Below are 1,153,433 nucleotides of genomic sequence, written 5' to 3' on the forward strand. Positions count from 1 at the left end.
TCAATGCTAAGACACCTATAGAATTATAGGGGGCTGGGGATTTAAAGGAGGAAAAGATCCTGTTTTCCAGGGTGTTTATTTTATTTGTGGGAATAGAGCTTATTATAAACTGCCTGACCACTGGTATGGAACTTGTTATGTGGGTTTGGTCTTTCCTAAAATTTTTCATGTAGATAGAAGTACTACTGGTAAACATGAGATAGGCAAGGTTCTTAGTAGAAGGAAAAGAGAGAGTGTATTAGAAATAATAGGTGATGTTTTTGGAGCACTGATATCAGCAGTGGGAATTTCATTCAATGCAAACAGAATCCGAAAATTGTCTACGATAGTTGATCGATTGTCAACAGATACTGCAGGAGGTTTCCTGATGGTTGATACTGAAATGGTTGCCATGAGAGCAATGGTAGTGCAAAATCGACTTGCCCTTGATATACTTTTAGCAAAAGAGGGAGGAGTCTGTGGGATATTGAAGGTGCAATATTGTTGTACTTATATCCAGATAAAAGTCAAAATTTAGAAAGGTATATTACAAATATTATGAATTTACATAAAGAGATTGAACCACTGGAGGTTGAAGGTGTCCTTGAGAAATTAGGTAGAAGTCTTACAGCAATTAAACACTGGTTTTAAGAAATAGGTAGTTCTATAGTAGGTAAAATACTAATACCAATAACAATAATAGTAATAGTGATTTTTCTGATAAGGTTTTGTTGTATATGCAAGAGTAGAAGAGACTTTAGAAAGTCAATAAAGAAGACAATTCAAGAAAGAAAAGCAAGAGAAAGAGAAAAGAATGAAATAGAAATGGAAGAAGTCAGAGAGAATATGTTTAAAGAAATAAAGGAGAAGGATACTAGAGTATAGGTCATACTAATATGAAGAACTTGAAACATGTTCTGCTAAATTTTTCAAAATTTTGAGAGAATATTTGGTGATATGATCACCAGATGAGAGAATTGATGGAGCGAGGTGGGAAAAACACAACATTTTGTGTACCCCTCGTGAAATTAATGTCCCATAACATAACATTTACTAATAGTGTGATGTGTTTGATTAATCAACTTTAAAGTAATATGCATTCACAAACATATGGGGAGTACTAATCTTGCTTGCATGGAGTGAAATAATTAATTAATATATGTTGTCATTGTGATGTGAATTAATGCGCAGCTTAAGTTTAAATAAAACACAATTTAAATGTGCTTATTGTAAATGTTTTGTGCTAAAAGGGTCGATTATGTAAGTATAAAAACGCATTTATGTGGCTTCTTTGCTAAGTAACAACTAATTGGAAATATTAGAATGGTGGGAGGTAAACAGAATGGGTTTCATTACTATAATTAACATGGATTTTTGTTTGATTCTATGATAGTTCCAAATGTGGCCTGTGAGGCCTAGTGAGAAAATGGCCGCTCTGAGCTACTGCGAGTGGGTACTGGTCTGCGCAGGCGCGTCAAAGATTTCTGCTAGCGCGAGTGAGGTGACTATGCTTGAGGGAAAGTTAAGGCCACCTTACCCAGAACCTAGGATGGGTGCCAACGATCTAATGCCCAAACCCCGGGAAAGAAGAGCAATGTTGCTAAAGTAGGATGCGCCTAGGCCACGAACTGTCTTAAACAAATAACTTTTATATTTCCGCTGAATCATGTGAAAAACAAATGCTGTAATGGTGAGGAAGTGCTCATCTACCCCAAATTTGTCCAAACAGATTTCGAATTGGAGATGTTAGTTACTTTTTAGATAGATTAAGTTAGGGATTTAGTGTATAAAAACCCCTGATTTTGGCGAGAAGGGGTCGCTTTTTCGATTTCCTCTAGAGATGCTGCCGGACTGAATAGCGACTGCTTGGAACTTAAGAACTTTAACTTCTGACTGTTTTTCCTTTGCAGGTCTGTTAGGATAAGATGAGGGTGTTATCTAGGGATGATAGGAGAGAATGAATTTGGAACTATCTGTTCTTTGCTAAACTCATGCTAAACTTTTAAATAAATGTCTATTTTCTGAGCTTTAAAATAAATGATCATTTTGAAAATAAAGTTAAAGAATTCTTGAATAAAGAAATAAATAAATGCTAAATGTCGGACATACTAAAGGTTGCTTGGAATAAAACTTAGATAAATGAAGAATATAAAAGCTGGTCTTTGATTCTTCCTACGCCTAATTTTCGTTCTAGCAGATCCATTGCCATTATGGTGGTGTGTCTGAATAAAATGGTGTTTGAAATGAAACCATGGTAAAATGCTTTACATTGAGGGTGTAAATAAAAATAGTTTAATAGGTTTAGACACTCCGCCAATGTTATAGTAGGACTCCTGGGTTGTTGGCCAGATCTTTGAAGCTGAATTATATGAACAGAGTAAGTATGCTGTGTAATGGGCCCCACTGTTGAATGTTATGTGTGTTTCTGAGGTTTTAGAGAAATGGCCATGGCAATTTAGAGTTTATTTCTGGAGTCCCGCTGTAGCAGGTGCCCTGAAAAAACAAATTGTATTGTAAGCTAGTTAAATGCGAGTTCCATGTCACGGAAGTTGAGTTTCTGGAGGTTATTCTATCTCCATCTGGCATGAGTATGGCAGAAAGCAAGGTCCACTTAACAAACATGGAAGAAAGCACAACCCAGGTGAACGGTAACAGCATTAATGAAGCATTAAGCGCTGAGGAAAAGTGCAGTTGTTTGGAGTTTCAAAGACACACTGAAGTCAAGCGCTGACGTAAGCTCAGTTCTGAAAAGAAGTTAAGGCATAACTATTTGATAACTCTGAGAAAAGCTTTAACATAGTCACACAACATATTCATAGCTAGAAGGTTCAAGATATGCGTATTTTTCCCTTATGAGAGAAACATTGTTGTAAAAAAACAATTGTATCAAGGCGTTCTTCGCTCTACATTTTCTGAAAGATAAATAAGGATCTAAGTCTGGAAAGCCTAATTCTTTTTGGAAGGAAAGATTTTCAAGGCGTTTATCGAAGGTAGCAGTGTTATCACAAGCATATACATTTTAGATGATTATTGAATTTCAGACATACACATACTATACTTATCTTTCTTGCATTTGTCATTTCAGACCCGCTTCCCAGCAGTCCCTTTCCCTCCTCCTTCCCCTCACCTGATGTCTTAGGGGCCCTGTGTTATTTTAATATAGTAAGCCAGTGGTGCCTGGAGGTGGGTCCATTCTTAACATTGTGCCATTCTTGAGAAGCATCAGAGCCTTTCCTGACAGACCTGACAAATTCCCCAGACAGAATTATGTATTGCTGCATTCCTGGAAGGTGGGTGGAACACACCAGAGAAGGGAGAGCTAACTTTCCCCAGTATAGTTCTTTGATTCAAAGAGAGGTCACAAGGAAGGGGCCTGGGCACATCTCTGAAAGGAGATGGGTGCTGATAAGAGTATCCTAAGGAGCAGGGCTGAGGCCCTGGGCTAGCCTTTTGATACACATATCAGTGTGGCTAAGGTGTGAAATCTAATTACGCCCATAGTCTGTATTGCGGGGCTATCGGCTTTGGAAACTCTCATACTGTGATAGACTGCTCTCTAGAGGAAGAGAGGGAAAAAGAGTGGGCATTTCAAAAGGAAGCAGACCCCCAACTTAAACTTCAAAGACTCTGACTCTTAATCACATTTGGTGTCTGGAAATGGACTATACGAAGAGAGCTTGTAACCCCAAAAATTGTCATCTGTCAAGCAGCCAGTTGGGCTGTGCGGGGAGGTGAAGTTCCTTAAAATTTCTACCTGTGACTAGGACTGGGAGCCAAGTCCTGTTAGACTCCGAGCTCCGTCAGGGAACATCACCCAGAGAATCAAAGACCACCTGCCCTGGAGGCTGCAGCACCAGTGCCTGCCTAATTGCGAAGACCAGTGCGCCCTGTGAGGAAGAAGAGAGCATTGTAGGGATTGTGGCCCAGTGGGTAATCGTGCTGAACGGACTCCCATTGCAGGTGTGAGGAGACAGTTGCTGCACCAATTGAGTTGTTGACTATGTGCAGGAAAAAGTCAGCAACCTTCGTAAGCCAGAGGAGGGCCACCGTGAAGTGTGCCAATCAATCATTTGTAAAGCGCACTGCATACCCGTGAGGGTCTCAAGGCGCTGGGGGGGGGGGGGCGCTACTGATCGAACAGCCAGGTCTTGAATAGCCTCCTGAAGGACAGCAGGTCTTGGGTCTGTCATAGGCTCAGAGGGAGGGTGTTCCATATCTTGGCGGCGAGGTGGGAGAAGGATCTCCCACCGGTGGTTGTTCTTCGGATGCACGGGACGGTCGCGAGTGAGAGGTCAGCGGAGCGTAGCTGATGGTTGGGGATGTAGAAGAAGAGCCGTCTGTTGAGGTAGGTTGGGCCAGTCTTGTGGTGTGCCTTGTGTGCGTGGGTGAGGAGCTTCAAGGATATCTTCTTGTTGACAGGGAGCCAGTGCAGGTTTCTCAGGTGGGGTGATGTGGCCGTGCCATAGTACGTCGAGGATCAGTCATGCCGAGGTGTTTTGGATGCGTTGTAGTTGTTTGAGAGCTTGGTCGGGGCTCCCGCGTAGAGGGCGTTTCCGTAGTCGAGTCTGCTGCTGATGAGGGCCTGGGTGACTGTCTTTCTTGTATCTGTCGGGATCCATCTGTAGATCTTGCGGAGCATTAGGAGGGTGTTGAAGGAGGAGAAGGAGACGGACTTGACTTGCTTGGTCATTGAGTCGAGGATGATTCCCAGGTTGTGTGCGTGGTCGGTCGGTGTCGGGGCTGCCCCCAGTGCCGTCGGCCACCAGGAGTCATCCTAGGCTGAAGGGTTGGAGCTAAGGATGAGGACCTCCGTCTTGCCCGAGTTCAGCTTCAGGCAGCTGGTCTTCATCCAGTCGGCGATGGCCTTCATTCCTTCGTGGAGGTTGGCTTTGGCGGTGATGGGGTCCTTGGTGAGGGAGAGGATCAGCTGAGTGTCGTCGGCGTAGGAGATTATGTTGAGGTTGTGCTGACGGGCTACGTGTGCGAGCGGGCCATGTACATTTTGAACAGCGTTGGGCTGAGGGAGGATCCCTGGGGTACTCTGCTGTACCGATAGGGCTGAAGCTCTATGTAGTGAGGTCTCAGGTGATCCTATATGCCAGGAGAAGCCACAGTGAACAGATTGCCATACAGAGTAGACTGTAGCCCATGCATGGTGAAGTGCAGCCGACCCCTTATGCCAGAAGGGTCAGCTGTAAAAGAATCTACTTGACCAGTCGGGTTGAAGCCTGTGTGCAGTAGAGGTACGGTGAGCCTGAATGCCAAAGGGGATCACCTGTACCAGCAAGGAGTGTGGAGAGAAACAAATGACCTACCCTGCCAGAAGTAGCCGTGAATAGCCTCTGGTGGCTGCGGATCTACTACAGCATGTGAGGAACTCAAGGACCACCCAGCACAGCCAGCCTGGGCAGCATGCATTGAATTCACCTGCATGAGCTGATGTATGACTGATTTCGGGTCAGTCGGCCCTGGGGTATCTTGTTTGCTGCATAGTTATTCGGCGCTGGAACACTTTTGACGTTAATGTAGAGTTGCAGTGGACTCTTGAGACTTGGACAAATAGCAGGGCTTACCCTGGTGAAAGGGGAATAACCACTATCGCTAGAGAGAGGAGGAGCACAGGAAACTGCCTATGAAACACTGGAGCCCCAACCTCACGGGGACTGTCCAATTGTTTGTGAATGTTGTAGTTACTTTGTATTAATTGGGATAAAATGAAATACTTCTCCTTTTTCTTAAAAATTAGTATTTGGCTGCATGACAATTTATTACTGCTGCTTATGCCTATATTTTGAGTTGTGAGCCTGTATTCACCACTTGCATCTACCTCCCCCGCTATCCTCAGTGTAAAGTACCAAAGGGGAACTTGGACAGTTGCTCTGGATCCTTAGTAAGGGCTGGCTCCGGGAAATCAGGAGTAAAGGACTTCAGCCTCATTGGCTGGTCCCAGTAACTCCTGCTTGCCCCGTGGCCCCCTGAAAGGTGTTCTTACACTTTTTAAATCACTTTCAAATACATTGTGTGCAATGTGACACAAATGTAATAATGAAATTCCTATCTTCAATCTATGTCATGCCCACTGTTTTTATTTGTAAATTAATGGAATATAAATTCTCAGACTTGAAAACATTTACGATCCTTCAAAGCAATGAAATGATCCAGAAACCATTTGAAAACACATTTATTTCTGTGTTACATAATATTGTTTTTAAATTGATTGTACATTATGAAAGATTGCTAAAGAATGTATGTCTGGGTGTACAACTTATATCAGTGCAATAGGTCAGATTTCCTACATTTGTTTTAGAAATGACAATTGAAAATTATACAGTGTAAAACATACATAATTAAATTTGTATTAAGAGGCATGAAAGTCAAATCAGCATCCAGTGCTTGGCCGGCAGGTTTGAGCATGCACACATCTTATGCGGTGATACTCATATGCATATTGTAAGTTGATTTGGGATGCCTTTTCGGTTATCTGGGAATAAAATAATCTACAAATACAACAAAAGTGTATTGCATACTGCATTGCTCAATAATTATTGTGCCTGATTTTAAAAGAGGTCATGTAAGAAAACAATATACCTGTGCTAGGACATTTTCACTGAGAGTTGCACTAAAGCTTAGGAACAAATAGCAAAAAATGCTTTTTTCATTATGTATAGTTTTTTATATTGTACTTTTCTAGAACACGACCCAAATGTAACCATTCTTTTGGTAGATTGGATAATTTCTTTCAATAACTCTCTATTTTTGGGACAATAATTTATTTGTCATGAAGGCTAATTATACTTATTCAGTGACCATTTTAGTTTAACATAGCTTTCCATCTGTTATTACGAAACAAAATCATATAAATGACTTGTCATACTTCCGCCCAAGTGTGTGTTGACCATAATAAAAAACTTCATGCAAAACTCGTAATTCTGCGACCAAATAGATTTGTCAGTAGATGTGTTCCTGTTCTTATTTGACAGATTTTCTGTAGCAATTTTGTCTGCTCATAAAACTCAAATTAAACCAGTCACAAATTGTGAAACACTTCAAGTTCTCCATTGCAATTAAGTAGGTTTTCGGTGCTTGGTGGGCCAAGTCACTCACTCTACTGAATTTCAAAGAAACGGTTTTGATAATAGCTAATAATATCAAGAAAATTAATTTAACAATCACTGTTCAAAATGATTGCATTAAGATATGATGGCCAATCATGGGTGTTTGCATCATGAAAATGAATGTTATTAAAACTGGTAGATATAGAACTGTATGAAACGTATTTCCAACACTTTCCACTTCTGGTCTGCAAGTGTGGCACCATTGCTTGTAGGAAAGTTCTTACATTTAACCCCTTCGATGCTCATGACAACCGTTCCGTCATGAGCCCATTGGCTCATTAGAACGTTCAGCACTGCGCAGGAATCTGCGCCGCGCTGATGAGGTTAATTCTTAGGTCCTCTTTGTTTATAAATTGGGGTTTACCTGGAACTAGGGCAGGTTTGCTATATGGTTTATGTTAATAATGTATGACTTTTCCTTTTCTTACACTGTTATATACTGTTAAAGAATTGTTCACACTTTTCTATCAAAAAGGCAATGGTGATTGTCATTTTTAAACACATTTTCAATATGTATGTTATTTGTATTGAAATTGTAACCCATGTGTCTGGTTTACGTTTGAGGCAACATCTTATAGACTAGTTATTTCTACAACAGGGTCCTTGATTTAGGGAACATAGCAAGTGGATAACATAAAATCAGTTTGAATGCTCAAGAAACCCAAGGCAAATCAACTACTTTCTGTCCCATCTCTGTATTAATGACAAAGAGTGACTGTACCATTTTTGTAATTGCATATTATTCTTTTGAGGTGTTGGTGAATTGGAAGGTTTACACCATGCATGAAACATTGCACTTTCTATGCTTTTCTCTTTTGCAGCAGAAAAACAAGGATACATATTTTGAAGTTAATCACTGGAAAAGTGAGCAAGTAACTAAGTGTTCACTGTCTGCACCATGGAGGCTGTAATAGGCTTATTAAGACATTATCAAGGCACATTTTATAGTAATGTCAGAAATACCATTGAAAAATATTTTAGGCATATTCATGAAAAAAAGTGAAATCTTGACAAGCAAGAGAAGGTATTCACATTTCTTCCCACTTGCTGACTGACAACAAATGTTATCTGATATATTTACCATAATTCCAACTGCAAGATTATCTCAAAGTTAATCAAAGATCTATTCATTGGTTAGGAAAATCCTAGTAAATTCAGCACAGCATAGTTAAACATTTGCTCTGGTGCTATGGATGGAGTTTAGGTACTTAAAAGTATCATGAGTACATAGTATTAGGTTGACAGAGACACATGGTGCATAATGTCATTGACAATACAATTTTAAGTCTCACCTCCCAAGAGTTTTAATGAGCAATTCCAGCACACGCTTGTGTTTAGTCATCGTTGAAACAACACTGACTAACTGTCCACAAGTAAGGCCTTATACTAGTGTACTAGATTTAAGAGATGAACACAGAATTTCACAATACCACAAAAATCTCACACTAAAAGTTTTAACATCTCTTTTCCACCAAAGACATAGAGGAACATTGCCTTTTAAGAACTTTGGGACTCACTACATCAATCAGCACAGTCTAGATTTTGCACCAAGCATATAAAGCCCAGGCATGAAAATGTTATTGCCAAGAAATCACCAAACAGGTAAATTCGAACATATATAGATTGATACTTCAATATCCAAGTGTCTCTATGGAGCAATTTGGCCAATACTGTTTAATCTTTTCTTTCTATGTTCAAGAATTACTGACCTAACAAATGGTCATTCTCAGCGTATAATGGACCTCCAAACTAGAAGTATAGGCCAAACAACCAGAAGGACACAAAGGGAAGTAGAAGTAAATTCTCTGTCATGGTGCCATCTCCAACAATACATAATGGATCTCTTTACCAGTAGTCACAAATAACACGTTATTGACTTTAAAAGCTACCACTGATTAGCAATAGCATATTTCTAAATTGGAAGCAGGTGTGATTAACGCCTTGAGATGGGTGTAATCCCTAATCCAAAGTTTCAACTTCTGCAAAATTATAGTAAATAAAAGAAGCATCCAGCGGCGACTAAAAAAAATCAAATGCAAATGTATGCATTTTACTAATTGTTTAATATCTTTACATTTAGTAAAGAGCATCGTTGTAGAACTGCAACAAAAGCAGCAGCTGCATTACTGTTAATGGCAGATAAGTGCATAATTATATCAGTGCAGCATCACTGGAATACAAAGGCATTTGTTATATTTCCAGTTCATCTTACTTTCAACATTTTGTGCAATAGAAATGGCGAAAACCCAGTCATCTTTGTAAGCTTTGTAGTGAACGCTAAAATAGGCTGAAAACTATTGTTCACTGAGCTCTGTCAGAATGTCCATAAATTGATAAATACATTCAACTTAACTGTTATGAAATAAACAAACTGCATTTAAAATAATGCAAATAGTGGTACAAAATAAAATAATAAATAACTATCATGCTTTAATAAAACAGAAACAAAAATATACCGTTGAAATAAATTCGTATCGCTGACCTCGGAAACATGGAAAAAAATTGTTCATAACAGATATGTTGGACAATGTCTGGTGCAACACTGTGTATCAGAGCTGAAGTTTAGCCACTGCCCAGACATTTTTTTGTCCATCTTTGTTATGTATCTGTAACCACAAAGTTTGTAGGAAAACTGTAAAAAGAATCTCCTTGATACTTTGGCTCTGTGCTTTGTGTACTTCATCTCAACCTTCTCTCCGTGGTTACCAGACATGCTGTTGCGTCAATCCCCAACTCGCCATTGGAACCTTGGTGAAGGAGTGCCCAGGCCTAGAGCCCTTATTGCCAGACCACATAGCACCGGTGTTGTGAACTGTTGCCAGTTGCCACTTTGTCAGTTCTTTCACATGTCACCAGAAGGTTATGGGCAAGGAGGAGTGTTGGAGAGACAGTTGAGAGGGGCACACGGAGAGCTGGAATGTGGCATCTCTTCCTGCAGAGCTACATCAGGACTGAAAAACAGAGAAAAAGGAAGAAAAACACTATAAAAAATATATGCGCATGACTCACTGAAGCACGTGCATTACAAACTGAGCTGTGCACACATGGATATTGTCTTGGTGCAAGTGAGAAATTGTACAGCAAAGGTCCATTAACTACACAGGACATAATGCTGTTTTTATTTAAGTTCCATTTTTTGGTATCTGCAATTATTAAAACATCTGTTTGCATGTGCATTTTTCGAAAAGTCTCTCTTACGATGTTGTCCATATATACACACAAAAGTCACTTTTGTCCAAATGCTACAAATTGAAAGCTCAATAATTTATGTGCAATCTTTTGTGGGCAAATAGTTTGCTTCTTCAGACCGTTAATGACATCATAACTTTAACTCAAATTATGCACATTTAAATGTACATTAAAATGTTTAAATTGTTTTAGCAAGAAAAACTTTCCAAGGCTTCTCTTGATAACATCTTGATAGAATCAACACACTTGATAACATCACTAGGATAATATTATCCATGTGACAATGTCACTGTCAGATCCAGTTTCAATCCAGTCCTTATACATATAATGTCCCTGCATGAATTTACGTATCACAAGATAAGAACATATTTGTGGAAAAATGCTTTCCAATATTTCTCTGTCCTATGAAAATATCTCACACTTTAAAACATCAGCAGGGTAACCTTCAATCTGATGATGTCACTGTGAGATCCAATATTAATCCAGAAACTCTTTATCCCTGTTCTTTATGACAAGTTGTATACCAGATTTATTAATCACACATATCTGGTGCTACCATTTGCAAACTTGAATATAAATATATATATACATAAATATATATATATATATATATAAATATATATATATATATATATATATATATATATATATATATATATATATATATATATATATACGTACATATATATATTTGTTTTAAAACAAAGGCTAAAGTGACGTTATAGTTAGGTGAAAATGTCAGTTTAGATGTAACATTTAAAAATTTTAAAAACACTGACCAGTTATAGTTATTTCAAGTAAATATAACTTGCTCTCCCACCATCTACATTTTCACTGTAATTATATCAGTTCAGTTGTAATCAGTAATGTTAACAATAATGTCACAGAACATGTCACGAGTGTTGTAATATGTGGGGTCCTTAGCAGTGTATGGTTAGGGCGCAAGTTATATTTACTTGAAATAACTGTAACTTTCGGATTTCAGATTTATTTTTTGTTTAAAATGATATGTTTAAACCGATATCTCTACTAACTATAACAACACTTTAATCTTTGTTTTTTTAGTTACTTTTTGAAGGTTTTTTTGCGCAAAGAAAGATATTATTACCATACATAACTTTAACCCTGCTTTAACATTCATTTTTTTCAGTATATTTCTAGGGGTCTTTTAATGTAGAGTAATATTTTATTACCAAACAGAAGGGCCAATTCTATGCTGTTAACCGCTGCGACCATGCCCTGCGTCCAACCCCCGCAGGGAGCCAATGCCCCTCTGCACATGACCTTTGCTTTTTCGTGGCAAACACAGCACACTCAGGGCTGACCCCTTTTAAAAAACAAACAAATCTGATACTGTGGGTGTCCTGTGGGAGCCAGCATTGCCCCCTGCTGTCCCATGGGGTTTCCCCAGAAGTCCAAGGGGCTGTGCTGGCTACCACGTGACACCATCAAATCCAGGAAAACTCAAAACAAATATATTCTTTCAATCTGGCCCTAGGATGGGACCCTCTGGGACCCACCAGAAGGTTCAGGGGTTAATGGTACCCCTATCTTGTCCCCTTATACCTTTTTTAAAAAAATATTCTGGACTCAGGGCCTGTGTCCCTGTGTCTTGAAATGGCAGCAGCAGCATTTATGGTCATTTTGCGGCTAACCAATCAGAACATGAGCTCCCGAGGAGTTTGCAGGAATGAGTTGACCGGTGGGAAAAAAGCCTTCTTGGCCAATCTGACTGCTCTGATATATGAATTTGCATGATCACAGGACTCTTGCAAGCTTCCCATGAACCAATCTGTCCTGATAGATCTAGATTTCTGCCAAAGTTAGTGTTCAGCAGTTTTAACTGCATTGTTGTTAATTTTCTTATTTAAAACTGCATGGGGAAATTGTGTTTCTCTGCCTTTTGTTGACTGATCACCCAAAACTTTCCAGGAAAGAGATGAGGTGAATGACATTTTGGGGGGGGGGGGGAAGTTGGGTGTGTGGTTTCACCAGGCAGCAAGATATCCGCTCTTTAGAGGACTCTACCATCCAGACTTATAATCCATCAGTTATTTGGTCCTTACAGGGGTTACCCATGCCAGCTATCGCCTACACAGGATCCCTTACCCTGCCTGTGCTGCCTGATTCCCGCCGTTCTGCCTCCTAAGTGATAGTGGTGTGGCCCGCAGCGTGGGATAGAGCCAGGCAGAGTATGATGCCCCCAGTGACGGGCGTATAGCCTGCTGCAGGCAACCCTACATTTTTGGGCTGCTGGTGGCTGCCCTCCATGCTTTGGGGGGCTCGCCTGTGATGGGACAGATTGCCGTATAAGGACAATTGGTGCCCGACTGGGTGTGGAGGCTCTGGTGCAGGCACAGGCCCACATCTACTGAGGCCTGTGTGATGGGGCATTTTTTGCTACATCGCAGGGTTGCCTGCGGGGCTCAGTGCTACCACCTCACCAGTTCTTGGACAATGCTGTCACCTGTTGACAGGTCTCGGCAGCACCATACGGGGTCGGCTCGAAAGCAGCCGTGTGTCTGACATCGGCTCCCCAGACCGAGAGCACCGCTGTGGGTATGCGGCCCTGTGGCGCATCATGAGGCCTTGGCTCCAGGGGTGGTTCTGAGGTTGTGTAGTGCCAGATGTCCCACACCCTTGTGATGGTGAAATGGGCCCCTGCCCTGTATTCTTCCAACGCCATCCATTGCCTGCGTACCTTCTGTGACCCTGTCCTGCTCTCCCACCAGCCATTGCCTTGTGTGCAGCCAGACCTTGTTATTACATCTACTGGGCTCTGAATGAGCAGCATGCTTGATGCTGTGTGTCGTGCCTTGTGGATGCTATCTGCTTGTTGTCCTTATACTCACCATGTGGCGTACTTCAGTGTGATACTCCCTCTGCAGAGACTGACTTCCCTTAGCTGCTGTCACAATGATCTTACCTTTCAGCTGGAGCAGAAGCTGACCAGCCCTTTGGGATTAGTCAGGTGGGCCAGTGGGCCTTGGTGGATATCCGGCTCCCTCTGATTTTGGACTGTTACTGTATGTAGCCTTTGCCAATCCTGAGCTATCCCCCTCCTCTGCTGCCCTGCTCGGTCACTCTGCAGTCCTGTGTGACAGGAGTGCACTGGATTATCATACCTAGGTGGCTGTTAGTTGTGAGTCCTAAGTAATCTCCTTGCTGAACATGCAATGGCTTACCCTCATCAGTTGCCTGCTGGGGCCTCCTTGACTAGGCCAGATCCCTGTGGCTGAGTCTGCTTGTGCCCCCTGGCATACTACTTGGTGGGGCTCTGCTGATCTCCATATTGGGCAGCACATTACACCACCGGACGTTCATCTCTGGCAGACAACGGCTGCTCACTCTGGACACCCTTGCTGGTGGCTTAGTGCACAACATATTCATCCCACAGCTGAGATCCTGCTCCTTGGTTGTCTTCCTCACTTGCAATGCAGCCATCGCCATGGGGAAACACGAGGCCAAGCAATCTAACCCTTCATTCGAAAGAAGACATCTTACCCGGCAGGCAGAGCAGGGCCAATGCTCGAGCCCACTGGATACCATTGGGAGGATAATAGCCCTCAGGATCTTGACCTCAGAGAAGTACTCATGGACGTAACGTCCAGTCTGAAAACAATAGATGCTTAACTTGAAATGCTCATCAGCCGTTTGAATAACATCAAACAATGTGTTGAAAAACTTGAAACCAGGCTCGATCTACTGGAAAACTGCGTCTCTGATGCAGATGACTTTCAAGCAGACTCCTAGGAGCATCCGTGGCACATGGACAAGGTTCTTGACCTCATTAAAGCTAAAAATGAGATTTGGAGGCAAGATCAAGTCGCAACAACCTCCGGATCACTGGGATTCCTGAATCCATTGCAATCTCCAAAATGGAAGACCTCATTGAGACCTTGTTGCACTACCTGTTTGGTGAAGGATTGTCCATGGTCTTCATAGTTGGGCATGCCCCTCGTTCTCTTGGCCCTTAACCACCCCTGGGAAGTGACTGCTCCCCAACAGTTGCCCGTCTGCTCAACTACAGAGACTGCGATGCAGTCCAGTGACTGGCAAGAGAGCATGGTGTGATCCAATACCAAGGCAACAATCTCTGCTTTTCCCCCAACTTTACATTGTCTTTACAGCTGGCTCGCTGCTACTGCCTGTTAAGAAACCTCTTCAAAAGGCGGATATACCCTACGCCCTCCTGTACCTGGCCAGGCTGGAGGTCTCTTTCGAAAGCAAGACTCACTTCTTTACGTATGCAAAATCTGCTCTCAAATTTGCCAAACATTCGGTCAAGGACCATCAGTCCCCTAGGGGATTGCCCAATGACTCAGAGGAAACTCACCTTGGCGAAATGACAGCTCTGTTGCTGCCTTGACCCACTGTCATCTTCGACACCACTCGCAAGTTTTGGGGGGTTTGTTTTTCATAGCTATCACTTGTCTGTAACATGCAGTGAGCCTCAGACCTGATCCCTTTGCTGTATATGTTTTCATACAATTACGAGCGATCACACTCCTACAACTTTATCGTTTGCCCTTTTGACTCTTTGTTCAGCGACTCTGCCAACCATTGTAGGGCTGTACGTTTGGTGTTTCCCTGGCCCATGGGATGATTCCCGCTTTGTTTTGTTATGGGGAAGAAATTGTCGGGTTGGGGGTGGGACTAGGTTTCTCAAGCTAGTTTCAGGGTTGGAGTGGGGGGGGGGTGGTCTGGGCGGTTGCCTTGTTACTCTCTATTCCCTCAGATCTTTTCCCTTAGGTACTGCCATGGACTGTACTTGTCTTTGCCCATGCCTGCTCATTCTACATCGCACTGCACACGCCCTGCATGTTCACCTCCCCTCCAATGAAGATGACACAGTCACCTTGAATTGCTTTATCTGGTAAAATCGAGGCATCACACCTTTCTCACCCGATACAACGTTGACATTTGTTTCCTACAAGAGATCCACATACAAAATCCTTTGTCCCCCTGCTTTGTGCAACCGGTGGTGTGGGATGCCTACTCCAATTATGCCAGAGGTGTATCGATTCTGCTGCACAGGGGACTTCCATGGCAATTGTCACACTCACTTATCGATCCAGATGGACGGTATCTCATACATGTGGGTTTTTCCTGCACCGGCAGCTAGTGATATTGGCTGCCATTTATGGCCGTAATAGTGACAACTTATGGACTGGGGGCTCTTGCCATCCTCTGCAGGTGAGACTTTAATGCTGTGTTGGATGACGGGCTGGACTGCTCTGGCACCTCTAGATGCTTACACCTTCAGGCTACCACAATGCTTTACACAATAGTACACAACTATTGCCTCCAGGACGTATGACACCTTTCTCACCCCACTTTCGGGAAGACACTTGTATAACTGCATTTTACAATGCTTGGTCTAGGATGGATTTTTGAATGGTCTCCAAGGATGTCCAGACCTGGGCGTCCAAGGTATCCCACCTGCCGTGCACCTTCTCGGTCCATGGCCCAGTCCTACTGATGCTTCAAATCCACCAGGTGACTCTCCGCGCCTTCACGTGGCGCTTACAGACCGGAGTGCTGCAAGATGCAGTATTTCGGGAGGATATCCAAAAAGAAATCATAGAATACTTTGCATAGAATGTAAGTTTGGTTGAATTGCCTTATGTGCTGTGCAAGGCTTCTTAAGACATAATATAAGCTGCTTGCATCGCAATGCAATTAGGGGTCTTGAAGGCTATCCATGGATCCCCCAACACGGCTTGAGCAGGATATTAGGGCTAAAGAGCATCAATATTTCCAATACAAGGACACTGCCTTGCTATACCTATTTCGGAGACAAGATGTTGGAGCTTAAGAAGGAAGCCCTCTGCGAGACTCGCTTCCTGCATTGTGACGCAGAGGCCCAATGGTACGGGGAGGGTGACAGGCCAGGTAGAACCCTTGTGGGTCTCCTGAGGAACCTACGTGCATCTAGCTATATAGCCGAGCTCTTTGACTCCGATTCTAACTATGCAATTGATGTCTTCCTTCAATGCCCAGTTTTATACTACCACTTTGATTCTCTGCAGGACCGAGCTGCATGAGTACTTTACTACTATACAACTGCTATGGCTGGACCGTGCTCACCATGCGGATCTTGACTCCCCAATCACTAAGGAGGAAATAGAGCAGGCTATCAGCGTCCTTCCAGGAGACAAGGCATCATGCATTGATGGGCTCACCACCACCTTTTACAAGGAGTTTTTCTCTCTGCTGGCCCCACACTTACTAGTAATGTTTCAAAACTCCTTGTATACGGACTCGCTGCCACCCTCGCTGCAGGGAGCAGTCAGAATCACAATTCTCAAACTGGACAAACCTGCTGACAATTGTGATTCATACAGACCTCTTTCCCTCATCAATGTGGACAATAAAATATTTGCTAAGGTACTGACCAATTGACTATTACCCCTCTTGCCAATGATTGTGAGACCTGATCAATCAGGCGTTATTCCTGGCCACTCTGTTGCATAACCCCCATTACATTTTCGCGGTTATGCACCACCTTGATCCCAGGTATCCGCTGTGGCCACTCTACTTGAACCCACAAAAACGTTTGACTATCTTGAATAGGCATATTGCTTTCCTCTTTTGGTGCGGCTTGGCTTGAGCCCACGTTTCATCAAACTTATAAACCTCCCATACAAGCCTTCCACCACTTGAGTGCACCTTAATGGGCTCACATCCGATCCTTTCCCAGTTAGATGGCAGGGGTGCTCGCTATTACCATTACTCTTTGCCATCACTATGGAACTCCTGGGGGCAAGACTTCTACAATTTCAATTAGATAGGGTTATTGGCTTCACTACATGAGGCCTAGAGGTCTTGATGGACGTGGAGAGCATCCCCCTATATGCATGTAATCCAGGTGACAATCTGGCCCCGTTGACACATGAGGTTGTGCGGTTTGGTGGCTATGCTGGTATCCAAGTGAACTGGGCTATATCCATACTTTTTCCTCTTACAGACAACATACGCCCCTTGCCCACTGAATACCCCCTGAAGTAGGCAGATTAACCAGTGTCATACCTAGATATATGGCTGTGTCGTGATCCAGAAGAACTTTGGCGCATAAACTATGGTTGTGCAATTGCCGGGCTTGAGGACAGTCACAGAATACCCATGTAGTTAAAGTGACTGCTTTTACTAGCTGGCTGTATTGCAATTGCAAAGATGGCCATCCTTCGCAAATTCATCTACCTATTCCTAAACGTCCCCCTCCCTCTCACGTCACTGTCCCTCAAGCTCTTACAGTCCAACTTGGTGACTTTGACATGGGTGGGTAGACAGCTGCTCCCACCCCACTGTTTGAGCAGGGCAGACTGGGGTGCCAGACATGACGCTATATGCTTAATACACCCAAGCCCAGTTCCTCCACTACTGGCTTTACCCTACCCTGTTTCTGCCCAATATGGTAGTTGACGGGGATTGAGGACTGAAGAGAAGCTCTTGTTGACACTGGCTAGTGTAGATTTGAGATTTTATGAAAATGTATATATTTACAAGTCTGCAATATTTGGCCCTTACAGACCTTATTGTATTTACCATACAAAGAGCCTAAGGCTGAAAATAATATGTTATGTTATGTTATATAGTTTTATAACACACACAGGTACTCCGAGGAGTGTCCTGGCACGAAACCAGGAGGAGTTGCCAAGCTAACACTAGGTGAAAAGGTAGGATTTTAGATGTTTCTTGAAGGCCAAAGGGTCTTGGGTATCGCGGAGTGAAAAAGGAAGGGCATTCCAAGCTTGGGCGGCTTTCACGGCAAGGAAACAGCCGCCCAGCCTGTGACAAATGAAGCAGAGCACTTTAGCTAAAAGAAGTGCTGATGAGCGTAATTGTCTCAGCGGGACATAGAAGGAAAACCGCTTCCGTAAGTAGGTGGGCCATAACCATGGAGGGCACGATGGGCAATGACAAGGGATTTAAATGTGACCCATTCAGCAACGGGAAGCCAGTGCAGTGAGCGTAGATGTTCGCGCACGCTACACCTGTTGGAAATTCGAAATAGAAAAGCCTGGCGGCCGCATTTTGGACCACCTGAAGTTTATTCAATGCGTAACCCGGGATACCAACATACAAAGCGTTGGCGTAATCCAAGCGGGAGAGAATCAAAGCGCGGATGAACGTCTCTTTCACAGGCCTAGGAAGAAGAGGGAGCAATCTCTTTTAAGGACGCCAAAACAGCTGACTGAGAGCTTCTTAACCTGGGTGGAAAAGAATAAATTGTCTGCGAACCACACTCCCAGATTCTTAGCGGATTTCCCATTAGAATTCGGTAGGGGAAACCCAGAAGGCCAGATCGAATCCCTGAAACCAGGGAGGAAATTGCCATAAAGGAGAATCTCCGACTTGTCTACGTTACATTTGCGTTGTGCGGCAGCAAGCCACTGAAAACCGAAGACAAGCAGTGGTGGGCAGAGGATACAGAGTCTGAGTCCTGTTCCCAGGTAAAGAGGAGCTGGGTGTCATCTGCGTAAGCAATCACCTTAGCCCCCAAGTCCACGGCCAAGTAGACCAGAGGAGAGACAAGAGATGTTAAAGAGAAGGGGGCTAAGGGAAGACCCCTGCGTGACCCCTGAGGCGATAGGCTGCGGTGCTGATGCGGCCGGCGGAAGCCAGACATGTTGCACTCGCCCTTCCAGGAAGGACCTAAGCTAGCCCCAGGCAGAACCCGAGACGCCATCCTCAGTAAACCGAGCAAGCAGCAGTGAGTGTGGAACTGTGTCAAACGCTGCCAATAGGTCGAGCATTACTAAAGCTGCTCTCCCACCAGCATCTAAACACTCACAAGGGATTTTAGCCTGCCTCCAGGCCTCCGGCACCCGAGCCTCAAGAAAGGAAGAGTTTATAATGATGTTCACTTTGGGGTTAATGATCTCCGCCACTGCAGCTAATAGTCTGGCTGCACAGGGGTCAGCGGGCGATCCCGATTTCAGACCCTTCAAGATTTTGAGGGTGCTAGGCAGATCCACTGGAGAAAAAGTGTGTATACTGTTGAATGCATGCGCTAGGCTTAGGAGCGTTTGCAGAAGAGAGGAGGGATGTCACTTCTATATGCTCCCTCCATCCCACTGGCCAACAACCCCATGCTTCCTCCACTGTCAACAAGGTTGCTGTAGCTCGTGCGCACAAATGCAACATCAGACTATTTTCAGACCCTTGCCCTGAGGACCAGTACTGTTGAATGTGTGCGCTGGGCTTGGGTGAGTTTGGGGAAGAGAGGGTTTGCGGGAGAGAGCAGGGGTGTTGCTTCCATATGCTCCCTCCATCCCACTGGCCAACAACCCCATGCGTCCTTCATTCTCAACTAGGTTGCTATAGCTCGAGTTCACAAATGCAACATCAGACTATTTGCAACCTAAGTGCAGGGGTCCCCATACACTGAGGCAGGAAGCCCGTACCTCTTCCAAAGCATAGTTGAATGTTGTGGCATACTACCAGGAACAACTGTCTAGCTTCTGGGAACTCATGACTCTGCGCTCCTGATCCAGGGACTACAATTCCCCTGTGGTGGTTCCAGCCAAAGGTGGAGTGCAATCTTATGGGGTTGTCTGACTGTCGATTGCCTCAATGTATTGTCTGTTGCATTGCAATGTGTCACTTGTCAACCATTAATGCCTTGTTTTCAGAGTCTTTCTCTGCATTCCAAATACCCCATCCCTATTTTTTGCCTTTTCTTTCTCACATCTATAACCCAGGCCTGTGCCACCTGAAATGCTTTTCTTGGACATTATGAGTGGCTTAATGCCCATGCTTTTTTTGATTGCGATTATGTAACCGTTGTCCTCCCGGACCCATGCCCTCCCTTACCGCTTATTCGCCCATTTCCAATACTGTTGTTGTACTGTTAATTTTGCAAATGTCAATTAAAACAAGTTAAAACCCCCCGTTCTACCTCATAAGCAAGAGCAGCGCTAAAGTGAGTGGAAGCCTGCACGTGCCCTGGCGTGGCTGGCAGTGAGGGATACAACCAGGCAGAGTGTGCTGCCCCCAGCGACGTGACGTGTGGCAGACAACCCTACATTTGTGGGCTGCCAGGCCCGGACTGGGAACAAAACCGGCCCTGGCAAAGTGCTCGGCCAGCCGGTTTGGGGGGTTAGGGATGCGGCCGAGCTGTTTGCCAGGGCCGGTTTCTGCCGATTTTGTTACAGGGGCTGATATTGCAGGTATGCTGCAGAAAAAGCCCTCTAACAAAAACGCCCCCCCCCAGGGGCCCAAAACCAGCCCCCACCCTGGCAGCCTACCGGGGAAATGCCCGGTGCCCACTACGGCCAGTCCGGCCCTGTGGGTTGCTGGTGGCTGCCCTCTGTGCCATGGGGGCTCACCTGGGATGGGACAGATTGCAGCACAAAGACAATTGGCACCCACCTGGGCCTGGAGGCTGTGGTGCAGTCATGCAGGCTGCATCTACTAAGGCCTGTGTTGTGTGGCATCCAGTGCTGTATCACAGGGTTGTCTGCGGGCCCGTGCCCAACTGCTACCACCTCACCTGTCCTTGGACAATGCTGTTGTTCGTCGACAGGTCTGGGCAGTACCATCCCTTGTCGAGAAGGAAGCAGCCATGTGTCTAACATCAGTTCCCCAGACCGGGAGCAGCTCTATTGGCATGCAGCCCTGTGCTCTTCTTCTCGGTGGCCGTCACAAGGCCTTGGCTCCAGGGGTAGCCCTGAAGTTGTGCGGAGCCGGATGTCCCCAACCCTTGTACTGGTGAGTTGGGCCTCTGCCCTGTAATCTTCCAAAACCATCCCCTGCCTGTATACCTGCTGTGACACTGTCCTGCGCTCCCACTGGCCATCAACTTATGTGCAGCCAGACCTTGGTATTATAGCTCCTGGGCCCTGCAGGGAACGGCGTGCTTGATGCGGCGTGTCACGCCTTGTGGATGCTATCTGGATGTCGTCCTCATACTCACCATGTGGCCTAATTCAGTGTGATCCTACCACCGCAGAGGCTGGCTTCCCTTAGATGTTTCATGAAGATACATCAAACGGCACCAAAATTATTAGCAAAACAGAAAACACTGTTCCTACGGCAGTGGCGTAACAAACCTTGAAGGAGCCCCCTGCATAGTACATAGAGGGGCCCCCTTGAGCGTCCCTCAGGAGCTTTCAGGCCAAGGTACCGTTCTGAGGGGGTCCACTGGAACTCAGCCCCCGCACTGTGAGGCCTTTGTTACACCACTGCCACAAGTGCATGTTCTGTGCGAAAAAGACTTTCACCAATGATGCTTGTGGTGTACCAGGTCTGTGAGTGTGATGAAGTGTGAGGAAGTGTCCACCACAAGTGTATGTGCCTTCCCTGTTCTGTGTCAGAAGGCTTGCACCAGTTCTGCCTGTGGTGTACCTGATCCATGTGTAAGGGAAGCGTGCATCACAATTGCATGTGCTATGCTTGCTTTGTGGGTGAAAAAGGGGGTGGTGATGGACGGAGCATCTGAATCAATCAAACACTCACACCCAGTCAAAAGATCTGGGTTTAATCCATCACTGTTCTTTAGCCCACTCTGCCACCCCAGTTCAGACATGGCTATGTCAACACAGAGTCAGGGCAGGGTATGCTCAGACGTGAGTCCCTTGCTCACTTTGCCACTGGATTCAAGCAAGCCGGGCTGAAGACGGCTGGGAAGGCATGGCTTGGCAGTTCGGGCTGGACAGTTCCCATGAGGCACTGGGTCAGACTGATTTGCATATAGCCACGTCATTTGAAAGGCGCAGAACACGGGGGAGGGTTATTCGTGGGCGCAGTACGACGAGGAGTTCAGGGCGAGGATTGCGTAGGATAACGAAGCGAAGTGGGGGGAGTTGGACTGCGATCTCTGGCAACACACGATGGGACTGGCGGGGTCGGCAAGACCTTTTTTACCGCCAGCGGCCTTCCGATACTTTATCAGCCCTTTAAGGGTCACCCCACTCGAGGGGGAGTGGGAGCCGGAGCTAAGAGCCAGCCCGGAGCAGTGGGCGCATGCTGGGATTATAATAAAGGGGCATGTGCCAGAGAGCATTGTCGATTTCGCCATGAGTGCTCCGGGTGCGGCACGTATGGGCATCCAGTGCTCCATTGCTGGGGCCCTCCCGGGCAACAACACAGGGGTCCGCAGGCGTCAGCTGGAGCAGGGCGCTCCGGGGCCGGTCAACCATCAGGCAGTGGCCGAGGCGGAAAGGGGCCTGGGCCTAAGGGCTCGTACTCCGGTTAGGCTGGACCGTTTGACAGTGGCCCTGCGCAATTACCCAGATGCGGGGGCTGCGGATCGGTTGCGAACCGGGTTCCAGGACGGGTTTCGGTTGGGCTACGATGGGCCTCGGCGGCGGCGTTGGGCGGACAACTTGCGGTCGGCTCGGGAGCATCCAGACGTGGTACAGAGTAAGCTGGACAAGGAGGTGCAGGAAGGCCGCATGGCAGGTCCTTTTGTAGATTGGCCACTTGATAGTGTCCCCCATAGGCGTGGTACCCAAGAAGGAGGCGGGACAGTTCCGCCTCATACAGCATTTGTCATGGCCGGACGGTGGAACGGTTAATGACTATATCGATGAGAACGAGGCCACGGTGTCGTACTCCTCGGTGGAGGCGGCCATGGCCTTGGTGGTGGCAGCGGGACCTGGTGCGGTAATGGCTAAGTGTGACATCAAGTCGGCTTCCGGTTGCTGCCGGTTCACCCAGACGACTGGGGCATGCTGGGGATCCCGTTTCACGGCCGCTGGTATGTGGACAAGGCGTTGCCGATGGGCTGCTCAATGTCCTGTGCACTTTTTGAATGTTTTAGTACGTTCCTGCAGTGGCTTTTTACGGAACGCACGGGTCACCAAGGAGTTATGCACTACATGGATGACTTTTTCTTGGTCGGGCCCCGGACTCCACGAACTGCCAGGTGGTGCTGGACAGGTTTCAGGAGCTCATGGAGGACATTGGGGTGCCGTTGGCACCAGAGAAGACAGTGGGGCCAGGCACGGCGCTGACATTCTTGGGTATTGAGCTGGACTCGGTGTTGATGGAGGCACGGTTGCCGGCGGACAAGCAACCGCAGATGTTGGGGCTCTTGGAGGCGATGGTGGCCAGGTATAAGGCGGCGGTGTTGGACGTTCAGGTGCTGTTAGGCCATCTCAATTTTGCGTGCAGGGTGGTACGCATCGGGAGGACGTTCTGTAGGAGGTTGGACCGCGCACTGGTCGGGCAGAGGCCTCCGCACCATCATGTGCGCTTGTCGGCGGGTGTTCAGGAGGATTTGCGGATGTGGCAGTTTTTCCTGAACCAGTTCAACGGAGTGCCCTTACAGCGGGACGAGGACATGGTTTGGGATGTGCAGATTTTGTCAGATGCGGCGGGCAGTGACGGGTTCGGCCTCTACTGGAACGGGAAATGGTGCACGGAAAGATGGCCCCCGAGTGGCGGGGGGGCGGTAGGAACATTGCCTTCCTGGAGCTTTTTCCTTTGGTAGTGGCGATCTGGCTGCGGGGTGAGGTGCTGGCTCACCGAAGGGTGACTTTCAATGTGAATAACATGGCGGTGGTACAAGTGGTGACTCGCCAGTCCGCCAGGGACGAGCAAGTGCTGAAGTTGTTGAGAGTGTTTGTGTTGGGCTGTTTGCGCCATGACATTGTGTTTCGCGCCGTGCATATCCCAGGAATTGACAATGACGTTGAGGATACTCTGTCTTGTTCGCAGTGGGGGAGATTCCGTGGGTTAGCCGAGGACACGGGGCGGGACCCGGCGCCCATGCCACTGCAGATGTGGGACATAGGCAACATCGGATGTTGCAGCTGGTTCTAGGATCCTTGGCGGAGTCAACCAGGACAACGTATGTGGCTGCCTGGGGGGAATTTGTGTCGTCCGGGGCACATTGGCGGCCACCGGGGATAGACAGGCAGAAAGATGTGGTGCAGTTCATGCTGTCACTGATAAGCAAAGGTTTGTCGAGGGTGACCATAGCAGGCAAGCTGGCGGGGATTGCTTTCATGGGGAAGCTGTTTTGGGGATACGCCCCGTCCGCAGGTGAGCTTGGGACTAGGATGTTGGAGGGTTGGGCTCGGGAATGTGGGCGGGGGGCGGTGAGGCGGCCTATGTCAAAGGAGTTGTTGGGCAGAGTGGTGGAGATGCTACCGCACGTATGCAGGGACGGAAGGGAAGTTTGCCTGTTTGCGACCTTGTTGGTGTGGATGTTTGCGGGGGTATTTTGGGTGTCGGAGCTGGTGGGTTCAAAGGCAGGCCAGGGTTTGGAATGGTCGGAAGTGAGGTTGGAGCAGACGGAGGTGCGACTTTGGTTGCGAAAGTCCAACTGATCAGAGGGGCGTCGGGGAGTGGGGGGTCCTGCAGAGGGTGGAGGAGGGAGTGGCGTGCCCGGTACGATGGGGACAGAAATGGGAAGGAGAATGGATGGCGGGGGGTTTGGTGTTTCAGCATACGAATGGGAGAGGGGCAACGGGGCCACAGCTGTTGGGGGTGTTGCGGAAGGCATTGGCCAGAATTGGGGTTGAGGGGAGGCAGTTTGGCACGCACTCTTTCCGGATCGGGGCGGCGTCGGAGGCGCATCGACGGGGGTGCAGGCGGGGGGTCATTATGCGCTTGGGGAGATGGTCCTCCAATTGTTATAGGCGATATGTGCGCAGCGCAGAGTTGGCCTGAACGCGCGTGGTGAGGTTGGGGGGACACACTTATTGACATTTGTTTCTCATTTCAGGTTCGGTGGCTGGTCAACTGGCCCGGGACATGTTGGTTTGGATTGTGGGCCATTCATTTGTGAAGAGGGCGAAGTTGCAGGCTCAACATAGTTATTTCGGGGACAACCTGGGTTTCAATCCGGCTTTGTTTCAGGCGGTTTGGTCCGGGAGGGGGGGTATGATATGGAAAGAATTGATCACAACGCTAAACGGTTTGGTGCGAGGGGGGCGGTGCCCAGATGTGTTGGTGCTCCACTTGGGGGAGAACGATATGGTGCAGGAGACAGGCTTGGTATTGATGAGAGCGATGCGGAGGGATTTGGCGGAGCTGCGGAGGAGATGGGCAGGTTGTACGGTGGTATGGACCGAGCTGGTACCGCATAGAGTGTGGGGGGGGGGGGGCAGTAAAGCCTCAGGCGGTAGACAAGGCGCGGCGGAAGATGAATGTCGAGATGGTGCGTTTCTGTCGGCATTTGGGTTTTTCACGCATTTGGCACAGGGACATTAAGTACGATGCGCCTGTGATGTTCAGGGGGGATGGGGTTCACCTCTCCCGCATTGGATTGGATTTGTACCTCTTAGAGCTTCGGGAAGTGTTGGCTAGTTTGCTGGGGGGTCCGCCGGGACTGAGGGTCCGCAGGGGACGGTCGTTTCTGCACGGTGTTGGGGGTGGGGGAATTAGGGAAGGGCAGGGAAAGGGGGAGGCGGTGTAATCACCTAATCCCACTTTCCCTGGGTGGCGGAGTTGTTTTTGATGTTGGACAAGTTTGGCTGGAGTTCGGTTCTTTATCGTTATGTTTGGGGAGTTGGGGAACGGGAGCGGGGAAAGGGTAAACAGTTTGGGAGTTAGATTAGAGGGTACTTAGTTACAGTTGCAAGAAGGCAGATAGGTCTGTAGGTCTTGGCAGGTTTTGGAGTTAGGATGTAGGGGAGAAAATTGAATACTATTAGGATGTAATTGAAGTGTATATTTGTATATTGCAGGGTGGGGGGATTTTATCATGTGGGGATAGTAGGGGTGCGGGAGAAAAACCTAAGGGGTCAGGTAACTCGATGTTTAGAGAGGTTTTAGTTTTGTGAAGCGGTTGCCTGTTTTAATAAATGTGATGTGCACCTGTTTCAATAAAGCGGCCTTTTACACACACAAAATGGTAGTCAGTCTTGCTTGCCCCCCTTCTTCCCTCCCAAGGGGGATTTGGGGGGCGGCCGAGCCGCGAGGTCTGCCTCCCGGGCAGATTTGGGAGGGGTAAGGGGTGGCAAACCAGGGAGCGGCCATTTTGTCGCTTTGGGCTGCCTGGGGATAGCCCAAAGGCAGCCCAATTGTGAGGTAGGCAGCCCAAGGGGTATTTAAAGGGTGCCCGCATTTTCCCAGCCACCATTTTAGGTATTGAGACCTGGTGGCTGGGAGCGGCAGTTAGTTTTGTCTCCGCCCTCCCTCCCTGGGTTTTGGGGGTTTTTGTGGGAGGTTTTTTAGCAAGCATATTTTTATTAGGGAGGCTGGGTTTGGAACACGTGCACAGGGGGGGGTTTTGATGTAGTTTGTCGCTTGGAACAGGTGCTGGCGAAGTTGTTTTTGATGTTGGACAAGTTTGGCTGGAGTTCGGTTCTTTATCGTTATGTTTGGGGAGTTGGGGAACGGGAGCGGGGAAAGGGTAAACAGTTTGGGAGTTTACATTAGAGGGTACTTAGTTCCAGTTGCAAGAAGGCAGATAGGTCTGTAGGTCTTGGCAGGTTTTGGAGTTAGGATGTAGGGGAGAAAATTGGATACTATTAGGATGTAATTGAAGTGTATATTTGTATATTGCAGGGTGGGGGGATTTTATCATGTGGGGATTGTAGGGGTGCGGGAGAAAAACCTAAGGGGTCAGGTAACTCGATGTTTAGAGAGGTTTTAGTTTTGTGAAGCGGTTGCCAGTTTTAATAAATGTGATGTGCACCTGTTTCAATAAAGAGGCCTTTTACACACACAAAATGGTAGTCGGTCTTGCTTGCCCCCCTTCTTCCCTCCCAAGGTCGACATTGTTGTATGACGAGACGTCCCCTCTTCGTGGGCGATACCAATTGTGTGAAAAGCGTTCTGGATGTCATGATATCCACCCAGGGAAGTAGACTTTAATGGTTTGTCCTACGCTGCGTTAGAGCGCCAATAAATGCAGGTACGTATGCGTGACTGGCGTCAGAGCCGACCACGCTCTGCTACCGAAATAACCCACATGTGTGTCAGGTGCTTTATTGCAGTGTCCTACGGAGTGTGCATCATATGTTAAGCACTGCATCTGCTAATTAACAAACTGCGCAACAAATTGGCGACGAGGGTGGTTGGACCACCGTGACTCCAGGAAAGCGGTCGCTCACGTGTTTCTTTGTGCGCGGTGTTTGTGCTCCCTCATCTGCATGTGGGCATGACGTGTGCCCTCAAGGGGGGGGGCTGTGCAAGCGCTGGAGGGCATCTGAGGTGGCAGCAGGGATACAGTGATCATCACCGTCGCTCCTGAGGGCATCTGGAGAGGCATCAGGGAGCTGTGAGTCGCTGGAAGTATGGCCCATATACACGCAGTGGAGCCCTTTGTAGTGGAAGGAGCGCACCATCGGCGCAAGCTGCTAGATGGAAGAAGTGGATGGAGCGCATGATTGTTTTCTTTGAGGCGGCTAAAGTGGATAACGTCCAGAAACGCACCATGCTGCTGCATCTTGGAGGGAAAGATGTGCAAAATACAGCAAAGACGCGAGTGGAAGCAGCGCCGAAGACCCACCTCACACTAATTGCGGCCCTCAATGCCCACTTTGAGCCAATGGCAAACAAGGATTATGAAATGTTTATATTCTGGCAGGTGAAGCAGAAGCCGGAAGAGTCCCTGGACACGTTTCACGCACGTCTCAAAGAACTGGCAAAGACATGTGATTTCGGACATTTGACAGAGGAAATAAGAGGCCAGATCATCCAGGGATGTGCGTCAGCTAAGCTAAGAGAAAGAATACTGGAGGAGTCTGGGAAGTCAGTAGCGGACATACTCACCTTGGGTCATGTGCTTTATTGCAGCGGCCTATGGAGCATGCATCATATGTTAAGCGCTGCATCTGCTAATTAACAGTGCAGTGGAATACACAACAGGAATGAGCAGTTCATTGTGCTCATTAAGCGATTTGAAGCAGCAGGAAGGAACCATGGGGAGCTTTAAACTGCAGTAAATAAATACATGCTGTACTGCACACTGCTTCCCACTTCTCACACATGGCTATCATTAAGAAATGCTATGAGGAATAGGTTTTCTTCGCAATTGTTTCAGAGGTTTGTCAGTCATAAAAGCGCAAGCAATAATAAAGATTGGACTAAGACCACACAGCGTGTGAACGTGGTGAAGCCGGCTTCGCACCATGTGTCCTGATTTCGAAGTAAACAATGCACTGCGATGATAGCAATTATCAATGCACGCCAATTTTCAACTTGTGTGTAGTCGCTATGAAAGGACACAATAGCGAAGCTGATGTACCACACACGTAACGTATAAAAAGCAGTATATGATTCTTACTAGGAATGCAATTTTAATTATGGCCTCACTCACTGTCTCAGTGCCCCCCGGCCAGCCGGCGCCACCTCATCTGCAGATTACACTGCGGATGATCATTCCAGAATAACTCTGCCCCACACTGAGGCTGAAGACTACGAAGCTGTGTGCTGCGCAGCATTTGATTTATTTGATTGGACTGGAGGGCGTGGCGGCGTAACATTTAAACTACGCCTACATCTCTGCTCTCAATGACTACTGGTGGTACAATCTACTGCATGATTTCGAGTTTCAGATTAAAAAAACGTTGTTTTATTCATCTAATGCAGTTTGAGTACAGTCAAACCAATGCAGCAACTACTCTGTGCTGAGGGGGTCCCTCAAGCTTTGGGCCCCCGCATCGTGGGGGCTGCGGGGGCCATTGTTACGCCCCTGTCCTATGGTAACTATGTCCTAACTATATTTACACAGTGGCAATCACCACTTTGTAATATACACACACATATATAATATATATATATATATATTGATTGGAAAAAACAAAGGTTGAAGTAGGATTTTAGTTAGGTGGAATGAAATGTTCAGTCACAACGTAACGTTTTAAACTGCACAGAAAGTCACCAGTTGTAGTTACAGTTATTTCAAGCAACTATAACTCATTATAGATATCATAAATTTCAGAGTAGCTCACTCTGAGATTGCTATAAGATTAGACAGATTGAGGTTCATGTCCTAGCTGTGAGTAGACTCTAAGGTCACCACTAGGGAATGGATGGTGCAGTCACATGCTTGAAAAGCAATTCATGCAACTCTCTGGTCCATGGCATCTTTAGGTTGCATTTGGCGGGATAAGGGAAACATGAGCAGTTGTACACACATGCATGACACATGTTGGGACATGCCTTGCACACCATGTAGCCCATTGCATGAGTGTGGTGAGATGTGCACAGTCCAGTCAATGGTAATACATGCACATGAGGACTTCACTGGATTCCACTGTCCACAGGACCATCCACTTCAGGATGCAGCTGCTGAGGTGTGGGGGGGGACCTGGAGGAAGGGATCCACGCTGGAAAAGGGGAATCGGCTGAGCATTCACCCCTTTTCATTCTCTTCCAACGGCTTGCAGCAGATGGTCGGACCGCCCCGGTTTAGTCGCGGAAAAAACCTACATCATAATCCGGACTGTGGTCAGATCTCCCTGTACTGCTCTATGGCTGCTCATCCTTTCCGACCGCCAACTCAATGGTTAGAGGAAGGGTGTGGAAGTCTGCTGTTTGTCAGCTGTCGGCCGGAGTACACTCTGGCTGCATCGTAATCCGTTGGTTGGACCGACCGCTTCCAACGAGACCTTTGGCGGTCCCTCCGCATCCGGCAGGGCCACGGAATGTTGTCCGACCGGCATAGTAATCAGGACCTAAGTGAGTAATTATGAACTATGGTAGATTAACGTCACATAAGATACACCTAACACCTATTGACAGCAGGGGGTTAATTGGTAAAAAAAAAGGCTGGAATGCAAGAGGTTGGATAGCTTACATAGACCCCTTAAGTCTAAGGGACTGTGTTACAAAAATAAGGTGCCGCTCGTTGAGATCGGTGGAGGGCATCCATTTTGGACACTGATACTCTATTGCACACCGTTCTGTGATGGAACAGCAGTAGAATGTGGTACCAGAAACTGTGATGACTCTGGGGACACTGAAATGACCGGCTTGACAGCCTAACAATGGAAAAATGAAGAAGAACCCTCCTGCCTATCCAAATGCTGGCAGCTACTCAGCTCACTTCAGAATAGCGATGTAAACTTGCACCAAGGAATCAGAGAGCATGTCTGGTTAAGGCACATAAGAGGGCTTAAGTGATTGATGACCAGTGATGTTCTTAGTAGGGTGGCAGAGCAGTGAGAGGTGCTCTAGAACTGTGCTTAAATGGCACACCCCAACAAGACCTAGGTACAGAAAATCTTGAAGTTGTCCACATGTGGATAGAAAGTACAACCTGTTGAGTAGAGGACAGCTTAAAACTGATTTACAGATGGGTGGTACTCATAGGATGGGATTACTGCAAATAGGATAATAGGAGAGGCCTGGCTGTTCATTTAGGTGGCACAATGATAGTAAATGGACATAGCCACTGAATAATTCTTATGACCTGAAGGAAACAATATGTGAAGTGCCATCAATTGCACCCATTGAATTTGGATTGGTCAGGAGAAGCAAGTGGTGTGAATTATTTTTTTCAACTCTTTTTATTTGTTTTACAAGATAGAAACAGTTCACATATAACATACTAAACATGTCATTCTTGGCGCAACCTATCTCACTCGCACCGTTAGACTTACATACAAAACAAGTAAAATGTATTAGATTTTTAAGTATCAAAGTCCGAGGAATAGGATATCAATGCTCCCACAAACTATGCCATGTTTCTGAGGGCAGCCTTTCAATTTATACATGTATTCTTCTGCCTTGGCGCAGTAGTCCATGCCATTGGTCCTGGCCCGCGCAGAAGTCACCAGCTCAGCCCTCCAATGCCGTGCGATTCTCTTGGTGAGCATGAGGCCAGGGGCCACGAGTAGCCCAGTGCATCTTTCACTCTCCCAATCGCCCATCAGCCCGCCCCAGTGGTATGATTTTAGACTCTGGTTTGAGCGTATGTTCCCCCACCATGAATATTATATTGCATATTTTGAACCAATTCCCAGGCAGTATGGAAAAAGGTCACCAGTGATGGCCTGCACCTGAGGAAATGTGGATCAAGGCCCAGTTTCATTTCACTGAGTCGTGATGGGCTGTATTATATTCGATGGAGGAACTTCAGCAGAAACAGTCACAGTCTCCCCCCACTCTTACTCCTCCCAAGTGCCCACATCCTCCCCCCAACCATCTCCTAATCTCGCTACGGGATTGGGTGTTGTTCAAATGCATTTTGCATATCTTTGAGATCCCTTTTTGTCCCGGGGGACATCATGACACAGGCCTCTATAGGATTGTAGTCTGGGAGTGCATATAGATTTTCACGGAGTTGTTCGAGGTCATACCGTTCTTGCAGGCAGCGGTAAAATTGTGACCTAAGCATTTTGTACATGTTGTTGAGGTACTGAAATGTGCTAATTGAGTTACCCTCCCATATGCCACAGAGTTTGTATATTCAAATGTAATCCCAGGTCCAGAATCCTCCCAAGGTAGCTCTGTATTTTAGCAATGTGCAAGACGACGGAGGAATTTCCCCAGCCAACACCCCATGCCACTTAATCCCCCTCAGCGCCCAATGCCAGCGGGCTATGGATGTCTCTGTCGCAGGAGGAAGGTCAGTGCAGTTATAGGATTAATATACAAGGCTCAACACATCATACTGCTCAAAGTGCAAGATTTTCACAGCCATGGCTAGGTCCACACGTTCTGCAAGCAGCCAGTCGGCTAGTCCAGTAGTATAATTGCACATTTGCCAAACCTAACCCACCGTCCTACGGCCCCAGCGCGCATTTGTGGAAATCAGTTTGTGGTTATCCCCGCTCCACAAGAATTTCACTATTGCTTCCTGTAAGTTTGGGAAGAAAGTAGGGGGTAGAGCATATAGATACTTTTATAAAATGTAGAGCATTTGGGGTAGGGAAATCATCATGAATAAGCCACCCCTTCGCACCACATTAAGGAGCAGACATTCACAGGTATCTATATCCTACTTCACGAGGGCAATCAGGAGTGCGCCATTCATTTCCCATGCAGCCTGGCTGGTTAGAGTTATGTGCATACCAAAGTATTCGAAATTTGGTCCGCTCATTGGAGGATGGTTGCTTGGCGTATATCTTCTGGTACCCTATTTAAAGGTATGTACATGATTTTGAACCAATTAACAGTGAGCCCTGATGCATCTGCGTATATCTGGAGCATGTGCATTAGGCGGGGTAGGGAGGTTTCAGGAGCACTCAAGTATATTAGGGCGGTATCGGCATAGAGAAAAGTTCTATCATCCTCTATCTTACCGATTTGAAAGCAATTTGCTTTTAAAAGATGCCAACCAGCGTTTCTAGCTCTGCAACTTTTAAACAATGAATTTGTGATATGGTGTTTGACAAATTTCCTGAAAAGTGTACTAAAATGTAGGAAATCAATAATAATGTGATAGAGTACCATCCCTATAACTGTTATTTTTAAGGGAAATTAGATATTAACTGTTAAATTATGAATAACAATGTACTTTTTATGTGCTTTTATGATTCTTGTTTGTAGAAATCGAATAAAGCTTGTCTACTACTACTACTACTATCCTCTATACCCTCAGTCTAACGGAATTCATGCAGCTGAGAATTCTGATCTATTCAGCCAGCTGTTCTATGATCAGACCGAACAGGAGGGGGAATGAGGAAGACAGCACTTCATTAGTACTAACACCCATGGCTTAGTCTAATGTCACTATGCAGCGCCGGAAGTGGGGGCTAAAGTTTATTCGTTCCAGCACTCGAAACATGAACACCCATCTAACGGAGTTGAAGGCCTTCTCGAAGTCTAGGGAGACTAAGGCCCTTCAGTCTCGTACCCCAGCAGACCTAGCAATCACTATATAAAGACGTTGCAAACAATAGAGAGTGCTGTACTGTGGCCGGAACCCTTTCCGGTCTGGGCGGACCACTTTTCTAATTACAGTTAGTAGCCTATTCGCCAATATTTCTGCCAGTATCTTTGATTCTATGTTGATTAGAGAATTGGTCGGTAGATGTTCAGTGGTCAGGTGGTTTCCTAGATTTGGGGATCACAGATAAAGTGGAGCTCTGAAGGCATGTAGTAGTTAGTCGAGGTCGAGGAACTCAGTATACATACCCTGAGGAAGTGGTGTGAAATTTGAGAGCAACTGGATTACAGTTCTGATCTCGTCCTCTGCAATTGTCTCATCCAGCATCAGACTCTTTTTGTGCTAGAGAGCCCAGATATTATGAGATCATTAATGACAAGACGACCATGCTCCCCTGGAGACAGTGGTTGCTCTGCATACAGGTGCATGTAGAATTATAGAAATTTGCTAACCAGTATGGACAGAGTTAGAGAGATCAGTGCACATGGCAGAATCTGCACTTGTGCCACGGTGGTGGCGTCCATTGACAGCATGAAAAATGTATCTATTCTAGAGAAGGAGCATTGTGAGTGAGAGTAGTATGTGTATTCACTAGTGTAAAGGTAGAATAGGCATCATGTGTCATTGAGAGCTAAGGAGCTTGCCCATGTGTTTAGAATGGCCGATTTCCGAGGTATAATGTATGCAGGGTGGGGGTAGAAGTGACGCATGACACACTCCATCAATGCGTCATTTTTGCACCTACAGATACGTCAGAAATACTGGCGTATCTGTAACTCCTTACAACATGATGCGTTATACTGTAAATATGACACATCCAGCATGTTGCAAGGAGTGCGCAATGAAAAGTATTGAATCGCTGTTTTCACACAGCAATGTGTCACTTTCATAAATGAGGCCCTCAGTTTCTTACAGTTATAGCTAGGAAATAGAGGAAATATATACTTTTCTCTCATCATTTGACTACTTTTATTATGGTCCTGATTACCAATATAATTGTGATTGTTGCTAACCATTTTCCAACACATGTTTTTTACTAGGTTAGAGTATGAGTTATATGTTTTGTGTGTGGCAAAACATGGTTGGGTCTGAAGTGGCTTGAAAAATACCCTGTTTTTTCTCTAGCAGTACTGATTGTACATTGCACCATAATCCTTTCTGTCTATGTAATTAAGGAAAGGTTTGTTGGCCATCAGTTTTCTGATCTCAACATTGAGAGTATTCCTTTATGGTTGAAGGCTAAAAAACAATGTGAGGGTGACGTCAACACGTTTTATGAGATCTTCATGTGAACTTCAGATGGTGGTATATCTTCAAGCTCCCAATATCTCAACCCAATGAAGTCAGTAAGTAAAAAATAATAACTATGTATATATATATACATATATTTTCCTTACAGTACCAATTTTCCAATATAAATCAGACACCACACACAAGGTGAGACACTTCAATAGTTTTTCGCAATTATTTTAATCTCGCTGTTAATTGTTTTAACATTACTGCCTTGTTATATTTATACAACCTACAGGCAGCTGCCAGTAGGTACTTATCGTTAAGACTTAGTTTCCATAAGAACATAATTTTTTGTTTTGCCAATAACTTTGGCACTGTTTGACGAATCTTAATTACATTTTCAAAATTAGTACAACGCTCAGTTCAGCTGCTGTGTTAAAACGTTTGGGCTGATCCGTCAATAGGAGGCCGAGAAAAAAGGGGGAGGTCACAAAATTCATTTTCCCCCTGTTAATTCCCATAGAGATTTTGGATACAACTGCAGCCCAAACTGCAGAATGGAATTACACCACATTTGGCACAATTGTAGCTCTTGGTCCAGAAAGCTTGCTTTTTGTTATTTGTTGTAAATCTGTTCAGTAGGTTTAGAGACATTAACCTGAATCCTAATTTGTAAACATCAGGACCCTCTGCAGGTTTACTTGCTGAGAATCCGTGGACCCGTGCTCCAAAGTAAGATTCTGATTGGATAGCCACACCTTCACATAAATGTTGCGCCCACCATTTTATTTATCAGGAAACAGTCCCTGGGGCTGTAAAGTTGCTTGTATAGTGAGTGAAGGTGTAAGGTGAGAGCTTTCCTGACCCCTTATGTAAGTGAAAAATGAGGGATAAACCTGTGTACTAGACAGTAAAATGGCAGAAAATTAATTTTTGGGCCACATGTGTGATCCGTGGGGCTGTTGCTAAGATATGCACGGCCCTCTGTGTAAATCCACGAACCTCGCTGCATAGTTACACAAGGGCCGCACTGAGCTGGTTAATAGGAGTTCTCACCGGAGATTTCAAATGAAAACAAATGTTAGCAGATATAGAGATAAAAACTGAGAGAACAACAAAGTGCTTTTACAGGTATGCAGTACATACAAATATATTTAGAAAAAAGTGTGAGAGTAAGAATGGTGAAAGAAAATATGTAGCTTATAGGCAGTTTAATAAAAGGGAAAATAGAAGGCTGATCAGATGAGTATATCAGCTAAAAATGCAGTGAGCAGGAAAGGAGCAAGAGGAATTGCTATACTGAATATACATTAATTTTATAATGCGAGTATGAATGAATGCATTTGAAATTAGACGTGGGTGTTTGCTTATAGTATGTAATTTATTACATGTTTTTACAGCTGCAAACATGTGATATTTCGCATAGTGACTAACCATCTCCCTCAGATCTTCACAGGCTGCTAATATTATGACGAATGCAGCTGATGAACGTTCACCTAGGGTGCTCAAGAGGTGGAATTTTCTGCTGCACCTAGTTCCTCATCCATCATTCAGTTGTACACCCTTTCATGAATTGTTTTTAAGTGTTTCCAATTGGAACTAGTCCCATGTGAATACTTCTTGGCAATGCTGCTGGGTAACTGTATGCAGCAAATATTACACTTCACATATTTAGCTGTAATCTTTTCCCCTGAAGGTGTTCCAAAATGTTACCAAACAACACTTTCTTTTGTATTGGTAAATAAATATTCAAGTATGTGTTTCAAGTGGTTGTAAATAGTTAAATAATTTGTGCTATGTTTATTTGTTTATTTGTGGTGAGTGCAATGCACAGTGATCCTTAATTGGAATGAGATAGTATGCAGTTATTTTTCCTAGTCTTTATGATTGTTTTTACCCTCTATTAAATGATAACTGCTTACAAAGAACATTGTGTACAGTGTACGAGTAAAGAAGCTGAGAATAGTAAAAAGAGATTCTCAAATGCTTATTTATATTAATACATACTGTTACAGTCGGTTTTTTATAGGATTCTGTCTTTATGCATTGTTGAAATTGTAAGCTACTTTTGTAATTCTATTAATTATAAAACAAATAAATATTTCAGTTTTGTTCTTATTATGCAGATCAGTGGCACCATCTATTGAGGTAATGTACTTTACTAATTTGTTCTTGCAGTGTGGTTGCATAACATTAGATTTTGAGAATGCACACCCAAGTACAGATTGCTACAGTTACTAACACACCTACAAACACATCATCACAACAACTCACACACCCAGCTACATACCGATAGAGGTACTCTCACACACAGGCTCACACTGACATAGCCACTGACACACCTAGACACACATTGAAACAGTCACTGGCATACTCAACTACACACCGATGCAACCACTGACACATCCACCCAAACAGTAATTCATCCAATAACACACCCAGGTACACACTGACACACCAAGGGACAAACCAGTGCAGACATACAGCAATGCAAACACTGACAGGGCCAACTAAATATTAATGCATCTAATAACACTCCCAGGCACACGCCGACCTACACACTGAGAGAGTCAGAGACTTAGCAATGCAGATACTGACATACCCAGGCATACAGCAATGGAGACATTGACACACCCAGCCATACACTAATGCACCGAATAACACACATCCAGTCACACACTGATGCAGACAGTGACTTACCAATTTGGACACTGACACATCCATGCATACAGCAATGCAGACACTGACTCACCCATCCAAACACTAATGCATCCAATAAGACACCCAAACATACACTGACGCATTCACTGACACACCCAGGGACATACCAGGTCAGACACTGATACACCCAGGCATACAGCAGTGCAGACACAGACACCCCCAGCCAAATAGTAGTGCATCAAATAACATACTCAGGCAGACACTGATGCATACACTGATATACCCATCCTCACCCTGATGTATATGCTAACACACCTAGGCACATAATGATGCATACACTAACATCTGCAGGCATAGACGCACGTATAGCCTAACACACTCAGGCACACATTCTTGCATACACTAAAACACCCAGGCACACACAGATGCATACACTAACACACCCAGGGACATAACAGAACAGACATTGAAATACCCAGGCTTACAGCTTTGAAGACATAGACACACCCATCCAGATAGTTGTCCATACAATAACACACCCAGGCACACACTGACACATACACTGACAAACCCAGGCTCATACAGATGCTTATGGTAACACACCCAGGCACATACTGATGCATAAACTAACACACCCAGGCACACACTAATGCAAACACTGACACACTAAGGCACACACTGATGCATACATTGACACACCTAGAGACATACAATGCATACAACGACACATCCAGGCATATAGGAATGCAGACACTGACTCACCCAGCCAAACACTAATGCATCCAATAACACACCCAGGCACACACTGATAAACACACTTACACACCCAGAGATGTAACGTAACATTTCAGACTCTTGCACATCCAGGCACCCTGCAGTGCAGACACTGAGACACCCAGACAAATACTAACACATCCAATAACACACCCAGGCACAAACTAACACAAACAGTAACACATCTAGGGACTCACCAATGCAGACACTGTCACACCCGGGCATACAGCAGTGCAGACACTGACACACCCAGCCAATAAAACACACAGGCATACACTGATGCACACACTGACACACCCAGAGACTTACCAGTGCAGACACTGACACACTCAGGTATGGAACAATGCATACACTGGGACAGGTATCTAAACACCAATGCAACCAATAAGGTTCACAGGCACACACTGAGGCACCCATAGACTTACAAATGCAGACACAGACATACCCAGGCATAGAGCAATGCAGACAATTACACACCCAGCCAAACACTAATACATCGAATGACATACCCAGTCACACACTCATGCACACACTGACACATCCAAGGACTTCAATGCATACACTGGCAAACCCAGACATACAGCAATTCAGGCACTGAGACACCCAGCCAAACACTAATGCATCAAACAACACACCTGAGCACACACTGATGTACACACTAACACATCCAGGGACTAACCAATGCATACACTGACACACCCAGACATACAGTAATGCAGACACTGACACACCCAGGCAAACACGAATGCATCCAATAACACACCCAGGCACACAGTGATGCACACAAAGACACACCCAGGGACTTACCAGTAAAGACACTGACACACCCTAGGACACACCGATACAGGCGTTGACATGTCCAGCCAAACAGTAATCCATCGAATAACACACCTAGGGACACACTGACACACCCAGGGACTTACCAATGCAGACACTGACACACCCAGGCAAACAGCAATGCAGACACTGACACACACTGCCAAACAGTAATGCATCCAACAATGCACTCAGGCACACACTGATGCATACTCTGACATACCCAGGCTCACACTGATACATATTCTAACACACCCAGGCACATACTGATGCATGCACTGGCACTCCTTAATGCATACACTAACACACTCACTCTCACACTGATACAGACAACGACACATTAAAAACACAGAGTTAACTCTTTGTTTGAGGAGATGGTGGTTCTAATAGGGACCATTTATTAACAGATTATTTTACTTTCCCCCCTTTTTTAACAAAAAGTGAACAAGGCAGTCATAAAAAGGGCAAGGATAGAGAAATGCAAAGAAGAAACTGTCTTCACTCTTTTCAAAAAACATTATGTAGTCACTTGAAGCAACAAACAAAGAGGAATATGACGCTTCTTTGAAATTCACTAAAAAAACCTAAGGTTACAGTGACATTATAGTTAGGAAATAGAATTATAAAAAACCTTTGAAATTCACTGAAAAAACAAAGGTTACAGTGACGTTATAGACAGTCTCACATTTCACTCATACAAAACCATTGAAATTCAGCAGGTATAGTTTCCGGAGCTAACTATAACTTAAGCCACAGCAATGCACTGCTTATGACCTCACATATTACATCACTCGTGACATCATCCATAAAACCACTAACACACCTACTCATACCCCTATTCAACCTCTCAAATACCCACTCACCCCCACACAACCACTCACATACCCATTGACAGACCATACAGCCACTCACACACCTACTCACTCAACCATAGAGCCACTCATACACCCACTCACTCACTTATAGGGGTACTGACACAGCCAGTCACTCACCCATAATGCTACTAACACAACCAGTCACTCACCCATACAACAACTCATAAAGCCACACATTCACTCATTCAGATACTCATGCACCCACTTCAACTATAAAATCACTCACAGTCATTCACTCATTGTTTGAACCTCTGAACACAGCCATACACTCACCCATACAACTACTCATACGCCCACTCACACACCCATACAACTACTTACATACCCATTCACACATCTATACAACCATGTTCACACCAGCAAACTCACCTATACAAACATTAACACAGACACAAACAGCCAAACACCTATACAGCCAATCATGGAGTCACTCACCCAGCCATATAGACACTCAAACATCTACCCACTCACTCATACAGCCACTCACACAGCCACTCACTTAATGATTCAGACACTCACACACCCACTCACCCACCCATACAACCACTTACATAGCCACTCATCCACTCATACAGCCTCTCACACACCCACTCACCCATACAGCTACTTCTACACCTATTCACGCACCCATAAAGCTACACACACACCCACTCCTTCACCTATACAGAAACTCAAACAACGACTTTTTCACCCATGCACTCACACACCTAGTCACAGACCCTTATAGTCACTCACACACAGATTCAGACAGTCTCACAGGTGCTCAGATGTCATATGTTAGAAATAGGATCACTCATTAGTAGTACAGAAAGAATAGTAATTTAACTTTTACAGTTGGTTACATATATATTTTAGTGCCAGAAACATTTACCAAACACTTACATGCACTGGATAATGTCATCAGTGATGTTATCAGTGATGTCACTGACCCTGTCATAGTGATATAATATGTGAGGTCATAAGCAGGCGGAAGTCATAGTTAGCTCAGGTAACTATAACTGCTGAATTTCAATGGGTTTATACAAGTGAAATGTGATCCTAACTATAACTTCCTATAACCTTTGGTTTTTTTCCAGTGACATTTTAAGCTTTTTTAAATTCTATTTCCTAACTATAATGTCCCTGTAACCTTAGGGGTTTTTAAGTAATTTCTTTGCTTTTTTAAATTCAATTTCCTACATAAGCTTGGGAACTATCCAGAGTTCTCTTCTTCTTTTTTGCATATATATGCAGCACTCTGTGCCTGAAAGGGTGTTGTATTTTCAGTGAATATATGTACATATACATATTGAGATATCAAATGAAAAGGGTTGTGCTTTGGGGTACTGTACAAATAGTGATGTGATTGACCTACATGGCTCCCCTCCAACTTTGTATGTATGCTAGCTTATGAACTGTTGATAAAAAGAATTACTTAATAAAAATCTTTATTGAAAATGCGAGAGAGTTCAATCAAGTGGCAATCATCCAGTAATGAATGACATATGAACACTCCCAATAACTCTACACTTCTAATGGCATCGGATATGTAGCTTTAAGGTCTTTGTGGTGTTATACCCTCTAATAAATGCATTCTGTGGTAAATCATTGGGTACAGTTTCTCTCAGTCGGTTACGGTGAGGTCTTTATCAGTTTTCACATGAATTTTAAAATACTCTCTCAGACAAAAACTCTCTCTCTCTCTCCACCCCCACAATCCACACTTCTCTCCCTCTCCACTGCCTCCTAAGCCCCCCTCATTAATGCAGGCCATATAAGGTCTTTTAACTAGATAGCTAGCGTGATTATTAAAAAATCTGAAGGTTAAACCCCCCCCATCATTCAAACGAAGATAAACCCCTGTCTAATGCTCTGTTGAATGAAAACATAATCACCCTCAGAGACCCAGAAACAAGTATGACATGTTGGTAGAGGTCTGTAATGTAAAAGCAGAGGTGAAAGAGATTGGGACACAAGGGAGTTTATAAAGTCTATGAACATGTCACTTCACACCTGCGTTCAAGGCCTACCATATTGTTTCAATCACATAAGGGCATATCATCAAGCAGGGCGTTAAAATTATCGCTGTTGTAGCGGCAGAAAACTGCTGCTAAAGAGGCGATAATGGGTTTGATAATATGCTGTGGAGAATTTCAATAGAAGTCCATGTTCACACCAGAACATAGGTTTCTATTGGAATTCACAAGGCCATATTATCAAGCCCATTATCGCTGCTTTAGCGTCAGTTTTCTGCCAATAAAACTGCGCTCATTTTTAACGCCCTTTTTGATAATATGCCCCATGATGTTTTACAATAAGGAAGCGTACACATATTTTGATTGGTATTAAGCATTAAATAGTTTCCTTGCACAATTATCAACTGAGGTCATTTCAGTTTTGATATTCTATTGCATAGATTTTCCATCACAATGATGATCTGCTCCCTACACTAAACAAAAAATGTGTTTTCATATAAGAACAAATAATTTGATTGTTAGAATTTAGAAATCGTTTATGTTATAAAAGGACATAAACACATAAATATAAATCAAGCTGGTGTCAGGCAGTTCAACAAGGGGGAAGGCAAGCAGGAGTAAATGGAAAGGTAAATGGAAAGCGAAGAAAGAGGAGGGGCAGAATAAAGGATGGAGGTGCAAGAGTATGATGAGCAGATTGTGTGGAATGGCAAGGTGCAGAGGTGAGAACTGTTAATGTAGCTACTTCCACCTGCTTCTTTGGTTGTTCATTAGATGGCAATGTACATTTTATACTGGTAGTGTTTGGTTTTTGTTTGTAGGATTAGTTTTTTTAAAGATATTAAAAGTAGAAAAAAGGTAGTAGGACTTTTCCATTGATGTGAATATGTGATTTCAGGAGGTTAAGTTCCCTAAGAGACATCAAACAATGAAATTGTTATGGGGATATCCTGTCTGTCAAAAATGGTACAATTAACTTTAAAAAACATAATTCTATTTAGAAAAAGTCATGAGTGATATCTATAAAAATAAAGTAATATAAAGAAAATGAAGATCCATTTGTATTTTTTGGAGCTGGTGTAGTTAATTAAAAGTTTACTTTGTTAATGAGGCATTAAACTCAATGGCAACAGGCTACTTTTAACATGGTGACAAGAATTATGAGCACCCAATTATATGTTTCTTAGGACCCCATTACGATGCCATGTGGACGAACGTCTGACAGTCATTGTGTCGGAAACGGGACTGCCTGACAAGTCATGCCCGCTTCCCAAATTAGGATGCAAACGTCTTCACAGCAGTCCAAAAGTGTATATTTCCTATTGCAACTTGTGCTGCGGGCAGCCGCACAAGCCGCAATAGGAAAATTAAACTTTTTAAATATCGGTGCAACGTGTGGCATGCACCACATGTGCCCCCCCCAGGCTTTACAGAGGAGGACGCAGGGACATAGGGGCCATGCTAGGGGCTTCCAACGTCTGTTTCAGACAGCCTGGCTGTCTGAAACGGGCATTTTAATCCCCATAGCGGTGTCTGAGCAGGCACCATCTCTATTTACCCCTGCAGCCATCGGTCGGACCACCAGTGTCCTAATACGTCAGTTGGATTGATGCCTCAGATGTAGAGTGGACTACCACGACGAGCTGTCAGATGGCCTCCCCCGACATTGTAATGGGGCCCTTAGTCTTCAAAAATGGCCACCTCTTAGTTGAACATGGGTTTTTAAAATAAATCTAGCAGAGATAAGATAAGATATGCTCATTTATATTAAGGCTTATGTATTGTCCAATCAATCAATGTATCATTGGAAGTGTTTGAAGTGGCATTAACTGCTGACATCTGAACACATTGTAACCTACCCCAAGACAGTATGTCACGAGCCTTCCGTTCTCCTGCAGTCTTTGTGTAGAGGTAGCTGTCATAAGGAGGTCTGGCATGCAGAAGGAGATGGGTGGGAGCTGGTGGCAGGACCATGGAGCTGGCATGTAGAAGGGGATGGGTGGGAGCTGGTGGCAGGACCAAGGAGCTAGCATGCAGGAAAGAGTAAAAAGAAGAGTCAGCTGAACATTACCTGACGGCCGGGAAGTCTGGCCACCGGGCTAGTTGTGAGAAGTGTGGCGGTACGGAGGCAGCAGGCTGCTGACAATCTACGAGAGACTGATACATTAGACATATACGGTATACAGAGAGATGACAGAGAAAGTAGTCAGTCATAAGCAGATACAACAGATCACTGGGGAAGCAGTGAGCAAAAGCTAATAAGTTCACAGAGGCTACATTAACACAGTTCATCCTTTCACAGTAGGAAGGCCCGTCAATGCTCTTCATTTGGGGAACAAACTCATACAGGTAAGTAGGTTGTATAATTCAAATACTACTTCCACTGAGCTATGGAACTCCTTCATTAGTATACAAAGGAATAGACAGGCTTGTATTTGTTGACTCAGCCAAATTCCATATAGGCCCTGGGAGAACAAATGCATATGTGTAAATTACCTACTTGGAAATAAATTGTGAAATGTGTCCACAATTTCAACGGCGGGCTCCTAGCTCTGCACCTCACACTAGTTCCATCAAATCCTGGTCCTGCGCAATACTCCCCAGCGGCAGCCATTGCGTGATGCCTCTGCGCTCCAGATCCAAAGAGATTACTACAAGTGGGGGTGCGCCAGGCAGTGAAGTCCAGTAGACTGTAAGTAGTATCAAAAAATCCTTTATTTCAAATTTTGTTATTTCATATGGATAAGCAACGCTCAGCCAACGCGTTTCATTCCCTCAATGTGGAACTTTATCAGAGATCATAGGGTCATCAAATGATATCCAAAAATGAACTGTCCCATTAAGAATGTTCCATTAAGAATTTTCTCCAGTGTATTGCTCTGGAAGCCCTTGAAGTTATAGGCATAATAAAGCCTGCATGTTGTGAACCGCCAAAAGGTTGGTCCGGTCTGACTCCAAAGTTGATTCATTGCCTGGCGCAACCCCACTTGTAGTAAATTGTGGGATGTGTCAATGAGCTATTGTTGTTCAATACATATGTGAACCTAGTTGTGTCACTTTATTACATCAAAATGAATGCATGCTCCCATTCATACTGAGTAGCTTCACATTACAAGAAACTAATTACTTATGTCTGGTCATTTTCTCATGTTAGATTTCTATACAGGGGACCGTACTGTATTGTCAGTGCATTATTGATAATTACAAATCATTCATTAGTTCACAGATAAAGGAGACAAGTTAGAAAATTGAGTTCAATTCATGTCATTTGTAAAGCGTACAGCTGCTTCCAAGGAGGCCTCCCGGCGCTAGCGGAGAACTCTGAAGGAGTGGAGGAAGAAGCTGCCCATCTAGATCCCAGCTAGACAGGTGTCAAAAAGCAGGGTTTTGAGGCTATGTCTGAAAATGGATTCCGAGAGACAGCAGCACAAGCTGAGTGGCAATGAGTTCCACAGTTTAGAGGCAAGGTAGGTAAAGGATGCACCATCTCTTCTGGCTTTGTGTTTGTGTGGAAATTGAAGCAATTTGAAATTATTAGATCTCAGGGATCTAGAATGGAGAGAAGGCCTGAATCATGACCTTTGTGAGTGGCTGCCCTGAAGCCCAAGGTAAGTGCCTTAAATTGGATTTGCTTGTTGATAGGACGCCAGTAAAACCCTACCATACGCAGAATATATTAGCAAATTAAACATAGCCAGTTTCCGTATGTGCATCACCCAAATTCTTTTTAATCCTGTAAATTGTAGAGGCAGATGCTACAAACATAACACTGGAGCTTGTCATTAAGCTACTCGTATCTTTAAGATTGTTCACTCTATGTCCTCCGGAAAGGCTCCAAACGGCATTCGATTCATCCAAATTCGAGCTAGGACTCGCCTTTCGGACTGACTCGGACACATTTCCCAATGAGATATTACAATGGCTGGAAAGCATTAGAACTGTCTGACTCGGTTCCAAAAGGCATTGTGAGTAACCAAGTCAAAGCCGAATTGTAGCGGTCTACTGAGATCGTTTCCAGCCGAGCAGTTAGGATGTCAGATTTGGACAGCCTTTCGGAATCGGTTGTTCCAAAACAAAATGGCTGTTGGTATCTGTCTTTGTGGGCCTGTAGCAGGCCCCCCCTTCACCCGGGGCCCCTGAATCTGGGCCGTGGGGGTACCCATGTGTCCCCCCTACCCATGCATGCACAGTGTGGCAGGCAACATGAGGTGCCTGCCAAAGGGTGCAAGGTTTTCCTCAACCACACCTTTTGTCAATGGGAGGCTGTGTTCTCGTTAGGAGCACAGGGTCCCATTGAAGTTAATGGAAGTCTGACTGACTCGTATCCGGAAGCATCTGGATGCATCAAATTGCTCGTTCAGACTCCCAGGATCTGTCGTTCGGAAAGCATTCTGGAACCAAATCGTTCAGAATGCTTTCCGGACGAGATCATAATTGGCCCCTTAGTCTGATATCAAAGCGTGGTCTTATACTTCATGCACAAGCACTATTTGGGGAAGTCAAAGTGAAAGGAAATGCTTCGTGCATACTGTGATTCCCCTGCTCTTTCTTTCTGATCCACTGGAATGAGGGCTCATGCTGTGGACTCGGGCTTGTTAAACAAGCATCAGCTACATGTGCTTTGCTAAAACAGAGCCCCCTTGTTCTCCCATTGCAGCTCTTGCTCCAGTCTGACTGCCATGGGTGGTTATTAGGATTTCAGGCTAGCACTGCACAATAATGAAATATTAATAACAAGTTATTGTAAGAAGGAATCAGTAAAATAACAGGCAACCCTGTCTGTTGCATCTGCTGCAACTATGGAAATGTGGCAGAGCCGAATATTTTTCTACACAATTCAAACTGAATGCCATGCACCTTAGAAAGTCTAACAGTCCTGCTGTAGGACCATTGTCTCAGAAGGAAAAATATTAATTATATTGGGATTTATGAAATGGCGACAGAAATAAGTAAGTAAGTAAGTAAAAATTCTTTACTGTGTAGTTAATAAAAACCATTACAAGAAATAGGTACACAAATAATATTGTTCACAAAGTCCTCCCACTTTTCTTATCAAGCTGGGTGGGTGTCCTGCTCAGATAAATTTTCCAGGTCAACCCCACTTGGCTATCTCTTGCTTCAAAAATAGATCAACATCTTGACTGAGGCACCAACCACTAATGTCAGTCATACCGTTGCTACCCTTTAGGTGCTCATTTCTGATCTTTGGACAAATGTGACTTCTTTTCCATTTTCCAATTCCATTAAAGGAAAACCTTTAGCATTTCTTTTCAATTGGATGTTTACCTTTTTAATACATAAAATGTCAGCACCTGGATATTCTTCAGTCTTATTTTAGTTTTATTATAATTTTCCTCTTGTTACTTAAATGTAGAATGCAATTTTAGGTTCTTTATATTCTATTTCGTTTTGATGTTTGGTTCATGTGTTAAAAACAATCCTCATATAATTTCTGTGAACTTTACTGCACATGTCAAACTACCTGAAAAGTATTTATCTTTGTGTGATCATCTTGCGGTGTGGTGAGAGATCAGCCGCAGCTCATATCAAAATTGTGGCTTCTGCTCTATCATGCACCCTCAGCTGTAGAATTGTGTGTCTGCCCAATTAAATCTATCTCAAACCTCACAGTTCAGAATAAATATCACATCATTCATGTGTTAACGCACTAGGTTGTTGGAAACTCCCTGCTGCCCTCTGCTTGAACAAATGGAGTGCTTATGGATGATTTAATTTACGTTTTACTCCACAGGACAACACAAGCTATCAACCAATCAAAATGCATTATTTCGTAGGATCTAGTGAATTTAATGAATTGTTGGTATACTAATTCATGTTTGCATTTGGTATTCAGTTACTATTTTTGAGCTGGCCTCCACAGGCATTAAACATGACATAAATACTCCTGCTCCAGCAGCTGAAAAAAACTACTGGTGATCTAAGATAATTTTCCATTCTGTCAAAATTTATCTCAAGCATTCATTAGAAAATATGTTATATTGAAAGAGACATGTAGCCCGCAAAATTTAGACAACACTCAATTACCACTGTCTGTTTTTGTTCTCAAAAGGTTACAATCTTGCCAACATATTAAATTGGCCAGCAGTTGTGTGACTCATGCTGCCATTGTTCCATTTAGAACAGGGAAATTGGGCCACTTCCACATTGCTATACAAGAAAACAACAGAGTGCTCAGAAGCATTGGGATGTGACAGGAACCACACAGGGCAAAGCATGAAAAAAGCACCTGGTGTGGCAAAGCAAGAATAACAACCCTCACATACAGAAGCATGACACAGGGCAAGCACCAGCAGGACAATAAATTACACTCATCTCTGGCTGAAGGGTAAAAAGTCTACAGGATAAGAAAGTAGTAGTCCTCATCATATGCGATCCTTTTAAGGAATATGGGCCTCATCTACTAATGTTCCAAATAAGAAATTGAAAATTGCGAATAATAACAATTCGTAATTTGCAATTTGGAACTTATTCAGCAGAAGTGGCCGCAAATTGCACAGTTACTTCTACAGAGCGCATTGGCGTTTTGAGAATTGCTGCCCACTTCAATTGGCTGTAAAGTAAATGTAAATGTACATGTATTTATATAGCGCAAATCGCCCACATCGCAGGCATGTATGCGTTTGCTTAGGGAACCCGTCCTGGTATTCCCCTGTGAGATAACCCCGACAGGGTATCCACAAGGTGAAAGCCAGGCATCCCGCCGCGAGGGGCCGTTGTCAAAGGAATGGTGGCCAGCTGGGGTCAGCAGACCACCATGTCTCTGATTGCTTTTAAGTAAAGCATTCTTATTTTATTACATGCAGTCAATTTTCGGGAAAGGGCCCAGGGACACTGTCTGCTCCTAAAAAATTTTTTTGTCCATATTGACAAAAAGAAGTAGTCCCTTGGGGATCCCTTCCTGTTTGGAAATGCCTTACCACCTCCTTTGACGAGCTTGTAGAATATATACTAAATTTCAGTCACAAAACATTAATATGTAACTTAAGAAATTGGGATTTGGAACAGATGCTCTTTACATGCCTCTTCCAAATACTGGTTCGGCTATTTACGATTCGGTAACATGTTACTGAACCACAGTTTGGGTTTTATATATTTATATATTTAAAAATGCCTATTTCACAGTCGCAAAGGCTCTAATTTGACCTTTGTGACCATAAAATTGCTTTGTATATGAGGCCCTAAATCTCCCTCAACAATTTTCGCAATGTTTAAACCCATCTCAGTGCAATCATGTTTAACTATTTTTGAGCTTTGATTTTTCATTTACACTTCATATTTAACCTTTAATTTCCTATTCAATCTGCACAAACTGTACTGATGTCACATTTTGAGACAAAGAATATATAAATACTTTCCCTACTGTGAGAAGGATAGATGAACAGAGTGAAATGGTTTGACTGAGACTGCTCCCTGTTTTTTATTTTTTTTACCTCAAACCATGTTTTACAAGCAAACTAAATGAAGCTGAGTTCCAGGCATTGCTGTACTAAGGAACATGATGACAGAATAACAGAAACAGGCATTCAAAGAGACATGCAGAAAGAGCAGTACATCAGCCAGAAAAACAGACAGGCAACCAGAGCGAGCATATCAACCTGTCAGATGAACATGTGCCACGCGACCATTTGTATTGTAAGGAGAAAAACACCCCAACCAGACAATCAGTCAGACAACCAGACAGCCAACCAACCAACCAGAGAGACAGATTGTTGATGGGCAATGAAATAACAGAGGTCACAGTCACAAAGGCAAGCAGTCTGTCAAACAGAGAGGCAGGCAGATTAACCTGCGGACATAGATGAAAGCATGTATGAAAGGATGTATTGATGAGTAGATAGCTTTGAACAATGAAAAAGGTTTTCTTTAATGTAGTAATTTGTTGAAGTTGTCCAACTGGATTTGCATTGCATTCGCATTAAAATTAACCCTGTTTACTAGGAATGTCTTGTTGTCTAATCACTTTTAACTATCTAATAGTGTGGATTCATCACAAGAGTTTACCATTCATATCTTCACAGTAAATCAGGGTATGATTTTATTAACTGCCATCTAAATTCAGCATCTGGTGATGAGTTCTTGAGTATATTATATATCTTTCTCTCTTTGCTGGTAATTATTTTTTTTTGTAAATAGTTTATTTCCAAGAAATTATTTTACAGAAATACAAAACACTAAGGGAGTCATTAGGATTTGTCCGCCCGCCACCCTATCGGGAAACGGGACCGCCCCCACCATAAAGGGGGTGGTCCCGTAGGGGCATTTAGGATGCGCCCGCCACAGTGGTAGGCGCATCCTGCATTCCTGTCATTGTGGCGGGCGGTGCACTCAGCACCGCCCGCCACAATGCCAGGAAGGCATGTTGTGCACTTCCATGCACAACATGGCAGGCACCACGAGGTGCCTGCCATGTTGTGCATGGAACTGCTGGGGGGTACCAATGGTACCCCCCATGTGCACCCTCCACCCCCCAGAGTCCCTGGGGGCCCGCAACTGACCCCTAATGTCAAACACCACATGCCTTTCCGTGGAGGTGTTGCCGCCACGGAAAGGCACGTCCCCGCCTGCATAGTAATATGGATGGTGGTGTCTAACAGACACCGCCACCATATTAAACCCTTTTCCGCCCGGTCAAAAGCAGTGGACGGTCATTCCGTCCGCCGCGGTCCCCCAGCCACAGTAATATGGTGGGGGGGGGGGGAATTGGGTGGCGGGCGGGGTCGGATCACGGGCGGATCACCACCGCCATGCGGGCGATGGCGATCCGCCCGTGATCTTAATGGGCCCTTAGATGTTATGAAATTTCTAAAACAATTTCTTTCAACTTTAACTCACCATAAAATAAATAATATAATGATTCAATGTGCCATAAATCTAGGATAATACACACATACAATTTCTTTCAGAACCAAATCAACATAAAATCAAGCAATGTATTTGTTCAATGTACTGTACATCTAGAAATATTCACACACGTAGTGTGCTGAGGGCGTTTTGATATACAGTCAACGTAACAAGTTACAGCATTAAGCAACAAAGTTTCTTTCCTGGAATTAGCGCAGTATTTTGTGCCACAGCAATTACAATATCAAAATATTTAATGGAAAATAAAGTGATTAGTGCATTCCTGAAGACAGGGTGAAGAGTTTTTCTGTCTATTCCAGAAAAAGCAAATAGTATAAGAGAACATGGACTGTACTGTTTTTTTTTTTGTTTTGTTTTTTTTTTGGTGTAAAACTTTTATTGACAGTTATCATCCATGTAACAGCAGTACATTTATACAGTAATCACAGCATGAGATAAAGAACGTCACGTACTTTTACACAGCTATTCAGCCGACAACCCTCCGGTCCGGCAGCACAGGATGAGGATGATATGGCAGACCATCAGGATGTAATTTTCGGAGCCATGGAGTTTTACTTTTAAGGTTCATTTTTGTTTTGTTCCTTTTATGAAAATTAGAAACTAAACCAAACGTAGTGGCTCAATTGTAATGAATAGACATAAAGCAATATAGAAAAAGAGTTGCTAGTAGAACATGCCGACCCCCAACCCCAGGCCATCCCCCTTAACCCCCCGGCACAGCGTGAGCCAAATACCCAATGACAAGAGTACATTTCTAATCCCACCCCGCAGCAACCCACAGGTCAATCAACCATTTCCTCCTCATCATCTGAGTTCTCGTCTTCGTCCTCCTGCAGCGGGTCACACAGGTCCCCTCTGTACCTATTCCAAGCCTCCCATACCCTATTCCATTTCTTTGGGTTCGCTCTGAGTTTATATACAGTTCTTTCAGTCAACATCAATTTGTCCATGTTCTTACACCATAGCGCCAAAGTAGGTAACTCCGCCACCCCCCATCTCTGCGCCACATCACGCTTTGCCACCATTGTGCCAATTGTAACCCATTGCTGTTGTCGGAGGTTAAGATCAGTGCCCTCCCATATATTTAGGAGACAAAGGCGTGGCTCGGGTGTGAGGGAGGTATCAAGGGCCTGTGAGATTGTGCGCAGGACCTGCTGCCAATATCTGGCGATGAGAGGGCAACCCCACAGTGTGTGTAATAATGTGCCATCCTCCCCACATCCCCTGAGACAGCGAGGGGAGTCAGCCCTGTGCATTTTGTGTAAGGTGGTCCTTGTATAATACGTTCTGTGCAATATTTTTAACTGTATGAGCCTGAACCTGGCCGATACCCCAGCCTCTCTCGGAGACGCCATAGCAGCGTTCCAATCCGTCTCATCCATAGTACCCAACTCATCCTCCCACTTTTCTCGCAGTTTCTGTAGGGGATCTGGGAGATTATTTAGCAGTTTGCGGTATGTGAGCGAGGTGGCCCGTGATTGCATAAAATCCGTAAGAAGCCGGTGTTAGAAATGGGACCCTGGCTGGCCAAGACTCGCGTCGAGGTCAGTCAGGGATCACCATTCCCAAGGTCAGAGCAAGGGAGTTACACGCCAAGATAACCCCTACTCGCCCTCTAGGTAACGTGGCGCGAGCAGCAAGGCTAAACTTGGAGGCGATATGAGTTAAGTATTTGCGCACGCACCCCAGCAACAACACCCAAGGCCCACCACAAAGGAAACTCCACACAAGGTTATATAAAAAATAGCCTTTGTATTACAATAAACACATTAGATAAACACACACTTTACAATGTGCCATGGGCACGGGCAGAATTTACAGGGGATATTTACAAGACAGGGCCACCTGGACCACTGTCAGGAATCAGCACTTTCAGAAGTAACACTTTAAAAAATAGCACTTTTAGAATGTAAAATCACTGTAGCACAAAAATAACATACAACCAGTAATCACTGGTAACCAGGACCTCACTAGCACCACCTGTACTAGGGAGAAAACAACCACCTAAGTATCACTATACCTGTAGGGGTGTAAGAACATAACACATGATGCAATGCATAACATTCATTCAGAGGTGTAAGGAGGAAAACACATGATGCATCAACAATACATTCAGAGGTGTAGAACAAGGCACATGACGTATAAAAACACATTCAGAGGTGCAGGGCAACACAATAGCGCATAACTCACACTAGTCACCACCTGTGACTGTCCCTAGGCCCTCTGGCCTTGTTGGGGCTCAGGACGCCCTGTGTCCAAAGTCAGGGTCCTAAACGGAGCAGTTGCCCACAAAGTGCTGGGCAACTGTGCAGACAATACTGTGGCCAACGTGGGAGCCTCTCTGGGCTCAAGCACACAAATTGCCCCCTGAGCCTCTCAGGGGTTCTAACACAGCAATGGGGGCTAGGAGCCTCTCTGGGCTCTGAATTAGCAATGGGGGCACTCAGGAACCTCTCAGGGCTTGTAAATAAAGGTGCCCCTTCGAGCCTCCGTGGTTCTGCCAAAAAGATGCAGCCTCACTGGGCTGTTGGGCTCCCTCCCGGCAGACCCGGGAACACTGGGGGTGCCTCGAGCCTCTCACTAGGCTCCGAACACCAAATGGGGGCGGGGAGCCTCTCAGGGCTCGAATAAACAAATGGCACTTCGAGCCTCTCAGGGCTCTCAATACAAAAATGCCCTCAAGAGCCTCTCGTGGCTCGAGACCAGGTAATGCCCCTGAGCCTCGCAGGCTCTGAACACCGGAGGGGGGGGGGGGCGCGGGCACCGACAATGTGCCCCGACAAGGTAGAGCCTCACTGGCTCTAAACAAATGCCCCCTGAAGCGTTGGAGCGGCCCTCTGCCAACTGGGGCCGCTCGGCGTACAAATAGGAACTGCCCCCAGAGTCACGGAGCCCCCACCAGCCCTCCTTCACTTACCGGGCGGTTCGTGGAGGACTCCGGTCCTTTCTCCTGGGCGGCGGCAGTCGGAGGAGAGCTCCCGCTCCTCGGGGCTCTATGCACACTTCTCCCCTCTCTCCTGGGCTCTCCCTCGCTTTGGGAGCCCAGGGGGGGGGGAAAGGACAGACGCCGGCTTCTTCTCCTGCAGGAGCGCGGGGTGGCCTCCCGTCAGCTTCCTGTTGTCCCGCCACAGCTTGCCTGACTTCCGGGTCGCGGCTGCAGGACCCAATCGCAGCGCGGCCCGGGGGATACGAGGCGGGCACTTCCGGGTCGCACTAGGCAGCGGCCTGGCAACGGTACAAACCCTCCTGGGCTGCGGCGGTGATTCTCCCAGGCACGAAGTCGAGGTGGGCACTCGATCCTGGGCAAAAACAGCGGCAATGTCCCGGGCAGGGTGGGCACCTGCCAGGGGACAAATAAAATCGGCAATAAGCGGCAGATGAGCGGGGTGAGCTCCCGCGCCGCAAATGGGCAAACCAGGGGGATCCCCACGCCGGGGAATCCCTCGAGGCTGCAATAAACAGCCAAATGCCGGGTGGGCACCGGCAGAGAGATACAGCGCTCCCAAGCGCTGTCAGCCAAATAAAAGCGCTTCCAGGCGCTAGGGCAGGAAATGCAGCACTTCCAAGCGCTAGGAGGCAATCCCAGCGCTAGAGGACAGCACAAGTCCAGAGAAAGTACTTCAGCAAGGCAGGGGGGGCAAGGCTGGGCCCAGAGCCAGCTCACTGGGTCTCCAGGCAGGGAGACAGTCCAAGTGGCGGTCCTCTGGCCCAGCAAAAGCAGCAGCAGCCCCCCTCTGGATCCTGGAAGAGAACAACTTCTGTGGGGACACAGCCCCATTTTTATACAGTACATTCCTTTGTCTGAAGGTGCAGGGTGGGGGCGGAACCAGTCGCAGCTGGTTCTTGAGTACCCTTGATGGCCCAACCACCCCTTTCTTTCACTGGCAGGGCTAGGGACATCAGTCACACCACAGGGGGGCGGAGCCAGCATTGTCTGGGGAAAACCCAGCCTCATTCAGGCCACAGGTACACTCCTCCCCAGCCATCAGCATGCTAATCTCCCACTCACCACCGGGCAGACCCATCCAGCCTTCCTGGAGCCAGGCTCACCAGCCTGCTCCAGCCAATCACACACCAGACACATTTTATATTAATATGCCAACTCCTAGAAGTGGCACTTCTACATATGACACACTCATGCAACACACACCATTGCGAAGCATTCATTCCCACGAGTTCGCACATATCAGATTCGAACCTGTACACCCCACGCATCAGGAACTACCAGGGACACATACATTCCCCATGCATTCCTATGGGAGGGCAGGCCTATCTCATCACATGCACTCAGAGTGCGCACGCACTTTCCACGGGGACACAGTGAAAGTGCGCAGAACCCAAAAATCACCATCACCAGGTCACCATTACAAGCAAAAAGTCTAAGGGTGAACCTGCCATAAGGGCCAAGTCCAACACAACCCCCTTCCAGCCAAAACGCAGGGTAGAACAATCACCACCGTGATGGACTTCCCTGCTTGGGGCGATAGAACACGGACGCGGGCCCGCAACTGCAGGGACACCCTCCTGTTCTACGCCACGGTGAACCCATGGGATTCCTTCTCAACACACTGTCTGGACCAACTGGGCTACCCCACTGGTACTCCCGAGCTGTCCGCGGCCAGGACCAGGCCCTGGGCCACCCAGGTGCCACCGGTCCTTGCCTATTCACAGAGTGGGGGGTAGTAACCCCTGGTACATAGTAGCCATTCTCCACTCTTCCTGCCTGCAAGACAGGACTAGACTGCCACTGGTTCTCCAGCCTAGGGTCTACAACCTCAGGCGGACCAGGAGTCTCGGGGAAGGCTTTCCTCCCCCTACCTCTTCTAGGGTTCCTCCTCCTCCTGCGAGGGGTACCCTTACAACGCCACTCCAACACAGGGTTTAACCCCTCATGTTGCACCGGGGTCAGAGGTGGGCTCTCCCACCCTCTGCACCCCCTTCCAGAGGTCTGCCCTCTCCCAACTGGAGAAGTTCCTCTGGAAGAAGAACCGGTCAGGACACTGGTTACAGTCGTCCTACCCTTCAGGTCAGGCTGATCCTGAACCTGGCCTTCCAACCTCTGGTCTAAAACCTTCGGTGGAACAATTGCCTGGCACTCCAGGACTTCTGGGGATTCACACACCATCCCCCTGAGGCTAACAAATGACACATATGTTGTGTGACTGTCTGCCTGGCGCAGATCTCCCGCCTCCTGTCCACCTGACAGTGCGCAAAGATCCCCCAGCACAGAAGTGGTGTCACCATGGTCACTACACGGGATCCTAGCCCAACTGGGTAGTCCCTGACCCACTGCTTCTTCCACTGGGGAACTCCCCCAATCACTCCTCACGCTGGACTCCTGTACCCTCCCTACCGGAGCGGTACTGCCAGACTCTAGAACCACAGGAGCTCTGGTTACAGACGCTCCAGGTCCTCTACTCACTAGGAGATCTTCCTCAAATGGACTAACAGGACAGCCTAGGTCCCCAACCTGGTGTTCCCTACAGAAACCATCCAAGTCCTGAGGCAGGGCTTCGGGCGTCTGGGGAACCTCGGTCTCCCCCTCACTCCTGCTCCACTGAGCCAGGCAGTGAGCCCCTACACTCTCCTCGCTATCCTGGGACCTAGCTGGGCTACACTGAGCCTCCTCCACCACGCTGGGCTGGAGGATACCTGAACCACTACTTTTGGAGTCACTCACCAATGACTCTAGAGAACCTCTAGCACTCTCCCAGCGGTCTGCCTCCTCTGCAAGCTCGTATGGTTCAGACAATCCACACCCTACTAGGTGTTGGCGCAATCCTGGATAAACAACACTGAGCAACTGCTCTCTGAGAAACATATCAAACAATATGCCCCAATCACATTTCGTGGGCTCCCGTACCCAATCACACAGGGCTCCACAACAGTCATCCACAAAATCTTCCCAAGACTGATGAGACGGTTTCCTAAGGTTCCTAAACCTCAACCTATTCTCCTCCTCTGGGGAAACAGGAACCATACTCGGGGAACTGGGAGTGGGATTTCCTCCACTGAAATCTATGTAGCTGCCACCACTGGACTCAACCCTCCCTGGAGAATCCAGACAAGCAACACTGCGCGCAGGGGATAGTCTACCCTCCAGAGCTACTTTGCCTCTGGTGGAGGCCCTCTCAGCCTCCTCTATCCTTTCCTGCGCTAAGACCCTCTCAGTCTCTAGCTGTTGCTTCTTAACCTCCAGCTGCGCCATAGCCTGGGCATGCTCTAACCTGAGCTTCTCTAAGGCCAGCTGGTGTTCCCTTTCTCTCCTCCTATCTTCCAGCTCCTCTGGGGACAGGGAAAGGGATGAGGCGCTGCCTCCTACGCTGGACCCAGCAAGGGACTCCCTATCTATGGGGTCCTCACTATCTGCTGGCGTCCCTGTGCTATCATTTTCTTCCTCCTCTTCTGAATCTTCAGGGCTCCCCACAGACCCACCACCCTCCTGGTGTGAGGCCCGGGCCCTTTCCTCACTGCGCTCAAGATCCCATTGATCCTCTTGCCATTTGACCATGCATCTCCTAAGTGCATACCAGCCTGACTGATCCGCCCCTATGCCTCTCTCTTCACAGAACTTTCTCAGCTCCCACACACCGTATGTGGCTAGATCATTGAAATCAAAAACAAGCTCCATTCTGGCAGACGTTCTGGTGAAAAGATTACACAGGGAACCTAGGGGTCTGAGCTAACACAGGAGTACACAATTCACAAAGGTTCAGCAAGTTCCCTCTCCCAGAGAACTCACACTCACTTGCCTAGTGCCACACACCATTCATTCACACACAACCCCCCCCTCGGACTGGTAAGGCAGTTTCTACCACCCCTGATACCTCAACCTGACCACACGTGACACAGGTACCAAACTCTGGGAGCGGGGCAGGGGAACAAATGTACTGGACACAATTAAACAATGATACCTTCAGGAGAAGAAAATAATGGAACTTCAAAAACAATAATCCCCTAAAATGTGGTCATCTAAAATGCAGAGTTTTGTAGTGTGGCCCGTTGCCACTGTGGTACATCGCAAACACAAATCCTTATCCTCACCGCTGCGTCCAATGTTAGAAATGGGACCCTGGCTGGCCAAGACTCGCGTCGAGGTCAGTCAGGGATCACCATTCCCAAGGTCAGAGCAAGGGAGTTAAACGCCAAGATAACCCCTACTCGCCCTCTAGGTAACGTGGCGCGAGCAGCAAGGCTAAACTTGGAGGCGATATGAGTTAAGTATTTGCGCACGCACCCCAGCAACAACACCCAAGGCCCACCACAAAGGAAACTCCACACAAGGTTATATAAAAAATAGCCTTTGTATTACAATAAACACATTAGATAAACACACACTTTACAATGTGCCAGGGGCACGGGCAGAATTTACAGGGGATATTTACAAGACAGGGCCACCTGGACCACTGTCAGGAATCAGCACTTTCAGAAGTAACACTTTAAAAAATAGCACTTTTAGAATGTAAAATCACTGTAGCACAAAAATAACATACAACCAGTAATCACTGGTAACCAGGACCTCACTAGCACCACCTGTACTAGGGAGAAAACAACCACCTAAGTATCACTATACCTGTAGGGGTGTAAGAACATAACACATGATGCAATGCATAACATTCATTCAGAGGTGTAAGGAGGAAAACACATGATGCATCAACAATACATTCAGAGGTGTAGAACAAGGCACATGACGTATAAAAACACATTCAGAGGTGCAGGGCAACACAATAGCGCATAACTCACACTAGTCACCACCTGTGACTGTCCCTAGGCCCTCTGGCCTTGTTGGGGCTCAGGACGCCCTGTGTCCAAAGTCAGGGTCCTAAACGGAGCAGTTGCCCACAAAGTGCTGGGCAACTGTGCAGACAATACTGTGGCCAACGTGGGAGCCTCTCTGGGCTCAAGCACACAAATTGCCCCCTGAGCCTCTCAGGGGTTCTAACACAGCAATGGGGGCTAGGAGCCTCTCTGGGCTCTGAATTAGCAATGGGGGCACTCAGGAACCTCTCAGGGCTTGTAAATAAAGGTGCCCCTTCGAGCCTCCGTGGTTCTGCCAAAAAGATGCAGCTTCACTGGGCTGTTGGGCTCCCTCCCGGGGGACCCGGGAACACTGGGGGTGCCTCGAGCCTCTCACTAGGCTCCGAACACCAAATGGGGGCGGGGAGCCTCTCAGGGCTCGAATAAACAAATGGCACTTCGAGCCTCTCAGGGCTCTCAATACAAAAATGCCCTCAAGAGCCTCTCGTGGCTCGAGACCAGGTAATGCCCCTGAGCCTCGCAGGCTCTGAACACCGGAGGGGGGGGGGGGCGCGGGCACCGACAATGTGCCCCGACAAGGTAGAGCCTCACTGGCTCTAAACAAATGCCCCCTGAAGCGTTGGAGCGGCCCTCTGCCAACTGGGGCCGCTCGGCGTACAAATAGGAACTGCCCCCAGAGTCACGGAGCCCCCACCAGCCCTCCTTCACTTACCGGGCGGTTCGTGGAGGACTCCGGTCCTTTCTCCTGGGCGGCGGCAGTCGGAGGAGAGCTCCCGCTCCTCGGGGCTCTATGCACACTTCTCCCCTCTCTCCTGGGCTCTCCCTCGCTTTGGGAGCCCAGGGGGGGGGAAAGGACAGACGCCGGCTTCTTCTCCTGCAGGAGCGCGGGGTGGCCTCCCGTCAGCTTCCTGTTGTCCCGCCACAGCTTGCCTGACTTCCGGGTCGCGGCTGCAGGACCCAATCGCAGCGCGGCCCGGGGGATACGAGGCGGGCACTTCCGGGTCGCACTAGGCAGCGGCCCGGCAACGGTACAAACCCTCCTGGGCTGCGGCGGTGATTCTCCCAGGCACGAAGTCGAGGTGGGCACTCGATCCTGGGCAAAAACAGCGGCAATGTCCCGGGCAGGGTGGGCACCTGCCAGGGGACAAATAAAATCGGCAATAAGCGGCAGATGAGCGGGGTGAGCTCCCGCGCCGCAAATGGGCAAACCAGGGGGATCCCCACGCCGGGGAATCCCTCGAGGCTGCAATAAACAGCCAAATGCCGGGTGGGCACCGGCAGAGAGATACAGCGCTCCCAAGCGCTGTCAGCCAAATAAAAGCGCTTCCAGGCGCTAGGGCAGGAAATGCAGCACTTCCAAGCGCTAGGAGGCAATCCCAGCGCTAGAGGACAGCACAAGTCCAGAGAAAGTACTTCAGCAAGGCAGGGGGGGCAAGGCTGGGCCCAGAGCCAGCTCACTGGGTCTCCAGGCAGGGAGACAGTCCAAGTGGCGGTCCTCTGGCCCAGCAAAAGCAGCAGCAGCCCCCCTCAGGATCCTGGAAGAGAACAACTTCTGTGGGGACACAGCCCCATTTTTATACAGTACATTCCTTTGTCTGAAGGTGCAGGGTGGGGGCGGAACCAGTCGCAGCTGGTTCTTGAGTACCCTTGATGGCCCAACCACCCCTTTCTTTCACTGGCAGGGCTAGGGACATCAGTCACACCACAGGGGGGCGGAGCCAGCATTGTCTGGGGAAAACCCAGCCTCATTCAGGCCACAGGTACACTCCTCCCCAGCCATCAGCATGCTAATCTCCCACTCACCACCGGGCAGACCCATCCAGCCTTCCTGGAGCCAGGCTCACCAGCCTGCTCCAGCCAATCACACACCAGACACATTTTATATTAATATGCCAACTCCTAGAAGTGGCACTTCTACATATGACACACTCATGCAACACACACCATTGCGAAGCATTCATTCCCACGAGTTCGCACATATCAGATTCAAACCTGTACACCCCACGCATCAGGAACTACCAGGGACACATACATTCCCCATGCATTCCTATGGGAGGGCAGGCCTATCTCATCACATGCACTCAGAGTGCGCACGCACTTTCCACGGGGACACAGTGAAAGTGCGCAGAACCCAAAAATCACCATCACCAGGTCACCATTACAAGCAAAAAGTCTAAGGGTGAACCTGCCATAAGGGCCAAGTCCAACAGCCGGTCTTCCAGGGGTGAGGACTCTGGGACTGTAGTTCCTGGTTCCAACACCGCCAGGAGAGCGTGCCTGATTTGGATATATCTGTATGTTTCTGTGGGGCCCAGGGCATATTGCTGTTGAAGTTGCTCGAACGGAATCACCCCTGTGGACGACCAGAGATCTCCCACCGTAGAGATGCCTATATTATCCCACTGGGTGAACCCTTTACTGGTCCTGAGGCGGCCCAGTTTCCTGGCATCCCAAAGCGGGGTAAGCTTCGTGATGATTCCCTTCCACTGTAGCCTGGTGAGCGCCCTATACCATAAGGTGACTGTGTGTTTAGTAGGGCCAATCAGGTCCTTGAGGAGACATGGGTTATAGAGGGGGGCCAAGAGACTTTGTGTTCCCAGCTGGGCCCTGTCCGCCAGATATGCCGGGTCATTGTGCGATGCATGGATCCACTGGTTGATTACCTTGAGTTGGGATGCCCAGTAGTATAGCTGCATATTCGGTAGTGCTATCCCACCATCGTACCAGCCGCGGTTAAGTTTGAGGTGAGCTATTCTCGGAGGACGCTCACCCCATAGCAGGGTGGTGACAACTGCGGTGATTCTCTGAAAGTAGGAGGGCGGGATTACATCTGGAGTATTTTCAAAGATGTACAGGAGGCGCGGGAGCGCCATCATTTTAAACAGGGCAGCGCGGCCTAGGAGTGTGAGCGGCAGGGACGACCAGTGTCTCACGTCTGCCTTCAGACGGAGGAGGGGGGGTGCCAAGTTCCGGTCGTTGAATACGGCCGTATCGCTGGTGACATGGATGCCCAAATATTTGAAGGAGACATCGGTCAACATCAAGGGACAGTGTTCAGGGAGGACTGGCCAGGAGCCCTTCAGAACATAAAGGACCGATTTTGTCCAATTGATTGTGTAGCCAGAGGCCGCACCGTGTTTGTCGCAGAGTGCCAATAGAATCGGAACACTCGATTCGGGGGCTGACACGTAGACCAACATATCATCAGCATACAATGAGACTCTATCTTCCCAGGTCTCCGTCCAACTGATGCCCTTCAATAGTGTTGTCTTTCTGAGAACAATCGCGAGAGGTTCAAGGACCAATGCGAACAATAACGGGGATAGGGGGCAGCCCTGGCGAGTCCCACGCGCTAAAGAGATCGCTCGTGAGATATGGCCATTGGCCGCCACGTGGGCGACTGGGCCTGTGTAGAGTAGTCGGACCCATGATATAAACTTCGGTCCGAAGCCCATCCGATGCAGAACTGCGAACAGGTATTGCCACTCTACCATGTCAAAAGCCATCCTGGCGTCCAGCGACAAGATGGCCGCCGGTTCCTTCAGGGAATGTGCTCGTGCCAGCGCGCCGTGCACTCTACGGAGATTTAACGCTGTACTCCTGTGCGGCATAAAGCCGGACTGGTCTGGGTGGATCAGCTGGGAGAGGTGTGGAGTCAGTCTATTAGCAATCACCTTCGCTAGGATCTTCGCCTCTGCATTGATGAGCGAGATCGGGCGATAGGATGTGCAGCACTCTGGAGGTTTATCAGGTTTTGGGATAGCTACTATCGTCGCCAAGCGCTGGTCTAAAGGCAGCGTCCCGGTCTCACGGCAGTTCTCAAACATGGCCAACAATGGTGGGCCCAATGTGTCTGACATCGTTTGGAACCATTCGATTGGTATCCCATTGGGGCCCAGTGCTCTGCCTGTGTGCAGTGCACTTATCGCCATACGGAGTTCCTCCACCGTAAGGTCCGCTTCCAACTCGGTCTGCGCCTCCGGTGTTAATACCTCTACTTCTACCTCTTGGAGTGCCAGTTCCGCCTTTTCTGCCGTGACCACCACCTCTGGGGTGTATACCCTTTGGAAATGGTCTGCTAGGAGGTCGACGATTTTAGGAGGGTGCGTGTGATACGTCCCTACTTGGTCCCGTAACTGCAGAATGTGCCTACCTCCGTCCCGTTTTTTGTCCAGCCAAGCCAGCAATTTGTTGGTTTTGTCGCCCACATCATGAACTCTGCATGCTGTCGACTCTATACGTTCTAATACCCGTCGACGGAGAAGGTCGTCATGTTTTTGCTGGCAGAGAGTCAGCGCGTGTCGTGTGGCTTCTGACGGTGTGGTCATATGAGTCACATTAGCCTGCTCCAACTGCAGTTCCAGTTCTACCAGTTCTTGTTTTTGTTTACGTTTATGATCGGCTATGGTCGCAATGGCCTGGCCCCTAAGTACTGTCTTGTATGCTTCCCAGAGAATCGCCGGTGAGGACACCGATCCGGAGTTCTCCTGGAAATAATGCTTAGTGGCGGTTTTGAGGGATTTTCGGATCGGAGGAATTTTAAGATAACCAGGGTAGATGGGATAGAGACGTTTGCGAGCCGTGGCCGAGCAGGACAGTGTAGCGATCAAGGGAGAATGGTCTGATATACCCCGTGGCGCAATCTGTACCTTGTCAAAAGTGAGTTTGCCACCCCCCAGTGTGAGAAAATAGTCAATGCGAGACAGGCAATCATGGGTGGATGAGTAGTATGAATAGTGGCGATCAGTAGGGTGAAGCTGTCTCCAAATGTCTACCAGACCCTGTGCCTCCAAGAAGTCCCTGAATTTCGTTGGGCCAGTGGGGAGGGAGCGAGCCGGAAACCTGTCCATGTCAGTGTTAGCCAATGCATTGAAGTCTCCGCCCACCAACAGGTCCCCTTCCGGGAGTTCCAAAAGAAATTTACCCAGGTCCGGAAGTGCCGATGAATGTAGTGCTGGTGGGATGTACGCAGACACCACGTTAATGGGCACGCCCTCCCATTGCCCACACACCGCCGCAAAGCGGCCATGCTTGTCCGCTTTCGTGGAGTGATGTATGAAGCGTGACGTTCTCTTCACCCAGACACCCGTCCCCCGGGACCCCGAAGTGAAGTCTGAATGCATTACCATGCGATATCCTCTCCTATCCAGGGCTTTGGTGGCTACCCCCACTAAGTGCGTTTCCTGGAGGAGGGCGATATCACAATTCAGTCTCTTAATACATTGTAGGACCAGCCCTCTCTTCACTTTATCTCCTAACCCCCGAACATTCCATGACATTACCTGTAGCGGTGGTACAGCCCCTACCCCAGTGTCATGCGTTACTACAGTAGGCTGTGAGAGGTCCGCCATTTTGTGATCGAGCGTGCAATTGGGTGTCCTAGAGGGTAGGACGGAGCCATATCAAGTAAAGAATTCCCCATCCCTGTGCAACTAAGCATGTGTTTGCTCCATTTCAGAGTTCGAGGATCAGAGGCGACATACCCGGTGTCAGGAATACGGTCATAAGTGACTACTAGCATTTTCAAAATGAGGAATAGAGCCAAACAATTCAAACTAACAAACCAACATAACCCCCCCGTTCCCAACATCCCCACCCACCCTGCTTCCCTGCTACACGGACTCCAAACTGCCCGCCACCCCAATTTAGCAGAGTGCTTAAACCCACCCCAAAGAAAACACACAGTTACTTGCTCGTTGGGGGTGAGGAGCACTCCGGAATTAGCGACCCCTCGTACCCTCCACGGAGGCCCTCGGCCCAGTGTCCTTGGCGGTTCCAGCCGCAGTCCCAAACATCAATGTCACGTACATGTGTTCAAGGGTCCACCTCCAGATTTAGGTTAGCCTCGTCTCGTACCGGTGAGCTTCTGCCACTATTCGTACCTTCGTCTCCGGCAGCGTTGCGGTCAGATTGAGGCGAGCCATTCTTAGTCCGTCCAGGGCGGCGAGAGTGAGAGGTAGGACGCCAGCCGTCCAGCCAGTCTCGTGCAGTGCCAGGGTCGTCAAAAAACCAGGTCCTGTTCTCCGCCACCACCCGAAGCCTGGCTGGGAAGATCATGGAGTAAGGGAGTTCACGTTTCCTAAGTTCCTTTTTAACATCCAAGAATGTTTTTCGCCGCCTGGCCACCTCCGCCGTGTAGTCCGGGAAAAAGGCCACCGTTGAGTTGAGGATTTTCACCGGTGGCGAGACACGTGCCGCCTGGAGGATGACGTCCCGGTCGCGGTAGTTAAACAGTCTTGCTAGGATTGGCCTAGGCGCGGCCCCTGGTTTCGGTTGACCTCCCGGGACCCTGTGGGCTCGCTCCACGGAAAAGAAGGCCGACAGGCCTTTAGGTTGAAGATGAGTTTTGATGAGATCCTCCACGTATAAATCCGTAGCCCTCACACCTTCAGTCTCTGGAACGCCAAGAATGCGCACATTGTTCCGCCTGGAACGGCCCTCCTGATCGTCGAGTTTGTCTTTAAGGAGCTTGTTTTCCGCCATGACCGCTTCCATGGCCGTCTGCAGTTCCGAAACATCCTCCACCAGCGATTTCGTGACAAGCTCTAAAGAGCCTACTTTCTCGGCCATCTTGTGAAAGTCCGCTCGGATAAGGGTGATTTCGGTCGAGATAGAGCCCACCGTCGTCTGGACCTGCGAAAGAGCCCTCATAACGTCATCCAGCGTCGCCTTCTTCGTTCCCCCAGGTTCGCCTGGTTTTACGGGGGGAGTCCTCCCATCCGCCGGAGGGGAAGCGGCTCTATCGTTTGTGAAGCGGTCAATACGAGTCTGGGTTGTGCCGCCTTTCACACCTTTCCCGGCCATCGTTCGGTCGCGGAGAGAATACAGTTCGTCGGTCCGGTGGGATTTCAAGAGAAAGCACAGTCACGATGCGGACCTCAGTTCAAGATGAAGAGGGCTTCCGTTACAATGAGAGAGACGTCTTGATGGTCCCTGCAGGGCAGACTGTCGGGCAAAGTTCGGATGGTATTCTTGATAAAGTACGGCCACCCTTCCTATGAACCTCCGCTGGGTATAGCGAGCAAAGTGGTACTGGGCAGGGCCGTCACTGGGCGTGGTCCTCCTGCACCGACCACTTCCTGTCTGTAGTAGCCGAGCAGGCTGCACTTCCGGTCGGTCTCAGTTCTCACTCGAGTGCCCGGAGGTGGGCCTGTGCTCCGGTCGGTTCAGCACTCGACGATAACTCCGTCGTCCAATGCACGATTTTCGTCCGGGAACCTGCTGCCAGTCCCGCCCGGTCTCGGGCGTTCGGTGCTGCCGTTGGAGGTAACAATTAGTCACGGATTATCGTGCGGATAGATGGAGAGGTCGCTTCCCTGCCGGAGCTAGTCCTCTATGCTGCCGCCATGTTCGGCCGCCAGCCACGCCCCCCGACTGTACTGTTTTTAACTTGTAATTCAAATATTCAATACTCATTATTCATTTCAATTATATCTCTATGATTAGGTATTCGACAAACCATATCATTTCCACTACGAATTTGTAGTATTATCAGGAACTTGAAAGAGATCCAAGAAAATCCCTTAATCTCCTAAAATTTCTACAGAATGCATCCCAGTTTTCCTTATAGACAAATAGTGTCTGTTTTTGAATGACTACTGCATATGGCCCATTCACTAAAAGTATTTTGAATACAACAAAAATGTATTTCGGATCCAAAGATCCTTGAAACCACATGCATAGTACAAAAACACATCCTCATATAAAAAATAAGCATAAAAAACAATGAACAATATTAAAATAGCATTATATAATAGGTAATATATATATCTCAATGTAACAGTTCATTAGTAAGCTTAAAATTAATTACCATTTGATTAGTATGCAGTTAGTCATACATGCAAGTCTTTAGCAGCAACCTAATAATAACACCAGCAAATAGAGCGTGCCTTTACCATTTAAAAAAGTAATGATTAGGATATGTGCAAAACAGCACTTCAGTATAGAGTTTTATAAATGTCCAGTATGATCATACTATGACATGGGTCGGCCTTAGCGCAAGGACCATATTGCGGATGATCCATGCGGAGGATAAGAACTTAGCGACACTGAAGGAGATCTTCTCATCAGTGTCCATTCTCAGTATTCTCAATGCATGTTCCAGTCTCTTAATGAGTTGCAAAATGCACATAGGTTTAATCCACTTTCGGCTACGAGAAACATAGGTTGTACAGAAGAAGATGAAATTATGTAAGTTTCCTTCTCTAAACTGCAGGTGGGAAATAAAGTGCTGGGGCAATAGCTTGATTCCCAGCGTATGCTGAAACTGTTAATGGGTAGATTTCCATATCTAAAACGCATAAACAGCTGATTGCCTAGAGGGCAAGTGATCGCCTCTAAAAAAAAAGGCTAAAAATTGGGACCGCTTTGATATCTAGAAAGCTGTCTGTGCAGTTGCCCTGGTTGCATTTCATAATTCCTGATCTCATGAAATGAGTTTTAGTTTATCTTTAAGTGTGGATCTTGAAATAGAGGCAGCATCATCAAGGGAATTCCATAAAATAGCTAGATCAAGCTTAAAAATAATTTCCTCAATAAACCTTAGCCAAGGAGTTTTCCGATAAATATTTGGGCGTATTAGTTCTGTGAGAAGAAACCTCTAAGGAGCAAGCTCTTCCCTAGACCATACTCTGTGCCAATATAGCAGAGAACCCGTGTTGCAAAATAGAGCTATTGGAAAAATGCCAACGTCTATATACTTTGGTGGGAGTGGAGTACTTTGAAGTAAATTCAGCAATGCCTCAATAAATGTATTTTCTGCTAATGTCCGATTCTTTACCTTATCATGGCCCCGAAGCTCCACACCATAGACAGCATACCCCTTGGCCTTAGCTGTGTATATTTCCACTGTAGGGGAAAGCGATCTTATCTTGGTCTTTTTTTCCATTGTAAACATTGCCATAGACTCTTGCAGGAGCTTAACTATGCTCTCCTCTAGCTGCAAATGCTTAGCTAGCGTATTGGTAAGTCTAACCTGCAAGTAATCAAAGTTATGGACTTGATCAAACAGATCGTTTTGAGCGCGAATACTGCACCTCCTGGAGGGGTAGGGAGTGAAGGACATGAATTTTGTATTAGAAATTAGCAAAGTGTTGTCCATGAAAACATAATGCCAGGACTTTGTTTGCCTCAATTTTGGTGCGTCATTGCCAGGAATGTCTAGATACCCAACTAAATAATTTAAACATAGAGAGAAGAGAGTGGGGGGTGGTATGCATCCCTTCTGAATTCAGATGCTGTTTGTCACTTTGTCATTTCTGCCACACCTAACCCAAGCATAGTTTAATTCTTGTAGTCTTATGATGATTTGTCGGACCCCATCAATTACTCCCATATTCCCTAGAGCAGTCCAACACTTGTGTCTGGGGATAGAATCAAAGGCCCATTTCAGGTCCACAAAGACCACATATAAGTGACCTTTCTCTACTAAGACCGATTTCCAATACATCATGGATAGGTGGAAAATCTGTTCCATAGTACTCATCTTCTGGTGAAATACAGCTTGAAAATCAGAAAGTAAATTGTTCACTTGTTTGCCCAACATTTGGAATCAAAAACGTGTTTGAATCCCATCAAGCAGACTAATGGGCCTCTAGTTGCGGGGATCATCACGGCTGCCCTTTTTGTAAATAGGTACAATTTCCGCACGGTGCAAGACTTCGGTATAGGCCCACACTTTAGAATTTAATTGGTGAGGAGATTTAAATAGGGACCCCAAACTAAAGTTTCAGCAGAAAATAAATCACATGGAATATTGTCAGGGGCTGCAGCTTTGGCGGGGACAATAGCTGTCAAGGCCTCAAGGCCTTTGTTACTTCAAGGGTATGTGACAATTCATTGCCCTTAGAAAAATCAGGGTGGGAAACATCAATAAGCATAAAATCTGCCTTAGAAAAGAGCCCCTCAAAGTGAACAACCCTTGTTTGCGGATGACGAAATAAATCCACATAAGTGACTGTAGATTTGCTTCTGTGGGCGACTATATTCCAAAAATATTTGGTGTCGCCTGAACTCACTGCCTTAACCGAAACTTCCCACACATCTGGCTCCCATGAAGATTTAAGATGCCTGAGCTGCTTCTTATATTCCCTCCTGGCTAGTGCAATTTGCTTCCTTTTATTCTGTTTGATTGTCTTCATTAGTACTGCCTTGGCAGATCTACGATTCAGAAAAGGGGGTGGTGATGGACAGAGTATCTGAATTAAACAGAACACTCATACCCAGTCAACAGATCAGGGCTTGATCATCACCGTTTTTTAGCTCACTGCACCATCCCAGCTCAGAACCTGGCTATATGCAAATTAGTCTGTCCCTGGCCCAGTGCATTATGGGAACAGGGCAGACCAAACTACCAAGCCAATTCTTATACCGGGAAGGAAACAAGCTTCCGGGGACCGGTTTCTGGCATTACAGCCGTCTTCGGCCCGGCTTGCTTGAATCCCGATGGTGCAATGAGCAAGGGACTCACATCTTCCACGCTTATGGTGGAAAAAACGATTCAGAAAAGGGGGTGGTGATGGACAGAGTATCTGAATTAAACAGAACACTCATACCCAGTCAACAGATCAGGGCTTGATCCATCACTGTTTTTTAGCTCACTGCACCATCCCAGCTCAGAACCTGGCTATATGCAAATTAGTCTTCCCTGGCCCAGTGCATCATGGGAAGAGGGCAGACCAAACTACCAAGCCAATTCTTATACCGGGAAGGAAACAAGCTTCCGGGGACCGGTTTCTGGCATTACAGCCGTCTTTGGCCCGACTTGCTTGAATCCTGATGGTGCAATGAGCAAGGGACTCACATCTGAGTATACCCTTCCACGCTTATGGTGGACAAAACGATTCAGAAAAGGGGGTGGTGATGGACAGAGTATCTGAATTAAACAGAACACTCATACCCAGTCAACAGATCAGGGCTTGATCCATCACCGTTTTTTAGCTCACTGCACCATCCCAGCTAAGAACCTGGCTATATGCAAATTAGTCTGTCCCTGGCAGATCTACAGCGCTTGTTAAACCACAGATGTTTAGTTCTAGCTTTTGATGGCCTACTGCAGTTTTTGTTTTTAAAAGCGCCTAGTTGGGAAAACAGATTGTCATGATATTTAAGGCATTGCTATCGACCCGATAGAGTCAGCTACTTTCCCAGATAGCTGGGCCATAATATTGGGATGACAGGAAACAGAAGACCATTTTAAAAACTGCTTGTTGTTGGCCAGAGTAATATCTCCCTTGTGCCTAGAGTATAAGAGCCCATCTTTACTGAATGAGAACCCCTTCATTATTAGTTGGAGAGCATTATGGTCACTATCACTTCAGGGAATGACTATCATATCCACCATATGGGGCCATATGTCTAGGGAAATTAGGATATAGTAATTTCTACTAGATTGATTACTCCGCTTGAACGTATGCCTGCCACCCAGGTCCAAGGGGGTTCTACCATTGCAGGTTCTAAGGCCTAGAGAAAGAGTAAGCTCTTAGGGTGGGTTGCTAGGACAAAACGCCTTCTTAATGGTGTGGGTCTAGTTGCGGAATGCCCAAGGCCTTATCTTCTTCCTCAGAATTACCAACCTCAGAGTTGTCATAAGGTTCCTACATAACTTTGAAGTCCCCAGCAATTACAACAGAGGCCCCTGGCAGGATACCATTAACAAAATCCTCCAAACTGGAAAGAATACATGACTTTTCATTGTAACCATCTGGTCTATTACACACATTGAAAATATATAAGGGTTCCCCATCAGGAGCTAAGAACTGCAGACCAAGGATATCAAGAGAGTTCAAGGGAAGCCTTTTCAAATTACAATTAAGCAAGGTTTTAACCCAAATTGTAAGGCCAACTGAAGACCACAGAACAATACGGTAGAGGAGGACCTAGGGGAAGTTTAAAGACCAAGCTCTGGGTACTATCCCCCAAAGGAACTAGTATACAACTAAGGTACCAGAGGGTCTAAGATAATGTGCCCAGAAGTACAGAAAACCAAACAGGGGCCCTCTATTTCTCACAGGTTGTGTCACAGAAAGCTCTCCAAGGATAGGAAAAAATACCCATCAGTCACCATTCGGATCCGCCCTTCATCATTTGGGATTTTATCCGTACCACCCGTCAGAGATTATTAGTGCTCTACCTGGAGGTTAACCCGGTGGTAGGGGGTACCTTCCGTCGGTATAAGAGACGACAGTGTGGTATGCCACTCGATGTTGGTGAGTGGCTGTCAAAGTGGGACTGGGGTGTGCAGTGCAGAAAGGGTGTGGAAAGAAAGGAAACCAAGAAAAAAGTGTATTTTAAAATTGGTTTAGAAAAAGCACTAGGTAATAGTTTATTCCAGGTGTGCTTAACATACCAATGTTAAAAACAGTGCAACCGCAAGCTGTCCAATTATGTAGACAGCCTGTGGTAAGTGTGGTCAACTAGTTTCAGCAATATGAGGACTATTGCGTCCTAGCTTTCATCAGGACCAAATTTACGACAAGTACTACTGCACCAAATGAAAAGTGAATAGAAATAAGCATTGACACCAAAGAAACATAAACAAGTGCACACGGTCACCTGAATGCTCTGGGTGCCCTTACAGTCTGTGCATATCACTAAATCTGTAAGGCAGGCTAGCATCACCCCACCTGGCAGAGGCTCAGGGAAAGATGAAGCACCGCTCTGACCGTCGGTACTCCAAACCGGCGTCCTAGGAGAGCTTTCTGTGACACAACCTGTGAGAAATAGAGGGCCCCTGGTTGGTTTTCTGTACTTCTGGGCACATTATCTTAGACCCTCTGGTACCTTAGTTGTATACTACAACTGAAGACCACCCCTTTCCCATGGAGGAAGCCTCACAATAAAAACTTGTAACCCCAATCTTAAAACAGGGTCAAAACACCATGTTTTTGTGAAAATACATATATCGAAAGAGTCACAAAAGTCCCCCAGTCAAGGTCAGCAAGTTTTGATTTAAGACCAGCTGTATTCCCTGAAACAACCATCCATTGTTCCGGGGGAGTTTGAGGAAGTTGTCGGGTGAATGGTAGTAACTTGTTGACATAAAATTGCCGAGTCTTGGAGGGTTAAGCTTCAACTTGATGTCAGAAGGGGCCATGCCAGCTGATCTGACTTCCCAGGCTATTAAATCCTCGGCCATGGTCTGTGACATTAGTAAAATTGTGACATAGTCAAAATCGGCTCCTGGCACCTCATGTCGAGATACCGATTCAATGCCGAAGTGAACTATAAAGGAGCATTTGTGAACACGACGTAACCAGTGAGTTACTTGAGTGGTCAACAAGTCCTTTCCTTCTATCTTCCCACTTGGCAGTTTAGGCATGTTCTGAATGTACACTTTCCTAGTCGAAGCTGTGTATAGAAAGTACCAGCCTGAGGAGGCTATTTTGCTGACCTAGAACAGGGGCTGAAAGTCCACGTTTCCAGATTGCATGGACCCTTAGAAGAATATCCAGGTAGATCGCATATAAAGTCTAAAGTCGGCAGCCCAATACCCATACCCAAAGTGTCCTTATTCGAAGAGGTAAGTTAGGCACCCGTGGGGGAAAGCTATGACTGACATCCAGCAAGGGAGGATAGTGATCTACAGAAGAGGCCAAGTTTCCTCTTGGGGATGCTTTTATTCAAAGGAATCAAAGAGGACATTTGATGAAGAGGAGGAATAAGTGAACACATTTGAAATGTTAGAAGCTTCACCTGTTCTCTGAGCTCCTCACAATTCAGATTTTTAAGCATTGACCCCCTTTTCAACATCCCAATTGGTGGGCACCCCCTGTAGTATAAAGTTACTAGTCAGAGAGTGTCTGGGTCATTATCAGCTAAAGTAGCAAAGCGGTTCTTGCACTGGACCTGAATATCACACGGAAATCTTGAAGAAGCAGAGTCAGTTGCTGGTTCCTTCTCATGGGGGTTCCTTCAGGGCACTCGATTTGCAAGTACTTGGGGGCAGAGTGGGCTGGCATTCCAGTGATTTGCCCTCATTTGCCCTTTTCTTTTTTCCAAAGATTTTCGCCAGGGGTTTCTCCTTTGTTTGACAATCAAGAGAAGTCTGTGTAGGTTTAAATATAGATTCAACTTCTTCTATTAAATAATGTATTACTTTCAAAGTGTTATCTTCAGAAATATTTTTATTGCATTTTTGGGAAGAGACATCCTCTGTTGAATTTCGTGTGCTTTCCTTTTGCCCATTGTATCAGGAGTATCAGAGTAGACAATGCATTTAATCAACTAGCCCCCGAGTAAATATTTTTCACCATAACCTTAATCTGATGACCGTCATCCCACAGTGGGGACCAGCCTTGGCCAGGCACAGACAGGCCTGCTCTTGGCCTGGTCTTCATCCAGTCACGCGCCTGGGCACGGCCCACGTGTGTCCCTCAGTGCGAGAGTGCTGCAAAGAAGATAAGTGCCTTCTGACATGAACTGGGGCTGAGGCCCCTGCCATTACAGGAGCTGGGAGATAAAAAGTATTTTTATTTTACCTAGTGAAAATGAGCCTTCGGGTTGGAAAATGTCAAACCCTAGGTCAGTTAAATTTATATAACCTTTCTTTTGCACCAGCAATGTGTGATTTATGCATTTTTTTCCATAAAATTAAAATCACACCTAACAGTATCGCTTTCATGATTTGTTCGGTTGCGACTCAGCCTATTTAACTATTTTTCCTTGATTAGCACAGTCTTGATCAACCCATCCCGATAGTAAACTAGATTTATTTGCACTTGAAGTATTCCTAAGATTGTATTCTGCTTTCAGGTAGTACAGAACTATTTTTATGAGGTAATTATACCATTCAGCATCAGATGAACCACAAGAACCAATCGATGACATGTCAGTTTTAATGTTGAGACAATCCTGAACACTATCTTTTGAAATCAAATCCCTGATTCTATGGTTGCAAACCAGATTTAACTTTTCTATAGGCGTGCTTTTTAAAATATATTGACCCCTTAGAGTTATCTTCATAGCACGGTGATCGCTAGCTCCAAGATCAACCACCTTTAAATCTTTGTTTTGTTTATTCTGCTCCAGTAGGACAAACAAGTAATCAGTCAGTGATAAGCGCTTCCCATGTCTAAATGTAGGTACACTCAGACAATCACTTGGAAAGCAACTGTTAAGATTGATCAGATTGTGCAGTTTTAAGATGACAGTATCTGGTTGGTTCTACCTGAACCTTTCTTGCAGCTGACACCACCTCAGATATTCCATATATTTGCAGTTGGTCTTGCAATACTTCATAAAAATGACAGAGCAACATTTTTAAATTAAATATATCTGTCATCATGAATATAGATGACAGAAAATGACAATGCAAATTGAGTTAAATCACATTCAAGTGTCTTTTGGAGGTATGTAAACATTCAGCAAAAGCCACTAGAATAATTTTGCAGCACAATCAAGCTTGTTAACAGACAATTGTAAGTTGTTTCCAATACTTGCACCTTCTTCCCACTGAGTACTGGAACCAAGAACAGCTGTCCGGCTGAAGGATGACCTATCTTGGATAATTTAGCACAGACCACATAACCATAAATGGAAGGGCTCACCCTCAGTCTCCTCTCCTGGAAAACCAAAATAGAAAAATTTACTAAAATAGATTTATAAAAATGTAGGTTAAGTAATGTCTTATAAATATGAATATTCCATATCATGATACCTGAGCTTGCAGATTGCCCATTCACCTAAGAGCAATCTCTCATCTGGTCTGGGCCCCTTGAACTACTATTGAACCATGTAGTTGACCTTGGAGAAGCAGGAGTCTGATATGAATTGTTTTCAAATAAATAATTTCTCAAAGAAATTGTTAATTTTCTTCTAAATCTATCTGCACACCCTTATGGTTCTTTATTCTTCTTTTAAAAGTTGGTATGAAAGGAATAGGGAAGTTCGACTTACGAAAAGCCATTCCACCACGTTTGACTAAAAGTAAAGGAGTCTGCATTAAACCTGCGGGTTTCTCACTTTCAGCATTTCAATACCTTGGAAGAAGGACTCTACTTGTTTCCTAAATAGCAGACAACACCAATTTAGAATGGAATGTAACTCTTGTCAATTCACACCCCTTAACCACTATGAACCCCACCAAGTTCAAATCTGTAGAAGTAATTTATTTCAGTGTTGGAATCACATAAAATCAGATAAGACTTTAGTGTGGTTCAAGTTTGAATTTCCATTTCCCTTTTTTATATGGAATAAACAAAGGAAATGACAACTATGCTCTTCTAAACGAAGGGAGGCCTTGGGTCTAACTTATTACATGCTCCACAGGCCTCACTTTTATTCTTCTCACTTTTAGACACAAGCTTTCTTTTCCTTGGCCAGCTGAGTACCTATTAGTAAAGGAGAGCTTGAGGGAGAGGGGACTGTGCTCTGGCTGGAATAATCCAAAACTTTACCGCTGCTGACCAAGGGCTCGACAAAAATATCATATGTATGGTAGAATCATTTTAATCAACAGTGAGTAAGACCTACTCCCCTTTTCTTGTAAGCAACTTATTTTTCATATCTTCTCCTAATTTATATACTAAAGCCAGAATACGAGAGACAAAAATATTTCCAGGCTCAATAGGTTTCATATTGTTTGTACCAGTATTATAGGTTACTGTTACGAAATTCTTCTCTGTGCCTTCCTTTGCTCTAAGATCCAACCCAACTCTAATACTTTCTAGTAAAACAATGTGTTTAGCTTGCTGGGTATTAGCCATAAGTCAATCACAGCTTCCAGCATGCCCTGAAATGTGGCTTACATCAAGTACGGCGTAGTAAGTATAGATAGCTTTAGAACTCCCCCAACTTCTTGAAAACTACAAAAACAAGTTACCAGCTTGCGAATATTTAGAAAACACAGATTCATCAGCTGCTGAAAATGAGTTGACTGATGGCACATTCAGGCGTTTGTCCTCCAGAGGTGGAAAATATTCATTTGATCTAAAACAAGGAGAGGAGGTTAGACATGGAACTCTCTTGCCCCAACACTTATTGGAACTTTCTGTAGCACTATTAGCTGTTGGGGGTCAGTACTTCCTTTTTAGAAAACTGGGTTATGTAGTAAAGCAAGTGAGTCCTTCACAAGTAATAGGTCACTTTATTCCAGTCACGGCCCGTGCAGGTAAGAGCGGTGGGGCTGGGTAGAGGGGAGCGGGGCTTCGACGAATGATGGCTAGTGAAAATTAATAATTTATTGAGTTTTCCCTTGTCATCGTCCATCAAAATCCCCCCTACCTGACCCACCTGCTCTTACCTGCACGAGCCGGGACTGCTTTATTGGGACCCAAGAACCCCATTTTAAATATCCTGTCACTTCTCCACACAGACGGTGTGACACATCGCTCTTCAAAAGTGCCTACAACTAAAGGTCTAAAACAAGGTTGCGTGCTTGCACCAACCCTGTTCAAGGTATTCATGGCAGACCTTCCACAAGCTCCTAACACCTGCAATTCACATGCCCCCAGGCAAGGAGGCAAAATACTGACTAACCTCATGTACGCGGATGATGTAGTGCTGTCAGCCACACCTATGTCGGTTTCCAACACTTACTTATAGAAATGTAGAAGTACGCCACAGAGAACAATCTAAATATCAACTTTAGTAAGACACAGACAATGTCAGTAAACAACAAAAGGAAACAGCAGAGGAGATGGCACTTGGGAGGTAGACAACTTGAACCAACAACTGATTATAAGTACCTAGGATTTATCATCGACAAAGGAGGGACCTTCGCTTGCCAGAGAGAAGAAATCAGGAGAGGGCTGGTCATAGCAATATCAATAAAACATCTCGCAAAAAAATTGATGGGGCCTATGATGAGCCCGCTCCTTAAGATAGCACAAGCCAAATTACTCCCTACAATAATTTACATCAGTGAAGCAATACGGGGTGGAGAACCCAACTTACCGGACAGTACGCTAGTTAAAGCATACAGAACCATGTTTTGCCTCCCGTTCTACACCTCACCAGCTCAAATCAGCCTAGAGTTCGGCTTATTTAAACAAACCCTTGCTAGTCATGACACGTACGTTATTTGCTGGAATAAGATTAGAGCCGCCACCTCAAACACCTTAAATCAACTGCTATGGCAAGACCTCCAGCACAGGGAAACGTCCTGTGCAAGACGTTACCTATAGGAATCTCTGGAAACTGTTAGGTGCACCGAGCCCCGAAACACACAGCCTCACCACTTAACTTTAAAAAAACTGGTCTGGCAGTGTGTAAAACAACTTTCCCTGGTGGAGGATAAGGCAACATTTTAAGCCAGATCTCATGCCTGGCTGACCCTAAATTCATACAAAACACTAGCACCTCAAAAATATTTTAATCAGGGCTATCCGAAATCTATAAAAGTAAAATTCCTAAGGCATAGATTGGGCATTCTTCCATGTACTCAACACTTTCCACCATGGCTAAGGGCATCGTCCCAAAGCACTTGCAGGCTGTGCGATATGGAACAAGCAGACATTCACCACTTCATCTGCACATGCAAGGGACTGCAACAATAGAGATCACAGCTGCTAAAGGCCCCCTTTAAGCAGAAAGGAATTCGCACCAGGAGGCAAGCAGCGCTGGCATGTTTTGACTCGGGGCCACAAAACTTAACTGCAGAACGGTGGTTGAACAAAAAATGCCCAAATTGACAATCCAACTTCATTAATGTTAGTAATAAGCTGCCTGTGTAGTCATTGGTTTGCAAGCAGGTCGCTGGTCGCTGCATTTCTTTGCCGAAAGAAGATAAAAGCACCTTTTTTTTAATATTTATTTTTATTAAATAAAGCAAGCAAGGCAAACACAATATACATAGCGCTTCATTCACATGAGGTCTGGTATACAGTATATTAAATAATAAGCAATCATTGTAGGGAAGGAGGAGCTCAGGGGAGAGACAAAAAGCAGACGAAATTACAAACGATGAATGTGGGGTCAGGGGGAAAGTGGGATATCGATGTCATCTACTGCAGGTGGTGTACATATGTCACCTCGAAACCTATTCCATTGCCCCCAGATTTTTCCCCATTTCCGGGGGCGGCCCGGGCCAGATACACCGTTTTTTCCCGAAACATGCACCAATCCATGTTTTCCTTCCACATCTCAACCGTAGGCGGTCTTTGGGACCCCCACAGTAGTGCGATATCACGTTTAGCAATCATGGCCCCCAGGGTCGCCCATTGGGTCTGGGCCACGTTATAATCTGTGGGTTCCCAAACATTTAGAAAACAGCGTCTGGCCTCCGGTAGGAGAGGGACACCCGTAACCTCTTCCATTACAAAAGCACCTTTTTTAATGTATATAATCTTAACTGGTGCCCATTTTATCAGGTGTCATTGCCAAACATGTTTGCACTGCACAGCACCTTACTACGCGCATTTCTGGTTAGTAATGCATTTTAACGACTGCTGTGCACTTTATTGCCTGCACCTCACTGCACTTTATTATGCGAATCTCTGACTCACTCCAACAGATTCATCGTCTATTTTATTCACTGTCAGTCACTGAAGGTATAGCATATTTGTAGGAACAACATTGGTTTTAGTAATGCATTTTAACGACTGTTCTGTACTTTAATGACTGCACTGCATTTTACTGTGTGAATCACTGACCCACTCTAATGGCTTCACTGTCCATTTTATTCACAGTCAGGCACATAACGTACAGCATGTTAGTATGTGCATCATTGGTTTTAATGGGGGACCACTCCAGTTTCATTGGCTACTTAAAATGTTGCAATGGTTTTCAGTAACTATGCAAATAAACAAAATAAACTTGAAGCTTGAAACCATTGTAGTAGTTGACTGTCTCATGGTAGTGGAGTAGAGTCATCCAAGGCCTACTCAGGGAAGGGGTGTGGGTTAGCAATCCCAATTTGCTGGCACAAACAACAACACTCAATAAATTATTCTCCAGCAAGTGATTTTTTCTTTTAAAATGAAAAGTATGTTTATTACACACACACTACTAAACACTACACATCAAATATATACATCAGGTAGATAAAATACCTTTGGTGACACCCTTATTTTGCATGTTACCACTAGGGGCTCCTGAACCCCAAAATCACAATACCCCCCTCTCCAATGTCTGATACAACATTACCATGTAATGAGGTATCATTTAAATAAGGCAGGCCTATTGGCTTTGTCAAGAGATCATCACATCATTATAATAACATGCACATGTAAGAATTCACCATTACAACCATAAGGAGCAATAGTCATACGCAAATTCTTTCACTGAAAGTATATCCATCTGTTTATAAATAAGGTTGTCAATAAAGCATATCTATGCAAAGCTACATAAACATATGTGTCAGAGTCTTTCTTTAACTCTTTGAAGGCCATATAATGCAACCATAGAACCAACCACAAGGTGTTCCTGCAATCCAGGACCCAAGACCCAAAGCATTAGTTCAGAGAGTGCATGAAAATATCAACATCCTTCCCTGAGGTCCTGAATTTAATATGGGGACCTTTGTTGCACCAAATCTAGGGAAGGCCCATGCTGTACTCCCTGCATTATGGGCACTTCTCATCCAGTTTCGATCATAAACAATGAGCTGCAAAAGCCACTTTTCTTTTTGGCAATTGTGGTCTTGTGCCCCCACCCCGGACCTAAATTCTTTCACCAGAATGTTTCTTTGTTGCGTCAGCCCCTGGGGACATGGAAGTCATGGGGCAGTCTGAAGCATGCATGCTCTCTCCCTAAACAAATAAATAAATAATTATATGCTGAGAACTGGGCTCTGGGTAATATTTAGAATTTTAGCAGCAAAGCCCCATGTGCTCAGTTTCTTGTTTTGTTTAAGGCATGTTAAAATGGTCATATCTTCAAAGGAGCATGACTCAGGCCTTGTTGCACCTATTTAAATGATCTTTAGATTATGTTGTTCCTGATGGCGAGCCTACTGGGCTCTAAAGGGTGCACTTTTGTAGGGAGCTAGGTTTTACAGCTCCCTATGTCAGCCTTCTCCCCTGCCTGCTGGTGGGGGTATCTTGTGTGCCCCCTCTACAACTAGCCTGCCCACATTGCCCAGGCCCGATAGCCTCCTGGCTGCCTGGATCAGGTGGCTTCTCTTTCCACCTAGCCATTCTTCCACTGTGGTTGCTCCCTGTTTCCAGCATCTTCTTTTCTATTACTCCCTTGTTCAGGAGTTTTCAAGTTTATATGGGGGTGGAAAGTCCTAGATGACAAGCAACCCTGGCCAATCCAGGTTGCCACATCAGCCTTCCACCACTCTCCCAGACCTCCTGAACAGCATTATGGGACAATCCAAAATGGTGCTGCCAGGTTCTTCGTAAAGAGCTCCTCTGAGGGCCTCAGCCCCATCCCTAACTGACATCACTGCCAGATCAATTCCCACCAAATCTTCAAAAGTGAGCCCCCACTGTGTTGACTCCACATTTCTGTGCTTTTTCCTTTGTCCAGAGGGCCTGGGGTGTCTCAACCCCAGTGCAGTATGAAAAGTTAATTATCAGATGCAGATTCCCCCACACACACTTTTCTCTCCCTGGAACTAGGTCAATCATTGTTAATTGCTCCTTTTGTGTCGGGAGGCTTTTCTTCCCTCTGCTAGGTAGCAGAGTAATTAACTTGGCCCAGCCAGTGGGACAAAGTTCGGGAATCTGAGTATGAGCTGAGCCAGAGAAATATGACAATTCTTGATGTCCATTAGATGTATATCTTATGTGTTGAGAACTGTATATTCAAAAATGTTTTACATCATTTTGATTCATTCCTGGACTGTGTAAGCCTAAGTGGAGCACAACAGTACTTCAAGGCAGATTTCACTTATATGTATAATACAGTAAAGCGCTACAGACCTATATTTGAATGCCGACTAATATTATAAGGCCTACCTCAGGTGATCACATATCCTTGCAGATTGTGCACTATGGTAGTATCACACACATACACTGCACACATGCTTGTATACATGTGTAACCAGCCTAGTGCCCCTTACTCTGGCTGAATCACAGCAGCTTTATCTCAAAAGGCGGACACTGGTGGCAAACATGCTCAGTCCAATTGCTGTGAATTTCCCATGAGTGAGATTCAGGTAGTGAGACTCACCTTGGGTAGAGGTCCAAATACTGGGTGATAAAAAGCGAAAAGGATTACATGAGCAAACAATGGGAGATATGCCCCTTCTGTGTCATATAAAGTCAGTCCTCTATTCCACCAAACCTGGGATCCTTTCCAGTCCACAGGTTCAGCGTAGGGCTCTTAGTTTGTTTGTTGACATTGTTGTAAAACTTATGTGATGGCATCCAAATGTTAGACTTAGTTCTATCATCCACGAATGAGGCCTTCGTAGAGGCACTAAAAACACTGCTGCAGTACATAAAGACCATTAAAGTAGAATGTAACACACTTGTCTCCGTTTGCCTACTACCCACTTCCTTTCTAGGTAAATTGTAGGGAAAACACTTAACGTATTATACTGCTCACCTTTTTTTTCATAAATAATGTAAATACAAGCATAGGATAGAAATATAAAGCGAGACAAGAGCAGATGACAATAATTGGCTTGATGTAACCCCAACAGTTAGCTGGTCACCGAAGTCCGTTGGCTTCCAGATTGTCAGGTCACGAAACTTTATGACCTCATGCAGAGCTTTTCATACCCACCCAGATGACATACACCTTGTATTAGCCCAAAGTAGTCTGATGTGGAGCAAATTCCAAGGTAAGATACAGAGAAGATTACTCTCTGGGTTACAAGTGCCAATCACCACAACTGCAAGTTAGCTGAATGAGCAAATACAGCCAACTGCTCTTATTCCTTGGTTCCCCCCAGAAAATGCTCCCTTGTAACCCTCTGTAACTTTCAGGATGGAAATTCTTCAAGAGGCAATCATCCCTGTATCACTGCAGGTTAACAGCAACCCGCTCTGGCTGTAATCCGCAAGCCACACCAGCTGCTCTAAAACACCCCACCTATTTGGTGCTTCGCCTCAAACCTCTTTCATCAAACTTCCTTGTAAACCTATTCACCCATGGAGGCTTATCTCTGACAGAACCATCTTCCAAAACTACAAATGTCAGAATCTCCAAGCCACAATCATATGTTTAGGAATGGCATTGATTTATGTATTCTTGTAAATATAAGCTCAAAGATTTTAGCAACAGTATTCTATGAAGTGGCAGAGAGAATTAAACATTTCCTAGCTAACATAATGGAAAGTTTCAATTCTATTAAGGACACAGAGATACAGATTATGCTTTTCTTTCTTTATTACAAACAGCAGCCATGTCAAAACACAATAATAAACTTCATTTCCCATAAACCCAGGAAAAATGAAGTGAAACGTTAATCAGCCAATGGGACGCCATGATCTGCCTTCATCCACTCTTGTCCCCTATCTCTTTCCTCCTTTCTTCCTGCAACAAATGCAGGTAGTGGAAGATCTTACTCCTGTTTGGAATGCTCTGATCTTTCAATAAGCAAAGGATCAATATTATGCCACATGTAACACCAAAGGAAACAATACAAGTGACATCATTACAATGCATTTTAAAAAGGACTTACGGTCCCCAGCAATAAAATATGCCTTAAACATTTTTAACCCCATAACAGCGAAAAAATTACTCGCACCAATTAAATAGATTCACAGTCCTTTGTGCGATGGTCAGGGCACAGACCACCTTATGTGGTTTCCTAAGAGTAATGAGCAACTATTGTTTCTCATGGGGAGTTCCGCAGTTAAAGCTTCATATGCCTTAATACAGTGAGCCACACACAGTTTAGGGGAACCCGCAAAAGCCTGGTGTGAAATCAGGCATGACTTAACTTTGTCTGCCTACAGACATGGAAGGTGACCCCCATCTAGGAAAAATGTCCTCCCTGTAATATCAAAGGCCCGAACATTAGACACTAACCTGTAGGAGACCAGACACAACATAGTGGCCAATTTGGCTGACAGCTGTTGGCGAGAATGGTATTCACTTCTAGGCTATGAGAGGAAAGGTTTCAAGACCTTCTTGACATCCCAAAGATCCAAGGGGCTCATTAGGATGGTGTAACGATCGCCACCGCCGGGCCGGCAGTGGCGATCGTTTTGCCATTCTACTGTGAAATACCCCCGCCATATCATGATGGCGGTGGGTATCACGGCGGACGCAAAGTCCGTGCGCCGCTTTTCCGCCGGTTGGCAATCATCATGATTGCCGGCCGGGTGGAGCCAGGCCAGTAATATGGTGGCAGTGCCTAGCAGGCACCGACAGCCATATTAGGATGAGGGCGGTTAAAGGCCTTTCCATGGCGGCAAAATGCTGGCGGGGATTGGCTTTGGGAGCTCGTTGAGAGCCCCGGGGGGTGTGGTGGAGGTGCACTTGGGAGGTACCCATGGTACCCCCCTGTAGTTCTGTGCATGCCCTTTTACCATTGTGGACGGTGCTGCAGCCAGCAGCACCGTCCGCAATGGTAAATGGCCACTATGCCCCCGCTAGTATGGCGGGCGCATCCTAATTGGACCAGTAGGACCGCCCATCATCATAATGAGCGCCAAAGACCTTAACTCCAGAGGAAGAGGCAAATGGATACATCTGAGCAGTTTTTGGTCCAGTGGAGGTTCACCAACTGGGCGGCTTCCTACATGGGCATGATCTGCCGGAATTGCTAACCTAAGGCACTGACCGATCTATAGGCCATCCCATCTGGAGCCAATGAAGCCAAAAATCCTAGATATTGACAACATCTATCCCCACACAATTCAGATTCCATTGCTGGCACCAACCCTATCATCGCAACCAAGCTCATTGGTATTGTTTAACCGTACCATCCACCCAGGCTCTAGAAAGGAGGTCCACTGCGCTCTTTGAAAGTCCCAGGACTTGTAATCGAGAGCTGTAATCCTCCACGCCATGAGTTGGAGGGTTCAGTTTATCATCAGATGATGGCGATTCCCTGGGAGGTCTCTGATGAGAGCTGGATCTAGGGGTACCATCAGAATAGACTTGCGACTTCCACATTTGAGTCACTACCACTAGATCTGCCGACTGCCTGTGAGTCTGCGCACTAGTCTCATCATCATGGCAAAGGAAGGAAAGGCATAGCCTCTCTCCACTGACCAGTCCTGAAGGAAAGCAAAGGTCACCACCATGCCGGAATTTGGTCTCCAACTGAAGTCCTGGTGAAGTTGGTGGTCCAGACAGGACACAAAAAAGTCTATTGTGAATGGACCCCATTGTTCCAAGAGGGCTTGGAACATGGCCAGAACCAATTTTCACAGGCTTGTATCTCTGTGATGTCGTGATTACCAATCCGGGACTTGGTTGGCTGTCCCTGGAAGGTGTTGTACCTTCACAGAATTCTGGTGTTCGAGGCAATACTCCCAAAAGCTCTTGGCCAGATCTGAGAGGGTCCTGGATCGAGTGCCCCCCAGATGATTGATGTAACGGACTGCTGCTACATTGTCTATTTTCAAGAGAATGCAACACTGCGCTTGGTCTTTGGTCCAGCACTTCAAGCGAAGGAATCTGTCATCAGTTCTAGACAATTGATATACAGGGACTGTTCTGAGGCCAACCAGTAGACTTCAGTGGTAAACTCCCAAAAGTGCGCTCCAACCACTGCCCTTGGCACTGGATTCGATCACGAGATCTGCTTGGGAACTGAAAATGGCATGCTCATTCCATGCCTTTATGTGCATGAGCCACCATCGCAGTTCGCCCTTGACCTCTTCTGTGAAAGGAATGTATTGGCAGTATGTGAGGCCTCAGCCCAAGTGAGTTGCCATCAAACATTGCAGGACACAGAAATGCAGATATCCCACGAAGATGGCCTGAATGGAGGATGAAAGGAGACCGAACACTCTGGCAATTTGATGGATGGAGGTAGCTGACATGGAGAAGGTCCTGTGCACCTTGTGCCATTTTTGGCCATCTTCCTGGATGGCAGACTCAAAATAGTCTCCATCGAGTTGATTACGAAACTCAGGAAGGTAAGATTATGATAAGGATTTCTCATGGTTGATAATCAACCCCAGGGACTGAAGAAGATCCATTGTTTTTTCCAGATGCATAGAAAGCACGCAAGGGCATTGGCCATTGGAGAGCATGTCGTTCAGGTACACTATCATGCATATCCCAATCACGGGTTTGAGTACCCTTGGCGAAACACCAGAGAGCTGAAGAGAGTCCAATGGGAAGAGAGTTAAACTGAAAGGTCTGTCCTTTCCATTGAAATTAGAGGAACCATCGATATGGTGGGTAGATTGGGATCATCTGGTAAGCATCCTTGATATCGTACTAGCCAGTCATTAGGACTCAGGAGATCATGAAGAAGATGAATACCATCCATTTTGATGTGCAAAAAAACCAGCCATTCGTTGAATTCCCGGAAATTGAATACCAGGTGCTGGCCCCGATCCCGTTTCCCCACCAGAAACAGATTGCTGAGGAAACCTGAATGGTGAATAGTGGATGGGAGAATGCCCCCCCACCATTGGAGAGGAGTTCCTGGATTTCTACCTGGATAAATATGACCTCCTGTTCTGAGATGTGGAGGGGGCAAGGATGGACAGGTACAGGTTGGAAGAGAGGCCTAAAAAACGGTGTGAAAGTCTTGAATGGTTTAGAGCACTCAGGCGACGGATGTGAGATGTCGCCAATTATCTATGAAATGTGCTAAATGATCCCTCAAAAGTTTTTGAAAAATTAGGGTTATACTTACTGTGTGCGTTGGTGTCAGGGCCTCCATTTCGGCAACCGGTTCAAAATCCAATTTTGTCGAGGATATACTCTAGTCAGGGAGAACCCCCCCAAAGTGGTAGGAGTCTTGCCATTTACCATGCCTAGAAAGTTGGTCTCTATTGGTGAAATCCGACGGTCGAATACACACTTGATAGGTGATTGGGCTTTGTCTACGGAATTGAAAATTGAGACAAATTTCCCAAGCTCTTTGATGAATGGTTTACAGAAGAGCCCACCCCGTGCCACCTGTCAGGCTTATGAAGTCACCTGTTCCCCTAGTTTGGGAAGGAGTCATCTGCGCCTCTTGGTGGAGGTGGCGCAGTTGGGTTGCCCTGCCCAGCAAAATAATGGCACACTGGGCCCAGGCAGAAAGCACTTCTCAGGAAATGAGTGCCCCGATGCCTTAACATTCTCCTCCATGTCGAATATTTCGGTCAGTGACCTTGTCACATCCAGGAGCGGTCAGTACCCTTCTATGGTTCCCTGGTGTATTTAACCAGAAAGGTGGCCTTTCTGGTACCAATCTCTGGCATGATGGCTTCCTTGCCGTCCAAAGAGGAGTGGAGGCACTCGACCTGAAGGTGGTAATGTATTTCTTTATCGATGGGTTTGGGCAACCTCCCTGCCACGTATGTGGCTACCTTGCCCCCAAGTGTCCATGCGGAGGAGTGAGGGTGCATCAATTCCTTGGGGTCTAGCAAATCGGACTGTAGTCTATGGGTTCCTTCAATGGCACGGCCTGTCCTCTCTTTTGGGTTGGTCGCCAGGACCGTTCATGGTCGGAATTGCCATCCACCCTGTAGGGGATCCATGCAAGGCAGGGGGAGGGGATAGGGGCCTATCTACTCCTTTTAATTAAAGACCATTAGGAATGTCTGGTATGGGGAGTATGTGGCCTGTAAATGCTTTCTTGAGCCTGGAAACCGCATGCAGGTGCACTCCAGAGGCCTGTGGGCGTTTATGCAGGTTCTCAGAGGGTTTGGCGATGAGCAACCCTGGAAGTATGGGAGCCGAAGGCTCTGGTAGGTCTTCCCTTGGTGGGAAGGATTGTAGGCACTTCTGCGCCATCTCAAGCAGTTTCTTCTCCAAGGGCGCCACCGCGTCTGAGACCACCTTATGGATAGAAGTGTCTACCACATCACACAAATCATCTGTGACCGGGAAGCACGAAATCTCCTCTTTCTCTGTAAAGCAGTTATTATACTCATCCATGAGGGCTTAAGGTAAGAATGTGCACAGGCTGAGCAGGTAAGAAAATAGGAAGTAAATCACCAGGTTATGAGGGCAGTTATAAGCTCTGGGAACGTGACTCTGCAATGAATATTAGTATTATACCCAGTATAGGAGTCTACCCACTTCTACAGACACCACATGTCCTTAGGATGCAATGGCACTGAATCACTGCACGGGTTGTGTCTGAAATAGCAGTGGGAGGGATACTACTGCTGAAAAGAGAGTACAATCCCCACAGGGCATCCAGGGACCCCAGGCCCCAACACCAATTCTCAAACCAACACCGTGGGTAGAGGCGCAGAGCAATGCAGGAGAAGTGCCAACTTGCCCTCTGATCCACCGGGGCCAGGAGGAGCATTTTGAGCCGAAGTGCAAGAAGTGAGGGCACACCCCTATATGAAGAAAACAAACACACAACAAAGCGCCTGTGAAAGGAGAGTCTAAATGTTCAAGCATTGCTGGAAATTAAGGCAGAAGCACTGCCAGTCCCCTGACTGAAAGAAAGTTATTTAAACAGAACCAAAAATTGCAAGAAAGAAAATCAGAGGGAACGGATTCCGAATTGTTACCCTGCACTCTGCTTCAGAGCAGCAAAGAAAGAGGGGAAGGGAGGGTTGGGAACGAGAGCTGATGAGGGTGGATCCTGGTATTAAATAGACTGATGAACTTTTCTCTTCATTTGAAATCGGTTTATGGGAAATTAGAACATTGGAATGTTGGGAGCTCCATTGAAGACAATGCTGCTTCTACGGGCCGGTAAAGGCCCGCAGAGCAACATTCCAATGTTCTACAAAGGCTTCTCAAAGCTCGAGGGGATTTATATACCCTCAAGCTTCGAGAACCCTTTTTTTAATTTGTTAGAGCATTCTGCCCTCTAGTGGCAGAATGTTCTAATAACCTAATAGCCCTTCGTAGCAGGGCTATATCGGCAATTAAAGTCCTGCTGTCTCGTTAAAGTCTTTGAACCAGACGACTGCATGATTTACGAGACGCCAACACTCTGATTAAGGCCTTTACTGCCTTATTTCTTCGAAAAAATAGGAACTTGGTACACCCTGGAATTATGATTTTTTATTGACTTTTGAAAATACTTGTACCTCAAGTTTGAAGACCATTGTGAAGCTGTGTTATATAGAGAATTCTAAATAAGCCCTGAGGAAGTCCGGTTATGGACGAAACGCGTTCGATATTGGTTTTAAGGATCATTTGTGAATAAAGAATCTGTTTACTGAAGAAATCTGACTTTGGAATTCTTGGGAGAATGATTGGAAAGTCAATGCAACTATATGTATAATGTTATTGATATTGCATTACTCACTGTTGAAGTGTGCGGGGTCACCTTGTGTAATTTGATTTGTAAAACAAGTTTCTTGTTTTCCATTATTGGGATCTAGGGGATTGTGTCCCAGACCTCCTGCACCTACACACACGTACTTCATAGGGATTTTTGTCACCAGTGCGGGCACAGTAGCCTTAATCCCCTGTTCTGGCTTGAATTTTGTTAAAGTCCCTCGCCTTCGTCTCGGACCTTTAACGATTCAGCGGGCCTTTAATAGCCGGTATAGCTCGCTACGGTGGGGTATAAGGCTATATTAAGTTTATTACTGTCTTTTGACATGGCCGCTGTATGTAATAAACGAAGAAAGAATAGCATAATGCTCGCCTTCGGGCCCTTACACAGAATCAATGTGCGCTTAGTTTACACATTATTGACTTTATGTAAACACGTTGGGGTAGATTTACAAGCCCCTTACGCCACTTTTTCGTCATTTTTGCCATGTTAAAAGTGACGGAAAAGTGGCGCAACAGGCTTGTAAATAAGTAATATTTTGGAGAAGTTTCACAAATGAATACTTCTAATGTTGGACCAGTTAATAAGCCATTGTATCTTTCCAATAACGTGTCTCCATGTGAGAATTCTTCCACAAACCATGCTTCTATCATGCACAGCATCACTATCACTTATACTCAACATTTTGGATACTACATTAATTTCTGAATTAGAAGGGGAGAGCTGCACTAGGGAGAATCCATAAAAACAAACTATGGAGTTGATGGGATACGAGAAACATGGATGCAGTCATATGGTTCAGCTGAGATTCCCATATCAAGGCATTAACGAGGTATGTGTGCATGGGACATCAGGAGTTCTTCTCAATCAGTAAGATTGGGGATTCGAGAAACAACCAGCGCACCTTGACAACGAGGTAAAGTATTTTTGTTTCATTGTTTAGGAGCACATGAAAGAAAAAACTATTCTTACACTATATAATGTAAGATTTGTCTTACATACCCAAGTATCTTGGTCTAAAAATAAATTCAGCGAGAAAAGGCACCATTTGGGCCATGCGACAGTATTTCCCTATGTTATGTTATGTTATGTTAATAACATTTATTAGGCGCAACAGCTGCCCCAGCGAAGGGGCGTCCTGGCGCCTGATCATATGCAACAACACAACAGATCAGAGCTGAAAAAAGGGGGATATTAGCTAACAGAGATGAACAGGTGGGTTTTGATGACCCTTCTGAAGAGGGTCAAGCTGTTGAGGGCGCGAATGTGAACAGGAAGGGAATTCCATAGGTCCACCGCCAGCACACGGAAGGAACGTCCTCCCATCCTGCTAAGCCTGAACCTAGGCTTGTTCGCCAGATACTGGGCTTCTGATCTGAGGGATCGCGTGGGGACATAAGAAGAAATAAGGCCTGTCAAGGCCGGGGGAGAAGAAAGCTTTAAAATCTTGAATGTCAGACAGAGAACCTTGAATTTGATTCTCTGTCTGACCGGAAGCCAGTGCAGAGAGGCCAAGACAGGAGAGACAGAACATCGTCTCGGGAGACCTACAATGGCCCGTGCAGCAGCGTTCTGCACCTTCTGAAGCCTAGTCGCCTCAGCCTGGTTGACTCCAAGGAGCAAGGCACTCCCGTAGTCTATCCGTGAGAGGATAGAGGCTATAACATAATTGATACATAACTATTGGTCGGATGTTCTAAGTGATTTAACTTGCATATCCTGAGTTGCTACTGCTAAATTATATTTCCTTATTTACTAAACCCATTTTTCAAGTCCGAAATGTTTTCCACTTTAACAAAATGGATTTCTAAGTGATTAAAAATTCAAAATTTGAAATGGGCATGTTTAGGGCGTTCCGTCCAAGTTGCAAATTGGTATAGTCAATATATTATTGATTTGAGACCGTAATTCTAGTTGCAAATCACATAAACATTGTGTACTGATCAAAAATTCTCCTCAATATTGTTTAATATTTTTATTTTCAAATTTACTACATCCCATCTGCTCAAAATAAGAGAAAGGGAATACAGCGGATGAAAATATATATAAGAAAAAATGTAAAACCACAAAAACATTTAAGCAGTACTAGACAATACACATTGATAAATACAAAAACATGTATACAAATAACAGTGCAAAAAAGCACGGTGAATGATCAACATATAAGATGGAGATTTGGGTCACATATTTACGAATGAATTGAACATATTTTTTCAATGTACTTTAAGGCAAGGGTTTAAAGCCCACAAAAGGTTGCCATCAGTTACAAAGTGTTTACTGCTATTCCCTGTGATTAGTTTATTAATTCAATAAAGTAGCTATACAAGCTTCCTCAGCTCTTTCTTTGCAATTTCAGTTTACAATTAAAAGAAAATGTTGCCGCCATGCTAGACCTTAAATCCTCAGAATATGCCACAGTCCTTACTGAAGTGGGTTCCCAGGTTTCTGAAGGTGCCAGGCCTGCTTTCCCAATCTTTACCTTCCAGTAATGCTTTCATTATGTGACATCTTCTGTAGATTAAATATTCTACCTGAAGTGCTCTCCACAGTCCCAACCGATGCTGCTGAAATGGGGTGTAATGGGAGTTTTTACCTGATCTTATCCGGGGCTCAAGTGTTTCATGTGCCCAACTGTAAATGTGTATCCATCATATATTTAGCCTGTATCAATACTGAGGTGTAGAGACTTTTCCTCAAGTGTGACCTCGTTGTTCAAGGAGAATAGCATGACATTTGTGCTGAAATACCAGGGGTTCGTATGATCACCCTACTTGTCCCGACTCTCTTCAATGTCTACATGAGCCCCCTCGCCGCCATCGTCCGCACACACAACCTCAACATCATCTCCTACGCCGACGACACCCAGCTGATCCTCTCCCTCACCAAAGACCCAGCCACCGCCAAGACCAACCTCCAGGAAGGAATGAGGGACGTCGCAAACTGGATGAAGCTTAGCCGCCTGAAACTGAACTCGGACAAGACGGAGGTCCTCATCCTGGGACCATCCCCATCTGCCTGGAACGACTCCTGGTGGCCCACCGCGCTGGGCACAGCACCGATACCCACGGACCATGCACGCAACCTGGGATTCCTCTTGGACTCCATGCTCACACTGTCCAAACAAGTAAACGCCATCTCATCCTCCTGCTTCAACACCCTTCGCATGCTCCGAAAGATATTCAGATGGATCTCCACCGAACAAGAAAAACCGTCACCCAAGCCCTCGTCACCAGCCGGTTGGACTACGAGAACGCCCTCTACGCAGGAACCACAGCAAAACTTCAGAGAAGACTCCAGCGCATACAGAACGCCTCCGCTCACCTCTTCCTCGACATCCCTCGCCACAGCCACATATCTGCCCACCTGAGAGACCTGCACTGGCTTCCAGTCAGCAAGAGAATCACGTTCAGGCTCCTCACCCATGCACACAAGGCTCTCCAAGACATATGCCCCAACTACCTCAACAGACGCCTCAGGTTCGCCAGCCTCGTCCTCGCCACCATCCCACGGATTCGCGGAACCACCACCGGAGGAAGATCGTTCTCCTACCTAGCCGCCAAGTCCTGGAACTCCCTCCCCGTCCAACTTTGACTGACCCAGGACTACCTCACCTTCAGGAGACACCTCAAGACCTGGCTGTTCGAGCAGTAGCAGCACCTCCCTCCCCTCCCAGCGCCTTGGGACCCTCACGGGTGAGTAGCGCGCTTTACAAATGCTATGATTGATTGATTGATGAAAGTCCGAGGCCCAGCCTGGAGCATATCGAACTTAAAGAATGTTCTCTCCAGAAGTTAACAGTACATAGATCTAGTTGCTCAGAGGAGGTACATGTTCTACAGTTTGTGAATGCTCATGTATTAGAAGATCGTAGAAGATTAAGCCAACCATGGAGAATTTTATGGATTGACACAGACAGGTCAGCCAGTGTACATCTCTTCTCTTCACTATGATCTATAGGCTTGTCCTCAATTACGGTCTGGAGAACAGATCCAGGACACTGGTAGCTGAAATGAGATTCCTGAATGAGTGACTTTGAGAGGAACTTTACTTGATAGCGACCAATGACAAACCCCGTCCTGGACTAAGAGGCAAGGCATTGATTGGCAGCAGATTAACAAAAATGAAATGCAAGCAGTGTTCAGGGATCATTTAAAGCAGGAGTATCCAAGACCGCTCCACCATGCTATGGAATAGCTCATGTACAATTATCAGGATCACCTCATGAAACAAATCTCCATGCAACAAACTCACTTAGATATCATTGCTGTAGTGAGTGGTTATCCTAAAGATCTGTCCCGTCTCTGGTCCCCGTCTACTAGTGGAGGACACCAGTAATTTAATGAAATATTATCAGATAAAATATGCCAATAAACTTGGAACATTATGCTGCCACAGTATCTTACTGCTGAGTTCCCCTTATTGACTGAGTTTCTTTTATCTTTACTCTACCCTCTTATATTGTTCTTGTTTTTACTCTATACCTCTTCTTACTGCTGTTCGCCCATTTATTCATGAAGTTCATGAACAGCCATTGCACTCCATCCAAGTTGTTTACTGTTTTATGTAAAGTGCACTGATACCAGTCAGCGCAGGCTGGAAGTTGGGAAATTATTAAATAAATAAACAAATAATTTGTTGCGGCGTGGAATAGCCCAACAGGCTGTCAGGATTAAGGGCATCCGGGTAAGTAAAGGAGAACCCAAAATGTATTCTTCAACAAAACAAGTGTCCCTGGATGATACATGGAAAAGTCATGGCAATGTGCTATGATTCTTTATGTGCATTACAATTTATGTTAAAAAGTTTAAAGGAACAAGATATAAATGTAACCTGCATTATTGTTGAATGTCTTTCTCTATGATTTTAACAGTGTGAGTTGGAACTGTCTGTTTATTAAAACTAGACAAGTGTGTTTTAAGACTGATGTTTTAGACTATCTATTCTAATTATGTTGCGGGGTAAAAAAACAAATGAAATATGTATAACAATCAACGTCATCAAGTTCAAAGATTCATAGGTGGCTGCAAGTGCTATATTAAAATACATTATCTTTATCTTCTTACCTATCCCCTCTAAATACTGTCACAATGTATGTCCTTTATGCACTCTAATATGTACGCTTCTGATGTGAATAATGAAGGCTAAATGCAGTCGAGGCAATAATATCCAACCAATATCTGGTTATCTGGTAATACCGGAAGACCAGTACCTACGTTGCAGGTCTAGTCAGTCACAAGAATCTATTCATCACAGTTTCAAATCAAGTGCAAAGCTGAGCTGGAGCAAAAATAGATCACGCTGGACATTCCAGGTTATGTTAGAGGATGTTAAACTTTACATAGCTGCTTATTTATGTATGGTAAATAGAAGGATGATAATATGCAGAACAAAAGCCCTTTGAATGCTTTTCATCCACAGCTAGATGAGATTCATGGTGTAACTCACCTCTCTCTACCAACTACAACCGCAAATATTGAAATCTATTGCAACACTTGACAAACCAGCAGACAAGCGCAGAACTATTGTAACATGTCTGAAACACATCTACCGTTGGCTGAATTTTTACCTCTACCTAAATGGAACAAAAATCAAAATTCTGAATTACCAGAAAGAACATGAGTAGCAGTCCAATGTTCGAGTTCCAGCTCAATCAGTGACAAATCTTGGGAGTTGGTTTGTCAATGAACACTCTTTGATGCACAAGATTGCAACACTCATCAAAAGCACCAACTATGATGCTTTATGGGATTACCACTTTTCACCAATAGACTCATTGGATCAATGCCTTAGGGCCTGGCACTATCCTGACTCCAATCAATCAATCAATCAAGAGTATTTGTAAAGCGTGCTACTCACCCGCTAGGGTCTCAAGGCGCTGGGGGGGTGCTGCTACTGCTCGAAAAGCCAGATCTTGAGTTGTTTCCTGAAGGAGATATGGTCCTGGGTGAGTCGTAGGTGGGTGGGGAGAGTGTTCCAGGTCTTGGCCGGCAGGTAGGTGAAGGATCTTCCTCTGGTGGTGGTTCTGTGGATCCATGGGACGGTGGTGAGGGCGAGGCTGGGGGAGCGGAGCTGGCGGGTTGGCGTGTAGAACGTGAGGCGGTTGTTGAGGTATTTGGGGCCCAAGTTGTGGAGAGCCTTGTGTGCGTGGGTGAGGAGTCTGAACGTGATCCTTTTGCTGACGGGGAGCCAATGCAGGTCCCTCAGGTGGGCGGAGATGTGGCTGTGTCGGGGGATGTCCAAGACGAGTCGTGCTGAGGCGTTCTGGATGCGCTGGAGTCTTTTCTGTAGTTTGGCGGTGGTCCCAGCGTAGAGGGCGTTCCCGTAGTCCAGACGGCTGGTGACGAGGGCCTGGGTGACCGTTTTCCTGGTTCCAGTGGGGATCCAGCGGAAGATCTTACGGAGCATGCGGAGTGTGTTGAAGCAGGAGGAGGTAACGGCGTTAACTTGCCTGGAGTCAAGGATGAAGCCCAGGTTGCGTGCGTGGTCCGTGGGCTTGGGTGGTGGGCCCAGAGCAGGGGGCCACCAGAAATCGTCCCAGGTGGAGATGGATGGGCAGAGGATGAGGACTTCCGTCTTGTCTGAGTTCAGTTTCAGGCGGCTGAGCTTCATCCAGTCTGCGATATCTTTCATTCCGTCCTGGAAGCTGGCTCTGGCGGAGGTGGGGTCGTTGGTGAGGTAGAGGATCAGTTGGGTATCGACGGCATAGGAGATGCTGTTGAGGTTGTGCTTGCGTGCGATGGCTGCGAGGGGGCTCATGTAGACGTTGAAGATGGTGGGGCTGAGCGAGGAGCCTTGAGGTACGCGGCAGATGATCTTGGTGGCTTCTGCGAGGAAGGGCGGGACACGAAACCTTTAAGGTCCTGTCGGAGAGGAAGGAAGTGATCGATTCCAGGGCCTTTCCTTGGATCCCGGATTTAGGATGTTGTCTACACAGGAGCGCACGAGAATGAATTCCTCAAAATTCAGACAATTCAAAACCAAATGGCTAGAATATGTCTCTGTGTGAAGATGTCAGACCACATCACTCCAGCTCTAATAGAACTCTGCTAGTGGACCAGCTGATCAAGGTCAACTCCTGAGCACAATCTTCAAAATGAGGGGAGGGCCATTTTGCCAGACCTACATGCAAAAAATAACTTCACCTAGCTAACTCATCCTACATGCCCATCTGAACCTCAGAGCTATCAATGGAAATCTGGTTGCTGAAACCAGATTCACTGGAAAGTTTCAAGGAGGTTGAACAACAAGAAACCTATATACTTATCTATGGAATCTGTTAAAAAACAGGCATGAGAAAGCAAACAAATATGACAGCTTTGAAAATAAATCTGAAAACAAGCCTTCTTATGAAAGCTTTCCATTGCTACAAGTTGTAACACGGACATTCACTCTACCCAGAGGACAGGTCCCCATGCATGGCCTCTTTTTCATGTTGGCAGCAGACATTGATTACATATCATATAAACTGGCAATCTCCTAGACACTTGTTAACTGATTATCCAGATCCAACCCCCCACCGAAGGCCGTGCACAGTGTGGGGATGGATGCATGTGTGTGTGGGGAGGGGGGAGGGTTGGTCTTCAGCTGAGGGTTGGATTTATATATGGTAATTAAATATTACTTAACGTTAAAAAAGAACTAGAAATTCATTGAAAAGCCAAAGGTAAAAGTAATGTTATAAAGAGGTGAAATGTTGAGTTACAATGTAACATTTTAAACTTTTAAAACCACAGAAATTCATCCGTTATAGTTTTATTTATCTCAAGTAACTATAACGCATGCCCTAAGGTAACTATAATGCGCAACCGCGTCATGCACAGTATTCTCATCAATAATTTAATTGCAAATGTTACAGTGATGTTATCAATGATGTCATAAAAGATGTCATGAGTGATTTAATATGTGGTTAATTAGCAGTGTTTGGCAAGGGCGTGAGTTATACTTACCATAGGGCCCAAGTGGCAGGCCCTGTGGCCAACCCCCATAAAGGGACCATCCCCACACTGCATAGGGCTGATGGTGGTGAACGGTACGGGCTTGGCTGCACCCTGCAGCCAACCCCCGCATGCAGCCAACCACACGCTGTGCAAGGCCTTTGACCGTGGGGGTAGGGGGTTGGCCACAGGTCCTGGCCTGTGGGCAACCCACATGGGCAACCCACATGAAGGCAGCCAAACCTACAATATGCAGTGTCTTCGGTCTGGGTCTGTGGCCAGTCCATGAGGCCAACCTCTGTGAAGCCAATCCCACCGTACACACAGCTGTGCAAAGCAAAGTGGAGCTTGGCCAGGGCCTTATCTTTAAGGGAAGGGCGGCCGCATACACCCCTCTCCAAAACTAATATTTCCCTGGGGATCATCAATCAATCAGTCATTTGTTAAGCGCACTACATACTCGTGAGGGTCTCAAGGCGCTGGGGGAGGTGGGGGCCGCTACTGATTGAACAGCAAAGGTCTTTAGTGTCCTCCTGAAGGTCAGCAGGTCTTGAGTCTGTCGTAGGCTCAGTGGGAGGATGTGACATGTCTTGGTGGGAGAAGGATCTTACGCCGGTGGTTGTTCTTCGGATGCGCGGGATCCCACCCCCATCGCCATATATATTTTAAAGAGGAGAGAGGCATGTGCCACCCCTACCCAAGCCTCATTAGGCCCTGGGGACTCCATCTCCCAAGGTAATTGTTTTTATTAATGGGGAAAGGGGCAGAAGGGCCCCCCATCCCTGAGCCCTATTGGGTCCTGGGGAACCAATCCACCAGGGCCAATACTCAAAATAAAGGGGAGGGGGACTTCGTGGCCCGGTTAGGCCCTGGGGTTGCTTCTTTTAAATTTAAGGGGAAGGTGACTGTGTGGTTCCCCTTCCAGAGCCTTGTTAGGCGCTGGGAATCCCAGGGATGTTTATTTTAATTAAAGCGGAGTGGGGCCATGTGTCCTCCTTCTCTGAGCCATTGTCAGCCCCGAGGACCCCAACTCCAGGGCACCCACCATATATTTGTTGGGGGCTGCAGGGGAGCGTCAGATCTCCCTTGGCCCTAAAAGCTCCCCGCATGCAGTAGGAGCCGGCATTGCTCCAGCCGGCTGGGAGCAGCTACTAATGCTGCTCTCTGGACAGGAGCAATATTTTGAATAGTTTCCCAGCCCACATCAGTGCTGGCAGTAAAACAGATCAAAAGTCCGGTCCCAGGCAGTGGGAGCATTTTTAAAGCTCTTGTCGGAGGGGACCAGACTTTGTGCTTGCTCTTGTGTGGCGGGAGATTCAAATCAGCAAAAACAGGTTTCCCTGCCCGCGCAGGTGCGAGCATGGAAAATGCTCTGTCCTAGGGGTGGGCTTCCTGGGACATAGCTAGTGAACCAGCCACGGGCCATTCATGGCTCAAAGAGGGGTCCCTGCAGCCCACCTCCCTCTTCAAACATTTAGTGGCACCAATAGGATTAGATTTCTGAGGCCAAATATAGCCTGGGAAAGGAGGTTGTGTTTCCCCCTCCCCCTAGAAAAGACATCAGACCCTGGGGTATGGGGCCCAAGAGCCGCAAGTAGCTCAAAATTAATATGGATCCCAGGGGATGGAGTTCCTGGCCTAAAACAGATCTGGGGATAGTGCCTACATGCAGAACCCTCTCTCAAAACAATAAATGTGCCATCCCCAGGCCCTGGCCCACCGGGGTTTTTTTTTGAATAACAAGTGTGGTAACCTGTGCTTCAGTTTAAAAATATTATTTTGCTGCGGATCCCCTGCAAATTCATGGCAAAATGAAAAATAAACATTTTTGGCCCCCAGGTCTAAGGGGTCTGGGTATCCTTACCATGTCCCCTTGTGTCTTTTTTGAAAAACTTTTCTAGAACTCAGATGGCTGCCACTACTTCCTGGTTGAGGTGGTGGCAGCCAATCAGATCTAGGCAGGTGATCCATGGAGTTTCCAAGTCCCTAGATATACAATTTTTTTATCATAATTTGCTCAAAAACTACTTAACAGGTTTACACCAAATCATGAAAAGCATTCCTTCTTAGCCCGGGCGGAGACCTCCGCTCTGCACACTCCGGGGTGGAGCGGAGTTGGCCAGCCCCCGCCCCCCCACCCCGCCTATTAACAATTGCTTAAAATAACTTTAAAGTTAATAAAAACCACTTACCTTGGCTGCAGCGTCACCGGGCTGCCCTCCTCCTCTTCATCGCAGTCTCTGGGAAAACTGCACGCGTGCCAGCGCATGTGTATTTCTCACGAGAAATTCCACGGAGTTTGTTCTCAATTCCGTGGCCCTCCTTGTAGCCCCGATATGCCCACTATGCCCAGGTTTAATTCTTTATGGACAAAGATCTAGCTTTTTGCCAATTTGGTGTAAATACCTCAAGTGGTTTAGGCTGTAGCTGTGCCTAAAGTTCCTATAGAAAAATAAATGGAGAAAACACGTTTTGGGCCCCCCTGTTTTCTCGGCCCCTGCGTGACAGATCATGCCAGAACTTTCCATGTGCAAATAAGTACAAAAGTAGCACTTTAAAAAAAATGTTTTGTGGAGATTCGTGAAATGACACCAAAGTTATTAGCAACACAATAAATACATTTCTTAAGGAAACACAAACCTAACTATATTTACGAATTCCACTGGGTAATATCTATATGTATGTATATTCACACACATATATATGTATATTACTTACTGGCGGTCGCCAGTAGGTAGTTATAGTTAGAACCTAGTTTCCATAGGAAAAGCATTTTTTGATTTGCTAATAACTTTGGCGTTGTTTGACGAATCTTTGCCAAAATCTCCCCAAAATGGTCTATCCAGGTCAGCTACTATCCTGAAAGTTTGGGGGTGATTTGTCAAGCGGGGGCTGAGATAAAAGGAGGGTCCCAAAACTCGTTTTCCCAATGTTAATTTCCATAGCAAATTTTGAGGCTGGCTACAGCCCGAACTGCTGAACGGAATTACCCCAAATTTGAAAAAAAAGGTAGTGATTGGTTCAGAAAGCGACCTTTTTTTAAAATGGTGTAAATCCGTTCAGTAGTTGCTGAGAAATTAAAAAAAATAAAAGTTTTGATATCTATGGCCGCGGTGGAGTTGCAACCCCTCCCGACCACAAGCTTTATTCTAATTGGCTGTCAACACTCCAAACTAGGAAGTGTTGTCAGCCCTCTTGTGACTTGGTAGAACTGAGTCACAAGAAAACAGTAAAACAAAGGTAAACAAAAAAAAATGGGTCAGAGTAGAAACACCCTGCCACCCTAGGCCTGATCAGGGGGTCCCACAAGGACCCCCAGGGCCCAAAAAAGCAATTTTTAAAAAAGATTTCGGTGAAATTCGCGCTGGGGTCGCGAATCCCGCTGAAATTTTCTTTAAAAATGAAGCACGGACCCTGGGTGAGCCAGGTCCTGGGGGCATTGCCAACAAATATATGCGGGGGCCTGCGGGGGCCCCCCCGCAGCCCCAGGGACCGCCACCCTCCGGGGCTTTGTTAAAATAATGTGCAGGAGTGCACTAGATCCTCCCGCAGCCCCGATGTCCGCTACCCCCGGGGCTTGCTTTAAATAATGTGCGGGAGGACTCTCAGCCCTCCCGCAGTCCCGGGGACTGCCACCCCCCTGGGCTTCCTTTTTAATGTGAGGGGGGCCACCATGGCCTCCCAAGCACGGGGACCACCACCCCGGGGCACTAATACTAGAAATGCGGGGTCCGTTATGGAGCCCCGGAGACCATCACCTCCCCAGAGCTTCAATCACATAGGGAGGAGGCCGCGCGGACCCCTCCTGGAGCCCTCCATGGCCCTGGGGACCGCCACCCTCCAGGGCCGGCTACTGCAGTGTCCCGGGGTGCCAAACAACAGACAGCTTGTTTTACAGAGCACAGTTCAGGGACATCTGAGCTCTTCGTGCACAAGTGTGCACAGCCTCAGGTCTGACTCCATGGAAAAGTGGGGTCATGCCTAAACTGGCACTAAGTGTCTGACGGTAGCAACAGCAACGTATGTATGCGGGGGCACAAAGGGTGTTCACTATCACTCTAAAGTTGTATCTGTTTGCTGCCCTGGTGACAGACATGGCATTTCAGCGCTAGTTCAACAGAAGTAATGACTTGATGAGGGGCCGGGTAGAGGCCGAAGTGACAGGGAGGGTGATGTTTGGGGTCAAGTAATATGAGAGGCAGATGGAGCCGCCAAGTAACACAAGCCGATGCAACTGGGAAGGTGACAGGGGGGAGCATAAACACAGATGGTGTGGGGGACGGGTGCAAGTAAAACAAGATGGAAAACCAGTCAACAAGCACAACAGGAATAGTGCCTCTTGCTCAATAAATAAAGTAAAGTGCGAGCTGAAGGGGCAAAGATGTGGTGTAACGGCTGTGCATACTCTGAGTCTCACAAGACCATTCCCTGTCTGCAGAAGATCGCTGAGTTATTGAGTTTCTGCATGAAGGATTTGTGAAGCAGGAGATTAGACTTGAAATCGGTAGTCTTCTGCCTGAATCTGGAGGGTTGGCATGTATGCATACATTGCATTCAGATGTTAATACGAGATACAAAGTGGTGCAAACAAACTTACAGAGGATTCAAGCACATGTCTCAGAGTTACACATTAATCATTTTATTGCATATATTGTGTGCAACGCCAGTTCGCAACAAAAACTTATGGCCATGATAATCGCCTTATTTCTCTTCACTGGAGTCTGTAGACGCCGAGTTCGCCTCGCAGATCTCATTTTAACAACCTTATCTGGTCACATGTATTGTGATGAAAAAAGACTAGAACATGTGCCTAAAGTTAAGTTGAACAATCTGACCAATGGCCAGTAGTCGCGCGCTCGTGCAGAGTTGAAACAAAGACTAAGGCTAATACCCAAGTTGATTAAATATCTAAACGGGCACTCACAGACGTTGAACTCAAAAGTTAAATACCATTTCAAGCGACCCAAACAAACTTGTGCAGAGTACGAGCATGTCTCAAGAGCTCCACATTAATCGTTATGCTGCAGATATTGTGTTAAGTTCACAGTCGACAATAGAACTCCCCAGCATGATTACCACCTTCTTTTTCACAATGGAGGTCTGTAGAGGCTGACTCTGCACAGTGCGGCGTATCCAATTGCATGTCATAGTCATGTAGTGAAAAAAGACTAGACCCTATGTCTAAAGATAAATTGGACAATCTTTTTTAGAGGACAACCTATCGTCTTTCTGGGATCCCTCTCTCATTCTCCGCTTTTAGGAACTGTATACCCTTGTTTGCTTGGATCTTGATTGGGGAACGTATGCTGGCACGTATGCTGGACCTAATAAGAGCACTCAGTCCCCCTTCTTTGATTGACAATCTGAGCGAGCACCACTAGTGGAAATTAATGTCTCCTGAACATGAACACCAACATAATAAGTAAAAGCGCCAGCTTCATAAAGCTATAAGTTAACACTTTAAAAACAAGTGTTGTGCTTGCAAAATCTTAAAAAATAGCTCCACAGAAGCGGATGCAAACAGTACTTGGCCCCCGTGAAAGTTATATGAGAAGCACATGAGGAAAGCACCAGGAACAAAAGGAAACAGTATGCTACAGCCAATAGAAACAGAGGAAAAGTAAGTGGCAAGCACAGAAACCAATGAAAAGCAAGGAAAGCAAAGGGGCGAGATGTAAGCCCCTTTTAAGATTTCCATTGAATACAATAGATTTCACAAGTACAGCGCAAGCGCTGTGCAGGTGAAATCTAAAAATGAAATTCACAATGAAAGCAAGCACACATGATTTCCACAGATGTGCTATAAAGTGGCAAATAAGGCACTGGAGAGCAGACTGATGCTTATGTGCCCGGTGATCTAATTGTTTACAAAAGTACTTTTTGCATGTTGCTTCTCCCACTCTTTCCATCAAGCCTTATCTGTGTTTAAACCCCAAGGTCCAATATTGCTGTTCAACCCTCTCCCCTCCCTGGCTGCTGCCCCCTCTTGTGTTGATTGCTCTTCACTGCCCCAATACCACACGGCTCCCCAGATCCTCCCTGTCACATCGTTAACATAACATTTTTAAAAAGTAGCCCAGATCCTAAAGTAAGTTGATTGTGGCAACATCATGAAAACTGTTTTTATTGGATTTTTGGTCAGTACAAGCGATTGCAAACAAAGAGATGGCTCTGCTTTCCAGCTGCGTGCCGCTGTGTGTGCTTCACACATAGAGCTTAGAAATTAACTGAGAGTCTACACTCTTCAGGTGGTGGTTAATGCTCCCCTTTGGTCCATACTGTACAGCCTGGGCATTTCTGCTGATGCTGTGCAGCATGAACAAAAGGCAGCAGGAGAGCCCATAGGTTGAAAAGTGAGAACTCTTGGCCTTGCCAATGCTTGTTACAATTAAATATGAGTAATGACACAATTTCATTTGCAGGCTGCTGTCAATCGGAGTCATTAATGGTGATGCTTGAACAAGGGCCTAGGGGCAGGCTAACAGTCTGCAAGCACCTTACTGATAGCCTTGTGCATCATCGATTGCATGATTAAAAAGCCTGCCTCTGCTGCTACGAATAGACAATGAACATCATAGATTCGTAAATCCTGCTGCTGATGTGGCCAGATCTGGTCTTTCCTCGGAGAGTCATTTGCCACCGGATGGAATAACTACTAGAGCCGCTGAAGCCCACAGTGGCTCAATATTGACATTCTGCATCTATGTTTCATGCCAAGCAAAATAGATCCATATATTCATTGAGTAAGGCCATGAAACTACAACGTGCCACAGGAGACAAAGACAGACACGATCCATTAAGTGTCTCTTCTGAAAAGTTTTAAGGCATGGGCAAAGTGGGCACTGGCCCAGGGCCCCATCCTTTAAGAAAGGGGAGCTGTTCTGCAGAGAATCTGGAACCTTTGACCTTGAATACTTCTTACAAACATTGTTTTTAATACTGTTTTCCTTTCATTTCTTTTTAACGTGGGTGGGAGTCTGTTACAGACATTTTGCAGAGAAATGTTGTGTTTATATTTTCGTGCAACATCCATAAAAAAGTTTGTTTTGGATTAAAACGTAACCTCACCATATAAGAAAAGGGGGGAGTCACAGAGATTATTTGTAATAATATTAGTGAGCTGCTGCTGTGCTACAATATTGAAAATCCGTCACCGTCAGAGGGTATGAAACAGGATCATGAATTCAGTTGCGGCCCGTCCCCTGCCAAAGTGGCGGGGAAGGACGGAGGAGGAAGCTGGGGAGGTAATAGGGGACAAATAAAAATGAATAAATAAACGTACCTGAACACCAGAGCTTAATTTGTAAAATAGGAAGTCCAGATGCTCTAATTTTTTTAGGAGGCCGAACGCACTCCCCTGGCTCCACCCACTTCCTTTACTGGCTCCACTCACTTACTCTATTGGCTCCACCCACATCCTGACCTCAACATGCACGGCTGAAAGCCACGGGTAACACCCTATCTGAATTCCTACCTTGGTAATATGATGATTGACTTGATATATGTTGATTCTATCAAGATATCCTTTCTTAAGAGCTCAAAAGCCAAAGCAAAATCGCAACAAGCATTTACAATGCAATGGTTTTGCCTTTGTTAAAGTTAGAGCTATTGGCATTGCTCTTGACATTATTTTGATTTATGTTTTTTTTTAAACATAAATAAATGGCATTGTCATTTACAATATCTAAACAACTCGTAAGAGAGGGTCCGAGGGAAATGTTTAACGACAAAACAGGCTAATACCCCCTGTAAGACTACCTAAATAACAACAGAGCCTGTAAGTCAAAGGTGCTAAGGAGTGATAGTTAACACTGGTATGATTGCACGGAAGTGAACCTAACTAAAGACTATCAACAGTAGCTGATTAAGTCCTATCAGCCCACCCAATGGCGGAGCCTCATCATGTAGGACTCCAATACCAAGGTAAGTATGCAATCGCCCAGTTGTAAATTAGCGATGCATTACTCGACCGAGGTAAGGTCACCACCGTTGTTAGACTTGAGGGGGAGACTGATATGTGCAGTGCAGGAAAAGAAAATGAAGTAGTGTGTGATTAAAATGGCTATCGAGGCAAACAAAGACCTTTATTAGCGTTTGCCTGGACGTCAGGTTAAAAAATAGTGAAAAAACAGTGTGAAAAAAATCACTGTTTGACTTGCTTGGTAGAAAACTAAGTTAGATATAAGAGGGCCAACATGTTTCTGCCTTAAATGTGAAGAATCACTGGCATTCGTCAGGGCCGAATTAATATCTGCTACTGCAAGACACTATAATGTGTGTGCAAAAATTAAGGAAATGTACAAATGGTGAACAAAACGGAACCATCCTACCACATCTTGTCAATATTGTTGTGGTGATGCGATGGATCTTTCCTGTAGAAATACAAGAAGGACAAAAAAAAAAAAAAAGAAGAAAAGAACAATGTAGACATTGCATTTTAACATTGCTCAAAAGTTAAATCTACACCAACCATACTATAGTGGGATGATTTATCGTGCAAAACCAGTGTAGACTCTCAAACCTAAGACTGGACCATCACTCATTGGTAATAGTCACATACAAGGTGCATTATGACACGTCACCCAGTGATTAAAAATAATGTACACAGTTTCGACACTTACCCAGCAGTGTGTGGGAAGTGGACCTCACCTCACCCGGCAACTGCTCGGACGAATAAGGCACCGCTCTGAACATATAAAGACAATATCTCACAAGATGCATGTCTCTGGGGTATACACTCCCTATGTTCAATAAAACCCACATGCTTTATCAACTGTCTGTCACGTGTTCCCACCCGGTGTCCAGGGTGGCCACGTATAACGAATATTGCATCTATACCTCCAGTGTAATTGAGAAGATGCTCTTGTATTTGTAAAAACAACTACTACTTTGTCAACTAAACTAGTAAGTAATGATATTGATTACTACTGTCTAGAACCAGTAGGGAGGAATCCCCATTACCTAAAGTCCATCTCAACAGCTGAGCAAAGAATTACAGTTAAGCTGTTCAAAATTAAATAGAGGGAAGTCCTTCTGTTCTTATCTATTAACTAGATGTAGGGATCAACCACTGAACTCCCTAGGTTCATCCTGGTAACGTAACCTTGTCCCTGCTTACCTGTCCGTCGGTACCTTGAGGCTGATAACGAGCCGAAGGGGAGGCACCGAACGAACGATCTAGCGTCTATTTATAGCGCTGATCTATCTCTAATGGGGCTCAGCTGAGTTTCTATAGTGCGCGCTGCACCTGCGCGATGCACTGATTACTACATCCTCCCGCATGTACATTCCCAACTAAAGAACTGGCGCGCATGCGCGAACACAAGGACGCCTGCTTGAGCGCACCGCGCATGCGCGTTCGAGCAGTACCAACACACTCCGTCCCGGCACAGCGCGAGACACTGTTAAGATGCAGTTATCTCGCGCTTGCGCATTGTAGCCTCAGTCTAATCTGTAATTAGATGTTTAAAAGGCAAGGGAAATGCGGTTATATTGCAGATAACACCGCAATTTATTCATTTAACTGATAGGACTGGATCCTTGCAAAGAAATTTAATAAAGCAAAGGAATGAGTGAAAAATATGAAGTCCCATGAGGTGATAGCCTTCACAAAGAGCGTGAAGTGCGCGCTATTATGCCGGAAGTCAGCAATAACAAATTGTAAAACCGAGGAAATTAACTAGGTCCTGGGCCAAATGCGCAGGAAGCCCCTACAGTGGAAGTACATATCTAATGGTGATGGATATGCAATAATGGTGTCAGTTATGAGAGACAAAGCTAGACAAGAGGACTGTATTTTACTTGAGAACCTACAGGCGGTCAATAAGGGGCCTGGTGTCGCCAACACCCCAAATGGGTGGTAGTTAATCACACCTGAACTGGCTCGTTGTAACCACCAGAAGTACACATGGCAAGTGGTCCACCAAAATTGCTCATAGCAAGGGGTCTAGTCAGATTAATAGCCAAGGAATATTGTCATTCAAGCCATCGACATCAGATTGTAATCTGTGGATCCACCGTTGCTCCTTCACAAACAGAAAGTGGGAGACATTGGTGATGTGTGGTGGGATATATGGCTTTTCCAACACTAACCATAACATATCCTCAGGTTTGTGTTTCGCTTCCAAAAAGTGATTCGTGAGGCCTGTGGATTGCTTCCTACATCGGATCGTGCTTTTATGTTCACTGATGCGAGCCTTGATCATCCGCGTTGTGTGGCCCACATACTGTTTTTTGCATGGGCAGGTGATCAAATAAATTAGTTTTTCAGAATTACAATTAGTATGTTTTGTCAACTTCCACGGTCTATTGGTGCCGATATCCACAGTTAAGGTTTTGCGTGTCTGTGGACAGGCCGCACAATTCCCGCACGGGTAATGGCCTTGAACTGGATTGCTGTTCCAGATGGTATTGATAGTCTGTCTCATCTCGTTGCGTGGTCTGGTATGCACCAGATTATCCCGAATGGAGGGTCCTCTTCTGAATGCAAACAGAGGGCGAGGTATTGTACCTGCTACTGTGTTTAATATCTTCCAGTGCTTTAGTATGGTTTTCTTCACCTGGTTGGAAGATGTGGTGAACGTTTGGACCATAGTCATCTGGTCACTTATGGTCTCAGGCCTCTTGTGTTGCAAAAGTGCTTCACGGTTGTTGTGGAAAGCTCTCTTCTGTGCACGGCGTATTAAATGATCCGGATAGTGTCGATCTTTCAGATTGAGCGCTAGTTCCTTCGCATGTTGTTCATATAAGGTGTTAGATAAACAGTTCCTTCTTACCCTAAGAAATTGTCCTACAGGCAGGTTCTCGCGTAGGGACTGAGGGTGAAAACTGTGGAAGGACAAAAGCGAGTTCCGTGCCATAGGTTTCTTGAAGAGCTCACTCTGTAGGCCTGCTTCTGATGGAAAAATCTGGAGATCCAGGTAAGCCAATCTCTCTTTGCTGCTTTCCATGGTAAACTTAAGGAACTGATTCCTAGAGTTTAACCATGTGTGAAAGGACGAAACCTCCGTCAATGTCCCTCTCCAGATCATCAAAATGTCGTCAATATAACGTTTCCACAATACCACCTGGTGGATAAAGGGGTTATTGTGGTTCAGTGCATGGTCTTGTTCGAACTGATGCATGTATAGATTTGCCAAGCTTGGCGCAAATACACTCCCCATTGAGGTCCCTGAGACCTGTAGATAGAGATTATTTTGATATTGGAAAAAATTCTCCATCATGGCGATCCTCGCACACTCCATAATGAAAGCGACGGGTGTAATCGTGTCCATTTGTTTGGACTCCAAGAGACTCCTAACACAATCCAGTGTTGCTTGCTGTGGGATAGACGTATACAGTGATTCAACGTCGAAGCTTACCAGTAGATCCGTCTCAACATTAAATTCCACATCGGCCAGGAGTCTAAGCACATCTCCAGTGTCTTGGAGGTACGTGGGTATTTCCTGCACAATGGGTTTTAGAAAAAAATCTACAAAAGTAGATAAAGGCTCGAGTAACGAACCTATGCCCGATATAATAGGCCTTCCAGGAGGCGGTCTCTGTGCCTTATGAATTTTTGGAAGGCAGTAAAAATAGGGAATGACCGGATGCAAGGTGATTAGATATCTTGCTTCGTGAGAAGTGATCCAGCCTTCTGCCAATCCTTCCTCAACCAGGCTCTTTATTTCATTGGAGATTCTGGGAGTTGGATCTTCATTCAAGAGGCGGTAAGATTTGGTGTCATCAAGTTGTCGCTGACATTCTTGTTGGTAAGCCACAGTGTCCTGTAACACGATGGCCCCGCCCTTATCAGCCGGCTTGATGGTAAGGGATCTGTCATTTGACAGCGTAGCCAATGCTGATTTCTCCAAATTGGACATGTTATGAAAGATCTTACGTCGTTGTTCGATGTTCATAACGTCATGTGTCACTGCTTGTTCGAAAGCTAGGACATTGGCTGGTACTTGTTGATTTAGAGGAGTGAACGTTGACTTAGGTCTGAGGCCAGTGTTTTGTTCGCCCTGGTCAATCACATTGAGCTCGTTCGTGTTGGAGCTGGATGACTTGAAAAAGAAATGCAGGCGTATTTTTCTATAAAAACTTTCAAGCTCGCATCTCAATTGGAACATGTCTCCTGTATTGGTAGGGACAAATCCAAGCCCCTTGTTGAGGACAATATTTTCAGTTGGTGTAATAGTCCTCGAACTCAGATTTACTACTAAGTCGCAGTTCCTGTGGTTGGGCCTGTCTTGTTGGGTTGTGGAGCCCAGTTCACGGTCTGTTGGTTTCTCCTTTTGCCGCGGTTCCTGCCACGGCCCTGCCATAAAAAAGACTGATCGTAGTAAAATGACGGATTTGGAGGATACATTGGCATGGGGTGACCCATCGGTGGGGGGCCCATTGCCCCCGGATTGTAGTTCCACGGGCCCGGCGGCCACCACTGTCCTGGGTTAGGATACTGTTTTCCACCCCGACCTCTGTAAGGTCTACGTTGGAACCCTCCACCTCGTGGGCCGATATTGGGGCCTGTGTTGGAGTTCCCTTGATCACTGGAGCCGGAATCAGATCCCGATGAAGAATAATTAGACCCATATCTTCTCCCTTTCGAGTTGGTAGAGGGGGCTACATAGGAGTCACTTAAATATGGATAAGCCAATTCCATGGAGAAGCGTGCCAGATCTTTTTTAAACTTCTCCACTTTGCTTAACAAGATGTTATCATAGTAGTCTTTGTTTGTTTTGTTGGCCTCATCTAAGTTCTTTTTATAGATCACGGGCCGCACAGCTGCGTTAATTTGTCCCTCTAGGACTTGAATCTCTATCAATAAGGCATCAGCTGTTTTTTTAGCTGTTTTGATGATTAAAACCAGCCAGTCCCGGGTGCATCGCCAACCAATCAATGCCCAGTTTTTAAGAAATTCTTTGTCTTTCAAGAAGAGTCTAGGCGTCGTAGTGACGATCAAGCCTGATGGTGCACACTTGCCATGTAAGTACTCATTCATGATCACACCGTGCAGTGTAATCCGAGAGTGATTCTTTTTCAAATTCAAGAGTTTAACCCACTCATCTTCTGTCGTGGGAGTAGAGGTAGAGGGTAAGTCATCAAGTATACTGGGGTTGTTGCTGAGGATGGTATTCAAATCCTCATCGTCAAATGCTAGGCCACCGAAGTCCTCCATGGTGAGGAACCGCAATGGACAGACAGCTGGATAAGTAAGGTGGGTGAGCTGAAAGCACTATAACAATTGCTGTGTAGTGCTAATTGAGAGAAACAATGACCCGCAGCCGAGGCTGCTCTATACACTATCTAAACAACTCGTAAAAGAGGGTCCGAGGGAAATGTTTAACGACAAAACAGGCTAATACCCCCTGTAAGACTACCTAAATAACAACAGAGCCTGTAAGTCAAAGGTGCTAAGGAGTGATAGTTAACACTGGTATGATTGCACGGAAGTGAACCTAACTAAAGACTATCAACAGTAGCTGATTAAGTCCTATCAGCCCACCCAATGGCGGAGCCTCATCATGTAGGACAATGCCACTAGCTTTATCTCTCGCAAATTACACACACAAACACCCACACAGAGCCCCCCACACACACACACAAAGCCCCCCCACACACACCCACACAGAGCCCCCACACACACAGAGCCCCCACACACTGCGAGCCCCCCAGCACACACACTGCGAGCCCCACACACTGCGAGCCCCCCCGCAGGCAACAGAGGCACGAAAACAGGGTCACAAGCAGGCAACAGAGGCACGAAAACAGGGTCACAAGCAAGCAACAGGGTCACAAGCAAGCAACAGGGGCACGAAAACAGGGTCCCAAGCAGGCAACAGAGTCACAAGCAGGCAACAGAGACACGAAAACAGGGTCACAAGCAGGCAACAGAGTCACAAGCAGGCAACAGAGGCACGAAAACAGGGTCACAAGCAGGCAACAGAGGCACGAAAACAGGGTCACAAGCAGGCAACAGAGGCACGTAAAGAGGGCCACAAGCAGGCAACAGAGGCACGTGAAGAGGGCCACAAGCAGGCAACAGAGGCACGAAAACAGGGTTCCAAGCAGGCAACAGAGTCACAAGCAGGCAACAGAGGCACGAAAACAGGGTCACAAGCAGACAACAGAGGCACGTAAAGAGGGCCACAAGCAGGCAACAGAGGCACGTAAACAGGGTCACAAGCAGGCAACAGAGGCACGAAAACAGGGTCACAAGCAGGCAACAGGCGGATCACTCATGACAAACCAACTCTCCCATTTTTTCCCGAACTATCCACCACTTCTTGTTCTACGCTATTTCAGGCCCCTCATTCTCACGGTCTCTGAACCCCACACTTTTTCCAGTGTTGAGTTGAACATTTCTTCCTCCCGTGTACTGCAGAGAGAGATAGCGACACAGGGAGGGGGAGCAGATTAGGGGAGATAGTGACACAAGGAGGGAGAGTAGCACAGGGGGAGATAATGGCACAGGGAGGGAGAGTAGTGCAGCAGGAGATAGCGACACAGGGAGGGAGAGTAGTGCAGGGCCGAGATAGCAACACAGGGAGGAAAAGCAGCGCAGGAGGAGATAGTGACACAGGGAGGGAGAGCAGCGCAAGGGGAGATAGCGACACAGGGAGGGAGAGTAGCGTGGCCTGGTGATGGCAGACATACCACTTCGGACTCCAGCAGCCAGGTGCCAACCAGTGCCTCAGCACCACACCCTGCGAATCACTTGCTGCCTCCCTGTGCATTAAAGCAATGCGCAGTACAACGCTCTAATATAAATGCCCAAATAAAATATAAAATAAAAAAAGGCATCATATTTTAAAGATTAAAACACCCACAATTCACGTGAACAGGCGAGTCTCTCAGACAACCCACGCACAGCACAAGCAGGGCACAGGCATACACAACACACACAACACAGCACAGCACTTACAGGCCCACACAACTCTCAAACACACAGAGACAGTGCAACACTCGCAGAACATAGACAGACACCACAAAGAACAGCACACCCCACAGACCCACATACAGGACCATCAATATATTACAACACCACCTGGTGACACATAGGAAACAGGACATAGACAACAAACAGCACAAAACACACACAGACAACCCATCCGATTTAGAGGTAGCATATACAGACACAACACAACGAGATGCACACTAGACACACAAATCAGCAACATGATGCAGACCCCTGGTGTACAATTCAGATTTACACAAAACAGAACACACGTAATGCAAAACGCTGGGTGGCACAAGGCTTGTTTCCACAGACACCACTGATGCTGAGACCCCGCTCCCACCCCTCCCCCAGCTGGCAGCCTCCATGGTAGGTTCCAGCAGTGCTGGGTGGCACGTGGCTTGTTCCCACAGTCACTGCTGCTGCTCACAGAAGCCCCCCGCCCGCCTCATGTGGTAGGTTCCACCAGTGCTTGGTGGCACAAGGCTTGTTACCACAGACACCGCTGCTGCTCAGAGAAGCCCCCCCCACCTACCTCATGTGGTAGGTTCCAACAGTGCTGTGTGGCACCAGGCTTGCTACAACAGACACGCTGCTGCTCAGAAAGCTCACGGGACTGCTACAGTGAGGGGTGGGCCAAACCGACCCCACCACCGTGGCTAGTGAAGGGGCGAACTGGGCCGGATTTTACCCCTTCTCATAACCACCCCTGGGACGAGAGTTCCGCACATGGTAACCCCGCTTTTATGGGGCTCTGGACGATTTGACGGAAATGGTCCGTGGTCGCTCCTCATCTGCATGGCAGCGGAAGTAGTCACAGCGCAGTGAACTTCCCTAATGGTTGAGGTGAAAGTGCTGTGTCCACTTCCTGTTAGAATGTTCCAGACACTCTTTACCGTAATGTTGGTACACCCTGAGGCTCGAACATTGGCCGAAGAAGGGCGAATCTATTTTGCGGCTAATTCAGCGTTTACCAAGGGGCAGGCGTAGCATGCACCCCCCTCTTGAATTCCCACCCCCTACCCGACTCAGGGTTGGGGGATGGGATATGGTCCTCCTCGGTCGTGGTTAAACGGGGGAAGGGAGGGAGTAGCGCTCTTACCTGGCATGGCCGGCCGGACGGCTAGCTGTGCTGGGTGGGCATGATCTTGAGCCCGTTAGCGCTGGGTCGGTTAGCGCCATTTTGCGCTCGATAGTCAGGCGCTCTTCGGCCATCTTGGGTACCTGGTGTGGCCATGATCCACGCGGGGGACCGGGCGGTGGACATGGTGTACCTTTTCTCCACGCTTGGTGCAGCTCTGCGTTCCTCTCCTAACCGAGGCGCCGCTGCCTGGAGCTTTTGAGAGCCCCGCCCCCTCCCTCGGGCTGGTTTGTGCCTCGCTGTGCTGGGGTTTAGTGGTGCACGCTTCATTGCGAGCAATCGGGTGGGGGGGGAGCGGGAACAGACACACGAACAGGCACGGAGAGCGGGAGAGGGGCGGGAAGACATAAGGCAAGAACAAGAAACAAGAAAAAAACAAAGCACTCACCTGGACTCCGATTCGTAGTTCTCGTGTCCAGTAAGGAAAGCCTTGATAAAACCAGCACTCACCTGGACTTCCTCCAGCCGCAGAATGGCCAAAACAAACGTGGACAAAAAAAATAAATAAACCCCGCCCACCGCCCGATGACGATGCAAAAAGGGTGGAGCGGGAAAAAATCGCGGGAACGCCCCCGAATCTGGTCCGGCCTTGACGGACAGATCTCTGTTCCAATGGCTAGCCTCCAATTATGGAGCTAGCCAATGGAATAGAGGGCCACTGCCAAATTCTCCTCCACAGTACTGAGTGTTGTTCAACTTAAACCAGTCCAGTAGTGAGGTAAATAATAATATCAAAAATAAAAATCAATGATTTGCAGCAATGTTTGTAGACCCGGCCTTGTGCTAAGCACCGGCACAAATTAAGCACTGCTGATCACCCCCGCCTCCGCTGTCCGCTCCATCCCGCTTTTCCTGCTTCTGGGACAGGCTCCCAGACTGCCCTGCGGCCAATCATGACGCTGCAGGAAAGCAGCGTCAGGATTGGCTTGAGCGCTACAACTTTGCGCTACCAGGCAGACTGGGAGCCTGTGCCTGCTTTCTCCAGCTCTAGCAACGCAGCTGGGGCTGAAGAAAGATTTACTGAGCATGAGGTGTTTGGCAGCCTGAAACGGCGGGCCAAACACTTCATGCGCAGTGAAGGGACCAGGGAGTGCACGAGCATTCCCCCACCCCACCACAGTGTCATCCCCTTGACCCGCCCCCAAGACTTGTCAGAGTCCTGGTGGTGGCTCCAGGGGGATTAAAATAAAACTATAATAAAATGGGTTAGAAACCCGTTCTATTATCGTTTTATTTGCAGCTGTCAGCGGGGCGGCACTCCCCCGCCCTAATGAAGAGGCCGCCGCTGCATACATTCAAAGCTGTTCCCAACCAGGGCCCCCGAAATACATTTGGTCCTGTGCCCCCAAAATTCTTAAGATGTCCCTAGTCTCCGTTAGTCACCAGCATGAAATGGCAAGGTCACCCCCTGCTAGCACCAATATGGCACGTGCCTCCACCTAGGATGAAGCGTCAACATCAAAGTTTCATCTTAAAACGTTAATGTAAAATGTAAAAATAGAAAAAGAACCCACAAAAAGTAAAAAAATAAAATAAATGAAGAGTTGGCCTTTTGTACTTATATTCTACTCGTCAATTATTGCATGAAAAACTCCAAACCCCGAAGCTGCGGGGATTATGTTGTTGTGACCCACACGACACAAGTTGAAATCCTGACAAAGCCGATATTGCCTTTCATCCTTCTGAGGTCCATATTGAAATACTATTTAACTGGGAAATAGTAGCAACATCTATTTACAGCCTATTGAAAAAACACAAAATGCAGCATGAAACACCATATAATATCAAGCACCCTTATTACCTAGAACTTCTTACATTCACGATAAGCTCAGCAGCAAAAAACTTGTATAAGATCGACATTTTACCCGATGGAATCAAGAGTGGATTGGCTGAATTCTTACCATGAGTGTTTGTATTTAACATAATAAAACGGGACAGTCTCAAATGGCTGTTAAATACAATATTTAGAAGAGCAATACGTTCAGATGTCTCTTTGTTTCGATAATAGAACAATTAAAATGGCTGGGGGTCCCTGACACTAAATAGAGGGCCACTTTGGTAAACAATTGTGGCATTTTGTCTTCTGCGAGAGGGGGAGAGATGTGTGCAAGCCCCAACTATTTAATGATCTTTGCAAATTAGTATGTGGTGTCTTTCATATATGCAGGGGTATAGTTACATGGCGGGGTGTGTGTTTGAAGTGTGACGCCCCCCACATGAATGCTTTCCTAGGTTTGTTGATGTGTCTGGGGGCCCTGAGTGGGGTCTGCTATGTCTATGTTGGATTTTCTCATTGTGCACCAAGAATAAAAGATACAACTGTGACCGTTGATGAAAAAAGGACAGAGACAGAGATATACCTGTGGTGGCTGAATCTGAAAATGTTTACATGGATAACCTGGAATTAATAGAGGCTTCCCCTCTAGTCAAATTGTGTGATCTTAGGCAAACAATTCATTTCACAAAGCCTCTGTTTTCTTTATTATCACCTATGACAGCACATTTAAATACTTGAGTTCAGAATGTGCTCTGTACGAGCACCGCTTATGCTTGATTTAATAACCTATAAAAAATGATAACGATATAATGATTTAATAAATGGATTTAATTAACTATAATGATGGTCCATCTACAATGGGAATCTAGGCCACATTTAGGATTTACATGACCACTGCCTTAGTCTGCTAATGGCATTGTTGTTGGTGGGGCGAATGAATATTGTTTATAGGTTCATGTTTAAAAGCTATCACTGTTATCAGATTTCATGGCTTGACTTGACTCATGCACAGACTCTTAGAGCAAAGCCAGACCCCCGGTTCGGCTCTGGCTCGGCTAGCTTTATTAATTTGCTTTATTTATGACTCAGTACCGATGCACAAAGACACTTCTGAGCACACCTTCAGTACTCTATTACATACCTTTGTGATTTTGCAAGGGAGGGGGCCGGCCGAGCACTTTGCCAGGGCTGCTTTTGGTTCCCAGTCCGGCTTTGACAGTACCTTTAACTCCATTTCCCCTGCCTGTACTTGTTATGTTATGTTATGTTGTGAACTTATATCGCGCACGAATCACCGGGGGGCATCTCAGCGCTTTGCTCAGTCACAACTAGAGAACGAGATAGCAGGACAGAAGTCAGGGCCACTAATACAAATATGCTTTGAGGTGTTTCCTAAAGGCATAATAAGAGGAGATTGCACACAGGGCCACTGAGAGACTATTCCAATATGTAGGGGCTAGGTAAGAGAAGGCCTAGCCCCGACCTGCTGCGCTTGATGCGTGGCACTTGGAGTAATCGCATCAAGAGAGACCTCAGCGCCTGGGTGGGTCTGTATCTTACCACTTTCCTATGTAGATATACAGGACCTAAGCCCTGAAGGGCGAAGAATGTCAAACAGCAGACCTTAAAAAAAGGACCGCTGTTTGACCGGGAGCCAGTGGAGGGATTTTAACAAAGGCAGTGACGGGGTGCCAGCTGATTGATTCAGAACCAGTCTGGCAGCAGTGTTCTGTATAACCTGCAACTTTCTCAAGTGGGATACTCCGACCTCGGCTAGCAGGGCGTTGTCATAATCTAGCCTGTGATCGTCGCTTGGGATTTTTCGCAACAGCTTTAGCCTAAAATAACAAGCCCTGGCTATTGAGGATATATGATCTTGCATTGAGAGGGTCTGATTCAGTTTGATGCCCAGATTGTTAGCACTCTGTGCCAGCACAGGAGGGGCACCGAGTTTCGTCGGCCACCAGTCCGAGGACCATGACTCTCCTGCCTTGCCCAGAAGCATAACTTCTGTCTTGCAAGGGTTGAGCTGAAGATAGTTTTTTTCCATCCAGTTGTAAATCTCCAGCATACCAGTACAGATCGATGTTTATCGGCCTCGCTATCTGGTCCACAGTTGAACACCAGTGAACTTCTCACAGACAGTACCTTTAACTCCACTTCCCCTGCCTGCACATCTCTCAGACAGTACCTTTAACTCCACTTCCCCTGCCTGTACTTCTCACGGACAGTACATTTACCTCCACTTCCCCTGCCTGTACTTCTCACAGACAGCACCTTTAGCTCCACTTCCCCTGCCTGTACTTCTCACAGACAGCACCTTTAGCTCCACTTCCCCTGCCTGTATATCTCTCAGACAGCACCTTTAAATACACTTCCCCTGCCTGTGCTTTTTTCTCCTGGCACCTCTATCGCTTCACACCTCTCTCTACGTGTCCCTCTCCGTGTCCACATCTCTCCCAGCCTGCACCTCTCCATGCCATGCAAACATAACGCACACATGAATGGCAACGTTTGTGACACCACGGTATCTATAGTAATAAAATAACAACACCTAAAAGCACTACATAATCAAATTACAACACATTACATACTCAAACCACTAAATACTATATTCTTATTCGTCTCTCATAGTGTTATATAGGTACAATGATATGTAATCTCATCTGTAAGATTATTTACTACATTTGTATTTGCATAAATCACACCAAGGGTGAGGCCATGAGGATTACATTTGGTGTTATGATTTGCGCAGCAGTAGTGCATGCCTTGACAGTTAACCGTACATTTCAGTGGCTTCTAAATATACTTTACGTTTGAAGTGAATATACGTTATATTTCAACCACAACAGTGAGATATGAAAAATATGTCATGATTCTGGTGAAATATGGATTTTTTCAGTAATTGTTAGCAATGCAAACAACACAGGACATAACTTGCCCCACCCGCTATGGCATTCACACTTGAAAAACATAAGGTACTTTACAGAAGAGAAAAACATGGTGAGCCACATTAATTATGACATGTGTTGTGTGTACCGTGTACCATAACTGGCACATTTCAACGGTTTTATACAATTAAGCCAAAACCAAAACCCAGTTTTTAGGTCTCGCCTAGTGATGCAGCGCATGCTCTGTCGCCTTGGTGAGACCTATAGCCGCCGGTTTGGTGGGCGAAGGGGGACTGGAAAGGTGCACGCTTTCAAGACAGGACATGTGCATGTGTACGTCTGTCTAACAGCTTAGCTGAAGCCAAGCAGATGAGCGCGTACCGCTTAAACAAGATGTGCACGTGATTGGCTCTGCTCGGTTTCTTCCTCTCTCCGCATGCAGGAAAAAACATATGCACATGTACTGCTCCCTCTCTCCACACGCAGGACAAAACATATACATGCGCTCTGCTAAAACATATGCACGCACTCTGCTCCCTCTCTCCAATGGCAGACAAAACATATGCATGCGCTCTGTTCCCGCTCCCCGCATGCAGGACAAAACATATGCACGCGCTCTGCTAAAACATATGCACTTGCTCTGCTCACTCTCACCGGATGCAGGACAAAACATATGCACGCACTCTGCTCCCTCTCTCCGCACACAGGACAAAACATATGCACACGCTCTGCTCCATCTCTCCGCACGCAGGACAAAACATATGCACGCGCTCTGGTAAAATATATGCACGCGCTCTGCCGGGCTGTGCTGGGTCCAGGGAGCGCTGGGGCCCAGTCAGTCAGCGATCAAAGGGAGTGCAGGCTCACTGTCGGATGGGGGACAGACTGTGCTGGGTCCCTCTCAGACAGGCTGTCCGGGGTGAGTGCTGTCCGGGTGCAGGCAGCGCTGGGTCGGGGCAGTGCAGAGAACAAGCTGATCCCCTGCCTGCCCGGTGCTCTGCCCCTGTGTCTCTGGGTGTGTCTTGCGTGGGCTCTGACCCTGCTTGACATCTGCGCCCCTGGGCCTCTCCATTGGGGTCCCTGCCCTCTCCTGTGCGAGGCTGCCCTGCTCTTCATGCTCGCATTTGTCATGTATTCGCGGCACGTGGCTATGCGTCGGGGGCCCTGATCGTGGCCCTGTCCTTGGGACCTGACCTGCTTCTCGTGCTCATGGAGTGGATTGCTGCCATGGTGAAGGATCCTTTCCAGCTTAGCAGTAGTGCTTCCCCGCCGTGCTCGGGTCATCGTGCCAAGGTGCCAGGGTGCGGGGTCTCCCACTATGTCCAAGATGAGTTTCTGGCTCAAGTTCTCATCTCTACATAAGGTGAGTGTTCCTCCCCCCATGTGCTCCTGCCTCAGTGTGCTTCTGACCCCGTGTGCCCCTACCCCCATGTGCCCCCGACTCCGTATGACCCTGCCCCCTGGTGCCACTGACCCGTATGACCCTGCCCCCGTATGCCCCTACGTGCCTCTGACCCCTTGGGCACCCACCTCTTTCTGCCACTGGGTACAAATAAAGTGTCTGTTGAAGGGGTGAGTTGAGCGGTGGTCTCTGTACCCATCCGCCTCTGGGCCTCTCTGGTAGGGAGAAGAGGGGACGGTGCCACCCGTCAGTGAATGCCACTCGTTGGGGCCCCCTCCTTGGCTCCGTGCTCCTTTCGCTGCTCCCGCGGGCCCCTGTCGCTGCTCCCTTTGTTGCTGCTCCCGTGGTTAGAGCACAGTATAGAATACAATGTCTGCACGCTGGTGAAGCACCGACCGTGTGTAAACATCATTGCATTGCCGTTTGTGAAGCGCTTCCCTGCCCTCTGCTTGGCCCAAAGTGATGTCTTCGTTGCACAATTATTATCTGTCTCCCATGACAAAGTTATGCAGCCCTGCGATTGGCATCGGGCACATGATGAGTCCTGTGCACATGCATGCGTGTTCATGTGTGTGTGTGTTTACAGATGTCTGTGTACAGGTGTGAATCTATGTGAGAGACTGTGTACAGGTGTGTGTGTATTTATATGTGTGTTATGGATACAGTGCATTTGGTTCAACCTTTAAATAAATAAAAATAATATAAATATTTTTTTTATTATATGGATTTTCTTGTAACATTTGTTTTGTGCTGGTTTGTGAAAACATTAACCACGCAATAAACTTTACTTCCTAAATGTATCTAATACTTCTTTCTGCAATGTTTCGAAGTCTAATGAACGCTGTAGGCCTTGCAAAGAGTTTGTTACTTTCTAAATAACGAAATAAGTACTAATGCAATAAAATACAATGTACCTTTCTAATTAGTTTTAATGAAGTTATGTATACAGTGCATTTGGCTCAACCTACAAATAAATGTTCGAAAAAAATATATATATAATATATATATATATATACACACATATATATATATATATATATATATATATATATATATATATATATATATATATACATATATATATATATATATATATATATATATAAGTGATTCAGCACAACACAAATGTTACATGAAAATCCATCTAATAATAAAAATGTCCCCACACATAAATGTACATGTAAAAATTATATCTCATAGCGAAATTGTAAAACTTGATATTACATATTCATCACTAGACATTGTTCGGTCATAGAATCCCAAGTTTATTTTCACAGTTTATACCTAAAGGTGTCTGAACCTACCTAATATCAATCGTCAGGGCTTTAAGTGGGCTGAGTCCGTCTGGGTCTCAGACCCGGAAGAATTTAAAACGGGCCTTGAAGCGGGTCCCTGTTCGAGACTATAGTCGTGTCCTAAACTTTACAGGCAAAAATACTGAGCGATTTATTTATTTTTTTGTATATTTTTATGTAAAATATTGACAGCAAGAACATAGATCAGGTCGCATCCTTGGTAAAAAAAATTCCAAGTGAGAGGGCGCTATGGTAAGCCAAGGGAAAATATATAGTAAGGACTCTGGAGTACAATAGTTTGGGGGGAGTTTGGGGGGGGGGAGTTTCTTCCTTTACAAAAAAAAACTGTTACAAATGGAAAGCAGTGTCTGCTGGGGGAGAGGATAAACGATAGTACCATACAGCAGTAATAGACATTAATGGCCATATGCAGACTCTCTGTACAGTGGGTCCTGTCTGTCGCCCGTCAACCACTTATCAAAAACAAGCTTTTACCATGCAATAGGTCTCGCATTCACGGGAGTTTGAGCTATTGGCATTGTAAATGACAATGCCTCTTATTTATGTTTTGTTTTTTAAAACATAAATAAAACGCATTATCCTTTACAATGCCAATAACTTAAACTCGCGTAAATGCGAGACCTATTGCACTGCAAATGCTTGTTAAATGTGTTTATAAATATATATTAAGTTCACTACAGACAGCTTTCTTCAGCTTTCTTACATCGCATCAACTGCAGAGCGCCACATAAGGATACAGCTTGCAGCAAAAGGCCTCGAAAATGACCTTGTTGGTAGTAAGATGGATTGTCTTTGCCAAAAGTCATTTTACCTGGGACTTCGACAATCCTTGGCTAGAACTGATACGAAGTCAATACTATTTTCAGCGCGTTTCGAGAATTAAAAATATAACGGCTTTACATTATTGACTAATCACTCCTACAGGGGCAGGTCTTCTAAACAAATGAATATTTAAATGGATGTTTTTTCAATACAGTGAACAGCATATTTTGACCAATCATCATGTTAATAAAAAAATAAAAAAATGAAACCTTCTGCGTTCACAACGGTAGAACATTCGCCTTGTGGGCTCCTTGCAACCGAGTTTGTACATAAATGTTCGCCAGGCCTGATGAAGTACTATACTAAATAAAGACGCTATTGTTTAGTTTGAACTATTTAGAACAGAACTTTATGGCTCCAGTAGATGGCGCCCTGATATCGCTCAATCGTCAGTGGTGAATTCTTTGCTGACAAACATTTCCATCTGCCAGGTTCTGTCTATTCTCTGCAGCTAGTGCACCTGCCAGTTGAAGGAAACAATAGGTATCTTTATGGATTCCAAGAAGGGGTGGGGGAGGGGGAGGGCAGTGATTCTAGCATGGAATCTGTAAGCCATTAATCAATGTTTTTTTCAAGCCAGTTACAATCTGTTGTGGCGATAATATCTCTGCACTGTAAGTGTGTGTTTATTAGTACACTTCGTAAAAAAATAATATTATACGTCCACATCTACTTAGGTGTTTGTGAGAAATTGGGTTTTTGATTGAGGACGATGAAAACTCATCTCAAGCAACAGCCGCAATCCTTGTCAAGGTGAACCACAGAAGTCACTACACTAACCAGTGCTTAACCCTCTGTTAGCTTGGCAGTAAAGCAGTCAGGCTTAACTTAGAGGCACTGTGTTGGGTATTTATGCCGCACACAAACAGTAATATAGTGAAAATACATCACAACAGATAATCCCAAATGTAATAAATAAAATAAGACCACAATGGCATCAAATGTAATAAGTGGAACCGGAGATATGGAATTGTAAAGGTTTAAGCAGAAAATGGCGCCAAGAAGCAGAGAGCACTAACTGTGGAGCTCTGGTCGTGCTAGAAAGGGACAACGTCACCAGTTCAGGTCGATTATGATGGAGTTCAGGCCAACTGCAGGGGATCAGACCAGTTCCACTGAAAAAGTTACCTTCACAATGTCCCACGTGCAGGGTTCAGAACTTCAGCATTTCACAGGAGCTCAGTTGATGCAAAGGGTCCAGGACTTGGGAGGCCCCCCTTGAGGATCTGGAACTCACTCCAGCAGAGGCCAGCAGGGCTCAAGCAGGTCTCGCTGCAGGTCCAGACATGTCCAGTTGCATCAGGTCAGCTGGGCAGTTGAAGAGAGGCCTCTGGAGCTTGTTTTGTCTCTGTAGCTCAGAATAGGAGGTCAGCTAACTGACCCTTGGACTCCCTCTGGTAGTCCTGGGTTCAAGGATCTGGCCCTCTCTCCTTTAAGCAACAAGGCAGGCCCCCAGCAGCAGGGCAGTCCTCTGAAGAACAAGACAGGCCTCAAGGAGCAGGTCAGACCTCTGGTTACAGCACAGGGAAGAATCAAGGCAGGCCTCAAGCAGCACAGCAATCACGTGATGAACAAGGCAGGCCTCAAGCAGCACGGCAGTCCTCTGATAGCAGCAGGGCAGTCCATTAAAGAACAAGGCAGGTCTGAAGCAGGAAGGCAGTCGCCTGGTAGTAGCAGGACAGTCCTCTGAGAAACTAAGCAGGCCTCAAGCAGCAGGGCAGTCCTCTGGGTTACAAGTTAGTCCTTCTGTAGTCTGCCACAGGTCAACAGGTGTAGTGAAGTGTAGGTCTGAGGGTCCCCTTTTTATACCTGTGCCAGCTTTAAAGTGGAAGAAACTTCTGGAGTCCACCCTCAATGGTTCTGGAATTTCCTTCCTCCCTGTCCAGGTCTTAAGATGTCTGGGGTGACAAGAGCCTAGTATTAAATTCTTTTTGAGTGTCCTGAAGCAATCCTTTGTAATGTAAGTGGGGAAGGGAACAGCTCTGTCCCTCTGATTCTAACAGATTCTAACAGGTTGGCTCTCTCCAAGCTGCACACAGGATCACTGTCTGGGTCTAATGCGTATTCCTGATGAGGGAGCTAATAACAGGCCCAGGCAACTGGAAACCACTAGAAGACCTAAGACAGTTTAGGGCATGAAAATACTGACATTGTATAAGTGGTATTTTCAAAATTGTAAACTAAAACCCAACGTTTACTTTTTTTATTTATTATTTTTTTATGATAAATATTTTTATTATTTTCGAGGCAGGATTTCAATTTGTAATACAATTTACAATACATAAGAAATCTATTTCTGTGACTTCCATTTGCAATAACATGCTTATCTTTTAATATTTAATAATTACTATAATGTTTCCTAAATAATAAAGTTGTACAATTCCGAGACAATCAATAAGAGCTTGATCAAAATGAAGCAGTGTGTGAGTAGAAGTACAATTTTAATTAATGTATTGATTGCTATGATGCACGTCTCCTAATATCCTTGTGTAGAGCCATCATTTTTAACACAATCCAATCATGTATTTTACCAATTTTAACTCTTTAATTTTGTACATCTTATTTAAGTATCATTGTTATAAAAATATTCCTAATATACTTCCACAATCAGAAAGGGGACAGTCAATATTCTTAATTTATCTACTGTGAATAAGAGTTTTGACTGGGGCTTAATCTCTTAGTGACAGTCCAGGTCGATTTTCCCCACAAGCAGTTTTTAACATACAACAGGTCTATAATAGATGTGGCAAGTTACACATCCCTTCATTGGGGATGCAACAGACTTTCCTCGGATAATGTTTGTTTATGCATTTGTTTTCAAAATGGAATCTCATTTTTAACTCTAGTTTGTCAGCCCAGCGGTCTGCAAGAGGTATTGTTACAAATTCTCCAATAGCGTCCTCTCACCTTATGCTATCTGCTAATTGGTTGATTCCCAGCTATTCTTCCATCAGAAAGCATAGGGGACTATTATACACCTGAAAAGTACAATCATTACACTGTTTGTTACATTCATTTCATATATGCATTCTGTAGAGAAAGCAATCTTAATTACTCTTCCGATTAGTAATAGCAAAGCCAACAGGGCAGGCTTTAATGTTATAAAGCATGTAAGCGGATTTTGTGAATGCTTGTGCTCACATGCATTTGTAAGGTAAAGCCACACCAACTGACTTTGCTAATGCTTGTTTTATCAGTTATCATATTTTCAAAACATTGGTGGCATCTGTATTCTGCTGTTACTATACCAAGATTTAGTTTACATTCAGACTCAGTTTATTATGACTTTTGTAACTTGCTCAATCTGTTGTACATCTTCAGGACCATCAATGTGTTGTCAAAGAGTTCTGGAAATGAAAACTGCAAATTGTATGTCTTACTTTTTTATGGTTAAAAGGGTAAAAGTCGTTACCAGGGACGCTTAAATCTGTTCCCAAAACTTGCTCACCACAACATTATTATTTGTTCACCACAATGGTGTTACAGTTCATGGAAGCAGTGCAATCGCCATCTCTCATGTCTTTTCACACCCCAACTTTTAACTTTTAAAGAAGATTTAAAACTACAATTAATTTGAGCTCAAACAGGACATTTCTACTTGCTCCCAATCAACAGTTAGCACTTATTAAATGTAATAAAGCAGCCCAATGATATCCCTACCAGGACATGGCTAAAACACCCTAAAGCAGCTCTCACGGTGTTTACTGATTTTAATCATTTAATTTTAAAAGTAATATCATATTCCCTATTTAGATATCATCAAAATTAACAAAAAAAACAACAAAAATTTTGTCTAACCTCAAAATGACTGTCATCTTGTAGACAATACCAGCCTTTCTATCTGCCTTGCTAAATTAACTATCGAACGAATCCTTTGTTAGTTAGTTGAGTCCACACTCCCTGCATGGCTTTCAGAAACCAGAGTCAACCTTCAGTTCTTTAGAATTATTAGCCTGCTGTTCTACTTTGAGTTACATGCAAATCACAGCCGTAAACTACGTATGGTATGTGCCATATTCCCAAATTTCCATCACTTACTGATGTGTTTTTGTGCTGCTGTTTGATTTGCAGGGTTCATAAACAGTTCTGTGTATTGCCATATGCTTTCAGATTATCCAATGTAGAAAACATGTCGGTGCATACGTGCCTCTCCAGATGCATTCACATCATATTGATTTAAGTGCCTCATACTACATAAATGCATTACATAGATGAAGTGGTGGCTGCTGCTGCTAGCGATCATTGATGCTGTGTGCTTAGCATGGTTCTTGAAGGCACGCTACATGTTCATATTCTAGGCTGATCCAAGAGCCATGATAGCAGAGGGCAGCATGTGCTTGTCAGAATTGACAAATGGACTGTCCATATTCTTATTGGAGACTCAAAAACATAGAGCAAAACATCAAAAAGCCCAGTACATTGTATGCTTGCAAAATACATTCCAAGACCAATCACTACAGGTAAGTAGATTACGTACATTTATGGGAACCAGTTCATGTAGACACTGGTCGCCACCTAAGTTAAAAAAAAAAGAAAACACCCCAAAATTCTTAATTTTTACAGTTATGATAGTAGTTGGTTTTAATATACCAATATATGTGAAATTATTCATCATCATTATTGTTAGTAAAATTATAAAGGTTGCTTTTATTATTGTTGGGGGGTGTTACAAAAACGGGTAATATCTGGTGTACACTCGCACACAATATCCGTATATATGATGAACGTTTATGAAAATCTCCTCAAATAACATATGTTGACAGCAATGACTTACTTAGGGTGTGGAAGGCACTTAATTTATGCAGTCAAAAACTGCAGACTCACTCTGTTAGCTAGGACAGGTGCAAGAGTAGCTAAAGTATGACAGACGAAAGGACCATCAGCCAATTGAATTGAATTGAATTGAATTGATAGACATTTGTAGAGCGCATGGCTACCCGGAAGCGTCCTAGCGCTAAGAACTGACACGGAGGGGACAGAATACTAGGGAAACAGAGCGTTCTTCAATTGCTTGCGAAAGGCCAGATGATTGGGGACTTTGCGAAGATGTAGAGATAGAGCGTTCCAGAGCTTAGAGGTGTTATAGGAAAACAACTACCTGCCGCTTCTGGACCTCTTGATCCTAGGGATCTCCGCTAAATACAGGTCGTCTGACCGGAGTTTACTATTTGCTTTATAAGGGCGTATCATGTATAAATTAATGGGTAGACCGGTCCCCTGCATTGATTTATGTGCCAGGCATAAGGCCTTGAATTTGATACGTTCCTTCACTGGCAGCCAGTTAAGGGGGCGTAAAGCAGGTTTTGCGGATTGTCTGTTGGCGGTTCCAGTGAGAAGTCGGGCGGCGCTGTTTTTAACCGACTGGAGTTTAGCGACTACTGAAGTGGGGGCGCCCAAATACAGCACATTCGCATAGTCCAATCTAGAGAGTATGAGAGATTGGACCAGTACTTTTTTGCTTGGGGGGAAGGATGGGGCAGAACTTTTTAGGGGCCATTCTGAGTAAGCCATAGCAGAGGGCTGCCTTCTTACTGGCCTGCGTCCTAAAGCTCAGCTCCTGGTCCAACCATACACCCTGGCTCTTAATTTCTGACTTTGGGACTGGGGCAGGACCCATCCTAGAAGGCCACATGGAGCTGGGGTTGAAACTGAGGTGGTTGCCCAGTATCATAATCTCGGTTTTACCACCATTGAGCTTGAGCTGGGACACATCTATCCAGTTTGAAATATCCTTTAAACAGGAGTAGAGGGCATCTTTTTTTTGGTCTGCCTGGTTTAGCCCAACCACCAGTTGCGTGTCATCGGTGTAGGTGATCATCCTGATACAAAAGGGGGCTGCAATGGCTGCCAAAGGGGCCATAAGAACATTAAAAAGGGTAGGGCTGAGTGAAGAGCCCTGTGGCACTCCACTCAGCAGGGAGGAGGGATTAGATGTAATATTCTCCTCGAATACCTGAAAGGTTCTGCCATCCAGGAAAGAAGACAGCCATTGCAGCACCGTGCCATTTACTCCTATGCTCCTGAGACGCCGGATCAGAATCGTATAAATCACCGTATCAAATGCGGCACTCAGGTCCAGGAGCAGTATGACTGCCGACCCTCCTGAGTCGAGAATCTTCCTGTTTTCCTCAACTACTGCTAGCAGCACTGTTTTAGTACTCTGACGCAGTCACAACCCTGTTTGGGAGGCGTGGAGCAGGTTGTGAGTTTCAAGGAATCTGGAGAGGGTCTGGTTAACGTGTTTCTCTGCTACCTTGCCTATTCCAGGCAAAAGGGATATGGGGCGGTAGTTGCCCAGATCTGTCAGGTCAAGATTGGGTTTTTTAAGTAGGGCTTTTACCATAGCCCCTTTCCAGTTGGTGGGAACTATCCCAGTGGCTAGTGAGGTATTGATCAGATTTGTCATGTTGGGGGCTATAATTGAGGTGACCTGTTTCAGAATGCTAAGAGGCGTCGGAGCAGTAGGGGAGCCCCTCTTTACTGAGGACAACAAGGTAAGAAGAGTTTCCTGTGACAGAGGAGGAAAGACTACAAGAATAAGTTCAGGGAGACCGGAGTAGAAATCCGTCTGTGGACTTGCCATCGTCATCCTTACATGGCAGAGATTCCAAGATATGCTGAACCTTAGTGGTGAAATATTCAGATAGTTGTTTGCCACGTTGACCAGAGGTGTCGGGAGCTATACTTGTGGCGGGGGCTTTGAGTAATTTTTTAATAATAGTAAAGGTTTCTTTTGGTGAGTTAGCAGCTGATAGAATCCTAGCCTCAAAATAGGAGGTCTGGGCTCTTCTTAATTCTGCTTTATAGGCATGGATGGCTGCCCTGTAATCCAGTTTTTTGGAGGGTAGAAAGCCTTTCCTCCCCACTCTGCAACTCTGGGCATTAAGCTTGCTTAATCTCCACAACGGCCCCCCGCGGCGGGATGCCTGGCTTTCACCTTGGGGATGCCCTGTAGGGGCTATCTCACAGGGAAAAGCCAGGACGGGTTCCCAAGGCAAGCGCGGAGATACCCCTTCAGGGGTCGATTCTGGCGCTATATAAGAAACATAATAATAATAATAATAATACTGTCTTTCCATTATCTTGCAGTGTTGCTTTAAGGTGATAAGTTCAGGAGAAAACCAAGGGGAATTGCGAGGTCCAACAGTCTTTTTTATTCTGGTCTTCGGAAGGACAGAGTCAAGTGACTCTTCTATCCAACTAATGAAATCCTCATTGGCTTTGATTGGGCACAGGTTCAGGGTTGGTATAGTCCTTTCCAGTTCCAGGGGCCATTTCTCCAGGGGAGCTTGTTCCAGGAGCGGCCAATGGCCCAGGTAGATTGAGTAACACGTCTGATGGCCTGTGGTGACCAAGAAAAGGGCACAAGAAAATGGTCCGACCAGGGAAGTGGGATGGGGTAAGTCCCTTTAAGGCCATCTAAACTGGAGAACATCGGGTTGAGAAGGTGTCCTTTGACATGGGTGGCATGTCCGATTTATTGGGACATTTGGAGAGACGTAAGGTCTCTGGCCAGCTCGCCTGCATTTTTACCATTTGAGCGGTAATGTATCGGGCTGTGTGGGGTGGGCTAGCGGGCCGGAGATGGTTTGCATGAGCCGAAGCTCTGAGATGGATATACTCTGTCTCCTTCCCTCATATAGTTCAGATAATCACAGGGCTGAGCAGGTGAAGCTGTTTATCTTCAGCTGGATTTCTGGGGATGCCATGTGAGCACTGCTGCCTGTGTTGAAATGTATCCCCAAGGGGCAGGGTTGCAATTTTTAGTGTATGTAATATATCCAGGCTTCGAAACTTGGGACTGCAAATCTCGCAGGGAAAAAATATCCACGAGCCATGGAGAAAAATAAGACGACTGGAAACAAACAAGAAGCGGTCTTCACCATCTATTCATGGCAGTGACCACTATTCAGCGCCAGGACACCGTTTGGTATCAGCGCGCTTTATAAGTGTCATAAATAAATAAAATAAATAAATAGAAGGCAGTGAGTCAAAGGGAAGTCCACCACATTAAAAAGAAATCAGTCTTCACTTTGTAAGCACTGCACTCATTCTTGCGGCGTGCTGCTGCTCGCTCCCGCAAGGTGGATGCCACCACAAGCAAGAGTGCAGTGCTTGAAAAGTGAAGACCGATGGCTAAAGGCCCTCCTAGAGTAGCGCATGCGCGCTGCCTAGGCGAGACCTAAAAAAGGGAGGTTTAGACCTGAGACAAGATTTACTTTCCAGGTCAAATTGGCAGTTTAAAACTGCACAACAGTCTATAGTGGCAGACCCGAGGCATGTTTAAAGAGCTACTTAATTGGGTGGCACAATAAGTGCTTCAGGGCCACTAGTAACATATAGTTTACAGGCCCTTGGTACACTTTGTAGCACTTTACTAGGGACTTATACATTAATTACGTTTGGCAATCGGATTTAAGCCAATGGTACAATGTTTGAAGAAGTGAGCATAAGCACTTTAGCACTGGCTAGCATTAGTAAAGTGCACAGAGTCCTAAATCCAACAAAAACAAATTTCAGGAAAGCAGGAGAAGCGAAGGCAAAACATTTGGGGAAGACCACCGTAAGACTGACAGGTCTAATAGTGTTGAAATGAAATTAGAAATAATGCTTGAAGACAGAAACACCATTGACATTTGCCAGTTATAGTTTAGTGAAGTAACTATAGCTTGCACCTTCATCATGCACTGCTTATGACTGCACATATTAAATCACTCATGACATGGTAAATGGTATCATTGATTACACCACTGATGGCATCTCAAATGACATCATAGATGACATTACTAATAACATCATGCAGTCACTGTGACAGATTTTATAGGATTTGCTGACTTAAAGGAATTCAACAAGCTACACCTGTCTCTAGTCTTCTTTCACCAATCATCTGAAAATGGACATAACTTTGACCCCTTGCTGGACACGCAGAATTGATGGATGTTACACTCTTTTTACTGGCATTCACCCATCTAAGAAACAAAATGCCTCCGTGGACTTTAATGAGGTCACCCCTACTTGAAAACTTAAACAACCTTCAAAAAAGAGTTCATACCATATTCACCTTACTAGGAGCACTCTCTTAAAACTTTATACGATCTGCAATTTTAAGTCAAGACATTAACAGGTATGCATTTGCAAATGATATGACACCTTCAGCCAGACCTTATGGATCGACCTTCCTTAGTTTAGTAAAATGCACAATACACATCCCTGAAAAGAACACAATTACATACAACCTTAAAGCCATGCTTACTACCCATTAAGAGTTAAACCACCTCTAAGAGAGTCACGTCTACATTCCACGTTGTTCAACAATTTGCGGTGCCACAATATCTACATAGAAGTGCTGGAAATAAACTCCCACACCTTATACCTGTCTTTTTTTACATAGAATTTATCTATAGCAATGTATTACAACTATTTAATATGAGCATGTGCCCAGATATCTACAGGTGGTTAATATGTGGTCAACAGAAGCTTTGGCCTTTAGGTTTTTAGCAACAAGTCTTGTCTTTAAGTCACAACCTACTTTAAAACATGCCTATGCAACCACATCAGGCGGGCTCAGCCTTTACCTTGTTTAACATAGAGTACTACTTCCACCCCAAACTTTAATGATTTAAATTTGTTTGCACCGTATTACTTTTCACATGCACAACCGCACTTGCCTACTTTGCTTATGCTATTTCCACTCTACGCACTCACATGTGTACACACTATAACTCAATGCTGTATATGACAATAAGCTCTTTTCTTACAACTGCCTTTTTTAAATGATATGTTTGTTTATGTAGGAATGTGAACAGGACTATCATTATGATATCATTTGAAAAGGATTAAGTGATGTTATCAATCAAGTCATGTAATATGTTATGTTATGTTATTTTATGTTATGTTAATTATGTTACAGTGCATTTTTATAGCGCACGGCTACTCTAAAAGAGTGTCCCGGCGCTTTCCACAGGCAACTTACAGTGTCAAATCAACATAACAAATAAGACAGAACCCCAGAGAAAAAAAGACGGAAAGAAAACCCACCTAAACAGAATGATTAAAAAGCCAAGTCTTCAAATTCTTCCTGAATTGAAGCAGGTTGGGAGTGCTGCGGAGTGCCAATGGAAGCGCATTCCACAGCTGGGAGGCCTTAAGGCTAAAAGAACGCCCCCCAATACGGGCCTTCCTCACGCGTGGGACCACCGCAGTGAACAGGGATTCTGAACGCAATGAACGAGCTGGGCGATAGAAAGCTATTCTTTTCTTCAGGTATCCGGCGCCTGAGCCAAACAGAGCCTTGTGCACCAGCGTCAAGGATTTAAAGACAATCCGCTTCCGGATAGGAAGCCAGTGGAGCGTCTGCAGCAACACCGAAGCCCGTGCTCGTCTATGCAGACCAAAGATTGCCCGGGCTGCCGAGTTCTGTGCCACCTGCAGACGCTGAACCAAATAATCCGGGAGGCCTAAGAAAAGGGCGTTAGCGTAGTCTAGCCTGGATCCGATGAGCGCCTGCACCGTAATCCGTCTGTGCTCCTCAGACAGAAGGGGTAGAAACTTGCGGAGCATTCTGAGGATGCCGAAACAGGTGCCGGACAGGCCAAGGATGTGCGTTTTCAGAGAGAGTTTATTGTCAAGCTTAACACCCAAGTTCTTGGCAACCAAGGATGATTGTGCCGGAGGACACATGGCGGCCGGCCACCACTGCCGCCACTCGGGATCGAAGGCACAGCCGAAAAACAAAACCTCCGACTTGCTGGAGTTGGCCTTCAGACAGTTTTGCTGAAACCAGCTGAAGACCCTGTCCAGGCAGTCCCGGATTCTCTCCCCGTCAAATGTCTGATCTTTTTCACATGTGAAGAGGAGTTGTGTGTCATCGGCATAGGACACGATCTGGGCTCCGTAAGCCTCCACCTCGGCCGCCAGAGGGGACATAAAGATGTTAAATAATGTCGGGCTCAAGACCGAGCCCTGTGGAACCCCAACACCCAATGGCGGCATCTCGGCGGAGCTCTGGGAAACCCAGACCGTCTGGCGGCGGCCCTCCAGGAAAGATGTAAACCATCTGAGCACCGTCCCCCTTAGGCCGATGTCATAGAGCCTGGCAAGCAGCGCCTTATGGGGAACGGTGTCGAAGGCCGCCGACAGGTCCAACATGACTAGCATGGCCTTGCCACCCCCATCCAAGGTCTCCCTGATGATCTCAGAGACCTCCACCAACGCTGTTTCCGTGCTGAAGTTCGGACGGAAACCGGATTGGGATGGATGGAGCAGATTGTTAGCCTCCAGGAAGTTCGACAAGACTCCATGAACATGTTTTTCGGTGATCTTGGCCAAAGCCGGGAGAAGAGAGATTGGCCTGTAATTGGCCAGGGCCTCGGCATCAAGACCAGGCTTTTTCAGGAGGGGGATCACCATTGCCCTTTTCCAGGCGCATGGGACACTCCCCGCACTCAAGGAAGCATTGAGGATCGGGTTGACCAGGGGATTCACCACTGCCGCCATTCCAGCCAAGAATTTGGCGGGGCAGGGGTCCAGTGGGGAGCCAGATTTAAGACTGGCCAACAAGGTCCGGGACATGTCACTGGAGACAGGTGGAAAGTCCTCCAGGATAGCCATAGGCATGGCCGATGTCCCAGGTCCTACCCCGAGATCACAGCAACCCTCCTCCGTGCTTTCCGAGAAGGAGGCCTGAATAGCCTTAATCTTGTCAGTAAAGAAAGTGGCAAGATCACGCGCCCACACATCAGGTAATACCGGCGGAGATGAATAGGACGTAGGAGACGTGAACTCCTTCACAATCGTGAAGATCTCCTTACAAGAGTTTGCCGATGCCTCGATCCTCCTGGCAAGGTATTCCCGCTTGGCACCAAGAACATCACAATGATAGGCCTTCACCGCCGCCCTATAAGCGAGTTTGGCCTCCCCATCATATTGATGGCGCCAGGCCCGCTCAGCGACCTTACATTGGCTACGAGCCACATGTAGCGCCTCTGTAAACCAAGGCGCAGATTGCCGTTTCGCCGAGGACCGGGGGGTTACCTTGGGGGCAAGGTCATCTAATCTCTCAGTCAGCCATAGCTGCAGGGCCTCCGTGTCTCTTTCCGGATCCCCCGAGAGAGAGCAGGGATGTTCCGTGAGCGCCTGCTCAAGCATAGCAGGCGTCACACTATGCAACGCTCTCGAGGCCAATCTGGGTACCATGGGGGCGCAGGTGTCGAACCGCCCATTCTCTAACACATAGAACCCGATCAGCCTATGATCAGACCAGAGCACAGGCCATGTTTCAATGTCGTGTCGTGTCGTGTCATGAGTGATGTAATATATGAGGTCATATGCAATGCATGACGGGGTGCAAGTTGTAGTCAGTTCACTAAACTATAACTGGCAAATTTCTGAGGATTTTCAATTTTTTAACATGAGTACTTAGCTCATTTTAGGACCTAGTTATGTCACTTTATCCCTTGGTTTTCAGTGAATTTCAGTTTTTATTTTTAAATGTCACGTAAGTTCTTATTACCATTCCTGACTATAACATCACTTTAAACGTTGGTATTTTTCAGTGAATTGTATGTGTTTATTGATCATATTCAAAGTTGAGCATACATACAATCCTCTCAGGCAACCTGTACCTAACCCTGTCCCTGCACACGGCCTTCAGCCATGCACAGTGGTAAGTTTGGCCTAAGGGCCTTGCTTTCGGCCAGGCCCAGCCCCCAACCCACTTCCCCGGGTGCACTACCTTTATTCATGTGCAGCGGTGCAGCGCTGGGTTGACCCTACACCCAACCAATTGCAGGTGCCCAACTCCCACTGCCCATGGACTATGGCATACACAGTGGATGTTGGTGGCAGGGTGTGGTCAAAATTTATTTTGGTATAACAGAATCAGCACTGCTGCCCGTACCAGAGTACCATAGAGGATGTCTGCTGGTACTATGGTACCCACAACAATTTAAATGTTTTATTTTGACATAAGTGGGTCAGGGTGTGCCCTCCTGTGCCTTTAAGCGGCCTTTGATATTTTATTTCTGAACACGAGATCGGTTCACCAAGTCCTGTAATGGCTTCCACAGCATATTCTCTATGTTGTTGCAACCCAATCAGGGTCTACCCACCTACTTTGAATAGGCTAATCAGAGCAAATCTATCCCCCTTCCTTCTGAATTTGTAGAAGTAATAGCACCTTTCAAGCCCACTCAGAACACCACTTTAAACACTAATGTCTCAAAAACAGCTAAATAGATTTACAGCAAATAACAAAATGCACACTTTCTAATTAAAGTTCTAACTTTTTGCCAAATTTTGTGTACATGCGTACAGCAATTTCTTTCTGGATAGGAAAGTAGACTTTCCTATGGGAAAGTACATGGGAAATTGCAATTTTGGAGACTCACACAATGTTCTCGGCCCCTGTTTTATGGATCAGTGTAAAACTTGACATGAAGGAGCCAAAGTGAATTGTTTTTTAAAAAAAGTTTTGTGCAGATTTATCAAATTGCAGAAAAGTTATTAAAGAAAGAAAAAATGATTGAGGTTTAGAATGTCTGACATAACTATAATTATATAGTGGTAGTCACCACTGGGTATTATACATAAAGAGGTGCAGTTGAGTGGGAATAGAACTCAAAAAAAGTGTAAGGATAAAGCTCATTGTTCAAGAGTGGACACAAATTTCATGAATATGGTTTAAAAGACATACAAAGACAATTCATACAATACATTTAAAATGTTTGATCCATAGTGCGTACAAAAATCTGGCCAAACCAAAGACTACCACCCTGCGGGTGTCAGTGGCTAAAATTCTCATAACCTCAGGGTAATGGCCAGGTCCGAATAGTTTACACAGCGGAACAATCCACTTCACCCTCAAGCTTCTATAATGAGGACAAAAGAATAACAAGTGGACTATGGATTCAGAAAAAGCCTTACACGCTGGACACTGATCATCAGAGGGAGCCTTGCTACACCACTTTTTACAAAACAGTTTAGTGGGAAGATTTGTATATCAAAATGGTGTAAATAATTTACGTGCCATGGGTGGAACAATTTAATCGATAGTTTCCTTTTAAAATGGAAAATTTTAAAGCTCATAAAACCCTGGGTCAGTGTACCCACCGGTTTAGCCATCTCCTTCTCCATTATGGTTTTCGAGTATATCTTTTTAACCCTGCACTTTGGTCTAAGAGACAGTCTATCAGGAGTGAACCAGTACTCCTCCATCCAAATTCTCCTAAGAAGATTTTTATGGGACCTAAACCATGGAATGGAATTTACCTGGGGTCGTGTCAGGAGATCACTTGTCATCTCTCCATAAGGGGCGAGCTCTTTAACAGACCTCAACTGATGCCAGAACATTAGCAGCTTGTAGTCCAACTTATGTTCCAGTTGTTTTTGGCACAAATCCAACAACAAAGGAGCCAGGGGGCTGCTATTGTGAAGATTTAAAAGTGGTCTTAAAAAGAGGGTTTCTATCGGAGTGAGAGAATTGGTGTTTCCAATACCCCACAGTTGAGCCCCATAAAAAGTCCCCCCATCCAATGCTTTGCTGTTATAGATTTCCAGTGCTGGGGCCACTTTCCTGGACACTGTGGGGCATATTATTAAGGGGGTTTATCTCCGCTTTTTTGGCTTTAAAAGCCAAGAAAGCAGAGATAAAATTATCTCCCTATTACCTAGCTGTCGCTAACACCAGTTAGGAAATAGCGACCATCTTGGGCCCCGCTTTGCATGTCAGTGATATTTATCACTAATGACATGCAAAGTGGGCGTGCTAAGATGTTAGCGACTGAAAACAGTCGCTAACATCGATATCTCCTATTACGAACTTTTGGAGATATTCGCGCTAAGCGCGAATATCTCCAAAAGCTAACACCTGCCCTGAGCAGTTCTTAGCCATGTTATCCAATGGGAGGTGGATAACATGGCTAAGAGCATTAGCTCTGTAATGCATGAATATCGCTGACGTTTCAGCGATATTCATGCTTTGCGGCGATTTTTATCGCATTTGCGTTAAACCTTGGAAATACCAAGGTTTATTTGCGGTAAAAATCGCCGCAGCTAAGCGGTAAATTTTTGTCTCTAACCAAGCAATAGCGATAATTATCGCTATTACTTGGTAATATGCCCCTGTGTTTTTATGAATTTTACCTATATGGGCGGTCTGCTGAATTTGTGACAATTGGACTTTTTCAATATGGGGAGCTTAATTTAGGTTAGATGTTAATATTTGCTCTAGGCGGATACTTCCTGTGTACATAGTTATTTTAGGTGATTTAGCCCATACGCAATTTATACATTTGCTTTAGCATCCTGTGTTTATCAAATGAAATTTTGCTTTTTAGTTGTTTAGTGCTATATTGTTCTCTGTCTATGTACCTGAGTTTCTAAAAGTGTACTCGGTCCTATATGCGCTGACGAACAAGTTACTTACCTTCGGTAACACTTTTTCTGGTGGATACAGTATCTGCCTGTGGATTCCTCACCTTGTGAATATCCCTGCGCCAGCAACATTCGGAAACTTTTGTAGCTCTCCACGCTGACGAGGATGTAGACGACGTCACTAAGGCACGACCTCGCTCGCGACCTCATGGACGTCACAGTATCCATAATAGAGCCTCGTCGGCGTGATGACGTCAGTTTCGCCCTTTTTTCCGTGCCCCCGAGGCACACGGACGGATCGACATAAATAGGTACAGTATACACAGTACACAGTATTCAAACCAACACACATAGTGTGAAATCAATGCAAAAAGCAAGAACAATTAAACAATTCCATTGAAAGAAATAATCATAAAATAAAAAGATTGTAGGTATAGAAGAGTGGACAACGGGGAGGCAGGTGGATCAGTGAGGAATCCACAAGCAGATACTGTATCCACCAGTAAAAGCGTTACTGAAGGTAAGTAACTTGTTCTTCTGATGGATACATCTGCCAGTGGTTCCTCACCTTGTGAATAGAATCCCACAGCAGTCCCCACTCCTGGAGGAGGGTGTCCACTCCTCTACACCAAGAAATCCTGAAGGACAGAATGCTCAAAATGGCCATCCCTCCTCACCTCGGAATCTAAGCAGTAATGCTTCGCGAACGTGTGGAGGGAGGACCAAGTTGCCGCTCTACAAATGTCCTCGACAGGAACACCTCTAGACAAGGCACATGTAGAACACTTTGCCCTGGTAGAATGAGCTCTTAAACCTTCTGGAGGTTCCTAACCGGCCAAAGAGTAACACATTTTGATGCACAAGACAATCCATCTGGAAACTGTGCGCTTGTGCACCGTTCTGCCTTTTCTGCAGCCAGCAAAACCCACTAAGAGCTGGTCATCTACACAATAGTCTTTAGTTCTGTCAAGGTAGAAGCTCACCGCCCTCTTTGGGTCCAAGACGTGAAGCCGCTCCTCCTCCTTGGAAGGGTGAGGGGGAGGATAGAAAGTAGGAAGGGTAATGGACTGCCCCAGATGGAAGGGAGTTACCACCTTAGGCAGAAAAGCAGCCCTGGTCCGGAGAACCATTCTTTCAGCATGAATGGTCAAGAACGGGGGTTTCTAACTCAGAGCTTGAAGCTCACTTACCCTCCTTGCCAAGTTAATAGCAACAAGGAAGACCGTTTTAAAAGCAACAGTCTCAAGGGACACTTGTGCAAGGGCTCCAAGGGAGAGCCCATCAAGTAGGTTAAGACAAGATTTAAGTCCCATTGAGGCACAATAAATGGAGTGGGCGGAAATTTGTTGGTAAGGCCCTTAATAAAACATAATACGAAAGGTGATTTAAACAAAGACGGCTGATTCGGCATACAAAGGAATGCCGACAAAGCTACTGCAAAGGTCTGCTGTGCTAAGGAAAGAGCAAACTGAAGGATGTTGGATAAACGGTAAGCATGAGCGGATTTTGCGGATTGGCAATCCGCGAATTTTGCGGATTTGCGGATTCGCAATCCGCAAAATCCGCGAATTCCCGCGAATTTGCGGATTTTTTTTTTTTTTGTGTTCGCCCGTGTTTCTGCCAGTTCGCGAGGGTTTTTACAATTTCGCAATTTGCGAACTTACCTGTCGGGTCGCAAGTTTTGCGAACTTGTTGTTTCTACGTGTCCAGCCTGTTTGGGACACTCTTCTTCATCACTGCCACTCTCTGTCACCACTGCCACTCTCTGACTACTCATGCCACCCTCTGGCCCACCCATGCCACCCTCTGTTTCATCACTACACCCTCTGGTTGTCCAGTGTACATTATTTTCGGCAAAGCAAAGCACACCTTCCCTGCCTCAAGTGACCTGAATTAATTTGGGGCTGATTAATGTGTCACAGAATATTTTTTTAGCTGGCACCTGCTTCCTTAGTGCGCCCTGATTAGTGATCTTTTGCACTTGCTAAGTGCTTTCATTGTTGCAAAATTAGTTACAACACCTGCCCTGCCCCAACTGACAATAATGAATTAGGGGCTGATTAATGGATTTTAACTTCCAGCCTGGCTCCTGCTTGTCTCCCTTAGCTGTAATTCAGGACCTTTGTGGCATATGTGTAACTATTCTGAGGTTCAGAGCAGGGTCACATAATAGTTTCAACTGGCAACTGAACTCTGGAGGGGCCCCTCAGGAAGCCCTACAGGAAATGGCTACTAATGATGTGCCTGAACTTTTGAACCTGGTAAGTAGTTACTTTCAGTTTTGCCAAGATCGTATTTCTGCAATTTCGCACTTATTCGCGGGGCGCGAACTCACGCTAACAGTGCGAGCAGCGCGAGCAAAATCCGCTGCTCGCGGATTTGCGGATTTTGCGGGAAATTCGCAAATCTCGCGGATTGCGGATTTCCCGAAAATCCGCAAAATCCGCGAGCGGAACGGATTTTCCGCCCACACCTAATAAACGGGCCCTTAAGGGGTCAATAGACTTCTGTCCACACCATGAAACAAATTTGGACCACCTATAAAAATAAATTGACTTGGTGGAATGCCTCCTGGCCGAAAGAATAACATCCACCATGTCAGGTGTGAGAGAAAAAGAATTCAGGTTGCCCCGTTCAATCTCCAGGCATGAAGGTGTAAGCTCTGGAGGTGGGGGTGTATAACCTGCCCCAGCGACTGCGAGAGGAGGTCTGCCCTGAGAGGGAGACGGAGCGGAGGGCACGAGGAGAGATGGAGAAGATCCGTGTACCACACCCTTCTTGGCCAACCCGGGGGTATCAATATGGCTTGGGCCCGGTCTTGCTGAATCTTCCTCAGAACCTGAGGAATCAAGGGAATGGGAGGAAATGCGTAAAGGAGTTGCGAGTCCCAACTCAACTGAAACGTATCCCACAACGCTCCCTGCATTGGATACTGGAGATTGCAGAATGACGGGCAGTGAGCATTCTTGTGAGTGGCAAACAGGTCCACCCGAGGAGTACCCCACATCCGGAAGACGTGACGAACCACCTCTGAAGGAAGCCTCCACTCGTGGTCGGCCGAGAACTGCCGACTGAGACTGTCCGTACGTACTCTCAGAATCCCGGCAAGATGATTTGCCATCAGACAAATCTGATGGTCCTGAACCCAGGATCAGAGACGCAGAGCCTCTCTGCAGAGACAATGTGACCCCACTCCTCCCTGCTTGTTGACATACCACATTGCGGTAGTGTTGTCTGTCAGGACTTGAACCGACTGCCCGCAAAGGGAAGGGAGGAATGCCTTGAGCGCCAAATATATCGCCCGCAATTCTAGAAGGTTGATATGAAGCAACCTTTCTTCTGGAGACCAAAGTCCCTTTATCTCCAGATCCCCCAGATGAGCACCCCACCCTAAGGTGGATGCATCCGTTATGACTGTGGCAACCGATGGAGCAAGAAGGAAGGGCTTTCTCTGAGATAGATTGCCTTCTACACTCCACCAACACAGATCCGCTGCAGCTTCTCTGGAGATCCTCACAGACTTCCTGAGATCTCCCTTGTGCTGATACCACTGCCTGCGAAGGCACCACTGGAGCGCCCTCATGTGCCAGTGTGCATGGTTCACCAGCAGACTGCAGGAAGCAAACAGACCGAGCAGGCGTAGGACCTTCAGGACTAGAACGACCGCTCCATTGTAAAAGAAAGGAATCATTTCCTGAATGTCGAGAATCCTTTGAGGAGGAGGGAATGCTCAGCAGACAGTAGTGTCCAGTACCGCCCCTATAAACAGGTTGCGCTGAGAGGGCACCAGGTGAGACCTGGGCACGTTTATCGAAAAACCCAATTTGTACAACAGCTGGGTTGTCACTTGTAGATGATGACAAACTTTCTCGGACGACTCTGCTTAGATCAGCCAGTCGTCCAGATAGGGGAAAAATGGAATCCCCGATCTTCTGAGATGGGCTGCCACCACTGCCATCACCTTGGTGAAGACTCAAGGTGCAGTAGTAAGTCCAAAAGGGAGGACCGCAAACTGATAATGTTGCGACCCCACCGTGAAACGGAGATACTTCCTGTGCGACTTCAGGATCGGGATATGAAAATACACGTCCTACAAGTCGATCGACACCATCCAATCCTCTTGCTGCAGTGCCTTAAGAACCTGCGCTAGGGTGAGCATCTTGAACTTTTCTTGCTTCAGAAAAAGATTCAAGATCCTGTGATCCAGGATTGGACGTAACCTGCATCCTTCTTGGGTATCAGGAAATACCGGGAGAAGCATCCGTGACCCCTTTCCTGCTCAGGAACCACCTCTATCGCACCTTTTTAAAAAAAAATAAAAAATTCCTTCTGCAGGAGAAGAAGATGGTCCTCCGAGCAAAACCCTTGGCAAGGAGGGTAATTTGGAGGGAATTCCCGAAAGGGAAGGGCATACCCATTCTCCACAAGATTGAGAACACAAAGGTCTGTAGTGACCGATTCCCTATCTTGCAGAAAATTAGTAAGCCGGCCCCCGACAGGACCAGCATGATCCTGAACGGTGGATCTAGGGCTACTTTGCTGTGGTAGGAGGGGGAGAGGTAGAGGAGGAGGAGGGCTGCGACCTCGTGGGCGACCTCTGTTCCTGCCCCTATAGGACTTATTTAGGGTGTTCTGCTGCTGCTGCTGCTGAGGCTGTTTGTAGGTCCGAAAGGATGACCTTCCAAAGCCCCTGAACCTCCTATAAGAAGAACCTCTAGACTGTGACTGCAGACCCAGGGACTTAGCTATAGCCTTGCTCTCTTTAAATCTCTCCAAAGCTGCATCTGCCTTCTTTCCAAAGAGTCCTGAACCATCAAATGGGAGGTCCAAAAGATTTGCTTGGACATCTTGAGAAAATTCCGAAGATTTAAGCCAGGCACTCTGCCTAGATGCAACAGAAGATCCCTTTATCCTAGCTACAGAGTCCGCTGTGTCAAGGCCACTCTGGATCACCTGTCTTGCAGCCGCCAGCGTGTCAGACAATACCTCATCAAAGTTCTTTCTGTCCTCCTCTGATAACTTTGGAGCCAGCTTCTTAGCAGAATCCATTAAGGCGTGAATGTACCTGGCCAAGAGACAAGTAGCATTGGTGCTCTTAAGTGCCATGGAAGCAGATGAAAATACCTTCTTTGCAGACTGATCCAGTCTCTTAGATTCCCTGTCTCTCTGAGTCTGTGGAAAAGCTACAGTTGACTTCTTTGAGCAAGCGGCTTGAATAACCAAACTCTCAGGTACCGGATGAGAGGATAAAAACTCTGTATCTCCTGCAGCCATCCTATATCTTCTGACAACTGACCTCGAAACTGCAGGAGCCGAAAAGGGTTTTTGCCAAACTTCCATAATTGACTTAGTGATGGCTTCATTAAATGGAAGTAAAGGTTCAACCACTGCAGAAGGAGAATGAAGCACTTCTGTCAGAATATTAGATTTCAATTCTGTAGTCGGGAATTGCAAATCCATAAGATCAGCCGGCTTACGAGTAACAGTGTGGTAAGGAACCACATCTTTGGAGGGAACCTCTGAAGGAACAGAGAGTTGCCATTCTGGTGAAAGTAACAAACCACTTGCCTCTCTTAGGTCTTCAAAAAAGTCCTCTGACTCATGAAGTTCCCCTTCTTCCATCTCATCCTCTCTATAATGCTGCTCCTCCAGCAATCTTTGTGCCTCCTGTCTGGATCTTATCTTCGGGTCCAACAGAGTCGTACACGGATCCAATGGAGTCGGAACCGACGTCGAACCCGGATCCAGGGGCACATTCGAAGTCGACCGAGGTCGAGCTGACGGCGCCGGAGATGGAGGAATCAACGTCGGCGTTGGTGCTGGCGTTGACATTCTCGGCGCCGGGAAATGCCAAGATGGAGCTGGAGGCATAAATGGCATGAAGGGAGCTGGAGCATACGCTTGAGGTACTCCCAAATTGAATGCCATGGGACCCGAAGGTGCACCAGAGAAGTACATTACCCTCACAAAGACACCGTACATCGCATTAAGATAATGCGTTGGGTTTTGTCCTGGACCAGGAAAAGGAGGGTACTCGCCTGGAATGCGCTCAGGCATGGGCGTCACCGGACTCGGGCCTGCGGGCGCCGACGGTGAATCCACCGGAGTCCATGGCCTTTCAGGTACTGGTACCTCTTCTACCGGAACCGGAGATGGAGAAGGATTCGGCGCTGGTGACTGCGCCGGTGAAGCCATAGGAGAAGATACTCTCACCGGGGAAGGAGAAGGAGAGACATAGTCATTCCGATGTCGATGAGCTTTCGAAACCGACGACTGAGCTTCCTCTTTATCCGAATGGCGTCGAGAACCATGCCTCTTCTTTTTCTTATGCTTCTTGGATTTAGAAGCATGACCCAACGTCGACTTCGAGCCCAATCTTGACCTCGACCTGGTCTTCGATCTCCTTCGACCTCTCTTTTTTTACGCATCTTTGCCATAAACAGCTTGGCTTCCCTTTCTTTCAGAGTCTTGGGGTTCATTTTCCTGCAGGAAGAACACTCCTCGACGTCATGATCCGATGAAAGACACCATACGCATTCGTTGTGAGGATCTGTTATGGATATGTGTCTTCTGCACTCCCTGCAAGGCTTGAAACCTGATTTTCTCGACGACATCCTCGAAAGAAGTAAGAGATAGAACAAGATACAATCTGGAAATGACAAAGTAACAAGCTACGGAGAGTCCCAAAAACCGTTGGCATCGACGGCGCGGAAAAAAGGAAACTGACGTCATCACCAGACGACGAGGCTCTATTATGGATCCAGTGACGTCAGTGAGGTCGCGAGCTGGGTCGTGCCTTTGTGACGTAGTCTACGTCCTCGTCGGTGTGGAGAGCTACAAAAGTTTCCGAATGTTGCTGGCGCAGGGGATATTCACAAGGTGAGGAATCCACTGGCAGATGTATCCATCAGAATTTTTTTTACTGAATTAGGTTTTTCTTGATCTTTTTGCTTTTATGGCTTCAGCCAAATATTAACTAGCTTAAGTGACTGATACATACACAGAATTACCTTCAGATACCAACATACACATCATAATACAGCAATGCACCCAATGTCATACTACCACAAAGCCAACTTCATACACCAACATAACCACCATCCTACGAAAAACATGCCATCATATCTCAACACACTGAGTATAAGATATACACATAATCAATATTAATACACCAACATATCCACCATAGTATGCCAACAGAGCCAACATCAGAAGTCATCATGACCATGGATGTCAATCTACCAAAATGCCGGAGGTAGCGGAAGTGACATCGCACACCCCTTGACCTTAATGACATCCCAGAAAGTGACATCATATGACCAAGAATCATCCAAGAAAGTGATGTTACATGGCCTGACATCACATAATTAACATTGATGAAGTTCCATAATAACTGCATGATTACTAAAACAACACAACACAGACAAACGTGTGTTTTAGATACCCCCTATGTTAGGGCAGTGATATTATCTTGGGAAGTGGTGGGGCATAATACTTGCCCTGGTTTGTAATGAGCGACTGACACAAGTGAGTCTGGCCTCTTTTAGAGGTCTCAAGGAACTTACCCCCCTGAGAACATTTAGAAAAAATAGGTTCATCTACCACGTTTTAAAGCACAGGTTTCACATGAAATTGTCATTGGTAGCATTGATTTACCATGGATGCCCCTTATACCAAACAGTACATACTATATGCCCATGCCCAGATTTTGCCATTAATGCCCTCTATATACCATGGGTGTACCTTATGTCGAAAACTAACTCCAGTATGTCAGTGTCAGCATTTTATTTTATCATACTTTCCCCCTCCAAACACCATAGATGACATCCCTTATGACATGAATTACTTCCAATGTGCCCAAACCAGCCCTTTTCTGCAGGTGGTTCATATTGTAAGAATTATCTCTAGTATTCCAGTACCTGTATTTCACCATGGATGTCTATTATGCCAAGTTTGCCTACTATGCCAATGCCTGTATTCTGCCATGGTAACCTCCATTACTCAGGAACGACCTTTAGTATGCCAGGGCCAATGGCAGACTTGCACGCATAACACCACATTCTTACTCTGGGTCACTTACATTCACTCACTGACACTCATTCTCACTCACTCTCATTCATTTACACTCACTACACTCATTCACTCTCTTGCACTCTCTTGCACTCACTGATACTTTCAATCACTCATTTTTTCTCTCACTCACTCATACTTTCTTGCTCCCTTACACTCAGTCGTACTCTCACTCCGGCATTCTGATTCACTCTGACTCAATCTCCCTTATTCAGTCACACTCATTCACAGTTGACTAACTTATACTTTCTTACTCACCCTCACTTGTATTAACTCTTCTTCAAACTTACTGACTTGGATTCATATTTACTCAGTTACACTCACTCTCTGTCGCACACCTTCACTCACATTCTTCAATCTCTCACACTGAACCTTACTAAATATTTCCCATTCATCTACTTTCACTCAATTGCAGTCAATTGTACTCTCACTCACCTTTGACTCCCTCATACTCACTGATATTGAATCTCACTCATTATTTGTCACTAGTAGCCACTGATTCTCACCCACTCTCATTCACTCTCACACACACACTTACACACATTCACACTATCTCAGTCACAAACTCTCCCCCACAAGAATGCGCACAACGAAAAGTAAATGTCGTTTTCTACTTACCTCAGTTGCCAGCGAAAATCTTGCTCCAGCTCCTGGAGCTCAATTTATTTTTTATTACACTAATAGTGAATAACATATTGTTATTCACTATTAATGTAATAAAAGAATTATGCAGAATACTATGAGAATGGATCCCCAAAGACAGTACAACTGAGTTACCCCTGGGTTTTTGGAACTCATTTTGCCACCTCTGAGGCCAGTGGTCGCAAAAGCAGAGCCAGAGGTAACTGATGCCACCCTGGGGACCCCTAAATGACGTCCATAATCATGGCCTTCATTATGTGGCAACACATCAATCTTCACATATCCACCAAGCAACCTAATATGTCAACACACACATCATCATACGCCAACACACTCACTTCATATTTGTATCCCCCTACCATTATATAGAAACACACCACCATCATTCAGCCACCCACAGAGTATCATATATGACAGCACACCCACAGTTACATGTCTGCACAACCAGCAGTAATCAGTCAGACTTATACTCAAACACACAGCCACGTTTAAAAAAATCCAATCAACAAACTGTCATACAACCTCCATCAAATCTCCATACACACCACAACCAATACCAATACACACACACCAAAGGTCAGTGCAACTAACAGTATATACCCACACACCCTCTATCATACAACTACCAAGCCAAGTGCAAATGCCCCCACCACCAACATCTGTACATGTACCAGACTTCAAATGCCCACAAAGCTACCAACATACTGCCCCACAGCTACTATCACATACCAACACACCTCCATCATATATCCAACCACACGCCACCGTAGCACTGTAGACATATGCATAGAGCATCATACACTCACATCCACTCATGATATGATAATATACCATCATCTACTCCTGGCTAGCATTTACCATTGCTCCTTAATGTCACATTTAATTTTAAGCTTTTGAAGGTAAGAACAATTATAGCAATTGAGGTTGCCATAGTACGGTGGGTTGGGATGCGAGGTGAAATTATTTTTATTTTCTGAAATTTCTTTTAAAAACAAACAAAAGAAATTCCCTAAAAACTAAAGAGGAATGGGAGCTATGATTAACAAATATGTTTATAGTGGTTTTGACAAAAAATAAACAGAAACTCCCAAATTAAGGTGCTACTTTCGCCACATGTCCCAGCCCCTCCACGCTAACTCAAACTTAACTTCCAGCCCTGCTTGATTATGCTTGTGATGAGATGTGTGTCCGTTAAAGAGTACATGATGAAATGATAATGTTTTGTGACACTTAAGCATTAAATGGTGGATGTTTGGGTGCATGATGAGTTCATCATGAACTGGATGCTCTGAAGGTCTGTCAATTTTCCGTCTTCATAGTACGCGTGAAAAGTGTCATATTTCTCTGTAAGAGGCTCCCAGTTAATAGTAAAAAGCCATAAAGGGAATATTGAGAACTTAAGAGAAGATTATAGTAAATGCATAAGCAGATAAGCAGATCACCAAACACTCATTTAACAACAGGGCAGAGAGAAGCAAGACCTAACAGAAGAAATCAAATGAGACTAAAAACAGCAAACAACGGGGACAAAAATAGAAGCAAGTGGGCAATGCATGTGATGAAAAATAAGGGAACAAATGTATTGTTACACATCCACAACTATATAAATGCCTCTATGTATATGGTACAATTAGGAACTGACATCACAAGAAACACTAAACTTCATGTTGAATTGGGAACTTCAGGTAGTAATTTCTAGGACGACCACCTGCTTGGAAAGGGTCATTCATAAGGGTTGGCCATGCCCCATTCTTCTAACATGTGTCATTGAACTGGGTATAGAAAGAACAACCTCAAGGCTGACATCTCTCTCCAATGCAAATCTATGCTCTCCAACCTCTGCTCTTTCCCTCCAAACCTCCACACAAGGCATGGAGCACATCTACGAGGTATAGGGAGAAAGGACACACAGTTAGTGTGCAGAGTGCAGAATCCTAACTGATTGCTAAGCACACTTTCTTCTTCCAAATACTTGCCATCTCAGGTAAGTTCCTACTGTGAAAGAAACATTCCGGTCTATTTGTATACAAAGGTGGTGGTGCATGCATACAGTGGTGCTGGTGAATGTGTGTGCACGATCTCAATAGTTGTGTTGCTGTATAATTGTGGTATTTGAAGTTGGTTGTGAATAAGTCAAGGGTGACTAGGATCTCTGAGATGTTGAAAGTAAACCATCATTATGCAGGCTGATTTGCTGAAATCATCATTATGCAGTCTGATTTGACATGAAGTTCTTTGTGGTTTATGTTTGATGGTAAGACTAGGGGTGAATAGGATCCCTGAGATGTTGCAAACTGCATTGTGCAGTCTGATTTGATATGAAGCTCTCTTTGGTTCAGGTTTGTTGGAAATGTAGGCTATTGATTTTGAGAAGCAGATTAAGCATGGGACAGCCTCAATACATAGCCAAGTGGTAAAGGTTGGCGAAGAGGGAGAAAATGCAGTTGTAAATGACACATTAGGTGTAAAATGCGTGCATCATTATCACAGCATGTTTGGTTGAAAGCACACTGACATTTCAAACTTCTCCTTGGAGAGACATCAACATGAATGTAGACAACATCTGCACTTTTAGGTGCAAAAATAGCTGATCGGTGCAAAATCACTTTTGCTATAAGTAAGCAAGAGGTGTTATCTACATTTCGATTCATAAGCACCTTAGGAAAACACCAACTGAAGAGTGGAAACACTTATAAAAGCAAGAATTACACACAGGTGCAAACCCACATTTGGGTGCAAAGTCACCCTTGGTGCAAGATCAACAGGCATGTGCATTAAGGAGTAGATCTAATCACAAATAGGTGCATAAAAACATTTAGGTTCAAAGTCAGCAGTTGTGTGATCTGTCATTTATGTGCAAAATGAATATTACGAGAGACAAAATGTGTTGGTAAAATGTTACATGAGGCATACAACGTGGGTATCAGTAGGTCATGTTATGTGTTGGAAAGCACCCTAAAGTGCAAAATCAACATTGATGCACCATCAGCATGAGTGTTTAAAATATTTAGTAAATCAAGTCACATTGTATGCAAAATCAGCAGGACTGTGGTATCAAATTTAGAAACAAAATCAAATTTATGTGGAAAATCACATGTAGGTGCAATTTCATTCTTTGTTTATCATCATCAAGAGTGTCTACACACTTTCAGGAGTGCATACTACATTTGGTAGGAAAACCACATTTAAGTGGAAAATCACCCTGTCCTCAGGTGAAATAACTTTTATGACAAATTACATGTAGGTGCAAAACACATTTAGGTGCAAATTCTTTTTTATGTGCAAAATCACATGTAGGTGCAACATCACCCTTAGTGCAGACTCAGCAAGAGTGTGGTATCACCTATAGTTGGAAAATCCCTCAGTATAGAGAGGAAATGTGGTAGTGAGATGCTACATTAAGTGTAAAAGATCATATTTGATTGACAATCCATTGAGATGCAAAATTATCCTTGACATAACATCAGCATGAGTGTGGTAACCTTTAAGAACACAAATCTTGTGCAAAATCAAGCTTAGGTGAAAAATCACCTTTAGGTACAAAATAACTTTTAGGAACAAAACCACATTTTTGTTCACAATCACCTTTGTTGCAGTATCAACAGGGGTCTTGAAAATCTTGTGCGTCCAAAAGTTACAGTGAGGTACAAAATTACTTTCAGGTGCAAAATTATGATGCTGCAACTTAAACAGGAACGTTAAACACATTTAGCAATGAAAGGAAAAAAGCAGTTCTTTACTAAAAAAATTAATAAAAACAAAACATGGAAAAAATATTTCTTTTTGGCACTCTGGTTTTACTTTACTGTAAACTGCAAAGGACGAGAAAGAAGCACCTCTCAAGAAAATAAAGCAACCAAGTCAAGATGTATGTGCTTACCTGTGATGCCTTCCGCCACTGGATTACACACTGGTATTATTCCTTGGGTACAATTGCCATTTAAACTCACAAATAATGTATTAAAATGTGTGATTGGAAATGGGAAAGGGCATGAGCAGCCCAACCTCAGCTTTATTGCCATCTTTTCTTTGAAATATTTTGCTGATCGAGCTTTATAACTGAATTTTCCAATGTTGTCTTGTTTCACTTTGCACTGTATGTGGTATGCTAGTCAGAGACTGTGGCCCACATGCATCAACATTGCCATTTGCGATTCTTTATTAGCGAAAAATAAGGAATCGCTAATAAGGAATCGCAAATGGCTATGCATAAAGAAATTGCTAAATAAATTGCGATTTCTTATTATTCCTTAATTGCGACTCGCAAATTGCGAATCGCAATTAAGGAATACCTCCCCATTCATTCCTATGGGCCTAGAGGCTCATAGGAATGAATGGGAAGACATTCTCAATTTGCGATTAGCAATTAGCGAATCGCAAATTGAGTATGCGATTTTAAGGGTGCAGGGGTGTCCAAAGGACACCCTGTTGCACCCCTGAAATCAATCTGTGCACAAATGTTGTGCACACACATGCCCTTAGCACACATGCCCTAAGGGCATGTGTGTGCACAACATGAAACTTTGAAAAATGCACCTAAGTGCATTTTTCAAAGTTTTCGCAAATTACCATGAGGTTTAACCTCATGGTAATATGCTCCCCCTAAGTGCGAATTTGCAATTTTTTAAAATTTCATGCATTGCATTTAAGAAATCGCAAAATGCGATTCCTTAAATGCAATCGCAATTTGAGAATTCTCAAATATTTGCAAATTCTCAAATTGCGAGGGCCTTCACCCTTCATGCATCCCAAAAATTCAAATTGCATTCGCAAACGGCCGATTTTTGCGAATCGCACCATTTGCAAATGCAATTTGCAATGATGCATGTGCCCCTTAAGAATCTCTAGAGCCGCCCGAGTGCCAATTTTTGTGACGAGCTGGCAGCACAAATCATTAAATCATATCTATGAGGCCACGCAAAGTCACTATGCGTGGCCTTGAATGTCCTGATAGATATGAAGTAAGGCCAGGCAGCACAAATCCCTGCGTTGCTTTAATCTGAGCTCGGGAGGCATTCCATGGGCGTTGTGGTGGGTTTTCCCACACAACACCTATGGATTTTGACACTTCCCCAGATTTACGAGTGCATGAACACCTGGGGAAGCTCCAAAACCTTACGTCTCCCGAGCGGAACTTGGAGAAATAACTTTATTTCTCCTGTTTTTTCCTCTTTCTATGTGCAGCACCCTCAGAAATAGGAACATGCTTCTTAGGACTGTTTTTGTGCAGGAATGTACCCCTTCCTGCCCAAAAGCAATCCTGCCAACAATAAAGGCACCCTTGCACCCTGTGCTAGGGTGCCTGCGTTGGCGCTAGGCTGCCGAAACAGCACCAACACAGGGGGAAAGGACAGGAATGCACTGTATTGCATAAATACAGTGCATTCCTGCCCTTTCACTTTGGCATAGGGCAGCGCAGCAAGCTGACTTGATGCTGTGGCCCGCACCAAATCCCCATAAATAAGGGCCTCGGTATCCAGGCTTCGCGCCTCAGTGCTGCTGTAGACTTATGCAACGTGCAATGACATTTTACATAAGCAATAGCTGAAGGGGGCTGACCCAAAATCCCCGCCTGTCTGTAGATGAGAGGAGTGCTTGCAGAGAGTAGCCAGACTTAAATTGGATGAGTAATGTCATGGACACAGATTGCGCCCTGTCCCTTTTTAGGAGTGGACAGTCAGGGAACTAGGCTAATAATGCAAGCTGAACCGAAGGTCTCTGTAGGATTTTTCTCAGTCCTTGTATGTTTTCTCATTACTAGAACACTTGGTCAGAGTATTCGTCCTGATTTGTACATGTTCAGGGGTGTTGTTTTTCTCTGGGCCAAACATTTTCAGAACTTGCCATTTCCTAAGGATGGTAAATAACCCCAAAGTAAAATTGGTCTCGAGGAGAGTACATAAGTATATATAAATAATGAGCTATTTATTATTTGTGCTCCATTATTACACTTCTTTACATCTATAACATGTTATATTTACATTGCTTCCAGGTGTGTCTTATCTATAATGCATGGCCAAGTGCTAAAGGCATGATTTAGATCTGCCGTATTATGATCTCTATAGGATAGAATGGGATCGTAATACGGCGAACGGGATATCTGTCACATTTTGCAGAGTATTGCCCTCCGTCAAGATTTAAATCAGGCCATAAGACTTTCTTTGCAGTTTTATATAGCACAAAACTGGCTCGAGGGCGTTAGAGTGCCTTACATGATCACCAGAACATGTTACATGTTTTTTTAGGCACTGGAAGATTAAGTGATTTGTTTGGCATTATACGATGTTGAGTCGAGGCCGGATTCGAACCTGCTTTCCCATTTCATTTCTCTCATTTCAACAACTCTTGTTCAAAATTGGTCAGATCTCATTGATTCCAGACACCAAAGGTCATAACCAACCTTAAGCATGGAGTACTGTTCCCTTAAATTAACTTTTTTGGGTTGAAATTGTGCCTAGCCCTATTTTTGCCACTTTCGAGCCTCAAGTACCTGACTCGTGAAATACAGAGTGAGCTGATGACTTTGACGGCCCTACAGTTGACAGTATTGTATTGTATTGTATTGTATATGGATTTGTTAAGCGCGATTGCTGCCCAAGGGCATCCAAGCGCTGAGTAAGTAGACAGAGATGGGCGGTGCAGAAGAGATTAGAACTCGGTGGATTTGGCAAACAGTGCAACACGTCATCCGCTGTAGATACACCAAAACCGTGGTGTGACCGTCCGTCAGATTAGGAGTTAAATCCGGATCTGGTGGGTGGTCCTGTGATGGTCGTACGGCAGCGGTCTGCTAGGCTCATAGAAGAACCTATCATGCGGACTGCCGCCGTCAGAGCGCTGACTGCACCTTCCTGCACAATGTGACAATTATGCCACAACAGGTAGGAAGGGGGTGCAAATGAGGGGGGCACTACACGTGCACCCCCAGGCCCAAATCTGGCAGGGGGCCATTGTAGGGCCCTTGTGTTGCCATTACTCCACCGTTTTCATGGCGGGTTCAAAGCCATGAAAAAGGTGGTGAAATGGCAACTCGGAATATGCTTGGCAGTGCCGGCATTGGCACCGCCAGCATATTCCTGCTTGGTGAAAGACCCCCGGCCCAGCGGGATCCTTGATTCCAGCAGTGCCGGTGGTCTCATGGCAATCCGCCCGCCGCAGTCACAATACTGCGGGCGGTCCCGGAATGTGGCAGTGGTCACACCGCCACCATGTGTTCGGGGGTCCTATGGACCACCAAATTCGTAATAAGGCCCTAAATCTGGCTGTACCAAAACTATTTGTATCTCACCACCACCTGGAATTGATTAAAGGAATAAAGGTGAAACTCCTATACTTTGTAATTTTAAACTATATTATGTATATTAGTGTGCTTAGTCCCAAAAGAGCCGGTTTGTGCGTGTAAGTATCGTCAACTACTCTTTGTGAATTAAGAAGCCAGCTATGTCATATTGAGTTACACTTCTAGTTTGACCACGCTGGCTACCATGGAATATAAAATTACACCTCTGTGCTAGCATTAGCTACTATGATATATACAATTCCACCGCTAGTGTGACAACATTTTCTACTATGATATACGAAATGCCACTGGTAGTGTGCCAGCCCTTGATACTATGATACATGGAATTCATCCTCGGGTTGCCAATATTTTCAGTGCGTAATCCGTTCTAGTTAAAAGTATCTACATTCTACTTCTAGCTGGATTCTATCTAATTGACAAGTGGGCCTGATGATGAGTGCCATGGCAACGGATCGCTATTTATCGCAGCCAATAAATAAGAATACTGTGTGGATTACTTATCGGATGCAGGGGCGGCCTTAGGCATGTGCAAGCTGTGCACCTGCACAGGGCCACCAAACCCCAGGGGCCACCACGCCAATATATATCCTTAATATAAAAATCCTCTGAGGATGGATACATATTTGCGTGGCGGCCCCAGTGGCAGGAATTTGGCGGCCTCCGGCTCTGTTCCACTTCCAAACACCCTGACTCCCCCCCTCTTCACTGGCCTCTGCGCTCCGCCCCGCCCGGACCCCTCTTCCGTGGCCCCCTACCTACGCTCCCTGCCCAGGGCCGCCATGAGCCTAGAGCCGCCCCTGTCGGATGCAATAAATTACTCCAATTAGAAGTCTCAGAAATTAACACAAAGTTCCACACATACCGCATTTAACTAGGGAACTTGGGATCAGTGCCTTTGTGTCTTGTCCTCTTGCCTCCAGCCCACACAGCGCATACACTGTGGGAAGGAAAATGTGGGATTCTCACAGAGCACATGCATAAAACACCAGGAATGTGACCGTGGAAACCAGACTCTACTGACCTGTACATTTCGAAGGCTATTGAAGGCATATTGTGTACCGAAACTTTACACAACAGTGCACAGGACTGTAAACATCTGCACTCATTCACATACTTAAATCAGGGTTCCCCAAAGTCAGCGCTGGGGGGCTCGATCCATGCCAGATTTTTGGATAATTGTAGTTATCTTTAAAAAACTGGCATCAATCCGGTCCTCCTGGACCGACTCGGGAGAACCCTGCCTTAAATTCTGAGCATGCAACAGAAATGATACAACACCATATATATATCTTTCTCTACCTCTGGCTTTCATGCGTGGTCAGCATCAGGAGTAATTGGAACCATTGTCATGCTCACCCGTGGTATGGACTTTGGCTATGTTATCCGCAAAAAGTAAAGTAATCTCCACTATTGTAAAGTGTCCAAAACATGTCATTGACTGCTCTGTTTCGTGCGGGCATGTGTTACCTACTCCCTCTTGTCTGTATATTGTCTTGCATAGTGCAGTAATTGCATTTCCAGAGCTCTCACTGTCCCTGTACCCTTTTTATGGGCAATTGGCACATAGAAAATTATTAACAACCTAACTTTATTGTACCCTTACACTGTGGCAAAAGTATCAAATGCACATTCTTTTTCACCATTTTTTTTAGGAAACAATATGTTGTTAACGTAAATTTTTAAAGTTTGTGGGAAGGTTAGTAAAATAAAACACAATAAGAATGTTCTGCCGGTGTTATACACATTGGCCCGTACGGACGTGTGTCCCCTGAATTCCCCTGGTGTATGCAATAATTGGCAGAGTGACATCACCACCATATCCCTGACATAACAGTAGAACTTTGTCAAATATTCATTGATTCATTACCTTGCAACCTTGCTAACCTGTTTTGCAAGCGAAATATAGCTGTTGGTGTTACAACGTCATTATATATATAGAAATTGTGTTGATGTTCTTCACAATTGTATGTGGTGTTACACATAGACTGATTAACAGGCATGTTATTGTGAAATTGTACATATCACACTCACTGGACATGTACAAATATTAATTCACATATTATGGTACTTAGTTAATTGGATTAATATGCATAGATAGTTTGATTAATATGCAATATGTCTTCATAAAAAATAAACAAACTTGCTGTAATAGCCCCAAGATATATATGCTATAACGACATATCAAAAACAGCTGTGTGTGCATGCTTTTTGCAGTGCCAGGAATAAGGCCCCTCACAGCAAATAGCATTATTCATTTACTTGACAATATTACAAACAGTAATTACACTTGGCATTTATAAGTATTATTCTTTTATTGATTATAAAATATTAAAGAATTACACTTTATAACAAAACATTCTGACTTAGGTATTTTTAAAGACCATCAGTATGTTCATATTTTAAAATTGAAATACTTATAAATTTTCGAATTAGAAAAGCTGCAGCATCTTTGTCCACTTGGTCCCTTGCATTTCTGCCTGCCAATACTTTAAAGTAGCACCATGATGAACCCCAACCCGTTTGTGCAGGTTCCAATCACAGAACCCTATATTTCTGCATAGGAGGGTGTGGGGTCTACCAGTGTTGGGATACCCGCTGTAAACTCCAGGAATGTACGCGAACCTAATGGAGCCAGATCAATTACTGGTCACTATGTTCTGATCAATGGTTTCAATGACAAAAATATTGAATTATTTACTTGGATTGTCAGTATGGGAAGCATCTGAAGTAACATGCGAGGGGTTTATCAACTTTGGAAGAGCATAAGTGTGTGGAGAAAATGCAGATTGTACCTGGTATATGGATCTTGGAGGTGTTGAGTTTAGGCTGTAACTGGGTCGCTGCGGATGTTGCAGCAAGAATCTGGGTGCTTCTGCAGCAATATAGTAACTGTTACCTTTTTGCCTGGAGCAGAGTGCTGCTGCAGAAAGAGAACCAGGGTCTCTGGTGCTGGGAGGAGCTCTTGAAGGAAAATTGAAGATGGTTTTCTGTGATCTGTATCTAGCTGCTGCGGCAGTCTGTGAGTAGCTGTGCTCTGTTGACGAGTGAAGCGGCGAGCTGCTGCAAGAGGGTTTATGCTGTCCTATACTGCTTGTCATTGCATACTGGTGTGGTTGAAACGAAGAAGGTGTCCTCTGGGGGCTGGAGTGGGGCGATGATGATGGTGATGCTGCGGCTGCCGTCCTGAGAAGAATGGTGTCTTGTGCTGCTTGGAACGGGTGGCTGCTGTTGCTGCTGCTGCTGGAGTAGGATGGAAGCGGTGTCCGTGGAACTGGAGCTGGGAACTGCTGCAAAGACAGCAAATGGGTTACCTGGCATCTGCAGTGGAAGGAAGATCTTGCTGTCAGAGTATAGTTGTTATCTGAGGCATGAAGGTGACATTATCTGAAATAACTTGGAAAATGTGGCTTGCTGTCTCGGTTTAGGAAATAATGTAGTGTATAGCTAATATGTGGTGGGTGGCTGTGGTAACTTCTACAAAGACCAGCTACATTGCTGGCAGCTTCACACATGCAAAGAAGTCTGTGGGGCTCTCCTGTCCTCTCTGAAGACCAACGGGAAGGAAATGCACCTATACTGCAAATGTTTGCTCGTTTCTAAACGACCAATTGATCTGTCAATTAACCATTGAAAGGATTGTGTGCAACATGTAGGTCAGTTCGAAGGCTTAGATAACCTTGAATTTCAGTTGCAAAAGGTTTTTTAGGACTTTCCTTTAAGGATTTTGATTCACAAAAAGCTCGACCAAACAGTTTCTAAGACACTTAAAAACTTTACGAGAGCACGATATTAGGCACTTTTCGTTCTTGGTTGGGCACCTTTCAGCCACTACTATTTTGCGGTTTCCATGAAGGAAACATGGGAAAACAATAACATTTTGAAACTTTTGTGAATATTTTCACAAATGGTAAATTTGAATTTGCCAAAAATGCAAGATTTTTTAAACAGTGTTTCTTCTTCTTGCTCTTGGAACTATTAATTTATTTCCAACTAAGCTTTCCTATTTAATATTCTAATTTTTAACATACCAGTTTACAGTTTTTTTTCTACAGCTCTGCATGTTGGGTGGGGGATGTGGGAGAGAGTAAATTGGGATCTTTGACAAGCAAAACACTTTTTGTAGGTAAAGGAAATGAAGACACCAGATGTAAAGCGTTTTCCAGTATCACACAATGTGGGCTGTTGGGAACTGAGGATTAGTAAAAAACACAATCCTCCATTTCCCTGCTGAACAGCCTATCCACTAGTTGCATACATTAGATGTGCTCCAGAGGATTGATCTAAACACATTTTATATTGTTTAAAGGAAAAGAGGAATGCATTTTGTGGTATAAATTAGATTGATACATTTGATTAAATTATGCATTAAATGTAATTGGCTATGGAAAATGTTTTTTTTAACATGAGATGGAAACAGAAAGTAACCACATTTCCTTGAAAAAGCCTCAAAAAGAGAAACGTTGTGATAGTAGACTTGCCTTTTGGACCTTCTAGAGTGGGTACAATAATATGTCTGTCAGAAGGCTTCTGCAACTACCGTAAGCCTTTCTCAACAAAATGTTTTGCTGTTTTGCTGTATTGGATGGGACATGGAAGCTGCTCTGCACTTCCTCATTACACTGAAGTACTTTTTTCTGTGCTCATGGCCTACTAATGTGTCAGGGTCCTCTTTTTAATAGCTATTTGACACATGACATCATCTGAATGCACTTTAAACACACTCCCTAGTGTAAGAGTCAGTTTTGGAAAAGGCCATGTTAACCTGCTTTAGCACAGTATTTACTGAAATCTTCACATAGGCGCATAAAGAGACATTCATTTCTACTTCATTGAACCTTTGTAACCCAAGTGTCTCTTGGGTTTCTTTAGAAAGGCAACTGCGCTAGAAATGCAACAGCATAAAGTGTGCTCTGTACGTACACTTAGACCCTGCAAAGGATATTCACTTGCTTGCTGTAAGAAAAGCATAAGGATGTTGGGTTGCTGAATGGCCATTGTGTGACAAAGATTAAAGTTCTCACAGTGTTTCTAAAATAGAGGCTATCATGACATTTAAAAGAAACTAAGAGTGTGCCTACTGGGACGGGTGGTCAGTCAGGTGGCACTGGGAACTATAACTCCTGGTGCCTGTTAAGGGAGGTGTATTTTGCCTCATTAGAACAAATATGAAACAAATAAGTGCATACATTTGTTTGGAATACTACTAACAAAAGTCAGAATGATTGTAACTAAGAACAGAATACATTTATAAATGAAACATACATAGACTACAGTTACACAGCTGAAATGGACAATAATTCAGGTCTCAAATGTAGATGGGCAGATCTTTTAAGACATTCTACTTAAATTGCCCTTTGTTGAATCAAAGGTAAGTTCATCTGAGTTCTACCTGTGATCCAGCATGAATGGCAATATCGAACACTGGTCTGATGCTTGACATTTGGCATGTGATGGCTCCTGCTAATGCTCCCATGAATGCCACAGATACAAGCCTAAGTCTAAGACCTTCTTTTGGCTGATTGAATCTCCTGGTAGGATCCAGATACCATTAAGCTGTATTGGAAGTTCCGAAGGACTTTTCCGCACAACAGAGATGTTCTTGTAGATGGTGGCTTGGCTCCTTTCTTGCATTTAATTACTATGGTATAGATTGGTTTGATGCATGGCATTTGGCATATTATGCCTTCTATAAAGGCCATAGTCTTCTTTATCTGATTTCCTTTGCATCGCCTGGTAGAATCCAGTTGGGTTGAAACTTCAGAACGACTCTTCCTCACAAAAGATATGAAAAGTCCTTGTAGATGGGGACTTGACTTCTTTCCTGCATTAAATTAATATGGTAAACATTGGTGTGATATCCAATATGAATCCTGAGATTTCCTCATCCTGTTACCATTCACATGAGTTGTTTTTTCTTTGTACATTACTTTGAACTTCATGTCCTTTCTTACTCTTTAGTTGTCATGCTCCAGTCTAGGTGTGCCTTCAGGTCCATATAGTGGGCAACATTTTCTATGTCCACCATCTTCTATATCTGCATAAAACGTTGCTAGAAAAGGATGGCGAAGACAGTGGCTTTGCAGAGGGTTTGCTTTCCTAAAACAGACAGAATGTGTTGTTGGTTGGTAAATGTATGGCATCTACAGATTGGTGCTCAGTTAACTGTCCTTCAAAGTATTTCTGAAAACTGAACACATTGCTGAATTCTCAAGCAACAATAAAACAGTCTCCTCTTCAGGAGAAGTGCATGGGTGTTCATCAGAATCTCATTCCCTCATCTTCACAAATAAAATAAAGTTCTAACAGCCAGATTCATCAAGCGAAATTGCGCTCGCAAAGGGCCAGATTCTGAGAATCTGGCCCTTTACGAGTGCAATTATTGCATTTGGGATTCATCATCCCAAATGCAAAATTTGCTATTAAAGAACTCGCAAATTTGCGAGGAATAGCATTTAAGGAATCTCTATTAGAGATTCCTTAAATGCTATTCTTGAAACATTTAAAAATTGCGAATTCGCAATTTAGAACCGCTATTTACCACGAAGTCAAACCTCGTGGTAAATAGCGAAATCTTAGAAAAATGCATTTAAATGCATTTTTCTAAGTTGCATGTTACACACACACATGTCCTTTGGACATGTGTGTGTGTAACATCTGTGTGAATTTACATTTCAGGGGTGTTTCAGGGTGTCCTTTGGACACCCCTGCACCCTTGAAATCGCAATCTCATTTGCGATTAGCTAATTGCTAATCGCAAATAAGGAATGACTCCCCATTCATTCCTATGGGCCTTTAGGCCGATAGGAATGAATGGGGAGTTATTCCTTATTTGCGATTAGCAATTAGCTAATCGCAAATAAGGAACCTGTAGGAATCCCAAAAAATATTGCGATTCCTACATGAATCTCGTTTTGCGAGTCTGGAATAGCGATTCCTTATTAATCGCTATTTCAGACTCGCAAAACTTCACAATGATGAATCAGGCTGAAAATGCTTTATCCGTAATATAAAGCACATCTTTATTGTTGTTGATGTTAAAATGAGTTTTATATAGCGCTCAGCTACTCTGAGGAGTGTCCCGGCACTTGAAAAACCCGCGGCGGTACAGGGACAGGAGAGAGATGCCTGATACTACTGAACAAAAAGCCAGGACTTAAGATCCTTTCTAAAGGCTAACAGGTTAACAGTCTTTCTCAGAGGAGCCGGCAGGACGTTCCACAACTGAGGCGCCAAGCGTCTAAAAGAACGGCCTCCTATGCGGGCTCGTCTAATAGCTGGAACAGAAGCCAAGGCCAGGGAAGCTGATCTAAGTGATCTGGATGGCTGGTAAAAAAACAAACGTTTGCTGATGTATTTAGCGCCTGTGCCATGAAGAGCCTTGAAAGCTAAAGTGAGCGTCTTAAAGACAATTTGTTTACGAATTGGAAGCCAGTGCAGGGTTTTCAGGAGATCTTTAGCACTGGCTCTCCGATGGAGTCCGAAGATGGCACGTGCGGCAGAGTTTTGGACTATTTGCAAACGTGATAGAAGGTACTCCGGAAGTCCGAGATAGAGCACATTGGCATAGTCCAAGTGAGAGCCTATTAAAGCCTGCACAGTGGTCTTTCTATGGGCCAAAGAAAGTAAAGGGAGAAATTTCCTTAGCATTTTAAGAAGGCCAAAGCATTTCCCGACTAAACCAAAAATTTGGGGTGTTAAGGTAAGGCCATTATCTATTTTCACTCCCAGGTTCTTAGCACTATCGGAAGCGACGGAGGGAGAAAACATGTCCTCAGGCCACCAAGACTGCCACCGAGACACGGAAGGGCATCCGAAGAAAAGCACTTCGGATTTATCCGAGTTGCACTTGAGGCTGTTAAGCTGGAACCATTGAAAAACAGCCCAAAGGCAATCTCTGTTACTCTGATATGGAGATGGTAACAGGGACGTTGACTGGTAGCCAGCCGCATCCTGAACAGCGTTTCTTACCACAGGACCGGTGGGGGAAAACAGTACAGCAATTGACCGTCTTACCCCTTGGAGAATACCTACTTAGAAACGAAGGCCCTCAGTTCAAGTGGTCACTTAATTCCAATGGAGCAGCAACAGCAGATACCAGCTGCATCAGAATTATGAAATCCATGGAAACACTTTCACTCAGGACTGTTGGTTTCTAAAAGCAGCCAAAATCTTGGGATGAAAGTCTGGGTGAAAATGAGGAACAACCAATTTCTGGTAATTCCTCATTTCTCAGTGGACGTTTTGAGTCAAACTAATCGTGGGCTGTATATTTTGATCTCTGGAGTTACTGGATCCCTCGGTATTGATAAGTGAATGTATGGGGAAATTCCAGCTCATAGCAAAGTGGCCATGTCGGGGCCGATTAATATGTTGTTAGGAAGGGCTCCGGATGGGTTTCAGTATTGTCGAATCCAATTCAGAAACCTTGTTTCCTACCAAATTGGTCACTTTTCCAAATGACCGAGTACGATGCAAGTAAGCTGCCTGGTCCGTCTGAATCGGCTCCGAATGGGTTTCAGGCAGCTGTTCAGAGCCGAATCCTACAGCCCAATGGAGACGGTTTCCGAATGAGTGAGTATGATGACCGATTCGGACAGCCACTCCGAATTGTTTTGACCATGACAAAACGGCTGTGGTGATCAGTCTTTGGGGGCTCATAGCATGCCCCCCTTCACCCATAGGCCTCCGGATGGGGCCCATGGGTGTACCCAAGGGACCCCCCTTCCCAAACAAGCACAGTGTGGCAGGCACCATGGGGTGCCCTTCACAGGGTTTAAGGGTTTCCCCAAACACCTCTTTTTCAATGGGAGACTGCGTTCTTGTTCAGCACACAGGCTTCCATTGAAGTCAATGGGAGTCCGCTCAAACCGAGTCTGTAAGCATCCGGACACATCGTAATTGGTCAGTAGGACTCCACGAATATGAATTGTTTGGAAAGCATTCCTAACCCAATTCAGTGACAATGCTTTCCTAATGACATTGTAATCGCCCCTTATTATACAGTTAGGAAGATATGCACCAACTTCAGCAGATTGGTATTGCATTTTGAAACACTTTTAACTGAAGATCATATAAATAACCACTTAAAGACTGACAGGGCTCTGTCCTGGTTATCTGCAAGAAAATACTAATTTCATGGTTGCTAAAAATACATTACTGAAGTTTACATAAACAAAAACCAAGGTAATTGCATGATGAGATTTATGGCCATAACCGCCTGAATGCTAAAGTGGGTTAGATTTTCCAACCTGTTGCAATGACACAAAATAGCTTACTTAAACACGAATAGCAAAATACTATATTCCCACAAAATGTAATAGTTCTCACCGGTCCTTTGTGAGTTTGCCATTGCACATCATCAGAATCTGGCCTATAGCTGGAAGGAAGCTGCACATTAATAATTTCAGATTATATACATCAGAATTGTGGGGCAAGGGACTCCACCTATATCTTGGTGAGCTCTTTATTGCACAAGAAGAGTGAGTAACTGACCCTACAATGTCTATAGCATGGATACGCTTATTAAGCTCATTAGGCTGGTTAAGCATAGATGCTGTGGACAATATAACAAGACCAGAAGTGCTCACCAATAAAAAAAGAGCAGAGCAACGACTGTCTCCAACTGTTAACAAGCATCAAGCAGAAGAAGTTATATTTGAACATTCCAAGCTTCTACATAACCCTCAGGGTCCATGGTCTCAAATTCATTAATTGACTTTACCACTCTACAGGAGTTCTTGTCCATGTTGGTCATCTTAAGAACATAAGTTCACTTTCAGTTAAAAACAATCGACCCATTCTTAAAGGGATGAGGAAAGAGGGTCCGAGGGAGGCCGATTCATGCTCAAGTTTTAGGCTATCCACATAAGATGAATTTACATGCAAAGAATTGACATGGAACTCATTTACATTACCAATCATTATCCTAAAATACAAGCAAGGATCAGGCCCAGCTTGAACTACGTTGGGAACACACCCATGACCTACAGTATACTTCAAATCAAAACATTAGGAATTCAGGAAATCAAATACATATTTTAGCTACAGCAAATTAGTATTTCAGATTTGCAACCACATAGTGTTTGCTCTGTAACAAATGCATTGGAGCAAATGTGATATGACTGAAAGCTCCCCAAGATCACATGAGCAACCTTCTGTTAATGACTGTGCCCCCCAGCCACAAAATGACTTTACATACCCAAACAAAACCATTATTATTGTAGTCTACACCAGGCACTGACAGAATACAATCTTTGATCCCAGATGAATAAATGCTCTTTATAAAAGTTTTTTGAAAAACTAGAAATGAATTCAATGTTATGCTAGTGCTGAAGGTGGAGTGACAACTTTCTATATGTGGGAGGTGCACCGGGAGAACATTGATATCTTGGGCTTACATAGACCAATAAGTTGCAAAAAGGATCAACAGACAGCACATCTTCTGTGCAAAAGGTCAGGATAGTAACATTATAACCTCTACCATAGAAGATGTAACAATTATTATGAATAATTGTAGAATGTAGATGAATGTGTCCATCTATTAAATCGTAAAATTGTTAAATATACATTTATTGCAGAGAATTCTGCTACATTTGAAGCAGAATGTTTTAATTGAAGAACGATTACCTGCTATAGCCAGCTCAAGAATGAAGAAACTACCAAGTTGGACAGATTTACAGAAGGATATTGAATATTGCTTGCTCCAGGTTTGCTATGTTTGTCATGTAAATGTGTTTTTTTTGTATTTGTGAGACAGAACTATCTAACTATAGGCAGGAAGCTCTACCTATATTCATTCTCAAGCCCAATAAACATGTATCCAAGTGAAAAATGTTTACCTGGTACTCATTAATAATTGTTAATGAAAGATTAGTTGCTATCTACCATTCTTGCAAAGTTTCTAGAAAACTGAACCTGAATAGTGCTTGTCATTATGCCAAATGATCAACCACATGGAAATGTATTGCCACAACAAAGCTAAATTTGTATTTAAAATACATCCAGAAAAAAATATATTTCAATTATAGTGGACCCCAGTGAGAATGAGGAAATTGGTTTTATATTTACTTGATAAATGATTGAATTCTAATAGAGCTACAGGTACTTTGAACTACAATAACAATATCACATTTTCTGAGCAGTCGTTCCATATTTTACATGAACTTATTTTTTACGTATTAACAATCTGAACACTGTTAAACTGCTATTAAGTCTCAGAGTGCATGTTCAGGACTCCGAAAATATCAGTTACAAATGGTTCCACCAATACAACTTACTACATGTTCCTCTAAAGCCATGGCAAAATGGCACAGGTTAATGTCACATTTGGGCTACAGTGTATACTTACTCCACTCGCATGTATTACTAATACATATACATACAAAGACACCATTGGGGCATGGCTGCATTTTAAAGCACTCTTATAACACAAGTCAGAGAAAAGTGTTCTGCCACGTAGGGAAAGTTGCTTTAACGCATTAGCTAAGTCATCTCAAAGTGTACCATGTAAGACCAAAGGATTTGGTACATAATTAATAAAACTGAGACATGCTAAATATTGAAGAAAATTATGTCCCTGCAATGAATAGCTACCAAACAGCTGATTGGTATGCTACAGTTAAAATGGCACTTTCCTATAGAGAGGCCTGAATGTGAACAAAAAATCTATTTTTACAATTCCTGCCAAGAATAATGTTATGAAGTTGATTAAAGTTCCTTTTCACTGCTTTATTTAAGTAACCGCACTTCAGTGGTATATGTAGACTCTATCTATCTAAAGTATAAAGGACAATTATAAAAATAAATTTTGAGCTGCTTGAACACTTAGCAGTAGTAACTAATAGATGGACAATGCACTGTTAAAAAGGTCCTTCACCATCAACTCATTGAAACATTTGTGGACCTTGATGAAAACTGTAGAAAATATATAGTTCTATCTGATCTGGCTATGAAAAATCCCAAACTTCTTCTCCACTTGAAAATCCAGGGACTGTAACTGCATTTCAAGGGTCAGCTAGATGCCCTTCTCTAAGTGCTTTGGGTTCACTAAGTCTGAAGAAGAGCTCTATCAAGTGTGGAAGAACCTGCTGTTGTGTTGAGAATCAACTGCACTTGACCCTAAGGGAGCCCTCACTGCAGAAATACATATATTCTAGAAGCATTAGCTGAGGACGTGGAAACTTAAGGAGACACCAGGCGTGCCTTTCCAACATCACTAATCAACTACATTTTCTGACCTTTGGGGAACTAAGCACCAAGAAGGAAAGGTGTGTGTTCACCAGTTAATTATCATTGGTTTGGATTGTTTTGAGCTTTTTACTATTCGATTTTTAGTTACTGTGGGGTCTTCTGCAAGATGGTATGCAAAACAAGTAAGCCCATATGGGTTCAAGTGTCCTGCCTTGCCCCGCTGGAGAAAACTGAGGACCAGAATAAAAGACTAATTCTGAAGCTCGGACTTGATGAAGGCTTGAGGTTACAAATACATATCAGCAGAGAAGCACACTAGACAGCTACAAAATCATGCTTTGTCCCTATCAGAGCTTTCTGGCACCAGAATTGAAGCCTTCAGCAGGAGTTCAATAACAGGGTATCTGGCTGTGCGGGAATTTTACTGTATCCTTCTTTGCCTCATTAGAAAAACTAAGCAGAAATATAGCAATGTTCCAGTCCCAAGTCACAATTTTCTTAATCCAATATTATCTATTTTGTGTTTTTTCTTGTTCATTCAAATTCTTTTGGGAACTGTACTGTCTTGTGTTCTGAACTTAAATGTTGATTAATACTGCATTTCTCCAGAAAAATGGCTACCGATTTTGCCTTAGTTATTAGAGACTGAAAAGAGTTTTTCAGTGAACTGTGCTGTAAGCTAATACATTGTTGCTTTATCAAATTAGTAATTCACCCCTCTCAAATTGATGAACCACCTTCTGACAACCACATAATATGGACATCTGATAGAGTCAACAAATTGTAGTTCAGTTTCTGTCACAGACTTAACTTCATACTTTCCTTAAGTAACTGTTTTACAAAAGAGAGTTTGGGATACAAAGACACTGCACCAAACACATTTGTAGGTAAAATGGTATTCCGAACACAGTGGTGCTTGAGTTTAGAAGTACCCACACAAGATCAATATTTCCAGTATTGGAAAGAATATAAATTCACAATTAAATTAGATAATGCACAGACTCCCAGAATCTTTTTCTTGATAAAATGGATTCTTTATTCATGATAGCTTTCATTTAAAACATTTCTTTTCTTCTCTAAAGTTGCCATAGCCAACGCGTTTTGTCTAAAAGGAGTTTTAGCCCTGAGGAAGTCCTTTTGGACAAAATGCATTGGCTATGGCAAAATCAGATAAGAAAAGAAATGTTTTAAAAGAAAAAGTCATGAATAAAGAATCTATTTTATCCAGAAAATGATTCTGGGAGTCTGTGCACTATGTAGTTCAATCATGAATTGATATTGCCTCCAATACTGGAAATATTGATCATGTGTGTGTGCGGAGTCATATTATTTTCAAACTTCCTTACGTAATGGTCTGCCACCAGGTCCCATCCTCAGTAAATTTGCCTACAGGGCAAAGGCTGTGGTTTCAACACAGATATTTAATTGTTAAATAACTGATACTTTGAGCAAAGGTGGTCTCCTTTCAGGAGCAATGGATAGAGGAACATTCGTTACTTTGAATAAATTATTTTCCCTAACAATCCTAGGCTATTTTTGGGCTTATAGAATAAATATGTTTACTGACCTATATACATGAATGTGCAATGCTATTTCAATCCCCCATTCATACAATATGTTTATTTTCAGTATAAAAATCTTCAAACAGTATAATAAAAATGTTAAAAACAATAATTGGTTCGATACACTTATACAGTGATGTTGTTAGAAATTAGGTTTTAGATTGGTAGAGGTATGCAACCTGCTCAAGCAGGACCCACAATCCTAGTCAGGGTAAGTCAGATACACGCCATGAATTAACCTGTTCTCATTCTCTGGTAGCTTGACACAGAGCAGGCAGGCTTAACTTAAGAGGCAATGTCTAAAGTATTTGTGCAACACTTCAAACAGTAACACAATGAAAACACCATGAAAAGACTCCACACCGTTTAGAATAATAGCTTCAATTTTTATGAACAAAACAGGACCAAAACAATAAAAATCCAACAAGTATAACTGGGGTTATGTTTTTTTTATGATTTAACAAAACTGTAGTGCTTAGATGCTTAAAGCGCCAACCGGGGCTATCTGGTCACACTAGATCGGGGGGTAAATTCAAAAGTTCAGGCTGACCACGATAGAGCGTGGGTCAGATACAGTGACCAGGGTTGGCCCGCTGAACAATATCTTAAATGCGTTGTCGACGGAGCCGAGATGCAAGGAAGCATAGGTTTGAAGGCGATGCGTCGACGCTGAGCTACGCTAAGTCGGAGATACGTTGGGAACTACAGACGATGCGCCATGCAGTCGGCGACACGGTATCCTCTTTCCTCGCAGCAGCGACGGGCGCTGGCGTCGCAAGGATGCACCATTCTGATTGGCGCAACAGCTTTGACGAGTGGGTTTTGGTTGTAGCAGCACTTTATACCCACTTCCATGGGCCCAGGAGTGGATTGGCTCCACTTAGAAAGGCAAGACATGCAGGAAGCAAAGTCCAAGTGTTGTTGCAAGATGAGCTGAAGTCTTTGATAACACTGAGACTTAGAAGAGGGACAAGCCAGTATGCCCTTGGAGTCACTCTGGGTTCAGGCGATATGGGTCTGGTCCTTCCTCAGACAGGGCGGAGGGTAGCAGACAGAAGGGCAACACAGCAGAAAAGCAGTTCTTCCAGAGCAGCAGTCCAGCATAGGGACAGTCATTGTAGCAACACTGCAGGTCTTCCTCCTGGCAGAGTACTTCATAGGCCCAGTAGTGCCCTGAAATGAGAGGGTCAGAAGTCCAGTTCTTATACCAAACGGTACATTTGAAATGGGAGTGACTTCAAAGAAATGCTTCGAAGTGCACAGAGGTCCGCCCTCTCAGCTCTGGCTCCAGATTCAGAGCATGGGGGTATGCAGCCCTTTGTGTAGGGACAGGACACAGTCTATTCAGGTGTGTCAGCTCCTACCTCTCATCCTGCCCCGGGTCAGGATATCGATGGAGGACCAGAATTTGGATGGCCACTCAGTCACACCTAAGCTCCCTTTGTGTGTGGATGTCTAGAGGGAATGCACAAGTCCAGCTGTCACCCGCCCCAGCCGTGTATTGGAGACAGGCTGCAGGCACACAGGGCTACGAGCAGAAAAATGCCATCTTTCTAAAAGTGGCAATTTTAAAAGGATAATGATAAATTTAACTTTACCAGTAAAGACAGGTTATTATTACATCCCAATGATATCAAATATGATCTCTCCACTCCTTCTCAATCAGGAATTACAGCTTAAAAGTGTAATAAGGAATTTCCAATGTTAACCAGTGAAAGGGGTAAGCCTCACAGTAGTAAAAATGAATTTGGGTGGTTTTTACTACCGGGACATGCAGTGCATGTCCTACGTTTTGATTACATTGCACCCTGCCTCTTGGGCTATCTAGGGCCTACCTTAGTGGTGACATATATGTAAAAAAGCGTAGTTTAAGGCTTGGCAAGGGGTTTTAAATGTCAAGTCGACATAACAGTGTAAACTGCACACACAAGCTCTGCAATGGCAGGCCTGAGATATGTTAAAAGTGCTACTTGTGTGGGTGGCACAATCAGTGCGTCAGGCCCACTAGTAGCATTTAATTTACAGGCTCTGGGCACATGTAGTCAATCAGGTAGTACTTGCATAGCGCTGCTTATCACCCACGAGGGTATCCAGGTGCTGTGCTGCTGTGTCAGTTGAACAGCCAGGTCTTGAGTCCCTTCCTAAAGTGGGTCAGTGAGAGTGCACTACGGAGGTGAAGGGGAAGGGTGTTCTAGGACTTGGTGGCGAGATAGGAGAAGTTTCCTCAGGTGCGGCAGCGGTGGATGCATGGTATCCATGCAAGGATGAAGTAAGCGAAACACAGGTTTCTGGAAGGTAGGTGAAAATTCAGGCGGTGGTTCATATAGGTAGGTCCTTGGTTGTGAAGAGATTTTTTCGGCACAGGCCAGGGGCTTCAATTGGCATCTTTCCTGGAAGGAGAGTGGGTCATCTTAGGCAGGTTAAGGACCAGTCTGGCTGCTGATTTCTGGATTGTATTGAGTCTTCGCATGAATTCGGTCATGGTGCCTGCATAGAGTACGTAGCCATAGGACAACCTGCTAGCGATGAGTGCCTGTGTCACCGTTTTCCTGATGTTGATGGGGAGCCAATTGAAGACAGTAGTACACTTGTCTAGGGACTTATGGTTAAATTAAATATGCCAATTGTGGATGAGTCAATCAAACAACGTTTAGCGGAGAGAGTACATGCACTTTAGCCTGGTTGGCAGTGGCAAAGTGCTCAGAGTCCTAAATTCAACAAAAAGAATTCAGTAAAATTGGAGGCAAGCAGGCAAACACTTTGGGGGAATGCCACTCTAAGGCTGACAGGTCTAACAGGTATATTATTTGCACGCATTAATCTTGCTATATTGAAAAAGCACACTCAAGTGGGCAGTAATGACACACTATTCCATTTCATTATATTCAAAATGTTTCCACGCCTCTCGCACAAGTCCAAAAGGGATATAGATACAGCATAAGTCAAATAGACCTCATTTGGTTAGTTACATGCTAAAACTGGGAGTTCGCAACTTTATTGTGCCAAAGTTATAGAGGCAGCAAAAGCTACTTGATTCCAGGAGGTAATCACTGCGAAAATTCTTTGTCTCCAATTACATATAGCCTCTAGTGCCTTAATTGTCACAGTGTGATATGGCTATGTGTTTAAGAATCTCCACTGTATATCTATTTGGACCCAAAGGAGCTTATCATGAGTATGTAAGTACAATCCTCATCTGTGCCATAGGGTACAGATACACAATTACTTCTTCTACCCCTTTCCTGTGAGGTATGAAGAGAGTATCTGTAAGGGAAAAATGCTCAGAGATGTTGAGTTTTCCTATTTCTGTGGGAAATTCTGAGCCCTACCTGTGTATAACAATTGTCGTAACTATGTGTGTTTTCCAGTGTTATGTATCTTTTGCTGTTTGTACACATTAGGTTTGCCTTACCTTCTGTGTCCGATTCTGACTCTAACCTTATTGTGCCTGCGCTTTCCTGGTGTATGTCATTGTCTTCTCTGTACCTGTACTCCATCTCCCTGATCTGTAATCTAACATTACTTCTTGACTTATGGAGTGATTCCCCCTAAGCCCAATAACACATAAGGACAATAATCTGATTTAGCTCTGTAAAGTGATGTCAGTAGATAGCACTTCACTTAGTATTACATATTGCCTGATATAACTTGTTAAATATATGATTCATGGACATTCTTCATCAAGAGTAAATATTAACACCTTGGCTGCTAGGGGGTTTTCCCCTCCTGCGCTGGATATGCATGATCCCCATTGTTCATGACAAGGTCAACTCGTCAAACGCACAGCGCAGGTAACACCCATGACGAGCTGACCTTGTCATGAGCATGGAAGGGGTTAAGGTGTCTATTGATTACTGCTTACACATGAACCTTCCTGACACCAACGTATATGACAGCTGTTGCAATACTCAGGATCTGCACCGATTGAGAGTGAAAAGCATTGGAGAGACAACAGAGGCTTGGAGAAGAAAAAAATACTTAAAGAAAGTTGTTCATGCTCATAATCATAGCAATACACTTCTGACTTTGCATGTCTTGATGGAAGAGATGGGTCTGATGTTTTACTGAGAAATGCACAAGAGAAATTAGAAGACACAGACACTATATTGTTTAAGAGCATACAAAAAAATCACTCATATTCCTTTAACGTACAAGCTACCTTTATGAATGGGGCATCAGGAAAAAGATTGAGTAGGGAGTTCTTCATAATAGATCATTTAAAGAAGAGCTACAGTTAAGTGTGAAGTTCGATTTGCCTGTTGTATAATGAACTAACTCAGCTGCTTTAGCATTTAAGACGGCCATATGATTTATTATGGCAAATGGTACCCTTCATGTAACTGACCCCAGAGCCCATTCATAGTGAGAATGTTTTCACCTAATCGATAAAACTGAGGCAAAGCAACAGATTATCACGTAAAAGAACACTTATGGACTTAAGGCCACTGAGCAGTGTATTTTAAATTAGAAGCAGGGATGAGTGTCTAGGGTAATTGTAAATACTGAAGGGCTATTCACAAAGATAAATTACACTTTTGACTAATTTACACATTTCATTTTCTATTAAACTTATGACTAACTTTACTACTTTTATCTATTCACCAAACCCAAATGTAAAGGTATTTAAAAGTGCAGACTTACATGTATCCACCCAATGAAAACTTCGAAAAAGTTTGTAAAAATATTTTTATGTAAGTTTTTTATATAAAGAAGTCATATATATTTATTTTAAATAGAGAACCAAAAAACAATGCTACAGCACTGTTAAAATAATTTCAAATGATATCTTTAATGCCGAATATGTAATATAAATATAATAAAATTAAACTTATTTTTTTTAAGGGCATTTAAATAAAGATATTTACTTAAATCTAATTTTCATTCATTTAAAAACAATCAAAATGTTATTTAAAATGTTTTAGTTATTAAAAGTGATATATAGAATTAATTAAAAGTAAACAAATATTTTAATAACGTATTGGTATGTTAATTTTAAAATAAAAACAATGATTATTACATTATTTTATAACCAAATAATAAATGTACTATTTTGATATTTTTAAATTAATTTTAAATATTTATATTTTTTACTAATTTAAATATTTTAATTTAATTCAGTATTATTTCTCACGGGATTTAAATTTAAGTAATGCCATTAGGGTGTTGCTGTACCAGTGGTTGGCTGTGAGTGGTGCTTGCTGGACTTACTTCAGCTCTGAGCTGGAGTAATTTACTACTATTTTAGGACTTTTCCTGAAAAAGCCTGTAGTAACTTTAGAAGTGCTAGCATTGTGTTTGCTCTTTTGTTGGTGGGTGGACGTCTCTCCCTATACTTTTCCCTAAACCACCCTAAAACCTTCATTGTTCCACTCTAATTACTTTCCCTTTTAGTTGTATTTCCCATTTTTCAACCTACTCCCCTCTGTCCTTCCCACCATTACTGTTATAATGTATACCTATTTGTGTGGAGAGTCTGCCGTCAGGGCGAATATTGCCTCACAGAAAAAGATAGGAGAGATGGAGGCTGAAACTATGTGGGTAGGTTTGCGAAAAGCATTTTGCAGTATGCTTGTGAATAGGCCCATTAGATTTCAAGACATCACACTTTTCAAACTTGGTTGTTCCCTTGGAACGTAGTGGTTGTGGAAGCTTTAAAGATTGGTATTCAGTTAGCAAGAAAGTACAAACAAATCTCACTCAAGGTAAGTGGCAGAAATGGCAAAGTGAAAAGTTCAGTATTATGAAACAATTATGAATTGCATTAGCCGATAAACAAAGATCTTTATATGGCAAGGCAGCGAGAAACAGGGAAGCCAGACAGAAGAATAATGCACAAACGAGAAAACAAAAAACACTATGACAAAAAAGGAAAAAGCTGTTTTAGGCATGCCTATGGAATGAGGAAGCGGATGAGAAGATCTCTTAGTTTTGACAGAAGTAGAATTGCATTACATTACCGAAAAACATGTAGAATTGCCTTGCATTGATTCTCAAATTTGAGGAGAAACTTGAAAAAGGCTGGATTGAAGGATACAAGGTAAAATGGCTTTACAATGGGAATTTAACTAAGGGCCTTGTGTACAATGCTATTTTCCGATCACAAAGCCGACGATTCATAAAATCCCAAAGTGTGCACCATCAAAATGACTTGTTGTAACATACTAAACCCATTTTGCAATTCAGTAACTGGTTATAGAATCGCAAGATGGGTTTAGAAAAGTATAAAGATTGGCTCTTTGGAAGGGGCATTTAGGGCCTCTCATCTACATAGAGTGTTGGTATGTTATTTATCAATGTTTTGCAACCAAGATCAGAAAACATTGAAAAGTTACCAACTCCCAAGCTGCGCTTGTAGCACAATTGCTAAAGAGAAGGGGTCCCCTTGGTACAAACAGATGAATTTGATGAGGAGGTTCAGCAACTGTGTTATAGCTGCACCCCATCAAACCGAAAAGATGGGCCTGAAATGTACCTAAGAGCAACCTTCTCAAAAACCTTCCTCAGCCTAAGAGTCAGAAAATGACTAGGCAGACTAGGCAGAGAAGCCCAGTCTGAAGGAGATGCTCTAGCCTTAATTTCAAGGGATACCCCAACTGATAATTATTGTAACAATATAAACCTAAGCACATTAATGCATGGAGATGTTATAAGCTTGGCAGAAACCCAAATGAGCGACTTTTTCATAATCTGTAGTGAACTATTAGATGTAATATACTGAGGGAAAGGGCACCCACTGGTAGGAGAGGGTGAGTCAAACACATTTATGTACCAGAAAATCCCTATCCAATTATCAAAACTGAAAAGTGCTAAATCAAAATGATCAGGAAAGCTCCCAGCCAAGTTTCCAATGGAACATCAATACACCTACTATGCACCTTCAGAAGAGAAAAGACAGAGTTACCATACGCCAAACAGTACCAGTATAGAAACCTCAGCCGATATCATGTTATGTACAGACAAATGTAGAAGGTTTGGAGTTACAGAACAGCCTATTAAATGCCACAAACGCGCGCTTCCATCAGAGAATAAGGGATGATTGCTTAAATCTCATGGAAATAAAAAGTAACATTCTTATACAAGAAGATCACCACGCAAGGGCTGTAGTCAGTGACAAACAAAATATTGTTATCAGATATTCGCCCAAAACCTCACCTAGATAACTTTGGCCGGCTGTTCGGAATAAGGTTTTAGTAGGATAAAGGGACAAATGTGAGAGAGGAATTGCTTATATCCAACAATAGTCCAAAAACTCCTGTATTGTTGTTCACTGTGGAAATGGTATTTTACAGACTATGAGGAAATAGAAACATAGGCACTTCACATTAATGTTTGTTTTCTTTCAATCCTTTCCTTATTATTCCTTCCTCCTGTATTATAAGTTTTACATCCCATTTTGTGTTTAAGAAATTGCATTTATCTATTGCACAAAAAACTACTGTGTCTGAAAGGAATACATATAGTTGATTTAATTTGCAGATCAAGTGATAGGTATAAATTCTTGGATAACCATGTACCATCAGCAATGAGAAGTGAATGACATGGGTGTGCCCCCTGTACATAACTACTTGTTCATATTGTCTTGTGAACAATTTTTTACATGTGCGTTCTGCTATCACTAATTTAATGTTCAATATTATAGCGTGGATTCATTTTAAATGTGCAAAATCGTAAATTACAGTGAACATTCTAGTACAGAAAATATATTATTGCGTGACTGGCAGCGGGCTGTTGAGATATGGGTTATGTAGAAATTATGACACCTATCATATAGGTTTAAGACACGGAAAATGTATGTTAGATGGATGTATGATTACAATGGCAATACACCCAAGTTTTATTGTTTAAACAATTTTTTAAAAGATATTTGTTAGAAATATATATTTTGCCCCCCTTTTGATAAAGTTTGAGATCCAAGTATAATAGATAGATTTGCAAATATGTTATGTCTGAGTTAAAACGAAATTGCAAAGAATGAATTGCAGCTGTCAGTAAACACTGACCAAAACTAACTGTCTTAGTAAAGGGTTGCCCGCAAAATCATCTAAAAATTTGGAACTGATGGGCGGATTATAGAGGCCTGTACCTGGAGCCCATTCAATCCAGAGAGGATACGCCTAGAAATGTTAGCGCAGGCGTGAGGTACATGAGACAGTGGTTAAATGGACATCACTCTCCAATAAGTCAGAGTGGAGTTGGTGCCTGAGATGCGGTATTGAGACAGTGCAATGGGGGCTGGGGGTTAATGTTGGGTACATTTAATTGTATTTTGGTTCATTTAAAAAAAAAAAAGCATATACTCAAAATGTCAATGTTAATCTTTCATACTTTATACTGTAGCAGATGGCTTCTGGGGTGCAGAGATCTGTATTATATCTGACACTTGACGCAATAAAATATGTTTCTAAAAAAAAAACTAACTGTCTTAAGTGGGCACTACTATATTTTATAAATGAGAGACAATAGTATACAACATACTTTTCATATCATACCCACTAGATTTCCTTTCAATGCAAAAAAACGAACGTGCCTAATGTGGTTTTAATACCATCAACTTTGGCCTTTCAATCACTGTCACTCAGGTGTTTCAGCCTGGAGCCATCTCTGTTGGATATACTCCTTTGAGACTGTGCAATGGAAATGAAGTGTAGCTCAGATTAAATGACATTGTGAAACCGAATTGGAAGAATTTAAAACTTTGAGGAGACTCTACCAGAAGGCCCAATAACTTGTGACAAGTATCAGAGTGATCTATCAATTTTTCTTTCTCCAAACATTGGTGCTCAGAATACACCTCAATTTATTGCAAATACTATTATGCTAATTGTGGGTTGCACAAATTATGAATAAGGTTGCAGTTAGGAGTGTGGGAAGGTGCTGATCGTCTGACTTTACCTAGTTTTGTAAACTTTGCAAGCCACATAAGGGCCCTGTTGTGCCAGAGGGAAATCATTGCCATTGGTCCAAGGTGCAGTGGGCGGGCTCCTGGAGATGCATCGCAGCTGCCCCCCCCCCCCCCCCCCCCCAGCCACACCCCATCATAACCTCTTCCCCACCCTACAGCGCTGTTTCTTTTGATCAAATAATAAAAATGCATTTAAAAAACACAAGTGCTGCTATGATTAAGCAAGCTTAAAGTAAAATTGCTAGACTGTAACATACAAAGAAACTTCCTCATATGAAAGCTCTAACCTGCTCAAAGAAAAAAAATAATTCACATTAACATTTACTATACCTAGATAAATTATAAAATATATGTATGATATCCTGCAGGATATTGGCTTTCAATTAAAGTGTACATTGTGTAATTAGCTAAAATTGTTCCAAAGAAATTGTTATTTAACTGCAACTCCTGTTAAAGTAAAACATAGGCCAGTGAAAAAGTGAATGTATGTTGTAAACTCAATTGAAAAACTAAACGGACAGTTGTTGGTATATATTCTTTGTTCAACGCTTTTGTACATACAAAGGAACATTGTCTTGAATTCACAAGTTAATTGTAATGGCAAGTTAATTGTAATGGCAATGCCATCTCTTTCTACCCTTAAGATATAGGGATTTTTTCATAGGCTGACATGAATATTTGTGCGGTATGCAAACATTAAAAAAATGTAAGTCATGTCAGGGTTAACTTTTTAAATTGTACTTAAAATATATGCATCTAGGACATGAGACACGCCAGTCTTTAGCTCAGAATGTCAGAATAAACTTTATTCATGACAAGAATTTACAAAGCCAAAAGATTTCCCATGTGATACCGAGGAAAAGCTTAAGAAAAGCATTAAAAGATGGCCCTCTGATGGGGGTCATCTTGGAATGCCTTTTCTTTTCAAATTCATTTCAAGATGGCTATCTTGAAAAGCATAAAACCATTCCAAGATGACAGGGAGGAGTATGCGAACATGGTAGCCATCTAGTAATGTTTTTTCTTTTAAAAAGCTTGCCAAATCCACCATTTGCCCATTCATGTGTGTGCATATACAGGGGCTATATATAGGATGTATTTTTTAATTGAAATAAAACCATTCCAAGATTTTATGGTATATTCATTTGTAAAGTGCACTAACCACTCAAGAGGGTATTCATGCGTTTAGGCAGCTGTGTAGGTTTGAGGTCCCCAAACTGCTTACACAAGAAGCCAGAGCTTCATATGCGTGCAGAACTCAAAAAGTGAGGAGGAGAGTCTGATGTGTTGAGGGAGTGTTTTGGGTATGATGTAGGATAATGAGTGACCTCCAGTTTCGCTTTTGCGGATGCGGGAACCTGTGCGAGTAAGAGAAGGTGTCAGGTGGGCTGGTGAAAGTGTATGTGGTTGTTCAGATATTCAGGTCCTGTGTTGTATAGGGCTTTGTATGTGCGCCTGAGAAGTTTGAATTGGCTGCGTTTGTGAGTGGAGAGTCAGTGAAACTTCATGAGGTGCAGTGTGATGCAGGTGCGTCATTGGGGGACAAGTATTAATCTTGCATCAGTGTTCTGGATGGCCTGGAGTCTGTGTAGGAGTTGTTTGGAGATTCCTGTGTAGATGGTGTTGCCCTAGTCCAGCCTGCTGGTGATGAGTGCTTGCATGACGGTTGTCTTGGTTTTCTGAGGCAACAATTTGAAGATCTTTCATACATGTGAGGGATGTGGAAGCAGGAGGTGCACACTGTGTTGACTTGAGCTGTCATATTGATCGTCGTCTAGGATGATCCATAGATTTCTTGGCCCTAGCTTTGACGGCCACCAGGTGGAGTCCCATCGGAAGATCTTGTTGGCAAAGATTAGTAATTCTGTCTTGTCGGGGTTGAGCTGCATGGGCTGGTCCGCATCCAGTCTGCCCCCATGGTCATGTAGTTGGTTAAGTTGGTTGTAGTGAAGGTTGTCTTGTCCATCAGGGAAAGGAAGAGCTGGGTGTTAACAATGTCAGAGATGACAGTGATGTATTGTGATTGTATGATGTTGGCGAGTGGTGTCAGGTATATGTTGAAAAGGGTGGGGCAGAAGGACTATCCCTGTGGGACTCCGCATATCAATCACTTGGTTTCTTATGTGAAGGATGACACCCTGATCCTTTGGGTTTTTCCCACGAGGAAGGAACAGATCCATTTGAGAACAGATCCTTGTATGCCAAACTTGAGGAGTCTTCTGATGTGGGTGTTATGGGAGACTGGGTTAAAGGTCATGGAGAGGTCGGGCAGGATGAATGCTGCTGTTTCTCCTCAGTCCAGGATGATTTGATTGTTGTCAGTGGCCACGATAAGTGCTGTTTTGGTGCTGTTGTTCTTTCTGAATCCTGATTGAGTGTTGTCTAGAAGATAGTGAAGTTCAAGATGGGTTGTGAGTTGCTTGTTGATGGCCTTCTCAATCACAGTGGCTTGATAGGGGAGAGGGGTCCTAAGTTGGTTAGTTGATTCAGGTTGACTGTGGATTTCTTGAAGATGCCGTTGATTTATGCAAGTTTCCATTCATCCGGAAAACTGGCAGACGTAATAGAGGTGTTGATGCTGAGGGCCGGGGTGGTGTCCATAAGTGATGTTCCCAGCTTGTAAATGTTGCAGTGGCATGGGTTCATTGGGCCCCTGAGTGGATGGGCTGAATGACTGTTGCTGTATCGTATCTGGTGAGGGCTGTCCATTTGATCAGATAGCAGTCTTGGTTGGTGGTGGGTAGGTAAGTAATGAGTTCTCTGGGGTTGGGTTAGTGTGCAAAGTTGCTATAGATGTATGTTATTTTGCTGTGGAAGAAGTTGGATAGGTTATCCTAGAGTCATTGGGAGGTAGTGAAGTGGTTGACAGTGGCTAAGGGTGAGATGGAATCCTTAACAATGAAGAAAGCCTCCTTGCAGCTGTTGGAGCTTCCTTTGATAAGGTCCACTAGTTCTTTTTTCTTGATCTCTCATATTTGGGGGTAATGGCATCTTAGTACAGCCTTGTTAGTAGCTCTGACTGTGATGTTGTGGCTGGTTCTTCATTTCATTTCTACCCTTTTACAATATTGTTTGGTGTCTCGGAGGTCTTCTGTGTGCCAGCTAACCTGCTTGTTGAGTTTGATGGGTGCGGGGGCGCCTGCGCAGTTCTTGATACAGTTGTTGAAGTTGTTGATGTCCTTGTCGATGGGGCTAGGTTGATCCAAGTTGAGGGCTTTGAACCAGCCTGCTTCTTTGATTTTGCCCCAGCTGCATCTTGTAAAACTGAACCTGAACTGGTTGTTGGCTTGAGGTGTATTAATTTGGAAGTATATGATGGAGTGGTCAGTCCATGTGAGTGATGTGGTGGACCTGCATTTGATGCTGGCACTTGTGGTGAAGATAGGGCCCAGTGTATGTGCTGTAGTGTGTGTAGGCACTTAGATGAGCTGGATTAGCCTGATGTTGCTCAAGCTTTCGAGGAGTGCTGTGGAGCAGGGGTTGTTATGAACTTCCTGGTGAAAGTTAAAGTCACCAAAGAGAATGTAGGGTGTGAAGTCGATGGTGAGTGAAGCAATGACGTTGGTGAGGGTGTTAGTAAAGGTGGCTCGTGGTCCAGGTGGTCGGTAGGCGAGGGTTCCCTTCTGGGTGAAGTTTTCAGAGATTTGCTACTTGAAGTGCAGGTGTTCCATGAATGAGGTGGTGCTCTCTGTGGCTGTTGTGCAAGATGGTTGAAGAATGTGTGCACATGCATGGTCGGCCAGCTTGGAATGGTGCGAGAAACATTCTAAGATGACTACCCACCAATACAGAGGGGGACAGAGGATGAAGTAGTGTCAGGGGTCTACTTTTTATTTAAAGGAAGAGGGGGCAGAAATTGGAAACAAGCAGGGAGTATTAGGAGAGACAGAAAGGGGAAAGAAAAAAGTCCCTCCAGCACTGCAATACATGCTGTCAACAATCAAAGTATGCCGCTTATCCAATCAAAACAAGGTGAAATGATAATTGAGGGGACTATCACAAAAATAGAGAGGAAAGCCATCAAATAAACAGCAGAGATCTGAGACACACAAACATAAGAGTTGAAGTGAGCGCTATATTAAAGGATCTTGAAATGCCTTGGAGAGAATGTGAAAGGGATGATGATGTGGATATGGACAAGATGATGAGCATGAGAAGGCTTTGAACGCCTTGGAGAGAATGATGGCAGTAAAAAGAAGAGACAGTTGGAAAAGCATATGTTTTTTGTCAGGAGCACTGATACATAGAGAAAGTGGAGAACAGTATGTAGCATGTAGCAGTATGTAGCAGTGACATGCAAGTTTAATGTCTTGCACAAACAAAAAACATGAAATCAATTACCAATTGCAATAGTAACTTGCAAATACAAGAGAAACCGTTGTGTGTGAAGAAACAAGTGCTACATAAAGTTATAAACATGGCAAAATACATCACAATTGAGGGGAAATGGGAAAAAGTAGACTACATGTGGTTGTGAATGTGAATAAAAGGGGAAAAGGTGAAATGAAGAGTGTTAGAAAATAACAGACATGATGGAGAGAATGCTAGTTATTTTTGTGGCAAGTTTAGACAACTGTTAGTGTCTGGAAACAGTCCTACAGTGAAAACGAAATGTTATAAGTGTAAGAAGGTAGGGCATTTCTCACAAGCTTAGAAGGATTAAGTAAATAATGACAACACATTGGTGAACGATTTACAGGATGTTGACAAATGGAGTAGTGATAATGATGATTAAGGGTTGGTGTCATTGGGAGGAGCAACAACATCTATGTTAAAGAGGGTGTATAGTTTGCAGTGCGCCCCGCAAACCATCAAGTTGTGTAGTCAAGATACATGGTATAGAGATAAACGTGCAGGCCGACTGATGTTCGCCTTAGACATGGTAGCGTTCAAAATATTTAAGGATGCGGAGTTAAAGAAGTCAGACCCAAATCCAGAAGGTATTGTAGGATTAAGCTACTTTAAGGAGAGTGCTAGATCCCACAGCAAGTATTTGTTACATTGGAGGAAGCAGCATTGACAATAAGCATTGAAAAATGTAAATTTGCTTTGGGAAAGTGGCTTAGCTTGGTCATGTAATATCTGGTGAAGTAATAGGTTTGGAGATGAAATTGGTGAAAGTTATAGGTAAGGCAACAATCACAGTCACCAAAAGGCTGTTAAAATCATTTCTCTGGTTTGCAGACTACTTGGCAATCTTTTTTGATCATTTTGCTCACAGAAATAAAGGGAATTGTTAAAGAAAGCAAGCAGTGCAGTACATGTGGTCTGAAAAAAGTGAAAAGGCTTCCCATGAAATAAAAAGGTGGGGCAGTGGTTTTGAAACCATTTGATTGTATACCCAAGACAATTATAGTTGCTAGTGCTTGCGTATTATGCCTGGTGACGACGTAGGAGTGGGTGGGAGATAAGAAGGTAACTATTTGTAATTGTAGCTTGCAGTATTTCAGGACTTACATGTGAGGTACACAATTTGAAATCAGAACTGGTTATAAGCTTTTGATGAACATTTTTACTACCATGGATGTTAGTATTGTGAAGTGGCTGTACTAGATGCAAGAGTACATATTTGACACAATGCGGGTATCCTGGCGCTGGGATTTGCCAAGTTGTCACTAGGCAGAACAGATATACTAAACGCTGATTTGGGCAGCTCCTATTACTCATCCATGGGGAAGAGCCATGCCTTTAAGCTCTCTCTGAATGGGAGCAGTGATTTAGTCTGCCTGATGTGCAGGGGAAGAGTGTTCCAAATTCAAGAGGCTGCTATCCCAAATGCTCTAGCACCCAGCCTGGTCTTCTTAAATCTGGCAGTAGTTACCAGACTTGCACTGGAGGAGCGGAGATTTCTCCCAGGGATCTAACAGGTGAGTATCTTCTGCATGGACATTGGACCCAGACCATGTACCGCTTTGAACACAATGCAGAGAGATTTGATCATGAAATGTGAAAGCTAATTGTTTATCGTGTTTGCCAGTGGAAGGTAAGGAAGAATCGACCGATTAAGATTGTTTTGTAGTTAGTGTGATGATGTGCTGCACTGATACAAAACCACAGAAGTTCAATGGTATAGATGGAAAGGATGAATAGTTGGGAATAAGAAATTCAATGCAAGTGGATGGCCCAAAGTACCCAAAAGGAATAGTGTGCTTCACATGGACAATATCAGTGTGTGTGTCTCTCAGATCATAAATAATAGGGATGCTGCATGATGATCATCAGTGCTTGATGATGTTCAAAGGTAAGTAGAACTGGTAGGCTTTTTAGGAAGTGTATGGCTTGTGCTATGAGCAATACGTATCATGTGGCGAGACAGACATTATTTGTATCATATTAATATAACCAGAAAACATGGAAGCGATTGGGCATCACTATAACTGGCCCATACAGTTGTCGGCTGTCTATTGATTCAAAGTTGCGTCAGTGATGGTGGACTTTTTTTCGGAATGGGCACAGCTTAAATTTGTGCATAACTTCATATGATTCGTTTTTTAAAGAAAGTGGGCTTGAGGATGGATGTGTTGGAATGGTGATTATGGATTATAGAACTCAGTTTATGCCACAGGAAATGAGTGGGTACCTGAGGAGAAAATCGATTCATGCAATTATTGGAGTAGTTCAACTGTGTGGTGAAATAATATGCACGATTGGCTGAATAGAAATGTTTAGCATGAAAGGAAGATGATGTGGAGGTATAGAACCACACATCGTTCAGCCACAGGAAAATCACCTTTTTGTTTTTGATGAGAGTTGTGTTCAACATGGATGGGCAAGTTTGGAAAGAAGGTCTGCGACTGGGAAAGTATGGCAGAGAAAATGAAAGTAGGGCAGAAAAAGCATAGGACAAGAGATGTAGAAATATCTGGTTGGGTAATGGTATGCAGGGATTTCAAAAAGGGCAGATTGATCAGATCAAGTTAGATAAGAAGACCAAAAAGAATGTGTCGAAGTTTGCAGGTTATTGCTGAGGTTTTCAGGGTATTGCTGAGTTTTGAATTAGTACCGTGGTGGCTGGTAGGGGCGACGTTTAAAATGTGTAAGTTAAACAATAAAAAACTAAGGGGCCAATTAGGATTGCGGTGATTCCGCATCCTCCGGGCCGGCGGACGCCACCGCCGGCCCGGAGGATGCGGAATCACCGCAGCAGTGCCTCCAAAGACCCCCCACCAGATTAGGATGGCTGGTGGGTCATCGGCGGACGGGAAAACCGTCCGCCGCTTTTCCGCCGCGGTCGCCTTCCGACCGTGGTGGAAAAGCTCTAATATGGTGGCGGTGTCTATCAGACACCACCAGCCATATTAGGATGGGGCAGGAAACATGCTTTTCCATGGCGGCTTTTACGCCGTGGAAAAGCATGTGGTCTTGTCAGTTTGGGGGCCTGTTGCGGGCCCCCAGGGTGTGAGGGGGTGGGGGGTGCACATGGGGGGTACCTATGTTACCCCCCTGCATTTACATGAACAAAGCAGCAGGCACCGCTTTGTGCATGCCGCTTTGTGCATGTAAATGCAAATCATGCATTCTTAACCTTGCGGCGGGTGCTGCTTCAAGCAGCACCCGCCGCAAGGTTAAAGATACGGGATGTGACCGCCAGGGTGGCGGTCACATCCTAATTTGCATGGAGGGACCGCCGCTGCCCATGCGGACGGTCCCTCTACCTCAGGGGTGGCAGACGGACGCAGGTCCGTCCGCCATCCTAATGAACCCCTAAGTGTGTAGTAGGAAAGAAGTGGAGGGCAAGTGCACGAGTAAAGGGATTTCATAATTTGAGTTGATTCTTGGTAAGTTGCCTTGCTCATGTTTTATTTCAACTGCGGACTTTGATGCTGGGACAAAATTAGAGTTTGTTTATTGGTAAAAGGAGATGCACTATGCCCTGTAGTGCTCTTTGTTCCCAGGCAACTACCAAACTTCAACATACTGTGTGTGGAATGTTCTAGCTATAGTAGTTTACTGCTGAAGTTCTTGCTGGATGGAGGCAGTTACTTGTTGACATTGAGTTGTGCCTCTAAACTTCAATGAGTGTCTTTTCATCATGCTCTCTGTCAATTGAGGATTATTGTTGAGCTACTATTCAAATCTCAACCGTCCCTTCCCAAATTATTCAAACTGGCCCTAAAAAAACACAACATCCTGACCGACCTCCTCCTATGCCTCAAACACAATGTTATGTTTTATTATGAATTCAAAACTCTTCTATATCTTTCTTTAAAAGCCTAACCAATTCTACCTCACTTTCTCAACTGACTTCTGCTGCAACATTACATCCTCTGAATGGACTCCGTAAACGCATTGCTCACATTCCTCCTCAAATTCCAGGCAACTCCCTGGCAAATCCGCCCCAGGCAACTACTTTGTGGCTATTGAATAGCCCAAACTGCTAAGCTACAACTTCAGTAAATGGGAACAAAAGCAGTTTCAGTGAATCAGGGTCAGCCTGATGCATAGTTGGGTCACCACCCATGCCTGAGCATGCCATACCATCTACAGAGACTTCCTTAATTAGCAAATTACTCAAACAAACCTGCTTCTCCTGTATTAGCATCCACTTAACCGAATTGAAAGCCTTGCAGAGGGTAGAGGCACTACTCTCTGCAAATGAATTAAAACAGCCATCCATCTAGAGACCCTGCCTTGATATGAAGCAGAAACCTGCTGCAGCCTAACCCTGAAAGCCCTGCCCATGAGGATTCTCTTATAGCTTTAAAGCCCACTGTAGCGTCCTCTACCGGCCATTAAAGGTCAGCTCCAGAATTAACAAGAGAAAAGGGCCTTTAATGGCCGGTGGAGCTTGCTATGGAGGACTCTAAGGCTATTAGAACATTCCGCCTCTAGATGGAAGAATGTTCTAATGTTTAAAACAAAGGCCTCATGGAGCCCGAGGGAGTTGAAATCTCCCCTCCCGATAGGCTCTGTGAGGCCTTTGTTCTTAGCATCAGCTGTGAATAAACATAGGAATGTTGCTGCGGGAGGCTGCTACCAACCATTAGTAGCCCGGAGCACTCCATTGTCTTCGACATTCCAATGTTCTAATATGCTTTCCAGTGCTAATTAATGATGTATAATCTTGCAGTCACTCTGTTCAAATAATATAAACGATTCGTCCACATGAAGCCAACTCCATATTTCTCTGTTGTTAAATTGCTTATACTTGATTTATGGAATAGCAAACATTTAACAAAATGATAAAAACAAATAAAAGCATTAGGTTGGAGGCCAGCATTGAACTCTCCAGAACACATTCGGCCCGATTCACAAAGGTGAAGTTTGACAAATGTCTAACTATATGACTTTCGGTATTCACAAAGTGCATTAAATACTCGTAAATGCCCTTTGTGAATTCCGAAAGTCAAACTTTACGACTTTCAGTATTCACAAAGGGCATTTACGAGTATTAAATGCCTTTTGTGAATACTAAAAGTCATAAAGTTATACTTTCGTCAAACTTAACCTTTGTGAATCAGGCCCATTGTGTTTATCAGACAATAGAAGATATTTAATCAAGGTGGATTCTTAGGTACGACTGGTTGTTTTCTATAAATGAAGACTTGTTGTCCAGAATGGTCTAAAGATACAACACAGCATCTCAGACAGAGAGAAAAAGTGTATCAGACAAACTACAATTCAAACAATGCCTGCAGGATGCTTTTCCTACTACCATCCATAAATGATGCTGGCAAATGTAACGCAAGGTCCATTGTCTTAGAGATTGAGAGAAAGGTCTTAACAAGCATGCAGTGCCATTAAGGTGTGAAAATTAAATCACAATTGAATTGAAATTTTCCATGCTGCCAACTTGATTTTTATACTACCCCAGGAAGATTTAGCTGGCCATGGACAAATTTCAGAAAAGTGCAAAGCCATATAAATAAATTAAAAAACTAGCAAAATGGAAGACACAACATACAAAGACATAATATAAAAAGAACATGACCAGTGATGGACAAATAAATCACAGACACTATGAGATTAAAAGCAAATTAATATAGCTCTAGAATGGATAACAAAAACATTGGGACTATAATTTAGATGTAACCACCCAGATACATGCTGTCTTTCATTCTATTAGCTACACCACAGCCCTTGCCTGAAATGACAACCCTGAATTCCTTAAACTGCTTGATACTGTCAATCTGTTTGCACATTTTTGATAAACTGGTAATTTATGTGGTGTCCTTCATCAGTAGTGGATTATCAACATAGTCTCCTGAGTACTGAGCTCAATCTTCTTTGTTGGCCTAAGTAAACCGATTCTGCTGCTGGTGGCAGTAGTCATCCATTTTTGTTGTGATTGCAGGCACTTCCACTTACTTATCACATTGAATTTTGAACTGTTCATGATGGATTGAGGTCTGCAAATGTGTCTTTCGCCATGAAATTACTGGCCCCGTCCTTCTTCCAGCATGCTGTGGTGGTGTGGCATTCAGTCAACAAAAGTCATTAATGCCTATTGTTGACTACTGTTGTTGGTTTAGTCCAAGTGCTTTAATGTGCCAAACTCCATGCCAAAAGTAAAGCAAACTAAATTCCAACCAGCAAACGGGGATACTTATGGGCCCCCAAAAGTACTGCTCCATCATAGACCATTATTATTGCCCATTACACCAGAAGAAAAGACAAGACTTACACCTTGGACAAACAACAAAGCAATAAATGGCTGCCAGGCACAATCATGCATAGCAAATGGAAAATATATTTACTTACTACTGCTAATGTTTAACCCATATTTCTTGTTTTGAGGCTTGAGGGGCTGCCTCGAAAACTTACCATAACTTTTGCCTTTGTATTCAAAAAGGTTGTTGAAAATTTAATCCACATCAAAACTTTGATTTATATCCAGAAAGTTCATATCATCAAGATTTAGACTAAATGGCAAACCAAACAACTACTGTCCATATCCTGCAATGCTTAAATATTACCAGTGCATGTATGGTACTTTTACAAAGTCTATTCGTGTTGAATGAGATACTGTTTCAATCCATGTTAACGAAGCTAGGTGAAACTTAATACCTGCACTATTTCTCAAGTGTGAAGGTGAGCTTTGATTTTCCGCCTGACACTAAAACAATCAATAAGGTATCGAGCAGCTCTCTTGTAATGACTCTGATGGGAATTTACCCATGCGACTCAGGTGCTGTTTTAGAATTCTCACTCATTTTATTTTAAAATGGTACCAACAATGCCTACCAATGGTGGCGACTTAAAAACCCCATTTAACAAATATCCTATATTGTTTACTATAGTGTTAGCCAAAATAAATAAATGAATGAATGAATGATAGGTTTTGTAACATGCTTTCCTGGAGGAAGACGTTGCAAGCTGACACCGGTTCCTCGCGCCAGTGCAATATTTGGAGATTGAAGGAAGATCGTGTGACTTGAGCCACCCCTGAGAACCATATTATTTTGATCCTATTTATAGTGTTGGGCGGACACATTGAAGAGATTAAGATTTCTCGAGACTTGAGCCGAGACGGTGGCACCTACCCCACCCCTCTGGGTGGGTTGTGGGTTGACCGAGTATATTTGCCCTAGATTTGGCCAGGGCCGTGCAAATGAGAGTACCCATGTCCTGATGAAGCCTATATCATCTGGCTGAAACGTGACCGCGACTGCGTCGACACCTTTGGCTTTGAACGGAGTCCCTTAGTTTAATACAACAAAGATTTGATTTATTCATTGATGCACCTACACAAATATAGGTTGGGTATATGTGTTAACCCCCTGGTGCTTGTCTGTTGGGACTACCTTTTTTGTATACTCCATTAGATCGTAAGAGGAGATACATATGTAAATTGGTGTATATATATATATATATTTGTACATATATATTTTTTTCCTTAGGGTACATAAAAGTGTTTTTGATATCATATATGTTGTAAATTTGTATAGAATGTACATGTGATGTGTTGTATTTAAACTGTTTGTTGTGCCTCTCTGGCTGCCCGCCCATATATGTATATATGAATTTATAGATATGCTTCCTTGATTTAATTTGCTATTCAGAAGAATATTAATTGTTTCTTGTTTGAGAAATAAAAGTGGATTGATCCCTTCAGTACCATTTTTCTCTACTTTTTTCATCCGTGGATGTCTCCTGCTCAGGTACGGGAGGGTGAGGTGGGCAGAACCCCTAACCATTTTTTCTAGGTTTTGTAACATGCACAGCTTTTCCTAGGAGTGTAAAGGCGTGAGAATCAAAACAACTGCAGACTAAGAGCAACCACATCCCAACCTAAAGAACCAAGTCTAAAGATATTTTCGGTGGCCGAGTTCATCTTCTAAGCTGAGCACCTTACCCTGGAGGCAGTTCCAGGTTGTATTATGCGAAACAAACAAGAACCCCCTGATGGCAGTTCCAGGTTGTGTCACCACATAGGAGAAGGAAACGCCGCTTTTCCTAGTCCGTTTGATCCTGGGGGTCACAACAAATAACCAATGAGAGGAGAGCAAGGCCATCAATGGGATGGTTTTGTATAAGTCTTTCTGTGAGGTACTGCGGAACCAGGCCCAGTGTGCAAATACCAAAGTCTTGAACAAAATCCTTTTATCAATTAACAGGCAATGCAGAGTAGAGAGAAGCTGGGAAATATGATCATCTCGAGGAATTACTAACAGCAAACATGCGGCTGCATTTTGTACCATCTGCACACGGTTAATACAAAATGCAGGTAAACCTAAGTAGAGCATGTTTCAATAGTCCAGTCTCAACGTAATTAGAGCATGAACCACTGATTTCCTGGAGTGGAGCAGGAGGAGGAACAGGAATTCATTCAATAACCTGAGTATAGCAAAACAAGATCCCAAGATCTGAGGTTGAAATGAAAAATTGCAACCTAATTAGACTTCATAATTTCTAGTTACCATGTCTGGGGGTGGAGGAGGGGTCAAGGAAGCTGGCCAACAGTTCTCCCACCTCAAGGAAGTTGATGCCCCAAACTGCAGACTCTCTGTCTTATTAGAATTTCAATGCTGTGGCAATAAGTTGGTGTTTACTATCTAGAAAATATAATATTCAAACATTTAATACAATTTTTGTTTCCCTAACCAGGATGAAGTAAACTTTGCTACACTGATAATGGTGGGAGTTTCCTTTGATCTAAAATAGGTATTTCTGTATATGCTGCGCACACTGTGCTTTGCCCTGCCTTCCGTATAGTCTTGGTCCCTTTGCCCAACAGAACAGTAAAGTCCAGTCAGATTCTCAGGAGATCCAAAATGATTAGGAATGAGGACAGTTTACATCTTCAGAATAGATGGATTGCCCATTTATTGGGAGATTGAAAAACCCATCTTCAGATGTGAACAGTACATGCTCAGGTAAAAGCGGTATTGCATCCTGTGACCAGGAAGTAGTCTGTAAATAGTGATCTGCTGAGTTGTCCCAGGGATCAATGATATTTGGTGACATGGGGCGCCTGCTAGGTTACGTTCATCGGTTTGTGATCTAAAGGTTCTTTCTGAGGATCCGCAGTTCCCGTTACAATTTTCTGGCATATTTTGCTTCTTAAATCACTGCATAAAACGGCAAGCTATGTTGTATGTTGCATAGCCCTTGTTAAGAGAGCATTAGCATTAGTAACAGATTGATTGATTGATTGATTGAGGACAAGGAATCTGATTTCCGCAAACAACTGAAAACCTGGATTTACAATCTTCCAGACTCAACTGCCAGAGCACTAGTGTGACTCCGGTCTTGGTCTCTTTAAGCAGTAAGGCAACCTTTACATCTGGTTGTCCTTTTATTGGCGCCGAGATGCTCCTTGGAGCGATTGTTAGCGCGGTATAAATGAGCCTTACATTTACATTTACATTTACATTTACAAATGTATAAAGCGCAGCGAATGCCCGGAAGCGCCTTGGCGCTGAGGACTGAGTAGCTGCAAAATACAGATTTCATTGCGCGTTTTAGATGCAAAAGTTTTCATGCATACCCTTGTCAGCATAAGGGCTTATCTAGTGTGGCCTTGCTCGGGTACTGGTGAAGGAGCAGTGATACTTGGTCTTTGTCATATCCTGGGAGGGGTTTGGGGAGGGGTGGATGCAGCCTTCTGTGCAAGCCTCTGTGCCTGATTCAGAATAATAATAATTTCTGATGAACCTGTATGCCGACAAAAGACGCCACTCACGAGATGTACCACGCCATTTCAACTAAGTGCTTTTCGACATTCAGCCAATTGATGTGGCCCTACTTCCTCAAACTAAAGATTCCTGTCTGAAATCGTGCTCTACGTTCACCCACTGCACAAAGCCAACTGATGTGGCTTTCTCTTTAATACTTAAGGGAGTATTTTCAGCAATGAAATATTCTGTCCTGATGATGGTCTACATGACGACTGCCCTATAGACCGAAACTTCGACACCTCCATCATCTCCAGCCACGTTGCTTTGGCACTAACATACGACCACTCTTCTATTAATTAATTTTGGTTGTTTGTCTAATCCACCAGGAGTTGATGTTTTTAGTTGTGAACTGTGAAGTAATTATTGTTTGCCTCTGTTCATAACTATTGCTTTAATTCACTTTATGTATTTGTCTCCCCAATCATATGTCTTTTGAGTAAACATAAATCTTTTTGAATTCCCATCTCTGTGTTTTCTATTTTTATCCTTCCATTGAGTTATCTCAAGTGCATATTTAGTCAGATATCCTGTGGATTCGTTTGAGTGTGTTACATTAGTACAACTCACAACTAAGTTCAATTATTGTTCAAATTAAGTCCCTTGTAGCACACTTTGACCTTAACCGTACAGTGCCCAAGCCTACAAGGGTTGATTGGGTTTCCCCTGCTTACAATATGATTCAGAATAAGGCATTTCTCACCTGGTCATGGCTTCGACAGCTGTTGACTATTACTGGCTCCCTCAAGTGTGCATCTATGACAAGAGTAAAGGCCCCAGGTGACAGCCTTGTGCTGGACAGACATCACAACCCCGCCATATCTCCATGCAGGAGGCTGGTACTCTTGGAAGGATAACAACACAGCGTCTTTGCAGCAAAGGGACACTGACCCATCATGGCTAGCGCTAAAATGGTTGATAGACCAGGGTAGAAGCTAAGATCGGACTATAAGCCAGGGGAGAGATGAGGATAGATGGACAGGAAGATGTAGTAATGATAATGTGCAGACTTTATGCATGTGCACTGTGCTAACTGTATCACTGCAGTAACTGTGACTAGTCGTATGCACTGGGGCAATGTGTCATCTTAGGCACTATGTGCAGAGAACCATGTCAGCATATATCACTTCTGTTTTAGAACTGCGCTCAAATACCTAATGCTGTGTACTGATTTCACTTGGGATGTTTATGTGACAAGTCAGACAATCGACGCCATCTCCCTTTTTCTAAAAATCGAATTCACTATGCTTTCCTGGTTGAACAACATCTTTATTGATCACTAGTGGATCTACAAAATAGTTTTCTGTGGTCCTGAGGAGAACCCCAAGAGTGAGGGGATTCGAAACGCGTAGACCCTTTGGTTTTATGTTGGATATCAAACAAATGCATTATCTAGATAGCTAGGACTGGTTGTGCGTTGTTCAAGTTGCACTTTGAATGTATTACTGTTACCGATGATTTGTTGCACAGCCAAGTCTTTCTGCATTGTTTGGTCTTAGGCCCCCTAGTCCGTTTAATTTAAAAAAAAATCATTCTATGGGGTCATGAGTACGTGTTTGAATGTTGACTAACATTCTGGTCATTTGAAGGAGGATTGTTTTTGCTGCAACTTCTCTGGTACTCAGCCTTCAACTGTTCACATCTGAAGGAGAACTCGTGTGCTCATGAAAACTTTTGTTCTATTTCATCTACTTACTCAATTTGTGAGTCAGATAATACAGTTACACAATTATGCATGTGAATTATGCATGCACGTTTCGGACTCCAAGTAGGTTTTGTAGAGTCAAAGCAGTGGAGATGGCAAATTAGTATCTATAAAATATAAGAGTCTGACATCTGATGGACATCTGATGGATCCATGTGTATTCTGTAGCACTTTGTGGAGCCGGCAGGTGAGCATTGCATTCTATTTATGTCAGCGAGTTCCTACCAAAACATTTGAAACATCTGAATTCCAATGCTGGATTGCATTTCAATCTGAGAAACAACTATGACAATCAATGTTTCCAATTAGCTGCTGTGTCATAACATGGGGCGTCTTTGCCAATGTCCGGCACACTACATTGTCAGAAAGGGAGTGATTTTCAATAGTACGGTAGCCAGCCGGCCATGGATGAGATGACTGATAAAAGGCATTTATGTCATCTATTGTCTATATCTTTGGGTCAAGCACAAGCCAAAAAGATTTTCTTTTTCTACATAGATCAATTTTGTTCAAACATTAGTTGTGCTGTCTGCATGTTTCTAATTTTTCTTTAACATTTTATGGCGTTGTTTTTCCTTGAAAAAAAGATAAAAAAAGATAAAAAGATTGATTGTGTTTTTCAAATAAATAAAGATTATTGAATAATCTGGGCTCAGACTGACTAGGAGATTTTGTGTCAGGTCAAGTCATTTGAATAGTGATCAGAATTGGCATCTCTGGTTGTTTTCCTCATTTATGGGCTCAGCCTTACTGATTAGAGCCATACCCATTGTAGTTCTTGCTTGTGTCCAAGGAGACATACCCTGAAGGTGGACCCACCAGCGTTCCTATGTGTTTACTTTCCTGTCGAAATGTTCTGTTTCTTGGATCAATCTCTCTGTGCCTAATATATACAGAGGCATAATACAGCCTAAGACAATAAGCATACTATCCCCATAAATAAGCTGTCTTGTACCGGCTGAGGCAGTTTGCAGCGATTTGATTGGTTATTCTGGTGACATCCGCCAGACACGGCCGGATTTCACTGCTCTCTCTTGCCTGGTGGATTGTTTTTGCTGCAACTACTCTGGTACTCAGCCTTCAACTGTTCACATCGGAAGGAGAACTCGTTTGCTCATGAACACTTTTGTTCTATTTCATCTACTTACTCCATTTGTGAGTCAGATAATACAGTTACACAATTATTCATGTGAATTACGCATGCACGTTTCGGACTCTCAGTGGGTTTTGTAGAGTCAAAGCAGTGGAGATGGCAAAATAGTATCTATAAAATATAAGAGTCTGACATCTGATGGACATCTGATGGATCCATGTGTATTCTGTAGCACTTTGTCGAGTCGGAAGGTGTGCATTGCATTCTATTTATGTCAGCGAGTTCCTACCAAAACATTTGAAACATCTGAATTCCAATGGTGGCTTGCATTTCAATCTGAGAAACTACTATAACAATCAATGTTTCCAATTAGCTGCTGTGTCATAACATGGGGAGAAAATTACAAAAAACAATTTGATGGACAGAATGTAGATCAATGTCTTACATTCACCCCAGTACAAGGATCTGGGCCCAAATCCATCGTTTTTTGCACTCCACACCACCCTGGATCAGATAATGGCATTATGCAAATCAGCTCTGACCCTGTGCCCCATGGGAACAGTCCAGTCCGAACTACAACAGCCATATCTTTCCCAGACCGGAATCAAGCATCCGAGGACCGGACCGGTTTTGAGGTAACACCTCTCATCAGCCCGGCTAGCTTGACTCCAGTGGTGTGGAGGCTCTGGGACCCACGTCTGAGCTACCCATAACATGGGGCGTCTTTGCCAATGTCCGGCACACTACATTGTCAGAAAGGGAGTGATTTTCAATAGTATGGTAGCCAGCCGGCCATGGATGAGATGACTGATATAAGGCATTTATGTCATCTATTGTCTATATCTTTGGGTCAAGCACAAGCCAAAATGTTCAATGGTTCAAAAATTGAGCCGTAGGAAATAATGGGCACCCTCCCCACTGCAGATCATTTACTGTTATCAAGGAAGCTAAGTTTTCCACATGGCTTATCCTACATGTATTAATTGTGTTGATTTTGTTTCCTCAAGCTCTCTTTGTGGTATGCAGTTGTAGGCGTGTGTGTTTGGGGCACGCGTGGCTTATTCAGTTTGAAAGAAGTGGTAGGCTGACATGTTAAATGACACAGCTGCTTCATGACTTGTTCTGGTAATCATCAAATATTAATAACTGACCCTACCACAATGAATTTGGCCATAATAATCTATCTATGGTGGTTCATTATCTAAATGATGTATGAATCTCTTGTTTTTGATAACAATACCATTTCGTCATTGAATATGATATATCTTTATTATACACCATCATTGTCCCTGGGGACTCGCACCGTCTACTTCAGGAAGTCACTGGCCTGGCCATCCCCAGCAGAAGGGACCCAGCACACGCGACACCATGACTGCTGGCTGTGGTGAATGGGACACTCATAATACAGCATTCTATTAACTGAGCTGGTTCAGTGTGACATATTTGCATTGGGCCTGATCCCCAAATCACAAAAGCATTCCTGGGAAGGGTAAATGCTATTACTATTGCAGATTCATTTGCCATGTTTGTGAAGAAATTGGCAGTAGTAAAGTCCATTTAAAGAGTGGAAAATGGGTGTTACAATTCCACATTTGGGGATAGGTAGTCTAAAAAACGTCACACAAAGGTGTAATTGTCCAACTGCAAACCTGTTCCTGACATGGATTTCCAAATAGTTCTAGTGCACGATTTGAGAATTGTGAAAAACTCTGTCTATACTTTTGCAATTATCTTCTTGAACCGGGCCCATAACATGTAAAGTGAGTCATGGTCAAAATTAGCTCGAGTATACTGTAGAATATTGATTGAATCTCAAATTGGATATATTGTGTTTGATCTATATATTGATCTGATAACTACATTATGGAACTGTAATGAGAGGATGAGTTCAATATGATACATCTTCAGGCATTCTTATAATTACGGACTGTGTGGAACATGATTGTCGGAATGAGGTATCATACTGATAGTGTTGAATCTGATTGAAAGATGATCCCTTTACCCTTAGGTGTAGATGATGCAGTTAGATGATGAGACACTGTTCCAGGACTGAATGCGTGTGCAGATGAGAGGTGATCTGCCACTGGGTTTTCACAAGACTGCAGTGATAACAAGATAGGATTGATGAAGTTGATGGTTTGAGTTAGGGTTAAAGTACACAGAGCCAGCCAAAATACTTGAGTAAAGTTTTAGAAGCAAGTACATTTTTATCCCTAATCGATCTCTTGAATCCTGTTATTAGTTAACAGATCTCACACAATGGTCTATTTTCTTTAGTTTATGAATACATCATGTGGAGATGGATTAGTAGAACAATGTAGGCTCTGACAATGCAAGAGATCTTCTGGGCGATCTCCTGCGTGATCACCTCCACTTCCTGGACAATTTCCTCCACTTCTGCGAGGAGAAAGTATTATTTAAAAGACGGCCTTCACACGTGGTGGGGCAGCACATTTACTTCAATGCATGGTAAGTGCTCTGGAAGTAGGGCTTCTACAATATCACATAGATTTCATACTCAATATTGATTATTTGACCTATGTTTGAATGTGCTTCTGCTTGGCTGCAGATACAAGCACTCCAGCATGGAACAGAAATAGACTATATTATACCACTCATCTCAAAGTGAACTACAGTTCTTCTGTTCATTCTAATAGAATCAGATATCAGTTCTCATGATTGGTAGTTTTGCTGTTGTGAATCATATTAATGGTAATACAGGTCTTAACAATCCATATACATATATTAGGGATACAATCAGACCGCTTTTTTTAATTTGTGTTTCTGGGTGCACGTATTGATCATAAGTTGATACCCAGTAGCATCTACCATTTAAAGATACTTAATGGATAGCTGGCCTGTAAGATTTAAGAATCTGACACTTATGACAAAAACACTGTGCAGTACTGTTGGTGTGAAACCGTGTTTGTGCTGCACCTTTCTATTCCTTTTTTCTTACCTTTTATATATTCTGGGTTTTCTTCCTCCAGCTTGTAAATGCCCTGTTCATCATTTTTTTAAACTAAATTTCAATACTTCGGAAGTTCTATTTTTTACGTCAAGCTTTTCAAAATCGACATATCTGTGTCGAACTCACATTATCTTCAGCTTATTTTATTCTTTTAAATTGAATTACATGCTCTGTAGTTTGATTAGATGCTTTTATATGCACTGCTTTTATGTTAAATTGCTAATTGTAATTTTCTTACGTTTTTGTATGGGTCCTTCGCTTCTGAAACAAACAAACAAATTAATTTCCCAAGTTTGGGCAATGTAGAACCCTATTCTGTCAATGCTAAAAAATAAATTGTGAAAGTGTGTTAAGAACAACACACTTGCATGTCAAGATCTGTGGGACTGTATATTTTAGAGTAAGGGCAATTTTCTAGATTAGTTCACCTTTTTAATGACACTACATGTGAAGAGCCCAAGTGCACACAATAACTTTTCTGCTACTAACAGATGACGCTTGCGAGCTTAGATGCATTCCAGATTATCTGGAAGTTCCGAGTTTGAGGCCAATTCCTATTTGGATGAGTTTTTTTGCTCGAAATTACTGTAAGCAAAGTCCACACTATGAAAAAACATACTTCTATCCTTTGAGACTCTGCCAATTCACAGGAAACTGGACTGCTGTAGGTTACCCCCTTGTCACCAAGCCCTAAATTTAGATGTTCATGCCAGGGAACAAAGCCTTGAGCAATTCCATGGAATAAGATATCATTACATTTGCTCCTATTTTGCGTCCTCTTGTCATTGTTTCACAGCACACATATTCAACCAGTGGCTTAGTGCACACTGGTGTTTTTATTTCTGGGCGTTGAGACCTGGACTGGAATTGAAAGGTTTCTGTTATGCTAAGTTAGCCTTGAAGAAGGTCCCGAATCAAGAAAGGGCTAATAGGTTTGGGATATATGAACCAGTATTAAACAACAGCCATTTAATTTTAACAGAAATAAAATCTGTTTTTGCGGAAGTAACCAAGTGCTCTGAAAGAAAATACCCTGTTCATGAGCGACGATGTGTATTATTATAATCTTGCTTCAATTAAATCTTGTAGTCTTTCTGTAAACATGAGATGCTTCAGGGCTGCATTTCCTCAAGTATGTTTGTGCAACAATATGCTTGTTTCTATGGGGCGCTTATATCTTCAATGTCCAACCACATGCATCAGTTCTGACTGTGAACTATTGGCACTTTAGTGGTAGCAGACCACCTATTTAATTTTGTTCTACAGTCTAGGGAAGATATTTTCATTTGAGCAAATCTGTGAAATTGTATTTTTGTTTTGATGATCTTGTTTTAATTTGGGTTTCTGCAGTGCTCAAAGCGATTGTTGAAATTCTATCTGGCAAGTTCATCATTACGTAGATACTCAGGGGTAACAAAAGTGATTGAGGGTATGGAAATTACACAAATAGTATAAAATATTAGGAAGCAGTTTGAATGTCCATGGACAAACCCCTTTGCAATGAGTAAAGTTAATGATTGCTCCTTTAACGATGCACCTACTGTTAATATCATGGAGGTCTTTAACGTATCAATGAATCAAAACTGATTGAATTATTTTGAATGATGTCAAAAAATTTTTTGAGACATAAAGATTTCTATGTACATCCAAGTCAACTAGTGAGCGTTGACACTTTCAATAGTGTACTTTTTCTAAATGGGCAAGAGAGTGGACACTTGTCCTACATTTTCTGAAGTGAGCTGCCATTTGGGAAATCTTGAAGATGTATGAGTACAAATAGTGGTCCCACAGTTTATAAATGTGGGTCTTGCAACCCATTTTCACCCTCTAGGATCTTAGGGGCAAAGCTTAGATGGATTTTATTTTGAGAAACTAGTGAATTGTGTAAAAGTGTCTTTTGTTCTCTTCCCATCACCATTTGGTGAGTTGCACTCGTTGAAATCTGGCCACTGATTTAGCTCATAAACTTCACTGCAAGAAGCATGTCTTTGCCTCTGAGTGCCACTACTGCGTAAGATTTGGGTGCGCTGACTATGCCATGGGGTAATGTCAATGGTTGGAGCCCTGGTTGGCTCCTCCTCACTTACTTTAGGGCTGCCGATCTTGGTCTTTCCAAGCTTGCCTTTTGTACGCCGGGACTGCTCGTGATCGAACTCCAAGTCCTCCAGTCGCTGGGTGAGGGCAAGCTTCTGCTGGATCGCCATCCTCAGCAAGGAGTTCAGGGTCTTCTTTTCGTCTTCCGCTGCCGCTAACTGCCTCTGCATTTCATCCAGCTGAGTCACATATTCATCACATCTGCTCAAGCAAAATAACAAAGTAGAAATCTAGTGACAAAGTATTCTTCAATTACGACAAAACACAGGAACGTAACTTTCTCTTATTTCTACTGACGTCATACAAACATGAGTACATAATGCAGGGATACACGGACCACTGTCGAAGAACACTTCCATGGACTTGAAACATTCAGTTTACAGTCAAGTTCTGAACAGCAAGAATTTAAGAAAACAATATACTCTGGTCTATTCAGGAGCAGGGATACTTTTTGAAATACAGAATTAAAACAATCCAGCTGACAGAGTCTTCTACTAGTTTGAGTAACTCCATATGTCTTTAACCATTAAATGGAGGTTCTATCATATGGCTGAGATACCCGCCACCCCCTCTCAACACAATCCCCAAGAATGGGAATACGGAAACATTTCTGAACTTTTGGAAGGCGGGAGGGAGTTACCCTCCCGGCCGTATTTATTAAAATATGAAACAAAATTAAAACATTAAAATAACAGTTTCATATCATGTACAATTTCATTTCCACATTACGATGTTTTGGCTGACCTTAACACATTTCTAATACAAAGGTTCTCCTAGCCGATACTAACATCCTACAAATGCATTTTCAAATTGAAATTGTACATCCTAACGTTAAGGGCCAACGGCAAGGTCGTAACCGGTGTCAGATCCCTAAACCTGAACTCCCCCCTCACTTGTGAGGGGCGGCCGCACAGAGGACTGCACCTCATGTGCACATACCAATTTCCCTTTTCTTGACGGGGGCCCCAATTAACTCGACGCCATCTTAGTGGTCGTCCGAGGACTCGTGTGAGGTGTCTAGAAGGTAGCGTAGACCCCCCTCCCCACCCCACACAACTTACCACATCTGCCGTCGCAGATGTCCTGGCCCCGGGAAATTCCCAGGAGGGGCCCGTAGCCCCTCCTATCCAGGGAGGGGCCTTGACCGCCTTCCCTTTTCTTTCGGAGTCCCATCCTTAGAAGGGACCGCCTCCCCGTTGAGGGGCCAATGGCCACCTCCCCCGGGCGCTCCCATCCGTAATGGGTGATGCCCCCCCCTAGGGATCTTCCAATTACTGCTCACCGATCATGACCTTACCGCCCGACCAAATAATAAATACGACAAACTAAACTAGAGAGACTAATTACTAAAGAGGAAAAGACAAAAAGATATTCAAAGTATGAACTGTCTAAACATCACTGATTACCTCTGGTGCAAATACCTTTATTCGATAAAGCATACTGTAAAGAATTATCCACTTTATTGCATACTGAATCACAACTTTATTCAGAACAACCTGTAAGAAAAAATGAATTACCACGTCAAATAACTTTATTTCAAAAACAACTTGCTGTCTTCAGGGGCTGGTGGGTGGGTCAAAATTGGCTCTTCGTTCCGTCTCGAGCTCACGTGCAGCGGGGAGGTGCAGCTTCAGAGCACAGGAACAAGAGGATGCTTCCTTGGCTTGTCGCTCCTTTTATCCTTCCTCTGGCGGGCGTAAACCCGCCTCCGCCCGCCTCCGGGGGCGTGGCTGGCGGCTTCAGTGTCTAGGACAACCCACTCTTGGGCGGGAAAAAGCGCGCCCCGGCTACGCCGCTTTGGGCATACCAGCCGAGACTCGCCTCCCGCCCAAGATGGCTTCCCGGGGGGATCGGGGTACTCCACCATACGTTCGGGGGGACCGAGTGGTCGCCCCTTTCCATATGGCTGAGATACCGCCACCCCCTCTCAACACAATCCCCAAGAATGGGAATACGGAAACATTTCTGAACTTTTGGAAGGCGGGAGGGAGTTACCCTCCCGGCCGTATTTATTAAAATATGAAACAAAATTAAAACATTAAAATAACAGTTTCATATCATGTACAATTTCATTTCCACATTACGATGTTTTGGCTGACCTTAACACATTTCCAATACAAAGGTTCTCCTAGCCGATACTAACATCCTACAAATGCATTTTCAAATTGAAATTGTACATCCTAACGTTAAGGGCCAACGGCAAGGTCGTAACCGGTGTCAGATCCCTAAACCTGAACTCCCCCCTCACTTGTGAGGGGCGGCCGCACAGAGGACTGCACCTCATGTGCACATACCAATTTCCCTTTTCTTGACGGGGGCCCCAATTAACTCAACGCCATCTTAGTGGTCGTCCGAGGACTCGTGTGAGGTGTCTAGAAGGTAGCGTAGACCCCCCTCCCCACCCCACACAACTTACCACATCTGCCGTCGCAGATGTCCTGGCCCCGGGAAATTCCCAGGAGGGGCCCGTAGCCCCTCCTATCCAGGGAGGGGCCTTGACCGCCTTCCCTTTCCTTTCGGCGTCCCATCCTTAGAAGGGACCGCCTCCCCGTTGAGGGGCCAATGGCCACCTTCCCCCGGGCGCTCCCATCCGTAATGGGTGACGCCCCCCCCTAGGGATCTTCCAATTACTGCTCATCGATCATGACCTTACCGCCACAGGCCGGATAGTTGACCGGCTATCCGGACCCCCCACAAAACTCCTACCTAAAGGTCATGCTGTAAACTCTTTAACCAAGCTACGAGGTCTCCTATGAGTAAAGAATTCCCCACCCGGGACAAATGGACCCCATCTTCTAGATACATATGGTCCCCCCTGATACACCCATGAGGAATCGAATGCAATGTACTTGTACGGAACAGTCTACCAAGCTTGTTATTTACCTTCTTCACAGAATGATTTATAGCAGACACTGAATTAGCCCCCCGCCACACCTTTCGTGGAATCATATGGGACCATGCAATCGTGCACCCTGGAACCCTTCTCGCCAACCAACTTACTGTGGATAGTATCGCCTCGAGAAGTAGTCGTCTACCAGTGGTCACCAAATCATTGCCCCCAAGATGCACTATGATTATAGATGGCGGTGACCTTGTCCGCCCTAACAAACCCTCGAAAAAAGGTTGAAACTGGTCAATACAGAGCCCGCCCCTTCCATAGAAGGTCACCCTGTACCCGTATTCCCCAGCCATGTGAATCATGTCACCTGCTTTGAATACGTCCGCTGCACGCCTCACGTATGAGTGGCCCACGACCCACACCATTTTTTCCTCAGCCGGTGATCTTTGACCGCTGGTTCCCAGGTGTCGGGTCGACTGCACAGTCCGCCCCGCCTCGTAAGCTTGCGAAACTGTAAACCAAACAAAAACAAGAAGCGTGAGTACATGATATCAGCTTCACAACATGTGCAACCGCACATACCTTTTGTAACAATTCGAGGACCAACGCCCCAACTGTTTCACCTTTTCCACACTCAGACCCCTGGCTGTAGCCTCTGTAGCAGCCCCTATCCGGAAGGAAAGGGTCCCAAACTCGCCCGGGTTCAAGCCCGCGGCCGAAATTGCCATTGCAAGCACCCGCTGGAACTGAAACCTCGTCAGTGGGGTGGCATCAGCGTGTCTCAACAAGGTCCCCCCCCATGATGCCGCCCTCTGTGCCAAATATTCCTCAACGCATACGACGGGGCACATGGGAGATCCGGGAATCCGATGGTCTACTACGCTGTCCCCGATCGCACCCTGATCGGTCTTGGACCTGGCAAATGAGACAATCATCGTCTCCCCCTTAACTTGAATGTGCTCTCGGCACAGTCCCCCCCCCCCCCATATCCTGCTTGTTCTTTGCCACCAGTTCGCTTACCCGCATAGCCCCATGGAATGCTAATGCAAAAGCGGCCCGGAATAACACTGTTTCTGACTGGGATGAACATGTCGCAGGGAGTACGGACAGTAACAGGGCCAACCTTTCCAGACCTATCGGGTGCCTTTCATCTACTCTGCGACCCTCAAGGTGTTGCCACCCACGCAGCGCTTTCTGTACTACGAAAGACGCTGTAGGGTCCTGGATACCATGAGCCCGTGCCATGAAGGAAATGGCGGCCCGATGCCTCTGGGCCGTGGCTACCGATTTGCCTGCCTGATGTAATGACAGCAAAAACTTTACGACAAACTCTTCCTGGCCCCAAAGCTCCCCCCTAGCAGAACCCAAAAAGGACCAATAGGAACGGAACGCCCCTTCATATGCCTTCCTTGTCCTGGGTGCTAAACTCTCTCCCACGAGGTTTTGTAGTTCGGGGCACCGAGAGACCAGAGAGCTTCGGGAAATAGTGCCGCCACTGGGTCCACTGTGGGCAGAAAACCCCAGAAGGCCTGCATACGGAAACGAGAAAGCGCATCAGCAGCCTGATTCAGCACCTCTGGCACATGTCTCGCCCTGAAGAGCACGTTCAATTGCATACATAGTAAAACAATTTCCTTGAGCAATCTCAGAATCCATTTGCATCGTGCTGCCTGACTATTGATACACTCAACCACGGTCATGTTATCAGACCAGAACACCACAGAGTGATCCCGAAAACCCTCAGGCCATGTTTTCAAGGCCACCAGGATAGGGAACAGTTCGAGAAAAGCAATGTTACTTGTAAGCCCACACTCGTGCCACCATGACGGCCACGTTTGAGCCGACCAGTGATTACCAAATATGGCGCCAAAGCCTATACTCCCCGCCGAATCTGTCCACAGCCCCAACTCCTCGGAGGACACCGCCGGCTTGTTCCAGACAACCCGACCATTGAAATCCGCCAGGAATGCCAACCAAATGCGCATGTCCTGGCGAATCTCTGCCGAGACCCTCGTGCGGTGGTGCCCCTCTTTAAGACCGACCATGGCTTGTGCAATCGAGCGGGAAAAAGGGCGGGCCATTGGCATTACTCTAAGGGCAAAATTCAACTGACCCACAGTCTGCTGCAATTGATGCAAATTCACCTTAGTCTCGCTAATACATGTTTCAAGCGAGGCCCTGAATTTCCTCACCTTTTCTTTGGGCAACCGGAAGCAACCCTCTTCGGAATCGAGCTCTATTCCAAGAAACTCGAGCGAAGTTGATGGCCCCACAGTCTTACCTGGCGCCAATGGCACACCAAACTGACTCATCAGACCACAAAATTCTTTTAAAGCCTGTGCACATTCTGGGTCCCCGGCTGCCCCCAGGAACAGAAAATCGTCAAGATAATGCATAACATGCTGAAACCCCGTCATTCTTGTGAATGCCCATTGCAGAAAACAACTGAATTTCTCGAAATAAGCACAAGATATGGAGCATCCCATTGGCATACATTTATCCATGTAATAGCGCCCCTGAAACATAAAACCAAGGAGACGCTGATCGTCTGGGTGTACCGGGAGCAACCGGAACGCTGACTCGATATCTGATTTGGCCATCAGCGCTCCGGGCCCCAGGCGATTCAACATGGTGACGGCATCATCGAAAGATGCGTACCGCACCGAACATACCTCCGGGTCTATCGCATCGTTCACCGAAAGACCTCTCGGAGCTGACAAGTTATGTATCAATCTAAACTCACCCGGGTCCTTCTTGGGGACCACTCCCAAGGGTGAACAAACAAAATTAGCAACTGGTGGCATGTCGAATGGTCCGGCAACCCGACCCCGGGTCACCTCCTTCCCAATCTTCGCTTGTACCACCGCCGTGTTCTGCAGGACCGACAGTTGGTTCCTACAATGTGCTTTACCCTGAAAATTCCCCACTGGGATGCGGAAACCATACGAAAAACCGTCTCGCAACACCCCAGCGGAGACATGATCCGGGTATTCATTGAGCCAAGGAATCATTGCCATGGTATCAACCGGGGTAGGTAAAGGCGCCCCTCGGACTATTTCAGACCTGTTTGGCGCTTCCCCTACTTCCGTTATCACCCGTTTTGGCTCTGCACATGGTCTCGGGATGCGAGGACTGTCCACACCCCCCACAGTCGTGCCTAAACTTGCATGACCCCTGGGGCCTTGTACACTTTCCCCTGTTAAAATTCCAGCAGATCCCTTTTTTACCTGTATTGCCATTCGACCTTGAGTGATGCTCGTTACTTGAACCCGCCCGAAAGGGCGCCCCAGATGAATGGCGGGAAAACTCGCCCCCGTTTCCCCCCAACAATGGCGCCTTTGTCATGCCTGATTTCTCCATTTTTTGCCAGGAAATGGAGTCGTAACAATCCCACGTCAGAGATGTGTCGAACTCCTTGGCCTTACGAAAAATATTATCATAACAAAACCACTGATTGCCCTCATATGTCTGAGAAAACTCCATAATACGTGTCTGGTACACTGGTAACTCGGCCAACAGTTCAGGCCTCCGTTCCCCCATAATTGAAGTGAATATGCCAAATGCTCTGCCCCAATTACCTATCGTCTCATCGACTCTAAAAGCGGCCATCTTGGCGCGCCAAACACTCGGGTGCATAAACTCTTTTTGAACTTTCACGTGCTCAATCTCGTAATGATCAGTTAGTAAAGAAAACATGTTTACATATTTCTCAGCCCATATCCTCTCCTTGATTTCCATCGGAATATGCTGAGCCACTTTCTCCCTTCTCGAGGGTACTGACCCCTCCCCCGCAATCGGCAGTAGCTGCTTACCTGATCCAGAAGCTGTAACCGTAGTCGCTGCCGAACTCATGCCCGCTGCGGGTTGACCCACTGGAGCCTGCGGGGGAACAAAAGGACATGGAGCCTTTGCAGCCTCTCTTGATTGCCGCAACTGCCTCATTACTGCCCTGGCGTCATCTGCCGTAGCCCCCTCACTCTCTTTCCCCAACCACGCTGCCAGCTGTGCAGCCAACTCGGGAGGCATATCCTCCCCGTTCACAGGTGTGACTACAACGGGAATTGGTTGCCCCTCCTTCGGGACCGGGATCGGCGCCTCAGTCGGTGTATCAGGGTGCGCCGGCGGTGCCTCGGGAACTGGGGCCTCTTCCCCAGTTGCTCCCTTCTTGGCCCTTCTACCTCTCCCATTAGGGACTACTCCCGGCAATGCTGGTCCGACGACTCGCTTAGGGCCCCCTACACCGTTCATTGCCGCCATCTGCTTCTTCATTTCGGCCATGTCTTTTACGAGCATGCGGAGCATCTGATCGGGTCCGACCCGCTTTCCGGCCTTCTTGCCCGGCATTGTCCAACGATGATTCTCTGAAAGAACAAAGACAAGAATTAAAACGCTCACAATTGGCTCTTCGTTCCGTCTCGAGCTCACGTGCAGCGGGGAGGTGCAGCTTCAGAGCACAGGAACAAGAGGATGCTTCCTTGGCTTGTCGCTCCTTTTATCCTTCCTCTGGCGGGCGTAAACCCGCCTCCGGGGGCGTGGCTGGCGGCTTCAGTGTCTAGGACAACCCACTCTTGGGCGGGAAAAAGCGCGCCCCGGCTACGCCGCTTTGGGCATACCAGCCGAGACTCGCCTCCTGCCCAAGATGGCTTCCCGGGGAGATCGGGGTACTCCACCATACGTTCGGGGGGACCGAGTGGTCGCCCCTTTCCATAAGATCTCATGGATCAATTAATTTCCAAATGGTGTTCTACAGAGCCACTGTTTTAAAGGTGAAGGGAAGCTATTGCCACAGGTGATGAGAGGATGCAGACTCCAGTGATTCAAGTGTTATTGTGTGCACACCATAGTGGCTCAGAATAGTAAATGCCATAATACACATTGCCACATTTCCAGTTGCAATGGTCACAGACACTACATATTTTGCTGCTGCAAAGCCCAATGACTGCAAGGAACTCCTCCAAGCCCAAGCCATCAAAAGATAAGTGCTCTATCACCACCCGCATTCCCGGAACTCTTCCCTGAAGAACAAACCAATTCGATGACTGAATTTGTCAAATTGGTGAAGGAGGGTGAATTAGTGAAGGAGAAGGTAATCGGACTGAGACCTAATCACCGCAAATGCCATGTACCTCAAGATGAAAGCGCGTGTGAGTGTGTTGATTTATGTTCAGCCACTGTTTTCCTTTTAGCATAAGCAGGTTCATCACCTTCTTATAACACTGGCTTTATATCACCCATGTCAGCAGAAAAGTTGCATCACAAGGTGAGGTGTAGTGGTGCACCTTCAATGCACTGTCATCTGACTGACCACTAAGTCGTGGTCAGTCACTCCACGGCAATGACCTAGACATGTCCAATCATCACATCATGGGATGTTGTCTAAGTATGGAACATTACATAATGTAACATATTTCAACAGAGGTTGTACAAAAATAAAGCGAACTGAAATTAAACCTAATTGATTAAAAATGTATACATATGTAATAACAAGAGGAGATTGTAGGGCTATTTAATATAAGTTAAAACAATGAAAAGCTGTATACTTTGAAAAAGTAGCAATAAAAGAGAAAGAAATGAACGTAAAGAATAGCTCAACAAACAAAACTAAAACATATTTTAAATACAATATAATTAAAGGTTAGGTTTAGGTTGTTCAACTAATTATAACATTATTAAATTATTAGATATATGCTACTGAATTAAATAAATTAAAAAGAAATTTAGATAGTAAAAAATGTAAAGAAATTTATGTAAAAGGGCATTGCAGTTGCATGTTATAATCTGGTCAACTATAGAGCAGGTATATAAAAATGCTGGGAACCATATATAATGCTGGTTACATAGCGGTTGGCTATGTAGTTTTCTGCAATATGCTAACGTACAACCACTTCAAAAAACATAGCAAGGTCTTGCTGGCTTACATGCTTCTATGGGGACTCAAAGGGCAAAAGGATGTGCTGATAATTTAACCCCTTGACCGCTGCGCAAATTCTGCACCAGTGCTGGGGTTTTAATGGGTGGGCAGGGTTCGGACGGCTGGGGGCCGTCCTCTGCACACGCCCACCGTGACGAGTGACGGCTCCCGGCCGTCACGCGCACACAAGGGGTTAAATACTTTATTTGCCACAAGCAGTACTACTTCAAAATGCAAACCACCAATGCAGTTGGAAAAAATACTTTTCAAGTAGTAATTTGAGGTTTTACTATGCTCCCTTTTTCAGACTGTCATTATTCTGAAGTGGCTGAGCAGCCCTGAAACAAGGCAGCAGTGGTGTAGTGTTTTTACCTTATTCAGCCCTGCCAAATACCACGCATCAGGTGTTAGACTAACGTATTTCATTGTGGTGGTCTGCATCACCGCACTGAAATGCAAAGTCACGCACAATCGGCATAGTGCCTGCTTCGGCTCCCAAGCCTATTGCTGAAGCTAATGCCATGGCACCGTGCGATCGCACTGCTCCCTGCAGGCTTGGGGGCTTCCAGCTGACTGAGTCTGCTACTAACTGGCTACAATGTTATCCATAGGGCTTCAGCAGGCATTTCCTGATTCGGAATGAGTGATGTCAGGAGAGGCAGTTTCCAATGCTAACTACGAAGCATCATGATCAGCTAAGTCAGGTTTGACAGAGTGACTTTAATAGGCCCAGGACGTCATGTCCGGCTGCTGCCTGCAGCACTAGTGGGTGGCAGCCTGTGGAAATGCCACAGATCGCACCACCCTGTGGTAAATTCAAATCAATGATCCCGGGACCAGCGCCAGACCCAAACCCACGGATCACGGCAGCCACCGGAGCCCACAGTACACACTGTGAATCATCTGTATAGTACCCCATAGGTCCTTGCTCAGCCCCACCCTCTTCAACACTTATATGACACTTCTCATAGCATCGCCAAAACCCACAAATGCAACATGATATCCTACTCTGACGACATACAGTTCATCCTCTCCCTCTCCGAAGACAACACCAAGATGAACTTCCACAATGACTGATTCCACGGAGTTACATAAAACCTCTGTGACATTCCATGGAGTTCCATGAGCTGGCGGAATTGGGCACATCGCACTGCTCGTGCTGAGTTTTAGTGCTGGGAGCTTGTTCCATGCTGTAAATTCAGTGCGAATGGCACCATGTGGCGCACCAGAGGGCACTGCTTCTTTCGGCGGCTCGAGCAGATTTTCTGCTCAAGCTAATGCCATGGCACCGTGCGATCGCACTGCTCCCTGCAGGCTTGGGGGCTTCCAGCTGACTGAGTCAGCTACTAACTGGCTACAATGTTATCCATAAGGCTCCTGCAGGCATTTCCTGATTCGGAATGAGCGATGTCAGGAGAGGCAGTTTCCTATGCCAACTGCGAAGCATCATGATCAGCGGAGTCAGGTTTGACAGAGTGACTTTAATAGGCCCAGGACGTCATGTCCGGCTGCTGCCTGCAGCGCTAGTGGATGGCAGGCTGTGGAAATGCCACAGCTCGCACCACCGTGTGGTAAATTCAAATCAATGATCCCGGGACCCGCGCCAGACCCAAACCCACGGATCACGGCAGCCACCGGAGCCCACAGGACACACTGTGAATCATCTGTATGGTACCCCATAGGTCCTTGCTCAGCCCCACCCTCTTCAACACTTTTCTGCTCAAGCGGCAGCGTTCTCAACGCTAACGATTGTAACCTGCTGCAACTACCCACATTGAGAGATCTCATCAGGAGGCGTTCTAGCACCCGAAAATTGCAAACAGGTCACACATTTTCGCTCGCCAACTTAGTGTTGAAGAGCCACGTGAGAGACAAAACTCTGGAACTCCGCATTCCAATGAGAATGTGGAGTGGGCAACTCTCTGCGAACTCCACCTGTGGAGATGAATTTTAGCCCACCCCTAGTGTTAAAGCAAATGAGAAATGGGTTGCCAGTTATGCCAGTGGCTTTAAGTGCTGATATTAAGTGATAACTGTCCAAGCATGGTGTTTCATTGCGAACGTATTCTTGCCTTGCAGTTGTGACTGGACTTTAGCCAAAAATTTGCTTAGCTGGAAGAAGGAATCTTTTTCCACTGGGATACCCAGGCTTACTTTATAGCTAGTGCATCTATTGATGACAACAATTATGCTCCCCCTGATTTGTTTTGATTTTTATTTACCTGAGAGCTTATTTCCCACAAACACAATTTGTTCTGGGAGCATCTTTCAGAGGTGTAAAGGGTCCAGCATAGCACATAACCCTTGCTCCCTGGTGAAGCCAAAACTAAATTTATCTCACCTACTGGACTCAACTAAACCAGACATTCTTTTATGAACCAACACCTGGCTCTCACAGGAGTCCGCCCCTGATATTCTGGCCGCCCACCCTAGCAACTACTACATCCTTCAGCCTAACCGGCCAGCTGGGAGAATTGGTGGAGGTGTAGCCGCCATAATTCCACAGGAACAGAAATTCACCACACTCACTATGCTAGAGATTACCTCAGTAGACAATCTAGTTATTAAACTGGAATCGTCTCTGGTTCCCCCAAACATTAGGTGAGCAGATGGCCCATCTAATAATCAACCATGCTAAAACTTTACTGATCAGCTACTTTAATTATTGGGTCAATGATGCGACAGGTGGACCACACTTTGCAGAATTGACCTTTCTACTTAGTGGGTTGAACTGTACTCAACACGTGACATCCCCCACACGGGAAACATCACTTACAACTCATTTATTACAACGCACTACCATTACAACGCAACCATTACAACGCAAACCATTACAACGCATTGCGCTTGGGGGCGCTCTAGGATAGGGAATATATTTAATTTACTATCCAACACCTTCCCTACTATCCACGGGGACTGGAGTTGGAATAGTAAATTAAATAAATCACTATCCAGCGCTTAAAAGCACTATGCGTTGTAGTGGTATGCGATGTAAAAACCGCGTTGTAACAGCAGGCGTTGTAATAGCCTGCGTTGTAACGACACCAATCCCCCCCACACACATCAAAGAACACACACTAGATCAAATTTGGACATCTAACCTTAGAGTGTCCGCACGGACAGTGTCCCCCTGCACTTGGTCTGATCACTCTCTAATAAAGTTTGTAACAATATAACTACAGGCAAACCCCCAGTTAAAGGAGGGCTCATGGCAAGGAAATGGAACAGCATTAACATTAATGCCTTCTGTAGTTCACTGGCGAACACTGTTCCCACTAATCAGCCTTTCGTTAACCTAAGCGAGGAAAACATCACTGCCTCGTTAACAGCAGCTAGTAACGAACATGCCCCCATCAGGATAATAAAAACAGCCAGGCATCATGAGGCCCAGAGATGGTTCTCAGAAGATTTAAAGACTCAAAAACTAGCCCTACGCCAAACTGAAAGGATGTGGAAACGGAACTACTCCCCTGATCAAAACGACATTTACTTAGCTCAACTTAAAGAATATACAAAATCCAAACAATCTTCTAAGGCCACTTATTTCTCTTCAAAGAACCTGAACTCCACCAATAAATCAAAGGAAATATTTGCAATTGTCAATGAGCTGTCCAATCCTGATAGTCACAATAAAATCTATCCCTTCCCAGTCGCTCTGCAACTCCTTGAATACTTTTTTCATTGATAAAATCACTACGATTAAAGCTAGCATTCCTGCCCGCCGGGCTTAAGAGGTATTACCAACGGTGCAGTAGAGAAGCCTTTTGGAACTACTGATCAAAGTCAAATCTGGATCCCCTTCTGATAGCTGTCCAACTCACATGGCTTTTAAGTGGACCGTGTTTGGGCCACAGGACTTCAGGGCTAGGCTCTCAGCAGGATTACATCCTTCTTGGAGCACCTCTACCAGTCTGTTTGCCTCTCCCACTTTACTGCGCCTAAAATTAAGTCAACTTACGGAGTGCCACAGGGATCTTCATTATCCCCGCACCTGTTCAATCTGTATCTACTCCTTCTGATGCTGTCCCTGAGAGAAAGAAATGTGAGCACATTCAATTATGCAGATGACATCCAACTAATATTCACCATCGACAACACACCTGATTCCACGTCTGAATTCCAAGCCACCATGCTGCACATCCGCAACTGGATGAACAGCAACCATCCAAAGTTAAACCTTGATAAAACAGTAGGTGTTGCTCGAAACCCTTCAAGCTCAAATTTCTGGCCAGCTGAGCTGGGTTCTCCGACAACCCCATCCACCTCAGCTAAGAGCTTTGGGATTACAACTAACTGCAACCTGTCCATGAAGTCCCCGATTGACACTGTAGTTTCTACCTGTTGCTGCAGATAAGCAAAATCAACAGACTCCTCACTAGGAAAGCACTGGTGCAGGCTGTTCTAGCCTTGGTCATTTCCCACATAGACTTGGCTAACTCACTTGACTTTAGTCTGCCACTTAATCTAGTCAAAAGACTGCAACTTGTGCAGAATCGGGCCACAAGAATGATTTCCCATCAGTTCCTTCAGCCCAGATGGCAACATGCTTCCCTTCTTATGAGAAAGCTACATTGGCTCCCCATATCATAATGCTGTGCCTTCAAAATTGGGTGCCTCATTTTAAAATCTTTACATGGTGCCTGCCTGTCTCCAATCTTATTCAGAGACACAAACCCACCCGTAATTTGCGCCCAGCCCAACATAAACCTCCTGGTCACACAGTCTATAAATCAAAGTGACTAGGCGGCAGCAGATTTGCAGTGCTGGCCCCCCGCTTCTGGAATGCCTTACCCCTTGACATCAGATCCTGAACAGACCTTCTGAGATTCAGGAGACTCCTTAAGACATAGCTGTTCATTCAGGAATATGAATAACTCACCAGGACTCAGACAACTCCTATAAATAGCACCAACCAAGAAATCGACCAGTGTACGCGCGCTCTACAATTTTTTTTAATATAACATAACAACATTGCAGCTCTTGGTTCATAATGCCAAATTCCAGCCATACTTGAGCTTGAGAGGTCGACCTAGGCAAATGGATTATGGATTTAAGAACAATTGCTTGTAACAAGTTTAGCAGGGCCACCTCTTTTCAATGGATACTTATAAGCCATATGCTACCTTCATTAGGAGCTGTGCCGCCATACCTGAAAGCAGGTGCTGATATGATGGGCAGCTGAGCTTCTTTTGAATCTGATTACATGCGCAAGTATCATATCATGCCAAAGTATTGATTGAGAGTCAGCTGGCGTTCGATTAGAATTCAAAGATACTTATAAGAAGTGACAACTTGTACATGATTATCCGTAACAAACCAGTTGAGAGAATTTTTCTTTGACAACCAGGCGGATCACCTGTTTTTTACTTAAGTTGAGCTCAAGACTTTGCTGCTCAATGTATACAACCAGCGCATTTATTGGCCTCTGTAGCTCAACAGGTGTCTGGCTTAAGATGTATATGTTGTCAGCATATTTCAGGTGACCAATTTTATCAGTTGCCGATATTGGAGGAAGATCCTCAATTTGTGACATATATTGATTGTGAGTGAATGAATGAATGAATAATTGGGACATTTATGCAGTGCACCGCTACCTCCAATGGAGGTGTCCCGGCACTAGTGATGGAGCAAGGATTCGCACGTAACGTGACTTGCTCTCTTCATGAACCTCGCCTTAAATCATAACGGTACTAACTCCGATTGTTTGTCATTTATTTGTATTTCCCCAACACACGGGTGTCCCTAGGAGGCTTGCTTATGTGTTTTTCATCGTAATCAAGCTTGCACATTAATAAAATGGCCGCTTTGCAGAAATCCAGTCTGCGCATGCGTCGGTCATACCCATGTGATGTGACGCACTCGCAATCTGGAGGGAAAAGTTCGCTCATGCGCAGTGGTGTTAAAATGGCCGCTTGTCACTAATCATGCTTCATGCTATCTTAAGCCGCTTTTGTCTATGCATCTTTTCTGCACTAACTCTTAATGCTATAAGTATTATAAAATAAGGGATTAAGAGTAGTTGGTCATGGTGTACAGTGTATTCATTTTATTCTGTGTTATTAATTTGTTTTCGCTTACTTTTCATGTACCGCGTAAATGAGGGCCTTGAAATGGGGATGGAATCCATTTTGCAGCTGACGTATCCCTCATCACGTGATCAAAGATCTGGGACGTGCAGCAATGGAACCTGGCCAGTTGGCCATTGAAAAGGGGACTGTCCTTTCCAGGCGCACCTTTGCCCTTGAAGATGTGCTATTTTTATTCTGAAATGCGCAACAATGTTGCAAACCTTTTCTTCACTATTGTACTTTCCCACACGTATGCCTGGGAACCCAGATGTTAGGGGGAGGGTAATGTCACGTGAACTTACGTAATAGAAATATAGGTGGTAACAAATGTCTTAAACCACCTCCCTTGACCAATCAGAAGATGGGACTTTGTCATTTTGCAACATTTATGGGTGGTCTTGGGGACTTAAACCTGTATAAATAGCCTAGCTTAGCTTAGAGAAATTGTCCGACTTGTCCGACTAGCAGACCTGTCACTGACCCTACGAACTCTATAGGTGCCTGATACAGAGTGCTGCGGAGCATTCTGCCTGAAACTTTCCACAAACTCCAAGGGGTGGAAATTAGTCCTAAGTGCTAAGCGAAGCACTTTGCTGGGAGATTCGAAAACCCAATCGGGGTTATTGGCGGATTCCGTGCAGAAGAGGGGGTAACGCTGGCGTTGCATCCGATGCTGTGAGGGGTTGGTCGTGCCTTGGTGAACCCAGTCCTGACCCAGACCTGAGGGGTATCCTGTCCTGACTGTCCATGAGCTGTACCTGCTCACCTTCTGGTATTCCCTGAATCCTTGAGGGTCCTTGTCCCGTTCTTTCCCAACTGACCCGTGGCCAGGGTTAGTCCTCCTTCTCACCTAGGTAAATATTGACATAGGTGTCTGTCTATACTATACCCTCAACTTTTCCTCCTCTTATTAAAGCAATCTTGCCTGTGATATTCTCCATATCTCCTTTGAATGTAATTCTATGCAATTGATTATTAGTAAATGTTCCACTTTTACCCTTCCTATAGGACATTGTTAAACCCGACTGTTTATCTAGCTTGTTCCACTTATTCCCTTTCCCTTAGTATGGTTGCCGTAAAGTTAGAAAGATAGCATAAGGTTTAGGAAATAGTATAAAATTATTAGGTCGAACATTAGGTCTTCCTCACGTCCTTGCCCTAGATTAAACTGTATTAAATAAGTGTTCCTTATGATCCATGCCCTATAGTGTTCCCTTTTAATCTATGATACTCACTCTCCTCCATAGTTACATCCTGGTTCTGATTTTAATTATTGATGTATTGCTTTGCATTTGCCTCCTTGTAATGGCATTTTCGTCCTAAACTTATACTATATAAAACCCTTAAAACCATCAAGGTGTCTGTGGTCATTATACATTAAAGTAATATTAAAGGTATTAAATGTGTAAATCAGAATTTTCTCCCTTTTAGGAAAACCCTTATCACCTGTCCACTGCTAGCTCCTGATCTGTCAGGAGTAATGTGCCTGTGGTAAGTCAGGTACATGAATAGTGAGTGGTGTAAGAGTCACCCACCCGATTACTGATAGTAGCGTGATAGAGGTTTTCACCCGGTTCATTTGCAAAACACTGTCATCATATGCACGCCAGGGCCCAGTGCGTGGGAAATTTGGTAATCTCAGTGACCCGGGTGACCCGCGCGCTCTATCAGTAATTTCTGGTAAGCAGAGGAATGGTTAGGACTAGTAAGATAGGTAGATAAGATAGTTAGAAAATAAACCGTGAAAAATAAATGTGCTGCTAAAATTGTTTTTTAATATTGATTGTGTTACTTAATATTTTATTGCAAAAGAAATCGATTTCAAAATTATTTTAAATGATTTTATATATGTATTGCTGCTAAATATTATATGTTTTATTAACCAATTGTGTGTGCTTGTTGAGTGTTGTCTGAAATCCCCGGGGAATTGTATAACGGATGGTGAGTAGAATCCATCGCGTTCTGAGGTCATTTGTATGGAGGAAAGGTTAGTGCATGGTTCAAGTGGAACTGGAAGCGCTAATTAGGTCTTTTCAGAAAAACTGAGTGAATGACAGTAACGGGACTGCTGATAGAAACCTTGGTCTGATATCACCTAGTAAGGGTCACACTAAGGGAGTAATAGAGTCATCGGAGCTTGTATGATAGCAAAGGGAAACGCTGACGAACCCCAGGCTTAGTATATATCCCGGAAAGAAGTGGATGAGACTGGGTAATAGCAGGTTTTCTAATGCTTGCGTGAGGGTAGGCAAGAGAAGTCTATCCGAAGTGTATGAAAAGTAGACAGAAGTGGTTTACTTGCAGTAAAAGAAGAACTTTCTATCTCTTTAGAACACTCCTACACAATGGCGAATGTTATACGTTGTTGACTAAAATTAACAATAGCACCTTAGAGAAAATACAAAGTTTCCGTTACCTTGTGAAGGAGGGAGACAGTCGAAGGGCTGCTCTGACGTCACTCCGTGCCGCGCTGGTATTGGTTAAACCAGCGGGTGTGTAGTGAAGCTGAAATTGTAAGGGAGGGGTGAGTGCCTGAGCGTGAGAACGCGTCTCGCGAAAAGGCCGCACACCCATTGGTCAAGAACCTTTGCAACCTCTGCACTGATTGGTTGTTGAGAAATTGGAGTCGCGCTAGCATTGGAAGCACAAACGAAGTAAACATTTTCCGCACCGAGCTTATAGATTGTTACGAGCGGTGTATGTGGTACCCTGATTTTCTGCCTGATCCACGAAATCTAGGGTGTCATAAAGAGTTGATGAGCAAAGGCAGACCTCACAACATGTACGGAGGAAAGAGAAAAATGTCATTTGTCAGCAAAATAAAGAATTTCTTCAAAACTGACAAACCCGTACGAACTAGGGAGGGCGTGATCATTCCTCCGCCAAATACTCCAGCCTCTTTCATGATGTTAGAAAAAGGGTATCATACCTGTGTATGGTTAGAGAACTGGGTAAAGTACAATGCGGAGGATGGAGTTTTAGCCTTTCCCATTGATGGTACTTTTAACGGGAGAGTCCTATTTAACCTAAGGACCCGAATGAATGAATTACATCCCAGACCTAGATTAACCCAGTATGAAGCTTTAGAGGAATGGGAAATTGAGGCTCTAGAGCGAGACAGACCCTGGATGGACAAAGGAGTGACCCGATGGTATCCAAAAATGGTAAAAGAAACCAAAGAGCAGAAATTGAAACAGTGGAGACAAAATATGATGGTAGAAGGGTTATTCCCCATGTTCGGAGCTAATGAAATGGCGGGAGGGAAGAAATGTACTGAGAAAACCAGACACATGATGCCCCTGGGTGAATCGGAAGATGAGTTCTTAGAGGACTTATTTATGAAAGGTCCCCCGCCTTATAATGAAGACACCAGATCTCAAAGCTTAACTACTCCATTGAGACCTTCAGGAAGAAGAAGTACTAGTGAAGCCGATTCCACAGGGATAGAACAGAAAAGAGCGGGAGGAGAGGGATTTGGTAGACCCGACCCCGTGGTCCCGAATTACAACCCCTTTGGTGAGGAAAGATCAGTTTTATCCACTCCATCTGCTCCGAATATATATCCTTCTCTAGTACCCCAAATGATACAGGATCCCCCCATGAATCGAGTATTACACGAGCAGGAAAGGGATGCCCTGAGAGGACAGCGGAATGATCTCATACATGCCATAGCTCAGATAAATCCAAATCCTGAAGCCCTGACGATTCCAGTAACCATTGGTCCAGTTTTTCCTCTATATGGGGACAGAATGAATACTCCTAAAACTCCAGTCATAACCCCGATGATGCCCCCGCCCAGAAGGGAACCACTCATTATTGATGACCAAGCAAGTGAATGTGAGTCCATGGCTTCCTTGATGGATCTGCCTAACAGGGAGCAGGGACCTAGTATGTCTCGAATGAGAACTCAGATTGGGAACAAAGATGTACTAATAGAGTCTTCATCAGGAACTCAAAGTGCGACAGTGGTAACTCCCGAGGAAATAGAAAGATGGACCCGAGAATTAGAAAAGGGAACCCCTCATCCAAAACCACTAGATATTTATAAGCTAAGAATAGAGCTAGAAGAACTAAGCGCAGGAAATGTGGGTTTAGAACGATTGAATGTCCGGGAGGAAGATGAGTTGTTGTTCATGTTCAAACACCTTACTCGGAACGCAAAAATATACTATGACAAATTAATGGACACGGCAGTATGTATGGGAATAGATATCAGCAGATCCAAAGTACTACAGAAATCCTACAGAGTAGAATTTTCAGACAAAGATCTAGAAAACCTGAATACCGCAGGGAAGAAGACGCAGATTAAAGAACTGATAAACTTAGCACAGAAATGGGGAGATCTAGACAAGTGGAAAGCCAGATGGGCAAAGAAAAAGGAGGATAGCAAGGAGAGACCACGGACTGCTGAGTACGTCTTACAAGAAGCTGACAAACCAGAAAAATTATGTCCCATGAGAGAAGTCCCAGGGGGAAAATATGTCCATGTCCCTTGGTCCAGACAAGATATAGTATCATTTACCAATGACTTCCCTAAATTACGGGAGAAACCAGTCGATTGGTACCGACAGGTCGAACGCTTCATAAAAGTTCAGAAATGTCTTCTGAAAGACCTGGATGGGTTTTTCGACATTGTGGTCCCCGTAGACTTGTGGACCGACTGCAAAATTGAAATTGATTGGCCTAGCGAAGAATATGCGAGAGACGAGATAACAGGAGCTCCCGCACCTGAAGTAATGAGGAAGTATGAGCAAGTCATACAGTACCTCAAGAAGAAGGTGCCCGCAAAAGAAACTGATTGGACCCGCATAGATAGAACTACCCAAGAGCGTGATGAATCAGTCCACTCCTATTATGAAAGGTTACTGCAGGTCTTCAAAACTTATAGTGGAATCGATAATGTGGACCTGAAGGATATGACACATTTCTGTTATCGATTTGTGTTAGGATTGAGACCTGAGATATCCCAGTGGATTAGGGATAACAAAATCAGTTGGCAAGGGAAACCCATTGATGATGTTCTCAAATACGCCAAATACTGCGAAGATGAGATCGAGAACAAAAAGAAAGCCCTAAAGGAAAAGGTTATGTGGGCTCAGGTGAAATTAGCTGAACAACAAGAAAAACAGTTAAGTAAAATGACTAACAGTAATAATGCTCCAAATCCGAATGCTGGGGGTGGAGGCAGGCCCCGGGTAAAAATGAGTAGGGAAGAGGCTATGGAAAAATTCCCCTGTCACGGATGTGGTCACATGGGACATTGGAGAGATAAATGTCCGCACTTGCAGGCTGGTAATGCCCCCGTAAATGGTTTAAATCCACAGGTGCAGAAAGAGGGGATCCGAAAGACCCAACAGCAGGTAAATCAACCCCCGGTGCCACGCGCACCTAGACAGAATTATAGGAATCAGGGTCAACAGAATGAAAGGGTCGAAGTGTGGGAAGGAGAGAATGAAAGAAATGCACCCATTCCACAGTACCTGTTAAATGATACTTTTCTCTGCGATGATCAATACTGACGGGGCCTGAGAGGGGAGGACAAGGAGTGCGTGCTTGGTGCCTCCTTACCGGTAGACCAGACTGGACCATACATTGAAGGAAAGGTTGAAGGGACAGATGTCACCTTTCTGTTGGACACTGGTGCTACCCGTTCCACTGTGAGAACAGCGGACGTTCCTAACCTACCCCTCTCGGGAGAAGCTATCCAAGTAGTGGGAGTTTCTAATCAAATAATCAGTACTCCGGTAACAGAACCTATGGAAATTTCCATAGGAAATTTCAAGGAAATGCACAGATTTGTGGTCTGTGATTCCAGTCCCGTAAACCTATTAGGACGAGATTTGTTGTGCAAAATGCGTTGCACCATCTTTTGCTCACCAAATGGTGTTGAAATTCAGACCCCAGATGAAGATGGCCTATATAAATTGATGTTACTAAGGCCCGACACCGACATTAAGCCCATGTCCATTGAAAGTCTACCTGAAGAACTGCAATCAAGCGTAATACCTGAAGTTTGGGATTTTACTGGAAAAGATGTAGGCTTAATGGCAAATGTAGACCCAGTTAAAATAACTATAAAAGCAAATGCCGTATACCCTAATACCAAACAGTATAAAATGAGTGCAGAAGTGAAAGAAGGAGTCGCAAAGGAATTAAACAGATTGCTCAAAGCAAACATCATTCAGGAAGTGATGAGTAGTCCCTGTAATTCACCCATACTTGGAATTAAGAAGCCTAGCGGAAAGTATAGGGTAGTGCAGGACCTGCGCAAGGTAAACCAAATTGTAGTACCTTGCTGTCCCATAGTGCCAAACCCCGCAGTAATACTGTATCAAATTCCTTGGGAGGCGGAATGGTTCACTGTCATAGACTTGTGCCATGCGTTCTTTTCCATCCCATTGCATCCAGAAAGCAAATTCCTTTTCAGTTTTGAATTCAACAGCCAGGTCTATGTCTGGAATCGTGTCCCCCAGGGGTACACCGAAAGTCCATCGATTTTCAACCAGATTCTAAAGAAATGTCTTGAATCCTTAGTACTGCCTAAAGAGTCTGTCCTGGTACAGTACATAGATGACCTGCTGGTAGCATCTAGAAGTCAAGACGACTGTGTCACTGATACCATTGCCTTGCTGAATCACCTAGGAAAAGGAGGACATAAGGTCTCACCAGACAAATTACAGTTCTGCAAGAACTCAGTAAAATATCTGGGGCACCAGATAGAGAAAGGGATCAGGAAAGTCACTACAGAAAGAATTAAAATAATTCGAGAAATGTCACTACCAGTAACCCAGAAAGAAGTAAGAATGTTCCTGGGAGTTGTTGGGTACTGCAGACAGTGGATCGTGGGTTTCGCGGCTATAGCTAAACCCTTGATTAACATGACAAAGAAAGGAGCGGAAGACCCAGTTTGCTGGAATGATGAATGCATGACTGCTTGGGTAACATTGCGGAACTGTCTGTGCACAGCTCCAGCCTTAGGGATGCCTGACTATTCCAAGAACTTTGAATTGTTCTGTGACACGAGAGACAATTGTGCGCTCTCGGTCCTAACCCAGGAACATGGTCTGATTAGACGTCCCGTGGCCTACTTTTCAGCCGCCCTAGATCCAGTGGCTGCTGGATTACCTGGGTGCCTGAAAGCAGTAGCTGCTACCTGTACAAGCCTAGAGCAGAGTGAGAACATTGTGATGGGACATCCTGTCACTGTATTTGTTCCACATTCAGTTGTGATCTTGCTCACCCGAACCAAGACACAATATCTCACCCCTAGTCGGCTGACTAAGTATGAGAGGATTCTCATTGGTGCAGAAAATGTAATAATCACCCGATGTAATACTCTAAACCCCGCCACTCTATTGCCCCTTCCCATTGATGTAGAGGCAGGAGATGAAATTGACCATAGCTGCATAGACTTGACTGAATTTAGCACAAAACCCCGTCCTGATATCAGAGAAGTGGCCTTGGTTGATGAAGACCTCAAAATGTTTGTGGATGGTTCATGCTTGAGACATGAGAATGGAGGTTTGAGTGCTGCCTATGCTGTAGTCACTTTGGAAAAGACCCTGGAAGCTTCCTATCTTTGCGAAGTTAAATCTGCTCAAGTAGCGGAGCTTATTGCTCTAACAAGAGCTTGTAAAATTGGGAAAAACAAAAGAGTAACTGTTTATACTGACAGTCAGTACTGTTACGGGGTTGTTCATGACTTCGGCCAGCTTTGGTTGCAAAGAGAATTCATGACTTCCTCAGGTTCTCCTATCCGAAATGGAAAACCAGTACAAAACTTACTAGAAGCCATCCAATTGCCCAAAGAATTGGCTGTGGTCAAGTGTGCGGCTCACCGATCTGGAAATGACAAGGTGACAGCCGGAAACAGATATGCTGACCAAATTGCCCAGTACTGCGCCCGACACAAAATGTCCCTCCTAATTAAATTATGGGGAGGTGAAAGCAGCTGCCAACTGATGTTGTTTGAAAGATTGGGAACATGGGATGAATTGAGAGAATTACAACAGGCAACAGACAAGAAAGAAAGGGACATGTGGAGGCAGGATGAATGTCAACCCAGGAAAGGAGATGGTGTTGTGGTCCACGTGACTGGTATGCCTGTACTACCTGAACGACTGGTTACCGCAATGGCACGGATAATACATGAACCAACACATATTGGGAGGGATGCCATGTGCCGTATGTTTGAAAAGGTGTTCTACAGTCCAAAATTCAGGAGCACAGCAGACAAACTTTGTCAGAGGTGTTTAGTGTGTCAACAGTTCAATGCAGGAAAGAAGACAGTAGTGGAACAAAGTACCATTGGGAGAGCAGAAGGTCCCTTCATAAGGATGCAGGCAGACTTCATAAAACTGCCCCTGTGCAAAGGATATCAATATGTCCTGGTCATAGTTTGCTTGTTTTCCCGATGGGTGGAGGCTTATCCTACAAAGAAGAATGATGCCCTGACGGTAGCTAAATTGTTACTTAGGGAACTGATCCCCCGCTTTGGAATTCCTGAGACAATTGAAACAGACCAAGGTGGACATTTTTCAAACGAAGTCCTAAAAGAACTCTGCAAAGCATTCAAAATGGAGCAAAGGCTGCACTGTGCCTATCATCCAGAGGCTTCTGGAATAGTCGAGCAGATAAACGGCACTCTCAAGTCCAGGTTGGCAAAACTGTGTGACTCCACAAAAATGAACTGGATAGAAGCTTTGCCCATGGTGCTGATGAGCTTGAGAAGTATTCCGAACAGAAAGACAGGCCTGAGCCCCCATGCAGTGCTGATGGGAAGAATGATGCGACAGGCATGGGTACCTGGACACAAACTGCTAAGTATTTCTGATGATATGGTGCTAGAGTACTGCAGGCAGTTGGGTGACCAAGTGCGTTCTATCTCTCACCAGATTGGAGAGACTGCTGTCGAATGGCCTACAACCCCAGCACACAAGCTGAAACCAGGTGATTGGGTGGTGTTGAAGAAACATACCCGGAAGAGTTGCCTTAAACCGAAGTGGGGCAAGCCTCGACAAGTGATCCTTGTCACCACAACTGCTGTGAAGTGTGCTGGTGTACCAAAGTGGATCCATGCAAGTCACACGAAGAAGGTGACTGGAGAAAACGCGACTGAAGCCGAAGGTAGTCCAGCTGAGGAGACTCCAGAAGAGGGTCCGGATACCGCTGACATCGAACTACCAGGCACAAGTCAAGAAATTGAATGGTTTCCTGCTGATGACCAGGTTCTTGATCCAATAAGAACCAGAAAATACTCTTACCTAGGTAGTGAGTGGGACAGTGCAGGTGAGTCAGAACAAGAAGAAGAAGGTCAGATCATCAAAGACATCATAAAATCTGATCAGGGAATAGGCCAAGTAGGGACAGATCAAGTCATCGACACTCCTTCTCAGACAGAGGAGGCTGGAAAGGGACAGATAGTAGTCAAAGCGGAAGTTCATGCGGAAGAAAATCAAGAGATCGAAGAGCATGAACCAGGCCAGTTAGTAATAGATGAACGTGTTCAGGAAGAGTCCAGTGAATCACTCACAAACGAAGATCAAATACAGTCTAAACCTGAACTAGGTCAGCTTAAGGACCAGGCAGAAGAAATAGATGAAAGACCTGGAACTAGTCAGACAGGAAGGGAAAAAGACACTGCTGAAGCAATAGTGCGACAAAGAAGAAAAAGCAAAAGAGGTCACGAGGAAGAGCAAGTTTCCTCGACTACAAATAGGATCGACAAGAAGGATGAACCCCGATATGTAAAAAGACTAAGAATAAGAATAAAAACAGTCGAAGAAAAACTAAAGGACCAACAACGGGCTGAAAGTGAAAGGAAAGAAGCCCGAGGAAAGTCCATCCGAAAGGGCGGCAGAGTAAAGAAACAGAACAGACTGTATCGAAGCCCTGAGTGGACCTATCTGGTGTTGGAAGAAATTGATGAGCCCGAAGCTTGTGGCAAAAGCGACGAAGGGTCCATTGCTGGTCGGAGTTCTGACGAAGACCCTCCTTGAGGTGAAGCGAAGTAAAACCTCAGCTGAGAAGAAACGAAGAGGGGTTGAGAAAGCCACCTGTAAGATAAAATGTCTGATTCAAATGTCACTGGAAGGTCCAGATTTAGCTGTTGCAGAACCTGCTGTAAAATATGCATCTGTAGTGTAGTGGTGCTAGTAATGATATGGATAGGATTAACATGTTTATACCTTTTATGATAAGCAAAGACCCTAACATGTATCCTACAGACTTGACGACACAAGACGCAGAAGTTGTACATACTGAAGAAACACCACGAAGTATAGAAAGACGTGACAATGCAATGAGTCTGAGACATACACGACCCGACTTAGAAGCATCAGATGAGGGAGAAATACATTATCCCCGAATGAAGAACAGGACACACTTAAATGTTTTCGCAAACCTTTTAGTGCACTATGTAGAAGCTATGGAAATAGAAGATTGCTATGTCTGCATGATGCTACCTACTTCAGTAGCTGAAGGCGTGACATACCACCATTTACCCCTGACCTATGGAATCTCCTGTAGTATTTTAGCTAGTTTATTTTATAGAAGCACTTTACAGTATTATTACTCAAACACTGACGTTATCTTTTCAGAGCTTCCTATTAGAGGGAATCTGAACCTTGTACATACCCTTGGTGGAGTGACTCGCTACATGGGGGAATATTTCCTGACTATAGGTGACATAGATCTGAATGAAGCTCGTAGAGACAACTTGACGTGTGCCTTACATGCACAAGAGAAAATGTTCTTGAAAATGGCAGAGAAGAGAAGGGAAAAGTTTCAGAAAAAGGCAAATGACGAACAGAACAGAACCCCTAGATGGGCAGAAAACATGGATAACACCTCACAAAGCGAAGTTACTCCTGCTCTGTTGCTGGATTTTGAACGGAAAGGGAAACTCTGTCTTCATAGAGAAAAGACTAGTTATTATAACAATGTATTCATTGGTTCCAGCGAGTGTGAACATAATTACAAGGTAATTGGAGGTTGGGGTTTCAAAAATGGGTCAGAACCTGTGTTTCCAGGAATTTATTATATATGTGGAAACAAGGCTTATTTCAAATTGCCGGATCACTGGTATGGAAGCTGCTACTTTGGCATTGTCTTTCCGAAAATATACCATGTGAACAATGCAGCTGGAAGCAATGAGATTACTAATGGCTTAGTGCGTAGAAAACGTGAAAGTGTAGGAGAAATTATAGGTGATATTTTTAGTGCACTGATACCTGGAATGGGGGTAGCTCTGAATACTCATAGAATCTGCAAATTATCTACAGTAGTGGATCGGTTATCAACTGACACTGCTGCTGGATTTCTAATGATCAATACCGAAATGGTTGCGATCAGATCAATGGTTTTACAGAATCGCCTTGCTCTTGATACCTTATTGGCAAAAGAGGGCGGGGTCTGCAGGATGCTGAGGGCACAACATTGTTGCACTTACATTCCTGATAAAAGTGTCGAAATTAAGAAGTTTATAAGAAACATTACTAATTTGGAAAAAGAACTCAAACCATTAGAGGTTGACAGTGCCTGGAAAAGACTGACTGATGGTCTCTCCTCTGTAGGTAGTTGGTTCTCTAACTTAGGTAAAAGTCTTCTATGGAAAATACTGATGCCAATAGCTGGAATAGGTTTGATTGTTCTGATCATATTCATCTGTTGCAAATGCCAGAAATGCAGAAAATATGTAGTGAATAAGAGAGGAAAGCGAAAGGCTGAAGACTTAGAATTAGAAGAATTAAGAAACCAGATATATAAGAAAATAAAGAACAATCATACACACAGAGAGGCGGAGAGAAAGCTCAACAATAAGTTCATTGAGGTTGAGATGGACGAATTGGATGAATGAAGTTGGCATCTGTTTTCATGTGTAGTGATGATAGTAAATATCATCAAAGAGGGGATTGATGGAGCAAGGATTCGCACGTAACGCGACTTGCTCTCTTCATGAACCTCGCCTTAAATCATAACGGTACTAACTCCGATTGTTTGTCATTTATTTGTATTTCCCCAACACACGGGTGTCCCTAGGAGGCTTGCTTATGTGTTTTTCATCGTAATCAAGCTTGCACATTAATAAAATGGCCGCTTTGCAGAAATCCAGTCTGCGCATGCGTCGGTCATACCCATGTGATGTGACGCACTCGCAATCTGGAGGGAAAAGTTCGCTCATGCGCAGTGGTGTTAAAATGGCCGCTTGTCACTAATCATGCTTCATGCTATCTTAAGCCGCTTTTGTCTATGCATCTTTTCTGCACTAACTCTTAATGCTATAAGTATTATAAAATAAGGGATTAAAAGTAGTTGGTCATGGTGTACAGTGTATTCATTTTATTCTGTGTTATTAATTTGTTTTCGCTTACTTTTCATGTACCGCGTAAATGAGGGCCTTGAAATGGGGATGGAATCCATTTTGCAGCTGACGTATCCCTCATCACGTGATCAAAGATCTGGGACGTGCAGCAATGGAACCTGGCCAGTTGGCCATTGAAAAGGGGACTGTCCTTTCCAGGCGCACCTTTGCCCTTGAAGATGTGCTATTTTTATTCTGAAATGCGCAACAATGTTGCAAACCTTTTCTTCACTATTGTACTTTCCCACACGTATGCCTGGGAACCCAGATGTTAGGGGGAGGGTAATGTCACGTGAACTTACGTAATAGAAATATAGGTGGTGACAAATGTCTTAAACCACCTCCCTTGACCAATCAGAAGATGGGACTTTGTCATTTTGCAACATTTATGGGTGGTCTTGGGGACTTAAACCTGTATAAATAGCCTAGCTTAGCTTAGAGAAATTGTCCGACTTGTCCGACTAGCAGACCTGTCACTGACCCTACGAACTCTATAGGTGCCTGATACAGAGTGCTGCGGAGCATTCTGCCTGAAACTTTCCACAAACTCCAAGGGGTGGAAATTAGTCCTAAGTGCTAAGCGAAGCACTTTGCTGGGAGATTCGAATACCCAATCGGGGTTATTGGCGGATTCCGTGCAGAAGAGGGGGTAACGCTGGCGTTGCATCCGATGCTGTGAGGGGTTGGTCGTGCCTTGGTGAACCCAGTCCTGACCCAGACCTGAGGGGTATCCTGTCCTGACTGTCCATGAGCTGTACCTGCTCACCTTCTGGTATTCCCTGAATCCTTGAGGGTCCTTGTCCCGTTCTTTCCCAACTGACCCGTGGCCAGGGTTAGTCCTCCTTCTCACCTAGGTAAATATTGACATAGGTGTCTGTCTATACTATACCCTCAACTTTTCCTCCTCTTATTAAAGCAATCTTGCCTGTGATATTCTCCATATCTCCTTTGAATGTAATTCTATGCAATTGATTATTAGTAAATGTTCCACTTTTACCCTTCCTATAGGACATTGTTAAACCCGACTGTTTATCTAGCTTGTTCCACTTATTCCCTTTCCCTTAGTATGGTTGCCGTAAAGTTAGAAAGATAGCATAAGGTTTAGGAAATAGTATAAAATTATTAGGTCGAACATTAGGTCTTCCTCACGTCCTTGCCCTAGATTAAACTGTATTAAATAAGTGTTCCTTATGATCCATGCCCTATAGTGTTCCCTTTTAATCTATGATACTCACTCTCCTCCATAGTTACATCCTGGTTCTGATTTTAATTATTGATGTATTGCTTTGCATTTGCCTCCTTGTAATGGCATTTTCGTCCTAAACTTATACTATATAAAACCCTTAAAACCATCAAGGTGTCTGTGGTCATTATACATTAAAGTAATATTACAGGTATTAAATGTGTAAATCAGAATTTTCTCCCTTTTAGGAAAACCCTTATCACCTGTCCACTGCTAGCTCCTGATCTGTCAGGAGTAATGTGCCTGTGGTAAGTCAGGTACATGAATAGTGAGTGGTGTAAGAGTCACCCACCCGATTACTGATAGTAGCGTGATAGAGGTTTTCACCCGGTTCATTTGCAAAACACTGTCATCATATGCACGCCAGGGCCCAGTGCGTGGGAAATTTGGTAATCTCAGTGACCCGGGTGACCCGCGCGCTCTATCACTAGGAGCGGACACAGCAGTGAGAGAGGGGGTCTTTAAGGGTGGCTTCAGGACCTTCCTGAATGCTGGTTCTTTTTTCAGGACCTTCCTGAATGCTGGTTCTTTTTTCAGGACCTTCCTGAATGCTGGTTCTTTCTCTGCCTTAGGAAGGTTCTCACTGAGAAAGCACAGCCACCCAGCCTGGCTTTAGAAAAGCGGGGAGTCCTAAGTAGTTCTTGACGGTTCAATCTCAAGTCCCTGGTTTGGCGATATTTCTGGAGTCTTTTTCTAAGGTATAACGGGCCTCTGTCCCTGGTGGCTCTAAAAGCCAAGGACAGTGCTCCGCAAGTGGGGAGAGATGTGGTAGCAAAGTGGCACATTCCTAATAAGTCTAGCAGCAGCGTTTTGGATGATTTGTATTCTACAAATCAAATAAGCTGGAAGACCTGTTAGCATATTCTAACTGTGATGTGACCTGTGCATGAACTACAGTCTTTCTGCAGTTTATGGGCGTGAGATGCAGAAATCTCCATAATGTTTTTCGTTTCCAGAAGCAAGATGATGAGACTTGGCAAATCTGGGCCTTGCAAGAGAGGTGTGTGTCGAACTTAAACCCAAGGTTCCTAGCTATGTCAGCTGGGAACGGAGAAGGTTTTAGCTCCGCAAGCCACCAGAGACTGGGATGCAGAGGAGAGGCTTGATTGAAAAATATTACCTCTGTTTTATCGGCATGCATCTCAGGCAGCTATCTGTCATCCAAGTTGACATATTAATCAAGCATTGCAAGCTGCCTTACTATGTTCTCTAAAAGAGAACGCCAGCTGAGTATTGTCAGCATAGGAAACTACTTTCACTACCTTTTGTTCGAGTAGTGATGCAAGGGGGGTCAGAAATATGTTAAAAAGAGTCGGGCTCGGCTGAACCATGGGGGACTCAACACGGAAGGGGCTTAGGTGTGGAGACATATGGGCGGATAAATATTGGCTGAGATTGGCCCTCTAAAAAACAAGCGGAACCAGGCCAGCATATTTCCTGTTACTCTGAGATGTTCAAGTCTTTCCAGCAGAATCCGATGCGACACCGTGTCGAATGCTTCGGATAATTCTAGCAGCAGAAGCATAGCGGAGTGGCCTAGGTCTAGAGTTTCACGCACCATTTCTGCTACTTCCAACAGGGCTCTGTCTGTACTATAGCCAGATCAAAAGCCAGATTGAGAGTCGTGAAGACAGCTGTTTATCTCCAGAAAGTTGGATAGTTGCTTCTGGACCTCCTCAAGAATTTCAGCAGGAGCAGGCAGAAGTTCTTGAGCTCTGCTGGGTCGGCGTCTGCTTTCTTTAGGATGAGCAAGACATAAGATCTTTTACAGGAGGCAGGGTAGGTGCCCGTTGTCAGTGAGGAGTTCCAGATAGTGTTCAGCGGCCTATTGAGCAGAGGGGCTAGTAATTTAAAAAACTTAGCTGGGCATGGATCACCGGGCGAGCCCGATTTACATTTAAACAATTCTAGGACCGACGCATCTGGGCCAAACAGACATAACTCTGACCAAACACCTGGAAGGCGTAGTGAAGAGTTTGGTAACTTTGACAGTGCTTTTGAGGAGAAAGAAGAATAGATGGATTGCATTTTTTCTTGAAAGAAGACAGATAGGTCCTCACAGAGCACACCTGAGGGAGCAATCATGCTCTCCAAAGCTTTCGGCTTGATGAAGCCTTGGACAATCTTACAGACTTCTTTTACTGAATTGTCTGAGGACTGAATTTGTTTAGCAAAATGGTCCCACATGGCGTTTTAGCACATGATTTCTTTTTTTTTTTAGAGCAGCTCTGTACGTTAGTTTGGCCTCAGGATTGTAGGTCTTATGCCAGACAAGTTCTAGCTTTTTACATTTACTTATCTCCAGGCGCAGTTCTTCCGAGAACCAAGGGGCCGAGGGTTTTAATCTGGCTCATTCCACAGGTTTGAGAGGAGCAACTCTATCCAGGGCTGAGAAGACCCAGTTATTGAAGGTAATAACATCCCTATTAGGGTCCCCACTTGACTACCAGGGGGCAACTAGTAGTACGGGGCTCAGAGACTCCCAGGGGAGACCTTTCGCCAATTTCTCCTTTCCTCATAGATTGGTTTCACTGAGTTATTTAAGAGAGTGCCATTGAGGCTAAAATGAATTAGCCAGTGGTCTGACCAGGTAAGAGGTATAGGAGTCTCAACTTTCACGGTGGAATCATTCGAGAAAATGAGATCCTGCTTATGGCCAGCAATATGGGTAGGTGTGCACACCTTTTAAATACAGATTTAGGCCCTTGAGTTTGCCAGCCATCTGAGTAGCCAAGGTACAATTATCATTGTCCATGTGAACATTAAAGTCTCCAAAGATTATGATATTGGCGTGCCTCAGAGATAGCTCAGGGATACTATTGCATAGCTCCAGCAGCTGGCTAGGCGAAGTATCCGGCGGTCGATAGGCTAACACACCTGCAATAGATGATGTAGGGGAGATGGTAAGACAGAAAAACATCGTCTCAATCATCCCCGTACTCTCCAATCTCCAGTATGAAATGTCCCAATCATCATGTAGGATAACTGCAAGCCCGTAACAATGTGAATTGCCGACATTATGTCTGGATTGATGCTTGCTTTTAACCAAGTTTCGGTTAAGAACATAAGGTCATATTTATGAGACAGTAGTGTGAGCCATACATCATCCGCGGGTTTAAGAAGAGATCAACAGTTTAGCAAACTGGCCCTAATGTTGTAGCTATTGGCGTTGTGGTGTGAAGGATCTGGTTGACTAGCTATAGTGTTGGAGCAAACCCTTGCATCTTCCTTCCCTAAGGAGAAGGCACAAGAGTTGCAGTGCAATTGATGTTTTACCATGGTGGGATCCACACTAGATAATCCTGACCCAGCTGCATTGTTCTTACCTAGGAGCTGCTCCCTGTACCATACAATTCTGGCTGTGGGGGCAAAAGGTGCAGCTTGGCTGGTGCTGGTCGCGGTCCAGACATGGATGGGCGCAGACGAGCTTCCATTTGGCATGCCTTGTGGTCAGACAAATAAAGATTGGATAGTGAATTGGATAGTCAAGGAGCTAGGACACACCCGTGCTTCAAGCCGTTTTTTGTTTGGATCTTAGATGTGACTCTACTGCTATTGCCGATTCTGACCTGGACCCAAGTGTCACTGTGCAAGGTGATGATTGAATTTAACAATTTTTTAGGGAGGCCCCCATCTGCCTGTTTTTCCCAGAGTTGTGCGCAAGGAACTTTGTCAAAAGTAGATTTGAGGTTGACAAAGCATACAAATAGATGGCTACTTTGTTGTATTGCCTTTTCTGCCAGGATAGTAAGTACTGAAGGGTTTGTTATTGTTCCCATGCCCGACCTGAATCCTGTTTGCATTTTTGGGATTAAGTGCTTCTTATTTGCCCAGTGTTGGAGTTCTTGAAGTATGCATGAGGCTACAACATCTATTAAGGCTATTGGTCTATAATTCAGCGTATATGTTTGACTGCCACCCTTACATATTGGGTTAAGCATGCTGTCTCTCCATGAGTGTGAAATGGGGTTAGATCTGTAATATCTATTGAAAAAGGATGTTAGATAACTTGTCAAGAAAATGACATATTTCTTAAAGAGTGCGTTTAGAAGGCTATTGGGATACAGACCACCCTGAGAATTCAGTTTATTTAATATTCTCTCCAGGCGCTCCACATCTGGGTCAGTATGAGTGCAAAGACTTTGTAGAGTTGATAGAATTTGGCGGGAGGCATCAATATTTGAGTCTTGTATGTGTTAAGAGTGATTGTTGGAGTCTGCTGGGCTCTGTCTGTAGTCCTGCTGTACCCCTGCAAAGTTGGGCTCTAATATTCCTGTTTTTATTTTATTTGAGCTATTCCTGCTAGTAATCACGCTAGCTGGGGATGATTACATGGCACAAATGTGAAACACCCAGGTATCCTTGGGGATTCCTACGTTTGGTGACAATCTTAACCCAAGACTAACCCCGGGCGGGTAACTCCGCTCCACCAGCGGAGTTTGCAGATTTTTGCCTACTACGCTCTCCATTGTGAATACGGAGTTTAGGCAACACTCCCATCCGTAGTGGAGCGGAGCCAGCCCCTCCACCCTCCCAAATTAATTAAAAATTCAAAAAGAGGGGACTGCAGACATGGGCAAAATTGGGCCTAGCCCTTGCTAAACGGAACATTGCCAGGAACTGGGGCTCAGGTGTGATACCCACATGCACAAAATGGGGAAGAGATATGGACACAGCTATGCTGGCAGAAAAGGCTGTGTACGTTCATTGGGGATGCCCCAAAAAATGGACTAGGATATGGGGGAAATGGAACGAATACAGAGGGCAGCTGTGTGACCCACCGCAAGAACTATCCGATCCAGAAAGTAGCCCATGAAAAAGATAACCCCGCAATGATACGGTGACCTGGAGGTATGATTCCCAAAGGGAGGAATAGAAAGCCTATATAGCTCTCGCCCGGTGTGATGGGGGGTGAACGAATGTCAATAATGCACAGATATCACTCTTCTCAGAACATCTACCCGTGGTCAGAGGGGTTGGAAAACTTCTAGCCTTGAATAAAAAAGTGATGAAGTCTGTCTGATGTATAAAGCAGAAGCGTACATTGCGAAGAATATATGCATATATCCAATAATAGACTCGGAATGCCAGGTGTTGTGTGTAATATGTAAAAGCCAGTAAAATATGTTAATTTTTTCAAAGTTATAAAATATAAAATCAGACCTACATTAATCCGCTCTCTGAACGCAAACCACATATACACAACTGTCTTATAACGCCGCCGTACCCCCGGGTTGAGGGCACTGGGGCTGTGTATTCTAGACACTACTGCATACATGAAGAAATGCTGCGGCCGGCCCGAGGGGTTGTAGGCTAAATGCTGTGTGATGGTTAATGGTAAAATAAAGGTCTTAATAAAAAATAAAAAAAAATTCAAAAAGATGGCAAATACCTGCGTGCCTGCCTCCGCCTCCTCTGCTTGACCCCTCTTCTTCCTGCTCCTTGCTGTCCTTCTTTTATGAAAAAACTCCTACGTTGTACCTCTTGCGTGCGAGAGCAGCCAGGCAGAGGAGGAGTCAGACACGCAGGTAAGGGCCTTCTTTTTTAATTTTTTATTAATTTGGAGATGGGGAGGGAGCGGAGCAGAGTTACACTGCGTTTTTTGCAAACTACGTGGAACTACGCGTAGAGGCACTGCGCCAGCTCCGCCCAGCCTTAACCAAGACCTGCGTGTTTATCTCGCCCCAAAAAGAATTACTGTTGAATTGCTTACTAGATTGTAGGAGATTGTTCTATATACCTTCCTGGTGATTTTTTTCTGCTTGCCATCATTCCTTGTTATAGGTTTTCCCAGCTGCTAAGGTCGTGCTCTATTGGACACCTTGCCTAATTTTGTAGTCTGAAAGAGCCTTCTTACCTCTGTTTATTGGGCTTTTGTTTTTTGCAGCTCTTTCGTATAGCAATACTGTGTTTGGGGATTAGGGAGGCCGATTTTTCTTGCTGGTTGTAATCCACAGTTGTGCAGGTTGGAAAGGCAATGAGTAGGTGCCTTACTACTTCCTTCCATGTATGGTATCCTGCATTTTTGTATTGCCAGACCCATAATTGCTTTGTATTCGAGCCATGCCGTTTAAGTCTCTTAAAGTTATAATAATTAGGAAGTGAGCATAAACATGTTGTTACCATCAGGGGAAAGGATGCAAATTCTATTTTGAATTCCTGGGAAAAATGATCTCTTTCAAGACATCGGTCGATTTGGAAAGATTTAACACAGAAAAGTATAATTGATGACTGAGTGGGTGCGACCATTCAAAAAGGTCATTGCTGCTGGCTTATTGCAATATAATGAAGGTAGTCGAAATCCAAGAAGTTTTCATGTAGATTTATTGATTAGCAGGTTACATGGAAAAGAGGCCCACCAGGAGCAGCCTCCCTGCTGCTCAGCCCATCACCAATTGACACAGGCCAACATTCTCTCAAGCATTAATTCTGGCTGAGCAGCAGGATACCACACTTATCCTCTTTAAAGTTACTGTTCTAATTCTTTATACCTTAGCTTTCTAGTTTTTGACGTACATTGATTAATAAGTCATTGCAGCTTGGTAGCTTACTTTGCAGTGAGGGAAATTAATTAAAATGGATGGCTTTTGAAGAAGTTTGATGTTACAGTCCTTATTAGTGCTACCAAAGTGGAGCTCCTCTCAGCCTTCTTTGCATGGATGGTCCTATACATTTAAAAGAAAAAGGACTTTCCGATCTTCGTGATGACCTTTTATTTCTACTTTGGTACCCTGTTGTTACTCGGCCCCCAGGTCTATGTCTTCCTGAGATCATTTCTATTTCATTTAAAGGAAGGTAGGGAGCTCTCTTTCCCCGTAACATGAGCCCCTTAACTTGAGTTCTTCACTGCGGGGATGTCATGTTCCATGGACCCCAGTTACAGGGGTTGGTTTTAGGTACCATCTGCTAGATGCATCAACGTTCGATTTTGCGAGTCCTTAATTGCGAAGTTTAAGGATTCGCATTTAGGGACTCGCAAAATCAGATGCATGTAGGATTTGCTAAAATATTAGCAATTCCTAAATATTACTTATCTGCGACTCGCAGGGTGAGATTCGCAAATAAGGAATGACATCTCATTGATTCCTATGGGCTAAGAGGCCCATAGGAATGAATGGGGACGAATTCTCAATTTGCGATTAGAAATTAGCTAATCGCAATTTGAGAATGCAATCTCAAGGGTGATGGGTGTCCAAAGGACACCCTGTTGCCCCCCTTAAATTGACCTGGACACTGGTATTGAGCACACACATGTCCCAAGGACACATTGTGTGTGTAACATACAACTTTGAAAGATGCACTTTAGGGCATTTTTCACAGTTTTCGCTATTTACCATGAAGCTTGATTTCATGGTAAATAGCGACCCCTATCAGCAAAATTGCTAGCTATTTTACATTCATGCATTGCATTTAAGGAATCTCAATTTGAGATTCCTTAAATGCAATTGCAAATAGCGATTTATGCCTTTGGGATGATGCATCCCAAATGCATAAATACCCGTCGCAGAGGGGCAGATTCTGAGAATCTGCCCCTTTGCGAACGGTATTTCGCTTGATGCATCTAGCTGCATGTTTCCAGAAGTAATATGATATCAACATTTTAAAGGCAATCCATTGTATCTCACTCCAGAGAGATTTTACCAAATCCATGTACATTCCAAAAACAGATTTTAATGAGGCCTGGTTGGGCTGAGATTTGGTGTTCATCAGGACCCACAAGGGTCTAAGACTTGTGGGAACCAGGACCATTCTTGAGTTTTCTCAATTGTGCGGTGCTTTGAGGGACCTTTCTCTCCCTATTTCACTATTGTTAGTTTTGGCAGGCCAGTAGGTGAAAACTCTGCCCCCAAAGCTCCCCTAACTCTGCCCCCAAAGCTCCCCTAAGTACATCATATCTTTTTAATTGACTTGTCCATCTAAGCAATCTTTAACTTGAGTTGGTGGGAGGCGGATTTGAAGGCAGCAATGGGCTTGGGTATCTTGGTGGCTCTACCCTCCTCAACTCAATCCCCCATTTATGGAAGACTTTCTTGTGATGAAACACTTCATTTGTGATGTCACTTGTAGCCCATCATCTTGCACCTACTTGACCCCCCTGATACATGATACGGTTCTTTGTAACAGCAACCTAATATTTCACCTGTTCCTGCTCCATTACTGTTCCTTTAATAAAAAATAAAAATAAAAAACTCCAAGATACATTGAAAAACACAGTTAAATACAGTTATGATTCTGGTAGTGCATACACTGTAAGCCATAAAATGTGCCAGTTAGCGTCTGCTACACAAACCATGACTCATGCCACTGCCATGATAACAAAACTCGCACCCAAATGGGCTGTTCCCCAACTCATAATGTTTTATCTAATAATTAACTTGACTTAGCAGCACACCATTTACAATAATAATACAAACTGTATAAAAAAATATACTGTACCCACAAGTTTTGGTATGTGTAGCAGGGTCGGTGGGTGTTTAGGCTTACCTTTGGAACCATAGCATCAATCTAACTGTGGTTTTTCAGTGAATGTTACAGGGTTACACTACATTAAGTGTAACTTTATTTCTTTCATTGAATACAGATAGTCTCCACACTTCATGCCAGTGAAAATAAATGTGACCTAATGATGCATTATTTGGAGCAAGTGTACTAAACAATACACATCAACAGATTTATTTTTAGAGCCAAAGGCCTCAATTCATTTTATAATAATAGAACAGTATAGTAGACAAGACAAAACACTGCATATTGTCTCATAGATTTCATGGTTACTTAAATGCTAAAAATCACGGCGTAATCAGTGTTATTTCATGTCAATGCGTGGGTTTAGCCCCTTCTAGCCTGTTTCGGTTTAGCACCTGCCGTGACCGGTGCAGGTAAGCGCACGAAATAGGGAAAATTAAATAAATAAATGAATCCTATTCAGCCGTCAGTCGACTTTCCCCTTGCCCCACAGAGCTTACCTGCACCGGACGCGACTGTTAGGCACCTGTGTTTATAATTTTGGAGCAAGGCATAATTGATACATGCAGATGTACAGAGATTAAAAATCTATTTAATTCCATTAATGAGGGAGAGCTGGGGCATTATGGCTGACTTGAGGCCTTGTCTCTTACTCATCATGACCCCTCCCCTCTCTCTATAATGGTAATAAATACAATTTTACACTCTCTGCTATTTTATGCTTTCAGTCTGAAGAGTGGGAAGCTTCTCCAAGCAGGAAGACAATTTAGAGTGGGGCATCTAACCTGATGTCCTTCAAGTGCATGCTCATGACGTATTTGCAGCAGCCTTAGCTCTTAGCAGCAGGTGTTTTTAGTGCCCACAAACTACCCGTGACAGCAACGTGAGCTGTATAAGTGCAGCTGGTCAATTGATGAATAAGAGAATATCTTGCCTTGGTTAAGGTGACATCAGAAAGCAAACTGAAGCACAGCCCTACTTACAATGCACATATTATCGGTAATGTCAATGTTCTTTCGTTACCTGGTCGCAAACATTGCTCTCAGGGATGAGAATGTGGCCGCATCTTCTTTCAAAGCCTTCAGCTCATTCCTCAGTTTCGTCATCGTCTCCGTCACCATGGTCTTCTCATTCTCATACTTATTCTTCAAGTTCGCCAGAGCCACTTCCGCTGTCTATGAAACAGTGACAGTTGGAGAGCAGGTCAAATATTGAGGGCAGGTAGGTGCTAACATTTCAGGTAAAATATACTTTGGTACTGATGGGCTAACATGTGACATTGAAGTGCTAAACATGATCCACTTATGCAGAGCATGTGAAAGCTTCTAAGAAGTGGTTCTAAGCAACTTCTACAATTTGATCCTCAAATAAAAACACAAAATACAGAAAGAACCGTACAAACAAATACAAATTTTGAAATATTTTATTTAATTCAGAAACAAAAAATAGCCAAAAATCAAACTTTCAATTTTAATAGGAAGGTTAGGGCTTCTCAAAATGTTTTTTTTTTATAACCAATTTTATTGAGTTTTAAGAACAGGAAAAACAAAAACAGCACTGATAATTCATTACAAGCTTGGCACATTGAATGATTATTGTCATCATTTATGCGCTAGCACATCCAGCGACCCTCTCCAGTCCCCAACTGCACACACAAATTCATTCTATGGGGGCAAAAGGGAACCCCGCTACTCCACCTGGCCCAACCACTTACCCCAGACCCTCCCGTGTTTAGTTGGGCATCCTCTGGCCTCATACAGGGATCTCTCCTGCGCTGCGCACCAGTCAACGCCTTTGCGACATTTGACTACGCTAGGTGGGATAGGACTCTTCCAAGCGTACGCTATGTCCCGCTTGGCAACCATGATGGCAGTGCCCAGGAAGAGCTTATCTGCCCTGTTCTCATTCAGACCTTCCATTATACCCAGGAGTAAGTTCAAGGGCTTATGTGGCCCTCCCAGCTCAGGACGCCCATCAGCTCAGACTCCAATGTCTCCCAGCATGGGGTAAGACGTGGCCACGTCCACACCATATAGAAGACGTCTGCTGGTTCCAGCCCACATCGTGTACAGGATGGGGTGGCTCTTAGGCCAGCCCGATGGAGGCGAATGAAGGTCGGGTATGCGCAATGAAGGAAGTATAGTTGGACCAGGTGGAGTTTGGCTGAGGCAGTAATGGTTTTAGGATCCATCAAGGCGTGGTTTTAGTCCTAAAAGATGAAGCAATATGTTAGGCTCCAGCATATCACTTCACCTTTTTGCTCCTGATTCATGTTCGCCTGTTTTTCGAAGCATCCAATTGCTTCAGTTGTGGTCACCAGTTGCCCTTTATAGATTCTATTTGCTGTACTTGTGCTGCTCTCAAGACTCAAGTTCAGTGGCAGCTGGCACGGATCAGGGGTGGTGGGGCAGGAGCATGACCGAAGCTCCCGAAACCCCGCAGTGTAGGGGCCCCATGGTGTAATAATCCAAGGAGAAGTTGGTCTTTAAAGTAGATTTATTAACAGCACAGCATCTGGTCCAGGTACATGGATGTCCAGGTTACAACTGACAATAGCAGCAGAATGCTGCATGAGGAAAACTCAGTTGAGAATATGGAACACCTTAGAAAACATAACATGGCTCATGCACTTAAAGATACATGGTGGTAAAGCATATTGAATTGAACTTTACAGAATGTAACACATCTCCCCTATTAAAAGAAGGAAAAGAAATATGTTTAAACATAATCATGTAACGAAGTAGGCTTCCTTCTGATACGCACATCATCCTTGACTCTAAAAGCCACAGAATCAGGAGAGGGACCAGGAAGGGAACAGCTGTCAGAATTATCAGGTTGGTCTGGTTGGAAAATAGAATGTGTGGGGCATTTGGCAACTTTACTTAAGTTCCAAACTTTGCCATCTTGAGTGATTACTGAATTATCAAAAACTCTTTTAATTTGAATGGGTCTACTATACTTGCTGGAACCTTTGTTGACCATAAAAGGTTTCAGAATCCTAACCCAATCCCCAACACAGAAATTAGACTTAATTGCCTTCCATTTTTTATTATACCACAGAGCAGACTTACTCTGTTTACAATCAACCCTATTTGCCACACTCTGGATATCTACCTCATCTTCTCCTAACTCTTTACATTTCTCCTTAAACCACCAAGGACAAATGTTGGACGCAGGATTCCTGCCTTTGAGCAGTTTAAAAGGACTAACTTCTGTCGTGGTATGAGGAGTTATACGATAGGTCCACAGTTTTTCCCTAATAACATTCAACCAATTACTCCTTTCTTTAATAGCATCAACAACAAAACTCTTCAAAACTCGGTTGAAGCGTTCAACCTGCCCATTCTCATGTGGTTCATAAAGCGATGTACGTAAGTGCTTGATGTTACAACTTTGCAAGAAGGATTGCATCTCCGAGGACACCAACTGTACCCCATTGTCAGACACTAATACAGATGGGCAACCTTCTCTTGCAAAAACTTCCTTAAAAAATGTGATAACTACCTCAGAAGTAACTCTGGCTACAAATTTCACTTCAGGCCATTTAGAATGGTAGTCAATCATGACCAGCGCATAACGTGAGGTTTCAGGTAATATCTGAAACGGACCTGAGATGTCAAAAGCTATCTTACTCCAAGGAAGTTCAGGCCACTTGACGGGTTTAAGTGGGGGAACATGCAACTTTAACATTTTGTCCTTAGTACAACATTCACTACATTCCCTGACAGTGCGATCAATATACCTGTCCATCCCTGGCCACCAAAAATGTAACCTTATTAGACGCTTCATACCCGAAATACCAGGATGTGTTTTATGTGCCAGTTTGAGAATGATCTCCTGAATACCTACAGGTGGAATGCACTTTCCAGATTTAAAAACCAAGTCCCCTTCACAAAACAGCTCTTCAGAAACATTATAGAACGGGAGCAAATCATCTTTGACTTTTGTCTTATTGGGCCAGCCCTTAAAAATATAATCCTTAAGAATGCCAAATTTCTCATCTTCCTCTTGACACTTTAACCACAACTGTTCTGTGATGTCCTGATATTGGGGAGTGACAACATCAGACAAATTTAAAACAAAATCCACCTCACTGACCTTATTAACTTTGTCTTCGTGGTCTTTGCAAGGAAGACGTGAAAGACAGTCAGCCGTGTCATTTTTTTTTCCCGGAATGTACTCCACAGTAAAATGGTATTCTTGTAACTTGGATGCCAAACGCGCAATCCTAGCAGTAGAGTTCCAACCTCCACCAACCGATAAGATGTGTACTAAAGGCTTGTGGTCGGTTCTCAATACAAACTCACTGCCCCAAATGTAAATTCTGTAGTGCTCAATTGCCCACACACAGGAAAGTAGTTCCCGTTCAATCACGGCATATCTACGTTCTGTCTCATTTAATGTTCTAGATGAGAAAGCCACATTCCATTCTATAGCACCATCAGTTTGAGATAATACACAACCAAGACCATACAAGCTAGCATCAGTGGTAATAATACATTTTTTCCCAATTCTAAAGGGTTTAAGAGTAGGTGAATTGACAATATCACATTTAATATCAGCAAAAGCTTTTTCTTGTTCAGCTTCCCAAACAAACTCATTACTCTGTCTCAATAACCTCCTCAAAGGTTCCATTTTTGTGGCAAAATTAACCACAAACTTACTGTAGTATTCACACATACCCGAGAACGATAATAATTGTTCCTTATTACTCGGGGCAGGTGCATTAAGAATAGCTTCAACGTTTGACTTTTTGGGAACTAAACCCTCTCCAGATAATGTATGTCCCAAGTATTCTACAGATTTTCTGAAAAGTTTGCATTTGTGTGCCTTTAGTGTAAGACCATATTTTTCTAACCTGCAACATACTTCGTTCAAATGTGTAGAATGTTCAACTTCATCTTTGGAAAAGATTAATATATCATCTTGAAAGCACTTCACGAATACGTCAAGACCCCTGAAAATTTGAAACATGACACGTTGAAAGACAGAAGCTGCCGACGCTAAGCCAAAAGGCATTCTTCTGTATTTAAATAGGCCCATGGGAGTGATAAATGCAGTGTACTTTTTAGAGTCCTCAGTAAGTTCAATTTGATGGTACGCAGATCTCAGGTCTAGAGTGGAAAAAATCTGCGCACCATCAAACAGAGACACAAGTTCATTGATATTAGGTAAAGGATGGCAATCAATGATAATGTTGGAATTGAGTGCTCTTAAATCTATGCAAACTCTCAATTTTTGGTCGGGTTTGCGCACCAAAACTATGGGCGAAACCCATTCGGATGATTCAATGGGCTCTATGATATTGTCCTTTAGTAAATCATTCAACATTTCTTTCAGTTCTTCTCTCACATTCAGGGGAACCCCCCTTAACTTTTGCTTGACAGGTACAGCACCTTCCTTTAACACGATCTTATGTGAAAAACCTTCTAATTTGCCTAAACGTTCACAAAAGACATTATTAAATTTATTGCTCCAACAGGAAACAACATCTTCCTTTCCATCATTGGAACAAATAGAGTTAATCATATCCTGTTCACTGCATAGGGAAATAGGATCTTTGGCTCTAGGATTTAAAGTGATCCCAAGCTCCCATTGGTCATGCCATCCTAGTACATTAACTCCTTTAATAGCAATATATAACTTAATGAAAGCAGATCTTCCTCTAAAATTCAATGGAACATTCAAAAATCCCTCAATGTCAATCTTATTTCCATTAAAACCTTCCGCAAAAATATCTGAAGGTTGTAGAGAAGTAATATCACATACAGACTGTAGTTTTTCATCAAAATAAGCTTTGGTAATAATAGTCCATGGAGACCCAGAGTCTACCATAAGCTCAATATCAGTAGAAAAGACTTGAAATAAACATTTTGGAGATTTTTTGCACGTAAATAGTATAAAACCAGTTTGAATAATGGAGACAACATACCCACGATCCAAGTCTTGTATATTCTCACTACCAAGATTGAGTGCAGATACTTTAGTGGCAGTATTATTATTAGGAACTATTTGTTGCCCTGAACGAGATTGGGAATTAAAACGTCTTTCCCTACAGACATTACTAAAATGTCCTACTTTATTACAAATATTGCAAGTTTTTCCTATAGCAGGGCAACCTTGGAAAGAGGCAATATGTAACTTGCTGCCACATCTGTAACATGAAGGAGAAGTATTGTAATTAGGGCTATCAGTTCTCCTAAAATTTTTATTTCTAAATTGAGTGGATGTCGAATTTTTAGAATCAAACTTAGGTTTAACAATGCATACTTCTTCATCAGTATTATTTTTACTGGGATGAGAACCTTGTTTATCAACAATGTCCATCCATTTTTCAGACATTTCAGTTGATTTTGCAATGGCTATAGTTTCTTCTAAATTAGGATCACCTATACACCACAATTTGTCCTGTACTTTTTTGTTCTTAACATGTACTATGATTTGGTCACGAATCATTTCGTCACACATGGCCCCAAAATTACAATGAATGCTTAAAGCTCTCAATGAAGTTAGAAAATCATCAAATGATTCTTCTTGCTTTTGCGCCCTAGTATAAAATTTAAAGCGATTTAAGGCAATATTGGCCGTAGGTTTAAATCTTTTTTCTAAACGAGTAAGAGCTTCTGTGTAAACATTCATAGTATCACCACTACCAGAAGCAACAGGAACATGAGGTAAAGTTCTAAAGATTTCTTGACCTTCAGATCCTAAACAATGTAATAAAATACTCTTCTTCCTCTCAGAACCCATACGCTCTCCATCAATAGCACGCATGTAGTTAAAGAATTCCTCCTTCCACCTTGACCATGGAATGGGAGGATCACCTTTGACCTGTAAGAATTTAGCTGGAGGATCAAACTGCATGTTAAGAAAACGTAAAATATACAATAAAATAAAAGAATAAATGAATAAGTTAAGAATAAAACAAATGTTAATAAATGAAAATCCAATCACAGTACTTGAAATGGAGAGTGACTGAAAATGTACATATGCAGTAGCCGGAAATGGTTGAAAAATTGTTGGTTGGCCGATGTACAGATCCTCAGGATGTAGGAAATTGTTAATTATCCAAGCGCTGAAAAAGTTTTACTAAAATGAGAAATATTGTTGAGAAAATGAAGCGCTGTGAAAAATAATGCCAAACGAAGGTTCAGGACGGCTTCGCGTGTGATGGTTGCTAAGTAACTGGAAACAAAAATATTCAAAATGGAGTCACGTTGCGTGAGTGGTAGCGCAATGACGTTTTTATAGTTGCGCGATGACGCAATACGTTGCGTGGTGACGTCCAATGGCTTCTGCACTGTTTATTTCATTCCGGCGGTAATGTGGCAGTGTCTGTCTACGCAATGCAAATACCGTAGTAGTGTCTGTCCACGTAGTGCGCGAAACAAAAGCAGTGACGTGTTTGAAGAACACGAGGCAGAAACAACACGTAGGACGATTCGTCACAGCGATGACAGGCAACGTAGAACACAACAGGAGGTTGCTAGGAAACAGCGTCAATGCCAACGCGCGAGCAAATTCATCAACGAAGGTAGGGTAAATCCAAAAGATGCAAATGAAGAAAGTACAGGAAAGTAATAGTTTCAAATGTTTCCAGAAAAACGGAATAAAGGTGGAGGTAAATCCAATATGGTAGATGAGATGGAGAGTGTTCAGGGTTTTCTTAAAATAAACGAAATGCAAATAGTTACCAAAGTATCAAAAATTGAAGAAAATGGGTTCAAACTCCGCTCCTGTGGTGAAGATGGCTGGAGTAGGTTATCCTTGTCGCCAAATTTTGTAATAATCCAAGGAGAAGTTGGTCTTTAAAGTAGATTTATTAACAGCACAGCATCTGGTCCAGGTACATGGATGTCCAGGTTACAACTGACAATAGCGAGCAAGCCATAAAATCCGCTGCTCGTGGATTTGCGGATTTTGCGGGAAATTCGCGAATCTCGCGGATTGCGAATTTACCGAAAATCCGCAAAATCCGCATTGAAGTGCTAAACATGATCCACTTATGCAGAGCATGTGAAAGCTTCTAAGAAGTGGTTCTAAGCAACTTCTACAATTTGATCCTCAAATAAAAACACAAAATACAGAAAGAACCGTACAAACAAATACAAATTTTGAAATATTTTATTTAATTCAGAAACAAAAAATAGCCAAAAATCAAACTTTCAATTTTAATAGGAAGGTTAGGGCTTCTCAAAATGTTTTTTTTTTATAACCAATTTTATTGAGTTTTAAGAACAGGAAAAACAAAAACAGCACTGATAATTCATTACAAGCTTGGCACATTGAATGATTATTGTCATCATTTATGCGCTAGCACATCCAGCGACCCTCTCCAGTCCCCAACTGCACACACAAATTCATTCTATGGGGGCAAAAGGGAACCCCGCTACTCCACCTGGCCCAACCACTTACCCCAGACCCTCCTGTGTTTAGTTGGGCATCCTCTGGCCTCATACAGGGATCTCTCCTGCGCTGCGCACCAGTCAACGCCTTTGCGACATTTGACTACGCTAGGTGGGATAGGACTCTTCCAAGCGTACGCTATGTCCCGCTTGGCAACCATGATGGCAGTGCCCAGGAAGAGCTTATCTGCCCTGTTCCCATCCAGACCTTCCATTATACCCAGGAGTAAGTTCAAGGGCTTATGTGGCCCTCCCAGCCCAGGACGCCCATCAGCTCAGACTCCAATGTCTCCCAGCATGGGGTAAGACGTGGCCACGTCCACACCATATAGAAGACGTCTGCTGGTTCCAGCCCACATCGTGTACAGGATGGGGTGGCTCTTAGGCCAGCCCGATGGAGGCGAATGAAGGTCGGGTATGCGCAATGAAGGAAGTATAGTTGGACCAGGTGGAGTTTGGCTGAGGCAGTAATGGTTTTAGGATCCATCAAGGCGTGGTTTTAGTCCTAAAAGATGAAGCAATATGTTAGGCTCCAGCATATCACTTCACCTTTTTGCTCCTGATTCATGTTCGCCTGTTTTTCGAAGCATCCAATTGCTTCAGTTGTGGTCACCAGTTGCCCTTTATAGATTCTATTTGCTGTACTTGTGCTGCTCTCAAGACTCAAGTTCAGTGGCAGCTGGCACGGATCAGGGGTGGTGGGGCAGGAGCATGACCGAAGCTCCCGAAACCCCGCAGTGTAGGGGCCCCATGGTGTAATAATCCAAGGAGAAGTTGGTCTTTAAAGTAGATTTATTAACAGCACAGCATCTGGTCCAGGTACATGGATGTCCAGGTTACAACTGACAATAGCAGCAGAATGCTGCATGAGGAAAACTCTGTTGAGAATATGGAACACCTTAGAAAACATAACATGGCTCATGCACTTAAAGATACATGGTGGTAAAGCATATTGAATTGAACTATACAGAATGTAACACATGGTTCCTTGTTTTAGTAGGGGTCCCAACAACCCTTATGGCATGCAATTGCATGACTGGCAGAATGCGTGCAGTGGCATGGAATGAGAAACATTTAAACGCTCTAGAAAACCACTCTGTTTTCCCAAGCAGAGAAAAAGACACAGAAAAGCAACACTGTTCATGTAACATCGCTGGCAGACAAAGGCTCAGTAAAAGGTATCTTATGTCCTCATGTACATGGCCAAGTCGTAATGCAGGTCCCTGGGGCGTAGGGTGGGGGGGACCCTTCAGTTGGTGCCCCATTGAGCCAGCGACTAATGAAATCTGCGCAATCTGTGAGACGCCTGGGGCCCACATGACATTCTGCAGGAGAGAGGGCATCATTTTGTGTTATGCCACTTCTGAGAGGCATATGAAGCATTCCTCCATCCCAGGCCTTTGAGATTGCGGGTGCGGTCAGCGGTGGTGGGCTCACCTCAGACTGCTGTTCAGGTTGTCCAGGAGGAGGGGCATCTGGGACAGCACTTTGCTCCCCCTCCCTCCTAGTGATCCTTAATGTAATGCAGATGTTATTTGTGGCGACTTTCTAGGTGCAAAGTATGACATAATGAACGTACCTGCAGGCAAAGTTGACAAAGCGTAAGGTGTCAAAATTGCATGTGTTGTCTGAAGACTTTCTGAGATGGTGGCACACAGCTGTACCACAGACCCACTGCATGCTGTCTCCGAGGTCACAGTCACCGAAAGCCACATCCTTGCATGGCGACCCCTGTCTTCTTAGGGTTTTGAGGTTGCCATTCAGACACTTTGTAAATTGGAATGCTGGGACAGAGGTCTGCTGTCTCCCCCGGGCCTCCCAGAGACACAATCTGATTTCTGCCTCAATATTAGTGAGTTGGGAGACATGCGCTTTTGCATGGAAAAATGCCCTCTGTGGTGCACGGGGCTCCTTCTGCAAAGGGGAGGCTTGTCGCTGTTCGGTGTGTAATGTTCGTGGCTGCGGGTTAGCGGTCTAGTTGGCAGCGCACCAAGAGGTGCACACACGCGAGCGCGTGACGTAACTCGCTCGTATATAAAATAAAGTAGGTGTGGCCGGCGGGTAGTCCGGACAGCGTGGTAAACCAAGCACAGTGTCCCGAGTATCATTATCGCCGCAGCGCTAGCTACGCCATGCGCCTGCGGCCGTGGGACACAACACTGGCGACGAGGGTCTGAGAACCCATGCTGTGCCCCGGAGCACCCAACGTTTTGCCGCATTCGGGAGCGCACGGCTGTGCCCTACCCTTGTCCAGCGGCAGGCCCGGAGCTGAATGCGCCGGCAGGGCAGCAGCTCCATGTGCGGCCCCAGACCAGGGCGGATGCATCGCGGCATGACACACAGCGCCGCCGAGTGGCCACATATGACTCCGGGTGTGGAGCGGGTGCCCGGAAGACGTAAATGAGGGAATAAGGCCATCGAAACCTCAGAGAAAGGAGGGAAAGGAAGAGAAGGTGTGTGCAGCCTACCCCAGCGACGCAGCCCAAGTGGGGCGAACGTATAGCAAGCCAAGAAGGCGGCAGGTCAATGTCAGCGCGAGGGCAGCCCAGACAGATCCACAAATCAGTGCACGTGCAACCCGCCTCACCCCAGCACGCGTGACAAGGCCGTGTCTGGCCAGGACCAGAGTGCCACAGCCAAGGGTGATCCAGGCCGCGAGCTAGGCCCCTCCACGTTCCAATATGGCGTCAATTCCCGCCATTGAACCATTTGTGGTAGACGGTGCCCCAGCATCCCTGGCGCCTCGCTGGAAAGACTGGACAGATTGCTTGCAGATCTATTTCGAAGGCGCAGGAACAGCAAGGGAACGCCGCAGGACACTGCTCCTGCATTTAGGCGGGAAAAACATCCATAGGATTTACAAGACCATCATGGAAGCCACACCCAAGACCTATATAACGCTCCTCAATGCTCTTAACGCGCATTTCGAACCCATGGCTAGCAAGGACTATGAAAGGTTTATCTTCCGGCAAGCGAAACAAGAAGCAGAAGAATCGCTAGATGCTTTCCACGGCAGGCTCAAAGAACTAGCCAGCACATGTGGTTTCCGCGACGAGCAAGAGAAAATACGGGGACAGATAATACAGGGGTGCTACTAAGTATGGGTGGAAAATCCGTTCCGCTCGCGGATTTTGCGGATTTTCGGTAAATTCGCAATCCGCGAGATTCGCGAATTTCCCGCAAAATCCGCAAATCCACGAGCAGCGGATTTTATGGCTTGCTCGCACTGTTCGCGTGAGTTCGCGGCTTCCCAGTTCAACTTCGCGCCCCGCGAATAAGCGCTAAATTGCAGAAATACGATCTTAGCAAAACTGAAACTACTTACCAGGTTCAAAAGTTCAAGCTCATCATTAGTAGCCATTTCCTGTAGTGCTTCCTGAGGGGCCCCTCCAGAGTTCAGTTGCCTACTTGCAACTATTATGTGACCCTGCTCTGACCCTCAGAATAGTTACACATATGCCACAAAGGTCCTGAATTACAGCTAAGGGAGACAAGCAGGAGCCAGGCTGGAAGTTCAAATCCAGTGACACATTAATCAGCCCCTAATTCATTATTGTCAGTTGGGGCAGGGCAGGTGTTGTACCTAATTTTGCAACAATTAAAGCACTTAGCAAGTGCAAAAGATCACTAATCAGGAAGCACTAAGGAAGCAGGTGCCAGCTAAAAAAATATTCTGTGACACATTAATCAGCCCCAAATTAATTCAGGTCACTTGAGGCAGGGAAGGTGTGCTTTGCTTTGCCACAATAATGTACACTGGACAACCAGAGGGTGCTGTGATGAAACAGAGGGTGGCATGGGTGAGCCAGAGGGTGGCATGGGTGAACCAGAGAGTGGCAGTGGTGACAGAGGGTGGCAGTGATGAAGAAGAGTGTCCCAAACAGGCTGGACACGTAGAAACAACAAGTTCGCAAAACCTGCGACCCGACAGGTAAGTTCGCGTTTGCGAAATTGTACAAAAACCCTCGCGACCTGGCAGAAACCCGCGCGAACACACAAAAAAAAAAAATCTGCAAATTCGCGAGAATTCGCGGATTTTGCGGATTGCGAGTTTGCAAATCCGCAAAATTCGCGAACGCGAGATTCGCAAAATTCGCCCATGCTTAGGTGCTACTCCTCGAAGCTGAGGGTAACGATCTTACAAGAAGACGGGAAGCTGTTAGCGGATATCCTGAAGCTGGGGCGCTCCAAGGAACTATCACAAGCAAAAGCGTCACACATGGAGGCGGCTCTCCACCGACCAGTCAAGGCGGAACAGGTCAATACGGCGGAACAAGTCAATGTCGTCAGACCTAAAACACGCCAATATGGCGGAAAGAAGCCGTAAGACAAACGCAGAGACTGCGGATCCTGCAGGGGTCAACCCCACCTCATCCAAGACTGCCCGGTGCGAAGGAAAAGATGCAGCTCGTGTGGATGGATAAACCACTTCGCAGCGGTATGCAGGTCGGCCAAGTCCAAGAAAGAGGCAGCCCACAACATAAAAGAAAGTGGGGACGGCGAAGACATGGACGATGACACTAATGACTATCCTGTCCACTACGTCTTTGCCATCTGAGGTAATATGAATTTTTATGATCAATTGTGTCCCCTAACGTAGACCCCAACGGCTCCATGTACCTGCTTCAAGTACATGTATGTTCCCTCCACAACCAGCTATGAAGACGCAAATACATTTGCGTCCAACGTTAACATGTCCTCTTTCAGATCCACCATGAATGGATCGATTATTCAGTTCCTAAGTATGCCGTGCCACCGTCTTTTCATGGTGCACTTTCATGTTTTCCTGGCTCTAGCGAGCTAGGCCCTGATTTCTGCCATCAAGCCCTTTCTGCCGTCTGCCTCTGAAAGCTGCAGCCTGGATCTGCATCCATGACCTCTACCTTACTCCCTGCGTGGCGAGCGGTGCCCGGCTCGGCCTGCTTGCCTGCCAAAACAGTATTCAGCCTTCAAGTTATCTGCTCCGCTCCTTGAAAATACATTCCTGTCTAGAGATTTAGGTAAACACCTCCCCAGCTGCAGAGCAAAGGGCCCGGCCTTTCTGTCTCCGTGCAAGTAATTCATTGCTCCCGTTACCATGGTAGGCCCATGGCCCCCTCGCATTACACGCAGACACGTAGTCACATATGCACGCACTAGCAGTCAGTATAGAATAGCCTCTGCCCGAGAGACCTTTCCTTCTAGATAATACAGTTCCTCAAACACAAGATATCAGATATGATTTGGGTTTAGGTTGTTCTGACACGCCAGACTTCTGTCTCCCCGTATAGTGCTAAATGTCAAGTCCCCTTCACCCTCCAGTTCCACGTCAATCACACGTCATGTTGCCTGCGCGCGCATCCAGCTCAATATTTCTGCTGACACTGCAGGATTCTTCTATGGATCCACCCACCTGTGACACTTTTATGTGACGTTTCTAGCACACACCTCCGTGTACGCCCTCGTGCACGCCTTCTGTTACGCACATGTGTTCTTATCTCGTTTCTCTCAGCTGTTACGCCTTCTGTATCCATCACCATTGCATGCATTTACTATATATATTGTACTCTGTTAATAAAGCATTGTCTATCCCTTCCTGAACCCTCGTGGTGATGGAACATGATACCTGGTTCGAACCAATTCCATTTTATGGAATAAAACCCTTATAAACTCAGATGCCACGGACTCTGCCTCTCATTTATGATTGAGCTATTTTATTGAACTTTACCGCATAGAAATTCCGCATAGGTAAATCTTTATTTACCACATAATTTGGCGCCCGAACAGGGACCCTCCCCCACCTTACACGCCGGCGGTGCGTTGCAGGCCTAGCCCCCTGCCACAGCCGTGACGGACGTTTACGCGTACCCGCAGGATTTCCTGTATCTCCCTCAGGCCAATGGAGGTGACTGAGACTGCGATCGACACCCAGACGAGGCGGTGAGGAGTGCGGAGGATCCCGACCAGAGCCCAGCCGAGAGAGCAAGGTCCGAGGTGTTCAGAGGCCCACCAGTTCCGAAGTACCTACGTCACGAGTCGAGTCGAGTCCAGTCCGGTCCAGTCCAGTGTCGAGTTTCCGAGGCCTTCCGTTTCGTGCTTCCCGGTGAGTACCGTTGCTGGGGTTGCATCAAGACGGGTGCATTAAGTTGTATCCGGTCAAGACGGGTTTGGGTACGCAGACCCGGTCTGCACTGTTTTAGCAGTGTATCTGTACTGTTTAGCAGTATATCCTGTCAGGATTGGTCAAAAGCGCCTACCTAATAACCGAACTACAACTTCCAGAATTCCTTGAGAGGGGGCGGGGTACTATATAAGCAGTGTGGGCCCTTCCCACACTGTTCGTGATTTTTGTAATCAGCAGTACTGTTGAGGTTCATCGATTGTGTGCTGTGCTGGTCTTTCCCTGCATGAGGCAGAGAGAGTTTTGTTTCCCGTTTTTACCAACGAGTCCTGCGCGAGTAAAGCAGGAAACGCGCCTTGGATTTGGATTACTCGAGTCTTTAACGAGTAGCGCGAGGGTCGCGCATCTTTGTTAGCCCTGGTGTTCCTGCGATCTGTTTTCTCTCTGGTAACGGCGGATGGAGAGGAACCCTACGAGGACGAACGGAGACAGTAGCAGAGGCACCGTACTGTGAGTTATATTGCAGAGCGTGTTTGTTTAACGCGTTGCAGGGAACTGAATGACAGCTTTTTCCAAAGTGTTTTTTTTTGTACGGCGTGACAATACCTGCGCTGTGGGATACGGCCGGAATATACAAGTGAGAGCGGAGTGTGGCGGGGAATATTATCCTGCGCTCTACCGTTACGAAAAAAGGCACTAGTGTCGGTCAAGGAAATTGCCAAAGCGGAAGGTAGTGGGTTAAGCCTACACCTTGCCGTGTTTGGAGCTTTACATTGTGTGAACTTGGTGCTTGTGGACTAGAGAGCGGAGGTCAGTAGTGGGAGGCTACGACTTACCGTTTCCATTTGAGGATATTAGTTGTTCATTCCTGAAAGAAAGGATTGGTCTTTCATACACAGACTATTTATTATTTGGATACACTTTTTGAAGGATACACGTTTACTTTAGAGCACAGATATACACAAGGCGGGGTAGGTGCTAGATCAATAGAGAGAAATTTAACACATGACCTTGTAGGCATCTGGGAGTAACTGGTGTTTTTTGTTTCATAGGGAATGTCGTGGCAGTTTAACATATCTGATTAACAGGGAGGAAGTGGAGCGCACTTCTTCAGGAAAGGTGAAAACTCATTATTCCACTTAGTGAGAAATACATGAGAGTAGGACTTACCTGTGTACATTAATAACCTGTATGCATATTGCTTTTGTCTTACAGCCATCCCTTCCCTGCTGCCCCCTTCCGTCCCCTCCTTGTTTTGTTTCCTCTTTATTCCCTCGCTCTATCGCTCGAACTCGCTGTATTATTAATATCGGCGTGTTGGTGAGATAGGGAGGTGGAGTTATATGTACAACAACCGGATCCTGCAGCGTGGAGTCTGACAGAATCACGAACCCACGAATTGCATTCTGCCTGGTCCGGTTGGGGTACATATGGCCACCTTGGATGATGTGTTGAGGGCTCTGGTTGTGGTCCAACAAGAATTGGCTGCGTCCAAGGCGGAGGCTGTGCTTCTTAAGGATAGGGTAGAACAGCTATCCAAGAACCCTTTTTTTACCGGCCCTTCACAGATTCAGGTTACAGTTCCTCCCCCTATTCCATTAGCCACTCCAGAACGGTATGGGGGGGATCCACGCAAAACGCAAGCCTTTATGACTCAAATCTTACTTCATTTCTCCTGTAAACCCGCCTCCTTTCCTACTAACCATTCTAGGGTGGCGTTTGCTATCTCCTATCTGGTGGGAGACGCCGCCAATTGGGCAGTGCCTTTGGTGAAAAGAGATGATGCTATGTTGTCTAACTGGACTGCGTTCAGGGACGAGTTTGAGAAAGTCTTTGACAGGAGGGCCACCAACTTCAGCGCAGATAAGGAGCTATTATCTTTGCGTCAGGGTAGGAGTGACTTGATAACTTACCTAACTACGATTAATAGGCTGATAGCTGAAACAGATTGGCCAGAGAGTAAAAGGATGTCTTTATTTTATCAGGGACTGAGGGAGGAATTGAAGAACGCGGTGGCCTACATAGATCCTCAACCCACCACTTGTGTAGATATGGTGAACTTGGTCCTGAGATTGGATGGTAGGCTGACTGAGCTGAGTGGGGATAGAAGAAAGTGGGACAGGGGTTACAATAGTTTAGTGAGTTCCCCTCCTAGAGCTCTAGAGGCCTCGGCAGACGGGACAGAACCTATGGAAATAGGAGCTATTAGATCCCCTCTGTCCAATGAGGAGAAAGAAAGCAGAAGAGTACACGGTCTTTGTATGTACTGTGGCAAAAAAGGGCATTACGTGCGTGAATGCCCTTCTAAGCCCCAAAACCCCTCTAGTTGGAACAAGAATAAAAGACTAGCGGTTTCCACTGTGGGAAGGGAGACAGACAACTTGTTAGCACCTTCATCCCGAGAGAAAGTGATACCCGATTGGAGACTCACTTCCCTTTCTTCACCTGGTATAGGAGTGAATGAATCTCACTTGGTTCTTAACATGTCCTTAGAGTATGAGCAAAAAACCCATCAAGTTAGGGTGATGCTGGACACAGGAGCCACAGGTAATGTTATCGATAATGGGTTAGTATCTCGTTTAGCTCTACCTAGAGTACCTAGAGATATACCAGAGGAGGTTTTGGCAGTAGATGGACAACCTATAAAATCAGGTCTAATAGTTGAGAAGACAGCTGAGGTAACGTTGTCAATAGATGTGTCAGAAGGGAGACATGTGGAAAAGATAACTTTGAATATCATTGAAGCTCCCCAATACGAGATCATATTGGGGATGCCGTGGTTTACGTACCACAACCCTTCCATAGACTGGAGAACTCGAACAGTACATTTTCTGTCTGGGTATTGTCAGGAACATCTGGTGTCTTATGCATCCTCACCTTTAGCGGTAGTTGCATGTCAGTTCAGGGTGGCCACATTAGCACAGAAAGAGGCGGTCGCTGTTCGCACTGGGTTGAGTAGTCAGAAGACAGAAACATTAACCCGACAGATACTGCCAATCAAGGAGGGAGTGGACGATAAACAGTCTATCATTCCTACAGGGAAGGTTAATTGCATGATGAGGGCGGAGAGGTCTAGTAAGAATGTGTGGTATAGCCCCCCTGGATGGTTTCCCTTCCTAGCCAATTCCGGAATTGACGCCAACACTTTGCCGGTTGGTATTCCTTTTGATCTCCAGTTCCAGCCATCAGTTGAGGAAAAGAAATTGATATTGCAGATGGCTCGCAACGGGGAGCAGGGATGTTTGAACAAGGTTAAAGAGGAGTACATGCAAGGGGTGGGTTGTTCTGAGGTGCCTGCTTCTGGGAAGGTGCTGTCTTTTCGTCAGAGGTTTCCTGCTAAACCTGGTCCTAGAAGGCGCTAGGGACGGGGACATACTGTCAGGATTGGTCAAAAGCGCCTACCTAATAACCGAACTACAACTCCCAGAATTCCTTGAGAGGGGGCGGGGTACTATATAAGCAGTGTGGGCCCTTCCCACACTGTTCGTGATTTTGTAATCAGCAGTACTGTTGAGGTTCATCGATTGTGTGCTGTGCTGGTCTTTCCCTGCATGAGGCAGAGAGAGTTTTGTTTCCCGTTTTTACAACGAGTCCTGCGCGAGTAAAGCAGGAAACGCGCCTTGGATTTGGATTACTCGAGTCTTTAACGAGTAGCGCGAGGGTCGCGCATCTTTGTTAGCCCTGGTGTTCCTGTGATCTGTTTTCTCTCTGGTAACGGCGGATGGAGAGGAACCCTACGAGGACGAACGGAGACAGTAGCAGAGGCACCGTACTGTGAGTTATATTGCAGCGCGTGTTTGTTTAACGCGTTGCAGGGAACTGAATGACAGCTTTTTCCAAAGTGTTTTTTTTTGTACGGCGTGACAATACCTGCGCTGTGGGATACGGCCGGAATATACAAGTGAGAGCGGAGTGTGGCGGGGAATATTATCCTGCGCTCTACCGTTACGAAAAAAGGCACTAGTGTCGGTCAAGGAAATTGCCAAAGCGGAAGGTAGTGGGTTAAGCCGACACCTTGCCGTGTTTGGAGCTTTACATTGTGTGAACTTGGTGCTTGTGGACTAGAGAGCGGAGGTCAGTAGTGGGAGGCTACGACTTACCGTTTCCATTTGAGGATATTAGTTGTTCATTCCTGAAAGAAAGGATTGGTCTTTCATACACAGACTATTTATTATTTGGATACACTTTTTGAAGGATACACGTTTACTTTAGAGCACAGATATACACAAGGCGGGGTAGGTGCTAGATCAATAGAGAGAAATTTAACACATGACCTTGTAGGCATCTGGGAGTAACTGGTGTTTTTTGTTTCATAGGGAATGTCGTGGCAGTTTAACATATCTGATTAACAGGGAGGAAGTGGAGCGCACTTCTTCAGGAAAGGTGAAAACTCATTATTCCACTTAGTGAGAAATACATGAGAGTAGGACTTACCTGTGTACATTAATAACCTGTATGCATATTGCTTTTGTCTTACAGCCATCCCTTCCCTGCTGCCCCCTTCCGTCCCCTCCTTGTTTTGTTTCCTCTTTATTCCCTCGCTCTATCGCTCGAACTCGCTGTATTATTAATATCGGCGTGTTGGTGAGATAGGGAGGTGGAGTTATATGTACAACAACCGGATCCTGCAGCGTGGAGTCTGACATATCCAGTATCTAGTTATCGAGTTATCTAGTAAATGTTTTAATGTGTGTTTTTATGTCGTGGTATGAGTGATTGTTTGATCTTCATTATTGTGTTTACTGTATTAGTTGTGTTCAAGTCCGAGTAAGTATCAAGTATCAAGTATCAAGGTTCAGAATGCCGCTATTTTCCAAATTAAGACAGATAGGAACTAGGAAAGGGATACTCGAGGAAGCTGTTCCCATCCCACCCAGGGACACTCCCGGATATTTCATGTACCACAAGCACGGCCTAGATGCTGTATTATATCTCGACTTGTGGGTGGATTACACTAAAGATTTAGCAGAGAATCAGAGATGGCCCGTTACAGGGACATGGGATGCCGAGTGCATTATGAGAGTAGAGGAATCATTATGGAAAAAGAAAGCCAGACAGTCACAGAAAGATGCCATTGAATTATGGCGTAAAGAATCGCATAGACGCACAGAGAAAGCACTCAGAAAAGCAGAGAAAAGTAGAGAGGATTCTGAAAAAGCCAAAGAAAAGGAACTACTAGAAGAAGGAGAACGAGTTAGAATAGAACAACACAATAGACGTAGTAATGCAATTATGACAGGATTGTATCCAGTCCTGGCCGAGGGCCTGCCCAAGGCGACCCCGGAAATACCGAAAAATCTGCCCCCTCCGTTGGTTCCGACTAAATTACGTCACAAGACCGCAGCAGAGATTTTCCTTTCTTCGTATTTAGACGATGTAGCCCCCGCATACACCAATGTACCTGCCCGTGTACCACCTGCTGACGTTAACCTACCCCATGATCATCAGCCCCCAGGTCCGCAACAGCTTACCCCTCCTGGTCCGCTTCCTGCACCCTTACCTGTTATTTCCCCCGGTAATCCTTTTGGGGCTGGCGCAGTTCAGGCCCCAACCCAGTTACAGCAGGTACCGACCCTACAGCCAGTTCATGCTCAGGCCTCCACTACAGGAGGTGCTACAGGAGGTTACCGTACCCCGCCACCAGTACAGCGATTAACTGTCAGAGAACTAGCAATGCAACGTACTCCGAAACCAGCCACAATTGAAAAGCTTAAAGAATATCTTACAGACTGTAGATATGATCCAATACCAGGCCAAGACGGTTGCATGATATTGGCCTCAATACGTATAAGACGTGCTGCAAATTTTTTAGTTCTATTTCCAGGAATGGCAGATTATCTAGACAGGATATATCATTTTGTTCAGACTGGGGAGGGTCAGGAATGTATTCACGAGGCCATGGCACACCAGAAAGTAGACACTCAAGGTTTAATATTAAGATTCCTCATAAACTGTTTCATAAGAGAACGAGACCAGCCTGGTGTAAATAAAGACGAGGTGGAGGTACTAACTAAATGGGGTCAGAATATAGCAGACGGAAAACATGATCGACAGAAAAGTATAGAGGCCATGTACAGAAAAATCCGTAAGGAAATAACAGTATTTCATGAAAGACAGAAAGCTGAAAATGAAGCAGATGCTGACAAGAATGAATCCTCAGAGGAGGATGAGCCAGATAATACAGGAATAATAGCATATGTAGGAAAGGGTAGACCTTTTAGTAAAACGTTACGCCCGGAAAGCAAGAGACTTTTTCACTCTGCTATGTCAAACCCGAGGAGTCCTGAACATCTATTTCAGGCTACCGATAAAATACTTCAAGAACGAATGGGGTACCATGTACTCAACTCCATGGATGAACAAGAATTAGACAGATCAGCAGTACAATGGGCTGACAATTCCGATAAATATAATGATGACGCAGTAGCGCAAACCTTTTTGAATCTTTCCCCAGACGAACAGCGACTAGCTGGTATGTACATGATACAACACCTCCTTACGTTGTATAAAAGCCAACATTCTGATCCAGGTCCCCTACATGATGTACTAATAGAGTTACTCATGAATAAATGGAGAGGCCTAGGTACCGATTTAATTAAAGTAATATTAGAACAGCGACACAGATATAGTGCTTTCCTGAATCCACAGTTTGTTTCAGCTCCACCCCCAGAAAGGAAAATGTTTTACATAGACAGACAGAATCCTTTACGAGAGGTACATCCAGTCAAGAATGCTGATGATACCCTTACACGTGTGTATGTATACACGCCTATAACTAAAATGGAATTATTGGAAATGAAGAAAATAGTGCCCAGTCATGATAAAGACCCTGCAGGTTTTCACAGTGAAATCAAAGACATGTTACTCATGGGAGATTACACCTATCCCGACATTATGAAAATACTGAAAGTATTATTGCCTGCCGGTATTTACGAGAAACTCAAAGAAAAAGAATGGGAGGTGGGAGACACAAAGATTGATTGGGCTGCATTAGAAAACGAAGAAACGACCCGTACCCCAGGTTTAGGGCTTGGGGATAAAACTAAAGCATTACCAGGATTGTTAGTACAGGTTTTGCCACGTTTGTTAGCAACTAAAAAGGAGGACTGGGATGCAATCTCAGCCTGCAAACAGAAACCCGATGAAGACACCAGTGATTTTTATTCCCGATTTGAGAAATGTTTTATTATTAATAGTGGCCTGAAAGCAAGTAGCGAGTCATACCCACACCTTTTTGTATCTAAATTGGTCGAGAATTCCCTACCCCAGGTTAAGAACCGTGTACTGAAAGTCGAGAGCACATGGCAAGCAAACACGCCTTCCCAAATGTTACAAATGTTACAGTACCACCAGAACAGAATTAGAGAAGAACATGATCATGAACAAAGACGTATGAAAGACACGAAAATGAAAATGCTTGTTGCTCAGTCAGTTCCAGCTGACGGTCAGAAAAAGGGCATGACACAGTCCAATAATTCAGCAGCTCCTGTTAAAGGGACATGCAACTATTGTAAACAGCCAGGTCACTATGTAAACGATTGTGCAGTTTTGAAACATAACATATCCACAGGTAAAACTAAAGAGAGACCACGTCAACCTAGACAGGACCAGGCCCAACAACATGTTCCACAGAATGTACAGCCTATGCATGCTCCACAACAGACAGTACAGACCGTAGCAGTACCACAGCCACAACCGATTGCCGCAACGCAACATGCAACGCAGCAGATGTACCAATATGCACAAACTGATTATCCCGATTACCAACAATACACATGAAACAGCCTAGAGAGCGAGGTTGGCTTGCCTCTTATTGAGGTTCCTGTAGATCAAGAGGGTCCTTATGTACATAGTCAGGTATTAGGGAAAGAAAGAAAGTTTTTGATTGACACAGGGGCAAGCAGAACGACAATCAGTCACGACGAGGTTCCAGGGGTACCCCTCTCAGGCTCACAGAATGTTTCCCTTGGATTTTCAGGAAAACCTATTGTTAATGAAGTTTCGAAACCAGTTCCCCTTGCAGTTGGTCCATTGTCACGTACTACAGATTTGTTGCTCACGAAATCATGTCCAGAAAACTTGTTAGGTATCAAGACACTGAAAGCTCTAGGAGCTGTAATTTGCTGTTCTCCGCAAGGAGTAAGACTGTTTCTGCGTAACTTTAAGGGTCACTATGTGTTGAGAGATATTGATCCCAGATTACAGAATGTTCCTGCACATTTATGGGCACAAGGCCCCACTGATGTAGGTTGTATGCATATTACACCATATCGAGTTATACTCAAGCAAGGTGTTGTTTTACCACGAATCCGACAATACAAGTTACCCCCTGATGCTGTAGTGGCTTTACTGAAAATCATTGACGAGCTCATTGTACAAGGAGTGGTTGTAGAAACCGACTCAAATCTATGTAATTCCCCTATCATTCCGATTCTTAAACGCACTGATCCGAATGCACCTCCAGTTTATCGATTAGTGATCGATTTGCGAGAATTGAATAAATGCATTGTACCACAATATCCCGTGGTCCCAGATATTTCGTCCCTATTGACAGCTATTGATTCCGAAGCGACGTTCTTTACTGTAATTGATCTGAAGAACGCCTTCTATAGCGTCCCCATTGATCCGGAAAGCCAATATCTTTTCGGATTCTGTTTAAATGGCCGTAGCTTCAAATTTGCACGCGCACCTCAAGGATTCACAGAAAGCCCCAGCATCTATAGCCAAGCATTGAAAAGACAACTTGACAGTATTCACATGCCTGCTAACACTGCCCTACTTCAGTATGTCGATGATCTATTGATCACCGCCCGAAGTGAACGAGAATGTGAACAAGCATCACTGACGGTCTTGTATTTCCTGGCTGACAAGGGACACAAGGTGTCTCCTTCGAAGCTGCAATTCTGTGCCCAGCAAGTGGTGTACCTTGGGCACTTGCTGTCCAAGAGGGGGAGACAGCTAACACCTGACCGCATCCAGTTAATTGTACACATGTCACAACCCAAGACACAAAAAGAAGTATGGGCCTTCATAGGCCTCACCTCTTACTGTAGACAATGGATCCCTCAGTACGCATATCTAGCCAAGCCACTTATACAGTTGACAACTCAGGAGGCAGCGACATCGACTGTCCTCCCTTGGACTCAGGAACATACACAAGCTTTTGACGACTTAAAGAAAGCCTTATGTCAAGCACCAGTTTTAGCAACACCATGTTACAGTAAACCTTTTACACTCTTTGTCACAGAACGCGAAGGTACTGCATTATCAGTACTCACCCAGGATCAAGCAGGTTCACACAAACCGTGTGCTTATTTTTCTAGTACATTAGATCCAGTAGCCCAGGCTTTGCCTGCGTGCTTGAAATCAGTAGCAGCGACAGCTCTAGCAATTAGACAAAGCGATTCCATAGTGTTAGGACATCAACTGACAGTACAAGTTCCACATTCCGTGGAAGTTCTTTTAAACCGTACACAGACTCAGCACTTGACTATAGCACGACTGACAGGTTATGAATTGACATTGTTTCAGCCTCACATAGAAATCAGACGTTGCAATACATTGAATCCTGCTACACTTTTGCCATTAAGTGAGACAGACCCTTTGGCACATGATTGTGTTGAAGTCATTACCATTACGACGAAACCCAGACAAGACATGACAGACACCGCATTACCAGATCCAAACTTGACACTTTATGTGGATGGTTCATGTATGAGAACAAGTGCAGGAGAGTTAGTAGCCGCATATGCAGTAACGACAGAAACTGAAGTCATAGAAACACATCGTATTGACACCCTGTCAGCCCAAGCAGCAGAGCTCATCGCTCTGACTCGAGCCTGTATTCGAGCCAAGAATAAGAAAGTTAACATATACACAGACTCCCGCTATGCCTTCGGAGTAGTACACGACTTCGGAGTCCTCTGGCAAGAAAGGGGTTTTTTAACTTCTCATGGTGCCAAGATCCAGCACGGTCCCCTCATTCAAGCTTTGTTAGAAGCAATACATTTGCCTACAGCCATAGCTATCATGAAATGCAAGGCACATACGAAAGTCACAGATACCATTTCCCAGGGTAACGACCTGGCAGATCGAACAGCCAAGCATACAGCTCAGACTCCTACTCACACAACTGACTTGACAAAGACAATAGACCCGACACCGACACATTGCATGACAGTTAAGGATCCCGCCCTAGATGTAATTGACATACAGACACATGCTACACCAGACGAAATCAAGAAATGGACTGAACTAGGAGGGATCCAGACAGAACAAGGATGGATGACGAAGGGAAAATCCACATGGTTTCTCCCCGACTCTATGGTTCAAGTTATCATTAACACAGTACATAGTCCTGCACATTTAGGAGAAAAAGCCATGTTAGACAGTATTCAAAACCTTTGGTTCAATAAACATTTACGAGCAGCAGCAAAACAGAAAGTGCGTACTTGCATGATCTGTTGTCAGTTCAACCCAGGTAAAGGCATTCCCGTAGAGCAAGGTGGATTTCATCCTCCCGATCACCCTTTTGAAGTCCTCCAGATGGATTATATCCAGATGGAACGTTGTCGAGGATTCAAATATGTCCTCGTAGTTGTATGTGCACTTTCCCGTTGGACAGAAGCATATCCAGTCTCAGATTACACTGCTCCGACCACTGCCAAGCAGCTGGTACGTGAATTTTTCCCTAGGTATGGTTTGCCCCGTATCGTGTACTCAGATAATGGTCAGCCATTCTCGTCCGAGCTCATGAAGCAGGTATCACTCCTGCTAGGTTATCAGTGGAAGTTCCACTGTGTCCGACATCCCGAGGCAGCAGGTCTCGTGGAACGTCATAATCAGACCCTGAAAATACGTCTCGCTAAAATATGTAGGGAGAAAGGCGTAGACTGGATAGTAGCTTTACCAGTTGCTCTTTTTTACATGAGAATGATAGCACACTCTACAACAGGGCTATCCCCGTACGAGGTGGTCTTTGGCAGGCCACCGAATATGTGGGGGACGCCTCTGCCTCGTAAAATTACAGATGTTGACTGTAATATGCTGACAGATTACCTTGTCTCCTTGATGTCTGCACTACAATCATGTCGTTCACAGGTAGCTGCAGCTTTTCCCGACAACACCGAGGTGAAGCCACACGAGATCGTCCCTGGAGATCTGGTATACATCAGGAACTTCGACAGGAGGAGTCCGCTGGAGCCCCGCTGGCAGGAGCCGAAGCTTGTTTTACTAACCACAAGGACAGCAATCAAGGTGGAGGGCCGTAAGGGCTGGCTCCACTCGAGTCATGTAAAAAGACACTATGGACTGCCGCCAAAACTAGACTCCCAGCCCTGCCCCCTTCCAGAGACTGATACTAAACTTCCCCTGGTAGAGAAAACTCCTTCTCAAGAATTTCGCATGAAATTGAGGTCTAGCAAGTCAGATAGTTTAATTGTTTAAGTCCTCCCCTAGGTGAATCGGTTAGACAAGTTCCTGACATGTACCAGTTAGACCCCAATAGAGAGAGAGATAGACAGAAACAGCTCAAGAAACGTGAATATTGTAAATCTCTCCGTAGTCACTGCATTGTGACATTATTGATTATGTTTTTTCTGAGTCTTATGATTATTGCTGCAAGTATATTGCTACACATATACTTTCCTATTTTCACACGTGCACATTCTTCCTCAAATGACACTGTCGAGCATACTTTCAGTGAATTACCCCCGCACGAGTTATCTTACAGACTTGCGCTGCGCAACAATACCTTTATCAGTATGTTACATCATTCCCATCAGACCAGCAACGCTACCAATTGTTGGATATGTGGCCGACTCCCTCCCTATCAGAAATACAAGGGAGTTCTGCCCCTCTTTCCGTATCCGTTCACACACAATGGTTCCTGTGGTGCATGGTTTAGTTTAATAAATTCTTTAAATTCTGATTCCATAGTTTACCAGGGTAATTGGGTATGGGGAAATCTGAACACTGTTCTGCATAAAGTATGTTTCCCTGACAAGGAGGGTCTTCCCCAAAGGACAGGGACCGATCTAGAAAACGAAGTATATGGATTAGGTAATTTTACACTTAACCTCATGATTCTGAATGTCCAGTCCGATACAAAACCAGACTTACCCGTTATCTCAGTATTACCAGTCAAAGGTGAATTATGTGTCAGAAAGAATGGTTCAGTACACCTAGGTCATAGTAAATGTACTACCGTGATCGAATTCAGTGATAAAGGCAAGTCTACCTTCAAAGCTTCCCGTCATTCCTATTTCATTTGTGGTCATACAGCATATATACGCTTACCTCTAGATTGGGATGGTACTTGTTACATTGCATTCCTTCTACCACCCGTTTTCCTAGCCCCCCCTGATTATCATAGGGACTCCCATCTAGTACACAGTAGATTCAAGAGAGATCTCCCGATTGTCGACTATACTGAAACAGCATGGGAGCAATACACAGACTTTAATAAAGGCTTCTTTCCCTATTTAGGTACTGTCTTTAATAGTAAACTGATACGTAAATTGACCAGAACCCTTGAAGCAGTAGTGAATGAGACTACTTCCGCCCTAGGCAACTTAACAGAGGAACAGTCTGCTATGAGACTTGTCGTTCTTCAAAATCGTCTTGTTCTTGACGTCATCCTGGCCGATAGGGGCGGAGCTTGTAGAGTCATCGGATCGAGCTGCTGTGTTTTCATTCCAGAAAACGCACCATCAGTATATAGAGCCATAACCCGCCTCCATAAGATTGCAAGTCAGATACACCAGAATCCAGGCACCTGGACTTGGTCCGGTTGGCTCTGGAGCGTGCTATCAGCCTGGGGATGGAAAGTCCTATCCTTCCTCGGAGTAGCACTTCTCATAGTATTCAGTTGTTGTCTATGTCTGCAATGTGGGCCAGCGATTTGCGGCTTGTGCGCCACATCATGCATTCCCCATCCAAGTTCACGTTCTAAGTCCCGTCTGAAGAAGGAAGAGCAAATGGTGTTATATGAACAGATTGATGGATTAATGAGGATTGATATATCATGAAGGGTCCGTAGGGGACAAGGAGGGAATGAGGTAATATGAATTTTTATGATCAATTGTGTCCCCTAACGTCGACCCCAACGGCTCCATGTACATGCTTCAAGTACATGTATGTTCCCTCCACAAAAAGCTATGAAGACGCAAATACATTTGCGTCCAACGTTAACATGTCCTCTTTCAGATCCACCATGAATGGATCGATTATTCAGTTCCTAAGTATGCCGTGCCACCGTCTTTTCATGGTGCACTTTCATGTTTTCCTGGCTCTAGCGAGCTAGGCCCTGATTTCTGCCATCAAGCCCTTTCTGCCGTCTGCCTCTGAAAGCTGCAGCCTGGATCTGCATCCATGACCTCTACCTTACTCCCTGCGTGGCGAGCGGTGCCCGGCTCGGCCTGCTTGCCTGCCAAAACAGTATTCAGCCTTCAAGTTATCTGCTCCGCTCCTCGAAAATACATTCCTGTCTAGAGATTTAGGTAAACACCTCCCCAGCTGCAGAGCAAAGGGCCCGGCCTTTCTGTCTCCGTGCAAGTAATTCATTGCTCCCGTTACCATGGTAGGCCCATGGCCCCCTCGCATTACACGCAGACACGTAGTCACATATGCACGCACTAGCAGTCAGTATAGAATAGCCTCTGCCCGAGAGACCTTTCCTTCTAGATAATACAGTTCCTCAAACACAAGATATCAGATATGATTTGGGTTTAGGTTGTTCTGACACGCCAGACTTCTGTCTCCCCGTATAGTGCTAAATGTCAAGTCCCCTTCACCCTCCAGTTCCACGTCAATCACACGTCATGTTGCCTGCGCGCGCATCCAGCTCAATATTTCTGCTGACACTGCAGGATTCTTCTATGGATCCACCCACCTGTGACACTTTTATGTGACGTTTCTAGCACACACCTCCGTGTACGCCCTCGTGCACGCCTTCTGTTACGCACATGTGTTCTTATCTCATTTCTCTCAGCTGTTACGCCTTCTGTATCCATCACCATTGTATGCATTTACTATATATATTGTACTCTGTTAATAAAGCATTGTCTATCCCTTCCTGAACCCTCGTGGTGATGGAACATGATACCTGGTTCGAACCAATTCCATTTTATGGAATAAAACCCTTATAAACTCAGATGCCACGGACTCTGCCTCTCATTTATGATTGAGCTATTTTATTGAACTTTACCGCATAGAAATTCCGCATAGGTAAATCTTTATTTACCACACATCGACCAACCTCAGCGGAAGAAGCGACGCCTCCCGAAGTGTCGCATCAAGATACACCACCAAGAAGTGAGGGCCACAATTGACACCGGAGCCTCCATAGAACTCATGGCAGCGGACGTGTACAACCAGCTAAGAACCAAACCACCACTGCAAGCAGCAAAGATCAGGGTATTCGCGTATGGGCAGAAAACACCGATTCCACTGATAGGATGCTTCCGGACTAAACTGCAGCACCAGGATTTGAAGGTCCCGACGACCATCTATGTCACTAAAGAGGGCAGTGGCATGCTTATCAGCGGGCAGGCAGCTGAAGAACTCCGACTGATATCCTTTGCCATGACGGTGGTGACAGAAGAGCTGGACACAATATTGGAGGAGTTCGAGGATACATTCCGGGGCATTGGATGCCTAAAAAGGAAGGAGGTATCCCTCCACATCGACCAGTCGATCCAACCTGTCGCACTGAGGCACCGAAGAATTGCCTTCCACCTCAGGGAGAAGGTTGAGGAAGAGCTGGAAGCCCTTGAACGACAGGGCATCATCGAAAAGGTCAGTGGACCTACCCCATGGGTGTCCCCAATCGTGGTAGCGCGCAAACCGAAACAACCTGGCCAAGTCTGCATATGCGTGGACATGCGCCTGCCCGACGCAGCAGTCAAGAGAGAGAGGCCCCTAACTCCCACAATCGATGACATCTTAGGAGAGCTAAACGGAGCACGGTGGTTCTCCAAAATGAACCTCCGGTCGGGCTATCATCAGCTACCCCTCCACCCGGACTCCCGCTACATAACCACGTTCTCAACCCACGTAGGCCTCCGACGCTACCGACGTCTCAACTTTGGCATATCAAGTGCCGCAGAGGTCTTCCAGAACACCATCAGGGAGGTTTTGAGCGGACTCCCAAGAGTCCTGAACGTCAGTGACGACCTACTGGTCTACGCAAACTCCATCGAAGAACACCACCAGAGACTAAGAGGCGTGTTACAGAGGATCAAAGAGTCAGGTCTGACACTACACCGGGAGAAGTGCCAATTCCTCCAGAACAAGATCAGCTTCTTCAGCTATACCTTCTCCGACCAAGGGATAGCCCCGGACCCCGACAAAGTGAAAGACGTGCAAGATACGCCAGCCCCCTCCAATATATCGGAAGTGAGGAGTTTCCTGGGCATGGTGAACTTCTGTGGGAGGTTCATACCCGACTTATCAAACCTCACCCGACCTCTCCGGGAACTAACCAAGTCGCAACCCCCTGGCAGTGGGGTGAACAACAGGAGGCGGCATTCCGAGACACCAAAGCGGCGCTGTCCGCAGACAGGACCCTGTCATACTTTGACCCGGCTAAACCCACCAACATAGCGGTTGATGCCAGCCCCTACGGCCTGGGAGCGGTGCTAACACAACGTCAAGGCGAGAATGAATGGACCCCCATTGCTTATGCCAGTCGATCCTTGACAGACACGGAACAAAGATACTCCCAAATAGAACGGGAGGCAATTGCGATCCATTGGGCCTGCAGACACTTCCACGTATACGTGTACGGGCACCCCTTCTCTGTGTCGACGGATCACAAGCCTCTGATCCCACTATTCCGAGGGTCAGTATCTAAGCCACCCCCCAGACTTGAAAAGTGGATTCTCCAACTGCAAGAATACGACTACCAAGTGGAGTACAAACCGGGAGCGACGAACCCAGCAGACTATCTCTCCAGGCACCCTGTGCTGCCACCCAAGTGGAAAAAGAGGACGCGGAGGAGACCGAGGAATATGTAAAAGTTGTGCTGGAAAGGTCGAGACCCCTACCCATGAGTCTGGAGATGATCATTGGGGCCACTCAGAATGACGAGGTGCTACGGCTGGTGGCGAGTGCCATTCAATCCAACGACTGGAGGGCAGTCCAAGCCTCATTGAGTAAGCGGACACCACAAGCCAAGACTTCCCTAGAAGCGCATCTGAAAGTGAAGGAAGAACTATCGCTTGACAACCAGGGGTGCCTGCTGAGAGGTCCGCGGATCGTAATGCCCGAGAGCCTAACCCAGCAAGTGGTGGAGCTCGCACATCGAGGACACCAAGGCATGGTCAAGACCAAGAGCAGGCTCCGAGCCAAGGTGTGGTTCCCGGAAATGGACAGCATGGTGGAACAAGCAGTCAGGGCGTGCCAATGGTGCCAAGCTGCAGGACAGCCCAAGAGACCACCCCCGGTCACGGAGAACAACCCGCAGAGGCCGTTGGAGTGTGTCAGTGCAGACTTCGCGCACCTCCCAGACAGAAGATATGTGCTCGTCATCATTGATGATTTCACCAAATACCCCGAAGTTGAAGTCGTAACAACCCTCACTGCAAAGGAGGTCATTGCAAAGTTTGAAAAGACCATAGCTACGCATGGAATCTTTGAGAGTGTCAAAACGGACAACGGACCACCTTTCCAAGGGCAAGAGTTCGCTGAATATCTCAAGAGCTGGGGAATCCATCACCGGAAGGTGACCCCCGCTGGCCTCAAGCCAAAGGGGAAGGTAGAAAGATTCATGCGCACGCTGAACAAGGTCATCAGAATAGCCCATGCAGAAGAAGTTTTCCTGGAGAAAGCAATCTACAGTTTCCTGAGGGAGTACCGCCTCACACCGCACCAAACTACCGAAGCGGCGCCTGGCCCATCGGCACTAGGACGAGTGGTTAGGGACACCCTCCCCAGTCACCCTAACTGGGCTCCGAGCCAGGGGGACCCGCAAAGGACCCTCTCCAACAGGACTCGATCCAACAACTACGCCAGCTTCAGGCGAAGGGCCAAAGTGCCGGAGATCCAAGAAAGAGACCGTGTATACGTGAAGGACAGATATCCGGGGAGCAAGTTCCGACTCCCATTTGAACCCCGACCATGGACGTCACCCGCCGTACGGGCACAATGGTAACGGCTCAACGAGGACCTGAAACAGTCACCCGCAATGTGTCTTTTTTCATGAAAGCTCACCCGGATACTACAGGCTCCCAAGAGCAGAAACCGGAGGAGGAAACCTCCAGCCAACCAGATGGGCCAAGCAGACTAGAGGAAGGTGATCGTGATGCCCAAGACGGAGGCGGAGAGGCAAGTTCCCCACCATCCGGAACTCCCAGACTCAGCCCCCCCAGATCCTCGGATGAGCCCTGGGGCACCCGTGCATCCCCTCAAGCGACTCCACGGAGGTTCCCCACCCGGGGAGAAGCGGCAGGGTATGGGCTGAGGAGGAACCCAACTCCGTCCTCCCAACTCGCATACTTTGCTGTGGGCTGATCACGAACTATCTACTCATCGTACTGGTAACTGGCCGGATGGCCCTGTTTTCAATCTATTGTGACTCTAGTGACTGTGCGCATGTTTTGTTTAAATAAAGGTGTAAAGGAATGTAATGTTCGTGGCCGCGAGTTAGCTGTCTAGTTGGCCGCACACCAAGAGGTGCGCACACGCGAGCGTGTGACGTAACGCGCTCGTATATAAAATAAAGTAGGCGTGGCCGGCGGGTGGTCCGGACCACGCGGTAAACCAAGCACAGTGTCCCGAGTATCATTATCGCCGCAGCGCTAGCTACACCATGTGCCTGCGGCCGTGGGACACAACACGGTGGAATAAATGTGCTGCAAGAAGCCGGTTTTGTGCATCAAGCCTTAAGACTTCTCTAAATTACCTCTTTGATGCACCATATGATGAAGCAGCATTACATGGCAGTTATAAGATACATTCCTGTAACTTTCTTTTCAGTTATTTCAAATTTTCGAAACATGAAATGTATGAAGTGCTTGTGTGATACGAGCTAGGATAATGTATTATAACTGTTTCAGCTAGAGGTTGTCGCAATTGTTGTTTTGGGATCTATGCGCAGTTTCCAAGAGCTACTAAATTCTATTTTGTGTGCAAACACGTTTGTGCATAAAACAAGATTATGGTCTCTCCTCAGTTTGTGGGAGTCTGAACCCAGAATTTCTGACAGAAAGAAACTAATGCAAATAGCAGGAGCAAGTTGTGCACGTGTTGCCTGAATGTGCAGGAATGATGAATAATAATTTGTTATTTAAGCTATTCTCTATTCCTGTGCAATTGGGCCTACTAACTGATGAAAGTTATGCTATTGCTTGTCTGTGATTGCACAATTTGCAGCTGCAAAAGTGTTTTCCAGCACGAAAAAAACCTTAGAGACAGATTTTTAATTTTAAAGTGCAATGCTGCATCGCTGTGTAGTGTTGTGCATGAAAAGGAAAGAAGCGCAGAGCAAGTATTTATAAAAAATTACCAGCTGCTGCTCTCTACATACACAATTCCACTGAAAGGTTGGAGTGCAGATGTGATATTTAAGACAATTCTCGTAAGGTGAGGTGCTCTTTAAGAGCAGTGTTAACTATTGCGAGCAGAGTGATTGAGCAAGTTTCATCTGGAACAGAGTTCCTGTTTAGTGTCCTCAGTAACTGAAAGGAACGGGACCCAGATGCGTCACTAGCAGGTTTGGCTGTGGGTCGGAAGATTCTGTTTCAGTGTTGGTTGCGAGTCTGCATCTACCGACTCAGGATTACAGAGAGGTGGTTTGACGAGGAGTCATGTATGGATGTGAATACTATGATGGGACCCTGTTTGTAGGTGACAACCAGCGGGTAGAGGTACTGTGAGGTAGGTGGGTGTCTGGGGAGATTCAAGAGTGATCTAGTTATCTAGTAAGGGGGTGCTTATTGGGGCATACCCACTGCAGTACTCACTATTGAGTTTTGTAGGAGGGAATTTTACTTAAGTTTACTTAGGAGGTAGCAAGCTGAATGTCTTGGCTTTCGGAAGGAAATGTATGTTATAGCACGTTTTGTTCATATTCGGTATTAGAAATGTATTGATTATGAAGGCACCCATGCTGTATGTAGGTACGTCAGTGGCGTAGCAATAGCCCAGGCAGTCCTGCGGTGTGGGGTTGTGCGGACGTCCAAGGAGCTCCTTCCAGCACTGTGCATGGATGGTGGGTCCTTCCCTGAGAGCTCTTGACTGGATCCGGAGAGTAGAGGCCTCCATGCACTTTGCAGGGGTGCCCCCTCAAGTTTCGTTACACCACTGGGCTGAGGGCAGGGGGAGATGGGGTAATGAAAAATAAACATACTTCCTCGCCCCATCTCTACTCTGTCGTTTCTCTGTGTCTGGCCAGAAGAGTAAGCACCAAGGCTTCCCTAAGCCAATGACAACGCTGCAATGCAGCGTTGTGATTGGTCTGGGCACCATGGTTCAGCACTCAGATGGGGACTGGTAGCCTCAGCTCTAAGTTACAAAAAATTGGGTGGCACAGCGCTGTGTGAACTTACACATTACAAAATAATGGGATAACCCAATAATCGTGTGTGATAACAAGAGAGAGAGTAAGGGATTTAATCACGCTATGTGAAGGGAGTATACTCCAATTCCCCTGGGATACCCAATAATCGCCACAAGACCTGGGTACAGTACGATATATAGAAATATGGTCTATGACTACCTTTAGGAAACCAAAGAAGAATTTGTCATATATGTGTTGCCATACTGGTCAACCACTAGTAATCAATACAATTTAAATGTAACTTCCTACCCTGGGAAGGAACGGGAAAGGAAAGTAGTAAATGAATTGATCATTTGACCTTGACAGAGCAACTCACTTGAGGCGTGTGGCGGCCGTTTCCTAGCAGGAATTGTGGATTAATTCTATTTCCTATGACTTTTGTCTAAGAATTACGGTAATGGACACATTCACATTCCCGATGTCTTATGCCAAATAATTACGGCTTTAAATACCGGTGAGGACTTCACAAGGCGTTTGTCCTCGTCAGCATGTTACACCTCACTCCTGACGACTATTTACCGACCGGAAATAGGTTTCTGGATCCCCTCACCGCCACCAGGATTTATTTGATTGGTTAACCGGGATGCCTTCCTGGCACTAGGATTAGGTTGCTCCTTTCTGTCCTGAAGAAGACTCGCAAGCTGAGGTTTTAAGTCACCCTCTATGCACTAGTCGGGTCAAAACGTCGACAACCCCCACCCACAAAGGGCCTGTACCGCGTCTCATCCTTACCATCGGATGTTGCATTCATGCACCCACGAAATAATGAAAAACATGCTGTTCATAATTTGTTGCGGACAGGCCACACTGTACTTGTCTGCTTAACCAGTTTTCTGTTGAAACAATGAACAGTTTGTAAATTCCAAACCCAGTGACTTTCACTTCTCTTTTCCCAACACAAACACACCCTTCCCCTTTCTTGAGCAACCCTCTATTTGTATTAATGTGGTAGAATCTTTACCAAAGGATTCAAGTTTGCATTTAACCTTGAGTGAACTTATACATAAAAAATGAATCTACTAAACTAAAGTGTTGGCACAGTTTTTGTTTTCATTCCTATACATTGTATGTTCTGAGTTATTCCTTTCTTTTCCCCTTCCTTCCCAGGGTATGAAGTTGCATTTAAATTGTGTGAATTTACACAGCACAGGTACACGTATAGGAGAACATTGTGGAGCACCGCTTTTACTAATAGTTACACCCTGATAATGTCAATTGACTATGCTTCCAGTAAGAATTCTGTCTTAGCTCAGAACTAAGGCGCAATGGCATAAAGGAGGACAAGTAGTGTCTTTTGGGAGATTTGCACACAGGACACACCATCCTGTAAAAATTTCCACACACATTTCCACAATCATCCGAGGGTAATCTGCATAAATGTGTAATTTTGTGCAAACTGAATATTGCATATTCAAATATCGTGTAATATTCAGCTTGCTCGTTCTTTGTTCCTGATTTCATTTGGCACTTGGCAGAAATTCAAGGCCATGGGACTAAGATAGATGCTGCTTTACCCAGCCAAGATGACAGTCCTCCATAATGTCCGGGCATACTTCTTCACCAAACCGGTCCCTGTGTTCGACAGGCTGGAGATACAAGGAGACAGCCGCATCCCGGTGCCAAGGTCCAGAGGGTCTTCAAACTGGACTCAGACCACACGCTGGTCGGGATCGGCCGCAAGATGCAGGAACCGGGGAAGGACAATATCAGAATCAACTGTCCACATTGTAGTGTGTCAGGATGGCGCATTGGACACGGAGTTCCGACGTGTGGAGCCGGCTGAGGCAAGGGCCCTGTTGGAGGTTGTGACAGCCACTAACTCTGCCAACAGTAGCTCGGAGATCGTGGAGGGAATCCCAGACTTAAGGAGAAAGTTATATGTTTGCTCTATACGTTTATTCCTTTGTAGGGGTGAAGGACAGTGGAACTGTAATTATGAAGTGCACCGAGGGAGCCATCAGCCTGGCTGAGGCATGTGTATCAGGTGTCCACCTGACCCCTTCCTGATGTTTCCACAAGCCTCCATCCAATTATCCTGCTTGGCAGGACAGCAAGGCCCGAGTAGATAGGGATTAGGCCCTGAGTTGTGTTTTTTGAGTGTGATTTGTTGAATGAGTGTGTTTGTGATCTGCACTATTTCGCTTACCTCTATTCCTCCCTCTTCTTCCCACCTCTTTCCCTTCTTCGGAAGCGTGTTCATGGTGGATTGAATATTGTGTGGAGTGTATGGGTGGACGCACAACTAGGATGAGCAAAACTCAGATTCTGCTACGGCTGTGGCTGGCACAGCGTGACGCTGCCCACATGAACTACCAGAGGTATTAGTTGGTTACTTTGCCACAAATTGGAACTCAATGTCACAGAGGGGCAGAGAATGCAATGTGCTGAAAGTAGCAATACGGGTCATTGCCTTTCCAAAGTCAGTGGCACAAGGTGGCATCTGGAGGTAGAACATGAAGAGGGGAATTTAGCTGCTAATGGGGGTACTTGGACCGAATCATTCTTCCTAGTTTTACATAAGACTGGAGTGGGGTCCTGGACGAGGAACTCCAGGTGGAGGAGTTAAAGGAAACACTACGAGATATTTAGCGATGTCGTGCCCAGGGTCCTTGGATGCTTGATTCCGGTCTAGGAAAGACATGGCTTGGTAGTTCGGGCTGGACTGTTCCCATGAGGCACAGGGTCAAGGCTGATTTGCATATAGCCAGTGTCTGACCTAGGGTGGTGTTGAGTGCAAAAAAACGATGGATTTAGGCCCAGATCTTTGTACTGGGGTGAATGTCAGACATTCTGTCCATCAACTGTGTTTTTTGTACTAGATTGATAGCATGGAATGTGCATGGCCTTAACTCCTATGCTAAACATAACAGAGTTCAGACTTATGGCTGTTCAGGGAAAACATATTGCAATGTTGCAAGAGACACACTTGAAGGAGGGTGAGATGCGGAAGTTACTTGGCTGCCAATGTACGGCATGTGCAGCTATTGGGGAGGTTCCTCTCAGACCATGTACTGTTGTTGTTGGAGTGTAGAGCGGGGGGACAGACTGAGAGTGCCCCTGTGGCACCTGCGCCCAGAGGCACTGGGGGACGCCCAGTTGAAGCAGGAACTACCAGAGGTATTAGTTGGTTACTTTGCCACAAATTGGAACTCAATGTCAGAGAGGGGCAGAGAATGCAATGTGCTGAAAGTAGCAATACGGGTCATTGCCTTTCCAAAGTCAGTGGCACAAGTTGGCATCTGGAGGTAGAACATGAAGAGGGGAATGGGAGCTGGCTAGATTCCAATGTGATGCACACACAGATGTGGCAGTGAGGACTGCATTGCTGCCAGCACAGAGAAGGGTAGGGGAATTATGGGACAGACTGTAGTGTCATTGCAAGAGGGAGTACAGACACTGTCTCCACAGGGATGGAGACAAGAAGGGGCAGCTCCAGGCTTGACTGCAAAAGAGGGAGCACCCTCCTCCACTGATCATGTTGCTTCATCAGCAGGATGAGTCTATGGTGGGGACACAGGCGGTTATAAATCCCTTGCTGCGATTACATATACAGGTGGTGTAGGATGAGCCATTGCATTGAGCATTTAGCTGCTAATGGGGGTACTTGGACCGAATCATTCTTCCCTGTTTTACATAAGACAGGAGTAGGGTCCTGGACGAGGAACTCCAGGTGGAGGAGTTAAAGGAAACACTACGAGATATGTAGCGATGTCGTGCCCAGGGTCTGGACGGACTCCCGGTGAAGTACTACCAGATGTACACTGACCTGTTGATTACGCACCTGCTGGAGACCCTCCAGGAAGTGTGGTAACGGGAAATTCTCCCACAGTTGATAAAGGAAGCCCAGATCGTCAGGCCACTGTTGATGCTAGGAGTGGACACTAAGATATAGTCCAAAGCGCTTGCTACCAGACTGAGTAGGGTGGTTAACGCTCCTCAGACAAGAAGACCAGTGTGGCTTCATGCCAGCCCGTAGGTCCCACATGAATCTCAGGTGGTTATCACATGTGCTGCATTCTATGGCGAACAATGGAGGCAGTTTCCTAGTTGCATTAGATGATGAAAAGGCTTTCAACACAGTGAACTGGGAACAGCTCTGGGAAGTGTTGGTGTGGATGGGAGTGGGGCCTCTATTCCTATCTTGGGTGTGACTGCTGTATGCACGCTCTGTAGAGAGGGGTTCGCACTGGGTCGGTAGTCCCGGACTGCCTGGAGGTCAAGAGGGGCAAGAAAGAGGGTTGCCCCCTGTTGCCGCTCCTATTTGCCCTGGCTACAGAGCCCTTGGTGATCAGGTTGCAGAGGGATAGGGCTGCATTGGGTAACAGAGGACACCCATATTGTCTCGCTTTATGCGTACCATGCACTGAAATACACCTCAGACCCAGAATGCTTGGAGATTATGGGTGAATTTGGTAACATGTCGAGCTACTGTCAACAAACAAAAACCAGTTATCTTCCCATAAAGTTGGCCCAGGAAGTTTGGCCCACTGAACTCCTGAGGGTGGGGCTCTAATGGGAATGGAGCCCCTTCTGTGGCCTGGGGATACAGATTGCACATTCTCCGGGACAGTGTTACCATCTGAACATGGGCAGAGTAGTTGAAAATGTGAGGAACTCCATGCGGTTCTGGAATCGGCTGACCCTGTTAGTGATGGGTAGGGTGGCACTGAGCAAGAAGGTGCTGCTCCTCAGATACATGTATGTCATGCACAATTCGCTATGTAATATCTTGAGGGTCACCTTCCCCAACCTAAATAGTCTCCTAGTGTCCCTGATTTGAGTAGGCAGGTGAAGCAGAGTCAAATTTGAGGTGCTAAAACTGGACCCGGAATAATGTGGGTTGGGCCTCCTGTACTTGAAAATGTACTACATCACAGGCTTGCTGCAATACTTAGTGCAGTGATGTGCTGATGGTATGAATGGAGAGAAGAAATTGCTGGCAGGTTGGAGGGATGGTGTAGATCTCCCAAAGAACTTAATGCGGGGTGTTCATGTCCAAGGTGATAGCCCCTTTATTGCCTGACAGTCGGCAGAGGCCTGGAAATGGACAATCACCTGGGTGTTGCGTGGAGCACCTTACGCCAGGCTGTTTCCTCTCCAGTGTCTCCAGCCACTTCAGCAGATGCAGGTAGTGACATTCTTTGCCCAATGGACCGGGGGGGGTGTACCATGGCCAGCAACTTTACAATATTGGCGCTTTTGTGACCATGGATAAGACGCAGGAGTTGTTTGGAGTACAATTCAGACAGTTCCTACAGTATACCAAGCTCTCACATGGGGCCTGAGAGAGCTGGACAGAGTTTCCTGAGAAGCCTGCGAAGTCACAGACACTGTTGCTGCTCTTGGACACGGGTTCTACCAGAGATCTGATCTCCTACATACATCGGGCACTGAAGGAGGATTAAGAACACTGACATGGAGAGGGTTAGCGATAGGTGGACCACGGATCTGACCATATTACTTAGCATTGCTCATACCACTTACAGACACTGAATGGAAGAGGGCCTGTGCTTAGGTCATGGAAGTAGCCAGTAAAGCACGTTTTCAGATCATGCTATTTCATTATCTGCATCGCACCTATCTTACGCCGCAGAGGTTACACTGAATCAGCCCGGCTACGTCGGGACATTTATACACATGACATAGGAGTGCATCAGGTTACTGGAGTACTGGGAGGGGGTGTTGAGAGTGCTCGATATTGCTACACAGTTACACTTGGACCGCTAGGTTAAGCACTGTCTATTGGGAGTGCTCTAACCCCGTCCAGGTGAGGGACCAAAATGTGACAATTATTTGTACTCTTGGGGCTGGCACTTGTGAAAAGGCACCTTGCTATACACCATGCACAGCCTTGGTCGCAAAGGGTAAACAAATGGTTGGGAAATGTGCAGGAACAGTGGAGGAACGGTGTTCGAAGTTGGTTAACACAGTCGAGCATACAGAACGAGACTTGGAGATATGGGGTGACATGGTGGGTTGCTTGGGGTATGCTGACCTACTGGGTGTTGATTCTCAGCCGAGTGCCAGGGACCCTGACTTGGTGCATACCTAGACTGAAACGCAGCCCGATACACACCCGATAATAGGGGTGCTGGTATGACACGGGAGGCACAGCCACAGTCCAGCTAGGCTGGGCCATGACCACTGCAGTGGGTTCTGTTCCAGATGATGAGGGCTGGAGTGAGAATGTCTCGAAGGGGTGAGGCCCTGTCTGCACTTCCCTGGGGGCTGTTTGTGGGCACATGACTGTATACAGACACCAGTGATTGACCAAATAAAGAAACAAACAATAAATGCTGCTTAGTTATACAGGGCCGGGGGGTTCTTCTTCCATATCAAGGCTTGGCCAATTTCAGCCTCCATTTGTTTCTTGAGAGACAAAGGAACTGCGTTGCTATTCACATGGAGGTGCTGTGCAGATAGTGGGCATATGGCCATTAGGGGTGAGAAGATCCGTCCTCCCGCTTTTAGGAGGTAATATATGCTTATAATATGGATGTACTGTGCCACTTGGCTTCCTTGTGCCATTGATATACTGTTTGTTCCACCACTGTAACTGTTTGGAAAATCTCACTAAAGTAATTGGGCTCAGGTGTGAGGAGGTGTAAGTGTACTTTGAGTAACTTTGCACTTGTTAATGGTGTATAGTCAAACATAGTAAAGTTACTCAAAAGTGCAAGAGTGAATTACACATATACATTAACTCATGTGTAAGTTTACCTTTGTGAACAGCCCCTGCAGTCTTCAGAATAGTCACTGCAGCCAAGGTAGCAAAACTAAATAATATCACACTTTCATAAGACCTGAGACAGGTACATAGGATCACTCTGTTTAGAATGATCTTTTCATAGGTTTCATGTTGCAATATCACAGGCACCTAAATTGCTAATGATAGTAGATTGTACAGTATAGTTCAGTAATATTCCTGAATCGCTGATAGATAAGCTAGGAACCATTCCATGCTCAACTTCCATAGCTAACAGTGTGCACCTATTAATCTAACATTTGCAAAATATTGGTATTGGTAATAGGGCTTTGATGCAGATGACAGAGAAAGGATGGGTGTATATTTCTTGACCTTGGATTTCAAGTCTTAAGAAGCCTTGTCTCCGTATATTCTGTGGACCACCTTCAAGAGACTTACCAAATACTTGCCCCTACCAAGAGCCAATATTAAAAACTTTAGAACCAGTTCTATATGTCATTGTTGAGAGAGTGTAAATGTCAAATGTTGCACGGCAATGCAGAGATTTTAATGTCAATGGTGGTTTGTAAGAATGTACAGCGGTTTATTTACAGATCCTGTCTTGTCATTGTGGGTGTTGCTTGAAAGAAGAGGTTAAAGATATGCCTAAGATTGTGTATTGCAGCGTCTACCAGCTGGTATAGTTATGGGACTGTGAGTTCTTTGTTGCATGGTCTGAGGTGGAATTTGATCAGAGATTAAAATCTCAGAGAAGTTAATGATTGCTTGCTATCATTATGATGAAGGAGACAAATGTAATCAATGGTGTGAGATGTTGAGAGATATTGCTTGGTTGTCCAACACAGGAGATTCTGGGTGGTTTACTGTAAATTTATTGCAAGACACATCAAAGGTTTTCATGAAAGGTAAGCTGACTCATTGGAACTCTTAATGGATTCAGATGAAATTCAGGACTGCCTAGGCATTTATTCTGTAGAAGAGATTGTACTTTGTCCTGCAGGAGCAATAGGGAAGGAAGGTGGTATAATGTTGGTATCTTCTCAATGACTCAGAATTCCTGCACCCGAGATTAACAGATGCAGTTCTGCTCCTGGAAAGATTCTACTGGGCCAGCAGAGATTAGGGGCCGAGGCAGGTCCCCACCTCACCTCCATAGTGATCAGCAGGGAGAGTGTTTTTCAAACACCCAAGAGCCTACCCTCCCACATGCCACCCTCCCTATGCCATTGGCCCCCAGACAACAGCCTACTGTAGGCCCCACTCCAACCTGCTCAGAAAAGGTGGTAAATGGGAGAGTTAAAGTCTCTGGAATTGGGCATAACTGGTGCTAATGGGCCAGATAATGTCGGGTTCTGCTGGTTATTCCCCATTCTGGGAAGTTTAACTCATAATCCTCATTAATTAATGGGAAGATACTTTCAGTACAGGTACCTCTCAATGGACTTAATCGGGAAGTTGTAACGGAGCCCTTTGAAAGGATCAAAGAAATATACCAATAGCCAATCAGGATTATTGACTGTCCTTGGATCCTGTTCTTAAATGAAAGCTGGTATTCATCGGCCATTTCGTTATTGAAGTTTAATTCACTTTTGTAGACACTAAAATATATGCATCATAAGTGGAAGCCTCATCATTTGTAAGTTTGAAGGAAAACATTTGTGATTTCAGTCAAATGTTAGCTGTCAGCCCCTCTATGTACTGTCAAATGCTGTGGGTCACCAAGAAGCGGGGCATTAAGAAGGGCACAGGCGCAGTTGTGTGCAGCAACTCCATTCTCAACAGCATTTTGCTGTAGGGGTGTACACATTAAGACCACCCTTGTGCAAGACAAATGTTAACACCCTGTCTTTAGAGTAGGCATGGGAAACCATACCACAGTCGCCTTTTTGCAAGTGGAGGAGGTTACACTAATGGAGCAGGGTTTCGCAAAAAGAAACCTGCTCGAATTGACACTCCCATAATACCTACTAACAGTGTGCAGTAAAAACTATTATGCAAATCTCATGAAATACATGGGAAACCACTTTGCGCATGTGTGCACTAATGTGAACTAATACATGATAGAAGTAAGCCGCATTTTCCACTGCATTTCGAAAGAAACAAAAATTAATGCATGACTAGGCTGCAATTTGCATCTTGCTTTAAAAATAATAATAAATAATGCCGCTTTTTCTTAAAGCTTTGCTAAGAAAGTATTAACTTAGGATAGTGCAAAGGTGGGTGGTAAACAGTGAAAAGTGCATTTCCGTGTAATTATTAAATACCTATTCTTTATTCGTCAATAGTTAGCTGAAACGGGCCTGCATTTTCCTAAAATTGACATGATAGATGAGGGGCTAAAGCAAGCATGAATAACCGACAAATAGACAGAAACGCTGAGCGCTGCAGATGATAAGCAAAAGTCCAAGGTTGATTGGCTACAGAGAAAATTGTTTGTCTGTCAAAAGATGAGACTGCCCATGGGACCCAAGACTTCTTCCACGGACGTAGCTGAAAGACTCATGTGAAAATGATAAAATGTTTGATGTAAATGCATTTGCATTCGCTAGTCGTGTATTACTTTATGCGAAAGACGAATAAACAAAAGACTGTAGACATCTTGAATTTGAACATGGTGGTGTGATGGTCCACCACCCAAACCATCCAATAGGGAGTCGAAGTTTATGAATTGTTTCAACTAATGTGGGTTGGACATGTAGGTTTTAGGGTATAACTGGGGTGTGGTTCTTAGCTGAACTTAGGTCAGATGGAGAGTAGAGGGGGGTTATTTGACGCTGTCTGTCGGTTTGCAGAGACGGCTAGCTGTTCCTCTCCCTGAGTCCTGAAATCTTTGTTCCTTGTTTCGATTTCAGGGGACCCCCACTACCTCCTTGGCCAGAGGGGTGGTATTTCACTGATCCATTGGGTTTGTATTATCTTTCTGACTCGTACTTTGCATAATCATTTGCAGATGTTTTTTTGTTTCTGAAACTTATGTCTCTTCATCTATCCACCCCGTCATATGTATATCATTTCACAATATTTTTGCCGAAACTTATGTCTCTTCATCTATCCACTCCTCATATGCATACCATTAATTTGATGATGAGTATGAAACTGTTTGCATTTGCTGATGTTTTTCTCTCCCTCATTGTGAGATTTTCATTGTTTGCATTGTATGAAATGAGCTTTAATTATTCACATTGATTTGAGATAAACTTTATTAATCATACAGAGTCTGTGATTATTTAGTTAATTTAGATAGTACTAATATTACCATCATCTACTCAACTAATTGTTCCATCGACCAGTGGAAAGATTTGATATACAGGTCTAGCTATGTATTTAGAAATGTTAGACATGAATCTGTGAAGGAAACAATTTTTACGTCATTAAAACTTGACCCCCAGGGCAACAGGGATTTCATGAGTTGGGTGAATGTGTATGGGCCATTTGTATGACATGTTAATGAGTATCGATCCCTAATAAAGTGTAGCACTGGATAAACACCATCCCACCCTTAGGTAAGGAATGTGAAATATACATACCTCCATGCATCCCTGGTTAATACAGGGATGAGCCACAACATAGCCACATTCTCTGACAAGGTGGAGTGAAATATAAAGTCACTTGCTTTGGGCAATGTGAAGGGTCCAGCCCATTCCATCCTTGGTCGAGGCATGGTGTGAAACAAATGGACTCCTCTGGCTATGGAGAGGAGTTGGAGGATTAAAAAACCCTCCTTTGGACAAGGCAGGGTGGCTACACACCACCGCCACCCTTGCCAAGGCACGTGAAAACATGTTCCTCCTGCGCTTCAGCACGGCGGGGGAGGGAATTATTCCCCATCCATGGTCAAGTAGGGTGAATAAGAAAACAAGTTACTTACCTGTAACTTCAGTTATCCAGTATTGATATCTTTCATAGATTCACATGCCTGAATCATTCCCCGTCGTCGAGGCGGGAGTCCCACGGTAAATAAAAAAGCAGTGCCAAAAGCACTTTGTAGTAGTAGGCCCTAGAAAAAGGCCTGAGGCCTATATTATAGTAGCCTATCTACCTCATTATGCTAAAAGACCCAAAGTCTTTGCTCCAACCAATCAGCTCACAGCACCCTCTAGAACCTTCCCTGCAGAGCCAGCTCTCCTCAGATTTTCGTAGCACAAGTGGGAACAAGTATCCCAAACTTAGAGAACTGACTCGCCGGGGAGGAGGGTGGGTGCATGTGAATCTATGAAAGATACCAATACTGGATAACTGAAGTTACAGGTAAGTAACTTGTTTTCTTATCCAGTATTGGGGTATCTTTCATAGATTCACATGCCTGAATCAGAATAGCAAGCAGTAAGCCAGGCAAAGTCGGTTGCGGATGGTGGGAGACTTATTACAGTGCACCCCCATGAATGTATCGTCAACAACCAACAAACGCCTAGAGATTGATCTATTAATAAATCATGTTCAAGTTCAACACTGAAATTATGCATTTTCTTTCTGGAAAGAAATCTTAAGCATTATACAAAAATACACAACATGTTAGCATATGTCTGCATATTTAAAAACAATCTATTGAATTGCATGTACTTTATATGAAATAAGTGAACATCAGTACCTGAACATACTCCTTGTGGAAACAGGTGACGTAAAACAGCTTGGCCCACTGCCGCATCATCCTGATCTGGTATTCTAGAATCTCTCTATAGTCATCTTGCTTCTTGTTGCTGCACTTGGTTAGTAGCGCTTTGAGACCTGTCGGTGAGCTGGCGCGATATAAAACCCAGTACAAATACAAATACAAATACAAATTTGCTGATTGCAGGCAGTAATGTCTTGTAAACGTGTGGACATTCTTCCATGTCGCAGCACGGCAAATGTTCTCAAGCGTCACTCCTGCAAACAAAGCCGCAGACGCTGCTACAGCTCTTGTGGAGTGAGATCGAACAGATCTTGTCAATGGTCGATTAGCCTTGACGTGGCACAATTGAATAGCGGATGCGATCCATCTTGAAATCGTGGCTTTAGTAACCGCTTTCCTCAATGTAGTCTGGCCATAAGCTACAAACAGTTGATCTGATTTTCCCAAAGTCTTGGTTCTCTGAAGATAGAATTTTAAGCATCGTTTGATGTCCAAAGAATGCAATGTCTTTTCAGCCGGGGTTGACGGGTTTGGAAAGAAAACTTTCAGCTTGACAGGTTCATTTAGATGAAACTGGGAAGGCACTTTCGGTATGAACGTTGGATTCGTTCGTAAAGTGACATAGTCCTGGGAGAAATGTAAAAAGGGTTCCTTTATAGTGAAAGCTTGAATTTCTCCCACTCTTCTTGCGGAAGTTAGCGCCAGTAATAAAGCAATCTTCCATGTCAAGAATTTTAGGTCGGCTCTATGGATAGGCTCGAACGGATGCTTCATCAGCTGTGATAGAACCGTGTTGAGCTCCCATTCCGGTGGTGAGGGCTTCACTGGGGGATAAGCCCGGAACAGACCCCTCATAAACTGCTTGATTAGCGATGAAGAGCAGAGTGATTGAGAGTTAGTCATCTTTCTGTACCTGGATAAGGCCGCTAAGTGGACCTTTATTGATGAAAAAGAAAGGCTAGATTGCGCTAAATGCAATAAATAGGGTAATATCTTTTCTGCCAGCGCCTCTATAGGGTGTAAAGCACTAGAGATGCACCATGCGCAAAAACGCTTCCACTTGAGACGATAAGTTTTTAATGTACTCTGGGCTCTTGCCTTCTCTAAAATGTCTCGGCAGTCCTGAGGAATTTGAAGATGTTCGAATTCTAGGAAGTTAGGAGCCATGCGTGCAATTTCAGCGATTGAGGATCTGGGTGAAGTACCTGACCCTCGTTGCGTGACAGTAACCTCGGAGTTACACGCAGTTTGATCGGTGGTTCCTGTGAAAGTAGCATGAGTTCCTGAAACCAATACTGGCGAGGCCACTTGGGAGCAATGAGGAGAAGGCGACAACTCTCCATTTTCATTTTGCGCACCACTCGTGGAATCAGAGGGATCGGAGGAAAAGCGTATTCATAGGTCCCTGACCATCGCATCGAAAGGGCATTCCCCCTTGACCCCTGTTGAGGATATCTGCTGGCGTAGTACCGGCATTTCTTGTTCTGTTGGGTCGCAAATAGGTCCAACCTGGGTTTGCCCCATCTCTGAAATACATAGTTCAACTGGCAGTTGTCCAGTTCCCACTCGTGGCAATCTAACAATGTTCTGCTCAGTTTGTCTGCCAAGGTGCTGTAGAGGCCTCTGACGTGCTCCACTTTGAGAGTTATGTTGTGAACTGTTAACCATTTCCATAACTCTTGGGCTTGTTTGGATAACGTTGCCGATCTCGTTCCTCCCTGCTTGTTGATATAAAACATGCTTGTGGTGTTGTCCGTTCTGACTAGAACCGAGGATCCCACTATCCTGGGGAGGAACGCTTGAAGAGACAGACAAATTGCTTTCAACTCTAGACTGTTGATGTGGCATTTCTTGTGTTGCTGAGACCATTTTCCTTGCACTTGCAGGTCCTGGAGATGACCACCCCAGCCCTCCATGGACGCATCCGTCGTCAGAATAAAATCCGGAGGATTCTGCAAGAATGAGAGCCCCTGCTCCAGATTGCTGATCTGAGACCACCATTGGAGTGCATGCACCATCCTGTTGGTGATTGCGATGGTGTCCTCGAATGAACCTGTCGCTTGATGCCATTGACAGTTTAGCTCCTCTTGCAGTGGCCGCATCTTTAGACGCGCCAATGGAATGAGGTTGATGGCTGAAGAACACATCCCCAGAAGTGATGCAAATAGGCGAACTGAAAGTGACCTTCTTCTTGCCAGTTTTTTGGCCAACGCCTGCAGACGGAGTTGTCTCTCTCGAGATAAGGATGCCTTGCATTCCACTGTGTCCAAGCAAGCTCCTAGGAACAACAGGTTTTGTTTTGGATCCATTTGAGATTTGGTTTTGTTGATTGTGAGGCCTAGCGATGCGAAGAGATTGCGGCATGCTGTAATGTCGGATCTTACTTTGGCTTCTGATGGACCCTTGACTAGCCAGTCGTCCAACTACGGGAAGACCTGCACTTTTGCTGCCCGAAGAGCTGCTGCCACAGGGGCCAGGCACTTCGTGAAAATCCTTGGGGCCGACTTGAGGCCAAATGGGAGAACTTTGAATTGATAATGGGCGCCGGCCACAGTGAAACGGAGGTACTTCCGATGGTTTGGGTGGATTGGGATGTGGAAGTACGCGTCTTCCATGTCCAAGGAAGCCATGTAATCTCCCTCGTTGAGGAAACTGAGAATGTCCGAGAGGGTGACCATTCGAAACCCCTGCTTATTGAGATATTTGTTCAGATTGCGTAGGTCTAGGATCGGTCGCCATTCCCCTGTTTTCTTTTTTATGAGGAAAAAACGGGAATAAAAACCTGCCCCTCTCTGATGATTTGGAACTTTCTCTATTGCGTTTTTGAGAAGCATAGCTTGCACTTCCTTGAACAATAAGTGAAGACGAGGGGGAGGGGGACCCCTGGGCGGAGTTGGTGGAGGTTTGGTGATGAACTCTAGGGTGTGACCATGTTGGATCAAGTCTAACACCCACCGATCCGTTGTTATATTCTGCCATTGCTGTTGGAAAGCAGATATCTTCGCGCCCACAGGAAGGTAAGGGATTGGAGGTGGCGCCCAATTGCTCTCACTGTTTCTTGTGACTGTCTCGTCCCTGGTTGTTTGTGCGCCTTCTTCCTCCTTGGTGAGAGAAACCAGCCGATCCAGATTGTCTGTAAGAGGACTGATAGTTTTGGCGGTATTGTGGTTGATATTGCCTGCCTTGCTGGTAATAACTTCCTCTGGACGAATAACCTCGTCCTCTAGCTCCTCTGAACGATCCTCTTTTATATTGCAATGATCCTAGTGACTTTGCAGTATCTGTGTCAGTTTTAATCGTCTGGAGAGCCTCATCGACATGTTTCCCAAAGAGGGACTCTCCGTCATATGCCATGTCCAGTATTTTCAATTGAACCTCCGGACGAAATGTAGTGGCTTTTAACCACCCTTGACGTCTCAGGACAGCTGCCCCAGCCAACTGCCTGAAATTCGTATTTGCCATATCTAGAGCGCAGTCGATGGATTCCTCCGCTGCCCGCTCTCCTTCCATTAAAACTTTCCTGGCTTCTTGTCTTTTGTCCTCTGGCAACAGCTCTATGAAGCTAGCCATCTCCGACCACATTTGGCAATCGTAGCGCCCAATAATCGCCATTGAATTTGCTATCCTGATGGATGCTGCAGCCATAGTGGAAAACTTCTTCCCAATAAGGTCTAATCGTCGCCCCTCTTCATCTGGTGGAGTAGAAATAGGGGTAGCTGGGTTCTTTGACCTTTGTTGTGCCGCCTGAGAGATTACCGAATCCGGGCGTGGATGACCAATAAGGCACGCCGGACTAGAGAGCGGAGCACGATATTTCTGTCATGTGCTTATCTAGGTTCCTGATCGATACTGTGACCTTATGCCCCTATTCGGCTATAAATCCATTTATTCCCTATATTGGCATAACCGTTCAAGTGCGATTTTCTGTAAAGTCATCTCTGGCCTCACACGAGCAGAGCCACAGAGCCACATTCCAGCATGACTCTCTGCTACTTCCTTTGCGACCAATTAGTGCAATGACAGAGCAGCAGTCACTATCTGATATTCCTAGATAACACTCCGAGTTCTTCAACAAGATAAAAACTTAGCAAACCTGGAAATCCCCGCTTGCTATGTTTTGATTAGTAATGGAACTCTAATGAGCAACTGATAGCTGCCACTTCCTAGTGACATCTTTAATTGACGTCTTATGTCCAGCAAACTTGCGTCAAACCCGGCACCTGTCAGGTATAAATATTACCAACGTTGCCTTAAGCAATGAGCGAACATGTTGCTGATGCCAGCTGCCTGCATGACCCCGTGTTGGTAAAAACTAGCACTCTGTCGCTGCAGCCTGCTATCCTGTGGTGGTGAAGCTACTGATTACCATTATCGCCGCTACAGCGCGACCTATGGTGCAGTACGCTTGAGGAGCCGTGCAGCCGTCCTCTGCGAAGACATCCAGCCCAGCTGCCCGCAGACGCTGTCACCCCTCCTTCCTCGACGCGCTGAGAGAAGCCGCTGCCTTTCTCGTGCAGAGAAATCCAGTCCCGGCGCTTCCAGTTTACCCTCGCAGGTGACTGGGATATCGAGAGAGACCCCTGAAGGAGATACCAATCCTCCATCATTCTATTCAGAGGTATGGTGTTGACTAAACCCTTAGACGAGAATTCTTGAAACAAACCTTGGCAAAACCAACTTAACTTAAGCTACTTACTTACTCCCCCTTCTCACGTGTTAGGCTTAGGTCAGGCACACTGGGGTAGGCTTAGTTAGAAGCACCAGTTGAGTATGTTAGCCTAATGTATATATGACTGTATATATGTTTTATTACTTTTAAACCATTGTATGGCTAAGAAACCATATCAATGCTTTTACAGTTCTATTTCGCTATTCTTATCTTACTGTACGTACTTTTCATAATAACAGCTATTGCAATTGTGGCAATACATTTCTCTTGTACGAGAAGAAAGACTGTTCAATAAATGTTAACCCTTTATTGACTAAACGCCCGTCTCTCTATTCTCTACATACTGTGAAAGTAAACTGCACTAGACTGACTGAGTGAAATCTGTGTCTATTGTTTCACACGACCCTAGAGATCGACTCTTGATCTGAGGAGCAAAGTTGTCATGTTGCACGGTTGTTGGAAAGCTGAATCCCTTCTTGTCTGTGCCAAGGAAGCTGATCACTTCCTATGCAGAGAAGAAAGTTTCCAGTGACCTCTGAGCTAGTTGGTAACACAACCCAATTAAGTTTAGCATAGTCAGTGGAGGCCTGGAATATAAGCAGTTCCACGTCGATACTACTGTTTATGTTATTCCAATGCGCAGGGCCTAGTGGGAAACTAGGAACTACACTACATGGCGCCCAACGTTTGGTAAGGCGATAAACTAACGTAAGACTTGTAGAGTAACTCAGTCGTGCATATTTCACACCCCTTTCTCCCTTAAATACTCCAATAGACGTCTGGAGTGGGTGAAAGGTTAAAATCCGCCCGACCTTAGTAGGAAGAGATTCCTATGTAAAGCTCTGGTTTATTCAACGTTGAAGGATACAGTGTTCCAAAATATTGTGCATCTAATCTTTGTCTCCTTGGAGACCTACTCTGCAAAAGCCTGCATTTTTTAAATGTCAGACAATGAAGAAGAAAGGGAAGCAGCTAGGCTGGCTTCCATGCTAATAGAGGAGGACTCGAGTCTCCTACAGGCAGACCCGGATGCTATTATCATCCCGGTCCAGTTAAGAAGATCTATAACGTTAAAACTTATAGAAAACGGACTGCCACCTCAAGGTGGTACAGTAATTTTCGTGATAGAGGCTCACGAGTATCGGCAGACAGAGGTATTCTATTCATGGATAAACTTTCCAGCGGTAAACGCTATAACACAAGAGTTTCACTATTACAAAATAGAGGAACCTCCGGGAGAGTACGCTCCTTTCGAGGAGATTGAAATCCCACTTAAATTTCAAGAGCACCTGCTCTGGTTTAATGGCGCCCTAAAACACAATGATCACATAACCAGGCTCGGTCCACTAGGTAGACCAGGAGCCACGTGGCCGGTTCTAGCCAGCTACACACCACATCCTGACATTACAAGAATGTCTAGAGAAGAGCTGTTAGCACAGCTAAACACATTAATAAAAATACATAGGCAATTAGTCCAATATGTAATACGGACTGCAACAGTCCAGCCAGCTGTTAATTCACACCAGCTGACCCCTCATCAGGGGAACACAAATAAAATTACACCACAGAACATACAGTCATGTCTTGGTAAAACACCCGTAAAACGGGAACAAATTCCTTTCTGGTTAGCCCAGAAAATCACTCAAATAGAGGCAGTATTTCCTGATACTACCCCTATTGAGAAACACAGAATCTTGACCATCTGCCTTCCTATGGGAATCGCACCACACGTGGAGGACTGCGACACTTGGGGTACAGTCTTTGCTTCCATTTACACAAAAACACACGGTGTTCCGTCTATGGCGGTAATACCAGAAGTGCTAAAACAGATTCAAAATGAATTCGGTCCAGAGCCCGCTTTAAATCTAGGTATGAAATTACTGAAAGACTTCAAGCAGGTCACGGCTATATTATTAGCCAACGTAAAGGGAGAAGCAGCATCTGTGGCGATTCGCCAGAAGTTGAGGGAAACAGATATAAAAGATCCTGTTGAGCTAGCAAAAATCATAGAGAAATGCTATGAAGAATTAGGTAGAGACAGCTTGGGTGGAAAACCAGTTAAGCCCCAACTGCTCGAAAATCCTGAAAAATTATTTATTAAAAATAATTTAAACACTCCTAAAAAGAGCTGGGATGGAAATAAGCAATCCACTCCCAAGGAAAAAGTTTTCCAGTCCAGAGGAAGGTCTCCTCGACGGAGGGAGAGAACTCCGACTCGAGAACGCCAGTCTCCCCAACGGGAGCCCTCTGAGAAAAGATATAACCTTAGAAATAGGGATAATATAAAAAAACCTGATAGATATCAAAGTATTGATACACGTCCCTCTCGATCTTTTCCACAGAATTCGGAAAGAAGAGGACGGTCAGACCCAGGAGAGCACACCAAGTCCAAAGACAAGGAACCTGCTCAAAATAAGAAATCTCAATTTCCTAAAAAGAAGGTAGCCAGTATTAGAGTAATCAACCATGCCGAGAATACTGAGGACACAGTTGAAAAACGGGGAGTGGGCATTGACAATGTTGGACAGTGCAGCAGAGATCAGTATAGCGCGCAAGATCTTGATGAGTCATCTGGAGACAGTGGACACGAATGAATACATTCAGGTTGAAACTGCCGACGCCAGACTTAGCGAGCCCCATAAAATATACGAAATAACATTGCGTATAGAGGGTGATAAGACTAGGAAAATTAAGGGTCTATTTTGGGATAAGCTCTCAAAAGGCTATGATATTCTGTTAGCTGAAAAAGATTGGCCCCCGGAGTTTGTCAGGGAGTGCCCTCGTGGCGAAGAAGTGATTATGCCTGCCTTCTCGAATCACATACCGATTCACAAAAAATACACATATGCAAGGAAATGGGCTGTAGCCCAGGCACCTGCATTGTATAAAAATCATGTAGGATGGGATGAGGATTCTCCGCCTCACAAAATCCAACTAAAAAGTGAACCAACTGCCCAACGGCAGTATCCCATAAAGCAAGAAGCTAAAAAACAAGTCAGGGAGATCTTAGATCAACTTGAGTACCAGGGGGTGATTGAAACATGCACCTCTCAAATGAACAATCCTTTGTTTCCTGTCTCCAAGCCAGACAATTCATATCGTCTAGTTTTGGACTACAGACACCTTAATACATGTTGCAAAACTTTTGCAGTACAAAACTCGCATAGTGCAGCCCTAATGAATAATATAGTTAGGAAAAAATATAAAACGACATTAGACATTTCTAATGGTTTCTTTTGTCAAAACATTGCACCAGAAAGCAGGTATTTGACCGCTTTCTCCGCATTTGGGTCACAGAAAAAATTCTGTCGACTCCCACAGGGGTTCAAGAACAGCCCAGGACTATTCTCAGCTAGGGTAACAGAGTTACTACAAATCTATGATGATGAAGCATTATCTTACGTAGATGATATTTATCTCACAGACGACGACTTGGATACTCACTTGAAAAGAGTGAACACCATTATACTTGGGTTCGCAGCAGAGGGTTACAAATTCAACTTTAAAAAGTCCCGAATTGCCCATCTGACAGTACTGTTTTTAGGGTACGAATTATCAAGTGAAGGGAAAAGCCTAGCGGACAACTTCTTAGAGAAGTGCGCTGTACTCCAAGCTCCAAAAACGCTGAAGAATTTACAATCCATACTAGGTTTTCTGAATTTCGGAAGAACTTACATCCTAAATTACGCAGAGAGGGTTAAACCTCTCTACGAACTAATTAAACCTGATTTAAAACAAATCAATTGGACTCAAAAACACACAGAAATTTTGAGATCACTGCAAACAGACATGTTAGCAAAAACAAAATTAGATACACGTGACAACACACGTGATCTTGTAATCCGAGTCATCCCAGGAAGATGCGGATTCACGTACCTAACCTCTAATGAGGGAGAAAAGGTACCAATAGCTTACAAATCACATTTGTACACAAAGGCTGAAATAAAATTCAGTTCAACGGAGAAAATTCTAACTGCGGTTCAGACTGCTGTAGCAAAAGAAAGGCCCCTAGCACAAGGTAAACGAATAATAATCGTAACACCAATTCCGGCTTTAGAAGCGGTAACTAAAGCAAGCATTCCTAATGCTAAAGCTTTGCATCCGAGATGGATTCAGTGGGTTAATTCTCTTGCTGCAACAGACGTAGTTTACGAATTTGATCCTAACTTAAAAACACAGGAATTTTTACAATATGAATACGAATGTCCTCTGCCAATTGAAATCCTGCCTCTCGAAGAATACGGAAGTATTATATATACTGACGGATCAGCACAACCCGCAGTTGGGGGTAAGCAAGCTTACAGTGCTGCGTGCGCGATTGTTAAAGGTCGCTGGCACAAAGGAAAATTTAGACCATTGGTCACTAAAACACAATCTCTAGGAGATTGCTCGGCTCAACGAGCTGAATTAGTAGCATTTAAGATGGCGCTAGAAAATACTGATCGCGAATTCCCCACACTAATAGTGTGCGATTCTTTTTATTGCGTACAATCTTATAATGAATACTTGCAGAATTGGGTGGAAAATGGTTTCAAAGATGCAAAAGGTGGCACAATAAAGCATAAAATGCTTTGGGAACAGGTAGTTCTTTTACAAAAAGAACTACAAAAGACTCACGTGATACATACACTGAGTCATCAACGTGATGGCGTTCACGTTGCAGGGAATTCATTGGCTGATGAAGCCGCGAAGGCAGCTGTGCAAACGGCTTCCGTAGCTGCGATAACTCGGTCACAAACAAAAATAGACAGCGATGTTCTACAAGCTGTCAGTGCGTCAGTAAAAAATGATAAGAAAACACTCCCAAAAGGCTTTCCAGAAAAGTACTTGTACTTAACGGATACAAATAATGTTCCTTTTGCTCGAATCCCTGGAGTGGGGGATAGAGTAATTCCAAACAAGGAACACAGACTAGGACTAATAAAAGCGGCACACGAAGGGCTTGCTTCTGCACACGCTGGCATTTCCGCAACAGTATCACTATTAAAACATAGATATTGGTGGCCTCGCTTGAGAATACAAACTAAAAAGTATGTATTGGAATGCGACATATGCCAAAGGATAAAAGTTTCAACAGTGAAACGACCAGCGCAGACACCCCTTCTCATCTCGGATAAACCATTTGCATGCGTTTACCTGGACCACTGTGGTCCCCTACAAAGGGACGGTAACTATAGATATATCATGGTAGCAGTGGATTCCTGTACGAGGTTCATATGGATGTGGCCCCAGCGCTCGGCTGACGCTAGAACGGTTATAAAAGATTTGCGAGTCTTTATCGGCACATACGCAATTACCACGTTCCATTCTGACCAGGGTCCTGCTTTCAGCTCTCGAGCCTATAAGGAGGCCATGGCCAGCATGGGAATTGGGTTGCGGTATTCTTGTCCGTCGCATCCCGAAGGGAATAGTGTGGTAGAAAGAAAAAACCGTGACATAAAGCAATCTATAACAGCGAAGGTATTAGGTTCAGGCGCTGGGTGGGTCAAACATTTAATAAGTGTCCAGACTAGTCTTAACAACATGCCAAGAAATTCTCTAAAAGGTTTCAGCCCATACGAACTATTGTTCGGAATAAGAATGAACGTTCAGGACCTCGATAGTCAGATGTCAGTGGTACAAAAAGAAACAAAGCAGTTTGAAGTAAAAGACCGTTTGGCTGTTTTACAGGAACTGAATGAAACAAGAAAATCATTAAGCAACATAAAGTTAAAGCAACAGCCAAGTACCACTGACGAGGCACCACCCGCAACAGCCCCAGCAAGGCCTGTCTGGATTCCAAAGATTGGGGATCTAGTCAGAGAAAAGATCGCGGTTAAGAAGGAATTTGGGCCTTCTTACAGAAAAGCAGTACCTGTCTTGGCAGTCACCGGAACAAGATCAGTTGTGCTACCGCCCCTTGCTGGTAAAAAGGAGAACAGAGTCGTGTCCATCGATCTGGTAAAACCACAAGCATGTGGCCTATAATCAACAGTAGGCCCAGTGGACTCCCAAGAAACAACAGAATACCCAAACTTGCAACAATCCAAGAGGTTCAAACTGAAAGACTAATCACATTCGATCAGCCTGCAGTGCACAATGAAGGACTATGCAATAATGCCATGGAACTCGTGCCTCTTGAAACACAGATTGAAACAGTTCGTCAAGAAACAACACCAGTCTACAATAATGTGGCATCAGAAAGTGCTACCGAGAGACAGATTGAAAAAACAATCCCATCAATTGACAGAACTGCCTCTGGTTATTTCATCAACTTCGACAACTTCTCTGAAGATTTTAACGACCCCGAAGTAATGCCAGAAACAAAAAAGTCTTTTAAAGAAAAAGCAACGGAACTCTTTCATCAACTGAAGGAAATCTACCTAATTTCCCCTTGGCTAGAGTTCTGGTTCGGTCTAGGTGTATTTTTCCTCCTGCTTTGGCTCATCATGGTACTGTGTTTGGGAAAATTCATTGAAGGAAAATATATTACAATGGACACAGCAAGTCAGAACATCAACCTAGTCCTGAAACCACACAGATCATCCCACGTGAAGAAAAGAGAACTGTCAACAGTAAATGTCACAGCAATTCCAATACCTGGTGGGGTAGTATGGGAGAAAACAGACTATGAGATCTATGGTCCGGTTGAAATCCTGAAGTATCCTCATCAACTAAAGGTTTCCTTAAGTGACTTTGTGACACCAAGTACATTCTCTGATGATTGGGACTTTAACAGTATTAATGACATGATGTCTGATTTAGTAATGTCAGCTAGATTCACAGATCATGATTATTTACAAGGTTCATCTAGTTATGAGCAGTTATTCTGTTACACCCACTATGGGGATCATTACTTGCATAAATCTGCACAGCCTAGAAATGTTTTTATGTATAATCAATGGGAACATTGTTCTACACCACCTAAAAGCAGTTCTAAAGCATTTTTTGAGACATTCAAATACTTCTCAGGGTTTAACACCAGTGATGCAGAAACGATTTATTATAAACTGTTAGATAAAACAGGAATGAAAACAATGCTGACAAATTCTAAATTGATATATTCAGAAGCATTTTATGATAAAATGATGACATTTGGTTTTGATTATTGGAAAAATAATATTGAAACAAAATCAATTTGGGGTACAAAAGATTGGCAGGTGCAAGGCATAGAAGCACTGTTTAGAACCTGCATGATACCAGAACAAATGTTATTTTTAAATGACACTGTACACCAAACATCTTGTCTTGGCCTAGCTAAGAACAAAGAAATGAAAACACCGTCTATACCAAAGCCAATAGCTGAGAATACAACTGCAGATAAAGAGTTAGACGTGTTACACATTTTACATTTCAACAGAACACATCCTGATTGGAAAAAGTGGTTAATCTGGCCTACAGACACAAATAGCTGTCAAGATAGATTCCTGAACAAAACACAGGGTTTAAAAATGACCAGATTAGACCCTAGATATTCCCAGAGACAACATCCAGGAATTATAACCACATACAGTGTAGGTAAACTCTGCCTAGAATGGCTAACTTCATCCACACTGGCTGAAATTAAGCAACACTTGTCTTTATTAAAAGATGGTGCTGATTTGCGCGATTTCATTCTTGGACCACGCAAACAGCGTCAAAAGCGTTTCATAGCGACCAGCATCTATGCTGCTTACAACGAGGCTTGGAAAGTAAAGCAAATTGAAACAGCTGAAAAGATACGAGAAATTGATCGTATTAATTTGGAAAAAACACTTTCTGTAGTAGACAATGGGTTAATGACTCTGTCTTCCAGAATATATTCTTTGGACAATATTGTATCCTCTGCCTTTGATGTGATAGACAGAGATTTGCTAATGTTACAACATGGCCAGTCTCAATTACGCTCTATTATAGAATTAGGCTGGACGCTGCAAAATCTTCGTTCAGGCTATGTGCCTTGGCGTCTGATAAACACAACGTCATTATTTTCCATTTTTAACCTTACTGATAAACAGATCAGTTTGGCACAGAAAGGAGCAGACTATACAATCTTGAGCATCGAGAAACTCGAGAGATTACCATTGACAATGTCAGAGAGTCCTGTCATTGAATGGATAATACACGGAATTATCACATTTCCGATAACAACTTTCCGCTTTAGAAAATGCCTTGAATACATACCTGCTGGCCAGTATGAACAATTGGGTAAGGGATATGTTAAATCCGAATGGAAATTACCATACACTCATTCTTGCTATAGTGACAGCGACAAAAATGTATTTCTTAGTGGTGACAACTGTAAACACTCACTAAGCGGTATACTTTTGTGTCAGGGTATTAATTTACACGGAGCATGCGATGGTAATTCAAACAACCTTTCATGCCACCAGCTAGTCACACCTGCAACTCAGATAGAGCCCTTCTTTATGCAACTCGCAAACGGGAGTTACATTCTAAGAACGGATCACAGGTGCTGTGGCCTCGCGCCCGGACTAAGTTATCTAGTAGAAGTAACGTCCATGGTCAAATGTTGTATGCAAGCATTGTTCCCGAGCGGGCCTCCAGACACAGTGACTCCCCTCTGGCCTCGTCTGAATCTCTATTCTATACGAATTGATACATTAAGCAAAATGAAATCTGTGCTTTTACAGACAACAGTGCCTATAACGTCATCTAAAGAGACGTATGATCTTCTAGTCGCAAGGACGGCTACTGAGGTCCATGACCTTTTATCAACAAATTGCCCCGTGCATTTCGTACAAATGCTCGACCAACTCCTTAACATGTCTAGTGCTACAAGCATCCCAGGCATATTTAAGACAGTCTTTACGGGACTGCTAACACCCTTCCAGGCAATTTTGGGAATCTTTCCTAATTTTGTGCACTCCATCTTTGGTGGTATCCCACTATTTTTTGGACTCATCGCAGGGATTCTATTTTTGACCCTTCTGCTACGTTATGGCAAGCCTCGGCTCAGACATAGCTCCCATGGGAATGGAAGAAACAATCCTAGCAATGCGCTACAGGGACAGGATAACTAACGTCCTCGGATTGGCCAGGCTGAGAGATCTAAACATGACCTGGTTCCTTTCATTCAGACCGATATGGCAAAATTGCATTTTACCTGTGCTACGGTGTATGCTTTGCGGCGAGGAATGCGTGTTGGACATCTGTCTTTCACTTCCATCAGCAGTACCAATGGACGTCGATACTTTGCTAAGTCCAATAACGGCTCACGCATTGTGTTGTCCCCAGCGGCTACCAATCCTGATGACGGCATTCGTGGAGACTCCTGTACTACAGCCAAGTGGTAACAGTGGAGCGAGTGACAAAAGCAACATCATCCAGGTACAACGTTCTGTGAGCATTGCTGATCCTGCATTCGATGACAGCAATCATTCTCACACCTGCCAAGTTTCAGCGCTATCTAATTTGGTTGAACTATCACCTGATTTTGTAGACCAATTCTTTGCGAGCCTGTCTGATACGATGTTCTCACCCACAGAGAAACAATAACTTTTGAAAAGCTTTCCGACACACGGCGTTCCCATGAACTCTGAATTCGGCCTTCAGTTTTGATCAACAAAAACTGCCAGGAGCTTTGGTAAACTGATTTTTCTTTGAATTGGACAATTTTTAAAAAATATTGACCCTCTCCTTTTGGCACGAACAATTCTTTGCTTAACGTAAAAACTATTCTTAGAGAACAGAAGCTTCACACTTCTATTTCTAAACACATCTAGAGACATAATAACATAACACCAGCCTCTAGCACACATATTATTACAATGCATTTTTATGTGATGATTTATCTCGCATTTCTTCTGTCAGAGATACTTCATGTGTAATTCTTTTGCATAATCGTTCATTGACTTCATATGCAATACCTTTTGAATGATTACTATGCTTTAAAAAACGTACAGTACCAAAATTCCATGTATTACAAGTACGCCTATTTCGAATGCATTTATGTATTTTGGGGTGGGCTATGTTACACAATGTTACACATACATCTAAATTGCTTAGTTTTAGTAATTTTGATGGACATGAATTCGTGGAGTGGGTGTCATGTGCTTATCTAGGTTCCTGATCGATACTGTGACCTTATGCCCCTATTCGGCTATAAATCCATTTATTCCCTATATTGGCATAACCGTTCAAGTGCGATTTTCTGTAAAGTCATCTCTGGCCTCACACGAGCAGAGCCACAGAGCCACATTCCAGCATGACTCTCTGCTACTTCCTTTGCGACCAATTAGTGCAATGACAGAGCAGCAGTCACTATCTGATATTCCTAGATAACACTCCGAGTTCTTCAACAAGATAAAAACTTAGCAAACCTGGAAATCCCCGCTTGCTATGTTTTGATTAGTAATGGAACTCTAATGAGCAACTGATAGCTGCCACTTCCTAGTGACATCTTTAATTGACGTCTTATGTCCAGCAAACTTGCGTCAAACCCGGCACCTGTCAGGTATAAATATTACCAACGTTGCCTTAAGCAATGAGCGAACATGTTGCTGATGCCAGCTGCCTGCATGACCCCGTGTTGGTAAAAACTAGCACTCTGTCGCTGCAGCCTGCTATCCTGTGGTGGTGAAGCTACTGATTACCATTATCGCCGCTACAGCGCGACCTATGGTGCAGTACGCTTGAGGAGCCGTGCAGCCGTCCTCTGCGAAGACATCCAGCCCAGCTGCCCGCAGACGCTGTCACCCCTCCTTCCTCGACGCGCTGAGAGAAGCCGCTGCCTTTCTCGTGCAGAGAAATCCAGTCCCGGCGCTTCCAGTTTACCCTCGCAGGTGACTGGGATATCGAGAGAGACCCCTGAAGGAGATACCAATCCTCCATCATTCTATTCAGAGGTATGGTGTTGACTAAACCCTTAGACGAGAATTCTTGAAACAAACCTTGGCAAAACCAACTTAACTTAAGCTACTTACTTACTCCCCCTTCTCACGTGTTAGGCTTAGGTCAGGCACACTGGGGTAGGCTTAGTTAGAAGCACCAGTTGAGTATGTTAGCCTAATGTATATATGACTGTATATATGTTTTATTACTTTTAAACCATTGTATGGCTAAGAAACCATATCAATGCTTTTACAGTTCTATTTCGCTATTCTTATCTTACTGTACGTACTTTTCATAATAACAGCTATTGCAATTGTGGCAATACATTTCTCTTGTACGAGAAGAAAGACTGTTCAATAAATGTTAACCCTTTATTGACTAAACGCCCGTCTCTCTATTCTCTACATACTGTGAAAGTAAACTGCACTAGACTGACTGAGTGAAATCTGTGTCTATTGTTTCACACGACCCTAGAGATCGACTCTTGATCTGAGGAGCAAAGTTGTCATGTTGCACGGTTGTTGGAAAGCTGAATCCCTTCTTGTCTGTGCCAAGGAAGCTGATCACTTCCTATGCAGAGAAGAAAGTTTCCAGTGACCTCTGAGCTAGTTGGTAACACAACCCAATTAAGTTTAGCATAGTCAGTGGAGGCCTGGAATATAAGCAGTTCCACGTCGATACTACTGTTTATGTTATTCCAATGCGCAGGGCCTAGTGGGAAACTAGGAACTACACTACATTTCTTTTCTATTCTGGGTAACACAGCAGGCACAGATGCAGGGTTTTTCATTATTTTTATGGCTTCCTTCCAAATATACTCAATCATGGGAATGGCTCTAGATATCTTTCTTGTTTCCTCTTTAAAGTCATGGAGAAAACACTCCGTTTGCTCCACTGTAACCGGGAGCTTAAACCTGGTTGATGCCCTCTGCATCAGGTTGCGAAAAACACCTACATCTTCAGGCGGTGAATCTGAAGGTTGTGGAGTTGGAGGGGACGGCATGGGTATAACATATTCATCCCATGGGTCTGATGAAGGTATGTTCGGCAACTCTCCATCTTCGACCTCCTCTTCTGATGACGTATCCGGAGTTTGTGGAGGCAAGACCGGTTGCGGAGTTTCCACAATTGGAGAAACCGGTGGATGTTGCTGAGGAGGAACTACAGTATCAGATTGAGGTACTTGCGGTGGAAAACGCTGCTTGTAGTCCGCCAGCATAGCCTGTAAGTCTTGTATCAAATTAGGCGGCAACTGAGTGACTTCCGGGACTCTAGGCCGTCTCTGATGTTCCAATGAATGAGGCACTATGATATCCTCCTGGTAGTAGTGTTCAGCGTAGGAATCGTCTTCATCATCATCTTGGCACTTGATGACAAGCTCGGATGGGTGACGTGCCACATCAAAAGCACCCTCATCATCATCATCTTCAAAGTCATCTTCTTCATCATCAGCATAAGTTTCTAGAAGATGAGAAGGCATAAGTGGAGATATATATGAACACTGTTGTCTCTTATAAGACACGAGTTGAAAGTTCTTTGTCGCTATTGGCGTACAAAAGGCCTGATTCCCAGTGGTAGGTCTTAGTAAAGCTGATCCCATCGATCTTGATGGCCCCGGTGACCAAGGTGCATCCACTTGCTGAAAGGATGCCGTCGTCGACGGGTTTATCGTCGACGAGATCGACGACGAGGGCATCGTCGACGATAGACTTGCCGTCGACGGGACTGTCGTCGACGGGCTCGACGTCGACGGGACAGTCGTCGATGGACTCGACGTCGATGGAGCCACCGTCGACGGGACGGTCGTCGACGGGGTAACCGAAGACGGGCTCGTCGTCGACGGGATAGACGTCGATGCTTTCTTCGTCGACGAGGCAGTCGTCGACGGCGGCGTCGACGACTTCGTCGACGGGCTCTTCTTGGATGACAAATTTTTTGATGATGATGGCGTCTTTGTCGACGAGTCGTCCACGAGAGTTCTTTTTGTCACAATACAAATTTTTGTAGACACAATCGGAGTAGTAATAGATGTAGTGGATATCATATCCATAGAAGAAGAGGTTGAAGTAGAGACAGTGGTCACTGGAGAAGAGACAGTAGAAGTCTTACTCACAGTTTTCTTTGCCGGATCGTTGGTGGCTGAGGCTCCAGAGACAGAATGTTTGGATCTCTGTGAAGAGCCTGAAGTAGAGTGGGAGGTCTTAACATGCTTTCTCCCCTCACTTGTCTTATCCTCTTGAGACCTCGCCCTCTTGCTAGCGGTAGAGGCTCTGTCGTCATCATCCGTGGAAGAGGATTTAAGCCACAAAAGGACTCTGGCCTCCCTATCCCTTAAGGTCTTGGAAGGGAAGGTAAGGCAGATCTTACAGGTTTTTGCCTCATGCTTGGGATACAGGCAATAAATGCAGTCCTTGTGTTGGTCATCCACATGGACCCTCTTCTTCTCGCATGTTCTGCAGGGTCTAAACAAGGCCTTCTTGTCAGACATCTTGAAGCTCTTGAAGAAAAAACTGAGTCAAGACTCAGGGAGACTCCCTTCCACACGACGTGCGGTGAAAATCTGAGGAGAGCTGGCTCTGCAGGGAAGGTTCTAGAGGGTGCTGTGAGCTGATTGGTTGGAGCAAAGACTTTGGGTCTTTTAGCATAATGAGGTAGATAGGCTACTATAATATAGGCCTCAGGCCTTTTTCTAGGGCCTACTACTACAAAGTGCTTTTGGCACTGCTTTTTTATTTACCGTGGGACTCCCGCCTCGACGACGGGGAATGATTCAGGCATGTGAATCTATGAAAGATACCCCAATACTGGATAACCAGAAAATCGATCTCAGAATATTGTTGGACATGAGTTTTGTGCCCTAGGTATTGTTAATAACATTATCGGCCAATTGAAGTTACTAATAGAAAGTCGATATTCAATGGGACGATAATAATGTGAACAAAATAAACTTTGACCGGAATAGAGGATATTCTGATATTTTCCACAAACACAGCAAAAAATTAATTTCAGGTTCTAAACACTATTTAAAATAGGTGAGAGGAAAGGGTAAAAGAATATGTGGGTGATGAAAGATTTGAGTAAAGTGTACCTTAACATTTGAATTCCATGCGTTTTAAGGTTCTGCAGTTATTGAAGACTTTCTAGAGCACAGCTTTGCTAAACAGTATATTGTGCTCCTCTGGCCTGTTATCAAGGGCTTCTATAATTTTAGACTTGCCTAAAGTGTGACATAGTCATCGTGCCAATTTTTAAGAAGGGTCAGCGCGATGACCCGGGGTGCTATAGGCCCATTTCCCTCCTAGACTCTGCTATTAAGATCCTAGGCAGAGTCTTTATGTACCAACTGAGAGAAAACATAGAGAGGAGAGGTGGATTGTCAAACCTGCAATATGGATTCAGGGAGGAAAGAGGCACTGTGGATCAATGTCTAAACCTCCAATTGTTAATATCAAAATACACAGTTGCCAAGGAGGGGTCCTTGTTTCTGGCATTCATGGACCTCTCCTCGGCTTTTGATCTAGTAAATAGGGAAAAACTGTGGGCTGTTTTATTGGAGATGGGAGTTGACAATTCACTTGTGAACTTTATAGCCTCCCTACATCAGGAACTCTTTGCTAAAGTAAGAGTTACAAAAGAGGGGAGGTGCACTACCCAATTCAAATCAGAGAGAGGAGTGCGACAGGGCTGTATCTTGGCCCCCCTCCTTTTTACTATCTGTATAAATGGCCTTGAAAAACACTTGGAAGGTGTGTGTGTGTGTGGGGGGGGGGATGTACCGCGTGTAGGAGAGATAAGAATACCTGCTCTCCTATACGCGGATGATGCAGTCCTGATAGCACATACGGGGGTGGGCCTTCAACGCCTGTTAGATTCATTTGGTGCATTTATGGATCAGTTGGACCTGAAAATTAACACCAATAAGTCCCATACGATGGTGGTGACCCACAATAGAAGGAAGGATAAATCTATTTCTCTGTTTTGTAAGGGGGAGGTAGTGACCAGAGTCACACACTTTCCCTATCTGGGTGTGACTTTTGATGAGAAAGGCACTTGGGGCCCCCAGATTAAGTTAAAGAAGCTTGCCATGGCAAGAGCCGCTTCAGCCCTTATGGGGTTTGCTAGCAGGATGGGAGCGAGGCCTATGGAGGCTATTTTAAAGATATACAATGCTAAGTGCATATCCATAGCTATGTATGGTGCGCCTCTATGGGGGTATTTGTCGCATGAAACTCTTCAAAGGGCAGAAAACAAGTTTTTAAGACAACTCCTTTCCGTCCCCCAATCTACCCCCACCTACTCGATTCACGGGGAGTTGGGTATAGATTATGTAACAGACAAGCTCAGATTGGCTCCTCTAACATGTTGGTTGAAGACATGGCTAAACAACGAATTAACTCTTTACCACGCCATCCTGGAGGATCTCATGTCTCTTGGCCACAAGAAGAGAATTCCTTGGCTGGACTACGTGAGACAGACTTTTGAACAGCTTGGTCGTCCAAACTTATTCTATTTGCCATCCTCTATTAGAATGGAGGACATTGCTTGGGTTAAAAAACACTTGTTGGGAAATATGAGATTGGCTCGGGAGGAACTAGAATTAACAAAAACAACAGTTAGATTACATTATATGCTGTTATCCTCCCCTTCCCAGGAGCCCTACCTCGCTTTTGTAACTAAACCCTTCCATAGACATTTGCTAATTAAACTCATATTTAATTTAATTCCATACGTGCTGGGTTGTTTTCAGTCTTGGATTTTACCGGAAAGGGGACCGCCATGTAAATGCGATGAATTCTCCACTCAGTACACTATGCACTTTATGATGTTTTGCACTCTATATAGGGATCCGAGGATCAAATATTTGTTACAGATTTTAAAAGAAGCAGGGTTTACTCAAGTAAGGCCAGCTTTGGTGTACCTACAGTCCCTTGGCAGTATTCGTATTACATATTCTGTGGCCAGTTTTTTAGTGGCAGCATATAGAATTAAAACAAGGACTTTGCCTGCCACTGTTGTAGCACAATTTTAGGAAACAATGTGTAGTATGATCAGATAAAATTATTTGCTTTGCCTATTTTGCACACTTTGTATATAATGACTGTTTTATGAACTATACATTATGAAATTTGGTTGTTTTAAACTGAATATATTGTTGTTTTATGGCTTTTATGATTTTAAAACAAATCTAATAAAGTGTATTTTGACTGACTGACTGTGTGACATAGTTCGAGTGATTAACAAAGAATGGAACTTTAGTCTTATGAATATGTTTGCCTAATGAAGTAAATTACGATATCAAGTGAATGCAACTTTTTTTTATTTACATGTTTGCCTATCGCAGTTTGTTTACTCTGGAGAAATGATTAGTGACTTGACTTACAGTGTCTCTCAGCATTAGTTAATTGTAAAAGACAATAAAAAAAACATTTAAAACATCAAAATCCTCTATTGAAAACGGTAGTTTCCCTAGCAATAGTGTGCAATCTGCTTCTTTTCTGTTTCTTAGTTCTTATGCAAGGATTAACATTAACAATTTCTCAAGGTTACAATAGGTGGCCTCCCAGGTTTTCATGCCCAGTGGATGTACAACTTCTTTACAGAAAACTATAGCATACACCCTTTCAAAGGCTTGCAATCCCATTATATAAAATCACTGCAAGCAGTGTATTCCCAAGACCAATGTTATTTGAGAGTTATGTTAGAGCCTCGGGTTATATGAAATGTACAGCAAAAATGTTAACGCCTCTTCTTAAAAGTGGAAATAAATCTACCTTCAGGCCATTAGCTTAAATTAAATGAATAACATACACTCTAAAGCACTCTAGTAAAACTGATGATGCGTTGCACATTCTTCTCCTCAGGTAAAATGGAATGTGTTGTACACATTTTAGAGCCACACGCCAATGAATGTTTTTACATTTATATTTATATGGTTCATAATTAAATTGTGGAACTCCATCCATTAGATCATCACGGTACGATGAATTTATTAATGATTCTGAAAATGTAATCTACCTTCAGAAATGCACGCTTGCTGATTAAGTAGTCTACCTCAGTGACATGTCCAACGTATAGAATTGTTTATTGTTGCTCTGTATGCATCATTTAGTTTAAAAACCTGGATAGAAAACAAATACGTCATTCTGTGGATTCAGTGCTTCCGAGTTTAATTACAGGACTCCAGATTAGATGTCCCAAATGCTAAAGCGGGCAGTATTGCATTAAAATATATATATATATATATATATATATATATATATATATATATATATATATCTATATATATATATATATATATATATATATATATGTATATTACCTACTGGCGGTTGCCAGTAGGTAGTTACAGTTAGGATTTTTTTCAATGTTAAATCTCAAAATTCTATTTGGAATAACTTTAGCGCCGGTTGACGAATCTGCCTGAAAATTTCCTCAAAATGGCCTCGTCGAGCTCCGGTCCTTCCCTGAAAGTTTGGGGGGGATGCGTCAAGCGGGGGCCGAGATAAAAGGGGGGTCCCAAAACGCGTTTTCCCCATGTTAATTTCCATAGGGCAGTCGACCTCACTTTTAGCCCGAACGGCTGAATGGATTTCCACCAAACTTGGCAAAATTGTAGGGACTGGTAGCCCGATGTGCCTTTGCTATGTCTCAAGATATGTGTTCCAGTGGATTTTGAGTAATTTAGGTTAAAAAAAATATATATATCTATGGCAGCGCCCCGGTACGCGCTCCAGGGAGCGCTCCGGGCGCGCCACGCGACTTGCGCACAGAAAGCTGATTGGCTCTCGGATGTCTGTAAACATTCGAAACAGTGCGGAGCGGCCGCCATCTTGTGTCTCCGTAGGATAGAGACACAAGAGATGGAAAAAAAAGGGGGAAATGACCATAAGGGGGCAGGGATAGACACCCCTGACCCCCTAGGTTTGATGTGGGGGCCATAAAAGGGCCCAGCGGGGCCCCCAATTTTTTTTTTCTTTTTTGATTTGCGCGGGGGGAGCGCCCGGTACGAGCACCAGGAAGCGGACCGGGGAGCTTACCATGGGGAAAAATGAATAATAGAGTTTTTAAAAAATTTAGCCTTTTTTTGAAATTGGAGGTAGTTCTAAAAAGAACTGTTTTTTTTCTTCTTTTTGTTGTTTTATATTTTTTTAATGTTTTTTGAACCATTTTGTACTTTTTTTGGGTTTTCAGAACACTTTTATATTGTTTTTGTATTTTTCGAGGGGAGAAACGAAAAAACAGGGAATTGAAAATGGCTCAACTGGAGCAAAAAAAAAAGAAAATAAATAATTAGGGTTGATTGGGGCATTTGTGGTTGTCCCCAGCAAGGACGATGAGCTTTACGCTCTGTTCTCCGTAGGAGATGGTCTTCCCACAATATTTATATGTGATTCTGAAATCTGCAAATCGTGGCTGAAAGCACGGCATCGTCTCACTTTCCTCTGGTGCAGACGCAGTGAGTTGCTTCCTTTTTGAGCTGGTTCTTGTTGATTGGGGAGGGTTACTGGCCAGTTCCCTCATCTCTGCAGCAGAAAAGTTTATAGGATGCTTGCGCTGCATGTGGCGGATCATCGTGTGATTTCCAAAGGAATATTTTTTATTAGGGTTCCCCCTAGAAAGTTCCATGTCACAGATCAGGCAAGTCACCTTGGCTGCATTTACCTTTTTCTTCCCCTGTGGAACCGAAAAAAACTCCCGAATAATGTGTGGTATGGGGTATTTTGTTCTTGGAGAAATGTTCTCCTCCCTTCTTCCTCCTCCTCCTCCTCCTCTTCCTCCTCTTGTTGACCACCAATGAAATCTTGTGGTGGTCCTCTTGGTTGTTGTGGTGGTGGTGGTGGTGCAGATGCACCAGCTGCTGCTGCTACTGAAGCCATTATAAAGATCAAAATGGTTCAGAGAGGTACAAGCAGGTCTTCCTCAGTCAAAGGACAAAGTCAGAAGAAGGAAAAAAGGTGGGGTCTTTCATCAGAAGGAAAAAAAAATGTTTTGAACCAATGAAAAGTGTTATTTTCAGGTCACATGACCAGTGGCTTCATTATTATGAAACCAAAACGGTTATGAACCAATGAAAGTGTTATTTTCAGGTCACATGACCCGACGCGCTTACGCTATGCGCGCCCGGGGGCGTGCTCCGGGTCGCGTAGCGTAAGCGCGTCGGAAGTTTACGATGCGCGATCGTATTCGCACGAGTGCTTCCGGGTGCGCTTACGCCGTGCGTTTCACGCAGACGCGGCTACGCGATACGTCACGATCATGTTTTCATTCGCGATAATGGCGCTCACGGGACGCTACCCGGTGCGCGCCCCGGGGCGCTTCATATAATTACGCTTTCCGGTGCACTCCCCAGGGCGCGCACCGGGAGCGCACCAAGGCAAAATTTTTTTTACAAAATATATATATTAAAAAAAATTCACAAAAAATTGTAGGGACTGGTAGCCCGATGTGCCTTTGCTATGTCTCAAGATATATGCTCAATTGGTTTTAACGAGAGTTAACTTTGAAAAAATATATATTGGGCTACATTGGGTTATATATATATGTTAGAGCCCAAATGTAGCCCAATGTAGCCAAATGTAGCCCAAAGATGGCCACCAGAGACAAAAAAAAACACATGTAGCCAAAATATTAGCCAGATGTAGCCAAAATATAGCCCAATGACAGAATGTTCCAGAGTGTTCTAAAGAATAACTAGTGCGCTAACAGTCTTACTTATAAACTGAGATTTATAGTTAGGAATTAGCATTAAGGTTTAAGGGTACAAGTCGGCCTAAACCGCATGTTGAATACAGATGGTCTGATCTAACTCATGTTCACTTTCGTTGTTAGCCCTTAAACTGCAATGGACCATGTGTTCCCGATCACTGACTTCCTTCGAATATGAAGTATCTCCGAGTATTCTGTCTTATCACTAGAGAAACTCTTTCTATTTTAGTGACCTTCTGAAGGAATTCTACAACTTGTCACCAGTTCACCCTTTGTAGGGATGCAACATTCACTCTGGGACACCCTCTGAGGATGTAATATTCACTCCGAGACACCAACTGGGGATGTAACATTCACTCTGAGACACCCACTGGGGATGTGATATTCACTCTGGGACACCCTCTGCGGATGCAACATTCCCTTTGGGACACCCTCTGGGGATGCACAACATTCCCTCTGGGACACCCTCTGTGGATGTAACATTCCCTTTGGGACACCCTCTGGGGATGCAAAATTCCCTCTGGGGATGTAACATTCACTCTGGGACACCCTCTGGGGATGTAATGTAACATTCACTCTGTAGCACTCTCTGAGGTTGTAACATTCACTCTAGAACACCCTCTGGGGATGTAACATTCAGGGCCGGACTGGGAACCAAAACCGGCCCTAGCAAAGTGCTCGGAACCCCCCCCCCCCCCCCCCGCCCCACTAGCGGGAGGAGGGGGGGTTGGAGGTGCCGCCGAGCGCACTGCTAGGGCCGCTTTTTGGGCGATTTTGTTGCAGGGCCGTTTTTTCGGCCCCCAGCGGCTCAAAACCGGCCCCCACCCTTGTGGCGCACCTGGGGATTGCCCGGTGCCCGCTATGGCCAGTCCAGGCCTGGTAACATTCCCTCTGGGGATGTAACATTCACTCTGTGGCACTCTCTGGGGAAGTAACATTCCCTCTGGGACACCCCCTGGGGATGTAACATTCACTCTGGGACACCCTCTGGGGATGTAACACTCCCTCTGAGGATGTACCATTCCCTCTTGGGCACCCTCTGGGGATGCAACATTCTCTATGGGACACCCTCTGGGGATGTAACATTCCCTCTGGGATACCCTCTGGGGATGTAACATTCCCTCTGGGACACCCTCTGGGGATGTGACATTCCCTCTGGGACACCCTCTGGGGATGTAACATTCCCTTTGGGACACCCTCTGGGGATGTAACATTCCCTTTGGGACACCCTCTGTGGATGTAACATTCCCTCTGGGACACCCTCTGGGGATGTAATATTCCCTCTTGGACACCCTCTGGGGATGTAACATTCCCTCTTGGGCACCCTCTGGGGGTGTAACATTCCCTCTGGTAATGTAACATTCCCTCTGGGGATGCAACATTCCCTCTGGGACACCCTCCGGGGATGTAACATTCCCTCTGGGACACCCTCTTGGGATGTAACATTCCCTCTGGGACACCCTCTGGGGATGTAACATTCCCTCTGGGGATGTGACATTCCCTCTGGGACACCCTCTGGGGATGTGACATTGCCTCTGGGGCACATTCTGGGGATGTTACATTCACTCTGGGGCACCCTCTTTCGGAGGTTACTCATAGTCACCCTTGCCTTTGTAATTTAGAGACATGGATTGCATAACCCAGACTAGAATATCGACTGTGTGTGGAAAGGTCAATGGCGCAGTAGGGAGGCTCCTCTGCATGTGTCTGAAATAACCCATTACCTTCAAACGCATTGAAGCAAGAGACGACACTCCCCGGGGCAGGACTAAACCAAGGCAGGCGATTTCCCATCCGATTCAACATTCGACACATTCAGCGCTTTCTGTATTTTCAAATAGATCTGGTAGTCCTCACTCACATTGGGACCGTGAGCATAAAACCACTGCTAAAAGCGGTGCTTTCCTGTGACAAGTCAGAAATTATCAACACAGGACAAGAACAGTTGCTGATCAAACTACATTTTTGGAAGTAGCACGTTCTTTAAGCAAAATGTGACCATAAAACACAGTTTTGCTTATTATTGTATTGTAGTTGTGTTCATGATAGACCCCTACAGAGGATCCGCGAGCAGTTTACAGCTGGGTAACCCGGTACCCTGTGGCAGTGCTGAGGATGACAGGGTGTGTCTGTCGTTTGGCCTACATAGGTATTATTTTGATAAACTATATGAAAATCTGCATTGTGCTCTTATTGAATATCGCTGCTGCTATGCCCAGATCTGAAGCGAAAAGGGGTCAAGTATAGACGAAAGATTCCGTAGATGCCTCACATGTATGGACAGAAAGTACGTGATAATAGTATGGCCTGTGTTTTGGAGTCATGCATATATAGCAGAGACTCTGCAAAATTCGCACTTGCACCGATGCATGAGTGTAGGTGAAGAGGGTGATGACATATAGGGTTGCGCAGGTGGATCCCATCCATCTTTGGTATGGTCCGTTTCATACGGTTGACTCATATTGATATTGGTGATACCCTTGAGCGTTAAAGCAAACTTGCATCCAGTATAGTATGTGCCCCAGAGCCCACATAGGAGCAGGAGAAAGTAACCCATAGGCATGGACATTGTTCAACAAGCACAGGATATGTCGTGATGGTCAAAAGTGCCAGAGCATCCCCCACAATTCGCCCAACCTTAAAATATCAATGAGGATTTCATCGATTCCCGACTGAAGGAACTCACAGTGATAGACATTATTCAGGCAGAGTGTATACCTAAGTAGTACACACATATGTGGAAGGGAGCAATCCAGACTAATTGAAATGAAACGCCAGGCTATAACATTTGCTCAGTTGAGTCTGTGAGTGCAGCGAAGGAGTGATCCTTAAGCAGGCACTATGGTATATTCTACAAGGAGACATTGAGGTGTTGAATATTATGCACCAGCCCATGATATATGATCTGAGGAGTCCACTTAGGAGCGCAGAGAACAACCTATGGAATGGGCCTTATGAACCTCCACTGCACTTGATCGAAGTGTATACATAGGAGCAGTAGAGAAGACCCCAAAGAAATGGGGCAGACACAATATGTGCTTTGAAGAGTATTCCCAGAAGTGCAGGAGGAGCAACCAAAGCGATGTTCATACAACACATGTAAAAGGAACTAAATCTTCCACCCAGGAGTGGTGATGGTGCAACTTGAGGACCTCAGAAAGACATCAGGAATGGTCAGTCAAACACAGCTTCTGTGAAAGGAAATTTTTTGGTTTTCTGACTAAGAGGGTCGAGGCAGGGGATACGATTTAGTGAGGAATGTGAGGGGGGAAAGCTGGACAGGATTTCTGGCTCTAGCATTCAAGCCCTTACAGTCAAACAGGAAGATTCCCTTAATCTCTCTGTCTTTTACCTAGCTGCCTGGGCTTACTCTCGAGGAAGAGAAGTTAGGTAGTGTGGAGTTCTAATCAGTGATGAGTTGGGAGGGTCTTGCCACAAGACAATACCCAGGATTGAGGGGAGCAGGGGCGTGAGAGAAGGAAGGGATTGGAGGGGTGAGAGAGAAAAGACTAATGTCTAAGGCAGAAAATGCCATAGGGAAAAAAACGAAGTGTAGAGAAGGAAACAAGAACAGGAAGTCAATGAACACGGACCCACTGAGATGACCTGTGCAGTTGTTGAACTGATTTGATTAAAAGTAAACTTTAATTGATGAAAATGAGGTAATTCTGTGTCAATGGATTCATTGTGTTGGAAGTAGAAGATTAAGCAAAATACGTCGCAGGTGCAGAATGGTGACATTTGAAGACCTTACAACATGTTGTAATTAAAGTAAAAATACATAAGTACACACAATGGCAACTTTTTTTAAAATCATAGATTAAGGGCCTCATTCATAGATAGGCAGGCTGGCCACCTCACTGCTCCTACACCAACACCAACCAGACTACCTATTCCCAATGTATCCACTGTTTTAAGGTCGAGCATTCAAGACCTCTTGTGTATACTTTAGTATATACTTCTTGTGGGCTTAAAGCCATCCCCCTGTTTTTTATTTTTATTTGTTTGTTTTAGTGTCCTTTAAAAATCCCTGCTTGTTAGTTGTCAGTCCGGCCTCTTTGTCCCTCCTTTTTTTCTTTTGTTCCTCCCACAGTGCAGGAACCAAGTACTGTACTTTTACGCTTTGGTTGTTTAGGCGACTATTTTTAGGTCTCGTCTAGCACAGTGTGCATGGGTTGCTCTAGGAGAGGGCCTCTTGGTTTTCTTGAAGCTTGTGCGTGTGATGCGCACACACTATTGGGCTTTTTGTAGGTCTTTATAAAAAGACAGCACTCAATTGGACAAAGGCGGGTGCATGTCCCACCTTTGTATCTGCCCAAGGTCTACGGCTTGCGAAAGCGAGCATCAGCGCCATCTGTTTCCAATTATCGCGCCCGCGTCTTGCGGTCGCTTTAATTGGAAACAGATGGTGGTCGCTCAAGCCCTGGCTTTTTTTTATGTCTTGCCTAGCGCTGCACGCTCTGCGAGAGCTATAGTCATCAATACATGTACTTGCGGCGGTATACAGATGAGTTTTATTACTGTGGATACGCACTTTCTTCATTAAACTGTAGGCCTCACGCCAAGTCACCGACAGCTGCGCTTGGTTCAGCTCGCCGGCCACACCCTCCAAAGTATCTTTCTTTCTTTCTATGATGCTTTCTTTTCTTTTCTTCACCACGACCTTGCAGCGCCAACCCTTTTCTCTGCGTTGTACTGTCCCGTCTTCCGAACTTGCTTGCACTAAACGCTGCCGGTGCAATGTGCTCCCCCCTAATCCGGCAGTTGCCTCTTCCCTTCACGGCGCTCCTCGTCATAACTCTTCGGTACTTCCCTCATTCCCATTTCATGTACATTGCCTCCCCGTCAGTGCCTGCTAAAAGAATTATGTCCTAGTACCCCTTCAGCCCACTCTATTTTTACACAGCAGCCATGTTGCGCTGTACGTGGTTTTCCTTTGCAGCTCAGTCTCGCTATAGTCTTAACATGGCCGCGCCCCTCCTAAGGTGGGCTATACAGGACACACAGCTCTATGGTACGCTGTTAGCCTTGTTGCACTTTCCTCTCTTTAGTAGGTGTCCCCAACATGGCCACTGAACATGTTCCATAATGCTCACGCACACAGGATCGCTGTGCATGCGCACTACAGCTAGGCAGCCACAAGCTCAAAACTATTTCCCACGGACCGTGTTTCCAACAACCCGCATGTACACGCTGGCTTCCCCTCCCACTAGTGGTAGGCACTGCAGGTCGCTGCTCTGCTGATCTCTCAGGCTTCCCCTGCCTGCTCTCCAGCGCAGTTCGGGAGCTGTTTGGCACACTGATGCTGAGGACAAAAAAGGAGCCGCTGCCATTTTCGCAGTGTGCACTGCTCTGCACGGCCCGGAGCGGTTTTTAGAACACATATCCGCACCACCACAAACTAACAATCCATGCATGAGCGGACCTAGACCACGGTGCCCGGCCTTGGCTCTGGGCTGACGCCGGCACCACCTCCTGCCGTATAGCGCCCGCAGCTCAGTAGGTGGCACCGTGGAACCAGCGGTCAAAGAGCATCCCAAGTGCTAGCTTCAAGCAAGATAGGTCTTCACCCCACCTATCTTTCTCTGCCAGCCCCTTCTACATTCCCCGCAGTCTCCTTTCTCCTGCCACCCTTCACCCCACCCCTGAAGCTTCTCACCCACTGCCCCCTTCCCCTTTTCATCCACTGCTCCTTTACTTCCCAGCTTCCCTTCTCTACTCCCGCTGCACTGCCTCCCTTGTCACTCTATTGCATTCTTCGCTCGTCTGCCCCGCCTGTCCTCTCCTTCTGTCCCTCAAGCACCACTCGCCCCCCTTCCGTCTCACCCACTTCACGCTCCTCATTGCCTTGTATCCTATTTAACCCCAACCCCTCTTACATCCCCCTGCATTCACAATGCAATAAGTCTCCCATTTGCGCAAAGTTAAGCTATTGGCATAGTCATTTCAATGCAAATAGCTCAAACTCTCCTAAATGAAAGACCTATTGCATTGCAAATGCTTGTTTCCCTTGGTTTCCTGCTCGTATTTCAGTGGGTGCACGTTGAGCTTCGGCGCCCATAGCTGCTTAAATATATAGCATTTCTCTATGGCTGCATGTAAACCTGGTAGGATACGGATGTGTGTTACCATTCTGAATCACTCTTATGATGAACAACTGCCAGCAAGGATTCTTGTGCGTCCCCCTTCTGCGCTCTGTAAGCCGTTATACACGCAGGTACATTCGCGGGTTTCAGGCAGCAGCACACATATACTATTTCCTGCAGTGGCAGATCACCAGGTGCATGTGTGGAAGAGCAGCGACTCTTCTAGAGCGAGCTGCTATCCTCTGCTTTCGTCCTCCGTCCTTCTCTTTGGCTGTGCGCCATCAGGAGGCCCTCTGCTGTTGCCACCCAAGTCTCCAGCTTTTCTCTGATTGAAATCTCTCAGGACTGCCACAGGAGAGTAAAATAAACAAAGTGCATGAGTGCTGGCCCTGGGGCACCAACTGCTGCATGACTGAGCCACCGGTCGCATCTGCACAGAGACGGTTCATCAGACTTAGCTCCTGGTGCCTCACACCAACACAAGGGTGTGGCAGTCTGTCTTTATTTATTTATTTATTTACTGACATTTATAGAGCGCGAACAATTACCCATGGGCATCTACTACAGATGTTTGTAAAATGGCTGTGCCTACAGGGGGACTGCACCGTTGCTCATCCCTCCTACAAGGAGCTTGTTGCGTGTATAGTTTGTGAAAATAAACTTGATCTACTTTTATAGTTTATTCTTTAATCCAGTCATTTCTATTTGTTTTGGGGGGTGTGAATACAGAATGCCAATAGGAATGGTGTCTGGTGAAGTTTCACTATGAGTAGTACGACTCAGTACTCTTTGTTGACGGCAGATATCACTGCCTTGTGAGCCATTTGTTTCAATTTTCCAAGTAGTGCCGGTATTCCGTCGGTTTTCGAATACACTTGGACTCTTTGTGGACAGAGCGGTACCAAGGGTACACACATGCGTAAGTCAATACTTTGCACTCTTGGTCTTAGGTCACAAAAAAGTTGTTTCCTGTGGCAGAAGCAGCTACCGTTTATGAAGTGAGTTGCACTGTGTTCTTGAAGGCTCAGCTTACAGCCACTCAGAGTGTCCTCAGGAACTGCTAATTTCCAGCTTTTCAGTGTGTTTACATGATACTGGCACTAAGGGACCATGAAAGGAACATGAACCATGTTCGGGGGTCACTTTTCATAACTGTCATCACACATTCCTATGTTGGGTGTGTACGTAATTTCAATGAAATCCACTCATCTTATGGCAACATGCTTTCATAGGGTCTCCTGAGTAAAATGATACCTCACTTGTGTGGCTGTCCAATACAGAATCGGCTAAAAACGTATGTTTAAAAAAATGCAGCGCTTAGAATTTGCTGTGCTAACCCTTTAATCATTATGTTTTTGGCCCATCCCTGGCACAGGCCCTTGGCCACCCAAGTGAGGTTTCATTTTACTTAGGAGACCAAGTGGAATACTGGATGGTAGGACATTTGTGCCGGCACGGTGATCTGACACAAGAATGTGTGGAAAAAGTGATTTTTTTCAGCTAAATTTGAGGTTTGCAGGGAATTCTAGGTAGGAATACTTTGGGGGACCCACGCAAGCCATACCTCCCTGGACATCCCCGGGTCTCTAGTTTTGAGAAATGTGTGGGTTTGGTAGATTTCCCTAGATGCCCCCGAGCCCGGGGCCAAAAAACCAGGTGACTCCCCTTGCAAAACCAGGTTGTTTTGTGATGGGCAATTTTGATGTCTCCACAATACGTTTTGAGCCCCTGCATGTCGCGGGCATTTAGCCCACCCACACGAGTGAGGCACCATTTGTAACGGGAGACCTGGGGGAACGCTGGCTGGTAGGAAATTTGTGTCAGTCCGGTGATCCCACAATTTTCCTACACAAAAATTGATTTTTTCAGTTAAATTTGAGGTCATTTTGTTATAGGTAATTTTAATGTGTCCACAATACGTTTTGGGCTCTTCCCTTCTGTGGGCACCTGGCCCACCCACACAAGTGAGGTACCGTTTTTTTATTGGGAGACTTGCGGGATGGGTGGAAGTTTTTGGACCCACACAGATTCCAGAACTTTCCATCACAGAGTGGAAAATTTGGGGAAAATGTGTTTTTTTAACAAAGTTTGAGGTTTGCAAGGGATTCTGGGTAACAGAACCTGGTGAGAGCCAAACAAGTCACTTCATCATGGATTCTTCGGTGTCTAGTTTTCGAAAATGTATAGGTTTTGCTAGGTTTCCCTAGGGGCCGGCAGAGCTAGTGTTCAAATTTCTGTTGGGGGCATTTGGCCTACCCACACAAGTGAGGTACCTTCTTTATTGGAAGACTTTGGGGAATGCGGGGTGGGTGGAATGTTGTGGATACACACAGATTCCATAACTTTTCATCACATAAATATGAGGATTTTTTTTTACGAAGTTCGAGGTTTGCGTGGGATTCCGAGTAACTGAACCTGGTGGGAACCACTCAAGCAATGCCATCCTGGATTCCTTTGAGTGTCTTGTATTAAAATATATATAGGTTTGCTAGGTTTCCCTAGGTGCTGGCAGAGCTAGCGTACACAATCCACAGCTAGGCACTTTGCAAGAAAAGGATCTGTTTTCACTGTAAAAATGTAGTGTGTCCACGTTGCGTTTTGGGCCATTTTCTGTCGCGGGCTCTAGGCCTACCCACACAAGTGAAGTACCATTTCTATCTGGAGAATTAGCGAAACCCATAATTGTACAGCAACTGACCTATTGAGTTTCTATGCATTTCTGCCAGTGGTGGTGCGTCCATTAGGGTGCTGGGGCGTTGCCCCACAAGCCGCCCGCGCCTGCAGCTCCTTCGGCGTCTGTGAACTTAAGTAAACTGACTCAGTTTACTTAAGTTCAGAGCCGCCGAGGGAGAACAGACAATCATGTCAGTCAGCATGACGTCGGACCGCCCACCCCTTCAGAGTCTGAAAAAAACATGAAGGATCTACACAAATGACTCCTTGCTGAATTCAGAGTTGTGCCTACATTGATACCTTATGTGGACAAAACGTTACAGAGGCATAAGTGTGAACTGCCCTAAGTAGCCAAAAAAAAAGGCTTAGCACGGGGGAGGGGGAAGGCCTAGCAGCGAAAGGGTTAACCCAGATCTCTTGACTGGGGATGAATGTTTGATTTGTTCTGCATTCAATCCATCATTTGTGTGTCTCTTGCTTTGCAAAAATACAAGCGTTTGCAGTCCAAGTAGCTCTAAATAAAAAAGAAAAAAGAAAAGGTAGCCCACCTCACTAAACATTACAATGCATCACACTCACAAGACACAAGGAAATTCTGCAGAAGAAACCTGAACTTAAAGTGCTATACTCTTCTCAAGAAGGAAAATTTACGTTGAGTTTAAAACAGGGACACTATGAATGTTGAAAGGCAGGATGCTTTCTGATTTTCCATTAGGAAGCGTCCCTCATGATTACAGCCGTGGTAGAGGGGAGATGCTCACTCATCAGACTGATATCTTGTTTACATTTTGCACTTGCTATATAACACTGTATATGGCAGAATGCTTTGAGCCGACCCGGATTAAGGCAGCGTTACTCACCAACATACTGATACCCAGGCTAGCCCCTGAGAGGAATGCTTAATTAGCGGGAGACATCACTGAAGATTAAATAGGTCAGATTACTGGCTCTTCCAAAACCCCGGGCGTAGTCAACTACTTTGCACAATACTGCAAAATAAACATAAAAAGGAAATCTAAGAAGGCTCCTCTCCACTTACAGACACTAATAAAATAAGAATATAAATCATGCTTAAACCTGACAAAGACCCCTACGACTGTGCAAGTCACAAGCCAACCTCTTTCATCAATGTTGATTTTAAGATCCTAGTAAAGGTTTTAGCAAATTGGCTATAGGGCCGATTAGTGTTACTGAGACATGCTGACCAAGTGGGATTCATACCACAATGCTCATCGGCATCAAGCTTAAGATCACTGGCCCACATGCGCAAGCTGGTAGTTTTGCTTGATACTGAGAACGCATTTGATTAGGTGGAGTGGGTATACCTATTCAGATGCTGGATTCTGTGAGTGTTGGCCAACAATTGTTGTCCAAGGTGAAGTGGCTCTACACTAACCCCACTGTAGTGGTCTCCTGCAAAGGACATAGCACACGACCCTTTAGGATTAATAGAGGAATGCGCTGCTGCCCTTGATTCTTGCCCTTGAGCCACTAGAGATAGGCATCAGAAATCACCCAGATATGCGGGGCATCCTCACTCCAGTTAGCGAGATTAAGGCATCATTTTATACTGATTGTAAGAACACCAGCCCCGGTTAACTTAGTCTAATAAAGACAGGTTGATGTTAATTTGTCCTATTAAGAAAATATTTTCATGTTCACCACCTTAGTAATTGTCCCCATGCACACTACTTCTCAACATGGTATCGCATATAGGTTCACTTTCTGAGGACCTTTTTCTTGTGATTGTGTTCCAGTACTTTTAATATTTCTATGAACATGTTAGTCTTTTTAGTTTTGATTCCAGCATATCACATCATTTATGAAGGCTTTTTTATGGCTGTATGAAACACCATCTTCTCCATTCAGTTATGCTTCTCTTTTTAACCTAGATAACCATTGAGTGATGTGTCTTGATACATAGTTATCTGAGCTAAGCTGTTTCTTCAATACCCCTATTTCTCGATTTGTTGAAACGAAACCTAGATTTCAGGGTAAATACTTATTGATAAGATCCATCATGGCTATACCGACAGTTAAGATGGTTACCTCTTTGGCAATTTTAAAGGGGACTGACAGGAATTTTCCTTCATTCAATCTTTTCTAATCATTCATTCTTCTTTATGCCCTGCATTTAGATTCATTTAGATGGAAATCTTATTGAATTTCTTTTATTAATGTTGATGCTTACTCCATCCTACTAGAAATTACCTCTTCGATTATTTTGCCTGGCACCCTATGGGAACTGACCAAGGTACAATATGCATTTTAAAGATCTTTTAAGGCATAATTTTAGAGGATTCCCCATTATGTGCACTCTAGACGATTTCTTCATTAATTTGAAATTCAAAGGCCCTAAAATATTTTTCTTATTTGTCCTTACAGTGGCCTGTTCAAACTATTTGTCCCTGCATATTTTTTCTCTCAGCAATTTAAAGATTTCCCAGTTGCATCAGCTTTCTGTACTACCAGCATTGGTAAGGATTCATCCTTATTTTTTGCACGCCTGAGTTACAAACACCCTGTTGAATCTGAGAGCCTTACTGGGCCCTCATTCTTATCTTTTTTGTTTGTTCTTTTATCTTTTGATGATAAGATTCAATTAGACACTCTAATTTGACGAAGGACTTTTTCACTGGAGCATTCACTTTCTTTTCACCTTATCTATTCCCTTTTGTCTTTTTTTATAACAAACCGAGAAGGCTGTGTGTGCTTACTATATATTTTGAGTTATATTTTACTTGTGGCTTTCCTGATGAAGGCGCTTGGGTTACCGAAATGCGCTTAGACTTGCTTCCATGAAGATTCATCGATAATCAAAGCCACTATATTCACTCTCATGCTGAATATACGTATTGCTATATCCTATGACCTACTGAATTACGACTTGAAAATAATGATTACTCCCAGATATTAGATTTGATCCTATGAGAAAGATTTGTCATAAATTGTATAATTCGAACTAAGGCTTTCAAGCAACATCATACAGCAATTCTGTATTCAGGTCATCAAGATCTTGTTTTGATTATTGAATGCATGTTTGTATGAGAGGAATGCCTGGAATGATTTATTCTGTTTTGAATCAGTCACGTTACAGACACTGAAATTTCATAGTTTTTAGAGATATTTTGTAAAAACAAAGGATGTTTATTTTTTCCTTCTTGTGTATGCTTGGCCTTCATATTAATATATCAAACATTATTAAGTAAACAGTTATTTGCTTATGGAATTGTCTGTACACTTGTGTTTTCTCTGCCCTGGCAATAGTTAGTAGTGGCAGGGGGTCCTAAACTATACATTGATTAGTTTAAACTGATGACATATTATTGACTCTCTCCAAACCTGCAACATTCTTTGCACATCTTACAACCCTGATATTGAAACATTCTACCTTTTTAGGCTACTGCATTAACTGGGGGAAATGAGATGCTATGCCCTTGACTCTTGCTTCTGCTATATTTGTGCTAGGACCACAGTTTTTCAGGGAAAACAAATAATCTCAAATACTTATGAATTCTTCTGAACGCCGGTCTAAATGTTATAGAAGACAACCTGAACCCCCTACTTGCTAAGATTCAGCAATGTATCCCTATGTGGACAGGCGCAGGTCGTTAAAATGAATGTGGCACACAGTGTAAGGAAATTTGTTAGTAAAAACAGAGCCAGACGTCTAGGAAATGCCCCCTGCAACAGACCATGAGGCAATACACCTGAAGGCACTAGATATAACATCCAGGTGCTTATCTTCAGAGAGGTAGGTCTCCTCTGGTTTTACTAACAAAATTCCTTACCCTCTCTTTAAAAAAAGGTCAGGGCCCAAGAAAATAACCCTAATGAATGCCCAAGACCATTTAGGCTTTTAAAAGGGCAGAAACATGTTGGTTCAATCTATTGGTATCCAAGGATCGTAGCATCCACCTAAATACCCAGCCAATACCTTACAGTTCTTTATTAATTATACCAAGTGTACCACCTTAATAAAAGAATACTTTTGTGTTATACCCGAGGTATTGTTTGCAAAAAATCATGACCCACATTGTCCAGAAACAAGATTATTATCTATGAACTCTCTCTGGGCCGTTCATAGATATTAATCTTGTTTCTGGGGATAGTCCAGTGAGAGGTCGAGCTCACTTTGATAGTACCATCTCACCAGGGTGGGACGAGGTAGCCTATGATGAAGCATGTCACAATACGTGAGTGAGTCCACCTCTTCCGATTCTTGGAATTGCTAGGTTCAGTAGGAGACATACCAGCATTATCCAAATAGGATCATTAGGAGTAGCAACTGGTAGTTTACCCCAGATGCTCTTACCATAAGGACACCACACCAATTGTTGTGTTTTGCAGTCACTTTAGAGGCGGGCGTGGGCCCTTCCCAGCCTCTCGCTTCTCCCTAGGTGTTAAATACCATGCTACCTACCCCAAATCCTGGGTCCTTCTGCCTTCCTATAATGGGTTGCTTGTTTTTCAAGCCAGACGGAGCACACTGCCAGTAAATGGGAGGTGATTTAAGTGATAGGAGTAAGTGGAATGCTCAATTGGATGCAGGTACTAGTAGAGAGTTGTGTATAGAATAAAAGCCCTGGGATATTTTCAGTGCTGAGTCATGGCAGCCCTGAAGCCACCCCCTGTACAGCAATACACATAGAGAAGGAACTGATGCGTCCATTGTAGAGATCTGAGTATAACCTAAAGGGTACAGATTTGAAACCTGCTTCCTCCACTTAGCATTTTAACATTCCAAGGTTGATAAAATGAGTACCAGTGAATAAGAAAAACAATACATGTTAACAGCTTCCAGAGAAAAACAAATAAAAGGGAGTGATAATTAAGTATAGCATTTAGTTATTGGAAAATCCTAGGGATTCTGCTGTTCCTCACCTTCACTCTTATCTCACAATTGCAATATGAAAATGAGAGGATTACACCAATAAAAGTGAAATCTAATGTCAGTGACTGGGAAGAGTGTTCTTTGCTGCAAAAGCATGAATGTCAAGATTAATACAGAGATGTTAGCAACAAAATAGCTGGGTACCTGTTTGTTGGCTTTTAAAACTGCTCTTAGCGTTGCAATTTGTTCACGCTTAGTACTCAACAGAGACTTCAGTTTCAGAATCTCCTCCAATAAGGTTTCCTTATCCTTGTCAATCATGGGCACCAGTTCCCTTGCTGCTGCTCGTTGTCGGGAGAGCTGCAAGGACCTGTCCACCGCCTTCTGCAAATGTTTGATCTGGTCTCTTATGATAGCATTGAGGTTATATATATTCATGGGCTCCTTACGAATGTCGCTAGCATCAGAGACTGGGGAAGATGGCGGTGCGGTGATGACCGGAGAAATGATAGGCATCTTTGGTGAGCTTTGTTCTTTACTGGTCTCTGTGCTTTCTTTTGGGACCAGGTCAGATAGGTTCTTTGCCTCTACCGGCGATGCCATGCCTCTTCGGGTGAGTCGCGGGGACAAGAGACCTTTGGGGTCATCAGGACCCTTAAGGCTTCCGCTGCGGTTCCCTCTGCTTTGCCTGTAATAGTCCAACATGACCCTGTTTGGAGTTTCATTGTTGCAAAGACAGACGTGATGATAGAGCTGCGCCAGCTCCTCGCTGAAAGTGACCAGCTCATCCTGGGCTGTGTTGAGGGTATTATGGTTTTCGTTTGCGACACTTGTCATCAAGTGCAGCTCTTGCTCCATGTTCATGAGCTTCTCATGACTTTCTTTTCTTTCTTTATCCATTCGCGATACCTGCTCATCAAACATTTGAACTCTGCTCACAAACTTTGCTTTTTCCTCTGTATAATTTTCTACATGCTTATTATACTTTTCCTTTAAGGCTTTGAGTTCAGCTTTCAGCTCAATCACTTCTGTGACAGCCAACTTGTACTTGCACTCTAGAATCTCCAAGCCGTTGATGTCCACATCATAGTCATGAGTGCCCTCCCCTGAGTCTGCGGCCCTGCCACAGTCCATGTCCCCTTTGAAGTCCTTGTTGCTCTGCAGCCTCCGCATGGCGTTGACATGCTCCGTCAGCCGATGCACCTGCTCGTGCTGCTCCGTTAGCGCCCCCTGTGTGTGCTCTAGCTGAGTCTGGGACTCCTGCAGGTTGGTCACAAGAATGGCGTTTTCCCGCTCAACCTGCAACACAAAGAAAAGTTGTGTATCAAAATACAGGGAAAATTCAGAATGATTTCAGTTGTTTTGTCCCCAAGCCCTGTTTTTCAACAGTGTTTACAATCATTGTGAAACACATGTATATAAGACAAACAGTTGGAACACCCTCAAGTAAAGTCCTAGCAGATATACAGAGACGATGCTAATCACAATACACATTAATGTAATAAAAACCAAAAAGCTGAGGGTGGAGGCTGATTAGATCCGCACACAACAAATGAATAGTGTCTCTGAGTATGGAATAGTGCACGAAACCAGGGGGTACTCCCCTCTATACTCCCCACAAAATAGGTACAAATCCTACAACAATGTTCAATACAATAAGGTTCAGCACTATAAACAATAATATTAACGTATCATGTCACAGTTCAAAATAAGTAGCACAAAAAGAAGCGTCCAGATCCAGGGTATATGTTTCTTGATGCAGTGTTCTCTTTATTTTTCACAACCAGATTTTCTCTTTAAAATTCCATTGACATAGCCAACGCGTTTCTTCTCCGAAGAGACTTCTTCAGGGTTTCAACGTATGGCATAAAGTGTATTCCTTAACTGATCATAAGGTTTCAAATCCAGTAATCATAGGATACTTATGGATGTCAAATGCTCAAAAACTGCATGATAACCGCCCGCTTCTTTGGTTAACACTTGGTTTTCTGCATTAATGTAATGACAAACAGAACAGAATTGACAAGGATTTGAAATTTGTGAAGCTGTAAAAGTGGCAATTAGATAAATGATTGCTTTCTTTACTTGATAGTTTTCTTGAGTGCCCACCACACTGAATCAGATAGCAGAGGCATGAATAAATAAGTATGGTTGGTCCACAGGTGGTACAGCACACTTCTTGCACATTTCAACGCCATATTGGTAAAGAATATGCTAGAAACAATATACTATGACCTTCTGGCCTAATGGAATGTAGCTCCTTACGAGGAGCACTTTGAGATTTGAATCTAGAACTGGCTGCCTCTCAACTCAACGGACGTTTTTGTATGCATCTGTATGGGTGGTGATTGCTCATTTCAGTAGGGTTTGCTGCTCGCTCCCTGGGTTGTTGAGAATGCAGGCTGTGCAACATCTCACCTAAAAGACACCTACTTACCTTCTCACTATCGGTCAGCAACTCACCAGGCGGATACTCAGCACAATTTTATATTTATATTACAAATTACATAATGTGGGGCAGATAAGTCAGAGCCTCAAAAGCTATTTTGCCTTCACATCCTGAGTTTAACAGTAAAGAGTATAGTATGTTACTTATGTACATGCGCATTTGTGCATGATTAAGCTTTTGTATGGTGCTATGTTCACACGTCTTTCTGATCATTGGGAAAAAAGAGATCTGGCTGGTATTGTTGGTCTGCTTCTTCATCTTTGGAGGATCACGATGGGAAATGACTCAATACACAAAGTCTCTCCATAGCACCTTAATGGCAGAGCTGGGAGGAGAGTGGAAAATGCCTCAACCCTAAGCAGTAAATGACAAATAAAACCTAAGGGCACACTGAGTGATACAACACCTTGTTAGCAGGTCTCAATATATAGATTAGGCAAGGCAGTTTCTCTGCTATGTGTCACAAGGTCCCTGCATACCTGATAAGGTACATAGTTGTGAGGTGTTGATGTTAGGTTATGTTATTTTATTTTATCTTATGGTAATGTGTAAAGTGCACTATCCCTCAAGAGGATATCTTGGTGCCCTAGCAGATGTGGGTCTTGGCATCCTGGGGCTAAGAGTGATGAGTAAAAAAGCCAGGTCTTCAGCTTCTTACAGAGTTCAAGAAGTAAGGAGGAGGCTTGAATGTTTTGCTGTGATGTTTAACTGCAGGTCATTCACACATTAGGAGCAATGCAGGAGAAAGCTCGACCCCGTGAGCTAGTTTTCTGAGTGCATGGGATGTTTGTATGTAGTAATTTGACCTACCAAAGGTGTCTGGAAGGTTTGTGAAAGCAGATCTGATTGTTGAGGTATGCTGGGTGGGCCCCTTAAAGGTACATTCGTATTACTGTCCTTCGCGTTTACTATTGCTTCCGAATGCATTCTAGGAGCCTTCTACTCCTGGTGAGTTGGATCTTGGATCTTGGTTCTGTTTCTGCGGATGTTCCACTGGCTATGCTCACCCCTTTATCAGCTGCTGTGGGGGTAGGATGGGAACACATTTGCTTTATAAACCTGCTCGGAGGTGTGTCTCTGGGATCATCGTCTGCGGTGGTTTGGAACAGAAATGTTTTGTCTACCTCTCGGAACACATACAAAATTGGCTATTCTGTTTGGTGGAAACTTTTGATTGAGCCTGTTTTAACAACTTAAAGTCATTTTAAATGTATTTTTATTTGCTTTTACATTTTTAATACTTACTTTCTGTGTGCTCTGGTTTTAAAACTGTTTGATTGCCTTTTTAATAATTTTAGCATCTTTTAAATTAACATATGCTGAATCATTGCTCATTAGGCGATATGGCTATCAAAACACAGTAAACAATATAGGCCCAGCTGAAGCCTGGAAAAGGAAGCATCGATGATGTTATTATAAATATACACACTTTTCCATTCTCAATTTATAGAAGCACTCTGCCTGCTGTCGTTGCGAGGTTGTTGCTGTGTCAGAGTCTCACCTTGGCTGATTCCTGTTTACCCTTTGAGAGGAGGGATGTCCAACTTGTGACCAAGAGAGGGGCTTACATACAGCATCTTCAGGTAATGGGGAGTTAGATCGTCCAACAGGGGATTCTTGGCAGAACACCGTCCCTAGGCAAAGAGGTTAGGGAGCGCATAGTCTGAGTACACTATACCCAGTACTTATACACACTGTTTTAGAACGATGGTGAAATCGCTTATCTTTTTCACTGTTCCTATATTGCTAATCACTTTTATCTGCTTCTGTCTATTAATCATTGCAGTGTAAACACCTAGGGCAACTCAAATATGTTCTAAATTAACATAATATGGCTTTACATCAACTTATAGGGACAACAGACCACACTATAAACAAATACAAAATGTATTTTATTTAAACGATCTAGTATAAATATCACTTCCAGATACATTTTAATCATCTTTCTTAGACCATCGACCAACAGAACGGTTCTGGAGCCTACATCGCGGTAAAAATGTAAACTTTTTCCTTTATGTCACTCAATAGGTCTCGGTACTTTGAGCGCATAAAAACTTTTCTATGTCATCTAGAAGGTCAGGATGCAGATGATGTACTATTGAATATAGAGTCTACCATTTGGTTTCCTGACAAAGGCACTTTTGTGCCGAAACACGTGCTTCCAGCCACTGACTGTCACCTGATCATATAAATCTTTTGTATTTATAGACTCTGTCTTTTCAATCTTGATGAAAAGCTCATGATATACTAGGAACTACAAGATATCATCAGTTTATCCTATTTGTGTTGCTATTGTCGTGTCTGTGTACCTTGTTCCTATTGTGCTGAAGGATTTTTTGAGTGAATGCAGTTATGACTGAAGTATGGAAGTGGATAAATGGATTTAATACTTATACTGTATTATTTAAATAAAATAAATGTTTTTTTTTTTTTATCCTCATTTGCGTGCATAGCTCCAATCTATCAAAACCAAGAAAAAAAACCACCACAGAGCAAAGAGACGACTGGTCGTGTACTGTGCTATCTCAGCTTATAGCTGGTAGGGGAATTCATACGATGAGTAGGGAGACCAATTCCCATCAGCACCATATACATTGACCAAGCATGAACTTGCTTCAGGCGGTACCTCAGTTGATAGTGCCCGAATTATCGAGGCCCCTTTAGCACCAAGACTGTTAGACTTGATAACTAGGATAGGCAATGCGCACATTAATCATAGGACCTGGGGAAAAAAAAAAAAAAAAAACCCAGGTTTGTCACTACTATCCAAGCATGGCCCAGAACGCTCTCCTATTGGGATTTCCTACTCTGGCTAAATCTAGTTTGGAAATTTGAAGGAGTGACGTTCGCCATTCATGTTCTGTAGGCGGTTGAGCATCTTTCCAGTGTCTACATATCTCCCTACGTGCCGCTAGAATGGAATAAAAGATCAAATTAGTTGCTGCGTTACGGGTTTAACTTTTCAGACCAAAGATAACAAGAGTGAGGTCTATAGAGACATGTTCACCCAAGGATTGTGATAACTTATTCTTTATGGCTTCCCAATAATCCGATAGATTTGGACATTCAAAAAACATGTGTATATCCGAGGCTGCGATTGACCCGCATCTAAGACATAGGACTGGGCCTGTTAATGAGAACTTAGTTAACCTATGGGGAGAATAGTATGCCCTATGTATTGTAAAGAGGTGATTCCTACGAAGCCACAAAGGTTTAACTAGGTCCCAAAGCATTGAACAAGAAGCGGTCCAAAGCTCTTCCACATCTAAGCCTGGCATTAGTTCAGCCCACAATGTTGTCGGTAGATGAAATTTGACATCTATTTCATCTATTATTTTATTGTACCAACGCGAAATTTCTTTCTTTGCCACTGGGCTGTCTAAAAGGCAAGTTACCAATTCGCTATAGCCACCAATAGGTTGCTTGTTACTTCGTGTTGGCTGCTCTTTATATGACTGTGACCAGCTGGAGATCTGGATATATTTAAATCTCGACAGACTTGGGCCTACTTTATTAATTAGATAGTCCCATGGAAGTAGAGACCCATCCATAAACAAGTCATCCCAACTATTGATACCAGCTTCTATTAGCGGATTATTAAGAGCATCTATTGTCCATAAGGGGGGAGCGGGTAGGTTCCATATCGGAGCCTTCGCAGAATAGTAACCAACCTTTATCGCTTGCCTAATTTTGTACCAAGTAGATACAATGCCTTGTAGAACTTTCAATTTTATCTTCTTAAAGAATTTGGGGTCGCCAAATTTGAACAAAAAAACAGCTTGATTTACTCCTTCGCATTCCAATAATGTGGAAAAAAGAGGGCCCATACCTATAGATGTCGGGGTTTTAAGCAACATACGCGTATGCGATAGCTGAAACGCCCATGCGTATATTTGAAGGTCTGGTCCAGCCAGCCCTCCCTTCTCCCTGCGACGCCTAATTTTTTTCCACGAGATTCTGGGACTTTTACTGTTCCAAATAAAGCTAGTGATCGCGCTCTGTAATTTTGAGATTAGTTTTGGATCAAAAAAAAGTAGAATTGAGTTAAACAAAAAAGAAACTTTAGGTAGGATACTCATCTTCACCAAATTAACCTTACCCAAAACTGAGAGCGGAAGATGAGACCAGTCTCTCATAAGTTTCCGACACTCTGCAGCTACTTTGTTGAAGTTAAAAGAAGCAATCGCGTTGATATCCTTAACTATGTTCACCCCCAGATAACGAATTTGGTTTTTGGATGTCCCGTTATTATCAGTTGTATTATTATTCCAGGACATTAACTCTGTCTTTAGGGCGTTAATTTCATATCCTGACACTTTGCCAAATTTAAGGGCCTGTTCGATTATCTCTGGGTATGCTTCGTCGTAGCTCGTAGAAAAAATCATAATATCGTCTGCATAAAGTGCCACCTTCTTATCCCAGCCACCAAAAATAAAAGGTTTAATGAGTATACTGTCTCTTAGGGTTTATCAAAGAGGAGGGGAGACAGGGGACAACCCTGTCTGGTTCCTCTCATGACCATAAAGGGCTCCGTCAAGCCTCCATTAATCAACAGAGAAGCAGATGGGCTTCGATATAGAAGATTTATCGTTCTCCGAAATCTGTCCCCCACGTTGAACCTCCTCAAGGCCTCCGACAGGTACAGCCAATTCACCCTGTCGAAAGCCTTGGTGGCGTCCAGCGTGAGGACAACCAGAGGGATTGCCTCCTTTATAGCAATATCTATCGAACCAATTAATTCATACGTAAGCTCAGAGAGCTGTCTCCCTTTAATAAACCCTTTTTGGTTCGGAGCTATAATATCAGGAGCTACCCGGCCCAACCGATTAGCTAATATAGATGTAAAAATTTTGTAGTCGGCGTTTAATATAGAGATAGGCCGGTAGGAACCACAATCTGAGGAGGGTTTACCAGGCTTTAGGATGAGGGTTATAGAGGCATTATTCCATGAATCTGGTGGTAACTCGCCATCTCTAAGAATTTGGTTAAAAAGAGTAACCAGGACTGGAGAAACCTCTGAGATGAGTTTTTTGTAAATTTCACATGGCAAACCATCAGTGCCTGCAGCCTTTCCACTCTTTGCTTTCTTTATAGCCTCCTCTACCTCCGTTATAGTTATTTCCCCCTCCAAAGAACAGGACTGTTCTGTTGTTAAAGACGGAAGAGAAATACCTTCGAGCCAACTAATTATATCATTCTGAGTAGGATTAAGGTCGTCCTGATATATGGATTGAGAAAAATTTCTAAAAGCTGCCCTAATTTCATCGTCCCTGGAAAAGGTGCCCCCCGCTGATGTGACTGAAGATATGTTGTTACGGACCCGGTCAGATTTTGTTTTCCATATTTACAACAAGGGGTGGTGAGGGACAGAGTCTCTGAATTAAGCAGAAAGCTCTCACCCAGTCAAGAGATCAGGGCTAGATCCAACACCGTTTTTTAGCTCACTGCACCATCCCAGTTTCAGAACCTGGCTGTATGCAAATTAGTCTGTTCCTGTCCCAGTGCATGATGGGAACAGGGCAAACCAAACTACAAAAGCCAATTCTTACACTGGGAAGGAAACAAGCTCCCGGGGACCGGTTTCTGGCATTACAGCCGTCTTCGGCCCGGTTTGCTTGAATCCTGATGGTGCAATGAGCAAGGGTCTCACATCTGAGAATACCCTTCCACGCTTAGGGTGGACAAAAATATTTACAACAAGGGGTGGTGAGGGACAGAGTCTCTGAATTAAGCAGAAAGCTCTCACCCAGTCAAGAGATCAGGGCTAGATCCAACACCGTTTTTTAGCTCACTGCACCATCCCAGTTTCAGAACCTGGCTGTATGCAAATTAGTCTGTTCCTGTCCCAGTGCATGATGGGAACAGGGCAAACCAAACTACAAAAGCCAATTCTTACACTGGGAAGGAAACAAGCTCCCGGGGACCGGTTTCTGGCATTACAGCCGTCTTCGGCCCGGTTTGCTTGAATCCTGATGGTGCAATGAGCAAGGGTCTCACATCTGAGAATACCCTTCCACGCTTAGGGTGGACAAAAATATTTACAACAAGGGGTGGTGAGGGACAGAGTCTCTGAATTAAGCAGAAAGCTCTCACCCAGTCAAGAGATCAGGGCTAGATCCAACACCGTTTTTTAGCTCACTGCACCATCCCAGTTTCAGAACCTGGCTGTATGCAAATTAGTCTGTTCCTGTCCCAGTGCATGATGGGAACAGGGCAAACCAAACTACAAAAGCCAATTCTTACACTGGGAAGGAAACAAGCTCCCGGGGACCGGTTTCTGGCATTACAGCCGTCTTCGGCCCGGTTTGCTTGAATCCTGATGGTGCAATGAGCAAGGGTCTCACATCTGAGAATACCCTTCCACGCTTAGGGTGGACAAAAATATTTACAACAAGGGGTGGTGAGGGACAGAGTCTCTGAATTAAGCAGAAAGCTCTCACCCAGTCAAGAGATCAGGGCTAGATCCAACACCGTTTTTTAGCTCACTGCACCATCCCAGTTTCAGAACCTGGCTGTATGCAAATTAGTCTGTTCCTGTCCCAGTGCATGATGGGAACAGGGCAAACCAAACTACAAAAGCCAATTCTTACACTGGGAAGGAAACAAGCTCCCGGGGACCGGTTTCTGGCATTACAGCCGTCTTCGGCCCGGTTTGCTTGAATCCTGATGGTGCAATGAGCAAGGGTCTCACATCTGAGAATACCCTTCCACGCTTAGGGTGGACAAAAATATTTACAACAAGGGGTGGTGAGGGACAGAGTCTCTGAATTAAGCAGAAAGCTCTCACCCAGTCAAGAGATCAGGGCTAGATCCAACACCGTTTTTTAGCTCACTGCACCATCCCAGTTTCAGAACCTGGCTGTATGCAAATTAGTCTGTTCCTGTCCCAGTGCATGATGGGAACAGGGCAAACCAAACTACAAAAGCCAATTCTTACACTGGGAAGGAAACAAGCTCCCGGGGACCGGTTTCTGGCATTACAGCCGTCTTCGGCCCGGTTTGCTTGAATCCTGATGGTGCAATGAGCAAGGGTCTCACATCTGAGAATACCCTTCCACGCTTAGGGTGGACAAAAATATTTACAACAAGGGGTGGTGAGGGACAGAGTCTCTGAATTAAGCAGAAAGCTCTCACCCAGTCAAGAGATCAGGGCTAGATCCAACACCGTTTTTTAGCTCACTGCACCATCCCAGTTTCAGAACCTGGCTGTATGCAAATTAGTCTGTTCCTGTCCCAGTGCATGATGGGAACAGGGCAAACCAAACTACAAAAGCCAATTCTTACACTGGGAAGGAAACAAGCTCCCGGGGACCGGTTTCTGGCATTACAGCCGTCTTCGGCCCGGTTTGCTTGAATCCTGATGGTGCAATGAGCAAGGGTCTCACATCTGAGAATACCCTTCCACGCTTAGGGTGGACAAAAATATTTACAACAAGGGGTGGTGAGGGACAGAGTCTCTGAATTAAGCAGAAAGCTCTCACCCAGTCAAGAGATCAGGGCTAGATCCAACACCGTTTTTTAGCTCACTGCACCATCCCAGTTTCAGAACCTGGCTGTATGCAAATTAGTCTGTTCCTGTTCCTGTCCCAGTGCATGATGGGAACAGGGCAAACCAAACTACAAAAGCCAATTCTTACACTGGGAAGGAAACAAGCTCCCGGGGACCGGTTTCTGGCATTACAGCCGTCTTCGGCCCGGTTTGCTTGAATCCTGATGGTGCAATGAGCAAGGGTCTCACATCTGAGAATACCCTTCCACGCTTAGGGTGGACAAAAATATTTACAACAAGGGGTGGTGAGGGACAGAGTCTCTGAATTAAGCAGAAAGCTCTCACCCAGTCAAGAGATCAGGGCTAGATCCAACACCGTTTTTTAGCTCACTGCACCATCCCAGTTTCAGAACCTGGCTGTATGCAAATTAGTCTGTTCCTGTCCCAGTGCATGATGGGAACAGGGCAAACCAAACTACAAAAGCCAATTCTTACACTGGGAAGGAAACAAGCTCCCGGGGACCGGTTTCTGGCATTACAGCCGTCTTCGGCCCGGTTTGCTTGAATCCTGATGGTGCAATGAGCAAGGGTCTCACATCTGAGAATACCCTTCCACGCTTAGGGTGGACAAAAATATTTACAACAAGGGGTGGTGAGGGACAGAGTCTCTGAATTAAGCAGAAAGCTCTCACCCAGTCAAGAGATCAGGGCTAGATCCAACACCGTTTTTTAGCTCACTGCACCATCCCAGTTTCAGAACCTGGCTGTATGCAAATTAGTCTGTTCCTGTCCCAGTGCATGATGGGAACAGGGCAAACCAAACTACAAAAGCCAATTCTTACACTGGGAAGGAAACAAGCTCCCGGGGACCGGTTTCTGGCATTACAGCCGTCTTCGGCCCGGTTTGCTTGAATCCTGATGGTGCAATGAGCAAGGGTCTCACATCTGAGAATACCCTTCCACGCTTAGGGTGGACAAAAATATTTACAACAAGGGGTGGTGAGGGACAGAGTCTCTGAATTAAGCAGAAAGCTCTCACCCAGTCAAGAGATCAGGGCTAGATCCAACACCGTTTTTTAGCTCACTGCACCATCCCAGTTTCAGAACCTGGCTGTATGCAAATTAGTCTGTTCCTGTCCCAGTGCATGATGGGAACAGGGCAAACCAAACTACAAAAGCCAATTCTTACACTGGGAAGGAAACAAGCTCCCGGGGACCGGTTTCTGGCATTACAGCCGTCTTCGGCCCGGTTTGCTTGAATCCTGATGGTGCAATGAGCAAGGGTCTCACATCTGAGAATACCCTTCCACGCTTAGGGTGGACAAAAATATTTACAACAAGGGGTGGTGAGGGACAGAGTCTCTGAATTAAGCAGAAAGCTCTCACCCAGTCAAGAGATCAGGGCTAGATCCAACACCGTTTTTTAGCTCACTGCACCATCCCAGTTTCAGAACCTGGCTGTATGCAAATTAGTCTGTTCCTGTCCCAGTGCATGATGGGAACAGGGCAAACCAAACTACAAAAGCCAATTCTTACACTGGGAAGGAAACAAGCTCCCGGGGACCGGTTTCTGGCATTACAGCCGTCTTCGGCCCGGTTTGCTTGAATCCTGATGGTGCAATGAGCAAGGGTCTCACATCTGAGAATACCCTTCCACGCTTAGGGTGGACAAAAATATTTACAACAAGGGGTGGTGAGGGACAGAGTCTCTGAATTAAGCAGAAAGCTCTCACCCAGTCAAGAGATCAGGGCTAGATCCAACACCGTTTGGATTCAAGCAAGCCGGGCCGAAGACGGCTGAAATGCCAGAAACCGGTCCCCGGTAGCTTGTCTCCTTTCTGGTGAAGAATTGGCTTGGTAGTTTAGTCTGCCCTGTTCCCATGATGCACTGGGCCAGGGACAGACTGATTTGCATATAGCCAGGTTCTGAGCTGGGATGGGGCAGTGAGATAAATAACGGTGATGGATCAAGCCCTGATCTTTGGACTGGGTAAGAGTGGTCTGCTCAATTCAGACACTCTGTTCATCACCACCCCCTTTTCTGAATCGTTTTTGGCCACTATAGGTGTGGCAGGGTATACTCAGACATGAGTCCCTTTCTCACTGCTCCATCAGGATTCAAGCAAGCCGGGCCGAAGACGGCTGAAATGCCAGAAACCGGTCCCCGGTAGCTTGCCTCCTTTCTGGTGAAGAATTGGCTTGGTAGTTTAGTCTGCCCTGTTCCCATGATGCACTGGGCCAGGGACAGACTGATTTGCATATAGCCAGGTTCTGAGCTAGGATGGGGCAGTGAGATAAATAACGGTGATGGATCAAGCCCTGATCTTTGGACTGGGTAAGAGTGGTCTGCTCAATTCAGACACTCTGTTCATCACCACCCCCTTTTTTGAATCGTTTTTGGCCACTATAGGTGTGGCAGGGTACACTCAGACATGAGTCCCTTTCTCACTGCTCCATCAGGATTCAAGCAAGCCGGGCCGAAGACGGCTGAAATGCCAGAAACCGGTCCCCGGTAGCTTGTCTCCTTTCTGGTGAAGAATTGGCTTGGTAGTTTAGTCTGCCCTGTTCCCATGATGCACTGGGCCAGGGACAGACTGATTTGCATATAGCCAGGTTCTGAGCTGGGATGGGGCAGTGAGATAAATAACGGTGATGGATCAAGCCCTGATCTTTGGACTGGGTAAGAGTGGTCTGCTCAATTCAGACACTCTGTTCATCACCACCCCCTTTTCTGAATCGTTTTTGGCCACTATAGGTGTGGCAGGGTATACTCAGACATGAGTCCCTTTCTCACTGCTCCATCAGGATTCAAGCAAGCCGGGCCGAAGACGGCTGAAATGCCAGAAACCGGTCCGCGGTAGCTTGTCTCCTTTCTGGTGAAGAATTGGCTTGGTAGTTTAGTCTGCCCTGTTCCCATGATGCACTGGGCCAGGGACAGACTGATTTGCATATAGCCAGGTTCTGAGCTGGGATGGGGCAGTGAGATAAATAACGGTGATGGATCAAGCCCTGATCTTTGGACTGGGTAAGAGTGGTCTGCTCAATTCAGACACTCTGTTCATCACCACCCCCTTTTCTGAATCGTTTTTGGCCACTATAGGTGTGGCAGGGTATACTCAGACATGAGTCCCTTTCTCACTGCTCCATCAGGATTCAAGCAAGCCAGGCCGAAGACGGCTGAAATGCCAGAAACCGGTCCCCGGTAGCTTGTCTCCTTTCTGGTGAAGAATTGGCTTGGTAGTTTAGTCTGCCCTGTTCCCATGATGCACTGGGCCAGGGACAGACTGATTTGCATATAGCCAGGTTCTGAGCTGGGATGGGGCAGTGAGATAAATAACGGTGATGGATCAAGCCCTGATCTTTGGACTGGGTAAGAGTGGTCTGCTCAATTCAGACACTCTGTTCATCACCACCCCCTTTTCTGAATCGTTTTTGGCCACTATAGGTGTGGCAGGGTATACTCAGACATGAGTCCCTTTCTCACTGCTCCATCAGGATTCAAGCAAGCCGGGCCGAAGACGGCTGAAATGCCAGAAACCGGTCCCCGGTAGCTTGTCTCCTTTCTGGTGAAGAATTGGCTTGGTAGTTTAGTCTGCCCTGTTCCCATGATGCACTGGGCCAGGGACAGACTGATTTGCATATAGCCAGGTTCTGAGCTGGGATGGGGCAGTGAGATAAATAACGGTGATGGATCAAGCCCTGATCTTTGGACTGGGTAAGAGTGGTCTGCTCAATTCAGACACTCTGTTCATCACCACCCCCTTTTCTGAATCGTTTTTGGCCACTATAGGTGTGGCAGGGTATACTCAGACATGAGTCCCTTTCTCACTGCTCCATCAGGATTCAAGCAAGCCGGGCCGAAGACGGCTGAAATGCCAGAAACCGGTCCCCGGTAGCTTGTCTCCTTTCTGGTGAAGAATTGGCTTGGTAGTTTAGTCTGCCCTGTTCCCATGATGCACTGGGCCAGGGACAGACTGATTTGCATATAGCCAGGTTCTGAGCTGGGATGGGGCAGTGAGATAAATAACGGTGATGGATCAAGCCCTGATCTTTGGACTGGGTAAGAGTGGTCTGCTCAATTCAGACACTCTGTTCATCACCACCCCCTTTTCTGAATCGTTTTTGGCCACTATAGGTGTGGCAGGGTATACTCAGACATGAGTCCCTTTCTCACTGCTCCATCAGGATTCAAGCAAGCCGGGCCGAAGACGGCTGAAATGCCAGAAACCGGTCCCCGGTAGCTTGTCTCCTTTCTGGTGAAGAATTGGCTTGGTAGTTTAGTCTGCCCTGTTCCCATGATGCACTGGGCCAGGGACAGACTGATTTGCATATAGCCAGGTTCTGAGCTGGGATGGGGCAGTGAGATAAATAACGGTGATGGATCAAGCCCTGATCTTTGGACTGGGTAAGAGTGGTCTGCTCAATTCAGACACTCTGTTCATCACCACCCCCTTTTCTGAATCGTTTTTGGCCACTATAGGTGTGGCAGGGTATACTCAGACATGAGTCCCTTTCTCACTGCTCCATCAGGATTCAAGCAAGCCGGGCCGAAGACGGCTGAAATGCCAGAAACCGGTCCCCGGTAGCTTGTCTCCTTTCTGGTGAAGAATTGGCTTGGTAGTTTAGTCTGCCCTGTTCCCATGATGCACTGGGCCAGGGACAGACTGATTTGCATATAGCCAGGTTCTGAGCTGGGATGGGGCAGTGAGATAAATAACGGTGATGGATCAAGCCCTGATCTTTGGACTGGGTAAGAGTGGTCTGCTCAATTCAGACACTCTGTTCATCACCACCCCCTTTTCTGAATCGTTTTTGGCCACTATAGGTGTGGCAGGGTATACTCAGACATGAGTCCCTTTCTCACTGCTCCATCAGGATTCAAGCAAGCCGGGCCGAAGACGGCTGAAATGCCAGAAACCGGTCCCCGGTAGCTTGTATCCTTTCTGGTGAAGAATTGGCTTGGTAGTTTAGTCTGCCCTGTTCCCATGATGCACTGGGCCAGGGACAGACTGATTTGCATATAGCCAGGTTCTGAGCTGGGATGGGGCAGTGAGATAAATAACGGTGATGGATCAAGCCCTGATCTTTGGACTGGGTAAGAGTGGTCTGCTCAATTCAGACACTCTGTTCATCACCACCCCCTTTTCTGAATAGATTTTGTTTTCCAGGCAAGTAATTTCCCTATCCCCTCCCCATATTGGAAATGCGAGAGTTTACTTGCCTCCCATCTCTGCATGACACGTTTCTCCAGAATTGCAGACAATGAAGACTTTAGCCTATGCAATTCAACGTGTTTTGCGGCAAGGTTGTGATTATCTATGGGAGCGGTATTGTCTATATCGTTCTGAACTGCCAAAATATTACTTTCAATGGAGGTAATTTCATCTGTATACTGTCTTCTACGATAGGCTACTTTGTTTTTAATAAGACCTCTTAATGTACACTTGAATACATCCCAGATTATTCCTATTGAGGCTGTATCTTTATTGGTACAAAAGAAGTTTTTTGTTTCTGATTGTAAGAATTCAATATCCTCTATTGATGAAAGTAGAGATCTGTCAAAGGACCATATTCTTTTAAGAGGTGTCGTAGCCAGTTTTAGTTCTAACTCAACTGCAGAATGGTCAGAGAGATGCATTGGAGTGTATTGTATTAAAGTAGTGTCTTCAGCTAGAGCTCTACTGGTGAGAATAAAGTCAATCCTAGATCTATGTCTATATTTTGAGTTCCTGAATGAAAAATCTTGCCTTTGACCCTCTCTGAACCGCCAGATGTCAATGTAGTCATATTGGTTCATTAAACCTAGAAGACAATTTCTGGATTTAGAAACGGTTTTCTGTCTACTGTTAGGGGATTTATCCAGAAGTGGGTTCAAAGTAATGTTAAAATCCCCTGCAATAATCACCGGGTCTGGGAAACTAAGCAAGTGGTTAAAGAGGGTTTTCAGAGCTGAGGGGTCATCAATATTTGGACCATAATATCCCACAAGTGTTAACTTGATGTCTCCCAATTCTATTGCCGCGATAGCCCATCTCCCTCCAGTGTCTACTTTCTGCTGTTTTATCTTAAACGAAACAGATTTTTTGAAAAAATCGAGACCCCCCGTGTATTACAACCTTGTGTTGTTGAAATCGAGGATTCTATCCATCTATTCCTTCGAACCAACTCGAGTATCTCACTCTCAATTAAAAGAGTCTCCTGGAGGATAATGATTCCCGCATCGATATCTCGAAGATATTGCATGATTTTATTAGCACGAGGCTTGGTGCGGAGACCATTAACATTCCAGGATAATATTTTGAGTTTACTCATTATATTGTAAGTTTAAGTTATTTGGTAGGACTGTCAATAAAAAGAAAAGATTATGTGACAATTCGTGCAGATTATTGCTATTTGGCTTTAGATGAGTGAAGAACATAGTTTTCAAAAACTTATTTACACAAAAAGATTGGAGCTCATTTTTAGAAGTGTGGTTGTGCCCCCCAACCCCCCCATGCCCTCCCCTCCCCCCCTCCCCACCCTGGGAAAACCCTGTACTCACCAACCGGAAAATGTCCGGAAGTAAGTGCCCCTAGCTCTTCCCCATCTCGCCACCCTGTGCCTTTAGTGTTTATAGTGTGACTCGCCTTTAGACTTTATGTTTATCTTGAGTGCGAGTATTATATATATATTTTTTTCCTTTATATTTTCACCCTTTTTTTCTTATATATATATATATTTGTTTTTTTTTTCCTCCCTAACTTTATCCCTTTTATTCCCTTTTTTTTTTTTCTTTTTACTCTTTTTAATCTCCTTTTATTACCCTTTCCCTCTTCCTCAGCATTTTGCTTTTTTTTTTTTTAAATTATCCAAGGTAAATTCACGTCTACATTTACTCATGGTATGGTTTGTCAACATTACCTAAATCAATGCATTTTAGGCGTATAGGCATTAGGTATTTGGGCATTCGGGCATATGGGGATTCAGAGATTAAGAGTTAATGACGTTCCTTTAGTTCGTTTTTGGTTGTTTCAACGCCTCTTAGTATTACTCCCTTTGTCTCCTGCTGCCAAAGGATAATAGAAGATCATCTGCAGCCTGCCGATCTAATGTTGTACATTTTGTTGTCTAGCATAATCTTAAGAGATGCAGGGAAACCCATCTGTACTGTAGCGCCCAGTTTACGGAAAGCATCCATCCTTTGGCCCAGCTCCCACTGTTTATCCAAGGTGAAACGAGACAAATCTGAGCGAATCTGAAAGTTATAGCCTTTGAATGTTTGTGACTTAAGCTTAAGTGCTTGATTCAAGATATGCTCCTTCAATGAGTAGGTATGAAAGTTTACGAGGATTTTCCTAGGCTTCGTCCGCTGGGGGTTACGTCTAAAGGGATCCCGATGTATGCGTTGAATGTCCGTTGCTAACTCCTCAATAGATTGGGAAAGGTTTAAAGTTTCTTTTAGTAGAGTGATTATGTAACTCTTAATATACGAACCTTCGCTTCCCTCAGGAACATTCAAGATGCGTATATTACTACGCCTTGCGTTGTTTTCTAAGATCTCCATTCTCTCCGAGAGGGCTAGATCTTCTTTTTTTAATCTTGCTATGTCTTCCGTGGTGCCCTCAGCCCTCATCGATATTTGGCCCACAGTTTCCTCCAATGCTTGGGTTCTCAGCGTCAGGGTGCCTAATCTCTCATCAAGAGACTCGCAAAAACTCCTTATCTCTCTCTGATTAGAGGCTGACTCGGCAAAGCCTTGCTTAATCTCCGCAGATAATGCCGCAAACATTGTTTGTACTGAGGCTACAGAGATAGTTTCTAAACATGATCCGACAGCATCGCTTAATTCTTGAGATGTTTTCAAAGGGGTTTCAGAAAATATTCCAGCCTCAAAGTTATCTTCAATGTTAGCAGTAGGGATACTGACGGGATCATTACAGCCATCAGCTGGTACAAAGGGTAATGCAGTTTCATCAACTACCTTTAACATATCAGGGTTTATTATAGCTTGGTCTGCTGTATTTTTAAGCACTGAACTCTCTACCTCAACCTCAATAAATGGACTCTCCTCTGATCGTAATGTATGAGATAAGTCAATACTAACAGTTTGAAGCTGGTTGTCTACTAAATTGGCAGAGGTCTCAGGGGACAGAACTTGCCCATTGGTTTCCATGGTCTCTGAACCGGGTTTGGAAATGTTGTTACTAGATTGGGAGTGATCTTTTCCAATATTCAAGATTTGAGGGACCACCTTGAAATATGAGCGCAGAGATGGGGTGATTTGAGCAACGGGAGCTATAGGGGGTTTCGCTTTGCAACGTTTCCTTCCCCTTTTTGCTTTAACCTCAGTCGAAAGGTAAGAGGATGTTTCCTGATCTGGATTTAATTTCGCGCCGAATTGGGGGCTTTTTCCCAGCTCAAAATCCTCCCTGCCAGCCGCCTCTTCAATAGCTTGCAACGCGCTCTTTACTTTCTTTTTACGGGATATGCTGGTCCCCACCAACCCCTTTGCTGCGCTCTTACCTCTTAACTTCCTAGCAGACTCTGCAGCGCTCATGTGTGCCAAAGTTGAACTTGTAGATATGCACTTATTTCTGCTGTTTATCTCCTCATTACCGCGGTTTTCACTTACTGTAGAAAATTCATTGGAATCGCCCTTTTGTGAAGCACTTGTTCATGGTAAAACAAAACCGCCGTCTGAAAACGCTAACTTCAGATGTCAGCTTGTTTATGCGAGAGGCTCCGTTAATGCTGGAAACCCTGAGAAGGCATTGAATCCGCCTAGCTCTGCGGAGCTCCAGGGCGGCTTGTTTCCACCGTAACCGCGCAGGTGAGAGCTCGGCACGAGAAGGGCGTTCACCTCCTCGTTCGTCTCCGCTGCAGCTGGTCGATCCGCTGCGTCCTCCCTCCTGAGCGCTGAGACTTGCGCTGGGAACCCGGCACATCGAGGTAGGAGCGAGGAGATCGTGTGATTGTTTTCACGAGATAAAGACTTAAGTTTAAAAAAGGAGCATAATGCTTAATGTCGCTGCGTAATCCTTAAAGAAATGAGCGAGTCGTAGTCAAAACTGCTACCAGTCAGGCATCCGGGAGCGAGACGGAGCGGAGCACTGCTGCAGTCAGCCGACTGCCGCCATGTTTTCCCCAAATAAAATAAATGTTGTATTTATTTATAGTATGGTCTGTTGTCCCTGTAAGTTGATGTGAAGCTATATTATGTTAATTTAGAAAATATTTGAGTTGCCCTAGGTGTTTACATTTCAATTTTTCCCTGTCTAGAGGAACTCTTACCCATTTGCACGGGGCCCTTCTGTTTACATTATATTAATAAATGCAGCACATATATTTTAAGAATCTTAATGGTTCAATAAATATTGAAAACGCCCCTTTGTGTATTTCTTGTGTACCTTTTTGAGTGAGCAGGAGTAACTGAGCGAAAATGTTCTAGATTTGTTACCACGATTTCTTGGGGAATCAGGGTCATCATGTTCTGAGGTTGCCCAAACCATTTGTTACCTTGCCATGATTTAGGTACTTACAGTGGCTCTGTGAGGTAGCAGGTCTATCGGCCAACATATCCTGAGAGGGTACATGGAATAAGTCTGGCACCATCCCAACATTTATGGCTTATGTTGTCCAACAAACAGGGAAAGTGGAGAACATATGGCAAGAGTTTGTAGTGCCATGAAAGCAAGGATGAGAATTTTGAAATGTGCTTGTTTGTGTAGGGGTAGCCATTGTAGCTCCTTGAGGTGAAGTGAGATGTGTTTGCGGCGCAGGAGTTTGTGAGTGAATCTGACTACTGAATTCTGATTGATTTGTAGCTTACTGATCCATTGTTTGTTGATCCTGAAATAGAGGGTGTTCCCGAAATCCATTAGCATTGTCTCAAACACAGAGTGTATGGGCGAAGAAGCACATTGTGGTGTTGCCGTTTTAAAAGAAGTTAGGCAAGCACTTACACAGAATAATTTAATATACATTATACATTTTAGGATGGTAAGTTATATTTCACAAACCTTTTTCCTGTCAATTCCACTGAAGGCATACATGTCAGAACCACTTCTGTTAGAGATGGTGGAAACAATTGAAAATCTGTACATAATTATATGGTTCTGTTTAACTTTGGAGAAGAGCATGTGCTATTATAAATATTCCTTTAGAAATACATGACTCTGTTGTGCAGTGCTTCAGACAGAACCCATTATATGTTATTCAAGTATAATTAGTTTGGAAGCCCTCTTTGCATTTTACTCCAGTCAGAAAAACTATTTTTAGTTTTGATTCTAAATAGATAGGAAAAAAGGGCACCGAAAATGATAAACCTGGGTACACTGTTTGTACTATGGGGTGACAGAACTTCTACTAAGACAGATATGAGTGCTGTAAGAAGCTGCTTAGACCCCCAACATAGAACACGCATTGGCAACACCAACAGGTCTGTATGTCTTGCCTATGTGAGATTTGTTGGATTTGCTATTTGTTTTTAGCAAATGTTACAAATGGCTGAAAGTAATGTGAAAACGCTTTATGACACAGCCAGAATTGCCAGCAATATATCACCTTTTTTTCTTCAATTATGCTGCACTTAAGCTAGCGCTTCTATATAATATGGCTAAAAAGCATTGACAAAGCCAATGGATTTTGCAAAGGCAAGATCTATTGGCTTTGCCAAAGCTGGGTATGGAATACCAAATCATAAGTTCTAAGTATTTATATAATGTTTACATCAGCAGAAGAGCTAATGCTGTTATAGAATGGAGAATGCCGTTGCCAAAGGGTTAGTGTGTCCAGATTCAGAAGCATTTTAGGACCATACAAAAACTGTGAAAAAGTGCCACATAAATGTGCTAATTGTAATATAAGTTGAAGGTAAACAGAAAAGTCCAATAGGTTACATCTTTTATTACAGTGATGCCTTAGGCTATGTGTTAATTTGAGTGCAATGATTAAAAAAGAATTAAAAGAGCAAAGAGCACTCAGGACTGCTTGTTAAGTTGTAAAATATAGTAATAATATATGTTCAGTGGGTTTCCTAGAGCTTTTGGCACCTGTGCCACTAAACCTGCGGTACCATTCAAATCATGGCCCTAGTGCCCCCAAGGTAATTGCACTTGACTTCTTGTTTAGTAGTAAAATATAGCAATAATCAGTTGTCAGTGTTTTTTTTATAGATTTTGGCCTGTGTGCCACTGCACTGGCTGAAACCATTCAAATCATGACCCTGGTGCCTGCAAGGTAACTGCTCTTGTGACTGCTTGTTTAGTAGTAAAATATAGCAATAATCGGTGTTCAGTAGGTTTCCTAGAGCTTTTGGCCCCTGTGCCACGGCACATGCTGCACCATTCAAATCATGATCCTAGTGCCTGAATGGTAACTGTACTTGTGACTGCTTGTTTAGTTGTAAAATATAGCAATAATCAGTGTTCAGTGGTAAGACACACACCAGTACAACAAAATCTCTCACACACACACTATTTCATATTACATTCCATTCCATCACAAACTAGAAACATACACCCACTCCCACCCACCTGATTACACAAATAATACACATCCTAAACCATCTTTAAGGCCCAGAGGCATATTATCAAGAATAGGCGATAAAGTTATCACCGCTTTATCGGCAGGAAACTGCCGCTAACGCGGCGATAATGGGCTTGATAATATGCCCTTGTGAATTCCCATAGCAGCCCAGGTTAACACCAGAACCTGGGCTGCTATGGGAATTCACAAGGACATATTATCAAGCCCATTATCGCCGCTTTAGATGTAGTTTCCTGCCGATAAAGCAGCGATAATTTTATTGCCAGTTCTTGGTAATATGGCCCCAAGTTTTCCATCTTCCCCCAACACCTAACACAAATACACCAACACAACAAACCTCATTCAACCGCCTCTCATCCATTGCAAAATTCAGAGTCTTACAAAATGACACATATGCTGCACCAGCACCCCTAATTCATACACCTTCCACCCTAAACAGAGGCAAACAAAATAAACAACATGCCACTTTTTACAACTTTGCATCTTCATGTTTATTACACAACAAGGCTACAGTACAAAAACAACACAGCCCACCAACTCATTCTAAACCACCATCTCCACCACCCACACACACAGACCCATCAGAATGCCTTCTAAGCCTGCTGGAAGACGAATACCATATAGAAAAACAGCACAATTGCTATCCTCACACCACTAATAACAGCACTATTGACACACGTGCCACGAGTTAAATAAAAACTGTTCACACTTCTACAGAACAAAGTCACAACACCACCAAACTACAATAGCTAAACTGCCTACTAATAAATGCTTGATCACTCTCTAAAAACAAGCACCACATCTACGACATACTCACTGACACAAAATCTGACTTACTTTTCCTAACTGAATCATGGTTAGGAGCAGTGGTGACTCCGCCCCACTGCTCGCGGAGCAGTGGAAAATAAAATAAAAAATGAGAATAACATAAGTTATTATCATTTTCTTTTTATTATCTGCCAGATTCAGGCAGGTCCGGGCTCCTGTGATGAAGGAAGAGGGGTGGTTGCTGCACTTTAAACTGCGCATGATGGTTTGGCCGGCCATCTTGGACTGGCCAAACCACCACGCGCACTTTGCATGTTCTCTACCCTGGCAGCATGACAGCCTGGGTAGAGAACATGCCCAAGCTCCCATTCCCCTTCTGAGCACCGAACTGCATCGCTCAGACCAATAACAATGTTGCATTACAGCGTTGTGATTTTCTCAAGGGAACCTAGGTGTTTCCTCCTTCTGAGAGCAGGGACAACGTGGGAGAGACGAAAGAGAGACGCAGTGATCAGGAAAGTGAATTTTAATTTGTTTTTAAACCTCTCTCCCCCATCACACCCCGTCCCCGCCACCAGTCACTCTCGCACCGTACCGGCTGCAACTGTTTAGGAGATGACATGACTCCAGTGTTGCATGAAGCTGTTCCTTTAAGCTATCAAACTATCATACAAAGGGGGAGGAGCCAAGCTGGCGACCTAGATGGCCGCTTAGGCTCCCGGCTACGTAAACCTCTTCATCCTGCTACAAGATCCTGTCAACTATCCTGTGCCTATGCAACGCTCCCGTATAGATGAACAGAAATAACGCCGCATCGTGTGACCCCGAAAGCTCCACCGGCTTCGAGAACGGAGAAATGTCGCCTTGAAGTTTGCGGCCTACATCAGCATTGAAGCCAGGTCCCCGAGTAAGAGTGTAGCCGGCTACTAGTTGAACAACATCGGCCATAAGAGTTCTGGAGGAGTCGGTCCACCGGAACGGAAGCAGATTTTTTGTCCGATCTTAACATCAAACATCCGTACTGATTAGCGCCGTAGTGGGGCAACTCAATGATACTGTGGATGCAAGTTAAATACTTACTTGTCGGAGCCTGGATCATGAACGGCTTGAAAACCGTCTAAACTGCGACCCGATGGATGTGGGTAAATCCTGAAGACGGCTCCGAAATATCCTTGCACGCAGAGGGGCTGGAACGTGTGTCATCATTTCTGACTCTATTGGGTCTATCCCGACGTGCCCAAGGATAGACCATGAACGAAATGTATGACATGGCGCCCACAATCGGCCTTTGTACGATTCAGACCCGATCCTCCGAGATGTCTGGGAAAAGTCGAACGGATGACCTGGGACGACATATCCTACCTAAAGGAACTCCAAGGCAGGACCTGAATATCGCTAACGAGGGGGAGCAATTAGCACTGGCCAGGGTTGAACCTACGCTTGGAGCTCTAATGGCGGCAGTCGAGGCTCTTCATCTATCTCTGAACTGGGGAGCCCAAACCCTGGAGCAAAAATTGGATACCGTTGCTTTTGTATTGGGACGTAAAAAAACAGCTTTTGTTCAATTCAATAATACTGCAGGAGTAACAGAGTCCACAGCGCCCGGAATAATTGATGCCATCAACCCTATAAAACTAGAGATGCCAGAGACTCTGGATTGCAAATCAGCTAAGGTCCGTGTTTTGGAGATCCCTGCTGTGTCAGCGCGTACAATATTGATACTAACGGAGGAAAAACCGTGCCATGCGGTGCATCTGACAACTCATGTGAAAACTCGGGGGTGGATCGACAGGGTGGTCCTCTCTCACTTTCCGAACTCATTGCAACTGGACTTGAAACAACGTCGGGGATTCTTATCGGCACAGATGGGACCCTGTGACAATGAGACCGAAAACGCCCAGTTGTTTCCGGCTCGTTCCTGTGTGCTGCCGAACAAATATCTTCGGTCCTTTGAATCTTTCAAGATGGCGGCTGTTTGGTTGGAGAACATTTGTGTGCCTGATCGAACGGGCCTAGTCTGAGAACGTCTTATCGTATCAAGACATTTGTTTAAGTGGTGGCTGTGCGGGACTCACTTTATAATGTTGGTACCGGGAGGCGATGTAGGCAAGTAATGAATCCCCGATTTTGCCCGATTGTGTAATCGATAATATATCTGTAATGAGGGGGAGGCTTAGAACTAGCGGGGGGGAGAGGCCGGGAGCCTGTACGAAGGCCCTCCTCCGTTTATTACTATTTTTGTATTTGTAGTTTAGATGGGGCGACAGGCACACTGCTAGTTGGGGTCTGGCGTAAGCTACATGCAGGGGTGCAGGGTGGGGGTGGAGTGTTGCGCATGTTGCGTTTTTATTTTATTTTCCTTTTTATTAACCAATTATCCTGATTCCGTTTTCAGTATTAAGGTGCTAATGCGAGCTTTATTATTCTGAATTCCCTATTTTCTACATACAATATATGTAATTTATCCTGTTCCGGATCTTGGTTTCGAGGTGCATATCGAGCGTATATATCCTGATTTTGTGGGTGGCGGGACCGGTAGGCTGCACGCTTTTGTATAGGGTGAACTCCGTTAGTTTAAATAATCCTGATTGGCTAAGAATGTTGGAGTCTCAGTGTCCTGCTTACTGTGCCGCAAGTATTCCGAGCTCCCAATTGATTGAATCTTTGCATGTATTTGATTGCATTGCTCGTGATACGCTCTTATTGCTTTTGTTTTTAAAATGAATAAAAAGATTTTTTTTTAAAACTATCATACAAAATCATATAGGCAAAAAGGAGGTGGACTTCTGTTAAACATCAGGCTGTACGAGTCGTAAACTCCCCGACTAAGGGGGTGAATTGGGTAGTAGAAGGCGAACCTCGAAGTGTGGTAGTATTGACATTCTTGAGACTGACATGGACGTACCCATGGATCAGAATTTGGAACCGAATTCCATTGTCGTACCCGAGGAGAAGCTATTCATCTTGGTGTAGAATGTCGCGGGGATAGCTAGAATGCTTGAGCAAGAAGGGGGCAATTTTGTGGATCCTCATGACGTGGTGTTATTCCAAGAAACGTGGAGTGTGGGTATTCTTCCTATGATATAAATGCAACAAACAAAGAGAAAGGGAGGCCCTCGAGTGGTCTAGTGATGTGGGTCAACATTGCACTTCAGTGCAAAGTTAAAATAGTCCTTGTTCACTCTCTGGATATCCTGGCAATTGATCTCGCTTTGTCCTCAGGGCTGAAAATTTGAGTTTTTAATGTATACAACAGAGTGGGCACAGGCATAGAGGAAACCAATATTATAAGTATCTTTGACGACCACACCCTTATTGAATATACAGGCAACACCCCATTATTGGAAGCTGGGGATTTTAATTGCACATGTGACGCCTTTGCTTCCACTCCACCAGATATGACTGAGGAGTGGGGCGCATTTTGGAAAATCCCTCAGTTAGAGCTACCATCTGTTAGATGGACCAAAAGAGGAGGAAAGTGTTCTGTACACTATAATTAGTGTATAGTATTTAATAATTTATATTTTTATACTAATATGATCCTATATGGTTTTTATTCTGACATGGGATTTTAAGTGTTTCTTTTTTATAAAATTATATATTTTGGGGATTTTACAATCATCATTGTGCTGGGAACGTATGTATGTATTTATGTATTTTTTGTGATGCACCTTGTAAGATCTTTGTGATCAATAATAAATGTATGATGATGCTGATGATGGTATCTATATATTTATTACTTTACTCCTACTGTAAAAGATTTTTCTTTTTTATAGATCCTTTGCAATACATTACCCTATGCTTCACTCTATACCTCTCTCAATATATCCTCTACCTCCACTCTCGGAGTCATCCCAAACCTCATTCTACTACGATGATCTCCAAAATAACCCTTTCTAGACTCTTCCCTCCTCTATCCTCTTTGCATCACCCCAAACCTCATTTTACATCTATGATCTCCCAAACAACCCTTTCTAAATTCTTCCGTCATGCATCACTCCTTAGACTCATCCGAGACCTCATTTTACTACTATGATCACCCAAATTCATTTCTAGAGACTATTCCCTCCTCCATCTCTCATTTATTCATCCCAAACCTCCTACCACTACTATGTTCTCCCTATAAACACTTTCTAGACTCTCTCCTCTTCCATCCCTCCATTATCCTTTGCAATCCAACAAACAGGCTCACATGTCCACCGCTCAAATTCATTCATATTTTCCCATACTAATTCATCACTAATCCTTTGGCTTCCAGAATAGCATGCTGCTCGCCAAAAAGTGCTTTGATGCTTCATCAGGCGTAGTAAGCACTATATAAATACAATTACAATAATTGGTGTTCAGTTCAGCCATAGATGTCTTAAATAAAGATATGCTTTATACATTAATGTGAACACCAGGCATTCAGGCATTGTTGAATTGTGTTACAATGCGGCTGGCTCTTTCCTATGAAAAGATCATAACATGTACTTGACAGTGAATGGGCCATAAACAGTGTAAATTGCCCAAGATCACCATATGTTAACCTGACGCTGAGACTGAAATGCAGTTTTGCACTTTGTACCAAAACAGGCATTTTCACAAATTAAATGGACTCACCAAAGAAGCGGAACTTTGCAAAAAACGTGCAAATGTTTTGTGCAGGTGAAGAACGAGATACCTATTGCCATTGAGAAAGTATGATGCTTTCTTCTTTCCTTTAAGGCTCTCACTTTGAAGTCAGTCAAAAGGAAAATAAACAACAGTCTCCCACAAAAACACAGCTTGGCATTTGACATCGAAATAAGAACAAGATTTAAAGGTCTGTGTATTACAGAAAACGAGTTTGTGGAAGAATACTGTAAACATGGCTTTATCATGGGGAGGTACGAACTCAAGATGCACAGCCTAAAGCAAATAAAGCCAGTAAAAAGAAAGTCAGACAACGTGAGTCACAATTCACAAGCCAATAGCAAGCCACGGGCAGAATGGCTTCCCAAGTCAAATTTCTGAAAGTCCCCAAGAGGTCTTTAAAATAGCCAGACAGATGCATTGTATGGTATGCGGCTACCTGGAAAATGCTGAATGCCTAAATGAAGATCTATCTGCCTTGTCCAATTTAAATTTAACAATCCAAGGAGAAATGATGGGTACATATGATTTGCTTATTAGTTCTACTTTTTCTAGCCACATATGTATGTGAGTGCAAAAAAGAGCGCAACATGTTTTTTCACCGCAGACGCAGTTTGCATTTAATCAGGTCATTACCAGCTTTCAGCAGGTGGGAATGAGAAGAACACATTTTAAAGAAATGCTCTAAAAATGCAAACAAATCAGGACCAAATTCGTCCGCACACACTATTTGCAATGCAATACTTGGTGCCAATGTAATTGGCACGGGGTGATTTGTGCCCGATATTATAGCTGCCCTCTACATTTTGAGTCACAAAATCAGCATTTGTATGAGTTCGTATAGTCGGCCAAAGCCCAAAAGACGTTAAAGGTACTTCCCATGTCTTATTTTTAATTCATATCTTATTGGATAAGGTGGGAGTCTGACACGGTCTGTATAGCGAGTGACATAAAAAAACGAATTTAATCTTGCCTTTTAAAGAAGGAGATGAGAATGTGAGAAGCACAGACAAAATAAACAAAATAGGAAGGCATACATTACCCTAATCATAACAGTAAGAAATCTTATCAAAAGAATTTACAAAACACACTTGCATAAGTCATTCTTGCAAGGGCGAGATTTTAGATCTCTATCTTATCACTCTAGATCTAAACCCCGTTCTGGTCGACTGAACCTTTATTGCCTGTCATTAAGGAAAGAAAGTGCATCCAATACCAGGTTAACTTTGCTAATGATGGACTCGACTCAGAAAAACCACAAACTACTTCTAGCTTTTAAAGATTTATTACAGAGTCAAGGATAACTGCAAGTACAGACATCTCAAAATGAGATTCAAAAGATATATGGGCACCATTACAAACATGTGCTCTCGAAAGGCCCTCAGACGAGCAAAGAACACAACTAGGACTAGTTCCAAAATTAACAGGGCTGCAAGCATAGACACAAATTGTGATCTCTCCGTCATTTACAAGAGGAGGGAAGGTTTCAGGTTAGGCTGTCCCTACCCTGCTCTAGATTGTATCCCTACTTAACAGAGTCCCAACCTATCAAAAGGTGTCAGCTGTGAATGACTTCCTAAGAAGATCACCCACACTTAGTCTCTAAGTGAAAACCTATGATCTCCAGTCATGACCCCTCTCTGCCTACCCATCCGCTCTCTGAAGGGTCCTCAGGCATCTGCTCTAACTCCACCCCGGGGTGCTGACCCTAATACAAAACACAACAACATTTGAGACGCCCCTCGTGAGACGCCCCTCACGTGGTGTCGATTCTGGCTTTTTCCATGATGATCTTCCTCTGGGCCTCGTGCGTTAGCGTTGACCTTGTTTCTCAGACTCTTCTCCGGCCCGCCGATACCCCCTAAAACATTCCTGAACCCTCCTCCATGTCTGCACCAGTCTTTTGAACAGAACTCTATTCATCCAATTATTAATTGGATCCCCCTCACATATGCAGACAGACATCTGTAGCTGAATCCCCATTCCCATAGACTTCTAACAGAAGTTGCAACTTATTTCCTGACACAGCTCGGCCTGTACCAGTACGTGCAAATCAGAAACCCCTTTATCTCTTTAGGCCTACAACAATTCTCACAAAGGTCAAACTAAAATAACATGTTAGCATCTTATTGTTAATTAATAAAAACACATCTATGGAATATATCCAACGAATAAACAAAATCATTGTAACATTAGTGCAATCCATGTCAATGCAAAGGTGTATACGTTTCTAAACCCTTCTGGCCTAGCCATAAGGCCCGTTCCCTTCTATGCCTCGCAACATGACATTCTTCTATTAGCAGCTACATAACATGGATCATGATTAATCACATCTAATAAGGTTATACATTTTCACACATTTCTGCATTAGTTCCACTTCTGTATGAAATCTCTAGATTAACTACACATTTCGAAGTATAGGTGAATATATTTTCAGCACTCATAGCATTTCTCTTATGATTTGAGCGTACTACTTGTAACTTTGGTGTACTCATACATTTTGTTCAGTTTGCGCTCTCTCAGTTCCCCCCTTTGATGACCTCTAGGGGTCATCACCAACATTTAAACTGAACTAATTGCTAATGCCCCTCGTTTCTGCGTTTCTAGAGCCCTCAGACTCCGGTACTGATTGTCTTGCATTGCAGCCAATCTCTGTAACTGCTCTCTCCTAGATCTCTCCAACCTATTCGATCTGTACCATTGATACGACCTCACCAATCCCCACAACATGATCACACAGATCACTATTATGATGATAGGTTTCAGTACGTACCATACAATACTCTTCCCTAGGTTGGCGAACCAACCTCCAACTTCCCCCATTCCATGACCCACTTTTTCCCAAACATTTACTTTAGCTAGGTCTTCGATCTCTTTGTGAATATTAGTTATATTCATAATGACCTTCTCAAGAGGTTTTGAATTGTCTGGAATGTAAGTGCAACATTCCTGGACCTTCAAAGCCTTACAGACTCCGCCTTCTTTGGCTAGTAGAACGTCTAATGCAAGACGGTTCTGAAGCACCATGGCCCTTATCGATTGCATCTCTCCTTCCACCAGCATTAAGGATCTAGCAGTGCTGGCAGACAACCTGTCTACGACTGTTGCCAGTCGCCTAATTTTAACATCATTGAGGATCAGTCCTAAGAGAGGAAATGCAGCTCCAAATACATCTCCAACTAATTCTGCATCTCCTAGGTCTCTTCTCCCTCTTGTCGAGGCCTTGCCCTCGATGATCTCTAAGTCTTGAGCATGGTATATTTTGGGAAAGACAATCGCCAAGTAACATGATCCATACCAATTGTCAGGTAGTCTCACGTAAGCATTTCTTCCACATACAAAATATACATTTGGAATCACTTGCATTCCTTTCAAGAAATCCTTTGTGTAATATTCTAATCTGAAAGCATGTTCACAACTGACTTCCCCTACGAATACATTTTCGTAGTACGTTTTGCTTCTGTGAAGACATAACTTCCCTCTCTGCGTTTTATCCAACGCTATTGGACCACTACTACCCTTTCTCTTATGTGCCTTTTCTTCCTCGGTCCAATCTGTTTTCCATTGTCCTGATTTTTTCAAAATCTTTTGCCTTCTATATCGATCATCCACCTGCCCTATAAACTTCTTTTCGACTTCTGACACTTTGCATGTCAGGTTATTTCTGCGGGCATGTGAAGTATCTAAGGTATCCCAAGGGATGAAGAACTTGGCCAATCTGTCTTCACTCTTCCAGTAGTCCCACTTATTCATCTGCTTATAATTTGGGACTTCTGGTAACACGGAATCATAGTTAGAGAAATAATACTCAAAACTATCTCTTCCGTAAAATATGCTAAGCAATAAGCTACATGTAATGCCATATGTCAACGGGAGGTGATGATATCTAATGCCTTCATCCACAGACGCCGGCAGTTGCATGCAGACGTAGCAATCCTTGACCTCCATGGCATCCACGTATTCATGCAAAAGTTTGGCATAAGCATTTGACCTATAGTCGCCTTGGGACTCATCCATGTGTAACCTACGGGCTTCTGCTGCTAATAGCGCTTTCTCCTGTATGTTTTCCCCTTTCTTACCAGCAACAGTGGGTTTTGGTGTCACTACAGACTTCTCATCTGTTACCCTTGCCTCACTCCCATGTCCCCTTACATATGATACAGTAACGACTAAAGCTATTAGAAGTATCACTCCTACTATTAGTGTGCCTATTATACATTTGGCTCTACGATTCGGGCTACCGGCCTCCATTTCTTCAGACAGTATGGTTCTTTCCTTCTATTTCAACTCAAAATTCTTTTCTTCTTTGTTCCTTTACAGTCTCTTTTGATCCTTCAGTCTTTAGAACCACACAATCGGAAGCTGGCAATCTCCTTTTGCAAAGTCTTTTTTTTAAAGTTTTAACACAGACAACCCTAGCCCTTCTCCGTCAACTTATAGGAAGGTCCCTAAGATTCTCTGCTTCCTAGGCGCTAGGTAATCTTCTTTTTCTTGCTTATTTACAAAGTCTTTAAGCATCTACAATGAGGCTTGGGCCTGCGGCTTGGATAGCAAAGTTCAATATTTCCAGACGAAGAATGTGCTCTTCATGGCTTGTTATCTTTGTTCCAAAGTCGGGGAATTGCAATTCGGTGAAAAACATGTGCTTTAACTTGCTTAGGCGGGGAGGGTTGGGGAGTGTGAACGTTAGTGACCCTTCTGCTTCGACTCCGGGTACTAACAGCTGTACTTCCACTGTGAGGATGGGTTCAGAGCTGGTCACCAGCACCGCTCGTATCCTCCCTGTCACTCGTTCCCAAGACATCCGTCACCAGATATGACCACTCAGGAGTGGCGTATCTTCTGTTAGGCACACGTACTCTCCTTGACCTTCTTAGATCCGGTGCTTCAGAGCCCTGAGCACCTTCATCCGGGTCTGAGTCTTCAGATATTGGAGCAAGGGTTCTCTCTGGAGTTGACCTCAGGCTAGAACTCCTTCTTTGCAGCCAACTGGCTTCTCCACGCCTTACCCTTCTGCTCCTTGTCCTTCTGTTTTGCTCGCGCTCTCTTTCAGCCTGGTCGGTGTTTGATTCGTACTCCCAGCTGCTTCCTCCTTCTGTAGCGTCGTCCGTTTCGCTGTTGTACTGACCGTCCTCGGCTTGGTCAGACACGTTCCCAGCTTCTTCTTGCACCTCTACAGCTTGGCTGGCCCCCTCTATGGCTTCTCGGTCCGCAGCTGGACTTCCATCCGAGAGAGGAGCTGTTTCTTCCAGAGGTGCTGGAACTCTCCGCGTATGAGACGCGTGGATCCAGTTGGGCAGGCCTCCCACCTTCACAGCAGTGTTCGTGATCAGGATGATCTGGTAGGGCCCACGCCAACGAACATCTAGGCAGCTTCTTCTTACGTGCTTCTTCACAAGCACCCAATCTCCAGGGCACAGGTCATGGCACAGGTCCTGGCACGACGGAACCTCGGCAGCCTGCACCTGAAGGGACACAGAATGAATGGCGTCAGACAGCCCCTTACAATAGTCCAGGATCATATCATCTGTGATGTTTAACAGTGCAGCAGTTGGTACTGAAGGCAATCTCATTGCCCTCCCCATTAACACCTCGTGCGGTGATAGTCCCGTTCTTCTGTCTGGGGTACTACGGATACTCATAAGGACCAATGGCAGAGCATCAGGCCAACTCAGGGACGTTGATGAACACATTTTGGCAATTCGAGATTTGATGGTGCTGTTTATCTGCTCCACAATTCCTGATGCTTCTGGTCGATAACTACAATGCAATTTCTGATCTATGTTCAGGGCCGCACAAATCATCTTCACAAGCTCGCTGTTGAAATGTGTCCCCCTATCTGATTCCAAAGAGGCCGGTACCCCGAAACGCGGAATGAGTTCCCTAAGCAATAACTTGGCTACTGTGAGGGTGTCACACCTGCGTGTAGGGTATGCCTCGACCCATCTGGAAAATATGCAAACAACCACCAGGACATAACGAAGGCGGTTGCACCTTGGCATTTCAATAAAGTCGATTTGCATCCTATTGAACGGACCTCCAGACCTCCCTATGTGACTCAATGCAACTGGTGTTCTTTTTCCTATGTTCAACTGCTGACAGGTCACACAACGCTGGCACACTGCTTCTGCTGCTACTCTGAACTTAGGGTTGTACCAGGTTTGTCTAAATACTCTCAGCATGGCATCTCTCCCTAGATGTACTGGACCGTGTATCTGTCTGGCCATTGGGCTCACCATCTCATTGGGCAACACTGCTCATCCATCTGCTGAAACCCAGAAATGCGCCTCACCTATCACACATCCTGCAGTTTCCCAAGTTTGCTTTTCAAAATCGGGTGCATTTTCTTGCATACATTTTAACTCATCCCAAGTGTCTACAGTTTCCAATATCATGGCTAATTCAGTTCTTACATTTATTCCGCCCACTTCCACCTCCGTGAAAGAGTATCCTTGTTCTGCACAATACCTCGCGACTTCGTCGGCATATCTATTACCTTGTGACACGAAGTCCATATTCCTAGTATGGGCGGTACATTTTACAACTGCAATACCTGCTGGACATTGCAAAGCTTCTAACAGCAAACGTACGAACTCTCCATTACGAATGGGTGAACCTGAAGAAGTCATGTAACCTCTTTGAGACCATAATTGCCCGTAATCATGAACTACCCCGTAACCATATTGGCTGTCGGTGTATATGGTGACTCGAATTTGGTTGCTTGCCAGGCAGGCACGCGTCAATGCAATAATTTCAGCTACCTGAGCGGAGTGTACTCCTTCCAGGCATCCGGCTTCCACAACTCCAGTAATTGTACAAACAGCATAAGCTGCTCTCAACTGCCCAACTTCGTCTCTTACACATGAGCCATCGACAAAGAAAACTTCATCGGGGTCAGTCAGTGGCTCATCCACGATGTCGGGTCTCGGTTTGGTGCATAGTTCAGTCACATCAAGGCAATCATGGTCTGTACATACATCATCATCAATGTCACCTGGGAGTGGCATCAAGGTGGCAGGGTTCAAAACAGAGCATCTCTTGAGGGTCACGTTCTCTGCAGCAAGAATGACTTGCTCATAGCGCGTGAGCCTGCTATTGGTCAGATGCTGTGTTTTGGTCCTGGTCATTAACAGTTCAACAGAATGCGGCACATACACCTCTAACTGGTGCCCCATAACGATGTTTTCGCAACGTTCGATACTGACACCTGTTGCAGCAACGGATTTGAGACATCCGGGCAACGCTGCGGCTACTGGGTCTAAGGTAGCCGAGAAGTAGGCAACTGGTCTACGGGCATTCCCATGGATTTGGACCAGGACAGACAAAGCACAACCCTCTCTTTCACAACAGTAAAGCAAGAATATTTTATCGTAATCAGGCATTCCCAGAGCAGGAGCACGACACAGGTCCTCTCTCAGCTGCAGGAACGCCATCAAACAGTCCTTGTCCCATGGTACCGGATCACTCACCTCCTTGTGCGTCAGTTTTTGCAAGGGTTTTGCTTTCAGTGAGAAGTTCGCTATCCACTGTCGGCAATACCCCACCATCCCTAGGAACATCCTAACCTCTCTCTGTGTTTTAGGCGCATTCATCTTCATGATTGCCTCTATTCTGTCTGGGGACACCTTCCGTTTCCCCTTCTCTATTCTGTGCCCCAAGTACTGCCCTTCTGTCAGGCAGTACTGCAATTTTCCCGGGGACACCTTGTGCCCATTTGCAGCTAAGTGATTTAGCAAAGCAATGGAGTCCTCCCTGCAAGCCTCTTCAGTTTCTGACGCCACCAGAAGGTCGTCTATGTACTGGACCAGAACTGACTTCTGGGGCAGCACTAGACTTTCAAGATTTTTCTTCAACAGCTGGTTAAAGATCGATGGGCTCTCTGTATACCCCTGGGGGATACGACACCGTGTTAGTACACGACCTTCCAGCTTAAATGCGAAAAGAAAATGGCTCTCCTCGTCCAGAGGGATCGAAAAGAAAGCCTGGCAAAGATCTATCACAGTGAACCATTCGGCTTGGAACGGTATCTGAAACAATATCACTGATGGATTCGGTACCACTGGACAACATGAGACAACTATGTTATTAATCTTTCGAAGATCCTGCACTATCCTGAATTTCCCATTTGGTTTCTGCAAACCCATAATCGGGGAGTTACACGGACTACCCACGATTTCTTTCAGTATTCCCTGCTTAATCATGGACTCGATCACGGGCTTTATACCTGCAATCGTTTCTGGAGTCAGTTTATATTGTGGTGTTCTCGGAAACTCAGCATGCGGTTTTACTATGATTTTCACTGGGTCCACTCCTTTGACCAGTCCAATCTCTTCCCCAGTGAAGTCCCACACTTCTGGTGCCACGGTCTCCCTTAGATCCCATGGGAGCTCATCCACTGTCAAAGTGGGATACAGTTCCACACATATTCTTGAGTTTGCGACTTTGAAGTCAGCGTCATCGTCATTAGTTAATACCTCCACTCCCTGCGGGGTGCAGTATATTGTACAATTTAATTTACACAAAAGGTCTCTTCCCAATAAACATACAGGACTAGAATCGCAAACCACAAACTGATGCTCATCGCTGTATTTCCCTATTTTCACCTGTACTGGTTCTGTCAATGGGCTTGTTATTCTCCTGTTCGCGACCCCCACCACTTGGATTGTCTCTCCAGACATAGGCAGGCCTGGAACTGCGGCTGATCTTATCGTGGATCGGGTGGCTCCTGTGTCTACTAAGAATGTCGTGGGGCACCCTGCTACTTCGGCCTCAACGTAGGGTCTCCTTTGGTCCACATCTAAGGCTGCCCCGAGGGTACAGTCTTCTCTCTCTACTCTCTGTCCTGTTAAAGGATCAACGTAATAGCACTCCTCTCCTCCTACGAAAAGAGGCATCTGTCTATAGGTCTTTCCCGTTGTCCCTATTCTGGGTGGTTGTGGGAACTGGGCTCGCGGAGCTGGGGTCCCCCCTTTGACCACCTTTCCTTGGTACGGCGTTACCCCTCTCCCTGGAGTGCTTTGAACCTCTTCCTCCTCTACTTCTTGTTCCCCAATTTCAACGTTGTAGGGACACTCGCGTTTCCAATGCCCCACCTCGTTACACTGGTGGCACCGGGTCGTCTTTTTCAATGCCGCAATGTCTACCCTAGGTCTAAAGGTGGAGTTCTCCTCATTGCCCTTGTTCTGACTATACTGTTTCTTACCCCCAGTCCCTGTTCCCTGTTGCTGTTGCTGTTGTCCACCCTTACCAGCTGACTGCATCTGCACCACCATCAGTTTTTCTTTTAGCTTCTTTGACTTTGAGTCTATCTCATCACAGCAGTACCTAGCATATCTCAGAATTTCATCCAAAGGTTTATTTTGCCAACAAATCAAGCGTTGCTGAATCATTAAACTAATATCCGGTCTCAAACCCAAGACAAACTTAGACACAAACTGCCCTATGTCTTTCGGGTCCATTACATCCAACCCGCTATATTGTTTAAACGCCTTCAGCAGTCTCTCATAATATTCATGAACTGTCTCTTTGGGTTCCTGCCTAGTTCGATCTATTTTGACCCAATCTATGTCCTGCATTGGCACTTTTTCTTTCAGCCAAGTCATCACTCTCTCGTATTTTACCATTACTGTCTCGGACGGTCCATTGGTCCGTGCATCTCTCTCTGGTTCTGCTGTGGGCCACTCAGCACTAACCTTACATGCTGTCCACAAGTCTCCTGGTACTACAATGTCGAACAGTGTGTTCAGATCTATCCATAGTACTTTGGAGATCTTTACGAACCTCTCCACCTGTTTGTACCATTCAACTGGATTCTCCCTCAATTTAGGGAAGGAGTTGGTAAAGGCTGCTAAGTCCCCCCTACTCCATGGCACATGTACATAGTTCCCGTTTGCAACCTCACGCAAAGGGTATGCCTCTACTCTCTGCAGTCCTCCCTCTGGGGTCATCCCAAGCATGCTTCTCCTAACGGTCCCTTTCTTGGACCACCTTTCTTCCCATTTATCCAGCGCTCTCCATGTCCTTATTCCCGTGATCAGTTCCCTTATGTGTGTTTTTAATCCTATTGTTCTTCTCTCTTCTAGGTCCTGATCTGAATAATGTAGCCTATGGTTACCCTGTAATGCTTTGGTCCTTGACAGGTCTACCATATATTTTCCTGCCAGTTCGACTAATTTCTCATGTGCCGCTCTCGCTTTCCGAGTGATGTCCTTTGCCATGAACAGTATCTCATCCTGCTCATACATGTCCATTCTCTCTAAGGGCAAGGTACCATCTACCATGTCATCTAGGTCTGATTTTAAGCTGGCAACATCAAGTCTCTTGGCTTTTATCTCGGCTCTCAATATGTCTTTCTTAGGGTGCTCATCGGTCTCCCTTCCCTCCCAGCTCCGAGTCCTACGCTTAGGCTCGGGGGAGTTAAGGAGAGTCCTCTCTTGTTCCCATCTTTCTAAGTCCCACGCTCGGCCATCCTGCCTTGGAAGGTGGTGAAACACGGGCCTGTTTCCCCCAATTCCAGTCTGTCCATTCTCTCTGGCCTCCCTTGCTCCATGGCCGTATTCTCTGCCATTCTCCACCCTGTCGCTTTCCTCTCGTTGCCTAGTGTCACTCAGTATCTGGTAAGATCCTTCTCGGCTCCCCATCTCCCCAGGACTGCGTTCATGTCTGTAGTCACAGGGGTTATGGCGAGGCCTCTCGCAACTCTCGTTCTGTCCACTATTGCCAGACGCATAGTGGGCGCACTTAAAACTGTTCCTGTACTCCTGCGTTCTCCTATCCCCTTCGCTGTGAATTGGGCGGGACACCCCCCCACACTCAGGGTTCCTGTTTTCCAGGTCTGGTCTACCTCCCCTCCTGGTATGACGAGTGTCTCCGCTACCGTCCTGACCCTTCCCGTCCCACTCCGGACTGCTTTCGTCAGCCCCACAGTGAGTCCGGGTCCTGCTGTCCTGGCTTTCCCTTCCAGCTTCCGCTGCTATGATGCTCTTGTGAATCTCTACTGCCTCATCCCATTTCTTCATGTACTCACTTAGTTCCTGAAAGGATTTCGGCTCTGATCCCCTCAGATCCTTCGGCCATCTAGGGCCCCCCGGATCTCCTGGTGGATCTACTGCTGTATGTACTGGGGTGCTCCAATCTCTCGGTCTTGTCAACTGACTTGGGGAATTGATTGTATCATTCCTCCTTGTCATTTCTGCTCTCTCCCTGCCCAGTCGTACCTGTTCCTCCCCTCTGGCTCTCTCTGGATCATAAATCGATACTATAGGACCTATAGTAACAGGTACTTGCAGGGCATCTGGCAGTGCGTAGGAAGTGGCACACTCCGTCTCTGGCACCCTTTGTACCACCATCCTTCCGACTACCTTCTGCACCGGACTAGGTTGAGACAACTCTTTACTTGCTGTGGGATCCCAATCTGTAGTGGGAAGCGGTCCATACTCCCCTATGCCAGGCCCCCCTTCTCTGCATGGCTCGACATTTCCTGTCTCTTTATTGTACGGGGGCGGCCTATCTGTTAGTAACCTATTTATCAGGCTGTCTTCTGTCTCGCTCTCATCATCCTCCTCAAATGGGCTCTTTTTTCCTGCCACCTCTAATACTGGGTACAGTTTGTTTACTTCAAGGTTATGCACTCTCCATCTTTTGGCATCCGCATCCCATTTGGCATCCTGCACTGCTCTTACCGATCGTTTCACCCTTTCTTGTCGTCTATTCAGATTCCTCTCGTGCGCAGCCCTAATCCATGCATTGAGAGCTTCAAACTGGGTCGGTCTGGGCATAGGTCTCATTGAGGTCATGACTGCTTTTAATCGGTGTAGCACCTCTAATCTAATTGTCCCGTACTTTGGAAACGTCAGTTCCTCATTTCCTTCTGTAATCTTACTCCACTCTGAAATCCACAATATAGTGTGTAACCCAACATTTGTCGCCATATATTAAGCCGGCGTACCCTCCGGCGGGGCTTCTTCCCCATCATAAGATCTCCGCCTCTCTCTTTTAAACGCTGCTCTTAGCCATTTAAAACATTTCATGATTAACGTACAATTTCCAGCCTCGCTATTCTGTTTACTTCCTGATGACAATCCACCAATCCTAGCGCGGCTTTGCTAGCTGGCTTATCACAGCGCGGTCTTGCTCCGGCCGGCCAATCCCAGCGCGGCACTTTCTGACGTCACTCGTCTCCGCTTCGCAGCAGCACCCCTCCTTTCTCAGCTCGTCTCCCGGTCACACATGCGTCCCATTTATACACCGAAAAATGACTACTTCCGACCAAGCCGTCACTTCTCTTGACTGTACGTCCACAGTCTATCTGTAATTGTCACCACAACTGACGAAATGTCTTCTGTCTCTCTGATAGGTTGCTTACACACAGTAACTTCCGACCAGCGTCCGTTACTCACGCACTCACTCTTACGTTCCCCCTATCTCGGTCTTGCGGGCGATCAATGGTACCTCATGACCCCCTTCACACTGGTTGACAATTACTCTGGATGTCCGATACACCCGAACCACTTAAGCTCTCCTTGAACTTAAGATTTGGACCGGTTGCGCGTGCTCACAACCTGTTCCGCAGTCACTCTACAGGCATTCAACTCCGCCAGACATTACAACATAGATACAACACAAAAACACCGCAATCTAACACGCATTACCCCTTATACTCACTCTCGACCGATACTGCTGCTTTTCTGTCTCACGTCATTCGGACCTTCTTCGGCGGGCGGTTCTTCTGGTCATCGATCTCTAGGGGCCTTGGGGTAATCTAACCTGGCCTAGATCACCTTCCTCAAGAAGGCAACCATCCTCTGCTACCAACTGCAAGGGCGAGATTTTAGATCTCTATCTTATCACTCTAGATCTAAACCCCGTTCTGGTCGACTGAACCTTTATTGCCTGTCATTAAGGAAAGAAAGTGCATCCAATACCAGGTTAACTTTGCTAATGATGGACTCGACTCAGAAAAACCACAAACTACTTCTAGCTTTTAAAGATGTATTACAGAGTCAAGGATAACTGCAAGTACAGACATCTCAAAATGAGATTCAAAAGATATATGGGCACCACTACAAACATGTGCTCTCGAAAGGCCCTCAGACGAGCAAAGAACACAACTAGGACTAGTTCCAAAATTAACAGGGCTGCAAGCATAGACACAAATTGTGATCTCTCCGTCATTTACAAGAGGAGGGAAGGTTTCAGGTTAGGCTGTCCCTACTCTGCTCTAGATGGTATCCCTACTTAACAGAGTCCCAACCTATCAAAAGGTGTCAGCTGTGAATGACTTCCTAAGAAGATCACCCACACTTAGTCTCTAAGTGAAAACCTATGATCTCCAGTCATGACCCCTCTCTGCCTACCCATCCGTTCTCTGAAGGGTCCTCAGGCATCTGCTCTAACTCCACCCCGGGGTGCTGACCCTAATACAAAACACAACAACATTTGAGACGCCCCTCGTGAGACGCCCCTCACGTGGTGTCGATTCTGGCTTTTTCCATGATGATCTTCCTCTGGGCCTCGTGCGTTAGCGTTGACCTTGTTTCTCAGACTCTTCTCCGGCCCGCCGATACCCCTTAAAACATTCCTGAACCCTCCTCCATGTCTGCACCAGTCTCTTGAACAGAACTCTATTCATCCAATTATTAATTGGATCCCCCTCACATATGCAGACAGACATCCGTAGCTGAATCCCCATTCCCATAGACTTCTAACAGAAGTTGCAACTTATTTCCTGACACAGCTCGGCCTGTACCAGTACGTGCAAATCAGAAACCCCTTTATCTCTTTAGGCCTACAACAATTCTCACAAAGGTCAAACTAAAATAACATGTTAGCATCTTATTGTTAATTAATAAAAACACATCTATTGAATATATCCAACGAATAAACAAAATCATTGTAACATTAGTGCAATCCATGTCAATGCAAAGGTGTATACGTTTCTAAACCCTTCTGGCCTAGCCATAAGGCCCGTTCCCTTCTATGCCTCGCAACATGACATTCTTCTATTAGCAGCTACATAACATGGATCATGATTAATCACATCTAATAAGGTTATACATTTTCACACATTTCTGCATTAGTTCCACTTCTGTATGAAATCTCTAGATTAACTACACATTTCGAAGTATAGGTGAATATATTTTCAGCACTCATAGCATTTCTCTTATGATTTGAGCGTACTACTTGTAACTTTGGTGTACTCATACATTTTGTTCAGTTTGCGCTCTCTCATACTTAAATGCTGCTGTTCTATACCAATCACGCCCACATAGCCCATACTTGAATGATGCAGTTTTAAACAAATCATAATTGCATAGCTCATACTTGAATGCTGCCGTTCCATACAAATCACACCTGAATAGGTCATACTTGAAGGTTGACGTTCTATACAAAACACGCTTGCAAAAGCCATACTTGAATGCTGCAGTTCCATACAAATCACACCTGCATAGGTCATACTTGAAGGTTGACGTTCTATACAAAACACGCTTGCAAAAGCCATACTTGAATGCTGCAGTTCCATACAAATCACACCTGAATAGGTCATACTTGAAGGTTGACGTTCTATACAAAACACGCTTGCAAAAGCCATACTTGAATGCTGCAGTTCCATACAAATCACACCTGCATAGGTCATACTTGAAGGTTGACGTTCTATACAAAACACGCTTGCAAAAGCCATACTTGAATGCTGCAGTTCCATACAAATCACACTTGCATAGGTCATACTTGAAGGTTGACGTTCTATACAAAACACGCTTGCTTAGGTCATACTTGAATGATGCAGTTCTATACAAATCACTCCTGCATAGGTCCTACTTGAAGGCTGACGTTCTACACAAAACACGTTTTCATATGTCATACTTGAATGCTGCCGTTCCATACAAATCGGATCACTGACATAATATCGATTACACTAATTTAGAATTACACAAATATCGAGGATAAAATATCGAATACAAAAATATTGAATTCCTATCTACAAACAGGTAAGTACAAAAATATTGAATTAAAAAATATTATTAAAAAATATATAGTTAGTCAGAATATCGAATTTTTGAAAATGTCTTAAAAATAATTCTAAATTAATGAAATATTAAACATAATTAACTAAAATATACTTACAAATACTTAAATAACATTAAAATTATAAAATAATTAAAGTTATAACAAAACATACAATTTTTTTTCTTCAAAACATATATATATATATATATATATATATATATATATATATATATATATATATATATATATTAACATAATATTAATAGAAAAAATATACAATATTTTTACCATAGGATAGCGGGAGGGTAAAATTTACTATTACCACTCCAGTGAGTACAACAGTAGGGAAAGTGCTGGTTAGCGAAGGGGTAAAAATTACTATTCCCACTCCAGTGAGTGCAACAGTAGGGAAAGCGTTGGATAGCGTAGGGGTCAAAATGACTATTCCCACTCCAGAGAGTGCAACAGTAGGGAAAGTGTTGGATAGCGTAGGGGTAAAAATTACTATTCCCACTCCAGAGAGTGCAACAGTAGGGAAAACATTGGATAGCGTAGGGGTAAAAATTACAATTCCCACTCCAGTGAGTGCAACAGTAGGGAAAGCGTTGAATAGCGTAGGGGTAAAATTTACTATTCCCACTCCAGTGAGTGCAACAGTAGGGAAAGAGTTGGATAGCGTAGGGGTAAACATTACTATTCCCACTCCAGAGAGTGCAACAGTAGGGAAAGCGTTGGATAGCGTAGGGGTAAAAATTACTATTCCCACTCCAGAGAGTGCAACAGTAGGGAAAGCCTTGGATAGCGTAGGGGTAAAAATTACTATTCCCACTCCAGTGAGTGCAACAGTAGGGAAAGAGTTGGATAGCGTAGGGGTAAAAATTACTATTCCCACTCAAGAGAGTGCAACAGTAGGGAAAGCGTTGGATAGCATAGGGGTAAAAATTACTATTCCCACTCCAGTGAGTGCAACAGTAGGGAAAGGGTTGGATAGCGTAGGGGTAAAAATTACTATTCCCACTCCAGTGAGTACAACAGTAGGGAAAGGGTTGGATAGCGTAGGGGTAAAAATTACTATTCCCTCTCCAGAGATTGTAACAGTAGGGAAAGCGTTGGTTAGCATAGGGGTAAAAATTACTATTCCCACTCCAGAGAGTGCAACAGTAGGGAAAGCGTTGGATAGCGTAGCGGAAAAAATTACTATTCCCACTCCAGTGAGCGCAACAGTAGGGAAAGCGTTGGATAGTGTAGGGGTAAAAATTACTATTCCCACTCCAGTGAGTGCAACAGTAGGGAAAGCGTTGGATAGCGTAGGGGTTAAAAATACTATTCCCACTCCAGAGAGTGCAACCGTAGGGAAAGCGTTGGATAGCGTAGGGGTAAAAATTACTATTCCCACTCCAGTGAGTGCAACAGTAGGGAAAGTAAATACTTCATATATTATTTAAAAATATATATATATTAATACCAATAAAAAATAATTACATGTAATTACCAATTTAATATAATATAATAATTAATCAATTAAGAATACAAATACAAATTAATTATTAAAATTAATTACCTATTAATACAAATTAATTAGCAATTAACAATTAATTAATTAGCAATTAAACATTAATTAACAATGAATTCAAAATAAATACCAATAAATAAATTAAAATATTTAATTAATGACAATTAACTTACTTCCCACCCTATTCCCCTATAAACCCACAACCCGCTACGGCGAATAAATTAATAAAATTTACATATTTATCTATTAATCAATTTAGTAAAATGAATTGCCAATTCAAATTTAATTAATTACCAAATGAAATGTATTAACAATTAATTAAAAATAAATACAAATAAATAAATTCAAATATTTAATTAATTATAATTAAATTACTTCCCACCCTATTGCCCTATAAACCCACAACCCGCTACAGACTTAAATTACGCAAAAATTAAATAACATAAAATTCATTACTTAAAATAAATTATAAAATAAATATACACTTTTCACACATATACTAACATACAAAACACTTTAAAAAATTCGATATTATTAAAAATTTGATATATTTAAAACCTATATTATATACTACGATATTTTGACTTTCTATATTAAATTACTTACCTTAAATTCAATTTTTTGTTGACTATATTCTGTCCATTCAATATATTGTCCATTCTATATTTTGAAGTCGATATTTATGTAAGTCGATATTTTTAACTCGATATTTTGTGTAGTTACTGCTGCAGTTCTATACCAATCACGCCTTCCTAGCCCATACTTGAATGATGCTGTTGTATAAAAATCATACTTGCATAGGTCATACTTGAATACTGCAGTTTTATACAAATCACATCTGCAAACGTCTTATACTTGAATGATGCAGTGATATAGGAATCATACCTGTTAGCTCATACTTTGAATCATGCAGTTCTATCCAAAACACACCTGCATAATTTATACTTGAATGATGCATTTCTCTACAAATCATGCCTGCATTGCTCATACTTGAATTATGTACTTTTATACAAAGCACACCAGCATAGGTAATACTTTAATGATGCAGACCTATACAAATCACACCTGTATGGCCTATACAAATCACACCTGTATAGCTCATAGTGGAATTATGCACTTCTATAGAAAACACACCTCATGGGTCCTACTTAAATGATGCAGTTCTATACAAATTACGCCAGCATAGCTCATAGTTAAATGCTGCAGTTGTATACAAATCAAACCTGCATAGCTCATACTTGAATGATGCAATCATATTCAAATCACACATGCGTAGGTCATACTTGATACTGCAATACTATAGCAATCACACCTGCATAGCTCACACTTGAATCCTGCAGCTCTATAAACATCTTGGTCAACTGACTTCCTGGTGTTCAGCAAAAGCTGCAGTTATAATTGTAAGTTTGGTCTTTGCCACTATAAGCAATAACTATTCAGTCAAATAAAATCTATGTTTGAAGATTCATTATCATTTGAATTTCATAATTTTGATGATTGATATAGTGCAATGATACGAGCAAGACCATTTCAATGAGCTATTTGCAGGCTATCTATGGGAGCCTTTACATAGAGCATGGCCTAGAACCCTAATTATGTAAAGGCCTACTCATTCAAGAGCAACACTGCTTTGCATTCTCTAGACCACACATCGGTCCCTAAGCTCCTCTGTGTAAACAATGCAGAAGATTCCAAAGCACTCAATGAAAGTCCAAGCAAAATCAGTACTCCAAAACTGCAGGAGTAGAACGCCCGCTGTGATTATTGGCTGCAGTCCTCCTAAAGTTCAAGGTTATAGGACCATATGTATCTATTGATGGTCCTACATTTTATTCCAAAATAAATTTAATTTAGGATTATGGTTTCCTGGTTCTAGAACATCATCCAGATATTGCACTCGCAATCAGAACTTTAATTCCTGCCAAGTTTCTGGCCCCCCAGGGATAGAAATTTTCAAAATGGGACAACATTTGTTCCTGCATCCTAAGAGTATGTGGTGCAGTGCCTAATTAAGTCGCTGGTTGCAGATGGGATAATCAGCACTAATTTTTGTGGACCTAGACTTATTTTTAGTTCATCAGACGTTGGCCCAGAATACGAGAGAGAAAGGCAGAAAAGGGAGAAAGAGGGAAGACTAGACAGCTGTCGTATTCAGCAACCTGACCTACAGCAGTATTAGCCGCAGGCTTCTGAGGAAAACCTTGGCACCGGCACTTATCATTTTACAAATTAAGCACTGTTTATGGGTACTATATATGTGAGGACTGCAACCAGTATTTAATGCTTTTTGCAGCTGGTGCTGATTAATTGGAACTTTGTATGAAATGCAGCTTCTGCTCCAGTTCCTCTGCTGACAGAAGGCACCCGAGAGAACCTGGATTTCATTTAAAGTCTTGCGGACGTGTAGCCCTCAGGGTATCTCAAGAGCGAAGCACTGCAATTGCTTTCTACAGCGACAAATCCAATCACTGAGACGACGAGAAAGGGGAACGTCAGTAAAAAAATCTAGCCCGATGCATTTTCTGCTCAAAGATTCACAAGAAAAGACATCATTTATTTCCATAGTACGAAAAGCGTATTAACAAAAATAAATAATTAACTTTTGTGGATTTTGTTTTGTAAAGATAGTAAGGGTTGAATGAGGTCAGTGTTGGACAAGGACAGAAATAGGCAAAGACAGAGCATAATGTGTGAAATAATAAGTGCCAGGGCCTATCAGGAGGCCACCACAGCTGGCACAAGCCCATTGCTCTTGTCAGAGCAGCCTATGACAGAACCAACACAACTACTAACTATGAAACCCTACAAGTGTGACAATTCAGATTATTCCAGGCCCCAAAAGCTGTAGAAATGGCTTGGAAGTCAAGTGGTAGCCATTTTAAGTCATATTGAATAAATTACCAAATGTTGCTGTGCTCATCTCTATACTAGACAAAAACTGCCTCCATGAGCAAACTGTCCTAAGCACTGGTGTTGACAATTAAGTGCCGGTGCCAGCACCGGAAACCACTGTCTCGAATTAAGCACTGGGCCAGGGCACCAAAATAAAAGTGTCCCCCATTAACACATTAGATAGCTAAAAAAGTAGCCCATATTTGCAAATCAGGGTCGTTTTGAAATGTAAAGACAAGATACATAAGTATTTTGAAAAGTTATGGTACAGTGCATAAATTAGAGCTTGATGCAGGCAATGCTTGTTTTAATCTCAGGGAAATCAACAGTAAACATTAGCCCAACAAACCAGAAAACAGGCAGACAGGTAGATAAAAAAACATCCCACACAGCGACCTGTCAGACCACTCATCAGCACTGGCTGATTGTCCCTTAGGCCAGTCCAGCATGAATGAGGCTTGCTGTGTGGTGTGTCGCTAGAAGTAACCATACTACATTTCTAACTCACAGGCCTGGAGTGGCCTAACTTACCATAGGGCAATATCTTTAGATGTGCCCTAAAACACAGTTTTTGAACCAATATGTGCAGAAGACAATATGTAAGTAGAAAGGGGCAGGAGAAAAGAAGGACAATGAAGTTAAGAGTTAATAGGGTATAGGCAGGTGACAGACGTACAGGTATGTAGGTTGGGGTAGAATGTTTATGGAATATGTAAGGATAAATGGAATAGGTAAGGGTAGTGGAAGTAGGGAACAGATAAGGGTAGAGGCACTAGTGTAACATCAGAAGTAGAAGTATCGTACAAGTAGTGGTATAAGGTAGAAAAGCTATAGCCAGGGGTGGAGGTGCTACAGTATGGGTAAGTTTAGTGCAGGCAGGGGTAAAGTTATAGTAGGTGCAGAGACAATAAGGTATTGAGTGGGGCATAGGTAATTTAGTGTAGGCAAGAACAGAGGTAGCGGGGTGTAAGGAGAGGTATATGTACTAGCATATAATTATACGTATATGTACTAGGGCTTAGGTGTAGGGTACTAGTCATAAGCAGTGGTAGAGCTAGCAAAATAAAAGTAGGAGTACATATACTTGGGAAAAGGTAGAAGTAGTAGTACTTGTGTATAGGCTGGGATATAGGTACTATTTTTATTACTATTAGTACTATATTTAGAAATAGATGTACTAGGGCATGCATACACATATAGGTTGTATGCTATAGGAAGATGTAATCGTTTTAAAAAGGGGTAGCAGTATAAACCTAAAAGTAGTGGTAGATGTACTTGGGTATAGGTAGACATTGCAGTACCTGAGTATAGGCAATATAGTTACTGGGGTACATTACAGGTAGATATACTAGGGTATAAGTATAGGTAGCAGGGTATAGGTAGAGATAGTAGGGTATAATCAGTAGTAGCACCAAAATTAGGGGTAGATATACTTGGACAAAGTACAGGTTGCAGTATCGGAGTATTGGTAGGGATAGAGGTACTAGGGTGTAAGTAAAACAAGATGTGCAAGCTTATAAGTAGAAGCAGTGGTAGTGCTACTAAACTAAAAGTATGGGTAAATATACTTTGGTAAAATTAGAGGTAGCTGTACTGGAGTACAGGTAGTGGAAGAGGTACTAGGGTATACATATAGGTATTAGGGTGTAGGAAGATGTACTAGGTATAAGCAGGGGTTGCAGTACTGAGCTAAAGCTAGGGGCAAGCGTACTTGTGTAAAGGCCAGAGGTGGTTCCTGATGCTTGTGGAGGGGCTACGCCCTTCCAATTTTACAAGTCATGTAGATGGTAATTGCAAAAATCAATAACTATCCACATATCTTTTCTAAAGTAGTGCAGTGGCCTGCTTGATGTGACGCTCGCTAACATGGACATCATGCACACATAATTTTCCTGCGGCACAATGTTAGGTTAAGTCAGGTTAGGCTGATTTATAAAGCGCAACAGCTGCCGCAGCAAAGGGGCGTCCCGGCACTAGAGCAGAGAGGCAACTAACAGCAAAGATCCCCCCCCCCCCCAAAAAAAACAAACAGAAGAAAAGCCTGAGAAATGACCACCCATACATGGCTGGGAAAAGATATGTTTTCAGGGCCCTCCAGAATGACAGGTAGTTGTCAATACTCCGGATGTTGACAGGCAGGGCATTCCACAGCTTAGCTGCTAAAATGTGAAAAGAGCGTCCACCGGCGTGGGCCCTCTTAACCCGAGGTACAACTGCAAGGTGTAGATCGGCTGAATGAAGATGACGGGAAGGGGCGTAGACAGAGAGCAAGTCAGCCAGAATGCCAGGAGCTGGGGAATTCAAGATCCTAAACACAAAACAGAGAGACTTTTGCCACTGGCAGCCAATGAAGCTGATAAATGGCAGTGGAAGTGGAGCAGCGGCGAGGCAGGCCCAGAAGAGTTCTGGCGGCCAAATTCTGGACTCTCTGCACTCTCACAATCTTTGTCTTATTGGCCCCCAGATATAACGAGCTGGCATAGTCCAATCTTGACAGCACGGATGCCTGGACAATCATCTGTCGGATGGAAGGATCAAAGAAACCCAGCAGGGGTTTCAGTCCACACAGAATGCCAAAACATGTTGCTGCTACCTTCTTGGTTTGGGTTTGAAAACTCAAGGCTGAGTCCACCCAGACCCCAAGGTTCTTCACCACCTGTTTAGGGGTGGATGCGGGGCCCAGGGTGCGGGGCCACCACAGTTCACTCCACAGCTCCTGGTCTTTCCCAACCAGTAAGACCTCTGACTTGCTGGCATTGACTGGGAGACAGTTGGCGGTCATCCACCCTGTAACGTCCGCTAAACCACTCCGGAATTTAGCAGAGTAGTTCAGACAGTCATCGAAGAAGGCGACAACCAGTTGAGTGTCATCCGCATATGACACTATAGTCAGCCCTCTCCTCTTGGCTACCTCAGCTAGGGGCTGAACATACAGGTTGAAAAGCGTTGGATTCAACGCAGAGCCCTGTGGAACTCTTTGTTTGATAGAATGGGGTCTGGAGGCGAAGGGAGGGGCCGACACCAGAAAGGTCCTCTCCAAAAGAAAGGAGATAAACCAGTGCAGGGCGCGACCCATTATGCCAGCTTCCTTCAACCTCAGTATCAAAATCTGATGACAGACTGTATCAAATGCGGCACTAAGATCTAATAGAATTAGTGCTGAAGTGCGTCCCTCATCCAGTGCTGCTCTTAGTTGTTCAGTTGCAGCTAGGAGGGCAGACTCTGTGCTCAGACCCGGGCGAAACCCGCACTGGGAGGAATCCAGTATGTTATTGTCCTCCAAGTAGCCTGACAAGATAGAGTTGACATAGGCTTCTGAGATCTTAGAGGACCAAAGAAGTAGGGAGATAGGGCGAAAATTCTCAGGTTTTGTAGGATCAAGGGTGGGCTTCTTTAAAAGTGGCATTACCCTGGCCTGCCTCCATGACCTAGGAACCTTGGCCATTGACAAGGACATGTTGATGACCTTGCTCAGAGGGGTTAATAGCACAGGGAGCAGTCTTATAAACTGGTCAGGCTTCATAGGGTCAGCCGGGGAGCCAGATTTAATCTTACAGCAGAGTGCACGTAGCACATCCTCGGAGAGTGGCGGAAAGGTGGTCAAAGTATGAGTGGTAGGGAGCACAGCCCCAGGTTAAGGCCCCATACTGGCCTGAGGGAATGTTTTGTAGATGTTATCCACCTTGTTTATAAAGAAGGCGGCGAGGTCATCACAATGTTTATCGGACTTGATGACTGATGTCACCGGTGCATACAAAATGTGGCCTCACCCTCAAGACACTCAATCTTTATTTTCTGTGACAAAAGATATAAATGGGTTTGCTCAAACTTCCACAATACCCTGCATGTATATAATTCAACTGTTTATCTGAGTCACAGTGTCACTTTTGAAAATATAAAAAGGTCAAAAACATGTCAACTACCATCCAGACACCCCACCTTTCGTCCAGTGAAAAATATGTGGGAAAGGAGAGAGAGTACCTCACAGTAGAACCGCCAACAGGGTTGCTGGCTGACAATTGCCAGTATACCCACTTCTCATCATAGGAACTCTCTCTCTTTTAGTGGAGAAGAAAATGAGAGGAAAGAAAAGAAAAAGACAACACAACATAAAACAGTGCTTTTTCTTCACGAAAACCAGAAATCGTGGTCACTCGTGCAATAGTAAGCCAAGACAGACAACACTTACTATTGTGTATACACATATACCTAAAGACCCCGAGGGAGAAATAATAAATGTGATTCTCACCATTAAAATTAAAGAGCTAGCTGGCCGCTCAATCTTTATTCTGGGCCGCAAGCTCTCCAAATGAAAAATGGTTCAAACTAAACCAGTTCTAGTGTTTATTTTACTGTCGTCAACATATTTCGTTGCTATATTTTGCGCAACTTCTTCAGGGCTAACAGGGGTTCATCTTCTCATTTATCCACTTTTATATTTACAACACCTGCACCCCTCTTCCTTGGGAAAAAAAACCATGTCAATCGATCACGTATCCCTATGAAAACCACCTGCAGTCTGGTTTTCACTGCCGAGTCCCACCGTATTGTATAGTGAACTTCGACCACCTCCGATGTCACCGGTGCCCCAGCATTTTTAAGGTTCTTAAGAATAGAATAGAAAATATCCTTTTAGAAGGGTTGTGACTGTTTTTGATGTCCTCAGCATAATATGCTGCCCTTACCTTCTGAACTGCCCTATGATAGTTCTTAATGGCTGACTGATAGCAGTTCTTCAATAAGGGATCGAAATCTCGCCTTCACGCCCTCTCCATTCGCTTGCATGCTTTACGCATCTTGAAGAGTTGGTATTATACCATGGGTTTGTTTTAGTACTCCTACATCTCAATTGTTTGGCAGGGATTAAGTCATACAGAGGACGTTGTAGCCAATCTAGCAATGCTTCACTGGCGGCGATTGGATCTTCGTGGCAGCTGGGCATACTCGAAGAAAGGATAGAGCTTAAGTGATCAAAATTTAGCTCATGCCAGGGGCGCCGGAGCAAAAACTTCTAGGATGATTTTCTAGAGGGCACGACCCCGGACAGTGACATAGGGATCAGATAGTGATCCGACCAGCATATCGGGATAGGATTTGAGACAGAGAGGCATAGGAGGTTGGAGAAGACAGGGTCAAGAAGGTGTCCAGCAGAATGTGTAGGGCCGTGTACCAGTTGGTGTAACTGGCAGGCTGCTAGGTCAGCTAAAAAATGAGCTGCTTCTAGGTCGTGGGGGTTGTCAAGATGCATGTTTAAGTCACCGATGACAGAGAAGTTAGCACATCTTACAACCAGTGAACCTACTGTGTCAACCAGTGCAGCCCTACACTCCTTCGAGGGGCCTGGAGGGCGATTCACCAATAGGCCGGACATGGTATAATTAGAGTTAAAAGAGATCCCGAACCAACCACATTCACAACCTGGTACATCTTCCTTGACAAATGTGCATGTTAGCATCATTTAAACACAACTGCCACAGCGCTGCCTCTTGTCTCCCAGTTAAGGGTAATGATGTTATACTCTGGGGCAGTGCCAACCCTGGTTCTGCCACCATGTCAGAAGACAACCATGTCTCTGTCAAAAAAAGAACCTCAGGAGCTTCGTCAGACAGCAGGTCATATACATCTAGATAGTGTTTGACTAAAGACCGGCAATTGAGACTAAGTAGTTTGATGTCCATGCCGTGATCAGATGAAAAGGTAGGAGAAGATGACGTGGGCGTCCATGCGTTGAAGCCATAGCTTCTACACATGGCCGTTTCTACCATTAGGGAGGACTAGGCGGCCGCCTAGGGCGGCAAAAGAGGAGGGCGGCAAAATAACCTAGAAACTACCCTGCGTGAGGTGCAGAAGAGGGCAGGGGTCGTTAAGCCCCTCTCTCAAGGTGCAGGGATCCCGAGCTCTGCCAAGGGAGTGCACATGTGAGGCACGGTAAGGGTCTCACCAATTACGCCACTATCAGAGTGCAGGGAGCCTCAGACCGGCCAGGGCGGCAAAGTGCTTGGCAGAGGTCTTCTTCCGGTCGTGCTCCTCACGCACGTGCTCAGCTCGGGTCCCTCTTGTGTCTCAGTAATTCGCATTCATTATTAAAAGGCGCTGGAAACAAATGTGTCTGTATCCGGCGGCAAAAGTGGGTTGGTGGTGGCCGGGAGAGGTGACACACATCAGGCTCGAGACGGACGGGAATGAAAGAGCTCTGCACCGTGCTGCGCGGCGCCAGACATTCAGTGTGCCAAGAAGATTAAACCAGTGGATCAAGAGTGAGGAGCCAGGCACTTGCTACTGGTGTTTTCTGGTTTCGTGGCGCTGTTAATAATGTTAATAACATGCTACTAATTCCCAAATGATTTTAGCAAGTAAGTGCTTATTCAAATTTGGGCCAAGTATTGTAGTTTTTGCATTAGGTGGAGATTGTTTGTGCTATGATTAAAGTAAAGTAACTTTTATAGTGTTGTTCTAGGTAGCACACAAAATTACCAACTGTGTAATTTCCACGTATAATGTGATGGAGCAACAATATAAAGGCACCTTCAGAGTGATAAGAAGCAATGTTTCTACACGTAAAAACGTGGTAATTGCTGTAATAATTATGAAATAATAACGTGTTAGGATACTTTTATAATAATATTAATTACAAAGGAATGCAAAAAGTGTACAAACACGCTTTGTTAATTCATATAAAAAAACAGTGTAATAACACTTTATCAAAATATGTTTATCGCATCCCGAGTACTAAGTAAACTATTACTTTTATTGTAAAAATGTGTAAAAAAAGAAAATTAAATATTTTTTTATTGTAAATTATTTTCTAACAAATATATTAGTATTTTATTACGTGAAAGTGCATTCTATTGTAGTAACTTTCACACAAAACCAATGACAAAGTTGGGTAATACTTTTATTGGCATACTATTAAACAGGCGAAAAGAAAATGGAAAGGCAGGATTTTTGTAAGAGCTGCAACAAAGTGAAATTCCACTTTCATTAAAAGGAGCAGAAGATATTCTCTGTCCGATACTTGATAGTAGGCATTGTGTGTAAATAAATATAATCACTGATGCATACACAGCCTAAATTATTAGTAATAATATTAATGAATTATTCATGCTCGCCTTGAATACATTTCTCCTTCCCAAGTTGAATATTGAAATTAAATTTTACAGCATCAATCTATTTACCCATTGCATCTTACAGTTGGTGAATTCATAGCTCAAACAGATAGACCTTTAGAAAGCGCCTCATGAAACCCAAATTCAGGCAAAAAGCGCATGGGGCTCTACAACCTGGCTTCCCATGCACTAGCGCACTGACTGATGCTCTTCTTTCTGGTCACTTGATCGAGCAAGGACTATATCATGTGATGTCATAGAACGCTGCGACCCCCACCCACCCAACTCCCACCCCATCCTTTCACCACCCCACAACAAAAATAATACAGTTATTTTCATATAGCGCTTTACCCGATACGTATACAGTTTCCAAAGGCTGCAAATAACAGGTGTCACGATTGCTCTATTTACCTACCCAGGTAGGATGGAAGACCGAATGTGCTTAGCAAGAATTATGAACTTGTAGCTGATGAGTGATGGTAGTAAAAGGGAGGGGGCGGCATTTTTCAATTCTCGCCTAGGGTGACAACACAGCTAGAAACGGCCCTGCTTCTACAACAAAACGGCCCCATGGGAAGACTGCACAGGGAAGGACAGCAAGATTTACTCGCTGTCTTGATGGATATAAGTTCTTCCCGAGAGTAAGAAAGCATTTTTTCCCCCAAACCGGCAGCATTGCTGGCGGCTGGCGACGTTGAGGTGCGGACAAGTGCAGACGGGCTTGCCTTCGGCGCGCCAGCTGCACGCCCGCTGTGCACGTCCACGGTCTGCTCATGCCTAAATGCTGGCAAAGTGACCAGTTCCGCCCCTTCCACCCCCTGAAATGCGTCACCAGGAGGGTGACGAAGCAAAGTAAAGTGCCACCCTCCACAACAATCGGCAAAATGCGGCAGTGGACCGGAGCGGGGGGAGAGAAAGCATAAGGGAGTCAATTAGGAAACAAGTTTCAGCTAAAAGTAAAGATAAAAAAAGAACTAAGTTTTAAAAATGCCCCAAGTTGCCCCTGCAATTATTAAAAAATAACGCTGTTTCCAAAGACACTGCAGCCTACGGACTTGGCGCCATAGTAGTTGCATCGGTACACCTCGCCCCCCCCCACAACTTTCGCCGCCCCAAATGATACACAGACAATTAAGTTGGGAAAAAGAAGTTGCAGGTTTATTTGTGATCCAAATAACAGAGCGGGTTAACTGACAGGCGACCCCCCTAAGCCCCGCCACCCCTCGTGGCAGGGAGCCTGAAGTTGAGCCAATGATGCGGACACAATGGCCCTGGCCAGGTGTCGATCCGGGGAGGCACCAGCCTCCCCCCGGTGGACCTAGCGTCCACCTGCCCCACCCTCCGGACAAGGGAGAGTCAACTCACACCTTGCCCATCCAGGCGGGGCGTTATTAGCAAACCCCCGGTTGTTCAGGCTTACAACCGCCCTAAGGACTAACGGGGTGCCGTTGAACCAAGTCCCCGAGAAGGGCCCCTCGGCTTATATATGACTCATCGCTGTGCATTCGCACGGGGGCTTCAGGTCCTGTTCCTGCGCCTGTCCTGCCTGGGGGATCGCCATGTAACACCTCCTGTAACCTGAAAAGAAACATAAACAATATTAATAAAACCCCCCTCACCACTTCCCCCCTTTCAGCGGGTGAGCGGTAGGGAGGGGAGCTGAAATTGCGGGCCTCGCGTCCGGGTCGTGGGGTGAGGGAAGGGGCCTAGGAGGGGCTAACGGGCCTAAGGCTGGCGAGGGACAGCCTTGCGACCGCAGTGGTGAAGGGGCAGCAGCAAAGAGGCCGCCGAGGGGGAAGAGCTCACCTATAACCTCCCAGAGAAGGGAAGGGTGGCCTGGATGGCGTGACCCCGCCTCCCCGCCCCCTCCCACCCCAGGGCTGGCCTCGGTTTCCTGCGCCCTACTACGGGGTTTGCCCTCCCAGGGGGTCCCTTGCAGGGACATCGGGCATCCTTCATAGTAGTTGCATCGGTACACCTCGCCCCCCCCACAACTTTCGCCGCCCCAAATGATACACAGACAATTAAGTTGGGAAAAAGAAGTTGCAGGTTTATTTGTGATCCAAATAACAGAGCGGGTTAACTGACAGGCGACCCCCCTAAGCCCCGCCACCCCTCGTGGCAGGGCGCCTGAAGTTGAGCCAATGATGCGGACACAATGGCCCTGGCCAGGTGTCGATCCGGGGAGGCACCAGCCTCCCCCCGGTGGACCTTGCGTCCACCTGCCCCACCCTCCGGACAAGGGAGAGTCAACTCACACCTTGCCCATCCAGGCGGGGCGTTATTAGCAAACCCCCGGTTGTTCAGGCTTACAACCGCCCTAAGGACTAACGGGGTGCCGTTGAACCAAGTCCCCGAGAAGGGCCCCTCGTCTTATATATGACTCATCGCTGTGCATTCGCACGGGGGCTTCAGGTCCTGTTCCTGCGCCTGTCCTGCCTGGGGTTGTCTTACCACCTTTTCCACAGCCTTGGGCGTGGCCCCCGCTGCGCCCAGGGCCCCCACTACCTAGCCTAGTCCTACTCTATCTACACCCCGCTTTTTCTAGCGCTTCACCCAGGTCTAATAGGAAGATCGCCATGCCTACTTTGGATAAGTGCACCCCATCAGATTCCCAACACCCAATGGATTTGGCGTGCAGCAAGCCATGCCTAATAAAACCCACCCCTCTTTGTTCACTGAATTTCCGCATTGCTGCGTTGACTCGCCTGCGAGTGACTTCCAAGGCCGCTTGTGATGCTGCCCCATGCCAGATTGGTCTGGGGGTTATTTCTGACCAGTATACACTGCACTGTCCTACTTCGCCGCTCAAGGTGCTCAGGTCCTTCCTCATTGTGTCCAATAAACGTCTCTTGCCTAAAGCAACCAAGTCGTTCCCCCCCAGGTGCACCACCAATACGTTCGGCTTTTGCTTGTGTTCTTTCAAAGCCTTACGAAGCGTCCCTAACAATGCTGCCCAGCGCATCCCAGGGAAGCCGAACCATGCTATGTTAGTGTTGCTAAACCCATGCTTCCAGGGCTTGACCCTCACCCATCTCGCCAGTCTGGTGACGTAGGAGTGCCCCATCACCCACACCTCCGCCCCTGTAATAAAACACAGTATGTTGAAGAAGTTGTTTATTACAAATTAAGGCACAGCAATCAACACACTCTTAACAACTAATTATGAACTATAATACACATTCTTGTTCCAGTTTGTGGGCTACATCAATATTACAAGTCGTTGGCCGTGAGTCTGCTCACCGGACGTATCACGCTCATTGGTCTGACATACCTCCTATAACAGTTGGACTCCCATCGGCCCACTTTTTTAATTGCTTCTGCGGGGAGGCCCACCCTAAAGGCTGTGGTCGCCGCTCCTATCCTGAAGGAATGAGAGCTAAACTTGGCACCGCTTGTGGTGTACCCCCCCTTGAACAAGCACCCTTGCATCACATGTTCCACCTGGTACTTTGTTGCTGGTGAACCGTCAGCGTGGATGAGCAGTAGCCCGTCTATGCGCGGGCGGCTAGACAGGAACTTGGCCAAAAGGGCCACTGGGCAGTAATTGTCGTTACCCAAGCGCTGCAATGTAATTGACCTACCCTTGCCGGACTGATCTGTTTTGGAAGTTTGCAAGAAGATCTCGGCTGCCTCCCCTGTGGATCGCACGTCCCTTATCGATATGGCCCTGGGGCAAGACTCCTTTTTGGACCGAGCCACTAGCTCGCTAATCCTAAAAGCTCCAAAGAACGCTAGGCTAAAAGTGACTGCAAATAGGGCTGATTCATAAGCTGAATGGGTGACTGCCGGCAAGGCTTCTATCAAGTTTTTCAAGGTGTCATAATCTATGGGGGCCCTCTGATCTACCCCTTTCGGCATGACTTTAGCCCACCCTTTGAGTGCCGCCCTGGTTGGAAAGGACGTGGTCGGGTCCTTCAGCCCTGACAGGCGAGCATGGTGCCCAATGGCTGCCAAGTGCCCCGCCATCCAGGAATGACTTTTCCCCTCATCTTTTGCCCACACCATGAAAGCCTGCACCTGGTCCCCTAGTCTAGAGGCGTCCTGCTCCCACGGGCCCATGACTCCACAGAATGTCTTAACACAGGTCTGGTATCTTTTCATCGCCCTAGGAGCCAGTGACAACTCTCCTAATTCTCTGATTCGCTGCGCCACCGCAGCAGGTGCCAGAGCCGCGCCGGGAAAGGCGTCATCTCCTCCCTCGCTCGTGGCCACGCCTCTCGGAACCGCTGCCAATGGAAACGTGAGAGAGCGTCAGCAGCCGTATTTTGAACCCCCGGGATGTGTTTCGCTTTGCATTCTACATTATTATAAAGACAGACTTTGACCAGCTCCCTTAGTAGGCATAATGCAAGTGCGCAGGAGGCTGACTGGGTCTTTATGGCTTGGACCACAGCCATATTGTCTGACCATAGCACCACTCTTTTTGCTGACAGTAAGGCAGGCCAGAGGTGAAAAGCCACTACTACTGGGAATAACTCAAACACTGTTATATTGGATGTGATCTTCTTCTTCTTCCAAGCATTGGGCCACCCCGCGCACCACTCTTTATCAAGAATAGCCCCAAACCCGTCCCGGCCTGACGCGTCGGTAAACAGCGTCAGTTCCTGGCTGCTAGTCCAAGGTTCCCTCCATATGACAGACCCGTTGAAGTGTTCAAGGAAGTCCCCCCACACCTTAAGATCCTCCTTGACTCCAAAACTAAGCCGCACCTGGTGATGCTTGCGCTTAATCCTTGCCGCTGTCCTGGCCAACCTGGGCGCAAATGCCCTACCTGCTGGAATAACCTTTGTGGCGAAACTCAATCTCCCATGCAAGCTTTGGATGTCCTCTAATGTCACCTTATCCTGCCCCAGCACCTGTTTTATCTGTGCTGCTAGCTCAAGGACCTTGTCTGCCGGTAGCCTGGCTTCGCCTGCTGCTGTGTCAATTTCGATGCCCAAGAAAACTAACGCCTGCGCAGGCCCCACCGTCTTCCCCGGGGCCATCGGTACTCCCAGATACTCAGTCATTCTTTGAAATTTTTTCAGCGCCTCTCCACATTCATCTGTCCCTGCTCTGCCCACAAACAGGAAGTCATCCAGGTAATGTGTTACGCCCTGTACCCCTTCCCTGTCCTGCAGCACCCATTGCAAAAAGGTGCTAAAAGCCTCGAAGAAAGCACAAGAGATGGAGCAGCCCATGGGCATGCATCTATCGTAATAATACTCATTGCCCAGCCTGAAGCCCAGTAAGTTCTGAGAGAGCGGGTGAACTGGCAAAAGACGGAAGGCAGATTCGATATCCGCTTTGGCCAGCCACGCCCCTTTCCCAGCCCTCCGCACTAGGTCCATGGCCACGTCAAATGAACAATACGAGACAGAGCAAACCCCTTCTTCCAGATTGTCATTTACCGATTCTCCCTCAGGATAGGACAGATGGTGGATCAGCCTAAAGGCCCCTGGCTCTTTCTTTGGAACTATCCCCAGTGGTGATACCACAAAGTTGTCTAATGGAGGGTGCAGGAAAGGGCCAGCCACCCTCCCCAGCTCAAGTTCCTTGCCTACCTTAGCTCTCACTACCTCTGGATTATCCCTCGCAGATTTCAAATTATCTGCATCCCTGGCGGCAGGCACGCCAACGTGTGGAATGACAAATCCCTCAGCAAAACCACCCAGGAGCAATATCCCGTCCATTCTGCTTGGGTACTTGTTTAGGAGTGGAGCCATTCGCTCCAGGACTATGGGCGAGGGACCTTTCGTTGCGCCTCTGTCAAGTGAGTTACAGGGGGGGCGTGGCATGTTCAGGCTCAGGGAGTTAGATGGAGGGGGCAGCAGCAGGGGGGGGGGTGCCAGGACCGGTTGTGGTTGTGTTACTTGTTTTGCCAGGGCCCACCCCTTCCTCCCTGGTAGCTACTTGGCTTTTGACCTTTGTTCGATCTACACGACCCAGCTTGGTGTTGCCCTCCGCAGTTGCTACAAGTGTGAGTGAATTTGCAGGAAGAACCCCAGTGGCAGTGGCCCCCGTTAAATAGTCGGCATGACCCTGGTGAAAACTTCCCGCCTCCCCTCTTTTGACCTCTTCCTCTCTGGCCCCCCCGAAAGGGCGGTGTCCTCTGTTCCGACATGGCCCCCGTGCTGTTTTTGTCCGTGGACCCTACCTGCGATTCCTGCGTCTTGCTGTTTGACGCCACCCCTTGAAGTGCCCTGGACCCCATATGTTCCATCCAAAGCTGCACCTCCTTATGATCCCACCGCATGTTGGGGCATCTGGACATCTTTTTCCTGAATTCCCTGTCATAATCCAACCACCCTTTGCCTCCCCACTTCTTTGCTTCCTTGTGAATGAGCCTCCCATACTGCACTAGCGCTGGTCCCTGCTCACTAAACTTTTCCATGATCACAGAGGACAAGATAGCAAAGGCTTCCAACCAATTATCAATGCTTTTTTCCGGACATGTCTGAAATCTCACTTTCTTTTCTTCTTCTTTGAGCCCTGCTTTGCGCACGTCCGCCCCTTGTTGACCCAGCAGGGGGAGAGAGAAAATGTCAATAAATTCCCTCTTCCAAATTAGTTCCTTCGCTGCTAGGGGAACTTCCCAGGATAGGCTGGATCGACCTGATAATAAAGGGGCGTCAAATTGTACCTCCTCCTCGCTCGTTAGCACTGGGGAAGGGGTCGGCAAAGTTGCAGTGGGCACTGCTGAGTTGTCGGGGGTGGGGGTTGACGCACCAAGGGGCGGGGACGCCGGGCTCATGGGCTGCGGATTCAGGGGTGTGTTCACTATAGGCGAGGCCAGCGGTACCGAGTGCAATCCCGAGGGGGCTGCGTGTGGTGCCGGTCCCAGCCCCGGGGACGCCCCTGCTAAGTCGGATAAGTTAGTCCCCTTCTGGCCCCCCCCAGACGCTCCCAGTGCCCCAGGAGCCGCAGCTCCGTTTCCCCACACATTGGCTGGTTGAACCGCAGCATTGAGTCCAGGCCTCACACTTTACCTCATCTCTTTCATGAATAGTTCTAATGTGGACATCATCTTACCCAGATCGCCCTTGGTAGCATACTCCATTGCTGGCTCCCCGCCAGCAGGCCCGTTTGATGGGCCAGGCAGATCCTGGGCCCTAGGCGGCAAGCTCGAAGCGTTCGGCGCCTCATGGACCACCATTACTGAGGGGGTCCCACTCCCCTTTTTCCTAGTCGGCGGCGGAAAGTCTTTATTCGTGGGTACCTTGACCCTTTTGGATGCTCTAATGTGACCCGCACTAGGTGTGTCCTCCTCATTGATTATCAAAATGTCATTATTCACACACGGATTTGCCGTGTTGCCCTTAAGTAGATTGGTGGCCCACGCTACTCCGTTCGTCTCGACTAGCTGAAGGAAGAGCGCTGCATGTGCTGCTTGAGCTTCCGTGACCACGAACCCCGTCCCTGCGCCACCTTGTCCAATCCCCGACATCTTGTTCGGTATCACCTCCTGCAAGGGGAAAAAACATCGTGACTACTGATCTAATCCCCTCATGCCTCATACTACTTGATCCTACACCGCATTTCTTTCATCCCGTTTATACTTACTTCGAACCGGCGGATGAGGGGGGGGGGTGGGGGTGAAGGCTTTCCACAGCTGAGACCCCTTCTTTCGCAAGTGCGTTGTGGCCCCGTCGAGTTTGGACCTGTATGAATCGATATGAAATTGTTCAGGATTAGCCCCAGCCCCATCTTGGCAGGACCAAACCTGTGAGGGCCCTGCCCATCTTGGGTCCCCGGCCCCAACCCATTGTAACCGACATTCCCCTCTAGGGGGACCAGACCATCAACACTGGCCCCCCCAGGCTGTGTTGCCCTGCCCTTATAATGGCCAACCCCCCTTCCGAGCCTTACCTTCTTCTTGCAGGGGTGTACCGTACAATCCACGTTGTGCCGTAGTCCTTACACGCCTAGAAATTAGGGAACACGTGATTATGAAAAGCAGGGGGAATTCACCTTGACTCATACAATTCCTTGTTGTTGTGCATCCCGAATTCCTACCTATCCTAAGACACTAACTAGAAATTGACCCCACACCTCCCCTTCCTGCGATCTCTGGCTACGGGCCCCAACCTACGATGGGGGGGAGGGTGGGGGGGAGTTGCGAGTGAGGTGTGCGCCCTCCGGTGTTGAATGCGCCGGCCTGGGCATTATCGGCGAGGCGGTGCAGCGCGAGGAGTACGGCTTCCCCTTTAAAACCTCGAATTTATGCCCCGCGACGCCGAATGTACCATTTCTGACGCCCAATTGGATATTCCGGTGAGTGAGTTTGTGGGGGCAGGAGTTCGGTAGAGCGTCTGACATGGCCTACGGTATAAGGTTGAGCCCCGGGTGTGGAAAGAGGCGAGCACATCGACGCTCTCACCCCTGCCGCTTGGGGGGGGGGGTTGAAGCGGGGGCCCTATCGCGGGCCGGGGGCCTACCGCAGATTTACTCGCTGTCTTGATGGATATAAGTTCTTCCCGAGAGTAAGAAAGCATTTTTTCCCCCAAACCGGCAGCATTGCTGGCGGCTGGCGACGTTGAGGTGCGGACAAGTGCAGACGGGCTTGCCTTCGGCGCGCCAGCTGCACGCCCGCTGTGCACGTCCACGGTCTGCTCATGCCTAAATGCTGGCAAAGTGACCAGTTCCGCCCCTTCCACCCCCTGAAATGCGTCACCAGGAGGGTGACGAAGCAAAGTAAAGTGCCACCCTCCACAACAATCGGCAAAATGCGGCAGTGGACCGGAGCGGGGGGAGAGAAAGCATAAGGGAGTCAATTAGGAAACAAGTTTCAGCTAAAAGTAAAGATAAAAAAATAACTACGTTTTAAAAATGCCCCAAGTTTCCCCTGCAATTATTAAAAAATAACGCTGTTTCCAAAGACACTGCAGCCTACGGACTTGGCGCCAGTCCTGGCATCCAATACGTGGGGGTCCTCAGAGACCACCCTCTATTGACATGAAGCAGCGTGACATTTTGATGCTAACCCAAGCATCTACAGCATCAGCCTTTGTTTTCACAGAATGCTTAGCTTTTCTCATCCCCTTCATGTTCCCTTTCCATCACTCAGCTTCTTTACCACATCTCGTCATAGGGTGGGCTTGTGACTCAACATAACAGACCCTGAGAACTCCATGTCCGGCTGCATTCACATTGTGTATGAGCGTTTTTCGAGTCCCAGGGGAGGACAATCTTAATTGCAGCCAATAAAGCAATACTGGATTCCATTCTTGCTGAGATTCAAGACTGTGATCTGACATTACCTCACCCAGCAAGATCACCAGAGCAGCACACTGCCTGAAAAACAAATTAGGTGGAACTTCTGGGCGCCAAAGTGCAAAACTCTGCTTTTATCTCTACTATCAACTCCCTTCCCTTCTCTACCCTCTCCAGCAGGCTGCAGCAATATTGGAAAGCTCCAACATGTTCCAGACAATTTATTATTATGAAACAGATTGGAACATATCGCAAAGGAATTTTGGCATGACTCCCCAGCCTCCTCTCCATTCATAAACATGCCAGGGTAGAGAGGCACTTCTGGGCAGAGGCGGGCTCTAGCACAAGGGTATTAAAACTTCAGAATATCAGACAACACAAAAACATTTTTGAGAGGGCAGTTTTCTCCCCAGGCTTCAGGAGCCTGCAACAAGAATGCTGAAGTTGGGGGAGCTTTCAGAGTGATTCATGGCCTGTCTTCTGGTGCTGAAAGTAGCCCCTTTGCTACAGCCAACCAGGACAAAGCCAGAGTGGCAGAATGCTCATTCAGGCCTTAGGTCCATCCACCTCCCAAGGAAGCAACCCAACACCCTCATAGCACTGAAGAAAATACAACCGGCCATTCTCTGTGGCTCCAGGACAACACCCACAAGATTCCATGCCAGTCCGCTGAACCAGTGGTTCAGTAAACATTGAAGGGGTGGAGCACTCCTCTGTAAATAACATAACATATCATAACCTAGAATGAGGAGTACTAGTTGAGAATAAGAGAGACTGAGTGGAAATGAGTGAGTCTTGAGCCTAAAAGAATAAGAGTGAGAATGAGTGAGTGACGGTGAGATTGAGTGAGTCAGAATGAGTAAGAATGAGATTGAGTGAATCAGGAGTGAGAATGAGTGGGACTGAGTGAGAGTAAATGCGAATGAGTGAGATTGAGTGGGTGAGAATGAGTGAGAAAGTGTGAGTCGGTGAGAATGAATGAGAGTAATATTGAGTGCAAGCAGGTGAGCAAACCCTCTAAACCCTTCGAGGAGCAGTCAACCTTGCTCACTGGAGTTTAAGTCAGGGATTACACCCCACCACTTTTATTAGCCGCTAGCCTCCCACAAGCAAAGCCAATAAGAGAGTAGATATGGAGGGTGATTTGGGAAGGCATTGATGGTTTGAAAGAAGCTGAATTTTCCTAACATTCTGCATGTGTTATGTACACGTATTCATTGCGCTCGTGTAGGATTAGGAGATTGGCAAAAATCACTGTTATAAACGCATATTTTATACATAAATGTCTAAATTAAGATATGCATACTTTAAACATGATTTAGAAACACCTGTCTGTGACTTGAGCATAAATCATACATTCACATGTATGTGCATACCACGTGTGCTTTATATATTTTTTTCAAAACCCTTATGAATCAGCCTCACGTTCTTTCCCAGTGTCCTGCTCTTGTAATGCAACCCATAGTTAGACACTCACATGCATGCATCCTTACATGTATCCTTTTTCACATGGTTTGCTCTAATCCTGAAATCTAGGTTCTCTATCATGCTGTTATGTTAATCAATGTGTAAACGTATATGTAATGTTATTTCAGGTCTCCTGTCTGGAACCACGGCTAAACAATAGTGATATTGTGGTTCAACAGGCTCATAAATGTATGTGTAGAAGTGGCATTACTTTGTAAGCTACATATTTGGAACAGGGTGCCCTCACAGTGACTAAATGTCTCAAAGCTGTCTCCCTTGTTAAAGTTCAGCTATGTACTCCTTTACAGGCCTAGGTATTCGAATCTTTAATTCACTTCTTCACCTGGGAATATGTCACAAAATGAATTAAAGTTATTTTCCAATCAGCTTTCAAAATGTAATTTAATGGGGAATTAGGCTTTTGTTAACTATAGTGCAAACGTAACTGTATAAAAATGTACTTTGTCACTTTCCTGTCTGATGTGAAGGATCCTGGTCTCTGGGCCTAGGAAGGCAAGGCCCTGAGGTTGTCAACAACCGGCCACTTAAGAAGGATTAATCATCTGGGATGGGTACAGAAACAGCTGGCCGAACATGGACAGAAAGGACAGCTTTTTCACACTACCTCTGTTGACTTGGAGATGGTAAATTTGTCTGTTACAGTTTGATCCCATCCATTAGCCCTTCTAAACTCTCTTGTTTCAGTCCAAGCAGAGGGCTGCAAAAAGCTCCTGGCCCTGAAAGAAGAAGGGACCTCCTCTGAACGAAGCAGTGGTTTAGGGAGAGCCAGAGCCAATTCTCATGGAAGCATGGGTTAGCGATTTTGAATGTATATCATCTGGTATTTACAGTAAAGAAGAGGTGCGGCAAAGAAGGGGCACGTAGTGAGAAAGTAAACTGGATTGGATGTAAATAATCCTCCAGCCACTGGCTAGTGCACAAGATAAAAGTTGCACCTTATCTGCCTCCCTTCAGAACATTCCTGGACCTAGGATGACTACATTTGATGATGAAGGTTCTGCTGGAAGAAAGAAGAGCTAAATGTTGATCCAATGTTTAAGGTAGAGGTATCTGATATAGTAGATGTAGACCTGGGTGTAGAGGTAAATATATGTGTAGATATAGGTGTAAAGCTAGGATTAAAGATAGAATTTGTTAGACCTCTCAGCCTTAGGGAGGGCTTCTCACACACGTTTTGCCATCCTCATCCATTTTTCCTGATCTCATTCTTTGCTGGCCTTAGGTCTCTGTGCACTTTACCACTGCTACCCAGTGCTAAAGTGCTTGTTCTCTCTCCTCTAAAACTGGGTAGCATTGGCGTATACCCATTTGGCATAGTTAATTTACTTATAAGTCCCTAGTAAAGTGGTACTACATTTGCCCAGGGCATGTAGCATTGATTGTGCCACCCACTTAAGCACCCCTTAACCATGTATCAGGCCTGACATTGTAGAGCATCTGTGTGAAGTTTTAAGTTGCTATTTTGACCTGGCAAAATAAACCTTTTGCTAGGCCCAAACCTTCCTTTTTAATACATATAATCACCCCTCAAGTGGGCCATGAGCACCCCAGAGGGAAGGGTAAAATGCATTTAAAAAGTAGGACATGTACATTTAAGTTTTAGATGTCATGCCAGTGAAAAACTCTTACATTGGTTTTTACTACTGCAGGTCCTATCTCTCCCATAGGATAACTTTAGAGTTGCCTTATTACATTTCATGAGTGTAATTTCCAAATGGGAGTAGATAACCAGTTCATGTTTGGCGCCTCTGGAATCACAATTTAAAATCCTAACTCATGGTGAAGTTGTATTTTAAATTGTAATTCTGAAAATGCCACGGTCTCCGTGATGATTTAAGATGCAGGAAGATTGATGATATAAGGAATGAAAACAGGTTAATTTGAATGCAGTGAAAAAAATAAATTACTGAGTATGGTTTACCCTGAGGAATGATTCCCCCTTCGGCAGTGTGATAGTTGGGTGCGCGAGTGATGCACGCTTTGGGTGATTTTACAGGAGCTGTGATTTGGGATGGTTCACAGCCACTGTTCGCACACACTACAATGAAAATATCTTATGGACAAAAAGACGAAAATAATTAAAGGAAGGAGTGCATTTTCATACTTACCTGTTAATCTTTTAGAAAGTTGGCATTTTCTTACCTTATCCATTTAGTGACTGTCACTGGTCACATGACTGGGTGTAACTGACAATTGGGCTTTGTGCATTTCTCCTTGATAGCCACAATAGGGAGCTTAGGTGTACCTGGATGGGCTAACACTGGCAGTATCGGAGGGAGGAGCTGCACCTCAATGGACTGTGTCCTGCCTCCACAGAAAAAATTGCATATTCCCTGCAACTAGTCTGGGGGCAGGGCATGGAAGGCAGTGCTACAACGACTGACACTTTGTGGGACTGCAGCTGTAAATGAACTGCTGCCCTGCTGACCTGCTGCCTGCAGACCTCTTGTCTGGGGAAGAACTGGACCTACAACTTCATCTTGAACCCAGGACCCTGAGTGACTCCTAGGGCTAGTTTGCTGGCCTCCTGATCTGTTCCTGGAACCAGTTGCAGTGAGCTCTTGAGCTCCAAGTGGCGCTTCTCAGATCCTGGACCTTTGGTGTGGTTCACAGGCTCCTACATCCAGCTTTTAGACTCTTTGTGACCACAAATGGGCTTGTTTGCACTAAGACCACACTGCTCGAACCACAATCAGCATGAGCCACCAACAGTCTGTCTCTTCACACAGCAGCATCGACAGCCCACAAGGGACTGATAACATGAAGCTCCAGTCCACCCATCTGTGTCGCCCGACCTGCTCTTCCGCTATGCCGACAACCACTGGCAACACTCTCCTTGCTCCTCGTGATCCTCTCCAATGCAAAGGGGATCCTTGGCACAAAACTTGAGTAGGTACTAATCTGAGACTATATCCGACCTGCACTCCATCGCAGTTGGCCTAAACATTTGACTTTGACCAGCGCGACCAGAAAGGTGCGGTTGCCGCTTTATATTTTTTGTCTAACCTCGTGTGTGATCTTCTTCTGTCGTGTGTTCACTGTTTGAAGTGTTGCACAAATACTTCAAACATTGCCTATAAGCTAATCCTGACTGCTCAGAGCCAAACTACCAGGTTAACTGGGGTCTACTTGTGCCTCACCCTGACAAGGATTCTGATTGCTGCTTGAGCAGGGCTCACACCCCAGTCAACCAGTAACTTAATTTTTTCACTGGTGGCATTGGTGGGATTGGACTTGTGTTTGTGTAGTGCCATACAGTGATTTGCTGTACACTACCATCCCATATCTAAGACCAATAGAAGTTTAAATTCTTCCTGATTGGCCTTTTTTATTTTTCAAAATTCTCTCACTATCTGTTGTGCCTGAGTCTACTTCTATAAGCATGGAGTTTGAGCTGGTACGCATGGAGTTCTACACTGTGGTCGAGCTCAAGGAGTTGTGTAGAGAGGGCACTTCCAGGCAAGAGCACCACCAGAAAGGTCGAACTGCAAAATGTGTTGAGGGCCTGGGCAGAAGTCCACCAGTCACTTGCTACAGCAACTGAAGGAAATAAAGAGACGGGCAGGGAAGGAGAGGATTTGGATCTTAGTCCTGAGGGCCAGCATCCTGCTGAGGGGGAGCTCCATGCCTGTGGTCCTGTCTCCTGTGGAGCTGGCAGAGAGAAAGGATGAGAGAGAGTTCAAGCTGGAGATGGCCAGATTCAGGATGGAAGATAAGAACCTGCCCATGGAGGTAGAACAAAAGAGATTGAGGCTAAAAGGGCCTTCAAGGATAAAAGGTTTTTACTGGTTTATGAACTGAGTTTGAAAGAGCTGGACTTAAGAGTCCAGCAGTGATGGTGGCAGCATACATAGAGTGTCTGTAGGAGACAAAAGGATCCACGTCCCCAAGGATTAGGTGCCCAGTTATGTGGTGGGATATGACATTGACAAATGGCTTTCTACCTAGAAGGTAGCCCTGAGTGTTCATAAGCACCCTGAAGAGCACTGGGGAGGGGGTTTGTGAAAACACATGCTTACAGTGGGTCGGAACACACTTCTTTCCCTAGAGGTTGAGGACCAAACCAGATACGTCCCCATGAAAGCCATCTTGGCTGGTAAGTTTAAACTGACCCATGAAACGTACTGTCAAAAGTTCAGGGACAGGCAAAAGCTCCCAACCAGTCCTAGGTGGATTTTGTATGCTACTCCAGCAAGGTACTGAATGGTTGAGTCTGGGGCAGCAAAGTTAATAACTACAGTGAGTTGTACAAACTAATCTTAAGAGACCAAATGCTCAATATTTTTGTTTTGGATCTAGGGGACAGCAAGCTGACAGAGCCCAGGAAGCTTGCTGAGGAGGCCGACCTCTAAGCCAGCACCAGGGTGTCCTAAAAGGTATCTGAGGGGGAGACTCCCACAAGGGTAGTCAGTGGTCCCACCAGAAGAAATAGGAGTTCTCAAAATGCCCCCCCCCCCAATAATTGTCAACGGTGTAGTGGTAAATAGTCCCAGTCTGAGCCTAAAAAGAAGGGTACCTTGACTAGCAGACAGGGAGGTTTGTGCCCCAATGCACAGAGTGCTACAAGTATGAGCTCTCCAAGGGCTCTCTTAAAATGTCCCAAGAGGGTACAGCCCTATCGATTGGCAGACACCTAGGTTGGCAAGTTTAGCACTCAGGGAGGAGAAAGTCCTAGTTAGCTTTGGGGAGCAGACAGGGGTGACTCTAGTTTCCCTGGGGGATAAGGAGATGTGGCAAAAGCCCATATGTCTGTCAATACTTCTAAGTACAGGCAGTGGATCACCATCAATTGGCAACAATTGAGGCTCTGAGGGACACCGAGGCCAGCATGACTACTGTGAGGTTTCAGCTCGTGTCCTTGGAGCAGGTCCACCCTACATATTCTACCAAGTCATAGTTGCTGACAATCATGAGAGTCACCTACTGGTTCCCTTTTAGTGGGAGAAGGTCTGAGATTCTCCCCCACTAGTTTTAAGCTGCTATTTCTACCTGGCAAAATAAACCTTTTGCCAGGCCCAAACATTCCTTTTTAAAACATATAAATCACCCCTAGGGTAGGCCCTGGACAGCCAAGAGGGCAGGGTGCAATGTGTTAGACCTGTCATTCTTAGGGTAGTCTTCCCCAAACATCTTGCCTGCTTACCTCCTCTTTTTGCTGGATCTTTATATTGGCCTTAAGACTCTGAGCATATTACCACTGCTGACCAGTTCAGGCGCTTCTCCCCTAAACATGGTAATATTGGTGTATAGGCAATTGGCATATTTAGTTTACTTGTAAGTCCCTTGTAAGAGGTATACCACATACACAGGACCTGTAAATTAGATACTACGTGTGGCTGGCACCATTGATTATGCCGCCCATATCCGTAGCCTTTCAAACCTGTCTCAGGCCTGCCACTGAAGAGGCTGTGTATATTAATTTGACATTGAAAACCCTTTGCCAAACCTTAAACTCCCCTCTATATAAGTTACCCCTATAGTGATCCATAGGTAGCCCATATGGCAGGGTACTATGTAAGTAAAAGGTAGCACATGTACTTTTAAGTTTTGCATGTCCTGGTAGTGTTATCCCTTAAATTCGTTTTTCACTACTATGAGGGCTACTCCTATCATAGGTTAACATTTAGACTTCCTTAATATACTTTTAAGCTGTAATTCCTGATTAGAAATGACTGGCTGTATCATGTTTTATATCTTTGTCATGGTAATGACAAATCCTCTTCACTGGTAAAGTTGAATTTGACATTACTATTTTAGAAATGCAACTTTTAGAAAGTTGTAATCTCTCTGCTCTTACAGCTTTATGTACGAGCAGCCTGTGTCCAATAAACGTCTGGGGTGGGTGACAGCTACACTTTGTGCATTCCCTTTAGACAGCCACAAACACAGGAAGGTTGGCTGTGTGTGAGTTCTCATCTGCATTCTGATTGCTCTTCCTGAACAGGAAAGGAGGGAGGGGCTGACACTTACACCTGAATAGGCAGTGCCCTGTCGCCTACAACGAGATGATTACCCCTACAGCTAGTCTGGACCCAGGGCTGGGAAGAAAGGACTTCTGTGAATTTCAAAGACCCTTCTTTGAAGTCACACAAACTTCAAAGACATAACTGGGTTTCAGCACTGGGGCTCAGACACCTCCAGATCAGATACTTCAGGACCTGTAACTAAACTGTGTCAGAAGAACTTCTGTGCTGCACTAAGGACTGACACGCTGCTGGACAGATGGTCTGGAAGGCCTGTTTTTTTGCTATGCTGCCCCGCAGCCTGTTGCTCTCTAACTCTGCTGAGAGAGAGCTGGAGTCTGCATTACAACCAAAGTGATCTCCAAGGGCTTGTTGACTTGCCTCCTATTGCTTGAGAATCAGGGCTATCAAAGTCTTTACACCTGCTCCTCCGCCTGGTTCACTGGAAGTGGACCCATATACTTGGACCAGGGAAAACAACGCATCTCTGACCCTGTTGCAAGAGTAGAATTGGTGCATCACTCTCTCAACCAATGCATAACCTTGAGAGCCCAACAAGATTGACACGTCCCCTCAATTGCATGCAGAAACCCAGCGCATCGGACTTCAGAACGAATACATTTTGGCTTGGTGCTTCAACTTCACCACCACAGCATGGAGAAAATCGCTGCATCATCTTGACTGCGGGCTCCACATCTATGCATCACTTGTCTGCACCCCATATCTTGCTGTTGCGACTAGGAACAAGGTACTCTGTTCACCTGAGCCTGTGTGGCTCTTGTCTCCAGCCTGTGCTCCATCGTAGTCAGCCTGAACTGTTGACCGTGATCAGATAAACCTATTGGCGCTTATTGGTTTTAAGAGCTAAAACTCTTTTTAGTCTTTAAACATTCATATCTCAACTTCTACTTATTGGATTTTTGTCATTTGGTCTTAATTTATTTATAAAATGATTGTCTATTTGTTCTAAACCGGTGTGGAGCCTCTTTGTGGTGTTTTTGCTGTGTTTCTGTGTGGAGTGTTGCACAAATACTTTACACATTGCCTCGTTAGATCAGCCTGACTGCTCTGTGTCAAACTACCAGAGGGTAAGCAAAGGTTTAGCACGTATCTTGCTTACCCTGACTAGAGTGGTACTCCCAACTTGAGCAGGATGCATACCTTTGCCAACCAGAGACCCCATATTGTATTTTAAAAAATAGGACATGAACTTTTAAGTTTTACATGTCGTGGTAGTGAAAACCCCTTACATTTCTTTTCAGTACTGCAAGTCCTATCGCTCACATAGGATAACATTGGAGTTGCATTATTACATTTTATAAGTGTAATTTCCAAAAAGCAGTTCATGTTTGGTGTCTTTGAAATCACAATTTAAAATCCTAACTTATAGTTCAGTCGGATTATAAAGTGCAATCCTGAAAATGCCACTTTTAGAAAGTTCTTACAGCAAACAAATGATGGATGAAATGCTGTCAATGCAAACATTCTCCCCCAGTCAAAAGATCTTTTGCCCACTATGCCACCCCAGTTTGGACCCAGCTATATGCAAATCAGTCTTGACCCTGTGCCTCATGGGAACAGTCCAGACCGAACCTTTCAGGCCAGGTCCTCCCTGGACAGTAATCAAGCATCCTGGGACTGGTTTCAGGGTATGTCACCCTTCTACAGCCAGGCTAGCTTGAATCCGGTGGCACAGTGAGCAAGGGACCCACGTCTGGGCATACCCATCCAACTTAGGGCAAAAAGTGTTAAAGCAAACAAATGATGGATGGAATGCTGACAATGCTGAAAGCCCAAAACCGGTCCTAAGATGTTTGTTTCCAGTCCAGGGAGGACCTGGTGTGGCAGTTCAGGTTGGACTGTTCCCATTGGGCGCCGGGTCAAGACAGATGTGCATATGGCTGGGTCCAAACTAGAATGGCATGGTGAGTAAAAAAACAATGGATTTAGGCCCAGATCTCTGTACTGGGGTGAATGTATGACATTGTTCTGCATTCTGTCCATCAATTGTTCTTTTTGCATTTGTCACCCAAATTGGGACAGGTATGCCCACACGTGAGTCCCGTGCTCTCCATGCCACTGGAGTCAAGCTATTCTGGCTGATGAGGGCTGAAAGCCCGATACCGGTCCTAGGATGCTTGTTTCCAGTCCAGGGAGGACCTGTCCTGGCAGTTCGGGCTGGACTGTTCCTATTGGGCGCAGGGTCAAGACTGATTTGCATATGGCTGGGTCCAAACTGGAATGGCATGGTGAGCAAAAAAAAGTATGGATTTAGGCCCATATTTCTGTACTGGGGTGAATGTATGACATGGTTCTGCATTCTGTCCATCAATTGTTCTTTTTGCATTTGTCACCCCGAGTGGGACAGGTATGCTCAGACGTGAGTCCTGTGCTCTCCATGCCACTGGAGTCAAGCTATCCTGGCTGATGACGGCTGAAAGCCCGAAACCGGTACTAGGATGCTTGTTTTCAGTCCAGGGAATACCTGGGCTGGCAGTTCGGGCTGGACTGTTACCATTGGGACAAGGCTCAAGACTGATTTGCATATGGCTGGGTCCAAACTGGAAAGGCATGTTGAGCAAAACAACAATGGATTTAGGCCCAGATCTCTGTACTGGGGTGAATGTATGACATTTTTCTGCATGCTGTCCATCAATTGTTCTTTTTGCACTTTTAGAAAGTTAGCATTTTCTTGCCTAAGCCATTTAGTGCCTGTAGTCTGTCTCTGGTCACATGACTGGGTGTAGCTGACAGAGCTTTGCGTATTCCTCCTATACAGCTACATACAACATGGAGATTAGGTATGCCTGAATGGGCCATCACTAGCAGAATAGGAGGGAGTAACTGGACACAATCCCACTTGCACCTGAATAGGCTGTGTCCTGCCTCCACAAAAAGGGCTGCATGCTCCCTGTAGTTAGTCTGGAACCAGAGCATGGAGGCAGGATGTTAAGAACATTTCAAAGGAAAGCCCTAGAAGTGTTCCCCCACTTCAAAGGCACAACTGGGTATAAATACTGGATCTCAGGCACCAGCTGTGCATTACACTTCTGGACCTGCCGATTCTCTGCCAGGGAGATGGACTGTTGTGCTGCTACAAGGACATCCACCCTGTTGGACTACTGTTCTAAAGGAACTACTGCCCTTCTGTGCTGACCTGCTGGCCTCTTGCCTGGGGAAGAAGAACTGGGCCTGCAACTTCATCTTCAGCCCAGGACCCCAGAGTGACTCCAAGAGCTAGTCTGCTGGCCTCCTGTTCTGAGCCTCAGGGACATAAAAGGAATCCCAATTAGTCCCTGGACTCACTGTAGCAAGGTTCTGACCCCCAAGTGGTGCCTTTCAAGTCCTGTACACTTGGTGTGGCTCATGGACTTGTACTTCTAGCTTTTGAGCTCTTCGTAACCGTGAACAGGCATGTTACACCGAGATCAAACCACTAGCACTGAAAATCAGCACAAGCCGCTAGCCCATCTCTTTGCACAGCAGCATTGACAACTTGCTGGGGACCGCCAATGCGTAGCTCCCACCCGCCTGCCTGCGATGTTTGGCATTTGGCTCTTGTTATAGTTATTAAATTCAGCTAAATTTTTCGAACATGGTGTGGGATCGTTTTGTGGGGTATTTTTACTGTCTTACTGTTTGAAGTGTTGCACAAATACTTTGCACATTGCCTTGAAAGTTAAGCCTGACTGCTCTTTGCCGAGCTACCAGGGTGTTGAGCATAAGCTAATTTGCGGTTAGCTTGTGAGTTACCCTGACAAAGATTGTAGTTGCTACTTGAGCAAGGCTCAGATCTGAATCAACCAGTAATCCAATTTCTTACAGAGGTGCTATAGCGGTAAGATAGGTAAGTAGTACAGGTAAATGTTAATGCAGCGGTAGAGCTATAGGTACGTGAGAAGGTAGAAGATGGTGTAGATATGGGTGCAGAGGTAATGATATGTGTAGATGTAGGCAAAAAGGTAGGTTTAAGAATAGAGATGTAAGTTAGGTAAACAGTTTCGGTAAGTATAGACCTATGTCTGGGCAATTTGCCAGTCTAAACTTAACATATGAGTGGTCGTTTTGGTGTCAGAATGTTTCTTGCATTGCTTTCTCTCTTTCTCTCACCATGTCCAGATTACTCAATGTAGAATTGGGTAGAGTGCTACCATCCAATGCTTTTCTTTGTATATACCGCTAATAGACTTCATGTGACATTTCGAATTTAGGATGCTGATAGAGGTTCTATCTTGCATTGTTTAACATGTTGCTTTTTTAATTATAGTTAATGAGTATCCCATGAGCAAATATGCATGCTATGTCGCTTTTCCTATGTTGTTTTTTTCCCCCACTCACGCTCCACGTCACTATTATTTTTTGTTGTTTTGAACATTACCGTGCCAGGGCTTGTTAAATAACTGATGTGTCAACTCTACCTCATCTTGACTCTCTCTCCTGGCAGTATTGTTTTATTTCAGAGTCTTTAAATCTACACTACGGTTTCGGCCTTTTGATTGTGTGATGTTACCAATACCATGTGTTTGATCATGTCGCTTTCACTTCCATAGGGTTTTCACTCTGCGCTTTTCACCTCTTGGTAAATATTACATCATGTGTATTTTGTCCATACTGTACCATGTCTTTTATTCTACCCCTAGCCCTGAAGAGTCATGGGTCCAGTGCCCGCTTGACGAAACGCGTGTCGGCTAGTTGTTTACTTTGATGTCACCCTTCCAGAAAGGAAGGCTCAATACATTTTCATTTGAAAGAAACCATTCATATGGGTCTACCTTGTTTAATTCGATACGATTTTGCTTTTCATCTCTGATGACATTTATATATACTTAACATTACGTGTGCACAGGACTTTCGTTGTATTCAGTTAGTGAGCCTTTGCCACTCCTGCAGAGGTTTTGGGGTCTCCTCTGACCTTGTACTGCCACTCTTCATTAAATACCTTCCGCTACCAGCCCAGGTGCCATTCTTCCTGTACACGTAGAAACCCTACACAGAACCCTCAGCATGATGTGTGGCATTGCTGCTGGTGGCTGTAATGGAGGTACTGTGGTGAAGCTATAGTTGGCATTCAATATGGAGGCGGCAGTGGAATGGTATTGGAGATGTTGGTAAGTGGGTATATTAGTGGTGTTGGCAGAGGTGGTAATAATAGTTCAGTGGGTATAGGCCGATATTGATGGTGGGACTGAAATTGGCGGCAAACACATTTCACTTTGTGGAACCAAACTACACTATACATTTTAAAGCTGTGGTTCCCAATTATCTTTTTGATCCATGACCCAATTTTTAGAATGGCAAACATTTGCAACCCACCTAGTTTAATAGACACGATGCAGGTGATGTTTTAATGTAACTAAAGCTTCATGTGGTAGCGCACTTTCATTTACAGACAACGCAATTTCTATTGTAATAGCTACTAAATTTGCACAAACGTAGTTTTATTGATAAAACTTTATTGCACACAAATTATATTGTGTAGAAGTCTGGTTTCAGTGAATATTTATCACTTGTGCAAAACCCAAAAAAGCGTTTTGGTTTATTTTGACCTTATTAAAATTTTTGTTTTCTTCACACTTCAGAATTACAAACAAAATGTGTTTCAGTTTTGCTTTCCTAACTGCTGAATGTGTACAGTTCATTTACAGGTATTTACACTTTGTTGTGATACAAAAAATGACACCCTACTGCCTTTCCTTTCACACATCTGTACCCCAGCAGGTCTGTCATATAATTCACTTTACTTTTCTTTCTCTAACTGCAAAGTATGAGGAGTTTGTAGCCCTCAAACCCCATGTCAAGAAAAAAATTGTCAGAAGACATAGCCTGATTTTTTACCATTTTCTCTGAAGCACTACAAATGTAATGGAATCATAGAGAAAAGCAAGACTAAGAAGTCCTTCAAACTGCTCGCCCTCTTGTAAGAGAAGAGAGGTTTTTCCCACTTAAGTTTGTTGCTCGTCACAATTTTCCAATTTTTCTGGATACTTCGGCTCACCATATTAGACATCGTATTGTATGTTGTTACACATGTTAGTGGGATTTCCTGTGTTTCATTTCTTGAATAGGTCTCCAGCAAGGCATCTCTGTTCTGATTAAGGGCTCTCTTCCGGCTCCTGTTAAGTATTTTCTTTGGGTAGTCGCGTGCCTCCAGTTTTTCTGTTAGCTCATCTGCTTGTTTCCTGAAATCCGTGAGATCACTACAATTTCGTCGTAAACGAAGATATTGTCCATTGGGGAGGTTCTCCCGTAATGGATGAGGATGGAAACTGCTAAACAACAACAAGTTGTTTTTCGTTGTTGGTTTGTAGTATGTCTTCGTGTGTAGCAGATGTTCTCGTTTATTGATGATAATGTCGAGAAAGGTGATACTTTCCTTGGCATACTCATAAGTGAATCTCAAGTGAGGATCGCAGGTGTTAATCCAAGTGAAAAAAGGAGCCAAAGATGCTTCATCACCCTTCCATAGTAGCAGGACATCGTCAATGTAACGTTGCCATAAAATCATGTTGGAATTGAAAGGGTTAGAAGGGTCCAGGATAAACTTCTTTTCAAAGTTGTAGACATAAAGTCCTGCCACCGAAGGGGCAAAAGTACTGCCCATAGAAGTCCCTGTTGTTTGAAGGTAAATCTGGTTCTCGTACTCAAAATAATTTCTCATGAGAGCTAGGGTGGCGCAGTCTACTACAAAACCCTTAGGTGCTGAGAAATTCCAATCGGTTTGTTCTAGAATCTCTGCAACTACCTTGATGGTGTCATCCAGCGGTATGCAGGTATAGAGACTCTCAATGTCTAGGGTCACGAGAAAGGTAGGTTCCTCCGGTAGTTCGATGGTCTTGAGCATAGCCAGCAGACTTTTGGTGTCTTTAATGTACGTCTCAGTAGACTGTATAATAGGTTTTAGAAAGAAGTCGCAATACTGTGAAAGAGGTTCCAAAAGTGAACCAATCCCAGACACTATTGGGCGTCCGGGTGGGGGTAGAATGTTCTTATGGATTTTGGGCAAAGTGTAAAAGTATGGTATCTTGCCCGTTGAAGATGTGAGATAATCTGTTTCTTGTTTGGACAGCCATCCTTCGGATTCAGCTGTAGAAACCAAATCCAAAATCTCCTCCCGGAGGCTCTCCGTGGGATCCACCCTAAGGACAGTGTAGTTGTTTGTGTTGCTCAATAATCGTCTACACTCAGCATCATATGCTGGCTTATCCTGGATCACTATACCTCCGCCTTTGTCGGCACTCTTTATCACTACGTTGGTATTGTTCTTCAGTGATTGGATCGCTTGATGTTCATTAGCTTTGAGATTTCTAAAGGTAGGAGGGCTGTTTAGTGCTTCAACTTCAGATAAAACGGCTTGTTCGAAGGTCACAATCTCAGGTGGAATGAGATGTGTGGGGGGAGTGAAATTGGACTTAACTCTAAAAGGAGTGTCAGGTTTTGTCAAATCTGTGAGCTCAGTGTCCTTACTCTTCTCAAAGAAACTTTTTAATCTAAGTTTTCTAAAGAACTCAGTGAGTTCACAGAGTAATTTGAATTTGTCACATCGTGGGGTTGGAACGAAACCAAGGCCTGTTTCCAAAACAGCTTTTTCAGCATCGTTCAAGTTGTAGGTCGACAAGTTAGTTATTAAACTTATCTGTTGCTTGGGCCTGCTCTATGTTCCCTGGTTTTGCTTCGGGTATTGTCCCCCACAGTCTCCGTTTGTTCCCAATGGACCTGGTTGGATCCCTTGCGCTTCCCCCGGCCTCGTCGGCCCTGATCTAAAAAAGGCTGTCAAAATGAATTTTGTTGGAATTGTGGGGGGGCAAAATGTGGATTCCATCCCATCATTGGCGGTGTAGGAGCTTGGAATGGGTTGTTTTGATAAGGCATCATGCCGGGATGTTGGAAGAATGTGGGCCATCCCTGATAGGGAGGTGGAAAAGTTTGATTGCCTCATCCACGTCCACGGCCACTTTAGGACAATACACAAATCTCTTATTGGTGTGGCAGGGCAAATTATTTTAGGGGGTGATTTTAACTATATAAAAAACTTGACAATAGATACCTCAAATATGAATAAAAAACAGTTAAAACCCCAGACAAAGAAAGCTTTTGATGGTCTGACGCAGGACTTGTATTTGATTGATGCTTGGCGCTCCGTTAATCAGACTATTCGGTAAATCACTTGTTATTCTCATCAGTTTTGTACTGCTTCACGTGTCAATTTTTTTCTGATTTTACGATCTATGCTACTTGCTGCCACGGAAATCGTTTTTAATGATTTTTCTGATCATTCCTTTGTTCAATTGAATCTCGAGCTTGTGTATGAAAGGAGGTGGAGGTCCAGGTGGCAGATGGACCGCCTCCTTCTCCAAGATCCTCATTGGCTGGGAAGCTTTAGGGTTTGGATTATGGATTATTTTAAACAGAATGAAGGTACAGCCGAAATTCTTTTGGACTGGGGTGGTTTTAAAGCAGTGGCTAGGGCCCAAATGATTGCAGTATTTTTAGGTAAGGGCAAAAAACATTTGGAAGAAATCGAAGAACTTCAGCTTTCTCTCCAAAACGCTTCTAGATTTCATAACTCTCCAGCACAGGGTCAGTGGGAGGAAGCCAGGAAGAATTTGAGAGATTTTTTTACTCTCGAGGAAATGAATAACTCTCAATCTTATATGCAAAAAGTTTATGAAGAGAGTCAAATGAAGGGGAAATTGTTAGCCTGGGCATCTAAAGCTCATCAGAAGTCTGCTTGTGTTCCAGAAATATTAGATCCTAAGACGAATTTAGTAGTTTCGGATAGACTAGAGATTGCCCAGGTGTTTTCGGAACATTACCAACAACTTTATACCACAAAATATACTATAAGGCCTGAAGTGATTCAGGAAAATGTTGCATAAGTAAAACTTCCCAGGTTATCTTTAAACTGTGTAAAACAACTTCAAAGCGAAATAGTCATATCTGAGAGTCAATGGCTGGGGCAAAAGCTTCTGGGGATGATGGATCACCCATCGAATTTTATAAAACTTTTGCAAAAGAGTTGACTCCATTTCTTAAGAAACTTTTTCAACTTTTTTAAGACCAGTGGTGCTGTTCCGGTTGAGTTTACGAGTGCTATTGTAGTAAGCTTTGTCAAAAAGGGTAAGTAACCAAATAATGTGAACCCATATAGACCCATTACCCTTTTAAATGCTGACTATAAGATCATGATAAAGATCTGGGCACAGCGCTTTACCCCACTGGCTCAACAGGTAATCCATAAGGATCAAACGGGCTTCGTGGCAGGGCGGATCATGACATCTAATACTGGGTATTTGATTCAAGCATTAGAATATTTTAATGTTAATAAGACACCCGCTTGCATTATGATGGTCGATGCAGAAAAAGCTTTTGATTTAGTTAATTGGGACGCTTTATTTTTTGGCTAGACAGTTTTAATTTTCCGCCTCAAATTATTTCTATGCTACAAAATATCTATCAGGTGGCTCAGGCGCAGATAGTAATAAATGGTGATCAAATAGGTTCAGTGGATATTAACAGGGGAACCAGGCAAGGTTGCCCCTTATCACCTATATTGTTTACTCTTTTTATAGAACCTTTAGCGATTAAAATAAGGGGTAATAGGAATATTCAAGCTCTGATACCAGGTATGGCTAAGCTGAAGCTATGATGCCATTTTGTACATATGTCCTGTAAGGTTAAATATAGATCGGATAATGACCGAGTTTATTCAATTCGAGTTAATAGGGGATACAGGATCATTCCAACTAAAACAGAGTTTATAATATTAAATACCGTATTTGAATTTCTCCTGGATAATCTTGTGCGGCAGGCTCGTAAAACAGATCCTATACGGTACCTCTGCATCTTCGTAACTAGGCAAGTTAGTCAGTTAGCTAAATTGAATTATGAGGCTACTAGTATTAAAATACAAAAACTTTTGGCAAGATGGGCAAGTCTTCTGTTAACCCTGATAGGTCAAGTGGAGCTTATTAAAATGTCGATACTACCCTTATTAATTTTTATTTTTTCTAATATTATCATCAAGGTAAATGCTAGTTATTTTAAAGGACTAGATTCGATGATTAGAATTTTTATTTGGAATAAAAAGGCTATCAGAGTTAAACTTTCGGTTATCAGAATCAGGTTGTTTAGCCTTACAGCATATACGTTCATATTATGAGTTCACTGCCTGTCTACTATCCAATACTAAATCTAGAGATAATTTTTTTATTAATAATATGATTGCAGAAGCGGGAACTCAAACTCCCACTTTCCTAAAAAACTCGAAACGCCCCCCAAAAAACAGGTACAAAACGCTTATCGATTTTATATCTAGACTGAAGGTATTTTTTAAACAGAGCGGATTCTTTGGATTCTACACATTTAAGTTAAATGAATGTAGAGATTTGGGTCTCTATATACATTCTTCTCATCTTGGAACCTGGCAGGACTCTGGGCTGGGTATAGTTAATCAGTTTTTTTATCCAGGATTATTACATGGGAAGAAGTTCTGTCTAGATGTTACGATCGTAACAAACCCTTATTCTTCGAATATCTTCAAATTGTTTATTTTTTTAAATAAATATAAGTTCATATTGAGTGGTTCTCCTTCTAAGGCTGCTACTTCTCTTTTCTCCGTTATTATGAGAGTGGTAGGAAACAGGTACAGATTATTGAGATTCCCAAATCAATCTTCTTTGATTTAACATGTTTTGGAGAAGGTTGCTTTGGAAACTTTATGTTCCTTTTCTAGATTACAATGGCGTAATATTTCAGTTTCTGGTTATAACACCCGTAGAGCTGACAACTTTAAGAGAATGAACAAATGTGGGTTGTGTAGCGCACTCCTTATATTCCAATTTCAACCTTATATTCACTCTTTACTCTGTGTTATTCTGGGCGTGCTGGAAGGGGTGGAGGGAGCTACTCTCTGAATTAAAACAATAAACCAATCTGGTGACCAAAATCACCAGACCCTTGCCGCACAGCTAAATGGCAGAGTTCCTTCTGCCCATAATAATTCATCCACTACTTATATACTACTGCTTATCTTTTTTTATTTTTCATTCAATACAGCTATATTCAATCGTTAAGTCATTTTTTACACAATGTATACGTCAACTTAGTGACATCCATTTTACAATGCTCTAAGCTAGACATATAATTTCCTCACTAACAATAAACAACAGGGAAAATATAAACAATGTCGTCCAATCCCAATGAATTTCGGGAATGATCCCTTCGTCAGGGGAAAATAATGTATATCGGTCGAAATGGCTGACAATCGTTTGTTCAATATGAAAGGCTTCTTTAAGTGGACATCCACAGAATCCGACAATCTTTAACTCAGCTTTATCTGATAGAGGCCGTGGACGGCGTTCAAATGTTCCTGCAGGAATCGCTAATCTTTCTAGCCACCAACTATTTGGATTAATCCGCACGCTTCGACTTCTCCTCACTTTTGAAAAACGTCAGTGACTCAACATTTCATGGCCCATTGATTCTGTTCCATCAGCTACAGATGTTAGCAGGTCTCACCACGTCCGACAAAAGTTCTTCGTGTTCGACAGATGCCGAATGTTATGAGAATGGCATTTCTTCCACATTGGATGGCTTATTATTCTCCAAAGGCCCTAAATAAATTTTACCCTCAGGTCGAAGACAGGTGTTTTCGCTGCCTCTCCCCACCTGAAGGAGGATGGAGGCATATATTTTTCGCCTGCCCCAAACTTGAGATGTTTTGGCATAGAATTTTGGGGTATTTTAGTAGGGCTATAAAGAAACCTTCGCCCCAACAGGGGAAGCAGCTCTTTTTGGTATTTCTAGTAGAGAGGCCAAGCTTGATAAATCAGAGGGTAATCTTCTAGCTAGTTCTATGTTAGTAGCTCGCTCTTTAATACTATAAAACTTGAGGTCGCTGGAATCACCTTTATATGAGAAATGGTTTAACAAGATGAAGGGTACTAAAAAATTTGAAAAAGCCTTTGCTAATCAAAGGGGAGCAATTAAAAGATTTTCAGCTATTTGGAAATATTTTATTGATTGTATATTCTGAACAGCTTCTTTATTTCTGTTAAACATAACTGGTCGTACCCTTTTTTAGGGCTCGCCTGCTGATGCGATTGCGCATAGCTGGCGAAGCTCTACAGTGGCTTATACAGAGTTTAACCACTGGCGATTCCATGCAGTGCATGTGCGCTTTTTAGGTCATTGCACAAGCGCAAGCCCTAACAAGCGCGTGCACAATGCCACCAGCCGCCTGCCTGCCTGCCTCGCATTACCACATCAAAGGCAGCCCAGCCTCCCTCCCACAAGCTTTTCTCCTACTAGCGCATTTCTCATCCCCTAATTATTCACGGCCGGCCGGCCGTACTTTCAGTTTCACAGCCGCCAGGCCGTGTCTCCTTTTATGCTCTCTAATGCTTGTTTTCTACAGTATTCGGACTCTGTCTCTACTTTAATACACACTTTAGCTCCTTCTCCTTATCTCTTTTCCTCTCCCCCTCTCACCAGCCACATTTCTTTGCTTCCCTCTCTATCCCTCCCTCCACCGGCTTTCCTTCTTTTTCTTTCCTCCCACATCTCTCCATCCCATTCCCTCCCCCTGCTGCTCTCTGTCTTATCTCCTCCCTCTTCCTTTATCTCCTCTTCCTCCCCGGCACAGAAAGCTCTCGTGACCCGCAGTCCCTTCCCTCGCACCCTCTTCCTCCTGTCGCCCTGATATCTATCACCAGTCCCCGCGCTCACATCATTCTCCTGCCTCTGCCCGCCTTTTCTTCTCACGGTCTCCTCTTTCTGTCTCCATCTTTTACGAACAGCCGTCTCCCTCCCTGCCCTCTTCCCGCAGTCTGCCTCTTCCTCCCACGCCATGATAAACTGTTGTTTTCCATGATGTGCAGAGCAGCACCGCCCGGCCCAGCCCCACTCCCAATCTCGTATCTAGTTTCACCGGTGCCAAGTGTGTGTGTACTTCTCTCACGTTAAGCTTAACTGCGTTTCTGCACTGTGGCCCACGGCTGTGTCCGTCCTGTTTTCAGAGCACAATTTTCACAATCGCATGTCCACTGTTGGTGCTGACGGTTAATCATTCCAACCTTTGTTCTGTGCTCACCCCGACCCATCTAGCTCTTCATTTCATCATACTCTTGTCTATTATTTTCTTGCCCTTTGTTTCAAGCTTTTTTAAAAGTTTTATTTTCATTCTTCTGTCCTTTTCCTGTTTTGCATTTTCTCTTCATACCCATTTCTTCTTTTGTTGGTCCATTTTTCTTTCCTTATTTGTAATATCAATACATCTAAGTCACGTAAAAAGAAAACATTTTGCATTACAAATGCTATAGGTGTCACATTTGCGAAAGTTATAACTATTGGCATTGTAAATGACAAAGCTATTAATTTAGCTATTTTAAAAAATAACACATAAATAAAAAAAAAATCATTTATAAGACCAATAGCTCAAACTTTCCTAATACGAGCCCATTTGCATTTCCAATGCTTGTTTGGGGGGTAGTTTAACTCTGCAATTATTTCTCTACAAAATGGATTATGTGATTTATTGGATGTTTATGATTGTTTAATCAACTGGTTTCTGTTTTTTAATGATCCGTAAAAGTTTTTTCTCTTTTTTCATCTCTTGCTTAACTAATATATTTTTTTTTAAATGCTTGCCGAAATACAGTTTGTGTTCTACTGCAGAATGTTAATATGATAAAAAGTAAAACAAAATGAAGTGACAACACTTGATACCAATCTGATGATGAGTGATTTCTATTTTCTATTCCCTGAATACTTTATGCAGGGTGGACAGTACTGAAATCTTCAATAAATCATTTGAGTGGCAGACCCCCATCTGTCCACATCAGAAATATGTTAATAATATAATGGAGGTGAGATGCTAGTTTTAGAAAGAGGTCCTCAAAGATAGCCATAATGAACAGATTGCGGTGCCTTCTTTGTACCCATTACATTCTGCAATGAATGTTTGCCATTGAAAGGTATGTTTTTAATTGCATATTTGAATTTGAATTTGAAAATGAATACTGATGCACCATTGTTATATATCATTCCTAATTCCCACGCCCTGTAGGCATTTTGATGGGTTATTATATCATCTTAATGATACGGTATACGACAGAGACATTCATGCAGTGAAAGAAAGTGTCTGAAAACACTATTTACTTATTTTATTTACTTGTAGTTTCTTTGAAATGTCCAACTGACCCTCATTCTTGTTTTAGGTTGTCTGTGGCTAGTGCCAATGGTTTCCAGTTTTAAAACATATTTTGAAAATCTGAGGCATTTTCAAGAAACATTATTACCTCTGAGGTAAACAGTCGTCCAGAATCAGATACATCATCTCGGGCTCCAGGCAGATTCTGCATTGATCATTAAAATGTGAATACTTTGGGCAGCATCTGTGGCACACTGACTGCTCAAAAAGGGCTTCTTAATTAAAGTCTATGATCTGTCCTGGAATGCTGTGTCTACTGATTAGGCCCTGTGGTAGCAATTTATCATGGTACTAGCAGCCCGTCCCGACTTGGTCCGGGGGGGTCCCCCTTTACGCACCCGCCACCTTCAGGGCCCCTAATTAGCTGCACACAGTTCACCGCTCCTCCCCGCGCTAACAGGCTGCTCCTTCCCTTGCTTCACCTACCTCTTAGCAATAAACCTCATCTCCGGCAGACCAATGCCCTGTGCAAACACGCACACATGTCTCTCTATATTATTATTTTATTTTGTGTTCCACCTCTTAGCAATAAACCTCATCTCTGGCTGACCAATGCCCTGTGCAAACACGCACACATGTCTCTCTTTATTATTATTTTATTTTGCGTTCCACCTCTTAGCAATAAACCTCATCTCCGGCTGACCAATGCCCTGTGCAAACACGCACACATGTCTCTCTTTATTATTATTTTATGTTGTGTTCCACCTCTTAGCAATAAACCTCATCTCCGGCTGACCAATGCCCTGTGCAAACACGCACACATGTCTCTCTTTATTATTATTTTATTTTGCGTTCTGTCTTTTATTTCCGTTGTGAATGTGGTACCACATTGGAGACTTCCCGCAGGCGTGTGTGAGCGATAACGGGCCAATTCTCCCCTTGCTTCACCCACCTCAGCCCGAGTCCTTTCCTCCACTCCTCCCCGCGTTCCTGTCAGCCGCACATTGGAGACTTCTCGCAGGCGTGTGTGAGCGCTAACGGGCCGCTCCTCCCCTTGCTTCACCCACCTCAGCCTGAGTCCTTTCCTCCGCTCCTCCCCGCGCTTCACTCAGCCACACACGTTCCGATCCTCCCCGCACTTCACCTGCCTCAGCCTGAGTTCCTCGCTCCAGTCCGCGCTCCTGTCCGCCACTCCTCGCGCTCCTGTCCGCCGCAACCTCCCCGCGCTAGATGATGTCAGCACGCACGTTCACATCGTTAGCGCACACGCCCGGCGCTACTTCCAAGGGACTACTTTTTTATGAATGTATATTTTTTATAGAACGTATATTTTTTGGGTATATATAGCCTATGTCACTCTGCAGACCCTGACAATTCTAATGATGTATAGTGTGTTTGGATTGGCGCTGTGGTTCCCGAGTTTACCCGCCTCAAAGGTTCAAAGTTCGTACTTTATAATAGTAGTATAGATTATGCAATCCAGTAGCGGTGCGTCCATTGGGGCGTAGGGGTGTTGCCCCACTAAGCCCTGGACGCACCGTGGTGGTATTGCTAAGCTTAATAAATATAGCTGCACTAATTCGCCGATGCCATCAAAACATAAACACTTGAGGCATACAGAACGGGCCGGTAAAATGCAGCGCAGGAGTGACACGGATCTAGGCCGGAGTGCGCAGGGGGTGGGCGGGGCTGCTGGCCAGCTGCAGCTGCTTGAATAACAGTCTGCAGCAGGCCAGCACTGTGCGCACGAGTGTGCCGAGCTGAGACTTGCCCGCGCATGCGCCAATGCCAGATTCAAAACACTTCAGGCCTAGAGACAAGGCCGGGGGTGCGGATTCAGCCGGCCGGGTTTTCAAAGGCTGCCCAGGGCGAGCAGCAAATGTGCCCCCCTAGCCAATCCTGGCGCTGCATGCAGCGCCAGGATTGGCTGGTCCACCACGTAACATCCATTATTGGATGCCGCGCGTGGGTGGGGGCAGAGTGGCGCGACCCCGGGCAGAGAGGAGAAGCAAGCAGAACCCGGTGAGAGCCCCGGAGACCCTGGCATAGAAACTTCCCTTGGCCAATGCCGGCCCATGCGTGAAACTAGTGGGGCACTTTCAAACTGTCTTCCCGTGACCGTCACATGCAAGAAGTGTTCCAGACTGCAGTCAAAGAGCTGGGTGAAGGCCAGGCACGCTGTGAGCAACAGAGGCCCTCTCAGCACCTTCAGATGCGGAACACGATGTGAAACATGCTGCTCGTCGCCCGGTAGGGACCCAGCGCTTTCCCCGTGTTCTCTTTCAAGTTTTAATTCTGGTATGCATGATGCAGCCAGAGGAAACTGTTGGCAAATAGGCCCCTGCTCCCGACCTGGTGGTTTTAATTACACTGAACTCTTAACTTAAGGTGACGGGTGATGATGGTGCGGAGCCCTGGGGCTAACGTGTCACCCAAGCTATGTAAATATCAAAAGGGCGGGGCTGGGGGCTTATGGGGCCCACCTGGGGGCAAGGGGGGGGGCAGAGCTGGCTTAGGTATGTGGGTGCTCCGCTATCCCGGGCAACATGGAAATGTACATTTAAAAAATATGTATTTGATGTGTTCATATAGAAATCTGGCTTTATAAACTCTGATGTGTTTTTTTTATTGGTGTTGTGTAAAGAGCCAGCATCTCCCTCGTAGCGCTGGGAAGTCTTGGGCGCTATGGTCCCCAGTGCAGGGTTGCCTGCTGCCATGGCAGCAGATGTGGGGAGAGAGTTGGCGGTTCTGCGGACGTTGTTAGGGGTCCGTTACATCCTTATAAGAATAGATGACCCGGGGATTGATTTAGTAGCGTGGATAGCTCCTTCTTGAAGAAGCGGGTCCTCGCGGAGCTAGCCGCATTAGATTCCACCCAATAAAATACATCCACAGAAACCCTCTAGATCAGGCCCCTTCACCCTCTGTGGGATAGAAGAGGGCTGTAGCTCAGCTGGTGGTACGGGTGACACTGCACATAGAGGAACACTGGGGCAACCCTGTGACGATGGGGCCCTGTACCGTAGCAAGGTAATTTGCAATGAAGTAGCCAATGGATGCATGAACACACCAAGAACGGGCCGACTCACCCTTTCATCCTTCTGAGTCTGGTTTGCACAATCTTTGATGGGGGAGGTGCCGAGGGGCAGTTGGCCTCATCTAGAGAAGCTTTAGCTTGTCATTGAAACTCATTTAATGGGCAGTAACTGCGGTAGGGCGGGGGGTGGGGGGGGGGGGGAGGGGACATTGCACAGCAACACACACAAATGTGCACTCGCACAACGAGAAGCGGTGCGAACCTAGGAAGGTTCGGATTATAAAGGTCTATACATGATAACAACGAGGGTCAGTGAATTGCAAGGTCGCTGCTACCAGGTCCTGGACGTCATAAGTTTGAATCCTGCAACACTAACTCATCCCTACGAGGACAATATTTAGAACCGTATGTTTTTTAAATCTTTTATCTGTAAACATTAGGAGTGCAAAGAAACCGTCTCAGTTAAGGCAGTGAGTGCTATAAAAAGAATCAGTGAGAAAGAATTGTGTGGATTTTGACAATCACTTTTTGAGAATAGTAAACTACTAGAGGGAATTTTAGGGTTCAGATATTCTGGGTGCACTGCCTCAAGTTTAACGTTCACGTATGAAATAACACAGTTGGTAACTGAGTGGTGCGTAAAGAGCAGACGGAAAATTGCCCCTAACCGCCTAAAAAGTCAAAGACCAAGTACAATTGGACAGCTAAGCTCTCGCAACCACAGTAACAAAGTTCCACAATTCAGTATATTGGTGAGTAACAAGACACAAAATAACATAGAAGCAGATCCTTTGGTGTGATTCTTGTCCCAGCAGGGTGGAGTTTTATTGGGTCCAGACTCGAGGAATAACAGTAAGCCGACACGTGTTTCGTCGTGTGCCGTAGAGTCAACACGACTCTTTAGGGCTTAAAATCAACCCCTGAAAATGGGTTGAGTGAGGTCTGGAGCTAATAGCGGTCTTCCACGTAGGTGGACTAGAGAGAGGCTATATAACACTGGGAGTACTGGAAATCCAATATCTTTGGTTGCAAAGAGAAGGAATATCCTTTAGGTCTGAACATAAGGTCACGTTCTGTAAGACTAGTAGCGTCTATGTTTTTTAGACGTGTCAGAGACTTCCTGGTAAAGAGCCTCTGATTCAAGCTGTGTAAAATACGTAAACCGGGAGGGGATCCATAGAGTCGAAAACCACGGAAAACGGGTGTGTTTCCTGGTTGGCAGTAAGCTCTTGCTCGGTATCCCTCCTCCGTGATTTCCCGGTGGCCGTCCGTTCATGACAGACGGCCACCGGGAAATCACGGAGGAGGGATACCGAGCAAGAGCTTACTGCCAACCAGGAAACACACCCGTTTTCCGTGGTTTTCGACTCTATGGATCCCCTCCCGGTTTACGTATTTTACACAGCTTGAATCAGAGGCTCTTTACCAGGAAGTCTCTGACACGTCTAAAAAACATAGACGCTACTAGTCTTACAGAACGTGACCTTATGTTCAGACCTAAAGGATATTCCTTCTCTTTGCAACCAAAGATATTGGATTTCCAGTACTCCCAGTGTTATATAGCCTCTCTCTAGTCCACCTACGTGGAAGACCGCTATTAGCTCCAGACCTCACTCAACCCATTTTCAGGGGTTGATTTTAAGCCCTAAAGAGTCGTGTTGACTCTACGGCACACGACGAAACACGTGTCGGCTTACTGTTATTCCTCGAGTCTGGACCCAATAAAACTCCACCCTGCTGGGACAAGAATCACACCAAAGGATCTGCTTCTATGTTATTTTGTGTCTTGTTACTCACCAATATACTGAATTGTGGAACTTTGTTACTGTGGTTGCGAGAGCTTAGCTGTCCACTTTTTGAGAATATGTGTCCCCTCTTTACACAGCTACAAAGTATGTCATAAGAAAACATGATTAACGTGACAACTATTTGATCACGGTCCATTCACTAAAATGAGGTGCTCTTCTGGGACTAAAGAAATAATGAAATTGGCTAAACGTCCTGCCGGAGTATCTAAAACACGGAGAGACATGGACAGACACATGCACACAGAGGACTATGTGTGTTTTAGCAGGCATGTCTCATTTCGGCACCGACAGACTGAGGGCTGTTGCAGGTGCACATAATCTCCAATTATGACCACTTTTTGAAATAATGCATTATTCCAGCGGAGTCTTGTTACCCAAGATGCGCGGAACATTGGCTAAGATCTGTAAGAGTTCCTTAAAACAAACAACCATTTTATCTTGAGAAAAATCTATTCATTTGTTGTCATCTCACCCAGTACAGGGGAACGTACGCTTTGTTTGGCTGAAGCGGGTCAGGACGAGAACGATTTGGCATGTCAAAGGCAACACAGTGGTATTTAAATGGGTGTCTGAGACCGATGTAAGAAGTGTACACTAAATAGGAAAAAAATAAACGTATACTCACGCTGAGTGACGAACTGTATGAATATTCTTGTAAGGAGAATGACTGAAACACATCTATGTTGCATTTTTTCTTTTTGGCACAGTGACAATTTATCACACTAACTAAAAACTATTCAAGTGGTTTAACTGAATGCAATTTCATCCTTGCTTTGCCGAAGAAATCCTTCTATTGCTGCGTGCATGTTGATGTGTCCAGTTGGTGCAAGGATGCCGTATGAGTCCGTAAACCTAAATCTAGTGCTTAATTTGTAAACGAATATGTGCTGGGACCCACATTTTTCTGAAAAAGCACACCGGAGCCTCTCTGCTAAGTGTCAGGGTTGCTGAATACCAAGACTTCACCCATATACTATCCCTGCCCCTATATCGCACTGTCGTAGGCTCCTTTCCTTCCTGCTTTTTCCCTTACCATGTTTTCAGTCTTTTTCTTTCTCCTTCTGCCCTCCTTTGCTGCTTTTCTCTCTCTTGTTCTAGGTTAAAGTCTGATGATTACAAATTAGTCCCAACCCCCTAAAAAGAGTGCCAGTGGGCCTCTCCTGCATGCACCTGCTCAAAATATGCATTGCTTAAATGAACGCATCACCATCTTTGCAGAGCTGCATTTCCGTTGCCCAACATAAAAAGATGCAGCTGCTGTTCCCGTTGAGATCCTTTTATAATTTCAGTGCCAGTAAAATGTCTATCTGAAAGTCTGTCTTCGGGCAGGTATGAATGAAGCCTTCTGACTGCCATTTACTAACAAGAATAAACCTGGCAGGCAGAGAACTGGATTGTGATGGCTGCTTCTGGTCCCGTGAGACTGCTACTCAGATGGGTGTGGGAGTGCTGACTTCTTGTATGTGAGGCGTGTAAGAAAGTGCCTGATGGTGTTTGTCTGTGAGGAGAGAGAGTTCTCCCCGTATTTAGTGTGTTTGGATTTTCCATCATCAGGGCTATACCATCTCCATGTGTGTCTACCTCAGCCAATGGCTGAAGATATACTATGTACTTATTAAAAGATAGACAAGTCTTACTCTAGAATTCGTGCTGTAGGAGTAATTTTGAAGTGGAGTCCACTTTTATTGCCTGTGAGCCTTCACAATCTGCTCTCCTAATGATGCCGACCATAGATTGGGGGTGATGAATGACCCAGGTGGTTAACCAGGACGTAAAGAGTCTGCAAGCTATTTAGGTGGGTGACACAACTTGTACGTACAGTACGTGTTCAGCGGTGTTTTGAAAATGTAGAACATATTGTTTGTACTTGTAATTTTATAGCAATACATTGGTACCTTCTTCACCCCGACCTTGCAATGTGTCTGATGCAACTCTTCCCAAAGACTAACTGTATATCCTGTGACAATTGCTGTGCAAAGTATGGCAGAGCAGAGGTAAATTTTCTCTCAACACTGCCCTGCTTTGTGGGCGGGCAACCACTTGCAGTGACGCCACACCCACAAATAATTATTTTTTTAGGCTGTCAGCCATTAACACCTGCGGATCAAGGTGAAATTGTATGTGGGAGAGCTAACAATGTTTATACTGGTGTCTGCTTATTTAAAAACAGGATGTTTGCACAATAAACCCTGCTTCTTTTTTCTATCAACATATTTTGTTACTTGAATATTGTCCTTCTGGGGTCAGGTGTCTTTCTCAGGACTACAGGTATCTGACATCAAATAAATATTTGAAAGTTCCATCACTGACAGTATAAGATAGGTTGCATTGTCAGAAAGTTTGAAGTGATGCCATAAATTACAGCCAAAACCGGCGTAAACGCAATTTGACCAGTTGAGCACATTTACATTTGTTTTAGGCAACCAGACTTGTTTAGCTGTCTGCCCCTCCCTCGGGCTAGTTGCAAGACTGAAATATACCCAAATTGCCACGCATAGTGATTGTGTCTGCCCAGTCTCTGTGAATTGTACACCTTCTTAGGGTTTTTGTGAAAGTGTTTTATTTTTTTAATAGTGCATGCTACCTATATTGAATCTTTTCGAAGCTGCCTACATATTTCAATGCAACTCGAACATGGCGGTAGTAGATAGTGAGACCTTTTCTTTTGGACCTGGGACATTAGGTGGTTACTGGGCACTATATGTTGTGGGCACTGCTAAGGACGGCAGGATGGCACTGTTGAGGACGGCATTTGTTTTAGCACTTTGTGAAAGCTGATAATCTAAATCATTGCAACTGACATGCCTTTATTTAATTGCCTCAAGCTGTGCATGGTGCGCCACACTGTTAAAACATGGTATTTCAAGCTGGTATTTATTTAAAGTCTTATAGTCTGAATTCAGCACCTGAGCATAATAGGACGGAATGTATGAAGCTCTGTGGTTATACTGAATAAGCAGCTACCTATGTTATGCTATCTATTAATGTAATAACTGCACTTTCACAATTGCTTTATTAACCTTCCTGCTTTCTCAAATTTGCTTGAAAATGCACAATTTTTCTTCTTTTTGGGGTTCGGGCTCAATTGCTTCGCTCACTCGCGACGGTGCAGTATGCAAATCACTTAGCGGCCCACCACTTTCAAATGTCACCCACCGCCCCTGATGCAATCCTGTATCATCATGGTAGCACTCTGCCTACCCACCTCCAAAACATATGTTGGTCTAGATGACCATTTGTTTAATACTTGATCAAAAGAGTATTTTCAAGATAGGTCATGCTTTTGAACATTCAGAGACTTCTGTCAATAGACAGATGTTTATTATACTGCAGCCAGTTAATAAAATATTTCTGAATGAGAGGGAGCTTTAGGTTTATTTACCCATTTGCCTCATAATTGTGATCTGACACAGTTTTCCTTCTTTGCAATTCCTAAAATGGTATACCTGTAAATTACTCTTCGGCAGATGCATTAGCATTTGAATAAAAATAGCGTGAGACTAAATTAACAGAAAAACAACTCCTCTAAAATTATGTATTATGATTCGAAGCTGCATCAAAATGTTAGAGAGACATATGTTCAATAGACTCAAGCTTATTAATTTCCTTAACTAGAGGTATCTCAAGTTACAGATATTGAACGATTTGCCTCAGCATCTCGGTTTCTTTTTTTTTCATAATCTCGTTTAGTTGTGTTACCAATCACCCTGATTGTATCTCTGTATCAAGCATTCTCAAATAGGCACTAATGGACCTGTTCTATACAAACTGAGTGCAAAAAGTGGCATAACATGCAAGATGTGCCATCCACCATCTCAAGGTTCTTCAGTTAATGTCCTTTGGAATTATTTTTTCATCTGCTGTGTACCAATTGTGGTGTGAAAAGGCACATGACCCTGTATCCTGATATGTGCCTCAGTATGTGAAATAACTCAAGGACACAACAAAAATAGTAACCTGAGAACTGCTGAGTGATTGCTTTTTACCAGCATGGACATGTAACCGAAGTCCTGACTGTGCACTGGAATATTCCCTCTGGAATTATTCACATTAGAACTGTGTGCCCTCATGCAGGCTGACGTAAGGTTGATGGTGTGCTGATGTTTGACCTTCCCATGAGTCCTCTGTAGCAGAAAACAGTTTAAGTATCTATCACACAGAAAATGTGACATACTACTATTGCTAATTACATTAGGATGATGCCTGCTTCTCCTTCTTCATGGATTCCACGTGTGAATGTACAGAGAAAAGAGAAAGTGGAAACATGTTTGCATATAATATATTCTTGGAAAGATATTTGTAACTGGTTTGTACTATGTAACATTATGCTGATAGTGGATGCACAGTGCAGAAAACAGACAATCTGGATTTTATAGGAGTTTATTTAGTAAAGTAGGCATTTACTTATTGCTTATCAAGATGTTAAAATATGTTTCTATAACGCAAATGCTGCAGCTAACTCTTCTATATTAATTTAGCTATGAACTCAATGGTTACTTTACACAGATTGGTTTACAGAATCTACCAATAGTATATTTCCTGCTCATATGGTCTGGTCTATTAGTGATGACAAGTGATGAATGTCTGTATGATGTATCATTTTGGCTAAGGAAACAAGGTCTCTCCTCCATCCTTACCATCACCAGAAGCCCTCTGGCTCCCAGACACTCCCAGCCAATCACGACGGTGCAGGAGCAGCGTCGTGATTTGTCTGAGTGGCCTGTTTGACCCCTCAGGCAATACCTGGGAGACTGGCCATGTTCTCCACTGGGCTGTGCTTCACAGGCCAGTGGGGAACTTGCAAAGTGTGCATAACTGTTTAACTGGCCCCAGAGGGCTGACCAAGCTGTCATGCGCACTTAGGGAGGGAGTGAAAACCACTCTTGCTCCCTCTGATGGCCGAGAGTCCAAACCACCCTGCCCGACCTGACTGGAGTCCTGCAAAGAAAAAGAAAAAGATACTAACTTCTAGGTATTATCATTTTCTTTTTATTTTCCACTGCTCATTGAGCAGTGGGACGACGCTCCTCTGCCTTAGCGAAAGAGCCATCACTGATATAGAAATGCCACATCCACTCTTAGCAGTATTAAACATGCTCACATGTCATTTCTTTTGCTCCAGTGGTGAGAGCAGAATGAGGCTTTCCAAAGTCTCGCTAATCACTGGGAGGAAACCATGTCTTTTCTTCATGTGAACCCTTTCTCTAACTCCCTGCTGCCTCTTGTACAACATTTATCACTCTTTGTCTACACCAACAGGCTTCAGAAGCAGACACCCTAGCTGCAGCTGAAAACACCCTATCTTCACATTTGGACTAAATGTTTTTGTCAGCCAACCATCTCTTTCTCATCTTATAAGCTTTACATTTGTGGATCTAATACTCTTCTGCACTTATCTGGAATTTCCTTCCTGATGACATTAGACATGAGGTTTAGTTACCTCCCTGTAGTATCCTCTTACAGTATTTCCTTGTATGACCATAACCCTTGGTCACACTTCTGGTGTCACGTTGGACAGGGCCAGGAGACAGTTTAATATGTGGTGAGCACTTTAGATTTTACAGCACTTAATTGATGATCCATTTTTATAGTTCTTAGGTTACTTCTTTCTTCGAACATCTTAAACGTTGCTGTTTGTGGCCTGCCCTGTAGTCTGGGGTGTGCATGTGTTAAACCCTTTCTACTCTTCTTGCTCCACAGGCCAACAATGTGATGCTTTAAATGGGGGATTTGCTTGAGCCATCCTGTCCTTTTTCCTGATAAACTGGCCGTGCCACACTGTATGCCAGTGTTGTCATGTATAAGGGAGGGGGTTTTCAAGGAAAAAAATTGACCATGGCTATTCTTTACTGGTGAAGTGCAGCATAATCTTGTGAGCGCAAGGATATCTTCATGTGTTGTGGGGCTTTATTCAATACCTTCATAACAATTCAGAGAACCTACCCATACTCCTGAGCAGGAGCATAATCCCTAACTTCTGTGAGCGGTTTCCTTATTCCTCATTCAGCTAATTTTGAAAATAATCCAGTCAACATGACTCCTTGATTTGACCCACCTGAACCAACTTCATTCCACCTTGTCTCGCCTTTTGTTGTCCTTTGATTTTAGAGGTAAATGAAGGGAGGATGATCTTCATCTGCACATGCCTCTTGTCTCTGGAAGTTGACTTGCAACTATTTGCATTTGTGAGATAAGTGGAAAACTTGTCAGTTTGAGTTACAAAATAGGACTGCTTTGTTGATTAGTGCCCTCTCTTTCACAACAGCAAACCATTTGGATGCACTGCACTTTCAGTAGATGGGCTAACATCATCCTTAGTGCAGGGCAGATTTACAAACATTTTGTGCTGAGTTTCCCTCACAAAAGTGATGCAAACCTGCACGAAATGTGTGTTTTTTAATTTACCTTCCAGCGCAGTCGTGCATTACTCTTCATCAAGGAAGTGTTGCATGGGTGGTAGATATACAATCCTGCACAATCACTGTCATGTCGTCGTGCCTGACTCTGCCTAGGGACAGAGCAGGCAGACATGAAGCGGAAAAACAGAAACAGGAACAGGAACTCCAATCTAGTCTGTAAGCCAGTCACATCCTGGCAGGGAATAAAGATGGATGTGTAAAGTATAGCTCCGACTCCTGTGTCGTTTATGCATGGGCAGAGTGCGACATTGGCGACGAGGGTGGGATACGTTTACCCCACGTATAAAGTCGCGTAGCCCAGCCGATTGCGCGGCCCCAACGACGAGTCCGCAGTCCTCCTGTCGGCAGCCCAGAAAAGGCGCGAAGAGAAAAGAAAACAGAACCGGCACCTGAGACTGCCCGGAGCTACGACCTGGCCAGACGACATCGCGCTGCCATCCAGAGAACACAGAGCGAGTGAAGTGCTTGTGCAGCGCCGAACGAGCGAGGAGCCCTGCTGAGCAGCGCCACGGTGGGCGCGAAGGTCCCGCTCACTCGCGAAACGAAAACAGATGCGAGGGTGAGTCCCGCTGCAACTAAAACGGAAACAAAGCAAAGAAAGCGTGTGGCAGCTGTATGAGCGTGTGGACAGAGAGTGTCTGGGCTAAGAAGGCAGCGTCCCATCTGGCGGCCATCTTTAGGTCAGGCGCCGGCCCTTGCACAACCCACACCTCAACCACGGCGGCCATCTTGGAGTCAGGCACGACCTACTCCAAGCCATAAGACTGACTAAAAAGTGCGGGAAAACACACTTTCACTACAACCAAAGGCAAGAGAAAGCAAGCGACTCTATACACGGCTACAACAAGTCCCCGCAACCGCGAGAAAGCAGGGAGAAACAACAAAGTGTGCAAAATCTCACACATAGCACATGTCTGACACTGATCCTCACAGCACCTCTGCGGGTGGGGGTCCAGCAGCACAAGCCAACGCAACCATGATGCCTCTAGCGTCCGTAGGGGCACCTTTCATGCGACAACCACAGCCGCTGGTGCTGACGCCTGGCAACACCATGGGGCCCGCGTGGAAAACCTGGAGTGAGGATTTTGAAGATTACATGGAGGGCTCCCTGGTACAAGACTCCAAACGTAAGCTAGTTGCACTGCGAAATCTAGCAGGCCAAGAGATAGCACAAATAATCAAAGAAATGCCAGATGCAGCAACTGCCACATATGACGAAGTGAAAGCTGCCCTTGATAGACGATTCCTACACAAGCGCAACGTGGACTATGAACGATATGTGTTCAACCTAGCCACCCAAGAAAAAGGAGAGTGCATGGGCGACTTCATCATGCGTATCAAAAGAATGACGCTACACTGTGACTTTGAAAATTTCAAGACGGAAGACGCACTGCGACTTCGCATCATCGATGGATGCCAATCTGAATCACTACGCAGGCGACTCCTGAAAAAAACATACACCTTAGAAGAGATTGAAGAATTAACAAGAATCAATGATCAAGCGGAAGATCATGCCAAGCGAATGGAAACTCACAAGCCCGATCATAAAGAACACGCCCTCCGAGTACAAGCACGCAAGACCACTCGATCCGTGACGAACACACATAGATCGAGCAAACACCACCACAACTCCCGGAAAACGTCGCCCAGACGAGAATCACGACACACCAGATCCACCAAATCTACACCTGCATGCTATCGATGTGGCCAAGAATACCCCCACTCGGGACAATGCCCAGCAATTGGCCAGCGATGTCATCGCTGTGGGAAAGATAATCACTTTGAGGTAGCATGCCAAGCCAGACAATCAACACGCCGGTCTCCCATCCCGCGACCTAGCACCCGACATCACGCACGTGCTGTAACGGGAAGAGAGAGACACTCATCCAGCTCCTCAAGATCAAGCAACCGATCAACAAGCTCTTACCAACCGCGAAGCCTATCCACGAGCACGCATTACTCTCGACATCATGCAACAAGCTCACGTCGAGCGCACAGATCCACATCCAGCGACTCATCGTCACACACACCTGCGTCGCAACACAGTGACGAATACATCTGCATGGTGTCTGACCCGGACCGTTTGAAACAATACCCCAAATTAGACATCATGATAGGGGATCACCCAGCAAAGTTCGTCCTGGACTCAGGAGCATCGTTGAATTATATCTGTGCGCTGGAGTACTACAACATGAAAAATCGACCCAAACTGGAGCCAGCAGCGGTTCGTATATTCACATGGATGTCTCGGAAACCCCTACCGTGTCTAGGTCGGTTTCACACCACACTGACTTTCAAGGACAGGAAAGTTCCAGCATACGTCCATGTGGTAGAAGGACCTGATGTTGCCGACTGCCTGCTCAGTTTGCCAACAGCTGAAAGATTAAAACTAGTGGAACTGCTGTACATGACTGAAGACGCCCCTGACATCGTGGCGAAATTCCCAAACCTCTTCAAGGCCCTGGGAAAACTAAATCACTTCAAGGTGAAGCTACACATCGACGAACGTGTAACACCCATTGCCCAGCATCACAGAAAGGTGCCCTTCCACCTACAGCAAGCTGTTGATTACGAGCTCCAAGACCTCTTACAAACAGACATCATTGAACGCACGTCAGGACCCACCCCCTGGGTATCCCCGGTCGTAGTAGTCCCGAAGAAAGGACAGGACAATAAAGTCAGACTATGTGTGGACATGCGTGCACCCAACACCGCCATTGAGCGAGAACGCCACCCAGGGCCACACATAAGTGACATGATCACGAGACTCAATGGCACTACAATATTTTCCAAACTTGACCTTAACAAAGGATACCACCAGCTAGAGCTCCATGAACAATCAAGGTACATTACAACATTCACCACGCACCAGGGCCTGTTCCGTTACAAACGTTTAAAGTTCGGCATTTCGTCAGCCGCCGAAATCTTCCAAGAAGCCATCCGGAGAGTTATTCAAGGAATTCCAAACGCATTCAACTATAGTGACGACTTGCTAGTATTCGGTAAAGATCGGATTGAGCACGACACTGCACTGGACAGGGTATGCCACGCCCTACTGAAAGCAAACTTGATGCTAAATGCCAACAAGTGCAAGTTCCACAAAAACACCCTGAAATTCTACGGACACATCTTCTCAAGTGAAGGGATGAAACCAGATCCTGACAAGGTAGCTGCACTTGCTGACATCCCGACGCCCCGAGACGTGAGTGATCTCCGCTCTTTCCTCGGAATGGCGAGCTACTGCGCACGCTACATCCGTGACTACGCCACCATCAGCTACCCACTTCGAGAACTCACGCGTCAAGGACAGCCTTTCGAGTGGTCACAAGCATGCGAACAAGCCTTCATGAAAATCAAACAGGCTGTTGGCTCGGCCATCAACCTTGCCTATTTTGACACAAACAAGAGAACAGAGATCACTGTTGACGCCAGTCCAGTGGGCCTGCGCGCTATTTTAGCCCAATATCGTGAACACTCTGACCAACGCCATATCATCGCATACGCCAGCCGCAGCCTCACGGACATGGAGAAAGCGTACTCCCAGCCGGAGAAAGAAAGCCTGGCCGTGGTATGGGCGTGCGAGCACTTCCACCTGTTTGTATATGGCAAACACTTCACCATCGTCACTGACCACCAGGCATTGATCACCATATTTGGCAATCCCAACGCCAAGATGCTGCCACGCATTGAGCGGTGGGGGCTGCGCCTCCAAGACTACATATACACAATCGTCCACAAGCCTGGTAAAGCTGAGAATCCAGCTGATTACATGTCTCGGCACCCCTTATCCAGCGCCACGACTGCACAATCACTAGCGGACGACTACATCCATTTCGTCATCAATGCAGCATGCCCTCCTACAGTCCCCCTTGAGGCCATTCAAGAAGCATCCGCTTCGGACCCACTCATTCAAGCAGTCATGGCCCACATACGTGCGAACTCCTGGCGGCATGCCAAAAATACACCTCAAAGCTCAGAAACACACCTCCGCGACCTCACAGCTTTTCAACGTATTCATGATGAACTCTCCATCAGTGACAATGGACTTCTCTTGAGAGGGGGGAGAATTGTGATCCCACACAAACTGCGCCAAGGAATTATCAACCTGGCCCACGAAGGCCACAGAGGCATAAACGCCACGAATAAGATCTTGAGAGAACGAGTCTGGTTCCCTTCTCTCGACCTAATGGTAGAGTCAACCCTAAAAGACTGCATGACTTGCCAACTGGTTAGTCGTGAGGAACCTCCAGCCCCACTTCAAATGTCCGAACTCCCAGACGGAGTGTGGCAACAAATCGCAGTTGACTTCTTTGGACCACTGCAGTCAGGACAATACATCATGGTTGTCATGGATGAGTATTCAAGATTCCCTTTTGCACACATGATACCATCCACCAGGGCAACAGCAGTCATCCCCATACTAGATGAAATCTTCGCAGCATGGGGCATTCCTTCAAGAGTTAAATCTGACAATGGACCCCCGTTCAACGGCCATGAGTTCATGGACTTTGCGAAACACCTCAACTTTAAACACCAGAAAATCACTCCCCTATGGCCACAACCCAACGGCATGGTGGGGCGATTCATGGGGACGCTGAAAAAGGCGATCCAGCAAGCGGAACTAACACACAGAGACATCCAGCAAACCCTGAATGAGGTGCTGAGGGCCTACCGGACCACTCCGCATAACACCACGAATCAGTGCCCAGCCACAATAATGCTGGGAAGAGCGCCCCGAACTCGATTACCCACGATAAGCACGACATCCCAACCATGGACCATCACCGTTGATCATAACACGCTAGTTGAAATAGACAGAGAAAAGAAACAGAAGATGAAGACATATGCAGACCGACGCCGGCACGCCAAAGACGTCGACATCCAAGAAGGAGACTGGGTCATAGTACGAGGTGACCGGCGAACAAAAGCAGACAGCCGATACCTGGACATTCCACTGCAGGTTTACAAAAGGAAGGGAACAATAATTACAGCAAAAGCTGATCACAAGCAAATAACAAGAAACATATTGCACTTCAAAAGATACACTCCCTCAAACGGTTGAGAAACATCCTCGAGTCAAACATCGAGTGACTCAGCCAGTCAAAGTGACAACAACGACCCTCATCATCATAACTCTCCAAGAATCATCAGCAGCCCCAATCGACATGGCCAAACGCCAGACCGAGAGGTCCGTCCCAGACGTCAAGTGAGGAGACCCAGGCGACTTGTCGAAGAAATGTAGGGAGCAGCAGGACTTTGTACAAAAGGGGGAGATGTCATGCTGTCGTGCCTGACTCTGCCCAGGGACAGAGCAGGCAGACAGGAAGCGGAAAAACAGAAACAGGAACAGGAACTCCAATCTAGTCTGTAAGCCAGTCACATCCTGGCAGGGAATAAAGATGGATGTGTAAAGTATAGCTCCGACTCCTGTGTCGTTTATGAATGGGCAGAGCGCGACAATCACCCATGTTTTTTTATGCAAAACCCTATCTACTAACAATAGTAGACATGGTTTGCATCAATAAATAAAGTCATTTGAATGCAGGCGTTAAAAAGGAGATCTGCTTTTATTTCAACTAACTTTTCCAACTTTGCATGTGAGCTGCACTGCATAGCACACATACAAAGTGGGAAAATGTTTACAATTCGGCTAAGCATGGTATTTTGAACTCTAGAAGGGTACCTTTCCTGTACAAAACTTATGCTAGACGTACGTGCATTCATGTGTGGTGATCACCAGCATAAGGGAGAGCAGGATTGTGCTACATCTTAATAGATATGACACTTTTCTGATCTCTTTCTGTCATGCAACACAACACAGCAACTTTGAGTTAGACATTGCATTGGGTGACAGTTTCAAAAATCCGTACCTACGAATGATAACTGCTGACATTGATAGATGGATTGTTTGTGCCCTACTTTATCAAAGCTATGGTCAGGGTCTCAGTGCTAAATTGGTCCAAGAGCAGTAACTACTGGTTGCAATGAATTGCTGCTGATAACTGGAGCACATCACAAATTACCCTTTCCCTCAATATTTTACTTGAGTTACCTAAAACAGGGTATGGCTGACAGGTGCTGGTTAGTTTTATCAGCAGCGGGAGGGCGGTACTTGAAATGGTAAAGATGGAGGACCACTCCTGCTTGTGCTCGGTATGCTCAGTATTCCATGTGTATCATAGCATTACAGTCTGCTGACAAAAAGTTTAAATATTGTTCAAATCCCTCTTCCTGAGTTATGTTGTAGGAAATATGAAAAATGAACATGCTGTAGAACACATGAAAAACTAGAATATAGCGCAACAACAAACCCAAGCAGAAACCACACAGCTGTTAGTGGTTACAAACTAGTTTAGGCCGTAATCTCACACTGACACTGGCAAGGTGGAAAGTTTCTTTAAGGATGTAATGGAGTAGGAAACTTAAAAGGGTTTTCTGTCAAAGGCCAACTCATGTCGGACAGACTTGAAAGTATTTACGACATCGGCACGTACCCCATGCCTTCAATCAGATCGTGGCCTGATTAGATAATGGGTTCATGTAAAAGAATTAGCCCAGAGCGCACGCACAGGCCTAACGTGCTTGATTAAACAATGGGTGTAGGGAAGTAATTTGGTTCTGAGCCCCCAGTAATTTGGTTCTGAGCCCCCAGAGGTCTTGGGTGCACAGTACTGGAATCATTGTGACTGTCTTTTAGGCATGTTGTCTAGTAGCACATCTGCTGGTCAGAATGGCTCAAAGTTATTGAAAACCCAGAATCACAGGATGTTATGCCCATGCTGAGTATCTTCTCCCTCATGTTGAGTTTATTGTCCTCCTCCTCCTGACACAGAAAGACACTATGACGCGTCAGCGCTGGCTGCATCATGGAGCTTTTTACAGTGACTTTCAGCCATGCTTAACAGCAGATGTGCTGCTAGAGAACATGGCCAAAAGACATTCACATTGAAAAGGCCAGTAGCACGACCCTTGCTGAGATCTATTGGCTTTGTCAATGCTTGTTTGATGTTGACAGGGTCTTGCTGAACAAATGTGGAAGAGATGATGAGAAACAGCTGATGAGCTTTGAAGTGAAGCAAGGATGTGGCGTAACAGGCAGTGCTACTAAGAGGGGAACTGGGGAACCAGATTCTAATGTCGGGGGCTGGGCGAATAACTTACGCTTCCCCCTGCCTACAACAACGAATGTGTCATTGTGTAATATAACTGGTGAGGACTTAAAAGCGCTCCAAAACTATCTGCTGGTGTTAGCACTATGGAAAGATGGAGGACAGGACAAGTGCTCCATAACCATCAGATTGTGCAGAAAAAAGCAGCAGTGACAAGGGAGGGAAGCAGGAGGGGATGTGGAGATGGGAAAAAAACCTTCATTGATGCAAGATCAGTAACAAAATTGAATGTGTCATTGTGTAATTAACTGCTGAGCACTTAAAGTGCTCCAAACTCATCAGCTTGTGTTCGCGCTATGGTAAGAAGGATGACGAAGCGAGCGATTCAATACATAGGATTGTGCAAAAAAAACATACAAATGCTCTTCATGTTTTAACAACTTTTTAAGAAATGCATTGTTTATGTACACATGCAGGCATTTTAAAGGTATGCGTGTGTGTCTACAAGAGAGAGGGACTGGAAACACAAGTACTCCTATGGAGTGCTTGAAAACAAAGAAACAAATTGCCCCTCAAACCAGGAGCAGTGTAAGGAGCCATGTACTTAGTTCATGCACTATGGGAGGGTCAAACATAAGAAGAGGGCATGACTTCTTCATGCCATGACGAATGAAATCAAAGAAAATACGAGTGACGCAGAAGTTTACCAATGTTTGGAAATGGGTGGCCTATAAGCCCGCAGATAGAACCCAACATGTCTCTTCAAGACAGCGCATGCCCTGCCTAGCAGAGACCTACAAAGTGGTATTCCTTGCTGGTGTGAGATTTCTCAGCAAACAATGTCAATCTATTCTGCATCAAAGAGATATTCTTGTGTTTTGATGTAAATTTCTGCTATTTCTGCTTATTTTTCAATTCAGAAATTCTGCAGACCAGCCCCTTTTCTTCTTCTTCTTACATCTAAGTAACTTGCCACAAATACTGTAGTAAGAACCAATGTGTATACAGTCCTTACTGCTGCAGGCTTTGAAGCACTTTAACACGTTATCACCCCAACTCAGTGTAATTTATTTTACCAACCTCAAAAAGATGAGAGTTTTCAACCCAGAACTCCCACATGTGACATGTCTGGTTTTATCAATGTATTTATGTTCCCAGCATTGTTCCCACATCCTTAATCGACTCTTATGCTGCAGCACATCAGTGATTAGCTCTGAACAGCTTTTCCAAAGAGGAGGGTGTTTACGTATTATCCTATCAATAGAAGACCATACATTGACCCACAGTGCTGTATTCTATTACTTGGCAAACTTCCTTACCATTGATACACTTGGTGTGGTAAATAATGGGGGAAATGGTCTGCTGTGTAAACTTTCATTAAAATAAGGATCAAAGTCTCTGGGAAGGTGTGGCCTTGAGAATTAAATAAAGAGCTACAACTCAAAAGGTTATGGAAATCTGACACAAACTCAAATTCTAAAAAAGAGGACTCTGCAAACCTTTTGTAGACATTTTTAAACTCACAGTTCTCTGAGGTCTAGTATCTGTATTTGTTAGAAGGTGGTTCTGATGAAAGTAAGTGTGCTTTACTGTTTTTGTTCCATTATTCTCCTATGAGGATGGGGAGCACATGGGCTAGTTTTACTTTCCTAGGGCCAGACATGCACCAAAGTCCACTGTAACTTATGTGAGTAGAAGTAGTCTGCAGAGTCCAAAGTCATATTTGTACTGCTTTTGGGTCATGCAGAAATGTCATATTTCTCTAAGTCAGCTCAAAACCAGGGCCTGGCTGGGGCTGACACTGCCAGGCTGCACAACAAGCATTCCAAGGGCGAAGGCCTCCACTCAAGAAGAGAAGATGGGTGAGGCTACAGGTTCATCCATCAGCAACTGACACTTGGTGCCAGGCACCAAACTGCTCTGGAGAGAAGGCAGCGAGGGGCGAAGGGACTCTCAGAGACCATGTGGCATGAGAACCCTGGGCGATGCCATTTTGAAGAAACCCAGAGGCCTGTGCAGGAAGGAGGGAGCAGGGGCAGAGAGGTGATGTGTCGCTGTGTGATAGGGCAAACAGAGACTTCCTGTTAGCCGCCTCCCCATTCTTTAAAAAGAGTCTGCACAGGAAGAGGAGCTCTACCTGGGGTTTGGTCTGCTGAGGACGACTGGTGCTGGAGCCTGGCACCATGGGCAGCTGGAAAAAAAAGAACCTCCAAACTGGCCCAGGACCCTGACTTGTGCCAGGAGGGGAGACCAGGACCAGTGAGCAGAAGCCTGGTCCTCTGCGAACGGAGAAGAGAGGCCCAGGAGGAGACCCAGGCAAAAGGCTGGCACAGGGAGCCAGTGAAGACAGCTCCCTGCTGAATTTACCCACCTTGAGATCAGGCAGGCAAACGAAAGTGCTACCAGGGCTGGAGTGCGCGGCAAGGAGCAAGAAGAGGCCAAAATCATGAAGATCGGTCCCTTGGGGGCTTAGATTTGCCCCGAGAAGGGAGGCGGCCTTTGACCTCTGAACAACCGACGACAAAGCGCGTGGGGCTCAGCCGCCAGTCCAGGATATGCCCCGGGGTGGGTCAGGTCCCGGGGGCAGGCCCCAGGAGAAGCGCTCCCCGTGAATCTGCCCATGCGGGTGCCAGGAGCCCACCCTGGCCTCCGGTGTCATGCGGAGAGGGGTACGCCACCGCACCCCCCTCGAATAAGGTTCGGGGCCTGGGGTCCCAACTACAGTGATGCAGCCGAAAAGGAGGGGGTGCACTGTTGCGCAACCCCCCACGCACGCAAAGTACAGCCGGGGAGGGGCCCGGGAACCGAACTCCAGGTCTGACGCAGAAAATCAGTCCTCCCCGTGAAGCATGGCCCCTGAGGGCCCGGTACACCATCCCCGTCCCCCGACGTGATGAGGAGGACGGGGGAGTGCCGCTGCACTACTCGGAGGTCCTGCCCGCCGGATTGGGCAGACCGAAACTGACTCTCCGGTTCCCGGGGCCGCACCAGAGGGTGTGGGTCGGGCTCGGAGCCGGTGGGAGCCACCAGGGGTGGGCTCCCCAGGTGGCTCTCTGACGCGAAGGAGAGAGGGGATGCCCGGGTGGGACCGGGGCCACCCCCAAGAAAAGGGTGAGGAGCCAGGGGACCGGGTGGGACCGGGCCCATAAAAACAGCTGGAGCAGCCGGGGGTGGGCTCCCCGAGCTGCAGTACTCACCTGGGAGCCGGGTGGGACCGGACCCTCAAAACAAAGCCAAGACGCGGCGTGAGGTTGCGGGGGGCTCTCCCTGGCAGCCAACTGGTGCTGGAGCCTGGCACCATGGGCAGCTGGAAGGAAGAACCTCCAAACTGGCACAGGACCCTGACTTGCTCCAGGAGGGGAGACCAGGACCAGTGAACAGAAGCCTGGTCCTCTGCGCACAGAGAAGAGAGGCCCAGGAGGAGAGACAGGTGAAAGGCTCGCACAAGGAGCCAGTGAAGACGGATCCCTGCTGAATTTATCCACCTTGAGACCAGGCAGGCAAAGGAAAGTGAACCCAGTGACTGGGGTGCGCGGCAAGGAGCAAGAAGAGGCCAAAATCATGAAGATCGGTCCCTTGGGGGCTGAGATATGCCCCCCAAAAGGGAAGCAACGTTTGACCTCTGGCCAACCGATGATGAAGTGCGTGGGGCTCCGCTGCCACTCCAGGATATGCCCCGGGTTGGGTCAGGTCCCAGGGGCTGCCCCCAGGAGAAGAGCTCCCGTGAATCTGCCCATGAGGGGTGCCAGGAGCCCACCCTGGCCCCAGTGTCATGTGGCGAGGGATGCACCGCCGCGCCCCCCTCAAATAAGGTTCGGGGGCCCGGGACCCCAAATCCCGACCCCAGTGATGCAGCTGAAGAGGAGGGGGCGCGCTGTTGCGCAACCCCCCTCGCGCACAATGTACAGCCGGGGAGCGCCGTCGCTCCCCTTGAAGGCGCTTGAGTGGCACGGGACCCCAGGCCCGATGCAGTCCTCCCAGTGAAGTATGGCCCCAACGTGATGAGGAGGACGGGGGAGTGCTGCGCACTACCCGAAGGTCCTGCCCGCCGGATCAGGCAGACCGCAAAACGGACTCTCAGGTTCCCATGGCCTCACCAGAGGATGTGGACCGGGTGGGGAGTCAGCGGGAGCCACCAGGGTTCGGCTCCCCAGGTGGCTCTCCAGCACGGAGGAGAGAGGCGGTGCCTGGGTGGACCTGGGCCCCCCAAGAAAAAGGGTGAGGAGCGAGGGGCCCGGTGGGACCGGGCCCATGAAAATAGCTGGAGTAGCCAGGAAGGGCTTCCCGAGCTGCAGTACTCACCTGGGGGTCCGGGTGGGACTGGATCCTCCAACAAAGCCAAGACGCGGCGTGAGGCTGCCGAGGGCAGCACGGCTCTCCCCAGAGCAGCAAGGGAGCCGCTGCTATAATATGCACGGTCAGGAACACAGAGAGTCCTATAATGCCTTGCAAGGTATGGGAATATCTACTCTTTTTGGCGTCTGGTAGCCCTCAGAGGAGGGAGGTCAATCCCATTTTTGGCAAATTGTAGGGGGAGCTGCAGGAGCAATGCAGTCTCCCCCAGCATAAAGATGAAAAGTCCCTCCCTGAGTCTCTGGGGACTCCAAAGGAATAACCCCTCAAGGGCTCAGCCAGCACTCAAAGCAACTTCAGGCTGGAACTTTTGTTCTACAGCTGGGGGGATGCCTAAAGGACTGCACCACAACATGAAGGTCTGAGTTGGGGATGTCTGGAGAAGGTCATCCCCTAGAGGTGAAGAGGTGTAATTGCACCAGAAATGCATTTACTAAGGTTATTTCTTTTAGAGGGACTGGAAGTCACATGTGTTATGTGAAGTACCAGTGAAAGGTGATGTCATAAGCAAAGTGGGGTTATGTTGCCAGACATTCTTGCTAGGGTGCCTGGCTATAAATGCTTAATCCTGTGATTTTACCTGTGATGCCTTTTAGAGGCTGTGATTGCAATGCATTACAACTGTTATCAGCTATGATAAGTACCTCATTTAAGGGGATGCCCAAACATGTATTCTTACTACTGCATTAGGGTAGGAACAACCCAGACTGTTAGCTACTAAGATGTAGAGGTGCAAACTGTATGGTCAGTATACAATGCTCAGTCAGGGTTATGTGTCTCCAAGGCAGGTGTACCTATTCGTAATGCTTGTTGAGATGATGGGGTGGGTCGCCACTGGGATGGTGCCAGTGGGCAAGGCCCTCGCTCCAGGTTGTGTCGACCCACTGCATTGGGAGGCAAGCTGATGTGCATACATGGGAGTGGTGGTACTAGACCGCACACCTTCTTAGGAGGGGTGGAGACATTATGCAATGTCACAAAGTAATTCCAATAGCTTATGTATATTTGTAAATTGGTGCATAGTATTAAGTAGTGTGTGTGTCTAATAAATGTACTCTTACTTTTATAAAGCAAAGTACAGACTGGACAATCAATTATTGAGTGTTATTTCTGCGCACCTGGGGAAACAACACTTACAACGCAACTTTTACAACGCACTACCTTTACAACGAAACTTTTACAACGCAACATCCATTACAACGCATGCCATTACAACACAACCATTACAACGCATGTCACTACAACGCATACCACTACAACGCATGTCATTACAACGCATACCATTACAACGCATACCATTACAACGCATAGCTACACTATCCAACACATACCCTACTGTTGCACCCCCTGGAGTTAGAATAGTAATTTTTACCCCTACACTATCCAATACTTACCCTACTGTTGCACCCTCTGGAGTTAGAATAGTAATTTTTACCCCTACACTATCCAACACTTACCCTACTGTTGCACCCCCATGGAGTCAGAATAGTAATTTTTACCCCTACACTATCCGATACTTACCATACATGCAATGTAATGGTATGCGTTGTAATGATATGCGTTGTAAATGTAGTATGCGTTGTAGTGGAATGCGTTGTAAAGGTAGTTTCAAAGAATTTGTTGTAATGGCATGCGTTGTAATGGAATGCGTTGTAATGGATGTTGCAGTGTAAAAAAAAGCGCTGTAAAGGTATGTGTTGTAAAAGTATGCGTTGTAACAACATACATCCGCGCACCTGTAATGGCGATTATTAGCCCACACCACCTCCCTTGAGTAAGCCTGAGTAAGCCTTGGACTGCTCTGCATCGCTTCCCTCTGAGAGTCAGGCGCTACACTAGGGTGTTTGGTTCTCAGTGAAGGACAAATGTGCAGACCTCACAGATACTGCCCCGTTTTCCAACAGTGTTGTATTTGACTAACTAGATTCAAAGATTTCTGTGCAATTATTTCTATTTACTAATTTACTTATTATCACTGTGTTATTGGTAGAGTATGAAACAAACCCTGTCTAATTAATTAATTAATTGTGTGCTTATATAGCGCTGAATCACTCCCAAAGGGTTACCTCCGCGCTTCGACCGCTGCGAAACCCTTCCTGCCCAAAGCGACGTAGCCGGAGCACGCCGTTCCCGCCCAGAAGGGGTTGTCCTAGACACCCGCCCGGAAGACCACGCCCAGTGGGCGTACCTGAGGAGGGCCCCCGCCCTCTTGCATACGGATAAATCGAGCGGGAATCCGAAGAAGCGTCCTCTTGTTCCAGTGCTCTGAAGGCTGCACCACTCGTTGCTCGTGAGCCCTCGACGGAACAAGCGGCAATTTTGAGAACTTGTAATCTTGTTGTTTCTCTTTCAGTCTCAGGAGTGTGAAGGATCTGGGACCTCGTCGTTCGACTTGAGCGGAGTAAACGAAGCTATGGCTGGCAAAAAATCGGGAAAGAGCTCCGAGCTGGAGAAGGTACTGCGCACCTTGTCGAATCGAATGGCGATCATGGACCGAAAACTGGGTAAAGTTGATTCGATCGGTCGAGGTTTGGCCGAAGTTAAAAAGCAGTTAGCGGCCCAGAACAACCCCTCGGGCCGTCCTAAGAAGGTGATAGGCCCGGCCATGCCGGGAGTCGGCCCTGAGTGTAGGGGGAAGCGTATTAAGAAGAGGGCGGTCTCCGGGGAGGACCCGGTTCCGGAGGTGCCCCCAGCTGCCCCCATCACACCGGCGGACAGCCCGGTACCGAGTCCGGACATAGGTTTACCAATCCCTGTTGTAATTACCCCGGTTAATGATGATCAGATGCCCCCAGAACTGGCCCTCCAGTTAGCGGCAGTGTTGCCCTGGCTTAAAAAGAAAGCAGGGGGGGCAGTGGCTGCGGGGGATCCAGCCGAGGAGGCTAGATTAAAAATCGAGCAGTTACGGCAGTCGAGAGAAGCCGGGACGGCGAATGTTCCTTCTATTTCCCCACAGGTGGCACCAGGAATAACTACGGTTGGCCGGGAAAAGACAGCAGACACGGCGGTTGAACCCGGTAAGAACCCATTGCCAATGGTGGGGGAAAGTTCAGTGCCTTCAAGGCGCGAGAGGGTGGCCCAGCACATCCCTGCGGCCACGAAGGAAATGATATGGGGGGACAAGTATGTTAATATGTTTTCATTATTGACCGACCATCGTGAGATGGAATACGCAAAGACTCAGAAAGATTTATGGCACCTTGCCGGGCGGGAGCGGGCCTGGGACTGTTCAGCAAAGGCCTGCGCAGCCCTTTCGAGCAAGCGCCGGTGGGGAATCACACCCCAAGACCGGCGGAAATGGGGGCAAGCGCAGGGTCTACTGGGGTTTCAACAGAGGTAACTGTAACAGGCCCCAGGGAACATGTAGGTTCCAGCATGCTTGTGCGGGCTGTGGGAACTCCTCACACCCGGAGAGTAGCTGTAGATCCAAGAGTGGTGGTTCGGGAGGAAAGGGGGGGGTTCAAGCAAGAGTGAGGTGATGCTTGGGAAGCAATCGTCTTCGCCCGTTGACATAATGGCTTTGACTCCCTGGTTAAATAAATACCCTGATCATGTATCCGCCGGGATTTTGAGGAGTGGTTTCCTGTATGGCTTCAACATCCCGGCGGGGAATTTTTGGGGGAGCCCCTTTTGTAAAAATCAGCAATCCGTCCAACACAACCCAGCAGGGGTAGCCAGGAAAATCTCCAAAGAAGTCAGCTTGGGGCGGGTAGCAGGACCTTTTCCATGCCCGCCGGTGGCGGACTTTGTGTGTTCACCTCTAGGAGTAGTTCCGAAGAAAGACCCGGGGGAGTATAGACTCATTCACAATCTGTCGGCCCCGAGGGGTGCCTCGGTGAATGAAGCCATTGATCCGGATGTCTGTTCGGTTCGGTATGCATCGTTTGACGATGCCATCGAGCTACTGAATGACCTGGGCCCCGGTGCTCTGATGGCGAAATCGGACATCGAATCGGCATTCAGATTGCTCCCGGTACATCCCCGGGACCAGCGCTTGCTAGGTTTTACGTTCCAAGGGAACTATTACATGGATAAATGCATGCCCATGGGTTGCTCAATTTCTTGTGCTTATTTCGAAATGTTCAGCAGTTTTTTAGAGTGGGCATTCACCGAGGCCACTGGGCATAGACCAGTTATGCACTATTTAGATGACTTCCTGTTCTTGGGGCCGGCTGGCAATGCGAAATGTGCACAGGCGCTGCAGGACTTCTGCATCCTCATGCAGGAGTTTGGAGTCCCATTGGCACCAGGTAAGATGGTGGGGCCATCTACTTCACTGGAGTTTCTGGGAATTGAGCTCGATTCAGTGGAAGGATGCTTCCGTTTGCCAATGGAGAAGGTGGCCAAGTTCAGGGCTTCCTTAACACAATGCCTGGGAAAAGAAAAAGTGACCCTTCACCAGTTACAACAAACAGTGGGTCAGCTTAACTTTGCCTTGAGAGTAATACCGATGGCTCGCCCCTTCTCACGCTCCATTGCACAAGCTATGGTGGGCCTCAAGGAGGGACACCACCGCACGAGACTGTCGGCAGAGGTCCGCCAGGATACGCGCATTTGGTTGGCATTTCTGGCGGACTTCAACGGTCGAGTAGTGTGGAACAAACCCCCAGCATCATCGGACGAACTGGGTTTGTGGACCGATTCAGCCGGGAGCGTAGGATTTGGCGCCATCTTTGGTAACCGATGGTCGGTGCAAGTATGGCCGACGTGGTGGCACTCCAGCGGTCTGACAGGTAACATTGGGTTCTTGGAGCTATTTCCCATTTGGGTTGCTCTGTTGGCATGGCCAGAAGATTTTAGGGACCGCTCAGTAGTGTTTTGGTCGGACAATATGACTGTGGTTGAGTGCATTAATCAGCAGGCAGCCCGCTGCAAATGGATCTTGAGATTGTTAAAAGAAATTGTGTTACGTTGCATGAGATTGAATGTACAGTTCAGGGCAAAACATGTGCCGGGTGTACTGAATATTGCAGCTGATGCACTCTCTCGTTCACACATGCAGGCTTTCAGGGGCTATCTACCCACAGCGGACCTAGTGGCGGCACCGTTCCCCGAAGCACTATGGCTGATCGATGCCCCGGATTACAACACCTCGTGGCAGCCAGCTTAGCGCCCAGGACGAGGAAGGCTTATGAGGGAGCGTTTCGTTCCTACTGCACCTTTTTAGGCCTGGCAGGGAGACATAGCTGGGGGCAGGAGGAATCCTTCCTGGGTTTCTTAGTAGCGCTGCATAGAGAAGGCCGATCAGCTGCAACCGCCAATGGATATAGGGCGGCCATTTCATTCATGGCACAGCTCCACGGCATAAGGGACCCAACGGGTTCCTTTTTAGTTAGGAAAGCGCTCCGTGGCTGGCAACGCCTGGAGGGTCGCAGACAGGATACGAGGCGCCCGATTGGTTTAGAGAGATTGTCTCGGCTTTTAGCAAAGCTGGATGAGACATGCTCCTCCTCTTCCGAAGCAGTTCTGCTCCGGGCGGCTTTCGCCGTGGCATTTCATGGGGCCATGCGGGTAAGCGAACTCGTGGCGAGGAACAAGAAAGATATGGAGGGAGGCTTATGCAGGGATCACGTACAAATACGGGGTGATTCGATGCTGATCTCGATAGCCAGGTCCAAGACAGACCAGGGAGCTATGGGAGATAGTGTTGTTGTGCAGCGCGCTCGAGGGTGCCCCACTTGTCCGATAAAGTGTCTAGAGGAATATTTGGCACAGAGGCCGGTGACATGGGGAGGGAGCCTGCTTAGGCACAAGGATGGCACCCCTCTGACGAGATTTCAGTTTCAGAGGGTGCTGGCACTTACAATCGCTGCGGCGGGCATGGACCCGTGCGATTTTGGGACTCACTCATTTAGAATAGGGGCCACTACAGAGGCTACGGCCCGGGGTCTGGGTGCGGAAGAAGTGAAACAGCTAGGCAGTTGGTCCTCGAACTGCTTCAAGAGGTATGTGCGATTGCACATGTTGTAAAAGACTGGTGAAATGCACTCACGCTTGTTGTCTTTTGTTTGAATTACAGTTTCGCAAGCCTGTGACGCGGGCGGAATTTGGAGTCAACCCATCACCGGGAGACCAGCGGTCAAGGATCACCGACTGGAGAGCAAGTGGTATGGGTCGTGGGCCACTCATACGTGAGGCGCGCCGGGGACGTATTCATGGCAGGTGACGCGATTCACGCATCTGGGGAATACGGGTTCAGAGTGACCTTCCATGGGAAAGGAGGCCTCTGTGTTGACCAATTTCAACCATTTATGGAGGGTCTCTTAGGGCGGCGAAGGTCACCGCCATCTATAATCATAGTACACTTGGGGGGCAATGACTTAGTAAGACTGGGAAGACGAGTGTTACTGGAACACATTTTGTCGGCGGTCAGCTGGTTGGCTAAGAGGCTCCCGGGGTGCACAATCGCCTGGTCCCACATGATCCCCAGGAAAGTTTGGCGGGGGGGTTTCTCTGTGTCAGCGTTGAACCACTCGGTAAAGGGGGTCAACAATAAGATTGGGAAATTGTTTCGCTCCGCGCAGTTGCATAGCATTCCCCATGGGTGTATTCGGGGTGATCAATTTTATTTGAATGATGGGGTTTACCTGTCCAGGGCGGGGAATGATTTACTCATAGGAGACTTCATAGCATGGCTGAGGGGTTTGAGGAGGCATGACCTTTAGGAGGTGTGGGGGGGCCGGATAGTCGGTCAACTATCCGGCCTGTGGCGGTAAGGTCATGATTGGTGAGCAGTAATTTCAAGGTCCCTAGGGGGGGCGCCACCCAGAATGGATGGGAGCGCCCGGGGGGAGGCGGCCATTGGCCCCTCCCACAGGGAGGCTGCACCCACTACGGATGGGTCGCCTAGGGGGAGACGGCCATAGGCCCCTCCTAGGGGGGAGATGGCTAGATGCCCCTCCTACGAATTTCCCGGGGGCGGATATCCGCTCCGGCGGAAGAGAGTGTGGGGAAGGGGGGGAGTCCACGCTGTCCTTCTTACAGATACCTCACACGGGAACTCGGACGACCTTTAAGATGGCGTCGAGTGAAAGGGGGCCCCCACGAAAAGGGAAGTTACAGTTGGCACGAGGGTAAAGTCCTCTGCGCATGCGCCACTCACACCGTGAGGGCGGGAGTTTGGTAGTAGGGATCTGACACCGGTTAAGACCTTGCCGTTGGCCCTTAATGCTAGGATGTACAATTTTAATTTAGAATGTATGCATTTTCAGGATGCTAGACTCGGCTGGGAAACCTTTGTATAAGAGATCTGTTAAGGTTAGCCAAAGAACATGTCTTCATCAAAAATGTAATGAAAGTAAAATTGTACATAATTCATGAAAGGTTTTTAATTTAATGTTTTAAATTTTGTTTCATATTTTAATAAATACGGCCGGGGAGGTAACTCCCCCCCGCCTTCCAAAAGCTCAAACCTGTGTCTGTCTCCTCCCCTTGGGGAATTGGTGTTGGGAGAGGGTGGCGGGCATCCCGGCCATATTCTGGATTCCTTGATTCTCCCTGGATTTCTTGAGTCACTCCACCACAATGAGACGATCTAGTGCAAGCCACCCTAGTTCAAAATGTGTATAAATAGCAAAGGATAGCATAGACTGCATTTCTGAGACTTTGTCATCTAACAGGTTCCCCCAGAAGCATTTCTGGTCCAGACTATCCTTACAATGGGTGGCCCACTTTTCCAAATGTAATTTATGTTAATCCGGGACAGTCTGCCCATTTCCAAGCATGGCCTTGTCCTCTCCCTACTTACTTCATACCCTAAGGTTCTCCACCAGTGGGATGTCACTTGCTGATCTCGTTCATGGTTATTGTGGTTTTAACTACGTTTTCAGGTTTTTAAATTATCTGATATGTTTTCAAATCTATTTTTCTCTTTTCTTGGTAGCAGCATAAGCTTAAACTGTCTGCGCAGTAACAGCAAATTTTCAGTTTTAATACATTGAAATTATGGTTTCTCTGATTTATTTCGACAGGGAAGCTAAGGGGTGTAAGCTGTTTCTGGGATGTAATTGCTACTCATGAGGATTTTTGCTGGTGTGGGTGGTTGTTGAAAGGCACAGCACTTTCCTCAAAATTATGTTTTTTCACTTTTTGACTGGAAAAGCTGGAGTGGAAGGGTGTTCTATTCAAAGCCCAAATATAAAGGTTGAGTCCTCTATTTATTTTGCTGTGTGGAATTTGGAGTAACAGAGACTGTTTGTGTCAGATAGGGTGCCTGATTTCTTATGGTGGGGAAAGATCATGTGAGATGCTTGTTCTTTGATGCTGAAGATCAGGCCTGGAACCGTTCCAGGAGTGAATGCTAGGGTAGAGCGGAGTTCCTGTCAGTATCTGCAGGCCTGATTTGTCACAGCATGATTGCTATGCAGACAAGTAAGCCACAAATTCAGTGACAAGCCACTCTATTACAACTCAGGCATTCTATCCGTCTATCCGGCACACCTGATCAATTCAAGACGTAAAATCTTGGATGTCAATTAGCAACTCCAAATGATTTCAAATTAACACATTATTCATATGAGAGACTACCAGGGAAGCCCTTACCATCTTTAGTTCTGTCTCAAAATGAGATGAGGTGGCGACCAAAGTTGAAATGTAAGTATTTGTGCCATGCTTACAAAGCTTTCTTGGCCAATTAATGCATCCACCTCTCCCAGAAGGTCACCTAGTATCCTTTCGCCAGTTCTATATGCTCTTCAAAATGTTGTCCATTCTGTTAGTAACAATTAAAGTGCTTGGAGGCAGGCTCTTCTGTATGAGGACCTCAGCTCTAAATTCACTTACTCGGGCTCTGTGCAGTGAGATTAACCATCTAAATAAACTGAAAGCTCCGAAAATCATATTTGTTAACTGTCCTGTTATCTTTGGGTAGAGAGGCAGGTGGTTAGTGCCAAGACACTCTTAGGTATGTAGTTGGTGCTATACACATTTTCTCACTCACTAACACCATGATTTAGCTTATCGGTTGTGTTAGGATCCTTACAGGTACACTCACTAACATATAACTTGAAAGCTAACCACATTTCTGCCCTGACTTATGAGAGATCCAAAGACGAGGTGCCACCTTGTTATTAGATACATAACTCAAATAAAATCACAATACAAATGTGAGTTTTTAAGGCACAAAGAAAAAATTAGTCAAGGCAAGCACATGAATGGGACAGAGCCCTCAAGCAGGTCTTACCTGCATGAGCTGCTGCTTCAGTTTCTGCATTTCTGAAATGTTAAGTTCACTGAAGAGGTCAGAGACCGGGTGCAGACCGGTCTCTCCCTTCCTTACTGCCGGAGTCCGATAGTCCCCATTTAATTTCACATGAGGCCCATGGATGTGTCCATTCATCTTGTCATCATTGTTCGGCTCACGGTCATTCCCATCCTCTGCAAACTTTAGCCCATCCACTGAGATGCTGATGTGGTTGTTGTACATGCTGTCATTCAAGTTGATGTACTGGCACAGCTCTTTCCTCAAGTTGTTCTTCTGCTCCCTCTCATTCTTCAAGGTTTCCAGAGCTTCCTCGAGCTGATGCTCCGCAATCTCCTTTAACCGAATGGCATCTTCCAGCTGGCTGTTTAGCAAGACCGTATCCTCTTCAAAACGCTTGATCTCATGTTTTAGCCCTTCATACTCGACCTGAAAGAAGAAAAGCACAAAACATTGATACACGCTGTAATAATGAGGCATGGCCTTACCACAGCCAAGCCATGTTGATGGCTCATACTATTGCACTGGTAAATATATTGCTTAATAGACGGAGGGGCTAGCATTAACATGTATGTAAATTGTACAGCTGTTCCCTAGGGCAACACATAAAAACTGTCCTTCCAGGTCTTTGTTTCCATTTTATAAACTCCCCAATGTTTCTTTCTGTGTTTTCCACCAATCCAGACTAAATATACACTCCACAACCCAAACCAACCTGCAGATCCACTTGTCCGCCAGATCCACCACAGGGGGTGGATCATGCTTGTAGAAAGCCCCAGCCTCCTCCAATGAACACTCCATGTACCTTCAAAAGCAACCAGGTTTAATGTGAACTGCCTTCTTAATGCATCCAATACTGTACTCATATCACTTATTGATTCCCAAGTACCCTTTATCTCATGAAAGTCAAATTCAAGGCCTGTTTGCTTCTTCTAAGATCTAAATTCTACTAGCCAGCCATTAGGAAGCTGCACAGGCTCTGGTGTATTTCTGAGTCTTCTGAGGACTTGGCCTTGTTTCTCCATAAATATATAAGCTCCACTAGTAAAGACACAATTCAAATCCTCAGATCAGACCAGCACACCAGCATAATTACAGGAGCTGAAAACGAAGGTAAAATCTCTATTCACATTGGCAAATACTGCATTAGGCTAAACATCAAAAATCTCCTCCACAACAAAACTGACACCATTTACAACACTGACCTACCCAATACAAGGAAAGGCACATGCTCCCACTCCCCACATCCTCTATCATGTCTCTTCTGGTTCTCCTTTCAATATTATGATAAAAAGGCATTTTAATCTGGATGATCTAGAGGATTTAGACAGCTACTGTTCCTAACGCACCCCCTTTCTTTGCAAGGGTCTGAAAAGTGTAGCAGCCTTCCAACTCCAACGGCGATTGGTCGCTGCAGCCCCCTGCAATGTCTTGGAAGATACTCATTAGATTGCTAATCAAGGTGAGCCCTCCTAACCTATCTCCCTCCATTGAGCACCAAATTCTATTTAACACCCTATATTCCCTGACGAGCATCTTTAACTCTGACATTAAGTGGTTCACCTTGTTTCTGACAAACATCCAGCAATATTCACGTGGATTCCTCAAAATCCCCTCATCTCCCAGTCAAACACAAGATCCCGGAGACTTCCAACCTTGCACTTTTGTTAGCCAACTTCTATGTAGAACCCCTTGCAATAGCTACTCAAGACACCACAATCCACTGATGTACAGACAATAGGAAGTTACATCTAGAGGTGTCATCAACATACAGGTCCTGAGGGCCTGCTATTTAAACCTCAATGTCAAAAACTGAACCCCATGAGAACCGAGCTCATGTTTATCAATGGAGGTAAATTCCAACCAAACCGAGATCTAGCCGATGATGCTATGGAGCTCACAGGTTTCTCCCTCGCCCCTGCCATCAGGGCAACATCTTTAGTCTTCCAAATTGACTCCTGTTGCTCTTTTAAAAAGGTGCAATACTGAAATCCCATCTGGCCTGGTATCAGATCAACGGCCCATGTTCTACCATTCAACCACTCATTCATGTTCACATAGATGAGTGTAACATCCACTCACTTGACGCTCGAACAGCACACTCCTTCTGCGCTGTCTCTATCTGTCTCTCTATGTTGTTCTGTGTCTTTCTCTCTCTCTTTCTTTCTCAGGGCATACTCACACCACTTTATGCACAAGTCATCTGATCCTAGTAAATTCCAAAGCTAGAAGGACAGGAAATGGAAACTTATCTGCTGGTCTGCTGCCCCATCAATGATATGAAACCTCCCTTCTCACCTCTACATTTTCCCATTCTTTGCCACAGTTCAGCAATCCACTTCATAACCCCTCACGCTTCTCCTTGGTGACCTACCCCCATTTCCATAGAGTCACAGCCCTAAAAGCTGCTCTTATTAAGTATGAGTATCAGTAGGGGATTTATTGAGTGTGCGGCTACTCAAAAGTGTATCCCGGTGCTATAAGGGTTGCAAGGAGAAATGGAGTGCTGAAGATAAAAGTGCGAAGAGCTAAGTCTTACGTTTTTTTCTTAATTTCCTGATGTGTCCAATCCTGAAGCTGACCCATATACCTCATTCAATACTAGGAATTCTATAACTCAGGAATGAACAATACTCCTTCTAGTGGTGGCACTGTCGTGCATTGATTACTGCAATGGAGTATATGTATACTTCAACGTTAAAAATACATAATTAAAGAGCAAAGAGATCAAAACCTTACCACTTGACTATTCTTCAGCTTGAAAATACTGATCACATGACTCAGCTTTAACATTTCTCCAATAGGCTGCTAACTTAATAAAACATTGAATTCAAAACATGTTGCATGCCACAGAACTCTTTCTACCACAAGGCCCCTGATTACTTTGCTGAATTATTTCCACTTTACCACTTAAGCAGACGGCTAAGACTGGCCTCCTCAAGGTCTCACAATGTTCCCACAGACATATTAAGGGTGTCAGGGCAGATTTTTGCATCATCAAGACTCCTCAGCCTGGGAATCTGTTTCATTCTACCTTTGCCATTAGCCTAACATCAGAACACTTCCTTAACAGTGAAGACCATCTCTTTCCACCAAGCACAGTCTTAGATAACTTCCCAAGTTATAGGGAGTAACTCCTCCCCCATTTCCTTGCAACATCCGCTGGTCACGGGCATATGTTATAAAACAATAGAAAAAATACATGAAAATAAAGTACTTAATGAAAGGTGTTCAGCAACCGTGAAACTATTTTTGCCAGAGTTAATAGATTTTTGGGGGTTGAAAAGTGTAATTATTTAACACAAAATTAGATGTTTTTTTGAACTTTTTATTTGTCACTACTTACCATCGCCCAGGAATGTATTTAGTTTTGATGAAAACATGGTATATTAGAGCTGTACAGGCTCCATAACAATGCACAGCAAATGCAGTTGCTTTGCTATATGGATTAAAGGATGTTTGATATCATAATTTGGTTCAGACACCACTGAGGTATGTTTGCCATCCAATATTCATGGATAGGTAAATCAGGAACATGCTTGTTAAAGCAGAAAATGCCTTCTCCGAATATTTTTCAATATTTTTTCAACTTCGAAAAGTGAAATACAACTTCCTGCACATATTTAATGAGCAGTCAGCTTAATAAATATTTTATATTAAAAGCCTGTGTTTTTATGTTTTTTCTCTTTTTTCTCTAGCTTTTTTGATTTGCAACCATACAACTGTCTGCAGTGGATCTTATTTTAATAGATATAAGTGTTGAATACTAAAAACAATACAAAATACATAACTGATAAAACCATACAAATGTTCTGAGTTAGACATAAAGGTATTATGCTCTTTATCTTTCAACATATACAAATGTAGTGCTACTAATTTAACAATTTTGATGAATCTCTGTTCTCCTCTAAGCCAACCCATCCCACCGTTGTATGACACAACCACGCTTTCCTTTCCCACGTGTTCCTTAACAACGCGGGTGGAACAACAAATACGTCTGAACCACGCATTCCACTTACAACACAAGTTGTTACAACGACTTGCCTTAGGGGGACTCTGGACTTTGGAATAGTATAATTTACTATTCCAACTCCAGACCCCGCAAAAGCAGGGAAAGTGTTGAACTTTAACTAGCGCTGTAAATGGAACACATAATTCACAAGCATTCAGTGGTCTGCCTGCATTGCAAAGGCAATTCATTATGTGGTGGTTGTAGTATTTGCTGTTTCCACATCCTACCTACCCTTTTATTCTTCAATTGATAACTCTTGCATTCTCTTTTACACCACATATCTGCCTTGCCCCTATCTTCCCCATTTTCCCTTTCCTTCTCTCAGGTACTGATCAGAAATGCTTCTTTAATCTGCAGCTGTTCGGCCTTTAAGAGTTATCTGCTGCTCTTCATTTAATTACTGTCAGTATGTTTAGCCTACTAGCTCTTTATTTGCTCTCTTTCAGTCTACTCAGTCGATTTAAATTCCCATTTGTCAATTTTACTCTGCAGAACCTGCCCTCACCCCACCAAATATTTCTTATTGCCCTTGACGCACAAGTTACTATTTGTGTAACGATATATCTGTAAGAGACATTAGTTAGTGATAGATTTCTTACCTTAGAATATCCCCAGGTGTCAGACTGGATCCGGAAATGTTTGCGGAGCAGTACCCTTGCGCGTCGGTAGGTGTCATCTGCAGCTCCGCGCCCGTCGTCAGCGTCGTGGGTGCCGTGATGACGTCGTCGGAGTACTTAGACGCTGCCTCCGCGTGCTGACGTCAGTTCTTAGACACAGCTTTTCCGTGCCAAAAACGCAGAGCCATGTCAAAAACCAACACTGGTGCCATTGAAACTAGGGCCCTGAAAGGGGATGACCGTAACCCTATATATCGGTTCGCAGAACGGGGAGGATGGCTGGGTCGGTAAGGAATCTATCACTAACTAATGTCTCTTACAGATATACCGTTACACAAGTAGTAACTTGTGCATCTGAAAGAGACACGTTAGTGATAGATTACTTACCTTAGAATAGATACCCCAGCAATACCAACCACAGTGGTGGGTCTGCGAACCAATAATCACACCAGAAAGTCCTGGAGGACGGAACTGCAAAAGAAGCCATCCCTCCGGACTTGGCTGTCCAGGCAGTAGTGTCTTGCAAACGTGTGCAGCGAGGCCCACGTAGCTGCCTGACAAATGTCCTGCAAGAGGACTCCTCGGCCCAGGGCAGTAGTAGTCGCCGTGGCCCGAGTGAAATGGGCCCTCAGCCCAACAGGAGGTTCCTTTTTAGCCATAGAGTAGAACGCTCAGATGCACAACACGATCCACCGAGAGATGGTCCGTTTGTGCACCGCCCGTCCTACGTAACCAACAAAGAGTTGGTCATCCACCCGGAACTGGCGTGTGCGATCCAAATAGAAAGAGAGCGCACGTTTTGGGTCCAGACGGTGGAGCCGATCTTCCTCTTAGGAGGGATGCGGAGGCGGAATGAAGGTGGGCAAGGTGATGGACTGCCCGATGTGGAAGGCTGTGACTACCTTGGGCAGGAAAGAGGGTTTTGTTCGCAACACAACCTTGTCCGGATAGACAGAAAGGAAAGGAGGCTTAGAGGATAGAGCCTGGAGCTCCCTCACCCTCCTGACAGTGGTGATGGCAACCAGGAAAGCAGTCTTCAGAGTTAGAAGGCGGATAGGACAGTTGTGAAGTGGCTCGAAGGGAGCGCACATCAGAAACGTGTGTGTGATGCCCTTCAGAAAACGATTTACAATAGGGGACTTGATCAAAGATGGTTGATCAGGCAGCCTTAGAAAGGCTGGAAGGGCAGAAAGGTAGCCCTTGATAGTGCCCAGAGCAGAGCCCTGCTGGGCAAGAGAAAGAAGGAAGAGAAGAACCTCAGAAAGAGGGGCAGAGAGAGGATCCACAGCCTTTGCTGTGCACCATGCCACAAATCTGTTCCACCTGCAGGCGAATACCGACTTAGTGGAGGGCCGCCTGGCTGCCAGAATGATATTACAGACTTCAGGAGGCAAGTCAAATGGCCTCAACTGTCGCCGCTCAATCTCCAAGCATGGAGGTGGAGACTGGACAGGTTCGGGTGGAGGACCGTCCCCTGCTGCTGCGACAGAAGGTCCTCCTGAAGAGGCAGACGAACCGGGGGATCGACTGACATACTGAGTAGCTCGGGATACCAGTACCTTCGTGCCCAGTCCGGAGCCACAAGGATGACTTGGGCCCGGTCGCGTTTGATCTTCTTCAACACTCTGGGCAGAAGTGGTATAGGCGGAAAGGAGTACAACAGACCGCAACTCCACTCGCGACGAAAAGCGTCTCCGAGCGAGTGCCGCATTGGAAATTCCAACGTGCAGAACTGATGACATTGCACGTTCTCTTCTGTGGCGAATAGATCCAACCAAGGCTCTCCCCACTGCTGAAAGAGGCCTTGTGCCACGTCCGAGTTCAGACGTCATTCGTGATCCATCATGCACCTTCGGCTGAGCTCGTCCGCCCTGGCGTTCAGAGAACCTGCCAAGTGTTGAACCACCAGGGACACGCCCTGATGTTCCAACCACTGCCAGAGGCGCAGAGCCTCCTGGCATAGGGTCCACGACCCCACCCCGCCCTGTTTGTTGCAGTACCACATGGCTGTGGTGTTGTCCGTGTACACCTGCACTACACTACCTCGGACAGAGGGGAGGAATGCTTTCAGTGCAAGATGAATCGCCTGCAGCTCCAAAAGGTTGATATCGAGCTGGGACTCCACCGGAGACCAGAGGCCTCTGATCTCCGCCTCTCCCATGTGGCCTCCCCAGCCCTGGAGGGACGCGTCCGTCACAACTATGTGCTCCAGTTGGGGAAGGGAGAGGGATCTGCCGCTGACCCAATCGCGGTCCGTGAGCCACCACTGCAGCTGTCTCGCAGTGCCCTCCGAGATCAGGACATGGTCGGACAGTTTGGCCTGATGCTGGGCCCACTGAAACTTCAGGTCCCACTGCAGAGCCCGCATCCGCCAACGGGCGTGATGCACCAGAAGGATGCAGGAAGCCATCAGCCCCTGAAGCCGCAGTGTCAACCTGACCGAGACTCGGGATAAAGGCTGAAAGTCCGGAATCAGAGCCTGAATATCCCGAACCCGCTGCTCGGGAGGATAAACCCGAAACTGCGCCGAGTCGAGAACCGCTCCGATGAAGAGGAGCTTTTGAGAGGGACACAGGTGTGACTTCGGCACGTTGATGGAGAACCCCAGCAGGTGCAGGAGATTCGCCGTCGTCTGGAGGTGGCTGACGACTGTCTGGGGCGAGCCCGCCTTCAACAACCAGTCGTCGAGGTAGGGGAAGACTGAAACCCCTAACCTGCGCAGATGAGCTGCGACCACCGCCATCACTTTCGTGAACACCCGTGGGGCGCTGGTAAGGCCGAAGGGGAGCACGGTAAACTGAAAGTGCTCGTGGCCAACCGTGAACCGCAGGTAGCGCCGGTGAGCCGGCAGGACGGGGATGTGGAAATAAGCGTCCTGCAAGTCCAACGCTACCATCCAGTCTCCTGGGTCCAGGGGAGTTAAGACCTGAGCCAGTGTCAGCATTTTTAACTTCTTCTTCCGGAGGAAGCCGTTTACGTTCAGTAGGTCCAAGATAGGGCGTAGGTCCCCTTTGCCCTTCTTGGGTACCAGAAAGTAGTGGGAGTAGCAACCACACCCTACTTCTGGTCCAGGAACGTGCTCGATGGCCCCCCTGGCCAAGAGGGCCGTAACTTCCTCCTGCAGAAGCCGCATATGATCCCCTGATAAGCGGTGGTATTGCGGTGGCATGGCTTGAGGGGTCGTCTCGAAGGGGAGGGAGTAACACCTTCGGACGATTTGCTGCACCCACCGGTCCGATGTGACAGAGCGCCAGTGGGAGTGGTGATTGCGAACTCTGCCCCCCCACTGGCGTCACATGGGCCTGGAAGCACGGACTAGGAGGGTTTTGAGGCGGATGCTGCGGGGGAAGGTGTGGACTGGCCTCGCCGTTGTCCCCGACCGCCTCAACTGCGATTTCCACAGCCGCCACCGCGTTGGATGTCAGTCTGCGGTGCATGGCTGGCAGCACGTGTGGGGGCGCCCCTTCCCTGGCCACGAAAGGAGCGAAAGGCACCCGTTTGCTGGCACGGGGCCGAGAGGCCCAAGGACTTGGCCGTAGCCCTGGAGTCCTTAAAGCGCTCAAGCACGTGGTCTGCCTTGTCGCCGAAAAGGCGACGGCCATCAAACGGCATGTCCATGAGTGTATTCTGGACATCGGCCGAAAAGTTGGCGGACCTTAACCAGGCGTGGCGACGAATCACCACCGTCGTTGCCATCGCTCTGCCCAGTGAGTCGGTGGTATCCAGCCCACACCGGATAGAGTATTTTGCTGCATCCTGGCCCTCCACAAGGGCTTGGCCGAGTTTGGCCCGTACCTCCAACGGACACTCTGGCAGCAATTCCGCGACCGTGTCCCAGAGAGAGTGGGTGTAGCGGCCCAAGAGGCATGCGGTGTTGGAAGACCGCAGTCCCAGACTCAGGGAGGAGAATACCTTTTTGCCGTACTGCTCATACCTCTTGGATTCCCTGTCCGGCGGAGCCGACGGGAATGCGGTCTGGGAATTCGAAGCCTGGATGACCAGGCTCTCGGGGTGGGGTGGGTGGACAGGAAACATGGGTCGCCCGGGGCCGGGCGGTGGCGTCTGGCCACATTCCTATCTACGGGCGAACCCATAGCGGGCCTGGACCAAGTGACCAAAAGAACATCAGTCAAGGCCTCATTAAACGGCAGCAGAGGCTCAGCCAAGCTTGACTGGGGTTTAAGGACCTCAGTGAGGAGGTTAGTCCTCACGGCCGCGACGGGGAGCTCAAGGCCCAAGGCCTTGGCTGCCCGTTTCAACACCACACTGTAGGTTGCCCCCTCCTCCGTAGCCACGGTAGGAGGCGAGGCAAAGCCAGTGTCTGGTGAGGTGTCCAGACCACTGGCACCCCCAATTCGACCTGTCCAGTCCTCCTGGGACTGACACTCCCGTGTCAGAGGGTCCTCAGACCCCTTCCAATACTCCTCATCACCCATCTCCTGATAATCAGGGTTGTCAAAGGATGGGGCCGGTTCATAGAAGGTAAACTCGCCGGAAGCGGAGCGAGGGAGGCATCGGGGACAGCGCCGCCCAAGGACGGCGCCGGGGGTGACACCTGAGGGATCAGCGCCGGTGAGGTCGTCAGGTCAACCGGCAACGACCCGGATCCTGAAGCGGTTCCAGTGGGGCCCGAAGGCGTCGGGGCCAAAGCACCTGGCGGCGTTGGGGCCGAAGCACCCGACCCGCTAGGGCCCCCAGACGGGTCCGCTGGGCCCGAAGGCGCCGCGGAACCCGTCGGAGAAGCGATGGATCTCATGGCCATGAGGAAGCGCTCGATCTCCCCCGGCGTCGAGTTCTGCCCAGGGACCGGAGGGTGTGGGGCAGGCCGCGACGCCCGTGACTCCGACGGAGCCGCGTGGGGGGTATCACCCGAAACCCCGGCCACGTCGCGCGAGCGTCAGGGGGAGTCGGAAGAGCGATAACGTCTCTTCGACTTCTTGTGCTTACCTGTCGACGACTTCGACCCGGAGGAGTGATGTCGACTCCCGGAGCTGTGACGGCTCCTACCCCACGACCTGTCCCTCAACCTCCGTTGAGACCGGGACCTCTCACAGCACGGGCCGACTGCCGGAGTTCGAGTTCTCCCGCCTAGCTTTCGAAGGCAGGGCCCGGCAGTCGAGGCAGGTCTTGTCGTCGTGGTCGACGCCTAGACAGTGGAGACACCGACGGTGAGGGTCGGTGACCGACATCAGTCGGTCGCAATCCTCACAAGGCTTGAAACCAGGCATCCCTATCGGCACCGTCCGGAGTCGCAAGACTCAAGAAAAATGATCAAAAGGGATCAAAAACGTTTAGGCAAAAAGTGACTAAGGTACAACTTTTTCCGGATCTGCGCTGCTGGCGCGGAAAAAAGAAGAACTGACGTCAGCATGTGGAGGCGGTGTCTAAGTACTCCGACGATGCCCTCACGGCGCCCACGACGCCGACGACGGACGCGGAGCCGCAGACGACGCCTACCGACGCGCAAGGGTACTGCTACGCAAAAATTTACGGATCCAGTCTGACGCCTGGGGATATTTTAAGGTAAGGAATCTATCACTAACGTGCCTCTTTCAGATTTCTATTGCCCCATGCCTCTGATGCCTTCACTATGAGCAGTCCATTAAAATTACAAGTTGGAACTACAAGTTTCTATATTACAGAAAATGTTCAAGGATAAATTTGGATAAGTACAAAGCAACAAAATCTACATGCTTTAAAGGGCAAAACGTGTAATTGGGGTTAATTATAACATATTTTAAATTCTGATCTTCACAGTATCGAATTTTAAAAGGTGCAACAATTATGACATCCTGCATGGGCTAGCCATAATGCGGGTGTTGGTAGTGTTAGACATGGTGGACCACTCTACTCTGCTTTCTACACCAGATCCCTGTAGCATCCGTGGCAATCATCAGATTAGATTGGTCCTATTCTTATCTCTCCAGTCACTCATTTTCCTGGCATTCTTCACTGTCACCATCAAATCCCGCCAAGGTCCAGTCGCAGGTCTTCTCATTTTACATTGTACCAATCTGCCACTCACGAGAAAGCAAGTGAGTGAGGGCACGGGTGAGTGGGCGATGCTGCTTGTTCATTAAAAAGATATACAGGTTCTGCTATAGCCACTGCCAACCCCCACTCTGCGCATACCAGGAGAATTAATCTTATTTTCTACTACGTTGTGGTATTTATTTTAAAGTTATTTAAGTCTTTATGGACTACAAGACAAAGAGGTGGATGAGAAGCAGCAAGATTTTTAAATGTGTTCTGAAAGAAATATGGGTCCCAGCCCTGACCTATATGAGCTATTGGTTCTTTCCACTGCTGCAGCACAGGCAATCCTCAAGTTGGCCAACAGGCATTCAAGAGCCAAGAGCTCAAACGAAAACAGAAAGAACTTGTTTGCTGAAAATCTTACGTCATTCCTACCCGTTGACAGAGTTTTGCTTGGTGCTCACCTGGTTTTGCTTCAGGGTGGATACCAGTTTTTGTAAGCTGATATTCTCCTCTTCTAGCTCGGTGTAGTCCTGGAGGAGTCGCGCCTCACGAAATTTGTATTCCCGAACTTCATCTTTCATCCGTATCCTCTGGAGCTCCAATATTTCATTGTTCTGTGAGAAAAAGGCAATGCAGCATAGTTAGTATCCCATCGTAGACACACGATCTTCAATTTGCTCAGAAAATTTGCAATTGATAACTAATAAAGTACATAAATGAGCGAACATGTGCATTACTATTTGCATTTCAGGCATGCTGCAGTTCTTTTGTAGTAATGAAAATTTGGTCAGAGCAATCCAAATGACAAAGTTGCAGCAGCATGCTGCCTAATGTTAGTTTCTAGAATAAAGACTACTTCAATATTCCTTTAGGTATCATTATTGTATTCAATGACTGATCCCAAATCAAAGGATCGGAACTATATAAAAAATACTTTTTTTTTAAATCTAAAACAATTTCACACTGAAGAAACAAATACCTCATTTTTAAGGTGAGGATAAATGAGGTCTGCACCTTAATTAGTACTGTTTGGAATTAGCAAATTTGGAGCATCGTAAAGTGGACTACAACGTAGAAAGCAGTGATTGCACAAATAGATGTTATTTCCAGAGATAAGTTTTCAAAGCATGTCAGAAGGAGACGTAGTTGTAAACAGTGAGTATTTTGGTTGTGAGAAAATTCCAAATGTGAGAAGTATTGATGGCAAAGGAGTGGCTTTGTTACAGGGGTGGCTAGCAACTTTAAAAATTAGTGGGGAGCGGTGTGCCATAAAACTTACAGATATGTTGCCTGTTGCCCTTCCCGACGACGAGGAGCAGGAAAGGTAGGTGGTTTACTTCCTGCTTCCAAATGTAGCCAATCCTGGCGCTGTTCAGCAGCGCCTGGATTGGTTGGAGCAGGCTGATCCAGTGCTCATTTTGAGGCAGGTGGCCTATGCCTGCAATGCCTCAGCTGTTGTGCAGCATTGGAAGGCTGTAAAGTGCGCATGACAGAGTGGCCGGCTGTAGACAGGTGGCCAATCTGTCATGCGCACTAGAAGCAGTCATCTTGCAATACACAGTAATCTATCTGCCCCGCCCCATCCAATACACTTGAGCTAACGCGGCCGGTGGCACACAGAACAGGAAAATGGTATGGTAATGACCATTTTAATATTCTTTGTGTACCTGCTGTACTCGCAGCAGCTGGGGCGTAGCCCCTCCGCCTTAACAGAGGAGCCGCCCCTTCTTTGTTATTAGCTAAGATCCGGATTTAGCGCATTGACTTTCTTCGTGAGCAGCAGATGTTTGCTACCAGACAAGCGAAGGTCACAGCAAGTAAAGGAGGCAGGTTGATAAAATTTTAGTTACAACAGAATAATATTCTCTGTACACATGCAATACAACTCTAATCTGTTTACACTCTGTAATGCGACAACTGCTGATATTGTGCTTAGAATTACAATTTTGCTACAGAATAACGGATGTAAATATTCCAAAATAAATTCTGAAACAAATGTAATTCTGCACTAACGTCTGGCCTTTACAGACAGAAATCCCTTGTGAAACTTTACGTTTCACGAGCAGATGTTCCAAACTATCCCCTCTAGCCACCAGATTCCGCAACATGTATTTGCCAAGGTGCTGTGAAATCAGCTAATATTCCTGCACACCGCCAGCATTACTAATGCTGCTTTTATCCACCTGCAACCTCTAGCTGACTTTGTAAAAACCTAATACAAATCTCAGGTTATCAATGGCACCATATTCATGAACATGAGCACATTACCTGAATGATACGGGGAGAGCAAAGACTAACAATTGGAATAGCTTTCCGTGAGTACAAAGCTCCTCCATTTAATAAAAAGTGTAAGAGAACACTGCAAAGGAAACAGGTCTGCCATGGAATCTGCCCGAAAATGTAACGTTACAACGCGATCATTTAGATTGTGGTACGTTACATCATGGTTATTACACCGCAAGTCGTTACAATGACTTGCGCTAGAGGCGCTGGACTTAGAAATAGTATGATTTACTATTCCACCTCCAGTGTGTGTAACAGTAGGGAAGGTGTTGGAATAGTAAATCATACTATTCCTTAGTGTAGAGCGCCATCCAGCGCAAGTCGTTGTAACGACTTGCGTTGTAATGACCGTAATGTAAATGTATTGTGGTGTAACGTTCGCCAATCTGTCCTTTAGGCTTTATCAATGTTTGTATATTTTCTCATGGTTTCTGAAAAATGTTATTGTGGGGAACATCCTTTACAACGCAACTTTTACCACGCAGAGCCTTTACGACACAACTATTACAATGCATGCCATTACAACGCATTGCGCTGGGGGGCGCTCTAGGATAGGGAATAGATTTAATTTACTATCCAACACCTTCCCTACTATCCACGGGGACTGGAGTTGGAATAGTAAATTAAACTATTCACTATCCAGCACCCCTCAACACTATGCGTTGTAAAAGCATACGTTGTAAAACTTGCGATGTAAAGGCATGCGTGGTAAAAGCATGCGTTGTAATGTCATACATCCATTATTGTTGGGGAAGCTGCAGGACCCTTGTCAATATAAACAAAGACAAAATTAGCTAAAAGCAAAAATATTTTTTGCAACAAAAAAAACAGTGCCATAGTAGTCTCTGGCACTGATGAGAACTACGTTGTGTGTGGATGCGCTCCTTGTGAAAGGGACGAATGATTTCACTCACAGAGAAGTGAGCCAATAACTGAAGTTACCCATTGCTCCATGCTTACATCTTGTACTGGGTGGCAAAAAATGTGAACAGACTAAAGGTTGAAGTGCATGGGGGGAGGGTGCACTCTGCCTCTCATCCCAGCACAGTTCTCCCCATTGCATTCTGATAAATGCAGTACGCTTACTTGAAAAAGTTGCTGTAGTTTTTCACCAACGTTGATGCAGGTAGTGCTGTTATCTCTAGACATGTGTTTCTGTGTTTAGCCCTTCATCAGTAGAGAGCAAAAGTAGTAGAGAACAGAGAAAAGTCCTCAGGAGTTGCTGAAATGGTGCCCAAGTCTTCACAGGTCACAGTACCACTCTATAGGCACACAGGTGTCAGCTCATTGGCTCAAGGGAGCCTTTTAAACACAAGGGGTAGGGAGCACACTGCCTTTCATCTCAGCACAGTTCTTTCTCCCCATTGCATTCTGGTGAATGCAGTATGCATATTTCCAAAGTTGGTGTAGTGTTTCACCAAAGTAAACTTAATTAAATAAATACTAATATGTGCGACAAACATAATCAGAGTGGCATCACATTGCTAATATGAATCAAACGTGCAATAGGTGATAGAGAACAATTGAGGCATATCTAAGTAACAATGGATGTCTGGAGGAGCTCCCAACAGCCTGTGTACTATGAGGCTGATTACGAGTCTGGAGGTTCGAGGACTGCCAGACTTGCGGGGCAGCTGCGGTGGCAGTCCAGCCACTGTAGAACCAGAGGTCTGACCGCTGAATTACAACCTCGGCGGTTGGATCACCATTGCGCCACCACAGCCGCCAGGGAACTTTCATTCCCTGGCAGTGGCGGGGAGGTCTTGAGGCAGCATTATGCTCCTACAAGAATATTACGAGTTTCCTCTCCGCCACGGTTTTCATGGCGGTTCCTCCTCCATGAAAATTGTGACAGAAAGGAAACTCCCTGTTGCCTCAGGTCCATGGGGTGCATGGAGGGGGGCCCAAATACCCCCGTACATGCACCCCAGTTCCTGCAGGGCATGGACTTTTCATTCTATGCCTTGCAGGAACTGTTTTTTTAACGTTCCTTACTACGGTGCCCAATTTCAGAGGCACCGCCATGGTAACGCCAAGAACAAGCCCTCCAGACACTGAGAAACTCGAAATCTGGTGGTCAGGTCATACACAGGTTTGGCATTGCAGGAGCTTCCCAGAGGGCATGGCTACCGTACCGCCACACTCGTAATCAGGTCCTAGGTCTCCTCCAGGTTACCTAATGCATTCAAATGTAAGCTCTCTTATCACTTAAGTAGCACCTTTTGGTATTTATATATTCATGTTTCCATATTTTCAATATTGAATGAAGCATAATAGCTCATTCACATTCATTGTATTACATGCATTTATGGGACCGCTGTGCATACTGCACCGTATAGGTAATTTGTTTATTTTGTTTATCCATTATTTGTTTGGCAGTGAGCAAAAGGGAGTCACTCCAGGCTCCATCTTTTATCGTTGTAAACTTGGGACTTTTCTCAGAAACTCTGGGATACCGTACTATCAATATGCTGAAAGTAATCCGATCTATATGAAGATCTTGTTCTGAATCACATTTCACTCCTCTGGAAAACTCTCAAAATCATTTAAGGATAGATGGGAAAAGATGGGTATCGGCAGGGCTTTAAGTGGGCTTTGTCCTGCTGATACTGGGCGCCAGCAGTTTTTAAAATAGGGCCTCGAAACGAGTCCCTATCGGGCTCTGTTTTATGCCCTGATACTGGTGTTTTTTTTTCCAGACTGCAGTGACAGCATGCACATCGTTGTCATGCCATATGAGCATGGTATGGGAAGGAACATCCTTTAAAGAGAGTAATTTCCTCTCTGGATTTCCTTTCTCTTATTGCAAAGCAGGAGCAGAAACCAATGGATAAATTTGATCTGACTCATGACACCTTCATTCCTCTCTCACTTCACCTACCACAAAGCTACCTGTTCCACAGAGCACCAACCACTCACTTGCTCTTATATCCCCGAATGTTAATGTGTCAATGCAAGCCACATGCATGAATCCACACCTACAAAGGTTAACTTTGAACGGGAGAGTCATGTTATTTTTCATGTTTATCACGTGAAGTCAAAACATTACAGTGGGGTGCGTGGTGAGCTGTGCTCATATCCCCTTTATGCTTTACAGGGTTGGTAGAGGCAGGAAATGGTAAATGTTGTAGCTAGCAATCTTGAGCGATTAAGCTTTTATATTTGCAAATTATTTTGTTAAAAATCCATCGCGAATAAATAAATTATCTGAAGCGATGGCCTTCTACTCTTGAACAAAAGTGGGAATTGCGTGATGGAATCGGTGCGAATCGTCAATCAACTGTAGCACATTCTCTGCGGTCAGAACTGAATAGCGTTTGCTGTTTTTAATTTTTTTTAACTTTGTTTAGCATTTTCTTATTAGACAAAGGCGAAGCACTTTGACCATTTACATTATGGCATATGCATGAATACATGGTTAAGCTGGTAAGGTTGTCGCACAAGCACAGTTAGGGTCATGAGTTATAAAGTATTTAACACAATAACTTCTCCCTTGGTCCGTCTCAGGCAACCCACTGATTTCCATAGGCATCATCACAACATCGTCAGGCCAGTGAGCCCTACATCTTGCCATTAAATAATCCCCTGTTCCGGGAAACAGCAGAACATAGTAATGCCTTAAATGGTGTGTTCCCCACTTCCGTCTATCCCACTCCCGTCGAGACAATACCCTGCTCTTGTTGTGTGGGGGGATCCGTCTGCTGTGAGACCAGGAATGTTCTGAAGGGGCCCCAAATGTCTTTAGGTCTCGAGGAGGAGGGGACAGTGTTGGCGTATAGTTCACTCTTCATAGAGCAGGATACCAAGCTATGGATCCAACCCTTAATCTTGGGTGAGTGTCTGCTTACCCAGCGTATAGCGACTTCACTTTTAGCCAACAGTAGACAGATAGCTACAAATCTGCGGATTTTCTGGGGAAATTGAACTACATAACCCAATAAGGCAATTTCTGGCAAAGGTACTATCGGCATCCCAACCATACTGCTGAGCGTTTTGTGTATGCCTGTCCAAAAGATATGTATGCCGGGGCATGTCCACGCGAGGTGGGCAAAGTCAGCATGTGGGAGTTGCATCTCTGACAACAGTGTGACCTAGTAGGGTCCATCCTGTGCGCTTTGGCTGGGGTTATGTACATTCTACGTAGGAACTTGAAATGGATCAGCTTGTGGCAGCTGTTGAGGGAAACATCATTCGTGACTGCACAACAGGCTGCCCACTGCTCGTCCGTTATGGGGTTGCACAGATCCGACTCCCAGGCGCCGCGTATCTTGTCATTGTTCACTGGCATAATGTCAGCACACACCTTGTAAAGCCGGGATATAACTACTACTGTCTATCACTGTCGTGAGGGGGGAGAAGGAAGCAGGTTCAAGTGGGTAGTCCGGGAGTTTAGCCCGCAGTGCGGAGCGTAGCCTCAGTAGGATAAATCTGTCCATGAATGTGATGTCAGGGAAGGTTTACTCGTCGTCCGGGTCGAAAATGTGGCCCCCTGGGTATAAATCCCCTATTTTGGCAATGTTACATTTAGCGCAGATTCTTTGTACCAATTTTTCAGCAGTGATGGGAAGCCACTTAGCATTAGGGAGTGGAAGGGCTGAGGAGTAAAGTGTTTGAGATGCGTCCTAGCCTAATCCAGGCCCAACTAGTGGTTAAGACCGGCTGTATGTCTTTGGGGATCCTAGGAATTGCCGTGGGCAGTATGGAGCACAAGGCGTATGGGAGGACAAAGTCTGATTCCGGACGTAGGAAGGGGATCCTGGCGTCCGGGTGATACCATGTTTGCGAAAAGCTACATTGTGCCGCTAGATAATACAGCTGCAAATCTGGGCCTCCATACCCTCCCCTGTTGCAGGGGAGCGTCATCACTTGTCAGCGCACCCTGGGCTGTTTGTTTCCCCACACTAGCTTGAGTAAGAGGGAATGGAGTGAGCTAAAAAAATTATTTGTGAGTGGGATCGGTATATTCTGAAAGAGATATAAAAATGTCGGCAGTAAATTCATCTTAATGAGGGAAACCCGCCCTGGTATGGATAGTGGGAACTTAAGCCACGTGTCTACTTGCATGTCCAGTTTGGAGATGGCCACCCCGTAGTTGCGTCAGAGAATCTGGTCTGTCTCAAGATGTATGTGGACGCCCAAATATTTCACTGAATCTGAGCACCACTCCAGGGGGAACTCTAGATCCCAGCGGGTTTTGCTAGCTGTGAGGGGGAAGATCACCGATTTATGCCAGTTTATACCCAGCCCGGAAAACGTGCCAAATCTAAGTATTTCCCTAATGAGGGAGTCTAGGTTAGCCTGGGGGTCTGAACATATAATATGGTGTCGTCGGCATACAATGAAACCAATAGCGGGCCTGTGGTGAATTGCAAACCGCGGCGTAGGTGTTTTTCTTGAAAATGTCTGATCAGGGGGTCCATTGCCAAAATAAAAAGCAGAGGTGATAGTGGGCAGCCCGGTCTCATGCCACGTGATAAAGAAAAAGGGGCCGATATGGTACCGTTTAGTCGGAGCCTGGCAGTGGGTCGACTGTACAATAAGGCTGTAGTGGAGATAAATTCATTGGGCATCCCCATACGCTGCATTTTGGACAAAAAGTAGGGCCACTCTAGAGAATCAAAAGCCTTCTCTGTGTCCAAAAGGATGGCCGCGGCGAGGGTACCTGGGTTTATTCTGTGAAGGATATTAAATAATGTGCGTATATTAAGAGCGGTGGAGCGGTGGGGTAAAAAGCCACATTGTGCAGGTGATATTATAGCCTCCATTAATAAGGAGAGGCTGCAGGCGAGAGCCTTGGCCAAGATCTTGTAGTCAAGATTTAAAAGCGACAAGGGTCGATATGAGTCGCACAAGTAGGGATCCTTTCCAGGCTTAGGAAGTAGTATTATGACCGCCTCTCGAAGAGTAGGGGGTAAAACCTGCCTCTCCAACGCTTCAGCATAGACCTCCAATAAACAGGTGATCAATAAGTCTTTGTACGCCTTGTAGAATTCACCCGTAAATCCGTCAAGGCCAGGAGCAGTGGAGGATTTAAGGGCAGAGATGGCTTCATCAATGCTATCCTCAGATATGGGTTCCGCAAGGAAGTCTGTCATGAACCTTTCAAGGTACACCAATGCAATTTCTGACAAGTAGGCCTCTTGATCTGTACGATCCTGCCCTAGTCTGGAGGTGTACAATGCTTTAAAGTAGGAAAGGAACTCCATCTGGATTTCTAGTGGGTCAGTGGTTGGTTGTTCAGATGCCATTTGTAGCTTGGTAATGTATGCCTTTGTGTGCTGGGTTCGAATCATTTGGGCCAAGCCCCGCCCAGGCGGTCACCCTCTCCATAGATCTTGGTGTTGTGGTATTTCCCCATAAAGAGGATTTCCCTCTCGGCTGTCTCTCTATATTCCAAGAGTAAAGTCGCCCGTTGTTTGTCTAAGTCCGGGTTCGATGCCACCAGCTGTCTCGCGTACAGGGCACCAAGCTCCGTTTCCAGGCGCGCTAGGGATTTACGAAGATCCCGAAGTACGCCGGCGCTCTTGGAGCTGCACACACCTCACAAGTAGGCCTTAAAATCCTCCCACAGTACCGCCTCGGAGTCAACCGAGCCTGTGTTTATGGCGAAGTAGTCTTCTATTGCTTCCTGTATTTCCTGCCGAAAAACTTCGTCCTCTAGTGCGCGATTGGGGAAGCGCCACTGCCTCTCAAACCCCTCCAGGTGGGGGATCTCTAGGGATAGCAGAACTGGGGAGTGGTCGGAATAAGTTCTGGGGAGCGTCCGAAGGCCATGAAACCAGTCGGAGATCTCCGGAGTCGCAAGCCAATAATCGATCCTTGTCCATGTGTTGTGGGGCTAGTGTAGTGAGTATATGTAGCATGTCCTGGGTCGCGGGCGCGGCCCAAGTCCATCAAGGAGAGCTGGTCACATAAGTAGTTCAAGGCCTTGCGTGCTCGGGGTTTAGGATCTGGTGCAGTCGAAGTGCTGTCTACGGTTAGGTTACGACAGTGGCGGCTGGTGGGATCTGAAAGTAGTGAGGCGTAAAAGTCCAAAACAGATTATTACACAGAACACAACAGTAACACACAGCACATCACACAGAACACAACAATAACACACAGGACCTTACACAGAGCACAACCGTAATACACAGGAAATCACACAAAACACAATAGTAACACAGAACACAACAACAACACACAGGACATCAAACAGAACAACGGTTGGTTGTTGGGAGAATACTTGTCACAGCACGCATCACACAATACTGTCAGTTGAATGCTTTTGGAGCAGGCCTAACATCACATATTTTAAACAATAAACTCTCGAAAAGATTTTCAAGGTTGAACTCGGGTTGTGCCGACCCCTGTAATACTTTTATGATGCCGGCGGTGTCCCAGGACTAGTAATGAAAGTCATTATTCCGCCTTCCCAATGTAAACACTTATATCGGTGCTAGGAAGATAAGGGCTATGACAGGAATACAAAGCTGTTTTATCACATGGGGCTGAAGTTTGGAAATGCTTTACTTTTTTTGAGGAAAAAAGGAAAATGAAAGGCCCCATTTGCTACACATTGCTGAATTTCTCTGTCGTTTTCCTGAGAACAACCACTTCTACACATCCACTGGGATCTTACCAGTACGTAATGTGTACACATGTAAACAACATCCTCCCATGAGTAACTCAGGCATTCACAAATTATGAATATTCCAGGCGTTAGTCACAATAACACCTAGAAAACGTTTTAAGAAGTGGCCCCAATGTGAGGCTTAAGATCTAAAGACAGCTTATGGTTGTTGATTAATCACGTTTGCAAATGTTCTAAATGTTCCTTTTCGAGGCTTCACCAGCAGAAGACTGAGATTCACCCTTAACTCTGCTCTTTGACCTGGCCCTGATAGAGGAAAGCTCCATTAAGCATGTGAAGTGGGTTAGAATCAGAAACAAAAAAAAGTGGCCGGAAAGATGGAGCGAGCATCAGTCCTTCCTCACTTTCTTGGGGGAGGTAGGTGTGCACTGCCACTGCACGCTTCCATTGGCCAAGTCCCTGACAGCATACAAGTTATTTACACTTCTGCTGGGGGGCTGCAAAAACACCCTAGGTAGCTGGCTGTTACAACCCCACAGCAGAATGGCAGGCGGCCCCACTCTGACACATCCACTCACCACGCACCCAGTGTCTACAAAGGAAATATGGATCTCTGTCTTATTTATAGAAACAGGCAGGAGCGACGCTGCGCCGTCTTGTTACACAGATGGTGGCAACATTCTCGTAGTTAACTTACAGCCACAGACGCCTGAGGAACCGAGACAAGACACATCTGCCCTCCAAAGTGACAATCTTCCAGGCGCTTCTTTTAACTTGAGCAACCTGGAGCATGGTTGAAGACGGTGTAAGAATAAAACCTTGCATGAAAACAAGCACATTTATAATTGTGCCTTAGTTATGTACAGGGACTCGAAATGGCGGGCTGGATGTTTGAGTCACCTCAGAACGCCTAAATTATATCTGCGCATTTGCACTGCAGAACAATTATTGTGAACATTTTAAGCGAGCAGGGGTCCAGATACTGAAGGAATAAAGCGAGACATTAAACAGAGATAAGGGTGGAAGTGATCGGCACAGTTGGATGACGTGTTGCGTTTTATATACAGGCTGGAAACCTACCCATGACTCGTCGAAGAAATCCCAACGTTGATTTCGCTGCCTCGGTCTAGAATCATCTTACTTTTTCAGGGGTCAGCTAGCAGGCCGTGACTGGAAGACACGCATCCTTCGCCTGGTAACAGCTCTGATTCTAGAGGAAGGGGGAGCGCGTGCCATCACTCTCCTCGTGACTCTGGTGTTCTTGTAGCAGTCCTGTCCACGCCAGGGCGTGGTGACGTCCCAACAGCGCCGACCAGTCACTGACAACATAGAGCAGGGCTAATACTGCCCATAATGAGACCCGGCTCCCCCGGGTCTCTGCCTGTTTGAGTGCAAGGAGAGGAGGAGGAGGGAAGGGGCTACTGCGTGTGTGCGCATGCGTGGGCAAGTCATAAAAATGACTTGTCCTAAATGCGCACACACTGCTGCTGCCCCCTGCCCTCCCTGCCACGCTGCTGTTATCTGCTAGCCCAGCCTGCCACTCACTGCCGCAGGCCCGCCCCCACACCCTTCCGCGATGACGTGACGTCACTGTAGTTAGTGACTCCAACCGACCTCAAGGCTCAAAATAAATGCATTATGACTTGGTAATTTGTATGTATGCAGTGACGGTCGTCCATGGCTAGTGGGGCAACCCCCCAATGGACGAACCGCCACTGGGTTACGAGCGATGTTAAAATCGGCTCCTATCAACTGAGGCATAGGGTCGACTTGCATTAGCTTAGAGAGCAACAAGTAGTAAAAATCAGGGGAGTCTGTATTGGGGCCATAGACACAAACCAATGCTATCCTGTGACTTAGTAGCGTGCCCACCACTAGCACAAATCTGCCCTCTGGATCACACACTTGGGTATGGAAGTGAAAAGGGATGCGTTTATGAATGAGAATGGCTGTGCCCCTGGCGTAATTACTGTAATTGGCAAAATATCTATGAGGCCCCCAGTTAGCGGCAAAGCGAGCTGGATCACCAGGGGGAAGGTGGGTCTCCTGTAAAAAGGCCACGTTGACTCCATCCCTGAGCAAATAATGGATTACTTGTCTCAGTTTACGAGTGTCATTCAAACCCCGGACATTCCATGTGGCCAGTGTGATGCCTGACGGGCCTGAGTTATGACCTATCTGCGCCATGGTGTGAGGTTTGGATGGAATATGATGTGTAGTAGATGTGTGCGTCTGCGAGGTGCTACCATGTGCTTATCTGCGTTAGTTCCAGTGCAAAACAACAAAAAACAATCCCCTCCCACCACCCCCCAACCAGCCTGCCCGCCCAATCGGAGAGGCAATACCAATTTTAACCAACCATCGCATTGTACCATGAATAAACTTAGTAATGTGAAGAACCAATAAGTAAGGTACATCCTGTTAACTCCAATATTATACGAGGTGAACACCAATAGGGGGGCGGTCACTCTCCAACGTCATAGCCACACATGAAATCTACAATGCACAATAAACCAGAACCCAATATGTACAAGGAACACTCAAATGGGCGGCCTATCTTCACAAAGGACAGATCAAACAATCAGCCAGGAACCGAGCCAGAGAACAGGTCCATGCTCGCATCTGATCCACTCCGCGGAGGGGAAAGTTTATCTCTTTCTGAGGATTGTTTGTTGTTCTGTTTGTAAGTACGGCAGAACTCCTGCACCTCTCTGGGATTCGGAAGACCCGGGTTCGACCATTGATCTCCACCCTCAGCCTGGCCGGTTATAACATTCCGTATTTTAGCCCCAGATTCATGAGTGTTGCCTTTACTCCCAGATATTTCCTCCTGGCTTCTTGAACCATGACTGTAAAGTCGGGGTAGAGAGACAGTTTGGAGCCCTGCCATAATGTTTTGCCGCGCTCGCGAGCCAGCCGCAGCACAGTATCTCTGTCTCTAAAGTTCATTACTCTAGCCATGATGGGTCTAGGCGGGCAGCCCGGGTTGGGTCTAGGGCCTAGCGATCTGTTCTGTCACAAATACAGGGGTGAAGGCTTCGCTCCCAAACATATCAATCAGGATTGTCTCTACTAGGCTGTCCATGCGACCCGCAGCTGTAGATTCAGGAACCCCCTTACTGCTCAGGTGTGTGGCCTCGAGGTGGATATGGGCTGAACCCGTGACTTGCAACCCAGATCAGAGCCTCCCAGCTACTCTGCCACCGCCGCGCTGCCATCTTGCGTCCCGCTTCAGATCTCCGTTGCTGTTCTTTTTCTGCCCAAATCGCTGCTCATAGGGACACCACTTGGCTGACGAACATGCTGAAGCATTTCAGGCACCTATTCCAGGCAGCAGCATAGTTTTCAGCCGCCGTGGGGACTAGGAAAAGGCTAATTAGTTGCATCTGCCGGGAGAGAGTCAGTGCCGTGCGACTATCTCGACCCACGGCCTGGCCACGCCCCCTGCTTTTAATGGTTAGTCATTCCCAGAGCTACTGTCATTCAGGCATCAGGCAGGCCTGGAACTAGGAGGTCATTGTTGGACCCGTGATTGTCCATTACCCCTGACTGCAAGGATGCTGAGGTGCTGTTCGTGAACCCTGGAGGCGTGTGTACTGTGATAAAATTAACGTATAGTGATCACAGTTCAATCTTGGTTTGGTGATTTATGCAATTGTTAAAAACATTAAGTGATTTCACCAAATTAATAGTGATAAGCTGTGGAGGAAAGGATGATTGTGCACATTGCCGCTTAGCCCAACTGGTTTTGTTGGAAGCTCCCAGTTCCAGTAGTAGTTCACAAATTGAAATATTGTAATATGACTGAGTGGAGACATTTTTTTCAATGTGCATTTGTCAGACTGAGTAAATACTGTTAAACTCCGCAACCCTACTGTGTGCATTGTTTATTAATGTCAGTGACATATTTTAGCCTTTTTGATTTGCCGTTATTTCAGTTGGTTGCAATCGATGCAGAAATGAAAAAAAGTCCTTATGTTACCATGCTGTAAACAATACAGTCTTGAGGAAGGGGAACCGTACCCTCTAGGGCTAGCCAAACTGTGCGTTAACAATTGCACCATTACATTGAGGCAGCACACGATGCTAGTTCTCATGATTTAGGCCATGCCCCTAATTGGATTGGCCACACCTCTTTAAGAAGTTTACCACGCCCCTTTTAAAGCACCCCCTTTTTTTATCCCACCCTAGGTATTGGGCCATCTCTTAAAAGTCAACCCCTCAAAAAAAGAGTTTCTGTTAATCTCACCCAAAAAGCCCAACCTACGAAGATGACAGGTGATCTCATGCGCCACCTTGAACGCACTGAATCCATCGCCATCTGTCACACCCCTAAACCTCCCCTAGACTCGAAGGGGAGTGAGCCGCAGTGTAACTGGCAGACACACCTCTGAGGGTGGGTAAACTGACCGGTGTTGTTTTCCTTCACAGCATGGTGCTGGGGTTTCACTGACCAGGCGGCTCTGAGGCTCTGCAACAGGAGCCTGAACTGGGCCGCAGAGGCGGACCCAGCCCCTGGAGACTGGGGGCAAGCGGCTGAACCTGATGAGGACTGGCTGCTGTGCCGGCCTGCACTCACCCTGAGAGGATGGTGGAGGATGCCGGCCCTAAGGCTACTGTGAGACACCCGCCTGTCCGCTTGGGCAGAGGTAGGCCTGTTTGATGGAGCTGGTCATAGCGGGATGATGCGGACTTGAGCGGAGGTCCGACCCCATTCCTCTGAACCAAGACCGCACTGAATTTGGGTCCGGTGGGAGAAGCTGGATGGGTCCCACGGCTGGGGCCACCTCTACATTCCAGCCTCCCTTAGAAACTTTCCATACCTTGCTTCTCCGGGGGCTGACACTCTTAGGGCCTACCAGGTTCCAGTGCCGCCGCCTCCACCATGGGGCCTACTTGACTAACCAGCTCCTTCTCCATCCTGACTGAGACGATCTTGGCAGGCCGTACAGTGGTGTCCCATTCACCCTCTGCTGACACCATGGATGGGTCAGAGGTGCCTACGCACTAAGCACCCTTCGCCTTTGTGGACGGAGAAGACTTGGGAGAGACAACTGCAGGCTGCAGGTCTAGTACTCCGAGTCGGAGCTCCCCCAAAGACTACATACATAGTCATTTGTGTTATTACAATAGAAAACAAGAAATACTAAGCCAGCAGGATGGCTCAGTGAGTTAAACTCTCATTCCGAGGACCGAGGTGATCATAGGCCATGAGTTCGGAGTGGCAATGTCCACTCAGTTTTCGAGGCTTTTAAGGTTGGAAAATTGCGAAACATTAAATTGGTAATAGCGCCCTGCTTTCAATTGAGGTATGAAGTGCTCTATAAAAAAAACCTAGTAATTTTGTTGACAACACAACTTTTTCTCATTACAAGAAATGAGAAAAATAACCAGTTTATTCAACCTCCAAGAGACCACTTAAAAAACAATCATTCCAGGCATTGATCCACAAAAAACAATAATGAAAAAGAGTAATGTGTAAATGTCACTCAGTCTGAAGCCAGATTACGATATAGGCGAAATGTGAGTGTGACACCAGAGGAGGTGGAGCCAGGAGAGTTCAGGGTCATATTTATTGAATTTATAAGTTTGACTCTGTTACTAAAAATGGTTGGGTTCAACCTTTTCTTGATCTTTTCAAAATTAGACCGGGACTTGTTGCCATCAAGTATCCCAGAATATAGACAAGAATGCCCACTGCACTATGAGCAGGTTTATGTATGCCTTTTTTATTTAATTTAGCAGGCATTACCCGGAGGTGTTAGAGGCTTTACTCAAAAAGTAGAATATTACATAGGAAACATGAATAAAAATTGTGATACATTATTTGGCACTGCATATTTGGATAGCCTTCCGTTCGGCTCCTCCAGTATGTTAACGAAGTGCTCATGTCCACGAGCCTTGTGTCCGTGCGCAGTCCACGAGCCTTGTATCCGTGCGCAGTCCACGAGCCTTGTATCCGTGCGCAGTCCACGAGCCTTGTATCCGTGCGCAGCCCACGAGCCTTGTATCCGAGCGCAATGCATTGTAGTGCCACGATGAAACAGCGGTTCACGAGCCCTGTGAAGGGCGTGAAGCTGTTTGAAAGTCAGCACCTAAATGGCCCTTGAATAAAATGCATTGATCCTAATGCGCAGTAAGAAATCATTGGCCCATTACTGTGAAAACATCAGAAATATCATCCAATATTTATCAGTGCGTGCTCGGGGTCGTCACTGCGCGCACCTGCAACGCTGCAGGTTCGAGAATCATCTCAGATCTTACCAGATGGAAATGGGCACGCGCATTGATCGGAATATTGCAGACCTTTTTGTGTGGGCGTCGCTCATATTTACGACGTGTCTAAAATGGTCCAGCAAAACTATTGAGTTGTCTTCTTACCTGTTGGTGTTGGAGCCCGAAGACAGAGCACAGCACAATTACAATCATACATACGATGAAGTCGTGTACATCGCATATTCTGGCAGTCGGCGCCATCGTCAGGAATTTTGAGGCCCGGGCAAGACACACTTTCCTCCAAATTTACAAGAAGTTTGAATTTATTACCCATTATCGGACCATGTGAAACAACTAGTGTAAATGACACATGAAACCTTTAGAACTGCGGGCACCTAAACAGGTGAAGGCTAAAGCTGCTGGAGTGAGACAGACAGAGGTGAACGGAGAGGGGTTAGGCATAGAAAGGTAGAGAAGGCAAAGAGAGGTTGTGATGAAATAAGGAGAAAGTGACACTCAAAAGATACTCTTTTAATTCAATGTCTACATCTCTATGAGAGCCTATAGAGTTGAGAACTGACACATTTTTCACACTGGAAAACATCTACTTGCTATGCACATCTGACCACTTTACATTGGGGCAATCACGCACTTTTAAAAATTATTTTCTACCTTAGAAGCATACAGTCCCACTGGCGCGGTCCCTGTTTCCTTCCAGTAAGGAGGATAAAAACGCCCCCTACTTGCCTACATTTTCGCTGAAGCGTTCCACAGTGGTCCGTCTGCCCTGGAGTCCAGTAGTCCTGACCACAGTATCTATTACCTGCACAGCAGATTCTCGTGCATGAAGGGTTTCATGAAACATCTGGTGCTGTTGAGGTCTATTATATAAGACAATGGATCCAGAGAGGATCATTTAGGATCTGTATGTAACTTAGCCTTCTATAGGAAATAACAACGCGAGGCCACCAAGCAAAGAGGGTTGATGAATGCCCTTTGACCCTACACAGAACAACTACTCCTGAGATGGGCTCATCACGAGTGGAACTGCTGTCTGCTGGTACATGGGGTCCAGATGATCACAATGAGGTCAGAGGAACACCATGTTGCGCGCCTCCATGCCCCCATGATCCCTTTAAGGTGCACTCCTTCGCCCTGTGGCCCCTGGCTGTCTGTCTGACCTTACAGAGGTAGAGTTTGCTTTATTCTGTAACCATGTGTGTTCTACAGTGATGATTTATGTTGAGGTGGGTGGCCTGCGGCCTGGCCGAATGGGGTCAAACCTCTTCTGCCTTGCCTTTGGCTGATCAAGTTTGAAGGCGCAGGAATTGTTGTCTCCCAACAATAAGTGGGCTAGGTAATGCACTTCTGGAGAAGGAGTTTATGGGTTTTGGTATGCGGTTGAGATAGGAACCTAGGGGCATATTACCGAGATGTGCGTTGCAAAACGCACAACGCACATCTCCGTATCGCCGGCTATCGCCGGATTTCATCGCCTAATTAGCGCGCAATTATCAATGCGCGTCAGGCAGGCGATCAGAAATCCGGCGATAGTCGGCGATATGGCACATTAGCGCATGAAAACATACGTTGTTTTCATGCGCTAATGTGGGCCTTGTTAATATGGGGGGGTGGATTCAGCTTTATGATCCACACCCCCATGTTAACAATGCCTAACGCCTGGTCGGAGCAGGCGTTGGGAGACCTGCGATAAACGAGTTTATCGCAGGTTTTTGTCTCCCAACGCCTACCTTGGTAATAGGGTGTTCCCACCTCCAACCACATTTTACATGTGGTTGGACGTGGGAACGCCCACTTTGCATGCCATTAGCGATGTTTCTCGCTGACATGCAAAGTGGGCTCGGGCCATGCTTTAAAGTGCCCTTGGTAATAGGGCTCTAGCTGTATCGCCGCTTTCTCGGCACAATTCGCAGAGAAAGCGGCGATACAAGCCCTTGGTAATATGCCCCCTAGTACCTGGTGAAGTAAACTGTTGTGGGCAAGAAGTAGAGTGCAATCTGATTATGGAGGAGGGAGAACTGAGCCCACAGACTTGACCCAACCCACAGAACTTACACTCCAGGGTGGGCCGCACCTATACTCTGGTTTCTTGGAATATCAGGGGACTTAAAGACTATGTCAAGAATCACAGGGTAATATTGTTCTAAATCGCTGGGGGGCTGAGATATATTTCTTCAGGAGACACACCTCGAAGACGAGGGTTGCATGATTCTGGCCATTTGGGGCCAAGGCGGTGTCCTGTACACAGGGTCTGCTACTGTGCAGCTCTGAAGGACACTACCTGTTGTTGATGAGGAAACTAGATGGCCAAGACATATTCCTGATAAATCTGCATGTCCCCGGGTAGAACTAGCAACTTTATTCCCCATGTTGTCAGATTCGATGGCCTAATGAATAAACACCCCAGTGCTGTGGGTGCGGAACTTTAACTGTGCAATGTCAGCGCCATTGGAGTAGGCCCGGAACACAGACTCACATTACAGTGGACCAGGCTGACAGACAGGCGTAATATTGTGGACCTTTGAAGGGAACACTATAAATACCTGAGTTGGACCCTGTCCAACCATTCCCTGCGGTCCTTGACATACTCAAAGTCCTGCATTCGACTGGGTATTTAAAGAGAGAGATTGAGGGCTGAGACCCTCCAGATCACAGACTTCAGAGCAGTGCAGCGTTTGTAAATACTGGCCTACCTAGTCTACCTCGTCTCTATCAAATGAGACGCAATGAAGGTGGTGCTCCATGGATTGTGTCTGAGTGAGGTGTATGGAACAACTGCACAATTTATGGATTATAGAGAGCGCAATTGCTCCAGAAGAATAGGGTCTACCAAGGAACATAAGGAACCTTCACTGAGTGAAAAGGCACATTATTGGAGGCCCATACAAGTTCGCCTGGTTGCTGTGCAGAAAACACTCTACAAACTCGATAGAGAGAAGCCGATGATTCAGGCGTAAACTGCACCACTCAGAAAGCATTGACTGGGTAGAATTAAGGGCCATGCTGAAGGAAATTGAGGGAGTGCAGACACCAGGGACAAATGGCCTCAGGTCCAGGCTAAATTTTACAAATGTATCTCATAGCTACTACTGGACACCCTGTTTGGAGGTGGCATTGCTGTGTGGATAGCTTCCAGACTTAATGCTAGTGGTGACCATAATGGTGATACCTAATCCCTTTGGACTATAATCCGTAAAGGCCATTCCTACTGATATTAAAGTCATCAGTAAAGACACTGCAGGTAGACTTGTGAGAGTGGCAACCAAACTGGTCCACCGGGACCAATCGAGCTTTGTCTGGGGCAGAAGCAGGACTGCAAACCTGCAGACACTGGCCATTGCCAAACAATGTTTAAAAACTATGAAGGCTATGTTGTAGGGGGATCCCTCGATACAAAAAAGACGACCATTTCTATTTGAGACACTGATGGATTGCGGCTTTGGTCCAAACCTACTGAGATGGATTGGGTGATGTGTGCACTCGTCCGAGCTAGAATTGGAACTAAAAATGTGAACTCTGACAGCAGAGAGCTGAAATGTGGTACCAGATACGGTTACCCGCACTCGCTGCTTGTTTTCCCATGGTGGAGGACCTGCTGGCTTGTTTTCTACACTCAAAGAAGGGAGATTAATGAATCCAGGCAGGTGGCACAGAACACATGGTCTAGTTCTATGCTGAAGACATGCGTATGTACTTATACCACCCCATGAGGGTGGTCCTGCCCCTCCTCTGCTTTTCGGTTGAGTTGCATGAAAAGGCAGGACTGAAAACAAACTGGGCCAAATATGACATTGCACCACTTTTGAAACAGTGCTGATAAATGTTGTTAACCTAATTGCCTTTTGTGTATTAAGTATACATACAATTTAATTTATATACAGATTATATATGTTTTTTAGGGTGAAAGCATGGAAAAGCATTGTTCATATCTAGAAACTACTATTAAAAAAATACCTTGAACAGGATAGGTGTACAATCACTATAGTGCTGCCGCTTATCACAATGCATGTACGTGTCAATCAATCAATGAGGGTTTAATTATTTATTTACAAATTACACACAAGCAAACGTTAGGTCAGTGAACTTACCAGCTTCTCACTCAATGTTATCAAGGACCATACCCATGTATTGATGTGGAGCATCGATAAAGGCATTTGTTGGCTGGTGAGGGTTATTGAGGGTCCAGGACGACAGTTGAGAGTGCGTAAGATAGAGATGGTCATGGTAGTGCTGCCAAAGCTCTTCTGCTGATGTTCTTCACATGTATGAAGCAGCAGTCTCTTCTGAGGGGAGAAGGAGGGTGATCTATCCTGCCTCTGAGGGTTTTTATTTAGATCTGAGTTCCTGCACTCTTTGTATATCCATATAAAGCATACCTTAATAATAAAGAGGTTGAGTGCCTTACCTTTGCCAGGATTCCTAGGGACGTGAAACAGATGTTGGCTGTTGTACGTCTGTCAACAGATACTATTGTTAACAGGTATAAGATTGTTCATGGTATTTATATGAAGTACAGGTAACTACAGCAACAGCGGAGTGTGGACAAGTGGGTTTGATTGAGGTGCAAGAGTGTAATGGAAAGTGTCAGAGGTCGCAGATGCTATGAGATTTGTGGAGCACCTGGCGACCCGGAAGCATCCTAGTGCTAAGAGAGAGAGGAAGGAAGCACTGCCCGACTGAGATCGGGCGTAGTCAATCCTATGAGGCCCCAGTGGAAAAAGCAAGCTTTTAATGGCTTTGCGAAAATGTGGCTCATTGTCCATACACCTAATGGCCATGGGGAGAGAGTTCCCGAGGTTAGTAACATTGAAATGAAAGGAGCACCCTGCCTTTCTGCCTCCTTTAACCCCTTCACTGCGGTGGCTATTCCGCCGCAGTGCTAAGGGGGTGGGGGGGGCCGCGCGGCGGTCCCGTGCTCGTGACGGAACCGCTCCGTCACGGCACGCGGGTGAGCTGTGCTTGTGACGGAACGGTTCCGTCACGGCCCCGCCCGCGCTACAGAACAATAGCGCAGGCGCAGAATTCACACCACGCAGGCGCAGCGAGAGGGCCGTGACGGAACCGTTCCATCACCAGCAAAGCCCACCGAGACTCATGACGGAACGGTTCCGTCACGAGCATGGGAGGGGTTAACTCCAGGAATGGTGACCAGTTGGACGATCGAAGGGCCCTATTGGGGGCTAGTGAAGGACAAGCTATTGAAGGATGAGCGAGCCGGGCATCCAAGCATGAAAATGGGAGAGTGTGCTGTTTTGGTGTGGGAGCCACTGAGACGCCAGTGGAGTAGGACAATGAACTGATACTAGGGAGAATGTTGTTTAAGGGGTGAACGTAGAAATGGTGCTTTAAGTTTGGGGGTTGCATTACTTTCGGAATAGTAAGAGAGACTTGACAGCATTGGATGTTTCTGGGTTTCTTCACTGCAGTTTTGGTAGTCAATTTCCGTGTTGATTTTGCATTTAAAGTTGCTCACCAGCGCTGGCCACTTATGTGAATTACGTTGCTGTCATGGCTTTGCTGTTGATGTAGCACTTCTTGAATGAGCAATTTTATGGGAGTAGCCCATGTAGGCCACTCAACCTGGATGCTATTGTATTGGAACTGACCTTCCCTGACCCCCTGATGAGGTACAAAGGTCATGTAGGGTCAAAGGAGGGTCTTGCTGCTATCAAGGTGTAAGAGAACCAGGGCTTTAGTTGTTATAATCCTGGGTTAGGCCCATGTAGCGAAGCAGCTTCTGTCTTACATTGTCCTATTTTTCAGCTGAGAAACTTTGCACACATTTGCATGTACAGCAATGTTAGATTAGTTTATCTGAAACTGCTTTCTTTTACACATCTTTTTTCGCACAACATTATCACGTTGCCTCGAACATGATGTACAAGGCCTACTTCTGCACTAGGTACAAAAGTCCCTCTATCTTCATTTATGAGGTGACAGAGCTATCTACATATCCATAACATATCCATAACATCGTTAATCAACATATGCATCGCAAGGCTGCCTTCTATTATGAATAATGAGCATCCTGATAGATTAGTAGAGGAGGCACTTCAGCAGATACTGGGGTCCCGGCATGCTGAGAATTCAACATGCAGCGGTCTGACACCTCTGTGAGGGGTGTCCAGTTTGTGACCAAGATGGGCTCCTACATTCTATCTCTCACCAGGCAATGGGGCTGGCTCGTCCCTAGTGGGGATTCTTGGCTTCACACCAACACATTCTCTAGGTACACTTATAGTAGGGTTTCACATAGTAGGAGTATGTCAGATTACTGCCTTCTTTATATGCCTGCATATATTCACTGTTTTAGGACCATGGTAGGTAACTGTATTGACTATTTAGGCTTTTGGTGCTTGTAATCACCTTTATTTGCTTCTGTCTACTGATTATCGCAGCACATGTATTCCATACAAGAATAACGTTGGTTTAATAAATATATTGAAAACATCCCACTGTGTATTCTGTATACTTCTCTGAGCACAAGTAAGCATGAGTGACTGAGCAAAAGGTTCTGTACTGTTTCCACGATCCCTGAGGGGTCAGGATTGTCATGTTCAGTGGTTGCTAGAAACCTTTCGCTCCCTGATAAGGTTAGGGGAGCTTACAGTGGCATGGTGAGCTAGCTGGTCTATAGGCCAACATATCCTGCGGGGGTGTCTGGAATCAGTCTAGGCACCAAGCCCCTAGTTTATGTTGTCCAACAAATGTGCAGATCCTATGGATTAGTAGGAACTACATGACACAGTGATGTCCGAGAAGTTTGAAGGGCATAGAAGTGCTGGTTCCATGCATTCCCCTCTCTGCAATCGTGGGAAGATTTTACCGGAACACAAAAGGCAACACAAATCCTTGTTCACAATGATATACTTTGCGCTGGTGCACAGCATTCCATACTATATGGTGTTGTGACATTTTGTTTGTTGCTCAGTGCTTTGTCTTAATGTGTTATTTTGGTTGCACCCCGTATTGAGTTGTGGCATCCTGAAATGTTGTGCAATGCTTTGCGGTGTGACATTCTGTTAGTTCATAAAAATAAGATGTGAACTTGCATACATTCTGAGAACCAAGGCTGTGCATGCATATTTTGAGTCAACATTCTCTCTCCATTGACACTTTCTTTAACTTTTTGCAAAAAGTGTATATGTAAACATCAGTGCCATCCTATTGACCTTTGGACACAGTGAAACCACAAACCAGCTGCAGGGTGGGCCAGGGCAAACTCAATAGCTTGCTGTGAAAGGCCTGCTTTGGTCAGTAGGCCCTTCAAGAAGTCTATGCTCCACCTCCCTTTCACTTGCCCATACTCCCGGCATCTACCAAAGCAGAAGTGTAGCACGCTCCTTCTCCCACATCGCAGCAAAGACCTAGAACGAACTCCCCGCGCACCTCCGGACCATCACCTCACTTCCGAAATTCCGAATGGCCCTCAAGACCTGGTTGTTCAAATAAGCCTCACGGACCTGCATGCATCGGGTGATTAGCTGTGCTTTATAAATCCTGATTGATTGATAGGTCCAAGCAGAAACGTGCGCAGGGGCACCCGTCTATGCCTGGAACTCACCACACTTTCACCAACCACCAAAGCTCTTGCATCATCCTCCAAGTACAATGTAGTGGTGCCACCACAAGAGATTTCAACAACCAAAACACACAATAGATGACAGTTTCTGGCAAAGGACCAACATGCCTTATGATCAGTCTCTTCACAGGCCATGATCGACACACCTATCACTCGGACTTCTGGCAGCCATAACACTATCAGAGAGCTTGACTGTCATTAATCTATTATGTTATGTTATGAAAACTTTTAGAGTGCACGATTATCCGGAGGTTTCCTGGCGCCTGTTACTTCTCCCTAATGCAGAGCTAGAAAATAGAGGGTTTATTTATCAAAAAGCCAGGTCTTCAACCCTTTCGTGAAAGCTAGAAGATTGGTGCCATTTCTCAGATGGAATGGCAAGTCGTTCCATGCTTTTGCTGTGCATGAAGAGAAACGTCTGCTGCCCCACTGAGCTTTTTTTGTTGGTGGGACTACGAGCAGCTTGGCTCCCAGAGATCTAAGAGTTCTTGTCGGTCTATACCATTGAAACTGGCTTCTTAAATGATCTGGCCCCAGGCCTTGAAGTGCTTTAAAGACCATACAAAGGGGTTTAAAATGCATCCAGTTCCTCACCGGGAGCCAGTGCAATTTTTTTATCTCTTTGGAAATTGAGGAGAACTTGGATGTGCCCGTAAGTAATCTGGCCGCTGCATTTTTTAGCAGCTGGAGTTTATACAGATGTTTTTGTTGTATATTTAGATATAGGCTTTAACAGTAATCCAGCCTCGACACGACCAATGCTGTAACCACTGTTTGCCGGCGCCACAAAGGTAAAAGCCGCAATAACCTTTTAACAGTTCTCAGGAAATGCACTGTTGTTGAGGTTACTGCATTTACTTGGGCCCCAAAGGAGAGTTTCTCATCTAGTATTATTCCCACATTTTTCACCTTTTTAGAGGGTGTAGGGAGTGACCCCATGGAGGCTGGCCACAATTAGGAGTCCAGAAATTTAGATCGTTCCCAAACAGAATTACTTCAGTTTTACTTGAATTAAGCTTAAGGCAATTGTCTGCCATCCATCTCCCTACCGATTCCATGCAGACTTGAAAATGTTTATCTATTCCCAACTCTTGGCCCGGTAACAGAGACACCACAATTTGTGTGTCATCAGCGTAGTACATAATCCCAAACCCGAATGCTCTGATAAAGGGAGCCAATGATTAGACATACACATTAAAGAGTCTGGGGCTCAGTGAGGACCCCTGTGGTACACCACATGGCAGTGCAAAGGGTTTGGACTGAAATTTACCTAGGGTTACAATCTGTCCTCTGTCTGATAGAAAAGATTTAAGAAGATCCCAAGCTTAACCCTGGACCCCACAGTCCTTTAGATAGTCCATCAGAATATCATGATGGACTGTATCAAATGCCGCAGACAGATCCAATAAGATTAGGGCTGCCCTGCCTCCTCGATCCACTGCTTCCCTGGTCTCCTCCGTGGCCTTAATGAGTGCCGACTCAGTGCTGTGTCCCTCTTTAAAGCCATATTGGGAGGGATCCAGTGCTTGTACTTCCCCCAAAAAAGTACTGAGTTGACGATTCATAATTTTTTCAACCATTTTTACAGGGAGAGGAACTCGAGAAATCGGGCGGAAGTTGTTGGGATCCTTAGTGTACAGGCTTGGCTTTTTCAGAAGGGGCAATATTGAGGCTACCTTCCAAAGCTTGGGGAACTGTCCTGTTTCAAACATGCCATTAAAAATGGATGCGAGAGAAAGAGCGATCGGACAGGTTGCAACCGTCACCAGGAATGGATCAAAAGGTGAGCCTGATTTGGCTCCCATTAGGAGCTCAAGAGTATCGTTTACGGTCAGTGGCGCAAATTTGTCCAAGGCAAGGGGGGGAATCCTCTTGGGCTTAGAAACCTCCTTCGCCAAGTTCAGCCCAGCATCATTGGGTCCTCTGATGACTGAGAATATGCTGTCCACTTTATTACGGAAGGATTTGGCAATCCCCTCACATAGTTCGTGACTAGACTGAACTCTAACTGGGCTCAGGGAAACCAGGCTGGAGACAGTTCTAAACAACTATTTGGCTGAGTTCTTCGCCAAATCAATTTGTGTCAAGTAGAATGTTTGTTTCGCGGAGACAAAAGCTTGTTTATAAATCTGGAGGCTAGATTTACACCATTTTTTCTCTGCTTCATTGTAGACTTTCCTCCAATTACATTCAAGGCGTTTACAGATGCGTTTTAGATTTCTCACCTCCTCTGTAAACCATGGAGCAGAGGGATGTGATCTTTTGGGGAATACAGTTTTTAGTGGAGCTATTTTATCACACGCTTGTGCGAGCCAGTTGGTGTAGATGGAGGTTGCCTCCTGTATACCCTGCGGTAAATGACCTGCAGTGGTAGTAAGAAGCTCCTGTAAAACAGTCCCATCAGCTCTATTCCAGGCTCTAGTCTCTATCTGTCCTTTGGGATAACTTCTCCTCGCATGCTGTGCCGTAATAGTTAGCTTGAATTGGACAGCAGCGTGGTCAGACCACACAAGTGGTAATAAGCCTGTAAACGACAGACATGGATGGTTAAAAAAATACTATCCAGAGTATGTCCTGCTACATGAGTCAGACGCCTAACATGTTGCTTAAGATCGGCACTATCCATCATGTCTGTCAGCATTGCTGTGTCAGGGTCAGTGGAGAGCTCTAAATAAAAGTTAAAATCTCCCAAAATAGCATAGGTGTTACAACAAAGACCCTCTTCCAACAAATTACAAAGAGGAACAGAAAATGAGTTTCTAGCTCCTGGTGGCCTGTACAGTAAAATACCTTTAAAGGTATGATGGTCGGATAGGCTGAAATTAAAAGACAAAGCCTCACAGGCTGTAGTTGAGATGGGCAGGAATACAGCTTTAATAGAGCTATGTTAAATTACTGCCAATCCACCCCCTTTCCTAACCGACCTGTTTAACACATCTCAGAGAAACCCAGATGGGGTAGATTTCACTAAGGGTGGACCGGAAGCCTCGTCTGTCCATGCTTCTGTAATGAAAGCCATCTTTATAGTGTTTTCCTCTTAGAGCCTTGCACACTCCAACTATGTTTAACCAAGGACCTGGCATTCACCAGGATACATTTTAAGACTTGTTACTATGCCCAGCTACAACTGTTCTTTTATCATCAATGGACCTAATGGGCTGAGATCTGATAACGAGAAGGGTTGTATTAGAATTAGAACAGGCCCCTGGGGGAGCTTACGGCATTGAATCAAACAAAAAACATATACAGGTCCAACAGGGTATTTTTGGAGTTTGCATGAATGAGGGGCTTACCTGGCAACAAACTACCACGAGGTCTGGCGCTGCGCACGGCTCGAGAGCCAATGGGCGCAGAGGGGCTTGCCTTAGGCGCGCACGCGCTTGCGCCAGAGTCTCAATTTATTTATTATACTGGGTTTAGCTCTTCCTGACCACAGTTCTTTCCAGGAGTGTGATATATTTGCACACAGCCCCGATGGTGCAGGAATTGGTGGTGGCGGGTGGTATCATCTCTCTTTACAAATTTGATCTTTATGACTTGGAAAAAACAGTTCATCATGAAAATTCTGTTCTATATTAACCAAGTGAAAAGTGTTTGAAAAATAAACCATGACATTTGAAAAGATTGAGAACACTGAATCAAATGTACAGTTATGAGATACCATAGTATATGTTTGCTTGTCCTCCAGTAGTTTGAAATGTTTTTTCTTTTAGCTTTTTCAAACAAAGGTGGTCCAGAGATGTGTATAGAAAGGTTGAAGAGAAAACGCATCTAGAACAGCGAATGAAGTGAACCTTTGTAAGGTAGGGATTATAGGAATCCTTGAGTAGTTTGAATAGTTTGGGTACTAATTGGAGAGATGGTAGCTGATTGTGAAAAGGTGGTCGAGAGATGAGTACAGAAAGGTTGAAGATAGGAGCTCAGTATATGTTGAAGGGTTGGAGGGTGTTTAGAATAGTAAATAAATGGGGGGGCGTGGCTGGAGCCGACAATGGTGGACGTGTAGTTCTTCAGCTCCGTCCTTAGCCCTTAACACTAGCGGAATATCCTGCATCCCCCTGCCTGCAGCCCACCTGATTCCTGCACAGATTGCCTCCGGGAGCGAGCGGCGTGTAGCGGTGCAGTGTAACCCCTCTCAGCCCGCACCATCGGCGAGTTCCAGCAGCGGAGCCTGTTGCGGCCTATGGGCCGGAGTGAAGCCTCGGCCTCAAGTGAGTGGCCTGCCCAACCTACCCCCAACTGCCTTCGCGGTCCAGTCGGGACCCCGGACGAGATATTTCCCGAGACGCCAGCCGGGACCCCGGAGTACAGAGGGATGCCCTGCCCTGACTGAGGCTCCGCTACCCCCTTCTCAGGCACTTCGCCCCTGGCCGACCGCCCTCCCGTGAGACCCGTTGGGACACGGGAGCTCCCCCGGACCGGCCCGCCGCCCACCCGCGAAACTAGCGGGACTCCTGCCTTCAGTGACACAGGCGGGGAATGCGGTACGGGCGGTACCTGTTGCCGCCACCGTGGGCCCGGCTTCACCCTGAACGCACTGGGCACTCTGCAACGAGGGTCGGCCTGACCTCGCAGGATTCTTGGCGCCATCTTGCCTCCACGCCGGGGCTAGGACGAGACCCCCGGGTCCTGGCGGTGTCATCTTGCCTACCCCTGCTCTACCGGCCGGAGGGCCTAGATCGAAGACGCAGCACGGGGTCTCGCACAAAGGAGTCCAGCGCACCTTGAAGCGAGACGCGGGCCCCAGGTACACTAGCCCGAAGTAGGGGAGTGCGCCACGCGCCTTGACGCCCTGCCGCAGCGCTACAGTCCCAACCTCTGCCGCGCTCCCGGCGTGTGCTATTAACTCACCTTACGGAGACCTGGGCCCCACCATCTCTCCCCCCCATCCGCCTCTACAGGACCGGGACCACCCTTGCCCATAGGGACACCAGTGGAGCATCGACCCACCCTACATTGGCGCCTCGCTTGGGAGGCCTGCACTGCCCCTGCTAGCCCTGGGGTCTTCAAGGCGGCCGCCTCTCGCCAACTCTACGCGGTCCCTCCACGACCACTGCCCGGCGCTTTGAGCAGACACTCAGGGGGACAGCGGCGGTCTGCTGCATCCACTACAGCGCCACCCTGCTAACGAGAGCCATGGGCAAACACAGGGGCAAGCCACAGGACCAGGGCGCTCAGACGGACATGCAGTCCACGGGCTCTGCGGACCCGCTGGCCTCCTCCAACATGGACATCATCCCACCAACCGGTAAGGGGGTCACAGGACGCCAAGCTAGACCTTATCCTGAATGAAATACGCGCGACGCGCGAAGCGCTTGAATCGCGCATAGACAATATGGCGACTGGCCTGTCCCTACTGAGGGCCGACCATAACAAGTTAGCGGAACGGGTGGCGGAGCAGAAAATAGCGCTGGGTGACCTCATCCCACAGCAGACAGAACACTCCACGAAATTGGAAAACGTGGAGAAACAGCTCAAACAACTATGGGATAGAGTGGACGATGCTGATGGACGTGCCCGCCGCAACAACGTCCGCATCCTGGGCATTTATTTATTTTATTTTTTATTTATTTATAGGTTTATAGAGCGCTATGAATAAACTCCCGGAGGAGTATCTCCGCGCTGGTGACACCAGGTATAAAACAGGTATTAGGCTACAGTAGTGGAGAATGTATCAGGGGACTATACAGATCCAACAGGATGCATATTAAAATGAGCTGAACAGAAAGGTTTTCAGACATTTTCTGAACTTGAGATGATTCCTGCATTGTTTTAAGAAAAGCGGGAGAGAGTTCCAGAGACTAGGGCCTACCACAGACAGAGCCCTGCCTCCTAACCTAGCTTTAGTTATTTTAGGAATGTTTAGCAGCAGCTGATCACTAGACCTGAGGCTACGAGTGGGAGCATATGGAACAAATTTAGTGGCCAGATACTCTGGTCCCAATTCATTGAGGCCTTTATGAATAATACAGCAGGCCTTAAACTTTACTCGTTGCCGAATAGGCAACAAGTGTAGTTTGTGGAGAAGTGGTTTCGAAGGGGACATAGGAGGTGCATTAAGCACCAACCTAGCTGCTGTATTTTGTACCACCTGTAGGCGGTCCAGAACCTCTTCGTTAGCTCCTATCAGAAGTCCATTACAGTAATCAAGACGGCTGATAACAAGAGCCTGGACTAAGGTTTTCCTATATGAGTCAGGGAGGAAAGGAAAAATCCTCCGGAGAAGACCTATTACGTGGAAACATGTTCCTACAGTAGTGGTGACATGATGTTTCATGGTCAATTCCGGTTCCAATCTGACTCCTAGATTCTTGATTACTGTTTTGGGCTCGGGAACTGGGCCCAGATCAAGAGGCCACCAGTCAGGAGACCATTGGACCTTTACTTCCCCGAAAAGCATCACCTCCGTTTTTCCAACGTTGCATTGGAGGAAATTGGAGGACATCCACCTTGCAACTGCCTTCATCCCATCGGAGAAAGATTGTATTATCTCCGGAGTAAGATGTTTAAACGGGAGGAGCAGCTGCGTGTCATCAGCGTATGACACTGGATGAAAACCAAAAGCTCTAGTTACATCTGCCAAGGGGGCCACATAGGTATTAAATAGGGTCGGGCTTAGGCATGAACCCTGCGGGACCCCCTTGGTGATGTCAACTTCCTCCGACCTAAAATCACCCATGGTGACAGATTGGGTGCGGTTGGAGAGAAAGCTCTTGATCCATTCCAGTGCTGTACCACCGATTCCACTCCCAGACAGGCGTTCGATAAGGATGTTATGAGAAATAGTATCGAACGCTGCCGATAGATCTAGCAGCACCAGGACCACAGAGTAGCCTTTGTCCTGGTACAGCCTAAGATCGTCAGTTATCGACAGCAAGGCCGTTTCGGTACTATATTTTGGCCTGAAGCCTGACTGAGATGGATCGAGGCTGCCAGATTGTTCCAAATAGGTGGATAGGTGTTTATTGGAATGCTTTTCGATAAGTTTCCCTAAGAATGGTAACAGGGAAATAGGTCTGAGATTAGACAAATTAGTCCAGGGAAGTGTTGTATTCTTCCTGATAGGTCTAACAAGAGCTTTTTTCCAGCATTGAGGAACAACTCCAGATGTAAGTGAGAGGTTCACTAGCCTCTGAACGTCAGGGCCCAGAGTGCTCCCTAGTGGACCCATAAGTCTGGCAGGTAGCAAGTCTGCAGGGCTTCCACTTTTAATATCCGTGAGTAGTCTTTGGACCTCACTTAGTGATATTTCCGGAAACTCATTAAAGGAATGAGAGTTGGTAGCTTTAGGAGATGCCATTTGTATCAAAGCAGAGTTATCTTGGTTGCTTTTATCAATGATAGCTGTCTCTATTTTCTTATAGATGGCATCAATTTTATCAGTAAAGAAGGTTGAAATACTATCACAAAGATGTTGTGAGGCCATATCAGCACTTTCGCAGGCTGTGGGCTTCAGAAAGGTATTGACAATCTGGTATAAGGTCTTAGAATCGTTACCAGCTGCCTCTAGCTGAGCGGTGATGTGGTTCTTGCGAGTAGAACGTATGGCTTTGTGATATGTATAGAGAGCCCTCTTATAGTTAGTTTTATCTCCTTCCAAGTGAGATTTTCTCCAAGTTTTCTCGAACTTCCTAGCTGTTCGTTTAAGGGTACGCAAATCCTCCGAATACCAGACTTCATGTTTCTTAGTAAGGCTCGTTTTAAAAGTCTTTATCGGGGCAATTTGTTGTACTGCGTCACTAATTGCTAAATCCCACTTCGAAAGGGCGCTATTTATGTCATCTGTGCTTACAACAGGAGGGGAGATATAAGTTTGTTCAAAGACAGGATTAGAAATGTTATGCCACTGCCTTCGTTTAGATGGAATATGGACATGTGGAGTGGGTCGAGGGCCATTTATTGGCATGAAAAACTCAAGCATGAAGTGATCTGTCCAGGGATATTGTTTAGGTACATTGCATTCGGTGCCCGGGAAATTGGTTATTATCATATCCAAAGTGTGTCCTGCTTGATGTGTAGGTCCACTATTGTTTTGTTTTAATCCCAGAAGAGAGATATCGGTCATAAAGGATTGTACCTCACTGTTGTTTTTCTCCTCACTATGGATATTAAAGTCCCCAAGTAGTAAAAAGTCTTTATCAGGGCTTATATGTGGCGCTAAAGCTTCCACCAACAATTTGGACATATTTTTTAAAGGGCCAGGAGGGCGGTAGACCAGGGCTCCTTTCCTACCACATTTAGAAGATGAATCAATCCTAAATGTCAACATCTCTAAATCAGGACTGCAACATTGGTCCAAAACAGAAATAGATATATCGTCTTTAAAGACGATTGCTAGTCCTCCACCAGTTTTTTTAGGTCTGTCCAGTCGGACAATCTTATAACCCACCGGTATGCCAAGGGTAATAGCGGGGGTAGTGTGTGGTTTAAGCCAAGTTTCCGTCAGGAAACATATATCTGGTTTATAAGTAGAGATAAGATCCCAGACCTCAGTGGAATGTTTAACTAAAGATCTGACATTACACAGTAGGTTGCTACCTCCAAGAGGTGCAGTAGTCGAAAAGTAATCAGAGCATTGTTGGAGAGAAGCGTTACACGTCCTAAATTGGTTATGACAAGACCTACACGAAAAAGGCCCTTCAGGGAGAAAATGGGATGAAGGGAGACAATTAGGCGATAGCGATACAGGACGTAGATAATGTAGTGAGTGTGAAGAGTAAACCAACCTAGTATGCGTAGCGGCTCCTAGCGGTAGTGCCATAGCCCCTAGCCACGTCCTGTCGCGGACGGGCTCAGACGGGCTTCTCTCTGGCGCCTCTCCGGCGCTTCGCTGCGCGCGACCGCTGCGCGCTTGCTGTGACGAGGGGGCTAAATACCTCCCACCGTGCAGCAAACTAGAGCGCTAACCGCTGTGTGCTAGCGGAAGTGACCTGGCTCTGCCTGACCCGCCCTCCGCTCAACGGCACTGGTTGCCGAGTCGGACCGGGGCGGGCAGGACACAAGATCGAGCTCAGGTTAGGTTTAGAAATATGTCATGCGCTTACAATTACTATGAGCGTGTAGCGCTGCTATCAATCAGGAAGATAATTAACTTTTAAAAAACACGGCGCAATTAGATTGTATCAGGAATCCCTATTACAGTTTTAAATCACATTTAGTTCTAAAATCACTAAAATCACTTAAAATGCAGCATAAGACTACTACTCTGAACCGGGGCGTCAGCGGGTCAGGGCGACACTGCCACCGTCGTCCTTACCGCAAATGCCGCCTGCTCCTCGCTGCCTAAATACCTCCCACCGTGCAGCAAACTAGAGCGCTAACCGCTGTGTGCTAGCGGAAGTGACCTGGCTCTGCCTGACCCGCCCTCCGCTCAACGGCACTGGTTGCCGAGTCGGACCGGGGCGGGCAGGACACAAGATCGAGCTCAGGTTAGGTTTAGAAATATGTCATGCGCTTACAATTACTATGAGCGTGTAGCGCTGCTATCAATCAGGAAGATAATTAACTTTTAAAAAACACGGCACAATTAGATTGTATCAGGAATCCCTATTACAGTTTTAAATCACATTTAGTTCTAAAATCACTAAAATCACTTAAAATGCAGCATAAGACTACTGCTCTGAACCGGGGGGTCAGCGGGTCAGGGCGACACTGTCACCGTCGTCCTTACCGCAAATGCCACCTGCTCCTCGCTGCCTAAATACCTCCCACCGTGCAGCAAACTAGAGCGCTAACCGCTGTGTGCTAGCGGAAGTGACCTGGCTCTGCCTGACCCGCCCTCCGCTCAACGGCACTGGTTGCCGAGTCGGACCGGGGCGGGCAGGACACAAGATCGAGCTCAGGTTAGGTTTAGAAATATGTCATGCGCTTACAATTACTATGAGCGTGTAGCGCTGCTATCAATCAGGAAGATAATTCACTTTTAAAAAACACGGCGCAATTAGATTGTATCAGGAATCCCTATTACAGTTCTAAATCACATTTAGTTCTAAAATCACTAAAATCACGGAGAGAAGCGAGGGGAGGGACCCCACCCAATTCGTGGAGGACTGGCTACGACAGTTGGTGGGCCAAGAAGACCTCACCGCCCTCTACAGTGTGGAACGGGCCCACAGGATGCCATCGCGGCCCCCACAACCAGGGGCACCTCCTCGCCCCCTGATCGCTCGCCTTCTCAACTTCAGAGACCGAGACACTGTCCTACGAGCGGCCAGGGAGAAAGCGCCAATACACTTTGAGGATAAGAATATATCGGTCTACCCTGATTTCACGCCCACGGTGCAGTGAGCCAGGTCCACCTTTATGGGAGTGAAACACAAATTGAGAGACAGGAATATGAAATACGCGCTTCTTTTCCCCGCTCGGCTCAAAATACTGCATGACAATAAATCCCACTTTTTTGACTCGCCTGAGGAAGCGGAGGAATGGATGGAGGTCACTCTAACCCCACCAGCCTCACAGGACCCATTCGCAGGTCACCGCAGCGAAACCCACAGGGGCACACAAGGCCGACGGAACAGCACTCACAGCGCCGAACATCACTCATCCCACGGACCACTGGCGAAGACGCATCCCCCTGGACACCAGACGGCGGGCCACTCGTCATCATCTCCACAGCAATGACTAACAGAGGAGGCACTGGCCGCTCATGAAGCGGGAGCAACCGGAGACAGACTCACCGTTACCACTGACACCCACACTGAGGTGTCTGGTTCAGTTGACAGCCTGCAGCTATTCCCGAAGATCACAGCCCAGATGGCGGCGGAGTTCTGAACCACGACACGATTGATCCCCTCCGGGTGGTAACGTATAACTGATCCCCTCCTTCACATATGGTGGGTTGCATAGGGGCCCATTGCATCGAGAGCTATCATGTCCATGCAGGCCGTTCAGTGACAGTCGACAAAGGCCTACCACCCCCGGTATGCACACGAACTTACCTGACTTCTGCCCACGTTGGGCACCACGGTTTGGCTCCTGGGCACGTTGGCTTGGGGACCTTTTTGTTAAGGGATTACATGTTTGCAAGACACTCTCACTTTATAGCACAGTAGAACAAATGTGGTCACCCGGATATCTCACATTGCCACGCCACACAGATAGTTATGGGGCCTCTTAACAATTACCAACTGTGCACCTGGAACGTACGTGGCATGGGATCAGTGCACAAACGACATAGAATCCTTGCCCAACTTAACCGCAGGGGGACACAGATTGCTTGCTTGCAAGAGACACATTTGAACGCTGCTGAAAACGTAAAATTGCGCAAGAAATGACGAGGACAGCTCTTTGCTACCTCCTATTCTGCATTCTCAAGGGGGGCGGCGATTTGGCTCCGCGGCTCACTTCCCTTCCAGATGCTGGAACAAAGGGTTGATCAGGAAGGTCGTTATGTATTTGTACGGGGACTGTTGGATGGGGAGGCGGTTGTATTTGGATGTGTGTACTCACCGAACACAAACCAGTCGGAATTTTTGTTAACTGTGAACAGGGTACTTGCAGATTGGGCTGATCACCGCTGGCTCATTGGGGGTGATTTCAATGCTGTGCTTGATGTTACACTGGATAGGTCACACCCCCCCCTACAGGCTGCGGAGAGCAAGAAGCAGGCAGACGCGCTTATGAGTTGGGCTGAGGGCTGGGATCTGGCAGATGCGTGGCGCAGCACACACCCACAGGAAAGGGAATATACTTTCTTCTCCCCGCCCCACCAGCTCCACACCAGAATTGATCATGTTTTCTGCTCCCGCTCCCTTACATCTTCGATTGTCCAGACCCAACATATGGGGAAAACCCTATCAGACGACAACCCCGTAGAAATTACATGGCAGTGGGGCAGGAGGCTGGCTCCCATTCCGACTTGGAGACTGTCTCCTGAACTCCTTGAAGATTCGGTCTTCCGGTCCTCCCTATCCGACACTATAGAAACCTACTTCTCCACAAACACGAACACAGCCAGCTCCCGTCGGATCGAATGGGACGCTTTCAAAGTCTGTCTTAGGGGGACTGCTATGACCGCCAGGGTGGGCAGGAAACTGGAGGTGATCAGCCAACTGAAGGAGGTAGAGGGCTCACTAGCGCCCCTAGAGAGTGAAGCAGCGGGCACAAACGCACCCTTTACACCACTGCAAGAGGCTCACATCAGGCATGCAGAACTACTGGAAGACCTGCGGCTTCTAGACTACAGGGAATACACGAATAGGCAGAATACACAGGCAGACAGAGCCGGTCCCCTACTAGCCCGCCTACTACGAGAATCCCCGATCAGCCACCCCATCCTGAGGGTCTTAGACCAGACAGGCAGCCCAGTTACCACCCAAATAGGGATTAATACGGCGTTCAAGGACTATTACACCACGCTGTACGGCCCCCCACAGCCCCTATCAGAGATCGCATTCGAGGACTTCATGAGGGGTCTAGACCTCCCACAACTCACTGACAAGCAGAACAAAGACCTGAAGCGCACTATTTCAGTAGCAGAAATTAGGCAGGCAATACGAGCTCTCCCGAAGGGTAAGGCCCCTGGAACAGATGGCCTACCAGCCGAATTCTACGCAACATTTATAGACCTCCTGGCCCCACGGTTGCATACTGTTTATCTGGAAGCTCTACGTACAACCTATCTGCCGCAATCATCTATGCAGGCGTTAATCACGTCCCTCTTGAAACCGGCCAAGGATGGACTACAGATGGCCGATTATAGACCCCTGTCCCTTCTCAATACCGATTCCAAGATCTTAAGCAAAGTGCTGGCATCGAGGCTCGTGCAATACGTGCCACAACTGGTCCACCCGGATCAATGTGGTTTTGTAACGGGCCGTAATACAGCCATGAACCTTAGGCGCTTAGCCCAGCTCATGCTCGGAGACCACGTGGAAACGGGCTCTGAAGGCTGCATATCTCTGGATTTGAAACAAGCGTTCGATTCCCTAAGATGGGACTATATGTTCGCCACTCTGTTAAAATTTGGGATACCACCCGAATTTCTTGCCTGGGTCAGATTGCTGTACACCATCCCCACGGCTAGGGTACGTACCTCCAACCAAATATCAGGTCCCATAGCTATAGCGAGAGGCACCAGGCAGGGCTGCCCGCTTTCCCCTCTCCTCTTTGTCCTTGCCCTCGAACCAATGCTCTGTAGGCTCAGGTTGATGGCCCCCCGCTATGGCGTACAGAGGCATGGTACGGCGCATATTGTATCAGCATATGCGGATGATATTATATTATATCTCCGTGACCTGAGGGGCGACTTGAGCCCTATTTCCCAGGTTTTTGAGAACTTTAGAGCAATATCTGGCCTCACCATCAGCGAGTCTAAGTCCTATGGGTTCACCTTTGCAACCACGGGCGGGTCTGCCCCTCTGCCATTCGCCCCTCATGTTTTCCAGATGGCGGAAACCACCTTCCGGTACCTTGGGATGCAGATCTACAGGGAGGCAGACATGATGATAGACGGCAACCTGGGGAGGGCCATCAGAATGCTGAAGTCACAAATTCAATTCTGGCTAACACTGCCACTCTCAATACCTGGCAGGGTGGCAATCTCCAAAATGGTGATGCTCCCCCGTCTAATCTACCACTTCACCAATTTGCCATTCCAGATCCCGGCAGCCACATTTAAGACCCTCGACTCCCTACTCACCGAACTTGTGTGGGGACATGGCCGCAGACGCATAGGACTGGCCAAACTGCAGCTCCCCCCGACTCCGGTGGCATGGGCTTACCGGATTTCAGGGCTTATAATTATGCGTGTCAACTACAGTGGCTGGCTTACTGGGTGGCGGGCCGCAATCTTCATGAGATCAATGTTTCGAAGGACGAACATGCTAAGGGGAGAGTGCACATACTGCTGCTACCCAACTCGGATCTACCAAGAGACTCCCCGCCGCTCCTCAGGCTGGCGATAACGTACTGGCGGAAGGCACTGAAGTACACGTCCCCCGAGACAACTTATGCCCCCACGATCCCACTCTTGGGTATACCGTTGGGCGCGGGAACACTCACGGCGACCTTGCTGGAGCCCTGGCAGGACGCAGGTGTAACCCACGTGGGTGACCTGTTTGCAGAAGGGCACTTGCTATCTTTCGAAGAATTCAGAACCACGCAGGGCGTCCCTAGAGGCTCATTCCTTATGCACGCCGGACTTCGCCATTATATCACACGCAAATGGTCACCCGGGGGGCGGGAACCTACTATCAATCAATCAATCATTGCATTTATATAGCGCACTACTTACCCAGAGGGTCTCATGGCGCTGGGGGAGGGGGGGATCTGCTACTGCTCGAACAACCAGGTCTTGAGTTGCTTCCTGAAGGCGAGGTGGTCCTGGGTCAGGCGGAGGTGGGTCGGGAGGGAGTTCCAAGTCTTGGCGGCCAGGTAGGAGAAGGACCGTCCTCCTGTGGTGGCTCTTCGGATGCGGGGGACGGCGGCGAGGGCGTGGCTGGTCGATCGAAGCTGGCGTTTGGGAGCGTAGAAGTTGAGGCGGCTGTTGAGGTATCCTGGGCATTGGCTGTGTAGGGCTTTGTGTGCGTGGGTGAGGAGACGGAAGGTGATTCTCTTGTTGACCGGGAGCCAATGCAGATCCCTCAGGTGTCCGGAGATGTGGCTGCGACGGGGGATGTCCAGGATGAGTCGTGCTGAGGCGTTCTGGATCCGCTGGAGTCTCTTCTGGAGTTTGGCGGGGGTTCCGGCATAGAGGGTGTTGCCGTAGTCCAGACGGCTGGTGACGAGGGCCTGGGTGACCGCCTTCCTGGTCTCGGTGGGGATCCACCGGAAGATCTTACGTAGCATGCGCAGGATGTTGAAGCACGATGAGGAGACCGCGTTGACTTGTCTGGTCATGGAGAGGGAGGAGTCCAGGATGAAGCCCAGGTTGCGTGCGTGGTCTGTTGGTTTGGGTGCGCTGCCTAGGGCAGGGGCCACCAGGAGTCGTCCCAAGCGGCGGGTGAGGATCCCAGGATGAGGACTTCCGTCTTATCTGAGTTCAGTTTCAGGCAGCTGTTCTTCATCCATTCGGCTACCTCTTTCATCCCTTCGTGAAGGTGGCGGTGGCGGGGTCGTTGGTAAGGGAGAGGATCAGCTGGGTGTCGTCGGCGTAGGAGATGATGTTGAGGTGGTGCTGGCGTGCGATGTCTGCGAGGGGGCTCATGTAGATGTTGAAGAGGGTTGGACTGAGCGAGGAGCTTTGAGGGACGCCGCAGATGACTTCGGTGGCTTCAGATCTGAACGGAGGGAGGCGGACCCTCTGTGTCCTTCCGGCGAGGAAGGAGATGATCCACTCCAGTGCCTTCTCCTGGACTCCGACGTTGCTGAGGCGTTGTACTAGGGTACGATGGCAGACAGTGTCGAAGGCCGCGGAGAGGTCGAGGAGGATGAGGGCCGCTGTTTCTCTGTTGTCGAGCAGTGCTCGGATGTCATCGGTGACTGCGATCAGGGCGGTCTCGGTGCTGTGGTTGGCCCGGAAGCCAGACTGCGAGGGGTCGAGGGATCCGTTCGTCTCGAGGAAGGCGGCCAGCTGCTTGTTGACTGTCTTCTCGATGACTTTAGCAGGAAACGGGAGCAGCAAGATGGGGCGGTAGTTTTTGAGGTCGGTGGGGTCAGCCGATGGCTTCTTGAGTAGAGCGCTGAGTTCGGCGTGCTTCCAGCTCTCCGGGAAGGTAGCAGTGTTGAAGGAGGTGTTGATGATGTCCCGCAGGTGGGGTGCGATGACAGCGTCGGCCTTGTTGAAGGCGTGGTGAGGGCAGGGGTCGGTCGGAGATCCGGAGTGGATGAAGTTCATCGTGCGGACGGTGTCTTCGGTGCTGATCGGAGTCCAGGTGCGGAGGGTGGTGGTGGGGGGCGGTGGTTCGGTCGTGGTGTTCGTCGGTTGAGTGCTGAAGCTGTTGTGTATGTCCGCGATCTTGTTGTGGAAGTAGGAGGCGAGGGAGTTGCAGAGGTCTTGCGAAGGGGTGATGTACTACGAACCCTCTCATCACAATGCACTACCTCATGGGCACGGGAAGCCATCTGACCAGATGGCTCACTGCTAGCATCAAAGAGGGGAGGGCTCTTACTCTGTCACCACTTCGGGCGACATGGGAAGCAGATATCGGAAGCCCACTGCGAGACAAGGAGTGGGAGCGCATACTTCAGTTCCCCAAAAAAGTAGCTAGGAACCCCAAATTCAAGTTCATTCAACTGATGCTGCTACATAGAGCCTACCTGACCCCGCACCGCCTCCATGTGATGTTCCCTGAATCGAACAGCAACTGCCCCCGGTGCGATACTGACGACGCATCGCTGGTACATATGCTATGGCAGTGCCCTAAACTGGGATATTACTGGACCACTGTACATGACTCGCTTGAGAAGGCTGGTACTCTAGCCCGATCACCTACTCTAGAACATACACTCCTGGGGCTAGGGCCATCAACACGCACCAGAACCGTGGCGACACGCTTTTCAGATCTAGCCCTGTTGCTGGTGAAGCGTGCCATCACGATGAGATGGAAATCATCCAAACCACCCAGCCCTGAACTGTGGAAAGCGGAGGTAGTACGATGGGGTAAGGCAGAAGGCGAAGCACTATAGCGAGAGGAACACAGAGGCCTACGGAAAACGCCGATTTCACAGGAATGGTTTGACACATTAGGGACATTTGAGGTTGGGGATGGCGAGGAAGAAGGGGATTAACATGGCTAGCCGCTAGTGGAACACTTATGCCCTGATTCACTCTTCCATGCACAGACACTGACCAAGGTGCACTGCAACGGGGTTCGGTTAGAACTGAACCATCGAATACACTACCCCATCCTACCTGTGTGTACAGACTATGCTACATGTTACAATATCAGGAGTGACCCGATTGTCGATAATTCAGTTATATGCCTATTGAGAGAGTGACAGGTGGGTTTTCTTGAGGGTGGGGGGTGGGTTAGGATACAACTGGGGTTCGTTCGTTTAGTTTGGTTCTACGAAAAATTGGAAAATCAATGTAACTGTGTCTATATGCGTTCTGAGCAAGCACATGCATGTACCATCAGGATTCCTGCTGAGATCGAATATGAATCTGTATGCATGTTACTGCTCTACATACTATGCTAATAAAAAGATTTACAAAAAAAAAAATAGAATAGTAAATAAATGTATACAGAGGTAGCTGGTAGACAGTCCCATGTGGAGTCCAGGATGGTTATTGATAGGACTGGGGTATTATGTTCCAAATATGATGGGATGCAAGAGTCAAAATAGCTTGATATTGTGGCAACAGAGGATGATCCAAATAGAAATCATTGGCAGCACCAGCAGGTCTCACCTTTAAAATGTGAGGGATAAGCGATTGTCTTTCCCAAAGATTGTTTATAAAACACAGAAGAAAATATAGAAAACAAATTGCACATGGCTGGTGGTGTGACGCATGGGACGCACAAGCAGCCATATTGTAATGTTCTGCCTTTATAAGAAAACCCTATTAAGATGGCTCTCGGTGCATCATTATGCATGTATGCTCATGGCAATCCATTATGAAACAAGTTTTCTAAAATAAAAGGCATTCCAAGATGACTGTGAATGCATGTGCATGCATCTTGATGTCACAATACATGCTCAAGTGTTGTAAGGTGCCACTGTGCATTTGCAGTCCTGCTAATTTGCCCAGCCCTCACTTTCGCAAGCCGTGTACAATTTTCTCCCCAATTACTGAATTCCCATTGCGATTGGGCAATATGTTATAGCACAAATGATGAATACACCGGAAACGCCATTAAACTAATAGAATATTATTTTTTTTCTTTAGAAACGGAATATTCTTCATAATTCCTTTTAAAAAACAGGGGGTAGTATGTGGAATAAATAATAATAATATCTAATACACTTGAGTCCATAGACTTCGAGTGGTATTGTATCATAAGATAGCAGCGCATTCATAAATTATAAATAAGGAAATGCAATTTCAACACGGAGAATAAGCAATTACTTCTACTACTGCGGCAGATAAGTGGACAACTCTTTCATGCTTCTTTCAGTTCAAGAGAAGCGTGAAATTCCTACAATGCAAATGTACCTATTACCAACAGGCACCAAAGGAGCAGAAATGAAAAAAAAGAATGTAGAATGTGGTCCCCTGCTATATTAGCATGATTCGGCTTACAATATATAATGCTGGGGAAAATGCACCAGGCTTCTTTGCAGCACTAGTTGTGCAGCCGCCATTGTCATCATTCAATCTGCATTAAACTGTGACCATTGCCTAATTTGCTCTGTTTATTACTGCTGGTATTGGTTTCATAGTATGTCTCATTGCTTCGTTTATATCGTGTAAGCGCAGAGTGATATGTCAAGATCTACATTCTGCAATAATATGCATGAAAATGCAAGTTGGATTAGCAGGTCAGTCTTTATATTACGTTTTGGGGTCTAGTGATGCAGCAGCTAGAGAGTGATGTATTTTGGTGATGTTTAAGAGGATGGCACCACCTTCTTTTAAAGGCCTTCTACCAGTAGATTAGATTCATTTATGTATTTCATGATTACCTCCTCGTTAGTCTTCCTCGCCACATGACTTACATAGTGAGCATAAGCTCCACGACAGAACCCTCCAAAGCAAAAAAAGCCTCCCACCCCTCCCAACATGGCCGACCAGTCCCACCTGACCTCTATAAGAGGCGGGCCGGCCCAGCCAACAGCCTGTTTTTTTTGTTCTGCGCGATTCTCTCCAGAGGCGCTGTTCAGGTAAGATGGGCCGGCGTGAGCTGGCCCTTGGGTTTTAGGGTTGAGGACCTGCTCTAGCGGTCCCTGGTGCCTTATGCCTAAAAATCCCCCCCCCTCTTCCTTCCCCCGGTCCTAAGGGGGCCGGTTAGGTGCTGTTCTAGCGTGCCATGGGTTTACAGGGGGGGGGGGCGGCCGGGGATGTGGGGTGTTGGTACATTCCTGTGTTCTCCCCAGGTCGTTACTAATGGGCCCTGGCCACTAGGTGGACTTTGGGTCCGGCGCTGGGGGTTCTCCTGTGTGTATGCTGGGGCCCCTGTTACCTTTGAAACGCCTGGCGTGGGTCCTTGGGGCTCACGCTGTCTAGCAGTGGACTGTTACAACGGACCTGATATTTCTCGTCCCGGTGCCTATTCCAATGATAGAGTCACTCTTTCCGACTCCACAACGCAATGGCTCCACTTTATCCCTGCACGCGTTAGTGCGGCGCGTTTCCCTGGTACTCCTGTCTGCTGGTGATATAGCTCTGTGGTGGTGCGCATACTTTGCATGTAGGAGGCGCCGGGTTCAATCCCCGGCGTCTCCAGACTTTTGCCATTAACGCATCGCAGTGTATGGCCCCGGCCATGCCCCTGTGATTTGGTCTGCCTGCGTGTAACGTGCCTCGCACGGGGTCGCTTCGGCGCTTGCATATTCCGATGTTCTTCGGTACTACGAATTCTAGCTACTGACTGCACCTACCTCGTCGGTCGGCGGGTCCTCGAGGGCTCTGCTGGTCGGGTCCGGGTGTGTTTGTTCTTCAGCCTCGGGTCACGGCGCTGGTCGCTTCCGCCTCCTGACGGGTTTTTCTAGGATTCCCTAGGTCCCGCGGCTGGTTGCAGCACTGGGGTTGGCTACGGGTGCCTCCCGCCTCTTGTGGGCGGGGCGTCGCTCTGCCAGGTGCGGCCTGTGTAGCGGCCAGGGCTGTAGAATACACTTACAGGCGGCAGGTCGCGGCGGCACGCGGAGCGGTGCTGACGCCCTTGGGGTCCAGGGACCGAGGTGCGGGGGCTCATAGGTAAGGCTTATGCCTTTGGTGGAAGTCTGCCCGCACGGACTTGGGTTCGATTCCGACCTGTACTGTGGAGTTTCCCAGGGTGGGAAGATTTCATTCGGTGATGTTTTTTTTTAAAATGTTCGCCTTCCGGTGTGTGATGAAATTGGCGTCTCCAGCCGCTTGTTTGATGCAGGCCGAGATTTCTCTGTTGGGAGAGTGTTAGACTGCAGATCTAAAGGTCCCCCGCTAGTGGCTGCCGTCCTCGGGCAGCTCTGCTGCTGCACGGATTGTCCCCCGGCGCCAGTGGCGCGTTCAGGAGCTAACAGGCGTGGGTTCGGACCCCGCTTCGTCAGTTCCGGTTTTTTCGTCCTGGGGGCCCGTGTTTCCCCCGATGGGGTGGTGTGCTGTGTGGTCAGGAGGTCCGCTCGTGGTGGCATGGGCCCTGGCCCCTCTTCTGTCACCGTCGGCGGGGCCTTCCCTTTCCTGCACGCTTCGGCAGCACTTTTGCTTAAATGGATCGTGGTGCAGTGTGGCTCGGTGTATTGCGGCGGCCCTGCTTCGGAGGTCTGGCCCGGGATCTGTGGTCAGTTCCCTGCCTCGGTGGGGCTTCGGTTCATGGGGTGCCACGGACCGGTTATTTCTCACCTCGGGCCTCTTCCACTCGTGGACTCCCAGTCTGCTTCTCTGGGCAATAGCTTGTTTTTTCTTCATACCGGCCCCCACGATGCTTAGGGTGCCTTGCCTCCACCTTAGGGGTGTCCGGGTGGGTCGTCTCACTGGGTGAGCCAGGAGGGGTGCCACTGCGGCATAGGGCCATACCACCCTGAAGGCACCTGATCTCGTACGCTCTCAGTAAATGAGCAGGGTCGGGCCTGGTTAGTCCCTGGATGGGAGTCGGCCTGGGAAGTCTGGGTGCTGTAGGCTTTAATCATTCGTGCCGGCGCCTTGAGACCCTTGGGGGTGTTGTGCGCTTTTTCTTGTGTCGCTTACGCGACGGAATTTTTTAGCTTGGCCCCGGAGCTGGGATGTCACGCGGAATCGTGTTTCGTTCCAGGTTATGGCATTGTCCCCGGGGTTTCTCTGGGTGCGTTATCTACGCTTGTCTCCGACTCCCTTCCTCGGCCTGCGTCCGTTGTGTGGGATGAGGTGGCCGAGGGGCTGGCTCGGCCGTCTGGTCTGGCTGCATCCGGATCGGCGGGGACAGTGTTTTCTGCGACGGGCCTGTTCTGGCTCCTGTCCTTTCGTCTGGGGCCCGCTCCCCTGGGCGCGGCCGTCCTTCGGTCTCCTCGTCCGCCTATGGGTGAGGGCGTCTCGCCTTCTCTTGGGTGGGGTCCTTCGACATTCCACCCGGATTTCGGGGTGTCGGCCTTCACGTGGGGCGTTCAGGGCTTCCGGGCCCGGGTTTTCGGCTTTTCCCGGTCTCGTGCTGGTGCGGCCGCTCCCTTTTTCGCCCCTAGATCCTGGCTTTCGGCCATCTCCCTCCTGGGGATTCCCTGGAGGGGGGGGGCTTGCTGGCTGGTGTCCAGTCTTGCGGTTTTCCGCGGGATCCCACCTTCTCGGAGGGTTAGGGTACCTACTCCTTCCCTTGTCTCGCCTGTGGGTTTTTTTCTGGACCCGTGGGTGGGGACTGGGCTCCTGGCCCGCCTGGTGGATCTTCTTCCCCGGGTGGGGGTCTTGGTGTTCCCTGTCTGGACGTGTGTATCTTCTCGGCCTCATCGTTTCCGTGGGTGAGGCGTCTCGTCAGGCGGTGTCTCTCCTCCGTCGGCTCCCTGCACTAGGTGCGGTGGTCCCTTTGGCTCCCGTCTCGGGCTTGTCCTCCTTCGGGGATCGTGTGCCTGGTCCCGGTTCTTCCCTCTGGTTCTTTCAGGGGGGGGCGTCCTTTGGCCGGGGCGTTTGGGGGTCGTTGGGATCTCCTGCAGTCTCGCAGCTCCTCGTGCTTCGGGGGTTGCTGGCAGTCCTCCTGGCCTGCCGTCTTTTGCACCGGTGCTTCGGGGTCCCCATGTCTTGGTCGGGTCGGTCGACCTGGTGGTGTAGGTGTCGCCTGTCCTGTCCCTTCGGGCTGTCTTTCCCCCGGGGTCCGACTTGGTGGAGGCGGTTCGACTGAGTCGGATCTAGCCTTCGTTGCCTGGTCTCGCCCTGACCCCGGTGGTGTTTCGGCGCCTGGGGCCTCGACTCGGTCTGCCTCCGGTGGCTCTGTTCACGGAGGGGGACTCGGCCCTCCTGCCCAGGTTCTACTCTCTCCTCCCGGGTCCTTGTGGTTGCCCTGTCTTTCGCTTGACCTTTTCGGTCTGCTGTACGCGTTTCCCCCGTGCCCTCTGCTATCACGGGTCCTCTGCTGGATTCGCTTGGGCAGGGCCGGGGTGCTCCTGGGTGCTCGCTTCGGCAGCGCGTGGACTAATGTTGGGACGTTACAGAGAAGTTTAGCATGGCCCCTGCGCATGGTTGACACGCAAATTCGTGAAGCGTTCCTGTTTCTGGTTCCCGGCGGGGTCCGCCGCCCCTGGTACCCTCTCCTTTTGCGAGCTGGCGGTTCGGGCCTACTGGCCGATCCCGGTTCTTCCCGTTCCGTGGTTGGTCCGGTGTCGGTGTTGAGCCGGCTCTTTCGGCTGGCCTGACTCCGTCCGCAGGCCTGATTCTTGCGCAGATGTCGCTGCTTGCTCGGGGTTGTTCTTCTGGGGTTGTGGTTTTGCTGCTGGGCTCCCGCAGGTCTTCCACATTCTCTTCCTGTGCCCGGCGCTGGGCTTCCTTCTCGAGTTGGTGCGGGCGGCGTGGTGCTGACCCCGCCTCCGTGGATCCCTTGCGGGTCTTGGATTTCCTGAGGGTGGGGTTTTCCTGGGGCGTGGCCCCTTCTTCCCTGTGGGCCCGGTGGGCTGCCTTGCGGGCCTTCCACAGTCCGGTGTGCGACGGGCTGATTCCCTGGTGGCTCGCTTGGCTCCGGTGTTGGTCTCTCCGTCGCCCTCGGACGCGCTACCTGTCTCCCCCTTGGGGTCTCGCTCGTTCTACGAGCTCTTCAGGGTCCACCCTTTGAGCCCCTGTCCTCGGTGGCTTTGCGGTTCCTCGCCTTTTTTAGGTGGTTTTTCCCTGGTGGCTGCTGGGCGGATGGGCGTTCGGGGGTCGTGCCCTCCCCTCCTTTCGTACGGGTTTTTCCGGACAGGTTGTTCCTCCGGCATGTCCCCCGTTTCCTTCCCGGGGTTCCTTCCCTGGTGTCCCGGGCTCGGGTGACTTCCTTCGGCAGCACCTAGACTGAAAATGGAGCGTTACTGAGTGGTTAAGCATGGCCCCTGCGCAAGGATGCCACGCATGATTCGTGAAGCGTTCCATATTGGGCTTTACCGCCTTTCCCGGCCGACAAGGTTCCTCTCTTGTCTGTGCTGGTTGTCTGGCGTGCTGTTTTGGGCCTCTCTTGAGCACTCGTCTTCCCTTTCCCGGTGGGATGGCCTGTTTGTGTCGTTCGGTCCGGTTCTCGGGCCGCTGGCCCTCTCTAGTTCTCCTGGAGTCGCTGGCTTACACAATCATCCTTTCCTATGCTTCGCTGGGTTCGGTGGTTCCGGCGGGGGTCCGGGGTCGGGCCACGGGGAGTGGCTCTGTGTCCTGGGCCTCCCTTCATGGGTGTCTCCTCTGTGGTGATTTGTCGGGCGCCGACGCTGTCGTCCCCCTCCTTGTTCATGGGTCACTGTCAGTCCCGGGGGACTTCGCTGGGGCCGTTCTGAGTGCAGGAGCTGCGGCTCCTGGTTGGCCTTGTTTTCCTTTGTGTCTTGATTTCAGGTTTCCTGTGATCCCTGTTTTCTTTTCATTGGTCTGACCCAACCTTGTGTTGGTTTCTCTGCATCACCGTGTGGTGCTGTTCTTATGGTGGTCAATGAAGCCTTGTTGGCTTGGGTATTTGCTCACTATGTAAGTCATGTGGCGAGGAAGACTAACGAGGAGGTAATGCCCCGGTTACTTACCGGTAATCTTCATTACTCCGAGTATGGTCTTCCTCGCCACATGAGTTCCCTCCCCCCCTCCCTGTCTGGCTATCGGCTTCATTGTTTGCTTGGTAGATCAGGCTGTTGGTTGGGCCGGCCCGCCTCTTATAGAGGTCAGGTGGGACTGGTCGGCCATGTTGGGAGGGGTGGGAGGCTTTTTTTGCTTTGGAGGGTTCTGTCGTGGAGCTTATGCTCACTATGTAAGTCATGTGGCGAGGAAGACCATACTCGGAGTAATGAAGATTACCGGTAAGTAACCGGGGCATTACTTCAAATCATTACATTGTTTTTTATTGCAGCAGTTGTTAAAAACAGCTGCAATAAAAATATAACAACACAAATTCATTAGTAAAAACAATAAAAAAACAAGCATTTGCAATGCAATAGGTCTCGCAATAGGAAAGTTTGAGCTATTGGTATTGTAAATGACAATTTTTTTTATTTATGTGTTGGTTTTGAAAATAGCTAATTTAATTGCTTTGTCATTTACAATGCCAATACTTTTAACTTTCGCAAATGTGACACCTATAGCATTTGTAATGCAATATGTGTTGTATTTACGTGACTTAGATGTATTGATATTACAAATAACAATTGCTTTAAATTTTATTTAATAATACTTAAATAAAAGTTATTGTAATTTATAATGGCAATAGCTTAAACTTTTGTAAATAACTTTTGTGAAGATTATGTTAAGTGTATTTTATTGTGACGAAAATCCTTTAACAGAAGTGAAATATTAACACCTTTTTGTGACATTTGTAATAAAGCTTGAAACATTGAGAGAACATATTTGAACCAGTTGTTGTTGAGTGGTTGCACAGATTGATGCTGTGGTGGGCTGAGTGATGTTGTGGTTGCGACGAGTGATGCAGTGGCGTTTAGTGATGCTGTGGTAGCGCATAGTGATGTTGTGGTGCCCCTGAGTGATGCTGTGGTGGTGCTGAGTGATGCTGTGGTGATGCAATAGATAGATAGAGTGTAATTATGTGGTGTGTAACTATGTGGCACTGAGTGGTATTTGGAGTGTATGTTGCATTGAGTGCAGTGTAATTATGTGGCACTGAGTGGTATTTGGAGTGTATGTCGCATTGAGTGCAGTGTAATTATGTGGAGTGTAATTACGTGGCACTGAGTGGTATTTGGAGTGTATGTTGCGTTGAGCGCAGTGTAAATATGTTGCATATAATTATGTGGAACTGAGTAGTATTGTCTGGAGTGTATGTTGTATTCAGTAGAGCGTAATTATGTGGCGTGTAATTATGTGGCACTGAGTGGTATTGTTTGGAGTGTATGTTGCATTGAGTGCAGTGTAATCATGTAGCATATAATTATGTGGCACTGAGTGGTATTGCGTGGAGTGTGTGTTGCATTCAGTAGAGTGTAATTATGTGGCATGTAATTATGTAGCACTGAGTGGTATTTGGAGTGTATGTTGTATTGAGAGCAGTGTAATTATGTAGCATATAATTATGTGTCACAGAGTGTGTGAGGGTGCAGTGTGTGAGGGTGCAGAGTGTGTGAGGGTGCAGAGTGTGTGAGGGTGAAGAGTGTGTGAGGGTGCAGAGTGTGTGAGAGTGCAGAGTGTGTGAGGGTGCAGAGTGTGTGAGGGTGCAGCGTGTGTGAGGGTGCAACGTGTGTTAGGGTTCAGTATATGTGAGGGTTCAGTGTGTGTGAGGGTGCAGTGTGTGAGGGTGTAGTGTGTGAGAGGGTGCAGAGTGTGAGAGGGTGCAGAGTGTGTGAGGGTGCAGAGTGTGTGAGGGTGCAGAGTGTGAGGGTGCCGAGTGTGAGGGCACAGAGTGTGAGGGCGCAGTGTGTGTGGCCTAAAGTAGTATGAGGGCGCAGTGTGTGTGGCCTAAAGTAGTTTGAAGGCGCAATGTGTGTGTTCTAAAGTAGTGTGAGGGCGCAGTGTGTGTGGACTAAAGTAGTGTCACGTATTCACACACATTCAAATACACATACACTTGTGAAGGCTCGCAGACACACAGAAACAATATGTACATGCTCTCAGACATACACATCAGGTGAAACTTCCCCGAGGCAGTCCTCGACATGCCCTTGTGTGTGAGGTTTTGTTGGTGTTTGGTTGCACCTAGTTCCATGGTGTAGTTGTAGGAGAACAGTGTACAGAATAGGGACGTTGGGGCAGAATGAAGAGGCAGGACAAAATGGGCGCGGTGAAAGTGAAGAGAGGGCAAATAAGGGAGAATGAATTGAGATGCAGATAGAGAACAGAATAAGGAGGGGGAAAAGAAGGAGAGAAGTAATCTGAATAGGTAGAGGGGAAGAATAAGAGAAAGAGATAGGATGGGTGGAGGAGATTCAATAGAAAACCCGGGAGAACAAAGAGGGTAGAGTTAGGGGAGAAGGCAACAATGAAACAGAAGAGGACAGGAAGCGTAACCGAATGAGAGAAGAAATAAGGTTACTAAAACTCAAGTTATTCCCATTGCGATTTCCAAGATATGTTTCTATCTATCTTTTTTTTTTAGAATAATAAATAAGACTGCAGTTCACTTGGGAATCTTGATTTTCTTGGAAGCCAGTCGAGCGGCTGGAAAGCGACAGAAAAAGGGTAGGAAAAGAGTAGTGGGGAAGATGGGTTGTGGCTGCCTGCTGTCCTTATGGCGTCGCTGGTATTTCCTGTGAAGCTTTGTGACAATGACTTGTTAATTTATGTTAGTAGGAGCGCCCGAGCGGATTCCTCTGAAGTGTTTGAAGTCTGATGCTGGCTGCAAGCAAACCAAAATGGTGTGAGATGTGCACGAGCCCACACACATGAACTGTAGGCAATCCGCCTTTGGGAGCATTTCTGAGACCCCTACTTAATATCATCTCGGCAAGAGCAATGCCTTAGACAAGGCCTAAACAGTGATATGTTAAAATCAAATATTTGAAGCAAAAGTCAGTAATAGGCGTAGTTTTTCCCCGCAATGTTTTCTCCAAACTCCACAATTCTCCATTTCAGCCCACCTATATCTGTTTTGGGCGGCATATGGGAGAAGGAGGGTCAATAAATCAGATTTCTCTTCTGTGGCTGGTTAGGCATTATGAGTTATGAAGGATTAAGTAACAACTTTTATCAGTAACTTGGTACCATCACTAGGTGGCACCCTAAAGCTGCTATGTTACCTCATCTTCTAGAAGCACCACCTCAGTGTTTAAATTGTTATGCCCTATATAAGAGTGACCCCTGCTGAAAATACACCATTATATTTCGTGGGACGAAAGACTGCACTCGCAGGGTGGAAATGGAGAGCCTATCTCTACAGTTTATTATTACAAATAATTACAATTACAATTCAAATAAATATTACAAATAATAAACATTACAAAAAACATCCCAACCCCTGTACAGATGCACTTTACAGTCCATGGGAATTGTGCTTCATTGACCTCTGATAGCTAAATGAAATATAGCTGTAACTTCTCTCATACTGTTTTACCTTTGATCAGTCTTCTGCGTGCTCTTTTTCTCTGGCACGGCTAGTCCACTTTGGCTTTACCAAGCCCATGTTTATATCTTGTCTCCCCCCATGACAACATCTATAATCCTCTAAGAAAAAAGGGTCCAGACATGTGATGTCATGTTACTCATTTACATGCAAACTGTCAATTAACAGGACGGCCCTCTTGGCTGCACAATGAAGACAAGCAATTGCTAGCCAAGTTCAAAAAGGTTTATTACAAATTAATAATCAAGTTCAAATACACTACCCTCAAGACCATGCTGCAAAGGTACAGAATAACAACTGGGAGTCCAAGCCTTTTGGAGAAAGCGAGGTAGACCAGAATCAAACAAACAAGCAGTTCAGTTTTGCGATGCAAATTAACAACATTAATATTTGGTCCTCATACAATAGTCTTAGACTCTCACACCTATACATTAGTAATCCAAATCTTCCAAGGCCAAGGATGGTTAGGCACTAAGAGAACTCGCAACCAGGGAAGTTCCATGAAGAAAATTTTAACAGGACAAAAGAAACATCAGCATCTCAGAAGCTTAGTCAAGAGTCTGCTATGGATCAGGAACAAGTGTTAACCTAAGGTATACTTAGGGAAGATTTGAGGAAAAGCATTGAGGTCGAAACCTCATAAAGTCCATTCAGGTAGTAGGGAATCAGGGAAGGTGACTGCAAGGAATCTGAAAAAGTTCTGAAGGGGACGAAAGCCAGAAAGGCAGTGGGAAAGCAGTCTGTATGAAATTGGAAAGAAGTTGCGAGTGACGGCCCCCCCAGCGGAACTGGTTAGGCGGCGGGATCCGGTGAGGACGCCAGCCTTGACGCCAGGTAAGACCGGTGCACGGTTGGGGAGTGGCTTGGGCGGGCCTCATGGAGGTCAGGCGGCTGGGGGTGCGAATGGCGGATGCCAGGTGTCGGTGGGGATGGATGCTGGGGGAGGGGATGAGGTGAGATTGGTAAAGGGCAGGTATGTGATGGATGCCGGGGTGTGTACGGAGGCAGGTGACGCGGCGTCGGTGAGCACAGGGACAGGAGAGGCGGCGAAGTCCGGAGGGTCGGCGGCATCCAGCGTCGGGGCAAAGGAGAGCTGTGAGGTGCCGGTCAGGAAGCTGCCGTACATGGGGGTAGCGAAGCCACTGGGGGCGCATTTGTCACTGGCAACTAAAGAGAAGATCTGGAAGGGGGAGTATGTGGAGATTTTGAAGTTGCTCCACAGGGAGTTGATGGCCAAAGAGGGGTCGAAGGAGGAGGAGCAGGAGTTAGCCAGGCGACCTAAGGTGCCGGTTACCATTGAGAATTGGTCGGCGGCTTTCCTGATATATGCCAGTGTGTAATGCGAAAAGTACCCCGACAGGGCGGTCGCACTGTTCAAGTATATGGACGTGGTGCGGCGGGCACAAGTGACGTACGGAGGTAATGCTTCGTCACATTACGATGAGGAGTTTCGGGCGCGCATGGCATCGGATCCGGAGGCAAAGTGGGGAGAGTTGGATGCAGACTTGTACTAGCAGACGATGAGTGGGGCAAAATTTGGCCGCACCATCTTCACGGCCAGTGGTTTGCCGCTGGCGCCGCCCCCCTTTTCAGCCCGCCCCACCCGTGGGGGGGTGGGGGCGGGGTTGCCGGGAGTACTCACAGCGTCGAGGCCTGCTGGGACTTCAACAGAGGTTCCTGTCTCCGGCAGGCGTGCCGTTTCCGGCACGAATGCTCCAAGTGCGGGAGGCGTCACCCGGTGGTGTGCTGCTGGGGGCTTGGGGGTGGCCCCGCACAGTGTCAGCAACCGGCGGCCGTGCCCAGTGGTGGGAGAAGGGGCGGCGGGGGGGGGGGAGTACCTTGGGAAAAGGCTCGTACACCGGATAGGCTGGACCGACTTGAACCTCTTTTGGCAGCTTATCCGCGGGTGAACGATGCAGCCGTGCTTCGTCAGGGTTTCAGGGAGGGTTTACGGTTGGGCTACGAGGGTCCGCGGATCGGTGGGCAGAGAACCTGAAGTCCGTGAACGCGCACAGAGGTATCGTCCGGGAGAAGCTTTTCAAGGAGGTGAAGGAAGGGAGGATGGTTGGGCCTTTTGAGGAGGCGCCGTTGTCGGATTTGATCATTTCACCAATTGGGGTGGTCCCGAAAAAGGAGCCGGGTCAATTTCGGTTGATTCAACATCTCTCATGGCCGGTGGGCACGTGGGTGAACGACTTTATCTCAGGAGAGTTGGCGTCGGTGTCGTACTCGTCCGTGGACGTCGTGAGGAGGTTGGTGACGACAGCAGGTCGGGGGGCGCTCATGGCAAAATGCGATGTAAAATCGGCGGTTCGGTTGCTGCCGGTACATCCGGCGGATCATCACTTGCTGGGGATCCAGTTTGACGGCTTCATTTTCGTAGATAGAGCGCTTCCCATGGGGTGCTCCGTGTCGTGTGCGTTGTTTGAGAGATTCAGCTCCTTCTTGCAGTGGGTTTTTTCCTGGCGCACAGGCTCTGAGGAGATGACGCATTACCTGGATGACTTCTTCCTGGTGGGTCGGCCCGGTTCGACGGACTGCCAGCATCGACAGGACAGTTTTACGGACCTGATGGGTTACCTAGGGGTTCCTTTGGCACCAGAGAAGACTCAAGGTCCCAGCACGGTGCTGTCGTTCCGCGGGATAGAGCTCGACTCAGCGGCCATGGAAGCACGCCTACCGGAGGAAAAGCGGGTGGTGATGATGGACCTGGTGAAGGGCATGTTGGCTAGGCGAAAGGTGACGGTGCGAGAGGTCCAGGTGTTGCTGGGTCATTTGAACTTTGCGTGCCGTGTGGTGCGAGCGGGGCGGACCTTTTGTCGTCGACTGGGGTTGGCCTTGTCCGGGTTGACGCTGCCCCATCATCATGTACGCCTGTCGGCGGGCTCGAGAGAGGACCTGAGCATGTGTCTGGCTTTTCTGGGGCGTTTCAATGGAGTGCCCATGGCGCCCCCGGAGGACTGGGAGTGGGACGTGACAATGTCATCGGACGCGGCGGGAGTAGGAGGTTTTGGCCTCTACTGGGCAGGCAGATGGTGCGCGGAGCAATGGCCGGAGCAGTGGCAGGCGGGGGGTAGGAGCATTGCATTCCTGGAGCTGTTCCCGTTGGTGGTGGCGGTGACAGTGTGGGCGCAGGAGTTGGCGCACAAGTGTGTTTTGTTCAAGGTGGACAATATGTCGATGGTGCAGGTGGTGAACCAGCAGTCCGCAAGGGAGCCCCAGGTGCTGAAGTTGATGCGCGTTTTCGTCTTGAGGTGTTTGGAGCATGATATTTTGTTCCAGGCTCAACATGTGCCGGGAGTGGACAATGACATTGCAGATGCTTTGTCTCGTTCACAGCGGCGGAGGTTCCATGGGCTAGCCACGGAGGCTGCGGCGGACAAGACACAGGTGCCGGAGGAGCTGTGGTTGGTGGGAGAGCGTGGGTCGTTCAGTTGGTGAAGTCGTCCCTGGCAGCGTCCACGTGGAGGAGTTATGAGCAGGCTTGGCTGGAGTTTCTACGTTTTGGAGTGGTAAGGCAGCGCGGCAAGTGGCGTCGGAAGGAGCAGGTAGTGCGGTTCATGCTGGGTTTGATGGACAAAGGACTGGCGAGAGTGACGATCGCAGGGAAACTGGCAGGGGTGGCCATTATGGGCAAGCTCTGGTGGGGTTATGCACCTTCGGCGGGAGAGTTGGGGGGGCATTTTCTGGAGGGTTGGGAGAGGGAGAAGGGGGCACGCGTGCGGCTGAGACGGCCAATTACGGAGGCGATGTTGGAGGGTTTGGTGTGCCGTTTACCGGTAGTGTGCAGGGACCAGACGGAGACGGTGTTGTTTTCCACGCTGATGTCATGGATGTTTTTCGGAGCCTTCCGGGTGTCGGAGTTGGTGGGGTTGAAAGGACGTCCGAGTTTGACCTGGGGGGAGGTGGAGTTGCGCGGCCGGGAGGTTGCGGTGCGGCTGCGAAGGTCCAAAACAGATCAGCGTGGGGAGGGTACTTGGGTGGTGTTGGGTCCCGGGGGATCGGAGGCGGTGTGTCCGGCGGAATGGGGGAGAAGGCTGGCGGCCGGACGGGTGCAGGATGGTGCGGAGGTCTTTGGCAGGAAAGAGGTTGGTCGTGTGACAGCTGCACAGTTGCTGTGGGTCCTGCGGCACGCCCTACGGTCTATGGGTGAGGACCCGAAGGAATTCGGGACGCATTCCTTTCGCATTGGGGCGGCGACGGAGGTGGCGCGAAAGGGTTGGGGGAAAGAGGAGATTAAGAAGCTGGGACGCTGGAAATCAGACTGCTATAGGACATATGTCAGGATGCGGGGGTAAGGTGTGGAGTAGACTTGAAGTTTGGGCTCGCTGCTTACATATGTATCTTTGCAGGTGCGGTGGCGGGGCCTACTGCGGCAGCGATGAGCATATACGTGGTGGGCCATTTCTTTGTAAAGAGAGCGGAGAGGGCCGAATGGGAGAAACACAGGAACCTCAATTTGGAATTGGATGAGCAGTTGTTTAGGTGTCATTGGAGGGAAAAAGGGGGCATGCGTTGGCACGAGTTGGTGCCGGTTTTGAACAATGTTGTGCGGGGGGCGGGGGGGTCTGTCCGGATGTGGTAGTCATCCACTTGGGTGAAAATGATTTGGTGCAGTGTAAGGGACTGGCACTGGTGAAACAAATGAAGAGGGATTTGCTGGAGATCAGGAGACAGTGGGCGGGGTGTTATGTCCGGTTGGGCAGAAAGAATTCTGGTACTTGTAGTGCCTACTCCTGATTTATGGAAAATGGCGCTAGAATGCCCCCAATAATGTCACGTATATATCCACAGTGGGTTGGCGTGACCCAAACCCAGAGTGTGCCTCCAATTGCATGCCCACCAGCAGGACCTCCAGTTCAAATGTCATCCGGAAATATGGAAAGCAAAGGTCCGCGCTCAGCAGCGGGCCGCTTTCGCGACCAGGCACGACCGCCAAACAAATCCAACAAGGTTGCCCACGATTGAGAGCAGCCCCACTGGAGGTGAACTTCCGTACCCGAGCCTGGGCTTATTGTCGTGCCTCGATATGGCTCGGGGCCAGATGGGCTGTTGCGCCCCGCTCCTGAGGCTACCGGGGTGCAAGGAAATACCCGGGCCGCACCAGCAATACTCGCCCGTTGCAGGAAACCGGCAGCCTTGATCTCCCATGCCTCCTCGCTGTACGAGGTAAGCTTTGGTTGAGAGGGGCTGTTGCGGGCGATCCCGGCCTCTCGCTGTTGCAGGAAAAATGGCTGGCTCGCGGCAAAGCGGGCTGCTGTACCTCGCTCCTGAAGCTACCGGGGCTCCGGAGGGGGGGGGGGGCAGGTGTCTTCCCGCTCTGTGGGCTCTTTTGGCGCCAAAGAAAACCAGTTCTGTGTACGGGGCACGACGTTGGTTATGGCGCCGGCCTCCTAGGCCCCCGTTGGGGGCTGCCTCTGCGACATAGGAGTGGCAGATGGCTGGTTAACCTTTATCACTGGCATAGGTGAGTGAGGCCCCTTATATGCCCATCAGTGGCCAATGCAAGGCGCCTGCCCCACTGTCAGTGGGTAGCAAAGTGGGCTTCGTGCAGGATCTGGATGATTTTGTCTTTGTTGCGGCTGGCACCTCAGGAAAGTTAGGCGAGAGCATCTCTTTTACATGGCTTTCATGCTCCTGGACCCCCTCCCCCATACAACATAATGACTGTGTTTCACTGACGCTGCTGGCTGCCCTTAGATCACGTTGTTCACTCCCAAGGAGCCGAGGTGCCCCATGTACATACCGCTTACAGGAAACCAGATTTCCTATATGGATAAAACTTAAACTTCGCCTGGATTTGATCACGTTGGATTGTGACTTGATTTTGCTAGCGAGAAAGTGTCATTCATAGTCATTGAAATGTCACTCATAATTACACTGAAATTATGAAAATGTCACACAAAGCAATCTGGAACCTTGGCAGCCATGCAGAATAAACTGCCCACAATGAATGCACCTGTTTCAGCGCGCAGGCCGCCATGAGACTCGAGCTGCAGCATTTAACTGTGAATTGCATGAGACATTCAGTGTGCTCGGGTCCTGCTGCCATATTAGTTTGTGGCTGTGGCTCGAAGTGCGTGATTGCTTCTTTCGAATTTAAGTGGCAGAATTGTGCAGCATTGACTTTTGTAATATTATTAGCCAAATTGAAAACAGAAGTGAAACAGTTCATCTTAAAGCGCACGCTATCTATGCAAGCAGTTAATTCATAATAACATTTATTATCACTCAATCTAGACGTCTTAGATAAATGTTTTAATGATACTGCTGCAGAGCTCAGTGTGCAAGTTTCTGGTGGAAAGTATGAAATCAGCCTGTGAACCCCTTAGCCGTGCACCTATCCAAGGGCAATATCTTGAACGTTGTAAAAGTACAAAGATTTATCTACACTGCTATGAAGCACAATTATTGTGTGAGCAAGCACTACATAAACAACTGTTATTAATGATCTAAAAAAAAAAATTGTCACAACAGATGCACCTGGATTTGCTTTTCAGCCCTCTCATTTCCCCACGAGGAGGGCGCTAGCTTACAGCCATACCTGCACATGGAGACAGAATGCTACAAATGCAGTGCAGAATGGTTTATTTGTGGCCCTTTTTTGTATGTATGGGGTTTTGTGTTGAAATCCCTCAAAACTCTGGCTGACAGCAGAATCATGTCATTCTTAACGCTTAAATGTTCAATAGTAAATCTAGCTCTGGGTGCCTATAGGGCAGGTACAGCAGTTATGAGGCAGGCTCAAGAGATGTCAGGGCTGCTGACCACTGGGGGCGTGACATGTCGCGGGATGAATGCCTTCAGAGGGCGGGACCCCCAGAACACGCAAGGCGTAAGCCAGTGAAATTGGACGCAGGCAATTGGGCAGCATTGTTCAAACCTTCCAATCAGAAGGAAGTGACATGTGCGGGAAAAGAGGGTTAAAAGAACAGGGTGCAACACCATGGGCATAACTTGACCACTCCAAGTTGGATTGTATTCGTCGGATCGCGGTGCTGGGCCATCAGCTGAAGGATCTTGGTGGACTGCCGGCTACAAGGTTGAGCCATCAGGAAAATCCAGCTGCAGTGAGCAGGAGGCAGCTGCAGGAAGCATCGAGGAGCCCACGACCAGTAGCACCATCTCTAGCAGGGAAGAGTACACTGGCCCGCCTTACCGGCAACTGTAGCCAGGACGGCAATGCCCTGAGAAGGCATCGGGCACCTGGGGACATTGACGAGTACAACGTGGCCAGAAAGGCAGGCTTCCCTGGAGGCAAAAACTGCGGCGCCTAAGGGGGCAACCCAGGATACGTTGAGAGGATGGCTCAGTGAGCTGAGCGCTGAAGTCTAGCAAGGGCAGTGATTTGGAGGTTATGATGCAAAATGCCATCACTGCCTGCTTTGGCCCCAGAGGAGCCGGGTTTGAGTCCAACCCTGGCTCAAGCCCCTATGAAATATGACCACGAGGGTCCAGAGTGTGTCTGGGCCAAGGGAACCAGAGGCACGGGGTACCAGGAGCAAGCAGACTCAGACAATAATATTATAACACACTGAAGCTGCTCCCAGTGTTAAAAGACTAAGTGCATTTACTTCAGATTTGTGAGTGCTGGCACCTCACAAAATGTGAAAGACTGGTCTCACACACCACCGGGTGTCATGCTTCATCATTGTGTGCCTGCTTAATCTTTCTATTTGAAGCACTGTGTACACGTAAGTGGCACTTTGTGATGCATCAAGTTGTTACTGATGCTCACAGACGCTTACCTTGTTTTCTTTTTTTCTAGGTATCATCCAGGAGCAGCTTCTATGTAGGAGCTATAACCACATAGCGGGGACACATGTCCTCTTTCCCGCCCTGGCTGAGATAAGAGGGTTCTCATTTTAACTTTTATGTATTTTGTTCACGTGCTCTTCACTGTTCTTATTTTTGGTCCTGAAGAAGCGCCAATGACCTACGGGCGATAGAGCCGAGAAACATGTTGACCACGACTAGTGATACCCAGGCATAGTGGGCCTTGTGGGGTCAGTCAATTTTTAAGCAGTACTAACAACTGCCAAGGGTTATCTAGACAATCTTGTCGCTGCTTCCATACCCTTGATTTTACTACACCATTATGTTTGCACGTCATTGATTTATCCTCCCTTACCTTTCCCCTCACACCCGCATGCAACATCCGGCTAATCCTCTAAAAGATCTCCGATAAGTGACCCTTCGGGGGACCCGTAGGGAATTGCAGCGCCGGCCCTACGAGGAGCAAAACGCCCGATGATGAAGCATGACATCCTCCGGGGTGTGTGAGGGCAGCAGAGGATGTAGAATGTCTTTCCCTCTCTTATCAGGGTACTTTTTACCTAAGATTACTTTTCCCCACTCTTTCCTGTTTTTAATGTTCGGGTGACTGCTTGCACCCTATTACACGGGTGACTTTTGCACCCTGGTATAGGAACTTTGTCCTCTTTTTGTGAACACATGCTTCATCATTGACCAGTCCTCGCCCTCTAGAAACTCGGTTTGGTAGAGTGCGGGCATACACCTGACGACAGGGATGCACTTCTAAACTAAGTGGGGGCCCAGAAGGAAAACAAAAAGTGAATTAAAAAGCCATTACATATGTCTCATTACTTTTAATATTACTAGCATCTGTATGGTACCTTAAAATCGTGGTCGGTGTATTGAGGATATGATGGTCCTCCCACCGAAGTCAAAGGGTCAACATGTTTCTGCCTTGTGGCCCATTTGGGTCCTTGGCATTCATCAGGACCTATGTGTAAGGGCTCCACTCTCACCGAGCTCCGGTATGAGGAAATTCACTGGGTGGGGTGAAAAGACACACTCTACTGAAATGTTGGCTTTGGTTTCTAAAGCCTGAAATTAGACATTAAAGGTTTATAGAGAAACGAGTGTAGAGAAATAACTGAACAAACAATCTAAAGTAGGCCTAGAATACTCGTCATTAACTGTAAAAGGCTGTACTTGTGCAAGGATGGCAAAATCATACATCTGTGCACAGAGATAATGACAATGCATATGTCTTGCTTACCCTGTCAAAGGAGGGTGAGGGCAGGGACCTCTTTGGTCCAGAGCTAGACTTGAAAATGTTCATGGATAAGGAGAAAAGGGGAGAAAACAGAAAACATACTCTGTAATTATAAAATTCTGATCAGTAACCTGGAGCAGCAAAGGTTCCTACTGTTTAGGCAAAACCTGAAAAGTGAAAGAACACTCATTCACACATCCACACTCTTACTGTATATCAATCTGCTCTTCGCCGTTCCACCTGTCTGCATCCTCTTCCTCTCCTCGATGTCGAGTGAGTGGTGAGAGTGGGACGCTTATATAGTAAGCTTGTGTGGGCTAATTGGTGCCTGTTGATGTTAATAGGGAGCCACTGTGGTTTATCCGGTGTCTAACGGTCTGCCGTTGTGCACTGCTGCCTGGTTACCTGAATGCCCATTGAAGGTCTTTCTGGTAAGTATTTCCATGCGGACATCTAGAAACTGCTACTGTGCGGTTGCGCGAGGCAGGGAGTGTGTCAACCTGCTTCATGCGCGTAGAGCATCTGGAACCGGTCGCCGCCCATGGGCGGGTCTCGTCTCTGTGTCTGCATCAGAAGCGGTGAAAGAAGTTTGCCGCTGTGCGGTTGCGCGAAGCAGGAAGTATTTCATCCTGCTTGGTGCGTGCGAGGCAGTTGTATCAATAATGCAAAGGCCTAGAGGAAAATGCGTATGCGCATGCGCGCTGGCATACTGTTGTTACACTAACGGAAAGCCTCACTCTGAGTGTGTTCTCAGAGTGAGGTACTTCAGGATCACTAAGTTAATCGCCATCACTCTATTTATCGCTCTCACTCTATCTATCGCTCTCACTCTATCTATCTATCTATCTATCTATCTATCTATCTATCTATCTATCTATCTATCTATCTATCTATCTATCTATCTATCTATCTATTTATCTATCTATCTATCTATCTATCGCCTTCACTCTATCTATCGCCCTCACTCTATCGCCCTCACTCTATCTATCTATCGCCCTCACTCTATCTATCATCCTCACTCTATCTATCTATCTATTGCCCTCACTCTATCTATTTATCACCCTCACTCTATCTGTCTAACTATCTATCGCCCTCACTCTATCCATCTGTCTATCTGTCCATCGCCCTCACTCTATCTATCTGTGTATCTGTCCATCGCCCTCACTCTATCTATATGTCTATCTATCTATCTATCTATCTATCTATCTATCTATCTATCTATCTATCTATCTATCTATCTATCTATCTATCGCCTTCACTCTATCTATCTATCTCCCTCACTCTATCGCCCTCACTCTATCTATCGCCCTCACTCTATCTATCATCCTCACTCTATCTATCACCCTCACTCTATCTATGTATCACCCTCACTCAATCTGTCTAACTATCTATCGCCCTCACTCTATCCATCTGTCTATCTGTCCATCGCCCTCACTCTATCTATCTGTGTATCTGTCCATCGCCCTCACTCTATCTATATGTCTATCTATCTATCTATCTATCTATCTATCTATCTATCTATCTATCTATCTATCTATCTATCTATCTATCTATCTATCTATCTATCTATCTATCTAAATATCTATCTATCTATCTATCTATCTCCCTCACTCTATTTATCTATCTATCACCCTCACTCTATCTATCTATCTATCTATCTATCTATCTATCTATCTATCTATCTATCTATCTATCTATCTATCTATCTATCTATCTATCTATCTATCTATCTCCCTCACTCTATCTCTCTATCTATCGCCCTCACTCTATTGATCTATTTATTGCCTTCACTCTATCTATATATCTATATATCGCCCTCACTCTATCTATCTATCTATCTATCTATCTATCTATCTATCTATCTATCTATCTATCTATCTATCTATCTATCTATCTATCTATCTATCTATCTATCTATCTATCTATCTATCTATCTATCTATCTATCTATCGCCCTCACTCTATCTATCTATCTATCTATCTATCTATCTATCTATCTATCTATCTATCTATCTATCTATCGCCCTCACTCTCTCTATCTATCGCCCTCACGCTATCGCCCTCACTCTATCTGTCTATTGCCTTCACTCTATCTATCTATTACCCTCACTTTATCTATCTATCGCCCTCACTCTATCTATCTATCACCCTCACTCTATCTATCTATCACCCTCACTCTATCTAACTGTCTATCTATCTATCACCCTCACTCTATCTAACTGTCTAACTATCTATTGCCCTCACTCTATCTGTCTATCTATCTATCGCCTTCACTCTATCTATCGGTCTATTAATCTATCTATCTATCTATCTATCTATCTATCTATCTATCTATCTATCTATCTATCTATCTATCGCCCTCATTTATTTATTTATTTAGGTGCTTGTATAGCGCAGGACTCGACACCCGTAGGGGTATCTCCGCGCTTGGTTCACCAGATGTACATCAAAACAGAGCATTAGGAAGGCAAATGAAATTATGCTGTCAGAAACAGGTGTGTCTTGAGTGTTCTCCTAAATTTAAGATAATTGGTAGTTTGCCTCAGGCCAAGGGGAAGTTTGTTTCAAAGGGTACGGCCCATAAAAGATAGAGCTCGACCACCCTGCCTTACCTTCCTAACCGAAGGAATTTGTAGCAATAGTTGGCCACTGGAGCGGAGGGAACGTCCAGGATTATAGATGTTAAATTTTTCAGCCAAGTATTGAGGGCCTGAGCCAAACAAACTTTTATGTATAACACAGCAGATCTTGAATTTAACCCGTTGACGAATGGGCAACCAATGGAGTCTTTCCAGAAGGGGGTGAGAGGGTGTTCTAGGCGGGACATTCAGGACCAGTCTCGCCGCGGTGTTTTGGGCCACTTGCAGTCTGCTGAGTACCTCTTCATTAGCAGATAAGAAGAGGCCGTTACAGTAGTCTAACCAGCTGACTACAAGTGCCTGAACCAGGGTCTTTCTGAATGTGTCCGACAAGAACGGAAATACACGCCTCAAAAGTCCAATCATCCGAAAACAGGACCCTGTCACCTGATTCGCATGCTCATTTAGTAGTAGTCCCCGGTCCAATCATACACCTAAGTTCTTCACTGTCTGTTTAGGGCAAGGGACGGGGCCCAAATCCAAAGGCCACCAATCCGGAGACCAGAGGAGAGGAGCCTTCCCGAACAGCATGACCTCTGTCTTGCCCACATTACATTGTAGGCAGTTGGAGGCCATCCAGTTAGACACCGCTCTCATTCCCTCTGCAAAAGAATGTTTAATTGCAGGAGTGAGGGTCTGGAATGGAAACAGAAGCTGAGTGTCGTCAGCATACGACACTGGAGTGAATCCGTATGCTCTCACAATGTCAGCTAAAGGGGCCACATACAGATTAAATAATGTATTGCGTAGGCATGAGCCCTGTGGAACTCCCTTGGTGAGCTCCCTAGAGATGGAATGGTAGGAGCCCAAGCTGACACTTTGTGAGCGGCCTGAGAGGAAACTCTCAAACCAGGACAGAGCCAAACCCCCTAACCCCACCTTCTGCAGACGGCCGAGGAGAATATCATGTGAAACCGTGTCAAAGGCTGCAGACAGATCCAACAGCACCAGAATCATAGAACCCCCTCTATCCTGTGCCATCCTGATGTTATCTGTCACAGAGAGGAGCGCTGATTCGGTGCTGTGGTTGGGTCTGAAACCTGATTGTGTATGGTCAAGCCCTCCTGATGCCTCGCTGAATTTAGACAACTGGGTATTCACATGTTTCTCGGTCAGCTTGCTTAAATATGGCAGAAGGAAAATTGGGCGGAGGTTAGATAAATCTGTCCATGGTGAGGCCAAGTTATTACGAATACGGTTAACTACAGCTCTTTTCCATTCTTGAGGCATCCGACCTTCCCCAAGAGAAAGGTTTATTATTGTTTGAATCATAGAGGCAAGTAGGTTGCCTAAAGAAGCAACCATTTTGGCAGGCAGGAAATCCAGAGGAGACCCTGTTTTAATATGACTTATCAGCGAATTGATGTCACCTCGACTAATCTCCGGAAAACCAGTGAATGTGGGTATAGGTATGCCACTATTGTGTAAGCTTGATAGTGGAGGAATACTAGTGGCATTAACCTTACAGTTATCTGCTTTTAAAAATTTTCCATAGATCAGCTCTATTTTATTTTCAAAGAATGAAGAAATATCATCACACAGGGATTGAGAGAAATCATCAGGACTCTCACAGGCTATAGGTTTCACAAAAGACAGTAGAATCCTGTAGAGTTCTTTGGAGGAATTGCCCGCCTCTGTCAGCTGTAAAGTAAGACAGCTCCTCCTAGCCAGCCTGATGTTTTTGTGGTGTAAGGACAGGGCATCAGTGTATTCTTTCCTACATTCCTCTGTGTGGTTCTTCCGCCAGACTTTTTCTTATCTCCTACATCTCTTTTCTCCGACCTAAGTTGTTCAGTGTACCAGATCTCTTGCTTAGATTTAGGATGTTGTTTATACAGCTTCATAGGGGCCAATAAATCAACTGCCTCTGAAAGGGTAGTGTTAAACCTGGATAGAACAGAGTCTACATTGTCTGTAGCTAAAATAGTGGGTTCTGTCCACACTTTCTGTAGATCATCCAATGTCACCTTATGCCATTGTCTACGCCACTGGGGTGAAAGGAAAACTGTTTGTTAGGCTTGTCCAGGCCAAGGAGGACAAATTCCACCAAAAAGGGGTCGGACCAGCTTACTCGGGTCGAGGGTCTACATAATATCTTAGAACAGTTAGAAAAAACTAGGTCCGGCGTATGACCTCCTATATGAGTAGGACCTTTGTTCTGTATTTCAAGCTCTAAAAGGGAGGGATCAGAAAGCAAAGACATAGTCTCAGGAAGATTGGGGAGATCTACGTGAATGTTAAAATCCCCCAAAAGAAGGAAATCTTCTTTAGCTTTAAAATATGGGGCCAATAATTCGGTCAAAGCTAGAGTGAAACCTGTACTAGGCCCTGGAGGGCGATATACTAATGCTCCCTTCCAATGGGCTTTAGACGCCGAGCTGATCTTAAAGATCAAGACTTCCATCAGAGGACAACTTCTTTGTTCAATTATGATTACCTTCAATCCTTCTTTATAAACTATCGCGATGCCGCCCCTAGTTTTTTTCAGGCGGTCCAGCTTTGACATTTTATATCCGTTAGGAACCCCCAAAGCAATGGCAGGGACCGTATGTGGTTTAAGCCAGGTTTCAGTTACAAAACAAATATCTGACCTTGCCGTTGTAATAAGGTCCCAGAGTTCACAATAGTGCTTTGGTAAGGAACGAATGTTGAGGAGAAAAGTCTTCAGGCCCTTAGGAGCCAACGTCCCCTCTATCTTACATCCACTGAAGGTATCAATGTGAGATGCCTGGAAATGGCAGTGAATACACAAAAAGGGGCCTTCTGGGCATGGCCAAAGATTGCGAGCACAACCCACTAAAGGCACTGGTTGCATATTTCTTAGAGCTTGGGCTGTATACCTGATGCAGTAATCCCCTATAGGGTACGTGCCGAGTGGAACACTCTATCTATCGCCCTCACTCGCTCTCACTCTATATATCACTCGCACTCTATCGCTCTCACTCTATCTATCTATCTATCTGTCTGTCTGTCTGTCTGTCTGTCTGTCTATCTATCTATCTACTGCCCTCACTCTAACTATCTATCGCCCTCACTCTAACTATGTATCGCCCTCACTCTCTTTATCTATCTATCCCTTGCCCTCACTCTATCTATCTATCTATCTATCTATCTATCTATCTATCTATCTATCTATCTATCTATCTATCTATCTATCTATCTATCTATCTATCTCCCTCACTCTATCTATCGCCCTCACTCTATCTATTGCCCTCACTCCATCTATCGCCCTCACTCTATCTATCGCCCTCACTCTATCTATCGCCCTCACTCTATCTATCGCCCTCACTCTATCTATCTATCTATCTATCTAACTATCTATCTATCTATCTATCTATCTATCTATCTATCTATCTATCTATCTATCTATCTATCTATCTATCTATCTATCTATCTATCTATCGCCCTCATTTATTTATTTATTTAGGTGCTTGTATAGCGCAGGACTCGACACCCGTAGGGGTATCTCCGCGCTTGGTTCACCAGATGTACATCAAAACAGAGCTTTAGGAAGGCAAATGAAATTATGCTGTCAGAAACAGGTGTGTCTTGAGTGTTCTCCTAAATTTAAGATAATTGGTAGTTTGCCTCAGGCCAAGGGGAAGTTTGTTTCAAAGGGTACGGCCCATAAAAGATAGAGCTCGACCACCCTGCCTTACCTTCCTAACCGAAGGAATTTGTAGCAATAGTTGGCCACTGGATCGGAGGGAACGTCCAGGATTATAGATGTTAAATTTTTCAGCCAAGTATTGAGGGCCTGAGCCAAACAAACTTTTATGTATAACACAGCAGATCTTGAATTTAACCCGTTGACGAATGGGCAACCAATGGAGTCTTTCCAGAAGGGGGTGAGAGGGTGTTCTAGGCGGGACATTCAGGACCAGTCTCGCCGCGGTGTTTTGGGCCACTTGCAGTCTGCTGAGTACCTCTTCATTAGCAGATAAGAAGAGGCCGTTACAGTAGTCTAACCAGCTGACTACAAGTGCCTGAACCAGGGCCTTTCTGAATGTGTCCGACAAGAACGGAAATACACGCCTCAAAAGTCCAATCATCCGAAAACAGGACCCTGTCACCTGATTCGCATGCTCATTTAGTAGTAGTCCCCGGTCCAATCATACACCTAAGTTCTTCACTGTCTGTTTAGGGCAAGGGACGGGGCCCAAATCCAAAGGCCACCAATCCGCAGACCAGAGGAGAGGAGCCTTCCCGAACAGCATGACCTCTGTCTTGCCCACATTACATTGTAGGCAGATGGAGGCCATCCAGTTAGACACCGCTCTCATTCCCTCTGCAAAAGAATGTTTAATTGCAGGAGTGAGGGTCTGGAATGGAAACAGAAGCTGAGTGTCGTCAGCATACGACACTGGAGTGAATCCGTATGCTCTCACAATGTCAGCTAAAGGGGCCACATACAGATTAAATAATGTATTGCGTAGGCATGAGCCCTGTGGAACTCCCTTGGTGAGCTCCCTAGAGATGGAATGGTAGGAGCCCAAGCTGACACTTTGTGAGCGGCCTGAGAGGAAACTCTCAAACCAGGACAGAGCCAAACCCCCTAACCCCACCTTCTGCAGACGGCCGAGGAGAATATCATGTGAAACCGTGTCGAAGGCTGCAGACAGATCCAACAGCACCAGAATCATAGAACCCCCTCTATCCTGTGCCATCCTGATGTTATCTGTCACAGAGAGGAGCGCTGATTCGGTGCTGTGGTTGGGTCTGAAACCTGATTGTGTATGGTCAAGCCCTCCTGATGCCTCGCTGAATTTAGACAACTGGGTATTCACATGTTTCTCGGTCAGCTTGCTTAAATATGGCAGAAGGAAAATTGGGCGGAGGTTAGATAAATCTGTCCATGGTGAGGCCAAGTTATTACGAATACGGTTAACTACAGCTCTTTTCCATTCTTGAGGCATCCGACCTTCCCCAAGAGAAAGGTTTATTATTGTTTGAATCATAGGGCCAAGTAGGTTGCCTAAAGAAGCAACCATTTTGGCAGGCAGGAAATCCAGAGGAGACCCTGTTTTAATATGACTTATCAGCGAATTGATGTCACCTCGACTAATCTCCGGAAAACCAGTGAATGTGGGTATAGGTATGCCACTATTGTGTAAGCTTGATAGTGGAGGAATACTAGTGGAATTAACCTTACAGTTATCTGCTTTTAAACATTTTCCATAGATCAGCTCTATTTTATTTTCAAAGAATGAAGAAATATCATCACACAGGGATTGAGAGAAATCATCAGGACTCTCACAGGCTATAGGTTTCACAAAAGACAGTAGAATCCTGTAGAGTTCTTTGGAGGAATTGCCCGCCTCTGTCAGCTGTAAAGTAAGACAGCTCCTACTAGCCAGCCTGATGTTTTTGTGGTGTAAGGACAGGGCATCAGTGTATTCTTTCCTACATTCCTCTGTGTGGTTCTTCCGCCAGACTTTTTCTAATCTCCTACATCTCTTTTCTCCGACCTAAGTTGTTCAGTGTACCAGATCTCTTGCTTAGATTTAGGATGTTGTTTATACAGCTTCATAGGGGCCAATAAATCAACTGCCTCTGAAAGGGTAGTGTTAAACCTGGATAGAACGGAGGCTACATTGTCTGTAGCTAAAATAGTGGGTTCTGTCCACACTTTCTGTAGATCATCCAATGTCACCTTATGCCATTGTCTACGCCACTGGGGCGAAAGGAAAACTGTTTGTTAGGCTTGTCCAGGCCAAGGAGGACAAATTCCACCAAAAAGGGGTCGGACCAGCTTACTCGGGTCGAGGGTCTACATAATATCTTAGAACAGTTAGAAAAAACTAGGTCCGGCGTATGACCTCCTATATGAGTAGGACCTTTGTTCTGTATTTCAAGCTCTAAAAGAGAGGGATCAGAAAGCAAAGACATAGTCTCAGGAAGATTGGGGAGATCTACGTGAATGTTAAAATCCCCCAAAAGAAGGAAATCTTATTTAGCTTTAAAATATGGGGCCAATAATTCGGTCAAAGCTAGAGTGAAACCTGTACTAGGCCCTGGAGGGCGATATACTAATGCTCCCTTCCAATGGGCTTTAGACGCCGAGCTGATCTTAAAGATCAAGACTTCCATCAGAGGACAACTTCTTTGTTCAATTATGATTACCTTCAATCCTTCTTTATAAACTATCGCGATGCCGCCCCTAGTTTTTTTCAGGCGGTCCAGCTTTGACATTTTATATCCGTTAGGAACCCCCAAAGCAATGGCAGGGACCGTATGTGGTTTAAGCCAGGTTTCAGTTACAAAACAAATATCTGACCTTGCCGTTGTAATAAGGTCCCAGAGTTCACAATAGTGCTTTGGTAAGGAACGAATGTTGAGGAGAAAAGTCTTCAGGCCCTTAGGAGCCAACGTCCCCTCTATCTTACATCCACTGAAGGTATCAATGTGAGATGCCTGGAAATGGCAGTGAATACACAAAAAGGGGCCTTCTGGGCATGGCCAAAGATTGCGAGCACAACCCACTAAAGGCACTGGTTGCATATTTCTTAGAGCTTGGGCTGTATACCTGATGCAGTAATCCCCTATAGGGTACGTGCCGAGTGGAACACTCTATCTATCGCCCTCACTCGCTCTCACTCTATATATCACTTGCACTCTATCGCTCTCACTCTATCTATCTATCTGTCTGTCTGTCTGTCTGTCTGTCTGTCTATCTATCTATCTACTGCCCTCACTCTAACTATCTATCGCCCTCACTCTAACTATCTATCGCCCTCACTCTCTTTATCTATCTATCCCTTGCCCTCACTCTATCTATCTATCTATCTATCTATCTATCTATCTATCTATCTATCTATCTATCTATCTATCTATCTATCTATCTATCTATCTATCTATCTATCTATCTATCTATCTATCTATCTATCTATCTATCTATCTATCTATCTATCTATCTATCTGTCTGTCTATCTATCTATCTATCTATCTATCTATCTATCTATCTATCTATCTATCTATCTATCTATCCATCCATCTATCTATCTATCTATCTATCTATCTATCTATCTATCTATCTATCTATCTGTCTGTCTGTCTGTCTGTCTATCTAATTATCTATCTATCTATCTATCGCCCTCACTCTATCTATCTATCTATCTATCTATCTATCTATCTATCTATCTATCTATCTATCTATCTATCTATCGCCCTCACTCTATCTATCGCCCTCACTCTAACTATCTATCGCCCTCACTCTATCTATCGAACGCACTCACTTTATCTATCTATCGAACTCACTCGCTTTATCTATCTATCCATCGCCCTCACTCTATCTATCTATCTATCTATCTATCTATCTATCTATCTATCTATCTATCTATCTATCTATCTATCTATCGCCCTCACTCTAACTATCTATCGCCCTCACTCTAACTATCTATCTATCGCCCTCACTCTATCTATCGAACGCACTCACTCTAACTATCTATCGAACACACTCACTTTATCTATCTATCGAACTCACTCGCTTTATCTATCTATCCATCGCCCTCACTCTATCTATCTATCTATCTATCTATCTATCTATCTATCTATCTATCTATCTATCTATCTATCGCCCTCACTCTAACTATCTATCGCCCTCACTCTAATTATCTATCTATCGTCCTCACTCTAATTATCTATCTATCGTCCTCACTCTAATTATCTATCTATCGCCCTCACTCTATCTATCTATCGAACACACTCACTCTATCTATCTATCTATCTATCTATCTATCTATCTATCTATCTATCTATCTATCTATCTATCTATCGCCCTCACTCTATCTATCTATCTATCTATCTATCTATCTATCTATCTATCTATCTATCTATCTATCTATCTATCTATCTCTCTATCTCTCTATCTCTCTATCTATCTCTCTATCTATCAATCTATCTCTCTATCTATCTCTCTATCTCCCTCACTATATCTATCTATCTATCTATCTATCTATCTATCTATCTATCTATCTATCTATCTATCTATCTATCTATCTATCTATCTATCTATCTATCTATCTATCTATCTATCTATCTGTCTGTCTGTCTGTCTGTCTGTCTGTCTGTCTGTCTGTCTGTCTATCTATCTGTCTGTCTGTCTGTCTGTCTGTCTGTCTATCTATCTATCGCCCTCACTATATCTATCTATCTATCTATCTATCACCCTCCCTCTATCACCCTCACTCTATCTATCGCACTCACTCTATCTCTCTATCGCATCACCACAGCATCACTCAGCACCACCACAGCATCACTCAGCACCACCACAGCATCACTCAGCACCACCACAGCATCACTCAGCACCACCACAGCATCACTCAGCACCACCACAGCATCACTCAGCACCACCACAGCATCACTCAAGGGCATCACAACATCACTATGCACTACCACAGCATCACTGAACGCCACCGCATCACTCGTCATCACCACAACATCACTCAGCGCCACCACAGCATCAATCTGTGCAACCATTCAACAACAACTGGTGCAAATATGTTCTCTCAATGTTTCAAGCTTTATTACAAATGTCACAAAAAGTTGTTAATATTTCACTTCTGTGCTTGGATTTTCGTCACAATAAAAAACACTAAACATAATCTTCACAAAAGTTATTACCAAAAGTTTAAGCTATTGCCATTATAAATTACAATTAATTTTATTTAAGTATTAATTATAAAAATAAATTAAAAGCCATTGTTATTTGTAATATCAGTACATCTAAGTCACGTAAATACAACTCATATTGCATTACAAATGCTATAGGTGTCACATTTGCAAAAGTTAAAACTTTTGGCATTGTAAATGACAAAGCTATTAATTTTGCTATTTTCAAAACCAACACATAAATAAAAAATGTGTCATTTACAATACCAATAGCTCAAACTTTCCTAATGCGAGACCTAGTGCATTGCAAATGCTTGTTGTAGATAATATGAGAAAGCAGCGAGTCAAAAAACGTAGCTATGGCCTAAGCATGGAGAAGAACAAGAGGCTTTTTAAGGCATGGCGAAATCAAGTAATTGCCCAGGGTCTCCGCCTTCTAAGGGGTCCCCTTATAAAATGATATTGATCAGTTTCTCTCACTTTCATTGATTTCTATCAGAACCTTTCTCCCTCTCTTTTCCTGCCTCTGCCCCTGATTATGTCGCTCTTACCCAGTGTAATTATAAGGATATTTAGGCCTCAACTGTTTTATGTGAAAGTTTAAGCTCAATATAACGTTGTTTGCAATAATGCAGGCTGAAATTTTTAGAAAATTGGTAATAAAATTCAGAGTTGGTTCGAACAGGAGGGCCCAAAATATGTCTTACACTCTGCCCCAAAAATCCTTAAGACGACACTGAGCATAACATATTGCATGTGAAGGTATACAATGTCTCAATGTCCTAACTGTGTTCATGGCATTACAGCTATAAGTGTCTGGATGCTGCTGTCCAGATCGGCTCCTTTTGAGGAACTGTGGAATGGAGGGGAAAGGGTGCCTCTGTGGGGTGAAGGACAGGTTTTAATAGGTCCCCAGACAAAACTCTGAAATTACGACTTGTAGAAAACTGAGGTGGTAAACCCAGAGAGCCAGGACATACTTGTGGTCAATGGTTAGTCTGGCTGAATTATTTGATGTGAGGACCAAAGGAGATGTATCGATTTGGGCCGCAGCTGCTGGCCTAGGTTGTCCATATTAGTGATACGGGGGTCCCGATTCACAGAACTAATTGAAGACAAAATCCTAAACTTACTACCATTTTCGTATTCACAGAAGGCTATTACTCATTTTGGTATTCGCAGAAGGCACTTAAGGCCCGATTCACAGAACTAACTTAAGACACAATCCTAAACTTACTACTTTTGGTATTCACAGAAGTTAAGATTTTGTCTTAAGACAGACTTAAGACAGACTTATGTTAGGATTCATAATTCACAGTCATTTCAATCTTTTTGGTCACCTATTGATTCGTACGTTTTGCAATGATTTAGGGGTTATGTAATGCGATGACCTCTAGTTCTATGCTGTATTTTGTTACTTACTCTCCCCTAGGTTACAAGCCTTTAAGATTTATTTCAATTAAGATTTATTTCAATTATGACTCTATTTTGTTGTATTCTTCGATTCCATGATATATCCCCTTCCCCGCCCCTTCCCACCCCCTTTCTCCCCTTTTTCTATTCCTTGGTTTATTGCATTTTATGTTCGCTATTTCATCATTTACGCATATAAGAGTTATTCTTTTGTATTGTATGTGTCTCATTTATTCTGTTTGCATTTTGTTTCAATAAAATCATTCTGAACTTAAGTCTGTCTTAAGACAAAATCCTAACTTCTGTGAATACCAAAAGTAGTAAGTTTAGGAATTTGTCTTAAGTTAGTTCTGTGAATCGGGCCCCTACTCATTTCGGTAATCACAGAAGTTAGGAGTCCTAACTTTAAGACTCCTAAATGCCTTCTGTGAATACCGAAAGTCTTAAAGTTAGGATTTTTCTCAGTTTAGGAGTAGTAAAGTTAGGACTCCTAACTTTATGTAGCAAGCTCAAATGAAGTAAGAGCGAATCCTTTTTTAAGTAAAATATCCAGTTTATTGAAGTACAAACTCCACCCGTTCATGAGACGTCTGATCAGCGGCAAGCCAACGGTGACAATGGGAAAGAATTTGATTATTAGCAACATTTTGACAATTAACAACATTCCTATTACATTGTTGGCTACTTGACTGAACAGGTAAGGATTGAACAGGTAAGGATTCAGGACAAGAAGGTTGGTTTATCCCATTTGACTCATTCAACCAAAAACTCCAATCTAAACCCTCCAAATGGTCTTCTCTATGTTTCCCCCCAATAATGTCAGGGAAAGAATTTGATTATTAGCAACATTTTGACAATTAACAACATTCCTATTACATTGTTGGCTACTTGACTGAACAGGTAAGGATTGAACAGGTAAGGATTCAGGACAAGAAGGTTGTTTTATCCCATTTGACTCATTCAACCAAAAACTCCAATCTAAACCCTCCGAATGGTCTTCTCTGTGTTTTCCCCCAATAATGTCAGCCTGTTGATCCGTTACTTTCACTAATTGGCGCTTGTTCCACCAACCCTTCTTACCAACAAATGCGGCTAGCTTACTAGCTCTCAAAACCTGAACAGGAGCAAAAAATTTTGAACGACCTTTGTTAACTCTTCCTGGATTCTTAATTAAAACCCAATCACCTGCAAAAATATTTACTACTTTACTATCCATTCCACCATCAAATATGACTTCATACGAGTTTGCTTATCCTGGACAGTCTTTCTTACCGAGTCTAAATCTGCTACATTTCTGATAGTATTCTGACTTAATCAGGAAGGAAACAGAAGTGAACGATTTTCTCTCCCTCTTAATAGAGAAAATGGGGATACCCCTGTAACACAATGAGGAGATGTGTTATAATGCCATACCTTCTGTTTGACAACATTTTCCACATTGTAATTACAAGATACTGCAGTCTGAAAACCTTCTTTAATTACTTTATTCCCCCTTTCAACTAGACCTGGATGCCGGAGAATATAAAGCCACTTTCAATTGTTTGATGTCCAATCCCTTCAAAAACCTACACATCTTCTCTGAGATAAAATGTGTCCCATTGTCAGTGACAAATATTTTCGGAGCCCTAAGTCAAAAATCCTTCTGAGAAAAGAAATAGTTGAATCCGAATCCGGCGATTTCACAAAATCAAAATACATCCATTTTGAAAAATAATCAACTAACAAAATCACATACTTATTCTCCTGATCCAGAACGGAATACGGACCTGAAAAATCAACCCCAATTTTCTCCCAAGCTGAATCAGGGAAATCAGTAGGATGTAAAGGAACCTTCATTGTGTGCCAATGTTTGTCAGACATCAAACATTCAGGACATGAATCAATTAAATTCCTGACTTGACTATCAATTGCAGGCCACCAATAATGTTGTTTAATACGCATAACATTTTTAGTCATCCCTAAATGACCTTGATGTGCCTTAATGATGATAGAATCACAAAGTTTGAAAGGAGGAACAAATTTTCCCCTCTACGAACTATGCCATTCTCCACAGAAAGTTCCTCTGCAACTTGTGCATATCTACGCAAATCTCCACTCAACCCCCTAGGTTCTGGCCAGCAATGGGTAGAATAATCAATAACTCTTTGTAAAACATCATCTGCCGAGGCAGCAGCCTTCCAGTCACGTTCAGAAATAACATCACTCATCTCATTCACTGCATCTACCAAAGTAACACATTCCACATCCTCCACCGGAAAATCTTCCTCATCATCCTTAATCATAGCTAGCCTGGATAAACAATCTGCACAAATTTATTTTGCCTCCTTGAACATGCTTAACCATAAAATTAAATTCTTGTAATTTCGACACCAATCTCATAAGTCTCGCTGACATAGAAGCCGAATTTGATTTAATAAAAATATAAACTAAGGGCTTGTGGTCAGTAACTAACTCAAATTTCCTTCCCCAAATATACATTTTGAATTTGTGGACTGCCCATGCAAATGCTAGAGCCTCTCTTTCTATAGTGCTGTACCTTTGTTCAAACTCCTTAAGCGCTCTAGAAGCAAACGCAACGCTTTGCTCTTGACCACTAACTCTATGGGTGAGAACAGCACCCAGCCCAGATATGCTAGCATCTACTGTAATATTAGAAACAGCATCCTCTCTAAAAGCATGTATGGCCTTAGCTGAAACAATCATTTTTTTAACCTCGCAAAAAATTCTGTCCAACTCGTCAGACCATACAAAACTGGAACCCTTCCGCAAGAGAGACCGTAAGGGTTCAACTAATTGGGAATAAGATGGGACAAACCTAGCCTAGTACTCCGCTAAACCAAGGAAAGACCGTAAAGCGTCTTTATCTGTTGGGTGTTTAGCATCCTCGATAGCTCTGATAACAGAGAACTTGGGAGTAATACCTTGGTCTGAAACTGTATGACCCAAATAGTCAATTTTGTTAACAGCAAATTTACATTTGTCGCTGCGAACCGTCATATTCCTGGACATTAAAATTGAGAGAACACGTTTTAAAATCTTATTGTGTTCTTCCAAGGACTTGGCAAAAATTAAGATATCATCAAGATATGCTTGCACCCCTGTCATGTCCTGAAATAAAAGATCCATAAGTTTCTGAAAAACGCTTCCGGCTGAAGCCAACCCAAAGGGAAGTCGTGAAAACTTAAATGCTCCGAAAGGGGTGATAAAAGATGTTAGCTCTTGAGACTCTTTCGATAATGAAACTTGATGATAAGCTGACCTCAAGTCGATCAGCGAAAACCATCTAGCCTCTCCTATGTTCTCCAGAAGCTCATGGATCCTAGGAAGTGGGTGACAGTCCACAATAATATTCTTATTTAGGGAGCGCAAGTCTGCACATAGCCTAATTTCTCCTGACTTTTTGCGGGCGACCACAATCGGAGCCACCCATTGTGATGAATTTATAGCTGCAATGATGCCCTGATCACATAAATAATTCAGTGTTTTCTTTAACTCGGATCTAACACTCAAGGGAACCGCCCGTACTTTATGTGCAACAGGTTGTGCCTCGGGGATCAATCTGATTTTGTGTTCAAACCCTTTTACACTTCCCACTACATCATTAAAAACAGGTTTGAACTCGGCGAGGATGTCCTGAAACATTAGTTTCAACACAATCAACTATGGAAACAGGTAAATCATTCTTAATGTATTTGGGTTATTCGCCAACCTTAATAGGGTCATCATCCCCGGGAACCAGATACAAATCCATTCGAGCAAGATCTTTCCACCCCACAATATTCTTTCCTTTTTCAGCAACATAAATCTTAGTTACAGTTTCCCTCCCAAGGTATTGAACTAACCCTGAAAAATAACCAATCATATTGATATCTTTTTCGCCAAATGCCTTGGGATTAACATCCGATTTTATTAGATCAATTTTCCTATTCCATTTTTCATAAAATGTCGAGCCCCTTAAAATTGTGAATGGAGAACCCGAATCTGCCATAACCTGTAACGGAATGTTATCTATTATTGCAGAACACAAAGGACCCTTGATAGAGTCTACATCCCCATTACAATCCAGAGTTACAACAATATTTTAGAAAGAATTTGAGCATTCATCAACATCATATTCGATGAAATTCACGTTTGGGGGTTTCTTGGCAAATCTGCACACTCCTTGAAAATGCCCAATCCTTTTGCAAATAGTACAAAGGTTTTTAAGAGCTGGACAGTTTGGAGCGTTGCCTATGTGGTCCTTAGCGCCACATCTATAACAAATTACAACTTGTTTCTTCTGAAAAGTTTTAGGACCAAACTGTGTTTTACTCTTTGTATTGATTGCACAAATAGTTCTTTCTTGTTCACAATCAGAAAAGTCAACCAAACTTACTCCTTGTTTTGAGGGGTCCATTACAACCTTACTTGTCAAGGTAGATTGCTCGATACTTAAGGCGAGATCAACTACACCATTCAACGAAGGGTTCCTACAACCTAGAATCCTTTGTTTAATTTTTCTTGATGCGCAATTGAACACAAACTGATCTCTGATGAATTTATCTGGTGATGGTTCAAAATCATATGTAATGGCTAGGACCCTAAGAGCAGAAATATACTCTTCTACTTTCTCCTCCTCCTTTTGTTTCCTTGCATAAAAATGATGACGTTCCAGCATAATATTAGGTTCATCAAAAAACTGTTTCTTTAACCTAGCAATGGCTTCAACGTAAACATTCCATGGATTATCCCCACTTTCATCTTGAGATACAGGAGGAGCGATAGGAGTAATGCTTTTAAATATTCTCTGTACAGCTTGACCAAGACATCCAAAAAGGATTGTAAACTTGCGTTGAGGAGAATATTCTGAAGCATCAATTGCAGGTGGTTTTCAAATAAACCAAACCATTCAGTCCAAATAATATCTGGAGTCCCTGGTTTGCTTAAAAACTGGGGTGGTTGAGTAATTTGATGCCACTGGTTGCTTGCCATAAATCCTGCTTAAGAAAACTATTGCAATTATTAACTGTCAAAGTTATATAAAATAGTTTTTCACTTATAACTATCCAAATGTAAAAAATAAACTGTAATACAACCCCAGAATATTTCCGTTGCAAAATTATATTAGTACTCACAAATCAGTGACAAATAAAAGAAGCAAATGAGTAGGTAAGCGTGCGAACCGCTGAAACAATACGCCTCGTATTTAAAGCCAAACGGAACCAAATGTGTGACTCATAGATCTAATTTCCAGACGAGCGTGCGAATTTGCATTGGGAAAATAGAGCAGATTGCCTTGAACGTATATAGTATTGCTGCATTATCTCGGGGTTCCATGTGCGGACAGGAAAAGATGAGCAATACCACGCTATCAGAATTCACATGTATGGTATCATAGGACTGCTCAACAGGGCTGCTTCAAAGAGTGTAAAGAACTAAAGGGAGCACATATCGAGCTGGTACATTTTATTCAATAGTTTTTTTTTCTTGGAGATCTTTCCTTAGACATATTTCATTTTATGAACTTTTTGTGCCTACAAGATATTTTTGACCATTGTCTTGTACAAGGACATTTTTCACACGTTAAATTCTGCAGCAGTAAAGAAGGAATGATAGGTCACCCCCTGGAATTCTTTATCACAGTAAATTATCCATTTACAGGGGTAATGCATTATTGACGTGGCACACAGTAGGCCAATGGATTCCGCACTTCGTGAAATCAGAAATAGGATGGCAATGGAGCAGAAAGTTATCAGAATGCTTTCGACGCTAACACCTTGTATTGGTTTTCCAGTGTTCAACCATCAATCATTGTTAAATGTGAGGACCAACCGCAGCAGAGTAATGCAGGTTATCAGAGAAGTAATGCAGATTGATGAAGGCTGCGACCGAACTTCATGCACAGTCAGCACTATCTATGCATTTAACAGTCATGCACATCAGTGGCGCGTCAGTGTTTCAGGTAAATGCTTCTCGGTGCCCCTATAAGAGTTATAGTAATACCGGCAATGGAAAGCGTGACAAACTGGGAACCCTGAAGTAGCATATGCTAAATATATAATATTTATCATTTTAATTGACAATATGCACGAGCTAGGGGTTCACTCTGCCTTCATCCTTGCATAGGACTAAGCAGCCTGAGGAGGAGAGTTGCAGGAAGCCTGGGCTAAGTGCACAGATTGGGTTGGGCGGTTGTAGTAGTGTCACTGAGAGAGGACTTCAGCAGGAAATTTATGAGCAGAATTTCCAGCATGGGAGATTTGGCAGAATTGCATGCATTATTTATCATAATTATTAGCTGCAATAATATTAATACTACAGCTACTAGTAGTATACATTATTATTATTTGTGTTGAACTCAATGATGTGCATTTTATCAGTCTCAGAAGGATGACGGATTAAGTGGCCCCACCAGGATTTACACGCAGATTACTACAATAGATGCATTAGTGCACTAAGTTCTATTGCTCACTAAAGGGGCAAATTCCCCAAATGATCATCTTTGATCAGATCCCTTGCATATTGTTAATTGTGTATCACAAATTTCAAGCGAGCTATGAACAATTGCAGGATATTAGAGTTTGCCATGGCCTTATCAATCAATCAAATAGTACTGATAAAGCACAGCTTATTGGCCCTTAGGGTATCCAAGGGTGATAAGCCGCGATTTATAAGTACTATTTGATTGATTGATTGACTGATAAGGCCTTGGCAAACTCTAATATCCTGCTATTGTTTATGCCCCGCTTGAAATTTGTGATGAACAATTAGCAATATGCAAGGGATCTAATCAAAGATAATCATTTTGGGAATTTGACACTTTACTGAGCAGTTTAGGTCTCTGAGTCCCTACTGGCAAGACACAGAAATGATGCATATGTAGGACTGCTGCCTGAGATGTCTCCTGAGAAGAGACTGCGTTTGCACTGCTCTATCTTCTCTCATCTTCCATCCCATCCTACAATGGATAGATAAGTTTAGCTCTGCACGTGGCGGGGCTTTACTTGGTTTAGGCAGTGATCAATATGTGCGAGTGGTTGCTTGTTCTGGGACCATAACTTATTTTTCGTCATCAAACTGTCCTCCCTAAAAAAAGCGAGAAAACACGGGAGAACCGAGAGAAAGTAAGACCCTGCCGGAGGGAGAACGCACAGATGAAGAAAACTGCAAGAGTAAGATGAAGAGGCAGGAAGTGCTGGGTGGTGGAAGAAAGAGGTATGAGGTGGATTCAACAGTATGTAGAATTGTTTATTTAGCAACAATGTGGTATAGTTCTAAACAACTTTAGGCTTCTACACTTATTTTTTTCGGACGAGTCTGAGCAGCGCATTTGCTGCTCTACCAGGCATGCTGTATTCGAGTATGGACTTGAAGCTCCGCCCACTCTCTGCCCATATTTTTTATTGGCTTGTTTCATGGTCCTTTGTAAATGCTGGCTTCTGATTCATTAATAGGCTTGTTAGTCCCTCCTTAGTACCACTTCGTCTTCATTTGTAACCTCCCATGAGGACTGGCCCTTTTACTTCTGTTGTTACAAGGTATTTTTTTATTAAGTCTGCAAGCACTTTCTTCTTTAATGCGTTTCACTTACTGCAGGCAAGACATGCGTTCCTGAAACACTTAGTGCGACATGCACAGTTTCACTTTCCAAGCAGCCCAGGACAATGGCGGCTGCTTCTTTGAAATGAAATAGGTCTCGCGTTAGAGCTATTAGCATTGTTTTGAAGAGGCAATACCATATTAAGGCAGCCTGGAATGCGTTTTGCTAGCCCAGTAGACACTAGGATACGGTTTAAAGTTCTTGAAACAGTTGACATCACCTCCTGAGGCAAAAGACATAAGCTTACACGCCTTAGTGGACTCTACATTCTACATCTGCTCACCTAATTACCCAAATCAAATATAGAGACAGGTCCATAAGAGTTTGAGGTCCTTCAATGTGGAACACACTCACTCTCACCTGAGGGCAGAGCACAGCTACGTGAGCTTCAAAACTGATATTTTCTGGCTCATCTTTAACTAAACCTTCGGACCTGGGGATTGAAAAGATTACTATTGGACTGGGCCCATCCATTGCACTCACCCATTGCACTCGAACTCTGCCCATATTTTCCTACCAACTGTCTGTTTTTGCTGACAATGATACAAAGCAGCTAATAAAAAGGGAGGTGAGATGCTCTATAAAAAACTTTAAAAAAATAAATGCAGCTCATTTAGTATCTGAGCGGGCCCCGGGACCATCGGGCCTCAAAGCCGTCCCGGCCGTCCCTACTCCGGCCGCACCCCCCGAAGGGGGGACGGCCTGCCCTGCCATCCTCGCCTTGGCCCTCCCAGCCTCTTCCTCCTGCCTCTCCGCCTCCCGTTCCTCCTCAGAGGTGGGGGTGGAAGGACCCTCAATCTCATGGCCCCAAACCGCACCCACCCTGGCACGCGTCGCCTCTGCCCACCGGACCTCCTGAATCTGCTCCAAAATCCGCTCCCCACGGGCCCTCTCTTCCCAGGAAACGGAACCCCAGATCTGTGGGGGAAGGGGCGGGCAGTAGCCAAAGAAATCACCCCCCGGGGGAAAGAAACCCACCTGCTGGAAACCTTGCACCCAACCAGGCCCGCCAATGGGGACCAGAGCGGGGGACCCGCTCCGGACCGCCAAAACCCCGGGCGCCACCGGCCTCAAAACGGCCGGGGTGCCCGCCCTGGAACCCCTGGACAAGTCAATGGGGGCCTCCTCCACTAGCTCCCCCGCCTCCCGCAATGCAACCCCAGGCCCGTCCCCCTGAAAAGCATCACTGGCAAGGTGGCCGACGGGCCCATGGGCCCCACTCCCACCCGGGGACCCAACCAGGACCAGAGCAGGCCCAGCAGGGGCACCCGCCTGCCCCTCCCCCTGCATGGCGCCGGCCGGCACCGGCAGGGGCCCTTGGGGCGGAAGCGCGGAAGGCGCGGCCCTCACAGCCGCCCCGAGGCCCCAGGCAAAAACTCAAGCGGAGGGAAAGCCCGCGCGGAGGTGCTCCTGCGCTTCCCGCCCCTCGCCGGATCTTTGGGAACACCGCCCCCCCTCCTGCCCCCAAACCCACCCTCAGGGTCCTGTTCGTCCTCCTGGCAGGCAAACACCGCCGCCTTAACCCCGGCCGAGGCAGCACGTGTGCCCCTGGTGGCCCCTACCCACGCCTGTTCCATGACCCCCGGACAAATAAGGTCATCCTGGCCGGCCCTCGCAAGCAGCAGCAAGGCCTCACAGACCTGTTCCGCAGACACACCAGACATCCTACCCAATCAAAAAACTGCCCACAAAGCGAAAAGAAGAAACCCAGCTGCCGTGAAACAGCTCCGAGCGAAATCCAACCAAAATTAGCACTAGGCCTCACAGAAACTAGTCCTAACTATCTCCTTTTGAGCTCCCTCCCGATGGTGCCAGGCGCAGAAAAGAGGAAGTTCCCTTCCTCCCCCGCGCTTAAATACCCACCCCCTAACTCCTCCCCTTCCCCTACCTGGCATATCCCCTGAGCGAAAGACCCCGGGGGAAGACTAGTCTGCGGTTCTGCTTCCCCCGGGGCCCGGCAATGCAAGCTTTGTAACAGCTGAAAATGGGCAGTTTACATTATGGTAAGCCTGAGGTTTGAGACACGATGTTTCTTGTGGGGAAGAGCAGTCCCCGTCATGCGTTTTCTGCATATTTAGAGTAGGAAGCCTTTTCTGACAGAAAGAGAAACAACTGTGAAAATGAAAAAGGCGCTCCTGAGATCTGTGGTAGCGGAAAGCTGCTTGCTGGCATCGCGGAAAGTCTGGGGCTTGGAATGCGACATTTTCTCACCCCATTGTATCCCCTCTCACTATCTCCCCCCCTCCTCCTCACACACTCATAATGACTATTCACACCCCATTGTATCCCTCTCTCTTTCTCCCCCTCCTCCTCCTCCCACAATCAAACTGACTATTCTCAATCTCTACTTACCTCCCTCGCTCTCAACATTATAACCTGCTACGACTCCGTTATATCACAATCTTCTAGTGTACTTGCCCCCCTTCCCTTCTCCGCCACCAATGACTCTCCCTCACCCCTTCGAATTTTTCACTTCCTCTAATCCCCTGGTTATCCACATGCCCCCTCTTGCTCCCCTACCAATACCTAATGCACTAGGCTCTGCCTCACACGTCTCTCCTCTTGACCTCCTCTTCCACATCCCTCCCCCTTGCACACACCACTCATTCCCCCAATGACACCTCCAACATCCCCCACTTACCCCCTGGTCCCCCCCGATTCTAACTACAAACTCTCTTCCACACTCCTCCCGCCCCTCGACTTCCTTACTAATTCTCCCTCTGCCTCTTACCTCCTGGTCCCCCCGTGTTCCATTAATGATCTCCCTTCTATGCACCTCCCCCCCTGACTCACAGTTCACTTCTCCCGCTGCCACGTACCCCCTGGTACTACCCCCTTCCAAACACACACCCTCTCCTACACTCCTCTCTCCCCACGACCCACATACCATCTCTCCCTCTGGCTCACATCTCCACACCCCCTTAGCAGCCACCATGTACCCTCCACAATCACCCCCTCTCACCTCCCTGTTATCTTCGACAATCCTCAAGTCAACAGGTTCACCACCTCCTATTTCCCCTGTGCCACTTTCTCCAAACTGTCAGCCCGAAAAGTATAACTTTACTCCATTCTCCGCGTGTTCACTTCTGCTCCACAAAAATGATCCTCCCCCGCATTTTAATCCCACCCCCTCCCCCTCCAGGTTTTGCCCCCATCCTCCTCACCTTCCCCCACCCCAACCAACCCCAACACTGTCAACTTCCCAATAAATACGGATCCACCACTCCTATCTAACCACTCATTGGCATCCCCCAATATTGAACTGGTCCTCACATCCCTAGCTTTAGAACTCTCCTCACTCAGAAGTGATATCTCCCTCCTTACTAAAACCATCTCCTCACACAATGACACTCTCCGCAACCCATACACCTTCTGTCCACTTAACACTATTACCTACAGCAACACTCCTCCCCACTTTAATAACGACACAACCAGTTCCTTACACACTTATCCTTCCTTAATAGTCCCTCCCTACATTGACAAAATGCCCTCACCGCAGCAACTTGGTACTCACCCAACAACCTCAGAAGTTAAAATGTCTACAAACTCTCCCATCTCTCCCTCTCCACCCGTGCCCACTTCTCCCCCTATTCATCAGTCTAATATCCCAGTTCTCTTAGGAACTAGCAGACTCCCCCTTCCTCCGACCTCCCCGAGACCTCACCAACAACTTAGACCTATCCCCCATCCCAATCGCCCGACCCCACTCCCCTATGTTGCATGCTGATTAATTGTCGCTCCGCCTCATGCCATGCTACTGAGATTGCAGAAACCATTCTCAGCGAAAACATTGACATCACATTGCTAACTGAAACCTGGCTCACCACCCACTCCACTCCCATCCTCGACTTACTTATTCCCCCTGGCTATTCTATCATTAGGAAAGATAGAATCGAACAAACAGGAGGAGGACTTGCCTTAATTTTTAAAGCTGAACTTAACATCTCACTTGTCCCCCTTCAAGATCCTTCCTCCTTTGAATACCTTTGCACTGATCTCATTATACCCGACTCCCCCCCCACCTGGTTGCACACGATCTACCACCCCCCTGGAAATAACATCCCCTTTACGGAAGAGATGACTGATCTTATTATCCGAGCGTCACTCTCACAACCTAAAAATCTCTTTCTCAGTGACTACAACATCCATTGGAACAAAAATGATGACCCTGCGGTCATCTTATTTAATGACACCATGGACGTCACCAATATGACCCAACTCTGCCATTTTCCTACCCATAGCAAAGGCGCCACCCTCAATGCTATTATGACTAGCTGTGATCTGGCTTCCCTATCTAACATACTTCCGGTAGACTGGTCTGACCATTACCTAATCCTTTTTACCATGAATAGATCCTTTTCTTGCCCCACCCCATCAGCACTTTACCAAAGAAACCCACACGCAACCTTCACCTCATTCCCCCTGGACAATTGGAATCCACAATTAAGAACCGCTTACTTCTTCCCCCATTCTCTGACAGCACCACCGATCTAACTAACCACTATAATAACTCTATTCGTGAAGCCCTCGACCAAATTGCTCCTATCAAATTCAAACAACAAAAAAACATCCCTCCTAAGTCTTGGTTCAATACTGAACTAAATAATCAAAGACGGGCCCTTAGACTTTCTGAACGGGTTTGGAGGAACCATCCAACCGTTGAGAATCTGGCTCTACTTAGAACTGCTAGAGCCCAATACAAAAAACATATCTTCAATGAAAAAGCCTCCTTTCTCCGGTCGCAGCTTGATCAAGCGAGAAACCGCCCTAGAGAACTCTTTAACGTTGTTAAAAAACAAACTTCCACTGGCCCTCCCAAAATTTTAGCCTCTACCGACAGATGCGAAGAAATTGCAAGCTTCTTTACTAACAAAATCAACATGATCGAACTATCCTTCTCTTCCCTCCCGCTTTCACTCCAACCTCCCCCCATCCAACACACCCTCTCCAACACCTCTAACTCACCTTCATTCTCTGTCCCAACACCTCTCAATCCTTCTCAAGCCCTCCCTGCTCTCTCCCAACTAGACCCCGCTCCGGAACAAAACGCCCGGCTAAAAACAATGCCTCTTGGAGTGACTTTAGTCCAGTATCTGAATCTACGATCACTAATATCATTGCCAAACTCAAACCTTCCTCCCACTCCAAAGATCCTCTTCCCGCCCATTTGGTTCAAGAACTTAAATCTATCATCGCCCCTATATGGACCAATATCATCAACTCCTCTCTTTCCACTGGCTGCGTCCCCGCCTCTCTTCAACTTGGTCAAATCACACCCATTCTTGAAAACCCCACGACCGACTCTAATGACCTCAACAACCTTCGCCCTATCTCTAACCTTCCATTCCTCTCTAAAGCCCTCGAGAAATGTGTCCTATTACAATTAGAAAAACACATCATCACCTTCAATCTACTTGATGTTTTCCAATCTGGCTTCAGAAAGGGATGTAGTACAGAAACTGCTATGCTAAACATTACCGACGACATCCATCGCTCACTAGACAAATGGGAATCCTAAATACTAATCCTCCTCGACCTCTCATCTGCTTTTGATACTGTACACCACCCCACCCGTCTCAACACTCTAAAAGTTCGATTTGGCCTAGAAGGTAATGTTTTCAATTGGTTCTCCTCATTCCTTTAAAACAGATCACAACAAATCAAGCTCAGCCACTTCCTCTCTAAACCCCAACCCATCTCACTCGACGTCCCTCAAGGATCCATCCTCTCCCCAACCCTATTCAATCTGTTCATGGAACCACTCATTCTCATCCTCAAACAAGCTAATATCAGTTACCACCTCTATTCTGATGACACCCAATTATACTACAAGATCAAATCCCACAAAGACATACTTCACCTCAATGACACCTTGACTAGAGTTCAAACCTGGTTCCATCGGAACCATCTCTAATTAAACCCCAAAAAACTGAAATCATACTGTTCCCCCCCAAAAACAATTCCCTTCCCATCCAACTCTGGATCAATGACATCAAAGCTCTTAACTGTTCTCTCTCCACTTCTAATTCCGTCAAATCCCTAGGCATCAGTATTGACCAGAACCTTAATCTCATACCCCACATTAAAAATGCAGCAAAAAGTGCTCTTTTCACCCTTCTCCACCTCAAGAAAATTAAACCATTTATTCCAGCAGACGATTTCAAGCTCGTTGTCCAATCGCTTGTCCTTTCTAGGATTGACTATGGTAACGCAACTTTGGCCGGCACTCCTAAAATCCATCTTGCTCCGATTAAAACTGTCCTCAATCTAGTTGCGAGACTCATCTTTGACTGTAAAAAATTTGATCACAACTCCCCCATCCTCAAAAACCTCAATTGACTCCCAATAGAAGGAATATCCACCTATAAGATCGCTTGCATCGCTCACAAAGCTCTCCACCAAAACACACCTTCTTACCTTGCAACCAAACTACACAAATCAGGATGCTACAGGTCCCTGAAAAGCACTAACTCCCTTGTCCTTATCCCTCCTAGTTTCAAATGTCAAAAGACCCAATCCTGTGCATTCTCTGGTAACGCTCCTACAATTTAGACATCTCTCCCCAAGGATCTTCACTGCAACCCCTCTTACTCTCTCTTCAAAAAAGAACTCAAAGTACTTCTTCTCAACAAATACTGGGGTATCTAATGCTAGCATTCCTGAACATGCTCACTCTCCTTTCCTCGCATGTCCGCACCTCTCCCATCCCCCTCTCAATCCCTTTGTATTCTCACTCCCCATCTCCACACCTCCTTCTCTCTCCTAACTCTAAATTACTCTTTTCCCCCCGCGAGTCCACTCCTCTCCCCACCCCCTCTCAATCTCCCCACACTCTCTGCCCCCGTAGTTCTGCTGATGCACTGTCATTATTTATATTTGCTTTTTGTTTTTCTGTTTTCCGCGCAAGCATTCGTTTATCTCACTTTGTTCACCTCCGTGTAAAGCGCTCTGATGCTCTTGGGTCCAGCAGCGCTATATAAAACCTTTGAAATAAATAAATAAATAAATAAATGATCAGGAAAACATTCCTCCTTATTCCTTGGCACCAACACTATTTAGAACAGGGTAAAAAAAATTAAGCCAATGCCTCACCAGTAGAATGTCACTTGCAAGTGACCTTACTGAGGAGAGGTTGGTCTTGGGAGTCAGGTCTGCAAAAATATGTCCCTCTGTTTTGAAGCTACACGAGCATTTACCAGGCCTGTAGGCTCAAATTCCATATAAGAATGATGACACAAAACATTTGATACTATAAACAGATATGGTAAAGACTGGTCCAGTTCTGTGGCAAGCTAATACTACTAGGCATCTGTGGAGATGTCTCTGGCCAGGAAAATGAGAATTCCATGCAAACATCAAATTTAAAAGCATCTGATAGAGAAAGTGAATAAAATATCACTTTGCCTAGACTGGCCACACCCACAAGTGTTTGCCGTTTAGGTCTCAACATGATGTGTTTTCAAGAAGCCTGATCCTGAGCAAATAAACATAGCTTTGCTCTTACTGTTTCCTCTGTAATCCCCAGGGCACATTCAAAATATTTATGAGTAGTACAAAAATGCCCTGGAATGGGGTTACCAGAACATTACTTATTCTGTTGCATTTACAGTGCCAGTAATTATCATGAATCAGCACGGCGATTATTGATAATGTTTCCCAGCCAGATGCAGGCATAATAAGCAGTAACCAATTTATCACAAACTATCCCCCATTTTTACTAGGCAGCCTTTAACTATAGTGGTAATGAGTCATGGAAACAGAATTACTGGCCAATTTAATAGTACGCTTCAAATAACCCTTAGTGTGATGTTCCTGTCTGAACCTTTTGCATGATCACTTTACTTACTACTCCCATTACCTGTTCAGTTATAGATGAATGAAGTTATAAATAGTTCGGCAAAGGTACCATTTAGAATCTATAGTTTGACAGAACCTAATTATCACTAGGGACCCTGAAACAGACAAATCAAATTGTGGCTGAACTCACAATACATGCAGGCAGCGGCGGGCAGTATGGATCGGGGGTAGAGTGGCAGGGGTGGGGGTGGCAGGATGCGGGGGAAACTGGTGTTAAAAAATGTAATTAAAAATGTACCTTCTCACCGCTTCCTCGCCATGTCTCTTCTCTGTAGGCCTCCCTCGCTGGCATGAACCGGAAACACACCCAGGCTCACAGAAAGCCAATCACAACGCTGCCTTAGCAGCATTGTGATTGGTCTGAGGGCTGTGTTTCGACACTCAGATGCTGGCAGCCTGCATGGCGAACATGCAAAGTGCACAAGACTGTCTGCCCAGCCTGAGAGGGCTGGCCAAGCAGTCATTGCACACTTAGGAGGGTGCTACCACTACTCCCCGGCCCCCTCAGAAGTAGGAGAAAATAAAATGATAATAATGCAAGTTATCATCATTTTATTTTCCCTTTATTTCACTGCTAAAAAGCAGTGAGGAGATGCTCCTTCGCCTTAGCATAGGAGCCGCCACTGCATGCAGGTGGAGTATGATATTAGAACACCCTTACCAAATATTGTTGACAAAATATCGAGTCCCAAATATCATATACAACAATTGTGCCCCAGTGGCGTTATTAATGGCAAATCTACCCTCTGTAAGCGATACTTACACCACTGTCAGATGATATTTCTAATAACAATATGCTGAAATAATAACCAGTGGGCAGGTCTTGTCTCAAATGTTCCTAATCCTTCCACATCAAGCAAAAACTACTGTAAATGAGTCAGTGTTCACCGGCTAGTATTACGGATATCAATAGTCTTCACGATAGTGACCTAATACTATGGATTAAAAATCTGTATTTATTATTTATATTCCTATTAGTCATGTCTCGGGCCATTAGGAAACCTGATTGCATTTCAAAATATAAAGGTGACGAATATCTGCCCGCTAAAACAACTCCATAACATCGACTACCAACTTATCGTTGAGGTAAGCGTACATAGGGAAGTACGGATTTACCATTCTTAATTCCACATTCTATTATCCTGAAAATACATTGGCATTCTATATTGTTGAGTTATTATAAGTGTAAGTCGATATTTCAGCTTTAATACTATGGCAGAATACGAGGAGACGGGCATGCTAGAAAGGCTTGAAGCTTTGTTAAGGTATTTGTAAATAGTGCTCCAATTAAAACATTGGACTAAGTGGCAGACTTCAGTCAATTTCCTAGCATGGAATTTCACCAGGTTTGAGGATTGTAACTGCATTTATTATTTACGTGCTTATATTTAATCAGATGTTATGTGCCAGTTCATTGATTTGCTTTTTTTAAAATTATTTCTTTGGTATATGCAACAGACAATATTCACATACTCCAGTAGCAAGGATTTGAAACAAACGAAACAACTAGTGTGGAGAAATCCTGGTTCATATAATGTCTGAATAAATACTGCACACATGCATACACGTACAGGCAAAAAAGCAAGAAAAGAGATGGTTCCTGGGAGAGAGGGGAAAACCCAGGGGGTGGGACGTATTAGGGAAAAAGGCTAAGGGCCAAATTCCGATCCCGTTAGGAAGGCCTCCAGACAGGTCCAAGAATGAGCAAATCCGATTCGAAGCCTATGTTTCTGACCTAATTGCCCTCCGATCCGAATGACCAAGTACGATGCGAAGATCTCGTCTGCGTCAACCGAATCGTTTCAGAACCAGATCCTGGCAGTCCAAGTCGGTCGCACTCGAATCATGCCGTGCAATGGAGCTGGCTTCCGAACGAGCGAGTACGATGCAAGAGTCTGACAGCCGCATCAACTCTGTTTTGCTGAGAGGAAACAGCTGTGGAAATCGGACATTGGGGGGCTGTAGCAGGACCCCTTTCCCGTGGGGGTACCCATGGATTCCCCATTTCTATGCATGTACATTTTGGTGGGCACCCTGGGGTGCCCGCCACAGGGTGCACGCTTTTCCTCACCCACCCTTTTTTGCACTGGAAGCCTGTGTTTGCGTTCGGTACACAGGCTCCCATGGTGTTCAATTGGAATCAGAGAGAACTGAGTCCGTCACTATACGGATGCATCGGAATCGGCTGCACAGATTACCGGAGCACAATTTGCTTGGAAAGCTCTCCAGAACTGAGTCTTTCGGAGGGCTTTCCTAATGGGATTGGAATCAGGTCCCAAGTTAGATGTGTAATTTTGGAGGTGAGAACAGAAAGAAGACAGCGTAACTTATCAGAATATGAATCCCTTGAGTCACATCTCAGCAAAGTACAGGTGCCATTAAAGGAAGGTTTTCGGGTTTTCTTCTTTTGTTATGTGTGGCTCTCACTAAGAACCATTAGTGTGAATGTCAAATTCTAAATGTACTGCTGGGATGTAGCAATGACGGGTTAAAGATCTCATAAATCGCTGTTGCTTTGTCATAAGGAAATTCCAGCCTGCTCAGTTGGTCTGGCTCTCTTTGAGAGCCTGTGAGAGCAACGCTGGAATGCAGGGAGAACACCTGCTAAATGAGAGGTAAGGGAAGGCACATAGTTCTAAGGGTGGGTGACAGAAGGGTAGGTATTTTTTTTTAATTTGGGACAGGGAGGAGAGGCCAGGTTACGTATGGGACCCCCATTACTCATCTCACCCTGTGTATCTGTTGAAAACAGTGGTGAATGATTTGGGAGGCATACGTAACATAAAATGAAAGATGAATAAAAAGTGAATTTCCGAGACGTTTTTCGCCTTGGGGTTCTGAGTGACATCATAGACAACTCAAACTTCACTATTGTCTATTTCATGTCACTCAGAACCACTCAGTGAAAAATGTCCCCGTAATTCACTGTTACCCATCTATAATTCTATATGAGGAAGTTTAGGGATAAATGGTGTGAAAGCCCAGACATCTGTGGATCACAAATTAGTTATAGTTGGTTAATGATCCTAGTCTCTCCAGAGCCTTTCATAACCATGCCTTGCACCATAAACATATACGCCTTTTTCTCATACTTTGCCATTTTTATTATTTCTCTAAGCCAGTCAATGTAAATCAGTATTTTGCCACATATTTAACTTTCACCAAAATTGATTGGTAACTCCCAGCATACCTGAAAAACGAATATTTGGCATGCCTGCAAATCTTGTTCACAGTCACTAATCAGTTTATGGCTTTACCAGGACACAGGTAGAATATATCAACCAGTGGGCGTAGCCATACAGGCAACCCAGATGGCGGCCTAGTGCAGAGCTCTGCTTGGCAAGGACTCTCAGGGAATGCAAACCACACTACTGTGTTACGGCTGGCTCATAAGAAGGGACCGCTTCAACATCACGGATCTGTAATTTCCATTTTCTCAGATTTTACAGAAGCAGTTCAAGAGGGCAATAACATTTACAGAGCTGTGATGCATGCTGAATGGACTCAACCTCAGGTAGCACATGCAATACTCAGCAAAACTAAGTGTAGAATTCAATGGCAAGGTTAGTATTTTTCAACAGGCCACTGACACCCTAAGATTTTGTTCCTTAGCTGCCAGCTCCTGGGTCCGCGCCTGCATCTCCAGATAGCCTTCTGAAGGAGCAGTTGTTCTGTTGAAAGTCAGCCCATATTACTATCGATGCCCGGGCTGCTGGCGCAAGTCGCCTCTTAGTTCCCATTCTGAATAGTTACCAAATAAAGAGACGGGCACTGGAAGCAGGAATCACAAGAACAGGATTTATTACTCATGAGGAGAGCCTGTCATTTCGGACACGAAACACAGTGTCTGTCGGGAGGTGCTCTAACAAGTGAGCTGAGACTTCGTCTTTTATACCTTACAAAACACTTGGCATTACAATCAGGACATTGTGACACAAAGAAAAGACATCCCCATAATCCTCGTGTCAATCCTACCCCACATATGTTATCAATAGAGACCCTTGAACTGTAGATAAGAGAAGGGGCAATGACGCAGCTGAGTGTTCCGCTGATTATTAGAATATGTGCGCCTGATCATATCCCAAGGGGTGGGGAAGCTAAGATCAATAGTGGGTTCTTTGAAGAGGAGTGACTTCATACAATAAGGGGCAATAAACAGTATCTTCCGGCTTAGGCGATGGCCTCGGACATGTGTGGACAGTCCATCGCGGAGGGAGGGTTCACTAACAGAGGGGTTATTCATGAAAGGAGAGGAGGTGCTGGTCAGGTGCGGCTGTGACTCCCAAGGACGGGGTCTTGCAGAAGAAGGAGGTTTATGACTTGCCCATGTGAGGGAGGAGGGGAGAGCCAGGGTGCGCACAGGGACGGAGTCGCACAGAGAGAAAAGGTCTTGTGACCTATATATGAGAGAACGGGGGCAGTCAGATACAGCTGGGGGGGGGGGGGGGTTTATGTCAGCTGAGGCGAGGGATGCTTTTTCAAGAGGGAATGGGGGACTTTGCGTGGGTCAAGCAGGAGGGTTGCCTTTCATAGCAGGGTCGCGCAGAGGGAGAGGGTTTGATGGTCTATGCATGTGAGGGGGGGAGTTAAAGTACGCGCAAGAGGGAAGCCGGGGATTCCAATGAGCGGGCAAAAGGCCATGGTGCCTAAAAATGGCTATCAGGTACATGTGGGCACAGGCTTTTACTGGCGGAGTGGTGTGGTTAACGTACAGGGAAGGGAATGGGAAAGGGCAAATGAACGCTGCTTATGTATATCAATTTTGTTACTTTTCCACAGTCGCCGCTTTTTACATAACAAAGTTCATTTTCCCTATTCTTCCTAGTAAATGGGTGTACATATAAACATGTGTGGTTGACGAAACGGCATTTGTCAGCACTAACATATTGCATATAATCATGAACAGTTGGTGTGATTGGCAGAATGCAGCACATAGGAACTTGCATTTGCAAACGAACTTCATAGCATAGATGCTGCCGACTTTTCTCAAAAAGGTGACCAATGAACATTTTGACCAAGCAATTGAGGGAGGAATTCAGTCCAAATAAGATGTCTTCGTCACAGTGTCTTTTTAGCAGTGAGACATCACTGGTAGGCTCTAGTCCGTGTCCTTTCGTTGGCGCTGTTGAGCACCGGCGGTGGAGCTATAGGTCCAGCTCGGATCCAACCTTACGCGTTGTAGGGTGCGGTCAGTCCTCTGCTGTTAGACCACAGTCCTGTTCCCTAACCAATCCTTTTAGTGGCGCCTTATGCTCGGCACCTGTATTCCTGTGGCGCAACCCCATTTCCACCTAAATGCTGTTCTTCCTTTCGACAAAAAGTCACGTGGAAAAGGGGGTACGGTTCAGTAGTCGATGGGAGAGAGAGAGAGAGGGCGGAGTGGGGTCGGATTTCCTGGGACACACCAAAGGGACCAAGGGAGCAATGGATGACAAGCGGGCAGGCCCATCAACCGGGCTTGAAAAGGGGGACGGAGGCTTCAGGCACGCGTGGGTAGGCGGACAGAGGGCTTCAGGACAGCCTTTCATCCTTTCGTTTACCACATTGGAGAGTGCTGCCTCGTCCCGTGTTCCTGCTGTGCTGTGGCTCCACCTTTGGTCGAGGTCGCATGCGTCCCAGGATCTGCAGCCAGGCTGTGTGTCACGTCCGACCCTTCTCCTCCGATGGTCGTATATCTTTGAAGGGGTAAAAACAAGTTTTAGAGAACTGACAGGAGAAGAGATTTTTACATTCGAATTTCACCCGCAATCCTAGCACCTGGGTGTTATGTTCATTGGTCAAAGTCAGAAGTCTATCACCATGGAGCAAGTATGTGGGTATTTCTGCCGTGATTGTACCAAGTCTAATCGGCGTTCATTCATGACACTTTAAGCAGAGCGGGGGTGCAATAATCATAGGGCAGCGATAACGCATTTCTCTCAAGGGGCGCCAGTTGGTCATGGTCATTAATTATGTATCGAGGACAGCAACTGGGGTCAGTCAGGTGGTGTCAGAAGTGGGATGCTACGGACATTCGCGCTTGGGTGAAAAGAGGGTGGGGCAATCTGGGTGTTGAGGGTCAATCTAGGCGTTGGCGCTTGTCCCTAACGAACGAGAAAAATAGGGTGCCATTGACATATAGTTCCCCTTTTAAGGAGGCCAGATTAGGGGACCTTTAGTCGTCTCACCTGTCCTTTCTTTCTTAGCCAATTCGAGTTCATTCATTTTGCAGAAAGGAGAGGTAGTAATATGGCAAATCACAATCATTTTGTTTTCTGTCAATTTCACTGAACGCCTTTGTGTTCAAAGAGTATCCAATCAGACTGGTGCCAGCGGGGCACAATTTTATCAAAAAGGAAGATGGATCAGGGGGACTCTCGTAGAGAGTGAGAGTCATCCGCAACCTAAACGAGCTATTCAGTACACGTATGACATGTAGAGAGAGAGAGAGAGAGAGAGAGAGAGATAGATAGAGGGGGAGAGAGAGAGAGAGAGAGAGAGAGAGAGAGAGAGAGAGATAGATAGAGGGGGAGAGAGAGAGAGGGAGACGTGTACGAAAAATAGGTCATTTAGTGCGCTCACAACACAGAACAGCAGGGTCAGGTAACACGGAAACACAAAACAGAGGGAAGACATAAATCCCTACACTACACATACACAAACTCAAACAAGGGTTGGGAGGAGAACAGTACGTGTTTTACACAAAAAGAAATATTCACGACAAAACATAGAACAGTTGTTGGCCAAACAAAAAATCTCCTTGCGCATGCTGCGCATTTTTAATATCCTATTTATCCATGGGCTGAGCTCTTTTTACCTTTCCTCCTTTTCTTCTCGTTTGCTATTTGTGCGAGCGCTCTCAATTGCCAATACTTACACCTCGTTCAGCCGGTCAGAAATTAACCTGGTCGGGCTATTTGCCCATAGGTGGATCTTAAACCACTTTCGAGTGTCTTCTTTTGGTTGGAAGTTCTCCAGGCTGAGGCAACAGAGGGTATTGATCAGGAGAACAGTCAGGCAGCTTGATTATATCTATAAGAGGGTGAGAAGGAGGTGGTACATTTCGAACATCAACAACGTTTCTAACTTCCCAGACGGGTGGTGCCTGGGAATCCTTACCCCAGGATTCTCCTTTGTCCTTTCCCTATCTGGTTAACCGTCATAGTTATATTATCCAACGTGCTAATTCAAGTCAATTTCCGTCATACAGTTTCCCGTCAAGTTTCTATGTCAGTCCATCCTCCCAGTCGCTATGTTCTAAGGAGGAACAGTCATCTCTAAGTCTAGCATAAGTATTATACTCAAATCCCCTCCTTCCCTTTCCGTCGGTTGTTCGATCGTCACTCCTCCGTACTTCAGCCGATATTCCGACGTGACCTGCAGAAGGGAGGAGAAGGAAGGGGGGTGGGGGCAACATTCAAAACACATCAACTTGCATAAATCCGAAAATGTTTTTACCTACCACATACTCGACCTATCTCCACGGGCCACATTCTCTACCATCTCGGCGTTTAATCCCAGAGGGATCAGTAGCATCAGATAGATAATCATCGATGATCTGCGTATCTACATGAATCACACGATCGTGACCTTATAGGTCGTGTGCAAGGGTGGCAATCAGGTGATACTTCCGTGGTATCGCTCGAGGGCGTCTAAAAACACTTTTCCAGCTGTCTGCGACACATAATGTAGCTGCCAAGTAAAGTATCGGACCCTTTTAACCTTCAACCTTAGCCATACTGCATGTATTTTACTTATGTTGGTGACAGTAGCCATACATTTCAATAACATACATAAATACAAACGCTACGATAATTTTTGCGTGTTCAAGAAACTTTAATGAAAAGGTTGGCGCATAAATACGGGCCTACAACCCAGTGGGCTGGCTACGGAGCAGACTGGAACTGGGCATGAGGAGCGAAGTCGGTGGCCATTTATTTCATAAAGTGCAGCAGTGCAATGAAAATCATATCGAACTGTCTTAAGCGGCAAGTATAATGCGTGTCAAGCGTTCAATAATATCATCTCATTATTCTACTATTTGCTCAATATCTAACGTATATCAATTCATTGTTTAAATGCTCAATCGGTGCCTATTTCATACCGATTCATAGCTGTCAACACATAATTAGTACCCACTCTAAATCAGTTCATCATCCCAACACATAATCAATGTTCATTTTATATCGCTTTCTTTTCCAAGCACATACTCAATATCCTTCTTATCTACTTTCATTGTCCAAAAACTGCATACATATCCCGGGGCATCAAAGCTGAGCAATCAGGGTGCAACAAGGTTTATTTAAAAAGTCTCATTTTGTGTCGGCGCCATTTTGGGCGAGGTCAGGCAAGTCCCAGTATAGTCAGATTGCCTCCACTGACTCGTAGTAGGACCAGAACCTTCCGTTGGTAGTTCAAAAGTTTTTCGCAATGTGGTAACAGTCTAGCAATATAGACCATCAGTCAAAGGGTGGGGAGGGCGGCAACAATTTTTCCTACCGGGTCATTCTGGTGTTCCACCGGAACTGAACAAGTCTGTACCTCTGCTGTATTTTAGCCATTTCCAAACTGAGGCTGGTGCTGGCAGGAGTGCGCCGATGTCGCTGTTCCCAGTGAGGGGGACGGGGGCGCCCATGCGGAGGGGTCGGGGGCGCCCCCGGCTCTCATAGAATCTTCAAAGTTGAGGAGAGAAGGCACTTAGCCCGATTTCTTTTTATTTTTCCTTCTTTTCCTTAGCATGTTTCGAGCTAAAGTTTTCTGTTAGTAGGGTACGGTGATCACTTCATATTTTATATGTCCTTTTCATTAGGGGTACTCCTGGACGGACCAGGTGAGTTACCTCCAATAAATGGTCCGGGGTGGAACTAGATTATCAATCAGAGGGGAACACATATCCCTTCATTAGGGTATCATCCTGGACGGACCAAATGATGTACCTCCACTTACTAGGGTGGCCTCCTGGACGGACCAGATGGGTAACTTCCAATAAATGGCCAACAAATGGGGGCATGTGTCCTCCATTAGGGTAGCCTCCTGGACGGACCAGGTGAGCTACCCCCCAAATAATAGTCAATCAGTGGGGAGTGGGTAGGACTGACGAATCATAAAGGGGCATAACCTACCCTTTACTGCTTGCAAAGACTAGTCAGAATATTTCTATTCCACGTTGTTTGCAAACAGAAAATACCTCAAACAAACAATTCCTTGGACAACAATGTCCAGTCAATCAATCAATCAGTGGGGAGAAAAACAGGCATGACGGATTACAACGGGGACAAACGTCTGCATTACCTGCCCCTCACTATCTGCAAAGGGAGACAGAATATTTCTATTCGTCTCTGTTTGTGGACAGGGAAGATCTCAAAGAGCAACAATCGATTATTTAATCGATTTCAAACAATCAGTGGGGAGAAAGGTAGGCATGACGGATTACAACGGGGACAAAAGTCTGCATTACCTACCCTTCTCTATCTGCAAAGAGAGACGAACGTTCCTATTCGCCGCTGTTTGCAAACAGAGAATGTCTCGTTCTCAAGAAGAGAACCAATATTTCAAGTAGCATCCAAAGCTAAATGAACCAATAACCAAACAATATCAGTATTTAAATACCGATTCCAATACAATCAATCAAACAATCAGATGGATAAAACCATCCTACCAATCAGGCGTAAGAACGCCCTACTTAATCTTACCCGGACCGGACCATACGGACAGTTCTTCATCTTCCTCCTCCAGCGCCCGATCGTTCTCTTACTCCATGCAGCATTCCTGTGGGATCCCAGTAAGGACAATAGGTCACTCAAGAGAGGTCCGTTCAGAATCGGTGAAGTTCATTCGATCGGCAGCCGGACGAGGGCCCTCTCAAGGCAGGTATACTCCGATCTTTTAGATGTTCACCTCATCGTCTGGATCTCTCTTACTGGACCTTATGTCACTGATGGGCCCCGCGTTGGGACGCCAATTGTTGAAAGTCAGCCCATATTACTATCGATGCCCGGGCTGCTGGCGCAAGTCGCCTCTTAGTTCCCATTCTGAATAGTTACCAAATAAAGAGACGGGCACTGGAAGCAGGAATCACAAGAACAGGATTTATTACTCATGAGGAGAGCCTGTCATTTCGGACACGAAACACAGTGTCTGTCGGGAGGTGCTCTAACAAGTGAGCTGAGACTTCGTCTTTTATACCTTACAAAACACTTGGCATTACAATCAGGACATTGTGACACAAAGAAAAGACATCCCCATAATCCTCGTGTCAATCCTACCCCACATATGTTATCAATAGAGACCCTTGAACTGTAGATAAGAGAAGGGGCAATGACGCAGCTGAGTGTTCCGCTGATTATTAGAATATGTGCGCCTGATCGTATCCCAAGGGGTGGGGAAGCTAGGATCAATAGTGGGTTCTTTGAAGAGGAGTGACTTCATACAATAAGGGGCAATAAACAGTATCTTCCGGCTTAGGCGATGGCCTCGGACATGTGTGGACAGTTCATCGCGGAGGGAGGGTTCACTAACAGAGGGGTTATTCATGAAAGGAGAGGAGGTGCTGGTCAGGTGCGGCTGTGACTCCCAAGGACGGGGTCTTGCAGAAGAAGGAGGTTTATGACTTGCCCATGTGAGGGAGGAGGGGAGAGCCAGGGTGCGCACAGGGACGGAGTCGCACAGAGAGAAAAGGTCTTGTGACCTATATATGAGATAACGGGGGCAGTCAGATACAGCTGGGGGGGGGGTTTATGTCAGCTGAGGCGAGGGATGCTTTTTCAAGAGGGAATGGGGGACTTTGCGTGGGTCAAGCAGGAGGGTTGCCTTTCATAGCAGGGTCGCGCAGAGGGAGAGGGTTTGATGGTCTATGCATGTGAGGGGGGGAGTTAAAGTACGCGCAAGAGGGAAGCCGGGGATTCCAATGAGCGGGCAAAAGGCCATGGTGCCTAAAAATGGCTATCAGGTACATGTGGGCACAGGCTTTTACTGGCGGAGTGGTGTGGTTAACGTACAGGGAAGGGAATGGGAAAGGGCAAATGAACGCTGCTTATGTATATCAATTTTGTTACTTTTCCACAGTTCTGATGGTCGAAACTGGGCTGATGTTCATGATGACTGAACTGTCGGGTTGAACTGGTTCCCCTTTTTTTCTCCATCTTTGCTAAGCATACTGTCTTTCCCACTCTGCCCTTTGTTTTTGTGGGACTGATTATTCAGTGCTTAATTTTAGCAGGACCTTTACGGTGCTGAGTACCGGCACTTAATTGGTTTCCAGTGCTCAGCACCTAATTGTCAACACCACAGTTAGGGCAGTCTGCCAGGAGGTGACGCTGCTCATGTAATTTAGAGATGAGCAGTAGAACAGTTGTTTAGGAAAACAATATACATAAAAAAATGACGTATACCTGCCTCCCCAGCCATTCCTTTAACTTTGGGGACCTGGCATAATATTAACTGCCGCATTTACATGCGAGAGAGATGGTTATTAGTTGTTTTGGCACCGATGACAGGAGCGGTGGGTGGTGCAAGCTGCAGTGTCAGAGCCCTGGCACTTAATAATTGACAAATTAAGCACTGATTATGATGCTTTCTTCTCGTGGCTTTGTGCTCCACAAGATTGTATTAGATTCAGTATGCGGCCTGCCCTTTTGCTTTGTCATACTATCCTTTCATTTAGTCCCACCTAGGAGCAATGTTACGCCTCATGGTGTGTATCACCCATTCTTTGCTTTTGTCTTCTATATGGGTGTTTGATATTGGGGATCTAGCACTGAATGTTGGGGGTTTCAGTATGGAAGGGGGAGGGTGTGAGGATTTAGCTGTTGTGCACCTTCATGATCAATATTGGCCTCAAGAATCTGCAAAGATGACTCCAAACAAGCTAGTTGTCTACAAATGTTCCTCAGAACCCCTGCATGTTTTAAAATGACTTGTCTACGTAATTAGGCTTTAACCCGTTCTGTGCTCGCATTGGCCGTTAGCCGCCACGAGCACTACCCTCCGGGTGCTGCGTGCGACCAACTGCCGTCGCAGCCCCGCCCACTGTGTAGAAGGCCCGCACAGCGGCGGAATGTCCGCCGCTGTAAACAGGTTAAATGCTTCGCCAGAGTGTAGTGAACTGGAACTGATCTGGCATCGATCAGAAAATATTCTAGAACTGCAGCACAAAGCTCACCTTTGAAAACCGGGCCTAACAATGAGGAGACCGAAAAGTGTCAATATGTATGGTGGAATTGGGAATCTTTGGTTTGGTTTTTTAGATGAATTTCTTTTGGTGTGGCTTGAGGATTGTTATTGGCAGTTCCTGTGACAACCGATCTCTTTTGAAAAGGTCATTACTGCCATTGATTCTCTAGCCCGATCAAAAGCACCAGCTATAGATGGCGTCACTGCCGAATTTTATAAAGCATATAAACATATTCTTACCCCTCATCTCATTTAGTTAAACGTGGAGACACTTTACCCCTTCACTGAGGTGGCTATTCCGCCGCAGTGCTAAGGGGGCGGGGCGGCCGCATGCTGGTGACGGAACCGCGCCGTCACCAGCGTCGGTGGCGCTGTGCTTATGACGGAGCGGTTCCGTCACGGCCCGCCCCGCTCAATAGAACGCTCAGCGCAGGCGCGAAATTCGTGCCGCGCATGAGCAGCCAGCGGGCCATGACGGAACCGCTCCGTCATCAGCACAGCGCCACCGCAGCTGATGACGGAGCGGTTCCGTCATCAGCAGACAAGGGGTTAAGATGAGGATTTACCCTCCTTGAAGCCCAAGGCACTCATTTATCTACTTCCCAAACCAGGGAAAAATTCCATTAAATGTGCCTCCTATCAACCCCTTTCCTTAATAAATTCCAATAAGATCCTAGCTAAAATACTTGTCGCCAGACACTCCCTGCTACCTGAGCATATAATTGCCCATGTACAGTTTGTGTTGCATAGATCCACATGCATTCTTTGTGGTGCTTAACCAGATCAACCCTGAGGTCAAGGCTGCTGTTGTGCTGCTTGATGCCATAAAGGCGTTTAACTATCTGGAATGGTCCTTTTTTCTTTTAGGACCCCCATTGATATTGTATGCCGACGACCCTTTTGGCTCTACTTCGGATATTATATACATACCTAGTCGCTCGCGTTTCTGTCACGCTGGATACATTTTCTGTGGCATGGGGTACGTGGCCGGGTTGCCCTACATCGCCTCTACAATTTATAATGGCCATGCATTCTTTAGCAAGGCTTCTTCAGGAAAAACAAATGCATAGAAGCCTTACTTTTTTATCATGAGCACCTCTTGCTCTTCATGTATGCTGATGATATGCTATTGTTTGTAAATAACCCAGAGGCTAATCTGGTCCTGCTGATCCATAAAATTATTAGATTCAATACCTATTCTGGGATCTTGATTAATTGGTCTAAATCGGACCTCTTCCCGATCACTGATAGTACTGCACCGGTCACACTGGAATACGGTGTTGGCTGGGTGAATGACTCCGTTAAATAGCTTGGTGTCTTCCTACACATGCAGTCAGGAACAAGTGGTCCAGATTAATGAAGGCCCAGGAATCGATATTTTATCGTCACTCATAGACTTGTGGCTTCGACTCCCACTGTCTTTAGCAGCCAGAGTAACCTTATTTGAAAAGATAATCCTTCCTAAATTATTATTTCTCTTTACATATGTCCCTATTCCTCTTAGTGAGCATTTTTCGCTACACTCCTATCCCGCCTAATCAGACTGATCTGGGCGAATAAATTGTCTTGGATCATGTAGGACTTATTGGTTTTTTCATATGCACGAGGGGGGTAGCGAGATACCGTACTCTGAAATGTATTACTTGGTAGGGCAATGTCACTTTGTCAAATTTTGGTTTAACCCTGATGCCTGTATCCCCATCTCATTCCGGAGCATGATCATCGCAATGAGACCCTACTGGCCTCTCTCCTACCACTTAATCTTCCCAACTCACAGAAGGAAATTATAAATTTTTCCACCACCTGCTGTGCCTGGAGATTCCTGTGTCTTAAAATCTGTGGGTCTTTTTTATATTCCCCAGCTATTAAACTGTTCTCTAATCCTCTCCTTCCAATGACAACCGAATGCACAGTGCAGAATACTTTGTTGAAGATGGCTATACTTGAGATGGGTCATCTATATATCAATGGAACATTTCCTATATGTGGACCTATTCCGCTCTTAGGGCGATGCCACCACACTAGACATCTTTATATATTCCCACCTGCATAATACTGTAAAAATGGCTCTACCAGAGTTTCTACCGGAACAGACTGATTTCCTCCCATTAACACAGCTTATAAATTTGGTGGATACTACCTGATGGGTCCTCAAGTTTTATAGCTCCATATTGCAATTCCAGCAAGAAGGACTGACTTGGCTTGAATTGATCCCTTCCCCATAGTTGTCATTGTGGCAGACAGGATGATGCTGGTTTCCTTCACCTTGCATAGGAATGTTCCCCTATTTTAATTACTGGTGGGAAGTGGAGTGGTGTGGCTCACTGGTTAGAGGCGGTAGACCCGAGAGCAGAGGACAGCCCGGGACCAGGGTTCAATTCCCGACGCGGCAGTGTCGTGGACCAGGGTCAGCGGACTCGATAATTCTCATCTCGGTGCCTATTCTAAACAGGGATCACACTCGGCAACTCTGGGCATTAGCTTGCCTCACCTCCACAACGGCCCCCACATATCCTGGGGATGCCTGGTTTCACCTTGGAGATACCCAGTAGGGACCATCTCACAGGGAAAGCCAGGACGGGTTCCCTAGCAGTCTACTGCGCAGAGATACTCCTTCGGGAGTTGATTCTAGCGCATTACAAACCCACAATTAATTAATTAATTAAGTCCTTCTTTTCAAGCTAACATGACTCAAAACACAATAGAAACGGATCCACGGATAACTCTACTGGGCTACATTAAAAAAAATTCCATCTGGGGTTCGACATCTCACCTCAATGGCTCTAATCTAGGCCTGAGTGGCTTTTAGTTGTGGGCAGGTTAGAGACACCACTGGCGCTGATTGGCTGTGTGACATAGCGATTGGCTGCACAACATGGTGGTTTGGGTTGACTCTGTAGAGTTGTATCGCTTGCTGCAGCCATCTACATCTCAGCCACAAGACATATGGGGACCTTATCAGTCTTATCTCCTGTGCAGCATGTCGGATGACCCAGGGGCCTCCTATTAATTGCCTTGCTCAATTGTTCCCTTACGTGGTTTTAGGGTGTACCCAGTCCTTATGTGCCTTCATTGATGATGCTGTCCTACTAACCGCTAGGCAGGCAGTTTCTACATTTGCATTGCTCTGTGCCTATGCTAATGTAACTTTGTGCCTGTGATTGCTTTTCACTGGTCTGTACTTGTGTGACTTTTGATTGGTAGGATTATTGCTCCTCTCTTTACATGACTATGTATGTTGTTGTATTCGCAATAAAATAATAAAAACTAACTTTAATAAAAAGGAATATAATAATCAGGTTTCTAGCTTCTGCGTTTCGTGTCTGGGTTCAATGTTGAAATGAACAGGCTTAGCAGGGTCCAGGGCTAGGTATGTAGGCTCTTAAAGAAGCTAAGATTCAAACTAGCTCCTTTAACTCTTTTATCATGCTATCCTAAGTGCATATTCAAATTTTCTGTTTTGATTTCGATCAACAAAGTTCTTAGCCACGCGGTGTGGAAACATTTTGCAGTAGGTGTAGAAAAGAGCCCTGTAATGAGTCTGTTGTAAAAACCAGGGACTGCTCCTTTGTGGTGAGCTTGATTCACTTGAAGGTTGTGTATTACTGGAGACGTCTTAATCAGTTGTGCTGATTTTAGTCTGTCAAGAAGACAAAGATGTACCTGTGACTCCACATTTGAGAGTTAGCAGGATTAATGAGGACCTCAAGCCATTGAAGGGGAATTCTTGAACATCTTTTATGATATTTCTGTTTACTCAATCAGACTTTCAGTTTGCCCTATCTCTGGACCTCAGCTTGTCATTGCACTATTATGGTGTATGTAGAAAGCTGCGTGTGCCTAGCTTACGCCCAGTGGTGTGCGGTCTTTTCCTCACTGCTTGCGCGTTCAAATTATCAATCAATGCTGTAAAGGGGGAGGAGATTATTAATGTTCCGTTAACTGATTTGTCAGTTTGCATGCACAGTTGCAAAGAGGTGTAACGATTGCCAGAGCTGGGTGCCACTTGCAAGAGTGGAGATGCCATGTAGTGACTTTAACTGTAGCGGCCATGATACAATAGCGGCATGCAGTTTGAGCATTTTCAAATTAGGTTTAGAGCAAGTAAGTAGGCTTGAGATGCATCGGTTATCTTTGTTTAGCAGAGTTTTGTAATATGTAAGAAGAGCTGTCCGAAACCATAGTTGAATGTAGCTGCTACCACCGTATTGCTCATTTCTACTCGGTCCCCTACTGACAGATGAGGCATGACCACTGGGTGACTTGCTGACTAGGGTTTGAATGTCACCCACAGACAGTAGCTGAGCTCCTCTCACAGGTTGAAAGGGGCCATCCAGCACAAGGATTGGTGGGAGCTGCTGTCACTGCTGCAAATGTCATCTGTGTTACCAGAGACTTTCATTTGCACTGCCAAGCATTATTGGCACATTGGGCCCAATTCACAAAGGTAAACTTAGACATTTGGTCGAAACTTAGACCAAATGTCTAAGTTTACGACTTTGGGAATTCACAAAGGGCATTTACAAGTACTCTCTGAATGTCGCACTCTGGCCGGAGATCCTCGTAACATGTTCTGCTGCTTGCAATACTTTCTCCGACTGGAAAGCTATTCAACAAGAAATTGTACCCACAGACAGAATTATTCTTGGAACTTCCATATAACTGTTCTTGAACAATGTTCATAGCCTGCTAGAACTGAAGAGTAATAGCACTGACTCTTCATTATCAACACTATAACATATGTAAGCTATGGCAGTGAAAACAATTGTGGCCCAATAACAGGTTATTTAGAGTAACTCTAGAAAGAAACACACATTTATTACTATACTGCAAAAGGTCAAATTCGAGCTTATTTCCACAGTAGAGTAAAACAGAGAAGAGAAAAACACTATTTATCGCCTCATAGACTTCATGTAATAATTACTTTATGCAGGGAAACCGCTATCCCAATAGCCAGGGATGTATTTAGCTTATTGCACACATTTTACCCCTTGCTTTTTCGTTGTGGTTAAACACATTTTGTTAAAATAAAAAAAGGCACTTAAAATAATCCAATACCATAACCCATCTGTGCAAATTTTCAGAGTATAATATGCTATTTATTACCATTGTTGATGGAAGGGAGGGAAGGTGCATCATGATATACCGAGGATTCACCTCTCATGAGTCACTACCATTCCCAGACTCATAAATGTTAATATACTACACCCGGCGAATACGCATATATTATATTTAATGCTGCATTCTTCCCACTGTATGACTTAAATAAGACTTACTTACACAGACTTTTTTGATACTCATAAGTGAGTAAGCAAATATTTGCATTCTAAGCAGGGTTAACATGTGTGTGGTCACAAAAAGGCATGATGTTGCTCTCCCCCTGACTTTGGTTCTGCCTCTGTCCTTCAATCCTCACATAATGGGATTAGAGTGGCTCATCTCTTTCTATCTCTATCTTCCTTTCTGAATCCATCTCTCTGATGACCTCTCATCTGCAGAACAGCAGACAGGCATCAGTGAACACGGCTCAAACAGGTAAAATAAAAAATAAAACACTTAGGCTGCAAATTCACAGCATATGGATCTCTTGATGAGGTTTCTCAGTTTGAAAAAAAGCAATTATCGAGCAACAACGAGCACACCTCAAATCTCTGAGGTTAAAGAAAAAGAAATTGCTACTTCAGCACTGCAGCCTGGTAGACCATTCCATTGTCTCATTATCTGCTAAACCAAAACAAGCATTTACAATGCAATGGTTTTGCCTTTGTTAAAGTTAGAGCTATTGGCATTGCTCTTGACATTATTTTTATTTATGCTTTTTTTAACATAAATAAATGGCATTGTCATTTACAATGCCACTAGCTTTATCTATCGCAAATGACACACACAAACACACACAGAGCCCCCCCACACAGAGCCCCCCACACACAGCCACACACAGCCCCCCACACACACAGCCACACAGAGCCCCCCACACACACAGCCACACAGAGCCCCCCACGCACACAGCCACACAAAGCTTCCTACACACACAGCCACACAGAGCCCTCCACACACACCAACACAGCACCAGCAGGCAACAGGGGCACACGGAGGCACAAGCAGGCAACAGGGGCACACGGAGGCAAAAGCAGGCAACAGGGGCACACGGAGGCACAAGCAGGCAACAGGGGCACACAGAGGCTCAAGCAGGCAACATGGGCACACGGAGGCACAAGCAGGCAACAGGGTTATGAAAACAAGCACAAGCAGGCAAAAGGGTCACAAGCATGAATTGTAATTTAGACGGGGCTGAAGTGGAGAACGGTCAGTAGGGAAGTAGTGCGGTTGGTGCAGTGGTACCAGGCCGAAAGGTGAGAGGGGCTGTCTGCACCCCAGTTTGGACAGTTTCCACTACCTAACAGGGATTGGTGGGAGGGGGGGCGTACTTCTTGCTTGCTTTAGGGCTGTTACTTCGGCTGTTACCTGCAGGAATTTGTGTGCAAACAAGGAGAAAAAACCTTACATGTAAAATGCAATTATCTTCTTACATATGGGTTTTAGTGGGAATGTGTGGCACTAATATCTAGCCAGGGTGCTGTGGACCCTACAGCAAGCAAGGCGTAAGAGCCCCCTGCCCTTCTGTCGGTAGTAGAGACCACTCATTTCTCATAGATCTGGCCCCAAGTGCCACCGCGCCTGATGCAATAGCTATGCCCCTGGGCAATAATGCTCGCATTCTAGTACTCCGCAGACAGAAAAACCCGCAATCTAAACGGCACAAGGTCAGAGTGTCCTCAGAAGCCCGGCTCTAAAATGGAGCATTCGCACAGAGCACTGCTCCGAAAATAATCTTCAAAGGGTCACCATTTATGTCAAGCTTACCGACCAGCAGACCTTCGGAATCCGTGATTTGTCCAGTGTTTACAGACCATTAGATCTTTTTTGGGACTGCCTCCAAAACAAAGGTGAAAACATCAAGCTGCTCTCCCAGAAGTAAGTTTACACCACCATTTATTTTTATGTGCCTGCTTTAAATAGTATAAAGTGAATCTATTTACAGATATGCTGCACGTTATGTAGGCAATGTTTATGTTAGCAACCACATCTAAGGATTAATGCAGATCAAGAGCAACGACAAAAGTAACAGTATCAACATAAGTTTCATTTTTGCATTTTGCGTAACATAGCACTACAGTGGCAAACCGCATTACTAACAGTTCAAGCGATGACAAGCAGGGCACGCCCAAATGATTCCTTTGAATTAATACTTGTATTAGCATTTTGCAACATTAGCCTCCAGGTACCAGCTTACTAGGCAGGCCTCACACTACAGTTAATGAACAATCATTTCTGAGGGGACGATTCAATGACACTGTCAGAGGGGGGGGGGCGGGGGGACTAGAGGGCAGGTTAACATGATGGCCGCACTGTAGTGAGGCTCTGTCAGCCCTGGAGGGAAAATGCATAAATACCTAATAATCCAAAAAGAATTGAGCCCCGTTAGATGCATGCAGTTTACAGCAATTACTGAAACCACCATCACGTTCAGACACCATCCTTCTTAACGCCATCGCCATTACACTTAAAACGCCAGTCACAGACTCGATGTAAAAACCTATCCAGGTTGACAACTCGTTTAAGTGTTTAGCCCTCTTGCTGCACCAAGTGACATCACAGCCATTTTCTGTAGTACAATTGCAGAGCTTAGCCCCATGTCCACCGTACCAATTTAAGACACATTCCCTCTGCCTGCAGCACTGAAACCACCATCACGTTCAGACACCATCCTTCTTAACGCCATCTCCATTACACTTAAAACGCCAGTCACAGACTCGATGTAAAAACCTATCCAGGTTGACAACTCGTTTAAGTGTTTAGCCCTCTTGCTGCACCAAGTGACGTCACAGCCATTTTCTGTAGTACAATTGCAGAACTTAGCCCCATGTCCACCGTACCAATTTAAGACACATTCCCTCTGCCTGCAGCATTTGTTGTCAACCCCCAACCCCAAAATGATCCCCCTCACTTGTGCAGTATCCAAGTGAGACCCACAACACTTACAACGGAATCAGAGGTCGCTAGAAGTTATCGTTTGAAAATTCGACTTGCAGGCATATCGCTGTAAATGAAAATGACACGTTTCCTGATGAGAACCATGTCGATGGTTACATAATCTACTTCACGTTAATGCACGGTTCAAGTGGAACGAATAACTGCACAAAAAAGGTGCACCTACTACAACACTTGTAATAACGGTTTTGCTTCCAACAACTCCACCGAAAGCAAGCACCACGTCCTCCACAGGACCTAGGACAGCAACTTCCTCAAACTCCCACTACTCCCTCCTCAACACACCCAAAAAATGCTTCTCCATCCAGAACTCACGGCACTACACAAACAAAAGATGACGAAGAAGGAGAATTTCTGCAGACCAGCTGAGATGACAGCACCTCACCTCTCACGACATCCCTCCAAGGTGGTACTTTACACATATAAGCACACGGGACAACGCCTCTCCAAGGCAGGGGTGCACTTATACGAAGGCACCAAGGTCCAAAACAAAACCAGATAAACTGGCTTCCAGAAAGCAGTTCCCAGTCTGATCAGATCTGCTCTTTTCTGCCTTCCTGACCCTCCAGGTTCACCCAGTGTATTGCCATCTCACCCGAAGTGCCCCCTTCAGCCTCTATCCCTGTACGTCCTTCTTTCAGTCTCCTGTGGGTATGCGCTTCCAAGTCTCCGCTCCCTCTACAGAAACCATTCCGTTGTCCCGTCTCTCCCTCCCTGCCCCTTTCCCTAATGAAGGCTTACCTCTCCAGGATGCATACCGGCAACGCTGGGACTACTGTGCTGCTGGCTGCGGACGACAGCCCCGGCCTTGCTACTGGCTCCAGTGCCTGCGCTGCCGCCGCCCCTCTTGTTCTTCCTGCGCTTGGCTCCTCGCTTAGCGTCTGCAGGGCTCATGATCAATGGCGGGGCGGGCGCACGACAGGAACTTCCAGCCTCAGCGCCAGAAGCAGAGTTGGACTTCAATATGGCGGACACAAGGGGGAACAAGAACTCCCGTGACAGGGCATCTTGGCTCATCTAATCCCTTGGGCAGCTCTTCGCACGGCGACGGCGAAAGGGGGAGGCCAGAATCAGGAAACAAGCGGGAGGGGGCGGGAAAGGGGGAGGAGAGACGCAGAAGACGGCCGGAGCAGGAAGGCGGGTGCCGGCAATGCCGGATCAGATTCGGGGGCGTTCCCGGCTTTTGACTGACGTCGCGTGACGTAGCAAGCACTTCCCAGCCTGATCAGATCTGCTCTTTTCTGCCTTCCTGACCCTCCAGGTTCACCCAGTGTATTGCCATCTCACCCGAAGTGCCTGCTTCAGCCTCTATCCCTGTACGTCCTTCTTTCAGTCTCCTGTGGGTATGCGCTTCCAAGTCTCCGCTCCCTCTACAGAAACCATTCCGTTGTCCCGTCTCTCCCTCCCTGCCCCTTTCCCTAATGAAGGCTTACCTCTCCAGGATGCATACCGGCAGCGCTGGGACTACTGTGCTGCTGGCTGCGGACGACAGCCCCGGCCTTGCTACTGGCTCCAGTGCCTGCGCTGCCGCCGCCCCTCTTGTTCTTCCTGCGCTTGGCTCCTCGCTTAGCGTCTGCAGGGCTCATGATCAATGGCGGTGCGGGCGCACGACAGGAACTTCCAGCCTCAGCGCCAGAAGCAGAGTTGGACTTCAATATGGCAGACACAAGGGGGAACAAGAACTCCCGTGACAGGGCATCTTGGCTCATCTAATCCCTCGGGCAGCTCTTCGCACGGCAACGGCGAAAGGGGGAGGCCAGAATCAGGAAACAAGCGGGAGGGGGCGGGAAAGGGGGAGGAGAGACGCAGAAGACGCCGAAGTGCCCCCTTCAGCCTCTATCCCTGTACGTCCTTCTTTCAGTCTCCTGTGGGTATGCGCTTCCAAGTCTCTGCTCCCTCGACAGAAACCATTCCGTTGTCCCGTCTCTCCCTCCCTGCCCCTTTCCCTAATGAAGGCTTACCTCTCCAGGATGCATACCGGCAGCGCTGGGACTACTGTGCTGCTGGCTGCGGACGACAGCCCCGGCCTTGCTACTGGCTCCAGTGCCTGCGCTGCCGCCGCCCCTCTTGTTCTTCCTGCGCTTGGCTCCTCGCTTAGCGTCTGCAGGGCTCATGATCAATGGCGGGGCGGGCGCACGACAGGAACTTCCAGCCTCAGCGCCAGAAGCAGAGTTGGACTTCAATATGGCGGACACAAGGGGGAACAAGAACTCCCGTGACAGGGCATCTTGGCTCATCTAATCCCTCGGGCAGCTCTTCGCACGGCGACGGCGAAAGGGGGAGGCCAGAATCAGGAAACAAGCGGGAGGGGGCTGGAAAGGGGGAGGAGAGACGCAGAAGACGGCCGGAGCAGGAAGGCGGGTGCCGGCAATGCCGGAACAGATTCGGGGGCGTTCCCGGCTTTTGGCTGACGTCGCGTGACGTAGCCAAAAGCCAAAAATTCTCGGGAACGCCCCCGAATCTGGTCCGGCATTGACGGACAGGCCCGTCTTCCAATGGCTAGCCTCCATTTATGGAGCTAGCCAATGAAAGACGGAGGCCGTTCCTGCCTCCCGTATAGAACTCAAGAGGTTTTCGCCTGCGCGAAAAAGATGCGCAGAGCGCATCTTTTCGCCAGGCAAAACCTAAAAAGGGGGCAATGCCTTGCACTTAAATCCTGCAAACAAATGCAGGATACTGTCAGAACGTTGATCTGAGGTGGGTCCATTCGAGGTGATGCAATACATCCAAATCGATTGATAAACCCCTGTTTGTCATAGATCTGAATTCCTAGTACTGCAGTAATTCCCCTACCCCCAGCTTCCTTTGGTGGATTTTGGCAAGTTGAATCTGCCAAACCCTGCCAGTCTAGAAAGCAAACGGAAAGCTCCGATGCGTGTGACATTTTTTGAGTAAATACCAAATTAGACATGTAATTCCACATTTTCGGTTGGACATCTTGGAATAGTGTTGGCATTTACCATATGCGGCCCACCTACTCCCAGCCACGCATAATCAAGACCAGTGAGTGTCTGTCCCAGAAAGCGACAGTCTTAGGCACTCTTCCTTGATTTCTTTTTCGTTTTCATCATTTTCAATCATGGTACAGTGGCTTTAGGAGAGGGATGGAAAAGGAAGCAAAATCAATGCCTTTGCGATTACTAAACGCTGACGTCAGCTCCAATATCCCCTCGCAGGATTAGTTTCAACAGTGATGGGTCGGTATAAGGCTAGAGAAAAACAGTAATGAGATCCAGGGAAAAACAGAGAAAAAAAAAGTAAGTGCAAGGACAAAATATATTTTTCCGGACCCCTTTGCAACTTGCACTACCAACTGCCCCTGCCAGTGCTGCCAAATGTCAGTACCAACACAACTACTAATAAGCACACTCCTATAAGTCAATAGTTTTGACTATTCCAGGTTACCCCAAACTGTCAAAATGGCCTGTATGCCATGGTATAATTCATGTTTAATATAGATTTAATTGTTAAACATTTCTGAGGTGCTACCCTCAAAATTAGATAAACAGCACCACCACGTGGTAGCCAGTAATAACTGTTAGTGTTGGGAATTAAGGGCAAGTGCCGAGCCCCTGCAAACACCTGTTCAAATTAAACAATGATTTGAAGGGTGTAATTCAGTTTCTCTTTCTGACAAGCTTAGGCCACCCACCATCAACATGGGAATTTTCCCATTTCAGGCTAAATACTTCAACCAGTACGCTGATAACATTTTCTTAAACAACGCGTCTTTGGTAGCCTGTTTTTAGACACCGAGGGCCCTAGAAAAACACAGGAGTTAGATTTGCTGGCTGACTATCATCTGGGTATGTAAATGGTTTTTACATTTAATGGAAGCAAGTACGAATTGTAAAGGCAATGAGTGCTCATTTACCCAAATGGAATACATCACTGTCCTGCCACATAAAAGGTTTAGTTTCCCAATTTTTACCAAAACTGGGACATGTTGCTAAATTCCGCACATTTCTACCTCGGGTATGTTGCAGCCAGTAAATCAGCAATACTGAATGAAAAAAGCATCTGCAACACAAGTTTATTTCTCCCAGTCTGCTGGCTTAAGCTAGGATTTGTTGAACACAATACACGAGTGACAGCACTGTTTGACATTTGTTACAGCGTAAAAGCTGATCATTCTTTACACAACACAAAAAACGATTATGACACCGAAACTCTAATGTGCATGTTGCACACATTTAGAAAAACAACACTGAAACTAAGGAAAGCAGAAGTACCGGCACCATAGAAGTTTGCTTGGATTGTAGAAATAGCAGGATTAATAGAATAATTAATTTAACATGTTTATTAACTGATTATCTTATATTTTTAACAAAGCCGATATGAAGGATAACTAATGAAAAACGCTTTCTATGATGCAAAAAAACACAAACTATCACTAAGAAGCAGTATATCTATGTAATAAATGAGTCTTACATACAATTGTGCAAATAGGAAAAATGAGACTTAGCATCTCTATTGCTTTCATTGTAATGCGCCATAAAAATTGAAATGTCGGTGCTATGCATTCATGCTTTGTTGTATATGAATGAAACTGGAGCTTTGGATTTGCTAAAACAATTTAACCATAATGATTTTTAAGAACAGTTTACATGTACGTACTTTTAAAATTCTGGTAGTAGGCCATAATTAGAGTTGAACATTTTAATGTAGTATATGATGTGATTGATTTATTTTATTATGCTTGAACTTAATTAGGAGTTAATTTTATTAAAAAAGAAATGCTAACTTTAAAATGCATTGAATTTCCTTTTCCCTTGATTGCAGTATTACATAGCCTGGTGTAATGGACTTTTGTTATGTTTCCTCAAATGTTACTTTATCATTTCTGTTTTTGCAACATTCTTAAATCAATAAGACACTTTTCCAGTACTTCATTTTGTGTCAATTGATAGGAACCTCTACTCTCAACTTAATCCATGAAGAGCAACAAAGCAAATAAGCTCTTTGTCAGCTAACCTACGAGGAGAGAATGGACAGTTGTTTCTCATGAGCAACATGGGAAAATATGTTGAAGTATCAATTTTGTACCTGGTGAACGGAAGAATGGGCACATGAGGATCAAACCAACTGATGCCACAAATGGAAGATTTGGAGTATAAAAAGTGACTTTCCTAGGATGAGGGAGCGACTTTGCCTCCATTTCTCTGCATTCTCCATTGTCGACTGCCTGCCAGACTATCTTTAAATGCCCTTCGCCTTTTTCCCTTTGCTAAAGAACTTGCCTGCTGGGCTATTTGGAGCTGGCTGGTGAGAGAACAAGTTTGCACTTTCCTAGTCATTGCTCCATTCCCCTTATCCATGCCCATGGAATTTTCCTTAGTGGATTCTAACTTGATCACTTTGTCCATGCTAACAGAACTCTTTTGCACCATCCTCCTGCCTTTGTTGGTGATAGGAAACACTAACCGGAACCATCCTCTTTATGGATTCTTTTATTTAACAATAGATTTGCTTTGACTAAATGTGCGGTTTTGTACTACCAACTGTAAGGCTCATGACTGAAATGCTTAAAATGTTATTTATATGCATCGATTTCAGATATCTAATACAGTAACCAAATTATCTAAATTTGCCTTTAGTCTCTTATTTTGTCTTAATGTTGTTTCCGTAGAAACTATGTTTACAATTATCTGATTTCTAATGCATGACAGAGAGTGTGTCGTGTCTGGCATATCTACTATGCCTGTCTAGTTATCCTGTGGAATGTTATCATTCATGTGATGTCTGGAATAAATACCTTAACCTTCCACTTCGTCTGATTCCTGATTCCTACACCAACACTACAGAGTGTTATAGTCTGGTAATAGTGAACTTAAACTTGATCACTAATTTGTACATTGGCTACTAATTACTGGTCCTCATTGGGGGGGCAACAGTTAGACACCCTGTTTTCTCACCCTGACTGCGATGAAGAAAGGTCCATTAGAGGACCAATGCCTCTGTGGGTGAGGTATAGAATCTGCGAGAAGTGATGAAGTTGAATAGTCATTCATGGACCCAGAACTGCAAAAAAAGTAGCTTCCGCTGGAGCTCCTTTGAGTGACTTTATGTGCTGATCCTGCACGCTGACCAACTTGACTCACTCCAGGTCTTACCGCAGATCGCACTCCGTGGTCAAAAGGGATCCAATACAAATAACAATATGGTTAACAACTTTGTGATCCTCCACAGTGAAGGTGCTATTTTTCCATAGGGTTGCAGACTGACGCGATGTCAGCAGGAAAAGCAAACCTGGCCTTTTTTGTTACAAATTATAGTTATCAGGTAAGCTAGTTCAGTTGTTTCAGTGGAAGCGTGGAAAGAGCACTGTACTGGGAGGATGACAAGGTACGCTGATTACTTGTCAATGACACTCGCAATGTATTCAAATACCAGTTAGGCAGACTTAGGGCTAGATGTAGGTAAATAATGTTTACTGATTCTAAAATACCGAATTTTACCGATTCAGTATTTTAGAATCGGTAAATCTGATGTAGGTAAATATTCGGTATTTTTTACCGAATCGGTAAGATTCGGTAATTACCGAATCAGTATTTACTGATTCGGTAATTGCCATTCATTCCTATGGGCCTGGAGGCCCATAGGAATGAATGTCAATTACCGAATCGGTACCGAATAATTCAAGGGTGGCAGGGTGTCACTATGACACCCTGTTGCACCCCTGATTAGGGCTTGTGTGCCATGTGGCCCACATGCATGCCCTAAGGGCATGTATGTGTGCCACATGGCACAGGTGTACATGCACAGATTTGCATATACACAGGTATTCGTTATTTACCACCAACTAATAGTTTGTCGTAAATAACGAATCCTTAAAGCCCTGTGGCACTGTTTACAGTGCCACCTACATCTCAAAATGCAGATTCAGTAATTTTACTGAATCGGTAATTTCACCGATTCTGTAAATTTACAGATTTGGTAAAATTACCGAATCTGTATTTTCAGATGCCCTACATCTCAGTATCCAAATACCGGTCGGTAACGGCCGAAAATCGGTATTTGCGGCCGTTACCGACCCGTATTTGGATACCTACATCTGGCCCCAGGTCTTCTATCCTTCCAAGGTAGATGGATTGAGCACCACATATTGGTTAATAATGTTTGTCATTTACTGTGCTCAGAAATGGAGGATGTGACGTGGTTTGTGGTGTTAAATGCAAAAACAACAGTTGATGAACAGAATGTGGAACAATGTCATACATTCACCCCAGTACAGAGATCTGGGCCTAAATCCATCATTTTTGTGCTCACCACACCAACTCAGTTCAGACATGGCCATATCCAAATCAGCCTTGACCCTGTGCCTCATGGGAACAGTCCAGCCCGAACTGCCAAGCCATGTCTTTCCTGGACAGGAATCAAGCATCCTTGGACCGGTTTCTGGCTATCGGCCATCATCAGCCAGGATAGCTTGACTCCACTGTTGCGGAGAGCACAGGACTCACGTCTGAGCATACCCGTCCCACTCGGGGTGACCCCCTTTGGTATTGCGTGCTTTGTGGTGTTAACACAATTTATTATTGATTTCAGCACACATTTGGCTGTAAATGAACAGACAATGTAGTAATTAATGCTTGTGTAAAAATAATTAATACATTTTTATTGAGATCACCTATTTTTCCAGTCTCATTTTGCTGTCTCTAGTACTTTAGCACTTCTAAACAGTCAAAAAGTGTTTGTGCTTCCTGTTAAAACATGCAATTAGGACAGTTTGACCTATTTACTTTCCCCGCAAGGCCATTGTAGACAGTGTTTAAAGCTCAAAAATGACAGGAAGGTTAAATGTAATACATGGGTTCCAATGAGTATTTACACATCACAAATATATGACAGATTTATATGTCTTTAAGTAATTGAACACCCACTAGCTGGTTGCTAGTGTTAAAAAATTTGTGGTGTCCCACGGAGGTATCACTCTCTGATCCTTGGAGTGTTTGAATCACAATTGGGTATCATTCTTTCTCTACACTTAGGGAACGTCCCTCTGGGCTCTGCAGCACCTGAATCGCGTGAGCGATATCCAGATTCTGATGCCACTATCGAAAAAAAACAACTGAGTGGTTGTAATCCCGGTTGAGACAAATTTTTATTCGTACGATAAAGTTATGTGAATTTCTTTCAACATTGAAATGCCATCTTTTTAATGTTGCAAACGAAATTTAGCAATGATCCCAATGCATTTCAGGCTTTAAGTTAGCCCTTCATCAGGGGAAATCTCCCGCTTCTGAGAAGCTGCACAGGAATACGATATGCTTGTGTGAAGATAATTAATAAATTTTTATTGAGATCACCTATTTTTCCTGACTTATTTTGCTGTCTCTAGTACTTTAGCACTTCTAAACAGTCAAAAAGTGTCAGTGCTTCCTGTTAAAACATGCACTCAAGACAGTTTGGCCTATTTACTTTCCCCACAAGGCCATTGTAGACAGTGTTTAAAGCTCATAAATGACAGGAAGGTTAAATGTCATACATGGGTTCCAATGAGTATTTACACCGCCCAAATATATGACAGATTTATATGTCTACCAGGAGCACCAATGTACTCTGGGTGGTCTGTATTTTAAAGAGCTGCTGTAACATATGGCAAGCAAACAGGCCTTGAAAATGTGGGGAAACCCATTTTGTATATATTAATATGTAACTTGTAAGTCCATGAGGTAAGGTACTCAATTTATAAAATGGCACACGCCATATTTAAAAAGTGTGCCCTCACAGTGAATGAAATTCTTAAAGCTATTGTTGAACTGTGTAGGTTCAGCTACATTTTCCATAAAACTGAACTAGGTGGGGTTAAAATATTGAATTATATATCTCCACCTAGGACAGTGCTAGCATCGTCCTTTAGAGTTACTCCTTATTTAATTTTCTATATCTGATTTTATGGTGGAATCTGATGTTTGATAACTTCAGTGGGAAGATACTGTAGACAAACATACATTAGGATGCTTGAGCCATAACTCACTTAAAAACAGTGCTGCCACTCATCACCAATCCAAACCTGGAATATATTGTTGTCCAGATTGGACTACGGGAAAGCCCTGTACATCGGCCTACCGGAAAAGCTCTCCAACAAACTGCAGGAGACCATGAACGATGCAGCTAGGCTGATCTTCAGGCTTCGCAGACAGGTGCATATGACCCCTCTGCTGCGCAAGCTTCACTGGCTTCCCATCAAGCAGAGGGCAAAATTCAAGGGCCTCTGGATTGCCCACAAAGCCATCTACGGCCAGGGCCCGACCTACATTAAAGAGCCGCTTGGAAACTATGTGCCGGGCCGGAAAGTCCAGTTCTCCGAGACCTGCCTGCTGGCGATTCCACGGTTTAACATGGTATCACAGGGAGGCAGAACTCTCTCAGTCCATCTCCTGCAGCTCTGAAATAAACTGCCCAATGGCCTCCGTAAGGAATGCGCACTCCTATCTTTCAGGAAACGCCTTAAAACGCTCCTGTTCAGGGAGGCTTTGGGCACATACTAACCATCTGTAACACGTGTCCTGGGGACTGCAGTGGGTTTCGGACCTCTCTCTCAATGCGCTAAGAGACCTGCTGGTGATTATGCACCATAGAAATAGTAGTTAACATCAACATTAACATCTGTGCCCAGGAAGGGAGGAATTAACGGCTGACCACTTAGTAGGTCTGGCTGTACGGGAGTGGACAAGAATAGATGGCATGACAGTGGACAGCATTAACACTACCTCTTTGGACTTGGAGGTGCCAGGGAGGGCTTATCCTATTTCTTCTCAGGACCTTCCAAGACATCAAGGCTCCAGTCACAGTGAGAGGAGAGTACCAGTTTAGACTCTATAAGGTCAAAAAGGACCTTATGTTATCTAGATAGGGGAGCGGCTAATGAGTTGAAGACAGGGCTGCCTAGGGGCAGAAGAGTTCTGCCTAAATGAAACAGGAGCTTCGGCATAATTTTATAGGAAGATAAGGAGGACGTGCTGCAATTAGGATTCAATGGCAGAATGTCATCAATCCCTGGCTGGTGGACAGTATACCTCTGGCACCTCAACACTACTTCCCTCAGAACATTCCTAACCTTGGGAAGTCTCCATCTGGAGAAGAAGGTGCTATTTGAAGAAGATTCCCTACTGCTGCTGGAAGAAGAGGACTCACTCAAGGAATCCTGCTAGCACTCAGGGACTGCTGCTTCTCTCTGAGTCAAGTGGTAGGCCTCCTGTGTGCCTGCTTGCCTGATTCAGGGGCACAAGGCTCCAAGAGGGCCCAGCTTATTACAGAGTACTGAAACCCGGCAGGTGTCCTCGCTGAAGAGAAACTTGGTGCCTAGAAGCATGCCCTGAGCAGCTAGGTTCTACAGGACAGACCAGAAGGAACTTTTGCAGCAGCTGGAGAAAAGTGGGACTTACTCACTTTTACTACCTTGTAGGACCGGGACAAGGTTCAGAGTCATGCCAGGAAAGGTCACACCTTATGTGGACAAGAAAACCAGGTTTGTCCAACTCTGAGCTTTTTTGCACCCTTTTTTGCAGTGCTTAAAACATGTTCAGCTGAACCTCGTGGTAAAGCTACCCATCGTCATAGCAGTGGCGTAACAAAACATGAGGGGGCCCCCCTGCAAACTACATGGAGGGGGCCCCCCTCCCATTCTCCGTGCCAGTCTAGAGCTCTCAGGCCAGCGACCCGCCATACTGCAGGGGATGCGGGGCGATTGTTATGCCACTGTCACCAATACAGCCGTTATAAGTAACACTTACCTTGCATCCTTCTCCTCTCTGCCTTGCACCCTTCTCCCCCTCCACCCTGCACCCTTCTCCCCCGCCGCCTTGCACCCTTCTCTACCCTGCATCCTTCTCCCCTCTGCCTTGCACCCTTTTCCCCTCTGCCTTGCACCCATCTCCCCTTTGCCTTTTACCCTTCTCCCCTTTGCCTTGCACCCTTCTCCTCTCTGCCTTGCACCCTTCTCACCTCTGCCTTGCACCCTTCTCACCTCTGCCTTGCACCCTTCTCCCCCTCCGCCTTGCACCCTTCTCTACCATGCACCCTTCTCCTCTCTTCCTTGCACCTTTCTCCCCTCTGCCTTTCACCCTTCTCCCATCTGCCATGCACCCTTCTCCCCCTCCGCCTTGCACCCTTCTCTACCTTGCACCCTTCTCCTCTCTGCCTTGCACCCTTCTCCCCTCTGCCTTGCACCCTTCTCCCCTCTGCCTTGCACCCTTCTCCCCTCCACCTTGCACCCTTCTCCCCTCCGCCTTGCACCCTTCTCCCCTCCGCCTTGCACCCTTCTCCCCTCCGCCTTGCACCCTTCTCCACTCTGCCTTGCACCCTTCTCCCCTCTACCTTGCACCCTTCTCCCCCTCCGCCTTGCACCCTTCTCTACCTTCCACCCTTCTCCTCTCTTCCTTGCACCCTTCTCCTCTTTGCCTTGCACCCTTCTCCTCTTTGCCTTGCACCCTTCTCTTCTCTGCCTTGCACACTTCTCCACTCTGCCTTGCACCCTTCTCCCCTCTGCCTTTCACCCTTCTCCCCTCTGCCTTTCACCCTTATCCCATCTGCCATGCACCCTTTTCCCCCTTTGCATTGCACCCTTCTCTACCTTGCACCCTTCTCCTCTCTCCCTTGCACCCTTCTCCCCTCTGCCTTGCACCCTTCTCCCCTCTGCCTTGCACCCTTCTCCCCTCTGCCTTGCACCCTTCTCCACTTCACCTTGCACCCTTCTCCCCTCCGCCTTGCACCCTTCTCCCCTCCGCCTTGCACCCTTCTCCTATCTGCCTTGCACCCTTCTCCCCTCTGCCTTGCACCCTTCTCCTCTCTACCTTGCACCCTTCTCCCCCTCCACCTTGCACCCTTCTCTACCTTGCACCCTTCTCCTTTCTTCCTTGCACCCTTCTCCTCTCTTCCTTGCACCCTTATCCTCTTTGTCTTGCACCCTTCTCCTCTCTGCCTTGCACCCTTCTCTTCTCTGCCTTGCACCCTTCTCCTCTTTGCCTTGCACCCTTCTCCTCTTTGCCTTGCACCCTTCTCTGCCTTGCACCCTTCTCCTCTTTGCCTTGCACCCTTCTCCCCTCCGCCTTGCACCCTTCTCCTATCTGCCTTGCACCCTTCTCCCCTCCGCCTTGCACCCTTCTCCTCTCTACCTAGCACCCTTCTCCCCCTCCGCCTTGCACCCTTCTCTACCTTGCACCCTTCTCCTCTCTTCCTTGCACCCTTCTCTTCTTTGCCTTGCACCCTTCTCCTCTTTGCCTTGCACCCTTCTCTTCTCTGCCTTGCACCCTTCTCCTCTTTGCCTTGCACCCTTCTCCTCTCTGCCTTGCACCCTTCTCCTCTCTGCCTTGCACCCTTCTCCCCTCTGCCTTGCACCCTTCTCCTCTCTGCCTTGCACCCTTCTCCCCTCCGCCTTGCACCCTTCTCCTCTCTACCTAGCACCCTTCTCCCCCTCCGCCTTGCACCCTTCTCTACCTTGCACCCTTCTCCTCTCTTCCTTGCACCCTTCTCTTCTTTGCCTTGCACCCTTCTCCTCTTTGCCTTGCACCCTTCTCTTCTCTGCCTTGCACCCTTCTCCTCTTTGCCTTGCACCCTTCTCCTCTCTGCCTTGCACCCTTCTCCCCTCTGCCTTGCACCCTTCTCCTCTCTGCCTTGCACCCTTCTCCTCTCTGCCTTGCACCCTTCTCCCCTCTGCCTTGCACCCTTCTCCCCTCTGCCTTGCACCCTTCTCTACCATGCATCCTTCTCCCTCTCTGCCATGCACCCTTCTCCCCCTCTGCCTTGCACCCTTCTCGGCCCCCCATTTCCCTCTCCCTGCGGACGCCCATGGTGTGTTCTAACAAGCGTGCTTACCTGAGGGCACCATTTTGCTGCCTCGTCCATTCTCATGTGAGCTTTGCCCTGGAGAATACTCCGTCTGGGGGCCCCCACTCCCACCCTTGTCAGGGTCCCGAGCACTGCTCTGTGCTGTCTCTTGCTCTTGCTCTCTGAGGCCCCCACCCCATCCTTGTCCCTGTCTCTTCTCTTCTCTTGTGGGGTGGGCCCCCCACCCTCTCTTCTCTTCTATTGTGGGGTGGGCCCCCCACCCCATCCTTGTCTCTGTCTCTTCTGTTCTCTTGTGGGTGGGCCCCCCACCCCATCCTTGTCCCTGTCTCTTCTCGGATGGGGGCCTGTCCCTGTCTCTTCTCTTCTCTTGTGGGGTGGGGCCCCCACCCCATCCTTGTCCCTGTCTCTTCTCTTCTCGTGTGGGGTGGGCCCCCCACCCCATCCTTGTCTGTCTCTTCTCGGATGGGGGCCTGTCCCTGTCTCTTCTCTTCTCTTCTCTTGTGGGGTGGGCCCCCCACCCCATCCTTGTCCCTGTCTCTTCTCTTCTCTTGTGGGGTGGGGCCCCCTTGTCCCTGTCTCTTCTCTTCTCCTGTGGGGTGGGCCCCCCACCCCACCCCATCCTTGTCCCTGTCTCTTCTCTTTTCTTGTGGGGTGGGCTATGTTTATCGGAGAGAGTGGGGGCCGGGCTCTGTGCTGCCTCAGAGGAGCAGTGGAGACTGCTGTCTCTGGGGCCCCCATCCTCTTTCCAGGACTGCCTCTGGCTCTGACTGAAGAGAAACAATGTATATTGATACTTTGTTTCTCTTCAGTCAGAGGGAGGGGGCGAAGGGCTCCGAGCAGGCTGCACCTGCTTCAGATGCAGAGGGAGAGAGGCTTGCTTCAGCGCAGACCTCTCTCACAGCTCTCAGAAGAGCTGAGGGGGCCCCTTCATTAACTGTAGAGAGTGAGGCCCCCCCCCCCCCCCCCCCGCAGTGCGGGGGCTGCGGGGGCGTTTGTTACGCCCCTGCGTCATAGAGCCCTGTCTGCTTATACTTTCTAACTTGACCCACTGGAGTATTTTGACTCCCAAAAAAGTGAGTATGTTCAACAGTAAAACTTTGGACCCGCATGAGGGAGAATAAATATCCAACCAATGAAGCACACTGGCTGGCCACGAAATCTAGCTTTGTCCTACTTGAAGCTTTTGGCATCAAAACCCATAGCTTCAACAGGATCCTCTCTGGCAAAAGCATTGGTTTTTGCCTGGCTGGAAGATTGTGCCTTCCATTACAGACACTAAATTTGAAGGTAAAAACTTGGATTGGGATGACCCGCTTTGTGTTTGTCTCCTTTTATGGTACTGTAAAACCGAAATAAAGACTTTGATGATGACCCGCTTTGTGTATTCGATCTCTGCTCAGTCATAGTCAGTGTGAAATGGTGCCTAGGCCCCAGTCAATTGCGACCTGTTGCTTCTTAACCCCTTCGCTGCGGCGGCTATTCTGCCGCAGCGCTAAGGGGGTGGGGCGGCCGCGGGGCGGTTCCGTGCTTGTGACGGAACCGCTCCCTCACAGCTCGCGGGTGAGCTGTGCTTGTGACGGAACAGTTCCGTCACGAACCCGCCCGCCCATTAAATAGTCAGCGCAGGCGCGGAATTCGCGCCACGCAGGCGCGGCGAGCGGGCCGTGACGAAACCGTTCGTCACAAGCACAGCTCACCCGAGGCTTGTGACGGAACGGTTCCGTCACAAGCATGCAAGGGGTTAATGACATTTTACTTTTCTAGCTGCTTTTTGCCTTAAAGCGTTCATATCGCCAATTCTATGCAACCTATTTTTAATGATTTTTAATGATCTTGGTTTCCTTTTGCTCAAATTTGTTTTTCTATTTTCCTAAATTGATTTTGGTATGTTATTAAGTACTGCCCTTTACTTTCAAATTGTTGGTGCTGCTTGAACTAATATTTACTTCTATGACGAGTGCCTGTTCCCTTGCCATAGCTACAACGAGTGGAGCAGATATTCTCAGAGAATGTGTTTTGAGCTGCCTTTATTGGGTTGGTAGGGATGGCACCCTTACAAATTAATAACCCACTTCTGACTTTGCTTACTGTATGAGTATTGTGAAATGGTATAGTGCAGAGAGCACACAAGAGCAGCCTAACTGGACCGTGCATGGAATTATAGACATGATTCAGTTATTTTCCCCAAAGTGAACAGGAGATTCAGTTGACAGATCCATCTAAGTATATTATGAATTTATTTTATGATGTATGTCAATATGCAGACATTTATATTTATATTGTGCAAACTTTGCTGAAAGGAGCATATCCTGGGGCATGAAAGTGCTGTAACTGGTAGGCAAGATAATGAATTATTGTCTAGTTAGCCAGGGATAAGAATGTCAAAAATATTTCCCAGGCAATAATTATGATAGTGAATATATATCATACCTTTCATGTATTGCAGGAGAGATGGGGCAATCCTGATTGTAGGTGGGTTGTAGTTTTTATAGCCAGGGTGCATAAATGGTGCAAGCTTACTTCCATGTTTTTCCTATTACCTATTCTTTGGCTTCAATCTGGTGATGACCTGGCGTCGTGTCATTTGTTGTTATCCAGAGATGTCCAGTTTTTCTGCCAAGCTACTGAAGCCCGCTTTTGCGGTTTCTTTCGAAAATGCTTGTTTACCTAGTAATGGCTTCACTCCAAAAAGCTCACCAGAACTAAACATCAGGGGCCTATTACACATAGGGCTCACATTCACTGTTTGCCACACAGTACACTTTAAAACAGGTGCGCCGGGTGCAAACAAGGAAATCACACCCTATTACATTGACTGCACTGCCCACAGGGCAGCAGCGAAGTCGTGGCACCCTGGGGCGCCGCATCAGGTGAAGAACAGAGTGGCTTAGAAGCAGCCGTCCCGTGTTTCGCTGTGCAGGCGACGACCCGCCTGCACTTTTATGAGGAGAGAGAGATCCCCTTGCCGGCAGGTGTAGTGAGTGACTGCACCTGCCGACAAGGGGATGTCTGGGGGGTCCAGAGGGCCCCCTTTTTCCCGTCCAGGTGGCTCACTGTCAGTGCGCCTCCTGACAGCTTCTTTGCCTCTGTGCCCATGTCTATAATATGGCGCTGATGCAAAGGCAAAGTCAATCACTCATTGCATGAGGCCGCACCCCATGCAAATGAGGGAACACCCGCTGGTGACAGCGCTATATTTGTGCCAACGCTATCTGTATTACAGAAAGGTCCGCACAAGCGTCTGTGCCCTTTCTGTAATACCAAAGTGCCCCGGGGCACGCAAAGCAGGCGTACATGCTCATTGCACCCCTGGGGCACTTTCTATAATACTGCCCCAGGTCCAGCTGGAATCTTTTTGCATCACCATGCTCAGTTTAGTGAGGAATGTTGCCCGGTCTGCTTAGAGGTCATCTCACATCCTTCTGTAATTTCCTATTCATCTGTCAGTATGTCTTTATACTGGAGTTACACTCTGGAGCACCTCTCACTGCTCCAAACTGTACAGGAAGTTTCAAAGATGTATCTTTGTTTCAGGTCCTTCCTCCTCTTAAAGTGATGAACAATGATGCAGTACTGCTTGGCTTTGCTGGTTTGGTGTCTGCCCCTTATTTGACCATCAAAGAAAGTTCTCCACTACTTTGTTAAGTATTTAGTTAGCAAACTAGCAGGTTCCTTTCAGTTGCAGGCTAGTAAAAAACTACAGGAGCTGCCCCATTGGCCGCCTGTGGGAACAGGTTGAACTTTTGTGAATGACAAGGGTGCAGCGATGGCTGGCACGGATCGAAGGTAATGGTTGGGGGGCGGAGTGCAAATGGGTATAAAAAAATTAAAACTTACCTTCTCGCCGCTTCCTTGCCGCGTCTCTCCTCCATGGTCCTCCCTCGCTCGACCTCAACAGGAAGCTCGCCCAAGCTCCCAGTCAGCCAATCACAATGCTGACTCGGAGCCTGGGCATGTTCCCCATGCAGGCTGTGATGCAGCCTGCATGGGAGCATGCGAAGTGCGAAGTGCGCAAGATTGTTTTGGGCAGCCCAAGAGGGCCGGCCAAGCAGTCATTGCACAGTTGGGAAGGGGCTACCACTCCTCCCCTGCCCCCATCGCATAAGTAGGAGAAAATAAAATAAGCGAAGGAGCTGCCACTGCAAGAGTTCAGAGAATATATTTTATATTCATATGGTATAGCCTCTAAACCATATTAGAAATCACCGAACAACGAACAAATAAAGACAATCATCCATGTAAACAAAGATTTAAACCGGTTAATTCAAGAAAAATGATTGCTTAAAAATGACAATATTACACGAGTCATGAAAATTAATAAAGTGCTCATTGCAAAGAAAGCGAGCAAACGGTGCAGGGTGATGGTGATAGTAAGTATCTGCCCAAAAGTACACCAACACCTAATGGGTGGAGCTGTGAAGATAAAAACAAGGCACAACTATTCAAATATTCGAATGCTGGTATTAAAGTAATGCTAACGATTGTAGTCAGTTTATGAACAATCGCTTCCCAATATTATGCCTTTGTTGTATTGAGACGTTTTTTGTAGCGCACGTGCAGCTAAGGAGGCTTTGTAATGAAAGGTGGCTGCATGTAATGGCCACACTCATCTTCTTTAAATGTCACTTAAAATATTTTTCTTGAATCAATTGTCTCACACTGTACTTTAAAGATACTCACAGCACAAGTGTTACTTTCTGACAACAGTATTACAGATTCACAAGCATGTTGTTTCCTTATATAATTCAAGATGGCTGCTGCAGCCCCTCTGCTTGCAATCACTTGGCCTTTTAAAAGCAACTCCTCATAGTTCTACTAATAAAGGTGAGCCTATTGCTTTCAAGCCCTGTCTACATGGCATGGGGCCCTGGAACGTCAAATCAGATATGTTTTCAATAATGGTGTCTTGCGCAGAACGTTATTTCCCATTCTTCTGTGTAAACTCAGAGTAGAACAGCTGCATTGATTCTTCTCACTTTAAATTGATACTTTAGCTCTGTTAGTAGTTCTAATGCTACTGTTAACTGCTGGAAGAGTGGCTCTAATCTTTTTATATCTGGCGAATGCTCATTGTGTAGAAATACAGCCCATTTCACTGCTTTAGCATCCAATCTAATCGGATTTCATCTGCTAAGTGCCTACTGGCATTCGTTCATTTTCTGGCTGGGGATCAGATGAGATGATACATTTGTAAAATTAATACCAGTGACTAAGGGCCACACGTGCTGTAAACATGGTTTAAACCTGGAAGGAAGCCGCTGTGATGCAGCGTTGAAAGTACAGCTGGGCAATGGAGAGTGGTTGCCAGATGTCGAGGTGTTCCATGCGAGAGGCAGAAAAGAAACCTGAGTAGGTTCAAGGCTTGTAGCAAGAACATCTAAGGGTGCCTTTTAGGAGGACATCTACGATCTGTGGGCAACATCATCCCCTCCTTTTCTCAGGATTAAAATCAGACCTGAGATGGCTGGAGGATATTAATTGGCCTTCTAATCAATCTGATTACTTACATACAATGAACTAGATGCCCTAGGCCGCTTTCGCTGAGCTGAAAAGCTAGCGCATCTTCTTTGCTGCCTCGCTTTGAGCTCTTGTTTTCCAGTGACCTACAGTTTTAAGCATAGCAGTTTGGAGATTTAGCCTTCTTGCTGACCTGAAGGCTGCTGCACATGCACCGCTATTAGCATGCTTCTCCTTATCCATGATTCTCGCTGACCTCCATATGAGAAGAAGTGGGGTAATTAATTATGGAAGGCAAATGAGGGGCCACCTCTAAAACTGGTTAATGCCTCATTTAGAGGTGAGAGGAGCTTCAGTTTTCTTCTAGAAGCACCCCCAGTTGCTTTACCTATGGAAACCTTTGACCAACAACCTGTCAGCAAGGACCCCACTATTTAGAGATGCCTTTCCACTGTACATTTTTGCTGTTCAGGACCACCAAGGAAAGCCAGGATAGTCAACCAAGATCAACAGAAGTAACACCCAAAGTTGTGAGAAAATTCCTGGTGCGTTTAAGGCATTTATTTTTTTTGTTTCCCGACATAAACTTATACCTTGGGTGTTTGTCTCTGCTAAATATAAATGCTGAATGTCCACCATTCATGGCAGCCAGCCGCTATTTTATGTATACAATAGGGCTTCTGCTACTCCAGTCAATGCACTTTGCCAAAATGATCCCTGCAATGTTGTTGGCGATCACTAAGTATGATGGGTGGTCTTTGGGGGAAACACAGCAAGAAGAAAAATTTTCCCTCGATGACCACAATATTTTAGTACAAATTTATACTTTTCTATTTTTTGCTCAACATTCAATTTGGTATGGGTGACAAATACGCAGCACTCTTATTTACTTTCTTTAAAAGAGTATAAAGTTGTATTCCTTATTTCCAAGGTATTATTTCTTTTAGTAATTATCCTTTTTCATACCGACTCAAAAGGAGGATTTCTTTAAAAAAAAAAAGTTTTTTTGTTTTCTGATTTATGACCAATTTCATAGTAAATGTATAAATCTCGAATGTCCAAATACATTGCTATTTCATTCAAGAAAGAAAGACACATAAATATATACATAATACAAAATACAAATCTGTATGCAAAAAACACAATTCACCCAAATAATTGTACCCCTGGTAACCAACAATCTGTCACAAACATACTCACACAGTCATACCATCACCACACTGATAACAGCAACATCTGAGAAAAGGACTGGATCCAATTGGCAGAGACACCCTGGCAATCGGTAAATCTCAAAACACTGTATGGGACTTTGCACTTGGTCGACGCGCGTTTCGGCGGCGCAAGGACACCTTCCTCAGGACCTCTTCCAGATAAGCAAACACATATGTCCAGGGGACATTAAAACCATAGATCACTAATCCTGCCCAATGGAGACGATTTCAATGGTTGTACCCTGTTGTGTTCTATATGTCCTAAGTCAATAAAGTACAGGTCTGGCTCCCCCCAATATTGTGGTGTCGCTATTTATGAAGAATCACAATGGGTGCCATCACAGGATGAGATCGTGAATTTCTCAGAAGCTTTTTTTATAGGTTATTGCCACAGAAAAGTTGATCTCCCCTTTTAAAGTTTCTGTTCTTCCGACAATTTTGAAGCTATATCTTCAGGTTCATGAAAATCACCTTGCTTCATTATTTCTTTTCCGTGTATGTTGTTCACTAATATATGATGGGAAATTGGGATTTTGCCTCGTTCCCCTGCTTCAGCGTCTACTATCCGCGTTAGTTCTCCAACCCATTCTGCACTACCAACGTGTAGGTTATCACATGGTATGGAAGCAGATATACTCCTGACCTCTCGGGTCCTGCTCAGGTCCTGCCCCCTCTCAGCTCCTGGCTGGGTCCCATGGAACAGCAAGTTCTTTGGGGGAACCCTAAGTATGGTGGACGGTCTTCAGCTCGAAATGTGGAGGTTATGGCCTCCAACAGCTTAGCTGAAAACCCGACCTACTCTAAATAACCCCCACAAATCTAAGGGCTAAAAGAGGCTAGGGTAGAGCTGGTATGGATATGTGATGACCAATAGATTTTAAGTGTATTTTATGGCTGACTGGAATGGATTGTGTAATGGCTGATTATTGGATGGAAGGGATGATCATGGCGTAAATGATGGGACTGTGGCATATCATGGGTGATTGTATTAGTGAAGGACATGGCCGCTGAGATTAAGTCATATAAGGTGACATGAGGACATGTTATAGATAATGGAAATATGAAATAGATACGCTGGGAGAATGTGGCATTCCACGACTAGGGCATATTAAGGTGTTGGGAATCGGGGAAGTCATGGTTGAAGGGATTTGGAATGTCATGCCTGATGAGATTTTGACATATCCAAGCAGATGGTAGGTGTGTGGATGCCATAAATGATGCATCTGAGGTATGTAAAGATTCATGGGACGGGAGCACGCTGCATCTAATCTGCTTGAGGCATGTCATAGCTTACAGGATGAGGGCATAACATGATTGATAGGACTAGAGAATGTCATGCTGATTGAAATGCATAAATAATGGACAATTGTGCTAGCCCATATAGAGGCTAATTTAACGGGGCACACTGTTGGTGATAAAACTGAGCTGCATAATAACTCATTAAACTGGGGTGCATCTTAGATGATGGAGCATATGTGTGTCATGGATGTTGGAAAAAAAACCTGCTTTTTGAAAACTGAAATGGCAAACTGCTCTTCCTTCCTTGCAACGTGTAGCTCTGCATCCAACTGCTGAGGTCGCTCCCACCACGCTCCTCCAAGCCTCCGGTGGCATCGTTGCTTGCTCCCACGCTTTTACCTACGCTTGCCTGCACTTGCATTGGAACCTCACGCTAGCGCTATTGTGCCTGCGCCTAATTAATCAATTTGATTCTAACGCCAGCGCTATTGTACCTAGGCTGAATTAGGTGGATCTAAGTCTAACGCTAGCGCTATTGAGATTATTAGCATTGTTGTTGTGTGTATCCTCGTTCAGGGCGCATATTTCATTTTTGCTGGCTTGGCTGTTTACGCTACTGACTAGACCGGCGACCCTGCTCACCCCAGCCCCGTCGTCCTCACTTCCGCTTTGCGCCATTTTGTTGTTGTTTTGGCCCAGCCTGCAGCTTCACCCCGCATCCCGCCTCCCAGCTGACCACCCCTCCCACAACAGAGTAGAGCATCGTTCCGCCCAGGGAATCGCTGTGACCGCTCTGCATCCAACTGCTGAGGTCGCTCCCACCACGCTCCTCCAAGCCTCCGGTGGTATCGTTGCTTGCTCCCACGCTTTTACCTACGCTTGCCTGCACTTGCATTGGAACCTCACGCTAGCGCTATTGTGCCTGCGCCTAATTAATCAATTTGATTCTAACGCCAGCGCTATTGTACCTAGGCTGAATTAGGTGGATCTAAGTCTAACGCTAGCGCTATTGAGATTATTAGCATTGTTGTTGTGTGTATCCTCGTTCAGGGCGCATATTTCATTTTTGCTGGCTTGGCTGTTTACGCTACTGACTAGACCGGCGACCCTGCTCACCCCAGCCCCGTCGTCCTCACTTCCGCTTTGCCTGCCATTTTGTTGTTGTTGTTTTGGCCCAGCCTGCAGCTCCACCCGCATCCCGCCTCCCAGCTGACCACCCCTCCCACAACAGAGTAGAGCATCGTTCCGCCCAGGGAATTGCTGTGACCGCTCTGCATCCAACTGCTGAGGTCGCTCCCACCACGCTCCTCCAAGCCTCCGGTGGTATCGTTGCTTGCTCCCACGCTTTTACCTACGCTTGCCTGCACTTGCATTGGAACCTCACGCTAGCGCTATTGTGCCTGCGCCTAATTAATCAATTTGATTCTAACGCCAGCGCTATTGTACCTAGGCTGAATTAGGTGGATCTAAGTCTAACGCTAGCGCTATTGAGATTATTAGCATTGTTGTTGTGTGTATCCTCGTTCAGGGCGCATATTTCATTTTTGCTGGCTTGGCTGTTTACGCTACTGACTAGACCGGCGACCCTGCTCACCCCAGCCCCGTCGTCCTCACTTCCGCTTTGCCTGCCATTTTGTTGTTGTTGTTTTGGCCAAGCCTGCAGCTCCACCCCGCATCCCGCCTCCCAGCTGATCACCCCTCGCCCCTCCCCCTCCTCTAACTACTTATGGTAGTTCCTCTAACGCGCAGCGTTCAGGCGCAGCGATCGCGCCCAATCCGCGCCGAAGGTGCGTCAAAGGTAAGCCCGTCTACGCCCGTCCGCGCCTGGACCGCGCCCAGCGCCATACCCCCTGGCCCTCGCATTGCCCAGCCCTCCCGCATTACCTACGATGCCACCACCCTCCTAGCCCTTAATCCCGGCCGCTCCCCCAACTGCGTCCAAGCCGCTCCTGGACACACCCATGGACCTTTCTCCTGCTACTCCTGCAAATTCATCGGCACCGTCTACAACTCCGCTACGATCACACCTCAGATTCCCGACCCCAACCTCCTACAATGCATCCTGCTCAACACCCGATCGGTCCACAGGCACGCCATTGACCTATGGAACCTACTAGACACCATCTCTCCAGACGTCGCCTTCCTAACAGAAACATGGATGAACGCCTCCTCCGCCCCAGACATCACCATCGCCATCCCTGAAGACTATAAGATCACACGCAAGGACCGTACCGGCCACACAGGAGGAGGAATCGCTATCGTCCATAAAAAATCAATCCGCATCTCAACCAGCTCTGACGCCAACCTCGCCAACTCCGAACACCTTCACTTCCAGATCCACATCGACCCCAAGACCACACTCAGAGGCACCCTCCTCTACAGACCACCAGGACCCCGCGCAAAATTCAGTGAAGACATCACAGACTTCATCACTCCACACGCGCTCCCCTCCAAAGACTACATCCTTCTGGGAGACCTCAACTTTCACCTTGAAAAGATCAACGACCGCAACACCACCACCCTCTTGGACAACCTCGCCAACCTCGGACTAAAACAACTGGTCACTTCCCCCACCCACATCGCAGGTCACACACTCGACCCCATCTTCACCTCCAGCAATCATGTCTCCTTCAGCCACACTACGGATCTCCTCTGGACTGACCACAGCTGCGTTCACTTCACCTACAACAAGCCAAAACCCATCAACCACCTCCAACCAACTCTGCAAAGAAACTGGAACAAAATCACCATCGACCAGATCTCCTCATCGCTCCTTCTAAACACCCCAGCCCACTCTTCTAACCCAGACCAAGCCGCCGCCAACTTCACCCTATGGCTATCCAACACCGCCGACACCTTAGCACCACTGAGAAAACGTCAAAACAAACCTGGCAGCAAGAAGGCCTCATGGTTCAACGATGATCTTAAAAAGTCCAAGAAACTCTGCCGCTCCCTTGAAAAGGCCTGGAAAAAAGACCCAACCACTAGCACCAAGGACGCCTTCAAAAACGCCACCCGCACACACCACCAACTAATCCGAAAGGCCAAGAAAACAGCATTCAAGGATCGACTTGACAACAACGCCCACAACAGCAAGGAACTTTTCAACATCGTCAAGGAATTTACCAATCCCTCGGCCAACTCCAACGACATCACCCCCTCTCAAGCCCTCTGCGACTCCCTAGCCTCATTCTTCCACAACAAAATTGCAGACATCCACAACAGCTTCGACAACCAACCCGGAGACCAACCCACCCAACCATATGCTGAACATTCTCCCCCCTTGAACACCCTCAACGAGTGGAACCCAATCTCCACTGAGGACACCATCCGCCTGATGAACTCCATCCACTCAGGATCCCCCACAGACCCATGTCCTCACCACATCTTCAACAAAGCAGACTCCGTCATAGCACCGCACCTCCGAGATGTCATCAACTGCTCCTTCAACTCCGCCACCTTCCCGGAAAGCTGGAAACACGCTGAACTCACCGCCCTTCTGAAAAAACCCACAGCGGACCCCACCGAACTCAAAAATTACCGCCCCATCTCGCTCCTTCCATTACCGGCCAAAGTAATCGAGAAAGCTGTCAACAACCAGCTCGCCGCTTTCCTCGAAGCCAACAAATCCCTCGACTCCTCACAATCTGGCTTCCGAGCAAAACACAGCACTGAGACCGCCCTCATCGCAGCAACAGACGACATTCGAACTCTACTGGACAATGGAGACACAGTCGCCCTCATCCTCCTCGACCTCTCTGCAGCCTTCGACACAGTCTGCCACAGCACCCTTTTACAACTTCTCAGAAACATCGGACTACAAGGAAAAGCACTGGAATGGATCACCTCGTTCCTCTCCGGAAGAACCCAGAAAGTCCGCCTCCCACCATTCAAGTCAGAGGCCACTGAAGTCATCTGCGGCGTACCACAAGGATCCTCACTCAGCCCCACCCTTTTCAACGTATACATGAGCCCCCTCGCGGCCATCGCCCGCCAACACAACCTCAACATCATCTCTTACGCGGATGACACTCAACTGATCCTTTCTCTCACCAATGACCCCAGCACCGCCAAAACTAACCTACACGAAGGAATGAAAGAAGTTGCCGAATGGATGAAACACAGCCGTCTGAAACTGAACTCAGATAAAACAGAAGTCCTCATCTTAGGTACATCCCCCTCTGCATGGGACGACTCTTGGTGGCCGGAAGCCCTTGGAAAAGCACCCATCCCGACAGACCATGCACGGAACCTAGGCGTTATCCTGGACTCTTCACTCTCAATGAACAGACAAGTCAGCGCCGTATCCTCATCCTGCTTCAACATTCTCCGCATGCTCAAAAAAACATTTCGCTGGATCCCCACCGAAACCAGAAAAACAGTCACCCATGCTCTGGTCATGAGCCGACTGGACTACGGAAACACCCTCTACGCAGGTACTACCGCTAAACTCCAAAAGAAACTCCAACGAATCCAAAACGCCTCAGCCAGGATCATATTAGACATCCCGCGCAACGAACACATCTCTGGCCACCTGAAAGACCTCCACTGGCTACCCGTCAATAAGAGGATCACTTTCCGACTGCTAACCCACGCACACAAATCACTCTACGACATCGGACCAGAATGCCTCAACTCACGACTGTCCTTCTACACCCCCTCCCGCCAACTACGTTCTTCCAGCCAAGCCCTCGCCACTGTACCTCGCATCAACAAGACCACCATGGGAGGCAGATCCTTCTCATACCTGGCTGCTAAAACATGGAACTCACTCCCCACTTACCTTCGCCTTACCCAGAACCACCTAGCATTCAGAAAGCAACTTAAAACGTGGATATTTGACAAGTAATCCTCCTCCCCTCCCTAAGCGCCTTGAGACCCTCTGGGTATGTAGTGCGCTATATAAATTCTTTGACTTGACTTGACTTGAAGGAGTTTATTGTTCTTGAGGCTATTGGGATAATGTGTTGGATAGTAGTTATTTCATGCTGTAGACATTACAGTAACATGCAATTCAAGGTGCATGGGGGTACGGTGGTAAGGCCAGGACTGGACTGGAAATTAAAACCAACCTTTACAAATATGTTCTAACACGTCCCACACTCAAAGAGGCTGTGACTAGAATGGGTTCATGAGGGCAATGATGGGTGATGCTCTGAAACCTTCCTCTAGCCTGCAGCACAACATACCATTAGGTAAATCAGTCATTTTAGTTGTTGGATGCCCCTGTAGGGCTTGTGGAACTCATGATTTGCATTACTATTATCCCAAACTAACCGTAAATAAACTTTTTAGTCCCACCAAGGGCTGGCGAGAGAAGGTTATGCATTGAACCTGGAAATTCAGCAAATGGGACAGGTGAGAGGAAGAGAGAGAATGATGAATGATGATATGGACACAGGTGGATCATAGGGACAAAAGAGTCAGCCCCAGGGGTGCGGGAATAAAGGACATAGGCTAGGAGAGGGTACCGAGACCTAGCACGTTCCAAACATAACATATGACAGCCAAACATCCATTGATGGTAATCATTCACCAAGCCTCTTCATTTAACATGTTTTTGTTTGCCCGAACTAGACCCAAAGAGATCAGGTATCAAAGCTCTTTACATGAACACCAGTTTTGTTACAGATGGACACATTCATTTTTGTTGGGCACGGGGAGATTAAGTGATTTGCCCAAAATTACAGGATGTTGAGCGTCTGCCCAGTATTAAACCTGGTTCCTTAGCTTCGAAGTAGACCGCTCTAGCCGTAAGGCTACATCCCCTCCCCATGATCGGAAGCTGCGAACTACAAACTTTACAAACCTGCAGAACTCCATTGGATATGGCACATGCTACAGAGATATTTCAAAAGACCTATTGTTTTCATGACTTTTCTGGTGTAGGTCATCACTCTGTGGAATAAAAGGCTGGGATCTCTTGGGTGAAGCCAGCCTCTTGCACAGTTTTTTGGCCATTTGCCCAAATACATGGAAGTGAAAAGTTGTCTTCAGCAAATTCCTTGCCTACCTATGAAGTTTACCTACCAACAAGCTTGTCTCAGTACATAAATGTTATCAATGATACTTTCTCACTGTGGATGTGGATAGCCATCTAACAGACTCAATCAAACAGGTAAGTTCATATTTGTAAGAAAATCAAGCAAGAACCATATTTTACCAGGTTGCCCACCTGAAGCATTCACTATGTTTCTAAGATTTCTGTAAATCTGTTTTAATCATGACGACCCCATCCATGCTCCGATTTATAAATAAAACCAAGTTGCGGATCCTAAGTGCAGAACATTCACCAGTGTATTCGCTAACGTACAGGCACTCTGTATCAAAACTGGCACATAACTTTATTTTATGTTGTGTCTATTGCTAGATTCTTTAAGTCCTAAGAGTTGTTTTGTGCTTCAGTCCCCGGATCGAAGGAAAACCAGCCTCAGGGACCATGAACACAATGCTTTCTCAAGGCAAGAGGAACAGCTAGGACTTGTACAACTGCTGACACAGTGGGTTTAAGGTGGAAAAATTGGGTGTCAATCATTTACCTCCTTCAGGTCCCGGACAACTGATGTGAGTCTGTCATTCTCGGCCTGGACGTTGGCCACCACCACCCGGCTTTGCTTCACCTCGTTCTGTATGTCCAGAATCCTCCCCAGGTAGTAGGCTTCTTTCGACGCATTTTCCTGCAGAAGAGTCTCCTCCCTGGTCTCACCATCTTCAGCAACTTTGCGATGGATGGAGAACGACTGTCCAAAGGCCTGCAAATGTAACCAGTCAATACATGAGGACAGGAAGCAAATGCTGCTGGATAAGCATCATTAATGGTGACACACATGGTCTAATAAACTCAAAATCAAATGATATCTTTAATTTAAAATGAGAACAAGAACTTTGTGATCTGGTTGTAGCATGATTATTCTATTTGTTTATGTTTGTCATTACCATAACATACTGTGCATGCAAATAAACACCATATCGTGATAGGAGCTCTAATACTGCAAATGTTATATCACGATAAAGGTATCTACCTAGACTTTACTGCAATTCTTCTAAATACCTGTTCCTGACGTCAGAACACACAGCACTACTTGTAACTAAAATACCATCAAACAGCAAAAGCATGGGATGGTGCAATGCTTTTTAGGTCTGGATTAAAAGCTTTAGATCTCTGCTTGAGCTTTTGGCCACTAAAATATACCATCAGTCATGTAATAAGACACATTATATGTCTATATGCAAATATTAAAACTGCACAGTTGAGTAGCAGGGATTCTGTAACATAAGGCTTATGGATATATAAGCAGCAATACTTCATTACTAATAGGATGCCAAAGCATGTTTCCTACTTGCCATGTATGCCCCCATAACACATAATCAATGCTCTCTAGGGACAAAATTGTGTAATGTGCCAACATTTAGAAGCGTTTAAATATTGACCTAAAGAGACTGGTGGGTTATTCAATAGCAAAACATATAGGGCTAGATGTAGGTAATGTAATTTACCAATTCGAAAATACCGAATTTTACCGATTCGGTATTTTCATATCGGTAAATGCAATGTAGATAAAAAGCCTGTAAAAAATACCGAATCGTTAAGATTTGGTATTTACCGAATCAGTATTTACCGATTCGGTAAAATTGGGAAAGAGTCAGGGGTGGCAGGGTGTCACTTTGACACCCTGTTGCACCCCTGAATAGTGCTGGTGTGCACATGTGGCACACATACATGCCCTAAGGGCCCTAAGGGCATGTATGTCTGTCACATGGCACAGGTGTAAATGCACAGATTTGCATTTACACGGGTATTCGTTATTTACCACCAACTAATAGTTGGTGGTAAATAACGAATTGTTAAAGCACAAAAGCACTCTTTAAAGTGCTTCCTACATCTCATTTACCGATTCGGTAAATACTGAATGGGTAAATACCGATTCTTTATTTACTGAATCGGTAAATATACCACCTTCAACAGAAAAGGCTATTACCGGTCGGTAACGGCCGTTACCGACCGGTAATGGCCTTCCTACATCTGGCCCTATAGTGCTCAAGAAAATGCAATAACTAAAGAGGGAACGCAATCCATTTTACTACAGCGCCATCCCAGTTAAATTAAATATTCCTGGTCTGTACCGGAAGATTAGCTGTAATTTAGTTCCCTGCTTAATAAAGATGGCATAAAGTATAATAAAATGAGTACATTGTGGTGAGCAGAAAGATGCAAGGACCAAGGCAACTGGAACAAAGAATCCAGCAGATTTCAGAGTGTAGTCACATTGCAATACATCATATTAGATTCCAGATAGGAAACATACATCAACCAATACACCCTGTATCCCATACCGAACTTTCAAATGACAACATCACACAGGCATGACCCTGAGTGTCCTAAGTCCCAAACTCAGGAATTCTTGGACCTCAGCATGGGAGCATGGCCCAACTGCCTCTTGAAACTTCTGAAGAATGCTGTTCTTTTTGACTGGCATTGATCTGATCTTGTACGTTGGCAAGGGGAGCATTTGAGTGCTGCCAGTTAGGGATGTTTCACCTCATATTTAGTTGGACTGTGCCTCTTCCATTACACTGCTCACCTTCTTCCGTGCTCTATAGAAGGCAAAAAACCTACAAGTAGAGCTCTTTACAAAACTCCAAAATAAAATATGCCCTCACAGATTACTGCTAAGCAAATAAAAATAGAAAGAAAAAGTTCATATCATGCATAACACAATGCATTTCAAGGCACCGTATGCATACTATTCTATCACATATCTCCTTATTTGAATGGCACACAAAATGCAACTTCAAACTAAACAGAATTATTTGCATCATCTTTTTTTTACCAATTGCATTTGTGTACATTGAGATTAAATTCTGAAAAAATACAAAGAACTGCAGGTTGCTGGTATCAACTATATGATCTGCCATGTTTAATCTTATTTTGTATCAGTGCACAGAGTGCAAGGCTGGCGTTTCATGATACATTTTAGAAAAACCTATTAGATCTTATTAGATACATTAGCTCTTAATAACATAAGCACTTTTCAGTCTCCCCGTAGTCAGCTTTTATTTAATGGAATATCCAGCAATCAAGTTATTAGGCTAAGGAAGGTAAACTTACAACCCTGGGGTGCATCAAACTGGGTTTACCAAGATTAAAGGATTTTAAATAAACAAAGAGCAATCTAAAGTACAATTGAGCTGTGGTTCGAAATAAGTAATTGCAGATAAGGACTAGGTTAAACCTCGACCACAACTTAATAAAAAAAAGAGTATTTAGGGCTAAACAACCTTTACAACGAAACTTTTACAACGCACGACCATTACGACGCAACTTTTACAACGCAAACCATTACAACGCATTGCGCTGGGGGGCGCTCTAGGATAGGGAATAGGTTTAATGTACTATCCAACACATTCCCTACTATCCACGGGGACTGGAGTTGGAATAGTAAATTAAACTATTCACTATCCAGCGCCCCAAAGCACTATGCGTTGTAAAGGCAAAAACCGCGTTGTAAAGGCATGCGTGGTAAAAGCATGCGTTGTAACGTCATACATCCGTATTTAGGCCATCGTCTATGATGCAGTTTTTACTAACTAGAGATGCTTTACCAAATATTGGCCAAAGAAGGCCATTTCTCCAATAATGTCTATTGATGCTTAGACCCACATTTTCAACCCTGCCTGGGTAATCTATTTGTTAAGGTTGCTTAATAATGTCATGGATGAAATCACTTCCTGTATCAGTATCTCTATGTTAAGCTTAAACATTAGCAAATCTTTAAAATATGCTGAAAATGTAGTCTAGCTTCAGATACCAGGGGCAACATCTTCACCCAACTCATTCTTTACAAAATAAAATGAAACGTATTAAATATTGAAATACGAAATCATCCAGAGACATGTTTGACGAGGCAGGATTTCACTCTGTTACATAACTTGCGGAAGGCTGTGATGTAACGCAGACGGATAGATTCACACTACCGAGTTTACACAGCACGATACGAGCCAAAATTCACAATGCCCCTCTAGAACCGCCTGAATTCCACCTACTGTCATTGGTAATCACAACTCCCGATGGAACACATTTATCATCCAGACTTTACCACTTTGTCCAATATGAAACCTGGTACTGACAGAGCAGCCAAAGGGGCCAGGGAGAGAGACTTGGGTACCCCCTCACCGGACAAGACCTGGTTCTACTCTTGCCAACAAACCAGATTAGCCTCATATAAGCATCGAAACAGACTTTTGTATTTTAAATACTTACATCACTCACATACCACTTAATGTCCAAATCTGACCCTACCACACCCTATAACTGCCCCTGGGCATGCTGACTTCACCTACTTAGCGTGGAACTGTGCAGCTATACTAGCATACTGGGAGGCGGTGCTTCATGTCTTGTCACGGATGGTGGAGGCCGAGGTGGAACCCACTCAGCTTACAGCAGTGACTCAAGGACCCAAGTCCACACTCACCTGCCAACAGTTCAACGCAACGATCCAAGCAGGACCTCTACTACGATCCTTTTCACTCCAGAGTACGAATCACGATTACTAAGCACTATACCTGCCCTAGCCAACATATCCTCAGCCGATCTTCTTTCTATTAAATTTATTAAATCTGACAGACCATATGGTAATGAAGTGACAAAAGCAACATGGATTTCATCCGAAATCGCAAGCAAAATCTTAGAAGAGCAAAACCTCCTAAATCAATGGGGGATTAAATCTGCCTTTTATTACAACATAGGATACCCGCTTCCCCTGCTTGAAAGACCTGAGGAGGGAACACTCACAACAATATCAAAAACAAGGTCGGTGCTGAAGAGCGCGTTGGGTCGATCTCCAACAACCAATCAGGCGTCAGGGATTAAAAACAGCTCAATGGTAAACTCTTACAGCACGGTAGAAGATCGGTTCTTCAGAATATGCAATACATCATGTAACCGCCAATGACAAGGAAATCTAACGGCACCAGGCCTGCGCCCAGCCAGCCTCCCCTTGGAATTATGCTCGTGGAATTTAAACGGCCTCAACAACAAAGTAGCCGACACTGACTTCCTACAATATGTGAAAGCGTTCGATATCATCCTCCTCCAGGAAACATGGCTGGAGGAGCCGGTTCACCTAGAGGGCTATACCTGCCACCATTCCCCAGCCACAAGGAAAAGTAAGTTTGGTCGGTTGGCAGGCGGCCTAGCTACATACATCAAAATCTCAACCGTTGGCAACGTGCAGGAACTTACAACCAACTCACCGGCCATAAACACAGTTGGGATTGTATTAAACTTTGGGGGAAAAAAGAAAGAGGTCCAGCTGATCAACACCTACATTAACCCTAAAAAGAAAAAAGACGATGCTAAGCGCCTAGTGGACCACCTACACCACGTCTTGACAACGCAAACCTCACCCTGTTTAATTCTTTCCGGCGACTTCAATCAAAGTATCCTAGGGTCATCCTTGAACAGCGATATTCAGGCTCAGTCTTACCACTGGAATATTCCAAACCAAACTTTCAGCAGTCAAGGTAAAACTCCAAAGCTTACAAAGGAACTGCTGGAGGACTTGGAACACATGGGCTTGAGGGTCCTAAATGGAAGATTTCCTGAAGACTCCCCATCCGTGGCTTTGTTCAATTCAGGCAACGTAACATCGATAATAGACTTCACGTTGGTCTCCCTTTCTCTTTTTCACAACGTCCTGGGCTTCAACCTAGGGGACAAGGGAGACAGTGACCATCGCCCTCAAGAAGTCTCTTATCGTGCCCCTCCGGACCTAATTCTCACAAACCCAACAGGCCCACATGCCAGTCACACCATAGACTTTAAACGAATCAAAACCTCTGTCGCAAACACGCCAGAGGTACTACAAGTAGCAAAACTTCAATTAAACAGCTTAAGCTATCCTTCAGGTAACCCAGTAGGAGGATGGGAAAAATTTACGGCCGATTTAGCAAATCAATATTCAACTATAGTACGGCACTACCCATCCGCTGGCTCTGGTGTACTAAGGAAGATCTCAAGCACCCAGAAATCAGCCCTAAAAACACACAAAAAGGAGATAAACAAATCACTAAGACTGTTGAGAAAAAGCCCGGGGAACGGGGCTCTTCTTGTAAAACTACATAAGCATCGGGCGGACCTCAAAAAATTGAAATGGGAAGTCAAAAGATCCAACGAAAACGCTTTCTGGGCGAAACTACACCACGATTCCAAGGGAAACAATTGCGCCCAGTTTTGGTCCACAATCAACAAAATTATAAACCCAAATATCAGCGGAATAACGTCCCATATAACTAAATCTTCTTGGGAATCTTTTTTATCTTCACACTTCAACCAACAGGTCGGGACAGCAAGTAAGCCCCAGGTAACCCCAGTAGGCCAACCGCCACAAAACCCAACAACATGGGCAGAAGCCGAGTTTGGAACTACCGTGGCTTTACTCAAGAAACTAATAACGAAGGGTAGGAAAGATGGCGCAGCAGGGCCAAATGGCATTCCTCCAGCCCTTTTTAAACTGGAGTCAGAATATTGGGTAGAAACGCTGACCCCCCTCTACATGTCTATGAGCCGATCCGGGTGCCTTCCTGCCTCGTGGTGGGGCTCAATCATTTCACCAATCTATAAGGCAGGGGACAGAACACTGCCAAAAAACTACCGGCTAGTAGCACTTTTGGACATTGAGGCCAAATACTTCGCGGGGCTCTTATTGACCCAACTGCACGAATGGGCAGAAAACCGCAACATAATTCCATCTAGCCAAACAGGGTTCTGTAGAGGAACGGGAACAACATCAAATCTGCTGGCAATTTCGCTACTAATCGACAAGGCAAGGGTGACCAAACAGGCTCTCCACTTTTGCTTTGTGGATTTCAAGGCGGCATTTGACAATGTCAACCGGGGCTACCTTTGGAGAAAACTGGCCGCTTGGGGGATCCCTGCGCCTCTATTAAACCTCCTGATTGAATTACACACAAACACGTGGATTCAGGTAAAGCTCGGCAACGGCACACACCTCTCCAGGCGCATTCCGACCACAAACGGCCTAAAGCAAGGGTGCATTCTGGCACCGACCCTTTTCAATCTATTTACCGCTGATCTACCACCTGCCCTGGAAGCCTGTAACGCGCACGCACCACGTCTGGGGGGCAAAGCGCTGCCCAGCATATCCTATGCAGACGATGTGGTCCTGGTCAGCCACACGAAAGTAGGTCTCCAAAACCTTATTAATGCACTGCACGGATACGCCGAAGCAAACCTATTAGAAGTCAACATCGATAAGACCAAAGTTTTGTCCATAACTGGGAATAAAAAGCTGCACACTTGGTTCCTCGGAACAAAAGCGGTCGCAAACTGCTCAGTATATAAATATCTTGGAATCTTGGTCGATAAAGGAGGCCGCTTCTCAAACCAACTAGAGGCAATTAAGAGGAGAGGGATGCTGATAGCTATTACGCTTAAACAGCTAAAGTTAAACCTGAACGGTCCCACTTTTCTCCCACTGCTCCGCGTGGCACAAGTCAAAATGGAGTCATCCATCACATATGGTAGTGAGGCTCTAAGAGGTATAGACGCGAGACTGTTGGGCACAACCATTGCAAAGGCCTATCGACTTCTCTTTAACCTGCCAACCTACACCTCGCAAGCCCAGATCCGCCTTGAATTTGGACTGACCTGCCAAATGCTTGCAAGAAGAGGGTCATACATAAAGTGCTGGCAGAAAATAAAGAACTCGCCAGAAAACACACTGAACCATCAGTTATGGCAAGACTTAAGAAACTCCCCCAAACTGCCGGCGAAAATATTTCTAGAGGAATCTCTGACGGTCACAGGCCTGAAAGAACTATGGGAAACTCCATTACCGCCCGCGCAATTCAAGCATATTGTAAACAAGTGCATAAAAAGACTATCGCATGTGGAAGACAAAGCTACCTTTTCTCATAGGCGTCACGCCTGGATGACTTTGTCCACATACAAATCGCCGGGGTCACAAGCATACCTTGGTCTGGGGTACGGCAGGAAATCTAAAGAAGCATTCTTAAAACATAGGCTAGGAATTCTACCAGCTATTCCACTTTTAAAACCATGGCTGAGAAGGGATTGTGGGACAAAATGTAGGCTGTGCGGTGCAGTGAATGAAGATTTTGAACATCTATTATGCACCTGTCCGAGGCTGAAAGAGGAAAGAGTAGCCCTGCTAAAAACTGCATTTAACGAACAAAAAATCCGCACACGCAGGCAAGCCGTTCTCGCTTGCTTTGACCCAGGCCTTCCGTCATTAAATGGGAAGTTGGTCAAATTCCTGAAACTTTTGGAACTGAAACTAAAAAATCAGGAAGTCGGCCCAGACCTGATTAATTGAACAACGGCCAAGCCTCCACACTATGGACACGCTCCCCATCAAACTGTTTTTTAACCAAAGCTTTCTTTGTTTTTAACAACCTGTTTCTTATAACTTTTTACTTGATGACACGAGCTACTAATGTATCTTTTGTAATGGTTTTAATTAACCTAAGACAATAAAAACTTACTTACTCACTCAGCTTACAGCCCGCTTGGGAAACGTCCAACCACTACCGAAGGCAATTCGGCGATACACCGCCATTGCACTAATAGTAGCCACAGGCCAAGTATCTAGTGGAGTGGTGTGGCTCACTGGTTAGAGGCGGCAGACCCGAGAGCAGAGAACGGCCCGGGACCAGGGTTCAATTCCCGACGCGGCAGGGTCTTGGACCAGGATCAGCGGACTCGATAATTCTCGCATCGGTGCCTACTCCAACCAGAGATCACACTCGGCAACTCTGGGCATTAGCTTGCCTCATCTCCACAACGGCCCCTCACAAACGCCGGGGATGCCTGGTTTCACCTTGGAGACTCCCAGGAGGGACTATCTCACAGGGAAAGCCAGGACGGGTTCCCCAGCGGTCTATAGCGCTATGAGGCCTGCGGTGCGGGTAGAAGTGCGCTTTACAAGACACACACAATTTCAATCTATGCATTGGGGTGCCACAGCCCACTTCACAGCTAAACGCTGGATGCAAGACGTAGCAAACTGCGATAGTACAAGTTATTACCATGCCTCTCTCCAGCCGCCTCATCTAGACCTAAAAACATTTGGCCGCCGCTGAGATCACACTTAGTTGTTTCCATTAGAAAATGGAAACCACTCCCTGGACTAATGCACATCGCGAAGCAAAACCAGCGCGCATATTTGACCCCAGCTGACTTGCACACAGTGCTCGGCCTCCTTCCCTCTCCCCTCCCCCTCTCTATCCTCATACATATAGCCTCTGCGGTCGGGGAACCGCATCTCCCGATAGTTGACACCCCCTCCTTGCAAATGGGTACTTTACTGTTCTCACAACTGTATGCTCTGTCCCATGGATATCGTGCTCTCTTCATTCTATACTTTAATGTTGCACCACAAATACGTTTATAATGTAATACAAAGCGAAATGATAACCTGATATCTGACCCACTGCGGGTTATAATGCAGAACCTTTATTTTTATTTCGAGACCAACTATTCTGTTTTCGTTGCATTCTGTTATGCTCTGTAAAACTTAATAAAACTTTAAAAAAAAGAAATACTGAATAATCCAGATGCTTTTGACGATCTCATGGAAAACAAGAAACAAACATTTTTTAGCAGTCTTATAGCTTGACCTTTATTTATTTTAATTAGTATCATAACTTTGTACAAGGTATGATGTAATGCCAACGAGGAGCACTAAAATAAGATCAAGATGGCAGAGAAGGTGGCATGTAGCACAAATCCTGTTAAACTAGATGCATATTTAAACCTGAAGCGTGGGTGTTAAATTGGTATTTGTGGAGCATAAGTTTTCTTTATGCAGCAAAACACAAAGAAGGAAATGCTCCCGGGGAGAAGAAAATTGAAATCATACTTTGTGTGACGCACAGGAAACAATGATTAGAATTCATGGGTATTGAGATTATATATTTCACTAAATATCACGGGGGAGGGAGGTGGACGTGCACCAGAGAACATTTCCAGAATGTTCTTCTTTTGATCTTACAGCAAATTGCAATGATGAAGATACTCTTTTGTATTTAAATGGACGTCGACTTACAGAAAGTATAGATTAATCTTTCATTGACTAATAATCACAAAATGAAACAAATGAGATATATGTTGTAAGAGTTATCAATGCCCTGATGTTACATAGAGCCAGTCTAACATATCAGTGGATGATACTGCAGGCCTCAGAATGAGTGCAGACAGGGCATTATATGTTATTATTCAGGCAGGCTGCAATGAATAGTACAGTAATTTCGTAGCGTGCCCTGCATCGCATAATGCGATGCAGTGCGCGCTACGAAGTTCGTTTTATTAATTAAATTGTTTACTTACCTCCAATTATCCATATTCCGGTTTTTAGCTTCCCCCACCCCGCCTTCCTACCCAACCGTAACTCCTTCCACGGGCCGCAGCTGAAAGTCTAGTGTAAGAGGTAGAGTGGGGCAGGACAAAGCTGAGGAAGCTGATATTGTGATATTAACACCTAATGGTGGGACACCGGATATAAGAGGCTTAAGTAGTCGTAAGGCAGGTAACATCGATAATTTAGATTTAAGACAGCCCACCACTTTTAGGACAGGGTCCTCTTTGCCGCAGAAGGATACGAGGCCAGAGGCTGGGTCTTTTTCACCAACAATTCTACCAACCATTTATCTCCCACCTGAATCCACCCCTTATGTAGCAATACTGGGGCATGTCCCTGCCCTGCCCCCGGGGAAGAGCGAAAACAATAGGCAGTTAATAAACAAAATAACGCACTGGTTCTCACAGAACACAATAGCCGGAGCCAATCTATCTAATAACATAATCATAGCACGTAGGGTTAATTGGATTGGGAGCTCCAGTAAACAAGGGACAGTGGACTGTATTATCATTAACTTTGACAATCCCTATATTGTAGGTCGAATCTTCTCAAAGGGCTTTAGTCTCCCTCCAATAATGGGTTCTGTAATTAGAATATTACCCCTGGGGTTCTTTTATAGGCCGCTAAGCAACAGGGACTTGGCTAGAGCTGTCCATGGGGAACATCACTTGGGGGATGTTCAGACAAAACAAGGACCTACTTACTATCCAACTCCCTTGCTGAAACCACAGCCATTTATGGAAAAGCGGCATGGTACTGAATACAGAGTGCCATTAAATAACAGATTTGACACGCTGACAGGCATGGAGGATTGTGACTGACTGTGGGACCCTGTAACTACGGGGGGTGGCAGGTTGCACTACCTCAGGAAGCAAGGGTTGTCGGGGCTGAGTATCCAAGGTGCAGCTCGAACAACTTTGTATCCTGGAACATAGTGGGCTTGGCCGCTAAGCTACGGGACCCCAGATGGATAGCCTATGTTAAGCAATTCCTGATAATCTGCCAACAGGAAACGTGGTCGGTAGAATGTGACCTCTTCCTGGAAGGTTATAAGTAAGCATGGGCGGAAAATCCGTTCCGCTCGCGAATTTTGCGGATTTTCGGTAAATTCGCAATCCGCGAACGCTCGCGAATTTACCGAAAATCCGCAAATTCGCACGCAGCGGATTTTTTTTTCTTGGTGATACAATTTTGCGGCGTGCGGTGGAAGTTCGCAAATGCGAACATGTAGGCAGCAACAATCTCGCACTCGCGAAATTACAAAAATTGCAATTCTGCACAAGAAATCCACTAGCAAGCAGCATAGACCTTCTGAAAATGATGATTTTTATCAGAATAACTCCTCAGGTTGACATTTGCCTGCACTTTTTTGGATTTGAGGCCTTTTGACTTTCTTTGGATCACTTTTGGATTAGAAATCAACTTTCACAAGTAAGCTTGTTTGGGGCATTACAGTTGTTGTAATGCTGTTCTGCAGAAAAACGAGTTTTGCAAAAGTGAAAGCATTCAGCAGGTTCAAAAGTTCAAACTCGTCATTAGTAACCATTCCCTGTTGTGCTTCCTGACTGGGGCCCCTCCAGAGTTCCGTTGCTAGTTGCAACAATTGTATGACCCTGCTCTGACCCTCAAAGCAGGCTCATAGAATAGCTACAAGTAGGCCATAAAAGGTCCTGGAAAAAAAATTGCACTGCAACAGAAAGCAAATTACAGATAAGGAAGCAGGTGCCAGACTGGAATTTTAAAACAGTGACACATTAATAAATCAACCCCAAATTAATTCATGTCAGTTGAAGCAGGGCTGGTGTGCTTGCTTTTTCCCCCCATAATCTACAGTGATGATGAACCAGAGGGTGGCATTGATGTACCAGAGGGTGGTATGGGTGAAACAGAGGGTGGCAGGGGTGAAACAGAGGGTGCTGGGAACCTGTGATGATGAACCAGACGTAGAAACAACATAATCGCGACCGTTGCGAGCCGACATGTAAGTTCGCAATTGCGAACTGGTACAAAACCCTCCCGAACTGGCAGAAATCCTTGCGAACACAAAAAAAAAATCCGCAAATTCGCGAGAATTCGCGATTTTGCGGATTGCGAGTTCACAAATTCGCAAAATTCGCGAACGCCGGATTCGCAAAATTCGCTCATGCTTAGTTATAAGGCTTTCTTCGTTCCAGCTAAACCATCGCTGAGGGGGAGATCAAAGGGGCCTTTGGTGATTTACATCTCGGTGGCCATTGCGTGCAAAGTGCACATAATGCCCACCTCACACTCAGGCATTTTAGCCTTAGTGGCACATAAGGGGGCTCTTAGATGGGAACTTGTTAATTTTTACAATTCTATTTCCTCCCCAACTGAGCCTAGTAATATAACTGTCCTGAGTGAATTTACAAACCAATCCCTTAGACATAACCTACATAGTCTTATGGTTGCAGGTGATTTAACGTACATCCTGTATCCTTGAGCTGGGCTGTCCCCGAACGTACGGTTTCCACTTTGAACATACAGTTGAAGGGGAGCGGTTAAATGCCTTGATTAATGATTTAGACCTGACACCCACTATGGCTATAACGGACCCTTGCGTTAACTTCATGGTGCCTACGTTCAAGGGACTCGGGAATGGGTCTTTTATTGATTTTGTTTTAATATCATCCTCAATACAATCCTTTGTAGGCACTTTTTCAATCACTGAGAGTGAATTGATCGATTATAATCCTTTATCATTTCACCTGACAGGTCCTCTGGCTGAAAAAAATTGGGGTAGCCCCTAGGCTGGGTTTACTGCGAGCAACTGATGGAACCCGCAGACTAAGATGGTCATAAGTAACCCCAGAAATACTCTTTAACAATATTAAAACTGCCTGTGCAGACGAATTAGCCCTTTGTACACTGGATAAGCACTCGCCAAAAGAGGTTCTAGGAGCCTTTAAAGCTATTACTGAAAAGGTGACTGGGCTCCTATCTGTCCCGGTTAAGAGACAAACACAGGTGGGCCCTAGATGGTTTGATTGCCACTGCTCCAAAGCAGCTAGGAGGCTGAAGGAAGTCTTGTCAACCAAACCCAGAATACAAGCTGATGTTTCCACATGTCGCAGGGAATACAAGTCGGCCTTAGGTAAACGAAAGGGAGCACTGAAGGACGAAGCATGGGGGCAGTTGCTGGACCCCGGCACTCTTAGAAACAGTTCGAAGTTTTGGAGTGTGGTAAACAAACCACTATTTGATCAGGAAGGGGGAGGTGGCCTTGAATGTTATATACCTAAGGAGGAATGGGAATCCCATTATGAGCTTATGTTTGACTGTCCCCCTGAACAAAATGACATGATACAATCTGGCCCTGAGGTAGCAGTAATAAGATTCAAAAGGGGTGAAAAACTGGAAGGTATATCCAGCCTTACTGCTGGCAAAGCACCCGGCCCTGATGGAATCCAGCCAGATCTTTTTAAGTCTGACCCCTCCTTCTGGGCGCAGATACTGGAGTCTGTTTTTAATGCTGCAGCACAGTACGGCTGCCCTCAGTCGTGGGCAACCTCCACCATAGTTCCCATTTTTAAAAAAGGTGACAAAAGCAGTCTCCACTGCTATAGACCCATCTCGCTCTTAGACTCTGTGGTAAAAGTGGTGGGGCGGGTCCTGCTTCAGAGACTTTCATGATGGGCAGAGGATAAACAGATTCTGTCTGAAGTCCAGTATGGGTTTTGTCAGGGTAGATCTACCGTTGCCCAGTGTCTTAACCTTTTTCTGATACTGACCAAGTACACCGTGGCTCATCCGGGGACCATTCACCTTGCCTTTATGGACCTGTCATCAGCTTTGAAGCTCTGGCAGTCCATGAGGGCAATGGGAGTGGAAAATGGTGCTGTAAACTTTTTAGAGGACCTGCACAGGTCCACAAAAGCTAATGTTAGGCTTTCCCAGGATTTGAGTGTTATGAGGGATTTTAACATTAAAAAGGGAGTCTGGCAAGGATGTATTTTGGCTCCCTTCTTGCTCAATCTTTATATTAATGAATTAGATAGCTTCTTGAGGGCGGTAGGGGCTAACTGCCCCAGAGTAGGACGGCGAGGGATCCCCGTCCTGTTATATGCGGACGATGCCGTCCTCATATCCAGGACTGAAAGGGGACTACAATCACTTTTAACCGCCTTCTCTGCATTTATGTCAGACAGGGATTTAACAATCAACAACACCAACCCTTATGTCATGCAAGTGGGGCACCCTCCAAAAAAGAATACCAATTTAAAGTTGGAGATTCAAAAATTCCCCTCACTAACATGTTTTCATATTTAGGGGTCCTCTTCGACAATAAGATTAATTGGGGTCCCCTTATATAAAAAAAAAAAGGGGGACGTTGCAAGGGTGAATGCAGCAATTTTTAATTTTGCCTCCAAATTAGGAAAGAAACCCACTGGAGCTTTGCTGCAAGTTTACCAGGCTAAATCCCTGGCCATAGCTTCCTATGGCAGCGAAATATGGGGACATAATGCGGGAGACTCCTTACAAATAGCGGAGAATGATTTCCTGAAACGTCTATTGTGTGTCCAACGGGGCACATCTAGTTTTGCTGCCCATGGGGAACTGGTGGTTCAGTTTGTTAGTGATGTACTTTCCTTGCGACCCCTGACCTGTTGGTTAAAAGTGTGGCTGAATCAGACCTCCCCCTGACTCATTTGATCCTAAAAGACTGCATGACTATGGACAACTCTGCCGCAAATCCGTGGCTGAATAATGTTATGAAAAGTCCTGCAAGTTTAGGGCGGGGGGACTTATTCGCCAACCCCGATTGCATTAAAAAGGGAGATGTGGAGGTAATTAAATCTGCCTTTCTATTAGAAAGGAAACTGGCCAGGGAAGTCAAGGAAGTACAGAAACCTAGCGTGCGGACATACATTATGTTGAAAACAACCCAAAGAGCAGAACCATATCTTATTGGTTCATTGTCTACGCACAACATTTTTTTATTAACTAGGTTTCGCATGAACCTTTTTCACTATTTGCTTGCTAGACACAAATGTTTTATTTATAACTAGCAGCCCGTCCTGACCTTGTCCGGGAGCAATCAGGCTTCCCCGACCCTCGCCCGCCCCGACATTGTCCAGCAGCCCGTGACCCCGCCCGCCCCGACCCCCGCCCGCCCCGACATTGTCCAGCAGCCCGGGCCCCCGTCTGCCCCGTCCCCCGTCCGCCCAGTCCCCTACCTGCCCCTGTCCCCCGCCTGCCCCATCCCCGCCTGCCCTGTCCCCCGCCTGCCCCATCCCCCGCCAGCCCCGAGATTGTCTGTGGGTCCCCCGGAGCCTTACCTCAGCCGCTGCTCCTCCCCCGCGCTCCTCAGTTCACCGCTCCGCCGCTCCTTGCCGCTCCTTGCCGCTTGTCACCGCTCCTCCTGCCTGTCCGCCGGTCCTCACCTCCTGTCCGCCGCTGGTCATGCTCCTCCCCCACGCCATGTCCGCCGCTCCTCCTCGCGCTCCTGGGGGCCATTCCTCCCCGCGCTCCTGACGTCAGCACGCAGGTCGCGGCTGGCGCTACTTCGAAGGGACTACTTTTTTTTTTAAGGTACATTTTTTAAATAACGCATATTTTTATAGTTTATATAGCCTATGTCCATCTGCACACCCTGACAATTACAATGATGTATCAAGTGTGTGGATTGGTGCTGTGGTTCCTGAGTTTACCCGCCTCAAAGGTTCAAAGTTCTTGCTTTATAATAGTAGTAGTAGTATAGATAGATAGATAAAGTGGCAGCTCCCTGCGGCTGCAATGGAAAGTCTCCGCAGGATATGCTGCATTTTATGTTTTTGTGTCAACTGTATGAATTCCCCCGTAAACGCTATCTGGTCCCTCTTTTCAAAAAGACTTAATTTTGGACAGGTTCGACACGCATTGATGTACTTACAATTGTTGAAGGAGGACTGTCTATTCTTTATTGTGGGATTTTTAGAAGCAACTGTTAATTCTAGAAAGTACATGGATTTATAATGAACTTTCCTCTGGTCTTTTTAATTATTTATTTACTGGATGCTGCTATGGATATCGCTCTAACAATGCACTGTCACTTTCGTTGTATTATGATGTGTAACTTTTATGGTTTGTAATTTAAACCGAATAAAGTTTCTTTGAATTGACTAAGTTCCCAAGACCTGTAATGGCTGCCAGCAGCATTTTTCTCATGTTGCCGGCAGCCAGTCAGTCTGAATCCTACAGGTGCGAGATGGCGTAAAGGAAATACAGCTCCCTGGGCCAATCAAAATGCTCTATTTTTAAATTGGCACTCCCACAAGAGTCTCTCAAGACTGTCTGGGACCCAATCGTCCAGATATGCAGTTATTTTTGTTTCATTGAAAAAGCTTTATTCGAGTTATACACTCATAAAAGCACTGGCATATAAATTCATACATTTTAAAACATCAAGCATTCTATAACAACAATTTATAATTAAAAATACATAATACCAAAGCATTAAAATTTTACCAATTGGAATAAAATAAGCTTTTTCATACTATGCGAATACTAAATGCATGTTGAAGTATGGGAACCTCCGCGTTACAGAGCATTCCCAAAGTTTAGACAAATTAAAACTCATACCATACATATTGCCCGCATTTTATGATGTTAAAATTCATATACAACACCCAGTAGATATTTGCAAGGTTTAGTCAAACAAATATAAAAATGTGGAATTCAAAACACATTGGGGAGTAGAGCCCGCCTCCTTATGGACCATGCCCACCCCAGGTATTTAGCTGTTCCAACTACGATGGGCATTTCAGTGGAGGAACAGATAATTCTCAGCCCCTCCACACCGCTTCGGACACCAAGATTCCTACATACTGGAGCCAACCATGATTTTCTTGGGATTGCATAGGACTCACATATAAACAGGAAGTGTGCAATATTCTCGTTGGGGGCCCCACATGACGGGCAGCACAAACCACCACTAGTTCTCCAGCCGGACGTCAGGCACCTCAGGGGGAGAGAGCCCGCCCTTAGCTGGAAAAATAATTTCCTGTCTAATGGGACAGTTATGCTGTCCCAATACTTTTCCAGGGATGGGCTTTGTTTGATTTCCAGGAATCTTCCCCCCATTGAATCCGAGGTTGCGCTCCTCCATAATTTCTGATCTATGTAATCCCAATATATTTCTTTAATGGTGGTTTTACTGGGGAATACTTCCCCGAGGGGGTTTTCCCATAATTTGGAGAGCCCAAGTTCCGCAAGAACGTCCTTGAGCGTTTTTAGCCATTTAATTTTGCGAAAAACATCTAATTTGGCTAATGCTAGGAACCCCTCGGCGTAGTGCCTTATTTCCATGGTTGTCCAAAGCCGTCTCCAATAAAGGATTGGCCTCAGTCGGGCTCGGTCCCTGAGCGATTTTCTACCTAAATCAAGGACAAGCGGTATTAAGGGGGTGCTTTGGGGAAGACTAGTTATCCCTCTCAAAAACTTGTTCTCAGATTTTTGAATGTTAATAAGACTCTCAAAGCCCCAGACTTCGGCCCCATAAAGGGTTGCGCCCAAGGCTTTGGCGTCATAAACCATAAGAACTGGTTTTATGGGCCTGGTCTTAGATTTTACTTGCTCAAGCCTGAGGGCTCCTGAAATTTGCCGATGCTTCAACAGCGCCTTCTCTATGTGTCTTGCCCAACCAAGTTTGCTTGAGATCTCAACCCCGAGGTAAGTAAAAACATTTACTAGCTCCAACTTAACATTATTCAAAAATACCCTAGGTTGAGATTGGCGCTTATGCCCAAAGGCCATCAACTTGGTTTTATTTACATTCACCTCAAGACCCCGTTCTTTGCAAAATGCGTCAAAAATGTTCAGGGCTCTCTGCAGGCCCGACGGAGTCTTGGACACAATCAAGGTATCGTCCGCGAACATCAGAATTGGGACTCTGATGCCCGCTAACGAAGGTGCGTCAACCATTGCGTCCAACATCCTGTCCACGATGCCATTGATGAACAGGGAGAACAGCAGGGGTGCCATTGCACAACCCTGCCGCACTCCCCGCTCAACCGGGAAGTTAGTAGTGGATTCCCCATTCCTCCCCCACTGGACCTTGGCATAATTGCTCTCATGAAGACGCATTATCAGCGAGAGCAATTCAAGGGGAACCCCAATTTTGGATAAAACCTCCCACTATTTTTGTTGCTTAATGTCTGAAAAACATCTGAACGGATTTACATCAAATCACAAACAGCACAATCTGCGGGCCAAGATCTAGTTTCCTACCAAATTTGATGTAATTACGTTCAACTGTTTTTGCTGTAGTCTTGTCTAAAGATGTCTATGGAAAATACATGGGGATTTTGCATTTTGTGACCACCCTTTTTTCTCAGCCCCTTCTGATGAATTACCACCAAAGGAGCTGAGGTGGATACACTTTGGTCTTGGAAAGTTTTGTGAAGATTCATCAAATGGGGCCAAAGTTATTAGCAAACTAAAAAAGAGGTTTGCTAAAAATGCGAATTGGAAAGTCGATAACATCACAGCTTCTACCACCCTACAAAGAATAACCCCAACAACAAGCTCAATTATTTTGGAAGGTAGCGAGGACAGAAATAATAAACGAAAAAGGTGCTTGGGCTCTTGCAAAGTCTCTCATGGACTTTAGTATTGTAAGTATTTTGCATTTAAGGATTTTTTGTAATCGTATGAGTAAATGTGAATTTAAACCAATCTAGATTTCATAAGTAATGCTGAAAATGTTTTTTGAAATGAAACGGACAGCGAATATCATCTCTACTGCATTGGGCTCCTTTGTTTATGAACAATTATTTTTGCTAAAGTGCTATATGATTCGTCGCTTTCCTTAATGGCACATCTGAGTTTAGAAAAGACGGAATCGAATGTACCCAGATTCCTCAGACATTCATATTGATTAAAGCGTTACCAACTATCTCTTACAATCTGCTTGTTTAGAGTTCATTACAAATTACCAGAGTGTTCACTCGCACTGTCAATTGACCTCAAATTTTGCAATTTTTAGATAATGTAGAAAATCCTTAAATGCAAATGCAGATATGTAAATTGCCCTACCTTGCACTTGAATTACGCCTTTTTAGTATACATAGAGGAAGTCTGCTTCAAACCTCTTGAGCAGAAGCTGATATGACCATGTTAAACCACAGACATGAGTTAAAATCGAAGATGCTTTATGCACAAGACTGCTGGCTTCTGAATTATGATAAATGCATGAGATAAACAATGGCGGTGTCATAATGCATTCACTTGGGCAGCCTCCGTTGTTTTATAACAGCCGCAAACACGTGGACGTGTCTATGTGATCAATGAGTAGAACCCCATCAGATACATATGTTAAAAGCACTACAATGTACTCCAAAAACAAAGAATGCTAGATTATCTCTGACAGATAGGCTATCAAACAGCATGTCTCTAGATGAAACAGGGTAATCGTACATGGGATATAGTACCCCTTGCCTTACATTATATGGATGTTGCAAATCACAGAGAAGTTCCATGACCATATCGAAGAATGAGGCCAGAACCTTTATATGGTTTTCGATCTCTGAGATCATTTGCAATATCCATATTGTGTATGGCTGGTGGTACTTCATTTCTTATAATTCATGTTCACACCATCACCTGTCCCAAAACTACTTAAATCCTTGGAGCGTAGCTCAGTCATTTGAAAGGGAAAGCATGTTGACAAACATGAAGAATAAAAATAGAATCTCCAGTGCAAAAGTAAACGCATCAGAAAAGCTGTTAGATATTTGTTTCTTGTCATTGTACAGCTAGAAAAAGAGAGGAGAAGAAAGAAGGGCAATGTTTTGTTTTTGTTCTTCAAAGAGATGCTTTAAATATGCTCTATGATCTGACTTGGCATCACCCTTCCTGCTCACTGTGGTAGCTGGCCGTGTGATGTCAGGACTCAACTTTAATTACTTATTACAGTTCAGTATCAACGTCATATCTTTATAATCGGCGAATGGGTGTGTCTGAAGTCGCCGATTATAAAGAAATTAGAGATGGGTTTTCAATAATAGGATTGCAGAATTCCATGTATTATACGTCTGTAAGTGCCCACAAAGCACAAAGTACTACCACAGTGAGTATGGAGAGATAATTTACAGTGGCAAAAAAGTCCTATTGTAAAAGACATACTGCATCAAAAAAACACTATCATAGTTACACAAGATGCATGTTACTATGTAACAAGTAACAAAGGTGGCACTGAGGCTCTGTGTCTTATCGTATTGCTAGGTCCATATGGGGTATCATTTCCTGTTGTGTTGAGTCTGTAATGGGGATACTTTATTTACATTCATGATTGTTAATTGTTGGTAAGCCCCTTTCACAGCAAGATGCAGATAGGTGCATGCACTGGCTATCCCTCCATCTTCCATCCTATATGGCTGTTCAGCTCCTAATATCACACCACAATTTATCAGTGTTATCCAGTGAGTGAAGGAAGCAATCAGCAGACAGCTGACAGTCAAAAGAAATGTGCTAAGCTCTATTCTGGAGCTCAGTTTCCTATTTCCAGCATGGGAGCTTTAATGGAATTCATACCCTCGCTTGACAAGGTTCAGACTGGATGTAATTCTCTGCTGATTAAAAAAGTGCATCAAAGGGCCTTGCTATTCAGATGTGTTTCTATAGAGTGCTGCTCCCTTCCTGGTAGAGCACACTCAAGAGAAAGCAGCGTATAGTCTGCCTCGGATTTTGAGTGAACAGGAAAGGGAAACAACGAATGCCTATCTCGTCTGAAGACTTGGCTTTTCGAACAATAGTAGCACATACCCTCCCTCCCCCAGCGCCTTGAGACCCTCGCGAGTATGTAGTGCTCTATATACATTTTTTGATTTATTGATTACTTCACGCTACAGTGTATGACAGGTTTGTTGCTGGGCATTACATCACAAAAAGAGCTTGGCCCTTTTCACAGGCGCCTGCTGTGGTCTGTCTGCTGTTAACCACATAGGTGCTGCTGACGAGCTCAGCTCGTCATGGTTGTTGGAACGTTCGCATGCGGGGGTAATTTCCCCGCTGTGCTGAACGTTCTAAAAACAGGTGTGGCCGTGAGTAGCTGAGCTCTTCATGAGGGCAGCTCCGCTGCGCCTCATCATCACCAACACGGCGGCGCCACAGACGGCCAGCCTCCCCCCGCACAGCTGGGGGAAAACACCCTGCAGCAAAGGGTTAAGGGGCAAATTATATGCAGACAATTTTGGCAAAGAGCTATTATTCTTCAAAAGTAAGGTAACCAGTGGCGGATGACATTTCCCAAGAGTGGTATGGCGGGGGGAGCACATAAAAAAAAAAAAAAAAAAGGTACTTACTCTTTCTATGAGCGTGACATGCTACTTGATCATCCTTCTCTCCTCGAGGCCGGAAGGCTCCCAAATCCCAAGCCAATCCTGGCACTGCTCTCATACCGCATGAGAGCAGCACTAGGATTGGTGGGCGTGGCCTCTATCAGCAGCTCACAAGAGCACTGGAGGCCTTTGCTTTCTCTAACCCAGCTGTCTTAAACCTCTCTCACAGCTGGATAAGAGAGAGGTTTAAAATGTGCATGCCTGGCTGGCCATCGCAAGATGGCCGGGTAAAGAGACAAGTGCATTTTAAACTCGAGAGCACAAAGCTCCTTGCTGCTACCCAGCAGCAATGGCTGCGCCCCGTTCTGACGCTCAGGTCGGGATGGGTCCATTGCTAAAAAATGAAATGGGAATAAATAAAATGTATTACCATTTCATTTTTCAGCTCTGACCTGGGGCTTTTGTTTGTGGGCCGACGCTCCTCTGCTCAAATGGAGGAGCCGCCCCTGAAGTTAACTTCTTTTCGGTCAATTATTACCATAAAACCAATTGTGCTGTATCAAGTTTATAGTTCACTATCAATCACCAGATACTTTTACCTAAAAATTGCAAGAGATTATAGTGGAAGAATGCCTTCATGCTAGCTGGCAAGACACAAGTCTGAATGTGGAAATGTTCGCTCTGTCACCGAGATACCGCTCATGACACCACAATGCAAAGGTATTTTGAATCTGGCCTTTACTTGATTAAATGTAGGTTTTAATTTGCTACTGAATCATCCTTTAGACCTCTCAACGTGCTAGTGGAAGCTGTGGCAATGAGGAGCTAAGAGCAAGCTTTGACCTACTAACTTTGTAATCGTTATCACCATGTGAGTGAGGAAGCAGGTCTTCAATTGGGCGGATCTGGAGTGGGGATGGGGTTTTGATCTGTCAAAGATATTGAAGAGACAAGGGGGGTGCGGTCCAGATGAGAAGGTGGGCTTTTGTGCCATGTCCCACCTGAGCACATACTCCTAATACTCCTCAAACATCAAGTAAAACACTTCTGAAGCCGTCTATATGTCCCCTGAAGGTTGTAAAATACATAATTGATTTTAACCCTTGACACCCTCTAAACATGAACTGAACCCCACTCGGTGAGGACATTTCCAGCTCACCTTGTTGTTGACAATGTGATATCAGTTGTTCACATGGTGACCATCCAGTAAGTGCCAACATCATTTGACACATGGTTCTGTGTGTGATTTGGCAGGTCTGATACCTGCAGGAATATTAGAACTACAATGATAGATTTAGATGAAACACTGGGAGGTGGATTGGGGGAATGAACTCCTATCAGTGCTAACATAAACACAAATCAGACAATTCCAAGAAAAATAGGCAACAAATGAAGGGATCATGTGAAAGTCTTGATAAAATTGGCATTTCTGATTATGTTTCACTGGAGGTTTAGAGACAGCTGACATGGAGTTAATGTGGTACCTGAGGCCATTGGCATAAGTGGCACCTGAGCATCTGGCCATGAGGGACACAGGGTATTTTACTGGCGTGAATGGAAACGCAACAGGCCGGATGGCGTTGCTGAACTAAGTCTGTCGGGGCCGAACTGCTTTGCCTAAAAGAACACATGGTGTTGCTGTAAATATTCAGTAATCGACTTTTCTCAAGTGTATGACTACAGAACTGTTCATTGAAGGTGATGAGGAACTTGGAGTTGTGGCAGGACTTTGGCCACCTTTGTGTTGATTGATTTCTACATTCATCTATAGTGTCCTGAAGAAGCCCTTGTTTAGGGGCGAAACATGTTGGTTGCATCTGTAATGTTTATGAATATATCAAAGGATTATATCGGAATTACCAAAAGAATATCCTACCAAAATTGGAAGTTATGGACTAACTTGTCTGAAAGTGTACTTTTTACTGAATAGAGCTAATTTTGATTGTGTTGCCTCTCATCCATTCTGTGTGAATATATTTATATAACTATTTATCACCCAGAGAGTAAGTTATTTGCATAGAACCACAGGATGTTATGCAGCGCCGTGCCATAGAGACTCGAACTGGGATCCCCAGCTCTCAAGTCTGCAGCTCTGGCCACTGTGTCACATCCTCCCCACTTCCATGTTATCTGTTAGAGAGCTCTTTCCTTCTACCGGACTATGAAAACTTTTTTTTTTCCTTACATAGGCGAAACCAAAGCATTACCAATGCTGGTTTCAATCTGTTTTCCCCGTGTAAGTTTCACAAGGGGGTTCCCAAGTGAAATGTGCATGGGATAAACAAATCAGGAGTGCAGTAAATCTGCACTACTTGTAATTCCGACTCAGCCACTGACTTGTGATGCAAAGTGTGCTAGTTGGTTGGAGTTTTGACTCTGGGCCCCCTTTTCCAGAAGTTTTGATATTGCGGACATCTGGAATCGAAGGAGGGATGGATTACAGTTCATTATATTGAGTAATGTGTGGGAAGCATTTTTCTCACCGACTCCTGCCTGATTTTCACTATTATCGGATGTATGACGGTACAACGCATGCTTTTACAACGCGTACCGTTACGACGCAAGTTTTACAACGCAAGTCGTTACAACGACTTGCATTGGGGGGCGCTGGATAGTGAATAGTTTAATTTACTATTCCAACTCCAGTCCCCGTGGATAGTAGGCAAGGTGTTGGATAGTAAATTAAACTATTCCCTATCCCGGCTGACTCCAGACGCCAGGGACCCTGCCCGTTTCGTCCGCCCTGTAAAATGGCAAATGGGAAACATCAGGTATACGAGCATAGAACTACACAATCTCAATCCTCTTAAACAACCTATCCTTACAGCCCAGTCCCCCAGCACTCAACTAAAATCAACTATAGCTAAAATTCCAACACAAACAACCTGCCGCAGAGGTCATATCTCTAAACCTCAGTCTGACCTAGTTTGCCTATACTGCAATGCTAGATCAATGGCTAAGCACTCACTACAAATCTGGGCGCTCCTGGACTCTGTCAAACCAGACGCGCTGTTTGTAACAGAAACCTGGTTACAGGAGTCGTCCGCGCCAGACATCGCAGTAGCTCTGCCCCGAGCATATACAATACATAGGCTTGACCGCCCTGGCAATAAAAAAGGGGGCAAAATGGCCATAATCCATAAATCATCCATAAAAGTCTATATAAATGACTCCTACCTCGAATGTTGGGGTGAGATGCTTATTGCCACTATGACTGTGGACAATAAAGAATCATAGAAGATAGCCCTTATTTATAGGCCCTCTGGATCCAAGGCTCATTTCCCTGAGAAATTAGTGGAAGCAATAGCGCCCTATGCCCTTGCTACTGGAAACTTTCTTCTACTAGGAGATGTTAATTACCATCTTGATCAAACCCTTGACCCCCACACTACAGACCTAATCACCAGCCTGGATGCTTTACAGTTATGCCTACTCCCAACAGGTCCAACCCATGTAGTCGGCCATACTCTTGACCTTGTATGTACCAACTCTCCAAAGGTAGCGATTACACAGACCGACCCAGTTTTTTGGTCGGACCATTTCATTATAAAATTTGTTATAAATGGCTCTCAGGCCCTGGCAACTCGCCTGACCAAGCTGAAAAAGAGCAGGCCATGGAATAAAATCACCCTGTCTGCCTTTGCCGCTAATTTTTCCCCTCCTACCATTTCCCAATGCACTAACCCTAGCCTAGCCTCCATGAAACTTGAATCAGCAATGACTCTTGCATTAGATGACATAGCACCCATGCGCGAATCCGAACCTCCGAAAAATAATTTACCCTGGTTCACGCCAGAGTTGAAGCAAATAAAATACTCTACCAGGATGGCAGAACGGAAATGGCGACACACAAAAAGTGTCCACGATAGGGAAAGATATAAAACTGCACATCGGCAGTATATGAAGGACATTGCTGAGGCAAAAAAAGTCTATCTAGGCAACAGGATTACATTAGCAGCCAATTCACAAAGAGAACTCTTTAACATTGTTAAGGAATTCACTAATCCATCAGGAACGCAGCAGGCGCCCCCCGATACCAAGGACTGGGTGGAATCTGTAGCCTCCTACTATCATGAGAAAGTCAATGACATCCATAAACATTTCCCCAAGCAACGACAAAAGACGAAACCACTCCCCCATACGCCAATGGGCAAAACATCCCCAGTGATCATTCTGCCATGCTAAGACAGTTCTCACCCTTCTTAGAAAATGAGGTGAACCAAATCTTGTTGAAAATGAAGTCTGGAGCCCCGGGAGATCCTGCCTCTCCGCAAGTTATATCTAAAATCTCCCCAGTACTGATCCCCATCCTAACCAACATTTTCAATCAATCCCTACACCCCTGTGCTGTCCCTAAGCACTGGAAGAAGGCAGTGATCAGGCCTATTTTTTAAAAAAACACGGCCGACCCGGATCAACTTGTAAACTATCGACCAATTTCCCTTTTACCACTTTTTGGAAAAATTATGGAAGCTCTAATAAATAAACAGCTCATCGCCCATCTGGAGTCCAATAAACTCCTCGACCCATCCCAATCCGGTTTCAGGGCATTCCACAGCACTCCACAGCTTGAGGTCGTGGACAATATAAGACTGTCTTTGGACTCTAAACAATCGGCTATACTGATTTTGCTGGACCTGTCTGCGGCCTTCTACACCATCTCGCATCGCGTTCTGTCGGAGCGCCTTGCAGAGGTTGGTGTCGAAGGCGCCGCACTTCAATGGCTGACAAGCTATCTTGGCCACAGACGGTCCAGGGTCCAGTTAGGACCCCACTCTTCCATTTTCTACGAAAATGACAAGGGTGTCCCACAGGGATCCATTTTGAGCCCGACCCTTTTTAATATATATGTCTCCCCTTTGGCGAATATCATCAGAGCACATGGTTTTGGAACCGTATCCTATGCTGACGATACCCAAATCCTGGTCACTATCAACCAAAACCCTGATGATATAAAAAGAAGGTTCAAAAACTGTATGGTCAGTATACAAGAATGGATGACCAGGAATTACCTTATGATGAACCTTGGAAAGACTGAGGTCATGCTTTTCGGCAAAGCCGACCAAATCTGGTCATCAGATTGGTGGCCAGTCTCCCTCGGTCCCTGCCCAGTCCCCAAGCCCTTTGTCAGGAATCTTGGAGTAACAATGGACGATAAGTTAACCATGTCTGAACATATCAGGAAAACAGTGGGTAATAGCTACGGCCAGATGCGCAGTCTGAGGAAGATCTTTAAATGGATCCCACTTTCAGCACGTATGCCCCTAGTCCAAGGACTCATTGTTAACAAGATAGACTATGGAAATGCCCTGTTTTCAGCCATCAACCTAACACTACTGAATCGACTGCAAGTCCTCCAAAACACTGCGGCCAGGCTGGTACTAGATCTACCCCCTCGCACCCCCTCAGCCGCCTGCCTTAAGACTCTGCACTGGCTACCCATACGAACACGCATAAAGTTCAAACTATGCTGCCTAGTCCATAAAGCTGTAAATGGTTACGGACCTGTCTATCTTGAACATAAGCTCAAGGCCCATGTCCCAAGTAGAACGCTACGCTCTTCCAGCAAAGCCCTTCTCTCTGTACCCAGAGTTCGAACAGTCAGAAATGGAGACAGAGCCTTCAGTAAAACTGCCCCAGAAGCCTGGAACTCCCTCCCCATTCAGTTGAGGTTAGAGCCTGATCATGTGAAATTTCGAAGACAGCTAAAAACCTGGCTCTTCTAGCCAGTTGAGCCCTCCTACTTCCTGTATCAGTTGATCATGAGGTTCCTTTGGCCTGCTAGCGCTCTGAGACCTTCGGGTGATTTATGCGCGATACAAGTGAAATAAAATGGAAATGGAAAAATAGAGCGCCCTCCAGCAAAAGTCGTTGTAACGACTTTCGTTGTAAAACCTGTGTGGTAATGGTACCGCGTTGTAAAAGTTTCGTAATAAAGGATGTTCCCCCTATTATCAGCCAGACCCTTCGCCTGCTGACCTGACCCCTGGCGTTCGTGCACATATTGCCATCCTTATACAGCCAATAGCATCACTCGCCAGCCTGTCAGATTTGCCTGGGTCTCAAAAAGAGCCTGTGTTTCTATTACAAAAGCAGCCTTTCAGAAAGCATGACGCACTGTCCCTGATTGCATACGAATGTAAACCTCCACTGGGGATAAACTGCAGTTTTTCTGTAGTAATCGGGGTGGTACTGCAATCCCCCATTACTGCTGCAGTGTTAGTTATCTCCAAGGGTCAGGGCCTGAGAGAATAATTTTTATTTTATTTTATTTTGAGAGTTTTATATAGCGCTGACTAGACCCGGAGGTATCAGAGCGTTTTACATAAGGTTCCACAGAAATTAAAAATTACATCAGTTACACGTTACATTAGTTACTAGAAAAACATTTCAAGAGAGTAGAAGACGAAATAAATGGAGCTTAGAAGGTTAAGGGGGTGGAGTAAAGGGGTAGGAGGTAGCTAGCATGGAGAGACGAAGGAGAGTCTGCCCAAAGTCCGGCTGGGTAGGTGATGGCCGAGGGGAAAGTCAACAGCCCATCTCCTCTTTAGCTTTTCGGTAGCTCCACCGGGCATAAGCCAAACAGCTAGGTCTCAATGGGAAAACACCTTAAAGAGCAAAGGGGAGGGATACATGGAGCATAAAGGAGAAAGGGGTGGAGTAAAGGGGTAGGAGGGAGAATACAACAGAGAGACAAAGTAAGTTTTGTCCAAAGACCGGCTGGGTAGGTGAGAGCTGAAGGGGTAGCTATCAAGTAGTGTTTGGAGCCGCAGAGCTTGCTGTAGTGCACAGCCTCTTGCATTTAGCACATAAACAGTTAAAACGAAGGAGGTTGTGCAGTAACATTTACCACCAAGGACAGCAATATTTGCTGCTAGGCAGAAAAAAATACAACTGGACAAAAGTATTTTCTTTCACCGAAGGTGAGTTGAAGAAGTGCTCTGGATTTTAGTCATTTTATGAGTACGTCAGAGATGATTTTATTTTGTGCGTTGAATAACATAGTTCTGGGGCAGTAGTGGTTCTTCTAATGGGAAATAACTTTGGCATAATATTCACAGTTGGTGGCATTTACCTCCAGGGTTATTTTAACCTCAGATAACAAGTTGACAGTTGGATCTCGTTGCTCGGAGGAATATTCTCATTTTGTTTTGACCATGTTGCACAGGTGCTGTCCTTATTGCCCATCCCATAATATGGCAATCTGGGTCAACACCGTGAAAGTGTAAGTTCTGGGGCATAGCTAACATTGGTGCACTAGGTGAAGTGCCACTGATGCTTTAGGATGTGAAGGGCCACCTTCACCCAGGTGATGGGTGCCTTAGTTTGCGTGTCATGAGATGTGACATGATTTGGTGGATAGACGACATTCTGCTGAGTGTGAGGTTTAAGTGCCAGCAGGACAGAGTCTCGCCGCATTCTCTGGTTGTCCGCGTATTATTTAGCAAAAGTAATTTTTTTTCTGAGAAAACTACTCAATGAAACAACATTCTTCAGCAGAAGTACAATTTTGACACTGGCTATTGGGCCTGAGGTGCACCTATGTAAATGCTTTGGTTACCACAATCATGTGGCTACGGATGATGCCTTCTGCCGGTCTTTGATTCCTCCCTAAACAAAGGAAGCTCCCTAAATCAGACCAGCACTGTTTTAACCCTTGCTGCATATTTGTTTCCCCAAGAAGTGACACCAGCGTACAAAGTACGTAGTTTGGGTCATGGCGGCCGGTGGTCAACATTGGCCATTACTGGTGAAGACTGCAACTTTCTGTTGAAAATGAAACTTGAGGTAACCCGCCCCTCCAGGCTCGAGAGTACATGAAGAAGGGGCTGGGTACATGTCCTGCACAACCATCCATGGAGCAGTGTCTCTAAGAGCACACAGGACATCCTGGGGACACAGGATGAGAGGCATGAGAGGGACATGGCGAGTAAATGAACTGAGGAGGGGAGCAGAAGCACCCACAGACTTAGATTAAGGTGTGGGCGCAGACAGGGGTTGCCCCTGATGCTGAAACAACAGAATAATGATGGGAGAATACTTCTGTAACATGCCTGGTGGGTGCCCAGAGGAAGGACCGAGAGAGTGGGATCAGGTTGAGGGTTGCGCATGGCTATGATCCGGTGGTGAAGGGCTCACAGCTTGCTCGTCCCTGGAGCCTTCCTCAGACTCAAGACACACTGGCTGAATGGGGAGCATCTCCAGCCCACATCAGCCCTCAGGATGGACTTTCTTTTGCTCACTGAGAGGAAGGAATGCAGAGGCCAAGGGATCCACATCTTGATCTTGGTGGTCACGGATGCATCTTGGTGGTGAAGTGTGTGTGAGGGGCTGGGAAGACGAGGTAGCGTTTAGGGGGCATCTCCAGAAACTCTTTCTATGTGCATTATGGACATGTGCACCAACTGTATAGAAAGTAGAGCCAAAAGGGTGTGAGAGCGGTTTCTGTGTTATGCAGGGCACTGGGGGTGACAGAGGAGATAAAATGTCAGTGCCGTCCTCTCACAGAGCACTGCCTCTGGCTCCACCTGGGGTGAGACAAGGTAAAAGCAGAGCTATGCTGTCTTCTTGCTCTGCAATGAACTGTGGGGTATGCTAGGTACCAGTAGTGTGCAGCCGGCACTGTTCCTCACTCAGTGCACGCAAGGGACTGATAGAGCCTGGATGTTATCGTTCATCTGATCTCTATGCTTTAAGAACATGCACGAAAATGAAGTTTGATTTAGATACTGCATTGTAAAAGCATACAGAATGTTCATGATACCTAACCACAGATAAACTAATGAGAATTTGATAAAGCTACTGATATATGTGTTCTTTATGCATAAATGAAATATAACTGACAAACGAATAACAAAACATATCTTATACGTGTATGAATAAAGTCATGTTAGGACTTAACAAAACGGGCATTAACGTTAGAATGTTTTACATGAGCACTGGTATTGATGAGAAAACAAATACTGTAATGATTTGTGCTTCGTAAAGGTTTTCTTTAAGCTATGCTTTCAATTACTGAATGATGTAATAAGATTCTAGCATGAAAAGAGAAGTGAAAAACCAATATGCAAATTGACAATACAGTGCTATAATTTATTTTATTCTTTTAGGTATTTTATACTTACATAATGCAGATGCAATTATTAATTGACATAAATGAAGAGCTAATACATTGTTTTCAATAATCTGAAATTCATATTTTAGCACAAACTCAGCGTACTTAAGCTGCATTTCATATAGGCCTCAAAACTTCTTTTCCTTTCTAGCACAAACTAATGAACTGAATAGTCTGAAGCCTATGAGAACTTTTTGTAAAGTTTGTATTGGTGCTCTAACACTCAATATTTCCTTTGACATTTGTAGCTTACTTGACAAGACTTGCAACAAATGTGTTACTTTCTAGAGTACATGCCTGGGAACAGACTGACAAAAGATGAGAGCATGGAGCCACCTACTTCCTAGATGTCATCACCAATCAGATGAATAAAAGTTAGTGGTCTTATGGAAAATGCAAAGTAATAAATTACTTTTTCTTCAGGATTTGTACACGTTACATACTACATACCTCATCCTATCCAAGCTGACCAATGGGACAGAATTGTCCGAACAAATTGGTGATGTCAAGGGGTGTCAAAGAAATCGATGGAGTATACTTGCCTACAGTGCAGACAGGGGTGGTTCCTATCTTGCCCACCTTCTCAACCCACCTTGTGGTATAGAGACTGATAATTTGGACTTCCAGAAACTAACGCGAACTAAGACATATTACAGGGTTTGATGCCGGCTGGTGTGCTTACGTAAGTGGAACCTTTCCGGCTGGAAGGTTTCCTGGCAGCAGCTGTGGCATTTGATTCTACAGAGCGGACAGGGGCAGACAAACCAGTTCAAGAACTAGAACTGGTCATTTTGGAAATTACTGCACTTACATTTATAGGGTTTGTATGAGGGTTATTTATACAAATCCTCTGCACACATTTAAAAGTAAATACATAAAGTTTCATAAAATATCACAATGATGTTTGTCTTTGTATTTTCAGATGTCTTTAATTCAAGGTCAAATCAGACTGCTACTTTGCACAGCAAACATGCCTCGGCCTGGAGATCCAAGGGGTTCTACCTAATACTGCCTGATGGGGCAGTTCTTCTAAAAGAAACTCCCTTACACTTGGAAGCACATTAAAGATATTCGGACACAAGACTAAAAAGTCTACCTCTCCAGGCGCAAAAATAATAGGAATCCCTTCCGCGTTGGAATTATCACACGAACTAATAGACTACTTGAAACTGACCTCAGCTCTGAAGAAGTTGCGGGGTAATCCCCTGTAACAGCAATGAAACACGTGTTGGCTAACAACGCTTAAGATCTTGAATTAAAGATATCTGAAAATAGAAAGACAAGCATCATTGTGATATTTTATGAAACTTTCTGTATTTACTTTTAAACATATGCAGAGGATTTGTATATATAGTACAGTGGTCTGCTGGCCACACACGTTGGGATTCTATGGTTTTTCCCTACCTCATGCACCGCGCGAGATTACCTGCCATACCTGATTTGTACTTGTGATAGACCTTAGAGCGCCATTTTGCCTATTGCTGACCACCGACTGTATACCTTTGTATGAGGGTTATATGCTTAAAAATAGGAGTTAAATGTTACTTAAGCCCTTTCCTCATTCTGTTCACGCTTTACAGAGCCTCGTGAGCATGCCGAATGTGGCATCTCTATCTGCATGAATAAAGGCACACTAAGGACGATTTATCCATTAGGTAAGACTATTTGTGAGAAGGCTCTGAATAAGATTTCCCGCAGACTGTGAGATTAGGCTCGCTGTCTCACAAGCGGTCACCAGCTCTTTAGGCATCTTTTCACCCCTGGTACATTATGGCATATAATTTATGATGATGGCGTATTAGGGATAAGTTAGTTTCCTTTTCACTCTCATGACACAAACCTCTGCCGGTTTCAGCATATTACTTATTCTCTGTATCTCTTCCCTTTCTCGTATTAGAATTGTCAAGCTCCCGTCCTCACTTCCTATTTAGGATTTACAGTGACATTTCCACTGGATCTACACTTCAGTAACTTGACGAAGTAAGCTTATGACTTTATATTTTCTCTATCTTTATGTTTGATTGTGATCCCAACTTGCGGGAAGAAAAATAATCTGACCCTACTGTGCACTTACCCTTTTCAGAATAGAAAAAAAAAACTCTGTGCCTTATGAAATCCTGACCTGCTTTTTACGAAGTGACCTGCTCATGCGCTGTCGTTATCAAGGACGTCCAACAAGAGAAAGCTCTTTCTTTCAAATATACCAATGTAAGGAGTCTATTATGGGTTTATTTCGCCCACTCTTACTTGCTTCAAGAACCAGGACAGGCGGCCCTAACATAGATATTTCTTTCCCCTCTTCTTTCAAGATTTTTTCTAGAAGATTCAAGATTAAGGGACATGGTGTCACTGTGATCAATCCAACGGTTCTCATACAGGACGTACCAGTTTCTATCGGTAGGTCTATGATATTCATAGTCTCTTCACCAGCAGAGTCTACTTAATTCAGTTCCTTCACTCTTTCTCTCTTACCCCTAACATTTCCTATTTCCTTTAACTTCTCTCCCCCTTTTTTCTGCACACTTGCTTACCCCACACATTCTAGTGGGTATTTCCCTTTTCTTGGTTTGGTCTATTTTCCAGTCACTCGTATTTGTTTATAACTTACACTCTTTTAATTAAATTCTGACAAACAAGATTATTAACGTGTTATAAAATTGATTTCTCGGGTCCTAAATGTCTCTATGAATGACAACATGAGTTATGTTATTTCAAGATACATTTTTCAGTATGCCCAGCTCCTGACTAGACTATCTGTTAAATTCAATGAAAAACCTTTCTTCCTACAGTAGTTCCGAATTACTATTTTATTGTTTGTTACAATACTCATTAGGGTATTGGACGACCTTTTAAATGTATGTTTATATGTTTGTATTTAATACAGCCCTAAAGAAGTCCCCAGGAGGGACGAAACTCGTCGGCTATACTGTCTATGGAAAAAATAAACCAAAATTAAGGAACATCTCTTATGTGCTTATTTAAATTGAAAATTTATTTTTGCCTTTGACATTTGTGTGGTGTACCTGTGCTTTTTGTATACTGTTATGTTCCTTTGGAACTAGCACTGTGATGGTGGGTGCCAATCGGTGTGCACACATATCCCCGCTCTTGATCTAAGGGGTATTCTACGAATGGAGTTATTATAGGTTAGGTGCTGCTCTTGAGAAGGTTCCAATATCTTCTTGTTTTCAACTGCTTAAAAAGACTCATTTCGCATGATACAATCTCTCTCAGCAGAGGAAGAATTTCCATCTAAACTTGATTCTTACAGCTTTTATTAATGGTTATTAAAATTCTACAATCTGTGATGGAGCGTAATAGTGCTCTAAAAATTGTAGGGGTGCCTCATAATCATGGATAGTTCTCATCCGCATATATTCCTGTCTTGTATTAACTTTGATCATTAGAATTGTGTTGTAATAACAAGCATGTGCAAGTGAATGAACAGAAAAGAATTTCGAGCCATGCAAAAGAGAAATTAAATGGCATTTATATTTGAAATTGTAACCTTTATTATAGTGCAATAGCCTAACGAAAAGCCTATGTGTAATGTAATGCATTTTGATTTAAATGTGCACCATGATGAAGATTGCACAAGGAAATAATGAGCTATGCTTAACGTGTAATAATTGTAGATGTTTACAAGGCGAAGCATTATTAACATGTGTGTATAAGTTGACATGTAAAGGCCTAAATGAAATGTTCACATTGTGTATAAAAAAGGTCTCTTCGTTTATTATTATCTTGGCTGAATTATTTAGGTCTGAAAATGTAATTTCCCTGGTTGGCTCTCACATTTAGAGGTGGTCAGCAAATTTCATGTGTATGCAAGGATGTTCTGTTCTCACGTTTCAGTTGCAGGTGGAAGAAGCTGCCTTTATTAGCTAGAACAAACGCCTTTTGTTTTAGGAGTTAAGCATGGAGGAGAAGACTTACTTTGTAAAACAAAAGGTTGATAATTGGGAGCCTGTGTTCTTTCTCGCTGAGGAGGCCTGGGAAGCAAGGTCATCGGAATACACTTGGAGAAGACGGTGGTAAACTACCTAGGAGAGGTGTCCGTTAGCATGAGGTGATCTGTGGGTGTAATTGACATCTTTGCATTTTGTATTAAGGACAGTGCCCCAGGGGTTGAGTTATGAGAAGGGGTTAGTAGATCGATCTGGAAAGAGCATCTTAGAACGAGCTCTGGAGCTTCGGCTACCTGATTTACTTTGTGAATGTGCTTCTTAGGAAGTCTTCGCAAGCTGACACCTTTAACTGATTTTGCCTGGGAAATGCTAAGTTGGGATATCACCTTGGAGATAGAGTGTAGATAGCTTAATGCTTCTTATTTAGCAGCCACAGATAAAGTCTGACTTGATTATTGGAGCAGTTCTTGCTTGAGCCTTATTTTTAGAATGTTTTATTCTCTACATGATTCATCGAATTAGACACATTTGTAGATGCGGTTTTGTATTAGTTCCTATGTATTTTTACAACCTCGTCTTGAGGTGCTTGTATATTCAGTTGTTTTTGGCTTTGTAATAAACCCTTAAACTGGAGTTCAGAGTTTGAGATCATTTGAGTCACAGTTATTATTGGTTGTTGAATTGACTAGAATGAGTTGTCTCTCCCCTTTACACTTCTCAGCAGGTAACAAAGACCCATCGGCCTAGGGTTCCTAGTTAAAATTTGGTACTAGAACCGGACCTTATCAACTATAAATTAATTTGGCTTGAAATTGTCGTTAGATACGATAAAGATACCATCTCAGATAACTATTCTGCTGATTCTCTTTCATTCTTATGTTGTGGTCATTTTATTTGTTTATCAAATTCAATTGACCCCAGCAGTTTCTGCCTGAACAGGTCCGTTTGGCAAAGAATAAATGATAACTATTATTTTATTCCAGGTCCTCATGTGATAATAGTTCATCCCCTAAATACTCTAGTCCCTTTCAGCATAGAACAACATCCATGGGAGGACCTAAGGGGAACAGAAATTGGTAGTTGAGGTTATTCTGGAAAAATGTATTCTGTAGAAGAAATTAATGTGAGGCCCAACACGTTTATGCTACAACAGGACACAAGCAGAGTGATCCTGCTACCTCACTGTGTAGTGCAACTTGGGGTAGGCTAGTGACAAAGAAAGAGCTGTTTGTTCCTTACTGTGCAGTGCACATGGGCTGAAGCGGAAGCAATGCAAGCAACTGCTTCCTTACTCTGCCGCACTCTCAGGTGAAGCAGGAGAGACGTGTTGCGCCCCTGTGTGTTCCCGGTGGGACGATGCAGGGTATAACCAGAGTGTTGCTGCCTCCTCGCTCTACAGTCCTCCCAGCTTCACCTCCCCAGAGTGCATTGTTTTGGGCGTGAGGCAGAGTTTTGCCTCCATCTCGTTGTTCTGGAGCTCACAACACCAGGAACACTGAATGAGTGGAGGAGGCAGCAGGTTCCTGCTGACAGTCCTGTTGATTGCACCTCTCTCCTCGCCTCTCCTCCTTCCTCCCATGCTGATCCTCTGGATCTCTGTGTCAGATGTGGGTCTCCAACTCTTAGGTGGGTAACAACATTGAAAGATGCTCTCGACTCACAACATTTTGCTTTTAAGCGGACTCGTGTGTATTGAGTGTCGACTCCTCTGAGTGCAGACTGAGTTTCGATTTACTTTTCGCAGCCATGTGTTTTGATTAAGGACCATTGCTAAAACACATGATTTTTTAAGGACAGGAAGTTATTTTTGGGAAACCTGTTGTCAAAGGTAGACGTTCTTACCTACCTGTGGATACCAGTAGACTCATGGATATATTCTGTTAACACGACTAAAATATCTCTTTCTATCCACTAAAAAGATCACATCTGCATGAAGGATAGACTGCTCACAGTGAACTAGCCATTGAGGTAAACATGTGAATTAAAAGAAAGTGTGGATGCAGCATCTGAAGAATTTCCAAAAGAAAAAGATGAATAGACTGTAGAACATCTTCATACAAGATGGACTGGAGAGAAATCTATTACCAACAGTGAATGGAGCAACATGCTTGCCCCTTTTTGACGGTTGCAACCAACATATCAGGGCAGATTAGATCTGCTTTACTGTTTACACAGAAGCATACATACAAAATATGACTCTAAAGTACAAGCAACCCTCAGGGGAAAATTATAATCAGTACAAGGGCACTGCCCCTCCCAGACATACAGAATTGCATTGAAAGAGCTGATATATCCATAAGAAGCATCTTCTTTGGTTCAAGGGCTGATACTCATCAGGACTCACCCTCCCCATACCGCTGTGAGTCGACCAACCCAGGATGGGATGCTGCTATAGGTAAGCCGATGACACTCAAGTAGGGAAACATCCTTTATGACGCAACTTTTACCAGGCAGTACCTTTACAACGCAGGTTTTTCAACGCAAGTCTTTACAACGACTTGCGCTGGGGGGCGCTCTAGGATAGGTAATAGTTTAATTTACTATCCAACACCTTCCCTACTATCCACGGGGACTAGAGTTGGAATAGTAAATTAAACTATTCACTATCCAACACCCCCAACGCAAGTCGTTGTATTGACTTGCGTTGAAAAACCGGCGTTGTAAAGTCATGCGCGGTAAAAGCATGCGTTGTAACAACGTACATCCACTCAAGTACATATTCACTTGGAGAACCAATTGCGCAGCCAACATTAAATGCCCACACAATATTTTCCATTGGAAAGCTTACTATGACGGGACTGAGCACCAACTCTGCCCAGGCAGGTGGCACAGCCGTAGAAATGGGAGGATTGGGGCAGATGTCTAGGAGTCTAAGGACCCACATTCTGAAATACTGCCTGAGGCCAAGCCGACCACCTTACGCTTCTGGTGGCCACCAATATAGAGTTGCAAGTTCGCCTTCACTCGAGTGCATGGGGCTTCAAGAAGAGCGACTGTCAAATATTAGAATACACATGAAAATGCAAAACTAGAAGACATATAACTGTCCTGGTGTTCTCTTGACCAATATTTTGATTAAGTGCAAAGATGGCCACAAGGCAATATGTGTGAGTGAATAAATAAATGAAGAGCTGAAATGGCCTTCTGGATATTATGCTCTTCTGCGTATTTCTCACGAGGAGAAGACGTTCCACATCATCAAGAAAGGCTCTTTTTGCCCCATCAGCACATTACCTTCTTTGCTTGCTGCTTTCCAGATAGTGTTAATTGGTTGGACAGAACAAAAACCGCGAGTCCCCCGGAGAGATGAGTTTTACTTTCTTTTCCTATTTATAGATATGAGGCTATGCGTGGCAGCAAGAGACAGAAGAATAGAGTTTTATTAGAGAAACCTTCATTCAGACGAGCAAGGGCACACTATAAATAGAACCCCTCTAACATTGTGCTGAGTCTGTTGAATTGTGCTGCTCACAGACCCACTCAGGTACACACACCACACATCTGGCAATGGTTAGTCCTGCTCCAGAGCCAGAGACAAGCATGAATGATGTCAGTGCTCGAGGCAGATGTGACAAGCACAGCCAAAGGCGCCTTCGGGTTGTGTTGTCATTGAATGCTCAGGGTATTATTGTACCACAAATGGTCCAATGTTATATTTCCCATGCACTTTTTGTTCAAATATGGAACTAAAGTGTTTAACAGACAAATGGCAAAGTTATACGTAGTATATACAAGAGCCATACAGCATTATGGAAGTTAGGCAATGCCCCCTTTAAAAAGTATTATATATTTTATATAATACATTCAGGCCCAGATTTGCAAACAGTTTGCTTCATGGGTGCACCACTTTTTTGGTGCAGCCATGACACAGAATGAATTTCAGGATTTTAAAAAGCCATGCCAAGCCCACTTTGGGTAGCTTAGCAAGGCTTTTAAAAACTTTTTTTGCATTGTAAAGTACAGCAAAGCAGTGCATGGTTATGCCTTGTATTGCTTTACATCTGGGAGGCGTTCGTTACATGAGTGGAGCATGGGTGTTCCTGTGCATCCATCCATGTATTGTATTTAAAACTCAGATACACTAGAGTCTGTAGGCCTGGGTTTGCTGCACAATGGTGCACATACTCGAAGCTGGCGTAACGAGGAGAAATATCTTCATATCGCCCTATCACTTCCTCTTTGCAGGTCTACTGCATTCTGTAGCACACTTGCAAAGAGGAATAAGCCTTAAGAATATTTTTTAGGCAGGAAGGTTGTCCTTGCTGCAAAAAAATGTTTTGATGGCAACACAGGTACTCTTGTGCCATGGTGCAAGGATGCCTGCAGTGGCGCTAGGCTGCCACAAGTGCGCTAGTGCTCGAGAGGGCAAAGTGCACGATACCTTAGTAGATATGATGCGTTTCTGCTCTCCCTCTTTCACTGAAAGCAGCACAGCAAGTTCCTATTGGACTGCATGAAATTTGAGTAAATCTGGGCCATAGTATATAAGATAATACTCATGGTTGTGTTATACTGGATATGATATTCAACAAACCTAAAATGAACACAAACTGGGGGTGACACCAGAAGGAATCAGCTGAAGGCGAGGCTCACAAACAATGTTTACAGGGATTTATTTGAGGTTTTTTAGCTCAGAGTGTTCAAAACTAGCAACACCAGTTGTAATCTAACCTTTCGGGCAAAATGACAGCACCAGGTTCCTTTGCTGAATTTGAGGTTAACTGTGGTTGGAGAAATTTGGCTAATCAAAGGCTATTGGCCTTACTGTTTTATTTGTATTAAGTAATGCATTTTCACAATTTTGATCATCACTATTTCTAACTTTGACAAAAAGGCGCATACGTAAGAAATTCCACAACAAAATTCACAGCTCTATCAGACCTATGGATTGTAGACACAAAAAGTATGCTAAGATTTCATACAAGTAGTAAATCACCACCTCTATTCTTTTGCTTTGTCTCACTTAAAAAACACCAGTGGAGTTATAACTGGCCAGCGCTCAAGTGCATAAAACCGAAGTTCTAGTATCCAGTGACATCGATGTCAACTTAAAGGGCAAATTAAAGTCAGAGGTGAGGTTACGTTACATATCCTACCCTTTGCCAGTGTCAGAAAATCTGAGGTTTCTTCTGGACAACTGGTAATCCTACAAAAAAGTGGTGTTGTATTTGTAGGAGAATCTACTGGTGAAATCTCATCTTCATACATCCGTACGATGGAGGAAATTACACTGATGGATTTTATACTGACCTCTCCTCTTATTCAGTATATAAACCGCGGGAGGACGGAGATCAACTAGCAGTTAGACCAGCTTAATACCAGAGATATCCTTAGCCAATAAAACTAGCTCTGCTGCTTGGCTCCCAGGTGGTGGATCACGATGCTGAAACACTGGCTGAACCAAACCCCTGGTATTCTGAAGAATTTACAACGCACCAGAGACTTTTCCTCTAACACTAGCAATAAGTTCCCCAACTCCTGGTGTCTGCTATGACATCACATCCTTAATATCACTCAGACATTACTTCTTGTTAACTGTACCTGTACTCATCACAGTTATTATGAAGTGCTCTGCTGACACTCTGGCCAGGTAAGTGTTAGGAGGGGTATTTCACTTAGAATGTTGAGAGTGTGACTAGGTACGAACTTTTCTTTGTGTTTTATTTGACGTATATTTAATCTGTAGAATGTTTGTATTTGAAAGGGTCAGTTGCAACCACCACTGGGCTGTTGGACTGTTTTTCAGGCTCAATATTGATTTTCTGGCATTACGGGAGGTGATGCTGGTGGTCGAATGTTCCGCTAACTGCTATCTATAAGTGTTGGCACAAATTAATTAGAAATAACTCTCCACTTGGTGGCACATTCACACGATCTGTACTGTCAGCAGTATGCAAAGTGGAGGCTGCATGTAGTGTCATCAGTGAGGGAGGAATCTCTTGTTGCCTTGGACATCTAAGTGGCCATCTTGGATCAGGTGACCTGCATATGCTGTTACCGGGAAATGATTCTCATGTTGCCTTAAGGATCTGAGGAGCCATCTTGAATCAAGTGGCAGCACATTGGAAGTTCCGAATAGTCTCTATAGCATCCATCTTGGATTGGGCATGGTGTTTTTGAAGAAGGTGGGAATGGTCACTCCGGCAGCCAATAACAGTTAGGGCATTGGGTGTCGAAATCAGCAGTTGTACATGTTTAACCAGGAATGATTGCAATTGGCCATTTATGTACAGTTTTCAGCCATTTATTGACAGATTTATACAGGAACAATCGGAATTGGCAATTTATGCACAGTGGTTGAACTGGATCGATGGAACACAGTGTTTTTTTATTGTGCCCATTGGCTGGTTTATTCTTTTGTGTTGATAAAGTTGGACTTATGTTTTCTTAAGGTGGCAAACTTGTTTTCACCAGCACTGTTGTGCTGTTCATTGCAAACCCAGAAATACTCCTTTTCCATTTATGGAAGTGAAGGGTGAGCCACCTCTTATACGGTCTGAGCGGAAGGAGTACACTATAAATTACATTAAAATATCTGATGAGGATGAAATTTCTATAGAGAAAAAAGAAGATTGTACTGCACTCCTGAGCTTAAGAACTTACCATAACTTACCATAACATAGAAAAAAACATGAACAGATGGAGATGTTTATATCCAAGCCCTATTAGACTTAGATGACTATTTTGCCCCTAATATTTGTAATGCTATTGATTAGCATACGTTTTTTTCAGAGGAAACAAGAACTAGACGAAAGCATTGAAGATTATGTATCTGCCCTTTAAAAACTAGCATGCACCTGTAAATATGGTACCTACATGATGAATTGATTCAGGACCAAATTATAATGTACGTAAATAATTAATTAATTCAAGAGAGGTTATGGGTACGTGGTGATTCAGAATTAAAGGAGGCAGCGGCTCCTATGCAGAAAACAGAAATTTCAAACAAATGTGCTAAGGTGGCAAATTACTGATAAGAGCAAAGATAATAAGGATTATGTTAGTAAGGTACGTTCTGGAAAAGAAAATATAAGGCAGAGACAAGTAAAGGTAAAGGCACTGCTAATGCTGCAGATCTTTATATAAAAGAAGGATGTTAGTAGAGGAAGGGATGGAAGGAGGTGTTATAGATGTGGGAGTAAGAAGCATTCGGCCTATTGCAAACCATGTCCAACTGTGAAACAGAAATGTTCCTTTTGTGGCATTAAGGGCCACTTTTCAAGAGTTTGCATTAATCAAGATAAGGTGAAAATTGTAAGAAGTCTAACTCTAAGGGGCCGATTCCGATCCGTGTCGGAGAGTACTCTAACAGAGCCGGATCCGGGGTGTTTACTGACCGATCCGACTCCTGCAGTCCGACCGAGTGAGTACGATGCGGCAGTATGCTGTCGGAGTCGGTTCGGTCGACTCGCATAGGAGTCAATGGGAGCTGGTCGTACAACGCATATATGGGCTCCCATTGAATGAATGGGTATGTTGCGTACTAGGGCGCCCCCTGCAGTGGGTATGCGTCGGTGCCATCCGCACCGTACATGCCTGTTTTGGGGAGACCCATGGGTCTCCCCTGTGTCTGAGTCGTAAGGCTGCGGGTGAAGGGGGGTCCGACGCGGACCCCCGAAGTCCAACTCTGGGAGCTATTGCGAGCTGGACGCTCCAACTCGATCCAGCTGTCTGAATCGAGCATCGTACTAGCTTGGTCGTGGAACGTCTCCATTGCGCACCACAGTTTGCTTGTGACCGAGACGTACGAAGCAGTTCGGACCCGGAAACGATTAGGACGGAGATTTCGCGCTTGTTCGCATCGCACTTCGTCGTCCGGACCCGTGTATGACTCAGGCAGAAAGTTAGCCTCCGAATCGGATCCGCTAATGCCGAACCCAATTCGGTGCACTACCGACGAGATCGGAATCGGCCTCAAAGAGTGACATCACCAAATCTGATGGGAGCAATGACTGTATTTTGAGTATTGGCATGGATAATAGTGCTGAGAAAAGACTGATTTCTTAATACAAAACTGCAATAAACCTGTATGCGGCATTAAGTTGGGTGGAGTGGCAATGCTGATTATGGCAGATTCTGGTTCTGCATACACCATTATTGACAAAAATAAATTGAAAGACAAATTTTTCAAGGTACTGGCTGAACAATTACTACTGTCAGATGTGAGGCTGGAAAGCTTTAATGGGGACCCTATTCCTATGATTCTTTATCACGCAGTTTTTTTTAAGTTTAAAAACAGGAAGGCTATTAGAAAATTGTATGTAACTGAGGAGGGTCCATCAGTCTTTGGATGGATTGACTAATGAGTTCTGCATATCATTTTAAATCCTAATAATCCAGAACAGGTTATGGTGGTAGGAGAGGAGGAGGCATAATACCAACAATTTCTCAAGGGGTTTTCTGGTGTATTTTTCTGGCAGAATTGGTGTTCTCAAGGTTTTCACTCATAGATAATAATGAAGGACAATGCAACACCTTGAGTGCATAAAGCAGGGGTGTTGCCTATGACTGTGAGAGATTAGGTGAATAATGAAATAGAAAAACTTTTGAATGATTATTTTATAGAACCCATTGAGGCCTTGGATATTGATCAGGGGAGAAAACAAGGATATTCATGATGAACACGACTGTTGCATTTGCCTCTGGAGCCTTGTCTCCAGCTGAGACATGGCATTCAGTAATTGAAAAAGAGTCCTTGGCTATATTATGGGGCGTAGAACACTTAAGTCCATTTGTTTGGAATCACATGTTGTTGTAAGATGTAATAACAAACATTTGGTCAATGTTTTAACTACTAAAGGATTACTGAATGCTGCCTCCAGGATTACCAAATTGTCTGTGACATTGCTGGATTGCGATTATAGTGTGCAGTATTTTCCAGGAGTAAACAACAGAGTTGTTGATTGCTTACATAGACTACCTTTACCATTAGAGTAGGTTTCTCAGACAAATACAGAATATTTTAGGGTGGTATGGTTATATGATGAGGCATGGAAGAGCATTCCAAAAGGATGAATTGATTGATGAGCTTTTTTGTGTGATTATGTGATGAAGGGTGGCCTTCCAATTGCAAAACTGGACTGTAAAATGATGTCTTTTTGGGAACTTTGCAATGATTTATCAGGGGAAGATGGCAATCTTGTTTGAGAGAAAAAGGATCCTGGAATTATGCCATGAAGGTCATTTTGGGATTGTCAGAAGTAAAAGAAGGGCAAATGAGGGCAAAAGAGTATTATTGTGGCTGGATAGGACAGAGAAATAGCAGTCTTCGTAAGATCTTGTGTGTAGTGTGAAGGAGCAGGTTACTTTGAGACCACCGCTTCATCCTGTAGAGTGTCCTAGTATGGTTTGGGAGATGGTTGGAATTGATATTATGGAACCGGTGGGGGAACTTGATGGAAGAAATGTACTTTTGATTACATTTGTGGATTCATTTTCAAAGTGTCCGGAAGTAAAATCTGTGGAATTGGCTGATTCCACTACAGTTGTGAAATTTTTAATGAGCTTTTCCGCAGCGGCTATTGTTAGAAGAATCATCTCTGATAGTGGTGCTCAGTTTATCTCAGTTGAATTAGAGTGAATTTTGGATAGGAATTGTGTTTCTAATAAACATACTTCGGTATATCACCCGGAGGGTATTGAAGAAGTTGAGAGATTCAATAAAGTCATTAAGGAGGCGTTGCAATTGGCCAGGAAAAATGTGTTTATTTGGAAGAGAGAAGAAGAGAAAATGGTTAAAGCTTATCGTATCCTTCCTACCTTAGCTGGATCTACCTTAACTGGATATAGACCTTTCATTATTATGTGTCGCAGAATGCCTTTTACCAAGGATATTAAATGTTGAAGAGCAAGTTGGTGGAATGGTCTCCTCACGGCTTGACTAGGAACCCACAGCAGCCCTGGAAAATGTTGTCAGACCAGCCCCCATACAGTGCGTATCGATCAAGCGCAGCGAGGGAGTCTGACCACTGCAAGGGGGCTGCGGATCTTCCCCCAAGAAAATTTGGGAAAAGATGCCAAAAATGGTGCATTCTACAAAACATTTTTCATTGTATATTCAATTGAATTTGTTTTTAAAGCATAGTAAATGGTGACCTTACAGTGCACAAGGATACGGCAGCCATTATTGGTGCTCTTCAATAATTCCCTCACTATCAATCTCTGACAGTGTCTCACATCTCTCCATAGCACATCTCTCACATGAATTTAATTTGTTTTATAGCGCCTCTCATAGAAGTGAAGGGTGTCGGAGCATTTACATCACAAACAAATACAGAGACAATGAATCATATGTGTGTAAATCAGTGTATATAAAATATTACATAAGGCAAAGGGGAACCATAATGTGTAGGATTCACTTCATCCATTCTGGTAGGCATTTTCTAAGAGTGTCTGGTCGGGGGAAGCACACACTCAGGATTCAGAACATAACACAGTGGTTAGAGTTGACTTCACTAATAAGAATTTATTTCTCCCCAAGCACCTTTCAGCAAAATTAGAACACTGGAGCGTCCCGTGCAGCTAAGAGTGATGAGGTAGGGAGTGGGGGGGGGGACTCGACAGAGGGCGAGGGTAAATTAATTATTATTTTTTATTTTTTCATGTCGTCAACTGTCAATTCCTTCCCCACCCTGCCCACCGCTCTTACCTGCACGGGCCTGTTAGTACAATGAAAGACTGGGACAAAAAAACATAACTTTCTAACCTGATTATGATTGTAATTTATGAACTGTACGGTAACAAAAGGATCTCTGTTACAGAAGCAGTAAGCCACTGATCTATGCACATAAAATACTGCTCTGTGATCTGCATGGTATATGCTCTTTGCAGCAGGCATATTGACCCTGCTACCTTAGGGAAGAGGTGTGGTGCAGCGGCTAGGGCACCTGACTCTGGACCATAGGGTTCATAGTGCTATCCCCGGTGCCGGCGGCAGGTTAGTCCAGCACCATGTGACTCTGGTCAATAGCTTGCTTAATTTTCCCGACGGTTCCCAGCGCCTTGACACCCTTGGGTAATTGTGCGCACTACAAATACTGGATTTCATTTCATTTCAAAACTGCCAATAGACAAAACTTCGATCTCTCTCCAGCAGGTACATTAATCATCAGAGTTATCTTGGCATTTTTATTGTTGCCAGAAACTTTTGGCTATACATGGAACTATGCAGTTCTTTTAAAACTGCTGCACTGCTACAAAACCGGAGCCCAGTAACAAAAATGCCTCCACCCTTCCAGCCTCCCAGGGAAACACCAGATGCCCGGTATGCCCAGTCCAGCCCTGGGTCTCCTGAATTTGTGAGGGATAATATCTTGAAGGTACAAATTGAGTGGAAGAGATTTGATGAGAGGAATTGAGTAAGCGACTATGGGGCATATCATAAACAGACGGTGATAGTTATCGCTAAGCGCACTTAGGGCTAGGATAATTATCACCAGCTATCGCTGTATATTATCGCTGAGATAGCGCGCTATCAGCGATGCTTATCTCAAAATCGATAAAAATACCAGCGATAGCTACAAAATGTGCGATTATCGCTTGAAATCCAGCGATAATCACACAACGACAGGCAATACTTTGCTGATAGGGCAGGGTGTACTTGCCATTATATCCACCTTCCATTGGCTATAATGGCTTAGTCAGACTAAAAGCAGGCGTAAGGAAAGTAGCGGTAACCGAGGTTAGCGCTACTATTCTCATCGCTATGCTCTTTATTTTGGGACGGAACGCCCACTTTGCATCTCATAGAGATGCAAAGCTGGGCATTGAGGGAAAGGGAGCTAAGGCAAGGATTCACCCGATAGCGTGACCTTGCTGATAGGGCGTTAAGATTATCGTCGCTTTAGCGGTAAAAAGTGCCGCTGAAGCAGTGATAATGCCCTTGATGATATGCCCCTATGTTTGAAAAAAAAAGGTCACTGGGTTAGAGCAAAAAAACAGTTAAGGTTTGGGAGGGAGAGAAAGTGTTTTCAGATCTGCTAGAAGTCGTGGAGGTTTACACCTGTGCTGCCAAATATAGCAAGGTGTGGTATTTCAGTAGACTGTCAGTTTGTAATTATATGTCTGATGTTATGAGGAAAAGAGATGTAGGAAAGGGAATAAGGAGTTAAGGGAATTTATGTGGTTGATGGATGAACAAGAAATTCAAAGAAGTGTGGATGGTGACTTGGTTGGTTCTAATTTATCAACGGGAAGGAGACATGGATGAGCAAGGAGGTGGTGGTGAGGGTACACGTGTCAGCAGATTTGGTCGTGAAATTGTAAGACATTCACAATCGAATGGATTTGTAACTTCATAATGTGTTATATTTAATGTGAATGATTTAAACTCATAATTTAATAATTCCGAATATGTTTACATTTGTTTTTCATAAATTTGGTGTTTTTTTAATTAGGATACTTACCACTCTGTGTGAGAGTACTTCAAAGCAGTAAGCACTATATAAGTTCGACCAATAAAAAAAGAAGAAAATCAGGAGGTAACAAAATGTCAATAGTAAGTTTCAGTAATTTGTTATTAGTTTCATTAAACAGACCTTAGTGCAATAGTGACAGATACACTTAAAACTTATAACAAATCAGTCTAAATCATTTTTGCTTGTCTTGAAATAGGCATTCTGCTTGTGGTGGCCCTGTTTATTTGTGACTGCAGTGGGAGTGGACGTAAATAGAGCTCGTGCTGGGGCGATTCCCAGAACAATTAAAGGGCTGTAAATCAACCCCAAGCCCTAAAAGGAGCCTGGTCCACAGCAGACGACCCGCAGCAAGTCACAATAAATCACCCACTCCCACAGTATTGCTTAAGAAGCACTTTGTGACAGGCCACGGCTACTGTACGTCCTGTGTGCATGGGCCGCGCAGCCGGGCTCATTGCGAAGGTGGGGTCTGTACTATCTAGGCCAGCTTGCACTTTATTGAAAAAGCTGGTTGTAATTAGAAGCAGGCACTCCTGAGTCGGGTTAATTGGACTGCGAGCTGCCACCGCGTGACAGTGAAGGATGCACTGAAGTTTTTTATGGTTGATTTATGTGTGCTATTAAATTAACATAGACGTTGGGGCACGGCAGTAATTCATACAATCTTAACAACCAAAACATACACAGAAGTTATTCGACCTGGTATAATATTTAATACACAGCCCAAGGTTCTTCGGCGTTAACATTCAGGGACATTATTTTACCAAAATCATAGGGGTAGCGGAAGTGACATCACTTACTCTGACAGTGTCCGCTGACATCATCATAGGATGTAACATCTCAGGATCTTTCATACAAACGTGGGCCTTGATACGTTTTAAAACAAAACACTTTATTCAAAATGCATAGCTGTAGCACGTTAGCAGACAATAAATAATATAAGGAACTAACAGCCAGATGATGTACCTAGAACAAACCAAAGGCTGACTTACTTTTAATACTTAGCAGGTTATGTTAGTCATTGGGTTTGCACAAACAGAATTCTGTGGCAGATGAGAACATCCATGGGCAATGTATCTGTCCACCACAGAGACTATCTATAATGCTGTGAGCTCCAAATTCCTTCAAATTTCTTTGCTGTATTTGCTCCTCTGTATCTCTCTTTTTAAGCTCCCAAGCTCCATTGGTTTTGAATCTTCACTACTGATTTGTGCTTGTCCCTTCGACAACGGCTGCCGCGTCCTCTAGAGCTTAGAGGGGTGGGGGATTTCGAGAGACAACCACGAATGAAAATGAATTATTTCATTTCCCCTCGTGGAGATCTCTTGAAATCCCCCCCCCCCCCCTCAGCCGGCTCACTGCCCCACCACTCTTAGCTGCAGCGGCCGTGGCTGCCCATTGATTTACTGGCTTCTTAGGTAACACATTCTTTCTAATGGCATGCCCAGGGTTGTCACAAGAGGGGTTCAGGCTGCCAAGTTTCGATGCCCAAGATCTCACTCATTTTGGGACCCCACTCTCTTGGTACAACATGGTTTTAGGTTTCCTTTAAGACAGTGCATGCACTGTCAGCATTCAGCAAACTATTTTGCTAAAGAAGCTTGAAATGGGCTTTAGGGCCCGCCGATTACTTACTACTGCTTACCATTGGTTGGCTTTGAAGTCACTCTTGTTTCCTTGCTCCTTATAGGTCACCGCCTTCTGCTCGCCTTCTACTTCCTCCTGGGGATTCAGTGTGTGTCCCTGTCGTGGAGCATAGAGCAAGTACAGCTTTCTGTCTGCGGCCAGTGTCCTCCCACTGTCCTCCTACTACAATCCATTGTGCTTCTGATACCTCCCTCCACTCACCACACATCCCTTGTGTTGCTTGCCCCTCTGCCCTCATCTTGATGTCCGCTGTGTTGCTGCCCCTTCATAGTTCCCCATGCTCCCTCCAACCCTTCGTCTTGTCAGCCCCAAAAAACATTAAACAAAGCCAAATTGCATGAATGCAAGGGCTATTTGATTCATGTTTTTTAGACTTATTGTAAAATGGTTTGTAGGAAAAAAGCACTATGATGCAGTCAACTCTGGCCACGTCCTAGCGCTTTTTTTTCTTTACTTTAAGCCATGTTGCACGTCAGCCCACATCACCATGCAAAATGTTTTTAAAAAAACATTGGCAAAACCAAGAGATCGTACATAGGTGTAATCTATTGGCTTTGTCAATGCTTGACAAATATTACAACAGTAGGTCTGTCACATTCTTTCTGGGTGCAGATAAAATAGCACATCCGCTAGGTGGCACAACATTCTATGTTTTTATCTTTCCCCTGATAACATATCAACTTAATTAAGAGCTGATCCTCGTAAGAGAGGCCCCCCAAATGTTTTCATCTCCTGTCCCACGAAAGCTTTTGAATACCTTGTCTCTTGAGTGCACCTCACAGCAAATCAACTCCATACCACAACCACTGCATCTGAAGTCACTTCTGTTGAGACATGATCCTTTCAGTTGTAATCTCTTGACTGATTTGAATGTGCCTCACCTCTTATTTCCTCCTCTAATCTTTTCTATGGAATACATCTATTTACAATACATTGACAGGGTTTGTAATTCTTGTGTTGAATCGCATTGAAGGGGTTCTGGTCTATCTGTCTTCTGATCTTATAATAGGGGAGATGTGGCATTTCGATTTGCATACAATAATCAGGGTAGAGGAAATTGAGTACCACTAGTGTCCTGCAAAACAAATGATGTTTTCTGAGATGCTTCTTGCTATTTTTCTGTATCACAATGCCTGCGAGCTGCTTATGTTCAATGAAAATCATTTAGAGCTACTAATATTACTAGTGTTGTAGTAATGACCACATTAGACAGGCAAGATTAACAACAATGGTCACCGCAGTGCATCAGGCAGCAATGTTAAGAAAACACTTTGTCAAAGTGGAATGCCTCTACTTTGGCAATACATAGCCACAGCTGGAATATCCCTGGCACCAAGGTGACATCATTTATCATCCAAATATCAGCAATAAAGATATTTTGGACAATCAAACATATTTGTCCAAACATCAGCTTATAAGTTCTGGAAATACAAATGTTTTCATCTTGAATACGTTTCAATTTTGGTATACATATATTAATTCAACTAAGCAAAAACTTCTAATTTAGTAGGCGGGTTGCACAAAGGCAAGCTACCTACAGGTAACCAGAGAGGTACCAGTAGCTCAAAAGCTATTGGCTGGAAAAGCCTGCTTTACATTTACCCTTTGCCTTACAAGTCATCTAGTTGTTTCCTGGATTGACACGCTGGAGAAAGACTCATTATTCAAATTTGTGCCGTCACAAGACAGTAACTTAAGAGGACATGGAGAGGATTGCTGACATAAAGTATATCCCAATACTCACACATCATCTCTGAAAATAAGACCATTCCAGACTCTTGTGGACTCTTTCCAGCTTTTAATCAACTGAAGGATGCCCTGCACTTGAGTCCACACTCGTTTGGGGTTATAGTGGAATGCCCGTCCTTGTATCACGGATCCAACAAAGAATTCATGACTTGTACCAGGGGTGTGCTACCAGTATCTTATACTTCCAATGGAATTATATTTTTTGCAAACAATATTTAGGCCATATTATTAATGTCAGACAATATTTCTATATAGGTTATTCTGACATATGACCACAAGAAGAGCTTCCATGTGTGTTCCCTTCCACTGAAGTCTAATTTTTAAAGATCTGTGTTCTACGGTATGTAGACACATATTTTATTTTGTGGCAATCCTCCAAACTTATTTGCTGACGTACCACACCATCACCAGCCTCAGACCTCATTGGGCATTGGAGAAATATAGCACTGGAGGAATTGACTCTATTTAATTTGTAGGTTATCACTTGTGTAACCTCATCCAAATGCCATTCAAGCCACAGAGCTTCACCAATGATGAACCAGTACAGTGTGAAAATCTGGATGGAAAGACCTGTCGCAGCTGGATGATTCTTATTTTTCATTCTTGACGGGTTTATTTAAGCCATATCATCAAGGGCTACTCAAAGACATCGATTGACATCAAGAACACAAACACAATAAGTTTGTGACTTGGGATAATGACTGATATTGATGATTCTGTTTGGTTCTAATAAGATGTGTTTTGCTGTTCAGCTTTTTGCTATGATATACTGATGGTCTATGCTAATGTTTTTGTAGACAAACCTTGGCTTCAATAAAAAAAAATTAAAAAAAATAAAATCAAGAACACAAACACATTATTTTAAAAGTTTTGTCATAGGGACAAATTCTCATTTTTATCGAGTTTACAAAATTCAAACAGCAGGCTCAAGTCGCAGCTTGAAACGGTTGCACAAGGGTGGATACATTATCCAGCACCTTGAGACCTTTTGAAATAATGCTGACACTGGCATTTACTCCGAGTCCTGCAGGTGTATCTTTTTCAACAACTGATCTAAATGTCTTCACACTATTTATGTGACTGTCTCTACTGTTTCTCTGTTCCTATTGGCTTCTTAATGCGTAGTGCCTTATGTTGATTAACTGATGTGCACCCAAAAGATGTGCAAATTAAATATGCAAATGTCATGTGGTAATTCAGTTAATTACTCATTCTATTGTATCGATCAATCCCCTCCATGCTCAGAAATATTAATATCTGGAGAAGACCTCAATCTTCAGGTTTTTCGGTTCTGGTGCTTGAATGGGGACTTTTATTTCCAATTATTAAAGGGTCAGTCCAGAGCCGTGTGTCCTTCGCTTTCTACTGAAGTTCCGTAGAAGTACTTAAAGAGAAAATCGAGGACATCAATGTAGGTATCTTTATTGTGGATTCTCACATTGATAGACATGACACAGTACACTGTAAATCACTACTGCAGCACGGTGATGCAAAGAAACTAGTAATGGAAAAAGAGATGAAAATCTCCATGTAAATGAAGTTGAGCTTGTAGTCCATTGCGCTTCGGTGGTCTAAAATGCTGGGGCCTCATTTATGAGTCTGTGCGTCACTTTTACGCCGCTGGTGCGTCACTTTTTGTGACGCACCAGCGGCGTAGAAATTGTGCCTTTTTGCGCCATATTTACAAAGTGACGCATCTAGGTAGATGCGTCACTTTGTAAACCCCTGCGCCCCATTATACCTGCGCCAGGTGTAATGTATGCAAGGGGGGCGTATTGACGCAAGGAAGGGTCGTAGAAGTGACGCAGTGAAATCTAGATTTCACTGCGTCACTTTTAGGATGCTGTGGCGTTAAAATCTTGCGCCTCCGTCACAGCAGGGGTAAGACTGACGTAGGCCGGACGCATTGCTGGAGTTGCGTCACTTTTGTGACACACTCCAGCAATGCGTCACTTTTGCGTCACTTTTGCGCTTACAGATACGTCAGAAATTCTGACGTATCTGTAACTCCTTGCGACATGATGCGTCATACATTAAATATGACGCATCAGGAATGTCGCAAGGAGTGCGCACTGAGAAGTGACGCATCGCTGCTTTCACGCAGCGATGCGTCATTTCTCATAAATGAGGCGCCTGCAATTTTAGTGGTTCACGCAGGCAGACAGCAACAGAGTTTACTAGATGAACAAGCAGTTTTGATCGTGTGTCCAGTACTAAAATGCCCCTCAACCTTCAATAAAGAGCGAGCGATAGAGAGCGAGAGAGAGAGAGAGTGAGAAAGAGAGAGAGAGAGAGAGAGAGAGAAAGTAGATATTGCAGCGAGACAAGTGAGCGAGAGAAACTGGACACGACAGTGAGACAAGAGAGAGCAAGTAGACACTACAGCAAGACATGTGAGAGAGAGAACGTGGACAGTGCAGCGAGGCAGGAGAGAGAAAGTGGACAGTGAAGAGAAACAGGTGAGAGAGAAAAAGTGGACACTACAGTGTTTCAGTTTCAGTTTCATTGACTTTTATTCGATTATCATTTCAATAATCATAAAAAGTACATAGTTTAAAAAGAGAAGAATTTTAACACATGATATAGAAAACACAGTATTAATAACATTTTTGAGTGGAAATAAAGAACTAGGGTTTAAAATACTGTTCAGTTCTCATTTAACTAGAAATGCTGCGACGTAATGTTAAGACTTCTTTAAGGAAGGTCGCTATAAATTTGGCTTCATGCATTGTCTTTAAAGATTGCAAATAAAGATATGCTGCATGCGTTTGTCTGTGACCACTGATTCGGAGAATCGGAATAATCCATTTTTTCCTTGATGTTTTATAATATTTGCAGAAGAGGACTACATGGATCGTAGTTTGTTTAGAAATTCCGTCACAGGGACAGTTCAGCAACTTTGGCGACCAGTTATTCGTTTCAGGGAATGTAACTAGACGAAAGAAAATGTTAAATCGAAGTCTTGTTAATAGATACCTTTCATAATTAGATAAAAAATACGTCAAATAAGGCTGTATGCATTTTCCAGTTTGTTGGGCGCCGATTTTTTCGTTTAATGGTTTGATAATCTCTGTCTGGTTCCGTAATTCCCTTAGGTGGTCCAGACACATTACCTTTAACTGCTTCCTGGAGATATCTTCTACTGAGGGTGGTTCTTCAAAGTAGGAAACGCGGTCCAAGTCTTTAAAGAAGTTGAATACGTAGGTTAACCATGGGATTTTACGCCAGTTTGTCAGAGCTAGGCAATCAGCGATGAGGGAGCGGGTTAAATGACATTCAGGCTTGCACCATATTCGATGCCACAAGAGAATGGGCTGACATCGAATGGTGTCAACAATATAGTCCATGCCAAGCTCCCGATGTGAGGCTAATGTCGGCGAGCTTTGAGGGAGGGACAGGATGTACTTTACAAAGGAGTTTTCGGTGACCTGTAATTGGTCAATACGTCCGTAGCCCCAGATTCCAGCACCATAAGTAGCCACGCTATGACATTTTGCGTAGTATATAGTCAAAAGTTCAGATGGGGCTGGTTTCCCCAGTTTCCGTGAAAAAGATGTTAAGGCTGATGTAGCTCGACGAAAGTGAAGATTCCTGGCCTCAATTGCCTTCCGCCAATTCAATGCATCGTCCACTAGGATACCCAGGTATGGATAGACCTGGGTTTTTTCCAATTTGATGTTATCTACCACTATTGGTTTTGTGGTTTTGGTCCAGGGACCGAGGTGCATTGTAAAGGTTTTCTTAATGTTTACTTTGAGGCCAAGTGACTCCATAAATGCTGTGTACTTGTTGGTTTGGATCTGGAGTTGGTTTAGGGTCCGTGCTAGGATCACTGAGTCATCAGCATACAACAGCGTAGGTATCGGGCGATGATTTATCTGGGGGAGATCCTGGGCCCCTTCCAGCATAGCCTGTTCGAGTCCGTTCGTGTAAAGATTGAACAGGAAGGGAGCCAGGACACAGCCCTGTCTTACTCCCTTCGTTATCTGAAATGAACGTGACAGCTCGCCTCTAATGCCATATCGAACTCTGCCTTCAGCATTTGAATAGAGTTCTCGCAGGAATGTTGTTATCGGGGGATCCACGCCCAGGTCGCTTAGTATCTGCCAGAGTTTCGCGTGCTGGACGCAGTCAAATGCCGCACTTAGGTCGACATAGACGAGGAAGATGTTACCTCCTTTGGCGTGTGCATATTTACCAGCCAGTAAGACGAGATTCAGGGCCTGCTCCACAGTCCCAAGTCCCTTCTGGAAACCATATTGCAGATCGGTTAAGATGTTATTCTCCCGGGCCCAGGATTGTAAACGGTCCAGGAGTACCCGACCTGCAATTTTGCCCATTGAGTCCAGAAGGGAGATTGGTCTGTAACAAGCGGGGTCATTGCGGTCACCTTTTTTGAAAATGGGCAAAAGAATGGAAGTAGACCACGAGTGGTACAGGCCGATCTTAGTTACTGCTGACATGACCCGGGTGATTAGCTGCGACCAGAAATCCACGTCATGGAGAAACAGGTCCATTGGAACACCGTCAGGGCCTGGGGCTTTGCCGGGTTTGGAAGCCCTGATTGCCTTTATGATTTCATTTAGTTGAAAATGAATCTTAATTGGGTAGATGTTACTTCTCCTTGGCTGAACCTCGTATGTTGTGTTTTCTGTTGCAGGGACTGGGGCTGTTCCAAAAATTTTGGCGAAGTGGGAGACCCAGTTTTCCTCTGAAATAGCCACATCAAGGTGTTCAATATCTGCGTTGTTGGCCAGGAAGGGCGATCTAATGATTTGCCAAAATGCAGTACTGTCTTTTCTTTGGGCACTGTCGTGTAGGCGCAGCCAGAGATCTTTTTTAATTTGTTTTCTACGATCTTGCCTTGCTGAGTTGTAGATCTTCCTCAAATGGGAGATTTCCTTAGGATCCCTGGTAGGCTTATGCAGGGCGTCTTTGAGTGATGAGAGGGCCTTTCGGCATGCGGTGTCGAACCATCTCGCAGTAGGGTGTTTGATCTTGTTTTTTGTTTTGACAAATAACTCATCCCTTATTGTTTCCTGAATGTTTCGGAAACTGCTGACAATCGTCTGCGGCGATGCGTTCAGAGACGTGCATTTAGATATCCACTGGCCTGCTTTTTCAAGGACCATCTGTGTCACCTCCTCAGGGTCGATCTTAGCCCATTTTACTGTATACCCGTTCAGTTTGTTCATGGCAAGAGTTTGTTGTGTAAGGGAACTCAATTTTGTGGTATGGACTCTTTTCTGTTTGATGTTGATTTTTATACTGAGCGGGTAATGATCACTTGTTGGGTTTGACCCAGTTTCAAAGTTCGCTAATTGCCCTTTAAGAGAAGTTGAGGCTATTATATAGTCTATGATTGTACAGCGGCCTCGCCCATGGAAAGTGGGCTGAAAATCCTGCTGTGGGTTGACCAGTTCGTTCGCGTAATCCAAGTCTAGGGAGAATAGGATTTCATTGAGTTTATTACCGCATAGTGAATGTGCGAAGTGAGGTGTGGGGTTCCCAAGTTCGTTTTGTAGGCCGCAATTTCTGTTCTTATGATTTGGACACAAAGGGAGGTTGAAGTCACCACCCCAAATGAAGTGATTTGTAGTCTTAGTATTGACAGTTTGAAGCGCTGTTAAGGCTAAGGCGATCTCCTCCAGGTTAGACCAGCTATCCAAGGTACCTAGATTGTTGTAATAGTTTATGAGTATATATTTATGGTTCTCTCTTGAAGCTGTCGACTGGGTAAATTCAAAGATTTGAACTGTTGGTGACTCCTTTATTGGTTTCATTCTAAGGGCGAGAGTATTTGCTACGTACGTCGTGAGCCCCCCTTTAGATCTGCCCATATTTCCCTGCACTGCTGTGGTGAAAAAGGTTTTGTAGCCCGCAAGGTGGAGTGGAATTGTGCACCAAGTTTCTTGCAGGCACAGTATCTGATGTTCTCTAGCTGTTTCTAGCCATGGCTCTAGTGTTATTTTTGATAGCAAGCCTGCGATGTTCCAATACGCAATGGAAAAAGTCAGGTTAGTGGAGTCTACGGGGACATGGGGTGAGTCTGGCAAGATATTTACGGTTAAAGTGTCCTGAAGTAGGCAATGATCAATCTGCGGGGAGTTTGCAGGAACTTTGGGAGCTGTGATACGATGATAATGCGAGCCAGTGTTGTTTCTAACTGAGACTGCGGAGGTTTTATCGATAGCTTTATTGAGGTTACTTGTAGAAACAGTTGTAGTTTCCGGGGATGAGTTGTCAGAAGTGACAATAACGGAGTAGCTGGAAGGAGCGGTTGATGTTTCTGGAACTAAGTTCCCAGTATTACAAAAGTCTGGCGCCAGGGGGACTTGATGCTGGATGAGGTTTGTTTGTTGTGGTAAGATGGAGGTGTTTGTGTTCCTGGGACCATCTCCAGACATTCAAAGCGGTTTTGCGTAGGGAAGCCCTGCCAGCCTTCATAAAATTGTAAGGGCCTATCTTGCCAGTGTTGCCTTAGCCATTCTCTCGGAGGGTTTCTACCTCCCTGATCATAAGTGTACTCCGGCTGGAACCAAGGCTCTCTTGGGGGCTGGCGCCAGGAATCCCTAGGAGTCTGGTGCCAGTTCCAGGATGGAGTATAGCGGTGTTGTCGGTGTTGTCGCGCAGGAGGGTAAAAAAAGGAAAGGCGACGTGCGTCAATACCCCCCTTTTTTTCCAGTGCGGGCCAGGCACAAATGTGATCCACTACGGAGGGGTCTCTGCAGGTTACTATTATGCAGTCTCCGCGGGTCGTTTTTGTTGTTTTGCCTACCCATACTACCCTGCGGACTGTAGATATCCCTCCCGAATGATGGGGTTCTAAGGGCCTGTTGATGCTTAACCACTGCATGACTTTGTTTTTAAGAGACCATGCAGTTTCAGGTGTATCATCGGTTAGCTCTGGTACACCGGTAAGTACTAGCGTATATGGAGTGGCTTCTGGGGGCAGATGGACTGGTCGTCTGGTAGCTGGTGTTTTGTTAGGATTGTTTTTGGGAGAAGGCTGGGGGACCACTGAGTTTGGCTGAAGGGGTACTGGCTTTTTTGTTGAGTGGGGTTTGCAGGATTTACTAGTCACCGGTCCTGGGGTGTCTTGGTTTGTTAGACTTGTGCTAGACGTTCGCTGATCTGGTACCACAGCGATTTTACTCTGATGTGTTTGGAGCTCTACAGTATGTGAATTGTGATTTGTGGTACTTTGTGTGTGGTTTTTTGGGGGTGGAATTGTCAGGTTAGGTCGTTTTATAGCTTTGGCTGGTTGTGGATGCGGATGATTTTTAGAGGACTGGGGGGCTTTCCGCTGACCTTTTATTTCTATACGTGTATTTGTATCGAGTAGTGATGCCGAGAGAATGGTCATCTGGGCTTCCAGATTTCTGATGCTAAGTTGGATGGGTTTTAAGTACTGATACAGTAAATCTTTTACCGTTGTCAGGACTTGTGAGGTAACATTGCATGTTCTGCAGAGGTTTGGAGTTGCCTCTTTCAAGGTTGTTTGGTGGGGAGTGGTGACTGCCGGAAGTAGTGGTATGCTTTGCTGGAGGGATTGTAATTCAAAATTTGGGAAATCGGTGGCATGAGCTGGAATAGGAACTATTTCTGGTGCATTATCAGTAGGTTTTGTACTGCCTTTTTTTGAGATGGCTACTTCCCTTTCTCCTTGGGAAAGTGAGTTAAGGTTACTCTGGGATTCTATCTGGGATTGGGTTTGGCAGGCCGCTAGGTCGGGAGTTGCCTCGAGATTGTCCAAGGTTAGTGAAAGATCTGAGTCTGTCTGCGTGACTGAAAGGTCAACTATAGATGGTACTGTAATAGTTTCAGAGGCTGACAAAGTCACAGGTAAGGAACAATTTTGGGAGGTGAGATGAATCGGGGACGTAGCAGTTGCTATAGTTCCTAAGGATGATCGCTTTGCGTTCATAAGGTCACAGTGAGACAGGCGAGCGAGGCAAAGTAGACATACAGTGAAACCAATGAGCAAGAGAAAGTGGATACTGCAGAGAGGAAGAGAACATGGATAGTGCAGTGAGACAGGAGAGAGAGAGAGAGAGAGAGAGAGAGAGAGAGAGAGAGAGAGAGAGAGAGAGAGAGTAAACATTGCAGAGAGACAGGTGAGCTGGATAAAGTGGACACTGCAGAGAGGTAGACAAAGTAGACAGTGCAGTAAGGCAGGTGAGAGAGAGAAAATGGACTCTGCAGTGAGAAGTGTGAATGAGAAGGTGGGCACTGCAGAGAGACAGTTGTGAATTAGAAAGTGAACACTGCAGCGGGACGTGTGAGGACCCCCTATGTTTATTCGCACGGGCTACCTAAAAATGATGAAACTGAATGCTCCACCTCTAATTTCCGATTTACAATTAGCTCCAAATGGGGATTTCCATCTATTAGTTTTTGTGCGGCTTCTATAATTAGAGGGTCAGAAAAGTGTCAAACCTAAAGCAAAGGAGGTTGAAATGCTGAAATTTAGAGAAGCACTGTTCTGTATTGATACCTTGAAGCAGCAGTTTTCCCTAATGTAATAAAATCTGAAAACAATCCTTGGCAGTTTTGGCTTTGGAAAGCATGCCATGTTTTTTTTAATTCTTTTTGCAAGCGTATGCATTCGAATACAAAAGTTTAAAAGATCAAAATAATAAGAAATTAAAAAAAAAATGAAAGGAGAGTTTTGTCTACCAGCCTTGGCACTGAAGTGCACTATTTTCTAAACGGAAATGCACTGGTGATCAGGGGAAAATGTAGTCACATAGGCCAGATGTATCAAGGCTTTTGCGACTCGCAAACGGCCTTTTTGCATTTTGTCATATGTATGAAAAAATCGCAATTTAAGGAATCGCAATAATTTGCAATTCCTTAATTTGCCATAGCATTTAATGAATCACAAATTTTGCGATTCCTTAAATGATATGTATGAAACATTTTTAAAATGCGAATTTGTGTTAAGAAATCGCAAATTACCACCAACTTGTAGTTGGTGGTAATTTGCGATTTCTTTTAAAAATGCCCTATTTGGCATTTGTGAGGGTGGCATATGGCATGTATGTGTGCCACATGCACACACATGTAGATTTCAGGGGTGCAGTAGGGTGTCTTTGAGACACCCCTGCAACCTTGAAATAATTCTCAAATTGCGATTAGCAAATTGCGAATTCGCAATTTGAGAATTATTGCACTATCATTCCTATGGGCCTCCTGGCCCATAGGAATGCATTGGAAATTATTCTTTATTTGCGAATTCGCAAAATGCGAATTCGCAAATAAAGAATAATAAGGAGTCGCTAAAAATTAGCGATTTTGTACATACATTCCATTTTGCGAATTCTAAATAGCGATTCGCAAAAAATCGCTATTTAGGATTCGCAAAACGGAATCTTGATACATCTGGCCCTGAGTGTGCAAGAAAGCCAGTGGTGGAAGTAGGCTGAACCACTGCCGGGTGCTCTATGCAGTGGAGAGTGGAAGTAAAATGTGAATGTAAAAGACAACGGGAGAAGTACGCTGACCAGAGTCCCTCCATCTATCTATATATGTATGTAACTTTTAGTTAACCATTTTTTGAATACATGAGGCTGGCGATACAGCTCAATCTGTCACTAGTCCAAACCTACAAATGCAAGTCTAACCATGATCCACAACATCCTTTCTATTCGGTGCACTCTTACCGCTTCACATCTGTATTCACTTCGAGTTCATACTTTGTCATTACCATGGAGGCCATTTCTGCAACCTATTTACAAGATGCAATGTTGCAATAATCAACTAAATGTGTTTTCAGTATTGTTGCCTGGGGGCCCAGAGTAATTGAATGTTACTTCAGTCCATTTTTGTCAAAATAATGTGGCATTGTAATTTAGAAACAGCGATTGCCCTTCAAACTTGACAGCCTCCCTCTCTAGAGACTAACACTGTGAAGGTGGCTAAAGTAATGTTATAGTAGTTTAGAAAGAGAACATGAGTGTTATGATCCTTCTAAGTCAAAATTAGATCAATAGTTCATTCAGGATACTAAAGGCCATGAGCAGAACTTTTCTGCAAAATGAGAGAGTTTATAGTTGTGAAGTGTATGCATATGAAATAAATAAACTACTGAACCAGAAAGCGAACTCCATACCTCATGCCATGCTCTGGGCCTGGTTTAAAGTTGGATGTTAATTTTAAATCTAATTTGTTTGAGAAAGGGCTAAATCCACCTTAATGTAAAATCTAATTTTTTTGAGAAAGGGCTACATCCACCAGCTGAGTTTGCTTCACCTTACCATTCCTACGGTGGAAGAAATACCACTGGTGTAATTCCCACTGGATTAGCATTTCCTTTTCATTTCCTCTAAGGAATAGATGATGCTCAGCTGCCACCCACCACTATTTCAGGCTGTTAGACGTATAGGTGTAAGGGTGGTCTTAACCCAATCTTTTTGCCTTACCCCTCCATAGTTTTCTGATGTTATTTTTGTTGGCCTAAGGACTCTGTGCACTTAATCACTGCTAACCAGTGCTAATGTGTTTTCACTCCTTAAAACATGGTGATATTGGCTTATCCCCAAATGGCATGTTTAATTACTCCCTAGTAAAGGGGTACTACATGTACATAGGGCCTGTAAATTAAATTCTACTTTTGAGCATTAGCCATTTAGTGCTTGTAGCCTGTCTCTGGGTCATATGACTAGGTGTAGTTGGCATTTGGTTTTTGTGCATTCCTCCTAGACACCCACACACAATAGAGAGCTTAGGTGTGCCTAGATGGGCCCTCACTGGCAGGATGGGAGGGCGGTGCTAGACACAGACCCAGTTACACCTGAATAGGCAGTGTCCTGCCTTCACACAAATGATTGCATACTCCCTGTAATTAATCTGAAGCCAGGGCAGAGGAGGCAGGAAATCTGAGCACTTAAAAGGTAATCTCTAGAAGCTTCTTCCACTTCAAAGGAGGCGCTAGGTATACATTTTGGCCCTCAAATAACAACTCTTCAGTACACTTCTGGATCTGACCTGTGGAAGACTCTGCCAGGAAGAAGGACAACAGTGCTCCTGAAAGGACTGCCACTCTGCTGGGCTGCTGCCCTGAAGGACTGCTGCCCTGATGTGCTGATGTGCTGATCTGCTGCCCTGCTGCCTTCTTGCATGGGTGAGAAAGACTGGATCTGCAACCTATACTCAAGATCGCCAGAGTGATTCCAAGGGCTGGTCTCTTGTAACCAGCAACTGTAATCAGCAACTGTGAATCCTACCCTGCCAAGTGGTCCCATCCCAGTCCTGAACCCTTGAAAATGGGCCTGAAGGTGCTCTGCCAGCCCATCTTTGGATCCAGCATCTCCTCTGCTGCACGGTGCAACCCTGATCAGAACCAACACAACATCTCTGCAGGGAGAAGTCTCCCAGGGCAGGGACTTTGCATCGTCCTCGCAGCACGCAGCCTCATCTGAACCACTTCTGCATGCCATATCCTCAATGCAGGACCTCGCATCACAAGAACCCCTCATCCACGGCCTCCTCGATGACAATGCAGGACCTTGCATAACAGCCTCGCTGCTCCCCAGAGCCGTCGCTGCAGGATTTAAGGTACTATTGTTCAGTGGGCCTAAGAGGGTTCCTATAGCGGGGGAGCGCTTCATCACTGTCAGCCTGAACTTGTGACTTTGTAACAGTCTGGTGTTTCCAGATAACCACTGTTGGCACTTTGCGCTTTTTGGCACTATTTTCACTGAAATCTTTAAAATTGCATAGCACTGGGTCTACTTTGTCATCTTGGGTTTGTGTTACTTATGCAAATGTACTCTATTTTGCTAACCTGGTGTGGGATTTTTCTTGTGTTGTGTTTCCACTTCATTATTGTTTGAAGTGTGACACAAATACTTTACACATTGCCTTTAATTTAATCTTGACTGCTCTGTGCCAAGCTACCAGAGATTTGAGAACAGGTTAATTTGAGGTTAGCTTGCGATGTCACCCTGACAAGGATTGTGGTTTCTGCTTGAGTAGGGTTTCACCACATCAATCAGTAGCCCAATTTCTCACACAAGCTATTTTTCCTATAAACTAAATGCCACACTTACTTTAGACCCCTTTCTCACAACCCACTGCTACCTACCAGCCAGAACAGACTTATAACTTCAGATGGTCCACTGATGGGAACTATCGACAACCAATCAACTATCCTCGATATACTAACCTTCACTGGACTAGATCACTACTAAGATAGAGCCCCAACTATTACCTAATGTAATGCATGACACTCTTAATCAGTATGTTCAAATAACCAAAAACAAATACTTAACCTACAACTTAACTATTTCCGTCCACCACCACCACCAGCTGTTAGGCTTAGTATACTGTTTCATACATGGCATGTTTTCATTAATTGTTGGGATTTTACTTCCCTTTGCTTACCAAAGCACTTGTGGCTTTCTTCAAGTGGGTGGCTCTACTTGAGCGCTCTCAACAGCTGCATGTCAGAATATTGTTACAAAAATATGTTCAGGCAGAAAAATTAAGTTCTAAATACTGTGTACAAACATATTGTCCACTGGGTGTAGATTTCCTATTATCAACTCCAGTGGGGCTTGATTTTTGTAAACTATGTTCAGGATACAGTAATCCAGTCAGAAAATATTTTGGTTTTGAGGTGTGGTACCAGACCCTCTCAACACTTCACAAAAGTGCCCATGATTCTTTCTGGTCAAGCCCATATAGGGATTCCACTACATTCTGCGCACCAGCATGCAAACGTGAAGATGCGACTAAAGTTTAGAGACAAACCCCCTGACCTGGAAAAAGGATGATAGGTTTTATTTATGACCAACAATCGTTTCACCCAAAATTACCTGTGGGAATTATTTTAGGACCTCTGGGGCAATCAGAGGACACTGGGCTCAGTTCATGTGAATCAGAGCCATTTATCTTTGGTGTCCAGGGCTTAAACCAGCTATTGGACCAAAAACTGTTCGGGTCTTGACTCTCAGTGTAGAAAATCTAGCAGTCTAAGACTTACTTGGGTAGGTGGTGTGGTGTTTAATGACACACCATCCAAGCAGCCATCAAAATATCACTGTCCAGCCAATACTTCAGTTTATAAAAAGAAACATACGTCATAACTATTTACATAATTGGAAATACTGAGCATAATCAGCAGAAGTCATTTCTTATGTATACTAATTGGAACAGTACCCAAGGTGGGCATTTATGGCAGCCTATGGAGGTAAAATGCATAGGTTATTGCGCTATGAAGAGGCCTGTCTATGGCAACACTCACTAGATAGTCTCAGTAGATTACTCTTTCTACCACTCATCTGGGCCATGTTGGAATAGTTCTTTGTGAGCAAGGCACATCTGTAGTGGCACTGTCAGTGGGGTATCACCTTCCCAATGGTGTGCAAATGGCACAGCACACTGAGTGGAGATTATATCATTTCTGCCGTGGTCCCGCCAACGTGTTCATGTTTTTGCATTCAGAGTGCAATTGCCTTCCAATGAGGGCAGTAGCCGCAGCACCCTTGAAGAGGAGACAGTGTTGGAGTTGTGGTGCTTATGGTTCCAGCAGTCTTACAGCTTCGGCTCTTCTTTAAGCCCAGTCACAACCCACCACCAATATATGTCATTGGGTTGCAGAGGTGATGTACTCATGCTGTGAAGTATATTCATAGCACTTGCACTTGAACTGGGATGGCAGTCAGCTTCCTCAAGTGCCTGGATACTTCTTGACACTAGACATTGGGCTTCAGAACTCACTTTGTTGAGTTCTCTCCAGCACCTTCTAGTTACGGTGTTGGAGCAGCCGCTTTTGTGACCCCAAGCCTGTTCCATGGCATAGCAATGCTACTCGTTTCACCTAAGGTCCTTCAAAATCCCTTACCTACCCAGCAGCATCTACCGTGTGAAAGGGCACCTCCAGAGTCCCTCCTAAGCAGTTGGTCAGCCCCATCCTTGAAGTAAGGTTTAGGCAGCCCCTATAGCCAGACTCTTTGAATTTCCTCAGGTGACCTGGAAAGGGAAATGGTATTAGTCACCCCAACCCTAGCGACATAAGGACTCTTACAGTCTCCACTGGTGTGGAATCCCAGGCATCTAGGCAGGAAATCTTGGCACACTGACAGGAAGTGTTTACTCACTTTTATACTAAAATTGCAGTAAACTTTGCTTAGTCCAGCAGTTCAGTTCTGTGGCCAGTTCTGTTTGGTTTTGCACTTTTTCTATATCCATGCAGACTGTTACAGCCATGGTCTTTTGCGAAACGTGTGGGGGAAGATGTGGTGGAGTTGACAGGCACATGGCAGGAGTACCCCACAACAAGCTACTTGTTAACCTGTGGGGAGTAGTCCTCCAAGAGACCAAAAATACAGGGATTGGCAAGGGGAAACTCCCTAGCTTCAAAGAGATCCACTGTCTCCTTTCCTCTCCTCTCCTTGGCCCATTACAAAGATCCCTTGAATATCATAAGAGTCCTCCAATTCAAATGAGCTGCCTGCTCTCTCTATGACCGTCCATCTTAGGTACCACTTGGAGAGTGCAATGTACAAAGTACAAAACACTGTGGCCATTGCCACATGGACCACACACATGCCTCTTCCTCTTATTTAGGAAAGTTCACACATGCAACATCCAAGGCCCACATAAATGGATAAAGGACCTGTTGTTAGGGGACTTCCAGGCAAACTTCAAAACTTGTGGCGGAGGGCTTGGTATCCTGCATAGGGATTCCCATTCGTGTCACACGACACCTTTATCTGCTCCTCATGAAGGCGTCCAGGCTATGCATTTTTCCATTAATGCATCCTACTCCATCCCGTTTAACCCCTTCCATGCTGATGACGGCCCCCATCCGTCATGCATTACAGTGCTCGTGTGCTGATGACGGCTGGGGGCCGTCATAAAGCCATTGATTCTTTAAAAGCCTAGCACACGAGAAAAATCGGCCCAGCATGGAAGGGGTTAAGGGTGTGCTCATATATAGACCTCCAGGGCCCAGAGCGGATTTTACTCACCACTTGCTTACTATTCTGGAACCCTATTTTGGATCTGAGTCTGTCACAGTTCTGGGAGACATGAATTTCCATTTAGAAAATTTAGAGGTAAAAGACACCCTCTGCCTCCTAGATACTCTTTCGGCCTGTGGTTTGCAGCAATTAGTCAAGGGTGCCACCCATCAGGCGGGCCATACTTTGGACGGAGTTTTTACAAACGACAGACGTTTGTCAGTTGAAGCACCTATGCCGCTTTCCTGGTCAGATCATTTTGCCATCCCACTGTCATTGGAGACCACTCCTATTAACAATATACCGAAAGGTCCCAGCAAACTGGAACTCAAGCGAAATCTGAGGAAGGTGACTAATGAGTCATTTGCTCCATTAATTTCCACTTTATTAATTTTAAGAGATGAGAACATTGACTCCGCGGTACAGAGGTTTGAAGACGTCACCTCTGCAGCTGTGGATGAGCTTGCACCTCTCTCTTTGCGCTACAGTGCTAGAAAAAGGCCATCGGCTCCTTGGTATGTCGAGTCCCTAAGGCTATTAAGACAAGCCTGTAGAAAGCAGGAACGATGTTGGAGATCTAGCGGGAATATGCAGGAAAGAGAGGATCACAAAACTCTTCTGAGGGAATACAGGACGGAGCTTATTAGAACTAAGCAAGAATATTTTTCAAACCTCACTGGGGCTCTTACCTCTCCGAAAGAGCTCTTTAATATAGGCGACTCTTTAATTACTCTGAAAACCCCTGATCCTGTTATTAATTCATAGCAGCTTTGTGACAACATAGCAGAATTTTTTCAGGACAAAATTGAGGGCATCGTCTCGGCTCTTGAGCTCCAAAGGATCCCTGCATCTTTGCCTGCCCTCTCTGTTCCTCAGATCCCTCCCCTTACTGGGCCGGTCGGTCCTATAAATTCGATCTCGTTGTCTAGCTTTCCTTCACTTTCCTTACAGGAATTAGAAGTTCTCTTGACCAAGACCAAATCCGGCTCACCTCTCGATCCCTGCCCTCTTCATCTCCTCAAACAATGTAAGGAAACTCTCCTGCCCCCGTTACTTCAGATTATGAACAAGGCCTTGAGTGAGGGCACTTTCCCTTCCCAATGGAAGAAAGCGGTCGTGAAGCCGCTCTTGAAGAAGCCGTCACTGGACCCAGAAGTGCTGAAAAATTTCCGCCCCATTTCGCTGCTCCCAGCCCCAGCAAAGATGCTGGAAATCCATCTACACCATCATCTTTCTTCCTTTCTTGATTCCGCTGGACTTTTGGATCACTCGCAGCATGGTTTCCGGAAGGGTCATAGCACGGAATCCGCCCTGACCGTGGTGCTTGATAACATCCGCACCACGGTTGACAAGGGCGGAAGTACGTTGCTGATCCTTCTGGATCTCACAGCTACGTTTGACACCCTGTCTCCCCTCGTTTTAACATCTCGTCTGAGGGAGATAGGGGTGGAGGGGCACGCTTTAAGCTTGTTGGCCTCCTTCTTGGACCAGAGGGAACAGAGAGTGAAGCTGGGAGAGTTCCTATCTCCATCCCTGCCGCTGAATTGGGGGGTCCCACAGGGGTCGGCGTTAAGCCCGACCCTGTTTAACATCTATGTGACCCCCTGGCCAGGCTCATTAGATCTTTCGGGATGGAGGTAGTGTCGTACGCCGATGACACGCAGATCTTGCTGTCTCTCGCCCAGCCTGTCAGCTCCTCTGCCTCTAAGTTTAGACTCGATGATACAGAAAGGGGGTGGTGATGAACAGAGTGTCTGAATTAAGCAGACCACTCTTACCCAGTCCAAAGATCAGGGCTTGATCCCAGTGAAAGAATTGGCTTGGTAGTTTGGTTTGCCCTGTTCCCATGATGCACTGGGCCAGAGACAGACTAATTTGCATATAGCCAGGTTCTGAGCTGGGATGGTGCAGTGAGCTAAAAACGGTGTTGGATTAAGCCCTGATCTCTTGACTGGGTGAGAGTATTATGCTTAATTCAGAAACTCTGTCCATCACCACACCCTGTTGTTTAATTATTTTGTCCACCCTAAGCGTGGAAGGGTATTCTCAGATGTGAGACCCTTGCTCATTGCACCATCAGGATTCAAGCAAACCGGGCCGAAGACGGCTGTAATGCCAGAAACCGGTCCCCCGGGAGCTTGTTTCCTTCCCAGTGTAAGAATTGGCTTTTGTAGTTTGGTTTGCCCTGTTCCCATCATGCACTGGGACAGGAACAGACTAATTTGCATACAGCCAGGTTCTGAAACTGGGATGGTGCAGTGAGCTAAAAAACGGTGTTGGATCTAGCCCTGATCTCTTGACTGGGTGAGAGCTTTCTGCTTAATTCAGAGACTCTGTCCCTCACCACCCCTTGTTGTATATATATATATATATATATATATATATATATCTAAGTTTAGACTCTGCATGGAGGCAGTTGCCCTTTGGATGATCAACAATTCACTGCGGCTAAATGGCGAAAAGACGGAGATCCTTGTATTCGGCGAGAAGGAAGACATCTGGTCGGCGGAATGGTGGCCCGAATCTTTGGGGACCTGTCCGGCCCCAACTCGGGCAGCACGAAATCTGGGGGTTATGATTGATCCCTCCCTTGATATGGCTCTTCAATAAGGCGGACTATTTCCACCTGCTGGGGCATCATTGCAATCTTGCGCAAAATCAAGTACTATCTGTCTGTGCAAGCTCGGAAACAAACTGTCGTAGCTCTGATAACATCTCGGCTCGATTATTGCAATGCTTTATATGCCGGAGCCAATAAAGGTCTGTTGCAAGGCCTTCAATCGGTGCAAAATGCAGCGGCGAAGTTCGTCCTGGACCTTCCGAGAAGGTCGTCAGCGACCGCCGCCAGGAAATCTTCGCACTGGCTTCCCATTGACGCCAGGATTTCATTTAAAGTGTTATGCCTGGTGTATGGTGCTTTAAACAGGAAAGAGACTGGAGGCGTAAAAGATCTCCACCTCCCGTATTCTCCTGCTAGGAACCTTCGTTCCTCGGCGAAATTGCTCCTTACTGCGCCTCGAGTGCGAAGAGCTAAATGGGGAGGCAGAGCCTTCTCCAACCTGGCCCCAAGATGGTGGAACAATGTTCCCTTAGAGATCAGGATTTTACCCTCAATGCAATATTTCAGAAAAGCTTTGAAAACATGGCTCTTTGGTAAAGCATACCCTTAGCTTTTGGTTCTGCCTTTTTTTTCCATTTTTTGATTTTTTTTGGTAGGCGCCTTGATGCCTTTGGGCAAAGTTGCGCGTTTATAAGTTTAATTTCATTCATTCATTCATTCATTCATTCATTGTACAAGTCTAGTATAAAACTGCAACACAGAGCTTCAAAGATATAATTTTCATTGCAGTAGTACAGCAGGCATGAGGTGCAAAAACTAGAACAACATGATGCGTGGGATCCAGTTAATACAAGGTTAAACAAGGTTCTGGTCGGAAGGAGTTGAAACCAGTGGTTAATTTATGAGAACAAAAAAAGCGCTGGGGCTCTCATCAGGAGGCAGCTTGCACCAGCCCATTTCTCCTGTTAGGTCCGTCTAAAACAGAACCAACTACTAACCATGAAAGTGGAGAGAGGATGTGGTGCAATGGCCAGAACTGGCGACTTCGGAGCTGGTGAATCAGGTTTGAGTCTTGGAGTCTGCTAAACATCCTGTGATTCTGTGCAAATCACTTAATCTCCCCATAAATTATTGTGTCCTTAACTGGTGCTCATGAAAAACACGGGTGTTGATGATTAAGTGCTGGTGCTGAGCAATGGAAACCACAGGCTCAAATTAAGCCCTGGTTGAAAAATATAATAGGGGAAGTACTAGGCACAGCAGTGTGCATTTTCGGCACAATACATGTTTATAGTTTGAGTCACAAAGTGATAAAATGATTTCCCAAGAATAAGTGCTGAAGCAGAGATTAAAACTAAGGTCCTTTGGTTGCAAGATAAACAGGCAATATTCTACTTCTCTGAAAAATCTGGACATCTAAATAAAACGTAGGTGTGCATATACCTACATTTTTAAATGCAAATTCCATAAGGGATTTTCCCAAGTGTGGTGGAATCTGCTCACAGAGGAGTGTTTGTGGATCCTCCAAAAGTGCTTTGTTGACACCCACAAACTGATATACATAAGGGAGCCTGTCACATTTTTGCTGCTAGTTCCCCAACCCGAAAACTGTCAGAGATTTACTACTTCCAAGGGCAGGAGAAATTCTGTTTTCACTGTGCAACATAAGAATTTAACTGGAAGCATCTTCTACTCCCCAGCAGTATGTCTAAAAATCTTCGAGAATTCGAGAAAAGCTAGAAAGTCACTCAAATTATAGATGTAAACCTACAGAAGTACATTTCTGGCTTCCAGCCTTAGGATTTTGTGAATCGGCCTCTGAGCAACAAGACCATATTTCCTGCCCAGATAGTCACCATTGGAGGAACTCATTGTGTGAAAAAAGCATGCAATCAGTAATGCAGCATTTTCTATTCTATACTGCTTTTTAGTAGCATTCTTTTTAAATCTGGCTTGACAGCAAAGTCGCCTGTCACTTATTGTTTCCAGTATACAGAAAGTGGACTTTACTTCAGTCCTTACTGCCATTGGCCTATTTGTGCCAGCTCTCTTCAGCCATTGCTTTAAGTGTCGGCCAATCACATCTTGGATCAGCCCAGAAGAATATATATACCTCATGTCATGGTACCTATCATCTGATTGTTATAGCACCTCCCCATAGAAAGTGTTTTTTTAAATGCATGCAAAATTATTTTACATGTGGAAAAGATAACAGTGATCAAATGTTGTTACATTGTGTCATTTTTCTCCAACATGCGTTCTTTGCAGAAGATAATCCATCTACCAAGATATATTGTACTTTTTGCATTTTTTTTCTAGGAAAACTGTAGGGGACTGTACCAGTAACTTTGGTGTGTACAGTCATGGTTGAATATTAACATTTTACTTAATATGGAGCAGTGGGTTTACGTGCTTTGCGACTGCACCCTATACAATCTATTTAATTTCTATTGCATACTAGGGGTTCGGAGACTGGAAGCTTTAGGACCCTTAAACCCCAAGCAGGCGAAGCTAAACCGTATTCGCTGGGATGCAAACTCACAACCTCCGGATTGTAAATTGCTTCAGTATCGAACGTTCAACTCACTGAGCTGTCCCTCCTTATTTTAAATGTACCATATAATCTTCAACTGGCTGATCAGAGATGCTGGCATCCGGGATCGTATGTTCTTACAGCTGTATGAGAACGTGGCAGCTTTTTAATAGAACCTCCAATCAAGTGCATGTCAACAGGAGATTCAAACTCTTATACTACAACTCAACAAATGTATCTAATCGCCAACCTCTGCAGTATTGAACAGTGTGATCTTCGACTCAATGCTGCACTCTCTTTGAATAACTTCAGCTACGCTCTAATTAGTTTCGTCACAAAAGTATGTCACGTAATGGATGAAGTTAGCTGTGAGACCATCAGCACATTCTGCCACGAAAGGCCAGGTACAGCGCTGTGAAGTCAATGCCTCAGTGAGCGGTAGGACTATGTTTAGAAACGGCTTGATCTTTCAACATGCTATGGGCTCCAGTTAGTGATCAGCCGGTGGCCACATTGGAAATCTAGGGTGGGTGTTTTTACTGAACCCTTTATTGCTTGTATTGTATTCCTCTCAAGTTTGATTGCTGGGACCAAAGGTGTCAGAGATGTCCCTTCTAAGACAAGGATTTCATGACGGGGGAGGGGAGTGAGGACTAGAGGTGCCTTCACTTTTTTAGATCTCACCTAGGCAGTGCTTGTGCTGTCTCTTTGAGACATGCAGTATCTAGGATATGGGCTGGAAAAAACGCCCATTTCATTGGTTCCGGTTGCTGTCCTGAATACACTTAGTAGCCCCTCCTTTTGTAATTTTGTATCCTCCCATGAGGATTGCCCCTCTTGCATGTGTTCTTACTGTTCAGGTTATTTATACTTAGAAAAAACTATTTTTATAGTGTGCCTGCCTCTTTACTCCTTAACTTTTCTGTTTACTTGTGCAGTGAAACGTGTGTGGCATCTCTTTATCTCCCTGTGCCTCTTCCTCAACCCTCCCACAAGACTGCTTGGCCTGTGCCTCACCCTCACACATCCTATTGCAGTGCTGACAGGCCCCCACTACACCTCCGTGGCGACTGCTGTTTTGCTCGTGTTTTTGTTACACTACGGTTTCTTCATATCCCTTAGACTCCTGTGCCTCTCCCTTCATAACGCTGCTGGCAGGACCCCACCTCCGCTCGGAAGCCACTGCTGTTTTACATTACTTGAAAAACACTTTTATTTATATAGCAAACCTAGCCGTGTGCTCCGGGATTTTAAACAATCAGCTCATATCACAGGATGTTGAGGCTAACAGCAGACTCGAACTGAGATCCCCAGCTCACCAGTTGGCAGCTCTCACCACTAAGCCATATCCTTTGCCGAGCCATACTGCAGGGTGCAGTACCATATGTTACCATATTTTTCAACTGTGATTTTGGTATAGATTGTCTTTTTTGGGCACCACTGTTATGCATCTAGCAGCCTGTGATCTCACTTTGTAAAATTATTCTCCTCCAGTAAGATATTTTCTGCACTCCTCCCTTTGAGATGAAAACGTCATCCCAGCTGTGAGGTGTTTGGAGGGTCCATACAAAATTCTTTCAGAGGATGATCATACCGTGGAAGTTCATAAGCTAATGCTGGCTTATTAAAAAAAAAAATGCATTCTAAAAAAATGGCCGTTATTTCTTGAAGCACCAACATGGCGCTGCAAGCATATCTGTGACCGAAGACGCCTTTTACCTCTTCAAAACAGAATAGAAATCACAAGTTTATTGTAATTTACGCTGCTGTGATTTCTAGGAACGCCACTTTAGAAAAGATGCACTTTGTAGGGTGGAGATGAGTTTTATTCTACAGTTCTATGGTGTGTCTTCAGTCTTAGTGGAAAACATGCATTTCAAGTGAGGCGACATTCAAAGTGGTGCAGTGTGCAGTCTTTGTTGATGCCTGGATTATGACTTTTATAGCGATATAGTTCTTGTTTGGATACCTTCTCAGAAGCCACACACCAGACAACCCACTGCCATCTTGTGCAATAGACTCCTGTAGATGAATTCTGCGCCACGCCTACATTAAGACATCTGCATGACATTCTATCCAAGTAGAACTGATGATTGTGTTGTTTCAGCCTCAAGGCTGTCATATCAAATGGGTGTTTTGCTGTTCACCCTATGTGGGAAGGGTATGCCCAGACGTGGGTCCCGTGCTCACTAAGCCACTGGAGTCAAGCTATCCCGGCTGAAGACGGCTGATAGCCAGAAACCGGTCCTAGGATGCTTGATTCCGGTCCAGGGAAGACATGGCTTGGCAGTTCAGTCTGGACTGTTCCCATGAGGCACAGGGTCAAGACTGATTTGCATATGGCCATGTCTGAACTGGGGTGGCTTGGTGAGCAAAATAACAATGGACTAAACCCAGATCTGTGACTGGGGGTGAATGTTTTGCCATTGTGCAACATTCCCTCCATCATCTTATGTGTTTTGCTGTTTACCCTATGTGGGAATGGTATGCCCAGACGTGGGTCCCGTGCTCACTAAGCAACTGGAGGCAAGCTATCCTGGCTGAAGACGGCTGATAGCCAGAAACCGGTAATAGGATGCTTGATTCCGGTCCAGGGAAGGCTTAGCAGTTCGGTCTGGACTGTTCCCATGAGGCACAGGGTCAAGACTGATTTGCCTATGGCCATGTCTGAACTGGGGTGGCTTGGTGAGCAAAATAACGATGGATTAAACCCAGATCTGTGACTGCGGGGGAAGGTTTTGCCATTGTGCAACATTCCATCCATCATCTTGTGTGTTTTGCTGTTCACCCTATGTGGGAAGGGTATGCCTAGACGTGGGTCCCGTGCGCACTAAACCACTGGAGTCAAGCTATCCTGGCTGAAGAGGGCTGATAGCCAGAAACCGGTCCTAGGATGCTTGATTCCGGTCCCGGGAAGACATGGCTTGGAAATTCGGTCTGGACTGTTCCCATGAGGCACAGGGTCAAGACTGATTTGCATATGGCCATGTCTGAACTGGGGTGGCTTGGTGAGCAAAATAACAATGGATTAAAACCAGATCAGTGACTGGGGGTGAATGTTTTGCCATTGTGCAACATTCCGTCCATCATCTTGTGTGTTTTGCTATATCAAATGTCATACCAGGTAAGGGAGTGTTGAGAATTAAGCAACTTATTTATTACACATTGTGGAATGATGCACACATTGGCCTATTAACTTTGTTAATGGCTAATCCCCTGATATCAATCAATCAAAATATCTTTATATTAAAGGCCATAAAAGCACAATAATAATACAATCTTCACATTGATAGTAGGGATAAAAACAAAATTAAAATGTATGACAAATCCTAAAAATACATCATATTAAAGTACGAACATTTTAAATTAAGACTCGTTCAGCCAGATTCATCAAGCTGAAATCGGGTCGCAAAGGGCCAGATTCTGAGAATCTGGCCCTTTGCGAGCGCTATTTTTGCATTTGGGATTCATCATCCCAAATGCAAAAATCGCAATTAGAGAAATCGCTAAATTGCGAAAAATCGCATTTAAGGAATCTCAATTAGAGATTCCTTAAATGCTATCATGAACCTTTTTAAAATTGCGAATTTGCAATATGGGGCCGCTATTTACAGCGAAGTGTAACTTCGTGGTAAATAGCGAAAACTTAGAAAAATGCACTTTAGTTCATTTTTCTAAGTTGTATGTTACACACACACATGTCCTTTGAACATGTGTGTGCGGAACACCAGTGTACATTTGCATTTATGGGGTGCTACAGGGTGTCCTTTGAACACCCTGGCACCCTTGAAATCGCTTCCTTATTTGCGAATCGCTAATCGCAAATAAGGAATGACTTCCTATTCATTCCTATGGGCCAGGAATGATGATGGGAAAGCCATTCCTTATTTGCGATTAGCAATTACCGAATCGCAAATAAGGAAGCAGTAGAAATCGCAAAAAATATTGTGATTTCTACATGCATCCCGTTTTGCGAGTCTTAATAGTGATTCCTTACAAATCGCTATTAAGGACTCGCAAAACGGCACTTTGATGAATCTGGGGGATAATTTTTTCCTAGCCTTATAGCCTCGTATCATAATATTTTGTTTTCTTCAAAGCTCTTCAGAGAAGTTTACCCTTGTTTAGTGGTGCTGACTTTGAATGATGCAGAATAATTCAGCTCAAGTGTAAAGCGCCCAAGGGCCTGTTCCAGCAAGGCATCGACCCGGGGGAACGTCCAGAGACACCGGTCTGCAGCGGGGGCTTGCTTCCTATAAGGAACAGGTGACACGGTATTTTACAGTTTCGATTATTATGCGGCATTCACATTCTGCAGCACTAAACAAGATTAGGCTCCATGGAAGATCTTTCATGACTGGAAAACCTTCCGATGGTGGTGATTACCCATTGAATATGGAACTTTAAAATCTGTTTAAATGACAGAAGATTGCTCATGGAAAATTGCTAAATATTTTACAGCTAATAAATAAATAAATGAAAAAAAAGACCACGCCTACTGTAACTTCAAGGGCCTCATGAAGGCACACACCTGGGATACCTTCTGACTGAGTAGTGCCACAATGTATCTGAACTTGGCTGCCCTTAGTATCTGCACACTTTGACCTCTATGTCCTTGACCTCAATGTCAGCCTTCGTTTGAATGAGCCCGTGTTGCAGGACGGGTCTCTTCCGACATGCAGCCTCACTGCCTCTTTCATGAAGAGTCCGGCAGTTGTGGCCACACCTGGAATGACTAGTTACCTAACGGCGCATCGCGCCACAGCTGACAATAGTCTATTTTTTTTTCATTTCCCACATAATATTAAACAACAAACGTACTATAATGCACAGAGCTCGAGCATCAATTAGCAGCTGTGTATTCAGTTTTCAGTCACTCAGTGGCGCTGATGACGCATCTCTTTTTTCAAAAAACCCTGTTTTTGAAAAGGTGTTTTTGTCAATGCGCTCAATGACACTGATTAAAAATGTAGGACCTTTGCCAAAAATAGCCAATTCTTGGAATTCGTTGCGAGGGACTTGATGTTTGCCGCAGAGGCCACTGGCAAAGCGCCCTCTGTGCTGAGCGCTTACTGGGTCACGGCCTCCCGCTTTCCCAGAATTCTGCACTAGAAGACCAAGTGCATCTCACACGAACCGTTAATTCATCCCACCGCCTACACACGGTCGCAGCAGAACCATTTTCACAAACCGTACACACGTCACTGTTAGGGCACAATGGCCTTTCATCCAAGGTGTATCTATATTCGGAAATTGTTCGCGTGGTACCAGAATATCTTGGCCCAAAAGTTGCCTGTCAAAATTATAGCGTTCTAAATATCCTTTACAAAAATATCGCCTCGAGTTAATATTAGAAAAGTTACACCCAACGGAGAAATATTTTTGGAAATAATATTTATGCCACAATATTTATGTGAGGCCATACTTTATGTATTGGTATCCTGACATACAACCGACATATTTATCTCATTCAATAACATATACATTAAGAAGTTTCGCTGTAACTTGACTCCTGTATATTAGCATTTTACAAATGTATGGGCTTATTCCTAATCGCTAATAGTTTGTCCATATAACAATTTCCAAGATGAAAGATGGAGCGAAGTCTTGAAAAGCATGGGGACCTCCTGCCAGAAAGTTGGCCTCCATTGTCAGCAAATGGCATCCCTTTCAATTTGATGTTTTTTAAGAAAGTTTGGATACTGACCATTCCAGATTAAGATCGTTAAACGTTGAATGGGAATGGAAAAGGTGATAAAGTTTAAATGTCTGGAAAGGGAATGGGAGAAATGATAAGAATTCAAAGGTGGAAACGTTAGAAGATAATTAGGGAGAAGTGAGAAGACTGAAGTTTGAAAGATCTGAGAAGAGAATATGAGAGGTCAGAAGAAACCTCCGGGTAGCTGTGCGCCTTATACATTTAATTTAATAATAATAAAAAGACACACTTCTCGACAGTATCTCGACCACATGTCGTTGGCCATATTTGGTTATTGAGGTAACATTACTCTTCTTAAAGGTCAGTGTTGTAAAACTGCAGACAGCGGCATGGGCTAATGGTTAACAGCGTCCATGAAGTCCTTTCGTTACTTCTTTTAATGCACTGTGTACCACTCTATGATGCTACCGTAAATGTATGTGTACCAAATTTATCCGGGGCCAGAATGGAAGAGTCAGCACAAGTCGTGTTCTCGAAGAGCCAAAGTAGGACAAGAGACTCGATGGCCAACCGTTGAAGTAACTTTGTGAATCACAGAAGGTACTGCTGGACCTCACCGGAAACAGATTAATATATCTAATTCCTCACACTTTTACTAGAATAAATATCCCTGAGGATATCACACACAGAGACCCCCATAGTCTCACTACACCTTACCACCCTGGTCCTGAAGAAAGCCCACCTGACCCACAGAGGCAACATAAGGGCTGAAACATGTCGACCACATTTTTTTAACAATATTTTAAGTGCGGAAGATCCATAATCAAACCTCATTACGCACTACAACCAATCTTTTTAACAATATCTCAAATCCAGATTTATTAAACTCAAACCTGGCTGTACGAGTATTTTTTAGTCACCTTAGCCTATGACACTAGTATCCCTGATCACTACTGCACTAACCAGGGGTACACCTCCGTGTGGAGGAAGCATGAGCACTAACCCCATAATGATGTTGTCATGTGATTAACAGTAGAGCGGAGAATCAAGCTATACCGCTACCTCTACCATCTGCACGTGAATGAGGGTTTTTTATAGGGACACTGAAAACTGAGAAATGCTAACCCAGGTTATGCAGGACAAGTGATCCATTCCCCACTTGATTTTTGTCTACCAAATTTACCACCTCATGGTCTTCTGTACAGGAGCTGGAATTTTTTATTAGACTCCTAAAAACTTTATTTGCCAATATGCTTGTATTTCAGTCCCACATAACACGAATAGAAATGCCCCAAAATGTAATCTAAATGTGCAGTTACTGAACCATTACTGAAATTGTGTGGAGAGGGATGGCAGCGCAGGGAAATTGGTCAAGAAAAGTGCTTTATGGTTCCCAAAGGGTGCACCTTGTTGATGGCCGGGAGATTTGCAATGTGTCTCGTTGGAGTATTCTTGATTTTGTAGACGGTATGTTTTTTCATTATCATGAGACCTAACATATCCCTGCAGACATGGGAAGTAATTAATAGGCATACTTGCCGCCTTTAATTGGCTTAATGAGCAGCTTTGAAGCAGCCAGCCACAAAGCATATTACAGTCGTCAGAGTTCAGTCGAACAGGCACTGTACTGTGTAGTGCTAGTGAACAGTTTGATGCTTGTGCATATGAGCTACAAAGAGTCTTTCTTACTTAGGCAGCTGTACCCTGCATGCCATCTGCTTCACACCCCCTGGCATCAGTAATATTAGCAAACAGGCATTGGCAAAGGCAATAGGTCAGCCTTATAACTGAAGGTCTTCTTCAGACACTGATGAGTATAGGCACTCAATATATCATTATACAAGCACTATGACCCGCATCCATGAACTCATAGATCAAAATATTCACCTACTGCCTAATTCTTGCATTCACCTTCTTAACCATCTACAATATAACAGACACACAAACATATGAAGCATATGGACGATAAATTAAAAGAATAATAGTAGGCAAAAGAAAACATGCCGTCACCTAAACTTGTAGAGCATATGTTTGTGATACAAAAATAAAATTAAACATAGCAGTGAGCAGTCTTCTACCAATGGTATTGTACATATTTTATTGTTGTTTTAACGTTCCAGCATTGCTGCTGCATTTAGAAGGGATGTGCTGGCCATCTTGGAGTGGTAAAAACAATAATAAACTGCGCGCTCTATAAAACTTTAGAAATAAATAAATAAATAAATAAATGCACAATATAATTTCAAGATGGCCACTCACATCACACTTGGCAACTATCTTCAAATGTTACAGTTTACAGTTTTTTCATTATTGTACTGATCCAAGGAGTCCAACATGATTATTTTAGCCATTGTGGCTAGCTTAGAGCGTAAAACAATTCTTTACTTTGGACAATACCGTTCCACCCAGTTTAGCAATACTGCACACTGCAGATTCAGCACACTGCAGATGAAATGAGTGGTGAGAGAGCAGTCAAGTAGGATTATCAGGGAAGTTTTAGCAGACATTTTTTTTAAAAGGAAGGTAAGAAATTAACAGAGACATTTAAAAAGAACAAATGATAAACTAAAGAAGAGGCCATTGCCCCAGACACTGAAGCACACTCATTTTCAGACAGATGTGCACAATGTAATCAGGCAAAATGCTGTTATTGACAGGGAAATAGAGCCAATGGCACAAATGGGCCCCATTGCCTCATGCAGTACGCTGTCATAAGGAGAAGCAGAACTTTACTTACAGAAAGGGGCTGGTCCAAAGACCCTCTATGTATGTATGTCTATGTAGAGCTTCTTTTTAATTTTTTTTATTATAATGGCCTAGCAGGCAACTACACCTGAAAAACCCTCTCAAGAGGTTCTAGCAAGGGTTATCACAGTGCAAATCCCCTTCCCCACACTGCTTGCTATAGCAACATGTGAAATTCTAAGGGGCATAATGCCTGTCTACAGGCATTAACACAGTCTAATGACAAACCTCCCTCTAATTCCTTTAGGGTTTAACATATGATTTTATAATAACAGATCAGTCATCTGTCATACCGTTTCCAAATGAGGCTTATGTTGGCTTGTCATCATCAGCATTTCAGGACCATGATAGGGAGTATACATTTTCCCACAAAGCAGCAATCAGGCAAACAGTCAGCAAATTACAATTTAAATTAGTAAAACAATATACAACCTTCTTAAGAAATCCTCTTAACAAGGACTATCAAAGTACACATCTTCTACTGCAAGGGTTTATCCGAGAGGGTAACCCTTTCTAACTACATTAATCGCTGAGATTCCAAGTAACAAATTGAGTCTATAGCCTTCAATACAGCAAAATAATAACAACTCTCCTTTAATGCTAATTGGCTTTAGTAAATATATTTCGCAAAAAGTAAGTCAGAATGACTGTATTTTTGTAACTTTTCAAAATAAACACAACAGAGAAATGTAATCTGACAAAGTTTCCCAGTGAACTAATGAGTCCTCTGGTCTTCAACACCAAACCTCTTGCCTACTATGGCAATCTGCGAGATTCCAAATAACAAAACACCATATGTTTGTTATAGAGTCCATATTACAAAACATATTTCTACAATCTTGAATACACTGTAGTTACAATCCACCCTTAAAGGCATATTGGCTTTCACAAACACTTAACAACTGGCTTACTGTCTTAATCATAACTTTTAATTTTAAACATATTAGAAAAATTCCACCTAACATACACTTTCCCAAAGAACTGATCAGGCCTATAGGCGTTATAATTGGTTTGTGACCATAACCAACTCATGCCTACTGAGTTCTGCATAACTTTTCCACAAGGCAGCCCTCAGGAATACACACAAAATATATTCACAAAATTACAGTTAACAAAACAATATTGGGTCAAATGCTTTGAGAAATTGTGTCAGATTCTTCAAGAAGGTATATTCTATATTACACTCCTGCTGCTAAATGAACTATGCTAAATGAACTATTTTTCTGGTGAACCGTGTTATAAGGAGACTGTTGAATTGTGACCTTTTGAACTTTATTTAAAAAAAATGCTCATGCACGCTTTTATGAATTGATAATTGGAATTGAAATCCTCTTGTTTTATGTATGTATACACATGTGTCTTTTATGGCTATTTTGCCGAAATAAAGATTTTTATTATTATTAAAAAAAACAATATTCAACCCCTTCTAGGAGGGCTAACAAGGACTATCAAAGTACACATCTTTTAGCTTGAGGGTTTGTCTGAAGGGGAAATCAGAGTGGGAGATCAACATAAAACCCCTTGCCTACTATGGTAAAATGTGAGATTCCCTGTAGCAACTCACCTGTTCTACAAGCTTTACCATGGAGTACTCATAATGCACCCTGTGACGCGTAGTGGTTTTAGCATATGATTTCCACAATGAATTAGTTAGTCCTACTGCTTTACTTCAATAAATGTATTTCACACCTAGTAAGTTCTCGCCGACTGCCTTTGTTGTTACTTTTCATAGTTAAAATATCAGAGCAGTGGCATCTGACATAACCAATCCCAGGAAAACAATCAATCCTATAGCTCTCATCATTTGCTTATCATCATGCCAACTGAGGCTGGCTGTTTGACTTGTTAACTGGCAAACATCAGGCACCAGTCACAACATGACAAATCTATGCAAAATATACAATTTGTTAAACAATACTCACGCCCTCTAAACAGGGCTAATAATGATGATCACATTGCAAATCTTCAACACTAGTGTTTGCCAGAGGGGGTCATCTACATAAAAACAAAACCCTTGCCTACTACGATAATCCTTGAAATACCATGCAAAATAATATATGCCTACAGCCTTTTCATGTAGGAAAATATCTGTCTACAGCCTTTAACACAGTGCATTGTCGCAACGTTTCATGATATAAATATAAAACCTATGGTATCTGACATAAACCTTCCCAAAGGACCAATCAGGTGTGTAGCTGTTATCACTGGCTTGTTAACATAACCAACTCAAACTGACTGCATAAGCATTCCCACAAGGTAACCCTCAGGAACTGATTCAGAAAATTATATACATACCCACAATTACAGTTGACAAAACAACATTTAACCCCTCCTAAAAGGATTAACAAGGATGATCAAAGTGCACATTTTCTACCCTCAGAGTTTGTGATAGGGGGATATCAAAGCATGAAACCAGCACCACTACCCGTGCTTACTACAGAAATCTGTGTGACTACGTATAATGCAGTACCCATCTACAGCATTTAATACAGTTTAATGATGATTCACCCTTACAGACCCTCTTGGCTTTTACATATAATTCTAGAGTAAATAAGTCAGACCTACTGCCTTTATTGTAAATTTTCATAGGAAAAAGGTTAGACCAAAGTCCTCCGACCCAACGTTTTCCAATGAACCGAGCAAGTCAATAGCCTGTCTCACTGGCTTGTTGCCATACCAGCTCAGGTCTACAGCATTCTGCATAATCTTTACAAAAGAAAACTATTGGTATACAGTCATAAAATTATAAATGTGTACAGTATTACAGTTAGTAAAGCAATAGGCAACCCTTCCTAAAATGGCATAACAAAAAGTACAAACATATAAAAATGTAAACATAAATTGATGTGATCGCCAAGTAGAACAATGATTTAAACTAGCGAAATACGTCCAGGGAAGGCTCCTGGTAGAAATGTTTTTTTAAGAAGACATGGAAATAGATAGTGCAGGGAAGATTATAAAACAAATGGAAGTGATGGAAGTAGAAGCCAGTACTTGGGAGCAAATACAGAGAAACATAGAAAGCAGAAAACAGACCGTGGGGATGGCTAATCAAGACACATTTGAGAAGGGTAGCTTAAGCATGGCACGTCATGTAGCTTTTTTTTTACTAGGGGGAGGAGTAAGCAACACAGACAACATGAGGGAGCGTTGAAAGTGATAAAGAAACATAGACAAGGTTGGGGTAGGAGGGGAAGAAGCGACACAACGAGTCAGGGGTGGGAGGGAAAGAACCAAGGAAGGGGAGAAGCAATGGGAGAGGAAAATAAATACAATATTTGAAGTCCAGTGACCAGCAGATTGACAGCTTAAGGACACTAATGAAAGTAAATGTCAGTACATGGTCACTGCTCCAAACAGTTGACCATGAAGTGACATCAGGAAGTGCTGACCAATTAAGAGGCAGAAAGTAAGAGTGATAAAGAAGTTGAAGTTAATGAATGGTAAGCAGTGGGCATGCTCCAAGCCCCTTACAGTAAAGAATACCCCTCTTGGTGATAGGTGAGGACTAAAAAGGGCTAGTGTGAAAACTACACACTCATACTTATAAAAGAAACAAAAAAGGAGAGAGGAGACACAAAGGAATGGGAGACTATACTAATTACTTTTGAAGCAAAAACGGATGAACGTACTCCATGAGAACACTACACACTGGATACCCGTTACTCAAGTACAGATACATGAAGCACAAGACTTTTATGACTTGAAAGACATCAAAACTCGATACAATCGGAAACTAATAGGTAAATGGAGCCTCCTAATAGAGAGAAATAGATCCCCAGGGGTAAGAAGGCACATTCATACTACTGTGTAACTAACACACCTTAGGCGGGATATCAGCGGTGTGAGAAGTTGGCCCGATATGCAACGTTCGCTATTCTAGCGACCGCTATGTATCGTTCCAACGACCCTTATGGTGTTTGGTTGTAAGTCAACCTATAGACCAGCTATCCTAGTAGCGTGGATACGAGCAGTCTAAGGCTAAAGACTCGAGAGGGCGCGTTAAGCCAGCTGTTTACCACACATGTACCCCTTGAACACCCAGTGAAAGGACACCACACAAGTGTTATGAAAATAAACAGTATATTTATTGAGAATCACAACAGCCCTGTACTCTTTATGAGGACAGGGTACTAAGCACAAACCAAATCTCTTTAGCAAATACTTCAAGTGCACAATTAAAACAAGTGTCCGAGGACACGGAAGGTTAAGGTCTCGGGCGGACCCGATAAGGCAAGTCGGAAGCGAGGGACACGGGACCCTAGAGTAAAGAGGCTATGCAGGCACCGAAATGCCGAGTTACCTAGCCACGAGGGCTGCGGCTGCACAATTCTTACAGGCGTCGGGGTCTTCGCTGACGAGCCAGGAGCCGGAAGAAAAGGAGTTGCTGGCCGGCGACCAGTGATGAATAGTTCGTAGAGATCCAAGCCTGGATCAGAGATCGATGACACCTGAAAGCAGAGGGGACCAAGTTCGTACTACTAGCCAGTAGTCAGAGGGTACCAGGAGGGCACCGGTTGGCCGTCACCTCGACTAGGTGAGTGGGCGACGCTAGGCTCTGCAGTCTCACGGACCAGGAGGCGTTGTCGGCGACCACGGTGGAGGTGCGAGCTGTCCCACGAAGGATGATGCTGTCGGCGTCGCTGGGCCCAGGATGGGGCAACAAGCCTTGGCAAATCTCAGGGCCACGTGGTGGGCCTAAGATGGCGTCTTGAGTGGACCAGGAGGGTCCGGGGTGCTTCTCGCAAAGATGGAAGCAAGGGCCAGTCTGGAGCAACCAGACCAGCAGAGTTGTTTGTCGGTCGTCGTCAAGGAAGGGCACAAGCCAGCGGCTAGTGACCAGACAACGTGCTGAGCAGCGAGCAGAAGGGCCCCACGCAGATCGTGGAGATGCTGGGAGACTGCACTTCGGTGCTGGAGCGGCTCAGGGTCGGGGCTTCTCGGACCCCAGAGCACTCACCAGAGAGTTACCTCGATGGTCGTGCTGGTTTAAGAGCGTGCAGGTTCTGATGATGGCCGGTCCCTCGAGGTCTCGTCGCACCCACAGATCACAGCTGTGCTGATGACGTGGGTAGAGGTCAGAGGTGCCAGGGAAGCCGGTTCTCGTCGAGCTGGGCCGTCGGATCCTTGAGGAAGGACTTGCAGCAAACCGCAGAGTTCTTAGATGGTGCCCGCTGATGCAGGGTGACTACTCCTTAGTCACAAGGGAGAAATCTTGAGAAGAGTCTTGAAGTCCTTTCGTAGAAAGTATTCTTGATTCAAAGATGATCTAATTTGGAAGGGTCCCCGCTCCGGCCTTTATTCTAAAGAAAGGGGTGGGTACATGACTAGGTCCTGCCCTAAGGGTGGGACCAGGAAGGGGGGTAGTTACACCCCTCTCCCCTGCCGGACTTTCCCCAGGCCAGGGCTGTCGCCCCTGGAACTGGTTCTAACCGGCAGATGCGTAGTGAGCACCGGGGTGCCACTCCGCAGTCACCTTCTCGCAAAAGCCCTACCTACCCAGAATACACAAACCCTGTCTGGGACGGTGCGAACACCGCCCTCGACAGGAAACCCTTTGTCCAAGCGCTCCTCGCTGGAAGGACTCCCAGCAGCAGGAGGTCAGACTCGTGTCTGTGGTGGCAGCATCCATTTTGTGGAGCTGAGGCTTTAGTTAACTTTAACCGGGGTTCACAGTTACGTACATGTCGTGTCCCTCTAGAAGGGTGGAATGCTAACCTCATCGCCAGAATTGGTGAGAGGGCAGCACCCCGATTCGTATGACACCTTACTCGACATGCCTTGATAACGCGACACCGAAGTTACCGATGTGGTACGCGTTATCATGGAACAGCCATTGGGTCTTGATTCCGCAAGCTGCAACCGGGCTCGGCTCGGGCCTGAACCTAGCTCACACGAGCCCATGCACTCTGCCTTCAGGATTGTTAAGGCCTGCCATAGGAGTGACTGATAGGAACTCGGGTGTCCATTGTATGGTTAGATATAGAACTACTATACCTAAAGCGAAGGGTGATTACACGACTTCGCCCCAGCTGTCGTGCAGCCAGTTGTGTCAAATTTAGGAGGCCAGCCAGGGGTGGCATAATACATGCTGCAGCCCCTGGCGGCCCTGGGTACACCTATGCCCTGCGTTACGGGGTCTGATAAGGTGGCCCAGTACCAATTGGTAAATGCACCTAGGGTACATATCGTAGTTTAGAAAGAGAACAGCCAGGCTGTGGGTCTGATTAGCAGGCCCACAGCCAGAGAAAGTCGTAAACCAGTGAAACAAAAGCAAAAAAATCTGGGTGATCATAGGATTGCAGACCCTACTCTCCTACAAGCGGTTTTATACTAGACCCACATGCCTAGGTCAAATGCAATAACAGAGCGACTACAAGACAGAGTTAGTATTTAGACCACGTTCTGTTTTTGTTAAAGGTTATAACTCATTTGAAATATGGCTCCTTCCGACACTACTCTGTTACCCGATGTTAATGCAGTAGCAAAATAAGGTAGCCAAGGGCCCTGGTAAAAGCCAAGGAAATGTCCCCTTTGACTGTTGTTGTTATCAGGGTCCAATGTGTTCCTCGGGGCTCTGGGACCGGGTGCCACTGCACCTTCTGCACCACACGGTAGCTACACCCCTGTGCTAATGGCGAAAATACAGTAAAACGCTATTTTGGTTGGAAACGGTGCTGTGCTGCTGCTGTTACTGGAGGAAACGAGGAGCAGGACACAGCACAGAGGGCACTCGGTAGGCTCTGGGCAAGGGTCATCCCTGGGCTCAGCAGGGCTTTGAGAGTGGCCTGTGGCAGGATACCTTAGGGAAGAGCCAGGACTAGGCATATTGATAGACAGAGGCAAGTAAGAAGAGTGTGGAGGGTCGGTGGAAGGAAAGGAATGAGTGGAATAGTAGAAGAGAAACAGAGTCACCACTTTCACTGGTGTCTCCTCACCTCTCTCCCTTGACCCCACCTCCACTCGTCCAACTATCTGTATTTTCGGTAAAGGAGAGTGAAGCACAGGGCAGGAAGGGCAGCTCTCATGGCACGGTGCCAGCAGAAAGAGATGGTTTGCAGACAGACTGGGCGCACTAATCTCAGACTTTCATCTGAAATTCTTGCACAGTCCCCTCAGGGCAGTGTAAGAAAAGAGGCCAAAAAGAAGCAGCACGATCAGAGGGTACAAGGCATGATCCCTAGAAGAGCGAGTCACTAGCTGTAATTCACAGACAGGAAGGAGAGGTGGTCCTGGGAGCAATGTTCCCTCTAATTTTTTTCCTCTGTGTGCGGCAGTGGAGGGTCTCTGTGCGCTGCAACCATGGCTATGTGCGCCAGGAACCAAACCGCGCGTGTCTGCGGCGCCAAATGTCACTCGTTTTTGGTGCCCTTCTGCCCTCTGTCCCACTCGTTTTTGGTGCCCTTTTAATCTCTCTCCCACTATTTTTTTTGCCATTCTGCCCTCTGTCCCACTCGTTTTTGGTGCCCTTCTGCCCTCTGTCCCACTCGTTTTTGTGCCCTTCTGCCCTCTGTCCCACTCGTTTTGGTACCCTTATGCCCTCTGTCCCACTCGTTTTTGGTGCCCTTTTGCCCTCTGTCCCACTAGTTTTTTTGCCTTTCTGCCCTCTGTCCCACTCGTTTTGGTGCCCTTCTGCCCTCTGTCCCACTTCGCTTTTCCATGTTTTCGTGCCCCTTTTGCCTCCTGTTCTGCTCGGTTCCCCAGCCACTCTAGCCTTTTGTTTAAGTATTGATGTTAATCAGAGCCCCTTCACAGGCTCCGATTAACAGTAATACTTAAACAAAAGGCCAGAGTCTGCAAGTTGGGGTCATTTTGGGAACTGGGCCAGGAAATGTAGAAGAGATCAATGTATTGTTCTACTAAAGACCTCAGAAGTCATCTTACTGGATTTCCCAATTACGGATCAATTCAAGCTGTGTTCGGAAGCAAGTCCTGCAGCAGCTTCTGAAGGCCAAACAATGGTTGTATCCCACTGGGGAAAAGATAGACTGCAAACACCAGAGGCCTAACTACACAGAGAAGCCTTACCATAGCTAATCTCCTGTAACTCCTGTATTAATACCACCAACCATGTGCCTGAGCTCACCTCACCACTAAGGACAGCAACCATCCACTATTACTTTAGTACACCATAACAAACTGAAATGACTGCATGCAATGGTTTGCTTTGAGTGCACAAGACTAACCCTAATAACAAACAGTAACCAATAACACTGAACTAACCATTGACCACGGGTTCCGAGCAATGTGCTGCCCGGCATAAAGCGCTTCTCCGCCTCATCAGGGGTAGTAAGAAATATATAAAAGCAATAACAGTTAAGATTGAGAATTTGATCTGTTCTCTGGCAGAAGTGCAGGGGCGGGTGCTTAAACTCTCACCTTTATTCATCAAAATCAATTATTGTCCCAAAAGAAAAATGCGATCAGTGATGCAAGTCATGGGTATACATACGGGAATGGTGTCAACTCCATCTAACAAGTTATTTATTGATGTTGCAATTGAGGAGGTGTGTTACCTTGTAACACAAGTGTATAATAAATGCACCTCAAGTTGTTTCACCACAAATAGTCTGTGGTTGTTCTTTTGCACCAGGTGAGTCATCGCTTATAACTTCTGCTCTGGGGAGGGGGTGGGCATATAATGCAACATCACCGACATCTACACTATGCATCGAATGAATCTCTCATAATGCAGTCTGCATACACAACTGTTAAGAACAGACCCATTCACAGACTCTGCGATGCCCCCCTGTCCCCACATGCAGTGCACTTGTGCCTCAGATCCAAGACACTCCAAGTGCTCTCACAATGCATCTCTATCCTGACTAGTAACATGCCCGGCACCTCAAGACTTAGAAAATCAATAAATACGTTTAATAGATTATTTCAAATTCCATTTGAACTTCTTCTGTTATATGTATTACATTTATCCAAAGTATGGTAAAAAGACCTTTTTTTTACATAAATACTATTGCCAAATTGAAATTAATATTCATTTTACATACTTCAAAAGGATGTGAATTCCTTTTGAGTATTTGAACCTGTGACCTATGGATCAATAACCATTCACTCGACACACTACCTGTTGAGCTTTCTTCACACATTGTTTATTTTTTCTACTCAGAACTCGCAGGCATGAACCTCCTAAAGAGAACTCCATAAGCAGCAGAGTCGTAGGGAAAAATACTGGCGGGAACAACTCGCCATTTCGTCCTTCTGAGGTTGATAAAATGAGTACCAATGAACTGGAGTATCACAGCCTCTTAATCACCTTAAGGTAAATTTGAATCAGCTGCACAAACTTGGTCCCTTTTATCTACGAACCCCACTGAGCCGGTTACGTGAATTATCTTATTGGCGCTAATTGGGAACGAGGAGTTATTTGCCAGCACCTGCGGATTATAATGGTGTCCAATATATTATTCAAATGGTCAGTGCTTTTCTACAGCAGCTAAAATCAATATTCATATTTTTTTCAATATGGACTTTCTGGAAAACAGCACTGGCCCAAATGGAGTAAAATAGCACCCCTTAAATAATGAAATAATGTATTGCTGCAAAGTAGCCCCACGCGGACAGGTACTTGCATAAAAAAACTATATAGCATTGGCCAAAAAGAAGCTATCAACCTTCAAGGGTCTGTGTGCGAGGCAAAAACGAACTGAACAAAAAGTTCAATGGGTTCAGCACATGCTGCACTGATTTCTCCATAACTTACAGGCCAAAGACTTTTGCAACAGAAACATGTGCGATGTGCAGCTCTCATGATTCACTCCAAGTGAGACAGCTCAGTGGGTTTGTGTCCCTACGGCAGAAATGGGGATGAAAAGTGCAGGTCTGATAGCCCGGACAGTTAATGCCACTGCTACCGAGATGTTCCTGAAGCCTTCATTCGCGTCACATTTCTATCTCAGCATGAAGGTTTGGCTGGCCTGCTGCAGGGACCTGTGCGCCTACGTCACTCAAAGCAATCTGAAACCTTGGAAGCTATGAAACCATGTGGCCCTTTGTGAAAACATTTGCTAATTGCAGCCCCGTCATGCGCTGCAATTAACCTCATCTATGCTAATGGTTTTCCCCTCCTGTGCTGAAAAACGCAAATACCAGTGTTACATGACGAGCTGGGCTCGTCATCAGCGTGCGAGGAGGCTACACCATGACGAGCCCAGCTCGTCATCAGCCTGGAAGGGGTTAACAAACATTTTCATAATGGTTCACAATCAGTCCCCCAACCGCGCTCCCTTAAGAGAAGACATTTAGCAAGTCCAAAAGCACGGACTTGCTAAATGTCTTCTCCCAAATCTACTGTGGAAAATCAGCTGTGATGCTGGATAGAGGCCTTTGCATCCTTGACTTTCACGAGCGCAATACTCGTGCTGTTCCTGTGACCAGGAGCTTCTTTCTCTTCATCTGCTGAACTGATCTTTCTCTGACCCTTTATACACACAAGAGGCATGTGAACTCGCATGGAAGCCCTGCCCATTTGGCCCCGCCCACACACTCGCGGTTTGCACCATCTTCCCGCCATTCATCCACTATGATGGACAGCTCACTCAAGGGACCCCTGCGCCCTTCGGGGCGATTGCATAGTAACACACACATGGTCGCTCGAACTAGATGATGCTCAAATTCAGTGACTCATTCATTAGCCCAAAAACAATCGTGAGCGTCGTCGAGGCTGGACAGGTGTGCCTTCTTCCCAAATCTACCGTGGAAAATCAGCTGTGATGCTGGGTAGAGGCCTTTGCATCCTTGACTGAAACCTTGGAAGCTATGAAACCATGTGGCCCTTTGTGAAAACATTTGTTAATTGCAGCCCCGTCATGCGCTGCAATTAACAAACATTTTCACAATGGTTCACAATCAGCCCCCAACCGCGCTCCCTTAAGAGAAGACATTTAGCAAGTCCAAAAGCACGGACTTGCTAAATGTCTTCTCTTAAGGGAGCGCGGTTGGGGGCTGATTGTAAACCATTGTGAAAATGTTTGTTAATTGCAGCGCATGACGGGGCTGCAATTAACAAATGTTTTCACAAAGGGCCACAAACAGCCCGCAGCCACAGCCGGAACTACCATTTTCGCGCCGCTCGCGTTTTAAAAGCGGCGGCGCGAAAGCACTCGCAGGATGTGTGCGCGCTTCCCTCGGGACTCTGCGCGCTCGGGGTAATCAACGTGCGCGCGCGCGCGGTACAGGGAACACTGCCTGGGAGTACTGCGGCATGCATTCGGGGTACATATTATATAGGACAGACTGACACAGACGGACATACTCTGGGAAGGTTGTCTGAGAGCAGTGCCAGCGTGTGCAGGGCCATCACAATCCTGAAACAAACTGATAGAGAGACATACACAGAAGAGGAGTGTAGGACGTTGCATCTCTCAATAGGGCACTAAAAAGAGGTCCACAATGTACAGAGTCTAGTTGATCCCCAATTGGGTTAAAGAGGCTAAAGTAGATAACAGTAAAGCTCTCTTTTGTGGTAGTGTGATCGAGCAGCTAGGCTGATCAGAGGGTTGTGCTAAGCATGTGTTGCACTCACAGAGGCAATAAATGGGACACAGAGTCAAAGAACTTAATTCAAAAGTAAGTACTGTTTTTGTTATCAACTTTAACAGGTAAGGAAACATTTCAAACGTGTGCGCCTTTAAGTACAATGCAATCCTAAGGAAGGAAAAGATATATATGCATAATAGTAAGTACAGTCCGTTACAGAGGTTCACTTTCTGGATCTCTGAGTGTAGTGGGCCAAGGTCCAAAGTACTACTAGCAGTTCATCTGGAACAACCCGCGTTTAGCCAGAAGCAGGGTGTTGGTGAGGTTGTTAGCTGTGCGTGCTACCAAGAAGGGGCCACCAGGAAACAGATTGCACTGGATGACTTGGGGGCAAGTCCAAGACCTCCCAAATGGGGACTTGGGTTACAAGGGGTCTTGGAGCAAGAGGGCACAGCCAGTTGTCTGGTACCCAGGCCGGGTGGCTCCGATGCAGAGTGGTTAGGTCAGCTGGGCCGGGTGCGCAAATTGGTCCTTGCAGTTAGGGACAAACAGTTGGCAGGGGAGAAATCAGAACAGCTGGGCCACTCACAAAGTTATTGCCAGTGAGGCTGACATCCCTTGACGGCTGCTCAGTCATAGTGCAGTGGGAATGTATGGTACGATAGATTCAAGTTGAGTGGAGCTGCTCTTGCCAATGACCAGATCTAAGGTAGCTCCTTTGTGCATAGGGCTATCACATATTTGAGTGAGGTTGAGGTCTGAAATGAAGGATTTGAGGCTATTGACTGACGAGTCATTTAGGTCATTCCAATGCAGGTTAAAGTCCTCCAGGAAGATCTGGGTGCCGGGACAGTCCACATTTGTTGCAATGATTTTCATGACCTGTTCTATAAAAGCGGGATTGTCTCTTGGAGATTAGTAAAGTGCGTGGAATTTGCATAGTGTAATATCCTGCAATGTAGTTTTCCCCCTACTTTCTGTATATAGCTGCACCTTGCTTTCTATGTCCATGGAATTTTCTGCTACTGCCGAGAATTCTATGTAGAATGTACACTGTTGAAATGTTAATGGAGAACAACAGTTTACTGGGTGCTCTCCTGGTTGGTGACTGAAGTTTCTTATGGTTGGAATAATCCTTACTTCATGTCTTTCCTGCTTGTTCTGGATTTATTGAAGACCAGAACTTCACACACATGTATTGACACGATGCCAGGGAATCAAAGTGAAGTTGTCTAACTGATAAATTGATAGGATAAATTGACAGGATGAAAGCATGTAATGCCTCCACCTAGCCCACCCAATCTATCAAGCCCGGTGAGTTATAGTTGGGGAGCACTAGTATATCGATTATCGGTCGAGCAGATTTGTTGGAAGCTTGTCTCCATGAATGTGAGTCCCATTTGAAATATCTAATGACTGGGTAAACTGTATATGTATATATATGGCAAGTTTCAGGTTGTGATTTAACTATTGAAAAATGCAATGATGATAAGTGGAAGCAGGTGTCAATATTATTCAGTTCAGTGAATCTTGTTGTATGTCAGAAGGGACACAGACCATGCGTGTGCTCAAACACAACATGATACAGAAGGCTTCTAAGTATGTTGTGTCCAGTTAGTTCAAAGAGAATTCTGTAGCTCTGAACATTCAGCCATTTGATAACAAGGTGAAAAGAGTTTTCTTTAAAGGACGGGTTACCGCGGTTACAAGTTGTCACCACCCAAAGGAGATCAGAATAGATCCTAAGAAGGTCACTTTGGCCAATCCCTTATCCAGCCTAAGTTGGTAACTCTAAGGGATGTCTTTGATGAACATGGATTCCAAGCTCCACATTTGAGCTGTGTTGCATAAATACTAAAAATGTGCACACACCCTATCGTTTTCAAGAAATACTGGGAAGAGTTAGCTATTTGTTACCAATTTTTGCATTCTACCATAAAGCAAGGTTAGATTGATTGACTACTTCTAAAAGATTGTTTATCGTCTCAGATGGATTCAATAGAGTGGGGGTACCCATCCTTTAATTAATGCTAATAGCGTAGAAATCAATTTGTTTCAAGTGAGTGCATTTTCGCACACTAATGCTAGCACATTATATTCTGATGTTACGGCTTTAATGAGCTTACAAATGCACTTTATTACTGTTCTAATGTGCATACAAATGCACGAGCTGACTCGACTTTTCCCATCAATTACTCTTGCTTATGCTTGTCTACTACAACCAGAAAAGAACGCGCCAGTGTTGGCTTTCTGTGTGGCTCCTTCCTTCCATGTAACAAGTCCGGGTGAAGAGGTTTATCTGGTGCATACAGTTTTGAGGAGTTTACCTGGTAAATGCAATGTTGGGTTTGGTTCCAGCCTAGACACCGTGAGGGGTGATTCTAGGATGCGCAGTTGGTGCTGGAAGCTAGAGGTCAGAGGAGATATCAGTATATGACTCCTGCAAATAAAGGTACTCATAAACTAATAAATATATCAGTTCAAGCTTTGCCAGGCTGGTGTGTAAAAGTGTATGTAAGACCAAGCATTTAGATTATTTTGTCAAGTGAAAGTGATGAGTTTAATGCATTCTTGAGAGGGACTGCTACCAAGACCATGTCAGTGACTTGGAGAACACCACTTTGTTTTTTCATGTGATATTAGGGTGATCTCTGTCACAGTGGGTTTTTGCTGTACCTTGCACAACTTAATACCTTTGTCAGCTTGTAGAAATAATAGCAATAGATGTGTTAACGGTTAAGCATGACATATGTGCAAGTATATAGACCCTTTTTGTACCATGCATAGCCTTTACTAGTCATGCCCACTCAATTTCATCATGCTTCCAAAAATACAACCATAGTTTGATTACTTAAGTCTGGCTGTCACAGATAGATAGGGACTGTTGAAATCAAAAGTCGATCCATGATTTTCCTGCTTTTGCCACCATTGGCAGGAATTTGTTTTGAGCTCTCAGACACCATTTAAATACACTGGAAACCAGATGAGCAAATAAGACTCATCCACAGCTACAAAAGGGAGGCCTAATGCTTGGTTACTAAAAGCCTTCGTTGTTCCCCTGATCAACTTAATGTCAACCTCTTTGAGTGCAACACTTGTGGGCCTGGGCCATTAAGCTTATTCCACATGTGGAGTAGACCACCTTTCATTCTGCAAGTAAGACACATATTAATATGGTGCCACTGTAAACAATACAATCATTTCATGTGGCGCAAAATGGCATGGTCCACCTCTCCAACAGTATGTATTGGGCAGAATTGGTAATTGAGATGGAAAACTAATAGGAATGGGCATCTATATACCACTAAATTGGGACAGTCTCTCCTGGGGTAATCCTTTTCATGTACAGGCACAAACTCTTTACTTTGGTCATCTTGCGTTTATTTTTTGTAATTGGGTGAAAAAATGTGAAGGAAACTAAGGCGTTTGTTACTGTACCAACATATATTTGTCTTTAATTATGGTCACACAATAGTGCAAAAAAGAACATGGATTGTTTTAATATATCAATACTGAAAATGTTCTTCTTTGGAAATAAAATCAATTATCATTAAGATATGGTGCTCATTTATAGTTTGGTGAAAGAGACACCAAATGACTAGGGTGGCCGAGTTTCCCACCTCTCTGATGGTGAATTTTCACCAAACCATATCAATCCTGATTGGGGCGCCATGACATGGAATTGCTTTGTTGCAATTGCAAACTCCCAAACATTCTTTAAATTGAGAAACCAAAAATCTCTATGGTAGACATTCAGCCCGAAGATTATTTCCAACACCAGAACAAGCAGAGGCTCCACCATCAGATAGATAGTCGTTCCCCCAACACAAACTTAGGAAACAGCAAGGTGGGTAAGAATCGACATATCTTGCTCAATCTCAGTGCCCATCTTTGCATTGTTAGAGTAGTTCAGGACATGATAACTGGCTGATTTTCCCTATTATCCAGGAAGAAAGGAGGGTAAACCATTTTAAAGCAGTTCCTTCAATACAAGGTGATATAATAGTCATCTGAGAAGTCCCACAAGGCAAAGGCAAACACTGGCAGTTAAAACTTATCTGCCAACCAGAGCCATTATAATTGGCTTCTAGCCACAAAACGAGTGCACTTTCAGCTCTTACTTCAACATCATGGGCCTTTCAGAGCCCCTTTCATGGATGGCAGATGATACCTTCAAAAAAAGCATCAGCTAGCCAGTTGTACTTGGTTTTCCACCAAAATAGCCTGGATTTAATATTGATGAAGAAGTGTGTGGATGGGAAGTTCAGATTAGTAAATCCATATTTACCAATATATAGTTGCTTTTCCGAAATAGTTGTGTTCAATATTTTGGCTAGAATATATTGACAGGTCGATGTTATTGGCCTCGGTATTGTGATATACAGCCGTTTTACTGCTACTGGGCACAAAGAACCAGATAACGAACAAAGGGAGACCTGGATCCAGATATGAGGACATTCTAATCACACTACCAGTGATCTAGTGAACTGTAGTGAAACTCTCTTGGGAAAATGCTGCCTGGAGATAAAAGATAAAAGTTTCCATCAGGATGAACTTCTAGGCTAGTTGATATATGGATGGAGAAGTGTGGCTCACCGGTTAGAGGAGTCAGACCCAGAAGCAGAGGTCGGCCCGGGACCAGGGTTCAATTCCCGACGCGGCAGGGTTTGGAGCCCAAATGTCCACGGACCTGATAATTCTCACTTCGGTGCCTACTTGAATCAGGGGTTCACGCTCTGCAACTCTGGGCAATAGCTTGCTCAATCTCCACTATGGCCCCCGCGGCGGGATGCCTGGCTTTCACCTTGGGGGTGCCCAGCTGGGCTATCCCACAGGGAAAAACCAGTACGGGTTCCCAAAGCAAGCGCCGAGATACCCTTTGTGGTGATACATGCGCTATATAAGAAACTACATTACCATTACATTACCATTATTTTTATATGTAGTAGTCCAATCATTAGCAACAAAAGAAGGAAATACCTCTGAGCATTCCTCTAAAGGACCCCTCTAAAGCACTCCTTTAAAGTACAGGAAAAGAACATACAAATACCAATACAAAACACTGCAATGCCAGTGTAAGATGAGTAATGGGATGTAACACGATCACTGCTATACCACATTTTGATTTAGAAAGAGTAGAAATGAGCAAAGCTAATGAGCCAGTAGCAAATCTGAAATCAATCATAACACAGATGAGCAAAAAAGTAAACATAGAGACAATTTTGTAAATGGCTTAGCCAATTTATTTGACCTGATTTAACTTTAGTTTAAAAACAGAATACTGCACTGTTGACACTTGCTTGGATTTTTACTGGCGCTGTTCTGAAGAATAATTCCCGGAGGGCACGTATACTACATAGTTAAAATCCTTGTTAAATAATATGCCTGAGGTTTAGATGAGATCATGCTCTTGGGACACCTTTAATCTGATAGTGCAATCCAATCTTTGTCTGTCCTCCGCCCAGGTCTACATACTGGAAATTAGCTCATGCTATTTATAAGCAGTGAGGTCATACTTTTCAGGCATTTACCATAGCAAACCTGGATAATAAAGGAGCTTTTTCCAAAGGTACATTATTCTGGTTGTGAACTGGCAGTGAAAAGGGGCAACATGTTTAAAAGAGGTACATGTCTGTCTGGTGCCGCTTGAGGTTGCAAGACAGTGAAGTATTTTCCCTAGTCTGCCTAATTCTTCCATTTCAATGTGCTGGATGTGTGGTATATCCCAACCATTTAAGTCCCCCGCCTTCGCCTCTAATCCTCACTGTTTTCAGTGCAAGCTATAAAACAGGCTTAAGCCATGCTTAGGGTAAGTGAATATCTTGATCTGTTTTTGATGCATTTTGATGCCAAACTCACACTTATGCAATAGATTAAACTGACTTTTAATGTAAAAGCATAGTTGCTTCATAGTGTTTCTAATATATTTAAGATTTAATTGCACAGTGCATGCAGTATCGATTGCATACTTGGGCTCCAATAATGTGGGCTCTGTGGCGGACTTTTGTTTTTGTTAATATTTGCGGCCACTCCTGGGACACTCTCGAGATCATTTTAGAAGTGCCTTACTGAATAGAGTTCCCTCTAATCTCCCCGCCAAAGGTAGCTCTGATTGTTTCTGTAGGAGCAAGAACCATTCATAATAATGCTTCTGACCTTCACGATTGAACAATCGTTTGACCTCTCTCAGGGAGGAAGCTCTTTTTTGTACACTACTTCTCCAAACCTGCAGTTCAGCAATCACTTAGAAGAGGAGATTATGTGATTGCAGCCATAATACCCTACAGTAGTCTTCAAATGAGAGGCCACCCAGTCTACTCTGGACTACCACCAAATTGACAAAAATATGTCAGAATACATAGAATGTGACATTGGCCAAAAGAGAACTGAATACTCCTTGACAGACAGGGAAATATTCACCACAAATATATACTGTCAAAACTCTTTTACATTAAAAAAATATTTCATCATTGCAATTACATAAATTGTATTTTTTAAAGATCAATTCAACATGTCTGGAAGACACAGAATGTTGCCAAGCGTGGAACAATATACCGATTAATCTTATATTCTGCAAGGAAATATCCACAGAATCAAAAATTTGGTTTAATGACATTGATGACGGGTTTTTGAAGAACTTTCCAGATGTGTAATTTCAAAAACATATCTAAACGTGTAGGCATACGCATTTTGAAACATGAGTGCACATTAGAGCTTGGTTTGGCAGAAATACATTTTTTTTCATTTTCGTGGATTTTTCATTAAAGGCATAAATACTCACTTTTAAATATAATGTTCATTTTTGTTTTGTAATTCTTTATTAAAGATAAACATTATGTTAAATCAAGAAGCAGAAATTAAGATGCTATGTAACATTACCACTCGACTGCGGAGTTGAGCCAAATAAAATATGGGGTAACTTGGGCTAACAAGGTAACAGCTGTGTGTTTTCGAAGTTCCTTACAGTAGTGTCGTGTGCAGCAGTCTAGTGTTTGGGATAGACTCTTGGGAGGAGCAGGAAAGGGAGGAGCAGGAAACCGGGAATGGGACGTTAGTTATGAGCAGGCATGGCTGAATAAAGGATGTGTTGTAACCTGCTCCTGGCTCCTGTGTTGATTGGGGAAGGCGACAATGGCAACGAGGGTGGGATGAGTACTGAAGCCCACATTGCCTAAGACCCCTGCCGTCCGTGAATGGCCAAAGAACAGAGAGCCTGCAGCCTGTGTCGGCACAGCGTGTGAAGAGCTCGAATAGGAATGCTCCACACGCCGCGCCTGAATGCTGCCCCAGGATCCAAGAGACTCAGACCAGCAGTGTGTGAGCCAACTCCACGATCAGGCGATCGTGTGAAGCCCTGACTAGCAAGCGCTGTTGAGCGCTGGAGCCGCCTGAAGCCGAGCGCTGTTTGGCACCCAAAATCGGGAGCTAACCCCCGATGCGTGCAAATCGGCACGCACTACATGAGGAGAGATCGGGAGCCCACCCCGACTCTGCTACCGCTCCGGTGACTAAGGAGCGTCTCTGATGCTGCCTGGGGCCCAAGAAGGGTCCTACTGACCAGCGCTGTCGTGCGCCAAAGAAGACTGACTTCGAGCGCCACTCGGCGCCGACATCCGGATCTCACCCCCGATGCATGAGACTTGGCAGGCGGTCGCCGAGTGAGTGCGTGACCAAGAGAAGTAAGGCGGGAGCCCACCCCGACCTTACCTGATTGCTGCGGCGCTGTAAAAAAGGTGTAGGGACCTGGAGAAGAGTTGCTGCCTCTGAGACCGACTGTCGGTTAGTCCTGTTTGAATCGGCACTGGTTGGAATGAATGGAGAGGAAGTCTCGTGTGAACCGAGACTTCGGTGACGGCGGCCATTTTGGAGTCAGGCAGCTATGAGGACAGATTCCATGTGGAAATTATAAGCGGCCATTTTGAAGTCAGGCGGCATTGGAAATTGTAGAACAAGCACTAAAAAAATTGCTAAACAAGCATTGGTCACTGCAAGCGAGCACTGAGGATTGCACACAGCGGGCAAACAAGCACTGGCAAGTGCATGAATTACAGAGCAACTAGCCATCAGGCAAATACAGAAAACGAGTGAAGACTACGCTGAATACAAAGAAGCACAAGTACAAACAACAAGTGGTGAAAGGAATAAAAGTGACCAGACATACAACAAGCACAAGCCAATGCAAAGGCTGAACAAGTAAACAAACACATGCCAAGAAAAGGGTGAAAACACAAGCAAACACCAGAGCCAACGCAAGCAATCACGAGTAAATGCAAGAAGTACAATATGCAAACAAGCACAAGTGATGCACAAATACGACCTGAGCACAATCAATAACTGATATGAGCAACAAGAAGTGTGATGAATCAAAGTGACTTCAGCAACAAGCGCAAGTCAAGGCAACTATAAATACAGCAAGCACAAGCCAATACAAAGCTTGAATGCAACAAACACAAGCAAATGTAGATCCCGAACGGAGCAAGCACGAGCAAAGGCAAGTACCAAAGTAAACTTCAGAACCACGTGAAGACAAATAATTAAAAGTAGAAGAAGCGAAAGCGGGAACTCGCAGAGCCATGAGTCACGCATGGTGCAGCTGAAGGGTGACCATCTGACCTCAGGAGATCCAAGCCTACCTCACTGAAGCATACCGAGACAGTCGCACCAGGGGCAGACAACACATAATAGTCACCCGAGCGCAGCGAATCTTACCAAAACCAAAGGAAACGACCACACCAAAACCAAAGGAAACGACCACACAAAGACTATCGGCCGAGGGGGGGTCAGCAAAAGAAGGCAGGAAGAAAAGGGAACAGTTCACCATCATGTCGGTGAGAGAAGAAACACATACATCCAAACCCTGCATTGAAATACCACCCCCAGTGACGCAGATCAACAATCAGAGTTTGAGTCATCAATGGAACAGGTGGCTGGAATCACTGGATGACTTTCTTGAAACAACCGGTGAGCGAAGGGACGGAAAACGTCTACTATTGCTACGTCAGTTTGTAGGTCACGAAGGCCGACGCTTAATCAGAACATTTTCAGCAAAAGACACAGAGACATATGGAAAACTCAAAGAGATGCTACGCGCTAATTTCTACACAAAGGACGACATGGATCATGAACGCATCGCCTTCAATGCGGCACGACAGGAACCCGGAGAATCATTACCAAACTTCATAACAAGGCTACAAAGTCTACTGCACCACTGCCATTTCAACACATTTACAGATGAGGAAGCAGTTCGACTCCGGGTAATTGAAGGTTGCTCAAAACCTGAAACAAAACGCAAGATCCTTCAAGGGCAGTTCTCGCTACAAGAAATCATCAGGAGGGCTGACGTTGGAGAGCGAGTTAAAGCAAGACAATCAGCAAAAGAACTGCACCGAATGCAAGTCACGAAGATAAAGGAATGGGGCCGTCTCTCATGTCTGTAGAAAAAGCCCAAGTAACAAACAAAACCAGAAAGAGGGAGGGCGAAGGCAGAATAGAGATAAGACAGCGGAAGAAACCAAGTGACGTGAAACACCCTGAGTTAACAATACAAAAGGCAGTGAAGGAGGATTACTACAGCCTCACTGATACGTCTTCACTAAATCATTCAACAGACATCACAAACTATTTGGATGAAGCATCAAGTGAGACAGACCACACACAGGAGACAGATGACAGTCTGCTCAATGGATATGTGGAAAGGACCAAATACAGACGAGTGGACAAGTCACGCCAACTCTGGACACCGGTATACGAACACAATCGAGCAACCCACTGCCCATCAAATGTCGTAGACACTTCTGAAGAAGCTCCAAGCAGGAAGACACATTACACAAGTGTCACTGCCGTTGGTGCACCCAACAAACGAGATGAAGAAACAAATCACATGAGGCGTGGTAAGTCACTCAGGCACCGGAAAGAGATAGACATGTACACTAAAGACATCCACGACAATGAGAAAACTAGGGAGAGACAGTTAATGTCATGTGAGAGAGACAGTGACCAAATGCTCCACGACCAGACCAAAGAAACAAATGTGTGGCTAGCAAATAACCCATTCACAGCAATAACACAAAAGACACCTCAAAAGCTACACTCACAAGAATGTCTTACCGATGACTCCAACTCCAGGAGCATGTCATCACAGACTACCAGCTCTAGAAATGTATCAGTCAAAATGCTCTCAAAGAAACGTTCTCAGAGGAAATCAGCAAAAGGCTCCTCCAATTCAGAAAATATGTCTGTACGGTCACTCCGATCAACCGAGCCAAGGTCCTTACAATGCTCATGGCACCAATCACCAAAATGCACAATAGAATCAGAGAACATTCTCCCTGCCCAAAGCAGCATATCACACGTCAATGACTCAAAATATTTGATCACCCCACAATACAACAGGTCATGTCAGTCACGGTTATCTCAAGACATAAAGAAGATACCGGCACCCCTGAAGGGGTCCGCGAGGCTGAATCAACGTGCTCGCAGAAGGAAACCAGAGATACGGGACAGCACCCACCGGGTGAGAAAGGACTACCCTGCCACTCAGCAAGGAAGGCAAAATGGGTGGATAAGGAAGAAACATACACACGCCCGGATGATCAAAGAGTTCACCATTCCCAAATGCGAGTGGGAGTAGGAGAGACAATCAGGGTCAACAAATGAGTCCCGAGACCAAACCGGGCCACCCATGTCAGATAGTGCCTTACTGACTGGTATGCATGATTCGGAACAAGAGGACATTGCTTCCCCTGACCAGAAGAGACAGAAGGAAGTAAAATCTCATGCAGATGTTCGGAAGAGAACCAGAACACCGTCCACTCTTGAAGGAGATCGAGCGTCAGTCGAACGAGAGCTACCAAGAAAGACAGATTGCCGCTATCGAGCTGAGCCATCAACTGTCACTTCACAAAAGGCAACCACGATCGCTTTAGAATCTGTAAATGAGTGGATTACTCGGAAGATTATTGGAAACCGCAACGAATCGGAGAACCAGAGGATCACACACAATGTCTTGTACTCTCAAAGGCGCACTCCCGCAGTCAAGGATACTCTTGTCAAGGCAGCAGACAGCTTGAACAATGCAGTGTCCCCAACAGACTATACCTTGCCAATGCCTGAGGAGCTGACTGAGTCTAAGCCTGGAACGGCAACGTGTCTATGACCCTTGCGGACAATCCGCAGACCAGTGCGGCCAGTCAAGAAACTATAAACATGTTTGAAGATGACTCTATTTTGTTACGAAAGGGGGAGATGTAGTATCGTGTGCAGCAGTCTAGTGTTTGGGATAGACTCGTGGGAGGAGCAGGAAAGGGAGGAGCAGGAAACCGGGAATGGGAAGTTAGTTAGGAGCAGGCATGGCTGAATAAAGGATGTGTTGTAACCTGCTCCTGGCTCCTGTGTTGATTGGGGAAGGCGACACTTACCACCAAACTTTTGCTGGCAGTAATCAGAGATGGGATTACTCTGAACTCATACAGTAACACCCGTAGTAATTTGAATCTGCAGACCGAGTTCAGAGTAAACAGACTGTAAAACGAGAGGATCAAAGTGCCAAGGCATATATTTAAGTCAAAACATGGAGGATTAAGTCATGCAGGCTGGATTACACCTCTCAGCAACATAGTGCCTAGAATAGAGAGTGAGATAACAGGCACAATCCCTACTGTATAGCGTACATAGACTGCATGTGTGCTCCTAGGCTCTAAGTCAGCTTGGCTACATGCATCTTTGTCAATTATTTTTCCTCACTATGCAGAGTTACTTCTTTATGCCCATGGTCTTCTCATTTGCAACAATCCAGAAAAAAATCAATGTCATGATTAGGTTGCATGCACGTTACAAGGCGGAGAGGAAGGAAGATCACATATAGCATCCCACCTCACGCCTCCATTCCAATGGTGCCTTATACATTCTCAGACAACATGTCCGGTTGCTGTCAGCGACAGGGCTCCCAATGGATGCCCAGTCCGGCAGGTTTTTCCTACGTCACACATGCACAGAGTTTTACCAAAGTACATGGTGTGCACATGCTCATGCTTACGTTTGAGTGGTTGTCTGGGTCAATTTACTGCTGCAGGTTCTTTTATCACGGTTTTGGATCGTTTTCCCTAGATTTGGTGTATTTTCCCAATTTGTATTTTCTTACACTCATCTGTTTTCCATATATCTCTACCATTTCATAGTTGTTCAGTTTTAAACATGACTGTGTATATTAATATCTAGTTTTAAAATGTTTAGCTCTGACACAAGTCTGTAAGAGCTACTCAGGGTCACGTCAAAATGTTTTCCATTCTAGGTTTAGCTCTAAAATATTTCCTTTATGTATATTTATCCTCCTTTCCAGCTCCTCGATTGAATTTGTGTTTTATCTCATTTCATCTTTTTGATGAATATGGTTGATTTTTACTTTTTGTTGTACAGTGCACATTCAGATCCCTTGGAGACATGATAAAGATAAATCCATTCAGTTATTTCGTTTCCATCTCATGTATTGGCAGTGCAGCTCTCGTTACCTTATTTTCACTTGGGAGGGATGTTATAAGTAAATTCCTTTTGACTTGATAGTCAATTTAAAATCCAATTTCCATCTATCAGATGCCTGGATCCACAAGGAAGTGGAATGATACTTAAGAGAACAGCATCGGCCTTCGAACTATGTCGATAACGACTAATGCATTCCTGCACGTGAAGCCCCATCTTCGGCAGAAGCACACTTTATTAAGAAATTGCTATAATTATTTAATGGCGATTCAGGACGCTTGGCGCTATCCCTCCCAGAAGCAACAGGAAGGTGGAAACCGCGAACAGTGTTCACTATAAGCCCCTCCCCATACAATGTGGAGCCAATAGCATTAGGCCAAGCTAAGCAAACAGTGAAGTCATAAGCAATCCTGACTCCAGAATGGGTAGTAATATCATAATACTTATTCAAGCTGGATACCTGGGATACAACTCACTCCCTCTAGGACCCATCAATCATTAGTACTCCTCAATAATCAGGATTTATTACAATACTCCTCAATAATCAGGATTTATTACAATTTAAGGATCTACTGCTCTTGTTTCAAACAGACCAAAACCAGTTTTATCCACATAGAACTATAATATCATATAGCGCAAACTCTCTTTAAATCAGCAAAGTCACTTCTGAAACCTTAGATGACATACAAAGGGGCGTAACACAGGCCTCTGATGCCCCTGCGGCAAAGGAGGGCCCCCAACCAATCAAAGGGGCCCAGCGCCAATCAACACCAGTGAGCTATGGAAGACTCAGGGCCTCCCTTCATATTTTCAGGGGGGGGGGCATCATTTTGCATTATACTACTGGACTTACATCACATCCCTACAGTTTTACTTTCAATATTAACTGTGAGATGAATCACTCTTTGAACAATGATCCGCGGAGGAGCCAGAAAAAGCAAGAGAAAGAGTGGGAGAGACAACAGTAGTGTAGAAAGAGACAACGAAAGGGAAAGCGGGAGAAGAAGAGACAGACAAACAGAGAGGGAGAGATAGAAAGAGACAATACCCAAGAGGGAAAGAGAACAAGAGGCAGTGAGAGGGACGCCAATAGTGAGAGAGATTACAGTGAAGGGCCTGGGGAAGTAGATAAGGAAGGAGATATGGTAGGAAACCAACAGACAGACAGATACGGTAAATAGAGGAAGACATTGGCTTAGAGAGAGACTGGAGCAATTCTTGCATTACTTTGGGATAGGAAGGTCTGAGAGTCAGTGATTTGAGAAGCATGCCATGTCTACCAGCTATGGGCAGTGGAGGCAGGCTCTCGTGTAGCTGAGGGCTGAGGGTGTGGATGCAAAAGCCCCATTGAGGTGGAAAAAATTGAAATATATGCTTTTATGTTGGATTACTTCTCTAGACCTTTTTAAACAGAAAGAGGGTTGGAGCACACTGTCTCACATCCAGCATTCAATCTGCCCCGGTGCATCATGGTAAATGCAGTGCATGATAACACTTACTTCAGCAGTAGTCTTTTATTTTTCACGCTCGTTGGCGCAGCCTGTGGTGTGTCACTCTACACATGTGTTTCTGGATTCATTTCTTCATCAGTAGAGAGCAACAAGAGGGGTGCTGGAAACGTTGCCCTAAGTCTTCTTAGGTCTCTGCACCACTCATTGGGTACAAGTGCATCAACACAAGCTCGTCAGCTCAGTAATAAAAGGGAGCCTTTTCAAACGTCATCATATCTCTAAAATCAGAATCAGGAGTGATGCCTGTGGGTATTACTGTGTTTTGGTCTTGGCTGTGGTTTAGTCCAAAGACTGGCCACATTAAAAATGTAATTCTACATGTTTGTGTCATGGTGTTTGTATGAAACTCCGCCTTTCTGCACGATCATGGGAAAATCGATGCAACCTAGAACTAGCAAGGGCTTCAGTTTCACAGTGGGTAAGGCCTCTTCATTTCAGGTTCCTTTGTTGTTGCCACTTGGTTTCAACTCTTATGGCATCTATCTTTGCGGTCACTTTAATAGAGGGCTACCCACTAGAGGTGGGGATCATGGAAAGCTGACAAAGGCATATGAAGCCCAGGGGAAACAAATTTAAATGCAGCCATCAGTGAGGCATGCAATAGCTGATTTACAGTTGAGACTAGACACAGATTTGCTGCTACATTTCTGACATTCAGTTTCTTGCAGTAAGGAACCTTTATCCCAGAATTCAGTTGGGGCACTCGACCTGGGAAGTAACATGGCAGCATACAGGAGGGCGCTGTTCAAGCTGATGGTTCCTGTTTTTGTGTCCCTCTTCCCATGATAAGAAGGCAATTTGTGCTACTCTGCCCTTTTATTTCAGGTTGGGGATGGCCTAGTTTCTTCCAAATCTCTTGTCAAGGGATGTTAGTATGTTAATGGAGGGCCTGGGCATTGTGTGTGGCACCAACACCTCACTATTCAGGTGCACTTTCCAGTGTTGGCTGATGACATTTGAAAGTGGCGGGCTTAAAAGTTTGGAATGAGTGTCCTGTGGCAGGCCAGCTTAGCGAGCAAGCCCGACCGCTATTCGGAGAATTCTCCCCCAGAAATGTTTTAAAAAAAAGAGTGGGCAGATGGTGCATTTTCAAGCAAATTTGAGAAAACAAGAAGATTAATAAAGCACTTGTAGTTATGACATCACTAAGGTGCAAAAAATTCACGCCTGTAACACGTGACACGGGCTGATACTATTTTGCATATTATGGAGGCTCTGATGGTCTTTTAATGAAAACACCCCTGTATTCTGAGAGCGTCCATGGCCTACTGTAAGGCAGAATACAAAACCCATGTAACTGTAACTATTATCGAAACACACCAGGACAGCTATGACTTTATAACTGTTGAAACGTTTTTCCTGTCATCCAACCATCAGCTCACTGAGCCATCATTTTAGTCACCACAGTACTGTATATTTTTTCCTTATACTTAGACAATAATGTAATTGGATGCGGCACACATTGAAATTGAAAAACGAAATATAACTTACCAAAAATAAACATTAAAGCCTCATCGAGATGAATGGTGTGTCGATAAGGAAGATGTACTCTGTCCTACATATTTTATAGCTACCTCTTATGTTTCTGCTACTCTGTCACTCAATTTCACAGAATTGAATGCTCCATTTTTCTCACAGGTACAATGCTCATTGGCTTTTCTAGTCTACACGGTTAGCTTGCCAGGAACGGTTTCTTCATAGGCAATTGGATTTGGTCACTTGGAATGCAGCACTCCAAGCTAAAGCAATAGAAATAAGCAGTTGCGTTTCTGATGCACATTAATCATGCCCATGACTGATAAGGATTCTTAAACACCTGGCCAGAATCCTACAGTGTCCATATATAAGAAAGACGATCACAGTAGCCTGGCGCAATACAGACCTATTTCCTTACTGGACTCTCTAGTTAAGGTGGCCAGCAGTATTCTTTTATGTAGATTAAAGGACTGGGCTGATTTTAACAACATTTTGGATTAACAGCACAGATTCCACTCAGGAATAGGAACTATTGAGCAGGCCATCACCTTGAATTTACCAATTGGTATATAGGTGCACATCAAACTAGGTCATTTGTTTTTAGTATTTGTTGATTTATCTTCTGCTTTTGATTGTGTAATACATGATAAATTATGGTCCATTATGTTCACTATGGGTGTAGACACTACAATAGTCAACTTCCTTAGATATCTGTACTTGTCAAGTAGGGCGAGAGTACACTATGGCCTAGGGTGTGTACTTTAGAGGGGTTCGGCAAGGATGTGTGCTTGCTCCCTCTTTGTTTAACTTGTATATTAACAGCTTGGGTAGTGCCCTATCAAGCCAATTTTCTGATCTTCCCCAAGTTGGGCATCAACCAATTCCAGCCCTCCTCTATGCAGATGATGCAGTGCTTATGGCCTGCACCCCTTTGGGCTTGCGGTGAGTACTCACCGAATTTGTTCAGTATATGCCGAACCTGGGTTTGAAAATCAATATAAGCAAAACCTTTTAAATGAAGTTAGGTAAAAAAAGCTATAAAATGTTGTGATATATTCATTGTCAGCACTAAAATAACGCATATATCATCCTTCTCTTATTTAGGGATTTTATTTAACCAAGAGGGGACCTGGAGAAGTGTGGTGAACTCCAGAAGGCTTCAATTAGTTAATACCATTGCGGCTCTGCTTAACTTCAGGAAGCTGAGTATTAAGCATCCACGAGAGATGATGGCCATATATAAGGCCAAGTGTAGGAGCACTGCAATGTATGGGTCAGAGTTGTGGGGCAATGTCAACGTTGACTCATTACAATTGGTAGAAAATGCTTACTTAAGGAATCTCTTTCCCCTTCCGAAAAGTTGCTCCACCATTGCTTGCCCTTCTGAACTGGCGTTCACTACCTTGCAGATTTAAATAAGATCCAGCCTGTCCCTCTCTGTCATAAGATCTGGTCATCTGAGCATATGGAGTTCAACCGAGTAATTGTGAAGGACTACCTTAGATCTGTGTCCACCTTAAAAATTCCCTGGCTAAAGTACGTCCAACATTTTTTTTCTGATATTGGTTATCCTGAGTACCTCATCCACCCAGATACTCTGAATAGTATCTCTAGGAAATCATTGAGGTTGGAGTGCTTATTATTGCTAGAGGAATTGAGGTTGTCTACTTCTACTCTTATGTATGCTTTTATGATTCACATTGTGATTTCGAAAAAAGCTTATTTTCGATTTGATGGCTGATAAGGTGATTCCAACCTTCTGCAGCAGAAAACTAGAGGTGTGTTCATGGCAAACTGTTCAGGCTCACTGCCATTTAAAATATTGCTAGAGGACACTGGGTGCTGTAAAATGAACACACATGAAATTGTTTTTTTGTATTAATATGCTTCAGCCCTCTTCATCTGCTTCTCTTCTCTGGCACTACTAACAGCAGTCAGGAGAAGGGGCCTACTCTCATACTCTCATATCACTCCGTAGCTGAGAAGTGTCTCCCTTTCTCGCGTTATTGCTAGAGAATGGCCAGATTACAAAAGCAAGCATCAACAACTGATTTATCAAACATACTTTCCGCGACATATACATATCATCTACAGATACAGGAACTTTTTTGGAAATGTCGTTTTTTTCGTCAGCTCTAGTACATAAGCTCTGAATAACTCGGTACCACATCGCATTAAGGTGCATCACATACAAGCAGCGAAGTGGCCCCTTGGTAAGATCCTGCGACTGAAAGTGTTGCCTGTGTGCGTACTATTAGTCAGAAAATGGGTAACTGCGTGAGGTAGTTATAGTTATGTTAACTAAGCAACTCTGTGGCGGGAGCATGAAGGAAACAGGTAATATATTTAGCGAAAAGCAGTTCAGCCTTGCAGCGAATACACTGGACAGATCAAAAAGGCAAATAACTGACATAAAATCAACAATCTGCTGTCATTAAACCGCAACGCGCGTTTGTTTACCCCCATCAGAGGCTGAAGCACCCTCGCGACGCGAGGCAGCCCCATGATGTACCGTAGTGCACGTGAACCCAATCAAGCCATGTGCAAGTGAGCGATCCAGACAGGGACAAGGGCACATCAGGGCAACGTGCGTCTACACTACGAAGAGCAAGTTCAACGTGGCGTAAAGGGCATCGTGTGTACAGTCCCTGGTCCCTGAGAGTGCAACGCCAGTATGCACGGCTGTTTGGCAGAATCAAGGACCCATTCCAAACAATGCCAAAAATGATTTCCCTTAGAAAAAAAAACAATCCGTTTTCCTCTCCGCCATCTATCACACTCTTCCTCGTTCCTGCCGGCCTTCCATTTCCACCGTCTTCAGTGCGTCTCTCATACAGCATGCCTTGTAGCTCCCTCCGCCTTCCTACCTTTCCTTAAGTCCCTCCTTCCTCTGTCTTCCTTCCTTACTTCATTCATTCTGGTCGATCCCTCCACACCCCTCCCCTCTCTCCCCTTTGCCTTCCTCCCCTTCCGTCCTCGCTTAGAGTCTCTCCCTTTCTACACCTTCATTCCTCACTCTCATTTCTTTCCTCCTCCTCTTTTCTTCGCCCTCCCTCCTTCCTTCTTCCTCCACCATGTCTGAACCTTGCTTCCTTCATCCCGGCTCCCATCTGTCCCTTCCTCCCTTGGCTCCCACACTCCCTCTCTGCCTGCCCTTCCCCTCAACACCAGCAAATGCCTCATGCCGCTTCGTGCTGAAGCCCTCTCTGCCTATCCCCATCCCATTCCGGGCCCCTATGCCTGGAGCTGGCCTGGCCTAAGGTATGGGGGCCCTCCTTCCACAGGTGCCGCCTCTGAAACAGTGTCCAGGCCGGGCACAACTAGGCACCGCGCCACAACGGACTGCTTTCCAAAAGGGAAAGATGCAAGTACCCACTAGTGCTCAGAATGGGTACTCAGGGCCAGTCCCCCAAACGTGTGTCTAGAACCAGGACTAGTCGCAAGAATTTAGCACTAGCACTCACTCAAATTCGAATTAAGAACCAGTTTCAGTATGCAGAATTAGAAACTAGGGCCATGGTCAGTACCAAAGGCCGTACATAGGCAAAATAACCATTACCATTACCTAGCAAACATGTTCAGAACCAGTTACCATAGCCAGTATTCTAGACCTCTTGTCCAAACTTGGGACCAGTGCCTAGAACTAATAATCATGGCCATTATCTATTATTATTAGCCGGGCACAGTACCATCAACTAGTACGAAGAGCCCTTACCCAGAGTGAGTTTTTGGAAGCCAATATCACTGCCTGGAACCACTAAACTGTAGCAATGCTAAGAGCTAGCGCCAAGATCTAGAACAAAAATCAACTCGCTACCCAGAACTAGCATCACTACACATGGCAAGTACTCATAGTTAGTACTTAGTCTAGTAACTAGAACAGGCCAGTGGACAAACATCCGTGCCCAGTACCCAAGAACGATACAGCAGACCAGTAGCTTGGATTCAACCACAATCCGTTCAAGAGGCACCTGAAAATGAAACTGTTCAGACTTGAAGTGTTTTATAAAACTGCACAAGAAATAAACACCAACAAGCACGACACCCTGATGTCGAAACTTACTTCTCTTCCAGCAGCTGCTTCTGGTATTCTTATCCTCATGCTCTTCCTACGCATACCACGCATGCCTTTACCATGTGTCCATTACCATGCATATGCCTTTACCACACATGCCTTTACAATGCAACCTATTAAATATTTTTGCAGGTAAGTATAACACATATATAAAAATAAGGAATAAATAAATAAATATATATATATATCATCCCTTTTTCTCTGTGTGTAGGAGCCCCAGACCCTAGCAAGGCGTCTTCGATGTGATGGGCATCTAATCTATTTACGCCAAACAAACTTCGCTTCACAAGAAGACACCGACATTCAGTTATAAAGGGTTTCAGGTTCTTTATTTTTCTCTGGAGATATGCAGCAGTTCACTTCCAACCATATGCGTTTCAGCTCTCTTGGGAGCCTTGATCACAGGTGAGTCTTCTCTCCATTTTGAACCCAATATTAATGGAGCGCCCCAGATATTTTAGGTCAAAGCCTAACAGACAGCACAGCTTTTCTGGTTGCTAAAGACCTCTTGGGAACGTTCTGATAGCTGACCTAAGCATATATTCTGCCCACTGTTTACCATTGGCTTTGTGATTTGTAACATACATATGCTTACTATTTGCTTGCTCTATGTGTTTTAGGCTGTCCAGTATGTCTTTGTCCCTCCTGTGGAGCAGAGCCTGTTTACTGTCTTCTTCCACAAGTGCTCACTCTCTGCAAACAGGGCTTTACATTTTGTTCTTATCTTGTTACATTGGCTGTGCATTCAAAGACAGAGGTCAAATGTAAGTCTCTGTCTTCTGAGGGAGATTGGTGTTAACCCTTATTTCTCTGACTTCAGGGGTATTTTTAGGGCTTAGGTTGGGTGAGTGTATTTGTGTGGTGAGGGTGTATTAGGATTTAGGGTGGGTAAGGGTATTTGGCAGGCTAGGGTGTTTTTAGGGTTTAGGGTGGGTAGGATTTATTTGGGTGGCAAGGGTATTTTGAGGGTTTAGGGTGGGTGAGGGTATTTGGGTGGCAAGGGTATTTTTAGAGTTTAAGATGGGTAAGGGTATTTGGTTGGCAAGGGTGGTTTTAGTGTTTAGGGTGGGTGGGGTATTTGGTGTTAAGGGTATATTTAGGGTTTAGGGATGGTTAAGTTTAAGAGTTGGGGGCCTATGAGAAAAAAAATTAATAAAAAAAAATTAATAAAAACATATATATATATATATATATATATATATACACACACAAAACACACACAGATATATGTGTATATATGTACTTGAAACAAAATACATTTAGGAAATAGATAGTAAGAGCCCACATGGGCTCAAAACGACGGAAGACTTACATACCTGGTTTTAACCGCAACAATTTTAGTTAATGTTAATGTTCATTTCAGTTTTAGGTTGGCACATAAATGAAATATATTGTAATACATATTTTTTTCATTATGATTTTAGCATGCTGAACCTCAATCCCCCCGATTGGTTTCTCTCTTTAGTGTAGTTGTAAAACATGGGCTCATGTAACAGCACACTTTTTGTCAATTTACACACAAGCACGAATTAAGGGTGGAGATAAATGTACTAGCACTTTTCAAAACACATTTTGCACATAGAGGATATTTACTTAAAAAATTAAATCAACTGTTTACAGAAAATAGAAATGTTTACATATAATTGCGTATTTTGCACAGTGTTAATGAAATCATGAATTTCTGGTATATTGAAAGCACGTCATTTTTAAAATAATATATTTATACTATTTTAGTTACCAAATGCCTAGTTTGTACAAGGTTGATGATGTTTGGCTTTTTAATCATGGTTTTTAAGCATTAGGCGCATATTTGAAGAAGAGTTATTCAGCAATAAGTACAGAATTTTAAAGGTACTGATTTGCACAAAGTATTATTACTGGTATCAAAGAGCAATGCCGATGCTTACATATTTATCTATACTTATGTAAACTTATATGATTCAAACTGAGTGATTTGTTATTGTTATTTATATAGCGCATGGCAACCCGGAAGCATCCCAGCGCTGTGTGGATACAAGTGGGCAGAGGAAGGCTCTAGATGAACAGCCAGGTCTTCAGTTGTTTATGGAAGTTCAGGTAGTTAGGTTCACTCCATAGATGCAGTGGGAGGGCATTCCATAGTCTGGAGGCGTTGAGCGAGAAGCGCCTGCCACCGCTTCTGGCCTTCTTAGTCCTAGGAATAGTCGCTAGATGGAGTTCATTCGAGCGGAGTGCCCTATTTGCTGTGTACGGTCGAATCATCGCCCTGTTGATTGGTGGCCCATGATCATTTATGTACTTGTGTGCTATGCAAAGGGCTTTGAAATTTACTCTCTGCTGTACAGGGAGCCAGTGGAGCGAGCGAAGTGCTGGACCTGCTGAGCAACGAGTGTTGGTATCAGTGAGCAACCTTTCAGCACAGTTCTGTATGAACTGCAGTTTTGAGATGACCTCCTTAGGGGCCCCTAGGTAGAGGGCATTGCCATAGTTCAATCTGGATAGGATGAGGGCCTGGGTGACAAATCTTTTAGCGAGAGGGGGCAAGAGAGGGAGGACCTTACGAATAATTCTGAAAAGGCTGTAGCACGAGGCAGCTGTGTTTCTTGCCTGGGTTTTGAAGGTGAGGTTCTGGTCTAGCCATATTCCTAGACTTTTTATTTCTGTTTTGGGGAGGGCAATGATCCCATCAAAGGTGGCCAGAGGGTATTTAGACAGAGGCTCGAATGGTCACCCAGGATCATGAGTTCTGTCTTCTCCCCGTTGAGTTTCAGGTGGGAGAGACTCATCCACTTTACTACCTCCTTCAGGGAGGGTAGGAGGCCCATAGCTTGTTGGCAGGGGTGGCTCAGTGCTACGACCAATTGAGTATTGGCTGCGTAGGTCACCACGTGTATTCCAAATGGAGATACTATATCCGCTAGTGGAGCCATATAGGCGTTAAAAAGGGTGGGTCTAGGAGGATGATTGCGGATGTACCTCCTGCGTCCAGGATTTTCCTGGTTTCCTCCACTTATGATAGTATGGCGGTTTCTGTCCCCTGACCCGGGCGGAAGCCAGTTTGAGAGGGGTGAAGGGTTCCACTACTTTCGAGGAAGGCCGAAAGTGCCCGGTTGGCATGTTTTTCTGCTATTTTACTGATGCCCGGCAGAAGTGAAATGAGTCGGTAGTTGCCTAGACCCGTAGGATCTAGGTTAAGTTTTTTTAGCAGGGCGCGGACCGTTGCCCTTTTCCACTCGGGGGGTAACGTGCTGGAGTCGAAGGAGGTATTGATTAGATGAGTGACCATAGGAGCAATGGTAGGTCCGACTAAAGCTAGGATATTGAGGGGTGCAGGATCTGAGGCTTTTTAATGATGACAGAGAGGAGAGGAAGGATTCCTGTGTGAGAGGTGGGAAAATACTCAATTCCGGTCTGCCCATTTGCGAGCCGTCACATGTGTTTATGCTTGAAGTGTTTGTGTCCGGGTTTTCTTGAGGCAAGTGTTTGAGGATGGTCTGGATTTTCATAGAGAAAAAGTTAGCCAGTTCATTGCAACTGTGACTGGAGGTGTCAGGGGGGCAAAGGGACCAGTATTCTTCATTAGTTTAGTAGCAATATGGAACATTTCTCTGGGAGAGTTACTGGCTGCTAAGATTTTTCCTTCGTAGAAGGAGGCCTGGGCCATTCTAATTTCAGTTTTATAATGGGGCATGGATGCCCTATGCTCTAGCTTTTTTGTGGGGGAGAAGTCTCACCTCCATCTTCTCTCTGCTTTTTTACTCTGTTACCTTAGAGTGCGAAGTTTGGGGGTATACCATTGGGAGCCTGTGGGGCCCGTTTTCTTATGGGTCAAGACTTTTGGGAGCACCAGGTTGAGAGACCCCTCAATCCAATCATGAAAGGTCTTGTTGTTGATCAGAGGGTCCGTTGCGGGGCTACGTTGCGATTTATTTAGTTCCGATTTCCATCTCTCTATGGAGAGTTTGGACCAGGGTCGGATTAGTAAACGCGGCGGAGGGTGATGTGGGGTTTTTTGGGGGTGTGTCCAGAGAAGGGGTATTAAGAAATGATCTGACCATGGAAGAGGAATGGGATTATTTCCTACTAGATTTTCTAAGTTGGAGGAAATGGGGTCCAGGAGATGGCCTTTTTCGTGGGTGGGGAGAGAAACCTTTTGATTAAGTTGATACATTGCTGGATCCTGGGCTAGTTCTATGGCAGGTGCGGAAGTAGGGTCAATAAAATGTAGGTTAAAATCCCCAGAAAAGGGTAGAATTGGGCGCGCAGCTAGCGAGGATCCCTGCTGTTTCTAACAGCATTTTCACGAACTGTCCTGTTGCTCAGGGTGGACGATAGATAAGGATACCGGAGAGTGTGAGGAAGGGGGTAAAATCAATCACAAAGTGGGTGTTCTCACAATCTGATAGGTGGCTGTCCAGTAAGCAGCAGGTTAGGTGGTCCTTTAATATGATGGCAATTCCCCCACCATTTCCAGCCCCTCTGTCCACTCTCAGGATTAAATAGCCTGGAGGAAGGGTTCGGACAATGTCTGGCTCAGAGCTATTATTAAGCCAGGTTTCTGTCAAGAATAAAACTTCAGGGCCTCGTGATTTAGGAGAATGGAGATTTCGCTAGATTGTTTAGGTAGGGATCTACAGTTGAGCAGAAGAAGTTTGGATGTTGTCTTGCCGCAGGGAGGGGGGCCAAGGTTGAAGGAATTTTGAACTGGCATTGACTGCATCTATTTTGGGAGTTCTGGATCGAGATTGAGTGCGCGCATTGTGGCTTCAGAGGCCGATTGAGGTCTTTTAGCTGAAAAGCGGTATACTTGCGCCCGTAGTGTGTCCGGGGGGCAGGAGTTCTGGCCCGTGGTCCCGTTCGGGCGTGGACGGGCGCAGACAGGCTTGCTTTGGCACGCCTTTGGCGCGCGTCCGCTGTGTGCTTGTAGTGGCATCTGTTTTTATGTGGAGTGGAGTTAAGCACTAGAGCGCCAACTCACACTCCACCGGAAGTGCGTCGGCCAAGTCTCCCTCCACTCAAACGAGAGATCTTGCGGTGGACCGGAGAGAGTTGCCCTTAGACTGTGCACAGGTGAGGAAAGGTGGTATTTTAAAGTGTAGGAATTTTAAAAGTAGTAGTCAACTTAAAAAAACAGTGCAAGTGGCGCAAAAAGGAGAACAGTATTAAAATTGTGCCGGGAAATGAAACTCGTAACCAATTTCACTGGAGCTATGCAAATGCTGCCTACGTAGAACACTCAGCGTTGTTTGCAGTCATGGAGTCATATCACACATACAAAGCAGATAGGCATCAGCATAAAATCGTACCCTCTGCAATTGCCTTACTTTCACCTTTCGTGTCCAGTGTGCGCTTGAAGTGGCCTCTGTTTTATGAGGAGTGGAGTTGAGCACTAGAATGCCAACTCACGCTCCACCGGAAGTGTGTCGGGCCAAGTCTCTATCCACTCAAACGAGAGATCTCGCGGTGGACTTGGGAGAGTTGCCCTTAGAATGCGCACAGGTGAGGAAATCTGGTATTTTAAAGTGCAGGAATTTTAAAACTAGTAGTCAGCTTTAAAAACAGTGCAAGTGGTGCAAAAAGGAAAACAGTATTAAAATTGCGCCGGAAGGTGAAACTCGTAATCAGTTTCACTGGAGCTATGCAAATGCCGCCTACATGGAACACTCAGCGTTGTCATGAATGAATGATGTAATATGTGATGTCATCAGCAGTTCATTGCGGGGGTGCGAGTTACAGTTAACTGAACTAACTATAACAGGGAATTTCTATGGTTTTGTATGAGTGAAATGTCCAACTAACTATAACGTCCCTGAAACCTATGTTTTTTTCAGTGAATTTCAATGTTTTTTTAATCTCTTCCATGCTCATGACGGCTCCCGGCCATCATGAGTCACCGTGGGAGTGTGCTCATGACGGCCGGAAGCCGTCACGACCACTCCTGCGATCGGAATGTCCAGCACTGCGGCGTAATTTGTGCAGCAGTGAAGAGGTTAAATGCTAATTTCTAACTATAACCTGCCTGAAACCTTTCGTTTTTTCAGTGAATTTCAATGGTTTTTTAAATGCTAATTTCTAACTATGCCTACAAAGTTAGGACATGTGAAGAAAGAGGAAGAAAAGCGTAGAAAGAAGCAAGACAAATACAGAAAGAGGCAACAGAAGTTCAGAAAGATGAAGAAAAGGGCAGGAAGAAGCAAGAGATGTGCAGAAAGAGTCAACTGAGGAGCAGAAAGTCCTGCCTCCAACTTTTTAATGACGGGTACTGGTGGTAACTGACTCTGAATAACCAGGACCAGAGCCAGTGCTATGCTAAAAGACACTTAGAATACAGTGAAAACACCTACATACACTTGGGAACACTATGAGTTGGGGTACCCTTGTAATTAGCATGACCTCCCCTGTATTTGCCATGAGTTAGTGCCTGGGTCATTGCATGAATACATGAGTAGTGACTGGATGATTAGAGTACTGTAAGGACAGTGCATGGCGAATTTATAAGTGCCTGGGTTTTGGCGGAGTGATTGGATAAGTACATGGTGTGCGCTGGGTGATTGGAGGAGTAGATGGGTAGTGACAGAGCGATGGCTGGACTGCATGGGTACTGCTCAGGGTATTGTAGCAGTGCATGAGTTAGTGCATGGGTCGTTGCATGAGTGCATGTGTAGTGACTGGATGATTGGAGTGCTGCAAGGAGAGTGCATGGTGAATATATAAGTGCTTGGGTTTTAGCGGAGTGATTGCATAAGTACCCACATGTCACATCTCTGCAACGCAGCTCCATGGTTCTTACTAGAGGTACCTGGTGGGCTAGTTGGCCCCCAGGGAGCTCAGGATGCAAGGAGACTTAATCCCCCAACCTGAAACGCGCCACAGGGCGGGTTTGCACACTTGTCACATCAGGCCACGCCCCCTCCCTGAACCACTGTGCAAACGCACCCCCTGGAGTGTTGTAAATTGGGGGATTAAATCCCTTTGTGTCCTGAGGGTCCCTGGGGGCCAATTAGCCAGCTACCTTCAGTAAGCGCCACAGAGCTGCGTTGCAGAGAGGTGTTAAGAGGCCACGTCACTTTTTACACCGCACTGCAACGCAGCTCTGAGGCGCTTACTGGAGGTACCTGGTGGGCTAGTTGGCCCTCAGGGACCCTCAGGACTGTCCTGGGGTGGGCACCCCGGGACACTGCAGGATCCGGCCCAGGGGCTGTGGTCCCCAGGGCCATGGAGGGCTCCAGGAAGGGGACCATATGGCCCCCACCCACCTAGTACACAGCCCCAGGGAGGTGGTGGTCCCCCAGGCTCAGGTGTCCGTAATGGATCCCCAAATTTGCATCCTAGTGCCCCGGGGAGGTGGTGGTCCCCGGGGCGGGTGGGGAGGCTTGAGCCACCCCCACACAGGTTTATTATTATTTTTTTTAAAGCCCCGGGGCTCGTGGTCCCTCGGCCCTGGCCCACTCGGGGGCTTCAATACAACGAACCGTGGGACTCCGCGCTTCCTTTTTTAAAAATGTTCTCGGCCCGATTCGAAGACCAAACGCAAATTCGGCCAATTGTTTTTTTTAATGTTTTTTGGGCCCCGGGGGTCCTTGTGTGAGCCCCTAGGCAGGCCTAGGGGGTCAGGGTGTTTCTACCTGCCCCTTTTTCTTGTTTTTCACATTTGTTTTTCTCTTTTCTTGTGACTCAGTTCTACCGAGTCACAAGATGGTTGCCAACACTTTCTGGTTTGGAGTGTTGACAGCCAAATAGAATAAAGCTTGTGGTTGGGAGGGTCTGCGGATCCACCGCACCTCTAGATATCAAAACTTTAATTTTTTTATTTTCTCAGCAATTACTGAATGGATTTACACCATTTAAAAAAAGGACACTTTCTGAACCAAGCACTACCTTTTTGCCAAATTTGGTGTAATTCCGTTCAGCAGTTCGGGCTGTAGCCGTCTCTAAAGTTTCCTATGGGAAATTGATTTTCCGACCTCCTTTTTTTGAATTTCGCAGGAACTACTGAATGGATTTACACCATTTAACAACAAGGGCTCTTTCTGAATCAATGGCTACCTTTTTGCCAAATTTGGTGTAATTCCGTTCAGAAGTTCGGGCTGTAGCCGTGTCTAGAATTTCCTATGGAAAATAACATTGAGAAAACACGTTTTGGGACCCCCTTTTTTCTCGGCCCCCGCTTGGCGAATCACCCCAAAACTTTCAAGACAGGAGCTGACCGGAGCGCCCCACTACCCTCTAGTTTTGAAAATTTTACGAACATTCGTCAACCGGTGCCAAATTTATTGGGAAAAGAAAAAACGCTTTTCCTATGGAAACTAGTGCCTTCCTATAACTATATACTGGCTATATACTTATCTGCAAAATACTTACATTTGTATTGTAAAGGAATGCGTGGTAAAGGCATATGCATGGTAAAAGGTTGCGTGGTAAAGACATATGCATGGTAATGGACACATGGTAAAGGCATGCGTAGTAATGGCATGTATGGTTCCATCATACATCCCTACTCTTTGCTCCATACACTTTACTCCATTCTATTCCCACTCCACTCTACGACACTCCACTCTCCTCTTCTCTACGCCACTATCTTTTAGTCATGTTGACCAGCAGCCACGCTGGTGTACAACATGGCCAAAAACACATTGGCAAAGCCAATAGCTCTTGCATAAGCAATAGCTATTGGCTTTGCCAGTGCTCATTTCACCACTTGGTGCAGCCCACACAGTATTCACTATGAGGACCACACCTTTGCCTTCGCCCTCACCCGAAGTATGTTTTCCTGACCTTTGTTAAATAGACCTCATTTTGGGCTTAGCAGTCACGTTTCACAAAATGGATGTCTTCTCTGTCTTTCCTCTGCACATTTCCCTGTTTGTTATTTCTGCAACCCACAGTCAAGTAGAATCATGTTTGTTTATTATCATTGTGTTTGTTTATGTTGTTCTCAATAAATCTTCCCCGGGCTAGTCACAAAACACAAAAAACTGTAGCTTTACTTTGAGGTACTTCCACTAGCACACTGTACCCTATTCATTCAAAATAGCCTGCTGTTGTTAATGTACCCAGTTTAATCCATCATCTCCATATGGCATTAGGATAGAGCGAGCAGAATCGAAATGTATGTAGTGGGATAGTACTAGGGTGCTAAAGCAATATGAAACTTAATAAAACTGTGCTTTAATTTGCTGAGAATGTAAAATTTTGATCGTACAAAATGTAGGTTGCAGTTTTAGTAATTTCATATGTATAAAAAGCCTCCATTTTAGGGTTGAGCCAAAACACTTTCCAAATAACTTTCCTGTGCTTCTAGGTATGCTGTCTGTTTTCCTCCTGATTTTGCTGCCCACTTGGGAATATGTTTGCTTTTGCACTTCTCTGAAATGTCCTATGTGCTGACAGCTTTCATGACATTGACTCTGTACCACACTCCTTTTGAAGGTTTGTAAAACAGCCTTTAAACTATTCTGCTGATCTAGTACTCAGTTGTTACTTAACTGACAGTTTTTCTGATAATGTGATGTGTTGGGAGGTGCCTTACCTTCGGGAAACATTGCCTCTTAACACCATCTCAGATTCATCGTGTTGTGGGTGTTCTGTTGAGATGAAGTTTTGGGGTGTCAAAATTGTGGGGTACCCCACGCCCACTATGGCTTCATCTATTCGTAATACTATCCATGCAAATCTGGTAAGTTTGTGGCTGAGGCTGTTCTAACACTCAATGCAACATCCTATGCTTATGTGCAGTGGAGTTCAATGCATTACACATTACCACACTTTCCAACCTCAGGCCCTTCACCCGTCTGATCCCATTTGGCCAAAGTCGACCAACATCCTTTAAACCACAATCCCAAAGGGCGCCCATGGTCCTCCCTGGGCTCCTCAGCTCTATAAATGATGCACTGCTCATCAAACGCGAAAGATCATTGGGCCTTACAAGTGGTAGAAAAGCCTAATACAAATAAATTCCAAGCCAATCTAGGGTACAGCACAATGGAAGCGTTAAAATAAAATCTTTGCACCATTTTGTTATGAAAGAAAATGATGACTACTCTGCATGGTTTCTGTAATCTGGCTCAAGGTGGTCATCGCTAGATGTGGCCACAGCTCATCAGACAAGAAACGCTGAGATTTATCCGGTGACTAGTAGCGTCTGGATGGCTTTTCCAAATATTAACAGGGCAGGTAGGGATCTATTTTCCAGCATTACTTGGCTCCACATTTTGTGCGCTGTGATGATTAAACTGCCAATGGAATTGAGGTCTGCTTCTGCAGGCAGAAAGAGCAATAGGTGTCCATTAGTGATGGGACTAGATCACATTCATTTCGCCAGTACTGGTCAATTATTTACTGCTAAGGCATTTTTTGCACCATTCTTGGACCGGCATTTGCACCACATTATGAACATGAACTGACATTTCTGCACCTGTAATTCGTGGTTTGTCACTGGTCCTCGGTCCATATACAACCAGCACTGGTGCACCATCGCCTAATTCCAGGTTTACATGATCTCGATTCTAAAATGTCTGCCTTGGGCTTCCCTCTTGCTTTCCTAGTGTGTTGATAAAGGGAGAATGTTCACTTCCAAACCTAGTGAAATTCAACCATGCGTTTATTAGCACAAATCAGAGTGAGATATTTAATAGCCCTGGGGGGAATAGGTTCATTAAAATGGACTGATGCATTTTATGGGAGGCAAGGGTCACATGCGGTGCACAGCACTCAGCTGAGGAGAAGGTATTACAGTAAATAGTCTACAGGACTGGGACCATTTAATGGATTGTCTGCATCATCACTCATAGTTAGTTACCTGCCAATCACCTATGACAACCATCCTTGCAAACTCTGTGACTTGTCCTCCTATTCACAAAGACATTTTAGAGTATGTAGTATGTATTGTAAAACAGAAATCTAGTAGCATTGCAATCCTTACCAGGGCTTGAGTCGGGGTACCACGCGGGTGGACGGCATCCCCCCACTTATTTTACTGGCTTTTTACCGGGTGGACGCCGTCCCCCTGCCCAAAAGATAGAGCCGGTACCCGAGTCTGCAACTGCACACAAGCTCAGCACTCACCAAACCTCACCTCCTATTGTCGAGAGAAGACGAACAGAGCTCTTCAAGTTGTTTCACGTTGATGGAGCAGTTCAGTATGTTATACTGGCGCTCGTAGCCGTATATTAGAAAAGGTCAGTATGTATTCAGCATTATTGACGGAGACCGGCAAATTTACTGTGGGCAATAAATACGCACTGAACAAGCGCAGCTTTCATTTCCCCTACAGTGATGAATTCTAAAGTAAACTTTCTGCTTTGCCCTTTCAACCTGCCCCCATCGCCTTGTAACCTTTGATAGTTAGAGGGGACTACATTTTGTTACGTCACTTCCGGTGACACCCCCTAACTTGGAGCATCCCCCCACTTCTTTTTTCAGGACTTGAGCCCTGATCCTTACTTACAAACACAATTCACAAAACTCCGGCCAGAGATCTCCAGACACAGAGATTTACACTTCCAGCCATAACCGAGCGCTCCACCAAGTGAATTTCACTTAATTCTAGACACCAGTGCTAGAGAGGTTGTTCTGCAGTTCCAGCGTGCATTAGAGACACTTACACAGTGGACTCCAGATACTATGACTGCATTAATGCCCTACTACTTACTGATAATCTTCATTAATTCTGGTCCTGTGTCCTTGTCCCATTCATTACAAAGTGAGATACATTTATCTCACAGACAAAAAAAAATGAAAGGAATACTGGAACCCATACCTCACCCTCTCCTACCAGGAGTACTTAAGGCATACTTACCCAGAAATTTCTTCTGACCTGGCAAGCCCACATATGAAGGCCAGACCTCCAGGAGGAAAGGATGTAATGAATGGGACAAGAACAACAGGACCTGGAGTAATGAATATTACGGGTAAGTAATAGGGCATTACCCACAGGTCACTCCTGTTCTTGTCCCATTCATTACAATGTGAGATACCCAAGCCAAGGATCCCGGCATTCATATTGAAAGAAACACAGAAAGGACACACCACTAAACAGCCACACCCAAAAGTGGTGCATCAACACAGGCGATAACACAAGTCAGGAGCTCACAGTATGCAACACCCCAAACCCCAACAAGGGTACCATCACACAACACATTCAGGAGACGATAATGCCTGACAAAGGTAGAGGAGGCCCAAGTAGCAACCTGTCAAATTCCCAAAATGGAAATCGATCGTAACGTAGACCAGGAAGCTGCCACCCCAAGATGAATGCCTTGCACCTCCGTCGGAGAGCGAGTCCCTGATAGAAAAAAAGGCCAGCACAATCAACTGTTTCATCTCCTGACTAATGGACAATGATAAAGCCTCCCCACCCCCTCCCCAGGGTGAAGCCCCAGAAGAAACAAACAAAGAATCAGGATTCCCCTAGGAAGTCATGTGATACCAACAAACCTGCAAGGCCCACTGCACGTCCAACAGGGACCACGGAACAACGTTAGCCGACCCTGAAACAGCCACCAAAGCAGGCAGAATAACTCCCTGCGAACCATGAACCAGAAAGGCCACAGTGGGCGTCAAGGAAGAAGCAGATGCAGTACAACGCTCTCAGCAGAAAAAGACAACAAGCATTTGCAATGCAATAGGTCTCGCATTAATTAAGTTTGAGCTATTGGCATTGCTAAATCTTGCAAAACCAATTGCAACAAAAGTCTATAAATTGTAGGCCAAAAAAATGTCTATTTATTTTTGTAGCAATGGTGGCATGCTGCGCATTAGCCCATTGAGTGCTCATGACGAGGTCAGCTCGTCATGAGCTACGGCGCTCCAGTGCTCATGACGAGCTGAGCTCATCATGACCGCGCCCGTTCCGTGGAACGCCCGCATGCTGGGCTGATTCCCCTGCTGTGCTGAGCGTTCCATTGGAACGGGTGTGGCCATGACGAGCTCAGCTTGTCATGAGCACCTAAGCGCCGTAGCTCATGATGAGCTGACCTCGTAATGAGCACCGGAGCGCCGTACGCGCTCCCCCGCCCCCCCAGCACAGCAGGAAAAACAGCCCTGCACGAAAGGGGTTAGATGAACATGTTTAAAAGTAAAGTGTGGCATACTGCGATTGCTACAATAGTTAATTGTGGATGCGTTAACAATTGATGTGTGCACTGATGGTTGGTGGTGTGTGTGCCTGTAGAATTTGTGCACTGATGGCTGGTGGTGTGTGTGCCTGGTGGAAGTGTGCACTGCCGGTGTGTGCGCCTGGTGGAAGCGTGCACATATGGCTGGTGAAAGCGTGCACTGACGGCTGGTGGTGTGTGTGTGCCTGGTGAAAGCGTGCACTGACGTCTGGTGGTGTGTGACTGGTGGAAGCGTGCACTATCGGCTGGTGGTGTTTGTGCTCGGTGAAAGCGTGCACTGACAGCTGGTGGTGTTTGTGCCCGGTGAAAGTGTGCACTGACAGTGTGGTTGTGTGTGTGGTGGTATGTGTGGTTGTGCTTGTGTGTGTGGTTGTATGTGTGGTTGTGCTTGTGTGTGTGTGTGTTTGTGTGTGTGCTTGTGGTTTTGTGTGGTTGTGTGTGTGTGTGGTTGTGTGTGTGTGTGGTTGCGTGTGTGTGGTTGTGTGTGTGTGGTTGTGTGTGGTTGTGTGTGGTTGTGAGTGGTTGTGAGTATGTGGTTGTGTGTGTGGTTGTGTGTGTGTGGTTGTGTGTGGTGTGTGGCTGTGTGTGTTGTGTTTGTGTGTGTGTGGTTGTGCGTGTGGTTGTGCGTGTGGTTGTGTGTGTGGTTGTGTGTGTGGTTGTGTGTGTGCCTGTGGTTGTGTGTGTGTGGTTGTGTGTGTGTGTGTGTGTGGTTGTGTGTGTGTTGTTTGTCGGGTTTTGTGTGTTTATGTGTGTGGTTGTGTGTGTTTATGTGTGGGGTTTTGTGTGTGTGTGGTTGTGTGTGGGCATGTGTGTGTGTGTGGATGTGTGTGTGTGTGGTTGTGTGTGTGGCTGTGTGTGTGGTGGTGTGTGTGTGCTTGTGTGTGGATAATGTTCTGCATAACTAAATACTTATAAGGTCTCAAAAGCGAGACCTAATGGCTATGCCAATGCTTGTTCTCTTTTGGTGATAAGGACAATAAACAACAGTGTCAGACTGCAGAGCAGGCTTTTTTCATTCTCACCAAAAGAATAGCACAGAAACAACAATGTTAAGTGGTGTCATAGTAACAGCTATTATATACAGTGCATAGAAAAGGCAAAAGTGTAAAGGCGGGTAGCTTTGAGTGGGTAAGGGTGTTAGAAAGGGAACTCACTTTAGCTTTACCCAGGGTGCTGTCTGAGCAAAGACTGACCATGAATATTCCACTGGCTTAAGCCAGACTTTGATTGATAAGGTTTCAAGGCAACAGCTGAAAGAGATTGGTTGAATAAAGTCAATGGTTGAAAAGGGCAGAACCACAGCCCACTCTATGACAAGTGTGGAGAATCACGACGCGCGCACTTAGGACCCGGCCTCTCCGGACCCTACCCGCTCCTGGCCTCTGGTGGTTGGTCGGGCGGACGGCCCAATCGGCGTCCGACCGACCCATTTCCGCTCTGACGATATCGGGTGACCCGAGGGTCAGGGGGTGGAGACTGTGGGCCTATTTAGGGTCAACTCCCTGTGACTGGGGTCTCTGTTCCCGCTATCACTCCTGGATTTCTGACTGCACGCCGGCTCCTGGCCATTCTCGAGACCCAGGCCGGCTTTCCAAAATTCCAGAAGCAGAAGGACTGAGCATCGTTCGTGTAGCCAGGTAAGGGGTCGAGTGCCTTGGGGGCCTCGTGGGCAGCCGTGAGTCACGGTGGGTGCAGGGTAGGGATTGGAGTGTCGCTGCCTTACGGGGCTTACGGCTGTGTGCGGGGTTCTTCGTGGTGCCGGCTCCTGCCGGGCGGCGTGAACGGTGCTTAGGGGTGTGGGAACAGGGAACTCAGGGCGCGTTAGGTGCTATAGCGAGATAGTGCGAGGCACGCGATAGTTAGCATGGCGCCAAAAAAGGGTGGACAAAAGCGAAAGGACTCTGAACCTGAATTAGCGCAGATTATGAAATTGCTGCTAAAAAAGTTGAGCAAGGAGACCCCGATAGCGGGGACGAGAGTGATTCTTCCCAGGGGGAGCAGCCCAAAGTAGTAGAGCGGCCGCGCAGGGGGGTGCGACCGAAGGCTGCTTGTCCTCCATTAAAGAAGAAGGCCAAGGCGCAGCCAAAAGGGAAAGGGACGAAGAATAGGCCTAACCCTGCCGGGGGGAATCAGGACGAGGGATCAGTAGGTCCCGTCCCCACTCCTCCTCCAGATGCAGAACGGGTCTTTCCTTCAGATCCTGAGCCGGGTGCCGAAACACCAGCAGACCCAGTGGGGTCAGTTTTGTCTGAGATTAGGGAAGCGCTGAGGGCTTTGGCGCCGGGAGGCGCGGTACCATTAGTTACGGTCCATCCGGCACCACTCCCGCCGCAGCCGGTGGCCGCAGTGGTAGCCGTTAGCGATCCGTTGGATAGCTTGCTGGCGTTAGTTTCCTCCCTAGTGGGCCAGTTATCAGCCCCTGAAAGGGTATTAGAGAGAGCGAGCGCTGGGGCGGCAGCACCGTGGGTGCCTCCGCAGGTCACAGAACAGGGCGCATTGCAGGATGTTCAGAGGCAGTTGGCACTTTTAGTCGAGTCGCGTAAAGCGTTGCCCAGCGTAGCGATTGGAGCACAGCCCCCCGCGACAGCGATAGCGGTGCCACCTACAGGAGGTAAGCCTGGTGACACTGCGCTAAGGAGCAGCGAGGTGGGAACGAGCCAGGGGAACGTGTTGTCCCAGTCAGGGATGTTAGCTACGCATGTTAGTACGGAAATGCGAGAGAAGATTTGGAGAGGTGCCTACGTGGATATATTCTCTCTTATCAGGCCGAAGAGGCGGGAAGAGGATTACAAGGACAGGGATGGGAAGGATCATTCCTTCCGAGATCGGAGACCTAGGATAGAGGAGACTATAACCAATTGGTTGTTCGGCTTTCACGTCTATGTTACGGTGTTGTTGGAAAAAAGGCCGGAGTTGGCGATTCCGCTGGTGTTTTATTCTAATAAGATTGTAAAGGTGCACGCCACTCATGGCGGTTCTGCCTGGCTGACGTACGATAGGGAGTTTTGCTGGGCGAAGGAAGAAAACCCCTCCATTTGCTGGGATCAGGTTGAGGTCAATGCTTGGTTAGAGAGCGTAAGCAATAGGGAACACCCGGCTAGGCAGCCCTTTCGGACTTCCCAGGGAGGGCCGGGCGAGAAGAAAGGTACATGCTGGGCATTCAATGGTAAAGGGTGCACGTGGCCCCCGGGGCAGTGCAAGTTCAAGCACGCATGCGCCTACTGCGGTCACCAGTCCCATCCTGAGTCAAGGTGCAATAAGAAATCCAAAGAGCGAGGGGGCAACCCCCCTAAGGATATCAAGCCTCCCCAAGCCTAATCTGCCTACTCCTGTTGACATTGAGAAACTGATCTTTTGGTTGGGCAGGTATCCAGATAGGGCAGCTGCCAGGATGTTGTTTGAAGGTTTTTTCCAGCGGTTTTCGTATACCAGCATCGCATGTCCCTCCTATTACCCAGTGTAGGAACCAGGTTTCAGCAAGAACCCATCCTTCAGTAGTGGCCACAAAGGTAGAGAAAGAGCGGGCCTTAGGCCGAGTAGCAGGCCCGTTCCCGGCTCCTCCCTGGGAGAACTTTGTCTGCTCCCCTTTAGGAGTGGTCCCCAAAAAGGAGCCGGGACAGTTCAGGATGATCCATGACTTATCCGCACCGAAAGGTGCATCGGTAAACGATGCCATAGACCCGGTGGTGTGCTTAGTGACGTACTCGTCCTTTGATGCCGCAGTTCAGAAAGTGAGGGAGTTAGGCCGAGGGGCGATACTGGCAAAAACCGACATTGAGTCAGCATTCCGCTTGTTACCGGTACACCCCGAGGATAATCATTTGTTAGGCTTCCAGGTCCAACAGCAATTTTATTACGACAGATGTATGCCTATGGGTTGTGCGGTCTCCTGCAAGTACTTTGAGACCTTTAGCTCCATGCTGCAATGGGTGTTTTCGCAAAAGTCAGGATGTACGGATGTGGTGCATTACTTAGACGATTTCATGGTAATGGGTCCCGCATCGTCGGATGCCTGCGCGTTGGCCCTAAGCCAGCTGGTGGCGATGTTAAAGGAATTTGGGGTGCCGCTGGCACCGAGCAAGACAGTCGGCCCTGACACGTGCATGTCCTTCCTAGGCATTGAAATTGACACAGTGGCGGGGGAATGTAGATTGCCGATGGATAAAGTAAAGGCTTTTTCTGTAGCCATTGAGGCGGCATTGGCATGTCCGAAGGTGACGTTGCACCAGTTACAAGTGCTTGTGGGGCAGCTCAACTTTGCTTTGCGGATCATTCCGATGGGACGCCCTTTCTCGAGGTCTATAGCCAGAGCGATGGTGGGTCTTACCCAGAAGCATCACTGGGTGAGGTTAAAGGCAGGGGTGAAGGAGGACCTCAAGGTGTGGCGGGATTTCCTGGCAGATTTCAATTGGCGGGTGGTGTGGACCGCGCCACCGGTGTCCAGTAAAGAACTAGGACTATATACCGATTCAGCTGGTAGTGTTGGTTTTGGGGCAATCTTGGGCCCTGCCTGGTGTGGGGCGGTCTGGCCAGCGGAGTGGCACTTAGCGGGCCTGACTAAGAATTTAGCCTTTTTAGAGCTCTTTCCCATCTGGGTGGCAGTTACGGTGTGGGCAGAGCGCTTCAGGGACAGGGTCGTGACCTTCTGGTCGGATAACATGGCAGTGGTTCAGGTTATCAATCGGCAGGGGGCAACTTGCCCACACGTGCTGAGGTTGCTGAAGTTGTTGGTGATGGCATGCTTGAAATTGAATTTGACTTTTAAAGCGGCGCATATACCTGGTGTTGATAACCATGCTGCTGACGCTTTGTCTCGTTCCAAGTTGCAGGACTTCCGGAGGTTCCACCCGCAGGCGGAAGAGCGCATGACGACGTTCCCTACGTCACTGTGGAGAATTGGAGCCCCGCTTTAGCGGGGCTGGTAGGTGCCGCTCTGAGTGATCGCACCAAACGCGCCTATCAGTCGCAGTTTAATGTTTACAAATCATTTGTTGAACAGTTGGGTGGGGGAAGGGTCTTCTCAACTGAAACGATGTACGCCTTTTTACAGGTTCTGTGGGACCAGGGCAAAACAGTGTCTTATGCTAGGGCTTCCCTGGCGGTGATAGGCTTCTTTGCTAAACTGGCGGGGGAGCGGGATCCTGGGGCTTCATTCTTGATCAGGAAGGCCTTAGCGGGATGGGCCCGATTAGACGGGACACGGCGGGACTATCGTAGGCCTTTGGATCTCCCGACCTTGATTGATATTTTGGGGGTACTGCCTGTTATTTGCCAGTCACCATTCGAGCGAATCATGCTGGGGGCGGCCTTCTGCCTGGCCTTTTACGGGGCCTTCCGCCTGGGTGAGATTGTGGGGGCCTCCAGAGTAGACCACGGGGGGGCCTGCAGCTCAAGGATATCTCCATTTCCCCGGGGCCCTAGTAGTGCGGTTAAGACGGTCCAAAACAGACCAAACAGGAAAGGGGGTCAACATTCAATTGCGGTCTGCCCCAGGGATAGCAGCCTGCCCTCTATCCCGTATGCAGGCGTACCTAGCCCGACGCCCAGCGGGGGGGGTCGGCTCTTTTCGTCCACGAAAACGGGGATTGCCTGTCGCAATACCAGTTTAAGTCAGTCTTTGGGTTGGCCCTGGGGAACCTGGGACTGGGAGCAGCGGGCTATTCTTCTCATTCCTTTAGGATTGGCGCCGCAACTTTAGCGGCTGGGGCGGGTCTCCCCCCCATCATGGTGAAAGGTGTAGGTCGCTGGACCTCTGATTGTTACAAACGATATGTAAGGCCTGAATTGTTGTAATGCATATGTATGCAGTGTCTAACGGTTCCATCTCTCTCCTTTTTGATTAGGATGCCCGCTTCCGTGGTATGGGTAATCGGGCACTCTTTCGTGCGTCGCGCGGCGTTGCGCTTGCAGCGAAGAGAGGTGGTGAAACCGGCCGCATTGGGCGAGACCGAATTCGTATGGCATGGCGTTGGAGGGATGCGGATCCGACACTTGAGGCGGATCGTCGAGGAGCTCAGGGCACGAGAGCACAAATCGCCGGATTGGATTGTTTTGCATTTGGGTGGCAACGACATGGTCGACAGGGGGCGCTTGGCTGTCAAGGAAGCCCTACTAGCGGAGTTTGCCTGGCTGGGGCATGTGTTCCTATCAACGGGAAGGGCCGCTTGCGCTACCTCCAGCACCGGATGATTTCCGGAGAAGCAATGTACCACCAGGATGGGGTGCATTTGTCGGACTATGGAACTGATACGTTTATCCAAGAACTCTGGTCATTTATTCTGAACGCAGGTGGGGAGGGTGTCAGACCTGTGGGCCTTGGCCACCCTTGTGGCGGAGAAGAGACCTGCGATCAGTAAATAGTGGCTAAACAAGATGGATGGGAGCCCGCTTGCCGGGCTCTATAGGCCAGCTCTGAGGGGGGATATGGCAAGCTCTCCACTGGGAGGAAGTGACCACCGGCTGGGGAGGCTAGGGCGACAGATTTCGAGCCTCCCGGGCGACCCTGGGCAGTCTGGTGGTCGAGAGGTGGGCCCCGGTAATGGCGGACAAGGATAGAAGGGCGGGACCCACCACTCTAAGGGGCAGGTGCACGGCACTTGGCGTAGGATACCCAGTTGCGAGATGCGAACCAGATGGTGTTCCTCCCTTAGGGTTGGGAAGGTGATGGAGCTGATATGCTCATGGAGCTGATATGCTCATAGAGCTGATATGCTCATAAATGTAGTTATGTTATAACTTGTGATTTTGATATGCATGTTATTGCTTGTCATGTTTATACAATGTGTGAATAAACATGGCCTTTTAACCCCACCTGAATCTCTGGTGATTTCAAATGTGGGTATCTTGCATGTCTAGGGTTGTTGGGCGGCGGGGGCATATCTGGAGGGTACGGGTCCTATGTATATTGTAAGTAACAGGTCTGATTGATACTGAACTGTAAAAACCCACACCTAATAAAATAAAACACTGGTGCACAATGCTTGTATGTGCATCTGTTACACTTCTAAATATAAAATATAGGAGCATTTGAAAACCAGTGTTTTTTTCATACTGAATAGCTTAGGAGTAGCATTTGTGCCTATAGATATATTACATTTCTGGCTGTCAACAGAATTTGTGCTCCATCCCTTAATGTACAGTAACTTTCAGACGGTGAATAGCATCAGAGGAGCATATTTCTAACTCTAATAGTTGTCTGTCTGATTAAAGAGCGCCTAAGCATCCTGCCTTTATAGAAAGGTGTCAAGTGTCTGATATAAGATAGCCTAGGTGGATGGAACTTTCATAAAGACGTTTTAGCTTTCAGAAGTAAGCAGCTCCAAGGCACACGGCCTTTCTGTATAACAACTGTATCACATGTCGGATACTGAACAACGCATGGTGTCACATGTAATATCAACAAGTAGTACTGTACTATTTTTTTTATGTGGGTTGTGGCAGTATGCAAATAAGTTTCATTTCGACAACCACACCAGTATACAAGACATAAAGGGTAGCATTTCTGTATGTATTTAAGGTAACCTTTATACGTGCATTTAACTTGTTTTGATACTACACACACATATATTTTGAATTTGTCAGCCAACTTCCATTGAAAACCAACTATGATAAAGGGGACCTGTAGTGAAACTGTCAACATATATTAATATTTAATGCTCCATATACTGGACAGCGACAATGAAGTCCTAGGACCCTGAGGGAGGCTGGTGGGACGTCACGTTACTTATGCAGGATGGGCCCACCTGCATCCATCCAGCATGGATGGGCACTGCTCCTAGAGTGGTCAACGCGCGACTCTGGCAGCCATGACAGACTAGATGACGGAACATAATACTGGGGAGAGTTAGTTACATTCCTCAAGGGAAGCCAATCACATGCCTTGTCACATTGATTCCAGCTATGTAGAAGTTTGGACATTTAAAAATCAGGAAGTCATTGTCAGAATCCCTGCCCTCACCGCAGCAGGCTCCTCGGGGTCCAGCGCCAGTGGCTAATCAAGGCAGATGTCCATTGGTCAGTTGGGAAGCGGAGGATGTAAAGCTCAGTTTAATAAATGGCATTAACCCCACTTTCCAAATACTTTCCGCCGTCGAGATCTCTATAAAACTCTGCTCTATCAAAGGCGTTTAGTGTCTACGTAAATCATTTATTTTAGAAATTTGCGAAGGGAAAACGAAATTACATAAGCACAAACATTGCAATTATGCGAATTTAAAATGTGCATTTGGTTGCATTCAGGGCAGATTAATTCAGATTTTAAAAAACGTAATACCCGATCTGGAAGGCAATATACTATAGCATGTTTTAGAGAACAGCAACGTGCAGAGGTATGTACAGTTCAGTTCGTGTAAGTGAAACTGGTACAGCAAGCCTCTATCAGCACGGTACAGAAAATATCGATGAGAATTAAAGCTAGGTTGCTGGCCACGTTTCTGGCAGGGAGCTCATTTGAAAGGCTGAGAAAAATTTGAAGTGCTTGAGCCAGAGTTAACGTAAAGTAAGCACATTAGTTTTGCCCTGAATTTTTAACAATGACAAAAGAATACTTCGACCCGCCAACCAAAATGGTTTTTGAAAAGCGAGCAGAAAGATTAATTATCGTAACCCTGCTTGTCATCACGTGCAGGCGCAGAAAGAAACCAAAGGAAACAGATACGTCTAGATTTAAATCACTTAAATGCACGATAGACCAGGCCAGTTCTGGAAAGCCCGGGTCAGGGCCTGGAGGCCAAAGTGAAGTGAATAATTAGGGGAGGAGAAATGCCAGAGGCCGGCCGTGCGCACGCTGGGGGAGCCTTTGAAGTCATGGGTAGGGAAGCCTGTGGGAGGCTGATGCAGGGGGGAATAGAAATGCTAGTCACGGCCGGCGGCCGTGAAAAGTGAAGTGAATAATTAGGGGAGGGAGGCTGATGCCTTTTATGTGGGGAAATGCTTGTGCTTGTTAGGTCACGTGATTCACGTGAACTGTTAGAAATCCGCCTGGTTAGGTAATTATTTGCTTTAACAGTAATAGGTCTCTCTACCAGACCTAAAAAGGGTCCCCTACCCATCAAAACCCCCAAGGCACCAGGCCGCCTGGCCGACACAAAGGCCACCATAAAAAGCATAACCGGAAACCTGGCAAAAGAAAGGCCACTAACCCCAAAGGTGCAAAGCAGGCACAAACCAGATACCCCAAAACCAGAGGCACGACCCATAAAGCAAGCAGAGGCCACACCAAAGAGCCAGAAAGAAAAGCCACACAGCGCAACACCAACTAGCAGTCAACAGCAGCCAGGTACCACCACGGGGGCCAAAACGCAAACATAGATGCCCACAGGGTCCACAACGTAGACATCGTCCATGGAACTCAAAACGGTCCCACAGAAACTGGAAAATATCCATTAGTGAGCACTCCGGGGGCCACACAAAAACTTCCACTGACACAGAAAATTACCCCAAACCTATCCAAAGGACCTTAGTGGGGAAGGCACACAAGACTGAAGGAGGGCCACCATCACGTGCTGGTGGAAACCCCGAGCACTGCAAACCTCCATTCTCAACATCCAAACAGAGCGACGAAGCTTCGGAAGAGAGAACAAAAGAGCAGATCACAGAAGAGAGGGGAAGCTGGGGACCATCCAGAGACCCTAAAGTGACAAAAGCTTGAGACATGGAAGCCAAGAGCAACAGGGCCAAAATGGGACCATCACCACCACCCGGGAGTTCCCCAGCAGATAAGCCAAGCAACCAAGAAGTAGAGCGATATGACAGAAGGTAAGGCCAAGGAATAGACAAAACAGCCATACACACACACACACACACCCACACACACACACACACACACACACACGCACACAACACCCCTCCTCCCCCAGACTCTTATTACTCAGTGGCAAAAACACTGCATAGTTATAGTTAGGTACGGGTTTCCATATGAAGAATGCTTATTCTATTAACTTTGGTGCTGTCTGATGGATCTGCATGAAACTTTACCAAAAGAAATGTAATTCACCTTGACTCCTTCATTGAAAATTTCGCGCTGGTTCATTTAACAGGGCCAAGAAAAAGGGAAAGAAAATGGTGGAATAGAATGAAATCAAATTCCATTTATTATAGATTTGTTTTCATGGTACCATATTTACGAGTTTTATCATTGCAGATAAAAAATGAAACAAGTTAACAACCGAGCACAGTATTGAAAAATTCATGTGATTAATAGAAATCACTACTTTCTAGGTCTTGAGTTAAATAACTGAAATAGCTGTAAATTCTTTGATGCTCACGCAACGCATTTTATTAAATGTGTTCGGCAGTTTTTGCTGTAGGGAAGAGTGAGCTCTCTATTTGGGGATTGAACAGAAAATGAAAGTTTGAAACACCTTCTTTAATTTTTTTTATTGCACCGATTCATACAAAATTTGGCATTCCGAATCGAGGCTACTTTGTGTAGGGGTCTACGCATATCATGTAGATTCGTCGGACAGTCCCTTAGTCATTATCAAGCCAAAAAATGCATTTTCAATAAAAAAGTATATGTTAAGAAACAGTAAGCTATATTCGATTTAAAAAGTAAATCATAGAAGCGCATGGTACAAATTTTCATCATAAGAGAATGTGTAAAAATATTTAAAAATAGAAGGGCAAATTTCATCGTGGAGACATAATAAAAAGTGGCAGCGCCCCCATTAAATCAGTACGACAGTTCAAACCCTCAGCTGGCGCCCACAACTTCTTTTTTTGTGGGCCTTTAATTGGAACAAACAGTAGGGGAGCCTTAGCATAACTTAATTAAATTGGAGGCTGGGGAACCCTGAATTGACGATAGCCAAGAGAATAAATATCATGAAGTTAATGTTGATAATCATATTCTCTGCATTTAAGGCAGCGATGATGCCCTTGCCTGCAGGTCCGGACTCCCAATTTGTTCCACTCTGGCCTCAACTTTGTTCTGCGCACGGACAGCAATGCTGGGCAGATACATACAATGTGCTCCAGGGATTCATCTGATTTGCCACAGACTCTGTTCGCAAGGTCGACTGAGGGGCGCTGCCATGAAGGTAGATGTTTCATGAAAAGCCACTCTTTTCTTGAAAAAGGGCCAAGAATCTTTGATTTAGAATAAGGAAAGAATAAGAGCAGGCCAAGTGTGACAGGGGGACAGGGGAGTGACCAGCTGATACAAATTGATTAATGCCCATGTGTGCTTCCTTTTAGCTAGAATGTCTCGGTCCAACAGTCTGGAGCAAAGTTGGGTGAGATTTTTGATCCTTAATTTGAATGCTTTCCTCCAAGGATTGATAGTCCAGAAATCATCTGCTAATAGTTGTAACCTGCATTCGTTGACCTGCAGTCGGCTGTGTGGCCAAACGGAATTATTAACGCTGATGTCCAACCATAGCAGGTACTCAAGGGTGCCGGCTCTGGCCTGTCTCAGCTTGTGACAAAGATTAAGCGAGGGCCCCATGCTTTGCAAGGCATAATTTGGGAGGTCTAGCTACAGTCGGATAAGAGCCGTGGACAAGCTTTTTGGTAGCCAGAGTACCCTTTAGTAGATTTAAGTCGTATGTTGATAAAGTATGGTGCTCAACTTGCCAAGGGGGATCTCAAAGCCATACGACAAGGTGGGGCCTATCTTGGCCCGCATTACTTCTAGCATTGCAGCTAAGTTGGGGCTGGTCAGCTTTTTGGAAAGCTTAGAGAGGCTAACTTGGAGGGCTTTTGCTTTCAAGGCAATTTTGTAGCGATGTTTCGTTAACGCACCTCTTGAATCGATATGGAATCCTAGGTACCTGTAAGTTTTGCCAACTGCAATTTGAACGTCATTGTACGACCAGCGACCACCTCTGTACTGCTTCCTGCCAAGTATAGCCACTTGGGTTTTCTTGAGATTCACTGCCAATTTGTTCTTGATGGCATAAGTGTGTATGGTGTTTAACAACCATTGCAGTCCGACTCTTGAACAACTAAAGAGAGCCAGGTCTACAGCATATACGAGATTGCAGATCTGTGCGCCACCAATCCTGGGTGGGTGACTATTTGTTGGGTCCAGGTCTGCTGAGAGATTGGCTAGAAAGAGATTAAAAAGGAGTGGGGCTAGCACATATTACATTACTCCTGACATGGTCAGTGACATAACTGAAGTCATCACTGATGACATCTCAAGTGACTTCACTGATGACATCATCCACAGAACCACTCCCACTCAAGAGTGAGTAGTAGAGCGAGAGTAGTAGAGAGTTAGTAGTAGAGAGCAGTAGAGAGTGAGAAGAAGGGAGTGAGTAGTAGAGAGTAGTAGTGAGTGAGTAGTAAAGAGTGAGTAGTAGAGAGAGAGTAGTAGAGAGAGTGAGTAGTAGAGAGTAGAGAGTAGTAGAGAGTGAGTAGTATAGAGTACGAGATAGTGAGTAGTAGGGAGTGAGTAGTAGAGAGAGAGTAGTAGAGAGTAGTAGAGTAGTAGAGAATGAGTAGTAGATAGTGAGTATTAGAGAGTAGTGGAGTAGTAGAGAGTAAGTAGTAGAGAGTAGTGGAGAATATTCCAAAGTTTGGCACAGCACCACTTGCACAATAAGTCCAATCAAATCATATCACTTAGAGTCCTTATTGAAGCGCTGAATCTTGGTGTATATTCAAATGCTTTTATTTTCCTTAAGTTTATGTACCACAGCCCGCCGACGCGTTTCGTTCTGTACAACAGAACTTCTTCAGGGCGTTCTTATTTCCTTCAAGTTATGTCGGTATCCTGTTGCCATATAACTAGATATTTCTTCCAAATGTTAGACGACACGTAAGTACATTCTTATTCAAAGTGACTAGGTATCAATTTTACCCACACAATTCGGGCAGACTCGAGTAATTTATAGCATTCTCAAAGTCAGTCTTTCAAAAATTCCAATGTATAGTACATGATAATCCAAATCCAAATGTTTCTCAAGAAAAGTCATTTTCAATCGTTCGGAATATCGGCGTTTGGGCAGATATGACCCAGGGACCCCCAGTATGCAAGGGGAATTAGCCCCCCCTCTGCAAACGCGCCAGTGGTCTGCGTTGCAGAGAGGTATAAAAAGGGGCATAGCCTCATTACACCTCTGTGCAATGCAGCCCCCTGGCGCATACTGGAGGTTTCAGGTGGGCTAGTTGGCCCCCAGGGACCCACAGTATGCAAGGGGAATTAGTTCCCCCTCTTCAAACATGCACGAGGGCTGCGTTGCATAGATGTAAAAAAGGGTGTGGCCTCATTACACCTCTCTGCAATGCAGCCCCCTGGCGCATACTGGAGGCCCTGGTGGGCTAGTTGGCCCCCAGGGACCCCCAGTGTGTAAGGGGAATTAGTTCCCCCTCTGCAAACACGCCAGGGGGCTGCGTTGCAGAGAGGTGTAACAAGGGGCATAGCCTCATTACACCTCTGCAATGCAGCCCCCTGGCCTATACTGGAGGTTCTAGGTGGGCTAGTTGGCCCCCAGGGGCCCCCAGTATGGAAGGGGAATTAGTTCCCCCTCTTCAAACATGCACGGGGCTGCGTAGCAGAGAGGTGTAAAAAGGGGCGTGGCTTCATTACACCTCTTTGCAATGCAGTCCCCTGGCGCATACTGGAGATTCCTGGTGGGCTTTCAGGTCTTATATAGTTAGGAATTAGCATTAAAAAAAACGTTGAAATTCACTGTAAAAAACACAGGTTTCTGGCCTTATATAGTTAGGAATTAGCATTTAAAAACCTTGCAAATTCACTGAAAAAACCATAGGTTTCAGGCCTTATACAGTTAAGAATTAGCCTTTAAAAAACCTTTGAAATTCACTGAAAAAAACATAGGTTTCAGGCCCTATATAGTTAGGAATTAGCATTTAAAAAAACCTTTTAAATTCACTCAAAAAACTATAAGTTTTAGGGGTGTTATAGTTAGCTGGACATTTCACTCATACAAAACCATTGAAATTGCTCCTTTATAGTTAGTTGTACTAACTATATGTTGCGCACCCGCAATCCACTGCTGATGATGTCACATATTACATCATTCATGACATGGTCAGTGACATCACTGATGACATCTCAAATGACATCACGGATGACATCACTGATGACACGCAGTGCATGAGTAACCTAATCTGGAGTGCCGCGTAGTTTGTGGAATAATATATATATATCTGAACTTCTGATTTTGTGTGCAATAAATCCTCCCTGGATTTGACCCCCCGTGAGTGCAGTCTTTTTCTTCGTATCACTAATATATATATATATATACATATATATATTTTTTAAAAGGTTGCTTTCCGAACGAAGAGCTACCTTTTTGCCAAATTTGGTGTAATTCCTATGGAAATTAACATGGAGAAAACCGGTTTTGGGAACCCTCTTTTTTCTCGGCCCGGCTTAGCGAATCACCCCGAAACTTTCAGGACAGGAGCTGACTGGAGCGCTCCATTAATTTAGAAAATTTTGCGGAGATTCGTAAAACGGCAAATTAAAAAATGCTTTTCCTATGGAAAATACATTCTAACTAGAGCTACCTACTGTAGGTACTATATATATATAAAAAGGCTGGACACTTGTCTTTTGCACTATGGTGTTGCTGATTTGATTCTACTGCAATAAAGAACTGTCATCCACTGCAAGGAATACACTGTGGTCCGTAGCTGTTTTCTTCGCCTCACAACAGGTGAATCAGGAGTGTGGTTTTTCATATAGATGTATAGCATAGGAAGATCTACATACATAAGGCTCATTTTAGACCAATCATGCACCGAATTCACACACACATGGACATTAGAACAATTCGAGCCTGCAAGAGTGGCCATAAATAGTTTTTAAAATTCAAAGGTGAAGTACCTGTAACATCGTATAGCCCTATTTTCTCTCTTTTTGGCCACTCTTCGATATACGCCCGTGGTGAAATCCAGTAGCATGCTTTTCCCATACTGAAGGAAGATTTGTTTTATAAGTTAGTGGGTGACTGTTTATTTTTGTGTGGCATATTTGTGGGTCTTTTGACTAAGACAAAATGTTGTTGTGGTTAATACTTGGGAGTTTTAGGAGAATGTGTAATTTATTGTGTCACTTTAATTAAAACAGTAGTCCATTATATTGTACGCAGTGTTCTCCTTCCAGTCAGCTGATTGCATTAACATACAATTTCTAAGCATATACATATTTTTTGTAATTTGTATTGTTGTTTCGAATAATTGTATAGATGAGACCCAAACTAAATGAAGACACAAAGGTGTGAGCAAGGCAGGGGATCATGTTGAAACGCCTTACAGTAAGCAAGTGAAATATAAATGGCATAATCCTAACTGTGTCTGTCGGTGTACTGTTTTTGAAGGAGAACTGGTGATTGTTGGGGACATATATATATATATATATATATATATATATATATATATATATATATATATATATATATATGCACTTAAGAGCAGCTTTCTGGCTACTCACCACACTGAGCATCACAGTATTTAGCACAAATTTTACTTTTAAATATATATATATATATATATATATATATATATATATATATATATATATATATATATATATATATATATATATATATATATATATATATATATTTATATATATATTAGGCTTGTACTATCCAAGTCCCTCTCCTGCGCTCCAGCCGGACTCGCCGAGAAACGGGAAATGGACACCCAAGGTTACGTGGTTACAGCAGGTCTTGTTTTTATTTAGCCGCCTTATACATATATATTTTATTTTCACGCTTGGCCAATAGCGTGATACGGAGGCCCCCGCATTACAAGTTGGCCACGGACTTAGCTGGCTGCTGCTGCTTCAGCAGGTTTTTCTTTTCCGAGGGTTCAGATGTACCGTGGCCCGCCTCTTCAATCCTGGATGGCAGTGGGCTGTGAAACGTAAGGCAGGCATTTCACTCCTGCATCTGCCTACATGGTCGCCGGGAGCGAGTGGCTGATGCGGTATGCAGGGACTCGAGGAGACGCCACAAGAATCATGTTTGCAGGAAATAGACATTGCCAACACTAGGGTGAGCCCTGCACTCCGCTGTTCCATTGTGAGCCCTATTTTCCCTCGGCAACATCTACCTGGATATTGCATTTTGGGACCAGTAGTTCCGATGAACTGCGGTGGGGTGAGCCTAACATCAGATGGGGGCGGAGCGGATCCCCACCAATGGGGAAGTGGCAGGACATACTTACATGGGTGTTTCCAATGATTCCTGATTATTCAAAGGCAACTGAGGAAGGCTGATGGAACTGCCAAAATGCATTATGCCGTAATCTTGAATTAAAATGCGTCTTCAAGCTGTTCCCCGTGTGGCTTCCGCTCTTTTCTTTGGGGAGGAGTTTTGGTGGATATTTTTCACGCTTGGCCAGTAGCGTGATACGGAGGCCCCCGCATTACAAGTTGGCACGGACTTAGCTGGCTGCTGCTGCTTCGGCAGGTTTTTATTTTCCGAGGGATCGGATGTATCGTGGCCCGCCTCTTCAATCCTGGATGGCAGTGGGCTCCGAAACGTAAGGCAGGCTGCATTTCACTCCTGCCTCTGCCTACATGGTCACCGGGAGTGAGGGGCTGATGCGGTATGCGGGGACTCCAGGAGATGCCACAAGAATCATGTTTCCTGGAAATATACATTGCCAACACTAGGGTGAGGCCTGCACTCAGATGTTCCATTTTGAGCGCTATTTTCCGTTGGCAACACCTACCTGGATATTGCATTCTGGGACCAGTAGTTCCGATGAAGTGCGGCAGGGTGAGCGGAATATCAGAAGGGGGCGGAGCGGATCCCCACCAATGGGGAAGTGGCAGGACATACTTACATGGGTGTTTCCAATGACTCCTGATTATTCAAAGGCATCTGAGGAAGGCTGATGGAACTGCCGAAATGCATTATGCAGTAATCTTGAATTAAAATGCGTCTCCAAGCTGTTCTCCATGTGGCTTCCGCTCTTGTCTTTGGGGAGGAGTTTGGTGGATATATATATACACACACACACATATTTTACTTTATTTCTGATGGTGTGTTAGTGTTATAGCGTGTCTTCTTTGTTTCCTATGGGAATGTGTTGCAGTATCAGTGGTGCGTCATAGATGGTGCTTGACTTACTCCAAGCCTGGACGGCGCACAGACAGAATATTGAGTTTAAAATATCGACATACACAAATATCGAGTTTCAAATATCGTGATACAGAAATATCGACAGGAATAATATTGTGGTCAAGAATATAGACTAGCCCTAACTGCGAAATGGAATAAGATACAAACTTCAAGGTGCCCCTTTTGTCTGGATCATAATGAAAACATTGGTCATGTGCTGTTTGCTTGTCCCGAATATAGTGTCCCTAGACGATCATGGCTAAAACCAATCTGCACCCAGCTAGGCTTAAGAACTGCAAATGAGGCTGTTAGGATTTTAAGAACTGACACCTCTCAGCCTGTTGTTATAGCCATGGCAAAATTTCTCCACTGGATGTGGATAATTCGGGCACGCAAAATGAGTCTGGAGTAATTGTAGGATAGCTATTGTCTGCTGTTATTATCTGCTGCTATTTAAATTTGCACTCTGTATTAATAAGTGATTAACTACGTACATTGCACAAGTAACTGTTATTTTTGTATTTTTGTACTAATGAATTTAGCTTTTACAACTGTTTTTAAAAATTGCTTTTAACAGTTTTCTTTTAAGAATATGTAAAAATGTAAATAGGATGAGTTAGGGAGATATTTAATCTTCCTTTTCTTTTTATTGTAATAATTCACTGTGGATCCAGTACCTCTGTGGGGCGGGGGGGGGGGGCTCAAAAACAACAATTTTTAATTGTAAAATGTCTTTTATGATTGAAAAATATCGAATAAAGACTATTTAAATTGAATTGACTAGCAGGTAAGAAATATTGTTTTTGGAAATATCAAAGTTGTTAATATCATTTGCAAAAATATAGTTGTTTAAAATATCGGTGTTTTAATTAGTTTGATGTATTTTAGTATGTATTTTAAAAGTATATGATCTATTTTGTTGCATAAGAATGTGTTTTGTTTTTAACGCCAAGCCATGATTAAGGGAAACTGCTCCTGAAACGCGTAGGCGATTGGTGTGCAAGCTTGAACTCGACTCGAGGGAGAATCCACGTTCGCTGTAGCTGCCCTGCAATAAAAGGAGTAAACTACTGCTGCGAGGGTGTCTTCATTTGCAGAGCAAAATGTTTAGGATAATAAGTGGCCGCCTCGGGTCACGAAGACGACCCCACCGCTGTTAGGCGGGTCCGTGTGTTGCCAATAGTGACACATCTGACGGAACAGCGGGCCTGGCAGGAACAGCACGAGATATACAACGGACCTGGGCTTATCCAGAGAGCGACCTGACGGGGAATACTGCGTGAGGGGATTGGAGAGTGGCACCCACTATGGATTTAATAAGGCGCGAACTACATGAACCAGAGGGCCTTGCGCCAGGCACGCCCAATGGGGCGGGATTTATACCTTCATGATCACCTGAAAAAGATGTGCCTGCTCTCTTCGCACTTTTAACGCCAAGCCATGATTAAGGGAAACTGCTCCTGAAACGCGTAGGCGATTGGTGTGCAAGCTTGAACTCGACTCGAGGGAGAATCCACGTTCGCTGTAGCTGGCCTGCAATAAAAGGAGTAAACTACTGCTGCGAGGGTGTCTTCATTGGCAGAGCAAAACTTTTAGGATATATATATATATATATATATATATATATATATATATATATATATATATATATATATATATATATATATATATATATATATATATATATATATATATATATATATATATATATATGTATGACATTTTATATATGTACGTTTAAATATTTTTAAATTACATTTGTTTTAATATATTTGTGAAAGTGCTTATTAAATCTAAAAAAATCAAGTTAATTGTATTTTTTTATATATTTAACATTGATTTTCATTTAAATTAATTGATATTCTTGTACTTACAATTTTAAATATAGGATGTCAATATTTTGACATCAATATTTTTGCATTGATATTAGTGTATGGGGGTGTTATGGGAATTGATATTCAGTGAACCAGGCTGGACCGGAGTACATTTAAGCACATTTTTCACTATTCGGGCTGTAGTAGAATCGGACATTTATTTTATGAATAACATTCATCTTAATCTTATGTGGGCGTGTCTTTTACAGTAGCTTTTCCTCCCTAAACCCCTCCTTAAATTTCGTTTACCATCATCCATTTTTTTGTAATAATTTCCATTTTTCCACGACTTTTGTAGAGATCTCCTTAGAGAAAAGGTAGAAGAGGCAAAGATACAGATTTCCAGCCATAGGTTTGTGAATTGCTGTTTGTAGTACTAGAAGTAGTACAACTCAATCAGGATTTATTAAGTGTGGATAATCAGCAGATAGGGTATCCAACGGAATGCTATGTCATATTTTCCACAATGCCTTTTGTGTATCAGGCCCCATGTCTTTTTAGATGTTGTGCTGTAGCCACCATTCAGTCGCGGGCGGCATGACTCACGGGTAGGGGGGTGAGGGTGGTTGCGCTGGGAGGGGGTCACACAGGGAGGGGGAGTTAAAATGATTAAAAAAAATATATTAAACTTACCACCTCCTCCGGTCCGCATCACGTCGCGTCTCCTCTCTGTTCTCCATACAGGAAGCAGGCAGCCTCCCTCCCCTAAGCCAAACACAACGCTGCAATGGCAGCATTATGATTGGCTAGGACACCGCCCCACAGGTGAGTATGGGGAAGCCATTTTCTCTATATAGGCTGTTTGTAAGTGTGTATGACTGGTTTGGTCGGCCCAGTCAGCACACTCATATTGGGCAAGCCACTCCTCCCCTGGAGTCCTGCAGCCAACCATGTATACCCTTCTGCCCCCAACCATGCATACCCTTCTGCTTTCTCGCAGTGCGAGAAGCAGAAACATAAAATGGTATGTAAAATACCATTTTCTGCTTCTGCTTCTCGCACTGCGAGAAAGCAGTGAGGAGATGCTCCTCCGCCCACATGGAACAGCCGCAGTGTGTGCAACAAAATTCGTTTTATTTATTTTTATCTTTACTTACCTGTTAAAGTCAGTAATCCATACATTTACTATGCCCCACCCTGCCCCTCCCCTTCCCACGTCACCGCCCGGCCGTTACTCCCACTACCGACCGCGGCTGAGCACCACCAAGCCCCCGTGACACAGTCATCCAATTGTAAGTGACTCATGGTGGAAAGTTCGAGTCATCATGTTCGGGGTTTCTAACTCGACAAGGGGGCAGGAAGTAGAAGGGGCGAGAAGGAGAGGGAAAGGAAAGAGTATAAAAACCTTGAGAGAGTAAGTAGTAAACAGACAACATCATGAAATCAATATTAACCTCGTTGGGGTTTAGACACTTGCAGCCTCAAGTCTTGAGAGGTGAGCATGAAGTCTCACAGCTTGCATTGGTATATCAGACCATTAATAAAACAAGACTGAGGAGACAGAGCCCTGCTTGCCAGACCAAGGCGGCGAGTGATAGGACATGCACCATCTATTACTCTGTATTTTTGAAGCATCGTGTGAGTTAAGATCGAAGTGGGTCAACAAGAAAGCTATCAAATGCTGTGGTTTTCGTGCTATGAGCTCTTTCGCATAAAGTAACAGACAGATTACAACGAGTAATATAACCGGAGGTGCACAACGAAGGGAGCACAGTCCATTACACACACACTTATTCCACTGCAGCTCAGACACACAGCTATGAGCTAGTCTGCCAGCAGCAATCTCTGCTTCAGGGGAAGATCTGCATTTGCAGTTTCTATCCAGCACTTAAGAAATAAATAAATAAAAATATCAATAATCTTTATCCCCCATTAGATCGGCGAAACTCAGACCTAAATGTACAACAGCTGAAAAAAATCAATGTGAAAAATGCGTAGCATGCATTAAATTCCATCCCTGCGCATCTCGGAGATACAGCTGTGAGGACATATATTGATTTGTCTTTGAGGAACAGTTACATGTTTTCTGTATTACTGTGTTACTGGAAAAAAAACACCCATATTGAAAATATATATATTTCTGTCTTTCCTTCGCTTCAATCAGGACTGCATATGTGAAGTAAACAACGGTTCAAATTTCCTCAGCTTTTATCAAGTGACAGGAAACCATGGGGTTAACAGAAGAACATGCCAAGAACATAGCATTGATATGTGTTATATCTGTAAAATTCACTTAACTATCCACCTATAAAAAAATAGATATATCAATTGGACCCCACCACCTCTTTCTGATTAGTTCGACTTCTGTGGAGGTGAAACTGCCGGGGGACATGCTGTTAATAGACATTGATTGCAACCACACACCGTTGTCTGATACTGCGGTGTGTAGTACAAAACAAAAGCCATTATTCAGCGTCATCCAACCATTGTAAAGCTCATGATCACATGTTCCACGATTAGATGGTAATCGTCAAGCACCTCTCTCATTCTCAGAGATGTAAGTAAGTAAGTAATTTTATTGTTTTAGGTTAATTAAAACCATTACAAAAGTACATTGATAGCTCATACCTTCGGATAAAAAGATTTTTAGAAAAATATATTATTTTTAAAACAAGAGAATTTTGATAAAAACAATTTGGTGCAGGTGTGAGGTCCCAGTGTGGTGTCTTGGCCAATATTCAACTAGTCCGGTCTGGTGCCATCTTCCAGATTTTTTAGTTTCAGTTCCAGACATTTCAGGAATTTGACCATCTTCCCATTTAATGGGGGATGGCCTGGGTCGAAGCAAGCAAGAACCGCTTGTCTGCGTGTGCGGATTTTAAGTTCATTGAAGGCCGTTTTTAACAGGGCAACTCTTTCCTCTTTCAGCCTTGGGCAGGTGCATAGTAGATGTTCGAAGTCTTCATACTCTGCCCCGCACAGCCTGCATTTTGTTCCCCAACCCCTTCTCAGCCATGGTTGCAGATGCGGAATACAGGGTAGAATTCCTAGCCTATGTTTTAAAAAGGCTTCTTTTGATTTCCTGCCATACCCCAGACCAAAGTATGCTTGTAATCCAGGCGATTTGTATGTGGACAAAGTCATCCATGCGTGTCGCCTTTGTGAAAAGGTCGCTTTATCTTCCAGGTGCGATTGATTTTTTATGCTCTTGTTTACAACACGCTTGAATTGCACATGCGGTAAAGGAGTTTCCCATAGTTCTTTTAGACCTGTGATAGTCAGGGATTCCTCTAGGAAAGATTTCGCCGGCAGTTGAAAAGAGCTGCTTAGGTCTAGCCATAGCAGGTGGTTCAGTGAATTTTCTGGCGAGTTCTTTATTTTCTGCCAGCACTTTATGTATGAACCTCTTCTTGCAAGCTTTTGGGAGGTCAGTCCAAACTCTAACCGGATCTGGGCTTGTGAGGTGTAGGTTGGCAGATTAAAGAGAAGTCGGTAGGCCTTTGCAATGGTTGTGTCCAGCAATTTCTCATCTATGCCTTTTAGAGCCTCACTGCCGTATGTTATAGATGACTCTAGCTTGACTTGTGCCACACGGAGCAGTGGGAGTAGAGTGGGACCATTCAGATTAGACTTTAGCTGTTTAAGCGTGGTAGCTATCAGCATCCCTTTCCTCTTAATTGCTTCTAGTTGGTTCATAAAGCGTCCTCCTTTATCGAACAATATTCCAAGGTATTTGTACTCTGAACAGTTCGCGACAACCTTTGTTCCAAGGAACCAAGTGTGCAGCTTTTTGTTCCCATTTATGGACAGAACTTTGGTCTTGTCGATATTTATTTCTAACAGGTTCGCTTCGGCATAACCATGCAGTGCATTGATGAGGTTTTGGAGACCTACTTTAGTGTGGCTGACCAGGACCACGTCGTCTGCGTAGGATAAGCTAGGCAGCGCTTTGCCCCCCAAGCGTGGAGCGTGCGCGTTACAGGTTTCTAGGGCAGGTGGTAAGTCGGCTGTAAATAGGTTGAAAAGGGTTGGTGCTAAGACGCACCCTTGCTTTAGGCCGTTGGTTGTTGGAATGCGCCTAGAAAGGTGTGTGCCGTTGCCGAGCTTTATCTGGACCCACGTGTTGGTGTGCAGTTCGATCAAAAGGTTCAGTAGGGGATCGGGGATTCCCCAGGAGGCCAGTTTTCTCCAGAGGTAGCCCCGGTTGACGTTATCAAACGCCGCCTTGAAGTCGACAAAGCAAAGGTGAAGAGCCTGTTTGGTCACCCTTGCTTTGTCAATAAGTTGCGAAATTGCCAGCAGGTTAGTCGTTGTTCCCGTTTCTCTGCTGAAACCTGTTTGGCTCGGTGGAATTATATTATGGTGGGTAGCCCATTCGCACAGGTGGGTCAGTAAGAGCCCGGCAAAGTATTTAGCCTCAATATCCAGGAGTGCTATCAGCCGATAATTTTTTTGGCAGCGTTCTATCCCCCGCCTTGTAGATTGGTGAAATGATTGAACCCCTCCAAGAGGCAGGAAGAATCCTGGATCGACTCACAGACGTGAAAAGAGGGGTCAGCGTTTCTGCCCAGTATTCTGGCTCAAGTTTGAACAGGGCCGGAGGAATCCCGTTTGGCCCTGCTGCACCATCCTTCCTTCCCTTCGCAATGAGTTTAAGCAGAACCGCAGAGATTCCAGGTTTGGATTCTAGCCAAGTTGTTGTTGTTTGTAGCGGTTGGCCCTCTGGGGCTTCCTGGGGCTTACTTGTAGTGGCGACCTGCTGGTTAAAATGCGAGTCTAGGAAGGATTCCCAAGAAGATTTGGTAATGTTAGACGTTATTCCGCAGTTTTTTGGATTTATGATTTTGTTTATTGTAGACCAAAACTGAGCGCTGTTATTTCCCTTTAAATCGTAATGAAGTTTTGCCCAGAGGTCGTCATCATTGGATCTTTTGACTGTCCATTTCAGTTTTTTTAGGTCCGACCGATCCTTCTGAAGTTTTGCAAGAAGGACCCTGTCCCCCGGGCTTTTTCTCAGCATTCTTAACAGTCTGTTGATCTCTTTTTTGTGGGTTTTTAGAGCTGATTTCTGGGAGCTTGAGATCTTCCTTAGGGCACCAGAGCCAGCAGATGAACTGTGCCGTACGATAGATGAGTATTGATTTGCAAAATCAGCCGTAAATTGTTCCCAACCTGCTACTGGGTTGCTTGAGGGGTAGTTTAAGCTGTTTAGTTGATATTTAGCAGCTTGTAGTACCTCCGGCGTATTAGCAACTGAGGTTTTGATCCGTTTAAGGTCTATGGTGTGGCTAGCATGTGGACCTGTTGGATTTAGAAGTATTTGGTCCGGGAGAGCGCAAAAAGAGACTTCCTGGGGACGATGGTCACTGTCTCCCTTATCCCCTAGGTTAAAGCCAAGAATGTTGTGAAAAAGAGGAAGAGAGACCAATGTATAATCTATTGTCGAGGTTATGTTGCCTGAGTTGAACGTGGCCATGGGTGGAGAATCTTCAGGAAACCTTCCATTTAGGACCCTCAAGCCCATATGTTCCAAGTCTTCCAACAGGTCCTTTGCTAACTTAGCGGTTTTACCTTGGCTGCTCCAAGTTTGATTTGGGATGTTCCAATAGTAAGACTGGGCCTGAATGTCACTGTTCAAGGATGACCCTAAAATACATTGGTTGAAGTCACCAGAGACAATTAAGTGAGGTGAGGTTTGCGTTGTCAAGACATGATGTATATAGTCCGTTAGACACTTTGCCTCTTGTTTTTTCTTTTTTGGGTTGATGTAGGTGTTGATCAGCTGGACCTCTTTCTTGTTTCCCCCAAGATTTAATACCATCTCAACAGTATTTATGGATGGAGAATTGGAAGTGAGCACCTGTGCGTTCCCAACAGTTGAGATTTTAATGTAAGTTGCTAGGCCACCTGCCAAACGACCAAACTTACTTCTCCTTGTGGCTGGGGAATGATAGCAGGTATAGCCCTCTAAGTGAACCGGCTCCTCCAGCCATGTCTCCTGGAGGAGAATGATGTCAAACGATTTCACATATTGTAAAAAGTCGGTGTCCGCTGATTTGTTGTTAAGGCCGTTTAAGTTCCACGAACATAACTCCAAACGTGGTATAGCCGGGCACAAGCCTGACTCCGTTAAGTGTCCTTGTCATTGGCGGTTGTATGATGTATTGCATATTCTGAAGAGTCGGTCTTCTACTGTACTGTGGGGATTTACCTTCAATGAGCTGTTTTTAAACCCTGACACCTGGCTGGTTGTTGGTGATCGACCCAAAGCGCCTTTCAGCACCGACTTTGTATTCGAAGTAATTATAGGTACTCCCTCCTTGGGTCTCTCAAGCAGGGGCAGCGGGTATCCGATGTTGTGATAAAAGGCAGTTTTAATCCCCCATTTTTTTAGGAGAATTTGCTCTTCTAGAATTTTGCTAGCAATTTCGGATGAAATCCATGTTGAGATGTGCAATATGAACATCCAGGAACTCAAATATGAAGCGTCCTTTAATCAAACTAAGATATTTTTGCAGTTTTATATAGCACGAAATTGGTGCAAGGGCATTTGAGTGCCATTACACAAGACCAGATTCATTTTTTTCATTTAGGCACATTGAATAAGTGGTTTGCCCAGAATCATAGGATGTTGAGCAAACTCTAAAACTCGAACCTGGTTTCCTAGTTCCAAAGTCAGAGGCTCTGTTCATTAGACCATGGCCCCTCTTGCCTTCGAAATTTAGATTTAAAAGGCTTTGCAATAATTTGAGACAGAATATGCATGCTTACAAATGGCCTTCTATGTCTTACAAGTCCTAAATTAAGTCGATTCATTCACATAAATTGTTTCACAAAGCTCAAATTTCCACTCTTGCTCTTATAATGGAGAGCAGCCTTAAATATTCAACTTTCCAGTTTGCATCCAGACTGATTGAGTTCAGTTTAAAAAATACTTGCCTCATAACCTTTATCCTATATCTGCGTATCATGTAAAAGTGAGGAGGAAATGGGTTAAATGTTTACCAGGGGAACATTGTGGGTCGCAGTTATTACCAAAAATCTTAGAATTTCAATTCCTGCCTAAACAGGGACTTGTGAAGGTATCAAAATTGGAACTTGTAATCAGGGCCATAGTCGTGGCTAATGTCCTAGAAGCAAATGATCACTTCTTTAGCAAAACTCTTTAGTCATATGGAAGATGCGATTCAGTAACATGTTATCAAATTGCAATTTTTTTTAAAGTTTGAAAAGCTTTATTGAGTTGAAGAAAACAATGTAAAACATCAGTACAATAGCACAAATAAAGAGCAATAGGAATTAAAATAATTGTGGAAAATAATGTGCCAATAAACAAGAAAGGCCCCAAAAGGGGAAAACGCTATACAAAGAAAAAATGCTTTTAGAACTTTTCATTTTGTGGGGAAGGAAGAGAGAAAGAAAGAGGGAAGAAAGGGGAAAATGGGGGAATGGAAGGGAAAAAGCAATAGAAAAATATATGGTAAGAGAAATAAAGAGGTATGAAATACAGAGAAGTTCACAGTAATAATAATAACAGTAATACTAAATATAACAATAACATGAGATCAAGAGGCACTTTTAGATAAAAAGTCTGTTAAAGGGGACCAAAGTAAATCACGTTTTATCAACAATGGAATAGAAGAAGCACATGCACGATCTAGTCTAGGATGATGGCAGAGCAAATTCCACCAAGCATTATAAACCACGTTTGTAGTGTCTTTCCAATTAGTTGTTATAATTTGAAAAGTGATAGCTATGCAAAGATCAATAAATTTACGAGTATGGAGTGGGACATCCCAAACTGGGGCCAAACCACCCAGGAATTCAGAAGAAATAACAAAGGGAACATTAGTAGATAAAATCTTATTAAGTGTAGACCAAATGTGGGACCACATAAGTTGGACCTTAGGACAAAGAAAAAACGTGTGAACAAAGTCACCAGGAGTGCATGAACAGGACCAACACTTCTTAGTGTCGAACAATTTAAATTTAAACAAGTCACAGGGAGTATAAAATAATCTATTATAAAAAAAATAAAGGGTTTGTGTGGTACTAGCGGAACGAGAGGTGGAATGAAGTTTGGACCAAATAGAGTCCCAGGTAAGTGAGGGGAAAGTTTGATTGAGGTCCGATTCCCAGATGAGTTCAAGATTAGTTTTAGGCCTGTCAATAAGTGAGGGAGAAAGTAATTTATAAATAGCAGAGGCCTTAAGGGGAACCTAGTTAGGTGGAGAGGCAAGGAGGGGAGGTGAAGAGGATGAAGGAGTGTTGTGTAGGATAACAGTGGATAGTTTGGGCAGAAGTTCATGAAAGTGTATGCAATATTTGTTAGAGATACCGAAGGAGTCACGAAGTGCTGGAAAGGTTAATAAGGAATTGTCAGAAATAAGATGGCGGTAAGTGAGAATTCCTTTGTCAATCCATTCCTTCCAAAAGAGCGCACAATTGCGTAATTTAAGAGATTTATTATACCAAAGTGGGGTATTCATATGAAGAGTAGATGGTACAGAGAATGAATGAAAAAGGGTGAGTGTTAAAGCTTTGGAGTGTTTGAAAATAGGAGAAAGTAGTTTAGGAGGTGGTTGAGTGAGATTGGAGGCAATAAGGAAGGAGAAGGGGTGAAGTTGAGCCAATTCCAGAGAGCTCCAAGCCGTAGAAGGAGGAGACGAGGTATCAAGAAAAGGCCAAATTTGCTTGAGAGTAAAAGCAGAATGAAAGCGTGAGATATTGGGGAAGTTGACACCACCAAGATGTTTAGGTTGTTGAAGACGGAGGAGAGAGACTCTAGCCTTACGCTTATTCCACAGGAATTTGGAAAAAAGACTATTGATAGACTTAAAAAAGAAATGGGGGAGAGAGATAGGAAGCATGGAGAGACAGAAATTCACAATAGGAAGGAGCATCATTTTAATAGTGGAGAGACGACCCCACCAGGAAAAAAAAGAGGGGACCAACGTTCTATTAGAGAAAAGAGCTTTTCAAGGATATCGGAGTGATTAATTTTGATAGTTTCTCTAATAGTGTTAGCATATAAAACGCCAAGACATTTGATGGAGCCAGAGTTCCATTGGAAACCAGAACCCTGAAACATGTGAGGAAGACAGAATTTATTGAGGGGAAGGACTTCAGTTTTATCAATATTTAATTTATATCCAGAAACAGAGGAATAATCATGTAATAAAGAAAAGAAAGCGGGAAGGGCAACAACAGGGTTAGAAATGTAAAGCAAAATATTGTCTGCATAAGCAGTAAACTAAATCTCAACATCTTTATAAAGAAAGCCAGAATAGGAAGGGGATTGTCGAATTTTCTCAAGGAAGGGTTCGAGTGCCAGAATAAAGAGAAGGGGGGGAAAGTGGACAGCCTTGTCTGGTTCCTCTATGAAGGGGAAAATAATCAGATTGCATACCATTAATCCATATAGAAGTGGAAGGAGCAGAATAAAGCAACCAAACAAATTTAAGAAAAGTGGGACTGAAACCGTGCCAGCGAAGGGCGCCAAACATAAAATCCCAGTTGACACGGTCAAATGCCTTCTCGGCGTCTAGAGTAATGGCAGCCAAGGGACTGTCCATTTTAGCAGAAAGATGAATGATATTAAGAAGGGTTCTAGAATTGTCTGTAATGGATCTTCCCTTAACAAAGCCGGATTGATGAATGTTGACCAAATCAGGGACAATGGAATTAATCCGTAAAGCCAGAATTTTCGCATACAATTTACAATCAGTATTAATGAGGGAGATGGGTCGGTAATTTTTACATAGGGAAGGGTCCTTGTCTTTCTTGGGGAGAAGAACAAGCATAGCCTGCGAAAAAGAACCTTTAGATTCACCAGAGGAGAGAAAATGGTTAATTAACTGAAGAAAATGAGGAATCAAGATAGATTTAAATTGGAGAAAGAAACGAACAGTAAAGCCATCTTGGCCAGGTGTCTTATCTTTGGGGAGAAGAGAGAGAGCAGCAAGAATTTCCTTTTCTGAAAACGGGGCATCAAGAGAAGAGAAATCCAACGAAGGATTGGAAGATTTAGGGACAGAGTTAAAGAAAGAGTCTAATTGCTCTGCAGAGGGGGAAGACTCAGGAGTATAAAGAGAAGAATAAAATTGAACAAAGCAATCCAAAATTTTGGCATCAGAAGACTGGAGCGAGCCTTGTGAATCTTTAATCGAGACTATTTTCGATTTCTGTTTTTAATTTTGAGATAATTTGCCAGAGCCCTACCAGCTTTATTGCGACCACCATATATCTTCGCATTAAATTGAAGAAGCTGATTGGAGGCCGATTCCCAGGAATGTTTATTAAATTGCAGTTTAGCGGAAATGAGAGAGGAAAGAGAATCAGGAGAGTTAGAAGTGTATTAAAGATGCTCTAGTTCTTTAATGCGCTTTAGATAGGAGGAAGCCTGGGATAGTGCTTTCTTTTTTTTACGTGAGACAAAGTCAATAATACAACCCCGAGCAGTGGCCTTGAAAGCATCCCAAAGAAAGTGAAAGTCAGAGGTGGAGTGTAAGTTGGTAGTGAAAAAGTCATCCATGAAATGAGTGAAGTGTTCAATGAAAGTGGGATCAAGTAAAAGGGAGTTGTTAAAGTGCCATCTGGGGGTCTGAGGCGTGGGAGAGGGGTAATCCATATCTAAAATAACTGGGGCATGATCTGAGATGAGGATAGAGCCTATTTCTGAGTTGGCCATAAATTGGAAAGCATGGTGGGAGAGAAAAATATAATCAATACGGGAGAGGGAATTATGCACAGGAGAAAAAAAGGAAAAGTCCAGAGAGTCAGGGTGGGACAACCTCCATGAATCTATAAGGCCTCTGGAGGAGATGGCTTTGTGGAAGGACTTTTGCATTTTGTTGGGAATGTGGCGAGCTTGTGATTTGCGGTCCAAAAAAGGGTCCATCAATTGATTACAATCTCCCCCAACAATCAAATCTTCATTAGCATTAGAAGAGAGAAGGGAGGAGAAATCATTCCAAAAGGAAGAATCAATGCCATTCGGACCATAGACATTACAGAGAGAGAGATGAACATCATTAACAATGCAATCAAGGAGCAGCCACCTGCCATTAGTGTCAATAGTTTCATTTAGAATTTGAACAGACAACGTTTTATGAAATAAAATAACAACACCATTTTTGCGATTAATAGCAGGAGAGCAAAAAACATCCCCAACCCATTGTCTACGTAACATCGATAACTCTTGAGTAGAAAGATGTGTTTCTTGTAAAAAGGCAATTTGACATTTTAAACGAGCAATATGAGATAAAACACTTTTTTTGATAGGGTTACGAAGACCCTTAACATTCCAGGAAATGAGTCGGAAACTTTTCATAAGAGGAGATTAAAGGAAAGTAAAAAGAGAGAGTAATACAGTAAAACGAGAGAATATACGGAGAAAATGTCAAGGAGAGATGGAAACTAGCTAGATGAAGTAAAAAGAAGAACGACGGAAGTAATAGAGGAGCCCAAGTAGAGAGAATAAAAGGAAAAAGGAGCAAGGCCATCATAGGAAGGTGAGATGAGAAGAAGAGAAGAGATAAAAATGGAGGAGAAAGGGAAAGAATGACTAACATCACAGTGCCAAAAGAAAGGATGAGAGGAGCAAAGTAAGGTGAATAAAGTCGAAAAAGCCGAATAGGGTAAAAAAGGAAAGGGAAGGAGAAGAAAGTGAAGCAAGAAGGAGGAAAGAGGGAGCCAAAAGTAACCCAAAAGAAGACAGCAAAAAGAAGGACGGCAAAAAGAACCAAGGTGGTTCTAGCCATACAGAACATGTAACAGAGAAAAACAATGAGGTGAGAGCGGGAGCAGCAATAAAAGACGACCAAAAAGAAGGGAATAAGTCGAAAACACAGTCCAAGGAACGAAAGAGAAAGAACCGAAGGAGAGAGAAAAAAATGCACGGAGAACCTGGGACTTAGTACGACAAAAGAACAAGTGAAGGAGACTTACCAAACAGATATGCTGGAAAAAACAGCATACTGGGATGACGGAGACGTACGATAAAACAAAACAATTCAGAGGAGGACTTTCGAAACATTAGGAAACGCGCCTAATAAATAAAAAAAAGTGAGGTGATGTGAGGAGAAACAACAAGCCATAACAGACAATAAAAGAAACACAGAAAGGAAACAATAAAAGAAAAAAAAAAGTTAGGAGCTGCTTTGTTCCATGGAGTCCTCTCTGTGGGAGTGGATGAATCTGCGGAGGTCAGCCGGGTCTTCGAAACTGTAGGACCGTTCCTTGTATGTAACTTTGAAAAAACAGGGATGAATCAAGCCATATCTGGCGTTCATCGTTTGAAGTGTAGGCCGCAGATCCAGGAATTCCTTACGACGCGCCGCTGTCTGTTTGGAGACATCCTGAAAGAAAAAAAGTTTATGGCCGGACCATATCAGTTGCTTGTGTTGTTTAGCTGAGTGAAGGATAGTCATAAGGTCAGAGTAGAGGAGAAAATAGGCGATGATACCACGAGGTTTCGATGAATTGGAAGATGTTTTGGGACCCAGACGGTGCGCTCGTTGAATATTGACATCCACATGTTTCGGCAGGCCAAGTATCGGTAAAACTTGTGTCTTCAGGAATAGAATGATGTCCGACCCTTCAGAATTTTCCGGAACACCATAAATACAAAGGTTGTTGCGTCTATTTCGATTTTCCAAATCCTCAGACGTCTTCTTGAGGACTTGAATCTCTTTGGTGAGGGTATCCACCTTGGCAACAACATCTTGTGCGTCACTGATTTTCTGTTCAACTTCGGTGACACGTTTATCAAGGTTGGACCACTTATCGTCCAGCCTTTGCAATGTAGCAGTGGTGTCCGCTATAAAAGGGCGGATTAATTTGAGTTCCTCCATTAAATCCTCAAGGGTAACGGGAAGAGGAGATTTGGAGAGAGATGGTGGGTCCTTCTTGAGGCGTTTGCCTGCAGGAACAGCGTCTTTGCGTGTAGCGGTAGCCACATTAGAGGTCTTAGAGGCGTATCCGTGCTCCATGATGTAAAAGCCTGAGAGAGGAACAGCTTGAGGTAAAGAAGGAGCGACGGAATATGGTGAAAGGCTGCAAAATCCTCTGAAGAAAAACACAGAAACTGTGAAAAATGGAGACCACCGTCAAGGAGAGTCAAACTGGATATCAACAGAGCGCAAAAATGAAGAAATGATGAGTGCGGAGGAAGCAGAAAAGCAACTGCGCACAGTCAAGTCAAAATTTGAGGAAAGAAAAAACTGCAGCAGAGGTCCAGCAAGCTGAGGAGGAGTAAAAAGGATTCAGAACGACATATTAGATGTCAAATAATCGTGGAAGCACTGCAAAATTGAAGGAGCACAGCCAGGAGACAAGAAGCATCAGCAGGTAGAAAAATAGAATCATTGGAGAGAAAAAAAAAAAAACACCAAAAAACGATGATGAAAAAAAAACAAAATGGCGGCCGTTTCCGCGGAAAAACATTTGTGCAAATTATAGCCTCAAAAAAACGAAGGTGGCGTACAGAAACATGCCCAGTTGTGGGGGGGCAGTTCCGACGCACAAATCAGCCGTTTTCGGCAAGAAATGCAGCCCAGAAGCGGTCCCTTCGTGTGAAAAGCGCCGCCGAAATCGCGGAGCTCAAGGGGGAGCGGCCATCTTGTTTGCCGCGTCGCGCGCCCTCTATCATCAAATTGCAATTTTAAACTGCAAATACATACCAATTCGGTATTCGGAAGAGGAGCGTTAACTTCTCTACTGCTCAGCCAGGATGAGTGCTGGTGTGCTTGGTGATGAGTGGAATGCTGAATGCTGAATGCTTGGTGATGTCATGGAATGCCTGGGTGTCTGGTGAGGTTGTGAGTGTCAGTTGGAGAGTGCAGTCTGAGCAGCGGGAGGCTGCTCCTGGTGGGGTTAAACATCCTATCTTCTATATACTTACTTACCTGAAACATACCATCTTAATAACTTATAACTGAATCTTAATAAACCATCTTCTACAATCTACTCTACGGCTACTATGGACTTTTTTATACATTACTACAATGGTGACGATTTGAATTAAGAACCTGCGTGTTGTGGAAGATAGACTGTAACTAAACCTGCAGAAGAAACTGAAACTAAGGAACCATAAGCTTATAGAAAAAGAATTGCCCTGGTTAGCCCCACCAGTGACCCTCATCATTAGGACAGCCTGCAGCCTGGGGCGTTTGACCATCTTGACATCTATGGGCTTGAACTGATCCCAGCTACCCTGCTTGCTTGCTTGTGTACCCTGGTGCCGAGTTGTAGGATCTTGTACCCTAGTGCTGTGCTGTACAGTTGAGTACCTTAGTGCGAGTTGTAAGGTCGAGTACTTTAGTGTTGTGTTGTAGGGTTGTTTACCATAGTGCTGCATTGCAGGGTCATGTATTCTGGTACAGTTTGAAGTGTGTGTTGTAGGGTTGTGTGCCCTAGTGTTGAGTTGTAGGGTCGTGTACCCTAATGCTGTGTTGTACGGTCAGGTACTTTTGTGCTGAGTTGCAAGGCCGAGTACCTTACTGCTTTGTTTTTGGGTTGTTTACCCTAGTGCTGCTTTGCAGGGTCTTGTATCCTTGTACAGTTTGAAGTATGTGTTGTGCAGTGTGTACCACAGTGCTGAGTTGTAGGGTTGGGTACCCTAGTGCTGAGTTGCATGGTCATGTATCCTGTTACAGTATGAAGTGAGTTGCCTGGGACTCTTGTTCTTGTCAGGTATACAGTGTGGGTTCATCACACATGTAGAAGTAAGGCCTTTAAAGTCGCAGTTTTTATGAAAAAATAGGTAAAGTACAAAGTGTAGCAAAGTACAATGCTTTGAAAAAACTGCCCTCACCAGCAACAAATTGTGGCATGCTTCATCATTGGGCTGTAGATACACAGCACCAGGAGGGACCATATTGTGGAGGCACACTACCCTTGATGAATGTGTGAATACAGGGGGCAGCCCTCTTCCCTCGTGCCATTTCTAGCGATACACTAAGTGAAACTCGATCCTATTAGAAGTGTGATTACAGGAACTACCCTATTTCATGATTAAAAGGTGGAGTAATCAGATATACAACTTGTAAATTAATAGAAAGGGATTTAGTACAGGGATCTGACAGTCCTGATGAAAGCCGGGAGAGACACGCAATCTGTCAGAAACATGTCAATCTTTATGCAGAACGGAGGGGTGGTGGGTGCCAAATACACTCACCTCACCGCCATCCTTTGGTAGGGAGATACCTTTTAACCCTAACAAGGGAATCCAGGAATGAAACTATTATGAGGATATCCTTTAGTTAGTTTTAGACCTGAGATCTGCACTTATTAATTTTTAGATCCTTTTCCTTTTCTCTGTGTTTATATTGTCTTCCCCACTCTATTGCTCCACCTATAGCATTGGTCTGCGCAGAGGTGTCGCAGCAACCCAATAATGAAGCATTCCACAATTCGGTGTGGGTGAGGGCAGGTTTTTCAAAGCATTGTACGTTGCTACACTTTGTACTTTACCTATTTTTTCATAAAAACTGCGACTTTAAAGACCCTACTTCTACATGAGTGCTGAGATTTACCCCGTGGAGGTCGAAGTAAGGTCATATCCTCCTCACCCTTTTTCTCGTGTGAAGCTAATACTGTGTGGGTTGCCTGAGACTCCACATCCTTTCTGGTTATAGTATGCTCGTGTCATTAAGTTCCCTAAGGAAAGGGGATGGGTGTGTATTTAATTCTTTAGGAATGTTCTATCCTTCTCGTCTTTAGTTTTTTAAATTAACTTTCGATGGGTCAGCCTTTATTTCCTTGTCTTATTTTCATTATTTAGGTTCAAATGTCTGCCTTTTGCTTTTTGTATTAATTTTGTCAAAAAAAAGTCCATAAGGAAAGGAGATATATTATGACTTTTGTTGTTGCCATAAACCCTTTCCTTAGTTACACCTTTCCTACTGCTCAACCAGGATTCGTGCTGGAGTGTTTGGTGATGTAGTGGAATACTGAAAGCTCAGTGATGTCATGGAATGTCTGGATGCCTGGTGAGGTGAGGTGTGGTGAGGTGCTGAGTATCAGTTAGAGTTTGGCAAGCTGAGCAGCAGGGAGGCTGCTCCTGGTGGGGCCAAACTTCCTATCTTCTATATACTTAATTACTTACCTGAAACTTACCATCTTGATGACTTGTAACTGAATCTTAATAAACTATCTTCTACAATCTACTCCACGGCTACCATGGACTTCTTTTATACATTACTGCATCTTGAGTCTGTTCAATTACTATTTAGGTGTGCTGTGTCCGTCTTCCATTGCCTAAAAATTATTTATATCTAGAGAGCTTTTTTTTCCTCTAATCAATTGAAACTCAATCGGCAATTGGTTCTAAATTTTGTTTTTAAATTAATAAACATTTGTTCCATTTGAACTCCAATCTAGCACATGTATTTTACAGAAGTAATGCACCTCAGCCAAGCTGCTCCAGAGACAATGAAAGAGTAACCCATAGCTCAGATGTATTGGATTCCAAACTCTCAAACATGCACAATCTAATCCGAATATATAAATGCACTCTACGTTTACCGCCCTTCCAAAACAAATCTGGTAAATGCTCAAAAATATTCCAGAAAATGCAGTAACCTGTTGCACTTAGGTAGCCCTACGTCTCACCAAAAATAGAACACAGTCAGAAGAAAATGTTCCCATCATGATAGGATTTCAGTTACAGAAAATACTTCTGATGGTGGTCCTCAGATGACGAGAGAGATACCAAGGCATCCCCAAAACACACTCATATAACTATTAGAAGCTCTTACCTGGCCCTACCATTCCATACAGCATCTGTCACAGGCAGTATGAAAGTACCTCAGTCCCACCCTGTTAGTTACCAGCACCAATGAGTTCTTCAACAAAGGATCTTCGAGCCAATCATCCAACCCTAAAGAGTCAACCTTGAGACCGTCTTCAGTAAGTGGAGGTTCAGGGGCTGCATTCTGGAATCCTCTGAGCCCACTCCTGGAACCCAGGGTGTGCCTCTGAATATCGAAAACAGTGGTATGGAAATATCGAGGTCAAAGTATTAAAACTGAAATATCTAAAGGTAAATACAGATTTTCTATAACTATCTCAACATATATATATACCTTTATGATATATCTTCAAAGTACGTAGATGTGGAGTTCGTAATAGTAAATCTATACTTCCTCTATATGGACTTATTTTGGTCTTGCTATATTTTCTCCACAATATTTTTATATAACAATATTTTTGTTTTCAACATTAAAGTAATATCATTAGAACCAAGGGTATAAAATTCAACTACTTACCCTGTGTAAAACTCTTGAAAACTGGGATGTACCACTGAACTTCGAATGGCGACCTGCAACAGTACAGGTAATTGAGTCCATGTCTTGTGCCTTAGACCAGCTTTGTTACTACTCACTAACTATGCTTTTACAGTGTACTGCATCATAAAACGAACTGCTTAAGTGTGTTCCAAAAGTTGAATGGACAACCTCTTTATAAATAAGGATCTTCAAGATACATATCCGTAGGTCACAGAAGGGAAAACTTTACAAAGTTCAAATTTGTGGTAGGCTATGAGACTGTTTAATTTATACTATGAAACTGGAGCAGAATAGGTCCAATAGCCTTGAGCCACTTGCATTTAATGATTCAAATAAGAAAAACAAAATACCCAGAACACTTCCTTTTATTTTTCTCTCAGCCTGGTGGCATTTTCTATTACTGTATCTATAAATAGAACTTGCTGCAGTACACTCATAACACACTGACAAGATCACTAAAAATCTCTTATGGACCTTGAGTGAATAAGTCCAGACACTGCATGGCCAGTTGGAGAAACTCTGCCAAATTCTATCATTTTGTTGGAAGACAAAATGCAAAATGACCAGCTACATTTTAGAGATAATAAATGCAATTAAAATATTGCTCATAGCCTAGGTGCATAGACTCAAGATCAGTACATAAATCCTGCCAACCTCTTCAGTCGACTGTGCCAATATTACGCGATTCACAAGTTGACTTATTACACAGTAAAGGTGTATTCTTTAGGACTGGAGAAGGTAGCTCTAAATAAGCATCGTAGTCACCTTCTATAAGGAAATCAGCTGCCAGTAGATGATTTTTTGCACAGAGGGCAGTACAAGGAGAATTCAGTAACTATAAATAGACAGCCTTTGCCGTTTAACCCAGGTGGGCGTGAACTCTTTCCAATGAAAATTGCAATTCCAAAATATTCTCATGAAAATAATAGCCATCGTCTTGTTTACTGACTAAGCCTCCAAATATGGATTATACAAAAATAAATGCAAAAATGTACCAAAAATAAATTTCTGAGTAAGGAGTAAGCAACTTTTTTTTATGCTAGAGAGGTTTTCAATTTTCACACTAAGCAAAGTTTTTATATTTTTCAAGTTCAACTTTGCCTTTGCAAAACTTTTCAATAAAACAATAAACTTTTGTATAGCGCAACATTGTCACCCCTAGGGGTATCTGGACACTGGGGGTACTGTGTCTCGATCGAGAAGCCAAATCTTGAGTTTCTTTCTGAAATTCGCCAGGGAGGGTGCTGTTCAGAGGTGGAGGGGCTGGTCATTCCAGGACTTGGCTGTGATGTAGGAGAAGGAGCCGCCCCCGCTGAGGCTACAGAGAATGTGGGGGTGTGCATAAGAGTGAGTGAGGCAGAGCACATGTATTTTGCGGGCAGGCGGAAGTTCAGTTGCTCAGTTGCTGGTTGCTGTACGGTGGTCCTTGATTGTGTGGGCTTTGTATGCATGCGTGAGGATCTTGAACTGGCATCTCTTCTGGATGGGGGGAAAGTGGAGGTTTCTGAGGTGGGGTGATATGGGGTCCATTTTAAGAGGCCCTGGATTAATCTGGCTGCAGTGTTCTGTATGGTCTGGAGTTTCTGAGGTGTTGGGTGGGAATTCTGGCCATAGTTGAGGTGGCTGATGACGAGGGCCTGCGCAACGGTCTTTCTGGTGTTGATTCGGATTCATCTGAAAATTCAGAGGAGCATGCGAAGTGTGTAGTAGCAGGAGGATGTGGCTGCGTTTACTTGTCATTTCATGGTTAGTTGGCTGTTGAGGATAATGCCCAGGTTGCGTGTATGATCTGTTAGTGTTGGTCTGAGCTCTTTTGGCCACCAGCTGTGGTCCCTTACGAAGGTGTTCCTCCAGAAGATCAATACTTCTGTTTTTTCGGAGTTGAGTTTCAGGCAGTTGTGTCTATTCCAATGGGCTAGGTAGGTCACGGTGTTGCAGAAGTTGGTCTTGGCGTTGACTGGGTTCTCTGTGAGAGGATGAGTTGGGCGTTGTCTGCGTAGCAGATTATGTTGATTCCGTGGGATCTGACGTCATCTGCGAGGGGTGTTCATGTGGATAGGCACTGATGATGAAGCATGTCATGATAAGTGAGTGAGGCATCTACTCCAACATCTTTGGATATCCAGGTAAGACAGTTGAGCTTTGGTTCTATATCTTTCTTTCTTGGCCCAGTTGCCCTTATGTGAGTAAGTGTTGTTTTTGGGAGAACGCAACTGGACAATAATATCTCCGGGTCTCTGGAAGTGGGACAAATGCTGATTTTGTAGAGACCGTCGATCAGGTTGTGGTAGGAGACGGTGTCGTAAACAGCAGAGAGGTCGAGGTGAATCAGGACCACAGTTTCTTTGCAGTTGAGGAGGATTCTGATGTTGTCTGTGGCGGCGATTAGGGTGGTCTCTGTGCTGGGGTTGGCCCGGAATCCTGGTCGAGTAGGTAGTTTTGTTCCAGGTATTCGGTGAGCTGTTGGTTGATGGGCTTCTCGAGTACTATGGAGGGGTCTGGCCTCTGCATATTTCCATCTATCCAGGAATGTTGCTGTGGAGATGGCGGTGTTGAGGATGCTGGTGAGTTCCATGCTGGTTGGGTTGGCACAGATGTTAAAGAGATAGTGGGAGCAAGGGTTGGCGGGCGCCCCAGAGTGGATGGACGACATGATGGCAGAGGTGGCCTTGGGGGTGAGACGAGACCAGGTGGTGATCATTTGGCTGGTGTTAACTCATTGATTGAGGTTGCGGTTGGTGGTTTAGGTGTCTAAGTTATTGTAGATGGTGACAATCTTGCTGCGGAAGTGCTCTAAGAGTGTTTGACAGAGTTTTTGTGAGGGGTAGAGTCGAGTTAGAGAATTTCTTGACTATTTTGAAGAGTTCCTTTGTGTGGTTGGCCAGTGATGGCTGATCTCTTGGCTTCTTTGATGCGTAGCAGCTGAGGGGTGCTTTGTGGGCGGTTCTGTCAGAGGGTTCCTTGGTGATGCGCCATTGCTTCTTCAGCTGGTAGCAATTTCGCTTGGTGGCTCTGAGCTCTGGGGTGTACCAGCTGGCTTGTTTTTAGGTTTTGTTGACTTCTGCTGGTTTCAGCAGGGCGACCCTGTAGGCACACTTGGTGATCCAGGCGGAGAGGTCCTGGACAGCCTGCTCAAAGTCTGTTGAAGTTTAGGGTTGTTCGGTGTATAGGGCATGTGTCCATTAAGTCTAGGTTACCCTGCCCCGGCTGCAGTTGGTAAAGCTGTGGCGCTTGGTGATGGTATGTTTGGCCTCGGAAATGGTGAAGTGGATGATGGCGGGAGGGCGAGGAGCAAGAACAGCGAAGGGGAGGAAAAACAACAGGAATGGGAGAAGGAGCAAGCGATAATGAAACACTCAAAAATACCCAGGAAGGGGGTCAATGGCAAGTAAGCCCAACAAAATTAAAACCCAGCAAAATTAAAACCAGTAAGCAGGGATGAGTTAAATAAATAAATGAAATATCCACAGGTGAAAGAATCTGAAGCCCAACCAGGTAGACCTCCTGGTAGCGGGCAGAACTGGTGGCTGTGGGGACTCAAACGCAGTCACAGTAGGCAAAAAATTCCATTCTAATCAGTCCAAACCAAGATAAAAATAAATTTGCAGACTTTTTCGTCTGCTGTTTCTGCCGTATGCAAAGTTTTTTCCATGCAGTAAGCAAATGTGTGCAGATTTTGTTTCCTGCAAATGTATCTATTGTGATATATGATGCTGCGATAGTCAGATTTTCATACAAATGTTACTTAAAACTTTGCAACCTAAGAGAAGTGGTGCAAAAAGATAAATTTGGATTGTAAATACAAGCCCAGATCATTACGACAAATGCATAACTCGGCATCAAGTCATTGCCTTGCTTTCTGCAAAGGCAAATCAAGTTAGAAACCTATTGTTATAGAAGGCAAGGAGTGTGGCAACCCTCAACACAAGTGAGGAACTGGCGGACTATGCCAGGAGCAGTGGTGGCAGAGGTGAGGGGGAGTATGATGAGCTTATATTACAGTTTTGTTATTTTTCTGTTAGTGGCAAAACTCAATTAACAGATTAAAAAAATAAGTACTGTTTTGTGTTTGCACTTAGTCCACTCTAGATAATGGATTGGGTGATATAAGATTTTGAAACAAATATCTTTTCTCTCAGGATCGCAGAAAATTAGTGGAGATTCAATTCAATAGAGAAGTTTTGCAAACGTTTTGGTTGAATTTGTTTGTGTTTATGGGCATATTGATCCATGATTTATACATGACCTAAACATGTTTTTGACCTCAAAATTGACCGGGGTATAGCCATCAAAGGTGGTTGCTAAAATTGATCAGACCATGCCCAAAAATATTGAACAAACCTGCAGAAGATAAATAAAACATCAAGATGTCTAAAGTGCAAAAACATCCCCCTCCCCTTAGAGATTTTTATTTCTCTGACTGTGCAGCCTATGCTAGACTGGTATAATCCATCATTTTTCTACTTGCTTTGTCATGCCTAATCATTTTAAATCACTGCGTTGCCAGCAGCATTAAACTTTGATAACAACATATGATGAGGACCTTGATAGTAGCACTAAATTAACCTAGCATTCCAGCCCAAAATTTCGATTTTGAAAGCAAAGCCAAGACAGATTATCCTTTATTAGTGCATTATGTTAATAGAGCCAAATTGTGCAAGTGGCCCAGAAATGCAACAGGCATTTGCGCTCTGGGGGTCAACCGCAACACAGAATAGGCATCAAAGGCTTGTGCAGCCTCTTACGTAATACACATTGCACGGATACACATGTAACGCTTGTACAATGTGAAGGGGGAATCCCCCTGTTACATAGTTACTTGCAAATGTGGAAATGTTTTTTCTTGTGCTGCATTACAGCCTGGCCCTAAGACTATATATGACCTCTGGGTATGCACTCAGAGGGTGGCGTTTGGGAGAGTACAAGAAGTGTCACAAGGGCACCTCCACACAAGGGTGCAACCGGTGACTTTATGTTACACGTCTCTCTTTAAAGGTAGACCTTGTTCCGCCTGCAGTGGATCACAGAAAGGCAATGCAGTGTTTTGCACACAGAAGAGAGCACAGATAGGCACAATTTACTAATCTTGCATGACACAACCATTCCCACAAAGTACCACCCATCAAGGGTTAGACTAACGCATTTTAGTGCTGGTATCCTCAGACCACTTCACCACAAGGAGCTGTAGCGAACGGTGCTGGCAGTGATCGCGCTCTGTCAAAAAATATACAAGCGAGACCTCTTGGCTTTGTCAAACCTTGCTTTTTGTTCTATGCTAAGAAATACAGCTCTGGCTAAAGAAACTACACCCCCTATCAAATATAGTTTCAAAATCACTTTTGTATCCGATTATAAGGCTAAACTGCGCCCTTCCAAATAATCCAAATCATTTAAATATATATGTTGTTTTCATTTTTTTTTCATTTTCTACCGACTGTCCTTCAGATTGATATGTATGAGATGGATACTGCTTCATTACACTTGTATGCGTTATATGGGTAAGGAGCAGAACAGCTGGCAGCCTTCTGGGGAAATGGAATGAATCCAGTGACAGGTACATTTCCTCCTCCGCAAGTTATGGCTTGCATATTAAAACATACCCAGAAGGGCACAATTTCAGCTCTGCCCGCACAGGAGCATGAACTACCCTGAGCATGATTTCAAAGCGGCAGTCCACGCCAGGTCTAAGGAAGCTCCTGACTCAGTGATCTCCCATACACCAGGCCAGCAATCCCAGCAGCTCCTTACCTGCTGCTCAAAGGGTGATCTGTGGCACCCCCAAATACAATCAAATTACTCTGGCCTGTTTTTTATACTAAACTGGCTCTTATTTGAATTTAGATGTAGATACAAGACTTCCTGCTTAATATCACAGAGCCATCCATCTTAAGACACCCAAATACTCGGGATGCAGGTTGGGCCTCTTGAGAGGAGATGAAGCAGTATGCTGCCCCCATCAGACATTGTGTTATTTATTTTACTTTTATTTATAAAGTTTTATATAGCGCAAACTTGATCCCGAAGGATATCAGAGTGCTTTACATGCTAATCAAAGAATTTGGCATTGTCGGACGGAGACAAAAAAAATCTATATATTTGTGAACCCAGCTTGACCTTTAAATACCTAGCTGTATCCATCGTAATTAATCATATTCTGCAGTGTCAAGGGGTCATATTGAGCTTTAGCAATAATAAATTCATACTGAGGTGCTATCACAGCCTCTGTAATACAGGTATGTAGTGAAGGTTAATGAGGCGTGATTCCTATTTTGGATCGCCACTTGGCATTTACACAAAGTATATACATTTTTATTTGCTGTTACAATTGACATAGGTGACTATGAACAAATATGTCCTTCTGCAGCAGCTCCAGCCTGCAATCTCCCAGCATAATGAATGACAGTAAACTGTGCCACTTATCACTGGGTCACAATGGGGCTCACTTTAACTAAGATGACTGCCATGTAAACATGGCTATGCCAAGGTGGCCACTTCACTCCAGAGCATTACTGACACTATCTTAAGGCCCTGCGACCGAGCCCATGCCACGCTTGGAGATCGGCATCTTACTTATCTTAGTTATCTTATCTTAGACATCTTAGTTATCTAAAATAACTATAACTCGTGACCTAAATTAGCCATAACACATGCCCTCACAGACTTGCCACCACCTCAAACCCTGTTGGTCTAACACCATAATTGGTATTTAAAGTTAATATAATCGTGCACAGGTTTCAGCCAGCCAAACATTGTTCTGTTCACCATGACAGACTCAAAATGCGGACAATCTGCACTGCATTACTATAAATCTTTGTAGGCCATGCCATCTCTTCTGGGTCTCACACCATCACTGTGCAAAGAAGCTGCACTAGAAACATTTCTTAAAGCAGGCGTCCCAGATTCAGCTGTGTTTTGATCCTCAAAGGATGAAACCAGACCTCCCTTCCTCTGTGACTAATTTTACATTACGGTAAAAAAAGAACTAAACGCGGAAACCATTATGCCTAAACGCTATTTTCCACTTTCACAAATATCTCGTGCACGCCTTGTGATTCGAATACCTTTTTCTTAGCAACCAGGCCAGCAAGTCTACTTAATCAAAGGTCATTGCTTTGGTTGTCACCTCAATTTTGCCATTGGCTGGTGATGCTCCCTACACTACGGCAAGTTGTTTACATTTACCCACAAAACGTTGCACAAGCCAGTTCAAAAATGGTGTATTTTGACTGTGAAGGAAACTTTAAATATAATCCCTGCTCCAGAAAGGTATGGAAATGTTTTGGCAATTCATATCCAGAAATCAAAGACAACAGACCGAAGACTGCAGAGATTGCAAGAACGGAGTAGAGTGACTAGATATTATTGGGATACACATCATTAAGGTTTTCTTATGGACCATTAGGCCCGAGACTACTCATTCCTGACTATAAATTCGACCAAAAACCTCAGCGAGATCTCTTAAGACCATGATATGGACTATTTAAGAGCTCCTGAGCCTTGTAAAAGCCCCGGCCTGCGTGCCTTAGAGGGGCGAAACACACTCTGGCTGTTTTTCGTTGTGTGTGTTATAAGGATGAAGCATCAAGGAAAAAGAACAATCAAAAGGAAGAAATAAGTCAGCGACAATCTGCTTACTTTTTCAGTTTTTCCCACTAAGATGAAGTTGCTGGCTGTGGATTTCCTGTTTAAAGGACTTGTTTTGCGATGTATCTACCTGCATAACACAAATTATGGCAAAAGGAAATAAGGACATTCTACACATTAAACTTTGATGGATGTATGTAATTAAGTTCAACACGTATGAAGGATAAGCAGCTGGAAACCCATTCTTGCGTTATTTTTAGGAATAGCAGGCCCAGTCCTTTAATTCGGAGTGACTTACCACCAGATGAATAGCTTGTTCTAGAATCGGGTCTTTGGAGAGCACAACATAGTCTGTAGGGCTTTACCCCCCTTTTTCCAACATTTAAATGTGTAACAGGGAAAAAGAAACACTACGGTTCTCCTTACAAGTTGGCCAGGGTTTCAGCTGACCTTAGGGGGCCTGTGCCCGTCCACCCGCAATTAGTGGGTCTGGTAACTGGTAGCACTGGGCCTGATTTTTTTTGGCAATAACTACTTCCGTAGGGCAGGTGGAAAGTATCAGTGGAACAGACATTATATTCAGGCAAAACATACAGAGTTTCATCCATTATTCTTAGGTCCAGGGAATATACCTCATAATGGCTGGAATTAAGCGTGTGGGTACCAGCCAGAATATGAGATTCCATCCCCTCTCCCACCAATATCTCCACACCTAGCACCGGCCACTCATATTGAGGGCCAATGACGCTTCTGGTGATCGAGAGGTTTGGATTATGCTGTCAAATTGCCTCCTGTGAGTCTCGGAAACAGCTCTTTTCTCCATTGAATTGCTTTGTTCACAATTTCAAAAGCAACAAGTAGAATCATTTTCAGTTTCATTTGAAATATTTTTGTCTATTCTGTGTTCTGTAGGTTTACTTGATTTCCTTCATTCATGATTATTTCCATGCAGTAAAAACGACTCTTGTGAAGTTCAGCATTTCAACTGGGTGAAAATGAGTCCAAGGACACACCATGAGGTTAGACTCCTTGCTACAGGAATCCGGCTCTAAACTGTGGCTCAAACGGGTGAATCCAGAGGGCTCGATCTATGCTTTATTTGTCTGCAGTAGTTACAATCAGGGGCATTGAGGTGAGTTTTGTTGTCATGATAAAGACACTAGGACACAACTACTAACCATCAAACTCCTACAAGTGTGACAATTAAGACTATTTCAGGCCCCCAAAGCTACAAGAATGCCTTGGGTGGCAGGTAATTGTAATTTTTTATGTAAATTGAATTAATAATTACCTGTTGTTCTGATCATTCCTAATTAGCCAGACAGCGCCACCTTGAGGCAGACTGTTTCAAGCACTGGTGATGACAAATAAGTGCCGGTGCCGAGCACCGGAAACCACTGGCTCAAATTAGGCACAGTATGTTTGTCATTTGAGAAGTGGAAAAGGGTTTTCTAATAAAAAAAAGATATGGAAAGAATGTTCATGGTCCTTTGCCGAAAAACCGGAGATTGATCTGGGCTTTATCCTCCATGTCAAGAAAATATGATGGCAGCTCATAAATAGTTTTCATTGAAGACGCTAAGTTGAAACTAGTAACATTGAGTAGACCTTGTTTTCATTTTGGGTGGATTTGGATTGGCTTCAGGGCCGTACACAAGGCTTATTTAAAAAACGAAATACAGCACAGGAAGGCAATTTCATGACGTTAGCTCATCATCGCTGGTATTACAATGTGCAGAAGTTCTCAAGAATGACACCTACGAGACGTGGCCATGGATAAATGGAGACAGCTGTGTGAATAGCAGCGGCTCCCCTGCTATGACGGCGGAGCGTGGCCGCCCTCATAGCAGCAAAAAAAAATGAAAAATAAAACGATAATAAACCTCTGTTTATTATTGCTTTATTTTTCTCCATCTAGAGGGCGGGCCATAGGGATGACAGACAGAGGGGGAGTGATAGGTGCACTGGTTGTCAGTATGCATGATGGTTTGACCGACCAAACCGCCATGCGCACTGAAGTTCTCTCCGACCCCAGCTTCGTTGCTGGGTTGGAGACAGCAGGCGCAGGCACCCAGTCTACCTGGGAGCACAAGTCCACGGCGCTCAGGCCAACCTGGTGCTGCTTTAATGCAGCGTTTATTTATCGCTGTCTTTGTAGATATGCCCCCTCAATAGGTAAAAGTATCTTATATTTCACTAAAAAACATAGGTTTAGAGGGGGCAGGAAGTGATAGATAGCCCAAATTCTTATCAGTCTGCATCTATTATCTCATTGGACCCGCATTCAAGAATATAAACTATATCTATGTAATTTCTTCTCACTTGCAGCTGGATTCCTTTTAGATAAATATGAGCTGAAGCTGGAATGTTTTTGACCCTTCTGAAACTATCATAACCCTTCTCTGCTGTCAGAAAATAACAAGCACGTTGAAAGAAATACATATTTATAAGCATTTCTATCTTAAAATTTGATATCCTTGAGACTTTGTGTATCATATTTAAAATTCAGTAAAACCTGCCCAAAATAAGATATCTGACATCCTAAATACGGTATGCCAATCATGAATGAATTATTAAAAATTAAAACACATGCCACTGCCAGAAAATATGTCAGAAAGAGCTAGCTGGGTAATGGTAATAGTAATAATGTCATCACATTACACTTATATTTGATATTTTTCCAGAACGTTGGGAACTAACTGGCACCTGCGTTGTGTCTGGTGTTTATATTGGTGCAACTTCTTCCACATTAAAAGACTGTTTAACTCACCTCTGATCATTTCTGTAAGGTGAGCAGCTATACCAGAACCACTCTAGGAATTTCTATTTCAGTCCCTGCATTTACCAGAAATGTCAGCATGCTCTGGAGAGGGCAGAGTCTGGAAACTTGATTACCAGATTTTCCCCCCATTACTGCTATCTTTGTAATGGGGGGAAGAAGTGTTTGCTTTGTTGTTTGTATACGCCTGGCTTCTTCAATGGGTAGCTCAGTAGCTCATGAGCTACTGGTAGCTGTACGGATACCTGTGTGCAGCCTAGTCTAATAAATTAACTTTTCATTGGCTGCAATAATGTAGCTACACCAAAACTGAAACGTGTATTTGAGATGAAAATGTGTGTATTTTCAGAACCCATAAGCTCAAGTTTGGTCAAAAAATGGCTGAATTTCCAAATTTTCTAAATATATTTTAAGCTTATATTTGAGTGATAAGTCATGTATTGTTGTCTAATGTGGTCACAATTGCAAGATTAATAATACTAGCAGCTCAAGATACATTTTTTTCAACACACAAACCTCTTATTAGAGAAAATGTGGTAAACCTTGGCATGTGCTATCCAAAACCTAGACAACTTTTCCTAGCTGCATATTTCAGCACTACAGTGTTAAAATCCTTTTTTAGATATCCGGTCCTTTATCCACAACTTCATTTTTCAGAAAAAGCAAACAACAAAGAACCAGCTCAATGAAAAGAGAGAGTTGTTGAAACACTGACTGTAGTCTTCCAAGTTGTTGCAGACGTTGTCTGCAAATGGATGCCAGAGAAGCGGAACAGCTTCATATTAACTCTCCTGGAGATTAATGTGCTCTCATTCTTTGAACATTAATTTGACTGAAGCAATTGATGCTGCCTCGGTGCACCTCAAAGTGGCTAAGAATCATTCCCACCAGGGAACTCCTAATTCCCATCTCTAGATGTAAACGGAGATGATGCAGTAAGGGCTCCCAGTCACAAAAGAGCAATCGAGGAAGGCTAGGCGGGATTCCCCGCACTCAGCAGTCATCATACTCCTGGATCTCTGTGGTTTTTAAACACATTAATAATCTAAAGGGGAAAATATATAACCTGCAATCAGCAGCTATTCACCCATCCCAGAAGGAACTGGAATGTTTTATACAGTCCAGAGAAGGACCTCCATTTCTCAACCATTCTCATTAGAGCTAAATAAATTACTACCATGAATCTGTGCATTATAGATGGCTTTAAAGAAATATAAATGCTTCTTTATTCACCAAAATCAGTCCTTTCTTAGTGTGGCCAGAAGTTAAATATATTGTGACTTTTCTTATTTTATTTCAAAAGAAAACATTCACGGTTAGAAGCCCGGACCCGCTGGGTTTGCCAATGCTTGTTACATTTTAGAGCAGCCACGGCCCATGAAGGCAAGAGTGGTGGGGCACATTTTCCTTCATTGTCGTCTATCGAAATCCCCCCTTACCACCCCACTGCTCTACCTGTACGGGCTGCCCCTGTTTTACAGTCCAATTCTGAAGTGACTAGGTGGGACTAACCAGTGTGATCATAAAGAGGGCCTTACACAGCGAGGTAAGTTGATGTTTTGTGCCTCTTGCTAAAGAAGGCTGCTATTGCCTTGTTCTCAGTGATGTCGGCTGATCTGAAGGTACAGTGACTCTATATATGTCAACCGAAGCCTACACTCGATAGCAGCATGTACTGATGCTTCAGTACCTTTGAACAGGCGGTCCTGCTGTCGGATGACTTGCATTGCCGCCTCCGTCCCCCAATGACCTATGTGCCACAGCACTCAATACCGTTGTCTCCTTGTCACTTGTGTCACTGAGATGTGGCACAGGTGTGTAGTGGAGCTGGGTATGTTGGCTGATGACAGACCCTGACGCTGGGATATGAAGGGGGCTTTGATGACTGCTGAGAGGCACCCTGAAGACCTCCGGCAAACCATTCTTCTGGGCATGACCGGGCGCAGCAGCCGCATCGTTATAGGGAAGCCTGGTATTGAGCTACCAATGTCAGGTCAATGGCGCCCAGTGAAACCCAAAGGCCAAGTGTCTAGAATCATAGCTTCTTTGTCCTAGGAAGAGGAAGGGGCGAGTTATATATCAGCAAGCAAATGGAATGAGCGAAGGCTCAGGCTTCATCTTCATAAGTGTTGTGAAAATATCACTTTAATACTGGAGAATATAAAATGAACGATAAAAAAGTACAGTTCTCGGTTCATACGGCATCAGTTACATGTGTCCGTCTTGATTGTGACGTCTTCCGAATTAACCCTTCATCCAGAATGTGCACCTTCCTCTCCAGTTCCTCCTGCGACCCTTCCTGTGCTGTGTGATTGAAACCCGCATTGCTTCCGCCTTTGCAACAGAGCTCTTGTCCGCCAAACTCTCAATCAGCCCCAAAGCCCACCTACTGAAAATCAGTACTGACCCTTCTCCTCATGGGAAAAGTCCACCCAAACAGTAACCTCACACATTCACCCTGTGGCCCACTGCTTTATTAGCTACTCCGATGGTAGTGAAAGCTAGACCACTCTCCTCCACGCCCACAGCACCAGGAAGACTAGAAGCAGGGAATTGTCATAGATGGCTGAACCGCGGGGGACTCTGGACAGAGACATGTGCAGGTGCGACATCTGTAGGGAGAACCAGGAGTCAGTAACCAAGATTGCTGGCATAGAAATGTGGATGTGTGAATGCTAATTACACAACAGCTGGGGTCGTAGAGAAGAATAAATGATATTGGGAGATGACCTACCATGCGACCATCCAACCCTGCCTCTTCCAGTTCTAAATACCACCCTCCTCCCCAGCTCTATCTGTTCTGACCCCAGACCAGGAAGTAGTCCTTGTCCAAATGAAAGTTTACTGATATTTAGGTCCCATGTTTTCTGTAGCGCTCTAGCTGCCTCACTCTACACAGAGCCTTTCCTTTTGACAAGTGTTGTTTAGAACAAAGCCCTGTTCATATGCTTCAGTCATTGTGATTCCATTCACACCCAGAGGGGAAGTTCCTGTGTTTTTCCTTAAACTTTTCAATGCAAAAGGTTGGGTTGTAAAACCCACTGGTGTTAAGGAAAGGTGGCGGTTTAGTCAAAGAGGCGAACCTTGTTGTTAACCCAAGAGGTACCTGCCGGTCCACGGTTTGCATTGTTGACACTCCACGGATTCATCAAATGCAGTTAACTATAAAACCAGCAAATATATATTTATATTCTCTATATTAAATTTAGAATTACTCTTTTGAGATATCTTGAATATGAGGCAAATTCACAGCGTAAAAGACCTTCCACAAGTGCCACCCCAATCAAATACACGGTCGGAAGCAAAGTTCAACTACGTTCATGTATGGATGACTAGGTAGGAACCATGGATTATCATGGCTTTACCATGCACTTAAAAACAGGAGGTGGTGAGCTTTTCTTCAATGCACCAAGTCAGTGACGGGATGCCTGGTCATCGGCTTGCTGATCCATTTACTAGAGTGAGAGGGTCGTCATCTTAGGAATTAAATGTGTAAATGAATGCCAACCCAAGGGAAATATGAGTCACCATCAGTTACAGCTCAAGTTTCCAGTAACCAGGATTCTGTGGGAACTAGCGGCGTAACAAAAAATAATTTGAAACCCCCTGTACAGAGGGGACCCTAAGTCTACCATTTCTCACAGCTATTTTTTTGCCTTTGGCTGAATGGGGGCCCCTCTCAAGGAATGAGTTGCCCCTGAAGGGTCGGTGGGAGGGACCTGCACCGCAGGGGAGACAACCTGTACATCGCTGTCATTATACACAATGCCATTACAACGCGGGCATTATAACGATCGCGCTGTTACAACGCAAATTCCAGCACCTTTCGTACTGTTACGTAGGCTGGAGTTGGAATAGTAAATTATACATTTCTAATGTTAGTACGCCATCTACTGCAAGCCGATGACAATATTTGCGTAGGAATGGCTTTGCATAGTAACAACCTTGGTCGTTGTAACAACCGCGTTATGTTGGCACGCCATGTAATGACTTGCGTTGTAATGAGTCATATTTGTACTGCAGGAGGTGCAGGGACTTGTGTGACGCCCCTGGTGAACATTAAAGACATTGCGGTTACTCTAAGCTGAAATCATCCTATTGAATGCGCCTTAAGCACAAGCATTTCTACACACTGACAAAACTCTCTGCAAGGTCAGCACAATTGGGCTTTTTGGGTAGTATGGTGACAACACTTAGTGATTCAGAAGTTTATTTTTATTTTTTTACAGAAAGAGCTGCTCTTTAAACCCTCTCATTAAAACATGGCAATGGGTGTTCGAAGGATAAAGAAGTTTGCTTCCTCACAGTATGCTCTTCTCGTCAGGGTTTTGTAACTAATGTTTTGCGTGGGTATTAAGTATTAATGTAATTTAAGACTAGTAAATTTATAATTCCCTATTTGCTTAGTTCGACAACATTTGAAATATGTTGACAGTCCATATTCTGAAGTCGATATATGTGTAGGTCGATATTGTTAACCACAATATATTGACATACAACCCTTGATAGGACGGTGGAAGTATGAAGCACACTCTCCTCTTTCTTCCCTTTCACAACAGTAGCCCATATACAGTGCCACTGAAATAATGTAATTCTGCTGTCTTTTTCCCCCAGAATTATGAGTTTGCCGCATTTGTCACATAATTCAACATCTGCTGCATAGTCTACAGATTTTACCAAAAAAAACGTGTTTCTAGCTCACACTGATCAAAAGTTACTAAAACTGATACAACGTGTTTGTGGGCAGCGGGAGACCCTTGGCAAAGGTTAACTTATCATCTTCAGTTATTTAATTCTGCTGCTACTAGTAGTGCCCTATCTGCTTCTTATTGCTGGTGAGAGTAAGTCAGGGCCGTGGCACCAAAGCCCAGACGTCCATCAAAAATCACCCAGCAGTGCTCACTGCCTGCCTTATACATTTGTGTGACTGTGATTGAGGTCACGCTAGTTAAAGATTGCTTCTCTCGACCGTGATTTTCTGCCTTGCCAAGGCAACAGCTCCAAAAGGAATGTGTCTGTTGCGTGGTAACCAGCAAACCTCAAACCTTAAATCAATTCAAACCAATCAGAGGCTGCTATTGGGAAGACATCAGGCCAGGTTGATAGTTTGCTTCATGGTTGTAAAGAATGTTTTATGTGGGTTTTTATGAAGTGCAAAAAACTGTAGAAAATGTGGTAGGCAAGATAACTAGAGGCTTCATTCAAATGGTGCGGTTTTAATTTCTTTGTGGGAGTAAAGCAGGGCAGCCCGACATGGAGAGCGAAAGCAACAGCATTTCGGACAATGGGGGCAAATAGACCACTGCAATGGACCAAACCAGATTTGAATTGACCTGGCATGTTCGACTAGAATTTAATTTGTTTTTAGTCGCTGGTTGCCACTGGGAGCCACCGGCACTCTTTTTTCAGGACCGACACGTATTTTTCCGCACCAACATTTACGAGAGCAAGAGAGAGAAAAATAGACAACATGGGAAAATGGAGGAAGAGAAAGACAGAAAAAAATAAGGAAGAGAAAAAGAAGGAAGCTGGAAGACTGAGATAAAAGGGCAGGAAGTGTCTGGTAGTAGTGTAAAGGGGCATGAGGTGGATTTAGGACTATGCAACAGTGGTAGCTAATTCTTAACAGGGGTGGCGAGTGGGGTAAAAAAAAGAAAACGCCTACCTTCAGGCCGGCTGTCGCCTCTCGATCCTCAGCTCAGGAAGAAGGAGGCAGGAAGCTCCCAGGCTCCTATTGCCAATCACCGCAGCAGCATCGTTATTGGTCTGAGCGGCGTGGTTCGACACTCAGACAGGGACTGGGAGCCTCAGCATGTTCTCCACCCAGTCTGCGCAATACAGCCCGGAGGAGAACATGTAAGTGAGCATCACTGTTTGGCCAGCCCCAGACTGCCATCCAAACCGTCATGCGCACTTAAGAGAGTGCCCCTCGCTTCTTCTGTGACAGCCCAGACCCACCCCAGTGGAACAAGGACAGAAAAAAATAATGATTACAACGTTGCGTTATCATTTTATTTTTCCTTTTCGAACTGCTTACACAGAAGTGGGACCATGCTTCTCCCTCCGCCTTAGTGAAGGAGCCGCCACTGTTATGCAGCAATGTTGTTCGGCCCGCCGACATTTACTTCCACCAGCCCTGGGCTTCTAAGCAGAGTCCTGGACACCGGCACTTATCCTTTTACAAGTTAAGCACTAGGAGTTAGGCATCCTTTTTTAAATGAGCACTGACTGAGCCACCTCAATGTTTAAAAAATCTGGCCCACCGGATTACTCTTCAGTGATTCTATGCATTGCAATATAGAGAGCAACTTAGATGCTTGTTGTGGCGTGCAAGCCACAAACATGGCTGTAGGGTAGATGTTGTGCTCCCCTACTAGAGCATGCATTTTATCACCTGACAAAAATGTTGCCCCCCTACTTTGACCCAAGTACTCAACCTCTTGGTAAGTAGATATGGAGTTAATAATAGTGAATATATGCATAACCTGTGTCGTAGAGGTAGGCGATGTAATGGATGTAATATTGTTGTAGATCCGCATGATTGGCCCTAATATAATGACAAACAACAGATGAAGAAGGCTATGAACAAAATAAAGGGCATCGCTTTAACTGTACAAACCATTATTCAAAGGACTGTGAAGGTAATGCAATGTGCATGCGAAGCCAGTGAAGATCAGAGAGATGTTGAGAAAGGTAATCAGTTTCCTGAGATCATGTATTGCTTTAGCAGCCATATTCTTATACCTTCTTGAGAATATAGTTGCCTAGCCTGAATAGACGACACTCCCATAACCAGGACCACTAGGACAGCAACGCCAGGAAGTCAACCTTCTCTAGTGAGCACATTAAGAATGTTATAGAGGACTAGAATCTGAACAATACATTAGGATGTTAGCAATGCTGCCCTGGGGAGAAAGACAGCTTTGAATCTAAGCCTCAGTTGTACATTGATTCCGGAAATGGGCAAGCACCCATAAACATAGACCAGAGAGCAGTTCTGCCATCCTTGAAAAGTTTTACTCACGTTGACTTTCAACCATTTCAGGCTTCCCCACTACGAAATCAATAATACAGCACTAAACAGGCCAACGGTGGCACTCAGATCATCCACCCTTCTGAGGCTCATGTGGGTGTGGGAGCATGAATAGAGAAAATGAACCCATTGGGATGGTTTCAGGAAAACCAGGGGCTGCATATAAATATTCTTAACCAAACACTGTCAAAGCAGTTCTGCTAATGGAATGGAATGGAAGCAGATTAATAAAGCGCGTGGTTACCCGTAAGCGTCCCAGCTCTTGAGAGTAGAGATTACTGTGGGGAAGAAAGTATGCGACCAGGAGCCATTTTGTTTTGTTAAAAAAAGGCAGGATGATGCGACCATTGGCTGCGTCATATTTAAAGCACGTGTGTCATCAGGCAAGCGTGCTCATGCATCACCACACATGCATGCACCTACGAAATTACACTGGTGCCTTTTTAGGTCTCGCCCTGGAATTCGCATCCGAAGGATGCGTCCAGGGTCGGAGACTTATAGCTGCCTGACACCGGGGAATGAGGGACAAGAAACTGTGACGAGCTTATCCTGGCTGGATTGAGCTGCGTGCACGCGCGTCAACATTCACGCATGCGCACATCACAGCCACACGCATACACAGCACTCACGCATGCGCACATACACACGCATACACAGGCACACCCCCGTCACCTACACGCATACACAGAGACCCCTCCACACACACCAGCCCCTCTCCTCTCGGCTCCACACACACGCACACGCATTTACACTTACACAGACACGCAGGCACCCAGACAGGCAACCCCCCCCCCCCCCTCACACACACGCATACACACAGACTCCAGGACACATACACACACACATGCACGCTCACACACATACACAGCCCGCCGCCGCGTGCGCGCGCGCACACAGATGCCCCTCCCCCCCCCCCCACACAAGGCGAAGCCCCACTCACCGGCTTCCTCAGTGCAGCGGCTCCCACCGGCAGCAAGACTCTTCTTCGGCACTGGGGCGCAGGGTAGGCTCCTGCCTGCTCCGGTGCTCCAAACAATCGCGGCTCTTCCGTGGGAGGCGGGGTAGGCTCCCGCCCTCCTACTTCCGGTTGTCCCGCCCGGCCTGCCTGACTTCCTGGTCGCAGGCCGGCGCAAAACGCTGAAGAGTGCTTGTTTGGATTTAGAATAAGCCCCCGCCCCCGTGTTCTGGGAAACTGCGTGTTTTTTAGGTCGGTTCGAGTTCCTGACGGTGAGGGAGAAGCAGAAGCAGCCTCGAATACAGATTTCCAGTGTTCGGCAGATTAAAGGCCCCCGGTGCATTGTTCGAATACCACGAGATTAGTTTCCAAGGAGACGGATGTCCGTTGCTATAGGCACCGGGGGCCAGGAATTAGGATTGTGGTTTTTTTTTTCATCTTGATCACGCAAACCGGTTGCTCACGCTCCACAATTTAAGCGTCCGTTTACAAAACCCGACAGGAAAGCTGAAGAGCGGATTGCTTCCTGGAATTTATTTTCCTCTCCCGCCACTCGTTTCCATGTACACAGCGTTTGGTATTAACCCCCCACCCCCCAACCAAAGTCGCTCCTCTTTCTTTTTTGTTGGGGCCGAATACCTGAGTGGGTCTGTACTTTTCAACAGTATTATGCGCACACATACCATTTTTGTAAACAAGTCCAACTGCCCTTGGAAAATCCTTTCCATCATACCCTACTGATCGCAAATCCGAGAGATTTCGGCTCTTAACCAAGGTATAAGCAGAGATTGTGGGTCCATATCTTCAGAATATGAGACCCATCGACATGCTTGAGCCGCAAGGACCGAAAGTGAATGCATATTGATTGTAACTACAGTTTATTAAAACTTACAATAAAATAATGCTCGTTACAATAAAAAACACAGTAAAAGAGCTATTTAGTCTCGTGTTAAGATCACATAGCAGACATCGTTCCCTGTTTAAACACAATGCTAATTCGATAGCATTATTGCTGAATCCGTGCTCAGTCAAGAGGAGCGTGCTAGGTGCATTGTTCCATGCCAATAAGAACATGAAGTAGAGTGCGGAAAAAGTGTGTGGTGCATGTTTTAAAATGAGCAGAAATAGGGCTGGGGCAGGAACAGGACTGATCATTAAATAGGGCTCAGAGACGACGAAAAGTGCATGTTATAACATCAGAAGTTAAACACATGAGAGCTGTTGGACCGTGGCCGTGGTTTGTAGAATAATGAAGTTGCTTGTTGGCGAGGAAAGGCATGAATAATGAAGAGAAAACTGAACCACCGTCATAAAAGGCCCAGAACCGTTATGCACTCGGAATACGGCAAACGTGGACAGTGACTTGGCGTGCGTGCTCTGCGGTGCCAGCGCGGTCAGGGCACAGTTATCAGGTACCCCTATTCTGTGATGCCAGCAAGGTCAATTTTGATTCAGCAAAGGTCATACATTTTGGGAATTTCCCAAAGCATAAGATCTTCTTGAAGTGAGGCTATAATACCTTCGTACATGTGCGGGTTCCGGCTGTTTCAAGAACACTCTCTTCTCGGACGGGGCAAGTGCAGATATGGCAAATATCTATCTTTGGGTAGTGGCAGAGCCGGCAAGCGGTCCCGCCGGCATTCCGGCTTCTCCAGGCCAGGAGATTGCATGCAGTGTGAAGAAGCTGCCTTATCGACAATTCAACAGTCTGAGTTTCGCCTTTAGACTAACAGTGAGTGCAGAGTGCGTGCAGAAACAGTGAGTGCAGAGTGCATGCAGAGTGAGTGCAGAGTGACAGTGAGTGCGGAGTGACAGTGAGTGCGGAGTGACAGTGAGTGCGGAGTGACAGTGAGTGCGGAGTGACAGTGAGTGCGGAGTGACAGTGAGTGCTGAGTGACAGTGAGTGCGGAGTGACAGTGAGTGCGGAGTGACAGTGAGTGCGGAGTGACAGTGAGTGCAGAGTGAGTGCAGAGTGACAGTGAGTGCGGAGTGACAGTGAGTGCGGAGTGACAGTGAGTGCGGAGTGACAGTGAGTGCAGAGTGACAGTGAGTGCAGAGTGACAGTGAGTGCAGAGTGACAGTGAGTGCAGAGTGACAGTGAGTGCAGAGTGACAGTGAGTGCAGAGTGACAGTGAGTGCAGAGTGTGTGCAGAGTGACAGTGAGTGCAGAGTGCGTGCAGAGTGACAGTGAGTGCAGAGTGACAGTGAGTGCAGAGTGACAGTGAGTGCAGAGTGACAGTGAGTGCAGAGTGACAGTGAGTGCAGAGTGACAGTGAGTGCAGAGTGACAGTGAGTGCAGAGTGACAGTGAGTGCAGAGTGCGTGCAGAGTGACAGTGAGTGCAGAGTGCGTGCAGAGTGACAGTGAGTGCAGAGTGAGTGCAGAGTGAGTGCAGAGTGACAGTGAGTGCAGAGTGACAGTGAGTGCAGAGTGCGTGCAGAAACAGTGAGTGCAGAGTGACAGTGAGTGCGGAGTGACAGTGAGTGCAGAGTGAGTGCAGAGTGACAGTGAGTGCGGAGTGACAGTGAGTGCAGAGTGACAGTGAGTGCAGAGTGACAGTGAGTGCAGAGTGACAGTGAGTGCAGAGTGACAGTGAGTGCAGAGTGACAGTGAGTGCAGAGTGCGTGCAGAGTGACAGTGAGTGCAGAGTGACAGTGAGTGCAGAGTGACAGTGAGTGCAGAGTGACAGTGAGTGCAGAGTGACAGTGAGTGCAGAGTGAGTGCAGAGTGACAGTGAGTGCAGAGTGAGTGCAGAGTGACAGTGAGTGCAGAGTGAGTGCAGAGTGACAGTGAGTGCAGAGTGCGTGCAGAGTGACAGTGAGTGCAGAGTGACAGTGAGTGCAGAGTGACAGTGAGTACAGTCACTCAGCACCACCACATTATCACTCAGAACCACCACAGCATCACTCAGAACCACCACAGCACCACTCAGCACCACCACAGCATCACTCAGCACCACCACAGCACCACCATAGCACCACTCAGCACCACCACAGCATCACCACAGCCCCATTCAGCACCACCACAGCATCACTCAGCACCACCACAGCACAAATATGTTCTCTCAATGTTTCAAGCTTTATTACAAATGTCACAAAAAGATGTTAATATTTCACTTCTGTTCTTGGATTTTGTTACAATAAAATACACTGAACATAATCTTCACAAAAGTTATTTACAAAAGTTTAAGCTATTGCCATTATAAATTACAATCACTTTTATTAAGTATTAAAAAAAATTAAAAGCCATTGTTATTTGTAATATCAATACATCTAAGTCACGTAAATACAAATGTTGCATTACAAATGCTATAGGTGTCACATTTGCGAAAGTTATAACTATTGGCATTGTAAATGACAAAGCTATTAATTTAGCTATTTTCAAAACCAACACATAAATGAAGATTTGGTGAATTTCCATTAAAATATTTGACTTTTTTACTAAGATATTATTATACTGTTTTATGCAAACAAAATTTAGATACTGCATAAATAACTTTAATAAAACATATTTTAAATGTAGCTTTTTATGTAAAAAAAAACTATAGCATAAAGCAAAAAACAATTGCCATTTACAATGCTAATAGCTCAAACTTAAATAATGCGAGACCTATTGCATTGCAAATGCTTGTTTATTTTTATTTACTGATACACAATGGCAAGTAGATTTAAAAAACATATTTCACTAGCGCAATATAACTTTTCTTTAAAATAAAGTTACGATATTTAAAAATTTTTTTATGACTTCCGGGGTTGGGGAGTGGACCGAAGAGTGGGTGGAGGGAACAGAAGGGAGAGCAATGGGGAGCGAGTGGGAGTATAAAAACCTGGTGAGCGAAGGAGGTGAAAAGCAGCACACGGGGGAGAGAGCAACACAGGGAGCGGTGGATCACAAGACACTGAGTTTGATTGCAGTATTAAGCACACAAGAGAGAGTGCAGTACATGAGAGAGAGAAACAGATAATATGGGGTGGATATTTGGCACACACACACAGGAGACAGCTAGAAAAGCACATATGGGAGAGAGTTGGAAAATACATGGGCTCACACGGAGAACTTAACCATAAAGAAAAAAGTAGTTCCCTAGAAGTGAGCAATGGAATGATACAAGTCAGCCAATCAAAAGAATAGTAAAGAGGCTTTACTTCAGGGGAGGGACAAATATGAGAATATGAAAGTAAGCTATCAAATAAGAAGCACACAAGACCAACACTAAATCCAAATAAGGAAAGGCAATGGGTGGGCTGGAAGTCTACTGTAATTTTCTCATAAGCCCACAAAAGCTGTTTGACAAGCAGATGACACATAGGCAGGCAGGCGTAAAAAGGAGGAGCCCTGGGCACCTCACAGGATATTTCCTCCAAAGGAATCGCAAAAAGAGTGCGACAACTTCAGAGGTGCCAGTAACGGTGTGACCGTAGCTGAATTCAGCTGCACCGGAAGAGTTTCTGACAGTAGGGAGTTGTTGGCCAATGACAAAGACAAGAGACAATTGTAGAGATGGCTTTCTGTTTGGCCACTGGTCTCAGTAGGAGAATTTCATTTGGTTTAACGAAAAATCTATTTAAATGATTCTGAAAAATAAGCTTAAGCTCTGTGGAGGAACGACCCATTTCCTGTCATGGAGACTATCTGAACGATGGCTGAAAAGTGTGAATATCTTTGTAAATAATTACCACCTTGGAAGGTCAGCAGGGAGTGACAGATAGTGTAAACAATGCAGAAGAAGCAGTCTACGAAGATAGTTTTTCAATAAATTAAAATATATTATTCTGCTTATGAGAGGATGCTGTGATTTGTGAGGAATAAGAAGTGTGTCTGGTCAAAACAAGGGCCTTTTTTAGTCCTTGTATATATTAATGAAAGCTTGCCGGACAGCCTCACTGTTGTTCAAGTGGCAGGCATGTTCTGCCTTTTATGCACAGGCGTTTTAATGATGAGCAAGCTGAAAAGCAGGGAGCCAGTTGAGCCCTAGCAGGCCTCAGTGTACGTCTAATTGGGGCATAGGCTCTGGAAATTGGGGCATTGCAACACCACCTGCACCCCTAAGATAATCATGCTATAGTTCAGAAGGTGAATGAGTAATAAATATGTCTTTAAATTTGGATTCGATCTTGCCACATTTTCTGGGAAGTAAAACATAGAGGGCAAATGTCAGGCTATGTCTTCATACACATTACTGCTTATTCTTTTAACATGGAGATTGGTGTTTAATTTTCTTTCTCTGACTGGAAAGTTAGAGGATTTTATAAAGTGACTGTGTGACAGTCTTGCTGGTGTACAATGAGTGAGAAAGGATAGGATGTCAAATCTTTCTAACTCAACAACATGTTCATCTCTGTAAATGAACTCTACAAATATTTTGAAATGAAGCAGCAAATAGGAAAGCACAGACGGAGCCTATTGTTTAAAATTCTGAAGTGTTATGGAAACAAAGATTTTAATACGATTAAAACACATCAAGACACTTAGTGATGCATAAATAATAAATATTCACTGAAATCCCACACATCATCTATCCTTTGTGTCCTATATAGAGCTAACAGTAAAACTGCAAATTTAGTAGCCATTACAAAGGGTAATGTGCTGTCTATAAATGACAGTGCACTACTACACCATAATATACTTCAAAATGGCCAGGCCGCAACAACAACTGCAAGCTAGCATCACTAGCCGACACCCATGGACCCTTCAGCTGTCACCGCTGCCGGCACACCTGCAGCACCGCCAAGACCACTGACCCAGCGCAATCCGCCCGCAAGAACACAACCGAATTGAAGACCCTGCAATGCATCCTCCTCAAAGTCTGATCCCTCCACAAACACAACACCGAAATCTGGGACTTCCTCGACAGCCCTACCCCGGACATAGCATTCTTTACCGAAACCTGGCCCAACACTACCTCGGGACCGGACATTGTCATCGCCATTCCCCAAGGATGCAAGATCTCCAGGAAAGACCACCCACACCCAGGGAGGAGGAATCGCCATCGTCCACAAATCCACCCTCCCCCTGAACACACTCTCCGACGAGCCCACAGACCTTTACTTCAAGATACTGGCCAGCCCTACCTCCACCCTCCGTGGAACCCTCATCTACTGACCCCCTGGACCCTGCAGACTTTTCGCCAACTCCATCACGGACATCATCTCCCTGCATGCCACCACGTCCACCAACTACACCCTAGTGGGAGATCTCAACTTCCACCTCGACAACCAATTGGACCCCAGCACCACATCCCGCCTGGACAACCTCCACAATACTGGACTTCGCCAGATCGTAACCGAACCCACGCACTCAGCAGGACACACCCTCGACCCCCTCTTCACAACAGGAAACTCCATCCCCTTCAGTCACACCACCAAACTCCCATGGGCTGACCGTCGATGCGTCCACTTCACCTTCAGAACACCTACCATCCATAGACACCAGCACCTGCTCCCACGAAGAAACTGGACCAGAATCACTGACGACCAGCTAATCTCATCACTCAGCAACTCCACCCCAACACTGCAGCCCGAACCCTGCACAGATGGATCTCAGACAGCGCCAACACCATAGCCCCCCTCAAGAAAAACAACAACACCCACACCAAGAAAACTAGATGGTTCACCACCGAACTTCGAGAGTCCAGACGCACTTGCCGGAATAAACAAAAACCTCACCGGCAAGCTACAGAACATCCAAAACGCCGCCGCAAGACTGGTCCTCAACCTGCCAAGCCACTGTTGTGTCTCCCAGCACCTGCGCACACTCCACTGGTTCACCATCGAAGCTAGAGCCACCTTCAAGATGCTAACCCACTCTCACAGGGCCTTCCACGACACTGGACCAGCATACATGAACAGACAACTCAAATTCCAGGCACCCCAAAGGACCCCACGATCAGCCCAGCTCTCCTACGCCATAGTCCAATGCACCATAAAGACCAGATCGGGAGGCCGCTCCTTCTCCTTCCGCGCGGCCAGTGCCTGGAACGATCTTCCGCTCCACCTCAGACAGATAACATCGCTCCCCATCTGCGCAAGAAACCTCAAAACCTGGATCTTCGACGGACCCCCTTCTTGATGGACTGGAACCTGCGACCCCCCCCACAAGCCCCAGCGTCTTGAGACCCTTACGGGTGAGTAGTTGCACTTAACAAACACCTGATTTGATTTTAAAATGTACCACCGGACACATATTACACACCTACTACTCACCAGCTTAGTGGGTGTGGCTCATTTGCAACACTTGTTCTAGTTGTGACCCTTGGATTTTCACAATCCTTAAGACCTTAGTGATGTGATGTAACACTGATAGCTGCACCTCCACTGTGAATATTGTTTAAGCATCACTGAATTGGGACACGGAGACAAGAGTGGTAACTATCCAACAGGAAAAGTAATTGAACATTAGATTAAAATTGGTGGGGGACAACAAAAGAGCAAGTGTGCAGTTTACAATTAAGACAAAGGAGCTAGTTTTACCAGAGTTTCTAGAGGGCAGGGCAACCTTGTGAAGAGTCATCCAAAAAGGTGATAGATAATCGAAGGAAAAACAAAATGATCAGACCAAATGAGAAGAAGTGAGTTACAGTGAAATGGGCAGGTGTGAATACTTTTGAGGCTAGACTAATTTATAGAATCAGAGACTTCAGATGCTATTCCTGGAATAATAACGTTGAATAAAGTTAGTAATGTGGTGGAAGATAGAAAGTCATAAATTCTCCAGCCACAGATTGAACTTGCCAAATAGAATAGCCTGCCAGATCCTAAAACAGTATGGAAAATTAGCAAGGTTAGTCCGAAGGGAATCACACATCATGTCCGGGGAGGCTGCTGCGGTACAGAGGTGGTGGGGCAGCAGAGGAGGGGGAGGTTTAGCTGGACGAAATTCAAAAAGAAAAAATGACTTACCTGCCGGCTGCCGCCTCTATTGTGTCCTCTTCTGACTCCCGGCAGCACTTAGGCTCCCAGACTCCCCATAGCCAATCAAAATGCTGCTGTCATGCTGACAATAGTATTACCAGCATAACAGCAACGTCGTGATTAGTCTGAGTGACCTGGTTTGCTGCTCAGATAGTGACTGAGAGCCTGAGACTGTTCTCCACCCAGCAGTAGCCGGGTGGAGAAAAAAAGTGCGCATGATGGTTTGGCCGCCCTAAGACAGCCGGCCAAACTGTCATTCGCACTTATGGTGCCCACCACCCCTCCTTCCTGCTCATCACAGCGTGACAGCTCATCCCTGTCCATCCCTATACCGGCTCATACCGCAAAGGAAGACGCTTTCCTTAAGTTAAATAGAAACTGTGGAGCCCATTAGGATCGCGGACAGACTTGCGCCCGTCCGCGACCCCAGAGCACGAGGGAACCTCCGCATGGCATGCGGAGTTCCCTCCTGTGCAATTAGGATGTGACCGCCACCCTGTCGGTCACATCCTCTATTTTTAACATTGCGGCGGGTGCGGCTTCAAGCTGCACCCGCGGCAATGTTAAAAATGCACGCATTGCATTTGTGTGTAGAAAGTGGCAGGCCCCGCGCGGTGCATGCCGCTTTCTGCATACAAATGCTGGGGGATACCATAGGTACCCCCCATGTGCACCCCCACCCCCCCTTCACCTAGGGGGCCCGCAACGGGCCCCTGCAGTGAAGTTCCACATGCTTTTCCACGGCGAAAAAGCCGCAGTGGAAAAGCATGTATCAGAGCCCATCCTATTCTGATAAGCTGCGGACGGAAACCAGGACCCACCAGCCATCCTAATGTGGCGGTGGGTCTTTGGTGGGTCCGCTGCGGATTTTCCGCATCCTCCAGGCCGGCGGTGGCTTCCGCCGGCCCAGAGGATGCGGAAAATCCGCAATCCTAATAAGCCCCTTAGTACTGAAAAATGTACTTATAATAACATTGTGTTAATATCATTTCATTTTTCCTTTCTGCACTGCTCAGAGAGCAGTATGGCGATGCTCTTCCGCCTTAACGGCGGAGCCGCTGCTGATCATGTCCATATGTAATGAAAACATAAATTAAGGCACATAAGAAGACAATGAAAGGGAAGCAGTTTGTCAGCAAACAGTGAGTCGGTGAGAAGACATGATTCAGTGAGACGACATCATTCTCTTTCGTTAGAAGTAGCTGTGAGTCAATATAAACCGCTGCAAATATATATACCCTTCACTAACTGTGATTTTCATTGACTTATCTGAAAACCGGTTTCTTCCTGCTTTCTACTTAGGTGCTCAACTCTTAAAGTGAAGGATATGCCTAAACGTTTAATGGGGAAATAGCTAGCTGCTATTATTAAAGATGAAAAAGAATCGTCAGAGAATGGGAAGACTGAAAAAAACAAAGGCAGTGAGAAGAACCTCATTAAAGGACTTGGAAGATTTAACATATATGTAACAGCATTAAGAACTTTTTACCAGGTCATCAATTTATTACGGACAATATGTTTTTTAGATTTCATTTTCACATAGTATACAATGCTTTTGGAGTCTGTCTCTAAGTTCTTAGGCAAGAAAATGATAAAAAACACAAACCCAGAACATCTTTATTAGAATCGAGTTTGAAAAAGCCTTTTAAAAAAAACTAACAATTTAACTATGCTTTAACAAAATATCCCTCACAATAACTCAGTCCAAATTGAATTTAGTTTCTTAACTTTTTTTTAGCGCATTTTAAGTCCAAATGTTCATGTTCTTAAAATATAATGTAGGAATGATCTCATAATTCGATATTCTCTCATCCAGCCAACCACACAAAAGAAAATGTATGTAGAATATTTGCAAAAAAACACAGCATACAAAATATAATATTGATATTGGGTTGTCTTAGCCAGAAAACAAGGTCTGATAAGGGCATGTTCTCTTGCAACTAATGTCAGATGAAATTCGTTAAACTACAACAATCATCTGACAGAACTTGCTCAATTTTTATCTAGACTGGCAAGCTGCCACAGGAGATAAAGCTCAACAATGAAATACATCTTTTTAGGCCAGCTGCAAGGTCTGGAGGCACTTTAATCCTTTTGCAAAGAATATTAGAGAATAGATTGAGAAAAAGAGAGCCATCCTCTCTGTTTGCAATAATACGATATTTAAACAAAATATTATTAACGGTAATTTATTGAAATGTATTTTACTTATATGATAGAGTTGCTAATATAACTAACTAGGGGTATCAGTAAAACACAGCTTTTTACTGATTCCGGTAATATGTTGGTTGTAATGTCATGCAGATGATGACAAAAAGAATCAGAAAAGCCTAATAAGATATGCTTCATTCAAATACTATCATGCGTCACACAATATGAAGGAACCTGATACCCGCCTCTCTGTAATTGACCTTGAACTGTTCCCTTTGGCTCCAGCTATAGATTAGATTCCATTTCTAACTAGGCGTGTTTGTGCAATGCAAATATCTTTACATATATACATGAGTAGTTAGTAGTTTAATTTATACATAACATATCTTTTGAGGCAGCGAGGAATATTATTGGATATGGTTTTCACAGTGCAAATCTTCTATAATCATGGTGTGTCCTTGGGAGTAACAACATGAAAACCCTTTCCCACTGTGATAATCTGTGAGATTCCATGTAACAAAATACCTTTCTGTAGGCCTTAATATGGAGAAATAACAATCCACCCGTGAATGACTATCAAATTTTAAATATGCTTTTCACCATAAATGCATCAGTCCTTCTGCCTTTAAAATATGTTTTCATAATAAACAATCATGCTACAACCTTTATCATTGGATTGTCATGAGAACCTACTCAAACCTACTGTGTTGGGCATTAACCACTTAACCATGGCTGCAATTCCACTACGCTGCGGCGGTTTAGCGCAGTGGGCGGGGCTGCGTCGGCCAACGGACGTGCGCAGCACTACAAAGATAGTGCGCGCGGCGGCCGTTAGAAGCACGCAAGGGGTTAACTTTCCCACAAGGCAACCATCAAGTATACAATAATAAAATTACAAATATGTTCAAATTTACAGTTGTCAAAACAAACAAAGAAATCACTCCAAAGAGATCCTAATAGGAATTATCGCATGCACATTATCTGTCCGCATGGTTTGCTTGGAGGGGTAGCCAACACCAAAACCCTTGTCAATTATGGTAGTCTGTGACATTCCATGCAATAAAATGCCTACCTCAGGCTTTAGCACACTGTAATAACACTCCATCCTTAAAAGATTATTTCCTTTAAAACATAATTTTCGCAATAAGTCAGGCCTACTGGCGTGCCATAATGCTTCATAATCATATTAAACATTGCAAAACTACGGAATTTGTCATTTCTTATCCTAATGAAATGAAAAGGCCTATAACGTTTACCATTGGGTTGACACCATAACCAGCAAAGGCTTATTCAACCGCATATTAACTGTTCACCATCATGTATATGGTTATAAAGTTACAGATATGAAGACGAATACAGTTTGAAAAATGATATACACACCCCTGAATGGAGCCTAACAAGAACCATTACATTGAAAAATCCCAGAGTTTGTCGTAGTTGGTGACCAACACCAAAACTGTTGCCTTCCACAGTAATCTGTCAGATTACGTCACAAAACATCTGTCTTTAGCCTGTAACAAAACATGATAACAACACACTGTTTAAAGCCTACTGGCTTTAATAACTGCTTTTCACATAAATTAAGCTAGACTAGCTGTATTTGTTATAACTATTAATAATAAGTATATCAGAACTATTGCATCAAACATACTTTTCCCAGTGTACCAATCACGCTGATAGCTTGTCACCATAGGCAACTCAAACCTACTGTTTTGAGCGTAAGCTTTCCCACAATGCAGTCATCAGGAACACAGTCATAAAATTACAAAGGTATACAAAATACAGTTGGATAAGCAAAATACTATCTCCCCTGATAGAGCCTAACAAGGATTCTCTTAGAGCAAATCTCTATATCTATGGTTTGTCAAAGGGGATAACCAAGACCCAGACCCCTAACTGCTAAAAGGTCCTTCTCTGTAGGCTTTTATACAGAGTAATAAAAATACTCCTTAACACTGATTTATGTTAATTCTTGCATTTCATAATAAACACAACAGGCCTACTGCCTTAATTATAACATTTCATAATAGGCAGATCAAGCGTACAGTCATGATTACTGTCACACAACTATAATCTAATTAGTCCTGCTGTATGCAGTATGGGCTTTGCCACAAGCCAAAAAGTGTAATACAACACTCTTTTCAGTGGAAGCTCACAACTTCAGCCTAATCAAATCCTGGACTTAGGGGAAGCAACATTTGGGTGGAGTCATAGCCCTTCTCTCAGTAGTACTCTGAAAACAGACCTATATAGGTTTCAAATCCACCAAACCGAATTAATTATTATATTGTAGTTCATTCCACTGTATAGTATTGGATTGGATTTGTACGGTGTGTTGTTGCCACTGTGACCATGTTGCACTGCATGGGATACATGGCAATCTGGCAAATAGTAAATATAGAATTTTGGGAATCTGGGACAAGGAATAGTAGGATTTATCCATGTATGAATAACATATGGCACTCAGTCATCAAGGGATAGCCTAGACCTACAGTGGCGGCTGCTCCGCTAATGCGGAGAAGCATAGCCCCATTGCTTTTAAGCAGTGTAAATAAAGTTTCCGTGCTGCTTTGTGGGTGGGCGGGCGGGCTGGTGGGGCTGTTCTCCTCTCAGACCAGGGCAGGGGAGGAGTGGTTTGCCCATTCCAAGTGAGCAATGGCTGTTTAGCTGGCCCTCTGGAGCTGGTCAGACAGTCATGCACACTTTGCATGTTCTCCATACAGGCTGCATTACAGCGCTGTGATTGATCAGGGAAGCCTGGGTGCTTATCAATCACAACGCTGCATTGCAGCGCTGTGATTGGTCAGGGGAGCCTGGGTGCTTTCTGGGTCCTGTTTGGCTGTGTCCTTCGGTGGAGGAGAGGCGCTGCGGCGATAAGGTAAGTTATTTACTTATTTCTTTTTTTACATCCCTCCTCACCCCTGCCCCCGCCGTGCCACTCCCGATCGCTGCTGGCCACCACTGTAGACCTATCTATCAACCTAGCATAATGGACACAAGCTAAAAAGACTAGATGCTAATCTCTCGTCAGCACTTCCTTCCCTACCTAGATTAGCCAATTAAACTACCACAGTACATCCGCCAACTTCAGCTATACACAGGCGCTCATCATCAGACACCACTCAGGCAAAGGGCTGAAAGGCTGAAAGACAGAACCACTACATGAGACACCACACTCACATGAGTCAGGGTGGTAGGTTGCAAGATCCACCCTTCCTCATATGGAACACTGCGATGGGGATACCTCTCACCCTCCAAACACAGAAGAACGCCAATGGTGTAACATTAGCCGCCTTCGCCCCTGTGGAGTGCGGATCTCGAGCTCCCGGTGACCACGGTGCAGGGCTTGAAGGGGTGGGCCCTCCTTGTACTTTACAGGGCGGGGGCTCTAATTTTGTTACGCCACTGACAAATGCCAAAAGTGACTTCCCTCAGTAGGAAACCTCATCTGAGTGAATCACAACTACAAATCAGAGTCTGTATACTTACCAAGAGGCCTAATAATTAGCAAATACTGCACTGTACAAATACCCAGTAACATAACATAATATCACATAACACAGCACAACACAACAATGCATTGGTCTAAATGCTGTGCAAGCCAGGTTAAGTTGTGCAATGTACATGTGAGACTGAATGACCTGCTAAGTGATGTTTTGGACCCTTGCAGGTAATGATTGCTGAAACAAAAATATAAAAGGTATCTAGGAAGAGTGAGGAAATCTTGATCTGTTCAGAGTTACAATGTTGTGGCTAGATGGAAGCCTTCAGTCGCTGCTAGCATCATTCTAATCTCAATTCAGACAATGTAAATACAAATGTGAATAACTAGCATAAATTATACCGTGTTGAAAGCTTGCTTAGCCTTCCTGGAATTCCTCATTTTCGGAAAATTAACGTTGATTACATTTCATTATATTTTTTCTATTTTGCTTGATGCTACTTGGCACTCACAGCTTATATGCAACAGTCAAAGGAAGATCATATAGCAGCGCCCTGTACTATCGTACTATGATTACGTTCATTCAAAATCAATTTTTTTGTGCATTCCCCCATTCCAATGTCCTTGCTTGAAATGATGTATTGGTACAACATGATGACCAAATATGTAAAAAGCACACCTTTATTTATTCACAGTGTTGATGTAAAGACACATACATAGACGGGACACCTGGACACCTAGCTTGCCGCGTGCCTGTGGCCTCCAGTTCCTGCTTGTTCCAGACTAAACCTTTGACACCACAGCTGCCTGGGGTTTCCTGTTGAGGTTTTCCAGACTGGGTTTTCCCACTCACTGTTCTTCTTGCCAACAGAAGCCCCACCCACCCCAGGACCTGCTTATTTCAGGCTGCAGCGCGACCACACAGTGGACGCGAGAAGCAAGCGTGCCACTAACCTGGGAAAGACAAGCACAGCTCTGCCCATCCACGCTTGGACCTCACCCAGCGCCAAAACCACTGGCCCTCCCTCCCCCCGAAGATACACCATCGCAGATCACTACTCCCTCAACCCCAGACGCGGCAACAAACACAGCCACCCTGCCGACCCACGCCCTATGGTAGGACCTTTCACCTGCACCCACTGCCACTTCACCTGCCACTGCACACTCACCAATCCACCGACCAGCCTCACCCCGAGCATACCAAAGACACCACCTGAACAAAAACACCAACTGGCATGTGCTCTTCTCAACACACGCTCACTATGCAAGCATTCCACTGAATTATGCGACCTCATCGCCACCCTTGCACCAGACATAGTCTTCCTTACTGAGTCCTGGCTCAACCCCACATGCGCACCAGACATTGCCACAGCGATCCCTTACGGTTATGAAGTAACTCACGAGGACTGCACCAACAAGCCAGGAGGCGGAACAAACATCATCCACAAATAGACCATACAGTGTACCACTACCACCGACAACACCACCCCCCATGGAGCATCTCAACTTCAAGCTCAACACGGATGACAAGACAACCATCAGAAGCGTCCTCGCATACCGACCTCTAGGCCTAGGCTCCAGCTTCTGCAACACCATGGCAGACTTGATTGTGCCGCTAGCCTAAGGCTCCAAAGACCACATCTTCCTCAGCAACCTGAAAGACTGCACACCTCCTCAACAGTATAAGCAGCCTCATACTGACACAGATCATCCACAACCCTACAGATACCGCAGGACACATGCTGGACCCAATTTTCACCTCTAGCAACTGCGTCATAGCCATGTCACAGAACTCACATGGACCTTTCACTCGAACATCGTCCCCATCAAGGGCAACATCCAGAGAAAATCCTCTAAAAAGGCAAGCTGGTACATTCAAGTACTCAAAACAAGAAAACAAGACAGCAAACAGTTGGAGAGGAGATTGCGGAACCAGCTACTCAACGCTTCCCAATCCGGCTTGCGCAGCAATCACAGCACTGAATTCTCCACGCTCGCAGCCACCAATGACATCCGAACTCCCCCAGTCTGAGTAGAAACAGCAGCTTAGATCCCCCTTGACCTCTCTGCAGCCTTTGATACCGTATCCCACCACACACTGACTGAAAGACTCTGCCTTATTGGCATGCATGGGGACGTGCTCAGACGGATCACCAGAAGAACCCAGAGGATCCACCTCCCACCTTTCTACTCTGAACCCAAGGAGATTACCTGTGGTGTACACCAGAGCTCATCGCTCAGCCTCACGCTCTTCAATGCATATATGACCCGCTGGCCAATACTGTCAGATCCCACAGTCTCAACATAATTTCCTACGCAGATGACACCCAACTAATCCTCTCATTCAACAACGACCTCACCACTACCAGAACCAACTTCCAAAGATGCATGACAAACGTCACCAACTGGATGAAGAACTGCCTGCAGCTGAACAAAGACAAGGTGGAATGCCTGATCTTGAGCAACAGCAGCAACACATGGAACGACTCCTGCTGGCCATCAGACTTAGGACCCACATCCACTCCCTTGATCTACTCCCTTGACCATGCCAGAAACCTCGGAATCATCAATGACAACCAGCTGGCCATCAAATCACAGATAAACACCATCTCCTCTGCCTGCTTCTTCACTCTGCACATGCTTCGTAGGATATTCAAGTGGCTACCACAACTCTTGAGACGCACCGTGACAACGACACTCATTACCAGCCGACTTGACCATGGCAATGGTCTCTTTGTAGGGATCATCACACACCTTCTACGGAGACTTCAGACCATACAGAATGCTGCAGCCAGACTCATCCTGGGCCTTTCCAGACGAACAAATATCACACCCCACCTCAGGAAACTCCACTGTCTCCTCGTACAGAAGAGATACCAATTCAAATTGCTGACCCATGCACACAAGGCTCTACACAACCAAGGACCTGCCTACATTAACAACTGCCTGAACTTCAACCAAGAAGACTATGCACCACCTCCTTTTCACTTGCCCATACTCCCCATATCTACTAAAACAGAAGTGAAGGACACTCCTTCTCCCACATAGCAGCAAAGACCTGGAACAGCCTCCCCACCGAGCTCTATAAATGACTCTCAAGACCTGGTGGTTCGCATAAGCCTCCAGGGCCTGCATGTGCCTGGGTAGCCTAGTTGTTATAGCGAAGTTGGTCCAAAGGGTGAGATAGCTGCCACCACCTATATCTGAAAATATAGTTTCTTTTTCCCGAGCATATGTATATGCTGCCGGGGCGGTGGGTGACATTTGAAAGTGGTGGGGCGCAATGTGATTTGCATACAGCACCGTAGTGAGCGCGCGCAGGGCGCAAGACCGAACCCCAAAAGGGGATTTGGGGGGGAAACCCCCACCAAGAAAATTTTGAAAAAAAGAAGAAAAATCGTGCATTTTCAAGCAAATTTGAGAAAGCAGGAAGGTTAATAAAACAATTGTGGAAGTGCAGTTATTACATTAATAGATGGCATAACATAGGTAGCTGCTAATTCAGTATAACCACAGAGCTTCATACATTCTGTCCTATTACGCTCAGGTGCTGAATTCAGACTATAAGACTTGCATGAAAATCTCAGATCAACAATATTCACACCTAAGGTGGGAGCAAACAAGGCACTCCACACTTTTCTGGCAAAGAAACACATTTTAAATTACTGTAGGACTGGTATATGCATCTGGCGAAACTCCACAAATAATAACCTAGTGCCAGTGCGCCTCGCTGCGCTGGCGAGATTGTGATAAGTTAACATAGGTGATCTACTTCATATGTCGTGGCCTTGTCCCAAAAATACGGCCTCCTCGTTGTGCTTGCTTTCCTGCCCCCTGTTCCCTCGTTGTGCTTGCTTTCTGTCCCCTGTTCCATGTGTGTGGCTCTCTGTGTGTGTGGGGCTCTGCATGTGTGTGTGTGGGTGGCTCTGTGGTTGTGTGGGTGGTTCTGTGCGTGTGTAGGTGGCTTTGTGTGTGTGTAGGTGGCTCTGTGCATGGGTGGGTGGCTGTATGTGGGTGGCCGCTATGTGCAGAAAAACACTTGTGAGTGCAAAATGAGGGTACAGTGTCTGCCCTTAAAGTCCAGTGAGCTCTGCACCGTCTTTCAATCAACACACCCTACCCAACAGCGGTCAAAGAACCAATCCAGAGAAGAGTGGGAGCACGGAGGACCACACAAGACACGCTGAAAGGCTGACACAACAGCTGCCGATGGACCACACCAGAGAAGAGTGGGAGCACGGAGGACCACACAAGACACGATCAAAGGCTGACCCAACAGCTGCCGATGGACCACACCAGAGAAAAGAGGGGGGAAAGAGGGCGGTATAAAACTATCAAAAGCCAACGCAACAGTGAACTAGAAGAAACCCCAATGAAGTAATGCGATATGATTAAAAGCCAACTCAGTGACTGCTGATATACAGTGTGGCAGAAAGGAACAAAGATGGCATTACAGAAGTGTGATAATGACATTCAACTCAATTTTAAAGGGAGTGCTGATAGAGAGAAGGTAGGGGTGAGAGTGAAATGATGTTAATGAAGACAGCTCAGCATCTATCAACATTGCTGGATAATAGAGAGAAGTCAGGGCGACAAAGAGCTGCACTATGTTTCAAACCAACCTTAACTAAATGTGTAAATGTGCGGTCTGACACCAATCTGATAAGACTGGGCTGATTGTTAAAACAATACCACGACGATCAGCACGAGCCGAGCGCCGCCATTGGTCAGATCCAGTCAGAATGCCGAAGGCGCCTATTTCAATAGACAAGGTCAGAGCAGCAGGGGTAACAAGTTGTATCTTACTTACACGTTTTAAACAATAGCGCCCATGATGATGTATATCAAAGTTTATAACGTAAAAGAACTTAAGAAAAGTGAGCGGATTATTTTAAAGTCAAACGTTCAATTTTAAACACAGTTCATTCACTAAGGACTACGATTCACTTTAGATAATTAGCGCAGAGAACTAAACCAGGGCTATAATTCGGTTGAGATAATTAGCGTAGAATATTAAATCGAGACTCGATAGAGAATTAAACATAAAATCAAAAGCAGAAAACAAGCAACTTACAAAAACGAATACAAATCATAGAAATACCAAGCTACAGAACTGGGTGGGTTTAATAAAAAAAACCTCAGACTTACAGTGGTGTCCGAGGTAGTCCGATGGCTGACAAACTATTACTAACCGATACTCAAGGGACAGACTACTCACCCAGACAGGCAGCGACGGAGAACACACCAGGACTGGAACACACTGACACTCCCACGACACCGGGGCCTGCTTGCTTCTCCTCCTGGCTCCTGCCCGAGGTCGCGCCACTCTGCCCCCGCCCACCCACGCGCGGCATCCAATAATGGATGTTGCACGGTGGGCCAGCCAATCCTGGCGCTGCATGCAGCGCCAGAATTGGCTAAGGTGGCACATGGACTGCTCGCCCTGGGCAGCCATTCAAACCCGGCCGAAGCCGTACCTCATGCCCCTTCTCTATGCCTAAGGGCATCGGCGCATGCGCGGGCAAGTCTCAGCCCGGGGGTATCATGCGCACAGTGCTGGCCTGCTACAGCTGCTGTCACTCAAACAGCTGCAACAGACCAGCAGCCCCGCCCCCACGCCCTCCGACCGCACCATACCATTGAGGCATTGACGTCACGTCACATGATCCCGCGCTGCGCTGTTGAAGAGAATAATATTACGAGAGTATTACTGAATTAGTGTAGTGCACGGTGCGTCCAGGGCTTAGTGGGGCTGCGCCCCTACGCCCCAATGGACCCACCGCGCCTGTATGCTGTTATTGCACAGTAGGCACATCAATGTCCCTTTACGCCCACTGTACAGCTTTCCTAGAAGCCATGCTGTGTACGCCGTGGCCCAGGCAGCTCTGTTACACCATACACACAAATAACAGAGTAATGGTCTCAAGTGCAGCTTTGAAGGGAACTAATGGGTGTATTCAGGCTCCCCTACAAACAGGAGCAATACCACACCTAGAATCGTGGGTGCTGCTTCTCATTACATCCTACATTTTGGAGCACTACTTTCCTGGTAGCAAAAGCTGAGAAGACTGTGAGGAGCTTTACCAGCAACCCAAAATTTCACCTGTTACTCTCTACTGAAGTAGGACAACAATCCTGAAAATGTGTAGAGAGATACACAGCACTGGCTGCACCAAGAATGGTGAATATTAAATACTGTCAACTGTGAGTATTATCATGCACTGCATTTACCACAATGCATCTGCGCTAATTCTGTGCTGGTATGCCAGGCAGTGTGGCCCACTCCTCCCTTTGACATTGGCAATATGTTCAGAGGTAACTAATAATGCCCCATGCACCTACGAATATGTTTCAGGCAAAATGTGCTGGTGCTCAAACAGCATCCACGAAATTAATATTACAGAAGGGGCCCTGTGGCCCCACTTCAATCTGTAGCAAAGAATTACCCGTTATGTACCTACAGTTCCATGTTTGAGGAGGTTAGTAATTTACCAAAATAATGTAGCATGCAGAGATGATTGCCTCAACGCCTTATTTTGCTCACTCTAACATAAACCATTCCTATATAGCAATGCCTTTTTATCTGCAATTCTATAGCAATGATGCCCTCAGCATGAACTTGCAACATGCCCAGACTGAAAATAGTATTGTGAATATATAAACATTTAGCCATCGTTTGAGATCTTTCATAACATAATAGTAGACGCATCGCTTAGGAACTGTCATGAAAAATTAGGAGACGTGGGACTTAGAGCATTCAATCATTCAAAAATTCACAAGTCATCCAACGGGCACTGACATTAAGAATATTGTTAAAGGGTCAAACGCATTTTATTCCACAAAAGCACATTAATTTGGTATAGGTTATCAGGATCTGTTGTTTGGTGGACTGTAAAAGTGCTGCCAGAGTCTTTTGCATGTGATTCAGGGTGGTTTTGAGTTATACAAACGTTCCTGTTGTCTGCCGCCTTTTACTTTGTGGTAGTGGCCGAGGGTCTGGTATGTCCTCATTATCACTGCCATGAGGACACTGGTTAAAGTGAGCTTAGAAAAGGGGTGAAAGGGCATTGCCATGGACCAGGACTCTCTAGAATGCAAAGGAAACTATTTGGAGGGAAAGAACAATCTTTGGAAAGTTCGAGGAGACTGCACACCAGTGGCAACCTCAAAATTTTGAAAAAGTGCAGCAGCAACACTGACGCTGGAATCCCAAGGCGTCTGGTGTGCTTTTAAAGTCCAACAACTTCCCTACTGATGCACAGACTGGAGTTGGAGTAGTAAATTAAATTATTCCAACATCCAACACCCCCTAAACGCAAGTTGTTAAAACGACTTGCGTGCTGAACAAATGCATCCTAAAGACGCATTTGTTCAAAAGACAGTGTTCTGAATGTATGTGTCCTAAACACATGCAGAATACCGTCATAAAATCATTAGTATTATCATCCGAACCCAAGGATCTGTAATTTTTCAATGTTTTGCGACACGATCATGGCGCCAAACCATGGATACATCACATACCAATTTGCAACATGCCCCTTCCTAATTGAGAATTGGTATCTATTCAAAAAGCCATTTTAGGCTTTGGTAAAAGATTTCCTAAAATGGCTTTAGTAAATTCAAAAAATAAATTTAAATGGTTGCAAACACCATATCAGAGTGATTAGAGACAGTTGAAATTCTTAGAACAACTAGCCCCTAGTTCTGGATAGCCTGAAGATGAAAAATTACATTGTAGGCTTACCTTTGGAAAGTGACCAGAGCTTTAATCTGTGAGGAGTGCTAGAGCCCTTCATGACAAAAACACAACTTAATTATTGTATGATTAATTTTTTTAGCAGCTATAACTTTTTGTTAGGAAATGCAGTAAAAAAATACAATGATTGTGTATCACATTGACCAAAAAATGTAAGATTGTGGTGTAGACTGTTGACTTTCATGTATGGGAGAATGAAACGCTGAAGAGAGACATTTTACTTGTATAATAATATTCGATTGCCCTGATCTAGAACTGGAGAGGGGAATCTTAGAGTCATGCAATTTACGACGGATTGGGTGCAAACATGATTTATGAAGTGAGTTTTTGAAGATAGCCTTGCTGGTGGGTATTGCAGAAATTATCCTGAGGCAAGAAGAGAGCATTCAAGCTATCCTAGGTGAGTGATTAATAGGTAATGTGTCCATATTTTTATTTGCATTTTGGGTTTTGTTTTGTTGTTATTCTGTACAAAAGCAACAGTGCATGTCCCAGAATGCAAAGGAAAAACAATGCCCCAAATAATTACCGGTACCGGCACCGATCGGGGGTGGCAGGGTGGGTGCAGGGGCAATGGAGCAGGGGTGACAGAGCCTGGATGTGGAAAAATAAATAATAATAATAATTTACCTTATCGCCGCTGCGTCTTCCCTCCACTTCAGGACTTGGCCGAACAGGACCCAGGAAGCACACAGTCTCCCCTGACCAATCACAACACTGCAATGCATGACTGTTTGGCTTGCCCCACAGGGCTGGTCAAAAAGTCATTGCGCACTTGGAGTGGGCAAACCACTCCTCCCCTGCCCTGCTCCGAGAGCACAACAGCCCGACTGCCCACAAAGCAGCACGGAAGCATAAAATGGTGATAACTTTGAGTTATTATCATTTTATGTTTCCTTTATTCACACTGCTTAAAAGCAGTGGGGCAACGCTCCTCAACGCTCCTCAACGCTCCTCAACGCTCCTCTGACTTAGCGGAGGAGCTGCCACTGCTGTTCCATCCATTTGTTAGAAAATAAGGCCATTCTGCAACACCACATATCGATGACCATGCTTATTAGAAATAATAGACCCTCCCTTTATTCCCTCCTCCTGTTAGTTTAACAAACTACATTCAACCTAACTTTGGTTGGTTGGCCTGGATTAATTGGGAGGGCGGAAAGGGATGTAATGAATAGAAGCGAATAGAGAGGACTCAGAGTAATGCAATTACCTGCAAATAATTTGAGCATTACCTCATCGTCCTTCCCTTCATTACAAAATCAGATATAGAAAGCAACAACAGAGCAACCAGATATTTGATACGAAAAAATTACCTGCGCAATTTATTAAATCAATAGACAACGAAAGAAAAAGAGCACCACTATTCCTTCATAGTGGACACAAATCTATAACCAGAAACATCAGAGAGTTCTACTCCTTGCACAATTCTATAGTGAGAGCCTTGAAGCTCAGCACATGAAGTTGACATAGACCTAGTAGACCTACCTTGCATGCGAAAAGGTAAAACCTGTCCAGCAGCCTCATAAGCCAGGGATATAAAAGACTGAACCCACCGACTCAAAGAAGACGTATATAGCTTTAAACCCTTTCTAATTGGTCCAAAATTAACAAAAAATGAATAATCAGAAAGCCTAAAAGCAGCTACCCTACCTAGATAAACCAAAAGTGCTCTCCTAACATCCGGATGATTTAGTTTAACCTCCTCCTCCTCAAAAGTAGGTGAGTTAAAAATTGAAGGTAGAATTAACTCCAGATCCCTGTGGAAAAACAAAGCAAAGAAGGGGTTTCTAAATAATCTGTCCGCCAAATATTCAGCAAAAGGATGCTTTGAAGATAAAGCTCTCGATTCCCCCAATCGCATAGCATAAGCCAAAGTATTGAAGCAGCTGCAGCACCGCACACAGTTGATGCGGTAATCCGTTAGACAGGAAAAAACAAGAGAAGGGGCGGTGCATGAGGCAGGATAAAATAGGAGGAGGGAACAAAGGGTCTTTTATTTTTAATTAACGTTGTAATTGATGTCTGGTGAGGTAGGATGGCCTCATTTTGTAATGAAGGTAAGCAAGGGGAAAGGCGATGTGGTCATTCTTGAGTGCACAGTTCATGCCTGACCTGGGACATAATGAGAGCGCTGCTAGAATGTTTTTCTGCCAGGTATAGCCAAGATGACCAGGTTGCAGCAGTTAAAGGAGACCTGCCTTACCTAACCTGCTTCAAGAGCTTTCGGGGCGGGATGGGGGAGGTGGAAATGGTAGTTAAAACTTCAGCAATGTTTCCTTTCCCCAAGGAAAGGCAAAGTGTTGGTGGAGGTAGAGCAGGTTTTGCATTAGCTGGTTCAGATCTATCTGCTGTTGAAACAGTAGTTTCATGTCTCGCGCTGTAAATAAGGCACAGACACAAGGGTATATTTACCTGTCTTTATTCTCATACCTCTTTTCTTCAACTGGGACCCCTTCACCTCGCTCCTCCCTTCCCCTTCCGGCCCTGCCTGATTCGGAAGTTGCAGACAGGGTCAGGCATGGCGACACAACATCTCCCCCCTTTTTGATTTGTCAACTGTTCCATGGTCCTTCTCATAGTTCCTCAATGAGTCGAGCTAGTCTCCGGATGATTCTCTGTGGCTGGCGAGAGAGACGCATCTCTCTCTCACTTCTTTCATGTCAGTCACACAACGATGTTCTTCTTGATTATCTGTTTCTGGGCTCGATATGTCTGTGTCCCAGTCAGCTTCATCTTCTCTCGCTGAAGTGCAACACATTTCTTGTGGTCTTCCTGGTTCCAGAGGCAGATGTGAACATAGTCCCTCTTTTTTTCATGACTTGGAGCGGGTGGGCATAATAGTAACTGTCAACTTTGGTTTTCCGCTGTTGCCAAACCAGAACCCTGTCTCCTTCTCGGATGTCAGACACCTCGGCATGTCGACGGTTGTCAGCATATTCCTTCATTTTTGCTTTCTTGGTCTTGTCGAGAGTCACCAGTGTCTCGTGGTCCGAGGTTGGGAGTTTGAACTGCGTGACTGCACCTGAAGTAGGTATCCTGGTGCGTGGGGTTCTTCCGAGCATTAGGGTGGCAGGACATCTGTTGGTGGTGCTGTGTGGTGTGGTCCTGTATGCTCGCAGTACTTCATTAAGTGCTGGTTGGATGTCACATTGAGTCAGTTCAACTTGTTGTATCATTTTCTTTAGGTTGCCCATGAAACGATCAACCATCCCATTGGATTAGGGCCACAAGGGAGTGATTTTTGGGTGTTTGAAGTTCAGGTGGTTTGCGAATTCTGTGAACTCATGCCTGTTGAAGGGTGGCCCATTGTCTGTCTTCACCACCTTGGGGATTCCCCATGCTGCAAATGATTCCTCAATGACAGGTATGATAGCGGATGCTTTTGTGGATGAAATTTGGTGTGCAATAGGAAATCGGGAATATTCATCCATGTTGACAATGACATATTTTCCGGATTTCAGCGGGCCGAAAAAATTGACAGCTACTTGCTGCCACACACTGTCTGGGAGGTCAGACATCTGCCGTGGGCGTGCGGTTCTTCTTGCCCTACTAGTTGATATTGAGGGCAGTCTTGAAGTGTGGCTTCTACCATCTGGTCGAGGGACAGGAGCCAGACTCTCTCTCGCAGTGCTTTCTTCCTGGCCACTATGCCTCTGTGACCTTCATGTGCTAGATTGACAGTCCCTTGTCTTAGTTGGTGAGGAATGACAATTCTCCTATCTCTCAACAGTAACCAGTCTGCACTGATCGTGAGATCATCCTTAACATGTCTGAAGGATGAGAGTTCTTGCATATTGATGGCAACATTGGTGTGCTGATCCTCCAAATGTCTCCAGGAATCTGTGCGGATACGTTGCATGACCTCTTGAAGTGTGGCATCCTTAGCAGTGGCCTCTATGATGACTTACAGTGGGACAGCAGGTGGTCGTGCTTGATCAATGACAAAATGAAGGTATTCTTCGGCTAGCGAGTCGCGTGTCTGTGTCAGCGCTTGGGAATGGCACAGTATGTTATCCGCTGGGTTCTCAGCCTTCTCCCGGTTTGTGAATGATGGTGTACATATTGTCTTGCAAGTGGATCCCCCATCCCTCCATCCGTGGAGGCATCTAAGCTCAAGGGTTGCCGAATATGGTGATTAGGGCCAGGTGATCGGTAATGACCGTGAAGTGTTTCCAATATACAAACAGATAGAAGTGCTCACATGCCCACACAACCACCAGGCTTTCCTTTTCAGGCTGCGAGTATGATTTCTTTGTGTCGGTGAGGCTGCGACTGGCATAGGCCACAATGTAACGCTAATTTCTCTCGTCATCATACTGATCTAGAATAGCGCCAAGTCCAACGGGACTGGCGTTGACTGTAATCTCGGTCTTTCTCCTAGGATTAAAGTATGCCAGGTGGACCGCAGAGCTCACAGCCTTTTTGATCTTATTGAAAGCCTTACTCACATGCATTGGACCAGTGGAAGCTTTGGCCTTGTCTCGTGAGTTCTCGCAGCAGGTAGATGATGGTCGCATAGTCCTTGATATATCTGGCGCAATAACTGTCCATGCCCAGGAAAGGACGAATGCTGCAGATGTCATGGGGTTGCGGAATGTCGGACAATGCTGAGACTTTTTCAGGATCAGGTCTCATGCCGTCTTCAGAGAAGATGTGACCATAGAACTTGAGAGTTGACTTAAGGAATCCACATTTATCTCGGTTGAGTGTGAGGTTGGCATTGAGAAGGGCATGACACACGCGATCCAGGGCTTTGTCGTGGTCATCGCGTGTTGTGCCAAATACAAGGATGTCGTCACTATAGTTGAATGAGTTCGGCATGCGATGGATCACTCGCCGGACTGCCTCTTGAAAGATCTCCGCCGCTGAAGAGATACCAAAATTGAGGCGCTTGTATCTGAAGAGCCCTTGGTGTGCGGTAAACGAGGTGATATGTACCTAGATTTTTCATGGAGTTCGAGCTGGTGATACACTTTATTGAGGTCCAGTTTCGTGAAAAATGTTGCTCCATTCAGACGAGTGTCACTGATGTGAGGTCCTGGATGCCTCTCTCGTTCGATGGCTTTGTTCGGGGCTCGCATGTCCACACACAGGTGCACTTTGTTCTTCTGTCCTCATTTGGGTACTACTACTACTGGAGACACCCATAGAGTAGTATGACTTCTTATGATGTCCGCAGATCTTGGAGTTCATCATCAACTGCTAGTTGGAGATGGAATGGTACTTTCCTATGATGCCTTGCCACGGGCGTTACTTGTTAGTTTATGTGTAGTTTGACTTTGACATGGGCTAGTTTTCCTAGGCCCGAGAATAGTTTTGGGAACTTGTTTATTATGTCGGGTGAGTCATCAACTTTGAATAGAATCTCTACAAGCTTCAGAAGTTCTGCTGTAGGTAAGCAGGGCCTTCCATTATGTGAATTTGAACATGAATTGCTCTGTCTTTGTAGGTCAATGATGTGAGGAATCGTCCTAAACATGGCAGCTGTTCTTTGGACATCCATTGTAAATGCGCACTGTGGCCAGTTCTAACTTCGGCTTCGGGCAAATCCTTTCGTATTCAGTTGTGCAGATATAGTTGAGCGATGCTCCCAAGTCTAGAACAAACTTGGCAGAATTATTTCCCATTTGAATATGTTACCGGGGGTATTTCTTTAACTGATCCAGGTCTGCCACCATGCAAACATATTCGTCACTGTCTTGTGATATGGGAGTGAGGGGAGACTATACTCTTGACGTTGATCGTCGGGATCGATATGAAGTTTGTGACTGAGTGCTGGATCTGGACGAGCTCGTCGAGCTGTCCCTTCTTCCTTGCACAGCTTTCACATGGTGACGTGGTCCAGTACTTTGCTTGGTCGGTCGAGCTTCTTTATGACGGGTATGGCACATCGCTTCAAAATGATTGTCCCTTCCGCGTCAGTGACTTGTTGTCCCATTGCTGGGCAGGGGCCTGTGTGAGGGTAAACCAGGCCACAGCGATAGCATTACAGCAGTTGTTTCTGGGTGTTGTTACTTCTGGTCCCACCACAGGACAAACTTGTGGACTTTCCAGGCCTCCAATGATCCGGCCGTCTTGCTTCTGTTTGTGATTGCCTTCGGAAAGCTTGTTCTCATTTCTCTGTCTTGCTTGCTTCCATCTTTTTTGCGTGCTCTTCTGCTTGATCGTTTATTCGTGTGAGCTCCTCGATGTCCTCGAGTGAGTAGTGTTTCTTTAACAGCCGACATTGTAGTGACTCTGACACCCTTCAATGATTCGGTTAAAATGATCAAATTTGCTGTATTGTGTTAGACGCTTTAGTCAAGAAATAAAGTCGCCCATGGATTCGTCTCATTCTTGAGATGCGAGGTTGAACATGTAGAGATCGTAATCCAAGTTGCGCTTATGAAGGAATTTCCTGTTCAAGGCTTCTCTCACATCTGTGTACGACGCAGCATTTGCGGGAGTTCGTTTTTTGACAATTTTTCCAATGCCTTTACCCATCCGGTTCCGTAACGCTATGAGTTGATGTTCAGGGTCGTTGACTTGTGAACCCTTCATGAAATCTTCAAAATCTTCTATCCAGCTCTTCCACTTGGGATTCATGCTGTTCCGGAAGTCAGCAAAATTAGTTTGAGGGGATGCAGGAACGATACCCCCATTATCATGGGTCCGGGTGGTGTAGCTTGGGCTGGAACGGGTGGTGCATTTTGTGGAGAATCAGGTTGAGTGGTCTTGAAGAGGCACCGTTGGCTTCACTTACTGCTCAGGCAAGCTGCAGCTGCGTCTATGAGGTCTCAAATTGTGTTTTTGGCAGGCCCAGGGGTGCCTTGTGCTCTTTGCCTGACTTCAACATGGCCGCTGAGTGCGACCTCTGCATGCCAGCTCTGATGGTGGTGGTGGTGGGAGAATCGGTGATCTTACCCCAAATTCCTGGCAAGTTCACTCGGTCGGAGCTCCGGGGGTTTCAGTTCGCAGGACACTCTCTTTGCAAGCAGGATATGAGCTGAACCGCTCACCGCGTTCACATCGACGATGACGCGCTCTGCTTGGCAATCACGGCAGCATTCGATTAGCATTTCCTGCCAGTGCTGCTCGAGGGGGGGTTGTACATATAAGGGGGGTCCCCGTCAGGAAGTGTATTGTAATTGACATACACCAGATTAAAATTACCAACAGAACAATTTAACAAACATGAGAAACAAATAGGAATTGGTATTTGTGATTTATTTACCAAAACACTGCGTGATTGCAGGTAGCAATTAATGAATCAACTTATGTGAATAACAAGCCCCAGGGGAAAAGGAAAAGGGGGTAGTGCTCAAGGGAGTGATAAAAGATAAGGAAAGTTAACACAGTATAACAAGGGTAACAATTGTAATCCAAAGTTAGTGACAATAAACAACCAATTATGATGCAAATGCCAAAATAAAGGCAAAACTCAAAACATAGTCAATAGATCACATTCGACGGTCACATCTGATTACTCGATGGATCAGGGGTGTGCCGGAATATCAACAAGGAAAAGAAAAGTCGACGTTTCGACCCCTATCAGCAGGCTAGTTAAAGTCCTTTCAACGGGGTCTTCATCAGGACGTCACAGGGAAGGGGAGGGGCAAATCTGTGTAAAGAATAATTAAACTTTAGCACATGGTAAGGGCGACGAATAAATTAATCATCCTATCTAGTATAGACTAGGGAGTGAGTTAAAACAATTAATTACGAGGGGGGTGTCTTTGGATCCCATCCTCGTGGCCAGGTTTCATGTCTCGCGCTGTAAATAATGCACGGACACGAGTGTATATTTACGTGTCTTTATTCTCATACCTCTTTTCTTCCACTGGCGCCCATTCATCTCGCTCCTCCCTTCCCCTTCCGGCCATGCCTGACTCGGAAGTCGTAGACAGGGCCAGGCATGTAGGAGGCGGGGAAAGCAGGTACTAGGATCACACCATGAAGATTGTAGTATCTCAGCACACGGGGGCACCATCGGGGATAATATTTATTGTACTTGCTCCGAACATACAAGGATGTTCACAGCCTCTCGACATTAACCTGCTGCGTCCCCTTCTACATTGCATGACGTCACTAAATATGTACATGCTGCATCATACAATTCTACAATCATAATTCTATTAAAGAAAAAACTTAAGGGATATTACAAGAATACAACCCCATTACTACAGAGATCTATGCAGGTAAGTTTGAAGATGGGTTGAGTATTGACGCGTTCAAAGGTAGAGGGAGCAGGAGAGGGAACACTCGGAAAGGACACAGCTTTCACTCTCTTTAGCAGTCAACTGAAACTGTTTCCTCCTTCAGTGCAAGAGGTTTTGGAAGGGGAGGAGAGTTACCCTCAGACACAGCAGGTGTGGGGTAGGTGATGCAGTGATGTCACTTCTTGTTTGTAATAAATAAGGGAGTTTTGAGATCAGAATGCACCTGTAAGCAGAGAAATAAATCCCAGGGGCCTTATTTATGAAGGCTTTGCGCTGCCGGTGCGTCACTTTAAACATGGGAAAAGTGGCGCATCGGTGGCGCAAGGCTTTCATAAATGAGGCCCTAGGGATTTTAGGAGAAATATGTCTCTTACTTGTATAGCACATAATAACACATTCAGCAAATTAAAAGTCCTCCTAATGTACCATTGAGAGATAGATAAATGAACAGTGTATTGAAGCAAACTACCCATAATAATATGACGTGTTAATTAATGGCTGTGTTAGGAATTACCATCTTTCAATCACTAATCATAACCTCCTGTGTCATTAAGTGCATTAAGTGTAGTAGTAGTTTGACTGATTTTGCAGTGTTTCCTTCATTCAGAATTAGATTAGACGCTATTCAAATTCAGGTCTAGCCTAAGACCAGATTAATTACATTTCATTTCTTTAGCAGTTGAATTTAAATGTATTACTGACTCAAATGAATTTAAAAAATATATAGTCTTAAGGTGAATCCCTCCATTAAAATGATCCAAAAACGAAACAAACGCATTGTAATAACTTAATGTTTTAGCCTATAACTAAGACTTCAACAAAAGTATCATATTTTGCAATCTTTTCAGCAAAAAATGTATAGATATGGGGTTTTGTCTTCATACAGTCCCTTCCACGCCCACACCATCTGTCTTCCAGCAAGCTTTGAGCACATCTCCCTGGAATACTTGAATTTGACCAAATCAGAGGCAAGGAAATATATGTGCCTTCCATTTGGCCAGCTAACTATTCTCAAGTGCCCATCTAGCCCTACCACGCATTAGACTGGTACATTAGTTGTACTCAACGGTACAAATAACACTAATAATTAATTAGATTTAAAACTGTTGCATGATGAAGTTTTTAATGTGGCAGTTCTGCTCAAATAAATTTGTCAAATCAAGAGAGGATGACAAATTGCGATTAGCCGTTGAGAAGTTGATAACCAGAGCTGTCACTCAGTGCAATGCAGCCACTTCAGCGTGGAACTTCCTAAACATCCAGTGCATTAAAGTTTCAGATAAAGTCAGGCTATCCAACTGCGATTAGATCTTAATTCTTAAACCAACGTCTTTAAGTGGCAGACATCTTCACTGAGTTCCTCGCTTCAGCAGCTGCACTGCACAAAGGGCAGAGGAAACTTGCCTTCAAAGTCAAACACATTTATAAGAGGCACTGTGGATATCTCGAGATTATTACAATAATATCCCATGTGAAATATATGGAGCTAGATGATTTTTTAATCATTCTGCATCTATTTCTCGTTTTCTATAATGTCTGAGCCTATTCACACACTAATGTGATCTGAAGAATTGAACTCCTGGACTTCATAATTATTCTGCCCTGTTCTGCCTTGCCTTGACAAAAAACTTTTTCACCATCTACCTTTGTTGATTAGACTGTTGTAACTCATGCCTACGAAGGCTCCCACACTGTTCATGCTCTCAGATGTTTTGGGTTCATATTCTGGATTCTGCTTCTGTATCTATAAACCTGTCAGCTATCTGGACCTTTTTACATTCATGCACAAAGTTAGGGAGCATCAGTCCTCTTTCTCTTTCTGGACTGCCTCCCATGTCCAGAGAACTAAAAGGCTTCCAAACTGAAACCCTGCAAATTGAGACCACCAGAATCAAAACATATCTCACATAGAAACAGTACTTCTTGGAAATGTTAAAGCAGCTTCTAAAAGTAATGTGAAATGTTGAGCTCAAGGGAATATTCCATAATATTTCCAGGTACCAAACTGCTACAGAAGGTTGTTAATAATAAATAAAAAACAAAAATATATTCTAGTTAGACTGAGCAGATTCATCACAACAAATCTTAACCCTTTCAGAATAGTTTCGTACATTTCTGTGATTCTCCTAGTCGGAATTTTCACTTGTTTTGTCTTCACATATCAATGTTATTAGGTGTTTTGGTCCAGTTATGCAGCTGAAATGTCCCAGGACTACACCTCCCAGATTGCTTTGCCGGGTTTAAAGAAAGACCAGGACTGGAATTAGATGACCCGGTGACATGGAATTATCTTTGAACCATAAGCTTACTTACACACTTTGCTGAGTCTGCAAGCAGCGCTACTTATGGCTGCTCTGTGTCCTTCCACCTACACATCTCATTACAGAAAGGGTTTCTTTACTTATCACATTACGTTAAAATTCATGTAGCATAAAAAATAAAAAAATGGTTTCAATAAAATATGTCTGCCTCTACTGATGTGCATTTAAGTTTACCCGTCACCCTTTTCCACCAAATGTCGATCTAAGGCTGACAATGCATATTAACTACCAACATTTCTTCTAAAAATATTAGGCATAACATTTACTTTAAAATAGACATAAAATTAATTACAATAAAGGTCTTATGTAACGTACTCATGAATGTTAACACATTTCTCAATGACTTGACAGGAGGAGGAGATTAATTAGCAAATCAAATTAATTGAAACGTTTTCTGACATGTTTTCCAAATCTGATAGCTGCTCTCCAGGGGGGCCAGATTAGCCCAACTTTGGACTGATGCTCTAGAAAACAGTGGGGCTCATTACCAAGAACACGCAATAAATTTTGGTTATCGTGCTTAGCGCGTTTTTCATTATCGCCCTCTAATGCTGAAATACATTGCCGTGTTAGCGGCGTATTAGCAACGCTTTGCTAACAGGCGATGTACAATCCAGCGATAGACCGCAATAATCATCATCAGCCTGTGAAATCCAGCGATGATTTCACAGCGCTAATGAAAAGCTTGTTAATAGGGGAGTGTGGAATTAACCAGACAATCCACCTCCCATACAAAACATGTTTAAGTCAAGTTTTTACCAGGCGTAAAAATCCGGCGATAACCGCGGTTACCGCAGTTCCGGGGCCGCATTGTAAATACCGCAAGGTCGTGTTTGTGACTTTTTTCACGTTGTTTTTCGTAGGAACGCCAATTTTGAATCTTATTAGCGATGTATATCGCTAACATGAGAAGTGTTACAAAAACGGCAGCTAACATGCGCTAATGCATGTTAGCGAAGCCTTGATGATTGTGCGATAGGAAATTTGCCAATTTTCAGACGATAAGTGACGGAAATGTAGCGATACAACTGTTGATAATATGCCCCATTGTTTGTTTCAGGCCCTATTAGATAAACATTTTTTGCTGTGGGGCCTAAATTGAACAAACTGAATTTGCCCTATTGTGCTATGATAATAAGCAGAGAAACAATTACAGTTTTCCCCACAATGCAAAATTAGTTTGATCCAATTCGGGGATCAGCTGTTCTTTTAAGTTAATACTTCGTTATAAATGGGCATTAACTTAAAAGTAATAGATGATCCATTTTTGTAAAAATATATTCTCTTTGTTTTGTACAAAATTTTTTGCATAATAAGGCCTAAGTTAGATCTGTCAGCCTTATGGTGGTCTTCCCCCAAACATTTTGCCTACTCCTCCATATTTTTTTATCTCGTTTTGGTTAGCCTTAGGACTCACTCTGTGCACTTTACGACTGTTAACCAGTGCAAAAGTGCGCATGCTCACTCCTTTAAACATGGTAACATTGACATGTCCCCAACTGGCGTATTTAATTTACTTATTTGCCCCGGAGTCCTGAGTAAAATGGTACCACATGTACCCAGTGCCTGTAAATTAAATGCTACTAGTGGGCCTGAGAAAACATACAGCTACATCTACACAGGTAATATTTGAAGGACAATTAAACAAATGTAAACACAAACATAAGGGAGACAAGAAAGGGGAAGACACCAAAATTGAATATCACGATATGTATTAAATGTCATAGCGTAAAGACATTAATTTCAGACAGCAATACACTTTCTTCAATGTAGGCGTAATCACAAAGGTGCATACATAGTGCTCGTGAAAGGGTGAACGGTGCAGTGAGGCAATTGATATGGTGACAGCACCAAAGGCGTGATTAAAAATGATACATAACATTTTGAAACATGTTATGAGCCAAAGAAACCATAGGAACACCATAGGAACACAGCACTTTGTTGACGGTGTTTCAACCTGGGCGATTTCTGGTCATCATCAGGACGAGATTACTAAGTTATTTTGAGACTGCTGGTGTGGTAGCAAGTCTGGATCAGGTCATTCAGATAGGTAAGGGCAACTAGTCCCAGCGAGCTGAGTAGAGGAGGTCCCAGAGAGGGATCGAGGGGTGGCGCTTGTCAAGAGGGCTCAGTAGGAACTTGGCACCAGGTATTAGTCATGACGAGATGGACATTAGGGGCATTAATCAGCCTGATTCCAAAAGTATCCTGTCTGGGGAAATGATTCGAAGTGGAAGCCTCTCATGGAGAAAAGGGTTGAATCCTGGCAGGGCGATCCGCCGCCAATGCGGTATAACTCGCGCTTGGCCTGTAGCACTTGTTGTGCCACCCACTTAAGTAGAACTGCAAACCATTTCCAGCCCTGCCATTGCAGCCTTCGGGTGCAGTTTTAAACTGCCATTTCGACCTGGCAACATAAACCTTTGTCAGGCTCAAACATGTCTTTTTAGTACATATAAACTTCCCCTAGGTTAGACCCTAAAAAGTCCAAAGGCAGGGTGCAATGTATTCAAAAACATGTCGTTTTAAGTTTTACATGTCCAGATAGTGAAAAACTCTTGAATTCCTTTTTTCACTATTACAACGCCTGCCTCTCACATAGGATAATATTGGAGCCTTATTACATCTAATTAAGGATATTTTTCAAATGGGAGTAGGTAACTAGTTAATTTGGTGTCTTTGGAACTGTAATGAAAAATCCTCGTTTATGATAAAAGTCGGATTTTGAATTACAGTTTTGAAAATGCCACTTTCAAAAAGTTGGCATTTTCCTGCCTTAGCCATTTAGTGCATTCAGCCTGTGTCTGAGCCACATAACGAGATGTAGTTGACAGTTAACTGAGAGACTGGACACCTGAGCACTTCAAAGGGACTACTCTGGAAGTTTCTCTCACTTCAAAGAAGGCACTAGGTATAAAAATTGTACCTCAGACACCAATTCTGTGAAACACTCTGCCAGGAAGAAGGACTGTTGTGCTGCTGAAAGAATTGCCACTCTGCTGGACTGCTGCCCTGAAGGACTGTTGCCTGCTGTCCTGACCTGCTGCATGCTGCCGTCTTTCCTGGGGGAGAAGGACTGGACCTGCGGCCTGTACCCAGGACCACCAGAGTGACTCCAAGGGCGAGTCTCTTGTAACCAATACCTGGACTTGGAAACTGTGAGTCTACCCTCCCAAGTGACAATAACGCTGGACTTTGCATCACAAGCCCCGCAGCTTCTTTGAAACTCAGGTCTGAGGTCTGCGCTGTGTGATGGCAGTTTTCTAAAGCTGCTCAACCGGTCGGGGACAAAATCTGACTGCAACGCAGTCATGCGGAGGCTGTGATGTAAAGTAAACACAGCCCAGTGCACCGGAACCCCTCAGCTACATTCTGTGAAGATAAAAGCTGCAGGTTACATCTCTGCCACTGGGAAAACTGTAGGCGAAAAAGACCCGCGAGGCGATGGCCTGAGCTTCGCAAGATGGCGGCGCCCCATGTGTAGTTCAGCCGAAGACGATAATGTGCATCGTGCTGCACCCGGAGCAATACTTGGATGTAAGTGGGTTGCTAATTGCAGGCGAGGCACCGGAGCTTGGATGCACTGTTTGTGGGGCCGTGCTTTGTGCGTCCTCCGATATGCGATGAGTCCATCGAGACAATGATTGTGCGCTGCGGAGCCGCAAAATGGCGGGCCTGTACAGCGGAGCCAGCACACCACACCGATGAAACCTGAGATGATACGCTCGTTCTGGCAGAGAGGTGCGGCAGTGTGTCTGACAAGAGCCTGTGTTTCTACTGAACACTCCCGAGGCTGAATTAAGCTGGCATTGCGTTTCACTTCACTGCGAATCCGTAAAAAAGAATCATGACGATGTGGAGATTTGCATGCTGAGCGCGCGAAGCGTGTCAGTAATAAAAGCACTGTTGAAACTGCCCCAGGAGCGCCACTACTGTTGCAGGAGTCTTTATTGATGCCAGCTGGAACAAATACACGTGCATATATGAGGCATTAACTGAAGGTTGTGAGAGATATCATTGCCTGTTACCTTGGGGACTGGCAGTTAGGGGACATGCTAGTGTCAACACTCTGAAGTCTCGGTTGCTGTGGTGTGCAGACACCTTGGTGAAATTGGTGAGCCCTCTACTTCGCAATCCTGTCAGACTGGTATTGTGGGGGGAAAAACACCATAGTGAGGATCTGGTGCGCTTTGGGACATTAATGTGTGACAGTGACGCTTTTTCCATTTCATTGATGCCTGTGCCTGATTGTTGAAACACATCTGCTGCAGTAGCCCTACCTGTCATTGCGGAAGATCCTCTCACATGGTAAAAGCATGTTCCCTGCTCACGGCCTGATGCTTTCCCAGTGCTATAACCCAACATAGTGATCTGCCTTGGATTTCGGCGGTACAGGGTGGCGGCACACTACTTTGCAGTGAGTGAGCCACCAGAAGGTGTACTTTGTTGGAGTGCAGATGCACTGTATCCGGTGGAATATCATGTGGACTAAGCGTGATTCGGAGGCCTTCGGCCGAGACAAGATGGTGGTGCGGACCGGCGTATACTTTGTAGCGGAGCTGGCAGAGACAAAAAAGAATCCACAGCACTGCACACGGCTGGCGTCGATTCCGAAAAACTGCAAAGACTGTAACCACACTGCCTAACAGATAAGTGACTATGCAATGTGCATGATGGCGAACTGCGGTACACATCCCTATCTGTCTATCGGGAGCATGGCCGGCGCACAGAACGGAGGCTCCGTAAAGATACCACCTTAATATTGCACGCATTGGGAGACAACTGCCGCTGCTGTATAAAAATAACATATATATTTGAAGCGGCACTAGATCACGGTGGACCTCCCACAATTGGCGAATACTACAGCGCCGTAACTACGGACGGCCATTTTGTCTAGATGACTAGTGTCTCGAATCCGGAGTAACTCATCCGCAACTGCCAGTGCAAACATCCACTTGAGCACCTGATGAACTATTATAGGGGGTGAGACCGACCTGGGCATCTCTGTTTGGCAGGCTATTAGGAGGAAAGTGAGCGCCATGAGCATGAAACTGATCGCCATTAGGCTCCATGGACACTCTGCGCAAGGTGCAAATCCCTGTTACTTCCCAGGATGGGGCAATATCCGACTGGCTTGCTGATCCGGGGATACTGGATCACTCAAGGGGCAAGACAGTCCCCTGCCTGACCCAAAGATGGCTGCCATAGTGGTCCCCTCCACGTTGTTTTACTTCCCTGGGACAATAATTGGACATTGACCAGACCTTGAACCTATCCCCTAACCGGTTTACATTTCAGGACTTGAACCTGCGGAACTTACCCCAGACTGTGGAGGCCAAGCGATTTGGCTGATGCCCAGTGGAGCTACCAGATAGCTAAAAGAGGAGATTGGTTGTGGACTTCCCCCCTGCCATCACCTACCCAACCGGACCTTGGGCAGATTTTCCCCTTGTCTCTACGTACTATCTTCCTCCTACCCCTTTACCCTATGCCCTCACCCTTCCTCGCTCCATCCACCCTGTCCCGTATGTTCTTTAAATGCTTTTCTTGATACTTATCCAACTTTTAACTGATGTAAATTGCAACATTATTGTTCATCATGTAAAGCGCTATTCCTTCTGATCTAGCGATCGCTATACAAAACTCATTAATTAAATATGCTCCCATTTAGTACTCTTTCTCTCTTTATCTACTTCCCTAGCTCCTATCCCCTCTCTCCTGAATCTCTCCCCTTGCCTGCTACTCTGCCTAGCCCCCTGTCCTTTGTGCTCTTTAACTAAGCACTCCTTCTCCCCTTGTTGGGGAAAGATCCAATATTTATACTTTGGAGTCTCAGGCTCAGCAAACCCGCTGAGAGAGTCCACTGCGCCAAGGGAGCCACTCACACTTGAGGTATGGTATGGCACCTCTTGCCAAAGCACTCCCTCTCCCCTTTTTGGGGAAGGATCCAGTATGTAGGTCTTGGAGTCTCAGAGACACCTCTGAGAGAGTCCACTATGTAAAGGAAGCCTCTTGCAATAGAGATAGGGAAGTGATACCACTTCCCATGGGATCACAGCTTACTGGACTTTGGACGTTGCTTTTACTCGTCTACCGGTTTGTGTCCCCGTCACCCTCCCCCTCCTCTTTCCATGCTGTGTATCTCACCCTCCCCTCCTCTTTCCCGCCTTCATTATCTGTCTAGTTCCCCTGCTCCTACCCCCTCCCTGAATTTCTCACCTTGCCTGCTTTTCCCCTTACATATTTGTGCTTATTGTTTATCTCGACCTTACAAGTAACTATGTTGCCATGCTCTAAGAACTGTGTAACCTTTGTAACAATGTAGCCTGTAACTATGATCTGATGCTCATGTAAAGCGCTCTGATACCTTCGGGTGTAGCTAGCGCTATATAAAACCTTTAAAATAAAATAAAATAGCCGGTGCACGATGTAGCCTTGACCCAGCACTTCACATGACAATCCAACACTGTCGGCCTGAACTTGCCAGAGCAACAAGATAACTACAGTTGGTGCTTTGTGCTGTTTGGTGTTGCTCTCGCTTAAGCATTTAAAGTAGCATATCTCTGGTGCTACTGATTGGATTTCAGTCATTTTGGTCTTGTTTTATTGATTAAACTCTACTCTATGGCTCTAATCTGGTGTTGTGCTTTCACTTTATAACTATTTGAAGTTTTGCACATGTACTTTACACGTTGCCTCTAAATTAAGCCTGACTACTCTGTGCAAAGCTACCAGAGGGTTGAGCACAGGTTAATTTAGGGTTTGTTTGTGACTTCAAGCTGACAAGGATTGTGGCTCCTACTTGAGTAGGGTGTCTCCAGCCTCAACCTGTAACCCAAATTCTTAGAGCGGGGTATAAAAAAAATGCTTTTAGGTAAGCTAAAGATGGTGCAAAAGACAATTTGCTCTTTTTGAACTTGGTTACACATCTTCCATTGAAGTTGTCCTAATTATCCAGGTAAATCAAAGGCACAATTTACTTATTTATTGATGTAATTATAGTTTTTTTTCTGCAGGAGGGGGACTATTCACTTGATTATGAATTGTTTGATGTGAATTAATAAGCAGGGCATACGAGGGTCTTGTTGTTATGTGGCCCCTTCAGAGAATCTTGAAGAACTGGCACATATTAATAGTGGTGTCCAAAGCGTGTGATAAGAATACACGAAAGTACACGTCAGACAAATTAATGTGCTAAATCTATGAAAAGGATACACACACTTCATGAATGCCGACATTCATCTGCTCGCTTTCAAATCATTCCCTAAATTAAGGTTACCAGACGAATCCCTGTCGCCAAGGATGCAACACTGCAGTCCTGTTTTTTGTATTTTGTTACTCATTTTCAGATGTCTTAGTTCAATGGGATAAACTGGAGTGAACCAGGACTGCAACTCCAAGAGTGCATTAGGCTGTGAAACGAATATGCCAGATTGAAGTACCATGGCCTTGGTGACACGAGGGCAAGAAGTCACCTGGTCATCTTACCATAAACATTCAGCATCATCATCTTACTTTACGTGTTGACTCCATCTTTCAGTGAAGTTCCCTCGACACGAATCGTACTCATTGGAGCCAATTCACAAAGGACTATGGATGTTTGTCAGACACAGCCCTACTTTCATGTGTGATTTATTCAGTTCGGCCAATTTGCATGAATTATTTTTAGCTGTATGCATAATTTACAAGTCACTAAATTGCTTCTGCAAACATTTTTGATTGGCATTAAAATTAGCATTTTTGGGTACAGACTGTACTACAAGTCAACAATGACCCAGGTGTACAATGCAGGAACTATTTATTAAAACAACACTATTGTTTCCTTACATTTACCTAGGTAAAATTCCTGATGTATACTTTCATGAATATTTTATTTGTAGGAAAATCGCAAGAAAATCTTTTGTATCCTGAATAAAGACGATAAATAGGCAATTCATTGGTCAAATTTCTATAATGTCCAATGAATAAAGATATAGGAATTCGTGAAATAAAATAAAAAATGTAATCATGCATACAGATAAAAGAAAGCAAAGGACATTTTATAATGAGACATTATTTTCGAGTTTGACAACTGACAAACGAAAGCAAGAAATCTACTAAAGAAAAATATTTCAAACCTTAGAAACAGGAGCATCGAAGGAAGGGGGTATGGAGGAAACTGTGCTCCTGGCGATATTATCCAGAGTGAGGTTGTGTCAGAGAATAACTTGGTTAAATATGAATAATGTGTGTAAAATACGAATATAAATAATTGAAATTGAAAGGCATGTGAAAAATGAAGGAGCGCAGTAAAAGGACCCTCTTGTTGAAAAATCATCAGCGTGTGAGGATAAACCACCATTACGATGCATCCCTTTGACACTCTTTGGCTGCTCTTACAGATATTCCCACTTTCTCTTAAAAAAGAACTTTATTCTGTTATTACACAGGTAAAAATAACCATAGAAGTACACCAAATTGGCCTAGTTAATTTACTTGTAAGTCCCTAGTGGTGGTACTACCTGTGTTGATGGCCTAAAAATTAAATGCTACTGGAGGGCCTGCGGCACTGTTTGTGACGCCCACTTCAGTAGCCCTTTAAACATGTCTCAGTCCTGCCATAGCAGCCTGTTGGTGCAGTTTTTAAACTGCCATTTCAACCTGGCAAGAGAAACCTCTTGCCTTACCAAAGCATCCTATTTAATACATATAAGTTGCTCCTAGGGTAGGCTCTACACAACTCAGAGGGCAGGGCGCAGTGTACTTAAAAAATTGGACATGTACTTTTAAGTATTAAATGTACTGATAGTGAAAAACACCTAAATCAGTTTTTTCACGACCGCAAGGTCTACCTTTCCCATAAGAGTTACCTTATTACATTTAATACAGTGTAACTTTCAATTGGGAGCAGGTAGGGAGATCAAGTTTGGTGTCTAAAGAATTGTAATTAAAATCCCACTTTAATGGCAAAGTAAGATTTTTAATTATAATTAAGAAAATGCCACTTTTAGAAAGTTGGCATGTTGTGCTAACTACTTAGTGCATGCAGCCTGTTCCTGAGTCACATGGCTAGACGTAGCTGGCAGTTGCTCTTCGTGTACTGCTCCCAGACAGTGAGTCAAAGGAAAGGTAGATGTTGGCAGAATGGGCCACTCTAAGTTAACGAGGGGGAGGAGCTGCCACCTACTTGCATGCACTTGCTTGCACATCACAAAGGCTCTGCCTGAACATTCTCACAAAGGGTTTGACACAGGTCTTTTGTGACCCCAGCTAAGCTGGGATCAGGACATGCAGGAAGGGGATGCCTGACACCTAAGGGGGATGGAAACCTCTAGAAGCTTCCTCCACTTCTAAGTGGGCAACAGGTATAAATTGTGGACCTCAGACCCAAACATTTAAGTACACTTCATGACCTGGGCTCTGGCAGGAAGAGTCAGAAGAAGTGCAGAAGAAGAAGAAGAGTCAGGAAGTGCGCTGCTGCTGAAATTACTGCAACTCGGCTGGACTACTGCTCTGAAGGATTGCAGTTCTAATCTGCTAACATGCTGCCCTCTTGCCTGGATGAGAAGGACTGGACCCACATCTCTGATCCTAGGTCCACAGGGTGACTCCAAGGGCTAGCTGGCTGGCTCCTGATCAGAAGTTGCAGGGACAAAACAGGCTTTCAACAACCTTAAACCCAGCACCTGGACTCTGCCATCTGTGAGTCCTGCCATCTCAACTGGTGCTATCCCAGTCCTGGATCCTTGAAAGTGGACCTGAAGGTGCTCTACTGCCCATCTGTGGTTCCAGCAGAACCAATGCATCTCTTTTGCCACGGGGTGGATCTCCCACAGAACAGGTACATCGCATCTGCTGTTTGATGGATTGCATGTGAAACTGAGACATCGGCTCTGCTGCACGGACATTACCTGACGCAAGGACTTTGCATAGCCTACAGCTGCCAATAGGAACCAATGCTGCATGACACATCTCAACGTCAAGATATCATCTCGCCTAATGCAGCCCGTCAGAACCACTACTATGCGATGTATCTCCACACATGGACACTTTGAAGCTCAGTGGAACCACAGCTGCGAAACGCATCTCCTCGCCCGGACCTTGCTTCGCCTCGGATGTGTGAAGAATCCTCGACACAGGACTCCGCATCTCTTCGCAACCAGGATTTAGGATCCTCTTGTTCCGCTGGCCTAAGTTGGGCCCTGTAGCTACCCCACACTCCATCCCGGTCGGTCTGAACTTGTGACTTTGTCCCCGTTCTAGAGAGACCAGATACCCTTGGTTGGCGCTTTGCGGCATTATTTTTACTTAGATCTTTAAAACTACCTAGCTCCAGTTCTAATTATTTGATTTTTGCTTTTTTGGTTTATTTATTAAAATATACTCTATTTTTCTGGATTGGTGTGGGATTTTTCTTGCGTTGTGTTTGTGAGGCATATATATTACTCTTCTGCTTTCTTTTCCTCATGTATAAATTATGCATAAGTAGTGGCAATGAATACTTTTTATGGCAATCTTCCTTTGATGATTCTGCCTTTTAACGTTTGTAGAGCCACTTTCCCAAATACATCTGGTCCTTTTTATCATGCTTTTTTTCTATCTTGTTGAATTCTCTCATTATTGTAGTGGATTCTTCATTTGTGCAGAGACCCTGTGACACCCGTAGTGCAGCTTCAGGAGGTAGTGTAGTAATAAAATGCATTAAGTCCACTGATAGATGGATTTAATGCAGGGAGTGAAACATCAGAACCGTTTGGCACACACCGTGTAGACTCTGCTTTTTAACGCAGAGCATTCAGTTTGAAACTACTGTTATATGCATTTATGAAGGCATCATTTGCTTTTACTGGATCTTAAGAACAAGCTGGACCTTCTGTACTTCAAAGGGTAATTAATTACAAAAATACTGATTTCTTCTTTAAGGGCAATGCTTCAACTAACCCGATCTGTTTTTTTACCCTTTGTGCTAGGGTTACCTATTGGATGCCAATGGATGGATGGATTTGGGAGGGAGGTAATTTTCATGATCAATTTTGGAGAGTGACTTAGCTCCACTTGCCCTCCATAGAATGTTTAATGTCATTTCCCCCTATTCTGAGCCAGATTATTTCATCCTACCATCCCACGAGCTCCCTGCATTCAGTCAACTAGCACGTGGCTTTAATTCCCTGAGAGGGCGCTCTTTTTTGTGCACTGGCCCCCTCTCTCTGGAATGCTCTTCCCCTCTCTATCAGAAACACTCATAGCCATCCTCTGTTTAGACCTGTGAAGGCCCATTGTTGGGGAAGCAATGCTCTCTACGAACCTTGTAACATAACATAACGTGAATTGTAGCAGGGATTCCATCATAGGAAAATGCACATGAATGAGGATGTGTCTGAGACATCCCCTTATGGTTATTAATTGAACAGTGCGCCCCTGGTGCTATCTGTACCCTGCATGTTGTCAGGCTCTGCCCCAGTGTAACTCCCATAGGGCAGTCCATGCCATGACGTGTAGTCAGCATCCCCTAATACTGAGGTCAGTACCTTGATATGCCACAGACATCTCGCCATAGGCCAATCACTGTCATGATATATGCTCCACACTCACTCATAGGCGGACAATGCCCTAATGTGCTCTGCACAACCACCCCATAGGAGGGGCAATGCTAATATGTTCCCCAGACATCCACCCCACAGGACAGTCAATGCCACATTGTGTCTCTGGTGCTGTCTGTAACCAGTTATTGTCATGATGATCCCTAGGGGTCCTCATATAGGCCCGTCAATGCCATCAAGCGTTCTCAGCACTTCCCTGTGGAGTGCTCAATGGCCTGGTGTGTCTCAGATGTTCCCCCACAAGTTAGTCAAAGCTGCAGTGTACCCAGGCACCCTCATAGCAAGCCCTTGACATGATGCGCTCCAGCAGTCCTCGCATGGGCAAGTCACTCCCATTATGTTTTCCCAGTGCTTCCCTGTGGGGCAGTCAATGGCGCGATGTGTCCCAGATGTTCCACCATAAAGCAGTCAATTCCACAACGTGGAGTTGGGAGAAATGTAAAAACTACATGTTTGTGATTAGTAAAGATAATGGTATTAGAGTAGGTGATCAGGGAAACAGTTACGTGGAAAAATGAAACGTCATCTTAGCAACAGCGATCATTGAAAGACGCTAAGTGACAACCTTACATTTGGATTTAGAAAGTTGCTCCAAGAATTTCAAAGTGTTTCCATCTGGAAGTCCATTTGCTCCCCCTGACAAGAGCTGCAGGCTTCGTCCAGGCTACTGTGCAATGACTGATTTGTGTCCTGAAGCAATTTAAATGTGTAGAGCAAAGAAACCATCATACATTACCGCCGCCATACGTTTGAGCGGTGACATGCTTCAAATCATACCATAAATATTTAACATAACGCATTACAGGCAGTAGTCTCGGTCCTGGTGGACTGTCATGGGACTTAGCGCTCATTCCAGTATCCTGTAATGCAGATAAATTATGCAGGAGTCTACTCGCTGAGGAACGGTGCCAAGGACTCGGTCTTTACAAACCAAATGCAGCAACTCCATCAACTCACTGGAAACTTACACCACCGACGCCTGTGGGTGGGCAGGTCTCCTAAGAGCTGTCATGTTCTTGCTGCAATCTGCTTACTCCAAATATTTCGATGCCTCTTGGACCAACCGCAGTAGTTTGTCTCTCTGGAACCGTAGGACTATCCCAGGTTCCAACCATGTGCCATTGACATGATGGGCAAAGGGACAGGAACTGACAACCGTGCAGCGCACACAATGATACGGCCCTTCGAGGCCTAAAAATGTACTTAAGCAACAATCTCCTCTGTCAATTCACTCAGGCCCCCTTCAAGGTAAGGTGGACACGGCACGTTAATACCATGATTTGATATTTGAATTACTGCACAGTAATTATGATATTCTAGCAAATTAAGCATTTTATTTTATTCTTTCGCTTGACTAACGCTCATTTGGGCTACACAGTGTATTAATGTGCAACCTGTGGTGATATGAGCTCCCTGAATGCAGAGCAGAGCCCCTCTTTTATTTAACGAGGCTCCCCATAGGCCCTCTGTGGTATCTAGGGATGACATCATGGAACCTCAGCCTTGGGCATGCGTGTGCCTGGCTTGTTGCTAGGCATGTGTTTGGTGGGGGTCTCAGAATATAGTAGTTGAACTGGTGGCAGTTCGAGAGCTGACTGGAGGGAAGGTAGTGTGTGCCGAGCTGGTTGGGATGTATAGCTGACTGTACTTTCTTTCGTTTTCATTGAATATCAAGCAATGTAAACATAACCCATAAACACCAGCTGCATCATGCAGTACAGTACGAGACCCACATTAATCCAGTTCAAATCAATACATTTGTTTTAGCAAATTCATTTTTGAAACTTCACCTTGTGTACTCAACTAAGCAAAAAGCAGTTAGATTACATCCCACCAAACACACAAAAAGTGATGGGAGTAATACTTGCCATAAGTCTAACCACTTGCTCGGGATAGCATTCCAAGCCTGGTTTCCCTGTGCATTAACAAATGACATAGGCAATGTTAAAATCAAATTCAAGATTCAAATAAATTAAGTTGGTGTTTAATATCCAGGACAGCATTAATAGCCTCACTTCTTCAAGATCCAGTTGCAACTGGCTCCTTACTCCCAACCACCTTCCAGAATACAGAATGTTATCAGAATGTAAACATGTCGCATGGACAAGTATCTCAGGAGCATCATGATGTCACTTAACCAGATGTTAATGGACATAGAAAAAGTATGATAAAGAATGGAACAGGCAGTTAAATAAAACTTTTGAAAAAAAACCTTAAGATTAACAAAATGTAAATTACAAAACAGACAATGCCATACATAACAAACAATGGATGAAAAGCCAGGATTCTATGTTTAACTTTATAAAACTACTATTAGCATTACATGTGACTCATTAATCAATGTAACCATTGAAAGTCATAAATATAAAACTCCCCCACTCACGTCTCTGCAGCATAGTACAACCAACCCCACTGCTTTAACTGGTCTCGGATCTTTCCACGGGATTTGAGGCAGCGGACTGGTAGGTCAACCACTAAGGGAGATTTGAGCGCTCGCACCATGATTTGGATCTCTGAGTGCCAATTCGACCAGAATGGTCCCTTGATACTCATGAATATTTTTAAAACGTGACAGGCCATGAGAATAGATAAAAGGGATTCTGCTGATGGCCATTTAGAAACTGTCAGGCCGGTCGTCTAGATATTATGGTCACTAGAGGCTGGGGAGCCGAACTTAAACAAGGACCCTGCTTGCAAACATGTGAATTCGCATTTGGTTAGAAACCGCTTCCAAAATATCCAAAAGTGTTTGTAACCGAAACATATAAGTACAAATGAGTTTGTGGAGGCAATAGAGACTCCAAATGCCGCAGGATCCTCAAAGTAGTCCCCCAAGGTGTAGCCTAGGTATCAGATAGTTTAGTGATGTGCACAAGTTACTCCTGCCGTTGTGGGATGCAACCCGCCCAGGAGGGAGACAAACTATGAAACAATGGAGCAGTGCACTCCCAAGGTAATGTAGAGTTCAGAAACGAAACGTAGTAGTTCCTTCGTAAGTATTATCATTTAAGGTAATGGGAGTCTGTCCAGTAGAACTCTACTGGACAGACTCTCATTACCTTAAATGAGGCTTTTGTTCTTAACACATTGCCCTGACGAAGTTCAGTTGATGAACGAAACGCGTTGGCTGTTGTTTGTTTCTATGAATTTGGATGTACTTTAATAAAGATAATACCTACGAAGGAACTACTTTGCTTGGTTTCTGAACTCTACATTACCTTGGGAGTGCACTGCTCCATTGTTTTCATACAGATGAGTTTGTGATATGTAGTATGATATGCAATAGTTTGCCATAAGCAATTTGATATGCAATATATCAAATAAAACATAAACCATGATTGTTCATTTTTAACAAACAAAGGATCTATTATGAACAGCCACTTAGAAGTTGAATCCCATTTTACTTGCCCTTCATTTGGAGTACTAGAGCAAGGTTGTTCCAAAGGTTAAAAAAATCATAAATATTTATGTATCAATCCAGTATAGCCACATACTTGAAAGTCATCTGAAGCAATTTACCACCAGCCCAGATTTTCTGTTCTCATCCCACTAATCATGTGCACCTGGTTCAGTCCAGCCCAAGGATGCAAATAATTAACACAACAATACTATTTCTAGCCAACAAGCAGTTAAATGTGTTCTAATAAGGCTGGCGAGGTAAAACGTGTCAAGCATGTACACTATATTAACATTAAGACAATAATGGTTTATGTAATATCAAACATCTGTGCTGAACTTAAATACGTTAATATCTACGAAAGCATGCTTAATTCTTTATAAAAATGGGCCCCATATATTTTAACTGCATTACAGACAGCTGTTTTATTAGGCTTTCACTCTGCACTGCAAGTGCAGTCATCTTCTACTCTCTATCAACAGATTTTCACCTTTGCAAAGCCTGCTGCAAGCAAAATGGCAGACTTTGCAAGGGTGAAAAACAAAAAATATATTTATGAAAGTGACATTGTAAGTCATATACATCTTTTTGACTCAAATTAGCAACACCGCAATTGCCAGTTGCTTTTGAATCGCACAGAAATGGGGCAGCAACAGGGCATTTCGCAGGGGTCGGACTGGGACAAGAAATATGCACGGGCACCAAAATAAAAGTTGCCCCAGTTAGCAAGATAGTTAGCAAGCCAATTTGCTGAAAGAAAGTGGCCCACATTTGCAAATCATACCAGATTTGAACTCCTAAAGGCACACTTTATTAGTATTTTCTAAGGTGTGGGAGATTGCATGCATTTGTGTTTGCTGCAGGCAATGTCTGTGGTAATATCAGAGAAATCAACAGTAAAAACCGACCCAGAAGACCATTAAACAGGCCAACGAACTGCTAAAAAACCGACCTGCTCGCAATCTTTAAGATCAGGCCTTCGGGCACTGCCTGACTGCTCTATAGGCCAGTCCGACTGTGCATTTCACCTTCCTTGAGATTTGCAAGGAAATGGCTTGCACTTAGCACTTGGTTAGCATTCGCTCAGCAGAAGCTGCCCGCAAGAGGCAGCTGCCACTATATGAATGACAGCTGTGGGCATGCAGAGGGCAGACAGTAATCCCCTGGCCAGCTGCATGATCCCTACAATGTGCTACTGTTTTACCAATGCTACCCTAGTCCATAAAGTGTTTCCTGGCTGCTATACCTGCAAATATGAATAAAGACATAGAGGTGTTCTGACCCCTTCCACCTCGGTCGACATTTGCAGCTGGTTGTCAGATTCTCCAAAGAAGTATGCCTCATAAATATTGATGTCATTGGATTTCTGCAAATCTTTACGACCAACCTCTTTGCAATTGGCAAGTGTAATTTACACCCACCAGGAATACACAACAATGATTCCTGCCAGGCATACATATTTTCACTATTGTGCATTTCTGTGTATTTCTCTGCCACAAAAGTAGAGAAATCTGCAGCGGTAAATCTCACCAAAGTGTCAGAAGTGTCTGGAACAAGATATGTGCAGTCTTGTAATTTTGTAACGTCCATGAACATGTATATGTGTAGGTATTTTCTCCACTAACACAAAAAGAGGTCAGGGGTAATCATTCACCAAGCATCCTCTTGATTTTCAATATCCCACACCTAAATATTGATGAAGGGGAACTAAAAACAGCTACCTTCTGAGGAATCCCTTATTGTGGACTATGAATGTCCTCACCCACTACTCGTGGGATGCTTCATCATGGACTTCTATTACACTCCCTGTGTTGCCATGAACAGGGGTAGAGCAAAATCATTTTTTGGGATGCAGATAGTATCTGGCAGGATCAATTGTTTGTAGCAATGTATGGTTAAAACTGCCTTAGTGATACCCATTCAGTTCTGATCATTTTATTGTGTGCTCCCCAGACAGCATTACAGAAATTATGTAGATGCTCTCTGGTCTTTATCACCACATTATATCTTAAATTCATGTCATCTTCATGTTTTGGTCAAACATCTTATGCCAAAAAAGCAAAGTGTGAAATATTGCACCATGCAAATACCTTACAAATACCTTATTCTTCATATGAGTCTTTTGGTGAAAGGAGTTTTTCTCCAGACGTCTGGTTAGTAACCCCTAACCGGGTGTGAGCGGGAGCGTTGCCCTGTAGTCACAAATCCCTCAATAGCCCAACTCACCTCCACTCACTGCGCCAGACCCTTCGTTGTTTGCTTTTTATACTGAAAAGGCTAACAGACTGACCTTGACCGTGATTTGGGAACAGGATCCTAAAGTCCTGATGAAGGTCATTGACACTTACTGGCGTAAGATGTTGGGCTGAAACATGAAGATGATATCAATTTGAGACATGGTAGGGTTCTAAAGCTCAGGGATCATCTACATTGTTTTTTAAACCTGTCTGGGAAACCCACAATAAAAGGTTCGGATTCAATTGATTATCCCTTAGGGAGTTTTAACCATGCATTACTACAAACAATGTATTCCACCATATACTATCTGTAACCCCAAAATAATGTTTCTCCATCCCTGTTAAAGGCAATTCAGGGAGTGCAGTAGCAGCCCGATGATGAAGCATGCCACGAATAGTGGGTGAGGGCATTCTTATCCCACAATAAGGGATTACTTAGAGTGTAGGATTTTTTTTTGTTACCATTCATCAACCTTTAGGTGTGTGATATTTGTGGACATTCGCATACTGAGATCTGATCCTCCCCCACACTGGAATGACTGGAATGGGTCCAGGATCCTTCCAGGATGGGAAGAGGAGCAGATCACCCCTAGATATGGTGTAGATGTAGGGGAATATTTTCCAGAAAGAAAATGTTTTTCCTACAGGGGAAAAAGTAGAAAAAGAAATTTTGTTTTTCTAAATCAGCTGCCTTTCCCACTGTGAGGAATTGTACAAAAAGGCAGCCTAATAAAAGTCACATAAAAAGTTCAATAGTACTTGGAAACCTGTGCTATGTTTGGCTTTCCAAGAAATAATGTCACCTATTTTTAATGGAAAAAAGTTACAAAATATTTTTAGGTTGTGTCCTAGAAGTCTGCCTGTACTTTTACATGTATTATGTATATGAATGTGCTCAAATGGGAAATTGTGCTGCCGGACTCAATCAGCATATTTAGAGTGCTGCACTGCTGCCCATGGGGGTATCTGGGCGCTGGGGTGCAAGGTCTTCATCGCCCCCCCCCCCCCTCATCACCCCTTCCCCTTCCCCCCTTGCAGGTCTTGAGGAAATGTTGGGAAGAGTGAAGAAACGAGCAGAAAAGGTGAAACGGAAGGCAGAAAAATTAGCAGAAAAGGCAAAACAAAGGGCAGAAAAAGGTGCAGGAAATACATAACAGAGCAGAAGAGGGCAAACCAGAGAGCAGAAAAGGCAAAAGAGAACAAAACAGAGGGCAGAAAAACTAGCAGAAAAGGCATAATGGAGGGCAGAAAAACTAGCAGAAAAGGTAAAATAGAGAGCAGAAAAGCAAGCAGAAAAGGCAAAACAGAGGACAGAAAAACAAGCAGAAAAGGAAAAACAACGCGGAAGAGGGCAAAGCAGAGGGAAGAAAAAACAGCAGAAAAGGTAAACTAGAGAGTAGAAAAATGTGCAGAAAGTTAAAGCAGAGCACAAAAAACTAGCAGGAAAGACAAAACAGAGCAGAAAAGGGCACAACCGAGGGCCGAAAAATGAGCAAAAGGCAAAACAGAATGAAGAAAAACAAGCAGAAAGTCAAAACAGAGCAGAAGGCAAAACAGAGGGCACAAAAAAAGAGCCGCTAAGTCAAAACAGACCAGAAAACTGCAAAACAGAGGGAAGAAAACTAGCAGAAAGGCTAAACGGCGGACAGAAAAAAGAGCAGAAGGATAAATCAGAGGGCAGGAAAATATGTAGGAAAGGCAAAAAAGAGCAGAAGAGGGCAACACAAAGGGTAGAAAAATGAGCAGAAGGCAAGAAAGGGCAGAAATACTAGCAGAAAAGTCAAAACAGAGCAGAGGGCAAAACAGAGGGCAGAAAAATGAGCAGGAAGTCAAAACAGAGCACAAGAGAGCAAAACATGGCAAATAAACAGCAGATTAGGCAAAAGACGGCAGATAAACGAGCAGCAAAAGCAAAACGGAGGGAAGAGAAACGAGCAGAAAGGCAAAACATTGGGCAGAAAAACTAGCAGCAAAGGCAGGAAAAGACAAAACAAAGGGCAAAAAAGAAAGCAGAAAAGGCAAAACAGAGCAAAAAAACGAGCAGGTGAGGCATAAACAGAGGCCAGCAGCTAGACAGGCAGCAGACGGTAGTGGACTGCAGGCAAGCTGGACAGGAGAACTGTTCCGGTTGAGCTGGCATGAGAACCTGCCTCATATAAATGAGTGCACGTTTTGTCTGTGTGGATTAGAGGGCACCAGCTATGAGACTGCATTCCTTTACCCAATGAGGATCCAGCAACAACATCTCCCGGTGCACATGGTCCACACAAAACAAAATGAAAAGCACCCACAATTTGGTCCTGAATTTGCCCCATGGCCTCCTTACGAGTACTTTGAGAGGTCGAGGCATTTTCCAGATCCGGTATCTACCTGAAATTTCCCCACATATCAGAATTTATCAGGGCTCTCACAATTGGTTCCTGTTTAAGGTGGTGAAAAATGCCTGTACATATTACTCAATCTTGCACAAATTATATTGTGCATGCTTACACTCCAAATGGACTGATTAGCAATGACTCTACAAGATGGCAAAAAAACTAAAGGTGACTGCACAATATGTGTGGTGCACCAAGTGCACAATGAATGCTTCCAAGTATGTGCTTATGCAAACTTCAGTGCAATTTCTTTACATATCAGTTAAGAGCTCTAGTACAAAACAGTGTGCGGACAAGGATTGAGTCACCATGTGCTTTGGGCAATCGTTTATTGAATTTGCACTTTAGATTCAGATATATTTCGGTAATGAAGTAAAAATAAATTCTTATTTTCTTTCTCTAATATTTAGTTGAACACCATGGCGTTTATTTCCAAAGGTAAGTTCTTAAATGCATAAACTACTCCAGCATAATTTACACATACACTTGTGAGTAAGTTACTATTATTTGAGTATTCACATAAATTCAATTGAAATCATACATCTCTGCTGTAAATGCACATGTATGGCATTCATGTACATAGAAGTCTTACCTATTTTCCCTGACTTACCTTGGACCAGTCCTCAAAACGTTATGTAAAAGTCAGATGCTGCTGCGTCTGAAAATTATGTACACTATTTGTGTTCATTTCTGATAGGCTTGGGTGGAGTTCATAGCGGGACTCCACGAAGTGACTGAAAAACTCAGCCGCGCTACGAGGAGTTGTATAAGCAGAGGAGTGCGTTGGGTTGTGCCGTTCACACTGATTTTTAGCCCCGGGTGTTTGGCCCACGCTGGATAATCAGCACGAACGGCACCATGCGCAGCGCAAGTGGGCTATGCTTCTTTCTGCTGCTCAAGTAGATGTTCTACTCAAGCGGCAGCTTCCTCAACGCGAACGGAAGGTTTCTCAACGTGAGAAATCTCACCAGGAGATGATCTGAAGTAAGATTTTCTTCGCTCGCCAATTTAACGTTGGCGAGTGAGGAAAAAACTCTGCTATGCTACACGGAGCTCAGTTTTTCAGAACTCCCCGTGCTATGCCGTGCGTGGAGTGGGTAAAACTCCACAAACTCTTCGAGCAGAGCGGAATTGCATGCCCAGGCCTAATTTTAGAGTATTCATATTAACAAAAACCCTCAAGAATATACACAAAAATCTAGAGGGTGCAGCTATTTCTGTCAGCTCCAAATCATATTTATTCTTTTTTTTCCCCACCAAGAAAATACATGTTCATGCACCCCCACCCTTCTCTATTTGGCATGGCCACCCATCGCCCTGTAACTTTCTTCTCTCTTCTGAAGGAGGACTGTTACTTGTAATAAGTTCCATCTGCAAGAGTAATTGTCTGGAGAAGCCTTATTCTTTGCGTTAGCATCTCGGGCTCATCTACAACTAGATTACTTTTTTGCATAATTTAGATGCAGAAAATGTTGTGTAATTCAAGCCCACAATGCAAATATCACACATGGTTAGCTTTAAGAAAACTGTAGAATTCTGCTAACTTCTTCCTGTTCTTTTCCCTGCACTGTAAATATTTTTCCTACATGCACCCTATAAAAAACTAGCCTTATGAATCACTTTCTGCGCTATATATATACTTCTGGCCCTTTCCAATATAAGTTAGGTGCTCACATTAGTTTGGGAAGTATATTATTACATGTTTATGACTAGCAAATAGTTGTGTGTGTACAACTTTGTTGTGCACGTGTGTACTGAAATGGAAGTAGCTTTTGGTGAATAGGCATTTATGTATCAAACACTCATTATCACTTTAAAGTAAATAAAAGGTGAACAACCGGTATATTGCTCAGATTAATAAAAAAAGCACACCTTACCAAAAACTGGTATGCATTAGGCATGGGCGGAAAATCCGTTCCGCTCGCGGATTTTGCGGATTTTCGGGAAATCCGCAATCCGCGAGATTTGCGAATTTCCTGAAAAATCCGCAAATCCGCGAGCAGCGGATTTTGCTCGCACTGCTCGCACTGTTCGCGTGAGTTCGCGCCCCGCGAATAAGTGCGAAATTGCAGAAATACGATTTTAGCAAAACTGAAAGTAACTACTTACCAGGTTCAAAAGTTCAGGCTCATCATTAGTAGCCATTTCCTGTAGTGCTTCCTGAGGGGCCCCTCCAGAGTTCAGTTGCCAGTTGCAACTATTATGTGACCCTGCTCTGAACCTCAGAATAGTTACACATATGCCACAAAGGTCCTGAATTACAGCTAAGGGAGACAAGCAGGAGCCAGGCTGGAAGTTAAAATCCATTAATCAGCCCCTAATTCATTATTGTCAGTTGGGGCAGGGCAGGTGTTGTAACTAATTTTGCAACAATGAAAGCACTTAGCAAGTGCAAAAGATCACTAATCAGGGCGCACTAAGGAAGCAGGTGCCAGCTAAAAAAATATTCTGTGACACATTAATCAGCCCCAAATTAATTCAGGTCACTTGAGGCAGGGAAGGTGTGCTTTGCTTTGCCAAAAATAATGTACACTGGACAACCAGAGGGTGTGGTGATGAAACAGAGGGTGGCATGGGTGGGCCAGAGGGTGGCATGAGTAGTCAGAGAGTGGCAGTGGTGACAGAGAGTGGCAGTGATGAAGAAGAGTGTCCCAAACAGGTTGGACACGTAGAAACAACAAGTTCGCAAAACTTGCGACCCGACAGGTAAGTTCGCAAATTGCGAAATTGTAAAAACCCTCGCGAACTGGCAGAAACACGGGCGAACACAAAAAAAAAAAAAAATCCGCAAATTCGCGGGAATTCGCGGATTTTGCGGATTGCGAGTTTGCAAATCCGCAAATTCGCGGATTGCCAATCCGCAAAATCCGCTCATGCCTAGTATGCATGGCTGTAATTTCCTCATGCTTTGCTTACCATGGACGGGTGCGAGTTGTGCATGCGACAATTCAACTTTCTGTAGTGACTAGTGAACAGGTATTGTTGCATAGTATTCACAAGGAGTACAGATTTATGCACGTTTCCTTACCTTTCTGTGCGGATACTCTACTTCTAACATAAAATACCCACAATCGGGGTTCGGTACATTGAGGTCTGTTATCTTTGCACAAATATCTTGTTTCAATAATTCCTTGTTTCTATATAAGGTCTCCCTCACCTGCACAGGTTCTCTTCAATAGCAGAAGATCGTGCCCTTTCCCACACTTTTTGCACTGCTCACACTTGGAAAGTGCATAAGTGACAGGCGACTGTGGTATACTGTTAAGTGTGCAAAAAACACAGCATTGTCATTTAACGTTTCTAGGGGGTTACAATTTTGTAGCTGTTTGAACATTGTTTTTCCCTCCTCACTTCAATGACACACTCACAAAACAGTCTCTGAGTACACTCAGTTTAAGACTGCACATGCGTTACCTATGTACAACTGCAAATCCATTGCACAGCAACGCGTGAATGTATATCTTTGTGGATTATCTATTTTAACCCCAAGAAAAACAAAACTTCCACATGCAAATCTGATTAGTCACTGGAAAAACCTTTGAGAATCTGGTACACTGTGTTGATGATCAATTGATAGATTGTAACAAGCATAATATATGGAATCACCTCACTGATACAGTCTGTCCTTGAAACCCCGTGTGCATCTTCTATTTCAATGCAGAGCGAGAATGAGGTCATCGTGACCCCACACTGTCTCTGGCATGGTGCTCGGCGCTCACACAGAGGGGCACTCGTCTGCTTTGGTCTCTGTTTTTGTTCGAAGGATTTAGTGCAGCATGGGCACTGCTGAGGTTTCATTCACACCGCGTAGGTAACGTGATAAATGACAATAAAAAGTGATATTTCCTTTAAACTTGTGTTTTAAACCAATATCCCCACAACAAAATAAAAATCTGTTGATAGTGTCCAGTGCAGAAGGCTAGTAAACAAGCTGAGCAGCTTGGGATGGGTGGCACGGGTCGCTGCCAGGCAGCGAGGGGTCATGTCCATAGGCAGTAACTTGCCCCCTCCAGTATTCCCTTTAATTAAGGAACTGAGACATTCCTGGCTCGCATTTCTGCCACAGCTGCATTGGCCATGGAAAGCAGGAGAAATCATGTGGCGAAGACGGAGGACGCTGCACTGGCAAAGGGTTGCAGGATGTGTCGCCCCCTACGTGTGGGGTCATCTATTACTGGTTGGCGTTGGTGGCAAGTTTGTGGGGCATGAAGTTATGAATGGTCAAATGTGGTATACATACTGGACCTTACGTGATATTGCAATATGTTTAACATGAGACATTATGGAAATGTGATTTTATGTGCCAATGGGGCATGGCAATGAAACTTGCATGTGGTGCCTCTGTGTTCCTGCAATGTTCAGGGCATCATGGAAGATTGCGATGTGAACATCCTGAGATATCCTTAAAACATGTATCTAAGGCTATTGAAACACTCTAGAAAGGTGCAATGTCTGCGTATTGTGCATTGCAGACACGGGTAACGTGCAGGAACCAAGGTGGCACTAATGAAACTGATTAATATGGGGAGACAGGAGCATTGTGAAAACTGGGATGGGCATGCTACGGTTGTATGGTGAAAATGGGCAGCATCTGATGAGGTATACCAGCAAACAGGGTAATAATGTTCAGATATGGGTTAGAGACGCAGCGGTTATTTTTCATGGCATTGGTCGCAATAAATAAAGTGATCTGATGTTGGGTTGTGCAGAGTTGTCCAAATACGTGCAACATCATGTATTTTATAAACTGTGGGAAGCGGCACAACGTGTGCTTGCTTCATGTGGTGTTAAACAATGAGAGGCACCATCAGTGGCCCTTTGCAGCAGTGGAAATCTGTCCCTCAAGAGTAACTCCAAGGATTACAAGTGGGACTCTCAGGTTCCCTTCAGTGACAATGGTTAATGCTCCCATGGGGATTACTGAAGCACTCACAATCAAGACCTTTGTGTGAAACTCAAGCAAACCTAGCTGAGAACTAGACCTACTCACTACAAGCGGAAATGTGGGAACACCAGCATCTGGCGCTGCAGGCAAGGTAGAGATGAAGACCATGGGTTCCAATCATGGTTATGCGGCATAACCAAAATTATGTGACGCTCGGCAATCTTTCTGCATTGCTCCCCTTCCATGTACCAATGCTAGGACTAGAGTCATATGGAAAAAAAAACATGAACTCCGTCGATGATCATGTTATTCAGAATACTCCTGAAGCACTCATTGATCCTTTTGGTTCTGAGACACCCTTTGCAAACAAGCATTGACAAGTGCCATAGGTCTCGCCTTTTGGCTTTGCCATTGCAGACTTGGTCATTCTTTTTGCTGACGATGTTCAGCATCAGCAAAAAGAACAACAAATGGTTACAATACTGACCAGCATTGGCACAAACAAACATGATGTGTAAGAGCAAATGCCTCATCTTGCATGTACACATCAGTATCATGAAGTTACGGCAGCCTAGCATAATGACGTGTTCTCTAGCATGCATTGCCACATAGGCTTGAGAATATGTTGTGATGATGCTTTCGTTGTTTCGTTGTAGCAGACCCCAAACTTGGAGTGGTAAATAGGAAAAAAATTGTGCGCAAAAGAGCGTTTCCAGAAAGAAGTAGCCCTGCGGCAAATTGCGGTTGCCAGTCCCTCCAAAATAGAAAACAAACTATACAAAATACACAAAGGGAGGACAGGGAGCAACTGTGGAGGGGTGGAGGGAAAATTAAACACTGCCGAGCGCCTAGAACAATGGGGAACTAGGTGGGGGGGGGGGGGGCAACAAAGGAGGTGTTGGGATTTATATATATTTTTTTAAAGATAATAGTTGAATGGGACAGGGAAGCAACATAAGAGGTGGTGGGAACAATCCTTAGGGATCAAGGGCAGAGATGTGAGGGGGAAAGCAGCAAATGGGGAAATAAAACACATGCACTTTCGGGGAGTTCTAAAAGCAAAAGAAAAAAATGGTTCCTTGAATGTGAACAATGGATGGATATATGCCATTCAGTTGAAAGGTCTGTAAATAAGCTATGCTACAGGCGAGCACAAGAAGAGGAATGCAAACGACTGAATAAGAAGCAATCAATTACAGGAAAGCCACAAAAAATAAGGAATTGCCTCACCTAAAGCCTACTGTCAGTTTTGTTGTTGTCCACAATAGATCTTTTGACAACAAATAGCTAAAGAAGTATATAGAATATACAAAAACATTATCTCCAGACACAACAGTACTGTTTCAATATGTCCTACAAAAGACAATTGCCTTCTGCTTGCTTTGTCATGTAGTCTGTAGGTATAATGCAAAATCATTTGCAGAACTGTCCAGTGGAAAGGAGACAAAACTCGAAATATAATTGTTAGAAAAGGAGCCAAGGCTCATGTATTGCAATTAGTTACTCTAGATGATGCCAAGACTCATTTACATACGTTTGACCCCCTTTTTGTAAAGGAACAGACAAGCAAAATGCAATGGAATAGAATGCTTCAACGAGCAATTCTCAGAAGTTGAGGATGATTGAAGAGTACCCTTACATCATTCTTTACCATGTCATTCATGCATACATTCACTTAGTTCCTTCACATTTTTTTAAATGTGTTCTCTCATTTATCTTTTTTAATTAATGGTGATTTTAGAACGTCTAACCCGATAAGGGCTGAGAAACTAAACAAAACCCTGGTGAGGCCTCGTTATGTGTAGAGCTGGTTTTGGACGCCTCATCTCCAGACAAATAAAGACAGATTGGAAATGGTCCCTAGAAGGCGTGGCATGGTGATGCATGCTTTAGGGGAAGAGGCGGCTGAACATGTAAATATGTGCAGACTGGGGGTCAAGGCGCAGAATTCGAAGGAGATATTCACATTCCCAACGGGAATGAACAGTTTAAGAAACAAACATCCTTTAAGCGAGTATTCTGTGGGTTTGTGGAACCTACGTAAAGCTTAACTAGGAAGGCTCCATCCAGTGCACTGAATGGACTGAGCGTCCTGCCAGCAGAATGAGTGCAGGCCAAAACGAAACATAAAATACAATAAAAGGTTTGGATGGGGTATCCTGAAGCAACAGTACCAAGTGTAGGAGTCTAAAAGTGGAGAGCACAAGGGCTGATGTGGAGTGCAGCCCGGGTGATGGGTAGGCGGGGTGGGGCCTTGTCCACCATGAATGTCTGTTTCTATAATTAGAAAGTGTTAGTCACGCTGGCTAGGGGCTGACGCCCACCACAATGGGCTCTCGCCTGCCACACTCAGCCGAGGCACTGTCCACTCCACTGTGCATCCCTGGACACCAGAGATCACACCCTACACCAGAGATCACACCCTACATCACAGGTGCTCGCTACGGTACAGACAATCAGTTGCATGTCAATCGTGTTGCAGGTTCCTTCATTGCTATGCCTTATAATCAATATCGTAAGTCACAAACGTACTCACGTCTGCAAATATACCATAACACATACATTAGTAAAGAAATATTCCCCCATCTGGACTTAACAAATAAAAGAAACACACTTTGCGATTGTCAACGTGATATTTGCTTCTCAAGAACAATGTGAGCACAATTGTTTCAGCACAACCCAACCTATAGAATAAATATTCCTGTCCAATTATTTTCTTGAACGCTGAGCCTGCTAAATACATTTTTTTTCATTTTTGACAGCACGTGCCATTCTAAAGCAGCAACCCTGGTGGCAAAGCGCAGCGCAGCACAAGAATGTCCGATGCCCATAATAAATACATTGCAGGATGTACACCTGCCGCCCCCTGCATAGAACCGCTTGAACCTGACGGAGGCAATAACGGAGCAGGGCCAAGCCCTCCGCCCGGCCCCCAGGTATTGTCCTGGCAATGGGAGGATGGTTTGGGGAACTTCCTGTCAGCGCCCCCTCCCCGGCTAGATGCATCTCTTCCTGGTACTGTGCACATGCCCCACGCATGTCACTGCAATGCTACGGCGCTCCCTAGCGCCGAGGCGACCCCGCTTCGAGGCGCTGTGCGGCAGCGGGCAGTGCCCCGCAGAGGCCAGGCCTCGGCTCTGCCCCCGGGCGGCGGCAGCGGCAGCGCACCCACCTCCTTCAGCTGCTCCAGCTCGTGCTTGAGGCTGTCATACTCGGCCTCCAGCTCGTCATACTGCTGCTTCAGGGCCAGCTTCTCCTCCAGCACCACCAGCCCGTACTCGGCCGCCTGGATCTTCTCCTGGGTGGTTTCCGTCAGCTCCCGGCTCAGCCGCTCGATCTCCGCCTGGTAGTGCTCGGCCGTCTGCGGGACCTCGTCGGCGGCCATGGCCCCCCTCGGGTGGATGGAGAGATGAGAGGATGGGTGGGTGGCGGGCGGGTGCCTTCCCAGCTTGGATGCTGCCCCGCGCCCCCTCGCAGCGAACGGAAGATGCCGGCACAGACAGAAGCGGCGCGGAAACCGGGTGGGGTGGGGCTAAAGATGGGGCCGGTAGGCTGCCATTGCCTCCCGGTCTCCCTGTGCGGCTGGTCGGCTCAGGGCATCACTCGGCAGGGCTGGGAGGGCCCCTTCATCCCCGGCTCATTCAAAGGCAGGAGGAATTCGCCATCTCCGGGCAGCGTCACTGCAGTGTGTGCAGCCTCCACCTGCTCTCTCTCCCCCTGCTGCAGCCCGGGTGATGCTGCAGTCTGCCAGAGGACGGACAACCACAACATCCCTCCCGTCAGGAAGGCGCATGCTTCAGCCCCGGTCCCAAACAAAACCCACGCTGGCTGCCGGGAGCGGCGGAGGCAGCCCTCGCGGGGTCACTAAAATACACACACCACTGGGGGTTTCATAATGCTGCAGTGCAACACTGGGGGGTGCATCCCTGCCCCTCGCCGCTCACTAGCGCATCCTCCAGCCCTCTCGCTAAAATACGCTGCTTCCCAGAAAGTAGGAGATATCTGGTCCTGATGATACAGTTTAGAAAATGCACCATGAATGTAATCATGAAAAACATTCAGACGGAAAAATAATATTTATCTAACAAAGTCTTCCCTCCTAAGGATGCACACCCTTCCTGGTGAAAAAAAGGCAAGCATCTTCAGACTTGTGGCACAGCTGATCATCAGAAGGGCTTTGAAATTGGATGCTTGTAGTGAGGAGTTGTGGATAGCGAGAAAACAACTTAAAAAAAATCAGATGAGTAATTAGTTTTCTCGATAGCACCTACTAACACATTTTGCAGGGACATAGCAGAGTAAGCATCAGTTGTATAATATTATCCGACGCAATGGTATCTAACTTATTGATCTCAGAAAGATGAATGTCTGAGTGGGATGTTGGAGAAAAACTCTTCCACTGCTCATACTAACACACAGGTTTATGTACCCTAGTTCTCATTGTGTCTCTCATCCTCACTAATTTGTGCACACCTGTTTAGATCCTGTTTAGGTCACTGCGGCCTTCGTCAGGACCAACATTTGGTAGGAGGATTAAAAATACAATTGTCTATTTACACCAGAAAATCAGGGCCTAAAGAGCCATGATCAGAATCAGTATGAGAATACCACAGGTTTAGCACAGGATTACGTCTCAGCTTGGGATATACCTACATATTCACACATCTAGGTCTCAAAGAATAGTCTAGCACCAGCTGACGCTATGGAAGCACGGTGCAGGAACAAAATAAGTTTAAATAATTTTACACATCTAAATGTTTTTTTTAAAGGCTAAAGAGGGAAGTTACCTGACCTAATACTTCAAAGACATATCAACACAGTGCTGATTTGGGAATAGCTGCCAAGGTCAAGTGAGAAGAGTAACCAAGTGCAAAAAAAAAGTAGCCTAGAGTCAGGAATAACTCAAAGGGAAAACAGATTTTAAAAAATCTCATGGTCTCCAGAAGTCAGCTCTTACCCATAAACAGACGTTTTATGGTGTTGCACGCATCCACAAGGCCAGCCGCACAGTAACTGATGACTGACCAAGATGTTGCGATGCAACTAAGAAGAGAAATTCTGTAGGTTTATCATGAGTCCTGATGATTAACTGTAATAAGTAGTTCTCACTCTCTATTCACTTTGAGTCAATTGGTTGTCATATTGCGCCTATGGGATCCCAAACCCCAACCGTTGACTTGTTTCAAGGCTACACCCTGCAGACATGGGTTAAAAAGCTTCAACAATTGTCCACAGATGATGTTGTCTGAACAACTGTTCACAAAACTGCTGTTCAATAAGGATATTTAGAGTTTGTCACATTATTTGTGTAATGTCTTGTTTTTCTCCTATGTATATACTTGGCTATGTAATTATGTACATGCAGGAAAATCAGAGGTCCTTTTGACTTTGTATAATCTTTTAGAGACACATTCTTCTGGGAAGAACATAATAATTGCAGGCGACTTAAACCGCACGTTTGAACCTCTAGATACTGGCGAGGCTTTCTTGGGTGCAGAGGAAGATAAGCATTGGGATATTCCCGCACTAGGCACTACTCCAGTAACTCACTGGACTGAGGATATTGTAGGTTTAAACGCAATGTGCCTCAAACAAGGTTTAAGAGCTCTGAACGGTCGGACAAAGTCAGATAGAGTACCAGCTATGACTTTTAACAACGGGAGAAACAAAAGCCGCATTGATTATGTCATCTGTAGCATGTCTCTTTGGTCATTTGTTATTGATATGGTTGTAATGGAAAGGCTTGAGAGCGATCATAACCCTTTATGTGTCCTTCACAAATGGTGGTTGTCTGATGATATTGCTCCTAGTCCCTGTGACGAACCCTTACCCCCGTTGATCGTACCAACTAATGACATGCGCAGGTTGAGGTGGACAAGTGTTAGGACAGATCAGCTGGTTTTAGAAAAAATAGGAGTGGCGACTGATAAGGCTATTATGGCCCTAGAGGGAGTGGCTGGGTATTCCCCGAGCCAAGACAATACTACTAAGGTTCATGAGGATCTCTTTAATGAAATCAAATGTCATTTCTTAAAACCGGTAAATAGAAAGAGGGTATGTGCTTATAGAGCTGCTAAATGGTATAATCATGACTGTAAGGTGGCACGAACCTCTCTGGGAGCCGCAATTAAGAGTAAAAATGTGGGGGCTATTAGATCAGCCAGGAAACATTATAAAAATTGCATTGTCAAAGCGAAAAGAGACTGGGATGAAGCCCATTGGAACAAGTTGAAATGTGCAAGTGATCGAAATCACTCTAGATTATTTTGGCACATAGTCAAATGGGGTCAAGAAAGGATCGAAGAGGCAAGTACCAACAACGTTCCCCAGGACGCCTGGGTTAAATTCTTTAGCGAACAGTATGCATCCAGGGATCAGACTGTAAATAGTAGGTGCCCGACCCTTTTATTGGCAGAAGACAACATTTTCACGCAGAGTGAAATACTGTCTGCCCTTAAAACTGTTCAAAGTGGCCGTGCTCCTGGCATTGATGGGGTTCCAGCGGACGTTTTTCTAAATGACACTGGAAGGTGGTGCAAATACATTTTTCTCCTAATAAACAATATTGCCAGAGGTGCAGATATCCCGGTATCATGGCGGGGTGCTGTAATCATTCCGGTATATAAAAAGGGAGATCGTGCCCAGCCTTGCAACTACCGCCCAATCAGTTTAATAGATACTATTCAAAAAATTGTGGGGCGAGTGATTGTCAACAGGTTGCTCGATTGGGCGGAGGATCACAATATTTTATCTCCCTTCCAGGCTGGGTTCCCCAAGGCAACCAGCACTGTGGATCAAGTCTTTCGCTTTCAACTGATCCAGTGGAGGACCGTGGTGCTAGGTGGAGGCAGCCTATATGCGGCATTTGTCGATCTGCGGGCTGCCTTCGACCTGGTACCAAGGGCAAAACTGTGGGAAGTGCTTGCGGATTTAGGGGTCCCAGGGGACTTGTTGTCCTTGATCATGAGATTGCATGAAGGGAATTATGCCAAAATCCGATGGGGTGGGTACGGTAATGACACAGCCGAATTTCCTGTTGAGCGCGGGGTTCGGCAAGGGTGCTCAATGGCCCCAACTCTGTTCATCCTTTTTATTAATGGTATCGTCTCCCGCATGCAATCTCAGGTAGTGGATGCTCCCTTTCTCGCAGGTGTAAAAGTTCCTATTTTAATGTTCGCCGATGACACGCTAATTTTATCTAAAACCCCAAGTGGTCTGCAAAAAGCTTTGGTAATATTTGACGAGTTCTGTGAGGATCACGGTCTGGAGGTGAATGCTTCCAAAACAAAACTCATGGTTTTTAATCCGCATAGAAATTTTAAACCCAAAATTTCCATGAGTGGACGCATTCTTGAGGTTGTAAAATCATTTACCTATCTGGGGATCCTTATCTCAAATGATAATAGGTGGCACCAACATCTTAACATTGCTACATTAAGGCACAAGCAATTAGCTGGTACCATTATAAAGGAACATAGGAAATCGCTGACTAAACCGATTAAACCACCCTCGATAATATACGAGGCAAAAGCAATTGGGTCAGCTTTGTATGGTGCTGAGCTGTGGGGGCATGAAAATCTGCAGGAACTCCAAACATCAGAGAATAAATTCTTTAGGACACTCACAGGTACCCCACAGAGTAGTCCGTTATTGCCCCTGTGATATGAGCTTGGCAGGAGAGAAATTTCGGAAATGGCCAAACTACGACCGATTCTATACTGGCGTAGGCTCTGGACCACGCCGGAGCTCTCCCACTATGCGGATGGGTTCATTGATGTTATTAAAGCAGACCGCTTTAATAAAATTAGATGGTTCAAATCACTAAAGATTGCATTGTCTGAACTAGGACTAAATGCATTATGGACCGATCCAGCTGGGGCATCATTTCCCACCAAGTCAACCCTAAAAAACATCTTTTGGGAACAGGTTGCTAAAAGGAGTTTGCTCAGTACCAACAGCGGGTCAATGACCACCAGTTTTCTTGAAGTTAAAATGTACCCCATTTATGAATTGTATTGGGATTACATATCGAACCCCATGGATAGGAAACTGCTTTTCCAACTAAGGGTTGGTTCCCTCCCTCTCAGTAATCTAACATCTGAGTGGAAATCAGGAGGTTTAGCTACTTGCCCGGTTTGTGGGGAAGGAAACGAAACCCTTGGTCACTTTTTGTTTTCCTGCCAAGTATATTCTGCTCCAAGGCGAGCCTGGTTGGCACCTATGTGCAGGAACTTAGGTACAAAAAGTAGCATGGTAGCGTTGCGTATTGTTAGATCTACTTCTTTAACTTGGATCACAATTGCCACCGCAAAGTACTTGGGGTGGGCGTGGGTAATAAGGCAGAGATTGCTAGTAGGGTAACTACTCTCTGCCTAGTTGTCCAGAGACTGCTAGACTACTGTCTATTCTCTGTAACTGTTCATTTAGTTGTTCAGAGACTGCTAGACTATTGTCTATTCTCTGTAACGGTTCATTTAATGTGTCATTCGGAATGAAATTTTAATGATTTTTAGCACAATGTTGTTGTAATAAGTTTTTTACTGTATTTTTATTAGTAATGAACTTTACACCTATGATTATGATGAGAAATAACTTTTTATATGTTATATGTGCTTATGTCTAAAATGACTTTTGTAATTTAATTGACTTTTTTATTACATGTTTGTATGTCTGCTTTTATGAGTAATACTCGAATAAAGCACTTTTGAATTGTAATTATGTGCAGATAACAACAAAAGAGTGACTACCCAGATACTTGTGAAAGGAACACTGTTGGACTTGGCCCTTAAGGCAGGTTCACCCCTAATCTTTTTGCTTTTGATCTGTGATATGCGTGGGTGATTTTCTGGTCTGTGCGCACTTTTTCTCTGTGTCCCAGAGTAAAGTGCGTGCATGTAGTTAGGCTGGCCTGCTCTCCCATAGGGATGCATGGGGAATGTCTGTGTCCCTAGTAGCTCCTGATGTGTGGGGAGTGCATGCTCGAATTTGGTATGTGCGAGTTCGTGAGAATGAATGCTTCGCAATGGTGTATGTGGTATGTGTGTGTCATGTGTAGAAATGCCATTTCTAGGACTTGGCATATTACTGTAAAATATGCCTGCAGTGTGATTGGCTGGAGCTGGCTGGTGAGCCTGGCTCCAGGAAGGCTGGATGGGTCTGCCCGGTGGTGAGTGTGAGATTAGCATGCTTGATGGCTTGGGAGGAGTGCACCTGGTCCCTGATGGGCCTGGACTTTCCCCAGACAATGCTGGCTCCACCTCCTGTAGTGCGACTGATGACCCTAGCCCTGCCAGTGAATAGAGAGGGTGGTTGAGGTAAACAGAGTACTTCAAAACCAGCTGCGACTGGTTTTCCCCCCACCCTGCACCCTGAGACAAAGGGGTTTTTCTGTATAAGAAGGGGCTGTGTCCCCATACAATTTGTCCTGTCTTTGGTTTTCTTCCAGGATCTTGCCAGAGGGGGCTGCTGCTGCTGCTGGGGCCAAGAGGACCGCCACTTGGCTGTCTCCCTGCCTGGAGACCCAGTGTGCTGGCTCTGGCCCTGCCTTGCCCATCTGCCTGCCTCCAGACCCTGCTGGAGCTTTGCTGTGCCTGGAGGCACTCTGACTTTTGAATTATAGCGCTAGGCGCGCTTTGTTTCCTTGAAGCGCCGAGCGCGCTTCCCTTGGCGCTTGAGAGTGCTGTGCCTTGCTCCCAGAGCGCTGGGGAGCGCTTTATTTACATTGCCGGTGCCCACCCGGCATTGCCCCACTGCTATTTTATTGAAAAGCCGGTGCCCACCCGGCATTGCCCAGGAAATCACCGCCACAGCCCGGGAGCACTGGAAGCTGTTGCCGGGCCGCTGCCTTCCGCGACCCGGAAGTCCCGCCTCCTGACCCTCCGCCGGGGCCGCCATTGGCGGCCCCGGCGGAAGTCAGGCGGCGTGCAGAAGAGACAGGTCAGGCGGGAGGCGAGCAGCCGGCTCCGTCCTCGAGGCTCCCGAGTGGAGGGGATCCCGCCCGCGGTCCCAGCCGAGCCGCCGAGGAGCCGTCCTGCCACCCAGAGACCCGGTGAGTGCCTGCAGAGGAGAGGGGCGTCGGGACACATTGTCGGGGTCCGCCCCTCCCACGTAGTGCGATCTTGCGCGCACTGCTGCGTGAAGCCCGAGGGCTTCAGGGGGCATTTTTCTTGATGCAGAGTCCCCCGTGAGGGACTCCAACGCCCCCCTATTTGTGCTACGAGAGCCACGAGGCTCTGAGGGGCCATTCTGTTCTTGAGTCCCCCGTGAGGGACTCCAACGCCCCATTTGTCCTTTGTGAGAGCCCAGAGAGGCTCATGACCCGCAGTTGATTCCGAGCCCAGCGAGGCTCATTGCCCACATCGTTTAGAGCCCTGAGAGAGGCTCAGGGGGCATATTCATCCTGAGAGCGCTGAAGCTCTAGATCGCACAATTGTTCAGCGAGCCCTGAGAGGCTCTAGGGGGACACAGGCAGCTAGTTGGTTGTAGCCCGAGGCTCCCACACTGTGTCTCCCCACCTTGTTCTTGAGCCCTCCTGGCTCCAACGTTGCCCTAACTTTTCCTGCATCAGTTGCCCAGCACTTTGTGGGCAACTGCTACATTTAGGTTTGTGTGCTGTGCTGCCTGCGCAGCTTCCCTGACACTGAGACTCAGGGCATTCCGCCCCTTTCGAGGCCAGTTGGCCTGAGGGACATTTTTGAGTGTTGTGCTACGTGCACCCAGCGCATTGTAATTTCTTGCTATGTGATTCTTGCGCAAAATGTTCTAATCTACACCTCTGTGTTTAATACCTCATGTGCAATTGTTGACATCCCATTTTATGTTTATCCACTTTGCTAAATGTGACCTGCATAGAGGATTGGTGATGTCCCATTTTATGTTTATCCACTTTGCTAAGAGTGACCTGCATAGAGGATTGGTGATGTCCCATTTTATGTTTATCCACTTTGCTAAGAGTGACCTGCATAGAGGATTGTTGATGTCCCATTTTATGTTTAGGTTTCCTTCCCTTTGCTAAGAGTGAATTGCTTAGGTGTTGGTATTCCTTCCTTAGGTCCTGATGAGAAGGTCCTAGTTACCTGCGTAATTTCCTACAGTGTTTTAGGGTTGCGTAGGAGGTCTTTACTCTGTTCCAGTGATTACTGGATGTGTGTTGCATTTACAAGTTTGGTGCTAATCATTCTATGTTTACGACATAAGTGTATACCTACCAGTATTATTTTTCTAACAAGTGCCTACCCCTGACAGTGGTCTATGTGGCCCTGTCCTGTACATAATTCCCCTTGTAAATTCTGCCCGTGCCCCTGGCACATTGTAAAGTTTGCGTGTGTTATCTAATGTGTTTTGTTTATTATAATACAAAGGCTATTTTTTATATATAACCTTGTGTGGAGTTTTTCTTTGTGGTGGGCCTTGGGTGTTGTTGCTGGGGTGCGTGTGCAAATACTTAACTCATACCGCCTCCAAGTTTAGCCTAGACTGCTCGCGCCACGTTACCTAGAGGGTGAGCGGGGGTTACCTTGGTGTGTGACTCCCTTGCCCTGACCTTTAGAAATGGCGATCCCTGACTGACCTCGACGCGAGTCTTGGCCAGCCAGGGTCCCGTTTCTAACATTGGCGGCAAGCGGTGAGGATAAGGATTTGTGTTTGCGCTGTACCACAGTGGCAACAGGCCACACTTCAAAGCTCTGCATTTTTTAGATAACCACATTTTGGGGATTATTGTTTTTTAGGTGAAGATCAGTTTTGCTTCTCCTGAAAGGTGTCATTTTGTATTTTGTCCAGTACCTTGTTCCCCGCCCTGCTCCCAGAGTTTGGTACCTGTGTCGCTAGTGGTCAGGTTGAGAAATCAGGGGTGGTAGAAACTGCCTTTACCAGTCCGAGGGGAGGGTTGTGTGTGAATGAGTGTGTGTTACGCTGGACAGTGGAGTGCAAGTTCTCTGATAGGAATCTTGCTGAATTTTGTGATTGTATTCTCCTGTTTAGCTCAGACCCCCAGGTTCCCTGTGTCAAACTTTTTCTGAGAACGTCCGCCAAAATGGAGCCAGTTTTTGATCTCTGTAGTCTTTTTAGATACAGTAGGTTAGAGCTGGTCAGATTCTGTGAAAAGGGAGGCATAGAGGTGAGTGAGTTGGATACTCAGTCCCAGCTAAGGGACAGCCTGATCCTGTGGCAAAAGGATCAGTGGGATCGTGAGCACAGAGAGAGAGAGAGAGATAGGGCCCGGGCCGCACGCCATGAGGGTGGTGAGTCTGTGGGGAGCCCTGAAGATTCTGTTGATGAATGTGAGTTGGATGGTGAAGACAGTGGATGGATGTCAGCAGAGAGTGAGGACCCCATAGATAGGGAGTCCCTTGCTGGTTCCAGTGTCAGTACCAGCGCCCCATCCCTTTCCCTGTCCCCAGAGGAGTGGTTGGATAGGAAGGAAGAGAGGGAGCATCAGCTAGCGATGGAACAGCTCAGGTTGGAGCTTGCCAAGCTAGAGGCTGAGAGGGCCTTGTTCAGGGAGAAGGTAGCCCAAGAGAGTAGGTTACCCCCTGAGTGCATGTGTAATTGTCTGGATTCCCCAGGGAGGGTGGAGTCCAGTGGAGGCAGCTTTTTAAGTGTTGGTGTTGACAGTCCCACTCCCAGTTCCCAGAGCATGGTTCCTGTTTCTCCAGAGGAGGAGAATAGGTTGAGGTTTAGGAACCTTAGAAAACCGTCTCACCAGAAATGGAAGTATTTTGTGGACGACTGTTCAGATGCAATGTGGGAGTGGCTGAAGGCTAACTCGGACGATGAGGTGGACGATGAGGTGGACGGTGTGGTGAATATGTTCCTCAAAGAGCAGTTGCTCAGTGTTGTTTGTCCAGAGTTGCGTCAGCACCTGCTGAAGTTGAAGTGTTTTTGTCCTTGGGACCTTGCAGATGAAGCAGAGCGCTGGGAGAGTGCAAGAGGTTCCTTAGCGCCGCTAGTGAGTGATTTCAATAATAGTGGGTCAGGTTTTCTCCAACCCAGCGTGGTGAAGGAGGGTGAGAGTAGCCCAGCTAGGTCTCAGTATAGTGAGGAGGGTGTAGGGGCTTGCTGTCTGTCTCAGTGGAGCGGAAGTGAGTGTGAGACCGAGAGTCCCCAGACGCCCGAAGCCCTGCCTCAGAGCCTGGATGGTTTCTTTAGGGAACACCAGGGTGGGGACCTATGCTTGCCTCTTAGTCCACTTGAGGGAGATCTCCTAGTGTGTGGAGGACCTGGAGCATCTGTGAGCGGAGCTTCTGTAGTTGTGGAGTCTGGCAGTACTGCTCCAGGAGGGAGAGTACAGAAGTCCAGTGAAAGGAGTGATTGGGGGATAGGATGTGAGTCCCCAGAAGTCCTGGAGTGCCAGGCAGTGATTCCACCAAAGGTTCTAGACCGGAGGTTGGAGGTCCAGGTTCAGGGTTTGCCTGACCTGAAGGGTGGGAATACTGTAAGCAGTGTCCTAACCAGTTCTTTCTCCAGAGGTACCGCCCCGGTTGGGAGGGAGCAGGACTCTGGAAGGGGGTGCAGAGGGTGGGAAAGCCCACCTCTGACCCCGGTACCGCCTGAGGGGTTAAACCCTAGGTTGGGAGAGTGGTGTTTAGAGGGTACCCCTCGCAGGAGGCGGAGGAACCCTAGGAGAAGAGGTAAGGGGAGGAGAGCCTTTCCTGAGACTCCTGGTCCACCTAAGGTTGTAGACCCCAGGCTGGAGAACCAGTGGCAGTCTAGCCCTGTCTTGCAGACAGGAAGAGTGGAGCATGGCTGTTATGTGCCAGGGGTTACAACCCCCCACTTGGTGAGTTGGCAGGATCCAGTGGCACCTGGGTGATCCAGTGGCGCCTGGTCCTGGCCGAGGGCAGCTGGAGAGTACCAGTGGGGTAGCCCAGTTAGTCCCTACAGTAGCTTTAGAAAGAACCCCAGGGGTTCACAGTGGCGTAAAACAGGAGGGTGTCCCTGCAGTTGCGGGCCCGCGTCCGTGTTTTATCGCCCCAAGCAGGGAAGTCCATCACGGTGGTGATTGGTCTGCCCTGCGTTTTGGCTGGAAGGGGGTTGTGTTGGACTTGGCCCTTAAGGCAGGTTCACCCCTAATCTTTTTGCTTTTAATCTGTGATATGCGTGGATGATTTTCTGGTCTGTGCGCACTTTTTCTCTGTGTCCCAGAGTAAAGTGCGTGCATGTAGTTAGGCTGGTCTGCTCTCCCATAGGGATGCATGGGGAATGTCTGTGTCCCTAGTAGTTCCTGATGTGTGGGGAGTGCATGCTCGAATTTGGTATGTGCGAGTTCGTGAGAATGAATGCTTCGCAATGGTGTATGTGGTATGTGTGTGTCATGTGTAGAAATGCCATTTCTAGGACTTGGCATATTACTGTAAAATATGCCTGCAGTGTGATTGGCTGGAGCTGGCTGGTGAGCCTGGCTCCAGGAAGGCTGGATGGGTCTGCCCGGTGGTGAGTGTGAGATTAGCATGCTTGATGGCTTGGGAGGAGTGCACCTGGTCCCTGATGGGCCTGGACTTTCCCCAGACAATGCTGCCTCCACCCCCTGTAGTGCGACTGATGACCCTAGCCCTGCCAGTGAATAGAGAGGGTGGTTGAGGTAAACAGAGTACTTCAAAACCAGCTGCGACTGGTTTTCCCCCCACCCTGCACCCTGAGACAAAGGTTTTTTTCTGTATAAGAAGGGGCTGTGTCCCCATACAATTTGTCCTGTCTTTGGTTTTCTTCCAGGATCTTGCCAGAGGGGGCTGCTGCTGCTGCTGGGGCCAAGAGGACTGCCACTTGGCTGTCTCCCTGCTTGGAGACCCAGTGTGCTGGCTCTGGCCCTGCCTTGCCCCTCTGCCTGCCTCCAGACCCTGCTGGAGCTTTGCTGTGCCTGGAGGCACTCTGACTTTTGAATTATAGCTAGGCGCGCTTTGTTTCCTTGAAGCGCCGAGCGCGCTTCCCTTGGTGCTTGAGAGCGCTGTGCCTTGCTCCCAGAGCGCTGGGGAGCGCTTTATTTACATTGCCGGTGCCCACCCGGCATTGCCCCAATGCTATTTCATTGAAAAGCCGGTGCCCACCCGGCATTGCCCAGGAAATCACCGCCACAGCCCGGGAGCACTGGAAGCTGTTGCCGGGCTGCTGCCTTCCGCGACCCGGAAGTCCCGCCTCCTGACCCCCAGGGCCGCGCTGCTGAAGGACTGGGTCGACATTAGGCCCCAAAACCACCCGAGTAGCATCCAATCCCCTACGTCCACGTGTATGGACTCGAAGATCTTATGCAAGTTCGAGATGGCTTGATAGACAGTTGGAGCGTTGTCTGGAATGAAAATACAACAGCTCGAATGGATCACCTTACATACTCCACCTCGGTCTGCTAAGACAACGTCTAAAACCATACGGTTTTGTAACGTCATAAGCCTGTCCGCCTGAAGCTCTGCTGTGATATTGCCAAGGGCACTGGCAGTGATATTAGCAGTCGATTCCACCACTCGAGTCAACTGTCTCAGGTTCCTACTATTGACCATAGGTCCCCAAAACGGAAAGAAACCCTTGAAAAAGTCTCCTGCCTCTTGACCGGCAGTGTCCTCTTTGATAATCACGCCCCTCACAACTCTAGTCTTGTGATAATCTGCGGCAACCGTAAAGGTTGGTGGCAACAAGTTTGCAATATAACAGGTGCCCGCGAAGTCAAGGGGCAACCACGTATATGCACGGTCGTAACAAACAAAGTACGTACCCTTGGCAGTTAAGAGAACAGGGGAAGAGAGCATTGGTAAAACATACGTCTCAGAGCAAGCACTCTCCCTGAGATGAGCTCTCGGGCTTCGACCACGGCCCTTTAAACAGAAGTTACCAAGGTGGGGTACGATCCATATTGGAGATGAGCTTTTAAGCTGTCTATCGCCCACAAGCACACTATACTCAGCCTCACTCAGATCCCTATAGGCTCGCACCTCTTCTTCTGGGATGAGCGACGGCTCATAGATATCCCTATCTAAATCCGCAATCGCTATAGCCAAAGACTTATGGTACGGACTGGGACCAAAGTGAGGAGAACGCGGCTCTCGATTGGGGTAAGAATCTAGTGCACTTCGAAACATTGTTTGGAATGCTCGAGCTGAGCCCTGGGAACTATAAGGAAGGACCAAGTACGGAATTCCCTTATCGGTGGTATGTGGCATTAACCCACACACCCAACAGTTGGTAGTATTTACCACCAACTGGTGCTGATGAAGGAGCTGAACGAAGGAATTGTTCATGAACTCCGCACGTCTAGCCTGCTCGTGTTGTGGTAAGATTTGGAAAGAATGGGGAGAAACAGTGGAGATAGGTTTAGGTTCAGAAGAAGGGGTAGGTGAGGCAGTAGGCAACAATGACTGTATCGTATAAAACACCCCACCCACCAATAACAAAGAGACAGTTAGGAATAAAAGGAACGCCTGAAACATGAAACATTTTGTATATGCAATTCTACGTAATTCAAATCTTTGAGCCTGAGCCTTTTCCAATTCCGACAGCTTCGAGAAAGCCATCCTCTACAACCGTCCGCAACGTTCTTGACGCACTTCGTTCTGTGTAGCAGTAGTCAATCCCCAGGAGTTCCTAGGAACCGACGGTCTCTGACCTAATGTCAAGACCTACTAACCAGAAGGAAGTACCCGCGCGGCCCTACGGTCCACCCGGATGTAAGGTATTTAATCAACAATATATACAAGATCTGCTAGCTCTGGAAGCAAAAACACATACATGGAAGAAAAGACTCAAAATCTTCAAAATCTTAACAATGCAAGTGTGTTCAAACTGGATAGTGATAATGGGGTAACGCGGATGTCAGGGGAGAAAGCAAAGGTATTTATTTATTTGTCTCTGGTATTGGAGCGAAGAAAATATCGGCTTCTCCCTGGACGAGTCTGTTCGTCAAACAGTTGATCCGACGATGACACAGATTTCTGTTGACCAATCAATTGTTCAGATCTTGAGTTCTGTGGTGACAAATGTTCAACAATATCGTTCTGCTGCACTGAGGTATCTGCGACAGGTTGAGCGTCGCTGAATGGAACAAAGTTCGGCAAGACCTCACCCTCAGACGAGGCGATGCCCTTTCTCACCCACGAGTCCGCTGGTAAAGGTATAGGTACCTTTTTGGTATGGGTGGCATGCACCCAATTCTTACGCCCCTCCAAACGAACAGCGGTCCTCGTGGCAAGGAGCACCTGGTAGGGTCCGGTGAATCTTGGCTCCAAATTTCTTTTGCGGCCAAAATTTCTTGTGACCACCCAGTCTCCGGGCTGGAGCTGGTGGCCTGGACCCTCCGTCTGCGTCTGCAGTGCTTCAAAGACCTGTTGGTGAATTAACCTCAGTTTAGCAGTCAGATCATGAAGATAATCGATCAACATTGGGTACTCAAGATCAGAGAACACACTGGGTCTATGGACCCCCCAAACATTGGCAGGTCGGCCGAACACAATCTCATAGGGACTGAGCCCTACTCGGGAGTGTACGGTCGCCCTGGTTGACAGAAGAGCTAGGGGTAAAGCGTCAGGCCACGAGAGACCAGTCGTAGCCTGAATCTTTGCTAATTTCAATTTAAGGGTGCAATTATAACCTTCAACCAACCCTGCTGACTGGGGATGATTGGCACTAGGGAATTTTTGTGTAATTCCAAGGCCCTTACACACACTCTTCATCACACTCCCCACAAACTCACTTCCATTATCAGGCCATACAATTCGTGGCATTCCATACCGAGGAAAGTATTCCTTCAGTAGGATCTTTGCAGTGGACAAAGCAGTGTTGTCTTTAAGAGGGTAGGCTTCAATCCATCGGGAGAATGCGCAAACCACTACTAAAACGTATTTTAGGTTATTGCATCGCTCCATATGGATGAAGTCTAACTGGATCACTTCAAAGGGACATGAAGGGGGAGCAAAATGGCCAGGGGGTGTAGGAGTTCCCTTACCAGGATTGTACATCATACATATCATGCAATTCTTAACCAACCTCTCAGCACTCTTAGCGATACCATCATTCTTCCATACAGGGGACAACAATTTGCAGATACCTTTCGCACTAGTATGTGCCAAGCCGTGTGCCATCGTCACAACAGCTAGCACATATGCATCCGGCAACATCCACCTCTTATTCTCCGACAAATCAATCCAACAGCCATTCGAATCCAACTTTCCCGTACTCTCCTTCCACTTGGTCTTTTCAGTCTCGGTGGCCTCATTCTGAATCGCTTTCACACTCTCGATAGTGTCCTCACACATACCCGTTTCTGTAGGCCACCTTACCGGACTCGTCACATACATTCTAGTGCTAAGATTTCTGGCAGTCTCCTTAGCAACTTCATCAGCGAACGCATTGCCACGACCAACATCATCCGTTACCTTACGGTGTGCACTACATTTAATAATCGCCACCTGCTCGGGCAATGTAAGTGCATCCAAAAGATCATTCACAAGCTGTCCATGCTGAATCTTCGTACCATGCGATGTCATAAAACCTCTCTCTCTCCACAATCGTCCAAAACTGTGCGCAACACCAAAAGCATACTGGCTGTCAGTAAACACATTCACCCGCTTCCCTTTCGATAACACACATGCTCTAGTCAAGGCAATCAGTTCTGCCGCCTGAGCAGAGTTCTGATTCAATCTCGCAGTCTCCACAACCGTACTCAACGTTACCACAGCATACGCAGTCGTCACATCACCATTCGGCAACTTAAAACACGAACCATCCACATACAAGATACCATCGGGATTTTCCAATATAGTATTTTTCAAGTCAACACAACCTTTTGTTTCCTCCTCAGTTCGTAAATAGCAGTCATGAGGTGCTATCTCATCTGATTCCATACTGATTGGCAACAGAGTCTCCGGATTCAGGACATTACAGCGTTTTATTTGAATGTGACTTGCCAAAAGCGTCAACTCATAACCAGACAACCTTGCACTCGTCAAGTGTTGAGTTTTTGTGCGATTCAAGAGAGTGTCAACTGCATGCGGAACCATCACCGTAAGCATATTATCCATGACCAATCCTGCAGATTGTCGGATGGACACCGCAGCCGCCGCTGTTGCTCTCAAACAACTCGGCAATGCTCTAGCTACTGGGTCCAAGGTCAAGGAAAAATATGCACACGGACGCTGCTTACCACCAAATTGTTGCGTTAAGACACTCAACGCACAACCTTCCCTCTCGTGAACCTATAGTGTAAACGGCTTACTGTAATCAGGAGTACCTAACACAGGGGCCGAACACAACGCATCACGCAGTTCAGAAAAACTTTTCTGACATTCTTCCGTCCATGGTAAAGGAGTTGGAACATCCTTACACGTAAGAGCCACCAATGGTTTCGCTAGCAACGAAAAATTTGGAATCCATTGCCTGCAGTATGACGTGATACCTAAAAAGGCACGCACATCTCTCTGAGTTGTTGGCATAGTCATTCGAGCAATCGCTGCAATCCTCTCTGGGGTCAACCTTCTTCCCTCCTTTGACAATAAGTGACCTAGATAGGTTACTTCTTGGCAACAATATTGCAATTTAGAAGGTGACACCTTAAGATGTAAGTCACAGAGATGCTGTAACAACGACACCGTAGCAATTTTGCAAAGGTCCTGAGAGTCTGCAGCCACCAATAAGTCATCGACATATTGAATCAAGGCTGCACCGGCCGGCAACACAAACGCATCAAGTTGGCCCTTCAAGGCTTGGCTGTATATCGATGGACTCTTACAGTAGCCCTGAGGAGCGCGTTTAAACCTAAAGCTGCGGCCACCGAGAGAGAAACCGAAAAGGTCCCTGCTCTCCTCAGCAATTGGAATGCTAAAGAAAGCATTCTTCAGATCGATCACTGAGAACCAGGATGCAGATGCTGGAATCAGAGTCAGTAGAGCCATGATGTCAGGCACCACAGGGAACTGAGGAATCACAATTTTATTCACCTCCCGTAAATCGATAACAAAACGATAAACAGGAGGCTTAGATGGATCAGTGCATTTCAAAATGGGCAGCACAGGGCTATTACACACGTTTCCCCGAGTCTCCTCGATAACATCTTTCTCAATTAAGTCGTAGATGATTGCTAACAGCGCTCGCTCGCCATCAAGGGAGATACGATACTGGGGAATACGTGGTAAACGCACATTAGACTTCAAAAGAACAACATAAGGAGAGATATCAAGTAGGCCCACGTCATTGGGACCTGTCGCCCACAAAGATGCAGGAAGAGAACTCAATTCCGGTGGAAGCTTATCGAGAGACAAGTACATAGGAGAGATAACTCTCTCACCCAAAGTAAGCTTCACTCCCGCAGGAGAACAATACAAAGTCGCATATAGTCGTTTTAGCAAATCCAAGCCCAAAAGATTTTCACCACAACCAGTAGTCAAAATCAAAGGAGCTTTCAGCTCACGTGGCCCAATTGTAAGAGGCAAAGGACGAGAGACCGGATTGCTAACGGGGGCGCCAGAGAATCCAACGGAAACATTTGTTAAGCCAGACAAAGGTGCGCCAGGGAGTTTCGAATGCATGATGGAACTTTTCGCTGCACCAGTGTCCAACAGAAAAGGCTCAACTACGCCTGAGGTGGCAACTGCGACGTAAGGCCCTCTCTGATCAACCAGAACTGATACTACTCCCTCTCCTTGTCTATGGCTGTCCTAGTAATTACCGTCGTCAGTGCCCTGATCGATGTAATAATCATCCACATTATACTGTGCGGATCTGCCTTGCGACGATCCACGCTGATCGAAACAATTATTAGAATCAGAGGAATCATGGGAACGATTATTTTGCACACCACGACCTCTAACGAGTCCGGGCGGTCACAAGGGAAGAGAGGAGGTGGCGAGCTCTATGAACGTGGGTGGGAGGGTCAGCAGCTGGGAGGCGGTAGCGGGGAGGAGGGGCGTGCCTGGGAACAACAACAACAGAATACAAAATGGAGGTCAAAGGGGAGGCGAGGCAGGGGCAGCAAATCGCCTGAGTCACCGGGAGTGAAATCGATATATTGCAGTTGCTGGTAGAAGTAAGCATACACACTCAATTATAAAGCAGGGCGGGCGGCGCTACAATTTCAAGCGCTATGAGAGCCGGTCTAATACAATGCGGAGCCTACGTTATAATTAGCAGCTTCTGAAATAACACTACGCTAATGTAACTGAGCGCAGGCGATACCGTAGTGTTCACTTAGGGCTGCGATGATCACCAAGGGCAGGCAGGCAGCAGCAGCAATGGGAGAGGAGCGAGGAGGGAGCAACCGGTCAGGAACGAGTCCGGGCGGTCACACCCACGGACCCTTCTCATGCAACTCCTGCAAATTCAATGGCACCAAGAACAACTCATCATCTACGATCGCACAACAGATATCCGACCCCAACCACCTACAATGCATCCTGCTCAACACCCGCTCGGTCCACAGGCACGCCATTGACCTCTGGAATCTACTAGACACCATCTCTCCGGACGTCGCCTTCCTAACAGAAACATGGATGAACGCCTCCTCTGCCCCAGACATCACCATTGCCATCCCGGAAGACTATAAGATCATACGCAAGGACCGCACCGGCCACACAGGAGGAGGTATCGCTATCGTCCATAAGAAATCCATCCGCATCTCAACCAGCTCAGACGTCAATCTCGCCAACTCTGAACACCTTCACTTCCAGATCCACATAGACCCCAAAACCACACTCAGAGGCACCCTCCTCTACAGGCCACCAGGACCCCGCACACAGTTTAGTGAAGACATCAGGGACTTCATCACTCCACACGCGCTCCCCTCCGAGGATTACATCCTTTTAGGAGACCTCAATTTCACCTTGAAAAGAACAACGACCGCAACACCACCACCCTTTTGGACAACCTCGCAAACCTCGGACTCAAACAACTTGTCACTTCCCCCATCCACATTGCAGGTCACACTCTCGACCCTATCTTCACCTCCAGCAAACATGTCTCCTTCAGCCACACCACAGCTCTCCTTTGGACTGACCACAGCTGCGTTCACTTCACCTACAACAAGCCCACTTCCAACAACCACCCCCAACCCACTCTGCAAAGAAACTGGAACAAAATCACCATCAACCAGATCTCCTCTTCGCTTCTTCTAAACCCCCCAGCCCACTCCTCAAACCCAGACCAAGCAGCCACCAACCTCACCCAATGGTTATCCAACAGCGCCGACATCTTAGCACCACTGAAAAAATGACAAATCAAACTAGGCAGCAAGAAGGCCTCCTGGTTCAACGATGATCTTAAGAAATCCAAGAAACTCTGCCGCTCCCTTGAGAAGGCCTGGAAAAAAGACCCAACCACCAGCACCAAGAACGCCTTCAAAAACGCCACCCGCATACACCACCAACTGATCCGGACCGCCAAAAAAGCCGCTTTCAAGGACCGACTAGATAACAATGCCCAAAACAGCAAGGAATTATTCAACATCGTCAAGGAATTTACCAACCCCTCGGCCAACTCCAACGACATCACCCCCTCTCAAGCCCTCTGCGACTCCCTAGCCTCATTCTTCCACAACAAAATTGCAGACATTCACAACAGCTTCGACAACCGACCCGAAGACCAACCCACCCAACCCCCTGCAGGACCTCCACCCCCCCGGAACATCCTCAACGACTGGAAGCCAATCTCCACTGAGGACACCATCCGTCTGATGAACTCTATCCACTCAGGATCCCCCACAGACCCATGCCCTCACCACATCTTTAACAAAGCAGACTCCATTATAGCACCGCACCTCCGAGACGTCATCAACTGCTCCTTCAACTCCGCAACCTTCCCGGAAAGCTGGAAACATGCCGAACTCAGTGCCCTCCTGAAGAAACCCACAGCTGACCCCACCGAACTCAAAAACTACCGCCCTATCTCACTTCTTCCATTCCCTGCCAAAGTCATCGAGAAAGCTGTCAACAATCAACTCGCCGCCTTCCTCGAAACCAACAAATCCCTCGACTCCTCACAGTCCGGCTTCCGAGCCAAACACAGCACTGAGATCGCGCTCATCGCTGCAACTGACGACATTCGATCTCTATTGGACAACGGAGACACAGTCGCCCTCATCCTCCTCGACCTCTCCGCAGCCTTCGACACAGTCTGTCATAGCACCCTCCTACAACGCCTCAGAAACGTCGGAATCCAAGGAAAAGCACTGGAATGGATCCCTTCGTTCCTCACCGGAAGAACCCAGAGAGTCCGCCTCCCACCATTCAAGTCAGATGCCACTGAAGTCATTTGTGGCGTACCACAAGGATCTTCTCTCAGCCCCACCCTCTTCAACGTATACATGAGCCCCCTTGCGACCATCGCTCGCCAACACAACCTCAACATCATCTCCTACGCTGAAGACACTCAACTGATCCTCTCACTCACCAATGACCCTAACACCGCCAAAACCAACTTACACGAAGGAATGAAAGAAGTAGCCGAGTGGATGAAGCACAGCCGTCTGAAACTGAACTCCGACAAAACAGAAGTCCTCATCTTAGGCACCTCTCCCTCCGCCTGGGATGACTCTTGGTGGCCAGAGGCCCTTGGAAAGGCACCCATCCCGACAGACCACGCACGGAACCTGGGCGTCATCCTGGACTCCTCACTCTCGATGACCAGACAAGTCAACGCCGTTTCATCATCTTGTTTCAACATTCTTCGCATGCTCAAAAAAAAATTTCGCTGGATCCCCACGAAACTCGTAAAACGGTCACCCACGCACTGGTCACTAGCCGCCTGGACTACGGAAACACCCTCTACGCCGGTACCGCCGCAAAACTCCAGAAAAAACTCCAACGCATCCAGAACGCTTCTGCCCGGCTCATACTAGACATCCCGCGTAAAGAACACATCTCTGGTCATCTGAAAACCCTCCACTGGCTCCCCGTAAATAAGAGGATTACTTTCCGCCTCCTAACCCACGCACACAAAGCACTTTACGAACTTGGACCTGAATGCCTCAACACACGACTGTCCTTCAACACCCCCCCCCGTCAGCTACGATCCTCCAACCAAGCTCTTGCCACTGTACCTCGCATCAACAAAACCACCATGGGAGGCAGATTCTTCTCCTACCTGGCAGCTAAAACTTGGAACTCCCTTCCTACTCACCTTCGCCTTACTCAGAACCACCTAGCATTCAGAAAGCTACTTAAAACCTGGATATTCGACAAGTAATTCCCCACCCCCCCTCAAGCGCCTTGAGACCCTATGGGTATGTAGCGCGCTATATAAATCTTTTTGACTTGACTTGACTACCACGTGAGGCCTGCTGAGGACCACTACGACCTCCTCTGGATGAATTTCCACTATTTCGATCATGCAAAACTGGACAATCGAATTTCAAATGACCCTCTCCCCTACAATAGGCACACTGATTGTACCCCAACGTAGATCTCTGCGAAGAGGAGTCATTTCGTGATTGCGACCTATTCGACTGAGACTGCGATCGATTCCGCTGTTGCGAATCATTCTGATTTGAACGTGGAGGATACGCTTGTTGCAACAACACCTTTGTTTTAAGTTCTTTCGTCTTTTTATCTGCTCGATCATTTTCCTCTTTCTCTCTATTCTCATAATATTGGGCCGTAGCCAATATCTGAGCAGAAGTGGAAACAGCCCACGCACTTTCTGAATTCCTTAACTTGTTGCTTAAGTCCGGCAACAAGTTCGACACAAATTTGTCCACAAACAACCTCTGACCTCCCTCAGTGCCCATATCCTGACCACTGTGATCGATAAATGCCTCCTCGAATCTCGTAAAGAAATCGGAGACACCTTCATCCTTCTTTTGCTTGCAAGCAGACAATTTGTCCCAATTAACTTTCATAGCTGGCATAAGCGTTTTCATAAGAGTAATTATCCTCTGAGGAAGATCGGTGATGAGCTGGTCAGGCTTAGCCCCGCCGACTTGTAAGTCATCTGCAGCTCTAAGTGCAGCCCAGTCACCACCTAATACTGCTGCATGGTCTTGCTGACGAATCTTTGCCCATACCGGTTGCGGAACTACGTTGCCGAACAACATATCGATATCGGCAAGATTCATGATAGTAGCATCTACTAACTGAGATAATTCCTTGTAATACCCTGCAGGATTTTTGCGAGGGTCGGGCAATGTCTGCTTAACCTGCAAAACTTCCGACCGTTTCCACGGAAGGTGTATCCACACTCTCTGAAAATATGGCGGAATAATGGGATTAGCAGTCGGATCGCCAGGCATCCACACTGGTGGAACTTCGCGCATAGGATACTGACCAGGCGCTGTTAGCGGTTCTTCAATGTCTTCTAAAAACAATGCCCGAGGCATTATAGAAGGACGGAAAGAAAGCAACTGCTCGACAGCACGTCGAACATTGCTACCCACCATTATTCCGCTCGCAAACTGAAGCTGAAGATTAGTTAGAGCAGCCAATACATCATCAGTCGCATCGGCTGATATTTGCTCACGTAAAAGCTTGCACATTTCCTCAAACACGAACCTCTGTGTCGGTTCGTTGAATTGAGAGAACGTATCAAGCACCACACGCGGAGGATTCCTAAGGGGGTATCTAATCCAACCCATCGCCATATTATATAGCGAGTCACGTTCCCTACCCCCAGGAAGCTGACTTCGCCTTTGGGGACTATCAGAACCAGCGGACTCAAGAATTGGTCCAAGGGAAGTAAAGAAGTTAGCAGCAACAGAAGGGGTACGACGTCGAGCAGATGGGGTAGAAGAGTAAGACAACGGGGTAACAAGAGAAGTGTCAGGAACAGAAGGGACAATAGGAGTAACCAGAATAGTAGAAGCAGCAGGAGCAGGAGTATGAGGAAACACAAGTGGGGGAGCAGTAGGGACAGGAGCAGGTAAGGGAGCAGGAACAGGTTGAGGAACGGGAACAGGTTGGGGAACAGGTACAGGAGGAACCACAGGAACTGCGGTACCCTGTGCATACGGAGGTGGTGATTTCAAGAGATAGGACAACAAGGGGTCCTCTACTACTTCCTCCTTGTTATCCGTACCCGTCGGTAAAGCGGGGTAACACTTATCGACAGTCATGCGCTGCAATCTATCAAAAACTTCCTTCTCCTTTTCCTCCTTATCTCGCTGAAACTGCTCAGCAATTCTTCCCGTTGTAACAATACCTTCTCTCTTATTACGTTTAAGCTGCTTGATTTCTCTCTGCTTGGCTTCTTTACGCCACAACCGAAAGGAATCAAACATGGCCGGCCTTGCTTTTCTCTGAAATAATTTAGCTTCAAGATTATCTAAAATCGGGGCCTCAAAACTACCATGAGGTGGCCAACTGAGGACACCATCCTTTTTGGTGTAACGAACCCAACACTCATTAAATGTGATCGGACCCAAACCATGGCGACTATATAACTCATAAGTTGGAGTTCCAACCGGAGGTATCGGACACGAGTCCTCCAGCCGGGAATCCGTACCACAACCGTTAAAGCAACTGAACAAAGTACTACAGCCAGGCATCGTGCACACTAACCGAGTTTCACAAACGTCAAGGGTTACGGGATTACAATGTCCCTGCATTGAGCAAAAACCCTCGGTTTTTGGTGACTGCAGACGTCAAATATCACAACTAAGAACAAAAATACCAAGAACCACAAATGCAATGGAACCATGCAACAACTAAGCACCCACAACAAAGGACTCTGGGAGCAACCCACAAATACTTAACTCAAAGATCAATGGCGTCACCAGGAAGGCCCGTCAATCGTCTCGCTGTACCAAGGTCTACACCAGGCGCCAAAACAGGTCTACAGTCAGGGCAGCAGTCCGTCACAGCCGTCAGGAGGCGGGAATCTTCGCGGGAAAAGTCGTCGGGCCACTTGTTTCGACAACAGGATCGATGAAGCGGGGTGCACCTTCCCTCGGAGATTTCACACGAAGTTCCTCACGATCGTCGGGCTTTGGACCGGTACCGCTGATGCAGCCCCACGTTGGGCGCCAACTGAAGGACTGGGTTATTCTAAGACCCAGCGGTGCCAGGGATAACACCTAAAACCTTCGTGGGTAACCTGTTCCGGCGTACAAATGACAGAGACACGGGACACTTCCTTCGGCGTCAAAGATTCGAGGTTTATTTACTGCAGGGAACACAGAAGTCACGTGAAGTACACAGCATGTAAGTTCGCGGAGTCTGATTCAAATTGTATCTGTGGATCGCTCTTTTTATACAGTTTTTGAGCATAGGATAACGTGGTGCACAAAGGATTACAACCTGGTTCCCATCGTAAAGATCATATGGGGTCGCTTTCATGTATTCAGAGCCCGGAACATAATTACAGTAACATTTGCCAGTTCCCAACTGTAAAAGTACATCTTCCCACCATTAGTACATTCCGTTCGGCTATAAACGAATCAAGGAAGGGACAGAAACAGGTGCAGAGGAAGATGAAGACAGTAACAGATCGAAAAGAGTGTAAAAGGGGTGGTATTGGGAAACATGAGTTTGCAGGCATCAAAGGGGACGTGCCTAATGAATGCACAACTGAGACAATAGACCGGCATGGCAAGATGAGCCTCGAGCGGGGCCATCTGCCTTACAGTGTCGTCCCCCTCATCATAAAGACACCTTCAAAGGAACACGTGTCTTCCGCAAGAGTTTGGGAATCCCAGGGTCGTGAAGCGGACAGCGTCCATTCGCTGGCTACTTGAGGGCAAGAAACAAAATGGATGCCGTATCTAAGATGGAACCCGTGGGTTCAGATGAAGAAACCCACGAAACAAACGAACGGTTTAGGCTAGCACAGCGAAAACGCGTACACCCACTAAACACGTCATTTGCGGTTCATAGATACCAGACTCGACCATATTCGTGCGAGTCAAAAACACCACTTATAATTGTCACGGAACCTCACTGCCATTGGCGGCCCCGGCGGAAGTCAGGCGGCATGCAGAAGAGACAGGTCCAGGCGGGAGGCGAGAGGAGCAGCCGGCTCCGTCCTCGAGGCTCCCGAGTGGAGGGGAGCCCGCCCGCGGTCCCAGCAGAGCCGCCGAGGAGCCGTCCTGCCACCCAAAGACCCGGTGAGTGCCTGCAGAGGAGAGGGGCGTCGGGACACATTGTCGGTGTCCGCCCCCCCACGTAGCGCGATCTTGCGCGCACTGCTGCGTGAAGCCCGAGGGCTTCAGGGGGCATTTTTCTTGATGCAGAGTCCCCCGTGAGGGACTCCAACGCCCCCCTATTTGTGCTACGAGAGCCACGAGGCTCTGAGGGGCCATTCTGTTCTTGAGTCCCCCGTGAGGGACTCCAACGCCCCATTTGTCCTTTGTGAGAGCCCAGAGAGGCTCATGACCCGCAGTTGATTCCGAGCCCAGCGAGGCTCATTGCCCACATCGTTTAGAACCCTGAGAGAGGCTCTGGGGGCATATTCATCCTGAGAGCGCTGAAGCTCTAGATCGCACAATTGTTCAGCGAGCCCTGAGAGGCTCTAGTGGGACACAGGCAGCTAGTTGGTTGTAGCCCCGAGGCTCCCACACTGTGTCTCACCACCTTGTTCTTGAGCCCTCCTGGCTCCAACGTTACCCTAACTTTTCCTGCATCAGTTGCCCGGCACTTTGTGGGCAACTGCTACGTTTAGGTTTGTGTGCTGTGCTGCCTGCGCAGCTTCCCTGACACAGACTCAGGGCATTCCGCCCCTTTCGAGGCCAGTTGGCCTGAGGGACATTTTTGAGTGTTGTGCTACGTGCACCCAGCGCATTGTAATTTCTTGCTATGTGATTCTTGCGCAAAATGTTCTAATCTGCACCTCTGTGTTTAATACCTCATGTGCAATTGTTGACATCCCAATTTATATTTATCCACTTTGCTAAATGTGACCTGCATAGAGGATTGGTGATGTCCCATTTTATGTTTATCCACTTTGCTAAGAGTGACCTGCATAGAGGATTGGTGATGTCCCATTTTATGTTTATCCACTTTGCTAAGAGTGACCTGCATAGAGGATTGTTGATGTCCCATTTTATGTTTAGGTTTCCTTCCCTTTGCTAAGAGTGAATTGCTTAGGTGTTGGTATTCCTTCCTTAGGTCCTGATGAGAAGGTCCTAGTTACCTGCGTAATTTCCAACAGTGTTTTAGGGTTGCGTAGGAGGTCTTTAATCTGTTCCAGTGATTACTGGATGTGTGTTGCATTTACAAGTTTGGTGCTAATCATTCTATGTTTACGACATAAGTGTATACCTACCAGTAGTATTTTTCTAACAAGTGCCTACCCCTGACAGTGGTCCATGTGGCCCTGTCCTGTACATAATTCCCCTTGTAAATTCTGCCCGTGCCCCTGGCACATTGTAAAGTTTGCGTGTGTTATCTAATGTGTTTTGTTTATTATAATACAAAGGCTATTTTTTATATATAACCTTGTGTGGAGTTTTTCTTTGTGGTGGGCCTTGGGTGTTGTTGCTGGGGTGCGTGCGCAAATACTTAACTCATACCGCCTCCAAGTTTAGCCTAGACTGCTCGCGCCACGTTACCTAGGGGGTGAGCGGGGGTTACCTTGGTGTGTGACTCCCTTGCCCTGACCTTTAGAAATGGCGATTCCTGACTGACCTCGACGCGAGTCTTGGCCAGCCAGGGTCCCGTTTCTAACAAACACACAGATGTTTGTGAAAGGACCCTCACTCACCAACCTGGTTGGTGACATGCTTCATCATAGGGTCCCCACCTGAGAGACGGAGTGCCTCCCTGGTGTGCTACAACGCCTGCAACTGCAGCGGAGCAGGTTTTTTTTGTGCATGTGGGGGTCAGTGCAGGTTAAAAAGTAGCCAAGTACTACCTTTTGAATGATTTATTCGAGGTGAGTTGGTTACTATTAAAAACAAGTGACGGATCTATGCCAGCTGTTTAGCGTAGCTAGGAGGATCCGATTAAATTAAGAAAGTGAAGAGTGTTCAATATGTTTCTGCTTAATTGTGCAAATTATGCAAAGCTTTCATCAGGACCTATAAATAGACCACGGCGGTATACGCACGCTAAGGCGTACCCTAACCTGTGGGCTGGTGCAACGGTAAAACTCACGGTTTTACCAAGTAAAGATCTACAAGGATTTCTTAGATCTGTCGTAGCTCAGAATACTGATGCGATTTGCATCATGGATCCAGATCGGAGGAAACTGCTGGGAAAGATTTCCATTGCCGCAGTGTCCCGCCGGGCATCTAGTCGTGTGCGTCTGGACCCGAATGTTTAATAAGGATATTTAGAGTTTGTCACATTATTTGTGTAATGTCTTGTTTTTCTCCTATGTATATACTTGGCTATGTAATTATGCAACCTGTAACTCACTGATCCTCATGTAAAGCGCTCTGATACCTCTGGGTCTGCTATATCAAACTTTGCAAATAAATACATAAATAGACAAGCCTGATGCTATGTGATTAGTATGCAGACTTCCTGTATTATGTACCCACAATTACACAATGAATAACAATTTACATGGACAAAGAATGACACAGACAACAACAACCAAACAAAAGAATGGACATTTCTGAACTGATAAACTATAGGTGAGACTACTCGAAGTGCTGTAATCCTGATATTTAAAACTTTGAAAATAAATAAATAAATACATTGACAATGAAAGACCTACACAAAATTGGCACACACTTAATTATGGAAACAAACACAGACACAGGGTGATGTTGAAGATCACTCAACCTAATCCCCCACATACTAACATCCAAACAGCACCAAGGGACTCTTTAAAACAGTGTGCATTGTTCTAATCAGTGTTTTCCAAATCATGGGTCACGACCCACTGATGGGTCATGAAAGTTCAAGCAATAAATAAAGATGCCTTTAAATTCTCAATTTATCCTATCACGTTTGCTGCGCTTTGGAGTGGCTGTGCCGCTACGGTGGAGTTCCACGCCTCCACGTAGCACCTGGGTTCTGTGCTCGTAGCTCCTCCCCCCCCCTCGATGATGGTGATGGCGGTGATGGCGGAGGCTGGCTGGCGGTTTAGCGGCTAAAAGCTTCTCTCGCTTTTGATCTATTTCCTCTAATGCGGGAGCCTGGATTAAAAACGATTTGCGGCGCAGGTCTTTTTCTCTCTCTGGGTATACGTGGTGTAGCACTGTGGCAGTATACCGGATTTCGAAGTGCTGGCGTATAGGTGTTTGCCTGCGGGAGCTGAGGAGTGCTCTGTGCCGGCCCTGGGTCGCTGTTGCCCGGTCTATTTCGAGAGGCTTCCAGCCTGGTTTTCCTGATTGCGAGGAGGAACGTGCAGAGACTGCCCTGGGTCGCAGTTGCCGTTTTTGTCTTTTGAGAAGCTCCCAGCTTGGTCTCCCTGATTGCGAGGAGGAGCAGGTGGAGACACCCTCAGGGCGGAGGCTGCGGAGGAGAAAGGAGTGGCAGCCGTATGCCAGAGAGCGTAAATCAATGCGTGCTTTGGACTGACTGGGGAAGTGAAGACGCCCAACGAGCTGCGGTAAAAGGGGGAAAAAACAGAGCTGCACTCAGAACATTGTGAGTTTAAAATACGTGTTTCCTGGGTGAAAGTTGGGCTGCGCTACCCCCGTTAAGAACCTGTAGAGTCGTTTTCTATAGAATAACGTGAGTCCTCCCCCCTGGGAACATATTTGCTTTTTTGGTCTGGTGAGCCCCACTAAACTTTATTACACTCTATGGTGAGATATAACTGCATATAACTGTATATAAAATGGGGAAACATCTAAATACCCGAATTAAGGCAAAGCAACGTCGACAGCAGGCGAAAGATGTGGCTGCCAAATTAACAGAGGGTGGTAACTCCAGGGAGGAGAATTCGGTACATTCATCAGGAAGTTCGGATGAGCAAGAGCGAGAGGAATTAGTAACAGAAAATTCAGCTCAACCCAGCTTATAAGACAAAGACGATAAAAACGTTAGAAGACAAATCCAAAACTCCTGGGCCCTCTCAGCCCTCTAAGCAATTCCCTTTGTTCTATAAAAAATCATTTCTGACTCAATTAAGTAATTTGCCCTCCCTGAGTTCGGATGTAAGTGTAAATCAGAATTTAGAAGTCACTGTTGTAAGCACTGCACCTGACTTAAAGAACTCAGCTGACTCTTTGAATCTAAAGACTGAGGATTTAGCAAGTATAGTAGCACAACCTTCAGAATCACAAGACGGGAAATTCGGTGAGGTGATGGACTCTTTCAGACGCATCTCAGGGATGGACACTGAGACTGATGGGGGAAATGAGGATGTCCGTTAAGGATATGTTGAACCTAATCCTAGATGAGGTGAGAGAGATCAAGAGATCCCAAAATGCCGAATTGGCCGCCATTCATCAGAGACTGGACAAAATGGATAAAATTGAGGAATTAGTCTCTACTTTTCCAGCCCGCCTAGTGGAGGCGGAGGAGAGAATTTCTAACCTGGAGGATCAAATGGTCGAAGTGAAGAAGGAGACTAAAGACGTATCCAAGATAACAAAGGCTCTGGAGGTTAAATTGGATGATTTGGAGAACTATAACAGAAGATCAAATCTCCGCATAGTAGGGGTTCCAGAAGGAATTGAGGGGGGCGATATGCTTCTGTGGGTTACCTCTTTTCTTCAACAGGGAGTGATACCGGAGTATAAAGATGACCTAACTATTACTAAAGCTCATCGGGTTCCAACCCACCCCCTTCCGAACTCCACTCTCCCTCGTACCATTTTGTTAAACTTCGCAGATGTTAGAGTTAAAGAGCAAATTCTCTCTAGGGCGATCAAACAGAGGTAGTGCCGGTAAACGCTACGGTGAAATGTCGAATCTTCTCCAATATGTCTGCAGTAGCAGCAAGACGAAGGAAGGAGTTCGTTAAAATTCTTCACCTTTTTAAAGCTCAGGGGGCTCAAGCCATGATCGCGCAACAATCAAAGCGGCGAGTACTGATTAAGGGGAAGTTTTATATGCTATCAGATGTTGAGGAAGCGCAGAAGCTGCTGAAGGGGATAGAGAATGGCTAGATGGGTCGCAAGACTGAACACTTTTGAATTTTTAAGCACTACCAACACCAACGTCACCTTACCATATGTTTTCTTTTGTTTGACATGCACTATTAGGGGGGGGTGGGTTGCACGGCCCCTGGGCTGAAGAGGTGTAGTTACACGACACCTCAATGTTAAGGGAAAAGGCCCTGTGGCTAGCGTGGGTAGGGGGAGGTAGAATAGAGCCACAGGCAGTAGAAGGGGGTGGGGTGGGTAAAAATTAAAAAAATTGAGTTCTTGATAAAAAATCTTTTTTTCTATTTTTTTTCTCGCAATCTCCGGAGATAAAAAATGGCTCTTCGGCAGAGACAGATTGTGGTGTTCTCTGTTTAAAGACAGTAAAAAAAAATGCTATTTGATGTAAGTAAATGTAAATGTTTAAATGTCTGCTAGAACAGTATTGAAAATTATCTCTTTTAATGTGAATGGTCTAAATAATAAGAAGAAAATGCGGGCTATAGTAAAATGGATTTTGACTGAGAACCCTGCAGTTATACTTCTACAAGAAATTCATATTCCCGTTTCAAAAATTGACAATTTCTCGATGTTTAAAGCTTGGGATTCGTATTGTGGCTTTTCTCTCTTCATTGAATCTCAGAGAGGAACCGCACTTTTCCTAAATAGGAAAATGGAGGCAGAGATTATTCAAACTGAAGAGGGAGGCCAGGGTCGCTGGTCTTGGGTCACTTGTAAATTAAAAAATAGACCATCGCCCATAACGTTTGTGAGCTTTTATGCTCCCTTGAATGATAACCCTGCGATATATGAGGAGTTGTTTCAGTCCCTATTGTTGGCAGGTGAGAATATTATCATCGGAGGAGATTTTAATATCCTTATGAATCCTAAACTAGACTCTACCACTGGTGGGAAAAAACTGTCGAAACCCAAATCGTTTAGATCAATTTTCAATAATGTAAACACTCTTGATCTGGCTGACCCTTGGCGTTTCTTGAATCCTTCCAAAAGGGAATTTACTTGCTGGTCGGGAAGGTTTAAGTCATTTTCTCGAATTGATTTCTTTCTTGCCTCTACAAAACTTAAAAGTTCGGTATCATCGGATTTTGCATAATGGCTTTTCCAACCATGCAATGTTAATTATTGAGTTCGTGTTGGAAGATAGCAAGAAAACTTCGAAGCGATGGGTATTTAATAAAACTTATCTGTCCGACGAAGTATGGGTCACATCACTTGAAAATGAGATAGGGGAATATATCGGACGCAATATGGGGACGGCCCCTCTCCATGTTGTATGGGACTCATTGAAGGCGTTTATTCATGGGGTTGTCATAGGAAGAGACGCAAGGGAATCCGCTGTTGTAAGGGACACAAAGAACATATTGCAGCAAAAAGTACAGGCCCTAATAGATCAAAAGTATCATAATCCCTCTGTGAGTATACAGAATCAATTAAACGCTGCAAAGCGGGAGCTTAGCGCATACTATTTTGCAAGAAGTGAATACATTTTTTGTAGACAGTCCCAAAAAAATATATGAACATAGTAATTTTACGGATACATTTTTGGCATGGCAGATCAAGGAACAAGCGGCTGCCAATATAATTCATTCCCGAAAGTCTCCAATTAATGACTTGGATGCCTGATTCGGGAGAGATAGGGACCATAATGCTTTCCCATTATGAAAATAACTATACTTCACATCATATCACGGATCAATATAGACTTAATGATTTTTTAGATAAATATCCTCTCCCTACTCTTTCTCATCTGGACCAAGAAACAATGGCAACCTTATTTTCTAGGGATGAATTAGAGTTGGTAGTTAAGGGTCTCCCACGTGGTAAGGCCTGTGGTCTAGATGGACTTCCTGCTGAATTTTTTGTTACGTTTTTTAGCTCCCTTGCTGAACTTCTTCTCTTGTTATTAAATTCCATGTTGGAGGGCGGCCCAATTCCAGCGTCCTTTTACGATGGAACGGTGGTTAGCTTTTTGAAAAAGGGAAAGGAGCCTAAAGATCCAAATTCCTATAGGCCAATTAGACTACTTAATTCGGATTACAAATTGTCACAAAATTACTTTCTATTCGTTTTAATTACATCTCCCCGCAATTGATCCAACCGGATCAGAATGGATTTATTGCAGGCCGTCAACTTATTACCAATACACACTACTTGATTGAGGCATTAGATTATTTTGAAACACGAAAGGTTCCGGCTTTAGTTCTCCTTTTAGATGCAGAAAAAGCTTTTGATTTGGTGGTTTGGGATACACTTTTTTTTTATTTTACAGCGTTTTGGCATTCCCTCACAAATCATTAATCTAATTAAAAATCTGTATAAGGGTGCATTCTTGTTAACACATCTATGGTAGGCTCGATTTCAGAACAGAGGGGGACGGGGCAAGGCTGCCCATTGTCTCCTGCCCTCTTCGCCTTTTTTATTGAGCCTTTAGCAGTGGCAATTAGGAACCGCACTGATATCTCTCCGCCTCTCGCCTCCATGGCTAAGATCAAACTATATGCGGATGATATAATGTTATTATTGAAACCTGAGATGCATTCACAAATACAGACCTTTTCTGTTTTTGCAGAATTTGAAGCCTTGGGGGGTATCGAATTAATAAAAAGAAAACTGAGATTTTAATCTGTGGTGGTATAAATCCCGATCTGCACCCTGATATTGTATTATTAACAGACCCAAAAGATATTAAGGAGTATATTTTTCCTCCTCAGTATGGGATTTATATACACTGAATTTCGATCCTTTAATCCAAAAAGTTTGCGATATGTTTACGCGCTGGAATGTTTTGCCTTTATCCATTTTAGGTCGGGTGGCATTATTCAAAATGTCAGTACTCCCCTTATTTCACTTTTTGTTCTCCACTATTTCCTGCTCCCTTCCTGGCTCCTTTTTCTCAAAAGTCGAGTCCTTAATTTCAGCCTTTGTTTGGGCAAAAAAGACGCCCCGAATTGCTATTAGTACGTTATATGCAGATAGGTAAACAAGAAGGTCTTGGTCTACGAATCTTAAAGATTACTATTATGCATACTTTGCACAATACCTGTCAAGATGTAAACATCCTGTATCTAGTCAGGCATTATTTATTAATTTCTTTTTTGACTCAATCTGTAAAGAGACTAAAATTCCCTCCCCACTCTCGATTTTTTAAATCACCTAAATTAGTCAGATATAAGGTTTTGAAAAAATGTGATGGTATGTTGAAAAGGTATTCACTCTCCCTCCAGAACTTAATGACTCCTTTGAGTGACGCTATTTCTGGTTTCGAGATTAAAATGGGGTCAGAAATTATATCCAATTGGGCCAGATCTGTGTTCTTAACACTCTCAAACTTTGTTAAAAATGGAGCTTGGTTGACTCCGAATGAGACGGCCATTCTAATCTGTGGAAATTTTCTCTAGATAGGCTCAAATAACTTGTTTTATAAGTCTCTGGCTCAAATCGATCTATTACGGATAGGTCAATCTTCACAGTTAACCAATGATCTTTTTTATTCTCCACTTTTTAAGAACCCCGGAAAATGGAGAAGTAGCTTATCGCAAAGTAGGGAGGATGATTTAAGCGTCAAAGCAATTAAAAAATGGCAGAAACATGAAAACTCTAAACTAACTGATAACTCTTGGACAATATTAAATACATTTAATTTTAGTGTTTTGAGAGGTGCCAATTGGCGAAGAATGTTTTTTTTTAGTAAGTGGCTTTTGTACCGTACCCCAGTAGCCATTGCAAAAATGTACAGTAACACTTCATCTACCTGTTTCAGATGTAGTCAACCGGACTTAGCTAACTGGTCCCATATAATGGTCTATTGTCCTAAAATTAAGGTATTTTGGGACGGAATATTTACTTTGCTTTATGTTTATTTAAAATGTACGGCTCCCTGCTATGTGAACTTAATTGTATATGGATTTGATCCAGAGCTTAAATTATCCGAATCTTTGACGACACTTATGTATATTATAGTAGCAGTCGCTAGATCACTGCTACTTCAGTACTGGAGGTCAGAGACGGTTTCAACCGTGGATGAGTGGTATCAAAAAATCAAGAGTGTCAGGAAAAGTGAATTTATATTTGCTCAAAGGAATTGGGAATTGAGGAAATTTACAAAAATTTGGGAATCTTACTTTGATTAGATTGTTATCAGATTATGGTTAGCAAATTCGATGTCCGATGCCGGAACTGTTTGTCTATATGTTCTCCTGGAAATTTACTCTGCTTTTGTTTAAATTCAGTCTATCATTTATTTTGGATTAATTGTAATAAAGGAAAATGTCATGTACTTCAATAAAAAATATTTTAAAAAAAAAACGTTTGCTACGCTTTAAACACAGAGATCACAAATCTGGCTCTGTTCTCTTACACATTTTGCTCATGTTTTTTAACATGGGGATTGGTGATTACAAACTACTCTCACTTTGCAGTCAGAGAAATAAATATAGTGAAATGTGTGACAATTTTGCTGGGGTACAGGGAGTGTGAAAGGAAAGGCTGCAAGATGTACTTTCTTTGCAACACACACCTAAAATTTAAATATCTGCAAATGAACTGTACGCAATCCGCAGTTAAAAAAGCAAAAACAAAGCACATTTATTTTGTAATTCTAATTCTAAATTGTGATGGAAACAAAGATTTTATTAGGATCAAAACAAATCAAGACACTTTACACAGTGATGTACAAATGATAAATGTTCACATATTATCATTTGTGTTTAGTAAAGTTTTATCAATAAAACTATGCGCAAATTTAGTGTCCATTTCAATGCAAATATGCAGTCTGTAAATGACAGTGCTCTACAACACAATGCTTTAGTTGCATTAAAAAACAATCACTTGTGTCATGTCCATTAAAACTGAGTGGTTTGCAAAAGATTGTCGTTCTTAAAATTGGGTTGTGGTTCTCAAATGTTTGGAAAGCACTGTTCTATACAGTCATTTTGTGACATAACTTTCCATAGCATAAGATCAAACATAAATGCAACAGTTAATGAAGACGTGCATGCATCCTAACACCAACCATCTCAATCTCAAGAAACAAGTAATCCACCAAATGCACTATATCTCGTATGGATCACCCCATGCCAATGTTCCCATCCTAGCTGTTGTCATCCCAACCAGTATGAAATGGTCATTGCTATGCAACCATATATGCAAGTATGCAGGTGATAACCAAGTCAAGCACAATAGAGTAAGGTACATGGGCAGTAGATATGATGCACTATCGTTTACAGAGTGGAGAGCAGGGAGACTGCTGTTGTCATGAAATAAAAAGCACATTTTTAAGGTATTATAGTCAGTGGTTGAAAGGGCAAAACATGCCCATGCTTTTTTACTGTTAGAAATACAGTTCGTTTACTTTTTGTCAAAAGACAACCGTCCGGGGCATGGCCAAGATGGTGGGCTGAGAGGACGCTCTTGCCGTGAACTCCCGAGCCCCTGGAAAACCTGCACCTTTCTACACCACTGATCTCCCCCGGATCTAGCGGAAAACGCACCCAGTACTCCCCGTGGTGGTGTGGAGCAGTCCGCAGCCCTCAGTTTCCTTGCTGCGGCGGTGGAGCCGCTTGGGAACCAGCCGCGGCGAGGGCTGCCAGAGGATTCGCCGGAAGACCCGAGGACCCCTCGATCACGAGGCCTCGGTAACCCAACGTAGGGAGCCAGTTTACGGAGTGGACCAACAGATTGCGGGCGACTCGACACCGCGACCGTCCCCGTTGTGATTTGGGACGACCCTCCTCGGCGGAGCGGAGCTGCATTAGCGGTGGGAACGGAGGCGGAGCAGACGGAACGTAGCTACGCACGCCCGGGGATCAGGTAGGCCGCGGGGCCTGCACCACGTGGCCTGGACCTGAGCCCCGCCTTTAACGGCTGCTAGGCGCTGCCAGGCCCTCCGGCACCCACGGTCGCCTTCGCGGCCCGCGAGACCTAACCCCTCTCCGGCTCCAACGGCTGCACACCTCGCAAGACTGGCCCCCAGCTGTGTGATAATCGAGTGGGCCAGTGGGAAAGGACTGCTGCGATCCCCGAGAACGGGCCTAGCCGGAATCACCGGATGTGGGTTCTGGGGCGATCACTGGAAGGACTGTCCAGTAGGGCCCTCTGTGTACCAGTAGTCCCCGACTTCAGCTTTGTGCGGTGCGACACATACTACGGGAGACGAGACTACGCCACACCGGCGCTGGTTCCCCGGGCCGGAGCGGACGGCCATTTTGGACGGGAGCGGAGTGGTTGCATCAACCTATTGGAGCTGCCTTCATTCAAGGCTTGCGGGGGCACCTCACTGGGGGTGGACCCACATCGGCGCGAGCAGTGCGGATTGCCACCCACTGCTGGACTGCTGCCCCGGCCTGTATCGCCTCCTCGCCACGGCACGTGGGCTTTTGTGATCCCCACCCCTCCGCGATGTCGAACGCCAGGGGACAGAGGAAGGGCGAACGGACTTTGCCGGACATGCTGGGAAGAGGCGCCCCGAGGCAAGACAGGAACCAACCTGCTTCGAGCCCCCCGACTGGTTCTCGGGGCGCAGAAGGCGGGGAGCCCCCAGTGACTAGACCATTCCTGGAGTCCCTGTTCAGCTTCTTGAGGGAGGACTTTCAGGCCTTGAAGCAGAGGTGGCCGGGGAGGTCCGGGAGGTCCGGAGAGAGGTGGACTCCCTGGGAGAGCGAGTGAACACGGTGGAGGCGGCTGGCCACTCCAGGGACGAGGAAATCACTCACTTGCAACAGGAGGTCCTGAGGCTGAGGGACCAGCAGATCGATCTACAAGCCCATGCCGAAGACCTTGAAAACAGGTCCAGACGGAACAACATTAGGGTCCGAGGAGTTCCATCCAACGAGGAGGGTGAAGACGCGTCCGCCTACTTAGGAGTCCTGTTCCGTGAAATTCTAGGAGAGTCCGAAGACTTCCCACTTCGGATCGATAGGGCGCACAGAGTTGGCCGGCCTCGCAGGGCCTCAGCGCCTCCACCGGACATTTTAGCCTTCTTGCCGGATTTCCCCTTGAAGGAGCGGATTCTTCGTGAGGCACGGCGGCAACAGCCCTTTTGCTTCAGAGATCACCCGGTGGCTCTCTACCAGGACCTGTCCGCAATAACACTTCAGAAGCGGAAGGCCTTTAAAATTGCTACAGACTTCTTGAGGGAGCATGGCACACAGTACTCGTGGGGGCACCCCTTCCGCCTTATCTTTCGCTGGAATGGAACTTTGCACCAGCTCCGGTCCCTCCAGGATGTATGCGGGGTGCTGGGAATCACTGCATCGGACACGGACACCCCGGCGCCTCATCGCAGGCGGAGCACGCGAGATGGCTGGCAATTGGTCGGGGAACGGCGATCCCCGCTGCCCGCGAGACCTGACTCGCCTACAATTCGGGCGGAAATGTCCAGCGCCATACAGGAGGCCTCCAGGACTACGGCGAATGGCGATGTGGCCTTGACGGCCTGAACTTGCTCCGGGGGGAGTCTGCAGTAGCCTATCTTCATCGCAGGTGCGGGGGTTCAGGGGGTGGGGGGTGGCGGGGGTGATGGAGGTGGTGGCTGGATGTCCACTTGAACAACTTTCCACGGCCTTGTCCGTTGAGGACCGGACTGGGACAATGAAGTATTCTGGTTTGGGGTGAGGGGGGTGGGCAGGGGAGTTGAACGGGCGAGTTTGGATTTTGGGGGTTCACTGGGAGGTAGGGGAGAAGGGTGGTGTGTGGGGTTCCAGGGAGGGGAGGTTCACATTGTTGGGGGTTCGGGGACTGTACTGTGCTATGGGGTGGTTTGCTTTCACTGTGTGCTGGGGCCGCACGCTGCTGCCTTTGAGTTTAGTCCGGTGGGCCTCGCCCGCCTTGATGAGCGTTTTCTGGTATTCCCCACACTGATGGCCCTTAAGATTGTTACCCTGAATGTGAAGGGACTGAATAACCCGGTTAAGCGGAAGGCTGTACTGTCCCTCCTGGAAGACTCACAGGCAGACATCTGTCTTCTACACGAGACCCATCTGCTAGCTAAAGACTGTCACAGGCTACGGACCCCAAAGTTCCCCATGCAGCTTTTCTCTTCCTGCGCTTCCAAGACAGCAGGGGTAGCGCTCATGATATCTAGGAGGTTCAAAGGGGAGGTCATGCAAAAGGTAGCTGAACAGAAGGGGAGGCTCTTGGCGTATAGAATCAAGGTAGGGGGTCTGGTGTTCACTATAGGCTCCATATATAGCCCCAATGATCATCAGGATCAGTTTCTACACAGGGCACTGGAAGACGTGACATCCACTCCTGACAGACACATTGTGATTGGGGGGGACTTGAATATGGTCTTTGATGCGTCCCTGGACAGGTCGGTGCAGAGGCGCCTACAATCGGGAGAGCTCTCGGGCTCGGTTCGTACCCGTTTGGAGGAGCTTGATATGCACGACATGTGGCGCCGCCTCCACTCCGCGACCCGCGCATATTCCTATTATTCCCATGCCCACAAATCCTATGCAAGTTTGGATCATCTCTTAGTGATGGGCCCGATGTACGAGCTGGCCTCGGGCGCCGACATAGGGGTCCTGTCTCTCTCAGATCATGCCCCGGTGGAGGGCAGTTTCCGACTGCCTCCGGTGTCTCCCTTGTGAGGGGTCTGGCGCCTCAGGGACACTCTGCTGCACAAGCAATCTGTGGTGAAACAGGTCCGAGAGTCCATAGAGGAATATAAGCGTATTAATGACAACAACAACACCACCCGCGCGACGCAATGGGCCGCCTTGAAGGCTGTGCTCCGCGGCGAGTTTATTGCTATCTCCTCGGCGGAGAATAAAGATCGCCAGCTTAAAAAGGACGAACTTACACGCCAGGTGAGGGAGCTAGAGCAGGTGCATCAACGGACGGGAGCCCCTCATGTCTGGAGGCAACTTAAGGCCGCCAGGAAACTCCTGTCCGCGCTTGATATGGACAGAGCGGAATACGCTGTACTTCGCCTGAAACATAAGTACTACACCGGAGGCGACAGGTGTGGCCGGCTTCTGGCGCATAAACTCCGTGTGCAGCACCGGGTGAAGGAACTAGCGGCCCCCACTGGAGGGACAGTCACGGAGGACAGCCAGATTGCGGACGTTTTCTGTGGTTACTATGCTGACCTCTACGCCGGCGTTCCCCCCTCAGCGCGAGCTGAGGCAGACTATCTGGAGTCGGTGTCACTACTGTCCCTAACGCCGGACCAGGCCCAATATCTTGAGCGGGAGATTCGGATTGAAGAGGTGGTCACGGCTATCTCCCGACTCAAAAACGGGAAAGCCCCGGGGCCCGACGGTTTTATCCCTCTCTTTTACAAGACCTTTTGCCAGGACCTCGCACCGCTTTTGACGCGCCTGTTTAATTCGTTCTTTGAACCGGGCGCTATCCCTCTGGAGTTCCTCCAGGCGACGGTGTCGGTGATCCCTAAACCAGGCAAGGACCGGACTGCATGCGGGTCCTACCGACCGATTTCACTCTTGAATACTGACCTGAAGATTTTCACCAGTATTCTAGCGGCACGTCTGGCACTCCACCTCCCGGGTATGGTTGACCCGGATCAGGCCGGGTTTGTCCCGGGCCGGCAGACTGTCGATAACACAAAAAGGGTGACCCATATCCTGGAGAAGGCCTCGCGGATACCCGGGGAACGTATGCTCCTTTCCATCGACGCAGAGAAGACGTTAGACAGAGTGCATTGGCCTTATTTGGAGAAGGTATTGGGCAAATTTGGCATAGGTGAGAAGTTCAGGCACCTGGTGTTCAATTGCTACCGATTCCCATCCGCGGTAGTGAGGGTGAACGGATGCAGCTCCCGGCACTTTGCGATAGAGAGAGGCACCAGACAAGGGTGCCCACTGTCGCCATTGCTTTTCGCTCTTTATATGAAGCCGTTCGCACAAAGAGTTCGCCAGAACCCCAACGTCACAGGTGTCCGTATGGGGGAGTTCCATCACACCCTTAGTCTTTACGCGGACGATGTGATATTGACGCTCGACGACCCCAGGAGGTCATTGCCTGCTTGTATTGCTAAGCTGGAAACCTTCGCGACTGTAGCGGGTTTCAAGGTGAACCTTGGGAAGTCGGCGGCCCTTGACATCTCGCAGTCCGGCGCCACCAGGGCTGACTTGCAGAGGCTCTTTCCGCTGAGCTGGTCTAGAGATCAGGTACCCTATTTGGGGATTCTCCTAGCGCCCTCTCTTCCGGCTATGGTTGCGGCCAACTATCCGGCTTTAAGTAAAAGGATCAAGGAGGAACTGGCCCGTTGGGACAAGGGCACGTTGTCGTTGCTGGGCAGGGTGGCCGCGGTAAAAATGACCCTTCTGCCGCAAGTCCTGTATCTCTTTCGGGCTCTCCCGTTGCAACCCCCCAAGGGATGGCTTGGACAGACTCAGTCTGATATCACACGCTTTGTGTGGCAGGGTCGTAAACCTAGGCTCAATAGAGCCATAGCCACGCTAGCGCCTGAGTCTGGTGGCCTTGGTATACCGGACTTGCACAAGTATTTTCAAGCTGCTCAACTGCGCTACCTAGTAGAGTGGAGCCGGTGGAAATCGGACAAACATTGGTTGTTTCAGGACCAGGCGGTGGCGGGCAGGACGCTGCAGGAGGTGCCCTTCCTGCGGAGGGCCCACCGCCCCCCCAACCTCTATGCGTCCTTCGTAACGCGGGTCCCGCTCTGAGTATGGGACTCCATGTCCACCAAGCACGACCTCACCACCTTTCCTTCTCTGTTCACGCCAATAGTTGGTAACCCGGACTTTGGCCCAGGTATGGAACCGGGAGCCTTTGAGCTCTGGCGAGCGGCCCGTTGCTCCGCCCTATTCCACATGTATGGCCCGGAGGGTGCGGTCTCCTTCCAGGATCTACGGCGGGACTTCGGTCTACCGGAGACGGAACGCATGATATATATGCAGGCGCGCCACTGGGCGCTAAAGCCGCAGGTGCGAGCATCGGCGGACCGGAAACTCACGGCATATGAACGCTGGCTGGTAACTCGCTCATCGGACGCCAAGCTTATATCCGGCCTTTATAAATTGTTGCAACCTCCCCCCTTTCACATCTACAATCCCGGGAGAGAGCGGTGGGAGCGGGAGTTGGGGCGAACGTTGAGCCACACTGACTGGGACCACATCTCCTACCGGGCACGACACTCTGCCTACCACACTGGGCTCACAGAGACTTTCACAAAAATTTCGACTTACTGGTACCGCACCCCCGAGAAACTATATGAAATGAACCACTCAATACCCAAGACTTGCTGGCGAAACTGCGATCAGACTGGCACACTCACTCATATACTATGGGAATGTCCCCTGCTGACTCCTTACTGGGAGGAGGTGCTGAGTGAGGTTGACCAATGCTTTGAGATTGAATAACCCCGCTTTCCCGCCTATGTTCTACTGGGCTTGCCAAATGGTTTAATGTATCCACTAAGATCTAAGAGGGGAAGGCAGATAGCGATCGCCCTGGGATCGGCAATACAGAACATACTCATTCATTGGCGCACTACTACACCTCCTACTGTTGTTGGCTGGCTGCATAGATTGTGGCATGTCCTAGGCATGGAAAAGATGTCCCTGGTGGTGGCGGGGGAGGTGGACACGTTTGAGGAGCTGTGGGCACCATTTCACACATTGTTAAGGTCGGAATTCAAGGAAATTACTTGCCCTAGATATCTCAGATTGCTACGGCTGACGCCGCCGCCAGACCCGCCCGTCTGAGCTGGCCGAGTAGTTAGCTAGAGGAGGGGATGGATATTACGCTGCCACAGTGTGGGAACGGAAGGTTGATAGCACAGTACAGGGGGTGGGGGAGGGAGTTGGGGAGTTGGGGGCGGGCAGTTGGTGGGGGGGGGGGTGGTTTCTTTGTCTTTCTTTTCTTTTTGTTTTGTTCCCGCCCACAGGTGCGCTAGCCATGTGACTCTGGTACGGATTGTGCCCATCGCACTGCACGAACTGACTTCACGTATATATTGCATTGTACACACTAATTTGCGGGGTGCACCTGTGGTTACTCGTCTGTAATGTTGTCCTTTTTCTTTCAATATTGCAATAAAATACTTTAAACCTAAAAGACAACCGTCCTGGGACAGTTAATTCTGAAAGTTGAAATGTTTCAACTGAAGTGTAAGGCAGAGGGTCTCATGTACTGTGAAACCAAGGGAGGGACAGACAACTAAACAAGCCTTCTTGCCATGGTGCCTGCCTGCCTGAAAGAAATGTAAGTGTGCACAACTGGTTAATGTGCAAATCTATAGGGTGCCGGGAGGCCTATATTGATTTAATGGATGGAATCACTTGAAGCTTCCTGATGACATACATTTATTCTTTTTGAGAGGTATTGTAAGGGAGCTACTATCTAAGATGTGAAGTGTGTGCTTTTAAAACATAGTTAAAAAAAACGCTGCCTTATGACACACATTTATTCTTTTTGTGGGGTATTGTAAGGGAGCTACTAGCTAAGCTGTGAAGCATGTGCTTTTAAAAGACAGCTATAAAAAACTGCACTATGTATAGCCTGCAAAAAATCCATATGTTGGAAAAGTTTTTTAGGTCTCGTCCTATTAATCGCGCAAGCGATAATAGGACGAGAGTATAGAGGCTCAACCAAGCTCTGAAACCATCGCAGATTTCATACAGTATGTGTGGAGCACCGAGGGGGAACGCGCGTCCACATCAAAGCCATCAGCCTCCCTCCCACAGGCATCTGAAGCGTGCGCTCTGCCTCAGGCATTTCTCCTCCCCCCTATATATTCACTGCCCACGGCCGGTGGTACTTTCACTTTCACGGCCACCAGGCCGTGTCTCGCATTGAGCAGCGCTTGTTACTCGATCTTGCAGGCTTTTGTGTTATACTTCACACACGTTGTCAGACATACCTTACTTCAACCCCATTTTATGCAACAGGTGCTGGCGCTGCCTTATTGTTCAAACTTGCAGGCTTTTATTTTATATTTAACACGCGTTACTGACGGCCTACACTTTCAACAACATCCCACCGCGCTTTGTGACTTGTGCTGACGCTGACACAGGTAAGACATGTCGGTGGATTAATGGATACATCGCCATTTCCGTGAGCGATGCCTGGCCCTATAAGTCTTTGCACCATGGCCACTTGCTTCCAGCGTTTGTAGTACATATATAACCGAGAGGACAGGTATGGCCATTCTCTGACCGGATCGGGACACACCCAGGCATACTTCGTTCTCAGGTATGAACTTCCAACGGCTTCCTTTCCCACCGGCTCATCTGACCCCCACCCGTTCCTATTCTCCTCCAACACTGCACCCTTAATTAAACGCACAATCACGCGTGCACAACCACGCGCATTGTGCCCAGCTTCCATTCCCCCCCAGACACTTCGTGCACGTGCGCCACCTCTGCTGGCAAACGCATTCAGTTCACCAGGGTGCACACCCCCTCACCCCCATATGCTCGCTCGCAAATCTCCCTCCCACCCTTCCTTTCATATCCACTTTCCTTTGAAGTTTCAGCCCGAGCTTTCACTGGCTCCTCTCCGCCCCCTTCTTTTAATAGCCCTCCCCCTCCCCAAGCTCAGAGCTTGCAACGCTTGTTATTTTCTATGCTTTGCTCCTTTGTTCACTTTGCCTCTCTTTCTTGCTCATTCTCTCTTCCCTTCCCTCTTACACCCGTCCCCATTTACCTGGGCAATTGCCTTTATTTTCCTCACATTCATTTGATGATGGTCTCTGTAGTCGTCGTTTCTAATTTTATCTCCCTCGTTCTTCTCAAAGACACTCTACCACCCCCACATTGTAATCGCTTTCTCTCCCCTCCCACCGCGCGCCCCATTCACTCTAGCCCTCTTTCCACCTCACGCTGGCTCTTGTGTTTCCACCTCCCCCGAGTGCTTCAGGCTCTGCCGTGTCTCCTCGCCTACCCCGCCCTAACCTAGAGGCCTCTGTCTGGGGCTTCCAGTATGACAGCAGCCTTCCACCGATGCCAGCATAGATTCTGCCACCTGGCAGGCCCATGCAACGTGCAGCCAGCTGGCAAGAAAGGGGCATTTTTCGGCAGCATTCATGACGCTCTCAGGTGTCTGCAGTCAAGCCGTTGTGTGACCCAGAGCTATGCATTGTTGTCACGGTGCCAGGCCAATCTATCTCTGTGCCAGTGTGAGGGGCAGTAGGGCTTAGGGGATGTCTGCCACATTGCCATGTCAACACGAGTCATTGTGCAAAGACGCATGGCAACCTCTGTCTCTATGCCAGGGCACATGGCATCTTGTGCCTCTACGCCAGGGCACACGGCACCCTCTGTCTCTACTCCAGCGCAGGGCACATGGCACCCTCTGACTCTATGTCAGGGTACATGGCACCCACGCCCCCTCCACCAGACAGTGCCTCATAGCTCTGTAGGCAGCAACGGGGGACTGGTGGGCAGGGTGAGGTAATATGAATTTTCATGGTCAATTGTGTCCCCTAACGTAGACCCCAACGGCTCCATGTACGTGCTTCAAGTACATGTATGTTCCCTCCACTTCCAGCTATGAAGACGCAAATACATTTGCGTCCAACGTTAACATGTCCTCTTTCAGATCCACCATGAATGGGTCGGATATTCGGTTCCTAAGTGTGCCTTGCCAACGTCTTTACATGGTGCACTTTCATGTTTTACTAGCTCTGGTGAGTTAGGCCCTGATTCCTGCCATCGAGCCCTTTCTGCCTTCTGTTTCTGGAAGCTACAGTCTGCTGCTTCCTGACCTCTGCCTTACTCCCTGTGCGGCGAGCGGTGCCTGGCTCGGCCTGCTTGCCTGCCAAGACTGTATTCAGCCTTCAAGTTATCTGCTCCGCTCCTCGAAAAATACATTCCTGTCTAGTAGTTTAGGAAAACATCCTTCCCAGCTGCAGAGCAAAGGGCCCGGCTTCACTGTCTCCATGCAAGTAATTCATAGCTCCTGTTACCATGGTAGGCCCATGGCCCCTCGCATCACACATAGACACGTAGTCGCATATGCACGCACTAGCAGTTAGTATAGAATAGCCTCTGCCCGAGAGACCTTTCCTTCTAGATAATACAGTTCCTTAAACACAAGATATTAGATATGATTTGGGATTAGGTTGTTCTGACACCCCAGACTTCTGTCTCCTCATGTAGGGCTAAGTGTCAAGTCCCCTTCACCCTCCAGTTCCACGTCAATCACACGTCATGCTGCTGCGCGCTTATCTCTGCCATGTATTTCTGCTGACACTGCAGGATTCTTCTATGGATCCACCTACCTGTGATACGTTTCAAGTGACGTTGTCTAGCACACACCTCCGTGTACGCCCTCATGCACGCCTTCTGTTACGCACATGTGTTCTTATCTCGTTTCTCTCAGCTGTTACGCCTTCTGCATTCAACACTACTGTATGCATTGACTATATATATGATATCCTGTTAATAAAGCATTGTACATGTCCATGTCCATTCCCTTCCTGAACCCTTGTGGTGATGGAACATGATACCTGGTTCGAACCAATTCCTTTTTAAGGAATAAAACCCTTACAAAACTCAGATGCCACGGACTCTGCCTCTTATTTTTGACTGAGTTATTCTTATTGAACTTTACCGCATAAATTAAGTATAGGTAATTTAAATTTACCACATAATTGGTGCCCGAATAGGGACCCCTCCCCCACCTTACGCACCGGCGGTGCGTTGCAGGCCCGGTCCCCTGCCACAGCCGGACGGACAACTACGCGTACCCGCAGGATTTCCTGTATCTCCCTCAGGCCAACGGAGGTGACTGAGGCTGCGATCGACACCCAGACGAGGCGGTGAGGAGTGCGGAGGATCCCGACCAGAGCCTAGCTGAGAGAGCAAAGTCCGAGGTATTCAGAGGCCCACCAGTTCCGAAGTTCCGAAGTACCTATGTCATGAGTCGAGTCGAGTCCAGTCCGGTCCAGTCCAGTGTCTAGTTTCCGAGGCCTTCTGTTCCGTGCTTCCCGGTGAGTACCGTTGCTGGGGACGCATCTAGACGGGTGCATTAGTTTGTGCCCGGTCAAGACGGGTTTGGGTACACAGACCCGGTCTGCACTGTTTAGCGGTGTATCTGTACTGTTTAGCAGTATATCGAGTATGCAGGTAGCTAGTTTTATTCTAGTTATTGTTGTTCGTTTTTCAAAATGTTTAAATGTGTTTTAAATGTCGTGGTATGAGTGATTGTTCGATCTACATTATCGTGTTTATTGTGTTAGTTGTGTCCAAGTCCGAGTAAGTATCAAGTACCAAGTAGTACGGCTGAAACATGCCGCTGTTTTCCAAGCTAAGACAGATAGGAACTAGAAAAGGGATACTCGAGGAAGCTGTTCCCATTCCACCTAGGGACACTCCAGGGTATTTTATGTACCACAAAACACGGCTTAGATGCTGTATTATATCTCGACTTGTGGGTGGATTACACCAAAGATCTAGCAGAGAATCAGAGATGGCCCGCTACTGGGACATGGGATGCCGAGTGCATCATGAGAGTAGAAGAAGCATTATGGAAAAAGAAAGCCAGACAGTCACAGAAAGATGCCATTGAATTATGGCGTAAAGAATCACACAGACGTACAGAGAAAGCACTCAGAAAAGCAGAAAAACATAGAGAGGATTCAGACAAAGCCCGAGAAAACGTATTAGTTGAAGAGGGGATACGAGTAAAAGCAGAACAAGTAGACCGACAACGAAACACTCTTGTGAACGGTATGTATCCTCTTCTGGCCGAGGGTTTACCTAAGGCCACTCCGGAAATACCGAAGGATCTGCCCCCTCCATTGCTCCCGACTAAAGTACGTCACAAGACCACAAAAGACCTTTTCCTTTCTTCCTATCTAGACGATGTAGCTCCCTCATATACTTCTGCACCTGCTCATGTTCCCGTACCACCTGCTCCTGCTGACATCCTCCTACCCCTACAGCATCAGCTCCCAGGTCCGCAACTGCAGATTCCTCCAGGTCCGCTGCCCGCACCTGCTCCAGTTGTTTCCCCCGGTATTCAACAACTGCATCCATCAAATCCTTTTGGGACTGGCGCGGCCCAGGACCCAACCCAGCTACAGCAAGTACAGTCAGGTTATGCTCAAGCCTCCGGTTCAGGAGGTGCTACGGGAGGTTATCAAACACCCCCACAGATACACCGAATTACGATGAGAGATTTAGCAAAGGCACGGACACCGAAAGGCGTTCCGGCCGAACTACTTAGAAGAGAGCTCACAGACTGCAGATATGACCCAGTGCCTGGTACGTCAGGCCCCATGTTACTAGCGTCCCTACGTTTGAGACGCGTTACAGACTATTTAATGTTACTACCAGGAATGCCAGAACATCTAGACAAATTGTACGATTTTATTAGAACAGGAGAAGGGCCGGAGTCTGTTGCTGAAGCCATGTCACGTCAGAAAGTTGAGACTAAAGGTTTGTTAATGCGATTTTTGGTTAATTGCTTAATAAGAGAACACGATCAGGCAGGTTTTCCGCAAAGTGAGATGGATAGACTGATTAGATGGAGCCAGAATATGTCGGAGGGTAAACATGATAAGGAAAACCAAGTACATCATATGGTTAGAAAAGTCCGTAAAGAAATAATGGAAATACATGCCCAGCGAGCACCCGACGAAGATCTTGAATTAGACGATCCAACTTCCTCGCAAGAGGAGGAGGAAACAGAGGATCTAGCAGAAACTTCGCAACAGTCAGACAAAGGGACAATAGCATATGTAGGTAAGGGAAAATACCTTAAGAAAAGAATACGTCCAGAAAGCAAAAGACTTTTTCTCTCTGCTATTTCAAATCCGAAATCTCCTGAACTTATGTTTCAGGCTACCGATAAAATACTTCAAGAACGAATGGGGTACCATGTACTCGATTCCATGGATGAACAAGAATTGGCCAGGTCAGCAGTACAATGGGCTGACAATTCTGATAAATATAGTGATGACGCCTTAGCGCAGACCTTTTTGAACCTTTCCCCTGATGAACAGAAATTAGCTGGAATATACATGATTCAGCATCTCATTACGTTGTTCAAAGGCCAACATTCTGATCCAGGTCCCCTACCTGATATTTTAATAGAGCTACTCTCGAATAGATGGAGAGGTCTAGGTACCGACTTAATTAAAGTAATTCTAGAACATCGACACAGGCATAGTGTTTTTCTGAATACATAGTTTGTTCCAGCTCCACCCGTAGAAAGAAAAATGTATTACATAGACAGACAGAATCCCTTGCGAGAAGTGCATCCAGTTAGGAATGATGATAATACCTTTAGACGTGTGTTTGTGTACACGCCCATAACAAAAATGGAACTGTTAGAAATGAAGAAACAAGTGCCTAGCCATGACAAAGACCCTGCAGGTTTCCACCGTGAAATAAAAGACATGTTACTCATGGGTGATTATACCTATCCCGACATCATGAAAATATTGAAAGTATTATTGCCTGCCGGTATTTACGAGAAACTGAAAGAAAGAGAGTGGGAGGTGGGAGAGCAAAAGATTGATTGGGCTGCATTAGAGAACGAAGAAAATACTCGAACCCCAGGCCTAGGGCTTGGGGACAAAACTAAAGCATTACCAGGATTGTTAGTACAAGTATTGCCACGTTTGTTAGCAACGAAAAAGGAGGACTGGGATGCAATCTCAGCCTGCAAACAGAAACCCGATGAAGACACTAGTGATTTTTATTCCCGATTTGAGAAATGTTTTATTATTAATAGTGGCCTGAAAGCAAGTAGTGAGTCATATCCACACCTTTTTGTATCCAAGTTGGTCGAAAATTCTCTGCCCCAAGTTAAGAAACGTGTACTAAAAGTCGAGAGCACATGGCAAGCAAACACGCCTTCCCAAATGTTACAAATGTTACAGTACCACCAGAACAGAATTAGAGAAGAACATGATCACGAACAAAGACGTATGAAAGACACGAAAATGAAAATGTTAGTTGCTCAGTCAGTTCCAGCTGACGGTCAGAAAAAGGGCATGACACAGTCCAATAATTCAGCAGCTCCTGTTAAAGGGATATGCAACTATTGTAAACAGCCAGGTCACTATATAAACGATTGTGCAGTTCTGAAACACAATATAGCTACAGGTAAAACTAAAGAAAGACCGCGTCCTCCTAGACAGGACCAGGTCCAACAACAAGTATCACAGAACATCCAGCCTATGCAAGCTTCACAACAAACAGTACAGACCGTAGCAGTACCACAGCCACAGCCCATTGCCGCAACACAACATGCAACGCAACAGATGTACCAGTATGCACAAACAGATTATCCCGATTATCAGCGATACACATGAAATAGCCTAGAGAGGGAAGTTGGCTTGCCCCTTATTGAGGTTCCTGTAGATCAAGAGGGTCCTTACGTACATAGCCAAGTATTAGGGAAAGATAGAAAGTTTTTGATTGATACAGGGGCAAGCAGAACAACGATAAGTCATGACGAGGTTCCAGGGGCACCCCTCTCAGGCTCCCAGAATGTTTCCCTTGGATTTTCAGGCAAACCTATTGTAAATGAAGTATCGAAACCAGTACCTCTTTTAGTTGGTCTGTTGTCTCGTACTACAGATTGTTATTAACGAAATCATGTCCAGAAAACTTGTTAGGTATCAAGACACTGAAAGCTCTAGGAGCTGTGATTTGCTGTTCTCCGGAAGGAGTAAGATTGTTCTTACGTGACTTTAAGGGTCACTATGTGTTGAGAGATATTGATCCCAGATTACAGAATGTTCCTGCACATTTATGGGCACAAGGCCCCACTGATGTCGGTTGTATGCACATTACACCATATCGAGTCACACTCAGGCCAGGAGTAGTCTTACCACGAATCCGACAATACAAGTTACCTCCAGATGCTGTAGCGGCTTTACTGAAAATCATTGACGAGCTCATTGCACAAGGAGTGGTTGTAGAAACCGACTCGAATCTATGTAACTCCCCCATCATTCCAATTCTTAAACAAACTGATCCAAATGCACCCCCAGTTTATCGATTAGTTATCGATTTGCGCGAATTGAATAAATGCATTGTACCACAGTATCCCGTGGTTCCAGACATCTCGTCTCTATTGACTGCCATTGATTCCGAAGCAACGTTCTTTACTGTAATTGATCTGAAGAACGCCTTCTTTAGTGTCCCAATTGATCCAGAAAGCCAATACCTTTTCGGATTCTGTTTAAATGGTCGAAGCTTCAAATTTGCACGCGCACCTCAAGGATTCACAGAAAGCCCCAGCATCTACAGCCAAGCACTGAAAAGGCAACTAGACAGTATACACATGCCTGACAACACTGCCCTGTTACAGTATGTTGATGATCTACTGATCACCGCCCGCAGCGAACCTGAATGTGAGCAAGCGTCACTGACGGTTTTGCATTTCCTGGCTGACAAGGGACACAAGGTGTCCCCTTCGAAGCTGCAATTCTGTGTTCAGCAAGTGGTTTACCTTGGGCACTTGCTGTCCAAAGGGGGGAGACAGCTAACACCAGACCGCATTCAGTTAATTGTAAACATGTCACAGCCCAAGACACAAAAGGAGGTACGAGCCTTTATAGGCCTTACTTCTTACTGTAGACAATGGATCCCTCAGTATGCATTTCTAGCGAAACTACTCATACAGTTGACAACCCAGGAGGCAGCGACATCGACTGCCCTGCCTTGGACTCAGGAACACACACAAGCTTTTGACGACTTAAAGAAAGCCTTATGTCAAGCACCAGTTTTAGCGACACCATGTTACAGCAAGACTTTTACACTTTTCGTCACAGAACGTGAAGGTACCGCATTGTCAGTACTCACTCAGGATCAAGCAGGTTCACACAAACCGTGGGCTTATTTTTCTAGTACATTGGATCCAGTAGCCCAGGCTCTGCCTGCGTGCTTGAAATCAGTAGCAGCAACAGCTCTAGCAATCAGACAAAGTGATTCCATAGTGTTAGGACACCAATTGACAGTACAAGTTCCACACTCCGTGGAAGTTCTTTTAAACCGAACACAGACCCAGCACTTGATCATAGCGCGACTGACAGGTTATGAATTGACATTGTTTCAGCCACACATAGAAATCAGACGTTGCAACACATTGAACCCTGCTACACTTTTGCCATTAAGTGAGACAGACCCATTGGCACATGATTGTATTGAAGTCATTACCATTACGACGAAACCCAGACAAGACTTGACAGACACCGCATTACCAGATCCAGACCTGACACTTTATGTTGATGGTTCATGCATGAGAACAAGTACAGGAAAATTAGTGGCCGCCTACGCAGTCACGACAGAAACTGAAGTCATAGAAACGAATTGTATAGACACCCTGTCAGCTCAAGCAGCAGAGCTCATCGCCCTGACTCAAGCCTGTATTCAAGCAAAGAACAAGAGAGTTAACATATACACAGATTCACGTTATGCATTCGGAGTCGTACACGACTTCGGTGTACTGTGGCGAGAGAGAGGTTTTTTGACCTCTCACGGAGCCAAAATTCAACACGGTCCCCTCATTCAAACTCTGTTAGATGCAATACATCTGCCTATAGCGATATCCATCATGAAGTGCAAGGCACATACGAAAGTCACAGATACAATTTCCCAGGGTAACGACCTGGCAGACCAAACAGCAAAGCATACAGCCCAGACTCAGACTCACGCAACTGATCTGACAAAGACAATAGTCCAGACACCGACACATTGCATGACAGTTAAGGATCCCGCCCTAGACGTAATTGATATACAGACACATGCTACACCAGACGAAATCAAGAAATGGATTGAATTAGGAGGGATCCAGACAGAACAGGGATGGATGACGAAGGGAAAATCTACATGGTTTCTCCCTGACTCTATGGTCCAAGTAATCATTAACACAGTACACAGTCCTGCACATTTAGGAGAAAAAGCCATGTTAGACAGTATTCAAAACCTCTGGTTCAATAAACATTTACGAGCAGCAGCCAAACAGAAAGTGCGTACTTGCATGATCTGTTGTCAGTTCAACCCAGGTAAAAGCATTCCTGTAGAACAAGGTGGATTTCATCCTCCCGATCACCCTTTTGAAATCCTCCAGATGGATTATATCCAGATGGAACGTTGTCGAGGATTCAAGTATGTCCTCGTAGTTGTATGTGCACTCTCCCGTTGGACAGAAGCATATCCAGTCCCAGATTACACTGCTCCGACCACTGCCAAGCAGCTGGTTCGTGAATTCTTCCCCAGATATGGTTTGCCCCGCATCGTATACTCCGATAACGGTCAGCCATTCTCGTCCGAGCTTATGAAGCAGGTATCTCTCCTGCTCGGCTATCAATGGAAGTTCCACTGTGTCCGACATCCCGAGGCAGCAGGCCTCGTGGAACGTCATAATCAGACTCTGAAAATTCGTCTTGCCAAGATCTGTAGAGAGAAAGGTGTCGACTGGATAGTAGCTTTACCAGTCGCACTCTTTTACATGAGAATGGTCGCACACTCCAGAACAGGGCTATCCCCGTGCGAGGTGGTCTTTGGTAGGCCACCGAATATGTGGGGGACGCCTCTGCCTCGCAAAATCACTGATGTTGACTGTAACATGCTGACAGATTACCTTGCTTCTTTGATGTCTGCACTACAATCATGTCGTTCACAGGTTGCTGCAGCCTTTCCCGACAACACCGAGGTGAAACCGCATGAAGTTGTTCCGGGGGACCTCGTCTTCATAAGGAACTTTGACAGGAGAAGTCCGCTGGAGCCCCGTTGGCAAGCACCGAAGCTAGTACTTTTAACCACAAGGACAGCGATTAAAGTCGAGGGCCGCAAGGGCTGGCTTCACTCGAGTCATATCAAAAAATACCATGGACTACCGCCAGATCTAAACTCCCAGCCCTGCCCTCCTCCACAGACTGACTCAAAACTCCCCTGGTCGAGAAAACTTCTTCTCAAGAATATAAATTAAAATTGAGGTCTAGCAAGTCAGACAGTTTAATTGTTTAAGTCCTCCCCTAGGTGAATCGGTTAGACGAGTTTCCGACATGTATCCCCTAGACCCCAACAGAGAGAGAGATAGACAGAAACAGCTCAAGAAACGTGAATATTTTAAATCTCTTCGCAGTCACTGTATTGTGACACTTTTGACTATGTTTTTTCTGAGTCTTATGATTATTGCTGCAAGTATACTGTTACATGTATATTATCCTATTTTCAAGCGTGCACATTCTTCCTTCAATGTCGCTGCCGAGCACTCTTTCAGTGAACTGCCCCCGCATGAGTTATCTTACCGACTTGCGCTGCGCAACAACACATTCATTAGTATGTTACATCATTCCCATCAGACCAGCAATGCTACCAATTGTTGGATATGTGGCCGACTCCCTCCCTATCAGAAATACAAGGGAGTTCTGCCCCTCTTCCCGTACCCGTTCACACACAATGGTTCCTGTGGTGCATGGTTTAGTTTAATTAATTCCTTAGATTCTAATTCCGTAGTTTACCAGGGCAACTGGGTATGGGGAAATCTGAACACAGTTCTGCATAAAGTATGTTTCCCTGACAAGGAGGGTCTACCAAAGAGGACAGGGACTGATCTAGAAAATGAAGTATATGGATTAGGTAACTTTACACTTAACCTCATGATTCTGAATGTTGAATCCGAAACCGAACCAGTCTTGCCCGCTATGTCCGTACTACCAGTCAAAGGTGAATTATGTGTCAGAAAGAATGGTTCAGTACACCTGGGTCATAGTAAATGTACTACTGTGATCGAATTCAGTGATAAGGGCAAGTCTGCGTTTAAAGCCTCCCGTCATTCCTACTTCATTTGTGGTCATACCGCATATATACGCTTACCTCTAGATTGGGATGGCACCTGTTACATTGCATTCCTTCTGCCACCTGTTTTCCTAGCCCCTCCTGATTACCATAGGGACACCCATCTAGTACACAATAGACCACAGAGAGATCTCCCGATTGTCGACTACACTGAAACGGCATGGGAACAATACACAGACTTCAATAAAGGTTTCTTTCCCTACTTAGGTGCTGTCTTTAATAGTAAACTGATACGTAAATTAACCAGAACCCTCGAAGCAGTAGTGAATGAAACTACTTCCGCCCTAGGTAACTTAACAGAGGAGCAGTCTGCTATGCGGATTGTTGTTCTTCAAAATCGTCTTGTCCTTGACGTCATCCTGGCCGATAGGGGCGGAGCTTGTAGAGTCATCGGATCGAGCTGCTGTGTTTTCATTCCAGAAAACGTGCCATCAGTATACAGAGCCATAACTCGTCTTCACAAGATTGCAAGTCAGATACACCAGAATCCAGGCACCTGGACTTGGTCCGGTTGGTTCTGGAGCGTGTTATCAGCCTGGGGATGGAAGGTCCTATCCTTCCTAGGTATTGCCCTTCTCATAGTATTCAGTTGCTGTCTATGTCTACAATGTGGGCCAGCGATTTGCGGCTTGTGCGCCACATCATGTATTCCTCATTCAAGTCCACATTCAAAACACCGTAAGAAGAAAGAAGAGCAAATGATGTTACATGAACAGATTGATAGATTAATGAGGATTGATATCTCATGAAGGGCCCGTAGGGGACAAGGAGGGAATGAGGTAATATGAATTTTCATGGTCAATTGTGTCCCCTAACGTAGACCCCAACGGCTCCATGTACGTGCTTCAAGTACATGTATGTTCCCTCCACTTCCAGCTATGAAGACGCAAATACATTTGCGTCCAACGTTAACATGTCCTCTTTCAGATCCACCATGAATGGGTCGGATATTCGGTTCCTAAGTGTGCCTTGCCAACGTCTTTACATGGTGCACTTTCATGTTTTACTAGCTCTGGTGAGTTAGGCCCTGATTCCTGCCATTGAGCCCTTTCTGCCTTCTGTTTCTGGAAGCTACAGTCTGCTGCTTCCTGACCTCTGCCTTACTCCCTGTGCGGCGAGCGGTGCCTGGCTCGGCCTGCTTGCCTGCCAAGACTGTATTCAGCCTTCAAGTTATCTGCTCCGCTCCTCCAAAAATACATTCCTGTCTAGTAGTTTAGGAAAACATCCTTCCCAGCTGCAGAGCAAAGGGCCCGGCTTCACTGTCTCCATGCAAGTAATTCATAGCTCCTGTTACCATGGTAGGCCCATGGCCCCTCGCATCACACATAGACACGTAGTCGCATATGCACGTACTAGCAGTTAGTATAGAATAGCCTCTGCCCGAGAGACCTTTCCTTCTAGATAATACAGTTCCTTAAACACAAGATATTAGATATGATTTGGGATTAGGTTGTTCTGACACCCCAGACTTCTGTCTCCTCATGTAGGGCTAAGTGTCAAGTCCCCTTCACCCTCCAGTTCCACGTCAATCACACGTCATGCTGCTGCGCGCGCATCTCTGCCATGTATTTCTGCTGACACTGCAGGATTCTTCTATGGATCCACCTACCTGTGATACGTTTCAAGTGACGTTGTCTAGCACACACCTCCGTGTACGCCCTCATGCACGCCTTCTGTTATGCACATGTGTTCTTATCTCGTTTCTCTCAGCTGTTACGCCTTCTGCATTCAACACTACTGTATGCATTGACTATATATATGATATCCTGTTAATAAAGCATTGTACATGTCCATGTCCATTGCCTTCCTGAACCCTTGTGGTGATGGAACATGATACCTGGTTCGAACCAATTCCTTTTTAAGGAATAAAACCCTTACAAAACTCAGATGCCACGGACTCTGCCTCTTATTTTTGACTGAGTTATTCTTATTGAACTTTACCGCATAAATTAAGTATAGGTAATTTAAATTTACCACAAGGGTCCTGGTGCATACTTAGGGCTAGCTTCGAGCAACCCCAAAGACTGGATGCTTCGACCCACTGAGCATTCCACGCCATCCCCTTGTAATTTCCACTACAGCCCCTTCTACCTTCCCCGCTGACTCCCTCTCCTTCTACCCTTCACCCCACCCCCGAAGCTACTCACCCACGGCACCCTTCCCTTTCTCATCCACTGTTCCTTTACCTACCCTGTTTCCCTTCTCTACTCCCGCTGCTCTGTCTTCCTTGTTTACCATGCCAAGCAGCCATTCGCCGTCTTGGATTGCTAAATAAAATGGAGCCTGTGTCATTCAGTAGGATCGAACATTGATTGACAGAAGCGCCAGTAGCATCATTTCGCATACGAGTTTGTGCGCATATTGATAAAAAAAATGTCTTCTTTTTGGTGGATGTTAAACATCATTTGCAGGAAGCATTCTGTGCCAAAAGACGAGACCTATACACTTTGCCAATGCTGGTTTCGCTTAGAAATGATTACTGCAGCAAGATGCAGCATGCTCTTCAGGTTCAGAGGAAGTGGAATTAAAAGAACGGAAAACTCCAACTTATCAGAGACAAGTCAACTTTCAGACTGTGATATGTCCCCATAACTAGGCCAATATTGCAGGCTGATAAGTGCATCGATGAAGAAAGTGTCAGAAATTTTAAAAAATAAATAAAATTGCAAACTTTTGTGGCATTCTTCAATTTCACCTCAAATAAAGAAATACCCAACATCAGCCAGGGTTAGCATGGCATCACTCCGACTTTTCAAACTGTTACAAATTATCGTGGTTGTTCTTCATACCAAGGCATGCTATCGCGCTCTTTCTCTCTCTCTGTCCCTATCTATCGCGCTCTCTCTCTATCTATCTATCATGCTCTCTCTCTATCGCTCTCTCTCTCTCTCTCTATCGCGCTCTCTCTCTCTCTATCTATCACTCTCTGTCTCTATCGCGCTCTCTCTCTATCGTGCTCTCTATCTATTGCGCGCTTTCTGTCTCTCTCTCTATCGCGCTCTCTCTATCGTGCTCTCTCTATCTCTCGATCTATCTATCTATCGCTCTCTCTCCCTCTATATCTATCACGCTCTCTCTCTCTTTATCTATCGCTCTCTGTCTCTATCGCGCTCGCTCTCTCTCTATCATGCTCTCTCTATCTATTGCACGTTCTTTCTCTCTCTCTCTCTCTCTCTCTCTCTCTATCGCACTCTCTCTATCGCCCTGACTCTATCGCCCTCACTCTATCTATCGCCCTCACTCTGCCTATCTATCGCCCTCACTCTATCTTTTGCCTTCCCTCTATCTATCTATCACACTCAATCTGTCTATCTATCGCATTACCACAACATCACTGAGCACCACCACAGCATCACTCAGGGGCACCACAACATCACTGAGCACCACCACAGCATCACTCAGGGGCACCACAAGATCACTATGCGCTACCACAGCATCACTAAACACCACAGCATCACTCGTCGCCACCACAACATCACTCAGCACCACCACAGCATCAATCTGTACAACCATTTAACAACAACTGGTTCAAATATGTTCTATCAATGTTTCAAGCTTTATTACAAATGTCACAAAAAGATGTTAATATTTCACTTCTGTTCTTGGATTTTCGTCACAATAAAAACACTGAACATAATCTTCACTAAAATTATTTACAAAAGTTTAAGCTATTGCCATTATAAATTACAATAAATTTTATTTAAGTACAAATTATTTAAAAAAAAAATAAAATCCATTGTTATTTGTAATTTCAATCCATCTAAGTCATGTAAATATTGTATTACAAATGCTATAGGTGTCACATTTGCGAAAGTTAAAACTATTGGCATTGTAAATGGCTAAGCTATAATTTTGCTATTTTCAAAACCAACACATACATAAAAAATTTGTAATTTACAATACCAATAGCTCAAACTGTCCCAATGCGAGACCTATTGCATTGCAAATGCTTGTTATCTAAAAGCTTTTCTGCTCATTCAGCAGTGGCCCATTGTATACTGCGTGTAATACAAGTTTAAAAAAATGTCTTACATATTCACAGTGGTTTACGTCACAAACTGGGACCTTTTAGCACTAAACATACACAAGTCCCTATTCTCCACTTCACCAACCAGGATTCAGTTTTGTGGCTCTCTGTCAGTGCATTAACTAGACTAGAGGTTTCTTAATGTATGATAGTGCATTTCCCACTGATGAAACTAACATAAATGTTATTTAATTTCATGTAAGCTTCGAGTTATTTTATATGTATTAACAAGGAGGTGAAAGACTGAAAAAAGTTAAGATGAATTCATTTTTAGCCATGCCCAAACACTTACTTACCCCCATCCCTCTTGCACTTAGCATCACAATTCCCTTACTGTTTTTAATGCACTTGAACCACTGATTATACTGTGGTATTTTTGAAAAAGTGGATCTTCAGCTCTTACCTGAATCAGAGAAGGGCTAGGACAGATCTGATCATTAAAGGGATGTTGTTCCAGATCTTGGGGCAATGTTGGAGAAGGTTATTTTCTTTCTTAGATTACTCTCTTTCCAGTCTGGTGATGTCGTAGCTACGGGTGTGTTGAGATTTGCTGAAGATCAATAGTTTTTCAGCCAGGTAAACATTGGTGCCAACCAAGGAGGCCTTGTAGGTGATGCAGCTGATCTTAAAGATGTTTGGAGTTAGTGTACCATGAGGGCAGGGATGATGTGGTAAAATATGTTCAATCCAAGGCCATAGTGTGTAGAATGCCTTTCTTGGGGGCGGAGGGCAGTGTGGTGTCTGAGAATCAGTGGAGCAGGACGTTACCTCTATCCACATGCAATAGTATTAGGGCTTGTATAGTAGTTTCTAAAATCACTTTCAGAAACAGTAGTTTTCTCTTTGTTCAAGAGTTGATGCCATCGCTTCTTAGTCTTTTTGACTATGTGTTCCACAAGGCAGAGGTCGGTGTCTATGATGATTCTGAGTGACTTTGCATTGGTTGATAGTTGGTAGTTGAAGCTCTCCAGGTTCATGTTGTTGAGTCAAGTGTCGAACTGTTGAATCTGCTTATTGGAAACTAAAAGGAATCTGATCATAAGAGCAGTGAGTTTCAAGAAGGTGCTTTAGTGTATATGTATGTGTTTAGTTTGTATTTATGTGTTCTTTGTATAACAAATACCTCAGCAAAAGGCTGGAGATTGCTGTGCAGGGTCAAAGCCAAAGATACATTCAACAAGTGATTGGTGAGGTGGGTGATATCCGGGAGAAGAAGTGTTCTATTATTACATCATATTGTAGTGTTCTTTAAAAAGGTTTGTCTTTAACTTATTCCTAAATTGGAGCAGGGTTGGGGAGCCGATCTAACAAATGTATCTGTTGTTCCAGATCCTAGGTGCATAGATAGCAAAAGCCTGCTGCCTTAATTTCTATTTTATTTTGTTGGACTCTTTGATTCTTGCCTGATGGTGTCCTGGTAGTGGGTGACCTAAGAGCCATTACAGATGGCGAGCTTCTCAGCCAGATATGTGGGGCTGCTCATCATGACCGGTTTGTGAATGATACATCTGGAATTGAAGATAGTGTAGGTTGCAAAGGGTTCACATTGGATTTCCAACAGGATGGGGGTGATATGATCATATTTCTTCAGGTCCTAGATGGGAAAGGCAGTTGCATGTATGATGACCTGAAGGGGTACTGGTGTGTGTTGAATACGTAGCATGCCAAATCAGAGCTTGGAATGATATGATCTCAACAGAATGTTGATGAAGGCACTCCTGACATTCTACAGTTGACAGTTGACTCTGAGCCTCTGATGTAGAGGATACATGTTGCATTATATTAAACCTCCTTTACTCTTCAATGTCTTGTGGGGATGCTTTTACTACAATTTAGGAAATTAGTGATGAGTACATGGCTGCTGTTGGCTACCATGGGCGTCCGCAGACATTTTTCCAGGGGGGGGGGGGGGGGGGGGGGGGGGCAAAATGTTAACGTCATCACCATCCTCCGACATGATGTGTGCCAGGTGGGGCACAAGAAACACTGGGGCGCATAACTGGGATAGACTCAATTAAATCCCAGGAATCCAGGACATGTGACTGATCCTGCCACAGGCCAACAAACACCGCCTGTATGGAAAATGCTAAACTTTCTGACAAGCTGCTTTATCTCTTTCTCCTAGGTGTGCACACTTCTGGGTCCTCGTACCAACACCAATCAAGGCTGTCTTCAGCACCGACTACTTTAAAAAGAGCCTATGATTAAAGCACCAGATTAAATATACTGTATGCACAGTGTATGTTAGGGATTATTTGTAGCGCACATATTTACCAATATTGGCTTCTTGGCGCTAGAATTCATGATAACTTTTACCCAAAGTTAAAGCACAACTTCAGTCAGTAACAAATAATGCAACAATCACACACGCTAGTGATTCGCCAAGGGGTGCTCCCTTTACTAGAATTCCCCGGGCATTGCTAAATTTTACACACATTCAATTATTTATACAAAATAAAATGTATAGGTCCAAATGTTAGCAATATTTATTAAAAGAAACCTAGAGTCCCTCTACTTGTAGTCAATGTCAAACTGACAACGTGCGCACGTTTAGGGGTACAATAATGGCCAGCTCCCTTATGCGGAAGCCCTGCATCGTAAATGTGTGGCACTGCGGAGCCCGCAGCGGCGGGACATCACAAGTCCTGGGATGCTGAGTCTTACACCGTGGTCGGAGTGGGGTAAAAAAAGTAGGAGAACAGTGGGCGGAGAATCAGAGGGCCAGAATAACCCAAGGATTGGATCTGTGGGTGGAGCCCAATTTTTTGTATTTGTTTGGCATTTCACTGCCCAGTTTAATCGAGCAATGGATACACATGATTATTTAAGGTTATAATGAGTTATTGACAATAAAATATATTCACAAAGTATGCTTCTAATCACAGAATGTACCAAATACGATAAAATGTGGAAACACAAGCCATTTGTCTCCGAGCCATTGAGTTTATATCAGCAGCACTTCTCCCTTTTTCCACAACAGCAGTTCAAGCAAGAAAGAAAAATATCCTAGTTTGCAAGTTTTCTTTAAAATTATGGCTCTGACTTATTTGCCTCATAATGCAAGATCTGCTGCATGATCTGACCATTTAAAATACCAAATTGTTTGTAGCTCAAACATATCAAAAGTTAATAAAAAAGGTGACTTGTGTTGCTGCGGAGTGGATGGCCTATTTCAAAGGTTGACTGGTCACCTTTCTCACTGCTGCGTTTGGATGTTACACTGGTACTAATAAGGCAACATCTTTCCAGAGACTGTTAGCATGTGTACACACGTCAAAATAATAAAATATCTGAAAATATACTGCATTACGCTGCAGCCTTTTTTTTAAAGCATAATTTAGTCAACACTACAGCATACTTTTGTCATCCTTTGCTGCATAATTAATTTCAGTAGCCCCACAGCAGGCAGCACATGTTAAAAGTGCTTGTAAATGAAGCAGGGAGACTGTGAAGTTTGCAAACTTAGTTTGGTGTGCATGCAAATCCTGCATTGCCAACCCCTTGTGAGTTGCAGCTACTACTGCTTAAACAAGGCCAATGGAGGTACCTATGGGTGAGGCAGACTGGCCTCAAGGGCAGGGCCAGCCATAGCACTGGTGGTGTCCTGTGCATTAATGTTTGTTAGTGCCCCCCAATGACTACCTCTGCCATGGATTCCCTCACTACCACCCTTTAACTGTGCCCCCAAGTCTCTATAACCACTCTCTCTCAGATGCATTTAATTTGATTTATAGCACCACTCATACCATTGTAGGGTGTCAGAGCACTTTACATCACACACATTACACAGAGACAATCAATGTATACATGTGTAAATCACGGTATAGGAAATGTAACATAAGACTAAGGACTACAAGGTGTAGGAGTCACATGACAACCATACTAGTAGCCTGTATAGTTTTATAGTGATTGGTCTGGAGAAACAATACCTGGAATTTAAAACGTAATACCATGTTTGGGGGTTCTACTTAATAATCAGAATTGATTTCTGTCCAAAAGAACACTTTTTGGGACAGTAGGATGATCAAAGACTGGGTTGGGGAATGTAACGCTCTAATTTATACCTTGCAGTTTGTATGCAGGTCTTAGATGACAGTTAATAGCTCACTGTTCTAAGTTAGGGTTTTAACTTATAAACTGCAAGTAACAAAAAGATCTCTCTGACAAAAGCAGTAGCCCACTGACCTATTTACATTATGTGCACTTTGTGATCTGAATGGCACATGTTCTTTGCAGCAGGTACATTAAACCTCTTCCACTAGACAAAATTCTGATCTCTCTCTAGGAAGAACATTAATCACCAGAGTCATCATGACATTTTAATTGTTGCCGAAAATTGCTGGAGGCCAGGAAGGAGGCAGCAAGCGTTTTTAAAACCATAATATACTTGCAAACATGATGCCTCCACCTAAAGTCAGCACCCGGTGCGGTCACACTGGTTGCACCGCCCTAGAGCTGGCCCTTCTCAAGGGTCCTGTGACCTCAGTGTCTGTTGTTCTAGGGTGTGCTACTTCCAGGCCTGCCTGCAAGACTGGAGGTGAACTTCAGTATGGATAGTGGTGGACAAGCCTTGAAGGTTAACCTACACTTGCTATGGTAGGGTCCACCTGCTGGTGCGAAGACACCAGGGCTTCTAAGGTGTTGCGAAGCCTTCTAAGGTCTAGCATGTGATTGTGCTCTCGCAGGAGAGTGGTCTGGTGGACTGGTTATTAAGGCTGAACCTGGTTCTCAGTTCCAAATTCAGCAGCTCTGACCATAGTGCCACATCCTCTCCCCCACTGAACACCGTACTGCCCCACTGAGAAAAACTCCCACTGTCTTCAACTACAACCCAATTGTTGCCTGCTATAAACACCTGGATGCAGCTCAATTTAAATTACGCGCTAGACAAGAGCAATATGCGGCCTACAAGAAAAAAGTAACAACATCCTGGAAAAAGCAAACACTTATAGGGAATGCAAAAGTTAGCAAACCATGGGAAATGTAAGCAGGAACAACATGGTTACCTTAATGCTTTTACACTCACTATTCAGAAATCAGTGAGTGCTTTTGCCTGAGAAGTTAAGGACACAACTACAGGGCCCTGAATGGACCCATTTCAATGGCCATTGCTTAGATCCTTACAAAACGTAAGCAGTATGGTAAAAAGACCACATCCCTGGACGCAGAGCCGCTGCCCGCAGCACACATTTTGTTTTCCGATCCACACATTGCAGTACCTCCAGGATTGGTGCACTAGTTCCAAGTCCAGGGAAAACAAAGTCAAGAAAACAAAAATAGCGCTTGACTGGCAAACTCTGTAAAAGTGGCGCTAATGTGTTTGGCTGTGAATAAAATCATTTTGGCCAGTTTTCTACCACTCTGTCTTACTTTATTTAGTTATTTATCTATTTTTCATATTTTTAGACTTTTATTCCCAATGCTGCACTTTCGAATTAAAATGTCAGAAAAATACGAAATTTCCAGCAAAAGCATCTTTCTTTTTTGGAACCATTTCACAGGGAAGCAAATAAAAGAAAGGAGAGAAAAGAGAGTGAGAACCCCGTCTTGCAGTCACGGTTTTCATGGGTGTCTGTGGGCAGGGCAAGGAGCGGCGCTCCAGGGGGGGCAAGCGCCCCTCCTTGCCCCCCCTGCGGACGCCCATGTTGGCTACCCATGTGTGCTGAAGGTTTACTGAGTAGCCACACCGTGTTTTAGAAACTAATTGACTACACCTTTTCCAGCTCTTCAGTCAACATCTTTGTGCTGTCTGAACTCCTAGCTTTGCTTTTACCATTACAGGCAAGGAACTAAAAAGACCCCCCATTTCCAAAGTGGTTTTGGATTAAAAAAAATCTAGCCTTCCTCAAGTGTCAGATATCTTATTGTGTTCTTTGTCAGCTGTGCACAGGGTTCCTTTCATTGCTGTCCATTTTCTACTCTATCTGTTTTGTGAGTGTGCCTTGTATTGCTTATTGTTTCATATGCTGTACTTGCTTTAGTTATCAGGTGTAGCGAAAGAAGCTTGCAGAGATGCTACTTTTGCTAGGGAGACTTGCACAACTGCTTCACTGGCTGTACCATGTTTCTCTTAGAAGGGTTTCACATGTGCTGTCCATACTGTAAATCTTCTGTGTATGAAGTAAGCTTTGCACAGCTCCTGTTTTTGTTGTGCATTTTATTTGCCAAGAAAGTTTGATGGGAGGCTCTGGTTGCTCTACTCAGCCATTGAGAAGGGTGTTTTCTTGGAAACTGCTTTTGCTGAATTTCTTCTATGCCAGAAGTCTGAACCGCTGCTGCCTGTGCTGTATGCACCTTTCGGGCAGATTTACTAATATGAAATGCATTGCAGCACATCGGCCAAAGCTGCAGCACTGCATTGCGCAAGGCGGAGAAGACACCTCAGAGCCATATTACTTGAAAAATGGCCTGCTGCTTTCATACCCTGTGCTGGCACACAAACAGGCTGCCTAGTGGCAAGAACAACCTTTGCACCATAGTGTTGAGGGATGTGCCTTATGTATAACATTGGACATGTATTGGATGCTCACTCTTTCAATACAAAATCCTATGCCTAGACACATTTTAGAGTATTCCACACACTGGATGCGTGCTATAAAGTGTAGCACACGTGGGATGTGCAGAATGTTGTGTGAAATGTAAAACTGCTTCAAGGAGACATTACTTATTGATGCAAATCACGATCTGCATATCATCATAGGCTGGACTTTGCATCAAAACTATAGGTGCTTGCGCTGATCCATGAAAGCTACACTCATGTGACACCCTCTTGACGCAAAGTGGCACACATCGCTTTTCGTACAGATAAAAGGAGCAACTTTCCAGCACAAAAGGCCTTTTGTGGTGTAACCCTTCCAAGACTTTGCACTGCTTTCCATCACTTTGTGCTAAAGAATATTGCACTACTTCCTGTGCAGTATTTGTTGCATGTGAGTGAAGCCTGCAATGCTGCTACATGCACCAGGTCTGTGGTATGTGTGAGAGTGGCTTGCATTCTTCTGCTAGACATATTTTCTGTGAGAAGGATTACTGCACTCTAACCCCTTCTGCACCTATTGTTTTTGCTGCTTAAAGCTTGGACTGCCCTTTCCATTTCTATGCTTTCTTCGTGAGAGTAAATCTTCAATATATGCTCTCTTTGCTGTGGCTTTCTGTATCAAATGTTATTGTGAAGACTTTGTTACTCAGGTTCTCTATCTGGGGCTTATAAATAGACAATAAGTTATTAACCTGATAAACCTAGTAACAGAGATACAAAGAAAACAAGAGAGGGTCAGAAAATGTAAGAATTAAAGGCAGTGGAAAACTGAGGAGATACAAGAGTGAGAAGATTACACATGTAAAAAGATAGAGGTAAAGAGAGACATTCAGCAATGGTGGTGAGATAATAAGAGGAATACAGCTCGAAATTATAGAAATATTTGTTGGCAAACGATAGAAATGATGTTGCTCGGGAGTGTGGAGGGTACAGAGATGACAGGATTTAAGATGTGTAGATTAAAGATAATGAGAGATTGGAGGGGCAGTGAAAAGTGGAAGTGGGAAGGAAACTGGTAGAAGTAGAGATGAGCAATCGTAAGCTAGTGATGGACGTAAAAGGAAATGATTGGTAGAAATAAAGATACGAGGCAAACTGGGAAACATAAACTGAACAATTTAAAGATACGTGGGTGCACAGAAACTAAAGAGAAAAAATGCCAGGAGTAAGACTGAGCTAGAGATAGATATGTGTGAAAATTGTTATGTTTCATAGGGTACCCCAAGATAGGCTTGAGCAGGCACCTAACCCTTCACCTTCCTTTACCGTACCATTGCACTTAATAACGAGTTTTGGTATTGACATTTTTATCCAGTATTGGGGTATCTTTCATAGATTCACATGCCTGAATCATTCCCCGTCGTCGAGGCGGGAGTCCCACAGTAAAAATATATACAATAGCAGTGCCTAAAAATTTCTTGTAGTAGGCTGGAAAAGCCTAAAGGCCTAGCTAGGCCCAAAACTTAGCAGCCTATCTACCTCATTATGTAAAAAGACCTGAAATAGTAGCCTCAGCCAATCAGCTGTCCTCACCCTCTAGAACCTTCCTAGCTCAGGCAGTTCTTCTCAGATTTTCACCGCACTTCGTGTGTAAGGGAGTCTCCCTGAGTGCCTACTCAGTTTTTTTCTCTTTTTCTTCAAAATGTCTGAAAAGAAGGCTCTTTTCAAGGCTTGTAGAACCTGCAATTAGAAGAGGGTCCATGTGGACGACCAGCACTCTGACTGCATCTATTGTCTGCACCCCTCACATGTTGTGAAGGATTGTTGAATTTGCCGTACCTTCCCATCAACAACTATCAGGGATAGAGAGGCAAGGGTTCTTTTGTGGTTAAAATCATCTTCCACAGATGATGAGAACAAGGCCTCTACCTCCAGCAAGAGAGCCAGATCCAGAGAGATCTCTTCTCCTGAGAGGAAGAAAAAACTTAAAACCTCTCAAACAGTCTCAGAACCCTCAAAGAGTACATCGTCTCCTTCAAGACCGTCCACTGTGAGTACAGCCCAGACTAAGACTGTTTCTCTGGTGTCTATTCATACTGCTACTTTGACTTCTACCTCTTCAACTTCTTCTGCTACGGTCACCACTTCGGCTATTACTTCTCCTCTGGTGTCTGCTAAAATTTTGCCGTCGCCTGTGAAGCCTTGCTCGACGAAGGGCCAGTTGCCGTTGAAATCCTCGTCGACTGTCCCGTCGACAACGGCTCTGTCGACGAAGATCCCTTCAGCCATGTCGACGAAGGCCCCGTCGACGAAAACTACGGGCCCGTTCCGTCTACAAAGACATCATGGACGGCCTCGTCGACGAAGGACTCATCGACGAAGACACCATCGACGACCTCATCGACAAAGAGTTCGTCGACAAAGACACAATCGACGAAGGATTCGTCGACGAAGACACCATCGACGGCCTCGTCGGCGAGGATACCATCGACGGTCTCGTCGACGGCAACATCAATACCGTTGATGACAGCTTCATCGACGGAAATGCCATCGACAGTCCAATCGACGACAATTCCAATGACAACAGGTTCGTCGTCATCAATGGCATCATCTCCTCTGCTGCACAGCACACCTCCGACGAGGGTGCAATAAACCCATTTCCAAATGAGAACTTATCGGAGGCAAGACTACTCTCACATTTCTCCACTCTTACCATCACACCTTTTGGAGACATATGTGGAGGATGATTCGGATGACGGCGAAGAGGATGAGGGACCTTTTGGGGTTGCCCGTCACCCTTCACAATTGAACATCAAGTATCAGGAGGAAGATGAGAACGATGACCAAGAGCATTATGCGAATGAAGACTTGTCAACGCCATATCATTCGCCCCATACCAGACCTCCTCGTTCAGAGGACACAAGTCATCTGCCATCTACTTTAATTCAAGACGTACAAGTTATGTTGGCAGACTAACGCCAGAGATTTCCTCCAACTCCAGTTGCACCTTTTGTGACGCCTGTCCCAGAGGACATGCCAAGGCCTCCTTCGCCGCGACCTTCATTGTCACCAAGGCAGGATACTGGCCCTACACCCCAAGGTGACACGGATACCTCTTCTCATGATGAGGATGATGGCAGGGAAGAGGGCGAGTTGCCAGATCATACACCTACGGATCCGTGGGATGATTATGTCATTCCCATGCCTTCACCACCTGCGCCACGCCCGTCAGATTCTCCGCCTGAGGACATTGGCGGATTTTATAATATTATGCAACGTGCGGCTAATAGATTTGAATTGTCTGTCACAATTGAGCAGTCCGACTGCTTTTTGCATGACTTTAAGGAGGGGTGTCGCAGAATTACCAGAGCTATCCCTATTATTGATTACATATGGAAAGAGGGCCTCAACATCATGAAAACGCCCGCTTCCATTCCGGCAGTTCTTCCAAGAATTGAGAAGTATCGAGCGCCACCTGATACTCCATCTTGCTTAATAGGACACCCTCAACCGGACTCGGTCATATCTCAGGCAGCACAACAGAGGTCCAAGAACCCTTCAGCTCCTATTTCAACGCCACCTGACAAGGAAGGCAGGAGACCAGATGCAATAGGGAAGAAGTTCTCTGCAAATGCAGCAGCCTCCATTAAGGCAGCTAATTCGTTAGCAATTTTGGCCCGTTATGATAGACAGATGTGGTCAGATCTGTCTGAGTTCCTTGATCTGATCCCTGAGGATCAACAACAGGAGGTACGCAGGATCGTGCTTGAGGGAGAAAGGGCAGCATCGGAAATCATTGATTTCACCCTTGATATTTTGAACACCAACTTTAGGCAATTGGCGGGAGCAGCAGTCCTAAGGCATCAAGGTTGGCTCAGGGCTACCACCTTCAGACCTGAGGTCCAAACGAAGATCTTGGACATGGCGTACGATGGGGATTCACTTTTTGGAAAACACATTGATGACGCTTTGCTGGCAATAAAAACGGATATGGACAGTGCAAAATCACTAGGTACCCTACAATACAAGAGAGGGTCCTTTAGAGGAGCAAGAGGCCGTGGTTACTCCTCCAGAGGAAATTATTCCAAAGAGCAAAATCGACAGTACCAGTCTCAGTACAAACAACCGTACTATCAATCATCCTACAGACAGCCTGCCTCTGGTAGTTTCTCTCGTCAGGGAGGGAAACGGCGCTCAAACAATCAAGGGCGTGATTCCAACAAGCGCCAATGAGCTTTGCCGGACGTCAGTCATTCATCCTCCCCTTCCCGTGGGCGCCAAATTTCCGCCTTTAACCAACAGTGGTGGAAAACAACTTCGGATCAGTGGGTCCTGGATCTTGTCAGGAATGGACACACACTGGAGTTTATGCAGAAACCACCAACAGCGCCGCCCAGGGGTCCCCCTCCCCCTCGTCTTCACTTACTATTCAAAGAGGCCTTAAAGATGCTACACAAGAATGCGATAGAACGAGTTCCTGCCTCTCAGAAAGGGAAAGGATTTTATTCTCGCTTCTTCCTCGTAGAGAAAGATTCAGGAGAGTGGCGTCCAATATTAGATCTGCGCAACCTCAACAAATATCTGAAGAAACAGAGTTTTTGCATGGTGACGCTGACAGTCAACAAAGGGGACTTTATGGCTTCTCTGGATCTGGAAGACGCCTACTTCCACATTCCTTTTCACCCAAAACACCGCAAATACCTAAGATTTGCAGTGGCTGGCGTCCACTTTCAATTCAAAGTCCTTCCATTCGGCCTGAAATTGGCGCCGAGAATATTTACCAAATGTTTAGCCCCGGTGGCGGCCATGCTTAGGTCACAGGGAATACAAGTTTTCCCATACCTCGATGACTGGCTATTAAAAGGACCATCAAGAAACTCCACGATGGAAGCGGTCTAGAGTTCCCTCTCCCTATTCTCAAATCTGGGACTGACTCTCAATTCGAACAAGTCTCAGCTTCAACCTCGCCAGGAGTTGACCTTTTTGAGAGCGGTGTTGGACACATGCCAGTGCAAAGCGTTCTTGACTCAAGAGCGGCAAAACAAACTGCTAAAGCTGGCAAAACAAATATTTGCAAGAAGGTCACTTTCGGTTCGAACATTTGCTTCCCTTCTAGGGATGTGCTTGTCTGCAATCAGCCTCATCCCTATGGCGAGACTCACAATGAGGCCGCTGCAGGAGGAATTACTTTGACAGTGGAGCCAAGTTGACGGATCGTTCGACGACCGCATCAAAGTACCATCCAAGATGAAGCAAGCCCTTCTTTGGTGGTCGAAGGCGCACAATTTGTCACCGGGCCTCACATTTCTCCACGACATACCAGAGTTCACCCTGGCAACGGACGCCTCCATGGAAGGTTGGGGAGGTCACCTCCAGGACCTTCAGATTCAAGGGTGATGGTCTCATCAGTACCGGCAAAAGCACTTCAACAGCCTGGAGCTGAGAGCCATTTTTCTATCCCTGCAAGCCTTCCTTCCAAGGATTGCGAATTCGTCAGTGCTGGTGCGCACAGACAATACCGCCAGCATGTATTATATAAAGAAACAAGGAGGAACAAAATCTCTCACCCTGTCGCTGGAAGCTCAAGAAATGTGGGAATGGGTCATACACCACGGCATATCCCTCAGAGCAGAACATGTGCAAGGTGTCCAGAACTCTCTAGCCGACAACCTCAGCAGGGCTTTCACAGGCTGTCACGAATGGGAACTCGAGCAACATCAAGTGGAGAGGATCTTTCAAACATGGGGAACACCAACACTGGATCTGTTTGCCACGCAGCAGAACAGCAAATGCCTATTTTATGCCAGCAGGTTTCCTCAACAGGGGTCAAGGGGAAAAGCCCTTTTGATGAGATGGTCCGGAATATTTACATACGCTTATCCTCCGATCCCGCTCATTCCGAAAGTACTGCAAAAGATGAAGAGGGAACATTGCACTCTCATCCTCATTGCTCCCTGTTGGCCAAGACAGTATTGGTTTCAGGAACTCCTTCTACTCTCTCAGCAGCCTCCACTTCGTCTCAAGCCGACAGTGTCAATGTTAACAAGAGAGGGGGGCCAGATCCAACACCAGAATCCTCAATCACTGCACTTGCATGCCTGGCTCCTGACTTTTTAGAGTTCAAGGATCTTAACATCTCCTCAGACTGCAGGGCGATTTTATCACAGGCCCGTGCGCAAAGTACCATCAAGATATATCGTTTTAAGTGGAAGCGATTCTGTTCCTGCCGTGGAGATAATAATGTTCATCCAATTCAAGCTCCACCTGAAGACATTCTTCCTTATTTACTGTCCTTAGCTAGGGCACGACTGGTTTTCTCGTCCATTAGGGTACATCTGGCGGCAATATCCAGATTCAGAAAGAGTTCCAACAAACCATCATTATGTTCATCATCTTTGATCAAACAATTCCTTACAGGGCTATTCCGAGCTTTTCCTCCAGTTCGGCCTCCTCCTCCTGAGTGGGATCTCAATATTTTTCTGTCCCAACTTCTAAAAAGTCCTTTTGAACCTATTCAGAAGGCGGAGCTAACGTTTCTAACTTGGAAAGTGGCTATCTTACTGGCTCTCACTTCAGCTCGTAGAGTCAGTGAGATACAGGCCTTCATGATTGCACAGCCTTTCTTACAATTCTCTAGAGACTTTGTGACGCTTAGAACCAACCCAAGATTCATCCCAAGGTGCCGACCCAATTCCACATTTATCAACCTGTCAAGCTCAAGACCTTTTTCCCGGATCCTAAAACTCCGGCAGACAAGGTTTTACATTCCCTAGATGTACAAGGGTGCCTTAAGTTTTATCTTCAAAAAACAAAGGACATACGCAAATCTAATCAGCTTTTTGTTGCTTATGGTCAAGCCACCTTGGGTCAGGCTGTAACAAAGGCAACTATAGCTAGATGGTTGTCATCTACGATTCTCTTCTGTCATGACAAAGTTAACAAACCTTTAACAAGAAAGGTTAAAGCGCATTCCACCAGAACAATGTCAGCGTCGACGCCCTTTTCGCTGAAGTGACGCTGGAGAACATTTGCCGAGCTGCTACGTGGAAAAGTGTGTACACTTTTACGAAGCACTACTATCTGCAGTCGGCAACTCATGATGAAACAGCAGTACGGGAAGCGGTGCTGCAGCACCTTCTTCACTAAGGTTAGACTCTTTATAGTCTTTCATTCTTCATTTGACTGTTTTAAGCATATGTATTTCATTATGAAGTTTTAATCTTTTCAAGCGCTGTCCTACTCTGTAATGTACTTTATGAAGGTTTTTGATGCATCTGTTAGGTAAACAAGTTTGTGCTCTATAACCTTCCAGGTTGTGTGGGGGTATATACGATTTATTTTGTCTCCCACCTTCCTCTAACGACAGACATGATGTCAATGCTTGCTACTCTGATTCAGGCATGTGAATCTATGAAAGATACCCCAATACTGGATAAGAAAACAAGTTACTTACCTGTAACTACGGTTATCAAGTATTGCTATCTTTCATAGATTCACATGCACCCACCCTCCTCCCCGGCAGGGCAGTTCTGTTTTATGGATACTTATTCTCACTTGTGCTGGGAAAATCTGAGGAGAACTGCCTGAGCTAGGAAGGTTCTAGAGGGTGAGGACAGCTGATTGGCTGAGGCTACTATTTCAGGTCTTTTTACATAATGAGGTAGATAGGCTGCTAAGTTTTGGGCCTAGCTAGGCCTTTAGGCTTTTCCAGCCTACTACAAGAAATTTTTAGGCACTGCTATTGTTTATATTTTTACCGTGAGACTCCCGCCTCGACGACGGTGAATGATTCAGGCATGTGAATCTATGAAAGATACCAAAACTGGATAACCGTAGTTACAGGTAAGTAACTTGTTTTCTACCTAGTTAAACGCTGCATAAATGTTGTGTGGTTTTCAACGACAACTAGCCTCATATACATTAGGTTTCTCAGAATTACAGCAGGATTACCATCTGCTGCATAATAACTATGTATAATGGTCATACCTTCCTTCATCCTTAACCGACATGACACAGCAAGGTAGAATTCCCTGAGGGTACCTTTTTGGTATATCTCCGCCATATCTTTGCCAGTGCAGGCAGAGGAGAAAGACTTCCTTGCTGACCTACTGATGCGAGACGCTGAGGTTTCTGCACGCAGACACTCCAGCACGCAGTGGTATGACATTCCTCGCAGAGTGTCCATCTCGAAACCAGGATGGGGTCCTTCATTCTCTTGCACCAGGTAATGGGCTGGCCTCATTCTAGGGGGATTCTTGGCTCTACACCTACATACATGCTAGGTACATTTAGGTAAATCTAGTTAGGGTTGCATCGTAGGAATACACATTATTATTGTCATGTATGTATACACTTGCATATATTCATTGTCTTAGCACTGTGGTAGAAATCTAGCTGATAATCATTTTTAGCTGTGTCTGTCATAAGGTTGTTTTAGCACACCTATTTTACACTAGATTGACATTGGCTCAATAAATACTTATTGAAAACGTCCCCACCATTTATTCTGTGTATTTCTCTGAGACAAAGTGAGCACAAGTGACTGTGCGAAAAGTACTGTACTGTTTCCAGTGAGAGTGCCTGGAATCAGTCTGGACACCAATCCCATAGTTTATGTCGTCTAAACTCTCAGATTCTATATAGATTTATAGGAACTATATGACATGGCGTCTAACGTTGGTTTGGTTCTTATTTAAATGACAGATCTGAGACGTTCAGTCGTGCTATCTACCCTGAGACGTCTGGAGTGGGAAGGGAAGAATCCGCCACAGCTGAGTAGGTATATCCTATGTATTGGCTATAGGTTTAATCAAGCGTGGATGATAAATAGTTCCTATTTGTGCTTAAAATCCTATCTCAGTTTCCTTGAAACTCTTTCAACAGTGACTGAAGAGGACGACACTGCAGAGATATTGCGTATGACTGCAGCGAGGGAAGAAGAGCTTGAAGGAGAGAATAACATTTCAGAAATGTTAGACCTGTCCTTACTTTAAAACTTGCAGATTACGGAGTCACATCTAGAGGTGAGAGAGTAACTTTTGTGATTGAGATACACGAATCAGTTCCTATCACCTACCAGGAACACATAAACTGGTTTAAAGGTGCCCTCCCAAACACAACAGATAAAGAAAGACTCTGTCCACTCGGCAGAGAATGAGCCACTTGGCTGGTCCTAGTGGCTTACACACCGCATCTAGATATAGACACAATGCCAGTAGCAGACTTACGTCCATTACACAAAGAAATAATAACACTTTGCAGAAATCTGACACAGTTTGTTATGAGAACACTCACACTTCAGCCAACAAGGGCTACACCAGCAGGACAAATTCAGGGGTGTTCAACTAAAATAACTCTACAAACACTAAACATCGTTATGGGTAAAATGTCCACTAAGTGAGAGCAAATGCCATTCTGGATATCTGAGAAAATAACACAGTTAGAGGCAGTGTTTCCACACACAAGCCCTCAAAAATAACATAAAATGCTAACAATATGCTTGCCAGTGGGGATAGCTGCCCAGAAAGAGGATTGTACCTCTTGGGCTACAGTTTTCGCTGCCATTTATACCGGAACTCATGGTACCCCTTCCAAAGCCGTAATACCAGATGTATTAAGACAGACACAGAACGAGAATGAAGCAGAACCTGCTCTGAGCTTAGGGATGAAATTGTTAGGAAGTTTTGCCCAGGTATCAACAATTCTGTTGGCTAGCATAAAAGGGGAGACAGCAGCAGTGGCAATAAGCCAACACCTGAGAGATTTCACTTCTATACAACCAAAGCTGAAATTACCTAAAATTATCAAAAACACCAATGCCGAATTAGGTAGAGATAATTTGGGAGCTAGAGCAACAACACTTCAATTCATGGATGGTCCTGAAAAGGATAACACCAAGCAAGCACCTGATTCTTCTAAGAAGAAATGGGACGATAAAAAACAAAAGAATAGCGATAATGGATCACAATCAAGGGGGGAGTGGGGTCTCCTCAACAGGAGCACTCCGAAAGGAGATATAACCTTAGGAATCGTGATAACATTAAAAACACTGACAGGTATCAGGATACTGATGCACGTTCCTCTCGTTCCTTTCAGGGTTCATCAAAATACTCCAATAGGGAAGGACGGTCAGAACACAGACAAGAAGAACAAACAAAGTCCAGAGATACACATCCTACTTTGGACTATAATACCAAGAAACAAGATAAACAAAAATCGAAACCTCAATTTAAAAAGAAGAAGGTAGCTGGCCTTAAAGTTAGAAATGCCATGGATACTGAGGACTCAACTTCTGAACGGGGAATGGGCTTTGACAATGCTAGACAGCGAAGCAGAAGTAACAATAGATCACCAGAACCTGATTGGAATTTCTGGTGACAGCAGCGTTGAATGAACTTATCACGGTGGAAACACCTGATACTCGGGTGAGTTCCCGCACCTGTTATATGAACTAACATGCCATATGGAGGGGGACAAACCCAGAAAAATCAAAGGTCTCTTTTGGGAGAACCTGACTTATGGATATGACATTCTTTTGGTTGAAAAAGATTGGCCACCTGAGATTGTTATGGAGTGCCCGAAGAGAGAAACAGGAATTTTACCGGCTTTTTCTGACCTCATTCCTGTATCACTAAAGTGTGCATACGCGCATGAGTGGGTGGTAGCACTTGCTCCAGCATTATATCCCAACTGTGTTGGGTGGGATACTGAGTCACCACACCATGTAATAACAGTAAAAACGACTCCAACTCTACAGAGACAGCACCCAATAAAACAAGAAGTGAAAAAACAAGCCAGGAAGATCTTATATCAACTTGAATACTAAGGTGTAAAAGAGACGTGCACATCCACAATGAATAACCCTTTGTTTTCCAAAATGAAGCCTGGCAATTCATACCATCTAGTTTTAGACTGCCGACATCTGAACACATGCACAAAGTCCTATAGAATGCATACAGTGCTGCATTAATAAATAATATTGTGTGGAAAAAATACAAATCAACACTAGATATCTCAAATGGATTTTTATGCCAAAATAATGCACCTGAAAGCAGATATTTGACAGCATTTTCAGCCTTAGGCTCTCAGCCTCAATTTTTTAGACTGCCCCAAGGGTATAGAAATAGCTCAGGTTGTTCTCAGCTAGGGTAACAGAGTTACTTCAAAATTTGGATGAGGAGGGATTGTCCTATGTGAATGATATTTATCTGACGGATGATGATTTATTGGACCATTTGACCGGGGTCAGCAACATCATTTTGGGGTTCGCCTCTTAGGGCTATAAATTCAACTTTAAAAAATCCAAAATAGCCAAACTCAATGTCCTATTTTTGGGATACAAGTTATCAAGTGAAGTAAAAATTCTAGCAGCTAACTTTCTTGAAAAGTGTGCACTGCTTTAACCACACAAAACTCTGAAAAATTTACAGTCCATATTGATATTCCTATATTTTGGCAGAACTTACATTTTCGATTATGCAGATAAAGTTAAACCTTTCTACGATTTAATCAGACATGATTTTTCAATCAGACATTGGACACAGAAACACACAGATATCTTACGTTCCTTACAAGCTGACATGGTAGCTTCCAAACACCTACACACACGTGTAAATACCACAAATCTGGTGATCCGTGTAATTGTGGGTATATCTGGGTACACATACTTGACCATCAGTGAAGGAGAACCAGTACCCATAGCATACAAATCATACTTGTACACAAACGCTTAATGCACTTTGCTTCTACAAAAGTCTGACAGCAGTACAAACTGCAATCATGAGAGAGAGAGTACTGGCACAGGGAAACTCAATCAATCAACAATTTGTAATCAATCAACAATTTGTAAAGCGCGCTACTCACCCAGTAGGGTCTCAAGGCGCTGGGAGGGGATCGTTACTGCTCGAAAAGCCAGGTCTTGAGTTGTTTCCTGAAGGAGAGGTGGTCCTGGGTCAGTCGTAGGTGGATGGCGAGGGAGTTCCAAGTCTTGGCCGCCTGGTAGGACAAGGATCTTCCTCCAGCGGTGGCTCTGCGAATGCATGGTACAGCGGCGAGGCTGGCCGATCGTAGCTGGCGGGTAGGTGTGTAGAAGGTGAGGCGGCTGTTGAGGTACTTCGGGCCTATGTCGTGGAGAGCCTTGTGTGCGAGGGTGAGGAGTCTGAACGTGATCCTCTTGTTGATGGGGAGCCAGTGCAGGTCTCTCAGGTGGGTAGAGATGTGGCTGCGGCGAGGGACGTCCAGGATGAGTCGTGCGGAGGCGTTCTGTATGCGTTGGAGTCTTTTCTGTAGTTTAGTAAGAAAGTTATAGCTAGAAAAGGATATCTATCTACATATCTATAACACAAATACCAACTTGCTAGTGAACTAAGTAATTATCATAAGTAACAAGGGACACCCTATTAACACAATATGGACACTGGAGGAGGATATAGTGATGTATTTATTAATTAATTAAGAGGTATAACATTTCATATTTTATGTTGTTTTTCATCAAGTAAACAATTTATGATTCATATTCAATCGTTTTATAAAGCAGATATTAACAGTCAATATATACAAATCCAATAACGGACGGAGCGTTGATTCAGGCAGTGCGGCAGATGTCTACAACGTGCGTTTCGGCATACACGCCTTCATCAGGTGTTCCAGCCATACTAAATCAAGACGCGTGTGCCCATCTGCTTTTTGTTATGTGTAAGTAGTCTCTGTTTATCTTGCCCATATCATAGTTCTAATACCATCTGGTACTCCTTTAACGAATACCCTTTTAGACTATATACAAATTCATCGAGCAGATGTCAGCATTTCTTCCTGCAGTTTCATAGAGCAGAACCTACATATGCGTGCGATGAAATTATATATTTATGTAGTTTTGACTTTTCTCACATGCAATAGAAATCGTCCTTAGAACGCTGTCTTGGTTTTACTCGGTAATTCTCTAATGCATACTACTTTATATAAATTCACCGGTCATATGTTAGCTTCTAATCCTGCAGTTGTATTGAGCTTAATTTGCGCATATGTCTGACGCAATCCCATCGATGTAGCTCTCATTCGTCCCATATATCATAGAATTTCATCTCATTCAATAGTAAACGAGGTTATATACATTCTATGCTGTCTATTCTTTTGAAGTCGCTATACCTCTTATGAAGGATATTTGAAGCCGCAATACATCTTGATTCTTCTTCTGAAATGGGCTACTTTGGTAAGAAGACGTGCCTCTGTGTATTCGCAAATGTAATGGCTATTAGATTCCGCCAAATGAAGTATGCTCCAGGTGCTATTGAATTGATATGTTTTGCACACAAGCCAGCACAAACTTAAGATTGTAGAATACATAAAATATTTTGTATATAAATGTATAAATGTGAGAGACACCAGCGATTTTATTAGTAAGATTGAAAACATTACATGGGATACTGATATGTGGCCCATTTCCCTTGATGTCGAAGCGCTTTACACTAGCATAGATCATGAACAAGGGCTCTCAGCAGTCAAATATTTTCTATCTAAACGCTCCATCATATATTATGAACATAATAAGGTCATTATCAGCCTTATGGAATGGTGCCTCCACAACAATTTCTTTTCATTTGGTAAAGAGATCTTTCGACAGCTCAGGGGGGTGGCGATGGGGGCCTGCTTCTCTCCCAGCTATGCGTGTTTACACGTAGGCTGGTGGGAGGAGCAGGTCCTCATGGTACGCCATAAGATATGGATGGACAACCATGTCTCTTGTTTTTTGCGATACATCGATGACATTTTTATTGCCTGGAGAGGCACTAGGGTAGAGGCACTTGAATTTATTGATGAAATTAACAATAATAACCTCAACCTTAACTTCACTGCTCACGTCGAGAAAGAAAGAATCCAATTCCTCGATGTGGAAGTGTACATTAAAGACAATAAAATCAACACTACTTTACATAGGAAAACGACTGCTGGAAATGCCACACTGCATGCCACTAGCATGCACCCTAGGCACACAATAACTGGTATCCCCTATGGCGAAATGTTAAGACTTAAGAGAATCTGTAGTTCACCATCAGATTATGAGGTATGTCTTAATGATTTGATAACACGCCTCAAAGCCAGGGGGTACTCTGATTCAGTGCTGAAAACCGCCTATAACAAGTCTCTATCTCGGACGAGAGAGAGCCTGTTTCCTGTTAACACCTCAGAAACAGTGACTCCTGCAGCTAGTGAGCCACCCATATCTTGTCCTCGCATGATCACCACTTTCAGTAAGGAAGAAAGGAAAATCAAGGCCATCCTTAATAAAAACTGGCCGATAGTACTCAGTGATCATGTTCTCAACACTAGATTACCCTCTGCTCCTCTTGTCACCTTTAGAAGAGCGAAAACTATGGGTAACTATTTGGACACTGCAGCTCCTGAACTTAAAACCAAAGCACCCTGGTTACGACCTACCAAGGGTTTCTTTAAATGCTCAAGCTGCCAGGCATGCAAATTTGGCATCACCACTTCACATTATATGACTCCCTTCAGCACTGTAGCAAAATCCATTCTAGGCAATTACTCCTGTAAAACGGACCATGCTGTCTATGTCCTAACGTGCACCTGTGGGCTTAGGTACGTTGACAGTACCAAGCTCCAGGTGCATGTGCGGATATTACAGCATTTAAGAGCCATACTACACAACGACCCTGCCTATCCGGTTGCTAGGCATTTCAAACAGGTCCACAATAGGGACCTATCTTGCCTTACTTACTTTGTGATCGGGTCTGTTCCTTTACCGAGGAAGGGAGGTAACAGAGAACTTTTATTGAGAAAGCTTGAAGCTCGATTTATTCTAGAGCTCGATAGTCGTTGGCCCAATGGGCTCAACAATATCGAAGAAATGCATCACTTTCTAGAATGATTTACCATCTCACTGATTATGTTTACATGCATTTCCGTTCTCTGTTTTCCATTTCTATGGCTCTATTTTTAACAGGGGTATTTGTTTCACAAGTTAGGTTCCCTATTTGTGATACATATCATGCCTGCCTATGTTGCTACTAATATTTAGTGCTTTATGGATCTTCATGTGCCATGTAGAGAGATTCAAATGATTTTGTACTTTACTGCACTTTATTCATTAATATTCTACATATGTGCTTGTTTTCTATGAAATTTGGATTTGATATTGTGCTTTATCTATTTATCTTGTAAACATATGGGATATAGTGCCTTTTTTTATATATATATCCATTTTTAAAAATATTTTTGATATACAAATTTTTGATACCAGCTTTTACCATACGTGATTTTGAGGGTTATTTTTTATAATATTTATTGACCATTTTTATTCAGGGATCTGAATATTTGTGTTCAATTATATCTCATATAGCATCTCTTGTCCTATGATAATGCGGCTCATGTTGCACTTTGGCACCTTTTTCGTCACAATCACTTTGTTTGCACTTTATCTATTTATGCACTTTATCCCCCTTTTGCTGCTATTTAATCTTGCTACTTTGCACACGACAGTCAAATGTTTACATTTTCCTAAATATTAGCTTTTTGCTTGGAAAGTTAAACTATGTACACCATCTCTTTAATTTTGATGGATAATTAAGGTAATGAGTAAAAGATTATCATTTTTTATGATGTACGAAATATTTGCACTTTAAGAATTCTTCTTGGATTCTGGATTTAACCAGTCAATTGCATTTCTTTGCGCTCTGATATCATTACTTTTCTCTTGTAGATTTAACCTGAGACTGTTGTTTTAAATGTGCTGTTTACATTTTGATCTATGCAGCAAAAGTCTTTTTTCACTGTTGTTACCCACGTGACACGGGAGGTTACCACCAGGGGGTGGTAACAGAGTGTTAGCATATCATCAAAAAGGCTTGTGATTGTTTCATTTAAACTGCAACGTGAACAAGGGCACTTGTGCTTGAAACGCGTCGCTGATTTGGTTCTGTGGAGTTAAAATAAACAAGATCATTGCTGACTTGGTGGTCCGTATCCCTTTTGTTGTTGGCGTGGAGGCTGTGGCTACGAGCGCAAATCTGACAGTGGGGGAACTTTGTGCTCATAAATGTAAATATATGTATATAGAACTGTCTTTTGCATATAACTGTACAGATTGTTCATTAATATGACCTTTCTCAAGCACATCCTATGTATATATGGTGACTTTTTAAATGGTTATAGTTTTCACAAAGTGCAAGTACAAACTATTTTAATTGTTGTTGTCTTTTGTAAATACCTCTTGCTGTTATCTTGATTGACATCCCTAGTAGACACCCTGATAATAACTAATGAAATCACTATAGGATATTTTATAGTGCAATAGACAGCTACCTGATGAAGGCGTGTATGCCGAAACGCGCGTTGTAGACATCTGCCGCACTGCCTGAATCAACGCTCCGTCCGTTATTGGATTTGTATATATTGACTGTTAATATCTGCTTTATAAAACAATTGAATATGAATCATAAATTGTTTACTTGATGAAAAACAACATAAAATATGAAATGTTATACCTCTAAATTAATTAATAAATACATCACTATATCCCCCTCCAGTGTCCATATTGTGTTAATAGGGTGTCCCTTGTTTCTTATGATAATTACTTAGTTCACTAGCAAGTTGGTATTTGTGTTATAGATATGTAGATAGATATCCTTTTCTAGCTATAACTTTTCTTACTTTAGTTCATTTCCCTATGTTATAGCTAGCTATGCATATAGGGGTCCCTTGTTTTCCTTAATAGTCTTTTCTGTAGTTTGACAGTGGTTCCCGCGTAGAGGGCGTTCCCATAGTCCAGTCGGCTGGTGACGAGTGCCAGGGTGACTGTCTTCCAGATTTCGGTGGGGATCCATCGGAAGATCTTACAGAACATGCGCAGGGTGTTGAAGCACGATGACGATACGGCGTTGACTTGTCTGGTCATCGAGAGGGAGTAGTCCAGGATGAAGCCCAGGTTACGTGCGTGGTCCGTTGGCTTGGGGGTGATGCCCAGGGCAGGGGGCCACCAGGAGTCGTCCCAGGCAGAGGGCGATGATCCTAGGATGAGGACTTCCGTCTTGACTGAGTTCAGTTTCAGGCAGCTGTTCTTCATCCACTCGGCGACGTCTTTCAGCCCTTCGTGTAAACTAATAACTGTCATAACTCCGGTACAGGCCTTAGAGACTCTTACAAAGGCAAACGTTCCGGATGCAAAAGCTTTACATCCGCAATGGATACAATGGGCAAATCACTCACTGCAACAAATGTAGACTATACATTTGATTCCACATTTAAAACACAAGCATTTCTGCCGTACAAACAGGAATATCTTCTGACGAATGAAATAATGCCTCAAGATCAGTATGAATGCATTATTTACACTGACGGACCTGCTCAGCCTGCCACAGGTAGTAAACAACAATACAGCGCAGCTTGTGCAATTGTAAAAGGACGTATTCAGGAAGACAAGTTCCATCCTAGCAGTACGAAGATGCAGTCTCTGGGAGACTGCACACAGACATGCCAACCCTCCAGATTCAGGGGGGAGACTACCGATTTCAAGGCTAGTCTCCCGCCTCCCGATTCCTGAAAGCAAAAACCCGATTCCTTGGGGGTTTCAACTGACAGGGCTTGATATTGTGTAACATGCTAATTCTTCCAGCAACAGGGGCTCTAGAAGGGGTGAAAAACCAACAAAGCCTCATTAACAAGCTAATGGTCTTTTAAAGACCTGTGAAGTACTCAGGGGGCTGTTGTGTGTCTGCCCGGGAAGCTGTTTCAGCCCAGGCTGCCACACAGGGGGATGGGGCGAGGGGTGGTGTATTCACTGCCAGCAAACTGCCAGGCCAGTGCACAACACTTGCAGCACCCTCTCTCTGCCTGCTATTGCACTCAATGCTTCTAAAAGGTAAGAAAAAATCATGCATTGCATTTCAAATGTCCGATCCCACAGCAGCACACTTCCAAAGCCCATACATGACAGTAACCTTATTCAAGGCCTCAATCAACCAATTTTTTTTTAATCTCCCAATTTGCTCTTCCGAAATGTTGCCATGTATGTGCACGGCACAGCTGGCAGAATTAAATGTCCTATTACTGGCACTAATACAAACTTATCAGGAATTCCCCACACTTATAGCGGGCAATTTGTTTTACTGTGTCCAGTCTTACAATAAATATCTCCACTTTTGGGGTCTGAATTGGTTTAAAGACACAAAAGGTTGCACAATAATGCACAAATTGCTTTAGGAACAAGGGGCAGAGCTAAAAAAAGACTTGCAAAAGGCTCACGTGATTCATACGCAGAGTCATCAACGTGATGGCGTTCACGTTGAAGGGAATTCATTGGCTGATGAAGCCGCAAAGGTGACAGTACGAACTGCTGCCGTAGCTGCAATCACTCGTTCTAGTACGAGAATAGACGGAGACATAATGGTAGCTGTCATTGCTTCATACAAAAACAGCAAAGCCTTTCCGAAAAGCTTTCCACTCAAGTACTCCTACAAGTTAGATGAAAAAAATATTCTGTATGCTCTAATTCCATGAGTGTGGGATACAGTAATGCCAAATATGGATCGCAGATAGGTTTAAATCTAGCTGCACACGAGGGTCTAGGTTCTGCACATGCAGGGATTACTACAACAGTTTCACTACTGAAACAACACTAGTGGTGGCCAGGTGTACCTAAACAGACAAAAGCATTTGTCCTTAGGTGCAACATCTGTCAACAGATAAAGGGTTCCACCGTAGCGCGTCCAGCGCAAACACCACTACTAATATCAGATAGACCTCTCGCGTGTGTTTATTTAGACCACTGCGGCCTCTTACAATCTGATGGGGCTTCCTTTTTTTTATTTTAACAATTTTATTCAGGTTTTTACAACATATTATTTATAGCCCCTGACTCACACACCCCCCACCCCCCATGAGGACAGGTACTTCTATTGGTACATACATAGAAATTGCAATACACGAATACGAATTCCTTGAGGAGGGAATAAAGGAGAAAAGAAAGAAAACATATTAGCATCAAAACTCAATGCACTCTTAATCATACATTTCCTTCTGTAATGATTTAATGAGACACAATTTAGTATTATCAAAAAGGTTGGATTGCGTTATTTGATGATTAAAGAATTTAGCATTTATCAAAGGCTTTTCCAATTCCTGTATTCAGTGCGCCTGAATCCAATCTAGCAGAGGTGCCCATATTTTCATGCCTCTCTTCCGAATATTACGCCCCTTTTGTTTATAAATGGCGACCTCGGCACTGCATGTCGCGAGTAATCTAGCCTTCCATTGAGGAAAGGATGGTGGAGTGGGATCTAGCCAGGCTGATGCGACACACAGTCGAAAGATAGCCATTGCCACGAAAATCAGCCCTTGAACCTGTCTAGGACGTTCTTTACTAGAAATGCCCAGCATAACCTCTTCAGTTGTTATGTTAACCCTAGCATGGGTAATGTCCGAAAGAAACCCAGATATTTCATTTATAACATTTGTTAGGATATTACATGTGGCGAACATATGAACACTGTCTGCAGCGGGGAGCGCACATCGTGGGCAAGTAGTGCCTTTACCAGTCCCCCATTTAGCAATTTTATACGGTGTATAATATAATGAAAAATATGTTTTGTAAAACTGCGCCTGTAGTTTTATGGACATTTAGTAAGTGACAAATCATATGCAATAAGGGGGATACTGGGTGGAACTTGTACTTTAATTTGCCATGCCACCCCATGTTTGTCCATATCATCTGGGAGTAAGGCGTTAAAACTTTCATAGATCTCACCAATTCTTGGGGGAGTGTTGCTGCGTATATTTTCTATGATTTGGCATATTTGAAATTTAATACGACCACCCCCCTTTTTTAGTAGGAAATCTCTCACCTGAAGATATTTTAAAAAATCCCTGTTGGGGATGTTATAGTCTTTTTTTAATTCATCAAATGATTTAATTCCCTGAGTAGAAAAAAAACAACCGAGTTGCCCTATCCCTAATGCACACCAGCTCCGTACATAGGAGTCATGAAATATTTCTGGGAGATCTGTATTCTGAAACACCGGTGTGTAATGTGAAAATCGGCCAAGACCAAGTAGTTTTTTAACCTTTCCCCAGACTTTGACAACACTAGTGATGGTTTTGAATTTCACTTTTTTAAGGTGATCATCATTAACGTGTCGCCAGAGACAGCCTGTGCTCCCATTCCCCAGGATGAGTTTTTGAGGTGTGGGAATACTCAGATGGTCTGGGTTAGAGTTTAGTAATCTTATGCTGTAATTCATTACCGAAGCCCAATAATAAAGCATGAAGTTAGGTAAAGCCCACCCCCCACGCTCTCTAGGTAATGTAATCCATTTGAGTGCTCTCCGTGGCTTACTGTAACCCCATAAAAACTGTGAAAACATTGAATCTATATTCCTAAATACATGTGGTGGGAATTCTAAACATATCGCCCTAAAAAAATACAAAAACTTAGGAAAAAAAACATCTTCACTAAATTAGTTCTACCTCCAATAGATAGGTGCAAGTTATCTAAACGTGACAATTCTCTCTGAGTGTGCAACATAAGTGGCTCCAGATTATTATTTACAATGTTCCCAACATCAGCACTAATGCTGACACCCAGGTATGTCGCCTTATCAGTTACTCTCGGATCTCTCATCACAATCTTAGTATTAAGCACGACCTGTGTCTTACTGGAGTTTAGCTTGTACCCCGAAACTCTACCGAAGTTCTGTGCTTCGTTTTCAATCCAATACATAGCATTTGTAGTATCCCCTGTGACAATGGCGATATCGTCAGCGAACGCTAAGCATTTTGGCTAAGCATTTTGTTTCTAGACCACGCACACATATAGGGGAAATTAACATGTTTTTTTCGAGCCTGTGTATGAACCCGTCAATATAAATGGCAAAAAGGAGGGGCGAACAGGGGCACCCCTGCCGTGTCCCCCTGTTGATTTTAAAATTGTCGGATAACTCCCCATTGATCAGTACCCTGGCACTGGGATTAACATATAGCTGTTGGATCGCTGTAATATATTTCTTACCTATGCCACAGTTTAGCATGGCGGCCCACAGGAACTTCCAGGAGACCCTATCAAACGCCTTCTCTGCGTCAAGCAGTATAAGCGCCATAGGGTCTCCTGTCGTTCCCGTGTAGTCAAAAAGGGATATAGCTCTTTGCACATGGTCAGTCGTAGATCTACCTGGTATAAACCCGTGTTGTCTTTCAGAGACTATATTATGGATCCGAGGTGCTAGCCGTGTTGCTAATAATTTAGAATATACTTTGGAGTCCCCATTAATCAATGTAATTGGTCGGTACGACCCCATTTCCTGGGGATCCTTGTTGTTCTTGGGGAAAACTATTATTTTGGCAAGTGACCAGGATTTCGGTGGATTCCCACCTTGAAAGATGTATTGAAAAAGTTCAGTCATGATAGACCTGAGCTGAGCTGGTGGGGCTTCCAAGTACATCTTGGTGGCAGTGGATTCATGCTCTAGATTATTGTGGGTTTGGCCTCAGCTCTCGGCTGATACTCAAACTGTTATTAAAGAGTTTCAAGTCTCCATAGGGACATTCGCAGTTTGCACATTACATTCTGATCATGGCCCCGTGTTTAGCTCTAGGGCTTATAAGGAAGCCATGGGAAGTTTTGGTGTTTCATTGCGGTACTCCTCTTCAAACCATCCCGAGAGGAATTCGGTAGTGGAGAGGCAAAACTGGGACTTAAAGCAATCTTTAACAGTAGGGGTATTAGGTTCGGGTGGTAGTTGGGTGAATCACCTATTTGGGGTCCAGAGGGCACTTCATTACATGCCAAGAAGTTCCCTGGGAGGTATCCCCCTTACAAAGTCCTAATTGGGACGAGATTGTGGGTACCTGTCCTCGGTTGTGGCAGCACAGTGACGGATGAAAAACCTTTTGACATCAATTAATGTTTGGCTGTTTTACAGGAACTCAATGAATTCTTGGCACTACACAGTAACGTCCAAGTAAAACACACCACAACTGGGAAAGTAAAATTAGTTACGGCAAGACCTGACTGGATCCCCAAAGTCGAGGATCTGGTCCGAGAAAAGATTGTGGACAAGAAGGATTTTGGGCTATCATACAGAATGCCTATACCTGTCCTGGCTGTTGTAGGAACAAGACAGTACTTCTTCTGCCTCTTGCCGGGAAAAAAAGAAAATACATTTGTCTCCATTGATCTGATAAAATCACACTATGTAGCTGATCCTAATTAGCAGGCCGCGTGGACTCCTGTGTAGCAACCACTCTCCTCTTGCTGCCATACAGGAGGTTCAGACAGGAAGACTGATAACATATGTAGATCCCACTCTACGTAGTAACAAAGTTACCAACAATGGAATGGAACTTGTGCCTATTGAAATTGGACAACAACAAAATTCTAATGAAACACAAATATCAATTCGGCCTAATACCGATATCTATATCAATATGCCTCCATATTAGATATTTGCAAGTTCAACAAAATCTGCTGAGCTACCAAAGATAGATCGAACTGAATCTGGCTACTTCATCGATTTCAACACCTTTTCTCGGGATCCAAGTGAACCCGAGTCACCCCCAGCTCCAGTTTCCTGTAAAAAACGACTTTATGATTTCTACACTTACCTGAAAAAGTCAAACCTAGTCTCACCATGGCTAAGCTCTGGATGATAACTGGAATACTGTTCCTACTATTCTGGATAGGTTCAGTGACTGTCTTTTTCTTACCCGTGAATGGACACTATCTCCCAGAATGCTTCGCAGTATCACACGTGAACTTGGTACTGAATCCTCATACGTCATCTCATCATGATCAGAGAGACCTGTCCTGTGTGAACATTACAGCAGTTCCAGTTCCTGACTAAATAGTTTGGGATAGAGTTTCATATAATGTATTTGGTCCCACTAAACTTTAAAAAATACCACATGTATTCAAAATGTATTTCAATGATGTAATCACTAGGAGTGGGCGGTAGTCGCGTAAGGGACTTACGCGGAGAGGTACGGAGATTCAACCAATCTCCGTGCCTCTCTGCATAGTTCTGTGATGCGTGATGGACGACGATACGCCGGCGATAAGGTACCTTTTCTTTTGAATGTTATTTTAGGCTTTGTAATGTAAATTAATACTGCGGGCGGGAGGCGGCGGGAGGAGGGCGGCCAGCTTCTGTTACGCCCCCTAGTGTGCGAAGATTTGCCTCGTTCCTCCGCCTACATTGAGAAAGGCGGAAGGGACAAATCTCTGCACATTCCGTGGCTGGAACGGAGATGTCCGCCCACCCCTAATCATCACCTCCAGTACATACTCTGACAATTGGGATTTTGAAACTGTTAATAATATGTTGTCTGATTTAGAACAGTCTGCAGTATTTACAAAAAATTAAATGTTGGACGACTCATCTGATTTTGATACCATGTACTTTTACCAACATTATGGTAATCATTTTCTGCATTTAAAAACAAGTGAACAACGTAATGTTTACACATACAACCAATGGGGACATTGCCCAACACCACCGAAAGGTAGCTCACAAACGTTTGCACAAAAGTTTGCTTATTTTTCAGCGTTCAATACATCAGATCCACGCTCATATTATTAATGGCTGGCACCTACATCCACAAAGAAAAATATGCTCACCAACACAAAACAGATATACTCTGCAACCTTTATTGCCCAACTGTGTGAACTTATGGAAAGACACCATCGAAAACAAAATCAGTCTGGGTTACTAAGGAATATCAGGTTCTTGGAACTGAGGTACTATTCAGAGCATGCCTTATACCACAACAGATGCTTTTCCTGAACGACACTGTGCAACAGACTTCCTGTCTTGGGTTAGCCAATATTAAGAACTTGAAAAAACCTGGTATTCCCTCACTTTCACAGGTAAAGGGATGGCAGAACTATAGAGAAAATGGTGAAGGTACACTCAATGACATCATGCATGATGTTTCATACAATTCAACAGACTCCAAGTGGAAGGGATGGTTAGTTTGGCCTATTGACACAAATAGGGGTCAATCACAATTAAAGGGTACCACTAAATGGTTCAGTATCCATAGGCCTGAGTTACACTATGTATAACGAGAACATCGGGGGTGGTGACATCATACAGTGTTGGAAAGTTATGCCTAGATTGGCAAAAAGCCTCAACACTGTCTCAGGTGAAACATCACTTGTCCTTACTGTCAGAAGACATGGATGTAAGGGATTTTTTATTAGGTCTCCAAAAGCCACCTCAGAATTGCTTCTTATACGCTGTCTGTAATGAAATTTGGAAAAACTCTCAACAGGAAGTTGCAGAGAGATTGAGTGAAATGGACAGAATTAACTTAGAAAAGGCTTTGGCTGTAGTTGACAATGGCATGACCACACTAACATCCAGGATTTATTTACTGGGCAACATTGTATCTTCTGCTATGGATATAATGGAACAGGATAGGACCATCTTACAACATGACAGTCACAGTTACATTCTATTATCATCTAGATTTCTTTACTCATCTCTAGAATCCCAAACCAGATCGACTGGACCTTTTTACCTATTCTAGAAGAATAAAGGGAAGATTTACAACAGCTTTGAACAACTTCACCATCAAATCCAAGTTAAACTCAAAGGACTACTGACTACGAACTGAAGTTTCAAGGACTTCTTACAAAGCCAAAAATAATTGAACATACAAACATCTCAACCACAGGTTCAGAAACTAAACTGGCACTAATACAAACATAATTCTACCCAAGATTCTCAGACGACTCAGAATAAAAAGCAAAGTCAATTCGAGTAACATTAGGCAATCAAGAAGAGTCCCAGCTTGTAATTTGGACTGCATTTACAAAAAGGAAAAAGGAAGTGATTAGTCTGTCCCTACACTATTCTAAGGTGACAGCACTACATAACATTCCCATCAGACAAGAATAAAGGTGTCAGCGGTGAAGACTTCCAAAGAAGTACATTCACTTTCTTCCGGCAAATAGTCTAACTGTTGAGCTCGTTCTAAGATACTCCTTCTTACCCCCACTCTGCCCTAAGTTTCCCAAGACTCTCTCTCTACAGCTTTCTACATCCTGCTATGCCCGTTCCCTAACTAAGATCTGCTCTCCACCCTCGGGAGCTGTCCCTAATACAAAATCCCAAAAGCAGTAGACATGCCCAGAGGTACACCCATCTGGCAGGTGAAGATCCTCGGATTTTTCCAGTATGGCACCTTTCCATCCAGCGTCCGTTGGTGTGTCCTTTGGTCCCAGGCACCTTCCTCGCTAAATGTTGCACTCCCAAATTCTTTGGCAGCTTTTCTCCATATGCGCCTACTATACTAACTCCTAATCAATGGACTCTTCTACCTAACGAGCCTTGTGGCCTTGCACCTGCAAGCTGAAATACATAGGAACATCTCTGCAAACATTCGGAGTTACAATTCAACATTTTGCTGAGGACAGCTTCTTCCCCGTAGAGAGAAAATCTTTCCTTCTCGACTAAAGCTAACAAAAGAAAATATTGTTAGGCCTCTACTGGCTTCAGCATAGTTCAGGCCCTTGCACTTTCAAATGTATTTCTAACATAACATGACATTACATTTTACTACTTCAACACGTTAATTGTACTTTCAATGTGAGTACTAGCTTTCGTTCTAAAACCTACCTTAATTCACTCATTGATAAACATATATTTCAAAAGCATTTCATTAGTGATACAACATTTGACAGATGATTTCATTCCTGTATTATTTAACAACAAGGGGTGGTGATGGACAGAGTTTCTGAATTAAGCAGAATACTCTCACCAAGTCAATAGATCAGGGCTAGATCCAACACCGTTTTTTAGCTCACTGCACCATCCCAGCTCAGAACCTGGCTATATGCAAATTAGTCTGTTCCTGTCCCAGTGCATGATGGGAACAGGGCAAACCAAACTACCAAGCCAGCTCTTACACTGGGAAAGAAACAAGCTTCCGGGGACCGGTTTCTGGCATTTCAGCCGTCGTCGGCCCGGCTTGCTTGAATCCTGATGGTGCAATGAGCAAGGGACTCACATCTGAGTATACCCTTCCACGCTTAGGGTGGACAAAATATTTAACAACAAGGGGTGGTGATGGACAGAGTTTCTGAATTAAGCAGAATACTCTCACCCAGTCAATAGATCAGGGCTAGATCCAACACCGTTTTTTAGCTCACTGCACCATCCCAGCTCAGAACCTGGCTATATGCAAATTAGTCTGTTCCTGTCCCAGTGCATGATGGGAACAGGGCAAACCAAAATACCAAGCCAATTCTTACACTGGGAAGGAAACAAGCTTCCGGGGACCGGTTTCTGGCATTTCAGCCGTCGTCGGCCCGGCTTGCTTGAATCCTGATGGTGCAATGAGCAAGGGACTCACATCTGAGTATACCCTTCCACGCTTAGGGTGGACAAAATATTTAACAACAAGGGGTGGTGATGGACAGAGTTTCTGAATTAAGCAGAATACTCTCACCCAGTCAATAGATCAGGGCTAGATCCAACACCATTTTTTAGCTCACTGCACCATCCCAGCTCAGAACCTGGCTATATGCAAATTAGTCTGTTCCTGTCCCAGTGCATGATGGGAACAGGGCAAACCAAACTACCAAGCCAATTCTTACACTGGGAAGGAAACAAGCTTCCGGGGACCGGTTTCTGGCATTTCAGCCGTCGTCGGCCCGGCTTGCTTGAATCCTGATGGTGCAATGAGCAAGGGACTCACATCTGAGTATACCCTTCCACGCTTAGGGCGGACAAAATATTTAACAACAAGGGGTGGTGATGGACAGAGTTTCTGAATTAAGCAGAATACTCTCACCCAGTCAATAGATCAGGGCTAGATCCAACACCGTTTTTTAGCTCACTGCACCATCCCAGCTCAAAACCTGGCTATATGCAAATTAGTCTGTTCCTGTCCCAGTGCATGATGGGAACAGGGCAAACCAAACTACCAAGCCAATTCTTACACTGGGAAGGAAACAAGCTTCCGGGGACCGGTTTCTGGCATTTCAGCCGTCGTCGGCCCGGCTTGCTTGAATCCTGATGGTGCAATAAGCAAGGGACTCACATCTGAGTATACCCTTCCACGCTTAGGGTGGACAAAATATTTAACAACAAGGGGTGGTGATGGACAGAGTTTCTGAATTAAGCAGAATACTCTCACCCAGTCAATAGATCAGGGCTAGATCCAACACCGTTTTTTAGCTCACTGCACCATCCCAGCTCAGAACCTGGCTATATGCAAATTAGTCTGTTCCTGTCCCAGTGCATGATGGGAACAGGGCAAACCAAACTACCAAGCCAATTCTTACACTGGGAAGGAAACAAGCTTCCGGGGACCGGTTTCTGGCATTTCAGCCGTCGTCGGCCCGGCTTGCTTGAATCCTGATGGTGCAGTGAGCAAGGGACTCACATCTGAGTATACCCTTCCACACTTAGGGTGGACAAAATATTTAACAACAAGGGGTGGTGATGGACAGAGTTTCTGAATTAAGCAGAATACTCTCACCCAGTCAATAGATCAGGGCTAGTTCCAACACCGTTTTTTAGCTCACTGCACCATCCCAGCTCAGAACCTGGCTATATGCAAATTAGTCTGTTCCTGTCCCAGTGCATGATGGGAACAGGGCAAACCAAACTACCAAGCCAATTCTTACACTGGGAAGGAAACAAGCTTCCGGGGACCGGTTTCTAGCATTTCAGCCGTCGTCGGCCCGGCTTGCTTGAATCCTGATGGTGCGATGAGCAAGGGACTCACAACTGAGGTGTGGCAGGGTATACTCAGACATGAGTCCCTTACTCACTGCTCCATCAGGATTCAAGCAAGCCGGGCCAACGATGGCTGAAGTGCCAGAAACCGGTCCCCGGAAGCTTGTCTCCTTTCTGGTGAAGAATTGGCTTGGTAGTTTGGTCTGCCCTGTTCCCATGATGCACTGGGCCAGGGACAGACTGATTTGCATATAGCCAGGTTCTGAGCTGGGATGGGGCAGTGAGTTAAATAACGGTGATGGATCAAGCCCTGATCTTTGGACTGGGTAAGAGTGGTCTGCTTAATTCAGACACTCTGTTCATCACCACCCCCTTTTCTGAATCGTTTTTGGCCACTATAGGTGTGGCAGGGTATACTCAGACATGAGTCCCTTACTCACTGCTCCATCAGGATTCAAGCAAGCCGGGCCGACGACGGCTGAAATGCCAGAAACCGGTCCCCGGAAGCTTGTCTCCTTTCTGGTGAAGAATTGGCTTGGTAGTTTGGTCTGCCCTGTTCCCATGATGCACTGGGCCAGGGACAGACTGATTTGCATATAGCCAGGTTCTGAGCTGGGATGGGGCAGTGAGTTAAGTAACGGTGATGGATCAAGCCCTGATCTTTGGACTGGGTAAGAGTGGTCTGCTTAATTCAGACACTCTGTTCATCACCACCCCCTTTTCTGAATCGTTTTTGGCCACTATAGGTGTGGCAGGGTATACTCAGCCATGAGTCCCTTACTCACTGCTCCATCAGGATTCAAGCAAGCCGGGCCGACGACGGCTGAAATGCCAGAAACCGGTCCCCGGAAGCTTGTCTCCTTTCTGGTGAAGAATTGGCTTGGTAGTTTGGTCTGCCCTGTTCCCATGATGCACTGGGCCAGGGACAGACTGATTTGCATATAGCCAGGTTCTGAGCTGGGATGGGGCAGTGAGTTAAATAACGGTGATGGATCAAGCCCTGATCTTTGGACTGGGTAAGAGTGGTCTGTTTAATTCAGACACTCTGTTCATCACCACCCCCTTTTCTGAATCGTTTTTGGCCACTATAGGTGTGGCAGGGTATACTCAGACATGAGTCCCTTACTCACTGCTCATTCAGGATTCAAGCAAGCCGGGCCGACGACGGCTGAAATGCCAGAAACCGGTCCCCGGAAGCTTGTCTCCTTTCTGGTGAAGAATTGGCTTGGTAGTTTGGTCTGCCCTGTTCCCATGATGCACTGGGCCAGGGACAGACTGATTTGCATATAGCCAGGTTCTGAGCTGGGATGGGGCAGTGAGTTAAATAACGGTGATGGATCAAGCCCTGATCTTTGGACTGGGTAAGAGTGGTCTGCTTAATTCAGACACTCTGTTCATCACCACCCCCTTTTCTGAATCGTTTTTGGCCACTATAGGTGTGGCAGGGTATGCTCAGACATGAGTCCCTCACTCACTGCTCCATCAGGATTCAAGCAAGCCGGGCCGACGACGGCTGAAATGCCAGAAACCGGTCCCCGGAAGCTTGTCTCCTTTCTGGTGAAGAATTGGCTTGGTAGTTTGGTCTGCCCTGTTCCCATGATGCACTGGGCCAGGGACAGACTGATTTGCATATAGCCAGTTTCTGAGCTGGGATGGGGCAGTGAGTTAAATAACGGTGATGGATCAAGCCCTGATCTTTGGACTGGGTAAGAGTGGTCTGCTTAATTCAGACACTCTGTTCATCACCACCCCCTTTTCTGAATCGTTTTTGGCCACTATAGGTGTGGTCGGGTATACTCAGACATGAGTCCCTTACTCACTGCTCCATCAGGATTCAAGCAAGCCGGACCGACGACGGCTGAAATGCCAGAAACCGGTCCCCGGAAGCTTGTCTCCTTTCTGGTGAAGAATTGGCTTGGTAGTTTGGTCTGCCCTGTTCCCATGATGCACTGGGCCAGGGACAGACTGATTTGCATATAGCCAGGTTCTGAGCTGGGATGGGGCAGTGAGTTAAATAACGGTGATGGATCAAGCCCTGATCTTTGGACTGGGTAAGAGTGGTCTGCTTAATTCAGACACTCTGTTCATCACCACCCCCTTTTCTGAATCGTTTTTGGCCACTATAGGTGTGGCAGAGTATACTCAGACATGAGTCCCTTACTCACTGCTCCATCAGGATTCAAGCAAGCCGGGCCGACGACGGCTGAAATGCCAGAAACCGGTCCCCGGAAGCTTGTCTCCTTTCTGGTGAAGAATTGGCTTGGTAGTTTGGTCTGCCCTGTTCCCATGATGCACTGGGCCAGGGACAGACTGATTTGCATATAGCCAGGTTCTGAGCTGGGATGGGGCAGTGAGTTAAATAACGGTGATGGATCAAGCCCTGATCTTTGGACTGGGTAAGAGTGGTCTGCTTAATTCAGACACTCTGTTCATCACCACCCCCTTTTCTGAATCGTTTTTGGCCACTATAGGTGTGGCAGGGTATACTCAGACATGAGTCCCTTACTCACTGCTCCATCAGGATTCAAGCAAGCCGGGCCGACGACGGCTGAAATGCCAGAAACCAGTCCCCGGAAGCTTGTCTCCTTTCTGGTGAAGAATTGGCTTGGTAGTTTGGTCTGCCCTGTTCCCATGATGCACTGGGCCAGGGACAGACTGATTTGCATATAGCCAGGTTCTGAGCTGGGATGGGGCAGTGAGTTAAATAACGGTGATGAATCAAGCCCTGATCTTTGGACTGGGTAAGAGTGGTCTGCTTAATTCAGACACTCTGTTCATCACCACCCCCTTTTCTGAATCGTTTTTGGCCACTATAGGTGTGGCAGGGTATACTCAGACATGAGTCCCTTACTCACTGCTCCATCAGGATTCAAGCAAGCCGGGCCGACGACGGCTGAAATGCCAGAAACCGGTCCCCGGAAGCTTGTCTCCTTTCTGGTGAAGAATTGGCTTGGTAGTTTGGTCTGCCCTGTTCCCATGATGCACTGGGCCAGGGACAGACTGATTTGCATATAGCCAGGTTCTGAGCTGGGATGGGGCAGTGAGTTAAATAACGGTGATGGATCAAGCCCTGATCTTTGGACTGGGTAAGAGTGGTCTGCTTAATTCAGACACTCTGTTCATCACCACCCCCTTTTCTGAATCGTTCATTCCTGTGTTAGGCAACATTGCATTTCAATTAAAACTCTACATTAGTCTCTGGTTAATAAACACATCCATATATATCGTGCTGATTCTCAGCATAACATTATAAGTCTAAACTACATTAGTAGACCCTCTAAATATGTGGGTGCTGACTACTCAGGATTATGGTGCACCCCTACAAATGTCAAAATAACATGGTGCTCTCTCAATATCATTAAGCTGGACGCTACAATCACTGCTCTCCGGTTATGTGCCCTGACGGTATATCAACAGTACGTCTTGATTCTCTGCATATAATTTGGCACAAAGAGATGTGAAATATACAATGCTGCCCTTTGAAAAATTAGATCAATTACCTTTCACGGTCGAAGAGGCACCATCTACAGAATGGTTAATTCATGGCCACATAACATTGCCTGTGACAACATTCCAGTTCCAATATTGCCTTGAACACCACCAGGTACGCAGGTATGTAGCAATGGGTAGGGAATTCATCCATGAATCTTGGAAACAAGGACACTGAAGTGTTTCTCAGCAGTATAGACTGTGAGAATTCCTTGAGTGGATCTCTAATTTGCCAGGATATTATGCTTCACATGCCTGTAACAGTTTAGTAGCTAACTTATCCTGCCAATTGAAAGGTTCCCCAGCTGCTGTGATTAATCCGGTGTTCAAGCTGCTCTCAAATGGGATTTACTTAATGCTGAATGATGAAGGTTGTTGTGGGATGCTTCCAGGTATCGCATATCTTGTCACTGTAAGTTCCAGGGTTACTTGTTGCATGCAAGTATTGTTTCCACCGACCCACACACTCAGGGAGATGCCGATATGACCTTCGTTGAATGTTTTTTTTATACGGTTTCATAGTCTGTGCTGACAGAAAGCCATGCTCTTACAGAAGGCTGTGCCCTTAACCTCAGCCCAAGAGATTTGTTATCTCCAGGTTACAAGGTCCTCAGCTGAGATACAGGCACTGTTACGAACAAATTGCCCTTTCCATTTTGGAGAAATGGTACAATGTATCTTTAACATGTCTGATACGAAGGGTATAGTACACCTATTTAAGACCATAGGTTCTGGACTGTTAAGCACCTTTCAGACAGTCTCTGGAGTCAATTCAGCCTTCATACACTCCGTATTTGGCAGTATTGTTGTAGGGCTTCCGCTGATCCTACTACTGATAGTGGGTATTGTGATTTTTATTTTCGGCTATGCAATGGACGTCCCAGTCACCAAGGCAATGGAAAAAATGCTTTTGGAGAAACGTTACCATGATCGCATGGTACTCCATCTTGGCACACCTCGCCAAGAGAGTCTTGGTTCCTGTTATTTCAACCAGTCTGGTTTGACTGTGTTTTGCATATTCTCCGCTGCTTGTTCTGTAGATACGAATGCATGTTGACCTCTGTCTAACATTTCCATTGGTTGCGCTACCTGACATTGATGCATTGCTGGACCCGTTAATGGCCCACGTACTGTAGTGTCCTCAGCGTACTCCCATATTTATTTTTTGTCAGTCAGTCAGTCAAAAGATACTTTATTTCGGCTATACAGCCATAATAGCACAATACATATTACAATCAATAAAATAGAATAGGATATTGCACTGAAAAGGGCAATTAGGAGTAAATATTCAAAACAGCTCTTCCTAAATAAACAAAGATAAATTACATCTTTACCACAGCTTTAGCGGTCATTAAATAACTACCCGACCCCCGAGATAATGGAGTGAAATTGTCAGTAGCGGAGCAGCCAGGACAATCTAATTTGGCTGCACCCTTCCATTTGTTCGTAAATGCACGTAACGGAAGTGTACCGTGCCTAAATTGTAGAAACAATTTTTTTGCCATGAATGGTCGGATACTATCCAAGGTCAATTCCAGTTTATACTGCTGCTTGGCATCCAGAAAACTCCAAAGATCGCGCTTGAATCAATTGGGCAAGTTTAAATTCCTTCAGAGCTAGAACTAGGGTCTTTTTAGAAGTACTGGAACAGGTCTCCTCCGGATTTGACCACAAGTTACCACACCCCAAAGAAAAACAGACACACCTAACACAGGACAGCCAAGGTAGGTTAATAGCCCCCAGTTTGCACATAACATCCTTCAATTCCTCCCTATAATTAATTAACTCTGGCATGCTCCAAATACGATGCCAGAAAAGGAGAGGACGAGAGGCAATTAGATCTGAATTGGGGCCAATACCCAAATCCATCCTAAGTGGAGTTAAGGACGTACTTTTTGAAAGACCCAACAACTGCCTAATGAATGTGTTCTCAGTCACCAGTAAGGTGTGAGATGGGCAGTCACCCCAAAGTTCGGCTCCATAAAGGGATGCTCCCCTTGGTTGGTTTTTGTAGATTTCAGCTGGGGGACCAATCACTTTTTGGGAACAGTTTTTGTGGGCTTTCAGGATGCCTCCCATTGCGTTAATTTCGAATTGGCCTTCATTATTTGTGTTCCCCAGTTTATCGTTCAATGTAATACCCAAATAATCGAAGATGGGCACTCTCTCTAGGGGCCTACCATCCATTTGGGGATGTGGGCAGTTGGTAGTTTTGGCGTGGAAGACCATATATTTGTTTTTTTAAACATTTATCACCAGATTCCTTTTCCCACAGAATGCACTAACCTCATCCAAAACACGCTGCATGCCCATAGATGATTTAGACAAAAGCAGCGTGTCGTCAGCAAACATTAAGGCTGGTATTTTCCCATTTGCTAACCTTGGTGAGTCTATATCCTTCACAGCTAAGAGAGTATCAATTAAACCATTCAGGAAGCGGGAGAAGAGGGTTGGCGCTAACATGCATCCCTACCTCACCCCTTTCTTCACAGGAAAGGGAGCAGTCAATCTAAAGATTGGGTCTATGGTCGAGATTTTAGACCTAAATCCTGCTTGTAAAGGGGTTAGGACATTTGACTCGTCCATCCATGATTGCAGTCGCCCTAGGAGTACACAAAAAAAATCTTTTGGGTGACATCAATGAGGCTAATAGGCCGATAATTTGCTGGATCTAATGGGGAGCCTTTTTTAAAAATTGGAATAATTTCCGCACCAGCCCAAGTCGAGGGGAGCTCCATACCCTGGATAATAGCTTTACATAAGGTCTGCAGATAGGGCGTCCAGACAGCCTGTTCAGTTCTGAACAGGTCACAATGGATTCTGTCCAGACCCGGTGCCTTATTAGGAAGTAACTTGCCCAATGCCAGAGTGACTTCCAGCAGTGTACAAGGTGGTGGATCCATATTTAAGGGGATTTGAAGAACATCTACTATCCCATGTGCTACAGTATCATCTAGGGACCTAGAGTATAACATTTTAAAATGCGATCTCCAAGCTTCCTCCGCTAAATTTGGAGCAATAGCCGAGTTGATTTCGGAGTGGCCAGTCTTCACTAGGTTCCAAAAGCCTCTCATGTCTCTAGTGTCCAAAGCTTTCTTGATCACTTACCATTTTTCGTTCTCGCAGGCTGCTTTGGCTTCAGCCATGGAATTTTTATACTGGGACCTAGCTGCTCTGGTACCTAGGACGTCCTTATTCTTAACACCATGTACGGGTACACTTTTAGCTTCCCTGCACGCCTTATTAAACCATGGATGTTTCGGTTTGGGGTCAAGCTTGTTATTATTTTCGTGTTTATAAAAAAAGTCTGCCAACTTTAAGACCATATCCCGGTGGTTGGTATTTATCAACATCATAGATTCATGGCCTTGGTAATTTTCAGTCACACAGAAAGCAAACTCTAAAAAAGGGATAATCTCTGTGTACAAAGAGGCCATTTTTTGTCTGATGCAGCTAATATACCCCAGCAAACTCTACTGCCACCTTCTCTTACAATTAAATTTGGGGGGGGGGGGGTTGTATTGGCAGGCCCTGGTCTTTCCTGACTTGGGGGTAGGACATCTCAAGTATTAATGTATTATGGTCACTTTCACATCGTGGCTGGACAGTGAAATCCCTAATTTTGGACCAATTCTCAACATCAGCCAAAATATAATCAACTGTGGAGGACTGTCCTATTTTATTAAAAGTTGGGTTTCCCAGGCTATCTGAAGGGAATCGAACATTACAGGCCCTAAGCGAATAAGTAAGCGTAAGTGAGGTCATCTGAAGAACAAGGGAGGACCACCCCCTTGTTGGATAAATATTACAATCAGGGATTGACCAAAAAGAGTCTTCTTCGCTTGTGATGTTGGAACTTATACCATTGAGAGGTTTGAAGTGACGATTGAAGTCCCCCCCTACAACTAGGTGGACAGACTCAGGTAGAGTAAGTAGAAAAGAAGCCAGAGAGCCTAGGGTCTGTGAGGCTTGCCCCAACTTTACTGGACGGGAGTATACATTTATGACAGCCAATTTAAATTGGTTGTCAAGTGAGAGGAGAATACACAGTATATCCAAGGATCCAGTATCAAGGACTTTAATTGTGCACCCCAGATGGGTAGCAACCCAGCTACATAGGCCCCCTGAGGGTCTCCCCCTAAGGCCCTGCAGGGCTGGGATTGAGTAAGCTACATATCCTAGCCTATATAGTGGAGCAGCAGACCATGTCTCTAGAAAGAGACATAGCTCATGCATATCTTTTTTTTTTCTTTTTTATTTATTGAGAGTTCATACCAGTAAATTACAAATTCATAAATACATACATACATACATACAAATATACCATCAATGAAAAGGATAATAGACAATTTAAATAGCTACAATACCAATGAGTCATTCATTTACACTCTTGCTGCCCTCCAGGCAGCTACTGGGGCCCAAAGTCGCATACCCATTTCCCTTGTCTTGGCTCCCTTTAATTCATATAGCGCTTCCTCGATGTTATGAATACCCAACATTCTACACATCCACATTTGAAACGTAGGTGCTTCTATATCCTTCCAAGCTGCACTAATTAAAATCCTAAGGATTGCTACAGAGATAAAAACTAAAGCTTCGGCCTCAGTGCGCATATTTAGTTTCACATCGCATCCAGTTATTATCAGGGTTGGGGATAGATTAATTTTGACATCTAGCAGCCCCTCTAAAAACTGCTCTATTTCAGTTTTAATGCTTTTTAGTTTTTCGCAACCATAAAACATGTGTATGATATCAGCTGGGCCATTTCCACATCTGGGACAATTGCTATCTGCCGCTTTCCCCTAAGAGAATGATTTTGCCGGCGTATAGTATAGATTGAATAAAGTTTTGTAGTGTTGGGCCCTGAGATTCGAGGAACGTAGAAATCTTTTATCCATAGCTAGAGCCTTATCAAGATCTACTTCCGGATCCCCCAATTTTTTGGACCAGGCAGCTTCCATTTTACCCATATCATCCATTGATGCTTCACTAAATATTTTATATATATCCCTAATTCTGTGACCCCCCGACTTCAGATACTCGAATAATTCATATCTCCTTGTCAAAATGATACGTGGCCTAATTGATTTAATTCTATTGACAAGCTGTAAGTATTTAAACTCTTGATAACCTTGTAGTGAATAATGTTGCATAAGTTCTTCAAGTGTTCTACATTGATCTCTAATCATTATTTGCCCCAACTCTACAATACCCTGACTCTCCCAGTGACTCCACGATCCATCCCTACTAAGGTTTGGAAAAAGTGTTGAGTTCCAGAGTGGTGTGCTATGATGAAAAGTGGGTATATCTAGGTTTTTTTTTAACAGTTTTCCACATATACCATACATCTTCGAGCGTCCTAGACCCAAATTTCTTATAATAACTCCTCTGGGTTCTCCTCAATAAGACCCCTGCTGCTTCACTTCCCAATAATAGCTGAAAAATTGATGGTATCACCACCTGCCTGAGGGTTGGGCCACCTGGATGGAATAGAATTGCCATATCTGTAAGAAGACATGCGAAATGATAGCTCTTTAGATCTGGTAACCCCAGCCCTCCTCTTTCTTGTGGTAGTGACATATATCTGTTTGATCGCCTTGTTTTGCCATATTGCCACAGGAATTTAATGAATATGGCCTCGATCTGCTTAATAATCTTCTCATCAATTTTGAATGGGATTGACCTTAATTTATAAAGAACCTTGGGAAACATTGTCATTTTTATAACGTTAGCCCTCCCAATTAACGACAGCTGTAGTGAGTCCATTCTTTTTAATTCTGTTTCCATCGAATGCATGAGCGGTGTGTAATTATCATGAATTATTTTACCCGGTTCTGCATTTATTATTATACCCAAGTAAACTACAGAGTCCACATATCTAACATCCAACTTGGCTATTTTTTTAGAGCATAGTACTTGTGTTTTGTCCACATTTAATCGGTAGCCGACACAGTTCCAAACCGACCGGTTATATTAACTACTTCCCTCATAGCTGACTCTGGGTCTTTGGTGATAACTGCTAAGTCATCCGCGTATGCGAGAAGTTTGGTCTGATACCCATTAGTGAGTACTGGTTTAATGGCCACACTGTTCATTATTTGTGTAATTAAGGGGTCTATATAAAGCACAAAAAGGATTGGTGAACATGGACAGCCCTGCCTCGTACCCCTTGTTATGTTGATCTTACCCGATCTTTCACCCATTAATTGGATTCTTGCCATAGGTGATGAATACATAGCCTGAATGGCTTGGCAGAATCTTGGACCAAACCCCCTTGCCTCCAGGACCTTCCAGAGAAAGCCCCATCTGACGCGATCAAATGCCTTCTCCGCGTCGAGGAGGATCATTGCGACCCCCTCCCCCCTAGCAGCGCCGATGTCAAATAGGGTGATAGCTCTCCTAATGTGGTCGGTGGTACCCCTACCTGGGATAAACCCATGCTGCCAGGGGAAACCAAGGACGCAACGATCCTCCCCATGCGTACGGCCATAATTTTTGCATATAGCTTGTTATCGCTGTTAATCAGAGATATTGGTCTGTAGGAACCAGGGTTAGTCTTTGGTTTTCCTTTTTTGTGAAAGATCGCTATGTTGGTTTCTTGCCAGGACTCGGGTATTATGCCTGTATTCATGGCGCCTTTGAACAAATCTAAAAGCATCGGTGTTGTTTCCTCCCTTAAGCTTTTATACAACTCTAGCGGTATAGCATCCGGGCCCGCAGCCTTTCCGCTAGCTAGATCCTGCAGGGCTTCCAATAACTCCGACATAGTGATATCGTGTTCCAAAGAATCGATGTGGGCCTGTTTTAGCTTGCTACCCATGTCTAGCCAACTTATATTAGGAACCTCTACACCCGCCTCGTCCTGATACAGTTCTTGAAAAAATTTCTTGAAAGCCTACAAAATTTCACCTGATTTGTCATATGTTTGGCCCTCATATTCAATTTGTGTCACTATGTTCTTAGTGGCCACCTGCCTGATTCGTAGTGCAAGTGCTCCGCCTGCTTGCTCCCCAGTTTCATAGAGGCTTGATCTATGTGACTGATAATTTGCTTCCGCCTTTATAGCTAGTTGTTTCTGGATCTCTGCTTTTAGGGAGTTTACTCTGTGTAGGCTCTCGACAGATTGAACCCCTAAAATTATATCTTGTATGTGTTGTGTCTCTGCCACACTCAACTTTCCCATCGATACTTCCCTTTCCCTGTTAATCTTTTTCCATACCCGAGTAGTATAACCTATGGTCTCTCCTCTTAGTCCTGCCTTGAAGCTATCCCAAACCACTCCTCTTGATGCACTGTACCTATTGGCATCAAAAAAGGCCTGGGACCATATTTTCATATGTTTAATATAATCCATATCTGCTAATAATTTTTTATCAAATGTCCAAGGCCTAGGAACCTTATATGGTTTATTGATATCCATGATTAAGACTAGAGGATTGTGATCAGACAAAATTTTAGGCAGCTTGTTTATTTGGACACTCTTCAACTGGGTGGTCGAGATCATGAAATAATCCAGTTTCGAGTATTTGTTGAAGGGATGCGAAAAGTAAGTATACCCTGGGTCACCCGTCACTAGATTTCCCCACACATCCCCTAAACCGTGTGATTGCATCATTGATGTTATCGCTCTAAACACCCTCGGCTTCCTACCTATGTATGGGCTACCATCCGAGAAATTAGCTGAGATGTTAAAATCCCCACATAATACTATGGGGGTATGCCAGTCAGTTAGTTCATTTTCGATGCGACTAAAGACCTCAGGCTCATCTGTGTTAGACCCATATACCGATCAGATAGTTATACCTAAATTCATTTCACATATGGCCCATCTGCCTAGTGAATCTACCTTATACCTTTTGGCCCCCCCTACCCCAACTTTGCCAATTATGGCCACCCCTCTTATCATGGAGGTCTGGGATGTGCATGACAGCAGTTCATAACCTTTAAAGTTTAACCAATGTTTTTTCTTCCAGGGTAAGTGGGTCTCTTGTAGACATATTATGTCTGGGCTCACCATATTTAGATATTGTTCAAACTTCCCCCGCTTTTTCCAGTCATTTAATCCTCCTATATTAAGAGATCCGATCCTTAACTTAGGCATATCTGGTTTTCAAATATTGCCAGTTCATCAACCTTTCCAAGTAGCTAGTACATACATGATGGAAACATATTCTTAGTTTGAAATTTACTCTTACATTTATGATCGCATTGCCAGTACGAACTCTCTTCAATTTTTTGATTTCTCCCCCCTCACCCGTCACCCACCCCCCTCCCCCCTCCCTGCCCCCCCCTAGCCCCCCCCCCCTCCTGCCACCCTTTGAGGCAACCTGGGTTTAGACTCACCCAGTTGTTGATGGCCGCGTGGTCCGTACGCCTAAGCTTGCCCCTGACCTGATACTATTCCATCCTAGAAAATTTCAACCATATAACAAATAATAATAGTTTGTCAGTACTAGATTTCCTCTTCTATTTCTATTTATTTGCCGTTATTTTGTTTCGCTCTCTCTTCAACCTCTTTAAGATAGGCCTCCGCCTGGATTTCGCTTATGAAGCTCCTCGTTGAGCCTTTGTAGATTATTTTTAGGCGCGCCGGATTTTGCAGATAGGCCGTTGCTCCTAGCTTTTCAAAAGGGGCAAAAAGTTGTCGCATTCGCCATCGTATTTCTACCGTTGCGTGCGCGAAATCTGGTCTTGCAAAAAACTTGAAACCCTTATATTCTCTTTTAGCCATTGGTCTAGCCAAGTCATATATAGTGTCAAGTACCAGAAAGTTTCCAAAATTGACTAGAAATGCTCTAGGGTATTGAGGAGATTTCTCTGAACGTTTTGGTAATGACAGAGGGAAACGATGTGCTCGGCAGACTTCTCTGTCCATTTCCCAGGAGTTGAGTTCCGGGAAAGAAGATTTTAGCAGGTTGGTCATGAAGCTTCTTGGATCACTTCCTTCCGAGCCCTCGGGAATCCCAAGAAATCGAAGATTATTTCTTCTTGCTCGATTTTCTTGGTCTTCAACCTTTGTCATTAGATCCTTAATTATTCCTTCATGCTCCTTTGCTTGAAGTTGTAGCTTACCGACGTCTGATTCCAGGATTTCCGCCCGGACTTCTACCGAACACATTCTGTCAGAGATCTCCAAGCATGTACTGCCAACTTTATTGACAGCACCTTCCAGTTTTTGGATAGCGACATGGTTCCTTTGGCTATCTTTTTTAACATCTTGATGAAAAGTTTTTATTGATTCGAGGACTTCGCTTAGTAAGGGCTCTCTATGCTTCATCTGCTCGTCTTCATCCGGGATGTCCGAAATATTCTTGTTTCTTTCAGATTCGAAGTTTGGTTTTCGATGGGGGCTTTTGCGTGAGAGTTTAGTTCTCACTATGGTATGTTCTGGGTTGCTCCCGGGATCTGTGGTTTCATCATGAATTATTTTTGAGTGCCTCTTATGTCTACTTCTTTTTTCCCCCAGTTTTTTTATTGGTGTGTTGTTGTGTATTGGGGCATTTTTAGTTCCAATATCTGTTGGAGAGAGTACTTTCTTGACCTGTTCCTCTTGTCTGGGATCCTCGTCAGGATCACTCTCTTCGCTGGATTCGCTGCATTCGCTGGAAATTGATACTCCAGTCTCATAGATCTCTGACTCAGTTCCATCCGAGACTTCTACTGAAGCATGCCCTTCCGTCGCTGGGCTTATATTCGAGACTTCTGCTGAAGCGTGCCCTTCCATCACTAGGCTTATGTTCGTAACTGAGTCTATGTTGGGGCCCGATCTGCTTTCTTCCCTCATATTGGCCCGTTCTAGATGCGCTACTGGAGGAGCTGCTTGAACTGCGGAAGCGATGGCCTTATTTTGCACGCCTTGTTGATCCATTGTGATTAATACTGTTTCATTGGAAGAGCAACTCTGTGGTCTATCTTTGATTGCTGGGCTAAATATGTTTGAGATTCTGGGTTGGGAACCTATCGAGTGGCCAGTAATATTAGCTGCAGCTTTTAAGTTTTTGATTGTTTGTAGTCTTTTGGCCTTTTTTTCCAAGAGGTCAAGATTTTCTCCGCTTGCCGGTCCCTTTTCCGTCTCTTTCGCTCTCTCTTTTTCCTTTGCTTTCTTGTTCGATTTCTCGGTTTCCTTGTGGAGTTTCTGTTCATTCTCGATGATTCTTTCTCTCCCATCAGGCTTATTAGCTCTTATTTTGCCATCATTATTTTCATCATTATTTTCCATTGCCTTGTAGCCCCTGGTTTCGGGTCGTCTCTGTGTTTCTTTTATTTTCTGAGGTCCTTGTAAATTGTAAGTCTCTTTAGTGTTTCCTCTGCCATCTGAGCTCTCTATCCTCTCTTGACTTTCTTGTTTCTCTTGATCACCCTGAGCTCCCTGAGCCTGGGCCTTTACTTTTGCTTTTGCGTCAGTCTTTATCTGAGTCTCAGTTTGGTTTTGGTTTTGGATTTGAGCTTGGTGCGCTATGTGTTGCAATCCTGGAGAGGCTGATGCATCTTGATTATCTCTATCTTTATCTTTCTCCATGATCGTATTCGCCTGCGAGGTCAGGGTCAGGGTCTCTATAGTAATTTCAATTGCTGTAATTACTACTTGCGATACTGCACTGGCAATGCTAGCTCTGATTCCAATCCAGGCCTCGGCTCCACCACCTCTGGCCACTCTGGCAGCTCTGAGCAAACTTAAGGCACCAGTGCGCACTCTTTTTTTCCCAGAAATCTTGGTACTTATACATATATTTTTTCTCAAGTGTGTATCTGAGCAGACTAGATAGACTTTATGACTAGCTACCAGATGGCCCATATGTGTTTTTTTTTCCCCTTATTTTTGAGAGGCTATTTTTTTTCCCCAGTATTTGATATACAATGTTGCAATATTCAGATTCAGATTATTTTGACTATTTGTCGTTTTATCTCGTTTTACGGAAAGTGTTCTGTTTTTTCCAAACACCCCTTTTTTTTTTTTTTTTTTTGGCTCCGTCACGTCTGTGCCATCTGTGCCGTCAACGTGGTTTCCCTTGACGACGAGTGTGAGGCGTACTCTCTTAGCTATTTACGCTCGCCCGCCATGTTCGCAGATGACAAGAGAGGTGGGAGGCGGAGGGTGGAGAACGGAGAACGGAGATCAGAGCGTGGGGCGAGCAGGCACCGATGCAAATGAAGGCGAATGAAGGCAAAATGAAGGACAGGTTGGGAGTCATTAAATGTCTTTTTGCCCTACTCTGTTATTTTCCCCTTGTGCTGCTCGTATCGCTTGCTGCTTTATCGCTATTTTATCGCTTTCCTCTTGTCTCTTGTCTCTATTCTACCTCTTTACCGACACCGTTGCTGGCACCATTGCTGTAGGTGTGCTACTGTGGCTCAGTTAGAGCATGACAAACAAACAGAGCAAGCTCTCCCCCCTTTCACCAGTGCAGACTGCTTTAGAGTTTTTTTTTTTTGAATCCTCGAAGCTTTGCCAGCCACTATATCCACAGCAGCTATAACCATGAGAAAAAATTTCAACAACCAGAGTCAGAGTTTTCTTGATATTTCTTGAAATTGCCCAATCCAGATACTTCTTCCGTGAGCACTTACAGCACTCTAAGGGACTGCATAGAACTGCGTGACTCCCCGGGTCTAGGTCCGTAGAATAAGCTTGTATTTGGTAATTACTCCCAGGAGTCCGATATCGATATCGAAAACATCAAGCATCCGCCATCTGTTTGCAGCTTGCACCGCCAGTATTATGCTGCTTGCCTTTTACTGCTCGCCTTTCACAATCCTTTTACAGGCATTTTTGCGATTTAAGTAGCCCCGACAAAGGTGGTTGTGGTAGATGTGGGGCTCCTAGCAGTTGGGCCGATCAGTTCGCCAGGTCCATATCCATATCCAAGTCTTGGCCACCCAAGAAGAGAGCACGGCACCTCTGAGACAGCCTGTGAGAACCGCAACATCAGTACTGCGTCACTGAGGTCAATGTCTGCTGACAAGCATAAATGAAGGGTTGTAGGTTGGCAATATTATCGGAGACATTCTCAGGCCCAGGAGCAAGCACAGCAGCGACCTCTCACACCGACGCCATCTTGCCTCAATTGTGACTAAAAAAAATGCTCATGCATATCAATGTAGGCTCCCCAGTCAGGATGGCCCAGCTTTGAAGCAAGACCTGCTATGTTCCATGATAGAACCTTTATGTTGTCTTTTGTTTTTTCAGTCAGAAGATTGAGAGTTTCCACCTCCTGCTGAAGTGTTTGGCAAAGTATCCCCTCCCAATCGTGTGTGTTTCCTGAAGGATCCCCCAATGTAATCAGCGGGGCACCCAGTCCACCCGGGGCTACTATAGCCTCAAGTGTTTCCCCGAGAGGGCAAACCCCGAACTCAAATCTATCACAATTTTGTAGCAGTGGTGGCTGGATGGCTATACCTTTGGCTGGTTCTACTGAGGGATCCAGGCATTCGACTAGGTCTAAGCTGCTAAATCTATTGCTAACTGGAATGTTAAAGGGCGGGATTGTTTCAGGAGCACCGACCCATGTTTGGCATGGGGCCAGTCTGGGCTCTCTTTTCCTATTTTTTATATACTCCTCCCATTCTTTCTATCAAGGGAGTAGAAGGATAGAAATAACCGAGAGGAAGCGTCCTTATGCCGCTAGTCTCCCATACTTGGTCCCAGTTTAGGATATATTGAACCGCCCTGGTGTCCCCGAAATTAATCAAGACGCAATCCCCCGGAATAACTTTCTTCCTCTGTCCCAGCCAACTAACTCGCCTAGTAAAGAGAATTTCGCTCTGGATTGAGGAGGGCAATGGTCTATGTTTGTTTAACCAAAAGATTACTTTATTTTTTAATTCAGGATATGACTCCCCTCTATCTGTTTCCAGCTCAGGGACTCCAGTTAAGATAACAGTATAGGGGGTCGAAGCCGGGGGTAGATCTATACATTGCAAATTGGATTTAAGTGTGGCTTTATTAGAATAACCATTTTTCCCATAATCTCCTCTACTTTTACTAGGAAGAGTATGTTCCACTTGTGGGCCCAAGGTTGTTAACATTTTCAAAGGGCCTTGGCCATTAACCCCCTCCTTTGGTGCCCCAGGTTGTGACCCACCAGGGTTTGCAGATTGATTAGCAAGGGAGAGGGGCCCCATTACAGCATTAGAATCTGTAAGGGCAGTATGGGCAGATATGGTTGCTCGGTTGCTCGGTTGCTATGGCGGGTGGGAGCTTGCGCTTGAGTTTTGGAATCGAGCAAAGTGTTAGAGTGTCCATTTTGCTTCCCCATAGATCAACCAACAATGTGAGTTTCTCTAAGTGTTTCTTGACGGTTTTTATCTCACTATGAATATAGGTTTCCATATGCGTTTTATATTCTCTTGCCATATTTGTGGCCCATAACGGGGGCTCCAATACTACTGGGCTACTTCCACCAGCTATATTGCCCTTAGTCTGAGCCATTGGCGCTGATCTCAAGGAAGAGTACACTTGCTTCCCCCCTTGAGGGCTTTTTGTTTCCTTTGACCTCCTTTCCTAATTGTCCCCCGTGTCAGATTTATGAACAATTACAGGAGTTGCCCTTTCCGAAGCTGGCATTAGATCAGGAGTATTCGACAAATTTGCTATCTGGGACGAATCAGAAACTCCTGTTTCCAAAACCATGGGAGAGCATGGAATTATTGGCGTCAAGGAAAGCCGGCGTTCTGTGCTTTCTATCCCGTCGGAGACAGTTCCTATTGCCTGCCATAACATTTTATCGATAGCTGTTGGTTTCGCGATGGGTGTGCGCACAGAAGCTTTATATCGGGTGTTGGGTCTTGCAGGCGGACGCAGGCTCTCCCCCATGCTTGTGTGATAGCTAGGATTGCTCAGAGCAAGAAAAGGGCAAAGGATGCAATGGATCTCAAGTAATAAGACAAGCACGCTCCCTGCAATGCTTCGAACACTGATGGCCAACATTTTTGCTCTTGCTAGACCCCTCAACAGGCTATAATGAACATCTACAGTTTAACAATGCTCAAACAGTCACATAGGGACTCACTTTACACAACTTGTCAGAAGAGTGGCCCAGTCCAGTCTCATCCAGTCTCGGACGGGCTCAGACAGGCCCGCCCTTGGCCCGGGCTTCGCTCAGTGCAGCCCGCGCGCGGCCCGCTCTGCGGGAGCCTCACTCTGCTTATCAAGTGCCTCCTGGCGCTTGCTGGTGGCGTGGTTGACAGGCGCCACGGAGGGATGCCGGGACTTGGAGTCCTTAGACCTGCGCTGGTGGTGGCAAGGCAGCGGGAGCAACAGGGAACCGGTGGTGAGCTTTGCGGTCCCCCAGGACCGTTAGAGCGTGTGAGAATGGCAGTGTCCAGGCGTTAGCTGTGCCCGAAAAGCAGAAGCGCCACTCCACTTATCAAGCGCCTCCTGGCGCTTGCTGATGGCGTGCTTGACAGGCGCCACAGGAGGGATGCCGGGACTTGGAGTCCTTTGACCCGCGCTGGTGGTGGCAAGGCAGCGGGAGCAACAGGGAACCGGTGGTGAGCGTTGAAGTCCCCCAGGACCGTTAGAGCATGTGAGAATGGCAGTGTCCAGGTCTTCATTTTTTTAATTTATTTTGAACGTTTTATAGAGCGCGAACAAGACCCTTGGAGGTATCAGAGCGCTTTACAATAAGTGAGTTAATTATACAACAGATAAATGCAGGTAAATCACGTATACATAACATCTTGTGCAACATAAAGCAATAGGGTACAAAACAGGAAAGTCCCGTTGAGTCCCGTTGAGTCATGACAATGGCAAATATAGTGTGGCTCAGGGGTTAGAGGCGGCAGACCCGGAAGCTGAGATCGGCCCTGGACCAGGGTTCAATTCCCCGCCTCGGCGGGTCTTGGGCTCAAAAATTCCACAGACTCGATAATTCTCGCTCCGGTGCCTTCTCGACTCACGGGTTCACACTCTGCGACTCTGGGCAATAGCTTGCTTAATCTCCACAACGGCCCCTCGTGGCGGGATGCCTGGCTTTCACCTTGTGGATACCCTGCCGGGGTTATCTCACAGGGGAATACCAGGACGGGTTCCATAAGCAAGCGCCGGGAAACCCTTTGTGGGTAGCTGTGCGCTATATAAGCTCAAATACATTTACATTTACATTTACATCTAGTTGGACCCTTGTCATAATAAGGAATACTGGTGAGGGTACGAATGTTCTAAGAATTTCCTAGACTATGTTCAGGTGAATTTTGCCATGAAAATCAATATCACTTCCTTTTTGAAAGATGCAGTGGAGGAATTCCGTTTGGTTTCTGGGGTAGTGCATTCCATATCCTGGGTGCCAACCTGGAGAAGGATCGTTTATATGTTTTCCTCTTATTGAATCGTTGTGGTTTTAGTAGTAGGTTTTCCACACTTCTTGTGGATCTTATACCACCAGAGATTGTCAGTTTCTGTGTCAGATAGCTGGGTGCATTGTAATGTATGGCCTTATGCGTCATGCACGCTATTTTCAGGTGAATTCTGGCTTCAAATGGTATCCAATTCAAGGATTTTAGGTCTGGGGAGATGTGGGACCTTCTTTTCAAGCCAGTGATGAGTCTCGCTGCAGCATTATTAGAGGCTCTTAGGGGTGCTGTTGTAGCTTTAGGAAGGCCACAGATAGAGACACTTCCATAATCCACATGAGGGATAACTAGAGCTTGAACTACCATCTTGAAGTCATTGACTGGCAGGAAGGGTTTCAATTTCCTCAGTGTATTTATCTGGAAGTTTGCTCCCTTTGTTGCGTTGCTAATGTGTTTCTGCATGTTGAGGTTGCAGTCAAGGGTTATAGCCAATGATTTTGCTGAGTCCACAATGGTTGGTTGAACGTTGAATGCAGTAAGATGTTTGAACCAGTCATGCATTATGGGGACTTTGGCGGGTGGAGCTATTAGTAGGAATTCAGTTTTTAGGGCGTTTCTAAGCGTTGTGTTAAGCAATTTAATGTCTTCTAGGGTGTGGATCTTAAGGTATAGTTGGGTATCATCTGCATACATGTGATATTGCACGTTAGACGCTTGTAGCAATTCGGTGAGTGGTTCAATGAATAGATCAAACAATGTCGGGATAGAGAGGACTCTTGCGGGACTCCCAACGTTACTGGAATGGGTTTGGACAGGGTGTTGTTGACCTTGAATTTTTGAGTCCGGTTTTGGAGAAAAGAGGTAAACCAGTTAAGCACTGACCCTGATAGACCCATTCTATGTTTCAGCAGATCTAGCAAGTTCTCGTGTTTGACCGTATCAAAGGCTGAGCAGAGGTCTAGTAGGATGAGTAGGCATGTACCATTCGGATCAAGGATTTGTAGCGCATCGTCAATTATGTGTGTCATAGCCGATTCCGTGCTGTGACCTGCTCAGAAGCCTTATTGATGTTTATTAAGAAGGTCAAAATTATCAATATGTTTTGTCAATTGGTGGTGTGTACATTTTTCCAATAGTTTGGCCAAGGTAGGGATATTGGAAATAAGGCGATAGTTGTTTAGGTCTGGAGGGTCTGCTGTGGGTTTCTTTAGGATGGGTGATACCTGTCCCACTTTGATGGTGTCCGGGATGCAACCTTGTTGAAGTAAACTGTTAATGATTTTGGTCCAGAGAGGCAGAAGCAATGGGGTTAAGTCTTTAACAGCGTTTGCAGGGAGAGGGTCGGTGAGGTGATTGGCAGGCTTCAGGGCACTGAGAATATTGCCTATAGCTTCTTCAGTGTAAGTATCAAAGGATGACCAAGCTGCATCATTTTTAAGGTCAAACTTTGAAGGGATTTGTTGTGATGCAGTTGGGAGTAGTGGGGAGGTTTTGGTATGAGGACTCGAGTGTAAGATTAAGTCATTGAGTAGATCTTTCTTGATGTTGTCAGTCTTCAGGTTAAAGAAGGCAGAACATTCTTCACAAGTGATTTGTGGATGGGCTATGTCTTGTAGCCGTTCAGGTACATCCTTAAATTGGGTTTTGATTAGTTCAAAAAATAATTTGGGACGATTTCTTGCTTGGTCTAGTTGGTGGCTGAAGAAGTCTGCATTTCTCTTGTTCCTAAGAATCTTGAGGTGCTTAGCGGATGGGACTGATCTCCAGTTGCGTAAGAGAACATCTATCCTCGTTAAGTAGACCATTGTACCAGGGTTTAGAGTCTTTTTTGGAAACTTCTTTAGTTGAAGGGGAGCTACCTCCTTAATTATCGAGGTCATAGAATTGAGGTCGTGGTTGGTGAGATCATGTACATTGGAAGAACCTGCAGGGGGCAGAAGTAGATTGTAGCTGGAAGAAGGTAATGTGTTAGGGTTGAGTTTTTTCGAATCTCTATTCCATACCTTTGGTTTTGTGGATTGAACCGAATTAAGTTTCACTGTTTCCTTGATTAAGAAGGTGATGATATGATGATCTGACCAATCACAGGGTTGGATCGATTCCAGCTAAATGGTATCACTTTTGGAGATTATTAAATCCAGGATTGAGCCTTTATTGTGAGTAGGGCTGTTGCAAATTTGGGTGAGGTCTAGGGCGCCAAGGACGTTTTTGAGACTATTGACCACTGTATCGTTGTGGTCGTTCCAATGTAGATTGTAGTCACCAAGGAACATTTGGGTGTTTTTCTGCCCAGTGTTCGTTGTGACCATATCCATGAGGTGTTCCGTGAAGATGAGGTTGTCACCAGGTAGATGATAGATGATGTGTAACGAGCTTAATGGTTTGCCATTGCTGTTGATGTCGAGGTATATGTATTCACAAGAGGGGAATACAGGGGATATGGCTCTGTTTACGGCGATGTTGCTACGGTGTATACATGCAATCCCTCCCCCTGTTTTACCACTCCTGTCCAGTCTGATGATGTCATAGTTTGGTGGTACTAGAATGTCGATGAGTGGCGTGGAGGATTCCGTTAGCCAGGTTTCGGTTAACATTATCAGGTCCAGATCATGTGAGATAATGAGGTCAGCTATGTCCGCTGCGTGTCTAGAGGCCGATCTACAATTTAGGAGTGTGCATTTAAGACGGAGTGTGATGAGGGGAGAAGTGGGAACCTGAATGAGTGGTATTCTTCTTAGATTATTGTCGATGTTTTCTCTATTGTTGTGTGTAGAGGACCTGTGAGAGTTGGGGGGATAGTCGGGATGGCCATGTGGACGGGAGATATGTGGATTGTTAGAGAGGGTTTGTAGGAGTGCAGAAGAGAGCGTAGATCGCTCTCCGGAAATGGATTGATGCTTCGCATTGGGCGGGTTGAAAAAATTACGGGAGGGAACTGATTTCCAGCTGGGTAGAGTAAGTTTTGGGGTGAATGGCAGGTGAGTCGGGAGCTCGCTTGGGATCACTGACATAATATCGAGGGACATAATATCGACTACCTAAAATATCGGCGACAAAATATCGACAGACAGATTATCGACTAACAGGTAAGTACAAAAATATCGAGTAAAAAATATTGTTTACTAAAATATAGCTTGTAAAAATATCAAATTTAGTAAAAACAATGTTAAATTAAATTAATATTAAAAATTATTTACTAAAATAGATTTAAAAATACTTAAATTAACTTATAATAATTAAATAATTCATTAAAATTATAAAAAAAATTACAATCATATTTGTTAAAACATATATATATAGTAACATAATATAATTTTAAAAATATCCAATATTATTACCGTAGGATAGCGGAAGTGTAAAATTACTATTCCCACTCCAAAGAGTGCAACAGTAGATAAGGCGCTGGATAGCGTAGGGGTAAAAATTACTATTCGCACTAGGAAAGGGTTGGGTAGCGTAGTGGTAAAAATGACTATTCCCACTCCAGAGAGTGCAACAGTTGGGAAAGCGTTGCATAGCGTAGGGGTAAAAATTACTATTCCCACTCCAGAGAGTGCAACAGTAGGGAAAGCGTTGGATAGCGTAGGGGTAAAAATTACTATTCCCACTCCAGACAATTCAACAGTAGTGAAAGCGTTGGATAGCGTGGAGGTAAAAATTAATCTTCCCACTCCAGAGAGTGCAACAGTAGGGAAAGCGTTGGATAGCATAGGGGTAAAAATTACTATTCCCACTCCAAAGAGTGCAACAGTAGGGAAAGGGTTGGATAGCGTAGGGGTAAAAATTACGATTCCCACTCCAGAGAGTGCAATAGTAGGGAAAGCGTTCGATAGCGTAGGGGTAAAAATTACTATTCCCACTCCAATGAGTGCAACAGTAGGGAAAAGGTTGGATAGCGTAGGGGTAAAAATGACTATTCCCACTCTAGAGAGTGCAACAGTAGGGAAAGTGTTGGATAGCGTAGGGGTAAAAATTACTATTCCCACTCCAAAGAGTGCAACAGTAGGGAAAGGGTTGGATAGCGTAGGGGTAAAAATTACTATTCCCACTCCAGAGAGTGCACAGTAGGGAAAACGTTGGATAGCGTAGGGGTTAAAATTACTATTCCCACTCCAGAGAGTGCAACAGTAGGGAAAGCGTTGGATTGCGTAGGGGTAAAAATTACTATTCTCACTCCAGACAGTGCAACATTAGGGAAAGCGTTGGATAGCGTAGGGGTAAAAATTACTATTCCGACTCCAAAGAGTGCAACAAATAAATCTACATATTTAATTAATTATAAATAAATTACTTCCCACCCTACTACCCTATAAACCCACAACCCGCCACAAAAATAAAATTAATTAAATTAACATAATTATCAATTAATCAATTAAATAAAATTAATTGGCAATTAAAATGTAATTAATTAAAAAAAATTAATTAACAATTAATTATAAACAAATACCAATAAATAAATGTACATATTTAATTATTTATAATTAAATTACTTCCCACCCTATTCCCCTATAAACCAACAACCCTCTACAAAAATTACATTAATTAATTAATTACAAAATAAATATTAATTAACAATTAATTATAAACAAATACCAATAAATAAATTTACATATTTAATTAATTATAATTAAATTACTTCCAACCCTATTCCCCTATAAACCCACAACCCGCTACAGCATTAAATTACGCAAAATTTCAATAACATTAAATTAATTAATTAAAATACATTATAACATAAATAAACACTTTTAACACATAAAATCCACTATAAAAAATTCGATATTATTACATTTTCGATATTTTTAATAATCTATATTATGTACTTTGATATTTTGACTATCTATATTTTAAATTTCGATATTACATTACTTACCTTTAAAACGATATTTTTGATGTCTATATTCTGTCCATTCGATATTATGTCCAGCCTATATTTTGAACTCGATATTATGTCCATTCGATATTTTGTAGTCGATATTTTGTCTGTTTACCGCTCGCTTGATATAGATGTTCTTGAAGATCTAGTGTGCCATGGTTGTTTCGATATCATCTCTTTTATAGCTTGGAGTTCCTCTTTGATTTAGTGAAGTGCGGACATAATCTTATCCAGTCTGGTGTCTGGAGTGGTTATGAATGGGGTTGGTGGCTGTGATATGAATGTGGATGGCTGCGATGTGGACTGGTTAGGTGTGTGATCTGGTGCAGGAGTGAGTAGAGTTGAAGGCGATGGGATATGTGGATGGGAGAGTTGTTGATGTAGCGAGTGTGGCTGGCTGGTGTGTGGGTGTGGGAGGTGTGATTGGAAGTGGTGTGTGATCTGAGGTTGGCGTGTTTTCGAAATGGTAATGGGGTGTCCTATTATGTGCCAACAACTGACCTGGGGGGGTTGGCTGGAATGGGGGAGTACGTGTTAGGAGTGTCATTGTGAAGCAAGAATGAGGTTGGGGAAGAGATGATTATGGAAGGGGTGATGTTCGAGGGGGAGCTATTATTGTACCCGGAGGGGGTTCAGTTTCTATTGGAGGTGCGTATGTTCTCTCAGTTGTGCTAGGTGGAGGTAAAGTGTGTGGGTTAGGTGAAGTGAAATGAGGTGTGTTGGTGGGAGGGGCAGTCAGGGTGGAAGAAGCGTATGGATCTGATGCCAGTAGTGGATGGGGTAATAGAGGGGGGAGACTGTCAGAGGGGGTTGGAGATGTGACATCTTGTGTGCTAGAGGTGGGAGTAGCTTGGGTAGTAGTTTGGGGATTAGACACTTGTTCTTTAATAATGGGGAAGATGTTCTCCAGGAGATTTAAACTACGGTCCGTGGATTGAATGAGGATAGTTCCGTTATTGTAAAAGGTGATGGTTGCTGTCGCTTGGAGGAGCTGGGATGTGGCAATAGAAATAACTAGACCATGCCCGGATTTCCTAGTATCATAAATGAAGCTAGGAATGCTTTCCTCCATTGGGCTCTTCGGTTCGTGTGGAAAATTATATCAGTGGTTGTGTTCCCGTTGTCTAGTGAGAAATAGGGATCAGCGAAGAGAGTTTCAGGGCGCAATTTTATAAAATTGTGCTTGAAACATTTTTTTGAGAGGTTGGGGGGGATAAATGATGTTGTAAGTATGTGTGCCTGTGAGTTCCATGAAATGCGCAGCAAAGTAGGTGCTATGAAAAGAGCACAAAAGTGTGTATGGGTGTATGGGACTCAAGAAGGTTCCGTGGAATCCGGTGAGAAGAGTTTGGGCAGGTGGGTGGGTAGGGGAGGGTGAGAATAACAACTGCGGCTGTGGCTAATTTATTATGGGCTGAGGGGGAGACAGGGGGTTGGATCTCAGATGTCCTGATGGTTGCACCATGGGTGCCAGGTGCTGGGTAGGATGTGGGGTAAAAGAGAAGAAAAGGCACGGGGCAAAGAGATAGAGTAGAAGGAGATAAATTGTAGCAAAAGTCTGACCTGCAATGAGAGGGAGGAGCCGTCAGTAGCTGTAGAAACTATGGGCTATAACACTATGGTGATGGCAGTCTAAAATGGCCAACTCCTTAGTAGAGGTCTTCCTAAACAGCTATGTAGTCCTCTGTTTGTTTCCATTAACTGTGAGAGAACCAGTGTAGTCCTGTTTTACTGTCCATCAAACTGTTGGGGAACTGTGGGAGAGCCATAAAAGTCCTGTTTCACTGTCGATCAAACTGTTAAGGTCTATGGCCCTATTTCAGTTGTAATGAATTAGAATCAAAAGATGCTGTTAAAACACTCTTAGAAGTGACCAGTGGGTGGGTGGGGGAGGCCCCTTGCCCTTGTTATATAAGCTATCAGCCATTTTGAGATAGTAAAACCCAGAGCCACTGACCTGCTAATGAACATGTGGACATACATGAAAATGAGGGTCAAAAAGATAAAAATAATAATAAAGTCAATTGGGCAAAGGTAAAATTACCTCGACTGTGATGTTGTGGCTTTTATCGTTTCTGGTATAGTTTAGTTTGCTCGTTTGGTTGGCAGCATCAGGCCCCTTTGGTGCATGAGGGTTCTGTTTCCATGGTGTAGTGGATGCTGTTTGAATATTCTTTTAGCTTAGGGCTTCCGTCATCAGAAACACAATGAACGCGCTACTGGCGTAGCTGTGTGTTGCTCCTTAGGGGGGCGGGGATGCACAGCGACCACTCTCCGAGGGCTGCCAAGAGCCGGACGACCCTATCTGGCCCAAGAACTCTCAATCCTCCGGCGATCCGCAAGCGCTATGGCCCCGCTGCTGTGGGGGGATCCTGCTCCGTCGGGGACAACCCGCCACTTCCTCTGGGGGCATCCGGGGCTTGCGTCAGTCCCGGTGCAAGAAAGCAACAGCACCGGATCAGCTTGCCCCTGCAGAACAAAGAGGAACAAGAGAATCTGCCACCTCGCTGTGGTGTCTCCGGGGGCCCGATGCTGCCTTACCCTCGAGATCCTGCAGCTCCGCTCTGTGGTCTCGGAGGGCCCGCTGCTGCTGCAGCCCAGAGGTCCTGAAGTCCCGCTCCGAGGCATCCAGTCCAGAGGTCTTGCAGCCCTGCTCTGGGGCCCGCTGCTGCGGAAACAGTGAGGAAAATCCTGCCAACCTCGTCCCACTGTCCTCGGGGCCCGCAGCCCGCAGCTGCAGCAACACAGAGAAACCCCAGCCTCAAACCTGGGGTCTCCGAGGGCCTGCAGCTCAAGCCCCAGGAAACCTGAAGTCCCTTCCTGGATAGCGGGGGTCCACTGCTGCCGCGGTCGAGGGATCCCACTGTATCAACCTGCGGGACTCCAGGGGCCGCACTGAGTATCCCCAGACCAGCTGGCCTCCTCCCTCTTCCAACTGGGCCAGCTCCTTAGGCCACCATCGTGATCGCTCCCATCCGGCTGTCGGCCCGGCGGCAATTCCAAGCCAGAGTCAGTCTGCGTGGACGGCAGCGGGAGGCGATGCTCCTAGGAAGATCCGGCCATCTCCTTAGCTCGACGACAGTCGGTCAGCATCGCGGGTAGCGGCCAGAACGTCATCCAGTCTAAGGTCCGTAGTACGGTAAGAGCTGATTATATGCCATGGCATTATGCGATTGATGTAAGCATTCTTGTAGCCACCATAGGATGCTTCAGCTTCTGTTGGAATAGATACCGGCTCTACTACAGGCACACAGGCTTTGGATGTTTCATATTATCCTTCTACATCTGCTTTGGGACCTGATCTGTGAGGTGTTACAGGGACCGTCGTCTGCGAAGGCAAGAAGCAGTGATGTTGCAACTCCTACATAGGGTACATAAACATTTGGCTCTCCGTGTGCTGGGGAGAATTCAGTCTTTTTTCCAAAACAACCAAAATGGAAATTTTAAACAACTTTTTTTCCTCTCTTATTTACTCTTACTGAGCACCATGGCTTTCAGACGTACTCAGTTGCTCTACTGGCGGTCCCCAGGAGGTAGTTATAGTTAGGACCTAGTTTCCATAGAAAAGGCGTTTTTGATTTGCCAATATCTTTGGCGCTGTTTGACGAATCTTTGCAAAAATGTTCAAACTAATGGGGTGCTCCGGTCAGCTTCTGTATGAAAGTTTCAGGGTGATTTGTCAAGCAGGGGACGACAAAAAAGGGAGGTCCCAAAACACGTTTTTTCCATCTTCATTTCCAAAGGAAACATTTGTCGCAGCTACAGCCCAAACTGCTGAACGGAATACACCACATTTGACAAAGAGGTAGCTCTTGGTTCAGAGAGCACTCTTTGCTTTAAATGGTGTAAATCTGTTTAGTAGTTCCTGAGACATTAAAAAATAAAGGAAATTATATATCTTGTGATCGAGGTGGATTCGTGAACCCTACGCAGTGCACAATCTCACTTTATTGATGGATTTGGGAACTCTCCAATTCACGAGCTTGTCTCTGATTGGCTGCCAACACTCCAAACCAAAAAGTGTTGGCAGCCATCTTGTGACTCTGTGTCCCACGCTTCGTTTTAACAAGCCCCCGGGTGGGGCAGGTCCCGGAGGAAAAATTCAGCTGTAATTAGGAAATGTAGATGAAGTTCATAACTCTGCAAAGATTTATTCTTTACAGTGTGATCTGTCCTCATGTACATTTGTATGCATTGATTTTAAACGAATATTAAATTATTTTAAATACTTCGATTCTGCATATGGTGAAGAGCAGACCTGTTTGCACCCGCTAGCATCGGAGTTCCACATGCCTGCAAGGTGTTCACGAACAAGTAGATCCAGCTTCTCCTCTGATCAACAGTGTGCTTCTAGGGACACCCTTTCATAATCTCAGTATCCCTGTTCCTTCATCCGGAGCACTGCTGAACTCTTAAATTACTACTCACATGCACTACCCTACACCAAGTGTCGTGTAAAAATGGGCTTTTACAAGAAACAGAACATTAACTTCTTTATGGTAGTCTGGGGTGTTACAGAGAATGGATGCGTTAAAATTGTGGCTGCAGAGGAGGAGACCCCAATTTCTGATCCTGGCTCCTCATTTAGCTAAACATGTGATACCCTGAGCAAATAACATAATTGCATATTGCCTACTTTCCCAAATTTATCAAAAATGTAGATCTTAGAAAATGACTATTTCAGTCCAACTGTATTTTTCGTTAAAAAACTGAACATTTTGTGTGTGATAAGTTAAACAATAATGTTTTAAATCCTGGAGAATCCTTTTAAACCGAAATAAACAATTAAATACACATTATGTTATGTTATGTTATGTTACAGCGTTCTTGTATAGCGCACGGCTACTCGAAAAGAGTGTCCCGGCGCTTTCCACCTGCATCTCAGAATAAAAATAACACATTACATTACTCTTACATTACTCTTCTCTAAATACTAATAGTAGCCTAAACAGTGCTTTGCACAGTTTATGCGAAATATCCGCATAAAACACTTACTTTTGTGTTTAATATCTGTTATTCCCTGAAGCCCCCTCCAGTCGCACAAGGCGCCTCTATTTTTTTGATACATGTTATCTTGTTCACCCCATTGAAACACGAATGGCATTTTGAGATTAAGGCCTGTGTTTAAAGTGCAGTTTCTCCTTTCATGGACACCTTATTGGTAATTAGATGCATGCTCAGTTGACAGTCACTCTGTAGTGCTACATCAACAAACTGGATACATCGCTGGATGGGGGCAGCAATGAATGATATAAGTGGACTGTAAATGCACATTTTAGATCTCAAAAAGGCTATTCTTTTCCATATAGCCCTCTATGCCAACTTTTTGATATATCTCTCCGGAGATTTATCAGAACAGAGGCGGGGGAGAGTGGGGGGTTGTGCCTTGCACTGAAACACGTGGGTGATATTTCAAGAGGGAAACTGTTGTAGATATAAACTTGTCACGGGAAACAGCAAAAAACAACATAATCTATTTTAAATATGCAGAGGTGAGATATATGTTATTTACATGATTGTGGATGTTCGGTTCTGGTTACCTGTTCAGTATGGGTTGCACAATATCTCTTGCATGGGTCCTTCTCCGTGGACCTCACACACTGAACGCCCCCTCGTGAGCTCGGCATCTACAGTATACACAGTATGCCCCCCACCCAGCCTGGCAAACTGTTGGGCACAGAGGGCGTAGCGTGCTTTGAGAACTTATCAATGTGCTGTGGGGGACTTACTGGAGGTAATAAGAGGGGTAGGTGGCCCATAATGTTGTCCTTGGGGGGCAACTACCTCCCCTTTTTACTCCAGGAATTCCCACATAGTGGTATTGCTAAGAAGTCTTCGGAGGCCACGCCCCCTTTTCACCACCACTCAGTTAAAGCACCTCCCAGTTAAAGCACCTCCTGGCACACTACTGCTTGGGGGATGAAGTCCACTTTACTCCTGAGGGACTTTGGGTGCCAAGAAGCCCTCCTGGTACCTCTTGCAAGTCCTATGCAGTGGAATTCCTGAGCGCTGGTCGGAGGCCCGCCTCCTTTCTGCACCACTCTGCAAACGAGACTACTACATTATGGTTATAAATTAGCATTTAAAAAAACCTTAGAAATTCACTGAAAAAAACATACATTTTTTCAGTGATGTTATAGTTAGTAATTAGCATTTAAAAAACCTTTGAAATTCACTAAAAAAACATAGGTTTCTGGGTCGTTATAGTTAGAAATTTGCATTTTAAAAACCCTTAGAAATTCACTTTAAAAAACACAGGTTTCAAGGACGTTATAGTTAGGCTGACATTTCACTCATACAAAAGCATAGAAATTCAGCCGTTATAGTTAGTTGAGCTAACTATAACTCGCACCCTGGCAAAGCACTGCTGATGAAGTCACATATTACATCACTCATGACTTGGTCAATGACATCACTGATGACATCTCAATTGATATCACTGATGACATCATCCACTTAATATCTGATGCATGTCCTCACACCCTAATATAACCTTTCATACACCCAGTCTAAAATACAGACTATCATTTTCAGAACCATATACACACTAATACCAGTTAGTAAATACTCACTCACTGATTCATAGGTCTACACACATCTACTCACTCACCGATACAGTCACTCATACATGCAGTCACTCATCAATACAGCCTCTGATATATGCACTCATACACCCACACAGACACTCACATACTGCCACTCATTCACAGAGATACTCACACACCTAGTCAGTCACCCAAAGACTCCATCACAGTGCCATTTACTCACCAACACAGTTATACACACACCACCTCAAGTATTCAAACAGATACTAACACATACTTACTCTCTTGTACAATCACTGACACAAGCATACACTCATACAGACAGCCACTCTTACAATAACTCACTCTCATATATAGTCAGTTATATACTCCAACACTCACATATACTGCCTTTCACATATGTAGTTACTCACATATATATCACTGAGACATCCATTCACTCTCCAACACAGCCATATGCACTCACTCACCCATACAGCCCCTCGCAGATGCACTCATGAACCCATACATCCAGTGAATCACTCACTCACACATCCATGCAGGGAGTTGCAGCCCTCCCAGACAGATACTCAGGCACCCATACAGCTACTTAGCCAACCAATCATCAACCCATATAGGCACTCATGTTGCTTCTCACCAACCCCTGCAGCCACTTACATACCAACTGACCGACTGATTCAGACATTCACACAGATTAGTCACTCACCCATGCATTCACTAAGACACATTTAATCACTCACTTATACAGTCAGTCACACACCTACTAAGCCATCCATACAGACACTCATACACCCACTCATTCTTCAATACACCTTTGTGTAACTATATATAACATTCATAATTTCTTTTTAATTACCCAAGCTCCGGGTAATGTCATGAGTGATGTCACTGAACATGTCGTAAGTTATGTAATATGTGACGTCATCAGCACTGCATTGCGGGAACGCTGCTTTAGTACAAGTGAGATGTCAGCCTAACTATAATGTCCCTGAAAACCTGTGTTTTTTTCAGTGGAAAAAATATATATATACATATATATATATAAACTTGAGTCGAGGTTTATTATAGACCTTCGGACCAAGTCTCCATTAGGATTAAACACAGGGGAAGAATTGGCCAGCTATCTTGGCTAATTTAGATGTAGGATTGCATTTTTTACAGATATACTTACCCCCCTTCGATCCATAACATCTATGTTTGTAACAGTTTGCAAGAAACCACTCGAAATGTCATAGATTACTTTTCCTTGTTGCTGATAATGAATGCAAATCGATGTACAGTAATTGATGAATTTATAAATGTCTCTATATTATTTTGATAGCCCATCCAGGGCTTAATAACGTCTGTCTGTTTCACAAGGCCATACAATTCATGCATTATGTTAACCACTATAAGATGGCCGCTATGTTTACTAAATTCTTTGTCTTTCTTTTGTGTTTACTGAACCTGAGATTGACGTCAATACATAACTTTATTTAAATTGCTAATGAACTTGGTGCTAGTCACAGCAGACGAAGGCGTGATGCCGAAACGCGTCCTGTTTTGATTATTGAATTTGTTTATTGAATAAATCCTAGAGTCTTTAAGGAGAGTTGTGGAGTGCCGTCTATTCTTTTGCTGCCGTGAAAGAAATTTGGAGCGTATACATATATATATATATATATATATATATATATATTAGCTCCAAAATCCCAGGAAAATCAATCCTAAAGGAAGGTAGCACACACAGGGGAGGTTTCACAAAAGATTTAATGAGGAAACCAACAGCAACGACGCGTTTCGCCTTGGGGCTTCGTCAAGTTGTGCAGAGAGCCGAGGCGTGCGTCGGTTTAAAAAAGGACAACATGCAAATTCAATGAAATCAAGGTAGGACTGTACAAACAGTTACATGGTCGCCATATTGGAACGGTGTTAGATACAATTCCAATACAGGCAATTGAAACGCATTATAACTCAAATACATGCCAAAACCAAATAAAATGTATGAATCACAGAATATCCAAATTATGAATAATCGTGCTAGCACAGTCACAACAATGGATCATGTTACAATAATCTGGCCCTGGATGGGCGTGCGGTTAGGACTGAATTAATCTGCCTCTCAATGCATAATGCAATGAATCAGGAAGCGAGCAATGACGGCTAAATTACGCCGAATTTCCCAGCTCGACACCAATGATAATGGTGCACGTATCATGAATAGTGTATGCTAGATCAAGTCACACCACACAACAATTACGCCCTGGATGGGCAATGCATCGAATTTAAGCATGAGTCACAAAATTCATTTAAATACCATGAATATAAAACATTAAAAAAATATGTCACGTGATCATAATTCATATAGACATATCCTGATCGGTGAGACACGGTCACAGAAATATGAGGGGAATACATTATATTTGATATCATGAACAATAGATGCCCAACCAGTCAGCCTAGATGAACTGATAGTTCCTCATGCATATTAAGGCCAAACGGATGCTTACTCTGTAAGTCTATTATGTATCTTGATTCCAGTCGTCTGAGTCTGAGTAGACGATCACCCCCCCTGATGCTCAAAGGCACACTATCTATGCATGTGTAAGCTAACAGGTCCCTGTTACTTTTATGCATTTTGGCAAAATGCCTAGCCACTGGGTATGCATCATCCTTTTTAGCAATCGCACGCATGTGCTCTAATATCCTAAGTTTTACTGCATTGGTAGTGCTGCCGATATAATTCAGGCCGCACGGGCATGTTAGACAGTAAATGGCATATGGCGTGGAGCATGTTAAAAATTTGCTGATTCTTTTGGGGATGGTGACACCAGGTATCTTGTAAGTAAGCGTCCGCTTACTAAATTTACAAGCCTTGCAGCGGCCACAAGGATAGAAACCATTAAGGGCAGGCAACTTGGGGGTCTTTTCAGGTGCAGAGTAATGACTGGAAACCAAATGATCTTTTAAAGATCTCGCTTTTCTGAATGTTATAAGGGGGTTCGATGGTAGGTCTGCTTTGATGATATTATCAGACAATAAGATGTTCCAGTTTTTTCTTAAAATTTGCTTGATTTGGCCTGCATTATGAGAAAAGGTGGTGATAAGACGAAAACTTCCATTTTTAGATTTATCTTGCTTTTTGGGCTTCAATAGCTCTTTGCGTTTCGTTTTTTTGACTCTCTCATAGGCCTTACTTAGCACATTATCACCATATTCCCTAGTTTTGAACCTTTGCATGCTGGCATAGGCTGCTCTCTCGAAATCACTATCATTAGAGTTGTTTCTGCGTATTCTAAGTAGCTCCCCATAAGGTATACTATCCACTAATTGACGGGGATGACTACTAGTGGCAAAAAGCGTGGAATTGCCCGCTGTTTCTTTCCTAAACAGTTTAGTCTGTATACAACCACAATTGTCTATATACACAGTGAGATCAAGATAATCAACTGAAGTGTGGCTGATTTGTCCGGAAAACTTTAGATTGATGTCATTATCGTTAAGGGCGTCTACAAAGCTGTTGGCAGTATCTACAGGACATTCTAGTATGATGAAAAGATCGTCTATATAACGATACCACCTTATTATTCGGCTGTCCCACTCAGGATATTTCTCGCTCCAGGATGCCTGCTCCTCCCACCACCCCACGAAAAGATTCGCGAAGCTGGGGGCGGAGCAGGCTCCCATCGCGACACCGGACATTTGCTTGTATAATTGCTTGCCAAATAAAAATATGTTATTGTTAAGGCTAAACATCATGAACTCCATCAGCATCTTGTTGTGCTCATAAAATCTTAAGGGCCGTTTATCCAAGAAGCTGGCCATGGCTTTGAGACCATCACCATGTGCTATACACGTGTATAGACTGGTGATGTCAAGCACCAACATACAATATGTATCTTTCCAGACAATCTCTTCAATACAGTTTAGAAAATGTTTAGTGTCTCTTAGATAGGATTTGAGGGACATCACCAAAGGAGATAAAAACGAGTCTACATAGATAGAAAGATTCTCAGTCAAACTACCATTGGAAGCAACAATGGGCCTGCCAGGAGGATTTAACAGGTCTTTATGAACCTTGGGTAGGTAATAAAAGGTGGGGATCACAGGACTCAAACACCTTAAGAACAAATATTCATCTGTATTTAGCATGTTAGCATTATGCCATGTGGATATCATCTCATGATAGTTAGCCACACTTAGATTGTATGTTCTTTCATTCACAGTGGCATAGGTGTCGGTGTCTCCCAAAAGGCGGCAAGCCTCTGTTTCATATTGGGTGGCTGTGAGTAGAACAATGTTCCCCCCTTTATCAGAAGGCTTAATTATCAATCCCGAGTCTTCACAAAGAGTAGTGAGAGCAAGCTGTTGAGTTTTGGTGAAGTTGTCTTTTTTGGGTACATATTTACTGGTGATGCGCAGTCTAGTGAGATCCCTCAACACGGCATCAGAAAAAGTGTCAATAGCGTCAGCACCCATTATCGGCATGAATGTAGAGGCCAGTTTAAATTCACTGGCCCCACCTTTTTGCTGTACATCCCAATTATCAAGCATTTGGGTATTGGTTACCTCACCATCACCATCAATATTGCTTTCCAAACGGAGGCCTTCTACTGCTCTAAGGCCTCCCAGCTCGCTACAAATAAGTTCAGTGTCTTCCACAGGTTTGCTGGCCACATTGCGCTCACCGGGTGGTTTGAGTTTGAAGAATTTGTGCAGTTTTAACTTCCTCACAAATTTGAAACATGATCCATTGTTGTGACTGTGCTAGCACGATTATTCGTAATTTGGATATTCTGTGATTCATACATTTTATTTGGTTTTGGCATTTATTTGAGTTATAATGCGTTTCAATTGCCTGTATTGGAATTGTATCTAACACCGTTCCAATATGGCGACCATGTAACTGTTTGTACAGTCCTACCTTGATTTCATTGAATTTGCATGTTATCCTTTTTTAAACCGACGCACGCCTCGGCTCTCTGCACAACTTGACGAAGCCCCAAGGCGAAACGCGTCGTTGCTGTTGGTTTCCTCATTAAATCTTTTGTGAAACCTCCCCTGTGTGTGCTACCTTCCTTTAGGATTGATTTTCCTGGGATTTTGGAGCTAATCTGTAACTCGGGCACACCCCCGATTCGGCGTGCACCCACTCGCGTGTGCAACTGGTTGGTGTTTTGAAGCCTTATATATATATATATATATATATATATATATATATATATATATATATATATATATATATTCTGCTCCTGATTGACAAAGCAGGCGAAACGCGTCTCTCTTTTTCTGCTGGGTCGTGGGAGACCTGAACTATAATAAATAGCCTGATCCATACACGCCTCGTGTACGTGCCTCTTCTTCCTTGCAGTAGGAGTGGTTTTCTTCATATAGATATATTACCTACTGGCGGTCTGCCTGAAAATTTCCTCAAATTTGCCTCGCGGCACCCCGGTCCTTCCCTGAAAGTTTGGGGGGGATTTGTCAAGCGGGGGCCGAGATAAAAGGGGGGTCCCAAAACGTGTTTTCCCCATGTTAATTTCCATAGGGCGGTCGACCTCACTTTTAGCCCGAACGGCTAAATGGATTTCCACCAAACTTGGCAAAATTGTAGGAACTGGTAGCCCAATGTGCCTTTGCTATGTCTCAAGATATGTACTCCAGTGGATTTTGAGTAATTTAGGTTAAAAAAATATATATATCTATAAGCGCTCCCCGGTACGCGCACCGGGGCGCTAACCAGCACACTACGCAAGTTCGCGCGCGCAAAGCTGATTGGCTCTCAGGTGTCTGTCAACATTCCAAACAGTCCGGAGCGGCCGCCATCTTGTGTCTCGGTAGGATCGAGACACAAGAGGTGGCAAAAACAAATGGGGAAATGACCATAAGGGGGCAGAGTAGATCCCCCCTGACCCGCTAGGTTTGATGTGGGGCCTATAAAAGGGCCCCGCGGGGCAAATATTTTTTTTTGTTGATTTGCGCGGGGGGAGCGCCCGGTACGCGCACCGCGGAGCGTACCGGGGAGCGTTCCATGGGGAAAAAAGGAATGATAGAGTTTTTAAAAAATGTAGCCTTTTTTTATAATTTGGAGGTAGTTCTAAAAAGAACTGTTTTTTTTCTTCTTTTTGTTGTTTTATATTTGTTTAATGTTTTTTGAACATTTTGTACTTTTTTTGACTTTTATGAACTATTTTATATATTTTTTTGTTATTTTTATGGGGAGAAACAAAAAACAGGGAATTGAAAATGGCTCAACTGGAGCAAAAAAAAAAATCAGGAAAAAATTAGGGTTTTTTAGGGCAATTGTGGTTGTCACCAGCAAGGAGGATGAGCTTTATGCTCTGCTCACCATAGGAGATGGTCTTACCACAAAAAATACATGTGATCCTGAATTCACCAAACCGTGGTTGTATGCAAGGGATCGTCTCTCTTGTCTCTGGTCCCGATGGAGTGGGTTGCTTTCTTTTGGAGGTGCTGGGTGAAGATTGGGGAGGGTTACTGGCCAGTTCTCTCACCTCTGCGGCAGCATAGTTGTTGGGATGCTTGCGCTGCATGTGCCTAATCATGGTGTTATTACCAAATTAATATTTTTTGTTAGGGTTCCCCCTTGAAAGTTCAATGCCACAGATTTGGCAAGTCACCTTTGGCGCATTGACTTTCTTCTTGCCCTCTGGGATAGAAAAAAACTCCCATACAATGCGCTGCCTTGGCCTGTATGGGGTATTGTCTTCTGGCAGCCACCTCCTCCCCTCCTCCTCCTCCTCCTCTTCTTCTTGACCACCAATGTGATGTTGTGGTGGTCCTCTTGGTGGTGGTGGTGGTGGTGGTGGTGCAGATGCTCCAGCTGCTGCTGCTACTGCAGCCATTTAAAAGTACAAAATATTTCTCTTAGATCTCCAAACAGGTCTTCCTCAGTCAAAGGACAAAGTCAGAATAAGGAAAAAAGGTGGGGGCTTTCATCATTTGGAGAAAAAAAAACTGTCCTGAACCAATGAAAAGTGTTATTTTCAGGTCACATGACCCAGGCTTTCATCATTTGAAAACCAAAACTGTTCTGCACCAATAAAAAGTGTTATTTTCAGGTCACATGACCCGACGTGCTTACGCGACCCGCCCCCGGGCGCGCCACGGGGCGCGTCGCGTGAGCGCGTCAGATGCTCACGTTGCGCGATCGTATTCGCTCGAGTACTTCCGGGTGCGCTTACGCCGTGCGTGGTTCCGCGATACGTCACAATGTTTTCGTTTGCGGCAATAGCGCTAACGGGATGATCACCCGTGCGCGACCCGGGGCGCTCCGGAAAAATGCGCTTTCCAGTGCGCACACCGGGGCGCGCACCGGGAGCGCACCAGGGTAAAAAAAAATGTATTATATAAATATACAATATAGGATTCATTATAAAAAATATTACATTTCATAGGTTTGAGGCCTTATATATAGTTAGGAATTAGCATTTAAAAAACCTATTAAATTCACTGAAAAAAAACATAGGTTTCACACCAGTTATAGTTAGCTGGAAATTTTACTGACATAAAACCATAGAAATTCCAACGTTATAGTTAGTTGGACTCACTATAACAAGCGCGCCTGCAATGCACTGCTGATGACGTCACATATTACATCACTCATGACATCGTCAGCTAACTATAACTTTCTGTGAATATATATATATATATATATATATTCTGCTCCTGTGCACCGATTGGGCGCACTCACGAACGGGTGCCTTTGTCGCGGCGGTGCTGACGCGCAATCAATTTTCGCTCTCTCTCCGTAACTTTCCCAAGAAGATAGGCACTCAAGGGACTCGTTATTCCAGCCATTTTTATTGCATTCAGCAAAACATTATGCGTTTCGGCCGATGCCTTTATCAAAAGTTTTACATACACACCATAAAGCCGGCATTTTTTATACAAAAAATCTATTGTCATAGTTTTCCGTTCATGTGACTTCCGAGAGCATAAAAATGAAAGAAGGACTTCTCCCACTTTCAAGATGCCGCCATATTGGAATGCTTAAAATCAACTTTTAATAGATGGTATTCTCATATCTAGTTTATATAAACTGTATGTTATCAAAATACCCATCATATTCATTTACAATATTTCGTAAAATTAAAGACATGCATCTATATTGTACATGATTTTCATTTAATTCATTTCACCCGGTATCTTCGACTGCCGTCAAAGACACCTACATTGCTCATTAATACACATATATTTCTCTATTAGAAACATCTCACCATACACGGGTTACTGGTTTCATAAACCTCATGAGCAACTCATTTCATAAAAAACTCGGTGTACCGGCTTAACTCATCTCACATTGAACAATATTATTTTATCGTCACTCCGGACTACTCAACAATTATCTCCAGGTTCATTTCATTGTTAAAATTGTGCATCGAACTTTCAATCCTATACTTATTTTTCTCACTGGAACTTGCACCTCACAGACTATTCTCCCAGATGTACTGCCATTTCCTCCCCACTATTCATCCCTTTAGGATTTTTTGTTTCCAGATCAATAATAAATCTAGACTCTAATCTCCTTAGCCTTTTAGTTCTATCACCACCGCCTACATTGGGAAGTACCTGATCCAATCCATAGAAACGCAATAGATCCCTATTGCTCAGATGTATTCTGCTAAATGCCTAGCCACCGGATAATTGGCATCATTTTTGGCAATCGCTCTCATATGTTCTGAAATTCAAATTTTCAATGGATGGATGGTCCTCCCAATGCACTTTTGCCCACATGGGCATACCAGGCAGTAGACTGCATAGGAGGAATTGCATGTCAAAAATGTATTAATACTTTTGATGTTTTGTGTTCTGGTACTTCACACGTTAAAGGTCTTCTGCTTCCTACACAGGACTTGCATTTGGTGCATGGGAAGAACCCTCTCATCTCCTTAAGTTAAAGAAGGGAAAAAGGATGAAAAGTCAAAGTTCAGATTAATTACATTGTTCTTAGGCAATGCCAATCAACTTAGGAGGCTTCTTAGGAAAAATTGGCATAGCTTAAAAACCGACAGTGTAATTGGCCAAGATATACCTGCCCAACCACTAATTACTTTAAAAAAAAGCCAGATCTCTAAGAGACACCCTGGTGCATAGTCATTTGGAAGCTGTAACAACTTATGGAGATGAGAGGGTTCTACCCATGCAGCAAATGCAAGGCCTGTGTAGGAAGCTGAAGAACTTTAAAGTATGAAGTACCAGAACACAAAACAGCCAAAGACCAAACAGGCACGTTCGAAACGCGTCAGGCAGGCATTTCCTCGGTGCTTCGCCTGACGCGTTTCGAAAGTTAGCCTTTCTTCCTCAGAGGCTGCAGCTGGAAATGCTTCCGAGCATGGTGCGGGCTGAATTTCCCTAAAATGAAGCTGAATCCCACACCCCTGGTTAGGCCGGTCATGTGACTCTGCGGGGCTTTCTGGGAAATGAAGTCCCGATTCTTTACCCTTTGATAATTGCTCTACTAAGGCGCCGATTCCGATCCGGTAAAAAAAATCCCCTGTACGATTCGTATTCGTAGCCGTTTCCGTACGACTCGTAAACACACCGTACGACCCGGCGAGTATGATCCGGACCGGGTGATCAGGATGCTATTCATACGGCCCGCGTCAGGTAAGGGCGATTCGTACAGAAAAGCGCACAATCACATACACACCGTACGGCGCGTACCCCCCATGATCGCCGGGGTACGTCACGTACCCCTGCGATCATGGGGGGTACGCGCCGTACACCCAGCGTACATGGGGTACGCAACGTACACCCAGCGTACATGGGGGGTACGCAACGTACATCCAGCGTAGCTGGGTGTACGTTGCGTACCCCATGTACGCTGGGTGTACGTTGCGTACCCCATGTACGCTGGGTGTACGCGCCGTACACCCAGCGTACATGGGGTACGCAACGTACACCCAGCGTACATGGGGGGTACGCAACGTACATCCAGCGATTCGTACAGAAAAGCGCACAATCACATACACACCGTACGGCGCGTACCCCCCATGATCGCCGGGGTACGTCACGTACCCCTGCGATCATGGGGGGTACGCGCCGTACACCCAGCGTACATGGGGTACGCAACGTACACCCAGCGTACATGGGGGGTACGCAACGTACATCCAGCGTAGCTGGGTGTACGTTGCGTACCCCATGTACGCTGGGTGTACGTTGCGTACCCCATGTACGCTGGGTGTACGTTGCGTACCCCTTGTACGCTGGGTGTACGTTGCGTACCCCTTGTACGCTGGGTGTACGGCACGTACCCCATGTACGCTGGGTGTACAGCGCATACCCCCCATGATCGCAGGGGTACGTGATGTACCCCGGCGATCATGGGGGGTACGCGGCGTCCCGGGGGGGGGGGGGGGGGGGGGGGCGTTCCGTACTTGTTTCGGCGCAAACTATACGTTTACGGCTGTTTCCAGCTCCCGTAAAAAAAAGGGTCGTACGGTGCGTACCCGACACGATTCGTACTTGCTGGGTCGTAAAAACCAGCCGCGAACCGTAGCGATGTCACGTACAGCGGGTTCCGAGTGAGACTCGTACGGATATTTTAGTCGTACGGAGTCCTGTACGACTCGTACGGTCTTTGGATCCTGGTACGAATCGTACTTCGTCGTACGTACGGGGACGTTTACGGGTACGATTCGTACGGGGAAAATTGCTCCGTACGACGATTCGGAGCGCATTTTACCGGATCGGAATCGAGCCCTAAGTGTCCATATGTTTTGTAAGGTGCCTCAATATTGGTTTGAGTAGTCACCTAACCCTTCACCTACATTTACTGTACCATTGCACTACATAACGAGTTTTGGTATTCACCTTTTACCTAGTTAAATGTGGCATAAATGTTGTGTGGCTTTCCCCGAAAAGTAGCCTCATTAATTATACATTCTTAGCATCACAGCAAGATTAACATCTTCTGCATAATAACTATGTATACGAGTTATCCCTTCTGTCATCCTCGGCCGACATGACACATATACACTACATATACATCATATCTTTGCCAGGGCAGGCAGAGGAGAAAGACTTCCATGCTGACACACTGACTCAAGACGCTTAGGTTCCTGCATGCAGACACTCCAGCACACAGTGGTCTGACATCCTCTCTGGGTGTCCATTTGAAGACCAAGACGGGTCCTTCATTCTCTCGCACAGGTAGTAGGGTTGGCCTCATCCTGAGGGGATTCTTGGCTCTACACCTACATACATGCTAGGTATATTTAGGTACATCTAGTTAGGGTTGCATCGTAGGAGTACGCATTATTACTGTCATGTATGTATATACTTGCATATATTCATTGTCTTAGCAATATAGTACAAATCTACCATCCTTTTACTCTGTTGGTGCTTATAATCACTTTGAACTGTTTCTGTGTTATGATTGTTTCAGCACACCTATTTCACACTAGATTGGCACAGGCTCAATAAATACTTATTGAAAACGTCCCCAGCGTATATTCTGTGTATCTCTCCGAGACAAAGTGAGCATGAGTGACTGAGAGAAAAGTACTGCACTGTTTCCATGATCCCTGATGGGACAGGGTTGTCATGTTCTATAGTTGCCAGGAACAATTCTCTACTTGGTAAGAGGAGTTTACAGTGGCACTGTGAGCTAGCTGGTATATGTAGGAAGGTGGATACCTGACTATGGTTACCCCAGATTTTTTGCCAAGTGTTTAGCTGGTTTTCGACTTAGGTGGCCTGGGACCTGCTAATCAGGAACCCAGGCTATCTGCTCTCACTGTAAAATGGACTCCATGTACTTAAGGTACATCTCCAATTGGATATAGGATCCCCTTATGAGCCCCTGCATAGTGTACCTTAGGTATCCAGGACATAGGTGCATCGAAGGCCTACCAGGGACTGCAGCATGTATTATGCTACCCCTGGCTGACCATCCAAATAGACACAACTGGCTGATCACTCAGCTGGGGCAAGGTGGTGTAATCACCCTTTGCTTTAGATATAGTATACCTATATCTAACCTTATATATAGACACATATACACCTATAAGTCACTCCTATCACATCCAGAACGCTTCAGCCAGACTCATACTAGACATCCCGCGTAATGACCACATTTCTGGTCACCTGAAAAACCTCCACTGGCTCCCCGTCAATAAGAGGATATCATTCCGCCTCCTAACCCACGCACACAAAGCACTTTACGAACTTGGACCCGAATGCCTCAACACACGACTTTCCTTCTACACTCCCTCCCGCCAGCTACGCTCCTCCAACCAAGCCCTGGCTTCTGTACCTCGCATCAACAAAACCACCATGGGAGGAAGAGCCTTCTCCTACCTGGCGGCTAAAACCTGGAAATCACTTCCCATTCACCTTCGCCTCACTCAAAACCACCTAGCATTCAGAAAGCAACTTAAAACCTGGATATTCGACAAATAATTCCCCACCCTTCCGCAAGCGCCTTGAGACACTCTGGGTATGTAGCGCGGTATATAAATTAATTGAATTGAATTGAATTGAATCCTATGGCAGGCCTTAACAATCCTGGAGGCAGAGTGCTTGGTTTTATGTGAGATGGTCCTCTAGCATGAGCTGAGCCTGTCTGCAGCTTTCCGAACCATGTCCTTATAGCTGTTCAATGATATAGCCATACCATATACTCTTAAGTGCATTATCATCCTTGCGGTTGAATGCTAACTTAGGTTTGGCTTTATCAAAACATGTCGTGTAAGGTGTTATACGCTTTGGAATACTACCCCCTCGCCAGTTCTGGCGACGAGGGTAGCATTCCACCCTTTTAGAGGGAGAAGACATGTTGTTCCTAGTGATCCCGGTTAAAGTTAACCAGAGCCTCAGCATCACAAAATGGATGCTGCTGCCACAGACACAAGTCTGACCTCCTGCTGCTGGGAGTCCTTCCAGCGAGGGAGGCTTGGACAATAGGTTTCCTGTCTTGGAACGTGCTCTCTGCCGGCGAGGTACTTTCAACCGCTTTCCGTCTCCTGGAACAGCACCATCCTGCTGCCCAGTTTTTACTGCATCCGTTTGAGCCTTGGAAAATCCGGCACATTCAGACGGCGCCATTGGTTAATATATAGCATACATCTCTCTCTACATGAGAAGCTCCTCTTTAATACACAAGTCAAGAACTAATGGTTACATCCAGACGTCCCTATCTACTGACGGTTTCTTTTTGAGACCACATGAAATCAGAATATCCCTCTGAACATATAAGTTCTTCTGTTGTTACGTCGATATCTGTGGCGATACACAACACAATAACTCTCTCTGAAGACCTACCTCGCGGCTTTACACGATCTTCGTGTACGACCATTATATATTTTTACTATTGACAAGAAAACGTCAGACTATATCAGGAATTAGCCTTTATCAAGTGGCTCTAACTATTGACTATAAGAAGACACCATCTATCTTCGATGCACTATGCAGATATACAGTACTGTTTATAGTTTTCAACAGTGACTCCTGAGGAAGGCGTTCTTTCAGCCGAAACGCGCGTCGAGTTTTAATACATATTTTTTCAGCATTTTTTGATATTTATAATAACTTTGCATGAATTGTTTTTATTGTAACATGTATGATTTATATGCTATGTACTTATTGTTGACATAACCTGTTGATGTTGCTTTATGAACTATATTTTTATCTTATCATATAGTTTGACTTTTGTTGAGTCTCTATATGATTTTTATTTATGCTAATTAAACATATAATTTTAATATACATTCACATTTGATTGTTCTTTTCACCACTGGTTTCTAGACTTATTGATCACTTACCTTTCTGACGGCCTAGGAGTTTTTTTCACATAGGTTATTACCCTGCCCTAGGAGTCTGGACATTACTGCTACCCAGGGGGTCCTTGTTTTTTTCACTTGGAACGTGCTAGCACCACCCCAGACAGGCCATAATGTATTGGGGCAGGGAGGGCTGAAAGAAATGAGACACTGCCTGGGGCACACAAGGTGCTCCATGCATAGTCTGGTTGAAACCAGTTGCTGGGGCACTCCAGCCCCAGCTCTGGAATAAAACTGGACAAAGGGAAAGGGTGTAACCACCCCCTTCCCTGGTCCCACCCATAGGAGGGAACTAGCAGGTAATCCATTCCCTCAGATTGGTATATAGGTAGGAGCTGAGTCAAGAGACTTTAGATTTATCCTGAATTGAAACTTGAAACGAAACTCTGGACCTTCAACATTCTATTGCAACTAGAAGACTGAACAATCTCCCTTGTGGTCAAGGAGTGACCACCCTGTGCAAACAGGCACCATCCAGCGATCTGCGTTTTGCTTTGTCGACGCTCCCGCCAGAGCCCGATCACAGAGCCTGACAAGAAGGAATACCTTGCCAGGAGGATTGAGGCGTCGGCGAACTCCTGTAAGGAGATCTTCACGATCGTGAAGGAGTTCACGTCCCCTAGCTCCTACTCACCCCCGCCAGTTTCACCAGATGTGTGGGCGTGTGACCTTGCCTTTTTTTTCACCGACAAGATCAAGGCGATTCAGGCCTTCTTCTTGGAGAGCTCGGAGGAGGGTTGTCGCGGCCCCGGGGCAGGACATGGTACTTCGTCCACGCCGATGGCAGTGCTGGTAGACTTTCCACCTGTCTCCAGTGATGCGTCCCGGGCGCTGCTGGCCAGTCTTAAATCTGGCTCGCTACTTGACCCTTGCCCTGCCAAATTCTTGGCTGGGATGGCGTCGGTGGTGAACCCTCTGGTCAACCCGAGGGAGGGGAGTGTCCCACGTACCTGGAAAAGGGCGATGGTGATCCCCCTCCTGAAACAGCCTGGTCTTGATGCCGAGGTTTTGGCCAATTACAGGCCAATTTCACTTCTCCCGGCTTTGGCGAAGATCACTGAGAAACATGTCCATGGCGTCTTGTCGAGCTTCTTAGAATCTAACAATCTGCTCCATCCATCCCAATCCGGTTTCCGTCCGAATTTCAGTACGGAAACGGCGTTGGTGGAAGTCTCAGAGATCATCAGGGAGACCTTGGATGTGGGGGGCAAGGCCATGTTAGTCATGTTGGACCTGTCGGCGGCCTTCGACACCGTCCCCCATGAGGCGCTCCTCGCCAGGCTTTATGACATCGGCCTTAGGGGGACGGTGCTCAAATGGTTCACATCTTTTTTGGATGGCCGCCGCCAGACGATCTGGGTTTCCCAGAGCTCCGCCGAGATGCCGCCATTGGGAGTCGGGGTTCCACAGGGTTCTGTGTTGAGCCCGAAGTTGTTTAACATCTTTATGTCCCCTCTGGCGGCTGCGGTGGAGGCTTACGGAGCCCAGATCGTGTCCTACGCCAATGACACGCAACTCCTCTTCACATGTGGCAAAGATCAGCCATTTGATGGGGAGAGAATTCGGGAGTGCCTGGGCATGGTTTTCGGATGGTTCCAGCAGAACAGTCTGAAGGCCAACTCCAGTAAGTCGGAGGTTTTATTCTTCGGCTGTGCCACCGACCCCGAGTGGCGGCAATGGTGGCCGGCTGCCATCTGTCCCCCGGCACAATCCTCTCTGGTTGCCAAGAACCTTGGTGTTAAGCTGGATAACAAGCTCTCATTGAGAGCGCACGTTCTTGGCCTGTCCGGCACTTGTTTCGGCATTCTGAAGATGCTCCGCAAGTTCCTTCCTTTATTATCTGCGGAGCACAGGCGGATTACGGTGCAGGCGCTCATCGGATCCAGGCTAGACTATGCCAATGCCCTTTTCTTAGGCCTCCCGGATTACTTGGTCCAACGCTTGCAGGTGGTACAGAACTCTGCAGCCCGTGCGATTTTTGGTCTGCACAGGCGAGCACGAGTTTCTGGGCTGTTGCAAACGCTCCACTGGTTGCCTATCCGGAAGCGGATCATGTTTAAATCCCTGACGCTGGTGCACAAAGCACTGTTTGGCTCAGTCGCCGGATATCTGCAGAAGAGACTGGCTTTCTATCGCCCTGCCCGTTCACTGCGTTCTGAATCCCTCTTCACTGCTGTGATTCCGCGTGTGAGGAAGGCCCGCATTGGGGGGCGCTCTTTCAGCCTCAAGGCCCCCAGCTGTGGAATTCACTACCATTGGCACTACGCAGTATCCCCAATCTGCTTCAATTCAGGAAAAATCTGAAGACCTGGCTTTTTAATCTTTCTGCTTAGGTGGGTTTCTTTTTCTCTTGAGTCTGCTTTTTCTTGTTATGTTGTTCTACACTTGAGCTGCCTGTGGAAAGCGCCGGGACACTCTTTTAGAGTAGCCGAGCGCTATACAAACGCAATTTAACATAACATAACATAACAAGAACCAGACTTTCAGATTTCCTTGAGTCGATCCACAGCCACAGCAAAACTGAGACCTGTGGAGGCGACAAGAGATGTGGGACCGGCCATCTTGAAAAACCGCCCCCTTGCTACTTGTGCAGCTCCCGAGGCACCCTCGAAGCTGTGCATTGGGGATTGAGAAGCCCCAGCCCCGAGAACCTTCTACACCTATGCACAGCCCTCCACACTCCATGAGTGCTGCGTAGGGCCTGCTAGTGTTTTTGTGCTTGACGCATCTGTCCGGTCACTTGCCCGTTGGCTAGTGGCCTCTGTGATGACGAACCTACAAATCTACACCACTGGCATGGTTGCTCCAGGCTGGCCCTTGCTTCCCTGAAAAGGAGAAGCCCTGCAGACCTTGCTGGTCTGCACCTGAAGCCATCTTTGATTCCTGCATGGGTTGCCTTTGCCAAGGCTTGTTGACTCCAATCCGGAAGCCGACACCGCCGACAGCGAGATCCTTTGTGGGACAGTCGGTGCCCAGCTCATGTTTGTCGTCAACACCTCCTGGTTCACGTGGCTGCAGAGACAAGCTTCACCTGATTGCTTCACAACATCGCCTGGTTCCTACCTGGTTCCTTCCTGATCACTGGCTAGTGACCCAGACTCTGTCCCCTCTGCTTTCAGGTACTCTTCATCCTTGATCCGCCCTTGGATCCAACCGGCCACTTCTCTCCTGGTCGCCTGCAACATCTTTCTCCAAGGCTCCACAGGATTCAGCAACAAAACCCGACACACTTTGACACCTATCCACCCAGCTCCTGTGGGTGAGGTAACGCGAGTACTCTGGTGCTCCTGTGGGTATTAACTATCCTAGTGTCCTAGTTTTCAGTAGCTTTCTCCTAGTCCATCCGGAAGTGTCCTAAAAGAACTAGTTTCCAATTCTTTCGTTCCCATTGTATTCCTATGGTAACTCGCGTGTGTGTTAAGACACTGCACATGCCTCCCGTGGACATCCTGCTTCCTAACCTTTGGTAGTACAGCGTAGCCCCAGTGATTCCCTAGGCCCTAGGCCTATTCCTTGTTCATGAATTGGTTCTTATGCCACTATTTTAGTATATGGTTTCACGTGCCCCTATGGCTCTACTGTATATTGTGCTACTTATTGTATGATAATTAAGTATCTTGTTATGTGCCTGTGCCTCTGACCTCATAAAGAGTTCAGAGGAGTTGTCTTAGTAATAAATACATATATATTTTATATATAACCTGTGTGGTGTCCTTTCATTTGGTATTAAAGAGGTTACATATGGTAAAACAGCTGGATTCACATGCCCTCTAGAGTTTAGCCTAAGACTGCTTTGTCCATGCTACCACTAGGATAGCTGGTCTATAAGGTTGACTTTACAACCATCACCATAAGGGTTGTTTGGACTGATACAGGGTACCCACTAGAACAGTGGACATTACATATCAGGCCAACTTCTCACATTGTTGTGCAGCGGTGGGATAAGAGCATGCTGTTTTTTTTACCAATTGTAATCTTTGAGATGTCATTTGAAAGATCACATTAGGTACCTATAGGCACATATAACAAGACTTATAATACTTAAGTTCTACTAAACTTAGTTGTTGTAGACCAAAGGGCTTAGCACACCCTGACTACAACTACTAGAGAGGTTTAGTAGGAAACACTTAGTGTAGGTAGGTGCACACACCACATCTCACTAGATCATGTCTACCACAGCAGAGCCTACTGTGACTCTCCCTGTGGGAAGTGACCCTCCCAGGGCACCCTCTAGATATGAAGCACTCAACTTCCATGAGCTGAGACACTTGTGTACCACAAGGAGGTTGAAACAGGGTTCTAACCCTACCCTCCAGCACCTGATAGATCTCCTAGAAGAATATGATGTTCAAAAGGCCTCTAACCCAGGCCCCTCAGGTAATGCAGATGAGGGCCTACCCTCTACAGATGATGCCCCTGACCCTACTGTCATAGAAGATGAAGAGGAGATAGAAGAGGAAGATTCTGAGGGAGAGGTAGACAGCCAGGTCCTAGTTAGAAGACTTAGCCAGGCTAACCTAAGCCTACATGGGGCTGGAGATGGGATAGCCCCATACAGATCCATAAGGAGACTTAACCAGAGGTATAGGAGGGAAAGATCCCACTCTAGGGAATCTCTCCACTCCAATGCTTCAAGGGGTTCTCAGAGGGGAATGACTTCTCCTCAGAGGAGAGAGCACCAGGCTAGGATGAGGGAAGTCAATCTCAGGATTGAGAGTGGGGAACTTGCCCTAGCCAAAGCGAAACTTGCTCTTGCAAGAGAGAAAAAGTTAAGTGGATTAGATTCCACTGGTGGCAGCAATATCCCTAAGGATAAACATAGGTCCTATGATAATAGAAACCTAAGTAAGATTGTGCCCCCTTACAAAGATGGGGATGACATCCACAAATGGATAACTGCTTTGGAGAGGGCTTGCAAAGTACAGCAGGTACCCCAAAGTCAGTGGGCAGCAATCGTGTGGCTCTCCTTTTCAGAAAAAGTTAGAGATAAGCTCCTCACAGTTAGTGATGATGATGCTAATAACTACAAAGTCCTGAAGAGTGCTCTAATTGATGGGTTTGGCTTAATCACTGAGCAAAATAGGTTGTTGTTCAGGGATACCCAAAAGGCATAGACTCAGGACTGGACTGATTTTGTAGATTGTGCTACCAAGGCTCTGGAGGGCTGGTTATTGGGCAGAAAAGTGCATGACTTTACAGGATTGTATAATTTGATTATGAGGGAGCAGATCCTTAGTAATTGTCAAAACCAGCTTCTACACCAGCACCTGGTGGACTCAGATCTGACCTCTCCACAAGAATTGGGTAAAAGGGCAGACAAATGGGTCAGAACCAGGATTAGGCCGAAAAATCAGGGTGGTGACCAGAAGAAAGATTCTACCAAGCCTCAAGAGAAAGGTGGGGATAAATCAAAAGACAAGTCCTCCACCGGGCCCCAAAACTCCAATGGTGGGGGTGGGTCCCAAAACACTTCCTCTAACCCTAAGAAACCTTATTGCCATGTCTGTAAACAGCCTGGCCACTGGAAGACTGACAGAAGTTGCCCAAGGGCCAACAATAAGGAAAACATTCCCCCAAGTAATACTCCCACACCTCCTGTTACTATTAGTAGATTAGATTCAAAATGCTTTATTCGGTATATATAAGTATATGACCATATAGCAACAAAAACATCAGAGCATAAGATAGTACATATACAAAATATATTCAGCCCATGAATATGAATATCAACAACAATTCCTAGATCTTCGATTGCAAATACATAATATGGTACAATTTTATCTTTATAAAGCATGTGCAAAATTTACAATAAAATGACACATACTAACAATTAATAAAATTTGTGCAAAATTAGCATTCGGAAAGTGCAATAATCAGCTTTTAGTTTATATGCAAACTAACAATGATAAAATACATAGGAATTGAAACACAGGTTAAAAAAAGGGCTAAGATGTAAAATCACTCTTCCAGTAATGCACCCAAAATAAACATAAAGTACAAATCTAAAATTCATAGTATCGCTAGTGTGAGTACATAATAAAGTGCAGTTTTTATAGAGACATGTGCGAAATTTACAGTAAAGTGGCACATGCTACCGATAAATAGAAAGTATGTGCAAAGTTAGCATTCGGAAAGTGCAATAGCCATCTTTTAGTTTATGTGCATAAACTGACAATGATAAAATGCATAGAAATTGAAAAGTTAAAAAGATTATAATACAAAGTCATTATTACAGTAAGACGCCCAGAATAAGTAAGTTTAAAACACATATATAGAATTCATGGTATCGCTAGTGCACTAGCCACATATTGTGGCAGGGAAGGTTATTGTCTTTCACTGTTATGATGCTATATGACATTTAATTCAGTTTGTTCATAAAATCATCGATTTCCGTACAGATATACATTTTAAAATATATGTTGCTGTGCAAAAACATATATCTGGACTCTGCAGATTAAACAATACCTGCATAGCTATCTTAGTACATCGTAATTTATTGGATAAAAAGATGGGTTTTAAATAATATTTCCTCATGGAGGTATAAAATTTGCAAAACAACATAAAATGGCAGCTACTCTGTATAGATACCCCGTCACAGGGGCAGGGAGATGTGCTGTGCTGGTTAATCAGGGGGAATGCCACTAAATGATGTACAATACCCAGGCGAAAGCGAGTTAATACAAAACGATGTAAGGTTTTTGTGACTGATGTTAAGTATAGTTGAAAGCCTTCGCTGACGCTATGCTCCTGATAAAGGTTTAAAAGTTTTTTGTTTCGCGCTACCCAGGCACTACAGCTTACATGGGAGGTTATTTCGGGAATATTATCATTTTTAAAAAAGGACAATTAATTGTTTCCCAAAATAACTTGTGATTTTTGGTAGATGCCGCCATATCCAGATTGGACCATGCCTCGTCTTGTAGCTCTTTTTTCCGCCTGGCTAACGTGATCTTATACTTTTGGCGCTCTTCCCTAATTTTTCCTATATCTCTGGGCTTGACATCTAGGGCGATTTTTAGTTTACTTAATGCCAAGGCGCAGTTTTTATCAAACCAGGCCTCCTTGATTTTTCTTGGCCTCCGACTCCTAGCGGTCAATAGGCTCTCAATCATCACATTTATTTTTACAATGTTGGTAAGGAGACTAGCCAGAATCACCTCAATGCCAAAACAGTAGCTTATTTCTACAGCACATTTATAATGAAAATTCAACATGAGTTGGTCGGGGTTAATATTGACCCATTTGATTCTCATGCCATTCGGTATTTCGGCTGAGATCCCTTGAATATGTCTCCCATCGGTATAGGTTTTACGCCTCCAGCCGTGTAGTTTGAGTGAGATGCTGTTATGGTCACTCACAGTTTGCTCAATCACCCATACATTAGACTAGACTGAGCCACAGGACACGAGGACATGATCAATGTTAGAATGGGCATCCTTTCCTTTAAATGATGGACAATCCCTATTATCACTATTTTTTGTGCAATCCAGCAACTCCAAATCCATTTTCGCAACGAAATTGTTTAATGCATTTACAAGAACGGTATGCGGAAAATGGTTGAAAGGAGTGCCGTCTCTACTGTCCTGCTCACCTAGGTGACCGCAAATCCCCTTTAGTGCATGTTTACAGGCTTGTATGTTAAAATCACCTGCCCAGACGATAACTGGTGGGTCTCTAGATTGTAATAAAGTTCTTTCTATTTCCCTCTCTATGTCTTGTATTATCGGTTCTTGGTTAACTCCCAAAATGTTATTATAAAAATTTGTTATAACCAAGTCCCTACCTTTTCCATGTTCTAGACGCAATATCTGTGCGTGCGGGACAACCTCGGAACAACTCCCAAATTTAAACTCAGTGAGCTTGGTTGATACCAGGGTTAAAAGTCCACCCTTTGCCCTACCAGCTACAGATGATACTGCAGCTACATAATATGATGTATACCCCTCCACATGAATTTGTTCTCTAGTCCATGTCTCCTGGAGACAAATTATATCGTACCCTTGATTAATAAAGCTCTTCCAGAACGGGGTAGTAAGTTTTCCAATAATTCCCGCAATATTCCATGTAGTGATGTTAAGGCTTTCATCGTTAGCACCACATGGAATAATGTAGGGTTGGACCATTGCTATGCTATCCATTGAACTAACATCTGTAACTGAAGTTATGTCACGTTGGGCTATCATTACAGATGTATGCATGCCACCTTTCACTACTCCTTCATCAATATCCACGTCCTCTTTATTTAATCCAGCCACCTCAAGGTCAGTTTCAGGTCTAAACAGAATCTCCTTAGAGGGGGGCTGTGTGTCCCTTAAGGACCTTTCCCATGCTATCAGTTTTTGCAATATCTATAAGTAAGAGTTCAGGTTGATCGCCAAGTCAATCTATCTCGTCTATCGGGTCAAATACCTGAAATCTATTATAGGTGGGAATTAAAAAGTTGTCTCTGAACTTAGGTGTAATAGTAGAGTTATGGATTACGTTTTGATAGTTAACTCTGGATGATCAGTCATTCGTGCTTTGTTTTGCTTACCTGATTGGCCCCTATAAAAATAATCTAGCGGGAGTAGAGTGGTATTTTATTCCCAATTAGAGGGTTATAGCGCATTCAAAATTGAGTCCCTAGCCCATTCTGGTGTTCTGAAATTGATAACGATACAATCGCCATCAATTTCCTTTTTGCTGGGGCCCAACCAGCCCACTCTCTGAACCATTATTATCTGATTCGCCCCGTACATAGGGAAACCACAATTTCTTGAGAGCCAGTGTAGTGTCTTATTTTTGAGCGTTGCTTGATTTTCAAATTGGGTGGGCTTTAATTTTGGAACATTAGCAAGAATCGCTACGTATGCACTGCTTTCAGGGGGTAGATTTGTAACCGTAGGAATTACGTTATATGTTTTTTGCATAAGGACTGCTTTGCTTAAATTAGGAGGTTCTGGGCTAACTTTCTTAGACTTTTCTGCAATGACTATTTGCCCTGTATTTACAGTATGGCCATTAGATGCAGCTAAAATCTGTGCTGATGTAGAAACAGCCCAAGCACTCTCAGAATCTTTCAACTTACTACATAATTCAGGAAGCAAAATATGTACAAATTTGTCAACAAACAATCTCTGGCCACCCTCCGTAGACATGTCCTGACCACTATGATCTACTAAAGTCTCCTCGAATCTCGTGAAAAAGTCAGACACCGTCTCATCTTTCTTCTGTTTGCATGCAGACAACTTGTCCCAATTAACACGCAATTCGGGCATCAGAGTCTTCATATACGTATTGATCCTACCAGGAAGCTCTGCTACTAAGGGCTCGGGCTTAGCACCACCAACTTGTCTAGCATCAGCAGCGGCAATATTAACCCATGTGTCGCCTAACTCTTGATCATGATCCGCATGACGAATCTTTCCCCATAAAGGCTGTGGAACAACATTTCCAAAAAACATGTCTATATCGGTTACATTCATGATACAGGAGCCTGTAGTCTGTGATAATTCTTTGTAATATCCTGCAGGATTTTTACGAGGATCAGGCAATGTCTGCTTAAGAGCCAAAACTTCAGCTCGCTTCCATGGGACATGTACCCACACACGCTGAAAATGTGGCAGAATGGCTGGAACAGCATTTGCGTCCCCTTCCCTCCAAACTGGGGGAACCTCTCTCATGGGATATTGTCTTGCCTTCTACTTAACCTCAGAGTCAAACAACGACTGAGAAACACTCTCACTCCTAAACGACAACAATGTCGCAACTGCTGTCTTAACATCAGAACCCACATTTGTGCCCTTTGCAAACTCGAACTGTACACGGTACAACTCAGACATATTGCGTTCTGAACTATCTTCTTCCAATTCCTCGCAAAGGAAAACACACAATTTTTCAAAGACGTATCTCTGCTTCGATGCTTCCCACTGATGGAAGACATCCATAATAGATTCTAAATCATATCGTATCGGGTTTGTAACCCATTTATATGCCAAACGATCCAATATCTCTTTCTCTCTAGAGTCAGGCAATTGACTGTCTACGCTCTGTAGCAGGGGACGTACCCAATTGTCCCAACCAAGGACAAAAGAAACCAGAAAAGGCAGCAGTCATTCGCTGTCTGGTAGAAGGAGAAGAAAGAATAAGGGAAGAATCCAGATTCGGAGCAGGAGGATTAGGAACAGGTGTAGAAATAGCAGGCAAAGGCAAAGTTGGCGGCCCCTGAGGAGGCTGCGCCAAAGGAACGGTAACCAACGGAAGAGAAGCTGGTTGTGGAGCAATCACAGGAGGCACAACATTCCTAGGTTGTACAGCCACAACTGGTGGCGGTGGTGCAGTAGCATTTTGTGCATAAGGGGGTGGCGAACTCAGGAGATGTGACATTAACGGATCTTTCTCAAGATCGTTCCTTGCTTCCTGTTTTTTAGTTGGCAAAACTGGGTAGCATCTATCTGCCGCTAACTTTTTTACTCGTTTCATCTGTTCACTTTCTTGCTCTTCTTCATTATCCCTAAATGCAACAGCTGCTTGTACCATTGACATACCTTGTTCTCGTTTATTTTTCTTTGCTAATTTCATTTCTCTCTGTTTGGCTTCTTTGCGCCATAGGCGAAAAGAGTCAAACATCGCCGGCCGGGCTTTCTTCTTAAAAAGTTTAACCTCCAAATTATCCAAGATTTCTGTGTCAAAGCTACCATATTGGGGCCATTTTAAAACACCATCCTTTTTGGTACATCGGATCCATACTTCGTTATATGTGATAGGGCCTACGCCATGCTTCACATAGAGCTCATATGTTGGAGTTCCAATCGGAGGAACCGGACACGAGTCCTCCAATCGGGAGTCCCTATTACAGCCAAGACAAAACAAATTCCCAAGTCTGCTAAGACCAGGCATCTTCGCTCTCTAGTCTAGTTTCAAACTTCAAAGGATTATCGAATACGATAGTCTTGTGAATACACAAGTCCTTCGGCTTTGGCACTTGCAAGTTCCAAACAAAGCGATCCCAAAGGGATACCAAACTAAGAACTATACTAAGGACTGGGAGACGCTCCACTTATACTTAACTGAGGTATCGATGATTGATGACGTCACCAGAAGACTCGTCTACCGTTTCGCTCTACCAATCATCAAGGGTCCAAAACAGGGCGATAGTCAGGGCAGTAGTCCTTCGTAGCCGTCGGGACGCGGGGAACCTCGCAGCAAAGACCTTTGGACCACGTCGACATACAGGGGTCGCTGAAGTGGTTGGCCGTCCTCCGGAATTTTCACACAAAGCTCCTCTGTCTTGGACCGGTACCGCTGATACCGCCCCACGTTGGGCGCCAACTGAGGTACCGGGTTTTTATGGACCCGGTGGTGCCAGGGAGAACACCCAAAAGACCTCGAGTCCTTCCTGTTTCAGACTACAGAAACACAGAGTCTTCTAGGTGAAGTCAAAGATCGTATTTATTGGCTGCAGCCAGTAACAGGTATCCTAGAAGTACAACAGCATGTATGTTCTCAGGAGACTGCTCAAATTTACAAAGCCAGCCTTCTCTTTTTATACTAAATAATAAGCTTCAGGCAAACATTCCTTATTTTACAGTTGACTATACACATATTTTCGTAACAAAGAAAAGACAGAGTCATGATGACAAGCCCACATTTCAGTTTGTCCAATTCATAATAAATTACCCGGCAAGGCCCAGAACTTTCATCAGATATCGGCGGACCCCTAATAAAAACGGGCACCTCCTCCTTGTAAAACAGGTCATAAAGAAGAAACAGGGACAGGTGTGTGTGAGATTAGGCATAGTTTGCATGCGATGATCGGTTTATGACATGTTGGGCCTTGATACTAATCTCATTCGGCCACTGGGAAAGGAACTGCCCGAACAGGTTTGGCTTGAGGCAGTGGAGTCAGCTCGCCCAGGTCACAGAGGAGTCAGAAAAGGTGTACGTGTCCTTCAGATCGAATTCGGCCTTAGCTACTTGACTATGTGAGGGCAATCACAAAATGGCTGCTGCTCACAAAATGGAACCCGAGGGTTCAAGACGGAAAACTTCGATTTCAGGGTGATTTCGTCACTCGAACATGACGAAATTGCTTATGTATGTTGCTTAAACCATTACCGGTCTGCTAGTACCAAAATCGTCAAGATACGGCTATGTTTATGACTCGAGTGTAGAATTTGGTGCCACAGAACACCTGGGTCCAGAATTTTCAGTACCACATTGCTTCCCTGAAAAGGAGAAGCCATGCAGACCTTGCTGGTCTGCACCAGAAGCCATCTTTTTTTTTTTTTTAATTTTAAAACCTTTATTATAAAAGAGCACACAGCTATTCAGCCTAACATCCCGGAGGCAAGGCAGCATAGACTCAGGAGGAGAAAAGTGCAAGGTAATTCACATCAGAACATTGCAGGTTGTTTTTTAAAAAAAATTTTTTAAAGAAAGATAACTAATGCAAGAAAAGAAACGCCAAAAGGCGCGTGAGATTGGCAATGGAGCAAAGAGACGTAAAGGAGTCGGCAAAAGGCAGAGGAGGACAGGTAGAGAATCGATAAAAAGAATGAGTAGTAGGATGGGGAGGGGGGGGAGGAAAAAGCAGGAGAAGTACAGACAGAATAAAACAGTTGGTGTCACAGGTTACGGTGATAAGTGTTCGTCCAGAGGGACAGGTTCCGGCGGCAGGCACACATCGCCTCTGTACGCATTCCATGCCCCCCACACTTTATTCCATGTCTGAGGCCTCCCCCTGGCTACATAGACCGTCTTTTCTCGGAACATGCACCAATCCATGTTGGCTTTCCATTGTACCACCAGGGGGGCTGTAGCAGCACCCCACTTTTGAGCAATATCACGCTTGGCAACCATATTGCCCAATGTCACCCAACGAGTCTGCGCCGTGTTGTGGTCAGACGGTTCCCAAACGTTTAGGAGGCACCTCCGCGCCTCTGCAGCCAGCACCACACCAGTCACCTCTCCCATAATCCGGTGCACTCTCGCCCAGTAGGGGGCAATGACGGGGCATTCCCACAGAATATGTAAAAAGGTTGCGAGAGCCCCACAACCTCGACGACAAAGGCCATCGGGTGAGAATCCCATATGCAAGAGCCGAGGGCCAGTGACATACACCCGGTGTAGGATTTTGAATTGCACCAGTCGGAGACGTGAGGAGATAGCGACCTCCTTAGGGGAGGACACTGCACTCTGCCAGTCCTCATCATCAAGTTCCAGGCCGTCCGCCGTCCATTGGTCTCGCAAGCACAGGAGGAGATCAGTTCGAACATTAATCAATTTCTTATAGGACAGGGAAATAGCACTATCAGGCATATGGCCATCCAGTATCCTGTCCTCTAAGGGGGAGCTTTCGGGGATCTCTCCCTCCGTCGGCTTGGCAGAGAGCAACCCGTGTCTCAACTGGGCGTAGCGGAAAAACTCTGAATCGCCCAAACGGTATTCGGCCTGCAGTTGAGGAAAGGTCTTGACTTCGCCCCTAGTAACCATATCGCCCACCCTGGAGATGCCTATGAGATCCCATTTGTCGAAGCCCTTGGTGTGCCATAGCCTGCCCAAGATATCAGAGTCGTACAGTGGGGTAAACCTAGTCAGTCTGCCCTGCCAACCCTGCGCTTTAGTGATCGTCCGCCAAATGGAAACCGCTGCCTTGGTCGGGCCTGATAAGCGCCGATCGAAGGATCTGGAATATAGGGCACGATAGTAGTTTCCCTCGCGTAGGAGCCACCTGTCCATTGCGTAGCCTGGGCTATCAATAGGGCCATAAAAGCCGTGGTTGATAGCAGTGAGCTGAGAGGACCAATAGTACCGACGTACATCCGGTAGGGCGATGCCTCCGTCGTACCACGGCAACGTGAGCTTCTGGATGGCGACACGAGGTCGACCATCCCAGAGCAAGGCCCGTTACAAGCTCTCAATCTCCCGAAAATAGCGGGCCGGAACCGGGTCCTGAGTGTTCTGTAAGGCATACAGAAATCTGGGCAAGGACATCATTTTGAACAATGCTGCCCGGCCCAGGAGAGAGAGCGGGAGCCTGCGCCAACTATCCACGTCTCTCCGCAGCCGCTGAAGAGGGGGGAGTAGATTGTGGTCGTATCGCGCCTTAGAACTACTGGAAATATATATTCCCAGGTACTTAAAGCCCTGTCCGGCCATCTGGATATTGCAGCCTCTGGGGAGGCGCGGTGTGTCCCCCTTTAGGATATAAAGAGAAGACTTGGCCCAGTTGATGACCAGGCCAGAGTGGCGTCCAAACAGCCTGAGCACGTCGCACGCCACAATGAGCGACTTGCAGGGGGAAGTAATGTAGAGCAGAATATCGTCTGCGTACAGGGAAACTCTATCCTCAAAGCCCGGGGCCCAGGTTATACCATGCAAGTCCGGGTGTGTACGTAGCATGGCCGCGAGCGGCTCAAGAGCCAGGGCAAACAGGAGAGGTGACAGGGGGCAACCCTGCCTGGTACCTCGGTGAAGGGCAAAGGATGCCGACACGCGGCCATTGACTGTGACATTAGCCAGCGGGGGAGCGTAAAGAAGTTGTACCCAACTCAGAAAGACCGGTCCAAATTCAAGCTTCGCCAGCACTGCCCAAAGATAGCTCCACTCAAGAGAGTCAAAAGCCATTGTGGCGTCAAGAGAAGCAAGTACCGCCGGTTCCTCGAGGGTGTGAGCTCTGGCCATAACACCATGGAGCCGACGCAGATTAAGGGCAGTGTTACGGCGGGGAATGAAACCCGACTGATCCGGGTGCACCAAATCACCGATGACTCCAACCAATCGAGTGGCAAGCAGTTTGGCTAGGATCTTAGGCTCAACATTGAGGAGAGAAACGGGGCGATAGGATTGGCACACGTCCCTCGGTTTTCCCTCTTTGTGAATAACCACGATGGTGGCCAGCCTTTGATCTAAGGGGAGGAGGCCCTCGTCCAGTGACTTCAAAAACATAGTCCGCAGGTGCGTGGATACCACATCCGGTCGAATTTTGTATAACTCGACCGGAATACCATTGGGGCCAGTCGCCTTACCCGACCTCAGTGCACGGATCGCCAAGGCGACCTCGTCAGCGGAAATATCTCGATCCAAGTCAGCACGGTCCTCCTCAGAAAGACAGGGAAGGTCAATCGTTGGGAGGAACGCAGCCGAGTCAGCCTCGGAGCAGTCTGAGTTGGAAGTGTAGACACCCCGAAAATAATCAGCAAAAGACTCGGCAATAGCACTTGGGTCCGTGACGACGACCCCGTCGTCGCCCAAGATCTCAGGCACCACGCGGCTAGCCATCTCGCGCCTGTCCAGCCAAGCCAGCAGTTTACCAGCTTTATCCCCAACGTCGTAGATACGACCTTGCTGTTCCTTGGCCAGGGTAAGGGCAGCATTCGTGGCGAGATCATGGTATTCCGCCTGTTTAAGGGAAAGGTCATGCAGAAGAGAGGGGTCTGGCTCAGGTCCCAGCCGGGACTCAAGGCGCAAAACCTCATCTTCAATACACGTGAGGTCGGCATCTCTGACTCGCCTGGCCTCCGCAATGAGAGCAAGAGCCTCACCCCTTAACACAGTCTTGAATGCCTCCCACAAGGTAATAGCCGAGCCAACCGAGCCCACATTCTCCGAGAAGTAGAGGTCGATGGCCTTAGCAAGGAGTGCGCGAGTCTTGAAATTACGAAAGTACCATGGGCTAACCGCCACCGGCCGGTCAGACAGGACAATGTTAAAATCAAACGAGACCCACAACGGGGGGTGGTCGGAAATACCCCGTGCCAGAAAACGGGCCTCAGACACGGCAGACGCATGTGCAGCTAAGGTAAAAACGTAGTCTATACGGGAGAGACTACCGTGGGCACTCGAAAGGAAGGAGAAATGGCGGAGCGCGGGATGCAGTAGCCGCCAACTGTCCACCAGACCCATGGAGTCAAGAAAGGAAGGCAACCACAGTTGGGAACTGCGGAGATCTCTCGGCGGTTGGCGGTCCAGGGAGCCAGAGCAGACTGAATTGAAGTCACCCCCCACTATCAATAGACCATCAGGCAAGGACAAAATGGCGCCACCAAGGTCCTGGAAAGTACTAGATTGTAGGCCTGGGGGAACATAAACCGAAAGTAGCGCTAGGGAACGCCCTTCCCATCTCCCCGCCACTGCAGCGTAGCGCCCCCTCTCATCAATCACAGTGACGTCTATCTCAAGGGGAAGGGACGCGCGCACCAGGATTCCCGCCCCCCGGGAGCCTGAAGAGAATCCAGAGTGGGCCACCATCTTGTAGCCTTTACGGTTAAGAGCCTTGCAAGAGTTTCCAATCAAATGCGTCTCTTGTAGAAGCACAATATCGGGCATATGTCTCTTAAGCAGTTGTATCACCACCCCTCTCTTAACACGGTCACCCAACCCATTAACATTCCAACTGATCACTTTTAATTTCCTACCCCCCATCGTCCCGCAACCCGTCCCACCCAACCCCAGCCAACCCAAGCATCAAGTGAAAAACAGCAGTAAACATGATCCATTGCCTAGAGGAAAGAAGAGAGAAAGAACGAACAAACAAATAAACTTGTATAATTGCACCCCCCACCCTGCACCCCTGCATCAGACTAAAAAGCCCCCCCAACCAGCAGTGTGCCTGTCGCCCCATAAACTACTCTACAAAAAGTCCCAGAGAAGTAAGGAATCTCCGCGAACACCTCCCGCCACCCTCCATGTAACGACAGGAAAGTCAGCAGGGTCACTTAGGAAACAATACCGGCAGTCTCATGAAGCGGGGTCACCAAACGCTGGTGTTACACAGTAGAGCCAAGTCTCATAGATCCGAGCCACCAGCCGCACCTCCATCGTGTTCATCTTGAGCGTCCCGACGCGGCGACAAAGTGTCCAACCATTCACTCACATTCTCGGCGAAGTCAAAGAACAGGGCACGGCCTTCATGCTCAATCCGGAGTTTGGCAGGGAACATCATAGAGTACTTATATCCCATATCTCGCAGTCGTCGCTTCACGCCCGCATAGCTCTGGCGCTGTCGCTGAACAGCCCTGGTAAAGTCCGGGTAGAAGTGTATTTCAGCGTTCTGGTACTTAAGTGGTCCATGCCGTCTGGACGCCTGCAGGACCGCGTCTCGGTCCCGAAAGTTGAGAAGTCGTGCTACGATGGGCCTAGGCGCCACACCCGACTTCGGCGGGCCGCCCGGCACCCGATGGGCACGCTCCACAGAGAAAAAGTTACTAAGACCAGACGGTGCCAAATGGGTCTTTATCAGGTCCTCCACAAAGAGGTCCGTCGCCGCTTTCTCCGACCCCTCCGGGACACCGACAATGCGGACGTTCTGCCGCCTGGCACGTCCCTCAAAGTCCTCCAGCCTCCTCGAGAATTGGTCCGCAGTCATCCGCAGGTTCCGGACCTCGGTTTGCAGGTCCGAGACGTCGGCCGTTAGGCTGGAGGTCTTAATGTCCAGTGTCTTCACTCGATCATTAGTCTTGCCCAGGTCGGCTCTAATGAGAGTCAAATCAACAGCCATAGTGTCCACCTTGTGGGTCAAGATCTCATGTTGCTGTTGCATGTCAGCCCGAAAACTGGTGATGGCTCCCATGATGTCGCTCAGGGTAGGCTCGGAGCCGCCAGGTGAGCCCGCAGATGGAAGGCTCTTGGCAGAGGATCCCGTGGCAGGCGGCGTCTTCGGCTGGACATATCGCTCAATTCTACTCTGTTGTGACTGTGTCTTTCCACGGACGCCTTTGTTCGACGTCTTGTCGGGGTCCCCTCTGCCCGCCATGTTGGTTCCGATGAGAACAAAGGGCTGCACCAGCCAAGCCCGAGCCCAGCGAGCCAAGTAGAAAATCCGGGCTAGACAGTTAGACCAGGCCGTTGAAAGAACGCACTGTAGGCACTAGCACTCCGCCAGTAGGGACAGCAGACAGTCACTACGCAGTCCAGTCGTGCGGAGTGGCGGAGACCGGAGAGACAATGGCACTGCCCTGGCACGGAGTCCAACTCGACGTAGCTCAGCGTAGGAACCACCGATTCGAAGGCGGAAGGCAGCTCCCGCCTCAGTAGACCACCAGCAATAAGAATCCACCCGCGTGGATCAGGATTTCAGACAGGATATATGAGGAGGATCGGAAGGTCCGCGGAGCTCCGAGCTTACGCGGCCATCTTGGTTGCCCGCGAAGCTCCTCCCCCCCCCAGAAGCCATCTTTGATTGCTGCATGGGTTGCCTTTGCCAAGGCTTGTTGACTCCAATTCGGAAGTCGACACCGCCGACAGCGAGATCCTTTATGGGACAGTCCGTGCCCAGCTCCTAGTTGTCCTCGACACCTCCTGGTCCACGTGGCTGCAGAGACAAGCTTGACGACATCACCTGATTGCTTCACGACATCGCCTGGCTCCTTCCTGGTCACTGGCTAGTGACCCAGAATCTGTCCTCTCTGCTTTCAGGTACTCTTCATCCTCGATCCGCCCTTGGATCCAACCGGACACTTCTCTCCTGGTCGTCTGCAACAGCTTTCTCCAAGGCTCCATAGGATTCATCAACGAAACCCGACACACTTTGACACCTATGCACCCGGCTCCTGTGGGTGAGGTAACGCGAGCACTCTGGTGCTCCTGTGGGTATTAACTATCCTAGTGTCCTAGTTTTCAGTCGCTTTCTCCTAGTCCATCCGGAAGTGTCCTAAAAGAACTAGTTTCCAATTCTTTCGTTCCCATTGTATTCCTATGGTAACTCGCGTGTGTATTAAGACACTGCACATGCCTCCTGTGGGGGTCCTGCTTCCTAACCTTTGGTAGTGCAGTGTAGCCCCAGCGATTCCCTAGGCCCTAGGCCTATTCCTTGTTCGTGACTTGGTTCTTATACCTCTAATTTAGTATATGGTTTTACGTGCCCCTAGGGCTCTACTGTATGTTGTGCAACTTATTGTATGATAATTAAGTATCTTTTTATGTGCTTGTGCCTCTGACCTCCTAAAGAGTTCAGAGGGGTTGTGTTAGTAATAAATACATATATATTTTATATATAACCTGTGTGGTGTCCTTTCATTTGGTATTAAAGGGGTTACATATGGTAAAACAGCTGGCTTCACATGCCCTCTTGAGTTTAGCCTAAGACTGCTTTGTCCATGCTACCACTAGGATAACTGGTCTATAAGGTTGACTTTACAACCATCACCATAAGGGTTTTTTGGACTGAAACAGGGTGCCCACTAGAATAGTGGACATCGCATATCAGGCCAACTTCTCACAGTATACAGGCGAACAAATCAGGTGGGGGTGCCTGGAATCAGCCTTGACACCAATCCCACAGTTTAAGTTGTCTAAACGTGCAGATCCAATATAATATAGAAAGGAACTACACAACAGAAGGAGAGTTGGATTTTTGAGGGAATGTGCTAAAAGAGTGGAAGCGAGATTTATACATTTGAGTGTGAATGGATTTCTAGAAGAGACAAAATTTAGGAAGAGAACATAGATGAAATTTCGAGGGAAACAGAGAGGGAGAAGAGAAGGACAGAATAAGAATAAACAATGGGAAATATAGTCAGTCAGTCAGTCAAAACACTTTATTTCGATTATTTAAAACCATAAAAAGACAATCATGAACATATATACATATATATACACATTATTATTTACACAAATCAGTCATGGGTTTTATGTACAAGGGGATAGGAAGTAATAAAAAGATGTATGTAGTCACAATATAAAAAGATGTATGTAGTCACAATGGAAAATCTAGAAAGAGAATGAAAGAAAGACATCAGTATGAGAAAAAAACAGGTAAGAAATGAAATAAGAGAAACACAATGAAGTTGAGACGGGGACTTAAGCACAGATGTTGGGGACAGAGGTAGCGCTGGTGAAAGAATGAGAGTCTAGAGGAAATTGTAGTGAAATAAAAAGAGGTAAAGGTCTAGATGAAAGCTAGGCATAGGAAGATGGAAGCGAGAAATGAAAGTAACATAGATAATTTGTCATAGGATGTACTGGTACATTGCAATTCAATTTTTCAACATGTCTGTGCCCTGGGACTACCCCCCTTCACAATTGATTGCTCCTTTTGAGCACTTTTCAAGTGCACCAAGTCCCACCACAATGCTGAGAAGAGTTTTGCCCCTTCAAGGTAGATATAATAAATACAGTTCAGCTTTACTTTGCGTTTGAAAAAATCATAGAATTGTAATCCTCTTACCTCTGTGAAGAAAAATGAAATGCTCTTTTAAAGGGTACAATTGAAGGGGGGTGTGATGTTTAAATACTGGTAGGTTGTATCTGTTAGCCAGGGCTGGATTGGCTATGGGGCATTTTGGTGGGCTGGCCGGGTCAGGCCGGTTTCACTGCTGTGGAGGTCAGGGTTTGCTGCTGGTGACCAGCTGGCCACGTTCTTACTTGCAGAGCTTCCAAATAAACAATACACAAATACATGGTTTTAAAAGTGCTTTAAGTGGGCTTTGAAGGTACTTAAACATGGCAGGTGTCAGAGGGATTATTTGGGGGTCCCCTCACCATACGTTTGCAAGGGAGGGGGGCTAAGGCTTCGCAACGTCACTGATTTTCAGACCTATAATGACTCAATTACTTGCAGGAACTCCCCAAAATGCGCTACAAAGTGTTCTTTGAACTGTACACGGGTTTGACCATTGGTACAGGCACGAGGGGCTTAACAATGCATTATTTGACTACTAAGTTTACGGAAGAACTTTGGAAGAGAATTTCCATGCTCAAAGGGAGCAAAGTGTCTGGGTGAATATCTGTATGGAAATAGGTAAATGCACGTGGAAACACTAATCTCTGTGTGTTATTTCTCACTGAGATGCAACCACGACAAATTGCCCAGGCCTCAGAATTACTGTTGCAGTCGGAACGGGTAACTCCAGCGAGTGGAAAGAGTTTCCAGACCGAAAACTAACTTACTCATTACTCATAAGATGCAGGCAAGCCCTACCAAGAGTGTTTTCAACAAGGTTTTGACCAATGTTATTCCCGTCATGCATTAAAAATGCTCTATTTACTACTGAATGTCATTGTGGGGAACCTAAAACCCTCCCGTAGCATTTTTATATTCACATCAAGATATATTTTTTACTTCCTTTATTAATTTCAAGTATTCAGCTGTATGTTTAAGAAAAGTGTTGCAAATTTGGCCAACTTCTGATTTTGATAGTCGGCGGTGCCTAATGTAAACTGGTGGTTGCAGGTGGGACCCACCGGAACTCTTGTTTGGGAATCAGCACTTATTTTAACTCTGCAAACTTTGATGCAGAGCAATAGAGAGAAAACACAAAAGGAGGAAATAAGAGAAAGACGAAAAAACTGTGACAAAAAGAGACAGCATGTATAAAACAGAAACATCAAGAGTGAAATAAAGCGGTAGGGAGTGTCTGGTGTTAGATTAAAGAGGCACGAGATGAATCCAGGACTACATATCCTTGGTATTGGACACCCAGTTTTTTTATAGCTCAGGCAGGGAGCTTCTGAGCAAAACTTTAGGCCATGGAACGTGTTCTTTTACAAATTAATAGATCGAGTGAAATTACAAAAGCCATTGCGGCTATAAGTGTTATGTAAGCTGTTGTGTGAAGGGCAAAGATAACCAGTCTGTAAAACATAAAGTAACCCTAACACACCAGCATTGTGGGCAGCAAAGTATCTTATATTTTGTCACTCAATAGTAATATTTAACCTCCATTGCTTTCAAGTGTCAAAGAGATGGCTCTTTAGTATGATTTTAAAAACCTATGGGGTTGGCCTGGACATGAAGTTCAGAGAGAAGGCATTCCAGCAGTGGGTCCAAGAAGGTATAAGGACCGACCGGGATCTGCAAAATGCGCAGGCGCAGGCTTTCGTGCTGCTTGGTTGATTTTCAATTGCTCTAAGGAACTTTTGGGATTGAGTCTCAGAAAGTTATTCTGGCGTTGCCCTATGTGCGACTTTGAAGACTAGTGTTAAGAGGTTTTTGAAGGCCCCATTTATAGCAGGACGACCACAAGCTTGGTGTTTAAAAGGAGAGTTTGAGATGTATTTGGGAAGGTTTAATATGATAAATTATACTTTCTTATAAAGCTAAAAAATGTATCACTTCCAAACTTTCATTAAAATCATTGAAACACCCCATCTGACCACATTAATTTGTCATCACCTTCCTGATTATAGTAGTGATACTTTGCGAATATGGTGAATAAGCATGGGCGAATTTTGCGAATCTCGCGTTCGCGAATTTTGCGGATTTGCAAACTCGCAATCCGCAAAATCCGCGAATTCCCGCGAATTTGCGGATTTTTTTTTTGTGTTCGCCCGTGTTTCTGCCAGTTCGCGAGGGTTTTTACAATTTCGCAATTTGCGAACTTACCTGTCGGGTCGCAAGTTTTGCGAACTTGTTGTTTCTACGTGTCCAGCCTGTTTGGGACACTCTTCTTCATCACTGCCACTCTCTGTCACCACTGCCACTCTCTGACTACTCATGCCACCCTCTGGCCCACCCATGCCACCCTCTGTTTCATCACCACACCCTCTGGTTGTCCAGTGTACATTATTTTCGGCAAAGCAAAGCACACCTTCCCTGCCTCAAGTGACCTGAATTAATTTGGGGCTGATTAATGTGTCACAGAATATTTTTTTAGCTGGCACCTGCTTCCTTAGTGCGCCCTGATTAGTGATCTTTTGCACTTGCTAAGTGCTTTCATTGTTGCAAAATTAGTTACAACACCTGCCCTGCCCCAACTGACAATAATGAATTAGGGGCTGATTAATGGATTTTAACTTCCAGCCTGGCTCCTGCTTGTCTCCCTTAGCTGTAATTCAGGACCTTTGTGGCATATGTGTAACTATTCTGAGGTTCAGAGCAGGGTCACATAATAGTTGCAACTGGCAACTGAACTCTGGGGGGGCCCCTCAGGAAGCACTACAGGAAATGGCTACTAATGATGAGCCTGAACTTTTGAACCTGGTAAGTAGTTTCAGTTTTGCTAAGATCGTATTTCTGCAATTTAGCACTTATTCGCGGGGCGCGAAGTTGTACTGGGAAGCCGCGAACTCACGCGAACAGTGCGAGCAAAATCCGCTGCTTGCGGATTTGCGGATTTTGCGGGAGATTCGCGAATCTCGCGGATTGCGAATTTCCCGAAAATCCGCAAAAAAAAGCGAGCGAAACGGATTTTCCGCCCATACCTAATGGTGAAGAGGTTTCACAGTATAATTGCAAGAATTCAGATAATACCATTGTGGCTCTCTTCATTGCTGAATTGTAGGTTTGCATATTTCTCTACTGCACAATGATCCAGACTGTTGATGGTCCAACATTGCAATACGACCGGTTTGAAGGATCCGTTACACAAAGCGCTTGTGTTGCTAGCCGTGGCTGAGTCTAAACTGCTGCTCTGTGGTAACACGCTAGGGTGGAATGTGGAATTGGACTGGCCTATTAAGCTGACCCTTTTTGGCCAGGTGCCCTGGCCTCTCTGTGAACTTGATTATGCAGACATGCAGGGTCAGGAGCATGGATGGAGTCCAAGTCGAGCTTCATGTGGTACACTGCAGTCTCAAAGCCGGCGCTTAGCAGTACATGATTCTAGTCCATCTATCGGGTCATGCTCTACACACATCTATCAGCTCATGGTTGAATGGGCAGACTGACTCACATCAATCTTTGAACATACTTTCATAGTTATATTCTACAGTTGCAGTAGATTTACAATATTTTTCGAATCAGGAAGAAACCCCAGCAGTAGCCCTGGGAAAGTGCGAGACCCACCTTTCTAAGAGCGCTACATGTGAAAGCATGTACTAGTATTTGCACATTCATTATGTACATTAGTGCATGTGTAAATGCTTCCAACAAGAATATTTGCACATGCTGACTTTTTTTTTATATCATGGGAAAGCAGTTTTGCACAGTGAAAGAAACGTGTTACTTACCTGTAACAGCAGTTATCCAGTATTGGTGTCTTTCATAGATTCACATGCTTGAATCATTCCCCGTCGTCGAGACGGGAGCCTCCGGTACATAGAAAAGTAATGTCCTGTAGACATACATAGAGAAAATAGGCCTAAGGGCCTCATATTAGTAGCCTATCCTTGTCCTTATGTAAAAAGGACCAAACTCTTAGAGCCAGCCAATCAGCTATGACCTCCCTCTAGAACCTTCCTGGCAGGAGCCTCAGTCCCTCAGATTTTCGTACGCACCCAGCTAGGTAGGCGTAATACAGTTAGAGAGAGATGTGAGTCCTTCCAGGGGAGGCGGGAAGGTTGCATGTGAATCTATGAAAGACACCAATACTGGATAACTGCTGTTACAGGTAAGTAACGCGTTTCTTATCCAGTATTAGGGGTGTCTTTCATAGATTCACATGCCTGAATCAGAGTAGTCAGCAATACATTATGCACATTTCTGATGTAATTTTGCTATACAGTCATTTTAGATAATACACATATTACCATACGACCTTGAAACAATAGCATAAATCAAGATATCATAAAGACAAGAAATGTGCATACCAGGATGGCGGGATGTTGGAAGACTCACCTCACTGGAATAGATGGCGAAGCACCGCCTGGCCCACTGCTGCATCCTTCTGAAGTTCAGCATCCAGGCAGTAGTGTCTGGAGAAGGTGTGCGGTGACTTCCACGTTGCCGCTCTGCATATGTCCAAAATCGTCACTCCAGCGAACAGTGCTGCTGATGTGGACATCGCTCTGGTGGAATGCGCTGTAACATTAGCACTCAAAGGCCGTCCGGCCATGTCATGGCAGAATGCTATCCTTGAGGAGATCCACCTTGAGATGCTCTGTTTCGTTAGAGGCATACCCATCCTTGGTCTACTGTAGGCCACAAATAAATGTGATGATTTCCTGAAAGTCTTTGTTTTGTCTATGTAAAACTTTAGACACCTTTTGAGGTCCAAAGAATGTAGGGTCCTTTCCGCTCCGGTGGTAGGGTTTGCAAAGAAAGAACGTAGAATCATCGGTTCATAGAGGTGAAAGTCTGAAGGCACTTTCGGTATGAACTTAGGATTTGTTCTCAGCACCACCCTGTCCTGTTTGAACTGCATGAAGGGTTCCTGAATGGATAGAGCCTGTAGCTCGCTTACTCTCCTGGCAGATGTTAGAGCGAGTAGCAGAGCCGTCTTCCATGAGATGTACTTGATGGATGGTCGATGAATGGGCTCAAAAGGGTGCTTCATGAGTTGGTTGAGGACTAAATTGAGATGCCATGTTGGAGGGACCCTTCTAGGTCTCGGAAAGGATCTATAAAGTCCCTTTAGGAACTGCTTGACAAGCCTATTGGACCACAGAGATGGTCCTTTGAAAGTTCTGGTGAATCGTGAGATAGCCGCCAGATGCACCTTTATGGATGCATGCGCCAGTCCTGACTGTGCCAAATGAAGCAGATATGGCAATATCTGTTCGGGTGTGATATGTAGTGGTCTCAGGCCTTGCTCTGAACACCATATGCAGAATCGTTTCCATTTGAGAGAGTATGTTTTGTTGGTACTGTCCGCTCTTGCTTTTGCCAGTACGTCCCAGCATTCCTGCGGGATGTTCAAACTATAGAACTCTCTGTGCTCAGGAGCCAGGCCGATAACCTGAGCGATTGCAGGTTCGGGTGTTGTACCTGCCTGTTGGACATTGTCAGTAGGTTCAGGTGCTGCTTCAGACAAATCGGTGTCCTGATGGAGAGGTGATGAAGATCCGAGAACCAGTGCTGCCTCGGCCAGAACGGGGCAATTAGGATCAGGGTGCAAGGCTCCGCCTTCATCTTCCTGAGGACCCTGGGAATCATCGGAAATGGTGGAAAAGCGTACGCAAATACGCTGAACCAACAGATGGAAAAAGCATTTCCGAGTGACCCTGGTTGGGGACGCCAGCTTGCGTAGTTTTGGCATTTGGCGTTCCCCTTGGTGGCAAACAGGTCGATTCCTGGGACTCCCCATTCTGAGAATATGTGATCCAGTGTACTCTTGTCGAGTTCCCACTCGTGGGAGAGGGATTTTTGTCTGCTTAGGGCGTCCGCAATGGTGTTGTCCTTGCCCGGGACATAGTCCGCCCTTAGCGTGATCCCATGGAGTACAAGCCAGTTCCAGACCTTTTGCGATTCGCGTGATAGAGTGAGCGAACGTGTTCCTCCCTGTTTGTTGAGATAGTGCATCGTCGTGGTGTTGTCCGTTCTGACGAGCACCTGGGAGTTCTGGAATGCGTGGTAAAAAGGCTTGTAGTGCCAGATACACAGCCCTCAGTTCCAAAAGATTTATATGGAGTTGTTTCTCCTGAGTTGTACATTTGCCGCTTATTCGAAGGTCCTGGAGGACAGCTCCCCAGCCTTCCAGGGAGGCATCCGTGGTGATCACCAGAGGTATTGCTGGAAGTAGGAATGGCAGTCCTATAGACAGATTCTTGTGACTCCTCCACCAGTCCAGACTCTTGGATATTTGTGGTGTTATCTTCACAATGTCCTCGAAGGAACCTGTACTCTGTGTCCATTGGTTCGTGAGGGCTTCTTGCAATGGGCGCATCCTGAGTCTGCAGTGAGGGATGAGGAGTATACAAGAAGACATCATTCCTAGGAGTGATTTGTAGGTTCGAACTTTTAGGGACTTCCTTGATGCCACAGCCGTGGCCAGAGATATTATTTTGTTTGTCCTCTCCTTTGAAGGGAATGCCCTTGCGCACTCCGTGTTCAAGGTTGCCCCGAGGAAGGTGATGTTTCTTGTAGGGATCATGCAGGATTTCTCGAGATTGAGAGTTAATCCTAGCTGCTGAAAAAGAGTGGTGCAGGCGTTGGAGGATTCGGTCACGCCTGCTGCTGAAGGTGCCTTTACCAGCCAGTCGTCGAGGTAGGGGAAGACTTGGTGACCCATTTGACGCAGGAAAGCTGCCACCGGTGCAAGGCACTTGGTGAAAATCCGCGGAGCGGATTTGAGGCCAAACGGTAGGACCTTGAATTGGTAATGCTGTCCTGCCACTTCGAATCTCAGGAATTTTCTGTGACACTTGAGGATTGGGATGTGGTAGTAGGCATCTTGGAGATCCAAAGATGTCATGGAATCTCCTTTTTCCAGCATGCCTAGTATTTTTTGGATCGTCACCATCCTGAACGATTGACTTTTCAGGAAAGAGTTGAGCGCCCTGAGGTCTAGAATGGGCCTCCATTTTTTCTCCTTCTTGCGTATAAGAAAGAAGCGGGAATAGAATCCTTTCCCTCTTAGAGACGATGGAACTCGCTCGATTGCTCCTTTCTTCAGCATCACAGATATTTCCTGGAGTAGCAGGCGTAGATGTTTGTGTGGCAGTCTGCGGGGAGGTGTTGTAGGAGGGATGGTGGTGAATTCTAGGGAATGGCCGAATCTTATTAATTGAAGTACCCACCGATACGTGGTGATGAGATGCCAATTGTTTAGGAAATGGGTCAATTTTCCTCCAATTTTTAATGAGGGATATAGTTGCTGGACTGGCTGGAGTAATTGGTCACTGGCGGCCGCCAGTGCCCCTCTTCTGATTTTTGCCCCTGAAGTTTGACCTTCCGTAAGAAGACTGACGACCCTGTTGCTGCTTCTGTTGGTACTGAGATTTATTCTGGTAGGAGTAGGAGGACCTATTTTGATAGGATCCTCTGTAAGAGGACTGTCCCCTAGATCTGTTGCCTCGAAAGGACTGGTTCCGTGCCTGCAAAGTACCCAGTGCTCTGGCCGTATCAGTGTCTTTCTTTATCGTTTGGAGCGCCTCGTCAATCTTGTCACCAAAAAGGTGCTGGCCGTCGAAGGGCATGTCCAGCACTTTCGTCTGCACCTCTTGTCTGAACGACGTTGCCTTAAGCCATCCTTGACGGCGCAGGACTGCTGCCCCAGCTAGTTGACGAAAGCCAGTCATGGCTGCATCTATGGCACAATCAATGATTTCAGCTGCCGAGGTTTGACCCTCCGTAAGCAGTGCCTTGACTTCCCCCTAAACTGTGTCAGGTAGTTCCGTTAAATATGGGACTATATCTTCCCAGAGCTGGCGGTTATAACGCCCCAACAGAGCTATGGAGTTGGCCACTTTGATGGTCATGGCCGATGTTGTTGTAAACCGTTTACCGATTGGGTCCAACTTCCTGCCTTCCTTGTCCGGAGGGGCCGACAGAGGAGAGGAAGGGTAGCGAGAGTTCTTTTGGGCCATCTGGGTTACAACCGAATCCGGTTTCGGGTGTCCATTTAGGCGAGCTGCCTCTGTAAGTGGGGCCTTGTATTTTTTATCCAGGCGCGGAACAATCGCAGGCACGGAAGCTGGCGTCAGCATCAGTTTCTTTCCCTGGTCCCAGAGAAATTCTATTATTGGTATAGACTTCGTTGTTTTCTGTGTTTGCTCCTTGAAGTCATGTAAGAAGCACTCAGTCTCAGTCGATTCCATCACCATATGAAATCGCTTCGCCGCCCTTTCCACTATTTTATGGAAACCGCCAATATCCACTGGTGGTGAATCTGCCTGGCGTGGTTGGGGTGAAGCTGGGGAAGACGCTACATACTCTTCCTCCTCTTCATGGTCCGACTGGATTTCCTGGACTTCTCCCTCTTCTAGTTCCTCATCAACTTCCTCATCTGATGACACTATCACCTGAGGTTGGACCCTCTCATGGCGGACCTGAGGAACTGGCCGAGTCTGTTTTGGGGCTGCCGCTGGATTATTTATAGCAGGCGTCTGGCCCCCTGTCTCGGTTGCCGGTGTTTCCGGGAAACGTTGTTTGTAGTCCTGGATAAGGTATTTAAGGTCATTAACAATAGAAGCGGGAAGGCATACCATCGGGGTGACCTCCGTGCGAACATGAGTTTGGACAGAGTGTTCATGGTAACTCATTTCCTTCTGTTCCTCGTCCGTGCTCTGACATTTTACATGAAGGTCTGAAATGGAAGTAGCTTGATCCAGGAGTTCTTCTTCTTCAGAGTCTTCACTCTGGAAAATTTCTGAAGGCAAATGAGTATGCACTTTACTTGGAGACGTTGTTTCCGGTGTTATTTGCTGCTTGGCTATCTTGCCAGACGCAGAACCTGTTGCAGGAGCCCCTGCCGTCGTTGCTGGTGTCGTCGACGGTGGCAGGGTTAGAGACGACATTTCTACCAGCTTGGATTTCTTCCACGGCTCAGAAATGGCCAAAGTCGACGACGAATCACCTGTCGACGGTGTCCTCGTCGACGGTAAGGCCTTCGTCGACGGTGCCTTCGTAGACGGTATTTTCAACGTCGACGATGTCTTCGACGTCGATGCACTCGTCGACGATGCGCTCGTCGACGTCGCCGGTGGGCTCTTCATCGACGACGCCGTCGCCGACGGTGTGATCTTTGTCGTCGACGAGGTCTTCGACGTCGACGACGGTTTCAGTTGGATTATAGATGGAATAGGTCTACCAGCTGATGACGATGAAGGAGTTGTCGTCGTCGATGGGTAAACCGACGACGCTGTCGTCGTCGACACCGTCGTTGTCGCTGTGGTAACTCTTTTTTGCGTTGAGGAGGCCGTCGCATGCCTGCTGGACGACTGTGTAGGCTTCTTAAAAGTCTGGGGGTCCTTGGCAGACACTGAAGATGTCGTAGATCTTGCCTCTGAAGACTTCTTTTGGGCCTTCATAGGAGGAGTGTCTGAGGGGCCAGGGGAAGTTACCCATGGCCTCTTTAAGGAGACTTCTGAGGTCATTGAAATGCTCCCCTCTGAAGATTCCACATTCTCTCTCTCCTTGAGCCTGTCAAGCCAGATGAGCAGGCGACTTTCTCTGTCCCTCAAGGTCTTTTTGGGGAAAGACCTACATATTTCACAGTCTTTAAGGACGTGGTCTGGATAAAGGCAATATAAGCACAGGGCATGCTTATCCTCCACATGTAGCCTTTTCTTCCCACATGAAGAGCAGGCCCTGAAAAGGGCTTTCTTCTGGGACTCAGACATATCAGAATTCAGAAGAAATAAATCACTTACTGCAGTGATAAGTGGTTTGAAGTAATCCTTGTCGAGATATAGAAGGAAGAAACCACTTTTAAAAGTGAACAAGTTGTTTTTTGAAGAGATCCTGAGGAGAACTCAGGCTGGAGACTCCCTAGCACAACGTGCGGTAGAAAATCTGAGGGACTGAGGGTCCTGCCAGGAAGGTTCTAGAGGGAGGTCATAGCTGATTGGCTGGCTCTAAGAGTTTGGTCCTTTTTACATAAGGACAAGGATAGGCTACTAAGGTGAGGCCCTTAGGCCTATTTTCTCTATGTATGTCTATAGGACATTACTTTTCTATGTACCGGAGGCTCCCGTCTCGACGACGGGGAATGATTCAGGCATGTGAATCTATGAAAGACACCTCTAATACTGGATAAACATTTCTCCCCACATAACAACACTCTGTTATACCCCATTCCCTCGTTGGAGTAAATTTCCGATCGTATCTATGGTCTGAATTGGCACTGGAAAAAATGCGTGAATACCCACAAGCTCACAAGCTTGCTCACTTAGAGCCTGCTTTATATCTTGGCAATACTTTCACCATCCCTTAGTGGTGGTGGTTTCAGGTACTCTGTTGAGTCGATGGAGCCCTGCCTGCCGTATTTACATATGTGCTGGCTCTGTTAGCTCCATTGCACCCTGCCTATTCTGATGTCCCCATTGTGCTGGTGCTGTCCTAGTGGCGGTTTGCTGATGGAGGGAGTCCCTGGTGGAGGGGAGACTGGTAAGTACTACTTAATTCCGTGTCAATTAACATATATGTTGGCTCTGTTAGCTCCATTGCACCCTGCCTATTCTGATGTCCCCATTGTGCTGGTGCTGTCCTAGTGGCGGTTTGCTGATGGAGTGAGTCCCTGGTGGAGGGGAGACTGGTAAGTACTACTTAATTCCGTGTCAATTAACATATATGTTGTGTTTGCCTCAAAAACATATGTAGGTAATGTGTTATGACCCCTTTTGTTATATATTGCATGCCACACAAACATACACACACTATTGAATGCACACCCACAAGCACAACCAAGCACCACAAAAACAATATTTTCTTTAACTATCAATACAGTTGGGTTCATTTTACTGTGACAAGTTGGAAAATGAAAGCTACTGCATTACACATAAAAACAAATTGTATTTAAGAGCAAACGAAAAATGCACCATGCTATAGCAATTGTCAATACACGATTCATAATAAGACAATTGTAAAAGTTACTTACCTTTGATCCTGGCAACAATGGAGGCATTTGGCGTCATGGTCAGGTTGGAGCTGTGAAGAACAGGACTTGGAAGATGGGGTTCAAGACACAAATGGAAGTGGAAAACAGTAAAAATAGATAAGTTGTTACCTTATTTCCTTTGATTGCCGCCAACTCCAAATAGGAGGTATTCCGGCCACAATTGCCTTGACGAAAAGGAAAATCGTGATTTGCTCAGTGGTCATCTTGGCTGGACTTTTGCCGAATCCACTTCTGCCTATGATGCCGTTGACACAGGTGAGAGTTCCTGGCGGAGTTGGCGGGACTCTGACGGTCTTTCTTCCATGGAGGCGCCAACATCTAAATAGAGAGGGCGGATCGCCAAGTAGGCGAGCGGTGAGTCCATTGAAAAAGTGACAGTGGGACCTTTACCTCCAAGATCTAAATCAGAACCCTCAGTTTGCAAGACTTTCCCTCTATGCAATACCCACTCCCCAACACCGGCAGCAGATTTACTCCCATCAATTATGCCATGCTGATTTAACATGTGTGAGTAAATTGATGTAAGAATATAAATTCACTTTTTTATGAAGTGCATATCTGAATTTGCACTGTGCCTAAGCTGAAATTAGGTGCATTGGACCCTCAGTATACGGTTCCTTGCTTGAGTCCCATTGATACGAATAATTCTCAAACCATAATGCATTGATTTAAAAATAGAATTGAGAATATAGCTGTAAGAAATTCACCAATTCATGGTGAACCTTCAGATTTATTTTTGAGTGCATAGATTAGGACTTTTTTGACGGATATATGCCTGCTGAACAGATCCTGGAACCTTTATGTAAATTTTAAAATGGCTTACCCTTTATCTGCGGTTCAAACGTGTTAGCAAGGGACAGGACTGACAAGTAGCAGACTGATAGGCTGTCAATGTCAGTTGAGAGTTAACACTACCACACGTCTGTCCATACACAGTGCCACGAGTTACATGTAAAAACAATCCACACAGGATTGGCCATTGGCTAAATTACAGTTATTGAAATAAAGTGCTACTCTGCTGTGTTAAAGTATAAATCAGAACCTCATGCCTGAATGACAATGATCACTTATTCTGCTGGTGCAGGCTGTATGGAAAAAGAGGTGAGTCCAACATCTTTTCTGTCTAGTTGTTAGAGCTAGGGTGGCAGAACAGGATCATATATTTTGATCATACATGTTTTGGGTTACATTACTTGGTTGGGAGTATACCCTTCCTAAAACAATGGGGCATATTATCAAGGGGGTTTATCTCCGCTGTTTTGGCTTTAAAAGCCAAGAAAGCGGAGATAAAATTATCTCCCTATTACCTAGCTGTCGCTAACACCAGTTGCGACAGCTAGTAGGAGATAGCGACCATCTTGGGCCCCACTTTGCATGTCAGTGATATTTATCACTAATGGCATGCAAAGTGGGCGTGCCAAAATGTTAGCGACTGGAAACAGTCGCTAACATCGCTATCTCCTATTACCAACTTTTGGAGATATTCGTGCTAAGCGCGAATATCTCCAAAAGCTAACACCTGCCCTGAGCAGTTCTTAGTAATGTTATCCAATGGGAGGTGGATAACATGGCTAAGAGCATTAGCTCGGTAATGCATGAATATCGCTGACTTTTCAGCGATATTCATGGATTGCGGCCGATTTTTATCGCATTTGCGATAAACCTTGGTAATACCAATGTTTATCTCCGATTAAAATCGCCGCAGCTCAGCGGTAAATTTTGTCTCTAACCAAGCAATAGCGATAATTATCGCTATTGCTTGGTAATATGCCCCAATCTATACTACTATTATAAAGAGAGAACTTGCACCTTTTGGCCAGGTAAACTCGGGAACCACAGCGCCAATCTACACACCCGATACATCTATGAAAATGTCAGGGTGTGTAGATGGACATAGGCTATATACATTTTTTTTAAAAAGTAAATAAAAAAAATTACGTTTGTAAACAAAGTAGTCCCCTGAAAGTAGCGCCGGCCGGGACCTAGCGCTGGCCACGACGCGATGTGCGTGATGACGACAAGGAGGGCGGTGTAATAATGCCTTGATTTCAGTCTCTCAGGGCTGTGTCTCTCTTGTATGCCTACGGCTCTGCAGCGAGCTGTGGGCGGGCCTCGGAGCTGTCGCTTTTGTACACACTAAAGATGGCGACAACGGGGGAGCCGAGTGCTGGGTTGGAGAGTCCAAGCGACGAGTGCAGTGGAGCGGAGGGTCCACGCTTGAGCGCACTGCCCGGAGAGTTGCTGGAATGCATCCTCTGCTCCCCAGGACTTACTGCCGCTGACATCTGCCGCGTGGCTTGGAGCTGCCGAAGGTTGCGGGATCTTTGCGGGGCCCGAGGAAAGGTGTGGAGGCAGCAGTTTCGGAGGAGGTACTGGGGCGCAAAGGGTTTAGGATTAGAACAATTAGGGGGGCGCGAGTGAGTCGGTGCGGGAGGGGGTCGGGAGCGGGTGTACTGCCCCCAGCCCCTTTCTGCCCCAGGCAACGCTGGGGCAGGCTGCTAGTATTCCTATAAAAGGTTACAGCTACAAGCTTCTTTTAATTATTGATTTTATTACATTTTCTTATTTCAACAAAAATTCTGGGCAGCAGTGGGTTCTGCCATAATATACATCATTACATTACAGTCGTCTCTGTTGACCACTTTTGCAACTCCTCTGCTTACAACTGAAATGGAACACGTGTAACAGCTAATTTTCCAGAGTTACTGAAATTTCGGGTCATTCAAATCATGGTAGTGGTTCGCATGGGGCAGTGGGAGTAGAAGTGACTGCTTTGTGCGAGGCAGGGGCAAAGGTACCCATGTCTGAACCTCCAGACCACTACCCACCATGTGTCAGTCCCACCTCAGGCATGTGACCTTGTCGGGCTCATAAGGCCCAGAGCACTCATGCCACTGCTCCTTCTACACTCAAATCTGGCTACCACTTCCTGCCATAGGACTGCTAGTGGGTGCCTACGGAGCTCGCTGTAGTCCTCTAAACACAGCACAATTTCCTCCAGCCTCACCCAGGTCAGCACCTGTCTTCCATCGACTATGAGGCGGGCCATCTGGGGATTTCAAATGTCTGGCAGTGTGCCTGCGGGCTTTGCCAAGGGCTAAATCCAGGCATCGATGTCTCATTTTTGCAGGTGTCTGCCAGCCTGGAGGTCTAATAGGCAAACCTCTGCGGTTTTCAAGCACTACTGATCCAGAGAACACTCTAGCTCAACCACCACCTGGTCCCAGAAATGTGCAATCGCCCAGCAGCTCCAAACCTTTTGACCAAAATATGCGTCCTAATGGGCGCACCTGGGACATCCCCTATCGTTTGTGTGGTACATAATAACATTCAGTTAATGGGGCATAAGATAAGTAGTGACTGAGGATATATTTAAACTGCGTGTACTTAAAACATGTGCTTTTCGTGATCATTGTGTACTCTAAAGTACGTTCCTTCTCCTTACCAAACAACTGTCATCCTCGAATAGCCTCCCATCTGCCCGTGCATCGGGGAAACCCTCGAGCGTCATTGCCATCAGCTTTCGGTATAGCCAAGACTCTATGGAGATATGTACAATGAAGTGGCGAAGCATGTCGTTAGCCTCTCGGGCTTAATGACACCCTCCGCCACTTCGGAAACGCAAAGCTGCACCATATTTACCAGAATATGGTGCAGCCTTGCATTTTCCCCTGCAATGGCGCTAAATTTAACAACTTAGCGCCAACGCAGGCACTCTTGCACCGGAGTGCGAGGGTGTCTGTGTGCAGGGGAGGATTGGTTATGTAGTAGTGTATTTTGTAAAGCGCACAGCTGCCCCAACGGGGCGTCCCGGCGCTGTATAACGCTGTGGAACCCTTCCTGGCTCTCCCTGTGAGATGCCTCTCCTGGGCACCCCCAAGGTGAAGCCAGGCATCCCTTGTTAGAACACTTTGTCACATGGTAGGCAAGATGGCGGCTGAGTAAGTGGTCGCACCGGCAGCACTCTGTGAGCCCTGTCAGATTCTAGCATTTCTAGGAGACCGGCAACCTGTAACCTGCAATCTCTCCGAGGGGGAGAAAAGAGGTATAGAATGTAAGATTCTAAGAGTCTAAGGAGCAAAGAAGCCAAGAAAACTCGATGGCTATCCTGCTGTGTCCCATTGCTGGAGAAACAGAGAGACAGAGAATAGAGAAAAAGAACTAGGAGCAAGACTGGAGCGAGGGCGAGACCGGAGGCTGGGGACTGAGATGCTCTTTCTGAAGCCCTACATTGCAGTGGAATTGCGGGAGAACGTAGCTGTGGTCCTGGCCGTGGCCGTGCCCGTGCCCGTGATTAAAAGTTAAATACGGTGAGACACGCCGGAAAAAAAAAGCTCAATTAAGTTGTGCGCCTTTGAAGTCTAAGCACGGACTGCGCTTGATGCGTGTATGGTAATCCTGCCCCCTGGGTCTTCCAAAGCTAGTTGCTGAGAGCGATTAAACCGGGGCGAGAGTGCGCTGAGCTTCTGACATGTGAGGTACTGGGTTTTTCAGAACCGGTACTGATCCGGTAACCCAGCGGTGTCAGGGATAACACCCGTAGACCTCGAGTACTTTCCTGATTTAGACCACAGAAACACGAGTCTTCTAGGTGAAGTCAAGGATCAAATTTATTGGCTGCAACCAGGTAACAAGCGTCCTAGAAGTACATCAGCATGTATGTTCTCAGGAGACTGCTGAAATGTACAAAGTCTGGTCTCTTCTTTTATACATCTTTTTAGGCTTCAGGCAACATTCTTAAGTTTACGGTGCAAACATTCTAGAATTTACAGTGGACTATTCACATATTTTCTTTACAAAAGGAAAAGCAGAGTCATGGTGACATGTATACATTTAGTGTGTCCAGTTCGTGATCAATTATCCGGCCAGGCCCAACATTTCCATCAGATATCGGTGTACCCTCAATAAAACCGGGCTCCTCCTCATCATAAAGAAAAAGAGAAGAAAAGAGTAGAGCCAGGTATGAGCAAGATTTGGGCAGGGTGTGTGTGCGATGTAAACGATTTATGGCCTGTTGTGCGTTGATGCTATCTCGTTCGGCCACTGGGAGAGGAACTGACCAAACAGGTTTGGCTTGGGGCGATGGCTTCAGCTTGGCCAGGTCACAGGGAAGTCGATTAAGGTGTACGTGTCCTTGATATCAAATTCAGCTGCAGTTGCAAGCCTATGTGAAGGGCAACATATAAGATGGACGCCAAAACGCAAAATGGCGGACAAGGGTTCAGAAACAAAAATGACGATTTCGTGGTGAAATCGTTACCTGATTGTGACGCAAATACTTGTGCACAATGTACTAGTCATTATCGGTATTTTGGCATAAAAATCGTAAAAATACGACAAAGTTTATTTCACGGGTTCCAGAAATTTTCAGGAGCTACAAACCCTACTTTTGCCCTTACATAGGCAATTAAACCTAATCTCATGCTAGTCTGAGTCCAGGTCGATATTCCTAAAGTCATTGAGATGTTGCTGCAGCATCATTCTGGTGCTTAGTTAGTTTTGTGACACAGGCTTCCTTACACATGATGTAGCACAGAGGCCACACATTGCAGGAGCGCACTGCACACATAGACAGAACAGGAAGAGAATGGCTAGAACAATCCCAACGACCATTAGAATTTTCCATCCCCAGCCAGATATCAGTTCCCAGAACCATCCCATGAGAGACCAATCTCCTTTATCTACATGAATCGATTCGGAAATTTTGTGCAGTTTGGAGATGGCCTGGTACACTGTTGGAGCGTTATCTGGAATAAATATACAGCAACTCGATTGGATCAGCTTACATACCCCACCTCGGTCTGCAAGAATGACATCTAATGCGACCCTGTTCTGAAGGGTCATGAGTCGATCCGACTGAAGCTCAGCAGTCAGATTACTAAGGGCACCAGCCGTTTCGATCACGGTGGATTCAACTACTCTTGTCAACTGGCGAATGTTCCTACTGTTCACCATGGGCCTCCAAAATGGCAGAAAACCTTTTGCGAAATCACCAAACTCTTGTCCCGCGGTGTCGTCTTTACTCACAACACCCCTAACTATCCTTGTCCTATGGTAATCTGCCGCGGCCGTGTAGGTGGGTGGCAGCAGGAACGAGATGAAACATGTGCCCGAGAAGTCAGGGGGCAGCCATGTGTATGCTCTATCTTGGCAGATGAAATAAGTGCCCTTAGCTGCTGAAAATGAGGGGGAGGTCTGAGACGGGTAGACATATGTTTCAGTACAGACACTATTCCCTAGCTGAGCTCTGGGATTTTTGCCATTCCCTTGCAGACATAGGTGACCTTGGTGGGGCACTATCCAGATTGGGGAGGATTTCTTTGCTCGCTGGCTCTCACTTAAAGAAATTCCATACTTTGTTACATTCCATCTACGGTAGGCTTCTAGTTCGTCTCTGGGGAGAATTCTATATGTGTCAATATTTTGGCTCATTTTCTGATCCCCACTAGTAATGCCCCGTTGACTGAATTGTTCCCTGTGGAACGTGGGGAATATGGTTCGAGGGAGAATAAAAACAACGTTTGAAATGCCCACAAAGATCTGTAGTAACTAAAAGGTAGGACAAAATACGGGATACCCTTATCAGTCGTGTGTGGCATGAGTCCACATACCCAGCAATTTGTCGTGTTTATTACAACCTGGTGTTGGTGTAGAAGTTGAATGAATGAGTTATTAATAAACTCCAATCTCCTAGCTGACTCATGCTCAGGAAGGGGTTGAAAAGAATGTGCAGAAACAGTAGGAGGAGGTATGGGCGATGTAGTCGGAGCAAAGGACACTTGTAAAGAAAACAGTGTGTAACCTATTAAAAACATCATTGTACTCAGTAATAGGAAAATGCATAATAATAGAAAACTTTTTCTTGTCACCACTCCACACATTTCCGTTTTAAATTTTACAGTTTTGGCAGGACTCTCCATGTTGAAAAACTCCATCCTCTATGTTGCTGCCCGCGGTGGGAGGTTGCTTCTGTCAAGGAGGGCCTCTGTTCAGTCCAGGGTAATTCCCTTAGACCAACCAGAACTGTAGACCTAATCGTCTCCAGCTGCGCTCCAAAGACTGCGTCAACCGCGGCCCTAGCAGCAGAACCCGGATGGCGGTTCGAAAAAGCAAAAATGAGCAAGTTTCTCAGGTGGAGAGCTACGTTTTCAAAAATAGTTCTTTAAAGGGGAAAAAATGCTTATTAGTTTATTTTTATTAGTTCGTATTTCTCGACCTCAGATTATACCGTTGCTTTCCCGGTATTGTATGATCTTGAAACAGAGCTTCAGGTTCTGAGGTATCCAATCGAACTGATGATGGCACAGCTGCTTGTAGCAAATTGTCACTTTCTGTCTCTGTAGTTGTTCCTTTTACACGAGCATCACTGAAAGGGATGAATCTTGGCACGGATTCTGTCTCTGAGTCAGTGATGCCCTCCTGGACCCACCGGTCATAAGGCAAAGGCAGAGGGACCCGTTTAGTGTGGGTCCCGTGTATCCAATGTTTCTTTCCCTCCACTCGGGCGGCAGATCTCGTCGAGAGAAGGACCAAATGAGGACCGGTCCACCGGGGCTGGTCGTTTCTTGTCCTCTGGAAATTTTTCACGAGGACATATGTTCCAGGATCAATAGGGTGTCCTGGAGCTTCAGAGGCTTGAGGCAGTGAGTCGTGAACCTGTTGGTGTAAAACACGCAATTTAGCCGTCAAATCATACAAGTAGTCAAGCAAAACAGGATACTCTATTTCGCTAAATTTGGTGGGTCTGGGTACTCCCCATATGTTGGCGGGACGGCCAAAAACAATTTCATAAGGGCTAAGTTTTACTCTGGAATGCACTGTCATTCTGGTGGATAGGAGCGCTAAGGGCAGAGCATCAGGCCATTTAAGACCAGTGCTCTCTTGGATCTTAGCTAATTTTAGTTTTAGGGTGCCGTTGTAGCATTCTACTAATCCAGCTGATTCGGGGTGATTTGCAGCGTGGAACTTTTGTCGAATGCCTAGCCCTTCACACACTATTTTCATCACTCGTCCCACAAATTCACTCCCGTTATCACTCCAGACCATTCTAGGCATTCCAAACCTAGGGAAGAATTCTTTCACAAGGGCTTTCGCTGTGGACAAGGCAGTGTTGTCCTTTAGGGGATATGCTTCTACCCATCTGGAGAAGGCACAAACAACAACAAGTACATATTTTAAGTTGTTGCACCTCTCCATGTGTATGAAATCTAACTGCAAAACCTCGAACGGATACGTAGGAGGTGCAAAATGACCAGCTGGAGTTGGGGTTCCCTTACCAGGATTGTGTTTCAGACATACCATGCAATGTTTAACCACATTCTCCGCACACTTAGGTATTCCAGCATTCTGCCATACCGGGGCCAACAACTTGCAAATCCTTTTCACACTGATATGGGCCATTCCATGGGCCATTGTAACAACTGCAGGCACGTACGCATCTGGTAGCAACCATCTCTGATGCTCTGACAATTCGACCCAACAACCATTTGCATCTATTCTGCCCGTACTTTCTTTCCACATGTTCAACTCTTCTCTGTAACCTCAGATTGAATCGATTTCACACTCTCTATTGTGTCCTCACACATTCCAACATCACCTATCCATCTGGCAGGGCCTGCAACATACATTTGGCTCGTTACATTTCCTGCCGTTTCTTTCGCGACTACGTCAGCAAACGCATTTCCACGACCAACATCGTCAGTCACCCTCTTGTGAGCGCTACATTTTACAATCGCAACTTGCAGAGGCAAAGTCAGTGATTCAAGAAGCTCATTCACCAACTGACCATGCTGGATCTTCGTGCCATGCGACGTCTGGAACCCACGTTCACGCCACAATCGTCCAAAACTATGGGCCACACCAAACGCATACTGACTGTCCGTGTACACGTTTACTTTCATTCCTTTCGACAACACACACGCTCTTGTAAGTGCAACCAATTCCGCAGCTTGAGCTGAGTTAAATGGAATACGTGCACTTTCAACGACTGTATGCAAAGTGGTGACAGCATATGCTGCAGTCGTGTCACCATTCGGAAGCTTGAAGCATGAACCATCCACCCATAAGGTACCATCACATTCAGCAAGAGGAGTATCTTGGAGATCTATTCTCCCTTTTGTTTCTTCTTCTGTTCTAAGAAAACAGTCATGCTGTTCCTCAGCATTCTCGGTCTCAACTGGGATTGGCAGTAATGTGGCGGGGTTCAGTGTGCCGCATCTTTTGATGTGGACATGGCTCGCTAACAAAGTTAGTTCGTAACCAGACAATCGAGCACTAGTTAAGTGCTGTGTCTTGGTTCTGTTCAATAGCGTGTCCACTGCGTGTGGAATAACCACTAACGTGTTATTCATCACCAAACCAGCAGACTGTCGGATAGAAACAGCTGCTGCGGCTGTGGCTCTCAGACAACTCGGCAATGCCCTAGCTACCGGATCCAAAGTCGACGAAAAATATGCACCTGGACGCTGCTTATCTCCAAACAACTGTGTCAACACTGATAATGCACAACCCTCTTGCTCATGGACATATAATGTAAAGGGCTTACTGTAGTTGGGGGTACCCAACACAGGAGCCGAACATAATGCTGTGTGCAATTCAGAGAAACTTTTCTGACACTCTTCGAACCAAGGCACGGGATTGGGTGTATCTTTACATGTTAATGCCACCAATGGTTTGGCCAGTAAAGAAAAATTTGGAATCCACTGTCTGCAGTACGATGTAATACCCAAGAAAGCACGCACTTCTCTCTGTATTTTTGGCACACTTAATCTTGCTATTGCCTGAATTCTTTCTGGGGTCAGTTTTTTTCCCTCCTTCGATAAGAGATGACCTAAGTAGGTCACTTCTTGTCGACAATATTGTAATTTAGACAGGGACACCTTGTGATGCAGATCACATAAATGACGCAACAATGACAACGTGGCTTTTTTACATATTTCCACAGTGTCTGCAGCGATAAGCAAGTCGTCGACATACTGAATGAGGGTAGCGCCTTCAGGTAAAACAATCGTATCAAGCTGTGTTTTTAGAGCTTGACTATATATTGATGGACTTTCACAGTAGCCCTGGGGAGCGCGCTTAAAGCGGAAACTTCGTCCTCCTAAACTGAAGCCAAAAATATCCCTGCTTTCCTCAGCAATTGGGATGCTGAAGAAAGCATTCTTCAAATCAATCACCGAAAACCACGTTGTAGAGGCTGGGATCATAGTCAACAGGGCAGTAATGTCAGGAACAACTGGAAATTGTGGCACTACTATTTTATTCACCTCTCTAAGGTCAATCACAAATCTGTACACAGGTGGCTGAGATGGGTCAGTTCGTTTCAAAACCGGCAGAACAGGACTATTGCAAACATTGCCTCTTGTCTCTTCAATCACATCTTTTTCAATCAAATCGTAAATGATCGCTAATAACGCTTTCTCACCTTCACTGGAGATCTTGTATTGGGGAATGCGAGGCATTCTAACATTAGCTCTCAATTTTACAACATATGGTGGTATTTTCAAGAGACCTACATCGTTAGGACCAGTAGCCCAAAGAATATTAGGTAGAGACAGCAATTCTGCCGGGATTTTATCTTTCGACAAATACATCGGAGAAACCACTTTCTTACCTAGTGTAAGCTGTACTCCCGAGGGAGAGCAGTACAGAGTCGCATACAATCTTTTTAGCAGGTCTAATCCCAACAAATTTTCACCACAACCCGTTGTTAGAATAAGGGGTGCTTCCAATTCACAAGGACCAACAGACAGGGACATAGGACATGAAATTGGGTTCCTAACCGGGGCGCCAGAAAAACCTACAGAAACATTCATTTCGCCAGACAAAGGTGTGCCAGGGAGTTTTGAGTGCATCATAGAACTCTTTGTAGCACCAGTATCCAACAGAAAAGGTTCAGACACACCTGATGTAACCACCTCAACATATGGCCCACTCTGATCTACTGGAACTGAAACAACTCCCTCTCTTTGTCCATGGCTGTCCTAGCAATCATTACCTTCGGTCCACTCATCTTCTGCATAATAATCATCAGCATAATACTGAGCTGTCCTACTAGATGTGTTATTCTGCTGGTCAAACTTATTCATAGAATCCTGAGGCGGAAAGGAGCGTGCATTCTGAGGGACGTTTCCACGTCCTCTACCTCTAGGTGTTTGCTGAGCACCCCTACCTCTTGTACCAGAAACACCATTCATGCGTTGTAATAAAACGGGACAGTTATTCTTATAACGACCCTCTTCTCTGCAATACGCGCACTGATTGGGCCCATATGGTAAACGTTGTTGGGGAAACTCTTTTCTTTGCGAGTTCCCCGAATACTGTTGAGGCTGCTGGTAATTATTCTGATAGTTATTCTGACTACCATTATTCTGACCACTACCGCCACGTGGCGGATATGCTTGCTGTAATAAGACCTTCGTTTTCAATTCCTTAGTTTTCTTTTCTGCTCTATCTTTCTCATCTTTGTCTCTATTTTCGTAATATTGCGCAGTAGCCAATATATGTGCTGAAGAGGAAACTGCCCATGAACTCTCTGAATCCTTCAATTTCTTACACAACTCTGGAAGCAGATTGTGCACGAATTTATCGACGAACAGTCGCTGACCACCTTCTGTGCTCATATCTTGACCACTATGGTCAACAAGCGTTTCTTAAAACCTGGTGAAGAAATCAGACACCGTTTCATCCTTCTTCTGCTTACACGCAGACAACTTATCCCAATTTACACGCAATGCAGGCATCATCGTCTTCATGTAATCGATGATCTTACTAGGGAGCTCAGTAATCAAATCTTCGGTCTTGGCGGCGCCGCCTACTTGCCTATTGTCAGCATCTCTAAGGTTAACCCATGTATCACCCAATTCAACCACATGATCTGTATGACGAATCTTACTCCAAATAGGTTGTGGGACAACATTGCCAAACAACATGTCGATGTCTGCCAAATTCATAATACACGAACCCACAGTCTGAGTCAATTCTTTATAGTACCCTGCTGGGTTTTTGCGTGGGTCAGGCAAAGACTGCTTAATTGCTAACACTTCTGCACGTTTCCAGGGGACATGCACCCAAACACGTTGAAAATGAGCCGGTACAGCTGGTGGGTTATTGGCCGGACCAGCGGCCACTGCTTCCTTCCATACAGGAGGAACCTCTCTCATTGGGTACTGTCCTTTTCTCTTAATGGATGAATCTTGTTCAAACAACGACTGAGAAACACCCTCATTCCTAAATGACAGTAATGTTGCAACTGCTTTGTCTACATCGGAACCCACAATCGTACATTTTGCAAACTCAAACCGGACGCGACACAACTCAGGCGGAATAGGCTTCAAATCATTCTCCACCAAATCCTCATAAAGAAAAGTACACATTGTATCAAAGACGTACCTCTGCTTCGGTGCTTCCCATTGGCGGAAAACATCTATAACAGACTCTAAGTCATATCTTGCAGGGTCATTAATCTATTTACCTGCAAGACGATCTAATATATCTTTCTCTCTAGAATCGGGCAGTTGACTACGTAACTGCGTGCGTTCCAAATCAGGGGTCGTACTATGTGACCCAAAGAAAGGAGAGAAAAGACTAGCAACAGTGTTTGTCATTCTCTGTCGAACCGAAGGAGAAGTCGACAGGACAGGAGATAAAGCAGATTGAGAAGAAGCTAAGGCAGAAGCGGTAGCAGAGGAGGTGGCAAGAACAGGTGAATAAGTCGCAGGAGGTAGAGACGGAGCAGGTAGCAAAGTTGAGGGCCCTTGAGGAGGCGGCACCGGAGGAACAGGAGCCAGCTGAAGAGTAGCTGGTGGGTGCTGTGGAGGAACAGGAGGCACAACAACCATGGGTTGCATAACTAGAGGTTGTGGAGGTGCGGTAGCATTTTGCGCATATGGGGGTGGTGAACTTAACAAATGCGACATTAGGGAATCTTTTTCAAGCTCTTTTGCTGCTTCTTGCTGAAGAGCCGGCAAAACTGGATAACATTTATCTATTACCATTTTACGTTGCCTGTGCAACTGCTCGCTCATCTGTTCTTCTTCATTGTCTTTATGCTGCCTGGCAGCTTGCATTATCGAAATACCCCTTTCTCTCTTAATCCTCTTCTCTAATTTAATTTCTTTTTGTTTGGCCTCCTTACGCCATAGGCGGAAAGAGTCAAACATTGCCGGACGGGCTTTCCTCTTGAAAAGTTTAACTTCGAGATTGTCTAGGATTTCTGTATCGAAACTACCATATTGGGGCCATTTTAAAACACCATCCTTGCGGGTGTATTTGATCCACACTTCATTGTATGTGATGGGGCCTACCCCATGTTTCACATAAAGTTCATAGGTTGGAGTTCCAATCGGAGGAACCGGACACGAGTCCTCCAATCGGGAATCCCTATTATTACAACCAAGACAAAACAAATTTCCAAGTCTGCTAAGACCAGGCATCTTCGCTCACTAGTCTAGCTCCAAACTTCAAAGGATTATCGATTACGATATTTCTCGTGAATACACGAATCCTTCGGTTTTGGTGCTTGCAAGTACCAATACAAAACGGTCCAAAAGGGACACCAAACAAACTAAGGACTGGGAGGCGCTCCACTTATACTTAACTGAAATATCGATGACGTCACCAGAAGACTCGTCTATCGTTTCGCTCTACCAAACATCAAGGGTCCAAATCAGGGCGGCAGTCAGGGCAGCAGTCCTTCGTAGCCGTCGGGACGCGGAGAACCTCGCAGCAAAGACCTTCGGAACCACGTCGACATGCAGGGGTCGCTGAAGTGGCTGGCCTTCCTCCGGAATTTTCACACGAAGCTCCTCACGAACCTCTGGCTTGGACCGGTACCGCTGATACCACCCCACATTGGGCGCCAACTGAGGTACTGGGTTTTTCAGAACCGGTACTGATCCGGTAACCCAGCGGTGTCAGGGATAACACCCGTAGACCTCGAGTACTTTCCTGATTTAGACCACAGAAACACGAGTCTTCTAGGTGAAGTCAAGGATCAAATTTATTGGCTGCAACCAGGTAACAAGCGTCCTAGAAGTACATCAGCATGTATGTTCTCAGGAGACTGCTCAAATGTACAAAGCCTGGTCTCTTCTTTTATATATCTTTTTAGGCTTCAGGCAACATTCTTAAGTTTACGGTGCAAACATTCTAGAATTTACAGTGGACTATTCACATATTTTCTTTACAAAAGGAAAAGCAGAGTCATGGTGACATGTATACATTTAGTGTGTCCAGTTCGTGATCAATTATCCGGCCAGGCCCAACATTTCCATCAGATATCGGTGTACCCTAAATAAAACCGGGCTCCTCCTCATCATAAAGAAAAAGAGAAGAAAAGAGTAGAGCCAGGTGTGAGCAAGATTTGGGCAGGGTGTGTGTGCGATGTAAACGATGTATGGCCTGTTGTGCGTTGATGCTATCTCGTTCGGCCACTGGGAGAGGAACTGACCAAACAGGTTTGGCTTGGGGCGATGGCTTCAGCTTGGCCAGGTCACAGGGAAGTCGATTAAGGTGTACGTGTCCTTGATATCAAATTCAGCTGCAGTTGCAAGCCTATGTGAAGGGCAACATATAAGATGGATGCCAAAACGCAAAATGGCGGACAAGGGTTCAGAAACAAAAATGACGATTTCGTGGTGAAATCGTTACCTGATTGTGACGCAAATACTTGTGCACAATGTACTAGTCATTATCGGTATTTTGGCATAAAAATCGTAAAAATACGACAAAGTTTATTTCACGGGTTCCAGACATTTTCAGGAACTACACATGCTTTTCTAAAAAATCTCCTTGCCTTATTGAGGTCACCGCCGGTACCGCTATCAGAGCTTATGTGTTTGGTTTAGTGGGGTAAGTAGCGCACTGCACTGTGTGCACTGCTCTCTTACCGTGCACCGGGCATCGGGCATCAGGCAGCGGGTGTCCTCCAAGCAGCTCAGCACCCTGCCCAATATCCGGTACCGACATCAACAAGCCTCACAAGCGTCATCTGCGCACACCGACCAGGAACAGTAAATGTCGTGCGCAGTGCATCTCTCGTTGCTGTGGAGACGCTCATTCCAATCCTGAAAACTCGGAAAAGCACAGCCAGCAGGGGGCAGTGGAAGTCTATGGAAAGCCTGTGAAAACCAGTAAAAGGAGGGTAAAAACAACGACGAATGCTGGCGAAAAAGAAAGTTTGGCCCACATGCATCATTGTGTCATTTTGCATTTCTTAATTTGCGAAAAATAAGGAATCGCAAATTAAGAAGTGCAAAATGTTATGCATCATTTTTTTCGGTATTTCTTTGTGATTCGGTAAAAATCGCAATTTTTACCGAATCCCAAAGAAATACCGAATTCTTAAGTTAATTTTCGCAATTCCCATTGATTCCTATGGGCCAAAAGGCCCATAGGAGTCAATGCAAATTGCGAGTGGCACTTAGAAAATTTCATGGGTGCAGGGGGGGGTCCAAAGGACCCCCCCCATGCACCCCTGAAATGTATTTTTTGCATCATGTTGCACACACACATGTCCTAGGGACATGTGTGTCCGTAACATGAATGTTGAAAAAAAAGGATTTTCAACATTTTAAACACTTTTTCCAAATTTACCGAGTGGTTCAACCACTCGGTAAATTTGGAACCCTAATTGCGAATTTCCACTTGTCAAAGTAATGATGCATTGCTTTTAAGAAGTCGCACATCTGCGACTTCTTAAAAGCACCCGCAATTTTAGAACTCGCAACAATGTTACGAATTCTAAAATTGCTTCATGCATCCCAAAAAGCACTTTTGCATTCGCTAACGGCCGATTTTAAGGAATCGCACCGTTTGCGAATGAAAAAGTGCTTGATGCATGTGGGCCTTCGTGTCTCGCTGTGCTGGGGGCTCAGAGAGAAAATTACAAAAAACAATTTGATGGACAGAATGTAGATCAATGTCTTACATTCACCCCAGTACAAGGATCTGGGCCTAAATCCATCGTTTTTTGCACTCCACACCACCCTGGGTTAGATAATCAGCTCTGACCCTGTGCCCCATGGGAACAGTCCAGTCCGAACTACACAGCCATATCTTTCCCAGACCGGAATCAAGCATCCGAGGACCGGACCGGTTTCAAGGTAACACCTCTCATCAGCCCGGCTAGCTTGACTCCAGTGGTGTGGAGGCTCTGGGACCCACGTCTGGGCTACCCCAGTACACTCAGGGAGAAAATTACAAAAAACAATTTGATGGACAGAATGTAGATCAATGTCTTACATTCACCCCAGTACAAGGATCTTGGCCTAAATCCATCGTTTTTTGCACTCCACACCACCCTGGGTTAGAAAATGGCTTTATGCAAATCAGCTCTGACCCTGTGCCCCATGGGAACAGTCCAGTCCGAACTACACAGCCATATCTTTCCCAGACCGGAATCAAGCATCCGAGGACCGGACCGGTTTCGAGGTAACACCTCTCATCAGCCCGGCTAGCTTGACTCCAGTGGTGTGGAGGCTCTGGGACCCACGTCTGGGCTACCCCAGTACACTCAGGGAGAAAATTACAAAAAACAATTTGATGGACAGAATGTAGATCAATGTCTTACATTCACCCCAGTACAAGGATCTGGGGCTAAATCCATCGTTTTTTGCACTCCACACCACCCTGGGTTAGATAATGGCTTTATGCAAATCAGCTCTGACCCTGTGCCCCATGGGAACAGTCCAGTCCGACCTACACAGCCATATCTTTCCCAGACCGGAATCAAGCATCCGAGGACCGGACCGGTTTCGAGGTAACACCTTTCATCAACCCGGCTAGCTTGACTCCAGTGGTGTGGAGGCTCTGGGGCCCACGTCTGGGCTACCCCAGTACACTCAGGGAGAAAATTACAAAAAACAATTTGATGGACAGAATGTAGATCAATGTCTTACATTCACCCCAGTACAAGGATCTGGGCCTAAATCCATCGTTTTTTGCACTCCACACCACCCTGGGTTAGATAATGGCTTTATGCAAATCAGCTCTGACCCTGTGCCCCATGGCAACAGTCCAGTCCGAACTACACAGCCATATCTTTCCCAGACCAGAATCAAGCATCCGAGGACCGGACCGGTTTCGAGGTAACACCTCTCACCAGCCCGGCTAGCTTGACTCCAGTGGTGTGGAGGCTCTGGGACCCACGTCTGGGCTACCCCAGTACACTCAGGGAGAAAATTACAAAAAACAATTTGATGGACAGAATGTAGATCAATGTCTTACATTCACCCCAGTACAAGGATCTGGGCCTAAATCCATCGTTTTTTGCACTCCACACCACCCTGGGTTAGATAATGGCTTTATGCAAATCAGCTCTGACCCTGTGCCCCATGGGAACAGTCCAGTCCGAACTACACAGCCATATCTTTCCCAGACCGGAATCAAGCATCCGAGGACGGACCGGTTTCGAGGTAACACCTCTCATCAGCCCGGCTAGCTTGACTCCAGTGGTGTGGAGGCTCTGGGACCCACGTCTGGGCTACCCCAGTACACTCAGGGAGAAAATTACAAAAAACAATTTGATGGACAGAATGTAGATCAATGTCTTACATTCACCCCAGTACAAGGATCTGGGCCTAAATCCATCGTTTTTTGCACTCCACACCACCCTGGGTTAGATAATGGCTTTATGCAAATCAGCTCTGACCCTGTGCCCCATGGGAACAGTCCAGTCCGAACTACACAGCCATATCTTTCCCAGACCGGAATCAAGCATCCGAGGACCGGACCGGTTTCGAGGTAACACCTCTCACCAGCCCGGCTAGCTTGACTCCAGTGGTGTGGAGGCTCTGGGACCCACGTCTGGGCTACCCCAGTACACTCAGGGAGAAAATTACAAAAAACAATTTGATGGACAGAATGTAGATCAATGTCTTACATTCACCCCAGTACAAGGATCTGGGCCTAAATCCATCGTTTTTGCACTCCACACCACCCTGGGTTAGATAATGGCTTTATGCAAATCAGCTCTGACCCTGTGCCCCATGGGAACAGTCCAGTCCGAACTACACAGCCATATCTTTCCCAGACCGGAATCAAGCATCCGAGGACCGGACCGGTTTCGAGGTAACACCTCTCATCAGCCCGGCTAGCTTGACTCCAGTGGTGTGGAGGCTCTGGGACCCACGTCTGGGCTACCCCAGTACACTCAGGGAGAAAATTACAAAAAACAATTTGATGGACAGAATGTAGATCAATGTCTTACATTCACCCCAGTACAAGGATCTGGGGCTAAATCCATCGTTTTTTGCACTCCACACCACCCTGGGTTAGATAATGGCTTGATGCAAATCAGCTCTGACCCTGTGCCCCATGGGAACAGTCCAGTCCGAACTACACAGCCATATCTTTCCCAGACCGGAATCAAGCATCCGAGGACCGGACCGGTTTTGAGGTAACACCTCTCATCAGCCCGGCTAGCTTGACTCCAGTGGTGTGGAGGCTCTGGGACCCACGTCTGGGCTACCCCAGTACACTCAGGGAGAAAATTACAAAAAACAATTTGATGGACAGAATGTAGATCAATGTCTTACATTCACCCCAGTACAAGGATCTGGGCCTAAATCCATCGTTTTTTGCACTCCACACCACCCTGGGTTAGAAAATGGCTTTGTGCAAATCAGCTCTGACCCTGTGCCCCATGGGAACAGTCCAGTCCGAACTACACAGCCATATCTTTCCCAGACCGGAATCAAGCATCCGAGGACCGGACCGGTTTCGAGGTAACACCTCTCATCAGCCCGGCTAGCTTGACTCCAGTGGTGTGGAGGCTCTGGGACCCACGTCTGGGCTACCCCAGTACACTCAGGGAGAAAATTACAAAAAACAATTTGATGGACAGAATGTAGATCAATGTCTTACATTCACCCCAGTACAAGGATCTGGGGCTAAATCCATCATTTTTTGCACTCCACACCACCCTGGGTTAGATAATGACTTTATGCAAATCAGCTCTGTCCCTGTGCCCCATGGGAACAGTCCAGTCCGAACTACACAGCCATATCTTTCCCAGACCGGAATCAAGCATCCGAGGACCGGACCGGTTTCGAGGTAACACCTCTCATCAGCCCGGCTAGCTTGACTCCAGTGGTGTGGAGGCTCTGGTACCCACGTCTGGGCTACCCCAGTACACTCAGGGAGAAAATTACAAAAAACAATTTGATGGACAGAATGTAGATCAATGTCTTACATTCACCCCAGTACAAGGATCTGGGCCTAAATCCATCGTTTTTTGCACTCCACACCACCCTGGGTTAGATAATGGCTTTATGCAAATCAGCTCTGACCCTGTGCCCCATGGCAACAGTCTAGTCCGAACTACACAGCCATATCTTTCCCAGACCGGAATCAAGCATCCGAGGACCGGACCGGTTTCGAGGTAACACCTCTCATCAGCCCGGCTAGCTTGACTCCAGTGGTGTGGAGGCTCTGGGACCCACGTCTGGGCTACCCCAGTACACTCAGGGAGAAAATTACAAAAAACTATTTGATGGACAGAATGTAGATCAATGTCTTACATTCACCCCAGTACAAGGATCTGGGCCTAAATCCATCGTTTTTTGCACTCCACACCACCCTGGGTTAGATAATGGCTTTATGCAAATCAGCTCTGACCCTGTGCCCAATGGGAACAGTCCAGTCCGAACTACACAGCCATATCTTTCCCAGACCGGAATCAAGCATCCCAGGACCGGACCGGTTTCGAGGTAACACCTCTCATCAGCCCGGCTAGCTTGACTCCAGTGGTGTGGAGGCTCTGGGACCCACGTCTGGGCTACTCCAGTACACTCAGGAAGAAAATTACAAAAAACAATTTGATGGACAGAATGTAGATCAATGTCTTACATTCACCCCAGTACAAGGATCTGGGCCTAAATCCATTGTTTTTTGCATTCCACACCACCCTGGGTTAGATAATGGCTTTATGCAAATCAGCTCTGACCCTGTGCCCCATGGGAACAGTCCAGTCCGAACTACACAGCCATATCTTTCCCAGACCAGAATCAAGCATCCGAGGACCGGACCGGTTTCGAGGTAACACCTCTCTCCAGCCCGGCTAGCTTGACTCCAGTGGTGTGGAGGCTCTGGGACCCACGTCTGGGCTACCCCATTACACTCAGGGAGAAAATTACAAAAAACAATTTGATGGACAGAATGTAGATCAATGTCTTACATTCACCCCAGTACAAGGATCTGGGCCTAAATCCATCGTTTATTGCACTCCACACCACCCTGGGTTAGATAATGGCTTTATGCAAATCAGCTCTGACCCTGTGCCCCATGGGAACAGTCCAGTCCGAACTACACAGCCATATCTTTCCCAGACCGGAATCAAGCATCCGAGGACGGACCGGTTTCGAGGTAACACCTCTCATCAGCCCGGCTAGCTTGACTCCAGTGGTGTGGAGGCTCTGGGACCCACGTCTGGGCTACCCCAGTACACTCAGGGAGAAAATTACAAAAAACAATTTGATGGACAGAATGTAGATCAATGTCTTACATTCACCCCAGTACAAGGATCTGGGCCTAAATCCATCGTTTTTTGCACTCCACACCACCCTGGGTTAGATAATGGCTTTATGCAAATCAGCTCTGACCCTGTGCCCCATGGGAACAGTCCAGTCCGAACTACACAGCCATATCTTTCCCAGACCGGAATCAAGCATCCGTGGACCGGACCGGTTTCGAGGTAACACCTCTCACCAGCCCGGCTAGCTTGACTCCAGTGGTGTGGAGGCTCTGGGACCCACGTCTGGGCTACCCCAGTACACTCAGGGAGAAAATTACAAAAAACAATTTGATGGACAGAATGTAGATCAATGTCTTACATTCACCCCAGTACAAGGATCTGGGCCTAAATCCATCGTTTTTGCACTCCACACCACCCTGGGTTAGATAATGGCTTTATGCAAATCAGCTCTGACCCTGTGCCCCATGGGAACAGTCCAGTCCGAACTACACAGCCATATCTTTCCCAGACCGGAATCAAGCATCCGAGGACCGGACCGGTTTCGAGGTAACACCTCTCATCAGCCCGGCTAGCTTGACTCCAGTGGTGTGGAGGCTCTGGGACCCACGTCTGGGCTACCCCAGTACACTCAGGGAGAAAATTACAAAAAACAATTTGATGGACAGAATGTAGATCAATGTCTTACATTCACCCCAGTACAAGGATCTGGGGCTAAATCCATCGTTTTTTGCACTCCACACCACCCTGGGTTAGATAATGGCTTTATGCAAATCAGCTCTGACCCTGTGCCCCATGGGAACAGTCCAGTCCGAACTACACAGCCATATCTTTCCCAGACCGGAATCAAGCATCCGAGGACCGGACCGGTTTTGAGGTAACACCTCTCATCAGCCCGGCTAGCTTGACTCCAGTGGTGTGGAGGCTCTGGGACCCACGTCTGGGCTACCCCAGTACACTCAGGGAGAAAATTACAAAAAACAATTTGATGGACAGAATGTAGATCAATGTCTTACATTCACCCCAGTACAAGGATCTTGGCCTAAATCCATGGATTTGGGCCCAGATCTTTTGACTGGGGGAATGTGTGACATTGATCCACATTCGGTCCATCACTTGTTGTTTTTGCAATTGCCGCCCTAAGTGCGCTGGGGATGCCCAGACGTGGGTCCCAGGCACTCCACACCACTTGGAGTCAAGCTAGCCGGGCTGATGAGAGGTGTTACCTCGAAACCGGTCCGGTCCTCGGATGCTTGATTCCGTTCTGGGAAGGACATGGCTTTTGTAGTTCGGACTGGACTGTTCCCATGGGGCAACAGGGTCAGAGCTGATTTGCATATCGCCATTGTCTAACCCAGGGTGGTGTGGAGTGCAAAAAAACAATGGATTTGGGCCCAGATCCTTTGACTGGGGGAATGTGTGACATTGATCCACATTCGGTCCATCACTTGTTGTTTTTGCAGGGGGCTCAGAGAGGCCAGAGAAAATCGAACAGCCGTGTTCAGTATTGATATTGCGATATATGGCAATAAAATAGATCGGCAACGCTGTACGTGCAGAAGAAGTTCCTGGGCCATTAACAACACTAATAACACGAGTAATACAACTAAGGCTACAACTAAGGCTAAGGCTACACAGATAATATCAGGGATACAAATCAACTGGCAAATCAACTGGCAAAGTGGAAAAATATATAGAGGAGTTAAAAAACGGACATCGAATACAGGTACGGACATCGATACAGAGACATCTCCTAAAACATCTAAGTGAAAAGAATAGGATCCTCAGTCAAAAACCGGATATGGAGAGAAAAGAAAAAAGGGATACTGCAGTCGACGACAGTGGAGATGTAAGAGCAGGAATACAAACAACTTTGCTGACCGACCCGGAACGCGACGGAGAGGTGGGAGGGGAAGTCATGGTCCAGCAAAGAGACCAGCAAGGAGTTTCTGAGGCTCAGGAACAACCTCAAGAAATGCCCCTAGAAATACAGGAGCATGGAAAAAGTACTCATAGGGTGGAAAACAATCCACTACACCATAATCTGGTAAAAGAAAAGGAGATTGTGGATGTACCACAAATAAACAATGAGAGACAGAGAGGCCCTGAAACCAGAGGGTCAAGGGCAAAGGAAAAGGACTTGGAAAGAAATGAATCTCATGAGAGTGGGAAGAGTAAAAGTAAAATTGTGGAAAAAAAGATAGAAAAAAAAAATCAGAGAAAGAGAAGGATAAAACAAAACGAAAAAAAGAGAAAGATAAAGAGAAGGAGAGAGAGAAGGAGAAAGAAAAAGAGAAAGAGAAAGAGGGAGATACGGACGAAGATCCCAAACTGGAGTTAATGGCCAAGAAAGCTCAGCGGCTACAAACAATAAAAAATTTGAAGGTTACCGCAAAAAACCCGGGCTCTCCGCTCACTTCTCAGCCTAGAATATCCAATATCTTCAGCCCTCTACATAAGGATGGCACGGCGAACCTCTTAAAGAATGAAAAATCACAGATCAAAGCTCCAAGTAGTAAGAGCGGAACTTGTATAGATAGCCCTGATGTCCCCCTGGAGAAGAACGAAGGAAATGAAAACGACTTCAGACATGGGAACACTGCTAACCAGATTGCAGCTCCAAGTGGGAGCATTGAAGAGTCGATGGCACCGTTGTTGGCTAATCAAAATGAGCAATCAGATCAAAAGGAGCAATCAGATCAAAGCAAGATGTCTCCACAGGGGCAAGATCTACATTTAAAAAATAAATCATACTCCGAGGAAGATTCTGACTCAGATATATATCAAACAGGGATGTCTATATCAAGCGAATCAAGTGAACTAAGTGAACTAAGTGATACAAATAAAGCTGGTCCAGGTTTACAGATGGAGACCTTATCTTCGGAGATATCCGACTCACTTGACTCCAGGAATATATGTGTAACAAATCCAAGGAAAAAACGAGGGAAAAAAAAGAGGACAAGAAATAAAAAAGAACTTAACCTTGTCAACGAAGAGACAACAGACCCAGGCACTAATACGGATCATGGCAAAACCAGAACAAATCCTTCACGGAAAAGCCCGATCACAAAATTGGCGGGAGAAACACCGCACCAGAAATGCAGCACCGCCGAGATAGAAGGAGGAAACCAAAAATTAATGGAAGACGGCTGCCGATCTGGAACTACAAGCGAACCCTCATTAAGCGATGTTCTGAGCTCAATAAAGAACTTTCATAATGATGTCAAAAAAGATAGCTAAAGGAACCGGGCTGCTATTGAAAAATTGCAAAGTGCAGTCAAAAAAGTGGAAAACATTTGTACTGATATCTCGGAGAGAATGGCCACAGTAGAAAATCACACCGAAAACTTAGAAACGGACGTCATCAAACTACAAAAGACAAAAAAAGAACACGATGGAATAATCAAAGATTTTATGGCTAAAGTCGAGGATCACGAGAATAGATCCAGACGGAACAATCTAAGATTTCTTGGTATTCCAGAAAATTTTGAAGGAAATGATGCTAGAGGAACAATGATTACTTTAATCAAAACGGCATTTCCGGAATTAGAGGCATGGGATATGGATAGAGAGATTCAACGTGTCCATCGCTTTCCTATGACTATATCGAAACATTCTCAGAAAGCACATCAATATCCTAGGGCTATGCTGATTTACTTTGGAAACTTTCTGCTTAGAGAAACAATCTATGATCTTGCAAGACCCACAAGTCAAAGGGAATATAAAGGATTTAAATTTTTTGTCAGACCTGACTTCGCGCATACCACCGTAGAGCGAAGGTGGAAAATGCGCCAATTATTTGCACCATTTGAAAAAATCGGCGCCAAGGTATTCCTACAGAATCCGGCAAGGCTGAAAGTTTTATTTAAAGGTTCAATCAGAAGCTTTTCGAGTGAAATACAAGCTGAAGAATATTTAAGAGAAATCTCAGAGATGGAGACCCGAAAGTCGGGGAAATAACTGAATAATGCACGGGGGAGTACTAAATTGTATTAGTAAGGTGAAGCATATTATGAGTTTAATCTTAAAAACTCTATGCTGAATCAAATAACCTTACCTGTTTAAAGGTTGTGTTTAATTTTTATAAATCTGTCAGGGCCGCGGGGTGCGCTTTGGCAATCTGACCATACGGGCGCCCACACCTAGGACTTGGGACCTAGGATGCCTAAAGGGATGGTAAGGGACGGGATGGTGGGGGGGGGGAGGGTGGGTCATGGAAGTAGGGGGGGAGTGTAGGACCAAGGAACGTCAATCACATGCAGGTTAAAAAAAACGGTATCACTGTAGTCACAGACAATCGTGTAGCGAGTAGGAAACAAAGACATGGGTATGACACCAGGCTTATGGCTATAATTCTAATATTAATATGGCTAAGTTAAAGATTGTTTCTTTAAATATCTGCGGACTCAATGATATTAAAAAAAGACAGAAGGTGTGTAATGGCCGGATTTTCTGTTTAGATGGGATCAGCCCCCAGGGGCCCCTATGACCCAGCCAAAACGTACTCACCTTCCCTCCTCAGATCGTATTCACAATGAGTAGATAAATATGCAGGTTGCACCTAAGGATGGGGAATGACAATATATATATATGTACAGATTTTCTACAATATCTTATTCACATCAGTTGGTCTCGCGGCCACTCAGACCCAGACCGGTCTACCCTAGGGCAGATATTGCGCACAATCCGGTGCGACTACACATGGGCCTGCAGAACCCAATGCTCCCTTTTCCAAACTGTTCGCAATCCTGCGAAACTAAGCGCCAGTATCCTCCCTGGCGTTCTCACTTATTCAAGCCACAATCCTGTGGGTATTGGCACTGGTCTCCCACCCAGTGTTGTCACTAACGCCGCATATCAACGACGACCACATTCCTATGAACCATTATTTGGGGTATTATCTCAGTGGTCTACTTGGGATAAAACTACCATAATAACTTTGAATAGGGTTTCAGATTGTAGAGTGTACTCCCTGCTCTTGGCATCAAAGGTCCACCCACTCCCTTATTCAATCACCATTCACCTGATCGGGATTTCTCATCCGTTCACCCAAACAGCTTTCGACTAGAAGTGCAGTTTACCGAGATTGAACATGAGCACCAGGCACACGATAATTCTATATGAATTAGGGTATTTATTAACAATAGACATAAATCACATTACTATACAGTATAACATTTGCAAGAAAAAGGTAAAGATTAGAGTGCACATCCTAGATAAGTTGGGCGGGTGTCACCTGGTTAGTGGGAAGTCTGGACTCGGCAGTCATCTAGGCTCCTGTTTCGTCTCTGGGTCCTGGCTCGTCTTGCAGTCACCCTCAGCCGTCACAAGTACACGTCTGCACCGCTAGGCTCAATCTCGTCTGCTTCCCCTCAGGACCTCGGAACCTTGCTGTTTATTAGCTACCGTCTCTCTCTCTCTCTGTATCAGTGCGCTCCGCGCTACTTCTCGTTCAGTCTATCTCAGAGAGTTTCGGTCTTAAATCTTTCTCCGACTTCAAAGATGGCGACTCATCCACCATGAAAGTGAATAATGGCAGAGATGCTAACGGCTAGATGCCGCCTACGAACTAACTGACAAACTGACTAACACCTTCTCTAATATCAAAGCCCGTTCCTTCATGGAAAGTTACGGCCAGTAACCTGCCGCCCACCAAATTCTTGTACCTCCCCGTACCAAGGACACTTTCCCAGCCGGCCGGCCTGAAGTTGTGTCTTCGGAGTGGAGAAAAATACATTCCTTCGATAAGGGTCAGCCTGAACCGGTTCTCTCCAAGCGAACAACAGCTTGAAACTAAAACATTACTCTTCACCTAGAAAGCCTTCCCGAGCTACCGGGCAGAAAGCAAAATGGAGTCTGTCTCGTTTAAGGCCTACGGAGCCCATAATATGCATAGCTCCATGAAAAACAGCTCAGCATGTTAGCAAATGAATGAATCATGACTAATACTTATATATCTATCCCCTAACTTAAATTCATAAGCCTTACTCTAAGGGAAATAATACGAAAATGCCTTTATATATGTAAGACAGGGTCCCTGTCTATCGGCCTAATCCCTATGCTATGGGGGTGATAGGCTGGAGTCACTCTCCATCATTCTCCTTCTCCAAAGAGCTAGCAAAAAGACAGCCATAACATTACACCCCTTGACTCCAGTCTATTAACCACAAACTAAATAGAGCTAACGTCAGTAGACGAATAATATGAAACAAAATTAACTGATCTACGACCCTTACTAAGTCTAAAAAATTGTAGCAGGGAAGGGATACACTGAATAAAACAGCAAATAGCTATCAGGACACAAACAGTAAAAATAACCCCCCCTAAAATTTGTCGTATGAAATGCATGTCGGGGAGCCAGTTAAAAAGCCAGTCAAAGAAACCCTGATCTATATGTTCTCTAATTTCTGCAGTCAAGTCGTGGAGTTTATTAATGTGGGACTGGATATCTTTAGAATGGTCAGACAAATTAAAACAGCATAGACCTTCAAATTCAGAGCACTCGTGCCCATGTTTCAATAATAAATAATCAATAGCTGCACGGTTTTGCAAAATAGCTCTACGTTCACCTTGGGAGTCTAATAATAAATCTGATAAAACAGTAGACGTTTGGTTAATTGACTTTACCATCCAGCAGGCCATTTTGCCGATTGTTTTGGCATTGTAGACGGCCAATGCTGGAACACCAATAATAGAAAAAGCTAAACCAAGGTACTCTGATCTAGAATAAAGATGAACAGAGGAATCACAGTCTTCATGTAGTGACATTGAATCTCGCACAATACGGGAATGTGGAGTAGGATGTGAGGAAAACATTAGTAAACTTAATCTAGTGATGGCACATGGACCACCAGAAATATTCGCTGGAATATAGGGCCAAGATGAATTCCCGCAGGAAAAGAGCCATCCAGCTGGCAATAGCATTGAACGATAATGGCTAGTGGCTACTACTAGACGTTTACAGGTCATATTGTTCTTTACTGAAAGACATGAATTAGGAAGTCTCTTTGAACATAACAAACGTTGATGAAATGAAAAAGTAGTAGCGGCTTGGAGTTTCAACCGCAAACACTCGGAAATAGCCTTAGGGTTACAGGTCATAACGAAGCAAAGATCACCAGGGGTAATATTGAAAGTAGTAATTCTGGAATTAATAGGGACATTAAGATCTGGAATAAGAGTACATGAGGGACAAAACTCATGGGCCGCGAAATCGCCCAGAATAACATTAGGTCGGGCATTAGATACATTAAAGACATGGCGGAGGGTTTCAGTGGATGCAGGGACAGCTACCAAACAGGTCGCTAGAATGTCAGTAACGCTCTTCATAGGTGTGAGGCAAAAATGCGTAGAGTTCGTCACCCGCTTCGCGAGTGTGACCCAAAAGTTAGATGAAGTCCGCCACGCAGACCGCGAGGCTCTTATAATCTCATCAACCGGCGTCGGTGGATCCTCTCCTCTTTCTTACATCAGGGGAATAACTCCTTGCATCTCGTCGTCTGCTAGAACCACGATCATCTCTTCCTCTTTCACGATCATCCTCTCTCCCCCTCCCATCATTACGACGAGGGGATCCATCACGTTCATAGCGCCGATCATCACGGCGATCAGAATTCACACGTCGTCTCTCATCACCGCAGTCATCCGAACCACGATCACACTCATTCTTTCGGACACGACGGGCACCCTCCTTTCGATCCAAACCACGCTTACGAAACATGTCCCATAAGCGATTATTAGGCTCACCATCAATGTCCTCTCTTTTAACACCATCAGCAATGAGAGCAAGAAACATGTCACGTCTAGAGAACTTATAGTCCCCACCAGTACGACCCTCAGGTCGAGATTGTCTTTCAGGTTTAAACCATTCACCCAGCTCACCAAGCTGACGAACAGACTCAAGCACAACAGACAAAGGGTTGCCAGTTTGATTAATCAATAATGTCATCATGACCTGCTTGTAAGCAACAGGAGAAGCACGGATTATGCGATTACGCACAGAAGATGTTAAAAGACCATCCAATAACTTGTCAGCAGTACTAAGGAAGATACACGTTTTCATGACTTCCTCTTTCAAACGTTGCGACGCATCGCGCAGAGTGTACCAAGGTTTTTCATCAGTAGGCCAATCAGATTCAGTTGGATATTTATGATTACAGCCATCAGACGCAAGCTGGAGCAAAGAAATTTGACCAGCACCAGCATAATTCCGAAAATGATCCTGAATCGTAGAATCAGAACTCAAAGAGCAACATCGTAAGCAATCAACAGCATCGAGCATAATACCGGCAGCGCCAAGCTCATAAAGACGCACCATCCAGGTAAGCAAGGCCTCACCAGGCCGTTGTCTGAATCGTTGCAGAATGTCACTGACCTCCTGCTGAGTAAAGTCTTCAATACAATCAAGAGCTATACCACCCGGATTACCAGGGGCCTGTTGTAATTTTCGTCGAAAAATCGGGTGAGCAGAAACTGCGGGAAGAGCTTCCGAGGAAGCCCACATCTTAGATTTAGCAGCACAATCAGAGCAAGCTACGTCATCCGCACGGGAAGAACGAGCACGGTCACAATCGGGAGTCGAATCAGTACATGAAGCAGATTTACAATCACGTCCGGAGCGAGAAGACTCGCGCTTGTCACCCTCCTCTGCCGAGGAGTCAGAAGTATGAGAATCCCAGATATTACCGTCCCACTCATCGGGGTTCCAATCCATACCAGCTTTTGCTACAACCATACGCACTTTGCGGGAAGACACACGTCCACGACGATGTTTATATTTGTATCGTGCAATACGGACCGCAGCTCTTTCGGCAATGGTCTGATATGTTTCAAGTTTATCGGCAAGCAATTTATTTTGACATCGCAACAAAGTGTGCGCATTTTGCAACTCAACACACTGACCTTCCATGTCCTTAAACTGCTTTTGTAGCTGTACCAACCTCTCATGCAGTATTCTATATGCATTAAGAACAATCCAACCTCTGCGTCCTAAAATAGGAAGCTCATCACCCTTCACTACTGGCGCTTTCTGTAGGCACGAAACCACATCGGCAGGCTCCGCCTGCTCCAAGCATGAAGACCAATTTTCACTCAAACCAGTAGAATCGGCCCACTCACGGGCCAAAGCCTCGTAAGGGGTACATTCCCAGCCGGGAATCTGAATCGGTAACTTAAAAACCGACGATGATTTTTTCGCAAACATAATGATACACAAAAAAAATTATATACACAATTATAAACAAAATTTTATACGTACAAGCCGAGCGCAAACCAACAAGATTAAAACAATACAATGCACACAGGCTTCGTAAACAGTTCGTGACGCCAGATGTAATGGCCGGATTTTCTGTTTAGATGGGATCAGCCCCCAGGGGCCCCTATGACCCAGCCAAAACGTACTCACCTTCCCTCCTCAGATCGTATTCACAATGAGTAGATAAATATGCAGGTTGCACCTAAGGATGGGGAATGGCAATATATATATATGTACAGATTTTCTACAATATCTTATTCACATCAGTTGGTCTCGCGGCCACTCAGACCCAGACCGGTCTACCCTAGGGCAGATATTGCGCACAATCCGGTGCGACTACACATGGGCCTGCAGAACCCAATGCTCCCTTTTCCAAACTGTTCGCAATCCTGCGAAACTAAGCGCCAGTATCCTCCCTGGCGTTCTCACTTATTCAAGCCACAATCCTGTGGGTATTGGCACTGGTCTCCCACCCAGTGTTGTCACTAACGCCGCATATCAACGACGACCACATTCCTATGAACCATTATTTGGGGTATTATCTCAGTGGTCTACTTGGGATAAAACTACCATAATAACTTTGAATAGGGTTTCAGATTGTAGAGTGTACTCCCTGCTCTTGGCATCAAAGGTCCACCCACTCCCTTATTCAATCACCATTCACCTGATCGGGATTTCTCATCCGTTCACCCAAACAGCTTTCGACTAGAAGTGCAGTTTACCGAGATTGAACATGAGCACCAGGCACACGATAATTCTATATGAATTAGGGTATTTATTAACAATAGACATAAATCACATTACTATACAGTATAACATTTGCAAGAAAAAGGTAAAGATTAGAGTGCACATCCTAGATAAGTTGGGCGGGTGTCACCTGGTTAGTGGGAAGTCTGGACTCGGCAGTCATCTAGGCTCCTGTTTCGTCTCTGGGTCCTGGCTCGTCTTGCAGTCACCCTCAGCCGTCACAAGTACACGTCTGCACCGCTAGGCTCAATCTCGTCTGCTTCCCCTCAGGACCTCGGAACCTTGCTGTTTATTAGCTACCGTCTCTCTCTCTCTCTGTATCAGTGCGCTCCGCGCTACTTCTCGTTCAGTCTATCTCAGAGAGTTTCGGTCTTAAATCTTTCTCCGACTTCAAAGATGGCGACTCATCCACCATGAAAGTGAATAATGGCAGAGATGCTAACGGCTAGATGCCGCCTACGAACTAACTGACAAACTGACTAACACCTTCTCTAATATCAAAGCCCGTTCCTTCATGGAAAGTTACGGCCAGTAACCTGCCGCCCACCAAATTCTTGTACCTCCCCGTACCAAGGACACTTTCCCAGCCGGCCGGCCTGAAGTTGTGTCTTCGGAGTGGAGAAAAATACATTCCTTCGATAAGGGTCAGCCTGAACCGGTTCTCTCCAAGCCAACAACAGCTTGAAACTAAAACATTACTCTTCACCTAGAAAGCCTTCCCGAGCTACCGGGCAGAAAGCAAAATGGAGTCTGTCTCGTTTAAGGCCTACGGAGCCCATAATATGCATAGTTCCATGAAAAACAGCTCAGCATGTTAGCAAATGAATGAATCATGACTAATACTTATATATCTATCCCCTAACTTAAATTCATAAGCCTTACTCTAAGGGAAATAATACGAAAATGCCTTTATATATGTAAGACAGGGTCCCTGTCTATCGGCCTAATCCCTATGCTATGGGGGTGAGATGCTGGAGTCACTCTCCATCATTCTCCTTCTCCAAAGAGCTAGCAAAAAGACAGCCATAACAAGGTGGCGGTAGGACTGCGACTAATGGAGGCTAATATTGTCTGCTTACAAGAAACTCATATTGAAGGTTCTCAGCACTACCTATTGAAATCACTGGGATATAATCTTATCACAGCTTCTACACAGGGAGTCCGAACTAAGGGGTGGCAATCTTAGCAAAAGGTGGGGGCTCCAATTCGATAGAGTACTGTCCGAAAACTCGGGAGATGGGCAATCGCCGAATGCAAGTACAATAAGGGGCGAAATAAAATAACAATTTGCACGATATATGGGAGTGTTTGTGATGAACCAGATTTGCTAATAAAGGTCTCCAACGAGCTCGCTCATTGGCCTCTTCCCCTTGTAGTGTGCGGGGATTTTAACCTACATCTCCCCGGGGACTGGACTATTGGTCCAGAATTTAAATATCATGGCAGGAAACCTAGAGTCTTTCGGGCTCTAAAAGACTTATGTTTGGTACATAGCCTTATAGATGGGTGGTAACACAATCATTAGGGAGATCCTGGTTTCACATTTTACTCATATCCACATGCGCGACATGCAAGACTTGACTACATGCTTATATCAATTCACTGAAAAGTATGTGTATGAAAGATAAATTACCACGCCTACTATCAGATCATAACCCATTAACTTTAAAACTATCATATACTCCGAATAATCATCCAACTAAGAGCTGGACATTTGAAAAGGCTCTATTAATGAATGAAAAGTACTGCGAACACATGAAGGGGTGGATTCCGGCCTTTATTGCAGATAATATGGGAAGTACATCTATAGTAATCGTATGGGATGCCCTTAAGCGGGCATAAGAGGTGAGACTCTACAATTCTCTCTCAGGTCAAATAAGGAAGGGAAATCCCACCTAGCTGCACTACACTATAACTTGGGCAAAACAGAAGAAGATCTGATAGCTGCAGCTCAACAAGGCCAGGACCTAGATAGTGCATTATCTCAGGTAGCCATTGCAAAAAACCTTATCACAGAAATAATAGTGGAAAAGGCCATCACTAAAGCATCAGTAAATAAGGAAAAGATATATGAGCTGAGTGAACTGGTTGAGCATCAGCTAGCGATGCATGTTAGAGAAGAGGCATCAGCAAGCACTATTAGAGAAATCCAAGACCCGAGATTAGGTATACAATCAGAACCAGATGAAGTAAGGGCCGCATTCCAGAGATTTTATCAAGATCTCTATACAGAACCGATAAGTGGATTGGGGGATCCATTTCGTTACTTAGATGTAAATCGAGGTCCAAGATTTGAGAAGAGGGGCCAGGACAGGTTGGATGAATTACCCAACTGGGATGAGATCCTACTATCTTTAAAAACATTAAAAAGCGGGAAAGTGTCAGGGCTGGATGGGATACCAGTTGAGTTCTATCTGAAATTTGCTGATCAATTAAAAATAATTCTGATGACTTTGTTCATCCACATATTTCAGGGAGGTACACCCCCCCCCAACCTGGTCAGAAGCTAAGATTGTGGTCTTCCTGAAAAAAAATAAAAATCCGATTGATTTAGGTTCATATAGACCAATAACTTTAATAAATGGAGACTCAAAAATCTATTCGAAATTTCTGGCGGCCAGATTGGCACCAATAATAAATAAAATAGTATCCAAACATCAACATGGATTTATACCAGGAAGGTCAACAACTGACCATGTTCAACGGGTGATCTCACTGTTTGACTATACAGAGTCCACAGGAGACCCTATGGCGCTTATACTCCTTGACGCAGAGAAAGCGTTTGATAGGGTCTCCTGGAGATTTTTATGGACGGCAATGTCTTATAGTGGAATCAACGACAAATTTATTGTGGCCACACAAGGCCTAAATAACAATCCAAGTGCTAGAGTATTAGTTAATGGGCTCCTGTCAGAAAACTTCGCAATCACGAGAGGAACCAGGCAGGTTGCTCACCCCTCTTATTTGCAATTTACATCGATCCATTTATCCGGTGGCTGGACAATTGTATAAATATTTCACCAATTCAAATACCTAGTCACAATACCAAAACCTTGGCATACGCTGACGATATCGCGCTCGTCACTACAGACCCCAATATAGCCATGCCGGTGATAGAAGAAGAAGCACACTTATTCGGATTAGTATCTGGATATAAACTGAATGCTAATAAAACCCAGATTGTTCTAAATAACAAGATTGTGATGGGGAATGCAAGAGTAACTGAGGAGGCCGTATATCTAGGGGTTACAATAACTGCCAAAATTCAAAACATTGTTGATATTAACCTAAAACCATTGATTTCTAGAACCAAGAAGGAGATGGTCTGATTGGATAATTTACATCTAACTATAGGGGGCCGCTGTAATTTGATTAAGATGCTTTTTTTCCCCGATTTTTATATTTCTTTAGAACTATCTGCCTCGAATTTTCCCCCAAAATCTTTAGGAGTATCGATGCTATGCTCTCAAATTTAATTTGGGGATATAAAAAACCTAGACGGGCTCTTAAACGATTGGTATTACCGAAGGAAAAGTGTGGTTTATCCCTACCAAATTTTAAGTTGTATTACTGGGCCACTGTCCTGAAATACTGCGCCAATTTGATCTCGATAGATAATATCAATCTGGAGATCCCGACCCCTCAAGAACTTCTTTTAGGAGAAGATCATGCTGGTTGTTTCTGGCGACATACTAACGACAACTATTTTAAGAAAATCAAGTTTAAGACTATCTTAGGGGCTTATAAGGCATGGAGTAGTATTTGTAAAATGTTGGGGCTTGGGCGATTCTCATGTTACACACCAATGTATAGTAATAATGATCTGCCTCTAATATTTCATGACAATTGCATAAATAGATGGATATCGGCAGGGAGAGTGCAATTGGGTTGCTTCTATAAACTAGGATGTCTTAAAATATTTGAGGATCTGCATGAAGAATATAATATTAGCCATAGGGATTTCTTTAAATTCTTGCAGGTTAGAGATTTCCTAGCAAAGAAAACTGGGGGACGGGAGAACTTCCGGAACAATCAATTGATTGATAATGTATGTAAAAAAACGACTCCAAGGGTTGGGGAAATCTATGAAATATTGAATTTAATGGCCCCAGATGATATGGACAAATATTGCGTAATGTGGCAGGAACAACTAGGAGTACATTCCAATATCCCTAGCATAGCATATGAGTTTGCACTACATTCACTAATGTCAATAAAGCTACAGGCGCAATTTTATAAAACTTTCTTCTTCCTATATCACACCCCTAAGAAAATTGCTAAATGGGGAACAGGGAAGGGAACAACTTGTCCTCGTTGTGCACTATATGGGGCCGATATTATACATTTATTTGCCACATGTAACACGCTGACTAAGCTGATTAATGACATCTCTGAATTCCTATCAGAGGTTTGTCAAACAAGAATAGAAATTTCAACGGAGGAAATCTTGCTGGGGGTAGCAAATCGTGAATTGCAGACAAACACTCAGGGCTTCAAATTCGTGGCCATGGCTATACTTCAACTTACTATTGCCTCAGCATGGTTAGATCCTGATCCACCGGTATTTCAACAATGGAGAGCTAGACTATTAGCCACTTGTAGCCTGGAAGTTGCCATTTATAAAAACAAAGGGGCTAAGAAAAGATTAATGGGCATGCGGATTTGGTCACTAATGTTATCGTGGATCAAGAGACATACATGATTGTATTTTGAGTACATAGTATTACTTGCATCTTTTTTTTCTTTTTTTTTTTCTCCCTGTACACTTATGGCAAAGTGTATCATCCAGGATTAATTTCTACTGCATGTATATAATATGCTATTTTGTTTTTCTTTTTGACGTGTTCTTGGTCAAGGCAAGGGAGGGTGGGGAGGGAGGGAATTTATACAATGTAAATGTCAATAAAAAGATTAAAAAAAAAAACCCTGGTAATACCAATGTTTATCTCCGATTAAAATCGCCGCAGCTCAGCGGTAAATGTTGTCTCTAACCAAGCAATACCGATAATTATCGTTATTGCTTGGTAATATGCCCCAATATTCCTATAAAAGGTTACAGCTACAAGCTTCTTTTAATTATTGATTTTATTACATTTTCTTATTTCATCAAAAATTCTGGGCAGCAGTGAGTTCTGCCATAATATACATCATTACATTACAGTCGTCTCTGTTGACCACTTTTGCAACTCCTCTGCTTACAACTGAAATGGAACACGTGTAACAGCTAATTTTCCAGAGTTACTGAAATTTCGGGTCATTCAAATCATGGTAGTGGGTCGCATGGGGCAGTGGGAGTAGAAGTGACTGCTTTGTGCGAGGGAGGGGCAAAGGTACCCATGTCTGAACCTCCAGACCACTACCCACCATGTGTCAGTCCCACCTCAGGCATGTGACCTTGTCGGGCTCATAAGGCCCAGAGCACTCATGCCACTGCTCCTTCTACACTCAAATCTGGCTACCACTTCCTGCCATAGGACTGCTAGTGGGTGCCTACGGAGCTCGCTGTAGTCCTCTAGACACAGCACAATTTCCTCCAGCCTCACCCAGGTCAGCACCTGTCTTCCATCGACTATGAGGCAGGCCATCTGGGGATTTCAAATGTCTGGCAGTGTACCTGCGGGCTTTGCCAAGGGCTAAATCCAGGCATCGATGTCTCATTTTTGCAGGTGTCTGCCAGCCTGGAGGTCTAATAGGCAAACCTCTGCGGTTTTCAAGCACTACTGATCCAGAGAACACTCTAGCTCAACCACCACCTGGTCCCAGAAATGTGCAATCGCCCAGCAGCTCCAAACCTTTTGACCAAAATATGCGTCCTAATGGGCGCACCTGGGACATCCCCTATCGTTTGTGTGGTACATAATAACATTCAGTTAATGGGGCATAAGATAAGTAGTGACTGAGGATATATTTAAACTGCGTGTACTTAAAACATGTGCTTTTCGTGATCATTGTGTGCTCTAAAGTACGTTCCTTCTCCTTGCCAAACAACTGTCATCCTCGAATAGCCTCCCATCTGCCCGTGCATCGGGGAAACCCTCGAGCGTCATTGCCATCAGCTTTCAGTATAGCCAAGACTCTATGGAGATATGTACAATGAAGTGGCGGAGCATGTCGTTAGCCTCCCGGGCTTAATGACACCCTCCGCCACTTCGGAAACGCAAAGCTGCACCATATTTACCAGAATATGGTGCAGCCTTGCATTTTCCCCTGCGATGGCGCTAAATTTAACAACTTAGCGCCAACGCAGGCACTCTTGCACCGGAGTGCGAGGGTGTCTGTGGGCAGGGGAGGATTGGTTATGTAGTAGTGTATTTTGTAAAGCGCACAGGTGCCCCAACGGGGCGTCCCGGCGCTGTATAACGCTGTGGAACCCTTCCTGGCTCTCCCTGTGAGATGCCCCTCCTGGGCACCCCCAAGGTGAAGCCAGGCATCCCAGTGTTGTAGGTGCCGTTGTGGAGATTAGGTTCAAAACATAGGGTGCTACAAGGGACTTATTTCAAAAATGTTTTTTCTTGATCAATGAGTGGTAACTCAATTTCACACTCTTAAGTATCCACAGGATATCGGATTTGTTTCGAACACAGCATAAATGTATGGAAGGTGAAGATAAAAACAGAGCGAAGAGAAGGGATGTTTGTTTTGAGTTAAATCTTTACTTAATAAAAATAACACGGGCTGTGAAAAGCAAACTAATTCAAGCAAAGAAAGTCATGAACAAAGAAAGACAATATTTTTTCTATAGTTCATAACAAAAAATATCAGCTCCAGTTGATTCAAAACTAACAACCCAAATTAAACAATAAATAGTGGTTGTAAGTTGGCGTCTAACGACAGCATTAAAGGAGATGATAATAGGTTGTCGACGTTTCGGTCTTTGTTGTATCCATCCGTAAGACCATCATCAGGACGATGTTATATTTCAGTGCTGTAAATAACTCCCTATATAAAAATAAATTCAGTCATTATAAATCAAAATTCAATTGGGTTTCCCCTGAGAAAAAAAAATGTTGTGGAGATTAAGCAAGCTATTGCCCAGAGTTGCAGCGTGGGACCCATGATTACAGTAGGCGACAAGGCGAGAATTATCAAGTCCGCGGACATTGAGCCCAAGACCCTGCCGCGTCGGGACTTGAACCCTAGTCCCAGGCCTGATCTCTGCTTCAGAGTCTGCCGCTCTAACCAGTGAGCCACACTTCTCTTATGTGTAGGAAGGCGTCCCTTTCTGCAGATAAACAATCCTAGAAATGCCATTCTGTCACGTTCATGCGTGCTGCTACACGCAGCACACATGAAAGTTGCAAAATGGCATTTTTGTTTAATGGTTTGTTTACGTGAAGGAGGGGACATTTTCCTGTACATAAACAAACCATGGCATTTTGCTTTTTCCATGCGTGCTGCACAAGGCAACACACATGGAAAAAGCAACAACGAGGAGAAATAATGCATTTCTCCTCGTTTTGCCAACTTAAGACCAGGATTTTCCTGGTCTTAATTTTGACGCTGACTCCGATGTACGCCACCCTTGTACATAGGGGGCAGCGTCAAATGCAATGGGTGTTGCTGTGCAACGCCCACCACAACACCCACTGCACGCCCCTTTCACACTAACCATAGCCTTAAAGGGTGCCTTATGTACATGGCAGCATTAGGCCACATTAAGTGGCTTAACGCTACCTTGTACATAAGGCAAGGCCCCTATCGCCACGGTAAGATCACAGAAAGTGACATTCTCATGGCGATAGGGGCTTGTACATATGCACCAAGGTGTCAGTCACTGCCAAAATTCAGCACTGTCTGGAGAAACTTATGCGGGGAGCTCCTGATCAGGGTTCCTGTAGAGCCGGCATAATGTCTTGGTAAGCATCCCATACACAATAGCTGTGCACTAGAGAGATGGCAATCTTCCACCATGGCGTCTACCTGATGGAGGGCGCCCACTTCATAACAATCCCCTAATGTAATGTAATGTAAAATTTTATTTATATCGCGCAGCAATCGCTCCAATGGAGCATCTAGGCGCTACCTCCGGCAAATTACCAGATGACAAAGTGACTCAGATTTGGACCTAAAACAAAGGCATGCATCAAACTAGAGTTCTGGCCATGCTATCTTGCAGTTTGAATATCCAAGTTTTTAATTCTTTGCGGAACTCTGTTTCTTTGTCCAGAGTTCTCAGTGCAGGAGGCAGAGTATTCCAAGCCTTTGCACCCAGTACTGCGAGGGACTTTCCTCCACGGGTTTTTAAACGAAACCTAGGAACCACCAAAGTATTGGAATTTGATGATCGTAGGCTTCTGGTTGGGCAGTATCTCTTGAATTTTTTCTGTAAATATAGTGGTCCTATTTTGTGCATTGCTCGAAATGTTATAATCAGAACTTTGAACAGGATCCTTTTTACAATGGGAAGCCAATGAAGAGCTTTTAATGCCCCTGAGACTGACTATCTTTTTGGCCATTTTAGCACCAATCTGGCAGCGGCGCTTTGCACTAGCTGAAGCCTGTAAGTTACTTCTTTATTTGTGCCAGCATACAAACTGTTGCAATAATCTAAGCGCAACGTTACCAGCGCTACTGCAACAGTTTTTCTCGCCTCTAATGGGAGTATATCAAAGAATTTCCTCAGGCTTTTAATTAAGCCAAAGCACATTCCTGCCACTTTTATTGCCTGCTGCTTGAAGGCAAGATTGGAATCAAACGTGACCCCCAGGTTCCGAGCAACTATGGTGGTATGAGGCGGTATTTCTGCCCTTTCTGGCCACCATTGCCTGGGAATAAAGTCATTATTAGGGCCTAGCAGAATGATCTCTGTTTTTCCTGTATTACATTTTAGGTGATTCTTCTGCATCCAATCGAAGGTGGCAGTTAAACATTCCTTGAATGTTTCTTCCCATGACTGGTTGTCCCTATCCGTAACCAGTATTAACTGAGTATCATCGGCATATGCTACTACATCTATGCCAAAGGATGATTTCTATTTCTATTTAGGGGGTTTTATAGAGCGCTTGGTGACGCACAGCGGCGTGTCCCCGCGCTAAGGAGCTGATACCTGCCAGAACTTACAAATGCAGAAAAACTACTGTGTGAATAAAGCAGTCTTCAGCTTGGCTCTAAAGATTGCTTCTGAAGGTTCTAATCTGGATGCTGCAAGGTGCCTAAAAGATCTTCCACCCATCCGGGCTCTGGACACCTTAGGAATTGCCAGGAGTCCTGAGCCGGAAGATCTCAGAGAGCGAGACGGCTCATAGGGTGTCAGCAATCCTTTCAAAGGGAGCGGAGCTCTCCCGTTGATGATCCGGTGGCACGTGCACAGGGCTTTGAATTCCACCCTGCTACGGATCGGGAGCCAGTGCAGAGACCGGAGGGCCGCTGTGGAGCCTGCTCTTCTGGGTAGTCTAAGCACTAGTCTGGCAGCGGCATTCTGGAGAACCTGAAGACGGCTCAAATTCTTCTCCAGAGTTCCCAAGTAGAGAAGATTGCCGTAATCCATCTTAGACGTGACTAGTGCATGCACCAGAGTTTGGCGGGCTCTGATAGGTAAGAATTTTAATACCTTCCTGAGACTTTTGAGGGTCCCAAAGCAAGATCCAACCACCTGATTGATCTGGGGACCAAAGGTAAGGTCAGAATCAAACCAAATGCCCAAGTTCTTTGCTTTCTGGCAAGGGGTGGGTGCTGGACCCAAGCACGACGGCCACCACGCCGACGTCCACGCCGATTGGCCTCCCCCCACCACCAGTACCTCGGTCTTGCCTCCGTTGAGCTTGAGGCAATTTGCGGACATCCAGGCCGCGAGGTCTTGATATTAATGATATTAGTATAATCAGGGGCCCAGTGTAGACATTGAATAATGTCGGACTAAGGCTGGACCCCTGGGGTACTCCCATCGGCTGATGTTTTTCCGTGGAGGTAAATTCCCCCAGGGTTACCACCTGTCTCCTGTCCCTTAGGTAATTTTCCAACCACTCTAGTACCGTCCCCTTCACGCCAGATGTTTTTAGCCGATCTAATAGGATGGCATGGGAGACCGTGTCGAAGGCCGCCGACAGATCTAATAAGATCAGGACGGCCTTCTTTCCTTGGTCGTCAGTTCAGCCTCTGTCCAGCCTGCCATCTTGCGTGCTCTGAGAAAACCAGCTCTAACAGTAAGCAGTCCCATCAATAACAACGCGGGGCTTAAAACAGAAGTGCTCCCAGTCATTTAATAACACCCTTTCATATGCAGAGGGGAGGATAATAAAATAATTGGAGTAGTTGGGGCAAAATGATCATTTCCATTAGCACCATCCTAGCCATTATGGCGAGTTACAAATAACGGCAAAACATCATGTTGCCTCTCAGGCCCAGATGTATCAAGTGTTTTCCCGTTCTCATATGGGCCGATTCGCAGAATCGGCCCGCTTGCGACCGGGTATAGCCTTTTGGGATGTATCATCCCAAAAAGCATTAGCAAAATAGGGAATCGCAAAAATTGTGATTCCCTATTTTGCAAATGCATTTAAGGAATCACAATTTGAGATTCCTTAAATGAAATGTAGGAAGCCAAAAAAATGGCGACCTGCCTTTAAGGAATCGCAAATTACCACCAACTTCAAGTTGGTGGTAATATGCAAATTCCATGAAAAATAATATTTTTTGCATTTTTCAAGATGCCTTAGGGCATGTATGTGCACCACATGTGCACACATGCATATTCCAGGGGTGCAACAGGGTGTCCATTTGGCACCCTTGCACACTTGAAATTGCATGCACAATTTGCGAGTACCTATTGGGTACTCACAAATTGCTCATGCAATTCCCATTCATTCCTATGGGCCAATAGACCCATAGAAATGAATGGGAAGCTATTCCTTATTTGCAACTCGTAATTTGTGAGTCACAACTAAGGAATATGTAGGAATCGCAATTATTATTGCGAAATCTACATACATTGCATTTTGCTTTTCCATAATAGCGAATGGGTAAAGTCCGCTATTATGGAATCGCAACATCCAATATTGATACATCTGGCCCTCAGTGCGGTCTCCAGGTTGACTTCTCTAAGATACATATCTATATCATGAATCCTCACTCCCAGGTAGCTGAATTGCAGGATAAACCCATTCTGGTCAGCATGCACCAGAGAGTGCAAATGAGGGTGTAGTTGGGCAGTCAACACCTTGCAAAAAATGTTATTATCCAGGTTGAGCATGGACAGGCAGCAATACGACGTGACCTCCAGTGCATCGCCAGCAGTCTTGGGAATGGATCCTATCAGGCCTTCATGATTGGTGGGGAGTCTCCCACAGGCAAACGTTGCTGTGTACATCTTCGCAGGTCAATGCACCAGCAGGGAAGCATACGATTTGGTAGAACTCAGCTGGCAGCCCAGTTGTGCGTGCACAGGGTCTTGCCACACGCCAGCTCCTTAAGAACACCCCCATTTCAGGTTTTGTAATCAGACCATCCAGGGCCTCTGGTTATTTCTTGTGAGGTGTGGGAGTGTCGCATGGGCAAGGATGGATTCTATAGTTCTGCCTAAGTCGTGGCGGGTACCCAATAAAAAGTCTTGCAATACTGTGCGAACATTGCATGTTTATCCTGGTGTGCATGGACCAGCTCCCAAGTTGAGTTCCCTATTTGATTAGTGGGCCACCCCCGCTCCTCCATACACTTCCTAACTCTGACCCCTTTGTATGTGCTACTGCAAAGTTTCCTGTCTGGTTATGAGCTGCACTTTATCCAGAGGGAGTGGTCATAAAGTCTTCTTATAAAATGTGAATTTTCTTTTCAAAATAATCTGCTATTTGGTCACATGGAGTCTGTGATGGTGGAATCTCATATTTAAGTACTTTGGGATGTGTGGAAGATTTCACAATTTTAAAAATTGTTTTTTGATCAGAGTCTGCCAGTCTAAGTAAGTTTGTGAAGTAAGATTTATTTTCCAATTTAATTTGTTGGTGATAAGATTTGAGGGCAGTTTTAAAAGAGGTATGGGCATCTTATCAAGAGCATGATCGCCGCTTTAGCGGCCGTTTTCGGCCAAAACGTGTATCGCAGTATCAACAAGGGCATGCTAACAGGCTTCAGCATGTGTTCCCTTGTTGTAGCACCCGTTTCACCAACGCCTTGCATCTCAACGCTAATGAGATGCAAGGTAGGCGTGCCTCACATTCATAGCATGAGAAAAGATCGATAACGCAACTTTGCGCTATTACCAACGATGCCCCATACCCGCCTAGTGAGAATAGAATTTGTGCTAAATCCCCATTTACGCAGGAATCTAATGTCAGAAAAATATCTGACTTAGCAGCATTACCCTAAGGGAGATGGATTGTCCAGCTAAATCCACCATGGCTTATTACCAAGCTATCCCCTATCGCAGAAATATTATTGCTGGATTACCAGCGATAATCCAGCATTTCACCGCTTTCGCTGGAATTTTTATTGCATTGGAGATAGCCGTTGATAATAATGCGCTATCTCAGCGATCAATTCCAGCAATAGCAGGCGATAGCTATATTCGCACTAAGCACGCTTAGCAATATTTATCGCTCCTAGTTGATAATATGCCCAGTAAAATCTTCTTGTTCGTACCTTCTCCACCAACTACGTTTAAGATGCCTACAATGTTTTCATAGTTCTTTCAACTTTTGTGAGCACTAGGGGGCGGAAGCTTTGTGGGGGAAATTATTTTGTAAAGGGACTGGCGGGCGAAGATATTGCAAAGGGAAGGCATCGAAGAATAGAAATGGTGAGTATCTAATACAGGGTCGCCTTTCAGGAGGGGTTTATTGACAGCTGCTTCTGTATGGAACTTCGGATTAGCTAATATGTTATTCCATTTAAGTACGTTTTTTTGATAGGTCTGAAGGAGGTCTTCATGAGTATCAGTGCAATGGCGTCCAATAGCAAAAGTAATGAGTTTGTGGTCAGACCAAGTTATCATATCTGGGGAGTCAACTTTTAAGGTGGTAAGATTTGAGCAAAGAGTTTACCTGTCAAATAAGTGAGGCTAGTTATTCTTTTGTCAAGACCATTGGTTTCTTGGAATTCTAACAAGTTGTTGACTCCTGGAGCATCTGATCATGAAGGTACTTAATATGTCACCAAGGGTGTCTAGAAAGCTAAGACCCATACCTGGAGGGCAGTAACTCAAGGCTCCACAAAAAGAAATGGAGCTATCAACATGAAAGCAGAAGACTTTCTGCACCTTTGAACCCTGTAAATTCGAACGTAGAACATTTGAATATGTTACGGTATATTATAGCCAGTTCTCCACCTCTTTGAGCGGGTCTGTCTTTTCTATATATTTGATACCCTGGGAGAAGGTATTGGACAATGTCTGGATTGCACCATTCTGTAAACCAGGTTTCAGTAACAAAGACGCAATCCAGATTCCGGTCGCTAATCAAATCAAAGATATGCTGTGCATTTTTACATAGGGACCTAGCATTAATTAACCCTCCTAATAGTTGGTTCAGTGTAGTCAATTTTGTTAAGTTCATCAAAGGAGGACCTAAATTCTGTTTGCACCCCCTACAGGTGACTGGGCCCCTCCATGTATTCTGCTCTAAATGATTAAAGCTTTTTTATGGAAGTTATTAAGCTTAAGAAAAGTTTCTCTTCTGGTCGCAATCCGGGTGCGGAAGGGCGCAGACGGGCTTGCCTTTGGTGCATCAGCAGTGCGCCCACTGCGCCTCTGAGGTGATGGGCACATTGTATAGAGTGTACCTCGTCAACAACTAGACCGCGATACTGAGGAAAAAATAGCCGCACTTCCAGAAAACACCCTGAGCGCCTACCCTCTCAGTGAAGGAGGGGGTAGGAGATCGGAGTGCTGGCTAAAGACAAGTAGCGGGTGAGCGATAGAGGTGAGCAATCAACTTTATATAATTAAAAATGCTAAGCAATGTAGTCCTACACTAACCACTTCAATTTCAGTTACATGGCAGATTCATGACTTGACAGATTAAAATTCATTACATAAAATGTAGGTATTTAAAGATAAGAACAAGATAAAAATTAGGCAATGAGGTTAAAAACAGCCCGAACAGCAACGTTTTAGTAATTTAGTAGATTTTTGGTCCGTGTAATTACATCCCAGATATTCCTTCTGTACAACTTGCCCCACTACCTCTTGTGAGCACAATATTGTGTTTAGCCTCACATGCTGGGCAATGGGCATGGAGTGGTGAGTAAAATTAGTACACCTGACGTCCCCTGTTCCGTATCCTCCATGGGTCACTCAGCCCTCAATTTTCCACCTAAATCCTGAAATCTCTTGTAAGTCGGGCGGCACCGTTCTGTCGAGGTGTATTTCACCACACAATTGTCATCTCCTTTCAAAATCAACGGGGCTGAATCATTGTGAGTGAACAGAGACAGAATATTAAGGAAGTGCGACTGGCCAGAATTCGGAGCTGCTGATCACCACCTGCAACCCATCCAGCACCCTGACAAGAAGGACGTCTCATCCCTTCTGCCAATCCTGGAATTCTTGACAAGAAATGCAACCCCAGGGTGCACCCATACGATTGGCTACCCTGGAAAATGCTGTTATATTATCCCGATCTATGTTGTCTCTTGAGAGAGTGTGATGATGTCAGTGCCCCTACGTTTCAGTAGTCAAAGATTTTGTAACGCTTAACTATAGAGCCCATCCCTCTGATGTTTCAGATGAGAAAGGTGTACTTAGTATTTCTGGTCTGCATCATGCTGAGTGGTCATGAAGACCTGCAAACAGCGCCCATCCATTCTATGCAGGTCCCGCCTGCACTTATTAGCAGTTTTAATTCTGAGCTCCCACCCCTCATCTCCACGACTAGGAATCAACCCCATTCATGTCTAGCAAGCTTGGTATAAAAATAGTTTTGAGTCCCAACTACTGCTCCCCAGGCCAAGGAGACAATTGCCAGCCAGCCAAACTCATGCAAAACAATGTGGAAAAACATTCAAAACCTTAATACCAGTTCAGAGGTCGGGGGTTCTTGAAGGGGATTGCATCCTCCAAATCAGCTGCAGCGTCACCCTGGAATTGATCCCCCCATAATCTGGATAACTAATCAGCATCCATTTGGTCATGCCCCAGAACAGGCCAGCAGACACAAAGTTGCAACATATATAATTTCTCCTTATCTCTACCCTTATCTTTCATATCCCACCCTTGCAAATACGCCGGCTCCTTAAGAACACTCTTTATTTCAGATTTTGTGATCGGACCACCCAGGACCTCTGCTTCCTTTCTTGTGAAGTGTGGGAGTGCCGCCTTGTCGTATAGTTCCCATTAATCCGTAGGATCTGCACGTTTGTTGGACAACACAAACTAATGGCTTGGTGTCTAGACTGATTTCAGATGCCCCTGTGGTATATGTTGACCTAGATACCAGCTCGCTCACAGTGCCACCGTCAGCCCCCCAACGGTACAAGGGAGAAAATGATATCTAACAACCACTGAACATCACAATCATGACCCCTCAGGGATCTTGGAAACAGTACAGAACCTTCCGCTCAGTCACATGTGCTCACTTATTCTCAGAGAGGTATACAGAGAATACACAGTGGGACGTTTTCAATATACTTATTGAACCAACTTCATTCTCTCATAAAATATGTGTGCTGCAATGATTAATAGACAGAAGCTGATAAAAGCGATTACATGCACCAAAAGCGTGAACAGTAGATATAGTTCTACCTTCGTGCTAAAACAGTGAATATATGCAGACATATAAAACAAGGCAGTAATCGAGTGTACTCCTACTATGCGAACCCTGCTCTCAGGGTACCTAGAGTATGTGTAGCCAAGAATCCCCCCAAGATACGATCCAACCAAGGAAGGACTCCGTCTTGGTAACGGACTGGACACCCCTCATGAGATGTCAGACCGCGGCGTGGTGAAGTCTCAGCATGCAAGGACCTTGGGTGTCAGCTGAAGTGCCTCCTCCCGTAATCTATTGGGATGCTCATCTTATATAATAATAAAAAGCAGTCTAGCGATGTGCATATAGAGAAGTGATGTTATGTAGAAAGCCCTGTAGCCCCGTGGATGATGACAGAGATGGCATTTGAATAAACAAAGTGTGAGAAGAAACTAATCCAACATTGTTGCGCACTTAAATCTGTGGAAAAGGTCACTGGCGAAAAAATAGGACAATGTAAGAAATAAGTTGCTTCGCTACATGAGGCTAATCCGAAAATATAACACCTATTCCTCATACTAAAAGTCGATACATGAAAAGCTATCTAAAACCATTATAAAAAGGCCAGCAGGCCATGATAATGTTAAAGCTAAAACAAAGCCTCAAAACTGGTGTAAAGTCATCTAAAAGCAAGCTTCTCTCCCAAAAAATTCATAAAAGCCTTAAAAAGTTAATATACTGTTTGAAATACTAAGCACTCAGAAAGCCATGGTGCCTAGAAAAAGAAATCAAAAGCTGTTTTGGTTTAATTTTTTTAAAACAGCCATATTGTTTCCCCATGGAAAAAGCCATTGGTTTATGTGTTCTGAGTGGTAGACGCAACTTTGCTGTGGACCATACCACAGACCATATTCCCAGAGGCCCACCTCGAGGCAGGTTGATGGAGCAAAAGTGATTCTATCCAATTCCCACAGCAGCCGCTAAGGGAGACGTTGTTACCTATAAGTGATCTGCAGAGCCGCTGTTCACATCACTAGCATCCAAGAGTGGCTCTAAGAATGCATTCATGATCAATGGAATAAAGTGGGGACAACAAAAAACATGGGCCTTTAAGGGGTCCATCAGTACTTGTACGGTGGCACAACCAATTGTGAACTGAGACATATATCCCAGATGTATTCATGGCTGCAAAGCAGACAGCAGGAGACAGGTTGTATGCAGTCAAGGCAGATAGGCCTGGAGGATAACCAGTGCTCATTCAGTTCTTGAAGCAGAGGTGTGTCTAAGCAGTGTACCAATGCGCTCACTGCAATTCAGCACAAGCAGTGCTGTGTCCATTCCAAGTTGAACAGGTATGTCATTTGTGGAGCAGAAAAATTTAAATCTGGATTCCCGCCACAAGTAGTAGGACAAGCGGGAGCCGTCCAAAAAAGCTTCCCATCACTGATTGTATGAAAGATGGTATAACTTCTAAAATTGTCTGAAAGGTGCTTATCAGACCAGAGCCGATACATTTAAAAAAGTACACTATTCCCTTTCTAAGAGACATGTTAAAGATACTGTGGACCAGCTCCCCAAAATGCAGAGGGAAGTTAGGCACAGATGCATCAAGCGATATTGCGATTGCAATCGCTGCGAAACAGCGATTGGGATTGCAATTCCCACTTCCGCAATGCATCAAGTACAAAAGCAGCAAATAGTGAAATCGCAAAACAAAGAATCGCAAAACCATTTGGAAACCCCCATTGTGATTCCTTGACAGCGATTACCCACACATTTAGCGAAATAAATCGAGAATTCGCAGTCAAATTATGAAATCGCTAATAAATCGCTATTCCCATTCATCATAAATCGCTAATTGTGAAAATACCATAAATCGTAAATACGAGTCGCAATTTAAGGAGAAGCATAACCAGGAGGTAACCATGAAGTCCAATTGGTAAAAAAAACAAGCATTTGCAATGCAATAGGTCTCGCATTAGGAAAGTTTGAGCTATTGGTATTGTAAATGACACATTTTTTATTTATGTGTTGGTTTTGAAAATAGCGAAATTAATAGCTTTGTCATTTACACTGCCAATAGTTATAACTTTCGCAAATGTGACACCTATAGCATTTGTAATGCAATATGTGTTGTAGTTACGTGACTTGCATGTATTGGTATTACAAATAACAATGGCTTTTATTTTTTTAAATAATTAATACTTAAATAAAAGTTAATGTTATTATCAGGACAAAGGTGAAGTGGGGGGCCAGACTTCCTAGAGTGTAAGGTAAAAACGAGGTAACAGTGTTTGAGGACGTATGAAAGTGAATAAAAAGCGTGAGAGAATGCAAGAGAACACGAGCTTACTAAGAGAAGTTAATCACGGTGGGTTAATCAAGGATGGGGGGCTTGTAAGTTCCATTCAGAGAACCGGTTAGAGGCAAAATAATGTACCTGTAACAAGCAAGAAAAAACCGGGCTGAAAAACATTGGAACAACAATGCGTAGTGAGATAAAAGCAGAAGCTATTGATGTCTCACTTACTGGTGCCGGAAGGAATAAATCATCCCCGTGCAGTATGTAATTACTAAATAGCCACCAAAGTTGCTCTGCTACATACGTTCTAGAAATACATAAAAACAAGGACCCATCGTGTGTAATACTAAACAGTCTACTGATTACCAAAAATATAGCGGGTGGACAATGCAACCGCTCGGTTGTCGAGATAGATATATCTGTGGGCGGTGAAATGACATTGGATTCAAAACATCCTGAGTCTCCCAAAATGCTGTGTCCGTGCCGGGGCAGAGAGCCGTTTGCGTGATTTGTCGGCCGGTTAATTGCAGTGAGAGCAGCGGCGCGTGCACGTAGTCTCACGGTGGATGCGAGGACTAGCAGTGAGGGAAGTTGCTGGAGACGCCTGTACGAGCCGGACGAGCCCCCACCAGGAGGAGAGCCACCAGATTGCCCCGGGAGCCCCGTCTACACTTGCCTCCTTGACGCTGTGAGGCCCGAAGGTACGCCGGAAGCGTAGCAGTCCGCGGGTGCTCCCCGCACGCCACATACGCCTGAAGCGTACCCCTTCGCACCAACCTGCAGCGTCCTGGAAAGTACGGCGTGCACGCCGCCTGAGTGCACTTGAGTCGTCCCCGTATCCGAAGCGTCAGTGCCGTACAGAAGAGCCAGTTCCTTTGGGCGGGACTTCCGTCTTCGGAAGTCCCGCGCACGCGCCCACGGAGTGCCTGAGAGCAGGGCTCCCATGCCCGAGGGAGAGCCCAGGCTACAGAAGTCACGAATGGCGGTAAGTGGGGCTTAGTTGTAGGGGGGAGGGGGGTGCGCTTGTGTGTGTGTGTGTGTATGTGTGCGATGGCGGCGGCGGGGGGAGGGGGGTCTCTGTATGTGTGCGTGCGTGTGTGTAGGTGCACTGGTGTGTGTGTGGGGGATCTCTGTGTGTGTGTGTGTGTAGGTGCGCTAGTCTGTGTGGAGGTGCGGCGGGGGGGTGCGTGTGTGTATGCAGTGTGTGTGTGCCTGTGTATGCGTGTGGCTGTGTATGTGCGCATGTGTGAGCGTGACACGAGAGGGGCACGGCGCCGTGCGCGCCCACGAGGTAAAATCTCCGGCAGGAGAAGCACGTGTCAGTCTGCTGTCCACATTCCCCCCAGAGTGATAACATAAGTTGTCGAGCCCTAGACAGCAAAAGCTTCGCTTTTGCTTTCTTCTAGGCTCAACCTAAAAAAGGTGTTGGCTAAATCAAACACACCTAAGGAGACTCCGTAGGAGCATGAGGAAAGTCACAAGCCAGGTCTCTACATCGTGGCAAGGCGGCTGAGGCTCCAGACTGCAGTCCAGAACCAATGCAGGATCCAGGAGCGCATCTTCCGGCTGCGGATTACACTCCTGGGACAGACTGAAGAGGAGATCTACTCCAAATAGGGGGCAATGGGGCAATGATAAAGAAGCTCATCAGAGACCTTGACCCCCTGATGCAGCACCCAACACGGAGGACCAATGCCGTGCCCACCCATGTCCAGGTGCTGTGCTGCCTGCACCTCCTGGCCTCCGGCAGCTTCCAGCGGATAGTCGCATATGCAGGGGGTATATCACAGAGTACACTGTCACTCTGCCTACAGAGTTTCCTGGACGCCATGCTGAGCCGGATACACCACTACATCATCTTCCCAACAACCCAACTGGACTTAATGCAAACAAAACTGGACTTCTAAAACACCGCCCATTTCTCCATTGTAATTTGCTGCATCGACTGCACATCTGTCCACCCACAGAGACCAAATACATGTACCAGAACCGCAAGTCATACCACTCCCACAACATCCAGATGGTCTGCAATGCGAAGACCATCATCACAGACATTGTGGCACAATACCTGGGGAGCACGCATGATTCGTTCATCTTCCGGCACAGCGGCATACACACCCGCTTGGCCAGGGGTGAATTTGGCGAGGGACATCTCCTAGGTAAGTACACATGCCCACATACAGTATGTTAAGACCATGTTGCCGCACATAACAGGCACTGACCCTCTGCTCCTCCCTTCAGGTGACAGCGCCTACGGCCTCCATGAATACCTCCTGATCCCATACCTCAACCCTGCAACACCACAGGAACGGCGGTACAATGCTGCGCATATACACACCAGAAATGTGATAGAGCGGACATTTGGCATGTTAAAGAGTAGATCCCGCATACTTCACAAGTCTGGCGGGGCCCTCAAATACCGGCCTGAGACCTGCTGCCGCATTGTGGCCGTGTGTGCCATACTCCACAATATTGCCACCAAGCGGAGGATACCTGTGGAGGTGTCTGGTAGTGAGTCGGAGGGGGACAACCTGCCACCTGCACATGTGCATCATGCACACGGGGAGTACCCTGCTGAAGGTCACAGGCGTCGCGCCAACATCACACAGAACTATTTCTAGTGCACCCATACCCCTCACACAACACTGCACTCATGCAAGCCACATGAATGATTGACATGAGGAAGACTTCTGTTCAAAATAAAGCTTCTGTTTATTTCACAAGCTCTCGATGTGCTTTAATCAGCAAACAACAGTGCTACTGTATTGAGACATACAGGCTCATGTATCCTGAGCAGGCGTGCGTGGTTACCTCACCACGGCACTGCCGGAAATGTCCAGTCACTGGCGCCTCCTGCCGGACGCACCCTGTTGCCTCTCACCCTCCACGTTGGGAGTGTTCTGCCGTGATGCAGCGTTGGGCCGGGAACTGCCGCGCCTTTCTGATTGCGCCGGCACAGACAGGCTGCTGAGGCTAGATGTCCCTTCACTGGCATCATCCCGTCCCCCTTCCATGGCCATGGTTGGCCGCCTGTTGGTTCTCCACAGCGGTGGTGACCTGCTCCAGGGCCCTTGCAACGTTTGCACAGCATTGGACCATCTGTATCTGCATGGCCAATAACCTGGGAAGTGGCGTTCCCAATCAGGTGGTTTGAGCGAGTGTAGGCTGATAGCCGTGTGAGCAGCTGCTTGTGGCGTCTGCGTGTGATGTCCTGCTGCGCCACCATAAGTTGGTTACTCTCCTTGACTGCTGAGGTGAGCTCCTGCACACTCTCAGTGAGTTGACTTATGTTGCGTGCAGTTTTGTAGAGCTGCAGCTGCATTGCTGCCATCTGCTGTGCCTGTTTGCGGTGCACAGCAAGCATTCGAGCCTCAATGCCAAGGCCAAAGTTGTGTGCCTGTTGCTCCATGTCTGATGGGGTGGGCACAGAGCGCCGCTGCCTCAACCTGCTGCTTGCGAGGGACCGCACAGTTGCTGTGCATCGTGTCTGCCTCCTGGGTGGGGGTGGGATCTGCTCCACTGCCATGCGTGCCGACTGGTGAGGTTGTGCTCCACATATGGCTGCAGGGGTGACCCTGTGTCTTTGCGCAGGTGCTGGTCCAGGTGCTGCTCCGGGTGTTGGTGCTGGCTGGCGCTCTCCCTCCGTCTCATCAGGTGTCTCTGCAATGTGGAGTGTCTCACTGTCAGACGTCACAGCATCTGCAGCACCTGTGATGTGAATGAGTGCATGATTAATGATATGATTCAGGCACCTGGGATGTAGCAACATGCATGCAGGCTTGCATTCCCTGACTGGCTTTAGGGGTATGTTTCACTTGACTATTCTGACTGTGTGTGGCTATCAGAGCACATTGTCACACTTCAGGACCCACAATGCATTTGGGCATTGGGAAGGGGCAGGAACTGAATTACTGGGGTTACAAATATCGCTTGCTCTAGGGGCATGGGCATTGTTAGGGTACGAGGTCGCAGTTGCATGGCTCTTACCTTGAGATTGGTGTGTGGCGCGGGAGGTGTCCAGTTGAGTGACCTCCACGCAAGCTGCAGGGTTGATGGTGTCCTCCACTAGGTTCTCCATTGGTGTGTTCTCGGGGACTGTGGAGTCTCCTCCTCCTGTAGCCAGTCTCTCCCCCAGTCTCTCTGCAATGCGCTCCTTGGCATGGCCTCTGAGGTCGTGCCACCTCTTTTTAAGGTCATTGATGGACCGGTGCGTTACTCCCACCGTGTTCACCTTGGCTTTGATGCGCAGCCAGATGCGCCTCTCGGCAGTGGTGGCTGGTGAGATTCTAAAGTGGTAGGGCGTAAACCTTCCATGGGAGATGCACCGTGGCGAGGGAGTGTAGCAAGCAAGCCCGAACAACTAAAGGGGGGTTCGGGGAAAATTTCGGAAAATGAGTGGGCAAATGGTGCATTTTTAAGCAAATTTGAGAAGCAAGAAGGCTAATAAAGTAATTGTGAAAGTGCAGTTATTACATTAATAAAGGGATGTCATATAAAAACATAGAAGCTGCTCCTTCAGTATAACCACAGAGCTTCATTACAGACTTCCAGAAACAAAGCTGAGAACCTCACAGAATTCTTTTATTTAAACTGCAAACAACTAAACACACAACTTAAGAAAATTAGAGCCACTCGCCTTTGAGAATCAGATCATACCACCACAACTGGCATGAGTATGGATATCTGAGCAACAGTTATCGACCAGAATTATTTGAGGTTACAAACAACTGATACATGTGATTGATTGTGCAATGTGCATCAAAAATAAGGAACGCCCAATGTGCATCACAAATAAGGAACGCCCGTTTCACTCTATTCATAAATGAAAACATTTTAGTCAATCTGAAAGGTATTTCTGGGCTGCCAAAAGTTTTTGTACACCCTAAAAGAACCAATCGATCCTGTAAACGAACGTTTTAACACATTAGAGGTGTACTGATGCACACTTGTGAAGCACAAATCTACCTACACAAAGCAAAGGAGCACTGTACGCTGGTGGCGCTGCCGTGTGTCTAAAACTTGATCATGAGGCCCTCAATCTGTTTACCCCACACGCGTCCCTTTGGCTATTGTCTGTCCAGGCAGCGCCTCCTCCCTGTCTGTGATCACACCTGGAGAGAAGCGCTAGAGAGGCCAGTTGCAGTTGGCTGCAGTTACCACCCGTCTGGACGCGTGCCCCTGTGCTACGCAGTTGTATTTCATCATTGCTTCTGTACATTGCAAGGTTTGTCTGTCTCGCTGTCTGTCCATCCGTCTCTGTCACCTCCTCCCACTCTGCACGGGGCTGCATGTGGCCCATTTTATCAGCTTTTATGATGTGGCAGTATCTGAACCCAGTTGCTGCTGCGCTAAAATAAAGATTCTTTTTGTGAAGAGAAGAGCTAAGTTAGCTAACTTCAAAAATAGCGCTGTTTAGGAAGCGGCGCGCAAAGTGTAAAGGAAGCGCCCGAGGGGGGATTTAGAGAGGGACACGCTGAAGGGACAAGGGACAGAGTTTCCAGAAGTGCTGCCTGCATCCAGCCATGCGAGGAGGGTGTGGGAGCCTCTCATTGAACTCGGTGTTCAAGAGAACACTGTGTTTTCCTTCCAAAGCGCTTCACTCAACGCGAAGGTGGCAGGTGCACAGCGGGCCTAGCACCATCATCTCTTTTCTTCTGTTTGATCACATGTGTTTAATCCATTCCTCCCGCCTTTTTTCACCCCGGTCCCTTTCCTCATTCCCTTTTCGTCCCTCTCTCCTACACTCCGTCTTCTCCTGGACATTCTCTCCTTCCCTCCCACCCCCTCCATTCTTCTTTCACCATTCTTATTAAACCTCTTAATTCATTCCCTCGTCTTCTTCATTACCCCCTTCTATAAGGGTCTGAATTAAGACCATAAAAAAAGTGTCCAGCCCTCGAGAACATCCAGCTCGCACTGTGATGCGCGATTATTCAATTCTTAACTATAGTTTGCAACCAGCTGTGGGTGCTGCTGGGCGAGTGCATGACGCCCCTCCCTATTTAGGATTAGGAGGGAGACTTGAGAACCATCACCAGGCCCTAAGGGGCGCCATCGATGTGTGAGGAGGTGACCAGGCAGCGACGGAGGCGGCACTGCAGGTCGGGAACGTTACAGATCATCCCCTGGCAGTCCGGTCTGAACCAATGAACGGGCGCGCCAAAGTAACCACCAACATTTTTGAGAACAAGACAAAAAGAATGTCAGTCAAATTAACCAGGCGTCGTGAGGTTGGCCTTACTCGAGACTAGGCAAGCAAAGAGGACCTCGTCTTTTACTACAGTAAATAAATTAACAACAGAACAAATGTCCTACCTTTCACTTCTCACGCATTAGTAGTAGCGCCGCCCTCGATGTCTTCCGACGACCACGACACAGCAGACAGTGCAGACAAAGGAAAGAACCAGGCAGTGAGGCAGCCAGTCATGCGGTCCACCACTCTCCTTCGAGTCGTCACTCACGCTAAGTTCCACTTTCACTTACTTGTTGTTGTCTGGTGCGCCACGCGCTATAACGTCCCTACAGCGTAGGGAAATGGCCAATCACATCGACATGGCTGGATATAGCCATATGTGATTGGCTATACAGTGCGGCCCTCCGCAGAGCAGCCAACACCCACGCACTGCACCAGCCTGCTGCAGCAGCCAATCCTGGCGCAGTGTTAACACCGCCACTACGCCAGGATTGACTACGAGCAGGTACTATTCTGCCCATAATGAGACTGGGGACCGGGTCCCTGGCTGTGTCTCTGAATGCTGTAGGGGGGGGGAGGGAAGGTCTGCCAGTTGTACGCATGCGCTGACCAGTCGAAATATGAAGTACTCCTGGATTTCGTATGCGCAGTCACCCTGCTGCTTCTGTCAGTGCTATTCTGCTCTGCTCTGGCTGCCTGTCACTCTCTGCCGCAGCCCCGCCCCCCACGGCCGTCCGCCCACTTCCTTACGCTATGGCATGCCCGATTCTGACGGAGTTGTCCCGTGGCCGGTAGCGCGCAGTGGGTGCCATTTGATTTGACAAAATCATTTATTTAATGCTTCTTGGGCAGTGCGGTCGTCCATGGCTAGTGGGGCAACGCCCCCAATGGACGCACCGCCACTGCCTCTTGGTAGCCTCGGGAACCTTCCGGGACAGCTTCCCTTACAGCTGGTCATGGTCCCTGCTGACTCATTCTATCAGGTACTCCAGTTCTTTTTATGAAAATTTGATTTTGCGCTTCATGGGTGTTTCACTTTGTCCTGCAGCTTCTTCGGACATTGTGGTATTAATATGTATACTGTATTGGGACTGCAGGGTGTGTCTCTAGGAGCTCAGAGCTCTGCCTCCTACTCTATCCAGCTCTGTGATCCAAATGATGCATGGAGCAGGCTACTTGCTGTTAGTGATGTCATCATTGTGCTCAAAATGCGACTTCCTGTTTTTGCGATCTCGCAATCTGCAAGATCGCTAATTGCGATTTCAGTATTTGCAAAATCGCAATTTGGGGTTGGGAAACCACCGATTCTGCGATTTTCTAACAAGTTTAGCAAATTTGCATATGGCGATTGCGGCTGGTTGCGATTCGCAGATATTTACCGATTTTGGTGATGCATCCCATTCTGCGAATTTTTAATAGCGATTCGGTATTTTTCGCTATTTAGGATTCGCAGAGTGGGTGCTTCATGCATCTGGGGGTTAGTGTGGAGTAGTGTCTGTATCTCAGACGACCTTGCAACCTGTGGATCAAACGAGTCAAACGAGTCTTTGGCCGAAGTTAAGGCCACATCCTCTTGAAAAAGCATGAATCAAACTGTAAGTTGGAAACATTTATCGAAGGCCATAGCGCTGTCTCCCTAACTGTGTGGGCAGGTGGAAACAGGACTTGTGTGCAACAAGTCACTATGGAATTAACCTTCATGAGATAAGCGATGCCCGGGGCTGATGAATTGAAAGAACCATTACGGGTCAGGGTATTTAGTGTATTTTCACTGAAGTGTGTAAAGTGCTGCCAATTCTCAAAACGTGAGAATGCAGGAATACACAGTGTATTTAAATCCTTCATTTTGGCTATACCAAGACAAGAAGTGTGATGCACTGTTTTTTTTCAGGAAAATTATTTGATGTGGTATGAGGCATGCTCTAAATAAGGCCTCAGTTCCCTGAACCTGCCAGTCTTTTGTTCCCCAGACTGATTTTGTGACTAAGGTGTCTTTCTAAAAGTCAATACCCTGAATAGACAGTTGAGAAATAAAGGAAGCAGAGTATATCAGCTTGGTGTTTGTTAGCTCATTTTACTTTGCAGGTGTAGGTGCGAGCATAAAATAATACAAGGCTCCTAAGTCTCGGGTCTAGTTTGCGCTATATAAAAACCTAAAAAAAGGCTGGGTCTGATGTTTCAAAACCTGAAAAATTTGCAAACGTTTGTGCAAGTGTCTTTGAACTACCTTTTGGAGGTGTTGGGCAGTGTTGCCATTGTGTGTAATTATAAACAGCGCTTTGGACAACAACTGTATAATTTTGCTCTGCTGGGAGCAGTTTTCATGAGTAGTGAACCAAGGGGTGTAGATGGGCCATCTGCGGAACCTTTTGGGATAAGACTTCCCCTACAGCGAACTGGGAGGCATCTGCTTCAACAAAGAATAGTGGATCTGGATCTGGGTGCTGTAATATGGGTGCTGTTGTAAATCTGTTTTTCAAGTTGAGGAATACATGTTCTGCTGCATCAGACCAAACAAAGGGCTGTCCTTTCTTCAGTAACTTAGTATTTTTTAGAATTGTGGTATAGATCACCTATAAAAGTTGGGCAAGTCAAGTACTCTTTGAACTTTCATGACTGTAGTTGGGGCTGGCCAATATAGGATGGCTTCACGTTTTTGGGGATCCATGGTAATCCCTTCAGGGGATAAGTGGTAACCAAGAAACTCCACTGGCTTGGTGTAAAAGCAGCATTTCTCCAATTCAGTGTATAATGCATTTTCCTGTAAGCTCTGCAGTAAGCTTGTACATGTTGCTTGTGCTCTTGTCCAGTTTTAGAATAACTCAAGATATCATATATGTAGAGAACAACACAGACATCAAGATAATCATAAAGCACTTCATTAATGAAGTATTGAAAGGCCGCTGGGGCATTACAGAGGCCAAAGAGCTTCACAGTGCATTCAAAAAGCCCAAATCTTATTGTAAATGTCATCCTCCATTCAGCTCATTCTTATGCATATAAGGTGGTAAGCACTGCGTAAATCTAGTTTGGTGTAAATGGTGGAGCTTCGAACATGGTCTAGAAGAACTAGAAATAGAGATAATGAATGGCAATTTTTAATTGTTTTCTTATTGGCAGCCCCGTAGTTGTCTCTATTTTTCTTTGGGACAAAGAAGAGGGGTGAGGCTAGTGGTGAAGTGGAATGTCCATTAAAGCCCAAATCTAAGAGCTCATTAGGATACTTACGTAGGAACTGTGTCTCTGGTTCTGTTAGAGCGTATATCCTGCTACAGGGTAGAGCTACCCCAGTAATTAGATCAATTTGGCGGTTATAGATTATATGGGAGGGTGGGTAGTTGGGTTGCCTTAACTGGGTCAAATGCATCCTGAATGTCATGGTATACCTCAGGTAGGGGTTCAGAATGTGAATGTGGTGTTCCTTCACAATGTACTGGTTTAACAGGATGTTAATCCTCTTGATAGCAAGTGGTCATACAAACTGGGAAGTCCAAAGTTATGGTTTGTAAACCCCAATTGACTTTGGGATTGTGGTACTCCTGCCATGGAATGCCCAGAATAATGCTAAAGGTGTGAGTATTGATTAGGTTGAAGATTACTTGTTCTGTGTGGCCATTTTCACAGACGAGTCAATGAACTAGTATGAAATCGAGTGAGTCCAGAAGACAGCGCAGAGCCATCAACGGTGCACACTAGTTTGGGTTCTACCTTAGCCACCCCATGGACACCTAATTTGTTTTCTAGGTTTAAATCAAAAATGTTGGCCGTGGCTCCTGAGTCTATGAGCACTGGAAGATTTTGTCAGTTCTGTGGTGATAGTATGATGGGCACTCAAATGGTCATGTGCCTAGAAATGCAATTTAGCATGTTAGTCAGATATTGGGAGATCCGAAAGCTGGGTACTCTCCAAGAAGCGATCTCCTTAAACTCAGAGAGCTTCAGTTTTGCTGTTGTTCTCTGAAACTTCCATACTCGCAAAGGTCTTTTTCTTTTTGTGCTTGACTGTATAATAATGAGCAAAATGCCCTGACATGCTGCAATAGAGACATAAATTTACCTTGCGTTTCCTATCCTTCTCCTCAGTAGACAAGGGACCCTTAATCCCTCCGATCTGCATTGGTTCTGACTTGGAAGTCTTGTTGTCAGTGTCTTTCCTTTCAGCGTTGAGAACCACCCTGGTATAACTCTGAGTTCTTTCTGTTTTCCGTTAACCAAGCCATTGGTCCAATTTAACTATGAGGTCAATAAATTCTGCACAGTCCTCAGGTAAATCTACTATATGTGATAAAGAATCCATGAGGTAATCATTTGAATCACTATAGAATAAAGATGTACATTTTTCTTCTGGCCAGTAAGTGTCTGATACAAGGCAATTAAAGATGGTTATGTAAGTCACAAGGTCTTTAGTACCCTGCCATAGATTTAACAAATTTAACAACTCGTTGTCACTAGCTTCTATTAAGACATGTTTTGCAAAACGGCAGGTCGTGGCTGCCTTAAAGGCTGGGAAATTGTACATAATGGGACCGTTCGTCTCAATAAGGGGAATGGACCAATTTGCTGCCAAGCCTCCCAAATAAGAAATATCAAAAGCGACTTTTGCATCTCTGATGTGAAAATCTACAGTTTATACAAAAAATTTAACTGGGTCAAAAAGAGAGCAAAACGTTCACTGTCCCTAGTGACTGATTCAGGATTACCCAGTGGTAGCTAGGTGTCATGACTATAATGCGCAGGTTCTGAGCAAACTGTAATGTGGATGGCTTTTGTGGCACGTTGGGTGTGACTTCCCCTGAACATTGGGGTGCTAAGAACAGACCTGATTTGTGTGGTGTCGCTGCACTGTGTGAAGTGTGTCTTCTTGTGTGTTAATGCCCACTTTAGGTCTCAGTGTTCTACCTTGAGTTTCTGCATTTGCACGTGGAGAGTCTGTGCTGCAGTGGTTAGCTGTTCGGTATCTGAGGTCATTTGGTCGTCCATGTTGTCGCCCAAAGGGAACGCTGTGTTGTGGCTTAGCCTTCTATTGCCAGTCACTCACCCGAATCTCCTGGTGATTCAGATGAGATGACGACGACAGTCCCCCAACTCCCTCTGAGGTCTTAAAGCAGGTAGCAGAAACAGGGTAATCTGCTCCAACAGTAGACCCCAAGAGGGGAGAGGATGTAGCCTTACGGCTAGAACGGTCAACCTCGACGCTGGGGAACTGGGTTTGAGTTTCGGCAACAACACTTAACTTCTTGTGATTCTGGGCAAATCACTTAATCTCCCAGTGCTTAACAAAAATGAATGTGTCCTTCTGTAACCAAACTGGTGCCCATATGCAGCGCTCTGATACCAGATGTCTCGTGTCTAGTTCGTGCTACATAAAACTCTTTTAAAAAAAAGAGGAAGGGGGATTGGGAAGAGAGAGAGAGAGAAAGAAATACCTAATACTACTAGGTGTTAGGCTGCGACTTTGGTGACTGGACTGACCGCTTGCACTGATTGGCCTGCTGATGGATAGGTCTATGGTTCTCTACTCCTGATCTGTTATGGCTACTGCTCTGCTTTGGTGTGCATGCATATAACAGGTCTGTAAGTGAGAAACAGATATTGCCACTAGGTTTGTAGGCCCACAGGCTTATCAAATAATGAATGTGAAATATTCTCCTTTGGTAGACATACGTATAACAGGTCTGTAAGGTATAAACAGATATTGCCACTAGGTTTTTAGACCCACAGGTTACGATTGTGGAATATTCTCCTACCATCAAATTTTAAAAAAAAGCATTGCTGCATTGGGTATCGAGCTTTGCATAATGAGCACTTGACCATGTTTCTGTAACTCTGATATTTAGTAATGAAAATTCCTTGCATCAAAGTCTTTGGTACAATTGCACTATTACTTTATTATCAAGAGTACGTCATTTAAAAATGAAAGGAATCAAAACCCAAATTAGCTTTAGGCACTAATCATTCTGTTCATTATTCTGTTTTACCTGTCTTTCACCCAGAAACTGTGCAGCATTATTATAGTGTAAAGAAGGAAATGTTGTATGAGGCTGTTTAAATGTATGGTTAAAGTGCATTTATAAGTTGCACATTTATCTGGTAACAATCTGCAGCCTGATTTGAAAAAAGGTCTAAATGCAGTCTGACTTTTAAGTGTTTTTTTCACCTATTGTATGTTTCTGGAAACTGTTGTGAATTGAATATTTTGCAGGAAATTCAGAGCACCAGGGGATGTTCCAAACTTAGATTTGTATAGGTAGAGTGACTGCTAGAGTCACGTAAACACGAAAGCTGCTCTTTGAGGAAATGTGTGCAGTCTGGGTGGGACAGAAGGGAAGAGCAGGGAGCTTTTTCTATTGTTAATATTGAATTGAAGTAATGGCTGTTTGACAAAAATAGTATTAAAAGAATGGACTTGCAGTGTGTGTAATTTGAGACTGACTTATGATTCTCCTATGGTGTGGTCAATCTCCCAGCTGTCTTATTATGTGCAGATGCAATAAACCTGCTTGTCCCCCCTTTGTTGCAGATGTGATGATTAATGATTTTAGCTACTTAAAGGATTTTATCCCGACATTGTGGCAGAACCAGCCAGGAGATCCCCTTTGCTCTGGCCTGCCCCTGAGGAGGTTCCTTTTCGGGGTCCATTTGGACAACTAATTTAGTCGTGCACAATTTGAGGAGGACGACAGACACCTGTTGAGACAAAAAATCTGTTTTTTGGACGGCAGGGGTACGGTCTGGGGGAGGTCTGCAGTGACCAGATAAGGTAGGAAAAAAGGGCGATTGTCGATTCCTTGTGTATTGTTCCACAACTGTTACAACCGTAGATGTGTATTTAGTGAATCCTGGCAGACCTTGGTTTAGGAATCATCAGGAGGGAGAGGAGAGAAGGAAATGTGTTTTGTTGATCCTGACAGACCCTTGTTTAGGAATCATCAGAGAAATAGATGTGTACTTAGTGAAACTTGGCAGACAATTTTTTCCTTTTAGAATTATAAGAGAAATAGGAATTAAATATGTTTATCCTGACAGTTTGAATTGGGAAAATGTCAGAGAAGGAGGGAAAAACTTGACATGTATAAATCTGCTATGTGAGTTAAAAAAAAACTCGCTGGGACGGCCGAAACGCGTTATGACATTCTGTCTGTTGGCTGAATAAAAAGAATGCTGATACAAGTTGGTCCTTGCCTCGTATTTCGCTGGGGGAAGCATCGCTGCTGCGAGGTATTGCAGATATATATATATATATATATATATATATATATATATATATATATATATATATATATATATATATACACACATGTCCAACAATACCTTAATTCAGCACGCTCTCAGGACAAACAAAGGACACAGCATCTCATTGTATACAAAAATAATTCCATTACAATGAGTTTTGGGACCAGCTAGACTAGCATTATTAAGTCCTATATTTGTGTTCATGCTCTCCCTGGGGTACTTAGACGGTGACTGGTGTGTTTTACCATCATGTGATCAAGCCATCTCTATGGCAAAACACGTTGTGAATTAAACAACACAACTTACATTGAGATACTGTGTCCTTTGTTTGTCCTGAGAGCGTGCTAAATTAAGGTATTGTTGGACATTGGATTGCTGGTCGACTCCGCCGGTGTGCACGCCACTCTTCGAGGGTCGTAAGGGGTCCGGAAGGAGTACTGTGATTGGATTTATATATATACACACACATATATAAATATATGTATATATATGAATTTTATGATCATTGGATCCGGTTTATCTAGTATGAAATAGCAATATTTACAACACTGTACATAAAAATGGTATAGACACAGAACTGTGGCTTTCTTAAAAATGTGTATTTGGACCTTCTATATTGTGCATTTATGCAAGTATTTTTTATGATTGTAATTCAACATAGATTTCTTCTATGTCTCTGTATTAGTCAATGTCCACGGTCACTTTAAAAATGCATCCTTAGTATGCAACGCTGTCATGTGATCAAGGCAGGCATCTGCCGAAACACGTCATGCCGAGCTGTTTTGGGCGTGAATAAAACTCAAGAATAGCACTGAACCTGGGTCCACTCTCGTTTATTTCTGTGGAAATGAACTTTTAAAGGGGAGGATTATACATATTTTCACTGGATCGACTTTCTCCGGTGCAGTGAGCCCCCTTCCCATGAAGTTGGCTCAGTGGTTGGCAAAGTCATAGTGTCCGGCGGATCTGGCAGCTCTCAGGGCTTCGAGGCAGCGGGGAAAACTCAGAAGCAATTTGAAAACTCTCAGGCAACGGAAACACGGAGCCACTGTTATGTTTATATCTAGGACCCTAATTGAATATTCCCGATTTATGCCCTTGTGAGGTTATAATCAATCATATCCTGATAAAGGCATAAGAATCAGATCCATATTCAGTAATAGCCCATGCAGTCCAAAGCACAGCACGGCTACTCCCATCAACTCCTAGAAAGCACAACGCGTTCTTTAAACAAACCAAGCCTCCAGCAGCCTGGGAAAATCCCCCCTGCTTTTGTTTTGATTTGAACAAGAACTCCTGAAGTCCAGAAAGAACTGTTAGTTCTTAGTGACGTCTTATGTCCAACCTTACGGCAAACCCGGCACCTTCCAGGTATAAAATACCAACAGTTGCCTTAAGCAAACACACAGTGGTTTAGAGCAGAGCGGCCGTCTACTTGCCCGAGAGCCCAGCTGATGCGAGAGCCCACGGAAGCCGCCCCTCCCCTTTGACGCACTGAGAGAGACGCTGTCTTTTTCTCCAGCCGAGAAAATCCAGCTCCGGTGTTTCCAGCTACCCTTGCGGGTTGCTGGGGGATCGAGTCCTGAAGAAAGAGATACCAGACCTCTCACATTCTATTACCAAGGTATGGAGCTGACTAAACCCTTAGGAGAATTCTTGATGCAGATCCTTGGCAAAACTAATCTTAACCAACTTAACTTAAACTGCTACTTACTTACTCCTTCCCAAGTATTAGGCTTAGGTCAAGTACACCGGGGTAGGCGTAGTTAGAAGCACCAGTTGAGTACGTTAGTCAATGTTTTTATATATGTATATATTTTATCTATTTTAAGTACTATATGGCTAAGAAACCATATCAATGCTTTTACAGTATTATTTCATAATACTACTTTTACTGTACGCACTTTACTTCATGATAAGTATTGCAATTGTGGCAATTCATTTCTCTTGCATGAGAAGGAAGACTGCTCAATAAATAACATCACTTTATTGAAAACGCCCGTCTCTCAATTTCTATGCATTCTGGTGGAACTAAGCATGCATGATTGACTGAGTGAAATAGCTGCCTATTGTTTTCACACGACTCTAGAGATACACTCTTATTCTGAAGGAGCAAAGTTGTCATGTTTATGCGGTTGTCAGAAACTGAATCCCTTCTTGTCTGAGCCAGGGAAGTTCACCCCTCCCTATTCATTCAAGAAAGTTTTTAGTGACCTCTGAGCTAGCTGGCGCAAACCTGAATTAAGTTTAACATAGTCAGTAGAGACCTAAATGACCTCAGTCCTACGTCTACACTGCTGTTTATGTTATTCCAATGCGCAGAGCCTATTGGGAAAATAGGAACTACACTGCTGCAAAGCAATTCGTATCGGAGTGAAGGCGGTAAATGTGGTACAGAGCTTATTGCGTGGTAACTGCCCGGAGGAGTTGAGCTACGCGAAGTGGCTGCATCGTAACAACCGTAAAAAAAACATGGTACGGGACATTGTGAAATTTTACAGGAGGTAGGAAGGTGTGCATCTGTGAAGTCCGCCATTGGGTATCAGAGGAGCCTGGTGGGCTCACGCTGAGAGACATTAGTTTTAATTTCCTACGCCAAAATGTCAGCCGCTGCATTGCGGGACCACGAGTCAACTGCGGAGGAGATGTTTTCTGACTCTCCTTTGGAGCAGCGTGACATTAGTAAAGGTGCCGGCGAGGAAGAAGTGGAGGGGCACAAAGCCTAAAAGAAAAATTCAGAATCCTAGAGAAATTTATGCGTCAAGGGCAAATCTTTACCTTTGCCCGCAAATTTGACACATTTAGAAATGCAACAGCAATCAAACAAATGCAGGGGCAAAATCAGTCTGACAAAAATCCACCGCATGAGGAGGTCCTGTCAATGTCAGACCTCAGCTCTGCGATGGAAAGCGAATTAGATACAGATGGTCAAAGAGATAGATCAAAGCAGTGTGCCATCAAATCAACTTTGGGTGAGAATCTGGATTACCTGGGATGCAGTAGAAGGGAATCATTACGCCCTAGAAATCGACCGGCAAGAAACGAAGTACCCAGATCAGAAGGCAAAGGAGACAAGCAGCCAGAAAGCGCCCGCAACAGGCGATCTGCGCGTGGGTGTGGGCGGGGGACCTGGAAGAACAAGTAGTGGGAACATCACAAACACAGATCCCCATGGCGCATACTAATGAAAATACCATTATCAATTTGGCGAAAGCTGATCTAACCACGGCAAAGCAGCAGCTGCTCTCTTTGGGACTATTGTATTGCCCAGAGTCAAATTTTGACTACACACAGACTAGGGCTGATACTTACAAATTCATAAGAAGTTCCATCAGCTTCAGTCCAAGCCGAGGCAAGTGGGCAGCAAGATATACGCAAATGACATCTCAGGCGCCTCAAATTTAACAGTAGCGGACCATGGTTTATTGAAGGATCTACATGAGTTGGAGCAGGATGGCAGGACCTCAGATGAAGTTCCAATTCAGAAAGCAAACTGGATTAGAGGTGTGTGTGAAACCAGACACGCACTTCAAAGAAAAATTGAAATTTACCCTTATCATGCCAGGGGATTCGTTGGACATTTTCAATGAACAAGTGGTGGCACAGGTGAAAAAGTTAAATATCAACTTTAACAAAAACAAAAGAAGAGTATCTAATCATGAAAGAAAATATGGCCAATTATTTGCAAAACTCAAAAAAGAGAAGAATGTAGTAATCAGGAATTCTGAATAGGGGGGAATATTGTACTGTGGCCCCCACAGGATTGTTTGAAAGAGGCTTATTCCCAATTGAACAATACTGATTGCTACCACAAAAGCTCCCTCCATAAATTCAAAGCCATACAGGATCTCTTTTTTACCAAATTATTGGCATGGAAAAGCAGGGATCTTTTGAGCCTTGAGGAATACAAATATTTGAAGAAAGAACATCCAACAATTCCCTCGATATACTTTATTCCCTAAGTGCACAAAAACATCAACAGACCACCAGGAAGGCCCATCATCACGGCATGCAATGGACCATTAGAGAACATGTCGAGATATATTGACTTTTTTTTACAAGAACATGTCCACAACCTTAAATCTTATGTGCTGGATACGAGTGATTTCATTAGAAAAATCAAGGATATACATTGGCATAAGAGTTAGTAATTAAAACCTATCGACGTATTCTCATTGCATAAGAAACCATGATGGGCTAAGGGCTGTTGAGCATTTCTTACCAAGCAGGCCACTCAAGTTTGTACAGCATAACAAAATGTTAATTGACATGTTGACCTTCTGTCTTCAAAATAATCTTTTTATGTTTAAAAGCCAAATGTACCAACAGATACAGGGTGTGGCGATGGGGGCCAGCTTCTCCCCCAGCTATGCTTGTTTGCTCATGGGTTAGTGGGAGAAGCTGGTCTTCAAGAGACAATTTGAGCACATTTACAAAGAGAACGTCATTTTGTGGCTTAGATTTATTGACGATCTGTTTATTGTGTGGAACGATACAGAGCAGGAGGCCGTGGATTTTATTGCACTAATCAATGTCAATGATGTTAACTTGAATTTTACATCTAGCATTAGTGACAAGAATAATACATTTTTGGATGTGCAAATCAATGTAGTCAATGATATTTTGACCACATCACTGTATCGTAAGGACACGGCAGGAAATACATTGTTACATGCGTCCAGTGCTCATCCTCCTCATTTAATACAAAGCGTTCCCTATTGAGAGATGCTTCGTATACGAAGAATTTGCAGTGAACAAGAAGCTTTGGAAATTAAGCAGATGGAAAGCAAAAAACTATTTTTAGAGAGGGGCTACAAAACACAAACAGTAGATACTGCCATAATGAAATCTAGAAATCAAGATAGGGATAAACTTTTCCAATACAGCGCAAAATCTCAGGGTGCATTCAGCAACTGTGGGAACCTACTAGACTGATTATGACATATTCCAGACAGGTACAACAGATTCAAGGCATCATAAGACGCAATTGGCCTATTGTTCTGGATGACCCGATCATTGGTGATTTACTCCCTAAACACCCGGCCATAACATACAGAAAAGCAGCATCAATGGCCAATTCATTAGTGAAGTGTAGTCCAGAGAACCAAGATGTAGGGGGATGGCTCATAGCCAGGAAAGGCTTTTTCGAGTGCTCTAGTTGTTAGGCTTGTCAACATGATTCTAATAGAACTACATGCCATACTGCTTTTAGCAATAGGTTACAAGCCATCAATCAACATCTAACATGTCGAACGGACCATGCTATCTATGTTCTGGAATGTAGCTGCAATTTGGCATACATATGTAGCACCAAATTAGCAGTTCACAAAAGAATTTTACAGCACATAAGGGCAATTAACAATGACCCTAGCTACCCAGTGGCAAGGCGTTTTAAGGAGCAACATGATAGCAGTCCGAAACACTTGAAGTACTATGTCATTGATGCTGTCCGACCGCAAAAGAGAGGGGGTGACCGGGAAGGAAAATTGAGACGCCTCGAGATTCGATACATTCTCACAATCGATCCAAATCACACCGGGGCCTCAATGCAAATGAGGATTTGCATACTTATTTGTTTTATTTATTTGAAAGTTTATATAGCGCTGGCTCCACCCAAGGGTATCAGAGCGCTTAACATTGTTGGTATGGTACTCATAAAAATACAGAATTGTATCAAAGCAATGAAGTATAGTTTGCAAAAATAACAATGAATGTACTAGTTATTGGAGAGAAAAGAGAAAGAAAGAGCAGCTAAGAAGAAATATCATTTAAAGGATGTCGTAACAAATTATTCTACTATAAGCATCTGATAGGTTAAATTAACAAAATCAGGCTGGCAGGTAGGGTGCATGATTAAGGTGGGAAGAGGGATTGGGTTGAGGAGAAGATTTAGGTAAGGGGTATAAGGGGGAGGGAGGGGGGATGTGTGGTGAGAAATTGAGATAGGAGGGGTTTTCTCATAGATTTTTAGGCAGGACATTCCAGATGCTGGGGGCCTTTCCAGATAAGGAACGAGATTTTGAGGTTAGTTTTCTCTGAAGAGGGGGGAAGAGGAGAAGAAGTGTGATGAGGGTTAAATTGGGTTGAGGAGAGGATTTAGGTAAGGGGTATAATGGGAAGGCAGGTGGAATGTGTGGTGAGTAGGGGAGTTAAGTAGGGGAAAAGGTGGGTGTAGTAAGTGCAGTACAAGAGGGGTTAAGAGCCCCAGTCTTTGTTGAGCATGTGTACTTTAAGGTCTTTTTTGAAATTGAGATAGGAGGAGTTTTCTCGTAGATTTTTAGGCAGGGCATTCCAGATACTGGGGGCCTTTCCAGAGAAGGAACGGGATTTTGAGGTTTGTTTTTTCAAAAGAGAGGGGATGAGGAGAAGAGAGTTGGTGCTTTTCAGCCGGCGGGCGCAACCTGCTTTGTTGAGTTTATTTGAGAGGTAAGGTGGGGTCTTTTGGTAGAGAAATTTGTGCGTAATGCAGGCTATATTATAGGAGGACAGGGTTGATGGGGAAATTTTGAACAATATAAGGTGGTGGTCAGACCAATCAATGGGGATGATGTTGGATGGGGAAGCTAAGTCCTCATTAGCAATGATACCGTTGAGAGTAGCCAATTTGGAGTGGGTCGGGAGTGGCAGAGTTGCTTGAGGTCCCTAATCTCAAGAAGATTAGTGAAAAGGTTGGTTGTGGGTTCATCAGGTATATTCCAGTGAAGGTTAAAATCACCAAGACAGATTTTTGGAGTTAAAAAGTAGTAATTGCATAAGGAGGTCAGATAGTTCTTCAGCGAAGGGCAGGGGTTCACCAGGAGGGTGGTAGATATTGTGTAGTTGTATGGGGAAGAGCCCTTCAAATTAAGTTCTGCTCCAAGATATTCAAAGGTTGTGTAGTTCGTAATCTTGGTTAGGGAGAGTTGGAGTTCTTTTTAAAAATAATTGCTAGACCACCTCCTATTCGCTCAGATCTGTCTTTCCTGATAATGGAGTAACCAGGAGGGGAGAGTATGTCGAGTATGGGGGTTGAATGGTCTTTGAGTCAAGTTCCTGGGAGGAAGGCGATGTCGATATCTTCACAAAGGATGGTTTCGGATATTTCGGCTGCGTGTCGAACAGCTGAGCGGCAATTTGTGAGCGTGCAGGACAGGGGTTTGGGGTTAGAGTTGGGGGAGGGCATGGAGAGATGGTGGTGGGTTCTGGGGGATTCGTGAGCTGAGTGGTTTCTGCTGATCCCCATAATAACAGGGATGTTGGATTGAGGGAAGGAAGAATCCTTGCCGGTGTGCTTATTAGGGTATGAGTCGCAGATGTCAGCTAGGTTGGAGGCGGAATAGTCATTTAAGGTGCAAAGAGGTCTGTGTGAACGGTTGAGAAGAGGGGTGGATTTCCATTGTTTGGGATATAGGTATTTGCTAGGGCCATAGTATAGACAAGACCATGAGGGGGTTCTATGTTTGGGGGACTTGAAGTTTTTCAACTCTTCCCTAAGTCTGGTAAATTCAGTAATCAAGGTGGAGATATTGTGTTCAATGTTACAAAGTGTCTGGGTTAAAAAAGAGAGGTGAGATGAGGGAGGGGCCGGGGGAGGGGAGGGCGTATGGTCAGAATTAGCTGTGGTGGTAGGTTTGGGGTCGGGAGTGGGTGAGAGGTCAAGAGGGGATGATATAGGGGCAAGAGAAGGGGAAGGGGTGAGATGAGAGTTGACTGGGGAGGCGGATTAGAGGTCAGTGAGGGCGAGGGCCGGGGGATAGGTGTGATACTGAGCCTGAGGAGATGGAGGACTGATGAGGGGAGATGGAGGGCGGTGAGTGAGGCGAAATAGCAAGAGGGTTGGGAGATGGAGTGGAGATCTGGGCGGAAGGAGAAGGGGAAGGAGGGGGTGTAGTAGCTAGAGGAGAGTATGTTGAGATGGAGGAAGGGTTGAGATAGGGATCAAGGTTAGAGCTAGGAGCAGAGCTGGGGGCGAGAGGGAAGGTTGAGATGTGAAAAGGGGCTAGGGAGAGACGAGCATTTGTGGGCAAGGTGATTTGAGGGGTGGTGACAGAGTTTGGTGAGATGCGGGGTGGGGTCAGGAGAGGGTTATAGCATAGCGCTCAAGGAGAGGGATATGTCATTAAGGTTTGGTATAATCATGTGGGGAGGGGTTGACGTTGGGGAGTCAGGGGATTGCCATGAGGGGTCTTGGGGATGAGCAGGTGTGGCCAGAGGAGTTGGTATGGACATCTAATGTGAGAGGGTGTTGAAATGATGTTCAAAAATGGTGAGGTGGTGTTTGGAGGCTTGTATCAAGATATTACCTGCTTTGAAAATGGAAATGTTAATTTCACCAGGGAAAAGTGGAGAAGGAGTGGTGGATAGTTTAAAACCATACGGAATCTTGCACAGTTTAGCTATAGGGAGGAGGTGTAGGAAGGAGCTTTTCCATTTGGAGGGGCATTTGCAGTAGAAGATGTAATTTGTGTTAATGGGGGAAGTGAGGCTATGGTAGTTGTCAATAATAAGGGTTTCAGGATGCTGGATGAGTAATTGATGTTTAGGATTCTTCTTGGCATTTTTGGAAATATTAGGGGGGTAAGGAATGGTCCAGGAGTTGGGGCCATGTTGTGGTGAGGGAGGGGTGTTTAGAGGAGAGAGCGGGATGGAGGGGGGGATGCAGGAGCATGATTGTGGGCGGGCATGATAGGTCAGTTAGTTGAAGGATATGTTGTAGTAAAGAGGGGCGGGTGCAGTGACGTAGGGAGATTACGGACACTGTAAGGAAAGGGGGTGGGGGGAGGGAGATGTAGGATGATGAGGAATTGAACTGAGTAGGGAGAGGTTAATTGTTGAAGAGTAACATGGGAAGTGCAATAAAAAAAGAGCAAAATAGAAACAGGGGGATTAGCAAAATGGAAAGCATGAGTGTGATAATGTTAGAGTAAAGGTTTAGGATATGGATGGGCTTGGGTGCAGGTGGGCATGGTGGGAGAAGTCTGAATAAGAGGGTCTTGAGGAAGTATGAATTAGGCCTTGTTGTGAGAGCAGTGGAACTAAAATGTAGTTATAGTGAGAGCATTGAGGCATCAATAAGAACAGTACAGGTTATACAAAGGGCATAAAGGTCAAATTAAATAGCAGTTAGGAGGTAACTTAAAATAACAATAGTAGCATATTTTAGTTAAAGGTTTAGGCCTTGTAGTGAGAGTAGTAGAACTAAAATATAGTTATAGTGAAAGCATTCAGGCATCAATAAGAACAGTACAGGTGCATACAGGTCAAATTAAATAGCAGTAAGGAGGTAGCTTAAAATAACAATAGTAGTGTACTTTAGTTAAAGGTCAAATTAAAATAGCAGTAAGTAGATATCATGAAAGTAACCATAGTAATGTTTTATAAGTTAAAATAAGGCGACTTGAGGGGGCAGAGAAGGTGCGGTTAGGGTCACCAGACAGGCAGGTTCATGCAGGCGTGAGTTACACAGACGTCCTATTGTCATCAAAACTTTTTCATTTAAAACATTTTTTTTTATTACTTGTTGTATAGACGGTACAAAATGGGCGCCAGCCTCAGGGACAATGGCTTACTAGAAAATAATTTGGCTATTGAGTTTAATCCTATGGTTCAAGCACTAGCTCTTATAATCCATTCTGAGAAAACCAAAGATAAATTAAGTTCTAACCAGGAAATCTGATTTTAATTAATTATTTTTAGTGTATTATAGGTTTAGATAATTTATTCTGTCTTTAAAACCAAATATGTACTTTAATAATAATAAACAACACATCATCTGTTGGTAATATGGAGTATTCCAAAATCTTGGTATTTTAGATAGATGTGTTTATCTAATTTTAGGCAATTGAATTGTATTTATTGATATTTATATGTATTTATTTATTTGGTTGTATGCATATTTATATATCTATTATTACAATTGTGGGAATCAACTGCTTATGGATTGGAAATGTCAACTTTGTACTGTGTATATAAATGGTTTTTTCCTCTTTTTGCACATCCTTTTTTGCACTTTATTTTCCATTGCCACTACATCATAGAATAAGATATTGGGTCATAAATAGAGGTTTCTCGCAATATAGTATAAACAAGTTTATATGTTGTTTTTAGCACTTGCACTTTATAGCACTCATGGGAGATAGGTAGCACTATTAGCAAAGAGGGAGGTATTTTTAGGCACTTTGGAAAGTTTTAAATTGCTCAATAGGACATAGATTGTAAAATGGACAGATGTATCATGCATTTAAGCAAAGAATGTTATGATCATTGGATCCGGTTTATCTAGTATGAAATAGCAATATTTACAACACTTTATATAAAAAGGTATATACATAGAAATGTGGCATTCTTACAAATGTATCTTTGGACCTTTTATATGTATTGGTCAATGCGCACAGTCACTTTAAAAATGCATCCATAGCATGCAACGTTGTCATGTGATCAAGGCAGGCAAGTGTCGAAACGCGTCATGGCGGAGCAGTTTTGGGAGTGAATAAAACTCAAAAATAGCACTGAACCTGAGTCCACACTTGTTTATTCCTGTGGAAAGGAACTGTTGAAGGCAAGGATTCTTCTTCACTGAAAAAAACATAGGTTTCAGCCACGTTATAGTTAGGAATTAGCATTTAAAAAACCTTAGAAATTCACTGAAAAAACCATAGGTTCCACACACGTTATAGTTAGGAATTAGCATTTAAAAAAACTTAGAAATTCACTAAAAAACTATAGGTTTCACACATGTTATAGTTGCTGGACATTTCACTCATACAAAACCAATGAATTTCAAACGTTATAGTTAGTTCAGCTAACAACTCCCGTGCCTGCAATGCACTGCTGATGACGTCACATATTACATCACTCATGACATGGTCAGTGACATCACTCATGACATCACTGATGACATCTCAAATGACATCACTTAGTGAATTTCTAAGGTTTTTAAATGCTAATTCCTACCTATAATGTGGCTGAAACCTATGGTTTTTTCAGTGAATTTCAAAGGTTTTATAAATGATAATTTTTAAATGTATTAATTGTTATATTTTGTATACTGATTTACATTATTTTAAATTATTTATTTTTAGATATTTTGGGCCAGATGTAGGTGCCCCAATACCGGTCGGTAACGGCCGAAATTACCGATTCTCGGCCGTTACCGACCGGTATTGAGCCATTGGGATGTAGTAGTCCAAAATCCCTCCGATTCTGTAAATTTACCGAATCGGTAAAGTTATCGAATCGGTAAAATACCGAATCGGAAAAAATACAGATTCTGTAAAGTTACCGAATAGGTAAAATACCGAATCGGTAAATATAACGAATCTGTATATTTACAGATTCTGAAGAGTTACCGAATCGGTAAAATACTGAATCGGAAAATAAGAAGTGGTAAAAATGATCTTTGAGATGTAGGTAAGCCCAGAAATACCTAATTAGCCTCAAAATCGGTATTTAAGAGTCGGTAAATGACTTTTACCTACATCTGGCCCTTTATTTTTAAAATTACATTACATATTTTTAATATAAATTGATTTAAAAAAATATATATTGAAATTGTAATATTTTTTTATGTAATATTTTTTTTAATTAATATATATTTTATATATCAGGCAATGATATCCTATGGAAGGAAATTCAAGTTACTGGTAAGTACAGTTAAATTTACTTTTCAGGAATAGTAGTGAGCTAGATTGGGGAATTAATTCCTCTTCAATGCTGAGGTCCCCTGTGAGCCAAATAGCCCACCAGGTACCTCCAGTAAGCGCCAGGCAGCTGTGTTGCAGAGAGGTGTTCAAAGTGCACGCCCCTTTTTTACAACACTCTGCAACACAGCTCTGAGGATACCTGTTGGAGATACCTGTTGGACTAGTTGCCCCCTAGGTGACCTCTGGATTGAACAGGAATTAATTCCCCAACTTAAAACGCCCCTCAGGGCATGTTTGCACTCACATCACCTTAAGCCCTGCCCCCTACCTTCACCACTGTGGAAATGAGCCCTGTAGAGTGTTCTAAGTTGGGGGATTAAGTCCCCTTGCATACTGGGGGTGCCTGGAGGCCAACAAGCCCACCTGGAACCTCCAGTATGTGCCAGAAGGCTGCGTTGCAGAGAGGTGTAATGAGGCCACGCCCCTTTTTACACCTCTCTGCAACGCTGCCGTTGGGCGCGTTTGCAGAGGAGGAACTAATTCCCCTTGCATACTGGGGGTCCTTGGGGCCAACTAGCCCACCAGGAATCTCCAGTATGCGCCAGGGGGCTGCATTGCAGAGAGGTGTAATGAGGCCATGCCCCTTTTTACACCTCTCTGCAACGCAGCCCGCAGCGTGTTTGCAGAGGGGGAACTAATTCCTCTTGCATACTGGGGGTCCATGGGGGCCAACTGGCCCACCAGGAACCTCCAGTATGCGCCAGGGGGCTGCATTGCAGAGAGGTGTAATGAGGCCACGCCCCTTTTTACACCTCTCTGCAACGCAGCCCCCTGGCGCGTTTGCTGAGGGGGAACTAATTCCTCTTGCATACTGGGGGTCCATGGGGGCCAACTAGCCCACCTGGAACCTCCAGTATGCACCAGGGGACTGCATTGCAGAGAGGTGTAATGAGGCCACACCCCTTTTTACACCTCTCTGCAATGCAGCCCACGGGCACGTTTGCAGAGGGGGAACTAATTCCCCTTGCATACTGGGGGTCCATGATGGCCAACTAGCCCACCAGGAACCTCCAGTATGCGCCAGGGGGCTGCATTGCAGAGAGGTGTAATGAGGCCACGCCCCTTTTTACACCTCTCTGCAACACAGCCCCCGGCGCGTTTGCAGATGGGGAACTAATTCCCCTTGCATACTGGGGGTCCCTGGGGGCCAACTAGCCCACCAGGAACCTCCAGTATGCGCTAGGGGGCTGCGTTGCAGAGAGGTGTAATGAGGCCACACCCCTTTTTACACCTCTCTGCAATGCAGCCCCTGGCGCTTTTTCAGTGGGGGAACTAATTCCCCTTGCATACTGGAGGTCCCTGGGGGCTAACTAGCCCACCAGGAGCCTCCAGTATGTGCCAGAGGGCTGCGTTGCTTTGCCCCGGAGGTGGCAGTCCCTGGGGCAGTGTGGGGTGGATTGGGACCCCCTCACACTTCTTTTTCACTATGCCCCTGGGATTTGGTCCCTCGGGGGTAATTTGAAAAAAGCAGACCGGGTTTTAAAAAATATTTTTTGGGGCCTTGGCGGTCCTTGTGGGACCACCTCAGCAGGCATAGGGGGTCACGGTGTTTCTACCCTGCCCCCTTTTTGCGTTCTACATGTTTGTTTTTCTGCTTTTTTGTGCCTCGGTCTACCGAGCACAAGATGACTGCCTACACTTCCTCGTTTGGAGTGTTGACAGGCAGTTGCCAGCCAATTAGCATGCAGCTTGTGCTCGGGAAGGTCCGCTTACGTACGCGTACGTACGCGGCCCCTTACGCGGACCTGTACGCGTACGTATGCGGACCCCGCGATTTTTTGAAAAAAAATCAAAAACATTTGGGGCCTTGGGGGTCCTTGTGGGACCCTCTGAGCAGGCCTAGGGGGTCAGGGTGTTTCTACCCTGCCCCCTTTGCGTGTTTTGCACACTTGTTTCACTGCTTTCTTGTGCCTCAGTCTACCGAGGCACAAGATGGCTGCCAACACTTTCTGGTTTAGAGTGTTGACAGGCAGTTGCCAGCCAGTTAGCATGCAGCCCGTGCTCGGGAAGAGCCGCTTACGTTCGTGGCCCCGTACGTGGACCTGTACGCGGACGGTACGCGCCTATAGATATACTTATGATTTTACTTATGATTTTCTCAGGAACTACAGAACAGATTTACACCATTTAACAAAAAGCATGATCTGCGAACCGAACTCTACCTTTTTGCCAAATTTGGTGTAATTCCGTTCAGCCGTTTGGCCTGTAGCCCGGGCTAAAGGTCCTATGGAAAATTGCATGGGGAAAACACGTTTTGGGACCCCCCTTTTATCTCGGCCCCTGCTTCACGAATCACCCCCAAACTTTCAGGGAAGGAGCGGAGCAGAGCAGGCCATTTTCTTGGAGAAATTCGCAAAGATTCATCAACCAGCGCCAAAGTTATTCCAAATAGAATGTTGCAGATTTCCTATGGAAAATTGGTCCTAACTATAACTACCTACTGGCGACCGCCAGTAGGTGATAGATATATATTACAGTTAGGACCTATTTTCCATAGGAAATCTGCAACATTCTATTTGGAATAACTTTGGCGCTAGTTGATGAATCTCCGCGAAATTTTTAAAACTAGCTCTGTTTCACTCCTTCCCTGAAAGTTTCGGGGTGATTCGTGAAAAGGGGGCTGAGAAAAAAGAGGATCTCAAAACGTGTTTTCCCCATGCAATTTTCCATAGTTCCTTTAGCCACAGCTACAGCCCGAACTGTTGAACGGAATTACGCCAAATTTGGCAGAGATATTGTCCTCAGTTCAGACTAGTGCCTTTTACTTAAATGGTGTTAATCTGTTCAGTAGTTCCTGAGAAAAAACAGTTAAAAGCATATATATATATATATATCTCGATGGGTGCGGTGGATCCACGGACTATGAGCGCCCGTGAGTGTATCATAAGCGCACCCTTCCGATCAGTTGCTGAATGCTAATTGGTTGTCAAGTGGTTGTCAACATTCGAAACCAGGAACTGTTGGCAGCCATTTTGTGCCTCGAAGTCAGTGGAACAAGTGTGCAAAAAGTAGAAAGGGGGCAGGGTAGAAATAGTTTGACCCTCTAGACCTGCTTAGGGGGTCCCAGAAGGACTCCCAGGGCCCACTAATTATTATTATTTATTTTTTTAAAACAGCAAGTGGCGTAGGGTGCACGGACTCTGCCGTGAAAATAATACATTTAAAAAATGGAGCATTTAAAAAAAATAATTAGCCCCCTGGGGCGCCAAATCCCGGGGCAAAATTAATAAATGTTATGGGGGCTCAGAGGGGCCCCTCAGCCCCAGGGATCGTCACCCTCTGGGGATAAAAAAAGAATGGTTGGGGGGGCTCCAAGGTCCCCAAAGCCCCGGGGACCACCCCCCCCAGCGCTTTATGTATTGCGGGTGGGTCGGCTCCTGCAGTGTCCCGGGGTGCCCATCCCACCCTCCCATAGCAAGGAAATCTGTTCCCTCTTTCAAAATCTAAACCAGATTGCTCCACATGGGGAGCTGCATGTTAGTAGCTCTCCATGTGGAAAAGCAATGCCGGCTCCCAAACGCGTAGAAGTTGTGCACAAAAGGCGCTGGAGTTGTGCACCCTACAGATTATGAGTCGTGCATCCAGCGCGTGCACACCAGGAGGCCGCGCTGAGTGCCGCGCTGGGTGCGCGACTTCTAATTTTACCGTAAAAAAATAGCCCCTATCAGTAATTTCTAATATCCCCGGGGGACCCCTTCCCCCGGGGCTTATATAAAATGCTGGGGACCGTGGGGGGAGCCAAAATTCCCCCACGGTCACAGCCGGCTCCTCGCGTCCTTCGGGAGCCGGCATTGATTTTCCACATGGGGAGATGCTAACTTGCATGTGGAACAGCTATCTGGTTTGGATTTTGAAAGTGAGAACAGATTTCACTGCTCTGTCTTTCAAAATGCAAACCAAGGGGCCGACAGACAGACTTTGCCCGTCCGCCATCCCTGTGTAAACGGGACCGTCCGTGAAGTGAGCGGCGGTCCCGCCATGGCAATTATGATGCACCCGCCACACTGGCGGGCTCATCATACATTTTTAACATTGTGGCGGACAGTGCTGAAAGCATCGCCCGCCGCAATGTTAAAAATGCAGGCATGCATTGTGAGTGTGGCTCCCTGGTTAGAGGCGGCAGACCCAGAAGCAGAGGTCAGCCCGGGACCAGGGTTCAATTCCCAATTCGACAGGGTGCTGGGCCAATGTCAGCGGGCTCGATAAATCTTGCCTTCGGTGTCACTCTAACCATGGGTCCCACTCAGCAACTCTGGGCAATAGCTTGCTTAATCTCCACAAACCGCCCCATCAACGCCGGGGATGCCTGGCTTCACCTTGGGGGTGCCCAATAGGGACCATCTCAAAGGGAAAGCCAGGACCGGTTCCCCAGTGTTATACAGCGCCAGGAAACCTACGGGTAGCAGTGCGCTTTACAAGCTCAAATACATTTACATACACAAAGCGGCAGGCACCGCTCTGTGTATGCAAATGCAGGTGGGTACCACAGGTACCCCCCATGTCCACCCCCCCTTCTCACCTTCACCATGGGGGCCTGCAGTGGCCCCCCACAGTAAAGACCGCATGCCTTTTTCGTGGCGGCATTGCTGCCACGGAAAGGCATCTGCAGGAGGTCATCCTAATATGGCTGGCGGTGTCTGGAAGACATCGCTAGCCATATGAACCCTTTTCCGCCCCGGCCACAATGCGACCAAGGTGGAAAATCGTCGGACAGTGTTTCCGTCCGCCGCGGTCCCCCCAACATTGTAATATGGCGGGGGAAATAGGTGGCGGTCAGTCACGGATGGCGGATGGATCACCACCGCCTGCATGGTGGTGGCGATCCGTCCGCCATCCTAATCGGCCCCCAAGTTTGCTATGGAAGGGCGGGAGGCCCGAGACTCCCGCCCTCTCATAGCAAACAGCAATGTCCCAGGGTTAGGCACCCTGGGACACTGCAGGAGCCGGCCCTGGGGGGTGGAGTTCCCCAGGGCCCTCGAGGGCTCCAGGTGGAGGACCACGCAACCTCCCTCCGACAATACAAAAAGCTAATGAGGATGTTGGTTCCCGGGGACTTGAGGGCGGTCGTTGAGGCCCTTCACTTCCAATTTTGCAGGGGGGGGCCTTGGAGACCCCCAACCATTTATTTTATAGCCCCGGGGGTGGCTCTCACTCTTGCCTAGCAAACAGCAATGTTGAGAAAATCTTCGGGTAAGATAACAAAGGATTTTGAAGTCCATTTTCTCCGTTTTTGTTGTAGTTTGCAGCCGTTAAAGCGGCGACAATTTTAACTCCGTTTTTGTAAATATGCCACTAAGTTTTGTAATGTCGACAATCTCGTCTCCCATTTAAATAGGCACGAAGTATTTATTGAAGTGCATTGTGAATCGTGAAGCAACACTGTCTAATTGTGATCGATAAAGAATTGAAAGAGTTGCGTACTTCTTTTGCTCATAATGTGCATAGGGGCAGATTTACAAGTGCATTGTGTAACTGATGCATCATTTTCAAGATGGGAAAAGTGATGCAAAAGTGGCGCAAGGGGCTTGTAAATCTGCTACACAGTGTTCTGTCTTACTTTGCTTTCCTTTCTGTTATGTAAAGGATCCTGGGTAAATATAACGGTTTCTGTACAGCCAGTACTTTTCAACCTTACCCCCAAACTGCTTACTGACTGTTACCATAGTAACAGTTCATGGAACAGTTAAGTGAGCAGAGAGGTTAGAAGTTCACCAAACAATGTTGGTAATCGAAACAGTTACTGTGCTGGAGTTTTAAAATGTTTCCATAGGAACCGTTAGTCGTAGAAGAAGCCAGTAGAAAATATAATAAAAATAATAGCAGGGGTTCGCTGGGGCCCTCATAGTCCTGGGGCTTCTCTCATGTTGGGAGGGGGATGCAGAAGGCTGTGGAAATTATATCGGGAAAACACCAATGCGGCTTATTGCGGCTTTTCTTTAATATAATGTGGAATAATGTTTATTTATTAGGCAGTGTTCACTTTTGTTACGGATAGAGAAACTTTGTTACAGGAAATTTATTAAATGTGTAGGAAGATGTGATCAGTATGTGTGGGTGGAACAAATTTAACGTTTAATTGGCTATGGTGTTCCAGCAACAAGCTTAATGTGCATTGGGTGCGAACTATTGAAAGTAGAAGAGTTTTCTGCAATTCACTTCTGCTCCGGAGAGTAGCAAGGACATCTAATTGGCTTACATGTTGTAAGGAGGACTTTCCTGAACTTTATATTGGTTGATTGCGAACTATTGAAAGTAGAAGTGTTGCCAGCCATTCACTTCCGTTCTGCGGAGTAGGAGGGATATCTGATTTGCTGACGTGCTCCAAGGAGGACTTTCCCAAGCTTAATGTTGATTGGCTGTAAACTGTTGAAAGTAGAAGTGTTGTTAGTGATTCCTTCCCTTTTCATGTAGCATTAGGGACATTTCATTGGGTAACTTGTCCCAAGCAGGACCTTACGAAGCTTAGTGTAAATTGGCTGTGAAACATTAAAAGTAGGAGTGTTGGCAGCCATTCCCTCCTCCTCTGTGGAACAACATGGACATTTTATTGGCTAAAGTGTTTCGAGCAAAAGTTTACTCCTTATTGGGTGTGAATGGTTCACTGTTGTCAGTGATATTGTGACGCACTTCCAAAGGAGTATGGGAAAAGAAAGTAGTAGAGGGGAGGTTAGGAACACTATTAACTCTGTACAGTGGTCACAAGGTGTTGGAGAGGGATTATGAAGGTAAAAATTGTTTTTATATGTTTTAAGGGCCATTTATATAATTGCCTTGTGGTGTACAAATCACGGCGGAAAAATGACTGGGTCTTGCGGATTTTTTTTATCAAGTTTTGCGGGTAGGATACTTCCCAGGAGCACTATTTAGTCATAATGTGGTGTTTACTTTTCTGATGGTGAGGTGTGGTTGCGCAGCAAAAATTTCAGTCTAGGATTGAAACAGTTTTTATTTAGCAAATACAAATAAACTTTCTTCAGAAACTGACGCTGTATATATGAAAGGGGTGGCAATTAAAAATGGAATTTCATAAAATATCAGTTAAGCGGGCCATACCCTCCTTTTTTCTGCTATAGTCTGTAAAAGTGTTGCCCAATATTCTTGATAATGTAAGAGGGCATCAGTTACTTTTAGATGAAGTAGAATATAAGTGCTACAAAAACCATCCCGCACTACATTATCTGAGGTCAGGAGTACAATTAAAAAACAGTTTAATACAAGTGACTTCATAATACATAGAAATGTATGCATTATTATTTTTCAAATTTGTATTCTGTAGAATTCAGGAACTTTCTGTCATAGTGCTTAGAGGTCGCACACTGTTCCACTAACAAATCACATACTCACTTAAGAATATATAGGATAGTACTATTATAATATACAGTACTGGTCCTATATATTCTTTAGGGAGAAGGTGAATAGGAACCGCAAATGAGAAGAATAGAAATTAGAAAATAACATTCAGAAATGTAGGGTTTATCAAATATTTAAAGTAACAAAGTATGTACGAAAGCTATATTTTTTATTCAGCAATTTCGTAAAATATGCTCCTTGAAAATAATATCTGATCAAGTAAGTTCTAATGTTTCGTAAGCTGTATTACAGATGGCGCCAAAACATCTCCTATTCCTCTTCTGTAACAATATGACAATCTATTACAATATTATGATTGATACCATTGTTACAGTAAAAAGAAAAGGAAAATAAAGTTATCTATTTAACAGAACATCCATAACGAAATACTTCGAGCTGTAATTATTTTCTGAGCTTCTTTTCTCCGGGAGGTCAAAAAGTTTGATCTTCGTGGCAACGGGTCATAAACTCTTCTGAGATCATTACTGTGAAAATTATAATATATATATTTACAGATATGATCAAAAGGGGGGAACAGACTAAAAACCAGAAGCTGGTGACGTTACTTATATACATTTACTCTTTGTGCCGACGGGTAATGAACTCCACTGAGATCAGCATAACTGTTAATATTATAATCTATACTACTATTATAAAGAGAGAACTTGCACCTTTAGGCAAGGTAAACTCGGGAACCACAGCGCCAATGTACACACCCGATACACCGTTGAAATCGGCAGGGTGTGTAGATGGTCATAGGCTTTAAATGTTTTTTAAATAAACGTTATATAAAAAGTTACATTTTTACAAAAAGTAGTTCCCCCAAAGTAGCGCCGGCCGCGACTGTGCGTCGTCACGTCAGGAGCAGGGGAGGAGCAGCGTCCCAGGAGCGGCGGACATGGCGCGCAGGGGAGGAGCGGTGAAGTGAGGCCAGCGGCGGAGCGGAGAGGCGGATATGGCGCAGGGAGGAGCGGCGGCGGACAGGTGGTGAGTGGCAGAGCGGCGGAGCGGAGAAATATGGACCGGCGGTGTGAGCAGCAGAGGCAAGGTAAGAATCCGGGGCAGCCAGGGTCGGGGCGGGCGGGCGGGCGGGGCACGGGCTGCTGGGGAATGGCAGGGCAGGCGGGGGTAGGGGAAGCCAGCCCCCTTCTATCCCAGGCAACGCTGGGGCGGGCTGCTAGTATACATATTAAAAGTATATGATCCCTAGGGGAAAACACATTAAGAACTGGAAGGTGGTGACGTTGATTGTAAATGTTTAGGGTTTGCGCCGACGGGTCACCAACACCTCTGAAACGAAGTACAGTGTCAATATTATAATATAGAAAGTCACAATATATAAGCTGAAAGGAGCCAGAAAAGGAGCATTGTTTGTTGTAATCTATGTGTTTCTGAAACAAGGTGCTGACCTTACAGAGAAAACGGGAAAAACATGCAATAACACTTTTTTCTAGATATAAATGTTTAAATATTGACAAATAGCCACACGTTATAACTATCTACTATGCCATAATGAAACAACTTACAACTCCAGAATATATTTGTTGATGCAAAACAAGAATCCGATGCTAGAAAAGGGAAACTGCATCACAGATTGGCAACGCAGAAATAACTTGCGAAAACGAAACGAATCGCACAATAGGTGTTGTTTATATAGTTTTTGGTTGTTTAGTAGTCTATGGAAGGAAGATTCGGCACCGCCTATGTAGACGTCACGTTTTACAGTTTACACGTGCTCACGTTTTAACTGTTTTACTTATGCACGTGTTGGAAAAAGTTACAAATTGTGAATCTGTAAAGGTTTCGATTTCCATAGTAACACGTATAAGGTCCTTATTATCTACATATGTTTGAGAGTTTAAAAAGTGTTACCCGGTAAACTGTGTCCTTTGCATTCTCATGATTAAAACATCTAGATAGAAGACATGAAAGAAAATACAATAAAAGAAAAACAATAATGTATTAATATTTGTTATCACTATGCTTTTTTAATTAAAAAAATGCCAGCATTTGTAAAGCGTAAGCTACCCCCGGGAAGGTGTGCCGGCGCTTGGGTCATTGGGAAGATTAAGCAAGGTGTTACCTACAGTGAGATAGTGGTGGGCTAAGATACTGATGGACTTTGGAATCGAACTGTGAACGGTGTTCTTGAAAGTCAGGTATTATAGGTGCTGCGTCATATTTTTAGCACACTTCTAAGTTAATTACTGCTAATTAAGTTGAAAATATTCTTAAATTATAAGTAGGGCTCCTTGATTTATGTGTCTGCTGATTTTTACAGATAAATATAGACAGAAAAGTATTTATTTTCCTGTCTGTATTTATTTTAAAGTGTGGGTAAATACGGAAATTGGGTTATTTTTTGAGCGATTGTAAATGCTGTCAATGTCACGAAGACTCTTTGTTCCCTTCTAGATGCTGCTGATCCCCAACTCCCCCAGAGACCAATCAGGACCAGCAAGGACCAGCAGGACCAGCAAGAATATGATTAACCTACTGCTCCCAAATGACCCTGAAGGGAAAAGGGGAGTGGAAAGAGAGAGAGAGAGACAAAACACTGCCTGTCGGTGTTGGAAGACTTCAAGCGAATGCCTCTCGGGGAAACAGGAAAACTAATCTTGGATTGCTGTTGGTAATCTTGGTCAATGTAGTGGATGCAACCTGAAAAAATTAATAAAAGGATTACACTTAAGTCCTAATCAAATAACAACTGCTTTACAATGTAATTAGGATTTACTAAGTAACATACCCTGCGTAAGGTTACTGTAAATTCGCACTTCTACTTATTGTTCTTTGTGCATAGCTTCTTAATTTGACCTTTCTGGAAAGACATAAAAAACATTTAGTTATATAGCCAAATATTTCTAGGTCACTTTTACAAAGAATAAATGTTCAGAAAATTCTTATACCTTATCTGCACCAGTCTCAAATTCCAAATGGGGTTCTGAAAAGATAATAAAAACAACTCAAACGACATTTTTTGGCTACATACAATATGGCTCATGGAACCTAGTGGCTTACTTCAGCCTGTTCAGAAATGCTCTAAAAGTCTTTTAGCAAAAGTCCTTTTCAATACAGAGTCTCCAGGAGGGCAAGAACATCGGAATGCTGTTCGTTCTGCAGATTGTAGAAAGCTTTCTATTTGCATTCAAGCTTTTTTTTAAAAGCTCTTGAGAAGGCTGATTTAATGTGCACTCAAGCGTTTTGCCGAACGTTCTTTTAAGCACACAAGCGTCTATTTTAGTAACATCCAGGAGTCAGTCTTTTTTATCTTACCGGTAATTAGCTGTGTAGAAAGACAAACGTTACCGGAGCTCACGCTGGTTGCCAGGCAACGAAGTTGTTGACGCTTGTCTTCTCTTTCTTTTCTTCCGCAGGAAACCGGATGCAGAGATCTCGGGGGGAAGTCGACAGAAGAACGCCGGGCGAGCAGGGATGCCAGCCGGATGCCTTCTGTTGCAACAAACCTGGATAGGAACTCGGAGAATACGAAGTCAGGTAAGGATTTGCTTTAAACTGAAAGCGAAGCACTGGGAGCCGGAAGGCTGGGCTTTAAATAGGATCCTATCACACACTCTGTCACGCGCAAAGCCAAGACTGTTGGAACGCTCGAAACGTGTTTCATTTAAATACACGCGTCTTTGAGCAAGAAACCAGATGTCTGTAACCACTGCTTGACTATTAAAACTTGCTTTGAAAGGAGCATTGGCAAAAACAACGAATTACATACTGCCACCGGCTTTAAACATCAATTTTTACTCTTTATTAATTACAACCATTGGTAAAAACAATCAAAGGTAACTTTCTTCTGTTTTAGGAAAGGGTGTCATCAACATCTCTGTTTCATGGAGGTTGTCTTACAACAGTTCTCCACCTCAAAGGTCTCCTTACTGGGTGGGGTTTTTCTGGATATTGAGCATGAAAAGACCGTACAAAGGTGTGGGGCATGAACATGCTAATCAGGCTCCCAGGAACGTTCTGAAGCATCATACCCCTTCCAATCTATCAAATAGTGAAGACGACCCTGGATACGTTTAGCATCTAAGATGCGATTAACTTCGAATTCTAAATGGTCCCCTACAACTATTGGTGGAGGTGGATTGTCCTGTCTAGTATTTGGATCATGTGGTTTCAAGAGGGACACATGAAAAACCGGGTGAACGGCAAAATCTTTTGGTAGGGTCAATTTGATGGAGACTGGGTTTAGGATCTTTTCAATAGGGTAAGGACCATTAAATCGTAGTTTGCGTTTCTTTAGACCCTCAATCTGGATGTTTCTAGTGGATACCCAAACTAAATCCCCAATTCTGTAATCTGGTGTTGGGTTCCTATGTTTATCAGCTGCAAGCTTCATTTTATCTTTGCTTTTGGCCAAAACTCTTTTTGGCCTGTTCTTGCATTTCATGCAAAAGCTCAATTCTTTCAGTTACAGCTGGCATTGTGTGATTGGTGTCTGGCAGGATGGTAGGGAGAGATCGTGGTTGCATACCAGTAAGAAAAAAGAAAGGGGAACAACCTAAAGCTGAATGGTGACTATTATTGTATGAAAATTCAGCTAGGGGCAACATCTCATCCCAATTCGCAGAAACTGTTGAGGTCAGACATCGTAAGCTCTGTTCTAGATATTGGTTAAGCTTCTCTGTCTGACCATCTGTTTGTGGATGGAAAGCGGATGACATGGCGATCTCTATTTTCAAGTGTTTACGGAGCTGATTCCAAAATATCGACAAAAATTGAGGGCCCCTTTATGAAATAATTTTACTCGGCAGTCTGTGTAATCTGACTATGTTTTTGACAAAGATGTCACTGAACTCTATAGCCAACGGTAGTTTTAGTAAGGGAATGAAGTGACCCATTTGTGAAAGCTGATCTATGACTACTAGGATTAGGTAAATTTGTGTGATGCTGTTAAATCCGTAATGAAATCCAAACTGATTGTATGCCAAGGAGAGGGTGGAATGGCTAGAGGTTGTAAAAGCCCAGTAGGTGACTGATGGGATGCTTTTTGACTGGCACAAGTTAGACATGACTTTACGTATTGCTGGACATCCCGACTAATATTTTGCCACCATAATTATCTTTGGCATAGTTCTAGAGTTTTATTCATCCCAGGATGACCTGCCATACTGAAGTCATAATTCCATTTTAGGATTTGTTGTTGTAATTCTTTTTTGGGAATGAACATTCTATTTTTGTGAAAGAAATAACCTTCCTGAAAGGTATTCCCTTTTTGTTGAAACCATTTTTGAGAATATGATTTTACTTGGGCTAGAAATGTCTCAGCTGTAGTAACGGCTATTATTTTCTCTGGAGGAATTATGTTCGGTAGATCATCCTTTGTCTCTTATTTTTTGTCATAGGTTAGTCTTGATAGAGTATCAGACAGAAGTTGTTTCTCACCTGGACGATATGTGATGATGAAGTCGAATTCACAAAAAAAAAGTAATCAGCGCATTTGTCTAGGAGTCAAAGCCTTAATGGTTGTATAGAACTGCAAGTTTTAATGATCCGAAGACATGGTGATTGTATGTTTGGCTCCTAACAAATGATGTCTTCATTCAAGAAAATCTGCTTTTATTGCCAGCAGTTCTCTTTCTGCAATGGTGTAGTTTTGCTCGGCAGTCAACAATTTGCGTGAGTAAAAGGCGATGGGGTGCAGATGCCCAGCAGTTGTATCTTTTTGCAACAAGACTCCACCTAAGGCTGTTTGGGAGGCATCAACTACCACAAAGAATGGTTTATCCGGGTCTGGGTGGATGAGAATGGGTGCTGAGGTAAAGGCATTTTTTTATTTGGAAAAAGCCACTTCTGATTCAGGATTCCATTGAAATTTCACCCCTTGTTTGAGCAAACGAGTAATAGGCGTCACAATTTCAGAGAAATTTGATATGAAACGCCGATAGAAATTGGCGAAGCCTAGCACCCTTTGAATGTCTTTAACAGAAGACGGAGTTAACCGATTCAGGATAGCTTCGTTCTTTTTTGGGTCCATAGTTATACCCTCAGGTGAGAGCCAATAACCTAAGAATTCGACCTCCCGGGTGTGAAATACGCATTTTTCAACTTTTATTGTACAAAGAATTGTCTTTTAGGCTTTGAAGTACCGAACGGACATGGGCCGGGTGTTCCTCAACTGATTTAAATGAAATCAGGTTGTCATCTATGTAGACAATGACACATGCATCTAACAAATTGTGTAAAACCTCATTGATGAAATACTGAAATGCGGCAGGCGCATTGCAAAGGCCAAAAGGCATGACTGTATATTCATACTAGCCAAACTTTGTACGGAAGGCAGTCTTCCACTCGTGACCTTCTTTAACTGGCACTAAATGGTATGCGCCACGTAAATCAAGCTTGGTGTAGATACTAGATCCCTTGACTTGATCTAACAATACTGGAATTAGTGGTAAGGGGTAACGATTTTTTATCGTGCCTTTGTTTACGGCGCGATAGTTGATGCACGCTCTCAAATCACCAAATTTTTTAGCTACAAAAAAGAGCGGCGAAGAAACAGGTGAAGTGGAGTGCCTTATTAAACCCTTTTCAAGGATGTATTTCAGATAAGTTTTCAAGTATTCATTTTCTGACTCAGTCAAGGTGTAAATCCTACTACATGGCAAAACTGCGCCAGGGATCAAATCAATTCGGCAATCGTAGTCTCTTTGTGGTGGTCATTTTGTTGCCTGCACGGGGTCAAAGACCTCAGAAAATTCTTGGTCTGTAGGTGTTAATGGAAGTTCAGATTCTACTGCCGAACAAAATAAAGGGGGTATTGGATCTTGAGTGTCCTGATAACAATGATTTCTATAAAATAATGAGTCTAAAGTTACAGTTCTTTTTACCCAATCAATTCTGGGATTACGTTGTTCCAACCAAGGAACTCCCAAGATAATACCAAAGGTTGGGGTGTCTATGAGGTCAAAAATTGTTTCTTCGTTACGTACATTGTCACTTACTATGGTCAGTGGTTGAGTATAAAATGTAATCAAACCGGAAGACAATGCCGAACCATCAACAGCTCTTACTACTTCAGGTTCTGCTTTAGGGACTCGAGTGACACCTAGTTCACTTGGCAATCCTAGGTCAAAGAAATTTCCCGTGGCTCCTGAGTCTATCATTACTAATAAACTGTGTCAATGTTGAGCAGTGAAAATGAAAGTCAGTCTCAAGGTTAAGTGTTTAGGAGTTTTTGTGATTACATTTGTGGCACAATGAGAGATCTTAGAGTCAAGTGTACCCAAAGAAACAATCTCGGCTTTCCCCGAAGAAATTCGTTTTCTGAGTCTACTGTTCTGGAATCCCTTACTGCAACTACTTTCTTTTTGTTAGACGTATTTTGACAATCTTTGGCATAATGCCCAGCTTTGCCACAATAGAGACACAGATTTCCTTTTCTCCTGCGCTCCTTTTCTTCTGAAGAAAGTGGCCCTTTCAACACTCCTATCTGCATTGGTTCCTGATGGTTATTTTTTTCTCTATCTTTTTTCTCTGTTCTAAAATGCAAGGCCCTGACATCAATTCTTGGCTTTTCATTTTTCGTTCACCTAACCGGTGATCAAGTTTCACTACTAGGTCTAAAAACTTGGTATAGTCATCTGGCAGATTCACTATGTGAGCCAGGGAGTCCTTCAGATCATCTCGATGCCCATGATAGAACAAAGAAATTCTCTTATCTTCAGGCCAATGTGTTTCTGACAATAATCTATTAAAATTCGTGACATAAGTTATGACGTCTTTAGAACCCTGATGAAGCTTTAACAACTCATTGTCAGAAGCATGAATAAAGATATGTTTGGCGAAAAGACCCGACATTGCGTTTTTAAAGGCAGCTAGTTTATGTAATAAGGGGTCATTTGAATCGACAAGAGGCATGCCTTAGTTTTCTGCCACACCACCCAATTAAGACATAATAAATGCTACTTTCGATGTGTCTGTGGTAAATATTTGAGGTTTACACATAAAATGTAATTGGCACTCGCTCATGAAGGTGGAATAATGATTGCTATCTCCAAGAAAATGCTCTGGGTTGGCCAAAGGTACAGGGCTACGGGAGACTACAGTTACTTGAAGATTCTGTTCTGCACCCGCCCCGGCCGTAGCTGAAGTAGTAGTGAAGTGAGGGTTAAATTTGGCTGGTGAGATAATGGGTTTAAATGAACCAGGGTCAGAATCTCTCCAACTAGTGAATCCAGATCTGGTTTTATCTAGTTCTTGTTTCAAGGCCTGGTTATCCTGTCTTAAGTCGTTCATTTCTGTTGCTAATTTTCGGACCAGGACTGTGAGCTGGGATGAATATAACGTGTCTCCCTCAAACTCCGTGATGCAGGATCAAGAAAGGATTTTTTTTTGGTGGCTTAGCTTTCTGTCACGAAGACCCTCACCTGAACTCCGTTTTGTTCCCTTCTTGATGCTGCTGATCCCCAACTCCCCCGGAGACCAATCAGGACCAGCAAGAATATGATTAACCTACTGTTCCCAACTGACCCCCAAGGGAAAGGGGGAGTGGAGCGAGAGAGAGAGACAAAACACTGCCTGTCGGTGTTGGAAGACATCAAGCGAATGCATCTCGGGGAAACAGGAAAACTAATCTTGGATTGCTGGTGCTAAAGTGGTCAATGTAGTGGATGCTACCTGAGAAAATATTAAAAGGATTACACTTAAGTCCTAATCAAATAACAACTGCTTTACAATGTAATTAGGATTTACTAAGTAACATACCCTGCGTAAGGTAACATAAATTCGAACTTCTCCTTATTGTTCTTTGTGCATAGCTTCTTAGTTTGACCTCTTAATTTGACCTTTCTAGAAAGACATATAAAACAACATTCCGTTTTATAGCCAAATATTTCTAGGTCACTTTTACAAAGAATAAATGTTCAGAAAATTCTCATACCTTATCTGCACCAGTCTCAAATTCCAAATGGGGTTCTGAAAAGATAATGAAAACAACTCAAACTACATTTGTTGGCTACATACAATGATATGGCTCATGGAACCTTGTGGCTTACTTCAGCCGGTTCAGAAATGCTCTAAAAGTCTTTTAGCAAAAGTCCTTTTCAATACAGAGTCTCCAGGAGGGCAAGAAAATTGAATGCTGTTCGTTCTGCAGATTGTAGAAAGCTTGTTCTATTTGCATTCAAGCGTTTTTAAAAAGCTATTGAGAAGGCTGGTTTAATGTGCACTCAAGCGTTTTGCTCAACGTTCTTTTAAGCACACAAGCATCTATTTTTAGTAACTTCCAAGAGTCAGTCTTTTTATCTTACCAGTAATTAGCTGTGTAGAAAGAAACGTTACTGGACCTCACACTGGTTGCCAGGCAACGAAGTTGTTGACGCTTGTCTTCTCTTTCTTTTCTTCCGCAGGAAACCGGATGCAGAGATCTCGGGGGAAGTCGACAGAAGAACGCCGGGCAAGCAGGGATGCCTGCCGGATGCCTTCTGTTGCAACAAACCTGGATAGGAACTCGGAGAACACGAAGACAGGTAAGGATTCGCTTTAGACTGAAAGCGAAGCACTGGGAGTCGGAAGAGTGGGGTTTAAATAGGATCCGATCACGTGCTCTGTCACGCGCAAAGCCAAGGCTGTTGGAATGCTCGAAACGTGTTTAATTTAAATACACATGTCTTTAAGCAAGACACCAGGTGTCTGTAACCACTGCTTGACTAGGAAAACTTGCTTTGAAACAAGCATTGTAAAAAACAATGAATTACATACTGTCACCGGCTTTAAACCTCAATTTTGACTTGTTTTTAATTACTATTGGTAAAAACAATCAAAGGTAACTTTCTTCTGTTTTAGGAAAGGGTGTCAGCAACATCTCTGTTCCATGGAGGTTGTCTTACAACAGTCAATGATGAGTAGTAGGCCAATAGGTCTGTCGTTCTAAAAGTAAAAGGGTAAAAACAATAAAAGACTTTTAGTAAAGAGCCTTAAAGAGTAATATATATCCTCGGATGAGAAAACTTGCACATTTTAATATGAAGGTTGTGTATAGTTTAACATCTAAGAGTGTTTACATGAGTCAAAACAGTCAGTCTTTCAGCCATGAGTGAATATTTATCAGCAAAATAAATGTGAAAATATACTAATTTCAGATTCATTTTTTTACAAAACCCGAAATATATATGGGTAAATACACATACAATTATTTAAAAAAATAAATGGATAAATACAGTTGGAAATATCCCAAAAATAAATACCATAAAACCAGGAGGTATATTTATAACTTATAAAACACTACTGTTAAGTTTGTTTTTACTATAAAAAGTATACACGTGTTTTTAAATTTTACTTAACAAACACTATAGGTTATAGGGTTATTGTAGTTAGATATTGACATTTAAAAAAACTTTAAAATTCACAGAAAAAAACATAGGCTTCAGGTAGGTTATAGTTAGGAATTATCATTTAAAAAAACCTTAGAAATTCACTGAAAAAACATAGGTTTCAGGCAGGTTATAGTTAGGAATTATCATTTAAAAAACCTTAGAAATTCACTGAGAAAAACATAGGTTTCAGGTTTGTTATAGTTAGCTGGACATTTCACTCATACAAAACCATTGAAATTCCTCCGTTATAGTTATTTGTACTAAGTATAACTCGCATGCCCGCAATCCACTGCTGATGATGTCACATATTACATCATTCATGACATGGTCAGTGACATCTGATGACATCTCAAATGATATCACTGATGACATCATGCACGTGACAATCAGATACACCTCCTCATACACTAGTATAACCTTTGATCACTTACTGGAAAATACAGATTTGAATCCATTGACACACCAATACAACTTTCTAAAAACCCACTCAGTAATTCCTAGATCTACACACACATCTAAACACTTGCCTATAGATTCACTCATACATGCTAACAAAGATCAATAGAACACTATTAAATATACGTATACCCCCTCATCGACATTACACACCAGCACACACCCTATTCACGTATACAGTCATCCTACCCACTTATGCAAACAATTGATCATACTTACATTTACTAAGTTACACACTTATACAAACACCACTTTATTTATTCATATAGATAATAACTCATACTTAGTGTGTTATAAATTCACTATTACAAGTATACAGTTTTCGATGCAGTCACTCATACAATCACTGAGTCTTATGTATACTTATTTATATATAACAACTGTCACATACATTGCATTTTATATTTCTACTTTGTTGGACATATATAATTGAGAAATATATTTACTCATCAACGCGCCCATAAAGAGATTCACTCACCCAAAGCAACTGTTTTCACCTACAGTCATAACCTCATATATGTACTTAATCAACTATTTACACATCTTTAGAAAGTTACACACCATCCATCCAACTACACACGCATTCACTCTCTCATACAAATACTTTCTTAACTAATCTAAAACTAATATATAGTTTCACATACCTAGTAACCAACTTATGCAGTACTTTACACAACAAGACACAGAGTGAAACAAATATTCACAGTTAAATCACTATCCCATATATTCAGTGAGACATTTTAAATGATTCACTTACACAGTCAATCACAGTAGTACTAAATCCTCCATTCAGACACTTCTATATCCACTTAGTCTTCAATGCAGATTCCTATATATATATATATATAATAATTATATAAATAAACCAAACCACATTCACTGGATGATGTCATCAGTGATGTCATCAGTGAAGTCATTTGAGATGTCGTCAGTGATGTCATCAGTGATGTCACTGACCATGTCATGAATGATGTAATATGTGACATCAGCAGTGGATTGCGGGCGCACGAGTTATACTTAGTACAACTAACTATAACGGAGGAATTTCAATAGTCTTGTATGAATGAAATGTCCAGCTAACTATAACACTTCTGAAACCTATCTTTTTTTCAGTGAATTCCTAAGGTTTTATACATGATAATTCCTAACTATAACCTTCCTGAAACCTATGGTTTTTTCAGTGATATCTCCCCTGAAACAGGACAGTTCACAATTTGATTGTTAGCAGTTGGGTATTCATACCAGAATGACTTCCAATCAGCTCTGCTTATCAAATCTGTCTATGTTCACAACTGCAAAGCATAGCTATCAATAAGTAATTCATATCCATCACTGAAATGTCCGGGTTGGTAAACACAAAAAACAGGCAAACTCTTGATGAAAGATGTTTAGAAAAACAAATTAGGTTTTTTAAACTAAATCTTTTAAATACTTAGTTATATATTTATATTTAAATTTGTATTTATATATGTATATTTATTTATATATTTATTTGTGATATAGAAAAAACAGAAAGAAATGCATTACCTGTGTACAAGTAACTCTTTCATGCTGACTTTCCTTACGTTTTACCTTGCACATGTCCCTTTAAGAAAAAGGAAAAAAAAAATGGCTTAAAAGGCAAACCTAGAACTGTGGATGGAATTCTTCTAATGTTCGGGGGGGGAGGTGGGGGTGCGTTCCAAATTCTCGGTTCTGCCCCAGTTCTGCCCCAGAGAACCCTCGGTCATTAGTTCTTTTCTTGCAAAAACGAGCCGGTTTCAGTAGTATGTCCGCTTTGCTCCTGGAGAACTGGTCCCCTCCCGAAGGAGTGAGTTTATGTGCAAGGTAGACTGGTGTTTTGTTGTGTATTGCTTTATGAGTGATGCATGCCAACTTGAATTCAATTCTCGCTTCGAAGGGCAGCCAGTTGAGTGCTTTCAAGTGAGGGGAGATAGGGTCGAATTTTTTGGATCCCGCTATAAGTCTTGTGGCTGCATTTAGACATGCTTTCAATAGGGCTGGTGAGATCTTGGGGAGCCCCGCCAAGGTAGTGCAACCATATTCGATCCTTGAAATGACCAGTGCCTGAGCTGCTATTTTAAGGTCTGCTTTATTTAGGAATGGTTTTAGTTTGCGCAAGTAGCTTAAGTGGAACCTGGCATTTTTTGCCGGAGTACACTTCGCGCAGTGATAAGGTTGGACCATTCTGCTATCTTTAGTTTACTTTTCTGGGGTGTAATAAGTAGGAATTTGGTTTTCTGAGGATTTAGCTACAGGTGGTTCTTGGTTAGCCATTTGAGGGTTCTCGTTAGAGCTTGGTTCATGGTCTTTATCTCTTCTGTCGATGTGACCTTGATGTACAGCTGAGTGTCATCAGTGTACATGTGGAAAGCAATGCTCACTTTTTGAAATATTTCAGTGAGAGGTTCTACGTATAGATTGAAAAGCGCCGGAGATAGCGTTGACCCTTGCGCAACTCCGATAGTATTATTGGTTGGGCCTGAAAGGGTTTGGTTGACAATGAATTTTGGCGATCTATTCTCAAGAAAGGAGCTAAACCAATTAAGCACTGTACCCTCTAGTCCCATTCTGTTTTTCAACCGATCTAGTATTTTGGCATGGTTCACCGTGTCGAATGCTGACGACAGGTCCAACAGGATTAAGAGGCATGTTTCGTTGTGGTCGAGAGCCAGTAATGCTTCATCTACTATGTGCAGAATTGCAATTTCTGTACTATGGTTTGGAAATAAAACAGATTGGCAATCATTTAACAGCTTAAAATCAGAGATATGCACACTTAGTTATTGACTATCTGGTTCAACTGGGTGCTGTCCTGGCTGTTGTGGTTGTTTAAGGCCTTGTTGCCTATATTAGTTGTGTTGCTATTGATGTGCTTAGTATTTCAGATTATTTGAGTATGTTGCAAGAGGGTTACAGCTAAAGTGGGAGGTATGTTTCCTATAATAAGAAATAAAGAGATGCACACTACAAAACTCAGAGAAATGTACAGGGGTAGTGAAGAAGTTGTCAAAGATTGCCAAAATAGGGAAATGAAAGGAATCAAATCCCAAATTTAGCTTTAGGCCCTAATCATTCTGTTCATTATTCTCTTTTACCTGTCTTTCACCCAGAAACTGGGAAGCATTATTACTGTGTTAAGAAGGAAATTTAGTATGAGGCTGTTTAAATGTATGGTTAAAGTGCATGTATAAGTTGCACAATTATCTGGTAATAATCTACAGCCTGCTTTCAAAAGAGGTCTAAATGCAGTCTGACTTTTAAGGGCTTTTTCCTCCTATTGTGTGTTTCAGGAAACTTTTGTTAATGGAATATTTTGCAGGAAATTCAGAGCAGACAAGGATGTTCCAAGCTCTGATTTGTTTAGGTAGCGTGACTGCTAGAGTCATGAAACCAGGAAAGCTGCGCTTAGAGGAAATATGTGCAGACAGGATGGGACAGAACGTAAAAGCAGGAAGCTTTTTCTATTGTCAATATTGTATTGAAGATATGGCTGTTTGCCAAAAATAGTATTATAAGAATGGACTCGCAGCGTGTGAAATTTGAAAGTAACTTGTGCTTCTCTTATGGGGCCCGATGTAGGTAAATTCAGTTTACCACTTCTTAAATACCGAATCATACCGATTCGGTATTTAAGAAGTGGTAAAATGGAGGGGGGGGGAATGTAGGTATTTCAGATTCAGTAAATACCGAATCGTTAAGATTCGGTATTTACCGATTCTGTAAATACCGAATCGGTAAAGCCCAATGATACCTATGGGCATTTAAGCCCATAGGAATCAATGGCCATTACCGAATCGGTAAATACCGATTTTTGCAAGGGTGCAGGGGGTGTCACTTTGACACCCTCTAGCACCCCGAATTCAGGCATGTGTGACATGTGGCACACAGACATGCCCTAAGTCTGTCACATGGCACAGGTGTGCATGCACACATGTGCATGCACACCTGGATTCGGTATTTTACCACCCAATTGGATTGGGTGGTAAAATACTGATTCTGTAAGGCCTGTGGGACTCAGAAGAGTCCCACCTACATCTTCAATTTACCGAATCGGTAAAAATACCGATTCGGTATTTTACCGATTCTGTAAATTTACTGATTCGGTAAATTTACCAAATCGGTAAAATAGGGCCCCTACATCAGGAATGACCATTTACCGGTCGGTAAATGGACACCTACATCGGGCCCACAGTGCGGTAAGTCTCCCAGCTGTCTTATACTGTGCATATGCAATAAATTTGCTTGTCCCCCTTTGTTGCAAAGGTGGTGATTAACCCCTTCGAAGCTAATGACGAGCTTACCTGCTCCCCCCGAGGGTCTGCGATCTTGGTTGTTTTGCTGGGGGCGGCAGCGGAAGAGCTTCCGCTGACCCCCCCCCCGTGGGAATCCCTGATGACGTCAGCGCGCACAGTGACCGTTTGTTTAAAATTCGACCTGTCCTGGATCACTTTGTTGATCGTTTTTCTGAGATCTTTGTCCCTGGTAAAGAAATTGCAGTGGGCCGCTTGGTTTTTAGGCAATACATTCCTAGTAAGAGGGCACGCTATGGAATCAAACTGTATATGCTGTGTGACAGTGAGACTGGATATGTCTACAATTTCAGGGTGTACACTGGTAAGGAGTCCAGCATTAACCCTCCTGGTTGTCCTTCTACTTTTGGAGTGACTGAGAAAATTGTGTGGGAACTAGGTAGAGGATTATTTAACAAAGACCATCATTTATATGTAGATAACTTCTACACTGGTGTGCGGTTGTTCAAGGAGTTGGGCAAAGTGGGCACTGTTGCTTGTGGCACAATGTAGTTTAGAAAAAAGGGGGACCCCTACTGCTAATGCATGCACTACCGGTAGGGAAAAAAAGACAATATTTTAGAAGAACATACGGTAGTGCGCTTAGTAATTAAGCCAAAAAACCCAAGGAATCTTCAAGCTAATTATCTAATACATGTGACATATAGAACAAATTAGTAGAACAAAACCCAATAATTATATTCAAAATAGTATTGTGGTTTAATTAAATATTTTCTTCATTTTTTTTATAAGAATCTTATTTCTAAAAGATACATATGAGCATTTAAAACATCAATAACATACAGTTTGTAAATACAAAAAATTATTGACATATTTTCAAAACACGTGACGAAGGAATTGTGAATGTGTGAAATTGACATACAAAAAAACATAAACAAAATACAAATTACTATGATGGTAGGTCGGGCTAGTGGAGTAAGCAAAGCGGTGGGTGGGAACTCTACGCGCGTTTCGGCATTTGCCTTCTTCAGGAGTCCGTCATTTGCTTTAAGACAGAAACATAACAAAAGGACAGAAGGTTTACTCTTATTTTAAGAAAAATCTCTTGCTGGTCAGTCAGGAAGGCTGGGTGATAATCTGTACCTCGCTTACTATTCCAACTTGGATTGTTTGTTATTTCTAAGATGATAATTCCATTGGAGGTATTGGAAGGTTGACAATGGTTGTGCAACACTTATTAGTTATTCTTGTTGCCTTAGTAAATTAACTGGATGTAGGACACGACGATTAATCCCGGGTGAAGTAGTACTGAACGTCAAGCTTGTGAGTAAAACGAATCTTGGGCGGTAACTGACTGTGACTGATATATGTCAGCCGCTATAGTAGAGATGTCGTTATTAATTAATATATAATGTTCTATGTTAGTCATCTCTTTACCTAAGAGGAAAAAGGGCGTTGGGATGCATCATGATAATGGACACGCCACCAAGTAACGATAAAAGGTCGAGCGAGAGGCTTCACCGGGGGTTCTGGATACCTGCGTCAATACGTGGCACAATGCGCAGTAACCGTAAAGGTTTCCCAAAGGAACTTGTTTGCAAAAGGCTTGTGCGGGGACAGTCTACGGCTTTGCGATGTGGGGAGCTTCTAGCTGTGAAGTATTCAGACAAGAGAGATGTGTACATGCTGACTACTATCCACAATGAAAGAACAGAACCTGTGCCTGTTTGGGGTCAGGGTGCTGAAGTGCGCAAACCTGTGTGCATTTTAGATTACAATAAGTTCATGGGAGGTGTTGACAGAGTAGATCAGAGGTTGGAACCTTATGCTGTTCTTCGAAAGGCTTACGTTTGGTACAAGAAGTTGGCTATCCATCTGTTCCACTTGGCATTTTTTAATGCTTTCGTTGAGTATCAGAAGTCTTGTCCTCAGAATAAGATGCCTTTTGTTAAGTTTCAGGAGTCTATAATAGGCAGGCTTGTACTTTTGGAGCAGGCAAGTGTTCCTAGATTTGGAGTGGTGGAGGAAGTGGCTAGATTGAAAGATGTAGTATGATTTTTATGTAGTATGATTTTTATGTAGTATGATTTTTATGTAGAATGAGTTTTGTGACACGTCTTTTTGTTATACCTTGTTTCAGCTCATGTGGTCCCAGATGAAGGTCTAAATGACCGAAATGCATTGGACTTAAGTACTAAAAAATGCATCCATAAGTAAAAAGTTGATGAATCTAATCAAATATGATATTCTTTGAAAAATAAAGAAACATACAAACAGTCAAAAAATTTGTTTTGAACTTTTGAGGAACTCTGGGTGATTCCCAGCAGGATTTAACAGCTGTGCGCTAGGGGATGCTTCCACTTTGTCAGTGGGAAGCACAACTTTTTGGATTATTCAGTGGGTGTCCGAAGACAAGAGACGCCGCCCTGACTGCACGCAAAAACTGATAAAAGGTACAAACCACAAGGCAGAATACAACACGTCAATAAAATAAGCAGTGCGCTCAAAACCTCATTTTTCTTTTAGATTGAAAGATCGCCACTTTCCTGAATCTATTCCTTCCACTCCCGCAAGAGACTTTCCGACTAAAAGATGCAGAGTCTGTTGGCGAAGAGGCGTGCGGAGGGAGTCTCGTTTATACTGTCCTGACTGTCCTTCTAAGCCTGCATTGTGTCTGTCAGCTTGTTTTAAATCGTACCACACGCAAAAGAAGTTTTGGGAGTTTTAATGAGCTCTAAATTGAATTGCCTGGTCTGCATTCTGTAAGAAATTTTTAGTTTGTTTCAAGGATTGGCATTAGTGCAAAGTGTTTAGTTTAAGAATTTGTGTTAGCTGTTTTGTAGGTATTTCCATTTGTTTAGTGTTTTTTTCCAAAAAAGAATTCTAAATGTGTTTGTGGTGTGTGCCGGCTGGTGCTTGGCTGGCGGTGTGCGTGGAGTGGTACTTGGCTGTTGGTGCACGGAGTGGTGCTTGGCTGGCGGTGTGTGTGGAGTGGCTCTTGGTTGGTGGTGTTCGTGGAGTGGTACTTGGCTGTCTGTGCATGGAGTGGTGTTTGGCTGGTGGTGTGTGTGGAGTGGTGCTTGGCTGGTGGTGTACACGGAGTGGTGCTTGGCTGGCGGTGTGTGTGGAGTGGCGCTTGGCTGGTGGTGTTCGTGGAGTGGTACTTGGCTGTCTGTGCATGGAGTTGGGTTTGGCTGGTGGAGTGTGTGGATTGGTGTATGGCTGGTGGTGTGTGTGGTGTGGTACTTGGCTGGATGGTGTGCGTGGAGTGGTGCTTAGCTGTTTGCATGGAGTGGTGCTTGGCTGGCGGTGTGTGTGGAGTGGCGCTTGGCTGGTGGTGTGTGTGGAGTGGTACTTGGCTGGTGGTGTGTGTGGAGTGGTACTTGGCTGTCTGTGCACGGAGTTGTGCTTGGCTGTCGTTGTGTGCTGAGTGGTGTTTGGCTGGCGGTGTGCATGGTCTGGTGCTTGGATGGTGGTGTGGGTGGACTGGCGCTTGGCTGGCAGTGTGTGAGTAGTTACTTTCTGTTGGTCACTACACACACTGCTAGTTGAGTGACACTCCACGCAGTCCATCATTTTGTGTAGTTGCAGTGTCAGAAATGTGGGCGTGTGAAAGTGATGGGCCTTTGAATGGCGCTGTCTGCTGGTGTGAGTGTTGAAATGTGATGGGTCCGCGGCTGGCGGTATGAATGTTTTGTATGTGTCACACGTACGAAAGGTGTATGAATGGCCTGTAAAGAGGTTGGTGCCTTGACGTGGCTTTACAGCGCACAAGCTGTGAGTCAGTGGTTCAGTTTATCATACTTTCAATTATACGCAGTGTATTTCATTTTTTTGAAATTACTTGCGAATACAATTGTATGTACTGAATCATCACTCACCCTCGTGCCAAATCCAACCAGAATGTCTGTGTGCTTGCGGATTAGATGGCTGTGCAGTAATGTTTGTCTTTTATCTCTTTCTGAAGTAGGGTGTACCTTGTCTCTTATTGTGATTTTTGTAATGTGTTGCTGTTCTTTCCGGATGGTGTCAATGGTCTGGTTTGTATCAGGTATGAAAGGCGCGTGAATGGCCTGTAAAACGGTTGGTGCCTTGTCGTGGCTTTACAGCTCACGAGTTGCGAGTCACTGGTTCGGTTTTTATGCATTTATTTATTGACAGAGCATTTCATTTTTTGAAATATCTTGTTAATAAAATTTTATGTACTGAACCATCACTCGCCCTCGTGCCAAATCCAACCTGTATGTGTGTGTCTTTGAGGAATAGTTAGCCGTGCCTTGAATGTTTGACTTTTGAGTAACTCTGTTACGGTGTACTATATAGCTATAAATAACTTACTAAATTTAGTTATTATTGTTAAACCATGGAAGTATATGGTCATGTCTTTCTGGTGAATTCTATTGTTGATTTTTATCCAGAATCTCCTGCAAACTTGAAATTGTCTGTCACAATTTCCTTGAATCACACGCTCTCAAATTGAAAACTTAATTCTCCACTGTATGATTTGGACCGTTTCCTGTTGCTGCCACTATGCCTACCCACGCAAGTGAGGTACCATTTTTATCGGGAGACCTGGGGGAACGCTGGGTGGGAAGAATTTTGTGTGAGCCCAGTGATGCCACGCTTTCCCATGCAAAAAAGTGTGAAAAAACTGATTTTTTTTAGCTAAAATTGAGGTTTGCAAGGGATTCTGGGTAACGGAACGTTGGAGGATCCACGCAAGCCATACCTCCTTGGAAGCCCCCGGGTGTCTACTTTTCAGAAATGTATGGGTTTGGTAGGTTTCCCTAGATGGCCGTCTAGCACGGGGCCAAAAACCCAGGTAACCCCTCTTGCAAAAGCTGGTTGTATTGAATGTCAATACCGCCAGCTTTTGCAAGAGGGGTTACCTGGGTTTTTGGCCCCGTGCTAGACGGCCATCTAGGGAAACCTACCAAACCGATACATTTCTGAAAAGTAGACACCCGGGGGGCTTCCAAGGAGGTATGGCTTGCGTGGATCCTCCAACGTTCCTTTACCCAGAATCCCTTGCAAACCTCCATTTTTGCTGGAAAAATCAGTTTTTTCACACTTTTTATGCGTGGGAAAGCGTGGCGTCACTGGGCTCACACAAATTTCCTCCCACCCAGCGTTCCCCCAGGTCTCCCGATAAAAATGGTACCTCACTTGCGTGGGTAGGCATAGTGGCTGCAACAGGAAACGGTCCAAATCGTACGGTGGAGAAATTACAATAACCAATAGCAACATTACCTTCTTTTTTGGGGGGTAGGATTGAGTTTTTGGACCGGGGCTCGGCGGGCATCTTTGGAAACTACCAAACCCAAACAGTTCTGAAAACTAGACACCCGGGGGAGTCCAGGGAGGTATGGCATGCGTGGGTCCCCCAATGTTTTCCTACCCAGAAATCCCTGCAAACCATGAATTTAGGTTAAGAAAACAGTTATCCATACTTTTTTGCGTGGGATCTCCGCGTCGGCACAAATGTCCTACCACCCAGTGTTCCCCTTGTTCTCCTGAGTAAAATGATACCTCACTTGTGTGGGTGGGCCAAAGGCCTGTGTCTAAGGCAGGGGGGGTTAATTTGTAAAAGTCAAATACTACTTTTTCAAAATTCATTTTCGGACTGTTCTGCTTTGGGGCACCCACACAAGTGAGGTATCCTTTTACTCGGGAGAACAAGGGGAACGCTGGGGGGTAGGACATTTTTGCCGGCACGGAGATCCCACGCAAAAAAGTTTGGAAAAGTGATATTTTTACCTAATTTTAAGGTTTGCAAGGAGTTCTGGGTAGGAAAACATTGGGGGACCTACGCATGCTATACCTCCCTGGACTCCCCCGGGTGTCTACTTTTCAGAACTGTTTGGGTTTGGTAGTTTCCAAAGAATACCACCGAGCCCCGGGCCAAAGACTCAGGTGCCCCCCCCCAAAAAAATCAAGGTTGTTTTGCAATTGGGTATTGTAAATTCACCACCATACGATTTGATCCGTTTCCTGTTGCAGCCACTATGCCTACCCACGCAAGTGAGGTACCATTTTTTCCGGGAGACCTGGGGGAACGCTGGGTGGGTGGAAATTTGTTGATCCACGCAGATTCCAGAACTTTCCACCACAGAAATGTTAGGGAAATGTGTTTTTTTTGTCAAAATCTTAGCTTTGCAAGGTATTCTGGGTAACAAAACCTGAGGGTAGGCAGAGGAGTCACCCCATCCTGAATTCCCCTGGGTGTCTACTTTTCAAAAATGTATAGGTTTGCTAGGTTTCCTTAGGTGCTGGCAGAGCTAGGGCGCAAAAACAAAAGGTAGTCTTTTTGTCCAAAAAGTGCAAAATTTTACTGGGAAATTGAGGTGCGACCATGTTGCGTTTTGCGCTGTTTCATGTCGCAGCCACTATGCCTACCCACGCAAGTGAGGTACCATTTTTTTCGGGAGACCTGGGGGAACGCTGGGTGGGTGGAAATTTGTTGATCCACGCAGATTCCAGAACTTTCCACCACAGAAATGTTAGGGAAATGTGTTTTTTTTGTCAAAATCTTAGCTTTGCAAGGTATTCTGGGTAACAAAACCTGAGGGTAGGCAGAGGAGTCACCCCATCCTGAATTCCCCTGGGTGTCTACTTTTCAAAAATGTATAGGTTTGCTAGGTTTCCTTAGGTGCTGGCAGAGCTAGGGCGCAAAAACAAAAGGTAGTCTTTTTGTCCAAAAAGTGCAAAATTTTACTGGGAAATTGAGGTGCGACCATGTTGCGTTTTGCGCTGTTTCATGTCGCAGCCACTATGCCTACCCACGCAAGTGAGGTACCATTTTTTTCGGGTGACCTGGGGGAACGCTGGGTGGGTGGAAATTTGTTGATCCACGCAGATTCCAGAACTTTCCACCACAGAAATGTTAGGGAAATGTGTTTTTTTTGTCAAAATCTTAGCTTTGCAAGGGATTCTGGGTAACAAAACATGGGGGTAGGCAGACGAGTCACCCCATCCTGAATTCCCCTGTGTGTCTAGTTTTCAAACATGTATAGGTTTGCTAGGTTTCCTTAGGTACTGGCAGAGCTAGGGCGCAAAAACAAAAGGTAGTATTTTTGTCCAAAAAGTGCAAAATTTTACTGGGAAATTGAGGTGCGACCATGTTGCGTTTTGCGCTGCTTCATGTCGCAGCCACTATGCCTACCCACGCAAGTGAGGTACCATTTTTTTCGGGAGACCTGGGGGAACGCTGGGTGGGTGGAAATTTGTTGATCCACGCAGATTCCAGAACTTTCCACCACAGAAATGTTAGGGAAATGTGTTTTTTTTGACAACATCTTAGCTTTGCAAGGGATTCTGGGTAACAAAACCTGAGGGTAGGCAGAGGAGTCACCACATCCTGAATTCCCCTGGGTGTCTACTTTTAAAAGATGTATAGGTTTGCTAGGTTTCCTTAGGTGCTGGCAGAGCTAGGGCGCAAAAACAAAAAGGTAGTCTTTTTGTCCAAAAAGTGCAAAATTTTACTGGGAAATGGAGGTGCGACCATGTTGCGTTTTGCGCGGTTTCATGTCGCAGCCACTATGCCTACCCACGCAAGTGAGGTACCATTTTTTCCGGGAGACCTGGGGGAACGCTGGGTGGGTGGAAATTTGTTGATCCACGCAGATTCCAGAACTTTCCACCACAGAAATGTTAGGAAAATGTGTTTTTTTTGGTCAAAATCTTAGCTTTGCAAGGGATTCTGGGTAACAAAATCTGGGGGTAGGCAGACGAGTCACCCCATCCTGAATTCCCCTGTGTGTCTAGTTTTCAAAAATGTATAGGTTTCCTTAGGTGCTGGCAGAGCTAGGGCGCAAAAACAAAAGGTAGTCTTTTTGTCCAAAAAGTGCAAAATTTTACTGGGAAATTGAGGTGCGACCATGTTGCGTTTTGCGCTGTTTCATGTCGCAGCCACTATGCCTACCCACGCAAGTGAGGTACCATTTTTTTCGGGGGACCTGGGGGAACGCTGGGTGGGTGGAAATTTGATGATCCACGCAGATTCCAGAACTTTCCACCACAGAAATGTTAGGAAAATGTGTTTTTTTGTCAAAATCTTAGCTTTGCAAGGGATTCTGGGTAACAAAACCTGGGGATAGGCAGACGAGTCACCCCATCCTGAATTCCCCTGTGTGTCTAGTTTTAAAAAATGTATAGGTTTGCTAGGTTTCCCTAGGTGCTGGCAGAGCTAGGGCGCAAAAACAAAAGGTAGTCTCTTTGTCCAAAGAGCGCAAGATTTCACTGGGAAATTGAGGTGCAACCACGTTACGTTTTGCGCTGTTTCGTGTCGCAGCCACTATGCCTACCCAGGCAAGTGAGGTACCATTTTTTTCAGGAGACCTGGGGAAACACTGGGTGGGTGGAAATTTGTTGATCCACGCAGATTCCAGAACTTTCCTCCACAGAAATGTGAGGAGAATGTGTTTTTTTGTCAAATTCTTAGCTTTGCAAGGGATTCTGGGTAACAAGACCTGGTGGTAGGCAGTCGAGTCACCCCATCCTGAATTTCCCTGGGTGTCTACTTTTCAAAAATGTATAGGTTTGCTAGGTTTCCCTAAGTGCCGGCAGAGCTAGGGTGCAAAAACTACAGGTAGGCACTTTGCTAAAAAAGGGTCAATTTGTAACTGCAAAATTTAGGTGTCACCACGTTGCATTTTGCGCCGTTTCCTGTCGCAGGCACAAGGTCGACCCACACAAGTGAGGTACCGTTTTTATCGGGAGACTTGGGATAATTCAGATTTGTAAATCAACTGTTATTACCAATTGAGCTTTCGCGCATTTCTCCCTTTCAATGAAAGACATTGTGTAAAAAAAAAAAATTGGAAAAATGACCAATAATTCTCATGCTAGTATGAGTATTCCCAATTTTGGAAATTAGCAATTATATACTGTTTCTGAACTCTATAATTTGTACCCAATTCAGAAATACATAGGTGTCTCGATTCCGTAAATCCAAAACCGGAGGCACCAGATTCTCTGTTTTGGGTCCCTCCTTCTGGAATAGTCTCCCTCTACCAATCAGATCCATTACCATTTATTCCCAATTCCGTAAGTCCTTAAAAACCCACCTGTTCTCCACTGCTTATTCCTGCTAAACAGTTTTGGCTTCCCCTGTCTCCCTCAGCTCCCCACCTCTAGCGCCAGGAAGCCGCTTGGTCACAGTGCGCTCTATTAAGAACCTTTTTCATTTCATTTCATTTTGTCTTTCATACAGATTTTTCCATGTATACATTTTCCAAGACAAAGTGCTCTATACCCAGTAAATGAAAAAATACCATTGCAAGTTGCTGCTCAGTTTTTGGATCTGGGTTCGTTGGGTTCTTGGTAAAACTACAATTCCTATATATCCCCACAACCAGGAATGTCTAACGGATGTAACGGTATATTGCTTTCCAAGAGCTGTCAAAATTAGAAAAAGTTATAGGTGAAAACGTTGAGACAAAAGGCTGTTTTTTTCAACAAATTTTCAATTATTCCAATATTTAACTGTTAGTTTCTATAAAGAAACCTTCATGGATTTAGACAAATGACCCCTTTCTGAATTCAGAATTTTGTCTACTTTTCGAAAATGTACAGCTTTCTAGGATCCATTATTGCTTTCAAACTCATTTCTACCATTAACTGGAAGGAGGCGGAAAGCTCTAAAAATAGCAAAAATAGGCTATGTCCCAGAAAAATGCCAAAACTGTGTGAAAAATGTCGGTTCTCTGACAAAAGACTGTCATTTCCTAAAAGCTGAGAAAATGGAGATTTCAGCCCCACAAACCATTTTTTGATAACATTTTCAGGGAAAAACCCAGAGGCTTTCATTTGCAGCCAGTTTTTCCCATTTTTCTGAAAAAAACAAAAAAAACACTATATTTTGGTTAATTTCTGGGACCCCTCCAAGGGAATCCACAAACCCTGGGCGCCTTTAGAATCCACATGATGTTGGAAGAAAAGGACGCAAATTTGGCGTGGATACCTTATGTGGTCAAAAAGTTACAAGGGCCTAAGCGCGCACTACCCCAAATCGCCAAAAAAGGGCTTAGCACAGGAGGGGAAAAGGCCCTGCAGCGAAGGGGTTAATGATTTTAGCTACTTTTTTTAAACATAGTTTGATTATATTACAAATAGCACAACATAAGAAGGAGGACTGTCCATATCAATATTAGATGTGTATTACAAAGGGCAGTAGCAAAGAACACAAAAGCATAGTCCATAGTAAATATATCGACACATTTCCAAAAGAAATAATAAGAGTCAGACATCCGATCAATACATAATGACAATAAAATAGAAGAAACATAAATTACATATCATGAACATGTGAGAAAGGAAATAATCTGAGCATAAACAAGATTGCCCTGTATATTGTCGCAGCAGTCCTAATACTAACAAAATAATCAATAAGAAGAGAACCACCTCCCCCCCGTTCGCTGGTTCGTAAATACAGAGAAATAATCTAATCTCCTGTGGGACCACCTCTGGTATGCTAAAAGATTGTGGTACATAGTGGTGCATAAAGTCATATATAAGACAGCCGTGGTGGGCAAAAAGTTCCATATGCTTGCATTACAATGAATAAATAACTGACATTTACCAAATAGAGATAATCAAGTCATTCATGGGGATGCAGGAGTGGTGGAGTGAGTCCGAGCTAGTGGTGATGCTGGGGGTGTAAAGGAATCCATAGCTTTGAAAATTTCCAACATGTGATCCCATTCCAAAGAGATGGGAGTCTTACGCAGGCCCCGGGATTCCTCCTGTCGGATTATAACCCTTTCAGCCATGCCCCATAGTATCAATTCTGTGTGCCAGTATAGTGGCGTAGGGGGAGAGGGGGAGAGGCAGACCTCCACTTCATTGTAATCGCTCGCTTAGCAATGAGTATGGCCAAGTCCGCAAACTTGAGTTGTACCTTCTGCTTTTCGGGGAGTCCATAGTTGCCCAAAAGGCAAGCTTCTGGTGACAACAAGTCAGACGTGTTAGTGACTTGTCGTATGGCATAAGTAAAAGCATGCCAATAGAAACAAAGTCGAGGACAGGCCAATAGCATGTGAACAAGGTCTGCATCTGCCTCCTGGCATCTAGGACAGGAGAGTTGGGCATCTGGATATATACTGTTAATACTTTGTAGTGTGAGGTAGGCTCTATGTAAGATCATTATTAGCCTGGAAAACTCTGTACCCACTTTCAGCCAGGATGTCAACTCCATGGAGGGAAAGGTCACCGAGTGGCTACTGTCAGCCAGCAATACTCATGCCCCTATGGTCAAATTCTCCCGCCACTCAGATGCTCATAAATGGTTCACGAAGGACCTTAAAAAACAAAAACTTGAGTTGCGTCAAATCAAGAAGAAATGGAGATCGAAATACTCTCTTAAAAACAAGGAACAATTCTCAGCGACTCGTCGCAAATACAAGAAAATCATCCTGACCACTAAAACAGACTACTTCTCCGAAAAACTACTCAATGCCCATAATAAAACTAAAGAAATCTTCCAAATAGTGAACGATTTATGCAACAATGCCAGATCTTTGCCTACTCAGACCCCTACACAGGATCTCTGTAACACCTTGAACGACTATTTCTTAAATAAGGTCTCCTCTATCAGAGTCAGTCTCCCTTATACTACCAACTGGGAACCTCTAGACGACATCTTCAGCAATCAATATCTGCTAGATACGTTCCCACCCATAGGTCCCAACACATTATCAGAACTCACGACCCGTGATAAATCTGGTTCCCCACAGGACTGCTGCCCTTCGCATGTCGTGAAAGATATCCTTACCTCTTTGTCTCACAGTGTGCTGCTGCTTCTCAACGAATCGCTCGCCCAGGGTAAGGTCCCCAGTGCCTTTAAGCATGCTACGGTAGTCCCCCTCATTAAAAAAACCTGGGGTCGACTCAAGCAATCCAGCTAACTATCACCCCATTTCCCTCTTCCCTTTCTTGTCAAAACTATTAGAATCTCACGTAGCCGGGTGTGTGTCCAGCTTTATTGACACTCGAACTACTTAGAGCCTAAACAGGCTAGCTTCCGCTCGGCACATTCTATGGAAGCTGTGATCCTTGCAATCTTTGATAAGCTTAGAGCAACTGCAGATAGGGGTGACGATCAAGCACTTGTGTTTCTGGATTTGTCGGCCGCGTTCGACTCGGTCTACCATACCATCCTGTTGAACTGCCCCGAGCAAGCGGGCCTACGGGGCCTGGCACTCGGTTGGATTAAATCCTTCCTTGCTGACCGTACCCAAGCAGTAAGGTTGGGGAACTTTACCGCCCCAAAACTCACCTCCGCCTGCGGGGTCCCACAGGGTTCTTCCCTGTCCCCACTGCTGTTTAACCTATACATAAGACCTCTCATCCACTCATTAAAAAACAGAAACGTCACCCTCTTCAATTACGCTGATGACCTTCAACTAATTTTCCCACTCTGCTCCCCTAACGCCGTAGTGGAGTTCCAGTCAACCATGCTCCACATCCAGGACTGGATGTGGAGCATGGACATGAACCATCACAAGCTCAACCCGGGCAAAAAACATAGCTGATTTTGCCGGGGAAAAGTGAGAACAATTGGAGCACTAACTTTTGGCCGGCGGAACTGAGATATCCTCCTATCCCGACCCCTTCGGTGAAAAGCTTGGGGGTCATTATTAATGCCAACCTCTCGCTCCACGGACAGGTGGGAGCCGTAATCTCCTCAAGTGTCCACCAACTCCGGAAAGTCAGGAAAATTGCTCACCTGTTGACCCACTATGCTCTAATACAGGTGGTGCTAGCCCTTATTCTTTCACGGCTTGACTTTTCCAACTCCATCTATCTGGGATTGCCAATCGGTCTACAAAAAAGACTTCAAACGGTACAGAACCAGGCAGCAAGCCTGATTGGAAAACAACCCAAATGGATGTCCGCCAGACCAGTTCTGAGGAATCTACACTGGCTTCCGATAGCCCAGCGTGTAGCCTTTAAGACGGGATGCTTAGCCTTCAATGCTCTGCAGGGCAATAGCCCTAAATTCATCAGCAGTATGATCACCAAGCATATCCCCATGCGCAACCCCCGCTCTGCCCATCTCAGCCTGATAACTATTCCGAATTTTAAACGGAAGCGACTGGGAGGTTGCCGCTTCTCTTGCTTGGCCCCTAGACTCTGGAACTCCTTCCCTCTGACACTCAGAAACTGTGACAATCTCTTAAGCTTCAGGAAGGTTTTAAAAACATGGTTGTTCGAGCAAGCCTACCTCTAGTAACCTCTCAATTGTAGCACTTGGTCTTCAGCGCCATGAAACTCAAGGGTGTACTTGCGCTATATAAGCATCTATTAACATAACATAACATAACAATGTATTTAAAACGAGCATTTCGATATACTTTCTTAGGGAATTCCAGTATTGAGGCCCATTCCTTGTCTGTAAATTGCTTACCTAGGTCTAAGGACCACCGGGTACGGAGTAAAAGTAAGGGTGTGCTGGAGTGTGTCCTGATACCCCTATACAACCAACAGATAAGATGTTGACCTTCCCCCATAAGGTGTAACACGTGTACTAAATCATGTGTAGGAGGTTCGGACCCTTCAGGAGCCCAGAGTTGTTTGATATAGCTGACTAGTGCAGCATGTAGAAGAAATAAAGTCGGAGGTACTCCCTGGGCACGCAGAAATTGTTGGAGACCCCCTCATTTAGCCATCAGGATATCATTTTATTAGTAATTATACCAGTAGTGGTGGGGATCCCAAATAATGGGATATTGGCGGAATATGGGACAACTTTCTTTGCGTATCTGAGTGTTTCTTTCCAATATAGGAGGGCCGTTTTAAGCGAGGGAGGGAGTGTATGTTGAATCCTACCAGTCGGTAATATCAAGTTATGCAAAGTGTCCCGGTGTAAAAGTCGAGGGGTGTATTCTATTTCCTGTAAATGACGCCCCTCTAACCAATATGACAGCCATTGCAGTTGGCTAGATAAGCAATAGGCCTTATAATCAGGTTCTCCAAAACCCCCCTCCTCTGGTTGTAATTTTGCCAGTCATATCCGTCTGGGGGCCATTGCCGCAGATAAGTTCAATCAATAACGTATTTAAAGTTTTAAAAATGGAAGCTGGAATCACGACCGGTATGTTCACCAAAAAATATAATAACTGAGGAAGCATCACCATCTTAGAAAGTGTGATTCGTCCCATCACTGACAGTGGTAAGGAAATCCAAAAGCTAACCTGTTTCCGGAGGGAAGCTATCACTTTCAGTATATTGCCATTGATTAGGTCTTGTGGTGATCTATATATTTGGATACCTAAGTATTTAAACGTATCAGGTACCGTCTGTAACATTAAGTCTCAAATAAGACAGGACCCGGGCTCCCCTAGTATCGCATAAAAAAGCATAATATTTGTTAGCATTAATCGCCTGGCCAGAGATTAATGCAAATTGTTTAAAAATGGATGGGATGGGTGCCAAATTACGATGGAGGTCTTTAAGAAAAAGAATCAGGTCATCGGTTAGGCCGATACTATATGTGGTGTTTTGTTAAGTAGAATTCCAAGATCCATCTCCTCCTTTCGAAGCTTGAGAAGAAGAGGTTCCAGGGGCAACACAAATAGTAAAGTTGACAGGGGGCATCCCTGACAGGTGCCTCTGGTTATTGAATATGCTGCAGAAATATGTGCGCCAGTACGGGCATGTGCTGTTGGGGCATTGTACAGTAGATGCACCCATTGTAAGTAACCCTCAGGAACACCAAACCGTTCCAGAGTGGCCCACATATACTGCCATGAGAGGGTAACAAATACCTGTTGCATATCGAGGGAAATACATCCCCCCATTGGGAGGTGACCGTCGCTGTCTCTAAAATATTTTGAAGGCGCCGTATATTGAGCGATGTAATGCGGACCGGAAAAAAGCTGCATTGATCTTTGTGAATTATTTTTGGAAAGATAAGGTAATAGTCGATTGGCCAATAATGTACTAAATATTTTATATTCAGTGGACAGTAGAGAAAGAGGACAATAGCCAGAAATGTCACGGGGGTCTCGGTTGGGCTTAGGGAGAGAGGTCACCAATGCTTGCATGGTCATTAGGGGTAAGGCAGATTTATCCAATGCTGTGTTGTAAAGAGTTACAAGGTGTGGGACCAAGTTTTCGGTATAAAAAGCATTAAATTCAACAGGTAGGCCATCAAGGCCCGGGGTCTTATTTCTAGGAAGGACTTTAATGGCCTTCTTAATTTCAATGGGAGTTATAGGGCGTTCCAACTCAGCTTGAGCATCAGCTGACAGCTGGGGAAAGGGTAGGCCATGAAGAAAGACCTTAATGTCATCAGGTGAGGAAGTAGTAAGAGCAGTGTATAAGCGTTTGTAGTATGTAAAGAAGGCTAGATTAATATGATTTTAGCTACTTAAAGGATTTTTTCCCAACAAAGCGTAAATCAAGTCTTGGGTGCGATTGCAGCATAAATCAACATAAAAATGAGCAGAGTCCATTGTTCGTTCTCCTGTACCAAATACAAATACCACCATACAAGTAGAATCCACATTTAGTTCTAAACAGCAGCTTGCAATACTGTGTCTCAACAGGCAGAACTCACTGTTCGTTCCACCTACACAGCACCGAATATGAGTTCCTGCTGTGCGCTTGGTAAATGCAAGTGGCAGCTTAATCTGGCCGAAGGAATTAAAGCACACCGTTGCCTTGGTTGCAGGAACTGTTGTTAATATTCTGAGACTCCACAGAGTTTAAAACCTGTTGCACAGAAATACTAGTCCGACTTCTCTGGTACTTTTTTTTTGGTGCCGGATGCATTGGAAGTGACGGAGCCATTAGGTCTGAAACGGGTCAGGAAAGGCCGAGCCACTGGAGGGAGGGAAGCCGAGCAGGCGAGGGTCCAGTCTATGAATGAGGCTAAGTGCTGATTGCACTGTGGGAGCGACTTTTCTACCTGCTTGTAGAACAAGTTTCAAGGGCACGTGTAGGCCATTGATGCAGATGGGTGTTGTTTCGCAGTTTGAATGTGCTGCGTATGGGTAACAGTTTGCATAATTGCGTGTAGAAGGAAGCAAGACGGTTCAATATGAGTTTCTTGCCAATAAACTTGCCAAAGCCTTGTTAAAGAAGCGAGTGACGTGTACATGAACCATATCAACGACCTACCACTGCCACCAAGGTGATAATTACTAAAACATGACATTATAATTTTCTAAAGCATGCTGATGAACCAGACTATGGGGAGGGGGGCACCTAGCGCTTATGAAGTCACTTAACGCACAGTGACGCGAATGGCACTCCAGGTGATAGGATGCTGACTCGCAACAACTACAGGTGTGCAGCCATCTTGCTGCATGCTCGGCCACGTCCCTAGCTAACAGCTTCACATTTGTGAATATTTTAGTTTTGAGGGAAAAACATCAAATGTGTTATGTGCTCGCGGGCACCTTTTATAATTCCTCTGTTCTCGAGGGCATGTGCGTGATGGCTATCACGCTCATGTTTCTATTCAAACTCGTTTTGCTTCGGGGTTAAGAATGTTATTGTTAGAATATGGTGTAAAGAGCGGGAGGAGGCAGAATAAGATTAAAAGTAATTTATTCTTAAAGGTATAGTTAAGACCCACTGGTGCTAGAGTCCAGGCATCTCTTCAGTTCAGCTCCAACCGCTTCACTGAAGTAGAACCTGGATCACTAGATTACAATGAAAGAATTCCAAATTACATAGCTAACAATCTAACAGAGATGAGAGAACTACAAGGCTAAATGAAGAGAACTACAATAGAGATGAAAGACATATACCACATTTTCCTTTCTTAACAAAATAAAACAAACAAAATAAAGAAAACAAAATCAATCTAATACATAATCACAAAATTTCTTAGGCAATTTAACACTTCTTCTAGATGGAATAGGAGCATCCAGAACAGAGGAATTCAAAGAAATATCATTTCCAAGATCAGTGTGCTCAGAATCAAAGAGAGGCAAACAAGCATTGTCAAGAACAGGAACAGGGGATTTCTCAGCATAGTCACAGGAATGGGCAGATGCAGGGTCTGGTGATTTCTCAGCATTGTCAGTGGAATGGACAGATCCAGGAGCAGAGCAAACATTGTTATTGTCATTGGAAAGAGCAATATCATTAAACAAGGCACCATCTCCCTTTTTGGAAAAGAAACGTTCTTGACCAGGTTTAAGAATTATCACAGAACTCTTGCTCCACCAACCCTTGTCCTTAAGCAAGACAGTAGAATTGGTGACATCCTCTACTTGAAAAGGTTCAGAGAACTTAGACGAACCCTTGGGAGTAAAAGATGGTTTAATAATTCTTACCCAATCGCCAATAGAAACATTTTTGTTTTTAGAATGATGAGACAAATCATGATAGGCCTTACCAGACAAACGAGCAGAACAAATATTGTTCCTAGCCCTAATGATTGAATCCTCCAAACTGATCTTATTAGACTTAGCACTGCCAATTAAAGGCATGAACATGCATCTAGGATCTCTGCCTCTCATTAAAAAGTAAGGAGATATACCAGTGCAAGAATTGGGAGTCAAATGGTAACTCCAAATTTTCTCCTTTAGAAATTCCAAAACATCAAGATTGCTTTCTAAAGCGGCCTGAACGCCTTCCTTAAAAAATCTGTTAGCCCTCTCCACCTGACCATTTGAGCGAGGACTGTAAAGAGGAGCTCTGATAGCAGTAACACCAAACTTATTCAAAAAAACTTGCATCTTACTGGAAACAAATTGGACACCATTGTCCGACATCAAAGAAACAGGTGCTCCCTCAACCCTAAAAATGTTGTCCAAAAAACATACAACTTCATCAGTGGTAGGGTGTTCTACAAAAGAAAAATAAATCCATTTGGAGAAATCATCAATTAACACAATGAGAAACCTCATCTCTCTACCCAGACAGTCAAAAGGTCCAGAAAAATCAATGGAAAGTCTTTGCCAAGGACCTGTGGGACCACTATCTAAAGACAACGGTTCAGAAGCAACTTTCCAGTGCTTATCAGAATTGATGCAAATGGAACAGTTATCAATGAATCTTTCCACTGAAGCATCTAAACCAGGCCACCAGTAACGGCACTTCAACAGCTTCTTGGTAGCAGACACACCCGGATGCCCAGAATGTGCTAACTGAATAATTCTATCCCTGAGACCAGCAGGAGGGATGAATAAATCTTGTCTCAGCAAAAAATCGTTTTGAATAGACAATTCCTCGGAGACCTGAGCAAAACTCCTGAGAGGTAACTCTAAATTCTTAACAGAAGGCCAACCATTAGCGACAAAAGATTTAACCTTCTGCAAAACAGCATCATTAGAAAAATGATGACTCCAATCCTTCTCCTCAATACCAAAACAACAGAATTCTAAAGCGTCAACAGAAGCTACAACACATTCGTGCAGATCAAGAACTTCATCACTGGAATCATCAACAGGAGGTAATCTGGATAAACAATCTGCAGTAACGTTTTTTCCACCAGAAATGTGCTGAATGGCGAAATTGAATTCCTGTAACCTCGCAATTAATCTAACTAACCTTGAGGAAGCATTACCACTTCTGACGCCGTCCATCATGTAGACAACCGGCTTGTGATCAGTTACCAAAGTAAAAGGCCTCCCCCACAAGAAGTTCTTGAACTTTTCAACAGCCCACACACAGGCTAGGGCCTCTTTCTCAATTGTGCTGTAGTGAGCTTCAGCACCCCTAATACCCCTGGATATGAAAGAAATGACACGTTCTTTTCCTTCAACAATCTGAGTGAACACCGCACCCAAACCAACAGTGCTGGCATCAACAGTCACAAAAGAATCACCTTCAGGGTCAAAAGTGTTTAAACCGGGTGCCTTAGCAATGAGATTAACAACCTTCACAAAAGCAGAATCGTGATTGTCCACAAAAATTTAGCACCTTTCTTAAGTAAAAGTCTAAGTGGCTCCACAACCAAGGCATACCCCTTTACAAATTTGGCATAATATTCGCTCAAACCAAGGAATGAGCGCAAAGTATCCTTGTCTTTAGGTTTACTACAATTTTCTAAACTGGAAATGATGTCTTTTTTTGGAAAAATGCCTTCAGGGGTTATTTTGTGGCCTAAATAATTAATTTCACTGACCAAAAATTTACATTTGTCTTTACTCACTGTCATACCTTTGTTGTTTAATGTGCTTAAAACCTTTTCCAGGATAATATTATGATCAGAAATGGTCTTAGCAAAAATTAGTATATCATCCTGAAATGATTGTACACCTTTGAGACCATGAAACAGACTCTCAATCAACTTTTGAAAAACGCAGGCAGCTGACGCTAAGCCAAAAGGCATTCTAAGAAATCTATATAGGCCAAAAGGAGTGATAAAGGCTGTCAAATCCTTTGACTCCTCTACTAAAGTCACCTGATGATAGGCGGATTTAAGATCAATAATGGAGAAAAACTTTGCTCCATTTACAGCCGCCAACATTTCCTGTATCCTAGGCAAGGGGTAGGTTTCAATAACAATATTTTTATTTAAAGAGCGAAGGTCAACACATAGCCTGATATCATTATTTTTTTTAAGAGCGATCACTATAGCAGAAACCCACTCAGAACTGTCCGTAGGTTCTATAATACCCTGAGAACACAGGTCGTCTAAATGTGCTTTAAGCTTGTCCCTCACTCCCAGAGGTACCATGCGAACCTTATGTTGGACAGGCAAAGCATCTTTTTTGAGTTTGATCTTGTGAGAAAATCCTTTTACCTGTCCAACAACATCCTCAAACACTTTCTCATGCTTATGAAGAATAGAAGACAGGGAATCATCCTCTAAAATAATATTACTGATAGGCATATCTCTTAACTGAATTGGATGATCAGAACCTGGGCATAAGTTGATGCCAAGCTTGCCAAGATCAAACCAACCCACAATATTCTTGCCATCAATAGCCACGTAAATTTTAGTAAAAATTTGGCGGGTCTCAAATTTTAGAAAATCCTGAAAGAAACCCAACATTTTAATTTTAAAATTACCAAACGCCTTAGGATTTATGTCAGAAAGGTTGAGCTTGACACCACTCCAATTTTCCTTGAAAAATACGTCAGACAAAATGGTTACTGGCGAAACAGAATCGGCCATGGCTTCAAACTCAACCTTTCCAACAGAAACAGTACCCAAAGGAGCCTTGAATGGGAGAATGACACTGTTAATATAGTTCTCAAAAGTATCATCATAAATGGTGATGATCATATTGTGCATATCATTTTCAACATCAGAAACATAACTGACCGTAGTGTTTACATTTCTCTTAACAATTTTACAGAATGAAGAAAAATGACCACTTTTACCACATTTGGTACATTTCCTTTTTAGTGCAGGACAATCAGAGAAGTTCGCTAAGTGTGATTTAGAACCACACCTAAAACAGCTTAAACCAGACTCCCTGTTAGTCTTGAAAGGATTTTTGCTTCGAGTTTGAACTGAGCAAATAGAAGAGACACTTGCGCTTTTAACAGAGTCAGCTTCAATAATTTTGGAAGATTCTATAGACCTTTCAATGCCTTTGGCTAGGTCAATCACCTCTCCTAGAGTCGGGTTGCGGCACGCCAAAAGTCTTTCTTGTACCTTCTTTGAAAAACAATTAAAAACAAATTGATCTCTGATAGAGAAATCAACAAGTGCTCCGAACTGACAATTGGCAGCTAATACCCTCAAGGCCGCCACGTAATCTTCTACAGACTCATCAGACAGTTGTTTTCTTTTGTGAAAAGCATGTCTCTCGATCAAAACATTGGGTTCATCCTCAAACTGCTTTCCTAGTCTGGCAACAGCTTCCATGAATACATCCCAAACAACATCTCCTTCACCTGCTGGTGCTGTAATAGGTTCAAGATTTTTAAAAATTTCAATTGCAGCTGTTCCTAAGTAACTGAAGAGGATAGCTTTTTTCCTTTCTGGCGAGAACTTAGAACCATCAATTGCGACAATATAGTTTTCGAAGGACTCAAACCATTTTTTCCAAGACAACTTAGGTTTTCCAGGAATTTGCAGGAAAATGGAAGGTTGATTGCAAATTTGAGAAGAAGCCATGTCAAACACAAAAAAATAAAATTCAAAGAAGATAAGAGAGACTTGGTCTTGTAGAAAAAGTGTGCAAATCACTGAAATTAACAGAAACTTGCACTTGTAGAATAAGTGTGCAAATCACTGGAGGAGAATAAAATTTGCACATAAAATAAAAGTGTGCAAATCACTGAAATTAATAGAAACTTGCACTAGTAGAATAAGTGTGCAAACCACTGAATAGGTAACTTGCATTAAAAATAAGAGTGTGCAAATCACTGATGAAAACGCAGTGCTTAAAACAAACAAATTAATAATAGTTCAAGAAAGCGCAGTAACGTAGAATAAAGGATGTGTTTGAAAAGTAATTTTAGAAAGTGAGCGAATCACTGTGTTCGCTGAGCAATTAGCTTGAAGAGCGCTTTAAATTCGAACAAATATGCGCTTAAAGTAAAGTATGTGTTTGAAAAGTAATTTTAGAAAGTGAGCGAATCACTGTGTTCGCTGATAAATTAGCTCGAAGAGCGCTTTAAACTCGAACAAATATGCGCTTAAACAGTTTCCATGACAACTTGAAAATGCTGTCAAAATGGCCGTACGTTGCGTCCAAAGCGATGCGTTCCAATGAGCTCACGCGTTCCAATACGCGAAGACGTGACTGCATGCAGCGTCACAGAGCTCAGAACGCAAAAGAACATGGGAGACTTTTCAGCGCATGAATTAAGACCCACTGGTGCTAGAGTCCAGGCATCTCTTCAGTTCAGCTCCAACCGCTTCACTGAAGTAGAACCTGGATCACTAGATTACAATGAAAGAATTCCAAATTACATAGCTAACAATCTAACAGAGATGAGAGAACTACAAGGCTAAATGAAGAGAACTACAATAGAGATGAAAGACATATACCACATGTTCCTTTCTTAACAAAATAAAACAAACAAAATAAAGAAAACAAAATCAATCTTATACATAATCACAAAATTTCTTAGGCAATTTAACACTTCTTCTAGATGGAATAGGAGCATCCAGAACAGAGGAATTCAAAGAAATATCATTTCCAAGATCAGTGTGCTCAGAATCAAAGAGAGGCAAACAAGCACTGTCAAGAACAGGAACAGGGGATTTCTCAGCATAGTCACAGGAATGGGCAGATGCAGGGTCTGGTGATTTCTCAGCATTGTCAGTGGAATGGACAGATCCAGGAGCAGAGCAAACATTGTTATTGTCATTGGAAAGAGCAATATCATTAAACAAGGCACCATCTCCCTTTTTGGAAAAGAAACGTTCTTGACCAGGTTTAAGAATTATCACAGAACTCTTGCTCCACCAACCCTTGTCCTTAAGCAAGACAGTAGAATTGGTGACATCCTCTACTTGAAAAGGTTCAGAGAACTTAGACGAACCCTTGGGAGTAAAAGATGGTTTAATAATTCTTACCCAATCGCCAATAGAAACATTTTTGTTTTTAGAATGATGAGACAAATCATGATAGGCCTTACCAGACAAACGAGCAGAACAAATATTGTTCCTAGCCCTAATGATTGAATCCTCCAAACTGATCTTATTAGACTTAGCACTGCCAATTAAAGGCATGAACATGCATCTAGGATCTCTGCCTCTCATTAAAAAGTAAGGAGATATACCAGTGCAAGAATTGGGAGTCAAATGGTAACTCCAAATTTTCTCCTTTAGAAATTCCAAAACATCAAGATTGCTTTCTAAAGCGGCCTGAACGCCTTCCTTAAAAAATCTGTTAGCCCTCTCCACCTGACCATTTGAGCGAGGACTGTAAAGAGGAGCTCTGATAGCAGTAACACCAAACTTATTCAAAAAAACTTGCATCTTACTGGAAACAAATTGGACACCATTGTCCGACATCAAAGAAACAGGTGCTCCCTCAACCCTAAAAATGTTGTCCAAAAAACATACAACTTCATCAGTGGTAGGGTGTTCTACAAAAGAAAAATAAATCCATTTGGAGAAATCATCAATTAACACAATGAGAAACCTCATCTCTCTACCCAGACAGTCAAAAGGTCCAGAAAAATCAATGGAAAGTCTTTGCCAAGGACCTGTGGGACCACTATCTAAAGACAACGGTTCAGAAGCAACTTTCCAGTGCTTATCAGAACTGATGCAAATGGAACAGTTATCAATGAATCTTTCCACTGAAGCATCTAAACCAGGCCACCAGTAATGGCACTTCAACAGCTTCTTGGTAGCAGACACACCCGGATGCCCAGAATGTGCTAACTGAATAATTCTATCCCTGAGACCAGCAGGAGGGATGAATAAATCTTGTCTCAGCAAAAAATCGTTTTGAATAGACAATTCCTCGGAGACCTGAGCAAAACTCCTGAGAGGTAACTCTAAATTCTTAACAGAAGGCCAACCATTAGCGACAAAAGATTTAACCTTCTGCAAAACAGCATCATTAGAAAAATGATGACTCCAATCCTTCTCCTCAATACCAAAACAACAGAATTCTAAAGCGTCAACAGAAGCTACAACACATTCGTGCAGATCAAGAACTTCATCACTGGAATCATCAACAGGAGGTAATCTAGATAAACAATCTGCAGTAACGTTTTTTCCACCAGAAATGTGCTGAATGGCGAAATTGAATTCCTGTAACCTCGCAATTAATCTAACTAACCTTGAGGAAGCATTACCACTTCTGACGCCGTCCATCATGTAGACAAGCGGCTTGTGATCAGTTACCAAAGTAAAAGGCCTCCCCCACAAGAAGTTCTTGAACTTTTCAACAGCCCACACACAGGCTAGGGCCTCTTTCTCAATTGTGCTGTAGTGAGCTTCAGCACCCCTAATACCCCTGGATATGAAAGAAATGACACGTTCTTTTCCTTCAACAATCTGAGTGAACACCGCACCCAAACCAACAGTGCTGGCATCAACAGTCACAAAAGAATCACCTTCAGGGTCAAAAGTGTTTAAACCGGGTGCCTTAGCAATGAGATTAACAACCTTCACAAAAGCAGAATCGTGAATGTATGTCCACAAAAATTTAGCACCTTTCTTAAGTAAAAGTCTAAGTGGCTCCACAACCAAGGCATACCCCTTTACAAATTTGGCATAATATTCGCTCAAACCAAGGAATGAGCGCAAAGTATCCTTGTCTTTAGGTTTACTACAATTTTCTAAACTGGAAATGATGTCTTTTTTTGGATAAATGCCTTCAGGGGTTATTTTGTGGCCTAAATAATTAATTTCACTGACCAAAAATTTACATTTGTCTTTACTCACTGTCATACCTTTGTTGTTTAATGTGCTTAAAACCTTTTCCAGGATAATATTATGATCAGAAATGGTCTTAGCAAAAATTAGTATATCATCCTGAAATGATTGTACACCTTTGAGACCATGAAACAGACTCTCAATCAACTTTTGAAAAACGCAGGCAGCTGACGCTAAGCCAAAAGGCATTCTAAGAAATCTATATAGGCCAAAAGGAGTGATAAAGGCTGTCAAATCCTTTGACTCCTCTACTAAAGTCACCTGATGATAGGCGGATTTAAGATCAATAATGGAGAAAAACTTTGCTCCATTTACAGCCGCCAACATTTCCTGTATCCTAGGCAAGGGGTAGGTTTCAATAACAATATTTTTATTTAAAGAGCGAAGGTCAACACATAGCCTGATATCATTATTTTTTTTAAGAGCGATCACTATAGCAGAAACCCACTCAGAACTGTCCGTAGGTTCTATAATACCCTGAGAACACAGGTCGTCTAAATGTGCTTTAAGCTTGTCCCTCACTCCCAGAGGTACCATGCGAACCTTATGTTGGACAGGCAAAGCATCTTTTTTGAGTTTGATCTTGTGAGAAAATCCTTTTACCTGTCCAACAACATCCTCAAACACTTTCTCATGCTTATGAAGAATAGAAGACAGGGAATCATCCTCTAAAATAATATTACTGATAGGCATATCTCTTAACTGAATTGGATGATCAGAACCTGGGCATAAGTTGATGCCAAGCTTGCCAAGATCAAACCAACCCACAATATTCTTGCCATCAATAGCCACGTAAATTTTAGTAAAAATTTGGCGGGTCTCAAATTTTAGAAAATCCTGAAAGAAACCCAACATTTTAATTTTAAAATTACCAAACGCCTTAGGATTTATGTCAGAAATGTTGAGCTTGACACCACTCCAATTTTCCTTGAAAAATACGTCAGACAAAATGGTTACTGGCGAACCAGAATCGGCCATGGCTTCAAACTCAACCTTTCCAACAGAAACAGTACCCAAAGGAGCCTTGAATGGGAGAATGACACTGTTAATATAGTTCTCAAAAGTATCATCATAAATGGTGATGATCATATTGTGCATATCATTTTCAACATCAGAAACATAACTGACCGTAGTGTTTACATTTCTCTTAACAGTTTTACAGAATGAAGAAAAATGACCACTTTTACCACATTTGGTACATTTCCTTTTTAGTGCAGGACAATCAGAGAAGTTCGCTAAGTGTGATTTAGAACCACACCTAAAACAGCTTAAACCAGACTCCCTGTTAGTCTTGAAAGGATTTTTGCTTCGAGTTTGAACTGAGCAAATAGAAGAGACACTTGCGCTTTTAACAGAGTCAGCTTCAATAATTTTGGAAGATTCTATAGACCTTTCAATGCCTTTGGCTAGGTCAATCACCTCTCCTAGAGTAGGGTTGCGGCACGCCAAAAGTCTTTCTTGTACCTTCTTTGAAAAACAATTAAAAACAAATTGATCTCTGATAGAGAAATCAACAAGTGCTCCGAACTGACAATTGGCAGCTAATACCCTTAAGGCCGCCACGTAATCTTCTACAGACTCATCAGACAGTTGTTTTCTTTTGTGAAAAGCATGTCTCTCGATCAAAACATTGGGTTCATCCTCAAACTGCTTTCCTAGTCTGGCAACAGCTTCCATGAATACATCCCAAACAACATCTCCTTCACCTGCTGGTGCTGTAATAGGTTCAAGATTTTTAAAAATTTCAATTGCAGCTGTTCCTAAGTAACTGAAGAGGATAGCTTTTTTCCTTTCTGGCGAGAACTTAGAACCATCAATTGCGACAATATAGTTTTCGAAGGACTCAAACCATTTTTTCCAAGACAACTTAGGTTTTCCAGGAATTTGCAGGAAAATGGAAGGTTGATTGCAAATTTGAGAAGAAGCCATGTCAAACACAAAAAAATAAAATTCAAAGAAGATAAGAGAGACTTGGTCTTGTAGAAAAAGTGTGCAAATAACTGAAATTAACAGAAATCCCATCCTCGTCGCCATTGTAAAGAGCGGGAGGAGGCAGAATAAGATTAAAAGTAATTTATTCTTAAAGGTATAGTTAAGACCCACTGGTGCTAGAGTCCAGGCATCTCTTCAGTTCAGCTCCAACCGCTTCACTGAAGTAGAACCTGGATCACTAGATTACAATGAAAGAATTCCAAATTACATAGCTAACAATCTAACAGAGATGAGAGAACTACAAGGCTAAATGAAGAGAACTACAATAGAGATGAAAGACATATACCACATATGGTGAGTCGGGTTGGGGTGTAGATTACGTTCGGAGATTCATTCTGTAACTGGCTTCCTGACCTGCAACACCTACCTTAATAAGTGGTGTTTTCTTTTTCATCGGTTTTGGATTATTTTCATTCCGCATTACTTTCTCCACACTGGTGACGAGCGAATATTATATTTCATCATTTTGCTTTATTTTCGGAGTTTTCAAGTCAACGTGATCTCTTCATTGTTGTTCCGTGGATTTCGGACACTGTTTTTTCAGCGGATTGTACTTCTTCGTTGCGGCTCTGGTCTTTGAATCAAATTTGGCATTTTATTGATGTTTATTTAAAGGATTGCTGTTAATTGCTCGCGACGCTCTTCATCTCCTCGAGACCACCACCCTCGTCATTTCCTACGTCATCACGCACGTTGTTACACACGTTGCGATAACGTATGCGTGCAACCATAGTCATTTATATGTGCAAGGATAATTACAGGGGAAACGCGCAATGAATAACAGCTAATGTACTGGCAGTGTTATATTTTGTGGCAAACCGGCAGTTTTCAGCAAAATAACAGTTTCAACGCTCATCTATGGTAAAACGGTGAGTTCTTATTTTCAAAATAGGAAGGATTTATTGATGCATTAACAATTACTATTATAACTTCAATTTTCCTCGATATTTAACGACGTTTTGATTGTAAAATATTTAACTTTCTTCAGTTTCTGCAACATTTATTAACTGAAGTAACCATTCATCATTATAAGGATTTATTATTGATATCAAAGTTCCTGTTGTAGGTCTGCGGCTGCCCAAGGCCACGCAGTGGCCATCAGGAGGGCGGCCCCTTAGACACTGAGGGCTTCCCCCCATACCTCTCTAGCCTCTCTCCTCCCCCGGGCAGGCGGAGCCCGAGGGGAGCTAGGAGGAGCTGGGTGGTCACGTCCGGTGCGGCAGGCAGGGCGAGGGGTACTTAAGCCCCCCTCGCCATTTTCTCTGCCTCTTTGCCGCACCGGACGCGTCGAAGTGTCCTCGTGGGGGGACACACATTTTCCGATCACATCCTCTACCATGCGGGGAGTGAGGATCATCGGGCCTTTTCCCCTCCACCCCCTCTGTTTACTCCCTCTGCTCGGGAGGTCGAGCAGGGCTTGGCGGCCTGCTTAGCTGCGGGCCGCTGAGGGGGCAGGGGTCCGGCGATATCAGCGGTCGGAGTGGCGGAAGAGCGTCGGGGGCCGGGGCTGCGGGGAGGGCTCCAACCAAGGTAAGCGTGGTGGCTCTCCACTCCCCCACCCATATCCTGTCTGCTTTGCCCCGTTAACGTTTAAGACACAGAGCGCACATCCAGCATTTGGTCGGGCCGTGGTCACATGGTGGCTCGGCTGGAGTGGGGCATTCTGGGGGCTCCTCCGCGCTGGCTCTACCGGCCATCCATCCTTGCGCTGGTCTTGCGGCTGCCCTTCAGAGCTTGTCCCCTTCAGGCCTTTGAGCGCACTAATGAGCACGCGTTAGCGTGTTTGAATTGCTTCCACTGCTGATCAGCTCCCCCCCTACATATCGCGGTCCAATCAGGGGTCCTTCGATCGAAGATAGGGTATGGTGCATCTAGTAGGACGGACGCTTTAAGTCTGGAGGACCCGGGTTCGAGTCTTGAGTAGGCACACCGTGTAGTCGCTTTGGCCACTAGAAGCCTGGCCACTGGCGCTTTCTCCAACCGTTCACCCCCACCCCCGTACTGCCATCACTAGCGGAGGTCTCGTGGCGGTTATGCTACACCCCCCCACCCCCGCCTTGCAGCCGTGTACAGAGGTGCTCGGCGGCGGCAGTTTGTACTGCGAGGTAGAGGGGTATTTGCTAGAGGTCAACTGGCCTCAAGTTGTGTGGGTTGAAGAGCGGGTAGAGGCGTCCAATACGGCACTTGTGACCTCTCCTGGGGGCTGGGGCTCACCTCACGGTGAATGCAGGAATGGTTAGGCCTGACTTGTGCATTGTTAGGGCATCCCCACTCTGCTCGTGGCATGGCCCTCCGCCCCTCTTTAGGTGCGCACGGTGCGATGTCGTCGCTTTTGCGTGCTAGGTTGTTCGGTAGCGCTCGGCCCCGCAGCTGGGGGATCTGTGTTCGACGCTCGGACAAAGCTACTGGCATACCGAAAAAGTATGCCTCCCCCTAACCATTCGTGGCAGGATAGCTTCCTCCTCTCCTTGCATCTAGGGTTCTGATGCGCATGGTGGGGGACTTACATTGAGGCGCTTGGCCGCTCCGGGGCCGTCACCACTGGGGGCTTGGGGCTTGGCAAGTTGGTGGTTCGGGCATCCAGGATAGTGCTGGGGCCCTGGTGGCAACAGGGGGAGGGGCGCGCGATCTCGCACTTCCGTGCCACACCGCCTTGTTTTGTGTCGTCCTTGTTCCCGCCTGACACGCCGTGCCCATACCGCGCAGCATGTGGACAACACTTACAGTAAAGGTGCCACTCTAATTGAGGAACCGCGTTCTCTACGTACACGGGGTAGGGAATCACTGCAGTTTTTCGAGAGAGCTGATATCACACTTTCACCATAGAACCTACAGCCGTCTACAGTAATCGTGCCTCACCCAACTCCAGGATAGCTCCGTGGGTTGAGCGTTTGTCACTGTAGCATGTTAGGCAACCCCTCAGCATTTTTTCTCAGGGTGTGGGCCACTACCCGGGGTAATCACATTGCTGCCTTCAGCCTTTTTAAGGCAGGAGTGCACCGTGAGCTACATAAGCTGTCTATTGGTATACAACGCCTATTTTCCGTCCGCTTGCGTAAGCATGTGTGTTGTGCGCCCCTCCCTCAGAGTCGCTGGCTTGACGGAGAGGTTCTCAAATAAACTGTGTAAGAGTTATGGGCACGAGGGTAGGTAGAACAAGTGCCCGATACCCAAGAAGCAGTGAACACAATAGGGAGGCACAGGGGCCCTGGCAAACCCTCCATTGTTCCCCCACAATGGCTCCCCCAGGTGGTCGGGGGCAGGCATCCGAGCGCATCCATCTGCCGGGTGTATAGCCTCAGATTGATGGCCACCCCGCTGGCTTCCGGCTCGGCTGCCCTGGAAGGTGCATTTTCTCACAGCACTGTCCTGGTCCCAGCTCATTTCTGGTAAAGCAGCAGCAGACCCTGTGCTGCCTGACCCCGGCGTCTCATCCAGAACCTCTGGTGGGGCTGGCTGCAGAGGCGGCATAGTGCGTGGGCTGAGGCCCTAGGCCCCAGCCTTTCAGAGGGTCCCCTCCACCCCTCCAGACTGCCACATCTGTCCTGCAGAGTGTTCCCGTGTCAATGGATCATTTAAAATGGATTGTTTTAGCAGTTTTCCTTTGATTTAATATTAATGGAACGCCGGGGTTTTTGCTTTGCCATTCAATGGTTTTACCCCTGCATGTTCATTCATAGCACTGGGATATTATTGGACTTGCATTTAGGGTCGTGCTTGTTTCCCGTGCATGTTCAATTGTTCGGACGATTTTGTCTCTCGATTTCCCGTTCAAGCCATATAGTTTTCACAGCGTTGGCTCGTCCGCGACCTCGTCCCATGAGAGATTAGATAAGCGGCCGAATTAGCTCAGTTGGGAGAGCCTTAGACTGTAGATCTAAAGGTCCCTGGTTCGACCCCGGGTTTCGGCAGAGGACTTTTCTTCAGTCCTTGTATATTTCACAACAGATAAATATTTTCAACAGTAACCTTTCTGCGCTCGTTAGTTGTAGGAATTATGGCCCCACTCGAGGCCAGTGTATCAGTTATGGTGCACCTTTTGCGCAAGGTGTGGAGTGGACTGCGTTGGTCTTTTGTACGAGGTATTGTGTTCTTGGCAGCAGTTATGCTGCCCGGGCGCGGCCTTCAATCGGCACCCGGTGGAGGTGTGTGTTCTAGGTTCGTTGCCATGGCCTGTGAGGTGTCTCTAGTATTGGGGACAGTACGACCGGTACTGAGGAGGAACCTTGCGCCCCATCGCAGTAGTTCTAGGGGGTTTTGGGAATTAGTTCCTACCGGTGCTTACATCATGCAGTGCCACATTTCCACTGCTTAGAATGTGCTCTGAGTAATCCACATTAGCAAGCGTTGCATGTTTCACGATTGGGCCATGGGTGACAGACGGGCTTCCAGTGTGGCGGTCAGCATCGCTGAACCAGCTCACACTTGGATGCCGTACGCTTCAGAATCCTAAAATAAGAAGATTATCCCCGAGTATTATAAAAGTCTATAGTGTACTTATATCACTGGCCTTCGGTTGGTGGTACATGGTGAGGTACCAGGCCGACCCTGGTTTTAATTTATTTGCTACACCAGAAGTAGCAGAAGGGCATCATCTGGTAGAAAAGTGATTTGGGGTATGCAGATGTTCCAGTAGAGGTTATTTCAGGAATGCATGGCAGGCAGTCTAAGACATGTTCAAAAGATTCCATAGGCAATGGTGGAACATGTCCAACTACTGGTAACGTAGTCTATGTCTAGAGGTAGCACCATTCATGTTAAGTGATACGTGACGGGTGCTGGTTCATAAAGGACCAACCGCAGGTACGAGTTTCCACGGCACTCAGTGGCAGTCACCTATGCACCAGATCTCACTGGTTAGACACCTTCTTAGCAGAGTGTATATTTCTAGCCATTTTCGGGCTTCCCTTTATTCTTTAGAGGGCACTAAGCGTATTCGGTTGAGGTTGGTTTGTAGGCCAGGGTTGAAGTGGGTAGTGTGGTACGGGGACGAGTCCAGATGTGAGTACCTTTTTCGTCTTCACCGGCCACCCCCCTGGCTGCAAACTCCCTGAGGGTAATCCTGCATGTCCTCCTCATTCTCTACGCAACGGGCAGCTGCCGGCATGCTCCTTGCTGCGCCAGCACGCAAACCCACTGCATGTTTTGGAAGTTCAGAGTACTTCAGCACAGGTGCATCCTACACCCGCACTCCGTACCCCCCAGTTCCTGGCCTGCCCACGTTTCAACACCACAAGAGGGTTAGCTCTTCAGGGGGTCTCATTTGCACCAAGACCTGTGGTTCCTTAACTAGGGTCCCCCCTTGGGCAGCTGGTAGGGTTTCCTGGGTGGGTCCGCTGCAAGCTAGCTTTAAAGGATTGTGGCCCCCACCCCTCCTGGGAGACATTGGCTGCCTCTGTCCTTGATATAGGGATTGCAACAGGTTTTGTACTTGACAGGGGGAGACCATAGGATAAGTCCCAGTACTTCAGGCCACCAGCGTACTCTCAAAGTATGATGTGGCTAAACTATATATGGGACTGATTGCCCATCTTTGGGGACGTCACTAGAGCAAGCCGTCCACTGCATGACCATGTATACATGTGACTGAGTGCATGTTGTAGGGGATGTGTGACGCACCATTCCCTGCATGCTGTGGCATGAGGGCAGTTAAATGAGTGGCCAGGCAGAAGAGTTGCATGGAACAGACACTGTGTGTGGTGCTCAGCTTACATGGGAATGAGCGCCTGTCACCCGCAGGAGAGGTGCCAAGCAATGGGTCTTGTATGCACAGAAGACCTATGAATGACTGCTCGGTCCAGGAGAGGCGTGTAGTGCGCTCAGTGTACATGTATGGGTATGGACAACTGCTCTTGCGCATCTGTAAGGCCATTTGGAGTGTTATACTGAACTACATCTAACATTAAACTCCAAACATGATAGTGCAGCGACTGCCAGAACATAATGCACGTAGGCCGCAACAGAGTGGAACCAGTGTGCCAAAGGTGTTAACCTTCAGTCAACTTTCATGGGTTTGGCGTTTAATTTTGGCCGGTTCAAATACAGTGTCGGGCAGGCACTCCCTAGAACTACACGTCCTAGTGTATAGTTTCTATTCTGCTCGGCCAATCCATGCCTGCGCATGTCGTCACAGTGTGGAGTTTGTCCCCAGGGTCGGTCTTTTTATCTACGACACGGGTGCACCCTTGCCGCTTCCTTAAACACGTACCGCCCAGATCCCGCTTGCATAATCCGCCCTAGAGTCGAAAGGTGGAAAGCATACACAGATTAATCCAACCCAGCTTGCTTTCATTAGCCTAGGCATAGCCAATTTTGAGAGGGCCATTGATTACCAATGATTGTGCTACATTGGGCCTTTATTGATAGATGTGGTTTTAGTCCATGGGCACAGGGATTAAGGGCGCACAGTTTGGTCACTAGATCAGGGAGATACACCCAAGAGCTTGGTGTACCTTATCGTAAGATGCTTAGCAGGGTGCCATGACCCATAATGCAAACTGGGAAATTGGGACTGAAGGTCTTGTTGTAATAGTCAGCCATCATTTGGGTGCCATAACAATTATTATGCAATATTGTTTTATCTGCTGTTTCAGGAAGATTGTTATGGCTTTTATTAAAGTACTAGTACTTGTAACGGACAATCAGGCCTGGCCTGGGTAGCGTGGGGGCATCTTCGGCACCTTTCCCGCTTCTGTGTTACAGATGGGTTTTTGAAGGTGGGCGGTGCTTCTAATGGATGTTTTTTCTCTACAATACAGGACCAAAGTTGGAGAACTGTCCTACCCTTGGGGGGGTCAACGGAACCACCATCCGGTGTAAGGTTAGCTCATTGGGGGCAGCCCGCCAGGTTTTGGGCGGCCTTTGTTCCCCCCAGGTGTCATTAGGTCCATGGGGTGGGGTAAACAGGTTACACCCCTGGGAGTATTACTGTGTAGTCATCTGGGCCCGGAGTTCAGAGGTAGCTCCTGTACTATATTCCTATGTGTGCTCTTATAGAACATTGCTTGTGTCGGGTCTTGTGCAGCTTGACTGGGCATTATTGCATCTGCTGTCGGCAAAGCAGCACGGTCTTGGGCCAAGCTTGCTGACTCTGGCAGCCTCACTATGAGTAACGGAGTGTGAGGCGTCCTTGCCCGAGCAGACCGGAGGCCAGCCTGGACCTGTTATTTCCCTAGGACAACACGCGGTCTTCTCCTAGGTGTACACAAAGATTCATTAATGCTGGTTACTCCTGTGTATTTAGCTATTGCTATTGCTCTTATCAGCCTTTTTGCAGCCTTTACTGCTGTGCATTAATTTCCTGGCCACCTTAAATTATACATTTAACATACTTGCCGTCAGGGCGTTTTTTGCCTGTGGCGCTCATTGGGAAGTAATCGAACAACACAATTGCCAGTGCTGAGAACCTCAATTGTAAACACCAAATCTGAAAAAATGGTTATTATGAATGTAACATAAAGACCTGCTTTTTAAATTGCAACAAATGAATTTTAATGCTTCTTTTTAACTATTCTTCAAATGTTTTTCAAAGACACTTATTTTGTGCATGGAAATACAAAAATACTATATACATATTATATACAAAAAAATAATAATAACACATGATTTGAACAACAAATATACATTGACAATTCAAACACTCTTGGCCATTCAATCATCCAACATCATTCATACATACAAACACATATATCTTGGTCTCGGTGTCAATACCATTGTGAATACATAACATGGAAAAAATCAACCCCGTTTTTTTCCAAATGTGAAGTTCTTTTCAAAGTTCAAAAAGTCGAGAAGGGACTTCTCTTGCTATTCACAAAAGCCGTTTGTAGATAGAAATATTAATAGTGACCCGAGACCGGGTTGGTCTACGCGTTTCAAACCCCGCCAATTACCGAGGTTCTCCTCAGGACCATGATTGTCACTAGAAAACAGAAAAAAATCACTTTAGGATCCTATTCTGAGCTATAGACTTATGCCACACCCTGTCCTATATCTTTGCAACCTCATCCTACCTTAGTTCGTAGATCAAAGTTCCAATGACGAGAGAGTTATATTTCCAAACAAAGAGCAGGAAGGGGCTAGAGAGAAACAAAGCACACACAAACACTGCTTTTAAACTCTGCATTCATCAATTGTGTTGTAACCTGCAAACTACATCCTGCAACCTGCACTGCGGTAACGCTTACCCGCTTTATCTCCGTTTTCCGATTAATGTGTCTCAGTCAATCTGTTGTCCGGTCAACTCCGTTGTTAATGCCGGATGGAACCGCAGCCTGTGGATCTGCTTTTGCGGCTACGCGAAAAAAACGAGGCGTGTTACACACTCGTCTTTGGGAAAAGAAGATCAGCCTTCCCTCATCGGAAAAAACCTTTCATACCGTTACTAGCAGTCATTGCGCTCCTCACAGGAAGACTCGATGCTTCTCCTGCAGTCACTCGTTCGTAGTGAAGAACACTGAGGCTACTTCCTGGAAGGTTAAAAGGCTCCCTTGTAGTAATTCTGGGAAATGTAGTTTCAATGGGCTACGAGTGATATCGTGATTGCAAATCATAGAAATCGTGTCAGAAGTTGTGTTTTCAGGATTAACCCGTGACCGAACCACTACGGGGAATCGGCTCATTGTCATGGGGGTTGCAACCTTACATTAGAAGATGAACGTTCCTATGTACTAGGTTTATATATTTCTGAAATCTCGTTCAGCCCCCTTATGGCAGTATTGAATTTCATGATTAATAGCGCTTCTCGCTGGCTTAATCGTGCATCCAAATCTCCTCCTCGTGGGTCCCTGTCAATTTTGGATAGAACTGTCCATTTCAGGTCAGTTTGGTCATGATTTTTACCAATCCAATGATTGACTAAGGGGGCATTTTCAATACCTCGCCGAATTCTCGATTTATGCTGCGTTATTCTGTGTCTTACCTCTTGAGTTGTTTTCCCTATATATAGCATAGGGCAAGGGCAAACAATTGCATAGACTAATTTTCTGGTCTTACAATTGGTAAAAGTATCATGTTTCCAATGGATGTTATCAAATTTGAAAACTGAATCCTCAATTGTTGCGTCACAGCATGTGCAGGTACCACATTTATGATGTCCTTTTGTTGGAGGTAATCCAAACAGGCTTCTCAATGTCAGAGCTTTTTCAGGTGGGAGGGCTGCTCTCACAATGTGATTAGCCACACTTTTCTCTTTTTTGTAAGCAAATAAAGGGGGAGCTGTGAAGTCATCATGGAGGTCTTTCAGCAGGTGCCAGTTTGACGTTATTAGTTTTTTGTGTTGATGTGCTGCTGGGCAGAAGGTGGTCACACATACCAACCTTTTTAATTCTGGTTTGACTTTCTTCTCCAATAATGTCTCGCGTGGTGTCCACCAGGCTCTTTTGAGAGAGTTTTTTAACAGTTTTTTTGGGTATCCTCTCTGGATTAGGCGAACCTTCAGTTGGCCCGCATGTTCGAAATATTCCTGTTTCCCGGAGCAATTTCTACGAATCCTAAGAAATTGTCTGAACTGAAGGTTCTGTCTCAAACTCCGTGGGTGGTTACTTGTGTAGTGTAGGGCTTTATTTCTATCTGTGGTTTTACAGAATAAGGTGGTACTTAGGTCCCCTTCATGAGGCTCCACTTTGACATCCAAAAATGTGATGCGCCTGCTGAAAGACACTGATAGATAGCACAAGAGAGTGTTGGTAACCCGAAATACATTGTATTATGTATTTTGTAGCTATGTCTGATATCACAGTATGTATGAGATTCTAGAGATTACTTTACCATACTGTTCTCTGATTGACTAATATGTTAAGAGTGAAAAACCTGTTAGTATAACCGGTGTAGGTAGAGTTTGGTCTGTTTTGGTCTGCTTTAGGAGTGTTTTTATGAGTTTTCGAGGGATAGACTAAGGACCCTTTGTAATTAATTGGCAAGAGTCATAGTAAAAAGAAGTAACAATTAATTTCCCTGTTGCATTATAAAGTGCCATGATATAGCCGTTCTGGAACTCTATTTCTATTGTTTCAGATTTTGACGAATTTAAAAAAGAAGGGAATACCTCAACTGATCACCGTGTGAAATTAATATCTCCACGCACCATGGTAACTTTTTAATTACTTTGCATTGTGGATGATGCCATCTCAATTCCTCCCAATTTTATGGGGAATTTTTACTTATGTCGCATTATCTATTTATACTCTTACAGAAATTGTAGTGCACCCTTGGTTACACCTCTGTCCTGATGAAGACCCCGATGTAAGGCCTCAAGTACGCCTACTGTTGTAGCGTGGGGTCGAAACGTCGACAGCTACCTTCCTTCCATCTAAGTTGACGCCGCCTTCATTTTTCTGGATATAAGATACCAGCGTCAAATAGATGTTTTTTTGATAAATATTTGGAAATTTGTGATTCCATTCTTTGGCTCAGGGATCTGAAGCCGATTTAGTTTGTAAATAATTTAGGATTTTGAAATATTTGCTTGTCACAATTATTATTATTCCTTATCTATTCCTTCTCTTCTTCACAGCATCACGCTATTTCACTTTTTCCTTTTCTCTTGGGGCACTGTTATCATAATTTATATATTGCAGACCTTGCCCATTGTGATGAATTGACAGTGTGTTTGCTTTCATTTTTTTTTGCTATTGTTGGTTTAAATAAATGTGAATAATGTCTGAACAGTTCACTGAGACCCTCATTTCATGTACCATATAGCACCCAGGTCCCTAGTGACTTATTTGGGTAAACCCCCCCTTCCCTCATCTTTGGAAAGGATGCACGCTACGTGGGTGTTGCCAATGTCCTTTCCTTCAATTACAAGCGCACCTCTGTGACAAAACGGACAGCGTACTTCAGTGCCAAAACAGACGAAGGGTAAATGTCGGAAATGCAACAGCGCGATCGCGCGTTCGAGGAGGATAAAAAAGGCTTATGCACAGGGTGAGAGGGGGGACGACCATAAATTGGAAGTCCATAGGGAGAGGGGGGGTGGAATGCGGAAGGCAGCGCCACCCACGGGCAAAGGTTAAGAGTTCAGACTATGGCAATAGCAAAGGGTAAGCGTTCAGACTATGGCAATAGCGTAGACAAAGCACAGTGTTAGAGGCTGAAAGGAAAAGAAAAACGGCATAGAGCCACAAGATAATGATTTAAATTGGCATGAGAACGATTAAAATCAGTACAACATTGGCATGAAAACTATTCAAATTAATACAAGCTACATAATATACAAAAATACAAGCCTAAAACCTAAAATGAAGGAGAAGCAAGTAGTAGTGACTTATCTGCTGGCGAGCCGCTTTTAAAAGAGGCAGATCTCCTGGATACATCGTTTTAGTTCTTCTTAGTATTTCAAACTTAACACCAAACATATCATAACATCTATTAGAAATATCTAAGCTTTTAATGTCAGAGACTCTCCTACAGGAGATTAAACATAAGAGAGTGGCGAGTTTGAAGGAGAGAAATTTTCTGTTAAGGGAAGGGTTATCTGGCCAAGAACAAAAAAGGTCTAGAACAGACTTAACATCCCAAAGGGTCTGGTATTTAGGTCTAGGGGGTCTCCTTAGCCTAATACTCTTGAGGACTCTACAAATGATAGCATTCTTACCTACTGATTTTCCATTGCTAGGAGAATGACCCTCAGAGATTTCTGATCTAAAGCAATTAATTGAACGATAGGAGAGACCTCTGTCAAATTGTTCAATGAGAAAGTTTACGATATTGACGAGAGGAGCCTCCACGGGAACCAGACTCCTTTCCAAGCACCAATGAAACCATTTTTTCCAAATGTTGTTGTACCTAAGGTGTCAACCAGGAGCCCATAATTCTCCGAGAAGAGAGAGAGCTGATGACGAAAGTCCAGACAATTCGTTAGATTGCCTGACACTTTCCAGGCAAGAAGGTTCAAATTCCCCGAGAGGATAAGATGATGACATTCCCCGCCTGCGTTTGAGACCAGGCCTCTGGATGCAGGGATTAGAAGGGGAATGTCACATGCTAGTTCCAGGGCTGCCGGGAACCATGCTTGGGACGGCCAAAAGGGAGTTATTAGGATCAGAAAGCATTCTTCCGTCCTGACCTTCTGAAGGACCCTCTGAATCATGGCAAAGGGAGGTAAGGCATAACCCAGGAAGTGAGACCAGGGTTGGAGAAAGGCGTTCACAGCAAGTGCACCTGGGTCTGGCAACCAACTGAAGTAGTTTGGTAATTGGAAGGTCAGTCTGCTGGCAAAGAAATCCACGTCTAGGGTACCCCAAAAATGGAAGAGGGCATTGAAAACGCTCACATTGAGTTTCCAGTCTATGAAATCTAGAAGGAATCTTGAATTCCAATCTGCGGACAGGTTTGATATTCTGCCCTGAGGGAGATTTTGTGTTCCAGACAGAACATCCAAAGTTTCTTGGCTAGATTGGAGAGGTCCACCGATCTCGTTCCTCCGAGGCGATTGATTTAAGCCACAGAAGAAATGTTGTCCATCTTCAGAACAACCGACCTCCCTTGAAGGGAATGTTTGAAGCTCATAAGAGCGTATAAACCAGCAGTCAATTCCAGAAAATGTATATGATGAGAGGATTCGGTCAGAGTCCAAACCCCACCGGTGTTCTGGTCTTGCAAACGAGCACCCCAGCCATGAAGGCTGGCATCTGATTCTAGGATGAAATCTGGGGTTGAACCGAAGATAGCTTTGCCATTCCAAGCATCTAAGTTTTCCAGCCACCAAAAGAGCTCCGTCCTGGCATCTGGGTCCAGAGTCACAAGATTTCCACACCAAAGACCTGAAATGAGGGCTTTCCTCTTTATTCTCTGAGGAGCGCGGTAATTCAGAGGTCCAGGAAAGATGGCCTGGATGGAAGAAGAAAGAAGGCCAAGAAGTCTGGCTAGTTCGCGAAGTGTTAGAGATTCTTGTTTTAGGACCGACCTGATCTCCTTTCGGATCTTGGCAATCGAGGAAGATAGAAGACCAAGAAGTCTGGCCAACTCCCTGAGGGAGAGAGACTGATGTTTGAGGACAAATCTGATCTCCTTCCGAATTTTGGCAATCTTCTTTTTGGGGAGTAAGAGGAGACACCTGGACGTGTCCACAGTGAAGCCTAGGTACTCCAGAGATTTGGAGGGTAAAAGGATGACCTCTCTAAGTTTCAAGCACATTCTATCAGAGGAGCTATGGCCAGTAAATCCTTCTGGTCAGGTGGTAACCTGGATGATATCCTTAAAGCTGCTGACTGGTCTAATGCTAACACCTTTGCTCGTCATTATTGTAAGCCTATCGAGCATATGTCTGATGTTGTCCTTCGGGGCTACGAACATGCATAATGTAGCCTCCGGTCCTGTAATAAAATTGCGATTCTCCTATTAACATGACCAGAGAATCTGGATTTCATTAAAGACATGGAGGCTGACATTATCCCTCCCTCCTCCCTTTTACAACTTTTGATATGTCTTTTATGAACTTATTGATTACTTCAATTGTTGTTACTCTATTATTATGCCTATGCTTCTGTTATCTTTACTGAATGTAATGAAGTCTTTGGCTCTCTAGGCTCTTCACTATGGATTTGGTTCTTAATCATTTCATTCTTTCAGGTAATTCCGTTTAACCGGCTGTCCATTGAGATACTGAAGTTTATTCCATGATGTTTTCCAGCTCTACTTGGCTTCTCCGTTTATGAAGTTCTTTCCTGCTGCGATTCTATTAAAAGAGACAGATCATCTCCTGGATACATCCTTTGTTCACTGTTGTGTAAACTCTAGAACTTTATCCTTTATGATGTAGTGCGGCTGCTGTGAGTTGCTATTAAAGGATAATGCATAATGTCAGCCTCCGTGTCTTTAATGAAATCCAGATTCTCTGGTCATGTTAATAGCAGAATCGCAATTTTATTCAAGAAAACAACAACCTAGTTCAAGTTCAGAAATTTGTATAGCGCACTACTCACCCAGAGGGTCTCAAGGCGCTTGGGGGAGGGTGGGTGCATTACTTATCGAATAGCCAGGTTTTTAGCTGCTTTCTAAAGGAGAGGTGGTTCTGTGTAAGGCGGAGGTGAGTGGGGTTGGCCGCTAAGTAGGAGAAAGATCTTCCTCCCATGGTGGATCTATTGATGCGCGTAATTGCCGCAAGGGCTTGATTGGATGAACGTAGTTGGCGGGTGGGTGTGTAGAAGGACAGTCGTTTGTTGAGGCATTCTGGTCCTAGGTCGTAGAGGGCCTTGTGTGCGTGGGTGAGGAGACGGAACGTTACTCTCTTGTTGACGGGAAGCCAGTGGAGATCTTTCAGGTGACCGGAAATGTGGGCTTGGCGGGGGATGTCGGGTATGAGTCTGGCTGAGGCGTTTTGGATGCATTGTAGTTTTTTCTGTAGTTTGGCTGTGGTTCCGGCGTAAAGGGTGTTTCCATAATCTAGTCGGCTAGTGACTAATGCGTGGGTGACTGTTTTTCTTGTTTCGGTGGGGATCCAGCGGAAGATTATTTAGAGGATGTTGAAGCGTGATGATGTAACGGCGTTGACTTGTCTGGTCATCAAAAGGGAGGAGTCTAGGATGAAGCCCAGGTTCCGTGCGTGATCTGTAGGTATGGGTGCTGTACCCAGAGCCGGTGGCCACCATGAGTCGTCCCAAGCAGAGGGGGACGATCCTAAGATGAGGTCTTCCGTTTTGTCTGAGTTTAGTTTTAAACGGCTGTTCTTCATCCATTCGGCTACTTCTTTCATTCCTTTGTGTAGATTGGTTTTGGCGGTGTTGGGGTCTTTGGTGAGGGAGAGGATTAGCTGGGTGTCGTCAGCGTATGAGATGATGTTGAGGTTGTGTGGTCGTGCGATGGTTGCGAGGGGACTCATGTACACGTTGAAGAGGGTGGGACTGAGTGATGATCCTTGTGGTACGCCGCAGATGACTTCGGTGGCCTCTGATTTGAATGGGGGGAGGCGGACTCTTTGTGTTCTTCCGGCGAGGAACGAGATGATCCAGTCCAAGGCTTTTCCTTGTATTGCGACGTTGTTGAGGCGTTGTATGAGGGTGTTATGACAGACTGTGTCAAAGGCGGCGGAGAGGTCAAGTAGGATAAGGGCAACTGATTCTCCGTTGTCCAGTAGCGTTCGTATGTCATCCGTAGCAGCGATGAGGGCGGTTTTGTTGCTGTGTTTGGCTCGGAAGCCGGACTGTGAGGGGTCGAGTGAGTTGTTGGATTCAAGGAAGGCCGCGAGCTGGCTATTGACGGCTTTCTCGATGACTTTGGCCGGGAAGGGGAGGAGTGAGATGGGGCGGTAGTTCTTGAGTTCAGAGGGGTCCGCTGTGGGTTTCTTCACAAGGGCGCTAAGTTCGGCATGTTTCCAGCTTTCTGGGAAGGTAGCGGAGTTGAGGGAGCAGTTGATGACATCGCGGAGATGGGGTGCGATGATGGAGTCTGCTTTGTTGAAAATGTGGTGTGGGCATGGGTCAGTTGGTGAACCTGAGTGGATGGAGTTCATCAGAAGGATGGTGTCTTCAGTAGTGATTGGGTTCCAGGCGCAGAGGTTGTGAGAGTGCTGTTTTGGATCGGAGGTGGGTGGAGTGGGTTGTTCTTCGGATAGGTTTCCAAAGCTGTTATGAATGTCGATGATTTTTTTGTGGAAGAAAGAGGATAGGGAGTCGCAGAGGTCTTGGGAGGGAGTGATGTCGTTGGCGCCGGCGGTGGGGTTGGTAAATTCTTTGACGATGTTGAATAGTTCCTTGCTGTTTTGGGCGTTGTTGTCGAGTCGATCCTTGAATGCTGATTTCTTGGTGGATCTGATCAATTGGTGGTGCTAGCGGATGGCGTCCTTGAAGGTGGTCAGGTTGTTAGTGGTTGGGTTTTTTCTCCAGGTTTTCTCGAGGGTACGACATCACTTCTTGGATTTCTTAAGGTCATCGTTGAACCAGGGGGCCTTTTTGTTACCTTGTTTGATCTGATGGTTTTTCAAGGGTGCTAATTCGTCAGCGCTGTGGGTGATCCATTGTGTGAGTTTGGTGGCAGCTTGGTTTGGGTCCGATGATATGGCAGGGGGGGTTTGGTTAAGCGATGTGAAGAGTTGGTCGGTGGGGATTTTGTTCCAGTTTCTTCGAGGAATAGGTTGTGGTGGGATGTGGGTCGTGGTCTTTTTGTAGCTGAAGTGAACGCATCTGTGGTCCGTCCAATGGAGAGTTGTGGTGTGATTGAAGGAGATGTGTTTGCTGGAGGTGAAGATAGGGTCGAGCGTGTGTCCGGCGAGGTGGGTGGGGGTGTCAACAAGTTGTTTGAGTCCGAGATTGGCCAGGTTGTCCAGAAGGGTGGTGGTGTTGTTGTCGTATTTCTTTTCCAGGTGGAAGTTAAGGTCTCCCAGTAGAATGTAGTTCTCGGAGGTGAGGGCATGTGGGCTGATGAAGCCAGTGATGTCTTCATTGAATTGTGTGCGGGTTCCTGGTGGTCTGTAGATGAGGGTGCCTCTAAGTGTGGTCCTGGGGTCGGTGTGGAGCTGGAAGTGAAGGTGTTCGGCGTTCGCGAGGTTATCGTCGGAGTTGGTCGTGATTCGGATGTTGTTCTTATGGTCGATGGCGATGCCTCCTCCTGTTTGGTTGGTGCGGTCCTTTCGGATGATCTTGTAGCCGTCCGGGATGGCTATGGCGATGTCGGGCGCTGATGAGGCGTTCATCCAGGTTTCTGTAAGGAAGGCGACGTCCGGTGAAGTAGTGTCGAGTAGGTCCCAGAGTTCAGTGGCATGTTTGTGGATCGATCGGGTGTTCAGCAGGATACACTTCAGGTGGTTAGAGACGGAGTTTTGTTTGGAGGTGGAGGAGTTGGCATGGGTACTGATACAGGCGAACTTGCAGGAGTGTCCAGGCGAATGGTCCTTGGGTGTGTCCTGGGGTAGCTACGCAGCATTGTGGGGTGCGTCTGGGGTTAAGGGCAAGGAGTCCATTGAGGATTTTGTTTCAGCGCTTCGATCTCTGGCAGTCTCCTGTGACTTTGTACATATTAAATACGAACAAGTACTTAGGGATCAAATTCTCATGAGAACTAACAACAAAAAAGTTCAAGAAAGGTTATGGACCACATCTGATTTGTCTCAAAATTCCGCAATTGACATTGCTAAATCAATTGAGCATTCAGAAAAGTTTGTAAAGGAAATCAGAGGTCCTGAAAAAAGTGAAATATTTGCAATTTCTAAAGATACAGACAAGTCAAGGAAAAATAATTTACAAAAAGTAGAACATTTCGCAAAATTTGATGGGAGAAACAAACATTTTGGAAATGATAATAAAAAACATACGTTTGTGTGTTATAGATGTGGAAGTCAAGGACATTTAGGGAATTCAAAGTTTTGCCCAGCTTCTGATAAAACATGTTCAAAATGCGGAAAAAAGGCAATTTTTCAAAGGTTTGCAGGTCTACATCAAAAAGGGTCAATTATATTCAAGGTTTCTCTGAATATAAGAATGCATTTGATGAGTATGGGAATTTATTTATTTATTTATTCATTTGAAAGTTTTATAGAGCGCGAACAAGACCCTTGCAGGTATCAGAGCGCTTTATAGTAAAGAAGTAAATAGGCATAAGAAATAATAAAAATAAGCGGGACCGTAAGTATAACATCAAAAACAAAGGGACAAATGAAACATTTAAGGATAATCAGGACCAAAAGGGTGGCAGCAGAGAACAATCAATGAATAGAAGGGTAAGTCAGATAAGGTGCAAAACAGTACCAATTGGTTTTGATGGATGATGATAAACATTGATGGTGAAAACGACAACAATACGTGGAGCACAGCTGTACATGTAAGATCCAAGCATTCAATAGGTAGGAAAGAAGAATGGAGTAGGGGTTCTCCACAGTCATGTGAGGCAGTGTTTATGTGAATTTAGCCATGAGGATGTCTTTTACTTCCAGTTTGAAGGAAGAGGAGGAGGAGTTCAGTCTTATTTCTGGTGGTAGGGATTCCAGATCCTAGGTGCCATTCCTGAGAAGGAGCGATTATAAGTTTTTTTCTTTTTGAATTTTTGTGGTTTCAGTAGGAGGTTGTCCGCACTTTTTTTTGATCTTGACCCTCCCGATATTGTGAGTTTTTGTGTGAGATAGCTCGGCGCATTGTGATGTAGGGCCCTGTGCGTCATACAAGCGATTTTCAGGTGGATTCTGGCTTCAAATGGCAGCCAATTTAAAGATTTTAGATCCGGGAAGATGTGGGCCCTTTTTTTTGAGCCAGTGATTAGTCTCGCTGCCGCTTTGGTGGAGGCTCTTAGCGGAGCTGTAGTGGCCTTGGGGAGACCGTATAAAGAGACGCTTCCATAGTCCAGCCAAGGTAAAACCAGACCCTGAACCGCTAACTTGAAGTCATTGGGAGGTAGGAAGGGCTTTAGCTTCCTTAGATTATTGATCTGAAAGTTTGCTCCCCTCGTTGCATTGCTAATATGCTTCTGCATATTGAGGTTACAATCCAAAGTTATACCGAGTGATTTCGCCGAGTCCACGATGGTTGGTTGAACATGAAGTGCTGTGAGGTGTTTTATCAAATTGTGCATAGTGGGGACTTTGGCGGGTGGGGCAATAATGAGGAATTCAGTTTTTAAGGCATTCAGTTTGAGGTGATTCATTGCCAGCCATGCTTTGGTGGTCTTAAGAGTATTGTTGAGTAAATTAATGTTGTCCAAGGTGTTGATTTTGAGGTAGAGTTGAATGTCGTCTGCATACATGTCGAATTGCACGTTGGATGTTTGTAGCAGATCGGTTAGTGGTTCCATGAAGAGGTTGAAGAGTGTGGGGTATAACGAGGAACCTTGTGGGACACCTAGCGTAACAGGAACTGGTTTGGACAGTGAGTTGTTGACTTTGAATTTTTTAGTCCGGTTATGCAGAAACGAGGTAAACCAGTCTAGCACTGGTCCTGAGAGACCCATTCTGTGTTTCAACAGATCTGTCAGGTGATGTTGAAAGGTCTAATAGGATGAGGGGACATGCTTCGTTCTGATCGGGAAGTTGTAGTGCATCATCTATGATGTGTGTCATGGCTGATTCCGTGCTGTGATTTGCCTGGAAGCCGGATTGATGTTTATTTAGGAGGTTGAAGTGGTCGATATGTTTTGTCAGTTGGTGATGGACACATTTTTCCAGAAGTTTGGCCAGGGTGGGAATATTGGAGATTGGGCGGTAGTTGTTGAGGTCCATAGGGTCAGCTGTGGGTTTCTTAAGGATGGGAGACACTTGTCCTACCTTTAATGAGTCCGGGATGCATCCTTGTTGAAGTTAACTGTTGATGATCTTGGTCCATATGGGTAGAAGCAAAGTTGTCAGATCTTTGATCGCATATGCGGGAAGAGAGGGTCCGTGAGGTGATTGGACGGCTTCAGGGCACTGAGAAATGTTCCTAAAGCTTCCTCAGAGTAGGAGTAGAAGTATGATCATGTTGCGTTGTTTTTCAATGTAAACTTTGATGTGATTTGTTGAGAAGCGTTAGGCGGTAGGGGGGGGGATTTGGTGAGGGGACCAGAGTGAGAGATTTAAGTCCTTGAGGAGATCTTTCTTGATGTTCTCCGTCTTTAGGTTAAAGTGGTTAGAAAAGTCATCACAAGATGGTTGTGGGTGAGTTAATTCAAGTGGCCTTTGCGGTTGGTCCTTAGATTGCGTTTTGATCAATTCAAAAAGTTTGTTTTGGCGATTTTTTGCCTGGTCAAGTTGTTGGCTAAAGAGGTCTCCTTTAGTGCATTTGACATTACGAAAATAAGCATTTCTCTTTCTTTTTAGCGACAGGAGGAGATTGGTGGATGGTACTTATCTCCAGTTGCGTTCAGCAGTTCTGAGAGAACGTCTGTCCTCGTTAAGGAGCCAGTTGAACCAGGGTTTAGAGTCTTACGTGGAGACTCTCTTTAGTTGCAGGGGAGCAAATTAGTTAATTATCGAGGTCATGGAGTTTAGGTAGTAGTTGGTGAGGTCAGTTACGTTGGAAGTTCCAGCGGGGGGTAGAAGTAGATTCTTGCTAGAGGCGGGTAAGGAGTTCGTGTTGAGCTTTTTCCAGTCCCTTTTCCATACCTTAGGTTTTGTAACTTGTGCAGAGGTCAGCTTGATTGTTTCATTGTTGAAGAAGGTGATGATGTGATGGTCAGACCAGTCACAAGGAAGGATAGATTCCAGTTGGGTGGCATCAGTCTTGGCAATTATTAAATCCAAGATTGCGCCCTTATTGTGAGTCGTACTGTTGCACAGTTGGATGAGGTCTAAGGCGTTGAGGAAGTTTTTGAGACTGTTGAACACTGTGTCGTTAAGGTCGTTCCAGTGGAGGTTAAAGTCACCCAGGAAGATTTGTATGTTTCGTCGACCGATGAGTGATGTGGTCAGGTCAATGAGGTGTTCTGTGAATAGGAGGTTTTCTCCAGGTGCGTGATAGATGATGTGGAGCGAGCAGACAGGTTTAGCATTGTTGTTGATGTCGAGACTGAGTAGCGCCGATATGGCTCTGTTAATGGTAATGTTGCTGCGGTGTATACACGCAATGCCACCTCCAATCTTGCCTCCCAGCCTGTCTAGTCTGATGATGTCATAGTTAGGGGAACCAAAATGTCGATTAGGGGCGAGGAAGAGTCTGTAAGCCATGTTTCAGTGAGTATGATGAGGTCAAGGTTAGTTGAGATAATGAGGTCGGCTATGTCAGTGGCGTGTTTCGATGCTGATCTACAATTCAGTAGTGAGCATTTAAGATGTGGGGAGACGGTGAAAGAGGTGGGTTCCTGGATGAGTGGGACTTTGCAGAGATTATTGATACTGATTCCTCTGTTGTTGTGAGACGAGGGCCTGTGAGGGTTTGCGAGGATAGAGGGTATGGGCAAGTGTGTAGGAGAAACAGTGGTAGTAGAGGGCGGTTCGTAGGAGATCAGGAGAGAAAGGAGATCGGTCTCGGAGAGATGGTTGTTGGTACGCGAAGGGCGGGAGGGTAGGTTACGGGAAGTTAATGATATCCACCTGGGAGCACTGTGTTTTGTGTGGAGGGGGTGTGTGGGGGACTTGTTAGGAGCATTGGATCTTGGGAGCCATGGATGATTCGATAGCATGGTATTAAGAGCGTGAAGGTCTTCTTTGATTAGATGAAGTGTGGACATGATCTCATCAATTCTAGTGTCTGCTGGGGTTGTGGTGGGGTGGGAAGATGCGCTTTGCGTGTGTGCAAGGGGTGTCAGTTTGTTAGATGAATGTGGTAGTACCGGGGTGTGTGCGTTCGATTGGGCGGCTGTGTGCGTGTGTGGTGGAGGAAGTGATGTGGATGGTTGGATAGAGGGTTTACCATTTCGGTGGGCATGAGTGGGAGGAGAAGAGGGAGGCAAATGTTGTTCAGAGGGTGAGCTGGTGTTAAGGAAGTCGAGGGATGGACCGTGTTGTGCAGGGCACTGGGCTGTGGTAGGTTGGGTGGGGTGAGTCTTGTACATGAAAGGTGTGATATTGTGAGTGGGGAAGGAGGGTGAGGAGTGATGGTTCCCGTAATGGGTTCCGTTTTTAATTTGGGTGCGTGAGTAGATTGGGATGAGTAGGAGGGGGATAGGTTGAGTTGTATGGAATCAGTGGTTTTTTGTCGATGTTAGCTGTATAGGTAGGGGTAGCTGGGGTAGTGGAAGAATCAGAGGAGCCAGAAGGAGGGGGGATAGAGGGGGAGAAGGGGTGGAGAGCTATGGTCCGGACTATACTGGTATCCGTGAGAGTGTGAGGAGCAAGAGTGGTCTCGGCCATGATGGGTAGGGGGGCGTGAGCTCTATCGGTGTGGTGCTGCTAGTTGTATAGGTGGGGGTGCACGTCCGGGAACCTGGTGTCACGGAAGGAGATGGATCAGGAGAATTAGGAGCCAGAGATGACCGGGAGGGAGGGGGGGGTGGGAAAGGGCTATATCAAACATACTAATATTGGAGTGTGTGTAGGTGGGTAGTGGAAACATTTGCGGTTTGTCCAATTGTTCTTTAATGATAGGGACGATGTTGTCTAGGCGGTTTAAACTACGGTCATTGGCTTGTATTAGGATGGTGCAGTTGTTATAGATAGTGATTGTTGCTGTACCTTGGAAGAGTTGGGAAGGGCCAATATAAATAGCTAGACCATGCGCTGATTTTCTGGTGGAGGAAATAGAAAAAGTGGCTAGGAGTACTTTCCTCCATTGTGCTCTCTGTTTAGTGTGGAAGATGATGTCGATGGTTGAGTGTCTGTTGCGTGGTGAGAAGTAGGGATCGGCGAAGAGGGTTTCAGGGTGGGATTTGATGATGTTGTGTTTGAACCGTTTGGCTGATTTTTTTGAGAGGCCAGTGGGGTAGATGATGTTGTGTGTGTGAGTGCCTGTGAGTTCCATGTTATATGTGGGCGGGAGGGCGGAGGGGAGGAAGCGCCAAAGAGACTCGGGATGCTGGGGCCAGGGGTGGTCAAGTGAGAGAGAGAAGGGGAGGAGAAAGGACAGAAGCAATGTGTGGAGTGATGGGTTTGGTTGGGCGGGTGGGTATGGGAAGTAGCAGCTATGACTGAGGTAACAGGATTGGTAACAGAATTGGGAGCGGTTGGAATTTGATCTGGAGGTGGGAGAACGTTAGGACTGGAGTCCTGCTGCTCGATTCGGGGGGACACGTGCGGGTAGGCTGTGAGTTCGGCTGTGTAGAGGACAAAGAGGCAAAGAGATCGCTTAGATTGGAAATCTGAACTGAGATAGGGAGGTAGAGGGGTGGGTGGACTCCGCACCTTACTATGTTTCAAGTGTGGTTGGGGATCCTACTCAAAATCATTCGCATTTATGTGATCGTAAATCTCCTGAGTATGCCCATTTTGAGCACTCTAGGCAAAAACTGGCCTGAAGTAGGGAGGTGGAGGGGTAGGTGTATGAAGTTTATGTGATGTGACCTTGTGTAGTGATCGTTCCAATATGGCCGCTTCCTGTGTAGAGAACCTTATAGGTGTCTATGTAGTCCTATGTCTGTTTCCATGAAGGTCCAAACATCCCGCTGAGGGGACAGAAGAGGCAGAGAGGTCTATTAAACAAGCAATCTGACCTGAAATAGAGAGGTGGGTGGAGAGGTAGGTGGTCGATGTTTATGTGAGATGCCCTTGTGTTGTGATCATTCCAATATGGCCGCTTCTTTTGTAGAGAACCGTATGGGCCTCTATGTAGACCTATGTTTGTTTCCATGAGGGTCAAAACATCCAGTGTAGTGATTGTTTCAATATGGCCACTTCCCTTGTAGAAAACCTCATCGCAATCTATGAGGGTCAAAACATCCACTTAATACTGTAATCAACATGTGTAGCAATGAAAATGTTTCAAAATTTCCTTCTTGCACAATATGTATTAATGATGTTGATGTACAAGTATTTGTAGGTTCTGGGTATACTATTATCGCCAAAGAATTGTTTGATAGCAAATGGGCTAACAAGGTTTTACTTCCTCCTGATATCACACCCCGAGGTTATACTGGTCACAATGTTGACCTCATTGGTTATGTCTGGGCAAAGTTGAAGTTTAAAGAACAACATACGTATGGTAAGGTATATGTAGCAAAATCTGGGAAACCACTTCTGGGTTGGCCACACCAAGAAAAAATTGGTATCAAAATAGATCCTAATGCTGATCCTCCTGTTTATGTGGTAAGTCCCACAGCTGACAATTGCAATTTTGTTTCTAATTTAAAAAAAATGTTTCCAAAAGTATTCACGAACACAATTAGGAATGTACCAAGGATTTAAACATCGGGCCGTGGCTTGGAGCTCGGCAAGATGGCCGCACAGTAGTGTAGCTCTGCCATCCACCGTCGGATATCCTGTAATTATCCTCTCCTCAGCCCTCTATTCTCGGCGATTTCTTAGTGGGACTGCATTGCTGAACTCCGGAGCTATCTCTGATACCCGGCGACACCTGCTTTGAGCTGGGAATCCGTACCTTCGGAGAATACGTGGCTGCCAGGGGACCTCCGGTAATGGCGGCTCGCGTCTGAATTGCAGCCGAGTACGGACACTGTGAGCACCCCGACAAACTGTGAACCCCACGGACCAATCTCCCACAGTACGGAGCAGACGAGGAGGGGCCCGCCGAGGTACCGGCACTGAGATCGCGTGCAGACGCGAGTCGGGGGCGGAGGCTGCGGTAGCTCCGGGTGCGGGCCGGGCGAGTAAATCCATGCAAGTGCCTGGCGCCGAGGTGAGGAGCAGGCAGTGGCGCGTTACGGCTCCGAGCGGCCCAACGGCGCTTTGTATCCCACTGCCCTCACCCCCCCTCTCCGCCCTTCAACTCCTTTGCGACACCCCTGGAGGCCATTGAGGTAGGCGCTACAAGTGCAAACTACAGCGTAATTTGCCAGGACAATCCTGATTGGGGATAAGCGCGGGCCCACAGCACGCCGCCCGAGGCAGCGACCAGTCCTCACGGCGCCTCAAGATTCTTGGTGAGGGCTTAAGGATTGTCGTAAACGCCACACACGCAGGCTAGGAGGGCCCTATCTGGACGCCAGCGCGTTCTTCACTGAGTCCCCCTGCTTTACTGACACCGCACTGTCGGCAGCGGCCTAGACAAACTTTTGCATTGCCTGGCCACCTGTAGACATTTGATAGAGCAAACGCACAAACACAGTCTGAATCGCACGCGGCTAAGGTACAGCCCCGCCCGAGTTTGGCATTGAGGACACACAACGCTCTTACTACCTACTGGGACTCCTAACAGACTCAACATCACACGTGGACCCACACGCTGCCAGGGCGACCTACAGGGCGAAGCACGAGGCGCTGCATTATAGAGTCAGAACCCACAATACAGCGCCATGGGAAAGCCTGAGAAGAACCAACCCGACTGACATTTGAATTGCGAAAAGGGTCCAAGCCCGGCCACCCATGACCTCGGACTCTGAGCTGGATGCACCAGTTCCTCCCCCCACTGCCATCGAGAAGTCTTTGGCCGCCATTCACACAAGTCTACAAGCCATAGACGGTAAGATTGAGGCACTGAATGGCAGAATGGATCAGTTCTCGACTAAACTTGATAAACAAGCGACACGCATTGGGGAGGCTGAACAGCGAATCACAGACGCGGAAGATGGGCTCCAACAGGTGGCAGAGAAGACCTCAGACATCACTAAATTGCTGGCAGTTATCCAGGACAAAAACGAGGACATTGAAGCGCGTTTGCGACAAAATAATATATGCATTTTGGGCCTGCCGGAATCAACAAATGTGGGGAGACTGGAGGACTATGTCGAGGCGATGCTTCAGGAAGTCTGTGGGAAAGATGAACTCTCTTCTTTATTTGCAATCGCTTGTGGCGCGCCCCCCACCAGGAACCCCCCCCTAGGCCCATAATAGCTCGCCTGCCTAATTTCAGAGATCGAGATACGGTCCTCCGCATTACCAGACTGAAAGGCTCGATTACCTATCAAGGAACTGCGCTATCCTTTTATCCGGATTTTACAGCAAATGTGTAAGTAGTTTGCGGGGCTACGACTCTTGGCCATTCTACATCCCACATAATACGGTACACCAGACAGGAGCTATTAGATCTCCGTCCGGGAGTCACCCTATCTTGTTTCCATACTATGGAGGCGTTGTTTTTGTACAGCTGCCCCTTATGCTCTTTCACGCCGAACGAGCCACCCACTAGGGCAGGCTCTATTATGCAGACTAAGGCGGGTTTGATTAACTGCCGCTCTCTTGGCAAACATGGTACACAAATACATCAACTATTGGAGGATGATGGCTTTGACTTTATGTTTTTTACGGAGACCTGGCTAGGGGAATTTTCTGACCCTGACATTATCGAAGCCATGTCTTCTGGTTACTCCCTGGCCAGACTGGATAGGAAGGATGGCAGGGGAGGAGGAATTGCTATTGCCACAAAAACTCCCATGCAATGTTCCCTATTGCCTCTGATCATCGATCACTGTGAAGCCGGATTTTTTACTATCATGATAAACCCCCAACTATCCATTTCAGGCATTCTTGTGTACAGACCTCCTGGGAGACTGTATGATTTTACATCTAGCCTGTTAGAAACCACCGCTCACCTAGCTATAAGGAAAACCAATTTCCTGGTGCTCGGTGATATGAATGCACATTTTGAAGACCCCCTTGACTCTGGAGCGAAGGACAATAGGTCAGCTCTCCAGTCTTTGCAGCTAGACTTAATAAATCTTGATCCTACTCACAGGCTTGGTCACCTTCTTGACCCTATCTTTGGGAACATTTCTAGAGTGTACGCTTCCCCTCCTATTCCGGTACCCTGGTCAGATCACTCAATTGTTCCATTCTACTTTCAGAGATCTGAGTCCGATCCTAAAAATGATACGGACCACCGGTACCAGCGCCGGAAATGGAAAAGCTTCTCTCAAGATACGTTTAACAAACTGATTGTAACAGGAGGCTCTCTTGATAGTACCGACTGTGAATCAGCATATAGTCAGCTGCAGGATAGAATGTTAAGGGCCCTAGATAAAACTGCTCCCATTCGCAGCATGAAAAACTTCAAAAACCCCAGAAAATCCACTCCCTGGTACACTCCAGAACTCCAGACAAGCAAATCCGCTTGCAAAAAATTAGAACGCGAATGGCGTATTAACTTCTGCCCAGCCATCAAATTACTATATAAAAAAGCGCAAAAGGAATACAATAAAAAAATCCGTACTTCCAAAGCTATGCACTATAAGACGCGCATTGGGGAGGCAGAGAACTCCTCTAAAGAGCTTTTTAAAATTTTTAAAGAAATTTCAGTGCTCACTAATGATAATGTGCCTTGCAACAACTCAGTGGAAACTTGCAATAAGATTGCACTTTACTTTTCAGAAAAAATCACCAATATCTATGCCAGTTTTTCTGACAACCTGCCATCCGGCCGTGATTTTATGGAAAGTGCAGTTGTTAATTCTACTGAGTCCTGCCTTCAATACTTTTCGGTTCCCCCTCCTGACATACTTATAAACATCTGCAAGAGCGTCAAATCGGGTTCCCCTCGTGACCCGGCCCCCCCGAAAGTACTCAGAGAGAGCTTACAGGTACTAGAACCTTACTTTAGGCACATAATCCAACTATCTTTCTTTTCAGCGTACCTACCGCTAGATTGGAAGAAGGCAATTGTGCTGCCAATCAAAAAGAAACCTAATGTAAGTCAGGACATCTTGGAAAACCTGAGACCAATCTCTCTCCTGCCATACCTTGCAAAAGTGACCGAAAAAATTGCTAATAAACAATTAATGGCTCACTTTGAAGTTAATAAATCCCTGCATAGCTCCCAGTCTGGTTTCCGGACTAATTACTCCACCGAGACAGCCCTCCTGAGAGCTACGGAAACTCTACGGGCCGGAGCTGACGAGGGTCATACGATGGCGCTCATAATGCTGGACCTCAGTGCTGCGTTTGACACTGTAGCTCACTCCATCTTGCTACAGTGTCTAAACCAGGCTGGGGTCACCAAGGCGGCATTGAGATGGCTTAAATCCTTCCTCATAGATCGCAGTTTCCAGGTTCAGAGAGGTAATTCCCTCTCAGACAGCATTGCTCTAGAACAGGGGGTGCCTCAGGGCTCTGCCCTGAGCCCCACCCTGTTTAACCTTTATATGGCTCCGCTAGCGGACGTGGTTCAATCGTACGGCATAAAATTAGTATCTTATGCCGACGATACCCAAGTCCTCATCTCCCTATCCCAGGCACCCACCTTGGCCGCTGCTAATTTTAAAACTTGCACGCAGGAGCTTGCAGGCTGGATGAACCAACACTGCCTGAAGCTCAATGGCTCTAAAACAGAGGTTCTTGTGATAGGGGGTAACACGGCTAGTTGGACCCTGGACTGGTGGCCTCCTTGTCTAGGCCCTATACCTTCTCCTTGCAAGGAAGCAAAGAACTTGGGTGTATGGGTTGATCCCAGACTCTCCTTTGATAGTCACGTCCCGAAGCTAGCAGGGAAATGCTTTGGTGTACTGAAGACCTTAAACCGGACCCTGGACCTCCTTCCTTTAGAGGCCAGACGCACGATGACCCAAGCTCTAGTCACCTCCCGTATTGATTACGGTAATGTTCTACTCTTAGGGACTACCGAGAAGAACATCAGAAAGCTGCAGGTTCTCCAGAACACGGCAGCCCGGCTGGTCCTCAGGCTACCTAAAAGAGCTGCCTCCAAACCTGCCCTGGATGCCCTTCACTGGCTCCCTAGAAAAAAGAGGATCCTGTTCAAAGCGCTCCTAATATGTTACAGGATAACCTCTCAGGTAGCCCCTGAATACCTGAAGGATCTTGCGATCCCCTATGTGCCCAACAGAGAATTGCGCTCTAAGGGTACCGGGCTTCTGAGTGCCCCCCGGATAAACAAAGCTAGAATGGGTGGGCGCTCCTTTCGTGCGCTGGCGGCTAAAAATTGGAACTCTCTGCCTCTGTACATCAGATTGGCAGAGACAGAGACCTTATTTAGGAGACTTTTAAAAACCCACCTCTTTACCCTATAGGTCTCTCACTTTCTCCTGCTACTCTCTCCACAGCGCGGGTACACGCCGGGATGGCGTCACCAGGCGCTTTATAAAATCCTTTATTATTATTTATTATTATTAAGAAACTGTTAAAACAGGAACAGATTCCATATGCAATACTGTACCCTGCACGTTTGCGAGTTGGCACCATGGAGAACGGAAACATCTTCACCAATCCCAAGCACGTGATGGACCACGCCAGAGACAGCGCTTACCTACTTCCCAGACTTCCAATGTCGATGAATGAACAGTAAGGGGGGTACATCTCGTACTATTAAGGAGACTGTGATGTTACTAGCTGGAGGAGGTGGCTGGGTGGCAATGTTGCAAAGGGAATACACTTGAAATGCTTGCTGCAGTCTCCCATATTGTTATACATGTTTACTTTATGAGCTGCCCTAGTACGCAGGGCTGGTGTCGATTTTGATCTACCGGTGGCTCCTCTCCCTACTTCATCTGGGAGTGGTTGCAGCCACCACGACCCCCGATGGGTGATCCCGAATGGGTGTTGTGTTTACTCTTGTTGGGGTTATTGTGGGAGTTCTATGAGGGCAATGTCTTTAGCAAGTTGGAGATGCTGAAGTGGGAGGGGGGAGGGGGGTCATGTTTGTTTATTGTATGCCAAAGGTATTGAATCTTAGGAACATCACACTATGCTATTGCCACTGTTGGGAGCGCCTATTTGCTGGCATACCAAACAATGTTGCAGGGTTCTGCCACACAACACATGACTGGGACCACATATAACTGTGTCACATGGAACGTCCGTGGGCTCAACACACCACAAAAAATCAGGCAAGTGCTGGCACAGCTAGACAGACACCACGTAAACATTGCACTGCTGCAAGAAACGTATCTAACCAAGGCGTCAGAGGATAGTGTAGCCAGACAATGGGCATCATATTGAGTGGGGCCCCTTTGGTAGACCACTGCACCAGACATGGCCACACCCCGGATACTTTACAATGGCTAGTCTTAGAGAAGATTGTCCTAGGACCTATAGGTGGTGACATTACACACATTCTCACCCTTAGGGAATCCAAATGGATGACCATTTTAGATACTATCCATAATGGGTTGAATGAAGCTGAGAGCAGCTATGCACAATTGGCTAGTTTGGTCACTGAATCTGTAATAGAGGACCTTCACCCTCCTGTATGAGAGGTGCGTCTCACTAAGCTTTGCATATTATCTGATTATATGCTATGAAGTACACCTGTTATGTTGGGATATTACATTGTACTGCCTATATATGTCTCCCATCTGTAAAAATCTGAATTACATCAAAAACTACATTGGGTTACATTATATTATATCTGACTTATGTTACACCTGAAGAGACGAATTTAAGAATACTATTCCCTCTCTATGGTAGGTATGTTGCTGAAGTCGAAGCTTTGGATAATGAATGCTGCCATATGTAAATCTTTTGTTAGTACAATACATGAATTGATGATTCACTGAATATGTTCATAATGGTGCAATTATGCAAAGTAGCACACCGATTTGTCATCTGATGAAATAAATCGATAAGAACTTACATACTGTGAAATACATCTATCCAATGAGTTGTTATAAACCCATCGACTGTGCGTTTGCACGCTACGTCACCCTCCTGTGTGAGGTGCGTGGCTGTGTTCCAATTTTAAACATATGTGAATTGTGTTTTTAAATGATAGGTTACACAACAGTAGCTAGCACATCGTTTTGTACTGATCTACACTTATTCGACAAGCCCTTAGCTTATCTAATGTAACAGCAGTAATAGTCATCCATCTAATATGGCTGAGATACCCGCCACCCCCTCTCAACACAATCCCCAAAGGAGGGAAACCGGAAACAGTTCTTGAAGTTTTTGGAAGAGGGAGGGAGTAACCCTCCCGGCCGTATTTATTAAAACAAAATTAAAACATTAAATCAACATTTTATATTATGTACAATTTCATTACCACATTGCGATGTTTGGCTAACCTTAACAGATTCTCTAATACAGAGGTTCTCCTAGCCGAACTAACATCCTACACACATTTACTTGAAATTATGAAATTGTACATCCTAACGTTTAAGGGCCAACGGCAAGGTCGTAACCGGTGTCAAGATCCCTAACCAGAAATACCCCCCCCACTTGTGAGGGGCGACAGCACTGAGGCGTACCTCAAGTGCAACTACCAATTTCCCTTTGACTTGACGGGGGCACCAATAAAACTCGACGCCACTTAAAGGTCGTTCGAGGACTCGTGTGAGGTATCTAGAAGGTAGCGTAGACCCCCCCCCAAAAACCCCGCACAACTTACCACATCTGCCGTCGCAGACGTCACTGGCCCCGGGAAATTCCCCAGGAGGGGGCTGTAACCCCTCCTACACAGGAAGGGGCCTTGACCGCCTTTCCTTTTCTTTCGGCGACCCATCCTTAGAAGGGACCGCCTCCCCGTTGAGGGGCCAATGGCCACCACTCCCGAGCGCTCCCATCCGTGTTGGGTGACGCCCACTCATAGGGATCTTCCAATTAGTGCTCACCGATCATGACCTTACCGCCCGACCAAAATAAATACGACAATGCTAACTAAATGACTAAACTAAAATCACAGTAGCAACTATACTTTCATTAAAAGCATGCTACCAATGAACACTAAAGCAGAATTTCTTTATTTGCAAAACGTACCACAAATCGACATTCTTTATTACATACTCAAAATCATCACGATAATACCACAACCTGTAAACGAAAATCAGAGTTATCCATCAACTTTATTCAAAACCACTTGCTGTCATCAGGGGCTGGTGGGTGGGTCAAAATTGGCTCTTCGTTCCGTCTCGAGCTCACGTGCAGCGAGGAGGTGCAGCTTCAGAGCACAGGAACAAGAGGATGCCTTCCGGTCTTGCGTCCCCTTTTATCCGTCTTCAGGGCGGGCGTAAACCCGCCCCTGCCTGCCCCGAGGGCGTGGCCAGCCGCGTCAGTGTCTAGGCCAGCCCACTCTAGGGCGGGAAAAAGCGCGCCCCGGCTACGCCGCTTCGGGCATACCAGCCGAGACACGCCTCCCGCCCAAGATGGCTTCCCGGGGGGATCGTGGTACTCTGCCATACGTGCGGGGGGACCGAGTGGTCGCCCCTTTCCATATGGCTGAGATACCCGCCACCCCCTCTCAACACAATCCCCAAAGGAGGGAAACCGGAAACAGTTCTTGAAGTTTTTGGAAGAGGGAGGGAGTAACCCTCCCGGCCGTATTTATTAAAACAAAATTAAAACATTAAATCAACATTTTATATTATGTACAATTTCATTACCACATTGCGATGTTTGGCTAACCTTAACAGATTCTCTAATACAGAGGTTCTCCTAGCCGAACTAACATCCTACACACATTTACTTGAAATTATGAAATTGTACATCCTAACGTTTAAGGGCCAACGGCAAGGTCGTAACCGGTGTCAAGATCCCTAACCAGAAATACCCCCCCCACTTGTGAGGGGCGACAGCACTGAGGCGTACCTCAAGTGCAACTACCAATTTCCCTTTGACTTGACGGGGGCACCAATAAAACTCGACGCCACTTAAAGGTCGTTCGAGGACTCGTGTGAGGTATCTAGAAGGTAGCGTAGACCCCCCCCCAAAAACCCCGCACAACTTACCACATCTGCCGTCGCAGACGTCACTGGCCCCGGGAAATTCCCCAGGAGGGGGCTGTAACCCCTCCTACACAGGAAGGGGCCTTGACCGCCTTTCCTTTTCTTTCGGCGACCCATCCTTAGAAGGGACCGCCTCCCCGTTGAGGGGCCAATGGCCACCTCTCCCGAGCGCTCCCATCCGTGTTGGGTGACGCCCACTCATAGGGATCTTCCAATTAGTGCTCACCGATCATGACCTTACCGCCACAGGCGGGATAGTTGACCGGCTATCCGGACCCCCCACAAAGCTCCTACCTAAAGGTCATGTTTTAACGTTTTTAACCATGCTAAGAAGTCTCCTATGAGTAACTCATTCCCCACCCGAGACAAATGCACACCATCCCCCAAATACATACTGTCATCATTAATACAGCCATGCGAAATAGAATGCAATGTCCTGGAACGGAACAACCTACTCACTTTGTTATTAAGCTTTCTAACAGAATGATTCAAAGCAGGAATAGAAATAGCCCCTCGCCATACCTTTCGTGGGATCATATGGGACCACGCAATTATGCACCCCGGAACTCTCCTCGTCAACCAACTTACAGTGGAAAGCATTGCCTCCAGGAGAAGTCGTCTACCGGTGGTGACTAAATCATTGCCCCCCAGATGTACTATGACTATAGACGGCGGTGACCTCGTCCGCCCTAACAAACCCTCGAAAAATGTTTGAAACTGGTCAATACAGAGACCGCCTCTTCCGTAGAAGGACACCCTGTACCCGTATTCCCCAGCTACGTGAATCATGTCACCTGCTTTGAATACGTCCGCGGCACGCCTCACGTATGAGTGGCCCACGACCCACACCTCCTTTTTCACAGCCGGTGATGTCTGACCGCTGGCCCGGTGTTGGGTCGACTGCATAGTCCGCCCCGCCTCGTAGGCTTGCGCAACTGAAAATCAAACAAAAACAAGTGGCGTGAATACATCATTACAGCTTCACAACATGTGCAACCGCACATACCTCTTATAACAATTGGAGGACCAACGCCCCACTCGTTTTACTTGTTCAACATTAAGACCCCTAGCTGTAGCTTCTGTAGCAGCCCCTATCCGAAAGGAATGGGTCCCAAACTCGCCCGGGTTCAAGCCCGCAGCGGCAATTGACATCGCAAGCACCCGCTGAAACTGAAATTTCGTCAGTGGGGTGGCGTCCGCGTGTCTCAACAAGGTCCCCCCCCATGATGCCACCCTTCGTGCTAGGTAGTCATCTAAACACTTTACCGGACACATGGAGGACCCGGGAATCCTGCGTATGATTATGCAGTCACCCATCCCACCCTGATCGGTCTTGGACCTGACAAAGGAGACAGTCATTGTCTCTCCTCTGATCTGAACGTGTTCCTGGCACAAACCCCCTGTCACATCCTGTTTGTTCCTTGCCACTAGTTCGCTTACCCGCATCGCCCCATGAAATGCCAGCGTAAAAGCGGCTCGGAACAACACTGTCTCAAACTGAGATGAACATGTGGAAGGGAGTGTGGCCAACAACTGGGCCAACCTATCCAAACCTATCGGGCGCCTCTCATCTACTCTGCGACCCTCAAGGCGTTGCCACCCACGCAGCGCTTTCTGTACCACGAAAGACGCTGTCGGGTCCTGGATACCATGAGCCCTGGCAACAAAGGAAATGGCAGCACGATGCCTCTGGGCCGTAGCCACTGATTTCCCAGCCCTACGTAAGGACATCAGAAAATTCACTACCCATTCTTCGTGGCCCCAAAGCCCCTCTCTATCGGTCCCCAAAAAGGCTAAAGAGGACCGAAACGCCCCTTCATATGCCTTCCTCGTCCTTGGTGCTAGACTCTCTCCCACGAGGTGACGAAGTTCGGGGCACCGAGAGACCAGAGAGCTTCGGGAAAGGGTGCCGGCTCTGGGTCCGCTGTGGGAAGGAAACCCGAGAAAGCCTGCATATGAAAACGAGACAGTGCATCAGCCGCCTGATTCATTACCCCCGGGACATGTTTTGCTCTGAATAGCACATTCAGTTGCATACACAGCAACACAATTTCTTTGAGCAGTCTTAAAATCAGTTTACATCGTGCAGCCTGGCTATTGATGCACTCGACCACGGTCATATTGTCAGACCAAAATATCACAGAGTGATCTTTGAACCCTTCTGGCCAGGTTCTCAGGGCCACCAAAATGGGGAAAAGTTCAAGGAAAGCAATATTACTTGTCAGACCATTGTCATGCCACCATGTCGGCCACCTTTGTGCCGACCATTTTGTGCCGAAGATGGCACCAAAACCTATGCTACCTGCTGAATCTGTCCATAGCCCCAGCTCTTCCGAGGACACGGCTGGTTTGTTCCAGACGACTCGACCATTAAAGTCCGCCAGGAATGCTAGCCAAATGCGCATGTCCTGGCGGACCTCAGCCGATAGTCTCGTGCGATGATGGCCCTCCTTTAAGCCGACCATAGCTTGGGCAATTGAACGGGAGAAGGGGCGGGCCATTGGTATAACCCTCAGGGCAAAATTTAACTGTCCCACCAACTGCTGTAATTGATGCAGCGTAACTTTAGATCCATTTATACACACTCGCAGGGCTGCCCTGAACTTCAACACTTTGTCAGCTGGCAAACGAAAACAACCCTCACTGGAGTCTAACTCGATCCCCAGAAACTCGAGGCAAGTCGCAGGACCCACCGTCTTACCTGGTGCCAATGGCACACCAAACTGCTTCATTAACATACAAAATTCGGCCAAGGCCCGGCCACATTCAAGATCCCCGGCTGCCCCAAGGAACAGAAAATCATCAAGGTAATGCATTACATGTTGGAAACCCGTCTTCTTTGTGAAGACCCATTGTAGAAAACTACTGAATTTCTCGAAATAGGCACAAGATATAGAGCACCCCATCGGCATACACCTATCCATGTAATAATAACCCTGAAACATGAAACCCAGGGGACGCTGGTCGTCTGGGTGTACCGGGAGCAATCGGAACGCTGACTCGATATCTGACTTCGCCATCAGCGCCCCGGGCCCCAGGCGATTCAAAATGGCTACGGCCTCATCGAAGGATGCGTACCGCACCGAACATACATCCGGATCTATTGCATCGTTTACAGAAAAACCACGTGGAGCTGATAAATTGTGAATCAATCGGAACTCACCCGGGTCCTTCTTGGGGACCACCCCTAAAGGAGAACAAACAAAATCCTGCACCGGGGGTACACTAAACGGGCCGGCGACCCGACCTCGAGTAACCTCTTTCCGGATCTTATCCTGTACCACGGTCGTATGCTGCAGGACCGACAGTTGATTTTTACACTTCTCCACACCCTGAAAGTCCCCTACCGGGATGCGGAAACCATACGAAAATCCGTTCCGCAGCACCCCAGCAGAAGTACGATCCGGGTATTCACTGAGCCAGGGAATCATCGCCAAGGTATCAATCGGGGTAGGTAAAGGCGCCCCTCGGACTATGTTAGACCTGTTTGGCGCCTCCTCTCCCCCCGTTATCACCCGTTTTGGCTCTGCACGTGGACTCAGGATGGGGCGACCCGCACCCACTACATTCATGTTTAAATTTACACGATCCCTGGGGCCTAGTACATTTACCTCTGTTGAAATTAAAGCATAACCCCTTTTTTCCTGTATTGCCGGCAGGTCTCGAGTAATCGTCGGTACCCGTACCTGAACGAAAGGGCGTCCCCCCATATTGGCGGGAGGATTCGCCAACATTACTTCCTACCAATGGCATTTTCAACATACCTGTCTCCTTCATTTTATCCCATGTCAAAGAATCGTAACAATCCCAGGTTAAGCTTTTATTATGCTCTTTAGCCTTTCTAAAAAGATTATCGTAGCAAAACCAATGGTTACCCTGGTATGATGTCGAGTACCCCATGATTCGCGACTGATAGGTCGGCAACTCGGCAAGCAACTCGGGCCTACGTTCCCCCAAGATCGACGTAAAGATTCCCCATGCATTGCCCCAATTGCCAATATTTTCATTCACTTTAAAGGCGGCCATTTTTGCGCGCCAAACACTCGGATGCATGAGGTCCTTCTGACCCTTAACATGCTCCACCTCATAATGATCAACAAGCAACGAGAAGATGTTCACATATTTCCCCGCCCAAATCTTCTCCTTAATTGCCAAAGGCACATGTTGACCCAACCTTTCTCTACGAGAGGGTGCTGACTCATCCCTCGCAATCGGCAATGGCCGCTTACCTGCACCGGACGCTGCCTCTGCGGTCGCAATCGTCCCTTGTGGCTTGTCAACTACTGCAACCGGTGTGGACACCTTGGCTGCATCCCGTTTCTCGCGCAATTGCTTCATCAGCGTCTGCGCCTCGGCAGCCGTGGCGCCCTCACTACTTTCGCCCAACCACGCTGCAAGTTGTGCTGCCAGCTCGGGCGGCATATCCTCATTGGACACCGGGGTGACCACCACGGGAATCGGGTTCCCCTCCGCCGGTACTGGGGTTGGCGCTTCGAGCGGGGTACAGGGAACCGGGACGTCTCCCCCAGCCGGTCCCCTCCTTGGCCTCTTGGCTCTCCCTCCTGGGGCTGCTCCAGCCGGCGGACGTTCCGGCCCCCCTTCCCCGTCTCTCTCCGCCACCCGCTTCTTCAGCTCGGTCATCTCCTTCATGAGGACCCGAACCATCTGTTCAGTCGTCATTCTCTTCCCGCCTTTCTTGGGCATTTCTCCGACAGAGTATCTGTAAGACAAAAGAGAGATTACAACGCTCAAAATTGGCTCTTCGTTCCGTCTCGAGCTCACGTGCAGCGAGGAGGTGCAGCTTCAGAGCACAGGAACAAGAGGATGCCTTCCGGTCTTGCGTCCCCTTTTATCCGTCTTCAGGGCGGGCGTAAACCCGCCCCTGCCTGCCCCGAGGGCGTGGCCAGCCGCGTCAGTGTCTAGGCCAGCCCACTCTAGGGCGGGAAAAAGCGCGCCCCGGCTACGCCGCTTCGGGCATACCAGCCGAGACACGCCTCCCGCCCAAGATGGCTTCCCGGGGGGATCGTGGTACTCTGCCATACGTGCGGGGGGACCGAGTGGTCGCCCCTTTCCATGAGATGTCACAAGTCTTTTTTTGATTATACAAGGAAGCTTTGCAATTTCACTATGTCCGCGTTTGCAGTAATCGTGGGATTGAATATCGTCAAGTTTCAAATCCACACAATCAATATTAATGACTATTTTCTGTTTGAGCGAGGTACGGTAACCTCATTTGGGACTCGATATCCAGTGTAACTTTATTAGGTCTACACACTCGGGAGAGTCTCCTTTTTATGGCGGGGTTTCACGAACCTCAACAGTGTTGCCCTAGGAGACTACCCGGAAGTGTTTTGCAGGAGTCCCTCTTCTATATTAATAGCGCGCGTTCTCTTCCGCATTACTACGAAGTGGAGATCCCGTGATTGAGAATGGATTTCGGTTTTGAATGAATACGTCTACCAGGTAGGACAGAGCTTGGGATATGTTTGTCGACTACGAGTGGGTATTATATTACAATTGGCTAACAGTGATTTCCCCAATGTAGGAAATTGCCCATTTTGGATTGTTATTGAGAACGACGCGGCATCGTGATTAGGTATGTGTGTTGAACTTGGCTTTGACACTGGGTGCGGATTAGCCGATATTGCGGTGGTGATTTGTAACCTCCCACACTTTGATTCTTAGGTCCCGATTTTGCCCACAGTCGCGATTGTTTGTTACACAATTGCCATATGAACAGACGTATTCACATTCTACCTATTTGAAGGTAGGAACTTTATCACAATATGTCCTGACCTTGGGGCTCGTAGTTTTAATCAATTTTTTTATATTCTTTGAACTACGAATATGTAATACAGTGTATTCCAGTGCCCTTAAGGAAGACACACTAGATTGATTGCACTGGGATCTGGTACATTCTGGGTCTTGTTTTACAACATTTACGAGACTCACGAAATTGTTTTGAAATGCTATGTTCAATTGTTAAATGTCCCTTGCAGTTGAAGTTTCCAATATACGACTGTGTCTGGAGTGACATGTGTATTTTAATGTACATCATTATGTGTTGGTAGAGGGTTGGTCTACCTAGGCCTGGTTTTTGGTGGTGTCCTTTATAAGCACTTTGATGATTGTCTTTGAAGGTATATACAAGCAGTTTGTTGTAATTTATTGACAAGAGTCGAATGGCCTGTTCGGAACTATTTTGTCAATTATGGATGATGACCGAGTGGCAAAGAATATAGCCGGTCTGGAATTTTATTTTATCTTTGCAGAAATTGACGACTACGACAGAAAACCAAGTTATTCCAGTGTTTTACCATTGTGTAAAATTAATTATTCCACCCACCATGGTAATATTCTAAATTCTCCTGTGGTTTGGATGATGTCGTCACATTTGATTGAGAGTACATCCCTAATGTATTACTCATTGTATCTTTATAGAATTTGTAGTGTACCCTTGGTTTCACGTTCCTTGTCCTGATGAAGACCCCGGTGTAAGGTCTCAACTACTCCTACATTTGTAGTGTGGGGTCGAAACATCGACGGCTACTCCCTTTTATCTCAGTTGACGCCGCCCCTATTTTTGGATATAGAATACCAGCGTCATATACATTTTTCTTAATGAACTTTTGGAAATCTGTGATTTCATGTTTTGGCTCAGGGATCTGAAGCCAACTGAGTTTCAATTGTTGATTTTGAAATAATTTGTTGTCACATCTATTATCATTTCTCACACATCCCCCCTTTCTCACAGCATCACGCTAATCCTTCCCTTCTCTTTTTCTCCTCTTGGGGCACTATTAATGTATCTGTATTCCATGTATTGTAGACCTTGCTCATTGTGATTAATTTACAATTTGCCTTGTTTAATGTCCCTTTTTTTACTTTTATTGTAAATAAATGTGATTAACGTTCAAACAGTTCATTGGGACCCCTTTCTTGTACACCATATACGACCCAGGTCCCCAGTGACTTACTTGGGTAAACCCCCTCCTCTATTTATCATATCGAGTGACATCATCTTACTAATGCTATGCAAGGGGAGTCCTAATATTCGTAAAAAAGGGATTGGTTTTTACAGCTCTCCAATCTAGCACAGACCACGAAGGCCACTGGGCAATGGTGATGGCAAAACTGGGCAATGTTCTGGTAACAATCGTCAGTGTGTACGGCCGGGTGGTCGACGACACGACCACCTACCTTAATATGTTCAGGGTACTACGCACTTAGCCTGAAACAGAGATCATAATAGGGGGAAATCTTAACACCTACTTAAATCCCACAACAGATAAATCTAACCCACAGAGTGCCCAGATGGTTAAGTTCGCTTACTGTGTGAAAGATGGCATGCTGGAGTTTGGATTGGTCGACGCATGGCGGCAAAGAAACACAGGGGTACTAGCAGGGACACACATCACACCTGCGACTAAGGGTTGGTCTCGGCTGGACTACTGGCTTTTGAGCGAAGGGGCCCACAACTGGGTCACAGATGCCCGCAACCACCCAAGAACACTGTCAGACCACAATCCGGTGTTCCTCTCTCTAAACATCCCACACAATCCGCATAAGCCATTCACATGGCGCTTCCGAACAGAGTCACTTCTTGACCCGACATACGCCGACACCATCAAAACCCCCATCATAAAATATTTCGAAGACAGTGGATAGCCAGGAAACACTGTGGGAGGCCTTTCAGGTCACAATTCGGGGCACATGCATTAGCACTTCTGCAGGGATACTAAGGGATATTAGAGGTCGACTATCCACAATAGAGAAGCAGCTGTGATAGCTGACAACACTATATGATCACACACCCTCGAAAGACATCCTTGCCAGTATACACAAACACATTGACGAATGTAACACTCTAGCAGAGACGGAGGGAAGTATCTTTCCAAGCGACACGTGGCTAGGCGATATGGAGAAAGGGGACGACCAGGCAGAACATTGGCAGTGCGACTACAAAGCAGAGGCTGTCACCTTCCGGTAGAGAGCATTGTAGGCACGGATGAACAAGCCAACTTCTCATCCACTGCCATAGTGGAGCAATTCCGCCAATTCTATGCCACGTTATATGAGGGATGGACGAATAAGCTATGAACGACTACTGTTGTATTTCTATCTAGGACCCTAATTCGATATTCCCGATTCATGCCCTTATGTGGTTATAATAAATAATATCCTTATAAAGGCATAAGAATCATATCCATATTTAGTAATAGCACATGCAGTCCAAAGCACGGCAAGGCTACTCCCATAGACTCCTAGAAAGCACAACGCGTTCTTTAAACAAACCAAGCCTGCAGCAGCCCGGGAACACCCCCTGCTATTGTTTTGATTTGCACAAGAACTCCTGGAGTCCAGAAAGAACTGTTAGTTCTTAGTGACGTCTTATGTCCAACCTTACGTCAAACCCGGCACCTTTCAGGTATAAATATACCAACGTTCCCTTATGCAAACACACGGTGGTGGGGAGCAGAGCGACGTTCTACTTGTCCGATAGCCCAGCTGTTGCCAGAGCCGAAGGAAACCGCCCCTCCCTTTTTGACGCGCTGGAGAAGCTGCCTTTTCTCACGGCGAGAAATCCAGCTCCGGTGTTCCCGAGTTACCCTCGCGGGTTGCTGGGAAGATTGAGTCCTGAGAAGCGAGATACAAGACCTCCTTCATTCTATAATCAAGGTACGGAGCTGATTAAAACCGTAGAGAGAATTCTTGATTCCGATCCTTGGCAAAAACCTAACTTTAACTTAAAACTGCTACTTACTTACTCCTTCCCATGTATTAGGCTTAGGTCAGGTACACTGGGGTAGGCGTATCTTAGAAGCATCAGTTGAGTCTGTTAGCCAATGTTTTTATATATGTATATATTTTATCCATTTTAAAGTATCATACGGCTAAGAAACCATATCAATGCTTTTACAGTATTATTTCATATGACTACTTTTACTGTACGCACTTTACTTTATCATAAGGATTGCAATTGTGGCAATTCATTTCTCTTGCATGAGAAAGAAGACTGCTTAGTAAAATAACACCTTTTTATTGAAAACGCCCGTCTCTCTATTTCTCTGCATTCTGGTGGAACTAATCATGCACGATTGACGGAGTGAAATAGCTGTCTATTGTTTTCACACGACTCTAGAGATACACTCTTTATTCTGAGGGAGCAAAGTTGTCATGTTTATGCGGTTGTCAGAAACTGAATCAATTCTTGTCTAATCAGGGAAGTTCACTCCTCCCTGTTCATTCGAGAAAGTTTCTAGTGACCTCTGAGCTAGTTGGCAAAACTAATTAAGTCTAACAAAGTCAGTAGAGACCTAGATGACCTCAGTCCTACGTCTACACTGCTGTTTATGTTATTCCAATGCGCAGAGCCTATTGGAAAAATAGTAACTACACTACATGGCGCCCAATGTTTGGTAAGGCGATAATCTAACGCAAGACAATAGAGTAACTCAGTCATGCTTTTCACACAGACCTCTTTTCTCCCGTAAAAACCCCAATAGACGTCTGGAGTGGGTGAAAGGTTAATATCTGCTGGAACTTAGTAGGATGAGAATCCTATGTATTAGTTTTTGGTTTAGTCAACGTTGAAGGATACAGTGTTCCAAAATAGTGTGCACCTAATCTTTGTTTCCTTGAAACTTGATCTGCAACAAAACTTTCTGTCAGTAAAATGGGAGAAAGTGAAGACGAAAGAGAGCAAGCTAGAATAACAGCACAGCTCATAGCGGATGACACAACCATCCAAGAAAATGATCAGAATGCTATACTCATTCCGGTCAATATAAGAAGAACTATAACTCTTAAACTTATAGAAAATGGACTATCACCAAGAGGTGGTACAGTCATATTCGTGATAAAGGCACATGAGTTTCGGCAGACAGAGGTATTCAACACATGGATACATTTTCCAGCAGCACACGCTGTGACAAAAGATTTCCACTATTACAAAATAGAGTAACCTCTGGATGAATACACTCCTTTTGAGGACGTTGAAATCCCACTAACATACCAAGAACACCTGCTCTGGTTTAAAGGCGCCCTAAAACATCAAAATCACATCACCAGGCATGGTCCACTAGGTAGACCAGCAGCTACGTGGCCGGTTCTAGCCAGCTACATAACACACCCAGACATTGAAACAATGTCAAGCGAAGAACTCCTAGTTAAACTAAAAGAATTAACAAAGGCATATAGAGAATTAGTTCAATTGGCAAGGGACGATAAAAGGTACCTCCAGAAATTGAAGGAGACAGATATAACAGACCAACCATTTGAACTCGCCAGAATCATAGAAAAATCCTAGGAAGAACTAGGAAGAGATAGTTTGGATGGGAAACCAATAAAACCCCAACTAATTGAAAATCCTGAAAAAACATTTATTAAAAATAATCTAAATACTCCAAAAAAGAGTTGGGATGGTAATAAACAATTCACTCCCAAGGAAAAAAGATTCCAGTCCAGAGGAAGGTCTCCTCAACGGAGAGAAAGATCTCCTGGCCGAGGAGGCAAGTCTCCCCAAAGGGAACCCTCTGAGAGAAGATACAATCTTAGAGATAGGGATAAATTGAGAAAACCTGATAGATATCAAGATATTGATACACGTCCCTCTCCCTCTTTTCAGAATTCCTCACAGAAATCGGAATGAAGAGGACGGTCAGAACACAAGGAAGAGCACATCAAGTCCAAAGACAAAGAACCTGCTCATCAAAGTAAAACATCACAATTTCCCAGAAAGAAGGTAGCAAGTATTAAAATTAAACATGCTGAGGATTCTGAGGACACAACTGAAAAACGGGGAGTGGGCCCAGACAATGCTAGACAGCGCAGCAGAAGTGACCATAGCTCGCAAGATCCTGATGAATCTTCTGGAGACAGTGGACACAAATGAATACATTCAGGTGGAAACTGCAGACACACACGTTAGTGTGCCCCATAAACTATATGAAATAACATTACGTATAGAGGGGGATAAAACTAGGAAAATAAAAGGTCTCTTTTGGGAGAAACTTTCTAAAGGCTATGACATCCTGTTAGCTGAAAAAGACTGGCCACCAGAGTTTGTCAGGGAATGCCCTCATGGCGAAGAAATGATTATGCCTGCCTTCTCAAATCATATTCCGATTCATAAAAAATACACATTTGCAAGACAATGGGCAGTGGCCCAAGCCCCTACATTATACAAAAATCATGTAGGATGGGATGAGGACTCTCCTCCCCACAAAATCCAGTTAAAAAATCAACGACTGCACAAAGGCAGTACCCAGTTAAACAAAAAGCTAAAAAGCACGTCAGGGAGATCATAGATCAACTTGAATACCAAGGGGTGATTGAAACATGCACCTCACAAATGAACAATCCTTTGTTTCCTGTCTCCAAGCCAGATGATTCATATCGTCTAGTTTTGGACTACAGACATTTAAACTCCTGCTGCAAAACTTTTGCAGTACAAAATTCACACAGTGAAGCACTAATGAACAACATCGTGCACAAAAAATATAAAGCAACATTAGATATCTCTAATGGATTCTTCTGTCAAAACATTGCACCTGAAAGCAGATATTTGACGGCTTTCTCAATATTGGGATCGCAAAAACAATTTTGCCGACTCCCACAGGGATTCAAGAATAGCCCAGGATTATTCTCAGCAAGGGTAAAAGAGTTACTACAAATATATGACGATGAGGCATTATCATATGTCGATGACATCTATCTTACTGACGATGACTTGGAGACTCACTTAAAAAGAGTAAACACCATAATTCTTGGGTTCGCATCAGAGGGTTACAAATTCAACTTTAAAAAGTCAAGAATTGCCCATCTAACAGTCCTATTTTTAGGAAATGAATTATCAAGTGAAGGCAAAAGCCTGGCAGACAACTTCTTAGAGAAGTGTGCAATACTCCAAGCACCGAAAACGCTGAAAAATTTGCAATCAATACTAGGCTTCTTGAATTTCGGTAGAACATACATTCTAAATTATGCGGAGAGGGTTAAACCTCTCTATGAATTAATAAAACCTGATTTCAAACCAATACATATCATTGCAAACAGACATGTTAACTAAAACAAAATTGCAAACTCGCGACAACGTGCGCAACCTTGTAATCCGAGTAATCCCAGGAAAATGCGGATTCACATACCTGACCTCCAATGAGGGAGAAACGGTACCTATAACTTACAAATCACACTTGTACACTCACGCTGAAATGAAATTCAGCCCTACAGAAAAAATTCTGACAGCGGTTAAAACTGCTGTAGCAAAAGAAAGAGCCCTGGCACAAGGTAAACGAATAATAACCGTTACACCAATACCTGCTCTAGAAGCAGTAACAAGGGCAAGCATTCCAAATGCTAAAGCTCTACATCCAAGATGGATACAATGGGTTAATTCTCTTGCTGCAACAGACATAGTATACGAATTCGATCATAATTTAAAAAAACAAGAATTTCTCCAATATGAATACGAATGTCCTCTGCCGACCGAAATCATGCCTCTGGAACATTACGGCTGTATAATATATACAGACGTATCAGCACAACCCGCAGTTGGGGGTAAACATGTTTATAGTGCTGCGTGCGCGATCGTTAAAGGTCATTGGCACGAAGGAAAATTTAGACCACTGGTCACTAAAACCCAATCTCTAGGAGATTGTACAGCTCAGCGAGCTGAACTTCTGGCATTTAAGATGGCGCTTGAAATTACCGATCACGAATTCCCCACACGAATAGTGTGTGATTCATATTACTGCGTTCAATCTTACAATGAATATTTGCAGAACTGGGTTCAAGACGGCTTCAAAGATGCAAAAGGTGGCACAATCAGGCATTAAACGCTTTCGGAACAAGTAGTTCTTTTACAGAAAGAACTACAAAAGACTCATGTGATACATACACTGAGTCATCAACGTGATGGCGTTCACGTTGCGGGGAATTCATTGGCTGATGAAGCCGCGAAGGCAGCTGTGCAAACGGCTTCCGTAGCTGCTATCACCCGGTCAAAAACAAAAATAGACAGCGATATAATGCAAGCTGTCAGTGCTACAGTAAAAAATTATAGAAAAACACTCCCGAAAGGCTTTCCAGTAAAATATTCATAAATAACAGATGCAAATAATGTTCCATTTGCTTGAATCCCTGGAGTGGGGGATAGGGCAATTCCAAACATGGAACACAGATTAGGACTTATTTTAGCGGCACACGAAGGGCTAGCTTCCACACATGCTGGTATTTCTGCCACAACAGCGTTATTAAAACAGAGATATTGGTGGCCAGGCATGAGAAAACAAACTAAGAACTATGTTCTAGAATGTGAAATATGCCAAAGAATGAAAGTATCAACAGTAAAACGACCAGCGCAGACGCCCCTTCTAATCTCAGATAAACCATTAGCATGTGTTTACCTGGACCACTGCGGTCCCTTACAAAGGGATGGCTACTATAAATATATCATGGTCGCAGTGGATTCCTGCACGAGATTCATTAAGATGTGGCCCCAGGACTCGGCTGACGCCAGAACTGTTATAAAAGATTTGCGAGTCTTTATCGCACATACGCAATTGGCATGCTACATTCTGACCAGGGTCCTGCGTTTAGCTCTCGAGCTTACAAAGAGGCCATGACCAGCATGGTCATTGCATTGCGGTACTCTTCTCCCTTCCATCCTGAGGGAAATGCGGTAGTGGAAAGAAAAAAACGTAACATAAAGCAATCTATAACGGCGAGGGTATTAGGTTCGGGTGATGGGTGGGTCAAACATCTATTAGGTGTCCAACGTAGTCTTAATAACATGGCAAGAAATTCTCTAGGAGTTATCAGTCCATACGAACTTTTGTTTGGTACTAGAATGATTATCCAGGATCTGGATCGTCAGACTTCAGTGGTAGAAGATCGATTGGCTGTTTTACAGGACTTGAATGAAACAAGAAAGAGTCTAAGTAACATACAGAGTAAGCCAACAACCACTGAAGAACCACCTGTCCCAGCAAGACCTGTCTGGATTCCAAAAATTGGGGATCTGGTCAGAGAAAAGGTGAAGAAGGAATTTGGGCCTTCTTACAGAAAAGCAGTACCTGACTTAGCTGTCAGCGGAGCTAGATCAGTAGTACTACCGGCACTTGCTGGTAAAAGGAAAACAAAATTGTTTCCATCGACCTGGGGAAACCACAAACACGTGGCCGATAATAAATAGCAGGCCCTGTGGACTACCAAAAAATAGCAGAAGACCAAATTTTGCTACTATCCAAGAGGTTCAAACTGAAAGACTAATCACATTCGATAAATCTTCAGTAAATAAAAAGGGACTATGCAACAAAGCCATGGAACTTGTGCCTCTTGAAACCCAAAATTGCAACAATGCATGATGATACACCAATCTACAACGATGTAGCATCACAATGTACAAATGTAACAAAAGATATGCAAAGATCAATGGAAATCCGGAAGCGATCCCACCAATTGACAGAACTGCATCTGGCTATTTTATCAACTTTGATGACTTTTCCGATGATGCAAGTGAACATGGAGACAAGCCAGCAACAAAAACCTTCAAAGAAAAAATGAACGAGATGTTTCACCAACTAAAAGAGACATATCTGATTTCACCATGGATAGAATTTTGGATTGTGTTAGGTGTACTTTTCCTCCTGCTTTGGCTCATCATGGTTTTATGTTTGGGTAGATTCATTGATGGAAAATATAGTACAATGGACACAGCAAGTCAGAATATCAACTTGGTCTTAAAGTCTCACAGATCATCTCACATCGAGAAAAAAGAACTATCATCAGTGAACATCACAGCCAACCCAATACCTGGGGGTATTGCATGGGACAGAACTGACTATGATATTTATGGCCCGATTGAACTCTTGAAGTATCCACACCAGTTTAAGATTTCCTTAAGCGATTTTGTGAAACCAAGTTCTTTTCTGATGATTGGGATTTTGAAATTATTAATAATATGATGTCAGATTTAGTAATGTCCGCCACATTTACAGAACATGATTATTTACAGAGTTCATCAAACTATGAAGAATTATACTGTTACAATCACTATGGTCATCACTAATCGCATAAATCTGCACAACCTAGAAATGTTTTTACTTCTAATCAATGGGAACATTGTCCAACTCCACCAAAATTAAGTTCGAAAACATTTTATGAGAAATTTCCATACTTCTCAGGGTTTAATACCAGTGATCCAGAAACTTTTTATTTTAAAATGTTAAATAAGACAGGAATGAAAACAATGTTGAAAAATACTAATCTGATTTATTCTGAAAAATTCTATGACAAAATGTCGACATTTGGTTTTGAATTTTGGAAAAATAACATTGAAAGAAAAACCATCTGGGGAACAAAAGACTGGCAGGTACAAGGTCTTGAATCATTATTTAGAGCCTGCATGATCCCAGAACAAATAATATTCCTGAATGATACCATTCAACAAACTACTTGTCTTGGTTTAGCTAAGATAAAAGACTTAAATAAACCGTCTATTCCGAAGCCCATACCTGATGGCAATAGCACTACGGATGTGGAATTAGACGTATCCCATATTTTTCATCAAAACAGAACCAATCCTGATTGGAAAAAATTGTTGATCTGGCCCACAGACACAAACAACTGTCAAGATAGATACCTGAACAAAAGACAGGGGTTCAGAATGACCAGACCAGACCAAAGATATTCCCAGAGATAACATCCACGGATAGTTACAACATACAGTGTAGGGAAATTATGCCTCGAGTGGCTACAGAAATCCACACTGGCTGAAATTAAGCAACACTTGACTTTACTTAAAGAAGGTGCTGACTTGCGAAATTTCATAATGGGACCTCGCAAACAGCGTCAAAAACGTTTCATAGCGGCCGGTATATACGCTGCATACAACGAAGCTTGGATAGTAATGCAAATTGAAACAGCAGAAAAAATACGAGAAATTGATTGTATAAATTTGGAAAAATCACTTTCTGTTGTGGACAATGGGTTAACGACTCTGTCCTCCAGAATTTATTCATTGGACAGTATTGTATCATCTGCCTTTGATATAATAGAGCAAGACTTGCTAATGTTACAACATGGTCAGTCTCAATTGCGTTCTATTGTACAGCTTGGCTGGACGTTGCAAAACCTACATTCAGGCTACGTGCCATGGCCTCTAATCAACATAACGTCATTATTTTCTATCTTTAACCTTACTGATCAACAAATCAGTTTGGCACAAAAAGGAGCAGATTAAACGATTCTGAGCATTGAAGAACTTGAGAGATTACTATTGACAATGTCAGAGAGACCTGTCATTGACTGGATAATACACGGAGCAATTACAATTCCAATGACAACTTTCCAGTTTAAATATTGCCAAGAATATATACCAGCAGGCCAGTATGAAAGGTTGGGTAAAGGTTACATCAAATCAAACTGAGATTTACCTTACACACACAAATGTTATAGTGAAAGGAAAAAGGAGGTATTCCTTAGTGGCAATAATTGTAAAAAATCACTAAGCGGTACACTTCTGTGTCAAGGTATTAACTTGCATGGAGCCTGCGAAGGGTCTTCAAATAACCTTTCATGTCACCTGCAAGGCACTCCTTCAACACAGATAGAACCATTCTTCAGACAAAGACAACTCTCCAACGGTAGCTACGTTATAATAACTGACCACAGCTGTTGTGGAATGGTGCCAGGAGAATGCTATCTCGTAACTGTTACTTCCAAGGTCGTTTGCTGTATGCAAGTATTGTATCCAAACAGCAACCCAGACATGGAGGCGGCAATATGGCCTCATGTGAATATCTCTTCTATTCGAATTGATACTTTAAGCAGAATGAAGTCTATTCTTTTACAGACAACTGTGCCTTTGACCTTGTCCAAAGAAACGTATGAACTGCAAGTTGCAAGGACAACGGCAGAGATACATTCCCTTTTATCGACAAACTGCCCCGTGCATTTTGCAGAAATGTTAAGCCAAATTTTAAACATGTCTGATACCAGTGGCATCGCACATGTATTTAAGACAATTTTTTGGAGACTGTTAACACCATTTGAAACAGTTCTGGGTATTTTCCCGAATTTTGTCCATTCTGTCTTTGGCGGCCTACCTTTAATTTTGGGACTCGTAGCAGGAATTTTATTTTTGTTCCTTCTGCTCCGATATGGCAAGCCAATCCACAGACAAGACTCCAGCAACGATGGAAGAAACTATCCTAGCCATACGATACCGAGACCGTATCACTAAGGTCCTTGGTTTGACCCGGCTAAGAGATCTCAGTACAACTTGGTTTCTTTCATTCAGACCAATCTGGGAGGATTGCATCTTACCTGTGCTTGATGTCTGCTATGAGGAGAAGAATGCGTGTTGGACGTCTGTCTTACACTACCATCAGCAGTACCAATGGATATCGTTACTTTGCTTTGTCCTGTAACGACTCATGCAACGTGTTGTCCCCAGCGGCTACCTATTCTGATGACGGCATTCGTTGAGACTGCACCACTACGAGTAGGTGGCGGTGAAGTACAAGAGGAAAGCAGCACCAAACAGGTACAACCTTCTGTGAGCATTGCTGATCCAAACATCGATGATAGCAATCACGCACAGAACTGCACAGTTTCAGTATTTTCAAACTTGGTCGAACTTTCACCAGATGTTGTAGACCAATTTTTTGCAAGCCTATCTGATATGATGTTCTCCCCTGAACAACGAGAATAACTTTTAAAAACAACATGCACACAGCTTTCCCTGAACTCTGAATTTGGCCTTCAGTTCTGTTAAACATAGCAAACTGAAAACATTTGGAACTATTTTTCCCCTGAAAACGAAATTATTTTTTCTTTCAAATCAAAATAATTACCATTTTTTCCGGCACATGGTACTTTGCTTAAAGTAGAACTATTCTTAGAGAACAGAGCTTCTATTTTTAGAGACATTAGAAACAATATTTTACCTCGGCCTCTAGCACATGTACAGTATCGTACAGATATGTGATGGAATGGTCTCGACCTTCTTTTCTGTATACAGAGCCATTTCATGTGTAATTTTCGCAATTCGTTCATCTGATATATGCATTTAACTGAATGATAACCCTGCTTAGAAAACGTACAGTACCAATACTCATTTTCGTGTATAAACCGTACACCATTTCAAATGCAATTATGTATTTTGGGGTGGGTTGGAAAACACACATGCATCGTATGTTTAATATTGCTTATTTTTAGTAATGATGGACATTAATACGTGAAGTGGGTGTTGTATTTCTATCTAGGACCCTAATTCGATATTCCTGATTCATGCCCTTATGTGGTTATAATAAATAGTATCCTTATAAAGGCATAAGAATCATATCCATATTTAGTAATAGCCCATGCAGTCCAAAGCACGGCAAGGCTACTCCCATAGACTCCTAGAAAGCACAACGCGTTCT

The 1,153,433-nt window shown here is 45.1% G+C and overlaps 1 protein-coding gene and 3 non-coding genes across 7 annotated transcripts; 3 read left to right on the forward strand and 1 right to left on the reverse strand.

Annotated features, from left to right (window-relative positions):
* Window positions 1–6,149: 6,149 nt before the first annotated feature.
* On the reverse strand, window positions 6,150–814,661 carry BICD1 (BICD cargo adaptor 1). Of its 4 annotated transcripts, none has more exons than XM_086952776.1 (9): window positions 814,025–814,661; window positions 577,535–577,747; window positions 442,619–442,771; window positions 431,532–431,978; window positions 315,671–316,765; window positions 233,329–233,480; window positions 195,414–195,621; window positions 43,410–43,485; window positions 6,150–10,045 (listed from the first exon to the last, which is right to left on the reverse strand). In XM_086952776.1, the coding sequence occupies exons 1-8, from the start codon at window positions 814,235–814,237 to the stop codon at window positions 43,438–43,440; spliced, it is 2,529 nt and encodes an 842-aa protein (XP_086808902.1). In that variant the 5' UTR covers window positions 814,238–814,661; the 3' UTR covers window positions 6,150–10,045; window positions 43,410–43,437. The 4 variants fall into 4 exon arrangements, with proteins under 4 accessions (XP_086808902.1, XP_086808904.1, XP_086808903.1 ...); XM_086952778.1 differs by having other exon boundaries at window positions 43,410–43,495; XM_086952777.1 differs by lacking the exon at window positions 43,410–43,485 and adding an exon at window positions 117,394–117,399 and having other exon boundaries at window positions 195,319–195,621.
* LOC147733872 (U6 spliceosomal RNA) lies at window positions 487,923–488,029 on the forward strand. The gene has a single exon (XR_015307955.1). It is a non-coding gene; the product is annotated as a U6 spliceosomal RNA (small nuclear RNA).
* On the forward strand, window positions 488,771–488,879 carry LOC147733873 (U6 spliceosomal RNA). Its single transcript, XR_015308010.1, has one exon. It is a non-coding gene; the product is annotated as a U6 spliceosomal RNA (small nuclear RNA).
* Window positions 814,662–1,106,791: 292,130 nt separating the features above from the next.
* TRNAY-GUA (transfer RNA tyrosine (anticodon GUA)) lies at window positions 1,106,792–1,106,864 on the forward strand. The gene has a single exon. It is a non-coding gene; the product is annotated as a tRNA-Tyr (tRNA).
* Window positions 1,106,865–1,153,433: the final 46,569 nt, after the last annotated feature.

This window comes from Lissotriton vulgaris, chromosome 1_2, assembly GCF_964263255.1.
Source record: "Lissotriton vulgaris chromosome 1_2, aLisVul1.2, whole genome shotgun sequence".
Taxonomy (NCBI): Eukaryota; Metazoa; Chordata; class Amphibia; order Caudata; family Salamandridae; genus Lissotriton; species Lissotriton vulgaris.

Coding starts and splice junctions, on each gene's coding strand:
- BICD1 (XM_086952775.1), bottom strand. CDS start 814,237: ATGGCCGCCGACGAGGTCCCGCAGACGGCCGAGCACTACCAGGCGGAG. Junction 316,766..431,531: donor TGAAGCAGCAGCTCATGCAG/GTAAGACCTGCT, acceptor TTTGTGTTGCAG/GTTGAGCGGGAAAACGCCAT. Junction 233,481..315,670: donor TTTTAAAAGCCAACAAACAG/GTACCCAGCTAT, acceptor ACTGTTTCATAG/ACAGCGGAAGTGGCTCTGGC.